At 36.9% G+C, this 1,148,500-nt stretch overlaps 2 protein-coding genes, 3 long non-coding RNA genes, 1 other non-coding gene and 2 pseudogenes across 22 annotated transcripts; 5 read left to right on the forward strand and 3 right to left on the reverse strand.

The window, feature by feature from the left end:
* Window positions 1-11,848: 11,848 nt before the first annotated feature.
* On the forward strand, window positions 11,849-320,061 carry PREX2 (phosphatidylinositol-3,4,5-trisphosphate dependent Rac exchange factor 2). Of its 5 annotated transcripts, none has more exons than XM_054561712.2 (40): window positions 11,849-12,551; window positions 83,616-83,687; window positions 85,328-85,450; window positions 87,784-87,888; window positions 92,929-93,030; window positions 96,201-96,362; window positions 103,846-103,979; window positions 110,152-110,255; window positions 118,746-118,895; window positions 121,476-121,620; window positions 126,334-126,434; window positions 134,667-134,770; window positions 135,462-135,511; window positions 138,122-138,197; window positions 143,170-143,242; window positions 146,223-146,365; window positions 146,526-146,618; window positions 149,013-149,161; window positions 153,331-153,416; window positions 156,194-156,330; window positions 159,204-159,321; window positions 162,592-162,776; window positions 165,226-165,387; window positions 173,667-173,889; window positions 174,974-175,181; window positions 181,264-181,443; window positions 184,061-184,155; window positions 184,943-185,025; window positions 185,709-185,799; window positions 186,434-186,562; window positions 192,959-193,000; window positions 200,467-200,684; window positions 204,843-204,945; window positions 212,648-212,791; window positions 223,773-223,887; window positions 270,929-270,995; window positions 271,572-271,762; window positions 297,500-297,602; window positions 304,459-304,526; window positions 305,453-311,220. In XM_054561712.2, the coding sequence occupies exons 1-40, from the start codon at window positions 12,411-12,413 to the stop codon at window positions 305,496-305,498; spliced, it is 4,821 nt and encodes a 1,606-aa protein (XP_054417687.1). In that variant the 5' UTR covers window positions 11,849-12,410; the 3' UTR covers window positions 305,499-311,220. The 5 variants fall into 5 exon arrangements, with proteins under 5 accessions (XP_054417687.1, XP_024107354.1, XP_024107355.3 ...); XM_024251586.3 differs by lacking the exon at window positions 305,453-311,220 and adding an exon at window positions 311,227-320,060 and having other exon boundaries at window positions 11,850-12,551; XM_054561713.2 differs by lacking the exons at window positions 11,849-12,551; window positions 305,453-311,220 and adding exons at window positions 24,681-25,541; window positions 311,227-320,061.
* Window positions 320,062-408,742: 88,681 nt separating this feature from the next.
* Window positions 408,743-911,223, forward strand: C7H8orf34 (chromosome 7 C8orf34 homolog). 5 transcript variants are annotated; one of them, XM_063726379.1, is made up of 15 exons: window positions 408,868-409,700; window positions 518,118-518,265; window positions 524,969-525,100; window positions 541,136-541,264; window positions 560,474-560,502; window positions 594,002-594,174; window positions 609,541-609,707; window positions 709,367-709,502; window positions 783,648-783,733; window positions 796,483-796,559; window positions 845,220-845,270; window positions 856,341-856,434; window positions 884,729-884,788; window positions 902,624-902,690; window positions 910,710-911,223. In XM_063726379.1, the coding sequence occupies exons 1-15, from the start codon at window positions 409,374-409,376 to the stop codon at window positions 910,810-910,812; spliced, it is 1,779 nt and encodes a 592-aa protein (XP_063582449.1). In that variant the 5' UTR covers window positions 408,868-409,373; the 3' UTR covers window positions 910,813-911,223.
* On the forward strand, window positions 573,517-574,384 carry LOC100452732 (ret finger protein-like 4A; annotated as a pseudogene).
* Window positions 597,718-598,113, reverse strand: LOC129061033 (small ribosomal subunit protein uS8-like; annotated as a pseudogene).
* Window positions 791,870-791,941, forward strand: TRNAE-UUC (transfer RNA glutamic acid (anticodon UUC)). Its single transcript has one exon. It is a non-coding gene; the product is annotated as a tRNA-Glu (tRNA).
* A 104,172-nt stretch (window positions 911,224-1,015,395) lies between the features above and the next one.
* Window positions 1,015,396-1,026,712, reverse strand: LOC129061038 (uncharacterized). Its single transcript, XR_010141176.1, has 3 exons — window positions 1,026,213-1,026,712; window positions 1,022,924-1,023,004; window positions 1,015,396-1,015,489 (listed from the first exon to the last, which is right to left on the reverse strand). It is a non-coding gene; the product is annotated as an uncharacterized LOC129061038 (long non-coding RNA).
* Window positions 1,026,713-1,027,831: 1,119 nt separating this feature from the next.
* LOC129061037 (uncharacterized) lies at window positions 1,027,832-1,061,750 on the reverse strand. The gene is made up of 3 exons (XR_008528002.2): window positions 1,061,600-1,061,750; window positions 1,060,269-1,060,332; window positions 1,027,832-1,028,418 (listed from the first exon to the last, which is right to left on the reverse strand). It is a non-coding gene; the product is annotated as an uncharacterized LOC129061037 (long non-coding RNA).
* On the forward strand, window positions 1,049,487-1,110,144 carry LOC112134679 (uncharacterized). Of its 9 annotated transcripts, XR_010141171.1 has the most exons (6): window positions 1,049,591-1,049,993; window positions 1,073,951-1,074,036; window positions 1,076,557-1,076,716; window positions 1,077,413-1,077,586; window positions 1,082,292-1,082,378; window positions 1,084,273-1,084,692. It is a non-coding gene; the product is annotated as an uncharacterized LOC112134679 (long non-coding RNA). The 9 variants fall into 9 exon arrangements; XR_002916039.3 differs by lacking the exons at window positions 1,082,292-1,082,378; window positions 1,084,273-1,084,692 and adding an exon at window positions 1,089,776-1,092,410 and having other exon boundaries at window positions 1,049,487-1,049,993; XR_010141174.1 differs by lacking the exons at window positions 1,082,292-1,082,378; window positions 1,084,273-1,084,692 and adding an exon at window positions 1,105,278-1,110,144 and having other exon boundaries at window positions 1,049,541-1,049,993.
* The last annotated feature ends 38,356 nt before the right edge of the window (window positions 1,110,145-1,148,500 follow it).

Below are 1,148,500 nucleotides of genomic sequence, written 5' to 3' on the forward strand. Positions count from 1 at the left end.
GCCTCTCTAGTATCCATTTCACTCCCTCCTAATTTTGGGTGGGATTAAACTCACTTTCAGCTCTAGGAATAGGACCTGATTTGACCTAAGCCCCTCATGGCAATCTCTTGCTACAACAATTAGTTCAAGGATACACAAAAACTCAGGCCTTTGCCAATAAGGGCATGGAATTTAGCCACAGTGATTGCTCAATGGATCAGCACATACCATTAAAATTGTCTAAATAGGAACAAAAATTCAGAACTTCTGTTAGATGTTGTTTCAGTAAACCATTGCTCAAGAACAAAGTCCTCAAAACTTAGTGTCTTAAAACATCCAGGATTTATTATTTCTCTCAGTTTTTTGAGTTGGCCATGTGAGTGGTTCTTCTGGTCTAGCCTGAGGTCATTCACGTAGTTGCAGTCATCTGACAGCTCAGTTGGAACTGGAGGGTCCCGATGGCCTCATTCCCATGTCTGGCAATTGATGGTGACTGCTGGTTGGAGTATCTTGGTCTTCTTCTATGTGGCTTCTTATCCTTTAGTAGGCTTCACTAGGCTTTTTGCATAGCATGGTGGTCTCAGGTTTTCTAGAGAGGAAAAGTGAAAGTTACAACTTCTTTTAAGGTTTAATCTCTGGAACTTACATGTCATCACTTCTATTATATTCTGTTAGTAAAGGCAATTCCCAAGGCCAGCTAAGATGTAAGAGAACGGAAAAATAGACCCTGTCTCTTAATAGAAACAGCAATATTGTCAAATTACAAAGGGGTGAGGACACAAGGTGCCATAATTTATTACTGGACATTACCTGCTATCTACAATGCTCGATCGAGGTAAGTTCTGCAGTGAAATTAACATAGATTGCACAACATATTATCCACTATTACCTTTTAAAAATTATCATGTAGATTCCTTCATTTAGAGCAAGCTTGTCCAACCCATGGCCATGGGCCACACGCAGCCCAGGATGGCTTTGAATGTGACCCAACACAAATTCATAAACTTTCTTAAAATGTTACAAGATTTGTTTGTGATTTTTTTTTAGTTCATTAGCTATTAGTGTTAGTCTATTTAATGTGTGGCCCAAGACAATTCTTCTTCTGCCAGTGTGGCCCAGGGAAGCCGAAAGATTGGATACCCCGGTCTAGAACGTATTCCAGTTTTCATTACTTTCCCTTCAGGACTGGTGTTCTGTTCTATCACATTTCTCCATGTGTACCTGCATTTAAGAGTACATGCACCTGTCATTAAGATATGAAGACACCACTGGTCCTGTTTTCTGGCAATCATAAATCCTGGTATTTATATGTTTCACTGGCAGCTGTGTTATATGACATTTGAAATTTCTAGTTGAGGATGGTTCAAGATACTTGGCTGAGGTTATGTGTTTTTCCTTAATCTCTTCAAACCATCCCTCCACCACCAATATATAAAAGGAGAAAACCCATTGCCATAAAGAGAAAGAAAGAGAAACTTGTGCAGCAAAGAAATGTCTACAAATATCTGCAAGATAAAAAGACAATGGAGCCTTTCTGACAAAGAAAAGAGAGCGAGGAAGTGATAGAACAGAGTGACAGGAGGGGGCTGCAGTGGGGAGTGTTGGTGGGTGGATCAATTAAGAAACTTATCTGCAGAGCAACTTACTGCTCTCTTCCTGACATGTCCATTTCTTTGCTTCTCTTCTCTGTTATCTGATCTTTAGCATAGGAACGAAGCATCAATCTCCAAAAATACCTAAGGCTTCTCCTCTGCTGAAATGTGAATATCTACATAGGCAACATTAGAACTTCATGCCATACCTCAGAGTAAAGTTCTCCCATTTTGGCAGTTGGAACTTCCACAGCTAATGATCTGCTCACTGCGTGTTCCTCCTGAAGGCTTCACTTCATCTAGACAAGCCCTGGACACATACTTAAAGTCCCCATTTAGCCTTCCTGTCAATGAGAGAGACCAAGCAGGAAAGCAGTCCCACATAAAACAATAGAGGAAACATCTCTGCTACAGAGAGAAATTATTCCATTCCTCTTTCTTAAATAGAATGGATGTCTGAAGACCTTCAACCCATTAAAGAAAGGATAAGATTAAGAAACAAAACTGTCTCTAGAAGAAACAAAGACATTTTGGAGAAAAATTTAAGAAGGTAGTGTCTCCAAAATACAAAAGCAGTGTTGTGAGAAAGAAACAATTGGGGATCAAATTAGAACATTTGTTATACATATAATCATATCCCAAATGAAAATTTCAAATAAGAGTTTGAATATAAAGTAAGCCTCTCAAGACATAGAGAAAAAACGGAAAAGAGATTGGAGAAAACAGAGACAACAACAAAACAAAATAAAAAGGTTGAACGCTTGAGTTAGATAAGAGATGCAGAGAATATTTCTAGGAAGTGCAACTCAACTAATAGGAATTCAGGGAAATAGACATGCAATAACAGAAGGGAAGAAATTTTAAAGAAATAATACAAAAATTTGCCCAAAGGTCAAAAGAGATCACTTTTCTGTTTGAAAGATTTAAATAATTGAAAGAACACTCATGTAAACATAGTCCTGAATTTTTTTTTTTTACACGAAAGATAAAGAAAAGACTCCTGAACACTTCCAGATAGATAAAACAGATCCTCTACAAAGGATAGAGAGTCAGGTTAGCATTAACTCTCATCACCAACACTGAATGGTAAAAAATGAGCAATGCATTCAAAATTCAAAATTCTAACAGGCAATAATTCTGAACCTAGCATTCTTCCACAGAATATCAACAAAGCATGATGGCAAAATGATTATATTTTGGACACACCAGGACTCAGACAATTTATATCTCTTGTACCCTTTTTAAGGAAGTTACTTGAGATATAACTCAACAAAATGAATGCAGATATCAAGTGATGTTTGTTGGTCAACTGTCTTCCCAAAAGATGTTGAAGTCCTAACCCCCAGTGCCTGTGCATGTCACCTTATTTGAAAATAAGGTCTTTGTGGATTATCAAGTTAAAATGAGGTCATTCGGGTAAGCCCTAGTTTAATATGATGGTATCTTCATAACAAGGGAAAATCTGAACACATAGATAGACAGCATAGAGGAAAGATGATGTGAAGACCCGGGGAGAACACTATCTATGAGATAAGGAGTGTATGAGGCTATTAGAAAATAGGAAAGAGGCATGAATGAATTCTCCCCCATGCTGTGGACACCTTGATCTTGAATCTCTAGCTTCCAGAACTGTAAGATATTGGTATTTTGTTACAGCAGCCCCAGGAAATTAATACATCCAGAGAGATTTCTCTTTTTTTTCTTTTCTTTCTTTTGTATTTTTGAGAAGGAGTCATCCAGGCTGGAGTGCAGCCTGGCTCACTTGGCTCACAGCAACCTCCACCTCTGGGGATCCAGCAATTCTCCTGCCTCAGTCTCCTGAGTAGCTGGGATTACAGGCGCTCACCACCAAGCCCGGCTAATTTTTGTATTTTTAGTAGAGATGGGGTTTCACCATGTTGGCCAGGCTGGTCTCGAACTCCTGACCTCAGGTGATCTGCCCACCTTGGCCTCCCAAAGTGTTGGGATTACAGGCATGAGCCACCGTGCCTGGCCTCAAAGAGAAGATTTCTGATGGAGAAAAATGATAGATTTCACCTAGAGGCCTCGGGAAAACAATCCCTGGGTGACAGTTATCTGTCAGGTTCTGAAGCAATCATTCCAGACTGGGAATAGAATCAGAGGGCTCTGAGGAAAATGAAGAACAGAAGAACCAAAACAAACAAAATCTAGCCTAAGGAGCTAGATAATGTTAATGAGTATGTGAAGAAGGAATATATATTTCTTCTTTCCTCTTAGGATGCCCACCAAAAATAGAAAACAAAAACAGAAAATGAACAAACAGGCTGTGTAACAAAGTCATGGTTCAAATATGAAGGAAACTAAGAGATGTCATGCATACCTTTCAGCAATGATGGTATGTTATGACACAGAAACCATTTAACCTAGAAGTGATCCTTGAGTGTCATGAAGATTATGACTTTGGTCACAGAGAGAATGAGATGCAATCTTATATGAATTGTTTCTGCAGTTAGCATTGTTAAAATAATTGTATAATATATACCCTGTTTATTAATTTTAAGCTTTTAGAAAGAAATATGGGTGACTTACATGTGGTTACAAGTTAAATATTACCAAACCTGCTACTAAAGATACAGCTCAGAAGGTAGAAGTAGAAGGTGGCGAGAGGCAGAGAGACGGGCAGAATTGCTAATCATCTCATTGGGTATGGTGTGCAGGCCAGAGACATTGCCCAAATTTTCAAAAACAAGAAATAGTAGCTTAAGTGTATTATACATTGGCACAAGGTTATCAATATCAGAATTAAAATTATAACTAAAAGTGGACACAACCTTCCTCAACTTGCTAAGGAACATTTGCAAAAACCCTACAGCTAACATCATACTTAATGGTGAGAAACTAGATGCTTTCTCACTAAGACCAGGAATAAGGTAATAATGTCAGCTTTCACAACTCCTTTTCAGCATCATACTGCAAGTGCTAACTAACCAAATAAGACAAGAAAAGAAATAAAATGAAAATAAAAGATTGGAAAAGAAGACATAAATAAAACTGTCTTTGTTTGCCAATGACATGACGGTCCATGTAGAAAATCCCCCAAATTAACGAAAAAGACTCCTGGAACTAATGAGTAATTACAGCAAGCTTGTGGGATACAAAGTTAATATAAGAAAATCAATTGCTTTCTTCCATACCAGCAATGAACAATTGGAATTTAGAATTAAAAACATGAGACTGTTTGCATTAGCATCAAAAAAGAAAGAAAAAAATACTTTGGGTAGAAATCCAAGGAAATATATACAAGTTATATAAGAGGAAAAATACAAAACTTTGAGGAAAGAAAAAAGATCTAAATAAATGGAGAGATATTCCAAGTACATATATAGGAAGACTCAATATTGTCAAGATGTCAGTTCCTCCCAATTTGATCTATAGATTCAATGCAATCCCAATCCGAATCCCAGCAAGTTATTTTGTGGATGTCAGCAAACTGATTCCAAAGTTCATATGGAGAGGCAAAAGGCTTATTATAGCCAACACAATATTGAAGGAGAAAAGCAAAGTCAGAGCACTGACACTACCTGGCCTTAAGACTTACTAGAAAGCTTTCTATAGAGATGTACAGTAGTCAAGACAGTATGGTACTGGCAAAAGAATAAATTAGATAAATGGAATAGAATAGAGAGCCAGAAATTGACACATACAAATATGGTCAATAGATCTTGGGAAAAGTAGCAAAGGTAATTCAATAGAGAGAGGATACTTTTTTCAACCAGTGACGCTAGAAAACTAGATATCCCCATACAAAAAAAGGAGAATCTAGACACATACATTATATCTTTCACAAAAGGCTGCATACTGTATGATTCCAACTACATGACATTCTGAAAAGGACAAGATTAAGGAGACAATAAAAAGGTCAGTGGTTGCCAGGGGCTTGGAGCGGGGGAGGTAAAATTGAATAGGTGGAACATAGGAGATTTTTAGGACAGTGTAACCATTCTGTAAGATACTGTAATGGTGGAAACATGCCATTATACATTTGTCAAAACCCATAGAATGTACAACATAAAGAGTGAATCCTAACGTAAACTACAGACTTAAGTTAATAATACTATATAAATGTTGGCTCATCAACTGTAACAAATTTATCACATTAATGCAATATATTAATAGGGGAAACTAGGGGGAGATGTATGAGGATCCATATGGAACCTCTGTATTTTCCACTCCGTTGTTCTGTAAACCTAAAACTGTTCAAAAAATAAAGTCTTTTTTTTAAAATGATAGAAGAAAGCTATTTTACATGGTTCTATTTTATATTTGCATGACTCTTGAAGTATTCCAGAAGAGAGAGATTCTTCTCCATTACTAAAAGAGGCCTAATACATTAAATATCTGTTTTCAGTAAACTTGTTTTTGTACTTTGGTAATCGTGATTTCTCTCTTGAACTTATTATCATACACTTCTTTCACTCTGTTTTTTTTTTTTTTTTTTTTTTTTTTTGAGAAGGAGGCTTGCTCTGTCCCCCAGGCTGGAGTGCAGCGGTGGGATCTCGGCTCACTGCAAGCTCCGCCTCCCAGGTTCATGCCATTCTCCTGCCTCAGCCTCTGAGTAGCTGGGACTACAGGCACCCACCACCACGCCCGGCTATTTTTTTGTATTTTTAGTAGAGATGGGGTTTCACCGTGTTAGCCAAGATGGTCTCGATCTCCTGACGTCGTGATCCGCCCGCCTCGGCCTCCCAAAGTGTTGGGATTACAGGCATGAGCCACCGCGCCTGGCCCTTTCACTCTGTTTTTTATGGTTCATTTGGGTGCAGGATAGATGGATTTGATTATGTGATTAGCACATTTCAGGTAAGATGAGAATATAATAAAATAAATGTGATATTTGTAGTTTCCTCTTTTCCTCTACACAGGCTTACAATCCACAGCAAAGATTGTTTACTTATAGAACATTTTTCTCTGAGGAAACTACACAAATATTTATGTTGGGTTCTCTTATTAAAGAATGGATAAAGGAGAAACAAAAAACCAAGTCAGACCTATCTTGTTTAGAGATAGAGTGATTAAGCTCTAGAAGGCCAACAGAGTTCTATTGTGTTCTATTCTTCCATCAATTCATTCATATATTCAGTTAGCAAATGTTTATTGAATTACAATTGCATGCCAGGTTCTGGGAAGGCTCTGGGTCCTTTCCTTCAGGACACTGTTGTCTGTCTATAGAGAATCTCGTCAGTTGATCTGCAATTATGATAAAGTGTACTCATTGCTTTGTTAAGAGAAAAAGACTGCACTGTGGAGCTTGGCATTGTAAGAATTGTCAAAGTACTCTATGGTGGCAGGGGTGCACATTGCAAAGTAGAAAGTGGCATGGAATGAGGCCAGAGAGTCCTCATGTGATACATGACATTTGCCTTTATTCTGAAGGATTTGGAGCAGGGTCAGAACCCTCCTATATTCCAGGAAAAACTCTCTTGACCTCTTTTCTTATTCCTGATGACCATGAGACCAGTTCCACAGGTGCTTCCACAACTGCATACAGCAACAAGAATAGAGTGTTTCACCCTTCTTGCTTCCTGACTCAAATCTTATCTGTGTAAGCCCCTTGGCACTCATGCATGGGCAACAAGGAAGTACAGGAGTCAATTAATGCCCAGTGGGGCAATCCTTGACTAATTGGGAATAAGAAATGATGAATAAATGACCTAGAGAGACTAAGAAAAAGAAGGCTGAGGACCAAGCTCCAAAGAACATCAACTTGTAGAAAACAATTTAAGAATTTAAAGATTTAGAGATGGGTCCAGGAAGAGAACTCCGCAAGGAAAGGGTATAGGGATCCAAAGAACGAGAGAACATTGACATCTTAGAAGGCAGAGGAAGAAAGTTTTCCTAGTATGAGAGAGAACCAATACTGTCAAATGTTGCAGGAAGGTCAAATAAGACAAGAAATGAAAAGCATGCATTGGAATTAAAAACATGAAGACATTAGTGATCTGTATCAGATGAGTGTCATTGCAGCAGTGGGAGAGAAGCCACATTATAGGGGTTGAGAAAAGATTTGGAGGTAAAGAAGAAAGGACAATGTATTAGTTTTGTATTGTTGTAGTAACAAATTATAACAAACTCAATAGTTTAAAACAACACACACTGATTATCTTCTTGTCTTGTAGGTTCTTACTGGACTAAAATCAAAGTGTTAGCAGGGCTGTGTTCCTTCTGGGGGCTCTGGAGGACCCTTTCCAGGTTGTAGAGGCTACCCATGATCCTTGGCTTGTGGCCCCTTTCTCCATCTTCAAAGTCAGCAATGTTGCATCTCTCTGACTATTCCTTCAGTCACATCTCCCTCTATAATCATGCCTGAAAAGCTTCTCTGCTTTTAAGGATTCATGTGCTTATACTGCCCACCCCCAACTCCCACAATAATTCAGAAAAATCTCTCCTTCTCAAGTTCCCTAACTTAGTTATATCAGCAGGTAATTGCCTTTTGCCATGTAAAGTGACATTTATAGTTCTAGGGCTGAAGATGCAAATATCTTTGGGCTGCCATTATTCTGCCTACCACAGGCAATGAGTAGAACTCTTTAGAAATTTTTCCAGGAAGAAGAGTAATGTAGCATAGCTTGAAGGCATGTGCAGTTGCAGATTTTTTAAGGAAGTGATGGGGAGGGAAGGCTTAGAAGTTGGATGGACACTGCAGGGATGGTATTCTTTGGAGACAACTCACAGACAAAAATTGGCTGTTTATTTTACTGGGATGCTTGTAGATTAAGTTTTCATAATGAGAAAGTGATTATCCATTACATGTTAGATGATGGCTCTGATGATGATTTGGTCTAAAGCTAGTCTGATCTGAAAATGATTGCATCTTTAAGAACTACAGATTCTTGCTAAAGTAATACTATCCAAACATTGATTTAGTTTGCCATAAAACATTGTATTAGAGAATAAAATATGGTTTATGAAAACTGCATTTCATCCTTTAAGCAATACATATTCTAAACTTGTTATACTGGTATCGTAGAATTAATTACATGTTCTAGAACATCCTGTGCTTGTTATGAGTAAATTACCAAAAAAATTAAGTGGAAGTTACCAGGGGATTAAGCATGAACTGTAAAATAAATTAATAAATATTTTTAGAATTACTTATTGTCCAAGAGCCTTAAATGTGTATTAATATAGTTCCAACGTGTCTATGATAGTCTTCTCTATATAATTATATGTATATAATATATATACATTATATATACACACATATATGTATACATACATATATAAACATATATCATATATCATATATAAAATATGTATGGAAAATATAAATTTACGTGTGTGTGTATATATATATATATATATATGATCTAGAGTTGTCTATTACAGGCCAGAATAGTAAACAAAATGACAGAATCAATTTACTGTATAAAGAGCTTTACTGTGTAATTTACCGATAAAGAGCAGTCTGACTCCTAGAGTTCCCTATTTAACAAGACAGACATGCAATAAAGCAACCTTCTATTTTCTGTGCTGTATCTTTTACCGAAGTTTAGCATCAAATTTGATCTAGTGAAATGGCAGAAAGGCTAAAATGACCTCTATCTGAAATATGACCAAGGAGTTCTCTTTTTCCAAAAAGGCAGCTTTGTATTTTTTAGGCTTTTAGTGTAGGAATAGCCCTTCTCTGGGCCTGACCAAAGGAAGCTTACTGTGCCCTGTGCTTTGACTCTTTGAACCTTATGATAACAAATTATTATTATTATTATTTTCTTTTTGGAGACAAGGTCTTGCTGTGTCACCCAGGCTAGAGTGGAGTGGTGTGATCATAGCTCACTGTGGCCTTGATGTCCTGGGCACAAGTGATTCTACAGCCTTAACCTCCCATATGATAATGGATTCTAACCACACCAAGTTCATGCATATGGAATACATTCAATGGCTGAGCTAGTTTCCTACTTAGTCTCCCCTCTATTTTCTTTTCTCCCATCTCCTTTTCACTGGATGCTTCAACCTCATTAGTATTTGAGGAAAAAAACTGGATCCTGTCCATCATTTTGGTTGTTGCTTTCCTTTTCCTGGCAGACAGGGCCTAAAGTTTCAATAGAGGAAGTGGGGAGGGATACAGCACATTCAGAGTTTATGAAAGACCTTATTTACCATCAAAGTGAAGGTTTCCAGATACTCCAGCCCTGTTTTCTTATGCTCTTGTGTCTTTGATGAGGAATTAAGAACTCTAGCCAGCACAACAGAAGACATTGAGAGCTGGCTGGCAGAAAGCACTATATGGTGTCCTGAAGTTGTTCATTAATTATAAATGATATTGAGGAGTAGACCAAGGAGTAGAAGTGTGTTCAGAAACTTTAAATATCTTAAGAATTTCTACACAAGCACTTCTGAGAGAAATTTGAATTTGTACAGTTAAAAATGAATATTTTTCTGCTAGCTTCCATCACACCAATTTATTTATTTTTTTTTTGCAAAGCATTCATTGCATCTTACCTTTTAAACAGAGTTACACATCATTTTGACCCTCTTCCTGACTCAACTGTAAGTCTTTAGATGGTGGTTCTCAAACATTAGTGAGTTTAAGAACAATCTGAGGACCTTGGTAAGAGAATTTAGGGCAGATATCTGTGGGATTCTCATTCAACAAATTTGTGGTGGGGTCCAGCAATGTTCATTTTAACAAGACCTCGGGTGATTGTAATTCAATGATCTGTGAGCCACCTTGAGAAATATGGGTCTGCAGATCAGGGTCTCTGTGGCTCTTGGGCCTTCGCACTATGCAATGCTCGTAGAGATCCTCAGTGCGTGTTTGTGGAATTGAGGTAAATGCTTTGGATGGGTAAAACCCCATTAATGATTCAAACTCAAGTGTCCTGCTTTCAGAGATGAGCCTGCAGCCCTAACGGATTGTCCATAGACTAATTTTTTGATAGAAGGAAGTTGCATAAGCAGTTCTTTACTGGGGACAATTAGTACAAGATATTCTATTTTATCTAGGAGAACAACTGATAGAAAGTTGCTTTATTTATTTGCTTTTTTCCCTAGGGAAAGGTGCAGACCTGGGGAGGAAGAAATGTTGCCTGTAGTACATGGGGAGAAGGTTCAGTCATGCTTGCATTTCCCATTCATTTCTGGATGTGTGCTTCCTATGTCTTCCGCTTCTTTTGTTTATTGTTTACTAGGTGCTGTGAGGTCTGCTCTTTAATATGCTTTGCCCTTTGTTCTTCTGCCACAGGGTGTGAAGCCATCTACGTTGTTTGCCCTTTGCTCTTGGCTACCTCTAAATAGTCATTTGTAAAAGAAAGAGGAAAATCACATCTTGCCCATCAGCTTTGTGTACATCATTCGAAAATTTTATCTTTAATATACAAAGAAAGTACAATCCTTCTTTGTGTGGTTACAGAGGGGAATGGTCACACTATGCTCTGGAAAGACATCATCTGGAAAACCAATAGGTAATTATTTTAATGTAAATATAGTGAAAAGCATCTTTATGGTTTAGAGTTTTGCTAATGCTTTCAGTGACTGCAACAAATTAACATACCACTTTCTTGCATCAACTCTATTCACTCTTCAGTTTATTTAAATGCCATTAGTTTTAGACTGTTTGAAGTTGATCTGTGGAAAATATATGCGTATAATACCAATTCAAAAAAATATATAAATTGTTTTGTTTGTTAAATGTATTGGAAATATTTAAGGCTTAGTTTCCAATGAGAAAAGGCAATAAACTTTAACTTTCAAATCAAGAATGTTCTGTGTGTCTGTCTTCAAAAACCTAAGATTATTTCCGTTATCTATCTAGCTTTCTATCTTCTGATGAGCATTCAACAACAGCTTTATCTTTTCAATTAGTGACACCGTCTTAAATCACAGCAGCTCTTAGAAACAAAACTGGCACAAATACCCTCGCCTCTCAATGGATTTACATACTATCTTGATGTTGAAAAAAGTTGTAGACATGGAAAACAGCACAGTACAAGGGTGATGCTTATTTTATCTGGGGTTTATTGCATGGGCAGAGGCTGTCATTTTCCCATAGTGTCTTCATTTATTATGCTAATTGAGTTTCCAAGCTCAGACTGGAGGGTGTCTGCCGAATGAACTATTCTCAGTTGGAGGGTTTTAAAAGCAAACCTGTTTTGTGCCTGAATGAAACCAAAAATCAATGTGTTTCTTTTCAAAGAGGGAGGGTCAATACCGTGGTTGTTTTTGTTCCCATCCAGTTATGTAACCGTGGGGACTTGTTTCTTTGCTTTCAGGATTTGTACAAAACACATTAAAGTTAAACAATAGCGGAGGCTTAGGAGTAACCCTCGAGCTGCGCCTTGGAGTGTGTGTCCCTGGGATTGGGAACCTCCTGTGAGTTCCATATCAAGTGCTGCTTTGTGTGTGTGTGTGTGTGTGTGTGTGTGTGTGTGAGCGCGTGTGTGTGTGTGATTAGCCAGTACGCAGCACTTCCCCAGGGTTGTGTTTCCTTTTTCCTGAGATTTGGCGAAGGGTAAAGGGTCGGAGTCACATGGATACAAAGCTTTTGATTAATGTCCAAGTCACTGCTGTGGCTGCCGAAGCCGCTTCCCCTCCAGCCCCGGCCGTGTGAGGCCAGAGCAGCGGGGCCGGGCGCGCAGGGCCTGGCCGGAGCCCCCACTCCCAGGAGTTTCCTCTGCAGAGCCCCGCGCCCCACGCGCCGGGATTTCAGCCCGATCCCCTCCTCTCCCGCGCCCAGCCTCTCCCCAGCATGTAAAGTCTTCTGTCTCTCCTCGGAGTTGGCGGAGGCGGCAACTTTCCATTCTCGCCGCCGGGGGCCGGGCAGCAGCGGGCGCGCGGGTCAGCGCTCAGCACGGCGGGCAGCGCCGCGCACCGCCGCCGACCATGAGCGAGGACAGCCGCGGAGACAGCCGCGCCGAGAGCGCCAAGGACCTGGAGAAGCAGCTTCGCCTGCGCGTGTGCGTGCTCAGCGAGCTCCAGAAGACCGAGCGGGACTATGTGGGCACGCTGGAGTTCCTGGTGTCGGTGAGTGTCCCCGGCAGACGCAGGGGGACGTCCGGGCGGCGCGGGGCGCGGGGCACGGGTCCCGGAGTGGCTGCGGGAAGCGCGCGCGGCATTGTCTGTGCGGGGACCCGGGACGGGCCGGGGCATCACAGGCGCGGGAATCCACGTGTGGACGCTGCGTTCGCGGGCGCGGTGACCCCCGCGGGGATTTGTTAGTGCCCCGAGACTCACTGAGTTGCGGGGGCCTTGGAGACCTCCAGGTCTGAAAAGTTAGCTCTAGAGAAGAGAGCTCCAGTCCAGGGAATCCCGGCTGCCCCATCTTCCCTCACTTTTCTTTTACCCGCCTCCCCAGTCTGCTCAAGTGCGCTGTGTAATTGATTTTCCTTCTTGTTCTTTCCTGGAGACTTTGTTTTAAAGCTTTGGTTTAGTGATTAAAGGTCCAGTCGGCTACATTCAGGTACAGTAAGTTAAAAAAAAATCCTTGAATGTGCTCGAGCTTGAGTTCGTTACTCAGATAACATGGCAGTGGCTACTTTAGTTATGATCTTTGAGACAGAGGATTCTGGTGCAGGGGTACAGAGAGAGCAGCGGGGTGATGATCTCTAGCAGCTGTTGGATATTAAAGCCACATGTGGCGCTCACCCCGTCCTAGTCTTACAATTCCCCCCCTCCCCCCCGGCTTAAATCTGCCTTCTGCTCAGTTTCTGGTCCCCTGTTTACATGGCCCATGAGAGTGCTGTAATCAAGCTTCGGGACTTCGTGGAAGTGGGGATGTACTTACATTCCACGTTTCTGCTTGACTCACTGCCATCTGCTTTGAAAACGTTTCATTCATTTTAGGGCCGAAGGGGCAAAACTGAGTGTAAGTAACTGCTGAGATAACACTCAAAAGTTGAATTTTTCCTATTCACTGCTGAAAAGACAAAGAATTTGAGCCTTGGCTTCTTTCCACCCAGATTCCTGGGAGAGCATCATTCAAAGAACCAGGAGCTTTAGTTTTTGTGATCTCATCCAAATCCTTCTGCTTCCAACAACCAATTCCATGCCCCCTTGGTCTGAAGGAAAATATTTCAGGTGCCAAACTTCCTGCTTAGTGTTCTGAAATCTGTCAACTTTCTGCTTATAATCATGACAGATAAAATTCACTTTTTGGCTGTGGCAAGAAGGAAAGAACAATGTCTCAAGTGATGTAAAATGTACAGGCTGGGTTATGGTTGACTTCTCAAAATCAATATACTTGACTTCCAGGGGCCACATTCTCTGCAAATATATAGGTATTTGAGAATATCCTGGTAACTGGTGGTTTATAGAATTATTATATACTTCCTTGTAACAAAGATTGCCAAAAAAGTATGTTTTTAAGATTTGATTTTTAATAGCTTTAAATTTGGCTTTCATGAAACTTTTTTGGTAACAAAGTTCTTCGTCTTTTGAAGAATCTGAGTCATTTCTTACATAATTACTCTTTAGATCTGTGAACAAAGTACTTTGCAGAATGCTAATTTGCAGAGACAGTTAATCTAATTATATTAAAAACCAATTTGTTGATCTTTATTTAAAATATCAGTTTTTCTTCTAATCTTAAACCTGATCATTACAACAGAAAACTTACTATCAGTATATAGAGTTAGGTAAGAAAGTATGGAATGTATAAAATAAATTTTCCCCTTTTATAAGGAGAACATAATTTCATGATTTCTTTTTATCTCTTTCAGAATTTATGGGCTCTTCCACTTTTCATTTTCTTTGTGCATCATTTGTGCCTGTTTATGTTTATATGCACAATTGCACTAATTAGTCTGAATGTCATCCTAAATAAAAGTTTACTCTGGCTTACAAAGCCTAAGATCTATTTATAATACATTATTAGATTTTCTTTTTAGGGTGTTATTTATAGCTACATTTACTCCCCATGGAGTTTTCTTTGTTACCTGAAGTTGATGTAGTCACTCTGGTTTTGATATTAGACTATGCTAATATGTACCAAGAGCTTTTAATCTATTCAAACCCTTTGGCCTGGTAATTCCTCTTCTAGGAACCTATGCTAAGGGAATGATCAGAGATGGAAACAAGCAATAGAAGTTATTTTTAAAAGTTACCATAGTATTAAATAAGTCGAGTGGTAAATTTGTTGCCAAAAATTGATAGTTTCCTCCTAAGTCAAATTAAATATTTGTTAGATTAGTCATTAATCATTTCTATTATTGCTTTAAGCCATTAACATGGATGAAGGTTGACTAATCTTTATTAGGAAGAGGAAGAAGAGGTAGAAAACATATTTTTAGTTTTACTAAGAACATATTTTTACTTAACCACCCTATAAATAAGCAAACAAAATGGTATTATTAGCTTCATAAAAAGATCATATGTCCCAGCACTTTTGGGGGCCGAGGCGGGTGGATCATCTGAGGTCAGGAGTTCAAGACCAGCCTGGCCAACATGGTGAAACCCGGTCTCTACTAAAAATACAAAAAATTAGCCAGGCATGGTGGTGGACACCTTTAATCCCAGTTACTCAGGAGGCTGAGGCAGGAGAATCACTTGAACCCAGGAGGTGGAGGTTGCAGTGAGCCGAGATAATGCCACTGCACTCCAGCCTGGGTGACAGAGCGAGACTCCATCTCAAAAAAAAAAAAAATCATATGGCTAGAGGGAAAAGCTTTTCTAAAATCTTTCCTATTTCTGAGCCCTCTCTCTCCTCAATTCCCACACTTTGGCCTTTAAGGAAAGAGCATCTTCCCCCACTGCCATCCCCAAGACAGCCCATGAGCATTGCCTCTCTTCTGTATGCCATGATATGGGTCTATGTGCATCTTCTCTGTAGTTGCCCCCAGGCACACACTGCTGTTTGAACAAAGCTCTGTGCCTTCACCTGGCTACTCTTTTCATGGTGGGCTGTGTTTCCTCAGGCCTCTGCCTTTGTTCTTCCTGGGGCCTTCCTTTTGTACCTGGTGGATTCCCACCGGGCTTTCAAGGCTCAGTTAGCCCCTTCTTCCCACGTGCTCCTTGCTTTGTATCCACTCAACCCTGCATTTCCTTCTTCTATAGTACCCAAAGTAGTTGATGTGTGCATTTGTTTACTTTGGTCTCATTCTGTTAGACCTCCTTGAGGACAGGGACATACCACCTTGTGTGCCTGTGCTTTCCGTAATTGTGTGCAGTGCTTGTGACATTGTAGGTCCTCAAGAAACGCTTGTTGAGTGCATGCATGAACCAATGAGTTGACCCATCCTCTATCCTCCCACTCCATTTTTAAGGATAGTGCCTCAATCATCCTGAACATTTTGATTTCCTGTTTTCTTCCATTTGGTCTAAATAAATAGTAGAATTTTCAGTTTTGCTCAGGCACATATGAATTTATGCGGCAAAAAATTTCAAATTAAACATGTGGTACCTGCCTTTAAAACAGAAACATGATTTAAATCAGGTATTGAGGTATTAAAGACTTTGTGTGCACTATTGTTCCGTATATTTTAAATTTTTGTTTGAGATCATGGATAGGTTACACTATCTAGATTAATTATTTTCAGGTCACAGATAAAATGGTAGAGAGTGACCTAATTTGCTTGAATTTATGTTTTTGTTTTGCTTGGGAAATGAAATTTTGTGCTTTATTAAAAATATTTTCAAACATTTCTTCTAAATAAATGATTACATGAACTTAACATCCAGTATTTAACATCCAAAGTCTGGACAATAGTAAGTTACAACCTGTTTCCTGTTTGCAAACCTGTGACAGAGCCTGCCGAGAGGACAGACTCATGTGAGTGGACAGAGAAAAGGAAGACCCAGGTCTGGCTTCATGGATGCACATCCTGTGCAGTGGCCCACGGTTCTGAGCTGAGAAGGATGCCCAGCTTGTTTTAATGCTCTGCTATTGCCATCTTGAAATTCTTGCCAATTTTATCTTTGACCTTGTGTTTTGCAAATGAAGTCTGATGGGACGGTGGACGTGAGCAGAGCAGACACATGGAAGAAAAAAGCTTTATATTTCAGTACCTTTAATAGCATTCCCCCACAGCCCCCTGCTTTTTGAACAAGAAACCTCACATTTTTATTTTGCACTGGGCCTGGAAAATTGTGTAGGCCAGTTACATTGTGGGTCAGTGGCGTTGAGGCAGGATGACCATATAATTTACTGTCTAAATTGGGACACTTCTGAGAGTGAAAGGGAGGGCTATTAATAATGACACTGGGAAACAGATGGAAACTGGGATTGTTCCTGGCAAACCAGAATGCATGGCTAGTCCACATTGTGGGCATATTAAAACAATGACTTCAAGCTATGTGTCTTGTGATAAACAAAATATTTTCAAGTTTGTTGCCTGTCCAGGCTTTGACCTTGGATACCTTAGTATTTGAGTCCCATCTCTAATTTGCTTTGTGATTTTAAACACATTCCTAACTTTTCATGCCCCTTTTTCTTCATTCGTAAAATGGAGAACAGTAGCATTTCTCAGGGGTATTGTAAGGATGATAAGATATATGCATTAGGCTTGGCCCATCTGGCTCATAAGAGGGTCCTATAAGTAGTTACTGTTATTTTGCTGATGCTACAGTTGTTATAAAGAGCCATGCCTATGATCATCATTAGATAGAATTTTTGTTTCTGTTATATTCCTCTTCTACCCTTTCTATATGTCCCCAATTCTCTTGTTTCCTCCTTCTTTGTTTTCCTTCTGTCAGTATAGTCTTTTTAATGATATTCTTATAAATGCTTATTAGTTGATTTTAAGACAGTGAGAAAACTTTATATTCCAGGTAACAACAACCACAGTTAGTATGGCGCCTTGGAGTTTAAACAATTGCATCCTCACTCTATTATTCAGCTTAATATATGCGTGTCTCTTAGATCTTTCAAATTGTGCTCCCCGGAGCAAGGGCTGCTGGAGAGCTAGATTTCATGGCTTCAGGGATAGCCACCCTGGCTTCTCTGTGCATTGGCTCTACCTTTCTCAGATTTGTGCTTTCGTAAAAGCAGTTAGAAAAAACATTTGTCTAGATGGCAAATTCCCAGAGAAAAGGGGATTTGCATTTACTTCGTATGTATGCTTTTCTTGGCCTAAACACAGGGCTTTGTAAATAGCAGGTGCTCAAGAAAACAGACAAACAGGCAAACAAAGCAAAAGCAAACAAAGCAGAATTTGAATGCATCTGAAATCAAACTCTTTAAGTCATGACCTGACTCTTCCAGGCAAAGATGATTGATTCAGCACATTATGCTTAAGGTTTATGTTATGGACTGAATTGTGTCCCTCCTCAGGAGTCATATGTTGAAGTCCTAATCCCCAATACTTAAGAATAGGACTGTATTTGTAAATAGGGCCTTTAAATAGGTGATCGAGTTAAAATGAGGTCATAGGGTAGACCTTAATCCAGTTTGACTAGTGTCCTTCAAAGAAGAGGAGATTTGGACACACAGAGAGATACTGGGGTGTACAGAGGAAAGGCCTTGGGAGGACATGGGGAAAAGGCAGCCCTCTGCAAGCTAAGGACAGAAGCTTCAGGAGAAACCAAACCTACTGACACCTTGATCTTAGACTTCTAAGCTTTCAGAGTTGTGAGAAAATCAATTTCTGCTGAAGCCATCAATCTGTGGTATTTTATTATGGCAGCCTGTGCAGACAAATGCAGCTTATGTTAGGTGCTGGGTCATCACAATACTCTATGAGAGCTATGACACTAGAGCCATAAGCAAAGTCACATGGAGGCAATAGAGATTCTTTCAGTTGGGGAGTCAAGGGAAGTTTTGGAAAGAGTTGATGATAGAGCTGGCTTCTAAAGGATGAGGAGGAATGTGCTATACTGGGAGAATTATCCATCCCCAAAGTGCAGCATGTGCTATGTGACCTCAGTGTGGCAGATCCTGACATTTGGGGGTCTGAAACAGTCTTATAATTATATGCTATTATAATACCAATTACTTTAATATAAAAATAGTAGCTATTGCGATTAGATTTGTTTCTTAGCGAGAGAATTCTGTTGACAAGGTTGAGGAACAAAGATTGAAGTCTAGTTACCCATTAAGAGTCTGTCATTGCATTAGTCCAGGTAAGAAATGTGGAAAGTCTGATCTGGGGTAGAAGCATTGGAAAATATAAAAGAACAATAACAACAAAAATCCCAAACCAAACCATAAACAGATCAAACGCCCAACTATGAGGGCTTTTTTTGGGTAGAAGCTTTAATATTTTATGTACTCTCAGAAGTGGAGGTTTAAGTAGAATGGAGAACATAGGATGAGGCTAGGTATCTAGTTTTGAAGACTAGATGGGTAGTGTCATTGACTGAGAATTGGAATGCAGGGGACAGAACAGCACTAGGAGAAGGAAAATGAATTTGCTTTTGGACATGTTGAGCTGAGCCACAAATACTACTATGATTTTTGAAGATAAGAATGTGGAACTTGAGAAATAATTTGGGCCAAAAGTGAGAGATCTAAAAATTAACTAATCATGTATTTTGAAACCATCAATTGAGTGAGATGACACAAGGAGAGCAATTAGAGGAAGAAAATACACAAAAAAAAGGTAGGATGTTGGAGAGTCAATATTTAAAGGATAGAGGAAGAGTAGAGTGTACAGGTGACTTTGAGCTATCAAAGGCTGAAACAAAGAACTAGGAGAAGGTGGTACTTTGAAAGCCAAGGAAGGATCTAGTTTTCAAAGAAAGGTCTCTTTAAGTGGCAGGACTTGAGGGAAGTGGGGTGTGTGAAGACTGAAGAGGTCGCTGGATCTGGCAGTTAGAATGTCATTGGGGTTTTAGCTTCAGTAGAGCGTGTGAGCAAAAGCCAGACTGTCAGAACCAGTTGAGACATGAGTGGCAGCTGAGGATGTGAAGGATGATGGATAAACTATTCAAGGAGTTTGGTGGTAACTGCAAGGAGAGAAGGGGATGATTTTGTCTAGGGATGGGTAAGGTAGATGAGTCTAGCCAAGGGGAGAAAGACAATAAAAAGGGAACTAAAGCAGCGACAACAGAAAGTGGCAGAAGGCAAATGGCATCTTTGGGGCAAGCATAGCAAGCACCCCCATGGCACTGGGAGATAAGACAGGGCAAAATTTTCTGAAATTTTCTGAGCCATCTTGCTGTGTAACATACCCATAGTAAAACATAGTAAAACTAAGAATGGGCAAGCTGTCACTTGTGTATTTTAAAAATTCTGCTGCTTCTCCAGTGTACAGCTAGTGGACCTGCCTGGGATGGTCTTTGTGGCCCCTTGTGAACACATACCAGAGGCTCTCCCTCCCACACTGGGACAGTGAGGTGAACTGCATGGTACAGAATCTGATGAACTGGTTTAAAATCCTCGCACTGAAACTTACAAACTCTCTCTTTGGGCAAACAACACAGCCTCTGTATGTCTCAGTTTCATATTTGGAAAACACATTTGATAATACCTCACAGGGCTGGCCTGAAATTCAAATCAGCTTCTGTAGGTTAAGTCCTGAAAGGTAGGAAGTGTTTCTTCCTTTTCTTTTCTTTTATTTATTTATTTATTTATTTCGCTCTGTTGCCGAGGCTGGAGCGCAGTGGCGCAATCTTGGCTCACTGCAACCTTCCCTCTTCCAGGTTCAAGCGATTCTCCTGCCTCAGCCTCCTGAGTAGCTGGGACTACAGGCGCATGCCACAACGTTCGGCTAATTTTTTCTATTTTAGTAGAGACGAGGTTTCACCTTGTTGTCCAGGCTGGTCTCACACTCCTGAGCTACGGCAGTTCCCCCACCTCCGCCTCCCAAAGTGCTATGATTACAGGCGTGAGCCGTGGTGCCTGGCCAGAAGTGTTTTTTTTTTTTTTTCCTCCCTAAACTCCAAGCTTATATCCCTCTCCTCTGTCTTGTCTGTCCACAGACTGAGCTTGGCACGTGCTCAGACCAGCTTGAGAGTCACCAGCCTGGTCTGTCAGTCACCCTGTCTTTTCCAAGCCTGGAGGCATAAGGGCAAATTTAATAGAAGGTTCTGAGAACTCCAGCGGGGCCTAGGGAATGCAGGACAGGGAGTGTTCTGGGAGCCACCAGGGAGGGATGGCTTTCCTCCAGAAGGAACTTATGAGTATGGACAAGGGCCACTTTAGGGGAAAGGCAAGTATGGAGGTTGCTTGCTACCCGATGGTCGTTCTTCCTCTATGAAGTTGAACTCTGGTTCTCTGTCTGATGTTCTGTTTTGTTTTGTTCTTGTTTTGTTGTTTGTTCTTGCTGAGAGGGCAGTGCCCTGAAAAGAACAGTAATGATTTGGACACACACTTTCAGGAATAGAAAAGGGAATTGAGCTTGGACATCTGAGGGTGGATGTATGATACGCTTTGTTCAATTGTTCTTTTAAATGTGATTTTCTTAAACACAACATATAAATTTAGAAGCTCAAGTAGAGACGTAAGCACTTCTGGTTTATTACATCTAGTGTGAATAGGTTCAAGTCTCAGAAATAATGGCAACCATTTTTTAAACCATGGTGCAAATAGTATAAAACTTCTATTTTACATTTAATGCACATGTCAGTCATTAGCCATATAAAAAAAAGAAAATGATTTATCTGACATTTTAGTGTGATTATAGTTTCTTCAGCACTTGTTTTAAACAGCGTTTTCTTAAGTATTCTTTTAGTGTATACCTGGTATTATATTTTCATACCAAATGAAATTATTATATCTGTGTTTTCAGCACTATTAGTTTGACCTAAAAATAATTGTTTTAGTTTGCATTATTTCTTTAAACATTTTATTTATATTTACTTTTCATGAGATGGATTTTTGTTCTTCATTAAAAGTGTTATTAAATTTATTAAAATTATTCAAATGTGAATTTATTAGAATTATATTATTAGCTATGTTAAAATCAAGATCTTTGATTTAATTATAATTGTAAATTGAAGAATTTAAAATTTATTAAAATTGTATTAGCTATATTAAAATCATCTTTGATTTATAAAATTGTAGTTGCCTCAAACAATAAAAAATTCAGGAAAAGCATTCCGTAGTAAATGTTTCATTGATTAAAAGTGTGGCTGGGTCACTTTTTCCCTGGTATTGAACATAACTATTCACATGATGATACATCTAGTAATAACTGCTTAAAAAAATTTTTCCCCATTTTCATAAATGATTGCATTTTATCCAAGAGTTCAATGATTGCAATTTTAAGAAAATGATATGTTAATTTGAAGTTATGATTTTTAAGCACTTCTAGTTAGTATCAGTGATTTCAGACTTTGATTTATTGAATAAATTTGTTGTATAGCCTTACATATAACGGAGCATAGTGTACAAAAAGGGATCTATTTTGCTCGAGAATATCTTAGCCAAGGACATTGTGTTTTGTCATTAATGTGAAATGCATATTTTCCATTAAAAGGCAAGCCCTTCATTTGAAAGGTTAAATTGTATAGTACTTAAGAAATGACTCTATCTGATTAAATTTAGAATACCAATATAAAAATATTCTCTGGTTTTACAGCAAAAATATCACAATATAGAATATAGATGGATAAACATTTTTATTCATCTGAAAACTTTGTTTCTCGGAGCGAGTCAAATATGGATTGATATCTATGTTTGATTTTGCTTTGCCACTTTTGTTATTTTAATTATCTATTTAAGTTGTCTTCTTGCCAGTAGGAGAGGCTTTATAGATGGTGACACATTTTCAGAGATTGTGCAAGAAATGCTAATGTTTTCCCTTGGTGCCTTGTAATGCCTCAACTTGGCCTTGCTTTCATGCTTCCTAGGAGTTCCAGCCTTTTCTTATTTGAGACTGTTGCCCCAAAGAAAGAAATCTTAGGATTCCAGAAATAACATCTTCCATTCCAAAGCCTTATTTCTATCAGTAGCACTAGCAGAAAATCTATGGAAAGGCATTATTATACTCTATTAATTGACCTAAATAATTGTTCTGCACCCACATACTCCAAGATTATTTTAAGAATTCATTATTTTCCCAGAGGTATGTGGATGAAGGGGGCTTTCATTTTCTATACTGTATAACTATGTCAAATTTGGCTTTCTATAATTTTCTATATAAATATATTTGTATTTATATATTTTATTATTTTTTTAATTTTTTTTTGAGATAGAGTCTTGCTCTGTTGCCCAGGCTAGAGTGCAGTGGCATGATCTCGGCTCACTGCAATCCCTGCCTCCCATGTTCAAGCGATTCTCGTGCCTCAGCCTCCCAAATAGCTGGGATTATAGGCACCTGCCACCACGCCTGGATAATTTTTTGTATTTTTAATAGAGATGGGGTTTCACCATGTTGGCCAGGCTGCTCTCGAACTCCTGACCTCAGGTGATCTGCCTGTCTCGGCCTCCCAAAGTGCTGGGATTACAGGTGTGAACTACCATGCCTGGCCAATTTTATACATTTTATATATTCACAAAATGTATCTTGAATATTCTAGACATAACTTCATCTCAAGTTTTCTTGTACCACTTCATGATGAAACCTCTGGCAGAGACTTCTAAGTGTCCCCAATACCCAATGTTCTTTTCTTCTATAGTGATAAAAGTTTTAGGTCCAGCTTAAGACTACATTTCTCAGCCTCCCATGCAGATAAGTGTGGGCCTATGTAAAGGTTCTGGGTAGTGGGGTGTGAGCAGAAGTGGCCTGAGTAACTTCTGCAGTGTGCCCTTATTGTGAAGAGTATGCATTCTCTTTTCTCCTTTCCCTCTTCTCCCTGGCTGGTATGAGGATGTGATGGCAGGTGATGGGGCAGCCATTTTAGAACATGAAATGGAGGGTACATGTTCAGGGTGACAGAGTAACAAAATAGAAGGAGACTGTATCTTTATTCTTTCTTATTAAGACCATGTCTTAAAGCAGTCTAACCTATGTCCTGTCAAAAATGGGCCTATAAGAGAAATCAATGTTTATTTAACTCTGTCCTAAAATCATCACATTTTGATACCAAGGCCTCATTGACTTATGCAAATCATTAATGAATTGGCCAACTTTAGTATCTTTTTCCTGTCTTTGTCTAATAGTTTTAGTTTATTTTTTGTTTTTTCTTTAATAAATGTCTAGTTCAGCCATGATTTCCCTGGATTATGCTAAAACTGCACTTTTTTGTTTTCAATAGTTATACTTTAGTTTTTCCTTTAGAAAAAGAATAGTGTTTTTTCTTACCTGTACTTAACATATTCTTTTTTTCCTGAAGGCCAGAATTTTGTGTTTATTTGTAAGGATATTTGTTCAGCTGCTTTAACTGAGACCAAATAACAGTAGTTTGAACAATGCAGAAGGATTGTTTGTGGCTAGGAAAGCCATATGTAATGAACATGGCCTTTTTTGCATCCTCTCTTAGAACTCTGGTTATTTAATTTTTAAATTAAATATACCCCAGCAGTGTTCCAGTGGGGTTAGCAGCTCAGCCACATCAGGTCATTCAGAGACTCCTGCTTCTTTTATCTTATTGCTCTACCAGCCCCTAGGACCAATGAAATCTGAGTATGTGGGGGTGAGAGCCAGGCCTCAGTATTTATGTAGATTCTCTAGGTGTTTCCAATGGGTTAGAGAAGGTGGGAGAACCAGTATAGTAGGGTGTTGTCCTTTTCCCTATGGTTGAAGCTGACTTACCAGTACACTTTTCACATTCCAGCCCCAGGGGGACAGAGGGTGGGAGATAAAGTGGAGAGCAAGCACTCCCTTTAAGGATATGACCCAGAAATGACACACATCACTTTCACTCTCATCCCTACGGCCAGATCTTTGTAACATGGCTAATCCAGCTCTAAGGGAGACTGGGAAATATGCTGACTGGCTGGACAGCCACGTGCCCAGCTGAAACTTAGGGAGTTCTACACTGAAATAATGACATGGGAATAAATATTGAGGGGCAAAGGGTCATCTCTGCCACATTTTGAATCCACTGATACTTTAGTCTCCTATCCTCGGAAAATCATTTATATTAATTATTGGATTCCTTTACTGTAAGAACCTATTGTATTTAAAATATAATTTGGATTATTTCCTTCTAAAATAATATATTCTTTCCCACATAGCAATCCATCTAACATTTATCTCTTTCTTCATATATATTTGTAAGAGCTCCAGAGCTCTCAAGGTTGTTTTGTTTTTTTTTTTTTTTTTCCATTGGCTTTCACTACAGAAAGGCTTTGGGGTATTTGGTGATTTTATGTAATTTAAAAATTTTGTGGAAGTTTCCAGAAAAAAATATTCCAAGATAATATGGAAATTCTGTTTCTGTTATGTGTTTCTTATGTGTTAGGCACTGCATATTCATATTTAACTCACGACTTAGAACTACCTTCAAGGTTCGGATTGTTGTAAACTCACACCTGGGGACATTTTGGTCAGTTCCTAATTGGGAGAGTGGGGATTCTGAAAAGATCCACTGCAAAAGTTGTATAGCTCTTCCAAGATGTTCTGCTGATGAATCACAGGCCCGGACTCTTCTGGATTGTGGGAATGGTGTGATTAATCGGGACTAGGAAAACCAAGGCAGATGCTGGAGCAGGGACGCAGAACTTGTTGACTCCGGAAGTACACAGAAGCTAGAAGTCAGGAAGGAACAGTAGTTCATTTCAGGCAAACCATCAAGCGCAAGAGAGCAACAGGAGCTTATGGTCAATCCAAGACAGAGTTAGAGCCAGGCAAGCACTCAGGAGCCAAAGATTACCCAGAAGTCAGGAGTTTCCCTCACAGAAATAAGGAAACACATGAACCTTTCAAAAATAGAAAACCTTAGTTCTCCCATTGGCATATCTGTTAATATATGTTGGTACTGATGCTATTTTCAGCTTAATTTAAGTCCTCTGGGATCATTTTGGATCTCTGTGTATTTACAGTGCTTCCTAACAGGTTTGAACCCTTGACTTTGTGTTTAAATATAGCTCATGTGTTTATCCTATACATGATCAAATCACAAGACATTTGAGGCAAAGATATAAAATTAGTTTGTGGGGGGAGGAGCCAAGATGGCCGAATAGGAACAGCTCCGGTCTACAGCTCCCAGCGCGAGCGACGCAGAAGACCGGTGATTTCTGCATTTCCATCTGAGGTACCGTGTTCATCTCACTAGGGAGTGCCAGACAGTGGGCGCAGGTCAGTGGGTGAGCGCACCGTGCGCCAGCCGAAGCAGGGGCGAGGCATTGCCTCACTCGGGAAGCGCAAGGGGTCAGGGAGTTCCCCTTCCAGGGGTGACAGACGGCACCTGGAAAATCGGGCCACTCCCACCCGAATACTGTGCTTTTCCGACGGGCTTAGGAAACGGTGCCCCAGGAGAGTATAGCCCCGCACTTGGCTCAGAGGGTCCTACGCCCACGGAGTCTCGCTGATTGCTAGCACAGCAGTCTGAGATCAAACAGCAAGTCGGCAGCGAGGCTGGGGGAGGGGCGCCCGCCATTGCCCAGGCTCGCTTAGGTAAACAAAGCAGCCTGGAAGCTTGAACTGGGTGGAGCCCACCACAGCTCAAGGAGGCCTGCCTGCCTCTGTAGGCTCCACCTCTGGGGGCAGGGCACAGACAAACAAAAAGACAGCAGTAACCTCTGCAGACTTAAATGTCCCTGTCTGACAGCTGTGAGGAGAGCAGTGGTTCTCCCAGCACGCAGCTGGAGATCTGAGAACGGGCTGACTGCCTCCTCAAGTGGGTCCCTGACCCCTGACCCCCGAGCAGCCTAACTGGGAGGCACCCCCCAGCAGGGGCAGACTGACACCTCACACGGCCGGCCAGGTACTCCAACAGACCTGCAGCTGAGGGTTCTGTCTGTTAGAAGGAAAACTAACAGAAAGGACATCCACACCAAAAACCCATCTGTACATCACCATCATCAAAGACCAAAAGTAGATAAAACCACAAAGATGGGGAAAAAACAGAGCAGAAAAACTGGAAACTCTACAAACCAGAGTACCTCTCCTCCTCCAAAGGAACGCAGTTCCTCACCAGCAACGGAACAAAGCTGGACGGAGGATGACTTTGACGAGCTGAGAGAAGAAGGCTTCAGACGATCAAATTACTCTGAGCTACGGGAGGATATTCAAACCAAAGGCAAAGAAGTTGAAAACTTTGAAAAAATTTTAGAAGAATGTATAACTAGAATAACCAATACAGAGAAGTGCTTAAAGGAGCTGATGGAGCTGAAAACCAAGGCTCGAGAACTACGTGAAGAATGCAGAAGCCTCAGGAGCCGATGCGATCAAATGGAAGAAAGGGTATCAGCCCTGGAAGATGAAATGAATGAAATGAAGCGAGAAGGGAAGTTTAGAGAAAAAAGAATGAAAAGAAATGAGCAAAGCCTCCAAGAAATGTGGGACTATGTGAAAAGACCAAATCTACGTCTGATTGGTGTACCTGAAAGTGACGGGGAGAATGGAAACAAGTTGGAAAACACTCTGCAGGATATTATCCAGGAGAACTTCCCCAATCTAGAAAGGCAGGCCAACATTCAGATTCAGGAAATACAGAGAACGCCACAAAGATACTCCTCGAGAAGAGCAACTCTAAGACACATAATTCTCAGATTCACCAAAGTTGAAATGAAGGAAAAAATGTTAAGGGCAGCCAGAGAGAAAGGTCGGGTTACCATCAAAGGGAAGCCCATCAGACTAACAGCGGACCTCTCGGCAGAAACCCTACAAGCCAGAAGAGAGTGGGGGCCAATATTCAACGTTCTTAAAGAAAAGAATTTTCAACCCAGAATTTCATATCCTGCCAAACTAAGCTTCATAAGTGAAGGAGAAATAAAATACTTTACAGACAAGCAAATGCTGAGAGATTTTGTCACCACCAGGCCTGCCCTAAAAGAGCTCCTGAAGGAAGCGCTAAATATGAAAAGGCACAACCGGTACCAGCCACTGCAAAATCATACCGAAATGTAAAGACCATCGAGACTAGGAAGAGACTGCATCAACTAACGAGCAAAATATCCAGCTAACATCATAATGACAGGATCAAATTCACACATAACAATATTAACTTTAAATGTAAATGGACTAAATGCTCCAATTAAAAGACACAGACTGGCAAATTGGATAAAGACTCAAGACCCATCAGTGTGCTGTATTCAGGAAACCCATCTCACGTGCAGAGACACACATAGGCTCAAAATAAAAGGATGGAGGAAGATCTAGCAAGCAAATGGAAAACAAAAAAAGGCAGGGGTTGCAATCCTAGTCTCTGATAAAACAGACTTTAAACCAACAAAGATCAAAAGAGACAAAGAAGGCCATTACATAATGGTAAAGGGATTAATTCAACAAGAAGAGCTAACTATCCTAAATATATATGCACCCAATACAGGAGCACCCAGATTCATAAAGCAAGTCCTGAGTGACCTACAAAGAGACTTAGACTCCCACACATTAATAATGGGAGACTTTAACACCCCACTGTCAACATTAGACAGATCAACGAGACAGAAAGTCAACAAGGATACCCAGGAATTGAACTCAGCTCTGCACCAAGCGGACCTAATAGACATCTACAGAACTCTCCACCCCAAATCAACAGAATATACATTTTTTTCAGCACCACACCACACCTATTCCAAAATTGACCATATACTTGGAAGTAAAGCTCTCCTCAATAAATGTAAAAGAACAGAAATTGTAACAAACTGTCTCTCAGATCACAGTGCAATCAAGCTAGAACTCAGGATTAAGAATCTCACTCAAAACCGCTCAACTACTTGGAAACTGAACAACCTGCTCCTGAATGACTACTGGGTACATAACGAAATGAAGGCAGAAATAAAGATGTTCTTTGAAACCAACGAGAACCAAGACACAACATACCAGAATCTCTGGGATGCATTCAAAGCAGTGTGTAGAGGGAAATTTATAGCACTAAATGCCCACAAGAGAAAGCAGGAAAGATCCAAAATTGACACCCTAACATCACAATTAAAAGAACTAGAAAAGCAAGAGCAAACACATTCGAAAGCTAGCAGAAGGCAAGAAATAACTAAAATCAGAGCAGAACTGAAGGAAATAGAGACACAAAAAACCCTTCAAAAAATAAATGAATCCAGGAGCTGGTTTTTTGAAAGGATCAACCAAATTGATAGACCGCTAGCAAGATTAATAAAGAAAAAAAGAGAGAAGAATCAAATAGATGCAATAAAAAATGATAAAGGGGATATCACCACCGATCCCACAGAAATACAAACTACCATCAGAGAATATTACAAACACCTCTATGCAAATAAACTAGAAAATCTAGAAGAAATGGATAAATTCCTCAACACATATACCCTCCCAAGACTAAACCAGGAAGAAGTTGAATCTCTGAATAGACCAATAACAGGAGCTGAAATTGTGGCAATAATCAATAGCTTACCAACCAAAAAAAGTCCAGGACCAGATGGGTTCACAGCCGAATTCTACCAGAGGTACAAGGAGGAGCTGGTACCATTCCTTCTGAAACTATTCCAATCAATAGAAAAAGAGGGAATCCTCCCTAACTCATTTTATGAGGCCGGCATCATCCTGATACCAAAGCCTGGCAGAGACACAACCAAGAAAGAGAATTTTAGACCAATATCCTTGATGAACATTGATGCAAAAATCCTCAATAAAATACTGGCAAACAGAATCCAGCAGCACATCCAAAAGCTTATCCACCATGATCAAGTGGGCTTCATCCCTGGGATGCAAGGCTGGTTCAATATACGCAAATCAATAAATGTAATCCAGCATATAAACAGAAGCAAAGACAAAAACCACATGATTATCTCAATAGATGCGGAAAAGGCCTTTGACAAAATTCAACAACCCTTCATGCTAAAAACTCTCAATAAATTAGGAATTGATGGGACGTATCTCAAAATAATAAGAGCTATTTATGACAAACCCACAGCCAATATCATACTGAATGGGCAAAAACTGGAAGCATTCCCTTTGAAAACTGGCACAAGACAGGGATGCCCTCTCTCACCACTTCTATTCAACATAGTGTTGGAAGTTCTGGCCAGGGCAATTAGACAGGAGAAGGAAATCCAGGGTATTCAATTAGGAAAAGAGGAAGTCAAATTGTCCCTGTTTGCAGATGACATGATAGTATATCTAGAAAACCCCATCGTCTCAGCCCAAAATCTCCTTAAGCTGATAAGCAACTTCAGCAAAGTCTCAGGATAGAAAATCAATGTGCAAAAATCACAAGCATTCTTATACATCAATAACAGACAAACAGAGAGCCAAATCATGAGTGAACCCCCATTCACAATTGCTTCAAAGAGAATAAAATACCTAGGAATCCAACTTACAAGGGATGTGAAAGACCTCTTCAAGGAGAACTACAAACCACTGCTCAAGGAAATAAAAGAGGATACAAACAAATGGAAGAACATTCCATGCTCATGGGTAGGAAGAGTCAATATCATGAAAATGGCCATCCTTCCCAAGGTAATTTACAGATTCAATGGCATCCCCATCAAGCTACCAATGACTTTCTTCACAGAATTGGAAAAAACTACTTTAAAGTTCATATGGAACCAAAAAAGAGCCCACATCACCAAGTCAATCCTAAGCCAAAAGAACAAAGCTGGAGGCATCACACTAACTGACTTCAAACTATACTACAAAGCTACAGTAACCAAAACAGCATGGTACTGGTACCAAAACAGAGATATAGATCAATGGAACAGAACAGAGCCGTCAGAAATAATGCCACATATCTACAAGCATCTGATCTTTGACAAACCTGACAAAAACAAGAAATGGGGAAAGGATTCCCTATTTAATAAATGGTGCTGGGAAAACTGGCTAGCCATATGTAGAAAGCTGAAACTGGATCCCTTCCTTACACCTTATACAAAAATCAATTCAAGATGGATTAAAGACTTAAATGTTAGACCTAAAACCATAAAAACCCTAGAAGAAAACCTAGGCATTACCATTCAGGACATAGGCATGGGCAAGGACTTCATGTCTAAAACACCAAAAGCACTGGCAACAAAAGCCAAAATTGACAAATGGGATCTAATTAAACTCAAGAGCTTCTGCACAGCAAAAGAAACTACCATCAGAGTGAACAGGCAACCTACAAAATGGGAGAAAATTTTCGCAACCTACTCATCTGACAAAGGGCTAATATCCAGAATCTACAATGAACTCCAACAAATTTACAAGAAAAAAACAAACAACCCCATCAAAAAGTGGGCGAAGGACATGAACAGACACTTCTCAAAAGAAGACATTTATGCAGCCAAAAAACACATGAAAAAATGCTCACCATCACTGGCCATCAGAGAAATGCAAATCAAAACCACAATGAGATACCATCTCACACCAGTCAGAATGGCAATCATTAAAAAGTCAGGAAACAACAGGTGCTGGAGAGGATGTGGAGAAATAGGAACACTTTTACACTGTTGGTGGGACTGTAAACTAGTTCAACCATTGTGGAAGTCAGTGTGGCGATTCCTCAGGGATCTAGAACTAGAAATTCCATTCGACCCAGCCATCCCATTACTGGGTATATACCCAAAGGACTATAAATCATGCTGCTATAAAGACACATGCACACGTATGTTTATTGCGGCATTATTCACAATAGCAAAGACTTGGAACCAACCCAAATGTCCAACAATGATAGACTGGATTAAGAAAATGTGGCACATATACACCATGGAATACTATGCAGCCATAAAAAATGATGAGTTCATGTCCTTTGTAGGGACATGGATGAAATTGGAAATCATCATTCTCAGTAAACTATCGCAAGAACAAAAAACCAAACACCGCATATTCTCACTCATAGGTGGGAATTGAACAATGAGAACACATGGACACAGGAAGGGGAACATCACACTTCGGGGACTGTTGTGGGGTGGGGGGAGGGGGGAGGGATAGCATTGGGAGATATACCTAATGCTAGATGACGAGTTACTGGGTGCAGCGCACCAGCATGGCACATGTATACATATGTAACTTACCTGCACATTGCGCACATGTACCATAAAAGGTAAAGTTTAATAATAATAATGATAATAATAATAATAAAAGAAAAAAATTAGTTTGTATAATTAACATGTAATTATTATGTGTGTATATATATATATGTGTGTATGTGTATATATATACACACACTGTCCAAAATGTGTGTATGTCTGCATTCAATGAATATTCTATTGATTGCTTAGGTGAAAAGCATTAATGTAGTTTAAACATACATTAAATCAATCCATTGTTAAAAATGATCATTATTCTTGAGAGTGTTCTGTTTGCCAGACCTACTTTGTTTGACAGGATAGAGGAGGGAGAGTAAACGGCCTTCTGGTAGTCATAGAATGAAGTTTGGTAAATGGGTCATGTCATATAGCTGGAGACATTTTCCTCAGTTTCTAGCAAGGACAATTAGCACAACCATATGATTTTAGGGTCCAAAAGGGAATCGTGTTATTGATGGAAGAGCATAGCTTTCAATTAAAATAGAAGTTGATGTTTCGCCTGTATAATTTTTAGTGCGCTAGTAATTCTCACATGTAAGTTGGGTCTTCTCTGTATCATTAAATGTTTTGAGGGTAGCAAATATTCTTTGGGATTTAAGATGTTTAAAAAATTTCTACTTATGGTTGACTTCATTGTGAGGAACATGATAAGTTGGATTGTCAGAAAATTTGAGAGCTTAGTACTTGACTGGATCTTCAATTTTAAATATATGTATTTCTATAGATGAGGATTTGGGTCAGATTCATCTTTGATGATGTTGTGAAAATATAAGCAAACCTTAATGAGAGATCTAGGTAGTCAGCTAGGATATTTGAATAAATTTTTTAAAAAGAAAATGTCTGCTACCATTTAAAGAAAATAAATTGCCTATGGTTTTACTATGTTATACTATATATCCTTCCTACAAATTATTTCTTTTCCAGTATGTCACAATTCAAGTTACAACTCCTCTATGATATTCTGTAATTTCCCTTAGTACTGAATATGTGTTAAGTAAAATCTATAGGTTTTTTTTTTTCAAATAATACAGAACTAAAAAATCTGTAAAAGAGAAAAAAGGAATTACCATAAAATGCATCAATCTGGGTGGAGCTTGGAAGGCTGAAGTGGGAAGATCTTTTAAGCTTAGGAGTTCAAATCTAGCCTGGGCAACGTGGTGAGACCTCTGTCTCTAAAAAACAAACAAACAACAAACAACAACAACAACAACAACAAAAAGAAAATGCAACCAGAGCTATTTATAAATTAATGTGCAAAACCAACTTTATTAAGTGAAAAACCTTATTTTCAGCATTGTGTAATTTATGAATCAGGCAACCTAAAAAATAACCCCTAATATGCTAAGCATTGTGATTGATTCTCTCCAATGACTGCTTTCAAAATCCAGATATTTTTATTCTTCATGGTCCAAGGCATATTTATTGAGCACCTACTGTGTGCCAATCACTATTCTAGGTTCAGAGGATATAGCACTGGCAAGCATTACAAATTCCTGCTTTCATGGAGCTCCGACTCTAACCCAGGAGCTACAAGATAAATGAGTAAAATACATGATATATTAGCTAGTCTAAGTGCCTGGGAGAATAAGTGAAGCAGAGAAGAGGAATAAGTGTGCATGTGTTTTGACATTTTATGTAAGATGAAAAAGCAGGCATTCACTCTTTTCTGTCACTCTTCTTTTTTTTAAATCTCTAAAAATATTTGAAAGAATTTTTATTTTTTACTGTTAACCTTAACAGGCAATATCCAGGAGGAAAGTGCCAATTGATTTCTTGTTTAAATCTTCAGTGTAGTGATAATTCAGAGGTGAGATTAAACCCAGATGTACATTGTTAATAAATAAAGTTAATAGAACAGATTAGAAAAAGCATGGTGACACTAAGACTTAAGGCTTTAACTAGTGTCATTCTTTAGTTGTCATTTTTCAGTCTATTGACTTTAATATAATAGGCATATATTTTTAAAGGTGCAAACTTTAAAATCCACTGCCTTAGTCTGTTCTGTGTTTATACCATTGAGCAGCTTATTTTGTGGAGCGTTTTGTCAATAAGCTTTCATGCCCAGCAGCTCCGTGTCTAGTGGAACTGCAGCCAACATTCAAATTCATCATGGATGGGAACCCAGCACGCTGTGCAGTTGGGGCACCATTGGCTGAAAAGCTTCTCCTGGAAATGAAGTATCCTTTAGCAGCGAGGGGACGGAAGCATTGAACAAGTGGGGCAGGGGTGGGAATTGGAGATCGTGAATGTGCAGCAGGCTTTAAAAGCCATTTTATGACCATTGCCTTAGATAATCCCAGACGTGAGTTAAAAGCTAAGGTATGAGGTGCCTTCATACATTTTTCTTATTTAAGGCCTTTCCCTGAAAGGGGATAGGAAGGATCAAGAGTACCTTGCATTCTGAGCAAACTATTGCAAGGACAGAAAACCAAACACCACATGTTCTCACTCATAGATGGGAATTGAACAATGAGAACACTTGGACACAGGGTGGGGAACATTACACACCGGCGCCCGTGGTGGGGTGGAGGGAGGGATAGCATTAGGAGATATACCTAATGTAACTGACGAGTTAATGGATGCAGCACACCAACATGGCACATGTATGCATATGTAACAAACCTGCACGTTGTGCACATGTACCCTAGAACTTAAAGTATATATATATATATATAAAAAAAAGAGTACCTTGCAAACCCTCCCTGGCTTTCTTCCTGTGGTATTGTCTCTCTGATTGCCCTATAGAAATGACTCCCTTGAGACTTGTGGACAGCTGGAAGAGGCCCCTATGTGGCCTGTAAAGTGCTATTGGAAGCTTCTGCCAGAGACTGTGGGGAGGGGAAAGGTCACTTGAGGACTGTGGAAAATATTCCCTTTCTCCTTAGCATCCTGGAGCCTCGGCTCTTGACTAAATTGTTAATAGAATCTGGGAGCTCAGATTCTGGTGCTGACATTTTTTTCAGGGTTAGTTCTAGAAATGATATTTCTTAAGCAGCCTTTTGCGGAGCTTCATTCCTTGGTTCACTGAATTCGCAGCACAAAGAAAAGGAAATAGGTTTATTACCATCATCATTACCAACTTCAGAATAGGAATGGGTGAATAATTATATTGGGCTTTTAAAAAGTATAACCAAAGGGAAGGAATTTAGCTGTCTGTATTTTTTTGATAAGGTTATGTGCTTTCTTCTTCCTGTTTCTCTTTAGGAGACCTTTCTGTGGCTCATACATCATAAAAGTTAAAAGGAAGTGCAAACACAATTACCACAGAAAGTTGAAATCTTTTGCATCCACTTCTCTTTTGTGCTATTTGTGACCTGTCTGCCTGATTGTTTCAAAGTAAGGAAAATCCTGGGTTTCTTATCTATGCTTTTCAGGGGAACTGGTTTTGACTGTGGTATGAATCTGACAAAATGGAGACAATCAGCCTTAACCTAATAGCCGTTGTACCAAACTAACCCACAAGAATGCAAAGGATACGTGGGTGAACTTTAAAGGCAAGACTTGCCTAAGGAAATAATGCAAGATACAGTGCCTAGGAAGGAAATCAGATATGTAAAACTCCTTGAACTCTGTAACAGAATTTTCAATCCATCAGTAGCTCTTACTTGGAGGCTTTGAGATTTTCTGCCGCACTCTGCTCAGCGTCTTAATGCTCATGCCAGTCATCAGGTTGTTGTGTGGCTGGGGTCACCGTGCCAGAGCCTGACCTGGAGGCCCTGAGTGCTGACAGTGCTCATTTATCAAGAGCACAGTGTTTGGTTGGGGTTATCACTGGGGAGCGAGGCCACATTTAGAATTTGGTCTAAGACAATGTCTGAACATGGCAGGGGGTCATAAAGGAACCAGGGACAAGGGTTAACCCAGCTCAGTTCTCTCTCTGTGATCTATGAATGCCACAGCCAAAGCAGCAGCTTCAGAGATCTCTGCTACCTTTTAGAGAAATGTCGTTGCTGTTGCTGAGCCCACTCTCAGGTATTCTGGTCTCATCCCCCCCTGTATCTTTTCTCATGCAGGAGCCTCTGGCACTGACTGTGTAGCTTTGAGTGTGGCCTTTAGGCTTGTGGTGACGCTGAGGGATGGACCATCCCATAATAATAAAGATTAGGACCAAAATTATAACCCAAGGAGAGGTAGATTTTGATTGCTTTTAAACTTACTTCCTGAGATGATTAGAGTAACATTTGAGATGGTTGGTTTGTAGTTACTCCCTCAAGTCCATTTTTCACCTAGGAAGGTTTATTAATGTTTTATGATTATTGTATAATTTAGAAGAATACTTACCAGCTGCTGGGACCTTTCTTAATACATCAAGTCTGGTCTGTTCTGGAGATGGAACCCTCAGGAAAAACTTGAAATTCTTCCGGACGGCTTGTTCGAAGGTTGCTATTTATTTTGGTGAGTGGGTTCATTTTGCTACCACTGTGTAAAAATGGGAAGTCTCTTCCTTCAGCTTACATACATTCCCAGGTGAGCACAGGTGAAATGGGTTGCTACAAACAAAAGGAAGAGAGTTAGAGAATCTTATGCCCATCATCTGAGTCTCACTCCGGTCTGAAAATTTCTATAATTTCTAAAATTTCTATAGCCCAATTTGCTCTAATTCCCAGTACCTTCCATATTTTTTCCTCCTGGTTGTTTATGCTGTAGTTATAATCTGCTTAGAGATTCCATAAGTATAGGACATAGTAAGAGAGAAATCAGCTATCTCCTTTTTGGGAAGTCAAAGTGTGAAGTGGTTTTGTTTATTGACCTGATGGTGTATATTTGTGTAACAGTTGTTGAAGGTGAGTTAATCTCAATCTGTTAATCTAAACAGATCGAAATCTGTTCCTTGGAGTCATAGCCTCTAAATTTCATGTAAAGCAGTGTAAAGTTCAGATACAGTTTAATCATCAAACTACTGCCCCCACACTAAAAAATATAATAAATAAAAAGGCCCAAACCCCAAACCTGAAAGGAGAGCTATTCCTATTCATATGAAGAAATAGTGTAATGACCATCAGCCTTTCAACAACATGGTATTAATTATGCCAGCAAAAATAACAATACCCGTAATCTATTTTTATGGTCCTATGTCTCTGATGGAACTAATTTTCAAATAAATCCTAATAACTTACTTGGCAGTTCTCAGCTCCACCAGCCTCCTACAGAGATTCTGTTGGGCTGCTAGTTTGGGAAAATATACCAAACATAACTTGGAGTTAGAGTTCTCACACTAATAGCTACAGACTCATGTTTTCTTGATCAAGAGGTAATCCTCTTGCAACTTCAGAGTAAGAAATATGAAATAAATCAGGAGAAAATCATTTTCCTCTTCTGCGATTGTGAAACAACTGATTATCATACAGGAGCCTATTCCAAGTGCATGTCAGGAGGCTTGAGGGTCAGGACAGAGACTGGGGGTGCAGGGCTCACTTCACCCACCTGCTAACACAGCAGCAGAAAGGTGCTATGGGCAGCTATTTTGCAATTATTAATCTGATATTTATTTACCCAATGCAAACAGATTCCCTTTCATCTGTTGTTCTAGTAACAAAGAGTAAAGGCCTGTGGCTTTTGACTAGATTTTACTTTTCACAGGAACTGTTGAAAAGGCTGTCCCGTTTCTTGGTGTTGCTTTTGTGGAGCAGTGATTAAAATGGTCCCATTGAAGAGTAGGTGCAGGGGTGTAGAGTGGTATAGGGGGTGATAAAGGTAGCTTGGGGCCAGATGGTGGATGGCCTTGAATAACAGTAGAGGTAGTTTAGAACTAATTAGAAGACAGTGTGGGAGCTAGGGGAGATTTTTGAGTAAGGAAGTCAAACACTGGGCCTTGGTTCAGGAAGGGTCATCTGGGAGGCCCGCTTCTAGTCAGAGTGCAGGAATGGCTCTATTGGGCACAGGTGAGACCTGAGAGAGATCCATTCATTAAGCTCAACAAAAGTCAGAAAGACTAAATCGGTGAGGAATATTGCTGATGCTTGGACCTCGGTCCAGACCAGCTTAATTAGAATCTCAGGGTGCTGGGAGAGAAGGTGGAAGTCAAGAGTTTCTATTTTTAAAAAGCTCTCCAGGTGATTCTACTGTGGAAGTACGGTTCAGAAATACAAGGAAATAAATACATGACATTAATATATATATTAATCAAGGATTGAGATACATGCTTTCCAAACTGCCCCTAAAAAATAGATAATATCATAATAGAATGAATGATGAGAAGAGATGCATTGACAAAATCCACTTATAAAACTAAGAAGTAACTCAACATTGAAGAGGAAACTAAAGAGAAATGAAATGAGCTAGGAGGCTGCATTTATTGGAGATACAGTTATCCAGTAATACTTTTCAATAGTAATGAGAAATACTGGTAGTGGAAAAGATATAGTTAAAGTTTTGATTTAACTTAGGTAGAAAGCAGTCAACAAATCATTTTCCATGTGTCTGAGCAAGGCAATAAGACAACAGCGATTAGTGGGAAGTACTCCTGACATGGGAAAGGAAGTATGCTACTTTGGGAAATAAGGATGTTGTAGAAATTAATATTTTAAAGTCTTTGGAGAATTTCCATGGAGGACTTATGTATTTTCCAAAGTTCTTTGTTGTGATGAGATATGGAGAATTATTTTCTAAGTGCCAATTTGTGAACATAAGCATATGCATGCTAAGGGAGATTTGAAGTGCAAGAAACTGATTTCTGTAAAGCCACTTGTTTGATGTGACGTCCTTAATGGTTTTGTTTTGTTTTCATATTTTCCCTTATGTCTAAAGATATAATTAAAGTTCACTGCTGTGAGGGGCTCAGGTGTCTTTACTTTTGGCTGAATGAGTAATTGCCCTTGATTTCTGATTGCAGTAATTTCTGTAATAAAGCCCATTGGTGATCTCCATAAAACTTATTACCTCTACATATGAGTAAGGAAAAAAAGTGTAACTTTGATTTCTTCCTGTTTATGCCATCAGATATAGTCAGGTATTCTGTGTTGAAAGTATGTGAAATCTCTTCTGAATCTCATTGCCTCTTGCAGCTCCTGTATAAATTTTGTCCCAAAGTTTCAGGTTCCCTGACTGCATCGTTGTATTTACTGCTGGATTTACTGAATTCTCTTTCTCTTTAAACTGCTTCCCAACCTGGCTTTCAGACCCTTTTTTTAAGAAGCTAGGCCCCCGAAGGTTCCTCATGACTATCTTTTAACCATACCTCTTAATTCTGTCACCGGTTTTGAGCTCCCTTCACTTCCCCAGCATTGTTCATCAGTGTTAGTTGTTTGAAATTCCCTCCCTGTAGGGTCTCCCTTAGGTTCCCTGATGAAACTCTACAGTTACCCACTTTTCTTCTAACTTTCATTTCTTACCTTTGCATCCCTTTGTACCTACTTTAATCCCTTCCAATAAGCTTATCAACTGACCATGGCCTCTGCAATTACCTTTACATAAACCAAATTAAATTGTATTGCTCTAGTGAAGATTTTGAATCCCAAAGTCATGTCTTCTATGTAAGGACATTCCACTGTATGTCTCATTTTTGCCTCAAACTCAACATGTGCAAAACTAGATTCATCATTTTCCCTTAGAGGACATGTAACTCCTCTTTGTCCCTTCCCTATTTTTCTATAATTGGTCTTCTCTGGTCTCCCTGCACTGGAAGGCTCAGTGTCATCTTTGTCTCCATATCTTTCATCCCTTGTTCAGCCACTCTCAATGCCCTGTTTTCTGTTTCTAAGTGTCACTAGATATACCCCTTTCTCCAGGCCTCCCCTGCTTCTTCTCTGAAGTAGTCTCCTTTACTTTAGGGGTGATACGGCAATAAAAGTATGGGCAGACTGATATCCATTCAACAAACATGCTCAGATTAATCTTCCTAAAAATGTTTTCATCTTTTTATTTCATTTTATCATAAACTTTGTCTCCTTGATGCTCAAACATCCTAATTTATCAACTTGTCATTCTAGAGCCTTTTTATAAAAAAGGGCCCTTGGCATATCTGTCAAATTAACTTGCTGTAGCTACTCCTGAAGAATCTCTCCTATAGGGTTCTCAAGTGATCCATCAAACATCTTGCTGACCTGCATTTCTGCCTCTACTTATGTATGCTCTTCTTTCTTCTTGAATATCCATACTTGAATATCTTTTCTTCTTTCTTCTTGAATATCCATACTCAGGATCCCATTCAAACATCACCTTTCTGTAATGACGTCTCTTTCTAGTCTGTTTCATACCACTTTTATCTTCTTGTCACTTCCTATATAGGTTCTTGTCACTACTAACTATAGGTTTTATTGTTGGTAACACATATCTTAGCACTTCAGTGTTATTGGTCTTTCATTACTATGTATGTGGGTTTTGTAATAATTTTTTTGTGTTGTATATCACAGTTTATAAAACATTATCATATTTGGGCCTGATAGTAAAGCAAGTCAGGCATTTTACAGCTGGGAACAGTTGTATTAGTAGTAGCCCCAGAACACATGGATACCAAGAGTTAAATGTAAAATGTGAAAGTGGAACCTAAGAGTTAACATCAAGAACAGTGCTAGTTCAATTGTTCTAACTTTCAGGGTCCTTTCACTTATCGCAAAACTTAATGCACATATTTCTCCTTGATATATTCTATAGAACCTAGCATATGTCTATTACATATTAGGTGTTAAGTATCTTATTGGCTGAAGTAGAGTAGTATATGCTATAAATAATCAAGAAAATATTCTATGAATTATAAAAATGTGCCATATACCTTTCTTCACTTAGATTGAAAATTGGAGAAAGAGTGAATTATTACTAAAAATTGCTTTGATGTGTTCTGATAAACAGCTTTCTTAAGATAATGTGAATTATAGGAACCTTGTGTTTGAAAGCTTTTCTTTCAGTGGTGCCTTGGTGTACTACTTTGGACTTAGACTAACAAGATACAATTTGCCAGTATCTTGGTTGAGAAGAAACAACATGATTGCTATGAAAAAAAAAGAGAGAAAGAAAAGTAAAAGAAAAATCTATAGAGTTTTTAAAAAGCATTCTCATAAACTTGATTTTAAAAGTGAAAATTGATGAACATTCTTCATGTTCTGAAAATATATTTTAATAGGTATTATATATTATAACATGACATCAATTAGCTAAAATCCTACCTAGAAATATGCTAGTTCATTACATTTTGGAGCTAACTTTTCCATATAAGGGATAACAAAGGATGCATGAAAGGGAGTTGACATTTTTATTGTTTTTGGTAGATTAAAATAATTGGGTTGGCCAAGTATAAGGGTGAGAAAATTTTCCTACATTTATCATGCAAATTCTGAGAATTTATTTGGAACTGATTGTACAAAGCTAATAACTAAGAAAAAGTTACTTAACTTTTGCTGGAATGAATAGTTATGATGGTCCTTCTAACCTAGAGATGATGCAGTGATAGCATTTTAGAAATAATTTTGTTTCAAATTCATTTATTGCTTTGATCTCTTAAAGTTTTATTACCTTCTTCATGTAAGGATATAAACAATTGGATATTAAGTTAGTTGTAAAACCAGGTAGAAAAATAGACAGTTTTTGTATGCACATCCAGTCTCTGCTGCATCCTGACTGTGGTGACTCAGAATTAGCTCCGGAATCCATCCTTGCTGTGTGTTCCTCATACCACTTCTCAGTGTGGGCTTGTGCACCTCTCTCTGGAGAGCTCTGGCTTCTGCCTTTATTATTCTTCTTCTCAAGCCTTCCTGCACTGCTAAGAAACTAGTTTTCCCAGCGAATGGATGATTTTTATTTTGTCCCTCACTTTCTCAAAACCGTAGCTCACCCTGACCTACTGAAAACCAACCAAAGTTCACGGTCTCCTCTAGTCGGGGCCTCTCAGTCTTTTGAAATTATAATGAACCAGTGGATCTGGCTGATGTTACCTGCACATGGCCTGTTTTTTTTGTGTGTGTGTGTGTGTGTGTGTGTGTGTGTGTGTGTGTCCTATTCATTGTGTTGTTATATAAGTACCTGTAGGCAGGAACTGGGCCTTTTTCAGATTTGTATTCTCTATAACTAATTTCTAATGCAGTACCAGGCCTATAGTGAACCTAAAGAATGAATGAGTGAATACATGCTTTTAAAGTGAAACAAATGTTAGTATGTATCTTTTTTTATTGCCTACATTTCCAAGTATATAGTAATATCTTAATACACTGAACAAAGGAGAAAATGAGAGCAACAGAATTCAGCAAATATTACTGTGAACAGCTAGTGTGGCAGGGAAGCAGTGCCTAAGTATTCTATGTTAGCATGTCTTTTTCAGCTAATATACTTAATATTTATCAGGATAGTAACTGATTTTTCTTTCTTTTTTTTTTGTTTTGAGATGGAGTCTGGCTCTGTCGCCAAGACTGGAGTGCAGTGGCACAATCTCAGCTCACTGGAATCTCCGCTTCTCGGGTTCAAGTGATTCTCCTGCCTCAGCCTCCCGAGTAGCTGGGACTACAGGCATGTGCCACCATGCCAGGCTAATTTTTTTTTTTTTTTTGTATTTTTGGTAGAGACGGGGTTTCACCATGATGGCCAGGCTGGTCTCGAACTCCTGACCTCAGGTGATCCGCCTTCTTTGGCCTCCCAAAGTGCTGGGATTACAGGCGTGAGTCACTGTGCCTGGCCAGGATAGTAACTGATTTTTGATTAAAAAAATGCATAGATTCTTCTATACTTTTAAGCTTTTGATGAAGTTATAACGCACTGTTGCAACTAGTCTCCAAAGTTGTCTTCCTAATGAACCAAACCCCCAGCAGTTGCCCCTCCTGTAGCAGCACCCTTTCTTTGATTCTGAGCTAGCTCTGAAATTTGCAATTGACTAATGTCTCCCAAGGGTAGGTCTTAAGGGCTCTCGAAATTTTATCCCTGGACCTCTTGGAAAATGTGCTTTTAGAATAGCTCTCTCTTGAAGATAGCTGCCATAGAAGCAGTGCCACTATTCTGAGACCAACTTGCTGTGAGATGCCTCAGCCATGTGGAGAGACCCTGGAATATGAAACACTGAGAGAAAGAGAGAGAGAGACAGAGATGGGAGAGAGACAGAGAGAGAGAGAGAGAGACAGAGACAGAGAGAGGGGAGAGAGAGGGAGAGAGTGAGACAGAGAGAGAGAAGCCAAGGTAACACCAGGACACTAGACATGTGAGGGATGAAGAGATGGAGCCATCTTAAAAATGGATCGTCCAGCCACCCCAGCTGGTACAACATGTAGCAGAATGTCTAGCTGAACACTTCCCAAATTCTTAATTCACAAAATTATGAGCAAAATAAATGGTTATTGTAAGCCACTAAGTGTGGCGTAGTTTGTTATGCAATATAATGGATTGAATGTTTGTGTCCCCCGCAAATGTATATGTTGAAATTCTAACCCCCCAATGTGATGGGATTAGGAGATGTGGCCTTGGGAAGCCATTGGGTCATGAGTGTAGGGCTTATGAATAGGATTAGTAAGCTTATAAAAAGAACTCCACAGCTCTCTCCCCCTCTTTCATTTACAGTAGGATATAAGGAGAAATCAGAAGAGGGTCCTCACCATAGCCTGTTGGCACCCCAGTCTTGGATTTTTCAGCTTGCATAACCATGAGAAATAAATTTCTGTTGTTTACAAGCCACTCAGTTGATGGTAATTTGTTTTAGCAGCCTGAACTATGACATGCAGTGACAGATAACTGAAACAACATACAGGAACATGTGTAAATTATTAATAAATTTCACCAGTTAAACCCACCTGTTGTGATACTGTGATTTTTTTCTTATAATAACATAGATATATTTGGCCTTCATCCCCATTTCGTCACATACAGCTCCTACAGTTTTTGGAATCCCAGGAGTGACAGAGTGACCTTTGTATGCTGTTGGTTTGACTGATGGCTGGAATCCCCTAGGTAGAATGAGGAAAGGAAAGGCCAAAGCATGATTAGAGGGTTGGGACTTTTCAGCCCCACACTCAACCTCTGGGGAGGGGAGAGAAATTGAAGGATAAGCTAATCACCAGTGGCCAATGATTTAATCAATTGTATCTACATAATGAAGCTTCCATAAAAACCCCAAAGTACTAGGTCTGGGGGGCTTCTGAATAGCTGAACATGTACAGTTTCCTGGAGGGTGGCATGCCTAGAAAAGGCATGGAAGCTCTGCATCCCCTCGCACAAACCTGCCCTATGCATCTCTTTCTGACTGTTTATCTGTATCTTTTGTAATATTCTTTATAAGAAATCAGTAAGCGTAGGTGTTTCCCTGAGTTCTGTTAGCTGCTCTCACAGACTAATCATACCCAAGGAAGGGTGAGGGGAACCCCGGTTTTTAGCTGGTTGATCAGAAACACAGGTCACAACCTGGGGCATGTGATTGGCATCTGAAGTGGGGGTTAGGCTTGTGGGACTGAGCCCTCAACCTGTGGAATCTGATGCTATTTGTCCACCTGGTGTCCACTGCAGAATTGATTGCTTACTTGGTGTGTGGGGAAAACTTCCCCCTCCTCTACCCCCGCACATACACATTTGGCTACAGAAGCCTTCTGTGTTGTGAGAGTATCATAGGAGAAACTGAGTTTTTTTTTCCCCATATCCTTACACCTGTGTAACTAACATCCAGAGCAAGGGACAGAATATTGCCAGCACCTCAAAAGCCATCCTTGTGTTCCCTTTCAGCAACAGCCTTCTCCAAGGGTAGCAACCACTTTGACTTCCAGCACCATAGATTGTTTTGTCTGGTTTTAAAATTTCATATGAATAGACTTATCCATTATATAATCCATTATATACTCTTTTCACTTATTATGTTTGTGGGATTATCTATATTATCGACTGGAGCTGTGGTTAAAACATTAGCATTGCTATGTAGTATCCCATTATATGAATGTAATACACTTCATCTATTCTACTCTTGATGGATATTTGGGTAGTTTCCAGTTGTCGACTATCGTGGATAGTTCTTCTAACAGTATTCTAAATGTCTTTGGTAAATGTATGCACACTTTTCTCTTGGGTGGTTTTTCAACGGTTTTATGATTGCTTTGAACTTGTTAGTTTTATATCTATAAGTAGCCTATAAGCCACTCTAGAGTATAATGGCTAGGTTTTATACATATATATATATTTATATATATATTTATTCTTATGATAATGCCCAGTAAACAGAGTTTATAGCTTAGAGTAGTTATTCAAGAAATATATGCTGATTGATCACTTAAAAGTTTTACAGCACATATGCTTGGTTCTCTAAAAAGAAGTTCTAAATTAATCATGCACTTTACAGTATGTAAGTATAAAAAATAGGAAATGTCCTTTCAATTAGACATTCTTGTTGAATTAATAACAGCTTATTGGAAAATATTTCATCTGCTCAGAGCTATTGTTTTGCAAATAGCATGAGAAAGAAAATCACTTTGTTTCTTACAATGATAAAAGACAGGATACTAATAAACAGCTGAAGTTACTGTGTACTGTTATACTGAAGGGGTTTAAGCTTCAGTGAATCACTTGTTAGGATAGAAGTAATAAATTATGTTGGTGTGTACAACTGAAAAGCATCTTAGGGCACTATTCTTCTTTTGTTGAGTTATGTCCTTAGAGCTCTATCATATCATTTCTGTAAGGTAAATTAATGAGTACTAAAATTACATTTTCTTCACATCTAATCAACTTGAGGAATTTCCCTTTTCGTTGCTTTTTTGGTGTATCACTGGGGCTATTTACTTTAAAAATTGCAATGAAAAAACGGTTCCAAATAAGCCAGGTCTGATTATTTTCAATCCCAGCACACTTACTTAAATGCCAATATCATATGGAAAAGTTTGACTCCAAAATGCCAGACTCTTTTTTTCTCTTTTTTGATAAAGTGTAGCTCTTGGACAAAAATAAATGACATGGAAATTCAAATTAATGTCAGATGGTTTTATGGTTTGTGGTTTGTGTTTGTGGTTGTTAACTCTGAAGAATCAGGACATATAAAAGATTAAAGAGTCTTTCAGCTACTAAGCTTAAAATATGTACGTTTACAAACAAATGCCATACACTTTCTATCTTGATTTATCCTTACTTCTTTAGTTACTAGCATGCTTTTAAAAAAATACTATGATGTCTTTTTCATCTTCCCATTCATTTATTTATGCAGTAAATATTTATTGAGTGTTTTCCGTGGAGCAGATACTACTCTGAGTACTTCAAGTTTCATAGACCTAACTCTTCCCTGGAGGAGATGATGGTCTACTGCAATACCAGACATGTAGACAGACGCTTACAATATGCCATCTCATAGACAGACAAGCAAACTAGGTTCAGAGCAACTCCTTCTGCTTAGGGGAGTCCAGGAAGTTTTACAGCACAGATAAAACTTAAATTGAGACTTAAAAGAAGTATAGGAATTTGAGCAAAGAGGTGAAAAAGGTTTTCTATGCAAGAGAGTAGCGTGATACAAAGGCACGGAGCTGAGAAAGGTTTGGCATATTCAGAAATCAGTGGCAAGTTCCCTTTGCTTAGAACTTAGGGCATGTTGGGTAAAGAGGAGAGGGGAAGAGTGGGGATGAAGTAGGTTACCGTTTTCATTGTGAGAAACTAAGAGCCTAGCCTTCCCCCAGGATCTCCCCTCTACTTTTTAACTTGGAATATTGCAGTAATCTGGGACTGGTAACCCTTTGTGGAATTGATAGGAGTTGAAGAAAAGGTAGACTTTTGAGCAGCACAAAGAATAGGATTGGATGTTCCAAAAATAAACAAAAAAGATATGTAAAATGGAGGTGTGGGGGGCCGGCAACATGTTCTCAGAACAAAAAGTAGTTCAGTTGGCCATTCCTAAAGGAGAGAAGCTACAGTTTAAATGGGAACAGTGTTTGGAGGGAACCTCCATTAGAGTACTGCAGAACATTGCTGATATGGTTTGGCTGTGCCTCCACCCAAATATCATCTTGAATTGTCATAATCCCCATGTGTCCAGGGTGGGACCAAGTGGAGATAATTGAGTCATGGAGGTGGTTCCCCCATACTGTTCTCATGATAGTGAGTGAGCTCTCACTAGATCTGATGGTTTATAAGGGGCTTCCCCCTTCGTTTCAGTCTGAATTTCTTGCTGCTGCTATGTGAAGAAGGACCTGTTTGCTTTGCCTTCTGCCATGATCGTAAGTTTCCTGAGGCCTCCTCAGCCATGCTGAGCTGTGAGTCAGTTAAGCCTGTTTCCTTTATAAATTACCCAGTCTTGGGTATTTCTTCATAGCAGTGTGAGAATGGACTAATACAACTGCGCATGGCTCTCTTCATCACTTTGTTCATTCAACAACCTGGTGTAAGTAATCTAGAGGGCAATTGGATGGAATAGCAGCAAATGTGGTAAATAACAGGAGCAAACAACATAATTATTTTTGATAGGAAGTGTCATAGCCTGAAAATAGGAAAGTACAATTTAAAGCATAAATACAGTGTCCTATAGTTCACGGTTATTGGGGAAAAGATGTTGGGTGTTTCAAACAAATGCCTAATATAAGGGAACAGCCTTATGACATTGATAAAGGAAGTGAATGTCTTGTCAGGAAGACCTGGATAAAGGAGGGTGATAGCACTGCTCCACACTCTATCAAGGGATTGCAATTTGTTCTGGATGCCATCTTTTAAAGAGACAATTACACAGAAAAGAATGGCCAGAGGAAGGAAACCAATGTAGTGAAAGTCTGAGAACAATATTGCAGGCAAAATAGATAATGAAACAGGCTATTAACCCTCTAATTGAGTAAAGGAGACATCACAGTTGTTGAGAGCAAGAGGAGAGACAATAATCACTAGATAGAAGTCCAGGGAGGTAGGTTTAGCTCTGTGATGAGATGATCCTTCTAATGCTTTTCCTTGTGAACAGGAAACTAAACAAGACCAAATAGATATGTCTAAGTGACAAGTTCGCTGTGTAACTGGGAGTGTTTCAGCTAAGGGTGGTGCTACCTTGTTAGGGATACCGTGAGCTGTCAGTTTTACTTCGATGAACTTTAACACCACTAGAAGACATCTGAGTGTAAAATACAGATACTCTTGATATCCTTAAAATATGTATTAATCAGGCAGCCTGAGCTGCATGCACTTAGGAGCTCTGAAGCCAGCGAGCCCTCGGCATGAGGTAAGAACTATGTGCTGTGAGGTTTTCTTAGTGGTTTTACTACTGGGAAGTGACTTGGTTGCTCAATTGAGAGGCTTCCATAAGAATTGCAGCTACCAGGAATTGAGTGCTTGTTAGTGCCTGATGCTCAGCTGTGCACTCTATACACTCTATCTGGTTTAATCATCACAACAGACTTGGATAGTTGGATTGTTTTAATCCCCTGTCTCCTTTTACCAGTGAACAAGTAGAAGTTAAATAACTTGAGTCCAGCTGCAACATTTTGTAACTGTGTGACCTCAGGAAAGCTATGTAATAGCTTTGTCCCAATTTCCTGATTTAAAAGTGTGGATAGCCTCTGCATGTGGTGGCTCACACCTGTAATCCCAACACTTTGGGAGGCAGGAGGATCACTGAGGCTAGGAGTTTGAGAGCAGCTTGTGCAACATAGTGAGACCCTGTCTCTATAAAAATTAAAAAAAAATAGCTGGTATAGTGGTGTGTGCCTATAGTCCCAGGTACTTGGGATGCTGAAGTGGGAGGATAGCTTGAGCCCAGGAGGTTGAGACTACAGTGAGCTATGATCCATGCCATTGCACTCCAGCCTGGGCAACAGAGCAAGACCCTGTCTCTAAAAAAATATTAAAAGTGTGGAAAATAATAATGCCTGCCATGCTGTTTGCAATTGTAATACCTGGATTCCCCCTCAGGTAGTAAGGGATGGGAGGGAATTTGACCACTAACAAAAGATACATTGACAAGTATTAGAATTGTCATTGTTTACGGGTAAAATATTTAAAAAATATATGTATTTCATTTGGAAATTTGGCAGAGAGCCTAATGAGAACTGCTGATCACTTGCGTAGACATATTTTTATGTATAAGAACAGCTGATAGTATTTTGTCTTTATATTTCCTTCTTTATGCATACAACCTCTCAAAGCCAATCTAAAATGCTGCCTACTTTATAAAACTTTTTCTGACCCTCATGATGGAATGGGGTTACGTTTCCTTTAAACCGTCATAGAATATTCTGACTTGTGTATGACATTAATGATTTCCCGCCTTAACATTATATTTGCTTGTTCAATTGTCTGACCCTCTCCAATAGACCTCATGCTCAGTTCTGGCATGGCCTTTAGCATCTTCTTTGTGGTATGTCTTGGAATACCTCAATTTCGGTATGCAGGTCCTCAAATCTTTATTTGATTGAGTTGAACCACATTGTTAAGCTTTAGTTTTTATCTCTTTTTCCTGATTCCTTTACACAATATTGAAAGACATTTGCAGAACATTTACTTTATAGGGGGCATAGTGGTGGTGGTATTTTTTTAAGCAGATATGCTAATTTCTAAAATTTTAAGTTTGTGTGCTTCCTCAAAAGCGAACATTACTGTGATGAAAACAGATTCTGAACCTTTGTTTGGTATCTGCATACTGATGATGGTGGATCAATGGTGAAAGAAACAAACTATGTTTTACCTTGGCCCTGCCCTGCAAGGCCTTCATGAAAAGAGATTAAATGCTCCCTCCAGCTGACCCACCTCCACCGACCTGCAGATGCAGATTCTTCCCTGCATTGCCCAGCTGTGCTGGCTGAGTGATGTTCGAATATGTAAGCACTTTTTCATTTCCTTCATCTCTGCATCCTCCTGTCACTTAGTTTGTCTGCTAAGATTCTCACCTGAGTTATCAGAATAGCCTCCTAATTGAGGTTCCTGCCTCCATTCATTCTTGACTCAGATGAGTTCCCAACTCTGCCATGATAGTGAACTTCCTATATAGTTCAGTCACCCACAATGGCCACAGGGCAAGTTCCAAGCAGTTAAGCTGCCCATGAGGGCCTCCAGGATCCCAAATTTCTAGCAATATCCTCTTCCTGCCCTCTTCCTTCTGCCAGACTTCATGAAATTTTTGCTCCAGAATTGAGCATTTAGTTTTCTTCATTTATTTACCACTCTTTGATTCTCCATTAGCTATTGTTATTATTGAGTGCTTCCTTAGTAGTGATTAGGGTTGTGAGCTCTTTGTGAGCTCTGGGTCCACATGGCTGGGATCAAAGCTGTGTGATCCTAGAAGTTCTTAATCTCTGTCTCCTTCCATTTTCACATCTGTAAGATGGGGTGATATTGGTCCCAGCATCATAGGGTTGCTGTGAAGATTGAGGTGATACCTGTAAAGAGCATAGGACAGTGCCTGGCACATAGTAGTGCACATCAATCTAATGCCGTGCTTGGTACTGCTCTGGGAATTTGTATTCTCATGCCTCTGATCCTGCTATTCTCCCTATGTTGAGTGTTGCTCCCATTTCCTCCCCAACTTGAATTTCTGTCCATTCTTTAGAATCGTTCCAAGGTGTCAGCTTCTTAGTAAAGCTTTTCCATATCACCCTTTCCACCTTCAGAAAGAAGTGATCACTCCATCTTCTGTTCTACTTCTGAACCTTGAAAATAAATATTTGTGCAGCAGACTTTCATGCAAGTATTCATATACACATCCGTGTCTCCTACTGGATCATGAACTCATTAAGAACAAAGAGTATGATTTATTCAACATTGATTTCTTAGAAGCTAGCTCAGTGCCTGGCACATAGTATTCAATAAATAATTGTTGAACTGTGCTTTTTGAATTGAACAGGAAAGCACTTTATCACTTAATGTTTTAGGCATGAAATTCAGAGCATGTTATTGCAGTGTCATGGTGATGTGCATACATACATGCATGTGTATATATGTGTGTGTGGTTTGATTAGTACATGCCTGATTAAGGAAAATAATTACTGTGAGTTGTTCATTTATTTAACTACTTCTGGTAGTTTATAAGAAAGGAATTTCTTCAACTTCCTAGGTAGAAATGCAAGCCAGGACTTGTGGTGATTCCGTGCCAAAGATCTGTTACTGTTAGCCTGGAAGACTGCATGTCTGCCGGTTCCAGCTGTGCTTTAATAAACAGGAGCTCAAACACTTCATGATGGGAAGTACAGCTGAGGACTCTCGAATGCACAAGCTGATCATGCTGAATGCTTTTCTGGGTCATGTTCATTTCATAAAAACAGCCAATTCCCAGCCTTCCCAGAAGAGGAAATGCTGAAGGTCCTAGCTGCGATGTGGGGTGAGGAGGAAACCAGGACAGAGAGGGAGAGGGGGCCTCACCACCTCCCCTTTCCTTGGCAAGGAAGCCAGCCCAGGCACCCAGCCCAGTCGCACGGGTCCCTGTTAGGACTTTGGGCTGTGCTTAAGTGCACAAGTTTTTTTTTTTTTTTTCTTGCCTTTTGTAGCGACCACGTTGTTCCAGTGACCGGAGCAACATGACATAGAAGCAGAGAAAACATACCAAGTTCTTGCCAGTTGCTAGGCAGAGAAAAATGCTTTTGGATGTTTGAAGTATGCTTCCCATGTTGATTTCCTAACCATGACTTGTTTTCCAAGCCAAACACAATAGCATCGTGAATACTCATCAGCATTTGGTAGGCTTTGCTGCCAACCTAATTAACAGATTTCAATTTAGAGGGATGAGAATAAAGGGGATGCTTTTGGTAAAGAAGTAGCTTCGTGAGAAATTTGATTTTTCTCTAAGGATTGTTTCTTCGAATTTTTTTGATATAATGTAATATTTAATTTCAATGACCATATTTGTCTTAATTTTAACACAAGCAGTTTTTAGATTAGACTTAACGTTGATGCTAATATAGTTGCAGTGGATTTTACCCAAGTTTTCTTTTTAAAAACCTAATGAAATATGGAAAAGGTAGTTCTCTTTGGTCTAAATGTCAATATTAGAGCTGTGAGTGTGATGATTTACCATGCACTTAATTTTTCTTATTGTCAGAGATAGGAAAATGATCATTTGTTCTGGGACACCAAGCTCTCATTGTTAAGTAGGGCAGCTGGTGAATCCTGAACTCAGAGGCAGAGACTCCTCAGGAGAGCCGCAGAGTACAGTAGGCTGGAAGGGAACTAAGAAGGATACTCTTCCCTGCATGGCCAAACACAGTTGCAGAGGACAGTTTCAGGGTGATGTTGGGCAAGTCATTGGGCTTGGCTGGTCCTAGGGGCAACTGTTCCCCTGTGGGCGATGGGGCTGCTCCATCCATGCAAGTGACCTGTGTTCCCCACCAGAGCTATCCAGAGTGGTGTCCCTTTAATTCTATTATCAGACCATATGGTTTCTAGCAGGGAACATAGATCTAGCTGAAGCTTTAAGGAAACTTTATGAATAGGAAGCCACACATAGTTGTAGAAAGATCTCAGGCCAGCTGTCACTTGGGAGATGGAAGTTCAAGGTTAATTTCACTTGATTGGCAAAAGCGTTTTGAGAGAAAAGTTGGTTTTTGTAATCTTTCTTTTGGTTGGAGACAGGAAAAATGGGGGAAAAATTAATATGCCTTTCTACTGTCTCTTTTGGGATAATCAGGTTATATTGATGAAAATGATTTTATGTACAAGGCACAGTATGTATATATAAATTCTTTTAATCTCCACCATAATCCCAGAGAGTGGGCACTCTTATAGATGGGGAACTCAGGTACAGAGAAATTAGAGAAATTCCCAGAATCACCCAGCTCAGAAGTAGCAGAGCTTGGTTTTGAACTGAAGAAGTCTTGTGATGGAGTTCCTGCTCTTGTCCAGTACACTACATTGCCTGGGCATGCCGGGAGCGTAGGGCTGCTCCATCCATGCAGGCATCCTGTCTACAGGCATCCTGTCTACCGGTGGCTTGACTACAGGTGGCTTGTCTATGTGCAAGTGACATGCTTGCTTGCTACATGTAGACATCTTAGCTGGATTGGCCTCTGAGCCCTCTGTAACACTTTCATGGAGATTTATCTCATTGGATTTAAGCCATAGATTTACATGTGTATCACTTCCATCATATAGTGAACTTCTAATGGCAGGGGCTTGATTATGAGTTGCTGGCACCCAGCATGGTACCTGTCTTTCAAGAACCTTATGGAGTTGAAGAACACAGTGCCAGCAACCTGGGGCAGAGAGTAACAGTAAGGTCAAGAGCTTCAAGTGATCTCTAGGACTCTTTGGCTCTTGTCAGTACTAATAGAGATAATGTCTTGTGTTGCAATTTAGAATTCACTAAAACCAAACTTAAAGATGTTTTAAAAAAGATCATCACTGGCCGGGCATGGTGGCTCACAGCTGTAATCCCAGCACTTTGGGAGGCCGAGGTGGGTGGATCACGAGGTCAGGAGATTGAGACCACGGTGAAACCCTGTCTCTACTAAAAATACAAAAAATTAGCCGAGCGCAGTGGCAGGCGCCTGTAGTCCCAGCTACTTGGAAGGCTGAGGCAGGAGAATGGCGTGAACCTGGGAGGCGGAGCTTGCAGTGAGCAGAGATCGCACCACTGCACTCCAGCCTGGGCAACAGAGCGAGACTCCATCTCAAAAACAAAAAAAACAAAAAAAAACAAAAAAAAGAACACCACTAATTTCTGATGTATTTCTTTGCTCCTTTTTCAAATCATTGTTTTCATTTTTTTGGAGCTATGTAAAGCCAGTCAACTCTTTTTTAAAGTTAAGCTAGCAAGGAATTTGGCTATCAACGCTAAATAAATCAATTCAGAACCACTATTAGCACCATAAGGCTTAATTCTTTTTCTTTGTACTGTCTGGGCACCTTTAGAATAACTCTTATTCCTCTTCAATCAGCTGGATTTCTGCACAGGTCCGGGGGTTGTCTTTCTGTGGGGAGAGTGATGTGCATTGGGGAAAAATTTCAGTTACCAAGTGTGTCTAGCATGAAGTTGCAGCTGGCATTGAAAGGCATCCACCATTCTTCTCCAGGTACATTTCAGATTCATCTCCTGCCTTGCTCCCCCATGTCCCCATCACGTGTGCTGGAATGATCATCTGTCCTCACACAGATCTGGTAGCTTCTGCCTCTGGATCTGGCCTCAAATGGTTCCCTTTGCTAGAAGTGCCTTTTCCCCTGCAACCTCGCCTGCCTGCTGAAGCCGTTCTTGGTCTGTAATGCTCACACTCCATCTTCTCTAAGTATCTGTCTAGGATACCCCCCAGTTCCATTTAATATCTCCCTTCTTTGTGCTCTGTTAATTCCCATTTCTAGACTGTCACTTGCTAAGACAAGCCCCACATCAGGTATTTGTGGATGTGTCTGTCTTCCTCAGGAATTCCAGAAGCCAGGGAGTATGTGTGTGTGTGTGTGCGTGTGTGTGAACACACACACACATACACACAGTGTCTTTGCAGTCTCCATAGGTAGAATAGCAGGTATGCAAATATAGTTTTTCAGTGTGAATAACCCCTTTCATTTTTGTTCCCTCACAAAATGAATGCCTCATCCTTGTACCATAGAAAATATCTGAACACCTCTACCTTCTAGTCATAGACTTTTGGATTGCCTCTTTCCTATTCTTTTAATTTTTAAAATATGCCAGAGCCCACAGTTACCTTACTATCTGCCTTTCCTAAATTCTGGTCAGCCTCTTCCCTCACTCTGGCATGGAACCAGGCTTAGAACAGTAGAAATGATGTTGATAAGAAGTTGAGTTTGACTGCACGCCACGGCTGAAGCTCTGCTGAAACCTTTATGAACTGGACTTTGAAACCAATTTCTCTAACCAAAGTCCCTATTGCTCCCTGAGTCAGGTGAGCTCTGCTATGTGCCTGGCAGATGCATCCATCACTTTACTTAGTCCTCCTCACAGTCCTCATCAGAGATGAATGAAAGTGCCATTGTTCACAGGGAAGCCAGGCATCCACTGAGGTGCTACAACTGAGAGTCCCATGGCTGAGCCCCTGATGGAAGCTCAGGTCTACCTGACTCTTCTCTTTCATAATAGAACACTGGCTCCTGAATGCCTGAAATGGACACAGGAGACTTTTCCCATCTTCTCTGTTTCCCAAGGCTGGTGCCCACTGCTCACTTTCACCTTGCAGGCCCCCACCCTACCTGTGGAGTTTTAGGCGTAAGTTAGGGGCCTTCTCCTTGACCAGCTCAGCCTTTTGTGAGAAAGTTGGGAAGCTCCCAGAAGCTTGACAGGTCACGTGTACATGACAAGAAGGTGGTGGGGAAGGTGACAAGGTGGAGAAAGCCTGTGCCCTACCCCATGGACTGTGAGACTCAGCTCCAGCCAACTATCGCCAAGAGGCAGCATGGCCCCAGTGATCCTAGAACACCTGATTTTCCAGAATAAGTTGGAATTGTATATTTTCATCAGAGTTTTCTAAATGTTTTTAAAAGCAAACCAAGCACGTGTATTGGCCAGATTCACAGGCCACTGTTTTGTGACCTCTGCCTGGGGACATGAGCACCTGCTGTCACTTTGCTCATTGTGTCTGTCTGCCCTGGAGCCATTTGAGTGTGTGACCCCCCAGTTTAGGAGAAAGAGAGAAAAATTAATGAGGAATGGATGTGAAAAAAAAAGATAGGAAAAGAAAGCTAATATTTAATAGAAAAGAGTGATGCTAAAATAAGTAGAAAAAGTTCCAAATTTACATTTAAATACAAAAGACATTATAATTTAGTGACTAGAAAGAATACTAGATTTCCTTATAATAGTTTTTTCAGATTAAATGGTTCTTTTTTTCTACCTAAATTTTGCTTAAGAATGGTTTTAAATGTATTTTTAAAACTTCTCAATCTTAACTATTCTAAGAATTTAAAATTTTCAGATCTGGTTAAATGAAATATTAGATTACTAAAGAATAATAATGCCATTTATCTTCTCAACATTGAATGAATAACTTGTGTTTTTGTTACTTTGTCATTCTTGATACATTACTATAATTTGATAAGATTTTGAACTGTTAGCCAAATTAGCACAGAGATTACATATATGTAGTGTTTTTTTAATAATGTTTCTCTATACTTATACAAAACTATTGATGATTTAGCCATTTTAAGTAGAAAGTTTATGACTTTACCTTAGCAATTTAAAGTTGTCTCAGTATTACGTGAAAATAGCTTTGTTATTCTTTAATTATTCAATGTGTTATTGCTAAATTCAGTGACCTTCCGAAGACTCAAAATTATCCTCTAGGCTGTGGAAGTGTATCTAAATAAGCATTTAAAATAACCTGTCTAGAGACACACTTGAAGAAATGTCACATTTCTGTAAACAATTGTCTCCATATGTTTCTAAATATGCAGCTGATAGATTCAAAATGCAGGCATGTTTACAAACAAAATATTTTCTGCTAGATGGACCAATAATTTCTGAGTTTTAAGGCTTTGTAAACTGCTCATCTGTAAAAATGTAAACCTCTGGAGTGAATCTTTTTTTTTTTCGAGACAGTCTCTCTTTGTTGCCCAGGCTGGAATGCAATGGCACCATCTTGGCTCACTGCACCCTCTGCCTCCTGGGTTAAAGCGAGTCTTGTGCCTCAGCCTCCCAAGTAGCTGGGATTACAGGCATGCGCCACCACACCCAGCTAATTTTTGTACTTTTAGTAGAAATGGGGTTTCACCATGTGGCCCAGGCTGGTCTTGAACTCCTGCCCTCAAGTGATCTGCCCATCTTGGCCTTCCAAAGTGCTGGGATTACAAGTGTGAGCCACTGCACCAGGCCTGAAGTGAATCTTAAGAGTCCTGGTGTTGCTGGGTATGGGTGATACTGTCTGTGCCATAGGTCAGTGGCTCTCAAGCCTGTCTGTGTATTAGAATCACCATGGGAGATTAAAAAAAAAAAAAGAACCTAGGTCAACTCCAGTGGATTCTGATTTACGTGGTCTTGGATAGGGCCTGGGAATTGTTTTGCCTTTTAAAAACGTGCTCCCAGGTGGTTTTATTTTTTAATTTTTTATTTTTTTTGAGTCTGATTCTCGCTCTGTCACTCAGGCTGGAATGCAGTGGCATGATCTCAGCTCACTGCAACCTCCGCTTCCCGGGTTCAAGCAATTCTCCTGCCTCAGCCTCCTGAGTAACTGAGATTACAGGTGCCCGCCACCATGCCAGGTGGTATTTTATAGTATTTTTAGTAGAGATGGGGTTTCACCAAATTGGCCAGGCTGGTCTCAAACTCTTGACCTCAGGTAATCTGCCCACCTCAGTCTCCCAAAGTGCTGATTACAGACGTGAGCCATCGTGCCTGGCCTCCCAGGTGGTTTTAATGTGCCGCCTGGGATAAAACCCATAATTAGCCTTAAAGGAGAATGTTAGGCATTAGTGATAGGGTGTCAGTTTCAGCACTAAGCTCACCTCACCCAAGATCCCCAGCAGCCTACCTAGATTATGCTACTGGGCCCTTGGGCCATCCACTTTATTTGAGAGCTTCCCAGAGGTCACAGCTCTATACACACAATGCCATGGAGGGATTCTGAGCTAACCCAATTTGTGTGTGTCTGTGAGTTTTCATTAATCATAGTAATATTTATGGAGGCACTGGGCTATATGCTTGATTTTAAAATGATGTTTAATTCTTCCTGAAACCCCACAAACTAGTTATTATACTTTTATTAGGAGAAAACAAAAGAGCAGTAAGAAGAAGGAAAGAATACACCCAAGCTCATACAACTGTTAAGTAAGTGGTATAATTTAAACCCAAGCACTCAGACTTCAGAGTTCATATGCTTCATCTTCATACCTGGAGGTTCAAATAAAACACTCATGGGGCAAGGTAGAGAGCAAAAATGAGTGCATTAGTCCATACACACATTGCTATAAGGAAATACCCAAGACTGGGTAATTTATAAAGGAAAGAGGTTTAATTGACTCACAGTTCAGCATAGCTAGGGAGGCTCAGGAAACTTATAATCATGGCGGAAGGTAAAGGGGAAGCAAATGCCATCTTTACAAGATGGGAGGAAGGAGAAGTGCCCAGCGAAGTGGGAAGAGCCCCATATAAAATAATCAGATCTCATGAGAATTCACTAACTCTCATGAGAATAGCATGGGGGAAACCACCCCCATGATTCAATTACCTCCACCTGGTCTCTCCCTGGACACGTGGGGAGCATGGGGATTATGGGGATTAAAATTCAAGATGAGATTTGGGTGGTGACACAAAGTCTAACCATATCAATGAGCAGAGCTGTTCAGGGGTAAACATTAGGGAGTGGTGATGACTGAGGAACACAGATGACCACTGGCATTCAACTTTAGCCAATTGGTGCCAGCTGGGAATGTGGCCCCAGTACAGTCAGGATATTTGATGTTTCAAAAAATAACCTAATAAACCTATATTTTTAAACAGGAATCCTTCTCAATTTTTAAATCATAGAAGTCATTTAACCTTTATTAGAAATTATACTATCTTCACTGTTTTTCATCCTTGTTCATGTGAGCTCTAGTCAGGACAGAGGTACTGAAAAGATAGCCCAAGCAACACATTAAGTGCTGAAGAGGGAGCATGTAGATTCCCTCAGTGGAAGACTCTGGTCTTTCCCATGGACAGTCCTGTGTTGGCCTACACTTGCTCTTTGTCTGGTGTACACCACTCTTCTGTGAAGCCAAAGCTAGGATATGAGTGCTGGAATGCCATATTGGTCTGAAGGTTCAATCAAGGACGTCTGCTCACTTTTCTTGCTATCTCTGGTTCTGCAAGGATATGGGTAGTATGATGTCATAGATGGACCATTTGTTAAGACACAACCCCCTAATCAACTTAACATTCCGGTTTTGCTCTATTTTCATGGATAAATGTCTAATTTGTATGTATTAATTAGTCTCAGCTGAGAAGTGTAATTAAGATTTCTTTAGTATTTACTCATTCAACAAGCATTTAGGCTGAGAAGCATTTAAGAACTTAGAGAAATAGAGCATTTTATAATTCTATGGGATATTACCTAAAATCTGACTTGATCAGGTATTGAACCTTTTAAAAAAAAGTGAGACTAAGGAATTATAAGTGATTTTTAAGACACAGATCTCTCCTTTAATGTTCTAGTACAGCATACAGTGGTTTAGGGGTTCTTAAAACAGTGCAGTGTGTTGCAAGAAACATCATTGTCAATGGCACTATGACTATAGGATCTGAATATTGGCACTGTGACTTAGAAGCAGCCAAAAGCTTAATTTCTATAGCCTCTGTAGCAACGGTGCAGACTCCTTTAGTTTGAGTTATTCATCTGAACATAATAGGAACTGTCTTCTTGTTAGAGGAACCAAGCTTTGTTCTTTCAGAGGGTGTAGGGGGTCATAACTAGTACCCAACAAAAACAGGGAAAACGTAGTTAGTAATTTTTAAGGAAAAACTTCAGCTGAACATAATTCAATGGGAAATTCTAAGATTATTAGAAATTGCAGTTTTTACTTAAAAAATAGATATTTGAAGATTACGAACTGCTTATTTTAGAACTTGAACCACTTGAAACTATCCTTGGTTTATGTTTGTAAGCGGATTTCAAAATGTTCTTATTTTTTAAATGATGAAGAAATGGTTATTTTAAATGGGTCTAGATTTAGGTGTATTTATAGGTGGTATTCTATTTTCTAAGCATTTGTGTCTGTTTCTTTTAAATATAAATAGTTTTCTCAAGTTAAAACCTTGCTTCAATTATATCATCTGACTATACTCACAGGATGTTTTATTAAATTGTGTCTCTTTTCCAGATAATAGCATCCATTTGGAAATCACAAGATGACTAAAGAAGAAATGTCAAATTTGTAGTTATAATTCTAGTTTCTTTGAAAGAATACTACATCTTGCAACTACTTTTAAAAATCTTACAATATTACTTCAGTCTTTTTTTTTTTTCTTTTCTTTTTTTTTTGAGACAGGGTCTCACTTTGTCACCCAGACTGGAGTGCAGTGGTGTGGTCTCAGCTCACCACAACCTCTACCTCCCAGGCTCAAGCAATTCTCCTGCCTCAGCCTCCTAAGTAGCAGGGATTATAGACGCCTGCTGCTACTGCCCAGCTAATTTTTGTATTATTGGTAGAGATGGGGTTTCACCATGTTGGCCAGGCTGGTATCAAACTCCTAACCTCAAATGATCTACCTGCCTTGGCCTCCCAAAATGCTGGGATTACAGGCGTGAGCCACAGCCCCTAGCTTTACAATATTACTTCAGTCCATTAACTATTTATTGAGTATTTTATCTAGGGCCAATCACCATGGGAATACCCACCACATATAAATATTAAATGTCAAGCATTCTATCCAATATGTTCTATTGGGAATCTAATTAGGAAAAAAATATATGAGCCAAAGGATTGGAAGAAATCTTCATAGAGAAAGTGGGCTTTGATCTAGGATTTGAAGGATAGGTTGAATGTTTGTAAACAGGCAGATGAGGTTCTCATCATTAATAACACTGATAATTGAAGAGAGAAGTGATTGGAGTCAATAACTGGAGCAACTATAGGAAGATAAATAGCTGAGAGATAATATTTTAAAAAGTAAATTTTGCAGGAATGATGCATAATAATTATATGTAACTTTAAAATGATTATTACCTGTCTACTGTTATCTGGTCCTAGGAGATTCCATTGGTTAAAGCATACGTCTAATGGAAGCCAGGCTATGTTTTATTCTGGTCCGAGGTCATAGGCTAAACTTAATTCTCAGAAACGTGTCCCATTGGTCATCAGCTGGTGGGCTGGCTGAGATCACAGCTAACACTTAAGAAGAGACAGCTTATATTAGTCCAGCCCAAGAGTCATCTTGTTTGCGTTTGACAGGCATTTCACACTGGCATGGACAGTATAACAAAACCTCAGTTGGAATCACCTTAATATTGTATTGTTACTGTGTATTCTAACTTTGGGGATAGAGAAGAGAAGACAGGGGGTTCTTTCAATGATTGCAGCCTTTTGATGTCAACTGTTTTGTTAAATCTTAAATAGATTCCTTGTACTTGAAGACAATGATATGCTGCTGATTTATTCTCCCATAATAGTAAACGATGGTTGGGAAAAAAAGAATTCATAAAAGAACAGTGGAGAAAAGAAAGTTATATCCTAAGAATTAAACATGCCTTGTTAAGCATCTATATAATATGTTATCAATCTAGTCCTTTGCTAGATTCCATGGGAGAATCAGAGAAACATATTTGACCTGGTCTTCAAGAATTTTATCAATAACCAGCTTTCCTGACTAAATTTTCAGAATGACTTCGCCATGAGGTCCAGGCAATGAGTTAACACATATTTATTGACCTAGTGCTGTATGCCAGGCAGTGTAAAATCCAGGGGAATATGAAATCCAAGAAATATACTTGGAGAGGAGGCAGGGGTTAGATTCTATAAGACATTTTATGCTAAGGAGTTCTACGTGGTTTTAGTATAATTCAGGACGTTTATATTTCTATTCTAAAACCAAAATTTTAAGCATTTTTAGGAGAGAAGTTCTATTTCCTTTCATTCTTTTCTTTCCTATTTTCTTTTTCTCTCTTCCACAGTATTGTTCTCTACTTTCCTTTTCTTGTTTAAGACTACATGGTGTACCTTTATATTCACTGCCCTTCGTACATAATGGTAAATAATAACTGTTCTATTAATAATGAAAGTATACGTTTTAGAATTATTGTAAAGCCACAGAATTGAATCACTTGAGTTTTCATGATTACATTTTTTGTGATAATAGCAGTTTCTTATATCTTTTTATTTCTGGTTTTAATTGTTTATTTTCACTAGTATGTTATCACAAACAACATATGATATCAATCCCTGTTTTGAAGATAAGTGATGGGCGCTTGAACTTACTTTTAAATTATCATTTGTAGTCATAAATAAAGCCAGATATATGGACTTGATTATGTAATGCTGTAATTTGAAAATAGTTTTCTTTGCCCAACAGAGAGGCAGAATTAGTTCCTCCTTTTAGTGTACTTCATTAGTCAAGATACCACACCATGTGGAACTTATTTATTTTGAAAAAACTGTATTTACATTGAAAACTTTCATATTGTTAACGTGAGTGAAAAACTGTTGAGTTGTTTCATCAGCTATGTAAATATTTACTTCATCATTTTTAACTGAAAATACATCTTAATGGATGGTATTTATGGGAAGCATTGATACGCTCGTTGTGTTTATAGCTCCTAATGAAAACGTAATTTGTTTATCCATTCACTACTTGATAGTCATTTAGGTTGTTTCCAGTTTGTATCTATTATGAATGAAGTGGCCATGAATGTTCCAACATGAGTCTTTGGGTTGACATATGTTTCCATTTTTCTTGGTCAAATTCCAAGGTTTGGGATAGTTGGGTCATATGGCAAATGTATGTTTAACTTTATGAGAAACTATTTTTCAAAGTAGCTGTGCTTGCAATTTTACATTCTCTTCAGCAATGCATAAGGGTTCCAGCTGTTTCATAGCCTCACCAATACTTGGTATTGTCATTATAAATTATAAATTTATAATTTTAGTTCATGGTATTTAGTTAATAGTATTTTATTCTAATTTTAATTTTTATTTTCCTGATAACTAAAGATCTAAGTACCCTTTTATGTACTAATGGACATTTCTTTATCTCTGTTATGTCCAATTTTTTACCCATTTGAAAATATTGGGTAGTTTTTCTTTTTTCAGTATTAATTTTTTATTTATTTTTTTGGAGACGGGGTCTTGCTCCGTCAGCCATACTGGAGCGCAGTGGTGTGATCACAGCTCACTGCAGCCTCGACCTCCCAGGTTGAAATGATCTTCCTACCTCTGCCTCCTGCGTAGCTGGGACTACAGTCATGCACCACCATGCCCGGCTAATTTTTTTTTTTTTTTTTAAATAAATGGAGCCTCACTATGTTGCCCAAGTTGGTCTCAAATTCCTGGCCTCAAGTGATCCTCCTGCCGTGGCCCCCCAAAGTGCTGCTATTATAGGCAAGAGCCACCACACCTGGCCTTTTAGTATTGATTTATAGTGTTCTTTATATATTCTGCATAAGGGCCCTTTGTCAGGTGTATGTATTGCAGATATGACTTCCCTGTCTTTGGCTCACCTATTAATTTCCTTAATTGTATTTTTGATGGGGACAAAAGTCTTCAATTTTGATAAAATCCATTTTACATTTTTTACTTTTATGGTTAGTATATCTTTTTGTCTTAAAAAATATTTGCCTCTCCCAAGATCATGATATAATTTTCTATCATTTCTTTCTGGAAGTTCTCTATTTCTACCTTATACATGTAGGTCTATTGATAAAACTAGGATTAATTTTTCTGTAAGGAGCGAAATAGGAGTTGAGGTTTGTTTTATTTTCTCCATAGGGATGGATGGTTCTGGCAACATAGTTAAAATATTTCCTTCTCTGTTGAATTCAACTGGCATCTTATTAGTTTGGTGCAAAAGTAATTATGGTTTTTGCCATTACTTTTGATGGCAAAAACTGCAGTCAACGTGAGTGAAAAACTATTGAGTTGTTTCATCAGATATGTAAATATTTACTTCGTCATTTTTAACTGAAAATACATCTTAATGGATGGTATTTATGGGAAGCATTGCTAAGCTCATTGTGTTTATAGCTCCTAATAAGCTCCTAATTGTGGTTTTTGCCGTTACTTTTGATGGCAAAAGCTGCAATTACTTTTGCACCAACCTAATAGTAATAATTCAGTTAACCCTCATGTTTGAGTCTGTTTCTCTCTTCTTTTTTTTTAGCTCTACAGTAGTCCCGCCCCTTAACCATGGAGGAAATGTCCCAAGACCCCCAGCAGATTTCTGAAACTGCAGATAGTACTGAACCCTATATGCTGTTTATTCCCCCCATGCATACATACTATGATTGTTTAGTTTATAAATTAGGTACAGTAGGAGACTAATAACAATAACTAAGAAAATAGAACAATTATACTGGGGATAAAGGGGGACTACTGCATTTGACCATTTTATGCTCATTCTATTTGTTTTGATTACTGTACCTTTATAACAAGTCTTGAAATCAGGGAATATAAGTTTTCTAACTTTCCTTTTTTTCCCCCAAGATTGTTTTGCCCATTCTAAATCTTTTGTATTTCTCTATAAAATTTAGAACCAGCTTGTCAGATTCTTCAAAAGAATGTAATACTGATATTTGATTGGGCTTGTGGTGAATCTGTAGATCAATTTTGGAAAACTCAATATTTTTAAGATATCAGTTCTCAATATTTTAAGATATCTTAATTAATATCAGTTCTCAATATCTTAAAATATATATTATCATACAAAACATTTACTTCTCCCAAGATCATGATATATTTTTCTATCATTTCTTTCTTATATCTTAAAAATATTGAGCTCTTCAATCCATGAACGTGGTAGCTCTCCATTTAGATGCTATTATAAATGATAATATTATTATTTTAAGATCTTTATCATGGTATTTTTAAAAAGTTTTACCTTTTATTCATTTGTTCACCACTAGCTTCAAATGTTTGAATGGGGGAGCAGGACTTACCCTTCTTCTGCTGGGCTTGGGATTGGAGTACTGCTGAGGATCAGGAAATCTTTTTTATGTTTTATAGCCTAGTTGTCAAACTGTGAGAGATCTCATTGGCTCTGCAGCTGTGTTGTTAACTTTTTGCATTGCTGAGGAGTTTTCTTAGTGCCTTAGTCCCATCCTGGCTTTCTACACCTCAGAAGTTCTCTTTCTATCCTGCCACCCTGAACCCTGGAAGGTCTCAGAAGGATGCCTCTAAGCTCCTCTGCCTGGCCTCCAGTTTTTAGTGAGTCCTGCCTTATAGTGGGGAAAGTTCTGTGTGCCCCATGGGGGACCTTTCTTATTTCTCCTGCCCTGTCCCCAACCTTCAGCGTGCTTTAGCACTTGGTGAAGGCTTACTGGCTGGTACATGTAAGCTTGGCTTGTATCTAGGACTCCTTGGAATTCTAATTTCATATGCAGCCTCTAAAAGTTCCTGAATCCAGGTATGTTGACTCATGCCTTGTAATCCCAACACTTCGGGAGGCCAAGGCAGGAGGATCACTTGAGGTGAGTTCAAGACCAGCCTGAGCAACATAGTGAGACACTGTCTCTAGAAAAAAAAAACAAAAAATTAGCTAGGCACGGTGGTGCATACCTATAGTACTAAGTACTCAGGTGGCGACGAGGTGGGAGGGTTGCTTGAGCCCAGGAGTTCGAGGCTGCAGTGAGCTATGACCATACCATTGTTCTCCAGCCTGGGTGACAGATTGAGACCCTGACTCTAAAACAAAAACAAACAAACAAAAATTTAAAGTTCCTGAAAACTTTAGCTGATTTCTCTGTGCTCTGATCTATAGTGAATTCACACTCCTGCTGCAGCTACTGCTGCAGGTTTGAGAAGAGCCATAGGTACTTTTTCACTTATGAAGGGCTTGACACTTTCTGGAATTTATTTCCTTTAGGTTTCTTTGCATCATTAGCTTTCTGAAAGAGAGCGATTTTGTAACTTATGTAGCTTGTTATGCTTGTCAGAGTGGGAGCAATGGTCTCTTGCAACTTTCCACATCTCAATTGAAATACATAAATTCTGGGTAAAGCTTTTAAAAATATTCACTTAAGATGCCTGGAGGAAAAATCAGAGCTAAACTGAAGGAGACTGAGATACAAAAACCATTCAAAAGATCAACAAACCCAGTAGTTGGGTTTTTGAAAAAATTAGTAGGATAGATAGGCTGCTGGGTAGTCTAATAAAGAAGAAAAGAGAGAAGATTCAAAGAAACAGAATTAGAAACAACAGGATGTTACCTCTGACCTAGAGAAATACAAACAACCATCAAAGACTACTGTGAATGTGAACTGGAAAAAACTAGAAGAGATGGATAAATTCTTGGACACACCCATTCTCCCAAGACTGAACCATGAAGAAATTGATTCCCTAAACAGACCAATAATGAGCTCCAAAATTGAATCAGTAATAAATAGCCAACCAACCAAAAAAAAAAAAAGGCCCAGAACCAGACAGATTCATAGCCAAATTCTACTAGACATACAAAGAAGAGCTGGTAGCATTCTACCGAAACTATTCCAAAAAAATCGAGGAGGAGAGACTTTTACACAACTCATTCTGTGAGGCCAGCATCATCCTAACAAAACCTGGCAGAGAGACAACAAAAAAAGAAAACTTCAGGCCGATATTCTTGATGAACATTGATGTAAAAATCCTCAACAAAATACTTACAAACTGAATCCAGCAGTACATCAAAAAGCTTATCCACCATGATCAAGTAGGCTTTATCCCTGGGATGCAAGTTTGGTTCAACATATGCAAATCAATAAATGTGATTCATCACATAAAACAGAACTAAAGACCCAAACCACATGATTATCTCAATAGATGCAGAAAAGGCTTTTGATAAAATTCAAGACCCCTTCATGTTAAAAAAACTCTCAATAAACTAGGTATTGAAGGAACATGCCTCAAAATAATAAAACCACCTGTGACAAACCCACAGCCAACATTATACTGAATGGGCAAAAGCTGGAAGCATTTGCCTTGAAAACTGGTGCAAGACAAGGATGCCCTCTCTCACCACTCCTGTTCAACATAGTATTATCGGAAGTCCTGATCAGGGCAATTAGGCAAGAGAAATAGCAAGAGAAGAAGTCAAACTATCCCTATTTGCAGATGACATGATCCTATATCTATAAAACCGTATCGTCTTAGCCCCGAAGCTCCTTAAGCGGATAAACAATTTTAGCAAAGTAGCAGAATACAAAATTAATGTGCAAAAATTGTTAACATTCCTATATATCAACAACAGTTAGGTGAGAGAGAGCCAAATCAGGAAGCAATTCCATTCACAGTTGCCACAAAACAAACAAACGTAGGTACACACCTACCCAGGGAGGTGAAAGATCTCTACAATGGGAATTACAAACCACTGCTCAAAGAAATCAGAGATGACACAAACAAATGGAAAAACATTCCATGCTCATGGATAGGAAGAATCCGTATCATTTAAATGTCCATACTGCCCAAAGCAATTTACAAATTCATTGTTATTCCTTTTAAACTACCAATGATACTGTTCACAAAACTAGAAAAAATGATTTTAAAATTTACAAGGAACCAAAAACAAGCTTGAATAGCGAAGGCAATACTAAGCAAAAAGAACAAAGCTGGATGCATCACAGTTCCCAACCTCAAACTATATTACAGGGTTACAGTAATCAAAACAGTATGGTACTGGTACAAAAACAGACACATAGACCAATGGAACAGAATAAAAAGCCCAGAAATAAGGCCACATACCTATAACCATGTGATCTTTGACAAAGATGGCAAAAACAAGCAATGGGGGAAAAAACTCTCTCTTCAATAAATGGTGCTAGGATAACTGGCTAGCCATCTGCAGAAGATTGAAACTAGACCCCTTCCTTACACCATATACAAAAATTAACTCAAGATAAATTAAAGGCTTAAATGTAAAATCCAAAACTATGGAAACCTTGGAAGACAACCTAGGCAATACCATTCTGGACATAGGAACTCACAAATATTTCATGATAAAGATGCCAAAGCAATCATAACAAAAGCAAAAATTGACAAATAGGATCTAATTAAACTTAAGAGCTTCTTCACAGCCAAAGAAATTATCAGCAAACAGACAACCTACCCAATAGGAGAAAATATTTGTAAACTATGCATCTGGCAAAGGTCTAATATCTAGCATCTATAAGGAACCTAAATTTACAATAAAAATGAACAAACCCATTAAAAACTGGGCAAAGGGCATGAAAATACTCTTTTCAAAAGAAGACATGCATGCAGTCAACCAGCATGTGAAAAAAAGCTCAACATCAGTGATCATTACAGAAATGCAAATCAAAACCACAATGGAGATACTATCTTACTCCAGTCAGAATAGCTCTTATTAAAAAGTCAAAAAATAACAGATGCTGTTGTGGTTGCAGAGAAGAGGGAATACTTACACATTGTTGGTGGGAGTGTGAATTAGTTCAACCCTTGTGAAAAGCAGTGTGGCAGTTCCTCAAAGAGCTAAAAACACAGCCATTGTTCAACCCAGCAATCTCATTACTGGGTATATATCCAAAGGAATATAAAGCATTCTACCATAAAGATACGTGCACATGTATGTTCGCTGCATCACTATTCACAATAACAAAGACATGGAATCAACCTAAATGCCCATCAAGGGTAGACTGGATAAAGAAAATGTAGTACATACATACCACAGAATACTATACAGCCATAAAGAATGAGATTATGTCCTTTTCAGGAACATGGATGGAGCTGAAGGCCATTGTCCTTAGCAAACTAATGCAGGAACAGAAAACCAAATACTGCATGTTCTCACTTACAAGTGGGAGCTAAATGATGAGAACACTTGGACACGAAGAGGGGAAGAACAGACACTGGGTTTTACCTGAGGGCGGAGGGCGGGAGGAGGGAGAGGGGCAGAAAAAATACTAGGCTTAGCACCTGGGTGATGAAATAATCTGTAAAACAAATCCTGTGACACAAGTTTCCCTACGTAACAAACCTGCATATGTACACTTGAATGTAAAATAAACTTAAAAAAAAAGAAAGTGCATGGAGAAGATACTAATTTTCTCTTTTTCTTTTTCTTTTTTTTTTTTTGAGGTGGAGTCTCGCTGTGTCATCTAGGCTGGAACACAGTGGCATGATCTTGGTTCTCTACAACTTGCACCTCCTGGGTTCAAGTGATTCTTATGCCTTAGCCTCCCGAGTAGCTGGGATTATAGGTGTGTGCCACCACACCCAGCTAATTTTTGTATTTTAGTAGAGACGGTGTTTTGCCATGTTGGCCAGGCTGGTCTTTAACTCCTGACCTCAAGTGATACTCCTGCCTCGGTCTCCCAAAGTGCTGGGATTACCCCCACCTCCATCTCACAAAATGCTCTCCCAAAGGTATGAGCCACTGTGCCTGGCTGGAAGATACTAATTTTCTTAATATGATTGTCCCTGTAGTTCTTTGTCCTAATAGAAGCGTTCAGTGTACCCGTTGTAGTATGTGAACTTATTGGTAATTTTTTGTAATATGGGAACTTACGAAATTCAGATGATATTCTTAGGTTGATGTTTACATCATCCCAATTAATTTTATTTGCTTTTTAATTCATTTTTTTTTCAGAGCAGAATTTCCTTAAAAATGTGCTGCGAAATGTGTGTGGTTCTTCCTAAATTTAAGAGGTTTGGGAAACATCATTAATGCATTTAAAATTCTAATGCCTACTACATGGTGGAAAACAGAGTTTGTTGACCCAGGAGCCTCAGAAAAATATAGATATTGTAGTTTGCAGACTGGTTAAATCAAGTTATATGGCTGTTTGAATCTTGAACTTTGGAGCTGTGGTAGTAGGGAAGTTGTGCTGTTTGAGGAACTCGTATTTCAATATTGTACAGGGGACAGAAAGCTCTCTGGAGGATGAGTGCTTACTATAATAATTATAGTTAATTTTTATCATTAACTTCATTGGACAGTTTCAAAGGAGATTTTTATGCTACTTTGTATTGATTTGTACATTATTTTTAAAAGATTTCTGAAGACTGTTTCAGGGTTTGGGATTTATTCTAACTAAATCCTAAACTTTTACAAGTCCCTGTATTTCTCCATATAATAGTTTCTTTGTTTTTTTTAAGGTGGTGATGTATCTCTTTGTTGCCCAGGATGGACTCAAACTCCTGGGCTCAAGTGATCCTCCCACCTCAGCCTCCTGAGTAGCTGGGATTATAGGTGAATGCTGCTGAGCCTGGCTTGTATAATAGTTTCTTAGTATAGTATTTTCTGATTAAAACAATGTGACTCTCAGTATCTAAGTATCTCAGGCGGCAAAAGATTATTGGAGGTTAAGGGTCTGGGGTCACCTTTCTTGGGTGGAGCTAGTGAGTACTATAGACCAGGAAGACTTTAGCTGGGCCCTGGTAACACCTGGAACTTGTTAACTGAAAGTGGGTGCTCAATTGTATCCTGTTCTGTAATGTGGTCATCTTAAGTTACTTGCTGTAATTAGGATGAGAGGAAACGAGTTCTGGAGAGTTTTCTTCAAGGAGCAATATTCTGTTACAGAAATATAAGATTACTCAAATTCTGTGATTTTTATTCAGTTAGGAAAAAGTCAGTACCATTAGCCGAGTTAACGTTAAAGAGAAGAGAATTTCTTTGCTAAAAGATATGAAAGAATCCTTTTCCATTCTTTTCCAAGGCAGGAATGGAAACTTTGGAAATCAGATTTAGAAACTGACTGAGTATAATTTGGTTCCTATTTCAGCCTCCACAGGAGGTCTTCTGGCCTGACTTTTTTTTTTTTTTTTTTTTTTTTTTGAGACAGAGTCTCACCCTGTCTCCAGGCTGGAATGCAGTAGCGCAATCTCGGCTCACTGCAACCTCCGCCTCCCCCGTTCAAGCGATTCTCCTGCCTCAGCCTCCCAAGTAGCTGGGACTACAGGCGCATGCCACTACGCCTGGCTAATTTTTGTATTTTTAGTAGAGACAGGGCTTCACCATGTTTGGCCTGACTCTTTTAACTCACCTGTGGGGAAGTGTGGGCACAATATATGCAGCTTGGCAGTGAGAGAGCTGGAGCTGAGTCAAGTCAGGATTGAATCCAGGCTCCTTCATTTCCTGACTGTTCCACCTTGGAGAAGCTACTTAATCTCCTTCAGACTCAGTTTCTCCATTACTAAAATGAAGCTAAGATTACTCCCAGCCTCACAGGATTACTGAAGCATGAATTGAGTTAATTTGTATGGCTGGTGAAAAAATGAATACTGTATCAGCTTTGCTGTGACTATTTATGATAGAAAAAGTAAGTTCGAATGGTGATCTTCATTGTTCTCTCTCTGCCTTTCTTGATTTCACTGACCTTCTGGCAATGGGTAATTATTTCAAGTTCATTCTTTCTTGTGTGCTTTCATTTACTATTTAGTGAATGGGCATCACACCTGTGTGCATCTTTATTGACTTAGACTCTGTTGAAAAATCAAAACTGTTTGTATTTCTTGCCACTGATAAAAGGACCATGTCAACTGATATGAAACATTCTCCTTACTTTAGATAAGCTTAGTATTGATGCAAGTAATTTCTTGCTTAAAATACTTTTTAATATTTTTCTTAAACATTTGTAATCTCTAAAAATATATAATGCTTTTAATGTCTGAATCCATATTCTCTCAGGTATGGGCATTTGACATTGAGAGGTTTTCATTTATTTGTGTCACATTGGAATAAAAAAGAATTATAAACCAAGCATGGCCACATCTCATTTATTCTTAATTTATTAAATAGAACATAATAAGAAATCAATTGACATTATTTCCTGCTAATATTTTTTGATGGCTTTCCTAATTCAGCCCACAGAAAGGGAGATTTTAATGAAGTAACAGAAAATGGAAGAAATAGCCATGCAGCTGTCCCGTAAATGGTGTTTTAAATAATTTTGAGACATGGAAAATAATTCTTTCGATAAGAGGGGATTCCTTATTGATTGAAATTGCTTTTGTGTTGATTGAATCTGTCCTGTTGCTTTATGTATTGCTTTGATAAGGTCCATTGCTGTGTTTCTTTCAACCCTGTCCTCCCCAGGGTCTCTTCCATACCAGTAAATGCACTGGTGTTCATGCAGTTGCTTGGGCCCAAAACTTAGGCAGCAACCTTGATTTCTCTCTTCCGCTCACAATTCACAGTCAATCCATGAGCAAATCCTGCCAGCAATAACTTCATAACATAGGCAGATTCTGACTGCTCCTCACCACCTTACCCACAGCACCATCATCTTTCACTTGTCTTATTTCAGTGGAAACCTAGGTGGCCCCCTCCATAGCCAGTTCTCCACGAAGCAGCTGGAGTGAGCTTCACACCAATTCTGCTTGCAAACTTTCAATGGCTGCCCATCAGACTGAGAATAAAATGAACTCTCCACTGCCATCCCCCAGGCCATCCATGACCTGCCCTCACCTAACAACCACTTCTCAGATGTCTCTTTTCCTCCCTTTTGCCAACACAGTCTCTCGTTCCTTTGGGTCGTACATACCCCTCCTTCACTCCAATTGTTGGTGCGTTTGTCCACGGATCCTTCCTAGATATTCCCATGCATCGTACTCTCACTTCCTTAAAGTCTCTCCTGAAGTGATGTGTCTTCTAAGAAGCCTTTCCATTGATTTGTTTTATTTTTCTTCGTAGTACTTACCACCATCTGAACTTGCATTGTCTATTTAGTGGTTTATTCATCTTTGGCACATCCATTCCCTAGAATGCACACTCATTGAGGGCAAGGAACTGGCCTTTCCATTGTTATTTACCTAGTGCTGAGAACAGAGCCTGGCATAGAGTGGGTTCACAGTGACTGTCTCATGCAATAAGGATATTATTCCTTTTTGTCTGATGACAAGGGGTAAAAATATACAGATAATTTCAGGACATATGCATTAGTTTCCCAGTGGGACACTTGCCCTCAGCTGATTTTGGGATATATTGTTGAATATGCATTTTGAAATTCAATTCCTGCCATTATTCTTTGGCCAAAATGTACAATTTTACAGTTGACCTGCAGAGAGCAGCTCATTAGCAGTTTGCTGGTCCCCTAAGCTCCTGTATGCTCAACCTCCCCAACTGCCCTGGTGCAGCCCTGGCTGAGCCTGGAGGGTAAGAAGAGCCTCCTCTTCCCCAGCAGGCATGGTCTGGAATTAGTTTTGCTGTCCTAAATTAGGTATCCTGGGATGAAGGGAGGCACCAGTTTCCCCACTGAGATGCAGTATAACCTGTCTCAATAGTGTACATCCACTCTATACAATTAGATTCTATCCTCAGTCTTGATTTTTATTCCAGTTTTTTATCAGGCCTGCGGCTGAAACCTAAATCCCACTGCATTTGGAAGAAGTCAATTATATCCTATTAGATGCTAACCTTTCTTCACAACCATTTTTATTCCTACTCCACCTCAAGCAGCATCCCATCAGGGTCACCTTTACACCAGTGACCAGCTACTATATGCCATCTCCCTAGAGTGAATCCTGTCACTGTTGCCTGGAGTCTACTCACTGAGCCTCTTAGGGCCTCCAGACTACACCCCCCAATATTGGACCTAGTTCAGATTTCAGTTTACCGTGACCTTTTACATATTATGTGCACATTCAAGCTTTAAGCTCTGCAAATAATTGCCCTAAACCAGATTAATTATCACACCCAGCCTAGGACAGTTTCATTTACATCCCCAAAATGTTGGTTCTTGAGGACCTAAGGTGATTCAGATCCCGTGAAACAAGAAAACTATTGATGTTAGGGGGTATTTGGGATTTTGCAGTAGTTGAACAAATCTGCTGCATCTTTGTGGTTATGTAACAAAACTCATAGACAAAGCTATATAGACAGACACTATATTTTTTTGATGGTAATTTTCATAACCCAGGTCAGAAAAAAAGTGCTTAAAATATTTTTTAGTTATCATAGCTTTTCTTTTTCCTGTGGAAGGAAAGTTTCCTTGTTTATTTGCAGCTAATTTGCCTCATGAATATTCAGCTGTCAATGGAGCTGCAAGCCAATATCCATAGAAATGAACTCATTAGGAGCGTTTTGTTGGCAGCTATTTGATTCGTGGAGTATGTAGAAGTATTTATGATATTTCATATTTTATTTTTTCTTGATTTTTGAAACATAAAAGGATTATTGATAATAATTGTTATCCCAGGTTTTCACAGTTGAGCTTATTTAGTTTTTCTCACATTTCTTGAATTTGTAAGAAAACGCTTTCAGATATTTGACCACTTACACAGATTTTTACAAAGTAGATTATGAATAAAAAGTCATGAATGACTTAAAAGCAGTTTAAAAATGTTTTACATATTTATACATGTACAATACTTGCTCCTCCTGTTGGTTATTGTCATTGATATAGCTTGCTATGTGGGTGATGTAAAAAAGAATCGTTCTCCTTTTTGAAGGTCTTCCTTCAGAAGTTTTGCTGTTATTTAATGAAAACAGCATTGAAGAATTATATTTGGTTATAAGAAATAGAAAAAAATAGTAATAACAGCAAACATAGACATTGACACTCGATGTACCAGTTACTTTTTTTTTTTTTGAGACGGAGTCTTGCTTTGTCACCCAGGCTGGAGTGCAGTGGCGCCATCTTGGCATGCTGCAAGCTCCGCCTCCTAGGTTCACACCATTCTCCTGCCTCAGCCTCCCGAGTAGCTGGGACTACAGGTGCCCGCCACCACGCCCGGCGAATTTTTTGTATTTTTAGTAGAGACGGGGTTTCACTGTGTTAGTCAAGATGGTCTCCATCTCCTGACCTCATGGTCTGCCCACCTCGGCCTCCCAAAGTGTTGGGATTACAGGCGTGAGCCACCGTGCCCAGCCCTCAGTTACTTCACGTATATTAATTTGTTTAATGCTTATAGCAAGTCTATAGGAGTAGATACCATATTACTCTTATCTTACAAATATGGAAGCTCTGCCTCAGAGAGGTAAAGTTACTCGTATGGTCACACATCTAGTAGCTGGCAGGGTTGGGATTCAAATCCAGGCAGAGTGGCTCCAGAAAGCTCTTCACCACTTCATGTTGCTGAATTCTGTCATATTTTGGTAAAGACTAGAAATTGGACTGCCTGTTGTCCCAAAACCTGGCATTCTTTCCCCACTGATTTGAAGTGCCACCTGTTTCAAATAGTAAATTCTAAATACTCAGGATATTTTCTGGACTGTTCCTGTGCCATCGATCTATTAATACTTGTCCGTATCAACCCAGCACTAACAGTTTGAGTTACTTTGTACTAATTCCCTTTAGGAATAGAGTATGAGTCAAATGGAAAAGGAGAGGAAAGAAATTGCAGACTAAGGAAGGGGTGATATGTTGAATGAAGTGGGTAAGGACAACATTTGGTCACGAGAGGAGAGAATATGGTGAGTCAGAAAGGGCCATAGGATACTGACATGTATTTTAAGTCATGTGTGTTTTAAGGATGATGGTGGGCAATTTTAGAAGTCAGTCTTAAAGAAAAGGTAAAGTAAGTGCCTAAGTTTCTGAGGTATAAAAGTTGGAGACAAGTTGATATGGTTTGGCTGTGTCCCCACCCAAACCTCATCTTGAATTGTAGCTCACATAATCCCCATGTGTCATGGGAGGGACCTGGTGGGAGGTGATAGAATCATGGGGGCATGTCTTTTCTGTACTGTTGTTGTGATAGTGAATAAATCTCATGAGATCTGATGGTTTTATAAAGGGGAATTCCCCTGCACACGCTGTCTTGCCTGCCACCATGTAAGACGTGTCTTTGCTTCTCCTTCGCCTTCTGCCATGATTGTGAGCCCTCCCCAGCCATGTGGAACTGGGAATCCATTAAACCTCTTTTTCTTTGTAAATTACGCTTTCTCGGGTATGTCTTTATAGCAGTATGAAAACGGACTGACACGCAAAATAAATGTGTTTAAAGAATAAAACAAATTCATGTTAATTGAAATAAATGTTATGAAACCAATTTATAAATCTTCCTTTTATACCTCATGGATTGCACAGTGAGTTAGATCAGAATGTGAGATGAAGGAGGGGAGTGGCCGTCGGGCAGCAACAGATCTTCAGGTTGGGATCCTCATTCATTTCTCTGGGTTTTCCAGCACTAAATACGTTTCCTTCTACACTGCTTACATTTCCTTTTCATGGGAACTGCATTCTTGAATAACGACTAAAACAGGAATAGTGTTCTGCACTTTAAATTCAGGAAATGACCAGTTTCCTGTGCCAGAGAAAAATATGCGCCTGAGAATATTATCTATACAACGTACTTTGTACTTCCCACTTACCCTTTTCTTTCATTGTGCTGTGTTGTTCAAGTGATCTGATATCAACGTAAATTCCTGACCAGCACAATATGAAGTATTATTATATAGGAGACATAATAGTTTACTGGCATCTCTGTATAAATATTTGTATAATATTAAAAATAGGGCAATTTAATAGAGACATTAAGAAAAAAGTTGACAAATATGTTCATGTAAGCTTCTGAACTGCATTTAGAAATCCACTTTATTTCACGTTTTTCACCAGCTGACACCATGAAACATACTTTTATATGAAATGATACCAGAAAAATGGTGGAATATTTGAAATGTCTTTATTTCTTTATTATAATTCTGAACCTCATTAAAAGTTTATTTGCATCTAACATTAAGTTTCTTTACAAATATAATGACTTATGATACATAAATACATTTTAATTTAAATTTTATAAACCAGTCTTATGAATTATTTTTGTTTAAGTGTTCCATTGGTGCTGTAAAGAGTTGATAGCACCTAGAAGAAGGCAGCTTCCAGAGGAATAGTCTTCTTTTTCGAACCTGGCTTTTCTGTAGAGGTCTTGTCAGATCAGACTGTCATTTTACTTCCAGCCTGTGTGCTTCTGGCCCATGCCCTGATCTTGTGACATCTCATTGAAATTAAAGCTGTGGTTTGACCAAACTTCACTTGCATTGTTCCATTTTTATTAATACCTCGTGTTCTAAGTTCTTTCAAGGATTGAGGACATAGACAACAATCCCTATTAGCACTTTAGAGTTTGATCCTCAATAAACTTTTTCTGTCTTCTACTCTTTGTGAATCTCCAAATTTCTGCAATGGGTGGAAGATAAATGTATGATTAGAGAGATTGACATGTATACCAAGCAACTGGGAGCTAGCCTGGGATCCTGAGCAGAAAAGATCCACTACATTGTGGAAGATCCAATAGTTAAAAAATAAACAGAATTTTTGCCTCAATACCTTGAATTATAATACTTGTTCTGATATCAAGGACTTCTCCAGAAAGTAGAGTCTGTTGGATTGATTTACTGTTAATATAGGAGCAGAGAGTAGGAGAAAGGGCCCTTAACTTACCCTTTAGTTCTATTCTCTCTAGTGTTGGTAATACATAACCACAGTAGAAGTAATGGGACTAGGCTGTGGATGTAGTAATAGTGGATAGTGATAATAGGCGCAGTGGCAGAAATATCAGATAACATTTATTGGGCCCTATTTGTGTGCTAGCACTTTGCAAAGGGCTACCTATCATTACCTGCATGTAATCTTCTCCACCTCTCTGTGAGGCACGTATGATTATTAACCTGATTTAATGGGTGAGGAAACTGAGACTTAAAAGCAGCTGGCCTCTCATAAATGCTCACCACAGAGCTGAACTCCACCCTGAGGAGACATCCTGTATCTGTATGTGTTTGAGCGGGTATTTCTAAGTGTGTAGGGGAGGAAGGTGGTGGGTTAATTTTGAAGGCTTCCAAACAGCCCACTATAAACATCATACATTTCCTAACCTTCGTTCTTTTTGAAACTGATTTCTCTCTAGGGTTTGGTGTATCGCTGACCATTCAGGAAAGAGACATCAATCACCCAAAACAATACAAGGAACACAAGATCTTCATGAATCAAATGATACTTGGAATGAATACACCAATAAGAATTTATTGCCAAAAAGTTACTTTATTAAAACAAATTTTAAATAAAGAACATGGAGTTGTTTCAATCCTTGAGAAAACTAGCTGTATACATGCCTGCCAGAGCTATCTCTAACAAAAGATATCACTTCTAAGAGTAAATATCTCGCTTAATTTTAGATTCCTTGGGGAACTAAGAGTTAAGTAAAACATGCACCAATTTTCTTAGGTTTATTTTTAAGTATTTTTGTTTTAGCTTTTTTTTTCTTTGATCATGGGAGTACATTTTCACTCAAACACTTCAAGATCAAATGCTATTTTAAAACTTAGAACTCTGGAATGATCAGTATTAAAAAGTTGTGAGTCAAAAGGACCTTGACAAAACCTTAAGACTGTGGCTGGAAATGGAAATGGCTATGGCTACAAAGATTCCCAAGTCAAAAAAAAAATGAGTAAAATGGGCTTTGTATTAAAAAAAAAACAACATTACTATTAGAATACATGGCAATTAACATTCAGCTTTGGTGTACGTGATGATAGGGAGTAGTGGTGACTGTGGCAAAATGAAGGGAACATGTGGCTTCTTCAGCTCTAACTTACTATTATTCAGGTAGATAGGCCCTGTGTTAATTTTCTCCAAGTGTTTGAAGAGAGGCTGTAATTATTGAATTTTATATGAATACTCTTTTTTTAAAAATGTTAGCAATTGAATCAATGTTTTAACCACATAGTGCTGTGTTAAAACCTACCTCTACTGTTTTTGACCTCTGCTTTAGACCAACTCATTGCCTTAGGCCAATGGAAGCTAAATATCCTGTTAAAATAATAATTTTATAGGCTGAACTGTGAGATGAGTTTGTGGGAATCACGACTGCAGAAACAAACTAGAAGTTAAATGCAACAAAAAAATTAAACATTTAAGAAATTAACAAAAACCACACTTAAGAAAAGATGGCATTTATTATAGTATTTCACTGCAGTCATCTCAATAAATTTTGTAACTTTCACCTTCAATTTTAGTAATTTTATGCATAATTGTAATTCTGTCAGTAATGGTCCTGAGTTCTGTTTCATCCTCTGTCCAGTTTTACTCTTGACTTTCCTGTCACCCAAGTATTAAATATCTTCAAAACTCTGTGCCTTGTATGTAACGTACCAATCATATGCTGACAAATGGTGAATTCTTTCCCCTGAAAATTCCTGAAGAACGCAGTTCTTTCATATTTATTTTTTGTTATATTGAGGTCAAATAGAATACACTATACCAATGTGGTAATTATCTTCACATCTTGGTCAAGTTCCAGCCAAGGGAGGTTTTTATTTTTATTTTTTGATTTGGATGGTATAATGAAAAATTATCTTCGCCTAAGCTCTGAGATGATAGTGATGTTCATTTTGAATTAATAATTGGTCTGAAAAAGAGTAAAACAGCTTTTGGTGGGAAATTAGGCAGATATTAAAAGACTGTCAATAACTGACACAAAAAATCCTTTTGTTTCGAATCACAAGGAAACAGCAACAATCGAGGCTTTCACTGAGGATTTAGACATGCTGTTTGGGAATCACTGCAATCTCTTTAGGCATTTATTTGAGTAATCCAGGTGTGGGATATTTTAATGATTTGTAGAGTGATAAATGCCCACGAGGCTGAGTCTTAGATACTACTGGACTACTAACAAATGATTTATTATTCTGTCAGTTTTTGGAGTTTTGCGTGGATTGAATGTTGTCATGGAAGTTTAGGAACAAACCACGATCTATTTCAAAGATGAAAAGATGCTGCTCATATTCTGTAGGAACAAAGTAACATCATTTTATAATTATCGTTCATTGTATCTGAGTGGGAAAGAGATTACTAAACATCCTGTGAGCACAGGACAGTCCTTCACTACAAAGTTTTATTTTAAACAAAGGTTTAATCCAGCTTCAAATGTCAATAATGTCAAGACTGATAAACCATGTCATATGGTGATAGAAAAGGAAAAGAGTATGTGCTATCCTATATTCCAAGTTGCTAATGAATATTTGGGAAGCTAATACACTAGGGAAATTAATGCAGTGCAGTCTGGTGGTCTTCATAAATGAAAACCATTGAGTTAAGAACAAAAGTCGTCAGTCTTTGCAGAAGTTTATTGAGCACTTACCAAGTGCCAGATATTGCTGTAGGTGCTGGGGATTATCCCAGTGAAGAAAGCAGGTAGGCTCTGCATTCATGAAGCTCCCATCCAAATGTGGAAGACGGACAGTAAACAAATAGATAAAATGATTCTGTCCTCGTGTGTTTTGTCTTCCCCATCTCCACACTGTCTCCAATGGACTGGGGCTGGTCATTTTTTCTTTATGTATATGCTTTCCCTAAGTTACGTCTTTGTGCCAGTGACAATCAACTTTTTACTGTAAGCCCTGATCCCTCCCTTAGAACCTCAGATTGGAATGGCTAACTCCCTACTCATGATTTCCACACTGGTGCCCAATAGAAATCTGAGACCCAACAGGTCCAGAACAAACTGATTCTCCCACCCCAAAACCTTCTTCACTTTCAGTCTTCTCCATTCCAGTGATGCCACTACCAACCAGGTGTTCATGCAAACCCAAATGACAAACTTCTTTCATTTATTAGGACCAAACAAAGCCCTTATCTTCCAAAGAATTGTGATGTGATAATATTGTTTTAAGTTAAAGGGTAAAAGGAAAATATTTACCCTTATTGTTTTTTTCTCATTTATTTTCATGAAATTAGTACAGTCTTTTTTTCCTGCAACAGTGGAGTCCCTCTTAAATTTTTCCTATTTCGCCTTTATATATACAATTTACCTGTCTGTATCCGTATTAAATAGCCAAATGTTTAAGGTGACAGGGTGCTGCTAAATAGTCTACATTCAGAATTTTGAATGTAGAATATTTGTTGGAGTAATAAGGTTTAGTGCTGTATGATACGAAATTCAGATTGGCATCGGGTATCTAGAATTAAAAGTATAAATTGTTAAAATCTGCGGGACTTCTGAAAATGATCTACTGTGTGTGCCTGGACTGATGAAAAGAGTGGGAAGAGCAAAAATATGTTGAAAGAGATCATTTTGTAAGTTGAAATTATAAAATAAGAAAATGCGTTCTGAGAATGAAGCCCATGGTGAGCTTTGCTTTACTTTTGAACTAGCAACAGCACAAATGGGCAGACACGGATAAAGGAGATTGCTGTCATCTTCTTATTTCATCTTAATGAGTTTCTCCCTTTTGATTCTTGATAGCAAATTTGCGACATTTTTAGCTTTATTAAACTTTAATTAGTGGATAATATTTATCATATGCATTTACCAACAATACAAGATAATATGGAGCAAGTTAAAGAGAAAATAAAGAGTACTCTGGGAAAAAGCTCATAACTAGAGTGATATCTAGGAATATTTTTTGTGGAGCCATTGTTAGGGGAATGCTGGTGAGCGGAGCACATGCTCACACACATACAAGCTGAAAGGTCCTCAGGGGTTGGAGGGGGCAGCATCTGCGAGAGCCTCACTTCCTCTGAACGCAACTCAGCCTGTCTTTGACTCACCTGTGTAGTGTCTGCATCTCCCTACCCTTCAGAGATTATTGTGACCTGTTATATGCAGTCTTGATTGTGATTTTCATGGGTGGGAGGCGCGTCCTCTGTGGGGTGCCAGCATCCCAAGTGGTTGGGTGAGAGGATGTTGTATAGAAACAACCACTGTTTGACATTGAATTGAAAGTCAAAGTGAAATAAGTAAACTCGATTTTCCTATTAAGACTCATTTATTTCTCAAAGTCTGCTTTTTGTTTCAGTCTTTGAAAGAATAAACATAGAGAATTGTTCATCAGAAGATGATCTCTGGACCAACTACATCAGAATCACCTAGAAGTCCTGCTCAAAATGCAGATTTCTGGGTCCTAAATTAATCTGCTGAGTCACACCTCTGGGGATAGGAATCTGCATTTGGAAGAAACTCTCCAAGTCTTAAACACAAGAAAAAGTTTGAAATCCACTAGCATAAAAAAGCTATTTTCCACTGCTTGATTTCAAATATATGTATGTCAAGATGAAGATTATCTGATTCTGATGAAATTTTGGACAAGTGGGAATGAATGCAGAGATAAAACAATGTATAGAATCCTTCATGTATTTTTGTGACTAGGCTACTAATGCTTCCTTGATTGATATAAGAAGGATTAAATATGACAACAGAGTCTGAAAGGACACTATAGATGCTGGTTGTTAAAGGATGATTTTGAAATTACCTATTTATTCCTAGCTTTAGGAAGGAAGATTTAAACCTCTTATAAAAAATGTCAAACCGTTTTCATGATTTTGCGTTCTCAGCAAACATCTAAAATCTGCCTTCACTGTTGTATAAAATGAGGACCTTGGGAAAAAGAAATGCTTGGTCAGAAATGCTAACAAGTTCCAGATTTCCTTTCATATACAATTAAACAAAAAGTTCCATATTGTCACGGAGGATAAGAAGATAAAAAGTCAGATAAAGACATGGTTTACTTTCTTAGTTTGTATGTTCCATTCTAACTCATATTTTGATTCATTGTTACTACTTCCTCACTTTAATTTATCCATTTCAGAATGTGACTGAGTTCAGTTTATGAAGAAAAGGTTTATAAATGTAGAGGTGAAGTTTAAGCTTTGCTTGCACGAGAGGTTACCTGTTTACTATGTGGTCAATATGAAATGTAAACTATGTAAACTAGGGAAATAAACCACCATGTTGTTTTAAGAGTAAATGGAATGAGATAAAGAACATATTTGCGATGAGTATGTGGAAAATATTCAAGAAAAACAAAACTAAAGCAAAAAATTAAACAGAATAATACTAATAAACTGAGCACTTAAAGTTAGAAAATTCTAATTTTTTTCACCAATTATCCTTAACTTTAGATATGAGTTCAAAAATTATATCACTTGTTCCCAATAGACAAATTAGATTGACATCCAATACATGTTCATTTTATTTATTTCAGCTGATGTTGAAAAGTTGAGGCTAGTCCTTCTGATCTGACATTGTAGTTACAGAATCTGAAACATGAACTTGTTGAATCAGGAATAAATGTGGTTCTGAAGGTCATGCTAGGAGTGAGATCTTGTGGCTCGTTAGTTTTATTTTAAATAGTCTTGTTCCTCTTTTGATATAAGTTATAACATGCTTATAGCTAAATATTACAAAAATTAGAAAGTGTACAAAGGTCAATTTCCTATTACCTAAAAGGAACTACCCATTGCGTTTTGGCAAATGCCACCTACTTTTTTCTCAACATTAGCACACACCGATATTATCCATTTGTATATCTGTATATATTCTTATGCATCTGCATATATGTATGTATGTAGCAAGTATGCCACTTAATACATTTTTTCACCAGACAATATTTTATAGACATCTCGTATACACATGTATGTGTCTATGTAGTTTTCATCACATTCCATTTATGATTGCACTTTTGCTATAGTAGTCTATAATTTGAATATATCATAATATGTTTAATGATTCTTTTATTGATGGTCATTTAGATTGTTTCCAATTTTTCCATTTTGGTAATCAATACAATGAATCCCCTTGTTTGAATATTTTTCTTAGAATGAAGTCCTAGAAGTAGTATTTCTGGGTTCAAGAAAATGCCCATTTATTTTTATTTTTATCTTTTGAGATAGGATCTTACTCTGTCACCCAGACTGGAGTACAGTGGTGCGTGTGACTATGGCTCCCTGCAGCCTCAAACTTCTGGGCTCAAGTGATCCTCCCACCTCAGCCTCTTAAGTAACTAGGACTACAGGTGTGTGCCACCACGCCCAGCAAACTTTAAAAATCTTTGTAAAGGCAAGGTCTTGCTGTGTTGCTGAGGCTGACCTCAAACTCCTGGCCTTAAGGGATCCTGCCTGGGACTCCCAAAGTGCTAGGATTATAGACACAAGCCACCATACTGGCTGGAAATACCCATTTAAAAATTTGAGCTATATTGTCAATTTGCCCTCTGAAATGTTGTACCATTTTATACTCTTATTAGCCATGTCCTGAGGGTGATAATGGATGGTGTCTTGAGGACATAAACCAAATTTGCTAGATGGAAATTCTCTTCTTTTTCTCCCCTAAACTTTCTTTTTCAAGGCTCAATATAATGAAATTATTCTACTCCTTTTTTTCTTTGTGAAAATAATAGCCTATTTAGCCATTGGTCAAAACTTAATGACCACTGAGAAGAGTCCAAATCTTTGAATTACTAAAGGGCTTATTTGCCTACCATAGAGGTATGGAGAGCCCGGACCTGAACCCAGAAATTTAAATTCTGGCTTCTTAAAAGGCTGGGGGTGGGCGATAGAGGGGAAAGGAAATTCTTTCATTCCTTCTTGAAGTGTCTTCCTGGGAAATAGTGGCAGGGATATCTATCTATCTATCTATCTATCTATCTATCTATCTATCTATCTATCTGTCTATCTATCATCTATTTTATCAATCAGTCAACCTACCTACCTATCTTCTATCTATTTATCTATCTCTAATTTCGAAGAGGATCACTTCAGAATCTCTGGCCCTTTTGTTGTTTTATTAGAAATGCCATTTTCCGTTAAATTTTGGTCTTCTTGTGCTTTGCAAGTCTTAGAAGTTTAGGAAACATCTGACTCTAAATGCTTACTTCACAACTTTGAGATCCTGGTGGATAAATTTAATTTACATATACTTGATGATTTCTGGCCCTACCCCAACATTGTAATGGAAGTATAATTCCCAGAGAGGAACAGCAATGCACAAGGGTTTCTGTGTTACAACAAAACTATTATACTCAACAAATGGAATTTTACACTTTGGTTTGTTGTAAAAAAATTAGTTTAATTCTGCTCAACACCCAGTCATTTTATTAACCTGATGTTACCTTCATAATGTCTTCTTGTTTCATGCAGGCATTCTTACACCGAATGAACCAGTGTGCAGCATCAAAAGTTGACAAAAATGTGACAGAAGAAACAGTGAAGGTGAGGAAGTACAACTGGCCTTCAACCTGAGCATGAGTTTCCTATAGATAAATTTTGCTGGTGCCATGGTACTTCGCAGCCCTTCAGTTGATCAGCAGTTCAACTACAAGTTGCTGTGCCAGTCAGTTGTATTGGTAATAATTTTAAAAAGGAGAAATAGGGCTTAGGAAAAGAGATGGAAGATTAAGAGAATGGCAGAGAAGTCATAGAGTTTTTTTTTTTTTTTTCAACCAAGGCCTTGGGAACATTTGAACAGAGGAAGAAAAATAAATTGGAGGCGGCCGGGTGTGTTGGCTTATGCCTGTAATCCCAGCACTTTGGGAGGCCGAGGTGGGAGGATCACCCAAGGTCAGGAGTTTGAGACCAGCCTGACCAACATGGAGAAACCCCGTCTTTACTAAAAATACAAAATTAGCCAGCTGTGGTGGCACATGCCTGTAATCCTAGCTACTCTGGAGGCTGAGGCAGGAGAATCGCTTGAACCCAGGAAGCGGAGGTGGTGGTGAGCTGAGATGGCGCCATTGCACTCTAGCCTGGGCAACAGGAGTGAGACTCTGTCTCAAAATAAATAAATATATAAATAAAATAAATTGGAGGCTAAGAACCTCAATGTCTTTGAGAAGGAGGGAGCTGAGCCATGTAGGAGGATTGCTAGAGGTGGCTCAGGAAGGCAGGGTGTGGGCAAATGTGACTTCCAGTCTCTGTGATCACTGAAGAACAAAATATTTCAATGGTTCACTCCACATAATATCCTAAATTCAGAAACAGACGTATAATCGTTTCTTTTAAACGGCAAGGAAGGAAAATTGTGAACAGTCTTGAAAAAAAAGGATGGTAAATGAAAATTAATCATACTATAATGATTAGTCATTTAAATTGTATGTACGATTCCTGATATTTATGATGCTAACTTACTGTTTTATTTTGCTGGAAATATAAAACATTCTAAGGATTTTTAAAGGTTCTTCTGACTCTATTTCCCCATGAGTAAAATACCTAACTTTAAAATTTTCCTCCCAGGAGAGTATTTTAGTTAGCTTGCTTTTGGTTGTAAGCTAAAGAATCCTCTTACTGAAATTGAATTGAAGACACTTTGGCTCACATATCAGGGACTCCAGACAGAGGAGAAGGTTTAGCACCTGTGACCCAGAGAGGCCGTCAAGGTCGCTACATCCTCTCCAGCTAATCACTGCCACCCAGGTTATCAGCTTTGTGCTCAAGCTGGCTCTTCCTGTAGCTGCAGAGCTGTCCCAGCTTTTACTTCTACATGGGGCACCTTCCAGAGGGAAAAGAGGACTGTCCATTCTGGTATGCCCTTCTTAGGAGCATAGATGCCCTTCCCAGAAAAGCCTGCCAGCAACTCTGCTGATTTCCATGCAGCCCAGCCTTGAGAAGGGAGTGGGATACCTGGCTTGGATTGGGCAACCGAGGCCTTGCCCTGAGAGCCAGCCGCGGGCTCCTGGTTCCCAGAGTTGTGTCGGCGGCGTGGAGGGGAAGTCCAGACAAAACTGAGGCTCTGCCGGCAAGGTAGAGGAAGGCATGGATGTGCGGTTTTCAGGTTGGAGAGAGAATACTTGCTATCATAGACTTAAAAAAATTGCTTCACTACTGAGCTTACTTACACATTTGTTTATTTACAGATGTTGTTCTCAAACATTGAAGACATCCTTGCAGTACATAAAGAATTCTTAAAAGTCGTGGAAGAATGCTTACACCCCGAACCTAATGCTCAACAAGAAGTGGGAACCTGCTTTCTTCACTTTGTAGGATAAATTTCTTTTTATTTTAAAAGTTCTTTTCCCCTGGATTTTGAGATTTAGCTCTTGGCATAGTGGTATGTGTGAATTCAATATTAGAAGTAAAATCTGACACCAAAAGTTTAGGGTCTTTTAAGGCCAATGAAATCTTCCACTTAGAGCTAGAAAAGGGGAGAGTGCCTCACATCATCCATTTTACTGAAGAATAAACAGCCTTTTCTTTTCCCCGACAAGTTAGTTCTTCGCGTCCTCTGTAGCTTTGAATTCTAATGAATATTCAGGCTGTTCATAATGAATGAATTTTTATGTTTCTCTCAAACATAGAGCATTTTTCTTTTGAGACAGAAAATCCTCATTCCTATAATGGCACGATGAGCCTTTTATTAGTCAGAATGTTCCCTTGTTAATCAACTTGTGACAAACCTGGAGTTAAATAAACCCAGTAGCAGGAATTTTCCCCAAGGATGGTTTCTCAGAAGGTTGTACTGAGCAGTGCAGACACAATAACCAGCCAGTACTCAGTTGTTTCAAATTACACATCCTGTGCCTATATGATCATTTTCATCTCTTTATAAATGATGCCTGAAATTATTTATGCAATTAATTTGCAAAATAAAAAGACAACTGTGTAGTGAAAATTGTTTTCAGAACTAAAGGGCATTCACACCAAAAAAAAAAAGAATGCTGCTATGTATACCGTTACACTGATGCTAATTTTGAGAATACCAATATGAATCCATGTATTTATCAAAATGCTAGACAATTAATGTTTTGTTTAAAAATGTGCAAGCGTATTTAGTGATAGAAATCAAATTTTGTATATTTTTAATTTTCCATCTAGACTTTTAGAAAGGTTTTGATAGTAGTTTCAAAATCTGTCTTTATGTAGTGAGCAGACTCTGTGTTCTTTTTATAGTCAGAAAATATTTCATAAAAATAATTGTATTAAAAGGAGAGTCTCATTGGGTATAGGAAGATCAAGCTGTGTTTTTCTTGGGCACAGCTGGAAGCCACGGGTGTTTGTGTCCACTCACTTAAGCCTGCTTTATTTCATGAAAGAATCAAAAGAATCAGAATCTTCTGCCAGCTGGAGTAGTTGCTATCTCAGTCCAGGGCTGTGCCTGGGAATCTTGCACCCTGACATCCATTTCCTTAGTAACACTTTATGAATCTGTCATCTCTGAATTTAGCTAAACTATTTCTGAAGTTTATTTTTTTTTCTGGCTCATGTCATTTCTTGAGATAAGTGATTCAATACATTTTCTGCTGGTTGTATAAAGTAGCACTTAATGTTTCTAAATGCATGCCTTTAAAATTTCAATGGGCACACTTTTGTTCTAACATTTGATCAATAAATTTTTTGTGTCTTTCTTTTATTGGTACTCTTTTGATGATAAGGCACTTTGAGAAAATCTTACAAATAGAAGGGAGCTTAGAGATCATGATGGTACAAATCTTGTTTTAAAAGAATATCTCCTATTTATCTATGAAGGCTGTTTATTTTGTTCCTACTTTAGTGACAGCTCTAACTGTTAGAAAATCTCTATGTTGATCCCAAATCTGCCCATCACTGCCCTTGCAACATCCACCTAAAGGTCCTAGTTTTATATTTGGAGCTACATAGGACCGTCAGTCCTTTACAACATAACGCTGTTTGAAAGTATTCATGATTTCCTGACTTTTCTATACCTACAAATATGACTCTGAAATAACCTCTCAGATGTGGTGTCTTCAGGGTCTGTCATTCTCTTAGTTGCTTGTTGCTAGATATTCTTCAGGTTGTCAGTGTCTCTCTTAAGCACAACTGTCTAGACTGGTGTATATGAACTGCAGGGTCCTGTGCTTCTCCATTTCTACATGATCTGGCACTTGCTTTTGCCTTCACCTAAATGACTTTATTCCGTCTCCCTGCCTAGGAATCATGGATTCATATACCTGGACCTTGCTCAGATTGATTGACCTTTCTTCTACATACATTCCTTATTCAGTTTTCATAAATAACAGCAAGAATATGTATGTAATTTCTTCCTCTTTTTAAGCTGTAACTGAATCCTCATGGCAAAGCTCAGCCCTCTCTTTTCTGTGCTTTGCCACCCTTTGGTTCCTTTGTCTACTTGAATTCATCACGATGGAGTATAACTGATATATGTCCATCTCCCTTTTTAGGCTATTCTTCATGGGCCAAGGAAAATAAATAAAATTTATATATAGCTGTATACACGCAGTATAGCTCTTAAAACATAGTAAACACTCAGTGAAGTTTCTTTACGCATATCACATAGGTTAAAATTGCAGAATGGTGAATAAAATGACTAATTTATTCTTACATGAATTCACAGAAAGACAAGTTTCGTATCTATGATGAGTATTGTAGTAACCATGAGAAGGCACAAAAATTACTTCTTGAACTCAACAAAATAAGAACAATCCGGACGTTTCTTTTGGTAAGTGTATATTTATGTGTTAGTGTATGTTGAAATGTGTTGCTAGATCCATTGAGAACCAAGGAATAGCATCAATATGGTGTAAAAATCTGTGGGATACCTCTGTTGGCATCCCCAGGCGAGGAAGCAAGAGTCCTTTGATGAAAATAAAAGTGAGAGCTGGGATCAGCTTGTGTTTGGGGAAGTACTGCTAATGCCCCCTCGTGGTTGATTATGAATTATCTGTGATACCCCACAGGTTCTTAGCGAGAGAGGAGCTTCTGCCAGAGTTCAGCACTGCTTTATAGCTCCAGTTCCCTAGGGCGTCCTTTACTTCTGCTGAGGGAGCTGTAAGTAGGGCAGTAACAGGAAGGAAGCAAATCGTAGACATGGTAGAAAATAAGTGTAAAATTTAACCTTTCTCCTACATACATTTCTTATTTTGTTTTCATAAAAACAACAAGAATATGTGTTTAATTTATTTAGGTTAGCACAAATAAATTCATATTTTGGCTGTCATGGGCAAACTAATCGCTAGTGAGGAGCAGATTATAATTGTGCGATTCAGTGATATTTAGCAGAGGGTGGAGTTGCACAGCCATCCCCCAAATTCAGTTTTAGATCATTTTTGTCACCTCAGAAAGACCTCCATGTCCCTTTACAGCCTATCTCTGTACCCACCGTTAGCACCAGGCTCACGCTGATTTGTTTTCATCCCTATAGATTGCCTTTTCTGGATATTTTATATAAGTGGAATCATACAATGCAATCTTTGGTGCCTGACTTCTTTAACTTAGTAAAATGTTTTCAAAGTTCATTCTTGCTATAGAATGTATCCATTTTCTTTCATTTTAATTGCAAAATACTGTTCCATTGTATGGATATGCTGTATTTTGTTTATCTATTTGCCAGTTAATGAAAATTGGGTCTGGATCCAGTTTGGGCTCCTATAAATAATGCTGTTATCAGCATTTATGTTCAAGTCTTTGAGTGGACATAATGTTTTTATTCTTTTGGGTAGACATTAAACGTGGAATTGATGCCTGTGTTGTATGATAAGCTCATGTTTAACTAATTAAGAAACTGCCAAACTATTTGTCACTGTGGCTGTGCCATATTTACTGGCAATGCATGAGGATTCCAGTTTCTCTATATCTTTGCCAACACTTGGCATTTTCAGTTTTTCTGATTATAGCCATGCTAGTGGGTGTGTAGTGCTGTCTCATGGTGGTTTAAATTTGTATTTTGCCAGTGACTAATTACATTAAGCATGCTTTCAAGTGCTGTTAACTCTTCATGTCTCCTTTAGTGAAATGCTTATTCAAATCTTTTACCCATTAAAAATTGGGATGTTTATTGTATATTGATCTATAAATGTTTGTTATTTCAGATATAAGTCCTATATCAGATATATAATATGCAAATATTTCCTCTCAGTGTTGTTTGTTTGTTTGTTTTTAAAATATCATCTTTTTAAAATCAGAAGTTTTAAATTTTGATGAAGTCTAATTTATTACATTTTTCTCTGTTATGACCATGCTTTTTTTGTCATATGTAAGAAATCTGTATTCAGGTCTTGTACTCACTTTTTTTTCCTTTGTTTTTCCACTTTTGATGCTATTGTGATTGAAATTATCTTATGTCATTTTAAAATTGTTCATTGCTAATATATGGAATTTTAATTGAATTTGTTTATTGATCTTGTGTCCTGTGATCTAAATTTATGTATTTGGTAAGTAGTTCTTTTGTAGCTTGTTATGGTATTTTGCATATAGGATCAATTATCTGATAATAAAGATGATTTTACTTCTTCTTTTCCATTGTGGATGACTTATTTTTTTTCTTTTCTTATTGCACTGGCTAGAACCTTCAGTATAGTGTTGAATAAAAGTGGTAAGAGCGGGCACCCCTGCCGTGTTTCTGATCTCAGTAGGAAAACATTTAGTCCTTCTGCATTAAGTATGATGTTTGCTATTGATTTTTTTGGTAGATGTTCTTTCGTATGTTGAATAACTTTTATTATATTTCTAGTTCATATGATATGGTGTGAATAATATTCATATATATTGACAATGCTATGAATTGTATGCATTGACAATGCTATGAATTACTATTCATATTATTCATATTGTTTAATGATTCAATTATTGAGAATGAGATATTGAAATCTCCATGTATAATTAAATTATCTATTTTACCCTTTAACTCTGTCCATTTTTGTTTGCTGTATTTTGGGACTCTGTTAGATATGCACGCATTCATAATTGTTATATTCATATTTCTATTTATCATCATGAAGTGGTCTTCTTTGTCCTTGTGGCATTTCTTCTGTTAAAGTCTATTTTTCCTAATAATATTATAGTTATGATAGCTCTCTTACTGTTTGTATATCTTTTTCTGTCATTTTACTTACAAGCTATTTATGATCTTTAAAATGTCTCTAGCAGATGGCATATTGTTGGGTCTGCTTTTTATCCAGTCTGACAGTCTCTGGGGTCCTCAGTTTGTTTGTTTTTAATGTAATTATTGATATGATGGTATTTACATGTGCCATTTTATTATTTTTTCCTACATGTCTTTTTTGTTTGTTTCTCTGTTCCTGTTTTACCACCTACTTTTGTGTCAATCAAGCATTTTTTATGTACCATTTTGATTCCTCTCAATTTTTAAACTATATTATTAGGAGTGTTTTTGGTAATTGCTCTAGGAACTACAATATGCATCTTAACATATCAAATCCATATTAGGTTAATGCTGACCTAATTCCAGTTAAAAGCAGGAGAAATTTGGCTACAATATTTCCTGAGTAGAAATGGAAAATGTTCCATTTCATCTCTCCTCTACTGTGCTATTATTGCCATATATATTACATTATATATGTTATAAACTTCACAACACAGTGTTACAATTATTGCTTTCTATATTTTTCTACAGTCTTTTATAGTTATGTACACATTTACCATCTCTGGTGCTCTTATTTCTTCCTGTGTATTTGACTCTGATATTAGGCTTTTCAGCCCTTAGTACTTCTTCTTCTTGTAAGTCATTTCTACTAGCAATAACTTTGCTCAGTCTTTTTTTAATTTTTTTTAAATCTGCGAATGTCTTTATTTTGCCTTCATTTTTGAAGGATAGTTTTACTTGGACATAGAACTTTTTGACTGATCGATTTTTTTCTCAGTCAGCGCTTTGAATATGTCATTCTACTACGTTATGGCTTCCGTTGTTTCTGATGATAAGGCATCTGCTATAATTGTATGGTTGGTATACTTTATATGATGGGTCATTTTTCTCTTTTTTGCTGCTTTCTAGATTTTCTCTTTGTGTTTTTCTTTCAGTAGTTCAATGATTTGTTTAGGTGTGGGGATGATTGTACATTTCTTATTTATAGTTGAGCTTTTTGAATCTATAGATTAATTTTTCATCAAATCTGGGAAGTTTTTAGCCATTATTTTAGAAATATTTATCTGACCCTTTGTTTTCTTCTTTAGTGACTCCAAGTTACACACATGTTGGTAAGCTTAATGTTTCCTCTTGGTTCCTGATGTGCTTTTCATTTTTCTACAATCTCCTGGGCTCAAGCGATCCTCTTACCTCAGCCTCCCAAAGTGCTGAGACTACAGGTGTGAGCCACTGTGCCTGGTCAGGAAACATATTCTTCATGTATGTATAAGGAGCTGGCTCTCATAAGCCAGTCTAAAGTGGTAGCTAACCTATGGTATTAGGAATTGAGTTCACAATCTATACAGTATTAATACACAAGGCAATAAAAGTGGGCTAGACAGCCCTGAGTGATTTTAGGGCACTTCAGTCCAGAGGTAGGTGAGGGGATGGCTGCTTTACAGGGATGCTAACATACTGGAACGGAAACATCACTGGAAATATAATGAGATGTGGATAGTTGTGTTTCATAGGATTCCTCTGGGGGAAAATACCATATATAGTTTGAAAGAATATTTTGATAACCCGATTGCAGTAGGGAGTGAAACCCCCGAAGAGCATGCTTGTGTAAGAGCATGTATTTACTGCTATGCCTTCTGAGGTGTCTGGGTGAAGTTACATTCAGAGTGCTGATTTTGCTGACTTGGACACACATATTGAGGCTGATATGCAGTTGCTCAGGACAGCAGAATATTGTTCTGCTACTATCAGTCTTCCTTTTGCATCCTTTCCTGATCAACACTCAGCCTCTCCTCTCAATGAACCTGAAACAGTATTTTAAAAATTGTAGTATGAAAGTTGCTAACTTAGTTTGATATTTGAGGGGCTCTCTCTTCCCTCTGTTAGATATTTATTAAATAGTTTTTCTGTTTCAAGTCTGTTTCATTGCATGTTGTTTATGAAGGTGAAGGCTTTTTTTTATCAGAGTCAGTTTTCTCTTGACCACCACTTTATCATCAGTGAAAGCTGCTTCAGTTTCACCCCACTCTGATTCCTGATTTTGAGATTTCCTCATTCATCTTGCCTCTGTGGAAATCCTATCTGACCTCCTTCTCTGACACTGGCTGCCCAGTGTCTTTGGTGCAGTGTGATAGCAAAAAAGCGACTCAGAGATCACTTGCTTAAAACCTGTCCTATTTGTGGAGAGGAAAACTAGAATTCTGAAATCAGCCAAAGTTGTATCACTTGTCAGTTGTAGAGCCTGAGTTAGAACCCAACTGTCTTGATACTTGCCCTTCTACAACATAATATAGCTTTCTTTATAAGCAAAATCAATCTATCTATTTATGTGTCAACCATCTGTTTATCCACCACTTATCCATCCATTAATCCATCCATTCATTCATCTCTCTATCTCTTTCCCATCTCTTTTTCCTCAGACTTCATACTCAGGAGAATATAGGTGCATTAATTTTTAAGATGCAGATTCAAAACACAGTTCTGTAACTAGTATTTCTCTTTGTCTCTCTGTGAGTGTTTGTGACTGAATATGCTCTTCTTAGAGAAAGAAAGTATAGGAAGACATATGCTTTCACTAGTTTTCAGCATTTTATGGTAGAAGAAAGTTTCACAGCATGAGATTTTTAAAAATGTAATTAATTTTGATTATTTTCACCCCAGAACTGCATGCTGCTTGGAGGACGGAAGAACACAGATGTTCCCTTGGAAGGATATTTAGTAACACCAATACAAAGAATATGCAAGTACCCTCTTATTTTGAAGGTATTTTATGTGCTACCTCATTGTAGCCATTTCCTTGTACCTACATATTTTGCTGATGATCTTTTTAAAAAATTATTTTAACAAGTCTGATATTCTGAAGGAAGGGTAGACCATAGGCATTGGAAAAAAGTGGCCATTTTGTCACAAATTTATATATAGTGTAGGAAACAGATGTTCAGTGGAAAAGCCACTGAAAGAACTTTTGGTGCTCTTTGTATAAAACATACTTGTTTAAGTTTTATTTAGAGGAAATGCATTAGCTTCAAGATAGATCCCATTAAGTTCATTATGACTAGTTTATATAGCATTTTGCAGAGCCTTTTATTTTAAATAAATCCACTGCTGGTATATTTTTGATTTCCTTAAACTTTGATGACTTTGTGATGCTAATGAAATTAAGGTCAAAATTATATAATTGCATAACTAGGATTTAAAATTATTATTCAAGGGAATAGTGTGGGTCACATGAGACAATAAGTGATAGAATGTGGAATGAGATTGCTAAGAAAACATTGCCTTTAGAAGATGTAAAACATCCTACTAATGGTTGTAGGTTTGTTGCCTCATTATAGTAACCACAATTTTTATTATGAAAAATACACTGTAAGGTGCCAACTACTGCCCTTACTACAAGGGACCTATGAATAGGTCAAGATAGCAATTTTTGAAACTGCATTTTTTGGAACCATAACATCAGGATGGGCAGCCTGGGATAGTGGTTAAGCACATGAACTCTGAGTTTAAATCCCAAGTATTGTGCTTACTGGGCATGTAATCGAACCTCTTAATGCCTTGATTTTTCATTTATGAAATAGAGATGATGATTATGATGATGATGAAATTATAGCACAGACCTATGGGAATGTGTGTATGTATGTATGCATGTGTATTCTGAATACATATATATGCATATATGTAGGATTAGATAATGATAATGATTAATTTAACTATTTTATATAAATCAATTAGCATAGTCTGTGCTTTATAAGTATTAGCCATTATTATTCATATCTATTTGATTCTGATTTATTTTAATATATAAATTACTACTTGGCATCTAAACTTCACAAAATACTCAGAAATACTAGAGGCATATTAACTAGTATTTTTATTGATTTGCTTTTTAAGAAATAAATGTTGAATTTGAACTAAAAATATAGTTTAATACAACTCTTGTCAATTCCATAAATTGGGTATCTGTGTAAATTTTATTTGAAAATATTTGTTCCTTATTAAAGAAATAAAAGTCTAGCATTGCTTGCTTAAGCCATAAAAAGCCACAGAGAGGCTGACACAGGAGTCCCCAGCTCTGCAGAGGGAGTATTGTTGCAAATGTATCTCCTTTCTTTCTGAGAATCCCTACAGACCTCTGACTTGACTCAGTTTGCATGTGTACTCATAACTGCAGTTATTCCTGACCCTGATTTTGGAATCCCAGGGGATTTAAGAAGGGATAGGGAGATTAAAAGTTTACATCACGACAAAGTGGTTATTCTAAATTACCATTTCTGATTAGGGATGAACTCAGGTATTTGAACTGACCTCCCAAAAGCAAGCATCCTGGATGCATCCTTTCTTAGCCAGAAGGTCAGTTTAGAGCCCCTTCAAGCAGTGGATGGATGACCTCCTTTCCCTTTTCTGGTAGATCATCTCCACAAAGCAACATGAAAAAACTGTTAGCCCATGTAGTAGATACATTGGCATTGATATTTGTCTCTGTTGTACCATAGGCTGAAAAATTCTGCTGGGATTTTCTTTGATTTACGGTGGTTTTGTTTATTCAGAAAAGATATTATATGGATTAGGCTGTAGTGTTAGGAAAAGATACATTGATGTTATTTGTGGAGCTTGAAATTATTGAGTTGGTCAATCAACATTGAGTTCTTAGCAAGTAATGGCCAAGGGATTGTGAGTGATGGTTTTCTCTCACTATTTCACATTATGTAAATTCATATCCAACTCCTTAGATAATTGGACTCCAAATTATGGCCTGCAGACTGACTTGACCACTTGACATAGAGGCATCTGTGGTGCCTCTACTCTTTAGAGTTTCTGGAGAAGCCTGCATGTCTCACTTACGGATTTGTGATCCAGCATAACTTTTAAACCTTGTCTTGGGAGTGATATAATATGTATTCCTCTGGTGTTAGCTCTGCAGAACAAGGTGTGAACATAATGAATTTAGGGTCCAAGTTTGTGGCAGAGTTTTCAACAATAACAGAACTCAAAAGAATATAACAACTGCATATTTTCCTACTGTTTGTTGAGAATTTAGAAAATTCTTTTCAAGACTTGCCTCAGGATTTCTGTAATTGTGTTAGTTACGTGATGATGGTAACCATAGTAAGGAAACACATGACTAATTAAAAAGCAATGTGGTCCCAACTGTCTAGACAGTGGGTGAAGATGTTTAATTTTGTGCTTTTAAACAACTAACAAGGGCTTTCAATATGTTTAAGAGATTAAAGATTATTCTAGTTTTGATGAATGGGAAAAATATAAATAAAAAGACCCTCCAAATCCCCTAAATACCAAAAACAAAAAAGGAAGCTATTGAGGGGTATATGGCAGTTCATTTGTCACATAGAATAAGCCTGAGTAATTGGGGAAAACAGCATAAATAGCTCCTTTAATGATGGAGTATTGTAGAATTTTTAAATTACCTTGTTGTAGTATAAGACATTATTTTAAAATTTTACTTTGTTTATGACATAGTTTTATAGTTTCTCAAAAATATTAGAAAATAGGATTTCTAAATTATTTTTGAAATTATGACACACTTAAAGATTTGTTATTCTGTTAAAGACTAGAAAAATGAAATTAACTTATAAAGATGTGCTTCTGCTAGAACAAAAGTCAAATTATTAAAAACATAAAAATTTATGCTCCCAGTAAGATATTTGACCATTTGAAAGGAGGAACCTAACTTAATTTTTAAAAACAAAGTAAGTTTGAGGAAAAATTAAAGTGACTGCAAAAATGTGCATTTGGGTTACACTTACTCATTGATTCAAACTTTTGTTTTTGATCTTAATCTTAGAGGAATTTGTGCTGTCACTTATAGAAGTGGCTCTCATGATCTTTGCAGTTTTCATTTCCTGGTCAGTCTGAATCTGCTGTACCAGAAAGCTGAAGATCAAAGGGCGATTTGTTTTTTTGTGTATAAACAGGAGTTGCTGAAGCGGACTCCACGGAAACACAGTGACTATGCAGCAGTGATGGAAGCCCTCCAAGCCATGAAAGCTGTCTGTTCCAACATAAACGAGGCCAAGAGACAGATGGAGAAGTTAGAAGTTTTAGAGGAATGGCAGTCTCACATTGAAGGCTGGGAGGTACATTCACTTTGCTTGACAATCGAGCTTAAGATAGTTTTATGTTGCAGGCCTTGTGCAGAATTACTGGTGTTGGATGGAACCATAAATGGTCATTTTCTCAGATATTACTTGAGGACTATAGTCAATTCTGAAAAGTGCTCACTTTCATCATTATTTTAAAGTATCTTTAAGGTGGTGGTTAATTGACTTAACCTTGATCCAAGAAGTTTGTGATGGAGCCAATAGATACTATGTGGGCTATAAGCTTTAATATTTTAGCATTTATGCATCATGATGATCCTGTTCCTCTCTTAACTTTGGCCATAAGTACATAGCCTGAATCCTGGGAGAGTGAAGAAGGGAAGGAAAGTTCAGTAGGTGTGCTGTGATGTTACTTTCAGACTCTAAATTAGGTGTTCACTTAACCTCTTTGTTTTGATTTCTTCATTTATAAACTGAAGGAACTGGCTATGATCTTATTTTTAAGGTTTATTCAGAATGAAAATGTTATGGCTTCCTGAGTCATTAAGGAAATTTTTTTTATGCCAAAAAAAGAGTATAGTTCAAAATCTGTAAAATGTTTTCAGCTAATGGTAACTTTGATTCCCAGTTATTTCATGCGGTTGGAGTCCTATGTTACTTTACTACTATGCAAAGAATGAACTAAAATTCTGTCATTACATTGCCTTAATTTATATGAGTATAAGCTTTGGACTAGGTTAAATTTTTTCTTGTTATAAAGTAAGCAATTAAGATAATTTTTAAGTGTAGGAAAGATTGAAAATTCTCCTAGCCAAATACTGTATCACATAAAACCAAGTGGATTGCTTTTATCTTTAAGGCTTTAGATGAATTTGTTTCATACCTTTGATATGTTATTTTTCATTTGGACCTAAAATTATGTTCACCCAGATATGCAAAGAAACCTCAAACATTGACCTTAAGGAATTCTTCCGTTTGTCCCTTCTCTCCTATGAATCTTTTAAAATGCTAACTCGGGTTGACCTAGCTGCTTCTTTGTCCAACTCTTTCCATTTCAAGTGTCCGGAGTGCCCTCACATTCAGCATGAATGCTGCCTCTTTCAGGCGGCTAAAATGGTTGTGTGTTTTACAGTTGATTCATGATGATAATTTCTTTCCTGGGGAGCTGTTGTCCTGCTGTGATGAGAAAAATTGACTCAAGTTTGCTTTTTGAGTTCTGTTGTCACTCAAACACTGGAAGAAAAACCGAACTTGCTTTAAATTGCGGAATTTGTCAGTGAAATGTGCCAGGCCTTTTACTAAAACAAAAACTTCAGAGATTTTTTTCGGCACTCTAAGGAAATGGAATCTGTCATAATTTTGTTTCATCCTGGTGTATATCCTAAAAATTGAGTGTACTGCAGAAATGAGAGATTCCTTAAAAGTTATTGATATTGTTTACACAGTATACACCAGTTACTCAAAGGAAGAATGAATGTACGTGGAACTGTATCATATGTAGCCCACAACCGAGGGTGCCTGACTTCATCAACTTTTGTGGTTTTACAACATTCTGAGTGCAAGAGAAAATGGGGCATTGAGACAGAGAAAACTGGATGGAGTTAAGGAATTCTGTTGTGTATTCAGAGAGATTAGAGAGAATTTTGCCACTTGTTAGGTATAAGAACTTAGGTAAGTTAAATAGCCCTTGTTTTTAAACTCTATAGTCAGAGTTCCAGGAGGCACAGGAGAGATAATATGGAAGTTGGGTTCCAAGAAAGTGGTTCCAAGAAGAAGTGGCAACATAAATTCTACTTGAGTAGGATTTGACAATGATTGCGAAAGACAGCCATACAGAGGTTGGGAGTTTTGGGACTTTGAGGGAGTGCAGCTTGGAGCAGGGCCCAGTCAGTGGGTTTGGCAATTTGTGAGAAGAACTCCATTGCCTGTCCCAGTCCACCACCCCATCGAGGCGGGGAACTTGGTTTTAAGGCCTGGTCCCTTCTGGGGAGTTTAGGAGAAATTGTTTATAATAGTTTAGTCTCATAGGACTCTCTGTAAGGACACAGAGTCACACAGGCTGAATTCAGGCCCTGGGAGGAAGCTGTAATGAGTTAAAGAGCTGTCTTTGACTTGCTAATGATGATCCTTGCTCAGCCTGCAGAAGCTTTGTGTGTCTGTGGAGAGGCTACCTTAGGGTTAGGACAGGGAGAAGTTCAGATGTAGGGTGGCATGACAGTTACAGAATGCAGAGTTCCCTGACAAGTTTTTGAGGTTAGGAGCCTTGGGCTCATGCTAGGAAACAGCTCCCTCTCCAGCTCCTTCCGCAGGCTCCTGCAGACCACCTTCAGGGCCTCCTTAGGGAGGACATTGTTCCTTCAGTAACTAAAATTCTATTTGATGGAATCCAAGTCTGATACACCGTGAATTTGCATTGTTTCTATTATAGGTGGATTATTCTCTCACTTAATTATCCGGGGACTTACTTCACTGTTAATCAAATGAAAACTTTTGTTTTAAACAATAAAATCTCTTAGGCACAATGTTCCTATCTAGTATTTTGTTCTACTAAACTATTTACATTCCTGAATGTTGAATTTAGGTAAACAAGCAATTGAAATTTATTGTTTGCAAAACATATGACAGTGAGAAAAGCATATCTTTTGAGCAGAGTTGGTTTTTAGTCTGGACTCTAACCCTTTGTTTGGGGATGATATATAATACCTCCCCTACATAGAGTGTGGATTATTGCAGAAGTCAAAAGAAATAAGTAAAAGTTCTTTGAATACTGTAAAATGCTATGCAAATATGAGGTGATATTTTAAAGCTTTAAAAAATTCCCCTCATTTGTCTAATATATGCACCTATCTACTGAAGGTATTATGGTACTTAGGGTTATATGGTTCTAAGCAACAGAGACTAAAAGAAAAATTAGTTTAAAAGATTGGGTAGCTTGCAGAGTCAATACAAAAGCTACAGTGTCAGACCTGAGAAGGGTGTCTAGGCAGCTGAAACTATTTGACAGTCTCATCCATGCCCTAGCTAAAATGAATAGGCTCTAATAATTTTTTCCGTCTTTATATGACTACACTCAAGACTGAAGATCAAAATCCAAGATTCAACTAATCTTGCTTGGGTAAATTTGCTAAGGGAAGGGCAGAGGATCTTGACTGCTGGTCCTCCAATTTCTTTTTGGGGAAATACTGATTCTCCATTGTATGCATTATAATCACATACAATGAGTTATAATCATCTCCACAGTTGGCTGAGATGCTATACTCTCCATTGAACAGATTTAAAATATGAAGGCTATTTAACGTACCTGAGTTCTTATAACTAACAAACAGGTGACAACATTCAGATCTGAAAACAGGCAGCTTGATTCTAAGGCTGATATTCCTTACTACGTGCTATTATATCCACTCAGATACAAATTTGGCAAATTCTTTGGATTAAGTTTGTTTTCCTGCTTGTCTTTTAAAAGTAAGTTGATTATCAAAATTAGGTTTTTGTCAGCATTTATGTAGTAACTGCCACCACAGAAAATCTATAGTGTATGTTTTATTTGTTCATTTTTGAAGTTATGCCTTTTATTAGTGTAATTTATCATATCTCAGTCATATAAGTTATGCAACATTCAGAACATTCTACAAGATAGTCTACTGAAGGTAATTGTGGGGCACTGATTAATATGCCTTGGAAAAGAAGTTTATTAGCTGTTTAATCTCAGATTCATTTCATAGAACAGGATCATTCTCTGTCTGTGTGTTGGTTGATTGATTATGTTGTAATGATAACTGTAGCCTTTGGAGCTATACTGAAGTATTTTGAAAAGGGAGTATCAATAAACATTACGTTGTCATTAATTCAGCTTTAAGTCCTTGATATGGAATTGATCTCTCAAATATGGAAAACACTATTACGATAAAAGATAAGAGAAGGAATTATTAATATATGAAGGTGTTGGGATAAATGAGATTCAAGATAAATATTGTGTTTTAGAAAGTAAAGAGACACAGAAAGAAATTGGACATTTCTTTATTACCTTTTTACGTGGAAAAATACAGTGCTACAGGACCATTTAAAAGTTACTTCTTGTTGGTTTTGGAATCTGTTTGCTGCTTCCATTTGATTGAGTTTGTGCCTGACAGTGTATTGATTTCAAGTCATGTTTCTTGTTATTTCATGGATGTGAGTCTTCCAGAGCTTAGTGCTGGGACTTGTTTCTTTTTGTCCTCTGTACAAGGTGATTTGGCAGATACAAATTCATCTTCTACCTTGAGATAGAATTGATTTATATATAGTCTTTGTTATTTGAGGATAAGTGGGTCTGGAAAAAGACCACTGAAAATGAATCCAGTTTAAAAGAGGCACAAAATTTCAATGAAGTGGAAGCGGGGACGGTTTGATGGGACTTTATCTTAGTAAAATGAAAATTTATATTATTTGTTTTGTATGTCACAGAAATCAGATTATAATTTTAGTTAATAGTTTTAACCTCAAAAAGAGCAAATCAAATGCTGATTCTTTTTTGGGGAGGGTCAAACATTTTATGATAAGACAATATAATATTCTTTATTTTATGTTTGTTTTCATAGTATTTTTTAAAGATTTATCTTTGTAAGAATGTTCAAATGCTTCATCAATTTTTTAAGAGACTCCTTTGATATCAAAACTATTCTCTTTGAAGCACATTCCAGTTGTCAGTCTTGTCAATTTTCTTTTCTTCCACTGTGAATGGATCTAGCTCTGTTAGATCTTTGTCTGCTGATGCATTGTATACGAGTGGGGATGTTTCAAGGCCTCCTGTCATCTTTCATCTTTTCCAAGATTGTAATTTCTCTCTGCAGTCAGTTCATACGTATATGTGGTTAAACAGTTCTTAATGATTTTTGCCTGCCATTATCCTAGAGATAATGCACAGATTTAGATCATGGGAAATCAGAGGCATGGTGGGTGTTCTTTAGAGTTTAAAAGATAAATGCAGTATAAAGGAAAATGCTGTAAGCTGCTGTGTTAGGATAATATTTTTAGACAAATCTGCACATTTTGACTTAGAATCCTTTAGTACATTAACAATTCTTAGGGAATTATTTAATTACTCAAGGAAGATATTTCATGCCATGATGGTAGATTACTGTGGTAGAAGATGGTGAAAGGTGATATTGCACTAATTCTTGAAGCCTGCTTTAAGTGTTAAAGGTACATCATCTCAGTGACAGAAACATCTCAGTCAGATTCAGTAAAACACAATCTGACTGAAATTATGTGTATATTGTGAGATACAGTTTGCGGCATAACCGTGAATTCTAGAAGCTGTCAGTGGTTGTGCTTGTCCTTGTTTACTAAAAATTTGATTAATAATTGACTAAACTGATGATTTAGGTTGCTTATAAAAAGAAATGTTGACCTTGAAGAGGTCAGTCAATCGTACTCTGTTTTTTGATCAGGAGTGAGGAGCTGATGGGGACTTATAGTAATGCCTTAGATAGAATAGGTCTGTATATTAGCAAGGGGCTTGAGAGTTTCTTGTATCAATTTGGACAGGTGATTCAAAAAGTCAAACTAACGAACAGGATGGAGAAAAAAGACCTAGTGGTTTGATTGATTGTAGCAGCACTTTCAATCAGTTGTAAGATAACGATGTCATAATAGTTAGCTCAATTTTATATAAAATACTCCTTGCATTTATTAAGAAAGATAATTATCAACAAGTCAGGAAATGTTTTGTTAAGAATGCATCTACTAATATCTGCATATGTTAATTTGAGGTACTCGGGAGATTTATTTAATGTGAAAATTAAGATGATATCTGCAGTAACCCTTTCATAATGTAACAACTTATCATCCAGGGTTGGCTTATATGGGTCATCATAAGAAATGGTCTAAGGGAGGGCTATTCTGTACATTTTGTGAAATTGCTATAAATTAAAACCACTTTGCTTAATGAACACATGACAAAGTACATGAAATTCTGTAATTTTTTTTTTTTTTTTTTTTGCCAAATCTTCATTTGTATATCCACTTTCAGGATAAAAAGAAATAATAAAGGAACAGCCGGGTGTGGTGGCTTATGCCTGTAATCCCAGCACTTTGGGAGGCCGAGGTTGGTGGATCACCTGAGGTCGGGAGTTTGAGACCTGCCTGACCAACATGGAGAAACCTCGTCTCTTCTAAAAATATAAAATTAGCTGGGCGTGGTGGCATGCCTGTAATCCTAGCTACTTGGGAGGCTGAGGCAGGAGAATCGCTTTCCAGGAGGCAGAGGTTGCGGTGAGCCAATATTGTGCCATGGCACTCCAGGCTGGGCAACAAGAGCGAAACTCCATTTCAAAAAAAAAGAAGAAATAATAAAGGAAAATGTCTAAAATTGGCAATATAAAGATAATCAAATTAATGTAAAAAAACTTTCTTAATTAATTCCCCATTTTGGAAGTTTGAGTTGTCATTATAGCTATTAGTTGTCATTTTAATTTAAATTTTTACAATTGACCAGAGAAACTATTATCAGTGATTATTGTGGAAATATGAAATTTAAAATTAATGTTCTAAATTTTAAATATGAAACATTAAAAATAGAAACATTGAGTTAAACAAAAATTAGAAATTTACTCCAGATTTAAAGAATCTTGATATAATTGAAATTGAAAGTCTCTTGCAGAGCACACATATAGATCTTTATGGAAAATGTCCTTTTTCTTTTTTTTCTTTTTTTGGTCCAATTCAGTGCATTAGTTATGATAGATTAGGTTGTAGAAACAAATAGACTATAATATTTATAATGGCTCAAAATAGACATTTCTGTGTATCTCCCACCACAATCCGATGCTCGTGTCCAACTCAGGGGGCAGCTTTCCTCTGCTGATGATTCAGGGCCCAGGCTCCCTCCATCTTGTGGCTCCTCTTCAGTTCTAGTGGCCAGGGCTTGTGTTAAGAATTGCTTTTGTCACTAGTCATGTAATCTTGATGGGCATGCTATAAACACTTATTTAATTAGCTAGTGTGCCTTTGCCAACTTCTAATAAATAGGGTGAAAGGCTCTGTGGAAAGTCGCTCCCTTTAAATTTTTCTCTTTTTATTTCTTTTCTTTTCTTCATCCTAGGGGTGGATATATAAATTGAGACCTGCTAAAAATTTAGACAATTTCATGTACTTTGTGCCTGTGGAGCCCGTTTTTCCCACATACTGAGGAAAAAGAGAAAAAAGAAAGAGAAATTCTAATTGTTAACGTTATGAATTAATTTGAAGTCATCTCCTTTCAACATGACATAGGTGACATGTATTCTATATGCTTACACAATACACCTGGAAGGAGACACAGAATCTCTTAACAGTGGTTCTGTCAGCTCAGACTGATCGGGGGAAGCTGGGGGGTTAGGGGCCCTCCAATCAGTGTATAACTATGTCTGCTGTTTGCACTTTAGCCTGTGCATAGATTGCTTCTTAAAATAAAAACAACCATAATTGTAAGTAGAAAAATAATTATATACGGAAGTGTCAACCAAGTAAGCAGACACTAATTGCATTTCTCCTGACTTAGGGGTCCAACATCACTGACACCTGCACTGAAATGCTAATGTGTGGAGTCTTACTGAAAATTTCTTCTGGAAATATTCAAGAACGGGTGTTTTTTCTTTTCGATAATCTTTTGGTGTACTGCAAAAGAAAACACAGGTAAGATCCTAAGCAGGTCAAACTTCAGAAGTGGTCACAGTTTCTACCTTTCCCTCTGTGCTTCCCAGAACTCATCTATCCAGCTCACAGTTTCTACCTTTCTCTCTGTGCTTCCCAGAACCCATCATCCATCAGTGCATTTCTTCACATATATTCAGTCTGCTCTCTGATTGTTCGCTTCACCTTCTTGTAAAACCTAAACTGAAATGTCACTGTCATCTGATGATGCTGGGTCCTCAGAGCCCTCTTGAGGAGAGGTGCAGTTTGTTCCTAACCCACATATCTCAGGCCCTGGAGGAGAGGCTGGTGTGTCTTCCTTGCTTCCTAATCTTGTTTCCCAATCATTTCCCCCTCTTCCTTCAAGAATCCCAGCACATGTGAAGTTCATGCCATGAGTCTTTCCTCTCCACTACCTTTCCCTCATCTCCCCTTTATAGAACATGTAATATCTCACTGTCACACATGAATTCAGTGATTTCTCTAGCTCTTGCATCATTTTCTTTCTACCCTACTCCTGTTGCCATTTTGGGGGTGTTCAAAACTCACATGGATGGTCTATCCAGAATTTGGACCTGAAAGCCCACTGTCTCTTCACCTGCAATGAGTCTTTCTGCCATTACACCTGAGTCTCCTGTCCTAGGGCCATACTTTTACCTTGTCAATACCAACAGTCATAAAATTGAAATCTCCATTTCAGGCAGTCTACTCTGAATATCATCCTCCATCCTCCTAGCTCTCTTCCTCTGGTATTGTCACTTCAGCTATTCTGACTCCAAACATTGTCGAAGATCTCCTATCTCAAATTTTAAAAGTCCTTTATCTTGTGTCACACTGTCACCCTTCATAGCAGACTTTCTTGCAGGAGTTTTATGTTGTCACTTTTTCTACTTTCTCACTTGCTGTTCTGGCATGAGCAACATTCAGCAAGGTCTTTGTTCACTCTCCTCCACTGAGCTACTCCCATCAGAATCTCTGTAAGAAGCACTACTGTGCTTCTTACTCCAGTGGTCACTTTTCTGCTCTTTAAGGTGTTGCTTGTTTTTGCAGCAGCCTGTAACTTAGCTGAGCAATCCTACCTTCCCAAAGCACTCTCTTCTCTTTAATGTTATTATACCCCACTCTCTTGGCTGGATATTGGAGTGCTGTGGGGCTCTGCATTTGACTCCTTTTCCCTCTTCATATTCATAGACTCTTCCCAGCTGATTTTATCCAGTCCCGTCACTCATGTCCCACATCTGTGTCAGTTGCTCTCAAATCTCTATCCTTAGCCCAACATTCTGGACTCCTACATCCTGCCTGTTGTGATGGCCATGAGGAGTCTCAACCACAGCATGGAAGAAATGGGATTCTGGGTTCCCCTTCCTAAAGTCACTCCTCTCCCAGCTTTCCCTTTCTATTGTTTTCTCAATTCCAAAAATTACGAGTTAACCTTGGTTCCTGTTTTTCCCTCAACATCCCACATCCAATCCATTAGAAAATCTTCCTGCATCTGCATCGAAAACTTACAAACATCTCTCCACATCTCTTCATCATCATTACTACTCTGCTCCAGGCCACCAGGATCCCCCTTTGGTGACAACAGTTGTCTCCACCATATCTTTTCTTACGCCTCCATAATTTATGCTCTCCACAGAAACCAGAGCACCTTTCATAAAATCAGATCATGTTGTCACCTTGCTCAAAGCCCTCATTGGCTTCCTAGACTAAAGTTGTTTTTTGTTTGTTTTGCTTTGAGACAGAGTCTTGCTCTGTTGACCAGGCAGGATAGAGTGCAATGGTATGATCATAGCTCTCTACAATCTTGAACTTCTGGGCTCAAGCAATTTTCCTGCCTCAGGCTCCCAAGTAATTGGCACTATAGGCGCATGCTGCCACACCCAGCTGATTTTGTTTTTCAGTACAGACAAGGTCTCACTGTGTTTCCCAGGCTGGTTTTGAACTCCTGGCCACAACAATCCTCCCATCTCAGCCTCCCAAAGTGCTGGGACTATAGGCATGAGCCACCGTGCTTGGCCCCACCTAGAATAAAATTCACACTCCTTACCCTAGTTTACAAAATTCTGCCTGGTCCAGCTCCTGCCTGCCTCTCACATCATCACATCCCATTTCTCCAAACACAATACCTCCCTCCTTCCTTTAGTCTTCTCTTTCTCCCATCCCTTGATTATGCCACATGTGCTCCCTTCTTAGGGCCTTTGTACTGGCTGTTTCCCTTCCCAGTGTGCCCTGTCCTTTGAGTTTTCCATGGCCAGATTCTCTGTGGCTTTCAGATCTCACTTAAAAATCACTCCCTCTGTAGTGTCTTCCCTGACCATCCCATCTAATGTGGCCTCCAAGTCACTGTCAATATCGGGAAAGCACTTGTCACTTGCTACTTCTTTCATTATTCGTTTGTTTACTTCCTGCCACCTTTACTAGATTAGACCCAAGGTTCATGAGAACAGGGGCCTTATTGCTCTTTCAATGCAATTTCTCTGGAAATTGGAGCAGACCTGTGATAAACAGCTAAGAAACACAGAATCAATGAATGAGTGAATGGAACACAAACTAGTCCCCTGTAGAGCTTAGCCATCATTAATGTAAATAATTTGTGTATTAATGTTATTGATATAATGCTATTTGTTTTAAAGCATGAATATACTTTTTTCTTGAGAATGTTCTTACTTTATGGGATGTTTTCTTAAACTCTTGGGAAAATTTTTTTGCATGTTGATTTTAAGCAAAATAGTAGAGTGACATTTAATTGAGAAGTTTCCTGAGCCTTTACGTACTTCACCCTAACCGTATATAGGACACATTTGTTTTAGTGAAATGGTACCAATGGGTTCATTCAATTTAAAGGTAAAGCAGTAGTTGAAAGTACAGGATTTTAAATGGCTATTTATTCCAGGTTCAGCATTTAGAAAACTATAGTCAAATATTTTCTGGTAGAGTGAGAATTAGAGACACAAAACAGACTGATTTATAAGACAGACTTAAGGGAGAGTTATTCTTCATCTCTTATAATGAGTCTTCTTAAATCAGTTATCAAGATGCCCAGAGCAAGTTAGCAAACATTTGGTAGCTATCATGATGATATATGGTAATTCTGCCATGTGGATTGTAGTATTAGAATTCCCTAGTAAGAGACATTAATTCAAAAATGCCGTTATATAAGCTGAGAAAACATAGGAATACAACATGTATCTTCATGAGAGGGAACAGATTAGGATTAGAGCCAAAAAATAATTAAATTGTTGACATCTCTATTCTAATGAGTTTTTAAAAATTCCTTTTTACCACATGTGAAAATGAATCTTTTATTATGCTCTTCTAGGTTCTCTGTGTTTGATAGCAAGATTGAGATTAATAGAAATTGGCTTTTGGAAGATGTAGGAGAGGTTGTTATTTTACTTGTGTGTTACTCATTAAGAAACTGTAATGTGAATCAAGGTGTTTTAGTGCAATTATTAAAGGTCTCCATTTGAGAATGAAATCTTTTTTAATTAAAATTGATCCCATCTTTATCTATGCCTGCCATCAAGACCCAAATCTTTTGCAAAATTAACATTAGTGGACAAATCATGATATTATATGGTCTTATGACTGCTGTTGCACATTTAACACAGGAAAAGTTTAACAAAATTAAAATCCTGCTATTTAGCCAATGCCCTTAATGAATGTATTATGTGGACCAAATACAGAGTGGTTAGAAATGGGAATAACAAAATAGTTCAACATGTCCATTCCCTTCCAGGACTGGAGAAGCTGCTTGAGCAAACCATCTGTTCCCTTCACTTAGAATACTTCACTCCTTTATGAACGTCACCTCAGCATATACTTTCTGAGATATAGAGATCTTTCAGAAAATATGAGTAAAGGGAGCCTTTTACAAACTTCCATAATGTTGTAATTATATGAACTAGAGACTTGATGAATTTAATTCTAGAATTACATTCTTTAAATAACAGAGTGCTAGATTAGGCATCCTTGCTCTGGATATTTCTAATATTATTAATCTCAGGAGAAACTAGTTTTTAAAAAAGTTATGATGTAGTATTTGATACGTATAACATGATATTGCTTAGTTTAGCTTGTTTATGAGTTTTAAAAAATAGTATCATAGTGTTTTTAGTTTCTTGCAATTTATAATTTGTATTCAACATAGCTTCTACAAATATATATCCATTTTATGTGTAGCAAACATTTATTCATTTTACCTGCTGCATAATATTTCATTAGTTGAATGTATCACAATTTAATTATTCATCCTCTTATCAGTGGGCTTTAGGGTTGTCCCAAGTTTTTCTGCTGTTGTATACATTCTTGTATATGTGTCCTGGTGACCATTACAACACATAATTAGGAATTAAATAATAGAATCAAGACATTTAAATTTGCAATATTATAATATGCAGCATAATTATTTTCAAACTATAGGCTTTTCAGTCTTTAAGCTTCAGTAGAGCCATTTTCTGAAGAGATCAAAATCTATCTGAGCTAAGAATTATAGAATTGATCAAACACTTACTGGAATTTTGTGTTGAGTATTAGTGTCTGCAGCCTAAGAGAAATATACAAAACCCATACAGAGTTCACAGTAAGATCATAAAAACTGATATGTTGAAAATAGAACTAAGTGATGGATTCTTACATATAATCCATGATTATTTTGCCTATGGCTAAAACTGTTAAGGATATTAAGTCTTTTCAATATGATTGGTTTTAAGTTAGATGTACCAACTTACAATAAATTCTATTTTTCAAAACACCGTGATATTATTTTCCAGCTGGAAATAATACCTGCATATTAGTTACCTGCATATTAGTCTGATCTGCATTCCTCTCTATAGTCAACCTCCTGTGAGGCCAATTTTCATAGCTACCTAGGATGAATTCCTAATTTATAGCATTGATTTATGCTTACTAATGAAGAACATTTAGAGGTTGCTTTCAAAATGAACATGAGGAGTGCAAGGTGGTGAAGTTCTGGGGCTGACAAACAGACTAATGAATCGATTTGTTTAGTTTTCTTTAGCAGAGATGAAGGACTACTAAGTTTGGATGAGGCTTGAGGACAGCTAAGTCAGGAATATGCAATTTTTTTCCAAGGAAGGAGCCCAGAGAGTGTGATAGCATCTGGAGATATGTCCCTGGCCTACCCTATCCACACCAGGGCAGGTATCTAACTGCACGGGAGAGGAAGTGGGGGCATTGCAGTTTGTGTACAGCTACGTCTTAACTTGCGCTAGGTGTGTCTCCGTAACACAACACATTAATCATTATTCGACTATATTCAATTATTAGCCAGATTTTGTCACTGAGTCCCATTGAATAGTCTAGGTCAATGGAAATCTCTTGTGTGACTAGGTATTTTTTAATCCCCTTGAATCATTTCTTAGAATTTTTCCTGTTTAATTTAATGAAAGAAAAACATTGAAAAATATTTTTTCCTGTGTGCTTAATGATTCAAATACAAACATATACAACTTCCTAATTCATTGTTGGAAATGGTCATCTGTAAACCTGGATTTTTGACTGTGTTACATACTTTTTAAGATTGAAAGCTGGCACTACATGTAATATACACACAATTTTGAAATGTTTTGGGTATTTTAGAAATCATTAAGGCCTTTATGAAGGATTGCAAAGGTATTAAGAGACTTGTTCAACAAGTATACAGTGATTATATTATAAAAATATGATAGGAGAAATATTTTCATAGCGGGATATCACTGAGCTTAAGAACCTCCAGCACAGCCAATTCTTTGAAGAGGGATCATAAGTACTAACCGGAAATTACTAGCTAGTTACTGAAAAATGAGTCATGAAGGTGAAAGAAACTCAAATGAAATTTTAAAATGGCCAGTTGTTAGTGTCTGTCAGAGTCTGATTGGGCACCGCTAATGTCTTATATTGAGCAAAAGCACATACTCACTCTCCCACCTGTGTACTATCCTTAGCTTAAAACTTGAATTTAGTTTTAAAAATTAGTATGCAAGTTGCATACTTCATTAAAGCAACCAGTGCTGTTATGAATGGGAGGACAAATGGAAAGATCTCCAGGAGTCTAATGTTTGATATTGTCGATTGAATTGGTGTCTTTTTTCAAAGAATTGCCTAAAATATATTGTTTTATCATTGTTTTACATTGTTTAGTAACAAAGTCTTTGTGATTTAATTCCATCTTAAGACGGTTGAAGAACAGCAAGGCATCTACAGATGGACATCGGTACCTTTTTCGTGGCCGGATCAACACGGAGGTGATGGAAGTGGAGAATGTGGATGATGGCACGGGTAAGTGATTTGTAGATTTTAAATGGGATGCCAATAGTAAATAGAAAACTCCTTTGTAAGACAGATTTCTCACTTGGATAATTCACCTGCCATGTATTAGAGCTTAGAAATACTTTGTTAGGTAAAGTGGTTGGGTAGAGGAAAGAGAAAGGTGAGATAAGGGAGGGGAGGACTACTGCGAAAGTGGAAAATTATGTATAGCCAAAACACACTAACATGAAACATAGATACAGAGAAATAGCCCAGTAGTGTCCCATGGCATTCATGGGACTGGAACAGAGAGCACTGTGCAGAAAATAGTTAATGAATGAATTTTCTTTAGTTATACTGTTTTATAAACATATCAATGATGTTTTGTTCCTATAATATATTCACTGTGGAATATAGCAAACTATAGATTTGTCTTAGCTATGTAGTTGTTTTTCATATAGACAGGTTGTCAATTTTCTTGTAAGCAAATTGTGGATGAAGGTGGTTTGTGTAATTTTAAGTTCTTGTTTTAAATATCTTATTACTCAAAGATAGTAACTTTTTGCTTCATAGATTTGAAAGTATGGGATTTAATAAGCTAATTTATGAAATCATGATTAGTCACAAACATTAAGTAAAATAAATTTAAAATAAATTGTACTTTCTATTTGAAAAAAAAAAGTTGTCTCTAAAATAAATACTTAGTAAAGTGAATTCCATTTTTCCCCAATGATTTTAGTTAGAATTTAAAAAATATGCTCTACGAGAAAAGACAAGATGAAATGCAGTATACTAACTGTTGCCAAGTTTTGGTAATATTCATTATACATATGGGATTGGGACACAGATCAGCTCCCTCCACCTCTCACATACCTTCGTTGTCACTCTGGGGTCCCAGAGGGGAGAAGAGTATTTATAATCTGTCAGAAGCACAGAATTTCAAATGCTCACCTGTAGGCAATTTCTCAATACCATTGTTAGCATCTGAATAAATTGTCAGGTACTTAAAATAATGAACTGTGATTGCTGTAGGTAAGGGAAAAAGGAATGCAATGAGCAAAACTCAGGTGGTGCCTGAGACTGAGCACTCAGCTTCGGAGCCATGCTATTGTGTTCATCCAGTAGAGAGGTTCCTCCGTGGCCAACTGTGGGGTGGTGTGGTGTTGCCAGACAGTTGGTACAGGTAGATATCTCATTTCAAATCCCTTTCTATGCTACAGACTGTAATGCAGTTGCAGATACTCCCATGCTAACATGTGGGACCTAGTCGGCTATCTTTCCATAGCAGGATGTACACATTATTTTTTACAAGGTAGCAGTAATTTATTCTGTGCTTTCTAAGAAGACTATATAGTGACATTTAGAAATGTTATCTAACATGCTAAGAGCTGTCTTGCCTCTGTAACCTGCATGTTCAAGAGACTACCCAAATGCCCAACTTTGAACCTGAGTTGGGAGGAAGTCAGATAGTAAAAGAAGAACACTAAAAACTTCTACTCTGTTCTTTATTGGACCTGATTACCCATAATGGGACCATCTCCCCACTGTTGCTTAGGCGCTTCCTTTATTTTCTTCCACTTTTAGGCTTTCCCATGGGCATAGAGTCCCTGGCCTTATTTCCTGAGAGATTGAATATCCACCCCTTATGTCCCACTTTCTCCCTTCACCCCCCGTGATGTGAGTGCCACTATTAGTGCGATCTGCATTGGTGGTCTGACTGAGTTTTGATAGTGATTACTATGATTACTGTGCTTTTGGGCAGCTGGAGAACTAGATAAAGAGATGTAAGAGCCCAGGACCTTTGGAGGCATGGCCATAAAATGCTGTCTTCCAGTGTATCTGCGCCAGATTGTAAGGGAATGAGATCCTATGAAGGGTGACTTGAATTACACAGATGGTTCTTGGATTCAATTCCACCTAGAAGTTTTGTTGATGCTAGTAAGATTCCAGCCTACAGGTCCCCAGTTCCTGAGGGCAAAAGCATTGTAGAAGGCAGGGCCTAAGACCTTGTGTATGAATTAGAAGAAAGACACGAAATTGCAGGATATTTAGTTGTCAAAAATTAGTTGTCCGATGGAACCTCTTGACACAAATTCGCAGGCTTGATTTTCTTTAAAGTAAGATGAAGACATTTATTAGACTTTGTATTATTCAACTGGGGCTTTCCCCCTCTTTACTTTCTCTTGAATATATATAAGCAGCATGTAGCAGGAATTTGGGTGTACCTGGTCGCTACAAAGTCACTTAAAGAATTTTCAGCCTGCAACTGGATACCATACCCTAGTTTCCTGCAAGGACAATTTAGTTTTTTCATGGCTATATCCACTAGGTTTCTGGGGGGTCTCAGACTTGGAAATTGAATAATAGAAATTTTGAAGATGGATAGGATCTTGGTGATCAATTAATGTAGCCCAATAGCATTTCAGATGATCGAAATGAGGCCAGGTTTAAGAACTAACTTGTCCATGTTTACCAAGCTGACTAGGACAGAGCTGGAGCTAGAGTTAAGTTTGCTGGGCTTCCATGTGCATGCTTTGTGACATAGAGAAGGACCAAGTGGAGAGCAGTGAAGGAACAAGGCATCAGTGTATGGAGGTTGGGTTGGTTGCACCCAGAAATGATCTGGGTGCTGCATGAACTTTCTCCCTTTGTTGTTTCCTTGGTCATTTCCAGCATAGCATCTTTATTTCTTTTTGATGAGCCCAGGTTTTAAGTCTGCTATATTTTCTACTTTACACATGAAGCCCTGATGCAGATGGATCTCAGCAGAGCTGATTAATGCCCTATGCTAAGTACTCCCCATACTTGGCCCCTGGATAAGTTAAATGACGGATAAACAGATACTATCTGGCTCGTCTGTCATTGCCAAAAGAAAAAACAAGCACTTATACCATATTTAGTTATAAATAATAAAATGGATGAATTTATATATATATATATATATATTTTTAAGCATGCTTAGAACTTTTTCCTTTTTTCAAATTGAGATGGGGTGGTGGTGAGGAGTCTCATTATCTTGCCCAAGCTGGACTTGAACCCATGATTCTCTCAACTCAGCCTCAGTAGCTGGGACTACAGGCATGCAACACTGGGCCTGGCACTTAGAACTTGTGATGGAAAATGGAATGGAAAAGTTTTCTTCCATTTGAATTATACAAATACTGAGTATTTTTCTATACTCTATGTATAATAAAATACTTTTCTAAGGAAGAAGCTCTGTAAGGTGACTAATTGCATTGATATAGCTCAAAACTTGCAGAAAACATAATTGCACTTGGGATGAGACTAAAGTTTTCAGCCAACATGTAAACATCTCAAATATTTTGATAAATAATATTATTGTAATTTTTTTCATAAGACTTAATGACTTGGTTTATATCATAGTTATATTTTAGTATAGAAAGAAATTTAAATGATGGTATGATGTGCAAAAGTGCAAAAATTTGTATATATATTTATTTAAGTCTGTCCATGTTATTAATTAATTCCTATATTCAAGGCAGATGTTGACCTTTGCATTTGTGGCCAAATTTCCATTCAACCATTCTTCAGATTTCAACTCTCAGTGAATCTAAGTTATTCTTTGAAGATTCTTTCTGGGACTACTAGTTTGATCATGATGCTATAAAGAAAATTCAGCTTAAAGGCAATAGTAGGAAAGCTATTGAACTTCCTAGAATTAATTTTCATGGTAATTTTTATAGTGCATGCCTGGAAAGCCATTCAGAAAGTAGTACCAGATCATTAGTATTCTCTCTTATGCACTAGTTTATTTCTGTGGTTGGACAGAGGGCAAGAATGTTGACCTTTAGAAAATGTGGTCTGTAGTTCAGTGTTGGGCATACCATAGATTTCAATATATTCGTCAAATTCGAATTGGATAAGATGAAAAATTTTTATTCTTAAGGTGTTCTTTAAAAGTAAGTCAATTAAAAAAAATTAGCTCTCCCTTTAGATATAAATATTTGAAACTGTTCTAATATGTTGAATACATTATTTTTATAAAATTAAATTGTGCTTATTAAAGAAGCTTTGGACATTGCAGAAAAATAGAAAGGCAAAAAACAGTAGATAATAATGTCATGCAAAGACAAACACATAAGACTATATACAAAATATTTCCTGCAATTTTCCTTTTAATGCATAGATTTAAAAATGCTTGAAAATGTGAACTTTATAATTTTGTATCCTTTTTCACTTAAATCAAGTACCTGTATTATCTCAATGATCGTCATCTTTATCTTCATGCCTTATCACCAAAAATAGCATTTATTGTTGCATACCAGTCGACTGACTAGATAAACCAGTTGCTTTCACAACTGTAGTATTGTTGCATAAGCTGGATTGAATATGTTCTTAATTAAAAAGTAACAATGGCTTAACAATGTTGAAAAGAATATAAGAGTGTAATAGTTTTTTTTTCTAATACATTTTCAATGTTATTAATTTAAGGGAGTATATTTGGGAGTTCAGAAAGGTCAAGGGATGAACTACTTTTTAGATTTTTAAAAGGAAAAGTCAATTAGAATCTTTTTCTTTTTTTTGCAAAAAATAATATCATATGCTATTTGGGATGCTGGAAATTTTTCTTCTATCATTTGATAAAAATCAAAGGTTTATTCAAAAAATTTTTCTCAATGTTAAATATTTATGAACAAATTATAAGTTTTAAAGTTTCCCTTAGAAATTTATGCATCTACAGTGTTGATCTCTAGGACAAGGATTGAATACATTATTTAGACATCAGTTTCTTGATGTTTTCAATAATATAGTCTGGCAATTTCTTCTGTTTCTTAGCCTGTTTATAATACTTGGATATTTTCCATCTTATTGAAATGCAAATTTATTGAAAGAATACTGGCACATCCACTGAGATTTACAGTGTATCGGTTTTGGAAAAATCCCATTTCATTATATGAAACTGTACTGAAATAAGAGCAAGGAGTTTGCAAACTGTATAGCTTCAAGTAATTAGTGACTTGTTCAGGTCTGTCCCTTAGATTTTTCTGTTTTTGGAAGAAATCAGTGACTAAAGACTGTTGAATTTGGATATTCCACATTTAAAGAATGGCAATTTAAAATCTATTCTTCCTATAAAATTAACATTTTAGATCCATTGATACTTGGAAATTCCTGCATTTGCCATTTAATAAATTATTTTTCCATTTAAATTTTTTAAACAAAATTCTGACTAAGCACAAAGCAATGTTGGACTTTTTAATGACTTTAGTGAGGGTGTTCTTTAGGGATAAGTTTAATTTTTATTTTGATGTATGAAGATATTGAACAATGTGCTATGATTAAAATTGTGAAGCTATTATATGTCACTATCTTTTGAAAAAAATGAGAAGCAATTGCTTATTTTGTATAATATTTGGTAATTTTGATGCTATTATGAAGTATGTATACTACATTTTGAGGCCTGTTGTATGTATATTCAATTGTATATGTGTGTTTATGTATGTGTATATGTATATGTTTACAATTACTTATGATTTTTAAAATTGGTGTGATAGAAATTAACTAGCATATAAACTTTAAAAAGGAACATCATTTCTTCATTTAAAATTATTTGACACAAGCTGTTCTTTTAAAATATTAGTGCAGCAATTAAGCTGTTATTTGAGACAGTGGAGGTATTAGTCCATTCTTGCACTGCTATCACTACCTGAGACTTGGTAATTTATAAAGAAAAGAGGTTTAATTGGATGACGGTTCTGTGGGCTGTTTAGTTCATGTGGCTGGGGAGGCCCCAGGATACTTAAAATCATGGTGGAAGGTGAAGGGGAAGCTGGCATGTCTTCCTGGCCAGAGCATGAGAGAGGGGTGGGGGAGGTTCTATACACTTTTAAACAACCAGATCTCATGATAAGTCACTCACTGTCATGAGAACAGCACCAAAGGGGAAATTCTTCCCCGTTATCCAATCTCCTCCCACCAGGCTCCACCTCCAACTTTGGGGATTACAATTTGACATGAGATTTGCACAGGAACACAGACCCAAACCGTATTAGTAGATTTTACAGTCAGCTGATGATCTTGGTTTCTGTACATTGAAACAATAGCCACGTGTGATCAATCACATGCTCACTTATCTGATTCTGAGTTGAATTATGTGCTTTCCAAAAGAAATTTGTATGCACAGGCTCAATTGGTTAGGCCAGGCTTCATGGAGGAGATGGGTCCACTTTCAAGAGGAGTAAGAATCTGTGAGGCAGAGAGGAGAGTGGGGTAGCTTGATGAGAAACTCAGCCTGGGGAATATATAAGTATTCACAGGACAGCCAGGAAAGCAGCAGACAAGAAAAACATGGTGGGACATTAGAACATAATGGAAAATAGAACGAGTTAGAGTTGAGTTATTTTGGGAAGAATCTTTAAAGCAAAGTCTACATGTAGTTTTGACTTGATTCAGTGGTGAGACACCCAATGGGTGGCTTTTGAGCTAAGAAGTGGCCTGATGAAAAATATTTGAGGGAGGGCCAGCAGGTGTGAAGAGGCCAGTGACCAGACTCAATCCAGGAAAGAAAGGAAGGAAAACCCCCTGTTATAGAGATGACTGGCTCCGGGGTACACCTGTGCGGTGGCAGGAGCATGACCTGGATGATTTTGGCACATGAACTTGTGTTCCCTGTGCTCTGTGGGAGGGCTACACTGTGTTCATTTTAGAGTAAGTCCAGTGTTTATGACTGTAGGCTGCATTTGGCTACTGTGGTTTTCTTTATCCAGAGTAATGGTTAAAGGTATAATAACATGAGTGGCCACGTGGGATCTCTTAAGCTGCAGGTGCAAGGTTCACTTAGCTAATCATGGCCTGACTTGAACAGAGAGAAGACAGCCTGAAAAAAAGCTTGGGCTTGTATGTGATTCTGGTCTTGTTAGGTCACAAGTGATTAGGGTTGGGGGAAGAGTTCTAAATGTGTAGAATTTGAGAATTTCTGAATTTTTTCCCACCAGTTTATCATAATTTCTCAGTTGGTTATTTTTATAGATTTTAAGGAGGGATTGCAATGTAAGTATGAAGTAATATTCTTATTTTCCTACTAATGCCCATGAATACTTATCTGACATGAATTATGAAGTTCTTTTACTTTGTGTAGGATGGGAACATGAATTAAACACATAAAGGTAATAAAAGTACAAAAAATCTTTTTAAAAATTGCTTGTAATTTTTAGGGAGGGAAGTACCGGCCAGTTTAAATCTCTATAGTATCAGAAGTCATTTTTGATTATTCATGGATTATGGCACCTATATAAAATACAGACTAATGTCTAATGTCATTCTATTTTGACTCAAAAGTAATCTGGAAGCTTTAAAGACTCCACAACTGAACAGTTGATAATGGATAATCCATTTGATAATGGATTTGTGGTATTATTAGTCTGACCTCATATAAAGTGTAGTGATTTTGGAGCTAATGAAAAAGACTATGGGAACCAGATTTTGGGAGAATGAGTGCCAAGCACATCTGTTTCTACTCAAAAACTTAATAAAATAGATCAGAGAAAAAAAAGAACAAAACAAGCAAAGTGCCATAAAGTCATTTTCAAAACCACCTTTAACTTTCTTATGGCTTACCTCCTCAACACTGGCCTTTGCTGCTGAATGACTTTCAGGAGAGACACATGAAAAGGGTCACTGTAATTGGTGCAGGTGCTGACTCAGGCGTCTGTCATAGGTTTTTCCATCTCGGGATCTTTGCTTTGCAGGGACTGTCATGCCAGTAAAGGCCGTTTGCAAGTTATGTCACTATTCTCTACCTGCTGTTAGGCAGAGAGCTACTGTATAGGGTTTGCTGTTGACATTTTCAAACCCAGCATGACAGTTTACCTAAAATTATAGTGAGGTATCAAAAAAGACAATTAAATGTCAATTTATCTTCAAAATTTTTTTATAAGTTTCTATTTATGTGACTTAAATTGAATGAAGTGGCTTTAAAGAGTGTATGTCTTGACCACGTACGATGATAATGCTTTGGCGTTTGTATGTTTCCATTTATTGCAGTTTTTGGTAATTACACTCTTAGTGTGTTTCATTGGTCGATCCTTAGTGTGCAGTTCATTAAATAATAGAAAATTGTTCCATGGGACATAGACTGTCTCTGAAACCTAGAATGCTATTTCAAAGAAATATTAGAAAGATAAAATAAATAAGACATCTTGAATGTTTGAGAAGAAAATACCTTGCATGTTATTCTTTTATTGCTTTAGAAACTTTGACAATTTTTGAGCATAGAGCATATAAGTGTTAATTAGTTTGTAGTGTTTAGTTTCATGTAATGTATTCATGTAATGTATTAACACTCTGAGCTAGAAATGTCCATTATTGAGCAGTGACTGCATCCAATATAAAAGCATTCTTAAAGTTTTAAATGTTTATGTTTTTCAATATACATATGTAAAGCAAGGATATGTTGAACAATTCAGTGGTTTTGGAACTTTTGTGTATTGAATGATAGTGTTGATATAATAATATTGTGTATTACATTTTGTTCATTTGCCTTTACCCATTAATTTACAGCTGATTTCCATAGCAGTGGACACATTGTTGTTAATGGATGGAAGATACATAACACAGCAAAAAATAAATGGTTTGTTTGTATGGCAAAAACACCTGAAGAGAAGCATGAATGGTTTGAAGCTATTTTGAAAGAAAGAGAACGGCGGAAAGGTGGGTGTATGAATGGGGCACTGTTACACTTTGTGAAAATTCTGACTTAGCATAGGAGCAGATAATGGGAAAACATGAGAAAATGGAAAGGTATATTATAGTCGCTTGATTTATTAGGTTGGTGCAAAAGTTATTGCGGTTTTGACATTGAAAGCAATTACTTCTCCACCAACCTAATACTATGTGACGTGAGCCTCATACTAAAAGACTTATTAGATACTTACAAAATTGTTATGTAATACTTATATAGTTAGCAAAATAATTATGTTATGGCTGGTAGTGTCTTTTAAATAATTTTTTTAAATAGAAAATTTGTTCAATTTTCTTTGCATTTTGTTCTTGCTATTTCTAAAGCAGCATTACCAAATTTTTCTTTAAGTGACAAGCTTCAATAACATGCTGCAGTGTTGTAAAGCCTCCAATTGTTCTCTGTATACTTAGCAGAACACTAAAATTTCTTAGACCCAATATGTTAGCTTCCTAATTATAGATTAAAGCACTTTGGATTTATACAAACTTTTAAAAATTGTTAGGTCTTTGAATATAGTATAATGTAACCCAGTTAGTTGCTTGTTCATATGAGGAGGCCTAGTTCGAATTTGTTTTATGCTTTTAGAAAAATTTGCAAAAGGAATTTGGCCTGGCTATATTCACTTGTGTGAAGTTTATCTGCAAAAAGGCGTATTTCTATAATTCAGCTCAGAAATAGAAATGCTTGTATTTCTAATTAACAATTGATTTCTTAATTAAGAAGCGTGACATTGTTGATTACTTCTGGAGACCCAAGAATAAAACACCTCATTGGTAATGAAATTTCAGAACACAAAGAACTCTTTCTTCCATCTTCAGATGTTTTCCCCTGAAGAATATGCAACGTTGCTACCTTGATTGAAATATTCATGGTACATACTTGTAGAATTTCCAAAGCATTTTCAAATACTCCTTTGGTTGATCTTGGATGAAGAAACAGATAGAAAATTTTAAAACAAAGTTTATGAATATATGACTAAGTTTTGTTGAATGTAGCAGTCAATTCAAATAGCAAACAAATAGTTAAGAGGTGAATCAAGCTTTCAATCAAGTTGAACCTTTTTTTTTAAGCACCCAAGACAAAAAAAAAAAAAAAACAAAATAAAAACTCCCAAACAAAGAAAAAGCACATTCTCTAAAACTGCTTATGATCTTTATCTTTATATTTATCTTTATTAGACTCCATTCTTAAGGGATTATTTATGAATAAAGACAAATGATAATGGCTCCAGCATTGTAAAAAATAAAGGTCTGGTAGGAAATTTTGCAGCTAGACGACTAAAAATAATACAATATTTCTCCTTCTTCTGCAACAGTTCATCATCAGTCCTGATTAAGTGCCAGTGTTCGTAGGATTTTAGCTTGGCACTGTTTTTCTCTAACTAGATTCCTTGCCTGGGTTATCTATTCCATCAGATTAACTCCCACTCCTACACTGCCGATTTGTTCAACTTTATGTCCAGCCTTGCCCTCTCCCCTGAGCATGCTCATGTTTTCACCTGAGTCCTGGACTCCCACCTGAATGTCCACACTAGGCATACTCAGTGCCCACCGGACTCCTAGTTACTTGGATGCCTTTGCCCAATACGCCTCCCTGCTTCTATTCAGTCACTCTCATCAGAAGCCCAGAAGGCACTGAGTTCTTCTCTTTCTTCCATGTCCACATTTAACCAATATCTTATCAATGGTGCCTCCTATTTCTCAACTTCATCCTCTTTGCCCTATGGCCCTACCCTTATTTGCAGTGAGTTGAACTTGCTCGAACTTTTGAGGTTTCTCCTAACAGTGTCACTCTTTTAAAATCTTTCCCTCTTCAGTTTGTTCCCCCACACTGTCCTCTGAGCTTTGTTTCCAAAGCAACACAATTTTCTTTCCTGCACTACCCTTTCTCCTCCCACTAGGTAAAACACTTAGCTGCATGCCCAATACCTAAGGAATGAAATAAATTGAAACTGCAGGTTGAGCAAGGATCTTGGCTATCCTACCAGCTCATCTCCTATCTTTTCTCTTAAAACCCATGGCTCCGGGCCTCCAAGTTGCTTCAAATGAGTTAGCTCTGCTTTCTCTAGAAATCCCCATTCACACCTGTGCATTCAAGACAGGTCCCTTGTGTGAAACCTTTCTTAACATTTCTCAGGGAGAGGTGAGGTAGGCTGAGTATGCCTCTATTATATCGCATTATTTTTTTCTACCAGAACTGTCTCTAGGGCTACTCTGTCCAGTTCTGCTGATCTAACCCTGAGCAAGGGTGCCTGGTTCAGGGCTCAATGGAAGCTGAGACTCAGCTGCTCTTCGTACTCCCCTGGCTAAAGCTTTATGCCTTTGGGGGCACAATTTGCACAAAGGTGACATATACCCTGGGGATCTTGCCTTGCAGGTCTCCCTAGCCCCTGAGCTTCTTGAACACCAGGGCACTATTATACAGAGCTCTGTATCCACAACCCCCAGCACATGGTAGACCTGCAACAAATGCTTGCTTAATGAAGCTATAACTGAATGAATGAATGAAGAGAATTTTCAGTTACCTCTCCTTTCTCCCATTTTTGATAGGTTTAAAATTAGGAATGGAGCAAGATACCTGGGTCATGATCTCTGAACAGGGTGAGAAACTTTATAAAATGATGTGCAGACAAGGAAATCTGATCAAAGACAGAAAAAGAAAACTGACTACGTTCCCTAAATGCTTTCTTGGAAGGTAGGGTTGGGAGTTTGGGTGCATGACTTTCTTTTACATTCTCATTATCTCACCCGTTAACTTTCCTTCAATTAGTTTTCCTTTAAAAATGTTCCCTTAGGCACTTTTGAAAACTTCTTTACAGTTGCCATTTCCTGGGCTGTAGCAGGATGAAGGAATGGACAGAGAGCCAGGATCATGACCAGGAAACTTAAGGCATCCGTCCATTCATTCCTGACTTCTGAGATTTCTGATATGTCATGATCCCGGGGGAAAGGGAGGTTGGGGCCCGGGAGGGAGTGGCAGGCAGGTAGGTTTGCCTGCAGGGTACAGGATGACTGGTTGGGCACAGACATGTATACACATGGGCCGGAAAGTCAGAATCAGAAAGACAGGGAAGATAAGAAACAGTCTGAACTACCAGTTAATTTAGAATTTAGGCAGCTGGGCTCAGGATGAAGGGTGTAGGTGAAGAGTCTGAAAATGTGGGTCATGTGAAGAGACAGGCAGCGAGCAATAGGCGGAGAGGTCACTTTGGTTTTTGGAGTAGAACAGAGTGACTGAGTGTTGTTTGGTTCCTTTGGACAACATTAAGTGGGATTCCCTGGCTGGTTTAATTAGTGCAGGGCCAGAAGGAAGGTTAGCTGCCTTCAGGTAGCTCTTTTTAGGCCAGACTCTGCTGGCTTCTTCCTATACATTATTTCTAATGCTGGAATACGTACTTAGGTAGGAGTTAAATACCATTATACTTTTTTAAAGATACAGAAACTGTGGATCAGGGAGCTTAACAATTTCATATGGTTGGTGAATACCAATGCCCAAGTTTATAAAGTAGACTGGAGTCATAGTTTACAGTCTAGACTGCAGTCAAACTTATCTATTCACTTCTTAGTAGTACCACCAATTTGTTGTGTGATTTGGGATAGTTAAGTTTCCATTTGCTCTGAAAACATGGAGATGATGGTAGAGTTTACCTACAGTGCTCACTGGGATGCCTTTTTAACCAGCGATGGGAACACACAACATAATCATAGGCTACCTCTTCCTCCCTCATATGGTTTGGCTGTGTCCCCACCCAAATCTCATCTTGAGTTATAATCCAAATTGTAATCCCCACGTGTCAGGGGAGGCAACTAGTGGGAAGTAATGGGATCATGGGGTGGCTTCCACCATGCTGTTCTCATGATGGTGAGTGAGTTCTCATGACATCTGATGGTTTTATAAGGGGCTCTGCCTCCTTCACTCGCCTTCTCTCACCTGCTGCCATGTAAGGTGTGCCTGCATCCCCTTCTGCCATGATTGTAAGTCTCCTGGAGCTTTCCTAGCCATGCAGAACTGTGAATTAATTAAACTTCTTTTCTTTATAAATTACTCAGTCTTGGGTACTTATTTATAGTAGTGTGAGAATGGACTAATACACCCAGTCTCAGGGAAGTTCTTTACAGCAGTATGAACAAGGGCTAATGTGCTCCCCAACCCCCAACTCAGAAATCTATAGGCCAGGAAACCCTCTGTCTGCAGAGCAGCATCTGGCTTTCTTCTTCACTAAGAGTGATCCTCCCACCAAGCTACCCATCTGCCAGTGAGCTATACTGTTGCTTGTAGGTACCTCTTAGGTGGTAGTAGCTCTTGTGCAAGGGAAAGAGAAGATGTGAGTTTATCTTGGCAAAGAAGCCCTGTGCAGCAAAACGACAGTATCTCTTGTACTCACCCCATGGGCATAACTTTCAGGGTCCTCAATGGGATATGCCCATTGGCAAGAGAGTGACTTCAAGTTATGGCTTCCCAGTAGGTTTTAATAGGTATGCAAATTAGCCACCAGGGGTCATTTTTACCATTGCAATGCTGCCTAGTTTAGTAGTTGACACCCTACCTTCTTCAGGTGTCTAGGGGAGCATAGCTATTATAGAAAGTTAGCCCAGGGTCAAATTTGTTCTTATTGAAGAAGAATAGGTTTTCCTAACCCTTCACTTACACTATGTCATATGGGAATAGTGCAAGTTCCTTGTGATGCTATATGAAGCTTCTCCCAGAGCACCTGATAGGTAGGAGAGACTCAGTAAATGTTAGGTTACTGTGGCCTTTTCCATAACAGCACACTACTGCTGCTTACAGCGCAAGTTTGGGATCATTTCTGAGTGGATCCTTGTCCTTTAGCAGAGTGTTGATGGAATTTCCCCATTCCCTGAGTAGGCCCAATGATAAAGCCACTCATTGGGTTCCTTTATTCTTGACCTCTCACTCTTAAAAATATTTCCAATTTATAGCAATATTTAAATTGGCTCTTTCCCTCATTGTAATCTGACATTTTCAGGAATCTAGTGCCATCAGACTAGAGAATTATGCCTTAGTTATATAACAACCATCTCAACTCACTTGTCAACCACTGAGTTAGTAAAGCTCACTATGTGCCAGGCCCTGTGCTGAGTTCCTGACATCTGTCATCTCATTTAATCCTTTGGCTGCACTATGACATTGACATTCTTTTTTTTTTTTTTTTTTTTGAGATGGACTCTCACTCTGTCTTCCAGGCTGGAGTGCAGTGGCACAATCTTAGCTCACTGCAAACTCTGCCTCCCGGGATCAAGTGATTCTCCTGCCTCAACCTCCCGAGTAGCTGGGATTACAGGTGCATGCCACCACACCTGGCTAATTTTTTTTTATTTTTAGTAGAGACAGGGTTTCACCATATTGGCCAGGCTAGTCCCCAACTCCTGACCTCAAATGATCCACCTGCCTCCGCCTCCCAAAATGCTGGGATTATAGGCATGAGCCACTTGCCCGGCCCGACATTCCTAATATTATCTCTGTGTTAATGATGAAGAAGCTGGGGTTTAAAGAGCTAAATTCATGAGCTCACGGTCATGCAAGTAGTGGAAACAGAAACAGGATTTCAGTCCCCATTGTCTTATGGCAAAGTGAATGATATTAACTGCTACACTTTGTTTCACCTTTTCTTATATTTTTCTTTTGAATTTGTTATGCAGCAATAGAAAACGAATGGTTTTGAATGGTTCTTATTTAATAAAAGAATAAAAAAAAATTTAACAACTTTTTCTACCTTAAAGTATTTTTGTAGTCTAGACAACCCATTTTTAGAATTGTGTGTCCCTCAATTATTTAACATTAGCCATTTTTCTTGCTTTTGTTTTTGAAATTAATGAAGAAATAATTTCCTGATGCAGTCCATAGCTTTGTTTTTCTAGCCAAAAAAAGAAAACCAGTCTACAACAAATTCAATAGTTTATATAAAAGTTCAAATGTTAGACTTTTAAAACATGAGCAACATAATATTTTTTATTTGTAAAATGTCTTGTATTTAGTGTTCGCTTAATGATACCACGTGACTTTTTTTTTTTTTTTTTTACATAGCTGAGGCTCTCCTAAGTGATACAAAACATCATCCTTATTATCTATGATGCCTGGGGCTGCCCTGCAATGGTGACAGATGTAACCTATAATCCACTGTGGCATTCACAGCCGCAGCAGTGTGTGGTAGACAGTTCTGATGGATGGTTCTGTGCTGGAGTATTCCTTGTGGATGACAGATGAGATACAATAATGAATTTACCAAGTAATTTAACATTTTCAAAACAATGTAGTAAAACTTTTCTATGTCTTTTCGTGTACATTAGTTCCCTATTGCTGTATAACAAATGAACATATACTTAGCAGCTTAAAACAACACCAGCCAGAAGTCCAGGAGAGCTCAAGTGGGTTCTCTGCTTAGGGTTTCACGACCCCAAAATCAAGGTGCTGGCCAGATGGGGCTCTTATCTTGAGGCTCTGGGGAAAAGTTCACTTCCAAGCTTATTCAGGTGGTTGTCAGGAATCAGCTCCTCATTGAGGCTGCAAGAATGAAGTCCTTGTTTCCTTGCTGTCAGCCAAGGGTTGCTGTCAGCTTCTGCAGGCTGCATGTCTTGGTACCAGGTCCTCTCCATCTTCAGAGCTGGCAGTGGCACATTGAATCCTTCTAATGCTTTTAATTTCTCTGACTTCCTCTCATGCCACTAGCCTGAGAAAACTCTGCTTCAAAGGGTTCCACTCCCTGAATCAGGCCCACTGGGATAATTTACATATTTTAAAGTCTACTGACTTGGAGTTTTAATTACATATGCAAAAATCCCTTCAGAGCAATACCTAGATTAAAATTTAATTGAAAAACCAAGGGGAGGGAATCTTGGTGTGGTGGGAGGGCAGTGAGAAGATTTCTGTAGAATCCTACCTACCCCATGGTACATGTGGTTTTCTTTTGTTCTTCCTTCCTGGATCTTTAAACTCACTGGTTCTCTGTGCCTGGGAACCACAATAAAGACCGTTTAGCTTTTTATATTAAGTTATTACTACTCTATTCAGTTCTGACTTTAGCTATCTATAGGATCTGTTGCAATCCTTTAGTCCCACATTTGCCTTTATGTTAATGGTAACCTTTTAATTAAAGCTACTCTAAAATTTTCACTTTGTGTTTATTAGAGGCCTCAACAAGTTGAATAGTTTCAAACTAAGTATAGTTTAGTAATGTCTGAATGTACAGACATGGGTTTTCTAGAATAGAGTTCAACTTAAATGGCTGTAGGCCTTACATATGTGAAAAAATAATCTGTTGAAATATGTTGCAAATATTCCTTTATATTTTGAGATTCCTTTCATCATTGCTTCATGACTGGATGGTATAGAAAGACTTGCTGGGGAAAAAATTAACCATTTAGCTTTTTCACCGGCTTTCTGTTGCAGCGAATTTGTGTCATGGCTGTTGGAAATTGGAGAGATTCACAGGCCTGAGGAAGGCGTGCACTTGGGACAAGCATTATTAGAAAATGGAATCATTCACCATGGTAATTACTTTATTAATTACTTATTTAATACATTTATTTGCCATATGTGTCTTAATCCCATTCATCAGTTTAGTTTACAGTTCCCCACATTATAGGATGCTTATTGTTTTTAACAACATTTTCAATACCTAATACGTGTAGAACAGTGTCTCAGGGAGTGTGGGTTTATAGGGCTATATTTGTTAACTGTAAAATGAAGAGCTTCAATACAGGCAAGTGTTAGAAAATAGAGAAGTGGGATTGTGGAGGAAGGGATGGTTAGTTCTATAGTAATTAGAGTATTTGGGAGTGCTTCATGGAGGATGGGACATGACAGTGATGCTGGGCATTGTAGAATGAATAGAACTCTGCCAGGGACCACACAGCAGAAGGGCATTCCACCTGGAGGAAATAACAGCACTCTGGCACCTTGGCGGATGAGTTTGTGGTGGTTTCTTTGGGCACCAGCACAGAGCCTTACGTGGGTCCATGGATGAACGTACTGGCAAGGGGAGGTGTGGCAAAAAGGCAGGCAGAGCCTGGATTCCAGAAGATCTGAAGTCTCCTGCTGTGGCATGTGGGCTTATTCCGAAGGGGGCCAGGAGCTGATGAATGCTTTTAAGCAGAGCCGTGATCAGAACTCAGGTCCACAGCTATGAGATGCAGCAGCATGGAGCCTGAAGTGGAGAGGTTCAAGACTGCGAGCACCAGGCCCCTTAGGGGGCCCTGCTGCACCCAGGAGTGGTGGGACAAGGGCTTTAGCAGGTCTGCATCCATGGGCATGAAAAAACCCATGGGGAGATGTTGGCGAAGCTAAAATACCGTATTTTATAACTCTTTGGATGTGGTTGATGAAGAATGAAGAGAGAGATTATTCTGAGCCTTCTTCTCTGAATGACTGAGATAGCTAATTCAGGAGGAGGAGCAGGGTTGAAAGAGAAGATGCAGGCTTTGCTATGAACTGTGTCAGACAGCCAGTGGGGAGTGGCCAGCAAGCAGTTGAGAATTTGGGGTGAAGCTCAGGATAGAAATAAGGTGAGAAACACATTTGGAATCATTTCAAGGGAGTACTAGACTCCTGGGAACACTGACAATGAACAAACAGACAAAAACCAAGAAAGCAGTGTTAATGGGACTCAGGACAAAGGCTTAAATAATTTCTATGGTAAATTGTGGGGGAGGAGAAAAAGCCAGGGAATTATTAATAAATATGGATGTTTGGCTATGGTATTTTGATGTTCATTTCCTTTCTTAGATGCTGTGCAAACAAACCAGATATTTCTCATCTTTTCTTATCACACTGGGTGTTGCCTACATGATGGTACTACCATCCACCCAGCTAGGAATCATCTTTAATTCCTTTCTCTCCCTCATGCCGTCAAGCCGTATGAGCTCTACCACCAAAATAAGTCCCTAAACAATGACTTCTCTCCCTTTCAGCATCCTTACCTTTTTTCTAGTCACCGTCATCTCCTCCTTTGCTTCCACTTTTGTTCTCCACTCCTGTAGTACACTCTCTAGGTCACAGCTAAAGAGACCTTTTAAAACGGGGATATGATCAAAGCATCCTTCTTTTTATAACCATCTAATCTAATGCTTACAATCAAATGTAAAGAAAAGTTCAGACCTATTACATGCCCTAAACTTCTTACCATGACCTACAACATCCAATGAGATAGGGCCCCTGACTTCCTCTCAGAGCCTGACACCTCTCGTTATACCTAACTTGTTGCACTGTCGCCACCCTGACCATCTGTCTCTTTCTTCAACACTCCAAGATGACTTCCTATTTAGGACCTTAGCTTTTGCTCTTCTCATTCAACAGTTATTTATTAATCCCTAATATATGCCAGGAGCCTTTCTAAGTGGTAGAGACAGAGCTGTGAGTGAAAAGACAAAAATCCTTGTATTCATGACTCATGTCTTCCATGACCCTTTGACTTTTAGAAGCCCATCCTGTCCTGTGATTCCAATGTCCTATTTTTTTTTAACTTTGAAATCTTTCTTCATGTACTTATCACTCTGAAATTATTATATTGTTTAACTTGTGTCTTTGTTTATTACCTCTTTATCTCCCTATCCCTTCCCTGGCCTCCAATAAAAATATAAGCACCATCCGAACAAGAGCCTCAGTTGTTATTATATAGCAAATGCCTGGCATTCCCATCCCATACAGGTGCTCAATAAATATTTGCTGAACGAATGAATAATTATATTTTGAGTGAACAGATGATACTTATAAATTGTATATGATTTTGTGCTTGTTTCATTAGCATCATTAAAACATCTAAAAGCATTATATGGCTGCTTTTAGCATCTGGTAGGCTAAAAGCATCATTTAAAAACTTAAAAGTAAAAATAACATTATGACTATTATATACTAACACCATAAAATGCTAATAAACATATATGATAATTACCCTATCTTTAATAGGATTGCATAGATCTTATATTGACCTGGGAACTGTGCCTCAGTGGCAGAAATTGAGTAGTTGTTTACCAAATTGGTTTAGCTTTTGTTTTTTGTGGGTGTGCATACATTGCACTTCTTAGTTTTCCTTGCAATCAAGGGGAGGCTGTGAAATTGAGTTGCAGCCAAGGACATGTACACAAAAGTGATGCACAAGGGAAGTGTACAGGCTATTTAAAAAACACAAAACACAAGGTGACCCTGGGAGCCGTGCATTAAGGATGGCTGAGCCTCTGTCAGACCCTAGACCCTGCATGAGGAGAGCACCATCACTCATCCTCCGCCACCGATTGGATTTTACCTCAATGAAAAATTAGCTTCTACAACATAAGTCACTATATTAGGGAGGTTTGTTTGTTACAGTAGCTAGTGTTAACTAGTGGAAAACCAGCTAGTTTTCCTTCCCAATATTTCCTGCAAAAATGACTTATCCCATCCTATCCTAGCATATTTCTGCCTTTCTAGAAGGAAGTATGAGAGCAGCTGGGTTTCTTGATGGACAGAGTAAAAAGACAGACTTAAACTACTAAGAAATAAAGGTTGCTGGTTCATGTTGACATACAAACTAGGGGTGAGAGAACATATTATGCAATTTCACATTAATAGAATAATTCTATTAGAAGGAAGAGATATGAGCCAAATGTGCTAGTATCATTAGTATGTGGTTCCAGCTGCATTTTGGTGAAAATAGAATTCCTAAAATAAAGTTGAATGAACCATCTGTTTTAAAGAGAGCAAGCAAAAAAGAAGTTGGCTATTATTGCTATTATTCACATTGCAAATATGATTGAGAACTTTGCCATCAGCAAAGCCTTGCTATAGCAGGAACTCTAGGGTTGAGGCAGCGTATGCTTTCTCTGTGCTATGCTGACAATATGCATCTTGTCTAGTGCTACTCTTTGTAGTAGGAATGCTTATGTGAGAATTCAGAGACCTCATATCTTATTAATATTTGTTATATCCCATGGTGTGCTGAAGTTGGCTCATACAAGCTCCCGAGAGCCGATAATTAAATACATTTAGTAGGCTTGTTAGTTTTTAAACACAATTATTATTAATTCAATTATATAAACATGTAAGTGCATAAATTATGTTGCAAAACAGGTAAAACACTCTTTTGGAGGGTTGGGGGGCAGGGTCTTGCTCTGTTGCCCAGGCTAGAGTACAGTGGTGCGATCATGGCTCACTGTAGCCTCAACCTCCTGGGCTCAAGCGATCCTCCTACCTTAGCCTTGTGAGTAGTTGGGACCACAGGTGCATGCCACCATGCCCAGCTAATTTGTTTTTTTTTTTTTTAATTTGTAGAAATGAGGTCTTGTTATGTTGACCAGGTTGGTCTTGAACTCCTGGGCTCAAGCAGTCCTTCCACCTCAACCTCCCAAAGTGCTGGGATTACAGGCATGAGCCACCATGCCGGACCTGTAAAACATTCTTAAAATGTATCACCTTCTTATTATTTTACAATGTTTTACCATTATCTATGCTGTCAAGGTTATTTGTATCTATTGCTTGTGTATAGTGGAAATACTGTGTAATGAGTGCCACCACACCTTTAAATCCATGTTCAGTGACTTTAGATTGGAAACTTGAAATTGGCCACAGTGGGAATATTTACACAACAGAAATGGGCAAATGCTACAAATCAGAACTTCTCCTCTACTCCCCCCACCTTCACCATCTAGAGAGCCAGTTGTTAAACATTTGCACTACATTCCTGGTTCTCTCACACAATTATTTAAAAGATTGCGTTAAGCAACTTTCTCCACTAGAGGACCTGAACTGTAGTTTATACACCCATTTTCCATGCTAGATAAATTGGGAGAGCAAATTTGAATGCAGAACAGTTCAGCGTTTTTCTAAGGCAACAGCTGAGAGTTGCAGATTAACCCAAGGTTCATTATCAAAGGCAGAAGCATTTGCCTTACAGCTAAGCTCTCCCTGTCGAATAGGTTAGACTACACTTGTTTCATTGTGGCAAAAACATTTGGGCTCAACTTCTTGAGTTTTGGAATATCAAGCCAATCTATTTCAATGACTGTTAAGGGATAAAAATGAGAATAGGTAGATTGCATAGGAGGAAAAAATTCTGATCTTAAAACAAGTTGTAGAGTTTCACATTATTTCTCTTGATTTTATATTTCTTTCATATGGGCTTTTTTACGTATGACTTGGCTTGGGGAAAAGATACCAAAAAGCTGTATTGTCTATGTTTTTTCAAAAAACAATTTTTGGTCATAAGCCATGTAGAACGTTTGGATAGGCTTGGGTAAAAGAGCTGAAACTTCACATATGTGTGTGTGTGTTTATGTGTATTAACAAGTCTTTTGACTTTCTTCTGGATGCATCAAATGTAGTTAATGAAAATTCTGACAATTTTCTATCCTCTTTCAACATTTCTAGCAAAAAATAAAGGTCAAAGTCTTTCATCTAATCATAAAAATGTAGCTCTTTGCAGCAAATTATCTCTTCTGCAAATGTTGCATTCCCTGTAAAGAAAATATTTAAATATAAACTCTTTGACTTCTACTTTGAGGTTTTCACTTTCTAAAACAGACATTTTTTATTAGACTGTGTATAAAACAACTTAGCCTGAAAAAGAGAAAGCATAGAGATTTAGTAGGAGATTCCCTCCCCTTCCCTCCAGCTTTATGGAGGTATAATTGACAAATATTTATAGTGTACAACATGTTTTGAAATATGTGTAAATTGTGAAATGATCACCACAATCAAGCTAATTAGTGTATTAATCGCTTCACATAGTTATCACTTTTTTGTGGTGAGAACATTTAAGATCTACTCTCTTAGCAATTTTCAAGTATGGAATACATTATATCATATTTTCTGTATCTATCCATTCATCCATCCATGGAAACTTAGGCTGATTTCTTATCTTGCTATTGTGAGTAATGCTGCAGTGAACTTGGGGGTGCAGATATCTCTTTGACATATTGATTTTATTTCCTTTGAATTACACACCCAGAAGTAAAATTGCTGGATCATATGGTAGTTCTATTTTTAGCTTTTTGAGGAACTTTCATACTGTTTTCCAAAATGGCTATATGAATTTACATCTCCACCAACAGTGTACAAGGGTTTCCTTTTCTCCACATCCTCACCAACACTTCTGTCTTTTTGATAATAGCCATCCTAAGAGGTGTGAAGTTATATCTCATTATAGTTTTGATTTGCATTTCCCTCATGATTAGAGATGTTGAACAACTTTTCATATGCCTGTTGGCCGTCTTTATTTCTTTTTCTGAGAAGTATTTATTTAGGTTCTTCACCCATTTTTAATTGGGTTATTTTTATTTTTGGTATTGCATTGAATTAATTTCTTATATGTTTTGAATATTTGCCTCCTATTGAATATATGGTTTGTAAATATTTTTCCTATTCCATAGATTGTCCTTTAATTTTATTGATCCTTTCAGTTCCTGTGCATACACTTTTTAGTTTGATGCAATTGCATTTGTCTATTTTTATTTGTCTATTTTTGCTTTTGTTGCCTGTACTTTTGGGGTCTTCTCCAAAAAATTATTGCCAAGACAAATGTCAAGAAGCTGTTCCCTAATCTTTTCTTCCAGTAGTTTTATAGTGTTACATCATATGTTTAAATCTTTAGTCTATTTTGAGTTTATTTTTATATGTGGTGTGAGATAAAGGGTCCCATTTAATTATTTTGCATGTAGATATCCAGTTTTCCCAACATCATTTATTGAAGAGACTGTCTTCCTCCATTGTGTGCTCTTGGCACCTTTGTGGAAGATCAATTGACCATAAATCTGTGAATTTATTTCTGGGATCTGATCTCTATTCTGTTCCATTGGTCTATATGTCTGCTTTTATCCAGTACCGTGCTGTTTTTATTACTGTGGCTTTGTAGCAGAGTCTGAAGTCAGTAATATCATGCCTTCAGCTTTGTTCCTTTTGTTCAAGGTTGCTTTGGCTTTTGTGGGTCTTTTGTGCTTCTACACAGATTTTAGGATTGTTTTTTCTATTTCTGTGAAAAATGCCTTTGGAATCTTGATAGAAATCACATTGAATCTGTAGATGGCTTTGAGTAGCAGGGACATTTTAACAATATTAATTCTTCCCTTCCGTGAACATGGGATTTCTTACCATTTATTTGTGTTTTCTTTAATTTCTTTCATAGTTTATAGTTTATTATGTCTTTCATGGTTTACAGGTTTCAGTGTACAGATCTTTCACCTTCTTATGTTATTCCTAAGTGTTACATCTTATTTTTTTGATTCTATTTTAAATGCGATCATTTTTAAAATTTCTTTTTTCCATAGTGCATTGTTAGTATATGGAGACACTACTGATTTTTTTAATGTTGACTTTGTATCCTGCAAGTTTACTGAATTAGTTTTTGGTGGAAGTTATATGGTTTTCTGTATATAAGATCATGCCATCTACAAATAGAGACAATTTTACTTGTTTCCAATTGAATGTCTTTTATTTCTTTTTCTCCCCTAATTGCTCTGGCTAGGACTTCTTGTACTATGTTGAACAGAAGTAGAGAAAGTAGGCATCTTTGTCTTATTCTAGAGAAAAAGCTTTCACCTTCTGACCATTGAGTATTATGTTAGCTGTGGGCTTGTCATATATAATCTTTATTATGTTGAGGTGCATTTTGTATATGCCAAATTTGTTGAGAGCTTTCATTATGAAAGCTTGTTGAATTTTGACTAATGCTTTTTCTGCTTCTATTGAGATCATCGTATGATTTTTATCTTTTATTCTGTTAATGTGATGCATCATAATTATTCATTTGCATATGTTGAACCACCCTTAGTTCTCAAGGATAAATCCCACTTGATCATGGTATATGATCATTTTATTGTGCTATTGAACTTGATTTGCTAGTATTTTGTTTAGGATTTTGGCATCCATGTTCATCAGTGATATTGGTCTGTAATTTTCTTTTCTTGTAGTATTCATATCTGGCCTTGTAAAATAAGTTTTGGAACTGTTCCTTTATCTTTTATTTTTGGAAGAGTCTGAGAAGGATTGGCATTAATTCTTCTTTAAATGTTTGGTAGAATTCATCAGTGAAGGCATCAGGTCCTGGGAATAGGAGTCTTTATTGATATGAAAGTCTTATCTTGAGGATGGTAATAAAGAATGAACACTGTTGTTTTCCAATAAGAAAAAAAATTAACTGACATGTAAAAAGCAATTCTTAATGTAAGCACAGTTACAATTTTGGCATCAGTTAGATACTAAATTGATTTAAGCTACTCTGGAGGTCCAAACACAGGATAAATGGTCAAGATTGGTGTATGTGTGGTCTTGGCCTGATCACAGTGTGATAAAACAAATACGTGGTAAAATTCATTTGCAAGACCGAGAATCAAATCACAATGCACTAGTTTGAGTATCTGCTCTTTGAAGGGCACTTTTTGCTCAGCTTTGTAGCATTGTGAAGAAACAGAAAACACAAAATCATATATTTATATAAATGTACACATTGCGTATACCTTTATACATACTATATACTTATGTACATATATAAATACATATATTATGCTAGCTGAATGTTGCAAATGTCAATTTATTTCTCAAATTGTTATATGGAAATTGTAATATTTTAAATAAAATATTATCATGAATCTTGCTGTTAAAATACTCAATTGGTATTGCTGTGTTAGAAAAGCAAATACTTTTTGTAAAACTAAAAGTTTTAGTATTTGGGAATACATATTTAATAAATTTATTTGCTGTTTATCTGCCCCTTTTTAGAGTATCGTTATTTTAATATAGTGTTTCTATGTTCTTAGTTACTGATAAACATCAGTTCAAACCAGAACAGATGTTATATAGATTTCGCTATGATGATGGAACATTTTATCCAAGAAATGAGATGCAGGACGTGATTTCAAAGGTAACGACCTCTCCCACAACCTCTCCAATAGTAGAATGCATGTTGTCATTCTTCAGAAGATAAAAGATAGTTGAGAAACAAAAGATTTTTCTAGTTTAGAAAATTCTTCGACAATATATGCAAGCAAGCCTCTTTATTTATTTTTGGTATTTCAAGAATTCTAATGTTCAATTGTTTTTTCATTCTCTTACCTAATTCTAAATGGTAGTAGTACTGCTGCATCACTCATAAGGTTATATCCATGGAAAACCCTTTTACATGTAGCAACATGTCGTCAAAATACTTGAATTTAAAAAAATACAAATGTGTAAAATAAATGTAATGCCAGTTTTTTGTACAGTTGACAATACTTTGTTGATATATGATGAACAATTATTATAGATGTATTACTGTATTGGTATATTTTGTTTAATTTATGTGAGAAATTTTATATTTTAAGAAAGATAATTTAGAAAAATATTTGTGTATGTCATATATGAGGAATTTATAGCACAATTTTAATCCTATTCTTTAATGATTTAAATCATATTATTTTTATGATATATCATGATATTTGAATAATTTTTAAATTGGATTAGATTTTGTGATGATTCTAAAATATTGACAGTGAATTAATTTGTTACTTCAAAATTTCATTGAAATGTCCCTTGGGTGATCTCACTTGTTTTTGATATATCTCTATTTTACATAGGGTGTAAGATTATATTGTCGTCTTCATAGCCTTTTTACTCCAGTGATAAGGTGAGTCTGGTTTTTAAGTTCTGGGAAACTTAAATGGAAATATTTGTACTATGTTTTAGGTAACTATTATTCGGCCAGAACTTGTTGGCTTATTTTGTTTTTTTTCACTTTACTTTAAAATATTATTTTAAGGAATAATTTATTGTAAAATATCCCTACATTTTCTTAAGATTCTAATTATACAGTGTTTTCCACTCTTTGTTATGATTTCTAAAATTATTTTGCCATTAGTTCATAGTAAATTATACACTTGAAATAATCCACTTTCAGTTAATATTTAATAAATTATAGTTGATTGATTGGGAGAGGATTTGGAAATACTGTTTACATATTTGCCATTATTATTACTTGTATATTAACTTTTTACATTAAATTGTATAATCAAATATTGAATATGTATTTTATTTTATAATTTTCCTTCTCATAATCTTTTTTCCCAAGAAAATATTTTGTACTTGGAAATTAAGAATTATTTTGAAGTTAATAAGTATAATTTTATAATTTTATTCTTTATCATGTTTTTCCTTCTGAAGAGACACACTTGTTTTAAAAGAGGAATCAGGATTAATTTTTAGTTTATCTCTTTAGAAAGACAATAGAAAACTTTGAGGTTTGTATTATGATTACTAACAGAGTAGATCTTCAGGAAATTGTACTTTTGCAATATACACTGATATACCTTAACTGATAGAATGTTGAACTAATTTGAAATGGTCAAATATTATTTGGAATTTACTGACTAAATCATAGTCCACAACAAAATATGCCTGTACCATTTTCAGAATAAATAAAAATGCTTTTCAATCTTGGCTACAAAATCCAAATGTTTAGTGTTTCTATTTTTCACTTTGGTTTGTAATTCCAAGAAAATGCAAAGCTTAAAAAAATAAAGATTCCAGATGTTGCTAAGTATATTGGAATGCCCACTTATACTGCATAGAGAACACACTGTTTGCACGTCCTGGAGGAGAAAGCAGGATCTTACCCACATTCCTGAAAGTGCCCTATCTACTTTCATAAGTAGGCTTCACAAAGTGGAAAAAGGTGAAAAAGAATAAATATTTGTTGACTCTGCCATAATTCTTTCACGGATACCCATAAATATTTTGGATAACTTAATATTAAGTACTTAATAGCAATTGGGTACTTAAAAATTCTTTTCTGCCAAACTAAGAGAAAACAATAATGTTTAGTGCACCATGTAACCTGTGTATATGTAGGTTTTATATGGGCAAAAATGTGTTCTGAAAATATATTTTAGCCATATGAGATTTCTTATCAAGAAAGCTGCATCTGTAAGAGCTGATAAGGAATTTTTCTTTGGCTAAAAATGACAATTGTTTTTGTGTTGTCAAGAGAAAAGTTATGGGAAAAAACCATAAAACAGAGGGAATGTTTGATAGTCATGCTTTTAATATGTGTGAACTCAGCTTACAAAAAGAAAAGTTACTTAGCATGAAGAGCCGCGTCTCACATGTGGTCTGTAATAGACTATGCTTTTTCTTCTTACGATGCTTATGGAAACCAAGATGAAATGGATGATGAGGTGTCAGAAACGTGGAGACAGATTTAAAGAACAATGAATATAGCTAGTAATTATTAGTCACTTCAAGTCTTTTGCGGTTTAGAATTTTTGACATTTTATAAAGACTGCCACTTTTTCATTTTAATGATCCAGGTCTGGAAAATAAATGAATTATAGATTTCTGCCCTTGGGTATTCAGTTCTGATCATGAAATTTGGTTGGTATCTGACGGAACTTTGAATGGTTTCTCAATTCTGGGAAATCTACTGAACGGAGAGTCTGAGGTGGAGAGCCAGTTGATCCTCTTGGTTCTCTGGGAATGTGGTATCACTATGTCCATGATCTGATCAGGCAAAAAGAATAACAGGTTCTCAGTGTGTCTACTTCAGGACAGACCTGCTTATTTTCCACTACAGCAGAGCTGTGTGAATAATACTGTAGAACAAATCCAGCCTTCCTGGAGCATTCAGGAGCAGGAATAAAAGGCATTTCTTTACAGATTTTGAGATTTTTAGTATAATCTATTGTGATTTAAAGAGAAGAAATTCTATTTTATTATTTTATTAATACGATGTACAGTAAGTTCTCACTTAATGTCATCAATAGGTTCCTGGAACCTGCAACTTTAAGTGAAATGACGTATAATGAAACCAATTTTGCCATAGGCTGATTGATATAAATAAGAGTTAAGTTCCTACAGCATCCAGTATTTCATTTCACTTAAAGTCACAGTTTCCAAGAACCTACCCACAATGTTAAGTGTGGACTTACTATATTTCCAGCTAAATTATTTCCAGCTAATATAGCAGTAATAATCTATTTGGATATAAGAAAATGTGAAAGAAGAGGTGTCCTGTTTTGATAACATTGTGGGTCTCTTCCCTTGGTATAAGCTGGTGGAGGATTTTTCAGGTGTTCTACATGCATAATAAACTCTTATTTGCATGTAATTTGGGCAATTAACTCAGGTTACAATGGTAAACTTTTCTGTTGCATATTGATACTAAATGAAAATATTTTCTTGTGCTCACATATCCCCTTGCTTAATTTTTGCTGTTTGTTTGTTTTTATTTTTTCCTTTATAGAGATAAAGATTACCATTTAAGGACCTACAAATCTGTGGTCATGGCCAACAAACTGATAGACTGGTTAATTGCACAGGTAAATAGATAAATAGAAGTCGCTGAGTTTCACTTGCTGCTGCTTTAAACTTTGAGTATGTGAATTAAGACCTTTACTCTTTTTCATCTGTGTAGCAGGCATTTAAAAAGAGAAGTACATACAGCTAATAGGAAGCAGAATTAGGATTTGAACCTAGATAATCTGATTTTAGAGTCCCCAAACTTCACTTTTATGTTATCCTGTGTCTCAAAAGGAAGATGTTCCTATTTTTAAAATATCAGATGAGATCCATCAAGAAACACTAATTTGAGAATCTGAAGAATAGCTGTGCTCATTTACTAAAATTTTTTTTATGTTTTTTACACTTTGTTTTAAAGTATCTGTTTATTAATGCTAGCAAGTTATTCTAATCTCCTTGTACCTTTTTCCCTTTTAGAAAATAATTGTGTTTTGATAATGAGCTTTAATGTCTGCCTGTGTCCATTTTAAAAAAGAAAAGAATTTATTGTTGTTATTGTTGGCCTGCTTCTCAGGTTTTAGATGCTGACTGCTAGAATTGAGAAAATGTCATTCGCTTATAAGTAAAACAAATTAGGGCATCCAGTCTATCATAACAGACATTCAACTATAAATTATTCAAATATTCAAAAGTTTAAATATTGGTATTCAAATATTTAAATGTTTTATCATACTAGATCAACTAGTAAATGATAAAATGTGTTTCACTGATTAAAGAAAAGATGAAGAAAACTGATACCCACTTTAACTGAACTTACTATTTTGGGGGAGGGGATATTGCTTGGTTGAAATGCAAGTCATTATGTTTAGCTATGTGAGTCAATTTCATACACACCTTTACTTTTTCTTAAGGGTGGCTTGCTTTCTTTGTTTCAAGTAGATAATAGTTGATAGTTTGTCATAAAATGTTTATTTTTTGTTTCAGTTATTAATACTTAATCCACATTTGGTTCATCTGTACACATATATTTTGATAATTTATATTAGTTAATATTATTTCTTGAAAATAGTTCTTGAACACCTATTTTTATATTTCATAGCACTTACATTTATTACATTTAGAAGTTAAGATTTTAGATGAAACTAAACAATTACCTTTAGATAAAACATCAATTTATATTTTCAGTGGCTTTTCTAGCATCAGAGTCTTTCATAACACTGTGGTCAATGTGTGTCATTTGAATTGGTTTCTATATTCATTATTGGAGTTGGACTTTCACGTAGAAATTACACAGTTCTAGAATTCATGTGAACTTGTATGATGTGTTGATTATGTGAGAAACTTAAAGAAAATTTATTTGAAGCAAAAACTGATGCTGAGTAAACCTTTAAAGTTCTAGCTCAGGAAATCAGGTATCAACTTTTTTTTTGGCACTTTGACTTTCCAAGGTTTAACATTAGAAGAATATATTAAGGTGCTCAAAAACGACCAAGTTGCCTTTTTTTTTTAGACGAGTCTCACTTTGTTGCCTGGGCTGGAGGGCAGTGGCTCAATTTTGGCTCACTGCAACTTTCGCCTCTGGGGTTCAAGCAATTCTCCTGCCTCAGCTTCTCAAGTAGCTGGGATTACAGGTGCGCACCACTACGCCTGGCTAATTTTTGTATTTTCAGTAGAAACAGGGTTTCACTGTGTTGGCCAGGCGGCTCGAACTCCTGACCTCAAGTGATTCACCTGCCTCAGCCTCCCAAAGGGCTCGGATTGCAGGCGTGAGCTACCACGCCCAGCCACAATTTTTTTTTCTTCAGTTTTTCTTCGTGGTTTATTATGACAATGTCTGCAGAAATTGTACATAATAGAAATTGCATTGGCTGGGACTCACAACCTAGTGTCTGATGCCAGCTCCACTAGTAACTAGTTATATAAACTTAGACAAGTCACTCAATCTCTATAGATTTTAGTTTTTACAACTGTTTACTGCTTACTGCAATAGCTGTACATGCCGTCTCTTTTCTATCACTGAAACTTTATGATTCTGATATTGTAAAACATCCTAATGTAAGTATCAATATAATCAACTCTGATTGCTTAACTTCCGATTAGGACCACATAGGCTGCCTTGGAAAAGGGAGAAATAGGAGGGATAGCTTTAGGAGATATACCTAATGCTAAATGACGAGTTAATGGGTGCAGCACACCAGCATGGCACATGTATACCTATGTAACTAACCTGCACATTGTGCACATGTACCCTAAAACTTAAAGTATAATAATAAAATTAAAAAAAATTAAAAAATGAAATAAAATAAAAATTAAAAAAAAGAGAACAAGTTAAAGTTCTTAATCTAACATGAAGAAGAGATTTTTGTTTGTTTGTTTGTTTTTTGTTTTTAAAGCAAGGATCTCTTTCTACCAAGACTCTGAAATGATAATACTGAATGTCCAATATGGACCGAGACACTGAATTGATTTGGACGGTTTTAGAACAGAGTAAAAAAACTGGCTCTACTATGATTGGAGTATATTCTAGAGCCTATAGTTTTTCTCTTATTCTGCAATATATTGTGTGATGTCATCTTGGAAAACAAAATGAGTGTTGTGTTCTTCTGAATACATTTTTCATTCACTGTTGTTGTGCAGCTTCTATTATAGTATAATGGTTTGTAATAAAATACCCTATTTCACAAAGTTAAATTCTTATTTGGCATGTCCAGTAATATACCTTTAAAACATCATTCAATTCCTGTACATTGTGATTTGGGTATGGATCACTCATAGTTCATAATTAAATAATGCCTTGCTTCTTCACATCCATGCGGTCTTACTGTGGTTTTTCTAAATGCTCATCAGGTGCATATGGCACAAGTAGGATTTTAAAAAAGCATAGGAAACCCAGAACATGTTAGGCTATGTTTTTTACACCATTATGTTCAATAATATTAGTCTGGCCAGTGTTTCATTTGAATAATTAATCAAATAAAGCAATCAAATGTCAGTGATTATTAAACAAGCTTTTCTTGTAAGCTTAATGTTCAAGCAAGTGCGTTGATGATAGAATACACAAACAAAGCAGGAAGCAGTCATGATTTCTGCCTTGAAGTGATGTTGGTCAATTGGGCTAATATTCATGTACCCTCTAAGGCTCTGCTGCAGCGTCATCGCCCCCAAGAAGCCTTGCCAGATTCTCTAGCCTAGGCTCAAGGTCACCTTCTGTGGTCCCAGATCCCCAGGTATATCTGCCTCATTGGGAATATGGATTAAATTGGTTATTAGTAAAGTACTTACCTTTTAATGACCAAATCCTACCCTAGATTTGAATTACCTCAGAGCAGGGAATTATTTTGTGCTTGAGTGGTTTAATATATTTTTTCTATCACTTGGCACAATGTGTAGAAAAAATAAGTATCTTTTGAATGAATGCGTAAAAATTACAAAACAGCTCGGTTTTTGAAGAGGGCCAGATGCAGAGTCTGAAGTTACAGATTATGTGTTTTGGTAGTTCTTAGGAGGATTAGTGAGGGTTGGATTTGTCACAGCATGAGGTAGGACCTTTATTTTTCTCCTTTATAGACAGGTAGAATGTGAGTGAGTGGAGGGTAAAGAGAAGGGCATTGCAGCTATGAACAATTACATGAGTGAAAGCAGGAGAAGAATGAGCACAGATTTCAGGCAACAGCAGGGAGGCCAAGTTGCCTACAGCAAGAGGTATGGTATTGAGCTTTGGAGAGTGAAGCTGGAGAGAGAGCATAAAACCAAGATATGGAAAGTTTTAAAAGCCCAACAGAGAATTTCGATACATTATGATTCTGAAAGAACAGTCTGTTGAAAGTTTTGGAACCGAGTTTCTGTGTAAGAAAGTTTAATTCTGGCCAGACACAGTGGTTCACGCCTGTAATCCCAGCACTTTGGGAGGCCGAGGTAGGTGGATCACCTGAGGTTAGGAGTTCGAGACCAGCCTGGCCAACATGATGAAAGCCCGTCTCGACTAAAAATACGAAAATTAGCCGGGTGTGGTGGCATGTGCCTGCAATCTCAGCTACCCAGGAGGCTGAGGTGGGAGAATTGCTTGAACTGGGGAGGTGAATGTTGCAGTGAGCTGAGATCAAGCCACTGCATTCCAGCCTGAGTGACAGAGTGAGACTCCATCTTAAAAAAAAAAAAAGTAGTTTAATTGTTAGAAAGAGTCCAGAAAAAATTATGGTAATTTAGAAGGGAGAAGAAGAAACACCATAGAAATGGAATAGAAGCCAGAGAGGAGAGAGTAGATTTGTTAACATACCTAAGTGCTAAAAGATAGGACTGGGGAAAAATGAGATAATATGTGAGAAAAAAGCTGCTTAAACTGTAACAATACAACTCTAAGGTCACACACAAACACACACACACACACATGTTCATATACATGGATCCATACTTAAAGGAATAAAATAGGTGTTTTCTAAATAAAAACCAAAAGATAAAGGTTGCTTTGGGATATTTTGTTGGATTCAGTTAAATGAATTGATTTTTTTTTGGCAAAATATGAAAGAGAAGCTTGTATTTGCTAGCTCAGCCAAACGATTTACTCGTAAGGTCTTACAAGTCATCGTAGATTAATAGGTTTCTTCAGGGGTCCTCACAGGGCAAGGCCATTTGGTGGAAGGGAATAGTTAGTGACTGAGGTCATACATAATGATTGTTTAATTAGAGTGTTGTCAATTTACAGGATATTTCCCTGTTGCATAATTGGAATATAAAATCTAAGAAATCTAATCTAAGAAATAACAGGCATCATTTATGGTAGCAATAAATTTTTGTTACTTACATAGTTTTGTGTATAATAAAGTATATTTATTTCTCAAGAAATATTAAATCTTTGTTTTACTTAATGCCAAAAGAGTTTTCATAATCAACTGAATGTTTTGTAACAATTAGATGCATTCTGTCTTATAAAGCAATGCATGCTTTATAAGCGAAGCTTTGTCTGAATTTGGTGCTGGGAATGTTAAATGGAGCAAAGCTGCCACAAAGACTTTAGTTGCTTATTAACTCCCACAGTGCTTTTTCGGTTAACAGGGAGACTGCCGCACCAGAGAAGAGGCAATGATATTTGGCGTTGGACTCTGTGACAATGGATTTATGCACCATGGTAGGGATTTTTTATCCTGGGAGCTTACAGATGTATTTCATCACGTTGGTTCTTAGGCTACTGCAACACCCGGTGCTGCAGTGAGGTTGTTTAGAGATGAGCCAGCAAGACTGTCTGGGTCTTGCCATGAGTTCAGGTTGGGTCACCACAACTGCATTCAGTTTTACTGCTGGTGCCATTCCTATGTCTAATTGCTGTTACCTACCAATTGCCATGACTACTATCCTATTTTTCTAGCCTATGCTGATTCTAGAAGAGCAATGGCTTAAGCTAGAAGTTTTTCTGTTTTGTTTTGTTTTTAAGCTCATAAACCTCTTTGAGACTATTTCAGATTAGACTTATGGTTTTGTTTTGAATGCCAGTATATATTAGAATGATTAAATGACAGCATATGTGGTTGACTATTTACTGTTATTTTTTAAGAAAAATGTTTTTAAAATTACCTCAGAGAACAAAATTATAGATCTCTAGGAAAAAAATTATTTTTGATCATTAAATGTTAATTTTTTTTCTTGTTTGATGATTTCAAGTAAGTCACCACAAAACCTCTTTCTACTATGCCCTGGGATGACTTCAAGTAAGTCATCAAACAAGAATTTTTAAATAAAGTTCTTAGATTTATCACGGTAATGAGAGTAAGCTTTTCCTCTTTGTAACATCATATAGAATCCATAAACCCAAACAGTCTTCTCTCTCTTTTTATTTATTTATTTATTTTTTGAGACAGGGTCTCACTCTGTCACCCAGGCTAGAGTGCAGTGGCATGATCTCAGCTCACCACAACCTTTGCCTCGTGGGTTGAAGTGATTCTCCCACCTCAGCCTCTGGAGTAGCTGGGACTACAGGTGCATGCCACCACGTCTAACTAACTTTTGCTTTTCTTGGTAGAGATGGAGTTTCACCAAGCCAGGCTGGTCTTGAACTCCTGATCTCAAGTAATTTGCCTGCCCCAGCCTCCCAAAGTGCTGGGATTATAGGCGTGAGCCACTATGCCTGGCCTCTTTTTAATTATTAATATAATATGCTTATAAACATGTATTTGATAGCACTTATACCTATTTGTCAGTTACTTTCAGAGTATCTTTACATTTTTATGAAGAAGGAAGTACAGCAAAGGTTACAGTGATTTTGAGAAGATCCTTGGTTATCATTTTTTTGGGGGAAATTCCATCCTGTTTCCCTATCTCCAGATCACTCTGTGAGTTGTCGTGGAGAAATATTGGTCCTTGAAGAACAAACTATGAATGGAAGAAATTACATCATGTTAGGGGATTAAACCTGTAATATCAAGCTGAAAACCTGCAAAAGTTTCAATTTTTTTTCTTTAAAGTAAAGCACCAACACACAGTAATTTTATCTAAGCGTTTATTACAAAATGTTGAGTTACATCAAAAGTTTTTCATACAAAAGTCTGACAGTAAAGCATGAACAGTGTGGCTCATGCCTGGCTTTATTGATGCCCTATCATGCTCCTTTTAAAAGACAATTTGGTGGAGGGAAACAGCTGTAGCAGAAACATTGTGTGAGCTTTGGGAAACTGCTTAGATCATTAAGTCAATCTAAAATAGGTTCTGAGCTAGGCACAGTGGCTCACGCCTGTAATCCCAGCACTTCCAGAGGCCAAGGTGGGAGGTATTGCTTGAGCCTAGGAGTTCGAGACCAGCCTGGACAACATAGCAAGATCCCATCTCTACGAAAATTTAAAATAGTAACAATAAAATAGATTCTCACTTCTGTTGCTAATTATGGCTTCCGTTGTTTTTTAAATTTGTGGTTGATAGTTTTATTTGTTAACTCATGTTGCCATCCAGTCTTTCAACCAAAGATCAATAAAGCCATTCATCCAGTCAACAATTATTTGTTGGAACTCTGTAAAAATAATGAAACCAAATAGCTATCCCTTTTGACTGCTTACTATATGCCAAGTTATTTATGTTTATTACCTTATTTTGGTTTTATGCAACAATATGTAGAAGGTTTTATTGCCCCCACTTTATAGATGAGGAAACTGAAACTCAGAGGGATTAAGTAACTTTCTTATCTCACTTCCAGACCTGGAATTTAAACTCAGGTCTGTCTCATCACAAAACCTAACTTTTTCTGCTGTGCCCTGGGATCACTTTCTTTTAGTCTCTGGCTTAATGAATCAACCTTCAAGGTATTAAGGACAGACAAATAAGAAATAGAGAACTTTTCTTTTGTAAAGTATTTTGACAGCTGTCAGGATCTCACTGAATACAAATTCTTCATATCAATATTTAGCCTTATTTTTTAAAATACTAACAAAACATAAACTTTATTTCATCAGTGCATTCCAAGAATCTTAGGGGATTTGGGGGAAAATACTAATGTTCAGATAAGGGGGAAAAAACAGACCTTCCTAGAAATAAGGTTATTTGAGAATATTGCTTTTAAACAGAAAAGGAATTCGTGGAAACTAAAATCACATTTCACCCAGAAGACATATTTCTGGTTTTAAGTGTTGGAACAAAAGTGAACACAATGGGAGTTGTTCACACACAGAAGGCAACACTTAACCCATTTGAATTTTCCCATAATTGTGTTGGATATTAAAAACATGCTTAAAGTGTTTACTACAAATTGAAAACACCATAAATTTCTATGTTTTGGAGGCAAGCATTTTTGGATTCATTATAATCTTTTATTTAAATTTGGATTTTAATCTGGAAAGCGAAGGACTTGGTTAAATTTTAAAAAGTTAGCCTTAGAAGAAATACTATTTGTTTTAAAAAATTCAAAATCCTGTAGGTAAAAGTAATTGAAAGGAGACATTGGCTTGAAATTATAGAAAGAAAGAGAAAAAAAAAACAAAACCCGGGGCTACTTGTGAATATAACTAGTCCTAGGAGTATAAAGTTGAGGTTATGGGTGCAGGTATTAATTTATAAATGTCACTGCTATTGAAAATGAGTTTGATCTTTGAATTAGTGAAATAATTTGAATCTGTCTTTTTCTGTAGTCCTTGAAAAAAGCGAATTCAAAGATGAACCCCTACTTTTCCGTTTTTTTTCGGATGAGGAAATGGAAGGATCAAATATGAAACATCGACTTATGAAACATGACTTAAAAGTTGTGGAAAATGTTATAGCTAAGTCATTATTGGTAAGTTTATTGATATGTTATGAAAGTTTTCTTCTTGATTAGACATTAGCAGAAGACTGCGTTCAACATGTTTGACGGTGATGCACATTACTTCATTCTGTTTGACTTGTAATTTTTTTCATAGTTGCTTTATCAATAATGTTAATATTTTGCATTTCAGATTAAATCCAATGAAGGCAGCTATGGCTTTGGGCTAGAAGACAAAAATAAAGTTCCAATAATAAAGTTGGTAGAAAAGGGATCTAATGCTGAGGTAATGTAAATTAGCATTTTAATTTAAATTTGTTGTCATGACATAAAAATAGAGAAATTCTAAACAAACTGAAATCTGCCTTTAAAGATAATCAGCCTTGAAATTATCTTTATCGGACATAATGTCTCTGGATAATCTTACAAGTTCTACTGAATACCTTTGGGATTAGCAGCAGCTGAGTCCTGTCTGGCCACTCAGGGATAATAGGGGCCGGGAGGTGGTGGGTATTCTATAGCAGCCGTCCCCAACCTTCTTGGTACCAGGGACTGGTTTTGTGGAAGACAATTTTTCCATGGGTGGAGGGTGGGGGATGGTTTTGGGATGAAACTGTACCACCTCAGATCATCAGGCGTTAGAGCGTCATAAGGAGTGGTCAGCATAGATCCCCCGCATGCGCAGTTCACAATAGGGTTCGCGCTTCTATGAGAATCTAATGCTACCGCTGCTCTAACAGGAGGTGGAGCTCAGGGTTTGTGCTCACTCGCCCGCTGCTCACCTCCTGCTGTGCGTCTGGTTACTGTCAGGCCTTGGAACCATACTGGTCTGCAGCCTGAGGATTGGGGACCGCTGTTCTAGAGCTCTTCAACTGTGAACTTCTTGACCTTCTGGGAGGCCAAGTGGCTCATTCTTTGTCCCTGGAGCTTCACTAATCACAGACTCCAACCTGGAGCCCCATGGAGACTGCATAGGGTAGCACTGTATTATGCATGGCAGATGGTTCTTCCTTTCTGTCAAGAGCCATGTCTTCTGTTTTCCCATCACCGTTGAGTCTTTTATATGAGTATAACTTTTATCACTAAAGGACATGCTGTGACTCTTTTCTCATTGGATTAATGCTCCTGATGTTCTCTCACTTCATCAGCCTTTTTTTTTTTTTTTGAGACAAAGTCTCCCTCTGTTACCCAGGCTAGAGTGCAGTGGCGTGATCTCGGCTCACTGCAACCTCTGCCTTCTGGGTTCAAGTGATTCTCCTGCCTCAGCCTCCCGAGTAGCTGGGATTACAGGCCTGTGCCACCAGGCCCAGCTGATTTTTTTTTTTTTTTTAATAGAGACGGGTTTTACCATGTTGGCCAGGCTGGTCTCAAACTCCTGACCTCAAGTGATCTGCCCACCTCAGCCTCCCAAAGTTCTGGGATTACAGGCATGAGCCACAGCACCCAGTGACTTCACCAGCCTTTTAAACAGAAAAACTTTCGGTCATGCATTCATTCATTCATTCAGAAGTATTTATTTAGTGCCTGTTATATACTCGGCAGTGTTCTAGGCTCCGGGAATACAGCAACAAACAAGACACAAAATCCCCCACCCTCATAGACCCTACTTTTCAATGCTATAGCCCAAGTATATCTAGTTTAAAGTATCCTCACCTTGGTGCCCCTGGTTGGAAGACACTTAATCCTCAAGCAAACTTCTCAATATTTAGATCTTTAATGAATGTGAAAATTAACAAAGTATGGTGTTTACCTTTGAATCTGTTTAAGTTAGTGGTAAACTGTCACCCATCCCCCTCTCTGCTAATGCCCAAGGTCTCTGTTTTATCAAAACACAGGTTCATGTAAGACAAAGCTTTCTGTACAGCACACTAATTTCAAACAAAATAACTCTGATCAACGTATGCACTGTTAGTGGACCTGGCCAACGAATGACCATTTTTAGCAATTGTCTATGAGAAGGAAATAGTTTCTCCCAGGTATTTTCAGAGGATGTTCTTAGAGCACAGCTGCATCTGACTATGCCACTAATAAAATGCCCTCTCTCAGGCTTTCATCATTTAGCTGATAGTCAAAACAGCGGTAGTTTATAGGCAATAAGGCTGGTTGAGAAGTGCGTGCTGGTTGGCGTGGAGGAATAATATCTCCCTTGTCCTCTTTTCAGCAGCTTGCACTGTTGACAACTCTATGCTGGTTGGAGCTCTCTTCTTTGGATTCCAGGCTCCCTCTGTCTCCTGCACTGGAGCTGCTTGAGCTATGTCAGGCTAGAGATGCATATTTTGGTGTCATTGATGTAGATACAGAAGTTGACACTTTCTGAGTTAATTGGCTATAGGTGGAAAACACAGTAAAAAAAATTAACCTGGGATTTGATTATAGTTAAAAGGATGAAATAAGCTAAAGAACAGTGAAATATAACAGAATAGGGAAGTAGGATGTTAAGTCTGGGAGGGAAATTGGGATAATTTTGGTAAAGTTCTGTGTTCAAATTTAAAACTAGGCCAAAGAGAATGATAACCATGTTATCCACAGTTCTGCTTTGTGAATTTGTATAAAAACACTGCAGGTGTGTTAAAATGTCAATATCTATAAGCTCTGAAACTTTTCATATTCTAATTTTGTGAAAAACTCACATTTCTTATTAAAATATACTTTGACTTATTTTTTGTAATTTCTCTCTTAGATGGCTGGCATGGAAGTCGGGAAAAAGATTTTTGCTATTAATGGTGACCTAGTTTTTATGAGACCTTTCAATGAAGTGGATTGCTTCCTGAAATCGTGTTTAAACAGCAGAAAACCTCTAAGAGTTCTTGTGAGCACAAAGCCAAGAGAGTAAGTTGTATGATTTATGTGTGATTTTTTAAAAGTTATACATAGATAAGTAACACAGAAAAGATAACTAAGTAAATGCTTAGAATTAAGCATCTCATTGCTTGGAATGCTTGAACCTACCACTAATAATGGTTTACAGATGATGGGAGAAGCTGCCTCGCTTATGATGCTAAAATACTTGTTACTTGAATCATGTAGTTTTAGTAGAAATAATGCTTTTCTTTTGCTGCCCAGATTTTCCTGGTCTGAGTTGAATTGGGTTTTACTATGAGTGAAGAAAACTAGTAGAACATTTGAGAATAAAGAACAGTGTTTCTCCATGTTCGGCTATAAGAATTTCTGGTGCTATCAGATGATTAGATACCATTTATAATTCAACACTCATAAGAGATGCAAAAAAGACTGAAAAATAATCCATGCTTGCATGTGCTTAGTAATTTGTCCATTTCTTTAAAAAATTCTATTATCTGTCTACCTATGATTAGAAAAAAGTTATGTTTGTTATAGAAAATGTAGAGAATACAAATGTTTCTAAAGGGAGACTTTTTTTCTTATAATATCACCCATAACTAGCCATTGTTGTTCCTTTGAAATTAAGTATTAACGAAAGTTTTTAAAGTATTGGTACACATATACACAATCAGGTACCCACAAAATGAGAGCATGCTCTGTATGCTACTTTTTAATAATATACCATGCATATACTTGCAAGACATGGGCTTTTCTTGTGCAAATCATTTCCATCAATGGTTTAGTATTTCCTTATCATATTTACCTTGAATTGTTTAACCAATTAATTAATTGAGATAATTTGTACAAACTAGCATAATATATCAAAATTATTGTTTAAATTTTACTTGTATCATTTGTCAATCATGAGAAAAAACTTCATTAGTTTTAAAGCAAATGAAGTTTAGCACTTCAAAAATAAGATTTTTTAAATTTTAACTACCTATTAAAATATAAGTATATGCAGTATTCTTCCCTGCCTTAAATATATTTTAATATGTAAAAATACATATTTATATGTAATATGTTTATATGTTATATATATTCAGGAATAGCTGGATGTACTTCTGCAGTGTTTATCTTAAGAGCCAAAGTGCAGTGCAGTGGGCTGGGTTCTCCCTAGTGAGTCTCTTCAAGGCAGTGTGAATTCATTAAAGCAGATGCTTTAGCTTCTACCAATAGTTTACCAAGAGGTCTGAAAGAGTGAGCATGACACTCACTTTTTACTAACATAGGAAGACTGGGCTAGAGGGCAGGAAAGAAGCACAGCAATGTCTTCCCTCTAAACCTAATTATGGTCTGTTCCTCTCCCTTTATTCAACTCTGTCTAGGAGAAGACTGTCCTGCTTGCCCATCTCCTGACACTTTGAGGGCATTTAAAAGGAAGAAGACAGATTGGAAAGGAATAAGGGAGCAGTGTGCAAAGCAATCATTAGGTCCTCCCTAGGGCCCCCTGATTTAACCCTACAAATACTGATCTACTGATCAGAGACATTCCAACAATTAGAGACTTTGAGGTCATCAACTTCAAAACTGAATAAATAGGAGCAAATCCTCAGTCGTAGACTTAGTTGCTAGATGAGCAGAATAGCAATCTGTGTCTTCTGACTCTTCTTAGTGTTTGTTGCGCTGTGTCTAGAACTCTAGATTCCAGGTTCAAGCCTCTCTTCCACTACTTGCTAGCTAAGTGTATAACTTCACGTCCTCATCCATAAAATGGGGATAAGAGTACCTGTGCCATGGAACTGCAAGGAATGTTGAATAAAACTAGGTTTGTAAAGAACTTAATGAAGTGTCCAGTACATAGTAAGTACCCAGTGATGCTATATATGATGCTGTTGTCTTCTCATTTTATTATGTTTCATTGCTACTTTATTATATCGAGATCATATTTTACATTGTATAGCATACTCATTTTTTTGAGGATGGCATCCTCATTTTTAAAAAATTTGTTTGAAATAAATGACTTTTCCTTTATGTCCTTATTCTAATGTATGAGTTCTATAAATCACTGTCATATTTTCTTACAATAGCTTCTTGGAATTTAAGTAGTATCCCATTTTGAGGAAAAGGGAAAAATATGAGAGATAAATGCAAAAGAATTTTCTTTTGATTCTAGCTATATTTCATACTAGATAACGTTAAGGGATTTTTCAAAATACTTTGTAGCAGATAATTTAGTACACTCATTTTCTGTAGGAAATAGAACATCCATCTTGTATAAATGTAATTCTTTTTTAATAGGGAATATAATGTTCTCACCAGGGAAACATGTTTTCTAAAGATCATTTTACTAAGGGGGTTCCAACAGTTGGACCAAAATGCACGTCATGGTGTTTTGTACAATTTCGATTAAGGAAAAAATAATTCTCTTAAAGATTAGAGTCAACCTTCCATAGCAGTGTTAGAAGGATAGAAAAACCTTGCTCAGTAAGATTGAGAGGCCACTGTGAATTACTCAAAATCCAAAAGCAACAATAATTCACCGCGGCCTGAAAGTTCTATGTTGTTTCAGCAGAAGTGAACTCTCATTCATAATATATAGAAGCATGAACTGCTTCTGATTTTGTTTCAGGCTCACCAAAATATGTATTCATTCCCTTTTTCTTTCTTTGGTCAGTTATCTTTCATTTTCAAGTGAAACTTTGACAAACACTGATAACTATGTGTTATTCAAAGGAAATGAATACAGCCCTGTACCCCAAAAACTATTTAATTAAGGATAAAGGATTCATTAATTCTGTGACCTTGATCCCACATATGTACAGATAACTTCATAGTGTATAACCTAATTTATAATAATACTTTCAAGTTTTCCGAGAGCAGAAAATCTTCATTTCTATCCCTGAATGCCTGCTTAGATTATATTTGAGATTGCAGTGCCAGCCTCTCTGCCTTAAGCCTAAATGTAGCCTATGGCTTTCTGAAGTGTTTGAGCCCTTAGTTTTGCTCAAACTGTCTCCCACAGCGATTTCATAAGCTGCAGATAAGTCCTGCTGTATCTACCTTCAGATTCTGTTTAATATGCCTTTGAAGTGCTGCTGACATTTATTTTATGATTAACTCATCTTTTGGGAAACACTTTTGTTTCTTGGGCATCAAGGACTATCTATCACAATTTATTGCGTTGTATTCATTTGTTTTTGTTCCCGGCTGCGATATCATACTCTTATTGTTATGATGTTCCCTCGCATCTTGCACTCTCTGCTATCTGATTCATTGTTGCTATCTGATTTCTGGCTTTCTTCTGTGGAGTATCTTATTTATGAGTGCCAAATTGGACATCCCTGACTGGTTTGCCATGACAGCTTGCTCAAGTTTCCCATCTCTTCATATTCTTTTTTTCTTTTTTTAACGTAGATTCATTGGAATGATTTCTTTTCTTATTCAGGTTTGCCTTCTGATGTATTATTCTTTTAAACCTTCATTGCATAAATACTACAGTGAATCATTTTCTTAAAATATTTTGATACCATGTTTGACAGATCTGTTCTTTATAACTAGCTCTTTGTTGTTCTTTGATAAAGCTCCCAATAGGTAGAAATGTATTAACTCTGTATTTCTGTTACATTAATTTTTATAAAGAATTTCATAGGTCCCTCATTTTTTTCTTTGTAACAGTAAACTCAGGAGAAAAGTTTCTGTTTTATTAAGTACCTGTATAGCTCATAGCACAGTACAGGGCAACTTACCAAGGTTATTTCTTTTTAATTGCCACAGATACCCTGCAGAGTAACTTTTAACAATGTTATCTTTCTGTGAAATTTTCTGTGTCAGAGTAGTTAAGGAGCTTATCCAAGTTATCCGGCTACAAACTGACTATGTGAAGATTCAAGGCTAGGTTTAAGCAGGTGTGGTGGCTCACACCTGTAATCCCAGCACTTTGGGAGGCTGAGGCAGGAGGATCACTTGAGTCCAGTAATTTAAGATGAGCTTAAGCAATGTAGGAGACCCCATGTTTGTGAAAAAAATAAGGTAAAGTAACCAAGCATGGTGTCACCTTGTGCCTGTGTTTGTCTCCAAGGATTTCTAGCCAAACATCTTTCACACTGTAGATCCTCAATATGTATTTATTGAGAGGTGTAAAGGTGTACACGATGATTATTTTAACCAGTTGTGATGCTTACGATTCATCTTACCTTATTTTCTGATCGATTTAGGACAGTGAAAATTCCAGATTCAGCTGATGGACTTGGCTTCCAGATCCGAGGATTTGGCCCTTCTGTTGTGCATGCTGTAGGAAGAGGTAGGAAATTCATCTTGCAGGGAAACAGCTTTCCAGCAGGTTTGGGATGTGCCCGACAGAACAGGAATGTGTTTAAAACAGGCAGAATCATGTTGTTATGGTTCTCAATTATATTTTCACTGTATTAACTCAATGGTAGCACATTCCAGAAACATTAAAAAAAGAAAAAATTCTAAGCCATATTTATCATTGTTAAAAAATTGATATAAGAATTATGCCTAAATCTCACTTTTCTGCATGCTTTAGTTTATCCAAAGAATGTAATAAATTTAAGATTTTCTATTTGTATTTTTCTTGATTTCAAGTAATTGTGTTTCTTTGTCAGTAATCCAAAGTTGTGAGTTTTTAGGTTTAAAGTTGATCTGTGGACTTTTTAACCTATTGCTATACACTTCCTTCAGGTACTTTTATAAATCGTGGTTAAATCTCATCATAAGATGCGTTTTAAATTCAATAATTTTAGTGACTAAAAAGTTATGTTTACACTTATTCTTTTTTCGTTTGATTATTGACATCTCTTGTTATCATATGTATTTTTTAAATTTTAAATTGACACTAGCAATAATTGAAGGAAATAACTGTCAGATCCCACATTGCTAAACATAGTAAGTAACTTGCGCCTATAGCAAGAAGTGTCACTATTAGCGTAAGAAGTCATGTGTTTATCTAACAAGAGACATACATGCTTTTTATTACTAAAGAATGTAAAGTATCTTGATGTGATCACCCAAAAATTTGGCAAGAAAATTTTAAGAGGGCATTTTTATCAGAATCAAATTTATCAAGGACATACTAGCTAGACCTTTATTATATTATAACATCACTTTCATTATTGTATGTATGATAAAAACATCTGATTTCAGAAAGCTGTCTTTTCTCTCAGATTTCTAAAACATATAGATGGATAGACAGTTAAAACCTTCCCAATAACTCATTAAATATTGTCAGACTAAAATGGGATATTGAGGCACCAAATATCTTCTGCATTTTCACAAAGCCAAAAAGTAATAATTCACATTAATGGTGCTATAAAATAGCTTAAAGCCTGAGTGAATCAAGCTGTACCTCTTCCCTTATTACAATGTCATTTAAAGAGCAAGGTTCTATCTTTGGAGCTTAGTAATGGGGTTGGCCTACGTCTGGTTTCTGTGCTTTTTGCTTCTGAAGGGTAAAAGACAGAAATGCTCCAGTGCTTTCTCTTTCAGATGTATATGAAATGAAAAGATATTTGGTTATTTTTTGGCACTGTAATTTTGCCACAAGAAAAAGATATTTCTCGTGTGGGTCACTGCAGTCATGCTTGCCAGCATCCCCAGGCTCCCCTGCCTCCCACCCTCAGCTGCATTCTAGCTACTGCACTTCAGCCTTGGATCAACCTAACCACTTCTTCTCTCTTTCTCCCTTGTAGCTAGAAAAAACTGTCATGGTTATTGAATTAGTGTCTCCCAATTCACTGTCTTCTACTGGGCCCGTATTACTACTCAGCATTTTTTAAAATGTGTCCTTGATCAGTTTTTTTTGCTCCTCAAAATTGCTTCCTATATCCCAAGATGAACTTGTTCCTGCTTTACAGACAAATTCAGCCTTTCAGACAGGAAGCCCTTGGAGTCTTCCATTTATAGCAAGTTTGAGACTCTTAGGCAAGGTGAGGACTTCACAGTCCGGCTCTATTCAACTCTCCAATCCTGTCTCTTCCAGCCACTCCCATTCTAAGCTCACACAAACAGAACAGCTTGGATGCTTCCAAGTGGCCAGGTGATTTCACGAAGCAAGGCCATTTTTCAGGCTGTTCTTTCTGCTGATAATTTTCCATTTTCCCCTAAGACTCAATTCAATGCAGAAAACCACTTAACATTTCTAGGAATGAATTTTATGGGGATTAAGAAGAAATGCAAAGATATATACTTGAATGTAAATTATTTTCTTAAAGATGTTTAATAATTTCTTTATGAGAGACATTGTTGTCACAAAAGAAGTCTCTTCTAACATATTTACAAGTTTATAATCATTTGTATTAATTATTTGCATTGTATTTGTTACATGTATTTATTAATGGTACTTTGTTAATATTGATTTGATCACACTATCAAATAACAATAATTGGAAGGTTCTGAGAAATCTTAGCTCACTGGTTAGGATATGTTACTTTCATATTTAAATCTATATCAATGCAAACAAAATGACTGGATGAGTGATATTATCTCATTAATTCTGTTCTCTACAAATTCCCCTGTTTCTGACTTTTTGTATATGTGTCAAACTCTTATTTTTCTTGGAAAAACCAGTCCGATCATAGTTGCTCTTGACTTGATTTTTCTCTTAAGGATTTTCTTTTTTATGTGCATGTTAAATTGTTGTCATTTTAAAAAACAGAAGTGAATACTATTTGAATATTTAGAAATATTGTAGAATAAAGGAAGATAAGTAAGGCATATGTTTCTGGTCTTCTCATTTTGCCATTGTATATGCATATTTAGAAAGATTGACTGGACATTTGGAAGGAAAAAGAACTGATTAGTATTATAAAGGTCACTTTGCAACATCCCTTCAAACTAATTCTTAGGGAGGTGAGAAATATTCTATTGATCACAGTTTGAAGGTTAAGTTAAAAAGCAGAAAAGTGTTGAGAGGGCATTGCTCTCAGAACCAAGTTTATCGAGATTATACTAGCTAGACTTTGATCATATTTTAAAATTGCTTCCATAATTGTATATATCATACAAATGAATCTTATTCCTGAAATTAGTTTTTGGTTATTTTCCCATTTGTATTTATAGGAACTGTGGCTGCAGCAGCTGGCCTTCACCCTGGACAGTGTATTATCAAGGTGAATGGAATCAATGTCAGCAAAGAGACACATGCCAGTGTCATTGCACACGTTACAGCCTGCAGGAAGTACAGGCGGCCAATGAAGGTAAGTGGCCCTTCGGATAATCTGGATCTGAGTGACTACTTGCATAAAGACCTAAGGGGCGAGGTGGGATAGTGCCAGAGATGTTTGTGGTTTCCAATTTTAAGTTTAAAATTAAACACAGCATTATAAATCTCATAAAGGTTGCTTTATCTGCATAATTAATTATAATTGATTGTGTTTAAATGGTTACATTTTATTATTACAGTACTGCCATCTGTTTAAAAAGTGATCTGGAGTATTTTCATTTTCATCGAGATACGAGTTTTATCAAATTGAAATCCAAAGGTTTGAAGTGTTTTCTTGGCCCTTGTGATTGCTTTAGAATATATAATCATTGTGTCTGTGTCTGTATGTATGAACTATAAATACGTATACTCTTTATTAGAAGACTTCTGTGAAAAAGCAAAAATTGTGGGTTTTATAAGCTCCGTGATTGATTTCGAGGTATATTTATTTAGGTAACCGGATTTAGCTCTTAAAGGAAAATACCAAAATGTATTTAGGTAACCGCATTTAGCTCTTAAAGGAAAATACCAAAATGTACTTGGCCTTATCTAAAATTGTAAAACACTATCCTTTGATCTACAAGTGCCACAAAAAACTAAAATTAGAATCATAATTCATAAGCAAAGCTATTATCTCATGAAGAAAATGTGAGTATTGGCATATAAGAGAAAACTCCTGCAATGTGATCAGCTAGATGCAGGCAGAACTTTACGGAAGTCTTGTATTTTCCTGTCATGCATAATGAAGTACTCATTTCTGGATTTGAGGATGTGACTATGTCCAAACCTGGAAGATGAATGGCCATTTTCTCATAAGCCAGGGCTGATGGCCTGCAAAATACTGAATCTACATGAAAATAACTGATCAGTTTTACTTAATGAGAAGGTCACATCTAGCATAGCAAATTGGAAGTTATGCATAGGCTCATAGGTTACTCTGGTTGATAGTAGCTTGATAAATATTTGTTGAACTGTATTATTGAATGAATGTTTAAAGTCTCCTCTGAAATGATCAAATCTTTTCTACCAGAATGTTAATAAGCAGAGAAATCAATTTGAGTTTCATTTCTTTTTATTTTCCCTGCCTACCCTCTTATAGAGGTGTTGATCAGTGAAATAATTAAAGAAAAGCAATAAATGGGCAGAAAAATCCACTAACATGCTCTCCCAGATATCCATTGCCACAAAATAGACCACTGCAAAACTTAGTGGCTTAAAACAATGATAATTGACTATTTGTCTTGATTCTATGGGGAGGCCGTGGGGTGGTTCCTATGAGGTTACTGATGTGGCTGCCTTCTGCTGGGACCCGACTTTTGCTTCCCCTGTTCGTGGCCTCTGTTTGCATCTGGCAGGTCACCCTCCAGAGCACCTTTGCATGGCCTCTCTTTCCAGTCTCTAGCAGGGTTTTCTTTTCAGTGTGTGTCTGGATTTTAAGAGGGAACATTACAAGTGATAAACGTTCTACTTAGATTGTACTTGCTAGTATCCCTTTGGACAAATCAAATCACGTGGCCAAGCCCAGGGTCAATGTGGGAAACTAAGCGGTGTGGCTCATTGGTGGCCACAACAGGGCACCAAGATGTAATGGAATGATCAAATATTAGCATTTTAATGATTTGTAGCAATATATTAATTAGACACACTTGAGAAGCTAATACAAAAAATAGATAATACATATTGTATCACACTTCAATAATGCAGTTTAATTTGATTTAACATCTTATCTAGAAAATCTATAACCCTTAAAGTAATGTAACCCTTGAAGCATTTGTTTGGTAGTCATCTCATCTCCCTCATTTCTCTAAATAAGACTGGAACTGCTGTTAAAATATAAGATAATTTTTAAGGAAATCGCCCTTAAAAATAGGATGTTTTTTATTTGGAGGGATTAAAAGATAGTTACGTTACTTGGGAGACCAATGAAATGAATGATGTCCTTCCAATTTTCATATTTGTTTGATTCTAAAATAGCAGTAAATGTATTAGAATATATCTGACTATTAGGAGAACATGTAATGATTTGTACAATTATAGATAATTGATTCATCAGACAACTGTCCCTCTCACAATTGTTTTATTTTGTTGTCTTATTAAGAAGAGATGGGGTCTCACTACGTTGCTCAGGTTGGTCTTGAACTTCTGGGCTCAAGCGATCCTCCCACCTCAGCCTCCCAAAGTGCTGAGATTATAAGTGTGAGTCACCATGCCCAGCCACATTTGATTATTTTAAAATGTGATTTATAACCTACTTACGATATACTTGAAGCATTTAAGTAAGACACTTGGGAATATATCCTATTTAAAAACATACATCTTTGGAACATATCTTGGAAGATAAAACTTGAAGCTTTAAAAAGTCAGTTTGTTAGGCCAGGTGCAGTAGCTCCCGCCTGTAATCCCAGCACTTTGGGAGGCCAAGGCAGGCAGATCGCCTGAGGTCAGGAGTTCGAGACCAGCCTGACCAACATGGAGAAACCCTGTCTCTACTAAAAATACAAAATTAGCCAGGCATGGTGGTACATGCCTGTAATCCCAGCTACTCGGTTGGCTGAGGCAGGAGAATCACTTAAACCAGGGAGGCAGAGGTTGTGGTGAGTCAAGATTGTACCATTGCACTCCAGCCTGGGCAACAAGAGGAAACTCCATCTCAAAAAAAATAAATAAATAAAAAAGAAAGAAAGTGTGTTTGTTAAACAATATAATTGTCCTTGAGTTTTTATTAGTTTCTGATGTTAATTGTATCTCTCTTTCGAACTTTACTATTTTTAAAGAAACTAGAGGAATAAATAAGGTCAAGTCTCCAAATGGGCATGCATTTTAGGAAGCACTAATACCTCTGAGGTTTCTTTCCCCCCTCATTTCCAGCAAGATTCCATACAATGGGTTTATAATAGCATTGAGAGTGCTCAAGAAGACCTTCAAAAATCTCACTCCAAGCCCCCTGGAGATGAAGCAGGGGATGCTTTTGACTGTAAAGTAGAAGGTAGGTTTCTTATTTTCCTCTTCATGTGCTTATAGTATTCTTTTCCACTGTGCATGTGCCTACTCCCAAATATTGAAGGTCCTGTACATGTTGAAGCCACATTCTTAAGTCGTTATCACCAAACAGATGTCTGTCAAATGCATAAGTAATAATAGCTAGTAGCTGGCAAATTCTATTTGTTAGGCATTTTATGAAGTGTTTTTTTGGACTATCTCACTTAGTCATCAAAAAAGAAAATCTCATAAAATGGAAATGAGTATCATCATTCTTTTTTGAGTGGAGAAAACACTAAAGCCTATATAGGTTAAGGGACTTGCTCAAACTAGTTAAGTAGTAGAGTGAGGATTCAAACCCAGGTTATAATGTGTTTCCTTGTTTGGAGTTTCAATGTTGTTTAGACCTGGCCTCCAGTGTGCCTCACAGAGCAGCATTATCAACATCACCTGGGAGCTAGACTGAAATGCAGAATCTCAGCTGTACCCCAGATCTACTGAGTCAGAATCCGCATTTTAACTAGATTTGATTTGTATGCATATTAAAATTCAAGAAGTCCTGCTCTAGAAGATCTTTTTTACTTTTACTGTATTCTAACATTGACAGTGAAGAAAGGAGCAAACTAGTAGTGTGAAAATGAGAGAGAAAAAGAGAGAGAGGGAGAGAGAGATCTTTTGATAAGGACAGTTATCATTTCTGTTTCCTCAATGGAGTAAACCAGCAAATGGCTCTATTCAGCGGCTTCTTTGCCAAGGGTGACTGAGGCAATTACGTTTATGTCTGCAGTTGACAAATACCTTAAATTATTGTTTCAAAACTTTTTCACAGAAGCCCATGAATCACCTCTTATATTTTCTTGGTGTCTTTCCACTCATATTATTGGTGGATGTCTCTGGATATTTTTATTACACTGTTAGGTTCCTCCCAACCAGCACAGCTGGAGAAGAATTCCCTATTCTGAGGTGTTTTCATTCAAAACCCTTCTGACACCCTATATGTGTGGGGTTTTCCCCCATACCAACCAATTCCCCAAATCTCCTAACGCCAACTGGGTGTCCTACAATTCAGTTTAGTTGTAAAGCCAGGTGTTAGCACAGACACACAGGTTAGGGGATCAGCCCCACAAGGTTGCCCCCATTTCAGGCACCTGTCACATGTTCCAGGCTTTCACCTGTATTTCTGACCAACTGGCTATATATTTAGTGGGTTCCCACATCCCTTCCTCGGGTTCTGTTATTTGCTAGAACAGCTCAGGGAACCCAGAAACTTACAATCACTGGTTTATTATAAAGGATAAGAAGTGAAAAGCCTGATGAAGAGATAAATAGGGTGATGTCTGGAAGAGTACTGAGCACTGAACTGTGTAGTGGGAAGCTCTGTAAGGGGTTGGGGTGTACCACCCTCCAGACATGTGGGTGTGTTCACTCACTCAGAAGCTCTCCAATCCCTGTCGTTTAGGGATTTTTATGGAGGTTCCATTCCTTAGACATGATTCATTAAATCATCAGCCATTGGTGACTAAACTTGAACTCTAGCCTCTCTCCCCTCCCCAGAGGTCCAGGGGTGGGACTGAAAGCTCCTACCCCCTAATCGCATGGTTGGTTCCCCTGACAACCAGCCCCCATCCTGATGCTAGCTGTGGGCTCACCAAGTGCCACCTGATTCACATAAACTCAGTTATGTTCTAAAAGGGCTTGTTATAAATAACAAAAGACATTCCTGTCACCTCTATCACTCAGTAAATCACAAGCATTTAAAAGCTTTATTTCAGGAACGGGGCCAAATACATACATACATACATACGTGTGTGTGTGTGTGTGTGTGTGTGTGTGTGTGTGTGTGTGTGTGTGTGTGTGTATCTTTCTTTCTTCCCTTCCTTTCCTTTCCTTTCCTTTCCATTTTTTTTTTTCAGAGTCTTTCTTTGTCACCCAGGCTAGAGTGTGGTAGTGTGGTGGTACTATATTATAGTTTACTGCAGCCTCTAATTTCTGGGCTGAAGTGATCCGCTGTCAGTTCCCTACCCCTTCCAGTAGCTGGGACTACAAGCGCGTGCCACCATACCCAGCTAATTTTTTAAATTTTTGATAGAGACAGGGTCTTGCCATGTTGCCCAGGCTGGTTTCAAACTCTTGAGCTTAAGTGATCCTCCCATTTGACCTCCCTGACTGTTGGGATTATAGGCATGAGCCATGGCGCCCGGCCTATATTTCTTACTGTATATTCCCTATAAACACTGATCATATGGGGGGTACTTAGGAAAAGCTATTTTCTCTGCACTCCTAGAAGGCCACTTGGTTGGATGCTACCCAAGTCACGGGTAATATCAGAAACATCTCAACTCACTGGAGCAATAAGATTTTTATGGTAATACATAATATTTATTCAAAACAGGACAAATCTCAGGACCTTATTCTGAGGTTTATATTCCTAATTTGGAATAAATCAACCTTGGTGCCACATTGAAAGGTAGATTGGTTGCTATAATGCTCTGGAAATTGATTTGTAGCTATTCTAGGACTTAGTTACTTTAAGATAAATCAATATTCTACTTTTGCCTATTTAATATTTACTGTTTATGCTATTTTCGGGCTTTGTCGTTCTAAGTAAACTAATATTCTAGTTTTGTTTATTTAATTACTATTAGGTTTCCCAGGAGTTTCTTACTTGAGATTTTAGGTATTTTTCACCAGCTGATGTACCGTATGTAGGCTAAAAAACTATAGGCAGACATTTTAGATGGAAATTTTATTATAGTGAACAATGAGAAATTTTCTCAATGAGCACTCTCTGTAAGTTGCTGTTTGGGAAACTGCAGGCACCCTGTCTGCCAAAATAAAATGATTCTTGCATCTCCTTTCTGCTTCTTCAGTATGGCTTGCTTTATGGATTTTTTTCCTGCTTTAAGAAAATATTCATACAACATTTGAGGCAGTTTTAGAAATCCTGACTTTAAGTCATACATGTCTTTAATAAAAAACTTTATGTATAGTATTTATATTGATATAAATAGGTAGACATATGGTCCACAGATTGAAGTAGATATACAAAGATAAGACTAGTCATGTTAGAGTGCTGAGGTTTGGATCACTCAAGCATATGCTTTTCTCGAAATGTTATTTTTTAAAATGTTAACAAGAATAGATGCTTCATTTAACACATCAGATTTAACTATCCCTTAAAGAACTCTTTAAAAATTATTTAAAGAGACACAAAATTATTTGAGGAGATTAACAAACCCTTCATGAATTTACTGAGTTACAATTGTCTTTATTCCAGAGGTTATTGACAAATTCAACACTATGGCCATCATTGATGGGAAGAAGGAGCATGTGAGTCTGACAGTGGACAATGTCCACCTGGAATATGGTGTCGTGTATGAGTACGACAGCACAGCTGGCATCAAGTGCAATGTGGTGGAAAAGATGATTGAGCCCAAAGGTTTCTTCAGCTTAACTGCCAAGGTAGGAGTGATGCTGAAGAAATAAGATTTTTTGTTCTAAATAAAGGAACTGAAATCCTCCCCCTCCTTCACTTAAAAAAATTAAAATAGCTATACATGTTGCAGCTGTCAGCTCATTCAAACTTCTTTTTTTTTTTTTTCTTGAGACAGAATATCATTCTGTCACCCAGGTGAGAGTGCAGTGGTATGATCTCGGCTCACTGCAACATCTGCCTCCCGGGTTCAAGCAATTCTCATGCCTCAGTCTCCCAAGTAGCTGGGATTACAGGCATGCACCACCATGCCCAGCTAATTTTTGTATTTTTAGTAGAGACGAGGTTTCACCATGTTGCCCAGGCTGGTCTCAAACTCCTGACCTCAAGTGATCCAGCCACTTTGGCGTTCCAAAGTGCTGGGATTACAGGCGTGAGCCACTGTGCCCAGCCTCATTCAATTTCTTATTTTTCTCCCCCTCCTCCACTATTTGGTATGCATACAACTTCCTTTTATTGATCCTTTTGGAGCACAGTATTAAGTTAGATGAAACCCTTGCTTAGGCAGGTGTTCATTGATATGGCAAAGACTTCACAGCATTTAAGTTTGCTGTGTCTGTGAATTCATTATTGTGAATGCAATTCAGATGGTTTTCATGACAGATGCTACTTTTTTTTTAAATGTACATAATCCTCTGAAGAGTATTCAAAGTCGTGAAATACATTATAAGAAATTTAAAATTTGGCAAGTGCCATGTTTATTTCATAAAATTTCGGGAACTGTAGAGATAGTTTATGAATAGATCCTCTGATATTTATGTAATTCTCATTTGGAAAGGACATCACCTTTGCAAAGGTCCTTAGGCTGAAACAAGATGGAGAGGAAGGAAGGGAGCCTTTATCCAAGTTAATAAAATACATGGTAAAGAGGCAACTGCTGGCTTTTCATGGCCTGCCTACAGGGTAAATCCATCAGACTCCTACTGTATTCTCCACAGGTGTTGGATTTAGTGTTTCATACTGGTCTATATTCTATGAGAATTCAGATATCACAAGTAAGAAAAATGAGATGTAGCTTTCCTACCTTTATGTCTCTGTTTGAATTGTTGTTTAAAATATGAATGGTTGAGATAGATGTAGCATTTCTAACATGTATTTTTAAAATTTTAGTGGGAGGAAGTAATATAGACATCTAAATGAACTATTTTAAAAGTAATTATCTTTTGGTTTTATATTCTGAAAGTTAACTTTTTAAAAATCTCATCATTCTGATGCTATTGTACCTCTCTATATATCTACTGATATCTAAAACATATATTTTTAAAATGCAGTCTCTTTCCATCTACATTATAGTATTAATGGGATCCATGTAAAAGTTTGGAACCAGGTTATTATAATTATTTTCTCATTTTCCAGCTATTTCAAGTTTGCAGAATTACATGAATTATTTTATATATGACAGCATATGAACTAGTATTGCAAATATCACTTGGGTTTTACACATGAAGAAAAAACAGTCAAGAAAGAAATGTAGCCAAGGTCACCCTGCTAATGATAAAGTTAGCTCTAAGTTCTAGACTAGTGATTAAATAAAAACTCATACTCCATAGTCTGCATAAAAGGGAAGTGGAGGTGGTGAGGGAGCTCAAATAACCAGAACATATATACATTTTATGTTTCACAGAATATTATAAAATATTGATAATGGGTATAATCAATTCTTGCAATGTCTGATTAATCAGAAATACTACATATATATGTGTGTATATATATATATATCTCACATAATTAATTCTCAGGTCATTGGAAATTCTTAGTGATTGATGGTACACCTTCCCCATCAACACATATTATTACAATTGATTCAAATAGTCAAAAGAATTTACTGATTGAAGACATCACATAAATACTTTTATCTAATGCTTTTATCAGGAAGAGCTCAGATGCTGCAAGTAACATTAATTTCTACCTTACTGAAATAACTTTTCATTTATTCATTTCTTCAGCAAGCAGTTGTCAAATATATTCTTTCTGCACTTGCCAGACTCTAAGAAACAAGTAAGAATGGTATTGGATTCCTTTATGTTTTTTTGTTCTACCAAATTGAGAAAAAAAATGTTCTGCGTGACTCTAACTAAAATATAGAAGTGTCCCACAGCAGAATGTACTGATGTATCCAGCAGGGAAGTCTTTGAAGTCCAGTTACCTCACCAAGCAGGCTCCTATAGTTAGCAGAAGGAAAACCTGAAATTTCAAACAGACAAGTCAGATCACTTCACTGACAGTGCCTCCTGACTGAAGGTAGAAATTCCCTGGCAGCTACCCAGAGAACAAAATAGGAAAGTTGCCCTGTATTGTTAACGAAGATTTGATGTGACTACTTTTGAAGTTTTTCTTCTTGTTTTGTTTTGTTTTTCTATGTGTGTGTCTGTATGTGTGTTTGTGTGTGTGGGTGTGCATGTGTGTTTGTCATTGCAGATTCTTGAAGCCCTGGCTAAAAGTGATGAGCATTTTGTACAAAACTGTACCAGCCTAAATTCTCTAAATGAAGTGATTCCTACTGACCTTCAGAGTAAATTCAGTGCCCTTTGCAGTGAAAGAATTGAACACATATGTCAGAGAATATCCAGTTATAAAAAGGTAAGGGTTCTATTGATTTTATGCACAATTATTGTTGAAATTATTATTTAAATGTCAAATTTAAATCAATTTTTGATATTTTCTTTGCATATTTGTTAGGTACCATTTTACTGAAATGATAACATTATATAACATTTTAGAGTTTTAAAATGGCTTAACATCCATTACCTCATTTGATCTTTGCAAACTTGTAAGTTATGTTACTGTCCCACATCTTCAAAATATAGTAACTGAGGCCTAAAGAATTAAATTATTTTCTAGTAAAAGATAGAGCTGGGTATTGAATGCAGACCACCTAATTCTGAAGTCAAAATTTAAAATTATACTATAGTTCTTCTTTTCTTTTCTCCCAACTAAGAGAATGAAAACTCTCAATCAGAAAGTACATGGACTGTGGGCTTTTAAAAATTAATTGATTAAGTCATTCATTTGACATATATTTATTAGGCACCCTCTATGTGCCAAGTACTGTTCTAGGTTCCAGGAATATAGCAGGGAAGGAGACAATTTCTCTCCTCTCATGGTGCTCACATTCAAGTGGGAGAGACAGCAAATAAGTAAATAAATCCCTACAAAGTGAGGGGAATCAAATATTGAGAAGAATTATGAGGAAATCAAAATAGGGAAGTATGGTTTAAGTGCCAGGTTGATCCTTTTGACTCTGTGGCTAGAGAAAGCCCCTTTGAGAAGGCGTGTATCTGCATGACAAGTGGAACTCTCCCTTTCAACTGGAGAGAGAAGCCTCCAGGGAGAAGGAACAGCTGGTACTGAGGCCCCAAAGCAGAAAGAAGGCCAGTGTGGCCAGAGGTTGGTGGCCGGGCTTAAGGTCAGAGGCTTAGGCAGGGCCAGTTGTGAAGAGCTGTGGCAGCTCCTGTACGTTTTGGAACTTGGGAAGGAGTTTGGATTTTATTCTTATATTAATGAAAACCAGTTGGAAGGTTTTAAGCAGGGGGGTGACTTCATCTGTTAGGCTTTTGAAAAATCATGCTTTTGTAGGAATGGATTGCAAGGGGGCAGAAATGGAGAAATAGAGACTGGTAGGAAGCTGTTGCAATGGCCCAGTTGAGTGATGTTGATGGCTTGGACTACATTGAAGATGAAGAAGACAAAAAACATTAGATGAATTTGGAGACATATTTTAAAGGTAGAATTAATGGGAATTCATCTCTAAAACACATGCTAAAACAAGTTTAAAAATTGTTTCTATTTATACCAATAAAAGACTAATTGATTAAATTATTTCCATCCAAATGAAGTTGGTTGCTTAAAATTCGGTGCAGCCATACTAGATAGAGTTCTTTATCTCAATGTATATGAATATGTGTTAAGTATATGTGTTTTATGTTCTTGATATGGTAATTAAAATAAGCCCATATATGTCTATATTTGGCTGCCTGAGAATAGGGATGTGCATAAATTAATACCCAAAGAACTCACAACATTGGTTACCTAAACTAAATGAGTCAAGAGAAAAGAGATCGTGATTTTTTCCTTTAAACAATTCCTGTAATGTTTGGGTTGTTGAGTTGAGATTGCATTACTATTGTATCTTTTAAAAAGTTATTCACATGAAGAAAACTAATGTTCAGGGTCGCTGCTTACCTGCCACATTTGTTAATCTGCTTTTTCATGACTGCTGAGTTCAGTTCACCTATTTGAGTTTCGAGAAGATTCCATGAATGTACCTTGTTGGAGTTGAAGGACAAAAGATTCTTTTCTTACTTCTCCTTTCTCTATAAAACGTGACAGTGCTTTGAAGTAAAATTGAAGTAAGAGGTCTAAACAAATGCAAACAAAAATGCTAAACAAATGCAAATCAGTATTCTCCTTTCAAAGAAATTTTGAAAAAGAGTGTTGTTCTACTTTAGAAATGGATCTGTACAAGAAGATGTGATACAGGTTCAGGCAGATTCTGGGTGTCAAACTGGTCACTGTGCCTGGGACATTTCTCTTTTGCTTTCTTCCTGTTTTCCTCTCTTCATTCTTTCACGCAATAAAAAAGTAGAAGTAGCTTAAATAAGTATACATGGAAAATGGTAAACTATATAAACAAACATAATCTTAGGATCAGGGTATATTAGGTAGCAAATTGATGCAGCTGCTTTAAGAATAAGGACCAAGAGAACACAGGCTTAAATAAGTGTCGGAGATCCTCAATAGTCACCCTGGAAGGTGAGAAGTATGTTCCATTTAGTCATAGGTAACTGAGATCCTAGAAGCTTTTAAGGCACAGATGGGCAGGCTAATGGGCAATGATGTTAGATGATAAAAATAATGTCACCGAATTATAGAAAGCTCTTTTATGTACATTAGTGTTAGTTGAGTCTCAAAACAGCCATGTGTATGAACTCTTCTCTCATCCTGCCTCTTTCTTCGGGAGATTAAGAATTTGCTTAAGGTCACGTAGGTGCCAACTAACAGACTAGGTTCCTATGGAATGTAGTCTCACTTGTGTTTACATTTAATTTAGAAATAAAAAAGAGACGTGTAGTCACCTAGGGCCTATGTGCTTTAAAAGCTCTCCTTGTCATCATGCCATTTGGCCATAAACATATTTAAAATAACTGGTTTTCTCATTAGTTAGAGAAGCAAGGTTAGCAAGAAAATATTGCAAGGATCTTTTCAATTTGAATAAGATTTAGGGGCCTAAGATGGTAGTCCTAATAGGTCATGTAAGATTAGCTCCATTTATGTATCAAATGCATGTCAACAGAACCCATAGCATTTGTGAATATAGATTTTTAATTTTCACACATGTACTTTAAAACTATTATTAGCAACATATTTTTCTTCCTGATGAAGGCTTCAACACTCTTCTTTATGTGAAATAAAATGTATCCATAGAAACTAAAATCTCAAAGATGCTGGCTTTAACTTATTTTGACTCTGAAAGTTTTAGGTTTTAAAAATAGAAACCAGTTAATTGCTATAGTTTCTGTAGTAAGACTGTTGCAATTATAATAGATTTCCTGACTGGTTGTACAGGCCACAGATGTTTTTTGGCACATGTGTGAAACCTGGTCAGACCTTACTGATGACCTGGATGAATCCTAAGCGAGATGTTTTTCTCTGTGAAGCAGGATTTGGGGGCAATTCAGAAGTAAAATTATGCCCTGTTGGGAGGAACACTTTCTCCCTAAATTGTCCTGGAAACGCTTCTTTGTTTTACATTCGTTCTTCTGCTTTAGAATAATTCCATAATTGGGCTTATTTTGGGTATTGGGAGTACTTCCTAGATAGAAATATTTAACATATATTCAAGAGATAGTTCCTGTTTACACAAAAATATTACATGCAGGAACTGGAAGTCTTCCTTTGAATGTCTGAAGTCCCTCCTTACTTATTAATGCCATGTAATTCTCACACTGATATATGGACTGGGAAAATTGCAAGAAAAAATCTTCCCCGTGTCCCCTTCCCTCAAAAGGGTACAATACAAAACTTCTATAACCCCATGCCAAAAAGATTTTATGCTTAATTGAAATAGGAAGCTGTCTGCAAAATAATAGCTTACCATTGTATTATTTCATTTAGTTAAGTGACTATAGTTGGATTAAAATATGCTGCCATAGTCAATAATTCACGAATTAGCTACCAATGCATTAAAAACCTGAAGTTCCATCTTCAGAAATTGTTTATTCCTGTCAGTGTACAAATATGTTTTATATCACCTACATTAAAAAGAAATAGCCCTCCCCTACCCCACACTGTTCCCTTTCTTTGATCTTTCTCCTGGAAAAGGCTGTCTATACCTGCTGTCTCACCTTCATTACCCTCAACATACTCCAGTGGGCCTCTTCTTCCCTCTATGTAACTGAAATGGCTGTATTTTGCCAAAGTCTATTGACTGTCCTGATAGCATTCCTTGTCTTAGTGGGATCTGATGCAGTTGACCATAAACCTCTACTTGGTGGTTCTCTGTGACCCCACATATGCCTGGTTTTTGTCCTTTCTTGTGGGGGCTCCTTTGTGGTATCCTATGCTGGCTCCGCCTTTTCTTCCCTCCCCTTTCCTTGGTAAAGCCCCAGGGCTCAGGACTCCGTCTTCTCCTTTTCTTTCTCCATTTTCAATCCCCTGGCGATCTCATTCAGCGTCCCGGCCTGTTTGACCTCTGCAACTGGGTTTAATCAATATCTCATGCTTCACGTGTTCCAAATCAGCTCTTGATCCTTTCCCTGCCCCACCCCAGTGCCCCTGCAGTTTGCCTTTTCTGCTGTCTTCTCTGTCTCGGGCTTATGCCCATCCTCCCCATTGCTCAGCCTAAAACCTCGAATACACTCTTCACTTCCCTTTCTCTCAAACCATTCTTGTGGCTTTACCTTCAAACATGCAGCCTTTCCTCCCTACCTCTACTGCTGGTGGCCTTGGGTGAGCCACTGCCATCTCTCCTGTAGGTGGTCTCTTTGCTGCTCCCGACCAACCTACAGTTGTCCTGAGTGGCTGTACACTTCACTCATGGTCAAAGCCAAATCCTTTCAATGGCCTTCAGGATCTGTGACCTCCCTCCCTGCATTGCTTCTCCAATCCCGCCTCCTCTGCCTCCCTCTCACTGCCGCTCTGGTCACACTGGTTTTCTTGATGTTCCTTGGACACACCAGCCCTGTGGCTTTGCACTGGCTGTTCCTCTGCCAGAAATGACCCCTTTCCAGATGCTCACATTTCTAACTTTCCACTCCTTCCAGACTGCTTAAATGCCAGCTTCAGTGAGGCCTGTTCTGATCATCCTGGTTACAACTGGTAATCCATTCTTCAGTTCACCTCTGAAACTTCCAACCCTCTTACACTGCTCAATTTTGTTTTCAGTTACATTTACCATCTATCAACATTACATAATTGACTTACTGTATTCGCTGTTGACCTCTCCTCTCACTGGAATGTAACCTCCCGGAAGGCAGGAATCTTTGTTTTGTTTACTGACATTCCCCAACATGCTGAGGACAGTACCTGATGCACAGAGAGCCTTCCACAAGTCATTGTTGGGTAAATGAATAAAGGTGGCAGTAAGTTTCGGCTTGTAGTATCCATAGTAGATCTAAAGTCCTGTCCCTCCCAATACACCTCTCTCCACACCCACCCTGTGTATTTTTTTATTGCAAAATTGCAGTTTTTATTTGGGGAAAAGATCTTTTTGTTTTTTTAACCTTTCCCTGGGAGTTTCTCCAAAGCAGATTAATGAGTTCAGTGTTTCCTTTGATGTTGCTAAAATGATAGGCAGGTTGATGTTTACAGGGCCATTTACACAATCAGAATGTTCTCATGCATGGACCACCATCAGTTCAAGAACTGTACCTTCCATATTTTAGGTTCAAGCTTCAGAAAGGTCTTACAGTTTCACAGCACGGCATGCTGTCTGGGAGCACAGTTTTGATCTTCACAGTGTAAGCAGCACATTTCCAGTACCTGTGACTATGGGGTTCCTCCTGCTGCCTCCTCCTCTCTTAGGAATATCCCAGGATGGAAGACAGCACTGCATTCCTGAGGATCTTCCTTCTCAAGAAATGCTCTTAGCAGAGAGGGCCCCTGTCTGATTCTTACCCTTTGGGACAGTTCAGGCACCTTTAGACACAGTACACAGCCCTTCCTACCATATGGGCAGGGGGACATCCTGTATTCACAGGCATTTGTATTGAGCTACAAGTTGGAAAGTCAGTCCCCCTAGCAAGGGAATCTTCTGCCAGCTCTCCCCGATTACTCCATTAACACTTCTTGACATCAACCTATTCACTTCCTTTTCAGCTTGTACCAAAATTTCTAACTATCTGGCTTTTATGTGTATTATATAATTGTATATATACAATCATGCACTGCATAACATTTCAGTCAATGACAGACCGTATATATATGTATATATATACACACACATATATATACGTGTATACATATATACGTATATATACATATATATACACACACATATATATACACATATATATGTATATATATATAAAATGGTGGTCTCATAAGATTATACTACTATATTTTGACTCTACTTTTTCTATGTTCAGATAGATGCACCTACTGATGTATTTTTCAGAATACATCCCCGTTGTTAAGCAATGCATTACGGTATTATATATATGGCACAAGTATTATATATATGGCACATTGCCGTTACTTTTAATGGCAAAAACCGCAATCACTTTTGCTCCAACCTAGTAATTGCAATAAACAATTGTATATAGCAATAGTATTGCATTGTTTTTCCTGTGGTGCCTACTAGACCATGAACTCCAGGAGGGCAAGGGCTATATCTCCAGCATTGAGCACAGAGTCTGGAATAGATGCCTCTCTTCTTGCTTTTGAATGGATGAATAATTATTTAAAATGGAAGAAGGCAAGAGAAGCATAACTTCCTATTATGGTGGATGCTGTTACCTAATAACATTGATTTCAGTGCCTTTATTTGTGCCATGGGTGCCTTGTGAGACCTTTATCCTGCAATAACAGTGGGAAAGAACTTTTGACTGAAAGTTTTTTGCATCTAGCCTTAAACTCTATGTCCCATATAAGCCTCCAAGTCACCGTTTCTTTGTTAGTAAAGTGATGGGATAGGTCAGGAGTTCTCTAAATTCCTTTCTTTAAAAAATGTTTAGGATAAATTTTCACTGTCCATTATTATTAAATTTGCTCATCATTTTGTTAATAATTTCCTGCATTTCAATTCAGTTCCATTTAGATTCCTACTGTGCGCTGGCACATGGCTGAGCTACACAGCTTCTGACACGTGAATTGAAGACATAGTTTAATACACACATTATACATGTGTATGTATATATATCACATATATATAATCTACACATATACATATAAGAGAGTCCCTGTTCTAATGGTGAGCTTATATTTATGCAATGTGAATTTTGATATTTATTCTTGAATTTAATCTAGAAAAGTTAGATAGTGACCAAAGTCTTAATTTTTATTCTTATTCATGCCAAAATTATTACTCTACTAGTAGAATAAATAGATAGGATCATGGTTATAGTTTTCAAGGGAGAAGAGAATATAGACGTTATTTAATCCATGTCCATTGTTTTACGAAGAATGCAAAAAAGACACTGACTTGCCTGACATCATATCAGTTATTGTGACAGCTGTGACTAAGACACAGGTAGCTAGTGACTCTGAATCCTTTGCTTTTGAGACTACAATTTGGTCTAACTCTACGAGACTCTTACTGATGGTACACAGAACAGACCTACGTATTAGCCTCATGGGGTTTACCATCTGCCAGGGGAGCTAGAAATAAGACAATTATTTATACCTATATAATAGGAAGGTTACAGTGTGCTGGAACTTAGCGGTAGTCAGGGAAATTAAACCTAGACTAGGAGTCAGGGAAGGCCTCCTGATGATTTGATAGAAATTGAAGTTGCAAAGGAAACAGTTTGGCAATGAAGGAAGAAGAACATTCTAGGCCCACTGAACAGCCTGTAGAAAGGGTCATAGGGAGTAGATAGTGTGTGAGATGAACTAAGTGAGGGCCAGAAGGAGCTTAGGGAGCAAGGGGAAGAAAGCTTGCGATAGAGAAGCTAGGTGAGGATCTGACTTGGGCTGCTTTGGAGACCTTGGTGAGGAGTAGATGGATTTGAATGGAAACCCATGGCAAGGTTTGAAGCAGTGGAGTGGCTACCTTGGAAGTCATATAAATCATGTGAGTATCACTTTATTCTCAAACCGTAAAGGCAGAGTGCACACTAGTCTTCAGTTTGATCCTGACTCAGTGATTAGCAGGAGGCATGGGAAACAGATTTGTCCTGCCATTCTGGGCCTCAGCCTCCACACCCTACTATCTGACCTGTACACAGACTGGTGCTTTGGATTACCTTAATGCTTGTGTTTGGGACATCCCATCTTCCTCCACCCTTGACCTGGCAGCTACCCTGTTTTGCCATTTTGCCTCGTTTGGAAGATCTCCATTCTCTCCTGGTGTCCTGGGATGCCACTTGCCCTGTCAGGCTCTTTCAGCTGCTGGGAGCCTGTGGATTTGAGTCCAAGTATATTGTGCTAGCCACAGAAATTCATTTCTTTTAACACCTAAGTTGCAATCACAGTTTCAAAGGAATCATATGCATTTGCTGCTTATATTGCTTGGCTTTATTAAGAGTTCTTCAGTTTTGAAATCACAATGGAATTTCTAACAACATATAATTTATTTCACTCATTCCAGTTGACATGATTTAATTTGCCTTTGATTTTGTTGTCAATGATGCAAGTGAAAAAAAGATGCCTGAGTTATTACTGTGTGTTCAACTGCTTTTTATGTTTTCTTTAATTTGCAGTTTTCTCGTGTGCTGAAGAATAGAGCCTGGCCTACTTTTAAACAGGCCAAATCTAAAATCTCCCCACTGCACAGCAGTGATTTCTGCCCTACCAACTGCCATGTCAATGTGATGGAAGTTTCTTATCCCAAAACATCAACCTCTTTGGGAAGTGCATTTGGTGTTCAGTTGGATAGTAGGAAGCATAATTCTCATGATAAAGAAAACAAATCTTTGGAGCAAGGTATGCTAGCTTTTGCAACTTTATCAAATCATGAAAAGCAATTTAGGCAATCATAGCTATTCGTGCATCCCTGAAATTCAATAGATACCTGGTGTGCAAACAAGCATGAACTTTTATAAAGGAAGGATTTCTTGCTGTAATCATTTGGATAATTATGCCTAAGCGTATACTGAATGAAAATGGAGTTAGGCATTTTTGTTATTTTTCTTCTAAGAAGGATGATTGCTCTTGCTTTCCTTATGCATATGATAGGCACAGCTCATCTTGCTGTGAAAGCTGCTGATCTGAAATGGCCCTGAAACTTTGAGGACAATACCTGAGGAACAGCTGCAGCAATGCATAGTGCCATTCTGTACCATCACAGTAGGACAAGGGATCAAACTGTCCTCTAGTTTTTAATTACAACTCCCCACAGGCTCTAATTTCTGAATTAAATTCAGCATTGGATCAGCATTTTATTTTATGGAATCTCGAATTTAATTTGACTGGATAAAGAAAATGGGGTATATAAACACAATGGAATACCATTCAGCCATAAAAAGAAGTAAATCCTGTGATTTGTGACAACATAAATGAACTTGGAAGATATTATGTTAAAGTGAAATAAGCCAGACACAGAAAGACAAATACTATATGATCTCTTTTATATGAGGAATATAAAAAAGTTGATCTCATAGAAGTAGAGAGTAGAATGGTGAGTACCAGGGCCTGGGGTGGTTGGGTGGGGGATTGAGAAGATGTAGGTCAAAGGATATAAAATTTCAATCAGATAAGAGGAATAAGTTCAAAAGATCTATTGTATAACGTGGTGAGTATAGTTAACATATTGTATTCTTGATAAATCCTAAGAGAGTGGGTATAAAGTGCTCTCAGCACCCACAGGATAACTATGTAAAGTAATACATATGTTAATTACCTAGATTTAGTCATTGCATAATGCATATATATGTCAAAACATCAGGTTGTACATGTAATACATTTAATTTTATCTGTCAATTAAAAAGTAAATAAAATTAATTGGACTGGATTGTTATCGTAAGTTAAAGGTGATACATATTACTAAGGAATGACTTTAATTCCTCAGGGAAACTGAGCCCTATGGTGTACATTCAGCATACCATCACAACCATGGCGGCCCCTTCAGGTCTGTCTCTGGGACAGCAGGATGGCCATGGTCTCAGGTATCTGCTAAAAGAAGAAGACTTAGAAACCCAAGACATCTATCAGAAACTGCTGGGCAAACTTCAGACTGCACTGAAAGAGGTGGAGATGTGTGTTTGTCAAATAGATGAGTAAGTGTTTTGTACTACACTTTTAAGTTTGCCAAATAAAATAGCCGTAAAAATGTGGCTTAGAAAAATTCAATCATTCTCTCTTTAGTTATTGGAAATTTAGGAGATTTGTGCTGATTATATAGATCCTCTTCATTCCAAAACCTTAAAAATGTTTTTTAATGGAAAAAATACATATAGGTATATATTTTAAGTAAGCATTTAATACTAGGGAAGAGAATGACAAAATTCTATCTTATACAAGGATGCTAAATGAGTCTCAGTGTAAAAATATTACCTTGAAAGATATATTTGAAAGAATACCAGTTTTGTATGAGGATTTCCTTGTATTCTTTGTAGTTCAGGGTGCAAATTTTGGTGAATATGCACTCAATAGATATTTATAAAAGACATAAAGTATAATAAATGCTTAACATACTTGTTAAATGAGTAAATGCAAAATTATGTATCTCTAGGACAAATGCTTTTTTCTGTTCTGATTGAATTCATGGCCTGCTAAGCAATAACCCAAATACCTGTGCCAGTATTTTTAACCAAGAGAAGGTGGAGGCAGTTAATGAGCATTTTTCCAAATAAATCAGTTCTAATTCTTATTTAAGAATCTGATGGTTGGAGAATTGCCTGAGCTTGGTAGGATGGTTTGTCACATCATGGTATAGGACGATGCTTCACATCTAGTCCAGACAGCTCTGTATAGTCAGAACAGCATGGGGTTTGAGGTAGCTCAGTTTCTCATCTACAGAAGTGAATGAGTAATAATAATGAATTACAAGTTTGTGGTCATGAAAATTATACAAATTAATATAGAAAGTAATCAGCACACTGCCTAATATAATGCTTGCTCATCCATTCAGGGAAATTATTGAATATATCCCAAATTGGCAGATTCTGAAAATAATAGAAATACCATTATCTTCTTTTTATTGTACTCTCTTCATGAAGTTGTTGATTTAAATGGCTACAGATGTGACCTCTTAACTTCACACACACACCTATTATCCTGTACTTCATGGATAATTCAGTTTTGACACAAAATATTTAGAACTTATTCCAAGCCTTTGTTGTAATTAGACATTATATGGATGAAGTCATGATTGACATGATCTCTCATTTTACACATTTTTGAAATTTAGAGATCAAAATCATATTAGGTGCATCATATTTTAAAAATTATCCTCAATATTTAGTGTTCGCTAATTTTCTGAAGTTTTATGAGTGATTTAGAATTAAGATTTTGTTTTTCTATTTATAATATACTAGTTTTGTATATTATACTGTGACTTTTCCCATTTGCAGATGAATTAAACAGTTCAAGATTGCTAAGAGAAAAGGAGAGTATTTTTTAAGCAATTGCATGACATTTTTGAATTGTGTTGGAATCCTTGGGACAGCAGTTTATATTTTAGGATATGATATTTTACTTCATTTAATAAATGAGATTTTATTGCATGATATACTTTAGAAACCAGTTATTGTCTCCCAGAGGTATTTATGAAGTATATAGAATTTTTATTAATAAGGCAATAAATAGTGTCATTGAATCATAGCTCCTAGGCCTCAAAGGGATTTTAAGAAAACATCTGGACCAATCCCATACTTTCAGTTCCAAGAGTTGTTATTGCCATTTTGGGATGAGTCTTGTCAATGGCAAGATTATTGATGTGCCTCAGCTGACACTGCTCAGGGACTAATCTTTAATGCATTGATGATCTAGCACTGCCTTGCAATCCTCCAGACTTTGTTTTTGTTAATTTATTGGCTTTTTTTTTTTAAGGTTCAGGTAATGTAGAAATATTTTCAGGAAAAATATGTAAACCCAAGGAGCTCCTTTTACTTGGTTTAAAATATTTATATTTAAGGCACTAGTTGCAGACTATTTTTTTATTAACTAAAACTACTTAAAATGATTGTTTTTCACTGAAGATTTCCCCACCCTGTTATTCTAAAAACCTGTACCCAACTGAGTGTGTTTATTAGAAAAGTGGCACACAGTGAGCAAATGATTGGAGAAACCACCTTGGTCTCCTTTGGGTACACCACATAATTTAATTCTAAGTATAAATAGGTTCCACACAACTTAATGTGCAATATAATCCCTGTAAAACAGTACAATTATTTTAAGTGCCTGGATTCCCCCTTGCCTTTAATATTCAGAGATGCTGCCGTGCAGTCGAGGTTAACACATTATTTAAAAATCTAGTATCTGAACACTTTTCTCACCCTATAGTAATTTTTCCTGGACAGAGATGTCTTTGCAAGTGAAGAAGCAGATCTCGGATGTGTTGCCAAGTTTTAAGAGAAACTGCCTGATAACACCTCAGTGTTAGCTTTTCTAGAAGTTATTCATCCCTGTGAAAGGTCCTGGGGTTGAGCTTGTCTTATCATAAAGTCTGGTTGTTCTGTCACCTGGGAATACCTCTCTTAGAAATGAAGTTTCCTTTAACACATAGGCATTTCACTAAATCCTCCTACTTAGCTTCAGAGCCAAAGATGGAATTAGAGATGAATTAGCTGTCTAGTAACATGAGGTAAGATGATGTAATGAATTTAATCAAGGATTTGTGATTCCAGTTTCACTTTGGAAAGTTAAAGACTTTTGCCCTGCAATGGGCTGTTTACTGGGTAATGACACTTAAGTACAAGAAATAAGTAAAAGGAAAAATAATTAATGTCCAAAACCTTTGACAGGGTTTTCAAATAGAGGATTTGTGTATTCTCACAGGGAGGAAAGAGGACTGGTAAACATAGGGGATTTGAGAACAGACTTCATTTTGCAGGTGCCAGATGCCTCAGGATTGAGTGATGAACAAACCACACTTTAAGACAGTTAGTAACCCGGGGGTTACAGATAGGAATGGTGGTGGTGGTGGTGGTGGTAGAGTAATCACTGAGGTTTCCCCAAGCATTTTGCTACTAAATGTACAAAAAGAGGGGCACACCATAAACAACTTTTTTATAGAGATGCTTATTTGCCAGGCAAGATTACACTATTATATACATTGGCTTATTTCATTCTCACAGTACTTCTGTGAGTTGAGTTATGAAACACCGGGATGCACCCTACTCCCTCCAGAGTGTGCAAGTTAGATGCAGGGAGAGGAAATCCTGCTTAATTTGCACAGGATATGTATGTAACGATATGTCTTGCCTACCCCCCCTCTAAAATGGGGAAAATAATAATACCTACTTCATAAGGTGGTTTTAGAGATTAAATGAATTGATACCTGTTAAGGACTTACCATGGTGACTGTCATGAAAGCTGAACAGATGTTAGCAATGATGATGATGTTTAAAAACACACAGGTCATTGCAACATACTGTGTACAAAAATCTTTCTTATCAATGGCACAAGGAAGAGATTCACCTGGAATTGCATGCTGCTGAAGGTTTTAATTAATGGATCTCTAATAGGTAACTTAATATTTTATACGAATGAAAGTGAAGGGATTTCTGCAAGCACAAATATTATGGTTTGATGCCTTGTTGCTTTTCAGAATCTAGAAATTTTATGCAAAACATGTTGTTAAAAATACAGATTTTCTATCATTTGTTTATAAGCCTAACACTTGTTCCCACAGGGTCAACGCAAGCATGATTGCAGCTGTTTTAAATAAAAAGCAAATATCTGAATACAATTCATGTAACTTTGAAAAAAATTATGCTTAGCCCCATGACTTCTAATTGAAAAGATACATAAGCACAGAGGCCTCTTGGCCAAATGAGAACTCCCGCATTTTTTCCCTCTTTGTTATTCAGAGTTCATCTGTCTGTGCAGCATGGAGCTTGGATAATTGGAGTTAGTCTAAAGTTTTAATCTTTTGGGTGGAGAGGGTGAATAAATAGACAGTCTGCCTTACAAGACATAAAAGTATCTTTCCAAAGAGAAAAACTGTGTTTAAAATCATCCATAGCTTTTGGTTATTAAAAATGTTCACAGTGCCTCAAGCAATGTAACATAGCTCCTTCAATTTTTCACTGGTGTCTAAAAACTATAAAATGTCAAAATATTATTCAAATCTCACCTCACTGTGAGACCTGACCTGACTGCACCACTGTTTGAAATGGCAGCTTCACGCTTCCTTCCCTGCTTTCTTTTTCTCCTTACCATTTGCTGCCGTTTGATATACTAGAAAGTTTACTTGTTTTTACTTGTCTTCTCTCAGTAGAATTTGAGCTCCAAGAAGGCAGGGGCTTTTGTATTTTGTTTTTGTTGTTGTTGTTTGTTTGGTTGGTTTTTGAGATGGAGTCTCACTCTGTTGCCCAGGCTGGAGTGCAGTGGTGTGATCTCTGCTCACTGCAACCTCCATCTCCAGGGTTCAAGCGATTCTCCTGCCTCAGTCTCCTGAGTAGCTGGGGCTACGGGCTTCCACCACCACATGCAGCTAATTTTTGTATTTTTAGTAGAGAAGGGGTTTCACCATGTTGGCCAGGCTGGTCTCGAACTCCTGACCTCACGTGATCCACCCGCCTCAGCCTCCCAAAGTGCTGGGATTACAGGCATGAGCCACCGCACCTGGCCCTTTTGTGTGTTTTATAAACTACTATATCCACAGCACCAAGAACAATGCATGGTATAATAAATGTGTTTAGTGAAATCACTTAACAGGTATTTATTCAATGCACAGCATTGGGTTTGACATTATGGAATATGCGTAAGAGGTATAAGATATCTTCACCATCTTGAAATAACAAACATCACATTGCTATGGAAAAATGAGAATCAAGATATGTGCTACTGGTTGGAACTGAAAATCACAGGTATTTAGTAAATGTGAAGATGGCTGTTGGCTTGAGAAGCCCTATATGAGTCCTTTGTTTAGACGGTTTAATTCATTTTGCAAGTTTTTTAGCATGCTGTTTGATAATAAAGTTCAATTTCATTTTTGCCTAATTTTGAGTTAGTTGTAACAGAAACATGCCACAGCCAAATGTTCAAGCCTAGAGTGTTGGAGTCAGCAGCTACTCAAAGTCCTCAGCAGGTTTCACACAGTTCAGTCTGACTGCGGCATTTTAGCCTGGAGCCAAGTGGAGGAGCTCTTTCTGTGGGCAGATTTGGGACATTTCATCCTGGCTGGCTTGCAGATGAGATTGTAATTATCCCATCCTCACATTGTATGTAACTCTGTTTAGTGTCTTGTAATCCCCAAGGCCAGGACTCCTGTTTGTACGAGCAGGGAGACGGATTGACAATCCAATATTCTCCCTGCCAAATAGGGAATGCCTGGGCAAAACCCAAGGCACAGATAGAGGGTAGGTGGGTTTTTAATACTGAATATGAGCCAGTGAGGACATTAAGGCCCATTTATAGTTTGGGTTTAATATTTGGCTAGCCCTTTAAAGATTACTGAGTATTTTCTTTTTCTTTTTTTTTTTTTTTTGAGTTGGAGTTTCGCTCTTGTTGCCCAGGCTGGAGTACAATGGCACGATCTTGGCTCACCACAACCTCTGCCTCCTGGGTTCAAGCGATTCTCCTGCCTTAGCCTCGCGAGTAGTTGGGATTACAAGCATTCGCCACCATGCCTGGCTAATTTTGTATTTTTTAGTAGAGACGGGGTTTCTCCATGTTGGTCAGGCTGGTCTTGAACTTCCGACCTCAGGTGATCTGCCTGCCTCGGCCTCCCAAAGTGCTGGGATTACAGGTGTGAGCCACAGCACCCGGCCGATTACTGAGTATTTTCATAAGGTGGTGATGGTTGTGCTAATGGCCAGGGGCTAGAGGTAACACCCATTATGCACCAGGAATATTCATTCTCACAGCAGTCATGGAAGCCAGTTATTCTCATTATCTCCATTTCACAAATGTCAAATAAAACTATCACAGCTTTGTTTTAGCTGTAGTCATACATGGCACAACCTGGATTTCAATGAAGCTTTCTGGTCTAAATTGTATGCTGTTTGTGTGACTTATTTTGTGAAGAACAAGTAAACTTTGACATGCTTTTTATGCAATAGAATATTTACTTGATATGAAACATTGAAGCACTCTAGAAATATTTGTAAGCCTATTGTATTCAACAAATAAGGTAGTTATATATAGCAGACAGTTTGAAAATGTGCATTTTTTTTTAATATTACATTGCAGCCTTCTGTCTTCAATAACATATTCTCCTAAATTAGAACGTAAGACATCAGAGGGCATAATACCAACAGACAGTGACAATGAGAAGGGAGAAAGAAACAGCAAACGGGTATGTTTTAATGTAGCAGGAGATGAACAGGAAGATTCTGGTCATGATACCATCAGCAACAGAGACTCTTACAGGTAATTCACTAATTCCTCAAACTCATTTTCTTAACAAAGTCAAATATGATGCTGGATTTTCCACAAAGATCTTGAAAAAAGTTTTTGATTGTTTTTCTTTTAATTGGTCTTTCACAATAATCACCTGTTATTACTGACTTCAGACAAAGCATAGTGGGACAGCGTAATATTTCAAATCCTTCCCTTTTCTAATATGAATAGCTTGGAAAAAGCATTTTTTCGCTGGTTGTGTGAGCCTAATTTGGGAGAGTTGTTCTGTATATGGATTGTGAAACACAGATAGGAGGTAAGAAAATTGTGCCTATACAGGATTAACATTTTTTTCAATTATCTGTTTCTGTCACTGGGTTATTGGGTAGTGAATAGGAGTTCTTTTGGCCCTTTTTTCTCTCTTTTCTTTTCATTTTCTATGTTCCAACCTAATTGGACTAATGTTCCTTGCCTACCTCGGAGACAAGGCTTGTGGTTTTTACTCTCTTGGATACCTTCTGTATTAGTTTTGTAGGGCTGCTGTAACAGATTACTACAAACCGGGCAGCTTCAACAACCGAAATTTATTGTCACACAGTTCTGGAGGCCAAAAATCTGAAACCAAGGTGTGGGCTGTGTTGGCTCATTCTGAAGGCTGTGGAGGAAGGATCTGTGCCAGGCCTGGCTCCTTGATGTGTAAACGGCCATCTTCTCCCTGTGTCTCTGCACGTCATCTTCCCTCCATGTGTGTCTTGTGTCCAAAGTTTCCCTTCTTATGAGGACATTTTATAGGGTGGCTTAAGGTCATGCCCTAATGACCTCATTTTAACTTGATTACCTTTGTAAAGACCCTATCTCCAAATAAGGTCACATTCTGAGGTACTAGGGATCACTTTTCAAACATATGAATTTTGTTGGGAGACCTAGTTCAACCCAAAATACTTTCCTTCCAAACTCTGTTATTGTTTTCCTACTAGACTTTCAAATGATGTCTCCTCACATGAACTTCCTTAATTCAAACTGCTTTTTGTTCCTTGAATCCATGTATCACCTGATACCTCACTGAGGACTATCATAACCAGCCACATAAGCTGTGTATACAACTTCAACATATTTTTCATTTATATTAATTGAAAGCAAAAACTATCTTCTTCACTCATTTATTATGCAGCGTTTTGCAATGAAAAGATATTGATGAAATAGTAATCAAAGTTCTCATCAGAGTATAACTAGCTACAAACTAGGAGCTAACATTAAAAATATACTTTTATCAAACACATGGGGGAAGAGGAGGATTTTGCATAATCCTCACCGCAAGCCTCGGTGGCAGGTTCTGATAGGAACTCCATTTTACATATCAGGAAGCTGAAGCCCAGAGGGCTGATACCATTTACCTATGAGACCAGGTGGTCTGGTTTCCCAGTTTGTCTCTTAACCACTCTACTATTCCAATTTCTGTGTTTCCAAAAAGGATCTTAATGAACACATAAGAGTTATTCTAGAGATTTAATAATAGATCAGACAGATTAACCACTTTTATCACTTCATTTACTTTTCACTTCTAAGCATCCCAACCTGCTCTTTAATAGGAATCTGTAGGGTTTTTCCCAGTGGGAAATTACATGTCTAAAAATACTTTCTTACCTCAAGTTCTAGTTATCAGATAATTAAAATTACCCTGACAGTTTCCCTCTAGGCTAAGATAGAAATTTTAAATGTAAATTTAAAGTTAAGGATGTCCTTTTTACTTATTCTGAGAGGAAAGAAAATATTTTATCTCCTGCACTATTTCTGAAATTTGTCCCTGTTCACACACAAACATATTGAACCTTTCTTTCCTTGGGCATTCATCGTTATCAAGCACTTCCCTGTGCTAAAAGCTCTGAGGTGGAGACAGACAAGGTTCCTATCCTCCCTAAGGAAGCTCAGAGTGTTACCAATAAGTTATGATTTAAGCTACCAGAAAGGGACAGAAATCACAGAACAGTATTTTGTCTCTATTAGCAAGTTATCTAATTACCGGCATGTATCATGAAACAGATTATAAAGAATTTTAAGTTTGGTGTGACTCCTAGTTTTATAACTAACTGCCCTTAAAAAATCATTTAGGATTAGATTATATGATACAAGAAAATTTGAAATATAATTGAATCAAAAATATGCCATCTTTGTCCGGGCCCGGTGGCTCACGCCTGTAATCCCAGCACTTTGGGAGGCTGAGGCGGGCAGATCACAAGGTCAGGAGATGGAGACCATCCTGGCCAACATGGTGAAACCCTGTCTCTACTAAAAATACGAAAAATTAGCCTGGTGTGGTGGCAAGCGCCTGTAGTCCCAGCTACTCGGGAGGCTGAGGCAGGTGAATGGCGTGAACCCTGCAGGCGGAGCTTGCAGTGGGCCGAGATCGTGCCACTGCACTCCAGTCTGGGCAACAGAGCAAAACTCCGTCTCCAAAAAAAAAAAAAAAAGACAGAAAATATGCCATCTTTAAAAAGTAAGATAGACTGAGTTGAACAAGTTTATCTTTCTCATAGTTTTCTCTAAAACATACTAATAAATATAACTGATAGAAGTTTATGTCATAAGAAATTGCAGGGACACCTGGGCAGATGCACTCTTACAGTAACATGAAACTTGTTGTTTTCAGTGACTGCAACAGCAATAGGAATTCCATCGCCTCCTTCACCAGCATCTGCAGCAGCCAGTGCAGCTCGTATTTCCACAGTGATGAAATGGACTCAGGTGTGTTCATTGGTGAAGGCCTGTGGGCTTTTTGATGTTAGTCTTATAGGAGATAACTTTAAGGTTTTAATTTCTTAGATCCATGTGAATTTTTATTTTTACCTTTTATCAGTCACTCTCTGTGGCCACACATATTGCATTTCAGTTTTATGAGCTTGATAGTCTATTTCCCAATCCCATTTTAAAGGGAGTGAGTTAAAAAGCAATGAAATAAGCAAACTAATTGTAATCTTCAGATATGCTCCATTATCTCTCTATGGTTCTATGAAAGATTATGGGTACACAGGAAATATACTGAAAGTATTAGGCATTGTTGATGGGGATGGGCAGGTGTGGAGTTTGAAGCATTTAAGACAGCAGGTTCACCTAAGCTAACTTTATATGTGGATGTTGAGGATTGAGGGTAATGAGAGAAACACATTGATATAATTATCTTATAAATATATTATCTTGTGTGTGTTAAGAACAAAGACCTTTCATTCCAATTAGGGAAAATCTTAATTTTTGATTATGCAGTTTATGTCAACTCTTCAACCATTGGAGGAACATCATTTGAAAGAATCTTTAACAAGTGTCCTTTCTGGGAGGCACTCTGCCTTCAGAAGAAATAGCAACATCCCAGGAGCTATTAAATCTTTTGGAACTCTTTCTCTGAACATGAGAACTGTGCATGGAATAAGAGCTTGTGTTTAATTTTTACATTTTATTTAATATTAAAATATTTTGGTACGTTAAACATAAGATGAGTGATTTTTGTTTTTGGTTTTGTTTTTGTTTTGATATCTAGGTGATGAACTTCCCCTAAGTGTTCGCATATCTCATGATAAACAGGACAAGATACATAGTTGCCTTGAGCATCTTTTCAGCCAGGTACAATCGGGCATTTGTGGGGCTTTTGTTCCACAACTAAACTGTGAGGAGTCCCTTTTTCAGATGCAGTAAAAGGAGTTCAGAGTTAGAACAGAAGGGCCTCAATCTGTCCTTCTACCTCCTTTACCTCAATTTCTGACATTTAAACTAGGAATAAACATTCCTTCAGCCAACTAACCTAAAGGATTTTTGTGAATATCAAGTATTTTACAGTTTTGGGGAAATTACTGTTATACACATAGGAGTTACCCTTTTTAGTATTTTTTTTGTTTGTTTTTGGTTTTCAGAAAGCTTTATGATATTTCTTGCTCAACATTATTTCTAATGTTAAAAAGCACAAGATATTGCCTTGGATGCTAATTTTGTTGTTTTACATTAACAAAATTTATAGCCATAACCAAAATTTGTAGTAGAAGATTTTACCACTTTGAAAAGGATTCCAATAACTTATATAGTAAATTTATATTTTGTATTAATATATGGTAAGATAGTAAGAAATGTCATTGCAAATGTTATCAGGTGCATTTATTTCAATATTTTATGTAAAGATCGATTTCACAAGCATCATGGGGTTTCAAAAATAATTGTTGCTTTAAGAAAAAATATTTTATAAGATTTACTTTTAGAAATATGTATCATGTACTATGAGAAATATGTAACTCAGAAATCTCTACTATTGATAGGTGGATTCAATTACCAATCTCCTAAAAGGGCAGGCTGTTGTGAGGGCCTTTGACCAAACCAAGTATCTCACTCCAGGCCGAGGATTGCAAGGTAAGCCTTGAAAAATTAACTAGTAGAAGCAATTGAGAAAAACAAGGTGGTAGACAATATAGTCGTGAAGCAAGCAGATTGCATAAGAGGAACAATTCCAGTTACTTATGTTTCATAATTCACCAAACACTACTTCTATTCTGATAATTTTTGAATATGTAAAAAAGTCAGCATAGGAATTTTTACATGTCTGTTTCTTTGAAAGTTTAAAATGTTTAATGCCTATAGGGGCCAGGCTGAGCAAAAATGAGTTAATTGAAGATACATAAACATGAAGTTGATTTTGCTGAAACCAAATGTAATGTCTTCTTGGCTGTTTACCAGTGGTGAGGAAAGGATGTGGGGAATGAGAGTTGATGAATGGAAAGGATGGAGCTGCCACTCTGACAAGTAACTAGTTTGGGATAATGAAAGTAGAGTTTTCATCTAAATTTGCTTTGTTTAAACATTTATAAGAAAATAACATTAAGGTTTGACTTTTTAGATTTAACGGATTTTCTGATGGTGTGGCAAAAGAAATGACCACCATATCAATAGTCTAGGACAACAGTGACAGAAGAAGGTTTTGAAGCCGAAAGGCTTCATTGTTTAGGAATTAGTTGAGACTTAAGAGAGATTTTCTGTGTTTATTTAGAATTTCAACAGGAAATGGAACCAAAGCTGAGTTGTCCAAAAAGGCTACGGCTTCATATCAAGCAAGATCCTTGGAATCTTCCCAGCAGCGTCCGGACTCTTGCTCAGAACATCAGGAAATTTGTTGAAGGTCAGCATGAAAATCAAAGAACGTTGCATGATATTAGCAATAATCAATTTAAAACCCACTAAAACCAAAAGTGTGGTAATGCCTGATTACTTTTTGCAGTGTTTCCTGTTGTGAAGAAAATAAAAGTACTGAAAATGGTGAGGGAGGAAGAGGGCAAGAAGGAATAAGATTATAGGGTCTTGTGTCCCAAGGTTATAAACATCATGGAGAATATTCTCAGTGAATAAAATAAGGGCTCAAAGTTATGAAAACAAATAGAACATGAAGAGAATTTAAGACTCTTTAATAGGAGACAATATCATAAACAAATTCTGAAGGATTTACAAAAAGGCATGAAGCAAAAGTTTATCCACAAAAAAAATTCAATTGTGAAGCTGTATGAAAATCAAAATAATCACGTAGGTTGCATCATTAATTTTTAAGTTTTTATATCAGAAGTGTTTGTCTAAGTTGATTGCTATTAACTACCATAACATTATTTACATGACATTCTATAATTGGTAAAACCTGTAAATTGGAGATATATAACTTTGAGATGACTTCATTGAGATAGATTGCATGTTGTTTAGAATCAGTGTGATTAAGTGAAAATTCTGAGTTTCAAAAATGATTACGGTGAAAAAGATAAAATGAGAATTCATCTAGATATATAACTCAGCAATTTTCTTCCCAGTGATTAGACAAGTGGTTGGCAACATCTGGAGGTATTTTTGGTTGTCACAATTGTGGGTGTGCTACTGACCTCTAGATAGAGGCCAGGGATGATGCTGAACATTCTAGAATGTACGAGACAGTTCCTTACAAGGAAGAATTCTCTGATCCAAAATGTTAATAGTGCTAAGGTCGAGAAACCCACACAATAAATACTATTCCTGTGTTTATATTTTTATTCCTCAGTCATTTGTATGTCAGTTGGATGTGGTCAATAGTATTCAATGGTATTTAGCAGAATTACAGTGTAACTGCAGTTATTACCTTAAGTGGGGCAAATTAAAGAGAGCTGTAAATTTTGCTGACAAAAGACAACCCCTTATATCAAATGGAGTCTGAGTTAGTCACTTAACTCTTTTAGGCTTCAACTTCCACATTTATTAAATGACAGAGATGGCTTAAATGTTCTGTGATTACTAAGTCTTCTGCATAGACTTATACTCAAATATAACAACTTATGTTTAGAGATTAGTAGAAAGGAAGTTTGTACAGATATGGACTACTTCCCCAAATAAATCATAGTGATTCTATCTTGTGATAAAATCTTGTATTTGACAGCTGGTTTTCTTGGCTATATTTTTATTTTATGGCCTAATGTAATGTTTATCTGTGATACTTCATAACATAATATTTAATGAAAAGTCTGAATTTAAAATTCCCCAAAATATGAATAGCATAAATGTTAAATGCATTTTTGAAAAACAATTATGTTTTAGAAATTTAAGTATATACTTTACTGAATAAAAGACATTTCTGCTGAATAGATGCCAGTATTATGACACTACTAGAAATTATAATTCTGCAGTTGTTATCATCTTTGAGATTTTATATTTGTTTTAAGGTAAATGCATATTAGCTAGGAATGGAGAAATCCTTAAATCATCTCCCCCACTTTTTTGTTTTGAACAATTTTGTCTTTCAGATAGAAATTTCTAATGCTCTCATTAGTTTCAAAGAACTTCTTGGCTTCTGCGTTAATTTTACTATTTATCCAAAAGTTATTCAAGGGCAGGTTATTCAATATCCATGTAATTGTATGGTTTTGAGTGAATTTCTTAACCTTTGTTTCTAATTTGATTGTGCTATGGTCTCAGAGAGTGATCGTTACGATTTCACTTGTTTTGCATTTGCTGAGAAGTGTTTTATGTCTGATTATGTCATCGATTTTAGTGTATGTCCCATGTGGTGATGGGAAGAATGTATATTCTGTTGTACTGGTATAGAGATATCTGTAGATGTCTATCAGGACCATTTGATCAGTGCTGAGTTCAGGTCCTGAATATCTTTGTTAATCTTCTGCCTTGATGATCTGTCTAATACTGACAGTGGGTTGCTGAAGTCTCCAACTATTATTGTGTGGGAGTCTAAGACTCTGAAGGTCTCTAAGAACTTGCTTTATAAATCTGGGAAATTAATGAGAGCAAAGGTAAAACATACCAGACTCTCTGGGACAGAGCTAAGGCAATGTTAAGAGGAAAATTTGTAAAACTAAATACCCATATCCAAAAGTTAGAAAGATCTCGATTTATAAACCTAACACCACAACCAAAAGAACTATAGAAGCAAGAGAAAATCAAACCCAAAGGTACCAGAGGACAAGAAATAACTAAAATCAGAGCTGAACTGAAAGAGATTGAGATACAAAAAACCGTTTAAAAGATCAATGAATCTAGGAGTTGATTTTTCAAAAAATTAATAAAAGTAGATAGACCACTAGCTGGGCTAGTAAAGAAGAAAAGAGAGAAGATCCAAACAAACACATTATAAATGACAAAGGAGATATTACCACTGACCCCACAGAAATACATATAACTATCATGTTATGTGCATTTACACATAAATATCATAACTATGGACACCTCTATGCACATAAACTACAAAATCTAAAAGAAATGGATAAATTCCTGTACACATACACCCTCCCAAGACTGAACCAGAAAGAAATTGAATCCCTGAACAGACCTATAACAAGCTCCAAAGTTGAATCAGTAATAAATAGCCTGCCAACCAAAAAAAAGCCTGGGACCAGATGGATTAACAGCCAAATTCTACCAGATGTACACAGAAGAGCTGGTACAGTTTCTATCAAAACTATTTCAAAGAATTGAGGAGGAGGGACTCCTCCCTAACTTATTCTAGGAGGCCAGCACTATCCTGATACCAAAAACTGGCAGAGATACAACAACAAAAAGAAAACTTCAGGCCAATATTCTTTATGAACATCAATGCAGAAATCTTCAACAAAATCCTGGCAAACCAAATCCAGCATCACATCAAAAAGCTTACCTACCATGATCAAGTAGTCTTTATCCTTGGGACACAAAGTTGGTTCAACATACTCAAATTAACAAATGAGGTTCATCATATAAACAAAGGAATATAAATCATTCTGTCATAAAGATATGTGCACATGTATGTTCATTGCAGGACTGCTCACAATACCAAAGACATGAAATCAGCTCAAATGCCCATCAGGGGTAGACTGGATAAAGAAAATGTGGTACATGTATTCCAGGGAATACTATGCAGCCATGAAAAAGAATGAGCTAATGTCCTTTGCAGAAACATGAATGGAGCTGGAGTCCATTATCCTTAGCAAACTAACACAGGAACAGAAAACCAAATACCACGTGTTCTCATTTGTAAGTGGAAGCTAAATGATGAGAACACATGGACACAAAGAGGAACAACACATACTGGGGCCTATCAGAAGGTGAAGGGTAGGAGGAGGGAGAGGATCAGAAAAAATACTTAATGGGTATTAGGCTTAATTCCTGGGTGATGAAATAATCTGTACAACAAACCCCCATGACACAAGTGTACCTATATAAGAAACCTGCACATGTACCCTTGAACTTAAAAGTTTAAAAAAATATATTTCTAATGCAGGATAAAAAGTTTAATTTTTCAAAAAGTACTCATTTTAAGAATCTTACATTTTCATTTCAAGACCTGCTTTTGTATTCTCTGTAACTCATGTCACAATAAGAAGCTATAGGAATGATAACTATATACATACTGATTGGTGGATTGATTGATATGTGTTGTGAATTTGGGTGCCACTCTTGGTCATGGGAGTCCAATGTTGAGTGTGGTTGGATGGGCTGAGAGTCTTATAGTCAATGGTGTGGGGAGGGCTCTCTGTAGAATTTAAGTTGCATCTCTGGTTGCAAATTTCAGTGAGTTTCAGTGAGCTGTTTGGGTAAGAGCTGTGACGGTCACCATGTTAAGTGAGTCTTTAAAAATGATTCCATTTTGCTTCATCTCAATGGACTATGCAAGCGAGAGGGCATGCTATCATTTCCTGGTAATCCGTGTGATGTCCGGTCCTGTCAGGAGTTAAAAAAGCTTCAGGATCATTGAAATCAGTTGCTTGTTATGTGGAGGCACTTTGAGTAATTTCACTAGTTAAGCATGAATTTATCCTATTCAACTTGAGTCATTTTCATTCTGCTTCCTAGACTGTCTTTATATAGTGAATGACTTAATGAAAGGTTAGATCTTGGGACTTAATTTAACCTGGCGCTACCAGACCAGAATTTCTTGGTTTATATAAGTAGCTGGGATGACCCCATTTCTAGTGCTTTTCCTAGTCTCCAATTTCAAAATACCCCATCCGTTATACACCACATGTGATATCGAGGTGTCATAATTCTATGATCTTTATTTAGATCTGTTGCAGTGCTATTCAAAAATTGTATCATTATATACTCACCCATTCATAGCAGATTAAACTGTGTGTAGAAGAGAGCAGAGAAGATAGTGAATTAAGTGAGGACAGATTAATTGTATGGTGTCACTAAGACGATGCCTGTCTCCTGCTTAAACTCTGAGGTAAGTTATGGCCTCATGTTATCAGCTGAATGAAGATATTTTTATTTGAGTAGCCCACCATCACCTTAAATTCAGATGTTTATTAGTGAACACATTTTCAACTTTCTGTTCCCTAAAAAGAAAAATGCTTTATTCTAAATCTCATATTTTTTTTAGCAACCTATATTTTAAAAAATTTTTTCCCTGCATTTGTCCCAATATTCTAAAGAGTGTCTCTTCAGTTTTTCCCTTTTTCATCACACTTCAGTAACTGCAATGATTTTTCTGGCTAACCTCCCTCTCCCTATCTTTTTCTGATTCTTAAAACCATTACGAGATTTATCTTCCTAAAATATCGTGTTCATAATTTCACTACTGTGTCACAGAGTCTTGCAGTGATTTTCTGTTAGGTAAGACTAAACACATTGATCTGTTAGAAGCCATTTTTCAGTGGGGCTTTCTAATCATATCCCAATCTCAGTCTCTTAATGATATAATAAAATCTCTGTGTGCTAGATTGTTAGATAATTGTTATTCATTCTCTACTATATTCCTTTGCTAGCAAAATCTCTCAGTCTTAGAATATGTATCTCTTTTCTTGACAGTGACAATTTAAAGTTTTATGAAATATTTTCTAGTCTCATTTAGAATTCTATACCAACTTGGGCCAGATTCAGATTACAATAATAACAGTCTTCACTTGTATATAGGATTTTAAACAATTTTCAAAGACTTTTCATACATATTCTCACTTATATTTTACACAGACCTGTAAAATAGATAAGGCAGATGTTATCTTCATTTATGAATGAGTTAATTGAGACTCAAAGTAATTTAGCAATTTTCTAAAGCCACAAAGCTAGTATATAACAGCAGTCTTCTGACTCTTAGCTTATTGTACTTTGCTGCCTCTGAAATCCTTTTCTGCTTTCAGTCTCACTTGTAAAATGTGGTGCCCTTTAAAGTATTTCCTGCATTTCTTTTCAGTCAATTCTGTCTTTCTGACTCTACTGTGAATCTGTCTAGAATAGGATATAACTTAATCTTTTTTGTTTCCCATAATCTTGGGCATTTAGCAGGAACTTTGTAAGTTTTTAAATTTACCTATTGCACATAAACTATAATTATTTATTAGTTGGAAACAAATGGACATGTAACTCATTGGACACATAGCAATTAGTATGAAATTCATACACATTTATCAAACATCTGTGATTGACCCTGTGTGGGTTGGAGTTGGAAGAAGAGTATATATATATATACGCACACATGTATGTGTGCGTATATATATACACTTATGTGTGTGTATATATATACACTTATGTGTGTGTATATATATACACGTATGTGTGTGTATATATATACGTATGTGTGTATATGTATGTGTGTAATATATATACATATATACGTGTGTGTATATATACACACATGTGTAAACTTTGAAAGTTTAAATAACAGTAGCAAAAATATTGTTTGACAGTTTATTGCTAGTGATTACAACAGTTGTAGCTTGCAGAACACCAAGCAGGCTAAAACAGCTAAGGATGACCTAAAAAGCTGCCAGGATTTGAATGGTGTTTCATTGACTGATATAATTCAGAGACATTTCAGGATCTTGAACACTGGTTAGAATTTGTGTAGGCAAACAGGCAAGAGTAACATGTCAAGTGAATGGATTTTTATTATCTAATATTAGGTTGGTGCAAAAGTAATTGCTGTTTTTACCATCCATTGAAAGTAATGGCAAAACCACAATTACTTTTGCATGAACCTAGTACAATAAGATCGTACTAATTTTGACTACACAGTTAAAATATGGTATTTGTGACAGAAAGAGTGAACAATTAACTGATGTGTTTTCTTTCTCTGCAGAGGTAAAGTGTAGGATACTCCTGGCTCTTCTTGAATATTCAGGTAACATTTTGCATTTTTTTTTTTTTTTTGCTATTTAAGTGATTGTGGCCCAGGATAATAAAGCCTTGAAATTTGAGGACAACGCCTTCAACCATTTACAAAATAGAAATATGATCCCTACCTTCTCCAAACCTTTGGAAAGATTAGAAAAAGTACTCACATCATTTTAATAAAAATGCAAATATATATATATACACATATACATATACACAGACACTTGTATTCTCTTATAAGCAAAACCATGAAAACATATATGCATATAGATTTAAACAAAATATTATTAAACAGGAGAAAGGGAGTAGGTTTTGCTAAAGTTAATTGTGTCTAAATTTTGTTTATGAACACATGAAAAAATGCTCACCATCACTGGCCATCAGAGAAATGCAAATCAAAACCACAATGAGATACCATCTCACACCAGTTAGAATGGCAATCATTAAAAAGTCAGGAAACAACAGGTGCTGGAGAGGATGTGGAGAAATAGGAACACTTTTACACTGTTGGTGGGACTGTAAACTAGTTCAACCCTTGTGGAAGTCAGTGTGGCGATTCCTCAGGGATCTAGAACTAGAAGTTCCATTTGACCCAGCCATCCCATTACTGGGTATATACCCAAAGGACTATAAATCATGCTGCTCTAAAGACACATGCACACGTATGTTTATTGCAGCATTATTCACAATAGCAAAGACTTGGAACCAACCCAAATGTCCAACAATGATAGACTGGATTAAGAAAATGTGGCACATATACACCATGGAATACTATGCAGCCATAAAAAATGATGAGTTCATGTCCTTTGTAGGGACATGGATGAAATTGGAAATCATCATTCTCAGTAAACTATCGCAAGAACAAAAAACCAAACACCGCATATTCTCACTCATAGATGGGAATTGAACAATGAGAACACATGGACACAGGAAGGGGAACATCACACTTCGGGGACTGTTGTGGGGTGGGGGGAGGGGGGAGGGATAGCACTGGGAGATATACCTAATGCTAGATGACGAGTTGGTGGGTGCAGCGCACCAGCATGGCACATGTATACATATGTAGCTTGCCTGCACGTTGCGCACATGTACCATAGAGCCTAAAGTATAATAATAATAATAATAAAAAGAAAAAAAAACACACACATACACACAAAAAAATGAACAAGAATGAATGTATGTAAACATTTTACAAATCTTACATTAAAACACTTTTACCATGCACTTAGTGGGAGCTCAAAAAATATTGGTAATGGAAAATGACACCAAAGGACAATTAAATATTTGATGAGATTCTAAATTGCAGATGATAGACTGTAAATGTCATAAAGGCAGGCACTATGTCTATTTTGATCATCAGCAAATGCCTAAAATAGTGGCTGGCATATAGATATTCAACAAATATTTGTGGCAAAAATGAATGAAAAATTATATGAATGAAAAAAGGAAAAAATGTATGAAATATTTCAACAAGGTTTTCATTCAAAATGCATTTACAAGGAAATAGATCGTAAAGATTGGGAAAACTCAACTACATGCCATTTAATTACAGTGAACAGTTTGATGTTAGCCTGCTGTGCATCTCTTTCTGTAGATTCGGAGATATATAGATATGTTGAATGAGTTACTTTTATTATTTTAATCTATTTCCCATGAAGTATGTGTATGTGTATACACAGAAATTCTATTACATTAACTAGATGTTGATAGGGATTTGTTCCTAAAAAATATAACCTGAATGATTACTTGTGACAGCAGTTAGCTTTTGTTGTGTTAAAAAAAAAATCCCCAAACTTTGTGGCATAAAACAATGACCATTTCTTATTGCTTACCTGTCTAGTGTCATCTGGGCATTTCTGCTGGTCTGTGCCAGGTTTTATTGATCTTGGCTGGGTTTGCCCATGTGTCTGCAGTCAGGTGGTGGGTTGGCTAGGCACAGGTGACCTAGGGTGGCCTTGCTCACATATGTAACATTTGGCTGGCTGTTAGCTGAGGTAACAGGGCTGCCTGGGCAGCCTGTCTCTCGTCATCTATGAGACTAGCCTGTTCTTGTTCACATGGTGGATTTGCAGGGTTCCAGGAAGACAGTGCGAATGTCTAAGAGCTTGCCACCTTCTACTGGCCCCAGCATGTAACTGGCAAGGCCAGACTTAAGGGGTAGAGACATAGATTCTACTTTTGAAGGAAAGGGTCTCAAAATTACATTACAAGAGTGTGGATACAGGGAGGGAAAGAATTTGTGACCACTTTTCCAAAGTACCACACTTGGAAATTTTAAATTATGAATGAACCAAGTTAACCAACAGGGCTTTTTTATTTGTCCATTGGTTTTTTGCCCTAATGAAAAATGTTTTTGACTTGCTTTTTGACTGATTAATAATAATGACAAAAATATCTGACAGTTTCTGAGTTTTACTAATAACACAATTCATGGACCTCATTTTCTTGGATTTCATTGGGTCCCCACAACCCACCATGTGAGAATATTATTGTTTCCACAGTTTTAAAGGTGAAGAAATTGACATTCTGGCAGATTAATAATAACCAGCACATAGTATACAGTCAACACTGGCATTGGAGTATCTAGAAGTTTAGGCATATTGATGCCTTATTGAATAAATGAATAAATAGTAGGTGGCAGTTTTGAAATTCAAACTTAGGTTTGCCAATTCCGGAGGTGATTCTGGGATGCTTCATTTTATTCATTAATGCTGAAATGGATGCTGTGGTAGATTTTTATTTTGATTTCAATTTTATTTTTCTATTCCTCTTACAATTCTTTATTTTCCTGCTTTATTTGCTCACTCTGTCTCCCCTCTTCTATATAGGATGACACCAAAACAGTAGCCAAAATACTTCATATTTTTGGCTATGAAATTGTTTATTTGAAAAGGGTAGACTGTGTCTTTTAAATATTCTTAACCTCCTTTTATTTCTACCTTTCTCTTTCTCTAATCTCCTTTTTTTGTTGTTTATTTTGCTTTATTTTCCCTGCAATCTCTGTGTTAGCATAATATCTGAGATTGCTTTTGTGTGTCTAGAAACCATCTCATTCTTTTTAGACCAGCTAGCTAATTACAGATCTTAAACTTCTAAACAGCCAAGATTAAATAGTGTAATTTAAAACATGTGTTAGAAGATGAGTTTAAATAGGTGCTTAAATACTGAAATGAAACTGAAGCCTTTGATAGGTACAAAAACCATTTCTTTTGAGTGTACTCTCACTATAAGAAAAATATTACTCTATGGTAAAAATAAATAATAAAAATCTTACTCTACAATAATAGTAAGCAAAAAAAAAACCCCTCAAAATCTCTGTTTTTCTTCTTTTGCTAGTAGCTGAAAGCAGATGTGATTTTTGCTGTACTTCTTTCGTATTCATAAAAATAGGAAATGAAGGCAGTGTGTCCTGGTCCACGTTTATAATCCCAGCACTTTGGGAGGTTGAGGATGGAGGATTATTTCAGGTTAGGAGTTTGAGACCAGTCTAGATATCATAGTGAGGCCCTGCCTCTACAAAAAAAAAAAAATTGAAAATTAGCCAGATGTGATGGCACACACCTGCAGTCCCAGCTATTTGGGAGGCCAAGGTAGGAGGATCTCTTGAGCCTGGGAGTTTGAACCTGCAGTGAGCTATGATTGTGCCACTGTACTCCAGCCTGGGTGACAGAACAAGACGCACTCTCTTAAAAAACAAAACAAAACAAAACAAAAACACACACAAAAAACAAAAATACCTTTGGTAAAGGATGGATAGTTGTAAATTTTGAATGGTTGCATAATTGAAAGAAAAAGACCTGGATGTTTTTGCTTAGAGTTAGTAGATTTTGTTGTATTTATGTAACAAATTGTTCCTTCTCCATGAGAAATAAAGCTGAGCACCTACTCAGTGCCAGGCACGGTGCTAGATGCTAAACAAAAAGAAGAATCACAATGATAATGCTACACCACTTTACTTTGTTAAGTGCTTTAAATACTTTTTATCTCATTTATCTTTATTGTAGACCTAAGAAGGAGGAATGAACCCCATTTTCCACATGGGGATCTGATACCTAAAATATGACTTAGAATGGGTAGTTGAAAGCAGATGATATGCCTCTAAGGAGTGTGAGCCTAAGTCACATGCCACTTCTCTGGCCTTGATGTGCTGATGGTTCCTTGGGAACACAGACTCATAAATGAATGCCCACTGTGCTATATAATTAGCCCTCCAGTAGAAGGATACCCCCAAGTCTATGGTGACCAGAAGAAGAGCCCCAGTACTTTCTTGGGGAGAGGGGAATTTCAGAAGGGGAGATAATCTTTCAATGAGTTTCAATAGTTTGATGAGTTGACTCTTAAAGATTGATTTAAAGTTTCCTAGGCAGAAGAGAAGGACAAGGGCATGCAATGCATCTGGAAGAAAGGTATAGGCCCAGTGTAGGCCACAGGGCATTTGGTATTTGAGGACTGCTGAGCAGTACTGTGTGGCTCAAAGAAGACAGGTCTGTGTACCCCACACTTCTGACTGCTTTCAGATATGTTGTTTTAATGTGCTCTCCCAATAATTCTGTGAACATTGTTGCTGTAGTGTGGAATGAATGGAGGGAAGTGGTATGTTGAGAAGCTGTAAATATGTCGGGGATAGGTCACAAGGTCCCGCTTATGCCACTGTTTTCTAACTTTGTTATTCACTGTGAGATGATAGTTTGTAAAAAGTTAACTTGAAAAGCTGTTGATATAATATGTACATTTTGAATCTGTGCAAACAATTCATCTACTCTCTGTTGAAAATAGGAAGGTGGCAACAGAAAATCATCTCATGAAATATGAATTTTTATTCAATATGGCTGAGGCCCCAGCTTGGATCCTCTAGTAGTTGTTGCAGCTGTCAATTCCTGTAGGGTATTCATTCAGTGTTAAACATTTGAATTGATGAATGAAAACAACTTCAAGTTATCAACAGGTTTTGCACATTGAAAAGTTGACTGTTAATTGCAATCAGTTCTGATTTGATAAAAAGGTTGAAAGAAAAATCTTATTTTAGCTTAAATGCAAATGGTATATAGTAGCAGAATATAGAATAAACATCTAAGTATTCTTTTTAGGATAAAAATAGAAAAGAACTTTTTCACAAAAGAAACTTGGAAATAATTATTTCTACCAGTGGCAAAGTTATTAATCCTGGTGATTTTTGTTAAAGCTTGCAGTGCAGATCCTTCTTTCTCTAGATTTTTGCTTTTCACTCAATATCCATAATTTCTTTCCAATTAGATTTTTATTAAATCATTTTCAAGGTATGGGTGGGAGTATTTCTGCCAAATCTACTGAAGTATTTTTAAAAATTCACCCAGATTTTCTGCTTCACTGTAGAACATCTGAAAAACAAAATAATAATGTACAACAAAGACATAGGGCAATTTATTTTACTTATTTAGTTTCTGTTGTGAACCTCAGTACCCTAGGTGCACACTGGAGCTAACAAGCTATCTGAATTAGCCTCTTAAGTAAAATTAAATCCAGATATTTCAAGAAACCAGAGAATGAACTCATGTCTTCTCATTTCACTTTTTTATTTATTTTTAGTGCCACTGACTCTTTATTTTAATCATTGATTTAGTAAACATTTGTTCAATGTCTACTGTGATAGAAATTTTGCACAACAAAATAGGTGTTTAGTTTTTTTTCTTCAGGATTGGACAAAGTTCATTTCCAGTTTAAAGATTTTATAGTTACCTACAAATGTCCTTTCCTATCTAGTAGCATGGGGCACATGATATAGACGCTTAACACATGTTGTTGGTTAAATTAGTAAGTTGAGCCATATGGAATGGCCACATTCCGCCATTTTAACCTACCAAAGCAGCATGTTTCTATAGTTGAGCCTAATAAATGAAAATTCAGATACAAAATTAAATATTTTAAATATTTAATTATCTTTCTAATAAAATTTTCAAGAGTAGGTTTCACAGTGAAACCGAGTAACATAGAAACTAAATTACGTGTACACATGCCTTTGATGGTTATTAAAAACAGATGTTCAGTGTTCTTGGTAAATCTTAAAAATTACGGCTTTTTTGTCAGACTATAGAACGGGAGCTCACCACTGAATAAAGTCAGCATTTATCTCTGCGTTATACACTAATATTGAGAATGCTTCTTTATTCCAGAAGAGTCTATGAACCCTTGAAATATTTAGTACACATTTGAGAGGAGGTTATTTTTCCCTTTGTTGTTTCCACTTCTAGTGGAAGTGATTTTTCAATATGTGGAATGTGTAGCTTTGTGTTTCTGTAGTTTGTATATATCGAAGCACCTGAAGAAATGAACTCTGTGTGTTAGCTTCTTTCCATTTGAAAAATCTCTAGTTCAGAATTTCACAGTGGAAACATATCTTCAAAGTGGGTGTATTAGTCTGTTTTCTCACTGCTATAAAGAAATACCTGAGATTGTGGGTACTTTATAAAGGAAAGAAGTTTAATTGACTCACAGTTATGCATAGCCAGGAAGGCCTCAGAAAACTTAGAATGGGAGAAGGCAGAAGGGGAAGGAGGCATGTCTTACATGGTGGCAGGCAAGAGAGAGCAGAGAGCATGTGTGTCAGAATACAGGAAAAACTGCCATGTATAAAACCATCAGATCTCGTGAAAATTCACTCACTATCACAAGAACAGCATGGGAGAAACCACCCCCATAATCCAATCACTTTCCACCAGGTCTCTTCCTCAACACCTGGGGATTACAATTCAAGATGAGATTTGGGTGGGGACACAAAGCCTAACCATATCAGTGGGTTAACCAAAACTCCAGTCAATTGCAGGATAAGAACCCTGGTAAACATATACAAATCAATACATACTAAAACTATAAATATATTACTTATTTGAAAGAATTATAGGAATTCATATTCTTATATATTAGCACATACTTATAGTTCATGAAGTTTAATAACTCCATTCAGGAGAGACAGATTTGCTTATAACTGCAAACAATTGAACATCGTATACTCTTTTCCCCATGTGTATTTCACATTAATATTTGAGTAGGTTTAGTTGTTAATTTTAAAAATTGTATTAATACTATTGTATTTAATTTGCCAACAAAAACTGATGAATTGGACTTTGAGTTTTGTTTAGGAAAATGTGATTGCAGCAAATGCAAATTGTGTCCCATAAGGTATAGAAAATATAAATAAATGAAGCTTTATTTCTCTCCCTCAGATTTTATCAAACAATTTAATGATTCTAGAATAGAGTCACAATATTGATTAGGAAAAAATATTTTAATATTTCTAACATTTTTTGATATTTAGTGTTTTCTGTAAAGCATATTTGCTAAAATGTGTGTGGTCATTTATAGAGCTCAAATTCACATTTTTCACATGTGTGAGTTTAGTGAAAAGATGAAATGCTAGTGAATGTAGATGCTTAACGCATTGGTTTTCACCATCTGCAACATTTTTCAAAGCATTCTCTATGTTCTTTTTGATCACAGATAGTGAGACACAGCTCCGTAGAGACATGGTTTTCTGCCAGACTCTTGTGGCCACTGTCTGTGCCTTCTCTGAGCAGCTCATGGCGGCCTTGAACCAGATGTTTGACAACAGCAAGGAAAATGAGATGGAAACTTGGGAAGCCAGCAGGAGGTGGCTGGACCAGATAGCAAATGCAGGTGTTCTTTTTCACTTTCAGTCACTTCTGTCACCAAACTTGGTAAGGAAATCACATGACTCCCACTGTCTGTGTCAACTGTAACCTGCACTGTAACATGTTCTGAAATAAGAAGTAGTTATTTCTTTCCCCCTGGTTATCTCTATGAATGTGCATGCATTCAGCTACTTTAAAAATATACATTTTTCTGTGGTCCTTCAAATTTTAATAAGTATGTAGAATGTATTCCTTCTTTCCTGATTTGTATCTCTTCTCTGTGGCTGCTAAAAGCTGAGAAAGCCTCCATCTGTTACTAATTCTTGTATCCCTACACACTGACTGGAGAAGGTCATCAGAAGAAAAAGGGTCTTTCTGCTGCTGTTCCTTATTCCCAGTCCAAGGACACAGGCTGCTGTGAAACCAAAGCTCCTATTGAGATTGATGTCCTGGAGTAGACTTGAGAGCCAAGCTCAGAGAGCTCAAATACCATACTGCCTGACAATCTGTTTAAAATTTGCATATGTTAAATAATTTTAGTTCTTTTCTTTGTATGCATGTTTGTCCTGTTAAATCGAAGAGCATTGCCTTAATTACTGTAGAATATTCTATGTTTATGCATTGGGTTTCCACAGTGGATATGATGAAAGCATCTTGAAATATTTGAAAAATAAAACTGTGGTGAACTTAAGAGTTTTTTCACGTATACCTCCTGTGGTTTGGACAGTTATCATCATGTTTAAAAGCAAATGTGTTCACTTTAATATATAAATGTTAGGTGATCACTGAATAGAACTTGATTTTAAACATGAGAGCCTATTTCATCTGTTAAAGTACACATAGAAAATGTAGCTACCAAGTAACATGTTTGAGCTTAAAAACAAATACGCGTGTGTGTGTGTGTGTGTGTGTGTGTGTGTGTGTGTGTGTGTGAATTACATATGATAGGAAGCCTACTTTTTAACACATGGTAGGCATCAATTATCTGTTGAATGAATGTGTAAATGAGTAAGGCTTTATTTCTATTCTATTTTCCTTACTTTTAAACTGCCATTGTCTAATCAAGTGCTGGTGCTTTTACTTTAAACTTAATTTTATTGGAAATCTCAAAGAATATGAGAAAATATTTACAAATCATATATTTGATGAGTGACATATGCAGAATATATAAAGAACCCTTAAAATTCAACAGTAAAATGACAAATAACCAATTAAAAAGTAGACAAAGGATTTGAATAGGTATTTCTCCAAAGATATAAAAATGTCCAAAAAGCACATGAAGAGATGATCAATATCATTAGCCATTAGAGAAATGCAACTCAAAATCACAATGAAATACCACAATGCGTGTGATATGGATGACTATAATACAAAAGACAGTACCAAGTTTTGGGGAGGATGTGGAGAAATTTTGTCACCCTCCTAAGTTGCTTGTGGGAAGTGGCACAGCCATTCTGGAAACTGGTTTGGCAGTTCCTCAAAATATGAACCATAGAGTTTCCATATTACCTAGAAATCCTATTTCTAGGTAACATCTAAAATAGATGAAAACTTACATTCACACAAAATCTTGTATGCAAACATTCCTAGCAAGATTATTCATAGTAGCTAAAAAATGGAAACAACTTATATGTCCATCATATGTCCATCAACTGATGAATGGATAAACAAAATGTGATGTGTCCATATAATGGAATATTATTCAGCAATAAAAAGGAATGGAGTACTGATACATGCTACAACATGGATAAACACTGAAAGCATTATACTAAGTGAAATAAGCCAGTCACAAAAGACCTCATATAGTTTGATTCCATTATGGTGAAATGTACTAACTAGGTACATTTTAGAGGCAGAAAGTAGACTAGTGGTTGCCTACAGCTGATGGTTGGGGGCAGGAAAATGAGGAGTGAATACTATTGGGTATTGGGTTCTTTGGGGGATGATAAAAATATTCTAAAGACGATGGTGCTAGCTGGACAGCTCTGTGAATATACTAAAACCCCTGAGCTATACATTTTAAATGGGTGAATTTTACAGTATGTGAGTTATAGCTCAATGAAGCGGTGTGGTTTTTTTTTCAGCTGGTCTTGTGAAACCCTTAAATTTATTTAAGGAATTGATTTTAAAAAGAAAATAGATTGCTAAGGAAAGAAAAATTCAAGAAACCCATAGTCTTTCTGCTTCTGTCACAAAGGCAGAAAGAAAACATCCACCCAGGAGTGTGAATGGCTCTCTAGGAGCAGCGCTCTGGTGGTCTGTGTGTCCCTGAGTGCGAGGCACAGCCAGTGGTCACTTGGGCCTGGCTTTGGCAATGTTTGCTGGAACACCATGGCTTGTGCTGTAGCTCTCAGAGGCCACGCTGTCTGGAACATTTCTTGCTTTGTGAATTTCTGTCTACCAGAAAATACACTGATTCTTCAGTCCTGTCCTTTCTTTCTAGGGTCATGACATTTTTTCGCTGCTTCAAAAGGATATTTTTAAGATAATGGTTTAATAAACATTTATCCAGTACTTACTGTGTACTGTGCACTATATTAAACTACACCAAGGTACAAAGGTGACAGTTCTTCCAACCTCTTTGTGTCTCCATGCTGCCCTCCTTTGGGATCTGGGGCTACCTCCATGGATTCTTTTTCACAGAATGGAAATTCTTTACCACCTCCTTCATATTCTACTGATGCTGCCCCCAGATTTGGCTACGAGCTTACAGCAATTTTTTTTTTTTTTTTTTTTTGAGACAGAGTCTTGCTCTGTCACCCAGGCTGGAGTGCAGTGGTACAATCTCGGCTCACTGCGACCTCTGCCTCCCAGGTTCAAGTGATTCTCCTGTCTCAGCCTCCGGAGTAGCTGGGATTACACACGTGTGCCACCATGCTCAGCTAATTTTTGTATTTTTAATAGATACAGGGTTTCACCATTTTTGTCAGGCTGGTCTTGAACTCCTGACCTCAGGTGATCCACCCACCTCAGCCCCACAAACTATTGGGATTACAGGCGTCAGCCACCGTGCCTGGCCTACAGCAACTTTTAAAAATGCTGTATACAACATGTTAAACTAACTGTTTAAAAGGATCATTGACATTTTATTTTTTTAAGAGATGGGGTCTTGCTCTGTCGCCCAGGCTGGAGTGTAGCAGTGCAGTCTTGGCTCACTGCAGCCTCAACCTCCTGGGCTCAAACAATCTTCCCACCTCAGCCTCCCAAGTAACTGGGACCATAGGTGCATGCCACCATATCCAGATAATTTTTTTGATTTTTTGAGAGACAGTGTCTCACTATGTTGCCCAAGCTGGTCTTGAATTCCTGGGCTCAAGTGATCCTCCTGCCTCAGCCTCCCAAAGTGCTGGGGTTACAGGTGTGAGCCACTGTGCCTGGCCATTGACATTCTTAAGGAAACAAATATTACCTTTAGAAGATAAGCTATGTATGACAAAGTTAATTATATTTTCATGACAAAACTATTAAAAGACCCTGTAAATAATGCATTAAACTGCTAATAGGAAGGCCAGAATCTAGTACCAGAAAGATGACATCACTGAGACACACACTGACTTTGTTAGTGTCTGGGCCTTACTTGCCTTAGCTATAAAACTATATGCTATAAGAATGAGATGAGTGATTAAAACAAACCAGATCTGATACTCAAAAGATTCTAGACTAAGACTCCATAAAGACAAGGGAGGTGAAAATGATTCTTGCTCCGAAGCTCTTTGGAAGCCAAATAATCACACATTAAAATTGATTTTAATCACAGTTACTAAAAATAGCAAATTGAATATGAATAAGTTATCTTATTATAAAATAGGATGGCCATTATGTAGTTTGTCTTTTAAATAAAACAACATTTTTGCTTTTCAGATGTTATATTTATAAGATTTTAGAAGTTTAGAGGCAAATAGCATGCTTTTTGTGTTTTGTAAATAATAAAAGAAATCAATATGATTAGAATCCAGCTACAAAATAGACTGAAAAATGTGTGTATAACAACCATTTAAACAATAGAGAAAAGGGAAAATATAAAACCATAAACTTGCAACTTTGAGAGATTTGTTCATTTCATTTTGGGCAGTAAATTATTAGAGAAGTCTTTATAATTTTGTTTTGTACCTGTATATAAATAAAACACAGCAAAGTTATTTTGGTCTGAATTTACATTATGTCATGTTATGTTATATTGCTTTATATCATCTTATATTATATATTGTTTTTCTTTCTTTGTAGACAGATGAACAAGCCATGTTAGAAGATACACTGGTTGCACTATTTGATTTGGAAAAGGTTTCCTTTTACTTTAAACCATCAGAAGAGGAACCCCTGGTTGCAAGTAAGTTATTAGGTATTTAAAAAATTTATTTGGCATCAAATAATTATATGTGATATAACTCTGATATTAATATATTTGATAAGTATTTTATGAACTGAATGATTGAAATGTATCCTTTTGATTTAGCAATTTTCCATCATTAAATCTGACAAAGGCAGTATTTTAAAAGTTATATATTCAGAGAAGTAGCAATATGTATGGTTTAATGTCCGTATCTTTTACTTTCTGCAAGTTATCATTATCTACTATTTCCACATTCCCATAAATACCGTTAAAATATATCTGTCTAAGAAATCTTCAGTAGTTTATTATTTTTATATGTCTCTTGTTTTTTCAAAAGTATGAGTATCGTATATATTAGGCTAGAAGGTGTGAGCTTCTTCAGGTTTTATTTCTCACATTCCTAATGTCTAGTACAATAAATAAGGACTCCATACATTTTCATTTGATTAATGATCTGACTTAAGATGATAATCATTCATTTATTCATGTATTGAAAGCTCCTTAAATGCCTATTTCTTGCCAAGACTGTTCTTGGTGTTGGATTCAGTAGAGAACTAAACAGATAGATATCTCTAATGGGGATTAAGTTAAGGTGAGGACAGATAAATAATAGGCAAAATAATTTTATAATAAATTAGAAGGCAATTATGTGAAAGATATATAGGGAAACAAAAGAGAGCAAAGGATACCAATGAAGGGGCAGGTGAAAGGTTGCAGATAATGAATGGGGTAGGGAGGAATCTTTACCTAAAAGAGCAGAGCCCTGAAGAGGTTGAGGGAGGGAGTTGTGGAGGTATTGGAGGAGCCGTGTCCCAGGCTCACTGGACTCTGAGGCTGGGAGCAGACATAGCATGCTCTCAGGATAGCAAGTTGGACTGTATAGGTGGAGTGGAGCGAGTGAGGGGAACAGAAAAAGAGATGGAAACAGCAAGGAGGCCAGACTATGCAGGGCTTGCCAGCTGTTGAAAGAGCTTTGCTTCCTAACCATGCCATTGAACAGATGAATTATGGGGTGTGGCTTCCATATTAAAAGGCTGTCTCTGACTGCTGTGTTAAATAGACTATTCTGGGACCAAGGGCAGAAGCCCAGTTATCAGTTAGAAAGCTACTGAATGACCCAGGTGGGAGAGGATGGTGACTTGGCCTGGAGGGTAGCTGTGGAGATTATTTAAAAATAAAGCAATGTCAATGCTGTTTAATTTATGAAAATAGAGAGGATAGAATATTATTTAAGTTTCATTTTCTCTGATGAATGAGGAAGAGAACAAGCAGTACAAAGTTAGAAATTTAGGTTATATTTATTCAAGGACTTTTCTGGCAGAGGGTATTATTTGATAAGGATAATATTTGACCAAAGTGTGTGGTTTTCTGTGGATATGTATATAATAGGATATATTTTCATTTACTTGAATAATGTGGGCATAGTTTTGCTGAAGGCAGAGAGAACTCTATTTTGATGATATAACCCAATATGTTGTTTAAAGCTTTGCCTGAGGAACTGTAAGTTCACAGGAATACTGTTTTCCATGGTTCTTCTATGACATTATTGGCAAATGGTCTGTTGAACAAGTAGGAGAAGAACCAATATCATAAGCTTGATAAAATACTTCTTTATTGCTTATCTACTGTGAAAGATTTAACTTTGGAACACATACTAAATATAAAAAATAATTGAGACCATGTAAGTAATAATAGTATGTAAATGTAGATGTCACTATAACAGACACAGGCATTCTGAATATATTTGGCAATACATTTTAATGTATCTCTTCAAAGTGTAACCTCAACTTCTGAAAATAGTTCTCTAGTGAGGGGCTGGTTCCAATGCTGCACTATTGAACACTGAAAACAGTGACAATAGGAATATAATTCTTATTTTAAGTTGGTGCAGGAAATAAGAAAATTATTCTCTATTCAAAGGTCATCACATCTTATTTAAGTGGTGTAAGAAAATGAAGCTTTATTATGCATTGCATGTAGTTTGATCTTTCTGTTACTTAGATGCAGAGAAGTCAGATTCACTAATTAATTCCGTATCACTGGGATGGAGACTAGTTGGCTGCATGCCTTTGAGGGAGGACTAAGTACAGAGAAGGGGGACGCATGAAGGTGTAAAGACCCCATTGGCTTTGAAGTCAAGAAATCCAAGTCCAAATCTTGGCTCCATGCTTATCTTTAAGCATGAGAACTGTAGCTTTCCCTAACTCACAGGGTTAAGGGACTTAAATAAGATAATATATTTGAAAGACTCTAGCATTACATATGGCTGTGCTAGTATTCAGTAAGTATTTGAATCCATCCTTCTTACTTTATTACTTTGCATTCTTCTCAAAAGCTATATGTATAGCATCACCTATAATCTCACTTTTGCATGAAAAGAATAATGAGATTCTGAAGAATTATGGCATGCCAAGCAAGTAGAACTCAAATGTCTTGATTAAAGACAGTTCATTTTCATTGAAGAAATAATTATTAAATATATGTAACACGCTAAGTACTGAACTATGTTCTAGGGATATCATGGTGTGCAAATGAAACAAGCCTTTTTTGGCATGGAGCTTAGACACTAATGTGAGATACAAAGAAGTAAATGGCCAATTTGACCACTTTGGTAATAAGGGAAATACGAGGTGCTTCCCATGTCTTATTACACAATCAGTGAAGGAGTAATAAACTAGCTAAATGGTAAGCTTGTCTATAATTAAATTTATTTTGTGGAAAATCTGCATCAGTTTAGGAGAATAATGTAATGACAGCAGGTCTTCTCCTTTTCAATGGTGATATAGGTCATTTTATAGTAGTTCATAATTAGGAGAATGAATATGTTTGAGTCCCCACTATCCTTATATGGGCCAGGCATTGTGCTTGGTGGTGTGGGTGCCATTATGGATGAGACAGGCATGGTTCCCGTCTTCATGGAGCTGACAGCCTAGTTGGGAATAAGGAATTAGGAATCAATAATGAATGAGGAATGAATAATCAACAATCAATAAGAAATCAACATAAAGATAAAACTGTGATAAATCCTATGAAGGAAATAAGCAGATACATAAAGAAAAAGGGTGAGGCAGCCCTTCAAGGAGTGACTGGTAGAGGATTCTCTGCAGAAGTAGCTTTTAAGCTGAGAACTGAAGCATAAGAAAGACCCAACCCTGCAGAAAGTCAGAGAAGAGCAACCCAGGCAGAGGGAACTGACAGCTTCTTAGTCAAAGACTTATTTTGAAACTCACGGGCCCATTCAATGATTGGAGGCTGTGTTTACAAGGATGGGTTGTTGAAACTCCTCTCTGGGATGAATCCCTCTATGGGATGCTACCAGAGACCTTTTCCTCTTGCAATATTGGTTTTGAAACTTTTAAATATTATACAGTCCTAATTATCAAGTTTGTTTTTTATAGCTAATACATTTCCACAAATAAAAGGCAACAATTTTCAACTCCACATTAGTATTATGCACTTTTTAAAAAGCCTTTATATTTTTAGAGTAGTTTTAGGTTCACAGCAAAATTGAGAGGAAGGTACAGAGATTTTCCATACCCCTGTCCCTACACATGCACAGCCTCCCCAACTATCAGTAGCCCTCACGATAGAGGTACATTTCTTAAAATCAGTGAACCTATATTAGCACATCAAAATCACTCAAAGTTCATAGTTTACATTAGGATTCACTCTTGGAGCTGTACGTTCTCTGGATCTGGACAAATGTGTAATGACATGTATCCACCATCATAGTATCATACAGAGTATTTTTACTGCCCTAAAATCCCATATGGATTGCCTGTTCATTCCTCCTCCCTCCCACTCTGCACCCAACCCCTGGCATCCACTGATTTTCTCTACCTTCTCCATAGTTTTGCCTTTTTCAGAACATCATGTAGTTGGGATCATACAGTAGGTAGCCTTTCAGATTGTCTTCTCTCACTTAGTAATATGCATTTAAGCTTCCTTCGTGTCTTTTCATGGCTTGATAGTTCATTTCTTTTTAGCACAGAAGAAAATTCCATTGGCTGGATGTACCACAGTTTATCCATTCAAAGGACATCTTGGCTGCTTTTAAGTTTTGACAATTATGAAGAGTGGCTATAAACACACATGTGCAGGTTTTTATGTGGATATAAGTTTTCAGCTCTTTTGGGTAGATACCAAGGACCATGATTCCTGGATCGTATGTTAAGAGCTTCTTAGATTGGCAAGAAAGCGTCAAACTGTTTTCCAGAGTGGCTATGCGTGTGGAGACTGGTGAGAAATACAAAGGCATAACTGGGCAATTTAACCACTTTAGTGATAAGGAAACTACAAGGTACTCCCATATCATATTATTTAATTAGTGAGAGAGGACTAAACTAGCCAAAGGGTTAAATTTTATATAATGAAATTTATTTTGTGGAAAATCTGCATTTTTCCCTCCAGTGATGAATGAGTGCTCCTATCACTCCACATCCTTGTCAGCATTTGGTGTTGTCAGTGTTCTGGATTTTGGCCCCTCTATGAGTGTATAGTGGTGGCTCAGTACTGTTTTAATTTGCATTTCCCTGATAACAAATGATAAGAGCATCATTTCATATGATTATTTGCCATCTCTATATCTTCTTGAAAGAGTTGTCTGTTGAGGTCTTTAGCCCATTTTTAAAATTGGTGATATAGTTTGGATGTGTGTCCTTACCCAAATCTCATGCTTAATTGTAATCCCCAATGTGGGAGGTGGGGCCTGGTGGAGGTGATTGGATTATGGGGGTGGATTTCTCATGAATGATGTTGTGCCTTCCCCTTGGTAATGTCTTCATGATAATGAGTTCTCATGAGATCTGGTTGTTTAAAAGTGTGTAGCACCTTCCTGCTTGCTCTCTTGCTCTTGCCATATGATGTGCCTGCTACCCCTTTCATCTTCTGCCATGTTTATAAGTTTCCTGAGGCCTCCTCAGAAGCTGAGCAGATGTGAGCATCTTGCTTCCTGTACAGCCTGCAGAACCATGAACCAATTAAACCTCTTTTCTTTATAAATTACTCACTCAGATATTTTTATGGATTAACACACTTGGATTTTTTGTTTTCTTATTGTTGAGTTTGAAGAGTTATCTGTGTATTTTGGATGACAGTTTTTATCAGATGTGTCTTTTGCAAATATTTTCTCCCAGTCTGTTGCTTGTTTTCTCATTCTCTTGACAATGTCTTTTGCATTTGATGGGATCTAGCTTATCTATTATTTCTTTCATGGATTGTGCCTTTGGTGTTCTTTCTAAAAGTCATCAGTATTTCCAAGGTCATCTAAGTTTTCTCTTACATAATCTGGCAGGAATCGTATGGTTTTTCATTTTATATTTAAGTCTATAATTCATTTTGGGTTAATTTTTGTGGAGGATATAAGGTGAGTGTCTAGATTTATGTTTTTGCATGTAGATGCCCAGTTCTTCCAGAAACATTTGTTGAAAAGACTTATCTTTGTTCCATTGTATTAATCTTTGCTCCTTTGTCAGAGATCAGTTGACTATATATATGTTGGACTGCTTCTGAGCTCTCTGTTCTATTTCGTTGATCTATTTGTCTGTTCTTTGGCCAATACCATGCTGTCTTCATTACTGTAGTTTTATAGTAAGTCTTAAATTAAAGGAGTATCAGTCTTCCAACTTTGTTCTTCTTTTTCTATGTTATGTTGGCTATTTTGGGTCTTCTGCCTTTTCATATAAACTTTAGAATTAGTTTGTCAATATCCAAGAAATAACCTGTTGGGATTTTACTTGGTGTTTCACTGACATTGTGGATCAAGCTGGGAAGAAATGACACCTTGACAATAGTGAGTCTTCCTATCCATGAACATAAAATGTCTTTCCATTTACTGAGTTCTTAAAAAAATTTTTTCATCAGTTTTTTAGTTTCCTTATATAGATCTTGTAATATTTTATTAGAGTTATACCTAAGTATTTTATTTTGGGGAGGTGCTAATATAAATGGTATTATGTTGTTAATTTCAAATTCCACTTGTTCACTGCTGGTATATAAGAAAGGAATTGACTTTTTTATATTAACCTGTATCCTGCAACCTGGCTATAATTGCTTATTAGTTCCAGGAGCATTTTTTTGTTGATGTTTTCCTTTCCCAATTATTATAGTTTCTTTTTTCTTGTCTTGTTCTATTGCAATAGCTAGGACTTCCAGTATGATGTTGAGAGGAGTGGTAATGGGCTGCGTGTGGTGGCTTATGCCTGTAATCTCAATGCTTTGGGAGGCCAAGGCTGGAGGATCACTTGAGCCCAGGAGTTTTAGTGCTCTTAGTTTGAACTTCACTTTAAATTAATATACTTTATAATTTTCATTAAGTTTTAGTTCCTTGATTCCTAATATAACATCTTTATTTGTTCTATGTTAGTTCTATAATATGAAACTCCAACTGTTGTATCATTATCACCATTTTTCTTTCAATAACATTATCCATTTGTTAGCATATAGGTTGCCTATATTGATGCCAAAGATGAAGGGTATGGAATTTAACACAAATTAAAATATATATGTGAGACAGTGTGTGAAAAGGGGAACTAGAGGATACAGATATTTAGTAGGTATAAATCTGTATTTTCTTTAGTGTCCATAGTTCTTTTAGTCTTTATTTTAGAAATCAGAAAAAAAGGATTTTCCCAATTATTAAAATGCTATTAATTTTCAACCCTTTGGGTGAGAAACCTGTTCATTCTCTTTTCTAAATCAAATGCTTCATGTCTTCATTTAAAAAAATAGTAACAAAAATAAGATAAGTACTTTATATGGCATAAAGGAGATAAATAGATATGAATGACATGTTTCCCATATTGGTGTGCAGAATGAAATAGATAGATTTCATAAGGAGCCTGGAATCTGTGATCATAAATGCCATTTAACCTTGAACTCTACTTTTATATATAGTTTTATTTCAAGAAGCAGGTTAGAAGTTATAAATACTGAGTGAGGAACATGTATTAAATGCCGATTACATTTGTTTGTCCTTAATTTTTAAGTGGTTATTGTGACTGTTCAGCCTTTTAGGATGATTTTACATTCTTTTCTAGTGAGACTGAAATATTTGTCATGGATAAGTATCATAAAATGGGAGGATTTATGATAGCATTGTGAAATACTCCTACTGAAATTTAGTTTTCAAGTTGATTGGGTTTTTTTTAAGTAATTAAACTTAGGATCTTTGAAAATAGCTACAAGACTTGGGACAATTTTAATGACTGTGGGGCATCAACAAAGGATAATATATTTCTGATCTGGTGCTCGGGGAATAGAGCTTGCAGAACCCATGCTAATTTTGATAGTGGTTGCTATGTACTCAATTTCTTGCACACTACTTAAGAAGTATACCCCAAGGACTCATTCTGACTAAAATGTGAATGAAGAAGCTTCCCTGGGAGATTCTGAATCCAAACCATGTGCAGCTAAACACCTCATTTAGTTAAGTGAGACATCTGATATGTCAAAGTGTAACAAAGTTTCCTATTATGGAATTTTTATAATATAGTAACACATCCATTGCTTTAACTAATGAGAACTGATTTAATACTGTTTCACTGAATAGCACTGTATGTCGAATCCCAACTTGATAAACATGATCACGTTTAATATATTGGTGTCGAGTAATTCTCAGGATTCTTTCTGAAGGTTAACAAAAGTACCATCTAGCATATCCTTATTTTAGGAAGTAATATACTATTAAATATCATTTTAGATGTTCCTCTTACATATCAAGCAGAAGGAAGTCGGCAAGCTCTGAAAGTTTACTTCTACATTGATAGTTATCATTTTGAACAACTTCCTCAACGGTTGAAAAATGGAGGAGGGTTTAAAATTCATCCTGTTCTTTTTGCACAAGGTAAACTGTTTTTCTTTTGATTGCTGCTATACTTAAATTATTTTATCTTTATTAATGCTTTTATAAATGTGATTTTAACAGTTGGGATTTTTAAATTAATTTGAAAATATTATTTAGCTAATATATTTGCTTCTGGGAATGTTTATTAAGGAAATAATGCAAGATTTAAATATTTACCAAATACAATTGCAGCATTATTTATAATGGAGAAATAAGACATCAGTGGTGTAAATAAAAATAAAATAATTTGGGTTAAATAAACTGCTGAAGTAAGTTAAATTATGGTAAAATCATTACAGTTTTATGGGTAAAATATTTTATGAGCTAGAAAAAGTTAATATATGCATGCAGATTATTAAACAGAATTTATACTTTAGTCTCAATTATATCACACATTTATGTCTATACCTACATATATGTATGTTAAATGTTTTCAGTATCAATGCGTGGTTAAATTGATGCTTTTAAAATTCTTTATGTCAACTTTTCTTTTTGGTCAGAAAATATATATTCCTTTGTCATTTTGTTTTTTCCAAGAGTGACTATCAACATCTGCAGTAGAATAAATTAAGGTTAGCATGAGCAAGAAAATTCTTGTAGTGAACTCTGTTTCTGAGGGAAAGTCTTGAATCTTTCTTATTTTGGGGTCATAAAATGCTACCTAAAAAAGATCAGAAGTCTTGGTTATTGTGGCGTGTCCTCTAGTCTATTATTTCCCTCCACATTCTAAAAAAAATGAGTGTCATGTCACAAGATTGTATCAGTTTCTCTGAATGATACCATAGGGAATTTTATTTTTTTCTTCTTTTGAGTTTTCAAGAACTACATTGGTTTTGCTGTGGAATTTCAATGCTCTAATAAAAAATGAGAAGAGCAGAGGGAATAAAATCCATCTATCTGTATAACTAAAGAATGGACAGGCATATGAAATCTAAATTCACTACTAAATGAAAATTTTGCATTATACCATGATATGGTTTGGCTGTGTCCCCACCCAAATCTCATCTTGAATTTCCATGTGTTGTGGGAGGGACCTGGCGAGAGGTAATTGAATAATGGGGGCAGGTCTTTCCCATGCTGTTCTTGTGATAGTGAATAAGTCTCACAAGATCTGATGGCTTTAAAAATGGAAGTTGCCATGCACAAGCCCTGTCCTCTTGTCTGCCACCATGTGAGACTTGCCTTTCACTTTCCACTATGATTGTGAGGCCTCCCTAGCCATGTGGAATTCTAAGTCCATTAGACCTCTTTCTTTTGTAAATTGCCCAGTCTTGGTATGTCTTTATCAGCAGTGTGAAAACAGACTAATACGTACCACGTGCATATTATTTTAAAACCCTGAATTCAATTACCATAGTTTAAAAACTGTGAGTACCTCAAACATACTTGGCAGGAATACATTTTAACAGATGAAGATTGCAGTGAAGAGATGATTTTAGGAGTTATTAGAAGGTATTTTCATTTCTCTTTGGAGGACTGTGATTTATAGACAGGGTCAGTGTAGGTAATCCAGATTCTATAATGAAAAGGAAGAAGAAGAAAAAAAAGAAGCAATGGGCAAAAATGGACCTTTGGAGACAAGTTAGAAGAATAATTTAATCTAAAATATGTTGGGCTAGTTGTGGTGGCTCACGCATGTAATCCTAGCACTTTGGGAGGCTGAGGCAGGTGGATCACCTGAGGTCAGGAGTTAGAGACCAGCCCAGGCAACATGGTGGAAACCTGTGTCTACTAAAAATATAAAAATTAGCCAGGTGTGTTGGTATGCGCCTGTAATCCCAGCTACTTGGAAGGCTGAGGCACAAGAATTGCTTGAACCTGGGAGGCAGAAGTTGCAGTGAGCTGAGATCGTGCCACTGCACTCCAGCCTGGGCAACAGGGTGAGACTCTGCTTCAATAAATAAATAAATAAATAGCCATTACAGGGATAGATAGTTTGAGAAGATAGGGATGGACGTTGGTCTGGAATGTTAACTTTTACAGGGTTTAGCCAGGACTTAACAATTGTTAAAGACTCTTTTCCTTTATTTCTCTCTTTTCCTTTATTTCTCTCGTCTTAAAAATTTTGTCTTTGAAATTATTACTGAGATGACAGATGGCACTAAGCATCTTTAAAAAAATTATTGCATCTGTGACACATCAGCCATAAATAGCTGAATAATCATATCCAACAGCAAATGTACACATAGGCAAAAAATTATTTTGCAAGCAACCTCTATTTTATAACTTTGGCAAAAGCCAATTTAAAAATAATCCCTAAATATGTATTATTTCAGTGAATATACTATAGCTTTTAAAATGTAATTTAAAGAAAAGCTATAGCAAACATTAGGTTTTGGTATGCTCACAGCAGCAAAATATGAAAAATGATTTGAATAAGTAACAGTAGAAATACTTCTGCAGTTGAGGTCACAGATAGGTAAACAAGATGGGAAACATTCTGTACCATTAAAAATCTGTCAGTGATAAGGTTGTTTATTTAAGGGGGATGCAGAAGTTCTTCTGCCTTTATAAAACTCCCACGAGGAATCATTAGTAGCTTAGTATTCATCAGATTGAGAGAAGTACAGGAAAATCAGACCTAGTTTGAGTAGAGATTACCATCTGGTAATTGAAGGCAGTGGTAAATGAAAGAGATTCCAAATGTCATCTCTTCCTGGAATGAAAGTTTATTTAAAGCATTTTAGTTTTGTATATACATGACTCTTTGCTAGCAAATAAAAAAATAGAAGAAATGGATGAATTTAAAATTTTCCTAGGAAATTTACCAAAGTCAGCCCTCCTAAAGTTGTCTGTGGTACCATATACTTAGAGTAGAACAGGAAGCAAATGTGTCACCCCTTTCTCATTTTCCTTGCCTCCATGGATCACTGGGAAAAGGAGGGCAAAGTAGTTGATGGGGCATCCCGCAGAGATGGGACCAGCTATTAGATCAGGAATTTCAGGGTTGGAAGTGAGCAGGGTTGGCAGCCAATGTGTATTGCTGAAGGCAAGAACTGCAGAAGAACAGGAACCTAGGCAGACAAAAGTGATACAGATTTTCAAGGTGAGGAACACAGAAACAGCTGGACGGGAAAGTAAGTGCAAAGCATAACCAACCAAACTGCTAGAATGTGCCCATCACAATAAAACAGTCTTCTGGCTGGTATTCCTAAGTGCTTCCTACAGGACAGGGAATGCTGTTGGGATCCATCAGCTTTCGGTGAGATAAAGCAAGCAACAGTAAGTTGGCAGAAAATGAGAGTACAAAGAGGATAAATATTCAGGGCCACTTCTCTACACACTCCCCACTGACTAAATTTCCTGATCTGTCAGTGGTTTTTAGTACTTAGCTGCACATTAACGATCTTGGAAAGGTTTTGGAGAATACCCAGGCTCTGCCCCATGCAAAATCAATTAAGGCAGAATCTCTGAGAAGTGGAGCCCAAATACCAGGATATTTTAGAAGCTTTCCAGGTGATTCTGGAGTCCACCAAAGTGAGAAACCACTCTAGGCCTGTGTGGATTATGAAACACTGTGCAATTATCCAGCTAGTCTTTATTTAATTTGACTAATTCATCTTACAAATGTTCAGCATGTCTAGATTCTGGGGAGCTGAAGCAAGGGGTCCAGGAACAACGTAAAATATTTCTGCATTGTTAGGTCGTTAGGATGCAGGCTGTCCTTAGGAGGAGGTGTGATCCTAGTGGGATAGTTTTCTCCAGCAAAGGCTGGAGAGTGAACAGCTGAGAGATGTCTTCTGCAGCTATCACAGCAGCCGGGCAATGAGCCCAACATTTCTGCGAGAGGATCCGAGCCAGTGGCTCTTTGAGCATCCTCTGTAGTCCATGCTTTGCACCTGTCAGACCCATGTCTTTGTGTAGGGACTGGGAGAGGCTTTTCCAGGACTCCCCTGGGCCTCCTTTCTGGATGGGGGGGGGATAATTTAGGAGAGAAAAATTAAAAGGATTTGCTATAGCCCTTGCAGCCCCAGCTTGTCTACAGCTGCCACAGTCTCATTTTCCCTCTTCTGCTATCCATTGTAGATTAGCCTCACCCCCTGTCTGAACCTCTGCTGGTCTCTGTGGCTAATCTGTGGCATGACCAATACCTTCATCCCCTAAGGGGCTTGATCCTCTGATTACGCTACCCTTCTCAGACCAGGATTGCTGCAGTTGTCCATTTATCATCAAATTTGTGCAAGGAAGTACTAAGAGGGACCCCAGTATATACCTGGATGCCAAACATATTCCTTCTGGCTCCCATTGTGTAACAATAGCCCTACCTACTTCTGATGATTAGGTTGGAGCAGCTTTGCTGAGGTGGCGATTGATCTTCTTGGCTGTGGGTGTCTTGGAAACCCACAGACCAAGTGTTTCAGGGATTGGAAGCTCACATTACCCAAGTGAGTCATTGGAAATGATGCGTTCATTTCCTAGTGCTGCCCTAGCAAGTTACCACAAGCTGGGTGGCTTAAAACAACAGAAATGTATTCTGCCACAGTTCTGAAGGTCAGAAGTTGGAAATCAGGATGTCTTCAGGCCATGCTTCCTCCTTCCTCTTTTGGCCTTTGGTGTCTGCCAGCAGTCCTTGGCATTCCTTGGTTTGTGGCAGCATAACTACAATCTCTGCCCCTATTCACACACAGTCTTCTTCCCTCTGTGTGTGTCTGCCTCTGTGTTTCTACATACAAATTGCCCTCTTCTTATAGGGGCACCAATCATTAGATTTGGGCCTATCATAATTCAGTAGGACCTCATTTTAATTTGGCTACATCTGCAAAAACCCTATTTCAAAATAAGGTCAAGGCTGAATGTGATGGCTCACACTTGTAATCCCAGAACTTTCTGAGGCCAAGATGGAAGGATCACTTGAGCCCAGGAACTTGAGACCAGCCTGGGCAACATAGGGAGACCTCACCTCTAAAAAAAAAAAAAAATTAGCTGGTTCTGGTGGCACACACCTGTAGTCCTACCTATTCGGGAGACTGAGGTGGAAGGATCACTTGGATCTAGGATCACTTGAGTCTAAGAGGCCGAGGTTTAGTGAATTGTGATAGCACTACTGCACACCAACCTGTGCAACAGAGTGGGACCCTATCTCAAAACAAACAAAACCAAAAATAAGGACACATTTGTAGGCCCCGGGGGTTAGGACCTTGTCATATCTTTTTGTGGGCACATACAACCCTCGACAGATGTTAAGCACGGTCATTTCTGCTTTCACCCTTGGTTCCTGGAACCGGGTATTCTACCTCTCAGGAATGTGGCATCATATACAGGTCTTTGAATATATATAGTGAATATAAAGCATCCTGAAGTATAGCATCCCTTTCTTGTAAAGTGTTGTTAAATACCTATTTCCTGGGTCTCCTGATGGTAGTTTGCCTTAAACCAAATAGGATATGTGATGCTGGTCTTGTCTCTGCCAGCACACTCTTGAGTATTCTCGTTTTTTTACCTCCTATGAAAAAAAAAAAGCTGCCACCCAAACCAACCACCCCTAAGTCTTACCTCTTTACAAGGTATCTTTCTTTGCTCCGAGAATAATAAAAATCACATAGAAACTTGAGTGCTTTCTCTTTTAAATGAAAGGGAGCGTTTTGTTATAAACATTGTCATTTTCTAAGTGCCCTTTATTCAATTTTTTTTTCCTCCTAAACTCTTCTTAAGGCTCTTTAAAAGATAAATCTTGGCCAGGCACGGTGGCTCATGCCTGTAATCCCAGCACTTTGGGAGGCCCAGGTGGGTGGATCACGAGGTCAGGAAATCATAGCCATCCTGGCTAACACGGTGAAACCCCGTCTCTACTAAAAATACAAAAAATTAGCCAGGCGTGGTGGCAGGCGCCTATAGTCCCAGCTACTCAGGAGGCTGAGGCAGGAGAATGGCGTGAACTCGGGAGGCAGAGCTTGCAGTGAGTCGAGATCGTGCCACTGCACTCCAGCCGTGGCGACAGAGCGATACTCCCTCTCAAAAAAAAATAAATAAAAAGATAAATCTTTTAGTTTTCCATTTGGGTTTTACACAATATTTATAATTGAAACAATATAGCTTTTTTACAAAAGAAGAAATCGTTTCTAGGATGGAGATTTCCAAAATGTTAGGAGTCTGTGTGAAGGTGTAAACCCACCTCTCTTCAGACAGCACGGTTCCAATCAGCTTAGTTGTGCCAACTCCTATTGGAGGAGGATGGGAGGTTTCATGATGACTCAATGGCCAATTAAATGCTGTCAAATTCATGGTTTATTGCAAGGCTTTCACACACCAACAATCATGCAAATATACTCAATGCACACAGGCAGACATAAAAGAGAGGGGAAACAAACCATGGTGAGTAGCTCAGGAGGCCCGCAGGCTGGCTGAGGCATAAGGAAGGCCTGGATTTCCCTGGAAACACTGGCCAGCAAAGGGATGGCGGTCCCTGCTCGTCTCCTGGCAGAGCTTCTAGCGGCCACTGCCAATGGTGAGGAGGCCTCAGAGTTCTCCTGGCAAAGCTTCTGCAGGCATCTCAACTATTGTCAGTTTCTTGCTGTTTTTATGGCCCTCCACAGGAGTGTGTCCGTAGTCATCATCTCAGCCCCTTTGGCTTCACTTTCCTGTGGTGTCTCAGAGGTGCCTGGCCACGGCAGGTGTCATCTTATCACCTCAGTCCACCATACATACGCTTATCACTTTGAAGGGTCAGCAGTTTCACTGTGGGCTGAGTGAGTTGTCATAAATGACTCCATTTCGAGACATTTAGAATCACAAAACATGATTATGTATCACACGGCCATTCTCACATGTCATAATGGGATCAACAAATCTTGCTTCTCTCCCAATAACTGGGACCAATTCTGAGGAATTAAGACCCATGGTGACCATTTCTGGGGAATTCTAGCAGTGCATGTGCCGTGTCTTATTTAACCAAACAAGTGTGCTGTCAAAGGAAAGTGTTAGCAGACTCACACTATTCTTAAAATTATTCTTCAGAGATTCTATGTTTTTACTGATTAATCCCTTTCTTGGGAAAGCCTTGAAAGGTATTTTGAGTAAGTGGAAATGTAGCTCGCTTCAGTCTAAGAATAATTTAGTCTTTAATTTTCTCTAACATTCATTAGGTTTTCCTTTTTTGCTGACTACCTAAATTTAATGGAATGTTTTTCTTCCTCTACTTGAAAAGTAGTAGAAGTAAATAAACTAAATATTCAACCAAGTATGTTGATACTGCTTTTGAGAAATATTTTATGGATGAGAACTAAGGAAATTAGACAAGGAAATGCCAAATTTAACATGTTTGAAATTAACATGTTATTTAATTTGGTAGAATGTTGTTCTGGGTTTTTTATAACAATAAATAAACAAGTTGTTTAGCTAAAATAGGGAATGTTGTCATCTCTCCTCTTCTCTGTCATACAAATTTTAGTTTTTAAATATAAAACTCATCTTTTTTTTGTTCATTCCCCACAACCCTATACATGTGACACAGAATTCTTACTAAGACTCTTGGCAAAATTGTTAGGCACTTTTCCAATTTTTAAAAAATTTTATGTGATTGCGAATTTTAACTGCCTTGTTAATTTGGAGTAATATTGTCAAAAATGTAATGAAAATGGAAATTTATGAGATTGTAGAAGTATTCATTAAAATTATATTAAATTATGTTTATATACTTGTTCTTATATAAAATTTGGGACAGGACTGGCCATTCTGGCCAAAGTTGAACCATCAAGATCTTTACAAAAATTAGTTCCCAGGTGGTTTCCCCCAAGCCCTCTCCCCTCGCAGTTCCACTGCTGTGCCATCCCACTGTTCTCCTTCCTGTCTTTCTGGTTTTAAGTCACAAATCAAAGTGTTTTTGCATGGACCCTTCTCTTAGTCCTACAAACTTTGTGTTTGGCTAAGCACATTCTGCATAATCAGTATCTCATTGGAATTAAATTAGGTAATACCTGTACAGCATTTGGCATGTTGCCTAGTAAATAAAACTCATTCAATAAGTAAGAATACTCGTGAGCTGTCCTAATACTATTATTTAATTAAATTCTTTCTCATTAACCATAATTAGTAGGTACTTTTATGTTGCAAGTCAAAAATGCAGAACCTGAGAATCTCAGATATTAATTAACTTGACCAAAGTCACACAGCAGAAACTGGAATTTTACTCTAATACATCAGCTTTCCAGCTGGTAAGAGTAATTTATCTTGAAGTATGACTATTGATAGACTGAATTCTCCTCGGATATTTACCTTTCACAAATGGCAGCTTGTGAACATGGCACGTATTTAAGGATTATTTTATCAGGGAGAGTTTCTTTTATTTCCTGTGTGTATTCAGGACCATAATTTTGTTGAGCCAGTTACAACTATTCTAATTAACGAAGATGTAGGCTCTAAGAGAGAAAGCCTGTCCTTTTCTCTTTGAAGGTTTGCTGAAAATGAACTTGCAGTAGGCAGATTAATAAGGAAACAAAGCATACAAAATTTATTTAATGTGCATGGGGCAAAATCATGGGAGAGTGATTACCCAATACCTCAGTGAGGTCCAGATACTTATATACCCTTCTTCATAGGCGATGGGGGAGGTGGGGAATGTAGGAGGTAGTAAAATGTTTATTAGGGAGAATGAATGGGCCCAGGAGACAGAAATTAACTTGTAAATGATTGTCTTGGAATTTGAATGAGCTGGAGAAATAGATATTATCTTGTGGGAGAAGTCCTTCTAGGTGGGTTACATTCCACAGTCTTCTTTTCTAGGATAGATAATGAGATTTCCAGGGAGGGTAGGGAAAGCAATTGTGTTTTCTTTTGCAGGTCTAGTCTTAAGGTAGATAGGGCATATCAGAGAAAAGCCTCATCCGATATCTGTTGACTTGCAGAAGCCTTTAATTTAAAGTAATCAGTATACCAGAGTGTCATATTTTAAGGGTAAAGTTTCCTGGGCTCCTTCCCAGAAGCCATAAGAAATAAACAAATTAAAAATCTGTGAAACAAGCACACAAATTTCATTTTCTGTACTGAAGTAAATGTAGTATGTTTTCTCTCTAATCTTCTATAATTGCTTTTCTCAACTATAAACCAATTTTTTAAATTTCCATTTAAAAAAAATCTGGAAATTTGACATGGATCTTTAAAATTTCATTGTTTTCTTCAGTGTTCTGGAATTCTGACTAGTTTAATAAAACTATAGCACAGATAAAATTAGCAGTCAGTTTCCTATTTTCCCCCCTCAAAATGGTGATAGTTTCTTTCACTTTAAAGAAATCTCGTGATTTAGTTTAGAAACTAGTGCATTTAGCAGTCTTGAAAGAAGATTGTTTTGAATTTTGAAATTGTTTATTAAAAATTGAGGCTCATAGGTAGTGATGCAGTTCAAGGGAAAATAATTTACATTTCCAACTTGGATCCATAGCCATTCCTGTTACTGGCAACCTTTCCACAGGAAATCTTGTATTTCTGGGCCCTTGTCCTGTGATTTATTTCCTCTCCAAAATTTTTTAAATGATACCTCATAAAGGTTAAAGGAAAAAGACTGAATCAAAAATGTTACTAAAAAGGAAATTTATATGCTATTCAAAATACATTTAAAATTAATGAGATATTATAACTAAATTGACAATTTGAGTAGAGGTGATTTTCTAAGATTTCAATTTATACTTTTTATTACATTAATATTTCTTAATTAAGGTTATACAAGAATGTGAATATGCATGGGGAATGAAAATTTCCATTTTTTTACTCTGACATGTTTTTGTTGTTGTTACTGTTGTTTTAAAAGACAGAGTCTTACTCTGTCCCCCAGACTGGAGTCCAGTGGCACGATCCTAGCTTACTGCAGCTTCAAAGTCCTGGGCTCAAGTTATCTTACCACCTCAGCCTCCTGAGTAACTAGGACTACAGGTGCATGCCACCATGCCAGGCTAATTTTTTAACTTTGTTTTTTTAGAGACAGGGTGTCGCTATGTTGCCTAGGCTAGTTTTGAACTTCTGACCTCAAATGATCCACCTGCCTTGGCTCTCAAAGTGCTGGAATTATAGGCATGAGCCACTGTGCCAGGCCTCTGACATACATTAATGCACAGTTCTTCCTCTCATACATATGTTGCGAATATGTACATACATGTGTCATATGTAATAGACGTGTGTGTATAAATATCAAATACATCGGAAGTGTGAGTTTAGCTTCACAAAGAATGTTTAGAAGAGGAAAAATAATTTTCTCTCTACCTTTCATAGTTCTTAGTTGGGATGGTCCCCATAGCAAAAGACAAGTTAACAAGAGAAAAACAAACAGAGGTTTAATAACAGGTTTACCTCATGTATACATGGGAGATACCTAAGGAATAGTGACTAAATCTGAAAGAGGTAGCTTTGAACTTAGGCTTAAATATAACCATTTTCCACTGAAACAGAAGGAGGGTCTAGGGAAGACCTAGTTATGGGGAGGTGACCAGGAAAGCACTATAAAAAAAGGGTAAGATTTGTTGTGCAGATAAAACTATCTGTGATCATCTTCCTTCTCTTCCTAGTACAGAGGGGGAGACACTCTTACAAGTAGAGGTTTCCTTTATGGATGTAAATTTTCCTTATCAAAGGGAAACTTCTACTGGGTTTTCAGAGTTTCTCCTGTGTCTGTGCGCAGTTTCTCAAAATAACAAGATCAAAATAATCCTTATGCCAATGAGACATATTTTGGGGTGATATATTCTGGTCTCCTACAGTTATATTTTGGAGTGGCATATTTTGGGCTCCCACAACATATACAAAATGTTTTAAAAATAGAGGACAGTTAAACCAGAAATTTTCTTTGCCCATTGGACAGAAAAATCACCAAATGTTTGATATTTATTTTGAGAGCAGAAGAGTTTTCATTCATTTTTGGACCTAACATAGTTTTTTTGCATATATGTTGATAATTGGTCCTATTTGCTGAATTTACTAATAATCAATAAAATTATACTACATGTGGAGAAACTGAGTTATAAAATTGCTTGTAAAATAAGTTTACTTGTTTACACAGCACTGGAGAGCATGGAAGGATATTATTACAGAGACAATGTTTCTGTGGAAGAATTTCAAGCTCAGATAAATGCAGCCTCGCTGGAAAAGGTCAAACAGTACAACCAGAAGCTCAGGTATGTAACAATCCAACTGAAAAATAATAAGTGTCTATATTTTGATAGAAATGTATTAATAGGACTTTTGATGTTATTTATCATATTAGATTATTAATGACATTTCTTTTGATATAAAGTCCTCATATTTAGGGTTTAATATTTTAAATATTCTAATTTGCTATACTTTTTCCAAGTAAAAAAATAATTAAGTAAAAGTGTGTTGAAATTTTTATGCAAATTTTAAAATTTCTGAAGAGATAAAGAGAAGGGGTTAAATATATAGTAGACCATTTCCAAGAAAGAAAATCACTGACATATGTTATAGTGGTGTCCCCTGTGAGATTTATTGGATTAAGGGTAAAATAGGTTTCTCTATGTACCACTAAATAGCTGGCACCCCCACACAGAGAGAAGAATATATGTTCAGCATGGAAGATATGATTGATCATGTGCTTGGTATTGGAAAAATATTTACTTTCAAATGTGTCCCTTAATGCTTGCATTTTACTGTCTTTTCCCCCCCCAAAATAGTGTTACTGGTACAATGATAAATGACAGGGAAAATTAACCACAGTAAGTGAAAGGAAATGTATTATAATTCAAAAGCTTTATTTGTCAACAAATTATTAGTGTATGTGTGTGTGTATATATATATATACATACACATATATATACACACACACACATATCTCCTTCTTATCTTATGAATTACCCTGTTCACAGATCACTTTTAAAAACTTAACAAATTAAGGCTTTTATTTTTAAAAGAAAAAATATTTTTGTTCTATCTTGAGCCTTAATAAATCAAAAATACTATTTTGACATTTTAAATTTTTTGTTCTGTCAACTTAAAAGGAAGAACCTGAGGCAAAATTAATATAAGTAGAGAGTTTATTTGGGCCAAGCTTGAGAATTGCAAGCCAGGATCATAGATTCAAATTGCTCTGAATCTTCACTCAAATTAGCAGCAATTACAAATAGATTTTTAAAGGAAAAAATGGGAGACAAGGAGTGAGCTGATACAAAGTTGTTTGTCAGGCATTCTCACTGATTTACAGAAATAACATTGACAAGTGGTTGGCTATGCATTGTTTAGCTCTAGGGTGTGGGTTATAGTGTCCAGTGTGGCATCTTTATGTTAAGTTACAGCTACTTATGGTGATAGCAAGCAGTTTCAAGAGATAAATACATAGCGCAAAGGGACTAGGAGGATGTAATTGCTGTTTCATTTTAATGTCTCTCTGGGCCTGTTAATTAAGATAGCTTGCATTCCTCAGATAAAAGTGATTTTCTTCTCTCATTTCCCCCTTTTGATCAAAAATCTTTCTTCTTAACAGCATTGATGATCAAAATTTGAGTATCAAGGTGTCCATCATCAGGAAGGCTCATTCCCAAGTAGTTCTGTCAGAGTCATTGATTTATGGCTGCTGTTGCTTGTTGAATCGTACCTAGACTTCAGAGTATCATCAATTCAGTTTCCTCAGAAGAAGGAAAACAACCAGAGATAGTGGAAATATAATCCATGTATGGATTATAACTAAAAATAAAATTTAAATGCCAGAACAACAACAAAGGCAAAACTATTCCATTAGGGAGTCAACTAAAAATATCATGAAGAAAATTAAATCCAGGTTCTTCTTTAGAGACTCGTAGCCAGGAAGTAATTCAAGATTTAATCCAAATTGTAGGCCAATAATAAAACTCAAAAACAATGGACAAGACTAGAATCTAATAACAGGCATACTATAGTTTTTTTCTGAAACATTTTTTCTTTATCCAGTTCTCCATTTTTACCAAAGACAAATCTTAGTTGAACCAATTTATTTGCAAAATAAGTTTTAGTGTTGTGATACTTTGCCTGCTTATTTGCCTGAAGTGCAAGAAGAACAGTGAATGGCCATATAGTCTCTTTTAAGTTGGCTTTACCGGGACTTCCACAGTAGCTTTAGATTCAGCTTTTAAAAGCCCCAAGGCCAGCCAATCCAGGATTTGCCATCAGACTGTCTGCAGTACTTGTAAAAAATGGCTGAACTCTGCTCTTCTTGAGATCCCAAAATAACCTGAGGTTCCTGGTCCTGTCAGAAAGTGACATTCTTTAGTTACCACAAGGACAGAAACCTTATAAAGGAACTGTGCAGACAAAGTACCAGACCAGTCTTTCCAAGGGTTTTTTTAATTGGCTCTATAAAGTCCACATCAATTCCTCAAAGCAGTCTGATTATATCTGAAACTATGCCATTCCAGTCAAAGTTTCAGTAAAAGAACCAGTATATCTAATTATGTATCTTAAAAAAGAATACAGATTTTTGTTGAATTTATATAAACAACTACATTGCTAGAAATTAAGAGTACTCACAAATAGTTCCCAAATTTTGGAGAAATGTGATACAGAGAAAGTCGATTGTTTTGGCTTTACTCACAAAAGTATACTTCACCCAATTGCTAGAAGCTATAAATGGCTCACAAAGAAAAAAAATAGTTTTCTTGACTCTAGAAAATAAAACATAAAAAGCATCAGCAATGTCTCAAACAAAAAAATCATTAAAAATTATTTTAGTCCTCTATTAGTTTAGTCTCATGGAATTGATTCTTGTTCCACTTGATGTTAGGTTAGCAATTCTCATGAACATATCAGCTCTTCAGTTAGAATCCTGGAAGTTTTTTCTTAGTCCAATGGTATGATCTCCAAGTAATCAGAAACCTATATTCACGTCAGTCTTTTCCATCCTTGCATGAACTTCTTTGAAGACACAACACTTTAGAATTTTACTTGCTTGTAAAGAGCTTTTAGAAAATGCATCAGAATTAAGTAATTAACTGTGCAAATGACTTAAAATGATCATAGTTATATATACAATGGAAAAGTAAATTTGTTTATGTCTGTGGCCTATAATAATTTAACATAATAAGCATAATTATCACTGATAACATATATCAAGGCAAATCAGAATTTTAGAAAGCTCATAGAATTTTGGGACACATATTACTAACACATTTATATAAATATACCCAAAGAATGCTAAACACCATTTCTTATTTGACAGTACTTCCTGTATGAATATACTATACCAAATAAGCCTAATATGTCTGTCTTGGACTTACAGGGGTTATTTTGGAAAACACAGTTTTAGAATTTAACATGTGATTTGAGGAAGTATGTCAAATATTAAAGGTTTAAAACATTTGTTCAAAATAGGATTGTAAGTAACTATAAAATGAGATTCATTTAGCCAAAGTGATAATTCCAAGATTTCAAAAAGGCAAAAATCTTTATTCTTTGATAGAGAGAAGACTTAGTTTTTAAAAAAATCAAAATACCTAATAAAGACAGTATGAGACCAACAGAATCTTTCTCTTTTTTGACAGTTTACTCAAAAGGTAAACAAAAGATTTTTATTATCTCTTTAATATTATATAAAAATCCTATTCAAAAGAAAATACCAAGTTCTACCTTTGCATCAGTATATTATTAATGATAAAGTTATTTTAATAAAACCTTGTAAACAAATCCATCCAATCTTAATCAGCTTTGACCACACAAGATAAGATTTCCATAAAGCTTTTATAACCTTTTAAAATTTTCTTTTCTTTTCTTTCTCTCTTTCTTTTTATTTTTTTTTGAGACAGTCTCCTTTTGTTGCCCAGGCTAGAGTGCAATGGCATAGTCTTCGCTCACTGCAACCTCCACCTCCTGGATTCAAATGATTCTCCTGCCTCAGCCTACTGAGTAGCTGGAACTACAGGCACTTGCCACCACACCCAGATAATTTTTGTATTTTTAGTAGAGATGGGGTTTCACTGTGTTGTCCAGGCTGGTCTCGAACTCCTGACCTTGTGATCTGCCCACCTCGGCCTCCCAAAGTGCTGGGATTACAAGCGTGAGCCACCATGCCTGGCCTAAAATTTTCTATTAGAGAGCAGAACAATGCTCTAAGAAAACCCTGTTATTCTTATAGGATACCCCAGATCCTGACCCTGCATCAGTGTGCTTTTAATATTAATGATAAGTTTTTAGAGAAATTAAATAATCCCCTTTTAATTTCAGCCAACTTGATCACACACAAAATTTCTTTCACAAGATCCATCTTTCACAAACCTTCTACAGCTTGCTTAAAACATTAGCTGTATCTCACATTTTACCATAGGACAAAAATTTACTTTCCCTTCTCGCTTATTATGACCATACAAAGTTCTCTCTCAAGTAAAAAAAAAAAAAAAAAATTACTCTGTCTTTTCAACTTTCTTTACATCGTATTTTCTTTATATGTTCTGTATATAGACATGTTTCTCTTATATCTGGTAGTTTTAGTTACACATACTGATTACAGTTTGCATTAGTTTGTTCTCACACTGCTAATAAAGACATACCCAGGACTGGGTAATTATAAAGGAATGAGATTTAATTGACTCACAGTTCCATATGGCTGGGGAAGCCTCACAATCATGGTGGAAGGCAGGGAGGAGCAAGTCACATCTTACATGGCAGCAGGCAAGTGAGAGAGCATGTGCGTGCAAGGGAACCCCCAATAAGAAAACCATCAGATCTCTTGAGACTTATTCAATATCATGAGGACAGCATGGGAAAGACTCACCCCCATAATTCAATTACCTCCCACTAGGCCCCTCCCACAACATGTGGGGATTATGGGAGCTAGAATTCCATATTTGGGTTGGGACACAGCCAAACCATATCACAGTTTTAACCTAGTAACTAATTTTCAGTGAAAAACCTAAAAAGTAAGTAATTTTGAATTATTTTATACTAGTATTTTTTGATGAAAACCATTTAAAATTCCTTAGAAAGAGGTTTTCTCAATTTCTGTTTACTAACAGATCTAAATATATTTAGTTTTACTATGCCATATAAAAATATGATGTTAAAGTATATAAACGTTAATTTATGTTTACCTATTAATGTTTCAATATTTTAACTTACATAGCAATGACTCAGACATTTAATGATTTGCTATTACTTAATTTAACATAACACAATTTTTTTAATAATAAAGAGAATTTATTGCCTAAGATACCTGGAAAATTCTAGTTGTTATCACTGGAATTCAGGAATGGCTTGATCAAGGCTTCGACTCCATTTTGGAACTGTTCTTTCAACTCTGCCCTCCCACATGGGTTGGCTTCACACTTGGACTGGATTCTTTCTTTTTTTTAAGTTTTTTTTATTAAAAAAATTTATTTTATTTTATTATTATTATACTTTAAGTTTTAGGGTACATGTACACAATGTGCAGGTTAGTTACATATGTACACATGTGTGATGCTGGTGTGCTGCACCCATTAACTCATCATTTCGCATTAGATATATCTCCTAATGCTATCCCTCCCCCATCCACCCACCCCACAACAGTCCCCAGAGTGTGATATTCCCCTTCCTGTGTCCATGTGTTCTCATTGTTCAATTCCCATCTATGAGTGAGAAAAGTGGTGTTTGTTTTTTTGTCCTTGCGATAGTTTACTGAGAATGATGATTTCCAGTTTCATCCATGTCCCTACAAAGGACATGAACTCATCATTTTTTATGGCTGCATAGTATTCCATGGTGTATAAGTGCCACATTTTCTTAATCCAGTCTATCACTGTTGGACATTTGGGTTGGTTCCAAGTCTTTGCTATTCTGAATAGTGCCGCAATAAACATACGTGTGCATGTGTCTTTATAGCAGACTGATTTATAGTCCTTTGGGTATATACCCAGTAATGGGATGGCTGGGTCAAATGGTATTTCTAGTTCTAGATCCCTGAGGAATCGCCACACTGACTTCCAAAATGGTTGAACTAGTTTACAGTCCCACCAACAGTGTAGAAGCGTTCCTATTTCTCCACATCCTCTCCAGCACCTGTTGTTTCCTGACTTTTTAATGATTGCCATTGTAACTGGTGTGAGATGGTATCTCATTGTGGTTTTGATTTGCATTTCTCTGATGGCCAGTGATGGTGAGCATTTTTTCATGTGTTTTTTGGCTGCATAAATGTCTTCTTTTGAGAAGTGTCTGTTCATATCCTTTGCCCACTTTTTGATGGGGTTGTTTGTTTTTTTCTTGTAAATTTGTTGGAGTTCATTGTAGATTCTGGATATTAGCCCTTTGTCAGATGAGTAGGTTGCGAAAATTTTCTCCCATTTTGTAGGTTGCCTGTTCACTCTGATGGTAGTTTCTTTTGCTGTGCAGAAGCTCTTTGGTTGAATTAGATCCCATTTGTCAATTTTGGCTTTTGTTGCCATTGCTTTTGGTGTTTTACACATGAAGTCCTTGCCCATGCCTATGTCCTGAATGGTAATGCCTAGGTTTTCTTCTAGGGTTTTTGTGGTTTTAGGTCTAACGTTTAAGTCTTTAATCCATCTTGAATTAATTCTTGTATAAAGTGTAAGGAAGGGATCCAGTTTCAGCTTTCTACATATGGCTAGCCAGTTTTCCCAGCACCATTTATTAAATAGGGAATCCTTTCCCCATTGCTTGTTTTTCCCAGGTTTGTCAAAGATCAGATAGTTGTAGATATGCGGCGTTATTTCTGAGGGCTCTGTTCTGTTCCATTAATCTGTATTTCTGTTTTGGTACCAGTACCATGTTGTTTTGGTTACTGTAGCCTTGTAGTATAGTTTGAAGTCAGGTAGTGTGATGCCTCCAGCTTTGTTCTTTTGGCTTAGGATTGACTTGGCGATGCGGGCTCTTTTTTGGTTCCATATGAACTTTAAAGTAGTTTTTTCCAATTCTGTGAAGAAAGTCATTGGTAGCTTGATGGGGATGGCATTGAATCTGTAAATTACCTTGGGCAGTATGGCCATTTTCACGATATTGATTCTTCCTACCCATGAGCATGGAATGTTCTTCCATTTGTTTGTATCCTCTTTTATTTCCTTGAGCAGTGGTTTGTAGTTCTCCTTGAAGAGGTCCTTCACGTCCCTTGTAAGTTGAATTTGTAAGTATTTGATTCTCTTTGAAGCAATTGTGAATGAGAGTTCACTCATGATTTGGCTCTCTGTTTGTCTGTTATTAGTGTATAAGAATGCTTGTGATTTTTGTACATTGATTTTGTATCCTGAGACTTTGCTGAAGTTGCTTATCAGCTTAAGGAGATTTTGGGCTGAGACAGTGGGGTTTTCTAGATATACCATCATGTCATCTGCAAACAGGGACAATTTGACTTCCTCTTTTCCTAATTGAATGCCCTTTATTTACTTCTCCCGCCTAATTGCCCTGGCCAGAGCTTCCAACACTATGTTGAATAGGAGTGGTGAGAGAGGGCATCTTTGTCTTGTGCCAGTTTTCAAAGGGAATGCTTCCAGTTTTTGCCCATTCAGTATGATATTGGCTGTGGGTTTCTCATAGATAGCTCTTATTATTTTGAGATACGTCCCATCAATACCTAATTTATTGAGAGTTTTTAGCATGAAGGTTGTTGAATTTTGTCAAAGGCCTTTTCTGCATCTATTGAGATAATCATGTGGTTTTTGTCTTTGGTTCTGTTTATATGCTGGATTACATTTATTGATTTGCGTATATTGAACCAGCCTTGCATCCCAGGGATGAAGCCCACTTGATCATGGTGGATAAGCTTTTGGATGTGCTGCGAGATTCGGTTTGCCAGTATTTTATTGAGGATTTTTGCATCAATGTTCATCAAGGATATTGGTCTAAAATTCTCTTTTTTTGTTGTGTCTCTGCCTGGCTTTGGTATCAGGATGATGCTGGCCTCATAAAATGAGTTAGGGAGGAGTCCCTCTTTTTCTGTTGATTGGAATAGTTTCAGAAGTAATGGTACCAGTTCTTCCTTGTACCTCTGGTAGAATTTGACTGTGAATCCATCTGGTCCTGGACTCTATTTGGTTGGTAAGCTATTGATTATTGCCACAATTTCAGCTCCTGTTATTGATCTATTCAGAGATTCAACTTCTTCCTGGTTTAGTCTTGGGAGGGTGTATGTGTCGAGGAATTTATCCATTTCTTCTAGATTTTCTAGTTTATTTGCATAGAGGTGTTTGTAGTATTCTCTGATGGTAGTTTGTATTTCTGTGAGATTGGTGGTGATATCCCCTTTATCATTTTTTATTGTGTCTATTTGATTCTTCTGTCTTTTCTTCTTTATTAGTCTTGCTAGCGGTCTATCAATTTTGTTGATCCTTTCAAAAAACCAGCTCCTGGATTCATTAATTTTTTGAAGGGTTTTTTGTGTCTCTTATTTCCTTCAGTTCTGCTCTGATTTTAGTTATTTCTTGCCTTCTGCTAGCTTTTGAATGTGTTTGCTCTTACTTTTCTAGTTCTTTTAATTGTGATGTTAGGGTGTCAATTTTGGATCTTTCCTGCTTTCTCTTGTGGGCATTTAGTGCTATAAATTTCCCTCTACACACTGCTTTGAATGCGTCCCAGAGATTCTGGTATGTTGTGTCTTTGTTCTCGTTGGTTTCAAAGAACAACTTTATTTCTGCCTTCATTTCGTTATGTACCCAGTAGTCATTCAGGAGCAGGTTGTTCAGTTTCCATGTAGTTGAGCGGTTTTGAGTGAGTTTCTTAATCCTGAGTTCTAGTTTGATTGCACTGTGGTCTGAGAGACAGTTTGTTATAATTTCTGTTCTTTTACATTTGCTGAGGAGAGCTTTACTTCCAAGTATGTGGTCAATTTTGGAATAGGTGTGGTGTGGTGCTGAAAAAAATGTATGTTCTGTTGATTTGGGGTGGAGAGTTCTGTAGATGTCTATTAGGTCCACTTGGTGCAGAGCTGAGTTCACTTCCTGGGTATCCTTGTTAACTTTCTGTCACGTGGATCTGTCTAATGTTGACAGTGGGGTGTTAAAGTCTCCCATTATTATTGTGTGGGAGTCTATGTCTCTTTGTAGGTCACTCAGGACTTGCTTTATGAATCTGGGTGCTCCTGTATTGGGTGCATATATATTTAGGATAGTTAGCTCTTCTTGTTGAATTGATCCCTTTACCATTATGTAATGGCCTTCTTTGTCTCTTTTGATCTTTGTTGGTTTAAAGTCTGTTTTATCAGAGACTAAGATTGCAACAACTGCCTTTTTTTGTTTTCCATTTGCTTGGTAGATCTTCCTCCATCCTTTTATTTTGAGCCTATGTGTGTCTCTGCACATGAGATGGGTTTCCTGAATACAGCACACTGATGGGTCTTGACTCTTTATCCAATTTGCCAGTCTGTGTCTTTTAATTGGAGCATTTAGTCCATTTACATTTAAAGTTAATATTGTTATATGTGAATTTGATCCTGTCATTATGATGTTAGTTGGTTATTTTTCTCGTTAGTTTGATGCAGTTTCTTCTTAGCCTCAATGGTCTTTACAATTTGGCATGATTTTGCAGTGGCTGGTACCGGTTGTTCCTTTCCATGTTTAGTGCTTCATTCAGGAGCTCTTTTAGGGCAGGCCTGGTGGTGACAAAGTCTCTCAGCATTTGCTTGTCTGTAAAGGATTTTATTTCTCCTTCACTTATGAAGCTTAGTTTGGTTGGATATGAAATTCTGGGTTGAAAATTCTTTTCTTTAAGAATGTTGAATATTGGCCCCCACTCTCTTCTGGCTTGTAGAGTTTCTGCCGAGAGATCAGCTGTTAGTCTGACGGGCTTCCCTTTGTGGGTAACCCAACCTTTCTCTCTGGCTGCCCTTAACATTTTTTCCTTGATTTCAACTTTGGTGAATCTGACAATTCTGTGTCTTGGAGTTGCTCTTCTCGAGGAGTATCTTTGTGGCGTTCTCTGTATTTCCTGAATCTGAATGTTGGCCTGCCTTGCTAGATTGGGGAAGTTCTCCTGGATAATATCCTGCAGAGTGTTTTCCAACTTGGTTCCATTCTCCCCATCACTTTCAGGTACACCAATCAGACGTAGATTTGGTCTTTTCACATAGTCCCATATTTCTTGGAGGCTTTGTTCATTTCTTTTTATTCTTTTTTCTCTAAACTTCCCTTCTCACTTCATTTCATTCATTTTATCTTCCATCACTGATACCCTTTCTTCCAGTTGGTTGCATCGGCTCCTGAGGCTTCTGCATTCTTCACGTAGTTCTCGAGCCTTGGCTTTCAGCTCCATCAGCTCCTTTAAGCACTTCTCTGTATTGGTTATTCTAGTTATACATTCTTCTAAATTTTTTTCAAAGTTTTTAAGTTCTTTGCCTTTGGTTTGAATTTCCTCCTGTAGCTCGGAGTAGTTTGATCGTCTGAAGCCTTCTTCTTTCAACTCGTCAAAGTCATTCTCTGTCCAGCTTTGTTCCGTTGTTGTTGAGGAGCTGCGTTCCTTTGGAGGAGGAGAGGCACTCTGCTTTTTAGAGTTTCCTGATTTTCTGCTCTGTTTTTTCCCCATCTTTGTGGTTTTATCTACTTTTTGTCTTTGATGATGGTGATGTACAGATGGGTTTTTGGTGTGGATGTCCTTTTTGTTTGTTAGTTTTCCTTCTAACAGACAGGACCCTCAGCTGCAGGTCTGTTGGAGTTTGCTAGAAGTCCACTCCAGACGCTGTTTGCCTGGGTAACAGCAGCGGTGGCTGCAGAACAGCGGATTTTCGTGAACCGCGAATGCTGCTGTCTGATCATTCCTCTGGAATTTTTGTCTCAGAGGAGTACCTGGCCGTGTGAGGTGTCAGTCTGCCCTTACTGGGTGGTGCCTCCCAGTTAGGCTGCTCGGGGGTCAGGGGTCAGGGACCCACTTGAGGAGGCAGTCTGCCCGTTCTCAGATCTCCAGCAGCATGCTGGGAGAACACTGCTCTCTTCAAAGCTGTCAGACAGGGACATTTAAGTCTGCAGAGGTTATTGCTGTCTTTTTGTTTGTCTGTGCCCTGCCCCCAGAGGTGGAGCCTACAGAGGCAGGTAGGCTTCCTTGAGCTGTGGTGGGCTCCATCCAGTTCGAGCTTCCCGGCTGCTTTGTTTACCTAATCAAGCCTGGGCAATCACAGGCGCCCCTCCCCTAGCCTCACTGCCGCCTTGCAGTTTGATCTCAGACTGCTGTGCTAGCAATCAGCGAGACTCCATGGGCATAGGACCCTCTGAGCCAGGTGCAGGATATAATCTCCTGGTGCGCCGTTTTTTAAGCCCGTCGGAAAAGCGCAGTATTAGGGTGGGAGTGACCCGATTTTCCAGGTGCCGTCTGTCACCCCTTTCTTTGACTAGGAACGGGAACTCCCTGACCCCTTGCGCTTCAGCTCGCGCATGGTGAGTACACCCACTGTACTGCGCCCACTGTCTGGCACTCCCTAGTGAGATGAACCCGGTACCTCAGATGGAAATGCAGAAATCACCCGTCTTCTGCGTCGCTGACGCTGGGAGCTGTAGACGGGAGCTGTTCCTATTCGGCCATCTTGGCTACCACCGCACTGGATTCTTTCTGGTAAGAAAAAGTAGGGCGTAGGTGTGCACAGTGGCTCACACCTGTAATCCCAGCCAACATAACACAATCTTAGGACTTTTAAATTACTGAAAAGAATTAGGGAATTATGAAACAGGTACCCTCTATAATGTCTTCCCCAGTTGTCCTAGGTGCCTAATATTTACATGGCATCCAAAGATGGCAATGAAGAGCATGGCCCACCTGGGTCCTGAATTTCCACGCCAAGTACAGAGCAGAACAGAGGAGAGAGCTGTGAAGAGTATGATTGGAGGATCGGACCCCTCCCAGCATGGACAGGAGGAAAAGCTGGGCCAGGGAGAAAGAGGACATGTTAAGCTTGATTCTGCTTTTTAGTTGGTGGGCTAGGCTCTGAGGACTTGTCCCCAGGCCTCACTGTGGCTATCTGTCTAGATCCCAGATCTACACGCTCAAATCCAAAGACATAAGGTCACAGACAAATTAAGCAAATATTTAAAAATATCATACAAGGTACAGTTTTGTGACCTTAAAACATCCAGCAGAGATAGTATAAACTTGTCTGACCAGCAAACACAGACAAAAATGTCCAAATTATGAAGCTCTTCCTATTTTATTTTACCAACAATTTTTAAACTATCTTTATTTACCAAAGATTACTAAAATCGTGTGAATTTGAAAAGCATTTGGTCTAGTTATTTAATTTATGGGTACACTTATGTACAAGCCAATTTGGTGTTATAGACAACATACAAAAAGATGTGTACACATGTATACACAAAAATACAGGCAGTCATAAAGATCTTATAGCTTTAGTTTTAAAACTTTAGCCATGAGTCAGATAAAACTCTCTAGTTTAAAAGGACAGTTGTATTCAAACTGTGTCTTTGTAAATGGAAAAGGTTAAAGTTTATCTGTTTCATGTGGCTGAAGCCCTTACCGAATTTTAGAGAAACAGGGTAGCAAATTTGCATCTCAAATCAAAGATAGAAAATGTAATATTTTTAAAGAATGAATTTGGGTATGTTAGAGGAAGGTTAAAAATGAATTTCAAGGTAACACAAAATCATAGGAATTTACCGTAGAATTTCATAAGGAGGCCAATTTCATTTAGATAGGTAGCTTTTAATTTAGTGTCTGTTTTCCAAATGGGCTCAAGGTGGAGCCCATTAAGGAACAGGGTCAACAAAGCATTTGCAGTTTTTAAAGCTGAATAATTTAAATACGTGAAAAGCAGGCACAGTTGGAAGGTAGAGCATTTAGATTTTTTAAAATCAAGCATTCTAATTTTGCACTGAATCCTGGATTCTCCCCTCACAAAAAAAGGGAAACACCATGGGACCGGCCAAGCAATGCTTCTACAGTGCACTGTGCTACAAAGACATTTCTCCAAGGTTTAAACCTCACCTGTCTCATCTAAACTCCTAAGGAAATGAGTAGTGTCCTGTAGCAATAACCATTTATTGTAAACAATAGCCCTCAGCCACCTCCAAAACTGCAGCTCTGCCAGTGATTCTCCAGTCATCACATACACCAAGGTCAAGTTCTCTCTCAGTACAAAGTAATCTCTGGTACTCCTGAAAGCCAACGAGATCAGGTAACACAGTACAAAACACGGCAGTAGGGTATGAGACCTCAGACGAATCTGTCCATGACTCTCTAGACTTTACAGGAAGACAGATAACCCAAAAAAGGGGTCAGTGGCACCTTTTTCTGTGTTTCTTAAACAGTCTGAGTCATTAGATATCTCTCCCAGATCATTTTATGTGGTACCTAAGATGGCAAAGAGGAAAAAGGAGTCAGGAAGAATAGAAGTAAACAATGGAACAATTTTTAAGAAAGAAAGTAAGCAGAGGGAACAAGCAGATAATTAATGAAGGATTTCCATCCACAGGAAGATAATAGTCCCCAAAACAGGATCCAAAGAGAAAAAGCAGAAAGGCCTTAATATGTATTTTTTATATATATATATATATATACACACACACACTATATATATTAATATATGTATATAATGTGTTTGTGTGTGTGTACTTGAATATCAGCTTTTAGTCAAGCTCACTTCTGACCATGGCATCCTTTTAAAAAAATACATTTTAATAAATCTTTTATTATCAGATTATAGCCAAGAAAAACAGCTGGTAATCTGGCTTTTTTTTTCTTTCTTTTTTTCTTTTTCCTTTTTTTTTTTTTTAGACGGAGTTTTGCTCTTGTTGCCCAGGCTAGAGTGCAGTGGCACGATCTTGGCTCACCTCACCCTCCACCTTCTGGGTTCAAGTGATTCTCCTGCCTCAGCCTCCTGAGTAGCTGGGATTACAGGCATGTGCCACTATGCCAGGCTAATTTTGTATTTTTAGTAGGGGTGTGGTTTCTCCATGTTGGTCAGGCTGGTCTTGAACTCTCAGCCTCAGGTGATCTGCCCACCTTGGCCTCCCAAAATTCTGGGATTACAGGTGTGAGCTACTGAGCCCGGACAAATTTTTTTTTTTTTTTTTTTTTTTTTTTTTTTACCAAAGGCGCTCTCCTGAGTAGCAAAGTCAAAAGTCACAAAAATATTAAACCAAAAGGAGCTGATTCCCTAATCAGAAATAAAACCCAGGCCCTGGTGGTAAAAGCACAAAATCATAGCCACTAGAGCACAGAGTGCAAGGCTTTCTTACTTTTGCCTTTTTTTTTGGTTTTTAAGTCTTGCTGGGTATTCAAAGCAGCCTGTTTGAGCATTTAGAGGATTTTAACTTGATTCAGATCTAATCTCAGCAGGAGTGCTGCCTCAGCTCATTCCCTGGATGTTAGCATTTCAACATCAGCATCAATAATTAGTCTTGGTTTAAAGAAAATGGTCGGATCTACATGTTTATAATATCAGTAGTTTTATTTTCATCCAATTCTCCATTTTATACTATTAATCTTTTAATTACCTGTTATATCGACCAAAGCAATTGTCAGCTAGGCAACAAAGGTGTATTTTGGAGACCCATCTTGTTCATTGGGTGATGTTTTTATTCATTTATTTATTTACTTAAGTTTCTCTCTTTTATCCCCCATCCCTTCGGTGTTTTCATGGATGGGTTTTTTAGTTGAGCAAAGAATAGTTTGAGAACTAGGCATTCCCCAGAACCAGAAGTTGCTCACAGCGACTCCAGGACTGGAGTCACTATATCACCAGAGGAGTTTCAGGGAGGGAGTCAAACACCTAGGGAATTCCCTGTGGTGGTGGTGATGGGTATGTACTGTTTACCTCCTGAATGGAGGCAAGTGTCTCAGGATTTCTTTTAGAAGTTTTTTTTTCAGTGCCATTGGAAGTAGGTCTTTAATTATCTGGTTCCAAAACCAGCTTTTTCTTATTGTGCACAAAAATAAATTATTTTAGGTATTTCAAAAGATCCCCAATTTTGGCAAGGTTTGTTGTTTGACTATTCCATGTTAGGTGGGTCCACTTTCCTAGATATTTACAAGAAGATGTCCATAGTATTATACATAAATTCAGCTGATGTTTAATAGGAGTTGGTCACAGATGAAAAATGAAGCCCAAATTTCAAAAATAGGAAAGTATCTGCAATGTTTTAAAGCATGCTGTGTAAAACCAGACCACTGGTGCCTAACTGGCAATCCTTACCCAAACCTCTGCTGTAGACAGCAGAAAAACTTTGACCTGAAGCCCTGGTCCTGAGACAGGCTGAAGGAAGCAGTTCCCTGCAGAACTCTTTGCCTGAATCATCTGTCTAAAGACAGAGACTGAAGCCCTCATTCGTAAAGGAAAGAGAGAGGGTTTGAAAAACAGCCCAAATAAAGTATAGACCTTCGACCAAAGACTGGGAGGTCTGAATTCAGGTGAACTCACCTGAAACACCCAATAGGACTTCTGAAGATGGAATGTTTGTGCTGGTACCAAGCCCTGCTCTCAGAGAAAAACACCAGGTGGTCCGGGGGAGTCACTCTGAAATCTGCCAAGTTATGCCAAATATGTCGACCTAAAAGGAAGAAACGAAAGCAAAATTAATATAAGTAGAGAGTTTATTTGGGCCAAGCTTGAGGATTGCAACCTAGGAGCATAGATTCAAGTTGCGCTGAATACACACTTTGATTAGCAGCAGTTAGGAGTGGATTTTTAAAGGGAAGAAAGGGGGTTGGGGAGTTAATCTTGACTTCTTAAGAAGTATGTCCACTGACTAAGAAACATTGATTTAAGAAGTTTAAGTCCAATCTTGCAAAAATCTTTCAATTGTCAATTGTCATCACAGGAGAAATTTTGCCTTGATATCTGACAAAATATATTCTTCTGTGGCTGGATGCAGTGACTCATGCCTATAATCCCAGCACTTTGGGAGGCTGAGGTAGAAGGATCACTTCAGCCCAGGAGTTCAAGACCAGCTTGGGCAAATAGGGAGACCTTGTCTCTACAATTTTTTCTTTTTTTTAATAGCCAGGTGTGATGGCCCAGTTATTCCAGAGGCTGAGGTGGTTGGATGCCTTGAGCTGTGGAGGTCAAGGCTGCAGTGAACTGTGATCATACAGTGCTGCGCTCCAGCTTGGGTGACAGAGAAAAAAAATTAAAGTTAAAAATTTATTCTTATGTTAGTTTTAAACAAAATACAAAATTAAAGCATTTGTAGAGAACTTGTAGCTCTGAGAATATAACTCTTGACTCTAGTTTAAGAAAATGGGTCTACATCATTGCTGTAGCAATTTAATCTCCTTGTTGGGAAGAACCAGAGTTGTTTGAATTTACTGAGAATTTTGCTTCCAAATAATAATTTTAAGCCACGATTCGCACTGTGTCACTGTCCTGCTCAAAGCACTTTAGTGATGTCTTATTCCCATCCCCTAAAAAAGTCACAAACTCCTTAGCATGGCAGTTGGGATCTTTCATGACTTGGCCCAAGATGGCTTTTGTCTACTGTCTATGGATGCATCAGCAATGGTGTGTTCTCCTTTTTTTTTTTTTTTGGAGACAGAGTCTCACTCTGTCACCCAGGCTGGAGTGCAGTGCAGTGGTGCAATCTTGGCTCACTACAACCTCTGCCTCCCAGGTTCAAGCTATTCTCCTGTCCCAGCCTCCCCAGTAGCTGGGACTATAAGCACGCCACCATGCCCAGCTAATTTTTGTATTTTTTGGTAGAGACGGAGTTTCACCATGTTGGCCAGGTTGGTCTTGAACTCCTGACCTCAGGTGATCTGCCCACCTTGGCCTCCCAAAGTGCTAGGATTACAGGCATGAGACACCTTGCCCGACCCTCATTTCTAATCATGTGCTGTACTTGCCTTCTTCCATGACTTTTCACCTCTCACTTAGCATCTGCTTCCAACTGTTTATAAAACTACTCTTGGTGTAAATCAATGTCCAGTTCTAGTAAAGTTCCCTTTGTAAAATATTTTTCATTTAGTATTGGACTGGAATAAAACCTGGACACTAGAATTTTAGAAAGCTTCTTAGGAGATTCTACCCTGCACCCCAAATAGAAAACAAATCCCCTAAAGTAGTTCTTAAAATATGATCCCGAGACAAGCGTCATCTGTATCATCTGCAGACTTGCTAAAAGCTCTTGGATGGGCCCAGCAGCCTTTGTTTTAATAAACTTGATGGGTGATTCTTATGCACATTCAAATTTCAGAACCATTGCCCTTGGCCAAAATGAATATCAGATCATTCTACTAGTCTTTCAACGTACTTTCTTTATGGTTACTACAGAATTCAGTGTTCCTCGAAAATGATACAGCTACGTTTACAGATTTCTCATCTTTTTCTTCTAGTATAAGCTCTTTGATACATGTACTATGTTTATCTTGGTATCACCCATTGTGTTTATCAAAGTATTTTGCCTAAGAATCTCTCCACAAATGTATGTGTAGTGCATTAAAGCTTTTAGGTATAACTAGCAGGGAGAAATGGGAATGTGACATACCAGTCACACTCCTGTGGATCTTTTATTACAAAACAGAAACGTAATATATACTCATATAAAACAGATGACTGACAAGAAGTTTTTAATAATGATACTTTATTAAGAAAATAGCATGAGCATTAATTACATGATACCCTGTTCTCCTAAGAAAACATTTTAATGTGTCTTTCTTGGAGAAAGCATTTTTAAATGTACAACCTCTAGTACAAATTAGGTGCCTTTGTCAGAATTACCTGCTGTATATCCTCCTTGTTGTGTATTAGATTTCCTTTGCACAGGAAGACAATTATCTTCCTTTTGACTTTCAATAATGCCTTCTCATTTTGCTTGCTTCTTGGGTAAGTTGTTGATTTCTTCCTTTATTTTTCCTGTTAATCTGTAACCACAAATACTCCTAAATTGCTTTTGGGCAATCTGCTCTTGGTTTTACAGGCCACAAGCCCACACTGACCAATTCTTTATAGGGGCTCTTACTGCCTGTGTTAAAAAGTCACCCTGAGGTGTCAGTCTTTCCTTAATAACCGAGTGCCTTTTTCACACTTTCACTTCATACCATTTCATTCTGGAAAGTAATTTGTTTTCTTACTAATTGGACCTCAGAAGATGACTTTTTTTTTTTTTTTTTTTACTTACAACAAACTGTTTATCATTGTCTTAGAAAGCATTCTTTAGATTATAAGTTTCAGAAACCAAACTCAAACTGGCATAAGTAAAATACTGACTTGGCTCATCTAACAGAGATATCCAGGCTGTGGCCACTTCAGGCACAGCTCTATCCAGGGGGATTACAGGTCCTGAAGATACCATTTCTCTCTCCATCTGCTGGAGTTTCTTTCCTCTGTGTGGCCTTCCTTTTTGGGTAAAGATGGTTCCTACAAACCAGTGTTCTATTCTCAGAATAAGAAGAGAAGGTGAAACCACCATTCCTTTCTGAGAGCCCCAGTGAAGGACCTGGGGAGGCAATCAGCCAGACCCAGGCCATGCACCCATTCCTGGGTGGGCTTGGCACTAGATAACACCAAGGGACTGTGACCAAGAGTGAGGGTCAGACTGCTGGACAAGCAAAGTCAGTGAATTTCACTACAATTATGGAGTTTGCTCCAGAGATGTGGAACAATCTCCATAATTGGAGATGGAACAGACGTGGAACAGACATGCTGTTCCAGAACAGCAAAGAGGTGGAAGTCATTTTGTACTTAAAAGAAAAAGATAACCACAATACCTACCAAATTTTAAGAACATATTGAGGAGCCAAGATGGCCGAATAGGAACAGCTTCGGTCTACAGCTCCCAGCGTGAGCGATGCAGAAGACGGGTGATTTCTTCATTTCCATCTGAGGTACTGGGTTCATCTCACTAGGGAGTGCCAGCCAGTGGGTGCAGGTCAGTGGGTGCGCGCACCGTGCACGAGCCAAAGCAGGGCGAGGCATTGCCTCACTCGGGAAGCGCAAGGGGTCAGGGAGTTCCCTTTCCTGGTCAAAGAAAGGGGTGACAGACGGCACCTGGAAAATCGGGTCACTCCCACGCGAATACTGCGCTTTTCCGAAGGGCTTAAAAAACGGCGCACCAGGAGATTATATCCGGCACCTGGCTCAGAGGGTCCTATGCCCATGGAGTCTTGCTGATTGCTAGCACAGTAGTCTGAGATCAAACTGCAAGGCGGCAGCGAGGCTGGGGGAGGGGCGCCCGCCAGTGCCCAGGCTTGCTTATGTAAACAAAGCAGCCAGGAAGCTCCAACTGGGTGGAGCCCACCACAGCTCAAGGAGGCCTGCCTGCCTCTGTAGGCTCCACCTCTGGGGGCAGGGCACAGACAAACAAAAAGACAGCAGTAACCTCTGCAGACTTAAATGTCCCTGTCTGACAGCTTTGAGGAGAGCAGTGGTTCTCCCAGCACGCAGCTGGAGATCTGAGAACGGGCAGACTGCCTCCTCAAGTGGGTCCCTGACCCCTGAACCCCGAGCAGCCTAACTGGGAGGCACCCTCTAGCAGGGGCAGACTGACACCTCACACGGCCGGCCAGGTACTCCAACAGACCTGCAGCTGAGGGTCCTGTCTGTTAGAAGGAAAACTAACAGAAAGGACATCCACACCAAAAACCCATCTGTACATCACCATCATCAAAGACCAAAAGTAGATAAAATCACAAAGATGGGGAAAAAACAGAGCAGAAAAACTGGAAACTCTAAAAAGCAGAGTACCTCTCCTCCTCCAAAGGAACGCAGTTCCTCACCATCAACGGAACAAAGCTGGACGGAGAATGACTTTGACGAGCTGAGAGAAGAAGGCTTCAGACGATCAAATTACTCCGAGCTACGGGAGGATATTCAAACCAAAGGCAAAGAAGTTGAAAACTTTGAAAAAAATTTAGAAGAATGTATAACTAGAATAACCAATACAGAGAAGTGCTTAAAGGAGCTGATGGAGCTGAAAACCAAGGCTCGAGAACTACGTGAAGAATGCAGAAGCCTCAGGAGCCGATGCGATCAAATGGAAGAAAGGGTATCAGCCCTGGAAGATGAAATGAATGAAATGAAGTGAGAAGGGAAGTTTAGAGAAAAAAGAATAAAAAGAAACGAGCAAAGCCTCCAAGAAATGTGGGACTATGTGAAAAGACCAAATCTACGTCTGATTGGTGTACCTGAAAGTGATGGGGAGAATGGAACCAAGTTGGAAAACACTCTGCAGGATATTATCCAGGAGAACTTCCCCAATCTAGCCAGGCAGGCCAACATTCAGATTCAGGAAATACAGAGAACGCCACAAAGATACTCCTCGAGAAGAGCAACTCTAAGACACATAATTGTCAGATTCACCAAAGTTGAAATGAAGGAAAAAATGTTAAGGGCAGCCAGAGAGAAAGGTTGGGTTACCATCAAAGGGAAGCCCATCAGACTAACAGCAGATCTCTCGGCAGAAACCCTACAAGCCAGAAGAGAGTGGGGGCCAATATTCAACATTCTTAAAGAAAAGAATTTTCAACCCAGAATTTCATATCCAGCCAAACTAAGCTTCATAAGTGAAGGAGAAATAAAATACTTTACAGACAAGCAAATGCTGAGAGATTTTGTCACCACCAGGCCTGCCCTAAAAGAGCTCCTGAAGGAAGCACTAAACATGGAAAGGCACAACTGGTACCAGCCACTGCAAAATCATGCTAAAATGCAAAAACCATCGAAACTAGGAAGAGACTGCATCAACTAACGAGCAAAATAACCAGCTAACATCATAATGACAGGATCAAATTCGCACATAACAATATTAACTTTAAATGTAAATGGACTAAATGCTCCAATTAAAAGACACAGACTGGTAAATTGGATAAAGAGTCAAGACCCATCAGTGTGCTATATTCAGGAAACACATCTCACGTGCAGAGACACACATAGCCTCAAAATAAAAGGATGGAGGAAGATCTATCAAGTAAATGGAAAGCAAAAAAAGGCAGGGGTTGCAATCCTAGTCTCTGATAAAATAGACTTTAAACCAACAAAGATCAAAAGAGACAAGGAAGGCCATTACATAATGGTAAAGGGATCAATTCAACAAGAAGAGCTAACTATCCTAAATATATATGCACCCAATACAGGAGCACCCAGATTCATAAAGCAAGTTCTGAGTGACCTACACAGAGACTTAGACTCCCACACATTAATAATGGGAGACTTCAACACCCCACTGTCAACATTAGACAGATCAACGAGACAGAAAGTCAACAAGGATACCCAGGAATTGAACTCAGCTCTGCACCAAGTGGACCTAATAGACATCTACAGAACTCTTCACCCCAAATCAACAGAATATACATTTTTTTCAGCACCACACCACACCTATTCCAAAATTGACCACATACTTGGAAGTAAAGCTCTCCTCAGCAAATGTAAAAGAACAGAAATTATAACAAACTATCTGTCAGATCACAGTGCAATCAAGCTAGAACTCAGGATTAAGAATCTTACTCAAAACCACTCAACTACATGGAAACTGAACAACCTGCTCCTGAATGACTACTGGGTACATAACGAAATGAAGGCAGAAATAAAGTTGTTCTTTGAAACCAACGAGAACCAAGACACAACATACCAGAATCTCTGGGATGCATTCAAAGCAGTGTGTAGAGGGAAATTTATAGCACTAAATGCCCACAAGAGAAAGCAGGAAAGATCCAAAATTGACACCCTAACATCACAATTAAAAGAACTAGAAAAGCAAGAGCAAACACATTCAAAAGCTAGCAGAAGGCAAGAAATAACTAAAATCAGAGCAGAACTGAAGGAAATAGAGACACAAAAAACCCTTCAAAAAATTAATGAATCCAGGAGCTGGTTTTTTGAAAGGATCAACAAAATTGATAGACCGCTAGCAAGACTAATAAAGAAAAAAAGAGAGAAGAATCAAATAGTTGCAATAAAAAATGATAAAGGGGATATCACCACCAATCCCACAGAAATGCAAACTACCATCAGAGAATATTACAAACACCTCTATGCAAATAAACTAGAAAATCTAGAAGAAATGGATAAATTCCTCAACACATACACCCTCCCAAGACTAAACCAAGAAGAAGTTGAATCTCTGAATAGACCAATAACAGGAGCTGAAATTGTGGCAATAATCAATAGCTTACCAACCAAAAAAAGTCCAGGACCAGATGGGTTCACAGCCGAATTCTACCAGAGGTACAAGGAGGAGCTGGTACCATTCCTTCTGAAACTATTCCAATCAGTAGAAAAAGAGGGAATCCTCCCTAACTCATTTTATGAGGCCAGCATCATCCTGATACCAAAGCCTGGCAGAGACACAACAAAAAAAGAGAATTTTAGACCAATATCCTTGATGAACATTGATGCAAAAATCCTCAATAAAATACTGGCAAACAGAATCCAGCAGCACATCCAAAAGCTTATCCACCATGATCAAGTGGGCTTCATCCCTGGGATGCAAGGCTGGTTCAATATACGCAAATCAATAAATGTAATCCAGCATATAAACAGAAGCAAAGACAAAAACCACATGATTATCTCAATAGATGCAGAAAAGGCCTTTGACAAAATTCAACAACCCTTCATGCTAAAAACTCTCAATAAATTAGGAATTGATGGGACGTATCTCAAAATAATAAGAGCTATTTATGACAAACCCACAGCCAATATCATACTGAATGGGCAAAAACTGGAAGCATTCCCTTTGAAAACTGGCACAAGACAGGGATGCCCTCTCTCACCACTTCTATTCAACATAGTGTTGGAAGTTCTGGCCAGGGCAATTAGGCAGGAGAAGGAAATCAAGGGTATTCAATTAGGAAAAGAGGAAGTCAAATTGTCCCTGTTTGCAGATGACATGATAGTATATCTAGAAAACCCCATTGTCTCAGTCCAGAATCTCCCAGAATCAGCTGAAGAAGCTGATAAGCAACTTCAGCAAAGTCTCAGGATAGAAAATCAATGTGCAAAAATCACAAGCATTCTTATACATCAATAACAGACAAACAGAGAGCCAAATCATGGGTGAACTCCCATTCACAATTGCTTCAAAGAGAATAAAATACCTAGGAATCCAACTTACAAGGGATGTGAAAGACCTCTTCAAGGAGAACTACAAACCACTGCTCAAGGAAATAAAAGAGGATACAAACAAATGGAAGAACATTCCATGCTCATGGGTAGGAAGAATCAATATCATGAAAATGGCCATCCTTCCCAAGGTAATTTACAGATTCAATGCCATCCCCATCAAGCTACCAATGACTTTCTTCACAGAATTGGAAAAAACTACTTTAAAGTTCATATGGAACCAAAAAAGAGCCCGTATCACCAAGTCAATCCTAAGCCAAAAGAACAAAGCTGGAGGCATCACGCTACCTGACTTCAAACTATACTACAAGGCTACAGTAACCAAAACAGCATGGTACTGGTACCAAAACAGAGATATAGATCAATGGAACAGAACAGAGCCGTCAGAAATAATGCCACATATCTACAACCATCTGATCTTTGACAAACCTGAGAAAAACAAGAAATGGGGAAAGGATTCCCTATTTAATAAATGGTGCTGGGAAAACTGGCTAGCCGTATGTAGAAAGCTGAAACTGGATCCCTTCCTTACACCTTATACAAAAATCAATTCAAGATGGATTAAAGACTTAAATGTTAGACCTAAAACCATAAAAACCCTAGAAGAAAACCTAGGCAATACCATTCAGGACATAGGCATGGGCAAGGACTTCATGTCTAAAACACCAAAAGCAATGGCAACAAAAGCCAAAATTGACAAATGGGATCTAATTAAACTAAAGAGCTTCTGCACAGCAAAGGAAACTACCATCAGAGTGAACAGGCAACCTACAAAATGGGAGAAAATTTTCGCAACCTACTCATCTGACAAAGGGCTAATATCCAGAATCTACAATGAACTCCAACAAATTTACAAGAAAAAACAAACAACCCCATCAAAAAGTGGGCGAAGGACATGAACAGACACTTCTCAAAAGAAGACATTTATGCAGCCAAAAAACACATGAAAAAATGCTCACCATCACTGGCCATCAGAGAAATGCAAATCAAAACCACAATGAGATACCATCTCACACCAGTTAGAATGGCAATCATTCAAAAGTCAGGAAACAACAGGTGCTGGAGAGGATGTGGAGAAATAGGAACACTTTTCCACTGTTGGTGGGACTGTAAACTAGTTCAACCATTTTGGAAGTCAGTGTGGCGATTCCTCAGGGATCTAGAACTAGAAATTCCATTTGACCCAGCCATCCCATTACTGGGTATATACCCAAAGGACTATAAATCATGCTGCTATAAAGACACATGCACACGTATGTTTATTGCCACATTATTCACAATAGCAAAGACTTGGAACCAACCATGATAGACTGGATTAAGAAAATGTGGCACATATACACCATGGAATACTATGCAGCCATAAAAAATGATGAGTTCATGTCCTTTGTAGGGACATGGATGAAATTGGAAATCATCATTCTCAGTAAACTGTCGCAAGAACAAAAAACCACACACCGCATATTCTCACTCATAGGTGGGAATTGAACAATGAGAACACATGGACACAGGAAGGGGAACATCACACTTCGGGGACTGTTGTGGGTTGGGGGGAGGGGGGAGGGATAGCATTGGGAGATATACCTAATGCTAGATGACGAGTTGGTGGGTGCAGCGCACCAGCATGGCACATGTATACATATGTAACTTACCTGCACATTGGGCACATGTACCATAAAACCTAAAGTATAATAATAATAATAATAATAATAATAATAGTAATAATAATAAAATACAAAAAATAAATAAATAAATAAATAAATAAATAAAAAAGAAAAGAAAATGTGCCACATATACACCATGGAATACTATGCAGCCATAAAAAATGATGAGTTCATGTCCTTTGTAGGGACATGGATGAAATTGAAAATCATCATTCTCAGTAAATTATCGCAAGAACAAAAAACCAAACACCGCATATTCTCACTCATAGGTGGGAAGTGAACAATGAGAACACATGGACACAGGAAGGGGAACATCACACTCTGGGGACTGTTGTGGGGTGGGGGGAGGGGAGAGGGATAGCATTGAGAGATATACCTAAAGTATAATAATAATAATAATAATAATAAATAAAATAAAATAAAATAAAAAGAACATATTAAGAGTCAGTCACAATATTAGGTGAGTTGTGTGGACTGTTTGAAAACCCAGTGAATTCCATATTATTATTTCCATTTTAAGGGGAATTTAAGGTTACCCAGATAATCAGTGGGAAAATCAGGATTTAAATCAAAGACATTTTCTCTTTAGTATCCATATTGTTTATACTATATTAGGCCATTTGAGTCAATGGAGTGAACAGTAGATGGTGAGAACAAATTATGTGTTCCTAACCTTTGGTGTCAGATATTATCAGTTGCCCCCAACTGCCCTGATTCCGTTCCATCGGGTATTTATTTATCCAGTCAATGTTCAAGAAGTCTTCATTCTTGTGAGAAGGAGAAAGACAGAAAATGAACAAGTAAACAAGTCCATAAACAAAGCCTTTTAGATGGTAGAAAATGCAGTGAAGAAAACATAAAACAAGCTGATCTACTAGGAGGTTAGTAATTCGGAGGAGGTAGTTAAGGATGACTTAAATACTAGGTGATATTTGAACATTAGCCTGAATCATAAGGAGACAGCTTTTCTAAAATCTTGGGTAAGATCTTTCCAGAGCCAGTGAATGGATGCACTCAAGTCATAGGAATAAGCTTGTCATGTTTGAGGAAGACAGAGAAGGCCAGTGGGAGTCCAGCACATTGAGTAGAAGGGTGTGTGTTGAGAGGGATGGACAGAGCCCCAGTCATGTAGGGCTGTATGTAGGCCATTGTAGGAAGCTGCAATTTTATTGTAAACACAATGGAGAGGCCAATGAAAGGTTTTATTGAGTTATTGCTGTCCCTTTGTATTTCATGCATCGATTATCAGTAGTCCTGAAAATAGTTAAAGTTCGCACAAAGCAGTAGTGAAGCCAGCCAAGGCCACATGGCTGGCCTGACCATTTTCCCCCAGTCTCCTGTGGAAACACGAACAGAGACAGGCACCTGGAGAGCCTTTGCCACATGCATTATAGCCTTAATCCTAGTTGCCTGGAGAAAATCTGGTTTACTTTTTGTCCCAGTGAGTAAACTGAGCTAGCAGAAATGCTTAACAGCTGTTTCCACAATATAACCTCCTCCTGGGCCAAGTCAGTTGATTGATTTCTTTCTATTTATTAAAGAGTAACAGCATGTAAAGTGTTTAACTCTGGAATTCTGACAAAGAAATTCAGCGGATGGGGCATTTTTATCCCCTCCATTCACCATTCTCACCCTGTTTTGTTCTCTCTTTTCTCTCTTACCTAAGTCTTTCCTTTTTAGTCTCTCTGGCCATGAGCTATCATCCCTATCAGCCTCATTTTTCCCTGCCCCACTTAAAGGTAGTATATCTTTACCAAACCCATTCATTTTAATGTATTCTGCTTATTGGCAGGAAGCATCAGTGCATGGTAAAAGCACAACTGCACTTACATTTACAGATAAAATGTAAATGTGAACAGTGTTCTTTGTGTCAAAGTATTCCTTTCAAATTTGAAGGGTTTAGATTATTATGTTTAGAATATTATTTTCAGTATAAAATAGTAAAATGAAATAAAAATCAGAAAGAGAGACAAGTTATATGTTAGCTACTGAGATTATTTTTGCATGAAGTGACAACTTTATACTGAATTTTGGGGGCTTATGATTTGGCATATCTGAATGTAAATTCATCGTCTTTACTGAAAGGAAAGAAGAAACTTTTTCAAAGCAAGTATTCTCTGATGGTGTGCCTTCATTGATAAAGAATGGCACATTTTCTTTAAAGAAAGTTTTAAAAGCCAAATATATTTTATGTAATAAGTAGAAGGAAGATAGATATTTTATTCATGTTAACAAGAAGTGCTACACAAATACTAATCTGAGAGCCATGTATTTTGGACAATTTTTTCAACTGAGAAATGTCTGGCCAGAAGTATGTTTTCACTGTTCTTATGATAGTCTATCTATGAAATATGTCACTTCTCACTACTTCTGCAGGAAAAAAAAATCAGTAACTATGCTCTCCTGAAATGGGATGAATATGAAGAATGCCATGGACTTACTGCCATTTCATGTCTTTAAGTACAGCTGAGGAACAGCATGAGAAAGTGAAGGGACGGTGGGACTTCAGCTTCCATACCCTGTCTCTGAGTGTCGGCACATCTCCTCATCCCCTTCTCTTTCTTCCCTGAGCGCTCAGCTCTGTGTCACATTCCTTGTCTGACAACAAACAGTATATATAAATAGAAAATTTTGTGTTCTATTCATAAGGATCTTGGAAACTACCTGAAACCAACAAGAGTATAGCTTAAAATCTGAGAGCGAGAACAAGAGAGAGAGAAAGAGAGAGGGAGAAAGAGAATATTAATTAGCATGTAAAGAATGCCTTTGTCATTAAATTGTTTTTATTTATAGAGCTACAGCTTTTAGAGATATTACGTGTTGTGATTTCTTTTTAAATTAACGAGAAACATTCCAGATGCATATTTATCTCCTCTATAGCAGTTTTATTTTTGTTCTCCTCTCTTTTAGCAGAATTTCATTTTTTAATATTTTAAGATGCATTCATATTTTGCTTTCTTTAGGACTAGCTGTAAATCAAATGTGTATATTCATATTCAATTCATTTCTGTGTGCAGACTTGGAAATCAGAGTTGTCATAGTTGTATGTTTTGTTTTATTTGAGAAGTGATTCTCCCCTGGCAGGAGAAAACAACTAAATCTACAAAGAATTTGAATTAGTTTATAATGCCTAAAAGTTTTGTGGATGTCTTTCCTACACATGAAATTTATGAAAGATCTACCATTTACAAAATATGTTATACTCAAATGCCAAATTCTTGCACAAAGTAAAACTAAAGAACTGCAGGTACTTGCATGTATTCAACAAATACTGTACTCCTATCAAGTACCAAGGACAGCACCTCGCACCCCAGAGCCTCACAAGAGTTAAATTGCTGCTTGCCAAGAACATTTTGTCTGTAGGTTATGATAAATATTAAACAAAATTTTAACTAATAATTTATAGCAATATGTGAGACAAATTATGTAGGGAAAGTGTAAAGTGCTATGCATGTGTACAAGAAGTTAATCAATCTTAAGCCATTGGGGATGTGGTGATGTTTGAAGATTTCAGTAATGAATTAGAGGAACCAACCTTTAATCTGAGATCTGAAAGAGGAGTTAAGGTTATAGTATTTGGGGGAGAAGTGTATTTTCTAGCAGAGGGAACAGCATGGAGGGAAAATCTTAAAGGGTAAAGGAGAAATTGTAAAGTTATGGAAGCTGGAATTCAAGAGGAAGAGGGACCTGGAACATACTTGTGACCAGAATCAACATGTTTTCTTTTACCTCCTTTGCATGCACCTCTTCCTCAACTCCTTTTAACCCAGCCTTCACCCAGGACATGCTTCAGCTCCATTTCTATTTGCTCAAATAGTGTGATTATTTACGACCGATTTCACATGTATCTTCTTGCAGAATGCCTCTAGTTATAGCTTCAGCTGGAATTAATCAATCACTCTCTTCTTTAAAACCTAATAATCTCTTTGATTTCGTGTGTTTTAATTGGACTTGTTGGTTATTTGTCTGACTTCCTCGATACGTATTGAAGGCAACCATGTCCTAGTTCCTCACTGTGCTTGGTACAAAGTTAGTGCCATAACAATAGTTGAATTGAATTGGAAACCAGATTAGTCGTAACACATTGGCCATCTTTTCTGTGGTATTATCATTTTATTGAATTTATTCCAGTATCCAGCCTACTTTGTTTTATATCCAAAAAATTCCAGCCCATTTGAAAGGTGCAGATGCTGACTCTGTTGGAGACATCTCAAGAAAATTCATCAGCATAGCCAAGGTTCATAAATTTCACATGAGGCAAGATCAGATAAAGTTGAAATCGTAGTGATACTTTGAAAGCAATATATATCTTCTTAATTTGAAAAATACTATAATTCTATGAAACCTTGCCACCATTGCTTTACTGAGAATGTGATATAACTGCACGTACATTTATGCATGTAGTATTATGTAACTTACCTGGATTGGACTTATTCTTATTTTAATTCAAACTAATTCATTTGCCCTTAAGAAGTTGTAATTATAACTAATATCTATTTTACTTTCATGTTAGAAATTTTTAATGCAATTTTTAGGTAAGGGCAACAAATGAGATTAGAATTGTTTACCTATGGGTTTTTTATTTGTGTGATAAATCCTTCGTTGTGATAATATTTTTAAGGATGAATAGATATTCTGGCTGACAAGTAGAAGCAGATGAAATCATCTTCAAAAAGAATTCTTTGAAGAGAACCTCTTCTGTCTCAAAGCTAATACAAGCTATTGTTTTCACCAAAGCAAAGGGAAGATCAAAGTATTTGTGCTCTGAATTTCCTTTGGAAATAAATGAAAGTTGGAAGTGTCAAAGGAAAAATAAGCATACCCCAAAAAGATAGTTAGGGAAATATACTCAGTGAGGAAAAATTGTCAGTGCTTATGGAAGCAAGATTGGTTTTTATTTTTAACTCTGCTGACTTTTCTATCTGATCACAAGGACAATCCATCTTAAAAATATATTCAAGGCATCTTAGTCAAGCTCCTTCAGTGATTTTTTTTTTCCTATTGCTTTTGTTCAGCTCCTTTTTGCTGACATTTCAGACTTCTTTTGTTTTGTGGATGTACCATGCAGGTGAATGAGTGATTAAAAATTATACTTTCAAAGCTTTATCCCTGCACCAGTCAGGAAATTTATCTTGCAGCCAGAGCTTTTGATAGAAAAGCCATGATTTTAACTTAGAAGAAATTAATATGGATTTACTGAAACTCATGATTCGTGTAAAGAATAGAGCTTTAGATTTATAAAATTAGTTGCCTGGTTAAATGCCGCCCCACCTCCCCCCTACACCAAACTTCAAGTTAGGGGCACAGTTCTATGTTATGTAGATTCAAGTTTCTGAAATTCTGTCAGTCATTTAGGAAAAGAGTCAACACATTTTGGCTTGGCTTTTCATAATTTTAGTTAGAATGACATCCATTTCAATTTCCTTGGCCAATTCCTACCCATCTTTTCTCACATGCCCCTAAATTTGCCACCACTTTCCCCACTGAGGTCTTCCTACTCCCCTATATCAGTCTTTTAAAAATAATCCTATTCCATGACTCTATTATAACACTTAACTCATTATGCTTTATAATACTTTTTGTGTCTGTTTCTCTTTTCACCTTGTCTTTTTCGTTGTTGTTGTTTGTTGCTTGTTGACAAAGCAGCTACTAATAGATGATTATTAATAAATGTTTGTATGTATGTAAATACTCAAAAGCCAGGGCAACCAAACCAGGACACAAGATATAAACAGAGGCGGGTTCTTGACTCACATCATGATGACTTAGCAGGTGGGTCTTCCTAGCTCCTTCCATTCTGTTTTGTGAACTATTCTTTATGGCTTAACAATATTGTGCACCTGTATGCAAGCGCAGGAATGTGCACAGCACTGAGGATACAGAGATGAATCGGACAATTTGCTCTTGAGAATTTTAAAAGGAAGAGTCAATGAAACCAACAGGTTATTTTGAAATACTGTACCGAATGCCATGGCTGGTATAACAGGATGCCTGAGATGCCCGAGGAGCACAGAACAGGAGCATTTAGGAAACACTGAGGAGTCCGGGGACTGGGGGCAGTTATGACAGATGACTACTGGTGGGCCAGGTGGAGAGCGGTGGAGAAGCCGTTTCAGAGAGAGAAAACAATACAATCCAAGGTGTTGTGGGACTATAATATGTGGGAAGGGGCTGAAAGTGAAGTTGGAGGATTGAGGGGCAGGAGCTGGCCACAGAGGACCTCAGATGCCAGCCGAGACACTTCAGCAGAAGCCTGTAAATGAGGCAACTGGCTTGTGACTTCTAAATGGGGCAGGCCGGGGTCGGAGAGGATGCATATTCTCTGTGCACCCTGTGGTACCATTGAGGACAAATTAGGGGTGAGGAGAAGATGAGCCAGAGATAGTGGTTAGGAAACATAAAATATTTCAGGCAAGCGATAATAAGAGCCCTAATTAGATACAAATGGAGATGGAGTGGAAGAAAAAGGCAGAAGGAACTGAAATAGTTGGAGTCTTATTGTTACTTGAAAACAAAAGAAAGTATTTCTGGTGTGAGACTGTGAATCAGGCCCACTAAAGTGTTCCTGCTCTTGTAATGAATGTTCCTCATGCAATATTTCACATGGTCAGGGAAGAAGGATTCATCTGTATCAATTTTAAATGCCATTGAAATGCATTACCAGCCATATTCTTTGTATCAAATTCCAAAAAAAGTATCAAAATATATAGTACATAATATTATATATGGTAACATATAATTTTAACTGTATAATGATAAATATATATGTTTAAATATAAAATGTTTTAATAGAATAAAGCAGAACTTAGTATATTTTCTTTTGTCTATTTAAAATTAAGACATTTCAATCAAGCAGAATTGAAAGCCTATAGTTCTATTCCATTCATAATATATTTCATGTGATTGTAAAGGAAATCCCAGAACTTTGTGAGATTGTGTACACATTAATTCATAATCCCAGAACTTGGGAGATTGTGTACACATTAATATTTGAAAAAAGTCTGGGATGTGCTTCAGTTTCTGTAAACTTTGAACTTCATGTACTTGAGATATCAGTGAACTCAGATGTAAAATTAGATGCATTCAGAAAACACAATGAGAGATGACAGATGAACAAATCCCTTTCTAGTCTTAAGGAGAGGTATTTTCAGTAGATCTAATATGACTTTCATTGCATATCTTCTGAGCCAGGTAAGAAAAAATATAGAAATATGCTTAATAGACCAAATGACATTTAGGTTATGGGGAGAAAGTTTTCAATTTGTTTTGGGTAAATATGAAATTTCTGCAGTGGGGTGAGTGAGAAGACACAGAAAGTTAATGATGCGGAATTGCTGCATTCATATACTGGAAAATGGAGAGTTGGCCAAACTTGGATTCCAATCCTTAACCTTCCATTGACTAGCTTGAAAATATTAAGAAATTGCCCCGAACAGGCTTGATATTAATATTTTCAAGCCTGTTTTCTAATCTGTCTATTCAGGCTAGTGATGCTTCACAGACTGTCACGAGCATTAGCTCAGAAGAGGTATGTATCATCCTCAGTATTTGCCTAACATATAGAATGGCTAACCACAGAGATTTGTATCTGAAGATGGGTTTCATGGAAGGTAGCTTTCGTGGGTTTTTCTGCAGAGCAACTTACTCAGAGAACAAAATTAACATCAAGAGTTTCTCCAGGGTGCTTGGTGTTGAGGCAACAGGCCCCACTGAGTAGAAAAGACATAGAAGTAACTTGCATGAAATAGCTATGCAAAATGGAACTGGAAGAGTCTTGTTTGCATGCAGAGATGTTCCTGAGAATAATGTAGATACTGCATTTGATTTCACACTAGTAAACATTAAAAAGATAGAGGCAATTGTTAAAAAAAAAAAAAAACTATCCAGAGGAATGTACAGCTTTAGCTGTGCATCCAGTCCTGGATTTAGCCCAAAGACAGAAAAGATAGTTGCCCAGATCTGCTGACAACAATGATACAAAAGGCCTGCAAGTACCTCCAATGGGAGTATTTGAAGTAGGAACTTTTTATGCAATGTGTAATTGAAAGCTATTTGAAAAGCATCACAGTCAGGTCTGTTTTACTATGCCTTGAATGCTACCAGATTCTGTAGGCAGTTAATAAAGAATTGCTATTAAGTCATTTCTGTTATTTTGCAATCAAAAATAAAAGTTGTGGCCAGGTGCGGTGGCTCACACCTGTAATCCCAGAGCTTTGGGAGACTAAGGCAATAGGATCACTTGAGGGCAGGAGTTTGAGACCTGCCTGGGCAACATAGAGAGACCTTCACCCCTCATCTCTACAAAATTTTTTAAAAATTAGCCCCATGGTGGCACATGCCTATAGTCCCAACTACTCAGGTAGGTGAGGTGGGAGGATCACCTGAGCCCAGGAGTTTGAGGTTATAGCGAGCTATGATTGCGTCACTGCACTCCAGCCTGAATGACACAGTAAGGCCCCATCTCTTAAAAAAAAGTAGTGAATGAAATAGTAATTCCCCAAACTCAACATCTTTCCATGTACTTTTTTTTCCTTCAACTTTTAAGTTCTGGGATACATGTGCAGGATATGCAGGTTTGTTACATAGGTAAATGTGTGTCATGGTGGTTTACTGTACAGATTATCCCATCACCTAGATATTAGGCCCAGGATCCATTAGCTATTCTTCCTGCTGTTCTCCCTCCCACAACACCATACAACAGGCTCCAATGTGTGTTGTTCCCCCCACCCCCTTGCTCTATGTGTTCTTAGCATTTAGCTTCCACTTATAAGTGAAAACATGCAGTGTTTGGTTTTCTGTTCTGGCATGAGTTTGCTGAGGCTAATGGCTTCCAGCGTCATCCATGTCCCTGCAAAGGACATGATCTCATTCCTCTTTATGGCTGCATAGTATTCCATGGTTTATATATACCACATTTTCTTTATCCAGTCTATCACTGATGGACATTTGAGTTGATTCCATGTCTTTGCTATTGTGAATAGTGCTGCAATGAACATATATGTGCATGTATCTTTATAATACCTTTGGGTATATACCCAGTAATAGGATTGCTGGGTCAAATGGTATTTCTGCCTCTAGGTCTATTAGGAATTGCCATACTATCTTCTGCAATGGTCGAACTAATTTACACTCTCACCAACAGTGTAAAAGCGTTTCCTTTTTCTCTGCAACCTCGTCAGAATCTGTTGTTTTTGACTTTTTAATTGCCATTTTGACTGGTATGAGATGGTATCTCATTGTGGTTTTGATTTGTATTTGTCTAATGATCAGTGATGTTGAGCTTTTTTTCATAGGCTTGTTGGCCATATGTATGTCTTCTTCTGAGAACTATTTTTAAATGGGGTTGCTTGTTTTTTTTTTTTTTCTTTTAAATTTGTAGAGTCTGGATATTAGACCTTTGGCAGTTGGATAGATTGCAAAATTTTTCTTCAATTCTGCGGGTTGTCTGTTTGCTCTGATGATCATTTCTTTTGCTTTGTGGAAGCTCTTTCCATATATTTTAATAAACACTGCATATGCCAATATTTAAAGTTTTTAATAGAGAAACTAATAGCTAGTTTCTTGCTTGGTAATATATCTAATCCAGGTTGGAATGACAACATAGTTTACAGGGAAAAGTTGACATTTAAACTTTTATGTTTGCTTTAATAACGCTCTTGGTAGAAGAAAACAAATCTCATAGAGATATGTTTACAGTAAGGAAGGAAGAGATTTCAAAGCAATTTCTCCATAAAAACCCAGTGAAGTTGTATTGCAATCAATAAATTACATATAAAAACATCAATTTTATTTCTCTAATTTAGTTAATAATGTTAAACTATCATTTTTAAAAGTATGATTAAAAATTAAAATATTGCAGAGATGACAGATTTTAAATAAAGATGGCTACTTAAGTTTTTTTTCAGTTTTTATACACTTTTGGTTTATAATTAACAAACATTACTTCTTGTGATGTGGCCCTACTGTGCATGATGATCGTGCAACCGCATGTGACTTGTTGCTCTAGTCTCTACTCTGGTGAATAAGACAAAGGCTTTTGAATGTTTGTATGTCAGGGCAGTATAAATTGTTATACAGTTTGCATTGCCCAAATCTAGTTTTTAAATTCAATTTTAGACTTTTTTAGAAATCTAATTTGTAAATTCTCACTTACAATTTCTTTATTGAAGCCTGCAAGCTGTATTTTGAGTGACACTGAGCTAGGGGACATAGGTTGGGATTTTTTTTTAATGCTGCTGAGAGATGTAGCTTTGGCCTATTATGTATCTGTGTGTGTTCTTTAAACAGGGAAGGAAATTGGAAATTGAGCTGAGAGCAGATTCTGAAAGAGGGAGAACAAGTTTGCTTTATGCCCAGGTGAAAAAATGTCATTGAAAACAACACTGGGGAAGGGGTCACCCTATAGTAGAAAAGCAGGTGCAGAAAGAGCCAGTGTTAGCAGTTTCTGTTTTCCCATAAAGGAAAGGCTGCACAAGTTGGGTTCATCCAACACTTGCCAGGCAAAGAAGGACACGCCCCTGCCTCCTGAGTACTAGATGCATATTTCCTGCAGGAAGGAGCTTTGTCTCTTGTCTGCTGCTCTACAGAATATTGCTTTGTACCTTAATAGATGCTCAAAATATATTTGTTGAAATAATTGAATGAAAGTATTAAGAACACATCCTTATGTCCAGAATTCATAATGTGGGATTAGTATTTTTTGTTATTCTCATGTTTCTATTGTTGAATGCCACAGGGTTTCAGGAAGGTTAGACAGATTTTACAGTAGTTTATCAACAATAAGAACAAGTGAAAAAAAATCTCTTAAGTCTAACATCATTTACCTCCTCACTGGCAGAATCAATGATAAATAAGATTCTCTCTATTTCTCCTCTTCCCACCTTTTGTCTATTTTCTCCTCCTCTGTTTTCTTCTTTCATCAATTGTTTCTTTCATTCAACTACTATTCATATCTGCTGAGTAATCTCCCAACTGCTATTTCTATTGCTCATACCTCCCCCTCTTTTCAGGGAATTAAATACCTTTCCAGACTTAAATTCTATGATCAAAATGGGACATTCCTTTTCTCACCCTTAAGATTCTCCTTATGTCTTAAAGACTCTTCATTCACTTTGATTCTCTAATACGTCCTTGTCCTAGGGTGTTTTTCCAGCACTCTGCTAAACCTTTGTAGATCACTCACTGCACTGGATTATATCTTTATTTTCCTCTTTTCTAAACCACACCATTTGTTCTTTACAGATGAATATTGTCTTATTTTTACCTTTTTATCCCTAGCACTTGGCACTGCCTGATTTACGAATTATTTGTTTATGAACAAATAAGTGAATACACAAATCTGGAGTTCAGACTTATGAGTTTACAGATTTGGGTCCCTGAGAGGAAAGCAAGATGGCCTGGGAAAAGTTTCAAAGTGTGAATAGTGAGGCAAGCAGAACCTAAGAAAACAGATGCTTATGGGATAGGCAGTGAAGAGGACACAGAGTAGGTAAAGCAGGGAAAGTAGGTGAGCACCAACAAGGCACCAGGGCAAAGTCAAAAGGGCAAGGGAATAGAGAATTTGAAGGAGTGGGTGCTACATTTAAGAAGAGATTCAGGACATAATATCTAGAAAGTGTCCACTGGATTGGGCCAATGCAGTCATTGGCGTCCTTAGAGGGAATGGTTCTCGTAGGATGACAGTCCGCTGAGGAGAGTGGGTTGAAGATTTGGAAGTGGGATTAGCAGATTGGACTTCTTCGGGAGAAATTTTGAATGGAAAAGGAGAGGAGTTATTGGACTATGTCTAGAAGGGGCAGGGAGTGAATGAATATTTATTTCTTCACTAGAATGAACTTGGTCAAGCTTACATTTCCTTGCAGGGAAGACTCAATATCGCATGAGATTGTCCCTTGTTATTCATTATTAATTTTCATTTTGTCTTTAAATTATTTACTTTTGATTCATTAACAATATTTACTGAGCAACTGCTCTCTGTGGGGTAGTTTCCTAGGTATTGAGCTTATGGCGATAAACATGACAAAGTCCCTGTCCTCATGCAGAGTATGTTCAATTCCAACTATTCCTTTAAGATTCACCTTTGATCGGTCTGTTCATCTGAGGAGTGAAGTTACCAAACAGGTATCAAGAGGAAGCTTCAATTATTTGATATATTTCTTTTGCTGTATTCACAATGTCTCTAAATACTGCTAGTGACATCTTTCTAATGTCTGTATATCTATAATTCTAGCCATATTCCATTTTTCCTGGCTTTCCCTCTGTAGCAGATGTCTACAGTTATTTATAAGATGAGACTCATTCCTGAATCGTCTGCCTTAATATCTTAGAAGATGGTGACAATTCCCTACTGCTTCAGCTGGTTTGAATTAAGCACTTTGGAAGTTTAAAATAGGGTAGAGACCTGGTTTGTCTTTCTCAGTCAGCTATCTTTTTCCTATTATAGCTACAATTTATAAGAGAAATAGTGAAAAGGGATGTATGTTTTTTGATGGAGAAAATTTATTATGCTTGGCAGGTTTTTTTCTTGAGCAACAGCTACCATCCATGTGGATAATTTTCTGTATTTTTTGATATGAAATCTTACCTGAAAGAAGATACATTGTCCTTGGAAATCGTTTGGCACTATTATTCATCAATAAATTTTGGAAATTAATTATGCATTTAATTTATTCAACCAAAATATGTTGACCACTTACTGTGTACCTGGTGCTGTGTGATGGGATAAAAGAGAAACTGTACATTGTCTCTGTTTTCAAGGTACTTATGGTTTAGTGGGGAAAGAAAAATGTAAACAAATCCTTAAGGCACAGCAGATACTGAAGCAGTAGATACTGAAGTTAAGGGATGTGCTGGGTGCTGGGGTATAGGGAAAAACTACTGACTTGAAAGATACAAAGTTTGAGTGAGGAGGTGATGTGGAAGATGAGTCTGGAAGAATGAATAATAATAATAAGCAATGTTGAGTGACTTACTGTACTTAAGGACCTTGAATTTTGCCAAATAAAGGAAAGCTCAGCCTCTTATTGATTCTAGTGCAAAAGTATATAAGCTAAGAGTTAAGCACTTAAAATCTCAGTATAATAGCATGCAACCATATTTAGTCTTTTCTTAGTTAGAACTGAACAAGAATTTTGCTGTGTCATTTCTTGCTAGAGTAATTTATAGGTAAAATGGTGCTATTGTCATCACACTTATTGTGTGACTTGCAAGGGACCCTGACAATATTTTTCTCTTGACTATAGTTGTCTCTCACTGAAGGAGAGATTGGTAAGCATACTCACTCTCTAATTTTAAGTTCTGACGATGGTTAAATACCTTCCTTTAAGTATTATGTTTCAATGTTAATGGAGTTGTAGCTAATATTTATAAGCTTAAGAATAATTCCTCCTGCATATAAAGGATCCTCTTAAAAATGTGCATAATGATTTAATCTGTCTTTAAAATTAAACTTTGTAATACATTTTCCTCTGTTAGATTTTATATATATATATATATATATATATATATAGTTTCATAGTATAAGTATAGTAACTTCAACACTTTCTAGCTCTCATGAAATAAAGTTCGATTCAGTTCAATACTACATTAAGAAGTATTAGGTACATGCCATGTTTCAGGCACTCATTGCCTTGCATTATGGGATTACAAATTTAAAAAATGGGTCTCTGCCCACTGAGAGTGCATAATTTAGCACAAGGAACAGGATGAGTGCAACTCAGTATAATAGAGCTGGATAAATTTGTTTCAGTGGAGAAGTTCTCAAGATGTCACATTTGAGCTAAGTTTTGAAGAATCAGTAGAGTTTTGCCAAGCAGAAGGAGGTGAGAGGGAATTCCAGGCAGGAGAGAACCATAAGCAAAAAGGTGGGAAAACTTACATGTGGATGGTGTCATGGGGGAAATTGAGTAAGGACATGGCAGGGTATGGTGTTGAGAGACGGAATGGGAAGTTTGTTGGTAAATAATTAGGAAGGCCCTTGAATGCTTGGCTAAAATGTGAGGCTTTTGGCACTGGAGAAATTTAAATTATATTAAAGCAAGGTAATGAAATGATTATATTTATGCTTTACAAAGGTATTTTTAAAGATAGAGTCGAGTTAAATAGGGTATACAGAGAAAGGACGTGGTGGAAAAAGAGCCAACCCATGAACTTGCTATTCATAGTGTCATTGTAAGAATTTTATGATTTTAAACCTAAAAAGTTATTCTTTGGTATGAAAATGCAGAATTGTCTTGAAACACAGTTATCAAATTAAATAAAATTATTTTGAAATAATTGGCTTGACTTTAATGTTTTTGTATATGACTTGACTTTAATGTTTTTCCTAGGTATAATGAGATGTTTTGAAAGGATTTACTTCTTTTCCTGTCCATTTCCATGGAGATAATATTCCCTAATGGCAGGACATGGTGTTGCCATTGGAAAATATGTGTATATGCAGTATTTTAACAGTAGGTGACATCCACAGTGATATGTACATATCGCAGGAGCAGGAGAAGGAATGTCACCTTAGCAGAATCATAAAAGAGAGAGCAAAAATCAAAGTGGAGTGATGGAGCATTTGGAAAGCAGAGAATAGGATTTCACTAGTCAGGTCACTAATGGAGGCTTCTCAAAAAGGAGAAGAGTGAGAGTATTGACAGCAGTGAAGACTAGAGAGGTGTGTCTCCACTACCTCTCACAACATCATTACATTTTCAGGGTATAAAAGAAGTCAGGGAAATGCTTTTTTAAAAAATATGGTGAAGTCTTACTTTCTGTAGTCACATTTATTGTCTTGTGTTAATATTCTAGCAGGTTTTTTAAACACTCAAGTAGAAATGAAGCTGTTAATTGGTAATAGACAGTTCATTGACAACTGTGACCTTAGGTGCTCCATTTTTGACAGGCCAAAAGACATCCAGGAAAATCAAAGATTATCTCATTATTCAGAATTTCTCTTCACGTAACTTTAAGTAAAATGCATTCCAGAGAAGTCAATGCTGATGCTTATGGGCATGGGGAAGGTAGGTGGGATAGAGGTGCAAATTAATATTCTCCCACCTTCCCACTCATCATCGTGTATTCTTTAACCACATGTGGCCACAGGTTGAACCTGTCTGGTGATTTTCATTTATACAAGAGACCAGTGTCTCTTCATGAGAATTTTTTATAGATTTATATTTTCCTAATTTAGGTGCTGTAGTAGTCAAATTCAGTTTAACAGTGAAACTCATAGAGATACACAGTCACACCTGTAGTCAACTGCTGTACCATTATAATAATGACATATCTAATCATGTTTATAAATGATATCTGTAATTGATTAAACACTGTTACCATTCTTTTCTGAAATACAGAGTACTTGATCAAATCCAAAATACTTGTAAAATGCATAAAAGCAACCTAATACAGTTTATAATATTTTGGGATAGGAAGCAATATCAGAAGTATATATCTGTCTGACCAAGTGAGAACTTTCTGTAAATGATTATAAATATGGAGAATATCTCATAAGCAATGATCTAGAGAAGAAGCAAGAGTATAGCAGAAATCTGGGCTGAATAGTATAGTTCCTCCTTATTTACAAAGCACGAGACTCTTAGGCCTTAATCATCTCTCTGAAGAATTGGATATTCTCCACCATGCCAAGAAAAGGGGGGAAAAGTTTGCCAGATGAGAAGAATGCCATTTTTGTCATTGATTTAACTTCTGTATATTTCCTATGACAAAATAAATTGGTTTAAATATTTTAAATAAGGCAAGTGCATTGTCTTTCCTTGTGTGAAAAAGTGAACATCCCTAGAGCACCAGCTTAACCCTATTGAGCTAGGATTCTCATTACTTACCCATTTGATAAAGCACTTTCCTAATTCTTAAATTAGTATGTTAACTTACGTAACTGTCTAAACCATTCTCAGCGTTCCTCAGACTCCTTTACTCTGTCTCATGGCAAACATCAATTCCCTATTTATATCACCACAGTCTTGTTTTGAATGCTGAATGATTCTTTCCTTTTTAGGGTCTCTTGCAGCATTCAGTTCTCTAAATTTTCATATTTGATGAGTCATGTATTTCCTCTCTTTCATCCTTTTGTTTTTCCTTTTCCTGCTGATAGCTAAGTGTTAATTTTGTAGTGCTTCTTCACTGCTTACCAAGTTAATTACAAATCTTTGGTTTGATATTTAATTTCCTTATAATGTGGATTCAGCCTACTTAGCCAGCCTTCTCTCTCTCTCTACCTTACATGAACCCAGTCTTCAGTCACATTGGCTCCACTCGTTCTGTACCTGCTCTGTTGTTTAGGGCATTGCTTCCACTTGAAATACAGCTTTCCCAGTTTGACCTGTCAGAATTCTACCCATGCATCAAAGTCTAACTCCTATGCCATATTCTTATGTGGCCTTCCTTCTATAGACCCAATGACTCTTTATACCTTTAATTTCACCTGTCACTTCCCTGCCTTGCATTATAAATACCTGTGTTTTTGTCTTCTTGATTAGATGGTATGCAATAAATGCCAAGATTTGTTTCATTGTAGTTTTTTGACCGGATATATTTATACCACTGCTTACTATAACTTGCATTTTACCACCTCTCTCATTGGTATTTTATCCTATAGGGACTAAATGAAAGAAATAGTGTCATAATATATTTATTTTACATGGTAGAGTTAACCGACGAAGTTATGACAACCAGGCCTGCTGTATGCCAGCATGAAAGGAAATGTACTCTGCAGCCCATATAAAATAGTAGCCATACTTTCAAAATGTCTTAATAAGATTTTCTATACTCAAAGGACCATGATGTCATTCTTACTGACCTCAGAAGCATAATAAAATATGGTTAGTTTTGGCATTCATCAAATTTTGCCATTAACTTTTCCCATAAAATTTGATTAAGGAGCATTGCAAGACTTTTTTAATTAAGGAAAGTGCTTTGGAAATTTATGTCCTGTCCACGGTTTGTCAAATTCTGAAAGATACTGAAGTTCTACAGATACCTGTAAACATTATGATTGGTAAAATATCTGAACAATTTTTTCTGATGAGGAATACCTGAAATTAGTTGTAGCCTCAAGCATAAATTCTTATTTTAAAAAATAATTGAATTAAAAAATTATTGGCTATTTATATTACATAGGAGTATCAAAGTGGCTTTATTTTCTGGTTATTTCTCTGGACTTCATCCGTGCATAGATATGCTTTATAATATTTTGTTGCTTTCCATTATCATGGATTAACAAATCTTAACTACTAGCACAAGTCTGGATGAGCCAATATATCTAATTCTAAATTTTCAGTAAACATTTGTCTTTTAAGAGTATTTTAAATGTTTAAAAAAATGTGTAAAAAAAGCTTAATAAACATTGGATGTTTTTCTGTCTTAGTTCTGCTATATAGCAGGGTTTTTCTGTTTTGTTTTGTTTTTTTAGATGGAGTCTTGCTCTGTTGCCCAGGCTGGAGTGCAATGGCGCGATCTCAGCTCACTGCAACCTCTGCCTCCTGGGTTCAAGCAATTCTCCTGCCTCAGCCTCCTGAGTAGCTGGGATTACAGGCACTCACCACCACACCTAGCTAATTTTTGTATTTTTAGTAGAGACAGGGTTTCACCATGTTGGTCAGGTTGGTTTCGAACTCCTGACCTCGTGATCCACCCACCTTAGCCTCCCAAAGTGCTAGGATTACAGGTGTGAGCCACCGTGCCCAGCCTATAGCAGTTTTAAAAAGGCAGATTGTTGCTAAATAAAGTTTCACTTGATGTGGGCTACACTTTAAACCTTTAAAAGTTATTTCTGTAACTTATTTTTTCTTTAAACATTTGCACCATTGAATAGTTGAAGACTTGTATCAAGTCAATTTAAGTGAATGTAGCAGAATCAGATCAACATGATCTAAACAGCTCTTAACTGGCTGAATCAATGACAACTTTTTTTTTTTTTTTTTTTCCAAGGAACATCTTTTTCAGAAAGAAGAGAGTGCTCCATGCAACCAGCTGTTTCTGTAGCAATGCTTCCCTTAGGTGGTACTGATGAGCTATGGGCTGCTTTTACAGAATAGTTTTCTTCCCAGATAATTCAAGGTTTAGAAGAGCTGCACCTAGTTAAGCCCTTTAAATGACAGTCTTCTTTCCTTTACCCTGAAAAACAGTCTTTTCTTTTTAGGCCTAAATTCTACTTGCACACTGATCATGAAATTACATAGATTCCAAATATCTACCTTAATTTTTATTTCTTAACATGTGTCATAAAATATTTTAGATTACCCCCACAGAAAGCAGGAAGGCTTTGGCCTTAATGTTATGCCTTATCATGGCTAAAAATTGTCCAATGATGCTTCCCACTGTGTGTACTTGAGTTATAGTTATTATTGTCTATTGAATGAGTCCTATATGCTTATCACACTAATTTCATATGCATTAATTTAATCTTCAACATCATGCTATGTCAGACAATTCTAATATCCATTTTGAAAATAAGAAAACTGACAGTATGACAGGGTAAATAATTTGACTGTGACCTGTATACTATTTTTTACCACATTGCTTTTTCTACCAAGTTTACTTGAGAAAAGGCATGAGGACATCTGATCAAGGTACTTCTGTGGGTTCCAGCTTTGAGATGCTGCCTCTGTTCCAAGCATGTAACAAATGCTAGATAAAATATGAGGATAGAAAATGCAAGAATCACAGCTGGGCTCAAAACAGTTTGTTATCTCTGTGGCCCAGGAATGGAAATGAAATGCAAGTGATGAGTTGTGGGCTACGCTGAGGCCTCTGGCCTGCTGGACTCTGGAGGTGGACAGAGGGGGCTGGGACAGTGTCTGCAGGGTAATGGGACATGAACGTTATTGTACACTAGGTGGAAAATCCAGAGCTAGCCTCACCATTTGAAACCAGGTAGTAGAGAACTCCACTTCTGAATGAAGTATGACAGTATGAAAAATCTGCTGATCACTGTTGCTTGAGACTAGCTTTTGTGATGCTTGGTGTTTAAGATGGGAAGAGGAAGTTGTTTTAGGCATGGCCCTAAACTACTGAACCAAACTCAACCAAATCATTCACTAGTTCAGGGACATGACTGGTGATAATCCAGATGTCAAAACAATGTCATAGATCAGATATACAACTGCTTACAAATGTGTGATCCTGGGCAAACCATTTTTAAGAGAAGGATGATGAGAGAGAGAGAGGATGGAGCTATATCAAAAAAACTAAATAAAAATAATTAAAAACCATCCCACTTCAAATGAACTTACAAAACATAATTCGAAAGCACATGAGGAAACCTAGCAGTAAGAAAGATAGCCAACAAAATGGACCGTTAAAATGAATTTTCCCCAGAAGATTTAATAGATTGAAACAGCCTTGCAAAGTCTATTTTGGATGCCCAAAGGAATGCCATTGTATTAGTCTGTTCTTCTGTTGCTAATAAAGACATACTTGAGACTGGGTAATTTATAAAGGAAAAAGGTTTAATGGACCCTTAGTTCCATGTGGCTGGGGAGGCCTCACAATCATGGCTGAAGGCAAATGAAGAGCAAAGTCACATCTTACATGGAGGCAAGCAAGAGAGCTTGTGCAGGGGAACTCTCATATACAAAACCATCAGATCTTGTGAGACTTACTCACCACCAGGAGAACAGTATGGGGGAAACAACCCCCATGATTCAATTATCTCCATCTGGCCGCACCCTTGACATGTAAGGATTATAACAATTCATAAGATTTGGGTGGGGACACAGCCAAACCATATCAGCCATCCATAAAGAAACAAAAATGTCAAATTATTATTTATTTACAAATATTTATTAAGATCATACTATGTTCCACATACTATTACAGGTGCTAGGGATGCAGAAATGAATAAAAATAAATAAAATCCGTAGCTACTAGAGGATTTGCATTCTAGTGGGGAGTTTACATTTTAGTGGCAGAAATGTAATAAGAATAGGTGAACAGGAGGCTTCCACTGTATCTGTAATATTTTATTTATTTAAAAGGTGAAGCAAAAGAGCATAATGCTCAGACTTGTTAAAGCATGGTGCATAAGTGGGTTTTCACAGTTTAATCCTACGTAAGTACCTGTACAATTGAAATGAAAGGACACACAGACCTTTCAGTAGAACATGAATTGTTGGACATAGCAATAATATTTAAAACGTCCAGTCTTCTGGCAATGAGGCCAGTTCCATGGCCGTTTACCTCTATGGCTCCCAACTTGCTTCGGGTAAAACCTTATCAGGGCCTGTAAGGTCCTGGGGTCTACCTTTCTGGCCTAACTTGCTCTTTCACTCTGCCCCAGCTCCTGCCCCATTGCATGTACCTCACACAATTCAATCTCATTTCCTTTTAGGATGATATCACTCCTCTCGGATTATATCTCTTTCAGATATTGGGGAAAATCTTGAAAATTTTAAAATGATGTCTCAAATGAGACCTTTGATTTTCATCATGGAAATAATCCCTCAGTCTTTTATTTTGCTCTCAATCTAGTGCTTTTAATAGACACTAATTCACTCAGCTAGATAGAACTGTATTTCATGGCACTTGATGGATGTTCCACTTTGCAGTGGCTCATGTCACCGTGACCCAGTCTGGTGGGTTGCTGCCTGGGGTTGCTGTAGCCCCCACACTCCCATCAGTGTTGTGTGCTTAGGCTGAGGGAACTGCAGATGGTACCTGGAAATCTCTTAGGAATGCAAAGAGAGTTATAATGAGTAACAGCCAATCTTGGATGCTGAGTTGTTTACAAAACTTTTTGAGGAGGGTTCAATATGTATTTTAGACAAGAAGGAACTGCTTCTCAATAAGGATGAGCATAATTGTCATTTTGGAAGTTAGTCTTTAGAGCTAAAGCATTCGTAATTTAAAGTGTAAAGCTTGACTAATCCATGTTACTTTATTTTAAAAAGACAAAACACTATTGCTAGTAATGGGAATATCACTCTGTGTGGGTGTGAACACATATGTTCAGTGGGACTCAAAAAACCCACGCAGGGTATAGCATTGTCCCTCACTGATTTTGCCCAATTATACTGTGAATTTGATAATAATTTACCAACACTTTGAAGTCCTACAGATGCTCTGAAACAACAATATAATCAGCTTTTATTTGAATATCTAATATGACAACTCACTCTAATATCATGGGACTTATTTTGTTCCACCGACATTAAAATGTCACATTCTAGAAATGTGAAGTTTGTCACCTCATCAAAAATAGATACTAGATAGTCAATTTGAATGTATTTAATGCCATTGAACTGTATGTTTGAGAATGTTCAAAATGGCATAATATGCAGCTATAAAAAACAATGAGATTATGTCCCTTGTAGCAACATGGATGGAGCTGCAGGCATTATCCTAAGTGAAATAACTCAGAAACAGAAAATGTAATACCATATGTTCCCACTTACACAGAGATAGAAGCAATAGACACTGAGGGTTGTAAAGCAATAGACACTTTTCATAACCCCCTTCCCAACCTCTTCCCACTTGTGGAGAGGTTAGGAAGGAGATGAGGGTTGAAAACTTACCTATTAGGTACAATGGTCACTATTTGAGTGATGGGTACAGTAGAAGCCGAAATCCCACCATTATGTAATATATCCATGTAAAAAACATGTATGTATACCCTCTGAATCTAAAACAAACTAAATTAAAAGAATGGTTAAAATGCTAAATTTTGTATTATACTGTGTACATTTTACCATCACTAAAAAAAATAGATACTAGGTCAAGTAAAATGTAACTATTTTATCTCCATAGATGATTCCCTTAAAATTTCTGATTAGTATTGAGCTACAAGCAAAGCAAACACAGCGATAATTATTTGGAAATTGCTGTAATTATTGCAGGCCACTAGGATTCCACTTTGCATATTAAAATGGCTATTTTAATACACAAAATGGCATGGAATACTATACAGCCATAAAATAGAATGAGATCATATCCTTTGCAGTGTGTCCTTTGTTTTTTGCACAAAGTGTATTAGGCCACTAGCATTCCACTTTGTGTGTTGAAATAGTCATTACCATATTGTATCCTGGTAATAAAAAAGAGCCATTGAACCCTCAGAGAGAGTTTCACTTCTAATCGGAGCATAACTTGGTGCTGGAAAGAATTGCCTCAGTGTTCTGTTTAAAATTAGGTTTTTATGAGCATTAGTTTCATAATCTTTCTCACAATAAATGAAAATTGGATAATGTTCTTCAATAGTCACAAAAATGTATTTCTTCAACTTTTTAATAATATTGATCATTATAAATATTAATAAGCACTTATTCTGTGCTATGCACTGTTCTACATATTTTATCTGCATTAACTCATTTAATCTTGGCAGTCTTATGAAGTAGAAGCCAATGCTTTCCTCAAATTACAAATGAGAAGACTAAGCATAGACAAGTGATCTCTCCAAGACCACACAATTTGTAATAGACCCAGTGGTAATTTTAACCATCTTTTTAAAACGGAAACCTATTGACATTTGTGCAACCCCAACCTTCTAATGTTCAATGCTTTTGTTTATTCACTTGTTTTTAAAAGGAAGTCAGTGATTCTTGAACATCTTCATGCATATTATGTCTTTTCCTAACAACAAATGATAATTTATTTCTTGGATTCTTACAGGGCATTCTACTTGGACAAGTCAAATTCACCACCAAACTCCACATCCAAAGCTGCCTATGTAGATAAGGTAAAAACAGATGATTATATTTATTGGTGCTTTTTAATTTAAATATCTCCCTTATTTAATTTTCTGCTGTTGTTCTGCAGAAAAATTGATCTAAGTAGTTTTAATCTAAGTAGGGAGCTAGTCTGTCATGAGACAGTCTCTTCTTCTATTTATTTTATTTATTTATTCATTTATTTATTTTTATACTTTAAGTTCTGGGGTACACACGCAGAACATGCAGTTTTGTTACATAGGTATACATGTTCCATGGTGGTTTGCTGCACCCATCAACCCATCACCTACATTTAGATCAGTTTGATTTTGAGGATGATGTTTACTTATTTATTCAAGTTTACTTGGCACTGAATCCATGCAAAGGATTGCAGTTAGTGCTATTGGCTGTGTAATATCATAAAGTGTTCAGGTCAGAGACATATGAGTAATTAGAAATTTTTGTAGTCTCTAATTCCGTTACCACCAAAACAAAATGATATTTTAGACTATTCTTTAACAGCTATACCAACTGTGAATTTTAACCCATCTAACAGGATTTTACTAAACATGTTGAACTTGACGTTCATCACTTTTTTTCTGCAGCTAATGAGGCCTCTCAATGCTTTGGATGAACTTTACCGACTGGTAGCCTCGTTTATCAGATCCAAGCGCACAGCTGCCTGTGCAAACACAGCTTGCAGTGCCTCTGGGGTTGGACTGCTGTCAGTTTCCTCGGAACTGTGCAACAGGCTAGGCGCCTGCCACATCATCATGTGCAGCAGCGGTGTGCATCGGTATGTGACCCTCCCGCCTTGCTTGCCTCTTCGTTAGATCACACTTTATTTGATGGTTTTTGTTTACATTTTGGCTTCACAAAATTAAAACTGGAAACATTCGAAGACTCAGGTATATTTGGAATAAGATTTTGGACGTTTTCTGGTTTTAATTCTTGTATTTTCAGTGACTATTTAGTCATACACATGAAGGCAATCCCACGTTTATATCATTGTGGCCCAAAATCTTATCATAGTTGCATTTATATTAACATACTTGCATTTTAGGTAAAAATGTGCATTCATTTTATTCACTAGAGAAATTAGTAGGAGCTGACTCATCCAGCTCAACAAAACTGGTTTTCTCACTGCCTTTGATAGACATTCCACTCTTCAGTGGTTCCAATCCTTACACCCCAAGTGTTGTGAGCTAGATGCTGCTTGGAGTTGCAACTGCTTTCTAACTACTGGTAAAATTATGGTCCAGGAGCTCACACAATGTGCTGTTCCAGAAAATGTAAGGGGAAATACTTGATGGGTTCTTTTCAGGTGGTTTATCTTAGGCAACTGTGGTCTGTCTGGGGCAGCCAAGATAGGCATATAAATTCCTATAGATACATCAGACTTAGACTCAAAGTGCGAGTGGGAATCCCTGAGTCAAGTCCCTCTTCATAATCATATGCTGTCGCCTCTCCATTGCCACAAGGAAATAGAATCAAGTAAATGGAAATAATAGGACAGAATTTTAGTGTTTGCTTTAATCTAAGTAGGGAGCTAGTCTGTCATGAGACAGTCTCTTCTTCTGTTTATTTATTTTTGTCATACTTTAAGTTCTGGGGTACATGCACAGAACATGCAGTTTTGTTACATAGGTATACATGAGCCATGGTGGTTTGCTGCACCCATCAACCCATCACCTACATTAGGTCGGTTTGATTTTGATGATGGTGTTTACTTATTTATTCAAATTTATTTGGCACTGAATCCATGCAAAGGATTTCAGTTAGTGCTATTGGCTGTGTAATATCATAAAGTGTTCATGTCAGAGACATAAAGCTTGAAGAGCAAGCAAAAAAATTTTCAAAAATATTAACAAAAATAACATAACGATAAAAGTACACACACATACAACACACACAACTCAAGAAAACATAAATGGCCTAGGGAAGCTACAGCTAAAGAGTAGGATTCAGAGGGAGAATAGATTTTGAGATGGTTAGATATGGGAACTCTTCATGGAGAAAGTGATGTTTGAATTGGGTTTTCATGGATCAGGTTATAGAGGCAGAAAAGAAAGAAAGGTCATTGAAGGCAGCAGCCTCTCCATCTGGGAAACTCCATTTTGACTTGAGATGGCCACATTCTAGTTTTCAGGCCCTATGCAGCATGAATGTGCTTATGAAAAATGGCAAGAGTATTTCTCTTAAAAGAACGTTAATTTTTTGTGGTTGGCAAAATATGCAGAATTTTTCACTTTAATTTTCTTTTCTTTTATATTCATTTATTTATTTATTATTATTATTATACTTTAGGTTTTAGGGTACATGTGCGTAATGTGCAGGTTAGTTACGTATGTATACATGTGACATGCTGGTGCACTGCACCCACTAACTCGTCCTCTAGCATTAGGTATATCTCCCAATGCTGTCCCTCCCCCTCCGCAACAACAGTTCCCAGAGTGTGATGTTCCCCTTCCTGTGTCCATGTATTCTCATTGTTCAATTCCCACCTATGAGTGAGAATATGCGGTGTTTGGTTTTTTGTCCTCGCGATAGTTTACTGAGAATGATGATTTCAATTTCATCCATGTTCCTACAAAGGACATGAACTCATCATTTTTTATGGCTGCATAGTATTCCATGGTGTATATGTGCCAGATTTTCTTAATCCAGTCTATCATTGTTGGACATTTGGGTTGGTTCCAAGTCTTTGCTATTGTGAATAATGCAGCAATAAACATACGTGTGCATGTGTCTTTATAGCAGCATGATTCATAGTCCTTTGGGTATATACCCAGCAATGGGATGGCTGGGTTCACTTTAATTTTCATTGCTGTGTACTTTGCTCTCTATTGCAAGCTTATTAAAAGCTTAATTGAAAATATCATCTGTATCTGAGTGGATCAAAGCCTTGAAAGTTTTTTTGCTAGCAAAGAAATAATATCTTCCTTCTGATAAACTTATATTCATATGGTCTGTTCCTATTCATTCATTCATTATTCATTCATTCAATAAATATGCATTGAGCACCAATCATGTGCCAGCACTGTTCTAGTTGCTGGGGATACAGCATTGAGAAAATAAAGTCCCTACTTTCATATAGTATGTACTGCATTGGGAAGAAATGGTTGATAAAGTAAACAAATAAATATGTAATGTGGCAGGTGGAATAAATCCAAAAAAGAACAGAATTTAAAGGAATAAAGGAAGATAGGGTAGCGAAAAGATAGGCAGATTGAATTAGCATTAATATCTAGATATTTTAATGCCAACCTGAATCAGATGGGGAGATTTGTGATGGGGGATTTCATAAGATACTGGTATAAAATGAAGGAGTGGCCAGGCACAGTGGTTCATGCCTATAATCCTGGCACTTTGGGAGGCTCAGGTGGGTGGATCACTTGAGGTCAGGAGTTCGAGAGCAAACTCATCAACATGGTGAAACCCCATCTCTACTAAAAAAAATACAAAAATTAGCCGGGCATGGTGGCAAGTGCCTGTAGTCCCAGCTACTCGGGAGGCTGAGGCAGGAGAATCGCTTGAATCCAGGAGGCGGAGGTTGCAGTGAGTGGAGATCATGTCACTGCACTCCAGCCTGGGCAACAGAGCGAGACTGTGTCTCAAAAAAAAAAAATATGAAGGAGTGGGTCATGCAGATATCTCAGAGAAAGAGCATTGAGACCATAGAGACCAGCAGCTTGAGTGTCCTCAAGTGGGAAAGTGCCCAGTGTGTTCAAGCAACAACAAGGAGTCCATTGTGGCCTCAACAAAATGTCATTGCCTTGAGTATTTGTGCTCTTCTCTTACCCTGGTACAAGATCATGGTTATTAGAGGTCTGGATACACTGGAACCAAGGGGGTCCTTCAGACTTTGAAACTATAAGCACCTACTCTTAACTCCACATTAACTTACTGAAAGGTAATTCAGTTAAATCTGCCATTTAACCCTAGAGACATGACTAAGTTGTCCAAATTGTTCTCTCAGATGTTTCATGAGCAATTTTAGAATTAGACTGGTATTGTATAAGAGAAATAGATTGATGTTCCACAGCTATTACTTACTATATGCATTGATTAGTGTGTTAGAATCACAAGGGACATTGACATTTTAAAATACTTTTACTTTCTTGATTTCTACAATTCAAAATAAATATAGCTTTAGTTAATTCACTTCACGAGACATTTACCAAGCTATAGGCACCAATGCCCCATAACAGGGGCTGAATTTAAGATCAAAACTATTTGAAAATTGTATAGTTTTATTTTTCCATTATGCAGAATAAAATGGGGAATGTAAAACAGTCTTTAATTTTTCAGTGAAGGCTATGCTTAGATTTTTCATGATAAGATATGTGTTAATTTATATTAGGATCCAAAACCCCACAGAAGGCTGTTCCTAAAATAGTCCTTTAGTAATTCTAATTTAGACAGCTAGAGAGGAACCCAAGCCAGATCCACACCTGCACGCAACATTAAACACGGAGGTTTACCCTCAGGTTCTGACAGAGGGGAGAAATTCACAGCGTGAATCAGAATAAATATTACACAAGCCATTTTTATCATTTACTTTTTAAATCAAGATGAAAAAAGTCAGCAATATGGTATCTACATTAGATAGTCAATTTCCTGCCTTTTCTGATTTCACTGGACAGAAAGAGGGTCTAAAATGTTTTTTAAAACTATTGAGTTATATTGCATGTGTTTGATATTAAAGGGAAGAATGTGGTTTTTCAGAATGAAAAGGTAGATTTAATTAGCATTAATGTCTAGATGTTTTAATGCCAATCTGAATCAGATGGCAGACCTACATACAACGGTGAATATGAGGTTAGTAGGAATAGAATTCAGGATGAATTATTAAAATCTTCCCAAAGCATTTAGCCTGGTTTTGTTTTTAGTAAATTATCTTTTCTAGAGTACTGTTTTGTGTGAATGACAAGTCTCCTGATGGACTTCCTTGTCTGTTCTCTGTTCAACCATTCGCTTACATTTAATGTCATCATTGCTATTAAATAGTGGCAGAGGAGTAGGCTGGACTCTTTTGAGTTGATCAGATTCTTGCCTTTTAATTAATATAAATATGATTAAAAGGTAGTTAATTATATAGAAAAAAATTATATTCTGACATCCTTTTTCATTTTCATTTTGCATTATCTCTAGTAACTTCTATCAAACAACACACATCTGAACATAGCTTTATATATTATATTTTTTATATATTTAATTAAACGAAGACACCCTATCACTCAGTATCACGTATTTTCTTAAAGCAGCACAAATAAACAAAGACACACTATATAGTGTCTTTGTTTATTTGTGCTGCTTTAAGAAAATACGTGATACTGAGTGATAGGGTTTGGATCTGTGTACCCACCCAAATCTCATATTGAAACGTAAACCGTAATGTTGAAGGTGGGGCCTGGTGGGAGGTGATTGGATCGTGGGGGTGGATCCTTCATGAATGATTTAGCACCATCCCAAGTTTTAATGAGATCTGCTTGTTTAAAGATGTATGGCACCTCCCCCCCAAGTCTCTCTTCCTCCTGCTCCAGCCATGTAAGAGGTGCTTGCTTCCCCTTCACCTTCCACCATGATTGTAAGTTTCCTGAGGCCTCCCCAGAGGCAGAAACCATGTTTCCCATGCAGCCTACAGAACCATGTGCCAATTAAAGCTCTTTTCTTTATAAATTACCCAGTCTCACGTATTTCTTTATAGCCATGCAAGAACGGGCTAACACACTGAGTAATTTATAAAGAGCAGAAATGTATTTTCTCATAGTTCTGGAGACAGGGAAGTTCAAGATTAAAGTACTGGCAGATTCGGTGTCTGGTGAGAGTCCTGGTTTCTGCTTCCAAGATAGTACCTTGAACCCTATATTCTCACATTACAGAAGAGCAAAAGGGAGGGAAGAGCTCCCCAAACCTATTTTATTAGGGTGTTAATCCATTCACAAGACCCCCACTCTTATGACTGAATCACCTCTGATATGGTTCGGCTCTGTGTCCCCACCCAAATCTCACCTCAAATTATAATCTCCATAAACCCCACGTGTCAAGGGCAGGACCAGGTGGAGGTAATTGGATTATGGGGGCAGTTTCCCCCATGCCGTTCTCATGATAGTGAGTGAGTTCTCATGAGATCTGATGGTTTTATAAGTATCTGGCATTTCCCCTGCTTGCACTGACTTTGTTCTGCTTCCCTATGCAAAATGTGCCTGCTTCTCTTTTGCCTCCTGCCATGATTGTAAGTTTTCTAAGCCCTCCCCAGCAATGTGGAACTGTGAGTCAATTAAACCTCTTTCTTTTATAAATCACCCAGTCTCAGGTATTTCCTCATAGCAGTGTGAGAAGGGACTAATACAACCTCCTAAAGGCCCCACCTCTTAATATTACCACATTGGTGATCGAGTTTCAACATGTGTATTTGGAAGGACACATTTGGACCAGAGCATATAGTTTAATAATCTGCCTTATACTTGTGGCAGATTTTATATATATAATATATATATATAATCTATGCTATATATACATATATATGCTATATATATGCTATATATGTGCTACATATATACGTATGAAATGAGCACATAGACTTTCTTATTCTCATTTTTATTTGCTGCATAATATGTAAACCAGTTTTATACCACAGTTAACTAAACTATTAGTTTAGTGATTTATCTTCTTTCTCAATTGTATATAATAAACTACAGAGCGGCATCTTTCTATATGTTACTCTTCAAATTTCAGTTTTGTTTTCCATTAATCTAAAAGAAAAAAACCAAACGCTCAGATAAAATCACTGTGTCAAAGAGTTTAAACCTTTTTGGTTAATATATTGTTCAAGTTCCCAAAAGAGTTGTCCTCATGCACAATACACCAGTGGAATAGATAGTTGTGAGGCACTTTCACCCTTGCTGTGTCTGCAGAAGGTATTAGAATCCATTTATATATTGTACTTCTTTACTAAGTGTACAATTATATTTCCTTTGTTCTTTAATTTGTCCTTTTTTGATGAACAAATAAAAGTATTTGATATCTTTTGAGTTTGTTTCTCTACTAAGACTTGTGCTATTTATATTTATATACCTGCTTTGTAGGCAGAGTTACTTTTTGCCAAATTGAATCTTTTTAAGATATTGAGTCAGCACTGTGGCTTTTCAAATTTGCTTTTGTACCCATGCCAGTTATTGTGGCAGGCAATCAAATGCTAGATGACGAGTTGGTGGGTGCAGTGCACCAGCATGGCACATGTATACATATGTAACTTACCTGCACATTGGGCACATGTACCATAAAACCTAAAGTATAATAATAATAATAATAATAATAATTACAATAAAAGAAAAAAAAAAAAAGCTTGCTACTGGGATTTCTAAATTTCCTTTATTTCTTATTGCAGCATCCTTCCATTCAATGTTGTGTTTTAATTTGTTTTGGTTCTTTATTCCCACCTTGCTTAATAGCTGACTGTTTTTCTTTAACCAATATAAATCAGTATACAGCAAACGTTATAAAGCCCGAAGCATGAGTCTTACTGAGTCCAAAAACAAAAATGCCATTTTCCTCCCTCCACATTAATTTCTGCCTCCTTAGCCAGTAGGAACAAGTGAGTAGAAATTTGCAGAGTCTACCTGAAAGAACAAAGGATATGTGTAAGAAATTTCTAGTGAAGGTGAGAAATCTGGAATCACAGTTTTCCCCTGTAATGACTTGTTCCAGAGAGTTTTTGTCTTCATATTCTCTTCACTCTATATTTTTAAATAATAGGTTATCAGTGGTGTCAGAGTCTTGGTCTGGCCATGTGGGAAGGTGGGTGACTTGAGTGCAGGCCTCATGCTCTGAATAGTGTGTGATGTCTTCAAATCAAAACACTGGAGATCTGTATATATGAGTTACTTTTTATCTTCATGCTTTGTTATGAGGGTGAATCTCTTCCAGGAAACAGGGTCCTGGATTTTTAACTAGCATACCCTGTGGTCCATCATCTGGTGGGGGTTGTTAGTGGCACCATCAAGAAGGCCTTGCTGCATTGGCATGGGGGTCGTCACCAGCACCCAGTTCCAGGTGGCATCATAAATATCCTGTGTGCAGAGCCCCACACAGGTGTGAGAGAAAGTCTGGCAAGACCAGCCCGTTACCATTGGTAAAACACATAATAGTGATGACCATCAAGCTAGCTACTATCCACGTAATCCAGTGTTAGGCTGCTTGAATATGTAGTAGAAGTTAGCTTTAACATGTGTAAAGTTTTTTCCCCAAAATGCACTTATTAGTTGATGATTTGGAAATTGAGGTATATTTTCACATTTAACAATGCTGTAGACTGGGGTTGAATTACCAAGGCTCTACCGAGCCTTCTCCCACCAACAGAAACTAATGTAAACCATCTTCTAACTAGAACACAGGACCTAAAATATGATTGTAAGCCTTTGTTAAGAAAGTGAAATTTATAAGGGAAAATATAAAAACAACTAACAAGAAATTTATATTACCGATATGGTTAATGGAACAGTTTTTATTTCAAATGAAGATGAACAGTATAATGACTCTCACTTCATATAAGCAATGTAAAAAATCTTATTCAGGTAACTATCAATTAACAATTTAAAAACCCACTTTTGTTGGAACTTTTAAAGGACTCTTTCTTTGTAATACTTTATTCTGTCATTACCCTGACATCAAAGGACAAATTGACAAATAGGCCCAGATTAGGTAATGCAGAATCTTTTTAAAGTAGAGCATTCAAGGTAACCTGTCTTAGGTAATCAAAGAGTTCCCACAGGGCAGACGATGAAGCTGCATCTTTTCTCTACTGCACAATGAAGACGTATTAAGTAAAAGGAATAGGTTTACTCTGGGGATTTCTATATGTAGGTTAGATTCTATGTATGGGACAGAAAAAATAACTTCAATAAGCAAATAAAGCTTTCAAATATATTTATTTACTTTTGGTGCAAAAAAGTTTTGAAAGACCCAATAACAAGATTAGAGGAGACACTTGAATTTTATATCACTAGAAAGATGGCTAAATAGATCAGAAGAAATATTTTTTCTAGCTTATGACCCAAGGATATTATATAGCCCCCAAAATAAGTAATAAAATATATGCTTTAATTTCCCTTTGGAAGGGAAAAAAGAAAATACTACAATAACAGGGGCCTGGCAGAAAGACAAAATATATCCTACTCATGATAAATTGGTACCACTATCTTTTCATAAAGATAAATCTTAATTACTCTCAGATGTTCCCTTCATTATAAATAAGTACAGAATTTGAAATTTTACTGAATTGTAAAATAGGCAAATAAACATTAAAATTTATTCTAATTTAGTCAACCAGATACATAATACAGGTAAATTGTTAAAATTATAGGAAGAAATTAGGTATTGTAAATATGAAAAGGTTTCATTGTATTACTTTTTTCCATTATCTGTAATAAAATTTCTTTATCCTTAAAAAGGTGGTCATATTTGCAGGTGGTATCATTGTCTCTTTTTTTTGCTTGATTAATATGTATCCTAATAAATTAGTATATTGAATCATTTTATTTTAAAATGTACATTATTTTCTTAAAATTAGATGTACGGTGAGCAAGGAATAATAAAACAGTATATGAAAGGGTGACATCTTACTGCAGTGTTTTCTAGTTCTGACATCTAGGAATCATGTGATATTGGCCAAACAGGCCTTGCTTTTGGTGCATATAAAAGGAGAGGATGTGACTGCCTTTCATTATTAGAATAGGAAAAGCCTAGGTCCTAATATGTCAAACATATGAATACATAAATATTAGTTATATTTCATCTGTATCTGCCAAACCTAATTTTACTATTTGAGCATATTAATAAAATGTATTTACATTACTACATTTTATTTGCATCGATATAGGGATAAATACAGTATCTACTTTAAAAATGATTAAACAGAGCATGGTCCTTTGTATTTGTTTCAAATAAACTGAAGTTATTATCTTTCCTAAATCTACCAAATTATATTATAAATAAAAATTCCAGTCATTTTCTGGAATATATTACTGAGATCTCCAAGGTTAGGGGTTTTTTTAACTACTGTAATAAGTGATGTAAGATAAATTTTCCATCTTCCAGAGGAGGGAAGAAATGTGAGTATCTCACCGATGTAAATGATTCTCTTTTTTCTGCATGTTAAGAGAGCAGGAGAGCAGGTAGTATGGAGGGTGTTTGTATTAGGGTTCTCTAGAGGGACAGAACTAATAGGGTAGATATATATATAAAGGGGAGTTTATTAAGGAGTATTGACTCACAGGACTAGGTGAGGTCCCACAATAGGCCATCTGCCCGCTGAGGAGCAAGGAAGCCAGTTCAAGTCCCAAAGCTGAAGAACTTGGAGTCTAATGTTTGAAGGTAGGAAGCATCCAGCATGAGAGAAAGATGTAGGCTGGGAGGCTAAGCCACGTTCTTCTGCCTGCTTTTATTCTGGCTGTGCTGGCAGATGATTGGATGGTGCCCACCCATATTGAGGGTGGATCTGCCTTTCCCAGTCCACTGCCTCAAATGTTAATCTTTTTTGGCAACACCCTCACAAACACACCCAGCCATAATACTTTGCATCCTTCAGTCCAATCAAGTTGACATTCAGTATTAACCATCATAGGGCTGAAGGAAGGAAGCAGCATTCCTGCCTTTGTGATGTTAATCGTAAACTGGCACCAGGTCTTCTAACATATTCAGGAAGAGTATGGGGGGGGGTGAGATTTAAATACCCAGGAAGGGAGTAAGGTAACACCTATTTTTTTTTTTGAGATGGAGTCTCGCCCTGTCACCCAGACTGAAGTGCAGTGGCACGATCTCAGCTCACTGCAACCTCCACCTCCTGGGTTCAAGCAATTCTCTGCCTCAGCCTCCCGAGTAGCTGGGATTACAGGCACCCACTACCATGCCTATTTTTTGTATTTTTCGTAGAGACAGGATTTCACCATCGTGGCCAGACTGGTCTTGAACTCCTGAAATCGTGATCCACCCACCTCGGCCTCCCAAAGTGCCGGGATTACAGGGGTGAGCCACTGCGCCCAGCCAGGTAGCACATATTTTTAAAGCATAACCAGCACTCACCAGGCAATGAAGGTGGAGAAGTAACTACGTGGCTGGAGGACACAGGAAATCCTGTGCTTTGCTGGGTGGTCACGTGAGAGTGAAGCAGCGCTGAGAGGAAAGGGTAGCGAATGGACAGGATTGGAGATGGAAGGCTCTGGCTGCTGGGTGAAGGATTTGTGACTCTCTCCTGGAGGACTTAGGAAGCCAGTGAAGGGTTTTCAGCTAAAGAATAACATGATTAGATATTTTTTAAAATATCAACAAAAATAAAGATTACTATCATGGTCTGTAATGGGACAAGGACGGAGGCAGGGAGACAGCAGGATTTTACAGTATTACAGCAAGAGAAGATGAGACCTAGCACCGAAGCATTGGCACAGAGGTTAGAAGAGAAAGGCTAGATGTGAAAGGTATTAAATGGCAGTCAACAAGACTTGGTGATTGGTGAAAAATAAAGAATAGGGGAGAGGGAGAATGTTCAGTCACAGTTCTGCAAAGGGACAGAACTGATAGGACAGAGAGAGACGAAGAAGGGACTTACTAGGGGATTTGGTTCACTGCACTGTGGAGGCTGAGAAGTCCCAGGTAGGGTGTCTGCAAGCTGGAGAACCAGGGAAGCCAGTAGTGTGGCTCAGTGCAAGTCAGAAGGTCTGAGAACCAAGGAGGCCAGTGCTGTGAAACTCCTGGTCCAACTACCGGTCACACTCCTGGGGGCCCACTGGTGTGAGTCCTGGAGAACCAGGAGTTCTGATGTCTAAAGGCAGGAGAAGAGGGGCATCCCTGCTCTGGGAGATAAAGCATAAAATTTACCCTTCCTCTTCCTTTTTGTTCCATGTGGGTCCCCAGCCAACAGCACAGTGCCCACTCACATTGAGGGTGAATCTTCCCCACTCAGTCCATGGACCCATATGCCAGTCTCCTTCAGAAACACCCTCACAGACATCCCTGGGACAGCTCAATCATTCTAATCAAATGCCACACTACATAGTTTTCCCTCTCAGCAGAACGGGCTCAGTGCCTACTGAAGCACTGAAAGGAATTAGTGCTTTACCAGCTGTCTGGGTATCTCTGAATCCAGCAAAGTTGACACCCTGAGTCAACCATCGCAGAGGAGTATCGATGATTCCGACTCACCAGCTTGGAAATAAATCAGGATGGAGGGCCGCCACAGGAAGAAAATATGCATTCATCTTTGAGAGGATTGTGGAGAGGGCGTTGAATTAATCTGTCACACTGTTCCATGTTGAATTTTAGATGTCCTTTGATGGGTTCACAGTTGACAAGGACAGCCATCAGGAGGCTATGGAAAAACAAATGTGGAGGTGATTAGTACAGAGAGAGAAAGGGGGATCATGGCAGAGAAGGCTTTACAGAGATATATTTGAGCTGGGTTTAAAACATGACTAAGAATTTTTAGGGAACACTTTGGGTTTTAGGAGCAGGTATTCCAGGAGCAGGCATGGAAATGTGAGAAAAGAATAATCAGCTGCCAACTATAGAAGCTGAGAAAAGAAGAAAGATCCCCAGGCAGCACATATAGAGTATTAATATTCCCTGGTGCCTCACATCCCCGTCCTCTGTGCACCCTGATGAGGAGCCTCAGGGTAAAACAGAAGGATCCACTCAAAGGTGTCAAATGCGCAAAGTTCTGTTCAGTGTCTCAGATAAACAGGCCAAAGAGAAAACAATTATGGTCCAGTGTCAAAGAACTGGAGATATGGATGAAAACCACATACTAGACACCTCTTTAAAGTATTTATGTCATCAGAGAACCTATGAGGAGTAAGGACAAAAGTCAAATTTGAGATCTAGAGAGCGAATGAGAATGTTGAGGAACTTCGGGTAGCGGGGATAGGTACCCAACCTATTCAGTTAAATTCCCCCCGCCCTACCCACCAAAATAGAAATGAAATAAATTGGTGAGTTAAATCCAGGCTGAAGAATCTAAAATGTGGAGAAGCAGATTCAAACCTGGTGGCTGCAGTATTTAAGGTCCTAACACACTGCTGTTTCATAGTCATATACATTCCTGGCAGAGCAAATACTTCTCCAAGTGCCTAAATGCTCATTACCCAACCCCAGAAGGTCCCCAATCACCTCTATGCTAACCTCCACAATGAAACTGTGTCAAAGAAGAACATACCTTAATGGGCTTGCATAGAAAGTAATGAGGGATGTGGAATGTTTTTGCTTGGCAGTTGATTTTTAAGCTTAGTTTAAAGATAAATGCTGAAAACTTTCAGAGAATGTACTGAAAGTGGTAATAGAAAGTCCCATTATCTTTAATGAGAATTTCATGGCTAATTCCCTGTGCAGCACTGAAAATGCATCCCTTCAATTCGATTGCTTTTTTGCCCTAAGATAGATGGAGTGAGTGGAGTATTCAATCAAGTTCTGCGTCTGCGGCCAGGATCAGATCTTACCCAGCTGTTGCCCATCTCTGCTGCATTCTGTTCAGTTGTTTTCCACAGGGCTACTTTCTGCCTGCTTTCCCTCTGCTTTCTTTTCTTTTTACTTTTTTTTTTTTTGAGACGCAGTCTAGCTCTGTTGCCCAGGCTGGAGTGCAGTGGCGTGATCTCGGCTCACTGCAAGCTCCATCTCCCGGGTTCACACCATTCTGCCTCAGCCTCCCGAGTAGCTGGGACTACAGGCGCCCGCCACCACACCCGGCTAATTTTTTGTATTTTTAGTAGAGATGGGGTTTCACCGTGTTAGCCAGGATGGTCTTGATCTCCTGACCTCGTGATCTGCCCGCCTTGGCCTCCCAAAGTGCTGGGATTACAGGCATGAGCCACCACGCCCGGCCCCCTCTGCTTTCTTTTAAGCTACTCAGAAACCCTTGTCTTCCAGCTCTCGGGCTGTGAATCATAGAAACCCAGTATGGTCATAGGAAGATTTCACCAGGGCTGTCCTTTTGACAAGAGTCAAATGATCAATAATATTGAAAGTATCAATAAATATTGGGAGGTTATTTCTATAAATTTTACTAAAAACTTGCCTAACTACTGGCTTTCGAATTGCAGTTGTTATCCTGTCATTCAAAGTTTCCTAAAAAGAGAGTATCAATATTTAATAATTTATTTCATATATATGTGTATATATATGTATATATATATATATGGTGTGTGTGTGTAGGATAAGAGAACTCGTTGCTGAAACAAATAGTCTGTTTGTCCTTTTTTTCTCCACATAAAAGTATTTATGTGTTTCATTTAAAAGCTGCTTCCGTCCTACAGGAAAATAATAACTTAAGTGTTTGGGTTTTTCACATTCCCACTGACTTGTAGCAATTTTCTCAAGACTTTTGCTTGTCACCAAAGCCTTGCTCAGGATGAATAAGGTGGGAAGGTCAATAGGTCAGCGGCAGGCCTGTCCATATTTATTTTGCAGAGACTCTGCCTATGTAGAACCGTACCAGCAATGTGGGGATTGATCAGTATTTAACAGACTGCATTAGTCCTCAGATGTACAATTCTTCCTCCATGGAAGGTAATGAAAGGGATCAGGGAAAATATAACTGCACAACCTTAGAAAATTAGTTTCTTCAATCAGGTGCTTCATTCTAGCTGTCAATAGACTTTCCACAGTGGTACTCTGTAAAAGTAATTAGAAGCCAGAATAAATGTGATCATTACAGGAATGAACACACTTTACACAGAACAGTGCATTTTATATAGAAAAATGCAAATCTTTAGTCAAGAAGGAACACATTCTCCCTTCAATTTATTTTTACTACTTGATCACTTTACAATCGATATACTTACTTAGCATGCTTCAAATCTAGTTTCTTTTTAATCATGAACTTATTTTAGTTTGATGAAGTCTACATTCACAGTGAAGTAATTTGGACTGCCTGAATTGATCTCTACCTAAACAATGCATTTAAAATATAAATGCTGAGACCAAGCTTGTGATTGTTGAATTATGGATGTTGGGAGCTGGAATTCTCTAAATATATTAATCTACGTGATTCGAATTTGGTAGAATAGAAAGAGTCCTAGATTTTGAATCCAAAAATGGGTTTTGAATCCTGTTGTTTACTCGCTGTGCAAGGGAGTGAGTGATTCTATCACCTTGTCTCTTGGGGACTTATTGGTGAAATGGGAATAATGATTTCTTTCTCACAAAGATGGCTTGAGGATTAAAAGAGCAGTGTATGTGAAAACAGCTAGTACAGTTCTAGCATTCCTGACTACTCAGAATGTTCAGTCTAAATCTGTGTTTTTGATAGCAAATCCATCTTCTCATTGCAGAGCTAGAAATATGAAGCACATCTGTTTTAAATGAGATTGTACCTACTAAAGACAGGATAACCCCTGTAAAAGCTATTAAAAATCACAGTAATGGGTCACCAGAGGATGATAGGGAGGACTATGAAAAACACAAAAGTTACCTCTTCTGATCTGTAAGAAATAGAATACACAAAGTGCTGGGTCCTATTAGAGCTTTGAAAAAGGCATTCAAGAGCAGCAGAAGAGCTACCCTTGAATTCAAGGATAGGGTTTTAGCTCCTAGTATCAAAACCCAAGAGCGTATGGCAGAAGACAAATGTTTAGGATTTAAAAAGAATTAGACATTTATTCATCTGTTTGTTCATCCATTTATTTGTTGAGCAAGAAAAAACTATGGTGCACTGCTATGTGTCAAGCACTTTGCTGCACCAGCCTGGAAGACCCCAGGATGCCTGCTCTCATTGCTCTTAGAGTCTGATGTCTTGACAGTGGAGCCACATTGGGAAGCCAGACAGCCATACTATGCAGCGTCAGTTCTTTTTAATAATGAAAATGAAAACAGGAAAATATAGTCCAAGGATTGGGTTTTAAGTGACCCAAAGGAGAGCATACATACTTTTCCAACTACAATGAAGAGGAAGAATATATACTTGTCATTTTGACAGTTCTCTTGAGGTTTCAAAAGTGTTCTTCTGACTTCGGGAACTATTGATAAATAAATGGACAATTTTGATGATATAACAATTAATAATATAATTACTATAAGACTAATCAGTATGCTATAATATGTATATTTCAAGTATTACCATAATTCAAACAGAGTTGTTAACCAGCAGATGTGGTAGGAGCAATTGTTAAAATCCAGAGAAAGGGAAATGCAAGGCACTGGTTATGAAAGAAGAATCATATCCCATTTAGAAGTCATAAGAGAATCTGTGATTTCTTTTTGCTAATATTTGTTATCTCCATAATGCATTTATCACTTCCCAGAATATATTTAATTAGTGAACACTTCTTGAGCAAATACGTGGAAAGCACAGAGTATAAATAAATAAATCTAGTCTTTTAGGGACATGGATATAATATCATTGGCACACATTAGGAATTCATGTAATTTTTAAAATAAGTATGTATTGAATGCTTACTGAGTCCTAGGAAGTATGCTAGGGTCTAGAAAAGCTACAGTCAATATAGATACCAGTACAGCCTAGTGGTGGTGGTGGTGGTAATAGTAATGAAAATTTTGAACATTTACTGAGAATAAATGACACGCTACACTTCATACTAAGTATTAGGCATGAATTATTTCATATAATCCTGAAAACAACACTGTGTGTTGTATATTATTATTAAATTCAATTTACAGAGGAGGAAACAGAGTTTGAGGAGCTTCAGTAACTTGCCCAAGGTCACACAGTTATTAACAAAGCCAGGGTCCAACTCAGGAAATTATCTCTCTTGCCCATGTTCTTAATCCCTACACCTTCCAGATGAGTATGAAACAGTGGGGTAAGAGATACTGTGTGTGACTTCAACCAGGGCATATGAGATCATACAAACATGGGAACTATAATAGTTGATGATTGCAGAAAACTACAAAATCATTTAAGTATGGAGTAGAAGTGAGGAAAACCAAGGGACCATATTGTGAAGATCTTGTATTTCATGTGAAGAAATGGGAAGCCATTCCTGTGTTTGTATTTATATCTGCATTTTAAAAAGGTCACCTTCACTGTGGAGGAAGACCAATGGGAAGGGGCCAGACAGGAAAGGTTAGAGTGAGGTTGCACCAATCTAGGCAGGAGATGATATTAGTGCAGCTAGAGAGGAGATATTTGAGAGATAGTATAAAATATGAAATTAATAGGCATGAAATGTGCTATAGTGGATACATTAACACACTGAACTGCACACATGCATTAATCTCTTGTAATGGATGAGTTTAATTTGATAACTTGGAGGTTTATAACATTCCTTACTCTAGACGTGAAATAAGCCATAAATCACGAAGCAAAGATTTTCGGAAAGCAGTAATTTTAATCCTGACCACACCCACTCTGGCAAGGTTTTAAAACATGGGAAGGTTGAGGCCACTGAAAAAAAAAAATCATGGTACAGAAATTTGTAAGAAATTAAATAACTTCTATGTCTCATTTCTTTTAACTTCTCTCTTATCAGGGTCGGTGAATTTCTAACACATATGTTTCATGCAGATGCTTGTTTTTTAATAGCTGAATAAAATGGGACCATGAGAAAAGCAGAGGAAGAGGTAAAAAGCATTTGGAAACTGAGCACAATCATTTACATTCTTCCAACATGTAGAAATGTATCTTTAGTTCAAAGATTGCTGAAACTAATCTGCCTCAGGCTTTCCAGGATGGGTGTTCAGATGTTGCTTTGGAGTGCATAAAATCACGTGATCAGCAGTGTCTTGTATCCGTCAAAAGAAACTTCTGAGCTGGGCATAGTGGCTCACACCTGTAATCCCAGCACTTAGCGAGGCTAAGGTAGGAGGATCACTTGAGTCCAGTTGTTTGAGATCAGCCTGGACAACATAGCGAGACCCCATCTCTACAAAAAATTTAAAAAATTAATGGCAGTCACCTGTAGTCCCACATACTCAGGAGCCTAAGGCAGGAGGACCACTTAAGCTCAGGAGTTTGCTGCAGTGAGCCATGATCCTGCCACTGCACTCCAGCCGTAGTGACAGAGCAAGACCTGGAGTCATTAAACAAGTAAAAAGGAAGCTTCTGCTTATAAAAGAGTAGTGTGCAAATTGGAGGAGTAGCTGCTTTGTGCTATGTTCCAACTTATTGCATTTACTTAGTTCTCTTGGGGTTGAAATAGTCATTATTCCTCTCTAAAATTTGAATGCTGCCCAGGTAACTTCAGCTTAGTAAAGTATCACAGACAACCACATCTGATTAGATTACTAATAACTTGTTTGCTATAGTCATGTGAAAAAAGATAGTGACCTGGCTTTTAATTAAAGAAGAAAAAAGGAGAACTCTCATAAAGTGGGGGAAGTGATTTTATGTTCTAAGAACTAAATCTGTAAGATTCTAAATATAAATCTATAGCTATCCAAAGACATAATTCATGTGAAGAATATTATCACACTAGTAGGTTTCTCAGACTGTCCTTATATATATAAACTCTGAAGCATGCATTTTCCCCAGGGGAATTGAATCCCTCTTGTTTCCATGACTAAAAGTAGCCTCATAGTTATAAAGAACAGTGAAAATGAGGTAATGCACATGGAAGTCCAAACTAAAAAACAAAATCAGACTGTGATCATTGGATAGAATTCTACATTGGGGAAAAACTTAGTGATTTCAAATTTGTTAATAAATATTGATTTCCTTTTATATTTAGTACAACATCAAACTAACCTCCATATGAATGCAAGTGAATCAAAATGAGTTTCAAGGGGTTGTAGCTAGTACACGGTTTCTACAGTTGATCAAACTATTGTTTGGACCATGATCCCTTCAACTCAGAAAACCCTGACACATGCCTGTGGTGTGTTTGCCAAATATCATAGTTTACTAACAGGAAATTATTCTGCTAATTATAAAACTGCACTAACACCAAAAAAAATCATATTTATCCAAGTGATTCAGTTGTTGTTACTGTACAAAAGAGTTAAAAATTGCCGTTCAAGTAACTTTCAAAGTCTAAACATGTATCCCTAAATTCAGTGATTTCAGTATATTTTTCTTTCAGGGATAATTTTTAGTGGTACCTTTGCAGGTAACGTTATTGAGAACAATAGAAGTTTTCAAATTAATGTTTAATCCCACCCTTGATTTTAAAAATGTGGGGAAATAAAAAGTATCCCTTACTAAAGATTACATTTCCCATTTGTAATTACTTTAAAAAAATTTTTTACTGCAATATCTACATAATGTCAATTTATGGCAAATTGTTGTGACTACAAATTCAGAGATCATCATCCTAGATTTTCATGTGTTTTATTTAATGTGTTAGGGTCTGAGTAACCCTCCTCCACTAGTAATACAAACGTTTGGGGTTGCCCTTAGGAAATAGCAATATAATGATTGGCTACCAAGCAAAATATCAGTGTTCCTGACAGTGAGCATGCTGAGAGCTAGCAAATAAATCCACGGTAGGAAAACAGAGCTCAGAACCATAAACCTCGAATTGTTCTGGTTTCCCATGTCGTTTCATTGTGAGTTACTGAATCACCCTTGTGGCCCAAAAGAGGTGTTACAGCTCCCCAAGTGCTCAATAAAATGCATTTCAGTCCTTGAGAGATTGGCTTCCTTGCTCAGTACAGTTTGAATCAATATTAAATGAGGCAGTAGTAGGCTTCTGGAGGTTTTGAAATATAGAAGTGATTTTAGAATAAAACAGTTGTTTTTGTCTGCAATCATGGTAAATGACCAAATGTAGGAGGCCCGTAGTTTTCGAGAGACTCTTCCATCTAATTTATTATAGAAATGTTATGAGTCATCTTAAAGGGGAAGGTTAACATGTAAACAATATCCACTTTAGGTAAGAACTGATATCTTAAAAAGTGAACTAAATATAGTATAATGAACCTAAGTTAGAAATGGTTGAAATACAATATTTTGCATGTAAGCCAATTTAGGAAACGAAGCTTTGTCTCTCCTCTGAGACAGTTGAGGAGGGGACGGGAGACACACCTCTGGCATCTAGAAATAGGTTTGGGAAAGAGGAGACCAGTTCACATGCTTTTCCTGACCTTCCGTTAGTTCTGCAGTTTGCTGTATAAAATAAACTCAAGATCTGATGTCTAAGATAAACTGGGACAAACACCTGAAAAAAAAAATCACAAAGAATGTTATCAGCAAATGCCCAAATTACAGTCAGGTGGACTCTACTTTAACTAAACTCGGTTTATAAAAGAAATATTGGCATACATTTGTCTTTAGCTTCATGTAATTATTGTAATCTTATAACATCATCATTTACTCGAGGGTTACTTTAATGAGCGTCTCTTTAGAATAAAAAGGACTATGAAAGTATAAAGTAGAAACCTTTCAAATAGTGGAAATATGATGAGATTTGAGAAACTGGGATTTACTTGTGTTCCTTAAGTTTTTCCAAGTAATGTACTGCCCATAAAGAGGAGGCTCCTCTACACAGACTTACCATGGGCAGGGATCACACTCATCACTTCAGGTCATTCTTGCTGCACTTTATGAGGTCAATACGCCTGCTTTCCTCAATTCACAGAGGAGATGCAGCCTGAGAGTCAAAGTAACCTGGGTACAGCTCCATAAGATTGTCTTCAAACCCTTCTGTTGTCAGCTGCCATTTTGCATTCAGAGAGAGGTTCCAAGATAGTTTGAAAGTAGTGAAAGACAGAGAAAAAATGGACACGGGATTGGGGGAGGGGTTTGTACAATGGTACTAAGATGCTGACTGAAAGTGGAAAGAAGTCGTGGGTTGTGGGGAGTAAGTAGGATACTGGGACAATGAGGTGGAAAGTGGGAGAGGATGAAGAGTTTGCCTTTGAAAATGTTGCCACTGGAAAGCAACTGAAGATGCTTTGAATACAGTGTTGATAAACTGTTATGGTTGGGTGTTTAGTAAATTACTTTGGTAATTTACTTAACAAATTGTTCTTTGATATCATGTAATGTAAATATAGAAATTTTTTCATGTCAACCAAAGAAGTATCTAAACCCACTGACTCCTAAACTCTGATGCCCAAGGCTCTGCATGTTTGAGCCCAGGCTGTTTCCCCACCCTCATCTCCTTCTCCCTGTGTGCACCAGCATACTGAGCTCCACACTTGTTCATGAGCAGACTGAACCAGCATTAACCTCAGGGCCTTTGCACTTAACTCTCCTTGAAATGGTCTTCCCCAAAACAGTACTTCCTTCTGCCATTATACCCTTTGCTTCTAAGCAAGTACTAAGTGGAATTAGTACTATTCCACTTTCTAATCTGCCACAAAATTTATTTTTATTGGTAATTCATTCCCACCTGATATTATCCATTTGCTTCTTTATTTTCTTTGTCCTCTCACTAAAATTTGATCATCAAAAGAGATGGGACTTGGCTTTGTTCACTGTTGCAACTCCTACACACTGGAGTAATGGAGATTTGGGGGTCTGAAGTTAAGTAAAATAAAGTCAGAAAGAATTTGGAAAATTACAAAACAAAATAGGAATGAAAGTTAATATTCAGAATGCAAGAAAAATAAATTGCAGTGTTTAAAATCTGATAAGTAACACAAGCATTATAAAATCCACAAAACAATAATTTTTGTTACTTTATGAACTGACCCACTTCGTATATTTTTTCTCCACAATTTTTGTAACATACTCTTTGCCTCTTCAAATTATAACAACTTTGCAATATAATTTTCTATAGAGAGAATAGAACAATTATTTTGTCTTTTCTCTAGCATGGATGATCAAATTTAAGTTATTAAGAGTTTATAAAAGCTTTCCAGCATCAAAATTAGTTATTACTAATGTCTTATGCATTTTTAAATTGTTGTCAAATGCAAATAAAGAAAAAACTTCTCTAAGTTTCTTTAGCATATGAACCATAAATTTGAGAGAATATGCCACAGAGTAGTTTCTGGCTGTATACAGTTCCAACCTTTTTGTCCTCCAAAACATATATATTTCCCATCCTGGGGGCCTCAGGATATGGATGTATTACATCATGACCTCTGGCCCTGCACCTCTTTTCCAGCATTGGATGACTGTCTACAATGGGCAGTAGGAATACTCTGGATGCCATTTCTACACAGGATACTACAATAATCCAGCCATAAATGAAAGTAATTATTGTCCAATAAATACATCCCAGCAAACCTAGCCTGACTGCATCCCAACTCAACTTTCTTTAGCTCAGTTTCAAAAATAACCAGTGAATTGAACACTACCCAACATGACAGAAGGAAGCTGGGATGTAAAGAAGACAGCAGCCATATCATTTGCAGTTAAAACATTTTGCTTTTGCACATTTGTAAAGGTATGTGACTATGTGAACACAGTGCTAAGGCCCCTCCCAGAACCTGGAAAGGGATCCGTACAAGTAAGGGGGCTTGAAACTCAAGCTTTTGTAGCTCCACAGTAAATCCACTCCTGCCAGAAACTTATGGTATTTGTAGGTACAAAGTAGACAGTCAAAAAATGTTTGGCAGATGAATAAATGAAAGAATCATGCAATAAAATATATTTTAATACATCTTCCTTAGCATTGCCAAATCAAAGTGTCCTTCAAATTAAATGGGACCCGTTAGCTGTAGGTTACATTTATCATATTAAAACTGTGCTAAATATCTGAGTGATTTGGGATCTATTCTCAGTACAAAATATGTCAAGGAGATTTATTAATTATAAGCACAGATATATTGACCTTTTCCTTTTTCTTCCTATGGGGAAATTGAACATTTCTGTATAACTTTGCTACCCTATCAAGTGTGCTTCCTCACATGTATACTCTAAGCAGAGCCATTACTTGGAATGTCATATTACTAAAATTAAGGACAAACTTTCTTCATTGCCTATGTTACAATTGCCTTTTTATGAAGGACAAATACTACTCTGTGACATTTATTTTGTTATTTTGTGGCTTCTGGGGAAAGAACTGTGTGAATATTTTTAAAGTGATGTTGTAGTAGAAGGAGCTGAAAAATTGAAGGCCTGTATTTTCCAGGTGGGGCAAAAATGTAGATTTTAATTTAATTGTAAAACAGAGTTCATGTTAGAAAGAAGATTGGGGCATCAGATAAGAAACACCGTATTAGGCTGGGCATGGTGGCTCACGCCTGTAATTCCAGTACTTTGGGAGGCTGAAGCAGGTGAATTGCTTGAGACAAGGAGTTCAAGACAAGCCTGGGCAAAATAGTGAGAACCCATCTCCACAAAAAATACAAAAATTGGCTGCATGTGGTGGTGTATTCCTGTAGTCCCAGCTACTTGGAAGGCTGAGGAGGTAGGATCACCTGAGCCCAGGAAGTCGAAGCTGCAGCGAGTTGAGATGGCGCCACCGCATTCCAGCCTGGGCAACAGAGTGAGACCCTATCTCCAAAAAAAGAGAAACCTCCTATTGAATGAGGGTTCCTGGCCTTTAATATGCTCCTTTCTTTCTTTTGCCCATGGCTAGCATATCAGTCTCTCTGGTCATCAGAAAGTGCCTATAAAATCAAATCAGCTCTTGTAAACCTGACTCTGAGTATATATTTATGTACCACTGAAAAACTGTGTGCCACTTTCTGGACCTGGAGTCCATCAGAGAATGCCAGCATCAGAATGTTTCTTGCAGATGCTGATTTTTTCCACTTGACATTCAAATTGAGATAGTTGGGAGAAGATGAAAAGCTATGGGGCAAATAATGGTGTACTGACAGAAAAGTGGCAGCCTTCCTGAGAGGCTTTCTTTCGCATGCCTAGTTTAGGAAAACAGAATTCTGTGATACTGTGAGTGGAAATACAAGGCCTTGGTTGGACCCATCAACCATGAATCAAATTACAGGCAATATTTCCCACCTTTATGTGATTGCCTCTTTTTAACACTTTTTACTTTTTTAAAATTTCAAATTAATTTTGAGTCCTAATTGGAAGATACATAATGGTTAGCATGAAAAGACAAATAAAGGTGCAGCCATCTGTTTTTGAAATGCTGGGGAAAGAAAATACACATATCCATTTGAAGATAGATTTTTCTCTTAGGTATTGTGTGATTGGTTGCAAATCACACTTTGAGGTATCCTTTCAGAGAGCATGTTCCTGGACACATTCACTTCCTGATTGCAGTAAAATCTTTTAAAATCTCTGGCGGGTAATTTGCTGCTGTACTGCTGCTTACTACAACTTGAGGTAGGGAGAAAGAAATCTGTTTAAAAGGATTAAGAAAATGAATAATAATTGTAGGCTGTCTGTTAAAAACCCTTCACAGTGTGTAAGTCTTGTTTATAAGTGAGTACACGAGAGATAAAGCAAGTTCCGCTTTATCAGTAAAGCACAGACATATTTCAGCACGATTAGAAACAGATAAAGATTTTTTTTTCCTCCCCTTGGCTTCGTTCAGCTAGTGTAATGAACATTATTGATTAAAATGTTAGGATCAATAAAGATTTAAAATTGCAGTGGAGGAGACCTTAATGAGGAGAAAAAGGTTATGGTCTGTTGAGTAAGCTGGCAGTTAAATGCTTTGTAGAAAACTGATTTGTTTTTCTTTTTTTTGAGACAGAGTCTCACTGTCGCCCAGGCTTGAGTGCAGTGGCGCGATCTCTGCTCACTGCAAGCTCCGCCTCCTGAGTTCACGCCCTTCTCCTGCCTCAGCCTCCCAAGTAGCTGGGACTACAGGCGCCCACCACCACCACCTGGCTAATTTTTTTTTATTTTTAGTAGAGAGGGGGTTTCACCGTATTAACCAGGATGGTCTCAATCTTCTGACCTTGTGATCTGCCTGCCTCGGCCTCCCGAAGTGCTGGGATTACAGTTGTGAGCCACCGTGCCCGGCCGAAAACTGATTTTTTAAACATGAACTCTTAGTTATTACTGCTTGGCCTTCATTGGCATCGGCTGTTCTGCAGCTTGCATGTACATGTAAAACAATATGCATTGTTATCGGACCCACACACTAAAAGTTTGTGAACATCATGTACAACTAGAACTTAATGATGAAACTTGAACATGTGTTAATAATAATAATGAATTCTCTGTAATGAGAAAGCTGCCTCTCAAGTCATTTAACAGCCAATGGAACTTACACATTTCTCCTTAGAATGCAGTAATGTGTAATCACACAGTTGCACTTTGTGAGGTTCTAATATTATAACAGGAATGTTTTAAATCCCTCTCTCCTCTTTTTCTTAATTATCAGTATCAAAACCTACCAAATGCATTGGACTTCTGTGTTAGAGCCTCATAACCAAGAACTTCTGTGTTAGAGCCTCATAACCAATGAGTTAGATTTTTCTCCCATAGAAACAATTGCATTGTAGAACTTACTTTTATTTGCAGGGAAAAATACTAGACAGATCTGGGAAAATACACAAATAAAACAACAAACTACAGGGAGGTAAATGCAAAATAAGGAAAAGGCTAATTAAAATACAAATATGTTGGAAAAAACAAGTAAATTAAAATCCATTAATACAATTTTAGGAGAAGCATCTAAAATTGACAATTTTTATGAAATGTATGCAAAAGATACTTTTAAAAGAACAGTTCAGAGACCAGCACCTGAAAATGTTAACAAATAAACATAGGCTTTCAGGGGTACTGTAGAGATCAATGTGGAGGAACATAAAAGAATACCTTAAAGAAAAGGAAAAGAACAGCCGGGCACAGTGTAATCCCAGCACTTTGGGAGGCCAAGACTGGTGGATCACCAGGTCAGGAGATTGAGACCATCCTGGCCAACATGGTGAAACCCCATATCTACTAAAAATACAAAAATTAGCTGGGTGTGGTGGCATGCACCTGTAATCCCAGCTACTGCTACTTGGGAGACTGAGGCAGGAGAATTGCTTGAACCTGGGAGGCAGAGGTTGCAGTGAGCTGAGGATGCGCCACCGCACTCCAGCCTTGCAATAAAGCAAGACTCCGTCTCAAAAAAAAAAAAAAAAAAAAAAGAGAGAGAGAAAAAGAGAGAGAGAGAAGGAAAAGAACAAAGGCTCACTAGTCACTAAACGCTGGTTAGAACACTTTTCTCAGGGCTACTCTGGGTATCACATTTCTATATAACTAGTTATGAGTTCCTTTTGGAACTTTTACAAATACTCTTTTAGATTGAGTCCAATAAACACGTTTAAAAAAAATCAATTCTGACCTCAGTAAATAGTAATTTCACCATTTATTCTTCTACTATATTTGTGCATAAATCAGTATAAATCTATTAACTATCAATATGTAGAAGTTAATGATAAATATTCTTTAGTCATTTCTTCTAAATTACATGAAATATCATTAAAGAATAATATTTAGTAATAAAACTTGTTCTAATTCTGGTTATTTAATTTTCTGTAGATAAGTGCTCTTATAAACAGTTCATCATGAGTTTGTTTTAAATTTAAATACTTAATTTCTGACCCCTGTAATGTACCTTTATAATCTATTTTTAAACTGGTATTTTATGTAGAAAAATCAGTGGTTCATTGTGTAGCTGCTTTTATTTTGGCTGGTGCTTTCTGATTTTGTGATTAGTAATCCACATCATCTCAAAGGGTGTATCAGGAACCATGGGGTCTGACTTGCCCTTGCCTTGGCCCCCAGGTGCACCCTGAGCGTGACGCTGGAGCAAGCCATCATTCTGGCCAGAAGCCACGGACTGCCACCTCGTTACATCATGCAGGCTACAGATGTGATGCGGAAGCAGGTAGGTCTCATGCAGACTCGGGAAGAGTTGTTTTGTAGGCCCTGGACTTGAAGATTCCTTTGTTCATTTATCAGGGGTCTGACAGGTGCCTGGATGTGATGGACAGTTTACTAGGTTCAGAGGTAACTCATGAATGAGAAATGCTCCCAGGGAGAAGATGCTGCAGGCACCAGTCTGAGGTTCTGCAAGAATCTTAGACAACTCTGGAAAAAGGGAAGTCTATGCAGTAATCTGCAGGCAGAAAGGGACTTGACTAAGTGGAGTAAGGCAGCAGTGAATTTGGCGTTTATGTAAGGAACAAGTAAAAGGACATATGGCATTTTTTGGCAATTGTTAGCTGTAAAGCTTGGGGCGGATAGGGACAGCAGCAAGGAAGAAGAGGAAAGAATTGAGGGTCCTGCTGGCTCCTGGTGACTGCCAAGGGACTTTCATGCCATACTTAGTGTGTACATTTTTCTGAGGATAAAGCACTTACCTCAAATTTTCCCTTAGGGGATAAATAGCAGTCTTTGGACTGTCTTCGGGTCACTGGAGTACTTATAGGTGAGAATATACTGTCTTATAAATAGAATGAACTTTATTCTATACAGTAGCCCAATAGTATTCTAAGTGTGGCGGTTTAGTTTTTAACCCTTAAAGTTATTTTTAAAAATGCACTAAGCTCCAATTTACTAATTAAGAAAATGTGCTTAATCTAGCAGAAAATATACTTAACCTACAGAATGACAAAAGAAATCAAAAGACATAAATTTTATATTTTATTCTACCACCTTTTCTTTGGGCTACCACAAGAAATTGATTTAACAAATTTCTCTACTTGCTGACTTGGTTTGAGTTGCCCAGTGACAGTGAGTGATTTAATTTTTAGGATATGCTTTGTAATTATGACTACTTTGTTTATTGGAAGCTTAGTGTCTAACTCACAGGCAAACATATAAATCCCTCTGGGCTTGCTCCCAAGACTGCATTGCAGAATGCCAACAAAGCCCATGAAAAAGTCAACTGAAGAGGCGAACATCAAGCTGGTGTCTGCAATGTGAAGATCAGGCACAGGGAGAGCGTATACATTGGTACTTCTGGTTAGGGCTCAGGAGCTGAAGATTGAAAACCAAGATCTTAGAAGGTCCAAAAGAGATTTGTTAAGTAAAGTTTAGAGCTAAGAAGCATGTGACATACTGTGGGCCAGCTGGAAAGGGTAAACACAGATGTGATTTGCCAGCAGGTTTAGGAAGGACTTTTTGGATATATATACAAATTATGTTTTAAAAAGTAGATCCAGGTAAACTTATGATTATCCATATCAGAGTTGAGATTTAGGCTGCTAAGAAATACAGAAAGAAATTAATTGCCTTTCTGTTTGATTATGTTGCTTATTAGAGTAAGTTTGTAGGAAGACTTGGGAAGCGCCATCTCAAAATTATAGCTTATGACAAGCAAAAGAGACTGGAATTTACGTTCTTTTAGAATAGTCCACTAAGGAGGTAGTTATGAGTTGGTGACATATCCATTTCTACTGTATAGATTTGAATAGTCATAATTATATCAAATACTTTAACTTCTTAAAACTAAAAGTGGGAATAGAGAAAATAGAGAAAAAGTAATATTGATATTATGCAGGCCCCGATGACTCACTTAACTGGTGTAAAGCTCTTTAAAATACAATGTAAATTATATTTATATAGTATTACTATATTGATGTGCATTATGGAAGTATAGTATAATTTTAAAACTCAAAAGCCATGAGTTCCTTATAAAATTTCCGTTGATACATAAACTGCACTATTTTGTCAGTATATATCACTTGTTCTTCCCCCGAATTTTTTAAAAAAATGAATACATTTGGAATAGGTAGCTTTCTTCCTTTGTTATTTGTTCCTCTGCCCCAAGTTGTGACATCCCAATGGCTATGAGAGGCAACGAAATAAGGTTTAACTTCTTTGTGAAAGATCATAGAGCCTGGGACCCTCTTTAAGGAAACTGGGCAGACTGGTGGCCCCAGAGATTTCTTCAACAGTCCCCTGTCACGGATTCTCCTTCCAGTATTCAGCAGTAGCAGACAGTGAGATTTGCGACTGAGGTCCAATCCACAAGCCAACTCTTACCTACTTATGATTTGAGCAGTTAGAATGCAAGTCTGAATCAAAGGTCTAGCTTGGATTTTCTCTCCTTTTTACCTTTCAGCCTCAGGGACAATTACTTAACCATTTAGGCTCAGCTTTTTAGAGACCAAGTGGTTAGATATTTGTCATCTTCAGTATATATTGAAGTATTTGCATTATTGCATTATCGAATTTGTATTATGATATATTAAAGAATAATATTTACTATCTATTAAAGTTTTACAATATATAAATGAATAATATAATGAAAAAAACTAAGATTTTTTAATTTTTTTGGGAATAAGAACCTTTTTGTCATGATTTATTGTTCTTATTTATAATTTCAGTATTGTTTTCCTCTGGAATTTTTTCAGATTTTGTGTATATACTTTCTGTGGAGTTGTTATTTTAACTCACTGCTTGAGTTTGAAAGAAAGACAAAAGACAGGAGAGAAGGGTACTGTGTCTTTCACGATGCTTTGCTAATGATTATAACAACCTTAGGCAGCACTTTATGTAACCAGCTGATTTGATTAATAAAAGGCTTGCAGTAGAAACTGTCATTTACATTATAAATTTAAAGTTTTCTATTCCATAAATTATATATTCCTAGTGTTCTTTGATGGCAGCCTAGAAAAAAATGTCTTTTTAACCTTTTTAATAAAAACTGGGATTCCAAAGTATCCTGACCCCTTACCTTCAGTATCAAAGCATCACACTGGACACAGAGAACAAAGACATGAGGTCGATGTGGTCCTTGCCTTATCTCATGGTGGACACATCCAAAGGAAAATCACCATGCCATGGGCACAAGCAAGCAAGTTTCTCCAGGGTAACCAACCCCAGTGTATCAAGACTCAGAACAGGGAGCAAGTGAGTAGACTGAGCTCCTCCCTGGCTGGGATAAGTCTTACTCATTTTTGTATCACAGTTTCCCAAAATAGTCCCTAGTACAAAGTAAATACCAAAAGATATTTGTTCAATGATTTCATTCTAACTAGGATAGCTGGCGAAGGGCTTCATGCAGAAGATGAATTTATGATAGCAATTAAAAGCACAGAACAAGTTTTTGTTTTTAGATTTAAGGGGTACATGTGCAGGTTTGTTACATGGATACGTTGCATAATGCTGGGGTTTGGGCTTCTATTGAACCCATCACCCAAACAGTAAACATAATACCCAATAGGTAATTTTTTAATCCTATCCCCCTTCCTTCCTCTCTCCTTTTGGAGTCCGCAGTGTCTGTCGTTTCCATCTTTATGTCCATGTGTACTCATTGTTTCGTCCCCACTTAAAAGCGAAAGCATGCAGTATTTGATTTTCTATTTAAGTGTTAATTCACTTAGGATACTGGCCTCCAGCTGCATTCAGGCAGCTGCAAGGAACATGATTTTATCCTTTTTATGGCATATAATATTCCATGGTGTATATGTACCACATGTTTTTTTATCCAACCCACTATTGATGGGCACTTAGGTTGATTCCACGACTTTGCTATTGTGAATAAAAGAGAACAGACTCTTGAGCCAAGCAGCTACAGTTTGAATTCCAACTCCAGTGCTGACTATCTGGGTGATTCAGGGGAATATTCTTAGCCTCTTTAATATTTAGTTTCCTCCGTATTAAAACAAGGATAATAATAGTACTTGTTTCATAGTGTTGTTGTGGATTAAATAAGTAAATATACTTAATGCATTTAAAACAGTACCTGATATGGTTGGTGAGTGACCAATCAATTATTAACTAAGATGATATTTGATTTGGAACTTGGAAGATAAATATGATGCAGACAGGAAGGGAAGGGGACAGGAAGAGTATTTAAGTAGAGCGAGCAATAGCAATATAAGCCAGAGTATAAAAATGCAAGTAGCTGGAGTGTTGAGTTTATTAACAATATAGATGAATTTAAAGTGAAATGTGCCAATAGATGTCTTCAGCATGACAAGCATCAGTTTTATTTGAAACCTTTTAAGAAAGCAAACATTTTTCTTAATGGAATTACTTAATGGAAATATTATAAGACTATAGACAAAAAGCATTGTACACAAATACTTCACACTAGTTAGTAAATCTATTTTTCACAGGGTATGATTTCGGAATTCTAAAACTAATTTATGTGTTACTAAGAATGAACAAATAAGATATTGTAAATAACGAGAAGCTGATTTCTCACTGTCTGAGAAAAAAGTTACAAATAAGGAAAGGAAGAAGGCTGGAATCTGGAATGAACCCTATGCTACTGGATTGAAATCACATGTATCAGTATGAACTGATAAATACACACACATACAAATATGGATAGATGTAGAAATGAATACAGATGTATGAGTATGTTTGTATTTGTAAATTAGCCCTGCCTGCTAGAAAGGCCTAGTTGCAGTTATTCTCCCAGTAGTAAAGAGCACACTCAGTGTCCAAATCTTGGCTTCTAAATACCATTCTCCAATAAAAATAGCCAGGGCCCCTTGGAGAAATGGTAAATTACCAGATGAGACAAGGAAGACAAGTCTGGAACATCTTGAGGTGCCAGAAAATAAAGGAGTACTAAACAATGATGGCAGCATATTAAAAAGGCACAAGAAACAACCAGAAAGAGCTCCCAGTGGCCAAAACTGAAACAATTTTAGCAAAAAAAAAAATACATATATAAGTATTAGATTATATCTCATGGAATAAAATAATTGTGAGTCTACTCTGATTTAAATATATACTTGAATAAATAAATAATTTGGGGAGAAGAGATTACTCTTTTTAACAGAATTCCAGTCCATAAACAAAACAATATTATTGTTGTAGACAAGATACACCAACAGAGGCTAAAATCAGTGAGTGAAAGTTTGAAGAGAAACAGGATATTGCGTAGTCTCATAGTATATCCCTAAATATATTTATTAACTACAAAAAAAAAAGCAGTGAGTAACTTTACAGTGCCAAAATCTGGCAGACACCAAAGTGATCAAAGTTAATGTCAGCAGTGATAAGATATGCCAGTATCTTGTATCCCCTGATAGGATGCACTGAGAAGGGCATGACATCACTTCTGTAATTTTCTTGCCCAAAATGCATTTCTTGTATCTAATCTTGAGCAAACATCAGACACACCCAAACTGAGACATTCTGCAAAGTAATGACCAATACTTATCAAGAGTGTTAAGGTCATGAAAGTCAGGAAGGACCTCAGGAACTGTCACAGATTGGAGGGGAGTAAGGAGACAGGTAAGCGAAAGGCAATATGGGATCCTAGGTTGGATCTTGGAACAGAAAAGAAACCTTAGTGGGAGAAAATGGAGAAATTTGAATAAGATGTGCAGTTTAGTTACTAATATTGTCCCAATGTTAATTCTTGGTTGTAGTAATCACACTGTGGTTAAGTGAAGGGTTAACGTTAGGGGAAGCCACATGGAGTATGTGAAGTCTCAGTTCTGTCTGCATTTTTCTCTAACTGTAAAATTACTTCAAAATAAAAAGTTTTCCTTGTTTTGTTTTTGTTTTTGTTTTTAAAGGCTGGTTAAGTGTAGTGGTGAAAAGTGGGGAACGAGCAGAACAATGAGTTCAATTGATCTGTAACTGCCTATGAACAGTCAACTGAGAAAACTGCTTTTGGATTAGCCAAAATAGTTTTTCTTAAGTCCTTAACTGCAATTCCTAAATTTCTTCCCACCTTTCTTTTTGATGCCACACCCCCTACCCTATTTGTTTTCCTATTTTATGTCCTTTTTGAGAGAATATGTTCTTTTTTTCCTTCTTTTTATCTTGTTTCTTTCCTTAGTTCAGAATGTAGTAGCTGGAGAGAGAATTTCAGAGTTTTTGAACAACTCTCCTTAACCTTTTCCAAACCCCAAACTCTGGTCTTTGGTCCTATGTAGTAAGTAATTTTCATGAGGAACTAAAGTGATTATAACTTCAATCATGAACTTGACAGACTGTGAAGAATTTTTCATTGCCAAAGTAGATTTTATTATAAAGTCTGAGGCAGAATTACTAGATTTCATAAATCCACATGGACATGGCTTTTCCAAAAATTGCTTTAGAAGTAGTTAAGAAAATTTTTTTTGCTAAATACTAGTAAACTTAATGATTCAGGTAAGAGAAAAACAAGTGCACAGGTGTGATAAAACTGTGATTTCTGTTCCAGAAAAGTGGTAACACAGTGCAGGTATTTATAGTCTGCTCATTTACTATTTTCAACATCTTTTTAAAATTTTTATTTATTTTTATTATTTTTCTTTTTTTGTGAGAGAGGGTCTCATTCTGTCTCCCAGGCTGGAGTGCAGTGGCACAAATATGGCTCACTGCAGCCTCAACCTCCTAGGCTCAAGCAATCCTCCCACTTTAGCCTTTCGAGTAGCTGGGACCACAGTTGCGTGCCACCATGCCAGGCTAATTTTTGTATTTTTTGTAGAGACAGTCTCACTATGTTTCCCAGGCTGGTCTTGAACTCCCAGGCTTTAGTAATCCTTCCACGTTGGCCCCTCAAAGTACTGGAATTACAGGCATGAGCCACTGTGCCTGGCCTGTTTTCAACATCTGAAGTATTGATTGCTTCTAGGAATAAAGACAAAGCAACATAACAGCACATTTTTATTAAAAGCATTGATTTTGAAAATGCTCAGACAGCGATATCTGTCTTTCTCTTAGCTAATCTCCCTTGATGTTAAAGACGTTGTTTGAATAAGTTTCCTACACGCAGATGTTAATGGTATGTTAAATTATTACTAACACACTCTAGGGATAAAAGTGATTTTCCTGACTTTCAGGGAGCAAGAGTTCAGAACACAGCGAAGAATTTGGGAGTCAGAGACCGGACCCCACAGTCTGCACCAAGGTAAGTGCATCCCCTGCTCTGCCCTTGCTCAAAAGATTTGCCAGCATTTTCCCTGGCAGTGTCCCTCCGCTAATGCAACTGATCTAGGATGTGCCCCGTGTCGTACTGATTGTAATTACAGAGATTGCCCTTGAAACACCCAATGGCTAAGTGTGATTACACATAAATGCTCTCAGAAATAAATGGATATTATTCTATTTTGCAAGTTCTATCATGAATTCAAAAAGAAAAGCTCACACAGGCACTACTAAAATTTGAAATCCAGCTGTGCCAAACAACCAAAATGCCATTTTCATTTATACTTCTGTGACTGTACATGCTGTTCCTTCTAGCATGATTGCCTTTCCCATATGTGTTTGTATGGGAAACTCCTATTTCACTGCAAAACCTAGCTTAGATGTCATTTTCTCCTTGGAGTCTTGCTTGAGTTTCCTTCCTCTCTGTACTCCCTTAGCATCTTGTCATATTGACCTATGATAAACTTTATCATATCTTGTTGCAATATATTGTCACATGTTCCTTTGCCCAACCTGAATATGAGTTTTCTGGAGGCAGAGAATATTTTTTTGGATTTTATTTATTACTCATCATAGTAAACATCAAATATCTGAACAGATTTCAAGAATGTCTGAATGAAGAAATGAATGAATGAGATTTTTGTTTGTTATCTCAAATATTTACAGTTCACACAGCATCGTAAGAAAGGACTCCCATTGACTTTAAAATAAATGAACATAAATAATAGCCATCAGAGAAATGCTCTGGTTTTGATTTCCCTGGTGATGAGGGTAGGCAACTATCTATCTTGAAGTGGGGAAAAGCTAAATAATTTCTTTTACATTTGATTGCTTTTACACATTTGTATTTTAACAAAAAATAGGTTCTTCCAAACACTGCCACAGACAAAACACTATTTCTCTTTACAGAGCAGTTACCAGAGTGGGAATGATGGCTGCAGCATTTATGAAGTAATATTTCATTCTGAAAAACCATGCGGGTAGTGAAAGTGCTTTCAAAGGGAAAACATACCTTCCCCCTGAAAATGGATGGAGCACTCCTGTTCTAATTGCACTTATTTTTAGTGCTGACTCCTAACTCTATTTAATCCTCAAGTTTTGTTAATGTTGTCTTTCACAGTTGATTAGGTTAGAATCTAAGGCTTTCTATTGCTAGAGGATTATTTTTACATATGCATTCTCCATCCAGCACCTTGGGAGGCATGGTATATTTGGATAATAGACCCAGTGAAGTGTTAAAATTCCAATAAGAAAACAAGATCATGGCTCAGCAAGGTGTTCTTAGCTAGACCTGTAAACACTAATAAACAGTGGGGTGGGGATCAGACTTCATTTCAGCACGCTGATCAATAAACCAATATGCAAGCTGAACACAAGAAAAGAAACCAGTGAACTAGCTTTTTTTTTTTTTTTCTTTATTGGGTTATGTTAAAAACACTTGAAACGAAACGCAATAAAATGAGCCAGCCATAAAGTTGACATTATCTACAAGGGAGTGATAGGCCTGAGAGAGAAAGCAAGAGTAATTTTTAAAATTTATTTTATTTATTCTTTCATTCATTCTGCAAATATTTATTGAGGACCTCAGAAATGCAAAGCACTCTACTATGCCCTAAGGAGAGTATAAACCTGAATTAGAAATAGCCCTGGCCCTCACAGAGTTTTCAGTTAAAAAGATGAGGTGAAGAAGGCATAATTACAAGGAAAGGTAGAAAACAGAAATCACCCTGTGGAGGGTGCAGAGAGAATGCCAAGGAGCACAGAGGGGCTGGGATCTCTCCCAACTGAGAACCTGGACTCCAGCCCCAAAGAGTGAGTTGAAGAACACATTTGGCAGTCAAGGTAAGGCCATCCATGGGCAAAGCTGGGATAATATTTCTGGAAACATCTTCATGGAGCTGAAGTTTGCTATCTCTGTCTGAGATACTATTTGATTCAAATCCTCAACCCATCCCTATCAGAGTTTTCCTCTTACCATCCACTTGATGTTTTAAAAAATTTACTCAGAGCATATATATTGAATTTCTGCTATGTGTCTATAGGTGCCAGGCCCCTTGCTAAAAGCTAGAGGACTAAAGACATAGTGTTCTGCACCAGTTGTTGAAATGTAGTAGAGTAACAATGGAATAGAATGAAAATAGTACCCAGTGGGTGGTGGAAATAGGCATAGATTATCATGAGAACACAGAGAAGGGACATAATGCAGCCTAAGGACAGAGAGAAGAGGTCACAGAATACTCCTGGGCCTGTCAGCATTGTAATGCATGTCCCATACTGGGGATGCAATAGTACCAAGGACCACAGAAGAAATGATGTTTTGAGAACTATGCCTAGACCTCAATGACTGGTGGTTGAATGTGATTCAAGTATGATGTGAAGTGAGGCTGGAGATATAGGCCAGGGCCAGATCAGAGAGACTTGTAGGAGTACAGAAGAGTTCTGATTTTAACTTGAAGACAATAGGGAGGCATGCATAAGCAATCTTCTTATCTGGATGATTTGAATTTTAGAGTTTATCTCTGGCAACGTCAGGAGGGCCCATTTGAGGATAGCTAAGACTGAAGCAGGAGCTTAAAAAAAATTATGGTAGTATTGAGGCCAAGATGAGAGGATGGGTTAGAGAGATGTTTAGAAGACAGAATCAATAGTCTTTGGACACTAATTGGGTAAAAGAGTTTAGGGAAAAGGAAGATTCTAGGACGACCACCAAATCTTTGGCTTGGATAATGAGGTGCTGGTGGTTTTTTCCTCTGGGACAGTGGGTGCAGAAGGGAAGCACACGCACAGGGAGGAGATGGGGAGCTCAGCTTGGTAGTACTGAGATTGAGCATCAGTCATCATCCCTGGAGAAGACATTGTGGACAGTGGAATATACTGGTCGAAAGCCAAGGAGAAAAGAATAGTGGCGCTATAGTCCTATGAGTCTTTGATATTTAGGAGGTAGGTGAAGACACAGAAATCAATTTCGTTATGACAATCTATGGGTAAGAGAGATGAGAGAAGGTCAGGACACCCTCAGGGGATGTCAGCACTGAAGACAAAGCAGAGGAAGCGGGGCTACAGAATCTAAAGTGAGTCATGGACTGGAGATGGTTGTTCTGGAATTCAAAAAGGAGCAATCAGCCATAGTCACACTACTAGGAGAGTGAGTATAATAATTTAGGAAATCAGAAAGCTAGAAAGCAGAGTATCAGAGTTTAATAATTCTGAGGTAGGTAAAGCCTGCTCTGGGGAGGGATGTTTCTTGGACACCCTTGGCTCCAATGCATTTTGCATCCTCCCCTTTAGCAATCTGTGTCTAAAAGATGTGTCCAGAACTGCTTTTGGCATTGGGGTATTAAGATGGATGAGAAACACTTCATGCACTCAAAGAGTTTGCAGCCTAGTAGAATACAAACACAAAATAAATTTAGAGAATCAAGTGAATGGGTATTGTGATAGGATAGAATGGGTATGTGAGGAGGGAGTACAAAGGACCTTCCCCCTCCCAGCTTCATACATTGGCTCTTCAGGGCAATAAGCCCCTCTTCCTCAGGAACCAAATATTATATTCCAGATGGCGGATTGCACATCCAGCACACTGGCTTTATTCACAAAATAAAGTTTTTGTTATGTCACAAAATCTGGAACTCTTGTGCTACGAAAACCTGATTTTCTTTACTTGGTTAATCAGGAGGGGGCATTCTATAGTGGTTAAAAGTGAAAAAAATTGGCCGAGCATGGTGGCTCATATGTGTAATCCCTGCACTTTGGGAGGCTGAGGTGAGAGAATTGCTTGATACTGGGAGTTCAAGACCAGCCTGGGCAACAAAGCAAGACCCTGTCTTTACATAAAATAAAAAATAAAAAATGGCCGGGTGCAGTGGCTCACGCCTGCAATCCCAGCACTTTGGGAGGCCGAGGCAGGCGGATCATGAGGTCAGGAGATCAAGACCATCCTGGCTAACGTGGTGAAACCCCATCTCTACTAAAAATATAAAAAAAATTAGCTGGGCATGGTGTCATGCGCCTGTAGTCCCAGCTACTCGGGAGGCTGAGACAGGAGAATCTCCTGAACCCAGGAGGTGGAGGTTGCAGTGAGCCGAGATTGTGCCACTGCACTCCAGCCTGGACGACAGAGCAAGACTCCATCTCTAAATAAATAAATAAATAAATAAACAAGCCAGGCTGTCTGCCTGTGGTCCCACCTACTCAGGAGACTGAGATGGAAGGATAGCTTGAGCCTAGGAGGTTGAGGCTGCAGTGAGCTATGGTCTTACCTCTGCACTCCAGCCTGGGAGACAGAGTGAGACCTTGTCTCTTAAAAAAAAGAAAAAAAAAAAAAGAAAGAAAAAATGAAAAAAGTGGCTATGCGACCTTATTTAGTCAGGAGTTTTTTTCTCTCTGAGACTCAGTTTTCTCATTTGTGAGATGGGGAGAATTGCCCTGGGACAGAGTATGATTGATGCTTTAACCTTGAAAGAGGCGTTTACTTTGTGGTCTCCTTTCACATAGCTTTTATTTTTGCTATGTAGAAAGTTGAAAGGCACCATCTATAGCATGATGTTGGAAAGTTCTGCTCTTGGCAGATTTGCATTTGGGCTACCTGAGGTTAAACAAGAACAGCAGAAAGAAGGCCAAAACCAAACCTTTTTCGTGCAGGGCCACTGATGTGAGTGGAATGAGAATACAAAAGTGCCCCAAATGATGGGCAGACCAAGGCCTCACACTGCCCAACAATTTATCTGCCAAAAAATAAATGCTTCAGTGCAGGATGAGAGTCCAACTCTTACCTATTACATTTCACTTAGAAACTTCATCTGCCTGTTCTAAATTCCCAAAGCTCTGCAATTTCCATTACAAATGTGTCTGAACTCAAATAACCCTGAGTCACTTCCAAGAAGCCTCACAGAAGCTGAATCTGCCCAGTTCCACCATACCCAGAGCTATTATGTCATTAGGTGATCACAGGGAGTAGCCTTTTCTTCAATTTGCAAGGCAGACATTTCAAAGACTCGTCTACCCAGTGCTATTAGTTACATTACGTGGAAACATGCTGAGCAAGGTAATGGAATGTGATGGCTCAGCCCAGATCTCATGGGGTAGGACATTCGCCACCCATCTTCCCATTCCTGTCCTACGTGACTAAGCCCATTGTGCCTTTTCAATCATTAGGCAGCACTGTCAGGGAAATAAGAGGAAGGAAATTAAGAAGAAAAAGAACCTTCTTATCCTTTCATTATCCCAGCCCTGGCAACGCAATTTGAAGTCACACCATATTCTTCAGCTGCAAAAGAATCTTTGAAGTACATCGGGTCAATTGAATGTATTCTTTTCTCTGGGAAGGATGAAATAAGCTTTTTCTGATGTGAGATGTCTTTATTTCAGTATTCACCTCTTGCATGGAGATAACATGTAGCGCATAAACCACCTTCCGGACTTGAAATACATTTTGCAGACCTCCAAAGTCAATAGCTTCTTCTACATGTTCTCACACTAGGAAAGCTCATTTTGTTAACCAGGAGTTATAACTCAATATTAAGTCTTGCTCATTCTTCTCCTTTGATCTATAATTAGCATGGGATTAAATGTCAAAGGGAGAGGAAATTTATAATTTGCTAAACTGGTCAACAACATTGAAGCTGTTTTCAATTTAGTCGGTAAAAGGGATTGAATCACCACAGCTAGTCCTGGGTTGTAGTGCTTTTATGAAAAGATGCCAAGTGGAAATCTGCACCTTATATTTTGACATCATTAGTCCAAGCTCTGCAGTGGGACCAGTGTGGCCATGGGTGCTGTTTAGAGAACAGGCATAGTCCAATCCAGCATTTTAGTTCAGCCAATCAATCCCTCAGGATATGCTGTAAGTAATGTGCATGGCCTTGGATCACTAGGGCTATCAGGCAGCTATTATGTTCCCTTTTACTTTGGTTCTGCTGTTATCATTTAACCACTCAGGAGAACGTGGAGCACCAGAACTTGTGTGACCCTAGTTAAACCCCCTGAGTTTTCCTTGAATGCTGCATAGTCTTGAACAACTAGACCTGGGCTGCAATGGGAAGCATTTCCAGGCATCTCCATGGTTTAAGTGGATCCTTGACCCACTTGGAGAGCCCACAGTCGGGTGAGTGAGCCCTGGGCAGAGCTGGGTAATTCATCCTTAGGAAACTCTAGCCAATTGTGCCTTTGAGATTTAGGTCTCAGGAATCTTGCCATGTCAGCCTATCCACAGCCAACTGCCTGCACTCTGGGGATAGTACAAAATGAAGCACATTTCTAAAACAAGTCAGAAAATCAGTAGACCCCTATGAGACAGGTGCCATCTTGCTACAAAATAATCATGATAGACATAATGGTAATTATCATAATAATATCATTTCCTGGAATCTAGAGAGTAGGTTTTACCATGAGTGTGGTGAACAGCCTGGGTGGTTGGCATTGGAGAAAAAGCAGCAGGTTTAAAAAATTCAGGATTGCTTCATCCACAGCCATCAAGATGTGCAGAGGGGCACTGGTGTTTTCTAAATCATAGAATCTAATGTTTGGAGTTTGCTAATTCATATGTTATTTTTAGTGAGATAGACAATCTGATCATGACTCACGAAACAAGAAATTATCATCAATGTATTTGTTCTACCAATAAAGACACCTCATGTAATGGTAATACACTAAGTCACTGTCAAACTTTCCCATGCCTTTTCTAGGCTGTACAAGCTGTGTGAGCCCCCTCCCCCAGCTGGAGAAGAATGAAAAGAATTCCCAAGAAACCAGGCAGGCAGAAGCTCCTGAATGCTGGACTAGACAAACTACATACTGTCTAAACATTCTCCACTGAAGATAAATCAATGTTTTGTTTTTTTTTTCTGTAAATCTTTCTCCCTATTGCAAACAAGTAGTGTTCAGTTTATACTTGAATATTTATGCTGGAAATGGATAGAAGTTCAATCAGACAGTTCAGCTTCACAAACTGATGTCTCTCTGTATTGACATTAAGTATTCACTTTTAGAGTAAAATCCATCCCTGGAACATAAAGAAAAAAATATTAGAGATTTAAAAATTAACCACCATGCCTCCTCTCCCATTCATTAAAATTGTTTTATTATGTTTGTTTTCATCTTTTCCAAGTGGACACATGTAATAATGGAGAGTTCCTCTTGAAGAAGGCTATTATTGAAGAAACCTGGCGACATCTTGCAAATCATAATGAAAAATGTTAAGGACAATATAGACTGTGTAGTATACATTTTCAGTCCCCCATTTGCAAGAGAGAAAGTCATTAATGTGTAAAAGGTGGAAAAGCATGCTTTACTCTTTCTCCTAAGGGCTTATTTCTTGTTAGAGGAGAAGAAAGCTGACTAAGGCCTCCAGCAGGACTCACTTTCTTCTAGCTGCCTTTGGGCATCCTTTATTCTTGTGGACAGCTCTAGCAAATCAATGCTATTTTTGGTGTCTGCAACGGGCATGGCTTCCTTGGGCCATGAATACTGGGTGCTGTGCCATAATGGCCCTGGGGATCAGGGAAGTGCCCTGGGGATCACGGAGGGGAACCAGGATGAAGAAGGGTACTGTAAGCCTATTTTAAAACTAAACCTTTAAGTTAGATACCTAAAACTCTTAATTTTATGAAGGCTCTCATATGAGAGGTCAGACTCTTCAAAGAATACACCATCATGAGAATTTTTCTGTCAAGATATATGTATAAGATATGAAAATAAGGCTTTATTTGTACTTTAAAAGGACCATTAGGGGACTTGGTAATTTGTGGATGCACAAGGTGTATTCTATCCTTATTCTAAAGTATATGTAATGTTTATCATTTCTACATTGATGCAATAACATTGTTTTTAGCATAGTAAATACAGTAATATTTCTTTTAAATCCATAATTTTCAAACAAAACACTCATGATTGTGATAATTATATGAGTTTACGCTAATTTAGTATGTGAAATGCTTTTCATATCTAAAGTATGTGCAAACTATTATTAATTTTTTTTTTTTTTTTTTGAAACTGAGTCTCACTCTGTTACCCAGACTGGAGTGCAGTGGTGTAATCTTGACTCACTGCAACCTCCACCTCCCAGGTTCAAGCCATTCTCCTGCCTCAGCCTCCCAAGAGCTGGGACTACAAGCATGCACCACCATGCTCGGCTAATTTTTGTATTTTTAGTAGAGATGGGTTTTCACCATGTTGGCCAGGCTGGTCTTGAACTCCTGATGTCAAGTGATCCACCCACCTCAGCCTCCCAAAGTGCTAGGATTACAGGCGTGAGCCACTGCTCCCGGCCCATTATTAAATTTTAATTTATGAAATTTGATCATGGTTTTCAAACTATTATTAAAAACCTTTATCATTAGCCATTATGTATTGAATAACAAAAATACCATGTTACATGTGTAGGCAATATGTGTATACTACTAGGTAAGGTAATAATAATTGTTATTTGGCACAGAAGCTCTTGAGACTTTTGTGAGAAGTCCATATACAATGAAAAACAAGGAACCTAACATCAGAGTTTTCAAGAAAAAGTTGAACATTTTGAATTTAATAAAGATATCATTACATAAATAACCTTCAAGGATTTAACATTCGTAGGGCTAATGAGAGAACACAGCTGATTAGCTAGCAAGTCCTTTCATATTGTCATGACTGTTTTCTCATCACCATCCTGGAAGCAGTAATCCTCATTAGAGGCATGCAAGGGTTATTAAAATGATTTCAGTTGTACTTTGCCATATTTCATGGGGCAAATTATCAGCTATTGTGGTATTTATAAGCTAACATATTTTATATTTTTAAGGATCTACTTTCTTCATAATAGAATGTGCTTCATATTATTTTTAGGGTTAAACATAAGTGTATCGTCTATCATGCTTGGTACTTACTAAATGCTCAAAAATTAGTAATGATTTATATTAACATCAGTCGCTATAACTTCTGATTATAATAAAAATTGTAGCTAACACTTATTAAGGGATTACTATATGCCCAGTAATACCTCCAATTGCTTTGCCTGTATTCTGTTGTTATTGCTTCACTTCATCCTCATAATAATGACGTGACATGGTACTCTTTTTATCGCGCCCATTTTTAGAGTTGAGGAACCAAAGCAAAGAATAGCCCAGTGACTGGCACAAAGTCACATGATTGACAAGGGGTAGAACCAAAATTTGAACCCAGGAAGTCTGCCTTCTTAATGCATTATGCTACTTTTCCTTATCAGTATAAGAACTATTGTAATATTACAATGATTTGTAAGTAAATTTGGAGTTATGCGGCATGTGTTGTCATTAAATTATACACTTTGTATTAAAAAACGGTGAATGGAAATATGTAAAATGCTTTAATTATATGAAAATTATAGTATTTCCTGGACATTTTACAACTCTGGATGCACATTTTGAGGTAACTCAACACTGTTGCAATCTGAAAAACTATTTTGTATCATATTCCTCCTCATCAAAAATAACAGTTTTAGATAGTACACCGCATAAAACTTTATTATAATTCCAACACAGTGGTAACAGTAAAAAACATACCTAATGGATGAATGAATAATGACAATTTTTTCAATGCCATATGTACCTCCATGTGACATTGGGCATTAAGTGGCCTTGAGGTTTTAGGATATGTTTACCTTAATGCTACATGCTCCTCTATAACCAGTGCACCTTCAAATACTGCTAAAACCTGCTAACTTCTTCCAGGTTCTGAGCATGGACAACTCCCACTCCCCCTCAACCTAAAAGGGAAGGTCATGCATAGAAATTTTGGATCTAAACTTAGGGCCTGACTCAAAAATAATTGTGAACTAAAAATTCATAGTCAATACATCTTAAGCATTCTATTATTTCCTATAATTTTTTCTAATATTAATTCCAAATATTACAAAACTTAATGTGATATTAAAGTATGAAAAATTTGAGAAGATTAGAATTTTACATGTATTTCCATTCTCATTTAAAGAGAGAAAAGGGGGAGAGAATTTCTATGCTAGTTTTACTTACATTGGATATATAATATTGAATTTATAGTATAAGCTTTATTTTATCAATTCGCAAACCTGAAGTCTCATACTGTTTTCTATCTCTTTAAAACACATTCTTCTGGTGGCTTGGATTCACCGTGCATTCATTGGCCACTCTTCTTGCAGCAAATTTTAAATCAATTTAAAATTAGGTAAACTTTTTATGATACTAAAATATATATGACATTGAAATGACATTGGTTCTGAGTCTATTAATTTAAATTTTGGGATCATTACATTCAGCATGAAATGAAATTGACCTTGACACTAACTTTGAGAGCCAAGAAAATGAATGGGTAAACAAAGCCTAAGGGTCATGTTAATTTAACAAAACAAACTATTTTCAGTCCTTTGGGCTTGTACATTTTATAGACAAAATTAGTATTTATTGATTTGGAAGTGTTCAATTGAGAGTAAATGACTCTGTGTTTTGAAACTAATACCTTTGCATTTAAAATACTAAAGTATTATTTTGTTAGTTCAAGTAGATCTTTTCCTGTGTAGCATGATTTAATGCAGAGCAGTGGGTATATTTTTATTCACTTATACTTTTGAAAAGCCATAATATTGAAATTTAAAATGAGTAGTCTTACTTTAAGGTCATTTTTACTTTACATTTTACTTTAAAGGTCGTTTTTAGACTTTATGCGCTAGTGGTATTGAAACTAACCTTTAATACTTGACTAAATTGCTTGTGAATTTTTGGAAACTATGTTTAATTTTTAAAGACATTATTATGTGAATTATCTTACTAAATTATCGCTTAAGAACTCTCTCATAGCAGTAATTTCATTAACACGTATATATACTAACCAATTTGCTAAATGAATTGTCGGTTGTCCTGCTTAAGTACTAGGGCCAAGCTTTGAAATGACTTAAAGTGATCTGAATTTTGATTGAGAAAAATAATCTGTCTTCTATCGAATGTTTGAACTTTTAGTGATGAGCCTCAGCAAAGTTTCACCCTGCATGAAGCAGAACAGGTGGGGGAAAATTACAAGAGGGGTCTGTACCAAAAATGGCCCCAGGATATTCCATTGAACAAATATTGACTATTATCTTCCTAGGTGCTACAACTCCATATTAGTCATTACAGTTAGTCTTTGGTTTCACAAAAATGTTACTGCTTCAAAGGCTTGGCATTAACAGTGAAGTCAGCATTCATATTGCCAACCATCTGCTGGTCATACATGGAAGACTGTTAAAGTGTGGTCTGTGCATCATTGAGCAATTGTTATATAGACACAAGGCCTGCTTCACTCAGGATAGCTTGCTCCTCTCACTGAGAAGAGATACCTGAAGTCTACTAAGTCTACTAAATGAGATATATATGTGTATGTATATGCCTATATATATTATTATATTTACTAGTTTTTGTGATAATGTTATAAAAATTAATAAGATTGTTTTGTTTTGTATGAATGTACAACAAATTGAGTTGTTCGATGTATTGAATGAATGTCTTACCCTAGGCATTGGAGCTGTCCAACCATGGGTAAATAAATGTACCTGGTCTTTTGATCACTGACACTACTTTGCTATTCAATCTGGAATCAACTGACCTGGCTCTGCCATTGAGAAATAACTAATTAAGAACAAAATTGTTAAATTTTAAAATTATATTTCTACTAGAAATAGCTTTGGAGAGTTAATTTTAGGTGCAAATAACAGGATAAATGCTATCTGATCAAGCATTCATGTGACAAATGTTTTTGAGAATTCACTTAGTGCAAGGCACAGTCATTGGGGCTGGTATATGTGTGGATATGTTTGATTTGAAAACCTTCGTGGTGTCTCTGGGTGTTATTGATCATCTGTGTCTTTTGCTTAAAATGGCATTATTTGTAACACAAACCTAATATCATATATACAAATATACTGTATGTAGCCAAGAACACTAAATTGGTAAAATGCTTTAGAAAATATACATTTGAATTTGAATATCTAATGCCTCAAGCAAATTTATTAGAGTTTCAGATGAATATATATTTTTGTAACTGGCAAGTAAATGAGTAGAACAGAGCTTTTTGCCTAAAAATATTTTTATAAGTACTCATTTACATAGTATTCATTATTTTAAATGACGAAATATCAAATTTGTTCTATAAATAGTAATTGTTTTGAATATATCCATATTTAACATCATATGAAATCCAAAATTTAATGATAAATTTCATCTGGATGTGTTATTATAAAAGTCATCTTTTTTCCTTTGTAAAATATCCATGTAACATAGCTTCCATTACTCCATATTTTATGTATGGTTAAAATTATCAAAGTGCATTATGTATTTTATATCGTTTATTTTTGTCTGCATAAAAGATTGGAATAGTAACCATGTATGATAAATGTTAATAATAATAAAGTGAAATGTAGTATGGCCCATTCAGCTTCTTTCCATTTAAACTTAATTCCTATTATGTCCTTACCTATTTGGAGGACAAAAACCGTTAAACACAGATTTTCACCCTTCAAGAGTTCACAAGCTCGATAGAAGAAACTTGACACACGTATGAAACAAATACTACAAATATGAGCTGGAGGGACAGTAACTGCTAGGAAGGAATGAGAGAGAAGCTTAATATGGGCCATGGCATAGGAAAACTTCACGAGAGAAAAGAGACTTACGCTGTCCCCTGAATTAACTAGCCAACCTATCAAGGTTTATTTAGTACTTATTATATATCAGCCACTATCCTAGTTGCTAATGGTATACAAATGCACATAATTCCCAAACTCTAGGGTTATAGAGGGTGGTATATTTAAGATGATTAATGCAGTACACAATCCAAAATGGCAACTACCAAGACAAAGCAGTGGACACTAATGCAAAATGAGAGAGAAGGCAATGAGAAACACAGACTATAGAATTCAAAGAATTTAGATTCAATCCAACATCTCTTCATGGAACATCTACAGATTACTTGTCATGTACTGAACTAAGATGGATATTTAGTATTTCGGAACACATGTGTAGTCATTACCCTTATGAAATTTACAGTCTAAAGAGGAAAACGTTGATTCAAAAAAAAACTACAAAAATAATGAGAGAAGCCTGGGTCAGGAAAGGTCATCAGCATTCAAGATGAGTAAGATTAAGCAACAGAAGAAGGGAACAGCAACCTTGTTAACAAAAACAGGATGAATACATGCACTGAGATGACAAAGCACGAGATATTTTGGTAGGATGGTGAGTGGCTCAGTCCGGACAGACGATAAAGATCTGTGGATGTGCTTAGAAAGAGACATGGATAGAAAATACAGCTGGATCTGGAATGCCAGGCTAAGAATTTGGGACACTGGACATTATGAGCATTTAAAAGATGAGATAAATAGTTGATAATAATGATAAAAATTATGAAATCCAAGTGGGGAGTTTGAAGAATGTATACGTTGTTGATTGTGCAGGGTACTTCAAAAAAGTCAAATCAAATAATAATTGGAGAAAACCAAAATCAATAACTGGTTTTACTTTTTGGAGATTGCTGGTATACGCTGAGATTGCAAATTTAATACAGTAATATGAGTGAGAAAATAGAATCAGCAGGTGTAGCTTATTTATTTCAGAACAGCATTCCAGACATTTATGGTCCAGAGATGTTATTCAGTGAGATACACACACACACATACACACACACACACATACCCCATGCAAGTATTTTGTGGTGAAAATGAGTTTAAGAAACATAGGATCAAGCAGGTTTCTCTATTATAGGACTTTTCCAACCTGCTAATGTACTGTTAACCATGGTGACTTTGGAGGACAATGATGGTATGAAATGTTTCCCAAACGCACTAGAATATAGGACATGTTTTATGGAAGATTTGTTATCATTTCCTTGGAATACAAATATTCATCAAAGCACAATATGGGAAAACTATTCTAGAAACTGCATAACATGAAGAAAAAAATGGTAAGCACATTGATAGATGGTGGGGTCTTTACCTGATGGAGGTGCCATTTGGGCTTAAAGGAAGAAATGAACAGTAACAGTGAAATAGAATTAAAAGCAGATTGTGATACTGTAATTTTTATTCTCTCACCATTCATCTAGGTTCAGGGTATTAGAGGCCATAAAAAGCACATTCCATAGAAAAATGGAAATGTTTCCTCTCCTTTTTAATCACTTCAGCCTTCTAATATGATGACATATTGGATTAGAAGACACTTTATTATGTCAAAACTTGGCTCCAATTTACCATGATTTCTGGACTAAATTTGTAAGGCTTGATGGCCATGACCAGGGTGACATGAGTTAGACAACTTGAAGGTAAAAGACTGATTTTTCTTCACAAAAAGTATTAAAAAGATATATGCTAAGTGTGGAGTTTTGTAACCTGACACTGGTTGGGCATTTTAAGATGATCTGAATGCAGTGGTATAAACAGCTCATTGATTTCTGGAAGCCAATTGATGATATGGACCTCCAGGTCTGGAAAAGTATTTGTCTCACCTAGGGTCAGCCTCAAGATTCCTTGAGATCAGGACATTTCCAGATCGAAATGTGGACCCATTTGCTATTAATCAAAGTGAATATACGGGAGGAAGTTTCAGTACAAGACTCTCTAGATATTCATCAAGTCAGAGGCTTCTTAGACTTGCTGCCCTTGACTCACTATGTTGCTCTCATTCAGAAGAGGCCTGTAAACTCTTTGCCAGAAAGTGATAAAATAAATTATTCCAGAGCTGTGTGCTCTAAGAAAGAAGGCAGTGTTCATCACATGATATAAGAGAGTGTTCTGTTTAGGGCACTTTAATTCAGAGGGATGAAGACAAGTGAGGATATAAATAATGGTCAGAGAATGACTAAGGACATGCAGGAATTGATTGCCAGGAAATATTAGGTCTGCTAAAAACTGCTGCTGCTCTTAACTGCCCACATGTTGATTCACTTAAAAATGTTTACCCCAGAGATTAGACATTAGAATGTTACCTAACTTTAGCAATGAGGGATCTGGAAGCTGTAAGTGAATACAGAGGAAAAAATAGGCTGTATGATGATATAAAAAATGGCTGTATTAGTTTGCTTTCGCTCTGCTGATAAAGACATATCTGAGACTTGGCAATTTACAAAAGAAAGAGGTTTAATGAAAGGACTTACACTTCCACGTGGTTGGGGAGGCCTCACAATCATGGCGGAAGGCAAGGAGGAGCAAGTCACATCTTATGTGGATGGTAGCAGGCAAAGAGAGAGCTTGTGCAGGGAAACTCTTCCTTATAAAAACATCACATCTCATGAGACTTACTCACTATCACAAGAACAGCACAGAAAAGACCTGCCCCCATGATTACTTCCCACCACGTCCCTCCCACAACACGTGGGATTTCAAGATGAGACTTGGATGGGAGCACAGCCAAACTATATTAGAAGATTTTAGACATGATCTTTGAAAAACTTTTTTAAAAATAGATTTAGGGGCTACGGTGCAGTTTTATTACATGCAGTAGTGAAGTAGTGGTGAAGTTGGGGCTTTTAGTGTAACGATCACCTGAATAGTATACCTTGTGTCCATTAAGTAGTTTTTCATCCCTCATCTCCCTCCCACCCTCCCACTTTTCTGAGTCTCCAATGTGCATTATTTCCTGAAAAATTTATTTGAATTATATAAAACATCAATTGGAAAGTTAGGATAAGCTTTTCCACTTTTTTATTGAGATGAAATTCATATAACATAAAATTAACCATTTTAAAGTATACAATTCAGTGGCACTTAATAAACTCACAGTGTTTTGTGACCATCATCTTTATCAAATTCTGAGAAATTTTCATCACCCTCAGTTTTTTTTTAATTAAACTTTTATTTTGAGACAATTGTAGATTCCCGTTTTTGACAAAGGTACAAAAATAATTCAATGGGGGAAGGATAACATTTCAATAACTGGTGCTGATGCCACTGGACAGCCATAGGCCTAAAAATGATACTCAAACTAAAAATTGCTCCTTATACAAAAATTAACTCCAAATGGATCATGGGCTGGGCGCGGTGGCTCAAGCCTGTAATCCCAGCACTTTGGGAGGCCAAGGCAGGCAGATCAAGAGGTCAGGAGTTTGAGACCAGCCTGGCCAGCATGGTGAAACCCCGTCTCTACTAAAAATACAAAAATTAGCTGGGTGTGGTGGCGGGCGCCTGTAATCCCAACTGCTCGGGAGGCTGAGGCAGAAGAATCGCTTGAACCCAGGAGGGAGAGGTTGGAGTGAGCTGAGATCGTGCCACTGCACTCCAACCTGGGTGACAGAGTGAAACTCCGTCTCAAAAACAAATAAACAAAAAACAAAAAAAAAGGATCATGGACTTAGACATAAAACAAAACATACTATTACAAAACTTTTAGGAAAAAATATTTTAAAATTCTTCAGAAGCTAGGGCTAGGCAGAGTTCTTAGAATTTACACAAAGACCATGATCCATAAAAGGCAACGTTGATAAATTGGACTTTATTAAAAATTTAAAACTTTTTCCATTTTAAAGCCTATGTGAAGACAATGAAGGTAAGTTATAGACTGGGAGAAAATAGTTGAAACTATTTACCCCATAAATTATTAGCATCATAGAACATGTAAAGAACTCAGAAAAAAGTTGTAAAAGGTTTCATGCTGTCTGCTTCCTTTTGCATAACATTCTTGAAATTGCAAAATTGTAGAAATTGAGAACATATTAGGGAGAAGGAGACAGGAGAGAAGTGGGTGTGGCTACGTAAGAGAAACAGAAGTGATCCTTGTGGGGATGGAAATGTTCTGTATCTTGATGGTATTCATGTCAGTACTGCATTCTAGTTGTGAAACTGTCCTACAGTTTTGCAAGACGTTACCGTTTGGGGAAACTAGACAAAGGGTATACAGGATCTCTCTGTATTATTTCTTATATCTGCATGTGAATCTATAATTATGTCAATAAAGATCAATTGAAAATATAGAATGAGTTTTAAATGCCTTTCAAAGTGGAAGTTTTAAAGGTAGCTTTATTAATAAGGAAAATATCTTTCTGAAAATGAAATCACATTTAGTAATTTCTCATCCCTCATTAAGTAATTTCTAATCCCACATCTCCCTCCCACCCTCCCACTTTTCTGAGACTCCAGTGCGTATTATTTCCGAAAAACTTATTTGAATTATATAAAACGTTGATTGGAAATTTAGGATAACCATTAGTTATCCTAACCAAAGTTATCCTAACTAGCCAAAGTTAGTTAGACAACCACTGTATAGGCTTGATGTTGGACTTTAGTACCCTGCCTGACAGTTGGGCTCCTGAGGAGCTCATAGTTCAGAGGCAGTGGCAAGCCTGTAACAAGATGTCCATACTCTGATTTAAAGTCCACTCCAGCACTTAATAGCTGTGTGACCACAGACAAGTTATTGAGCCTCAGATCCTCTGAGCTGTAAAATTATAATAACAATGCTGCCTACTTCATATGGCTGTAGCATCAATTAAATAAGATAATATAGATAAGAATTTAATACTGAACTTGGCAGCTAGAAGGACTTTATAGTGTTCCTTAGATAATAATACATTGTGTTCTTATGAAGTTGAACTGAATTAAAGGTAGAAGAAAAGACCTATTCTCCAGAGACATTTTCTTCAGATTGCTTACTTAAGGCGTAGAGAGATGGGATTGGAGCTGCAGTTTGAAAGCATGGTATGCCATATTAAGGAGTTTGTAATTTATCTTTGTGGGCAGATGAACAAAGTTTCAAGCAGGTGAACAAATTATCAGAATAGTTAACATCCACAGCAGCACAGTTAGAAGGCTGTTGCATTAATCCAAATAGTGTTCTCAAAATGGGATTCTCAAACCAAATCTATCTCTCAGACCAAGTCCATCACAGTCTCTTGAAAAATTATAATTAGAGATTTTATTTTTAATAAACTTTCTAGGTGATTCTTTTTGCACACGGGTTTGGGAATTGCTGGTCTAGAAGAGAAGTAATAGAATTCTTAAAAGAGTATCAGAGAGAAAAAAGAGGAGGAGGAGTTTTAAGAAATATTTAGGAGGTAAATTAACAAAATTTGTTAATCCATAGGATGTGGAGAAGTGAATTATAGGAAAAAATCAGGATGTTGCCAAAGTTTTTAGCTTGGACAATTGGTTCAATTAAAAAGGGATGGCAGAGGAAGTTGTAGTCTAGGAAGAAAAGACAATAGATGCACTTTGGGGCATGTTGAATTTGAGCACACCCAGATGGAGGGAGCCAATAGGCCTATCCTATAGGAAAATCCTGTCTGAACTTTAGGTAAAAAATGGGGACTGGAGATCTAGGAAATGTACATGAATAATTAAGGCCACCCACAAAAAGCACATGGAGTTAAAAGACTAGAGTGCTGAGGATAATGTTCTGGAACACTAAAATTAAACAAAAGAAAAGAAGCTGTAAATGAAATCTGGAAGAAGTATTGGAAGTGGTTGGGAGGAGATCCATGAAATTGTGTGGTCATGGAAGTCAACAAAGTAGAGTTCAAAGTGGGAAACGGATAATGATGCAGTGATTGTTAGTAGACTGAGAAGTAAAAAGCACATTTGGCCCTTGTATTGCTTTTATTTTACTTTTTTTGTATTTTTTCTAATTTTTAGATGCAAAAGTCTTACATTTTGTAAGATTAAAAACTTAAAAAAATAATAGTTAACAATCCCACTAGAGTGTCTATTGCTCAACACTGTGATATCTCTGTTCATCCGGTTCTTTCAGTATAAATGATAGCTAGAAACCAAAGTCTGACTGGCTTTAACAACCAGAACAAAAGGTAAAAACGTATGTAACAAAGCTATTGAGATGCTGTAGGTGGATCTCCTGGGCAAGATCAGCTCCTTTGGTTAAAATGATATCATTAAACATTTCTCATCTCTTGACTTTCCTGCCTTCTGTTTTTGTAGCAAATTGATAACCTGCATCACTAAACTTACATTTCATACACCAACTGCAATGAAAGAGAATATCCCAAGAGTTGTGGCAAAATCTCTGCATTGCTTTAATTGGTCTAGCTTGAGTCATGTGATTTTTCCCTTAAGCAATCATCACTAGAGCCAAGCAATCATCACTAGAGCCAAACTGTATCTTATTGGCCAGACCTGGATTACACTATCTCCCAATTAACCATGGGGCTGTCAGAAGTTTCTAGAAGAAAATCAGGGTGGTATTACCAGAAGCAGGAATGGATTCTGAGCAGGCATAAACAACAGATGGCCAAGAGAGTAGCACCAGTGTATTTACGTGCCAATCTTAATTACCTCCTTTATCTTACATTGACATGCTAATCAGTGTATTTTCTCTTCTGCAAATTTCCTGATCTTTAAAAACTCAAACAGGAAAGTTATTATCTTTACACAAGATACTTGGTCCAGAGGCCAGGTTACCATAGGTTATAAATTGAGCTGGAGAAGAGGAAGACAAAGCAACTATAGATCACTTTTCTTATAAAGTTGCCTGAAAAGGAGAGAACTGGAGCTGTAGCCTGAGTAGAAGGCAGTGTAAACGATTTTTTTTTTTTAACCTTAAAGATAGGGATCAATAAAGATTGATTTCTTGGTTAAGAATGAAAAACGCTTAGATATTTTTTTCATGTAGCTATTTTACCTAAAATGCTTTTCATTATAAAGGTATGTAAATATTTATGTCTTAGATTTCTTTTCCTGCCCGGTTGTATTTGACTTTGATCCTTGGAGATGTGTTACACAACTGTAGATTTCCATGTAATGTTAACATTGGTAGAGGCCACTATTTTGTGGGAAAATGGGTTTAAGGGTTTCAATGCATATTTGGCAGTGACAATCCAAACATGAGTTTCATGTTTTATATGAGGCATCCTTCAAGAATAGAAAAGCAGGCCAGGCACGGTAGCTCTTGTCTATAATCCCAGCACTTTGGGAGACCGAGGTGGGTGGATCACCTGAGGTCAAGAGTTCAAGACCAGCCTGGCCAACATGACAAAATCTCATCTCTTCTAAAAATACAAAAAAAAAAAAAAAATTAGCTGGGCGTGGTGGCGCATGCCTGTTATCCCAGCTACTCAGGAGGCTGAGGAAGGAGAACTGCTTGAACCCAGGAGGCGGAGGTTGCAGTGAGCCAAGACTGTGCCATTGCATTCCATCCTGGACAACAGAGCAAGACTCTGTCTCAAAAATAAATAAATAAATAAATAAATAAATAAATAAATAAATAAATAGAAAAGAAAAGCAGATGATTGAAATGATGCAGGCTTTTATATTTAAATTGCACACACCATTGTACATATAATAAAAGTATTCTTAATAAGCAGAGTAAAAGTCTTTGGCATATTATTTTGAATTCATATTTAAGCAATGAATGGAGTGTGTAACTCTGAACTTATTTCCTGACCATTCCTTTTGGGATAAAGTTAAAATTCAGAGGTAGAAGAACTTGTTAACTAGATCATTATTAACAGGATAGTAATCGCTGCATAAATTAAAAAATAAATATCAATGGCTTTGAACTTCAGCTTTAAAGCTGAAATCTTGAAAGAGATGTCTTGTGCCATTCTGAGTAAAAGGAGATGATCAAAAGCCATTACTCAGTGTTTGCACATCTGACACTATAAATCAGCAAAGACAAGCAAGAGGCATTGCCTGCGGCTTTTCTGGAGCTTCTAGGATACATTTCAAGCATCTTTTGAAGCATACTTTTCAAGCATGATTTTAGCCCACTGTTATTTTAGTCCTCAACCAGAGGGGAAAAGGGAAAGGACTGTGATTAAGTTTCATTTTACTCAGGACAATTTCATCCAAGTTGGTGACATAAACCAGGCACTTATTGGATGCCCAAGTCCACGGCAGCAGATTGCCCTGGATCACATGTGAGGCCAACTTTGCCTTTAGAGAAGAGGCAGAGTGAAAAGTGATCTGAAATATCTGTTTAAATGAACATGTATATGGACATGCATCAGTGAGAATAGATTGGGAAAAGTCAGTTCTTTGAAAAAACTTAAAAAACAGAGCGTTGATTGTAACGCCTGCCAGTACTCATGGGAGTGGCATTTTCTGAAATGTCACAGTTGAATCACATCTCTCTTTACAAAATCATAATTATCATTATGTTAAATATGGACACAGTGGAAAACGGCATGCCAGTGAGGAAGGAGGTGGTATTAGCAAGCAGATGTATTTTCTTCATAAAAGGCAGTAGCTAGGAGATGTATTTTCTTCATAAAAGGCAGGACCAATCCTATGATTGGCAAAAGAAATGTTCCTGAATCTGGCAGAGTGTGGTGGCGCCTGGGGGAGTTGTATTAACCATGGCTTTTATTTTGTGTATTCTGATGCTTTGACATTTGGCCATTGCTGATCTTGGAGGGACTCCCAGGGCTACCTTATCCATAGAGATAGTAAACAGCTCACCCCCAAGTGTGATTTTCATATGGAAATCAATCAATCCAGAGCCCACACTACTGGCTACCTTCTCTGTTGGGCTTTCACACTCCAGGCCACTGTCCAGATGACCTACTCACTGCAGGGCCACTTACCAGATGACAGGGAGCAGTCCCTCTGCTCCAGAGCCCACTGAAATTATTCAAACTGTCTAATCTTTTTAAAAAAATAATTATTTTTTATTTTAATAGTTCTGGGGGTATACAAAACTATTCAATGAGTTATTTTGTAGTGAATTCTGAGATTTTAGTGCACCTGTCACCTGAGCAGTGTACACTGTACCCAATATGTTGTCTTTTATCCATCATCCCCTTCCCAATCACCCCCACCTCACACCCCACAGTCCATTATATCACTCAGTTTGTTGTTGCATCTTCATAGCTTAGCTCCCACTTAAAAGTGAGAAGGTACAGTATTTGGCTTTCCATTCCTGAGTTACTTAGAGTAATGGCCTCCGGTTTCATCCAAGTTGCTGCAAAAGACATTTTTTTTTTCCTTTTTATGACTGAGTAGTATTCCATGGTGTATATATACCATATTTTCTTTATCTTCTCATTATTCAGTGGACTCTTAGGCTGTTTCCATATTCTTGCAATTGCAAATTGTGCTGCTATAAACGTGTGTGTGTGTGCCTTTTTCACATAATGATTCCTTTTCCTTTGGGTAGATACCCAGTAGTGGGATAGCTTAGATATTTTTAGTTCTTTAAGGAAACTCAATACTGTTTTGCATAGTGGTTGTACTAATTTAAATTCCCCCTAGCAGTGTGAAATGTTCTCTTTGCACCAGATCCACACCAACATCTATTGTTTTTTTGACTTTCTAATTATGGCCATTCTTGCAGGAGTAAGGTAATATCTTGATATCTCATTGTGGTTTTAATTTGCGTTTCCCTGATGATTAGTGATTTTGAACATTTTTTGATATGTTTACTAGCCATTTGTATATCTTCTCTTAAGAAATGATTATTCATGTCCTTTGCCCACTTTTTGATGGGATTATTTTTTTTCTTGCTGATTTGAGCTCCTTATAGATTCTGGCTACTAGTCCGTTGTCAGATGCATAGTTTGTGAATATTTTCTCTCACTCTGTGGGTTTTCTCTTTACTCTGCTAATTATTTCTTTTGCTGTGCAGAAGCTTTTTAGTTTAAGTAAGTCCCATTTATTTATTTTTGTTTTGGATGCATTTGCTTTTGGGGACTTAGTCATGATATGTTTGCCTAAGTCAATGTTCAGAAGAGTTTCTCCAGTGTTATCTTCTAGAATTTTTATGGTTTCAGGTCTTAGGTCTAAATCTACAATCCATCTTGAGCTGATTTTTGTATAAGGTGAGAAAAGGGTGTCCAGTTTCATTCTCCTACATGTGGCTTGCCAATTTTCCCAGCACCATTTATTGAATAGGGTGTCCTTTCCCCAATTCATGTTTTTGTATACTTTCTTGAAGATCAGTTGACTGTAAGTATTTAGCTTCTGTGGTATTTAGTATTTGTGGGCTCTCTATTCTGTTCCAATGGTCTAAGTGCATATTTTTATACCAGTATCATGTTGTTTTGGTTATTATAGCCTTAATTTGAAGTCCAGTAATGTGATGCTTCCAGATTTGTTCTTTTTTCTTAGAATTGCTTTGGGTATGTGGGCCCTTTTTTGGTTCCATATGAATTTTAGGATTTTTGTCTCATTCTGTGAAAAATGATGGTGGTATTTTTACGGGAATTGCACTGAATCTATAGATTGCTTGGGTAGTATTGGTCATTTTCACAATATTGATTCTTCCCATCCATAAGCATGGGATGCATTTCCATTTTTTTGTGTCACTTATTATTTCTTTCAGTAGTGTTTTATAGTTTTCCTTGTAGATATCTTTTGTCTCCTTGGTTAAGTATATTACTAGGTATTTTATTTTATTTCCAGCTGGTGTAAAAGGGATTGAGTTCTTGATTTGATTCTCAGATTGGTCTTTGTTGGTGTATAACAGAGCTGCTGATTTGTGTACGTTGATTTTGTAACCTGAGACTTTACTAAATTTGTTCATCAAATCTAGGAGCCTTTTGGATGAGTCTTTAGGATTTTCTAGCTATACAATCATATCATAGGTGAACAGTGATAGTTCGACTTCCTCTTTTCCAATTTGGATGCTCTTTATTTCTTTCTCTTGCCCGATTGCTCTAGAGAAACTGGCTAATCTTAAGCCTGCTTACCATGCCTCACCATTTCCCCTCCATGGAAACCACAGTCAAGCTTCCTGTCCACATTTCCCACCTCTCACTTGGCCTCCTGCCTGACCTGGTGCTTACTTGTGGGGCCCTTTATGTGTGGCATGCCCCTTTCTCTTGGGATCTGTGAGTACATAACAAAGATCTTTTCAATGGCAGTTGTTTCCTGATCTTTTGTCCCCACCATACCCGAATAATAATGAAACCTATTTTAAAACACAGATGGGTGGGCAAAAGGGGGCAGGAGTAAATTTCTTCTAAGAACATCTGAGAATATGACCATAAAGTTACATTGGATGGTCAGATCACCTCTGAAGCTATTTTGTGACCATTCTAGGGAAAGACTCTCATTTTCAACTGCTTGAAGAAACTTCCATAGGGGTCATCTGAGCTCATCATCTCTTGTACTTCAGAGTCCTTAACTCGGTGTGCTGGAATATACCCAACTCTCATATAATACTAACAGTAACAATAATAGAATTGATTTATTCAAATGGTATGTATTGGCATATTAGCACCTACTATGTGCCAGCACTGTTCTCAGCCCTGGGGCAATGGTGATAAATTAAAACACAAATTATTGCTATCATGAGGGAGATAGCAAATGAAATAATAAACTTTATGGTATATAAAATACTTCATAGAAGATTAGCGCTTTATTTATTTATTTATTTTTAAGATGGAGCCTTGCTCTTGTTGCCCAGGCTGGAGTGCAATGGGTTTCAGCTCACTGCAACCTCCACCTTCTGGGTTCAAGTGATTCTCCTGCCTCAGCCTCCTGAGTAGCTGGGATTACAGGCATGCACCACCACGCCCAGTATTTTTAGTAGAGACAGGGTTTCACTATGTTGGCCAGGCTGGTCTTGAACTCTTGGCCTCAGGTGATCCACCTGTCTCGGCCTCCCAAAGTGCTGGGATTACAGGCCTGAGGCACTGCACCCAGCTAATTAGCGCTTTAAACAATATAAAGCAGAGTAAAGAGATAGTGTTTGAGAGAACTGCTGATGAGTAGAGCAGCAAGAACAACAACAGCAACGGTGATAATAGAACAGCTACCTTGTGAGGAGCAGTGTTTACAAGCCATGTGGATACCTCTTACTTGGATGACCCTGTTCCTTCTTACAGTGAATCTATGATCTATTTACTATTGCTATCTTCATTCTACAGTGGAGAAACTGAGGCTTGCAGAGATTTAACAACTGTGTTTTTAAATATTTTACTTTTAGTTGTGGTAAAATATATATACCATAAAATTTACCATCTTAACCATTTTTAAGTGTACAGTTCAGTGATGTTAAGTACATTCACCCTATTGTGTAACCAATCTTCATAACTCTTTTCATCTCACAAAACTAATACTACATACTCATGAAACAACTCCCTATTCCTCCCTCCTCTCAGCCCCATCACTCAAATTACATCATATAAATGGAATCACACAGTACTTGACTTTTTGTGGTTGGCTTATTTCATTTAGCACAGTGACCTCAAGGTTCATCCATGTTGAGCATGGGTCAGCTTTTCTTTCCTTTTTAAGGCTGAATAATAGTCCACTGTAAGAATAACACCACATTTTGTGCATTCACTCATCTGTCGATGCACATTTGGGTTTCTTCCATATTTTGGCCATTACAAATAATGTTGTTACGAACATGGGTGTTATAACTGGTCTTCTTGCCTACTGTCAAATGCACCAAACTCATCAAGGTCTTCCTTGTCCCAGGGCATTATTACTCTTTCCTCTTCCAGTTAGGTGCTTCCCCAGATATTTTCATGGTTTAGTCTGACACTTTTCTCAAGTCTGCTCAAACATTACCACCTAGGAGAAGCCCTCCTTTTCAACTCCATCCCCAGCCATGGCTCTCTGTGCCGTTACCTTGTGATACCTGTGTGCCCCTTACCTTGTCAGTACCTGAAATTATATTATATACTGTATGTATTTATTGCCTGTCCCCTCCTTCTTTCAAATGTTACCTTTAAGAAGACAGACTTTGCCTGTTTCTGTAATGCTCTATTGTCAATGCCTAGAACAGTGCCTGGCAATAAGTAGGTGTAAATACATACGAATGAATGAATGAATGAAGTGGTAAAATTTTTATTTGAATCCAAGCCTTCTGCTTTCAAAACCCCTGCAACAATGCCACCCTATCTTATAGTTGGAGAAGAACTTGTGGTTGGGATGGGTGGTATCAGAGACGAAGTCCCAAAAGTATTAACGAAACTCTGAAGGTAAGTGGAAGAAGTTCCAGGCATAAGAAATCACAACTGAAACAATATCCTTATAGTGGGTCGAACAGTAGCCCCCAAAAGATATGTCCTTGCACTAACACCTGAAGCTATGAATATTACCTTGGAAAAAGATCTTTGAAGATGTAATTAAGTTCAAGATTTTGAGATGAGACTGTCCTGGATTATCTGGATGGAACCTAAATCCAATGACAGATGCCCTTATAAGTAAAAGGCTAAAGGAGATTTGAGACATAGAGGAGGCCATGTGAAGACAGACAACATGAACGAACCTGGAAGACTTTACGCTAAGTGAAATAAATCAGTCACAGACAAATACTGCATGATCTCACTTGTATCTGGAATCTAAAGAAGTCAAATTCAGAAACAGAGAATAGAAGGGTGGTTGCCAGGGGCTGTGGGAAGGGGATGGGGAAAATGGGCTTTCGGTCAAAGGGTACAAAGTTTCAGTCATAAGATAAGTAAGTTCTGAAAATTTAATGTACAACATGGTAACTGTAGTTAATAACAGTGTATTGTATACATGAAATGTGCCAAGTGAGTAGATTTTAAGTGTTCTTACCATTTAAAAAAACAAGTATATGAGGTCATGAATATGTTAATTGGCTTGATTGTGGTAATCACTTCACAATGTATACAAGTATTAAAACATCATGCTTTCTACCTTAAATATATACAACTTTTGTCAACTACACCTCAACAAAGCTGGAAAGAATAAAGAGACGAAGCAGAGATCAGAGTTTTGCAACTGCTAGTCAAGGAAAGTCTGCAGCCACTGGAGACTGGAAGAGACAAAGAAAGATTCTCCCCTAGAGACTTCTGAGGAAGCAAGTCCCTGCTAGCACTTTGATTTTGGACTTCTGTCCTCCAGAACTGTGAGAGAATAAATTTCTGTTGTTTTAGGCCACCAAGTTTGTGATAATTTGTTACAGAGGTCATAGGAAACATACAATTCTAGACTTAGTGAACTGGAGCTGGGACCCAGATTAGCCAGCATGAGACACGTCTTGGGGCAATACATGATATTGTGGTCCCCTGCTCATCTGCAACCAGACTGGTTCTAGCACTGGGCCGAGGCAACATCGTCACTTCATGCTGCTGGGAGGGGTAGGGTGTATAGAGCCAGCAAAGGCCGACAGCACAATACACTGGGCTTAGCAAGCTCTCTGAGCTGCTGGGTTCTGCAATCTGTGTGGTTCTGCATGGTTTAGCCTCCAAATGGCAGAGGATTACAAAGTGCTAAAGATGCACAGCAAGTAATAAAATATTATGGGGATTGGAAACAGCCCCAAAAACTGAATTCTTGCCCAAATGATAGAAAATTTTCCATTTCTAAGTCTTTATCAAGTATATCAATGCTTTGCTAAGGAAACACGTCTTCCTTCCTTCTTTTCTTCCTTCCTTCCTTTCTTCTTTCCTCCCTTCCTTCCTTCCCTTCCTTCCTTCCTTCCTTCCCTCCCTCCCTCCCTTCCTTCCTTCCTTTTCTTCTTTCATTTTCTTTCTTTCTTTCCTTTCTTTCTTTTTTCTAGAGACTCTGAAGAACCCAGAGAAAAAGTTTATTGGGATACGTTTAAATAAGTTCTTCCCCCAAGCAAGAAGATGAATTTAATAACCTATTGAAGGCTCTGACATCCACATACTTCTAACATTTGCTCAGTGTCCATTTATCCGAAACCACTATTTCATATAAAATGTTCTGGGTTTTTGGAGTTATAATCACATCAAATAAAACTATGTGTTCTGCATAGCCTTACTTGGTATTTCATTTGATAGGTTTTAATTCCAGAACTTTATATTTACTATTAGAAATAAATTTTGATTTACTTTTATGCTTACAGTGGCTTAATAATAGTGTTGGTATTATAAAGCAATACTAAAGGCTAGTTACTATTACTATCAATACTAAATGAAAAACTTGTGAAATTATTCCAACAATTCTTCTTCAGCAGGGTAACAATCTTGTGTTGTGACTGCTCTACTTGTTCAAATATATAGCAAAAGCCCTGCACATCACTCCAATTCCCACGTAGTCTCTGTTGGTTTTCTAGAAAAGTAGTGCATTTTGCATCTTCGTGCAGCCAGTGGGGAGTAGTGGAAACAATAAACATACATATCTATAACAAAAGTAGTTGGTACAAATGACAGCTAGCTAGATACTCCAGCCAAGTCACCCTCTTTCACCTATGGTTGTATGAATGAAATAAAATGACATAAAGTACTTAACATAATTCCTTACACATAGTAGCATTTAATACATGCTAATTTTCTCTGATATATCTCCTTTCCCTTTTTCCATGACAATTTAATTTCTGTCAACTTCTGTGAAAATAACCCTCATCCTTGTGTTACTTTATCCTTGTGTTAGCCTGCTTGTGTATCCAGTGTTTTTACAAAATTTAGTTTTTACATTTTCTTAGCTCAAACTTTTACCTAATATCAGCTAGTTGCCAACTTCATAATTATTAGAAATTTCCAGATTATCAACCATTCTCATCTTGGAGTGCTGGTTATACAGCATTAGTAGATTTTCTTCTTTTTTTCCACTTACTATTTCAGCAAACTAGGTAGCAGCAAAAGCAGATTCCACCAGTCTCCAAATATTTATGTGTATTCATACTGCTCTTGATCCAAAGGTCTATCTGTCTCTAGGATCCAGCAGATGGAGTAATCACTGCTGACAGATTTAAGAACTCTCGAGCTGGCGATGAACTTGGCTGGGCCTTGAAAGATGAGTATGATTCTGCAAAATAGAGCTAGTAAGGAAGAACAGACAGGGTATGTGCTAAGATGGCCAGAAATTATATATTAAGAAAAAAGAAACCAGGGCTTTGCTAGAGCAATGCTACATTGACTATTGTTACTATGTTCTCTTTTATGAAAGGCTCCAAATCAGTCTTTACTAATAATGGGCATGGGGACCACAACACATGTTAATAGGTTAAACCAAAAGATCAGGCAGCAGGATGGCAATGGGAATGAGCAGAGCACTGTGGAGGTCATGGACAAAATCTACTGCAGCACAAGCGCCTCTTCAACCTTTGGTAAATGTTTCAACCATAAAAGCTGAAAGTTGCAGTTTAGTTTAGAAAATAATTGCAATTCTAGATTCTAGCTGAAGGGCTCATAAAAGCTTCTCTTTGGAGATTAATATCACCATGATGTATTTGGCTTTAAAGTGCTTTTTAGAAAAAGAAAATCTAGAATCTGGGTGAAAATATTCAGCTTGCATGAAGGTAAGAAATACTCTTCAAATGTTATACTCATTAATACGGATGGATTTTATTGTGAAAATTTCTGATATATGAAATGAGATGTTGACATATGAACTCAATTTACCAAAAACTTATATTGAGGGAGCATAAGTAATTGTTTCCTGAAAGTTGAAAAGCATTTTTTAAATTGTGAGAATCCTACTGTGATCACTTACACGTATTAGATACCCATGCATCCATCAGATGAATTAGAACTCTTGGCTAATAGTGGTAAGGTGGACCATCTACTTTAGGAAGGTGGTATTGTGCAGTGGAAAGAACACAGGAGGTGATTTCTAAGCTCAGGTCCTCAACTGAGTAGAATCAGCTTGGGGAGGGTCCTACATGTCGTAAGACTCTGTTTTTTCATATGTTGAATTAGAGTTGGACCAAATGAAATGCCAGGTTTCTTCCAGCTCAAAAAATACAACCAGGAAGTGACTAAATGTTCAGGAGTTCCAAATGGAAAAAGAAGATTAGGAACCGCCTGCTGGAGAGAGTAGAATCGGAAATGGACATTGGAGGATGTATCCTCAAAATGGATATGTTGAGTTTGTGTTCCAGGAAAGCAGTTCAATCTACTGTAAGTCTACAACTATGAAAGCTGGGAAATGTGGAGCCTTTAGGGGAACAGCAAGCTACCTAGTTTGGCTAGAACAGGAAGAATATGTAGAGAACAGGTGAGGACTTGCAGGTTGGGAACACACCGTTCATTTACTCAGCAAATATTTGTGAAGCACTTGTTTGGTGCCACCACTCTCCTAAGCATAGGATACCATGGTGGGCATGACAGACAGGTCTCTTAGGGGAGTTTATAGTGTATTGGAGAAGAAAGGCTGTTTAACAGCTCTGATGGGAGCGTACAGCAAGAACATCTAATCAAGCCTGGAGGTGGGCAGCCGTTGAAGAAGTCCTGTTTAAACTGAAACCTAAAGGTTGAATACATGTCAGCAGGTACTATTTAAAAAGCTATTCCAAGCAGTGAAGTAACTGCCTTACTTAACCCTTTATATCTAAATATTGTTAACCAAATTTTGCACCTTATGTCTAGCATTGATATAGTTTGGCTGTGTCCTCACCCAAATCTCATCTTGAATTGTAGCTCCCATAATTCCCATATGTTGTGGGAGGGACCTGGTGGGAATTCATTGACTCATGGGGGTAGTTTCCCCCATACTATTCTTGTGGTAGTGAATAAGTCTCATGAGATCTGTTGGTTTTATAAGGGAAAACCCCTTTCACTTGGTTCTCATTTTCTCCCTGGCCGCTGCCATGTAAGAAGTGCCCTTCACCTTCTGCCATGATTGTGAGGCCTTACCAACCACGTGGGACTGTGAGTCCATCAAACCTTTTTTTCTTTAAAAATTACCCCGTCTCAGGTATGTCTTTATCGGCGGCATGAAAATGGACTTATAGAAGTAGCCAGTAAAAATGAGTCTCTGGCCCTTCAAATAATTGAAATTGGCATGCAAAAGAATTGTATTTACCATTGTCTAGGAGATACTATGCCAGATACATCATGTTATCTCTTTATTTTTAAATACACAAAAACATATAATTATGCTTTTAAAAAGGCTCACCAACAGTACTTGTTAAAGTCAACAAATAGAATGCCAACAACAAATTGTTTAAGCTTAGCCAATTTTTAATAAAATGAGTTTGTTTTTTAAACTAATATATGGAACTTATGTGGTGAAGCAGCTTCTGATTATGTTTTCAGTGCATAATGAGAGCCCAGAGGTAGAAGGCTATCCATTTTACGTTGTGAGTTTCTTTAGCAAGATTTAAGAGCTGGGGTATCTAATGAGAAAAGTCTGATGGTTGGTTTCATCTAAGATTAAAGTTTTACAGGAAAAATTGAATTGATGGCAATTGCAAGAAGGGATCTAGGCTAAATAGAAAAGGATGAAAGGCAGAGAGAGAAATATCATGGGAGAAATAGGAGATATCCAGGAGCGAACAATTTCAACGAGAGAAGATTGAGTTGGAGAGAGAGCAAGAGGAATAAGAAACAAGCATAAACAGAGAAGGTGGCCGAGAAGTGGGATGTTAAGCTTTAAAGTGTCAGGAAGGGGACATTTCTTGGGGATGGCAAAGTTTAGGGTGAAGCCATGGGAGTGAGTGGCTGAAAACAACGGCAAACAGCAAGTAGCTTTGAGGATGTGATGTTACTGAATCCTTACATGGATAGATAGGTCATCCAAAATGATGGTGGAAATAGGGGTGGGGTCAAACCTTTAAGCCATATGTGAGAATTTTCAAAGGATGCTGGCAATTTTCTTCCAACTGGAAACCAAAAAGTAAGTAAGCAAATCCCAGCAACAGGGAGGATGCAAGAATCAGATGTGATAATCAGCCTAAAATCCCCTGAGGAAGGGAGAAGAAGATTGTCTAGAAATAAGAATAGAGAGTGTTAGAAATATAGGCACTTGTTTCCAGGATGAAGATGTGTAGAGGCGAAGAGGTAAGATGAGGCAGAGTCCTGAGGAAGAGGTGGGTTATACTTAAGGAAAGATCTTCTGAATATGGAGTGAAGGGCTTGAAAGGGTAAGGTGGGAACAATGGAAATAAATGACTAGAGACTCAAATCACAAAGATGGATTTGGGAACCCAGAGACTAGAATGGTAATGCAGAAATGGAAGAAAAACTGCAAAGTTTGAGCCAACAACAGTGGTGAAGGATGGCAGGGATAGAGGTCTTGGTGTTAATTAGCTGATTTTAAAACTCTTTTTAGAATTTGGAGGTAAAAATATTTCTCAGTTGATCCAGACAGGAAGACTGAGTTATGGCTGAAGCTAGACAATGATCTCTGCCCTGTGGCCGACTTCCTGTCTTAAAAGATGAGCTGCCTCATGTGGTAAGGTGGACATGCTGGGCAAGAGTCACGGTGACTCAGAGGTCTATGGAGACACAAACAAGTTTGTGGATAAAGAAGTGGCACCTTATTAAGAATTACTAAGTGGGGTCAGTTTGGCATTCACTGCATCAGCTGGAATGAAAGTGTTTATCTGGGCTCAGATTCAGGATCAGCTGCCATTCTCAGCATGCAGCTAGAGTGGAAGCCAAATGAACCAGGCGGTGGTGAAGGGAGAGCTGGGGGTGTGTGGGAAGAGAAGATAAATCTTCCTACAATTTGTTGCACACACAGGACACAAGAATTCTGTGTAGCCATGAAAAGCCATAATACTGGGACCAGACCCCTGTCACTTTTGGCGAGAATTCCTAAAACATTACCCAGTCCTTTGATTGCATAACTGGATATGATTAAGGCAGCAGGACAAAGAGTGGTATGAACTGATACAATCATGACTACATTCACTTTGAGAACTTAAGCCACTTAGGTGCATGTCCTTTAAAGATTAGTTATTAAACAGTGTATGAATGTCAGCAACAAACTATTATAACTACTCAAGAGAAGCAAATCCCCTTGACCGCAGCCAAACACAAAACCTACGGTGAACACATTCTACCTGTTTCTCCTCTCTCCTTAGAGCAGCAATCTGAAGAGGCTGGTGGTGAGTCGCTAAAGGGGAGAGCCATGTCCTGAATTGATGAAGACATGTATTTCCTTTTCTTTCTTTCTTTCTTTTTTGAGACAGAATCTCTCTCTGTCATCTAGGCTGGAGTGCAGTGGTGCGATCTCAGCTCACTGCAACCTGAACCTCCAGAGTTCAAGGGATTCTTATGCCTCAGCCTCCCGAGTAGCTGGAATTACAGGCGCAGACCACCACGCCGGGCTAATTTTTGTATTTTTAGTAGAGATGAGGTTTCAACATGTTGGCCAGGCTGGTCTTGAACTCCTGGCCTCAAGTGATCTGCCTGCCTCAGCCCCTCAAAGTGCTGGAATTACAGGTATGTGTCATGGCCCCTGGCCAAAGCACGTATTTTCAACATATAAAACAGCAAGCCAACAAGACATGTATCCTTGAAGCATCCTTAGTGTTCAGTTTTCCTCTCAGCATGGAATCTTTCAGACTACAGCAAACCAAACAAATGTCTCACTGAATTCAACAAAAGATAAGAAAAGGAAACCTGGAAAAACCTCAGATCACAATTGACCTTTTAAACTAAGAAAAGATGACTGTGCTGTATAAAGGCTAAATAATAATAATGCAAATAGCAACCAAATGTTACCCTCTAGAGGACAATGGCATCATGACATTAATAATACACATAACAGACTGGGAACATAGGGCAGGTTTCCTTTGCAGGGAGTGATTTTTCCTTGGCTTTCATACTGCAAGAAGATGAGTACATAATTCTGTTTCTCAATGGTAGCCTTTTCTCCCAAACCTATTCAGTTATTTAGTGTGGTAATCTATTCAGGTATTATTCAAACAGTGCAAATAAAGGTAGGGGAGAAAATGTGATGGTAAAGCTCCAAAATTAGATATCAGAATAAAGTTATTGTCCCCATTTTGGGGTCTATTTATAGCTTTTTTTATTTCATTTCAAATTACAGCTGCATGAAGCTTGTTTTTTCAATGATAATAAAAATGTATTTAGTACTTTATATTTTTCCTTTTAAAAATAATACCTGAAAGAGAAAGTGCTCAAAGAAAACCACTTAAAGGAGATGTCATATTTTCCAGGGCCTCTCATCTTGTAAGATAGATGGCACACATCCCCCGTCTGCCACCTTTAAGATGGGTTCTCACAAGAAAAAAGGAGAGGATTTTAGTAAAATGAAGTGAGAATCTGGGTCAAGAAACATCCTTAGCCACCAAATTCAGTGAATGTCTAACTTCAAAATTTTCAATTTTATCTAAAGGAATCATGATTACCAAAATTATGACCTGTTTCAAAACATTTCCATGGAAATGTTTTAAATATACTATACATATATATAAAGTCAAATATATTTTATCTAATATGGAAATTTTTCCTTATATTTAATTTAATAGACTACTTTTCTCTTATTCTTGATCATTTTAACTTAATCCTTCCAGATGCAATTAAAGCCCATTTCTTCTACTTTGGTAATTAGTAAACAAAGGGAACACCCGACAATATTTCTTTCCTAGGCTGTGCAACTTTTTCTTATTAGTTATATGGTAATGTGAATGAAAACTCAAATGGGAAACTTAGCAAACATGAAATATTATTGCCTAAACCTTGATTTGTCTTTGATGCTTTACTCTGTCTCCATTTTTATACTGTCAATTAGGAACATAATAATGAAAATAAATTCTAATTTCTATCAGCTCTCAAGGTTGGTGTCTTAAGGTCCATTGAAGCTAGTATTGTGACTATCCATATTCAAAAGTAGTTGATTCTTATCAACCATTTTCATACCAGACACAAAACTTTATATAATACATTTTTGTTTTTCATCTGCCTTTTACAGCAGTAGTTATTTTGAAGTCATCGGAGATCTCAGACATCTGTTTTTCAGGCCTTGAAGCTAGGATTGCAAAAGCGTTGATTTTTGGAGAACAATTATTTTCTAAACCCTGGTTTTTATCCAAGAATTATTTTCTCCATGAAACAGTAATCATGAAATACTTTTCCCAATAGAAATCGTTCAATAATATATCAGGAACTTTATAACCATTTATTACTATAGAGGGGGGCAATTTAAAACAATGAAGCACCATCCTCACTTAACCTCTTTTCTAAAGATGATTCCACAATTATAAAACGTCTTTCCACATTTGGACTTAGAAAATAATTATACAAACAAATACAGATAAGGATTAGTTAAGAGCATGGGTTTTGCATTCAGAAGGTTTGAATCTTTTCTGTTTCCTTTACTAAGCTGCCTGATCTTAACTTCCTTCATCAGAGAAATGAAAGAATATTGGAAATCCAATCGTGCTGGCAAGGAAAAAAATACCACAAAGTGTATAAAACACTTAGCCCAGCAGCACAGTGAGCATTTAACAGATGGTAACTCTTTATGTCAATTGAGTTATATTGGTTCAGTTGTAATCATTACTTTTTTTTTCTTTTTTAGTTTCACTTATAAAACTAGCCCCATGCAGTAAGAACTTTAGAAATGAATACAGAATAGAAAAAGTGACTCTCTAAAATGACAAATCCAAAGAATAGAATATTTATAAGAGCTCTATTAGGAAATGCTGAGGGCGGAGCAAAGAAAAGCAGAATCTACAATCAAACCCAAAGGGTGAAATGCAAGCCAAAGAAGATGCAAAGTCTGATGAGGGTTAGCAATGGTGCACCAGGAATATGGCAATGAGCAAAGCTGGTTTGAGTCTAGCAAATTCAGTCTAGCAGGTTTATTTGCTACAAGCAGACTGGAAGGCATGTTGCTTTTTCATTTTTTCTTCCTTTTAAATAAAAATGTTTATTGGACATTAACTGCATTGTGTATAGGCATATTGGTCTGTTTTAAAAGTAAACACTGAAGAATTTGAGTTTTATTCTGTCACAATTTAAATGCACACACAAAGTAAGTCTTGAGCAAGAGAACATGAGATCAGAACTTCAGAAACATTCATTTGGCAATAAGGTATAGGCGCAATGTAAGGCCACGCTTCATTAGTCAGAAGCAACAATTCAAGACAGAAGGCATGAAAGCCTGACTTGGGGAAGTAAATATAGAAATGAAAAAGAAGAAAAAATAAGGAAATTCATCTTGAAAGCAGAATTGGAATAGATTGGCAACTGGTTGGATATAGAGATTTCTGATTTATCTGATTACCTGATTTATCTGATTTATCTGATTTATTTTTTATAATTCTTAAAGACACATTCAATAACTGTGGAATATTTTGTCTTTTACATGCTTTGCCTAACTGCTGTCCTTCCTGGTTGCGGTTCAAAAGCCAAGATTTTGTGGTGTTACACTATGACCAGGTATTGCATATGCCCCATATACAAGTATCAATGCCATGAGCAGAGAAATCTAGAAAGAAAAATAATCAACACAATATACAATTTAATATTAACTCAGCAAAGTTTATATAGTGTTTTCTTTGTTCCTCCTTTTCCTTGAAGTAAGATTTTTGGTTTTGTGGTGCCCTGTCAATCATTTGGGGTTCCTGAAAATGAGGATCATCTTTCTATTAAACTTTTGCAGCCTTCCTGTTATCTACCTGTGCTGTAGTGGGCTCTGATCTCCAGGGCGCTGACCCCTGAGACACACAGCTATTCAGTTTCTAGTCGATTTCAGCAGTATCCACCCAATACTTTAACATCCCTCAGAATGTTGTTGATTTCTATGTTGTGAGCACGAGGGGATCTTAGTTTCATTTTCTCATCATTACTGTATTTCCTCCCATCTCTCCCTATGGCTTTTTCCCTTTTGAAGACTTTTGCTCTCATTTAAATCTCCAAAGATTTCTCTGCCCCATAACTTCCGTTCCCACTTCTTTCTAACCTCTATAGTCTTCTACCATACTCAGATGCAACCATTTCCCAGGTCATTTACAAAAGTCTAGTAAAAATCATTTGGACTTGAAATCAAGTTTGGACTTGAAATGCTGATTTAAATCTATGCAAAACATGTTATGCTTCATAGGGAAATCCTCCAGCAAAGGGATCGAGTCCAGAGATCAGAGACAGCTGCCTGCAGTTGCATGGCCACTTCCCAGGATGGTCATGTTGCCTGCAGATGGTGCCTTGATAGATGCGTGCTTACTTTAGTGGAATAAATGTGGGCCCTGAACCACAGGCAAGTTTTGATTCCTCTCATTTCTGAAGTGACAAGAAAATGTTTTCTGTGTCTCAAAACAATGCTGCTGGTCCCCTGAGACTAGTTGGAGAGTGCAACTCTGGCCACTTTAGATTTTCATTCTTAAGAAGTGTAACTGCGGGGTTCAGAAGAGACTACTTTATGTATTTATTTATTCATGCCTTCCTTCATTTATGAAAGCCATCACCCAGTTCTGCCTAAATGTATTAGCCTGTTTGAACTGTGAAATAGTTCATGTTTACTGGCCGAATGGAAAAATGAGAACAAAAATAAGTAAATAAATAAAGATTTCATTAGTAGAAATGGGTCTGAATTGAACTGTGATTTATCTTGGCCATGAACAAGAGACAATTATTTTCTAAACCCTGGTTTTTAGTCACCTGTCTCAAACAAGTGACACCAAATTCTGTTCTAGCAGAACCTAGCTAGGGAAGCCTCAACAGGCAAGTTATGGCTTTAAAAACAGAGTGTGTTTGCTTCCTTTGTTCCTTCTCTAGGGTAATGGCCTGGGATCGTATAAAGAGTACTGCTAGGACAGTTTAGTTTCCTGGGTGACGGAGCCCAGGTCCCTTCCATTTAAAATACTTTGTGGATAATATTTCACACAAAATCTTCTGTTTCTCAGGATTCTCTGAAAAATACTCGACAGCAGCATAGCTAGGCGTTGTTTATTTTTATCTTCAGACACTTCAGTGCAGCGTGAAAAGGAGGGCCACAGCTTCAGATTTAGGCTCATTGTCTGTAGTAGTGATAGTTTTATTTGTTTATTTTGGAGAGTGTAGGCCAAGCTATTCCATAGGCTTTCCTGCATTTTCTTCCTTGTCTCCATAACAGAATATTCTGTTTCTGTGCCTGTATGCTTTTATTGCTTTATACACAAGTCACCTACAGCATCTATCACATCATGTTCTAGTTATCCACTTACACAATACAGAAAAGCCTTACTGCTGATTCATGTAGCATGGAATTTACAAATAAATGAATTCTCCATCCTAATTACAGTGTGCAAGATAATGATGACTAAAGAATATGTTTCTTCATGGTTCAAGACTAATAACTGGGGTCTGTGCATTCAAATTTAGCTGTAGAAAGATATTGTGTTTCTCTTTATTAAGATGTATTCGACTTCAGGTGCACATCTCTCCATTTTTCAAAGTAAAGAATGCAATATGAACTGATGTCTGCTCCATAATACAGATTGGAATTTCTCAAAAAATTTCTATCATAACAGTCATTCTCCCTGAAGAGCACTAGAGTTAATAGAAAAACTGAATCCAAATCTCAACTATTATATTTTGGAGCTTTGTAATCATGGATGAGTGTTTGAATCTTAGTTTTCTCATCTTTAGAAGAGATCTGCAACAGGAACTGGCATATAAGATTAATATAAGGGTCAAATAAGAGTTTACATGAAAGTGCTTAAAACCATAAGGCATTACATAAGTATCTGTTGTTAAAATAGTTGAGCAAGCATGGGTTTTTAGCATCATGCTCTGCAAAAAGTGTCTAGTTCTTGTATCTTCTGTGATATGCAAATAAAAGTTGATCTTTCAGGATACTACATTTCCAAAAACTATGTTTATTCAGAAAAAAATTTAGATAAGCATTCAGAAATTTTTAGGAAGGGAAAGGGAATGTCAACTTTATTAAAAATATTTCGTAATGCTGTGATTCAATGGTTTATATATTCTAGCTATTGTTATCTTCTCAATTTCATATCCAGAGTCAGACATTTAGCAAACTAGAAGGCCTGTTTGTTTTTCGAATTTTTTAAAAGGTAATTTTTCTCTATTAAAGCATTAAAAATCTGATTTAATTGGTTCACAAAATGATTTCTTTAAAAAATAGAAAAAAAAACTGGGCTGGGTGTAGTGGCTAGCGCTTGTGATCCCAACAATTTGGGGGACAGGAGGATCACTTGAATCCAGGAGTTCAAGATCAGTCTGGGCAACACAGCGAGAACCTGTCTCTGCAAAAAATTAAAAAAATTATCTGGGCATGGTTGTGTGTGCCTGCAGTCCCAGCTACTTGTGAGGCCGAAATGGAAGGATCACTTGAGCTCAGACGTCTGAGGCTGCAGTGAGTTATGAATGCATCACTGCACTTCGGCCTGGGCAACAGAGTGAGACCCTGTCTCAAAAAAAAAGCTGTGGTGATTATATTTCGTATATAATTCAAACACTGAATTTATGTTTGAAATTTTTGAGAATACATTTACCAAATTTAAAACCAAAAGGTATCATAACTAAGAATCTTTCCTTGGGCATCCATTGCTGGAAAATGGCTTTATTTATTGTATATATGCACATGTTAATTTGAATTTATTTTAAAATCATTGTTAAACTTGCATAGTATGTACTTACCTCTAAGTGGTGAACAAAAGAAATGGCACTTGGTTTTCACCGAAAGATATTGCGAAGTAGAACTTTTTCCATAAATACTTTGAAACTATGTTTCGCTTTATTCACGGCATTTGGACTGAGCTCCTGCACTAGGCCTCAAAAGACCAAACTGAAGCAAAATGGAGTCACTCACGCTAAATGCCACATAATCAAATGGAAACTTTAAGGTATCAAATAGATCCCTAAACACATCAATTTTTTTCCGGAAACAGGAGACCCTAGTTTACCTGAATAGGTGTAATAAGGAAGTCCCCTCTGCTTAAACCCTTACCATAAAGTAACCTGAAGTAACTTGACGTTTACCAATCAGCTTTTTTTCTTTTGTTCTATTTCTTTGTTCCCACCTTCCAAACTCACTGCTCTGAAATTGCCCAGTGGGAGTTTTCATTCTATTTTGTAGAATGGAGGCTACCCCGATTCATGAATTGCAAATAAAAGCCAGTTAGATTTATAACTAAATTTGTTGTAATTTTGTCTTCTGACAGTTCAGAGGGTGTTCCTTTTGTGAGTTCAGCCTGATGTTACTTTCCTTCAGCCTTGCTGCTTGGTGAAGAGGTGCTCTCTTTCTTATGCCTTCTTTTCTTAGCAAGAGAGTGAAGGGCAGCACCACTGATTACTGTTACTCAGTTTGTGAAATGCTCAGAGTTCCTCTGAGCTGGGAATCACATTGCAAAGAACACCATGACCTTCACAAAAGTCCCAGACACAGAGCATGGCACCACCGTGGAAACCAAATGAAGCCCAACCCAAGGTCCTCAGAGAGGGTCCCATGTTGCCATAGCAATCTGGTTTTCCCCATTCTGAGGTGACTCCCACTGTCCTGATCCCACTTCAGCCTTTGTCTTCATTGACCCTGATATTTATGGGATAGGACCCTGTGGAGTGGCTTCTTTTTTGAAATTACTTTGTCACCAATCTTTCCAGGTATTTAGCTTCAAATTTTGCCTAAGAGAAACCTTTCAAATCAATTTCCAAGATGATTCTTTCCTCATGTTCAGTGCAATTGCTTCCTTTACTTTTCTTTTTAACAAGTCAAACTCCACCTGTAAAAAAACAGATACAGATGTAGCTCCAAGTCTCAGCCATGTCTTTTCTATTTGTTGTCATGGTTCCATGTGTAATCTCTTCATGATTTCTGCCTAAGTTATTAACATTTCCAATTTGGAGTCATTTTCCTTTTTTAAACTTAAACATTGCTATCAAAAGGATTTTCCTAAAACACATAAGATCACTTGTTAGTCATTATGTAAAAAATTTTCCATGGCTCTCTGTTTTGCTTTTTGAGTTAATTCAAGGCTTTCATTCTCTAATCCTTAACTGGCTTTACCTTGGTTAATCTCCTACTGCTCCTCTATAGAAATCCTATGCTGATACCAAAGTCGACTGTCTTTTGATGCACGTGCTCTATGCTTTCCCACCCTCATTCTCTTAGGCATTATGTGTTTCCCATGCTCTCTGCCTAATATTATACTACCATGTTGATGACACGATCTCCACAAAGCCTTCCTAATTCCCTTCAGTCATTCTCTCTTCTGAATTCCCATGGCTTTTTGTTTGAGACTCTTCATAGCACCACCATATGCTCTTCCCTTAAATGTATTGGTACATACATCCCATAACACTACTACATTGTAAGGCCTTGGAGGGTCAGAGTTGCTTTCCTCACTTGGCAGCTCCAGAAGCACCCATCACTATGTTGTGCTCTGGACACTGTATTAGTCCATTTTCATACTGCTATGAAGAAATACCCGAGATTGAGTAATTTATAAAGAAAAAGAGGTTTAATGGACTCACAGTTCCATATGGCTGGGGAGGCCTCATTATCATGGCAGAAGGTAAAGAAGGAAGAAATCACAGCTTACCTGGCATCAGGCCAGAGAGCTTGTGCAGGGAAACTGTCCTTTATCAAACCATCAGATCTTGTGAGACTTATTCACTATCATGAGAACAGCATGGGAAAACCCATCCCTGTGATTCAATTACTTCCCACCGGGTCCCTCCCAGGACACATGGGGATTATGGGAACTACAATTCAAGATGAGACTTGGGTGGGGACACAGCCAAACCATATCAGACCCTAATCCCACAAATGCAGCTTTTCCCAGGGCACTTGGAGCTGCTCTTTCAGATTATCAGCTGTGACAGTAAGGCCCTTCTTTTACTGCTGAATATTTGCTTTGGATGTTTTATTTGATTTCATTTATATATGTTAAGCAGTTCCTTATTTTTCAGTCCTAGGGAAAGGATTCTAGAGGTTCACTTCAGGAAGGAATGGGATCCCAAGGAGAAATGGAGGGAGACAGGGTGGATAGAGACAAAGAGTTGGAGTGGAGAGTTTAATATTTGGGGGCCAGAACTGATATAGACATTCCTAACACAATCTTTTAACAAATAAATCATTTACTTTTTAATGATTCTTTTCTATGTGCCAAGTTCTGATCTACACTTGGCATTTTAGATATGGTAATATATTTAATCTTTGCAATTTTCTGTGAAATCAGCATTACTTTTCCATTTCATAGATGATGAGACTGAATCTTAGGGAGAAAAGTAATCAATGAGGCATAGCTATGAGGTTCTAGAAAACAAATTCAGGGAGATAATCTTAAACTGTAGAGTCAGAAAGTAGTGTACTATTACCATTTGTACTGTGTTCAGCACTGAGAAATGATAAAATAAAAAAGTAGTCATTAAGTACATTAGCCACCCATCAGAAGACAGTCTTTATGTACAAATAGTGCTTATATCTGTTCTTTTAACTTTGCTGTCAAAAGCCATTTTCAAACACAAAAAGAAGCAACATTCTTAAATGCTCTGAAGTGAAGGAGTGTTTGGCATTTTCTTATGACAGAAAGCCTAGGTCAAGGTCAATTTTTGGTATTAGCCTAAGTTGAGCTGATGGTGAGTCAGGGTTTTCAGTAAATGGCACACAGAGAGTGTCTGACATAGAGATATTTTTCAGTATGTTCTCTTCGTTACTTCTCCATGTAAGATGTATCTGAAGCTCTTAGAAAAAATGATTTAGTTATCTAATTTCTCACTTCATTTGAGGAATGTAAAGCTTTTAGAAAATATAACAGTATTATTCCCTCCAACCAATACAAAAATCCATGTGACTATGATCATTTAATTAATATATGATATGTGGATAAATTCTAGCAACTTACATGTATAAACTATAAAATTTGTAATGTCTTTTAGCTGGAAGGTTTTAAAATGCAGTCGAGACTAAACTATTTTCTGAAATACAATTCAATTATATTTTATTGTTTACAAAATGAAGAACAGAAAACTGAATATAAATCCAGATAATGGTTTTATCTCTAGGAAAGTATAAATTTCTTATTATCAAGCAACTGCACAACCCTTTTATGTGTTTAATGATGTGGCAGTTATAAAACTAGATTGAATAAACTGCTCATTGTTTTATGTTTTCTTGTGAAGACAGTTTCATTAAGAACAGTTGGGCTGGGCGCAGTGGCTTACAGCCTGTAATCCCAGCACTTTATGAGGCTGAGGCAGGTGGATCATCTGAGGTCAGGAGTTCAAGACCAGCCTGGGCAATGGTGAGACCCTGACTCTACTAAAAATACAAAAATTAGCTGGGCTGGTGGCATGTGCCTGTAATCCCAGCTACTTGGGAGGCTGCAGCATGAGAATCACTTGAACCCAGGAGGCTGAGGTTGCAGTGAGCCGAGATCACACCATTGCACTCCAGCCTGGGTGACAAAATGAGACTCCACCTTCCCCCTCAAAAAACCACAAAAAACAAAAACAGTTAAGTTGCATTGTGTGAAGATGTGATCAGAAATGTTTCTGCATTTAAATCATAAAATATTTGAACAGCATTTTGGGATTGAGAGAATTTGGGAGAAGTTCTTCTATATTAGTTAGAATCCTGAGTTTCCACTTTTAGATTTTTAGCAAAAATATGTTTGCTGTCTTAACTTTGCCTTTTCTTTCTTTCTTTCTCTTTCTTTCTTTTTTCTTTCTGTCTTTCTTTCTTTCTCTCTCTTTCCCTTCCTTCCTTCCTTCTTACTTCTCTTTCTTTCTCTCGCTCGCTCTCTCTTTCTTTTTTTTGTTCAGAGTCATTCTGTTGCCCAGCCTGGAGTGCAGTGGCAGATCTCAGCTCACTGCAACCTTCGCCTCCTGGGTTCAAGCAACTCTGCCTCAGCCTCTCAAGTAACTGGAATTACAGGTGCACACCACTTACCTAGCTTATTTTTGAATTTTTAGTAGAGATGGGGTTTCACCATGTTGGCCAGGCTCTCCTCGAACTCCTGACCTCAGGTGATCTGCCCACCTTGGCCTCCCAAAGTGCTGGGATTACAGGCGTGAGCCACCGTGCCTGGCCACTTTTTCTTTATAATAATATTTTTTTCTACTGGGCTTATTATTAAAGACTTGAGTTCTGAAAATTTGTGAACTCCAAGTTCAAACTGGCCTTCAATTAAGTGGAAATCTTCTGTTTGTTTCTTGAAAATTCCCTTTCTTACTCCTTAAAACTGTTTTTTCTGAATATTACCATCTCCTTAAGTTCCCCTTCTTGCCCATCCTCGTGCCAGTGCTGTGTGATGTGTTTACTTTTAACCATCTGTGTCTTTGTATTTAAAATGCATAGTTGGATCTTGGTTTTTTGTTTTTTGTTTTTTTCTTTCCAGTGTGGTAATTTTCGTCTTTTGAGTGTTTAGTCTATTTACACTTAAATTAGTTACTGCTGCAGTAGGTTTAATTCTATTACCTTACTATTTGTTTTTTACTAGTTCCATCTGTTCTTTATGTGGTGTTCTTTTTTTCCCCTTTCCCGACTTCTTTTGTATTAGTCAAATATTTCTTATTATGGTATTTTTTTTCTCTTTTAAGTTTTTAGGTCTACACTGCATGCTTTTTAGTGGTTATCCTTGGATATGCATTTCAATATGCATCCTTGGAACACACATACACAAAACAAAATAGATTTCTAGTTCTAGGATTACTTAGGTAAAACACAATCACATCATTTCTGATATTACAGAATAATTTTAAAGATAGGGACATGTGCTCCAAATTTAACAGAAATTCACTTACTGATGGTAAGACTTTGAAACTATTAGTTTCACATAGTCACTGGAAGAACATCTTGAAACACACGAGTTTTGATTCCTGCCATGGTCCTCCGTCACAGTGCCAATCTCTCTGTTATATGCAATAAGATTTAATGTAGGCTCAACAGAGTTTAGAGTTTTATGCCAGCATTTCATAGTGGTGATACAAATCATCAGTTTCATAAAATAATGATGTTGGAAACACAATAGTCAACAGAAGTGAATCCAATACTTTGCTCCATGTGCTGGTAGTCACCATATAGGAGTACCCTGAGAGAGTGGGGAGAGGCTTCACTGTTGAGCAATCGTTGGTGATTTTAGTCCACTGGTTTTCAAAATCTGTAATGTAGTTTACAGCTGCCCTCAAGTAAAGCCAGAGCAAAACAGGCCTTAAAATATGGAAAGAAAAGTAGAATACTCATTCAATAACCTCCAATAAAATAATTTATTTCTGATATACAGTGAGAGGAATCATGGCCATGTGAATTTGGAAAAATGTTACAAAACCATTAAGGCTTTTTGTTGATTTTCTTACAGTTGGGAAATTTGTGAGGTTAACCACCTAGTCTAGTTTTTTTTTCAGTAATCTTTTTGTTTTGTTTTATTTTTAAGTAACTATTACCTATTCTTTTTAATTAGAGATAATAGCTTAAATTAAACTGTTTTTTAAATAAATGTAATTATTAAAACTTCTGAGTTTTTCAATGAGATTCTATTACATACAATTATTTAAAAAATATTTTCATCTGAAATTATGCGTGTGATTTTATTTGAGGCATCACCTGAAATAACATCTGTTTTTAAAATTCCCAGAGCAGTAAAAGATATTTGACAGAGCATGCATTCATTTTGATTCAATTCCAAAACCTTGCTATATGTTGAACCTTAAAGTAGGTGCTGTTGCGTTTACAAAAAAATTCCATTTTAGACTCAATAGGCAATACTACATAGTCTCTGAGCTTGAACAGTTAAGCTACTTGTTTAGAGACATGAACAAAAATATATGCCCTGATACTAGTTATGAATTTTTTAAAATTGGACTTGGGATATTAATAAAAAAACAGATCAGATTTTCCTGCTAAAAGAATATGAATGAACAGGATGAAGGAGCAGATTTCAAAAGACAGATCTGCTGGAATAATATGAGGAGACTGAGTAGAACACAATATCATCAAGAAGCCAGTTTTCCACCTGGGTATTCCGGAGAGGAATGTTAATGTTCCAGCAATAATCATATATGATAACTTTTTAAAAAGTAATCCAATGTAGCGAATGTTAAGGCAATTTCTAAAAAGCAGTTGTGTCAGAAACTACTCACTAAGCTAATTATAATTCTTAAACAAAAATTTAGGGATTGAATTTGTATACCTAAGGAAAATAAAAATATTTAATCTTTATGCAAATCCCTAAAGCTCAGTGCCGATTCATTTACAAGGAACCCATATGGTTCTGGCCTTTCATTGAGGTCCACAAGCCCCTGTTTCTATAAATGGACATGTAGGGTGGTTCCAGAAGGGGGCAGTCATTGTTAGGGGTATCTGGCAGTAGGTAGCAGGGCTCTAATTCCTAGAAAGACCTCAGTGAAAAAAGAAGTTGAAAGACCCTACACCTAGGGAAACTAGAATACCTGCCAGACACCAATGAATGAACAGATTCATGTGCTCAGGGGACAGAAATTAAGAACAAAGTTTGAAAAACAAATATTCCTGGGTTCCAATCCAGACATGAAGTTCTCTACATGAATTTGGGAAAGTCACTTTACCTCTACTGGCTTTGTTAGCTAATCAGCAAAATATTGAAAATTACAATACGTACTTTATCTGATTCTTTTGAGAATTAAATAAAATAAGTGAATGTGGTGCTTGGCACATAAACTGCAAAAAATGCAGTTCGTTTTTATTAAAGTTGACCTAGTGTTGAGCTGGTAGAGCTAAGGAAAAGATTGAAGACAAAGCTTAGGGCAGAGGGCAGGAAGGTGAGTGGGTATTTATGAAGAAGGTGTGATTGAGATGAATAGATTAACTTTGGCATTTATAGAAAAAAGATTGAGATTCAAAATCTGTGGTTTCAATGGCAATGAAACCACTGAAACATTTATGAAATTTAAAATTGTTTTGCTCCATGAGTACATGAAGTACTCATGTAGCCAAGTAAAGCTACTTTAATTTGGTAAAGTCAGGCATGGACCCTATTTTATTACTCTGCTCAAATCTATTCAGTTCAAGAGGTTGAATGCCCCTTGAAAGGTGAAGATGTTAGTTGGACCTACTAGCTTCAGATGCCTCTGGAAGGAGCTGGGTGTCAGTAAGCAAAAATAAACATAGTTGCACTGACTTCTATTTTGTGGAATTGAAAGAAGTTTGGTTTTGATATGTTGAACTGCAGCTTCTAGTTTATGACACCACTCATCAGTTTTAAGTCCACAGAAATTTTCTAATAAAGGAGACCGGCTTTTATCTTTTAGCTAATACATAGTTTACTAACATATTTCAAAGGTTTTAAAAATAGTATTTTTATACTTTTTATGCTATTGGATGTCAATAGGTGTGAATTCCATTCAAATGTGAAATAACTCAGATTATTGCTGATAGTGGTTATTTTCTTTTCAGTGCCACAATTCGAGTTTTGTTTCTCCAAAACTATGATATCTCTGCTAGCTAAAGCAATCAAGGGTGAAATCAAATCATGTCATCCGGCTCAGGGTTAAATTTAGATGACATTTGTTTGTAATATTTTGACTGAAAATTATACAGTATAACATCCTAATAGTGGTTAGTATAGTGAAAAGCTCATTACCCTTTATCAGAATGTATAACATCCAAAGAGGACTCACTGATTTTTGTGCATTTTTATTAAATTAGCACCTTTGACTCAAAGGTTCAAGTATACAAATGAACAAGAATAAGAATATTTTTGCACAGTCAGTCTGCATCCCTTCATACATAATTGGTCAGTAATGTTTCTTTCCTTTTCATTAAAAAATTGTTCATTCTTTTACAATAGTATGTTTTATTTGGGTAGCTTTTTCATATAAAGGTTTAAAGTTAGCAAAATCCTATTTATTCAAACTGGCAGGAAGCTCAAAGAAGTTTTACTTTAATTCTCTGTCTTATTGACAAAGGGAACATTGACATCAAAAAAGTGTCACTACAAATCCAAACTAAGTCTCTTACAGCCTCTCCATCTATAATATTATTCATGATGAGTAATGTGATTATTGATGAGCCTGGCACAATGTAAGATCTGAAAGTCTTTCTGAATCATCAAGAAGTGATTAAGTTATTGAGATACAGTGGATAGAATATGGAACCAGAAGAGTTGTTTTAGAGTACTGACTGGGCCACTCACTGACAATGCTGTGACAGTCCAGCCTTTTCATGTTTCTGTGCCTATGTTTTCTCATCTATAAAACTGAATTAATAATAGCATTATCTCAAAGGGCCAATAAGAATCAGATGGTACAATGGATATGACTAAGCTGTATAAATTATATGAAGAGCTATTTAAAGTTATTTTGTTCATAATTTAGGGGTAAAGATTTCTCATATTCCAATATTTTGAAATTAGTATCCTCCTCCATCACTAATGTGTTCTACATTTCCAATTTTTGTCATCTCAAAAATGTTACATAAATAGAACCACACAATATGCAACATTTTAGGTTTGGCATTTTTCACTAGGATAATTCCCCAGAAATTCACCAAAGTTGTTTGTATCAGGAATTACTTTTTATTTCTGAGTAGTATTACCCATGAGATACTTAGAGTTCGCTTAACCATTCAAATGCTGAAGGACATTTGAGTTGATTCCAGCTTTTGGCTATTATGAATAAAGCTGTTATGAGCATTCATGTACAAGTATTTATTATTTATGAGAATATAAGTTTTCATTTCTGTGGGGTAGATGCCCAGAAGTGCAATTGCTGGATCATATTATAATTGTCAAGGTATTTGCCAGAGTGGCTGTGGCATTTTCCATTCTGATAAGCAATGTATGTGTGATCCAGTTCCTCTGCATCATCACCAGCGTTTGATGTTACCACCATTTTTAATTTTACCCATTCTTGTAGGTATGTAGTGATATCTTATTGTGGTTTTAATTTGCAATTCCTTGATGGCCGTTGATATTGAACATCTTATTTACCATCTATACATCATTTGGGAGAATTGTTTTCTTTTCATGACTTTTGCCTATTTCTTAGTCAATTATTTTTTTACTGTTGAGTTTTGAGAATCTTTTCTATGTTCTATATACTGGTCTCTTGTAGAATATGTGGTTTACAAGTAGTTTCTTTCAGTCTGTGGTTTGTCTTTTCATCCTCTCAACAAGGTCTTTTGTCAAGCAAAAGCTTTACATTTTTATAAAGTCTAATTTATTATGTTTCCCTTTGTCTTTGAATTCTTTGTCTTGCTCTAGATTCTGAGGATTTTCTCCCTTTTTCCCAAGATACTTTTATATTTTATACTTAAATTCATGACCTATTTTGAGTTGATTTTTGTATAAAGTGTGAAGTTTTGGTCAAAGTTCTTTTTTAAATCCTTCCTCCATTGAACTGTTTGTGCAATTTTGCCAAAATTCAGTTGTGCATATTTGTATGGATTTATTTCTGGGTTCTCCTTTCTGTTCTATTGATCTATGTGTCTATTCCTTCAACAATATCACTCTGTCTTGTTTACTATAGCTATATAGTAAGACTTTATACCCAGGATAGTGACTTTGCCCATTTTATTATTTTTCAAGATTATCTTAGCGATTGTTGAGTCTATATTTTGCCATACAAATTTTCTCCTTTTTTTTTGCGATTGAGTCTTGTTATGTTGTCCAGGCTGCTCTCAAACTTTGAGGCTCCAATGATCCTCCCAGTTCAGCATCCTAAGAAACTGGGATTACAGGCTCATGCCGCCATGCATCACTAAATTTTATAATAACTTGTCCACGTCTACAAAAAACACTGCTGGAATTTTTATAGCAATTACATTAAACCTAGAAACTAATTTGGGGAGAATAGATGCCTTAACTACATTGAGTCTTCTATTCCATGAACATGATTTGTATCTCTGTTCATTTAGGTCTTTTATTTCTTTCATCAGGATTTTGTAATTTTCAGCATACAGATCTAATACATGTTTTCTTAAGTGTATACCTAAGTATCTCATTTTCTTTCAAGTGATTGTAAGTAATTTTATGTTTTTCATGATAGTTTCTGTATGTTCATTTTTACTATACAGAAAAGTGTTTAATGTTTGTGTGTTAATCTTGTATCATGCAGCATTACTGCACTCACTTATTAGCCCTATGTCTTTATTTGTAGATTTCTTAGAGTATTCTATATAGCCGATGATGTCATCTTCAAATAGGGACAATTTTCTTTCTTTCTTTCCAATTGGTATGCCTTTTATTTATTTTTCTTACTTTATTGCACTATCTAAAATTTAGAGCACTATGGTGAATAGAATCATCCATTTCTACTCAATTGCCAGATTTTGAAGTGAAAAGTTGTTTGTGGCAGTCCCATATTATTCTTATAATAGCTTTAGGATCTTTCTGTGATACTCCTTGCTTGATTCCTGATGGTGATAACAAATATTTTTGTCTTGTTCCTGTTCTTAAGAGAAAAGCAATCAGTGCTTTACTATTAAGTCTGATGCTAGCTGTAGGGTTTTCGTGATGGTAGTTACTCTCCATACCTAGTTTGCTGAGAGTTTTTGTCATGAAGGTTGACTTTTGTCAATGCTTTTCTACATCAACTGACAGTATCATAAAAATTTTCTTCTTGCGGTGGTTCCAAGATGGCTGAATAGGAATAGCTCCAGTCTACAGCTCCCAGCATGAGTGACGCAGAAGACGGGTGATTTCTGCATTTCCAACTGAGGTACTGAGTTCATCTCACTGGGGCTTGTAGGACAGTGGGGGCAGGACAGTGGGTGCAGCCCACTGAGCGAGAGCTGAAGCAGGGCAAGGCATTGCCTCACCTGGGAAGCGCAAAGAGTCAGGGAATTCCCTTTCCTAGCCAAGGGAAGCAGTGACGGATGGCACCTGGAAAATCAGGTCACTCCCACCTGAATACTGCACTTTTCCAACAGTCTTAGCAAATGGCACACCAGGAGATTATATCCTGTGCCTGGCTCAGAGGGTCCCACGCCCATGGAGCCTCGCTCATTGCTAGCACAGCAGTCTGCGATCAATCTGCAAGCTGGCAGCGAGGCTGGGGGAGGGGTGTCCTCCATTGCTGAGGCTTGAATAGGTAAACAAAGTGGCCAGGAAGCTCGAACTGAGTGGAGCCCACCGCAGCTCAAGGAGGCCTGCCTGCCTTTGTAGACTCGACCTCTAGGGGCAGGGCATAGCTGAACAAAAGGCAGCAGAAACCTCTGCAGACTTAAATGTCCTTGTCTGACAGCTTTGAAGTGAGTAGTGGTTCTCCCAGCATGGAGTTTGAGATCTGAGAACGGACAGATGGCCCCCTCAAGTGGGTCCCTGACCCCTGAGTAGCCTAACTGGGAGACACCGTCCAGTAGGGGCAGACAGACACCACACACGGCCAGGTACCCCTCTGAGACAAAGCTTCCAGAGGAATGATCAGGCAGCAACATTTGCTGTTCAGCAATATTCGCTGTTCTGCAGCCTCCACTACTGATACCCAGGAAAACAGGGTCTGGAGTGGACCTCCAGCAAACTCCAACAGACCTGCAGCTGAGAGTCCTGACCGTTAGAAGGAAAACTAACAAACAGAAAGGACATCCACACCAAAACCCCATCCGTACGTCACCATCATCAAAGACCAAAAGTAGATAAAACCACAAAGATGGGGAAAAAACAGAGCAGAAAAGCTGAAAATTCTAAAAATCAGAGCGCCTCCCCCCCTCCAAAGGAACACAGCTCCTCGCCAGCGACGGAACAAAGATGGATAGAGAATGACTTTGACGAGTTGAGAGAAGAAGGCTTCAGAAGATCAAACTTCTCCAAGCTAAAGGAAGAAGTTCGAACCCATCTCAAAGAAGGTAAAAACCTTGAAAAAAGATTAGACAAATGGCCAACTAGAATAACCAATGTAGAGAAGTCCTTAAATGACCTGATGGAGCTGAAAAACATGGCATGAGAACTATGTGATGAATGCACAAGCTTCAGTGGCTGATTCGATCAACTGGAAGAAAGGGTATCAGTGATTGAAGATCAAATGAATGAAATGAAGCGAGAAGACAAGTTTAGAGAAAAAAGAGTAAAAAGAAACTACAAAGCCTCCAAGAAATATGGGACTATGTGAAAAGACCAAATCTATGTCTGATTGGTGTACCTGAAAGTGACGGGGAGAATGGAACCAAGATGGAAAACACTCTGCAGCATATTATCTAGGAGAACTTCCCCAACCTAGCAAGGCAGGCCAACATTCAAATTCAGGAAATACGGAGAACACCACAAAGATACTCCTCAAGAAGAGCAACTCCAAGACACATAATTGTCAGATTCACCAAAGTTGAAATGAAGGAAAAAATGTTAAGGGCAGCCAGAGAGAAAGGTCGGGTTACCCTCAAAGGGAAGCCCATCAGACTAATGGCGGATCTCTCGGCAGAAACTCTACAAGCCAGAAGAGAGTGGGGGCCAATATTCAACATTCTTAAAGAAAAGAATTTTCAACCTAGAATTTCATATCCAGCCAAATTAAGCTTCATAAGTGAAGGAGAAATAAAATCCTTTATAGACAAGCAAATGCTGAGAGATTTTGTCACCACCAGGCCTGCCCTAAAAGAGCTCCTGAAGAAAGCACTAAACATGGAAAGGAACAACCAGTACCAGCCTCTGCAAAAACATGCCAAATTGTAAAGACAATCAAGGCTAGGAAGAAACTGCATCAACTAACGAGCAAAATAACCAGCTAACATCATAATGACAGGATCAAATTCACACATAACAATATTAACCCTAAATGTAAATGGGCTAAATTCTCCAATTAAAAGACACAGACTGGCAAATTGGATAAAGAGTCCAGACCCATCAGTGTGCTATATTCAGGAAACCCATCTCACGTGCAGAGACACACATAGGTTCAAAATAAAGGCATGGAGGAAGATCTACCAATCAAATGGAAAACAAAAAAAGGCAAGGGTTGCAATCCTAGTCTCTGATAAAACAGACTTTAAACCAACAAAGATCAAAAGAGACAAAGAAGGCCATTACATAATGGTAAAGGGATCAATTCAACAAGAAGTGCTAACTATCCTAAACATATATGCACCCAATACAGCAGCAATCCGATTCATAAAGCCAGTCCTTAGAGACCTACAAAGAGACTTAGACTCCCACACAATAATAATGGGAGACTTTAACACCCCACTGTCAACATTAGACAGATCAACGAGACAGAAAGTTAACAAGGATATCCAGGAATTGAACTCAGCTCTGCACCAAGTGGACCTAACAGATATCTACAGAACTCTGCACCCCAAATCAACAGAATATACATTCTTCTCAGCTCCACATCATACTTTTTCCAAAATTGATCACATAGTTGGAAGTAAAGCACAGAAATTATAACAAACTGTCTCTAAGACCACAGTGCAATAAAACTACAACTCAGGATTAAGAAATGCACTCAAAACCGCTCAGCTACATGGAAACTGAACAACCTGCTTCTGAATGACTACTGGGTACATAACAAAATGAAGGCAGAAATAAAGATGTTCTTTGAAACCAATGAGAACAAAGATACAACATACCAGAATCTCTGGGACACATTTAAAGCAGGGTGTAGAGGGAAATTTATAGCACTAAATGCCCACAAGAGAAAGCAGGAAAGATCTAAAATTGACACCCTAACATCACAATTAAAAGAACTAGAGAAGCAAGAGCAAACACATTCAAAAGCTAGAAGAAGGCAAGAAATAACTAAGATGAGAGCAGAACTGAAGGAAATAGAGACACAAAAAACCCTTCAAAAAATTAATGAATCCAGGAGCTGGGTTTTTGAAAAGATCAACAAAATTGATAGACCACTAGCCAGACTAATAAAGAAGAAAAGAGAGAAGAATCAAATAGATGCAATAAAAAATGATAAAGGGGATATCACCACCAATCCCACAGAAATACAAACTACCATCAGAGAATACTATAAACACCTCTATGCAAATAAACTAGAAAACCTAGAAGAAATGGATAAATTCCTGGACACATACACCCTCCCAAGACTAAACCAGGAAGAAGTTGAATTCCTGAATAGACCAATAACAGAATCTGAAATTGAGGCAATAATTAATAGCTTACCAACCAAAAAAAAGTCCAGGACCAGACAGATTCACAGCCAAATTCTACCAGAGGTACAAGGAGGAGCTGGTACCATTCCTTCTGAAACTATTCCAATCAATAGAAAAAGTGGGAATCCTCCCTAACTCATTTTATGAGGCCAGCATCATCCTGATACCAAAGCCGGGCAGAGACACAACAAAAAAAGAGAATTTTAGACCAATATCCCTGATGAACATTGATGCAAAAATTCTCAATAAAATACTGGCAAACTGAAGCCAGCAGCACATCAAAAAGCTTATCCACCATGATCAAGTGGGCTTCATACCTGGGATGCAAGGCTGGTTCAACATATGCAAATCCATAAACGTAATCCAGCATATAAACAGAACCAAAGACAAAAACCACACCATTATCTCAATAGATGCAGAAAAATCCTTTGACAAAATTCAACAGCGCTTCATGCTGAAAATTCTCAATAAATTCGGTATTGATGGGACGTATCTCAAAATAATAAGAGCTATCTATGACAAACCCACAGCCAATATCATACTGAATGGGCAAAAACTGGAAGCATTCCCTTTGAAAACTGGCACAAGACAGGGATGCCCTCTCTCACCACTCCTATTCAACATCGTGTTGGAAGTTCTGGCCAGGGCAATCAGGTAGGAGAAAGAAATAAAGGGTATTCAATTAGGAAAAGAGGAAGTCAGATTGTCCCTGTTTGCAGATGACATGATTGTATATTTAGAAAACCCCATCTCCTCAGCCCAAAATCCCCTTAAGCTGATAAGCAACTTCAGCAAAGTCTCAGGATACAAAATCAATGTGCAAAAATCACAAGCATCCTTATACACCAATAGCAGACAAACAGCCAAATCATGAGTGAACTCCCATTCACAATTGGGGGGAGAGATAGCATTAGGAGATATACCTAATGTAAATGATGAGTTAATGGGTGCACCACACCAACACGGTGCATGTATACATTTGTAACAAAACTGCACATTGTGCACATGTGCCCTACAACTTAAAGTATAATAAAAATTTTAAAAAGGCACTATCTCAAAATAAATAAATAAATAAATAAATAAAATGCAAATAAAATAATTTAATTATGCAACAGATATTACCTGCAAATAAAATGTGTAATTATCTACCAAATGGAATTAAGTATGGTATAAATCAAGTAGAACACCAATTCCCACATACACCAGCCAAGATGTCTGCCAAGATGCGTTATTCTCATGCATTATGACTAAATATAATTTATATAAATCTTAAGAAAACTCCAAAAAAAATTTTTTTCTTCTTTAGCCTATTGCTGTAGTGGATTACATGGATTGATCTTTCAATGTGAAGTTAACCTTGCACATGTGGAAAAAGTCCACTTCGTTATGTTATATTATTCTTTCAATACATTGCTGGATTTAGTTTGCTAAAATTTTGTTGAGGGTTTTGTGATTAAGTTCATGAGATATATTTATCTGTAGTTTTTTCTTTCATGATAGTTCTGTATTTTTTGGTGTCAAGGTAATACTAGTCTCATAAAATAAATTGGGAAGCATGTCTTCTTTTGTTCTTTGGAAGAGATTGTGTAAAACTGATGCTAATTCTTCATTACATCTTTGGTAGCATTCTCCATTGAAACCACCTGGGCCTGTGATTTTCTTTTTTGGGAGCTTTTAAATTATTATTTTAACTTATTTCATGGTTATGGGAATATACAGATTATTTCATTTTGGTTGAGATTTGGTAGTGTTTTCATCACTTCCCATTTGCCCCATTGGTAAAGGAAGATTTCCCACCCCAGTGTTACGGGGATGGTCAACCACACGACACCCAACACTGGAAAGATGAGATTGACAACAGTTCATTAGTCACATATACTCACAGCCTGTGGGACAGGGATATCACATGCCACACAGAGGCTCAGGATAGAACTCAGGAACAGAGTGAACAACCAGGGGCCATGGAAGGCAGGCTTTATAATTTCAAGAGGATGAGGCACTTCTTGGTTCCCAGAAGAAGATGTGATTGACTCATTTGAACAATCTGTGGCCTGGCAGGAAACGGAAACCTGCAACTCAGGGATAAACAGCTACAATGCCTGGTCCTTTTAATAAAAAGCATTGTTTGGTTAGAGGACCTTATCCACAGGATCAGCATGTAGAGGGGAAATTGCAGGTAGGTCATTCAGGGCCATCCCAATTTCAGCAGATGTTAAGGCCAACATATTAGGCCTTAGTTTTAGGACTACCACAAGCAGTTCATAGTTTTTGAGGAATGGTCTATTTCTACTAAATTGTCAGATTTGCAAGTGTAAAACTGTCTGTAATATTCCCTTACAATTAGTATAATAATTTTAGGATCTGCAGTGATACCCTCTGCTTATTCCTGATATTGATGATTTGTCTCTTCTCTCTTTATTTTTGTAAACCTTGCATGAGGTTTATAAATCTTGTTGATTTTTTTGAAGAACTTTTAAAACAGGTTTTTTCTTTTACTTTCAATTTTCAACATTAATTGTTATTCTTACCTTTATTATTCCCTAGCTTGTACTTGTTTTGGGCTTAGTTTGCTCTTTGTTTTTCTAGTTTCTTGAGGTACAAACTTAGATTATTGATTTGAGGTTTTTCTAATATCGAATGTACTGATTTCATGCCATAAATTTTCCCCTCAGGACTGTTTTAGCTGCATCCTCAATATTTTGATATGTTGTATTTTTATTTTTGATCAGGTCTACATTGTAAAATTTTCTTTGAGACTTACTCTTTGACCTATAGATTATTTAGAAGCATGTTGTTTAATTTTAGTGTTGATACGGTTTGGATCTGTGTCCGCTCCCAAATCTCATGCCAAATTGTAATCCTCTATGTTGGAGGGGGGGGCCTGGTGGGAGGTGATTGGATCATGGGGCAGATTTCGCTCTTGGTGCAGTTCTCATGATAGTGAGTGAATTCCTATGAGATCTGGTCATTTAAAAGTATGTGGCACCTCTCCTCACCTCTTGCTCCCACTCTAGCACCATGTAAGATGTGCCCACTTCCCCTTCTGCCCTGATTGTAAGTTTCCTGAGGCCTCCCCAGAAGCAGAAGCTGAAGCTGGTTCTGCATATGCTTCCTGTATAACCTTGAGATCTGTGAGCCAATTAAACCTCTTTTCTTTATGAATTACCCAGACTCAGGTATTTCTTTGCAGCAATGTGAGAAAGGACTAATACAAGCTGTGTTCAGAGATTTTCCTATTGTGTCTTATTGATTTCTAGTTTGATTCCATTACGGCCAGAGAACACTGTTTGATTTCAATCTTGAATTCGTGGAGCTTTGCTTTATGGCCTAAGATAGGGTCTGTCTTGGCGAATGCTCTATGGACACTTGAGAAAATCTATATTCTGTGTTTGTTGAATTGAGCCTTCTTCTATAAATATGAATTGAATTCTGTTGGTTGATTATGTTGTTCAGAACTCCTATAATTGTGCCTATATTCCACTTTGTAGTTTTATCAGTTGCCAAGATGGATAATTGGCCCCTAATTTTAATTGTGATTTTGTCTATTTCTCTTTTCTGCTTTGTCAATTTTGTTTCATGTATTTTGAAGCTCTGTTGTTGGATGTGTACACATTTAGGATTCTTATGTCTTCATGGTGAATTTATATTTTTATCATTATGTGATATTTTTCTTTATCTCTGGTAATTGTCTTTGTTCTAGTTTCTACTTAATATGCTATTGATATAGACACTTCTCATTTTGTTCAATTAATATTTGCATGGTATATTCTTTCCAGCCCTTTACTTTAAATCTACCCATGTCATTGAATTTAAAGTGAGTTTCTTGTAAAGTGCATATCCTTGGGTCACATTTTATCATATATCCTGCCAATTTCTGTCTTTTATTTGGTATATTTAGATCATTTACATTTAAGTTAATTATTAAGATGTTAGAGCTTAAGTCTGTCATTTTATTATTTGTTTTCTGTTTGTTCATTCTGGTTCTCACTTCTTTATCTTTTCTTGCCATTTTGTGAATTACTTAAACATTTTTTAGAATTCCACCTTTATTTATTTATAGTGTTTTTCAGAGCGTCTCTTTGTATAATTTTTCTAGTGGTTGCTTTGGGCATTACAATATGCATTAGTGACTTACCACAGACAATTTGGATGAACATTTGCCACTTTAAGTGCATGGAAACCTTACTTCTATTTCCCTTCCTCACTTTTAAATATCATTGTCTTGAGTATCAGATGCTGTTATAATTTTTGTTTCAATCATTAAACATGATTTCTATAACTCTTGAAAGGGATAGTGTATAGTATGTACCCATGTTTCTGTTCTTTTCATTGTTCTTTCTTCTTTCCAGATTCTCCAGATTTCCTTTTTTATCATTTTCTTTCTGTTTGAAGAACTTCATTTAGGGCCCCTTTTTAAGGGTAGGTCTACAAGCAAAAGCTCTTTTAGTTTTCCTTTTTCTGAGAATGTCTTTGTTTCCCCTACATTCCTGAGAGACAATTTCATTGGATATAGATTTTGTGGTTTACAATTCTTCTTTTCCAGAACTTGAAAAATGTGCCACTTCCTTCTGTTTAATTTTTTCCAATGTATCTTTGTTTGAAATCTTTGGGTTTATCCTGATTAAGGTTCATTCACTCTCTGGGATCTGTAGTTTTGTTTATTTCACCAAATTTGGGAAAACTTCAGTCATTTTATTATCAAATACTCTTTTAGCCCCACTCCGTTTTTTCTCTCATTCTGAGACTTTGATGATACAGATGTGGGAAATTTCATTATTGTCCTACAGGTTGTAAGGTTCTGGTCGGTTGGTTCTTCAGTCTATTTTCTCACTGTTGTTCTTATGGAGTAAATTCTAGTGATCTGTCCTCAACTTTATTGGCTTTATCCTTTGTCATCTCTCCTCTACTATAGAACCCATCCAATAAGTTTTTTTATTAATTTTGTTTCTATAATTTCTATTTGTTTCTGTTTTTACTTCTTTTATTTCACTGAGATTTTATGATGGCTGCTTTGGTCAGGCCAGGCACCGTGGCTCATGCCTGTAATCCCAGCACTTTGAGAGGCCGAGGTGGGCTGATTAGTTGAGGTCAGGAGTTCAAGATCAGCCTGGCCGATATGGTGAAACCCTATCTCTACTAAAAATATAAAAATTAGCCTGATGTGGTGGCACATGCTTGTAATCTCTGCTATTTCGGAGGCTGAGGCAGAAGGATTGCTTGAACCCAGGAGGGAGAGGTTGCAGTGAGCCAAGATCGGCCACTGCACTCCAGCCTGGGTGACAGAGTGAGACTCCATCTCAAAATAAATAAATGAATAAAATCCTTGGTCAGATCATTCCAACATCTGACTCATCTCAATATTGACATCATTGACAGTTTTACTTATTCAAGTTGTGATTTTTTCATTGTATCTTTGAAATTTTGGTTATGTTAGAAGATTCTGGGTCCTACTTAAATATATATATACACATTTATATATTATATATACACATATATAATATATACATATATATGTATATACTCTATATATATATATGAAACTACCTGAGCTGTCTCTTCTATTGCTAGGTTGTGTGTCATATATATATATATATATATTATATATATGTAAAACATATATACATATATAACATATATACATATATACACATACATTGTGTGTCATATATATAACATATATACATATATACACACACATATTGTGTCATATATATCACACACATATTGTGTGTCACATATATATACACACACATATTGTGTGTGTATATCTATATATAGATAGATATACACACTTTTTTTTTTTTTTGAGACGGAGTCTTGCTCTGTCGCCCAGGCTGGAGTGCAGTGGTGCTATCTCTGCTCACTGCAAGCTCCGCCTCCCAGGTTCATGCCATTCTCCTGCCTTAGCCTCCCGAGTAGCTGGGACTACAGGCACCCGCCACTATGCCCAGCTAATTTTTTGTATTTTTAGTAGAGACGGGGTTTCACCACGTTAGCCAGGATGGTCTTGATTTCCTGACCTCGTGATCTGCCCGCCTCGGCCTCCCAAAGTGCTGGGATTACAGGTGTGAGCCACCGTGCCCAGCCTTAAATATTTTATTCTAGCAGGCAGTCATCTTGTTTGGATTTAGCATGCAGGTCCTAGTCTAATTTTGTAGGCTGTGGTTCCAATGACAATTTAATTTTCAGAGCCTTTGTGGTGTTCTTTTGGTCTTTTGGTACCACTAGGGCCCTCACTTGCCCCTGCTGGTGTTGCCTGGTAGGACAAAATGAGTTGCCTCAGGCCAGATGCCTGGTGTCTTTTTATGGAAAAAGGAAGTGTTAGGCCCTTGATGATGAAGCTGTTTGCTGGGCCAGGTGTTTGTTGTGATAGATATCTTCTCTCAGGGCCTCCTACTGAGTCTGGATTGGGAATGGGAATTTTGAGTCCCTTGGAACAAAGAGGCTTCTGGGGCTGGGACACTTCTTGTGGTGGGGTTCTTCTTGCAGGTGACACCCCACTGACCCAGAATCTCTCAGTGAGAGTGAGAGAGAATCAGGCCTGTCAGGGAATAAGAGTCCTCCCACTGGCCACTCTCATTCGCCAGGCTCCTAATGAATTTCATTTGCCAGTAACACAGGGCTTGACTAGTTTTCCCGGTTTTGTTGGAGAGACTCCCATTTGATTTAGGGGAGGAATGAAACTACCTGAGCTGTCTCTTCTGTTGCTAGGTTGTGTGTCAGAAAATACAGGTTACATTCTTCTGTTGGGGTGGGGTCAGGAGACGTAAATGCCTTGCAGCTCCGTTGTTCCTCCATTCCTGGGTCACAATCCAGTTCTCCTTCCTCTTACTGCCTTTCAGAATCTTGCCTTTGGTTGCCTAGTGTATTATTTCTAGCATTTGTAGTCATACTTAGCTGGGAGGAGTAGAGAGAAATGAAGTCTATGACATCTTGCCTAGGCTAGAAATCCTAAACTAACTAAAAACATGATTTTTATAACTTAGAGGGTGGTATGCTTCAAAAATCAGATGACTTTACGTGTGTGCATGTGTTTCTGGCTTCTATTCTGTTTCAAGACTTTATGTTTTGATTAATCAAGTGTGTCTCTGATCTTCCTCAGTGTAAGCTATAACTCTGCTCACTGCACCGTAAGTTATAGTTGTTTAGGTATAGTTTTGCTGCTGCTGCTGCTATTGCTTGTCTATATTCAGCTGATATTTCATGATATTTTATGGCTTATTTTTCCATGTGTAAAAATAGGGAGATTCATCAAAAATCTGTTTCTGAAATCTGTTACTAAATAAACCACCAATGACATGGAAAATATAAACTAGAAAATGAGGGAAATAGTTTGGCAAAGATTCTTATGAGATTTTGAAAAGAGGTCTCTTCAAGTTCATCAAATCAATAAACACTTACTCAGAATATCTCACCCTGTGACTTTAGGCTTGACCCTTCGATCTTCTCCCTGTCAGTTTCCTACTTTATAATTCAACTATTTTTTCATGGTTCTCTAATTGTTCTTCCAGTTTTCTTTAACTCTGTGTTTTGTAAGTCCTATTCTGGGCATTATGTCTGATGCAAAAGTTGAAGTTGTAGTATAACTGCCTGAAATATAATTACAGACATAATATCAACACATGTATAAATATAATTAGCCAAAGCATATTATTGGAATAGAATCATAGTCAAATGATGTGAACAAAAGCTTGCTAGACTATAAGCTGTATGAGGGAAAAGACTAGATTGATTTTTATTTTTTTATTTTTTATATTTCTGACACAGGGTCTCACTCTTTGGCCCAGGCTGGAGTGCAGTGACGTGATCACAGCTCACTGCAGTGTCGACCTCCTGGGCTTAGGTGATCCTCCCTCTTCAGCCTCCTGAGTAGCTGGGACTACAGGTGTGTGCCACCGTGCCTGGCTATTTTTTTTTTAATTTTTTTGTAGAGACAGGGTTTTGCTATGTTGCCCAGGCTGCTCTTGAACTGCTGGGCTCAAGCTATCTGCCCACCTTGGCCTCCCTAAGTGCTAGGATTACAGATATGAGCCATCATGCCCTACATCTGATTTTTTATTCCATTTTATCCTCAGTGTCCAGAGCAAAGGCTCAGTGAATATTCATTGAATTAAAAATGAATCACACAAGGAAAATGTTAAAAGTTACATCTGGTACAGTGTGAGAAAGTGTAGCTAACCAACAAGAAAGAAAAGTATAGCTAACCAATCAGAATGGGTACTGGCTGGGGTATTGCATTAGTGTGCAACATTGATTATGAGGCATGAGTGCAGAGGCAGGAGAGGGAGAGAGAGTTGTGTAGTTAGGGGAGGTGCCACTTGATCCAGGCTTGAAAGATTTGTGGATTTCAGGTTGGGGTGAGGGAGGAGGATGGTATTTAACTGGGGCAAATAATTTGAGTAAAAATACAGAGGTGAGAATTCTGGAGAATAGTAAGCAGAACAATCTGGTTTAATTGGAGATGAGAAGTTTTTACAAGTCGTTTAGAGTCCAGATATTGCAGGGTCTGATATTTGTACTCTCCTTTTGTGCTCCTCATTTTGTACTCTCATGTATCATTGCCGTGTGTGTGTGTGTCTCCAGAAGAATAAGGAAGCTGTCCTCACAGGGTTAACAAGAATTCTGGACAGAAATATAGCTATAATTGAGCATTAATCAGGGTGCACTTTGACCACAGAAGTCATGTAGCACTAGATATTTACCACTTGCATCCTCATTGTTCCTATAATAGATATGATTTCTGACATTAGAATCATAAGGCTTTTGTTTAAGAGTTGCTTAAGGTTTTTTTAAGATTCTGAATTCCAGTAAATATAGTTTCTTCAACTCCCTGTCCCATAACTTCACCTGCACTCTTTGATCAATCAAGGATCTTCACACTTCGGCCTACTCCAAAACCCTTAACAACTCTAGCCTCAAACTCTTGGGGGAGACAAATCTGAGGTTCTCTCCCATCTCCTCATTTGGCAGCTGTATGATTGAACCTCTTTCTCTGTTGCAACCCCGTGTCTCAGCATATTGACTTGCCAAGTGCAGTCAACAAAGCTATTACAGTTACAATAATAACAATAAAACATTTCTGAATATTATTTTTCTGTCATCTCCCCTTTCATTGTTGTTTAGTTAATTTAACTAAATTTTAGAAGTTTAGTTTTAGAAACCCAGTGAATCATCAGCCTTTAACAAGTAGCATTAAAATTAAAAACGCTCAAAATGCACATTCTTTCATTTATTATAGCAATACTTACATGTTCTCATAAAATCAGATTGAAACTTATTATCAATATTCAATGAATGAAAGAAAAAATAGTATATTTTGGCCATGTAATCCTTGGAGCTTGCCTCTTTAGCTCTCTCTTTTCTACAGGGGAAAATAAAAACAACCAGTAAATTTTTTATGTGGCGTGTATAATCACAAGAATGGCAGGGTCACACTACATGCTCATAAATAAATCATTCTAAGGCTCCCTCATATGTATTACACTCTCCTCAACCTTGTTCTGATCTAGGAGGCACTGAAGAGAAAGTAAGGCAGAAGCATCATTTTGTTATAGAGAAAACAAGGCTAATAAATACTGAATCCACTACTTGGACTCTCTTTGGTCCTTTTTTCCCAGCACTATTGACTGGGACACAGACTGTCTTCTATCAGAACCTGAAAAAGTAAGATAGATTTAATCATTGATTTAAAAAAAAGATCAGAAAGAATTATTGTCTTATTGTTATAGAAATAGACCAAAACACACGTTTTATTATTTGACTTGAACGTGGAATCTCATCGGATACACTGTATACACTGGAAAAGAATGCTCATAATAAGTGAGTTATCAGAATGTCATTCTGACTTAAGTAATATACGAAAAGAGATTTCAGTATTGCACTGTTGTGTATTCTCCTATCAAATAGCACAAATGCCTCTTTCTAGGAAAATAAAGAGATAATGGGATGAACACTTAGATAAAATTAAGGTTACTACAATAAAAATCTTAATACCATATTTGCATTTTCATGATATGAATTTGCATTTCATATGAGAAATAACATTTCATATAATGAAAATGCAAATATGGTATTAAGACTTTTATTGTAGTAACCTTAATTTCTTTCTTTCTCTTACATTAAAAAAATTGAACCCACCAATGTAAAACAAAGGATTCACCTTAAGAATTGGTTTTATGCCTTTAAAATATTAATTGATTATCTCTTAACTAATAAAACTTCTGAAGAGACTTTGCAATTTTTTTTTTTTTTTTTTTTTTGAGACCCGTCTCACTCTGTTGCCTAGGCTGGAGTGCAGTGTTGCGATCTTGGCTCACTGCAAGCTCCACCTCCCGGGTTCACGCCATTCTCCTGCCTCAGCCTCCCGAGTAGCTGGGACTACAGGCGCCCGCCACAATGCCTGGCAAATTTTTTTGTATTTTTATGGTAGAGATGGGGTTTCACCGTGTTAACCAGGATGTTTTCCATATCCTGACCTCGTGATCTGCCCGCCTTAACCTCCCAAAGTGTTGGGATTACAGGCGTGAGCCACTGCACCCGGCCCCCTTGCAATTATTGAATGAGCATACAGAAACATTCAGATTACTCCCTTTCATTAGTTTTAAAAAGATGCTAATCTCAATGATCTGCACAGGCCAATTTGTTAAAAGAAAAAATGGTTTAATATTTGGTGAATACAACCTCAGAGCCTAATCAGTTCAGCACCAACTTCATCGTGGTGATTGACTAGTCAGAATCATCTTCACATTTAAATCCTTTTCTCGTCTCCTGTATTTGCCAAAGCTTTTCAGCATTCTGTGATTTCCATTATTATTCATTCTTCCTTGCATCTTTATATTTGCTACATTACAACTTACACTGTTCATGTCATTTTTTAAAATTTTAATATTTTAATTTTTCCAAATGAATTTAAACATTGTCATTTCAAAATATAATCCACATAAAAATGGTGAAAAAATATATTTTATACTCTTGCTTTAAACTGTCTTCAAAATTTAGTGTATAATTTTACACTTACAGTGCATCTCAATTTGAAAGTTAAATTTTATCAGATATACTTAGTCCGTATTTAGATTTTATAAGATGTACAGTTGAAAAAGATTTATATATCCAACTTGTTCCAAACATACCTTAAAATTTTTCCAATAATTAAATCAAATGTCAGTTTTTAAAGCTAAATTTACACTAATTAAAATTGTATTTTAAAATTCTCCATTTTTTAATTGCTGAATGGTATTCCACTGTATGGATGGACCACGGTTGGTTTATCCATTCACCCAATGAAGTGTGTTTGAGCTGTTTCTAGTTCCTGGTAATTGTAATAGAGCTGCTATGAATATTTCCGTGTAGGTTTTTATATGGACATAATGTTTCACTCCTCTAGTAAATGTCAAAGAGTGGGAATTCTGGGTCATAAGGTAAGTCTATATTTAATATTATAAAAAAACTGTCAAACGGTTTTCTGGAGTGGTTGTACTATTTTGCATTCCCATCTGCAATATATGAGAGTTGCAGTTGCTCTGTATTCTCACCAGCACTTGGTATGGTGAGTAACTTTTATTTTAGCCATTCTGTTGTGTGTGATATGGTTTATTTCTCTCATAGCTAGTGATGTTGAATTGTTTCAAGTGTGTAACTATCTTTAGTATATCTTTTTTTGGTGATATACCTGTTCAAGTATCTATACATGTTGTAGAATTGATAACCTGTATCTCTGTGGGAAATAACTTGATCAACTAGAGTACAATGCTTTCCTAGAGGTTCGTTTGCCTTTGGTCTGACACCCTGTTTCCAGCTACTTAGGTCAGAACCTTTTCCCTGTCTCTATCAGGGAAGTTGTTTCATATACATGTAATAAAGTTAGATTATTTTGTCATGTTCTGCATTTTATCCCGTGATCCCTAAACCTTCTAAAACATTTTATTAAAAATTGCATGTGGCTGGGCACGGTGGCTCACACCTGTAATCCCAGCACATTAGGAGGCTGAGGCTGGCAGATCATGAGGTCAGGAGTTCGAGATCAGCCTGGCCAACATGGTGAAACCTGTCTCTACTAAAAATACAAAAATTAGCTGGGTGCGGAGGTGGGCACCTGTAATCTCAGCTACTCGGGATGCTGAGGCAGAAGAATCACTTGAACCAGGGAGGCAGAGGTTGCAGTGAGCCGAGATCATACCACTGCACTCCAGTCTGGGTGACAGAGTAAGACTTTGTCTCGGGGGGGAAAAGAAGGAAAAAAAAGAAACTTTGAATGCATTAAGGTTCATTTTTTGAGCTAAGTTCTATGGGTTTTGGCAAATGCAGAGCATCATGTATTCACCACAATAAATAGTTTTACTGCCTTACACACATCCTGTTTTTCACCTATTCTACTCTGCCAACACTTAATCCAACCCAACTACTGATCTATTAACTGTCTCTATATTTTTGTCTTTTCCAGCATATCATACAGTTGAAGTCACAAAGTATGTAAACTTTTCAGACTGGCTTCTTTTATTTAGTAAAATATATTTCAACTCATTCAAGTTTTTTTGTGGCTTGATAGTGCATTTTTTTTAAGGTAATTTTAGAACTTTAATTTGATGTATTTGAGGATCAGCGGTTAGTTCTCATCCACACTAACTGTAGATTTTTGAAAGTGGTTATCCGTGATGGAAGTGACCACTGCCATCATTCTGGCTGCAGGAGGGAGGCGGGGCTGGGGCTGCACACTCCATGGAGCCAGTGGGAGTCCCGCCCCTTCTGAGTTGGAATGAGAGCTCCCCAGATGACTCTGCAGCCACCCGAAACACAGCTGCAGACCCAGGTGTCCTGCTCTATGGAGCAGGCAGGAGCCCCATCCTCCTGGGCGGGGTTACAACCACCCAAACTGCAGCCATGGCTCTGAGCCTCCCTGTGTTCTTATGGGAGGGGCAGAAGCAGGCAGGATCTGCCCCGCTCCCGGTGCTGCTGCGGCCATCCTCCCGGGAGCCGGGCGTCTCTGCAGCCTGCACTCTCAATGGCCCCAGGAAGGATGCCCCGCCATCCCTGCAGGTTCAGGGGTGTCTGCTCCCACTGTCTGGCCTCTCTCCACTTCTGGTGCCTGCTCCAATCTCCTAGCAGGGCTTGGGATGAGCCACAGGGCCTTGACTGGCAGCGGGAGGCAGACAGAGTCCTGGGATGAAGGGGGCAGGTCCCCAGTAAAGCCCCACCTTCAGGCCAGGGAGGGCCTGCAGGCTGGGGGCTGGGCTGCCAGTCCCGTGGACCTGAGTGGGGACTCATGGTGCCTCTTCTGGGCTCCCTATGGCTGCCCAGGGACCAATTGGCAGGCACTTCCTCCCCTCTGAGGTCCAGGGCAGAGGACAATGGCCAGAGGAGAACACAGCAGAGAGATGACAGTAGAACCAGCTGCAAAGAGGAGTACCCTCTCGCTGAGAGCTACAGAGATAAGCTGATGGTGGAGAGGAGCTACCTTCCCTGCTGAGAGCTTCAGAGACCAGTAGAGAGGAGCTACTGTCTCTGCTGAGAACTTGAGGGACCTGCAGAGACAAGCTACTCTCTGCTGAGAGTTTCAGAGACCTGCAGAGATGTCTGAATGACTTACCTGTGGACAGGAGCCACACTCTCCAGGGCCTCCTCTCTGCTGAGAACTGAACCTTGGACGAATGACCTGCCTACAGAGATGAGCTACCCACTGCATGTCTCCTGCGAGTTGTTGTAACACTTAATAAAGCTTATCTTCATCCTGTTTACCCTTCATTTGTCTGCATACCTCATTCTTCCTGAACACAAGACAAGAACTCAGGCAAGGGCGCCACCAGCCACAGAGGTTTCTGGGAAGAAAATCAACACCCCAAAGGTCCCAGTACACAGGTACATAGGTAACGAAAGTATAGAGCTTATCTGATGAATCTTCATCCACATTACTTTTCCTGGACAACCACATATGGATACGATATGGGACATTCTTTATTCCTTTGGCCCAGACAGCTTTGTTGAGCCTGGTATTAATGCACACATCTGGAGTTCATGTCTTCTTCGTGGCAAATTTCCAGATCTCTTTGAGTGCTGGAGGGGCATGCTTCTTTAAGCCCACTCCATGGATGTGCTTGTGAATGTTGATGATATATTCTTGTCACCACCTCGTTGATGGGAGAACAGCCCTTTTTCTTCTGGCCACCCTTCTTTGTGGGAGTCATTCTGCTGGGCCCAAGTTGGAAAGGCCATAGTGCATTTCTTTTTATCATCAGATAGTATTCCTTTGTTTGGATATGTTACAATTTGTGTATCCTTTCATCTATTGAAGGATATCTTGGTTGGTTCCAGTTTTTGGCAGTTATAAGTTGCTATAAACATTTGTGTGCAGGTTTTTGTGTGGATATGTTTTCAAATCACTTGGGTAAATAACTAAGAGTGCAATTGGTGGCTCATATGATAAGACGATGTTTAACTTTGTAAAAAATACGCCAAATGGTCTTCAAAGTGGCTGTACTGTTTTGTATTTCCAGCAGTAATGAATGAAAGATCTGTTGCTCCGATCTTCTCTAGCTATTGGTATAGCCAGTTTTAATGAACTTTAGGGTAGGCACTTATCCAGTGTGACTGATGTTCTTATAAGAAAAGGAAGAGACATCAGAGATGAATGCACACTGAGAAAGGACCCTATGAGAATACAGCAAGAAGGCAGCCATGTACAAACCAAAGAGAGAGGCCTTAGGAGAAACCAAATCTGCTAACACCTCGATCTTGGACTTTCAGCCTCCAGAACTGTGCGAAAATAAATATCTATTATTTAAGCCACCAAGTTTGTGGCATTTTGTTATGCCAGCCTGAGCAAACTAATACACAAGGTTTCAAAGTTTTTCTTCTATGTTTTCTTCAAGAAGCTTTATAGTTTTTGCATATAGATGTGGAATTTTAGCAGTACCATTATTAAAAAGGCTGTCTTTTTCCATTGAAGTACTTTTGCAATTTTATTAAAGATCAGTTGACTATATTTGTATAGCATTATTATTCTTTTATTATTTAGATGAGTGAATGTGAATTAATATTTAAAACAGTATTACTTCCAAATAAGGCAATGATTCATTTAGCTTAATATTAACTACAAGGCTATAAAGTGATCTGTATGACTCATTAAATCATTTGATTTTTTTTTCTAGATGAGGTCAGACAGATCTATTTCTTAGAAGAGAACATTTCAATTTGAGGAAAATGCCAATGATTTATTTTGGCATTTTGGGAGTCAGCCTCCAGGCCAAAATCTTATGTGTGATCATTCAGATCTAACCATGGGCAATGACAAAGGTTTTACCTGGCTGCCCCATTGGGGCAAGCTGCCCCTCTCACCCTAGGCTTTCTGCACAGCCAGTGCATTGCAGCCTCTGGAGAGAGTTGCAGTCAGAGACTCAGCTCCTGTTCAACTCCCCTCTCTCCTTTTAACACCCTTTCCCCTGCCTCCGGCTGACCATAACATTACCATATCTACATTCCTAGCCTAGGTGTCTCCATTTTAAGACATTACTTGGGGCAGCAGGGATACTCAACTGAAACTGATTAGGCACCTCTGTTGAGACCTACTTATGGGAAGGCCTTGAAGAAACTTTTCTCTATTCTAACTCAGTACTTTTGTACTCCTAGCCCTCCCTTCTCAGGATTTGTAAAATGGCAGGAGCCTTTTTTCCAGAACTTCCTGGGCAGTGAAAGGATCCTGCTGCCACTCCTCGCACCTGTGCCAATACATCTCTTCCTCTCTTGGTGCTGTTCCATGGGAGGAAAAATGGAAGACTGGGAAAGCCATCATCTACTTTCTCCTTTTGATCTAGTCCTTACACTGTCAGAGTAAGGGATTAAAGGCTTCATTGTTACCTATTTGACCATCCTGACACCTACAGCTCTCTACAGCATTTATTACAGTTCTTTCCTGACGCTTAGAGTCCTCAGTTCCTCCCAGTAATCTTTTATATATCTATCTATCTGTACATCCACCTATCACTCTGTCTATCTACAAGATATTTTAATTAGTTTTATGGATTATGGCTAGAAGATGAGACCACAGTCTGAGAGCTTCCAGGAGCACTGAAATCTAGGACCTTCCACATCTGAAAATAAATGACCACTTTCAACTTTTAAAGTCCAAAATGTCATTCTTGTGATAGTCATGAGACTATACTTACTAAATTGGCTTAAGAAAAGCAGATGATGGGCATCCACTAAATTTCATCTAGAATTATGGTGTATGTCACAACGTTTCTTAACTTCTCTAATGGTTAGGTTTTTATTTTCTTCACTTTTCAGGTGAGTAAATTTGTATCAGGATTACTAATTAAAATCAGATTCCTGGCTCTGGAGTAGGTAGCTAGTCACACATGAGCAGGGCAGGAGAGGGCTCCTCACCCAGGAATGTTAGGTGACCATTAGGTGATGGTCAGGCAGTTGTTAAACTGTGTCTCTGAAGTGATCATTGGTCATAGCCAGTGCCACGGAAAGGCAGTCTCCCAATAGATGGAAAACACTTGGAGGTGGTGATCAGCGGCTTCCTGATAAGATCTCAGGAGCTGGGCAAGTGGGCTCAAGCATTCACACTAAGAGGCAAAATAGTGGATGTATGACCTTCTTTGGGAGTGTTAGATCAGTAAAAGTGAATCACCCGTAGAGAGCATGTGCACAACCTCAGTAAATGCACTACACATACAGTCACCCTCCCAAATGCTGACCAACACTGTGTGAGTGGCAGTTAAGCAACAACCTGCCCCAAGGGAAGGCTCAAGGGAGGAGAAACACAAACTCTGGAACCATGCCAATATAAAACCCCAAGTCCAGGGCTGAACAGGGCACTTGGATCTCTCAAGTCGCCTGCTTGGTCCTCTTCCAAGTCCACTTTGATTCCTTTCGCTCCTGCTCTAAAACTTTTAAAATAAACTCTCACGCCTGCTATAAAACTTGCCTCAGTTTCTCCCTCTACCTTATACCCTACTTCTGCCCCTCAGCCGAGTTCTTTCCTCTAAGGAGGCAGGGATTGAGTTTGCCACAGACCAGTACTGATTCACTGCTGGTTACACTAGGGGCCACCAAGCCAACTAAAGTAAGGGTTTCCAGGGGAGTTATTATAGTTAAGTGCCTGGGCTCATTCTAGTCATCAAAGAAGTTTGGTAATCCTGGCCAGACTTGAAGGTGAAAAAACGTTTACAGTAAGTATCCTTGTCTTCCTGCCTTCAATTTATTAAATTGTCATAAAATTTATTGTTTGCCAGCAAAACCTTTATCATACTAGCGTTGTTTTGATTCTTCTTCACCCTTTATTCCTTATTCTTTGATTCTCCAGACTCCATTTGGTTTAAGGAAACATTCTCAAGGTTAAATTTTTATTTTCTTCACTTTTTGGGTGAGTAAATTTGTAAGAATTCTCTGGAAATTGGTGTCATCTAATTTTGGGAGATGTATTTTATTTGAGTGTGATGAAACTTACACTAGACACATTTAAAATAAAGACAGACACATATAATTACACTTGCATGTATTTTCAGTATCTCTGAAGTTGTTGCATAGGGCAATCTCATGATATCCATAAGAGCACTTGTTTATTCTGTTGTTTCTTATAGCTATGATTTATTGTATCTATTCGCAATCCCTAAAGAATTCTATAGAATTTTAAGTGAAATTTACATGGAGAATATTTTTTTTCTAATGCTTCAGCAGATTCACACAACAGCTGCTGGATTTTCCTTCAAATAGTTCAGTAACATGAAGATCTGGAAGAGATTTGGGCTTACTCTATATAACAGGCCCAGAGTTTGTCACTTATAATTGAAGCATAAGCTTCCCCATATTACAGTACTCCTTCCGTCTCCATCATTAAGTAAAATCTATAATACTTAAAAAGCTGTTATATATGTTTATCCAGCTGACACCTGCACACATGAATACACTACTTTTCGAAATAGAAACACATATTTGCATATTCATTATAGAAACAAGCATCTCACTCATATTAAATTTCACAACAGAAATCACTGTAGCATAAAGGGTAACAGACTCTGTGTTACCTATAATGAATGCATTTGAGTTTACAGAATGAGGCTCTAAATTACCATAACTTAGAATTTTAAATACTTGAATATAAAATAACTTTAGTTACTACTTTCCCAAGATGTTGATAAGGAGCACCCCTCTACACACACACACACACACACACACACACACATATAGATACACACTTTTCAACTAAATGCTATTCTATAATAATAAAAGTATAAGTTTCCAAATGGGGCAACCTGACTTTTGCCACAGATAGATTGAATGTGGAATGTGACTGGTATGGATCTTTTTGGTCATAAGTGAAGATTTTTTCAGTTGGTAAAGCAGTTTCATAAAATGTGTTAGCCCCTGCCTTTACAGAATTCACAAGCTAGTAAGGGAGACATATATATAAAATATTAGAAGGCAAAACAACAAGTAAATACTTGTTGGAGGTAAATGTACTATTTGAGGTAAGCAGAGAAGGGGTGAGTCAGCGTGAGTTTGTCTGAAAAAGTCAGAACCACTCACAGAAGAGGAGATGAGTGTAGGGAAAGTAAATAAATAGAGAAAGAAAGGGACATTTTAGGAAGAAAGAATATTCTGTGTCATGTCATGAAAGTGTGAAAAACTAAGATCTATGTGACAAGGTAGATGTCACTGGTATGACTGTAACATTGAATATGTGTATAAGAAAGAAGCCTGTCTTACCAAGGATAAATAAAGTTCCAGTGAAAATAAAGGTGATTGGAGTATCATGCCATCATCTAAGACTTAAAACAACTTCTAAGGACTTGAAGGATTTATATTTAAACTGAAATATCTAATTTAGTCAACAGTAAGTATTCACAGAGAAAAACACATGTACTCAAAGCATATGTAATACATTTGAAGAAGGAACTTCATTAAAGATCTGTATCTATGTGATTGGCAATCACCTTAGTTAATATATTTTCAGTATAAGCATGGTAACAGGAAATATATGACCAGGTACTGACCAGCCGCCCAAGGACTTCTAGGTATGCACATTTGAGGGCCTTTCATCAAAATAATCAGAAAATCTTAGCAGAGCTGCATTTATTACTACTTAATAGGCTAGTCACCATGGCAGACCTTCTAATCTGCCTTTTAGTGCATTAATTTTGAAAATGAAAGGGTAACTCATGATCAAGTTTTTAATATGAAAGAGGGTCCAAAAGTAATAAATATGGTAAATTTTTCAAAGGAAAGAGAGAGAATGCAGAGTAGTGGAAAATTTTAAAAATAAATTACCAGAGATACCACTTCCAGTGTGGGCCCAAGGAATTTGCTACTAGGCTGAGCACATATAATATATAATTTATATGTGTTAATGTAGTTGATAGGTATCATATGATACCTATAATCCTTGGACAAAATATGGAAAACAACTACCTGAAAACAGTAGAGAGTGAACAGAAATAGGTGGATTCCACAGGAGAAATGACATTTGGAAGAAGAGACTCTCCTCTCTACCTTTTTAAAAATGTTTTTTACTTAAGGGCAATCAGAAGTTGGCAACACACTGAGTGGCTAAAACATCAGAAAAAAAAATTTTTTCTGGCTTGAAGAAACAAAGAACAGAGTTCAGATATATGAGAGACACTGGAAAGTGAAGGAAAAATCCTGGAAATGTATGAGTAAAGGAGGGGATCCCCAAATTCTACATACATAAATTTTGAAAAAAAATGATGGTCACCATATCCATGCATACGTAAAGAAAACTGTAAGCAGCATATGTTCAGTTTGAGACAAACCAAGTCAATTCCCTACAAATAAAAACTCAACACCTTTTGTAGAAATTTAGAAGAACCCAGAGTTTCTAAATTACAGAATTCATGATGTCCAGAATGCAATCCAGAATTACCGAAGCAAAACAGGAAAATATGACCCATTTTCAAAAGAAAAGGCAGTAAAAAGGATTGAACCCCAAAGTGACCAAGATGTTGGAAATGGTAGATAGGATTTTAGAATGAATGCACAACCACACTGAATGAAATGAAGGGAAATCCACTCACGATAAATGAAAAGATAGGAATCGTTAGAAGAGAGATAGAACCAAATGGAAATTCTAGAATTGAAAATATATTTGAAATTCAAATTTACTGGGCAAGTTTGGCAACAGAAAGGAGATGGCAGAATAAAGGGTAAGTAACCCCTGAAGATAAATCAGTATAATTTATATAATCAGAAGAAGGAAAAGGATAAAGATAGAAGAAAAAGAGGATCAGCATTTCAGGGACCTATGAAACAATAGCAAAAGGTCTTAGATATGTATATTGTTGTGTCTCAGAAGAAGAACGGAAAGAGAATCAGGGAAAAGAATATGTGGAAAATAATGGCTGTGACTGCTACTTCTGGCCAAGATGGGTAACAGAGACCAGATCTACCTCTTATCTAAAGCAACCCCCCCAAATTAGACAAAATATGCAAGACAACACTTTTTAAGACACTGAAAATCAGGCAATGATAACAGAAAAGAAATGAGGTCAGTACTATGATTGCTCCAGCTTACTGACTTGAGAGCACTTCCAGGCCACGGTGAAGGAGAAGTGACCCATTTGGGCCCAGTGGTCTTCCTAAGTTGCAGGGGAGAGGAGGACAGGGGGAGTTGTTCAATAAGTAAAGAGTTTCAGTTTTGCAAGATGAAAAAATTCTGGAGATTGGTTACACAACAATGTGAATATACTTAACACTGAATTTTATACTTAAAAATGGTTAATATGGTAAATACTGTGGTATGTGTATTTTACCATAATTTTTTAAGTGAAAACCCAGAAACAACCTAAATGTCTGACAACGGGAACCTGATATTATAAAATACAGCATTGCCATGTGACAGAAAACTCTACATCCTCTAAAGATAAGGCATAGTGGAATAATATTTCATGACCTCAAGAGTTCATGATTTAGTATTAAGAAAAAAGTAGGTTTATAAAACAGCGTGTGATCTAGACTCCACTTTTTAAAAACATCTATATCTAAATAAAAAGTCTAGAATGTTCACAAGCATTATGACTAAGTGACACAATTACAGGTATTTTTTGCATCATTTGATATTTTTGAAATTTTCTATAATACATTATTTTGTGATCAAATTTTAAAGTTATTAAAAACAGTTTCAGGCTGGGCACAGTGGCTCACTCCTGTAACCCCAGCACTTGGGAGGCTGAGACAGGTGGATCACTTGAGTCTATGAGTTCAAGATTAACCTGGGCCACATGGCAAAGCCTTGTCTCTACAAAAAATACAAAAATGAGCCAAGCATGGTGTGCACACCTGTAGTCCCAGCTTCTCAGGAGGCTGAGGTGGGAGAATTGCTTGAGCCTGGGAGGCAGATGTTGCAGTGAGCCAAGATTACACCACTGCACTCCAGCCTTGGCAACAATATGAGACCCTGTCTCACAAAACAAAACAAAACAATTTTAATACATGAAACTACACTGGCGATAAAATCCTATAGAACTGTTAAGTACCATTAAGTTCATTTTTTCATTACCAAGGTGAAAAAAAAGACTGCCCATACCAAATGCTTGTAAGGATATGAAATTACTGGAACTCGTAAACACTTTTCTTGGGAATGTAAAATGGTACAACCTGTTTAGAAGCAGTTTGGTAATTTCTTAAGCAGTTAAACATACTTCTACAATATGGCCCAGCCATTCCACTTGTAGGTATTTACCCAAGAAAAATAGAAAGAGTGTATACGAATGTTCATGGCAACTTTGTCTGTAGTGGTCTCAAAGTGGACACAACCTCAATGTCCATCAGCAGGTGGATAAACATATTGTAGTACATCCATACAACAGAATACTACTCAGCAATGAAAAGGAACGAACTATTGATACACACAATAATGTATGACTCTTGAAATAATTGAGTCTCAGTGAAAGTAGCTAGACAAAAAGTATACATAATTTATGAGTTCATTTCTATAAAATTCTAGGAAATGTAAATGTATAGTGTCAGAAAGGAGATAAGTGGGAGCCTGTGAATCAGATGGAATGTGGGAGGAATTACTAAAAGGCAGAAGGAAACATTCTAGGGTAATAGATATGTTCATTGCTTTCATTGTGGTGATGATCTCCTGAGTGTATATGTATCAAAATCATCCAAATATACATTTTGAATATGTGCTACTTATTGTATGTCAAATCTACCTCTCAATAGGCTTTTTAAAAAATTAGCAAACTTCAAGTTGAAAAATTAAAAATAAAAGTAAATTTTGGCTCATCCTAATGAAAGCACTGAATACCAAAAAATAAAGAGGAAATCTTGAAAGCATCCAGAGAAAAACAACACATTCTATAAAGGCGAACAATATAGCAATACACCATAATTACAGTTCTGAAAGAACAGAAAAAAAAAATCTAACAACCAATTCTCAACCAGCAAAGATGAAGAAGCAAAATAAAGGCATTTTTAGAAAAAGAAAAGAGAATTCTTTACCAGTAGACTATCTCCTTGAGAAATGCTAATGGAAATTCTTCAGGTTTTAGGTAAATGATAACATATCACACTGCTGATCTTCAGGAAGGAATTCACACTGGAAATAAAGACACACATTTCATAATGCCAAAAGGATCATCAGTTCATTTAGGAAGACAATATTCATAAATAGTTTTTTTTGGTCTCTGAATAGCTTCAAAATTCATGAAACAACATTCATTAATCAAAGAGAGAAATAAATGATTCTAAAATCATAGTTGGCAATTTTTAACAAAATTCTTTTAGCAATTGATAGAGCCAGATAAATGAAAGTAATGAAGACATAGATGGATTTAAACAAACTATCAACCACCTTGACCTAAATGATTTTATAGAACACTACACTGAATAACTGCAGAATACACATCTTTTCAAGTAAATACAGTGTGTTCACTGAGATAGATTATATGCTGGACCCTCCAACAAGTCTCAATAAATTTAAAAGTGTTGAAGGCATACAGAATATGTTTTCTGAGCATAATATAATTAAATTAGAAATCAATAACAATGTGGCATCTAGAAAAATCCCTAACATTATAGCAAATCCCTCAAATTTCTTTAGTAAATAAATCAGCAAAAAAAATAGAGAATATTTTGAGATTAAAAATACATAAAACCATATAATTTTTGAAGGAAAACATAGGATAATGTTTGTGATTTGTGAGAAAGCAAAATTTGGGACCTGAAACATAAAGGAATAACCATAATAAAAAATGAATAAGTTACACTTCATCAAAATTAAAAACTGCTTAACAAAACACCACTAATGAATTGAACAGGCAAGCCACAGATTTTAAGACAATGTACATTGCAAAGCATGTATATAACAAAGGTCTAGTATGCAGTATATATAAAGAAATCCTACAACTCAATAATAAAAACACAGCTCCATAAAAATGGTCAAAGGAATTGAATAGACATATCAACAAGTACATGAAACAAGTACATGAAAATGTGTTTAACATCGTTAGTCATTAGAGAAATGCAAATTAGAACTACATAGAGATACCACTACACACCTATTAGAATAACTAAAATTAGAAAAACTAATCTTTGGTAAGGATGTGCAGCAACTGGAAATCTCATACATTATTGCTGGGAGTGTAAAACGGGACAACTATTTTGGAAAAAAGAGCTAGCATTTTCTTCTAAAACTAAACATATATTAACCTATGATCCAGTAACATAATTTCTGGGTATTTACTCAAAGAAAGCATATATATGCATAAAAAGCCTGTACAACAATATTCAAATCTATTTCATTTCTAATAGCCAAAAGTGGAAAAAATCCCCCAGATACTTTAATGTGAGACAAGAATGAATAAACAAGCTTTGGCATTTTTATTCAATGAAATATGCAGCATTAAAAAGAACCAACTATTGACATGCAGCAATATGAATAAATCTCGAAAACATTATGTTGAGCAAAGGAAGCTAGTCGTAAAATTGTACATAATTTACTACAGTATTTTATTTTTATGAAGTTCTAAAACAGTCAAAGCCAATCAATGATGGAGAATAATTTGAACAGTAGTTTTCCTGGGGTGTGGTCAGGATTGGTGATTGAGAAGGGACACGAAAGATTTTGCTAGGGTGATAGTAATGTTCTATAATGATGGGCTTTGAGTTATAAAAGTATATACATTTTTCAGAACTAAGTAAACTGTGTGTGTAAATTAATTGTGTATTAATTGTACATCAAAAGGAAAAAATTGAACATTGAACTCTAATTAATGGCAGAGCATGTGGAAAGATCTAGGAGAAGCATGCAGTTGTTTGCAGTTTACTTTAAAAAGCATATAAAAAGTAATTTTTATAAAAAGCATATAAAAAGTAATTTTTATAAAAAGCATATTAATTCAGGAGTAAATACATGAAAAAGCAAGAATATAGGTGCTGGGTGTATATTAGCATTCATGCTAAAATTCTTTCATTTCAGGTATATGTTTCAAAAGTTTGATTAAAAAAATTTGGAAAAACTAAAATGCTACAATCAATAGCTTTACAGAGAAGAGAAAACATATCAAAAAGACAAGAGATAACCAGTGTTGGAGAGGATGTGGAGAAAAGCAAGCACTTACACATTGGCGGTGGGAATGTAAATTAGCACAGCTATTATGGAAAGTAATATGGAGTTTCCTCAAAATACTAAAAATAGAACTGCCTATATTCCAGCCCAGTTCCACTTCTGGATACATATCCAAAGAAAATGAAATGAATATGTCAAAGCAGTATCTGCACTCCTATGTTCATTGCAGCTTATTCACAATAGCCAAGATATGGAATCAACCTAAGTGTCCATCAACAGATGAATGGATAAAGAAAATGTGGTATATATACACAATGGAATACTATTCAGCCTTAAAAAAGAAAGAAATCTGGTCATTTGAGACAATATGGATGAATCTGGAGGAAATTATGTTACATGAAATAGGCCAGGCTTAGAAAGACAAATACCACATAGAAACAGAGGGTAGGCAGGGTTCAGTGGCTCGTGCCTGTAATCCCAGCACTTTGGAAGGCTGAGGCAGGAGGATTGCTTGAGTTCAGGAGTTCAGGTGTCATGGAGCATGCCTGTGGTCTCAGCTACTTGGGAATTTGAGGCAGGAAGATTGCTTGAGCATGGGAGCTTGAGGTTGCAGCAAGCTGTGATCAGGGCACTATACTCCAGCCTGGGCAACAAAGTGAGACCCTGTCTCAAAAAGAAACAAGAAATAGAGAGTAGAATTATGGTTACCAGGAGCTGAAGGAGGAAGGAGTTGAGGAGATGTTGGTCAACAGATCCAAAGTTTCAGTTAGCAGAAATAAGTAGAAGAGAACTATTCTACAACACAGTGAGTAGAATTAATAAGAATGTATTGCATACTTGAAAATTGCTGAGAGTAGATTTTAAATGTTCTTTCACTACAAAAAATGGCAAGTATGTGTGGTAATAGATATGTTAATTCACTTGATTAGTCATTCCACAGTGTATACATATATCAAAATATCATGCTATATATCATAAATATGTACAATTTTTATTTGTCAATTTACAAAAGAAAAGGCAAAATAAATAAGGAAGCTTATGACAACAAAATGCTCTCAAATAGTAAATCCCATCTCCTAAATACACACAAAATCAACAGGAGGATGGGAAGTTTAGGTTGAAAAAATCTGCCCAAAAGACAAAGAGATGGCAAAATAGAAGAGTGAAGATAAGAAAATATAGCATTAGGCAAAAGGATTCAACATCATCCAAGTAGTAATCTAGACGAGGAGAATTGAAAAAATGTTTCTGAGGAAATTATCAAAGAAATAACAGAAGAAAATGTCCCACAACAGGTAGGAAAGAATGTGCTTTCCTAGATTGAAAGGACTATGTGTCTATTATTAGAGTGGACAGCCAGACAGACATGAGCAGGGCAGCAGAAGCCCCCCACCCCACCAGGAATGTCAGGTGACCATCAGGTTCTAGTCAGGTTGTTGTTAAACTGTTTCTCTAAAATAATACTGGCACCAGGGAAAGGCAGTCTCCCAATAGATAGAAAACACCTGAAGGTGGTGATCGGCAGTTTCCCAATACGATCTCAGGAGTTAGTTGAGTGTGCTCAAGCATGCACATTAAGAGGCATAATGGTGGAGTTTAACTGGCATATAACCTTCCTCCAGGAACACTCGGCTGATAAGGGGGAAAACACCTCAAGTGAGCATACACACAACTTCCAGTAAACATACTGCTCATGGGGCCCCTCCCAAGTGCTGGCACGTACATGCAAATAGCCCATCCCAAGGAAGAATCAGGAAAGAAGAGATGCAAAGCCCTGCAAGCATGCCAACATATAAAAAGCCCAAGTCAAGGACTAAATGGCACACTTGAACTCTGGAGTTGCCCAGTGGGCCCTCTTCCAAGTGTACTTTACTTCCTTTCACTCCTACTTTAAAACTTTTAAATAAACTTTCGCTCCTGCTCTAAAAATTGCCTTGATCTCTCACTCTGACTTATACTCTGCGGATGAATTCTTCCGACTAGGGAAGAATTGAGTTGCTGCAGACTCGTATGGATTCACCACTGCTAACATACTTTGGTGCTGTGACTTGGATAAAACTGTGTGGGATGGGTTTTGTGAGAGCACCAGCTATACTGAGGGAAACTTTGGAGGGAACCAGCTACTAGATGGTTCAATGCGTCTTTCATCCCTATATCCCGGTTGGACAATCGATATGCCCATCAGGACCATTGCAGACCTCCACCAGTTTCCTCTGGCTTCATCTTGCCCAGGCATAGTTCACCATCTTTCATTTCCTAACATCTGTGCTCATGCTCCACCTCCCCAGCGTGGCAGGAGATACAGACCAGTGGTAGACTGGTGGTATTCCCTCAGTAGACTGGAGAGTCCTTGGGATCCCACCTTGGGTGATGAGTGCTCCAGTCTTCACCTTCATTGCACCATGGTCCATGGCAGTCCTGATGTGCAAATTAGGTGTCCAACCTGGGTATAGGAACAAAAGACTAATCAAACCATCTGGTAGCTGGTTCCCTCCAAAGTTTCCCTTAGGATACCTGTTGCTCTCACAAACCCATCCCATGCAGTATCCCAGTCATGGTGAACCTGACCCAATTGTCCCATAGACAGTTCTTGATAAACATAGGAATTGACACTTTTGGTCTTAAAACTTAAAACTTATATTTGTTTTATCTGAGTTCCTTCCTCAGGAAACAACTTTCAGGCCTCTCAAAAAAAAAAAATATCAAGGAACTAAAATTCACCAGATCACCACATCCAGATAATCAGATGCCAGGACCCGTCATTCATCATTATTGCTTCCTTGCCCCTCCCTAGTTCCTGTTCTCTTACGTTGTTACATTTCTTCCCTTCTATATAAACCCCTAGTTTTAGTGGGTCGGGAGATGGATTTAGACTGAGCTCCCATCACCTCAGCTGCAGCACCTGATTAAAGCCTTCTTCCTTGTCAATAGTCGTCATCTTAGGGCCTGGCTTTCTGTATGGCAAGTAGCAGGACCTAGACCGAACCCCTGGTGTTTTGGTAACAACAGCACCAAAGTATGTAAGCAGGGATGAATCCATATTTGTCTGCAGTAACTTGATTTTTGCCTTTTCAGAGGAAAGAATTCATCTGAGAACCATAAAGCAAAGTGAGAGACCAAGGCAAGTTTTAGAGCAGGAGTGAACGTTTATTAAAAAGTTTTAGAGCAGGAATGAAAGAAAGTTAAGTATACTTGGAAGAGGGCCATGTAGGTGACTTGAGAGATCCAAGTGTGCCATTTAGTCCTTGACCTGGGGTTTTATATGTTGGCATGCTTCCAGGGTTTTATGTCTCTTCTCTCCGATTCTTCCCTTGGGATGGGCTGTCTGCATGTGCAGTGGCCTGCCAGCACTTGGGAGGCACCACATGTGCAGTGTGTTTACTGAAGTTGTGCGCATGCTCACTTGAGGTGTTTTTCCCTTACCAGTCGAGTGTTCCTAGAGGAAGGTCATATACCGGTTAAACTCTACTACTGTGCCTCTTAGTGCGCATGCTTGAGCCCAATCACCCAACTCCTAAGATCTTACTGGGAAGCTGCTGAGCACCAGCTTCAGGTGTTTTCTATCTATTGGGAGCCAGCTCTTCCTTAGTGCTGGCTGCTACCACTTATTATTTTAGAGAGTTTAACAAACACCTGACTATCACCTGATAGTCACCTGACATTCCTGGTGAGGTGCGGGCCCTCTCCTGTCCTGCTCATGTCTGGCTAACTACCTACTCTAACACTATCACAGTGATTGAGGAAAGATATTACCCCTACCAAGGCATTTCAGAACCCAGGGACAGAGATTTTATTTGGAAAGCTCCCAGAACATGGAGTAGGGGATGGGAAGATGGAGTAGGGCAGAGTGGGGAGGGTGGGTGAGGAGGGGGTGGAAGCAAGTTGTCAACAAAAAACGGGATTGGAATGGTGTTATAGCACTATTGTCAAAAGATGATGGAATTATGCCTTTCAAATTCTGAATTATTTCCAATTTAGCATTGTATTATCAAATAGTCAAGTGGTGGGATTATAATAATAAAACATTTAAAAAGATGCAAAAGTCTCAAAAAATTGATCTTTCATGCACACTTTGTCAGTAATCTACTGTGATGCTCACCTGAAGTAAACTTGTAAACCAATAAAGAAAGAAATATGAACTGTTTTCTGGGAAACAGGAAATCTGACTTTAGAGTGGAGTGAAGTGAATTCCTGAGATGATGGTGGAAGGAAATCCTAGTATAATGAAGAGGAGCTGGCCCAGGAAGCACATTTTCCCAATTAGAGCAAGGGTATTCAAGGACTCTAGAAGGATTGTTCTAAGAAACAAAACAATCACATTTGCTTGTTGTTTATGAACAGGTTGTGGGGAGTTTTATTTAGATGAATGCGTGGGAGTTTGGGCAAAAATCAGTGGAAGGTACATAAGAAAGGAATTAAACAAGTAATAGGACTTGATTAAAGTGAAGCAACAAAAGTGTTACACAAAAAAGGCTTCCTTCATTAATGAGGGTGTGGTTCAGCTATGGATTATTATATGCAAATCATAATGTCAAATTGAATATTAATAAAAAAGATCAATAACTACAGTGGGTGACTATAGGAAAGGGTACATTATAGAACTCAATCCTCATCTTCCATAGTATGAAGTCAGTAGATACTAATATTGAAAAAACAAAGAAACAATATTCTATATTATCGTTGAGGAATTTGATAATAAATACCAGAAAAAAATGAGTTGAACATCATTTCCTCTGGAGATCACAGATCAGGGGTGAAGAAGGAACTAGGGGATGGCTGCTTTCATCATGTCTTATAAAGCTGTTTGACTGTTTAATGAATAAGAAAATAAAATTTAAGTGTAGTTATATTAAAGAATACCATCAAGCATGTTCTCTATTGTTGGGAAAGAACATTCATTCTTCTAGCTCAAATTGAAACTGTCTTTGCAAAATTGTGATGGAAAGAGACATCTGACTCCATCTTGCTTCTAGCCTTAGAGATTGGCCGTCTTTGTCCATTTCTGCATGTGGGCCAAGCTAACTTTGTAAGAAATTTAGTTTATAGTTTAAATGATAATAGCCCTTCCCAAAACTAAACTGTTCTTATAAAACAAATGAAAGACTACCAAGTTAGGAGGATAAGAGGGGCTTAAATTCTCAATAATTACCAGCCATTATTCTGGAGGTCATAAGATTTGCACTTTCTCCAGTAAATCCTGTGGATAACATCACTGTTGTAGAACCTAAGATTGGCCTTTTGAGATATCTTTTCAGATTTTTGCAATTCTGACAACTGGACGGCCCCACCTAGACCCACCAACCAGCCCTGTGGCCCCCACCCAAGAAGTGACTCAGCACAAGAGGACAGCTTTCATTCCTTTGATTTTATCTCCAACCCAACCAATCAGCATGCCCCCTATCCTAGCCCCCTGCCCGCCAGACTATCTTTGAAAAACCCCTAACCTCCAAGCCTTTGGGAAGATCAATTTGAGTAATAACTCTGTCTCCCGTGTGGCACGGCTGGCCTTGCATCAATGAAACTCTTTTTTTTACCGCAATGCCATAGTCTCAGTGAGTTGATTTTGTGTGTGCAGTGGGGAGGAAGAACTCATTGGGCAGTTACAAAATTCATGTCATAAAATATAATAATCTTGATTTTTTTCCAATGGAAAAGTTAAGCCTACTAGTCATAAACTTGTAAGCATAAAGTTAAGTGAAGCAATGTATATTTTATAATAATTTTTTTCATGTAAGAAAACTCAGTGTATTTTCTAGATCTCTTTCTCCTCAAGGAATTGACTTGAGAGTACTGAAAATATGAAAAGTACACAAGTAAGTATAGAATAAATTTTTATGGAGTACTGAATTTATTTAGAAGAAATGAAATGTAAATGTGCTATATTGTGTTGTGTATAGATCAAACAAAATATATCAGGGACATTAGTTGTTACAGGATTGATTTCCATAAAACTCTAGTCTGAGCAGGTCACCTTAAGCTGAAAAACATCACTCTGTCCCATTGCTTACAAAATAAAGCTTAAACTTCTTTTCTTGATGTATGATGCTGTCTGTGCTCTACCCTGAACACATATTTCCTAAATAATTTATTGCCATTCTCCCTTGCTGTACCCTTCAATAGAGTCAAAGTGAGATTACAGCAGTTCCTCATAATCAAAACTTTGTTTCTCTCCTCCAGGACTTTTCTTTTTTCCTATTATAATTTAAAAAATTCTTTTATCATAAAACATAACGTTGTATCTTAAAATTATTTTATATTTAAAGTATTAAGTAAAATCAAATTTAAATATATTTTGTATTTGAAATTAGTCTTAAAATTATTATTTTATTTTAAAAATTAAAAAGATTTAAAAATCAACTGTCCTTTAACTTTACATCTCTTTTTAGCCATAATCTGATCTTTTATCTTTTAGAGATATCTTCTTGAAAGTGAAGCGGCATCGTTGTCTGGGGTAAATACCCAAGTTTCACTGTCTCACACCAAGGGAATCAAGGACACGAACACACAAGAAATTGTTTTAGGAGCAGAGATTTAATAGGCAAAAGAAAGAATGGAGAATAGCTCTCTCTCCTGGGAAAGAGAGGGGCACCCAAGTGAAACTTCAGTAATGGCAGAGTGCACTGGGTTTTATAGATTGGCTTGAGGAGGTGGTGTCTGATTTACACAGGGCCCAAAGATTGGTTGGACAAGGTGTGACATTTTCTTTCTTTCTTTCTTTCCCTCCCTCCCTCCCTCCCTTCCTTCCTTCCTTTTCTTCCTTCCATTCTTCCCTCCCTCCCTCCCTCTTTTCCTTCCATACTTCCCTCCCTCCCTCTTTTCCTTCCTTCCTTCCATTCTTCCCCCCTCCCTCTTTTCCTTCCTTCCTTCCATTCTTCCCCCCTCCCTCTTTTCCTTCCTTCCTTCCTTCCCTTCTTCCTTCTCTCTCTCTCCCTCCCTTCTTCTTTCCTTCCTTCATTATTTCCCTTCATCCTTCCCTGTCTCCCTCCCTCCTTCCCTCCTTCCTTCCTTTCTTTCTTTCTGGATTGTGGGGCATTCTATTTCTTTTGTAATAGCTCATGAAGAAGCTGGCCACCCTATCCTAATCTTTTATTATGCAAATGTGTTTTCTACCAGGCTGGCACCATGTTGTCTGCTCCTTACTGTACACATGGTTGGCAAGAAAAAGGGAAGATGGAGCCGCCATGTTGAACATACCTGGCCCCCAGGTTGGCCTTTTCCCATTGGCACAGCTGCCAGCATTCACCTGTGCAAGCTTCCAGCTTGCTTATCTATGTCTGCAGCTTGATTTTACATGCTGCTCTTTGTTAGAAGAGAAATTATTTTGGGGCTGCTTTTCATTAAAAGGAAAACATTACCGAGGACTTCTTTACCCTCACTATCTGCCTAAATAATTTCTTTCTAACTCCTATATCAAATGGACTGAAAGATGTTTATTAGGTTTAGTTAGGAGGTCTTAGGCCACCTTAGCAAAAGCAGTATCATTGGAGTTCTAGAAAGTTATACAGGTAACAAGATAAATAAGAAATTAGAGTAAACACATGGAGATATTTCCAGGCTAGCAGTCAGCACACTTCCGTAAAGGGCCAGATTTTAGCTAGGCTCCCTCCTTCCTTCCCTCTCTTCCTTTCTTTCCTTCCTTCCTTCCTTCTCCATCCCTCCCCTTCTTCCTTCTCTCTTTCCCTCCTTCCTTGTTTCCTTCCTTCCTTCTTTCCCTTCCTCCTTCCCTGTCTCCCTCCCTCCCTCGTTCCTTGCTTTCTTTCTTTCTGGCTTTGTGGGGAATTCTATTTCTTTCATAATTAGTCAACTCTGCCAGTGTACAGTGAAAACAGCCATGCACAATACAAAAATTAATAGCACGGCACAGTTGTGTACCAGTAAAACACAGATTTGGCTCAAATGATACAGTCTGCTGACCTTTTTTCCTAATGTCACCACATAAGCCTCTTCCACAAGTTACTTAATTGCAGCATAAGCATAAGGGGCACTATCTTCTAGCAGAAGAAAAGATTAGAAAAAAGGAGATCTGGAGCAGAGGTGACGTTGGAAAACACACTTGAGCCCAAGAAATAAGCCAAGTGAGCACAAAGTAATACTATAATAATGTTAAAATCACAAAATTAAAAATCCAGTCAAATTCTCTAATTCTATAGTTGCTAAAACCAAGGCCCAGAGACAAATGTGACAAAGACACACCTGGGACACAGTAGGTGCTCAACACATTTTCGATGAATTATTAACTTGCTCAAGGCTGTATCCGTAATAAGAAGCACACCTAAGAATATAATTCAGTTTTGAGATTCACATGTAGGGTATTATTTTCACTCTGACAGGTCAACATCACAGGGAAAGTATTTCCCACATGTATGAGCTAGCATGATTATTAACAGCATAGGCTAAGTTATACTGTGCTTAAAAAAAACAGCCCCAAATAACCTTTTTCTTTTCTGTGTAATCTACATACCTACAGGGTGTGGGTGAGGACTCCCCCCATTTTAGTCTTTCAGGGATGCAGATGAAGGAGGTTCTATCTTCGCCGGTCCATCTACAATCACTACTGCAGATAAAGAGCACAATTCAAAGATCTTGCTCCCACAGTTAAATGTTCCACCCTGGAATCGACACATAACACATCCTCCCACAAACCACTGGCCAGAACTAGTCATATGCCCATACCTGATTTAAAAGGGCCAGGATCCCAGGCCAGGTGGCTCACGCCTGTAATCCCAGCTACTAGGGAGGCTGCGGCAGGAGAATTGCTTGAACTCCGGAGGTTAAGGCGGAGGTTGCAGTGAGCCAAGATGGAGTCACTGTACTCCAGCCTGGGCAACAGAGTGAGACTCCATCTAAATAAATAAATAAATGAATAAATAATAAAAGGGCCAGGATTCACAATGTTCTTGTGTGCCTAGAATAATAGTGAAACCAAGTATTTCTGAATCCTGAATGCTGTGTGGTAGAAATGAAACTGGCTTTGCAAAAGTTACAACAGCAAGAAAATTATGGCAGTGGAGGAGATCTGATCTAGCCAACCCCCATCTTGCCTTTAGCATTCAAGCTGCCCTTAAATATTCCTGGGCGTGGGCCAAGCTAACTGTGGGAGATGTTTAGTTTATAACATCTCCTAAAATGTTATAGGGAAATGTATATGGGGAAAGTGAAAATATGTACATGGAGATAAAATGTATATGGGGAAAGTGATAATAGCCTTTCCCCAAAATTCAGCCACCTTGTAAAGCTAATGAGAGACCACCGGGCTAGGAGGATTAGAGGGGCCTGAATTCTGCTAAGGTGTAGACATAAATGATTGCCAGCCATTCATTATTCAGGAGGTCACAAGGTATGTAACGTCCCCAATTACTCCTGCAGATAACATCACTATTGTAGAACTTAAAATTGGCTTTTTGAGATGTCTTTTCAGGTTTTTGCACCTTTAATAACCAGTGGCTCCACTGAGACCCACCAATCAGTCCTGTGGCCTCACCCAGAAACCCACTCAGTGCAAGAGAATAGCTTCTACTCCCTATGATTTCATCTCTGATCCAACCAATCAACACTCATAGCCTAGCCTGCTGCCCACCAAACTATCTGTGAAAAACCCCTAACCTCCAAGCCTTTGAAGAGATTGATTTGAGTAATACACGTGGCATGGCCAGCCTTGTGTCAATTAAACTCTACCTTTATTGCAATGCCATGATCTCTGTGAAATGATTTTGTTTGTGCAGTGAGCAAGAATAACCTCTGGGGCAGTTACAGAAAAACTATAGAAAAAGAGGTTGATAGGTCCACCATATAAATCAAAACAGGTTTCTGTTTTGTTTGGTAAGAATTTTCTTTTTTCTCTTCATAAAGAAATAGAGTAACACTCCCCACCCCTCTGTAAAACTATAAGTGAGGTCCAGAAGTTTAGTCAGGGAAAATGACTAACCATGTTTGCAAAAAAACATATTTTTTTTCAAGGCAGAGTCTCACTCTGTTCCCCAGGCTGGAGTGCAACAGCATGATCTCAGCTCACTGCAACTTCCACCTACAGGGCTCAAGAGTCTCCTGCCTCAGCCTCCTGAGTAGCTGGGATTACAGGTGTGCACCACCACACGTGGCTATTTTTTTTTTGGATTTTTAGTAGAGAAGGGGTTTCACCACGTCGGCTAGGCTGGTCTCAAACTCCTGACCTCAAGTGATCTGCCACCTGGGCCTCTCAAAGTTCTGGGATTAGTGTTCAGCCACTACACCCAGCCCAGTTTGCAAATCATTTTTGCAAACAAAATTTTCTAGTCAGTTTTCCAGGTATGGTGTGAAAAAAGAAACAAAATGATATTTATTAAATTTGCATATTATTAGAATAATGCCCATTTCTCTGTGTATGAGAAAGTCCAGAACAGTCATGAGGTAATCACTTCGTCCTCCACAGCCCCAGGAAGAAAACTGAACTTGGCCTTCCTGGTTTGAGAATGGGTGCTGGCTGAGGAGGGGGCTAATTGCTTATCATGTTACATCTAAATTCATATTATTGTGAGGCATTATCAAGTATGCTGTATGGGCTGCGTAGTGAACCTTAATTAAGTTCATTCCAGTTTAAATAAAGTATATTGTACACCTGTGAAGTACAAAATATTAAGGTGTGTATGGCCTGAAAGGGTGGAAAGAGGATAATGACAATACATGACACAATAGCAGAATAAACAGTCATATGGATTATTTTCCAATATTTCATTCTTGTGTTGGGTCACATCCCTGAGGCATGGGTTTCTCACAGCCTGCACATCCTCAAATATGGAAATTGTCTACTCTAGACAAAAAGAAAGCTTTTTGCAATATTTTGCCCCAATTGCCTCTTTGAACCTAGAGAAGCAGCGGGGCACATGTGGCGAGGGCAGAGTTGCTGTGACTGAAGCGCGGAGCTGCGAGGAGTAAGGGAGGGAAGAGGCTCCTTGGACAGCATCCTGCCACTGGCAACTGGATGCCACTGGGTTAGGAGGAAGAACAAGTCTGCATTTTCTCTTGTCCTTCTTCCTCATATTTATTCATTTCTCCCTCTTACATTCCTAATACCCTTGCTTCCAGGCTGTATAACAGCTTGGTTTGAGCAGGGAATTCTTTCCACGATGGAAAGAATTTTTTGCAATGGACACCAGCCATTTTGCTTATATTCAAGGACACAGAGATGCTTTTAGGTAAAAGTGATTTATCATTAGAATCATTAAACATGAAAAGTAGTGCTGTGATGTTACCAACCTTAGATCACTGATGCTGGGGATTGAAGGAAAAATCATTATTAAAATATTCACATAATATATAATACAGGTCATACAAAAATGTATGTCTAATACTCATTATTCGATTTTATTCATGCATCAATTGATTACATAGCATATGCTGTGTGTCAGATACAATTCTAAGCATTTTTATCACTAGTAACTCATTGAGTCTTTACACCAACCCTACCTAATAGGTACTGTTGTCATCATCCTCATCTTGCATAAGAAGAAACTGAGGTCCAGAGAGATGAAGTATATTGCCCAAAGTCAAACAGAGTTGGGACTCAGATCCATACAACCTGACTGCAGAGTCCTTACCATTAATTGTTATGCCATGCTGCTGTAATGGTGACTAATGAATATTAGTCCCAAATGGGAAAAGAGTTTCACAGCTCATTGTAGCTGCTAATTTGATTCCACTTACTTCATGGTATCCAACATTTGGGGAGTGTTTAAAGAGTGGTCAGGTACTGAAAACACTGGTAGGGATTTAAAGGCCTGGCAGTACAGATAACTTGAAGACCCTCCAGCTACCAACACCAAGAATTGCTCAATAAGTTATAACTAACATCCTTATAAATACGGGGCTGAGCTGCTAAGAAGGCAGAAAAATTGCCTTGGGCCAGAAATGAAGAAGAAACTAAAAATCAGGACAATAAACTGCAAGGCTGACACTGTGTCTGCTCCGGGATATTTATTGCTCTAAGTAACATAGGTGCTGAAACTTAATACTAGTGTACAGATGGGGAGAATTGGGACTGAGACTCGCATCTTCTAGAGTGTTCTTTCTTTGGTATGAGGATTTGAGCAACAGGAACCCTCCAAAGTTGTGGGAAAAATGATAAATTTATACAACTGCTTTGAAGAGCAATGTGACAATGCCTGATGAATTTGAACACGTCCATCCTTATGACCAAGCAATTCCTTTGGCAGATTAACACCCCAGATAAAATCTAGGCCATGCAAAAATTCAGACATGAACAAGAATTTTATTGCAGCATTGTTTGCTTAGTAAAAACTTGGAACAGGAGAATGGATAAATGAGTTGTGCTCTAATCACACAATGGAATATGCAGAGCAGTGAAAATCAACGTACCGCAGGCATGTATCATCAGGGATAATTCTCAAAGCTTCACTTTCATGGAAAAAGCAAGACAAGCTGCAGAATATTTGCAGCATTGAGCTGTAGAGGTAAAAAGCATATGATATCTTTCTTCACCCCTCATAAGGGTCCCAGCCAACACTGCTATAACAAAAGACAACAGGAGAAAAGCACACACAAAAATGACTTAAAGTTTTATGTGACATGGAAGCCTTTGGAATGAAGATCCAAAGGTACAGGAAAAGATATCCATTTTTATGCTTAGGTTGAATAAAGAATGAATAGCTGTATAAAAATTTCATTGGAAAAAAGGGTGTGATCCAGTAGACTGAGATGAGAAAACCCAGTAAGGCGTGTCCAGATTCCTCTTGGCCTCTCAGTGGCATTCCCTCCACCTGAGTATGGAGCAAGAACCCTCTACAATAGGAGTCTTATGACCTATTATCAGACAAGGGTAGGTCAGAGAATTCCTTTATGGCCAGCTCCTAGACAGAAAGGTAGGAGGGGAGAAGGTTAGCCTTGTATTCCTTGTAGGTTATTCCTTGTATTCATGGCTGACTTGGGCAATAGGGGTTCTAGTTTCTAGGACCTGCCTTGGTGAAGAGGAATTCTGGTTTCTGTGACTTGCTTCCAGGGAGACTCATGGATGAGAGGCAGGAGGGCAGGAGAAGGTCAGAGTGACCTTGGTCCTGAGACTGCTTCTGAGGCCCTTCAGATGTCCTTTAGATCAGTAGTTCCCCTCCTTTTGGGACCAGAGACTGGTTTTGTTGAAGACTATTTTTCCATGGACTTGGGAGGGGGTGGTTTCAGGATAATTCAAGCACATTACACTTACTGTGCACTTTATTTCTATGATTATTACATTATAACATATAATAAAATAAGTATACAACTCACCGTAATGTAGAATCAGTGGGATCCCTGAGCTTGTTTTCCTGCAACTAGTCGGTCCCATCTAGGAGTGATGGGAGACAGTGACAGATCATCAGGCATTAGATTCTCATAAGAACCTTGCAACCTAGACCCTTCTGCATGTGCAGTTCATAACAGGGTTTACGCTCCTATGAGAATCTAATGCCGCCACTGATCTGACAGGAGGCAGAGCTCAAGTGGTAATGCAAGTGATGGGGAGTGGCTATAAATACAGATGAAGCTTTGCTTGCTCATTGCCACTCACCTCCTCCTGTGAGGCATGATTACCAACAGGTCATGGACTGGTGCTGGTCTGTCGCCTGGGAATTGGGGGCCCCTGCTTTAGTTGGAAGTGCTCAGCAGGCCAAAGTGCTATACTTTGGATTATCGTTTTTTGAACCCCAACAAAGTCTAATGCGGAACTGTAGAGGATCAGAAAGAATTAAAAAAAAATGTAATCCTTAACCTCAAGAAAGGAAGAAAGGACAAAACAAAAAGGACTTTTAATTACTCCTCTCAAAAATGAAAGCAACACCAGTGTTGCAGATGTAATTGGCTTCCCTTTGGCCCAGCTCCCACTCTGCACACAGGCAGACCCTCAACACAGAGCCCACGCATAGCAAGAAAGACAGAAGGAGTTCTTACTGAATATTTCCCAAGTACGGGGGGAAGTAAACTAAGGCAAAAATTACACAAAATTGTGTTTATATATCTTGTTTATTTCACCAAAATTCAAATCAACTCAACATAGCTCTCTTTCTCTTCACAGTGCATTTTTGCTTCTTTCTGGCCTCACCCAGTGTCTCATTTTCTGAAGCCACACAGACGCACATAGCTCCAAAATAATGCATAGTTATTAAACTCCCCTTTGCTTTTAAACTGCATTTTTGCTCCATTTTGTGGCTCACTAAATGAAAGCTCCTTTTTGAAATCTTTTTATAATTGTGTGTGTGTGTGTTTCATAACAACATATTTTTTTCACAGTTAAAAAAAAACTAGGATCCAAGAGGACCTTAGAATCAATAAAAATTAACAATTACTGTTAATACCTTTTTTTTTTTTTGAGACAGGGTCTCACTCTGTCACCCAGGCTGAAGCGCAGTGGCACAATCATGGCTCACTGGAGCCTCAACCTCCTGGGTTCATGTGATCCTTCCATATAAGCCTCCTGAGTAGCTGGGACTGCAGGTGTGCGCCACTACAACTGGCTAAATTTTTCTTTTATGTGGAGACAAAATCTTGCTATGTTGCCCAGGCTGGTCTCAAACACCTGGGATCAAGTGATCCTCCCACCTCAGCCTCCCAAACTGCTGGGATTATAGGTATGAGCCATCAAGCCCATTTTGTTAATTCTTAAAATAACATCTTTATTGAGATATACTTCACATACCAGACAAGTCACCTATTCAAAGGGTACAATTGAATAGCTTTTAGTATATTCACAGAGCTGTGCAATCTTCAGAAAAATAAATTTTAGAACATTTTCATCACACCAAAAAGAAACCATAAGCCCATTAGTAGTCATTTCCATTCCCCCACCCTGTTACTGTCCTGCCCTCACACCTGTCACCCTGCAACACTTTCCTGCCTTCCTACCAGCCCTAGGCAACCACTAATCTACTTTCTGTCTCTACGGACTTGCCTATTGTGGTTATTTTATATCAATGGAATCATACAATACATGGTGTTTTGTGACTGGTTTCTTTCACTTGGTATAATGTTTTCAAGGTTCATCCATGATGTAGCATGTATTGGTACTACATTCATTTTAATCACCAAATAATATTTCATTATATAGACATACCACATTTTATATAGCCTTTTATCAGGTGATAGATATTTGGGTATTTGGATTGTTTTCACTTTTTGGCTGTTATGAATATTGCTGCTACCAACACTCATGTATAAGTTTTCACGTGGTCATGCATTTTCATTTTTTTTGGGTATAAACCTAGGGGTGGAATTGCTGGATCACTCAATCAGTCTACATTTAACCTTTTGAGGAACTGCCAGACTTTTTCAAAGCAGTTCCACCAGCAGTTTATGAGAGTTCCAGTTTTTGGACACTTTGCCAGTGCTGTCTTTTGTATTATGTAGTGCTATCCTAGTGAGTGTGACGTGGTATAACACTGTGGTTTTGATCCGCATTTCCCTAATGGATAATGGTGTTAGGCATGCATTTATGTGTTTATTGGCCATGTGTATATCTTCTTTGGAGAAATAACTATTCAGCCACGTTGACATTTTTTAATTGGGCCATTTGTCATTTTTATTATTGAGTGATAAGAGTTATTTATATATTGGAGACACAAATTCCTTATCAGATACATGATTTGAAAATATTTTCTCCCATTTTTTTATTTTGTTTTCACTTTCTTGATGGTGTTCTTTGCATAAAAAGGTGTTTATTTTGATGATATCCAATTTATGTTTTTGTCATTTGTTCTTTTGGTATTATATCTAAGAAAACATTATTTAACCCAATGTCACCATTATGTATGCCTCTTTTTTCCTATAAAAGAGTTATAGCTTTAGCTCTTAGATTTAAGTCTTTGATCCATTTTGAATTAATTTTTGTATCTAGTGTGAGGTACAGGTTCAATTTCATTCTTTTACATGTAGATATCCAGTTGTCTGAGCACAATTTGATGAAAGTATTATTCTTTCTTTATTGAATTGTCTTGATACTCATGTCTAAAATCATTTGACCATACATGTGAGACTTTATTTCTAGACTCTCAATTCTATTCCATCGATATATATGTCTGTCCCTATGCCAGTACCACACTGCTTTAATTGCTGTAGAACTTGGTAGTAAGTTTTGAAACTGGAAGTGTGAGTCTTCCAATTTTGTTCAAGATTGTTTTGGTTATTCTGGGTCTTTTGCATTTCCATATGATTTCAGGATTAGCTTGCCAATTTCTGCAAAACAATCCAGTTGGAATTTTTAAGAGAATTGTATTAAATATGTAGATCAACTCGGGGAGCGTTGCCATCTTAACAATAGTAAGTCTTCCAATTCATGAACACAGAATATCTTTCATTTTATCTTTTTTTTGAGACAGAGTCTTGCTCTGTCACCCAGGCTGGAGTGCAGTGGCACAATCTCGGCTCACTGCAGCCTCTGTCTCCCTGTTTAAGGGATTGCCTTGCCCCAGCCTCCCAAGTAGCTGGGACTACAGGCACCTGCCACTACACAGGGCTACATTTTATCTTTCATTTAGGTCTTCTTTTATTTATTTCACCAATGTTTTGTAGTTTTTGGAGAATAAGTTTTATACCACTCTTTTTTTTTTTTTTTTTTTTTGAGACAAGATGTTACTCTGTTGCCCAGGCCGGAGTGCGGTGGCACAAACATGGCTCACTGCAGCCTTGACCTTGCAGGCTCAGACGATACTCCCACCTCAGCACTGTGCCCTGTCCCCTTCACCCTTCCTCATCTCCCACCTCCCCACCCCTGCTCCCAGGTAGTTGGGACTCCAGGCATGCCCTACCACACCTGGCTAATTTTTGTATTTTTTGTAGAGACAAGGTTTTGCCATATTGTCTGGTCTGGTCTTGAACTCCTGATCTCAAGCAATCCTCCTGCCTTGGCCTCCCAAATTGCTGGGATTACAGTCAAAAACCATTGCATCTGGTCCATGCTACTTTTGTTAAATATATTTCTAAGTTTTTCACTTGTTTTTGATGCTGTTGTAAATAGAATCATTTTGTTAATTTCATGGGATATTTTTGTTCATTGAAGATGTGTACAGATACAGTTGCTTTTTGCATGTTATCTTGTATCCTGCAACTTTCCTAAACTCCTTTATTGATTCCAACAGTTTGTTTTTTTTGATGGATTTTTTAGGATTATATATACACAAGATCATGTCATTTGCAAATAGAGATAGTTTAACTTCTTCCTTTGCAATCAGGATGATTTTTATTTCCTTTTCTTGCCTAATTGCCCTGGCTAGAACCTCTAATACAATGTTGAATAGAAGTGGTAAGATGTCATTTTAAGCCTGTGTTTCTCCCAGATTATTTTCTTGCTTATGATTTGTTGTAAGGTAGTAAAATAAAAGAGCTGTGTCTTCTTTTCTTAGGAGCAGTAAAAGAAGAATGAGTGTGGCAAACCACACACTGCTCTACAGCCACTGTCTGAGAAAAGTTAAAAGGGAGAAAGAGTAAATGGTCACCATGGGCAACAGGAAAGCAAGGAAAGCAAACGGGGGCTCTGGCTCCTCTTTCAGAAACCAAGAGGAGTGCAGAGACTGGTTGAGCCTGAAGCATGGTCTTGAGAATTAACAATATGAAAGTTTGTGTCAGTTCCTTTTTAAAGTGTCAAGCTGATTCTTTCTAGAATATGCACCAACTTATACAGGATTACCACACAACCAAGGGTGTTTAGATCACAGAAGTTTGGGCTGGAGAAAAAACATCATTAAAAACACTCAAACTTTTGTTGGTTGTTTTTATATAATCCACAGGCATTAAAAATCAAATTCATCAACATTGGGTATTAAATGATCTTAATTATAAGAATATATTTCTTTAAACTAGGCTTAGGAAGTTTGTGATATGTTAATGTCTTTTTCTTGAGTTTGGAAATAAATATGTATCATCACTTTTAAATGTATTAGGATGTCAACAATTACTTTCAAGCTAGTTTTTTTTTCTGTTTTTCTTCTCCTTTTTTTGATATTGGCATTTGAAGGCCATCAGCTTATTAAATAATAACCTTTTATTCAACTGGTCGTTTAAATCCCCAATTTTTCTTGAGTGGCAGAATGGTGAAATGGAAGCTATTTTAGACTAGAGATAAGACTAATGAGAGAGTCAGACCAACGTTTTTCTGGCCAGACTTTGCTTCCCTTTAAATTGGGGGAAAGGAAGAGGAGGAAATATGAATAACTTCTGAAACATCTTCCAATGTAGTCAACAATGACATAGGTAATATTTACTGAGCATTTACTCCTCAGTAGGCATCGAGCTACGTGTTGACATATTCTCAACAAACCTCACAACAACTCCTTGGTATAGGCCTATTAGTATTGTTTAATTTTCTGTCAGAGAGAAATGAAGCTTAGAGAGGAACCTGCCAAAATTCAAAGCTGGTATGTACTAGAACCAGGATTCAAACCCATGGAAGTCTATTCTGTGTTGTTTTATGTAATGGTTACTCATCGGTGGGCCCTAATTTATATGGGTAGGCTCTAGAAGCCTAGCATCTGACCCTGGGACGATTGAGGCAGAGGAATATTGTCTCCTGGAGTGTGCTGGTCAGACAGATGAGATGTGACCCTGGACTGGTTATTTTTTACATCAAAGACGATGCTTCCTGAGCTCTTTGTTGTCTCTAAGAATTGACTAGGCCAGGCACGGTGGCTCACACCTGTAATCCCAGCACTTTGGGAGGCCGAGGCGGGCAGATCACGAGGTCAGGAGATTGAGACCATCCTGGCTAACACGGTGAGACCCTGTCTCTACTGAAAATACAAAAAATTAGCCAGGCATGGTGGTGGGCGTCTGTTGTCCCAGCTACTCGGGAGGCTGAGACAGGAGAATGGCATGAACCTGGGAGGAAGAGGTTGCAGTGAGCCGAGATCGCGCCACTGCACTCCAGCCTGGGCGACAGAGCAAGACTCCGTCTCAAAAAAAAAAAAAAAAAAAAAAGAATTGACTAGCTCTGGAAGGGGCAGTCTCCATAGCCAGAAAGGTTTTAAGATGTTAAAACATTATATTCCAGAGTCTGTAAGTTTTAAGTATTCTCCAATATCACTTCTTGTATTCTAAAAAAAATTGTCAGGGAGAAATTAGTAACAAAAAGTATATTACAATGTGCAAACACCTTTTCATGTTGTTGGAATGTATGAGATTGATCAGTTGCATTACGAGTCCATTAAACAACATTATTAACTATGCTTCTAGATGCAAATAGCTTTGAATGTAAAAACATTACAACAATAATATAAAGAAATTGAAGTGTTACTGGATCCTGACAGAGTCTCTCCTTGACCATACTTTAGTCAGGCTCCTCTTAATACTCTTCCCAACTAGACCCCAACTTTTGGGCTGCTTTGTCCTTCTTTGCATTGCCCAGTTTTAACAAAAATTCTGCTAAATTGGTTTAGCCATAGTCCCCCGCTTATCCCTCATGTTTCCTCTTAATAATTTTTCATCCAATGACTTCTACTCTTCATTTTGGCTATGAAGTCTCACTTTTTCTTGTGTTTTGAGTTGAGCCCAATCTCTGTCCCTTACTGCAAAACCCCATAGCAGTAGTCTCCATACTTACTTCAATAGTCCTGAATAAAATCTACTTTACATTTTAACAAGCGTCATGAATAATGTTTTAAACAGTATTCAAAACAGTAACAATTGAAATTGGCCCTGTGTAATAAGATAACATATATTTTGGAATCAGACTGATTTATATTTGAATTTTGGCTTTTCCATCAACTAGTTTGATATGTTATTGAATGCTATTGACCTCAGTTTTCTCATCTGTAAAATGCAGAGTGAATTGTAGGCAATTGTGGGTCACACACTTGTCAGCAAGTAACTGACCCGTATTTCAATCTCAAGTTTCACACCAAAGCCATTTCAGATGTCTTAGAGAACATTACACTCCAAGCGAGATAAAAATGTCAAAGGGCACCTAAATATTAGCACAAGTTCTGAACAAATGTAAAGAAAGATAATTTGTTGTGGGGAGCAGAGAGAACACACTTTAGAAAACTTTTATCATATATTTCATCCATGGGATGCCATTCTATTGCTTCCTAATTTTAATTTATCATTGGAGGGAGACTATTTTGAAATTAAATATCAGTGAAATGTATAAGATTTACCATATTACCTTGTCCTGTTTGAATCCTGTAATATCCTTACTGTCATTGGTTTATTAAAGACACGTGTTTAATATGATGTTATTTTATTGAAGCTAATGATTGAAAAGGAGAAAAAATGATTTTCTTTTGATAATACTTTTGGCAAATCACATCATATGAGTCAATATATGTTGAGAGTGGAGAATACCCATCCTAAGATATATAAAATCTTGGGTTTGGTGACAATGATTTGATATAAAAATATGCCTAGAAATATGAAGGGTCAAGGGTAAGCTATTACAGACAAAAGAATGTTAGAATATGTTTTAGAAACTGTATGTAGCAGAAAGCATTTTTCAACTTCAGTAGGAACCTTAGTTTGTCTTTAGACATCACAATTGTGCACAAATGTTTCAGGCTTAGGCTGCAAGGTAAGTGAAACTTCCTTTAAAAAAGACAGGAAGGAAGGAATAAAGGAAGAGAAGGAAAGAGAAAAGTGACAAATTGAAGAGGAGAGGCTGAGAGAAAGACATAAAGGCAAATCAATCCTGTTATCTTACTGAAACATTTACTATATTTAAGTACTTCAAAAATACTCAGGTTTTTTAAACAAAATTAATTATACTTCATTATGCACTTAAAAGGAACTTAAGTATAAATGACTAAGAACTTGATTATGCCTCTGAGTTACCTAATAAGTTACCTGCACTTTACTCATTCATTCTTTCTTTAATTCGTTTATTCTTCTATCTCTCCACTCATTCATCATTCATTCATTGAATATTTGGTTTCCTAATCCTCCCAGACAAAGCTAGTACGTTTAATTCCTGGTCTTTATGACCCCATCTTAAATCTTTTGTGGCAGATATATGATAAGTAAGTGTATTTCCCTGACCTTTGTGGAAACTTAGCATATCCTTAGACATCACAAAATTATCTCTCTCCCAGGACTGAGACCATCTGAGGGTTGAGGGGTGGGTCTTATCCATAGGTAATGGGCTAACGACATCTGCTTTGGAAGAAGAGTTTTGCTGACTACATTAAGTATTATAGTTTCCAGGGTGTTTTTGCAGAAAGCTAAGTCATTCTTCTATTTTATTTTATTTTATTTTTAAAATTTAAATTTCCTCTAGGTAATGGTGGTTCCACTAATTCTGCTAAAAGTACCTTTAACCCTTAGTGAAGAGTTTGTTGTAATGTGCTTCATTATGAACAAGCATTAGCTGGCATTTACAGAGATCCGAGTTTGAGAAATAGGTCCCATGTTGCTTATTCCTTGATAGTGAGACTAGAGCAATAGTACATCCTGTCCTAAGCAGAGTGTCGGGCTCCCCAGGGTGCACACCAAGTAGAATTGTTTTGCCTCACGACATCATCTTTTGTTTGCTTAGTTGCTCTTATTTCCTCCTTCTTTCCAATAAATTCAGTATCATGTTACAGTATCCTATAACAGTTTTCATGGCTCAAGGTTTGTTTTTTTCCTTCCAACAAAGACTCTCGAAAAATCAAGACAATATGCTCTTGGAAATTACAAGCAAAAAGCATATCAGGTTTAACAGACTATGGGCAATTAATATCAAGGGTATCTGCATAGTCTGATATCTATAGATTTCCTTTAAATGATTCATAACAACAAAAATTAACATGTTATAAAATGCATTTACATAAAGTCTTTTAGATGGAGATTGCTTATATACAGTCCAAATATACAGTCCACATATTAAAAAATTAAAAAATAAATATTAAAACCTAATAAGTAAAGGTAGAAATTAAAGAGATAGAAATGTAATTTCAGAAGGCTGAATGGCAGGATTTCACAAGCTGGCACCATCATTTGAGTTGTCAATTTAGTAGACCCAGTAAGTTGATACTTTCCACACAGTTAGAATCAGGGCAAGGCTCATAGCCTCATGCCTGTAATCCTAGCACTTTGGGAGGCCGAGGCAGGAAGATCACTTGATCTTCCAGGGGTTCAAGACCAGCCTGGGCAATATGGTGAAATCCTGTATCTACAAAAAATACAAAAATTAGCTGGGTTTGGTGATATGCACCTATAGTCCCAGCTACTCAGGAGGCTGAGGTGGGAGGATTGCAAGAGCCTGGGATGTCGAGGCTGCAGGGAACTAGAATCGTGCCACTGCCCTCCAGCCTGGGGGACAGAGTGAGACCCTATCTAAAAAAAGAAAAAAAAATCAGTTCCAAGGTGGTTGATTAGCTATTATTCAAACTCACAAGAGACAACATATTCATTTAGTATGGAGCCAGAAAGTTACCCTGCTATCTGCTACCCATACTACTTCCTTTCCCATACCCACACACTGGGGAAGTCGAACTAGACATCAAAACACAGCTTGGTCAGAACTAATCCAAAGCAAAGGGAATCAGACTGATTTGTATTTGAACTGGTACTCTTGCAACCTTGACAGTGGGGGTTTAATACATCATTGGGGTTCAAGATACTCTGCTACTTACTAGCTATGACCTTGGGCAAGTTACTTACCTGGTAAGTGTCTCAGTTTCCTCATCTAAAAAAAATGAGAATAGTAGTACCTATTTCATGATGTTGTTTTGAGAATTAAATGAGTTGAGGGAGTGTATAAAGTGCTGTTATCAATACCTAGTACATAGGAAATGCTGTATGTGAGCTCATTTGCATTAGTTGTGGGAGGCATTTCGGGCAAAAATGAAGAAAACTAACTCTCTATGTACACTTCCCTTTTATGGCCGGATTATTCATATGCACTGGGTTCCTTGGAACGATATTTTTCCCTTTTTGTTACAAAGTGGCAAGGTGAAACAGAAACAGAAAGAGGATAAGCATGCTTCAGGGATAGAAGTCTAAATTCAAGAAATCCATATAGAACATCTCTGCTCTCTGACTTCAATATTTAATTAATTTCAGCAGATTACATTGCTAATACTTCCTAATTGGGTCAACTGGACTTCACCATTGTTCCCTCATCTCTCCGAAACCTATTTGTGTAAGGAACTGTGCAAGGTGTCTTACAAATGGAGTTGGACAATGGCTTTAGTGCATTCTATAAATTGGATTCTGTACATCTGTAAATTATGCTGACAGGCACTTCTATAACATAATGAGGTCAAAACAGTCTCACCGAAAATGGCCTTTTCATGCTGTATACAAGCCAAAAACAGGGAAAGGATCATAAAGGTACCATGGCATATGTGCAGAAAAAGTTGATAAATTCAATCCAAGACAATGGTTACCTTTCAGCCAATTTTAAAGGGACTACATAATACAAATCTTAAAACATATAGTAATAGTATCTTAATTAAAGATATTTTATGAAGAACCTACTATGTGAAAATATACTGTGTTACATGCTGTAAAGTATAATAAAATTATTAAGATACAATTCATGATTTTAGAGAGTTTGCAGTTTAAAAGAGGGACCAAAATATGCATGCAATTGACTAAAGGAAACAAAACAGAGTATAAATGCCATGAGTCAGAGGCAAAGTTTAGACTGAAAGAACATAGCTGGACTGAATTTATATTCTAAAATTCAATTCATTCATTTAATTGCTATTTCTGGAGTATCTATTATGTGTCAAGTCATGAGACATAGCTGTTCCCACAAAGGGGTGCTAATATCTATAAACTCAATTTTTGACTAGTTTCCAGGTTACAGGGTAGAGAGAAGAAATAGCTTCAGCTTTAGAGTTAGAAAAACCTGAACTAAAACCTTGCCCTACCAATGATACATTGGGTAACTTGGGTAAATAATTTGTCATCTCTTAGCTTCATGTCAGAAATCAGAGTGTCAACTTTGATTTCCTCCTCTAACCTCATCCTTCATTTAGTTAATCAACATTAGTCCTTCACTATGTCTGGAATCCATCCCATCCCCTTTAACCCTACATATTAAGTCCTAACAATAACCCCATCATTTGTTACAGATTCTGTAGCCTAACAAGTCACTTCTCATTATCCACAAGATGTAAGTCTGTTGTTCTTAACAAGGCATTTAAGACTTTCAATGAGCTGAACTCTGCTTACATTTTTAACCTCACATGAAAATACTACTCCTCCACATATACTTTACATATCTTTAACTACCAGCCTGTTGTGTGTCTCTGTGCCTCTGTACATGCTATCTTTTTTTAAAAAGAAATAGAATCTTGCTTTGTTTAGGCTGGAGTGCAGTGGTGCAATTACTGCAACCTCAAACTCCTGGGCTTAACAGATCCTCCTATCTCAGCCTCATGAGTAGCTGAGACTACTATTTTATTTTTAATAGAGACGAGGTCTCGCTATCCTGCCCAGGCTGGTCTCAAATTACTGGGCTCAGGTGATCCTCCTGTCTTGGTCTACCAAAGTGCTGGGATTACAGGTGTGAGCCACCAAGCCCAGCATCTGATGCCATTATTTATATATATGCCGATTGCCTCAACAAGACGAAGCAACTGAGGACACAAAGCCTTTCACCTTGGAATTCCCAGTCTTAACATAATGTCTGCCATTGAGAAGCTATGTAATAAATATTTATTGTAGTAATGAACTCACGTTTAGAGATAAATAGAAAGAACCAAGAAGTGCTTTATGAAGGAGGTAATATTTAATGTTGGCCTTGGAAATATTCCCTGAATTTTAAATGTGCAATTTTGGGATGCTCAGAGTTTTAACATACATAAATGGGTGTGCATATCCTCATGATGCTCTTCTTTCTTTGTCCCTCTCTCTCTCTTTCTTCCTTTCTTTCTCTTGACTGAGTCTTGTTGTATGGCCCAGCCAGACGCAGCGGCGCACTCATAGTTCACTGCAGCCTCGAAGTGCAGCTCAAGGGTCCTGCTGCCTCAGTTTTCCCAGTAGCTGGAACTATAAGTGTGCACCACTATGCCCAGCTAATTAAAAAAAAAATTTGTTTTAGAAAAGGGGTCTTTTTATGTTGCCCAGACTTGAATTGCTGGCCTCAAGTGATCCTTCCACATAATTGGGATTACAGACGTGAGCCTTTGTAGTTGGCTTCATTCTCTCTTTAAAACATACACATTTTGCCAGCTGAAGCTTTGTCTCTTCTATGCAAAGCCCTAAGTGCAATAGTCTGAGCATGGTGAAGACTTAATAAGTGTCTTTATTTCATTTAAAGAAGCATCCTCCTGATGCCTCTTAAAAGAGAAAGACTCTTGATTTCAGGAAGGGTACCATCTTGGTACCTTATGTGGTATCAAAAATAGCAGGCTTTTTAGCTGGGTCATAGATGACCTTCTTTATGGCTCTACGCTATACCTTTTAGCAAATAGAAATGTTGGTATTCACTCTGTGTATTTAATTTCTCCTGGATACATTAAAAAATACATAAGTAAATATACCTTCGAACCACAATGGAAAGCACGAGGCAACTCTAGACACCTCACTGCTATTTAATTTAACTCTCCCTAGGCAGATCATATGAGTCCAATTGTAAAAGTATTAATGTGGACATCTTTCCACTCTGGATCATGTCCATTTCAGGTTATCAGGGATGGTTAAGCTCCTAGCTATTCTAGCAGATTTCTTATGTCTTAATGCATGAAATTAATAATAGTTCCTGGGATATTCCACACTTATCTATTACATGTTTCCACATATTTAAAATACAGAAGGAAAACATGAACACCAATAAAGAAACTATGAGTAACAGAAATCCAGAACACAGCGAAGAAAGAAAGAAAAAAATATATAATGCTGCAGTCAGCTTTTAGGAAAACTGTTTCCAACATTCTGAAAATTTGTATTTATTAGAAATAAATCTAATTTTGGCAGCACATCATGGTTAGGAGCCAGGGAAATTGTCACTGGGACCTTAGTATTGTATTTCACAAGAGAGCTCTGTGAGGAAGCTTGGGCTATCTGCAAATCTTCGACTCGGAAATCCCTGCATAATAAGAAAGGTATTGGCTAAATTTGAGCAGCTCACGCAGTATCTAGAGGAAACATTGTGAGGTGGGATAGTGTGGTGTCTGAGATGCAGTTATAGGTATACAGACATGACTCAAGGCGTGGATTAGGAAGGCCAACTTTGGAGGGGAGGGTTGGCTCGCTCATTTCTCTTCTCCCTGTCAAATGCTGAAAGGCTGGTTCCAGCCTTTGAGCTCCTGCACTTTGAGAGTTTTCAGCTGGGTTCTCAGGCTGCGTTCATCCGTCCACTTGCTCCAGGCCAAACCAGACTTTGAAAAGGAAGGCAACTTCTTTTTCGCGGCAAACCCTTAAACCCACGCACCTTCTCACAACTCTGCCCTTCTCAACCCCTACGCTAGAGTAGGCAGGGCAGAAGGTGCTGAGGAGAGGCTCAGAAGGGGCGGTGGGGACGATCCCCTTTCGAACTGCATTTGTAGCTGCCAAGGAGTAGCCAACAAGCACCAGATTTATGTGCACTTTGAAAGAAGCACCTTCACCATTGGCTTTTTAAGCGGCGCTGTCGCTAGGGAGCGGCTGGTAGGGCGAGCAGCCTCGGGGAGCAGTCCGGGCTGTTTGTTCCCGTCACCTGGGAAAGGAGGCACACACAGTCGCGCGCGCACGGACACACACGCACGCACACACGCCGGTGGCGAGTTCGAGCCCCGCGACCCCTGTCCGCCCGCGTGCGCCCCTCGACACAGCTCGCCTCCCGCCCCCTGATTCCTGCTGCTGCCGCCCAGAGGAGAAAGGAACCTCTGCCTCGAATTTCCCCACTGCGCCGGGCGCTGCGGAGAGCGGCGAGGGTGGGCGCGAGGCGGAGAACGCGATGAATGAGTTCTCCCCTCGCCTCGGAGTTGTCTGAGTTGGCGGCGCTGCGCCCAGGCTTCCGGCTCTCAGCGCCCCACGCGCGCGTGGCTCCCCGGGCTGCCACCCACGCCCGCGGCCGGGGCCAAGCCAGCCACGCAGGGCAGCCGAGGCTCCGGAGCTCCTGTCCCGGCCCCAGTCCGGGTAAAAGGAAGGTTGTCCCCAGCGAAGGCGCACAGCCGCGCGTTCTCCCTGCACTCTCTCCGCGGTCCCATCTGTTCTCCATGGCGTCTCATCCGCAAACCCGGATCCAGGCTTACCTGGAGAAGAACAAGATCGGTCCACTGTTTGAGGTAAGGCGCTGTGGAGGAGGGCAGTCCCGTTGTCTTTAGGGGAAGGGGTGCAGTAATGAAAACAGAACACTCCCAATCCCACCCCTCCCAGGGAAGGAGGGCTAGAGAACGAACGCGCGGGAGAGGGCGCCCTGGGATTCACTGGCATTCGCTCGGTCCCGGCCAGGTGTCCTGGAACGCGGCCGGGCGGGCACTTAGCCAGTTACCTGAACGCGGACAGGTGAGCTCGGGAGGGCCCAGCCTCAGCCTGGCAGGGGAAGTTTTAGCCCTCTGACTGTCCTGCACCTCTCAGCTACATGTTAAGGACCCGGACAGGCTGAGGCAGGCGACGCATACGGATGCACACACTCAGACTGTGTTGCACACGCACATTCTTTTTTGAATTCACGCTATCTTGCGTGTTCGTGTTGGATTTTCTTTTTCCTTTTCTTTTCTTTCTTTCTTTCTCTTCTTCTTCTTCTTCTTCTTTTTTTTTTTTTTTTCAAATGAGGGCGGTAATAGAACCCGAAAAGGTGGAGGAGGTGCTTAGCAGTTAATACGATTAACTGGAAGAAAGCTGAACTGGTGAGGAGTAGGCTTCAGTCGGTGCGGGCGTGATGAATGAAATTGGCAAACTGAGAGACTGCCATTTGGTCGCTGGACGAAAGGAGAGTCCTTTGCACTGCAGACCCCACATGTGTTAGCAGGAGAAAGGTTCTGAAAAGCACACACGTATTTGTGGAAGAAGACTATAGCTCTGAGCTGGGGTTTTTTTTTTTTCTCTCTCGCCATTAAAGAATTGAAGACAAAAATACAGTAGAAGGAAGAGCGCGAGGACACGAGAAAATGAGAACAAGAGATTGAAACCTGGCACCAGCAAAGTGTCCCGCGGGTTGCCAGAGTACTGGGCAGGGGTGGGGCGTGCGGACCGTAGTCAGAAGTGGAGGCCTTTGCGGAGGGACTCCCTTGGTCCCATCCAGTTCAGGGGGCACTGACCGGCGGCGAGAGTTCGCGGGAGGGTCGAGGTGCTTCCGCCTTGCCCCCGCCCCCCACGTCTCCCAGAAGCAGTTGTAGCTGTTCTTAACAGCTTGGTTTGGGGTGAGGGCTTGGTATGGGGAGGAGGTTACGTGTCAGTGTCTGAGAGAGGCAGAATCGCGGCAAGTGGAAGGGGCTGCACTGGAGATCGCGGAAAACCTAGCAAAGACTGAAGAGAAGCAAGTGAGAACTGCGGAGAACAAAAAAGTAATGCGAGTTAATGACCCTGCAAAAAAAGGGCGCGGAGAACAAAAAAATAATGCGAGTTAATGACCCTGCAAAAAAAGGGCGCGGAGGACAAAGGTGTGGTCCAATAGGTCTTTTGGGAGGACGTGTTTCACATAACAAGATTTGCAAGATCTCTTAAGTTTTTTCTGCCCAACTTTAACGATGATCTGTCTTGGACGATATGACCATTGTTTCAATTGAAGCTCGCATTGTGGGGTGCAGTGTCCTACAATTGCATTGATTGTTTTTTCTGCCAAACATGTTAACAAAGGCAATCCATGCAAGAGCGAAATAAAATTGATGGAGCTACCAGATTTCTTTTCTTTGCCTTTAGTTTAATGATTATTGATTATACATAATCCTGTATAATTTTTTTAAAGGCAGAAGCATAAAACCTTCTGCAACGCAGTGTATTAATTACATCTAAAGAATCATAAAATAAATACATTTAGAGTGTGTGTTTTCTCGCTACTCTCCTAGGGTATAAAGTACAATTAGCCTGGGAGAATAAATGAATTGTTTTTAATAAATAGTGTTTTAATTTATTATTTTAAATTCCCCAAGATTCTTTCCAAGTAATAATAATAAAATTAGGAATATATGTAAACTTTCTACAGAATTAGAAAATAAACTCAAATGGATATTTATCAAGTGCCCCCTAACCCCCACCTTTTAATGCTCACCAGCAAGTTCTGCGCTGAAGAATTTTAAGTGATAGCAACATGTCTCATAAAAGCTTTAGGTCCCCTCACCAAAAAACAAGTACCACCATGCTTCGTATTTTATTGAATACATATGACATACACTGGCATTAGCTTAGATTGCAGTGATGAGTAGTGCATTTTTAAGGTTTGATGTTCACTTTAAATAATTGAAGGGAGAAAAATGGATAACAAATTCTCTTTTAATGAAAGCTGGATGTAACACAATTCCTTATGCAACAATTTTGATCATGATAGAGCTTGACTTTGAGAGTACAATTATAGGTATTTCACAAAATTGGAAGATTTTACTAGCGTGTAGCCTGTTTCATGTTAGAAAACCAGTGCCACCTGTGAAATGGACATTGTTGACCTAGAGACCATCCATTCTCTTCTAGAACCTTACTCAATAGTTTTCACAGGAATTGATTTGGGTCAGAGGAGGTGTCCAGCAATCTGAACATATTAAGAAGCAGCACAAATGTTTGCTACAATTTTAATTTCTGGGCCACATTTTGAGAAAATGAGCTAAAATCTCCTTTTACCACTCACAAATTGAAATTGGCAGCTCCATGTCTTGTCATCTATGCTTTGTTGTGTTGAGTCAGTGTAGCTGACACAGGCTTCTTTCAGTTTGGAAAATATGTAGTATCTGATAATATGTCCCCCTTGTGGATAGTTTAAGTTAGGAATGTTTTAAGAAAACTTAATTGGTATGAGATACTTTAAAGATAATCCATGAATGTTATTTAAAACAATAGCAAAAAGTAACCTATTCACTGATATTGAGAATACTTGTATCCTCTTCTTTACCTGTAGGGCTTATTTACCTAGTTTGTTCACTTGGTTTATTTCTTACTTAGTTTATTGCTAATATTTTATGATTTGAGATGTTTATGAAAGTGTTACATGCAGTATGGTGTTTCAAAATTTATTTTAAATTGAAATTAATTTTGTTTCCAGCTGACTCAGGTGAATAAATTTGTACTACTTTTAAATTTCATTGAAGATGTTTTGAAGCATTACAAAACTATGCCTAAAAATCATTGCATTAGAATTCTGGGCAATGATATTCTGATTAGATAATATGAAGGTGTAAGATGAAAAATACATTTCACAAACTTTCTAATTTTTGTAAGATGTAATGGTTTACATCTTACAAGATATATATTTGTAACATATATAAAATATTATATATAGTGGAATATATATATTCCATGTGTGTTTGTGTACACACACATTTTATATAAAGAAATAGAAACTTTTTAGTTTCTCCCAATATCATTGATTGGAAGAGTGCTCAGGGCAGTTATATATCTTGGTTCAGGCCTGATCACACTCACAAGAGTGTGAAATCTTAAGTTATTAAGAAGCCAAATAGCGGGGATCTTCATAAAATCACCATAGAATTTTTAAATTTGTGTACTGAAGATGTGGCAAACCAAAGTCACTACATTTCTGTTAAGTGTGGTATGACCCACTCCAAATAGAATGGAATCACTCTATCACCTTCTCTGTTCCACTCAAAGTGCTTCTACTCACATGGTGTAAATTTGCATTAACTGATTTGGCATATATGTTATGAAATGGACTTATCAAACTTATGGTCAAAGCCTGCATCACTTATGTATTTTGCTGTTGCCCAGCTTGCTCTTCTCTGGTACCACACTGCACATCTTCCAGCCAAGTATGCAACCCTGAACTCCAATTTGCTGCCAACCCTCAGCAAGCCCATTATTTCACTTTATTGACCTCCCTGATCATATCTAAAAATTGCCCCTTGCTTTTATCAGAGAGCTGTAGTGTCTGCGGAGATCTCCTTTAGTTGTTCCCCCTCTCATAAGGATCACAGCCTTGGGCTACCTGTTGTTTAATACATGAAAAGAAATATTTTTGTCTAATTTAGGCAGGCTTATGATTGTTTAGGGCAGTGGTTTGGGGATAAGAAAGATACTAGTTACTCATGGCCAGAGGTAAAATTCCCCTCCAGAAAGATATTTTAATGTTTAAAAATAATTTGTCGTTAATAAAGGTAAAAGTGTCATTTTAATAAAAATGATTAGGAAAATGCTTTTATTAGGGAAGTAATAAAATATAAGCTTGGTAGTTATAATACATTCAACTTAAACATTGTAAATATATTTTTTGGAGTGATGATTGTCAGGTGATCTTCCCCAGTGCTCAAAGTTATGAAGACTTTTCCTATATCAAAATTTGCATTAATCTTTATAATCTCAGAGCATTTAGAGGAGGCAGAAGACAAAGAAAGCAGTTCCATTTCATAAAATTTTGCCTAGAGTCCAAGTTAAGTGTTGTCATTGATTTACTTGAAAATAGTTTTTTAAAATGTTATTTTAATTAACATGTTTCTATTACCAGCCCATTTATTTTTCATTTCTGCCTTAATGTATTTTATTTTCATGCAGCTTTTAAATAGCTTAATAGAGTGACCCAAAATTCAATTCAATAAATCACTATATAACCTTAGAAATAATAATATGTACATATACCAATATAGTATCAATAAATTTGAAAAAAGAAATAATATTTTGGGCAGGCATAGTGGCTCATGCCTGTAGTCCCAGCACATCAGGAGGCTGAGGCAGCTGGATCACTTGAGATCAGGAGTTCAAGACCTAAGACCAGCCTGGCCAACACAGTGAAACCACATCTCTACTGAAAATTCAAAAATCAGCCAGGCATGGCAGTGCTCACCTGTAATCCCAGCTCCTCAGGAGGCTGAGGCAGGAGAATCGCTTGAACCCAGGAAGTAGAGGTTGTAGTGAGCCAAGATTGTGCCATTGCACTCCAGCCTGGGCAACAGAGTGACACTCCATCACAAAAAAAGAAAAAAATAGTATTTTAATGTTTGTGGGTCTCTCTTAAGAGAATGTGATCAATGGAAATATGAAACTACAAAAATAACACAGGCTTTCCTCCCTTTTTTTTTCATAATTCAATTAAGAAGCCATGAACCATACAAAGAGAACAGCTAAGACCCATAAGACAAGGAGAGCTAAGTTGGGAGTTCACCTGGAAAGTATCGGAGCATGATTAAAGAAAGGGGCTGAATGGGCAGTGGCCTGGCAGGGTCAGAAGTTTTGTTACATACAAGGTGGGGGCAGGGTATTCAGAAAATAATTAAATATATTGAAAAATATATTCAAGTCAGCCTTCTTACTGATGGACATAGGAGTCACAGAGATAGTATAGGGAATGCTAGAATGAACCTTGTTGTGTTACATTGAAATTGGAGGTGTTGGTGTGGTCTCATGACTTTCAATAATAGAAATAGGTATAGATGTAATAGAAACAAATATAGATTTGTATGTATTTACATATACTTAAGTGCATATACCTACATTTACTTCCCAACTCTGTCTACTGGAAGGGCCTGGGAATAGCAACATCCTGGTAGCAATGAGCACACCTAGCATCCACATTTTGGTTTCTAAATACCATTCTCCATTAAGTAGAACCAGGTGTCCTTGAAGAAATGGTTGATTCCAGGTTTGGGGCTAAGCAAGGTTTGGAGTACCATATGTCAAAAAGTAAGGAAGAGCTCAAAGAATAGTAGGTATGTATCAAAGTACACAGAGGATGTGCCTACCCCTAAGACAACTTGAGGGTCAAAATAAAGAATGATAGTAACAGATTATTTTACTGAATAAAATAGGAATATTTTACTTCACTGGGATCTAATGGAATGTGGAAAGTGCTCAATTCATGGGGAGAAGAGAAAGCTTTACCTTATAATAGAATGCCAACTAATAAAAGTAGAAGGATGATGGAATTAGAAAATTACTACTTGGCAACCATCTGAAAGATAATTCAGGCAAGAAACATGAATCGGTACTAAAATTAATGGGTAAAAGTTGGATAAACAACGAGATGTTACATAATCTCTAAGTATCTTTCTACAAAATACTTGTAAATTACAAAGGGAAAAAGTGACTTTACAGTAAAGAAACCGGGCAGACACTACTTCGTTCAAGTGATGGGATAAAGCAATATTGTATGCCCATAATAGGATGCATTTAAAACAACACAGCATTGTTTTGTGATTTTCCTGACAATCATGTATAACCTGAACTGAATAATGAGAAAATGTCTCATAAAACTAATAGAGAAAATCTACAAAGTAACTTTTCTAGAGTTTGCTAAAATGTTAAAGTCATGAGGGTCAAGAGAGGCCTCAGACTGAAGGGACATGGCAACTAAGTGCAAAATATGGTTCTAGATATAATACTTCTGTTATAAAAGAGATTATTGGGAAAGTTGACAAAATTTGAATGTGGTCTCTATGTGAATGGAATAAGAAATTATTTGTATTGTTCCTATACTTTTTCTATAATTTAAAATTACCTTAAAAGAAAAATTACTAAAAATAATTTTAAAGGGCACCTAGGAAATCAGTATTTGCAAAATAGTTCACCTATTGGGTTTCTTTAAACAGTAAATTATGTGAACGTAGTTAAGAATTTCATCAATGTTTATACAAGGAAATGGCTTACACAATAAATAGCTAAAAATCTGAGTAAAGAAAATTTGCAATTCTGGTTAACTAAGCATATGCATTTTCCTCTTCTTCTCAAAATCATTTTGAAATATCTGAAAAAAATATTTAAACAATAAATGCATAAGAGTGCTGGAACATAAGAAAGAGTGCTGAGGGAGACACTTTCTCCTTTGTGTACAGAATTTCTTTATTACGAATGGTGGCATCTTCCTTGCACCTATATATAGTCAGTGACACAGAGTCAATGATGTGTTTTCTTAGTTTTTCTGCTGCTATTACACAATGCCTTTATTTCTCACAGATCGGGAGGCTGGGAAGTCCAAGATCATGGTGCTGGCATTTGGTCTGGTGAGGGCCCTCTTACTTTGTCCTCATATGGCAGAAGGCAGAAGGCAAGCTAGCCCAACACTGTATGAAGCCTCTTTTAAAAGGGCTCTAATCCCATTAATGAGGGAGCAGCTTTCTTGGTCTAATAATCACTTAAAGACCTCACTTATAAACCCCTTCAGACTGGCAACATATGAATTCTGAAGGGGCCACATTCAAACCACAGCATATGTAGTGAAAATATTGTTTGGAATTTCCTGGAAAGTACCTTAAAATGCATTGTCTCTGTTGGAACAGGCTCCTCATATGCCCTTCCTACTGTCTAGAAGCCTGTTTGTAATTCCTCTTCTTCTTACTCCTTCTGCATCTTCAGGCAATGACTGATCTCCTTTTTGTCACTATGGATTAGGTTTCATTTTTTAGAGTTTCATGTATATGAAATCACACACTATGCCAATTTTTTGGTATATCCTCTTTAACATCTTTAAGTTAATAATTATTAACCTAATTATTTTAATATCCATGTTGTAGCATGTTACCAATTTTTTATTTCCTTTTATTGCTGAGTTGCATTCCATATGGCTATGTGCTTTCATTTTTCTTGTGTAAATACCTGGAGTGGATTGACTGAACTATATGGTAGGTATATGTTAAATTTTTAAATAAACTAGCTATTAAAGTGGATGTACAATTCTACATTTCTGTGAACAGTGTATAGGAGTTCCAGTTGTTCCATATCCTCACTTAAACTTGGTATTGTCAGTCATTTTAGCCAGAAACCCATTAGCCATTCTAATAGGTTTGTGATGCTATCTCATTGTTATTTTAATTTATACTTCTCTAATCTCTAATGCAATGAATTTTCTTTTCTTGTGATTATTTGCCTTCCATATATCTTTGGTGATGTGTCTGTCCAAATATGTTGCCCATTTTTATTTGGGTTGTTTTGGGGGTTTAAGAATTATATGTTCTAGATCCTTTTCATTTTCATATAAATTTTAGGATCATTTTGTTAATTTTCATATAAAAATACCTGCTGGAATTTTGATTGGGATTGTGTTGAATTTATAGGTGCTGTTAGGCAGAATTGACATCTTAACAATTTTTAGTCTACGTAGAAAATTAGAGGGGATCTACAAAAAAGATACAAGAAATAATAAGTAAGTTTATTAAGGTTTTAGATGCAGGGTATCTTTTACAATTACCTATTTATGTAATAGGTAATCAATTACATATTTATGTTCAAGCAAACAACCATCAGAAGTTAAAATAGTAAAAGTACCATTTATAATGGTATTAAAATATGAAATACTTAGGAATTAAATTTAAAATGATATATAAGACCCCTATACTAAAAAATAAAAAGTCTTAAAAAAATTAAAGAATATCTAAATAAATGAAGAGTTGTGTTCTTATTTATGCATAGGAAAACTCAATACTATCAATATGTTGAATTATATATGCTATCTGACTTCAACAGTCATTACATCAGTTATAAGTAAAAGAAAAGGCAGTGCAGCATTGGTGTAAATGGAAATGGATTATTACCTAAATGTAAAACCTTTTTTCTTCCCAAAGAGAGTGTAGGAGATAATTTTTGTGAACTTGGGTTTGGAAAATATTTCTTAAATATGACAGAAATATATAAACTGTAAAAAAATCAATAAAATGGACTTATTTAAAATTAAACATTTGTTCTTCAAAAGACATTGTTAAGAAAATGAAAAGACAAACCAAAGACAGACTATATATCTGAAAAAGGACTCCTGTCTATTATATATAAAGAATACTTTTCTTAAAACACTATAAGAAAAGAAAAAACAATTCAATAAATAAACAACATAATTGAATAGACACTTTTCATAAGAAGATCTACAGATGGCAAAGGGAATGAATAGCTGCTCAATATCATTAGGGAAACACAGCTAAACCCACTACCCATTTATTAGAATGTCTGAAGTTAAAAAGACTGACTTCAAAAAGTGTTGCTGAAGATTTGGAGCAATTAGAACTTTTATATACTGATAGTGGGAATGCAAAATTGTCCAACCACTTTGGAAAAAAGTTTGGCAAGTGAGGTTTATTTCTAGTAGCCCAAAATTGAAAATAGGTGGATTGATATGTTATTGGATAAAAAAATTGCATACATACATATAATATAATACTATTCTTAAATAAAAACATGAATTAATGATGCACGTAGTAACACAAATGAATCCTGAATTATGCTGAGTGAACAAAGCCAGAGGAAAATGAGATGAACTAAGCAGAAGTTTATTCACTGAAAGATTAATAAAATTGACCAAGCTTTAGCAAGACTCATAAAGGAGAAAGAGAGAAATCTCAATTCAAAAACAGGAATGAAATGGGAGATCACTATGGACTGCAGACCTCAAAAGAATAATAAGGGAATACTAGGGATGACTCTATACACAAAATTGACAACTTAATTGAAATAGACAAAGTCTTTGAAAATACAAATTGGACAATTCATGGAACATGAAGTACATAATTGAATTGAATTTGCATTTTGAAAACTCCCCAAGAAAAGATCTTCTGGCCCAAACCAATTCAATGAAGATTTTCACCAAATATTTTAAAAATAATCAATACTAATTCTGTACACTCTCTTCCAGAGAGGAGGAAATACTTTCCAGTTTATTTTATGAAGCTAGTTTTACCCTTTTGCCAAAACCAGACAAAAACTGTACAAAAAAGGAAAACTACAGATAAAATTCATTGCATTATGAATATAGACACAAAAACCTTAACAAAATTAACAAACAGAATTCAGAAATTAAAAAAAAAAAAACTTATGCACCATGACCAAGTCAGGATTCTTACAGAGATGCAAGGATAATCCAATTAGAAAATCAATGTAATCAACTGTCTTTGTACCTTCTGGCTGCTATAATGAAAATACCATAAATTAGGTGACTTATAAACCATAGAAATTTATTTCTCATTGTTCTGGAGGCTGGAAGTCGAAGATCAAGGTGCCTGGCAGATTTGGTGTCTGGTGAGGGCCCACTTTCTGATTCATAGATGGTGGCTTCTCTATGTGTCTTCACATGGAAAGAGCAAAGGAGCTCTCCTGGGCCTCTTCTAAGGGTGTCAATCCCATTCATGAGGGTTGTCAAAGTACAGAAGTAGTTCAATGGAGGGAGGATAGCTTTTTCAACTATCAATGCTGCTGGAGCATTTGGATATCCATTGGCAGAAAACCAAAGCTTGACCTCAGTCTCACACCTTGTACAAAAATTAACTTAAAGTATATCACAGATTTAATGATGTCACATATATGGGAAATCTAAAAAAATTGAACTCATTAAAGCAGATAATATTAATAGAATACTGGGTACCAGATAATATAGTGTGGATGTCCCCTGCATATCTCATGTTGAGGTGTAATCCCTAGTGTTGAAGGTGGGGCCTGGTGGGAAATGTTTGGGTTCTGATAGCAGATCCCACATGGCGTGGTGCTGGCCTCACGATAGGAGTGAGTTCTCATGAGATCTGTTTAAGTGGTGTGGCACCTACTCCTGTGTCCCTCTGCCCATCCTGCTTTTGCCATGAAACATGCCTGCTCCCACGTCACCTTCTGTCATGAGTGAAATCTCCCTGAGGCCATCCCAGAAGCTGAGCAGATGCCAGTGCCACGCTTCTTGTATAGCCTGCAGAACTATAAGCCAATTAAACCTCTTTTCTCTATAAATTATCCAGTTTCAGGTATTTCTTTATAGCAATGCAAGAATGGCCTAACACATCAGGGGTTGAGGGTGGAGTGTGTGAGGAGAAAGATTGGGAGATGTTGGTCAAACGATATGAGGTTTCAGTTAGACAGAAGGAATAAATTCTGGGCTCTATTTTATAGCACAGTGGCTATAGTTAATAATAATGTATTGTATACTTGAAAATTCCTAACAGTAGATTTTAGATGTTTTTACCACAAACAAAAATGATAAGCATGTGAGGTAACAGATGTGTTAATCAGCACGATTTAGTCATTTCACAATGTATAATATATCAAAATATCCCATTGTACATCATAAATATAATATTTGTCAATAAAAGTTACAGATGTAAATTTTAAAAAACAAATTTTAAAAAACAAAACTTAAAAACAAGGAAATTCTAAGGAAAGTTCTTAGAGATCTAGAGTTACACTTAGACTTGACACTTAGACTGTGACACTTGGCACAGTCTATAGGAGGACATAGTGATAAATTGGACCTCAGCAAAATTAAAAACTTTTGCTCTGTGAAAGACTATATTCAAAAGATTAGAAGACAAGTTACTGGGTAGGAGAAAATATTTTCAGAGCACACATCTAACAAATGGGTAAGATCTATTTATAGAATACAGAGCTCTCAAACTCAGCAGTGTAGTAGCCCCCTCTTATCTGTGGTTTCAGTTACTCATGGTCAACCATGGCCCAAAAATATTAAACAGAAAATTCCAGAAATAAACAATTCATAAGTTTTAAATTGCATACCGTTCTGAGTAGCATTATTAAGTCTAACACTGTCCCACTTGATTTGGGTGAGGTGTGAATCATTCCTTTGTCCAGCGTCCCCACACTGTCTATTCCACCCACCCACCTGTCAGTCAGTAGCAGTCTCAGTTATCTGATTGACTGTTGTGGTATCTCAGTGCTTGAGTTCAGGTAAACCTTATTTGATTTAATAATGGCCCCCAAATGCAAAAGTAGTGATTCTGGCAATTCAGATATTGAAGCCTTAACGTGCTTAAGTGAAAAGGTGAAAGTGCTCTCCTTAATAGGGAAAGAAAAAAGTCATAGGCTGAGGTTGCTAAAATATACAGTAAGAATGAAGCTTCATGAAATTGTGAAGAGGAAAAGAAGAAATTTGTGTATAAGTAGGGTTTGGTACTGTATATAGTTTCAGGCATCCATTGGGGGTCTTGGAATGAATACCTGCAAGATAAGGGGAGACTACTTGTGTAAACAAAACAAAACAAATTAACCAACACTCCCTCTAATAATCTAAATGCAATTGGAAAATGGGTAAAAGACAAGAAGAGACATTTCACATAGGGTGTATACTGATGGTAAATAAGCACATGAAAAGATGTTCAAAACCATTTGCCATTAGAGAAATACAAATTAAAACCACAATGAGAAATCACTACACACCTATCCAAATGGCTAAAATAAAACTGAGACCACCAAATGATGGTGAGGATGAAGAGAGACTGAATCACTCATGCATTGCAGATGAGAATATAAAATGGTCCAATCACTCTGGAAAACACTTTGACAAATTATTCTATTTTATTTTTACTTTTATTTATTTATTTATTTATTTATGAGACAGGGTCTCACTCTGTGGCCCAGGTTGGAGTGCAGTGGCATGATCTTCACTCACTGCAGCTTCTACCTCCCTGGACTCAAGGGATCCTCCCAATTTAGCCTCCCAAGTAGCTGGGACTACAGGCACATGATGCTCTATGCCTGGCTAATTTTTTTTTTATTTTTTTATTTTTTTTTTTAATACAGAGTCTCGCTCTGCCGCCCAGGCTGGAGTGCAGTGGCACAATCTCAGCTCACTGCAAGCTCCGCCTCCCAGGTTCAAACGATCCTTCTGTCTCAGCCTCCCGAGTAGCTGGGATTACAGGCATGCACCACCATGCCCAGCTAATTTTTGTATTTTTGGTAGAGACGGGGTTTCACCATGTTGGTTAGGCTGGTCTCGGACTCCTGACCTCATGATCCGCCTGCCTCGGCCTCCCAAAGTGCTGGGATTACAGGCGTGAGCCACCACACCAGCCCCATTTTTGTATTTTTTGTAGAGATGGGGTTTCACCACGTTGCCGAGGCTGGTCTCGAATTCCTGGGCTTAAGCAATCCACCTGTCTTGGCCTCCCAAAGTGCTGGGATTACAGGTGTGAGCCAACATTATTTGAAAGTAGATATGCAACTACCAAATATCAGTGTTCACACTCCTGAACATTTATCCCAGAGAAATGAAGATTTAGGTTAAAACAAAAACTTGTACATGATGTTTCTAGCAGTATTATTTACAATAGTAAAAAAAACTAGGAACAACCCAGATATGGCTGAATCATTAAACAAATGTGGTACATCCATGACATGGAATACTATTCAACAGTTAAAAAAATAAGCTATTAATGCATGCAAAAATCTAGATGAATTTCCAGAGAAATATGCTGAGTGAAAAAAGCCAAATGAAAAGTTTACGTATTATATGATTGTGTGATTACATTTATAAAATAGTGACAAAACTTTTATTTGTGATTTCTGGGTGTCAGGGATGGAGTAGGGAAATGAGGAAAGTGAATGAAACAATATAACAACATCAGGGATTCTTATTGTAATCGAAATGTTCTATATCTTGATTTTGTCAATATAAATACCCTGGTTATGATATTCTTCTATAGTTTTGCAAAATATTACCAATGGGGGAACATGAATAAAATGTACATGGGATTTCTTTATATTATTTCTAACAACTGAATATGAGTCTACAGTTACTTCAAAATGTAAAGTTTAATGAAAAATGTTCCCAGCCCAAAATACAGTTTTTTAACTTTCAAGAAAGTAGACAGGGTTGCATAATAGAAAGAACAGAGCAAATTAGAGAATTAGTTAATTGGAAGGTAAAGTAATTTGAATATACAGATAGATTGGATAAAGATAAAGAAGTGAAAAATCTAAGAGCAAAATATGTGTTAAGCAAACTTTTTATAATTTTTATGGGGAGGAGTAACATGGGTAGTGGTCTGTGATATTGATGGAAAAGTATTAACATATATGTTGAAAATTTAAGAGTAATCTCTAGAATATAAGTGTGTTGCTTCCAAATAATTAGAAACATAGTACCAAAAGTAATATTTAGTTAAATTAACAAGTTAAGAATAGCACATTAAAGACATCACATGAGAGAGCATGAGAAATGGAAAACAAAAGGAGATACCAGAAGCAAGTCCAGACAGAGCAGGAATTTTAATAAATATTAATGTATTAAATTATATTATCAAATCAAAGGTTCCTAGATTGGCTTAAAAATCTTTGCGTGATCTGTATAAAAGACACACCAGGAACAAGATGATACAGAATGGTGAACACAAAGAAAAATGGAAAAATATTTACTAATAAAATAATAATGAAACAATTGATATTGCATTGCTAGTATCTGAAACAATAGAATTTAAAGTGAGGTACATTGTATTTGTTACAGGGATTTTAAAATATTTATTATGTATAAGTACTCCATGATATACTTTAAAAACTTTTATGCCCATAAAGTAAAGCTTTGAAATATATATAGAAAAGCCAAAAAGTACAAGAAAGAATTCATAGTAGGCAGACTTAAAATATTTCTCTTAGGAGTACACATTAAATTGGTAAAATAAGGAGGAACTAAATAACCAATTTATAGGCCTGACAGTCAACTATATAAGCTTAAAAATACAAGGAAGAATCAATATTCATAGTAGGAAAATTTAAAATATTCCTTTCAGGAGTACACCTATCAAATTGGTAGAGCAAGTAATTAATACAGAAAGGAATTGAATAACCAATTTAGAAGCTTGACTATACATACATACAGATATATACATACATACATGTGTGTATTTATACATATATACATATAAGTGGATATATATATATTTTTGTGTGTGTATAATATATATATGTGTGTGGTGTATATGTCAAGGTACAGAAATATTTTCATCAAGTAAATTTATACATTTAAAAAATACACACATAGCATTTAGAAAAAAATTTACCATGATTTAAGCCACAAAGAAAATACTAACAAATGTATTAACTTAGAAAACTGTACAGGCCACATTTTCTGACCACAATGCCCAGTTGTATTTAACAACCAAAGCACACCTTCCTGAATAACACATCTTGCTCCACCCTGTCCCCTGCATCTATGTTAACATTGTCCTACGTTAGTAATCAATTGTTTCAAAATTGTATTGAATGAAATAGGATATGTTATTTATTTCAATATGTATGTAGAACTGCCTCAATACCACTGATTGAATGTGTATTCTTTCTTAGCTGATTGGAAATATGATATATTTTACGTACTGATTTCCCGTATTAGAGACTTTCTGAGAATCCCAAATCTCTGCATTGAAATAAACATATTTTAATAATCTCCCTACTTTTTTTTTTTTTTAGAAGGATTATATTATTAGAGAGGATTTAGGTTCACAGCAACATTGAGAGGAAGCTACAGAAGTGTCTCATATGCCACCTGCCCCATGCAGGCACCAACCTCCCCCATCACAACATCCTCCACCAGAGTGTAACATTTGTTACAATTGATGAACCTGTATTGATATATCCTTATTACACAAAGTCTATAGTTTACAGTAGGGTTCACTCTTGGTGTACATTCCATGGGTTTGGACAAATATATGATGATGTATATTCACCATTATAGTGTCATACAGAGTATTTTCACTGTCCTAAAATCTTCTGTGTTTTGGCCTATCCTTCTGTCTCTCCCCCGTAAATCCTGGCAACCCCTGATCTTTTTACTATCTTTGTATTTTTGCCTTTTCTCAAATGTTACATAGTTGGAATCATACAATCTGTAGCCTTTTCAGATTGGCTTCTTTCACTTAGTAACATGCAGTTAAGTTTCCTCCATGTCTTTTCATGGCTTGACAGCTCATTTCTTTTTTAGTTTTGAATAATATTTCATTGTTTGGATATACTATAGTTTATCCATTTCCCTACTGAATGAAAGAGATTTTAGTTCCTTCCAAGTTTTGGCAATCATAAATAAAGCTGATATAAACATCCATATGCAGGTTTCCTTTTTTTAAAAAATTTTTTAAATTTTTTTTGGTGTATAATTTTCTTTTGTTTTTATTATTATACTTTAAGTTTTAGGGTACATGTGCACAATGTGCAGGTTAGTTACATATGCATACATGTGCCATGCTGGTGTGCTGTACCCATTAACTCGTCATTTAGCATTAGGTATATCTCCCAATGCTATCCCTCCCCACTCCCCCCACCCCACAACGGTCCGCAGAGTGTGATGTTCCCCTTCCTGTGTCCATGTGTTCTCATTGTTCAATTCCCACCAATGAGTGAGAACATGCGGTGTTTGGTTTTTTGTCCTTGCGATAGCTTACTGAGAATGATGATTTCCAATTTCATCCATGTCCCTACAAAGGACATGAACTCATCATTTTTTATGGCTGCATAGTATTCCATGGTGTATATATGCCACATTTTCTTAATCCAGTCTATCATTGTTGGACATTTGGGTGGGTTCCAAGTCTTTGCTATTGTGAATAGTGCCGCAATAAACATATGTGTGCATGTGTCTTTACAGCAGCATGATTTATTGTCCTTTGGGCATATACCCAGTAATGAGATGGCTGGGTCAAATGGTATTTCTAGTTCTAGATCCCTGAGGAATCGCCACACTGACTTCCACAATGGTTGAACTAGTTTACAGTCCCACCAACAGTGTAGAAGTGTTCCTATTTCTCCACATCCTCTCCAGCACCTGTTGTTTCCTGACTTTTTCATGATCGCCATTCTGACTGGTGTGAGATGGTATCTCATTGTGGTTTTGATTTGCATTTCTCTGATGGCCAATGATGATGAGCATTTTTTCATGTGTGTTTTGGCAGCATAAATGTCTTCTTTTGAGAAGTGTCTGTTCATGTCCTTTGCCCACTTTTTGATGGGGTTGTTTGTTTTTTTCTTGTAAGTTTGTTTGAGTTCATTGTAGATTCTGGATATTAGCCCTTTGTCAGATGAGTAGGTTGTGAAAATTTTCTCCCATTTTGTAGGTTGCCTGTTCATTCTGATGGTAGTTTCTTTTGCTGTGCAGAAGCTCTTTAGTTGAATTAGATCCCATTTGTCAATTTTGGCTTTTGTTGCCATTGCTTTTGGTGTTTTCGACATGAAGTCCTTGCCCATGCCGATGTCCTGAATGGTAATGCCTAGGTTTTCTTCTAGGGTTTTTATGGCTTTAGGTCTAACATGTAAGTCTTTAATCCATCTTGAATTGATTTTTTTATAAGGTGTAAGGAAGGGATCCAGTTTCAGCTTTCTACATATGGCTAGCCAGTTTTCCCAGCACCATTTATTAAATAGGGAATCCTTTCCCCATTGCTTTTTTTTCTCAGATTTGTCAAAGATCAGATAGTTGTAGATATGCAGCGTTATTTCTGAGGGCTCTGTTCTGTTCCATTGATCTATATTTCTGTTTTGGTACCAGTACCATGCTGTTTTGGTTACTGTAGCCTTGTAGTATAGTTTGAAGTCAGGTAGCGTGATGCCTCCAGCTTTGTTCTTTTGGCTTAGGATTGACTTGGTGATGCGGGCTCTTTTTTGGTTCCATATGAACTTTAAAGTAGTTCTTTCCAATTCTGTGAAGAAAGTCATTGGTACTTGATGGGGATGGCATTGAATCTGTAAATTACCTTGGGCAGTATGGCCATTTTCACGATATTGATTCTTCCTACCCGTGAGCATGGAATGTTCTTCCATTTGTTTGTATCCTCTTTTATTTCCTTGAGCAGTGGTTTATAGTTCTCCTTTAAGAGGTCCTTCACGTCCCTTGTAAGTTGGATTCCTAAGTATTTGATTCTCTTTGAAGCAATTGTGAATGGGAGTTCACTCATGATTTGGCTCTCTGTTTGTCTGTTATTGGTGTATAAGAATGCTTGCGATTTTTGTACATTGATTTTGTATCCTGAGACTTTACTGAAGTTGCTTATCAGCTTAAGGAGATTTTGGGCTGAGACAGTGGGGTTTTCTAAATATACAATCATGTCATCTGCAAACAGGGACAATTTGACTTCCTCTTTTCCTAACTGAATACCCTTTATTTCCTTCTCCTGCCTAACTGCCCTGGGCAGAACTTCCAACACTATGTTGAATAGGAGTGGTGAGAGAGGGCATCCCTGCCTTGTGCCAGTTTTCAAAGGGAATGCTTCCAGTTTTTGCCTCATTCGGTATGATATTGACTGTGGGTTTGTCATAGAAAGCTCTTATTATTTTGAGATACGTCCCATCAATACCTAATTTATTGAGAGTTTTTAGCATGAAGTGTTGTTGAATTTTGTCAAAGGCCTTTTCTGCATCTGTTGGGATAATCATGTGGTTTTTGTCTTTGGTTCTGTTGATATGCTGGATTATGATTATTGATTTGCGTGTATTGAACCAGCCTTGCATCCCAGGGATGAAGCCCACTTGATCATGGTGTATAAGCTTTTTGATGTGCTGCTGGATTCTGTTTGCCAGTATTTTATTGAGGATTTTTGCATCAATGTTCATCAAGGATATTGGTCTAAAATTCTCTTTTTTTGTTGTGTCTCTGCCCGGCTTTGGTATCAGGATGATGCTGGCCTCATAAAATGAGTTAGGGAGGAGTCCCTCTTTTTCTATTGATTGGAATAGTTTCAGAAGTAATGGTACCAGTTCCTCCTTGTACCTCTGGTAGAATTCGGCTGTGAATCCATCTGGTCCTGGACTCTATTTGGTTGGTAAGCTATTGATTATTGCCACAATTTCAGAGCCTGTTATTGGTCTATTCAGAGATTCAACTTCTTCCTGGTTTAGCCTTGGGAGAGTGTATGTGTCAAGGAATTATCCATTTTTTCTAGATTTTCTAGTTTATTTTCATAGAGGTGTTTATAGTATTCTCTGATGGTAATTTGTATTTCTGTGGGATCGGTGGTGATATCCCCTTTATCATTTTTTATTGCATCTATTTGATTCTTCTCTCTTTTTTTCTTTATTAATCTTGCTAGCAGTCTATCAATTTTGTTGATCCTTTCAAAAAACTAGCTCCTGGATTCATTTATTTTTTGAAGGGTTTTTTGTGTCTCTATTTCCTTCAGTTCTGCTCTGATTTTAGTTATTTCTTGCCTTCTTCTAGCTTTTGAATGTGTTTGCTCTTGCTTTTCTAGTTCTTTTAATTGTGATGTTAGGGTGTCAATTTTGGATCTTTCCTGCTTTCTCCTGTGGGCATTTTAGTGCTATACATTTCGCTCTATAGACTTCTTTGAATGTGTCCCAGAGATTCTGATATGTTGTGTCTTTGTTCTCATTGGTTTCAAAGAACATCTTTATTTCTGCCTTCATTTTGTTATGTACTCAGTAGTCATTCAGGAGCAGGTTGTTCAGTTTCCATGTAGTTGAGCGGTTTTGAGTGAGTTTCTTAATCCTGAGTTCTAGTTTGATTGCACTGTGGTCTGAGAGACAGTTTGTTATAATTTCTGTTCTTTTACGTTTGCTGAGGAGAGCTTTACTTCCAACTATGTGGTCACTTTTGGAATAGGTGTGGTGTGGTGCTGAAAAAAATGTATATTCTGTTAAATTGGGGTGGAGAGTTCTGTAGATGTCTATTAGGTCCACTTGGTGCAGAGCTGAGTTCAATTCCTGGGTATCTTTGTTAACTTTCTGTCTCGTTGATCTGTCTAGTGTTGACAGTGGGGTGTTAAAGTCTCCCATTATTATTGTGTGGGAGTCTAAGTCTCTTTGTAGGTCACTCAGGACTTGCTTTATGAATCTGGATGCTCCTGTATTGGGTTAGGTTTAATTAGATTTCATTTGTCAGGTTTTACTTTTGTTCTGATTGCTTGTGGTGTCTTTGTCATGAAATCTTTGCCCATTCCTATGTCCAGGATGGTATTGCCTATGTTGTCTTCCAGGATTTTTATAATTTTGGGTTTTACATTTACGTCTTTAATCCATCTTGAGTTGATTTTTGTGTATGATGTAAGGCAGGAGTCCAGCTTCAATCTTCTGTATATGGCTAGCCAGTTATCCCAGCACCATTTGTTGAATAGGGAGTTTTTTTCCCCATTGCTTGCTTTTGTCAGCTTTGTCAAAGATAAAATGGTCATAGATGTGTAGCTTTATTTCTGGGCTTTCTATTCTGTTCCACTGGTCTGTGTGCCTGATTTTATACCAGTACCGTGCTGTTTTGGTTACTGTACCCTTGCAGTATAGTTTGAAGTTGGGTTATGTGATGTCTCCAGCTTTGTTCTTTTTGCTTAGGATTGCCTTGATTATTCAGGCTTGTTTATAGTTCCATATGAATTTTAAAATAGTTTTTTCTAGTTCTATGAAGAACATTGTTGGCAGTTGGATAGGAATAACATTGAATCTATAAATTGCTTTGGGGAGTCTAGTCATTTTAATTATATTGATTCTTCCCATCCGTGAGCATGGGATGTTTTTTCATTTGTGTGTGTCTTCTCTGATTTCTTTGAGCAGTGTTTTGCAACGCTTGTTGCAGAGATCTTTCTCCTCCTTGGTTAGCTCTATTCCTAAGTATATTACTGCTTTTTTTTTGTGGCAATTGTGAATGGGGTTGCCTTTCTGATTTGATTATCAGTTTGGCTGTTGTTGTTACATAGGAATGCTAGCGACTTTAGTACATTGATTTTGTATCCTGCAACTTTGCTGAAGTTGTTTGTCAGTTGAAGGAGCTTTGGGGCTGAGGTTATGGCATTTTCTAGATATAGAATCATGTCATCTGCAAAGAGAGAGAGTGTGACTTCCCCTCTTCCTATTTGAATGCAATTTTATTTATTTCTCTTTCCTGATTGCCCTGGCCAGGGCTTCCAATATTCTGTTGAATAGAAGTGGCAAGAGAGGACATCCTTGTCATTTGACAGTTTTAAAGGTGGATGCTTCCAGATTTTGCCCATTCAGTATAATGTTGGCTGTGCATTTTTCATAGATGGCTCTTATTATTTTGAGGTATGTTTCTTTAATACCTGATTTACTGAGAGTTTTTAAGATGAAGGAGTATTGAATTTTATCAAAAGCCTTTTCTGTGTCTATTGAGATAATCATGTGGTTTTTGTCTTTAGTTCTGTTTATGTGATGAATCACATTTATTGATTTGCATATGTTGAACAAACCTTGCATCCTAGGGATGAAGCCTACTTGTTCATGGTGGATTAGCTTTTTGATGTGCTGCTGGATTCAATTTGCAGTTATTTTGTTGAGAATTTTTGCATTGATATTCATCAAGGATATTGGCTTGAAGTTTTTCTTTTTTTATTGTGTCTCTGCCAGGTTTTAGTATCAAGATAATGCTAACGTCATATAATAGATTGGGGAGGAGTCTCTCCTCCTCAATTTTTGGGAACAGTTTCAGTGGGAATGGCACCAGCTTTCCTTTATACATCTGGTAGAATTTGGTTGTGTTTATATCAGGGTCCAGGCTTTTTTTTAGTTGGTAGGCTGTTTATTATGGATTCAATTTTGGAGCTTGTTATTGGTCTGTTCAGGGAATCGATTTCTTCCTGGGTCAGTCTTGTGAGGGTGTATGTGCCCAGAAATTTATCTATCTCTTTTAGGCTTTCAAGTTTATGTGTAATAGTTTCTGATGGTTGTTTTTATTTATATGGGGTCAGTAGTAACATTCCCTTCATCATTTCTAATTATGTTTGTTTGGATCTTCTCTCTTTTCTTCTTCATTAGTCTAGCTAGTGGCCTATCTATTTTATTAATTTTTTCAAAAAAAAAACTCCTGGATTGGTTGATCTTTTGAAAGGTTTTTTTGTGACTCATTTTCCTTCAGTTCAGCTCTGAGTTTTGTTATTTCTCATCTCCTAGCTTTGGGGTTGACTTGTTCTTGCTTCTCTAATTCTTTCAGTTGTGAAGTTAGGTTGTTAATTTCAGATCTTTCCAACTTTTTGATGTGGGTATTTAGTGCTATGAACTTCGCTCTTAACACTGCCTTAGCTGTGTCCCAGAGATTCTGGTATGTTGTATGTTTGTTCTCATTATTTTCAAAGAACTTCTTGATTACTGCCTTAATTTCGTTACTTACCCATGTAACTGCATGATTTTGAGTGATTTTCATAGTCTTGCTTTTTTTTTATTGTGCTGTGGTCATAGAGTGTGTTTGGTATGATTTTGGTTATTTTGCATTTATTGAGGATTGTTTTATGTCCAATTATGTAGCTGATTTTAGAGTATGGGCCATGTGGTGATGAGAAAAATGTATATTCTGTTGTTTTTGGGTGAAAACTTCTATAAATGTCTATCAGATCCATTTGGTCCAATATTGAATTCAGGTTCTGAATATCTTTGTTAATATTCTGCCTTCATGATCTGTCTAATACTGTTAGTGGAGTGTTGAAATCTCCCACTATTATTGTGTGGGAGCCTGTGTCTCCTTGTAGGTCTCTAAGAACTTGCTTTATGAATCTAGGTACTCCTGTGTTGTGTGCATATATATTTAGGATAGTTAGGTTTTCTTGTTGAATTGAAGGTTTTCTTGTTGAATTGAACCCTTTACAATTATGTAATGCCCTTCTTTGTCTTTTTTGATCTTCATTGGTTTGAAATCTGTTTTGTCTGAAATTAGGATTGTAACTTCTGCTTTTCTTCTGTTTTCCATTTGCTTGGTAGGTTTTCCTCCATCCCTTTTTTTGAGCCTATGAGTGTCATTACATGTGAGATGGGTCTCTTGAAGACAGTACACCATTGGGTCTTGCTTTTTTATCCAGTTTGCCACTCTGTGCCTTTTAAGTGGGACATATAGTCTGTTTATGTTCAAGGTTAGTATTGATATGTGTGGATTTGATTCCGTCATTTTTCTGTTAGCTGGTTATTATGTTGGCTTTTTTGTGTGGTTGCTTTACAGTGCCACTGGTCTGTGTGTTTTTATATTAGCTGGTAGCAGTCTTTCCTTTCTATATTAAGTGCTCCTTTCAAGATCTCTTGTAAGGCAGGCCTGGTGGCAATGAATTACCCCAACTTTTGCTTACCTGAAAAGAATCTTTTTTTTCCTTCACTTAAAAACCTTAGTTTGACTGGATATGGAATTCTTGGTTGAATAATTTTTTCTTTAAGAATGTCGAATATAGGCCTCCGATTTATTCTGGCTTGTAAGGTTTCAGCTGAGAGATCCAGTTAGCTTGATGAGGTTCCCTTTGTATGTGAACTGCCTTTTCTCTCTAGCTGCCTTTAACATTATTTTTTTCATTTTGACTTTGGAAAATCTGATGATGATGTGTCTTGGAGATGATCTTCTTGTGTAGAATCCAGCAAGAATTCGCTCTATTTCCTGAATTTGACTATTGACCTCACTAGCAAGGTTGAGGAAGTTTTCATGAACAATATCCTGAAATATGTTTTCAAAATTGCTTTCTCTACCTCCCTTTCAGGGATGCCAGTGATTCATAGATTTGGCCTCTTTAAATAATCCCATACTTCTCAAAGGTTTTGTTCATTCCTTTTATTCTTTTTTCTTTATTTTTGTGGACATAAGTTTTCAATTCCTTTGGGTAAATACCAGATAGCATGACTGCTGGACTATATGGTAAGAATAGGTTTAATTTTGTAAGAAACTGCCAAATTGTCTTCCAAAGTAGCTCTACCATTTTGAATTTCCACCAGCAAAGAATGAGTTCTGTTGCTTCACATCCTTGCCAACATTTGGTGTTGTCAGTGTTCTGTATTTTGACCATTCTGATAGGTGTGTAGTGGAATCTCATTGTTTTAATTTATAATTCCCTAATGGCATATGATGTTGAACATCTTTTCATCTGATTATTTGCCATCTGTATATCTTCTTTGATGAGCTGTTTGTTAAGGTCTTTGGCTCATTTTTGAATCAGATTTTTTTTATTGTTGAATTTTAAGAGTTCTTTGTATGTTTTGAATAACATTCCTTTATCAGATACATTTTTTTGTAAATATTTTCTCCTACTCTGTGACTTGGCTATTCATTCTCTTGAATATTCTACCAAACATTTAAGAATAATTTTTGGTATTCAAAATACTAGGAAATCTGAATTAACAGAGCTTGAAGAGGAAACATATATGTAACTCTTTATTCAATTCACTGAAAAAAGTTACTTTATTATATTAAAATGTGGGCCTACTGGGAGTTCAGAGACATGAAAACTATGTCTGATATGTCATTTTGAAAGCAAATCATGGAAACTGGAAACATGCACCCTTGCTAAGGCAAAGATGTTGTTTTGGTCATTTTTCTTTTTCTTTGTAGACATTCCTAAACAATAATTTTTATAGACATTATGCAAAGTTATCTTCAAATTTCAGTCAGAAACTGCTCCATTTACTTGCCCTGTTATGCAGCCTCCACTCCTGGCTGTCAAGTTGCTGGGGAAAAGTGATCCAGCTTTCATGAATGCACTCCTTTAATTACTCACATGATTGTCTCAGGGACCCTTCCTACACTTTTTTATTCTGGACTTTCATTCAAATTTGGTAATATTGCAAATTTAAAGAGGCTTTTGGGTTTGAAATGTGTTAAAATATATCAGAGTGAAAAAGAACTCTTTAAACCAGCAATTTCATTGTAGGAATGTATTTTAGAGAAATATTTGCACACATGCAAAACATTTACAAGGATATTAATTGCAAATTATACAAGATGGTCAGATGTTGTGAACAATAAGTCTCTACAGATAGTAAAGTAGCATCTTTTTGAACACATATAGCTGTTAAAAAGAATCAGATAAATATCCATATACTGAATGCCTATACTGACATGGAATGGTGTCTATATTTTTAAGGGACTGAATCTTGGAATGCTTATATCTCTTGCAATATAATGAAGTAGATAACTGACAATGATTCCTTATTAAATCACTTAGAAATTACCTCCTTTTAAATGTGCAGAAGTTTAAAACACAGTAGGGAAACCCATGGGCTAGACATAGGTAGGAAATGGGTCGTGCGACTGGGAGTTTGACATTGAATCCACACCTGCTGAGCATGTGTGCTTCATCTCTTGAATTTTGAGCATAGGGTCTTAATGGCTATGTAAGAGACAGAAAATGTGGCCTTGGACCTAAACAATGAAGTATTAGAACTGCACTCCCCCACAAGGGACTCCCACATATATAACAAAAGTCTAAATAAATGGATGAGGACTATAATACAGCTAAAGAAAGTGGTAATGTTTTGGAGGGATTGGGGAAGATTAACTATTTTGGTAATATTTTCCAGTAGTTTTATGAGTGATTCATAGATGATTGTTACATTATTATTTATATATTTTTATGTCTCAACTATAATAAAAAGTTATGGATGTGTGGATGTATGTATTGTGTGTATATATATGTGTATTGTATGCATATAATAAGTATGTGTGTGTGTGTATATATATATATATATGTATATACAGTTGATCCTTATTCTTGGGTTCTGCATCTGTGGATTCAACCAACTGTGGAATGAAAATATTGGAAAAAAATTGCATCTGTAATGAACATGTACAGACCTTTTTCTTTGTCATTATTCTCTAAACAATATAGTATAATATCTATGTATAGAGCATTTACATTCTATTCGATATTATAAGTAATCTAGAGGTGATTAAAAGCATACAGGAGGATGTGCATAGTTTATATGCAAATACCATGCCATTTTATATAAGGAACTTGAGATCTGTGGATTTTGGTATTCAAGGGAGGTCCTGGAACCAGTCCCCTTCTGCACTGAGGGACAACTGTATATATCAAAATAAGATGTCTATATGTGCTTGTATTTGTGTATGTGTTTGTTGTTTGGGGAATTAACATCAAGTTGTTTACAGTGTTTACTTATACGTAAGGAGAGACAGGAGTAGTCAGAGGGTGACTTTTAATTTGTGCCCTAAACTATTTCACTATTTAAAAATATTTATATATTATGTGTATATTTTTCAATAAAAACAAAAGTATGAGATTAGTTAGAATTGCAGATATTTTATTCATAATATTGTATAGTTCAATTCTGCAGAACTCACTGTTGTAGAAAACTTATACTCAATTTTATTTGAAAGATAACAGACCCAATAATCATAGTACTATTCTAGGCAATTTATTCTTACAGATTTTTTTTTGTTTTTAGAGACAAGGTCTCATTCTCTTGCCCAGACCGGGGTGCAGTGGTGTGATAATAGCTTACCGCAGACTAGAATTCCTGTGCTCAAGCAATTCTCTTGCCCCAGCCTCTCAAAGCACTGGGATTGCAGGTGTGACCCACAGCACCTAGCTGAGATATTTTTATTTTGAAATAAAATAATGCTAAAGGCACTTGGGCTTCAGAGTGATGGGGCTGCATCATCCTTCCCTGATTGACTGCCAGAGTTTAGTGGATGGATATGACTAGTCTAAGTAGGGCTTCTCTTTATATGTCATTCCTCTGTGTCTCCCAGAGGTCACAGTCTTATTGAGATAGAGAGGGCTTACCTACCATCAGGGGTGTGTGATTACCAGATATCTGCAGACAAAAGATATTTGTTCATACATTATATCATGCCCTGTATCTCAAAGTAGATTGTAAAGTCTTGAGGGTGGAAAACAGGTGTTTTGCTTCGTGCTTCATTGTGCATATGTGCAATAGCCCTGTACAGATGCACAGTGTACAGATACTGTAGCGTCTAGGGGAGCATGGGCCGTAAAGCAGGAGCTCAGCAAATATCTGTTGAAGTAAACCAAGCATTGACTTGTGTATGCTTTCATCCTATTTGGAAAAAAAAAAAACATTGAAAATAGAACCAGTTAGCAAATAGCATCTTAATATTTATTCTTTTAAGATCTAGAGAAAAATAACCCCCATCCCATTAAGTTACCTTTATGTACAGTGGATATGTTTTAATTATATACTTAAATACACAATTAGCTTTCAGCCATCTTTTTCTCTTTTAATATTTGCTTTCAAGAGAGGGGCTGAGAAATAAATTCACACTGAACTGAATCTCAAAGTGTAATGTATAACCACCCTGCCCCACCACCAAACACACACACAACAAGTGCATTTGCCTTTAATAGGGAGGAAGTTGCACGACACAGCTATATCTGGGAGATAATCTTTGGGAACAACTCAGGTTTGGCAATCTGTGTGCTTGACCCTGAGCAAGTGATTTAATCTCTGTTAACATTGGAGTCTTCATCTGCAAAATAATACCTAACAGGGACACTGTGAGGAATTTATGAGGTGAAAACAGTTTGAAGAGCCTAATTCTGTGACTGGCATTTGGTGGACACCCAATACATTTTGGCTAGCAATAGAGTAGATGCTGTTGCTTCTCTTTTCTATTAATATTAATGGCCCAGTGACAGACCAGGTGGAGAGATCTTTTGAAGGCTGCCTTCTGGTATCCTGAGATTAGAACTCAGAGTGTGCATCTGCTCTTTTAGGTTGTAGCTCTGGTATCTATAGAAAAGATCTTGGTGATGGTGTAAAAGAGAGCAGTACTGGGCAGGGCAAAGTGTATGTGTCTGTGTTCGTCAGTGGGAGCAGAGGAAGCCTAGCTTGCTCCTGCATCTCCACAGTGACAATATGCTTTGGCAAACTTTGAAACATATCATATAATTAGAAAACAATCCAGAATATGTCCTATCATCTCAGAGAGGCAAATTGGATCACCCTTAAATAGCACACACAATTCCAACTCCCCTGTTGCTCTGTAGTATAATTGTCCTTGTTTTTCTTCACATCATCATCTAAAATCATCTTGTTGGATGTATTCCTTTGATTACAGTTTATATTCTGTTTATTCCTGCTTGAATATAAACTCCTTCAAGGTGAATATTTTGCCAGTCTTTTAAATTGCTTGTATCTTCATGACCAGAAAATGTCTGCTACACAGTAGATGTTCTTCTAAAGAGTTGTCAAATGCATTTGTGAATGAAAAAAATCAGGACAAGCCTATCAAATCTGAAATGTGTGGTTTATGTGTGAATATCATTTGTCACTACAAGTTTGAGAATATTCTTAGCAGTTTATGGGAGACTTTATTTTCTGGAAAATTCATTCAGACTTGGATATCTTTTCAATAGCTATTAAGTTCTTTGGTGCATGGTATTGGAGACTTCATTTACACCAATTGGTACATATTTATTGGGTACTATATTATCTACTGAGAAAAATAAACACAAAGACTCATATGTATGTAGAAACTACTGGTATATTTGGGACATTCCCTACTATTATATCCTGACAATTTTACAAAAGCCTACCTTGATTTTCTGTTTATATGCCTGCTCAATTTTCATACTCATCAATACATTTCATCATTATATTAGAAGCAAGAAATTCATATTTAAATTATAATTTAGATTTGGAGATTAGTTTTCAGAGATTCAGAGATTAATTTTCAAGAAATTTGCCATGAAATTAAGTATGTAAACTGGATAAGGTAAAAGATTTATTAAATAATCCAGTTTCTGTTGTTTTGTTCCTGGAAGTTCTTAGCAACAATAAAAACATCTAAAGATAAATTACAAAAATTATGTAAATGAGCTCATTGGTATATGTAGTATTCTACATGAAATATACTGATAATTTTGGATTGAAAGTTTTCCCTTTAATATAAAAAAGAAAAGATTCCTTTTGAGGTATAGCCCAGCGAATATAGGAGCATATAACTCCTGCTGTTCCTTCACTGTTTGGAGATATTGATCTAAATTCATAGTGACAAGCTAGATTGCAGTGAAGACATTTTATTTGTCTGTACATTGAAACAATATATCTATTTGTATGAAGTGAATTTCATAAGATTTATCATAATTGTATGTTTTTGAGATATCTTTAATTTTCTTTTATTTCTAAGAATTCTCTCTAGAAAAGTTGGAATTGTTTTGGCCATTTTATTTTTTTCCTGTTGTATGTTTTGTTTAAAAAATATAATCATCTTAGTATTATATAAAATGGTAACTAAAATCAGCTACAGCTTATTAGGTATATAATATTCTATTCTGCTGAAAATATTTATTGAGACATTCTCTAGTATCTTTCCTCTTAGTTGTATAGTAACGATATAATATGCAATAATGTTAAGTAGGTGACAATGTTAAGTAGATGATAAATACTCTACTCTGAGGAAGCTCTCAGACTTTCCATAGCTTCATAAAAAGTTTCAGCTTTTGATTTTAATTATAACCTTTATGAAGTGTTTGGCTAAGACATTGAAGTTTGTGTGCAACTGGCAACATTCCACTCCTATAATCTTCAGATTAGTAGGGAACACAGAGATCAGCATTACTAGGTTCATCAGTAGTTCAGTTTTAAAAAATAATATTCAGGGAAGAATTTATGAGGTTCATTTACATCAACTTCTAAGTTATTAAAAAGTATATTTTTGGATAAAGTTTGTTAAACAATGAGCTGGATATCTATTCTGCATAAGGCTGGCCTGTTGAGGAATTACTTTCACTGAGTTGTACGGTGGAGTGATGGAAGAAGCCTCTCTAATGATTCTTTATTACAAGAACCACACTGATTAAAATGGCAGTTTTGTCTAAGGAAGAATGTTGAGGGACATGTTTATTAGATTTGGTAGCAAACACTTATGAGAACTACTGCATAATTTGATACTGTCAAAAATATTTACATAGATATTTTGAATTATGCAACTAATAGCCTCCTCCCCACTTTTTTTGCATGGGCTTCTGGAAAACTCATGGCCCCTGACATAGCCAGACGCTAGCCCATTATCATGGGCATTTATACCCCCATTCTTTTTCCCACATTGTCTTCACATTGTTTTACTTTATCTTTTTCACTCCTTTGTTTATTTATGCTATTTGAACATAATTTATGCTTCCTTGGAAAATGCCTTAAATTCTTTCTGAAATAAGGATAAATATAAATATTTTAAATAAATCATAAAGCAACACACTTTCGGCCCACATCATTTTGGTACATTATGAGCTATAATCTGTTTCCTGTTGATCCATGCTATAACTGGCTTTCTTACTAAAAATATTTGTTTGGCTCATTCTGGATTGCTTAGTGAGAATTTATTTGTACATGATGTCTCCCCGGATTAGTCTTATGAACAGCAAAGATGAAGCACCAAACAAGGCAAGATTTGAGCCTTAGAGACTTTGCACAGTCTGTTTTCTTCTCTTGAAAGTTTTCCCCATTGTGTGGCCAGCTCCAGCTTGCCATTTGGATCTCAGGTTAAATATATACTAGATAGACCCGCACAGATGACTCAATCCCAATAGCCTCCTTCATGCCACACTAGTTTATTTTCACCACATCACTCATCAGTCACTGACATTTCCATGTTTATTTGTTCAGTGTCTGGCTCTGCCTCCCTAAATAGAGCCTCCACTAAGAACAGGACTTTGCCAGCTTTGTCTCTGACACATCTTCGTCTTGGACCATAGGCCAATTTCTACAATTGGCAATTTATTCTTTTTTTTTGGAGGGGGGATGTTTATTAACGGATTTATTTATTTATATATATATATATATTTTTTTTTTTTTTGGAGACAGAGTCTCGCTTTGTCACTTGGGCTGGAGTGCAGTGGCATGATCTTAGCTCACTGCAGCCTCTGCCTCTCGGGTTCAAGTGATTCTTGTGCCTCAGCCTCCTGAGTGTTACAGGTGTGTGCCATCACACCCGGCTAATTTTTGTAGTTTTAGGAGAGGCACGGTTTCACCGTGTTGGTCACTCTGGTATCAAATACCTGGCCTCAAGTGATCCACCCACTTTGGCCTCCCAAAGTGCTGGGATTATAGGCGTGCACTCCCACGACTGGCCTATTTATTTATTTTTTTAAAAAATTGACAAGTAAAAATTATATTGCTATTCATTCTTATTTCTCTTACCAAACATTAAAAAGGAGTAAACTTTTCCCCAGATGAGCGATAATGAAGTCATTAAAAATGTGGACAGAGAGAGTGCAAAATTATATGCACAATATTATTATTGCTGTGTAAAGTATGCAAAAAAAACAGAAAACAAGAATGATTTATAGCTTTTATGTGATATACTATGTTAACAAGCTATTTTTTATATAATGTACTATATAATGAGCTATTTTTGCTCCTGAGCAACCCATTCAATTTTCCAAGCTGCCTGTATTGCTGCACTATTGCTTTTAGTATTGTTAAGTCATTGTTTTAGATGATTTAGTCTTCGAGAGGCCCCTACTGACTCCTACATGGGTACTGTATTTGCATACTTATACTGAATCTCTTGTCAATTAAAACCTTAATGGGGATTTCTGGCAGAGGGTGAGAGAAGAACCCTAATTGAAGAGACCAACCCAGAAGTGCTGGTGATAAGAGGGCAGGAGTAAGTAGAATAGAAATGAGCATCAGGTGAGTTGAGACAGTGCCAGGTGGGGAGGTGGAACGAATGAGCCAACATTTTCAGATACAGTTCTCCTATCACTCTATACCCACCCCTCTCTCTTTGTAAGGCTCTCTTTTAAAGAGCTGAAAAAAACGTTGATAATTGTGGATAGTGCGTGCTACCTGGATTCACAAAGTTTTGCATTATTTCATCCTGCACCCTTGGTCTTTGTAGGAATGTAAAGGAATGAAATACCATAAGCACAAAGGGACATGAAAATTGAGGTGATCTCAAGAAGGTGACTGAAAGAATTGTGAAGGAACTATGTTGAATCTCATTCATACATGTCTAAAGCCAAGCTGGAATCTACTCTAATATCATTGTATCAGCAGCTGCTTTCACAGCATGCCTATTTCACAAATATTTTTGAGTGAATAGTATTTGAAGGACATTTCATGGAGGTGATCTCATAGGTACCCAAAACTCAAAATGACAAAAAGGAACCAAAATAACACAAGATGTTCCACTTCCCTTAGCTCTTTGTTTCAGCTGTGGCTTAATTCTTCCCAGGGCCCAATTACCGTTCTTTCTTTTCTCTCCTTAAACAAAAATTCTGTCTGGTAAATTATCAGATCCTTCTAAAGAGTTCTGTGAAATGCCTTTTGTGTCCTTCCCTTGCTTTTCTTGTCTTTGCCAAATTAGTCCTGACACTTAACCAACCCCATGAAATGGTCCCAACCCCATTCATTTTATGTGTGGCTGATACATTGACCATTCCAAACAGTGATATTTATCATGTCATGTCTCTACTAAAAAAATAATCACACACTGTTTGGCCACATCCTGTGGCTATACTTTTTAAACAGGAGTATGCATACGTTATTTGACACATGCCGATACTTGTAGACAAAATGCAGAGTTCATGTAAATTTTAAAGATAATCAAACTTTAGAGAATTTTCATGCTTGCATTTTATCACTTTTAGTCCTGCCTCCAGACATCCGGAATTCACAGCCTTGGGCCACTGAGAATGCACTGAATTACGGGATTAATTCCAAACTAGGGCAGTATTCAAGGACCTTCAAAATCTGCTTAACTATACATTGCCCTCACACACTGCCTTTAGTGTCAGCCAGACCAGCTTGTCCAGTTCTCCCCAATACATATAATGTCACCTTTTTGCTTGGTAATGTCTCTACATGGAATATTTCCCTTTTCCTTTTCTTTCCTTTTTTTTTTTTTTTTTTTGTCTTGAGCCTCACTCTGTCACCCAGTCTGGAGTGCAGTGGTGTGATCCTGGCTCACTGCAACCTCTATCTCCCAGATTCGAGTGATTCTCATGCCTTAGTCTCCCGAGTAGCTGGCATTACAGGCGTGCACCACCCCACCCCCACCCCTGGCAAATTTTTGTATTTTTAGTAGAGACGGGGTTGCACCATGTTGGCCAGGCTGGTCTCAAACTCCTGACCTCAGGTCATCCACCCACCTCGGCCTCTGAAAGTGCTGGGATTACAGGCATGAGCCACCGCATCCGGCCTCCCCTTTTTTCTATAATGTCCTAGAACAAGTTTCTTGGGATACAGACTTTGAGATGGAGATTTGCAGGCAGAGGGTTAATTGTGGAGTGCCCATGAGAACAGCACCTTGAAAGGAGTGAGGGAAGAAGGTTTCGGTAGAAGATGTTGAACTATGAGGCAGTTGCAGTTGTATCCACAGCCAATTACATAGAGAGAGGCTCACCTAGGGAGCCCTGCAACTGGAAAGCACTGAAGGGTTGCTCCAACAGAAGATGGAGTAAGGCCTTTGGACGCTGCATGGACCAGTCTTTAGAAGCAGGCTTCCTCCAGAGAGAGACTGTAACCTCGGAGGAGGCAGCTTTTGTGGAAGGAGGATTCTAGAGGAGGCCTCTGAGAGTCTTCAACAGCCAATATTCCTGGCAGCTGGCACAATGAGCTCTGAAGGAAGGATCTGGACATGTGCCACTATATCTACCACATTACTCTATCCAACTCTCACTCATTAGGGGAAAATTCATGTTTTGCCTGTTGAATTAAATATGTTCTGACTGTTCTAGCTTCCTTACATTTTCCATTTCTGTTGTGCTTATGAGCTATTGCACCCATTTCTGTGGTTAACCACATTGTTACTTAACTACTTTCTGGGTTATGGATTGTCTTTCTAACTATATTGTTGGCTTTTTTCTACTACTTCTCTCAAATATTTAATTTATAGTAAATGTATGCATCATAAGGATTTAACTGAGTACTTGTTGGGTGAATAAAGGCATACAAAATAGCGTGGTCTACAGAACTGTGAAATAATTTTTGTTTTGTACACAAAGCAGGCTGAAACTTTCCATGATTTCTAAGCTTTACAAAAGAAAAATAGGCAAAGAACTCAAAGAAGGTTAAAGATCTACTAAAGTAAGTGGAACTACAATCTCTATAGTCAGTTATGTGAGTTGATGGATCCTCTTTTAGGTGTAAGCCAAACTGATTTGGATTTTTTATTTGTAACGTAAGAGTCCCAAGTTATCTGTGTAGTTGCAAATGTGATCTGTGTAAAATGAGCTCTTGAACTGTACAAATTTATGTGACTGCATTCAATTCATGCAAGAAGTAAGAAAGATGTAGTTAAAATGAATGGTATTTCCTTGTTTAATTGATTGCTTGCTTTCTTGTAAAGATTATAAATTTGAGGTTCGTGAATGAAGGGATCTTTTTCATGTTGGCTACTATTGACTAAGTAATGAAGATTATTTATTAAAATCATAGAGTTTATACACATTCTCAATTTGATGTTTTCATCATTAAAACCAAGATCACATTTGCTTAATATTTAGCAGAGTCCACTGTCAATGAAAAAAGTGCATCAATGGGCTGAAGAAAGATAAATTGGTAATTTCCACTCTACTCTGCACTAGTGAAGGTGCTGTAGAATCTATTAACTATATCTATTAGTTTGCTTTCTTCTGTATTTTAAAGTATTTAAAAGCATGATGTTGGAGAATCTCTCAGCTCAGCAAAGTCATTATTCCAGCCTCCTAAGTGAATTTAGTTTGTAGGGAAGTTTTACCACAGATTATCCTCTGAAATTGCACCAGAAAGTAGATTTAATTATGATGCAGGAAAGTTTTTCACTGATTTTAAGTGTGCATCTAGAAACATGCTATATTCCCTTATTTATTCTTCCTTAGATTGACATTATTTTGAATTTTCAGTGTAAAGAGGCATATTGTTTGTAGAAATGGCAGTTTTGTTTCTTTCTGTCTAGTTGCTATAGCTTTTATTTCCTTTTTGGCTCTGTATTATGGCTATTATTCATGAAAAATATGAAAAATGACAGTTTTTGTTTCTTTTCACTCTATATAGATTTTATTTATTTATGTTCCAGTCTTACTTTGCTAGTTAAGACCTTTAATATGATGCTGAAGAGAGTGGTAAACTTCATAATTTTTGTGTGGGTCCTGATTTTAAGAAGAATGATCATTGCAATATTAGCTTTTTTGTGTTAGGTACCTTTATAAAGTTAGGAAAGTTTTGTTCTCTCAATAGTTGGCTAAAACTTTTAATTAAAAGTTGAGTCCAGTAATATTTAAAGGTTTTTCTTTATGTATTGAGATTACCATGTGATTTTTTTCCCTTTATTCTGCTAATGGGAAAGATTACATTACTGGAGTTATTAAATGTTAAACCAACTTTGCATTTCTGGAAGAAATTGATTCAGGTTAAGATGTATAATCTAGTTTTTGCATTGCTAGATTTGGATTGCTATTATTTTGTGGAAGATTTTTTTCCCTCTACTTTTGGAGGGTTCAAACTCAATTTCTTTCTTTTGTTGTTGTCCCAGAAATAGTAAGATGTATATGTAACTTAAAATCTGAAGTTGAGCATTATCTTCACCTTTCTCCTGGATAATGCAAGGATTTTAGAGTGCTTTGCCTCTAGCTAACACTTATTCTAGTTTATATGCTGTTGTTCATTATTTTCAATTCTATCTTCTTTTGGTTCAGATTCAAAAGCAGACAAGTAATAAATATTTTCATCCTTTATGCACATTTTAAGCAGTGCTTCCACATCACTATTCCTAGACATCCTTGAAACCAATCTTCCAGTTCTGTTCTTTTCAAATCTCTGAGCCATTCCATTATTCACTGCCCATAAATCACTGTATTCCTGCATTTGGCAACAGGCCAGTCAAGTGGACAACCAAATATGCTTACAGGTTTGCTTCTTGGGAGCCTTTCTACATGCCTTTTTAGCAGATGCCTGAGTGGAACTGTAATGCTGTGATAGTCCACCTCTATTTTATGCCAGAATGCCATGCCGGACTAGGTCTAAACCAGTCCCACATTTGCTGTTTGCCTCTTCTTTCTTTTTAGTCACTGGTCGTAATCAATTTTCCATGAAGGACATAGGTATGGATTGAGGGAAAGAATATCATGTATCAGAAGTTGGTACTGAAGGAGTTTGAGCTACCTGACATGTAACTTACCTGTGCATTCTGGATTGCCGCTCTGCATATCCAGTCTTACGGTTTGGTGAGCCACTTCAGTCTCATGAGCAACTGATGTCCCATAGTAAGGCATTGTACCAGGGCCCAGTAGCAAACCAGCTGTGTCTCAGAAGAAAACTGGTCATCTGGAGGAGCAGACAGGACTTTACTAAAAGCCCCCAGGGGTCTGCACTGTAATTCTCTGCACACTTGCCAGCCACTCAATGTAGCATCCCCCTTGGCACAGGCACTTTGAGTGTCGTTGGATCTACTGGAGCATAAGGGTTGAGCACTAGAGCAGCATGTGCTGAGCTGTACTGCCTGCAGAGTCTTCTCTTGCTTTGGATCCCCCTCATGCAGGGAAGCTTTATGGGTTGTCCAAGACATTATGATATAGAATGCCTCCAAAATCCAAAGAGGGCATGCTCCTTTGTGGTGTTAGGTGACATAGGTGCAGCAACTTTGGGAAAGATATCCTGATTAATGGGCCCTTGGAAACTTTACCAACTTGGCTGACCCCTAAATTTTCCCTGGGGCAGACTCTCCATTTGTGGTAATTCAATTCAGGTTTTAGCCTACCAGACCTAGATTTTTCCTGTGATATGGATTAAGTTATATTTCTGTAGGCTGCCCATCTATTCCCCTTCTACAGACACCCTGATTGATTATCAGGCAATATTAAATACTCCTGTCGGTCAAAACATTTTGCTTATTATTTTGTCTCTGTTGCCCATTATGGTAAATATGTCCATTTTGGCTATGGAAGTTAAGCACTGCCACCTGGACTTTGCTTCTCTGAAATCCATCATCCCAGCTGAAAGAAGAGCCAATCCCAGTGGCAACATCTCTCACTGCCCTCCCTGGGCTTCAGAAGGCAGCCAGTATGGAGCCTATCAAGGAGACTGTCTTGCTCTCCTCGCTAATGTATTTTTAAATTCTTTCATGAGGGGAATGTGCTCTGGGCCTTTCTAGAGTGGGCAGTGGGTGAATGTCCAGTGTGCACATGATAAATTCACTCCACTATGCTTATCTTTCCAAGTCTTTGGATTCTTTCCTTTATATCATGATTTACTGTGGCATGTCAGCCTCATTGTTTGCAGGACTCTGCTGAGGCCAGGTTTCAGTCCTCCAACACAGCAAACTGTTAGTACCTGAGAGCTAACACTTTACATGAAGAATCTCTAGCTTCGCCCACATTAATATCCAGCTCAATGTTATATTCCATTCACTTTGGTCTAACACCCTTAGAATCCGTTTCTGCACATATTTCCCAGATTTAAGTCAAAATAAAATTGGAGGAATTTTACGGAGTATAAGCTATCTCCTACAGGGTCACATTTTTTACCCGTCTTCCAGGAGCAAGCTGGTATCTGACTCTTAAAAAAAGTGGTGGTTGGGGGTGGGTCTTAAGGGAAAGAGGTATCCCATTGCAAACAATGGCCCAGATGAGGTTACTCAGGGCCCTTGATCAAGGGAAGGTGATTCTCCTCCAACACAGGAGAGTAAGCTGCTTCTGCTGGCAAGAGAAGCCCAAAGAAGCTTGTGGTCCAAGATTTTCAGTTTCTTTTACTTCCATTCGGCTGTCCTCATTCAAATAACAGGTTCCCATTCTTTCTCACTCAATGCCATAACTTTTATATTTGGGAAGCCTGTGAATTCAAATTTCATTGTAATGGTACAATATTGCAATGTAATTTATGAATTCAAATTATGTTAAAATTCTATAATTTGACGATTTTTGATAATTCCATAGTTTTGGCAAATTATAGAATTGCAACATAATTTGAATTCACAAACTCACAAATTGAAAATTTAAGTTAGATATTTTATGACATCCTATATGACATCTTATAAGAAACAAAAGATTATTTTATTTATGACATCCTATATGACAAGTATAAGAAACAAAAGATTATTTGATGACTAGTGTTGAAGTTTTGTGATTCTCTGACTATGACTTGGGCTGAGAGTTTAAAGCTCTGAGCTTGCCACTTATTTCTTTTTTTTTTTTTTTTGATATGGAGTCTCGCTCTGTTGCCCTGGCTGCGTGCAATGGCACGATCTCAGCCAATCAATGGCACTGCAACCTCTGCCTCCTGGGTTCAAGCGATTCTCCTGCTTCAGCCTCCTGAGTAGCTGGGATTACAGGCGTGCACTACCACACCCAGCTAATTTTGTATTTTTAGTAGAGACGTGATTTCACCATGTTGGTCAGGCTTGTCTCGAACTCCTGACCTCATGATCAGCCTGCCTCAGCCTCCCAAAGTGCTGGGATTACTGGCACCACTTATTTCTATAAGCTACCCTACCTCACAGTCCTTATGGTCACCAATGCTACAGTAATGGTCAAATGTAACAGCCACTTGGTTCCCCAAAATACTGGCTTCTGTAAGAACCTCATCACAATCAAACACAGGCTATAATATTTTTAATCAAGATGCCTCTGCATGTCACATAATTGTTAGTATTATAATTTCCACTGGCAAAGAGTTTCACATTGTGGTTCAAGGCCAAACATGACCAAGCTAATCATAAAGTTCCATTTCTGAGGTTCTTGATCCTAAATACTTTATCAATCAGGAGTCAGTTAGAAAACAGAAACCACATTTGGTAGTTTAAAAGAGATAATTAATTACAGAGAATTGATGGCATAGGAGTTGGAAGACTGAAAAAGCAAACAGGGAAAAAGTGGGATAACATAAGGTTATTAATAACTTCAGGAAGCAGCTACCCCTAGAGCCCAGGGAAACACAGGAAAGAAACTGAGGTTGTCAGAACTTAAATCTCAGAGACCCGGTCCCTCCTGCTGAGAAGAAAGCTTAGCCTAGATGTTGCTGGTCCCTCCGAGGACTTGTAATGAGAATGGTTCTCCAATGCCAAAGAAGCTAGAGATGGTTCTGTGGTGGGCCAAGGAGTTATATTAATAGGAATAGCAAGCAATCAAGAGGGAGTAAGTCCCTCCTCTCCTCTTCCTGTTTTCCTATTTTCTCAACTCTCCCTATGAGCATAACTTACTATTATTATATCTTAAGTTCTGGGATACATGTGCAGAATGTGCAGATTTGATACATAGGTATACGTGCTGTGGTGGTTTGCTGCACCCATCAACCCGTCATCTACATTAAGTATTTCTCCTAATGCTGTGCCTCCCCTAGTCTTTCACCCTCCGACAGGCCCCAGTGTGTGATGTTCCCCTCCCTGTGTCCATGTGTTCTCATTGTTCAACTCCCACTGATGAGTGAGAACATGCGATGTTTGGTTTTCTGAGCATAACTTTAACAGGAAGTCAGCTGACAAAGGAAATGAGTGTGCAGAGTACCAGCCCCTTCCTTACAAAGCACAGCATAGAAGTATGGGTTTGTTAAGAAATGATCATTTCTTTTTACTTTTTTGTTTTTGTTTTTGTTTTGTTTTTGAGACAGAGTTTTGCTCTTGTTGCCCAGCCTGGAGTGCAATGGCACAATCTCAGCTCACTGCAACCTCTACCTCCTGCATTCAATCAATTCTCCTGCCTCAGCCTCCCGAGCAGCTGGGATTCAGGTGTGCGTCACCATGCCTGGCTAATTTTTGTATTTTTAATAGAGACAGGGTTTCACTATGTTGATCAGGCTGGTCTCGGACTCCTGACCTCAGGTGATCTGCCTGCCTCAGCCTCCCAAAGTGCTGGAATTACAGGTATGAGCCATTGCTCCTGGCCAGAAATGGTAATTTCATAACTGTCAAAAAGACATTCATCTTAACTTGCAGATGACCACAGATAGGGGAAAAGGGAAGAGATGAAACAATCCAGCTCTCTCTACTCATAGGAATTCTCTCCAAAGCATTTTCCTCTCTTTCTCTTATATTGGCTACTGTGGAAATGATAATTGAACTGGTTTGTCCCCCTCAACAAACAAGCCCTGTGCAGATGTATGTAGAGCCTCATATTTAATGGGGTTTATTTCTCATCCTCTGTTCTCAGCTTTAATGCTTTAGCCAAGAGTTCTGAGACAGCCAGAACTGTCTCATTCTATTTCCCATTACTATGGTTAAGTTAATGGTAAAATTTATTTCTTTAAGTTACTATATAATTTATTTATAGCAGCATATGGCCAAAAAAATAAAGCATGTTTTCTCTATGTTGATTTTGAAATAAGTGAATACTTTGGAGTTTATTATCAAATTAGACTCTTGGTACATCACATACTAAGACTTGATATATCATATACCAAGACTTGGTAACTATGTATCACATGTGGTTAAAATAAATATAACCACAAGGCATCCTGATTATTTTCAAAAACAAAAGGTTATATTCTAATTCTTTCCTTTTTTATGTTTTTTTGTTTGTTTGTTTCTCAGATAGGGTCTTATCTGTTGCCCAAGCTAAAGCGCAGTGGCATGATTATAGCTCACTGTAACTTTGAACTCCTGGGCTCAAGCCATCCTCCTGCCTTAGCCTCTTGAATAGCTAGTACTACAGGTGTGCACCACCATGCCCACCCCATGTTTTAATTTTTGTAGAGATGCAGTCTCGCCATTTTGCCCAGATGGTCTTGAACTACTGGCCTCAAGTAATTCTTCCACCTCGACCTCCCAAAGTGCTAGGATTACAGGCACGAGCCACGACACCTGGCCTATAATTCTTCCTTACAATGATTGTACTTTAGAATTTTTTTTAATGTGAAGCTTATATTAAAATATGTTTGTATCTCTTATGGTGTGTTTTGGATACATCTACAGCTAAGGTGAGATGGGAGCTTTTAATCCTTCATATTCAGCTTCTCCTCTCATTAAATCCAGTTTAAAGTTTTCCCCAATGCTGACTAGGGCACAGTAGGTGCAAATGAATTTTATTATTTACATTTGACAGGATTCATTGTAGTTCAAACTTACCAGACACAGATATTGTTTGAGGTTTCAGCTGTCCACCAAACACAAATGAAAATATTTGAACTTCATTGTAATTATTCAACGCAAGCTTTGGAATTAGGAGAGTGAACCCTTGTGGATACCATATAGCTCCTAAAACATCAATGTATTTCTCCCAGTGCTACAGAGTCTCTAAGTAAAATACACTAACCAACCAGAAAGTAGTTATTATTATCATTATCTTTCAAAAAATAAAAAAAAGTAAAGAGTTTAAATAATTGGCCCAAGGTTGTATCCAAGTACTAAAATTATTATTTTGTCTTGGGGGAAAATGCTTGGAATATGCAATTAAAAATTATTCAAATACCAGTTTCTCTTTTTATTAGAAGTGTAACATTAGGGAATTCTATAACTCTCTGAACTTTGATTTACTCAATGATAAAGTAAGGTAAATATTCTCTACCTTAATGTGTTGTTGTGAAGATTAAATAGGGATTTATGTTTTGACATAGTGACTACTGCAAAATAAGATGGCAATAAATAGTAGTTTTTACTTCTTTCTTCATGTAGGAAAAGATGTGATAGAATCAACATTAATAAGATTTTCTGAGATGTTTTCCTAATTCTTTAGCAGAGATGGATCTGTGATTACTTATCCACATCCTCTTATTGGACTAGCTCAATTTTATGCCCTATATAAGAGGCATCTAATTTATGTGCAATAAAGTGACATAGAAAGTTGACTTTTTGACATGGGCTTTGCTGTATCATGTTCTAGCTCAGTAGTTTCCAAATGTTTTGATTGTGCAGTCCTATTTATAAAACATATTTTGTTATTCACAATATTTAGGTGCATGTATAAATTATATGCATGCATAAATCTATTAATAAATTTTACACATAGTAAAACACATGTAAACAAGGGCATGTTCAAAAGCTGAAACAAAAATTAATCTAAGTAAAAGTTTTGATAATCCCTAACGAATAGTCATGTACACCCCATTGAGAAACCACAGCCGCAACCATTAAATGGACATGCAGAAGCATCGTTGCAATAGAAACTCGTTATATAGGATGTTCAAGTATTTCTGCTTTTATTGATATACTGGCACCTTTCACAATTTTTTCAAACCTCAGGAAAAAACAATGGCATGAGCCAAGACAAGACAATCTTTCAATCATGACAGACCAATTCATGAAGTATTCGTTAGAGAATGGGTCCTTGGGAATATTATCTTGTTTAGAAAAACAAAACACAAATTACTTAAAATATGTGCGTGTCTTACCTTGACCGATTGTACTCTAGCAATTAGTCAGCATTTATTTAGGGAGTACTTATATGCCTAGAACTGGGCTAGATGTTGTGTGGTACCAAAAGTATGATTAGACTTGAAGACATAGATGCATATTGCAGTGAAGCCAAAATCATTAAAATAATAGGCTTTAGACTCAGGCATGTATATAGGTTTGAGTCAAGTCAAGAAACGGAACCTGTATCTCTACTTCCTTCCATCAACCCAACCGTTTGTCTATTCTTCAAATTTTATGGAGTGCCTACAATATACCATGACTGGGTTAGGTACTGAGATGCTAAGGACACATGATGCTGAGGGAGGTAAGTTCAGTGTCCCTGTCCTTTTCCTGTTCTTTCATATTTGTATCTCCATGGCCTAGAACAATGTATGTATTTGTTGTATGAGTGAAGGAAGGAATAATCATATGGCCTGTCAGAAAAGGCAGACATAAAATAAAATAAAATAAAATAAAATAAAATAAAAGTCGATAAATAATGTTGATTGTATTGAGAAGAGAAAGAAAAAGTGCAGCTCTTCTGAAAGCTTATAAATGCGGGGTCTCATGAAACCCACATAGACTAGGAAAGCAGTCCAACAGAGCGTGGATACAAATAGGTTTAGAATGATGGAAGCTGAGCACAGGATTTGGGCAAAGGAATAACATAAGAAGAATTCCCTAATATGGGGAGATGTTTGGCCTAATTGAAATGGGAATAAGATTAGTGTTCTTTGAAAGTAGAGAATGAAGGGAGAAATGATATAGGATGTGGCTGGACTGTAGTCAGGACCCAGATAATCCGAAACCTGTAGGGTCATTATACTCCTTCCTTTTGGGCCTGCCTGCCTCCCTTTTATTTTATGTTCTGTGCATCTTTCTCCTTTTTTTCTCAATCATTTTACTTCTCTTTCTCCAGGCCCGTTTATTCAACTATATTCAAACTTAATAGATCAAAACAAAACAAAGTTTTGTTTTATGTCCAGTATGTTGTATGCCTTTTGAAGGAAACCCATACTGAGTTCTTTGTTACTTCTTGTATCCACTGACATTGAGTAGTCAGTGGATAACTACCCTTCATCTAGAATCTGATCAACCTGGCTCATGACATTTTATACAGAGTCCTCTGTTTCCAGTTTCTAGTGAGAAAATATCAACAGAAGGGCCATTGCCTTAGGGACAGAGACCTAGTGGAAAAGTTGTCTGTAATCTAGGGATTTGGATCTCAGAATTCCAAATTTCCCAATGGAGCAATGGATGCAAGAAATACACTGTTCAGTTTTGTTTTGTTTTTGTTTAAAATGTCAGCATTAAGGGCTGAGAGGAGGAACCTTCATGGGGGCCTGAATGTGAGAAGAGCAGAAGCAAGAAGCAAGAAGGGGCTGGGCATGGTGGCCCACAACTGTAATCCTAGCTCTTTGGAAGGCTGAGATATGAAGATCACTTGAACTCAGGAGTTCAAGACTAGCCTGGGCAACATGGCAAAACCTGGTCTCTGCAAAAAGAAATAAAAAAAAATTAGCTGGACGTGGTGGCATGCACCTGTAGTGTCTCAGCTATTCAGGGGGCTGAGGAGGGAGGATCGCTTGAGCCCAGGATGTTGAGGCTGCAGTGAGCCATATTCATGCCACTGCACTCCAGCCTGGTGACAAAGGGAGACCTTGTCTCAAATTAAGAAGAAGGAGAAGGAGAAGAAGGAAGAGAAAAGAAGGAAGAAGAGGAGGAGGGAGAGGAGGAAGAAAAGGGAATTGTGGTAAGCCTACTGTTAGGAGTTAAGGTAGAGGTAGAGGTTTCAGTTATAATCTTAGTAAGAATTTTGTAGGATTCTGCTACTCTCAGTAATATCAAATGTTTTGAGCATCATTGGACAATATCCTGTATTAAATGTGAATCATTAGGAAACAATTCACATGACCATTTTTTTGGGTAAAGCAATTTAACAAAAGTTTTTTTTCTAAGGCTTGGCAATCTCATTTTTTTTCTAGGTCCTATGTGTGAGTATGCTAAAGCAGTTTATTAGTTCGTTCTCTCACTGCTATGAAGACATATCCAAGACTGAGTAATTAATAAAGGAAAAAGGTTTAATTGACTCACAGTTCAGCATGGCTGGGGAGGCCTCAGGAAACTTACAATCATGGTGGAAGGCAAAGGGAGAAGCAGGCGCCTTCTTCACAGGGTGGCAGGACAGAATAAGTGCAAGCAGGGGAAATGCCAGATGCTTATGAAACCATCAGAAACCATCAACCATCAGATCTCATGAGACTTACTCACTATCACAAGAATAGTGTGGGGAAACTGCCCCATGATCCAAATACCTCTACCTGGTCCCACCCTCAATACAGGGGGATTATGGAGATAATTCAAGATGAAAGTTTGGATGGGGACATAGCCAAACCATATCAGGCAGAGACCTGACAAAACTCACTTGGAATCATGTTAATTTATTTCTTCATTAATTTGTTCAACAAATGTATATTGAAAACCCCATTTTCCATGTTCTAGGCTTGAATGATGATCTTCAGAAAAAATTCCTTGCCCATGCCTTGATTTGTTGGCCGGGTTAAATTTAAGTTTCTCCTACAAGAATGTAAGGAACTTATTTTATTTTATTTCTTTCTTATTTTTGAGACAGGGTCTCACTCCAGATTAGAGTGTAGTGGTGCAATCTAGGCTCATTGCAGCCTTGGCCTCCTGGGCTCAACCTTCCAAGTAGCTGGAACTATAGGCACATGCTACCATGCCCAGCTAATTTTTGTAGACATGGGGTGTCAACATGTTGCCCAGGCTTGTCTCGAACTCCTAGGCTCAACTGATTCTCCTGCCTCAGCCTCCCAAAGTGCTGGGATTACATGCATGAGCCACTGTGTGTGGCCCAGAGCTTATTTTAGGATGAGATCCAAAGCATGAATAACAGAGCAGAAATAACCAAGTCCTTGGTGATGTTCCTGAGCAATTTAACCAGTCAACTGGAAGTCTGTCCAAGCTGAGAAATTTCTAGCTAAATAAGCCATTAATTCTTTTTTATTTAAGCTAGTTAGAATTGAGTTTCTTGTTACTTGTAAGCCTGAGCATCTTGAAACAATACACATATGAGATACATAAATTTAAGGATAAATGATAGAAGGGTTGAATGCCTCTATTGTAACTTTATTTTTAAAGTATAAAATTTGAATCAATATATAAAGGCTGACCCTAAAAACGTCCAGTTAAGAAGAAAGGCCTAATATTATAAATTCCAGAAAGTGAAGGAATATCTTTGAAATGAAAAGGGAAAATGAAACATCAAACATTTATATGAATTATTTGTATATTATTAAATGCTTTTCAAAGCTCATCCTTTAGGATCTCGAAGAGGGAAGACTTACTATATGAACAAAATGAACATTTACATGCATATTACTTATATTAATAAACTACATATAGAAATCAATTAATTACAATTGGACATGGCATTTATTTGTAAACAACCTATAACTGGTCATTGTTTGAAGAGAGAAAAGATGATGGAATGCTTTAGCAACTGGTAGATATTTGAGAGTTGAAGATTTTTGCACCTTTAAGAAATTCCAATGTTACTTCAGTTGTTAATTTCAGGTCCACTTCCTTCCTGGTGGCAAGAATCAGGCCGTCTTCTGAACAAATTCCATGAAGGATCTGTTTCCTTTCCCACAAAGAAAGAATGTCTAATGTAGTTTCACATTCCTACAGGTACATTAGCCAAGCATGAAGTTTATCTATCTTCATGGCCCTCTCCACAGCAGCACTAACTGAGATGACATTTAGATGATCTGAAATACCGTTTTATTTATTGTTGCTACTCTTGTTTTTCTTTCTGACTTGGTTCCTCTCTTGCTGTTCTTACGACTTCATCTCTCATTCCTTTCATTGCTTCCGTGGCTTTAACTTTCCTTTTGTTTCTCTTTGCAATATTATCTCATTCCTACAACAAGTCACTGATTCCTATTCAAACAAGCAAACATGTACAAAAAGCTCAAATAAAATAAACCCTGTCCAGTGTAGGCCACTTTGTAGAAAAGAAAAAAGTCAGGATCATGTCATTGTCTCAGATAAAGACGTGCCAGGACATCCTCTGGTCACATGTGTATACATCTCCACACTTCTTGTTGCATGGTTTTTGTTTATTTGTTTGTTTTTTGAGACAGAGTCTCACTCTGTTACCCAAGCTGGAGTGCAGTGGCACAATTATGGCTCACTGTAGGGTCAACCTCCCAGGCTCAAGTGATTCTCCCAACTGGAACCTCCCAAGTAGCTGAGACTACAGGAGTGCGTCACTACACCCCGGCTAATTTTATTTTTTAATTTTTTTGTAGAGATAGGATCTCTCCATGTTGCCCAGGTGTATCTCAAACTCTTGGGCTCAAGTAATCTTCCTGCCTTCACCTCCCAAAGTGCTGGAATTATAGGCGTGAGCCACCACACCCAGCCTTCTTGTTGCATGTTAATCCCAGGCTCTGCTTATGGTTAGAGAAAATGTCTTTGAAGCCATTAAGACTCTAAATATGGCTGAATATGCCTTTAAATTAAATTCAGTTGATAAGTTAAAAAGAAATGGTAGCTCCATTTAGCCATGACAGGAACAAGATGTACTTGAAAGAGAAACTGAGTTCAGCCAGAAAAAATAATTGGAGGGAATAAAAGAGGCTTGAAGAGAAACCTAGCATTTAATTATGCTTAATTGTCACTGTGGAAATTACTGTTTACAGTATTGTCATTTTTAAAAAAGATATTTTTAGAGGTGATATTTTGATTAGGAATAATTTCCTGCTTCCAATGTAATACATTTTTATCAGTATTTGGCTCCATGGCTGTCAAGCCAGCAAAACTGTTGACAGGATTTTTTAGATTGGATGAATGCAGGCCCAAGATGTCTTGGTTCTTAGCTGGAGTTTATTGAATGCATCAATATTGCACTGACATTAAAAAACTCTTAATGCTACGCTAACTGAATTCAGTTATACAACTTGGTAGACATACATAAGACAATGATGAGCTCAGCAAATATTTCATGTGTGCAGACAATTTGGAAACAAATTCAGGATTGAAACTCAGGCTTAGAAGAGCTAATATATATATTACATTCAACTCAAGGCAATCAAATTTACCACACATTCATGTATCTCAGAAGATTGTTTTGGGAAAACATTAACTCCTTTCTATGTGTTCAATTATGCCCTGAGGCTATATTCTAATTGATAGTCCATATTAATAAGTTAGATGATAAGATATAAGCAAAAAAATGACAGTGAGATAAGTTGTCCTAGAGAAAAGAAGCTTTGAGGTGACAGAATTTACAATTCAAAATACTGGAGGAAATCATCAGAAAGCACAGCTTGAAGGATTTCAATTATTTTTTACAAAATAAGGTTAATGAAGGAATACTTCAGTATTTTTTCCTGAATATTTTAAGAAGTACAAGAAGCTTGACTATAGTATTATCTGAAGCAGGAAGACTAGATTATTTTTCTTTAAAAAGGGAAACCAGCAAACTTCATTGATCTGCATTCAAGTGCTCTACTCTAAGTTTATTCCAAAGAACCTGTAGAGGTTAACTCGAGCATGTTCTAGTTAATCCACTAAATGCTCCATCTCATATATGGCTAGTATTGTATTTTCGGGTTTGCAAATGTTGCTTTTGGAGTACTCTGTTATCATTACAAGATTCCCACCACTTGTATCTAATGTTTAAAACACACAGCATTTAAAATAGGTATATTAAATGGGTTACAAATTGAGCATGATGTGTGTGCATTCCATTTATTTTTTCTTTTAAAATGACTTAAATACCTATAGATTAAAAACAGAAAGTAAAAATAATCAAGAAAAATATAAAAGTTCTCCAGTGCTCCTTCATAGAAATAACTTTTGTTAACATTTTGATACATATTTTCCAGTCTTTTAATGCACATACATATTTGGTATTCAACAAAATTGAATCATATACAAATAGTGTTGCAACCTGCAATTTTCAATTAGAAACATAGCTCACATAAGAAATTTCATTGATAAGTTTGGTGGTTTTCCATTCATGATGTATTCCATAAATACATGATAACATATTTTATCCATTTCCTATTGTATTGAATATTTATATTTTACATCTTTGCAGTTATAACCATTGTAGTGGTGGATAAATACGTAGATCTGATTACTTCCTAGTAATTCTTGTTGATAGATTTGCCATATAAAATGATGTGCACAGTTTAAGACATTTCACATATATTGCCAAAATGCTTTCCAGAGAGATTTTTACAGTTTACAATCTTGACAGTGTTATAGGTTGCTTTTTTCTCTGTATTTTTGCCTCTGTTTCCTCATCTGTGACACATAAATAATTATACAGTGAACTAAAGTAAATTAAATTAGAAATTCAGTCTTCATTCTCACTAGCCAGATTTCAAGAGTTCAAAAGTAACGTGTACCTACTGTGTTGAACACAGCAGACCTAGAGTACTGCTCTCATTGCAGATTATTTTTGCTGGACCAATGGGCCTTAGGTTCAGAAGCATTTCTATTTCCCATCATTCCTGGCCTCTCATCTATTCCACACAGTAAGATGCTGCCATCCCTTGGCCCCTGTGACACCATGCTCCCTTAGTTTTCTTCCAGCCTTTTCAGGCCATTTCTTCTCAGTCTCCCTTAGGAACTCCTCCACCTCCACCTGCTCTTTAAAAGTTGAACATTCTCAGGACTCAGTACTAGATCTCCTCTTTTTTTATTTTATACTTTCTTTTGGAAAGATTCTATGGATTCCAACACTTTCTATTTGGTGGCAATTCTGAATTTTATATTTATATTTATATCATATCTTCTGATAGGTCTACTTTGCATCCATGCACTGGCATCCATGCCAGTTTCATCCTCCTGGGAGAAAGGGGGTTCCTCAGACAGGAGCTAGAAAATGAAAGCTCCACTCTCATGATCAGAAGAGTGCTTTCTTTTGGCCTAGACATTGAGTCTGCATATCTAGGAGGTTATATATTGTAGCAGAGGTTAAAGATAGTGTCAGACCAAGAATTAGGAAATCTGAAAGTCAGGAAGATGTGACCATCATCCTAGGTCCAGTACACACTTGAGAGTGAAGTTATCTGGGGCCATTATCATGGCCATGTTTATATTCTTTATTTACATCCTAGTTTCTAGTAAAATTTTATTGAAAATTCCGAATTTATTTCAACTGTAATACGTAGAGCACATTAAGAAGGGAAACGTTTGCCTAAATTTGGGCCAGGATGTTAACCATAAAACTGTGTCCTCTAGCCCCATTTCCCCGTTTCCTACTTGACACCCCTGTGATGGTGACTGGTAACGTACGAGCTGTTCCACAGGTCTGTCTTGCTTGTTCAGACAATTTCCCTATCATGAAATTTTTCTTCCAGCGTTAATGTTTAAAGTTTCTAGTTTTCATGTGATTAAAATACATATTCCCTTCAAGGTCCCTGCTGGGAGAAAATATACTTGGGTCTAGAATGTTTCTCTAAGGTTTCAGGTCCAGTATATACATCTGCATCTACAATGTAAGAATGATGAATAAGCTTCTAAGTTATCACATCCTGATTTGTGCTTCTAGCTGTACAGTGTGCAATAGTGCACCCTTCTGGAAAAATATTAGAAAAAAACACCATCCTCCACTGCAGCCCACCCTGATGCTTTATTTTGACTTCTGCTGAGAGTTGCTCATTTCCTCTCTGCAGTCACTGGCATCTCCATGACTGTCTTGTGCCAGTGTGTCCAGGAGAATAGCCTGGCACTGGCCAGATGCTGAAAAAATACTCCTTGAGCTAAAGAACCCATGTTTGTATCATTAAGCAGTCTAAATGAGACAATGTAACCTCCCTAATAGCGTAGGGGGAGGAGGATTTCTGTTCTGCCAAAAGAAACATCAAAATTTTGGGATAGATACTGGTGAATTTCAAGCTGTCTGCCATTCAGATGTGTGTCCTATTTAGGAGATACTTAACCATACTACCCTTTCTCAGAAGACATGATAGGAAGGAAAGTTTTACCCTTTTAACAAAATGAACTAAAATGAAATGCTTTAGAGGTGAAAATTTGGCTCTTTCCAATTCTATTTTCTAAAACTATTATTTTTAAATTTTGTTTACATCTAAAGTCAATGTCAATATAGAGTTCTCAACCCTCTCTTTTGAAGTTTCAATAGGTTCCTTCGAGAGTAAAATGACAGCAATAGCAAAAACAGTAGGTCAAAAGAACATGTATCAAAGGCTTTTGCCAGTTTAGTGTTGAAAGTACTAGTATCTTGCTCTTTGCATCACTTCTTGATTTGCTGTCTGGCCCAACAATATGTTTGGAATGCAAGGCAGTCTGTTTAATATATATGGCGCTGGCCTCTGCTTCTGGGTCTGTGCTTTTGTTGCCAAGATATTGCTTTACTTGTTAAATAAAAGAAGACAAGATTAATTGGTTAATAGTAAAACTCTAGGCTGTATGATTAAATATTGTACAACAACAAACATTGTGTTTTTAAGAAGTGAGGAGATATATAGTAAAAGCCAGGGTGAGTTTATTCCATAAGGGCACGGTTTGCCCTCTGCTGTTGCTGATTGCTCTCAGATTAATCAGGCTAAAACTGGTTGTTTAAATACATAAAATGCTTTGACAAGAAAAGTGATCCAGTTGATACGTGCAGACTTAACTGTTATCTCCACTCAGCCAAAGGTTTTGTTCTCTCTTGCACTCTGCATATATTTTGAAAGATTGGAAATGTAGGTTCTAATAATAACATGATGGAACCAAGCTCATGGTGGGAGCAGATGGTGAAATTTTAACAGATGACATGAGAGTGTAGAGTGATTCAACCTTTATTTTGCTGATAGATTTTCTATCAAAGAGGATTAACTTTAAACACCAGAAAACAGGGTGTTCTTGATTAAGAAGAAGCTGAAAATGAAGGAATGAAAAAAATATGCAATATGCTTTTAATGAGTTTAAAGTCTCTTGGCTCAGTGCAGTTATATTCTTGTGAATGTAAACAACTTGAATTGAGGTCACAGAACCATGGTGTGTCCTCTTTAATTAATAAGCCAATACCTCACCACAATTACTATGTGACAGTCATGGTCTAAGCACTGGGTATTATTTGATCCTTACCACAACCTTATGTGGTAATTTTGTCAGCCTCATTTTAGTGATAAGGACATGGAGGCACAGAGAGGTTAAGAAACTTGTCTAAGGTCACACATCAAACAAATGGAGGAACAAAGTAGCAAACCCACATATTTTGATACCAGTATTCACGCTCTCAATCCCCACACTATACTTGCTAAGCTGACAGAGGTGCCTAAACACTGGAAACAGGAATAGCATTTTTAGTTTTCAACATAGTAAACTAGATATATTCTGGAATCAACAGAAGATAAGATTAATTGGCCTATAGTAAAATTATAGAATTTGTGATTAAATGTTGAATAATAAAAAACAGTGAGTGAGATGTATGCTCCATTGAATCCAGTGTGAGTTTAATGAGAACAAATCATTCCACACTAGCTTAATTTTTGTTTCTGATAAGATAACCAGGCTCACAGATAACATCCATGTATGAGACATAGCTTATCTGAGATTTTTTTTCCAGACAATTGGAAAAGACTTTCATATACACAACACAGATTTGTATAAGATGGAGAAATGTGGAATTAGTGATAGTGCAGCCATTTGGATCTTATTGAATCCTCCTGCCCATGAGGATGGATTGATGATTGGTATGAGCCTGGAGGACTGTCCCTAGTCGTTTGCTAGTGCCAGAACATGGCCTGTTCAGTATTTTTACCAAAAACCTAGATGATGAAAAATCAGCTTTATTTTACTTATTTACTTATTTTTGAGACAGGATTTCTTTCTGTTGCCCAGACTGGAGTGTAATGGTGTGGTAATAGCTCTTTGTGGTCTCAACCTCTTGGACCCAAGTGACCCTCCCACTTTACCTCCAGAGTAGCTGGGACCACAGGCATGGCCCACTAGTCTACCACACCTGGTTAAGGTTTTGACTTTCTATAGAGATGAGGTCTCATTATGTTGCCCAGGCTGATCTTGAACTCCTGGGCTTAAGCATTCCTCAAACCTCGGCCTCCCAAAGTTCTGGGATTACAGGTGTGAGCCCCCAATACCTGGCCTATTTATTTTGAAATACATTAAAACAAAACAAAACAGAGCCTGAACTTGGCATGAATAATATGAAGCTTTATAGGGATAAATCTGAAGTTCAGCATTTAATTTAGAATATTCCAAATGCAATGGTCATTTCAACAATGACCAGCATAATAAAAAAGCTTTGAAATATTTAGCAATATTAACCTTAAGAAGGAAGACTTAAGGGGAATAGCACATATATTTCAAATATATGAAAGACTGTTACATAAAACATATATTTATTCTGTATCTGTTCAGGAGATACAGAATATGGTGGAAACAACATAACACCATTCTGATGATATTAACTGTTTAAACATTGAATGGGTTGTCTTTTCTTCTATAACCTCCTAAGTGTCTATGACATAAGAAGCTGTCCTTAGGTAACTGCTAGTTCTGCTTAGATCTGTGTTATGATTTGAGAAATATTAAGGGATTTTCTTCTTCTCCTTTCAAAACACCTTTTACCACTAGGACTTCTGCAGACCTTTAGACGCCCACACTGTGTACAGCATTAGAGCAGGGTTGCTCAACCTCAGCTCTGCTGACATTTTGGACCAGATCATTCTTTGCTGTGGGGGCTGTCCTGGGCACTGTAGGATGTTTGGCAGCATTGCTGGCTTTTACCCACTAGATGCCAGAAATAGCCCTCCCCCAGCCGTGACAATGAAGGAAGTCTCCAGACATTGCCAAAAGTGCCCTGAAGGACAAAATCACCACAAATTAATAACTACTGCTTTAGGGAAAGGCATTAAGTTTCTTGCTAAAATGCAAATGTATTTTAACTGAGGTATTCCAAGCTGAAGGATGGCATGATACAAAGATGGGCATGATGGAGACCCACATGAAGTGTTTTCTTGGAGAAGTAGTTTGGTGTATCTGGCTCATGGTGCATGTGTGCGAGGAAGGTGAAAGGTGGTGATGGGCAGTAGCCTTATTCTGCACATGGACAAACTTCAGTGTCAGGCAGGAAGTGGGTACTAACTTTGGTAGGCAAGTGAGTATCACTAATGACATTTGGGTAGGAGAGTGCATGTCAAATTGCCACTTTCGGAAGATACATCTTATGGTGGTGTGTGGGGTGACTGGGATGTGTAAGGTATTAGTTAGCATTTATTACTAGCAGAGAAATGATGACCTAACCTAGGGTGATGGTTAAGTGGACCTGGGAAAGGAGGCAGCAGGTAAGGACTATTAAATAGGAAGTATAATTGAATAGTTATAGAGTGTGAGCTATGGGCAAAGGTGATCCTGAAGTTTCAAATACGGATTAAAAAGATGAAGTTAATTTCCTTACAAATAGAGAAAGAAGGAGCAGCCATGCTGGTGGAGAGGATGACAGAGTCATGAATAGACACCGAGTTCCTAGGGAAGAAGAAACAGAAATGGATGGAGATTTACCATTGGCAAATAGAGTTTCCTTCATAGCACTGTGTGTCTGAAAAAAAGAAAAAAACCTTGTAGAAAGCCATTATTAATGTTTGTGCAGAGCCAAAAGTAGTCAAAATAGCTCATTCTTTGATCTACCTATCTCATCATTTATTGAAATCTAAAACAATACAAAATAGGTAATAGAGCATGAATGTGACAACTCTACAGTGTTTTTTTTTTATTTAGCATATATGTAAATTGTGATAAATAATGTCATTTCCCTTCATCCAATGTTTGGACATTTAGCCTGAGTTAGTAAAAGGTATTTACTTGCTTTCAAACTTGAGCTATCTTTTCTTGTTGCAGGACTTCATTGCTGCTTAGGGAGCTACTTACTGATTAGCACTGAGTGTGCATTTCATGGTAGTTGTGTTACAGTGGTTCTTGATTGCCTTCTATTGTTGGTGGTAATTTTCCACTGATCTTTTCCAATTACGAATTCCATGAAGATTCCTTCCGGTTTTTGTTCCCAAGACCAATTTTGGTCTTATTCCAGATAAAACAGACATTCAGTTTACTGTTTACCCACTCTTCACTCACTATTTTCTATGGAAATATTCTTCACAAAGCCTATATGAATATTTTTGGGATAAAGTGCAATTACTAATATTTTGTATTTGGCAAACTCAGTCCTTAAGCTGTTTAGTCTCTGTGTATTTCTGCAGAGCCCCAGTGGAGTCTGACATAGTTTTCTTTCTCTAGAGTTCATGAAAATTCTTGCCTGATCACCTCAGCTAGCTGAGAATCACCCCTTTTCTGATGTGTAAAGTACATGTAACCGCTTTCTATGTCATTATGGTACGCATTTTGATACAAAAATTTCTCTTCTATTAAAAAATCTTCTATTAATCTTAAGCTCCTTGGGAATACAGATTTTTATCTCCCCTCCTCCTCCACTCTTCCCCCACCCCTTCAACTCACACGCATAGTTTAGCCAGCCTGAGGCAATATGGCATCATGATACTACTCTGATGAGAAATGAACAAGTGGATATTCATCAAGTTACTTTTTTAAGTTGATCTTTCTTGATACAGATCAGTTGCCCAGTGCCAAAACACAAAGTAGTCAAAGCCATGTTATAGAGGGGTAAAATAACAGACTGTGTTTAAGACTATTTACAGTAGTAAAAGTAATTTGGTAGATGTAAAGTGGTACCCCAAAATTTGCATTTCTGTTTCCCAACATGCTGATGCTGCTGGTCCAGGGATCACATTTTGAGAACCACTGCCCTAAGCTGAGTTTTACATGAGTGATGTAAGTTTCTCATTAGCCTTTTCTGTCACATAACTGTACTGCAACTCTTTCGTATTGTCAGTTGATGAAGAATGTGTGCAAAAATATGGATTACAAGGTATGCTACCCAGGAGGTATTCAGTGAATTGAAGCTTTATCATTGCTAGTAGGGTCTGGCATTAGTATTTTTGTATGCATTCCTTTTGCAGAGATTCATTAAATCTGCTGTCTGTGCTAGAAAATGGAGATAGAATAGTGAGCAAAATATTGTCCTCATGGAGCCTGTTATATATTGAATAAAAAGCACAGCAAGTGGGCAATTATAAAGTTCAAAGACCTGGTTTCCATGTCAGTTTTGCTTCATGATCTATGTTCTTGGACAGGTTCTCACTTTCCACATCTGTGATGTGGTGGTGAGAATAATACTTGCATAGTTGCCAAGAGTTAAATGGAGCGTCATATATATAAGTGCTATGTATGCTATTAAGTGCTACTCAAATGTGAGGTACAAAAAAATAAGAATCTTCCCAGTGCTTGTAGGAGAAATCATGGTAGCTGGAATGAAATAGATGATTGGAAGGCCTTGCGATGATTACTTATGGGCACATTTTAAGCACCTACAACACCTAAGTATACTTACTATCCACATGGTACATTAGCCTCCCTTGTTAAGAGGCAGGGGTTTAATTTGTAATTATCATATTGTAAAGGGCATGGGTGACTATCTTTTTAAATTGTTGCTTAGGAACTCAGAATTTATTAGACACTTGGACACTTCTTCAGCCAAGAGGTTATATATTAAAAGCATGAAGGTGCGACCAAATAAAAGAAGGTGATTTTTTGATATATATGAGATGATTTGACAATTTCTTTTCTATTTACTTTCTGAAAGCCTTAGTGAACTTATCTGGGGAGAAATATATTTGCTTTTCACAGAAAGCAAAATCTAGTTCAAGGACGATTTCTTTAGATGAAAATTATGTTTAGGCTTACATAATCCTAACGATGACCACTTTTCTTTTGACCTCTTTTCTAAGGTGTTATGTATTAAGGCATGTGAGTAAGCATTTTGGTGAGCTGCAGTTACTCTTGAAGGGATCGCCACCACCATCACTATCGGCAGAAAGGTGACTTCCATTACCCTGGATTTATGAATCGTATTTCAAATTTGAATGTTTTGCTTTTCCCCTCACTGTTGTATCTTGTGGTGTGGGATGTTTTGCCATGGAAAGAACGAGAAACAAGCAGGATGCAGTGGGCATACACTTAATAGGGGCTGAAGGATGTGAGGGCCCCTGTCCAGCCCACCATTCTGTGCCCTGGACAGCCCTTTAATGTGTTAGCGCCTTGGGTTGCATGTCTGAGTTGAATACCATGAAGTGAGTTTCTTTTCCTGAGAAAAGAAAAGTTTGAGAGAGAATCAATTTAACTGTTTAAATTCATGAAATCTTTTGAACGAAAGGGTAGTGGCCACTTGCTTTCTAAATATACCCTAAAGGGGTCAAGAGGAAGTAGCTAGCAATAAGATAATATATGTAATGACAAATGCCTCGGTAGTGGAAGTTAGTACATATCAGGACAGACTATGAATGGTTTATGTATCACATACAATTCATTAAAACTAGAACAGACTCTTTCTTTCCATCTCTGTTACTTCTATCCTTTTTTCTTTGGCTATGGGAATTTTATCAAGTTTGGATGGTGCAGGCTGTGTACGTACCCCAGGCATGGGTTTTGGAACACGGGGGATCTGACTTTGGAATCAAGTTCCATCTCTTAGAAGCTCAGATTTTTATCTGTAAAATGGAGATGAAGGTTACCTTTGAGGGTAGTCACAGTCTGCATCAGTCAGGGTTCTCCAGAGAAACAGAGCCAATAGAGAGTTATTTTAAGGAATTGGCTCATGTGATTTTGGAGGCTGGCAAGTCTGAAATCTGCAGGGCAGGTTGGCGACTGCTCAGGAAGGAGTTGGTGTTACTGTCTGGAGATGGCATTTCTTCTTCAGGAAAGCTCAGTTTTTGCTTTTAAGGCCTTCAACTAATAGAATGAGGCCCACCTGCAGTATTAAGGGAAATATACTTTTCTTAAAGTCAGCTGATTGTAGTTGTTAACCATAGCTACAAAATGTCTTCAGCAATACCTAGATTAGTGTTTGATTAAATAACTGGGTACTATGGTGTAGCCAAATTGACACATAAAACTAACCATCAGATAGTCATCATATTAATCATAGCTAGTATTTACTTACTACATGAGTAGTAAGTAGATGCTCACATGGATTCTTTCATTTAACATTAATAAAACCATAGGAGGTGATATTATAATCCTAAAAAGAATGATACTTGCCAATGTCCCACAGTAACTTACACAAGCCCAAGAGCCAAGCCATGTCTGGGACAACCAGAGTTCTGTCACAAAAGTTTACAAATTCAAATTGGAAGGAGATTGTCCTTTTTTTTTACCAGCTCAGATCCCAAGGCTATACTGCCATGTTGGTGGCCATGTCCCCCACCCCATGAAGGAGGCAGGTTTAGGACCATGAAGCCAACATGCTCAGAGAAGCTATAATGAAAGTTGGATAGAGGTAACCATGAATGGTCCAGAGATCTTTCCTCTTCTGCGATTTGTTCTTGTTATATTTATCTTCTTTCCTTAAGCGATTTTGTGTTGAGTTTCTGTCACTGCTATCAGAGTCCAGCAAGATACTGTCACATTGCTGTCAAGTGACAGACAGCAAACAACCCATAAAATCTCAATAGCTTAAAACACAAGGTTTATTTCTCACTCACACTCCATGTCCATCTGAGTCAGTGGTAAGTTCTGGTCTTATCAGAACATACCTAAAATATGGCCAGCCACCACAGCAGAGGGACCGGAATATGACAGATCATTCTCTGGCTCTTAAAGACTCCTGCCAACTGTGACATAAATCACTTTTGCAACATTTCATCAGCCAAAGAAATCACATGGTCACCCAAACACTTAAGGAACTGGGAAAGTGCAATTCCACCACATGCCCAGAAAGAGGACCACTAGGAAAACCAATGAACATTGCTAATGAATGCTGAATTGTTCATACAACTTTCCACTCCTGGGAAATACTTTCGATGCCTTTGTTGGTAAAAGGTAGCTGACTTTATGAGAATATAAATTCTGATTTTGAAATTACTTTTCATTTTTTGCCATGATTTTTATTCTTATCTACAAAATATTTTGTTTCCCTGAGGTCAAAAATATTTTCTCTTATATATTCTTTTTATAATTTTTTTTTCATTTAGGCCTTTAATAAATCTGGAGTTTACTTTCCAATGGGTTTGAATTAAGAACCTAATTTTATTTTATTTCTATCTATAGAGAAAATCATCCAAATGCCCTTTATAAAATAGTCTACTCTTCTCCTTTGATATATAAAGCTGTTGCTAATATATATCAAGTTCCCATATTTACTGGGAGCATAGAGGATTTCTATTTTCTTAGCAATGTCCTATTTATTTTATAATTTAAAAACTCTGGAAGCAAAATAATATATTACCCTTGAGTTGCACGTACAAGAATGTTTGCTGGATTATTCTTAGTAACTTTTTGTATATTTTCTCAGAATATAAAAAAAAAGTTCTGCCTAGACTATTATTTTTTTCTTAAAGTTTTTGTAGGTACTACAGATAAAATTCTATTATAAAATAATTTTGCTTTCCAAATAAGTTTTATACCCACATATGCTTTACTTTAACCAATAGTAATAAAAGAATATTCAGATTAAATATATAAAAAATGGATAGCCTCCAAGAATTTACTTGAAACAAGAGTGACCCCAGTTCATTCTCAATCTATTCTTGGTTTGAAGAATATGCTTGTGGTAGGGACTGGAGTCCTATTTTCTTCTTTCATAAGTTATTATGATTTTGAAAAGTGATAATATCATGTTCTTGGCTTCAGGTAATAAAGGCTATGTTTTGGAAAAAGCCCAAGGATTGAATGCTGACCTTGGAAATGTTTCCTAAGGGAATGTATTAGAAAAACACATTATCTTTTTAATTTTGTTTAATCTATTAGCCAAAATTTTCTTTCATTTGTAAAACAGTGCTGTAGTTCTCACTCATACTTTAAATGAATTATTTGGGGCTGGTGAAGGAAGGAAATGCTGAAGACTGAAATGGATGTATAGCTTGTATTTGGTGAATTTCATAAAACTGAATAGGCTTTTTGTGAATAACGTGAATTCAGGTGTAAGCAGGATTGGTCAAGTCTAGATGGTCTGAAACCAGGGGAGAGTTTTAATCTATGACACTCTCTTAAAGTCTTAATTTTTTTCTAATATTTTCCACACATTACAAAAAATGTTGGCTATATTCATATGATTTGATTAAATATAAAAATGTAGAGAATCAACACATTCTTCTTGGCAAAGTTGTTCACTGTTGGAGGAAATGGATGGAGGACATTGTGAAGCAAAATAAAATAGATGGACATTCCATAATTTTGGTAGAACAAAGCACAGGAATGTGAACAGATTAGTGAATAATGAGGAATTTGACAGTGAACCTTCCTAGCAGCGTAGTGCAACAGCACTAGGCTGCAGTGACAAATGGGGAAGCTCTGTCACCAGGTCAGGCTTTAGCATTGCTTTTTCTGCACTGGGCTTCCTAAGAATGGCATGGGGAAAGAAAATGACACCATGGCAAAAAAAAAAATAAAAAAGAGAAAAAGGAAGCTTTAGAAGAAGATTTACTAAAGGAAACATAGAACTTGAGAAAAGAGAACTGACAAGTGATGAAATTAGAGAATTCAGCAACATCAGTTCATGCAGGTCCATATAGTCATCTTTAGGAGTTTGGACTTGATTCTGAAGGTGATAGCGAATCATTGAAGGGTTTTGAACAGGGGAGTGAAATAAGTTGTGAGAGCTTCACAAATACACTCTTGCTTCAGTTTGAAAAATGGATTGGAGAGAAACAAGGTTGAAGATAGTAACACCTGTTAGCAGGGCATTACAGTAATCTAGGGGAGAGATGATGGTGGCCAAGACCAGGGAGTGAAAACTGAAGAGAGGACTGGCTAGATTCAAAACTAAGTAATGAAATGTTGCCAGTAAGACTTAGTAATCAAATACCTTTGGGGGCTTCGAGTGGAGGAGAATTCAAGAATAATGCCACAGGCAGCAAAATTGAGTGGGTAGGCATGCCATTTTTAAGGGAGGAAACATACATCCTTTGGCAATTATTGACTTGTTTTTGATTGCCAAATATTTTACAAAGTAATTTGTTTCTAAACTTATACTATTTTCTGTGATTTTAATGATGAATTTCATCTTGATTTGGAGTCATATAGTTTATAATAAGCACATAATTTCTTAAGTGAAGGAAGCTAGCTCCATAATTTAGTGCTAAAAATAGTGACATTTCTGCTGTTGCCATCTAGTGGCCACCATTAGTGATGGTGTGTTTCATTTAATTTTGTGCTCAAGATTTCACTCCAAAAGACTATACTATAGTAAATACTAAGGAATAAAACCACTTTCTTTGAAAATGTAGTAATTCTAGAGATAGTTCTAACTTAATGAATCATACATTGTAGAGTGCTAGTGATGAGAAGATACTGTTCAATGTTTGCAGTTTAAATTCTACAGTTTTCCTAGAGTATGACTTTAAGTAGTTTATTTTGGCAGCTTTGGAAGGAATTTAGCAAGAAATTTATCAGTAATATGAATTTCTCCACAACATGTCAAGTAACAGAACATTTCTAAATGTCAAATATGTGGAAAAAGTACAAAAAGTATTTTTTTAAAACTACTATCAGTATGTAAATCCCTAGTGAGCAACTTTTATGTGCCTAGGGATTAATATTGTCACATTCTGGGAGACATAAATAAAGAATAGAACAAGGGTTTTTTTTCCTGGACATGTAACTATTGGGGAAAGGTCACAAAATATATTATGTTTGTTTCCACCTCTCTCTGAATGCAAGCTACACACACATGCACTCTCTCTCTCTCTGTCTGTGACACACACACACACACACACACACACACACACACATATTCTGGCTGTCATTAGTCCAAGATTCCAAACATCTGGAATGGGACCCCCTGTTTCTATTGAGAATCACTGGTCAGTACTAATTGTGAAATCCTTGATGTCAAGGGACATGTTCTGTTTTATACTTCTTATTTCTGCCTCACCATGTTAAATAACAATGAAAAATAAAATTGAAAATATACTGACTTCATCAATAGATATCATTAATATGGGCAATAAAAAGTTTAGAATGTATAAAAGCTAAGATCCTTGTGGTTTAGGAGTTCATAGTCTATGAAGAAAGTGGCACGTAGACAACTGTTACATTAGAACTATATTATAAGAACAGCTAGAAGGCAGTCAAGGTTGATGGGAGATGGGTACTGGGGAGGGCCAAGTAGGAAACGAAATCAACTTCAGGTGTCTATGCTGGAGTTGTGACGTTGTGGGGTAGAAGACTAACGTCTATATTCTATCTGAAGTGTTCAATGATAAGAAAACCTACAGAACCTGAAGGCAGGGAGAGGAAGTAAGTGTGCCTAGTAATAGCACTTTACATGTGATAAAATCAAATACTTTTTTTCTAAACTTATTTCTAAGGAGGCAGTAGATATAGAAGTTTGGCAACTCTTACATCAAATGGCATATTATTATACCCCACACTTTGGAATATTTTACAGTTATTAAAGAAAATAAAGTCATTTATTTATAGCACTTCAAGCATATTTTGGCATATTTTTTTCTCAACCCCTATACCCTGTGACCCCACCTCCAAACAATAGAAGACATATTTTATTCATCCTAGTATCTCCTAGGCCCTAGCATTGAGTTTGACATACGATTTTAAAAAAATGGCTAAATGCTTGTTTATTGAACTGACCAGCATGTTTTAAAATTTATAATATTTCCTAAAATTTTAATGAGGAATTAATTATTAATGATCATTATAATAAATTAATTATAAATCTCATCTTGTACCATATATAGCACAACTCTTAAGGCTTTGTAAACTTGGGCAAGTCAGTTTATTCCTATGGTCTTCAGCCCCCTCACCTGTAAAGCAAGAAAGCCCTACCACATCATTTTGAAGGCCCTTCCAGTTCTAGCAGTCTTAGACTGTCACTCTTGTTCCCCACACCTGTACTCCTGGTTATAGTTTTGATATCTGTCCCCTTCCAACCTCATGTTACAATTTGACCCCCAATATTGGAGGTGGAGCTTACTGGGAGGTGTTTGGGCAATAGAGGTGGATCCCTCATAAAGGGCTTCATGCTATCCTTCCAGTAATGAGTGAATTCTCATTCTATTAGTTCCTGCAAAAGCTGCTTGTCAAAAACAAAACAAAACAAAAACCTGTGCCTCCTCCCTCTCTCTTGCTTCCTCTCCTGCCATGTGATCTCTGCACAGCCAGCTCCCCTTCACCTTCTGCCATGAGGGGAAGCAGCTTGAGGCCTTCATGAGAAGCAGATGCTAACACCATGCATCTTATACAGCCTGCAGAACTGTGAGCCAACTAAACCCTTACAAACACCCAGCTTCAAGTATTCCTTTATAGCAACACAAACGGACTAAGACTCCCCTTCATTGCTTTTGTTTTTTAAAAATTTTTATTTTATTTATTTTCTTTTTTTGAGGTAGAGTCTCACTCTGTTGCCCAAGCTGGAGTGCAGTGGCACGATCTTGGCTCACGGCATCCTCCATCTCCCAAGTTCAAGCGATTCTCTGCCTCAGCCTCTTGAGTAGCTGGGATTACAGGACTGACTAACTTTTGTATTTTTACTAGAGACAAGGTTTCCATGTTGGCCAGGCTGGTCTCAAACTCCTGACCTCAGGTGATCCAGCCCTCTCAGCTTCCCAAAGTTCTGGGATTACAGGCATTCATTGTTTTTACATTGAAGCAATCTTTCTTCTCCTAGTCTCCAAAATATTTCTCCATTCTTTCAATTCCCATGTTTTCCTAAATGCTATCCTAACTAGGCTCCCAACTTCCACTTTAGTGAACAATTACCTTAAAAATCATAAACTAATAAATTAACTATTTAAGTATATTTTTACATTTAGCAATTTAATGTGGAGAGAAATCTATATGAGTATATATAAAGTTCTTTATTTTGTTTAATAATTGTAAAATATTCCAAAGTTTATGGTATAATAATTTATTTAGCCGAAATATTATCAATGAACTTTTAGGTGGTTACCAATCTTGGTTATTATAAATAGCACTTGACAATATCCTTGTGCATTTATCATTTTAGAGTGGCTAGATTGGGATGTACATTTTTACATTTGAAACAATCTGTTGAATAGTGCTGCACTGCATGAAAGCCATTCCTTTTGTCCTGTGAACTGACCCTATTTTTTTAATTTTTTTTTTTGAGACGAAGTTTCACTCTGTTGCCCAGTCTTAAGTGCAATGGCATTATCTCAGCTCACTGCAACCTCCGCCTCCTGGGTTCAAATGATTCTCTTACCTCAGCCTCCTAAGTACCTGGGATTACAGGTGTGCACCATCACACCCAGCCAATTTTTGTCTTTTCAGTAGAGATGGGGTTTTACCATGTTGGCCAGGCTGGTCTCGAACTCCTGGCCTTAAGAGATCCACCTGCCTTGGGCTCCCAAAGTGCTGGGATTACAAGCGTGAGCCACTGCACCTGGCCTGTCTCTATTTTATTTTCTATTGATTTGTTTTAGTCTATTTTTTCCTTTCATTCATGACATATCTTCTCAGGACTGGCAAAATACACATAACACAAGTAAAGCAATGTAACAACCCTGAGGCATAGATTATAGAAACACAGACATACTAAAATATATCCTATGGCTTTTATTTAGTCCTTTAGCCAACAGAAGTCTTCAGGGCCTCTTAATTTAAATGCCTACTAAATATGCTAAAATAAAGCTAATTAAATTTCTCTTACACTTGAACCTGTGATTAATATCTGTGAAGACTATCCCACTTATATTAAATATATGCTCATAGGTTGATTTACATAAGCCTGAAAGGAATTTGTAATGAAACAGTTATCAGGGACAAAATACAGTTTACTAACATAATATTTTGAAAACTCAGTAGTGTTATAAAATAAAGTGTTTTTTTTGGTGTGGTAAAAAACACACACACAAAAGGTAGCTATTTGAAATGATAGATATGTTAATTTGAGTGACAATAGTAACCATTTCACTATGTATTAATATAAGTATATCAAAGTATTATGTTGTACACTTTAACTTATACACTAAAAAGCTAATTATTTGGACATAGAAGAATTCACATGTATAACTCAGCCTCCTTATCGAAGACATGATTTTATAGCAGTTTGAAAAAGTTTCAAGTACTCTTGAGATATTCATGCTATATTTGGATTGTTTTGCTAAATATGCAATTTTAACATTGAAGAAATTTACTGAAAAAGCAGGTGACAGCACAGCAGTGTCTGACTCAGCAACTCTTCACATTCCTTTTGTCAGGGCTGTCTCATGGGTGTGTGACCTGTGCTGTCCCTCAGGCCACTATTCTCAGAGGGTATCCTTCTTGATTTAACACTCTGCTGTGATTGTCTTGAAATTCCTAATCAGTTTTGAACAAGGGACCTCCCATCTTCATTTTGTACTGAACCCAGCAAATTATGTCACCCATCCTATCTTTAATATTTTTCAGGATGAAACTGTATTTATTAGAATGCCTTAAGTCAGTGCCAATTAGTCCTAATAATAGTGAAAATTTATTTATTTATATGAGTTTATATTTCTCTAAGTTTATGGGGGTACAACTGTAATTTTGTTACATGAATAGTGTGTGCTGTGTTGAAGTCAGGGCTTTTATATATCTATCACCAGAATAGCATACATTGCATCCATTAGTTTCTCATCATCAACCCCCCTGTTCTACCCTCCAACGTTCCAAGCCTCTGTTGTCTATCATTCCACACTTTATGTCCATGTGTACAGATTATTTAACTCCCACTTAAAAGTAAGAACATACAGTATTTCTCTTTCTGTTTCTGAGTTGTTTCACTGAAGATAATGGCCCCCAGTTCCATCCATGTTGCTGCAAAAGACATGGCTTCATTCTTTTATGGCCAAATAGTATTCCACTGTGTATACATATCATGTTTTCTTTATTCAATCATCCGTTGATGGACATTGAGGTTGATTTTATATTTTTGCTATTGTGAATTGTGCTACAATAAACATATGAGAGCAGGTACCTTCTTGATATAATAATTTCTTTTCCTTTGGGTAGATTCCCAGTAGTGGGATTGCTGGATCAATGGTAATTCTATTTTTAGTTCTTTCAGAAATCTGCATACTCTTTTCCATAGAAGTTGTAGTAATTACATCCCCACCAACAGTGTATAAGCATTCCCTTTTCTCTGCATCCTCACCAACATCTGTTATTTATTTTTTTTTACTTCATTTAATAATAACCATTCTTAGTGGTGTAAGATGATATCTTATTGTAGTTTTAATTTACATTTCCCTGATGATTAATGATGATGAGCATTTTTTCATATGCTTCTTGGCCACTTGTATGTCTTCTTTTGAAAAATATATGTTCATGTCCTTTGCCACTTTTTACTGGAATTATTTGGGGCTTTTGTTGTTGCGGTTGAGTTGTTTGAGTTCCATGTAAACTCTAGGTATTAGTTTCCTGTCAGATGCGTGGTTTGCAAATATTTTCTCCTATTTGGCAAGCTGTCTATTCACTCTGTTGATTCTTTCTTTTGCTATGCAGAAGCTTTTTAGTTTAATGAAGTCCCATTTGCCTATTTTTGTTTTTGTTGCCTGTGCTTTTGAGGTCTTAGTCATAAATTCTTTGCCAAGACCAATGTGCAAAAGAGTTTTCCCTAGGCTTTCTTTTAATATTTTATAGTTTCAGGTCTCAAATTTAAGTTTCAGTCCATCTAGAGTTGATTTTTGTATATGGTAGGAGATAAGAATCTAGTTTCATTCTTCTGCATATGGCTATCCAATTTCCCCAGCACTATTTATTGCAAAGTTCCCCAGCACTATTTATTGAAAAGGATATCCTTTCCCTAATGTATGTTCTTCTCAGCTTTGTCAAAGATCAGTTGGTTGTATGTGGCTTCATTTCTGGAATCCTCTTTTCAGTTCTGTTGATCTATGTGTCTGTTTGTCTGTCTGTTTATTTTTATTTTTTAGAGACAGAATCTTGCTCTGTCATCTAGGCTATGGTGCAATGGTGCGATCTTAGCTTACAGCAGCCTCCAACTCCTGGGCTCAGGTGATCCTCCTGCCTCAGTTTTCTGAGTAGCTAGGACTACATGTGTGCACCACCATGCCCAGCTTGTGTGTCTATTTTTGTGTCAGTAACATGCTGTTTTGGTTACTATACCCTTGCAACATAATTTGAAGTGAAGCAATGTGATGCCTTCAGCTTTGTTCTTCTTGCTTAGGATTGCTTTGGCTATTTGGCCTCCTTTTTGATTCTATATGAATTTTAGGATAGTTTTGTCTAATTCTATTAAAAAGTGAAAATGATGTTGGTGTTTTCATAGAGTTTGCATTGACTCTGTAGATTGCTTGGGCAGTGTGGTTATTTCAATGATATTGATTCCTTTGGTCCATGAGCGTAGGTTGTTTTTCCATTTCTTCATGTCATTTTCAGTTTCTTTCATCAGTGTTTTGTAGTTTTCCTTACAGAGATCTTTCACCTCCTTGGTTAAACATATTCCTAGATTTTTTTTTTTGTAGCTGTTGTAAATGTGAATGCCTTCTTGATTTGGTTCTCAGCTGAATTATTATTGATGTATAGGAACACCACTAATTTTTGTATGTTGATTTTATATCATGAAACTGTACTGAATGTATTCATCAAAACTAAGAGTTTTTTTGTGGAGTCTTTAGGATCTTCTAAAAATAAGAGTATATCCTCAGCCAACAGGAATAATTTGACTTCCTCTTTTCCAATTTGGATGCCTTTTATTCCTGTCTCTTGCCTAATTGCTTTGGCTAGGACTTCCAGTAAAATGTTGAATAGGAGTGGTTAGAATGGGCATCCTCGTCTTATTCTAATTTATAGAGAGAATACTTTCGCCTTTTCCCCATTCACTATAATGTTGGCTGTGGGTTTCTCATATATGGCCTTGATTATTTGGATGTATGTTCCTTCTATTCCCAGTTCGTTGAGAGTTTTTGTCATAAGGGGATGCTGAATTTTTATCTTTTCTTCAGCTCTTGAAATGAAGCCTTTACTTCATCTCTTGAAATGGCCATTTGTTTTTCTTCTTAATTCTGTTTATGTGATGTTTAACATGTATTGATTCATGTATGTGGAACCATCTTGGCACCCCTAATATAAAACCCACCTGATCATGGTGTGTTATCTTTTTAACATTCTGTTGGGATTCAGTTTGCTAATGTTTTATTGAGGACTTTTTGCATCTATGTTCATCAGGGATATTGGTCTATAGTTTTCTTTTGTGTGTGTGTGTGTGTGTGTGTGTGTGTGTGTGTTCATATCTGGTTTTGGTACTAGGGTGATACTGGCATCATAGAATGAGTTAGAGAGAATTCCCTTCTCCTTGATTTTTGGAACAGTTTCAGGATGACTTGTATTAGCTATTTGTAGGTTTGGTAAAATTTGGCTACAAATTCACCTGGTTTTGGGCTTTTATGTTGTTGTGGGATATTTTTATTACTTCAATTTTGTTACTTGTTATTAGACTATTCAGGATTTCTGTTTCTTGTTGCTTCAATCCTGGGATGTATGTTTCTAGGAATTTATTTCTTTCCTGTGGGTTCTCTAATTTGTGAGCATATAGTTGTTTCATATCAATCTCTGATGATCTTTTGTATTTCCAAGGTATCAGTTGTAATGTCTCATTTTTCATTTCTGATTTTGTATATTTGAATCATCGCTCTTCTTTTCTTGGTTAGTCTGGCTAGCAGTTTGTCAATTTTGTTTATCTTTTTGAAGAACTAATTTTTTCTTTCATTGATCCTTTGTATTTTTTTTTGTCTCAATTTCATTTAGTTCTGCTCTGATCATTGTTATTTGTTTTCTTCTGCTAACTTTGGGTTTGATCTGTTGTTTTTCTAGTTCCTTGAAGTGCAACATTAGGTTGTTAATTTGTGATCTTCCTACTTTTTTTGATGTAGGCATTTAATGCGATGAACTTCCCTCTTAGCACTGCTTTTACTGTATTGCACGGCTTTTGCTATGTTGTATTTCTATTTTCATTTGTTTCAAAATTTTAAACATTTATATCTTTGTTTACCTGAAGATTATTCAGGAGCATGTTGCTTAATTTCCATTTATTAATTTCCAATATTTGTATGGTTTCCAAAGTTCCTCTTGATATTGAGTTCCAATTTTATTCTGTTGCAGTCTGGGAAGATATTTGATATGATTTTGATTTTTAAAAATGTATTGTGACTTATTTCAAGATCTTGGAGAATGTTTCATGTGCTGGTGAGAACTCCATATGAATAAGTCTTTTCCATTTGATAACAATGGCCAATGAATATGATTGCAAATAAAATCTTCATTACCGCAGGGGCTGTGAGAGGAAGCCCCATGCATCCCAGTGACTGTACCTCTCCTCAGTCACTGGGAAGCAGCAGGCAGGGAAACTCCTTGTTGATGTTTCCTGCTGTTACTGGAGTTTCAAATTCATGCAGTGCCATGCTTCCAAATATCAAATTACTTCTTAAGGATTCCAACTTGACCTAGAACAGGCATCAGTAGGAGCTTTATGATGTTAAGTTGATAGCAGTGGATATGACAACTCTTCCATAATGTACACTTATGCCCATAGGGGAGGCCACCGGGAGGCAGGAGTGCCTGAGGACTGGCAGTGATTCCTGTGTCATGCTCCATCCCTTACTGTCTTGCTCATTCTTGCCATTTGCTGCTCTTCTTCTTAACCTTCTGTGCTTTCTTCCCCCATCTCTTGGAAACCTCTGAGTTACTACACATGAGTGATTCAGTTTATCTTTTGTCTCTGTACATTCTTTTTTTATTATTGTAGTTTAAGTTCTGGGGTACATGTGCAAAACGTGCAGGTTTGTTACATAGGTATACACGTGCCATGGTGGTTTGCTGCACCCATCAACCCATCATCTACATTAGGTATTTCTCCTAATGCTATCCCTCCCCTAGCCCCCCACCCCCTGACAGACCTTGGTGTGTGGTGTTCCCTTCCCTGTGTCCATGTATTCTCATTGTTCAACTCCCACTTATGAGTGAGAACATGCGGTGTTTGGTTTTCTGTTCCTGTGTTAGTTTGCTGAGAATGATGGTTTCCAGCTTCATCCATATCCCTGCAAAGGACATGAACTCATATTTTTTATGGCTGCATAGTATTCCATGGTGTATATGTGCCACAATTTCTTTATCCCATCTATCATTAATGGGCATTTGGGTTGGTTCCAAGTCTTTACTATTGTGAACAGTGCTACAGTAAACATATATATGCATGTGTCTTTATGGCAGAATGATTTATAATCCTCTGGGTATATACCCAGTAATGGGATTACTGGGTCAAATGGTATTTCTGGTTCTAGATCCTTGAGGAATGGCCACACTGTCTTCCACAATGGTTTAACACTCCCACCAACAGTGTAAAAGTGTTCCTATTTCTCCACATCCTCTCCAACATCTGTTGTTTCCTGACTTTTTAATGATCGCCATTCTTACTGGCGTGAGATGGTATCGCATTGTGGTTTTGACTTGCATTTCTCTAATGACCAGGGATGATGAGCTTTTTTTCCTATGTTTGTTGGCTCTATAAATATCTTCTTTTGAGAAGTGTCTGTTCATATCCTTTGCCCACTTTTTGCTAGGGTTGTTTGTTTTTTCTTGTAAATTTGTTTAATTTCCTCATAGATTCTGAGGAAATGTCAGATGGATAGATTGCAAAAAGTTTCTCCCATTCTGTAAGTTGCCTGTTCACTCTGATGATAGGTTCTTTTGCTGTACAGAAGCTCTTTAGTTTAATTAGATCTCCTTTGTCAATCTTGGCTTTTGTTGCCATTGCTTTTGGTATTTTAGTCATGAAGTCCTTGCCCATGCCTATGTCCTGAATGGTATTGCCTCGGTTTTCTTCTAGGGTTTTTATGGTTTTAGGTCTTATGTTTAAGTCTTTAATCCACCTTGAGTTAATTTTTGTATAAGGTGTAAGGAAGGGGCTCAGTTTCAGTTTTCTGCATATGGCTCGCCAGTTTTCCCAACACCATTTATTAGATAGGGAATCCTTTCCCCATTGCTTGTTTTTGTCAGATTTGTCAAAGATCAGATGGTTGTAGATGTGTGGCATTATTTCTGAGGTCTCTGTTCTTTTCCATTGGTCTAGAAATCTGTTTTGGTACCAGGATCTGCTGTTTTGGTTACTGTAGGCTTGTAGTATAGTTTGGAGTCAGGTAGCGTGATGCCTCCAGCTTTGTTCTTTTTGGTTAGGATTGTCTTGGCTATGTGGGCTCTTTTTTTGAGATTTAAAGTAGTTTTTTTCTAATTCTGTGAAGAAAGTCAATGGTAGCTTGATGGGGATAGCATTGAATCTATAAATTACTTTGGGCACTATAGCCATTTTCACAATATTGATTCTTCCTATGCGTGAGCGTGTAATGTTTTTCCATTTGTTTGTGTCCTCTCTTATTTCCTTGAGCAGTGGTTTGTAGCTCTCCTTGAGGAGGTCCTTCACATCCCTTGTATGTTGTATTCCTAGGTATTTTATTCTCTTTGTAGCAAGTGTGAATGGGAGTACATTCTTAAGGTGGTTTTATGATCATTTGTTGATTGGAGCCTGATATCAATGTTAGCTTAGATTTAGCATTTTTGGCATAGGGCTCTTAACGTTGGATCTTTACAGACAGTAAAGGAATTCTAGGCCTTTTAGTGTACTTGAATCCTTAGATACTAGAAGCCACCTCAAACCCTAAGAATTTGGTTTATTCTCAGATCACTGGACTCACCTAAGTCCTAAAATAAAATATTGTTATATCTGTTACCCAGCCAGATCTCCCTAGGATATTGTAATTTCATAGGTGTGGACCAGGCTGACCATTGCATATTAAGACAGTTCTCATGGACTCCCCACCAGAAATGGTGGATTCAGCTGGACTGGCAGACAGCTCATAGCTGTGGGATAGGTTACAGTTACTGTGTCACCTAAGATTTTGTCCAGAGAGTATCCACTTATGTCTTATATCGGACAGTATCCATTTTATCACCATTTCACATGGTTGTGAATTATTTTCCTCTTCCTGGTAAACAATGCCTGTGCAAACATACAGAAGAACAGGTAAAACACACAAGACAAAATCTATTTACCACTATTAAAAAACTAACTCAGAAGAAAATACACCCTTAATTTTTGTTTCTAATCTACCTCCCTCCCATAATTCTGTGAGAAACTAAAGACGAACAAACTACTTAAAAGGCTCTGTCCTGTTTTCCTTCTATAATGAAACTGTTAGTGCTTTTATTGCTGAATCTCAACTTTTAGATTTCCTGAATTTTTCTGGTGTCTTAGGCCATGAAAAAGTATCACAAAGCACACAAAAAGAGTTTGCTATTAGAGGAAGAAAACAAAGGTATGGGAACATTCAAAAACCATGTCGCCAAATAAAAGGCACAGATTAAGATTTTCACAAGGAATTTTCATTTATAGGGTGGAGAGTTGAGTGTCAGGAGGAGGGTTGTGTGGTCCTGAAATGCAAAGCAGGATTGGTTCTGGGGACCTGACATGGGGCTAAGAGCCTGCAGGGGAAACAGAGAGGAAACAAATGGAAGGGCTTACGGTAGACAGACAGTCGATCTGCTGGTCCTCTGGGGGCTTTGGTTTCAGTAAACATACAAGTAGTTTTGGTCTTTCTTATATGAATGAAGGGTTTGGAATTATCAAGAGTTGAAGATAGATTGGATTTGTGAACTGTGGGCTTGACGGTCTGAGTGGTGTACTAGAAGGCTTTTGTTTCTGTTGATGACCCAGTTGGGAGAGATAAGAGGCATTCTGGGAGCCTTCTAAGAGTGCGTTAGGTGAAGGGAGCTGATCAGCTCACCCTGGACTGGTAGTTTTTTATCTTTTTTTAAATTTTTATTGATTTTAATTAATTAATTATTATTATTATTGAGAGAGAGAGAGTCTTGCTCTGTCACCCAGGCTAGAGTGCAGTGGCGTGATCTCAGCTCACTGCAATCTCTGCCTCCAAGTTCTAGTGATTCTCGGGCCCCAGCCTCTCAAGTAGCTGGGACTATAGGCACCGGCCACCACACCCGGGTAATTTTTATATTTTTAGTAGAGACGGGGTTTTGCCATGTTGCCAGGCTGGTCTCAAGCTCCTGACCTCAAGTGATCCACTCACCTTGGCCTCCCAAATTGCTGGGATTACAGGCATGAGCCACCACGTCTGACCTAGACCAGTAGCTTCTAAGGCAGCATTATTCTCCCCACAGATCCTAAATGGATTACAAAGGACTGCTATCTTGAGTAAACTGAAGCACAGGGTGATGCTGTGAGAGCCTCTTATTTCTGGTAGGGCTGTGCTCTGGGTGGCTCACAGAGAGGAGAGTAAACCAGGAGCATGAAGCCAGGAGCTGTCTCAGAAGCAGGATGCTGAGGAGGTTGGAGCATGAGTTACGTGCATATGATCTGCCTCAGCTTTGCAACTATCGATCTACATAGAGCAATCATACCCATAGAACTGGATAAGTAATAACATTTTATTAAAGTATTATCACTTGAAGGACTTACAAAATGTCAGGTTCTATATTACAATTTTTTTTCTAGCATTTCACTACATTTCATATACCTGGCTACTTTTTCTTAGGTTCCTTTTTTTTTTTTTTTAATCGTTATAGAGTAACTCTTCTAAATATTTTTTCTTTTTTTTTTTTCAGGAACAATAATTGTAGTCTTTACTTGATTTCTCATTTTGCTAGTTTCTCTCAAGATTAAATGTGAAAAATGCATCTAACATATATTTATTTATTTATTTATTTTATTTTTCTATTTTTTTTAAATTTTATTATTATTATACTTTAAGTTTTAGGGTACATGTGCACAATGTGCAGGTTAGTTACATATGTATACATGTGCCATGGTGGTGTGCGGCACTCATTAACTCGTCAATTAGCATTAGGTATATCTACTAATGCTATCCCTCCCCACTACCCCCACCCCACAACAGTCCCCAGAGTGTGATGTTCCCCTTCCTGTGTCCATGTGTTCTCATTGTTCAATTCCCACCAATGTGTGAGAACATGCGGTGTTTGGTTTTTTGTCCTTGCGATAGTTTACTGAGAATGATGATTTCCAATTTCATCCATATCCCTACAAAGGACATGAACTCATCATTTTTTATGGCTGCATAGTATTCCATGGTGTATATGTGCCACATTTTCTTAATCCAGTCTATCATTGTTGGACATTTGGGTTGGTTCCAAGTCTTTGCTATTGTGAATAGTGCCGCAATAAACATACGTGTGCATGTGTCTTTATAGCAGCAGGATTCATAGTCCTTTGGGTATATACCCAGTAATGGGATGGCTGGGTCAAATAGTATTTATAGTTCTAGATCCCTGAGGAATCGCCACACTGACTTCCACAAGGGTTGAACTAGTTTACAGTCCCAACAACAGTGTAAAAGTGTTCCTATTTCTCCACATCCTCTCCAGCACCTGTTGTTTCCTGACTTTTTAATGATTGCCATTGTAACTGGTGTGAGACGGTATCTCATTGTGGTTTTGATTTGCATTTCTCTGATGGCCAGTGATGATGAGCATTTTTTCATGTGTCTTTTGGCTGCATAAATGTCTTCTTTTGAGAAGTGTCTGTTCATGTCCTTCACCCACTTTTTGATGGGGTTGTTTGTTTTTTTCTTGTAAATTTGTTGGAGTTCATTGTAGATTCTGGATATTAGCCCTTTGTCAGATGAGTAGGTTGTGAAAATTTTCTCCCATTTTGTAGGTTGCCTGTTCACTCTGATGGTAGTTTCTTTTGCTGTGCAGAAGCTCTTTAGTTGAATTAGATCCCATTTGTCAATCTTGGCTTTTGTTGCCATTGCTTTTGGTGTTTTAGACATGAAGTCCTTGCCCATGCCTATGTCCTGAATGGTAATGCCTATGTTTTCTTTTAGGGTTTTTATGGTTTTAGGTCTAACGTTTAAGTCTTTAATCCATCTTGAATTGATTTTTGTATAAGGTGTAAGGAAGGGATCCAGTTTCAGCTTTCTACATAAGGCTAGCCAGTTTTCCCAACACTATTTATTAAATAGGGAATCGTTTCCCCATTGCTTGTTTTTCTCAGGTTTGTCAAAGATCAGATAGTTGTAGATATGCGGTGTTATCTCTGAGGGCTCTGTTCTGTTCCATTGATCTGTATCTCTGTTTTGGTACCAGTACCATGCTGTTTTGGTTACTGTAGCCTTGTAGTATAGTTTGAAGTCAGGTAGTGTGATGCCTCCAGCTTTGTTCTTTTGACTTAGGATTGACTTGGTGATGCGGGCTCTTTTTTCATTCCATATGAACTTTAAAGTAGTTTCTTCCAATTCTGTGAAGAAAGTCATTGGTAGCTTGGTGGGGATGGCATTGAATCTATAAATTACCTTGGGCAGTATGGCCATTTTCACGATATTGATTCTTCCTACCCATGAGCATGGAATGTTCTTCCATTTGTTTGTATCCTCTTTTATTTCATTGAGCAGTGGTTTGTAGTTGTCCTTGAAGAGGTCCTTCACGTCCTTTGTAAGTTGGATTCCTAGGTATTTTATTCTCCTTGAAGCAATTGTGAATGGGAGTTCACTCATGATTTGGCTCTCTGTTTGTCTGTTGTTGGTGTATAAGAATGCTTGTGATTTTTGTACATTGATTTTGTATCCTGAGACTTTGCTGAAGTTGCTTATCAGCTTAAGGAGATTTTGGGCAGAGACAATGGGGTTATCTAGATATACAATCATGTCATCTGCAAACAGGGACAATTTGACTTCCTCTTTTCCTAATTGAATACACATTATTTCCTTCTCCTGCCTAATTGCCCTGGCCAGAACTTCCAACACTATGTTGAATAGGAGTGGTGAGAGAGGGCATCCCTGTCTTGTGCCAGTTTTCAAAGGGAGTGCTTCCAGTTTTTGCCCATTCAGTATGATATTGGCTGTGGGTTTGTCATAAATAGCTCTTATTATTTTGAGATACATCCCATCAATACCTAATTTATTGAGAGTTTTTAGCATGAAGGGTTGTTGAATTTTGTCAAATGCCTTTTCTGCATCTATTGAGATAATCATGTGGTTTTTGTCTTTGGTTCTGTTTATATGCTGGATTACATTTATTGATTTGCATATATTGAACCAGCCTTGTATCCCAGGGATGAAGCCCACTTGATCATGGTGGATAAGCTTTTTGATGTGCTGCTGGATTCGGTTTGCCAGTATTTTATTGAGGATTTTTGCATCAATGTTCATCAAGGATGTTGGTCTAAAATTCTCTTTTTTGGTTGTGTCTCTGCCCGGCTTTGGTATAAGGATGATGCTGGCCTCATAAAATGAGTTAGGGAGGATTCCCTCTTTTTCTATTGATTGGAATAGTTTCAGAAGGAATGGTACCGGTTCCTCCTTGTACTTCTGGTAGAATTCGGCTGTGAATCCATCTGGTCCTGGACTCTTTTTGGTTGGTAAGCTATTGATTATTGCCACAATTTCAGATTCTGTTATTGGTCTATTCAGAGATTCAACTTCTTCCTGGTTTAGTCTTGGGAGGGTGTATGTGTCGAGGAATTTACCCATTTCTTCTAGATTTTCTAGTTTATTTGCATAGAGGTGTTTATAGTATTCTCTGATGGTAGTTTGTATTTCTGTGGGATCGGTGGTGATATCCCCTTTATCATTTTTTATTGCGTCTATTTGATTCTTCTCTCTTTTTTTCTTTATTAGTCTTGCTAGCGGTCTATCAATTTTGTTGATCCTTTCAAAAAACCAGCTCCTGGATTCATTAATTTTTTGAAGGTTTTTTTGTGTCTCTATTTCCTTCAGTTCTGCTCTGATTTTAGTTATTTCTTGCCTTCTGCTAGCTTTTGAATGTGTTTGCTCTTGCTTCTCTAGTTCTTTTAATTGCAATGTTAGGGTGTCAATTTTGGATCTTTCCTGCTTTCTCTTGTGGGCATTTAGTGCTATAAATTTCCCTCTACACACTGCTTTAAATGTGTCCCACAGATTCTGGTATGTTGTGTCTTGGTTCTCGTTGGTTTCAAAGAACATCTTTATTTCTGCCTTCATTTTGTTATGTACCCAGTAGTCATTCAGGAGCAGGTTGTTCAGTTTCCATGTAGTTGAGCGGTTTTGAGTGAGTTTCTTAATCCTGAGTTCTAGTTTGATTGCACTGTGGTCTGAGAGACTGTTTGTTATAATTTCTGTTCTTTTACATTTGCTGAGGAGAGCTTTACTTCCAACTATGTGGTCACTTTTGGAATAGGTGTGGTGTGGTGCTGAAAAAAATGTATATTCTGTTGATTTGGGGTGGAGAATTCTGTAGATGTCTATTAGGTCCGCTTGGTGCAGAGCTGAGTTCAATTCCTGGCTATCCGTGTTAACCTTCTGTCTCGTTGATCTGTGTAATGTTGACAGTGGGGTGTTAAAGTCTCCCATTATTATTGCATGGGAGTCTAAGTCTCTTTGTAGGTCACTCAGGACTTGCTTTATGAATCTGGGTGCTCCTGTATTGGGTGCATATATATTTAGGATAGTTAGCTCTTCTTGTTGAATTGATCCCTTTACCATTATGTAATGGCCTTCTTTGTCTCTTTTAATCTTTGTTGGTTTAAAGTTTGTTTTATCAGAGACTAGGATTGCAACCCCTGCCTTTTTTTGTTTTCCATTTGATTGGTAGATCTTCCTCCATCCTTTTATTTTGCGCCTATGTGTGTCTCTGCACGTGAGATGGGTTTCCTGAATACAGCACACTGATGGGTCTTGAGTCTTTATCCAATTTGCCAGTCTGTGTCTTTTAATTGGGCATTTAGTCCATTTACATTTAAAGTTAATATTGTTATGTGTGAATTTGATCCTGTCATTATGATGTTAGCTGGTTATTTTGCTCATTAGTTGATGCAGTTTCTTCCTAGCCTCGATGGTCTTTACAATTTGGCATGATTTTGCAGTGGCTGGTACCGGTTGTTCCTTTCCATGTTTAGTGCTTCCTTCAGGAGCTCTTTTAGGGCAGGCCTGGTGGTGACAAAATCTCTCAGCATTTGCTTGTCTGTAAAGTATTTTATTTCTCCTTCACTTATGAAGCTTAGTTTGGCTGGATGTGAAATTCTGGGTTGAAAATTCTTTTCTTTAAGAATGTTGAATATTGGCCCCCACTCTCTTCTGGCTTGTAGAGTTTCTGCCGAGAGATCTGCTGTTAGTCTGATGGGCTTCCCTTTGAGGGTAACCCAACCTTTCTCTCTGGCTGCCCTTAACATTTTTTCCTTGATTTCAACTTTGGTGAATCTGACAATTATGTGTCTTGGAGTTGCTCTTCTCGAGGAGTATCTTTGTGGCGTTCTCTTTATTTCCTGAATCTGAATGTTGGCCTGCCTTGCTAGATTGGGGAAGTTCTCCTGGATAATATCCTGCAGAGTGTTTTCCAACTTGGCTCCATTCTCCGCTTCACTTTCAGGTACACCAATCAGACGTAGATTTGGTCTTTTCACATAGTCCCATATTTCTTGGAGGCTTTGTTGGTTTCTTTTTATTCTTTTCTCTCTAAACTTCCCTTCTCACTTCATTTCATTCATTTCATCTTCCATCACTGATACCCTTTCTTCCATTTGATTGCATCGGCTCCTGAGGGCTTCTGCATTCTTCATGTAGTTCTCAAGTCTTGGCTTTCAGCTCCATGAGCTCCTTTAAGCACTTCTCTGTATTGGTTATTCTAGTTATACATTCGTCTAAATTTTTTTCAAAGTTTTTAACTTCTTTGCCTTTGGTTTGAATTTCCTCCTGTAGCTCGGAGTAGTTTGATTGTCTGAAGCCTTCTTCTCTCAACTCGTCAAAGTCATTCTCTGTCCAGCTTTGTTCTGTTGCTCGTGAGGAGCTGCATTCCTTTGGAGGAGGAGAGGCACTCTGCTTTTTAGAGTTCGTTTTTCTGCTCTGTTTTTTCCCTATCTGTGTGGTTTTATCTACTTTTGGTCTTTGATGATGGTGATGTACAGATGGGGTTTTGGTGTGGATGTCCTTTCTGTTTGTTAGTTTTCCTTCTAACAGACAGGACCCTCAGCTGCAGGTCTGTTGGCGTTTGCTAGAGGTCCACTCCAGACACTGTTTGCCTGGGTAACAGCAGCGGTGGCTGCAGAACAGCGGATTTTTGTGAACCGCGAATGCTGCTGTCTGATTGTTCCTCTGGAATTTTTGTCTCAGAAGAGTACCCGGCCGTGTGAGATGTCAGTCTGCCCCTACAGGGGGGTGCCTCCCAGTTAGGCTGCTTGGGGGTCAGGGGTCAGGGACCCACTTGAGGAGGCAGTCTGCCTATTCTCAGATCTCCAGCTTGGTGCTGGGAGAACCACTGCTCTCTTCAAAGCTGTCAGACAGGGATATTTAAGTCTGCAGAGGTTACTGCTGTCTTTTTGTTTGTCTGTGCCCTGCCCCCAGAGGTGGAGCCTACAGAGGCAGGCAGGCCTCCTTAAGCTGTGGTGGGCTCCACCCAGTTTGAGCTTCCCGGCTGCTTTGTTTACCTAAGCAAGCCTGGGCAATGGCGGGCGCCCCTCCCCCAGCCTCGCTGCCACCTTCTAGTTTGATCTGAGACTGCTGTGCTAGCAATCAGCCAGACTCCGTGGGCGTAGGACCCTCCGAGCCAGGTGCGGGATATAATCTCCTGGTGCGCCGTTTTTTAAGCCTGTCGGAAAAGCGCAGTATTAAGGTGGGAGTGACCCGATTTTCCAGGTGCCGTCTGTCACCCCAACCCCTTGCGCTTCCCGAGTGAGGCAATGCCTCGCCCTGCTTCAGCTCGTGCCCAGCGCACTGCACCCGCCGTCCTGCACCCACTGTCTGGCACTCCCTAGTGAGATGAACCCGGTACCTCAGATGGAAATGCAGAAATCGCCCGTCTTCTGTGTCACTCACACTGGGAGCTGTGGACCGGAGCTTTTCCTATTCGGCCATCTTGGCTGCCCTCCTAAATATTTTTTTCAAGTAAGGGAGATAAAGTGTTTGAAGTTCATGTATGAAAATATCCTAATTCCCTGGCCCCCCATTTGATTTACAATGGGACATATTCATAAAACTGTAAGATAATTTTCCCTGCTCCCTACAGGCTAAGATCTATAGTAAAGGTCCTGCTGTTTGTTTTTTTAATATCCAGTTTTACTGATGAGAAATTTGATATATCAGATTCTTTTTACTCTGTAGGTAGCATTTTTCCCCTCTGAAATCTTTTATTATATTATTTTGTCTTTGAACTCACAACATTTCGTCAGGATGTTTACTCATGGGTCTGTTCGTGAATTCTGAGCTCTTTCAGTCTGTTGCTGTGGGTCTATCTCTTCAGCTTAGGGAAGTATTATTACTTTTTATTTTCTCATCTGCGTTGGCCACTGAATTTATCTCAAATCCTTCTTAAAAATGTTAGGCCTTTTGTATCTTGCTAACATTTCTGTTAATTTATACTTTCCCATTTTTTTTGTTATTTTGTTTCATTTGTCAACAGATTTATTCAGCTTAAATTTTTAAGATCCTTTGAATTTATTACTCAGTCCTTCCACTTATATCTTGATTTTGGCAATATATTTTAAACCTCATGGATTACTTATTTTCCTAAGATTTCTTATTTTTCATGACAGCAAGTTCCTGTTTTATAAAAGGAACATTCATTCCCATCCCACTGAGCTGCTGTCCGCATCCCCAGGCCGTGGACTGATACAGGTCCATGACCTGTTAGGAACCGGACCACACAGCAGGAGGTGAGTGGTAGGCAAATGAGCAAAGCTTCATCTGTATTTACAGTTGGTCCCCATTGCTCTCATTACCTCCTGAGCTCTGCCTCCTGTCAGGTCAGCAGCAGCATTAGATTCTCACAGGAGCAGGAACCCTATTGTGAACTGTGCATGTGAGGGATCTAGGTTACATGCTCCTCATGAGAATCTAATGCCTGATGATCTGTCACTGTCTCCCATCACCCCCAGATGGGACCATCTAGTTGCAGGAAAACAAGTTCAGCTATATTATGATGGGTTGTATAATTATTGTATTATGTATTATAATGTAATAATAATATAAATAAAGTACACAATAAATGTAATGCTCTTGAATCATCCTGAAACCATCCCCGCCACACACCCGCAGTCCTTGGAAAAATTGTCTTCTGCAAAACTGCTGCCTGGTGCCAAAAATGTTGGGGACTGCTGCCACTGAGGATCCCAATTTTCATAGTTTTCATTACTTTCCTGAAATAGCTCTATGTTTTTCTTGGCTCAGGTCTTCTCTTTGTTTATACACTCATACAACTTTTTCTCAGATTTCTGGTTGTCCATTCATAAATTGTCATGCACCACATAGTGATGTTTCAGTCATGATGAACTGCACATATGACGGTAGTCCCATAAGATTATAATGGAGCTCAGAAATTCCTGTTGCCTAGTGACATAGCCCTCATAACATCCATTATGCATGTGTTTGTGGTGATGCTGGTGTGAACAAACCTACTGAGCTGCCAGTCTTTTGTTTGTTTTTTGTTTTGTTTTGTTTTTTGAGATGGAGTCTTGCTCTGTCACCCAGGCTAGAGTGCAGTGGCGCAATCTCGGCTCACTGCAACTTCTGCCTCCTGGGTACAAGCGATTCTCCTGCCTCAGTCTCCCCAGTAGCTAGGATTACAGTCACACGCCACCATACCTGGCTAATTTTTGTATTTTTAGTAGAGACGTGGTTTCACCATGTTGGCCAGCCTGATCTTGAACTCCTGACCTTGTGATACACCCACCTTGGCCTCCCAAAGTGCTGGGATTACAGGCATGAGCCACTGCACCCGGCCTGAGCTGCCAGTCCTATAAAAGTATAGCACATACAATTCTGTATGGTGCATAATACTTGATAATGATCATAAATGGCTATGTTACTAGTTTATGTATTTTCTATATTTGAATAATTATTTTAGAGTGTACTTCTACTTATTTTAAAAAAGTTAACTGGAAAACACTCTCAGGCAGGTCCTTCAGGACGTATTCCAGAAGAAAGCATTGTTGTCATAGGAGATGACAGCCCCATGTATGTTATTGCCCCTGAAGACCTTCCAGTGGGACAAGATGTGGAGTTGGAAGACAGTGATATTGATGATCCTGACCCTGTGTAGGCCTAGGCTAATGTGTGTGTTTGTGCCTTAGTTTTTTAACAAAATTTTAAAACATGAGAAATTAAAAATTTTAAAAATAGAAGCTTATAGAATAAGGGTATAAAGAAAATATTTTTGTACAGCTGTACAATCTGTTTCTAAGCTAAGTGTTATGAGAAAAGAGTCAAAAAGTTAAAAAATCCTTAAAGGTTTATAAAGTAAAAATGTTACAGTAAGCTAAGGTTCCTTAATTATTGAAGAAAGGAATGCCTTTTTGTCAGTTTAGCATAGCCTAAATGTACAGTGTTGATGAAGTCTACAGCAGTGCACAGTCATGTCCTAGGCCTTCACATTCACTCACCACTCACTCACTGACTCACCCAGAGCAACTTCCAGTCCTGCAGGCTCCATTCATGGTGTGTGCCCTATATAAGAGAACATTTGAAAAATCTTTTATATCATATTTTTACTGTACCTTTTTGATGTTTAGATAGATTTAGATACACAAATACTTACCACTGTGTTACAATTGCCTGAAGTATTCAGTACAGTAACATGCTGTGCAGGTTTGTAACCTAGGAGCAGTAGGCCATGCCATACAGCCTAGGTGTGTAGTAGGCTAGACCACGTAGGTTTGTGTAAGTGCACACTGTGATGTTCCCACAATGACAAAATTGCCCAACAACACATTTCTCAGAATGTATCCCTATTACTAAGTGAGACGTGACTGCATAGAAATACAATATAAGGTTGCGTATATTCATAGGTAGCTTGTTTAGGTTTCTCTCTACTTGAATAGATACCCTCATTTGAACTCTTCCTTGACTGGGAAAGCTGGGTGAGTTGGGTAGAGAGGTTAACAATCAGGCTTCCTTGTACAGTACAGTTGGCCCTCTGTATCTGTGGGCTCTGCATCAGCAGACCGAAAGTATTTAGAAGAAAACCCAAAACAATAAAAAATAACAGTACAACAATAAAAATAATACAAATGAAAACAGTATTATACCTATTTACAGAGAATTTACATTGTATTAGGCATTATAATTAATCTAGAGATCATTTAAAGTATATGGGAGGATATGCATAAGTTATATAAAAATACTACAATGTTTTATATCAAGGACTGGAGCATCCTCAGACTGTGGTATTCAGGAAGCAGCAGGAGTCCTGGAACCAATGCCATGTGGATACTGGGGGATAGCTGTACACAGGTAGAAAGTCTAAGTGCCAAAGTAAGGAAGGCCTTCCTCTGGAGGTAGAGCGCTTTACCGTAGTTAAGTCATAGGCACCTGTCCTCATCTTCCAGGAGATGTGGTGTCCAGCATTACAACTTTGCTTTACCGCTTCTTGGAGTTCAATACCATTCCAGAAGAATTATCAGGCAGATGGCATTGGAGAAGGGTTCTTTGACTTTCTCCTGTGGGTAAAAGCCGCAAATGCCAACAGCACCCCTTCCTAGAGGGAGATAGGATCTCAACTAGTCCAGCTGCTCAGAATGCAGTTCTTCAATGAATAACACTGATGGCTTCCCCTCGGTTCTGCTCCTTAGCCTGAATGTTCTCTCTGACCCTTGTAGTAAGAATAGAACTAATTTTGGTGTCTTAGGCTGTAGCAGCTCTTCTGCTCTGTTGTAACTGTCAGTCTTACCTCACATGCTTCATTCTTCATACTTCCAGAATTTGTGAGAATTTCTTGTTTTCCCATGCTATTGTGTTTTCATTCTTTAAGTAATACACGTTCTGTTATTTTAGTAGAAGTTTGGAGCATGAAGGAAGGGCTATTCAGTGTATATATGTGTAAGCTCATTCCACTATATTGCATAAGAAGCCAATATCTATTCAGCTTGTTGCACAAATGTTAAAGAATCATGAACTGCATGGTTTCTAAGTAGTATTTCTGGTCTTTATTTAGTGTTGAAGAAAAATATTTTTGGTCAAATAACAAATATAAGCATATATAATATATTTCATATGTAAAACTAGTCATGAAAACAAGCAGGTAGGATTGTCCATTGCCTCAGCAGAAATTAGATTTTATTGAATGACTGTGAATCTTTCTAAATCATCTTGTGGTTTACTAGCTGCAGTGAACTCATTTGGACTCAGCAAAGGTTTGTAGAAAGTGATTCCTATTTGTTGTCCATCAAAGAATTAAAGTGATTGCTGTGTATTGTCCATTGAATAATTTTGGTACTAAGCAGATACTGTGTTTTTATCAAACATATATAAATCTTCAGAACCTTATGTACAGTGTATATGAACAGAGTTCAGCATATAGCTTCTGCAAATAGGAGGTATTCATTGTCTGAATTAGAACTGTATTACCAGCAATTACATCAATATGTTCTTTTACTTTCATAAACCACTGGGAGTATGTGAGGTCAGCATGCTGCTAAATTATACAGATTTTTTTCTATGCCTAATGCTATGGCTTTTATTTTCATGTGTGTTTAGGGCTTGCTGTTGACTGAATGTTTGTATCCCTCCAAAATTCGTATGTTGAAAGCTAGTCACCAAGGTGATGGTATTAGAATGTGGAGCCTTTGGGAGGTGATTAAGTCATCAGGACAGTGCCCAAATGAACGGGATTAGTGAGTCCCCTTAAAAAGGACCTGAAGTAGCTTTAACCCCTTTGTCCTGCCATGCGAGGACAGATAGAAGGTGCCGTCTATGAGGAATAGGTCCTTACCAGACACTGAGCTTGCTGGTGCCTTGATCTTGGACTTCTCAGCCTCCAGAACTGTGAACAATAAATTCTGTGTTTATAAATTACCTAGTCTGTTATTTTTTATAGTAGCCAGAACAGACTAAGACAGGACTAGATACCTTATCAGTTAACCATTTATGCACACTGACTTGGTGCTCTGCACATTTGGGATAATTTCTCTTTGAAAAGGAATATGCAAATTTAAATATTAATGTAATGTTTTATAATTTTTTATTTTAGTAATAGTAGTATAGTTTTCCTAGCTCAGAAATAGTTCTAATATAGAGGAAAGGTTACTTCTTAAACATTTTAGACTTGCTAGATATAAGAGATATTTTAAAAATAGACCTGTCTTTGAACTCCATGCCATCAGATTACATTTCCCACCACTCCTCATTGTTACTTTTCTCTACAGGCTCCTGGGTCATTCTCCAAAATTCCTCAATAGTTTCAACTCTGAATTATTGCCCTCTTTACCTACTAATACTACACCTGTATTCATTCTTGGCAGTTTTTGCATACAGGTAGATGACCTTTCCAACATCCTGTCCTCTTTATTGAACTCCTCTTATCTAGCGATTTTTACCTTATTTCCTGTCTCTGCCATTCCTGTTGCTGTTACCAATAACTCTCTCAATTTTCTCATCCTCTGTAGCCTCACTTTCAGCCATCCTTCTCTCTGACCATCTTGGCCTATCTCTAGCTCTCTGCCTCGAATATCCCAACCCCGACTTTTTGACCCTACCTGGACATCCCACCCATTGATCCTACCACTTCTTTGTTGTCCCTTATCACCTTAGTGTCCTCACTCTGTGTCCTATCAAGCTTAAATTCTGTGGTCAGTGACCAGTCATTATAATAGCTTTCTTGCCCCTCTATCAGTTCATCCTACTCAATTAGCTAATCCATAACCCTACCTAAATACACATTTCTACCTTTTTCATTCCTACACCTGTGCAGCTGAACACGGTTGGGAGGAAAATACACTACCTACTATACTGACTTGTCTTGCTTTAAAATTGTGACCACAAATCTCAAGTGGCCAGACAATCATCAGATTCTTAGTTCAATTGCTCTTGCAGACCCCTGGATCACTATTTCACGTTTCCCTTTTCTCAAAACCCCCAGTCCTCATCTCTCATCTCCTATTTCTGCTGTTGCCATTGTTTCCTACTTTACTGAGATAATCAAAGCAATCTGAAGAGGAAATCTACAGACAAACACTACCAACTGCAGAGCAGAAGTATCTTTCTATTTTGTTCACTGACTATCTGCAGCAAAGTGCTTGAGTTATATAATGTGAGTGTTCAGTACATATCTACTGAACAAATAAAAGCACCAGTTATTCTAAACGAAGCATTAAAACACATTAATTTAATAATTACTGTAGGGCAATTTATCTCTCATCTATCTGGCTACTTTACAGCTTTTCTTATCATGCCCAAATTGGAGCTCTTGGTACCCATCCCTAAACAATCCCTTGCTCATTGTCCCATGCTATGGTGAATGGCATCAACATCAGCCCAGTCATTCAAGCCTGACACCTAGGTGGTGTCATTCTTTAGCTTGCTTTTATTGACTCTTTCCCCAGTCAAGTTTACTTGTGTAATTTTTATAAAGTCAGGCCGCTGCTTTCCACCCTCACTTACACCATCACTATAGTTCACTAGTTTCTGAAGAGTTCTTCCTTCTTCCTCTCTTGACCTTTATATAGTAGCCTGGTCACATCTTTAAAAGGGCAAATGTATGTCACTAGCTCTTCCTTCACACCATTCATTGGCTTTGCACTCCATTTAATTCAAAAATTGGACTCTACACCTTTGCTCTGCAAGGTTAGACATCCTCCTACCTCTTTAGCTCACATGCTATTTCATCCCTGTGAGCACTTTAACAATTCTTTTTAATGTATCAACCTCTCCAATGCCCTGGAGCCTTTGCATGGACTATTCTCTCTGTCTGGGATGCCAAATTTTTGAATGTCTGATTCTAGTTTTTACCTTCAGGCCTCAGATTAAATATCACCCCCTCAGAGATGCTATCTTGATCACCCTATGTAATATATTCCATCCACATTTTTCTCTAATTTTTACTCTGCCTTCTTTCCCATAGTGCTTTCCAGAATATGTATTTATTTTACTGATTGATTTGATTATGTATTTATTGTCTGCTTCCTCCCAAGAATGTGAGCTTCTTAAACTCTAGACCAGCCTTGTTTATTATGAGATGAGAGACTACTATAAATATGTTGTATGAAAGTGAAAGATGTATCAAGGGAACCTTTGCTATCTGTAGAGTGTACAGCATATTATCATAAGAAATGAAACTGCAGGTTGAGAACAATTTTTAGTTAGTTTCAAATGCCATGATAGGAGGAATTTTTTTCAGGTAATATACATCTATAAAAAGCTTTTAGTAACACTATTGACATAATTTATTCATTCTTTCTTTTAGCAAATGTGCCAGGAATTGTTCTTTGATCTTGGGAAACAGAGATGTCTAAGACATGTTTCCTGACCTCAAGAACTCCTCAGAGAACGGAATGGGTAAAATAAACTGATTTCATACAGTAGGATGAGGGTTGTCTAGAATTATTCATGATGTTATTCAAACACTTATTATGCCTAACTAACTCTGCTTGGGAATATTGAAGATGATCAGAGTTATGTTTTATTAGGTGTGTTTCCTATTGTGATGATCTCTTTTGTGAAGCTCTATATAGTTGGCATCTGTGATATCAACTTGTCCACCATTCCCTCTTCTTCTAATAAACTGCCACTTCCAGCATTCATATGGCTCTTGAGAAGCTGTGATGTTCCTCATGGCATCACTGCCTGAGTTACAGCCAATGGCTCCAGCTGGGCACCTGATCAGTATGTCCACTATGTCTTCTCCCTGGGAAATTTAAAATTTGAGACCCACAGTGTCAAAGTTCATTTCTGCCTGTTGACCTGAGGTGTGGGAGCTAAGTAGGTCAGCCATGTGTGGTCAGACAGCAATGTGGCCCTGGAGACTGGTTTGTTCAGAAGCTACAGGAATCATGTTTTCCATCGTGTGGAGAAAACTGGGTATAAAGAAAGATAAAAGTGTATGGAGAGGCTGGGCACGGTGGGTCATGCCTATAATCCCAGCACTTTGGGAGGCCAGGCGGGTGGATCACCTGAGGTCAGGAGTTTGAGACAAGCCTGGCCAACATGTCGAAACCCTGTCTCTACTAAAAGTACAAAAATTAGCTGGGTGTGGTGGTACATGCCTGTAATCCCAGCTACTTGGGGGGCTGAGGCAGGAGAATCATTTGAACCCAGAAGGCAGAAGTTGCAGTGAGCCGAGATTGTGCCATTGCACTCCAGCCTGGGCAACAAGAGTGAAATTCCGTCTCAGGAAAAAAAAAAGAAAAAAAGTGTATGGAGAGATAAAAGACAGACATGGGGTTCAGGAGCTTGCATGCAGTAGTTTCTGAAATCCAGCCTCATTCCTCCACTGTGTGTAGATTAGTTATTTAACCCACTCTGGAATCCAGAAGCCAATAGTGCCATTTTTGCCTAAGCTAAAGATTTGACTTAGCCATTCATATTAAAATATTAGCTACTGAAAATTCTCCACCTGTCTAGTTTGTACTTCACACAGAGTGATGCTCAAATCCGAGACTTGATCTGTCTTCCTTTCAGGGATAGTAAGAAGACTTGTTCAGCAAATGCTGTCTACAGCCACCAAGTCTGCCCCAAATGGCTTCTCTATTTATGCTGTTATATACGTAGGGAGTCCTGGATTATGTTTAAGAAGACTTGCTTTTTTAAAATTTAAAATCTTATGGAAGGAACTTGGCAATTTTGTGGATCTTGGGAAAGTTACTTAAAATTTATTTACCCCAATTTCCTTATTCTAAAATTAGCAAAAGAATACCTGCTTCACAGATTGTTGTTGTGAGCATGAAAAAAATATATTGAAAGCACCTAGGACTGTGCGTTGTAGATTAATTATTTTACTTTCTTCTCTTAACTAAACTATGTGCGCAGAAGGTGGTGTTTTATAGACTTTGAGTTCTACTAGGAGGAAGAACAATGTTAGGTTTACAAGTAATCTTTAAACAACTCCCAGCTGGTTAAAAATTAATTAATTTCCAGTGTTTTCAATGCTTAACAATCCTCACTCATGGCAGCATCTGATCCCCTTCCCTGATTTATTTCTCTCCATAGGACTCATCATTTATCAATATGTTCTATAATTTGCATATTATTTTATGTATTTTTGCTGCCACTAGAATACAACCTTTCTAGAGCAGAGATTTTTAAAAATTCTATTTTGTTCTCATTCATATTCCAAGATCCTGGAACAGAAACTGGCACATAGTAGATGCTCAGCAAACATTTATTGAATAAACATATGAATTAGTATTTTATTTTATGTATTTACATATATTTATTTATTTATTTATTTATTTATTTATTTTGAGACGAAGTCTCTCTCTGTTGCTCAGGCTGGAGTGCAGTGGCACGATCTTGGCTCACTGCAACCTCCTCCTACCAGGTTTGCGTGATTCTTCTGCTTCAGCCTCTGAGTAGCTGGGATTACAGGTAGATGTCACCATGCCTGGCTAACTTCTATTTTTAGTAGAGGTGGGGTTTCACCATGTTGGCCAGGCTTGTCTCAAACTCCTGACCTCAAGTGACCCACCCACCTCAGCCTCCCAAAATGCTGCGATTACAGGCATGATGCATCGTGCCTGGCCTGAATTAGTATCTTTAAATATTATGTCTATTATCTGTATGTATTTATTCACATAAACTTCTAAAACAATTATTTATAAATGTTCCTCCTTTGGATTTAAGTATTACACCATTACTTTCCTCTAAGTAAACATCCTAGCACCTCTTAAAACCCAGAAAGAGAAAAGGTTGGAGTGAAGATTTAGGTATTATATGGGTTGAGCTTCTCTGTTGATAAAAATGACCCATGGTTCTCAGCAACTGCTATTAAAACTATTGTATAGAGTTTTAATATACCTGGCAATTCATAACATCATTTTAGAGATACCAAAATACTTTAATTGAAATATTTCTAAATAAAGTTATTTTTAAGAAGTTAATGGGCTTTATTTCTTAGAGCATTTTTAGGTTTCTAAAAATATTTAAAATTACAGAGAATTCTCATATACTCTTTTTAAATTAAATTTTAAGTTTACTTTTAAGTCTCCTGGGAACTTATTCTACAAATATATTGGCACATATGCAAAATGGACCATATATTGCAGTTTGTAATAGCAAATTAGTGCCTACTGATAGACACTAATTTTAGTGTCTATCAGTGAGACTGATTAAATAAACTTGTACAGCACCCAGGAGAATATTGAATATTATACTGCTGGTTTTCACTATATGTCCTGATATAAAAATATCTAAAGGATATGTTATTAAATGAACAAGTAAAGTATATAAAATTGTTACTTTTATGAAAACGAGAGGAGAAAATAAGAACCTATATTGTTCTTGAACACATTTTTATAAATAATACTGGAAGAGCTTAGTATTGGTAGACTGGAAACTTTGGACCAAGAATGAAACGAAGAAAAACTAGAATACCTGGTCAAAATAAAGAAAATATCTGAGAGCTTCAAAGAGCTAACAGGTTAGTGAAGGATGACTGGCCTGAGATCCAGGAGAAGATAGAAATTCAGGAAAGTGAGCATTGCATTTGGGGCTACTTTTTCCTTGAGATAATTAACCCTTTTTAAAGAGACTGCCGAGAGGCAAAGTGGTGCTTTTTATAGCTTCCCAGCGAGAGGGGCAACAGTTGGAGACTAGGGACTGCCAGGAGTAAGGAAACCAGCAACTGCCCTTCTCTTTGGACTGGGACCCAGAAGAATGTCACACTAATAATAAAGATACAGTAAGTTAATTCTCACAAAAGCTACATTCTATATTTGGGTCATCTGGAATTCCAGAAAAAAAATATAAATTTTGAAATTGATTCAAAATGATTGTGGATTTTGTGGATTGTTAGCATCCACAGGTACCAGGCACTACTTTCTACTTTCTGGAGGAAGGTAACATCCTCCTAGGCCACAAATCATTCCCCAAAACTAATTATGAAATGCAACATGTGACACACACACACACACACACACACACACACATACACAAAACCAGGTACAACATCAAGAGAAGCCAGTAGAAATAATAAACAATAGAATTAAACAAGGACAGTCTAGGGATATAAGAATTATCAGACACAGACATTAAAATAAGTCAGCTTACTATGTTCAGGGGATAAGAGGCAATATTAAAACTTCAACAGATAATTTCTATATAAAAATCTAAAATAAAAAATACATTAACAGAAATCAAGAACTCAAAATACAGGCTTAATAGCAGGATTAAACATAGCTGAAGACAAAACATGGAAACTGCATCATAGACCAGAAAAAAATATTCAGAATGAAGCAGATAGAAACAAAATCATGGAAAAAAAAGAATAGAAATGGAAGCAGAGTTGATGCAGTGAGAAAGTCTAATGCAGTAAGAAAATTTAACTGAGGTCCCAGAAGTAGAAGACAAAGAGAAAGGAGCAGAATAATGATTTGAAGAGATACTAGCTGAGGATATCCCAAAATTGTGAAAGGCATTAATCCATAGATTTAAAAGCCTAATAAGCCATAAGTAAGGAGCTTAAAAAAACCACATGTAAACATATGGTAAAATTGCAAGTTACAAAAACAAGACAAAACTGTGTTTCAGGTTCTGAACAAGATGGCATAGACTCGCTTTCCCTGTTCCTCTATCTAAATAAAATGAAAGACCTTGGGCATTATTCAACAGGAAATGACAAAGAGCTCTGAAATCTAGAAAGAAGAAGGTAGACTGACTAAAAAGAATAACTATGTGATGAATTTCCTGAATTTTCTTTTTATATCTCTTATACCTCAAATTGGGAGCCAAAGAGGCTTACAACCTGGAACTACCAACAGGTATAGATAAACAAAACAAAACAAAATGAAACAAGAACAAAAGCTTGCTTTCTCTTGCCAAAGGACCAGGAAACCCTAGAAAAAACCTAGTGGCAAGCCCCAACTCCTACTTTACATCCAGAGAACATGTGAGCCATTTGATATGTCAGTAGTATCATCATCATGAGCCATTTGATATGTCGGTAGTATCATCATCAAAACCCTAGGCTACTCAGCCCCTTCTATACAATTGGGGAACTGGTGGGTCGTCTGATGTTTCCACAGTGGCAACAGCAAGGCCTGTGGCTGAACAAACCCTGGCTCTACAAATAGGGCACCAGCAGGCAGTCATCAACAGTGTCTGCAGTGGCAATAGAAGCAAAGACCTGTTGTATTGGTCTGTTCTCATACTGCTATGAAGAAATACCTGAGACTGGGTAATTTATAAAGAAAAGAGGCTTAATTGACTTACAGTCTGCATGGATGGGGAGTCCTCAGGTAACTTACATTCATGGCAGAAGGCACCTCTTCACAAGGTGGGAGGAGAGAGAATAAATGCAAACAGGGGAAATGCCAGATGCTTATAAAACCATCAGATCTTTTGAGACTCACTCACTATCATGAAAACAGAATGCAGGAAACCACCCCCATGACCTGATTACCTCCACCTGGTCCCACCCTTGACACATGGGGATTGTAGGGATTACAATTCAAGGTGAGATTTGGGTGGGAACACAGAGCCAAACCATGTCATTCTGCTGCTGGCCCCTCCCAAATCTCATGTCCTCACATTTCAAAACACAATCATGTGTGTCCAACAGTTCTGTGAAGTTTTAACTTATTTCAGCATTAACCCAAGAGTCCAAGTCTAAAGTCTCATGTGAGACAAGGCAAGTCCCTCCCATCTATCAGCCTGGAAAATCAAAAGCAAGTTAGTTACTTCCTAGATGCAATGGAGATACAGGTATTGGGTAAATACACCCATTCCAAATGGGAGAAATTGGCCAAAACAAAGGGGCTACAGGCCTCATGCAAGTCCGAAATCCAATAGGGCAGTCATTAAAACTTAAAGTTCCAAAATAGTCTCCTTTGACTCCATGTCTCACATCAAGGTCATGCTGATCCAAGAGGTAGACTCCCACGACCTTGGGCAGCTCTACTCCTGTGGTTTTGTGGGGTACAGCCCACCTCCCAGCTGCTTTCACAGGCTGGTGTTGAGTTCCTGCAGCTTTGCCAGGAACACAGTGCTAACTGTTGGTGGATCTACCATTCTGGGGTCTGGAGGATGGTGGCCCTCTTCTCACAGCTCCACTAGGCAGTGCCCCAATGGGGACTTTGCGTGGAGGCTCCGACCCCACATTTCCCTTCCACACTGCCCTAGCAGAGGTTCCCCATGAGGCCTCTGCTACTGCAGCAAACTTCTGCCTGGACATCCAGGCCCTTCCATACCTCCTCTGAAATCTGGGCAGAGGTTCCCAAACCTCAGTTCTTGTCTTCTGTGAACCTACAGGCTCAACACTACATGGAAAGTGCCAAGGCTTGGGGCTTACACCCTCTGAAACAATGCCCCGAGCTATACTTTGGCCCCTTTTAGCCATGGCTGGAGCTGAAGCAGCTGGGATTCAGGGCACCATGTCCCGAGGCAGCACAGAGCAGGCGGACCCTGAGCCTGGCCAAGGAAAACATTTTTCCTCCCCATAGGAGTGGCTGCCATGAAGGTCTCTGACATGCGCAGAGATATTTTTTCCTATTGTCTTGGAGATTAACATTCAGCTTCTCACTACTTACGCAAATTTCTGCAGCGGGCTTGAATTTTTCCCCAGAAAATGAGTTTTTCCCTTCTATCACGTTGTCAGTCTGCAAATTTTCTAAGCTTTTATGTTGTTTCCTCTTGAATGCTTTGCTGCTTAAAAATTTCTTCTGCCAGATACCCTAAATCATCTTTCTCCAGTTCAGAGTTTCACAGACCTCTAATGCAGGGACAAAATGCTGCCAGACTCTTTGCCAAAGCATAGCAAGATGGGAACTTTACTCCAGTTTCCAACAAGTTCCTCACCTCCACCTGAGACCATCTCAGCCTGGACTTCAGTGTCCATATCACTATCAGCATTTTGGTCAAAGCCATTCAACAAGAATCTAGGAAGTTCCAAATTTTCCCACATCTTCCTGTCTTCTGAGCCACCAAGTCTCTAGGAAGTTCCAAACGTTCCCACATTTTCCTGTCTTCTTATGAGTCCTCCAAACTGTTCCAACCTCTGCCTGTTACCCAGTTCCAAAGTTGCTTCCACATTTTTGGGTATCTTTACAGCAGCACCCCACTATCTTGGTACGAATTTACTGTATTAGGCTGCTCTAACGCTGCTATGAAGAAATACCCAAGACTGGGTAATTTATAAAGAAAGGAGGTTTAATGGACTCACAGTTCCACACGACTGGGGAGGCCTCAGGAAACTTACAATCATGGCAGAAGTAATCTCTTCACAGGGCGGCAGGAAACAGAATGAGTGGAAGCAGGGGCAGTGCCAGATGCTTTTAAAACCATCAGATCATGTGAAACTCATTCAGTATCACAAGAATAGCATGGAGAAAACTGCCCCTATGATCTGATTACCTCCACCTAGTCCTGCCTTTGACACATGGGGATTATAATTCAAGGTGAGATTTGGGTGGGGACACAGAGCCAAACCCTATCACCTGTGCCCCTGCCTTCCATGAAATGACATAAGAAGACCAAGGGCCAGAGGCTTCTTGCCTCCCCACTGCCCAAGTTCACCCACTGATACCAGTTGCCCAGGAATGGACTTTAAGTTCCAGTGATTCCAACAGCAGATATTGAGTGGGAGTTCCAGCAGTACTAGAAAAGTGAAGCAGACCAGAATAGCATTGCAAGGGCTTTAAAAACCGAGCTGTCATTGAAACAAAAGCCCACAAAAGTAGGCCAGAACCTACACGCTCAACCTAAATGGGGCAACTGACTACTAAAATAAATGATAGGATATCATTAAATAGGATTTTGAGTCTACTAACATATTAACCAGAATGCCCAGGATATTTAAAAATATCACTTATCATACCAAGAAATAGGAAAACCACAATTTCGATGAGAAAAGGACAATCAACAAAAACCAGTATCAAGAAGAATTGGATGTTGAAATTATCAGGCAAGGATTTTAAAGCAGCTGTCATAAAAGTGGTTAAACAATCAATTACAAATATTCTTGAGATAAATACAAAATAGAAAATCTTAGCTAAGAAATAGAGATTGTATAAAAGAACCACCTGTAATCCCAGCACTTTGGGAGGCCAAGCCGGGTGGATCACGAGGTTCAGGAGATCGGCACCGTCCTGACTAACACGGTGTAACCCTGTCTCTACTAAAAATACAAAAAAGTAGCTGGGCATGGTGGCGGGCACGTGTAATCCCAGCTACTTGGGAGGCTGAGGCAGGAGAATGGCGTGAACCTGGGAGGCGGCGCTTGCAGTGAGCTGAGATCGTGCCACTGCACTCCAGCCTGGGTGACAGAGCGAGACTCCGTCCCAAAAATAATAATAATAATCATCATCATCATCATCATACACCATGATTGAGTGAGATTTATTTCAGACATGTAAGACTGGTTCAATATTTGAAAATCATTTAATATAATTCAACATATCAATAGGCTAAGGCAGAGAAGTCATGTCATATTAACTGATGCAAAAATAAAATCATTGGACAGTACCCAATAGCCATTAATGATAAAAACTATCAGTACATTCAAAATAGAGGGGAACTTCCTTAACCTCATCAATGCATCTACAGAAATCCTACAGCTAATATTATACTTAATTGTGAAAAACTGAATGCTTTTCCTCTAAGGTTGGGTTCTAGACAAGGATGTTCACTCTAACCATTGCTATTCAACATATTTCTGGGAGTTCTTGCCATTATGGTAAGGCAATAAAAAGTAATAGAAGGCATACAGATTGGAATGGGATAAATACAACTATTTCTATTTGCAAATGACATGATTGTCTACAGAGATGATCCCAAGAAACTCCTACAACTAAGTGAGTTCAATAAGGTTGTAGGATACATGATCGATACATAAAATCAATTGAATTTCTATATACTGACAAAAAGTGAAAGCCAGACTAGAAATATAATATAATTTACAATTGTTTCAAACAAAATAAAATCATTATAAAACTAAAGAAAAATCATGTACCAGATCTCTATGATGAAAAGTACAAAATGCTGGTTAAAACATTTAGCATCTCCATAAATTGATGTGTATAAAGCATTCCTATCATAATTTCATCAAGGCTTTTTTAGACATAGTCAAACTTACTCTGTACTTTATGTGAAAAGAGCCTAGAATAGCCAAAACAGTTTTGGAAGGAAAAAAAAAAAGGAAGTAGGAGAAATCACTCTTCCTGATTTCAAAGGATAAGATATGCCTACAGAAATCAAGACATGGTGGTGCTGGTAGATGGATAAATACATAGGTCAATGGAACAAAATAGAGGACCCAGAAATAGATATACATACCCGATATGTGAATTAATTTTTGACAAAGGCACAAAAGTAATTCAATGGAGAAAGGATACTCTTCTCAATAAATGATACTGGATAAAGAGCATTCATAGGGAAAAATTGAACCTTGACATTAAACCTTGCATCTTATGCAAAAATTAACTCAAAATGGGTCATTGACTTTAATGTAAAGTATAAAATTATACAACTTTGAAAGATAACTAGAAAGAAAATTTTCAGGACCGCGGACTTCCCGAAGATGACATATCTTCATATGTCTTGTATATCTTCATATCTCTTGCTACCAAATTATGACTAATAAATAAAATTGATAAATAAGACCACATCAAAATTTAAAACTTGAGCTTTATGAAAAATCCTGTTAAGGGGGCAAAAAATGGCCTGGAGCCTTGGCTCACACCTGTAATCCCACCACTTTGGGAGCCCGATGCTGGTGGATCACTTGAGGTCAGGAGTTCAAGACCAGCCTGGCCAACATGGTGAAAGCCCATCTCTACCAAAAAATGCAAAAATTACCTGGGCACGGTGGTGCACTCCTGTAGTCCCAACTACTCACGGGACCAAGGTGGGAGAATCGCTTCAATCTGGGAGGTGGAGGTTGTAGTGAGCCGAGATCTTGCTGCTGCGCTCCAGTCTGAGTGACAGAATAAAACCCTGTCTCAAAAAAAAAAAAAGAAAAAAGAAAAAAAAGGCAAAAAATAAAACTACAAAATGAGGAAAAATATTTCCAAATTACATATCCAACAAAGCAGTAGTATAATGCAAATGAACTCTCAAAACATATTAAAAAAAAAAAAGCAATTCCAGGCTGACTAAAATGGTGAAACCCTATCTCTACTAAAAATACAAAAAATTAGCCAGGTGTGGTGGCAGGCACCTGTAATCCCAGCCACTTGGGAGATTGAGGCAGGAGAATCCCTTGAACCCAGGAGGCAGACATTGCAGTGAGCCGAGGTCGCGCCATTGCACTCCAGCGTGGGCAACAGGAGTGAAACTACATCTAAAAAAAACAAACAAAACAAAACAAAATCCTATTTGAAAATAGACAAAGTAAGTACAGACATTTTACTGAAGAAGATTTATAGATGGCAGATAAGCACATCAGGGGGCATTCAACATCATTCTTCATTAGAGAAATGGAATTAAAATTACAACAAGATATCACTGTAAATACATAAGAATGGGCAAAATTACATATATATTGCAGATGTGAATGTAAAATTGTATAGTGACTCTGAAAATAGTTTGGTGGTTTCTTTGAAAACTAAAAATGGCCCTAACATGTAATGCAATAATTGTACTCTTAGGTACTTATCCTAAAGAAATGAAAACTTACGTACACAAAAAAGCCTATACAGGAATGTTTATAGCAATATTATTCATAACATTAAAAACAGAGAAACTAACCAAAGGCCTTTTAAGGGTTATTAATGAATGGTTAAACACACTGTGGTACACCTATATCATGAATAATACTCAGCAATAAAAAGGAATAAACCATTTATATGCATAACAATGTGGACAAACCTCAAGGAAATTATTCTTAATATTAAAAGCAAATATCAAAAGGATATATACTTCAATATATAAGATATGACATAACTATATGTTATATAGCTATAGAGATGGAGAATAGAGTACCAGTTGCTAGGGGTTAGATATAGAGGGAAGAATGGGCGGATGTGACTATAGAGTGATAGCATGAGAGTCTTTGGATTATAGTACAATTAATCATCTTGATTGTGGCAGTGGTTACATGTAGTCACACTACAATAAAATTGCATGGAACTACACACACACACACACACACACACACACACACACACACACATGAATGCATATAAACTGGGAAATCTGAATAAGCTCTACAGATTGTACCAATGTCAGTTTCTTAATTTTCATATCGTATTATAATTTTTCAAGATATTAACATTCAAAGAAGATGGCTGAAATGTATATGGAACCCCTTTGTGCATTTCTTTGCAACTTCTTGTGATTGTATAGTTATTTCAAAATTAAAATGTTTTAAAAATTTCTGTTTTTTATTTATGCAAAGCAAATAAGAAAGATTATTATTTCATCCTTATTATATAATAAGTAATATATAAAATGTATTTATATAAGTATGTTCTATTATTAAAAAATGAGATTTTAAAAAATAAAAATCATAATATTCCCTAGAAAAAGTCAGATGTTCTTTGAAGAAATATAGCTGATTTCTCAAAAAAAGGAAACAAAAGAAAATGGAGAGAATGTAATCTCAATATATAATTAGATACAATGAAAATATCTTCAAGTTTAAAAAACAAATAAAGATATTTCTGTGCAAACTGAAACACAGAGAATTTGTCACCACTAAAATAAAAGGTTTTCCTTATGCTGCTGAAAATGATCCCAGATGGATGGTTGGAGATCAAGGCAAAAATGAGAGCAGTAAAAATGGCAAATACGTGGGTACATCTAAATGCATGCTAATGGTATAAGATAAAAATTAAAAATATTTTGCGGGGTTTAAAATATATAGAGAAAGAGTTATAAGACACAACAATAAAAATATAAGCCATGCGTGATAACTGGAATCAAAGTATTCTAAAGTCCTTATAAAATCTGAGATGGTGGTAAAGTAGTAATAAACACTTAATGTAGGTAAATGAAGTGTTAGTCTATAATCTCTGGATAACCATTAAAAGAATATTAAAAAGTCTGTCTGACTTAAAACTAATGAGAGAAAATAGAAAAAAATTCAGTCAAAAAAGATAAGAGAAAAATGAACATAATCTTGGCAGAATAAATAGGAAGACAATAGAAACAAGATTAGGATGATTTTTTTCCTCAAGATACCAGAATTCATTGTATAGCTGTGGTCATGAAGATGTTGTAATGATGGCATAAGACTGACAAATAGATTAATGAAACAGGCTATAAGGTCTAAAAATAGGCCTGTGAATATATGGCCACTTGATTTATGACAAAGGCAGTCCTTGTAGCTATATGTTAATGCTTTTAAATGAATGAGTATGGGATGATTGGAAATTCATATGAAGAAAAATTAAATAACACCTACCTCGCCCCATAATAAATGCTAACTGTAGATGCTTTGCAGACCTACCTGTGCAAGGCAAAAACAGTGAAACTTTAGAAAATAATGTAGGATAATATTTGCATGAACATGAGATAGAGGATTTTAAAAAATAGGACACAAAAGCACAAAGCATAAAATGAAGAATTAAGTTTGGCTTCATTAAAATAAAGAACTTTTGTTTATCAAAAGAAACTATTAAGTGAATAAAAAGGCAATCCCCCCCATACAGATCTTATATCCAAAATACACAAAGAACTTCAACAGACCATTATGAAAAAGAAAGGCATTAAGTAGAAAAATGGCAAATAAATTTAGACAGGTGCTTTCAAAACAGAGGGTATCTGAAGGACCATTGAATATATGAAAAGGTGCTAAATTCCATTGGTAATCATGGACATGCAAATTAAAATCATAGGGATTCTTTTACACCACCAGAATAGTTAAAAAATTAAAATGACAACATGTTGGTGAAGATGTAGAGAAATGGGAATGCAGGCGGGAGATAATTGTTTACAATCATGTTTATAAAACTATCTGAAATTATTTAATAAAGTTGAAGACAAACATGTTATTACTCATGAATCCCTCTGCTAGGGATAAGTCCAACAGAAATTTGTGCACATGTGCATACAAGACTGATCATAGCAGCCCTATTCATAATTACCAACAAATGGAAATACTCAAATACCTTTAATAATAGAGTGGATGAATAAAGTGTGGTATATTCATACAGTGAAAACTAAACAGCAATGAAAATGAATCAGACTAGAGCTATATGCAGTATATGCATACATCATGGGCAAATATGGAGTAATGAGTAAATCTCACAAACATAAGAATGAGCAAAACAAGTAAGACTTAGGTAATAGATATTGTATGTGCCTGTTTATTTTAACACTGACAACAGGCAAAACTGAACTGTGGTGCTTAGTGGTATGGTATCATAGAAAGATAGTTGGCCTTTGTCCCTAGTTCCTGACACATAGAACCTAAAACCCTTGGAATTTCCTTGTGATAAGGGTGAAAGGAGCTTCTTTTGTTCAAATGAGGTGACTTGTCAGGCTTCTAGATAGCCTCAGATTGAGGGCTGCTTGTCAGACAGACCAAACCTTGATTAGAAGCTGGGAACTTTCAGTCCCACCCCAAAACCTCCTAAGACGGGAGAGAGGCTGGAGATTGAGCCAATCACCAAAGGCCAATGATTTAATCAATCACGCCTGTGTAATGAAATCTCCATTAAAAAATAAAAAAAATAAAAATAAAACCTAAATGATAGGATTCAGAGAGCTTCTTAGTTGAGGAACACATTTCACATGCTGGGAGGGTGGTGCACCCGGACCCCACAGGGACAGAAGCTCCTGCACTTGGGATCCTTCCAGACCTCACCCTATGTATGTCTTTATCTGGCTGTTCACTTGTATCCTTTATAATAAACCTGTAATAGAAAGTAAAGTGTTTTCTGGAGTACTGTGAGCTGTTCTAGCAAATTATCAAACCTGAGGAGATCATAGGGACTGCTTATTTATAGCAATTGGTCAGAAGTATGGGTGGCCTAGGACTTTTTAGTGGCATCTGAATCTTGTGAGACTGAGTCTTTAATTTGCAGGATTTGATGCCAATGCATACATAGTGTCAGAATTGAATTGAACTGTAGGACATATGATTGGTATCCGGAAAACCAGAGAATTGGTTTTTGATGCTGGATGAAAAGCAAAACAGGTGACTACCATAACTGGAGAGTGATGAATTTTAGAAGACTAAAACGGTCCTTGTGAATGAGGAAGGGCATACTATTTCCAGCTTAGCAGCTCTAAAGATTTGATCATGCAATTGCCTGGAGATGAATACTCTCTTGGGGGATGACTTGCAAGACAATGTGACAAGTTGTTTCCTTATCTTGAGAAATATAACATTGAGAGAGAACAAACAGGCAACCCCTCTTCTCTAAACATTTTTTTCTTATACGAAACAAAATGGGAAGGCACATTGCTATGAAATCTAGTTCATATACCCCATGTGATAAGTTATATGCAGTTTTTCTACTCTTACAACAAACTGATAATGGAGATATTGTCCTACCGACTTTAGGGATGAGAAAATGGAGGTTCAGAGAACTAAGTGAGTAGCTTAAACTCATATGGACAGTGAGGGATAGAGCCAGGCTATAAATCCAGGTCAGACACCAAAATCTGTGCCTTCCTATTAAACCACACTATCATCCCAAATTCTCTTTTAAGGTGCATGGAATTAAAGTAAGGTCTGTGTATGTATTAGTGTTCAGGTATGATGGTACAGTGTATCCATCACCAGTTTCTCATTATTCTGTCATTCTGAGTACCTCATTTTAGGTACACATTCTTTATAAATGATAAAAGGCTAAAATAAAGTAATTTTTATCGAACTGAGGGACATTTTCTTTTTTATGGGAACTTCTATATACATCTGCTACTTGCATCACAAATTTATTTAATGTATTTGAGTTTTTTGAACTGCTTTGCTCTTTCCACTGTCACCTATATTGTAGTCCTACAGAGGTATTTTCAAGTAAGACTGTGTGAAGTCCTACCTAACACTAAATCAGTTGCTTCGATAGACTATTAGTTGAGGAGTGTAATCCTTAACTGAAAGTATTTCCATAGGATATGCTAATTTCTCACTGGAAACCTTGGTGTTTGCCTGGAAATTTAACTACAAGCTTGTGCGTTTATATGAAGACTGTTTAAAACTGCATACTAAATGTTCAATTATTAACCTGAGAAGACATCTCTGTATTTGTAGGCATCAGACAAAATATTGCATCATTTGTCATAATTGGATAGTTCTGCTGGTTAGATTTATTACTTGCCTATATTATTAAAAGTAGAGAGAATTCAGTGTCTATGATTCAGCTTTACAATTTAGAATGTTTAGTTTTTAGTTGTGGTATTTTCATCATTCCTAATCTTCATTATTCAAGCAATTTATTCTTTTATTTTTCCTACCTTTATGTCTGGATTTTATTCCATAGTATACAACAAGGCTAATTATGCTTTTAAAATTTATGACAAATGGATATGATAAACCTAATTTTACATTAAATCATGTTTAAGAAAGTCAAGAGCCTTACAAATCAGGGATGCAAAAGATCTTACTCCTGAGGCCTATAGAGTTGTGGATGTGTGGCTATGACTGTGTGCATTGCTGGGTTGTTGGTGAGGGTCAGATGTGATCTGGAATAAGCAAGGAGTTAAGAAACAACTTTTAACAAGCACCGTTGTAAAAGTGCATATATGTTGTCTGAATTATGCATCTTGTATGCAATTCTTAAATGTATAGTGAATTATTAAATCTATGTAAAATACCTGATACTTGTGCCTATCAGACTCAATAAATGACTGATATTTTATTTTATTTGTTTTTTGAAACAGAGTATCTCTCTGTTGCCCAGGCTGGAGTGCAGAGGCACGATCTCGGCTCACTGCAACCTTTGCCTCCTGGGTTCAAGTGATCTTCCTGCCTCAGCTTCCCACGTAGCTGGGGTCACAGATGCACACCACCATGGCCAGCTAATTTTGTATTTTTAGTAGACAGTGTTTTACCATGTTGGTCAGGCTGGTGTTGAATTCCTGAACTCAAGTGATCCACCTATCTCGGCCTCCAATAGTGCTCAATAAAAGACTGATATTTTAAATCATTACTATTCACATTGCTTTCCTACCTTCCATTGAAATCACAGTTTTGACTGGGAATAAGATAAGTAGATTTAGGGCAGGTGTGGACTTGGATCTGAGGTGGAGGAAGGTTGAACCACTAGGGGACAGTCTGAGATCTCTGAATGTCAGGGAAGAATCTGACAGAAAGAGATCAGAGAGATGTCTGTCCCGTTCTCACTGTGCATGGAAACCTAGATACTGCATTAGAACCTATTTCTTACCAAAGCCAAAACTTGTAACAGAGCTTAGGGGTGTAATGAGGCAGAAAAAACATGCTTACCATTCTATTGCCATTCAAAAAAAATAGAATGAGAGAAAGGGCATGCATAGGCTATGAGTGCGGGTGGAAACCAAGTAGAATTTCATCCACTGGGAATGATGACATCAATTTTAAATGGGGGCGATTTGAGAATAAAATACATTTTTGTAGGCAACCAAATATCAAGTGGATATTTTCTCATGTATTCATTGTCAATTCCACGCTCATTACCTGCCTATTTATGAAATACTGTTGGGAAGTGGTGGTGGGGGTGAATGTTTGGAAGGCCATGATCTCAAATGCAAATTTTTAATAGAGACCTAATTAAAAACAGAAAATTGAAACAGATGCAGATTTAGAGTAAATAAATTCAGTCATCAGATTTTAATGCTAGTTGTGAACTAAATAACATTCTACAGCTGATAACATGCCATATGCTATTAATATTTGAGATAATTTATGAGTGCTGAATAAAAAACATATCTGATTGGTACCACCTCCATCATTAATAGAGTACAATGCCCTGCATATGTATTGATTTAACAAAAAAGGCCATGTAGTAAAAAATTCCTGGGATTTTGGAAATGGTTTTAACTTTGTTTCCTAATAACTTTCTCCTGAAGTTAAAAGGGATACAAGCATCACTTTCCTGTTAGGGAAATGAAGCAAAAAGTAAGTTAGTCCCAAGTCACAAATTTTTAGGCAGAGTGCCATGCTGGCTGTGTGCTGTGGTACCCAGAGCCAGGGTTTTTAACCTGAAGTCACTGAAACCTTAGAGGCTCAGTACATGAATGGGTAAACACCAGGAATATTGTGTACAAATCGAAGTTTCTGTGCGCCCAAGTGCTCTTTTGTTTTATAATCAAGGGATCTTACAGGTTCCATCAAATGAAATGGATCTTTTACTAATAATTTCTACTGTTGCTTAATGACTCATTCCAGTTTTAATAATAAGTGAGTCTATGATAAGTTACCAACTTACTTATGGCTTTGCTTTTATCTAATGAAAATTAACATTAAAATGCATTTTGAGAAAATCATCGTTACTAGTTAGTATTCATTCTCCAGCTCAATCATGCTAATTTTCTAAATAGTAGCACAAGTTTATCTGTTACTGGTTATTAGAACCTTAAATTCCGGTAGCCCTTACATGTTGCATAATAAACATTTTCACTCAATAATTACATAATGATTTATGTTCTCTAAGTTGCTTTTCAAAATTTGTAAAAAGGAATTTTGTCTTCGTATGCATTTCTTTCCTTTTTTTCTTTTACTTTAAGTTCTGGGGTACATGTACAGAACGTGCAGGTTTGTTACATAGGTATACACGTGCCATGGTGATTTGCTGTACCTATCAACCCATCAAGTAGGTTTTAAGTCCCGCATACATTAGGTATTTGTCCTAATGCTCTCCCTCCCCTTACCCTCAGGTGTGTGATGTGAGGTCCCAGTGTGTGGTGTTCCCCTCCCTGTGTCCATGTGTTCTCATTGTTCAACTCCCACTTATGAGTGAGAACGTGTGGTATTTGATTTTCTGTTCCTGTGTTAGTTTGCTGACAATTATGGCTTCCAGCTTCATCCATGTCACTGCAAAGGACATGAACTCATACTTTTTTATGGCTGCATAGTATTCCATGGTATGTGCCACATTTTCTTTATCCAGTCTATCGCTGATGGGCATTTGCATTGGTTCCGAGTCTTTGCTACTGTAAATAGTGCTGTAATTGTATGTATTTATAATTTTAAAATAAAAGTATTTGTTCCAGCAACAAAATTATAATTAACAGTAAAGGAAACAGGTATTAGTGCAGGGAGTTGTCTCACTATGTAGTATAGTCATGAAGTTAAAGATTCTAGTTGATAAAAAACAATATTAAGAGAACATTGAGGCTGGACGCAGTGGCTCATGCCTGTAATCCCAGCACTCTGGGAGGCCGAGGTGGACGGATCACAAGGTCAGGAGTTCAAGACCAGCCTGACCAACATGGTGAAACCCCATCTCTACTAAAAATACAAAAAAAAATTAGCTGGGCATGGAGGCACGTGCCTGTAATCCCAGCTACTCAGGAGGCTGAGGAAGGAGAATCACTTGAACCCAGGAGGCAGAGGTTTGCAGTGAGCTGAGATAGCACCATTGCACTCCAGCCTGGGTGACAGAGCGAGACTCCATCTCAAAAAAAAAAAAAAGAGAACATTGATTCATTTTATTATCAGAAAATATAAGTCCAATAAAATATGTATTATTCATATGTAATATTACAAGTGTATATTGATAAATATTGTAATAATAGTAGTAATAATAAACATAAATATATAATATAAATATATAAAATATATGATAAATAAATGTAGAAAAACAATAGTAAAAATAAAAATATTGGCTAAGACTTTTTGGGAGTATATCACTAAGAGTTAAGTCAGGAAAACGGAAACTACTCTATGTACCTGTGCTAAATAGGGTTTATTAAAAATGGGTTTATGATAGAGAGTTAGAAGGCTGGGCCACAGAGGACGTGGAAATGCTGCTGAAGTTTGAGGGGGTATCACCAAAGGTCATAGGAGCTGACCCTGAATATACCAGCCTGCAGCAGGGAAGCATGTGGTTCTCAGATGCTTGCCTGGAAGCTGCGGCAATTCTTCAGTGTCTTTGTGGAACTCTCATAGCTACCTCAGTCAGCAGTGGAGGTTTCCACAAGCTTGCTAGGAAGCTGCTGTGAATCTCTCATCTGTTCTCACATCTGCCTGCATTCAACTCCGAAGATTAATATTTTTGTGCTTCACTCTGCTTTCTGAATCTTCTACACATTTCTTTCACTGGGAAACTCTAACTCAGATCATATGGAGATTCTGAGAATTCATTCCCAGCCTTAGAAAGAGGTGTTAGTCCATCACAGTAGGCTACATATAGCTCAAGCACTTAATGAGTGCTTTGCAGTTGTTATCTTATTTAATCTCCATGGCAACTGTATGATGTAGCTACTATTGTTTTTCACATCTAATAGATGGAATATGAATGTTAAAGTAGGAGATGAAGGATTCAAATAGTGGATATTAGGCTGGGCACGGTGGCTCACGTCTATAATCACAGCATTTTGGTAGGCCAAGGCAGGTGGATAACTTGAGGTTAGAAGTTTGAGACCAGCTTGGCCAACATGGAAAACCCTATCTCTACCAGAAAATACAAAAATTAGTCGTGTGTGGTGGTGCACACCTGTAGTCCCAGGTACTTGGGAGGCTGAGGTGGAAGAATTGCTTGAACCCAGGAGGCGGAAATTGCAGTGAGCTGAGACTGCGCCACTGCACTGTATCCACAGCCTGGGTGACAGAGTGAGACTCCCTCTCAAAAAAAAGAAAAGAAAAGAAAAATAGTGGCTATCAGATTTCAAAGCCTGAGTGTCTAATCACTAGTTTCCTGTATCTTCAACTGCGTGTTGTTTGTATTAATTTTATTGATATAAGTATGAACTAAATCTCCTGTTGGTGACAGCTGGTAATATATTTTGTTTGCAACTTGTGTGTCCCAGTTTAACTAGCCTGTGAGTGCACAGAGTATCATATTAAAATTAAAACCTACATTTTATCAATCCCTGAGTACTTAGTCTAAAATGTCCACAAACATTTTGTTTCAGGGCAGGAGTGCTCTTACCACTTTGTTGTTCTATTAATTTATATACACCCACAGCCTGAAAAATTCCTTTTCTCCCAGGGAATCTCATGTCACAACTCTTGCACTGATGGTAAGAATTGAAGGTGAGGCTCTTCTCTCTCCCTGGAAGTGCCGTTTCCTACTGGTGTTCAGCTTATGTACCTGAAACTGGCTTGATGCTCTAGAATACTTTTTTCCTATGGTGAATGATTCCTGTAAAACTTTCTGCAATTGACTTCTACTCCAAATTAACATACTAGCTGTGCAACTTGATTCTCACCTTTCCAAATCTATCGGTCCCTCAGGTCTACCTCTGTGGCTCTAATTTCTAGTGGTGGAAAGAAATCAATCTTTTTATTGCCATGATTGGCAAATCTAAGGATTTAAATTTTCATGTCTGGAAAAGGGGTTTCTGTCAAGTTCAAGTCCTCAGAATCATTCAAGTCCAGCAGATAGATGGATTAAGTGAGAAGCAGGGTAATTACTCTTGTAAATACAATCATTTAAAACTAGACTCTTGTCCAATCAAGATACCCAACATACCCTATTGCAAACATCAACTATGATCATTTCGCTCATGACTGAACTTGTCCTATGTGTTTAATCTCATATATTCCTTAATACAATACAAATGTATCCAAAATAGTTAATAGACTGATACTATTTTTAAAACTTAATAGTAATTACTTGGTTTATTATGACTGTATAATCCATCTTCTAAAGAAAAATGTAGGAACACTTCAGTTTATTAAAAAAAGAAATCTAGAAACTTTCCATCTACTTCGAAAGGTAAATTCAAAAACAAAACAAAAACCATGAGATTTTCAGAGGTGTCAGGATAGAAATGGCTGTGGCTTTAAAGTTCCATTACCTGATTTAGTTTTGCTTTATCTGAGTGTCCAGATATTCTGTGACAATAGCAATCCAATTGTACCTTCTATTTATTTTTCTTTTTATTTTCTGGAACCCTTTATAATGTAAAATTAGTTCAAATAAAGCATAATACATAATAGAGGTAAAATCCAAAATGTTTTAGATTGCATTCCACAGATGTATAATTAGGATTTAACTGAACTCTGCATTACTTTACAATTACCTTCACAACAGTAGCAGATGGCCTTTTTAATTTATAACTATAATTGAAATATTAAATAGCATAAATGAATAATACCCGAGACAACTGATTGTTTGCTTACTTGTTTTTCAGAATATAAAAAGTATTACACTTGTCTAATAAATATCTTGCATCATAATGTATTTATGGTAAAAATCCTTTGCTGTTTTTACTTCTAACTCTGTGTTCAATCTATGCATTTTTTAAATATGCAGAAATATTTAATCCATGACTCTATGATCAACTTGGGATCTTGTTATCTGCAAAATCCATTTAGCCTCTGCCCAGGTAAAGCCATGTTTTCCTAGATTTAAAAATGTAGATAAATATCCCTTAGATAATCTGGACAGCAGTTTCTTATATAGCATGTCTGAGCACTATATTTTGCTGGACTATAAAAGGTTTAATTGTTGTTTATTGGTACAATAAGGGATTCTAGTTACTAATATCTACCTGTAGTCAATAAAGCAAACATTGATTGGTTGATTGATTCATTGATTCATTCATTCAATAGGTATTGATTCAGCACCAGCTATGAGCTAGGCAGAGTTCTAGGCCCTACAGAGAAAATTGATATCAAACTAAGCAAGTGTTTTTCCAAGTGCTACAGTAGGGGTGGCGGAGGAGAGAGATAACAAACAGGTGAGCAAATATTAAACAAAATGATTCTAGAGAGTGCTAAATACAGTGAGGAAGATAAAATGATAAAATAATAAAGACTTCTGAAGATTGGTTAGGGTAACCTCTTATAGAAGTATCATTGGAGACTGAAGGATGACAAACTAGCCATCTGACCATAAGAGAACATCATTCAAGGCAAAGGAAACAGACCACCACCAACAAAAAAGGATGCACTGGAGAATTTCCAGTAACACTTTTGTTAGCTCTCTTAATATCTGATTTTTTGAGCACTAGAACACTGCCTCTCACAGAATCCTAGCTTAAAACAGCAATGAACAGACTAGAATTATAGGCTAAAACCAACAAGATGAAATGTGACTGATATGAATGTAAATGGTACACATAAGTTCACAAACCCAATTACACGGCACAAAATGATATCCACGTGGCTTGACAGCTGTTCATATTCAAAAAATCTAGGGATTCTAATGGACTACATATTGGAGATTGCTCTTTGCTGTTCCTGACTGGAAAAAAAAATATGTAGATATTACCCTTGGGCAGATTTCAGCCCAATTTAAAGTATCATTAGAGCTGTCCAAAATGGAACAGCCTGCTTTGCACGTAGAGAACTCACATTGCTCAACTCAAAAAAGAGCAGAAGGAAGGAAGAAGGAAGGACACATAACAGGGATTTTTACAAAAAGAGAATTCTGTATTTCTTGGAGACTACTTTAAGACAGTTTTTGGTTTCTGTAAGCCTTTGACTTATTCCTTGTTTCTTTAATTCCGATAAAATTTTCTTCATTTTTGTTACTTTTATAACATTGAGAACAAAAAAATGACATTGATATAAGGTAGATGGTGAAGTTTAGCAAGTTTAGTTTATAATGATATCTCTCAAAATAGCAAACTGAAGTTTAAAATTCTTAAGCTATAATTTTAAAGGAATTTAAACTTTTAGTATGTTGTTGGCTAAGTATAATACAAAATAAAAACTAAAAATACCTTGATTTTGCCACATATTAGCTGTGTAATATAGACGATTTACTTCTCTGTTATTGTTTCCTCAGAATGAGGGCAGTAACTTGTAGCTGTCTGAAAAGATTGTTATAAGCATGAAGTTAGTTGCTGTATATAAAGCAGTTAGACCAGTGCCGGACAATATTACATGCTAAGTAAGTGCTTGCTATTACTGTTGCTGTTATTATTAATTATAATTGTGCGCTCTATTCTGCCTTCAGGAATTAATGACCAAGTTAATAACTGAGACACCTGACCAGCCAATCCCATTTCTCATTGACCATCTTCAGTCTAAACAAGGGAACCGTGGACAACTTCAAAGAACTTTGTCTGGATCTGCAGCTCTATGGGCAGAAAGCGAAAAATCAGGTAAATGAAGAATGTCTATGCAGTTAATTTGGGATTCATTTAATGTCAAAATTTCAAAACTCTTTTTGATACTAATAAGATAAATCTAGATAGATAGCTACCAAAAGTTTCATGTGTTCATCTCTGACCTTACCTAGATGCTAAAATTTCTCATAAATTATTAAATTTGAATATATCGTAATGTATTATGTCTCAAAATACAAGAATCAGCATTTTGCATTTTAATACAGATAAGATTCAGATTTGCATCAAAAGATTTTATCCTGTATAAATTCAAACTAGTTGTCCTAAACTTATTTTTTAATGAATAATTTGAATTAAATGCTTATAGCTTATCTATATAGAAAGACAATAATGGAGTTCTACAGGATTACTTTTCTTGTTGCCCAAACTGATGATTGTTCTTTATTTCTCCATGCCCGAATTTTATCCTTTGTAGTAAACCTTAGGAAGATTCACTGACTCTTTACATCAGGGAACTAGTTTTCCGAGTGTATCATAGCCTCCTCTCCCCAGTAAACACTGGTGAAAGAATTAGGTAGACTTGACCTCAATCTTTGCTCATAAAATGTGTTTACACATTGGTCTGTGAGTTTGACATTTACTTTCAAATCCAAATCCCCTCATGGCCATTGCTTGGATAACCAACTTCTTGTCTGATTCCCGTAGAAATCCGACTGTACTCCAAATGACTTTCCTTGGATGGCATTATCACTTCTCTCCACCTCTTCATGCTTTATGGGATCCCGTGAAAGGATTTTGGTCTTCTTTGGCTGTATCTTATATGAATGCCTTCTTGATACCAGGTCCCAAAGCTACACTAAAGTGTGTAGAGAGTAGGGTGTCCTCTGAAGAATGTAGACATCTATGATGTCATTTATCCACACAAAAGTTATTTGCATCATACAGGAAGTTAGAATATGAACTTTTGGCATAAAAAAGAAGAAACTCTTACTTTTTCTTGGCCTTAACTTTCTGGGGTTTAGATTCTAAGTAGAATGGTTAGGTAGGCAGGGGCTTTGGTTTGTAGGTACTAAGACGTTACCTACCACATAAACGCAGATCAGATGAGCATCTGTGAATTTACTGTAGCTCATGTGAGTCCATATTTTATAAGTCAGTATCTGGAGAGATAGGAGTATATTAAACTTTGCATTTTTTTTTTTTTTTTTGAGATGAAGTCTTGCTCTGTCACCCAGGCTGGAGTGCAGTGGCCTGATCTCTGCTCACTGCAAGCTCTGCCTCCCGGGTTCACGCCATTCTCCTGCTTCAGCCTCCCGAGTAGCTGGGACTACAGGTGCCCGCCACCACACCCAGCTAGTTTTTTGTATTTTTAGTAGAGACGGGGTTTCACTGTGTTAGCCAGGATGGTCTCGATCTCCTGACCTCGTGATCCGCCCGCCTTGGCCTCCCAAAGTGCTGGGATTACAGGCATGAGCCACCATGCCCGGCCACCTCTGCATTTTAAATCGCACACATTAAGTACCTCAGTGTTTATGTGTCAGAAGTCTGTGCACGGTTTAGCTGAGTCTTCTGCTCAGTCTCACAAGGCTGCAAATCAAGGTGTTGGCTGGGTTACATTCTCATCTGGAGGCTGGACTAGGAAATAATCTGCTTCCAAGCTCATTTGGGTTGTTGGCAGAACTAATTTTCTGCAGCTATATGGCTGAAGTCCCTATTTTCTGACTGACTTTCAGCCAGGACCTACTGTCATCTCCTAGGTGCAACCCAGAGTCCCTGCCACATGTCTCTTGCATAGCGGCAGCTTACTAATTCTTCCTCCTGTTCTTTTTCCTCTTCTTATTCTCCTCTTCCTCCTCCTCCTTCTTCATCTTCCTTCTTCCTTCTTTCTTCTTCTTTAAAATGGAGTTGGGGTCTTGCTCTATTGTCCAGGCTTTAGTGCAGTGGCATGATCATAGTTCACTATAACCGTGAACTCCTGGGCTCAAGTGATCCTCCTGCTTCAGCCTCCCAAAGTGCTGGGATTACAGTTGTGAATCACCATGCCCGGCTGGCAACTCACTTCTTTAAAGTCAACAAGGGCATTTCTCTCATTCCAATCTACTAAGATGGATCTTATATACTAGAATGTAATCATAACATTGACACCTCATCACCTTTGCTATATTCTACTGTTTCAAAGCAAGTTAAAAGTCCTGTCTGCATTTGAGGAGTAGGGATAATGTGGGAGGAAACACCATGGAAAAGAGATCATGATTAAGAACTACCATGTTATTCTATCAGTTCTCTTAGTACCTACTGGTGAATTTTAATTTCTTGTGGCACACTTTAGTAGATAATTACAGCAGGCTATTGGATGTGAGTCTAAAGCTTTGGGGATGGGTCAAAGCAGGAGTCCCAGATGTTACCTTCAATATCATACAGATAATAATAAGAGTGAAAGAATAAAGGAAGATGTGGGTAAAATTTTTAGTTAGAGTATGGGATGGACTGGGAGAAGACAAGTGTGAGATGACTTCAGGTGCCCTAAATTTTGTCTGTTTATTATGTGGTGAGGATATTTGCCAAGACAAGTGGTTGGGGGGTCAGATAGGGAAGACTGAAGTAAGGGCACCAATTATGGAAAGTCACCAAGAGAAAGGAAAAAAGAGTTGGCAAAGGAAAATTTAAAAAAAGATTGTCATGCAGTTCTGGGGCCTAACAGAAGTCAAGGACATGAATTAATTATTATTAATTAATCATGGAAACTATGAATAAGATTGTTAATTTACTCTAGCAGTGCCCAGAAGTTCTGGGAAGGAAGAGAGAAAAAAGTTTGAGGGACTTCGAGAATTGTGGTTGTGTTACTACAGCAAGGGTGAGAGAACAGTTTTGCCGAAGGAGTTGAGGGTATTTGTGAGCAAACTCCAGGTGATCAAGCTGTCTAAGAAGTAGAGAGCAAGTGGATGGAGAGGTTCAGACAGAGAAAGCCAATCAAAACTTTCAGGAGATCAATATAGCGAAAATATGAGCAATGCAGAAGGATACAAGCTGTGCTGAGAGATTGTGATATTTGAGATCAAGATGTTTGATGTGGAATGATTCCATATAATGAGAAAATTCTGTGGGCAGCTTTAGTTTGCAGGTAGCAGAAATATCAGGGAAGTGAAGCTCTTCAGAGTTGAGCAGGGCAAGGAAGTATGAAGCTTAATGCATGGTTTGTCTAAGAATAAAGAGGTCACTATAGTTTCTTTCAAGTTGTTGAAAGGACAAGAGACAGGAAAAGACTATGCCACTGTCTGAAGTAAGGCTGTGAGATTAATCAGAGGCGAAAAGATGGTGATAATGAGTGATAATGAAGAGAAATGAGTAGTATAGCTAAGTGACATTTCCCATAAGAGAACAGACACTTTTACTTTACTGTTGAGGCTTCTATCATAGAAGCATCACTGAACCAGGAGATCCAGCCCTGCTTCCACAGCCTGTGGTTGGTGGAACATGGGACATGGGGCAAGAGCATCCACCATCCCAGGAAGCTGTAGAGGAGGGAAGGCTATTGTGGGAAGAATGGGGGCTGTGCTAAGACATGAAACGGGATATTTGAGGATGGAAGAGTGTTTATATGGAAGGAAATGGCCCAGAGGAAGAGGAAAAATTTTAGAGGGAAAGTATGGCAGGAAGGAAGAGAAAAGCATAGATGAATTTTTGGATACTAATGAAACTGAAGAGGTTATAATTGAATGATGGTAAATAATACCAGTTTAAAACCTGACTGTATTTTTGAATTATTGATTTTGGTGAATCTTTTCTTTGTTTTTGTTTTTGAGATGGACTCTCACTCTGTCACCAGGCTGGAGTGCAGTGGCATGATCTCGGCTCACTGCAACCTCTGCCTCCTGGGTTCAAGCAATTCTCCTGCCTCAGCCACCCAAGTAGCTGGGACTACAGGCACACGCCACCATGCCCAGCTAACTTTCTTTTTTTTGTATTTTTAGTAGAGATGGGGTTTCACCATGTTGGTCAGGATGGTCTCGATCTCTTGACCTCGTGATCTGCCCACCTCGGCCTGCCAAAGTGCTGGGATTACATGCGTGAGCCTCCACACCCAGCCTGGTGCATCTTTTAATTAGCCAGAAAACGTCTCAATATTCAAAGTACATGGGTATCATACTTTTCAGAAATATCTGAAGATATCCTCTTGTTGCCTTTAAATATATTTAGCAACATGGGACACAACATTTTCTCCTTAAAAGTCTATCATTTAATATTGTGGAGGAGAATCTTGAAAACAGCCTTGTTTTCATTCCTTTGTGGGAATAAAAGACAAATTATTTTTCTTGAATACTTATGAATTTTTTTTTTACTTCTGATATTCCAAATTTTACTGGAATGTCAACTATGATTTTTCAGGAAAATCTATTATGTGTAAGTTGAGTCTTATTTACTGTTCTCTGTTTTTCTCATTTCATTTGGCATTGTGTTTGCTTTTCTTTGTTGACTCTCTTTTAGAGAGGTGTATCAAGCAAAGTGTTTTCTCTGTGTCACTGATTCAATTTTCTACACTATCTGTTTTCTCTTTCTGGCTTTGAATGCAAATTTAAATATTGGTATTGCATTTTAGTTTCCTGTTGCTACTTCTTTATCTCATCTTCTTTTTATTATTTCCGTACACAGTTATATTTTTATTCGTAGGTTGGTTAGCCTATCTCCTCTCTAATTTCTTTTTGCTTCATTGAGTCCACTTTCTTTTATTTTTGTTGAGAAGACAAAATGGTCACAGTCACATTCCAACATTTAATAGCTTTCCATTATAAATATTTTTTAAAACTATGATTACCTCTCCATTGTGAATACTGTATTCTTGTTTTTTATTAAATGATTCTTAAAATAATATTTTCTCTTTTTATTCAAACTTCAATGAGGAATGTTCTATCTAGTTCTAGATTTATCAACAAATAGTGTAGGTGGACTCTTCTTTGTTCTCTCTCCATATAGCTTGGAACTATTTGGATTCTTTTCAAAATTTTAAAGAGGTGAAATCATGGTTACTATTAAAATTTTCAATATTAGTTGAATCCTTTAAGTTTCTGCAAAATTGATGCATGACTTACTATCTCTTATCTCTTTTCAATGAACTGGATAAAAATATCATTGCTAAATTATTTGAATTAATATGGATTTTTTTCTTCCTAGAAGCAGAGAATAAAGAAAGTCACAATATTCATTTCATTCCTCTCTGGCTCCTTTTAATATTCCTTTATATAAAGAGATGCTATATTTTATGACCAAGGTTTTTTTTCTCCCATTACCTATGTTGCATTAGAAGAATTTATAGTCCAAGAATGGATATAGAAAGACAAATTCTGAAAGACTGTGAAACAACATAAGGAGATGACTCCAAGGTTGGGGTGGACACCTAGAAATCTTCCATTCTCTTTTTGACTGGCCTATATCCTCTCTTAACCTTATCTATGGAAATAATTCCTGGGTTCTAGCAGACCATGGACAAATATTTATGTTCCTAATGCTTTAGAATTTTCATGCCTTTTTGGTATTTAATGGGATTTTGGAGGTGAACAAATTGGGTAACAGCTAGTTAAGTACAACCTTAACATGAAAGTTTGAGGAATCCATTAATGTGTAATGGTGTATGTTAGTTATTTATAAGTGAGTGGCCAGAGAAAAGACTTATGAGTCCTCCATAAAGCTAGGGTGGTTTTTAAATTTGTAAATTAAGACAAGAAGGCATAAAGAAACCCTAAAGAATGCCACATAGATTAGAGGAATGGAAGATGAAGAAGGAATAAATGAGTTGAAGAAAGAGTTATCAGGTGATATGGGGATGAGGAAAAAGATTGTTCTGTGTAAAAACATGAAATTCTTGTAAAAGAAGTCAAGAGGGATGAACTCTTGAAAGACCCTTTAATTGTGGAATGGGCAAGACAGTGACCACCTTCTAAGGGGAATTTTAAAGTAACAATGTTGGTTGATTTAAATTTATCTTTCTTGCAATAGAGGATAAATTGATTTAGGTGAATATCAATGATTTTACATGTCATAATAGATAAGGTGGCATCAAGTGAGTGAAATTTACTGAAATGTTTGTTTTTATTTACAACAGAATACAATGCTTTATTCCATGACATTCACAGAATGTTATTTTAAGTGATCGGAACCCCTGCCTGAAAAACATTTCAAATTAATTTCCTGGTTTTTTTTTGTTTTGTTTTGTTTTTTGTTTTTGACAGAATCTCTATCACTCAGGCTGGAGTGCAGTGGCACAATCTCGGCTCACTGCAACTTCTGCCTTCCAAGTTCAAGTAATTCTCCTGTCTCAGCCTCCTGAGTAGCTGTGATTACAGACGCCCGCCACCATGCCCGGCTAATTTTTGTATTTTTAGTGGAGACAACGGGGTTTCACCATACTGGTGAGGTTGGTCTCGAACTCCTGACCTCAGGTGATCCACCCACCTCGGCCTCCCAAAGTGCTGGGATTACAGGCATGAGCCACCACGCCCAGCCAATTTCATAGTTTTATATGATATAATCTTAATCATATGCATATATAAACTGATTCATATCAGATTTAAAAGTCTAATTTACAGATGAAATTAAACAAGAAATACTTTTGCGTGTGTACATTATTTTTGATATGAGGTGACCTATATGTTTTGCCAAGTATATTTAATGACTTCATGGACTTGGTTTTTGCTCAATCTTGAAATCACTTTGTTGTGATTTTATATATATTTTGTTTTAACAGAATCCAAAGGAACAAGAAGGGATTTCAGAAGCTATGATAAACCTTGGCAATTAAATGCAAAGAAGCCTAAAAAATCAAAAAGTGACCTTGCTGTGTCTAATATTTCTCCACCATCACCGGACTCCAAATCATGTAAGGAAGTCTCTTATTCAAATGCTACTCAAAGCATGTAAGTTTATGTTGTTAAGAAAATGTATTGTTGTTAAGAAAAGGTATTAATTGAAGCTCAACTTTTCATCTGATATTTCTGGCCTTTAATCTTAGTGAATTTCACTTTTACTCCACATTTACATTGATCTTTATTCATATATATGCATTTGCTTGCTTATATTCTCAAACATGTGTAATTCACTTGGACCTTTTTGAGTATAATATTCCTTGAAGAATATAAACTGCATGGAGCAGGTCTCTTGCCTCTCATAGACAATTGCAGCATTACATCATATTGAAAGCAGTAGTTACCTATATTTAATGAAGTATGTAAAAGCAAATTAAATCTCTTAGGATAGAAGCAAAGAAGATTTCTATTCAAAACATTTAATAAAATTTTTAAAAAAATATTTCATCTGGGATTTTCCTGAAGTCCTACTCATTAATTTGTGATTGAAGTCCCTATATTCTCTTCACTACTACTTTAATGTCTTTGTTTTTATGTTACTACAAAGGAATAACTGAGGCTGGGTGTTTTATAAAGAAAAAAGGTTTATTTGGCTTACGGTTCTGCAGACTGTACAAGAAGCATGACACTAGCATCTGCTTCTTGTGAGAGCCGCAGGAAGCTTCCACTCATGGCAGAAGGTGAAGGGGTGCACGCATCATATGGCGAGAGGAAGGAGAAAGAGATGGGGAGGGAGATGCCAGGCTCTTTTTAACAGTCAGATCTTGTAAGAACCAATAGAGTGAGAAGTCACTCCTTACCATGAGGGCAGCACCAAGCCACTCATGAGGGATTGACCCCCATAACCCAAATACCTTCCACCAGGCCCCACCTCCAATATTGGTGATCAAATTTACCATGTGATTTGGAGAGGACAAATATCCAGGCTATACCACCTAAGTATCCCTTCTCTCTCAATGGCCCACTGCTTTGGTAGCTACTGGGATTCTCCAGTGCTCTGCTATCCCCACATATGTATAAACATGTCAAAAATCTCAGGAGCCTCTAGCAAATCACAGCTATTCTTGGAAGAAAAGAGAACTTGCAAGCTGTTCTTCTTATACATCAATTCCTTGTGCTTGTTACAGGGTGAGATGTTTGATTTTAGTTTCAACAGAGAAAGGAGTAGGCAGAAAATATTTATCTTTGTTTGAAAATGTTTGAAAAACCACTATGTGCTAACTGGAATCTGCATCTGGGTCATTTGTGAAAGCAACTAAATTTAACTTTGTGAGCAGCTTCATTTACATAGTGGTACTCATAAAAAGTATTGCATTAACCACACCAAGTTCTTGTGAGAATTATATGAAGTGTTAACAACTTAAAATGTTCTTCAGAAATTGTGATTGTAACCAAATTGTCCTGCTTCATCAGTTTGGTATATAGAATTAGGTCCCAACATTTTAAAAAATATACAAGTTTAAAATTTGCATGTCTTTTTTACAACAGTATAGCCAGTAATATCCAACACAGTGCCTGTTTCAATTAATAAATGCTAAATGATAAAAATGAATAAAGGAAGAAATAAAAAATGAAATGAATAAAGTCTCAGTATCCCTTTTCATCATGGATCCCTACCTCTCTCTCTTTTTACTCTTGCTTTCTTCCAATGATAAGTTCAAAACCTTAGGAGATTAGTAAATTATAGAATCAGTTCTGAATTTGACCACTTCATCAATAAGGGGAGAATGCCTAAAGGTCCACTCACTGTGCAGGTCCTGTGTTCTTTGTAGGATGCTATCTAGCCACAGGGTGCTGCTGGTGGTCTGGCATCTGAATATATTCCTTTTTACTCAGGTAACCTACTCCCAACCTCTGGTTTCACTAGACTGTTACCAAGCTTTTTAAAGCAAAAATAATAATAAAATAGCATGTTTTTTTAAAAAATAGCATATGTAGAATTAATATATATGACAATAATACAGCAGATTTAGGGTTATTCTTTGGAAATACTTGTTAAAACAAATTATTTCTGAAGTAGTAAAATATCTCTGTACATAGATTGTGATGAGTTAAAGATGCATTTTTCATCTCTAAAGCGTCACTAAGAACTAGCACAAAATGCTTAAATTAAAAATTAGTAGACACATTAGAATAGGATGTGAAAAAAGTATTTATCCTCACAAAACAAAGGCAGGAGAAAAGTAACAGAGAAACAAAGAACAGATTGGAAAAATAGAAATTGGACACCAATATTGTAAGTTGAAGTACAGATGTGCCCACAATTATAATAAATATAAATGTGCTAAACATTCCAATTAGAGCAAATATTGTCAGACTGAATAAAGAGTATAGATTTTTTTAAATATAAGAAACATACTTAAAATATGCAGATAGAAACAGTTTGAAACGCTAACAAAAAGAAGCCTATATGGCTAAAGTAATATCAAACCAAATAAAAATTTAAGATAAAGGATATTACCAGAGATAAAGAGACCATATCATAATCATAAAAGGTTATTTAATTAAGAAGACATCATAATACTAAAGGGTTATGCACCCAATAACAAAAGTTCTCAATACATGATGCAAAAATTTATAGAACTAAAGGAAGATATAAACAGAATAAATTGACTGAAAAAATTTAGTAAGAATATAGACAATTCGAACAAGACTATCAACTGCATTGACTTAATTAATATTTATAAACACTATGCTCGACAAAGTCACATGGAAAAACAAACAAACAAACAAACACAACTTTGATCCTTACCTTAAATCATACCTGAAGAGAGGCAAAAACTTTTTAGAGATGTTCCAGTTACTATGGTTTATAACAAATCACGCCAAGACTTTTTTTTACATAAAATTAACATAAGATTAACCATCCTAAAATGTACAATTCAGTGGCATTCAGTACATTCACAATATTATGCTACCTAGCCCCTATCTAGTTTGAAAACATTTTCATCATCCCAAAAGGAAATCATGTACCCAGTAAGTAGTGACTCAACATTCCCACCTCCTACCAGCCCCTGGCAACCTGCTTTTTGTCTCTATGGATGTATCTATTCTGGGTACTGGCATAACTTGGAGATATTGTGGGGTCAGTTCCAGGCCACTGCAATAAAGTGAATATTACAATGTCAGTTGCACAATTTTTTTGTCTCCCAGCACATAAAAAAGTTATATTTATACTCTACTGTAGTCTATTTAGTGTGCAACAACATTATGTATAAGAAAACAATGTACATATTTTAAATAAAATACTTTATTGCCAAAGATTCTAACAATCATCTGAGCTTTCAATGAGTCATAATCATTTTGCTGGTGAAGAACCTTGCCTTGACGTTGATGGCTGCGGATAGATCAGGGTGGTGGCTACTGAAGGTTGAGGTGTCTGTGGCAATTTCCTAAAATGAGACAACAATGAAGTTTGCCAATGGACTCATGGAGCCAATAGACTTCTTTTCATGAAAAAGTTATTCATAATATGTGATGCTATTTGGTAGCATTGTACACAGAGTAGAACTTCTTTCAAAATTGGAGTCAATCCTCTTAAACCCTGTCACTGCTTTATCAACTAAGTTGATGCAATATTTTAAGTTGATGCAATATTTTAAGTTGATGCAGTATTTTAAGTCACTGCTTTATCAACTAAGCTGATGTAACATTTTAACAATGTTCACAACATCTTCACCTAGAGTAGATTCTGTTTCAAGAAACCACTTTTTTCCACTCATCCATAAGAAGCAACTCCTCATCCATTCAAGTTCTATCATGAGATTGTGGCAATTCAGTCACATCTTCAGATGCCACTTCTATTTCTAGTTCTCTTGCTATTTCCACCATATATTCAGTTACTTCCTTCACTGAAGTCTTGGACATTTCAAAGTCATCCATGAGGGTTGAAATTAACTTCTTCCAAACTCCTGTTAATATAAATATTTTGATTCCTCCCATGAATCACAAATGTTCTTAATGGCATCTAGAATGGTAAATCTTTTTAATGGAGTTTTTCAAGTTATTTGCCCCCAGATCCGTCAGAGGAATTACTATCTATGACAGATATACCCGTATAAAATGTATTTCTTAAGTAATAAGACTTGAAAGTCCAGATAACTTCTTGATTCATGGACTGCAGAATAGATATTGTGTTAACAGACACAAAAATATTAATCTCCTTGTACATTGCCATCAGTACTTTGGAGTGACTGGGTGCATTTTCAATGAGCAGTAACATTTCGAAAGGAAGATTTTCTTCTTAGCAGTAGGTCTCAAGAGCGGGCTTACAATGATCAGTAAACCATGCTGGAAACAGATGTGCTGTCATCCAGGCTTTGTTGTTTTATTTATAGAGCACAGACAGAGTAGATATAGCATAATTCTTAAGGTTCCCAGGATTTTTGGAATGGTGAATAAGCATTGACTTCAACTTAAAATCACCAGCTGCATTAGCCCCTGATAAGAGAGTCAGCCTATCCTTTGAAGCTTGAAGCCAGGCATTGACTTCTTCTCTCTAGCTATGAAAGTCCTAAATGGCATCTTGTTCCAGCATGAGACTGTTTTGTCTACATTGACAATCTGTTTTTTAGTGTAGCCACCTTCATCAACTATCTTAGCTAGATCTTCTGGATTGGTGTGGCTTTTCCGTCAGCACTTGCTACTTCATCTTACACGTTTGTGTTTTGGAGATGGCTTATTTCCTTAAACCTCATGAACCAACATCTGCTAGCTTTCAAATTTTCTTCTGCAGCTTCCTCAGCTTTCATGGAATTGAGGAGAGTTAGGACCTTGCTTTGGATTAGACCTTGGCTTAATGGAATGTTGTGGCTGATTTGATCTTCTATCCAGACCACTCAGACTTTCTCCATATCAGCAATAAGCTTCTTTCACTTTCTGATCATTCGTGTGTTTACTGGAATAGCACTTCTAATTTTCTTCAAGAACTTTTCATTTGCATTCACACTTGGCTAAATGTTTGGCACCAGAGGCCCAGCTTTCAGCCTACCATGTCTTTCAACATGCCTTCCTCACTAAGCTTAATCATTTCTATCTTTTGCAGAGACCTGCAACTCTTCCTTTCACTTGAACACTTAGAGGCCATTGTACGGTTTTGGATTGGCCTAATTTCAAAATTGTTGTGTTTCAGGGAATAGGGAAGCCCAAGGTGAAGGAGAGAGGTGAGGGAATGGCTGGTCAGTGGAGTAGAGAGAACACACACATTTATTGGTTAAGTTCACCATCTTACATGGGTGTGGTTTGTGGCACCTGAAAACAATTACAATAGTAATATCAAAGATCACTGATCACTGGTCACCATCACAGATATAATAATAATGGAAAAAATTTAAAATATTGTGAGACATACCAAAATATTACACAGAGGCACAAAATGAGCACATGCTGTTGGAAAAATTAAGCTGATAGACTTGTTCAATGCAGGGTCTCCACAAATGTTTAATTTGTAAAAATACAACAAAAAAATTATCTGCAAAGCATTATAAAGTCAAGCGCAGTAAAGCAAGGTATTCCTGTATATCATACGAGTGAAATCACAATGTATGACCTTTTGTCTCTGACTTACTTTACTTGGCATGTTTTTGTGGTTTATCTACATTGTGGTGGTATGTACACTACTTCAGTCCTTTTCGTGGCTGAATAATATTCCATTGTGTGGTTAAACCACATTTTGTTTATCCATTCATCTGCTGATGGGTATTTTGTTTGCTTCTATCTTTTAGCTATCTTGAATCATATTGCCATGAGCATTCATATACAAGCATTTTTATTACCTTTTTCATTATTTGGATAATAATTGATATTATATAATATAAATAATATAATAATTTATATTACTGTGTACTTGATTTGCTGGGTTATATGATAATTCTATGTGTAACTTCGAGGAGCTGCCAACTTTTTTTCAAAGAAGCTGCACCATTTCACATGCTTACTAGCAATATACAAGGGTTCCAATTCTTCATGTATTTACCAAATCTTGTTATTTTCCTTCCTTTCCTTTCCTTTTTTAAAAAAATTTACAGCCATCCAGTTGGATGTAAAGTGGTATCTCATTGTTGTCTTGATTTGCATTTCCCTAAAGGCTAATAGTTTTGAGCATCTTTTCAAGTGTTTCTTGGCCATTTGAATATCTTCTTTGGAAAAATGTCTATTCATACACTTAGCTCATTTTTTAAGTGGGTTGTTACTCTTTATTCTTGGGTTATGAGAGTTTTTGTATTCTGGCTACTAGATCCTTATCAGAGATATGATTTATGAATATTTTTTCCATTTGGGGGATTATATTTTTACTTCATTAATAGTGTTATTTTATGTACATCAGTTTTTAATTTTGATGAAGCTCAATTGATCTATTTTCCTTTTTTTTGGCTTGTGTTTTTGGTGTCATATCTAAGAAAGTCTTGCCAAATCCAAGGTCATAATGACTTATCTCTATAATTTCTTCTAAGAGTTATAGTTTATGCTCTTACATGTGGGTAGTTGTTCCATTTTGAGTTAATTTTTGTATATAGTAGATGATGGGTGTCCAACTCCATTTTTTGCCATGTGGATAATCAGTTGTCTCAGTACCAATTTTTTGAAAATACTATTCCTTCCTCATTGAATAGTCTTGTCACCCCGTTGAAAATCAATTTACCATGAATATGAGGGTTTATTTTTAGACTCTCAATTCCATTCCATTAAGCTACATGTTTATCCTTTTGTGAGTACCACACACCTGTTTTGATAACTGTAGTTTTGTAATAAGTTTTGAAATTGGGAAGTATGAGTCCTCCGACTTTATTTTTCTCTTTTTCTCTCTCAGGGTTGTTTAGGCTACTCTGAGTGCCCTGAAGTTCTATATGAATTTTAGAGTCAGTTGTTTAAAATATTTCTGCATAAAGGCCATTTGGATTTTCTTAGGAAATGCGTTGAATCTGTGGATCACTTTAGAGAGTATTGGGAACATAACAAGGTTTGCAATTCATGAGCATGTAATGTCTTCATTTATTTAGATCCGCTTTAATTTCGTTAAACAATGTTTTGTAGTTTTTAGTGTACAAGACTAGCATGTCCTTGATTAAATTTATTCCAGAAGATCTTATTCCTTCAGATGCTGTCATAAATGGAATTGTTTCTAATTTTCATTTTTAGATTGTCATTGCCAGGGTGTAGAAATAAAACTGATTTTTGTGTTTTGATCTTATTTCCCAAAATTTTGCTGAACAAGTTTATTAGTTCTAACACTTTATTGTGAATTCTTTAGGACTCTCGAAAGATCAAATTATGCCATCTGAATATAGAGATAGTTTAACTTCTTCTTTTCCAATTTGGTTGCCTTTTATTATTCTTTTCTTGCCTAATTGCTCCAGCTATAAATTCCAATACAAGGTTGAACAGAAGTGATGAAAGCAGGAAGGTATCCTTTTCTCATTACTCATCTTAAGGGAAAGACTTTTGGTCTTGTATCATGGAGTGTGGTGTTAGCTGTGAGTTTTTCCAAAATGCCTTTTATCATGTTGAGAAAGTTCTCTTCTATTTCTAGTTTGTTGGATATTTTTATGATGGAAGTGTGTCACATATTTTTCCAGTGCTTTTTCTCAATCAATTGAGATAATCATGCAGTTTTTCTTATCATTCCATTAATATGATGTGTTACATTTTATAATTTTCTTAAGTAACCCTTGAATTCCTAGGATAAATACTTGGTCGTGATGTACAATCCTTTTAATATGCTGCTGGATTTAGTTGTTAGTCTTTTATTGAGGATTTTACATCTACATTCATAAAATATATTGGTCTATAATCTTCTTTTCTTGTAATGTCTTTATCTTTGGTACTGGGGCAATGGTGGCCTCTTAGAATAAATCAGAATGTGTTCCCTGTTCTTCAGTTTTTTTGGAAGAATTGATAAAACTTGGTGTTAATTCTTCTTTAAATGCTGGGTTGAATTTACCAGTGAAGCCACTTTATTCTGGCCTTGTCCTTGTTGGGAGATTTATTTATTACTGAGTCAAAGTCTTTACTTGTTATAAGTCTATTCTGATATTCTATTTCCTCTTGAGTCAGTATTGGTAGTTTACATGTTTCTAGAAATTTTCTAAGTCATCCAGTTTGTTGGCATACAATTGTTTATAGTATTCTCTTATAATACTTTTTAATTTTCTTAAAGTTTGTAGTAATGTCTCACTTTTATTTCTTTTATTTCTAATTTTAATAATTGGAGTTTTCTTTTTCAATCAATCTAGCTAAAGATTTGTTAACTTTTTCATCTTTCTAAAGAACCAACTTTTGGTTTTGCTTATTTTCTCTATTGTTTTTCTATATTCTATTTCATTGATCTCTGCTTTAACCTTTACTATTTTCATCCTTTTGGTAGTTTTGATTTATTATGCTCTTCTTTTTCTACTTCCTTAAGGTGTAAAGTTAGGTTATTGATTTGATGTCTTTCTTCTTTATTAATGGGGACATTTACTGCTATAAATTTCTATCTGAGCACTGCTTCCACTGCATACCATAAGGTTTGGTATGTTGTTTTCATATTTTTTTGTCACAAAGTATTTTCTAATTTATCTTGTGATTTCTTCTTTGTCTCATTCATTATAAATGAGTATATTGTTTAATTTTCTCATATTTGTGAATTTCCCATTTTTCTTTTTCTTTTGACTTCTAGTTTTATTCTTTTGTTGTCAGAGAAAATACTTGGTATGATTTCAATACTTTAAAATTTTTGAGATTATTTTGTTGCCTAACATAAGATCTCTCCTAGAGAATGTTCCATGCACACTTGAGAAGAATGTGTATTCTTGTTAAGTGGAATGTTCTGTATACATCTGTTAGGTCTTATCGGTTTATAGTGTTGTTCAAGTCCTTCATGTCCTTATTGGTCTTCCTTCTATTTTCTCCATTATCGAAAGTGGGGATTTTAAAGTCCACTACTATTATTATAGTATATTATTATAGGGCCCTCTAACTCCTTAAATTATGTCCATATTTCCTTCCTATATTTTAAGGCTCTGCAGCTAGGTGTTTATATGTTTATAATTATTATATCTTCTTGATGGATTATCCTTTTTATCACTATATAATGCCCTTCTTTGCCTCCTATAATGATTTTTGTCCTAAAATCTATTTTGTTTGATATTAGGGCAGCCACCCAGCTCTCTTTTCATTAATATTTGCATGGAATATCTTTTGATCATTATTCCTTTATTATTCTTTCTCTTCTGTTCTTTTAGTATTACCATTATATGTCAGCACATCATACATGTTGATCAAGTAAAAAAACTATTGACTCAATCAATAACTGAATGCTATTCGATACAAATTTACATCTATTTCTTATTGTAAATATAATGAGGTTAAAACTCTTTAGGAATAGAAGGATATTTTCTTAACTAAAATATTACCTGGAATAAATATTTATAGGATAAAACCAAAAAGTTTTATGAGTATTATTCATATGTTTTAAAGAAAAAAGGAAAAAGACATAAATATTTTAATAGTAATTAACTTCTGTGGGTAGAAAAAAACAGTTATCAATTCATTAAAAAAAAATTTCTGTCTAGCCAGGCGTGGTGGCTCATGCCTGTAATTCCGGCACTTTGGGAGGCAGAGGCAGGCGGATCATGAGGTCAGGAGATCGAGACCATCCTGGCTAACACAGTGAGACACAGTCTCTACTAAAAATACAAAAAAAAAAAAATTGCAGGGCGTGGTTGTGGGTGCCTGTAGTGCCACCTACTCGGGAGGCTGAGGCAGGAGAATCACTTGAACCTGGGAGGCGGAACTTGCAGTGAGCCGAGACCGCGCCACTGCACTCCAGCCTGGGTGACAGAGCGGGACTCTGTCTGAAAAAAAAAAAAAATTCTGTCTAAAATTTACTTAAAATAGCTACTATATATTAATCAGAAGAACTTTCTGAAGAAAAAAGCAACTTCTTAGCCCATTCAAAAGATTGTGAGCTTGGTAGAATGTAGTATCTTCACTGCAGAGTGTTTTGTTACCTTAATCCCCATGTATATAGAACAGTGACAAACACATAATTTATGCTGTGTGAATGAGTGCATAAATGATTGAATGAATAAATGAATAAATGAGGATAATGTAAAGATGGATTTTTACTAAAATGTATTCTAGCCTTTATGTAATATTAGTTTAGAAATTGTGCATTTTCAAATGCACTTATACAAACCAAAAAATAGCACTTATACAATTCAAACTGGCATAGGGACAAAGATCTGCAAGATAACATTATATTATCAATCTTCAATAGTTATGTGTCATAGATAAGATAAGAAGGTTTTGATGAAGGTTTCGCCTTGTAATGTTTTGGCATTTTCAAATAACCAGAAAATAGCACTTATACAATGCAAGCTGGCATAGGAACAACGATCTGCAAGGTAGCGTTATAGTATCAATCTTCAATAGTTATGTGTCATAGATAAGACAAGTATGATTTGGTGAAGGTTTTGCCTTGTAATATTAACTATTTCCACTGGTTACCTATTGTATGGAATGGTTGCAGATCATGAGCAGAATTTTGGCAGAAATGACAAGCAAGACATTTTCTATCAATATTCTGTGCATGATAGTGAATGCTGATCCTTTATAACCATTTCAAATTTATAATCCAGACGAGAAAATTGAGGTAAATATGTTGGTTTAGGTTAAAACCAAAAATTGATATCAACTCTCAGTTGTTTTGTTTATGCTTCTGCATTTAAGGGAGGCTTTCTTAGGATATTTCTTTAAATGATGCATTTAGCACAGAATATACAAAGACAAATAGCTGCATATTTATAGACTGTCATTATAATTTTAGGGAAAAAAGAGAGTATATATGTACATATATGTATAGAAAGTACAAACTACATAAATATAAAAAAGTAAAGACAGAAGAACAATAGCTGAAAAATCATGATATGGAAATACAAAAGGCAGGAGACATGAAGTAATTACCTCATTATAATCAGTTTTCAGTATAATTGTAGTACTTGGGATATTTCCTGGCATATTTAAAATGAAAGTAGAGTACTTGGGGAGGACTTTCAGATAAGAACATTAGCATTTATTAAATTTTAGAAAACAGGGTTGAAAGTTATTTTGGTTCAAAAGAAATATATAGACAGTATCTCAAATGTTATGTGGAGGAAACAGTAAATTTATTTTAAACTTATAAAAATGATTGATGGAGGTCATATTGAATTAGAATTTGATGACTATAATAAAGAATTGTTCAAAAATTAGCACTCCTTAATATACAATAGGCTGCTTTGTAGCAGCCTCAGGGAAGACTGAGGAAAAGCCATTTGCAAGGTGCTGTGGGTGGCCTCCTGCACTAGAGTGAACTCTGCGTCAGCGACCCCAAAGACTTTCTAATCTCAGATTCTGTCATCTTCTATAGGTTTTATTAGGTAGTTGACACTGTTCTTCTGTTTTTCATTTTCCCTGTGGATATTTTTTAAAACATTTTTAAATGTTAACCCTTTACTTTTTAGTGTAGTATGACTTAAGGTTTTCAATCTATCAGAAAATTTTAGAGACATTCTCATCCAAAGGCGGTATACCGGACAAATGACTTCCCAAATTTCTTTCCATTACTTATCAAAACAGCTTTTGAAATCACCCAGCATGGCTGATTAGATCCTGATTATACCATGGCTTTGGTTGTCCTACTTTGATTCCTATGATAAGTTATGCAAGACTTATTATATGTATCAAATTGTCACAAGCTACAAAAATATCAAAAGAAATTGGTCTCAGTTCCTCTCAAAAGTCGCCAAGGAAATGTTCTTGGGTATGGTATTAATTAGTTCTCTATTGTGCAGCATATAATTTTCCCAAAACTCAGTGGCTGAAAACAGCAACAGTTTGTGGTTTCTCATGATTCTGTACGTAGACTGGCCAGTTCTTCTGCTGGCCTCACCTGACGTGCCCATGTGGTGCATTCAGTGTAGGTCTGCAGGGCTGGGCTCAGCTGGGATGATGGGAACCTGGGCTGTGTCTGGTAGATATCCAGGGATATTGACTACAATTTTTAAAAAAAAACCTGAGTTCTTATTTTGTAAATTAAAAAGAAAATATAAAGAGAGACCTTGATAACTTATAATGATTAGCAGAAAATCAGATAATGTAGTGATACAGATTGCAGATTAAAGAAATTATTCAAAGAGAGTTAACAAAAGTGCCAAAGTTTTGAGGAATCTGATACAAATATTGTTTTTTCCACTCCCTCATCTGAACTTCTCTCTCTCTTAAACCTGGGTTCCTCCGTAGGCTTCCCCTGGGGAATGGTCTGTGTGGTAGCAGTCGTGGGCCTCGAAGTGTTTTCTGGATTGATCATGGTTACTGTGTCTACTCTCTGCTGCTAGCACGCTGGTGTGTTAATAATTTTAGCTGATATCCCTGTCCCAGGATCCCTTAAACCAAGAAGCTCAGATGAGGCAGCTGCATTCATTTTTTATTTTTAATTTCTAGATTTATTTAAATTACAGAAGTAATATTTATTTATTTTGACAATGTAAAATATACAGACCTGTAGAAAGAGAAATAGTCTCCTTCACTTGTCTCCCCTCAAATTCTACTCCCCTAGAAATAGTTTGTGTCTTTGTATATTCTTTCCTTTGTACACATTAGCAGATATGATATGGATGGGTTGGTTTGCTGTATAAAAGTGACCTTAAACTGTACCTATTCTTAGGCAATGTGTTTTTATTATTTTTAAATGCATTGTCTGGCTATTATTAAAAAGAAAAATAATAGATGTTAGGAAGGATGCAGATAACAGGGAACTCAGGGAACTCTTTTTTTTTTTTTTCTTTTGAGACAGAGTCTCACTCTGTCACCCAGGCTGGAGTGCAGTGGCGCAGTCTCAGTTCACTGCAACCTCTGCCTCCCGGGTTCAAGTGATTCTCCTGCCTCAGCCTCCCGAGTAGCTGGGACTACAGGCGCCCGCCACCACGTCCAGCTAATTTTTGTATTTTTTTTAGTAGAGACGGGGTTTCTCCATGTTGGCCAGGCTGGTCTCGAACTCCTGACCTCGTGATCCACCCTCCTCGGCCTCCCAAACTGTTGAGATTACAGGTGTGAGCCACCGTGCCCGGCTGAAAAGGGAACTCTTATACACTGTTAGTAGGAAGGTAAACTAGTACAGCAACTACGGAGAACAGTATGGAGATTTCTCAAAAAACTTAAAATAGAACCACTATTCAATCCAGCAATCCCACTACTGAGTATCTATCCAAAGAAAAGCAAACAATATATCCAAAAGATACCTGCATTCACATATCTATTGCAGCACTATTCACAATACAAAAGATATGGAATCAACCTAAGTGTCCATCAGCAGATAAATGGGTAAAGAAAATTTGGTACGTATACACAATAAAATACTGTTTGGTCATAAAAAAAAAAAGAATGAAATCATGTCATTCTCAGCAACATGGTGAAACTGGAGGTTATCTTAAGTGAAATAAGCCAGGCACAAAAAGACTAATATTGCATGCCCTCACTTATATGTGGGAGCCAATAGAGCTGATCACATGGAGGTAAGGGATTGAAAGATAGATAACAGAGACTGGGAACGGTGATTGGGGTGTGGGGGAAAATGAGAGAAGTGGGCTAAAAGGTAGTATAAGCATACAGTAAGATAGAAGGAATAAATTCAATGTTTGATGGAAGAGTAGGGTGACTATAGTTAACACAAGTGTACTGTACTCAGTCGATGCACACCCTAAGTGTTGGTTAAATATGTACTCTATGTTGATATTATTATAATTAATTAATTAACGTTGTTCACAATTAAGCCATGCAGTGACTTGATCACTACGTGTTATATACATGTAACAAAATTTCATGTATACTTTATATATTTGTACAAATAAAAATAAAAATAAAATGCACTGTGGAAATATCTTTATGGTAATATACTTAGATTTAACTTGCCCTTTTAAATAATTGTATACAATGTGAATGTGAGATAATTTATTCAGCAATTCCTTTGTTGAAGGACATTTAGATTACTAACAGGGTTTTGCGGCCATGAAATATTTGCTAAAATAAGCAAAGTCTTGCACTTTCTGTGAAAATAAACAACCTTGTACATATATATATATATATATATAGATGCTTTCATTTCTTTATGATGAATTTACCAGACATAAGATTGCTGAGTCACAGGGTCGGTGCATTTTTCATCATAATAGATATTGCCAGATTACTTTTTAAAAAGGTGACAGAATGATATATTTTGTTAGTTGGAGACTATTTCCTATGTCCTTACCATATAAATATTTTTAAATTTATTTTATTTTTATCAAAACATAATGGTACATGGTTTAAAAAAGTTTAAGTAGTACTATGAGATAGTGGTGTCCTTTTTTTCTACCCAACTCGGCTCCTAACCTGCAATCACTTTCACCTCTTTTAGATGTTGCTTCTGGTTCCTAAATCTACACAATCAAACATAAGGTTCTCTTCCTTTTTAAATCTGAGGCATTATCTCTTGACATCCTTCATACTTTGTGCTCCAAACTCTAACCCCCATCTCATCCTGGCTGTATAGTAATGCGGTTATTTCAAATGTTGATTAAATATGTACTCTACATTGGTATTACTATGACTAATTAATTAATATTGTTCACGGTTGAGCCATACGATGTCCAACTATTCTAGAATTGACAGTTCTCTTGCTTGCTTTTCTGTTTGCTTTGTTTACTATGTACCCATCACTAATGCTTTGCCAAACTGTGCCCAAAGAATTAAACCTTCTCAATATGATCAGAGACAAGTAAACTTAACTTCTATTTTATAGTTATCCTTTATTTTAAAAATTTTTAGAGACTTCTCTTCTGTAGCTCTCTGTCCTCTTGCTCCCTGCTTGACTCATTGATTTCTAGACTTTTTCTCAACTGCCTTTTGAGAGTGTCTTTCACTATCTTCCTGAGAATTCCTTGTTCCTTTTCCGTATTGGGAGAGTGGGAGGTCACCTGTTTCCTGAAATCCAAGTCTTGCCATTTTTTGATTTACTTGGTCATTTTGGTAGAGCACCTCCAGTAGGAGCTTTCTGAAAAACAATGCTTTTGCAAGATAAATTTTTCAGTCCTTCAAAGCATCCTAATTGGTTCCCTAGTTGGGTATACAGTTCTAAGAAGTACTCTATAGTTGGAATTTAGAAGGAATTGCTTCTTGTCTTCTTAGGCCAAGTGTTGCCTTTGAGAAGTCTGGTGTCAATTTGATTTGCTATTTTTGCCCCTGAAAAGTTTTACAATGTTTTCTTTATTGCCACTATTAAAACATTTAAAAAAAATATGCCTTGACTTGTGCTGGACATTTAATGGGCCCTTTAAATCTGAAAAGCAATTAAGTTCTTATATTATTATTACTTTGAAATTGTTCTCCTGGATTGAAGCTTTAATATTTAAATAGTGTGACATGTTGATTTTCTTGGCATTCCTCTGTTCAGAGACTTAGGTTTCAGTTTTCTTTGCCTTGCAAAATCCAGTTACCACTCATCCATCTATTTTGCATCTTCTCTCAAAATATATTGCTATTTCTTGCCTAATAATGTCTTCTATGCTTGTTCAACTAATTCTTTGAGGAAAAAAATCCCTTCACTGTAATGTCATTTTAGTGGGAATTTGAGGAGGACATGAAGATAAATACATATATTTAGCCTTCTATGAATGTCCTAAAAATATTTACTCAATAATTAACAGTTGCTGTTGAGGGAGTTAGTGCTTTTTTTAGGCTAATGACATAATACAAAATACACTTCGCCTTTGTGTTTATCCCTGTGTTATAGAAATGATTAGTTTTAAGTTAATACCTGAATTTTCTTTTTTCTATAAACTCCACCACACTTCCCTTTACTTTTTCAGTTAAAATATTTTCTTTAAGCCTGGCTTCATATCTTCCCCTCTTTTTTCTCACAAGAAAACCATCTTCAAGATAAACACTTTTTATTCTGTACATTGATCTTGGTACAATCTTTCACGTGATGATGAATAGTCAGTTTGTGTCATTATGTAGCATGCTTATGAAATTACCATTTTTTTTAAACATAGTGCCAAGGTCAGTAGAGCATCCAAAGTGGAACTGGAGGACTAAACCACAAAGCCGTGATTTTGATGAATTGAATCACATCCTTCAAGAGAGCAAGAAGCTGGGGAAAGCCCTTGAGAATCTCTCTCGAAGTAAGTTCATTTACTTGATTATAATTGAAACTCCTAACCAATATTAAAGCCGAAGCATTCATTACTTGTGCCAATAACCCATTTCTAACATCCTCATTCTAATTCTGCAAGAGGCTGAGTAGTTCTAAGGGCATGAGATTGGAAAGGAACTTGATTTTGCATATTATACAGATTCTTGGGTAGACTGATCACATGGAGTAGAAAGAGCTGTAGAACCCCTCATAGCTGTTTGGCTCCAACATTTCTACACGGTTTCTGTTATCCAGTTTAAATGTGCACCTAATAGTAGCTTCTTCATTCTTTTCTTTGGAAACATACTGTTTTGCATCTTTCTAATTAATAAACATACCCATTGCCTCTGTGAGTTTTTGATGTCTCTAAACTTCTTAAGGATGGTAACTGGACCAAATTCTTCTTAGAATCTTTTCAGAGCCTAGCACAATGCCTAGTGATTTTTTTTTTTTTTAATGAAAGCAACATCTCTGTAATCTCAGGGCCTAGGTTATGGTTTTTCTCTGCCATCTATGACATAAATCATAATAAATCAGTTAAATCATTTACCCTCCGTGTGCCTTGGTTCGCTCATCTCCAAAGCAGAAAGACATGATTATGCCTCCTTCTTCTGCTAGGTGTGAAGGTTTAAAAATGATACATTTCAAGTAAAACCTTTTAAATAACTGTTATTGTTGTAAGAGTAGGCAATTAAATGATTATTTTGATTTAATAAATTCATTTATATATGCAGCCATACATATACACTACATGGTTTTAGTAGTGAGTTAAAAGTATTCCTACATTTCTTTGGTTCCCTTAAGTTTTTCTCAATTTTTAAAATTAGACTCCTTTAGAAGCACATTAATGCCATGGCCTCACCAAAATTTTCTTCTATTGCCATGGAATACTACAGATTTTTCAGTGGAAAGTAGTTAGAACACTAGCAAATTCTAGTGGATTGTATTTTAGGATCTCTATTTTTATTTAAGATTGCAGAATTTTACTAATTTCATGATTTTTATCAAAGGCAAACATTGCCTTGGTATATTTTGAAAGAAGTTTATATATATATATATGCTTATATACGTAATTATAATTATACATATTTACATTTGGTATTTTGTGTGTGTGTGTGTGTGTGTGTGTGTGTGTGTGTGTGTACAGCTTTAGTTTTTTCACACCTCTTCTTTAGACCCTTCTATATTTTTGTGCAGTGGACCCCTTTCAGAAATTAAGCTGCCTTATCACAGGATCTTATGCTTTGCCATTAGTAAAAACCCTCTGAATGGGATTCAAGAAATCTTCACGTTTGGTTAAATTTCCTTCTGTAGAAAATAAGAGTAAAGTGAGTTTTTGGCTTATGATTATATTATGTTTATGAAAAGAGCCTGATCCTCTTCATATGGCAAAGGCACATATTCGTATTTATGCATCTTATCATTTGGGGCAGAGCTTCAGGGCTCTTTATAGTCTCTCAATTTACCTAATAACATGAACTAAAAGAAGGATGATTGAAGAATGTGCCTGATCATTGTAAAGACTTTCAAATACACGGTCAATCAACTTTTGTCCTTTAAAATGTGACACCTGCCTTTCACTTGTTATACTGTTGTTAATTTGTAAAATAGTATTTGCTCTGTTCCCCCAAATTTGTAATATAGGGATTTGACTGCATTTCAATTATGTAGTTGCCCACTTTTGTAGCAGAAGTGTCAGAGTTCAAGCTGTGGACACAGAAAACCTGGCTGTGGCCTTCCAGGTTGTCTTACCCCGTTTGGGCTGCTATAGCAAAATACTGTAGCCTGAGTGACTTATTAACAACAGAAATTTGTTTCTTATAATTCTGGAGGGTGGATGGTCTAAAATCCAGGTGCTGACACCTTTGGTATCTGATGAGGACCTGTTTCTTGGTTCCACAGATTGTATATCCTAGCTGTGTCCTCACATGGTGGAAGGGGCAAGGGAGCGCTCAGAGGCCTCTTTTATAAGGGCAGTAATCCCAATCATGAGAAAGGAGTCCACATGTCCTAATCACCTCCCAGGCTCCACCTCCTAACACCATCACATTGCGGATTAGAGTTTAGCTTATGAGTTTTGGGAGGACACCAACATTCAGATCATAACACAGGTGGAGCCTCACAACTGAGTCCAATGATCAGAAGCTAGTGGGGGCCATGTTTAATACTTGCAGGCCAGCCTGGTAAAACAATAAAGACAGTCCTTGGTCATCAGAGTAGAAGAGATGCAGGTATAGGAAATTACTCTTGGGATAAAATAAGGGCCAGAAAAGCTATCAGGTGACTCCATAGTGAGGCCAGAATGAAGTGTCATAGTCAACTCCTATAGATATAGTAGAAGGTTGCTTTTGGCTTCACTTAATGGTTTTAAGGGACTCTACCATTTTAGGGTATTCTGGTGGGATTTATGTGAGTTAAGAGGATGGTTGGTTACATAGGGAAGAGTTGTTCTTTTCTTTGACTATTTTTCTGAGCAAAATTATACTTTCTTGGAATGACTTGAGTTTCTATGATTTTCTGTATCTAAGCTTTATTATTGAATTATCTTAGGCACAACATGTTTACTACCAAGTTATCAACATGCCTGCCCTGGTCAGTATACATGAATACAAATGCAGCTTTACTGTTTGCTGATGATTGTTTATCAGTCTAGTTGCCCAGAGTTTAGCTATGTAATGGCATTCCTACGTCCTCCAACTTGAACCAGGATGTAATTCATTTTTATTTGACTCATAATAGTTTCAACTTGTTAACTCTTTTTCTATGATAGCAACTTTATTACCCATTGTTTTAATTACTAGGAAGACATAGGGGATGGGATTTTCCTCCAGGTACCTTCGTAAGGAATATTCCATGTTTTGATATTGTGGACCTTTCTTTCCAGTGGCATAATCATTGATGCAAAAGGCTGAAAGTTTTTAGTGATCTAATTTTAATGTAGTCACTGACGAGAATTCACTTTATCTTAGTTGTACGGTCTGAAAAAATCCTACATATTTTAGAAGTATTATTTTTTTAGTTGAGATTGACAGCAAATAATCATTTATATCTCTCAAAATGATAGTTATTTCAGCTCATCTACTGCCAGCTTTTAGAGACTTAAATGAACACACATATACATGCACACACACACACACACACACACACACGACTCAAATAATACCAGGAAAGACTAGATAGTCTCTTCAGTTTGCAAACATGATTTCTGTTTCAGTAACAACTGTACCATGCTCTTTTTCTGGCTTTTTTTCAAACCTTTCAGTGTAACATTTTATCTTAAAGTCAGTCATAAACGGTGGCAATCTGCATGATATTGGTCTCTTGGAAAGGCAGATGTGTTAGAATGACTCCAACAGCGGCTTGTATTGCCACATAGTCATGACGAAGTAGGCATAGTGGGTTTTTGGTGCCTTGATCCCTCACTTTGTAGCATTTCTGTACTTTCCTCAAACATTACTTTTTTCTTCCCAGGAGCCTGGGCTTTTACCCATTCCTTCAAGTGTTTGCCCTCATCTCAATAGTCATTTACTGCTTCTTCTTTGAGGCCATGATGGAGTAGCTGTCTGATTCTTTACCTTCCTTTAAAGGGCACGCCTGATTAGGTCAGAGCCATACAGAGTAATCCCCATTCTGATTTACTCCAAGTCTCCTGGTTAGTATTCTATTTGAGGGTGTGATAACCCTTCATGCTCAGGAGGTCCACTCACACTCAAAGAGGAAAAGATGCCACAAAAGTGAATCCTGAGGGCTATCTTAGAATTCTGCCTGACATAGATATTATTATTGCTATTACTATTTATTCACCTATAGCATGCTCCAGCTAAGCATTTTCCAGTAGAAATGTAATGTTTGCCAGGGATGCGTTTTGTATTTTCAAACAGGCACATTTAAAAAAGGCAAAAAGAAACATGTGAAAACAATTGGAATAAAATGTTGTATTTAACCCAATATATCCAATTATTATATTTCATTGTATTCCATATACAAAATTTTTGAGATATTTTATGTTCTTTTTTTCTCATTCTAAGTCTTCAAACTCTAGTGTAAATTTTAATTCATGGCACCTCTCGTTTTGGAACTAGCCACATTTCAACTGGTCAGTAGCCACAGGACAAGTGGCTACCACACTGGATATCACTGCTCTAACTAATGTTAACAAAAAACCCCACAAAATCTCTTCTCTTGAGATTAACTCCAGACATCACTGGTTTTCCTTCTTCCTCCTTCATACAATGTTTGAAAGAGTAGTTATGAAGCGGCATTGTTGTCTGGGGTAAATACCTGAGGTTCATTATCTCACACCAAGGGTACTGAGGGCACAGACACAACAAGAAGTCGGTTTAGGAGTGGAGGTTTAACAGGCAAAAGAAAGAAAAAGGAGAACAGTTCTCTCTCTTGTGAGAGAGAGGGATGCCCAAATGGGACTTCTGGCCCACTGCAGAGTGCATCGGATTTTATAGACAGGCTTGAGGAGGTGGTATCTGATTTTCATAGGGCCTAAAGACTGGTTGGACCAGGTGTGATGTTTACATAACATGCCAGGAAGCTGGCTGCCCCACCCTAATCTTATTATGCAAATAGACTTTCCACTTGGCTGGCGCCATGTTGTCTGCTCCCTACCGCACATGTGGTTGGAAAGGAAAAGGGAAGAGAGAGCCACCATTTTGAACATCCCTAGTCCCAGATAGCCTTTTCCTATTGGCACAACTGCCAGCGTTCACCCATGCAAGCTTCCAGCTTGCTTGTCTATGTCTGCAACTCGATTTTACAGTCTGCTCTTTTGCTAGAAAAGAAAATGATTTTGGGGCCGCTTTTCATTAAAAGGAAAACCTTACTGAGGGCTTCCTTACCCTCACTACCTGCCTAAATTATTTCTTTTTAACTCGTTTATCAGTTAGTGCTCACTGTCTCTACTTGCTCATCTTCCTTCTACTCCTCAAAGCAATTATATAATCGCACCTATACTTCTGAAACTTATCTCACACTGGTCACCAAGTGATTTCCAAATTGCCAAATGGAATGAGCAGTTTTCCAGTCTTCATGTTACAAAATTTCTCTGGTAGTTGTAACCCCGTTGATTATGCTGTCATTCTTCTGACTCCCTGTTCACCTCCTTTCTGGGTGCTGGCCCTCCATCCTCTTTGGATGCCCTTTGCATCACTTCCTGTAGGCCTCATTCAGGAGTTTATCTTTCTTCCTTGCCACACTAAATGCTGTTCCTATGGTTCGTGATTCATCCTTTGCCTTTGTTCTTTCAAGTGCTCTCTCCGTTCAGCCTCATTCACCCTCCTCATTTATCACCCCTACACAGCTAACTCAAATGAGTGTATTTCCATCCACACCTTTTATGTGTTTTTACAACATGCCAAAAGCGTATCTCCACTTGGCTATCCCAATGGCATGTTAAACTCAATGTATCTAAGTGGACCACACCTCCCTCTTCAAATGTGACCTTTCGGCTGCATGCTGTGTGTTAGGTGGTGGTACCATAACTTGCCTATTCTTCCAAACTGGAACCCTTCTAGAGTCCTCTTTCTTCCTTACTGTTCATAACTGATTAGTTATCAAATCTTGTTAATTTTTCCTCTAAGGTATGTTTTGAGTCTGGTTTATATCTCCACTCCTATCAATATCTTCTAGTTCACCCTCTCAACATCTCTGACCAGATTATTGGTTTATCCATTTAAGGTATTTCATTCCTGCCCTGTGTCAGAAAAAAAAAAAAAAAAAAAAAAAAAAAAAAAGGACAGCCTCTGCCCTTATTGAGCTTATGGCTGGCTAGACTGTCATAAATTTATGTTTAGGAGAGTTTCATGGCCAAAATCTCTGTGGCTTGATACAATGTAAATATTTACTCACTCAGAGAATAGTTTCACGTGATGTTCTGGGAATGCAGACGCCTTCCATCCTGTCATTCTACCATGTTCAACACATGACTTTTCAGTTTGCTGCAGAAGCAGAAAGAGCCTGTGGAAGATCATGGGGCAGGTTTCTAATGCAAATCATGGAAGTGACATACATTATCTTCCTACATTCTACAGCTAACTACAAGGGAGCTGGATAAAGTAGGCTAGCTTGGTGCCCAGGAGAAGCAAGGAACACACACTATTGATTTGCTTCTCCATTCTGCCAATCGGCCTTCACTATAAGTGTAGTGGCTCTAAAGTGAAAGCCTGACGTTCACTTGTTTCGGGTATTCAGTGCCTCCATAGAACTTCAGAGAAAGTGCTCCAGGATCTGGCCCTTTATTGGGTCTCCAGTACCATTGCTTATGACTTTCTTTATGCACCACAATCCCTCGAGGTTCCTCCTTTCCATGCTTTTGCTTATGTTGTCCCCATGCCCTGAAGTCTCACCGTCAGCTCCTTCCACTGCTTCCCTCTTCAGCAAGCCACATTTACTTTTCTCTTCAGCTTCAGCTCAAATACCACCTCTTCCAAGATTATTTCTCTGTTGCTGTCCTCTTCTGGGGTGGATTTGCATCCCCTCTCTTTGTGCTTCTATACTTTTCTCTGAACACACTTACCTGCTATGATCTGTTTTTATTTATCTCCTTCGGACCTTGAGTTTCCTGAGGGCAGAGCCACTTTGCTCTTGCACTCCCTAGGACTTGGCACAAAGATTAGCACATAACTTGGTTACGGTTTGCTTGAAGAGGGCTACTTCTGGTTCCATTTCATCCTGATCCCTCTTTTCTGAGACCTCCCCCTACTCTGGCTTTCTTCACTCAAACAAGGCTTCTGCTTTCTAAAATGTGAGCCTTTGGGATAAGATGACATGGGTTTGGCTGTTAGTAGATTTGACTTTTTTGCTGGGATCTTTGGCTTTGACTATGATGCTTAAAAATAAATAGATAGCTAAGTAAGCACGTAAACAAATAAATAAACAACCCAAAAGCTAAAGAGCAGCAGTTTTTTATTTCATGCAATTGGCCAACAAAACCTTCTACTTTGTGAGGCACTATTCCCAGGGTGGCAGGGTTTCCAGTGTTCTCTGGGTCTAATGCTTTTGCTGCTTCTGACAGCTCCCTGTGATGTGAGGCAGTGGTGGGATGAGTATCTTTAGGCCATCCAGACATTGGTTCACGGATTTCAGTTCATATGAAAACACTGGCTGGAGCCTTTCCAAGGAAAAGAGGCCAGCTGCTGGGGGAACAGAGGACAGATATTTATGCTCTGTGACTGCTAATAGCAACCTGCACTCAGCCAAGAGAAAAAAATAGCAAAGGACTTTTTTAGTGAGTCAGTCAGGAATGTACCCAAGAAGTCTTTTCTGACAAACAGACTAAGGAGTGATAGAATAACTATGCATGAGAGAAAATAGAGATGGATAATGTGGCAATTACTTGTTCATTCATTCCCACATTCATTGAATGTATGCAGGAATGCAAAGATGACTAACATGTGGAACTAGACTTCAAGCTTACATTTTAGTAGTGGAGACAGGTTTGGAAATCATAGTTTCAAAGTCTTGTACAAAGTACTTTAAAAGAGCTGAGGAGGCATAGAAGAATCTCCAAAGGGGTTTAGGGACAACTTGATAGAAAAGTTACCCGCATCAAATTTGGAAGTATCCAAAGGTCAAGGTACAGTAGGAGGAGAGTAAAGATGTGTCGTGGAGACAGATATTCCTGGAAGAGAGAAGCATGTGTGTAAGGATGTATTTCAAAGAAAGAGGAAGTTTTATCATTGAAAAGTCCACAAGGATGACTGAATAGTAAAAAGGAGAGTTTTATTGCTGATACCAGTTTGCAAACCAGTAAGAGATAGTCTGGTATGAACTAAAAGTGCTCTTTTTGAAGAGGGAAAGGGAGAGTTGGGTTTTATGCCTTACAGGGCCTGTATTACAAAGATATCATGCTTATTCAGTAGATTTTGGAGAAAACCATACATGTTTATGTGGGCAGTTGAGTGCATGCACAATGGGCAAAGATATATGTAACATACATCCTATGTTCACTTTGGGGTGTGGTTTTAGCATTAAAATGAAGTGGAATATCACTATGTCAAAAGGTGAATCATAGGATATAAAGATAGTTTATGCACAGTCTCCGTAAGTTGGCTGAAACTGGCTTAAAGTCTGCAGTTGCTTATCATGAAAGAATGTTTGTAAGGCTGGTCCTGTTACTTTAGTGGTCTGGGTTGTAATTCAGAGTTAGGGAGGGGGTATGATAATTTTCCTGATAGCTCTTATTGCTAGAGAGTTTAGCAAGTGTACGGATTTTCTTGTAGCCATAGGAATTTAGGAAGTTGCCATGTCAGCTGGGCCTTGAAATCTGAACCCCTAGGTAACCTTTGTTTCCTTAACCTTGAGGTCCATCCTAGTTGATAAAGGGGTGTCTATTTTGATCTCTCAGATGACATGTCATATTGTTGGTGCATGAAGGGTGAAGCAAATAATAAAGGGAATGAAGCTAGAAATCCGGGTTACAGAGAAGTCAGGAATCAGGGGTAGGGACTTCTATGCTACAAGAATCTTGTCAGTAGATTATGATCCTAAGCAAGTTTGCATTCTTATTTTACCAATCACTCTTGGAGGCAACATGGGGACAGAGTTGATATGGCCCATGCCTGGAGGCAAGGACAGAAATGAATAGAGCCTGAAACAAAGCAGAGACTCCTCATGGAGAACCTCTGTGAGGGCAGTGCAAAAGGGAAATGTAGGGTTGGAGCCTCCACACACAGTTCCCACTGGAGCACTGCCTAGTGGCACTATGAGAAGAAGGCCACCATCCTTCTGATCCCAGAATGGTAGATCTACTGACAGCTTGAACTGTGCTCCAGGAAAAGCCACAGACACTCAATGCCACCCATGAAGGAGGGATACTTGAGGCTGTGGGAGCCAACCCTGCATTTCCCCTTTGCACTGCCCTAGCAAAGGCTCTCCATGAGGGCTCCACCCATGTAGCAGACTTCTGCCTGGACATTCAGGCATTTCTGTACATCCTCTGAAATCTAGGTGGAGTTTCCCAAACTTCAATTCTTGACTTCTGTGCACCCACAGGCCCAAAACCACACGGAAGCCACCAGGATTTGGGGCTTGCACCCTCTGAAGCAACAGCCTTTGGTCCCTTGTAGCCACCACTGGAGCTGAAGTGGCTGGGATGCAGGACGCCATGTCCTGAGGCTGCACAGAAGCAGCAGGGACCATGAGCCTGGCCCAGGAAACCATTTTCCTCCTAGGTCTCTGGGACTTTGATGGGAGGGGCTGCCATGAATACCTCTGACATGCCCTGGAGACATTTTCCCCATTGTCTTGGTGAATAACATTCAGCTCCTTGTTACTTATGCAAATTTCTGCAGCTGGTTTGAATTTCTTCCCAGAAAATGGGTTTTTCTTTTCTACCACATAGTCAGCCTGCAAAATTTTCAAGCTTTTATGCTCTGCTTCCCTTTTAAACATAAGTTTCAATTTTAGATCATCTCTCTCAAGCTCAAAGATCCACAGATCTGCCCTACAGATGCCACCAGTCTCTTTACTAAAGCATAGCAAGAGTGACCTTTGCTCCAGTTCCCAGTTGCTCAAGTTTCTCATCTCCATCTGAGACCACCTCAGCCTGGACTTCATTGTCCATATCATTATCAGCATTTTAGTCAAAACCATTCAACAAGTCTCTAGGAATTTCCAAACTTTCCCACATCTTCCTGTCTTCTTCTGAGCCCTCCAAACTGTTCCAACCTCTGCTTGTTACCCAGTTTCAAAGTCACTTCCACATTTTCAAGTATCTTTATAGCAGTGCCCCAAACTCCCAGTATTAATTTGCTGTTAGTCTGTTTTCACACTGCTATAAAGAAATGCCTGAGACTGAGTAATTTATAAAGGAAAGTGTTTTAATTGATTCACAGTCCCACATGGCTGAGGAGACCTCAGGAAACTTACAATTATGGCAGAAGGAGAAGCAGGCACCTTCTTCACAAGATGGCAGGAGAGAGAATGAAAGTGAAGGGGGATGAGCCTCTTATAAAACCATCAGATTTTGTGAGAACTCACTATCATGAGAACAGCATGTGGAACACTGCCCCCATGATCCAATCACCTCCCTTTGCCAACATGTAAGGATTACAGGTTTCTCCCTCAACAAGTGGAAATTACAATTTGAGATGAGATTTGGTTGGGGACACAGAGCCAAGCCATATCATATGCATACAATATTATTTGAAAGAACACTGAATAAGCTATTGTCATTAGTTGTCTGTAAGTGGGGGCTTATTTTATTTTTCCCTATTTTTTTAATGCTAAACATGTCTTGATTTGATAAAATGAGATATAAAGGGTGTATATTTGCAATAGAAGAGAAAAGATGCAATTTGACTTGATAATCAGGATGTGTATAGTTACTTTATAGAGAATAATTTTAAGAATAATTAAAGAATAATTTTTAGAGACTACTGGAAGCAGAAGCTGGTATGCAGTAGATGGAAGAAGGAATGGACAGCAATGAAGAGAGATGAGGAGTAGAGAAAGGAGGAGTACATCCTGCAAAAAGTTATGATGGAAGAGGAGATGTGAAAGGAGGCAGCAATTAGTGGGGAAATTTGGAATTTTTTGGTCATTTTGGTCTGATTTCCTTTAGTTTCTTCTGTGCATGTATGAGAGAGAAATAGAGAGAGAGAGAGAGAAAGCGACAAAGAGAGAGAGAATATTTATGTGTCTGTGTGTACATTTAATGGTTTTTAGGGTGTTAGCGGAAACCAAGATAAAGAACTTGCAGATTCAGGAGAGGGAGAGAAGATAATAGATGGAGCAAATACCAGAGATGGAGGTTGGGGATGGAGCCAAGAAAACAAATGGGTATAAGTGCACTTTGACCTCTGAGACTGAAGAGAACAGCATCCATGGCTTTTTGAGGGGGAGGAAGGGTCAGGAAGTCCAGGAAGTTCAAATCTTATAGTTTTCAAGTTTTCAGGATATTAAACTTTGAGGTCCTATACAGTAAGAAGGAGGAAGAGATGGGTAGAGGGGCCTGATGAAAACCAACACCATTTGAAACTATTCTTGGAGAAATGAATGCACTGAACCCTGCTCAGCAAACTCTCGTCCATGGGCCAAATCTAACCTGTGGCCTGTTTTAGTGGCTCATGTTCTAAGCATGATTTTTACATTTTAAAAGAGTTATTTATAAAGCAAGAACAAGAATGTGTGAGTATGATATGATCTATATCTAGAATATTTACTATTTAGCCCATAACAGAAGATGTTTTCAACTTTTGTTCTAGGATAACCAATTAATATGGTTTGGCTATGTCCTCACCAAAATCTCAACTTGAATTGTATCTCCCAGAATTCCCACGTGTTGTGGGAGGGACCCAGGGGGAGGTAATGGAATCACAGGGGCCGGCTTTTCCTGTGCTATTCTCATGCTAGTGAATAAGTCTCACAAGATCTTATGGGTTAATCAGGGGGTTCTGCTTTTGGTTCTTCCTCATTTTCTCTTGCCTCTGCCATATAAGAAGTGTCTTTCACCTCCTGCCATGGTTCTGAGGCCTCCCCAGCCATGTGGAGCTGTAAGTCCAATTAAACCTCTTTTTGTTCCCAGTTTTGGGTATGTCTTTATCAGCAGCGTGAAAACTAATACAGTAAATTGTTACTGAGAGTGGGGTGTTGCTGAAAAGATACCTGAAAATGTGGAAGCAACTTTGGAACTGGGTAACACGTAGAGGTTGGAACAATTTGGAGGCCTCGGAAGAAGACAGGAAAATGTGTGAAAGTTTGAAACTTCCTAGAAACCTGTTGAATGGCTTTGACAAAAATACCGACAGTGATATGAACAATAAGGTCCAGACTGAGGTGGTCTCAGATGGAGATGAGGAACTTGTTGGGAACTGGAGCAGAGGTGACTCTTGTTATATTTTAGCAAAGAGACTGGCAGAATTTTATCCCTGCCCTAGAGATTTGTGGAACTTTGAACTTGAGAAAGATGATTTAGTGTATCTGGCAGAAGAAATTTCTAAGCAGCAAAGCATTCAAGAGGTGACTTGGGTACTGTTAAAGGCATTCTGTTTTATAAGGGGAGCAGAGCATAAAAGTTTGGAAAATTTGCAGCCTGACTTTGCAATAGAAAAGAAAAACCCATTTTCTGGGGAGACATTCAAGCCGGCTGTAGAAATTTGCATAAGTAGCCAGGAGCCTAATGTTAATCCCCAAGACCATGGGCAAACTGTCTCCAGGCCATGTCGGAGACTTTCATGACAGCCCCTCCCATCACAGGCCCAGAGGTCCAGGAGGAAAATGTAATTTCGTGGGCCAGGTCCAGGGTCCCTGTGTTGTGTGCACAGGGTGCCCTGTGTCCCAGCCGTAGCTGAAAGGGGCCAATGTACAATGTGGGCTGTGGCTTCAGAGGGTATAAGCCCCAAGCCTTGGCAGCTTTCATGTGGTGTTGAGCCTGCAAGTGTACAGAAGTCAAGAACTGAGGTTTGGGAACCTCTGCCTAGATTTTAGAGGATGCATGGAAATGCCTGGATGCCCAGACAAAGATTGCTTCGGTGGCGGGGCCCTCATGGAGAACCTCTGCTAGGGCAATGTGGAAGGCAAATGTGGGGTCAGAGCCCCCACACTGAGTCCCTACTGGGGCACCACCTAGTGGAGCTGTGAGAAGAGGGCCACCATCCTCCAGACCCCAGAATGGTAGATCCACCAACAGCTTGCACCGTGTGCCTGGAAAAGCCACAGACACTCAAAGCCAGCCCATGGCAGCAGCCAGGAGAGAGGCATACCCTGCAAAGCCACAAGGGCAGGGCTGCCTAAGACTGTGTGCACCCACCTCTTGCATCAGCGTGAACTGGATATGAGACCTGGAGTTAAAGGAGATCATTTTGGAGCTTTAAAATTTGACTGCCCTGCTGGATTTTGGACTTGCATGGACCTTGTAAGCCCTTTGTTTTGGCCAATTTCTCCCTTTTGGAATGGCTGTATTTAACCAATACCTATACCCCAATACCTGTACCCCCATTGTGTCTAAGAAGTAACTAGCTTGCTTTTGATTTTACAAGCTCATATGTAGAAGGGACTTGCCTTGTCTCAGATAAGACTTTGGACTGTGGACTTTTGGGTTAATGCTGAAATGAGTTAAGATTTTGGGGTACTGTTGGGAAGGCATGATTTGTTTTGAAATGTGAGGACATGAGATTTGGAGGGGCCAGGGAAGGAATGATATGTATTGGCTGTATCCTCACCCAAATCTCAACTTGAATTGTATCTTCCAGAATTCCCACGTGTTGTGGGAGGAACCCAGGGGAAGGTAATTGAATCATGGGGACCAGATTATCCTGTGCTATTCTCATGCTAGTGAATAAGTCTCATGAGATCTAATAGGTTTATCAGGGGTTTCTGTTTTTGCTTCTTTCTCATTTCCTCTTGCCTCTGCCTTCTAAGAAGTGCCTTTTGTCTCCCACCATGATTCTGGGGCCTCCCCAGGCATGTGGAACTGTAAGTCCAATTAAACCTCTTTTTGTTCCCAGTTTCAGGTATGTCTTTATCAGCCATATGAAAACAAACTAATACACCAATTGAGGATTGAATTCCTCAACTTCTAGCAGGAATGCTCTTTGCTCTAAAAGCAATTAGCAGTCTATATAAAGGGTGTTTTTTAAAATTTATTTTAAAATATAAGTAGAAACAAGGTCTCACTATGTTGCCTAGGCTGGTCTCAAACTCCTGAGTTCAAGTGATCCTCCCACCTCAGCTTCCCAAAGTGTTAAGATTACAGGTATGAGCCACTGTGCCCAGTCTAAAGGGTGTTTTAGTTGACTAACTGTCAGAGGTTGTTGATCACCCATTTATTGATAAAAGTTTTACTTACACAGGTATTTGCTTTAACATTACTCTTTATACTCCGTGGCATGCCAGTAAGCTAACTCTGAAAATAAGCCCTGATTTTCAGCATTTGTCAATTTCCATGGTGTAAATATTCCCACTATGGCTAATTTCAAGCTACCTATGTGACATTACTGAATGAGGTGTTGGGAAGGAATGTGGGAAGTTGGTTTTCACAAGCCAGTATGGGCCAGCTCTAGCATAAAACTAATATTTCCAAGTTATATGCTCTATTTTTGTATTGAATTTTATTTCACAGTTGAAAAAAGGCTTAAAAAAAGAAAGAATTGGGGAGTCTAATTTTCTACATTATAATACAATTGGCATTTTTTTCCAATAGGGAAGTAGATTTTGGAGAAATAGTACTATTTTATATTATATGCATCGAACCTACTTTTGTGAAATGAATTACACTAAGGTGTAGAGAATTTTGAAAAGTTGCTACTTCCATTTCCTATAACTACAACCTAATTCTAACTCTGTGGCTGAGCAGATGCCTAGAAAGATGGAAGTCTGGAAGGAACCTATTGCTCTTATTTCCCTTATAGAAGGCAACTCAAATATGAGAATATGAGAACTGTGTTTTGAAATAAGTTTCCGATACTAATGTGTTTTGTGCTGTGCTAGTTTATGCAAATGTACCCCCAAAAGTCTGAGGAAGCTGAAAGGCTGAAGAAAGAGACTGCAAGTTGAATTTAGAAAGAAACATTTAATAGGGACTAATGAACAGAAGCCGTGTGTGTCCGGGGAGGTTGCAAGTCAAGGTGACTCCCTGCACCATTATCTTCCAGACCCAGGGCTTATATATCATAGGGAAAGGGCGTACATGATTTAGAAGGGATATGTAGGATAACTGACGTATGATAGCATCAAGGTTGTTTTGACCTAATGGCAGGATTTATGGTAAGTACCTGCTCTTAAATAAGGAATAATAGATAAATGAGAAATCTTAGAGGCATTCCCAGAACTGGGTTGATCAGAAGTCAACATGGCAGATTAGCATCAAAGATGGAGTTGCTTTAGCCTGTGCATAGTGAGACCTCTTTGGAGTTGAGAATAAATGGAAAGGCCTATAAATTAAATGACGCAAATGGAGGCCATCTAGATAGGTTTGCTCCACAGTGAATCAGAAAGTTCTACCTGATTCATGTCTACCTCTGACATGCCTGTGGGAGCCACTGCTTCTTTATCCAGAAGAGAAGCTCAGTTTCTGAAAGAACTAATTTTTCCCTTCACTTCCAGGCAGCTCACTCCTACAGCTGGACATTATTGCTACACTAAGCAATGGTTACTTTGTGTATTGGGCCATTCTTGCATTGCTATGAAGAAATACCTGAGTCTGAGTAATTTATAAGAAAGGAGGTTTAATTGGCTCATGGTTTTGCAGGCTGTACAGGAAGCATAACACCGGCATCTGCCTTTGGGGAAGCCTCTGGAGGCTTAAAATCATGGTGCAAGGCCAAGCAGGAACCAGCAGTCAAATGGCGAAAGCAAAAGCAAGAGCAAGGTTGGGGAAGGTGCTACACATTTTCTATACATTTTCTATACATTTTCAAAGGACCACATCATTTGAGAACTCACTCACTATTGTGAGAGCAGCAGCAAAGACATGGTGCTGGACCATTCATGAGAAATCCACCCCCATGATCCAGTCACCTCCCACCAGCCCTCACCTCTAACATTGGGGATTACAATTCAACATGAGATTTGGGCAGGACACAAATCCAAACTATATCACCCTGATAAGATATTTCCTTTAAGCTCTAGTTTGACTTTTACGAGGACCATGTGTTCCAGTGCTCATTAAGAGTTCTACCCTCAAGTCCTGGGCTTTTCTTTCTTACAACATATCTTAGCAACCCACTTCATTTTCTCTTGCATATTTTCTGTTTTCTGAAGATCCCCAGTCTTCATAAACTTAAAAAAGAATCTCAATTTAAAATATGATACCTTTTAAAAGTTAATAAAATGCCTAAAAGTTGTTAATCTCTTCTCAGGGAATAGCTGTGGATGTTCTGCTAGACACTGGGAGAGATATCCTGGCTATTCAGTATAAATGGTTCCCATTAGAGCTTCATGCCTCTGTGAAGCATTTCATCAAAATTCTTTCATCTGCTTTTAATCTGTTTAAGCTTTGATTAAAAATGAAATAACAAGAAGTTTAAAAAAATGCCCTAGGCAATTTGACATTGATAATAGAAAGCTGAAAGAATTATGGATAATAGAGTGGAGATTTATTTAGATAATTTCTCAGGCAAAGTCATCAAAATATGTAAATTTTAAGAAAATATGATAATAAGTGTTTGAACAAAATATGGTCAGACCAGAGAGTTGGCATAATTAAAGGCATAATTCTTTCTCCAAACCAAGTTTTCCATTTAGCTAGTTTGAGTTTTATTCTGGGGTCCATTACTTCTTAGTACTGAAATACATCTTCAAAGCAATGTTTCTCTTCATCTCCATTTTCAACTGCTAAAATTTTACAGCCCTGAAAAACAGCTCATATGTTTGCTGAAATTGAGAGGAGGTAGCCCATGAGTAATGTGCCAGTTCTGTGTGACACACATTTTGACTATTCACAGGGCTTTTTTACTTACTTGCCAGTTCTTTCTTCTTTCTGGAAAAGTGATATATTGCTGCTATCTTTATGAATAATGGACTCATAAATATGAGGCATAAAAGAAACTTAAAGATCAACTGGTAGCTTTCCAAAAGTTAAATGAGAAAACTCTTTTTGTAGGCCTGAGAGCATGATGCAGGAAGTTAAAAAAAAATCAAGAGATCGGGCCGGGTGCAGTGATTCACCCCTATAATCCCAGCACTTTGGGAGGCTGAGGCAGGCGGATCACGAGGTCAGAAGTTTGAGACCAGCCTAGTCAACATGGTGAAACCCCGTCTCTACTAAAAATACAAAAATTAGCTGGGCGTGGTGGCGGGTGCCTGTAATCCCAGCTACTCGGGAGGCTGAGGCAGGAGAATCGTTTGAACCCGGGAGGTGGGGGTTGCAGTGAGCCAAGATCCAGCCATTGCACTCCAGCCTAGGAGACAAGGCAAGACTCTGTCTCAAAATAAATAAATAAATAAATAAATAAATAAATAAATAAATATAAAAATAAATCAAGAAGTTAAGAGAGTTTTAAAAATCCCAAATAATTGAATTATGGATTATTGAATTTCAGATATCTAAGCTTTATGACTTTGGGTGAGAAACAATTTTGTTTCGTATTATCTATGCTCTCTCTTTTAAAATAGACTAAGCCCTTTAAAATTTTATATTTAAGGAATTCAGTCTTAATCTTGAATTCATATTGGAAAGGAACTTTTTTTGTAGAATTATATTACATGTAAATATAAGCATTTAAAAGACATGTTTGGATTTTTATAAATTGTAATAATGTGTTTTAAATCTATAGACTGTGACATAAGCCATTTAGTATCCCATAAATGTCCTATCTTTTCTTAAAATCTGAGTTATTCTAAATGACCATTTGTAATTCTCTACATTTTTTAAGCCCAAAAATTCCACAAATGTATGATTTATGTTAGGTCTTCACAAATGTTTATAATTGCGCTCTGAGAACTCTTAGTCTCACGTCTTCCCCTTGACTGTGGTGCCGTCATATCTGAGTTCTCCATCACGCTTCACTCAGCAGTGATACAGCCCAGCTCCAATGCTAGCCCTCCTTAAAGCTTTTTGTCCTTTAACTGTTTGAAGGCACTACCTTCATAATACAGCAAGTCCTTGAATAATTGTTAAGCTTTGGTCACCCCAAATCCCTGAAATGGTAGTTAGACTGTCTTTTAATGTGTGACACATAAAAATTCTTAGTTACCAATGACTTCTACCAAAAAAAAAAAGAATTTTATAAAATATTGAAGAATAAGCCCCAAATGTACCTGTGTTTCTAGTGTCATCTACAAGGGGATCTACAATGGTGCCATTTACTGAGATGAAGTTGTGCGTACTTTTTCAGCTTTGTGTATAATTGATTCATTAGGTTAGTGGTGTGGGAGATGATATAAGAACTAATGAAATATCATTTACACCCTCCACATCTATACCCGAGGCAAGCAGGGGATCTGAACCCTGTAACACGTTCTTTCTACTCAGGTTCATTATCCTGAGGCTGTTTTCAGGTTCTTTTTTCCAACCCAGCTCATTCTTTCTTGTTCTTTGTAGCCTGCTGAACTTCAGCTTCAATTCCTGTTCTTATTTTCTCCAAGTTCTCCTGGGCTTCAAACTTTAGACCTTTCCTTATCTCTTGGCTCATTCTCTACTGGGGTTTGACACCAACCTCCCTTTGCTCTGTGCCCTGAATCTGAGAGCTGGCCACACCTGCTCCAGCGCCCTGCCACAGTGCTGAAGTTCAGCCCCATTGTTCAAAAGAATAAAATGCAGTGTGAGTTGGGGAGGATGATGTCTTTAGTCTGACAAGTTGAGAATGGAATGCCCACAAGAATTCAACAATTAGCTCAGGAAGAAAGTCTGTGCAGGCAGTAAAGTTGTGCAATATAGAGAAATAAAAATATCAAAGGTATGGGGTAGATTATCAAGAGAAGCATATCAAATGAGAAGAAAAGACAGCTCAGCAAAGAGCCCTTGCCATTTCAGGAAAGCACCCCTATCCCTGCAAAAAAGGGAATTCCTGTGAAGGAGACAAAGGAGAACAGAAAAGAGAGGATAGCATTTCAATAAAGTGGAATTGATAGTGTATCATCACAGAGAAATAAATTAAGGACTAAACTTTTTACATTGCTGACTTAGAATAGTTTTGGAGAAAGGATAAAGACAGAAATTATACTGATGTGCAGTGAGAAATATGTGGATGGTGGGGAAGGAACTTGTGAGGAGGAATCATTTATGCATTGGCTCAAGGAGCTGTCAATCTGAGGGACTGTGGGAAAATTCCTTAAACTTTCTCATCTATTTCCTCATCCACAAACTAAAGACATTAGAATAAGTCATCTTGGACCACCATTCTGCCTTAATATCTAATTATTCTGGGAATCTAAATTCTTAACAAGGAGCAAAATAGTAACAGGCTAAGTTATACTTTATTGTCATCATAACATAAAAATGATATCTCTACAATCACATTCGCAAGTTTATTCTACCTTTAACCACCTACAAGGAATATGGCGCTGCTTTGTTTTTGTTGCATCATTTGCATTGCTTCAGCAGTTCATGGCTGTCATAATTGACTTAAATTCCTAATTTGTTTTCATTGGTAAAAAGGATGTGTCACATTATTTTGAAGCACTAATAAAAAGAAAACAAATAGAATAGGAAATGCACTACTTTTACAAATAGAAAGTTTGTTTTGAACATTAGGTTACTGAAGATTGCTTCTAAAACTTTTTTTTATAAATCTCTTTTAAATCCCAGGTATTGCAATTTCAGATGAACTCGATAAGGTAAGTTGAACTATACATCCGGTGAAAGGAAAATGTAGAACTTAACCTTTTATTCCACTATCTCAATATGAATAAATTTTCTGAAACATATAAAATGTTCAAATATAATTTATTTGGTGCTAACATTTTAAAACTTTGAAAGTTATATGCATATTGTTTTATGAAAGCTATTCCATTAAATATATCATTAAATATATATCACCTACTCTTTTGAGTCAAGGCCTTTAGAATTTGGTTAGAGAAAATGGAATCACTATAATCACTGAATCACTATATTGCAAAATAAAAACTCATAACACTATATATTATGTAAATTATTTTATTCCACTTGTATCTAAATGATAATGATATGGAAAACATTGTATTTTTTGATAGCTCCTCTTTGGAAACCTTACCAATAAAGCTTTTTGTTTGTTTATTTTAATTTTCCAAGATGCCAAGAGACTGTGATGGTGTTTTGAAGTGGGGTAGTAGTTATGATGGTGGTGAGAAGTGGTGTGATTAGGAAAATATTTCTATAGTTGTGTCACTGGAACTTGCTAATGGATTGGATGTGGGGAATTGCAGAACAAATCAGTCAATGATGGATTGCTAGGTTTGGGAGATGAGCAACTAGGTCAATTGTGGTACTACTTACTAAAATTAGAAAGACTAGGAAAAAATCAAATTTGTCAGGTTTGGATACATCAAGAGTTCTCATTTAGATTATTTATTTTGAATTGCCTTTTAAACATGTTTATGTGAGTTGTTGCTTATGAGAGAGATTTGATTTATGACTAAACATATTCTCATTTTTCTAGTCTCAAAAGCCCTTTACATTGTTAAAAATTGGAGAGGACCCCAAAGAGCCTTGATTTATATAGATTATGTCTATCAATATTAGATTCTTGTGTTGTTAATATATTGATATTAGATATCTAAACGTTAAAAATTTGAACTGATAACAAATTTATGTTTTTTTTAAATAGCAGTGATTAAACCATTACCTTAACACAAATAACAGTTTTAGAAAAAACACTTTTATTTTCTAAAACAAGGTATTAGTAAGAAAGTTGCATTGTTTACATTTTGAAAATCTCTTTAATGTATGGCTTAATTAAAAACTGCTACATTTTTATATCTGCTTCTGCATTCAATCTGTTGTGATATGTTGTTTTGCCTGAAAAATCTCTAACATCAGATGTGTAGCTGGAAAGAGAGGAGCACGTAGAAATAGCCATCATCAATATTTGGTGAACACTGCTCTAGATATCTTTTGAGACAGAAAATATATTGAAATTTGGCTTGGGGGATAGATACATAAATAAAAAATGATAGAAAGTATTGTACAGGTTGCATACACCTTATCCAAAATACTTGGGGCAAGAAGTGTTTTGAATTTCAGGTGGTTTTTTGGATGTTGGAACACTCATATATACCCAAAGAGATATCATGGGGCTGGGACCAAAGTCTAAAACAAAATACATTTGTGTTTCATATACATCTTATACACATCACCTGGAGATAGTGTTATTCAATATTCTTAGTAATTTTGTGCATGAAACAAAGTCTTGACTGGGTTTTCACTGTGACTCATCACACGAGGTCAAATATAAAATGCTCTACTTGTGACATCATGTCGATGCTCAAAAAGTTTCAAATTTTGGAGCATTTCAGATTTTCAAATTAGGGATGCTCAACCTCTACAAAAAATGGTATCATAAATCCTGACATTTTAAAACAATAGGCTACTCTGTAATAATTGTATTATTTTTACAAAAACCATAAAGCTAGTATTCTAGTCCGAATATAATACAACACCTTTTGGACTTTGTACCAGAAGAATGTATTTCTGACTCACTAAAAAAATATATAATTTATGAATATATTCTTAAATGTCTATTTCCTTTAATAAACAAACCATCACAATATTTTAGAATTAGTTTCATCGTCATGTGTACCGACTCCAGGCAGAACTCCGTGTTACTCAGTGGCAAGTGCATAAGTGGTAGGCATGGCTTTCCGGCCTTGTTCTGCTTTTCTAGTCCCCCTCTGTGTGCCTGTCATTGTCTCACCCCAGCTGGTCTCCTTCTTATGCCATGAGTTTCCTTATAGTTTGCAGAAATGTAATAATTCCTCCTCTTGCAGTTATGGTGTATGTTCATTTTAAGTACAAAGATATAACCATCACCATTTCTAGGTTCATTTGCTCCTTCTAATACATTCTGCAAAACCTTGGCTGCCTGAGCCATAAATTAGCTTGTATGCGGTTGTTACTGTGCTTGGCTCTTGTCCTTCTCTTTTTTTCGGAGCTCTGACTTGCAGCGGCTTTGGTGTCCACACCTTTGTTGATGAGCTAAAGAATTTTAACTGTTCTTGGAACTGAAACAGATACAACCCTCACAGGATAAATTATGGATGCCCTGACACCCAGTTAAGTGTCAGCCTCAGGACATGGCCTTCTCCTTCACACCCTCTCTCTTCCCAGCACTAGCTCAGGGGAATATCCATTTAACTAAATTGTATGACACTGCTGATTTTCATTTACTTACCTCATATTCCTATTTTTTGAAGACTTTGTGGAAACTGCTGAATTTTATTGCACATTTATTATTTTTCATTTTTATTGAGGAAGATGCCAAAAGTTGTCATAAATAACTTTTCATTTAAAAAAAAAACATTTCAGTGCAAAAAAAAAAAAAATCGACCCCACTTTCGCATCTGATTTTTGGAGTGCCAGATAACAGAAAGGAGTCACAGGCTTCCAGAGCCATTGCCACCATTCTTTGCCTGTCTGGCAGTCACCCTTGGAGGAGCGGGAGAGCCTGTCCCATAGCACCCTCTGGTGACCATGAAGCTCACAGTCCTGAATTTTCCTGAATAAGAAAAAGTTAATCTTAGGGAGGCAGCCACTGAAAAACAGCCAATTGGAATGGTTTGCAGTTAGTATTCACCTGGTACCTATGTCTTTAATGTAATAGTAAATACAGCTTCTTCCTTTTACTCTTCCCTTAACAATTTTGGGGATTCACTAAATATATGTTTTTCCCAACCTTTATAAAATATGGAATTTTTTAACCATCATTTTCTAATTCAGTTATAATTTCATTGAAATCATTTTTTTCATGGCCTTTTACATTACTTTGTGAACTCTGAGAAAGGTAAAAAGAATCATTCATTCTATATAAAATAAATAAATAAAGTGAAACAGAGGTTGTTATTTTTTAAGCTTTTTTTTTTAAGTTGTGGGAATTCTATCAATTCCTTAGTCACTAACCTTTTTCTTTCTCTTCTATGACTACTGTATTGGCTTTCTATTGCTGCTGTGACACCTCAAAACAACACAAATTTATTATCTTACAGCTCCGTAGTCTCAAAGTTGAACATGAGTTTCCCTGAGCTAAACAAAGTCAAGGTGTGATCAGGGCTGCCTTCCTTCCATTCCAGGGGAAATCTGTTTCCTCATCTTTTCCAGCTTCTAGGGCTGCCTGTATTCCTTTAGTGCATGGCCCCCTTGTTATGCCTTTAAAACCAGCAACATCTCTTCTGTCTCTAACTTCAGCCAGGAACAACTCTCCCTATTTATGGAATCATGTTAGGTTGAGGCCACCTGGCTAATGCAGATAATCTCTTCATCTCAAGATCTTTAATCTTAATCACGCAAAGTCCCTTTGCATATTTATGCAAATGTAATTATGTAACTAATTACATATAGAAATGTAAATATTCATTCATTTGTAATGGAACATATTCACAGGTTTCGGGTATCAGGACATGAACGTCTCTGGGAAGTCATCATTCTGCCCACACTGCCACTATCCAAATTCAAATGGTAGTACCTTTATATCTGTATGTGGTTCTTCAAGCTCCCATGATTCCAATTCACCCTTCAAAATGCCACATAGTAGACATGATTGGTGCCTGCCCAGTTTCCCTCCAGTAGGGCGGTGTGACCTATCCTTCAGCTGCTATGAATGTTGGGTGTTTACACGCTTCTTTCCTCGTCTTCTCCTGGCTCGCTCATCCTTTTATAGGTTTCACTTGAGAGAACTCCTTAATAAATCACTTTCTCAGCATCTCATTCCAGGGAAACCTACCTAAGACATGCCACAAGAAGATTCTTCCTAAAGCAAAATCTTGTTGAAATTTTTTTCTTGACTCTCTGGTATCTACCAAATTAAGCCCAAATTTCTTTTTTTAGCCATTTTTCTTTTATATATTTTATTTTTAATAGAGACAGGGTCTCGCTTCATCACCCAGGCTGGTGTGCAGTGCTGCGATCATAGCTCACTGCAATCTCGATCTCCTGGGCTCAAATGACCCTCCCACCTCAGCCTCTTGAGTAGCTGGGACTACAAACGTGTGCCACCATGCCTGGCTAATTTTTTAATTTTTTTAGAGACAGGGTTTTACTATGTTGCTCAAGCTTGTCTCAAACTCCTGGCCTTATGTAATCCTTCCTTCTCAGCCTCCCAAGGGATTTTGTGCATGAGCCACCATGCCAGGCTCAAGTCCAAATTTCTAAAACTAGAATTAACAGTCTCCATGTTGTGGCTCACATCTATCTCTTATGCTTGATTTCCTTCTTTTTTCCATCCAAATTGTATTGCACTCAACAAGAAATAGGGTGAAGTAGCCAGAAGACAGTACTTCTAGGTCATAGTTTTATTTACTTTCACATTTTTGTTCACGTCATTCCCTTTTCTTTCTCTGGCTGTGATCCCTCCTTCAAGTTCCAGCCTCCCTAGTCAGCCCCGCAGAAAGTGAGCTCACCCGCTGAGATCCTTTAGCGAGCACAGTGACTGCATCACAAATGACACAGTTTGTGTTCACTGCTTCAAGAAGTAGCCTCGTATTCTGAAAAAATCCACAGAAAGGCTTTGGATTGAATCTTGGCACCTGCCATTTACTAACCACATGGCCTTCAGGAGGTTACTTCCAGGTGCTGAAATTTAGTTACCTTCCCTGTAAATTGTAGATGGTTTTAGTGACTATTAAAACTAACATTAATTTCCCATGGAAAGTAATTTAAACTAAAATATCCACAATATAAAATATTTCCAAGAAGTATATGGGGAAGCATTTCAAAGGGAAGAGAATGGAGGATCACTATAACCTCCTGCTGAAAAAGATGCTGTATAATGTAGGCATTGATGCCCTCAAAATATCATTACACTTCCGTGCATCAAAGGACACAACATTCACAAATTACACATCTGATAAGAAGTGAATATCCAGAATATATGAATAACTCCTATAACTCAACAACAAAAACTAATTACTCAATTAAAAATGGACAAAGGACTTGAGTAGACATTTCTCCAAAGAAGATGTACAGATGACCAACAAGCATCTGAAAAGATACTCCACATCACTAATCACCAGAGGGAAAAAAACACGATGAGATACCCTCTGAGACCCATTAGGATGGCCACTATCAGAAAACAAACGAACAAAATGAAAAAATAGCAAGTGTTTGTGAGGATATGGAGAAAGTGGGACTTTGTGCACTGTTTGTGGGAATGTAAAATGGTGCAGCTACTATGGAAAATAGTATAGCAGTTCCTTAAAAAATTAAAAATAAAATACCATCTGTTATGGTTTGAATGTTTGTATCTTTCCAAAATTCATATTGACATGTAATCCCCAGTGCAACAGCATTAAGAAGCAGGGTCATTAGGAGGCGATTAGGCCATGAGGGATCCACTCTCATAAATGAGATTAGTGCCTTTATGAAAGGGCTTGAGGAAACCTGTTTGGTTTTTCTGCTTCCTCTCCACCATGTGAGCGTGCAGCAAGATGGCACCAACTCAGAGACAAAGAGCATGCTCTTACCTTCGGATTCAGACACTGAATCTGCTAGCATCTTGATCTGGACTTCCCAGTTTCCAAAATTGTAACAAATAAATTTATGTTATTTATACATGACCTAGTTCAAGTTATTTTGTTATAGCAGCAGGAATGAACTAAGATACCATATTATGAAGCCATCCCACTTCTAAGTATATATCCAAAAGAATTAAGAGCAAGATCTATAGGAAATAATTGGACACCCATGTTCATAGCAGCGTTATTCACAATGACCAAGAGGTGAAAGCAACCCAATGTTCACTGACAGATGAATGGATAAACAAAATGCAGTATATACATACAACGGAATAGTGTTCAGCCTTCAAAAAGAAGGTAATTGTGTCCCATACTACAACATGGATGAACCTCGAGGAACTTATGCTAAGTGAAATAAGCCAGTAATAAAAAGACAAATACTGCATGATTCTACTTATATGAAGTATTTAGAGTAATCCGATTTACAGAAACAGTGTAACAGTGGTTGTCATGAGCTGAGGGGAAGGGGAAATGGGAAGTTATTGTTTAATGAGTGTAGAGTTTCATTTTGCAAGGTGAAAGATGTCTGCCCAACATTGGTTCGCACAGAGATTGGCTGCACAACATAAATAAACTTAAGATAGTTGAACTGTACACTAAAAATGGTTAAGATGGTGAATTTTATGTTATGATTTTTCTGTAACTAAAAAATATAGTCTTTTGGGCTGGGTGCAGTGGCTCACGCCTGTAATCCCAGCACTTTGGGAGGCCGAGGAGGTGGATCACTTGAGGTCAGGAGTTCGAGACCAGCTTGGCCAACATGGTGAAACCCTGTATCTACTAAAAATACAAAAAATGAGTCGGGCATCGTGGCGGGCACTTGTAATCCCAGCTACTTGGGAGGCTGAGGCAGGAGAACCCCTTGAACACGGGAGGCGGAGGTTGCAGTGAGCCGAGGTCACGCTACTGCACTCCAGCCTGGGTGACAGAGTGAGACTCCATCTCAAAATATATATATATTATATGTATCTCAAAATATATATATATATATATCTCAAAATTTATATATATATCTCAATATATATATCTCAAAAAATATATATATGTATATTTGTGTGCATGTATATGTATATATTCTTTATAACATCAGTACATTCACAGGAGCTCTTAGAATAATGTCTACTGACCTAGGCAGATGTCATAAAGCAAAAGTAAACTTCAGTTAGAACAATTCCACTGGAGGTCTCAATAGTGAAGTACAGGACAGTCCTCCCTGATGTTCTAGCTTTAGTGTGGGGTATATTTTAGAGTATTTAGAGCAATAGGCAGTCTGTATATCTTTTAGATAACTCATCAGAAATACTGCTATCTTTAGCTCTTATTACATGTTGAGTGGTAGTGAGTCTGTTTCTAGTCCTTGAAACTTTAAATAGACATGTAACAATAATATATATATGTATATATATATATAATAACAATGTACTATTTAGTGCATACTAAATTCTAGACCTTGGACTAAGCATTTTATATAGATTATGCCATTTTATCTTAATAAACATAGTTAATATTTATTGAGAACTTACTATATGCCAGATAGCATTCTACATTATTTGCTTGCATTATCTCATTTAGTATTTACTAATATCTTGGGAAATAGGGAGTATTATCCACATTTGACAGGTGAGGAAATTGGGATCCAGAGGTTAATAAACTTAGCAGAAGTCACATAAAAAGAAAATAGAAGTGGAACACAAATCAAAGCCAGTTAGCTCCAGAGCCTATGGCTCTTAACAATTATATCATATTTATGAGACAGGTGCTATTATTCACCAGTTTAACAGATGGAATAACAGAAGCACTTGGAGTTTTATAAACTTCTCTTTGTCACATAGTAAGTGGAGGAGCTAGAACTGAAACCCAGACAGTTTAACAGACCAGAGTCTACACTCTCAATCTTTGCAATTGGTTATGTCATTACATTTCCTATCTTTGTGCCTAGTGCAGAGTAATTATTCAATTAATAATTGCTATGTTTATTACTAGAAACTTTTTGTCCACAATGGGTACTATTGTATAGCCTACGCTGAGCTTTTGGTAAATAATTACTGGGTAAATAACTAGCCAGAAATTACTAAAAGTTTATTTTTCTGTTTATGTTATTCTGCCTTTTGTGGCCTTTTGCTGGTTTTCCTACCACAAGACATTTTCTTTGTTATTCTATTACACTAAGAGCTCTGGTTGTTTTTATAAAGTAGTTGAGAGAGTTAAGACAGAATAATGTCTTAAAAAGAAGACATTTTTCCTCTTAAGAAATAGACTTCAGATAGTATAATGTTCATGCTCACAAAAATTCCTTTACCACGCAAGATAAATATATATGAGACCATGTAATAGACTCAATAGGCAGTTCATGAAGACTGTATTTATCAAGCACGTAGTGTGACAGGCAGTGTGCTAAGTGCTTTGAGGACACATTCTCACTTATACTCACAACAACCCCGTGAGAAAGCTCTCGTGATCTCCATTTTACACATAAGAAAATGAAAAGCCCAGAGAGTTTGGTGAGTTGAGCAAATTTAAGAGAGAGGTAATACAATGCACAATTCAAATTTGAGCATAAATTTACCTTCAAAACCCATTTACTTAATTGCTATGTAATCTTGCCTTCCTAAAAAGTTAGGAAGCTCAAGGAGGGCCTCTTTTAAGTTGCTTCACACTGGCTGTATGTGTACCATTGACATCAGCTGTAGACAGTGTGCCATGGGCTGTCAGGCCGCTTGACGCTTGCCTCACTAAGTACACCCATGGAAGGGGCAAAATCTTAACTCCTTCCAAGTGAGAATGTCTTTTCACCAGATAGCTTTGTTTTGCTATTCACTTTCTATTTCTGTTTATTTCTCCCCAGGCAGACAAATCTGAGTTTTATTGCTTTTTTTGGTCAGTAATTGGAGGATGTTCTGGGGATTTCCTGTAACAAGCAGAACATACTGAAATTGCCGTGATCCTGTTGTCTTGCTTCTGTGTTCCAGAATCTCTTGCCTACTCACATGTGACCTACATGTGCATTATATGATATTTTGGGCAGTAGGAAAATATCTGTAGAGCTGCTTTATATGCTATGTTGGTCGTATGTTTGATGTTTATCAGGTAAAATTTCTAATACTAAGAAAGATAGCCATGTAAACTTCGCTCTAAGTTCTCTCAGCATGGTTGTGGTCCATGTTTGTCTTAAAAATGTGGTCCATGTTTGTCTCTCAAAAATAAAACTTGGAAAGTGACAACCCAAGAAAAATATTTGCAGTTTATATCACAGACAGAAGTTAATATTTCTAATTGTAGGGAGCTTCTAAAAACAGAGAATAAAAGACCTAAATTCCGTATAAGCCATATAAATTCCAAATGAGCCATATAAGGAGGTTATTTATAGAAAAAAATCCTCTTAACTATATAAAAAGATGCTCAGCTTTGCTCAAAATGAGATAAATGCAAATTAAACATTACTGCTTACCTGGCAGATTAACAAAAATCCCCATTTGTCAGATACTCTGTTGGTGAGGCACTGGAAACACAGACAATTTCACACATTGCTAGTGGGAATGCAAAATGCTACAAACACTATGCAGGGAAATTTTACAATATCTAGTATATTGTATGTGCAATTATTCTTTGATGAAATGATCCTATTTCTATGAATCTATTCCAAAGACACACTGGCAAAAATACAAAAAGACCTATATGTGTGGCTGTACCTTGTCATACTATTTTAATAACAAAAGAGTAGAAAAACCAAAATGTCTATTAAAATAAAAATACTGGATAATTACAGTATATCCACACAAGACAGTACTATACAGCTATACAAATGAAAGGATATCTCTGTGTATTAAGGAATGACCCCTGGGATAATATATTGCTAAATGAAAAAAGGAAGGGACAGAAATGTGTTCTTAGTATGCTACCATTCATCTAAGTAAGTGTAATGAAAATATAGATACATATTTGCTTCTATTTTTTGGGGGGTGTGGGGGGAAGGGAGTTTCGCTCTTGTTGCCCAGGCTGGAGTGGAATGGTGCGATCTTGGATCACTGCAACCTCCGCCTCCCGGGTTCGAGCGATTTTCCTGCCTCAGCCTCCCGTGTAACTGGGATTACAGGCATGCACCACCATGCCCAGCTAATTTTGTATTTTTAATAGAGATGGGGTGTCTCCATGTTGGTCAGGCTGCTCTCGACCTCCCGACCTCAGGTGATCCACCCGCCTCAGCCTCCCAAAGTGCTGGGATTACAGGCATGAGCCACGGTGCCCAGCCCATATTTGCTTCTGTGAAAACTAAAACAACAATAGCAAAACCTGCCCTCCTGTGAAATACACACACCTACATGCATATGCACACACATCAAATTGTTTTTAAAAGTTGCCTATGGCAGAAGAGATGGTATGGGGGTAGAAATAAAGAAAGGTAAAGATAGGAGAAGATAGGGATAGAAGCTTGCCCTTTTAGAATTTTGAATATTTGACTTTGGAACAACTTAAATATTAAATCTTAAAACAGTAATTTATTATTATCCAAAACAAAATGAAACAAGTGAGCACAACTGCATTTCAATTTTTTGGCATAAACATGCTGAGATGAATTACTCTAAGCCATTATCAACAGTGATTTGATTGTCTCTAGTGGGAGGTACTCTAAGGACAGGGAGAACAGCACCACAGTCTGAAAGTGTTTTTAGTAATCGTGTTGTTAATGATAGTGCTGATATAATTATAATGAGACTGTTGTGTGTGCTTTGCGTGATATACAGAAGAAGTAATTATGTTGGTATCTTTAAGAACTAGAATTTTTGGCATGGGGAAAAGAAATATATATATATATATATATATACACATATATTATACATATATATACATATATATATACACATATATATATACATATATATATATGTAAGGTCAATAAATTTAAGTAAAAATATTATAATCCTGATTTCAAATCAGAAATATAATTAAGAACCCACTATTTTTTCTTTTAAAAAATGAAATGCACATTCTAGTGGCTGTCAGCACAACTACAGCCCAGAGATTGTTTTCTAAATAGCATTTGCTTTTAAAAGGAACCAAGTCTCCTTGGAGAAATGGCTGAATCTGGGACTGTACTAAGAAAGTACAAGTTGAGTCTGGAATATCTTTTTTTAAAAATAACTTCAGGGGGTACATGTGCAGGTTTGCTGTATGAGTGTATTGCGTGAAACTGAGGTTTGGGGTATGAAAGATTCCATCACCCAGGTAGTGAACATAGTATCCAATGAGTAGTTTCTCAGCCCTTGCCCCTCTCTCTCCCCACTCTAATAGTCCCCAGTGTCTATTGTTCCCATCTTTATGACCATGTGGGCCATAGCTAAGCTAATGCTCAGCTCCCACTTATAAGTGAGAACATGTGGTATTTGGTTATCTGTTCCTGCATTAATTCGCTTAGGATAATGGCCTCCAGCTGCATCCATGTTGTTGCAAAGGACAAGATTTTGTTCTTTTATATGGCTGCATAGTTGGAATATTTTTTAGTGCCAGAAAGCAAAGATACATTCAAATAATGATGGGACTTGTCAAAAGGACACAGGAGCCAGATTATCCGGGCTTCTCCTGGCAAAATCTGGGAAAATTCAAGCATAAAAATAAATAATAATGGAAATGTGTTATAGCCCATTAAATAAAATAATAATCCATATGTCCATACTGATATACATACAGCCATACATCCATACATTAGGTGAAGGAGGATGCATAGTACACTACCAACAAATAAATTTAGAAGGAATGATGGAATTAGAAAGCCACAAATTGGCAACCGTCATAGTAGTTGATGCAGTCAGGTGTCAGCAAAGGATGTTAAAATTTGTAGGTAAAATTTTGGTGAATTCCAAGATATTCCCCAGAACATACTTATTAATTAACAAAAAGAGCAACTTTTCACTGGAGAAACCTGGAAGATACCACCTGAACCAGGTGATCAAGGTTAATACCTTCAGTGAGAGGAAAAATCAACATCATGTGTCTTTTGATATGAAAAGAATATTGATATAGGATGTTTGTCTCCTCCAAATCTCATGTTGAAATGTAATCCCCAATGTCGGAGGTGGGGCCTGGTGGGAGGTGATTGGATTGGGGGCGGATCCCTCATGAATGGTTTAGCACCATTCCGTTGGTGATGTTAATTCTTGTTCAGTTAGTTCATGTGAGATCTGGTTGTTTAAAAGTATGTGCGACCTACCTCCTCACTCTCTTGCTCCCGCTCTGGCCATGTGAAATGGTGGCTCTGCATAGCCTTCAGCCATGACTCCTGAAGACTTCACCAGAAGCAGATGCCAGCACCGTGGTTCCTATACAGCCTGCAGAACCATGAGCCAATTAAACCTCTTCTTAAAATAAATTACCTAGACTCAGGTATACCTTTATAGTAACAAAAATGGCCTAACAGAAATATATCACTTCTGTGTTATTCTTTCCAAAGTGCATACTTGAATATAATCATAAGGAAACATTGGAAAACACCAGTTGAGGGACTTCTAAAAAATAACTGGCCCATACTTTTCAAAAACATGAAGGTCATAGATCAAAGAAAGCCTGAAAACTTTCAGGTTAAAGGAGATTTTTAAAAATGACAGTTGAATGCCACGTGGGATCCAGGATATTCTTTTACTATGAACAACAGTATTCCGATAATTGGGGAAATTTAAACAAGGTTGGTGCATTAGTATTGTATTATTATACTTTGACCATATAAGAAAATGTCCTATACGCTAAAGTGTTTAGGGACAAAAGAGCATCATATCTGCAACTTACTTTCCAGTGGTTCTGAGGAAGTTTTATATGTAAAGAAGAGAACACTCACCCACACACATCCACACACACACCCACCCACCCCTCAACACACACACAGATGAGACAGAAAAAAATGGTAAGGCAAAGTGTCAACCAAAATAGTAATGCAAAATACGAACCAACAGTGTTAACATTACTACATTAACCATTAACATTCGGGCAAATCAGGGGAAGGGTATACAGAATTTTTTTTTTTCTTTTTGCAACTTTTCTGTAAGTCTGAATTATATTAAAAAATTTTTTTAAATAGATACTTCTCAATCTAAGCTGTCTGCACAAACCACTGCGGACAGGGAGGCAGGGGGAGAAGCTTGGGAATAAGAGACATTTGCCATGGCTGAACACTTCAAAGAAATAATTAGATGTCCCATCTGTCCAAATGATCTTGGAGAACCTGTGCAACTGAAATGTGGATATGCCTGCTGCCTCCAATGCATCAGTTCATTGTAGAAGGAGCCCCATGGGGAAAGTTTACTGTGCTCCTTCTGCTCTGTGGTCTCTCCTAAGAATAACATCAAGCCCAAGTTCAAGCTGAGGGCGCTGGTTTCCATGATCAAGGAACTAGAGCTCAAGCTGAAATCTATTCTAACAACGAACCCAAGGATGAAGAAGTTTCAAGTGGATATGACCTTGGATGTGGACACAGCCAACAACCATCTCACCATTTCTGAAGACCTAAGTAGTGTCCATTTGGGAATTTCAGCCAGAATAGGAAGGAGCAAGCTGAGAGGTTCAACTCTGCACTGTGTGTCCTGGGTGCCCTGGCTTCACTTCCAGCCGCCGTTACTGGGAGGTGGATGTGGGCACCAGCAAAGTATGGGATGTGGGCATTTGTAAGGAATCTGTGAATCAACAGGGGGACATTGTACTTTCTTCAGAACAAGGCTTCTGGACTGTAGGTTCCAGAAAAGGAAAGATCTTTGCTGCCAGCACTATGCCTTTGCCTGTTCTCTAGAGGTGAGTCCCCAGTTGCACAGAGTGGGAATTTTCCTGGATATAGGTATGAGTTTCATTGTTTTGTTTTTTTTTTATAATGTTAGTGATAGGTGCCATATCTACACACTCAACAAAATTTCTTTTAGCCACTGTGTCCATTTTCTGCTCATAAACGTGAAACTCAGGATGGAGCTTTGTGAGTATCTGTCCTGTGATCAATCCAGACAATGCCAGTCCCCCAATTTATTCTGGGGAAAGTAAATAAACATTTGAATATAATCATCAATAGGAAGTTTCTGTATGCTCATAGTCAGAGCTAAGAATTTTCTGCTAGATACACATAGGTACAAAGGGTAGAAGGGAAAGATCAGTCAATTTTGTTGTCATATTGCTTTCTTCAATAAGTAAATATTTTGACATTTCAAAAAAAAGATATTTCTTAGTTTATCCACTTATTACCAACCCAACAGAATTAGTACTCTGTGTGTGTGTGTGTCCAGATTCTCGTCTTTAAGGATGTTTTTTGTTTGTTTGATTGTTTGTTTGTTTTTTGACAGAGTCTCGCTCTGTTCCCAGGCTGGAGTGCAGTGACATGATCTCAGCTCACTGTAACCTCTGCCTCCCAGGTTCAAGCGATTCTCCTGCTTCAGCCTCCTGAATAGCTGGGATTACAGGCGCATGCCACCATGCCCGGCTAACTTTTGTATTTTTAGTAGAGATGGGGTTTCACCATTTCACGTTAAGAGGAATCAGGTCCCTTAGAATAATGGTTGATTCCAGGTCTGGAGCAAGGAATATACAAAAAGTGCCTGAAATAGCTCTATCTTGTACCAGAAGGCAAAAACACTACCAAAGGTCACTAAGATTTTGTCAAAAGAGCTCGGAGTTAGCATAAGTAATCTTCCACTGGGAAGAGTTGAGGATTTAAAGATGAGTAAGAATAATAACCCCAATATAGTGAGTTATAGCAAATATTTTAAAATCCACGTGTTCATTTAAAAAAAAGCCATCGTTAATCATTTTCGGGGGATGTTAGGGGACCAAGTTCTTATTTTAAAAAATTAGTAAAAGTAGAGGGAAAAAATCAAACATTTGATCTGCTTTTCCTATACAAATTACACTTAAAGGTAGCCAAATATTTGAGGACAGGAAATTTCTCTTTACAGAAGTATTCCAGTATATAAATGAATGTAGAATTATGAAATTAGACAATTACCATTTGGCAATGGTAGTACATTAATGGATCTAGCAATAATTATCAATGCTGCCAACATCACTGAAGAATCAGTGGGACATTATGTGCCTCCAGATGAAACGATAACCATTCTCTCTCAAGTAGTATTGGCAAAAACAAAAACAACAGAAAACTTTAATCCAGATCTAACTACCAGTTTATGGAAATTACAAGGAGCAGAGGAACGTTTCAAACCACATCACAAGAATGTGAAGGGGAAAATACAGACTGTGGAAAACTTACAAGATAAAAAGCTCAAAAGGCCCAGGTTTTCTGAACAACAAAAAGCATAAGAGAAAAATGGAAGCAGAGGAACAGAAGCTATAGATTAAGAGAAATGTAATAATTAAGAGAAATGTAAAAGACTGTCCATCAGTTGCAGTGTATGGAGTCTTGCTTAGCCTGACTTGTCCAGAGATAATTTTCCTAGATAAACAGGGATATTGGAAAACTAATTAAATATTTGTTTATATTAGAGTATTATTGTTATCTATGTTAATACTATTACATTTGTTTACCAAAAAATGTACTTTTTAAATAAGTACATACCAGAATATTTACAAATGATATGATGAATGAGATTTGCTTTGACATAATCTGGGCAAGGAAGGGGGAATGTAGAAGGGATGTGCCAGGTGGGGTGGGGGTTGCGGATAAAAACGAAGTGAGTTTACCCTTGAATTGATGGTTGATGAAAATGTGTGTGGGTACAAAGGCATTCATTTATCTTTCCACTTTTGTATTTGTATGAACATTTTCATAATAAAGAGTAAAAAGTTTTAGATCATAGGTAGGATGCAGAAGATAGGAAAGAAAGGGAGAAGAGAGAATATTGGGCACCTGTTGGGAAACATATGAGGTGCTTTTTTGATGTGCTATTAAATTTAGTTCTCAAAACGGTCCAATGGAGTAGTTATGCTCTTTTATTTCTTTTTTTTTTCCAAATAAGAAAACTGGGGCTAAAGTGACTCAGTGATTTGCTCAAGATCTCAAAACCAGTACTTGATAGATGTGGAATAAATATACACCTCCTGGGTTCTGATCCTTCATTTGTGTCACTCCAAGTCCATACTATAGTGTTAGACCCAGTTAGATCTGGATTTAATTAATTAGTCTACTGTAAAAGGGAAAATGAATTTCATGTATTATTTTAACAGCTTTATTGAAATATAATTCACATATCACAAAATACATCCTTTTAAAGTATATGGTTTAGTAGTTTTTAGGATATTCACAGAGTTGTGCAATCATCACCACAACCTAAATTTAGAACAATTTCATCATCCCCAAAAGAAACTCTATCCATTGCAGTTACTCTCACTCCCCAGTCCCTCCAACTCCTCAGCCCTAGACAACCACTAATTTATTTTCTGTTTCTATGAATTTTTCTATTCTGGAAATTTCATATAAATGCAATCATATAGTACGTGACCTTTTGTGACTGTTTTCTTTTACTTAGAATAATGTTTTCAAGGTTTGTCTATGTTGTTGTGTCTCAATACTTCACTTCTTTTTATTGATGAATAATATTCCATTGTATGGGTATGCCACATTTTCTTATTCATCAGTTGACGGATCTTTGAGTTGTTTCTACTTTTCAGCCATTATAAATAATGTTTCTATGAATATCTGTGTACAGGTTTTTGTATGGACATGTCGTTTCATTTCTTTGAGTTATATACAGAGGATGGGAAATGCTAGGTCATATGGTAACTCTGTGTTTAAAATTTTGAGGAACTGCCAAACTGATTTTCTTTGTTTTCTTTTTTCTTTCTTTTGAGACAGAGTCTTGCTCTGTCACCCAGGCTGGAGTGCAATGGCACGATCTTGGCTCACTGCAACCTCCACCTTCTGGGTTCCAGCTATTCTCCTGCCTCAGCCTCCCGAGTAGCTGGCATTACATGCATGTGCCACCATGCCTGGCTAATTTTTTTTTTTTTTTTTTTTTGAGACAGTCTTGCTCTGTCGCCGAGGCTGGAGTGGAGTGGTGTGATCTCGGCTCACTGCAACCTCCACCTTCTGCATTCAAGTGATTCTCATGCCTCAGCCTCCCAAGTAGCTGAGATTACAGGTGACCGCCACCATCCCCGGCTAGTTTTTGTATTTTAGTAGAGATGGTGTTTCACCATGCTGGCCAGGCTGGTCTCAAAGTCCTGACCTCAGGTGATCCACCTGCCTCAGCCTCCCAAAGTGCTGGGATTACAGGCGTGAGCCATCGTGCCTGGCCTAATTTTTGTATTTTTAGTAGAGACGGGGTTTCACCATGTTGGTCAGGCTAGTCTCGAACTCTTGACCTTAGGTGATCTGCCTGCCTTGGCCTCCCAAAGTGCATGGTGAGCCACCATGCCTAGCCCCAAATTGATTTTCACAGGGGCTGTGCCACTTTACATTCCCACCAGCAAGTATGGAGGGTTCCAATTTCTTCACATCTTGGCCATCATTTGTTATGGTTTGTCTTTGAAATTATAGCCATCTTCATGAGAGTGAAGTAGTATTTCATTGTAGTTTTTATTTACATTTTTAAATGACTATTTATGTCGATAATGTATTATTGAATATTAGATCGTTATTACTTGAATTTTGTATCATTCTTTCATTCACTCAAAGAATGCCAGTAGGTAGTGGGTTTGGTGGTGAGAAGTTGAACAAATTCTCTTCTGTTTGCTTTCATTTTCTCACTGAAAGAATGAGCAACATGACTGGCTGAGAATCAGGCAAGGGAGAGGTATTGAAGTTAACTGAGGAATAAAAATATATCTGAACCAAAACTGAAAAACTGAACTAGTTGGAATTCAGTTAATCTAGCAAATTTTTTTTTTTACTTTCAAAAGTTGTTATGACTGTATCATGCATCAAAATATATAAAGCATAATATAATGATCACCTAGATAACTACCACGTAGCTAAAAATAACTCGTCAGTGAAACCAACCTCTATTGGATGGTAGCCAACTCCATCTCTATTCTGAATTTTAACTTTATCCCCTTGGAGTTTTTCTTTTTTTTTGGTTTTGTTATGTTACTACACACACACACACACACACGTGTGCATGCACACACACACACTCAGATACAAAATTAGAAGATGACTTTCTCAGCAATATGGCATTTACATCATGTACATTTTATTATTAGATAATGCAAGATTTCTCTCTAAAGAGATTATATCAATGTATACTCCCACCAACAGTTCATAATTTTTTTAACTCCTGATCCTAGCCAACATTGTCTGTTATCCAACATTTTAATGAAAATTGCTTCTCATAGATTTAATTAGTAATTTTATAATTATTTTATGAGATGGGGTCTCACTATATTACCCAAGTTGGACTTGAACTCCTGAGTTTAAGCAATCATGCTGCCCCAGCCTCCTGAGTAGCTGGGACTACAGTCATGTGCCACTGCATCTGGCTATGCAGTTTCATAATTTTTAACAACAAAGTTAAATGCCTGATTATTTTTTTGCCCATTTTTATTGCTCATTTTTTTCTTTTGAGTTTGTGTGAGTTTGTTATATATCCTGGATGCCAACCTTTGTTAGTATACATGTCTCAATTATTTCCTAATTTGGAGGATTGTCATCACTTTTTAAATAGTGCCTTCTGTTAACATAAATGTTTAACATTAACTTGTGGTATTGATGCTTTGTTTTAGAAATCCTTTCCTACTTGGAGTCATAAAAATACTGTTTTTTCTTTTCTTCTAGAAGTTTTGTTTTTCACATTTTGGTCTTTAATCTACCACATCTGTTTTTTAATATGGTGAAAAGTTGGAATATATTTTTCCTCACATGGATGATAAGTTTTCTAGAGCCATTTTTGAAGTTTGTCATTTGTCCATTGATATGCATGCTTTTTCTGCCACTTACATTGTTTCTGAGCCCTCTGTTTTCTTCCATTGGCCTAATTGCTTATTTCTGTTATTCTATTGAGTTTGGAGTTACATTGTGTTTTAGACTGTTATGGGAGGATTGACATCTTCACCTTTCTGAGTCATCCTACCTATGAATACAGCATAATTCCATTTAATTAAATTTTACAAAATTTTACAATAAAGTCATGCAAATTTTTATTGAATTGATTCCTTGGCATCTTGTATTTTTGGCTATTATTATAAATTTGCTATCTGTTTCATAAGTTACATTTATTGGCAAATAGGAATAAAAATGGTTTTTGTAATTTTATCTTAAATCCAGTAAACTTGCTGAACCCATTGATTTATTACTTGTCTCTGAATTCTCTTAATTTTTCTATATTAAAAAAGACAGTTTTTTGTTTGTTTGTTTGTTTCCATTAGATGATGAGACTGACATGAGATAATCAGATTAAACACTACCATTAGAAAAGGGGAGGTTCATACAAACCACTGTCTCATAGAAATTCTGAAATCTTGCTGGGCAAATGTCATCAGATCTTTTTACCCAGGAGTGTGGGGGTATTCCTTAATTGCACCCAGAGAGTGGGAACTGGATTCCCTGAGAGTCTCCATTTATTCTTCTCCACAGCTCTTGGCTTTACCCTCTGGAAGTTTCTTTCCTTTTTGTTAACCTCTTTGGCCACTTCTAAGAGGGCATTGGAAAAGATGCCTTTGAGCAACTTCCTCAGCTTACTTACTTACTGTAGAAAACTGGGGGCCCAGAGGGCTTTTTATATCTGAAACAGTTTCAGCCGCTTTAACTCCAGGCTGATGCTTTTGTCAATGAAATTGTCCCAAATAATTTATGGATTTCCTTTATATAGTTTGATTCCTCTCCTCTTCTTATGTGAAAAACTATATCCACAATTATTTTTAAGACAAGCCTGTTTTTCTAGATTTAATTACTGGTAATTTAGGTGTTGTGAAACACCTTGAATAGGCACCATTTCAGTTTTTTTCAGAGGTCTTAACAAAGGGTCTTATAGTTACATCCTTGATCTCTTCTTTACCCGAAGGCCGTATCTTTCTGGCAAGGCCGTGAATTTAATATTTTCACAAAGATATATATCAATCTTAAACTATTTGTCTAGAAAGACCAGAGATAAGAAACTCAGCCAGACTCTTCATGTTTTTTTCTGAGTTTTGCTTGCAAATTGGCCGGTTATTTTCTAAGCTCATCTATTTATTAAAGACACTCATCATATGTAGCTAAAATCAAGTGGATAATATTTGCAATACTTTTCCTTCTTGCCCAATTTTGAAAATTTATTAGGTTCTCTTTCTATCTTCCAAGTTATCATAGATGATAGTTTTACCAAACACTTTAATGGCACATAACACTGGTCTCCATTTTTCCAAACTTTCATAATAATTTTCTTACATTTTTATAGCCTCCCTTGCAACTATATCCCAAAATCAATGGCATATATTTTGGGCTTTTATTAGTCAACACTCTACTTCTAGGATAAATTTCTACCTCATTTAGCCATAGCTACATACTAATTTACTCCAAAACTCAGTGGCTGAATACAATAAATATTTCTCCTACTTTCCTGGGGTTTGGCTGATTTAGGCTGGTTCTTGGCTGGATGGGCTCAACAGGTCTCAGTTGGGCCCTCTCATGTGTCTAGAGGTTGGCTGGCTGTCGGTTGATATAATCTGGGCTTGTCCAGAGTGACTTCAGTCTGTTCCAAATATTTTGCATCTGCCTTTTGAGACTGGCGGACAAGCATAGGTGTATCTTTCTCAAGAGGATGACAGAAATGCAAGAGAGCAAGTAAAACAATGCACGGCATCTGGAAGCCATGGCAACAAAAATTCAGACTTGCAGACAATTTGAATGGTGAATAAGACAGGGTTTTATTGGGTGAAAAAGGAAGAAAAGGGGGAAACAGGGACTCTCGCTAGGCCAGAGTCCCTGCTAGAGTGCTTCCTGCCTCTCAGTTCGAATTGCAGTTTCCACACAGGAAGAGGAGGGGCCAGGTTCCTCCCTGCTGCAAATGTTGTGAACTTCTGGGTCTCCACCCCAGTGCTCAGGCCAGGTGGAGTTTTTCTGGGGACCTCTCTCCCACCTGGCTGTCTTCCCCCCTCTAAAGAAGTACATCTAACTGCTGTTAAAATAAGGATAAGGATAAAGACCAATCTTAACTGCTTCCTGCTGACAGGGGGCACTGTGTTGCGGGAAAACGGCAGTCAGAGCTCCCTCAGAGGCCAATCTAAGGGTTCCAGCAGAAGGGGCCATTGTCAAAGGCTCTGGCTGCATGACTGCTTGGAGTTTGATTGCCTGAAGGCAAGAGCAGACAAACTGGGTTATTAGAAAGCATGTATCAAAGCAAAACAAGGGGAGCTAAGGACAGCTCAAAAATCCCAAGGCCTTTTAGCAGTGTGCACAGGGAGAAGGAAGACAAAAGCCTTCTGGCAAAAAAAAACTTTATCCTTTTGCTGGCATGTTGGGCTTCTGGGTTCCCTTCCCCTGAGCTCAATCCTAAGCCAACCCATTTAAGACTTGGGAAATTAAGTTCTCCCAGTTTGGAGGATGCACTGAAGTGTGTGTCTCATAGTACAGAGACACAATTACCTGCTTGTGAAGAGAGAACCATGGAGGAGAAAGAAAAATGAAGGCATTTTTTAAAGGAGTCCCAGGGATTTGGGATGCATTTGAAGGGGGTACAGACTGAAGATGAATGGCTAACCCATCTAGAAAGAGGGGAGCAGGCATCCCTGGTTCCCTTCTCTTCCTAGCAGATACCTGGGGTAAGTGAGGGAGAGAAGGAAGAGCATCTTCTTTCCCTCTTTCATCCTTGCGTGCCTGAATCCTGGAGACCATGGCAGATGCTGTCATGGGTGTCAAAGTGACTTGCACCCATGAAGCAGGGGGCCAAGGGGGTGGAATCATCTGCTTTTATCCACATACATCCTATCTCCCCTGCTGTCAGTAGCCTCAAATTTCCTAGGACTCATTTATGCCATAGATACTAACGTGGCCTTTATCCATGGAACAGGAAGCTTGGGCTTGGCTTAATTGGCAGGAATCAGCCATGCTCACCTGTGCTGTGCCTTTTAACATCTGTCGTTGTCTGCCTCTGGATCCTGTAAATCCAGTTTTTTTCTTAGGGCTTTGACCCAAAGCTTGGAATTGAGTCTGGGACAAAATGTGCCTTGAGGAGTTGCATGCACTCCCTATTGTAAGCCAAATACCAAGGTGAAATTGCAGAACTGAGTCCTCCTCCCCCAAGGGAGAGGAAAGGATGTCTTATGATAGACCCAGAAAACTGGTAACTATAGTTATGCTTGTAGGATTTGGGTGGATGGTGCTTGGCTTTGGTTAGCTCCCTTGGTCTTACTTTCCCAAAAGGAAACCTCTGAGGGATGGGCATCCTATTTATCCCATCACCTGGCAGGATTTGCAGGATAATTGCTCAGAACTAGAATATTAACCCAGGTTTTTACATTAGCTATTCCTCTTATTCTTTTGGAGCTGCCATCAGAGATTGCTGGTTGGTTCACAGGAACAAGCAGGGTTAGTCTAAAATGTAGGTAAAAACTGAAAAACAACTAGTGAGTTTAGAACTTAATGACAAATGTATGATAAGTTTTGAAACATGATTTCTGTCTTTCCTGTCCTCATTTATATTGAGAAAAAAATCATAATAGAACCGAGTTGTTTGCAAAATAGACTTTAATCTTATACTTGGCCTGATTATTTGCATAAAGTGCAGCAAGAATAATTATTTCTACATAGGCCTTTTGGATTGGCTTTGAGGGAACTCTGTTCCCCCCAAGGAATCTCAGATAAGGCCTTTAAAGCCCATCCAAGCCATGGGTTGGGTATTCTCCAATACCTGTGAGTTGTGTGATCCTCTTCCCTTAAGGTCTGAAGATAAACTTGGATCTCCTCGGCCTGTTAGAAAGTAACATTCTTCACTGACAATATGTCAGGAACCCTGTACAGGGACTGCATAGATGAGGGTATGAGGCCAGTCTCCCCAATGGGCTTATATTGGCTCTGCAAGTTGAGATTGACTCCTTAAAGGGAAGCATACTTTTCCAGTCAAAGCCTTGGTAAAATAACCACTTTCTCCAATTGTGTCCTGTTGCAAAAGAAAAATGGATTCTTATGGCACTGATGCAAACAACTATATTGCTGTTATAAATAAATTTTTTGGTGCTGCCAAAGAAATAGCACTCAAACATAAATTTGATTTTCTCAGCAAGGCAATTTTTACTTCTATAGAATGGTGCGCCTCATGGATGGAGCAATGGTGAGAGCACACCTGAACAAGGGAGGAGAATGGGTTTTTATTCCTGATGCAAGTAGCCCCTACTGCTGTGTCATTCCCCTATTGACTAGGGTTGGGCTGCACAGTCTAAGCTAATTTCGAATGGCTATTTTAAAGAGAGCAGGGGTGCTAGTTGGAGTGGGGGCAGTGAGTAGTTTGGCGGGAAGGACAGTTACAGAACAGGTGACTAAGGATGAGTCAGGATGGAGCAGGTGACCAGCGGTGACTCAGGTCAAAGCAGATGACCAGGGGAACAGATGTGAATTACTGATTAGAACTGACAGGAAAGTTTTTTACTGAAACTAGAGGCAAGGGGTGAAGAGAACCAGGAAGTTAAATTTTAAAATGGAGAACAGAAAATAAGAGGGCTGAACATACTGACATGCTGATTCTTTGAAGAGAAACTTGGGGTTCACTATATTCAACAATGCCATAAGTTAAGAATACTCATGGATAGTTTCCAAATTCTAGAAGAACCAGGCAGAGAGAAACAAACATGCTCCAAATTTTGTTTGTAAGACTATAACTTACTCAATTATTAAAGGCTGTAAATAGTTCAAAATAAGCTTCCTTGACTCTGAAAAACAAAATATGGATCAGCAATATTCGAAGCAAAAGTCAAAAAGGTTGCTTCAGCTTTCTGATTTTAGTCCATTTAGTTAACTCTGGTTTTGCTTGATATTTGTGAACACTTCATCTCTTTATGAAGTGTTTTTTTTCTTTATTCAAATGTCACAATCTTCAAATTTATCAGAAGCCTGTATTTGGGAGCACCTGTTAAATTTCTATAGCTTATTCTCAACCATCTTTTGAAAAGGATTAAAACAAGACAATAATTGTCTGTGAATAGCAAAATGTCCAGGATAGTTACAGTTAGAAACACAACTGACAAAGAAGTTTGGTTATCTTTGTGGTTTACCATAACTTATAACATAACAATGTTAATTATGATTGATAGCATATACTTAGACATTAGAATTTTAGAAATCCCATACAATTTTGGAACATACATTAGCATTATTCACAAAAATATAACCTAAAGAAGATTGAACATCATTTTGGCAATCCTGTGTACCTAAACATGTTAAATAATCCTGTTTACCTTTCTTTCTGGATGTTTCAGGGGCCCTTTGAACCATTCAAAAAGCCAGGTGTCAGGGAAAACAATTCTGAAAATGAAGTTTGATTTGGGGAAGGCTGTCAAATATGTTCGAGATTTAAAACACCTGATATTATGAAATAGAATTCCACATTATCATAAATTATTTTGCCAAAATGATGAATCAGAAATTTTAAATAAGTAAAAACCTTTTATAACCTTTTATAACTAAATATAACATATTTGGTCAATATGTTCACACAGAGAACCTCTTCTGCAAGATTAATTTTCAGAGTTCTTCCACCACTTGTTTGAACTTTTAGCTTTTCCTATCTAATTTAAAGCAGTCCTTTAACCCTAGGCAAACATTTACGTTTCCATACCTTCTTATAACCTTTTACCAAAAAAAAAACCACCACCAACAAATTTTACTGTTCTTACACACCTTGCATGTATATCTATTTCCAGTAGTCTCAATTACATGTTATAATTGTAACTCCTAGCAATATTTCACTTTAAGGTAAAACTTGGTAAGTTGCTTTAATTGTGTGCTAAGTGCAGCCACGGTTTGACTCCAGCATAATTAAGGGAGTGATTATTTCCATATGTCCCCAGGCCTTACCAATTGTGAAGCCGGCACATCAAATAGTTTCAAAACCAAAAAAGCAGTTTGTAACCTCAAAACACTTAGCAAACCTTTCCTCTGACCTGCATATTTTAGTTCACGTCCATTACATTTTAATGATCCCTGCATTTTACCAATAACCTTTAAGGCTGTTTTTATTTCTGAAAGATTAAAGTCACATGAACTGAAAGGTACCACAGCTTTTAGCTTCCCTTGAAAAAATACTTGATCCAAGCACTTGTCTTTCTTTAGGCCAAATTAATTAGGAGCTCTTATTACAGACATCATACACAGTACAGACAAAGACAGGAAGAAGAAAACCTAGTTGCTGGGTGGGATCCTTGAAGAGACAGGGCTAGGAGTACCTGCAGATGTCAAACCAGAAAGGAACTTATTCTCTAAAGTAGGATTGCTAAACAAAGCCTTGCCACCGGAATTACAAGCCATGCCCTCAGGATGTAAAACAAGACAGAGGCTTGATTTCACAATCAAAACTTTGCAGAGAATATAAACAGTGATACTTGTGGGGCCTGGCCTAGTAAAAACGTCTTCTAAAAGGAATAAAAAATAAAAGTTAACTGCTGATGGGGTAGAGAAGGAGGAGAAAAAAACAAACAGCTTAAATATGCCTGGTGAAGAACCTCTTATTCTTATGCAAGTGGTTCCTCCACCAGGAGAAATGCTTAATTACTGTCCAATGAAGCTGAACCCCTTGTCCAGGGAAGGGGAACGCAGTGGCAGCACATGGCTGGGAACCAGCCAGCTGGCTGTGTGGGACCTTTGGGCCATGTGATCCCAGCCCTAGCAGGGAGCAGGGAGTGGCAGGGAGCTGCTGCTTGCCGGTCTGTCCCAGAAAAGGAAGGAAAAGGCCATGAAAAAGCCTGGGAGTGATGAGGGGTGGGGGTATGGTTTCCGCTACCCTCAGAAGTCTGAGGATGAAAAGGCTTAGAAGCAACAGGAAGAGATTTTGAGTCCCCATTTTACTCACCATTTCTCAAGCCCCATGATGGGCATCAAAAATGTTGCAGGACTTTTCCTTAGTTCAGTTAAAGATGAGGTTCTTTGTCCCACAGCCATGAAAATTCAGGCTCGCAGACAATTTGAATGGTGAGTAAGACATGGTTTTATTGGGTGAAAAAGGAATAAAAGGTGGAAACAGCGACTCTCGCTAGGCCAGAGTCCCTGCTAGAGTGTTTCCCACCTCACAGTTCAGATCCCAGGTTCCACACAGGATGAGGAGGGGACAGGCTCCTCCCTGCTGCAAATGTTGTGAACCTCTGCGTCTCCACCCCAGTGCTCAGGCTGGTTGGGGTTTCTCTGAGGATACCCTCCCACCTGGCTGTCTCAGATGCAGGAAGGTGAAGAATCAGGGCCATTAAGTCTATCATTCTGCCACCCACTAATGGTATTATCATGCAAAGCAAAGGCTCCAGGCAACCAGGGATCTGTCAACGTGTACAGGGCAGCTGCTTGCATCAGCTCCCTCTTATTTTTAGTCTGGACTTGGATTTCCCTTCTGATGGTTTCCCTTCTTTTCCCACAAGTTCTTTTCTCCTAAGCTTTGCATTCAAATGATGTCTTGTTCCATTTCAGCTAGAAGTATTAAATATTTTGAAGAGTGAGTGTTTTCAGAATATCCAGCCCATAATATGAGGAGAAATAGCAGTGCAAAAATTATTAAAATTATTTATTAAGATAGCGTATAATTTGCTTTTCTAGCCTATAGGACATGGCGACCTGGCTTTTGTGACTGGGCTTTTGTAGTCCATAAAATTTTTTCTATAATGGGTCTTATTTTCATTCAACAGTGTAACAGTTATCCAAATAGTTGGAGTTGGGGTATTTGTGGACCAGGCAGAAACACAATAAGAGAAATATGAGAAAATAGAAGTTCATCAAGGAGGGGAGTGCAATTTTATAGTAGGAGATAATTTTAAGGATTATGGGAATCAGCAAACAAAATGAACAGACGGGAATGGAACAGATATGAGTCAGAATGAGAAATCCAGCATTGAAACAATTGAATAGTGTATACATGTTCAATATACTAAGTGCACATGATAAAAAGTAGTTTAATTCTTTTAATTAGCTAGATTATTATAATCATTTCATGCTATATATGTACATTTAAAAATCACATTGTACACCTTAAATATATACAATTTTTGTCAGTCATACGATTTTCAAAAAGTAGTTTAATTATTTGGGAAGCCTTTCTAAGTAATGTAGGAATAGAACCTGAGTTCTGAGATCTGACCTCACTTATTTAGTTTTTTTTTTTTGTCTTTTTCCTCTAATGCCTACAGCCTTCCCTTTTTTCCTTCTTTCTCCAGCTGCTCTATGTAAATTATATGCTATGAGATATAGAAGATAATTTCTCATCTTCACCACTTAAGTGTGGGTAGATACAAATCAGCAAGATTGGCCTGTGTTTCATAAACTTTCCAACATTAACCATCTTAAAGCAGTGTAAACCCAAATGATCTTATGTCCTTGCACTCCATTTATAATTGATATTGTGAAAAGTATATGCAAACAAAGTTGAAACTTAGTAACAAAACTCGAGAGCCACAATCATCTCATTAATATGTTCTGAGTAAAATAAAAGCAATTTTATCCTTTTACATTATTCATATTACAGTTTTAACATATTGACTGGTAAGACACAGATGGTTCGAGGTTTTTCACTGAATGTAATATAAAGTTTTTGGGAAGAATGTATGCTGTTAAGTAAATATCATTAAAGATTAAAAATTCTTTGAATACTCTTTTTAACAGCTGATGTGATGTACTGGCCTTCAGCCAGTACACACAAATTGTACTATGTATGAATCAGTTCACACTAATTATTACAAAGAATAAGAGCTAGTGGGAAAAGAGCTAACAGTCTGCTTACATTACCATCTTTAATCCCTAACTTGAATTCAATGTGTATATTATTTTAAGGATGTTTATTATCTATTCCAAACATCTAATGTGTTTGTGTAACAGAATTGTGTTCCAAAAACTTCCTTTTTTGAAATAGCAGGATCAAAATAATTTATCAAACCTTAAGAGTTTATAAGAAATATTTCATTTAAAAAAAATGACTATCTTGTAGACATTCTTCTGATATGGCTTAAAAATTACATTAATCAGTGTTGTCTGGGAATCATTTACACGATTTTGGTTAGATGTAGAAATACTTCGTAATTCACTGCATATGCACTGTTTTTCATTCTTGAGGATTTTAAAAATTCATTCGACACATCTTTTTGTGTTTATTTTCATGAAATCAGAATTATGCTATTTATTATGAGGGGAGCAAAGGAGTTTAAGACATGATCTCAGCCTTCCATAAACATCCAGTTTTATTAACAAGAGGAAATAGAGGCACATAACTTGGAGTATAATCAAGTGCTGTGCTGAGAACCAGTGGTCATAGTAGTTGAACTCTTGGAATAACCACTGAAAGCTGACTTCTTGGAGAGAGAGCCTAGGACAAGGTAACTACTTCCTGGATAGGTGAGCTTCTTGCTGATAACCCATACTGCAGAAATTTGTAAGCTTTGAGAGAATTTTTGACTTGGAATGCTATTTATTTATTTATTTGAGATGGAGTGTCACTCTGTCACCCAGGCTGGAGTGCAGTGGCATGATCTTGGCTCATTGCAACCTCCTCCTCCCAGGTTCAAGTGATTCTCCTGCGTCTGCCTCCTGAGTAGCTGAGATTATAGGCATGTGCCACCACGCCCAGCTAATTTTTTTTAATTTTTAGTAGAGATGGGGTTTCACAATGTTGGTCAGGCTGGTCTCGAACTCCTGACCTTGTTGATCTGCCCACTTTGGCCTTCCAAGGTGCTGGGATTACAGGTGTGAGCCACCACGCCCTGCCTGCTTTTCTTATTAAAGTTATGCTGACTTCCTTAAGAACCTCAAAACCTAGGGACCTCTATACTTGAAAGGGCAAAGGAACATGTATTTTTGCATTACTAAAGAATAATTAGGATTTTAAAAGTTTATCTCTGAAATTTTAAATGTTTTTAACCCATGTATTTAAAATATTTTCAAAATAATTTTTAATTCGTTTACATTTTTAAATTACTTTTGCCCTGGATTGCTGTCTGTGATGTGTTATATGAAGTGTTTAGAACTGCTCTCTTCACTAAAACCCTTTCATAAAGATCTATGGAAGGAGGTTTACTTAGCTTGATCAAATATAAATAATATAACCAAAACTCTGCTACTTTGATCTACTATGTGTAAGAAGGCTATATTCAAAATTTTTCAGAGATATATACATTTTTAAAAGGAGAAAGTGCTCTTTGCTTCCATTTTTTCATCGGCACTAGAATGGGAGGAATATAAAGAGCTTTGTGAATTTAGAAAAATAAAAATAGTAGAGCCCCATTTTTCACCTGTAAAATAGTCACTTCCTAACTCCTCTGACTCCGTTTGCAGCTCTTAGTATTGCTTTGCTTGTCAGCTATTTCTCACTAAATTTCTACACCAGGTGGAGTTAAACATCCCGAATATCACACCGTTTATTCTCTCTCTGTGCTCTACTTTTCAATAGCAATACATCTACCATTGCATTTGATTTCCTAGTAAGCAACCAGGAAGTTAGTTCTGATTCTCTACTGCTCTCAACTTTCTGATCATAACCAACTCTAAAACCTTTTTCACTCTTTGGCTTACAGTGCCTAAACTCATCTATTTCTGTTGTTCCCATGGTCAATTTCTTTGTTCATTTCTTTGTTTCAAGTCCCATCTACTTTGAGCCTATAGCTAGACAAATCTCCAAGCCCAATTCTGCCCCATATGTAAATGAGATTAATAACATTGAATTAGTAATTCAACCTTTTAAATATAACATCTATAAAATAAAACTTTATAGGATGAAAATCTGCACTGTCAATTCCCTGTTCTGTTACTCTGCCCTTATTGACTACCATGTATCTATTCTTACTCAATTTGTCCATTCCACAGGGATACATCAAATATATAGAAATGACTTGAATACAGTCCACACTCTTAAATAATTGTATCTGGCTTATACACAGAATTTTATGGTTTATCTGTATCCCAAACCTCAGCATTACCCAATATACCCATGAAACAACCCTACATGTGCACCTCCTGAATCTAAAATTAAAAAAGGAAGAAGGCACAATTTATAGTGAAGTTTGGTCATGTCCCTTGGTGAAACTACCACTGCTGTATCTGGTCCATGTTGAGCTTCAGCTTCCTCTTCTCTGAACTGGTATATTTAATTACAAAACACACATGTGGGGCCATTTATATATATATAAATTTATATATAATCTTATTTTGTACTTACATGTTTGTATCTCTTCCCTCAAAATAAACAGAATAGCAATGAAAAACCTTTAGAATATGGATCATAGACTTAATACATTTAATGTGCTTCCTCTGACCCTCCCTTTAGGGCCCTAAATAACAGACAGCCTCTAGTATATCAAGCCAGAAAAAGATGCCAACTCTCCATACTCACAGTCCAAGGTAGATTTTATGAACATTCTGTTGTTGGCTTTTGATTTAGCATTAAAATTTGTGGCCGGGTGCAGTGGTTCATGAATGTAATCCCAGCACTTTGGGAGGCCAAGGTGCGTGGATCACAGGGTCAAGAGATCGAGACCATCCTGGCCAACATGGTGAAAGCCCATCTCTACTAAAACTACAAAAATTAGCTGGGCATGGTGGTGTGCACCTGTAGTCCCAGCTATTCGGGAGGCTGAGGCAGGGGAATCGCTTGAACCTGGGAGGTGGAGGTTGCAGTGAGCCGAGATTGTGCCACTGCACTCCAGCCTGGCGATAGAGCAAGACTCAAAAAAAAAAAGGCAAGTTTGCAAAAAAAAGTGGTAGATACAGGGGAACATGTTACATAAATTGTGATTGAAAGAACAGTGGCAATCAAGGGTCTGGTTTTATTCTTTTCTCATACATTGTATGAGGATAAAATGTGCTTCAAAATGAAAAATTTATTGTAAAACTATGATGAAGCATATTAAAGTAAGAATTAAAAGACACAGATCTAAGGCTTAGCTTTCCCATTTAATGGAAGTGACTGTTCGAAGCATCAGATTCTTTAGCTTCCTTTGGTCTTTATGTATGAGACCTTGACATTTAAAGTAATAGTACTCATTGTCGACTTAATTGTAAACATAAACACAAACTTGGGCGCTTACATCATGCAACTCTACTTTCTGGTCAGTCAGGAGATGCAGAACACACCTGTATTACTTTTGGAAAGTTATGAAAATTAAAATACAAATTTTGTATACATATGTGTGTATATATAATAGTTTTTTCTCAGAGACCTCATCACTCACTGAGAATACATCCACACACAACATTTAATATACAGTGACACACAGCAATTCTATTTTAAAAGCCTGCAAAGCAGAGCCAGTTAAATTGTTTTTGTTATTCTCCAATAAAATAAGTATAGAAATTGAGAATATTTAGTGAATTTTATAGCAATCCGATATTTGTTGAATGAAAACAGATTTAAAACCCTTGGCTTATATTTTATATGATTTTGTTTTGTAAAGATTGTTGTTTATGATTATTGATTTTCATGGTATTTTATGAAAATATTAGTCCTGAGGGTTTGAAAATTGAAGCAAAACAAATTTTTTAAAAAATGATCTTTCACCTGGGGGTGGGGGGGAAGAATTTTATGGTTTAACTATGTTATTTACTAATTCATTTGATACAATAGGCTTTATAATTCTTATCATCCCCATTTTATAGTTGGAGAAAATGAAATTCAAGGAATAAGTAACATTGTAAAGTCTCACAGATGGAAAAGTATTCTGAAGTTGTAAACATGTTTATAGATTTTTAAATTCAAAAACGTGTTCACAATCATCTGCTTTTAAAAGTAAATACAGATTTAAAATTGAACAGTATTGTTAATTTTAATTTCTGTTCTTCAAATAATATTAAATTGTGGCAGATGCATATGCCCTTCTGATTATTTGAAAACATTCATTTGATTGCAGTATTTTACAGCTGAAATCCATTGTAGTGCTTTAATTTTCTGATGTGAGGAATATAAGTATAGAAAGAGTTCAGATTACTTGCTAAGTTTTACAAACACTGGTTCTAAAATGTATCTGCCAAATTTTCATGTAGGCTGGATCAATATTAAGATATCTAGTTCCTTTCTGTCACTTGCTATTACTTGGAGAAATGCTCATCAAATATGTTCTAAATCATATTTCATGTGTTGCTTTTGGTACTATATTTGTATGTTGATTATATATTATGTTGTATGTATTGTAAGATTATATTGCATTATATTCTGTACTGAAATGTAGAATATGTTGTGAAGTCTGAAGACTCAGAACACCATCTGAATTTTTATTGTTTTTATTTTATTTTATTTTTATTTTTAAGACGGAGTCTCGCTCTGTCGCCCAGGCTGGAGTGCAGTGGCGTGATCTCAGCTCACTGCAAGCTCCACCTCCCGGGTTCACACCATTCTCCTGTCTCAGCGTCCCTACTAGCTGGGACTACGGGCGCCCGCCACCAAGCCCGGCTAATTTTTTTTTTTTTGTATTTTTAGTAGAGATGGGGTTTCACCATGTTAGCCAGGATGGTCTCCATCTCCTGACCTCTATCCACCCGCCTTGGCCTCCCAAAGTGCTGGGATTACAGGTGTGAGCCACCGTGCCCAGCCTACCTTCTGAATTTTTAAAGAATTGTTCAAGACTATTGTAATAGTAAAATTTATCACTAAACATATTTAAGCAAGGCCTATATTTTTCAGCTGAAGAGGCATTAAAAATATATTTTTCTCATTACATATTTACTGTAGAATATAGAAATGATGTTGCAATGCAAAAAGAAGAAACTAAAATTACCTGTAGTTCCTTCATTCAGATAAAGGCACTATTAAATGTTGATCTTATTTTACCATTGTTTTCCTCAGCATATCAAGCAGTTCTTTGCCCTTAGCAAGTCTTAATAAATATTAGAGAATGAAGAAATGAATGAATTAGTGAACAAGAAATGGATATACACTCATATGAATTTTTTAAACAAAAACTAGATTATACTATAAGTATTGCTTTTTAACTTGCCCTATTTTTCCACATAATAAAAAATCCCTGGCAATACATGTATTCAGTGTTCTACTACAATAGCATTTTAATAGCTGTATCATATCTGAGTCTATGAAAACAGATTACTAACATTTGTTGAATTAGCATAACATATCTGCCATTGATATTGCCCTGTTTCGAATTTCTACTGGATCCTGAAATGTCTAAAATGCTTTGCAGTTGGAGGCAATACACCCTTTGAGTCCTATCTCTTCTTGTCCTTATCCCCTGACCCCAACTCAGTTTCCACCTGGGCAATTATTTACTATTTCCCAGCAGTGACACCAAGCTCTCTCCCTATGTGGGCCACCCTGTTTAAACACACTTTTCCTTCCGCCTTGAATGCTCATCCCACGCCTCTTTCCTGAGAGCACACATGCAGCCTTCCAAATTCAAAGCAAAGATTTCACTCCCGGGTCCTTTATCACGGTGACCTTAGGAATTAGCATAAATCACTAGAACAACCTGTCTAGTAGAGTTGGAGGAAACTGAAGTTTTTTTATCAATTCAGAAAGACAAAAAGCATTTCACAGTCAAATCTCTAGGCAACTTTATTTCCCTGTTGTCCTGTTAATAAGAAAAAGCCATCTAAGACAGCATATTCTTTTCTTCTCTTCAGGAAACAGTGACATTTAATTCTTCTGTTCTGAGGCCCCGTGTGATTGGAGAATGGATTGGTAGAGAAGAAAATGATGCTGATCCCCTAGCTGCTGAAATGCTACAGCCTCCAATTCCAAGAAGCAAAAATGACCAGTGGGAAAGTGAAGATAGTGGCTCTAGCCCTGCAGGAAGGTGAGATGAGCTGTCTGCTGAGATTCTATATTACTAGTCATTAAAAGGTAAAGGGAAAATAAACCCAAGTTCATGGTTTTTATGAAATCCTTTTTAGTAATTTTTTATAGAAAATTATGTTAGTCTATACATAGGATAAAAACATCAATTGCTGTCTCTTAAAATGAGAGTTTCAGACCTGCTTTGGGGTTTTGGTGTTGATTTCTTTTTTTCAAATCTAGATCACCATATCTTTGATACTGAAACCAAATAGAGAATTAATTTCAAGATATGCTGCCAGTCAAGAGCTACTATAATATTGGACAGAGAGTGGCTGGCTGTTAAGAATTGGAGAGGAGGGACTTCTGATGTACCAGAAAGATATTGTTAATCATCAGGGATAATAAAATTATTAAATGTATAGTAGACCATAGGAGGCAAAGTTAATATTGACCATAAAGAGAGAGAAACCTTAGTTAGAACCATTTAAGTTTAGAGTTGATAACTATGATTGAATATATTTATTAACATTTTGTTTGTTTAATTTTTGAAACTGCTATTATTTGTAAATGTCAAAGTCCATACTTTCATTTTACTCAGACCCCTGATGCTCAAAATGGTGGCAGGAGATTTACCTTACGTGCCCATGTGCTGGTAATAGTGAATTAATGTTGAAATGTCCAGATCTTATTTATTGGAAAAACTATATTCAGAGTAATTTTTTTGGTAATACCAGTTGCAATGAGTAAAACTCAAAACAAAAATGAAAACTTCTGCAAAGTATCTGGGGTAAAAAATATCATGGAAGGCATGGCTTAGACAAGATTGCAAAAACAAATACTCATGAATGGAAATGTGACAGGAGCTTAAGCTTTCTGTGAGTGTTACCAGCTGCCCGTCACAGAAGAGTTTTTCCTATGCATAGCATAGCCACAGTAACTTGGCATTTTCTATGTTAAATTTAGCAGCAACCAATAACTATTCTTTCTCAAGGAGAAAATTGCATTTTCTACAATGTAATAGCTTTCAGGGGTTCTTTGCGGTGACTTATCACTTGGCTGGAGGGAAGGAAATTCAGAATACTCATTAATGTGCTTCAGGCCTATAGAAAATTGATTCTATTTCCATGAGAAATAACTTTTAAATTATTTAAATAGTTGAAGTGTCCTGTGTGAGGAGAAGAAAACCATTTGTAAAGATCCATTTGCCTTCTTTGTGAAATGCCAGATCAATTTCATCTGTCAATGAGGGTAATTTTTTTAACAGCAGGCTTATAAAACATACTAGACGTTTATATTTATTCATTGGTAGATCTTTAGTTCTTAAATGTAAAATAAAGAAATGTCAACTTTCATTTTACTTTCATTTAGTCATAATAATAATCAGAACTATTTATCGCAAGTGTTAGTGCTTCTATTTTCTTCCTAGCTTCAGTGAGCTCTTATTCCCGCTTGAATACTCAATAAGGGAGAACTTTTTCTCTGATCCTAGTGGACTCCCTTACCTAGAAAACTCAGTCCATGAACATGTCTCTTAAATGTTTGTCTTAATTTTTTTCAGCTTTATGTTGCTCTGTCTTTAAATTATAAATTGAGGTATTACACTATGACAGGAAAGAGCTGGTGAAATTCTGCCCAGATGCCCCCATTAGAGTAGAAAGAATACATGCATATCTGAATTAAATTTCAAGAACAGCAGTAAACTATGGGCTAGAAACTATATTTTCTCCATCTTCTAATACAAAACAGGATTTTTGAATTTATACCAGCAACTCACACAGCATTAGATTTGATTTGGATCAAGCAGAAAGGGTTGGAGAAAAACTTTTAATGGCTTCAGAGTCTGTAACTATAGTATTAGCTTTTACCCTTAAATAGAAATGAACCTGAACTACACTTTAATGACCAACTGACAAAATCATATCCTAGACTCCTGAAAGAGAAAACTTAATTTTCAAGCATGACTCCATCCGTTTTTCACCCCACCCTCTCCACTGGGGCTGGCATATTTTTGTTGTCGTTTGACATCTGTTACATGAGTGACAAAGGCACAGGCTGACGCTAGGCATCTGCTAAATAAAGCTTATTCACAAGAGGAACGGTTTATAGTCTTATCTTTATTTCTTGCAGCCTTTCCTATCTCAATTTTTCTCTATTGTGTATTAAGTCTTACTCAAATGGCTGCTACAACGCTCCATCTTTGCTACATAGCCAGCTTTCCTTTTCATGCAGAATAATAGATACATGATAGGCTAGAGTTTCACCATTAGATTAGAGGGAATTAAATAAATGGCATAATAAACCTTGAGAGTCTTATGGGTAGAAGCTTACCCCCTTTTTTTAATGATGTACTGTATGTGAACTTCTTTCCATAAGTCCCCCAAATATGACATTGTATGAAGAGGTCAACAAGTATGTTACAAATAGCTTGATACAAATGACACCTGAAGCATTAAGTGCTGGTTAGAAAAGAAATTGTGAGGGTGGTAAAGGGAAACTAACAGACTAAGACAAGAGATACTAACATGGAGTCCTGCCACATCTCTCTTAGATTCTCAAAGCAGTTCAGAATTACGAGTACTTAAGAAAGAAATTAAAGCATTTGAGCAAGAAAAGTGAGAGGAATTCACCGGAGAGGTGAATGTGTTGGGAAATGATTGAAGGCTTTCTGTGATCGTCAAATCCTACCAATTGGTATCAATTGCTATGACTTGCCTAGCTATTTAGTGGGAAAACATATACATACATTGCACATTTAGAGTTATTAAAAATAATCCCACATTTATAATATAAATGTAAACAAAAATTGAATTTAATAAGCCTATATAATCTTATTTTAAGCCATCTTAATTAAACTTTGCAATAGCTGAGTAATGGATTTTCTAAAATTACTTATTAAATTGTAATGTGAATTTATAAATACGTTCATCAAGCCTTGAAGCCTAATGAAGTTCCTCTAAAGCCCATCACCTTATTAAAACAAAAATAATATCCATAAATACTGTAGATCTGGTGAATTGGCTTTATTTCTTAAGTGAACACTGTTGTTAGATTGAAAATAGGTCATAAAATAAAGAGAAAATTTTATAATTTAGAAATGTGTATGAAATATTAAAATAAAAGCTAAATTCACTTCCCATTAAGAAGTTTTCTTTCCATTAAAGCTCATAATTACTTCTAACATACCTGTGAATAAAACCTGGAAATGGTGCCCTTCCTCTTAGAATTTTTTCTATTGGCAGAAAGAGACAAGCAGTAAACAAGTGAATATACAAATATATGCCATAAACTCAAGTAGTGATAGTTATGATGGAAAATATATCAAATTTAGTAATTTAGAAATAATCTAACATGGAAATTTTAAGCATAAATAATTTTGATTGACTAATATGTAATCTGCCCAAGAAACCAAAGAACAGAAGCCTTGAAATATCTAAAACACACAAAAATTATACCTCATAACTTATAAATTTCTCAATTTCTTTTTTCGTACAAGTTTAATCCAAAACAAATTTCTTTTTGGTTTCCCTCTGAGGCATTTTATTTATAAGCATGTATTACATCCCTAGAAAAAGAATCCCGGGATTTTCCCTCCTGTGTGTCTTCGTCTTACTTCTTTGTGGTCCACGATGCCAGCTGAGGTTGTCAGTACAATGAAACCGAACTGGTCAGATGGGAACAGATTATGCTGCCATTTTTCTAGATCTTTGAGTTGCACATGAAACCCGGGGCTGATCACTCCACACTTGTTTAGCCTGCCTGTGAGGTTCACAACAATCTTCCCAGCTCTGTGATCATCAATGATTTCAGATTTACCAGTGTAACCATGCTTAATCATCACAGTGAGAAACCGGATGACGACTCTGGAGCATGGCTTGATAAGAACCTAGTGTTTGTCTCTCTTTTTAGCATTGTGTATGCTCCTGAGAATATCAGCCAAGACATTCATGTGCACCATTGTGGCAGCATGGAAAGATGGCAGCTGAAAGAGACAAATTTCTTTCTTTCTTTTTTTTGAGACAGAGTCTCACTCTGTCACCCAGGCTGGAGTGCAGTGGTGTTATCTTGGCTCACTGCAACCTCTCCCTCCCACCTTAGCCTCCTGAGAAGCTGGGACTACAGGTGTGCCCCACCATGCCCAGCTAATTTCTTTTAAATTTTTTGCAGAGATGGGGTTTCACTATGTTGCCCAGGCAGGTCTTGTATTCCTGGATTCAAGCAATCCACCCATCTTGGCCCCCAAAGTGCTGGGATTACAGGTATGAGCCACCAGGCCTGTTTAAGACAAATTTCTTTTTAAAGCCAAAAGAGCATTTAATTTCAGATCATTGATGAAGTCATTTGGACAGGTTGAAAGTTTTCTTTTTATTTATTTAGTATTCATTTGCTTATGTTAATACCAGGTAATGTGCTAGATACTGGATAAGACTGACATGACAAAAAATCCTAGACTCAAAGGAGTTGCTTAAAAGTGGAGGAGAATGATTTTTAAAAAGTTTTATTTCTGCTCAGTTCACACAATGCTAGGTATATGACAATCACTTAAGTGTCTGCTAAACTGATTCTAAAACATCATATTTATATATTCTTAAAAATAGCTCTTATGCATAAAAATCTATATGCAACAATTGAATGTGAAACTTTTCATGACCTCTTCAACTTCCAAGGCCTTAGTGCAAAGGGCACCCTTTAATTAATGACTGGAGTCAAAAAAAAAAAAAAGGACACAGGTTCAGCCTACAAGATTGTGAGGGTGAACTCAACAAGCTTAGGAGATAGTCCAAGAAATCATCCAATTTTTCACCAAAAAGAACACATGGAATCAGATCAAACTAATGTTTACCAACCTATGCTTACCAACCTATGCTCAGAAAGTGTGAAACTAAACGGAGCAAGCTCAGGCCCATGAGTGAGACAGGAGTCAAGAGGAGGAGGGCCAGTGGTCAGAATGAAGGCTCAGGAGGCTCCACCTGCTCAGGCAGGCCCACAGCGGAGGGTCTGTGGGGTGACCTCTTTAAACTGTTCCTTTCCATTTGATCCTGGTTTAGAAATCACTCTTTTAAACCAAAGAAAAATGGATTCCTTAAGTATATGAACACCAAATTGAAATATTAACTGCTAGTCTTTCTCATCAGGCCTCTTTTTGTACACTTTCTCTTGATGTGGGATATTATGGCTCAAGAAGAGGCGTTCACATATCCAGGATGCCCCCCTTGTGTTCTTTGAACACATAATGATATTAATTACCACTTAGAGGCTGCTCTATGTGCTTTGCGTATCTTAACCCATTTCATCCTTATGAAAACACTATTATTCAGAAATGACAGGCCCGGTGCGGTGGTTCATGCCTGTAAGCACTTTGGGAGGCCGAGGCGGGCGGATCACAAGGTCAGGAGATTGAAACCATCCTGGCTAACACGGTGAAACCCCGTCTCTACTAAAAATACAAAAAATTAGCCGGGCGTGGTGGTGGGCACCTGTAGTCCAAGCTACTTGGGAGGCTGAGGCAGGAGAATGGCGTGAACCCGGGAGGTGGAGCTTGCAGTGAGCCGAGATTGTGTCACTGCACTCCAGGCTGGGTGACAGAGCGAGACTCCGTCTCAAAAAAAAACAAAAAAAAAGAAATGAGAAAACTAAGTCCTGGAATGGCTACATCCCCATCCCAAGACTGATAGCCATTAGGTCACTGAGCTAGGCTGCCTTGCTTCAAATTCTGTGCATTTAAATCCTTTGCTCTACAGTCTCTCTTCAGAAAGCTGTTCTAAGAACCCTGTTATTAAGCTTTAGGTTCAAATCTGGGAAAGAGGGGCCTCAGAACCCTAAGTGCTCTTAGAAACACCCCTCTTGTTCTGATCTCACTCAACACTGTCTGTATGAACACTCCTGCGTCCCTGCAGCAGGCTGCTATTTTTTCTTAATGGCTGTAGGATCCACAGGCTGTGGGGCTGGAGAAGAGGGTGGTGTCATCCTTTATCGTCTGCTGCTTCCAGATCTTGCTGTCTCCTCCGTAAAACAATCCCCAGTTCTGCATCTTGTTCTGAATTTCCCAGTGTGTTAATTTCCCATATCATCTTCTAGCAATAATTTGCTAACTGCCAGCCATTCCCCTTTCTCTGAATATTCAAATATCTGGCTCCTGTAACTCTCCCCAGTAGCTTTGCTGCATTGGTTAAGTCAGCGTCAACATCATCGGTGATCCTTCCCCAAACCTGGCCTTTCACTTCCTTTGCCTACTCTTTGCCACTTATCTTGAATTCCACCCTACCTCCCCATCACTCCCTCTGTCATATCCCAGACCTTCTCATTCTCATTATCTGCAAATCTATGATGTCAATTTCAGGCATCCCACTTTCTGACTACCACCTCTCGTCTTTCTAGTTTATTGCCTCTGACACTCAGCTTTAACTGGGACCCCCAAATCACTGAGACTGCCAAAGTTTTATTGTTCCTCACCCACCTTGTTCTTAATTTTTCTCCTTAGTCAGGTTTATCTATGCCCCATCATGGTAATTGGTCCCTTGGATATGCCCTCAAGTCTTCTGCTCCTCTTTTCCTGTTTTACTCTCCCGGAAAAACTCTACCATGTTTAAATCTAATTGTTTCCCTATTCTGTGGCTGAACCAACCTAGGCTAGAGAAGGACACATGGCCACACTGGCCAGTGTCAGTGAATTCACGACCACCAAACTCCAGGGGCACACTGGTGCTACCCGGTGATGCAGCTGCACCTGCCTCTGCCATTCACATATTCACTCTCCTCAATGATGACTTCACATTTTTCCTGCTCTCCCCCAATCTCCAACACTTTTCCCCCATCCTTATTCTTAACTAATGACTCTGTTTCCTGTTTCAAAGAGAAAATAGCTGCAGTTGTAAAGAAAACCTCCATAAGCTTCCTCCAGCAGACTCTCTGTGCACCTGGCTTATCTGTGCTCAGGTTTTCTGCTCTTCCCTATGGCTATGGGTGAGTCACTCATGCTCCGCCTAGGGCAAGCTCCTCCACTCAGTGCTAGATCCTTACTCTAACTCACCCATGTAAGCTCATCACTTCTCTTCATTCCCTGCACCATTCCTTTCTCCTAGCTCATTCCCCTCAGCATGAAAGTATGATGGAACTTCTCTCTAAAAAGTGAAGCCTCCCTGGCCCCAGAGATTAATTGTTCTGTGTCTTTCAATTTATAAAGAAACTCCTCAAAGTAGTTTACTTGTGTGCACTGACCCCTCATTTTGCAATCTTTTCCAAATAGAATGTTATTCCCACCACCTATTGAAAGCAACCTTGTCAATGTCACAGGACGACCTCTTGTCCAAGTTACCCAGTGTCAGTCAAATGACCTCTGCCTTCTGAAATTCCAACCTCAAGTCTCAGCCCCCATCTTACTTGACCTAACAGCAGTGTTTGAGATTTCATCTCTCAGTTATTTATTCAAATATTTTCCTCACAATCCTTATCTGTAATTGTGAAATTCAAAATGCTCTGACAACCAAAGTCGTTTTCATAATTCATTATAGCGAAACCTGATCTGAACCCCGCAGATTCTTTATTTATCCCACTCAATGGGAATGCTGATACATAATGATGTGGAAATACTGAAGTATTGGATAACAGGATGAGGCCACAGACCCTCTGGAATGTATTATATAATATAGAGTTTATGCAACAGAACACATCCAGCCCCAAGGATTCTAGAAAAACATTTATGGACCTGGAATAAAATTCTAAGTTTATATTTGGTTATATATATTCTTTTTCTGTAAGAAGGCATGTTTTGATATGTTTGCCTTTTAGAAATGATTATATTATGTTTTATAAACAGACAAATGATTTATGCTTATTCATATAACATAACATTTCAAGATACAGTATATATTAATTTTGCATAAAATATTTAATATCTAACCATCCTATATGTATATTTAGGTACACAGTAAGCAGAAGCAGTAGTCAGAATGTACATATAACATCTGCTTCAAACAGTTATACTTTGTGAATTATTATTTAACTCCTAAGGGGGAAAATCGCCTTAAAGCCGTAACTGTCTTTTTACATGAAAACATAAAATATATTTGGTAAGCATAGAATATTATAAAGTATCATATTCTATTACCTTTTGTTAAATTTTTTTTTATTATTATTATTACACTTTAGGTTTTAGGATACATGTGCGCAATGTACAGGTTAGTTACATATGTATACATGTGCCATGCTGGTGTGCTGCACCCACTAACTCGTCATCTAGCATTAGGTATATCTCCCAATGCTATCCCTCCCCCCTCCCCCCACCCCACAACAGTCCCCAGAGTGTGATGTTCCCCTTCCTGTGTCCATGTGTTCTCATTGTTCAATTCCCACCAATGAGTGAGAATATGCGGTGTTTGGTTTTTTGTTCTTGCGATAGTTTACTGAGAATGATGATTTCCAATTTCATCCATGTCCCTACAAAGGACATGAACTCATCATTTTTTATGGCTGCATAGTATTCCATGGTGTATATGTGCCACATTTTCTTAATCCAGTCTATCATTGTTGGACATTTGGGTTGGTTCCAAATCTTTGCTATTGTGAATAATGCTGCAATAAACATATGTGTGCATGTGTCTTTATAGCAGCATGATTTATAGTCCTTTGGGTATATACCCAGTAATGGGATGGCTGGGTCGAATGGAATTTCTAGTTCTAGATCCCTGAGGAATCGCCACACTGACTTCCACAAGGGTTGAACTAGTTTACAGTCCCACCAACAGTGGAAAAGTGTTCCTATTTCTCCACATCCTCTCCAGCACCTGTTGTTTCCTGACTTTTTAATGATTGCCATTCTAACTGGTGTGAGATGGTATCTCATTGTGGTTTTGATTTGCATTTCTCTGATGGCCAGTGATGGTGAGCATTTTTTCATGTGTTTTTTGGCTGCATAAATGTCTTCTTTTGAGAAGTGTCTGTTCATGTCCTTCGTCCACTTTTTGATGGGGTTGTTTTTTTCTTGTAAATTTGTTTGAGTTCATTGTAGATTCTGGATATTAGCCCTTTGTCAGATGAGTAGGTTGCAAAAATTTTCTCCCATTTTGTAGGTTGCCTGTTCACTCTGATGGTAGTTTCTTTTGCTGTGCAGAAGCTCTTTAGTTTAATTAGATCCCATTTGTCAATTTTGGCTTTTGTTGCCATTGCTTTTGGTGTTTTAGACATGAAGTCCTTGCCCATGCCTATGTCCTGAATGGTAATGCCTATGTTTTCTTCTAGGGTTTTTATGGTTTTAGGTCTAACGTTTAAGTCTTTAATCCATCTTGAATTGATTTTTGTATAAGGTGTAAGGAAGGGATCCAGTTTCAGCTTTCTACATATGGCTAGCCAGTTTTCCCAGCACCATTTATTAAATAGGGAATCGTTTCCCATTGCTTGTTTTTCTCAGGTTTGTCAAAGATCAGATAGTTGTAGATATGCGGCGTTATTTCTGAGGGCTCTGTTCTGTTCCATTGATCTATATTTCTGTTTTGGTACCAGTACCATGCTGTTTTGGTTACTGTAGCCTTGTAGTATAGTTTGAAGTCAGTTAGTGTGATGCCCCCAGCTTTGTTCTTTTGGCTTAGGATTGACTTGGCGATGTGGGCTCTTTTTTGGTTCCATATGAACTTTAAAGTAGTTTTTTCCAATTCTGTGAAGAAAGTCATTGGTAGCTTGATGGGGATGGCATTGAATCTGTAAATTACCTTGGGCAGTATGGCCATTTTCACGATATTGATTCTTCCAACCCATGAGCATGGAATGTTCCTCCATTTGTTTGTATCCTCTTTTATTTCCTTGAGCAGTGGTTTGTAGTTCTCCTTGAAGAGGTCCTTCACATCCCTTGTAAGTTGGATTCCTAGGTATTTGATTCTCTTTGAAGCAATTGTGAATGGGAGTTCACTCATGATTTGGCTCTCTGTTTGTCTGTTATTGGTGTATAAGAATGCTTGTGATTTTTGTACATTGATTTTGTAACCTGAGACTTTGCTGAAGTTGCTTATCAGCTTAAGGAGATTTTGGGCTGAGACGATGGGGTTTTCTAGATATACAATCATGTCGTCTGCAAACAGGGACAATTTGACTTCCTCTTTTCCTAATTGAATACCCTTGATTTCCTTCTCCTGCCTAATTGCCCTGGCCAGAACTTCCAACACTATGTTGAATAAGAGTGGTGAGAGAGGGCATCCCTGTCTTGTGCCAGTTTTCAAAGGGAATGCTTCCAGTTTTTGCCTCATTCAGTATGATATTGGCTGTGGGTTTGTCATAGATAGCTCTTATTATTTTGAGATACATCCCATCAATACCTAATTTATTGAGAGTTTTTAGCATGAAGTGTTGTTGAATTTTGTCAAAGGCCTTTTCTGCATCTATTGAGATAATCATGTGGTTTTTGTCTTTGGTTCTGTTTATATGCTGGATTATAATTATTGATTTGTGTATATTGAACCAGCCTTGCATCCCAGGGATGAAGGCCACTAATTGGAGCATTTAGTCCATTTACATTTAAACTTAAGATTGTTATGTGTGAATTTGATCCTGTCATTATGATGTTAGCTGGCTATTTTGCTCGTTAGTTGATGCAGTCTCTTCCTAGTCTCGATGGTCTTTACATTTTGGTATGATTTTGTAGCGGCTGGTACCAGTTGTGCCTTTCCATGTTTAGTGCTTCCTTCAGGAGCTCTTTTAGGGCAGGCCTGGTGGTGACAAAATCTCTCAGCATTTGCTTGTCTGTAAAGTATTTTATTTCTCCTTCACTTATGAAGCTTAGTTTGGCTGGATATGAAATTCTGGGTTGAAAATTCTTTTCTTTAAGAATGTTGAATATTGGCCCCCACTCTCTTCTGGCTTGTAGAGTTTCTGCCGAGAGATCCGCTGTTAGTCTGATGGGTTTCCCTTTGAGGGTAACCCGACCTTTCTCTCTGGCTGCCCTTAACATTTTTTCCTTCATTTCAACTTTGGTGAATCTGGGAATTATGTGTCTTGGAGTTGCTCTTCTCGAGGAGTATCTTTGTGGTGTTCTCTGTATTTCCTGAATCTGAATGTTGGCCTGCCTTGCTAGATTGGGGAAGTTCTCCTGGATAATATCCTGCAGAGTGTTTTCCAACTTGGTTCCATTCTCCCCGTCACTTTCAGGTACACCAATCAGACGTAGATTTGGTCTTTTCACATAGTCCCATATTTCTTGGAGGCTTTGCTCATTTCTTTTTATTCTTTTTTCTCTAAACTTCCCTTCTTGCTTCATTTCATTCATTTCATCTTCCATTGCTGATACTCTTTCTTCCATTTGATCGCATCGGCTCCTGAGGCTTCTGCATTCTTCACGTAGTTCTCGAGCCTTGGTTTTCAGCTCCATCAGCTCCTTTAAGCACTTCTCTGTATTGGTTATTCTAGTTATACATTCTTCTAAATTTTTTTCAAAGTTTTCAACTTCTTTGCCTTTGGTTTGAATATCCTCCCGTAGCTGGGAGTAATTTGATCGTCTGAAGCCTTCTTCTCTCAGCTCGTCAAAGTCATTCTCCGTCCAGCTTTGTTCCGTTGCTGGTGAGGAACTGTGTTCCTTTGGAGGAGGAGAGGCGCTCTGCTTTTTAGAGTTTCCAGTTTTTCTGCTCTATTTTTTCCCCATCTTTGTGGTTTTATCTACTTTTGGTCTTTGATGATGTACAGATGGGTTTTTGGTGTGGATGTCTTTTCTGTTTGTTAGTTTTCCTTCTAACAGACAGGACCCTCAGCTGCAGGTCTGTTGGAGTACCCGGCCGGCCGTGTGAGGTGTCACTCTGCCCCTGCTGGGGGATGCCTCCCAGTTAGGCTGCTCGGGGGTCAGGGACCCACTTGAGGAGGCAGTCTGCCCATTTTCAGATCTCCAGCTTGGTGCTGGGAGAACCACTGCTCTCCTCAAAGGTGTCAGACAGGGACATTTAAGTCTGCAGAGGTTACTGCTGTCTTTTTGTTTGTCTGTGCCCTGCCCCCAGAGGTGGAGCCTACAGAGGCAGGCAGGCCTCCTTGAGCTGTGGTGGGCTCCACCCAGTTGGAGCTTCCCGGCTGCTTTGTTTACCTAAGCAAGCCTAGGCAATGGCGGGCGCCCCTCCCCAAGCCTGGCTGCCGCCTTGCAGTTTGATCTCAGACTACTGTGCTAGCAATCAGCAAGACTCCGTGGGCGTAGGACCCTCTGAGCCAGGTGCGGGATATTAATCTCCTGGTGCGCCGTTTTTTAAGCCCGTCGGAAAAGCGCAGTATTTGGGTGGGAGTGACCCGATTTTCCAGGTGCCGTCTGTCACCCCTTTCTTTGACTAGGAAAGGGAACTCCCTGACCCCTTGCGCTTCCCGAGTGAGGCAATGCCTCGCCCTTCGTCGGCTCGCTCAGGGTGCGCGCACCCACTGACCTGCGCCCACTGTCTGGCACTCCCTAGTGAGATGAACCCGGTACCTCAGATGGAAATGCAGAAATCACCAGTCTTCTGCTTCGCTCATGCTGGGAGCTGTGGACCGGAGCTGTTCCTATTCGGCCATCTTGGCTCCTCTCCCACCTTTTGTTAAATTTACAATATAAAATTTAAGTTATGAAGGAAAATTTAATTGATTTATTAAACAGACCTAAATAGAGCTATTTGCCAGGCACTGTTCTACATTTATTAACCCTTTTTAATATTCCAACCACTGGATTATTAAATATATTGGAAGTACTACAGTAAGCTGCATTATGGATAACGAAACTGAGGAAAAGAAAGTAACTTGCCCCAAATTATTCATCTTGTAAGTAAACTATGTTCAATTGTCATTCAAAGCAGTATCTATATCCCTTCTAGTAATCAAAAGCGAATGGGGCTAAAATAATACATGAATATTGTTATTTTAAATGAATTTAATTTAGATAAAATAATTTAGGTGTTAATTCAGCTTAACCTGTTAGATCTATCAGCTAAGAAATCCAAATTAAAATTTTGTTTTGATTGGTTTTGTTTACTTCTCAATGAATAAAGTTGGTCAACGAAGACTTTAACATTGTTACATTGTTTCTCAGTTTAGAAGGCACATAATTCAATGATGCAGAGGACAGATGCCATGGCAAGAGACTGGAGCTAAATAAACTTCTTCCTTCCATTTTCAAGTGAATATTTATGTTTTATTTCCACTACTAAAGAGTATACATGATTTTCTTTTTATTTGGAATGATATCGAGGGTTAGTCAAATTAAAAAATTGCTTAAAAAGGGGTGCATTTTTACGACATCTTAGCAACAATCCTATTTCTGTTGGGACCCTAAGTTGGGATAGAAGATAAAATTAAAATAAATATTGCCAACATGTGTATGTTTTCATATATTTGTTCTTATTTTTTCCCTCGCCTTTTTACTTTTAAAAGTTTCAAACCATAGAATATTTAAAAGTAGTAATATCAAGATCCACATACCCTCCACCTGTATTCACCAATGAACATTTTACCATCTTTATCTACGACCTATTATCTATATATCTATCGTATATCATATTCTATTTTTTGCTGAACCATCCGAAAATAAATTATAGATTTTATAAAATGTTAATTCTGTTATTCTTCAGCATGTATTTCTTAGGAATAAAGATATTTTCTTATGTACCCATCATATAATCATCATATCAAACCAATCCCACCATAAAGTTATCTAATGTAGAGTCCATTTTCAAATTTCTTCCATTTTTCCAGTAAAGTCCTTTATGGATATTTGTATACTTGTTTATTTCTTTTTTATCTAGCATCTAATAAAGGATCATGTGTGGAATCTAGTTGTCAAATCTTTTTAGTCTTCTATAATCTACAACAGTCCTCTGCCTTTTGTTTCTTTTTTATGACATTTACATTCTTGAAGACTATGGGCCAGTTATCTTGAAAAATTTCCCCAAATCTGCATTTGTCTGATTGTTCTCTGATTAAATTCAGATTAGACATTTTTGGAAAAAAATTCTGCATAGTTGATGGGATGTACTTTCTTATTATATCATATTAGGAAGTACATAATGTCAATTTGCCCAGTATTATTGGTGATGCTAAGTTTGATCACTTGGTTAAGGTGATGTCCACCAGATTTTTCCAGTGTAAAGGTATCAGTTGCCCTTTATAATTAACAAGTCATGTCACTTCTGCTTGGACAAGTTGGCACAGACTAATTACTTTCTGCTGTCCCTCACTACATATCCCTATAAACCCTGAAATAAAGCAAGAGCCACCAAAAAAGAACTGTGGCAAGGGTAAAGAGGAAGGTGGAATGGTTAGGAACCTGAGGGCTGGAGGAACAGCTTAGCAGCAGGGCTCCTTGCAATTCCCCGCTCAACAGAATAAGGGGCATTTCTTCGCTCCCAAAGTAGCAAGAGAAGGTGGCCCATATAGGTTAGTTCTTCCCCTGATGAACAGTAGCTACACCAACAACACCAAGAGAAGCCAGAGACACAGGCCAAGGGAATTGACGATTCTCACTGGCAATACATGGTTAGGGGACATGCTTTCCTTCCCTGCCAGACTTGAGACTCCGTATCTCCACTAAAGATGCTAGGAGAGCTGAGTGGCAACAATGAATCTACCTCAGTGGCAAGAAAGAATCTACTTCAAAACATCAGGAAGGAACACAGAAAAACAGAAAGAGCAGAAATATGGGTATATACAATAGACTAGCCTCACGAGTTTTAGAAATGATATTTAACTATTGAAACAAAAATTATAACACCATCTGATGCTCAATAATATTTAAAAGTAGGGAGACTCTTAAGGTATCTATACTTCACTCCAAGTGGTAAATGTTGATATTAATAAAACAGTCTGCTGAATGTGTTACAATATACATATACATATTGTAACAGGAAGAGCAGTCACTAATAAAACTATACAAAGAGATAGACTCAAAAGTACTATAGATAAAAGCAAGACAATTCAATGAGGGAGAGAATAGTCTTTTTAACAAATGGTGTTCAGACAACTACATACACATATGCAAAAGAAATTAAAGTTGAGTATTTTTAAACATCTTAATATAATATTTTAAAATATTTATTCCATTGAATGTGTTTTCCTTAATATGCATTTGCTTTGTAAATCGGGGACTAATAATCTGGACTTTCTAGCTCTTCTTTAAAAATCAGAAAATTCATCGAGTAGACTTTAATTTCCACTGGGCAACAATAGGTAGGAGTAAATTAGCACCCTCCCTCTTAAGTGAGCCAAATTTCAGTTTCCCCATACTCACTTGGGGATTCCTTAGCGAGCTACAGATGGGTGTCCAAGAAAGATGATATTTCCATTATCCTTGGGGAAAACTTTAGTAACATGTCCACATATGTGTGTAATGAAATAACCAAATGGAAATTTATTTGTAGATTTTCTTTACTTATCACAGCTAATTAGCATTTAAATATTTCTTCAGCTTAAAGATGGAGCCTAAGAACAAAGGATTAAAACAGCAGCAACAGCAACATAAGAAACTCCTGGCTGCAATGCTCTCTCAAGATTCTTTTGAGTCCATCCACAGCCCTACCCCATCTGTAACAGAAGAAGATATTGATAATGAAGATGATGCAATGGAATTGCTGGGTAATTTTAAAAATTAATAATTTCTCATTTTCTTCTTTGACATTGTAAAAAAATGTGTAGTGATTAAGAGATTTTAAAAGTTTTGAATAGCCTTGTCTTAGGGAAAAGAAACCATTTAGTGCATATTTTATTTACATTAGACTCCCATAAAGCTGCATGTAAGAACTAAATTGAAATACCCTAAGCATATGAATATTTATTAGACTGTATTTTGTGCTTTGTGTACGCTGCACTTTACCTTCTGACTACGTAATGAAGCGTTATTCTGTGTGCAACTGTGATCAAAATTCAAGTCTGTCTGCTTTATTCTCTGATAATAATTGCCTTGTTTACATCTATTGTCTATAAAATATACCCAAAGTACATGTTTCAGCTCTCACTCCAAAATGTCTCCCTGTTATTTTGAGGATGCTTTAGAAAAATAGAATAAAGTTGAAAGGGGCAGATAGTAAATTCATGTTTTATGTTTTCCATAAATGATGGGAAAGTTTGCAGAGATTTCAAAGTTTCTTCAGGCCTGTTACTTTCATGAAAACCTTATTAATCTTGTATATGTAGGATATCTTTTTATATTTTTTAATGTAGTATATGTATGTTTTTGCTTCATCAGAAATCTCTTCATATAAATTTTTAAACTGAACTTCTCTTTGGGACATCATTTTTCGGAAGAAAGAGAATGAAATGTTATTTCAGAGTGATCCACATATAAAACAACAAGTTTTAAAGTCAGTGGTATCAATTATTCTGTTAAAAATAAAGAGTATAATTTTCAAATAGTTTGTGACAATATGCTGTTGTATTTGATTTAGAAAGAGAATAAATCATATAATTATTTGAAAGCCTTAAACATGTTTTACATATAGAATATGGAATCTCAGAAAAATATAGGCCATTTTCTGAAGTTTTTGTTAAAAATGAGATTCCTTGGTTTTAAGTGTTTATGGCAGTAAAATACTATCATTATAAAAAATGATATATTGCATATCATTTTTGCATAGGCCTACAAAGGTGTTATTTAGTCAATGGTGACAGGTTTGAAAGATGTTTTCTGATGCTGTAAAAACTGCATTCATGCTAGCATTAAGGAGATTGTATCATGGCGTTTTCATTACATGCTCTTGGTCTCTTCCAACTGGGTCTTTTCCTCACCTCCAAATCATTAACATGGCAGACGTGCCCTATGTGGCAGTGGTAGCTTCATTCAACAAACATTACTATATGCTTACTATATGCTAAGCACTTGGCTGGGGCCTGGGAGCATAAACATGAAATGTGATCTGTGTTTGAAGGAATTTTACATTGTAATGTTCAAGATACAAATGTAAATACGTCACTACCTGCGCTACCTGCGCTAATTGGATGAAGCACACAGTTGTATATAGGGGTAACACCTAAAGCAGAGGTAAGGGACAGTGACCCAGGAATGTTTCCTAGGGAAGCCGATTCCTCTGGCTAGTCCCGAAAAGCAAATAGATGCAAGCTCAGCAGGTGAGGTGTGGTCATTGTAGGTTTGCTCATGTAGGTATGGGCTGTTTTGTGATTGTGCTCCATAACTACACCTGTAAATGGTTCCTCTGCTTTGGACAGTAACAGGGAAGGGGCAAGTGAGATCCAGGGTTTCTTTCAGGAGACGCAGTTGTCCACTCCATGCTGGTACTCCCTAGATCTCAGCTGCCCTGACTGAAGGTTCTAGTCTCCCAAGCTGAAGACTGAGGATTGAGTCTTGGAGACTATGTAATGATGAGCAATTAATAACTAGTCCTCATTAATTCTTTTTTTCGACATTTTAGCCTGTGGTCTGAGCAAGTTTAATAATAAGAGATAGTTGAAGGTTTGGACTTTCTTCATGTAATTCCACATGTCTCAGCACAGGTGGCAAGCAGTGTAATAATGTTGGTCTCTAGGTTATGAGATTATCCTCTTATAGCTTGGAATGTTACAAGTCCACTGGACTTTCCCTTAAAATAATGTCATATTCAATTTCCTGTTTTTGAAATGGATTCCAGCAAAATGTATGTGATTGTGTCTATTTCAGAAAAATACAAATGCTAAGTTCTTGGAAATTTATGTGAAATCCAATTTTATAGAGTTTATATAGAATCATTGTAAGATGCAATAGAGACATCTGGTATTTAAAATCTTTTTGAATCTACAACATTTTGTAGATGAGTGTGCTATAGCTTATGTGTTTGTAAATGTTTAACTTGTCTTTGTTATCTATACCAAGATATAACTGGCTGAAAAATATTTATTATGCATGGAAAGCACTCTGTAAACCTTGTGAAGTGATAAATAAGTGAAAGGTATAATTGTTAGTTGACATTAATATAAAAAAGGATTATTCTTCAATAAAATTGGTTGATTTGAAGGGAAACAATCCTTTTAGTTGAACTAGTAGAAGTTAGTAATAACTATTGACTCTTGTTTTGTTTATTAAGGAAACTAGCATTGTTAATATATACTGATTAATATTTAATTATTCACAGTTGTTTAATTATATATTTGTGGATTTCTTTTCTAAATGTTTTAGGCATATGAAAATATTATAGTACAACACCTGTAATTTTTAAGTAGATCAAATATTTTCTGTAAGATTGCTTTAAATGCTCCTTATAAATTCACATTGCAAAAGTAACTTAGTAGGGAATTAACACTTGTCAGATAATAAAACAGCCAAACTCGTGAATTTTTAAGATATAATCATTTTAAGCACCTCTGAAATTGGTGCTGTAATTATAGAAGATATTGAGTAAAGTATCTGCCAAGTCATCTTATGCTCAAATATAAGATATTTTCAAATATTTTAGTACAAATATTTTAGTCATTGTTCTGGCAATTAATGACCACTATGAATAAAATGTTATAGAAAATCTTCACATATTTTTTAAAATTAATAAAATAAGTAATTTTCAAAAATGGAATGACAAGTTACAATGGTAGAATGAGAGATTTATTGCTGGGCATAGTGGCTTAAGCCTGTAATACCAGCACTTTGGGAGGCTGAGGTGGGTAGATTACTTGAGCCCAGGAATTTGAGACCAGCCTGGGAAACATGACGAAAGCTCATCTCTACAAAAAATACTAATATTAGTTGAGTGTGGTCATATGCACCTATAGTCCCAGCTACTGGACTGAGTCTGGAAGGTTAAGTCTGCAGTGAGCTGTGGTCATGCCACTGTAGTCCAGCCTGGGTGACAGAGGGAGACCCTATCTCAAAAAAAAAAAAAAAAAAAAAAGAAGAAGAAAAAGAAAAGATCTATAAAAATCCCTGTATATTTTACTACATTAATTATCAGAGAACATTTGAGGAACTTCATTAGTTTAAAACGTATTTCACCTTGGAAACATGTGCCCATTTTTCTTACATTAGATGCATTTTCATCTTATTCTTGTTGAAAGGCGAGTTTCAGTCATGTTTTTGATTATTCTCTTTATGATTGATATTCATTTAAAAATATCAGTATTATTTGAAAGATATAACTACTTTTCTTATACATTTTAATATGGGTATTACTATCCCATACAATTTGTAAAAATTTTTAAAAAATTTATTAAACTTTCTCAGAATTGATGATGAGGCAAGTATCTAAAAATCAAATTCCAAAGATGCTAAAAAGGAAAACAATATTAATTATGTTTTATACTTTTTGGTCTTAGCCTATAATTATATAAAATCCAAAATCAAAAGTAAAATTACATTGCAACAAGGTGATTGCAAATACATTTTATCTATTTTAAAATGAATAATCAAGAACAAGTATAATTATACTGGGATTCTTTGCTGAATACAGTCATTGAGTTTCTATTACCTCAATATGTTACCAAATTTTGTAAAATAAAAACAATTTACTAGAAGGAGTTAATACATTAAGGTGATCATTTGACACTTTTTTTCTTACATTCTGATCAACCTTTATAAAGTAAATATTCACTCTTTGTTCTGTTTTTTAAATTGGAGGCTTCTTAAAGAAGAATGCGCCCACACTGACAAAATAAGAACATACATTTTGCCTAATGAGAAATGAATGCTGTCACTGAATGATGTAAAATTTCTTTAAAAAGGAGAGAGAGGGAGCACTAAATGTTCAAAGAAAAATCTACCTACCTATCCATGTACCTATATTTTAATAAAGTATGTAAAATAATCTAAAACACAAGGGACTATACATAGAAACTCTTTTTATCTCTTTGTTTCTTTTGATCTTTTGAATATTGCTCGTTGGAAGTAATCAGGATAACAGAAAAGTTATCACCTTAAAATGAATGTTCTTCATAAAAAAGATTATTCATAAGAAATCTAAGGACTTTCTTTTTATTTTCTTTTTTTTTTTTAAGAGATGAAGTCTTGCTTTGGCTAATGCAGTTTGTATCACTTTCTTATGTCCTCCTTCCTGGTATATTTTATGGGAGCACTTGAAAAATGAACTGCTTAGAGTAGAAAAAATCACATAAATTATAAAGTAGTTCGAGCATAGACTTAAGAAAATGGTTTCTTTATGATTCATTTTCATCATATTGTCATGTTAAAAAGCTTTATTTAGGATTCTTTCTTTGTTTTTGCTAAATGTGACTCAGTCCCTTTTATTACCTTCTAGATTTACTTGTTTTGTGTTTAGAATTGTTTTGTTTTTCATACCCTTCATTCTTCACTTTTGTTTCTTTTCAGCAAAATATCAAAACATTTGCAAATGATAGAGATTATCCTTTAAATAAATACAAATCTGCATGCCACCAAAATATATACATCATCCTATGTGATTTACTTTTATGGTGTTTAGTAAGAAATATTACTTTATTTTCTTGTAAAAAATTTCCAATGGTAAAAATAAATCAACATAGTAGAATAAATGTCAATAGTTTGAAAATGATACCTAAACTCATAAACAAATTATTGACAAATGCCTTTTGTCTCAATTATACACCTATTGGAAAATTTCTTTAAGACACAGCCGTTTCCAATATATTTGTGAAAAGAGTTGTTTAAAACCTATTTATCACTTCGAATAAGTTCCACGTTTTTTGACACATACCAATAATATAGAATAATATATTTTTTCATGTTTATGTTATAGCTTTTCACTGAGTACCTTGCAAAGGCATGAGACACAGTGTGATTGGCATATGTGGTGGTGTTAGTGGTATATGGCCAAAGCACCGGCTTATACTCTAATGACCCAGGTCCAGACCTCATGCTACCTCTTGCTAATATTGTCAACTCAGGTACAAGTAATTAATTGTAAAGTGCTGGTGACTACATATGACCTTCCTACTCCACAGAGATGTTGAGAAGATTAAAAAAAATGAGATATTTCTCTAAAGTGCTTTTACTTTTTTTCTTTTTGTCATGGCTAACAGGAATATTTGACAAAAGACACTAGAATTTCTATACAAAACTTTTCTTCCAGATCAATTTATATCCTCGAACCCAGATACATTTTGTATGCTACAGACAAAGGAAAAAAAAAGCTCTCTTTAGCTTTGGGAAGTTGCCTACAAACAGCAAAAATGTATGTTTCCCACAACACAATAAAATTAAAGGCTTGAAAAGATGAGAGGTAAAGCTATATATGTTTTTGCAAGCCAAAATGTTGGCTATATGAATACAAACCACTAAATTTTTCATTTTTAACATAGATATTAAAGCAAGGATAGATGATTTGGTTAAGGATGTATAGAAAATTATTCTACTGTCTTTCATTTTCCTCTGTGTAAGTATATAATTCCTAGGAGGAAAAGAAAAATGTTTTCTGCCTACATATGTATCTCTAGTAGCAAAAGCTGGGCTTAGGGTAGGAATAAGGTGGAGAGACAAGGAGATATAGAGAAATTAGAAATTTGTACTATATGTTTACATGCTTTATGTAAATAAAATTATAAAAGTGTTGAAAATCTGTAAGCTTAAAAACTTCTTGAATTATATTTATAAATACGAAAATGTTTGAAGCAGCACAATTTGATGGTTTCACATTAATTCACTGTGTAAAGAAACCTCTACTAAATTGAAAAGCAGTGTTACATATTATTAAGGTATTGTTGCTTTTGAAATAAACTTACCCACTTCAAATGCTTTATAAAATGGTGATGCTATATTTCAAGATCATTTGTTTAGCCATAGTAATAATTTTCATCTAACTTGACTGAGTTTAAATTTTGTACTCTATTTAAAAGTCATTTGAAAACAGTGCAAAATCATAACTTTATGGTAGTTTTATTCTTGGTTGAAAATGTGCAAAGAAGTGTAATTAATTCAGCAATTAGTTGCATTTTAACATCAAAACCAACAGATATTAAAGAAGCATTAAAACTCTCGACGAACTTAATAAAAATCGAATGTATAACTATAGGAATCCATTTAAATTTTCATATATCACAATATTCCCAACAACTTATTAAAATATCTCTAAATAGAAACCTTAAAATTATTGTAGTTGGCCGAGCACGGTGGCTCACGCCTGTAATCCTAGCACTTTGGGAGGCCAAGGCAGGTGGATCACCTGAGGTCAGGAGTTTGAGACCAGCCTGGCCAACATGGCAAAACCCCATCTCTACTAAAAATACAAAAAATTAGCCAGGCGTGGTGGCACATGCCCATAATCCCAGCTACTCGGGACACTGAGGCAGGAGAATCACTTGAACCTGGGAGGCAGAGGTTGCAGTGAGCCGAGATTATGCCATTGCACTCCACCTTGGGCAACAGAGTGAAACTCCGTCTAAAAAAAAAAATAATAATTATTGAAGTTTAATACTAAATACATGTTAACAGAAGAGTGGACACAAAACTTGTCAATTATTTTCAACATCTGAAAAATGGCAGCTTTTATGAGGTTTTATTCAAGTGTTTTTAAAAAGAATATTATAAACACATTTTCAAAATCCCAAATGGTAAACTAGTCCTATGTGTGAATTATTTTTGAAATGAAAATCCTATGATTTTTCTTTTAAAAATGTCTTATGTTCAACAATTTCAGAGAGAAAATAATCATAACAATATTACATATTTTTTTAAATTGCTCTGAAACTATTAAATAGAGGAGCAATAAAGAGCAAAATGGAAAAAATATAAGTGCTCTAATTAAGGTAAATCAAAATCTAGTGATTTTATTTTACTTTCAATTTTTTGGTTTATTTCTGCAAAAGATAGTTGAATGTCTTATTTTAATAAATGATGTATTTCTTATATCTAGTATGAACTTAAAATTTCATGTACAATTTTATGTATTTATTTTTTATCTCTGGCACTTAATGACAGAAAAAATTTCATATATAGTTTTAATTTCTTTAAAACTTTTTCAAGAATTGTCAAAAGAGGATTTGTTGGACTAGCGCTTTTTCACTTCTTAAGTGCTCTCATATGCTGTCATAGTTACTTTTTGATTACTGACATTTTGAGAGGACTCTGTATTTAAAGAATTTAAAATAGAGGCCAGGCGCGGTGGCTCACTCCTGTAATCCCAGCACTTTGGGAGGCCAAGGCAGGCAGATCACAAGGTCAGAGTTTCAGACGAGCCTGGCCAATATGGTGAAACCCTGTCTCTACTATAAATACAAAAAAATTAGCTGGGCGTGGTGGTGCATGCCTGTAATCCCAGCTACTCAGGAAGCTGAAGCAGGAGAATTGCTTGAACCCAGGAGGCGGAGGTTGCAGTGAGCCAAGATCGCGCCACTGCACTCCAGCCTGGGCGACAGAGCGAAACTGCGTCTCAAACAAAAAAAAGAAAGAAAAGAAAGAAAGAATTTAAAATAGAGTATTATTAATATGGTAAAACAAAGTTTAAATTTATTGCAGGAAATTAATTATATGGAAGAGAAAATAGCATAGTATTAGAAGTAATAATAGCGTGACCTTTGTATTCAGATAGCCCTTGTTTAAAGCTTCACCACTGACCCTAATTATATGATTTAGGGAAAGTAACTTTCTTCCTTCAAGTATCAGTCCATTATCAGAAAAATGGAAGTAACAACAATACTCTTATCTTAGGGTTTTGTGAAGATGGAGTAAAATAATGCATGGAAGGTACTCAGTATATCTGATAAAGAATTAGAGCTAGTTCCAGGCATGGTGGCTCACACCTGTAATCCTAACACTTTAGGAGGCATAGATGGGATGATTGCTTGAGTTCAGGAGTTCAGGACCAGCCTGGGCAGCATAGAGAGGCTTCATATTTACTAAAAATTAAAAAAAAATTACTTAGGTGTGGTGGTGTACATCTATCGTCCCAGCTACTTGGGAAGCTGAGGGGAGAGGATCACTTGAGCCCAGGAGGTTGAGGCTGCGATGAGCTATGATGGCACCGCTGTACTCCAGCTTGGGCAATAGAGTGAGACTGTCTCAGAAAGAAAAAAAAAAAAAAAATTAGAGATAGAGAAATGATATAATTCATATCATTTTAATACCAACTCCTCTCCTGTCTTTAGCATGTAAGTTTCATGCATGTTATACAGTAAGACCATAGAAGTTTGGCCTTAGGGGTTTAAATGCTTAGTCTTATCCTAAATATCTCAGTTAGAAATGCTCCACGTAGTTAGAAATTATTTCAACAAGTACCATCTTCTTGATAGTTAAGTCTTACTTCTAATTTCTTCCCTTCTTTTAAAGATCACGGACAACTTTCTGAAAAGATCATGGCATAGAACTTGAATTTTCCCTAGTGTGTTAGAATGAATCTTGGCCTATTCGCTTATTTAAAGACAGTACACTCATTATAAAAGAACATTATCATGTTCAAATTTTTCATATAGTTTGAACCAATTATTTTAAACAATTTGAAATATTCAAGCTTTTTATTTAAAAAGTATCAAAAGGTAAAATGATATATCTGATTTTCTATTATATGTATATGCATTTGTTTTTGTTATTAGGTGGGTACAAAAGAAATTGCAGTTTTGCCACTACTTTTAATGGCAATTACTTTTGCACCAACCTAATACAAGGTTACTTGTCTCCCTAATTTATAGTCATAGACACTCTGGGGTTTTCCTGTAGCGTGGAAAAGATGGTATTGCGCTTGTAGAAACATACAACTTTACTGGCCCCCGTGAATTCCAACTTATAGTGGGAATGGAATGTGCAGAATTCCAAGCCTGCCTCAAAGAAATAAACATTTTCCAAAGCTTATACAGGCTGTACACTACCTGTGTATTACAGTGCATTCTCTTATCTTCTCACAATACAGAGAATCCACATCTAATAATATAAGAAATATATCAAGAGATGTCAGGGAAAAGGGACAAAACTTTTCCTTTCTTTTCTTTTTTTCTCCCAGATTACATCTGATTTGCTTATCTTTTATTTACGGACTTTTTGGCATTTATGATCTGAAACTTTCACAGTTAGCATTGGTAATATTTTGATACCATCTGAGTTCTACATCTTGGTGGCTGAGTTAAGGGCATCTTTTATAGAAAGTAGTTTAAGATACGAAAGATATCTTTATTCATATATATAGTCTAAACACAAAAGGGCCAAGCAAGTTCTGTGCAACTCTATTTTGATAAGGAAAATTGAGAATGTGAGTGGAATTATTTTCCAACATAAAGCTTTCAACTGAGAGATAGAAAGTCTTGAAAACATACATTTTATTTATTTATTTTTATAATCAGTCTCTGCTTATCCAAAAACATACATTTTTTTAAAACCCAGCAAAATCACAAAAGCATATTTCTTTTACAATAAGGTTTAGATTATTTGCTCATGGAGCTATTTCTTTTTCTGCCAAGTAGCAAACCTGATTGTTCCTTTAGAAAATGCCATTTTGTTTAAAATATACTTTCTAATCATAAAGAGTAATACCATCATACTATACATATTTAAAAACTTATTATTTATTTTGCAAGTTGTATTATTGCTTTCTCTAGTAAGCAGCAGTTTAAGTAATTTTTCCATAAACAAAGAAAACCAAGTGAGAAAAGCCATATATGGTCATTACTGATCTTAAAATTGTTTCAGGATCTTAATATTCTTAGTTCTTTCTGCCACTTCGATATTCAAATATGCATACTATTAACATGCTTTCATGGTTTAATACCTTCCTAATAAGCAAAAAATTTTAGACATTTGAACAAAGAATGATGCTTTCTGAAAAAACTATTGGCATTTGTAATTCAATATAGGCTAATTTCAGGGCCTTTTAATGTCAAATCATCTGAGATTCAAATTTCCTTTTAAATAATATTAATTTCGATTATGAAAAGATATTTAATGTAGAAAGCACAGAAATACAGAAGTCAAATGAATAAATATTACCTTGGAATAATTACTGTTGATGTTTTAGTGATGTGCTTTCTAGATGCTTTTGCATATAGTGTATGTAGAAGAACATTAACATTTATGTACATTTATAATATACAATGTACTGTGCTAAATGATTTCTGTATATTACTTAATCACAAAAATACAGTGGGTCAGGCAATATTATTCTCACCACAGAAAAGGACACAGATTCTTGATAAACAAAATTTACCCAGATTACATAGTTGGTACTCAGGAGTCAGATTCCAAAACCTGCAATTAAACACTAACTATGCAACACGTAAACATTAAAATACAAATTCATATTAATATTTTATATTTACATAAGTATATATGTAGTTTTCTTCTGATAAACAAAGTTTTTGAATTTAATATAGGGGGCTCTCTTTCCAGTCATGACAGAATAACTGGTCATAACTGGCTGTAACCCTCCACATTGAACAGTCATAAAACTGGACAAAATATCTGAACTTGACTCTTTAGTCTCCGAACAAAAGGCAGCACAGGTGTTTAGTTCTTGAGAGTAGGGAAATAAACAAGGCGAGCTCTGTGTTTCACCCCGCCTTTCCTCATGGTGACACTCCCCTGGCTAACTTGTTTGAAGGTGGAACTCAGGTGTAGAATGAAGAGTGGTGATCCCACAGATCTAAGGAGCAAGAGACTGGCATTTGAGATTGCCAAGGTGACTGGTGTTTGTTGAACCCCAAAAGAAGAAAGCTGAGAAGAGGGTGTGGACATAGTCTACAGAGGTGCTCCTCTTGGGTTCTTAGCTCAATACTGGGATGCTCTTACAAGAGCAGGACCACTCAAGACCTGAGAGAATGGTTATTGTGTCTGAGAAGTGAATAGAGAAACAGAAACCAAACTGAGCTGGGACACATCAGAGCTTTTACCCAGCAAGAGAGAATAAATCTCCCTGAATTTCTTGGTCACTCAGAGGAAACCTTGGAAAAGTCAAACATTAGGGACACACACTGAATTGACAGCCATGCCTAAGAATGGGAAAAACATTTAAATAGACCCAACTAAACCCATGAGTACAAAGGTGAAGTGGATCTGTCAATAATTTAATTCCTGACAGAACAAAACTCAAAACTCAACATCCTTTAGAGAAGACCACATAAGCCAGCATCCTTAAAAAGAATCAACGAAAAGTAAACAATAGAAACAGACCTCAATATATGCAACTGTTGTAATTAGCTAACAAAGACTTGTAAAAAGGAATTATTGTACATATTGTATGCATTTAAAGGAAAAGAACACAAGGAGTAAACACATGGAAAATCTCAACAGAGAATTTGAAACTAGAAACAGAACCAAAGAAGAGTCTAGAACTGAGAAGTTTAGTATCTGAAATTTTAAAAACCATTTTGTAAGATTAATAGCTTATCAAATAATGCAGAAAAAAAATCAGCAAATTTGAGATAGGTCAACAGAAATAATTGAAATTGAAGAGCAAAGATTAAAGAAAAAATAAAACAAGCTTCACTGGTCAGTGGAACATACAAAATAATAAGAAATTTTACCAGAATTATGCAGATAATGAAAGAAAAATAATGGAAAAAAACATTTTAAGAAATAATGTCCATTTTATCCCCAAATTTGGTTACGAGCATGAATCCATAAGAAGTTCTGGATAAAACAGGATCAGAAAAATACACCTAGCCATATTGATATGGTTTGGCTGTGTCCCCAGCCAAATCCCAACTTGAATTGTAGCTCCCATAATTCCCACCTGTTGTGCAAGGGACCCAGTGGGAGATAATTGAATCCTGGGGGCGGTTTCCCTCATACTGTTCCCATGGTAGTGAATAAGTCTCATGAGATCTGATTATTTTATAAGGGGTTTCCCCTTTCACTTGGCTCTCATTCTGTCTGTGTGCCACCATGTAAGACATGTCTTTTGCCTTCCTCCATGATTGTGAGGCCTCCCAAGCCAGGTGACACTGTGAGTCATTAAACTTCTTTTTTTCTTTTTATAAGTTACGTAGTCACAGGTGTGTCTTTATTAGCAGCATGAAAACAGACTAATACACATATTATAGTCAAACTGCTAAAATTCAGTTATAGGTAGAAAAACTCAATAGCATTCAGAGAAAAAAAAGATAGTACAGTAGTGGAACAATGATGAAATATCAGCTGATACCATATCAGGAATAACTACGACCAAAACACAATGGGATAATAACTTCGAAGTGCTCAAAAAAATGCCTTCCAAAATTTTACATCCAGTAAAAATATTGTTCAAAATGATGGCAAAATAAAGATAGTTAAGCAAAAGCTGAGAGAATATGTTATCAGCAGACCTGCATTGAAAGAACTGTTAAAGCATCCCTCAGGTTAGAAGGAAATGATACCAGAGGGAAAATCAGATCTATAGAAAAGAATGAAGATTACCTGAAATGGTGAATATGTAAGACTATCTTACTTTTCATTAATTTTCAAAGACAACTGCTTAAAGCAAAAATACAAACAATGTAGTATAGAGTTTATAATAAACACAGCATTAAAATTATGTGATAAAACAGCACAAAGAATGAGAGTAAACGAAATTACAGTGCCAAAGCTTCTACATTATTATAAGAGGTGATCTAATATTTTTTGTAAGTAGAACATAATAAATAGGGAATGCATTTCTTTAATCCCAAGAGCAGTCACTTAAAAATGTTAAAAAAAATACGAAGAGTTTTCCCTAAAAAGCTAACATAAAACATCACATAGAATACTAAAATATATTTGACTAAGGAGGAACTAATGCACACAAAACAGTTGGGGCAAATAGAAAATAGCAGAATGGTAAACTTAAACCTGAACATATTAATAATTACATTAAGTATAAATGAATTACACACACCAATTAAAAGGCAGAGGTTGTCAGACTGGATAAACAAGCAAAATTTGTAAGCTCACTATAAGATTCACACTCTGAAGGCCAGAGAGGTTCAAAGTCTAAAGTTAGCAAAAGAATTATATGCAAAAAGTAGGCAAAAGAGAGTTATAGCTTAATGATAGAAAGTATATTCAATAGGAAGACAAAACAATCCTAAATGTATATGCATTTAAAACAGTTTCAAAATACATAAAGTAAAAACTGACAAAACTAAAAAAAAAAGACAAATGGGATATCATAGGTGGATATTTAAACACACTTCTCTAAATAATTGATAGAAAAGTAGAGAAAAATCAGTAGAGATATAGAAGATTGGAATAACAGTATCAACATTTACTGTAGATTGAAATTTATAGTACAATACACCAAACAGCTGCAGAATACAAATTATTTTCAAGTGCAGATGAAATGTTTATAGAAATAGTCCATATACAGGGTCAACTTTCTATACTTTTATAACAACATGATTAAATTAGAAATCCATAATGGACATTTAAGAAAATGTCAAAATATTTGGAAATCAGACACTTTTAGTAACAAATGGGTCAAAGAAAAATAAAAAGAAAACTTAGAAAATAATTCAAACTAAATGATAAAAATACAATGCATAAAATCTGTGGAGATATAGCCAAAACAGTGGTTAATGAGAAACCCAGAGCTTTAAACAAGAAAGTTTTAAAATCATTGATATAAGTTCCTATCTTAAAAAGCTAGAAAATAAATTCAAATTGTATCCAAATAAGTAGAAAAAATGAAAAATACAGATAAGATGAATCAATGAAATCAAAATGTGTGAACATACAGAATATTAGCAATGCCAACACTGAAAAATTCTTAGTAGTACTGACAAAGAAAAAAGTAGAGAACCACAAATTACCAATACTGGAAATGAAAGACAGAAACTGATTTTACTACAGATCTTACAGACCCAAAGGATAACAAAAGACTGTTACAAACAAACGTATGCCAGCAAATGTGCCAACTTAGATATAAGGAAAAATATTCTGGCAAAACACATCACACCAGATGTAAAACAAGAAGAAAAGTATGTCTAAATAGTCCTATGTAGGTTAAAGAAGTTAAATTTGTAAGCAAAATGCTTCCCAAAAAGAAGACTTCCAGTTCACATGATTTCATTGGTGAATTCAATCACATATTTAGAGAAGAAATAATGCCAAATGTAACAAATTCTTTCAGAAAATAGAACAAGGGAACACTTCTCAGATTGTTTGAAAACCACCATAGCTGATAACAAAACCTGGCAAAGACAATAAAAAGAAAAAAGAAAATTACAGATGAATACCCCTTATACACATAGGTATATACACTTAAAAAATATTGTTAAATTAAATCTCTATGACACAGTACAGTCTCAAATGAATTTCTAATAGGCTTAGAAAGTTGACATTCAAATTCTAAAGTTTATATGGAAATAATGACGTTGAATGGCCAAAATCATCTGAAGAAAGAACAATATCATCAGTGGAATTACAGGATCTGATTGCAAGACTTACCCTAAGGCTATAATAATCAAGACACTGTGGTATTGACATAAGACTAGAATAACAGATTAGTGGAATGGATTACAGTCCAGAAATAGATCCACACATATGTGGTCAATTAGTTTTTAACAAAGCCACCAAGGCAATTTGATACAGAAAGGAAAATATTTTCAACCATTGGTGCTGGAACAATTGAATAAATGTAAAGAAAGAGAATGAACTTTGACCCTCTACTTTATGCTACAACAAACATTACTTTGAGATGAATTATAGCCCAAACTTAAAAGCAGAGACTATGAAACTTCCAGAGAAAATGTATAATATATTCAAAACATTGGCCTGGCAAAAATTGTTTAGAGATAACAAAAATCACTAAAGATGAAAGAAAAAATGGATAAATTAAACTTCATTAAATGACAGATTGCTCCTCAAAAAATAAAAAGAAAAATTGTAAATGCATGCCACTCACTGACTTAGATAAAATATATACAACATATTAAAATCTGACAAATGTGTATCTAAAATATATACGGAACTCCTACAAATCAGTTTTTTAAAAAGACAAATAACCTAATTAAAATAGGCAAGAAAGTGTAATAGGCAATTCTCAAAAGAGATAAACAAATGGGAAATAAGCACTTGAAGAATGTTTAACATAATTAACCATCAGGGAAATAAAAATTAAAACAACATTGAGATACCACTTCCTACCAACTAGAATCAGTAAAATGAAAGATTCTCAACATGAAATGTTGCTAAGTATGTGGAGCAGCTGGAATTCTCAAACATTGCTAATGGGAATGCAAAATTTTACAATCACTTTGTATGAAGTGTTTAGCAGTGTCTCATAAAGTTTAATATCTACTTGCTGTATGTCATAGTCGTTCCTAGATATTTTCCCAAAGGGTGATAAAATATATTTTCACAAAAATGTTTGCATAAGAAAACAATTTTATTCAAAATAACCCGAACAGAACACAATCCAAATGTCAATCATCAGGAGAATATGTAAACAAATTGTTGTATATTCATACAATAGAATACTGTTTAACAATAAAAATCAATTAAATACTGATACGTGTAACAATATGGATGAATCCTATTGCTATTGACTAAATTTTGTCCTCCCACAATTCATGTTGATGCCCTAACCCCAGTGGGATTGTATTTGGAGACAGGGCTTTTAGGAGGTAATTAAGGTTAAATAAGGTTATAAGAGTGGGGACCTAATCTGATAGAGTTGTTAGCCTTTAAAAGAAGAGCAAGAGAGAGAAATTCTCTTCATGCACACATAGAGATAAAAGGAGTGAGGACACAGTTAGAAGGCAGCCATCAACAACCCAAGGAGAGAGTCCTCATTAGAAACTGACCCTTTTGGCACCTTGATTTTGAAACTTCCAGCCTCCAGAACTGTGAGAAAATAAGTTTCTCATTTAAGCCACCCAATCTACGGCAATCTACAGTATTTTATTTTGTCACCTTTAGCTAACTAAGACACTCATAAATATGTTTGTTCACAAAGGAAACCAGACACAAATTGTTATATCCTATATTAATTTAATCATAAGAAATTTAAGAACAGGCCAAAATAATCTATAGTGATAGAAATCAGAACAGGTGGGGAGTGAGGGATTGACTTGATATTAGCATAAGGAAACGTTCTGTGGTGATGGAAATATTTTATATTGATAACATACATTTACCAAAACTCATAATATTATACACTTAGTATCTGTGCATTTCGCTGCACATTTTACTTCTAAAAAATAAAATAGTGATTTTTATATATAAAAATCATGTCTGCATAATGTTACATCATGAGAATATATGAGAAGTCAAAATTAAACTTGAAATTTGGTCTTGCTTCTGAAGTGAAATGATAATGATGATATTGAGATCTCTAATTATAATAGTAGATTTATCTATATTTCCTCACAGTTCTGTCAGTTCTCATCTTGTGTATTTTGATGCTTTGTTGTTAGGCACATAAATATTAAGGATTGTGATGTATTCTTGACTAATCAGCTCCTTTATTGTTCTAAGCCCCTCTTTTATCCCCGATAGTTTTTGTTGCTCTGAAGTTTGCTCTGTCTGAAAATAATATAGCTACTTCATCTCTCTTGATTAGTGTTAGCATGGTATATCTTTCTCTAACCATTTAATTTAGTCTTTACACATGTTTATATTTAAAGAGAGTTTCTTGTAGACAGTACGTATTTTGGCTTTGATCACTTTGGCAAACTCTTTTAATAAGCATATTTAAACCATTAACATTTAAAGTAATTATTGATGTAACTGGATTAATATCTACCATTTTTTTCTTGTTTTCTATGTATTATTCTTGTTCTTTGTTCCTACTGTTGTCTTCCACTCTGTTTCTGCCTTTGTGGTTTTTACTGAGCATTTTATATAATTCAACTTTCTCTCCCTTCTCAGTATATCCGTCATACTTCTTACTTTTTTTAGTGGTTGCTATGGAGTTTGGAATATATATATTTATAGCTATTCCAAGTCCACATTTAAATTATACTATATTGCTTCATGGATAGTTCAAATACCTTATAATATCAAAATACTCCTAATTCTTCCATAATATTCCTTGTATTATTGCCATCATTTACTTCATATATACATATGCATACACACACGTGTAATTTAATACATTGTTGCTATTATTTTGAACAGCTATCTGTTAGATCACTTAAGATTAAGAAAAACAAAAGTTTTTATTTCACCTTCACTTATTTATTTTCTAATGCTCATTTTTTCTTTATACAGATCCAAGTTTCTGACCTACATCATTTTCTATCTCTCTGAAGAACTTCTTTTAACATTTGCTGAAAGAGAGGTCTACTGGCAACAAATTTCCTCAATTTTAATTGGTCTAAGAAAGTCTTTTTTTCTCCTTCAGTTTTAAAGGAGATTTGATATTTTCATATGGTACAGGAATCTAAGTTGGTGTTTTTGTGTGTTTTTTCCCCCTCAATGCTTTAACTATTTCACCCTACTCTCTTCTTGCTTGCATCATTTCTGAGGAGAAGTCAAATGTAATTCTTATGTTTCCTCCCTAATGGTAAGGTTTTTTGTTTTGTTTTGTTTTTTTCTGTTTATTCCCCCCCTCTGGTTTCTTTCAAAGTTTCTTCATCTTCAATTTTCTTCAGTTTGCACATAATATGCCTAGGTATAGTTTTATTGACATTTTCCTACTTAGTGTTCTCAGAGCTTCTTGGATCTGTGGCTTTGTGTCTGACATTAACTTAGGGGAAATTCTCAGTCAAAATTTCTTGAAATATTACTTCTGCTCTTTTCTCTCTTTCCTCTCTTCCTGGTATTTTCATTATGCATATGTTACATTTTATACAATTGCCCCACAGTTCTTGAATATGCTGATGTGGTTTTTTTACTTCTTTTTTTTTTCTCTTTGCTTTTTTGTTTTGAAAGTTTTATTGACATAATCTGAAGCTCCAAGATTCTTTTTTCAGCCATGTCCAGTCTACTAATGAGCTATCAAAGGTATTCTTCATTTTTCTTACCATGTTTTTTATCTGTAACATTTCTTTTTTAATTCTTTCTTAGAATTTTGCTCTCTATGCTTTCATTGCTCATCTTTTCTTTCATGCTATCTACTTTATCCATTAGAGACTTCAGTGTATTAATCATAGTTTAAAAAAAAATTCAGACTGATCATTTCAACATCCACACTACATCTGAATCTGGTTAATTCTTGTTTCCTCTCTCTTCAGGCTATAGGAGGTTTTTTGTTTGTTTTGTTTGTTTGGGGCTTTTTTGTGCCTTTTATTATGTCTCATAGTTCTTTCCTGATAGGCAGACATGATGGACTGGTTAAGAGAAACTGCTGTAAATATGCCTTTAGCAATGTGTAAGATGGGGATGGGAGAAGAAGTGTTCTATAGTCTCATGATTGCATCTCTGTCTTTTAGTGAGTCTGTGCTTCTAGACTTTGAACTTCACATGTACTCTCCACTCCCCTCTGCCTCACCTTAGCTAAGTCAGAATGTCTAAAAATAAACTCATGTTTTCTTCTAAAGGTTTTAAAGTTTTAACTCTTACATTTATGCCCATGATTTCTGTTGAGTTCATTTTTATTTATGGTGTGAAGTATGAATCCAATTTCATTGTTTTGCATGTGGATATTCAGGAGTCCCACATGCAAAACACCAATTTGCCAAAAGATGAATTTTTTCCATTGAATTTGTTTGGCATTCTTGTTGAAAATCAATTGACCATACATGTTTGAGTTTATTTCTGGACTCTCAATTTTATTCCAATGACTTACATGTCTGTCTTTATGACAATACCACACTATCCTAATTACTCTAGCTATGTGATATGTTTTGAAATGAGTAAATCTTCCAACTCTGTGCTTTTTCAAATTTATTTCCCTTGCATTTCTATCTAAATTTTAGAGTCAACTTAACTTCCTCAAAAAATCACCTCAAATTTTAATACAAATTTCATTAAATCTGTAAATCAATTTGGGAAGTATTACCTATATTAACTATTCTAATTCATTAACATGGAATATCTTTCCAATTATTTAGATCTTTAATTTTTTAAGAATATTTTTTAGTTTGTCAGAGTACAAATTTTATACTTCCTTTGTTAAATTTAGTCCTAAGTGTTTTTTCCATGCTATTGTCAATGAAGTTGTTTCTTAATTTCCTTTTTGGATTCTTCATTGATAGTGTATAGAACATAATTCATTTTGTACACTAATTTTTTTATTTTGCAGTCTTACTTAATGTTTGTCAGTCGTCATAGGTTTTTTAGTGGTTCTTTAGGAATTTCTATATACAAGACCAAAATAGAAGTGAACAGAGTGGGCGTCCTTATACTGTTCTTTAATTTAAGGGGAAGCATTGAGTCTTTCAACATTAAGTATATGTTGGCTGTAGATTTTTTGTAGATTCTCTGTTAGCTTAAGAAAGTTCTCTTTTATTTCTAGTTTGTTAAGTTGTTGTTGAATCATAAAGATGTTGGATTTTTGTCAAGATTTTGGCATCTACGAAATGATCATGTGGTTTTTATTCTTTATTCTACTAATATGGTATATTGTATTAATATTTTAGTTATATGTTACCTCAACCTTGTATTTCGGGGATAAATCCTTATTTGTTGTGTCTATAATTCCTTTTATATGTTGCTGAATTCAGTTTACTAGTGTTTTGTTGAGGACTTTTGTATCTACATCTATAAGAGATATTGTTGTTTTGTTTTATTTTCTTTTAATGTCTTTATCTGGTTTTGGAATTATGTAAAACTGGTCTCATAGCATGAGCCTGAAAACACATCCTCCACTGGGGCCAGGCACGGTGGCTCACACCTGTAATCCCAGCACTTTGGGAGGCTGAGTCAGGAAGATCACGAGGTCAGAGGATGGAGACCATCCTGGCTAATGCCGTGAAACCGTATCTCTACTAAAAATACAAACAATTAGCCAGGCATGGTGGCATGTGCCTGTAGTCCCAGCTACTTGGGAGGCTGAGGCAGGAGAATGGCGTGAACCCGGGAGGCGGAGCTTGCAGTGAGCCGAGATGGCGCCACTGCACTCCAGCCTGGGCGACAGAGGGAGACTCCATCACAAAAAAAAAAAAAAAGCAAAAACATATCCTCCACTCATTTTTTGGAAGAGTTTATGAAACACCAGTACAAATTATTTAAATGTTTGGCAGAATTCTCCAGTGAAGCCATCTGTATCTGGAGTTTTAAATTCCGATTCAATCTCTTTACTTGTCAAAGGCCTATTCAGATTTTATATTTTTTAATTGGGTTAGTTTTGATAATTTGTTTGTTCCTAGGAATCTGTCCATTTCATCTGTTATTTAATTTGTTGACGTACACTTGCTCAGAGCATTCCTTTTTTATATCCATATGGTCAGTAGCCCCGTTTTTTATTTCTGATTTTAGTAATTTAAGCCTTCTCTCTCTCTTTTTCTTGGTCAGACTAGCTAAAGATTTGTAACTTTTGTCAATATTTCAAAGAACTAACTTTTGGGTATATTGATTTTTCTCTTCTCACATTCTTGACTATGAAGTAATAAATATGTTTATTATATGCCACAACAAAAGTTTTATGAAAAAAAATGAGAAGTTTAAAGTTGTAGAAAACTCTTCTGAGTTTAATAAGTTGAAATAATGGGGGGAATTCAAATTCAATGAAAGTCAAAAAATGAGATAGTATAATTAGTAACACATCATATTTCAAGAAACTTTTAAATGTGCTCTTTTCTATGTGTGCCTCAAGACAAATTGGTTAGCAAATTGAAAAAATCCAATAAAAATATCTACAGGTTTGTCCCCGAAATTTAACATTTTAAAGGTTTTATAGTCTAGTTATATAAAGTTTACATTCATATAGCAAAAGTTTGAGATGTATGATGTACTTACAACTCTAGTTTATATTTTTCAGTAAGTTCTTCATTGAAATTCCTACCTTTATTGACAATATGAGGTAAAGCAGCATATTTATTAATGCATAGGTGGTCTTCCGTGAGAAATTTTGCTTTGAATTAAGTTTAGTGGATGACCCTGGCTTTATTTGATTTCTAACAGTTTCTTTAATTCTTTTAGGTATTATGGAATTAACCTGTATCTAAACAGAGAATCATATTTAATTAAATTTAGCCAAAAGAAAGAAACTTGTTAAATGTGATTAAGTGACTTTTTTATATATGAGGTACAGTCACTCTTTTTTTCCTATCTCAGCTGCTATTCATGGTCCTTAATATAATCATACAATAGTTTAAAAGAATAACTTTGAGATTTTAATTTTCTTAACAGTTTATTAAGCATTGCTACAGGTTAAGCCACCATACTAAGTGTTTTATCTGCATTATCACATTTAATTTTCATAATAACCCTATAGTGTGATTGGTATCACTCCCATTTTACAGACAAGGGAAATGAGGCTTAAAGACATTTAATGACTTGGACTAGGGCAAATGTCTAGTCATTGGCAGATCTAAAATTCAAATGCGGTGTAACAAAACATGGCATAGAATTGTGTGTACACACCCACATATCTTTTTTAAAAAAATTATTTTATGTGCCATTATATTTTAGTTTTGTCCCTTGTTAAACAACCTTAGATTGCTCTTGTATTTTTCAAAATTAACCTCAGAGACATGTTCTCTATTTGGTAGCTTTACTCTGTTTACATTTATTGTGGATCTGAAAATACTTGGCTTCATTTTGCCATTTTTTTGTGTTTACACTTTTAATACTTTTTTATGTTTTAAAAAGTTTCTGTTTGTTTTCATACCCTATTTCCTTTCCTTTACTGATTTCTATTGTTTTGCAAGTTTTATTGAATAAGCCCAAAGGGATAGTGTGGTATAATAAAGAGAACAAGCATTGGAGACAGAAAGCCATTGTTTCAGCCTCTCAAGTTCATTACTAATTGTACAACCTTGAGCCAATTATTTTAGCTTCTCTCTTAGTTTCCTCATCTGCAAAATTGGGATACTATTCGGAGGATTGTTGTGAGGATTAAGAGAGTAAATATATGTATAATAGTGCTTGATGCATAGCAATAAGAAGCATTTTATGAGTGTTGGCTATTTTCCACCTCTCTTTTGTTCTTTTTTCTTTTACCCTGGTGAGATTCATGCATTCTACTTACATTCTTTAACTTTTTTAACATACGTATCTTGCAGCTTTAGGCTTCTCCTTAGCAAGACTAAGATTTTAGAACACTCTTATACTATTAATTTTCTGCCTTTCCCTAATTTCAGTCTTCTATCTCCATCATTTCAGTTCCCTCCCTTCTCCAGAGGTAATTATTATACTGATGTTGGTTTTGGTTTTTATTCTATTATTTCACAGTTTTACATGCTCAGGGATGTACCAATAATAATGTATATATTTTTTAAATTTACATCTATGATATCGTACTATGCATACAATTCAGTTTCTTTTTCAATTAATTTTGTGTTTTAGAAATTTATTCATGTAGGTATATGTAGGTATAGTTCATTTACTTTACCTGCTACTTAGCATTCTCTTGTATCCATATGCCAAAATGCATTTATCCATTTCTCTATTTACCAATTTCCAGATTTACACTATTACCCTAGGTACCACTATGAATATCCCTGTCCTATTTTCTTGGACAACTTTGTTTGAGTTTCTTTTGGGTACACACCTGAGAGTGTCTAGCACTTTTGTATTTGAAATGGCAGAAAGCATTTTGTGACAGTCAGCCACATTAGTAGCAACTTACATTGTGTAAATTAATCAAATCCACATACTAGTACATGAAATACATCCAAATTATTAGCTTTGAAAAACAAGTAGCAAACATTATGTATGTCATCTTGTTTTTGAAAAAACATTATGGCCAAAAAGTATATAAATTTTATTAGCTATAGATATATAAATATTTATATTTATCTCAATCTCTATCTAGTAAACCAAGCTACTATCTATAGTTAAATTTGGGGAACAGTATTAAGGAAGGAGGGAATCTTTTTTTTTTTTCTTTATATACTTCATTATTGTTTGATTTTGTACACAGCCATTTTAAACAAGAAGAAGATACTAAAACTACTATGAATTTTAGGATGAAATTATTTATTCTAAATAATTTTCTGTGATTATTCTGTCATTTCCCTGATTAGTATCTTGATAATTTTGCTAACAGTGCAAACTCTGTAGGCTTGAAATGCAGATTGTGAGCTTGTTTTGAAGACTGTATGTAGTGCACAAGTCAGGAGGCATAGCCTGACTCAGCAAACCTCAGGATCCGGGCACAGGAGCAGGCGTGGAAGTGATAAAGAGCCGAGGGCACGTCTGAGGGCTGCTGGAGAGGACGACCCTGCGAATCAGACCATTACCCAGGGATCCTCGGCTGATGTACTCCCTGGTGTCAACCTTATGGCATTTTAAGTTTGTTAGAAAGAACTGGAAAGTTCTTGTGGATTTTAAAACATTGGTAGTAATGTAGGTTGTAGGTATGATAGATTTCATCCACAAATGGCAGTTAATGGTGATTGAATTTCCCTTTCACAGCTAACACAAATGTTGATTCTAGTAGCCATATATACTCCCTTTTTAAATTTTTCATTCTTTCGCAAGCCATATTTGCTTTCTCATAAAATAAGAAATAAGAATGCTTATAATAAATTTTTTAAGCCTAAGTTTTCTTAACCTATTTCTGAGTCTACTTACAGACCATCATTTCTACCATACATACAACCTAAGTTATTCACATTGCCAGTGAAAATATATGTATTTTATTGAATTTTGGTATATTAAAAGAACAGCAGAAAAAATTCTTGCTGGATCTACATAGCGATTGAGTATTGCTTCAGACTACATTATTTTCCTGGAGGGTAAAATAAAGTTTGTTAGCTCCTGTGTTTTGTAATTAACTTCTTACCTATTTATATTTGGCATTTTAGTTGGCACTTAGTCCTAGGCAAATAATTTTACACTGAAAAATCCATTAACCTTCCCTGTGGGGGAATAATTTCTTGTAAATTAAATTGCCTAATTAGCTAATCCTTTGGAAAACTGATTCTAAACTTGAGCCCCAAAATCTTAACAAAACTGTTTCTACTTTTAAAATAAACTACTTACAAATTGCTTCCTAAAGATACCAGATTCAAATTACTATTTATTAGACAATAATGAGGCTACTTATCCCAGAAATTAAGTGACTCATCAAACAAAACCGTTATTATATTTCATTGCTATTTATTTGCTGTATGCCCACCCAGATCTTGCAGGTAAGTAGCAAAACCTCCACCTTGCATGTAAGCTATCAGAATGTGCTTTGGTTTCCCTACAAATTGCCTGCCATAGAACAACCTTGTAACAAAAAATGTGCCTTTATCAAATCAGCTCCCTACACCAATGGGGAATAAACATCCTTCCCAAAGAGTAGTTGAGATGTTTTGGTATTCTGAGAATATGGTGATTGTCACTGTGGTTTCTACTTAACATTCACTCTGTAATAACAAAGATGTTTTCCTATATGCTGTTTAATTATAAGGGATATGACTGATGGAATCTTTCCAGACCAAGTGCCCACAGCGTAAACATCAGAATAATGGACAGCCACGACTATTGGCAGTCAGAGATAAGAGGCTAAGAATTAGAACAGATGTGAGTTAGTAATGAAATAGTTTAGAACATTCTCTACCTTGATTTTTGGCCAAAAATGCCCTTATAACTGGAGAAAGAAAACGTGGAAATGTTCCACCTAAAATATGAACAGATGCTCAAACGCCTGTGGTTCAGGAGGTACTTCATCTGGCTCTCATCTGCTGATCCTCATTTATTAGTTCTGAACCTTTTATAGATAAAAGATATAGGATAATAGGTGAAAACTATTATATTAACCCTCAGCATTTTTATTCTGAGTCAACACGGACCATAATAAAATGGTCTATTAGGCAGTGAAGCTAGCTTGTGTGAACACCATTTTAAGAATAGCATTGGGGAATGAACTATTCTTCACCTCATTTTAGGTTTTGAATCTAACTTTGATTACTAATCTTAAATAGAAATAATATTAAATTTTTCCATTAAAAAATGTTGGAAAGTAAAAGTATGTTGATTTTTTAAATTAATGAAATATAACTCTCTTACAATAAGTTAAATTGTTTTTACCAAACAGAAAAGGAAATCTCTAACTATATAGTTTCTTTTTTTCTCACAAACTGTACCAATATGGAGGATTTAATTAATTGAGAAATGTCTATAATTGTTAGTAATATGCTAATAGGAAAAGGATGAAAGAGAGAAAGAGATAGGGAGAGTGGGAGAGAGAAAGAGAGAGAGATCACAAGCACAGGAAGAAATTTCTGGTCTTCTAGCAAAAAATATGTTTAGATATAAAAATGGGATAATTATTTTTGTGATTGGAGTAGGATATCAGTGCTAGTGGAGGCTTACGATTCCATTTCTGATTAGCTGTTGAGGTCATTGATTATGCCATCCCTGTGCTAGGAAAATACCGAGCCAAATGAGGTACAGTCACTACCCAAATAGTAGAGAAAAAGACAAGAAACAAAGAAGAAAAAAACCGAATACAAATCCATGTTGTATAAACAACTTGAAAAGTATGTACAAAGTAAGACATGCAGGGGAGAGAATAGGTGATTAATTCTATTACTGAGAGAATCAGAGAAGGCATCACAGAAGACATGATTAACAAGATCTTGAGTGAGAAAGGTGGGTTTTCTTGTGAGATGCTTTAGTGGGATGCAGGACACCAATGAGAGTGAACATGAAGATGAAACAAGGTAAGATCATATTTGCATTTTAAAAAGTGATTCTGCTGGTTGTAGGAATGATGAAAGGGAGTTATCCCTAGATTTGGAGACCAGAGGTCACTGATTGCAGGAATACAGGTGGAAGATGATGATTATGCTATGGAAGTGAGAGATGGAGGAGCCTAAAGTAATTTCTGTGTCCAGCCTGGGTGAAGGCTGGTATCATCAACATAAACAAGGAATTCAGGAAAAATAATTTTCAGCTTTGGGATAAGAAATGACTATATTAGTATAGTTTTTAAAATGTGAGTGTTTTTTTACATGTCCTTTAAATGATAAGACGTGTGAGTAGGTCTGTAAGTTGAGAGTGGAGTTTCTGAAGAAGGCAGGACAGGAATTTTAGTTTTGCAAATTAAAACTGATTAAAGAGAACTTTAAAATAAGATCAGAAGGGATACAGATGGAAACTTGAGAAATGGCACATGAGCCTATGGCAAAAAACCATTTTCTTTTGTTGTCATAAGAATACGTGTGACCTGTCTTAATACAGAAGATTCATCTACATGGAGAAATTACCTGGATTTGCTTTTGTTTATAGATGTCTAAAAACACCTCAGCCTAAAAAATTAAATCTGAACATGATGTAGGTATGAAATTAGCATGTAGCCAGGAACTTCAAAATTTCAGAAGGGAGTGGGTTAGATGAACAGTTAAAATATACTCAGTGATACATGCTATGATGTAGCAAGAATGTGACTCCTAGGGACATGTGGGTGGGCTCCACCTGAATGGAGAAGGGTGGGCTGTGAATAGAAGATGCATGGAGTTGATGGAACACAGTCCTTGAAAGTCAAGTAGGTACAGAGAGGAACATTGGGTTTCAGATGGGGACAACAGACAGCATGGAAGCATTCCTACTAGGTGGTTCACCAGACAGAGGTGGAATACTGAGGGTGATGAAGCTGGGAAGATCTGCTGACGTCAGAAGGGGACTTTGCATTCCACATTAAATGGTTTGGAAATCAGTGGAAAACTATGGAAGAGGATAAGCAAGGGAGTCACCTGATTCTGTTTTTTTTTTTTTTTTGAATGAAACAGTGTCCGAGTGGCAGACTGGAAGATGTATTGGAGAGCATTATGCACCTACAGAGGTGTCGAGAAACAGTTCACACACATGCAGTAGGGGAAGAAGGAGGAGCTTTCATTTCTGTTCATTTTTTATTGTTGTTCACTTAGTTTCATATAAAAAATATACTATCTTATAGTCACACATCCTGAACACACATCTGAACACACATCCTGAACGCACATCTAAGTATTTGCCTTCCATTATCTTGTGCTGTTTCCTAGTTTGCTCTAAAACCAGGACTTAAATTAGTGACAACAGATTTACCTTCATTTGGTTACAGTCATGCGTCACTTAATGATGGAGACACTTTCTAAGAAATGCGTCCTTACCAGATTTAGTCTTTGTGTGAACATCATAGAGTGTACTTACACAAACCTAGATGGTACAGCCTACTACAAACCTAGGTTAGATGGCAGAGCCTATTGCTCCTATAAACCTGTACAACATGTTATTATACTGAATACTGTAGGCAATCGTAATGCAATGGTAAGTATTTGTGCATCTAAACTTATCTAAACATAGAAAAGTACAGTAAAAAATGGTATGCAAGATAAAAAATGGTACTCCTGTAGAGGGCACTTACCATAGATGGAGCTTGCAGGACTGAGAGTTGCTCTGGGTGAGTCAGGTGAGTGGTGTGTGAATGTGAAGGCCTAGGACATCACTGTACGCTACTGTAGACTCTGTAAACACTCTACATTTTGGCTACATTAGATTTATCTTAAAATTTTTCTTTCTTCATTAATAAATTAACCTTAGCTTACTATAACTATTTTTTTTAACTTCACACACTTTTAATTTAATTTTTGGTTTTTTTTTTTGAGACAGGGTCTCACTCTGTCTCCCAGGCTGGGTGCAGTGGTGTGATCACGGCTCACTGCAGCTTCCACCTCCAGGGTTCAGGTGATCCTTCCAGTGTAGTCTCCTGAGTAGCTGGGATTACAGGTGCATGCCACCACACTGGGCTAATTTTTGTATTTTTTGTGGAGGCAGGGTTTCCCCATGTTGCCCAGACTGGTCTTGAACTCCTGGGATCAAGGAATCTGCCAGCTTCAGCCTTCCAAAGTGCTAGGATTACAGGCATGAGCCACCACACCCAACCCAACTTTTAATTTTTTTTTTTAACTCTTTGACTCTTTTTTAATAGCACTGAACTTAAAACACAAACACATTATACAGCTATACAAAAAAATCTTTCCTTTTTATATTCTTATTCTATAAGCTTTTTCCTATTTACAAAATTTTTAACTTTTTAAAAAGTTTTAAAACTTTTCTGTTAAAAACTAAGGCACAAGTCCGGGCACAGTGGCTCACGCTTGTAATCCCAGCACTTTGGGAGGCCAACGTGGGTGGATCGCCTGAGGTCAGTAGTTCAAGATCAGCCTGGCCAACATGGTGGAATCCTGTCTCTACTAAAAATACAAAAAATTAGCTGGACGTGGTGGCAGACACCTGTATTCCCAGCTACTTGGGAGGCTGAGGCAGGAGAATCACTTGAACCTGGGAGGCGGAGGTTGCAGTGAGCCAAGATTGCGCCACTGCATTCCAGCCTGGACGACAGGGCAAGACTTCATCTCAAAAAAAAAAAAAAAAAAACCAAAACCAAAACCAAAAAAACAAACCAAAAAATGAAGGCACGAACACACACGTTAGCCTAGGCCTACACAGGGTCAGCATCATCAATGTCACTTTCTTCCACCTCCACATCTTGTCCCACTGGAAGGTGGGTAAATGGAGCTGCCATCTCCTATGATAACAATGCCTTCTTTTGGAATAAATCCCAGCCTGAGGCTATTTTACAGTAAAATTTTTTAGCTAGTAGAAGGAGTATACTCTATAATAAAAAGTATAGTATGGTAGATACATAACCCAGTAGTATTTATTCTTATTATCTAATATTGTGTACTATACATGACTGTATGTGCTAAACTTTTATACAATTGGCAATACAGTAGGTTTGTTCGCACCAGCATCACCACAAACACGTGAGTACTGTGTTGTGGCACAATGTCAGGACAGCTATGACGTCACTAGGCAATAGGAATTTTTCATCTTCATTATAATCTTATGAGACCACTGTTGTATATGTGGTCCCTCATTGACCAAAGCATCTGTATTTGGTAGGGTGAGATCATGAGCCTAAAATGAGTCTGATACTTGGGAAACTCATTATCTTGTATGACTTTTCATCTGTTTTAGCTGCTCTCTAAGTCTAAGAAGGGATGTATTTTCATTCAACATTGAGCAAATCATTTCTGCAGTTTGACTCTACAGCTGGCATTGTGTTAGACACCATTTATCAACCTCTGAGATTATTTGGAAGTTGGAAAGAAAGTGTTCCAACAGTTCCAACACACACAGTTACTTAGAACAGTGTTGGAGGGGTAATGGGAGGAAAATACAGCCTGATTTGTCCTAAAGACACATTATCATAGAGATACATTGTAAGCAATTTTGTTGTTGTTGTTGTTTGTAAAAGGACTTATTGCATGAAGGCAAAGAAGAAGAAGAGAAAAGCATTTTGGGCAAAATCCCTTGATGCATAACTATATTGCATAACTTACTGGTTCACATGTACAGGCACTTGTCTCTCATCAGATTGGGTGGTCCTTAAGTGGTACGACTTGTTCTTTGCTATTTTTATACCCAGTAATTTAACATGACATTTAAAACATTGCTGATGTTCCTAATATCTATCAAATGTTGAAACATTAATATTTCCTGAAGAAATTAGAATTTCTATTCATACCCTAACCTTGGTAGTTGTCCATAATTCCTGGATCTGTATCCAAAGCTATATTTTGTGGCACAGCACTACAATTTTTTAAAACACACACCTAAATGGCACAGTTTACTACATAGAATGTGAATGCACCATCTCAGGCTACAGTGGCTCTTTTCCTCATCCTACCACCGTTAACCTCCTAATACTACTAACACTGTCACATCCTTGATACTTTCATTAATTAACAAAGTTTCAGAGAAATCACCTAACCTGGTTAGATAGCCAGGAAAATGCTTACAATTTTTTTTTAAAACAGTAATTAAAATATTGATTTCTTATTCAAAGTAAGGATGTATGCAAAGATACATGAAGCATGCCCTGGGGCCATAACTCTCTGTATTTTGAAAAGCTATCCTTTCAGATTTTACAGTTGTGATAGCTCTAAATATATCTAGCTCTGTTTAGCAAAGAGAGGTTCAGACTGAGTCAGGAAAATAAAGCATTAACGGAAAGCCATGTGCATTGGAATCGTCATAAGAAATGGTGAGTGGCCTTAACGAAAGCCAGTGGAAGTTTAAAATAAAAACACAACTTTTAAAGGGTTTTTAAAAGGTGTTTTCTTTTTTCTCAAATGGAATGGCCCACAGATCTCAGTGCTACAAAGGGAGAAGGAGAGCTCAAATAAAAGCTAGCTAGCAGATTTTGGAGGGCTCATGTTTCAAGTTTGGGATTATCTGCTTGAAAGAGTTAAGATTAAAAAAAAAAAGACGTGAACTCCATCAACACTCAGTTTGTCCCTGATGTTATATTATATTGCAGTGGTACTTAGATAAATAAAGCAAGGTTTCTGTCCTCAAAATTTTCATAGATTAGTGAGGAAAGAGATATATAATTGAAAAGTGACATTTTTAGTGAGTGACATAACAGAAGCATGTGCAAATTTCTAGGGAGAATAAAGAAAGGAGCAAATAACATTGAAACAAAATCAGATAGGCAAAAGAAAAGGAATTACTGAACACAATTTAGCTTCAGAAAATCACTAGGAGCTTTTGCACAATATTCAGTATGACTAGATAAGACAAAAGCATGTCTGAAAAAGAAATATCTGTACTTTATTTAAATTTCAAAATAAGAAATGCTACGTTGTATAACTATAGAGTCTGCATATCCTTAACTACATTAGTTTGCTGTCAATAGTTTCTTAGTAAGGAGATATCTTTATGCCCTACATTTGCTAAGATGATAAAAATGCCATATACCTCTTTATTTCTGAAATTTTTAACATTTACAATTGAACAAAACCTCCAGTTTCTGTAAATCTTGCAAAATGGCATTTGCAAACAACATATTTCTCCAAAAAGAGTGACCATATTATTTTAAAAGAACAAAAATGAAACAAAATATAGTTGATGATTGTAACTTCAGCTTATTGAAACAGATAAGATGGGAAAGAAACTCTGAAAGGAATTTTCTAGTCAGGCCAACTTGGATAGTTAGTCATATCATTGGCAAATAATTTTAAGTTGTTTATATTTATTTCTCTATTCAAGCCTGAAATGGGTGGCCTTATATAATGAAGAGTTGGATAGTGCACCCTTTTTGCATAAACTTCTTTGCTCCTGGTCATATGTGGGTAGGACACAGGAGGCTCACCCTGGACTAGGTTGCTGCTTTTTGGAAGAGTTGGATAGTGCACCCTTTTTGCATAAACTTCTTTGCTCCTGGTCCTATGTGGGTAGGACACAGGAGGCTCACCCTGGACTAGGTTGCTGCTTTTTGGAAGAGTTGGATAGTGCACCCTTTTTGCATAAACTTCTTTGCTCCTGGTCCTATGTGGGTAGGACACAGGAGGCTCACCCTGGACTAGGTTGCTGCTTTTTGGAAGATTTCTACCCAAGCACAGCACAGATCCGGGGTGGCAGCAACTTTCAACCACTTCACTTGTCTTTCCTCCTGGTTTGTGATCTGCAGGCACCAGGGCAAAGGCAGAGAGCAAAAGAGAGCCAATGTCAGGGGACGGGAAAGAAAACAGAGAGGTTTGTCAATTTCCCAGATGTCAATTTCATGGATGCTATAAAATATAAGCCAAATGTTTGGATTTAATGGAATCTATAGGGTTGGATTGTTCTTCTGAAGAGAGAGAGAGAGTTAAATTTTAGCAGGAACATCGAACGACAAAAGTGCCAAGGAACAAATGAGGGTATCCTCCCTGTGCCCACTACTGGAGGAGGAAGCTGACTCTGCTGTGCATATACTCTTGGAGCTGGGTTGAGAATAGGGTGCCTGGCATTTCCAGGCATCAGAATTATTCCCCTAAAAATATCTGAAGTGTCTTCGTTCTTCCATTTGGCCCCATAGGAGCAGGTAGAAACAATTGCAGTGAATTGCTCTTTTTTTTCTCCTTAATTTCTTTTCTTTGAGTTTTCAGACATCTTTTTCTCTGCTTTATATCATGTCTAACCCCTTTCTACTTTGTTCTTTTTTGCCCAGATTGGCATCATTGCTCCTGTCTTTTTGGGTTTGTCTCTAGCACAGTAGTAGTGATGTTTTTGGAATTGGATCGTTGTTCCCCTGAAGGATGGGCTTTTGTCAGTTGTAGGCCTTTCTTAGATCCCACTTGGTTAACTTATTCTCACTACATGTTAGGAAGCATTTCAATCCCTCCTGAAGATAAAGCTGCTTGTCCAATGGTTACAGGTCAGCGTAAAGCTAAAATGAGTCAGTGCTCTTATTCCCCAACTATCTCTGAGGATATGCAAAGTAGGCCTTTTTTCACCCCTGTTTCCAAGGAAGAGAGGGAAGGAAAAAGCAAAGAGCAGTGCTGGAAGAGAAGAGAGAAAGGGAATGAGCATTTAAAAGACAACGTAGGAGTGCAGTGTGCACTTTAGAAGCTAAAATAATGGTGACAGCAGAATGAGTCCATCTTTTGTGTCGCGATGCTGAGAGTTTTCTAACCTCAGTGAAAAGCAGTGATGGAGTGTGCAAAATTCATCATAACGTTGCTTAAGCTATTACGTTATGTGATCTGGCAGTGTGTCTAAGATTTATTCTTTTATTTCACCTCTAAATAGAATGTTTGAAATGAGATTTAGAGAGTTTGCCTAATTCTAGTCTAGTCTAATTCTAGACTTCCTAGAAATTTTTCTAAATGGAATATAGCTATGTAGCTACAGGGTTTATTTTAATAGAGGTGTAGATGTATCCAAAATGAGTAATCATTTAAGAAACAGGAATCGCTTGAAGGAAGATACAAATTATACATAAATATGGTAAGAATGAAGTTGGCTAAATAAGAGTTTTACTCAAGATGCTGTTATTAAACATCACAGCATTGTTTTTGTAAAGTCTGGCTTTTGATTATATTTTTGTTTCCTATGTTAAGCATTTCAGATATTTACAATTATACATCCATGGTTAATTAGTTGTAAAGTTGTGTTTTTAATTTTGGATATAATTATATCAAACACTTTTTAAAAACTTATATTTTAGGTTTGGGGGTACATGTGAAGGTTTGTTACATAGGTTAAGTCATGTCACAGGGCCTTGTTGTACAGATTATTTCATCACCCAGGTATTAAGCCCAGTACCCAGTAGTTATCTTTTCTGCTCTTCTCCCTTCTCCCAGCCTCCACTCTCAAGTAGACCCCAGTGTCTGTTTTTCCCTTCTTTGTGTTCATAGGTTCTCATCATTTAGCTCCAACTTATAAGAGAGAACATGTGGTACTTGGTTTTCTGTTGTTCAGTGTAGCCACCTTCTTCAATGATCTTAGCTAGATCTTCTGGATAACTTGCTGCAGCTTCTACATAAACACTTGCTGCTTCACCTTGCACTTTTCTATTATGGAGATGGCTTCTTTCCTTAAACCTCATGAACCAACCCCTGCTAGCTTCCAGCTTTTCTTTTGCTGCTTCCTCATAGAATTGAAGACAGTTAGGCCTTTATAGAATTGAAGAGAATTAGACCCTTGCTCTGAACTAGGCATTGGCTTCAGGGAATGTTGTGACTGCTTTGATCTTCTTTCCAGGCCATTCAAATTTTCTTCATATCAGCAATAAGGCGTTGTGCTTTCTTATCATTCATGTGTTCACTGGAGTAGGACTTTAAATTTCCTTCAAGAACTTTTTCTTTGCCGAGAGTTTTCATCATAAAGGGATGCTGGATTTTGTTGAAGGCTTTTTCTGCATCTATTGAGATGCTCATGTGATTTTTGTTTTAATTCTGTTTATGTGGTGTATCACACTTATTGACTTGCGTATGTTAAACCATCCCTGCATCCCTGGTATGAAGCTCACTTGATCATGGTGAATTATCTTTTTCATATGTTGTTGGATTCAGTTAGCTAGTTTTTGTTAATGATTTTAGCATCTATGTTCATCTATGTTGGTCTGTAGTTTTCTTTTTTGGTTGTGTCCTTTTCTGGTTTTGGTATAGAGTGATACTGGCTTCATACAATGATTTAGGGAGGGTTCCCTCTTTCTCTGTCTTGTGGAATAATGTCAATAGGATTGGTACCAATTCTTCTTCGAATGTCTTGTACAATTCTGCTGTGAATCTATCTGGGGCTGGACTTTTTCTTGTTGGTAATTTTTAAATTACCATTTCAATCTCACTGCTTGTTATTGGTCTGTTCAGAGCATCTAATTCTTCCAAGCTAGGAGGGTTGTATCTTTCCAGGGATTTGTCCATCTTTTCTGGCTTTTCTAGTTTATGTGTGCAAAGGAATTCATGGTAGCCTTGAATGATTTTGTATTTCTGTGTTGTCAGTTGTAATATCTCCCATTTTGTTTCTTATTGAGCTTATTTGAATTTTCTCCCTTCTTTTTGTGGTTAATCTTGCTAATGATTTATCAGTTTTATCTTTTCAAATTTTGTTTCATTTATCTTTTGTATTTTTTTTTTTTTTTTTTTGAGACGGAATCTTGCTCTGTCTCCCAGGTGGGAGTGCAGTGGCACGATCTTGGCTCACTGCAAACTCCGCCTCCTGGGTTCACACCATTCTCCTGCCTCAGCCTCCTGAGTCTTTTGTATTTTTTTTGGTTTCAATTTCATTTAGTTCTGCTCTGATTTTGGTTATTTGCTTTCTTCTGCTGGGTTTGGGTTTGGTTTGTTCTTGCATTCGCAACTTGGCTAACTGGTGAAGAGGCCTAGTTTTCAGCCTGTCTTGGCTTTCTACGTGCCTTCCTCACTAAGCTAAATCATTTCTAGCTTTTGAAAGTGAGAGACATGCAACTCTTCCTTTCACTTGAACACCTAGAGGCCATTGGAGGATTATTAATTGGCCTAATTTCAATATTGTTGTGTCTCAGGGAATAGGGAGGACTGAGAAGAAGCAGAGAGATTGGGGGATGGCTAGTTTGGGGGAGAAGTTGGAACACATAAACATTTATTGGTTAAGTTCACCATCTTATATGGACAGAGTTCATGGTGCCCCAAACCAATTACAATAGGAACACCACACATCACTGATCACAGATCAGCAATAAGGCTGTGGTGCTTTCTTATCACTCATGTGTTCGCTAGAGTAGGACTTAAAATTTCCTTCAGGAACTTTTTCTTTGTATTCACAACTTGGCTAACTGGTGAAGAGGCCTAATTTTCTGCCTGTCTTGGCTTTCCCTGTGTCTCTCTCACTAAGCTTAATCATTTCCAGCTTTTGCAAGTGAGAGACTTGCAACATCCTTTCACTTGAACACTTCAGTATTTTTCAACACTGAAAAAGTTTGAAATGTGAGAATTACCAAAATGAGACACAGACACGAAGTGAGCCCATGCTGTTGGAAAAATGCTGCTGATAGACTTGCTGGATGCAGGGCTGCCACAAAGCTTCAATTAGAAAAAAAAAAAAATCTGTGAAGTGCAATAAAATAAAGCACAATAAAGTAAACTGTACCTATAGATGACTAATATATGGTAAGTGACATTATAACTAGATCAGATTTTATGAAGGCCCATAGTTTTCATAACCCTTTGTTGAAACATATTTATATAAGAAATTCTAATGATATAAGGCTTCTTAAAATAGAAATCGATAAATTTTAAAACTGAGCCACTAAAAAGCATCCTGTCTTTAAGTTCTAGAATAGGATAAGCAAAATTGTTTCTGGCAAGAGCCAGATAATAAATATTTTAGACTTTGTGGGCCATACCGTCTCTCTTGCACTACACAACTCTGCCATCATAACTTGAAATTAGTCATAGATAATAAGGAAACAAGTACGCATGGCTTTGTTCCAATAAAACTTTATTTCAAAAACAGACATTGGATCGAACTTAGCAATTTGGCTTTTTTTTTGTCAATTCCTGTTGTAGACTGTCTGTTTTCTCTTCTTTTCACCCACGTGTCTTTCCAAATAAATAACGTCCTGATTTATTGACTCTTATAGAAGTAAGGTACGGGTTTCTATGATAAAATCTTGAATCTTCACACACTTTCCCTTACTAAGAAAAGAAAACTTAAAATTAAGCCAGCATCGCTAAAAATTTGCCTAAAGAAACAAAATATTGTGTGATACAGAATAAAGGATTTATTATGGGAATTCACCACGCACATGGTGGGAGCTAATTAAATAATTTGAGTGAGGCTGTCGCTTCTACATCTGGTGTTAGGCTCAAGTCCACAGAGCAGGAAGTGAAGAAGCAAAGAGGACCAAGAAGTAGGAGACAGCAAAGACAAACCGGAACCCACAGAGACCAAGGGAATGCTTGTCGGCCCCTCCCCACCTCCAGGCCTCCACCTTCATTGATGCCCGGGACTCCCAGAAGCTGGGACACTGCCCTATGCCTGGGTTGCAGATCTCATGGCAGACATCTGCAGTAGCTGTGTGGATCCCAGACAACCAAAACCATACCCGTGACTGCCTGACCTCCCAGCCTAAACATGACTACTGCTTCATATCCTCTTCCCAAATCACCTGCAAAATTCCCTTGTGGTCATCCTTAACCCTGAGCTCTACAGGAAAGGGAATTCAGGGAAATATTTTAGTTTAGCTAAGTTGTCAGAGTACTACAAACTCTGTGCTGAATTAGAGTATCATCTGTCAAGGAATTCACAGGACAATGTCACTGTCATTAAAGTTTAAACATACTACCTTTACCTCAGCTTCTAAAATTGCCTTGAGGACAAATACTACTGACTAATATTTTAGAAGCTGTCTCTGTAGAGCACCTACATTATTCCCATACTTACAACCTATCTGAAGGATTGAATGAACTGCTAGAAAAGAAAAAGTGAAGTGATCGATGAAGTCCCAGCACCAAAGTCTCTGTTCAGGTTGCTTTTTGATTTCAGCCTTCCCCAGACTGAGTCTCTTCTCATTGCTCACTGCTCTCTTTTTCACGCTCTTATATTCCCTAGTAGCCTCAAAATAATTGGCTGGAAGCCCATGCTTTTCTGTACTGAAGACAGTTTTCTCTCTTCAGAGTATCAAAACCATTCCTACAGGGCACACCTGAACATGACCTGAACATTGAGTTACCAGCCACTGCATATAGATCTGAAGCTGAATCTGGACTAAGAAAATTTAAGTTTGGGGATGATCTTCATTGTTTATCTTTGTTTCCATATCTATATATATATATTTATATATATTATATAATTTATATATATTTATATATTATATATATTATATATATATATTTGCAATTACTCTTTCCTACTCATCCTGAGAAAGCTTCCTCACTTGTTCTTATGAATCTAGCTAATGTGCAAACACAGTCAACCATGGGAACAATCACAGGAAACTTGTGTTCAACCTAGATAGAGTAATGCAGTGATTGTGATTGTCAGTATTCAACAACATAGACTTGGTGCTCTCCTGTGGTTAGAAAGGCATTCCTTATGCTAATAAAACATTGTAAACCAATCTCATTGTGAATATGATGTATCAAATATCATAATAGTCACAGTTCCCCTATCTAATTTCTACAAACTTGAAATGTACTTGGCCTAGTATCGGTGGCACAGATTTCAAAACTAGTACATTGGTTCTGATATTCCCCCTGCTAAGTAAAAGCCCTGTGAAATAAGTCATTAACCTCCTGCTACTCAAAGGGTGTTCCAAAACCAGCAGCACAGCCATCATCCGGGAGCTTGCAAGCAATGTGGAATCTCAGTGCCAACCCCAGAGCTGCTGAATTGTAATCTAAATTTTAACAAGATCCCATTGTCATAAGTGTGCACATTAAGATATGAGAAGCACCAACTTTATTCCTGGAGTCTTCTAATTAAATTGGAAATCATAGTGTAATACTTATACAAATGGTCTAAAGTACAAATGAGATGGTGCATGTTAAGTGTCTGGTACAGACACTTGGAGTAAGAGGAGTGTACTCTATTAAAGAAAATGGAATAGGCAGTTTTGTTCCTCTCTTATCATGAAGCTGATGGAAGGAGCTTTGACCACTGAAAGAAATCACTGGGAAATGGCACTATTCCTCCATGGAGGAGAGGAGAGTAGGACCCTGGAGGAAGGAGTTTGTCTATTCTTGGAAATAAAACATCTAGAACACGCATACAGCCAACCTCAGCAATCTCAAGAAAGCCATGCCAGTGAGCCTTTCCCTCCATGGAAAGGGAATGCTCTTTGCCTGTAGCTACTCCTAGGCCATTTAGTTACAGTGTCAAATTCATTTGCTGGCCTGTCTCTTTCCTGCATAGTAAGGCACTTTTTAAAATCTCTGCTTAATTTGTTTATAAGTAAATCCCCAGAAGGAAATTACCCATTGAGAACTTTGTAGTCCAGGCAGATTCCATTTCAATCTTCTTGCTCCAAAGTTGAAGATGACTCGGAGCAAGACAACTTCAGAGAGGATACAAAGTCAAGTCTAGCAGGAACTATCATTCCTTTCATCCAAAAATAGGTATTGAGAACCCACAGTCTGTAAGATACTTTTAAAGTTGTTCTTAAGCCTGCTGTGCTTATTGTGTTGTTGGTGGGTGAGTTCAGTGTAGGTGGGTGCCTGTGAATAAGTATAAAAAAGAGGAGGAAAAATTCTTTGGTGTGCAAGCTTATATATTATGGTTTATAAACAAGTGGCATTTACAGAAAAGTAGGAAGAAGCATAGAGAAATTGCAAATGGCCTTCTTTTTATATTTTAATGCCAAAGATAAATAGGAGTTTAGTTACATTGCTCTCACTGATTTCAGAATATGAACACAGTGACTTAGCCTTCTATTTGATATGAAAACCAAATGTGAATTTTTGAAGACTAACAATAATGACACACGTAAAATAATGTATATAGTCATGTGTTGCTTAACAATGGGGATGCATTCTGAGAAATGTGTCATTAGGTGATCTGATCATTATGCAAGTATCATAGAGTGTACTTACACAAACCTACATGTTATAGTCTACTACTGTGTATGTAGGCTACATGGTGTAGCTTATTGCCTCTAGGCTACAGACTTGCATAGCATGTTACTGTGCTGAATACCATAGACAATTGTAACATAATGGCAAGTATAAGATTTGTGTATCTAAACATACCTAAACATAGAAAAGCTGCAGTAAAAATATATTATTATAATCTTATGGGACCACTGTCTATATATGGTCTATTGCTGACTGAAATGTTATGTGGATGTGGGACATGACTGTATAGACACACACACACAGACACACACACACACACACACACATAGTATTTCAAGCAAAAAATTTGTCAAACTATGCTTTCAATAATTGGTCTTCTTAAATGAGATTACTTGTCACTTTAATGTTTTCTATTGAAGACATTATTAACACTACATACTAGCTAGGCATATTACACTCTCCATATGACATTCCCACTCCATGAATACATAAGCATTTTTGGAACTGTGTTGCAGTTTTATTGTAATTATTATTTCCAGAATATATATATTTTAATATAATTTATAATATAATTATCAGAATATATATAATACTCAGGTATTTATAATCTTGATACTGATGATCCAGAAATAAAATTCCCTATCATTTCGATCAGTGTGTATGGTATTTTTGTTTCTTATAAGGTTTCAGAAGTATTGCACTGCTTGAAGTTATACCTAGGGGGACTCTTAAATGTATTTTACTCCTATTTGCTGAGATATGATTACTGTGCTTTAGTGTCCCATAAACAGTATGTTTAGGTTTTATGCCTGGTTTCTGGTTCTTGAAAGTGCTAAGTTCAGCAGGATTGGAGTGTGATGGTCATTGCTTTGAATTTGATGGATTTTATGTGTTTCAAATCATTATGGATAATGATAAGGCACGTCTTATTTTTGTGTTAGAGCTGGAATTTGCCTTTCCATTATTTCAGTGTCCTGAGGCATCTCTCAATAATTCTGAGCTCTCTTTCACACTCAGCTCTTCAAATACTTGAGTAGAGAATCATGGTTCTCCCATCTTCATTCCTCCTGCTAAACATCCTCATTTTCTTCAACTACTCCACAATGCCCTGGTTTTTCAGGCTCTGTCTATCCCTGGCCTCTCTTCATGACCGACTCTAGTTAAACATTGTATTCTATTGAACATTGATTTTGGGTCTTTACCCTCTGCTGTATCCATACCCTTAGCTGTGTTATTGTATAGTGCCTCCTACTGAACAGAGTATATTGCTCCCCCAACACTTGAATTTAAGTTGTGCCTTGTTATTTGCTTCAGTTGATGAAATGTGGGTGGAAATGACAGGGTTCTGAGATGAGGCCTTTGAAGTCACCATGTTTCTACTTCTCTTGTGCATCTCTGTCATTCCCATAAGCAGAATGTGCACCAGCTAGACTGCTGGTCCAAGGAGGAGTGAGAAATATACGGAACCAACCCAGATCTAGTCTGCAGCTTAGAGCCAGGCTCCCAGCTATGCCCAACTGAGATCAGCAGAGTTGTCCCAATTGACCTGCAGATGCATGAGAAAGATTTATTCATTGTACAAATAAGATTTTGCAGTTGTTTGTTATGACAATAGATGACTGGTACAGGCCTGCTCTAGTTAAAAATGGCGTCCAGGAAAAAATGTGATGGCCTGACCAATATAATGCATTTACTTCTATTCTTTGAACACATAGGGCTGGTATTGCATAACCACATTTTTACAATATCTAAGGGCATGCTTCCACATAGAATACAACAATGTGAATTCCCCTGGAATTGTTCAATGCAGCAGGATTGTGGAGTTCATATCTTGGATGTTGTTTAGTGTTGCATTTAGCTTTTTCTTTGTTCAAGTTTAGTCATTTGGCATTTGTATTAGACTATCAAAAGTACATCTCATGAAATATTAGTCCTATGTGATGTTCCTTAAAAAATATCTATGGTGAAATAAATTTGTGAAAGTATTTATACATATTCTTGTCTTGCACATTTTCAATGAGCATTAGATGATCAAAAGTTTTGCGAAGTTCTACAGTTAAGAAACTGATTTAAACTTTACCCATTTCCCAACTTTATTTGACTACCAAATTATTTTTCAAGTAATACTAGTGACACACCATAAAACTATCATATGTTATGAATTGTTAACTTAGTCTATCAGATCTTTTTGATTTTGACTCAAATTTTTAATAATATTAGCTGCTATTTCAACATCTGTATACATACGTAAGTATTAATATTTGATAGGCGAAATAATTATCTTAATTCAAATACTGAGAAAAAATGAGAAAAATATTAACTTTTGTGAGTATTATCATACTACAAGAGATTTTACCTTAGCTTATTGTCTATCTCATGACTATGTGATGTTCTCTGAACATCATTGTTCAATCAGAAATTATTCACCTACCTGACATATTATCTATTCTACCTTATTTCACTTTGCTCGCAAAATTAGCATAAGATTAGTGTCTTGAAACCAGTGTATATTCCCATTTTTAAAAATTTAGCATATAGCAAAGTCATCTCTGCTGTACTTCACTGTGCTTTAAAATTTTTGGAACTGCAGAAGAGACAATACTTCTTATAGATTATATAGAATTAGTTAAGAGTTATCTTACCCATCATGGAAACCAGCATAATAGAACACTAGTTGCTGTTTTTGTCTTACATGTAGTAGTAACTTAATGCATATATTTGTCTTCCATTTCATAGAAACTCGAAACACACGCATAAGAGGTTACTATTCTACTTATGGAAGATCTTATTTGAAGTTCTACTAGATTTTATAGCTTTATTTGTCAAAAATCTAATAGCAATGTAGTTTCTTCAAAAGTAGAAAATAATCCAAATTAGTCCACATTGGGAGATTTTCTGTGCTTGCTAGGGCTTTCTCAGTAAACATGTGTTCTTTAAAAAAAAGCAAATAGGGAATGTCTATAAAATCATTCATTTATAGACACTCCCTATTCCTTTCTTTCATATGTATAGAAATCAATTCCTTTTTTTATATGTACAGAAATTTTAATAAATATTAATGCCATGGCTAGAAACTATTTTAAAGTAAAATAATAAGTTTATGTAAAATATAAACTCAAAAATGACATATCTATATTAATTATCCTATGTCTGCAGAGGAAGAAATACAAACCATTAAAAGTTGGAAATGTCATTAGGAGAAAGGCACAAAGATGTCATAAATTTATAATTTTTGCTTATATGTATGCCTTGTACTTAGCTAATGTGATGCATTCATATTCTGGGTGAATTATATTAAAACTCCAATAAAATTGTTGTATACCTAAGTCGGTGTAAAAATAAATATCTAAAGCTAAAAGTAATTTATACCAGCTATTTCCTAATCATTCTTTTTGTCAGGCTGTTATTCTTCAGTTTATATTGCAACATTTAGCTCTATAAACCGTCTAGTTTTCTAATCCTTCATACTGTCACTTCCTGACGTATTTGTGTTACATTACTGCCTACTCATGTTTTCAAACTCATATGTGCTACAGATTGCAGTGGTACATTGGCTAAGAAGTTGAGTTTGCCATTAGAGATGGATACTTGATTTTCATCTTCTAAAATAATTGAAGTAAAAATAAATATATTTTGTCAGTATAAAGGTGTATAATCTCTACAGCTCATACACAGTGATAACTCATCCTAAACCTGTTTTGAGGCTGACATCCCCAGCCCTTACTATGGACCCTGCTTTTAATGGAGTCCTGTGTTGAGAGCGAACAGGGCCGGTATTCTGTTTGATCTAAGGGGCTTACCTGCATTAAAGAGCTGTGGTTCCTGGTCTTCAGTAGCATATCATTTTTGTTGAGATTTAATCAAGTATTATCATTGGCTCCTAGTGACAAAGTAAATTATTTACCTGTTTAAACTTTGATTGATTTCCTAATTTGGACAAGTTGAATGATAATATATGCTTACTTTTTGGTATGATGAGCTGACATAATGCTAGTAGATGGTTGGCTTTTGTTTTTTTTTTTGCCTTTGCTACTTACCTTTTTTAATACAATTGTGTTATTTGGACGTCAGAAATGGCTGCCAATCACAAAGATTTTTAGGACCTGTACAATAGTCTTGCTTTTATTCCTATCCCAATAGTCAAGATGCTAGATCATTTACTTACCACCAATTAAATGTTCTTTTTACACACACACACACACACACACACACACACAAACACATCATCATCATCATTCTGTATGTTATCCATCTGCTTATCTAGAAATAATGATTATTAGACTAACATTGTAATTATGTAGATGTATTTAAAAAAACTAGCAACCTTTCCTTGAGGATTTGGGACTTCAAATACTCTGTGGTAAGGAATAAAACACAAACAATAAATGTATTCAGCTAACATTCAGACAGCTTTTTCCTTCAACTATGGTGCAAAATTAGGAATGGAAAGTTATCAAAACCAAGAGTCTGTTTAATGTCACAGATAATAGGCAGAGTGCCCCCTTTGCAGAAGGAAGCGCCACTTCTTAGTTACTTTTTCTCAGCTACAATTCTTTCAATATTATTGTCTATAAAATCATTAATAAATTTATTATAGGCAAAGGCTTTCTTTGAGTTTGTATTTGATGGAATGATAACTTAATGGCAAAAATTTATAGTTCTTATTGTGTGCCAAGCACAGTGCTAAATGCATTGCTCCTTGGAATTTGGTGCTGATGAAAGTTCTGTGGTCAAAAGTCATTCTTCTAATTGATTTTTAACACAGCAAAGATTTCTGTGAAAATCTGTCAGATAAGAAATATTTAAATTTAAAATATATATAACAATAACTTTTTCTTTCCACATTTGTAAATCAAAAGGGAATAAAAGAAACAGATTAAATTTAAGAGTGAGTTTATTAATATAAAATAGCATATTAAAATGCACACAAACCAATTAATTTACTAACATATTTCTCTTCTTAAAGTGCAATTATTTCCCAAACGTTTATATCCTTATATTTATTACTTAGCTGATTATGTATAATATTTGTAAATATTGGAAAATGCTTTAAACAATAAATTTAAATACCTCTCCACCTAACTACTACTCCTCAAAGTGTGCTTTTTTCGATCAGTAATATCAATATCTTCAGGACGTTTATTAGAAATACAGACTCTCTTAGCTTTGTGCCGTGGCAGTAACCTAGTCAATGAGGTTTCTCCAAGGCGCAATTATTGCTAATTGAGAAAAAATAAGAAATACAGACTCTTGAGCCCCACCCAAACGTATTGAACCAAAATTAGCATTTTATCAAAACCCCAGCTGATTCATACACATATTCAGTGAGTTCTATATGCTTCTTAAAGTTTAAGTGATTTAAACATAGACTGTTATCATCATAAGCGAGAGAGAGGAATTATCATATAGGTGCTGATATTTAAAATATGTAACAAAAGTTTAAAGTTCTCTTTAAATCTGTATATTTCTTTTACCATCTTTTAATTGCCTTATGTTACCAATTTGCACTTGGAAATTGCCAGAATGTATTTGAAATTACATGTTGCAAGTAGGATATTTAAAATTATTATATGCATTATTAAAAAGAGAATAAATGAAAGTAAAATTGACCCAAATGTAGATAGCACTCATTTGTGCTTAAAATTTGTTATACCACTAGGGGGTGCTAATGCCTTTGATTTGCAATTTCAAAAAATTAAATCTAGATACGATTAAGTTTTTGAAAAGAAATGAATATGTGTAACATATAAGTAAACCCCACACAAGAAAAAAATGATGTAAGCTATTAAAATGAAAACTTGGATTGTAAACTAAACGTGGTATACAATATGTTTTTATGTAAAGACAATAATTCTAAAAGCCTTACTCTGTATTTCTACTTAAAAAAAAACTTTCTGTGAAATATAAAGAAAATATTTAGCATACAAACGTGGAAAAAAAACATGCTGAAATGTGAACAGTGGCTCTCTCATGAGACTAACATTATAAGAGATTGTTGTCCTCTTCTGTGTACTTATGTGTATTTTCCATTTCATTTTCCACCGTAGTCTTGGGGGATTTCATTTATAATAAGTTAAAAAAAAACTTTAAAAAAGAAGGAGGGAAGAAGTAGGTAAAAAAATAAAGGAAGGAAGAAAGAAAGGAACGGAGCGAGAGAAGGAAGGAATAGGCACTCACTTGTCAAGATTTTTTGGGGCTAATACATTTTACTATAGACTTAAAAATAATTTTAAAATATTAGGGTACAAGAAACATGGAATTCGATGTCTTGTGAATAGGATTAAATAGTATTTATGATGCCAAGATACACTCTAAACCTCCTTTCTTCATGTAGTTCATAATGAGGCTATAAGGAAAGTAACATGACTTCATTTCCGTTTCCTGCTTAAATCAGTCTAACATTAGACATTATTTCAGTAGGAACATCTTATTGATTTCAACTGAGCCTAAACTACTGCAAATGTGTTCCTCTGGCAAAATACACAAATTTTTTTAGATCAGGAGGGTACCATTGATGGGGTTGCCTTGTTATATATAGAACAGCCTTGGTGGCCCATAGAGATGGGTTTCTTAAGAAGCTTCATTAATATGCTTATAAGCAATTGAGGCCAGGGAGATAAAAACCAATTACAGCAAAATATTTAGTGAAAGATATCTATAGTTCATTGCAGATGAAATTCTATATAGATATATATTTCAATATTGATCTATATTCTGAGGAAATTAACTGATAGTTAGCAGGTTTTCTCTTCATTTGCCATTATTTTGCCACTAGTACATAACACATACTTGAATGCAACTAGCATATGTGAATTTCAAACAGTTCCATTTCTAATCAAAATGTGGTCTATTATACTTGCAATTATGGCAAAAATTTTGCTGAAAAGGAAAAAATGCTACATTGTTTAAGAGTTAAAAGTAAACAATGACAATTCCTAGCCATACTCCTTTTGCTTTCCAATTTGGAGAATTTACAAGTATCAGTCCTCAGTGATTTAACATGCAAAATAAATAAGGCTCAACACAGCACAATTTATCCAAAATTGAGTAGAAAATAATTTTTCATATTTTCCACATGAGAATTAGGGAGTGACACCTACTTAAATGGTTGCTGTTTTAGACTCTGTCCCTCTGAGTTCTTGTCCTTGTAAAGTTTTGAAAAAATTTTTTTAATGGCCACAATTGTGCACAATGCCCTGATACTCCCAGGTAAAGAAACTGCTTTTCCTCGGTTCATCTTGACATAAGTGAGAGAAGTCGATATTTCTAAAAGACCTTTATCAAATTCTATAGAAGCACAAAATGAAAATAATTGATGGAGCAGAATTTAAAAATTTGCTTTTCTAAAGCACTTTCATTGTTTAAAATGCAGATAGAAACACCAAACAGGTACTTTTAGACCTAACTTAATTTTTCTTATTGTAATATAAAGAAACATTAATTCCAAAGGATTTCATCCTCTTTTAAATTTGGCCCTCTTGGCTTTGCTGCTCCCTAGACAATACCTGTCTCTTGGCCAACTAAACCTTGACTACTATTTTGTCCTTTATTGCCTTAAGGAACTAGTCTGATGGTTTATCTTACGCCTGTAGAGAAAACTTGCAAAGTAAACTTTCTATTTCTTTTTATTTAAGTGTTCCCTACCTTCCTATTCCAAGTGTGCTCTGCAGATCAGCACTTGGGAGCTTGCTAAAGCTGCACACTTTCATCTCATCACCATTTGTGGTCCAAAGGCTATGCCTAGCTGCAAGTGCCGTCTAAGGGAGGGTAACAGAATACATGAATTTTAGACTAAGGATGCCAAATGTATGGCATATGTGCGGCTACTTTCTTATACTGCAAACTATAGTTTTAACAGTCATCGTTAAATGAGAATGTCACTTTTCTTTCTTGATCTCAGACTGCCTGAAACACATTCTCAACCTAGCACTCCGAGTAATCTCTACTCTAGATTCAGATTAAATCTATTCATTATACCTTATCTAAGCCATCCAGGCTCAGGTTATCAATTTTGTTCACTCTTAAAGAAACCTAAGACAAATGAATTACTTTATAAAAGCCTGCTCATAGGGGTATTACAATGCAAATTCATAGTAAGGACAGAAACAGAATAAACATATAAAGAGTAATAAAGTATACATATATATAGTAAATGAGAGAGAATTATTCATTCGCAGAACCATAAAGATGATTTTGGACAAAATCTCTGCAGAACAAGAGCATGTCTCTTCTTAAATAGAGGAACAGAATGTCAGAGCTTTAAGGGGTATACATTTTTAAAGCCCTGTCTTTTAAATATATAAAAAGAAAAGAAGATTAAGTGAAAGGGTCAGGGGTGAAGGAGATGGGGAGGAAGAGGGGAGTAAAAGAAGATGAACAGGAAAGGAGACCTGAAGTGCTTATTTAATTTATTAATAGTTATAGTTGTTTACATTATACTAATCTTTAATCATTAGATTTGGGTTTTTTAATTTAATTGGAAGTCATTTAAAAACCCAGGAAACTTTATAGTGAATGCTCTCAGTACAATGATAACATTATACTTATGGCCCCTATCAGGTTGATCCAAGTTCAAAGTGTGTTCTAGCTGTAACAAGTAGATTGCAGTAGAGGATGGAGGTCCTAAGACTGTAAGTGGTAGAAAATTCTAGTTGTTAGCTTCTGTCTACAAGTATGATCAATGCCTATTACTAATCATAAGGAGATAGGAGATAAGCTCAATTACTTCCAAGAAAATGAGAAAGTGAAGAATTTGTACCAAAGTTATTAACTTAGTATGAAATATAATATTCTCCAGAGAGATAGCTTTTCTTGTGAACAGTGAAAAGATGCTGATTTTCTCATGATGGCAGTTCCCTATTCCCTAGGATTTGACATTGTTGAGATCAGAAAGGAAGTCTTTTTCTACTTTAATTCCCAGTGTCTAGAACATGCCTGGAACCCATCATGGTAGATTACTCAAGGTTCAGTGTGGAAAATCCCCTAGCTATTTCAAGTACAGGGTGATTTAATACAGGAATTAAGTGTGTGCTGGAGGAAAAAGTCTTCCTCAAACCTCTTAGGGGTGCTGGCTACGTCTGAAAGGAAAACTGACAAAGACAGATTAACAAGAGAAATGCATATACATTTATTTAATAAGTGTTATGGGACACGAGGGCCTTCATAAGGAAATGAAGACCCAAAGAAACTGGTAAACTTGTGTATTTCTTATACAAGTTTTGAAGAAATGGCGAAGTGGATGTAGTTGTGGAGAAGTATGATTGGATAAAAAAGTATAATCTAATGGTCATAAATTTGGGAGAACTTAGCAAGGCCTATTTGTTTAGATTTGTCTCTGTGTCCATGTGTCTTTAGAAATAAAGATGTTCCTTTCTTCTGGGTACTGGGAGGGCACCTCTTGAATCAGAGTCTTATGACCTGCTTCAGGGGAAGGTCAGAAAAATGTTGTTTAGGTTTTATGGCCTGCTTAAGGGGAGAAGAGTGAGTGAAAGGTGAGCGTATCCTTCTGAATCTGCTGTTTTCTCCAATGACAAGGGACCATATTTTGGGGTAGTACATCTTGAACTCCATTGAGTGCTAACAAAATTATTGGAAAAGATGGAAAAACAAAAGTCAGGGTTTCAAGGTCTATTTGTATTTTTATTTTTGCTCATACTGCTATGGTGCAGAGTTCTCGAAGCTTCTGCTATGATCAGGAAGCATCATGAAACTACTGCCAAGTTAGAGCTGTCCTGCAGCCCCAAAGCTGGTCGCAGGCAGTGGAGGACAGCCACTGCCACAGTTCACATTCCTGAAACAGGCTGTCTGGCATTTCTGTTGCAGGGGCAAGAATGCTTTATCATTGTCCCACCTTCCAAATTTCTTGCCAGTACACCTCATTGGCAGAACCAAATTTCATCCAGAATTCTAGATGCAAGAGAGTCTCAGTAAAGTATTTCTAAGTCTTCCAACTCCTGTGATATTTGGGAAAGCACACACACACAAAAGGATAGGAATTGGCACTGAGCAGTGTAGAGGAGGTAAAAACAAAATCATTTTCCTCTGTAGGGGTGGAAAGGATGTGATACCTTCCATCAGTCATAAGAGTTACAGCTGACACTCCTATGACAAAAGTCAGGGTAACTGGAGAAAGTCATATCTTACTTAATCAGAGTTTTATGTGACACAGGAACCTTCAGAATGAAGACCCAAAGACCCAAGGGAAAACTTCATTTGTATGGTTAGGCTCAATGAAGAATGGAGAGCTATGTAGAAATATGATCAGACAAAGAGGGAATGACCTAATGCAACAGACTGAAGTGGGGGAACCCAGCAAGGCCCATCTGTTCAGATTCTTCTTGGCCTCTCAGTGTGGCCTTCCTTCCCTCCAGGTATAGGATACGACCCCTCTGGAAAAGAGTCTTATAATCTACTATAGGACAAGGGTAGGTTAGAGAATTTCTTTATGGCCAGCTCCTAGACAGAAAGGTGGGGAAGGTTAGAGGAATAATTCTAGTTTTTATGATGGGCTTTGGGGAAAAGGCGTTCCAGTTTCTATGACCCACCTTGGAGAAGTGGAATTCTGGTTTTTATGACTTGCTTTAGGGAAGATTGAGGGGTGAGAGGCAGAAAGGCAGGAAAAGGTCAGAGTGACCTTGGTTCTGAGGCTGCTTCCAAGGCCCTTCCAATGTCCTTTAGTTCAAAGTACTCAGTACACCAAAGCACCATATTTTCGGTATTACTCGTTTTCTGAGCTCCAATACTCTCAACCTTTCTAAACACTCTGCTGGGGCCCCTGTAAAAAAAGACAGACTAACAAGAGAAAAACAAACAGAAGTTGATTAACATGCATGTCACATACATCCATGGGAGACACCCAACTTGGACTTACATAGCATCTTCAACTAAAACAAGGAAAGGGTGTGAGGAGGCAGATGATGGAAAGATAACTGGGAAAATCAGGGTAGATAAGAGTAAGGTTTAGTATAAAGGTTTTGGCACCTCCTCCATTGATAAGAGCCTTTTGTGATTTCATCCTTCTTTTCTTCTTTGTACAGAGTGGGAGATACTCTTACAAATGGAGATTTTCATTATAAATGTAAGCTTCCTTTACAAAAGGGTAATGTATACTGTTTTTAGAGCTTTTCCTGTGTCTGCTGTTTCTCAAAATAATCAGCTCAAAATAATCCTTATGCAAAAGAGCCATATTTAGGGTGGTATATTTTGGTCTTTTACAGTTATATTTTGGGGTACCATATTCTTATCTCCTACAGCAGAAATAGATAATAGCCAAACATATGGAGAGAAAAGAAATGATTTGCAGGAAGATAAATAGTACATATATTAGATGACTACCATGCATGAAAAACTTCATTGGGCTCTACTTATTTAATTTAATGTTTCTAACAACTAATTAATATCTCCACTTATACTGAAGCTTAGAGAATTTAAGTAACTTGTTCAACTTCACATAACTACTGTATGACAGAGCAAATATTTAATATTTGAATCCAATTCTCTCTGAATCTAAAACATATTCCCTATTCACTCTATGGTGCTAATCTCAACAAATTCTTCAGGTAAGTAATGACCCAGATACCTACTTAAATCATTATCCATTTTCAAATCCCCAGACTGATATATTTCAATGTATTAATCCACCTCCATTTCTTTAAAAGTCAATAGGTCATGTAGATAAATTGTTCTCACCAAGGGCATAAATCTACAGTCATGTCGTCAACAGCTGTGAAGACTTGTAATTTTCAACTACAAATATTTAAATGGCGAAAGAGTATAAACAATACTTTTTTTTTTCAAATTAGAGCAAATTTGAAGTTTTCCTAAAATAATATCATGATCTCATTTTCATTTCAATTTATATTCTTGTGAGGGAGAATTAAAATAGACGTCATGGGACTGCTGCATGAACGCTGTCACCTATTGAACCAATCCGTACTCCTTGTGAGTGGATTTTACTGATGGTTATGAATCTTAAAGCATGCTATGTAATCACAAAAATTTTCAAAAAATTCTGGTTATATCTATATATGTTATCTGCCATGTGAAAAATTACATTTTTATCATGGAAGAAAAATGTTTGAAAATTGTTAATGTAGGGTATTGAGGACAATTTCTCTCTAGCTGTGGGTTCACAGGTTATGGAGGCATTAATTCTCTTTATTCTTCAACACATATTTACTTTTATGTGCCTACTGTTCATAACGCATTGCATAGGTAGTATTAGAATATCTGTCCCTAATTTTGAAATGGTACCTTCAGACTGATCCACTCCATTTTGCCCCCAAACTCAACTGAGATTTTTGCAAAAAGCCCTCCATCCTGATAGCGTTCTCTGAGAAAAAAAAGTTGGATGGAACCTGATCAAAGAATGACTATAAACAAGGAGAAATGAATAAAACAGTATTCCATATGGATATCCACTCTCCTCAGTAGGTGAGTGTTTTGTCCCACCATCTGAGATACATAGCTTTCTATGGAAATGCATCTTGTATGCATATAAATATCCATTTTGATATGTATATTTGAAATATATTCATATATACATGTCCATACCTTCAATGTTTTATCTCTTAGGCCCCAAATGCACATAAAGAGCAAATGCACCACAAAGGGAACAGCTGGGAATCGTTAGTCATAATCATAGCCAGGATCAAGGGAAAACCCGGCAGGTGGAGTGTTCTCGTTAACAAAATTGTCCAGAAATCTGGAAAGAGAAACATTGTTTAAAACATGGCTCTTAAAATAAATCATGACTGTAACTTCCTCTGGTCTTGGTTTTCTTTATTTTCTTTTTCTAAAACCTGGTTCTTATTGCATAAAAATGGAATATTTGGCATGATAAAAATAATAAACATGAATTGAGTTTTGATGAGACTTAAAGGATTCCATAAAGAACATGGACTTAGATACAGCCCTTTTCCCTCTGGCTCCACAGCCTATTAACTGTTGCACCAATATCATGTGTTGTTTTACCATGGAAATGTAGTGATATGACTACGTGAAGAACTAGAATTCCTGGACTCTAAGGCAGGCTGGTCACTGTGTGGGCTTGGAGAAATTGCTTACTCTCTCTGAACCTCAAATATTAGGACTTGTAAACTAAGGGTCTTTTTAGTTATAACATTCTGTCACTGAATGCTGATGCTCAGCACTGGGCAGCCTGAGAAGTGAACTTTGATTGCCCCTAGGATGCTTACATTTCAATCCACTGAGCAAAATGTTAAAAAATTAGAAGTATGATGAGTACATCTGTAGAACAGAGAGAAAGAAAACCACAAACATAGCTTCTTGGAAGTGATAGAGTGATGAAACAGTAAAAAGAAAAAAAAAAGCTTTGAAAGGTAGGAAGGAATTTTATGGGATAATCTACAAATTTAGTTTGGTGAAGAATGGGATAAAAGACATTTTCAGTATATAGTTAAATAAAAGACTAGATTCTCATGTTGGATAAGAGGCATATATTTGGTAAAATATTGAGATAGTTATGCAATAGTTTGTAGTTTATTTTGCTGTCAGTTATGATATTAGTTATCTATGCTGCATAACAAATTCTAAAGCCTAGTGGCTTAAAATAATAAACATTATTTCACAGCTTGGGTGGGTCAGGAATTTGGGAGCAGCTTATCTGGGCGGCTTTGGTTTAGGGTCTCATGTGAGTTTGCAGTCAGTGTGTCAGCCAGGCGTGGCAGGGCTTGAGAGTCTATTTCCAAGAAGGGTTACTCACATGGCTGCTAACAGGAGGCCTTAGTTCCTCACTGCATGGGCCTCTCCCTAAAGCTGCAGAAGTGTCCTCATGACATGGCAGCTAACTACTCCCAGAACAAGCAATCAAGGAGGAGAGAGACAGAAAGAGAAAGAGAGGCAGACAGACCCAAGCGGAGGCCACAATGTATTTTATGAGTTAGCCTCAGAAGTAACATACCATCACTTCTGCCATATTCTGTCAGTCACCCAATTCAGCCCTGGGACAATGCAGGTGGGGATTACATGGGAGTGTGAATACCAAGATGTGGACCTTTGGGACCATCTTGGAGGCTGGTTACCACCTATTAATACAAAGTATAATATTAAGAACTGAGGAAGGATGAGATTTTGATTCTAAGTATATATATATGTAAAAATGAACAGAAAACAGAGGAAGATATAGTCTAAATCTGGCTTTGATTACACACCTTTCTACATTAGAGGGGGAGAAAAAACCTCAATACATGTATATTTATTTAGTATGCATTAACAAATTGTCTACATCTTCCATCATCAATATTTCAAAGAAAATATGCACTTACATAAAAAATCTGCATTTATTGTTCTATGTGATTTCTATTCTTTCTTTACTGCTTAATGGTTGACAAAGATCTTGTATATATGAAGAAGGGCTAGTTTGGCCACTTCCTTGTTGTTTGCTTATGATTTCATTATTAGTATTATCTTTAATCTGTAACTTCTATTCAGAAATCTCTTAAGCCATCTCTCTACTTTGTGAGGGCTAGTTAGTTAAAACTGGAGAATCAAATCTATTAATCCATTTAATCAGTCCAGATAAACTGTAACGCAGTGCGGCTCACTGAGAACAGACGAACAAAGACACACTGCTCTGTTTCCTGGAAATCCTACTCAACCCTTCAGGCACCTCACATTCTTTCCCTGTAAAGTGACCATAAGATACAGAGATAAATTGAGGGCACCAATGTTGGTTTGTAACTGAAATAAAGATTGATTTCTTTCCTTTTTTAAAACAAATAGCAAGCTTCATATTTTCTTCTATTTTATGGCTAAGGAGCTTCTCAAAACTTCTTTTGCTTTGATGAGCAAAGAGATAGGAACATGCCACCTAAATCAGGAGTCAGTAAACTATAGCCCAAGGGCCAAATTTAGTACTTTGTCTGTTTTTATAAATAAGGTTTTATTCAACTAAGCCACAGACATTTGTTAACAAATTTTCTATGGCTACCTCCATGCTATGACTAATTGTAATACTCTCTATGGTCTGCTAAGTAGAAATATTTACTACATAACCCTACAGAAAAAGTTTACAGCCCCTGTTTTAGGGGCTTTAAATTAATGCTAAGACTCAGGTAAATTTGTTGACAGGGAAGTCTAGTGATTAAAGGCACAGACTTTGGTTAGTCACATCTCTTTTTCTCATCATCTGTGGCGTGATGACCTTGGGACAATTACTAATTTCTTGGGGTCACACTTCTCCAGTAATCTATCATAGGATTTCTCTTTTGAGGATGAAATGTCATGTGTCAAACTGCCAAATTCAGTGCCATATTTAGGCACTAAATAATGGCAAAGCTTTAAGACATATTATTGAACAGACAATCTATAAGTAATAGAAATAAATAAATAAATTCAATGCAAATACCTTTGAGCATTAGCATTGAACTTGCTTTTTCATCTTGTTATGTTATTAGTTTATAGAATCTGTGTTGGTTAATAGATTTCAATCTAGACCTCAAGTGGAGCTCTCAGGGATTGGCTCTGGCCCTTTTTGAATATTTTGCCAAAATTTGAATGACAGATGACAAGTTTAGTATCTTTTTGAGTGACACAAAGATAGGAAAGATAGATAAGCATTGTATAAAAAATATAGATTCAAGAAAACTTAATAGAATAAAACTAAGAAAATGAAATTAACAGATATAAATTAAAGAGTATATTTAATAACAGGATTTGTGTTGAAAATATTAATATTTTAATGCATATTCCTTTATTCTTCAACAAGATTTATTTAATAACAACAACATTTAACTGCTGCTTGTGTGACAAAGAATAACTAACTGAATAACATGGCTACATGGAAAAAGTACTATCAAAATAGCATGGCTGTTTAAATAGGAGAAAGAGAGAAGAATGTGAGAAAGGTCATGAGACAGAGAGAGAGAATGTGAATACAGATGTGAATGCAATCTCAGGCTGCATTCAAAGCATAAAGTATATGTACAGATCAAAGGATGCAAATCTGGCCAGTTCATATTTTAGGCATTTCTGTTTAATTTTAGATGCCATATTTTTAAAGAGACAATACAAGACCTACAATAAAGACCTACAATAGGAAAAGTCAAATTATATTTATTCAGATCACTTTTATGCTTATAGCTATACCTACATATGCCAGTAATTGTACTAATAGCCTTTACATGTGATGACTACAATAGCTGCCCTTCCCCATCCAAAATTTTGAGTGCACTTAAGGGAAATCTAGTTGTCTTTTAGCTCAAACCTGTGTATATATCTGAAGTAACTATTATTATTTTTCTTTTACATGTTAAGACACTGAATTTCATGTGGAAAGATAATTATGGTGTAAAGATGGATACATTGCAGCAAAAATCATGATAAAAAGCAAATAGTATAAAGCATATAGTATATAGTGTGGTGTTGATGCATGATAAAAGAATAAAGGAATATGCATGAAAATATTAACATTTTCAACACAAATCTTCTTGTATTCATTTAATCAATAATACGTATTGCACTTGCATCAGACACTATTTAAGGTCATAGAGATGTAGTGGTAAACAAATATTCTGTGAATGTTGGGGAAAAGAAATTTACAGTAAAATGAAAGGAGAACAGGACACTGAAAAGTCTAGCAACCCAGTCGAATGAGGAAAGACCAAAAGAACTGTAGGTATTAAGTTCATGTGACAAAAGTTCAATGTGTGGTCATTAGATAGATCTTCATGCATTTGAAGTGGAAAATTGGATAGTTTCATTTTACATGGCACTCATAATTAACACTGATGACAGAAAATTGATAAAATATTGATCCCATCTCCTCACTAAGAATGATTCAGCAAGACTAAAAGTCCTCTCTAAAAATAGGCTAGGTCAGAAGTCAGTAAATTTTTTCTGTAAAGGATCAGTTAAATATTTTCTCCTTAGCAGGCCATATGGTTTCTGTTGCAGACTCCTCAACCCGGTTACTATAGTTCAGAGCAGCCACAGACAGTATGTAAATGAGTGGGTGTGAACGTGTTCCCAAAATATTTTATTGGTGAAAACAGGCAACAGGTTAATTTTAAACTGCAAGCCACAATTTGCTCACCCTTGGACTAGGCTAATTCCCAAGGCTATGAACAGCAAATGGACAGGCACAAATAAATCAGCTACCAATCAATCACATTGACCAGGAATTTTGAGGATAAACTAGAGAATATGACATAAAATTCCTTCAAAATCAAGGACGAAGTAACAACAGTTTATTTAATATTATCTTTCTATCTATCCATCTATCCGTCTGTTCATTCAGCTATTCCTTTCTTTCATATTTCATTGTGTTTGACTTCTATTTAGCCAGAAATATTTGTTTATATTAAGGATACTAAGATTAATATAGTAAGAATACAGAGAAAGAAAGAACGGGAGAAAAAGAAAGAGGGGAAGGAAGGAAGAGAGAAAATAAGAGGTGGGAGAGAAAATAAAAGAAAGAAGGGGGAAAGAATGAAAGAGAAAGAAAGAAGAAAGAGGAAAAGAAAGAAAGAAAAGAAAGAGAGAGAATGAGAGAGAGAAAGGGAGAGAGGGAGAAAGAAAAGAAAGGATGAAAGGAGTGAAGGAAGGGAGAGAGAAAGGTGGGGGAAGGAAGGATGAAGGAAGGAAGGAAGGAAAGAAGGAGAGAAGGAGAAAGAAGGAGGAAAGAAGAGAGGAGGAAGGAAAGGAGGAAAGGAGAAGGGAGGAAAGAAGAAGAAAGAACAAGGGAAAGAGAAAGGAGGAAAGGAAGGAAGGGAGAGAGAAGGGAGAGAAGAGAAAAGGAAGGAAGGAGAGAGAGAAATAAGGAAGATGGAGGGAGAAGGGAATCAGGAAGGAGGGAGGGAAGGGGAAGGAATGAAGGAAGTAAAAAGAAAAAAGAGAGAGAAATGAGTGAGGGAGGGAGAGAGGAAAGGAAGGAAGAAGAAGGAAAGGAAGTAAGAAAAAGATGGGGGAGGGAGGGAAAGAAGGAAGGAAGGAGGAAAGGAAGGAAGGAGGAAAGGAAGAAAGAAAAAAAGGAGGAGAATAGCAGCGTCCATGGTATAAAAAAATAAGAAAAATTTTTAAAAAATGAAGAGAGAGGGAGAAGGGAAGGAGGGAGAAAATAAGAAAAGAAAGAAAGGAAAGAAAGAATGAAAGAAAGAAGAAAAAGAAAAGAGAAAGAAAGAGAAAGGAAGGAAAGAAAAGGAAAGGAAAGGAAGGAGGAAAGACAGGAAGAAAGAAAGGAAAGAAAGAAAAGGAAAGGAAAGGAAGGAGGAAAGACAGGAAAAAAGAAAGGAAGAGAGAGAAAGGGGGAGGGAGGGCAGGAAGGAAGGAGGGAGACAAAAGGAGGGAGAAAGGGAAAAGCAAAAGACGGAGGAAGGAAAGAAAGGAGGAAAGGAAAACCTTTAAAAATCTATAGTACAACTTTTCAATTTTTCAGAAACAATTATATTAAGAAAGAGATATTTCTTAGTCCCTTTTATTTTCATTAACCTAACAAATCTGACCTTTGAAGCAGGTCATAGGGTTTTACTTTAAGCCCAAAGTACAGAGAACTCAGGATATTAACTAGTGATAATTCCTGTTGTACTGGAAAAGGAGGAAAATTTAAACATGTTTGGCAGAGGAGGATGGTGGAAAGGAGAAGAGAGTGGGTAGACGAAAGAGTCCTAATTTTTATCCCCTGTCGAAACCAACTGCAAGATATTAAAATCATTAAACTTTTAAAAATGAAATCGTTTAAGTTCTTAAAATATCTAACTACATGTGGAAGTCCCCCAAGATTTGAGTCTATCTAATCAGTATGAAGCTTGAGGCCTCTACGAGACGCACAGCGTTTAGCTCAGCGCTTTATCAATGTGATGTGAGAGAAGCAGAGCTACTCTGGCAGAGGCAAGTGTCTAGTGAGAACTGAGACAGCTCTGAGGCTTCCCCTGGCCGGCGATATCAGGGATGGGCCTTGGACCAGCTGAGACCACACATGGACTAGCAAAGACCCGGAGTTAGGAGAAGACGCTATATTGTGGAGGAACTCTCCTTGGAGGCCATGGGCGCCATTATGGCATTCCGAAAAACCCAAATGAGACCATCTCACCACCAAGGAGGCCAGAATCAGGCCAGCCACACTGCATGAGAAACCCATGTCAATTTGAGGCCCTTCCTCTATTGCTGCCACAAGGTCGTCAGGTCTTGTGAACTCCTCTGCATACCCTGCCACCATCTTGGAAGGGAGGAAAATCTGATAAGCTGAGATAGGGCATGAAAGGGTCCAAGTCATTCAAAAGAAAATCGCCAAACTAAAGGTCCTAACTCTTTTACTTGGCAAAATAATGTTATTGATAGCTTCATTGCTTCTTCCATTAGTAGGGTAGAGACCATAAGAGGAAGATTAGATTTAAGAGAATATTCATAAGCTACATTTTCTTTGCATATTTGGGCGATATCAAGTCAAATTTTAATCATTTAATAGGAGTCTGAAAAGATCTCTTATTGCTGCTTTAAAGGTAACTGAGCCCCACCTCATTAATGTTATTCCTGGAATTAGTTTCACCTTCATAGTGAGACAAAGAAGACAAGGAAAAAGGAATGTTTAAGCGTGCTTAATATTTCATAAACAGTAGGTCCTGTAAAATTGGTAGGGAGGGAGAAGAAACAGCTAAACTACAGGCTAATGTAACATAGTTTCTCTACACATTATAATGTATTCTCAGAGATAATAGAGTTGACTAAAACTCTATCTCATTCGACGTTATGAATGATTCTATTGTCTATGAGAAAATACTATTTCCCAAACACATGTCATGTGACAGGCACAACTTTAAGTGCTCTTACATGGCATGTATATGCTTGTGATATTCTCACTAACTTTAAAAATACATGCTATATTTTGCATTTCTCAGATAAATAAAACGTGATTTAGAGAATATAAGACTTAAAATGAATTGCCCGTGATCAGACTGTTACTAACGGCTGGCTCAGATGCTGTATAATTTCATGAACTCCGCTGTCTTTCATGAGTAAAATATTTTGTTTGTTCTTAAATTGAAATTATATATATATGCACTGGGTGACATTACTATTGAAAGAAACCCCCCAAATAAGATAATCTTTTTATGAGTAAAATCACAGCTATTTGCGCTTTTAAAAAAATTTATAAACTTACAAGTGTATAAACTTACAAGTCGACCTTTGGCTTCAGTTTATAACACACTCATACATAGGTCCCTGCAATGTCTCCATTTATTTCATAGAGATATTTTTTCTTTCATCCTCTATTCACATTTTCTTTCTCCATACTCTCCATATACACATCTATGGTAATATATTTAATTTTTTAAATTATAATTTTTTAGATTCACAAAAATTTTCTTATGGCATTTTGATTGGAATTATATTTAATCTGTAAATCAGTTTAGCATATCTATTTATTCAACTTCATGTATAACTTGTAATGACTTCTTACATGTTTCTTCATAAAGATCTTGGGCTTTTTCATTAGGTTAATTCCTGGATATTGTATTGTTTGGGCTTTTATTGTGATTGTATCTTATTTTCAAAAATCTGGTTGGTTATTGCCAGCATAGAGGGATGGTTTTGAGTTTTATAAGTTAATATTTTATCTTATAAGTTTTCTGAATTCTATTATTTATTCTAATTTTGTGTTACTTCTGTTAGTTTTTTTCTGTAGCATATCAGCTGAATAACTGCAGTTTATCAGTTTATCTCTTCTTTTTTTCTTTTTTTCTTTTGAGGTGGAGTCTCGCTCTGTCGCCCAGGCTGGAGTGCAGTGGCATGCGGCGTGATCTCGGTTCACTGCAACCTCTGCCTCCCAGGTTCAAGCGATTCTCCTGCCTCAGCCTCCTGAGTAGCTAGGATTACAGTCATGCGCCACCACATCTGGCTAAATTTTGTATTTTCAGTAGAGATGGGGTTTCACCATGTTGGTCAGGCTGGTCTCGAACTTCTGACCTTGTGATTTGCCCACTTTGGCCTTCCAACGTGCTAAGTATCTCTTCTTTTTTAATCCTTCCATCTTTTGTTCTTTTTCTTCTTTTATTCGATGTGTTGAGCAGTGGCTTTTGTGGTGGGTTTCATTGTCTTGTTCCTAGTCACAAAGGGAATGCATCTCAAGTTATCTCTGTTAAATGTGAAGCTTGCTGTAAGTTTTTGGTGTTTAACCTTTATCAAGACATGAAGTCCTCATCTATCGTTATATTTTCCTGCGATTCATCAATTGGAAATATTTTCTAAATGTTATCAAATGCTTTTACTATGTCTGCTTTGTTTATGATGTGATCTTCTCTTATTAGTCTATTAATGAAATCAATTGCACTAATAGATTTTTGTGTTGTAAGAGTATTGAAATTAAACCTTATTTGATCATGTATTTATGGTTGTCTTAGTATAGTGTTATAATCAATTAACTCATTGAGTATTTTTATATCTATATGTGAAATTTAGATTGTACATTTGACACTGTTTTTAAGTATTGGTCTTAAAATGAAATGAAAATTTTTTCTCCTATTTTTGGAGACAGTTTTTTAATACAGAGGCTATTTAATGTTCCATCAAAATATGCCGGGTCCATCTTTAAAACTTAGTCTAGGGGTTTTTGTTCTCATTTGCATGTAGGACTTTATTATTATTATATTTTTCAATCTTTTAGCACTTACTGGTCTAGCAAAAATTTTTTCTACTAATTTTAAAAAATGTTTTCACTGGTGGTGTATATTTGCTAATAAATCCTCTGGTATTTTTATATTTTCCTGTTTACATTTTGTATTTTGTTCATTTACAGCTTTTCTCTTATTTTTCTTTTTCTGTCTTGCCAAAGATTTAGCTATCTATTAATCTTTTCAAAAAAGTATCTTTTAGTTTTATTAATCATTTGTTTATTATTGTTTGCTGTTTTTATTCAGTTATTTCTGATCTAGCCTTTGTCATTTTATTTCTTTAGTATTCTTGGCTATATTACCTTAAAGTTCTTATTTTTTAATAAGCATGTTCAGCTCTCTAATATTCCTTCAGTGTTGATTTAGTTGTGTCCCACAAATTTTGATATATGTTTTTCATTTTAATTTAGTCCTAGCTATTATTTAAATTTCCCCAAATGTTCTTTTTAAGGTAAGAGATTATTTAATACTGACTCATTTTGTGTACAGACAGAAGTTTTTTTAAAAATAATTTTTTAGTTATACTTTTATGGGGGCCATAGAGTATTCATTGGTATTTAATGAAAGTCTTGTGGTCTTGGGATACTTTTTAGAATGTTTAAACTGTGCCTGTCTCTGACTGGTGATCTAAAGTTCTATATAGCTGGAACTTGGGTATAGTAAAGGTGTTCTCAAATGTGCTCTGTTTATTTTTTGTCCCCTTGGACCATGGATATCTGCATTTATCTAACTCTTCCTATAATTGTCTGGTGTTGCTTTATATTTTTAAAGACAAGGTTAGATCCATATATGGGAATGATGGTTATAGCTGCTTGATTTAGTGTTCCCTTTATTTAAATATGATTCCTCCTTTCATCTTATGATGTTTTTCTATATTAAATTGCCTTTTATCTAAAACATATGTATTTTTACTCCAACATTTTTTTGATTCAGCAGATAGATGTCCAGATTTGTTACATGCATATATTATGTGATACTGAGGTTTAGGGTACAGATGATCCCATCACCCAGGTAGTGAGCATAGCACCCAATAGGTAGTTTTTCAACCCTCCCTAAAAATATTAAAACAACTGTTCTAGAATTCATTGTTTATATCTTCATGGTTCATCAGTTTTATATTTCTATGTTCTACTATTCTACGTTTTTCTGTTTTATATTTATTGCTTTTAGACATTATAATTCTGGGTATTTTAAAAATTAAACCTGAGAGTGTTGGACTTTTGAACAGTGACCTTAGCCCATGTAACTTTATGGAAATTACTCTCCCATAAGGGACTGTTTCTGCTATTCTGTTTCAAATGTTCTGTTCTTTGCTGCTTTATTTTTTTCTGCTTTCATACCTTTAATAGGATAGATCAATTTTAATCCTGCTAGCTTTCTGGTTTAAAATTTACAGATTTATTTTTACTTTATGGTATTTTCTCCTACTTTTTTAAGATCAGTGCATATTTTTATCTTTTCCTATCACTTTTGAGCTAAGGCAAGTGTTTTTGCTTGCTCTCACTCCCCTTTGGGCACCCAACAGCATTCATTGGCTGACTTCATCTAGAGTTTTAGTTCTGGGGTTTTACAGTTAAAAATGGTAAAAAAAAAAAAAAAAAAAAAAAAAAAGAAAAACTTGTTTACAATAATAGACTTTTCTAAGTAATATACTCATACTTACCCCCCAAATACTTTTAGCATCCTCTTTGATTCATTTTTGTCTTTATGGGCTATTTTCTCTAATAGTTCTTTCAAAGTTGTTGATCTTTAAACAATTGTCAATTGATCTTTGATACAAGTGTAAGGGCTTATTTATATGTCTAAAAATATCATTTTAAAATTTTCCCGTTGCATTAAGGCAGTGATGGATAAAATTCTAGTTTGAAATATTTTTCTTCAAAAATATGTAAATATTGTTGCTATTGAAAAGTCTGATGTTGTTTTGGTTGTTTTTTATAGATAATCTATTTTTTGTCTCTGTATGCTTTTAGAATTTTCTTTGCTCTCAGGATTCTTATATTTCCCTATAATGTTTCTTCTGGGATGTGGGAGGAATTTCTTTCTTTTAATCCATTCTTTAGATATTCCCCTGATAAATCATTTGAATCTGAGGACTTTTATGTTTAAGGGATATTTCAAGCATTATTTTTTCAAATATTGGCTCCATTTTTTATTCTTTTCTCTTCACCTGAGACATCTATCATACAGAAATTAATACTTTTGTGTATATTATCTGTATATCTTTCTCTTAATTTTTAAAAATTATTTTCATCTCTTCATTCCTCCCTGCTATGTTCAGGCAGAAATGCTTAAAATTATTTTCCAGAATGTGAGTTGATTTTTTTTGCTTGTATCTATGCTTATATTTAACAATTTCAGTTATTTATTTCAAATAATGCCTGTTTTGTTTTCTTATCCAGTATCTTCAAGTGGTCTTTTTTCTTCTAATTACTCATTTTTGCTATATGTTTCCAATATCACCCTTTATGTCTCTGAAGACATCCATTATGATTATTGTTCTATTGGTCTTTTAAGCCTATGTCCTTTGGTACAGACTATTCTGTTTGTGTGTTTCTTTTTATTGTACTTTTGCCCCTCAAGTGCCTTAGGATTTCTTTCTCTATCAGTGTATATTCCCTTTGGTGAGTTTGATTGATCCCTGGGCAAAGGGAGAAAGCCTAGTTCTCATCTCCAGGTAAGTTTAGGAACTTGGAGATGGAGGTGAGACAGAGAACCTCTGGAGGAGTAGTATGAGCTCAACTGCTACCCTTTCTCTCCCGTGTCCACTGGATAGTCATATTCCTCAGACACTTCATTTCCTAGGGCCTCTTTCACATGGTGGTTAAATAGTATAATGCTTACGCTCAACACGCTTACCTTTAGAAATTAATATATTATTCTAAAATGCATACATGGGTGTCAAGAACTATGAACAGTATGAGATTTTTACTCTACTTGCAAGCCAGTAAGATAGTCTGCTACAATTTTGCGGGTTCTGGCAGAACACATGAGACTCCTGTATTAGAGACAAAGGCCAATTCTTTATTCACAGCAACAGCCATAGCCAGAGTATCAGCTTTTTCTTAGGCAGGTTACTCATACCTCCATTCCAATAGGTACACGATGGGGCCAGGTGACACCTGCATATCTGTGGGTTAGTGCAGTATATTAACCACAAACCTAGGAAACCTCAGTCTTTCATAAGGGGCTGGAAGTAAACCTGCACAACTTTTGTCGTGGAGGTTGACGTTATCTGCGAACAATCCTGCCCTCTGCACCTTAGCGAGATACTCTAAGTTCCAAAGCTATCCACTCTGCAAACATTCATATAGAGATAGTCCAGAACAAAAGGCTGACAAGGCATGCAGAAACACAAGAGACCTACAGAGAACTGTTTCCTGTTATGGGAAGATAAACTATTTTAATAATTTAAAGAACTTCTCAAAGTATATATAGTATGGATCTTCCATGTACATGCAGTTTCTTTGAATCATTAAAGACTTTTAAAATTTTCTACTTTTTAGCTGAGTGTTGAAACTTGATTTCTTTATTTTTAATTAAAGTAATGTTATGCAGTCACATTGCTCCTGGGAAATATTTGCATGTTCGAAGCCACACTTCACATGGTGGTGGGAAGTTTCTGGTTTTTGACAGGGTGTCAGATGAATCTCCTCTCATGCTCCTGAGCATGCTCCTGAAGGCAGGATACCCCCTTGGAACAAGCAGCGCAGATGGGACCAAGAGACACCTGTGTCTCACGTGTGAGGGTGGGTCACATGTACATTCTCATGTGTCCTACGGATTGGTGTCCAGACTATTCTTATGGCTGGGATTTTTAAAATATGTATGAAGTAAGGTGTTACTTATTTTTTAAAATGATTTTGTAGGGAATATCTTCATCTTCTAAACAAAGGACCTCATCTGTGTTTTTTTAGAAAAGTGCTTAAATTAGAAAGCATGAACTTTACATTGAAAACTCATCTATTTTTCTAAAAGCAAATCCTAGAAAATTAGAGGAACTTAAATGCATTCATCCTGCAGTTCAGGTAATACATCTGCCAAATTGTGGTGGGGTGTGTGTGTGTGTGCACTGACGAAGGAAATTTAAGGGGATTATTTCCCTCATTATTTTGGTGACCAAGGAAGAACCTCAAAGGGACTATCTTTACCAGAAAATTGATACTGTAAGAGCCATTTTTCTCATGTTTCACATAATACTTTTAAACCCATGTTAAGCCTTAAAGTAATATAACTACTAGGAAAGAGTAACTTTATTCCTGCTTCTTGTCATGGTCTGACAGCCAGTAGCACATATGTCTTAGTTGTAACTTTGTTTACACTGATAAAAAAAATGAAGGTGGTGAATAGTTTATTTTAAAACTAGAAAGTTTTTTCCTTCTTACAACTTGCTAGATTTAAAGTACTTTTGAATTGTGACCTTCGTTTTGTTACTACATTCAAGAATATTAATATTTTGATGAAACTATGATAATTTACAAATTCAAAACAATGTTGATCATTGTTTTTAAAAATTAAAAAGTAATGTTAAGCTAAGGTGACTGCTTGGACATGTTTGGTTAACTTCCTCCTTCCTCACTCCTACCCATATCAACGAAAAATAAACAATGCCTTACTAGTGACAATCAAGGAAGACAGGCCAATTTTCATAATTCTTGATGCATTTCTGCTAGAAATAATGCAGCACAGATCAAAATGAAGACAGTACAGATGGGCTTCCACTGTCCTTTGTAGTCAGCAATACATTACCCTATTCATATCCCCCAAATGTCTAAGGGAACTGTGAGATATATGATATTCTAGACATAACATTTGAGACTATTTTTGCTTCTGGAGATCAAAAGCTATGGGTACCAAGGGTTCTTGGGGACCCAAGGTTTATATGTTATGCCTGGTATGGCAAGTCCAGTTTTTAAAAATTATTTTCAGTTATTATATTTTTAACTTTTATAATTTGTGCTTGAGTCTCTTTTGACTACTATTTCTCTGCTGAGATTCATTTTATCCTTTTCATTTGATTCAGTTAAATTCTTGATTTCTTACTGAGTCACTTCTAGGATGGCTACTTTAAAATCTTTGTCAGATAACTGCAATATCCATCCAATTCATCTTGGTATTGGCATCTCTTGGGTGTCTTTTCTCATTCAAGTTGTGATTTTCCTGATTCTTGGTATGAAGACTGATTTTCTATTGTGTACTGCACATTTTGTATATTATATTAAAATATTTGAGGTGGAATTTTATCTTCTTTCTCTGGTAGGCAGTCTCTCTGTTTAGGAATAGCACATGATCCAGGTGGATGTGGAAGTTCTGTTTCCCACTGGGCCTTGGTGAAAACTAGAGCACCCTCTCACACGGCCTCACGGATGGAAGTTCAGCTCCCTCCCCCACCATCAGGTCACCTCATTGCCTCCAATGAGGAGAGCCAGCTCACTGCCTCGTGGGGCCTACTGACACCAGGGAGGGGAGAAGCAGAATGCTGACTTTAAAAGCCTTGTTGCCACACGATGGAAGCAGCGAGTTAATCCACTGCCATGTGTTGCTAACACCAGGGGAGGGAAGGGTGGAAGTGGAGTGCCAACTAATCCCACCTCCCACCACCTCCTTCTAATCATATGGACGGGGATGGAGGTTCAGTTTCCTCCCAGCCCCTGCTGACACCATTGGTGGGGAGTATATTAGTCCATTCTCATATGGCTGTAAAGAGAATGGGGTAATTTGTAAATGAAAAAGGTTTAATTGATTCACAGTTTTACATGGCCTCAGGAAACTTACAATCATGGTGGAAAGGGAAGCAAACACATCCATCTTCACATGGTGGCAGGAGAGAGAAATGAGAACTGAGTGAAGGGGGAAGCCCCTTATAAAACATCAGATCTCGTGAGAACTTACTCACTATCACGAGAATAGCATGAGGGTAAACACCCCCATGATTAAATTACCTCCCATCAGGTCCCTCCCACAACACATGGGGATTATGGGAACTACAATTCAAGATGAGATTTGGGTGGGGAAACAGCCAAACCATATGAGGAAGTAAAGCAGAGTGGTGACTAGCCTTGTCTCACACCACCTTATTAAGTCTCATTGCTGCTAGATGTGTGGGGTGGAGGCTCAGCTTGTACTAGATCATTGACATCACTCTGGTGCTGAATGGGAAATGGAAGACCATTTCCCCGCTGGCCCCACTGAAACCATGGAGAGAGGGGAAGTTATTCTGTTGGCTTTTTGCTGAGGTAGGGCAGGTATTGCCCCCGACTTTTTCTGTTCATGAGACCACCCTTTTCCTGTACCTTTTGCTAGAGCAAGCAAGATTTTCTTGGAACTTATTTTCTTTCCACCTGTTGGCAGTTCTGGGTTCAAGGCTTCTGCAACACCCTATTCAGCATGTATAGCAGGCAATAAGAAAACCCAGGGAAATCACAGCCTTGTCATCCTTAATTCTTCGGGTTCCTAATCAGTCCTTTCTCTTCTGTTCATCTTTCAAATCGTCTTAAGTTTGTTCGTGGGATTATGTCCCGGGTTCGTTGTTGTTGTTGTTGCAAGAAGAAGCACCTGGGAGGAAGGCAGCTACTCCCCCTTGGCTGGGCCCAAAACTCTCATTGCTGCTGAAGGTGTACAAGGGTGCAACTACTTTGGAAAAAAGCTTAATAGTTTCTCATAAAGTTAAATATATACTTACCCTATCACCCTGGCAACTAAACATGCACTTGGCATAGCTATTCCTCTCCCAGGTATATGCCCAAAAGAAATAAATGAGATGCTCCTGACTATATTCACAATATCTTCATTTATAACTGTCCCAAACTGAAATAATCCAGATGTTCATCTGGAATATACCTAGACCATGGTATATTTATAAGTGGAATACTACTCAGTGTGTATGTGTGTGTGTGTGTGTGTGTGTATATATCTATATATCCACATATATATATATCTTTAAATGATCTACTTACTGGTACGTACAACATTATGGCTGAATCTCAGAATATTAAGTAAAATAAGCCAGATACAAAAGAAATCATACTGTATGGTTTCATTTACATGAATTTCAAGAAGAGACAAAACTAATCTATGGATGAAAAAAACCACAGTGGGGATATGGGAATAGGTATTGGCTGAAGGAACTTTCTTAGGGGATAGAAAAGTTGTATACTTTCATTGAACTGTTGGCTAGAGAATAAATTGCCGAACTTTTCAAATTACACTAAAGATCTGTGCATTTCACTGTGTACAACCTCAATAAAAGAAGTCACAACACAATGATATCCATGGTCTAAAATTTATGGAAAAATATTTCTGCATCCTTCTGACTGATAATCAAATTAGAAGGCAGAAAGTGAAAGAAGATTAAGATATAATTTAAGAGAGTTAACAAGTAAACCTACAGAATTAAAGTTTGCCTTGGAAATAGATAAAGATAAAAACACCATGGAAATTCAAATTATTATATGGAAAGCACTATTTTGAAGCTTTTCACAAGATAAAGAGGAAATGAGAAAAGAACTGAACATAATGAAAGAGCTGATGTCATGTATGAAGTAAAGATAGAGGATATATGACATGAAGAAGAGACCAGAAACAAATGGAAGAGAAGAATCAAAGATCCAGGGGTGCTGGGATAACCTTTAGACTGGATAGACTGTCTATGTACCATTCAACATTGAGTTTTTTTTTTTTTAAGCCAACAGCCAAATTTTAATAACATTTTAAAATAAAATTCAGGAATAAAAGATTTAAATGGCAAAAGATAAACAATGTTTACTTTATCAGCAAAAGATAGACAGCAAATCATTCTGTAAGAAAACGTAAGTAAAATAAAGTACAAACAAGTTCTAGGTGAACAACAAATTAGTTATTGCAATAAGTGTAGATATTTTTAATGACAACAATTTTCATGTGCTTAAAAATATGGAATTGACCCACATAATCAACTGATCTTTGATAAAGGTGTGAAGGCACTATAATGGAACAATGACATAGTTTCACTGAAATATGCTGGAACAACTGGGCATCCTCATTTAAAAATAATAAATCTGGGTACACACCTTACACCCTTCATAACAATTAATTCAAAATGGATCAGAGACCTAAATGTAAAAGGCAAAACCGTAAAACAAGAAGATAACAGAGTAGAAAATCTAGATCACCTTGAGTTTGGTGATAACGTTTTGATACAATACCAAAGGCACAATCTATGAAAGGAAGAAAAATAAGCTAAAGTTAATGAAAATTAAAAACTTCTGCTCTGCAAAAGACACTGTCAAGAGAACGTAAAGACAAGGCACTGACTGGGTGAAAGTATTTGCAAAAGGCATATCTGATTAAAGACTATCATCCAAAATATATAAAGAACTCTTAAAATGCAACAACAAGAAAACAAAGGATCTAATTAAAAATTGGACTAAAGATCTTAACAGATACCTCACCAAGGAAGACATACAGATAGAAAATAAGCACTTGAAAATGTGCTGCACATCATTTGTCATCAGAAAATTGCAAATTAAAACAGCAATGAGATGTTACTACACACCTATTAGAAGGGCCAAAATCCAGAACACTGACAGCACCAAATGTTGGCAAGGATTTGGAGCAACAGCAGCTCTCATTCATTGCTGGTAGGAATGCAAAATAGTACAGTCACTTTGGAAAACAGTTTGGCAGTTTCTTATAAAACTAAATATACTTTTACCATATAATTCAGCAATTGCACTCCTTGGTATTTACCCAAATGAACTGAAAATTTATGTCTACACAAAAACCTGCACATGGATGTTTATAGCAGCTTTATTCATAATTTTCAAACCTTAGAAGAAACTAAGATGCTCTTCAGTAGGTTAATGGATAAATAAATTATGGTGCAGCCATGAAACTGAATATTTTTTAGCACTATAAAAAATGAACTAGCAAGCCATGAAAAGATGAGAGGCAGCAAAGAGGAGGAGATACCTTAAGTGCACATTACTAAGTGAAATAAACCAATCTGAAAAGAATAGGTACTGTATGACTCTAACTACATGACATACTAGAAAAGGCAAAACTGCAAAGAGTGTGAAAGAATCAGCGTTTGCCAGGGCTTGAGGAGGGAGGAATCAATCCCTGGAGCGCAGAGGATTGTTAGGACAGTGAAACAATTCTGTTCAATATTGTAATAGTGGATATATGTCATTATACATTTGTCCAAATTCTTAGAGTGTAAAAGGACAAAGAATGTGCCCTAATGCAAACTAAGGACTTTGGGTGATTATGATGTGTTAATGTAGGTTCATCAATTGTAACAGATGATCCCCTGGGGGATGTTGATAATGGCAGAGGTGGTACATGTGTGGGGCAGGAGGTACACAGGGAATCTCTGTACTTTCTGCTCAGTTTCGCTATGAACATAATACTGCTCTAAAAAACAAATTCTATTAAAAATATGTGAAATTCCTCATAAAGTCAGGGATAAAGCAAAATTGTTATACTTTCTGCAACTTTCAACCAATGCAACCTGAAGCATAACTGATGGATTGAGGAAAACCAAACCATGATTATTTGTAATTAATTCTCTTATACATTAAGAAAAATCTAGGAAGCAAACTATTATAATTAATAAGTATTTGGTAACATGGCTTATATTAATATCGTGAGGAAAAATAGCCTTACTAACTGGGTGCAGGAATTGTGTCTTACTTTATTTTACATCCCAGTGCCTGGAATAATGTATCCAACAAATATTTGTTGGTGGAACAGATATTCCCTCATATATCCTGACTGAATATTAAGAAAATAATAAATGAACAAAATATTTATGGATAAAAGTTGGGCCATAAATTACAGAGACAGGTAATGGAATAAAGGATATTATAATCTACTAATTGGCTTTCTAATAATCAGAGGTTGCTGTATTTTAAGAGATTTGATGTCACATACTGTATTACCTCAGAAGCTAAATTGTATTTGTTGGTATTAGGTTTGGATCCAGTGAGATTAATGTCATCCAATAAATTTGTAGCTAAATCAACACAGGCAACATGATACCCTGCCTCCTAATCTTTACTATTTTTTGGGAAAATGCTGTGATGGAAAGACAATGATCCCTGGATTTTTTTGTGGAATGGGTGGGAGGGCAGAAAGGGAGTGAAGGAGGGCATAGTTGAAGTCATGCATAAAATCTATTAAACTAAAAATTCTCTGGTACCATAGCACTTAGTTAATCCTTGGCATTAAGATATATTTTTGGTTGGATTTTACTTGTTTATTGGATATTTTGACATGCAAATAAACTAGTGAAACTAATTTAAATCTCCATGTGTCTATCCTCAAAGCACTCTGGCCACAGGAGTAAAATGTTGCACCGTGATATCTCTCAGGAAACATTCACCCACATACTACATATCTCCAGATGTTTACATTTGTGAGTGTTTTAAAAATGAAAACTCCCATCTGTGTTTCTTATCCTCAATCGGAGTGTATCACCAACAGCTGAAGGTATCCCAAGGCTAGTCTCCTAAGGCTTTGTTCATCAAAAAAGACAAAGAAGAAAAGCGATTATTATTTTTTTCTTCTTTGCTTCATTGGCAGCAAGTTTTATGTTTCCCTGCAATGAATAATAAAATATTCAAGACTAACATTATTATCTACTATATATGTTCACTAAGGCTGCCATAACAACGTACTGTAGAGTGGGTGGTTTAAACAACATTTCTGGAGGATAAACATCCAAGATCAAGATGTCGGCAGGGTTGGTTTCTCCTGGAGCCTGTCTCACAGATGGCCACAGATGGCCGCCTTTTCACTGTATCTTTACATGGTGTTCTCTCTGCAGATGTCTGTGTCCACATTTCTTCTTCTAGGGACACCAGTGACACTGGGTTAGGGCCTACTCTAATGGACCTAATTTTAACTTTACTTTCTCAAAGACCCTATCTCCAAATACAGTCACATTCTAAGGTACTGGGAATTAGGACTTCAACATATGAAATTTGGGGAAAAACTTTTCAGCCCATGACACCTACTTGACATTCACTTTGAGGCCTGAAGAAATCCAGATTTATTGTAAAGTTAAATCATTTCTTGTACCTTGTAAATGAACCTACAAGACTGTTGAATATCAAAATCTGGAATCTGGAGAATCTGTCCTATTATTTCTTACCCGCTGCTTTTGTTATCAACAAGAGCAATGATTAATGTCATTTAGAAGGTAGCATATGTGTGTAGTCTTGATCATATGACCTTTGGCAAAGGTCATAGCTAAGATACGTTCAAAAGGATGTGGTTGAGATGTTCAACAAGACTCTAATGAAGATGAATTATAGAGCAACTTTGGAAGTCTGTGTGGTCAGAGAGGCCAGTGAAGTTCCTAAAAGTGAGGTAAACAGAACTTTCTGGTCAAAAAATGAACAGATAGTAGGAAACAATATAGTAGCTTTTTATTAATTTATTCACTCTCTCATTCATTCAACAAGCCTTTACTGTGTGCTGGGCAGAGAAGTAGACACCAAATGCAGAAAAAATAAAACTTTGACACTGTCTTCAAGTTCTGTACTCTGTATGTGGGAAAGAAAGATGTGTCAAGCAAAAATTATAATACCATGTGAAAGAAATGAGTATAATAGAAACATTGAGAAAATTGAGCCAAACCACTCTAGAGCTATGTAGAGATGAAAGCTGTGGTAATAAAAGCGACCTTCTAGGAGAGAACAGAGGGTAAAAAGAGAAAACTAAGCATGTAAACTTGAGGAATCTCAAGTGAGCCAAACCACTCTAGAGCTATGGGGAGAGGGTTAAAGAGCCTTGAATTTTGGATAGAATTTCTCTGATGGCAAAGATGCAGATGATGAGAGGATGGAGAGAGAATTCTTAAGAGGAGGGAACAGTGTGAGCAAAGGCATAATGCTAAGGAACAGCATGATGTATGGACGGAAATTGGAAGTAGCCACTCCATGATGCTAGATCATAGTCAGAAGCAGGAAAAGAAATTGAGAATCAGGCAGGGTATGACACATGCGCGCCTCCTATGACATTTAAAGGAGTTAAGATGTGTTCTGTAGGCGAGGAAGGTCTGGGTATGACATGGTCAGATGCACATATACCTTGGATCATGTGGCAGCTGTCTCAAAGATAGGTCTGATGGGGGGGGATGAGATAAGAAATAAGGAGAAGAATTGAAGGCATTTGCAGCAATCCAACAGAGGAAGGATGAATGTTTCAACCCAAAATGTTAATAGTATGGATGAAGTGAAACAAGTGACTATAAGAAATACTTGGAGCTGAGCACAGCGGCTCACACTTGTAATCCCAGCATTTTGGGAGGCCAAGGGAGAATGATCACTTGAGTCCAGGACTTCAAAACTGCCTGGGCAACATAGTGAGATTCCCATCTTGACAAAATTATAAAAGTAAAACATTAGCTGGGTGCAGTGGTACTGGCCTGTAGTCTTAACTGTTCTGGAGTCTGAGGCAGGAGGATTGCTTGAGCCCAGGAGTTTGAGGTTGCAATGAACTTTGATTGCACCACTGAACTCCAGCCTGGATGACAGAGAGAGATCCCATCTCAAACAAACAAACAAAAACTTTGGAAGTATATGTTGGAAGTAAGGGCGAGGAGAGTTGAGAGTGGAATAGGAGTCAAAACAATCCCTAACTTCTGTATTATATATTCAAGTGCCCAATGACTGTATGGGGCTAAGCTCCCTGGAGGTGTATCTAGGAGTTACTAGTATGCATGTGATAGTTGAAACCCTTGGTAATGAAAATGATCTTCCAGGAGAGAACAGAGAATAAGAAAACTAAGAATGTAAACTTGGAGAATCTCAAAATGAACTTCATGAAAGAAAATTCACAAAGAGCTACGAGGAAATCAAGAAATTGGTGTGGTCACAGAAGCCAAGGGTATAAAGAGTTTTAAGAGAAGTTGGTAATCATTGGTGTCAAACTAAGATGGAGTCTGAGTAGTCTCACTGGGTTTGGCATTTGGAAAATTACTAGCTCTATTGAGAACACAGTGTGGTGAAGGCAGTATTCAGTTTTCAGTAGATAGAAAAATTGATAGTGGGTAAGAAAATGGAGAAAACTCCATTGGATAGCCTGGATGACTTTTCCAGGGAAAATGCTGAAGTTCTCCTTGTACCATTAATATCCTTCCTTAGTTTTGGAGGCCTGTGGGCCTCAAGGGAGAAACAAGTCAGATAAGTACCAGTTATGGTCCAGCCACTAGTTTCCAGGAAGGTGGGAGGTGATGAGTTCAAACACAACAAAGCCAGGCAAGTGGAGCCAGGTGGAGATAAAGAATGATGCAAAAGGGGTGGAACAGAAGGGAGTTTCTGCCAATTCCAGGATTCACCCAGATGCAATTAGGGATAGATAAGGGCTGAGGCTGAGCATGGATCAAGTGCATCGTTATCTCTCACATTCACTCAGGAAAAACTAATGAATATAGAACTGAAGACCAATCTCACATGTGAATTTCTGATGTCTGCATGCAGTATACTTATGTAATTTTGAGATATATGCAATACAAAATTTTTTACTTAACAGAAATAAGCCTCAACATAAATTTTTGCAAGAGTTTTTAGTATGCAGTTCAGTTATTTCTAGAAGTTCTGGAAGAGCGGATGCATGAGAAATGGAGGTGGGCAGGAAAAGAGTAATTCATGAAGCTAATTATGTGGAGCAGTGCACTGGAGAATGTACTGTTTGTGGCTACATGCACCAAGAGTTAGTGTTGACCCTTCTATATAAACAGTGGTTATATTATTTATGTAGTGATTCTCTCAAATGAGGTACTACCTGGCTCTCTAATTCATTCCTAGGGGATAATCGAATGCATGTTAGAATAGTAAACCTATATTAAGACCTTAGAAATCTGCGTGATATTAAAATCTAATGTAATCATATTTGAACTTAGATAATTAAAGATAGGCAAACTTTCATAAATTCTTGGCTTCATTTGCATACTCAGCAACAAGTCTTGGGTATCTACTAAGCTTTAGGAAGGGCAGCCACTAAGCCAGAGCCATAGAAGGAGGCAGAAGATATTATTATGCCTTTCTCAGTTTTTAAGTTAGTTGGGAACACCTGAAAACTATAAGAAAACAGTCAGGGACTAAGGAAAAGTAACTAATGAGGGAATGTTAGTGTCATGTACATTTTATTTATGTATTCCAATGATGAAAAACAAGGATTAACTAGAAAAAAAATTGGATTAATTCATGTTTTCTGGTTACAGTGAATCTTTGTTTTATTTTTTTGAGACAGAGTTTTACTCTTGTTGCCCAGGCTGGAGTGCAATGGTGCTATCTTGGCTCATTGCAACCTCCGCCTACCGGGTTCAAGCTATTCTCCTGCCTCAGCCTCTCAAGTAGCTGGTAATACAGGCATGTGCCATCACCATGCCCAGCTAATTTTGTATTTTTAGTAGAGACAGGGTTTCTCCATGTTGGTCAGGCTGGTCTCGAACTCCCTACCTCAGGTGATCCCGCCTTAGCCTCCCAAAGTGCTGGGATTACAGGCGTGAGCCACTGTGCGCGGCCTGCAGTGAATCTTAAGATGAGTTTTCAAGGGGATGACTATTCAGATAGACATTAGGGAAATCGTATGAGCAAAGGTGTAGAGATGGAAACAAGAAATGTTTAGGCAGAAATATGAAAACTGACGAGCTTTTTTACATGAAACATAGGACTGACTGCTGTATTTGTTCTCCTTGGTTGTCAATTCAGTTCAACTGCATTTCTTTTGGAAAAAGGGAAATCAGAGAACTCCTTAGTCTTGGGTAAAATACTTTGATTTCAAGAGGTCCTCTCTAGGATTGTTAGCCCACAAGAAATGGATGCATTTCATAAGTAAATACTTGTATACCTTTAGAGTCAATTAATATTGTAACCATAAAGCATTCGTGTCATAGAAATTAATACACAGCATTATTTAAGTCAGATAGGAAGAAAAACCACTCCTTGTAGTTGCTAGTCTTCAAAATTAAGCTGAAAGATTGTGCTCGTTTCCCTCAAGTTTTATAAGCTTTTATTTTGTAGTGACATGAACCTACGTCAGTATCAACTAGTTTATAGAAACCTTCGCTTCTGAGATAGATTGTCATATAGTTGGTAACTACTGTTTATAGAGTTTAAATCTACTAACAATTTTGATTAAGGGGTAAAGTGAAAATGCATGTTAGTTAAGTCTCCAGCTTCAATTGTCCATGTACTTAAAAACAACAAGCAGCGAGCAGAGGCCCCAAGAGGGAAAACACCTACAGTGAAATCTTGTACTTCAGTGAGTCAGAAGAGAAAAGCTTTGTTTTTCACATTAACTTCAGATTAATGTGGCTTTGTTTTCAAATACCATATGCCAAGTTTAATGTCTGTTGCCTTTTCCTGGAAAGTTCAGAAAATCAAACTTGTGAAAGATCACTTGGGACATAAAGCATGCTGGGTAGGGTACCTGTGAAATGAACATGCAGGGTGATGGAACGCTCTTCCCATAGCTTTAGGGAGGTTGGACAGTCATCTCGTATCATTATCTGCAACTGCCTCCACCTCTCATTCATTATCACTTCCCAAACTAATATCACTAACATTTATGGGCTGCTATCTATGTGCCAGACACTACTTCACACCTCTTATGCACTGGCTCACTTAACCAACATAACAATCTTGAGTTAGCCAGTTCTTTTCCACATTTTGTTTGTGGGCAAGTTGAGACTCTGAGATGTTAAACAACTTGCCCCAAATCACACAGCTAACAAGAAGCGTAAACAGAATTTGAATCTCAGTAGTCTGGCTCCAGAGTTGACACTCCGAACCACTAGACCATATCACCTTTCCAGTATTCTGACATAATATAGAAATAATATCATGCCCCAGCTCAAGAAAAACCCTTTGATTGATTATTTCAAACTATATTGCCATTTAAGATTGTTTATAGTTAAATATCACTTTACTCATCCAACTGTATTTCTCATCAGGACCTTTTACATATTGATACATTCAATGAACATTTATTAAACATCTATCATATGCCAAGACTTATAATATGGCACTAGGGATACAAATATGCTATAGTTACTGATTTTTAGAAAATAAAATATCAATGAAAACATGGACATATAGATCAATTATTATGTTAGTCCTTTCCTTACCTCATTACCTCATTACTTACGTATTTTTTCTCTGTGTGTGTCTGAACTGTTTGCTGACATGGTTCTTTTTGAGAATCTTATAGATCTGTTTGAATTAATAAATTTAAATAATAACAGTGATAAATGATAAATCAATATCCAGGTTAAAATTCCCATGCTTAGAAAAATGTAATTTCTAGTTACCTTATAAGGTGCTGACCAGTTGACAATTGGCTGACTTTGTTTCTAGCACTGTTTAATGCTCCATCCACTTGAATATATATTGGTAGTTTTGCAATGTACAAAGTGTGGCTATTTTCTCATATGGGAACATTGAGAATATGTATTTTTCTTCTAGAAAGATGCAGTATTACTGAAGGCACATTGCTGGTGGGTTTCAGTGAGATTAAAGGAAAGTAGGAATAACATACGTTGTTGAAATTAAACTTGACGGTACAAGAGGAGGCAGTAATGGGAATTCTTGCCCTGTGGTCTGAATTTATCTTGTGGAGAAGACTTTTATAATTTCTTTTATTTTATGCCTTTTTCTATGCTTTTTTTTTATTTGGACCATCTATACCCTTCCTATTTACCAATTTAAAATTAGTCTTCAAATCTTACTATCATCTTGTCTTGAATGTCTCAAATGGATATCAATTTTTTAAAAATAATTTTAAGGGATGTTTAAACTCATGGTCTCTCTCTTTTTTCTTAATAAAATTGGAAGAGTAATGACTAAAGTTATGCCACCGACATAAATACTTAAGGCCCTTCATTCCATGGTAAGAATAACATTAGTTTATTCTTTAGATTTTTTACTCCCCCATTTTCTTCTTTCCCATTTCTTTATCTAAATATAGTTCTTTACTTTTGCCACAGGTTGAACATCTTATTTTTTTTTAAGACAGGGTCTTTCCCTGTCACCCAGGCTGGAGTGCAGTGGTGTGATCTTGGCTCACTGAAACCTGCTTCCCAGGCTCGATGGATCCTCCCACCTCAGCTTCCCAAGTAGCTGGAACCACAGGTGCACAACACAATGCTCTACTAATTTTTAAATTTTCTGTAGAGACAGGGCCTCTCTATGTTGCTCAGGTGGTCTGAAACTCCTGGGCTCAAGTAATCCTCTTGCCTCAGCCTCCCAAAGTGCTGGGATTATAAGCATGCACCACTGTACCTGGCCTTTTATCTAGTACTTTATTTTTAAAAATCAAAATAATGTGAATGAATCTAAGAACTATAAAATCAGCAAATAGCTTAAAAGCTTTTTCTCAAACTAGTGAGAGTTCAAGTGGATCTAGAGGGGAGCAGACAAAAGGCAGATGGTCCTCACATGTGTGTCAGCCTTCAATAACGGATGTTTGAGTAAACGAATAATAGAGAAACATTTAAAATGAAATATTTTAATATATAGTTAAAGATATAATATCTAATTAAGTTTTAAATACCATGGATAATGTGTCACTGAAGACCAATGGAAAGAAAGAATTACTGAGAGCTAGGGGGAAGGAAAAGTCTTCATGGAGGGCTGATGTTTGAGCTGAACTTTAAAGGAAAGGTTGGGCTGGGCACTGTGGCTCCACCTGTAATCCCAGCACTTTGGGAGGCCTGGGGATCGCTTGAGCTCAGGAGTTTGAGACCAGCCTGGGCAACATGGTGAAATCTCATTTACTACAAATACAGAAATTAGCTGGGCCTTGTGGCATGTGCCTGTAGTCCCAGCTACTTGAAAAGCTGAGGTGGGAGCATCACTTGAGCCTGGGAGACAGAGGTTTCAGTGAGCCAAGATCACGCCACTGCACTCCAGCCTGAGTGAGAGACAGACCTTATATCAAATAAATAAAAATAAATACATAAATAAAGGAGAGGTTGAATTTTTATTGGCAGATAAATCATGAGAGGCTTTTGCAGATGAGAAGGAAACCTGATCGTGGACAGGCAGGCTGTAATAAACAAGGCATGCAGGGAACCTGGTTATTGTGAACCACAGGGATCGTATTTTGCCCTTGAACCAATGTATTTTTCTAAATTTTAAATCATGTTTTAATTTTATATTATGTTTCCCTGCTGATTTTGACCACAATGAAGCTATCACCTCCAGGAAGAAAAAGTACCATCTAAAATAAAGAAGTTACTACTGGTCAGTTTTATGTTTCGAAGCTAACTTCTTTGAGGGCACAGGTACATAGTCATCTTAAAGAAAGACCTGTGGAGAGAGAATTTTGGAATTTTCCTAATTCCACATGTTCTGTCTTTGTATCTCTAATGCAAAGCTCCTCAGAAGTTTGATTATAAATCATAGTCACAATTTAGCAAAATACAGATATAAGGAAGGTACCCAGCTGATACAGTGAAAGAGAAAAGCCCTTATAATTTCTGGCCAGTAGGAAAAAAGGTAAAAAGACAAAATTAGGTCACAGATAAATGTTCTCATTTACTCCTCAGAGTAGAAAACCTGGGTGTGTAGGGTGTAGAAATGGTCAGAGTGAAGAGGATTAGAAGTGAAGAGAAAGGTGACAGAATCTTTACTCAAAAACCTCAGACTGATTGATGGAAAATATGGGAGCTCTTGGGCCATTGATTTCCATTCTGTATTCACATAGCACAGAAGTGCAGGGTGAAATGGGGTGAAGAGCAGGAGACTAGCCAGGTGGGGTAGGGATAGCACTTTCAACATTTCCTGAGCTCCTATGTGACAGGGAGGAGCCCCCAGTTCCTGTGTGCCCTGAGCGGGACCTGGAGGATAATTGGGAATTGAGAATAATGGGACTGACTTAATGAGGGGCAAAGGGACCTCACACCAGAGGGTGTGGCATCCTAGCCTAGGCCAGAGTCCAGGAAGAGGTTGGGGTTGGCATTCAGAGGGTCTGGGAGTGAAGGTGGAGCTGAGTCAGTGGTAGAGGGATGCGTACCAGGCTCCTGGCCATGCTGAGGACAGGCCGGGTCTAGTCACCAGGGAGAAGAGCTGTATTACCAGAGTGAGCAAGGAACACAAAAGATGGAATCAGGTCCTGCACGGAGAGGAGCTCCCTTGCTGTCCACTGCCTTGAGGACACATAGCTTCCCCTTACAGCCAGATGCCACCTAGAGTGGCAAGAAGGAAAAATGAAACTTGAAAACAGAAAAGGAGTCTTTTTAGGGATTTTGAACCTAAATTCAACTATATCTGTGTCAAAAAAGAGACTAAGTTTACCGGGGGAAAAAAAAGAAAAAGAAAATGTTTAAGCCAGAGGAAAAAGAAGATAACTGTAGATGGCAGATATGAGTGTCCATTAATTTAGTTTTAGCTTTTTTTTTTCCCCATTACCCAACAAGATGGAGGTTTGAGAGCAAGGTCAGATTATTTCTAGAAAATAAATACTAGATTTTTTATCCATCCTAATTGTAGTTTGTTTTGGGGCACTCTGAAAGTATTTTAGAGATTGTAAATAAATCAAGCCTCCTGGAATGGAGGGAGTTGTTTATAGGCGGAAATAGTGATCCATAGAGTTAGAAATATATAAATATTTGCCTGGATGTGGGAACACCAATATATTGAAATTGGATCTGGAAATCTATTTAATATGTTTTATATGAAAAGTGTTCTTTTTAATTTCAAAATTTCTAGGAGATGAACCCAGAAGAAGTACAGGATGTGTACTCCTCTGGCTGTGGCTTTATCTAAGCCATGGATGGAGTCCATCCAGAAATGTTGAGCTGGGACAGTGGGGACAAAGTGGGGCACATGGTGCTTTGGTGCTCCAGCACTCTTTGTGTGTGTGTGTGTGTCTTCTATGAAAAGCTGCTACAAGCTGACTCCACTTTTTGTCAGAATATGTTTGTAAAAACCACATGTTGGATCAGAGACTCATAAACTGGATCATATTTTTCCTACCCAAACGATGTTATAATTGTGGTTTGAATTTAAGACGCAGCATCAATACATCATAGCTGTAATAAACACTACAACACAAAAGAGAAAATTTCAGCCTTTATAAATAATTGAGACTTATAAATAATTTAAAATAGCAAAACTGTAAACTCTATATAAAATATTCTATGGTCAACTTGATTATGTCATAAATTTGGCCAAATATTAACATCTGATAGCTATCAGTGTTTAATTCTTAATTTTGCTTGCCATTTTATAATTAGGAAAAATATTTTAGGGAATAATTTGAATGCCCAGGTGTCTTAAGATGGTTTGGAATCTTTACTGTTTTTCTTCTATATGTAAGTCTCACCTGATCTTCAACTTGGGTTAGTCAAGGAAAAACTGCTTCACTGAAGTAATTCTTCGAGACTTCACTAATATTTTTATTCTAAGTAATCTGGGGAAAAGAAAAATTGCTTGAGTGTTGCATTCATTATTTATAGCTGTGTAATAAATGATCATATACTTAGCAGCTTAAAACAACACCCATTTATTATCCCATAGTGTCTGTGGGTCGGGACTCTAGGCACAGCTTAACTGGGTCTTCTACTTCAGGCCATCTCACATAGTTGTGATCAAGACGCCAGCCAGGGCTCGTGGGGTCTCTTTTGAAACTCAACTGGGGAAGGATCTGTCTCCAAGGTCACACAGTTGTTGACAGAATTCAGTTCATTAAGTGCTGTTGAACTGTGGGTGTCAGTTCCTAGCTGATCATTGGCCAGAGGCCACCTTCAGTTCCTTGTGGTGTGGCCTCCCCAGTATTGCAACTTGTTTCACACAAGTGTGCAAGCCAAGAAAGCAATAAAGTGTGCCAGCAGAAATGGAAGTCAGTCTCTTGTAACTGAATCACAGAAGTGAAGTCTAATCAACTTGACAGCATTCTTCAGTTAAAAGCAAGTCACTACATCCAGATGACTTTCAATGAGGGAGGAAAGCAGGGATCATGGGGCCATCTTAAAGTCATCCTGACACAAGTGTGTTCAGCATATTAATATCTACTAACCTCTTCCTCTTGTTTTCTTTCTGACATATGACACTCTTAAAGGAAAAAAAAATAAAAGTTGTAAGTGAGAAAGGGACCAGAACATATGTGCTTTTTGTGTTGCTTATATAGCAGTGTTGTAGGTCGATGGTATGGCAATGAGCTTGAGACTTTCATAATAGCAAAGTCATTGCAGTAAGTGGGCATAGCAGACAATATTTCATAAGGAAGATAAATCTCAAGACAGCATCTTTGTTTTATTAATCATGGTATTTAGTGGCTGTGTAAACAGAGTGAGATCAATTGTAGTTCAAAAGGACTGGAGATGAAACTGAAGTTAGGAAAGTTGAGAGAATAAAAAAATAAAAAAGATGAGATGCAAAATATGGAGTAGCCACAGGGAACAAAAATTGGTGAAAGAGCAAAGATGTTTAAAGATGATTTGGGGGAAGTTTTGCTATGCAAAATTCAATTTAACTGTCTCTTTCGTAGTGTCATGACATTTTCCATAAAATGGTCATAGATATCATTTGTGATGGGGTATCTGATGAAATACTGGACTGGTGTTATGGTAAAAGCAGAGACCCTTATGGAGCAAGTCTTCTTTGTGTGAGGTAGAGTGAATCAGAAACGTAGTGTGAACAGGTTATTGTGTTATGGTTGGAAGAACATTGCCTTTGTGTTCAAATCCAGACTGTACCACATACTAGCTGTGTAACTTGATCAAACTAAACTCTATTAACCAAATGTCATATTGCTTAGCTGAACCTGGCCTACACAGTTGTTTGGCCCATACATTAAACACTTTCAAAAGAGTTGCCCAGTCCTCAGCTTACACTCTTTATTGTCTTATACCTACGCATTTTATTCGTATATAGTACCTGCCTGTAATGCAATAAATAGGGCATTTGACAATCCTTACATCAGTGGTTCTCAACCTAGCACTGTTCACATTTTAGGCTGGATAATTCTTACTTGTGGGGGGCTGGCCTCTACCAACTAGATCACAGTAGCACTCCCCACCCCACCCTCAGTTATGACAATAGAAAATGTCTTCAGACATTGTCCCAGTGTTTCCTTGTTTTAAGGGGAGGGAAAAATCACCCATGGTTGACAACCACTGCCTTAGATGTTGTTTTATGGGAGAAAATAAGGTGTAACATTTGAAAGCATTTAGTCCATTTGGCTGAACAAAGTACCATGGACTGGGTGGCTTATCAACAGGAGAAATTTATTTCTTACAGTTGTGGAGGCTGGAAGTCTGAGATCAGGGTGCTAGCATGGTTGGAGTCTGATGAAGGCCTCTTCTGGGCTGTGGACCACCGTCTTTTTTTTAATCCTTGGGTGGCAGAAAGAAGGTGAGAGAGCTCGCTGGGGTCCCTCCTATAAGGACACTAATCCTATTCATGAGTGCTCCACTCTCATGACCTAATTATTCCCAAAGGCCCCACCTCCTAATACCTTCACATCAGGGCTTAGGATTTCAACCTCTGAATTTTGGTAGGGACAGAAATGTTCAGTCCATTGCAGCACCTAAGAGAGTGATTGAAACACAGTAGACACTCAACAAATGATATTTTTTCCTCTAAAAATGTGAAACTGGGCTGTGCGTGGCAGCTCACGCCTGTAATCCCAGCACTTTGGGAGGCTGAGGCAGGTGGATCACAAGGTCAGGAGTTCGAGACTAGCCTGGTCAACATGGTGAAACCCGGTCTCTACTAAAGATGCAAAAAATTAGCTGGGCGTGGTGGTGCATGCCTGTAATCCCAGCTAATCGGGAGGCTGAGGCAGGAGAATCACTTGAATCCAGGAGGCAGAGCTTGCAATGAGCCGAGATCACGCCACTGCACTCCAGCCTGGGTGACAGAGGGAGACTCTGTCTCAAAAAAAAAAAAAATTGAAATTGGAGAGTAGTTTCTCACACACAGAGTTAACTAGATATAACTTGGTATGAATTGAAACACAGAAAAATAATATTATGTTAACATAATACATAAACACTAGTTTGAGAAATCATTTGTAGAAGGTGCATGTATAACACCTCAGTGGTATGTACATAAAACCTGACCCTCAGCTCTAAATTTAGACAGATCAAACTTCAATTCTTGTCTCTTCCAGTTAATACTTGGGTGCCTTAGGCAAACCCTTTAGACTTTCTAAGGGATCTTATCTATAATATGCCTTATCTATAAAATGGAGACAATAATGACATGTATATCATGGTGTTGTGATCATTCACTCATTCATTCAATATATAACTAGTGTGCTTTGATGTTTCAAGGACAGTTCTAGGAAAGAGCGATACAGCAGCGAATACAGACAGTTCCTGCCCTCCTGGGAATTTATTTATTTATTTATCATTTTTTGAAACAGGGTTTCACTCTGTCACAAAAAATGCAATGGCACCATCACAGCTCACTGCAGCCTCGACCTCTGGGAATCAAATGGTCCTTCTGCCTCAGCCTCCCGAGTAGTGGGGACCACAGGCATGTGCCACCATGCTCAGCTAATTTCTTTCTTTTCTTTTCTTTTTTTTTGTATGGATGGTATTTACTACATTGCCCAGGCTGCCTCCTGATAACTTATTAGTAAATAGACGATGAACAATAAATTTATAATGTAATTTCAGGAGATAATAAATGCTATGGGGATAAAGAAGTATAACAGAGTAAAGAATGATAGAGGATGCTCTCTTACATAAAATAGTCAAGGAGATCTCTCAGAAGGTGAACTTTGAGCAGACATGAATGTAGGGAGAGAACACAGTATGGGTTAGCTAGGTAAAGTCTTCCCGGGTTGAGAAGGGAGTAAGTACAAGAGACCTCAGGGCAGTAACATTCTTGGCATGCTCCCAGTATAGAAAGAGGCTAGGGCTGCTGGATAAAAGGAATATATTACGTAGCTAATTGATACCTTTTTATATTTTTAATTTTTAATTTTTCTCTTATCACCAAATACTCACTTTTAGGAAACTCAAAATATGTATCTAATGTGGGAAATGAGATGAGGTTGTGAGGTGACAGAATGCTGCATGAGATGTTATTAAGGAAGAGCTCACAGAGGCAACTCTCCAAAAAAATGAAACAGAATTGAAAATGGTCTTGTAAAATTCCACTTGGGGTGGCAATATTTTGTGGCTTGAAGTGTAAGAGATGAGAACAGCATGTGAATTCCAAGAAAGCAGCACAGAATGGAAAATGGATTTACAATGTGTCAGACAGGGAGGCAACATCTTGTGGCATGTGGCTCGCATCTCAGCAATGGGAAAGGTATGTCATGTGCCTGCTCCTCCCTGTGGCACACCACAAGGGAGGGTGAGTTGGCAACTATGGCCAATATACATTAACAGCAATTTTAGTACATGGCCAGCAAGGGTCTTCTTTTCAATTTGTCTCCAAATTTGATTCTTTTTTTATTTCTTCCAAAGTGCTGAGCATGAGGCAGAAATAAAGGAAGTTTGGAGGGGAGATGGTGAGGATAGCTATGAAACTTAATGTCATTTCAGATTAACCATATTGGATTTAGAACCTTGACAAATGTGACTGGTGTAATGATATATTTTTTACTTTATGAGCATTAGTTGGTTAAAATTTGCTTCATTAAGAATGTTGCATGATGCATTGAAAATCTCAATATTAATAACACAAAGTTCAACTATACCTTTTATAAATATTAGTTTGATTTTTTTGCAAGAGAGCAATGTTTAAAATCCATGTGGAGATGAGAGAGAGGAAGGGAAGTGAAGTAGAAAGGACATCAAATGGAGGAAAACTGAAGCAAAAGAGGTATGCAAAATTAAGGGTTTAGTGAAGGAACAGTAGTATCAGAGCTTAGGACTTAAGCAAAGACAGAATACAAGGAAAGAAAGGAATGGGAGAGTGGGAGATGTTCACCATCCAAATCTTGTTCCATTTGAAATCAAAGACAAAATAAACTAAAATTAAATCCTGAACTGAAATCCACTAATATGTCCATTTAGTTTTGTGCATTTGTGTTGTATATAAAGTAAACTGACTTCAGACAGAGTCAACTTTACTAATGACAAATTTAGAGCATGGATGCAGAAAAGTTAACTGCTAAAATATGGACTCTTGCAATTAGTACATAATACATTTGTCTCTCCAAATGGCTTTTTTGAGTTAGCATATTATGTAACCCAATGTAGAAGCACTTATCAAAATGAGCTCAATTAATATTTGTAGTTTGGATCAAGAATCAAAATATCATCAACTATGATACAAGGTTCGAATATTAGGTTTATGGCCAAAATGCATGAGCAGTCAACACATTGATAAAGTACACATAGGAAGTTCTCAACACAGGATCTTATTTATTGACACAGGGGCTGTAGAAGTATAAAAATTCTATTAAATAGGGTCAGCAATTAGTTTAGAAACTAAAAAGAATAAATATGTTTGATGTATCATTTATAGTGACTGAAATAATGCTTTCTGTAATATAACGGTACCTAACAGGGCCAGCAAAAATTCCATAAATAAAATGCTGGGGTGAGAAAAGCTTTTCAAAAAGACTGACTTAACTCTCAAGAAATATTAAATATATAAGGTTTTTTATCCAGAGAAGTGTACTGGGAGAATTCTAATTGAATAAATATAGTTTAAAATGGTAATTAAAATGATGAGCTTTTGCAAGATTTTGCAGTGTTTTTCATATTTGAAAAAATACACATTTTTACCCATCATCTTACAATAATCAATAATTTACATAATCCTAGTCTTTTAGGTTAACCAACCTCTCCTGATGATTACCTAGGTACCATCCTTGCCTTCTCCAGGTTGACACTCTGAACGTTCTGCCTGACTTTCCTCACTCTGATTTCCAGTTGTATTCCTGAACCCTTCTACCCTCTGTGCTGGTCTCCTTTCCATAGCCTTCTCCTACTGCCCCTCAAATCTGGTCCCTGAGACAACAACTCCTCCTCTGACATTGTCTCTAGATTTTTGTGTTGCTTACAATGTGTTGCATTTCAATTAAAGCTATTACTGGGCTTTCAGTTACACCAGGCGAGGTATAACCCTCCCCTGACATGAGTTCCCATGCCAGGAATTTCTGTGATTTTTATGAAAGAGAGTTGTTCACAATCTCTAACCTCTGTCTGTCAAACCTTCACAGGGTGACAAAAGTTACAGGAAACAAAGTGTATACAATATAATCTTTTGTATTTGTGGTGTGTGAAAACTGAGAATAATAAAGATGCACTCTGATGCAGAAACCCAGTTTTGGGGAGTGTTTGGATTTGAATTTGCTTGAACTGGTATTTTCTTCCAGATTGGAAGAAGAAAACCACTCCCAGATGTCTTTATTTTTCTGACTAACAGAAGAGCCTTCACAATTTAAATAATGAGGGGTTCAATTAGCAGAAGTCTTGTGATTCATTTGCAATCTAAGCAAACAAATTCTAGTCTACAAATTTTTACAAAAGTCTGTGGTCATCCTGTGTTTGGCTATTGAGTTTGGCTATTGATGGTTATATTCAAAGAAATTAAAAAGGAACTGGTAAGTAACAAAGAAAATCTCAGAAAGTTTTTTACTCTTTTCAGTTAACAAGAGAAGACATGGAATATATGTAAATTTAAATGTATATAAACATTTTCCCTAACTTAATTGGTCTAAACACTTTCTTTCTTTATTGATCTCATGTGGTCAAGAAGAGTAAATATTCTGTAACCTACTCACTCTTGTGTTATTAAAATGGAAAATTTCAACGCAGCACTTAAATTCCACCAGACCCTCTTTTTCCGAATGCAATTCTAACTTAAATTGTTTTTAAACTAAGGTTAACCTAAAAAGTTAAAACCTATAATTTCTGACATGTATTTTGTTCTTATTATTTATAAGCTTGATTATTTATGAGCTTGAAGTTGTACTATTCTGAGGTACTAAAGAAGAATGCTGAATTCATATTTAGGGTATGATTGTAAAAATAGAGAACCAACAGAAACATGGCCTGAACATCTTTCCTTCATCTTTCAACCAGAATATGTCCCAACAAAGTGAATTATGTTTCGTTCTCCTTTTTTTCTTTTCCCCTTTTTAGGAACTATAGCTGTCTCACATAACAAAAATATTTTCATACACGTTTTATTTAAACTTGTCTAAGTCCTGATCTGTTTTCTTAACATTTGCTTTATTTTTAATAATTCACTCAGAATATATAACATCTGCTTAAAACATTTGACCAAATCAGCTTTATCAATATAAATCAACAAACCAATTGCAATGCAGGGAAAAACTGCCATAAAATTCTTGTGTAACCCATCGCTGAATCACTGTGAAAGGACTAATGTTTGGAAAGCTTTTAATTTTAGTTAAAAAGTTCCTTGAAACAGATGTGAAAATTCACTCATCTCCCACATTGTCTAGTTCAAGCAGCTGCAAATTATTTCATGGATTACATTTGAATGAATGTCCTGGGATTATTTCATCTAGGCAGCTGTTATTTCCTTAAATTAAATCAAAACACTTTTTTTGTTTGATTAATTCTTGGTTATTTGCTATTGTGTAAAGATGAAAAGCTCACATGTCTTTGGTCATAAATTAGTTCATTTTCCTCGATAGTATTGCAGTAACTCAGAAGATACAACACAGTTTTACAGGGTATGTTTAAAAACAAATTACTACTTTGAGCTTCCTAGTACAAAAAGAAAAAAAAAGTAGTACTCTCTTCTTTATAAGTTCTTAAATATAACATTCATATAATGCACACATTTTACTTGTAAAAATAGTTGCAAGGAGTGTCACTACTCAACTTTAACTACTGGGATGATAATTATACCAGGTTTTCTCAGCCAGATGGTCTATAGCTCCATTCCAAACTCCTTCACTAGATCCAGACTTGTCCCTCTGAGTGTCTACCAGACGTCCATATGTATGTCTTGAAGATAGCTCTATCTCAGCATGAGTGAAACCAAAAGCACCGTCTCTTCCTGTATTCCCTAAAAGTGGTAAGATGGAGAAACCTGTTCAGATGGCACATTCAGTTGTTCACTACATCCTACTGAATCTTCCTCTGAAATTACGTTTCAATACATTTCTTTCTCTTCTTGCTCCTGGTCCCTGCTTCCTGCCACATCTCCCTTTTCCAGTTTTTAAAATTTTTCCAGTGGCTGTTAAGTGCATCAAATGTATTCCTCCAAAAACTAACATTCCAAAAGTCAATCCTATGTAAAGATTAATTTATCAGATGATCAATTAATTAATTATCAAATTATACAAAATCTTATAGTCAACAAATATCAATGAATGCCTACTCTGTGCTAGACATACTTCTAAGAAACTGAGATTATAATAATAAATGAGAAAGATCAAGTTTCTATTCTAAGGTGTCAGAAAAGAAAAAGATATTTTAAAATAAATGTAATAGGTGTGTGTGTATATATGTGTCTGTATGTAAATGTGTGTTTATGTTTAAGTGCGTGCGTATGTGTGTATGTGTGTACAAAGTGAAGTAATGATAAGGGCTTTAGAAAGAAAACAGAGCCAGGTAAGAGTATAGCAAATAATTTTAAAATATTCTTTTGAATAGAATCAATGAATATGATTGCATTTACCTCATGAATATTATTCTTAAATATTGTCAATGAATGTATTCTTCTTTGTATCAATTTAAGGAATATTTATTTAGTATAAAGCAATAGAACATAGAGTTTATTTAAAAATATAATTTCTATTAATATATTCATGACATATATTATAAAATAGCACTGTCCAATAGAAAAATAATGAGTTATGAATTGAAATATAATTGAAACAATGTAGTAATTTTAAATTTTCTAGTACTCACATTAAAAAAAGAAAAAGAAACAGGTAAAATTAATTTTAATAGCACATTTTATTTAAACTGGTGTATCCATAATATTATCATTTCAACATGTAGTCCACAGAAAAGTTATAAATTAGATATTTTGCATTATTTTATTTGTATTATTTCTTTGAAATTCTGTGTATATTTAACTCTTGCAGCATAACTCAGTTCAGACTAGCCGCATTTCAAGCACTCAATAATAACATGTAACTAGTGACTCATGAATTCAACAGTATAGTTCTACAGTTCTACAGTATATTGAATATATTCACTATATACACTATATCCATGATATTTAGTTGAAAATATAATTGTATAGTCTTAAGTACAAATATCTTAATAAGAAATGCACTTATAGGTAATACATTTATTAATTCATTCACTGAATATTTTAGTTGAATATATTTATGTCACTGAGGAATATTTTATAGTGGTTATATTATTGATAATATTGACTATATTCCAAAAAAGTCCTACAATTAATTTTTATAAATTTAGCAAATTATTTATTTATTTAATTGGTTTTTAATAAATATACCTACAATTATCTTTTGGGTTTTTTTTGCAGACAGGGTCTCACTCTGTCTCAGGCTGGAGTGCAGTGGCACAATCAGAGCTCACTGCAGCCTCAACCTCATGGGCTCAAGTAATCATCCCACCTCAGCCTCCTGAGTAGCTGGGACCACAGGCATGCCCCAACATGCCCAGCTATTTTTATTATTTTTTTTAAAGACAGGGCCCCAGCCAGGGTTCATGGCTCATGCCTGTAATCCCAGAACTTTGAGAGGCTGAAGCGGGCAGATCACTTGAGGTCAGGAGTTGGAGACCAGGCAGGCCAACATAGGGAAACCCCATCTCTACTAAAAATACAAACATTAGCCAGGCATGGTGGTGGCATGCACCTGCAGCTACGCAGGAGGCTGAGGCAGGAGAATCACTTGAACCTGGGAGGTGGAGGTTGCAGTGAGCCGAGATCATGCCACTGCACTCCAGCATGGGCAAGAGAGCAAGACTCTATCTCAAAAATAAAAATAAATAAATAAGTAAATAAAGACAAGTCCCCACTATGTTGCCAGGCTTGTCTCAAACTTCTGGGCTCAAGTGATCCTCCCACATTGACCTCCGTCCAAAAGTGTTGGGATTACAAGCATGAGCCACTGTGCCCAGCCAGTTATCTTTCTGAAACACAGAATTGATATCTTCCTTCATGATTATTATAATAATATCATAATTATTATAATCATTGATTATCTCCCTTTATCATCTGGGACTAAACTCGGTTTTAATATTCCATTCTGCTATCCCTATACATCTCAGGCTACAGTCATATTAGATGCATAATATTTCAGAAAATACTATTGATATTGTTTGGCTCTGTGTCCCCACCCAAATCTCATCTTGAATTGTAATCCCCATGTGTGGAGGGAAGGACCTGGTGGGAGGTGATTAAATCATGGGAGTGGTTTACGCCATGCTCTTCTCCTGATAGTGAGGGAGTTCTCTTGAGATCTGATGGTTTAAAGGTGTTTGGAATTTCCCTCCTTGCTCTCTCTCTCCTGCCACTATGTAAGATGTGTCTTGCTTCCCCTTCACCATCTGCCATGATTGTAAGTTTCTTGAGACCTCCTCAGCTATGTGGAACTGTGAGTCAGTTAGACCTCTTTCCTTTATAAATTGCCTAGTCTCGGGAAGTTTTTTATGCAATGTGAAAAAGGGCTAATACATAAAATTGGTACCAGGAGTGAGGTACTGCCTAAAGATACCTAAAAATATGGAAGCAATTTTGGAACTGGGTAATGGGCAGTGGCTGGAACAGTTTGGAGGGCTCAGAAGAAAATAGGAAGATGTGGGAAAGTTTGGAACTTCCTAGAGACTTGTTGAATAGTTTTGACCAAAATTCTGAGAGTGATATGGACAATGAAGTCTAGGCTGAGGTGGTGTCAGATGGAGATGAAGAACTTTTTGGGAACTGGAGCAGAGGTCACTCTTGTTATATCTTAGCAAAGAGACTGGTGGCATTTTGCCCCCGTCCTAGAGATCTGTGGAACTTTGAACTTGAGAAAGATGATTTAGGGTATCTGGCAGAAGAAATTTCTAAGCAGCAAAGCATTCAAGAAGTGACCTGGCTTTTGGTAAAAGTGTACGCCCATATTCGTTCACAAAGAAAAGATCAGAAATTGGAAGTTACATTTAAAAGGGAAGCAGACTGTAGAGGTTTGAAAAATTTGCAGCCCGACCATGCAGTAATAAAGAAAAACCGATCTTCTGGCAATAAATTCAAGCTGGCTGCAGATATTTGCATAAGTAATGAGGAGCCCAATGTTAATGGCAAAGACAACGAGGAAAGTACCTCCAGGGCATGTCAGAGGTCTTCACAGTAGCCTCTCCCATCACAAGCCTGGCAGCCTAGTAAGGAAAAATGGTTTTGTGGGTCAGGCCAGGGCCCTGCTCCTCTGTTCAGCCTTGGGACATTGTGCCCTGCATCCCAGCCACTCCAGCTCCAGCTGTGGCTAAAAGGGGCCAAGCTACAGCTCAGACCATGGCTTAAGAGGATGCAATCCCCAAGTCTTGCAGCTTCCACGTGGTGTTGGGCCTGCTGCTGTACAAAAGATGAGAGTTCAGCTTTGGGAGCCTCCACCTAGATTTCAGAGAATGTATGGAGATGTCTGAATGTCCAGGCAGAAGTCTGCTGCAGGTCAGAGCCCTCAAGGAGAACCTCTGCTACAGCGGTGCAGTATTGGCTATTGCTACCCAGAAGTTAGAAAACTGCAGGAAATTGCTTCAGATTTCATAAATCTTCTGTAATATTAATAGAAGTATAGAGAGTTTTAAAAAATAATCAACCAACAGCCCTTGTACCTACAAAGTCCACCCAATTGGAGTTGCTGCTAGAGGAAAATGTGTGGTTCTACCTCTCTTCTACCTGTTAAATCTTCTAGTTACTGCGGCTGCTTGACAAATCCTAAAACTTATGTGGCGAATTAGATAGTAAAAGAATATAAGCAATGCAATTCTTAGTTTTCTAGCCTCTCCAATACAGGGGAGCACGGAAGCTAGTAAGAATAGGGCCAAGTGCCAAAAGACAATATCTGGCATTTTCCCCCCAACCTCAGTTGCTTTCTTATGTATTTCTTATAACAGTTAAAACATTTATTTTTCTTCTGGGATGGGGTTGATCACATAATATTTTGTTATCTATCTTCTTAACATTCTTCTCCCACTTACTAGACAGTTCAATTTCAAAGCATCAAAATAGGGCAAGTATATTTTTTAAAATTCCCATCGGTTGATTTTTATATTATCCTTCTTTACCACTGTTATCTTAAGAATCACAAATTTCTTTGTTGTGGAAACTATTCCTAATTACTTCTAAGAAATTTCCAGCTTACCAAATTTCTTCTTAACAAACTAAATTTTTATCTACTTGCAACCAAAGATGGTATATCTCCCATATCCATGGCACTGGGCTGGATATTGTAGATAATATTTTGGAGAATATCTTAGGAAAGATGTCCCCAAATAGGAAGGAAGAAAGAAAGAGTCGAAAAAAGAGAGGAAGAAAGAAAAAAGAAGGAAGAAAAGACAGAAAGTTTCTGATACTATAGGATAGGCAGTACTTTACTTTTTCCCTTGTAGGAGTTTTTGTTTTTTGTTTTTTGTTTTGTTTTGTTTTTTGTTTTTTGGCTGAGCCTGAGAATTAAATTGACACAATAGAAATTAACAGAAGAAAATCCTATGAATTTATTTAATACTTAATACAGTTTTACATGGCATGGGAGCCCTCAAAAGGAAATGAAGATCCAAAAAACAGAGGCAATCACTCGTATACTGAATCAGACAAAGAATAGTAAATTGTGAAGAATCTAATAAATAATATGGGAAGGCTTACAGGTTGAGATATTTTTAAAGATCTGTACAGAATTCTTTTCGTGTCAATTTTTTTGTCCTTAATGATAAGAATGTTGCTTTTCTTGTAGTATAAGTGGGCCTCTTTCACATAGAAATTTCATTTTTTGTGTTTTTAAGAAATAGAATGAAGGTCAGAGTAATTTTCTTGCACCTGCTATATTTCAAATGCCTTTAACTCAAAATAGTCAACATGCCAGAATGGCATATTTTTACCTCCTTCAATACCATTGGTATTCAAAGATTCTCAGTTTTCTACATCTAGGATATGTTCCTGGTATTTCCTCCCTCGACTTATGCAGTATTAAAAAGTCCTCACGCAGAATCTTACTTAAATTGCTTAATTTGTTTTTCTCCCTTTCCATTTTCATAAACTTCCCAAATTTTCCTCAGTTTAGGCATTTTTGGGGTTTTACTTCTCTTAATTACTTAATCCTAGACACATGCTCCCTTAAATAATGTTGTCAAGGAAATGGAACTAGTGAGACCTAGATTTGTATTTTATTTTATATTTGTTCTTTGTAAATTTAGCATAGATTATTAGTATCCTTCCATGACCAAACCAAATTTTTTATGGTTCTGTCACCTTTTAGAGCTTGGTAAGTATTCAGTAGTTATTAGGAGCTCATTGATCTTCCTTAAAATAATGAGTATTTGTAAAGAAAGAAAAAATGAATGGATACTTTTCAGAGTGAGCCCTCTTCTAAGACTGCAGGAGCCAATTTCACTGCCATCGCCACAGTCACATCTGACACTACAAGAACCATAGCAGTTGTTGAAGCAGTTTCAGCTTACAGCACTCTGAAGTCTCCAGTGAACCAGCAAATGAATTCCAGAAGGCTTCTGACTCTAGGGTTCTCTGTTCTCCCACACTGTGATAGTTATTCTGAACTGGAAAAAAGAGGTGCTATCCAGATGGGGTGTGAGGAGCTGCTAGGAAATCTTCAAAAATTCTCATTGAATACACTCAAATTTGCACATGAAAGGAGAGTTCTGGCAGGGAGTTTTTACTGTTCATCAAAATGCAGTCATAAAATTCATGTCTTATTACCTTCTCTACATATGTCAAACAATCTAAAAATGCTTAGATAATTGCCATGGCGCTCCATACCAGGATTCTGTGTCTTATTAGTAGAAAAATGGTACAGAAGCAAGTAGATAGTTGATGATTTTGGCCTTTGAACATATCCTCAAAAGTAATGAAGGGCCAGCATATCTGGGCTCCCTACCCAGAATTAACCACACAATTTCTTCATATCAGTATGAAAGACATTAATAAGTCAGTGTGGTGTGCTTTGTGGCTCCAAGACAAAAAAAGAGAAAGCAACTTTTAGTTCTAATTCATAACAAAATGGCCCCCAAAAGGTGATTGCTTCATTTAAACAAACATTAGTCTTTTACATAATCAACATATTCTTTTTAACAGATGTACCCTAAATCATAGAAGTATGATGAGAATGTACGGGAAACTTAGATTTGGATTAAGCCATTTAGTACAATGCTTCTGCAAAACTCTAATTTGCCCTCTATAAACAATTATTTAGCCTCTGCTTTTAACATTTCCAGGAATGGGGTAATCACATCTCCTACACAGCACTGTACGGTATGCCTTTGAGCAACTATAAATGTTAAAAGGTTGTTATATTGATGAGAAACACACTCTCCTCTTATACACATTTCTTCTGTGCAGGCACAGGGGGAACTCTAATCTCTTCTCTATGACAAACCTTTAGATATTTGAAGGTTGCCATTTTGGAAATAAATGAAGACTACACAAATGAAAACAAGCAGAGAACATTTATCTATTTATTCAGAGCTAGTTATAGAACAGGAGTTAGCCACTATTACTTGCATTTACCAGAGACCCAAAGGCATGTGGGGGGAGTAGGAAAACTTTATAATAATAATTTTTAAAGGGAAGGCTTTGAATATGTTCTGATTGGAAGTTGTTGGCATGGGAAAACAGAAGGGCTGACTAGAAACAGACTATCTTATGCAATGGTTTTGGGAGCACATTTGGCTTTCTCCAGTTGGTTCTGAGTTGGAAATAGGAGTGAAACGAGGGAAACTGATCTTTACTGATAAAGTCCTGAATGTTTTGAGGCAATGGCTGCAGAGATTGTGTGTTAACGTTCTAATGCTGCATATGATCTGGCCAGGGGCAGTGGCTCACGCCTATAATCCCAGAACTTTGTGAGGGCAAGGCAGGCAGATCACAAGGTCAGGAGATCGAGACCATCACAAGGTCAGGAGATTGAGACTATCCCAGCTAACACAGTGAAACCCTGCCTCTACTAAAAAAAAAAAATACAAAAAATTAGCCGGGCGTCGTGGTATGTGCTTGTAATCCCAGCTACTTAGAAGGCTGAGGCATTAGAATTGCTTGAACCTGGGAGGAGGAGGTTGCAGTGAGCCGAGATCGCACCACTGCACTCTTACCTGGGTGACAGAGTGAGACTCTGTCTCAGTAAAAAATAAAAATAAAAATAAAAATAAATGATCCACCTATTGTCTGCATGTATATTCAATCTCCCTTCCTTTGGTCACTCTCTTTTTTGCCAAAAGGATGTTAGTCAAAAGGTAAGGTGAGAGATCCCGAGCTTCACTACTTGATGATTGTTCAGTTGTATCCTTAGTCAATCGTATCACAAGATCTTTTTAATCTTTTTTGTTGCATCATCATTGCGATCATCTGCTGAGAGAGTGGCCACATACAAGCATTTAAGCCTCCACATGGAATTCAATGTGCCAGCATCATGGACACTATGATAAAAACAAAAACAATGTAAGTCAATTTAATATTGACCTGGTTCTTCAGAGCCAATGGGGTGACTGACTTGGTTCTTCAGAACCAAGAACTTGAATTGTCCAACCCAGGCTAGAAGAACAAATCTCACAGGTCATGAGGACCAAACTTAGAGAACCAAGTAGCCTTTTGTCAAGCTGACATGTAGACTTTTCTACCTTACCTGTTTCACTGATCCAAGTATAGCAAGAAGTATCAGCAATGGTACATATACCACCATGACTAGTGAAAAAAAAAAATCCAGAAGAATGCGATTGTTCAGCTCTCTTGCCAACAGTTGAGATGGATCTGTATTCTATCTAGGGTAGAGGTAGTATCACTTATAGTTTCTGTCAGCATTAGTGATACATGTCTTATAGTCTTCTGTTTGCATGGTTCCTATTGCTGGAAACTGCTTTGGTTGTTTGTATAAACAATGAATCAGTAACTCCTCCAAGTAGAGTGCCTGACTATTAAAGGGAGGCCTCATTTAGGAGCTTGCATCAGAGTTAAAATTTCCAGGCTTGATGATCTATAGAATTAGGGTGTCTGTGTACCAGTAAGATTTGTAATGCTATTTTTGAAGTGCGTGATGTATGTGTGCATGAAGCAAGCAGGACTAGCTATCTAGATGCAAGGAAAGTAGTATCTGGTAGGAACACACAGGGATCCAGAAAAAAAAAATTGTTCATGACCTGAGGTTGGATCAAGGCTGTTCATTAGTTGGGTTACACATGTGAATCTCTATTAGTTTCTTCCAGGTGACAAGTAATTGGCTCATCCTCCTATGAAGGCTGGTGAATTCAAATTTAGAATTATATAGATTCTAATTAATGGATTATAATAATAGGGTTTTTTTTGTGAGAAAGGGACACTAGCAAAATCACAGGTTGATTTATCCATGTAAGTTCAAGTGGAAATGCTTTGGCTTTAATTCCCTGTGGTCTCATTTGATGAGACTGAAATTTTCCAAGGGTTTTTGATTATGGTAGTCTCGTGAGGGATAGCATATCCAGCAATCAATGAGCTTGAAGGTTACTATTTAGGATAATCCAAGATTAGTTTTAGAAAGTGATTATGCTCTGATCCAAAATTTTAGTAAGAATAAAATGAAAGAGAAAAAGAGTCATTGTGGGTGGGTAACTACCAGGGGTCTTTAGAAAATGAGAAGAATGGCTGTAATTAGTAGATAAAAAACAAAATAGCAGTTACACCAGAGATCTTGATCCAATATGGTGGGCAGAAGCTGTCTAGTCTCTGAGGTCATTATTTCCCTCTGAAAGTCTCGAGTCAGCTGTCTACTCTGAAGATTTAAGATTGTAACCAGTTTATCTGTACCATGATGAGTCATTTCATGGAGGAATTTAATTAGTATTCATTTGAAGCCATCTGGTGCCACCAAAAATGCCAGAGATTATCTGAGTAAAGCTAGAACTTTTTTTTTTTTTTTTTTTTTTTTTTTTCAGAATCAGGGGCTAAATGTTGATGTTTTATAATGGTGTCTTATAAGTACTCTAGAGATTAATTCTCTAAAATTTTAGATAGGTTCATAACCTTGATTAAGACTGCTTCTTTAGCAAAATATTCTATTAGAACATTTCTTTTAGCTTCTGTATTGTTTATATTTTCATTAGCTTCAATCTTTATAATAAACTACCTCTGTATGGAGCAGGAGTATCTCTAAAAGTGTTTTAAACATCTTCTCTATGTTCGATGGAGTTTCTAGCAGAGTTAGGAAACCCTTTGTTTCCAGAGCACCCCAAAGTCATGTATTTTTTTTTAATTGTACCTGTATATGTATTTATTCTGAGGTCGTTGTCCAGTTAACAAACTCAAGTACGTACAATATTTCTGCCATCTGGACTAATTTTACCTCCGATAGAGGACTATATTTCATAGTCACACAAATTAGTGGTAGCATACTCTGCTTGATAACCTCTAGTTTCAAGTTCTGAAATATGATCCAGCAACAAATAATATTGGGTCAGGGTTTTCAATGGCAGTTCTTAAAAATACTGAAGTGCAGAAAGTTTCCTAACTGAAGTAGGAAAATCACGGGTTCACTTCTTCTGGTAGGGGCAGGAGAGTAGCAAAAATAGGGTGTTCTAGTGGTGAACAGTAATGTGAGAGGAAGAGAGTAACAGACTCTCATGAGTGTTTAATGCTGGCTGAAAAGTGTGTGTTCAGAGGGAGTAGTAATGTCTGTATTGCGTGAGGAATCATGAGATCAAGAGGGGAGCCTGTAATTAGCTCTGCAGAAGCACCAGGTTTTGAATTGGCACCTAGGCTCTTAAACAAGGGGAATAAGCCTTGGTAACCAGGTAAAGGTGGTAAGTTTTTGATGACTCCCATGAAGCTGAGTTAAAACCCTAAGTGTTTTTCCAGTTTGCTTATGCACAAGTAGACAACAAGGCTTTCACTTGGGATGCCTATGGAAGAAGTCTGTTGACAAGCCTTCTTCAGATTCCAGAAGGCCGGTTCATGATTTAGACTGAGTTGTCACCATCTCAGGAACAATTTATTTGACACTCATTTGTAATATCCAATTAAAACATGCAATCCTCCTGATTGTTTTTTGAGGTATCTAGGATGTTTTTATGATCTTTAGTCATCAGAAGACAGTGATTTTCCTCCTTACATACGTTATGCCTTCAATAATGAATTAGATTTTTGTAAAAATTATGATTTATCCTTTGAAACTTTATATATCTTTAGTGCTAAAGCTGAGAGCAAGTAATTGGAATCCTTTTTACAAGCTTCCTTGTTCTCTGAAAAAGTAGGAGATCATATACATATTGTAACAGAGCTGAATCTCAAGAGAAAATTTAGGTCTTTTCATTCTTGATTAAGGACCTGGGAAAAATAGAAGTGGGCTTCAGTAAACCTTTGGAGCATGACTATTCAGGTTTACTGTTGTCCTCCCCAGGTGAAGGTAGAAAGCAAACATTGAGAGTGAAAAAGGAGAAGACATCAGTTATGTTTTGATTGGAGGTTATTGATAGGGAAGCTGGAAGCAGACTCATTAGAAGCGGAGGATTTATGCAATTGGTTTTGAAACATATGTGGTTTTGTGTGGTTGGTTCTGAGTCGAGAACAAAGGAAAAAAATAGGAGAGCTGGCAGTCATTGACCAAGTTCTGACCATTTAGGGCTGATTGCTGCAGAGGTTACAGTTTGGCTTCCCCAGTGGGTATAGCAGAGTTTGTGTGTCAGTGGTCTGTGGTCATAAGTGCTCTGCCCACTCTCCATATATTCAGTCTCTCACCGTTTTGTCTCTTGTAAATCTTCACACATAATTTGTCTCCAACTACGTCTAGAAATAATTTGAAAAATAATTGATATATGTAGTTAGCTTTTTGCAAAGGGGATATGTATTGTTTTGCTTAACAAACTAATAGCAGTTGCCTGAAAATATGAATTTTTCTCCTTAATTCCACTAGAGTTAATTTTTTTCTCTGTAATTGTTTGTGTTGTTACAGAGGATCTTAATGATTTAAGAATGGAGGGAGTAACAACCCTGGTACCTTCTGGGAGCAAATTTAACCAAGGCCGTCCTACTTACCCTGCTGAGCCTCAGGCCAAGGTCACACTGAACATCTGTTCAAGGTGTGCCAGGTAAAAGACATAATAGGTATAGTATATATAAACATGATCTTGATTTTTAAAATCTAAGATTTTGATGCAAAGATTGTACTCTTCTGTGTTAAGAACATCTTTTCCTTCCAGTGATCTTTTGTGCTAATATTGGCAAGGGAGTTAGTTATGCAGTTTATCCTGTGCCCAATGCCACTCAGACCAACAATGAATCAAAGAGTTTAGATTGTCTTCACTTCACAGCTTGAGACTATTTTATGTCTTCTGTCTCTGAATTTCATTCACTGTCCACCATTCCGTTCTCTTTCAAGAAAATTTAATGGCTCTGAACATTCAAAGCCACTTTTAAAGCACCTGCATAGAGGAAGAGTTTGGCCAGGTACAGTTTAAGATCTGATATTATTGACCTCTTAACCTGCCCCTTATCCCGTTCACCTCCTGGAAAGAATTTAATCAGCTTGACGCTTTTCAGTGTTGGCAGCTGGAAGCAATCTTTGCATATACTGTATGTGGCCAAAGAAGTAGCTTGTAGTTACTGCCAAGTCAGCTCCCAGTGCTGGTCTAGCAGAAACTCACCAAATAGCTAGAATTCATTCTTTTGTAGGAACTAAATCTCATTTGCAAAGAGGCTTTTAAGCCTGTTTAAATGATGAAACAAGCCTTCTAACCCTTATGTAAATGGTCCAGATTAGCAAGAACAATGTAGTGGCTGGCCAATTTTATCTCCTTTTCTTTATGTCTAGCTGCTCTATTGTACTGTTTGAGAGGAGATTAGCTGCTTGGATATAGGGAGGGAGGAAAGTGTAGGAAAATCAAACCAGATTTTTGTAGCTTTTTCTCTTTTGCTTTACCCCTTTGGAAGTTTTATTTTAATTTTCACAGGCTTAGAAAAATAGAAAGGACCGCTCTTAGAAAATCAGGGGATGTTATTTGAGGCCATTAAGAGAAATGGCATAGCATAGTGAAAACAGCAATGGAAACATTGCTTCAGACAAGTAATATTTGGTGGATTGACTTTTTTTAGTAGGGCTGTGAAGAGAACTTCTAATATTTATGTGATAATATTTAAGCATCCTGAGTGAACACAGTCATCAGTGGAAGAGTTATATGATACTTTGTTTTAAACTTTGTAGTATAGTTGTACATTTACATTTTGACTGGAGAGGGGTCGATGCTTGGTTCATGTCATTTGTAGAAGACTAGGATACGAGGTTTTTGTTTTTTCAAAACAGAAAGTTTATAAAAAATGTTTTTCTAATCTATTGAGGATTTGAACTGTGAAAGGACTAAGCACATTTGTAGCCCTAAATTATCATTCAGCTTCCTAATAGATAGACTGTAAATCACAAACAACCTGCATTTAAAGCCAGAACTTAACGGAGTTTTTCAAAAAATATTCAACGGAATAATCATTGGTGGCACATATTACATTCTTGCTATAAACCACATACTAGTCTAAAGACATGAAATGTGTAAACTGATTTAATTTGCAGATCATTCTCGGAGTTGATTACTAATACTGTCCCCATTTTATAGATAAGAAAACTGAGGCATGTATTGATTGAATAACTTGTCCAGAGTAATACAACCAATAGGTAGAAAAACACAGTTTGAAACTCAGGCAGCATAGGTTGACAGTCTACCTACTAGTCATTCTGCTTTAGTGGTAAGCACCAAGCTATTGTCTGAAGGTGAAGATGGAGGCCTATAATAGATAAAAACAATGAGATAGAAAGAGATTTAGGTGTTTGAAATGATGAAAGTTCATGACTGTTTTGATGGAGAATAAGGCATTGTTGTAATTTCAAAAGCAAAGGAGAAATATATTGATTCAGATAAATGTGGTAAACAGTATGGAAGAAGATTCTAGGCTGTTCATTTTAGAGCAGCTACTATAGCTAGAATTTAAAGAAAAAAGAAGTACCAGTTGTCGAGAACTATAGAGAATCTGAGATTTTATTGCATTTGGAGCTTTATATGTTGGTCTACCACTGTTTTATGCATACTAGGAAAACTCATGAAACACCTGGGTCAGAGACCAAGGACTTTACTACTTACAGCAGTAACAATAACCAGGGTATTAGCATCTTCACTGGTTTCCTGAGCCACAGTTCTCAGAGTAACACAAATAGTGCAAAAGGTTATATTATGTAAGAGGAAACTGAACTTAGAAAATGTGACTATTCTGTAACAGACCATTAGCACTCCTGTGTGTTGCTCCAGGGAGGGCCTCCATCTGTATCCTCCAAGGCTGTGTGTTAGATCAGCAGTCTTCAACCATTTTGGCACCAGGGACTGGTTTCATGGAAGACAATTTTTTCATGGATGGTTGATAGGGTGGATTTTGAGATAGAACTGTTCCACTTCAGATCATCAGGCATTAGGTTCTCATAAGGAGCATGCAACCTAGATCCCTTCATGCATGGCTCACAATAGGGTTCATGCCCCTGTGAGAATCTATGGCTGATCTGACAGGAGGCAGAGCTCAGGTGGTAATGCTCCCTTGCCTGCCTCTAACCTCCCGCTGTGCCAGGAGGTTCCTAACAGGCCACAGACCAGTACCGGTTCATGGCCTGGGGGTTGGGGACCCCCATGCTATACAAATATTCTTGAACAGATGATCTGAAAAAAAGGCTGTTAATGTCTTTAAATATGAGAGACACGTGGAGAACTGTCTCCCATTGCTACTTTGGGTAGATTACTTTTGTCATACGTTGATGTGATTATCAAAGCTTTCCATCATTAATTCTCCAACACCAATCCATGTCATTGTCTCACCTCTTTTTTTGCAAGTAAGGCATTTAAAATTGTGAGAATTATACTTTCTAAGCAGGGCTGAGCAATTATCAGAGACAGAAGTCAAACTGAATCACGGTGGGGAATGTCTGGTTGTATTATGTGTCCACATAACGCTTTGAAATACCACTTGATTAGTGTCTTAGTCTATTTGGGATGCTATAAAATAACATACAGAAATACCATAAACTGTGTCTTGTAAATGACAAGTATTTATGTCTCCCACTTCAGGAGACTGAGAAGTCCAAGATCAAGGTGCTGGCTGATTCAGTGTCTGGCGAGGACCTGCTTCCTCATAGACGGCTGTCTTCTCATGGTGTCCTCCCATGGTGGGAGGGTGAGCTAGCTTTCTGGGGTCTTTTTTATAAGGGCACTCATTCCATTCATGAGGGTTCCACCCTTGTGACCTAATCACCTCCCAAAATCCCTACCTCCTTATACTACCACACAGGGAGTTATGTTTCAACATATGAATTTGGGAGGGGCACAAACATTCAGACCATACCAATTAGTTACCAATTTCACATAAAAAAAAATCAGGATATCTACCTTCTCTTAAAAATCAGTGCAGCTGATAACACTGGATCTATATTCTGGAAATACTTCACAGTAGTAGCTTCTTCCTGCTCTAGACCCTGAGGCCAGCAGTCATGCTCCAGTGCACTTTGGTCTGTCTGCTTAGCTTCATTCATTTATACTATCTGTCTAAAGTCTAGAGGCCTTTGTTTGTAACCTCTGAATTGTAGAAACACCATGTAAAGGAGTAAAGACTCTCCCTTTACCTTCTAAACATTTGGTAAGTGAATCTATGAAATAAACTCACAACAGGCAGGTTAACAGGAGAAAAGGTCTACAAATTAATTATGAACTAAGTGGCATCACAGGAAAGAAAAGTGAATACTCAAAAACCTAGTGAGATTTAGGAGCTTATATACCCTCTTCATAGGGGAGAGGGTAAGGGGAATTGAAGCAACTTAGGGGACAGGGAAAGATTTTGGGAAAAGAAGAATGGGTCTTTAGGATAATCACTGATAGTTTGTGAGAAAGTTTACCTGGGCATGGTGTCAATTCCTAGTCTCTCTCTCCTGTGATAAAAGTTCATCTTCCTTGGTTAATGAAACTTCCAGGGAGGTGACTGATGGTAATGATGAAGTTCCTTTTGGAGAATCTGTCTTTAGGCGGATGAGGGAAGTTCAAAGAAAGCCTCTTGTTGCATTTGCTGTTTTCTAAGTGCCTTCAGCTCAAAGTAATCAGTATACCAAAACGGCATATTTTGGGGTGGCATGTTCTAAACTCCTTCAGCTAGAACAAGGATAAGCAATGAATCAGATCTGGAAGGATGCAGGTGAAAAAGCCTGGCCAGGCCAGTGGGAGAAAGATCCAGTGCCAAGAAGATACAGACAGCATTCTAATGTCTCCGAGTGTTAGGTTATGGGCATGAGTTTAAGGCAAGCAGCCTGCAGTCTTTAGAGCCAGGTAATCCCTCAGAATCAAGAGAGAGTGAGCCAGTCAGAAATTCAGTGCTGTAGATCAGACCAACATGTAGAAAAATGACTGCTTCATTTAGAGAACTGTGCCCATCCGCATTGCTTTCTTTTTGGGCATCTGTATTTTGTGGGGAAGAGACAGATGAGAGGAGAATGCAGAATTCATAGAGCAAAACCATCCATTGGATTTTAGCCTTGGAATCAGGATTTAATTCCAAATATTGCCAGATTGGAGACAGTGTGGTGCAGATGAGTAATAAAGTTTAGGGTAATTAATGTTAAATTATGTCACTTTACTTACCAATACCTTTCAAGAGTTTACACAAAGGTAGAATAGAAAGACAATCTGCTTTGGAGTGTGACAAAAGGGATCTGACACCCACACTCTAAATTACCTGGTATGTCATTTTAGGGAAAGCTCTTAAAAGCTGGGTTTTTAGCTGTGAAACGGAGTTCATATAGCCTTGGAGATAATTTCCAAGGGCAAGTGGGAAGGCTGCATACAGTAACTAGAAACAACACCGTTTTCTCTTTTTCTCGCATGCTGGGATAACTACTGTGTAAATACTTGAGCATTTTAAAATGCTTTGAGTTTTTTCCTCATTTTTTTGAGAGACTCACATTAAAATGCTAAGATATTTAGGAAAAAAGAGCCTCATTTTCCTGACATCGAGTGTTTTCTCTCTGCCTAAGACTTCTGACTGGCCAGGAGAGAAATCTCTGGTCCATCTTTTAGGATTTCTGTGTTCAATGAAACTTGTGAAGTGGCAATGTTTTTGTTTGTTTTTTTTTTGTTGTTGTTGTTATTGTTGTTGTTTCTTAGAGTTTCCAGGTCAATAAATCATTTTCTCATAGAACTTAATAAGTGAGCTTAATGGATGTGTTGTGAAATTGAAATAATATGATAATGCTAAGATATTATCAACCATCTTGATATAGAATCAGTAAGACTCAAGTGATGTTGAGGGTTTCTCCAAAGAGCCCATCAATGACCTAGTTAATGTAAAAAGTGGAGTCCACTCTTCAGATTTTTATTTTCCTTAATCTTTTTTTCAAATACTCCACTGGTTGTAAACTACTCATAGGGTTATAGGGGCTCAGATCATGCTACCCCAAATATGGTGCTTTGGCATGTTGGATACTTTGAACTGAAGGAGACTGGTAGAACCTCAGAAGTGATGTCTCTCTGATCTTCTCTCCTCCTCCTGTCTTCTGCCATTCTTTCTCTCTTGAAGCAAGACACAGAAACCAGAATTCCTCTTTCTGGGTCTTTAGGCCTTTATTCTTGGAGGCTCCTGTGTCACTTAAAATTTTAGTTGAATACATTTGTTATGCTTTTCTCTTGTTACCTTGTCTTTTGTTATAGGAGTGACATCTGTGACTCTTATGATGGGTGAGGAAAGGTAGCACATCTTTTGACCCCTACTGTCACAGTGTCTGAAAGTGAGTTTGCATATAGTATATCCAGAACCTTATTGCTCTTATCAAGCAATAAGAGCAACAATTTTAATTTAAATTAATTTTAAATATAATTTAATTTTTAAAATTTAATTTAATTTAAAAAATGTTTTAAATAACAATAATTGTATATATTGTATATTTATGGGGTACAATGTGATGTTTTGATATATTTTTATTTTATGGAATGATTAAATCAAGCGAGTTAACAAATCCATCACCAATCATACTTTTTTTGTGGTAAAAACACTTAAAATCTACTTTTTTAGTTATTGAAATATACAATGCATTATTATTTATTATAGTCACTGTTTTGTGCAATAGATCACTGAAACATATGTATTCCTTCTGTCTAACTGAAATTTTGTACATTTTGACCAACATATTCCCTTTCTTCATTGGTCTCCCTTCCCCCAGCCTCTGGTAACCACCATTCTATTCTTTACTTCTATGAGTTTGACTTTTTTAGATTTCAAATATAGGTGAAATTGTGCACTATTTGTCTTTCTGTGCCTGCTTATTTATTTCAGCATAATATCCTCCAGGTTCATTGTTGCAAATGACAGAATTTTCTTCTTTTTAAAGGCTGAATAGTATTCCATTGTGTATATATACCACATTTTGTTTATGCATTGATCCAATGACGGACACCAGCAGTGGTTCCATAGCTTAGCTATTATGAATAATGCCACAATGAACTTGGAAATGCAGATATCACTGTGACATGCTGTTTTTAATTCTAAAGCTTCTGCACAGCAAAGGCAACACTGAAGACAGCCAACCCACAGACTGGGAGAATATATTTGTAACCATACTCTGATAAGGGGCTAATATCCAAAATATATAAGGAACTCAAACAACTCAATAACTAGAAAACAAAGAACCCAATTTAAAAATGGGCAAAGGATTGAAATAAAAGTATCTCAGAAAAAGACACACACATGGCCAACAGATAACATGAAAAAATGCTAGTCATCACTAATCACCAGGGAAATGCAATTTAAAACCACAAAGAGGTATTGCCTAACACCTGATAGAATGGCTGTCATCAAAAAGATGAAAGAGGAAAGATAACAAGTACCCGTGAGGATGTAGAGAAAAGGGAACAATTGTACACTGTTGGAGGAAAAATAATATAGCCATTACTGAAAAGTGTGGAGTTTCTGTAGAAAAGTCAAAATAGAATTACTATATGTTCCAGCAATCCCACTTCTGGGTATATATTTAAAGGAACTGAAATCATTATACCAAAGAGATATCTGCAAAGAATTCTTCTCATTCAGAGCCTGACTGGAAGATGTGATCAGTAATGGGACTGACACATTGTACTGGGAATGACTGAGGGATTTGAGAGATGCACAACCACTGGAGGAACTTCTACTTTCCCAGGCATCAGGGAAAGAGAAATTAGGGCTACGTTAAATAGCTCTGTAGAGTGTTTTGTGCCAAAAAGTGATTAAAGGATCGAGAATATAACACAAGGTTTGTTGTTTAGCATAGTTATAAGAAATAAAGAAAAATAGAAGTTTTTTTTTTTCATAAATATTTCACATGACATTAGAGAAGTGCAAAATAGCTTGTGTTTTTAAGCTGGAAATTGTCCTGTTACTTTCATATCACTTGACATCCTTAGTCTGGTGTGAACATTGCTGCAATTTGTATGATTTAAACAGAGAAATGACATTGTTTGGCAAGTGGGAAAATGCATGACTAATAGATAACTCACCATCAAAATTTATAAAGAATCTAATCCAGAACATCTTATTTTCCCTCTTAGATCATGAGTAAAATAAGCCTTTATAAAACAGCAATTTTGAGTAAACAGAGCATTGACTATGTAGGATATAGTAGTGGTTCTTATAATTGGTGAGTTTATTTGTTATCAGGTAGATGTTTAAAATAGTCAATGAGTGTCTTGGCTGGACTTATAGAAGATTCCACAAATACAGTTAGATATCCTCGAATGATATGGGCCAAACAAGCTGCATTTCTTGCCTAGGAGTCACACTACAAAGTAAGCCATATCAAAAAAGTAAAGTGTTGGTAGGTCAGTAATGCAAATCATCAGTAATTATCAAAATTTTCCTGGCTTAAAAAAATTATAATTTGAAAAATTGTGAGCATTACATTAAAATTCTCTATTTAATGTCTTGAATTTTGTTTTAATATAACAGTTAAGATACCAATAACTGGCAGACAGCTGCTGATACCAAGGCACTAAATTACTATTTCAATAAAGTTTATAAGCCATTTTTCTGGAAAGACCACCCACTAATTCTGTCTACCCACTGCCATTCTCAAGAGTGAAATCTTGTTGGTGTGGACTCATGCCAGGGCATTCCGGGTGGTAGGATGCTATTTGCTTTTGATGGTGCAAGTGTTTGCATTCCTTCATGCTTAACATCAATAGTGCACAAAAAAGAGAGCCGAAAGCCATTTTAAAAGAAATTGGATTATAGAGAACATACAGTGATACTGGCTCAGAAACTACAGCATGAGAATCCCAGGAGAAATTTTTTCCTAAACAGCTTGTTGTTTTTTAACTGATTTGTCTCATGTAATTCAACCAAAGATCGTTCTTCATTTCTCCTAAATATCATGGGATTAATATATTGAGTCTAGTTATATGTGGACTTGATGAAGCACAAGTAGATCACTGTTGGTGACAGCTGGAAAAAAAGATGAATGTCAAGTCTTATCAACGTGAACTCATTTCAGATTGTCTATATTATTTATTAGTTGACTTGAGAAAACCTATGTAAATAACCATACATTATATTTGGTTTCATTTTGTTTATGATTTTTTTTCTTAACTATTTTACACGTTTATAGTCAGCAACTTCCCATGGGAAGGAATGGTGAGCAAAACAAACGTGAAGGAAAATGGATAAGGACAAAAAAGGATTACTATCACTTGTTTAAATTTTGAAGTTTTTCATAAAGCTGACCTCCCAGGCCTAGAGGTGTAAAAGATTCCATTTGAGTCATGTATACAATGCACCATCTCCTGTCATGTTTCAAGAGATAGAAGCATTTAATTTGAATCCAAATGCATTTATCTAGCACTACTCTGTGTCAGATACTGTGATATGCTCTAGAAATACAAATGAACACCTCTGATTTGTAGGAACTTACTTGTGTACCAGCTAGAATAAGACATGCAAACAAGTGCAACCCAAAATGTCAGATGACAATAGTGCCGTGGGAGAAAATAAAACATGTTAGAATGGCTACGTCATCCCAGATGTGATTGGTTGCAATTTCATGAGGGCTGTTGCTGTGGAAAAAAGCCTCACCTTCAGAAATGTTGGTATACTGCCCTCATTGTTCATTCAAGATCTGCATGAAGGAAGACATGAGAATAACAAATGCCAGCCAGAAACTGGGGGCCACATCAATTTCATGGTTTTTCTTTTGCTTGTAAGTCAATGCAAGATTCTCCTTAACCCCACTCCTCTGGTAGCTGTTTTGTGATTCATAGGGGAGGGAGGGCCTTGTATGCACATATGTGCACACTCACACACACCATCTCAAAGCCTTTCTTGTTACATAACAAAGAGCTGGTGCTTCAGAGCAAGTGATATCAGGGTTGAAATCTCAGCTTGGCCACTGTACAACGTATGGGAAAAAAAAACCTCTGCAGACTTCAATTTTCTATATGAACCTGGGGATAATTTTTGCCTATGGTGTTGTAGTGGAATGGAGTGGTTACCTCAGTTTTTAGCAGAGAATCTACTCTGAAAAAAAGTCTATTTCAAGAGAAAAAACTGGCCATATACATCTCAAAAGAAGTCAAATATACATTTAAATCCAGAGAAGTCACAGTATATTTTAGAAAAAGAAAGAAAAGAAATATTAAATTGAAGGTCTGTGAAACAGTCATAAGGGTTGTTCGAGTAAAATATTAAGAATAATTCTGATTGGCTTTTCACTAAATAAACAGAAGTACTTTTGAAGCAGCATCATTTGTCTGAGGTGATACCCGAGGTTCGTCGTCCCATGGCCATGGAAAACTAGGATGCGGACACACCAGAGTGAGGATCAGAGCAGAAGTTTGTTTAATAGGCAAAAGAAAGAGAAGAGAGGGGTCCAGAGAGGGGTCCCGGAGAAAATGCATTACCAGTTTCTTGGTGAAATGCAGAGGTTTTATAAATGAGTTTGAGGGGGCGGTGTCTGATTTACATAGGGCACAAAAGATTGGTCAGACCAGGTGTGTCATTTGCCTAGAGCGGGAAAAGGCTAGCCACCCCACCCTAATCTTTTATTATGCAGGTAGGTTCCCTACCTGGCTGGCATCATGTTGCCTGGTTCTTCACTATATATGTGGTGACAAAAGGGAGCCTCCATGTTGAACATACCTGGCTTCCAGGTAGCCCTGTTCTATTGGCACAGCTGCCAGCATTTACCAGGGCGAGCTTCCAGCTTGCTTATCTATGTTTGCAGCTCAATTTTACAGGCTGCTCTTTGTTAGAAAAGAAATGGTTTGGAGGCTGCTTTTTGTTAAAAGGAAGCCTTGCTGAGGACTCCTTTTACCATCACTATCTGCCTAAATTTCTTTCTAGCTCCTCTATCACTTTGATTATCAAGAGGTGGATTTCCTTATCATTCTCCCTATGGATGTACAAATCTATATGTTTACTTTACCTACCTATTCATCCGTCCATCTATTCCATAAAACCCTTTCCCAAGACTGTGATGTGAAGGAAATGGATGATGTGAGAGGCAGGGAAAGGTGATCTTCCTAGTCACAGCAGCTGGCTCAAACAACACCAAGAAAGCCTGTTTATGAATCCTGCAGTCTGTACTAGTCCACTGGGTTTCCAGTTCATACCAGCAGACCTGAGGATGTATTTTCACTTCTCCATTTAGTTCCTCAAGACTTTGCTGTGGCCTTCATTCAAGGTAAACTCCTTTTCTCTTCCAGGATTTTTGGACTTTCAAGAATATCTGTGATATGTGGAAGAGAAATTCAAGGAAAGCCTAAAGCCACCCAGAGAATAAGCATCCTACAATTAGGGAATGAAAATAGTATACTGGCTGCTATGAAAAAGAACAAAATCCTTTTCGTCCTTTGCAGCAGCATGGATGAGCTGGAGGCTATTATTTTAAGTGAAATAACTAAGAAACAGAAAATAAAATACCACATGTTCTTGCTTATAAGTGGGAGCTAAACACTGGGTACTCATGGACATAAGGATGGAAACAATAGACCCTGGGGACTCCAAAAGTGGGGAGGTTTGGCGGGGGTGAGGGATGAAAAATTACCTATTGGGTACAATAGTCACCATCTGAGTGATAAGTACACTAGAAGCCGAAACCCCACTGTTATGCAATATACCTATGTAACAAACGTGTACTTGTACCCCTGAATCTAAAATAAAATAAGATAAAATAGTATATTGTCTGGAGAAAGTCTATGCACTCAATTTTCAGGTAGGGGAAGAGTCTTAACCTTCCAGTGGGTGCTTAGTGATATCTATGGACTGACTTCTGTGCATTATAATAGACAGAATCACACACAAAATGAGAAATAACCATATTGGAAAATCAAGGAACCAATGAGGTTGTTGATCCCCCACACCTCCTTCACAAAATACATCCTTGAGAGAGATGCATCACAGAGGAGAGGAAGGTGAGCCAGTACTCCATGCCTATTCCTTTGTTAGTTAATTGACATTTGGCCATGTTGATACCTTCTTTGGAGAAGTATCTATTTCAATTCCTTATTCATTTTTAATTTGGGCTATTGTCTTTTAATTGTTGAGTTGTAAGAATTATTTATACATTATGTATCTAGACCCTTATCAGATATATGGTTTGCAAATATTTTCTCCCATTCTGAGGGTTTTCACTTTTTTGATGGTGCCTTTTGAAGCACAAAGCTTTTTCATTTAAGTCCCATTTATCTGTGTTTTCTGCTGTCACTTAGGCATGTGGTGTCATATCTAAGAAACTATTACTTCATTCAAGTTCCCAAAGATTTATTCCTATGTGATCTAAGAGTTTTATAAATTTACCACTTATATTCAATTCTATGATCTATTTTGACTTCATTTTTGTCTATGATGTGAGACAGGGATCCATTTTCTTTTGCATGATATCCAGTTGTTCTAGCACCATTTGTTGAAAAGATTATTCCTTCCACCTTGAATTGTCTTGGTACCCTTTTTTGAAATTGGGTTTATCTTAAGTGCTTTCTAATATAATAAATTTCTGCTTATCTTATGCCTTACAGTGCCAAACTTGGGATTAGACATTTCTCCAAGGATTCCTGGTTCCTGTTAGCAAAAATGTACAGTAGAGAATAAAATCTGCTTATTAGGGTGCATTGTGGGAATGGCATTGCTTTTCGTCTACTTTAGTGAAAAAGATCAGGGCAAAAATACACTTTATTAGATAAATATGTATGTAAGGCATGGCTTTATATTGATATTTCCACTCATATCATAACAGTGTTGTGTTCCTACTTAACTTCTTGGTTCTGTAATAGAAAATTCTTTTTCTACTAAAGATCTTTATTTCTGACAAAATACAATTATTTATTTGTTTTCAAGTCAAGAAAATATGTAATAAGTGAAACATAAGAGGTCCCAAGATTCTTAGTGCAGTTTAAGGTTACTAAAATTTAAAACCGCAGTAAGACTTTTGGGATACCTTATAGAAAATTATGCAAACAATAAAACTCCTGAATTAATTTTTTAAAATCCTATGTGGTTCCTTTTGTTTTTAGATTACATTGATTTCACCAATGATTTGTAGCCAGGTTACTCGTTTCAGAGTTTATAGGGTCATTCGCAGTATCTTACTCTGTATAGCAATATAATTTCTACACTTGTCTGGTAAATAATCGGTTCCTGTATTTTAGTTTACCTTCAATTTGAGACCAATGCTAATTTACATTCTAATATCCTGAAAAGCTCCTGTTTTTAGCTACTGTCTTAATCTGTTTGCCTGCTATTAAAAAAGTACTATAGACTGGTGGCTTATAAATGAGGGAAATTTATTTCTCATAGCTCTAGAGGCTGGAAGTCTGAGATCAGGGTGCCAGCATGGTTCCGGTGAGGACTTTCTTCCAGGGTGCAGAATGCAAACTTCTTGGTGTATGCTCACATGGTGGAAAGACAGCTGGCTAGCTCTCTAACCTCTTCTTGTAGGAGTACTAATTGCGTTCATGAGGGATCTTCCCTCATGGCCTACATACCTCCCAAAGGCCCCACCTCCAAATAGCATCACATCATAGATTAGATTTCAACATATGAATTCAGGGGGGACACACACATAATGGGCTGACACATACATTTAGTCTATAATAGCTACTAATTTTCTCTTGGTGCATATTGCCAACTACGGAGAGAAGGGCCTGATTTTAAACAGAAATGATCAAAAAATACTTCAAAATTTTATATTATGGTTTTATTTCAGCACCATCTGGTCCAACCACAATGTTTTAATACATATTTATATGACAAGAACATATATATAATTTTGTTTGGGTTAAAACAATTCTGCTTTATATTATTATTCATACTACTATTAATTTATAATAATTTTGAACAAAGATACCTGCATTCATTCAGTACAGATGAAATTAGTGCCCTTATAAAAGAGGCCTAAGGAAGCTTGCTTGCCCACCTTTCCATGTGAGGACATACAGAAGGCACTCTCTATAAGGAACAGACCCTCCTCACTGGACACCAAATCTGCCACCACCTTGATTTAGACTTCCCAGCCTACAGAACTGTGAGCAATAAATTTCTGTTGTTGATAAATTACCCACTCCAAGGTATTTTGTTATAGGGCAGCCTGAACAGACTAAGACAGTTTTCTCAGTACTTTCAAATGAAAAACGATTGCTTCTTTTATTTTTCAGGTTCATTTTTTATCTTTTTCTGCTTTCTGCCCTTGTTCACTTTCTCACTGTTATTTACTTTCCTCCTCTATATAAAAGGGTAACAACATATGTATTGATTCATTTGTATCTAGTTCAGGGCCTCAACATTGCTAAATCCAGGTATAATCTTCAAAATTTATAATTTTATTGCTTCTTTTGATCTACAAGTACATCATATATTATATTCAAATATATTCATCTACATACATAGTATTTAATCTAATTTATTTTCAATTTTATTTGAGCCCTGCATATGAAAGCTTCCTAGTTTTCCATGGGGATATAAAAAGGAAATACCTCAACTTCTAAATGATTTCTACATTTTAATATAAATAACAAAAAACAAAACAAAATATGTTGAAGCACTTGAAGTTTTGCCTGAAAAATTCTTTTGACTGCTAGGTCAAAATTCATACTTTATTTTATAAAGCAAATATAAATTCAAGTATCTTAGTGTCAAGAATATTTTGAAACTAGTATATATAAACTAAAATAAAATTACATTTTTGAAAGATAATGGGGAAATGCGTCAGCTATAATACCTTTAGTGTGTATCCAAAAAATTTACATGGAAAATCTTCCAAATATCTAATTTCTAGATTGTCTGGATTTTCTAGAGGCTTTAATAAAAATCACTGGTGTTTATTTACATTTAGTACCCATTTTGTTGCAATACATGTCATTCAAAACTCAGGTTTTATATCATATTTATAGAATATGTAGATAGCTTTAGATGTAATTGAGTATTTACATATTCTATAAATTAGCTTTTGATTTAATTTTGGTGCAGAAATCTCAACTCTTACAATAATCATATTACGTGCCCGCATTCTCAGTATTACATTCGGTAATAGCTGTACCAGCTACTAAAAGGTAAAACACACAACTATTTTTTAAAATTAAAATAAGGCAATACATCTCTCAGTTTTAGTATAAAATATTAATTTTTTCCTGTGTGAATTAGAAAGCATGTAATACAAAATCTTTGACTGTGAGTAAAGAAGTTCCCTAACTTACGATGGTTCAACTTACCACTTTTCAACTTTAGAATGGTGTGAAAGCCACACACATTCAGTAGAAACTGTACTTTGAATTTTGAATTCTGATTCTTTTCCTAGGCTAGAGATTTATGATACAATGATGCTTTCTTGCAATGCTGGGCAGTGGCAGCAAGCTTCAGCTCCCTGTCAGCCACACTAAGTGTTCTGAGTACAGTTAAGATAGGTGAGGCTAAGCTTGTTCGAGCAGTTAGGTGTATTAAATGCATTTTTGACTTACAATATTTTCCATTTACGATGGGTTAATAGATATGTAACCCCATCCATAAGTCGAGGAGCATCTGTATAGGGGATAGGGGGAAACCCACAACAACAATAGCAAGATTTAAAACTCTGTGTTTATCAATTATAAGGAGGATGGTAGTCATCCTATTTCCATCTTTCTAGAATGTAGGCACTGGTAGTCATGCTGAATATCTAGCCTTAGGCCCCTAAACTTTAGGTGGAAACTGCTTTTCAATTCCTTGGCCTGTGACTTTTTCTTATTAACCCAAAGTTAAATTGTTCTTTTGGACCTTAAAAATTCTAGCAGTAAAATATAATTATTGGTTTGAGAAATTGTATTCAGACAGAACCATGTTGAAGGGCCCTGTGCTTGGTGATTCCAGCCTAGCTGCCAGGTCCCAGGTGCTGCAGGCACAGCCCAGGAAACCACGTACTACATCTACCGCAGGTGCTAAAGATTTCCCCACACTCCCAATGCATCTGCTCTGACTGGTGGTTTCTTTAAACCTACAGAGATTGACTTATTGGTGAGGGCAGCTGCACAACTCTGAAAATGACTTAGAAAAATTGATCTTAGGCATACTTGGTAAAGGAGCTCCTTCTCCGGAAATAGCACCCAAGTGTACATGAGGTATTCTTTAAGTACTTGGATGAATGAAAGATTAGAGGATTATCAACAGGAAGCTCTCCCTTTTTCTTCCTCTCTCTCCCTTTCTCTGTTTCCTTACCTCTATCTCCATCTCCATCTTTGTCTCCAGATTCTACTTTCTGATGGACTGCTCCAAGTGGTGGGAAAGATGGCCCCTGGCACCTGGACACTCCAGTTTATAATGATGTCCTTAGAACTTAGGCCTTTTCGCTCCCGAAGTTTGCATAATAATCTTTAAAGAGATGCTGCTGTCCTCTCCCAGGTTATGTGCCTACCAGAAATAAGGTACTGCATATGACAGATGAGATCTCTGACTAATCTTTGGTCATGGACTCAACCATATGCTAGCAAAAGAGACACCCTTAATTGATAATTTTAACAGAATCCCAAGAAGTTGGTGAAGATCATTTAAGAGATTCAACACAGAAAATAATAATGGCACGACCACTACAATACAAATATAATGTTTTATTTACAGAATAAATTAGACAAAGTACTTTCACAGACATTAATTCATGTAATTCCAGTTCTTGTAATTTTCACATCAACTGTATGTATGAAGAAATATGATCCAGTTAAATAATGTCTACATACAGGTAATAAATGGCTGAGGTAGGCATGAACCCAGTGCTTCTGATAAAAATTCAGTGTTCTTTCAGCCGTAGCACACTGCATCCATAACTCATTCTGAAGCTTACTATTCATAATCTTCAATTGTCTAGTTCAGAATTAAAAGTCCTTTATGATTTTCTTTCCATTAATATTGCATTATCGATAAGCATAGGTCCTTTCTTATAGGTTCCAGTTGTGCATCCAACAAACACTGAAGTTGCAGCCCCACAGCTGCCTTGGTGACATCTTTCCTCCTCCTCTCACAATGCCTATCCTCTTTATTCCAACCCAGTCCCTGGAGACCCTGGATCCCTCTGCCTTCCTGGATCCAATCTTCACCCCAAGTAGGTTTCTCCCTTTCCAATGTAAGTATTCAAGTGTGATTCTAGATTCTTTCAGTCCTGATATTTTCTATAATTTACCCAGTCAGCATAATAAAGAGATAGAAGCTAAGTCCTGAAAAGTTGAAATTCTTTCAGATTTTGGTAGTAGGAGTAAAAGGTCGTTTGGGAGAACAGCTTGAGAATACACATATAGTGATAATTTTGTCCTGATGTATTTTTATTTTTTATCTTCTGCTCTTAACCCTAGGTAAATTGAGCTTCTCCCTTTTCCCTACAAAGTTCCTGTGAATGTCCCTCATATGCCCTGTTGTTTCCTTTCTGAAATGAGCTTACCTCATTCTCCCTGGAAGGACTTCTTCCTTACTTATAACTCCACAAACATATCCAAATACTCACTGTTTAAGCACAGTTCATATTCGCTTCCTTTCCTGTAAAGTTCTTGCAATAGTCTGAATGTTTGTATTCTTCCAAAATTCACGTTGAAATCTATTTCCCAGTATATATTAAGAGGTGGGGCCTTTGGGAGGTAATTAGGTCATAAGGGTGGAGCTCTCATGCATGGAATTAGTGTCCTTATAAAAGAGGCCTAAGGAAGCTTGCTTGCCCACCTTTCCATGTGAGGACATACAGAAGGCACTCTCTATAAGGAACAGATCCTCACTGGACACCAAATCTGCCGCCACCTTGATTTAGACTTCCCAGCCTACAGAACTGTGAGCAATAAATTTCTGTTGTTGATAAATTACCCAGTCTAAGGTATTTTGTTATAGGGCAGCCTGAATGGACTAAGACAGTTTTCTCAGTGCTTTTAAATGAAAAGCGATTGCTTCTTTTACTTTTCAGGTTCATTTTTTATCTTTTTCTGCTTTCTACCCTTGTTCACTTTCTCACTGTTATTTACTTTCCTCTTCTAGATAAAAAGGCAACAACATATCTGTTGATTCCTTTGTATCTAATTCAAGGCCTTGACACTTTACAGGATATTTTGAAATCATTCCTGCCTCATTCCCTGCCTGGTTAATAAAGGTGGGAATAGGGAAGTTATTGCCAAGGTTAAGGGCAGGAAAAAATAAAAATTGGTTATGAAGTCAGAAAGCTGAGCAGTTTTCCCAGCTCGATGGCCTAGTGATTACAAATTTCTACTCTGATGGTTTAAAATTTTTTTTATTATGGTCTCAAATATTTACCATTTTTATTTATCTGCTTTCAGCAGTTTTTTCTTTATGAGCAAGAAGGGCATTTTGATCATGTTATCCAGCCAACACAATCTCTCTCCTCTTCCCCACATATACTTTTTCCATATCAACAATATCAAATCACTTTTCTTTGGACCTCAATGAGTTAAGAGGTTTTATCATTTTTTAAAAAATTGCTTCTTAAGACCTATATTATTATTACAATTTACTTTTTTTTTTCTGTAATACACCATTCAGTAGTTTCTTAAATACTCCATGGGTAGTAAACTTTTAGACCTCGTGTGTCTAAAAATGTCTTGAAATTTCCCTCCCCTTTGAATAATGACTGAGCTATCCATTACTGTTCCATTCAATTTGAAGAGGTTACTCCTTTGTTTTTTGGCCATCATTGTTGCTGGTGGATTCCCAATGTCTTTGTTATTAATTGGTAATGTTTCCTTTATTTCTGAAAACTCTTAAGTTCTTTTATTTTTGCTTGATATTCAGCTCTTAAATTCCCGCTTAATGTAAGCACAGCAAAATGACTATTGTCCACCAGAGACTCATAGCTATTCTATTTTTAGTAAGGTGTCCTGTCACTTTCTCTTTGAAAATTTATTCCCTTCTCTGTCTTCTTTTCTCTACATATTCATTCTTTTCTCTTAGATGAATATGTGAGCTTCTCAATCTATTTTCCACGTCTCCTAAAGTCTCTTTGATAGTTTTGAATCTTTTTTTTCTAAGTTCTGTTTTAAATTCTGGACCTTACTTTCAAGTAACCAAATTATCCCTTTATGTCCAATTTTGATTAAATGTCTCTATGTTCTTAAATTATGTAAAATCTTGTTTTCCCCATGCAATACCTTTTTTTTTGTTAAAAAAGTCATTGTTTTCTCTTTCCTTAAAGTTTTAAAATATATTGCTTTAAAGTCATTTTTAAGCTAGCTCACCCATCATAACCTCCTTATAGGTGTAATCTTACCATTTTACTTTCAGTTGGTTAGCTATCTTTCATGGCATGTATTTTCTTCATGTACTTTACAATTTTTGTAAAATCATCAGGAAGGGAGGTATTTCCCTCTATTCCCTCCCTCCCTTCCTTCCTCAACCCCTTCTGTCTCCTGGCTTTTCAGTTTATTTCACCCAGGACACTCTGCAATGTCCAGTATAATACTAGATTTTATATTGGAGACCTGAGAGTCCCAGCCAGCAGATAGCTTGCTTGGGTTTCTGGTTGATGATTGTTTCTGTGTCATTGAGCCACTCCTGGGTTTTATAGATATACAGTGTTTTTTTCTCTTTTCCATCCTTGATTTAACATTGGAGCACTTAATTTTGGCTCATCTCACACAGTGAGCCTGGTTTCAAGAATAGGGTATTTCCTACTCTTTCCAGCCTCTTTTGCCTCCTTCTGGTGCTGGGAACTTAATAGGCTGTGGTGTTTTTAATCTCCTGTTTTTCAATCCATTTTGAGTCTATTTCAGTTCATAAGACTGTTTTTTCTTGAATTGATCATAGTTAAGTCTTTTAAAGTACATTTTAAAGTGTATTTTATATCATACCACTGTGTGTGTGTGTGTATGTGTGTGTTTGTGTGTGTGAGGTACAGCAGATTTCTACAAGACTTTAATGTCTTGACTTGAAGTTGCCTCACTGATTAACTACTTCAGTATCCATACACACATGCATTCATGAAAATAGATGAATGGGGTTATCAGATAAATATGATGAGAATCAAATGTAAGATATTCCAGGAAGAAAGAGACAAAGGGATAGGAGGGAAACAGCTCAGAATATCTTTAATATGACCACATATACAATTACTTTATGATTGTTTAGCTGTGCTAATCATAGACCTTCATGTCATAGGAATCAGAAACATTCGTGGAATTTACTTTAGCTAATAGAAGTTTAACTTGAGAACGTTTGAGGAGAAATAACAGAATAATTCAGTTTCACTGGGACCTGGAATACTGCTTATGACTATCTTGGATACACCAGCTTTTCAGGTAGCCCAACAACAGCTTTGGGACCCACCGGGCTCCCATGCTCCTCTCCTGGCTCTTCCAAATATGATTTTATCTCAAGGCCCTCTGTCAACAAATAGTCACTTTCAACATCATTGCATTCTGTATACTCTTGGATTTTAATGCCTATGGTATCTCTTTATTGTCTTTTCCCTATACCTCTCTATTTCTACCTGTACAATCATGTTGATGTAGGATTTTTACTCCTTAGCTCAGCTAGTTCCAGTTTTTTGTCTCATGACAAGGAAGAATTAAGTGTGCGGACACTCAAAGAGTGAGTGGAGTAGAAGTTATCAAGTAAACGGGAAACTTTCAGCAAAGAGAGGGGTCCTGAAACCAGGTTGCCGGTTGTCCCCTTCCCCATTGACTACCAGGCCTTTTATATATAAGCTGATGGGACTGGGTTCCCCATTTGTATAAGGTGCAAATTCCTGGTGGTTCCAGCTCATTCTCCCATTGTGCATGAAAGCCCTTAGTCTGCTGCGGGCATGTTTAGGCAAGCCCCCTGTGTAAGTTCCCTTATCTGTACAAAACATCTGGGGTAAGCACCTGTGGGAGGTTTGGAGGTTTTCTGGGTACCCTTCCCTTACTGTCTGCCTAAAACGAGCTGGCTAACTCCTACCCCAACTGCTGTTGGGGAAAATGGATGACAACTGCTCTTAACTGCTTCCTGCTTACAGGGGGTGCAGTTTTTGGGAAAGTGACAATTAGGGCTCCTCTTGAGGTTGATTTAAGGGACCCTGGAAGAATGTGGCACATTCATGCATGGTTCCAATTGCATCAACATTTGAAATTTAATGGCCTGTACGTGAGAAGAAACAATTTGGGTTATTAGAAGACATATATCAAAACAAAACAAGGGGTTAAGTGCAGCTCAAGATATCCAAGGCTCCTGACATGCTCAGATAACTGGTGGCTATAGGTAGGCCTACTAAGATTTAGGTGCATGGGGCTTGGTTTTGGTTCGCTCCCTTGGTCTTATTTTCCCAAAGAAACCTCTGGGTTATGGGCACCCTATTCACTCCCATCACCTGGCAGGATTTGCAGGATAATTGCTCAGAATTAAAATATTGATCCAGGTTTTCACATTACCCATCCCTTTTGTTCCTTCTGAGCTGTAGTCAGAGATCACTGGTTGGTTCACAGGAATTAGCAGGGTTAGTATAAAATGTAGGCAAAAACTTAAAAACAACTGGTGAGATTAGAATTTAATGACAAGTGCATGATAAGTTTTGAAACATAATTTTTCTCTCTCCAGTCCTCATTTTCGTTAAAAAAAAAATCATGCTAAGATCTCAGTTGTTTGCAAAATAAACTTGAGTCTTATACTTGGCCTGATTATTTGCATAAAGTGCAGCAAGAATGATCATTTTTCACATAGACTTTTAAATTGGCTTTGATGGAATTCTGTTCCATGAGGAATCTCAGAGAAGACCTTTTAAAGCTGAGCCCAGTCATGGATTTATACCCTCAAATACCTATGAATTGGGTAAATTCCTTTCTTCTGGAGGTACCAAAAACATGGGGCTCCTGGGCCTGTTAGAAAGTGACATTCTTTACTCACCACAGGTTAGAAACCCTGTGCAGGAATGTGTAGACATAGTATGAGGCCAGTTTTCTCAAGGGGCTTTTATTGGCTCTGCAAGTCAAGCTTGATTCCTTAAAGGGAAGTACATTCTTCCAACCAAAGCCTTGGTAAAATAACCAGTTTCTCCAATTGTGTCCTGTTGCAAAATAAAATGGATTCTTATTGCACAGATGCAAGTAATTATATTGCTATAAGTTGATTATACTCACAAATAGTTTCCAAATTCTGGAGAAGCCAGGCAGAGAGAAACAAATATGCTCCAAATTTTGTTCACAGGAGTATACCTTACGTCACTGCTAAAGAGTGTAAATAGCTCAAAATAAGTTTTCTTGACTCTGAAAAACAGAACAAGGATCAGCAACATTTTAAGCAAAAGGTTTAAAAGATTACTTCAGTTTTCTATTAGTTCAGTCCATTCCGTTAACTCTGGTTCTGCTTGATATTAATGAACATTTCAGCTCTTCATGAGTCCTGTACATTTTTCCTCTATTCCAATGTTGTGATCATCAAAGATATCAGAAACCTACATTTAAGAACACCTGTAAAAGTCTGATAGCTGATTATAAACCATCCTTTGAAAAGGATCTAAGACAATTGCAAATGACAAAATATCCAATGTAGTTACAGTCAAAAACACAATTGACAAATAAATTTTGTTATTCTTGTAGTTTACAGCAGCTTAACATAATAACCTTCCCCCAAGCTCAATTTTAAGCCATGCAGTTTAAGGTTTGGGGAAATTAACTTTTCCCAGTTTGGCAATTCATCCAAGGGGAGTGTCTGTGGTACAGGGACACAGTTACCCATTGGTGAAGAGAGGACAGAGGAGGAAAAAGGAGAAAGAAGCCATTTTTTCCCTCAAAGGAGTCCCAGTGATTCAGGAGGCATTCAAGAGAAATACAGACTGAAGATTATTGTTACCCATCTAGAAAGAGGGGAACAAGCCGTCCCTAGTTACTTTATCTTCCCAATGAATACCAGGGGTATGTGGGGGAGAGAAAGAAGAAGTGTCCACCTTCCTTTCTTTCATTCTTATATCCCTGAGTCCCAGCGACCTCAGCAGAGTACTGCCCATGGGTGCCAATGCAGCTTTTCACTCATGTTAACAGGGGGTCTAAAGAGTGAGAATTATCCACATTTACCCACACACTCTTTCTCCTGCTGTTGGTAACTTTTGAGTTCCTTAGACCTTGTCTATGCCATGGATACTAGCATGACCTCTACCCACGTAATGGGGGGAGGGCTAATTGGCAGAAATTAATCATGCTCACCTGTGCTGTGCCCCTTTTCTTCCATTGTTGCCTGCCTCTGGATCCCTCAGGTCTAATTTTTCTTTCTAGGGCTTCAAGCCAAAGGTAGGAGTTGTGATTGGGACAAAAATGTGCTTCAGGAGGGTTCATGTACTAATTAAGTCCCAAGTGGCCCTCCTCAAACAATGGAGAGAAAAGGGAGTCCTATGAATTGGGGTCCTGGCCTTGCAAGACACCTTCCAAAAGGAAAAGAAAAATCTCTCACATAGAAAAATTCCCTGTATTCACAGGGCTATGTGTTAACTCCTGACATAGTGACAAAAAGTGGGGGGAAAAAACAACAGCTACAGTGCTGGGTGGGGAAGCTGCCTGGGGGAAAAAACTTATAGCATTATGCAAATAGGTTCCTCCAACAGGGAGATAAAGTCTTAATTGTTGTACCCTCCTTTTGGCTTGGCTGGGGGAGGAAAGACTCTGGGCATGTGGTGGGAGGAGACAGTGAATGGAAATTGCTAGCCAGCTGGCCACGCTGGGGCCTTGACCCCTGAGACTGCCCTGGGGCATGGGCAGCTACCAGGGTGCATTCCCACCCAGCATGGCCGTTGGACGCAGCATACACATGCAGCAGACATGGGGAGCAGATGGCAGCCTCTGCAGCTGTACCATTCATTCCTAATTGGCTAACAGAGACCTGGTGCTCCATTTGTTTTCAGAAAAAGTCTGAGGAGAAGAAGGCTCGGAAATGAAAAAGTGAAAGAGGTTTCTTCTTGGGTCTGCATTTTACTCACCTTTCCTTAGGTCCCCATATGGGCCACCAAAATGTTACAAGATTTTTCTCCTTAGCTCATCTAGATCCGGGTTCTTGTCTCACAACCAGGAAGAATTAGGCATGCAGGCACTCGAAGAGTGAATGGAATAGAATTTATTAAGTGAAACAAAAGATCTTAGCAAAGAAAGGAGTCCTAAAAGTAGGCTGCCGGTTGCCCCCTTCCCAGTTGAATACCAGGGCTTTTATATATAAGCTGATGGGACTGGGTTCCCTATTTGTATAAGGTTTGAATTCCTGGTGACTCTACCCCATTCCCCTAGGGCTCATGCAAGCCCTTAGTCTGCTGCAGGCATGTTTAGGTAAGCCCCTTGTGCAAAAACCCTTATCTGCAAAAAATATCTGGTGTAAGCCCTTGTGGGGTGGTTGGAGGTTCTCCGGGGACCCTTTCCTTACTGTCTGCCTAAAGCAAACTGGCTAATTCCTTTCAATGTGAGGGGCTCAGGACATACCAACCAAAAATATGACTGTAGGAGAACAAAAACTATTATAGGAGAGAAGGAAGACTTTCTCTCTACCCTCTGAAGGCTTAATAATTGAGTCTATAAAATAAATTGACAGTGAAAGATTAACAGGATAAAAACCATGTTAATTATATGCAAATGCCTGGGAGTCCCACAAAATATGAAACTCAAAAAGAGCCATATGATTGAAGTTTTTACAACATGCTGAGCTGCAGAAAGGAATAAGGCTTGGGGCTTTGGCAGGAAAGGGGCAATGGTTTATGGGAGGGTGCTGGGAGGAAATGCACAGCAAACAAAGGTTGTTTTGTTATGTAGATAAAAAATCTCTCAGGTAATAAAAGTTGTCTGGATGCAGCCCTCAGAAGAACAGGTGATGCTGTTGACAATCTGTGTGTCAACCTTTAGTCTCTTCTCCTATGATACAGTTAGTCTTTCCTAGTTGATGAGAGTCCTAGAAAGGGGGTACAAGACATTGAATTCCTTTAGGAAGTGATATGGTTTGGCTGTGTCCTCACCCAAATCTCACCTTGAATTATAATAATCCCCACGTGTCAAGGGCAGGGCCAGGTGGAGGTAATTGAATCATGGGGGAAGTTTCCCCCATACTGTTCTCATTGTGGTGAATAAGTCTCAGAAGATCTGATGGTTTTACAAATGGGAGTTCCCCTGCACAAGCTCTCTTGCCTGCTGCCATGTAAGATGTGTCTTGCTTCTCCTTTACCTTTAACCATGATTGTGCAGCCTCTCCAGCCATGTGGAACCGTGAGTAAATTTAACCTCTTTTCTTTATAAATTACCCAATCTCAGGTATGTCTTTATTAGCAGCATGAGAACAGATGGTACAGGAGGAAGTCTATCTTTAGACAGATAAGGGAACTTCATAGGAATCCCCTTTTTTTCACTTTTGGGTAGAAAGAGGAGCAAGAGTCAATAGCACAAGAGGTCAGAGGACCTTGGTTCATTTTTAGTTCAAAGCACTCATCATGTCAAATCACCATACTTTGGAGTACCATTTTCTGAGTCTTAACAGTATGCTACCCGAATATGCCTCTTTGGCATAGAGATTATTTTGAGCTGATTGTTTTGACAAAGTGTAAACATAGGAGTTCTGAAAACAATAGAAGTTACCCTTTTTGACTGAAATTTTCATTTATAAAGAAAATCTCCATTTGTGAGGGTCTCTCTCTCTCTTTTTCTCTCTCTCCGTACCAGGAAGAGAGGGATATGACTAAATCATAGAAACTCTTAATAGAGATGGAATTTACATCAATCTGCATAACAAAGCTTATTCTTGTTTTTCCAGACCATCTCATCATAACCAGGCTTTTCCTTACATCCTTATTTTTTTTTTGTTTTGTTTCAGAGAAGAATATTGTTTAATCCTGAAGTCTAAGACAACTCTCTGAGATCTGCTCAAGTGATTTGCTCATTTATCTGGGTTAGCTCCCATTTATACAGAAGATACACATGTTATTAAACTTCTGTTTGTTTTTCTCTTGTTAATTTGTTTTCTTACAGATGATTAGCAAAAGACTCAGAACTCACGAAAAGTAGAAGAGATTATTTTTCCTCCTCTATACATCTTGGTATCTCACTAAATCTTATCTAAAAATTCCCAGAGAAAAAATCCAATGGAGTCCACCAGTTACATTCAATAATCATGTCTGAACTTGAGCAAAGTTCTTATTTTCTATCACCTTGACATCAGTGCCTTGAATTTGAGTCACGCATCATCCCTGGTACAATCTTCTGGAGCCAGAGGACCCCTGCTATGTTGTATGAAATCAGGATACTTAGGTGTCAGGAGCCTCACTAGTGCCTTGTGAGAGCAGATAATTGAAATTTTATAACTAGGACCATAGGGTTTTTAGATTTTTTTGTTCAGCATAAATGAAAGATTGCATTACTGTTTGATAGATGGTCCCTGACTTAAGATGGTTCAGCTTATGAGTTTTTGACTTTATGATAGTAACCAGGTCCAAAATTCATACTGCTCACTGCAAAATAGACAATAAGTTTAGAGACAAAGTGGGGCAAAGAAAGTGACTTTTACTCAGATAGCCCGCAAATAGAGAACATGTGGACCAGTTTCCTAAAAAAACATTGTAATGGGAATTTTAGGCTTCTTTTATGTCACCGGAAGGGGAAAAAGTAGTGGGGTTGAATTTTAGGCCTCTTTTGTTACCGGAAGGGGAAAGAAGAATGGGGTTGAGGTCAAGAGGCAGCCAATGACCACAGACATTTGGGTGGCAATGAAGGTCTATGGAGTTTATGAAAATTCCTTTTCCTTGGTCAGGTCACAGAGCTCCTGTGACCTTTAACATAACATTGTCACTTATGTGTATACACTCCTTATCTCCTCAGGGGTTAGTTTTGGGAAGATACTATTATCATCCTTGCCTTAAAGTTAAACTATAGGCTGAATTCCTCCAATAGTTAGCTAGGCCTATATGCAGAGATCAGCAAAAGCAGTTAACCTAAATGGCATAAGGGGTGAGGGGGTTAAGAGCAAAATGGAGTTAGTCATGCTAGGCCTCCTTTTCACTGCCACGTGATGGTGCAAAAGCAATACAAATTTAGTAAAAACCATACTTCAAGTACCCATACATCCATTCTATTTTTCACTTTCAGTATAGTATTCAATAAATTAGGTGAGCTATTCAACACTTTATTATAAAGTAGGCCTTGTGATAGATGATTTTGTCAAACTGTAGATTAATGTAAGTGTTCTGAATATGTTTAAGGTAGGCGAAGCTAAATTATCAGGATGTCACTCCACTGAACACTGAGGAACATCTGTAATCTGCTCTTCATTTGTAACAAGTTTAATCAGATGCCCCTTCCTTAGTGTGCCCTAGTCCAGCCACAGAGAGAACACCAGGGAAGCCACAGCACAGCAAGTCTGGCTGCATTCATGAAGGGGATGGGCTGGTGACAGAGTAGCTGCTGCCCTGAGAGATTCATATTTCACTACAGTTCACAATTCCCATCTGCTACAAAAATATTGTATGATGAGAGACAATTCATATTTTAGATGGTTTAGATAAAGTTAGAATTAGAGACTTTCTAATATAGATTTTAGATTATTCCATGTTTTAGAGTGGAAAGAATACCTAGAACTTAGAAAGATTTATAAAAGAATTATCCAACTACATGATACTCAAGAAACAGGTTATGTTGCAAATGCTAATTCTCTTCTCCCATGGAGTTAGCTAGAAAAATCTGGGTTCAATTTATTGATGTCAGAAGGTTGGGAAAAAAATCATCAAGATGATATTCACATTTGTGTAATGAATAGTCCATTTATTTGAGTGAGTCAATATAAAAATATTTACAGTATGTCTTCGTAGATCAATTTTGATTCAAAATACAGGTGGAAATATTGGCAACTTTAAATTGTGTATACAGGCAGTAGGCAGCAGTGAGAATTATCTGAATATTTTAGAGAAGTAGCTGTTGTGTATGTAAGGGGGTACAATTTTCCTCTAGATGCTGTCACTCCATTTTATTACGTTACCTGAAGGAATTTATGAGATATGCAACATTCCTTTCCCAACAACTACCTCACCTCCAGCTGCAGCTTTCCTGTATTGTTGCATATGGTTGGTTGGGTGTGATTTTTGCAGCCAAGATCCCATCCCACATTTACCAAGAGCACTGAATCCTGCTTAACTGACTGTAGGTGCTGATGCTGCCCCTTTTCTTCTCTTATATCATTTCGTACCATTCTCCTCGTGGTCCTGACCAGCAATCACAGTGACCTTCAAGCTCTTCCTCTAACATGTCAACTAGATTCCAGTCTTGCTTTTCTTCATCACTTGCTGTTTCTCCTGACTGATGTGGGCTCCACACAGACCTATTTTTTTTCATGTCCTGTTCCTTCATTTCAAATGTCACCTCATCAGAGAGACCTTTCATGACCCCAACCCTGTCACGCTCCTTCTCTTTACCACACTTTTTTCTCAAAGTATCATTACTTATTACTGATTTCACTCCATGCTCCTGGATCTCCTCCCTGCTAGAATACTAGCTCCATGAGGTCAAGGATCTTGTCTGTTTTGTTCACTGCTATAATTCCAGCACTGAGGACAGTGCCTGGAACACATATAATTACCAAATCATTGAACAAATTAATGGCAAGTGTATGAGGCACATTAGGAAAATTAAAAATTTAAAAATTAGGAATAATAGCTAATTTTTATTGAGTGTATCCCATGGCAGGTATTTTTGTAAACACTTTATATGTATTAACTCATTTAATCCTGACAGCATCAGAGAGGTTGGGTACTCAGTGCCACACAAGCTGTAAGTAGCAGAGGGAGGAGTTTAACCAGGAAGTCTTGCTCCAGAACAGGTGCTCTTTTCTTCTGTGCTGCTAACAACAATGTTAGGGGAAGGTAGGGATGGGGAGGAGGCCAAGAAGGTGGCTGTGTGATATCTGGCTATTATATTAGCATAATGAGCTGAATTTTCCATAAGAAAGTATCCCATGTCTTTGTTATCATTGTCATTAACAAGCAGTGAGAATAAATTTGTGGCTATATCTGCCCTTTTGGAGTGGACAATCGAAGTAGATATTGCTGTTTAAAGGAAAATGAAAGGATTTTCAGAGTTATTAAAAAGGCAGAAATTCTTCCAACCAAGTAACTACTTCACTGTGATTGCTTTAGCGAATGATGTGTATATGAAAAACAAACAAAGCACATTTTGATCTGCAAATTCAATATGCTAGACATTGTTTTGGTGGCCACACAACATAAGGAAGTGGCCTGCCATTCATGAACTGAGTAGGAAATCATAACAAATCAACCCTCCTGCAGAATTGTTTTTGTCTCATTTAGATTTGCAATAAAATTTGCTTGCGTATGTTTTTCTTGTGTAGGTGTACTCCAAATTATATTTTTGTTTACATACAAAAAGAAACAATTTAGAAAAAATGAATTGATTTTTCCTTCTTTTGCATTTAAAAGGATTGATGCCCTTTTAAAGTTTTTCAAATGATGTGGCTTAAATTTGGTCAGGAAAGTGCCATTTTTCCTGACTTTTTAATGATTGCCATTCTAACTGGTGTGAGATGGTATCTCATTGTGGTTTTGATTTGCATTTCTCTGATGGCCAGTGATGGTGAGCATTTTTTCATGTGTTTTTTGGCTGCATAAATGTCTTCTTTTGAGAAGTGTCTGTTCATGTCCTTCGCCCACTTTTTGATGGGGTTGTTTGTTTTTTTCTGGTAAATTTGTTGGAGTTCATTGTAGATTCTGGATATTAGCCCTTTGTCAGATGAGTAGGTTGCGAAAATTTTCTCCCATTTTGTAGGTTGCCTGTTCACTCTGATGGTAGTTTCTTTTGCTGTGCAGAAGCTCTTGAGTTTAATTAGATCCCATTTGTCAATTTTGGCTTTTGTTGCCATTGCTTTTGGTGTTTTCGACATGAAGTCCTTGCCCATGCCTATGTCCTGAATGGTAATGCCTAGGTTTTCTTCTAGGGTTTTTATGGTTTTAGGTCTAACATTTAAGTCTTTAATCCATCTTGAATTGATTTTTGTATAAGGTGTAAGGAAGGGATCCAGTTTCAGCTTTCTACATATGGCTAGCCAGTTTTCCCAGCACCATTTATTAAATAGGGAATCCTTTCCCCATTGCTTGTTTTTGTCAGGTTTGTCAAAGATCAGATACTTGTAGATATGTGGCATTATTTCTGAGGGCTCTGTTCTGTTCCATTGATCTATATCTCTGTTTTGGTACCAGTACCATGCTGTTTTGGTTACTGTAGCCTTGTAGTATAGTTTGAAGTCAGGTAGTGTGATGCCTCCAGCTTTGTTCTTTTGGCTTAGGATTGACTTGGCGATGCGGGCTCTTTTTTGGTTCCATATGAACTTTAAAGTAGTTTTTTCCAATTCTGTGAATAAAGTCATTGGTAGCTTGATGGGGATGGCATTGAATCGGTAAATTACCTTGGGAAGGATGGCCATTTTCATGATATTGATTCTTCCTACCCATGAGCATGGAATGTTATTCCATTTGTTTGTATCCTCTTTTATTTCCTTGAGCAGTGGTTTGTAGTTCTCCTTGAAGAGGTCTTTCACATCCCTTGTAAGTTGGATTCCTAGGTATTTTATTCTCTTTGAAGCAATTGTGAATGGGAGTTCACTCATGATTTGGCTCTCTGTTTGTCTGTTATTGATGTATAAGAATGCTTGTGATTTTTGTACATTGATTTTGTATCCTGAGACTTTGCTGAAGTTGCTTATCAGCTTAAGGAGATTTTGGGCTGAGACAATGGGGTTTTCTAGATATACTATCATGTCATCTGCAAACAGGGACAATTTGACTTCCTCTTTTCCTAATTGAATACCCTTGATTTCCTTCTCCTGCCTAATTGCCCTGGCCAGAACTTCCAACACTATGTTGAATAGAAGTGGTGAGAGAGGGCATCCCTGTCTTGTGCCAGTTTTCAAAGGGAATGCTTCCAGTTTTTGCCCATTCAGTATGATATTGGCTGTGGGTTTGTCATAAATAGCTCTTATTATTTTGAGATACGTCCCATCAATTCCTAATTTATTGAGAGTTTTTAGCATGAAGGGTTGTAAGTCAGGAAACAACAGGTGCTGGAGAGGCTGTGGAGAAATAGGAACACTTTTACACTGTTGGTGGGACTGTAAACTAGTTCAACCCTTGTGGAAGTCAGTGTGGCGATTCCTCAGGGATCTAGATCTAGAAATTCCATTCGACCCAGCCATCCCATTACTGGGTATATACCCAAAGGACTATAAATCATGCTGCTATAAAGACACATGCACACGTATGTTTATTGCGGCATTATTCACAATAGCAAAGACTTGGAACCAACCCAAATGTCCAACAATGATAGACTGGATTAAGAAAATGTGGCACATATACACCATGGAATACTATGCAGCCATAAAAAATGATGAGTTCATGTCCTTTGTAGGGACATGGATGAAATTGGAAATCATCATTCTCAGTAAACTATCGCAAGAACAAAAAACCAAACACCGCATATTCTCACTCATAGGTGGGAATTGAACAATGAGAACACATGGACACAGGAAGGGGAACATCACACTCTGGGGACTGTTGTGGGGTGGGGGGAGGGGGGAGGGATAGCATTGGGAGATATACCTAATGCTAGATGACGAGTTGGTGGGTGCAGCGCACCAGCATGGCACATGTATACATATGTAACTTACCTGCACATTGCGCACATGTACCATAAAACCTAAAGTATAATAATAATAATAATAATAATAATAATAATAATAAAAGAAAAAAAAAAAAGAAAGTGCCATTTTTATCCTCATTAATATTTTCTTATCATCTTGCATATAAAAATGCATCTTTTTTTATGAAATGGATTACTATATCACTATAATATGTAAACATTGCTATTTTTTAGAGGTTTGCTTTTACATGCAGAACAAAATTATTCTAATCACTAAAGGAGAGAACTCACAGAACTTACCCTGATTGTTATCACAAAATATGAAAAACCTTCTAGAGCCAAAATTTGATTAATTTTTTTTGCAAATAAAGAAAATTAAAGGACACTCCCTATTTATTTAAAGCCTTGTTGGTTTTGAAACAATGAAGTCAAAGAGTTTATATTCCCTTGGTCCATCAAAATGTATATATTACTTAATGTTTATCAAATGCCTGTATGCTAGAAAAGTAAAAGCTTCATGGAGATATTTTTTACCTTTTCTTTTTAAAATGAATCAAATCAAACAAGAATCAAAGGTTCTCAAATTAGATATCTTCTCTGATTTCCAAACCCTTAATTTAAGTTTTAGGAAGTGACATGTTAAACCAAAGATTAATGTCAACAGTTTAATTATTATCTCAGTGGCTATAGATTGTTTTTCACTTCTGTACCACATTTTCCTGTTAAGTCCAGCAGCAGCTGTTATGGAAACTTGATGAAATTCAATCAATATTTTTTGAATTCCTACCCTGTGCAAGGAGCTGTGGTACTAACTCAGGGCAAAAAAAGAAATAAGACCTCATCTAAGCTGCATTCCCAGAGGCTAGATGTTATGAATACCCCAATGACTATGATTCCAAAACTAGCCTAAGATTCTGTATTCTAGATCTATTTTAACTCATTTTAGTTATTACTACAAGGCATTTTACATCAATATTTTAGTCAATTATCCTAACAAGTGAATAGATGCTTGTACTTAAGCCAATTTCTAGTCACTAGAGGGTTAAGCGAGTGACTAAAAATAAAACAGTTCAGGGTAAATGTTTCTGCTTAGGATGAAGGAAACTGAATTGTCTGTCACAACTGATCAGCACACTTTGAAAGAGTTTTCATAAAAATATGAAATTGAATCATTTTCCAACAGCTTTAATTCAGAAAAATAAAATCAGAGGAGAAAATAAAATTCTGCCATGAAACATCCAACAATGCAAAGCAGAAAATCTTGGGAGACAGATATCTAATAATTTAGAAATAATTGAGAGCTCAGAAATTCTAGAAAATAAAATAGATATTAAATAATCAAGAAAAATCCTTTTAAAAGTATAAATTTATATAAAAATCTATTTCTTCTATAAGTGTCAATATGTAGCTACTACATTTAGCCTTAAAAATGTATTATTATATTTTTATTTTGAACCTCCATTCAAAATTGCCTTTGAGTCTAAGTACCAAGTTGTATAACACAGGAGAAATACAAAATTTTCCTTAGCTCAATGATTTAGGAAAATAGGAGGATTTAGGGGAGTTTATATTGGAAAAGAATAAATAGAGTTAAGCATATTTGAAGGGCAATTCCATGGAAGAAAAAATATACTTATTTTTGTTGCTCAAAAAAGCAGGACTGGCACTAAAGTAGAGAATACACAGGCTTTCCTTCAACTTCAGAAGGGACACTGGGACCACTGACATTGTAGAAAAATGGAAAGTCTGATTCCTAGCAAAAGTGATGCTCTGTTGTTTGAAATATTCAAGCAGATGCCAAGTAACTATCTGGTGGAGAGTTGGTGTTGAGTAAAAGACTGGACAAGATGACCTGGTAGGCAGAATTTCTAAAAGTGCTCTCCCAAAATGTGTTGTGTTATATGACAGAGCTGACATTAAGATGGAAAGAGTATCCTAATGAGCCAGACTGAATCTGTGAGCCTTTACAAATAGAGAGCATTCTCCTGTTGATGGGCAGAGAGGAAGGCAGAGAAGGGCTCAAGGTGTCATTACTGGCTTTGAAGATGGAGGGGGCCTGCAGGAAGGAAAGGAGGCAGCCTCTGTGACCTGTGAGCAGTTCTTGGATGACTGCCAGCAAGGAGAGGAGTCCTTAGGAGGAACTGGATTCAACCAATACCTCCAATGAGCTTGAAAGCAGATTCTTCCTTAGAGTCTCCAGATAAGACCCCAGCCCAGCCAATGACTTGATTTTGGGCTTGTTAGATGCTAAGCAGAGAATCTAGCCAAGTTCACCAGGACTCCTGACTTACAGAACTGTGAGATAAAAAATGAGTATTCTTTTAAGCCATTAAATTTGTGGTAATTTGTTACATAGGAATAAAAAATTAATAACTTACCTTAAATATCCATTTCAACTCTGAAATTTTAAAATTTCATCCTGCTTTCGATGATGATAATGCCAATGTAGTTTCATCGATTGTAACAAGTGTGCTACTTTGGTGGGGGATGTTGATAATGGGAGAGGCTGTGCATGTATGTTGGAGGGGAGAGCAGGAGTATATGGGAAATCTCTGTACCTCCTTTTCAATTTTGCTGTGAACTCAAAGCTGCTCTAAAAATACTAGAATCTTAAAAAAATGATCCCTTAGCAAGAACAAAAATGGTTAAGCAGGAATGAGCTCTCACTTGATATTAGTAACAACATATTCATATGTTTTTATGTACCCATTTACTTATTTGTATTCTACTCTATTTCAAAAGGAGAGTAGGATGGCTCACAAGAATGTTATTGTGTTGCAGTATAAAAATCCCATGAGGTGAACAAATGGGAAATTATCAGGAAAACAATAATATTGGGCATGTTGCTAGCAGCTTTTGCGAGTAAGCCATTGTAATGTTCATATTGATATTTCATCCATCTTTCTGAGCTATGAATCAAGTTCTGAACTCACAGATGGATTCACACACCTACCACTTGCCAAGCTGATTCTTCCAGTCCAATCAGTTGGGCTTTGTAGTATATCAGTGGAGTTTTTCAGAGTTCCAAGGAAAAGCTACAAACAGAAAATTGGAATGATGGAGTTTTACATCAAGGTGAATTTTCATCTCAGGCCTCTGTCATTTCAGGCCCCCTTTGTCTAACTCTGGGATGAATTTCTGATTTCCCAAATAATTGATCAAGTTTTTTGTTGTTGTTGAAGACAGTAACATGAATGGCTGAATAACCTATTCACTCAGCAATTATGCCTCCCAGACACAAGATTTGATCTTTCTTCTTTGGCTCATTCACGATGATGGAGTTTCTATATGAACAGCATGCTGCTAGCCTCCCTGGTCAGCAGCTCTGCATTCTGCATTTTCATCTTAGTATACTGATAGGTTAGATCCCTAGATATATTAGGTGACTTGGCACTGTTTGGGCCTCATAAAATGATATCCCAAATTTTGGCATTTTGGTATTCTGACCACTTTGAACTCAAACAAGAAGGCCTCAGAAGTGGCTTCAGAATGAAAGACTTTCTAATCTTCTCTTGTCCCCAATCCTCAGTAAATGCAGGGAAGGACTCCCTCTGGAATTTCCTTAACTGACCAAGGAAACTTATTTCCAAAAGAAACGAATTTTCTTAAATCCCTTCCCTAGGAATTTCATCAAATAACCAAGAAAGTTTAACAACCAGAGAAGATAAGAAACGAAAAATCTGCCACCATACCCAGATAACCTTTCCATCTATTCTTTTGAGGGCAACTTTGAGAGATTACCTGGAAGGCCTTCTCTGTGTAATAAGGCAACCTTTATTCACAGTGAAGTTCTACTCCTCACCTTCCTGCCATTTCCTGCAAAGCTCAGAGGAAACTTGTCCCAGACCATTGTTCTTTGCGTTCATTTAATTTCTCTAAAAATCATTTACTATCCCCTCACAATTGCCTACACCCCCCATTTCCCTCCCCCTTATGAAGAAGGCATTCATTCCTCAACCATCTGGCCCTTCTTTGAATCTCATATTTGCAGGACTCCAATATACATATGCACATTAATTTGTTATGGCTTCTTTCTCTATTTATCTGTCTATTGTCATTTATTTCAGTAAACCTTCAGTGAGTAGAAAGGAAGCTTTCACCCTGCCCCTACGGCACTCATACTTCTTATAGCACTTATGAAAATTATTATAAATTGTGTGATTTAATTATCTGATTTTTCTCCTCTTTTAGACAACAGGTCCATGTAACAAATAGACTGAGCTTCTTGTAATCTCTGCCTTATCCTCCCTATCTAGCACAACTTAATGTGAATATTATGCACTCAATATAGTTTTGAATAGTTAATTAGATAATTACACTGACTCTTTTCAAAGTTGAATTGCTGTGTCTGGGCTCACTGCTGGCTCCATCTCTAAAATAATGAGTGATAATGAGTTAAGGGGGAAAATATGATAGCCGTTAAGTTTCAGGGACTAATCCAGCATTTTTCAAACTCAGTTTGACCTTTTGAATCCACATATTTTTATTAATAATTGTTTTACAAAATCTGTATTTTCACATTAAAGATGAACTGAAAAATATGAGCATATTCTGGATTGTATGAACAACCATCTGATCACTGAGAACGATCATGTGATTTTAGTGCCCACAGATGTTTAAAATTGTGCTGGTGCCACTTAGTTGCAAGTTACTGAGACGAGAAACAGCTGTATCTAATACTTTAATGGCATGTTAGAGCTAAGTAAATAGTAAAGGCCAACAGAAGTCTTGGTTCACTCTGAGAACTAAGTTGTCTCAATAGTTCTAATGGAGAGAAGTAGAGGGACATTTTAGAATACAATATTAGCATGGGCATGCTGAATTCAGAAGAGCCCACATTGCAATTGTCAGCACCACATTTACCTTAGCAATTGGTTTCAATTTGTAGTTGTGTTAAATTGTTGCTAAAAAATTAAGTTTTCTTATTTTATAATTTTGCTTTTGTTTAATTTATAATTTAAAGTTTTATAATCGGGTAAGAGTTGTCTGAGGAATTTATGTATAAAATTGTGGTTTATTTCTTATTAAATTAACACTAAAACGAATATAAGTCAATATGGGGCTTCTACAGAACTATTTTCCTTTAACGAAAAGGGTTTCCTGAGGTTTGCAATTTAGGTAGATTAGTGCATTTAGTAAACAGAATCTTTGTGCTAGATACAGTATAAGTCATTATAGGGGAGGAAAAATAATGTTCACTCTATCCTTTCCGAGTTCTCAGCTGGGAATCCTGTAACAGAAGACAGATTAACAAGAGGAAAAAGCCAAAAGTTTATTAACAAGTAAACCATATATATATAAAATATATGAGAAATACCCAGAGAAAGGAGTAGATCTCAAAGATATTACTTTGAATTCCACCTTAAATACTATGACTGCTGAAACAAAGAAAGAGGAGTATAGGGAAGTCTGGTTATGGAGGCAAGGGCGAAAGATTTAGAGTTTAGGAGACAGTGCAAGATGGTTGAATATAAGCCTCCACTGATTATCCTCCTCATAGGGACACCAAATTTGACAACTATCCACACACAAAAGAACACCTTCATGAGAACTAAAAATCAGGTGAGCAATCACAGTACCTGGTTTTAACTTCATATCACTGAAAGGGGCACTGAAGAGGGTAGGAAACAGTCTTCAATTGCCAAGGCCACCCTCCACCCATCCCTTGGCAGTAGCCATGTGGCACAAAGAGAGAATCTGTGGGCTTATGGAGGGAGAACTCAAGAGATTTTGGGACTTTGCATCGAAACTCAGTGCTGCCCAGTTACAGTGGAAAGCAACACCAGGTAGAACTCAGCCTGCACCCGCAGACGGAGTATTTAGACCAGCCCTAACCAGAGGGGGATCACTCATGCCAGTTATCAGAACCTGAGTTCCAGCAAGCCTTGCCTCCATGGGCTAAATTTCTCGAGGGTCATAAATAAAGTTGAAAGGCAGTCTAGGCTACAAGAATGACAATTCCTGGGCAAGTCCTTGTGCTGTGCTGGGTTCAGAGGCAGTGGACTTGAGGGGCATGCAATCTAGTGAGACACCAGTACAGGTGGCTAAAGGAGTGCTTGCACTATTCCTTTCCCGACCTCAAGCAGTGCAGCTTGCAGCTCTTGGAGAGACACCTCCCCTCCACTTGAGGAGAGAAGAGGGAAGAATAAAGAATAATTTGTCTTGTATCTTGGATACCAGCTTAGTCAAAGTAGGATAGGGCATTGGGCAGGGTTTTGAGGCCCACATTCCAGGCCCTAGCTCTCAGATGACATTTCTAGAAATACCCTGGGCCAGAAGAGAACTCACTGCCTTGAAGGTAAGTACTTACTTCTGGTAGGATTAATCATCTGCTGACTAAAGAGCTCTTGGGCCCTGCATAACCAGCAGTGGTACCCAGGCAGTACTCTCTGTGGGCTTTAGATGAGACTCAGATATGTGTGGGCCTCAGCTGTGAACCAGCATATTGCCAGCTATGGTGCTATGGGAGGGACTTCTACTTAAGAAAAGGAGAGGGAAGAGTAAAGGGGACTTTGTTTTGCAGCTTAAGTACCAGCTCAGCTGGACCTAATTGTGGACCCCAAGTAGACCCCTAAGTGAATTCTTGGGGTCCACAATTCCAGGCCTGTGCTCTTGGATGGCATTTCTGGACCTGCCTGGGGTCAGAGGAGAGCCCACTGTCCTTAAAGAAGGGTCCAGGCCTGACACCATTCACCACAAGCTGATGGAAGAGACCTTGGGCCTTGAATGAACATCAGCAGTAGCCAGGCAGTATTTGCTATGAGCCTGGAGCAATGGCGGCCACAGGGAGAGACTCCTCTGCTTGTGAGAAGAGAAGATTGGGAAGGACTTTGTCTTATGACTTGGGTGCTAGCTCATCCACAGTAGAATAGAGCACCAAGTAGATTCCTATTCAACCCTAGGCTCTGGCTCCTAGAAAACATCTGTGGAACCTCATGGGACTGGCAGTAACTCATCACCCTAAAGGGAAGGACACAAACCTGGCTGACTTCACCACCTGTTGATTATAGAGCCCCACAGCTCTGAATGAACATAGGTGGTAGCCAGACAGTGGTAACCCTGGGCCTTGGGCAAGACCTAGTGCTGTAGTGGCTTCGTCTGACTCGGCACAGTCCCAGTTGTGGTGACCACAGGGGTACTTGTGTTACTCCTTCCCCAGCTCCAGGCAGCTCAACACACAGCAAGCGACTTTGTTTGGGAGAAATTAAGGGAAGAGAACAAGAGTCTGCCTGGTAATCCTGATAATTCTTCTAGATCTTATCCAAAACCATTAAGGTGGTACCTCTATGAGTCTGCAAGAGCCGCAGTGTTACTGGGATTGGGGTGCCCCTAAATGCAAATATGGCTGCAGTGACCAAAAATGTAGATGACAACACCCAAGTCCCCTCAAATACCTGGAAACCCTTCCCAAGAAGGACATATACAAACAAGCCCAGACCGTAAAGATTACAACAAATATCTAACTCTTCAATGCCCAGACACTGATGAATGTCCACAAGCATCAAGACCATCCAGAAAAGAAAAATGACCTCACCAGATGAAGTAAATAAGTCACCAATGAGCAATCTTGGAGAGAGAGAGAGAGAGATATGATCTTTCAGACAAAGAATTTAAAATAGCCATTTTGAGAAAACTCAGTGAAATTCAAGATAACACAGAGGGAATTTAGAACCCTATCAAATAAATTTAACAAAGAGATTGAAATAAAATGAATCAAGAAAAAATTCTGGAGTTGAAAAATGCAATTGACATACTGAAACATACATCAGAGTCTCTTAACAGCAGAATTCATCAAGCAGAAAAAAGAATTAGTGAGCTTGAAGGCAGGCTATTTGAATATACGCAGTCAGGGGAGATGAAAGAAAAAAAAAGAATGAAGTATGCCTACAAGATCTAGAAAATAGGTCTAAAATGGCAAATCCAAGAGTTATTGAACTTAAAGAAAGAGGAGGTAGAGAGAGGTAGAAAGTTTATTCAAAGGGATAATAACAGAGAACTTTTCAAACCTAGAGAAAGATATCAATGTCCATGTACAAGAAGGTTATAGAATCCCAAGCAGGTTTAACCCAAAGTAAAGTATCTCAAGACATTTAATAGTCAAACTCCCAAAGGTCCCAAACTCCCAAAGGATAAAGAAAGGATCCCAAAAGCAGCAAGAGAAAAGGAACAAATAACATGCAATGGAACTCCAATACCCCTGGCTGTGGACTTTTCAGTGGGAACCTTACAGGCCAGGAGAGAGTGGCATGATATATTTAAAGTGCTGAAGTAAAAACTTTTACCCTAGAATAATATATCTGGCAAATATATCATTAAAACATGAAGGAGAAATAAGTACTTTTACAGACAAAGAAAAGTTGAAAGATTTCATCAACACCAGACCTGTTCCACAAGAAATGCTACAGGGAGTTCTTCAATCTGAAAGAAAAAGATGTTAATAAGCAAAACAAACAAACAAACAAAAAATCTGAAGGTACAAAACTTCACTGGTAATAGTAAGTACACAGAAAAACACATAGTATTATAATACTGTAATGGTGGTTTGTAAACTATTCATATCTTGAGTAGAAAAACTAAAAAGTGAACTGATCAAAAATAATTACAACAACTTTTCAAGACAGAGACAGTATAAAAAGATATAAATAGAAACAACAAAAAGTTAAAAAGTGGAGAGACAAAGTAAAAGTGTAGAGCTTTTATTAGTTTTTGCTTCGCTTGTTTGTTAGGTTGTTTCTTTTCTTCTGCAATCAGTGTCAAATTGTCAAAAGTTTAAAATAATGGGTTCTAAGTTAGAATTTGCAAGCCTCATAGTAATCTCAAATAAAAAAAATAAACACACAAAATATAAAAAGCAAGAAATAAAACATACCACCAGAGAAAATCACCTTCACTGAAAGGAAGACATAGGAATGAAAGAAAGAAGAAAGAAACACACAGAATACCCACAAAATAACCAGAAAACAAACAAAAAATAATGTAATAAAAAAATTACATTCATAATAGCATTGAATGTAAATGGACTAAACTCTTCAACCAAAAGATATCCAATTGCTGAATGGATAAAATGTAAATGGACTAATTTACAATTACTAATTGTAATTACATTACAATTGCTGAATGGATAAAATGTAAATGGACTAAACTCTTCAATCAAAAGATATCCAATTGCTGAATGGATAAAAATACAAACTCAGTGATGTATTGCTTACAACACATTTCACCTGTAAAGACACACAGACTGAAAATAAATGAATGGAAAAAGATATTCCATGCAAATGGAGACCAAAAAAGAGCAGGAGTAGCTATACTTAGACAAAACAGATCTCAGGACAAGGCCTATAAAAAGAGACAAAGATGATTACATAATGATAATGGGGTCAGTTCAGCTACAGGATATAACAATTGTAAATAAATATGCACCCACCTGGCATGGCAGAGCATGTATATAATCCTGGAACTTTGGGAGGCTGAGGCTAGCTGCTTGCTTGAGCTCAGGAGTTTAAGACCCGGTGGGCAACATGGTGAAACCCCATCTCTACAAAAAACAGAAAAATTATCCAGGTGTGGAGGCATACACCTGTAGTCCCAGCTACTTGGAAGGCTGGGGTGGGAGAATTGCTTCAGCCAGGGAGGTTGAGTCTGCACTAAGCTGTGATCTTGCCACTGCATTTCAGTTTGGGTGACAGAGTGAGACCCTCTCCAAAAAGAAAAAAAATGCACCTAACTCTAGAGCACCAGATATATAAAGCAAAATTATTAGAGCTAAATAAAGAGATAGACTCCAAATACAATAATAACTGGAGATTTCAGCACCCTACTTTCAGCATTGCGCAGATTGTTCAGACAGAAAATCAGCAAAGAAACATCAGACTTAATCTGCATTATAAACCAAGTGGACCTAATATAGATATTTATAGAACATTTCATCCAACAACAGCCCAATACATATTCTTTTCCTTAGCACATGGAGAAGACATATGTTAGGCCAAATATCCTTCCTCAGTTCAAGGATAGACATATGTTAAGCCACAAAAACATCTTAAAATTTTTAAAATATTGAAGTAATATCAAGTATCTTCTCTGACTTTGTATTAGTTCGTTTTCATGCTGCTGATACAGACATACCTGAGACTAGGCAATTTACAAAAGAAAGAGATTTAACTGGACAGTTCCACGTGGCTGAGAGGCCTCATAATCATGACAGAAGGCAAGAAGGAGCAAGTCACATCTTATGTGGATGGTGGCAGGCAAAGAGAGAGTTTGTGCAGAGAAACTCCCATTTTTAAAACCATCGGCTGTCTTGAGACCCTTTCACTATCATGAGAAGAGCACGGGAAAGACCCACCCCCATGATTCAGTCATTTCCCACTGGGTCCCTCCCACAACACCTGAGAATCATGGGAGCTACAAGATGAGATTTGGGTGGGGACACAGAGCCAAACTATATCAGATTTCAATGGAATAAAATGGGAAATCAATAACAAGACGAATTTTGGAACCTATACAAACACATGAAAATTAAACAATATGCTCCTGACTGACCAGTGGGTCAATAAAGGAATTAAGAAGAAAATTGAAAAATGTCTTGAAAGAAATGATAATGGAAACACACATACCAGAACCTATGGGATAAAGTGAAAGTGGTACTAAGAGGGAAGTTTATAGCTATAAGCACCTATATCAAAAAAGTAGAAAAACTTCAAATAAACAACCTAATGATGCATCTTTTTTTTTCTTTTTTTAAGACAGAGTCTCACTGCGTCACTCAGTGTGGAGTGCAGTGGTGTGATATTGGCTCATTGCAACCTCTGCCTCCTAAACTCAAACAATCCTCCCACCTCAGCTTTCCAAGTAACTGAGACCACAAGCATGGGCCACCACACACAGCTAAGTCTTATTTTTTTTGTAGACAAGTTTTCATCATTTTTCCTAGGTTGGTCTCAAACTCCTGGGCTCAAGAGTTCCACCTGCCTTGGCCTAACAAAATGCTGGGATTGCAGGCATGAGCCACCATGCCTGGCCCTAACAATGCATCTTAAAGAACTAGAAAGGCAAGAGCAAACCAAACCCAAAAATAGCAGAAGGAAAGAAATAATAATGATCAAAGTACAAATAAATGAAATTGAAATGAAGAAAATAATACAAAAGATCAAAAAAACAAAAAATTGGTAGTTTGAAAACATAAATGAAATTGACAGACCTTTAGCCAGACTAAGAAAAAAAGGAGTGACAACCCAAATAAATGAAATCAGAGATGAAAAAGGAGACATTACAACCAATATTGCAGAAATTCAAAGGATTATTAGAGGCTACTATGAGAAACTGTATGCCTTAAACTGGAAAACCTAAAAGAAATGGATAAACTCCTAGACACATACAACATACCAAGATTGAACCATGCAGAAATTCAGAACCTAAACAGACCAATAGTTAGTAATGAGACTGAAGCTGTAATAAAAAGTCTCATAGCCTGGCACCCGATGGCTTCACTGCTAAATTTTGCCAAACATTTGAAGAAGAACTAATCCCTACTCAAACTGTTCTAAGAAATAGACGATGGAATACTTCCAAACTCATTCTATGGTCCAGTATTACCCTGAAACCCAAATCAGACAAAGACACATCAGGAAAACAGCAACAACTACAAAAAACAATGACAACAACTATACACCAATATCTCTGATGAACATTGATGCAAAAATTCTCAACAATATGCTAGCAAAACTTCAACAACACATTAAAAAGATCATTCATCACAATCAAATGGGAATTATATCAGGGATGCAAGGATGGTTCAACATATGCAAATCAATCAGTTTGATACACTGTATCAAGATAATGAAGGTCAGAAAACATATGATCGTTACAATTCATGATAAAAAAGCATTTCATAAAATTCAACATCTTTCTTCATGATAAAAATCCTGAAAAAATTAATGGAGTATAGAAAGAACATACCTCAACTAAACAAAGGCCATATTTGATGGACCCACAGCTAGTAGTATACTGAATGGGGAAAAACTGAAAGGCTTTTCTCTAAGATCTGGAGCACAGCAAGGATGCCCACTTTCACCACTGTTATTCAACGTTGTACTGGAAGTCCTAGCTAGAGCAATCAGATAAGAAAAAGACACAAAGGGAATCTGAATTGGAAAGGAAAAAGTTAAATTATCCTTGTTTGCTGATGATATGATCTTATATTTGGAAAAACCTAAAGACCACAACTGAAAAAAAAAAACAAAAAACTGTTAGAACTGATTAACAAAGTCGGTAAAATTGCAGGATACAAAATCAACAAACAAAAATCAGTTGCATTTCTATGGGCCTGCAGTGAACAATCTGAAAAAGAAATCAAGAAAGTTATCCCATTTACAATAGCTACTAATAGGCCAGGCACGGTGGTTCCTGCCTGTAATCTCAGCACTTTGGGAGGCCGAGGTGGGCTGATCACAAGGTCAGGAGATTGAAACACAATGAAACCCTGTCTCTACTAAAAATACAAAAAATTAGCCAGGCACGGTGGCACACACCTATAGTCCCAGCTACTGAGGAGGCTGAGGCAGGAGAATCGCTTGTATCTGGGAGGCAGAGGTTGCAGTGAGCCAAGATCACGCCACTGCACTCTAGCCTGGGTGATGGAACGAGACTCTGTCTAAAAACAAAACAAAACAAAACAAAAACAAAGAACAAAAAACAAAAGCTATTAATAAAATAAAATAAAATACCCAGGAATTAACTTAACCAAAGAAGTGAAAGGTCTCTACAATAAAAACTATAAAATACTAATGAAAAAAATTTAAGAGGACACAAAAATGCAAAGGTATTCCGTATTCATGGATTAGAAGAATCAAATTGGCAAAATGTCCATTCTACCCAAGGCAATCTATAGATTCAATGCAATCTCTATCATAATACCAATGATATTCTTCACAGATATAGAAAAAAACCACTATCTTTTATATGGAACCACAAAAGACCCAGAATAGCCAAATGTATCCTGAGCAAAAAGAATAAAAGTGGAAGAATCATATTACCTGACTCCAAATTATACTACAGGGCTATCATAAATAAAACAACATGGTACTGGCATAAAAACAGACACATAGACCAATGGAGCAGAATAGAGAACCCAGAAAGAAATTCATACATTTAAAGTGAATTCATTTTCAACAAAGTTGCCAAGAACATGCATAGGGGAAAGAACAATCTTTTCAATAAATGGTGCTGGGAAAACTGGATATCTACATTCAGAAGAATGAAACTAGACCCCTATTTCTTGCTATATACAAAAATCAAATCAAAATGAATTATGATTCAAATCTAAGCCCTCAATCTATAAAACTACTAAACATTAGGGAAGTTCTCCAGGACATTGGACTAGGCAAAGATTTCTTGAGTTATCTCTACAAGCACAAGCTACCAAAGCAAAAATGGACAAATGAGATCACATCAAGTTAAAAACCTTCTGCACAGCAAAGGAAACAATCAACAAAGTGAAGAGAAAACCCACAGAACAGGAGGCCATATGTGAAAACTATCCACTTGACAAGTGATTAATAAACAGAATGTATAAGGAGCTCATATGACTCTATAGGAAACAAATCTAATAAAGGGGCAAAAGATCTGAATAGATATTTCTCAAAAGAAGACATACAAATGGCAAACAAGCATATGAAAAAGTACTTAACAACACTGATTATCAGGAGAACCTGCCCCCAATATTTCAGTGTAGGTTCTTTCTATTTTCTGTAAGTGTCAGCCAGCTGAGAAATAAAGAGAAAGAGTGCAAAGAGAGGAATTTTACAGCTGGGCCACTGGGGGTGACATCATATATCGGTAGGACTGTGATGCCCCCCTGAGCCTCAAACCAGCAAGTTTTTTATTAAGGGTTTCAAAAGGGGAGGGGGTGTAAAACAGGGAGTAGGTACAAAGATCACATGCTTCAAAAGGGAAAAAGCAGAACTACTAATAAGGGTCTAACAAAGATCACATACTTCTGACGGAACAGGACAAAGCGAAAAAGCAAAACCACTGATAAGGGTTCAACAAAGATCACAAGGCAAAGGGCAAAAGCAGAACTACTGATAAGGGTCTATGTTCAGCGGTGCACCTATTGTCTTGATAAACATCTTAAACAAAAGAAAACAGGGTTCGAGAGCAGAGAACCGGTCTGACCACAAATTTACCAGGGTGGAGTTTTTCCCCACCCCACTAAGCCCGAGAGTACTGCAGGAGACCAGGGCGTATCTCAGTCCTTATCTCAATGGCATAAGACAGACACTCCCAGAGTGGCCGTGTATAGACCTCCCCCCAGGAATGCATTCCTTTCCCAGGGTATTAATATTAATATTCCTTGCTAGGAAAAGAATTTAGTGATATCTTCCCTACTTGCATGTCCATTTATAGGCTCTCTGCAAGAAGAAAAATATGGCTGTTTTTGCTTGACCCCGCAGGCAGTCAGACCTTATGGTTGTCTTCCCTTGTTCCCTAAAAATCACTGTTGTTCTGTTCTTTTTCAAGGTGCGCTGATTTCATATTGTTCAAACACACATGTTTTACCATCAATTTGTATAGTTAACACAATTATCACTGTGGTCCTGAGGTGATGTATATCCTCAGCTTATGACGATAACAGGATTAAGAGATTGAAGTAAAACAGGCATAAGAAATTATAAAAGTATTATTTGGGAACTGATAAATGTCCATATTAAAATGAAATCTTCACAATTTATGTTCCTCTGCCGTGGCTCCAGCCGGTCCCTCCATTCGGGGTCCCTGACTTCCTGCAACAATTGATCACCAGAGAAATGTGAGTCAATCTACAATGAGATGTTATCTTACCCCAGTTAAAATGACTTCTATCCCAAAGATACCAGCAATAGATGCTGGTGAGAATGTGGAGAAAAGGGAGCATTTGCACACTGTTGGTGGAATGTAAATTGGTACAACCACTATGGAGAACAGTTTGGAAGTTCCTCAAAAAACTAAAAATAAAACTACCAAGAGATTCAGTAAGTTTACTGCTAGGCATATACCGCCCCCCAAAAAAAGGAAATCAGTATGTCAAAGAGAAATCTGCATTCTCATGTTTATTGCAGCACTGTTCACAAGAACCAAGATTTGGAAGCAACCTAGGTGTCCATCAACAGATGAATGGATAAAGAAAATGCACATGTACACAATGCATTATTATTAAGCTATAAAAAAGAATGAGAGCCAATCATCTGCAACAATATGGATGGAACTGGAGGTCACTATGTTAAGTGAGATAAGCCAGGCATAGAAAGACAAACTTCACATAGTCTCACTTATTTGTGGGAGCTAAAAATTAAAATAATTGAATTCATGAAGAGATAGAAAGTAGGAGGATGGTTGCCAGAGACTAAAGGGTAAATGGGTGGGGGAAGTGGGGATGGCTAATAGGTATAAAAATATAATTAGATAGAACAAACAGGATTTAGCTTTCAACAGCATAACAGGGTGACTAGTGCTGTAGTCTGTAGTACTGTAGTACTGCTGTAGACTGTAGTACAACAATGATTTATTGTACATTTAAAAATAGCTAAAATAGTATAATTGGATTTTTTGGTAACACAAAGAAAGGATAAATGCTTGAGGTGATGGGTACTCCATTTACCCTGATGTAATTATTATGCATTTTATGCTTGTATCAAAATATCTCATGTACCCCATAAATATATACACCTGCTATGTGCCCACAAAAGTTAAAAAGATATTTTTTAGGGGTAAGATTTGTTATGCAGATTTAGATTGGTGCCTTCTCCATTGATGAGTCTCTTGTAATTTAGTCATCCTTCTCTTCCTGGTGCAGACAGGGAGACTCCCTTACATTTCTTTATAAGTGTAAATTTTCCTCATAAAAGGGCAACTTATACTTTGTTTTCAGAATTCTCCTGTGTCTACAATTACTAAAATAATCAGCTTAAAATAATACTATGTCAAAGAGGCACATTTTCAGGTGCCATATTCTGACCTCTTACAATCTTATTTTGTGGTGGCGTATTCCCGTCTCCTAAAGTTATATTTCAGAGTGACATATTTTGGTTCCTCTTCAACAGTAGTTGTTGTTGAATTCAATCAATGTGCACCAAAGTGTTATTTCCAAATTTAAAAATTAACTGTTAGAACATAGAAATAGTCACATTATTTTCTGGCTAAAGGAATTTTACAATAACTTTATTGAATTCTTTTCAAATTTTGTTTACTTTTTTCCAAATTAGGAAGCAAACTATTACATTTCAACTGAGTTTTTAGGAGGAAAAAAATGTTTTGTGCGGCTGTACTTGGAAGGACACTCCTAGAGATTCCACATCTCACAGACTCATTGTTGCCAAGTGACAGCAAGGCAGATTGACTGCCAAGTGTGGCTGTTGAGATTTATCACTGATTTTGGACCCAAGTAAGCTTTTGAGTTTAGTCATATTGAACAGAAGGAAATGAGATGATTTACAGTTGAATTTGAGAATCATGAGAACAGTGAGAAATCTGGACATCCCAGACTCCTGTACTGCAGGCTCATTTAGTTGACTGGTGTCAAATAATTTCAATTAAGTCATATAGAATATTGTTTTGGAAACTCAGATTTTATTTAAAAAGATATTTATACGATTCTAACAAAATTATGGCTTAGAACTCATATAAGACTATCAGTCCTGCTCACTGTTAAAGTTTTAGAAACAGAATCAATAGTCAGCCTATACTAGATGGTGAGGAACTTAAAATTGATTCCTGTGAAGAGGAACAAAGATTTCATCTTGACCTAATGGGGAGTACTGATCTGTTTCTGTACCAATTACCTATGTCTCAAGTGCTTGCAGAAGAACTAACACGAAGGGTTGGTGGAGGTGTAACTCTATTTTGCTGTACTCCTCTTGATTCCAAACAGAAAAAGAAACAAATAACTGTGATATATACACATTTGAAACATGGATAGAAGTGAAAATGACAAATTTGATGTCTGGAAAAGGGTATAAGTTTCAGAAAGAAAAAACGTATCTCAACAACTTTTAAATATTTATGAGAGTAAAATATCAGAACCTGTACATAGTCTTTCCAAAAATCACGTGAAAAAAAAGTGGTAGCTAGACAACAATAAAAAATGTCACATTTATTATTTTTTGGTACCTGGACTTTAGAGATATTTTTCACATACAAATCTGAAAAATAGTCCATGTCCATAAGGGTTGGAAGAGGCAGACCCCATGTATAGAAGTCAGCATCTGGCTGACTGTGTTCCTAGTGAGTGTAACTCCCAGATGGTAATGGCCAAGAAGGAGCTACATTGTGCTCACCCACAACACTCTTCTCAAGATAGGCTCATGTTTTTGAACAGACTTTTAAAACAAAAAACCTATAAAAATAGTAAGCATTATGTGTAACATCCAAAAGAGGTTAAGTTTGCTTATTTCTCCTTCTGTTTCTTTTACTTCCTCTATTTTATTTGTTCTACTTTCTTTTTCTTTCATCATCTGAATGAAGCCTCATGACACCAACTGGACCCTGTTTATTTAAAAATGTTTAATGAACTCATAAAAATACAGAGTGTGATGGGGCTTCCTTCTGAGAACCAGCATGCATCACCGTGGGCCTGGGATGTCTGCTTCAAGACAAACATGAAGCACAGGATCCCCAGTTCAGAAAAGGAAGAAAACAAGACAGGACCTAAATACCTTCTATGGAAAAGGTTTCACCTCACAGAAAGAAAATCTTAAACAGGCATAAAGTATTAGGATTTAGGAGACAGTTTGGATTGACATTGGATCACAACAAATTCTAGTTGTAAGAAATATTTATAAATTCTGTAGAGTACAAAGTACTGCAAACAAGAGACAAGTCATTTAGATAGCTAGCCATTCTCCTTTTATCACTAATTGTCATTACATCTTTCTAAACTTGTCTAACAATGGCTTGGCAATGAATAATTTGTGCCAGATTAATTGTCTGACTTTAATCTCTGACATTATGTATGATTTCTGAGAATAATTTTAAAATTAGCATAATATTTAGCCTTTAATATTCTATAAGAATCCTGCTATAAGCATGTAAATCGAGCTCATTTCTTTAAGATACTCATCTAATTTCACATAGCTTTCTGGAAGAATTTTAGAAAAAAACATTATAGGCTGCTTATTAAAAAAACATTATTATTTTTTTAAATTTCCCTTTTTGGTTTTATTTGAGACCGGGTCTTACTCCGTTACCCAGGCTGGAGTGCAAAAAATTTTTGTGTGGTAAAAGGAAAATTATGTTGGAGTTAAATTTGGTGAAATAAGTGATAAGAATTTAGAATAATTACTGTTTTAGTTTATTATAAATTATATTTTATTAATATACAACAGGTAAAATTAGAACATAATCTTTACATAGGTAATATTAGTAAATCTCAAGGAAATAAAAAATTTATACCAGTTGTTTTAACTGTTATACTTTCATACTAAGGTAACGTATATGTACTTAATGCTTGAACTTGTTATTTCAAACTTTCCTCTTTCTCTATCATTTATTACTTTTCGATAACTAGAGCTCCTCTTCATTATCTCTTTAGACAAGAGTTCACCATAGCATTCAGAGGCATAGCAAGTAGGTTAAATTCAATAACCTTTCAACTTCTCAAAGTGAAATGATTAAAAACAAATAAATAAGGTGAGGAGAAGTAGATAAAGGACGTAGAAATTCACAGCCCAAATTAATATTAACTGAACAACTGAGACTCAAAATAATATGTCTTCAAAATGCTAAAACATAATCAATTCAGTTAAGATTTTCAGTGTATAAATTATGCCAAATTGATCAACCCAATGGCCTTACATGTAATACTCAGACAATTTCCAAGTTGAGGTATGGGTTTGGAAATTGCTTTAAAAAGGATGCTGATCCAGGGTTTGGATGTGGTGGCTCACGCCTGTAATTCCAGCACTTTGGGAGGCCAAGGCAGGTGGATTGCTTGAGCCCAGGAGTTTGAGACCAGCCTGGGCAACATGATGAAACCCCATCTCTACCAAAAATACAAAAAGAAACCCCAAAAAACAAAAATTTGCCAGGCGTGGTCACATGTGCCTGTACTTCCAGCTACTCAGGAGGCTAAAGTGAAAGGGTCAACTGAACCTGGGGAGGCTCATGCAGTGAGCCATGATCATGCCACTACACTCCAGCCTGGGTGACAGAGTGAGACCCTATCTCAGTAAATAAATAATAAATAAATAAATAAAGGCTGATCAATTAGAAATAAAACTAGAGACATTATAACCAATACCACAGAAATGCAAAAGATCATTCGAGACTACTATGAACACATTTATGTGCACAAACTAGAAAATCCAGGGGAAATGGGTAAATTCCTGAAAACATACAACCCTCCTAGATTAAATCAGGAAGAAATAGACAGACAAATAACAAGCAATAAGATTGAATCAGTAATAAAAAAAAGATTACCACCACCACCACCAACAAAAAAGCCCAGGACCAGATGGATTCACAGCTGAATTCTACCAGATATTCAAATAAGAATTGATACCAATCCTACTGAAACTTCCAGATGATTGAGAGAGAATCCTCCTTAAATCATTCTATGAAGCCAGTATCACCCTAATACTGAAACCAGGCAAGGACTTTACAAAAAAAGAAAACTATTAACCAATACCCTTGATGAACATAGATGCAAAAATCATCAACAAAATACCAACTAACCAAATCCAAGAGCACGTAAAAAAGATAATATATCATGATGAAGCGGGTTCATGCAGACATTCAGGAATGGCTTAACATATGAGAGTCAATAAATGTGATACATTACAGAAACAGAATTAAAGAACCATATGATCATCTCAATAGATGCAGAAAAAGCATTTGATAAAATCCAGCATCCTTTTATGATCAAAAGCCCTCAATAAACTAGGCATAGAAGGGACTTACCTCAAAATAATACAATTTATATATGAAAAACTCAGTCAACATCATACTAAATGGGGAAATGCTGAAATTGTTTTCCTTGAGAACTGGAACAAGACAAGGATGTCCACTTTCACCACTTCTATTCAACCTAGTACTGGAAGTTCTAGCCAAGGCAATCAGGCAAGAGAAAGAAATAAAAGGCATTCAAATTGGAAAAGAGGAAGTAAAACTAGTGCTGTTCACCAATGATATGATCCTATACCTAGAAAACCCTAAAGACTCATCCAAAACACTCTTAGATCTGATAAACAAATTCAGTACTCTCAGGTTACAAAATCAATGTACACAAGTCAGTAGCACTCGACAACGACCAAGCTAAGAGTCAAATCGAGGACTCAACCCCCTTTACCAACAGCCTCAAGAAAAATAAAATACCTAGGAATATACTTACCCAAGGAGGTGAAAGATCTCTACAAACAAAACTACAAAACACTGCCAAAAAGAAAATATAGATGACACAAATAAATGGAAACACATCCCATGCTAATAGATAGATAGAATCAATACTGTGAAAATGACAATATGTCCCAAAGTGGTTTACAGATTCAATGCAATTCCTACCAAAATATATTAGTTTTCATAGAATTAGAATAAAAAATCCTAAAATTTATATGGAACCAAAAAAAGAGCCTGAATAGCCAAAGCTATCCTAAGCAAAAAGAACAAATTTGGAGGCATCACATTACTGGACTTCAAATTTTACTACAAGGCAATAGCTACCAAAATAGCATGATACTGGTATAAAAATAGGCTCTTAGACCAATGGAACAGAACAAAGAACCCAGAAATAAAGCCAAATACTTAAAACCAACTGATCTTTGACAAAGCATACAAAACCATAAATTAGAGAAAGGACACCCTATTCAATAAATGGTGCTGGGAAAACTGGCAAGCCACATGTAGAAGAATGAAACTTGATCCCCATCTCTCACCTTATGTAAAAATCAACTCAAGATGCATAAAAGGCTTAAATCTAAGACCTAAAACCATAAAAATTCTAGAAGATAACATTGAAAAAACTCTTCGCGTTATTGGCCTAGGCAAAGAATTCATGACTAAGACCCTAAAAGCAAATGCAAAGAAAACAAAAATAAATAAATAGGACCTAATTAAGCTAAAAAGCTTCTGTACACCAAAAGAAATAATCAACAAATAGACAGCCCACAGAATGGAGAAAATATTCACAAACTATGTATCTGACAAAGGACTAGTATCCAGAATCTACAAGGGACTCAAACAAATCAGCAAAAACAAAACAAAGCAAAACAAAAAAATAATAATTCCATCAAAAAGTGGGCAAAGAACAGGAATAGACATTTATCAAAAGAAGATACACACATGGGCAACAAACATGAAAAAATGGTCAACATCACTAATCATCAGGGAAATGCAAATTAAAGCTATGATGAGACACCACATTACTCCTGCAAGAATGGCCATATTTAAAAAGTCAAAAAACAATAGATGTTGGCATGGATGTGGTGAAAAGGGAACACTTACACTGCTGGCAGGAATGTAAATTACTATGGAAAATAGTACGGAGATTCCTTAAATAAGTAAAAGTAGATCCCAGCAATCTCACTACTGGGTATCTATTCAAAGGAAAATAAGTAATTATATGAAAAAGACACATACACTCAAGTTTATTGCAGCACAATTCGCAATTGCAAAGATATGGAACCAACCTAAATGCCCGTCTACCAATGAATGGATAAAGAAAATGTGGTATTGTGGAAGACAGTATGGCGATTCCTCAAGGATCTAGAACCAGAAATACCACTTGACTGAGCAATCCCATTACTGGGTATATACCCAAAGGAATATAAATCAGTATGTTATAAAGATACATGCACACTTATGTTTATTGAAGCAATATTTACAATTGCAATTTATAATTGCAAAGACATGGAACCAACCCAAATGCCCATTAATGATAGCCTGGATTAAGAAAATGTGGTACATATACACCATGGAATACTATGCAGCCATAAAAAGGAATGAGATCATGTCCTTTGCACGGACATAGATGAAGCTGGAAGCCATCATACTCAGCAAACTAACACAGGAGCAGAAAACCAAACACTGCATGTTCTCACTCATAAGTGGAAGCTGAACAACGAGAACATGGACACAGAAAGGGGAACAACACACACTGGGGCCTGTTGGGGGATGAGGAGAAGGAAAGCATCAAGACAAATAGCTAATGCAGGTGGGGCTTAATACCTATGTGATGGGTTGACAGGTGCAGCAAACCACCATGGCACACATTTACCTATGTAACGAACCTGCAAGTTCTGCACATATATCCTGGAACTTAAAGTAAAATACAAAACGAAACAAAACAAACAACAAAAAAGAAAATGTGGTATAAATACACCATGAAATACTACTCAGCCATAAAAAGGAATGGAATAACATCTTTTGCAGCAACTCAGGTGGAGCTGGAGGTCATTGTTTTAAGTGAAATAACTCAGGAATGGAAAACCAAATACTCTATGTTCCCAATGTATGTGGAAGTTAAGCTATGAGGATTCAAAGACATACAGAGAGATATAATGGACTTTGTGGACTCGATGGAGGGGCAGTGTTGGGGAAGAATGCAGGTGAGTGAAAGATAAAAGACAACATATTGGATACAGTGTACACTGCTTGGGTGATGGGGGAAACTAAAATCTCAGAAATCACCACTCTGGAGTTACTCCATGTAACCAAAAACTACTTGTACTCCAAAAGCAATTGAAATAAAAAAATTGAAAAATAACACTTAAAAAAATATTAAGTAGCAGAGCCAGCATTTAACCCAGGTAATGTGGCCTCACAGCCCATGCTCTGAACTTCTCTGCAATATCGCCTTTGTGCAAGAAGGTCCCTGAAGTATGGTATATCATTCAACACATCAGAAATAACTTAAATGTTCATCATCAGTATAAATGAACTTACTTAATATAGAATACTATGCAATTTTTAAAAGGTGGGCCTCATCTAGTTGTGGTCCTGCCTCCCAAGAGGCATTTGGCAATAAATACATGAAAGAGAGAGAAAATAAGAACAAAGCTGGAGGCATTATGTTACCTGACTGGTCTGTTTTGGGATCTATCTGCTTCCTTGAAGTTTCAGTTATCTCTAATCCTTACAAAAAAGTCTTCCAAGTGGGTGCCTTCCCTAGTCTTATTTTGCAAATGAGAAATGAGGTTCAGAGAGGCTAAGTAAGCTGCTTAAGGTCAAAAGCCTATCAGGTGCCACCGGTGGAAATTTAAACCCTGGCTTAGACTGACTTCAAAGCCCCAATTGCTACTGTGCAATGCTGCCTCCTAGTTTTAAAGCAGTCAAATTGCTGGTCTTATTTTGGAATTTGACACATTTTCCAAATTTATCACATTGCCTCATCCATTTTTTGGAATAAAGGACTGATATGGTGGGGTCAGGCCTGTTACAAGAAATTAAAAACATGCGTTAGGCTATAAAAGTTCAAATGAAGCAAACAGATACATTTTTGCCTATATTATTGGAATGAAATAATTATCCCGTTTTTATAGTTTTTTTTAATATAAGTGTTAGTGTTCAGATAATACAATGGACATTTGAAAACTGTTGTAGGGGAGGCAACATTTCACCTCTACCTTCCTAGAATTTTTCAGCTGGACCTCAGAATTAAACTGCCATAAGAAAAATTAGCAGGAGAAAAGCATACAAATTTACTTAATATAAGTTTGACATATGTCTTAGCCTGTTTGGGCTGCTGTAACAAAATATCTTAGACTGGGTAATTTGTAAATAACAGAAATTTATTTCATACTGTTCTGGAGGTTGGAGAGTCCAAAATCAAGGCGCCAGGAGATTCAATGTCTAGGGAGGGCCCATTTGTCATAGACAGCTTCTAGCAGAGTATTCACATGATGAATGGGGTCAACAATTCCCTTCCACCTCTTCTATGAGGTCACTAAACTCATGTATGAGAACTCTGCCCTCATGACATAATCACCTCATAAAGGCCCCATTTCTTATCACTATCAAGTAGAGACTAAATTTCAACATATAAATTTTGGTAGGGGGACACATTCAGACAACAGCAACGTGAAATGGTAACCCTCATTAGGAAATGAAGACTCAACGAAGTATCAAAACCTAAATGCTTTTAAATTAGCTTGAACAAAGAGAGGCAATTGTGAAAATATAACTTAACTATGTGGGGAGGCTAAAGAAAGATGAGTTAACTTAACAAGTCCTGTTTGTATAGAACTCTCTCAGTCTCAAATTCCCAACCTTGATAAGAATGCTACTTTCCTTCTGGTCTAGGGAGAACATCTTCCATATGGAAGTTTTAACTCCCGCTTTCAGGAAGAAAGGGGGCCGGGTCAGTGTATCCTTTTTGCACCTGCTGGTTTCTTTTAAGTACTTTTAGCTCAAATTAATCTTTATACTAAAGTGACATATTTTGGAGTAGCACATTCTGCTACCCTTCTCAATGTAGTTCAGGCGTACTTTGTTTTATTGAGTTTTCTTTATTGAGCTGTGAAGATACTGCATTGTTTGCAAATTGAAGGTTTGTGTCAGCCCTGCTTGGAGCAAGTCTGTCTGTGCCATTTTTCCAACAGCATGTGCTCACGTCATGTCTCTGTGCCAGCATTTTTTAGTAATAAAGTATTTGAATTAAGGTATGTACATTATGGGGACATAATGCTATCGCACACTTAATAGACTACAGCATAGTATAAACATAACTTTTATATGCACTGGAAAACAATACAATTTGTGTGACTACCTTTATTGTGATTTTCATTTTGTGATGGTCTGGAACAGAACCCACAATATCTACAAAATATTCCTATTAAACACATGACTTCAAACTGATAAGTGAATTATTTAAATATCTTTTTTCTAACTATGTTCAAAGATAAAATTGTTTAGTTGTTTTTGTGGAGTTCAAAGCATTATGAATTTTCAAAAATACATTGATTTTAGTTATCACTGTGGTACATGTTAGGGAAAATAATCCTTGCTCATAATTTTTACTGAATTTATTTAAAGTCCAAATTCTATTTAGGTTTGTCCTCATAAGCATTAGCTTATCAAAAGAATATTTAGTTGAAAGGTAAAGTTGAGTCCTCCTTTTCTTTTTAATGGTAAATGTGTGCCTTTTTCTTATCCTTCCTAAACCAACATCAATGTCAAATAACTGTGTATTTTCTGAGCGTACTTGGTTTTAGCAAAAATAATGGTAACAATATTTTGGGTTATAAGTTTGTGTTAAGAATTATATGGGACAAAGCTGAGCAACTCGGAATAAAATGTGAGGGGAAACTCTTTCTGTGAGTGGAGATTCAGAGAACAACTAATGTGACAAATATTAAATATTTGAGAGGAGGGTTATGTAGCAAAAAGGGCAAGAAACACTCATGTTTGGAATATGAGAAAGCCCGGGGATGATCCAGGTTTGTTGAAATTAGATCAGAGGGTAGGATAAGCTTGCAGATGATGAGTGGACTGTCCATCTGGAATGGCTGAATGGACGAAGAACAGAAGAGAAGGAACTACAAGGAGGCAGAGAAGATTTTCTCGGACACGTATACCATCTTGTGTGAATGAATAGGAGATAGGTTCGGATGATAGCTGAGTACAAAAATCAAACATGAGAAATAACTAGACTGTGGTATAGGAGAAAATTCATAATTTTTTCTTCAATAATAAGTTTTTTGTAACAATACAAAACCCTTGTATCACAAGACAGATTAATAGGAGAAAAACAGTCACAGTCATTTATGAACATGTATATTTCATATGTACATGGGAGACACCCAGGGAATGAGTAGTTTGCAAAGAAGTGGCTTTGAATTCCAGCTTATATAGTGTCTTCAACAAAGAATGGTACATTTATTAGAAAAGTTATAACAAAAAAAGACTTCGAGTTTCTAACGGAAAAAAAACTTATGGAAAGGCAAATAAATGGCAGGTAAAGGCTCATTAGTAAAACCTGTTAATATAGATTCCTCTGCATCATCTCCAGAAAATAAGGATCTAAAGTCTTCAGTGTTACCTTTGTTCTCTCTAGTAGAAGGAAGGCAGGGTACATTTTGTCTTTGTATATCTGTCTTGCTTCTAGGCAAATAGAAGGAAGTCAGAGAGCTTTTCTGTATCTGCTGCTTCTTAACTGCCTTCAGTATACAATCTTATATTTTGGGTGGCATATTCTGGTCCCCTACAGTGGGTTTTAGGGAGAAATTTTTACTTAGACTATAAAACTATCAGCATATGATTTAAAGATAAAAAGCTAACTAATTGAGCCAGACACCTAGAAAGAGATAAGGCAGAGACCTAGAGAAAGACTTTTTACCTAAAAACTTTACCTGAATAAATAAGCTAAATTTCTCCAAGTCAAAAAGAATAATGACATGGTTTGTGATTATTTCTTCATTTCCTGTAGTCTTAGATTTCCCCCAAATTTCTGAATTGTCCTTCCTAAATTTCTGATCAAGGAATCTTGCTGTCTGTCTTAATGATTAAGTACTTGCTGTTTTGAAGACACATCAGTCTGTAAAGGAAGGCTGTGGGTCTCAGCATTAAAACTACTGTTGGTAATGACTTGGGTAGGCATAGTGGAAAGTGACTAAGGGAGAATGCCTGGAAGACTTCTGTTGGTAGGGCGCAGTGGAAGTGATGCCATAGAAGGATTTAGTAGCCCTAAAGTCAAAACATATATATGTGGTTGCATTCTGATTTTACTACTTACTAGGTTTATAGTTTGGGGACAATTTCTTAACCTTCCTTAATCTCAGCTTTTTTAAAATCTGAAAATTGTTCTTGTGAAAAGTAAGTGAAATAGATTTGAAAGTTTGTTGTGCATGAGAGGAATATCAGGTAGAATAAAAGCAAGAGACTTTCCTGGAGTAGGAAAAGGCAAGCAGTGTTTTGCACAGAGAATTTAATTATGCTGAAGACTAAAAATAAATGCATAGGTACTGGTTTGATACCCGAAACATATTTTCATACTGAATTGCTTTGTTTTGATAAATGACCCAATAAAATGACATTTCCATCTAACCAGTTGAGCCTGTGAAAACAAGTACAGCACAATGGTTAAGAATGTTGAGTTTCAGCATCTAACAGTGACCCAGTTCTGCCGCTTCCTAGCTTAGGGTCCTTGGACAGGTTGTTTAATCCTGCAGTGTCTGGTACAAAGTAAGCCCTGGATGTGTTGCAGCTCCCATCTGTTGTGGATGGCTTTTAATAATAAATTAAGAATGAGGTGCAAACAGGAAAGGGGTACCACAGAAACGGTGGAGGAATATTGCAATGTGCCAGTTGCTATTTTCTTTTCAAATGAATAATCTTCCTCAATATAAGCAGTATCCCCAAATACCTACTTATTTGCTACTTGGATGCTCCGAAAAATTTAATTTTTATAAGGCCCTTTCTCTAAGCTCCTCTTATTAGGATTTTTATGGAATGTTTTCTAAGGGCTATACTTTTAAAAATAGGAGGGCGATTGATCCAGGAAATTAATTATCCAGGAAAACAAGCTGCCTTCAAAAATCCTAGGAAAATGAAACAAATAGGCCTTAAGTGCATCTGGCTTCCCTATGCCCCCCTTGGGAATATTTTTTAAAAAGTGTTTGACAGAATGATACACAATAAAAACACATTATTTAGTGATTTGGGAAATGATAACAATTTGGTTGAAAAAGAGTGTTTGCTTTATATGCTACTTCTATAGATAAAATAATCATAGAAATTGCCATGACAGAAAAGTCTAAGTTTCTCAGTTTTGTGTGTTTTTCTATAAATATCAATAATATAAATTATGAAGTAAAAAAAAATACTATTTTTGAAAATGTCCTAATATCTATTCTTGCTTAAAAACCTTTCTAACAATTTAACAGCAATAGCACTATTAGAGTTTATTTTGTTGTCACAATAAGAAAACATTGCTTTAAATACTTTTCCTATTTGTTTTCTCTTTTTTATTTCCCTATTGTCATAAATGAGATATATTATGTAATAAATAGGAACGAATAGTGAAAGCTTATATTTCACTTTTTTATCCACATCTGGAGGCTTCTTAGTTATTCATTTGTTTAACATTCTGGATCTCCCTGGTTCACTTTTTAGTAAAATTGGAATTTCCATTACTTTTAATTACTTGCTATGGTAATTACCCTTATAATTTGATCACAGTGCCTAAATGGCATGCATAAGCCCTAGCAAACATAAGATTTTATTCATTTTATTTTTATTTATTTCTTCTATTACCCATATCTATAATTAGTGAACAGTTAATTAGCCTTACTAATATAAAAGAAATATTTTAGAATGAAACAAGACTGGAGATATTATTGCTATTAAAGAATACTAATTGTCATTAAGTTTTGATTCTTCTCATAATGTTTCAGGATAAGAACCAGAATTTTCAGAGTATGTATTTATTTTCAATCACAAAAGTTAGTGTGAAATAGCTTTGATATCAATGCCATCATGAATTATGTTTCAGTAAGTCTGTACTTTCAGGGGAGATCATTGAAGCTTATCATCCATTAATAATTTCGTGCAGAATTTTAAATATAATCATCATTTTCTCATGTAAAATCAGAAATTCTTTAACATCTAAATCATGCCATATGTAAGTTAGAAAAATGGATAAAATCTGGGAAAGAATAACTTTTATTTGAAATATGATCATTCTGCAAAAAATAAATACAATTTAGAAATATTTAAGACTCTTTGGAAAACTTTTATAGGCTATATTTGGTTACCAATGCAAAACATTTTTAGTTTCCCAAAGTGGAAGGCAGAGAGAAAAATGTTTCACCATAAACAAATTTGTGATCATTTCAAGAGACCAACTGATGTGCACATCATAAAAAATAAATTCTAGAATAAGGTAGTTAAAATTTAACAAAGCAGTATTTATGTTCCCTGTAAGTCACTGAATGTATTTCTTCTTCTAGAATATTATGCCAAAAGATGAACCATCTTAATATCTTATGTCTGATTGACTTTCTAATTATGCAGACATTTGTATTCAGTGTTAGTTCTTCTTAAGAATTTTTAAAGCATTATCAATAGATAAAATAAAGCCTTTATTTTTTCCATTGTAACCTCCTTCAGGATTCTACATACTTAACATTTTCTAAACCCATCTTTTTTCCAGATCCTCAACTCGCTTATTAACAAATTTCAGTATGATGTCCAAATACCAATAGCGGAAGCAATTTAATATTGGGTCATTCAAAAAATGATTTACTATCTAAATTTATATTTATTTCGCAGGATTACGTTAAACACAAAGTTAAACAAGCCAAGTTTCCTGCCATACAACAAACTTAATATATAGAAAATATATTAAGCTCACAGGCAGGTAATGCTAAAGTAAGAATTACTCAATTAGCAACTGTTTATTCCCCATTTTTTTTTTTTTTTTTTTTTTTGAGATGGAGTTTCTCTCTTGTTGCCCAAGCTGGAGTGCAATGGCGTGATCTCAACTCACTGCAACCTCTGCCTCCCGGGTTCAACTGATTCTCCTGCCTCAACCACCCGAGTAGCTGAGATTACAGGAACCCACCACCACGCCTGGCTAATTTTTTGTGTTTTTAGTAGAGACAGGGTTTCACCTTGTTGGCCAGGCTGGTCTTGAACTTCTGACCTCAAGTGATCCACCCACCTTGGCATCCCAAAGTGCTGGGATTATAGGCATGGGCCACCCCACCCAGCCTGTTTATTCCTTTTTATAAGTACATCAGTGCTGCATTAAAACACAGGGGAAAAGGAGAACAAATTAACTTTGTATGCTTAAATTTCTGACATTCTACTCTGGGCTACTGAAATACAGAGAGTGTTACATAGAACCATGCATTTGGAAAATAGGTACAGATTTCGTGGTAATATTGTTGCTCTGTATTCTGAAATCAGAATTATCACACTTTTAACACACCCAATCTCATCTTGGAAGCTAAGCAAGGTTGAGCCTGTTTAGTACTTGGATGGGAGAATTATCATATGTCTCATGAGCTTGGGAGAGACACTTTGCACTGAATCCAGTGTAATTTCCTTTGTATTTTTTTCTGTCATCTATATAATCTATCTGTCTATCTATCTATCATCTATCCATCCATTTATTCATTAATCTATCATGTGTTTTGATTGTTTTCCAAAAGTAAAATAAAAATATATGTTGTTTTGCTGCTTGCTCTTTCAGTTAATTTGTTGTGACTCATCTGGCACATCAATAGATATTTACCTGCCTTGTCTTTTCTCATTGTTTAAGACACTATTATAGGCTGGGCCTGGTGGCTCACGCCTGTATTCCCAGCTATCAAAAGTCTGAGGTTGGGGGATCACATGATCCCAAGAGGTCAAGACTTCAATGAGCAGTGATCGCGCAACTGTACTTGAGCCTGCGTGACAGTGAGATCCTGTCTCAAGGGGAGAAAAAAAAAGACACTAATATGTATATCTAATTTATAATATGTTATATATAGTAAAATATATAATAAATATATAATAAAATACTGTTCATATAATAAATATGAACAGTAAAGTACTGGTAATAAAAAATAGGGACTATATATCACACAATCAAAACACATAATGGATTAATCTATATTATATATAGATTATATATAGATTATATATTATATATAGATTATATATAGATTATATATAGATTATATATAGATTATATATTATATATAGATTATATATAGATAGATATATAGATTATATATAGATAGATTTTATATATATATATAGTCCCTATTTTTTATTACCAGTCCTTTGCTGTTCGTATTTAGTTTGTTCCTTAACAACACAGCACTGAGCATTTTTCTGACACTGCTTAATTTTCTACTTCAGATAAATTCCTCAAAAGGAATTGATGATTCAGAAAAGATACAAAATCTAATGAATTAATATCTATATATAAGTTTATATCTACAATGATAGCCAAATTACGCTTTTAAAGTGTGGTACATTTTCTCTTCCATCACCATTTCACAAGCACTCATCTGTCCCCAAATCATGTTTTTAAATGTTTACCAAGCTGCTACATAAAAAAGTTCTACATCATTTACTTTTTCTCAAAATTTTCTTAGCTGTGATTGCTTTGCTTCACTTTTTACTAAAATTAGTTATAATTTCCTTTAGCTATAATTGATTTGCTTTATATAATTTAATGCTATATAATTTAACTAATAGAAATCCATTACAATTAATGACCTCACTGCTATTTAATCCCTTTTCCCCTCTAATTTTGATTTTGCTAATATTAATATTAACTATGGCTAAACTTTTCTTTGCATTGTCTTTTGTTTCAACTCTACTCCTATGACAGATTAATTACGTTGCATTTTCATGCGTATTTTTCTCCATCCTTTAACTTTTAACTTTTTTTTATAACTCTGTGCCAGATATCTCTTTTAGTCAATATATGGTAGATTTTTGTCCCACACTGCGTATTAAATAAATAAATGACCTAATTTATTTTATATTGGGTATATTTTGTAAATTGCTAGTCATTTTTAGTACTTTAATATTTCTTGATATTTCCTTTTATTTGCTGCATTTCTTCTCTTACAATTTGTAAACTATATAGCTTATTTTCACAGATAGTTATTTTTAAGCTATTGAGAATATATTTAAGTTTATATTTATTGAATTATCAGAAGCAGTATCTCTTACTTCTGTAAGATATAGGAATTCGTATACCTAGACTCCTTGCAGCTTCCTCCCATTACTTGCAGGATTTTTGCAGTTTAGCATTGCTAAATGACTATTGCATTTTTTCCCCCTCATGTGTCTTCTCTGCCTAGAATCTTAGTGTGAGCTTTCTGATCTTTAACCATAGTTGTTAGAATGATAGACTTAGTCTTATTTCTATTACTCAAATGACCTCAATACTTGCTAGTCATCCCTAATGTTATGCTTGCTTATGAATGATTTTTACATTTTGATTCTTTCTCTTTGGACCACCACAGGGAAGGTTTTAGTAAGGGCAGATGGAGGATGTAGAATTTTGAACTAATTTTCTGAGTATGGTATTGGAGCTACTGATTTCCTGATTCTTGGCAGAGTGAGTATCTCCTAGTGAAGCAGTTCCCAGCCCATGGACTGCTCTCACTGCTCCAGATTAGGGGAACTTTCCTCCAATTCAGCAAAGTGATCCCTGCATGGCATGATCCTAAACCTTTATAGAGAAATGAGTTATAAAATTCCCCCTCGGGGGGGCCTTTCTGTTTGTTGGTGTTGCATGACAGCTCACTTTCCTTAGGCTGCATCCTCAGGACACAGTTGTTTTAGAACTCTACGGGAATCTCATCCTGTCTTCTATCCCCCATCCTTCCTAGTTAGAAACAACTCAGTGGGGTTTTCCGAAGTTCCTTTATTTACTCTCCAAAACAATGTACAACTTTCTAAAGAAGGTTGCTATGAGGCTACCCCTGATTCATTTCTTCTTGCTGGTTCCATGTCTAGTAGCAATTGCTCAGTGTTTGTGATACTGTATATCACTGGTGACATCCCAATTGCTATTTGCAGACAGATAGAACCCTACTAAAATGTCATCTTTCTCTGGTACAAAGTAATATTACTTTGGAATGTTCAGTATACTTCAACATTTCAGTATACCTTCTAATTTTACTAGTTATCACAATTTATTTTTAAGTGTTCTAAATCTTATCAAAAGGAAAAAGCAAAGAAGGGAACTTAAACCGTCTTACCAAGACAGCAAAACCTACTGTCACTTTCAATGTTATAGCATAGAAAAGCCTGGAAGTGCTGAGTTTGCTTTTAGCCACCAGAGAGAAGGAGAGAGACTGGCTATATACAAAAGAAGTCAGCTATCTAACAGATGCTTCCAAGGAATATACAGAAGAGGGGCTGGTTTTTCACCACGTACATATGTGAGGCAGCCTTCAGTTTCAGTGCCATAAAGGGATCTATGATTAAAAGAAGAAATAAGGTTTTGGCGATTTTTCAAAAGGATGTTTTAGCTTCCCACACAATCCCATTTTTCAACCTGCTAGAAATCAGTGCTTTAAAAAGATTCCTTACAGCTGCTGAACTTGATGTCTGCTGACCAAGCAATTCTCTGTTAGGCTAAGTATGCAGGATCCTGGGCTCAAGTGGAGTCACACTCAGATTTTGAGCCTCATATTTGGGAAGAAAATTTAGTGTTCAGCAAAAATTCAATACCCAGTAAGTTAGAGAAAGAAAAACACCAACATCCCCTGGTAGAGTCTTCCCCGTTTTTAAAATTCTGGGCATGTTGCAATACAACTACCACAATGAGGATGGATGGAAAGGGAAAAGCCTCCTTCCATAAGTATAAAGCTGTAAAGACGAGGCACTACAGAAGGCAATATACCCTGTCAGCAATATCAGCATCATCTGGAAACTTACTAGAAACGCAAATTCTTGGGCTCTACTTTAGACCTTCTGAATCAGAAAGTCTATGATGGAGCCCAGCAATCTGTGTTCTAGAAGTCCTTTTGGAGATTTCAAGGTGTCCTAAAATTTGAGAACCACCTAGAGTCCACAGAGGCCTTAACTGCCTATGTCCATTTAGATTGGTTTTTTAAAAGGTTGGCTCTAGGAATAAAGGCAGGCTGAAAGCACACTCACACTTCACCAGATCCTTTTATAGACATGAAACCCTGTTAAAAATGAACATGAACAATTGTTCTGAAGGAAGTGTGCTGATTCCAATGCCCAGGGCTGCCTCTAGCTCAGATATTCTGTGTTTGGCTGCTTTCTCCTGGAGTTTCCTTAGCTCCAGAGCATGCTGGCCATATGAACATAAACCTTTCTTTTGGCTGCCTCAGGTTTCAGGGAGATTGGAATGTCCCCAGGGTTGTCCTTTGTGCACATAATAATCTGGCCAAGGTATGTGAGTCAGAGGCCCACATTCTGGTCATATCTGCCTGGAAAATCTGGTTTTGTCGTGAATCAATCCTGCTCCAGACTTCATCTTCTCTACCTTATTTAGTGTTGACATTTTTACATTTGAGTTGAGGTAAAGCAGAAGAGACCAAACACAAAACATATCTATTCTCCAAGTGTTCTTTCTCTAGATTTGTTTTTAAAATTCTTAAGCCTCTGCCAGGAAAGTAATTAGCAGTCCAGATAAGAGAGCACCTATGCCAACTACATGTCTGCCACCATGCATATATAAAAGGAACTATAAATTTGATTAGAAAGTTACAGATAGTTTGCAGGCCCATATCTCACTTTCAGGAGATAGGAAGTTAAAAGGAAAATTTAACAGGAAAGGAGATGGTTTCTATCTCTATGTCACCATTAATCATTATACTTTAGAGGTAAATGTTCAGAGGTTCTTGCGAATGAGAGAGAATTGAAGAAGCAGAATATAAGGGCAGTCCTCTGCTATTCTACTTCATTCTACTATCATCTTCATGCACTGCTACTTATCCTCCTGTGTGACATCAATAGCAAGAATCAAGCCACAGCAAGAGTGCCTACAGACAAATACCAAAAACCCAAAAACAAACTAGAAAAGAATATACTAAAATAAGGAAGGAAATCTAGGTAGTGTTGGAAATTTTTCTTGGCAAAGAAGATTTGGAGAGGTAGAGCTGTGTCTGGGATGCAGGGATATCCGGGAGGGATCTGAGAGATGGTGTGAAAGGGCCAGAATCAAGGTAAGCAGATTGCTCATCAAGGTGTCAAGTTGGAATGATCAAGGATCAAAGCGAAGAGCCAGATGGAGTTAAATGGGTTTGGAAAAGAGAATGGGAGGAAGAACATGCTGAAGAACTGGGACTTGGGGAGGATGGAGGCAAGGTTTTGTAGGGCAGCAGTGACATTTTTTGGGGGGTAAAAAGGAACCATTCAAATGCTGAGGGAATTCAGATAGACAGCATTTGAATTAGACAGTTATTCTGGGGACCACAAGTGTAAATTAATATGCAAGGCCCTGATGTTGTGGACAGTATCAGACCTTGGTGTCTGGCTTCAGGAAGCCTGCAAAGTAATTGGGAGGTCATGCAAATGCAAGTGGTCTCATGCCAAATTACAGGCTGAGGGCTTGAGGCAGAGCATTGCCTTTGAAAGTCCCCCATAAATTTTAGATGTTGGTGACAGTTTGGACTTTTTTAAGACTTCAAAATTGAGTGAGTGACAATAAGTTGTTAAAAATTTCCCTCAAAAAAATAAATCTGGAGAAACATACTGGAATTCTAAAAATGGAAATTTAACATTTTGAAAGAGACTTAGAAGTAACTTGATGAATGTTGTTATGAAAGAGGCTTTGTGAATTAAAAGCAGACTTCAGACGAGAAAGATAGGTTAATTTTCTAACCCTTTGAAGCAAATGGCTCAAAATCTCTTAAAACCAAAACTGTTTAATGTGGTTCCCCTGATCTAATTGACATTTATCAGGATCTACTATTTATTTTGCAGTGAAATATAATATCATAATATTCTAAGTAGCTGGATTAAATAGTAGTATATCATATTCTAAAGTTCTTTGTAGAAATTTTGGAATCGGAAGGCAAAACGCTCCCCACCACTTCAAACAGCCTGTTCCATATCTTCACACAGATTTCCACCTACCTTTCTACACCTCTACTTACCTGTCTAAGATGCATTTTATTTATTTATTTATTTATTTTTAGCTTAAAGAGATCTCAATTATCTTCATTGTGATTCTAGAATCAGATAATACTTTATTCCATAAAGTAAAATAAATGTTCCTTGACATGCATTTTAAACTCACCATATCCCAAACAAAATTCCACTTAATCCCTACCAAATTTCTCTGTTTTCCTTATTTTGCTAAATGACAACAGGATGAGTTCTGTTGCTCAGGTCAGAAATATTTACATTTTTTTCCTGCTCTTTCACCCCTGAAGTCTAATTAAGCCAGTCCACTTCTGAGCACCTCCAGCCCTGCACCTTTTGTTGACCACACTCATCTTTCACTACGATTGGTGCAAGAGCCTCCTCAAGTGTCTCCTGTCTCCTATGCTTGCTCCTGCAGTCTATGATCAACACAGCAGGTTAAAGCAAAAGTCCCATCATGTCACTTCTATGTTTCAAAACTCTCCAGTGGCTTCCCATTGTCATCAGAAGACTAGGTTACTCATCATCAAATGTTGCAACTACCACTCTGATGGCATATTCTCCCATTCCTGCCCTCATTCAAGCCACTCTGGTCATTGGCCTCCATATATTTTTCTTTGCTATTCCCACTTCCTGTAATGCTCTTTCCCAGAGGTCTAAGTCACTTAATCCTTCACTTCTTCAAGTTTAGGCTCACAGATCACCTTCAAGGAAGGCCTTCCACAGACACATACTATGAAGTTGTACACTGCCCCTCCCCCAGACCCTCCTTATATGCCTTCTATGCTTTACATTTCTTTCCTTTAATTTTAACTAGATTTCTTATCAACGTCTGATTCTGTATATTTTACTTGTTTATTTATCATCTCCAGTCAGCATAATGTAATCTCCATGAGAATGGAAGCTGGCCAGCTTTACCTATTACTCTCTCTTTAGCACCTGAAACAGCTCCGGCCACCACGGGCACTCTCCATAGACACTCCTTACTCCATGCTTCTGCTCTTCTCTTGCTGGATTATCGCAAAAGCTCCCCAAATACCCTCCTAGATTTCACCAATCCAAAGATGAATATTATGTTTTTAGTACTGCATTTACCGTTTGAGGCATATAAATGAAAACTTTCAAAGCTTCCTGCTACATGAAGTTTAGTTCCTCTTGTTTGGTTTGCAAGACTGCATCTGAATTTATCTTACCTATCTAGATATATTGTTTGTTACTCGCAACGTATTCAATTTGTATTCAATTCAAAAAAACATTTGACAAATGTCTACTCTTTAGTTAGATACTGTTTTCTTCCAGAAAGTATTCAGGGAAGATTAAAAATATTTTTTGTATGTGTATGAGTGTGTGTGCTTTTCCATGATAATATATGGAAGGATGACTGCTCATGAACCTGAAATCTCAATGCCATTCCAGTCCAACATGAAAAAACTGTTAATTTGCTTATTTAAATCTTCTCTCATCCATTACACGGTTTAACTGAATGGACATTCGACATCAGGGAATTTTTTTTAAGGGAATTATATCACCTTATTAGGTGTTTTGGTTTTTTAAAGTATAAAAAAAAATAGCACAAATCACCATCCATTCTCTTACTGTTTATATTATTTAAAACTCCCTCCTCATTATGGATTCGGCTGTTGTGAGTGTGCCTTTATTGATCCTTTTAGCCCAGTAATTGGCTGCTACTTGGTCCTATTTTCAGTCTCCTTGCTTTTTCTTACAGAGTGAAACATCAGGATCAGTTGGATCTCATAACATCACCAAGCAAGCAAAATTGTAACTACTGCTATCGCAACCAATCCCCTTAATGAACTCTGACCTCTTTTCTCTTGACTAGTCCATCTTCCTTAAGTCTGTTTTGTAGAAGCCAGAGACTTTTCAGCAACATTTATTTAACAAATATTTATTGATCATGCACATGTACTAGGTACTATCATAGGCTCTATGATAGGTACAATAATCTCTGTGGATACAAACTTTCATTGCCTCATTCACTGTTAAGACTAAGTCAGTAGAAGGTGATTAATGACACAAACCTTGGAATAGAATTTACTAGTATTTATAACAGCATTTCCTCTAGCAAGATCTCACTGGCCAGTATAAAATCAAATCTCGTCAGTTATTTTAAATTCAATCACATTTACTATCTTTATCAGCCCCACTTGTATCCCACTTCAAATACTCTCTGCCTCACCTCTTCTTGACAACTATTTCTTCCCATGCTTCAAGCTGGGACAAGCAACTTTGTGCAAATGCAAAGTTCAGCATTTTGCCTCATCCTGTTTTCTTTCAGATATTATTTCCTGCCCCAGGATGGCCAATGGGAATCATTCAATACAAATGTATGTGCAACTCAAATGCTCAGGGATTTTAGTGCCCAAGGCCCACCCTTCACCAGGAGCCTATGAATAAATGCTTTGTGCTTTCATCCTTCAAGTGGACACACCTCATTAGGCTCCTCAAAAATTCTTGTGGGGTTGAACAACAGCCACCTGTCCAGGGTTGGCTCAATGATTCATGCTGTGTTCCCTTTCCTCCTTTCATGTTTTACACTCATGTCCCTCACTCCTGCCTCCCGGGTCAAACAACCACTCACACATAAGCCTCTGCCTCACACCCTGCATTAGGGAGGGCCAGGCTAAGAGCTACTTAACCTTAAATATATGCAGCATGATTTTTGCCACTTTTCAAGGGAATATAATTATAAGTATACTATAGTATTCTATACAAAATCCCCAATATAGGGCTGGGCCACATTTTCTTTTCTTTATCTCCAAGATGAAATAATCACTAAGAAGTACCTTAAGAAACATCTTTTAGAGTTTACAATGTACCAAGCTCTATCTAAGCTAGACTTTAATTACATAAAAATGGAAAAAACAAAATCCTTTCCTTTAAGACACTTGCAGTGTTTTGGCAAACACAGACATCTACATAAATAATTCAATCACAGTTGAAGTAAGAGCTATGGTAAAGATTTGCACAGGTGCTAAGACTTTTGGAAGAAAACCTTCAGAAAAGAGGAGAATCTAGAAGGAAAAGCTAGAAATAAGCCAAATAGTAAAATGCAGAGGGATGGTGTGATGGGGAGGGGTAGATATATTCTGCCAGAGGTAATAGTATAATGACACAGAGGCTTAATAACAAAATACCTGAAAAAAGCAAGAGCGGTTTGGAATTTATGGAGTATAAAATCCATGGTGGAGGATCCAAGAGGATGAATTTGCAGACACAGGTAGGGATTGTGCAATATAGAAACTCAAATGACTTACGAAGGAAGCCGTAACTCATTTTGTAGGTAATGAGAAGCCAATAAAAATGGTAGTTCTAAAATCCTTGTGAGTCAAGGATTATTTTGAGAAGCTGGCTAAGATTACTGTCTCTCTCTCCAAAAAAGATCACATCCACCCACAACTCTTCATTCCACTCACTGTGAATTATTGTGATTATATACTCATGTTAAGACTGCTTGCTCACAAATCTAGCCATATTATTCTCATACTTTATTTTAGAGCAAGAGGTCTTGACATTATACTCATAAAATATTGAGAGCAACATGAGTATACTTATGTCTTAACATGAGTATAATGTTAACACGAATATAATGTTAAGACCTCTTGCTCTAAAATATTTAAAGCATGAGAAAAATATGGCTGGATTTGTGTTTTGAACATTCTGATAGCCTTATGGAAAAGGGGTTTCTAAGTATGGCTGTCTGTAAGGAAACTACATAATAGTCCAGACAAATCAAGATGAGAAATCACACTATGGTGGTACTATAAAGAAGTGATGGATTCAAGACATTTCTTTAAGAAGTAGAATCAACAAGACAGATTGCTTAGCCATGTGCAATGAGAGGCAGAGTGATTCGGAAGATGAGTTTGCTTTTGGACATGTTGCCTTTGAGGTGCTTATCTTGCATACAAGTAATATGTCCTATAAGAATTTGGGTACGCCAATCTTGAGCTGATGGTTTAAGATTAAGATTTAAAATATCTCAACCTATATGAACTTAATAAAACTATCAAAGTGGATGAGATGATTCAGGTGGATGACTAGAATGGGAAAAGGAGGGCTTTGGATAGTGCTGAGGGAAAATATAATATTTATGGGTTTACAAAGAGAGAAAGCCTTTAAAAGAGACTGAGAAATGGTAGTCAGATATGCAGGAGAGAGAAGGGCCACAGAAGAAAAGCTATGACAGCCTTAAGAAAAAATAGATGTTAACACAAGGTCAAATAAAGACAACAGCTGCAAATTTCCCATTGTGCAAGGCAATTAGGAGGTCAGGCAGTCAGCATAAGCTGTTTTCTCAGTGGTAGAGGCACAAACCAAATTAAAACAGGTTGAGGAGTGAATAAAAACTGTGGACGTAAAGGCATTGAATGAAGAATATGAGAGTTTGGCTCAGAGAAGATTGAACATGAAAGGGAAACAGCTAGTTATTTTATATAATTAAGGGAGGTATTTTATTTTTGTGAGTTTTTTTTTTTTAAAGACTGAAGTGAGCTTGTTCATATGCTGTGGGAAATGATAGTGGAAAAAAAAACAGAAAAAATACTGGTGGTGGGGTGATGGTAGATAAAATAGGTTGATGAGACATTAAGATCCAAATCTTTCCAGCATAATGGATAGTCTCAGCCTTACACAGGAGATAGGGCCTCTTGCGCTCTGTGCATTGGAAAGGTAGTGGATACAGATCAGGGTGAAGATAATTCTGGAGGTGGTGTGTGAGGGCAAGATGAGGTTTGTACTCCTGATGACATAATTGTTTTGGGTGACACAGAAAGTATTTTGAAAATACTTTGAAAGGAATTGAAAAAAGAAAGACAATCAAGAAGTTCAAGTTTAAAGTTAGAGACCACTGATTTATAGTCACCAATCCTAGAATGATGATTTTCTCGATTATTGTTCAGTGGCACATGTGCGGGAAAATGGTGCGTTAATATAGGTTTGGAGTCTGCCTTTGCAGGAGTGACAGAGGACAGGGGTGCAGAGGAGCTGAGACAATGAGTCCCAACTGAGCAGGGAAGGCAAGGAAGCACGAGGGGACACTCCCTGATACCCAGGAGAAAGAAGAGGGAAATGGAGATTTGTTAATATTTGGTTGAGTAGAAAGTGTTAATGAGAGTGACACTGTGAAAGAGTCTGAAGGAGGTGAATTTGTTTTTGGAAACCAGAACACTGGACTTACAGATTTCTGCCATGAAGCAATTCCAAGTTGTCTGTCCTTGGGTCAAGGAAGGTGAAGTGGAAGGGAAGATCTCCAAATGTGAGGAGGTCAAGGGACTTTAAGATTAGCAGGTAGATACACATGAATATCAAAATCACTCAGGATAAAAATAACACTTGAGTTGAAGAAGAAACTTCAACTCTGAGCCTGACCCAAGTTGTTGCAGGCAGAGAGAAGAAAGTTATATATAATCCTGTGCTATCTCGGTTTGGTGGGTCAGGCAGCCTCCCTGGGAGAGGAGGTACTGGAAGACCCTTAGAGAAAAGGGATGTGATATTCTTAGGGGAGACTTTCCAATATGAAAAGGAGAAGCAGCCAACATTCTGTTTGGGGGCTGAAAATATAAGGGAGTTTGTTCAATATGGAAAAGGGGTTTTAGAAAGCAAAGCAAAAAGCTTTGGGAGTATGAGTAAAACTCTTATGGTAAACAAACAAAAAACAATTTAACTTTTATTTAGACTGTATTTCCCGGACTTGCCCACACACCCCTTGTTTGCACAGCACCCATTAACCTCTTACAGAAGTGGTGCTGTGTGGATTACAGCTTGGGAAACATTGGCAGAGTACTCGAGGATGGCAGGGCTGTGAAGCATTCCGCAATGGAATTGGTGCCAAGTCACGGTAAACTCAGCTCTTAAGGTATCTGGAGAGCACTGTGCGGACAAGGATGAGCCAGCTGCAAGGCCACCCAATTTGTTGAGTTTTTAATCCATAGCCATTGGTCTCTTCAACTGAGCTATATTAAAGCCTATCAGGGACAGTTATAATTTCTTTGCATCTCTATGACATTTGGCTTATGCTTGAGCATATTAATAAGTGCTAAATAAATATTTTGTTTTATTGATGCATACAACAAGCAAACAAACATTACAGCACTATTTTTAGACCTTGCTTCTTTCTGTCTTTGTTGCAGATTTATTTTCTTTTTAGGATTAAAAAAATTTACTTTTTTTAGAGACGGGCTCACTCTGTCACCCCAGTTGGAGTGCAGTGGCGTGATCATGGCTCACTGCAGACTCGAACTCCTGGCCTCAAGTGATCCACCTGCCTTAGCCTCCCAAAGTGCTGAGATTACAGGAGTGAGCCACCACACCTGGCCTAGGGTTTTAACTTAATGTTAAATATCCCAATGTGTTGGAGCTCATTGTGAATTTTCAATAATAATTTTTACTTATACCTTTAAATATTTAATGCACCTCTGTACCTTCTCTCTTTGATATGATTTTGATAGAATGGTCCTGGAAAAAGAGAGCTCAAAACAGAATATTTGATATTGCTGAATATTAAAATTGTTTATCCAAAGTGAATACAATAAAAAGGAAATAGCAGAGAATATTTGAAAAATATGTAGCTAATTTATTTATTTAAAAGTGGTCTTTTTCCAAAGAAAAATTTAAAAAAATTAATTAAAAGTACACAACCATACAAAGCTTGGCAAAAAATGCTACAACTTTCAGGAAATTCCCCTTGAGAATTCTTTAATTTTCTTATACAATACAGTAAATGTGACTTCATATACAGAAGGTAATAAGTAAGTATAAATGTATAATAGAGGGATGTGCAGAATTTAATATTATAAAAATTATGGTGCACATATAATTTACATTGTTTGTAAGTATACAAAAGATCAAGAGATGTGCATATATGTTTGAATTTGTAAAAGTCAAAAAGCAAATTATATGAGATTCTGCTGTGGTATATAAAAGCAAAGATATAAAATGGCTGAGAATTATGACATTTATAAAAATTACAACTTATATAACAGTATAACATTTGAAGCCAGTATAGTTATAAATTATGCCTGTATTTATTGTTCTCTCCTGAGGAAGGCTCAGTGTCTATGAGAAGTCTGGGCAGTCACATATTAGGAAACTTTACCTCCACTGCTGAGATATATCTCGACCCACAGGCCTTGAAGCTTAGGTTGGTTGTTTTGGAAGATTGTGTTTGATAAACCTCAGTGGAATCAAGAAAACCCTTTTATGACGCCCAGACCCTGATGTTAGGTGAGCACACTGTGTTGGCCTCTTGTTTTCCTTCCACTCAAATCCCCATTGGTATTTAAGTGAAAATACATGCTTCTAAACCTTTCTATGGTCAGGCTGAGAAGAAAAGCAGATTCTACCTAGATAAATCCTGGCATGTATGTAACAGGAAATATATAAGACTTTTCCTTAATGGTTATAACAGCAAAAATCCTATATTAAAATGGCTTTAGTGAACTTGTATTTCTATTTTGAACATGCATATCTGAGTTTAGAATCTAGAAGTTCACAGCCATGTCCCCCATGGTGCAGAGTTCACATTTCACAATTTAACATTATGAGATGTTTCAATGATCATTCTTAATTATTTAGGCTTCAAGGAGACAACCTGGAAGAAAGGACAGAAGAGTCACTACCAATACTCCATTCTCCAGATGAAAAAATCCCAGATTCATTTGGTAAGTTTTAAGTCCAACAATATTTATTGCAGCTCTAGTGGCACTTAAAGATTAAAGAAGTAAAGGAAAAAAACTAAACCAAACATCTTACCTTGCATGAATTCACTGCAGCTGCAGGTCAGATATCTACCACTGGCACACTCCTTGGGGCTGTTTTTGTCAGGATAAGAGCAAAAGAGAGAAGGAATTGAGAAGTGTGGATTCTGAGGAGTAATCCCTTTAGGCTTGTTCTGTTTAAGGTCCAAACAGATCAACTATAAGTTGGCTACTCCCTAAACTATGTCACTAATTCAAACTTGTCTTTAGAAATCCACATCGTCAGCTGGATTTCTAGAAAATGGAACTGTTCTCTGCCCCTTGTCACTTGCTATACCTGCTGCTCCCATTCTCATGTCATTGATCCAGTCATTCTTCTTGGGCAGAAATGTCAATATCATACTTGACAATATCATACTCCCTCTCTCCCAGCCCTGTATTAAATTGGTCTCCAATTATGTTAATGTCACTTCAGAATTTCCTCCCTGAGTCAGCCTCCTTTGTATTTGCCCTAATACTGCCTGGTCTATGTGTTTTCCCTCTTTCTCCATCAACTCCCTGCTTGGCCCACCTCGGACTATCTCACCCCTCTTTGGTTCATTGTTTTTCTGAAAATAAAGCTGCTTATTTCATTTCCATTTTCTATAATACAAAATGGAAATTCCTTAACTTAGCAAACAAACTTAATATCAGAGCAACTCAAAATGTTTGTTGTATATGTAAATAAGTACAGATAATGCCACTCCAATGCCATCTAAGGTACATCACGTCTTCATCAGTCAGCATAATAGCAAAACACAGTCCATACATTCAACCTGAATAGTTAGAAGATAAACTTTAGGAAAGTATTTTTCTTACACCTGGATTGAGAAGGACATCTTCAACAGGACAAAAACGTCTCCAGCCATAAAAGAAATCATTGAAACATTCAGTTGTAGAAAATTAAAAACTCCTGTTTATCAAAAGATGCCCAAAGAAGCTCAGGATTAAGATGGTGGACAGGATGCAGGACTAGATTGCAGCTCCCACTCGGACAGACAGAGCAGCATGTGGAAACTCACATCATGAACTTTTGCTCCAAGAAGCACTGCAGGAACAGCTGCGAATCTCCAGGAAAGCTGAGAGAATCCACAGACTATTTGAAGGAAATGGATCACCACTGCAGGCTCCCTGAGATGCGAAAATTTGTTAGTCTTTTTGCTTTCTAGATGAGGAGGCTCATGGTCTGGGGCAAGTTCTCAGTCCTGGTCACTTGCTGCCTGGAAATAAACTCATTGCTGTTGAGGGGGCATGGTGGGTGTGAGACCAGCCTTTAGGACTATGGGCTGCCTTGGAGCTGGGTGAAGCCTGTGACTGCTGGCTTTCCCCGACTTATTTGGCGACCTGCATGACTCAGCAGAGGCAGCCATAATCTCCCTGGGAATATAACTCCATTGGACTGAGAACCACACCCCCATCCACCACAGCAGAAACAGTAAGCCCCACACAAGAAAAGGCTGAGCTCAGACGCACCTATCTCTGCTCCCACCTGGTGGTCTTTCTTTACCTGCTGTGGTAGCCAAAGACAAAGGGCATAATTTCTTGGGAGCTCTATGGCCCTGCCCACCACCTGAGAAACCTGAATACTTAACCAGGTGTTCCTAGGACAAGTTTGCATCCTCCTCATAGGGCCAACGCGCTCTTGAAAGCACTACTTCCTGGCTGGAGGCCAACGAACACAAAACCAGCACACTAAACAAAAACATAACCAAAGTCCCTTACAGAGTCCACTTCATTCCCCTGCTGCTTCCTCCGGGGAAGGTACTGGTATCCACAGCTGCAAGACCTGAAAACTGATCACATCACAGGACTCTTTGCAGACACTCCCCAGTACCAGCCCAGAGCCCAGTAGCTCCACTGGATGGCTAGACCCAGAAGAGTAAAAACAATCACTACAGTTCAGCTCTCAGGAAGCCTCATTCCTAGGGGAAGGGGGAGAACACAACATCAAGGGAACACACTAAGGGACAAAAGAATCTGAACAGCAGTTCTTGAATCCTACACCTTCCTTCTAACATAGTCTGCACAAATTAGAAGGAACCAGTAAAACAATTCTGGTAATATGAGAAAATGAGGTTCTTTAACACCCCAAAAGATCATACGAGCTCACAAGCAATGGATCCAAGTCAAGAGGAAATCTGAATTGCCAGAAAAAGAATTCAGAAAGTTGAATATTAAGCTAATCAAGCAGGCATCACAGAAAGGTGAGTCCAACTTACATAAATCAAAAACATAATTCAGGATATGAAAGGAAAATTCCTCAGTGAAATAAGTAGCATAAATAAAAAATAATCAGAACTTCTGGCAATCTAGGACACACTTAGAGAAATGCAAAATACACTGGAAAGTATCAGCAATCAAATTAAACAAGCAGAAGAAAGAACTCCAGAGCTCAAAGACAAGGCTTTTCAATTAACCCAATCTATCAAAGACAAAGAAAAAATAATTTTAAAAACATGAACAAAGCCTCCAATGAACAAAGCCTCCAAGAAGTTTGGGACTGTGTTACATGTCCAAACCTAAGAATAGTTGGTGTTCCTGAAGAAGAAGAGAAATCTAAAAGCTTAGAAAACATATTTGAGGGGATAATTGAGGAAAACTTCCCTGGCCTTGCTAGAGATCTAGAACTCCAAATACAAGAAGCTGAAAGAACACCTGGGAAATTCATTGCAAAAAGATCATTACCTGCACACATAGTCATCAGGTTATCTAAGTCAAGACGAAGGAAAAAATCTTAAGAGTTGTGAGGCAAAAGCATCAGGTAACCTAAAAAGGAAAACCTATCAGATTAACAGCAGATTTCTCAGCAGAAACCCTACAAGGCAGAAAGGATTGGGGACCCATTTTTAGCCTCCTTAAACAAAACAATTATTACCCAAGAATGTTATATTCAGAGAAACTAAGCTTCATAAATGAAGGAAAGATACAGTATTTTCGAGACAAATAAATGCTGAAAGAATGTGTCACTCCCAAGTCAGCACTGCAAGAATTTCTAAAAGGAGCTCTAAATCCTGAAGTACACCAAAGTAGAACCTCCTTAAAGCATAAATCTCACAGGACCTATATAACAATAACACAATGAAAAAAAACTTGGGTATTCAGGCAACAAATAGCACAATGAATAGAATACTACCTCACATCTCTATACTAACATTGAATGTAAATGTCTTAAATGCTCCACTTAAAATATACAGAATGGCAAAATGGATAAGAATTCACCAACCAAGTTTCTGCTGTCTTCAGGAGACTCACCCAACACACAAGGACTCATGTAAACTTAAGGTAAAGGGGTAGAAAAAGGTATTCCATGCAAATGGAGACCAAAAGCGAGCAGGAGTAGGTATTTTTGTATCAGACAAAACAAACTTTAAAGCAACAGCAGTTAAAAATAAACAAAGTGGAACATTATATAATGTTAAAAGGACTAGTTCAACAGGAAAATATCACAATCCTAAATATATATGTGCCAAATACTGGAGCTCCCAAATTTATAAAACAGTTACCACTAGATCTAAGAAATGAGATAGCTAGCCAAACAGTAATAGTGGGGGACTTTAATACCCCACTGACAGCACTAGACAGGTCATCAAGACAGAAAGTCAACAAAGAAACAATAGACCTAAACTTGACAGATATTTACAAAACAGTCTACCCAACAACTGCAGAATATACATTCTATTCATCAGCACATGAAATATTCCCCAAAATAGACCATATGATAGGCCATACAACAAGTATCAGTAAATTTAAGAAAATCAAAATTATATCAAGTACTCTTTCAGACCACACTGGAATAAAATTGGAAATCAACTCCAAAAGGAAGCCACAAAACCATGCAAATACATGGAAATTAAATAACCTGCTCCTCAATGATCACTGGGTCAACAAGGAAATCAAGATGGAAATTAAAAAGTTCTTTGAACTGAACGATAATAGTAACACAACCTATCGAAACCTCTGGGATACAGTAAAAGTAGCACTAAGAGGAAAGTTCATAGCACTAAATGCCTATATCAAGAAGTCTGAAAGAGCACAAATAGATAATCTAAGGTCATACCTCCTACCTCCTGGAACTGGAGAAACAAGAACTATCCATCCCAGAAGAAGAAAAGAGATAACGAAGATCAGAGGAGAACTAAAAGAAATTGAAAGAACAAAAAAAATACAAAAGACAGATGAAACAAAGAACTGGTTTTTGAAAAGATAAATATAGCAAGATTAACCAAGAAAAGAAGAGAGACGATGCAAACAAGCTAAATTAGAAATGAAACAGGAGATATTACTGCTGATACCACAGAAACACAAAAGATTATTCAAGGCTACTATGAACACCTTTACACACATAAACTGGAAAACCTAGAGGAGATGGATAAATTCCTGGAAATATACAACCCTCCTAGATTAAACCAGGAAGATACAGAATCTCTGAACAGACCCATAACAAGCAGTGAGATTGAAATGGTAATAAAAAAAATTGCCAACAAAAATAAGTTAGGGACCAGATGAATCCACAGCTGAATTCTATCAGACAATTCAAATTGGCACTATTTCAAAAGATAGAGAAAAGGGTAATCCTTTCTAAATCATTTCATGAAGCCAATATTACCCTAATGCCAAAACCAGGGAAGGACATAACACAAAAAGAAAACTACAGACTAGTATCCTTGATGAACATACATGCAAACATCCTCACAAAATACTAGTAAACCAAATCCAGCAGAATATCAAAAAGATAATCCACCATGATCAAGTGGGTTTCATACCAGGGATTCAGGGATGGTTTAACATATGCAAGTCAATAAATATAGCGTACCACATAAACAGAATTAACAACAAATTCACATAATCATCTCAGTAAAGGCAGAAAAAGCATCTGACAAAATCCAGCATCCTTTTAAGATTAAAACCCTCAGCAAAATTGATATAGAAGGTTCATACCTTAAGGTAAAAAAAGCCATCTATGACAAACCCACGGCCAACATTATACTGAACAGGGAAAAATTTAAAGCATTCTCCCTGAGACTGGAAGAAGACAAAGATGCCTACTTTCACCACTTCTATTCACATAGTACTGGAAGTCCTAGCCAGAGCAGTCAGACAAGAGAAGGAATAAAGGGCATCCAGAGGAAGTCAAACTGTCACTGTTTGCTGATGATGTGATTGTATACCTGGAAAACTCTAAAGACTCATCCAAAAAGCTCCTAGAACTAGTAAATGAATTCAGCAAAGTTTCAGGATACAAAATTAATGTACGCATATCAGTAACTCTGCTGTACACCAACAGAGACCAAGCTGGAGAATCAAATCAAGAACTCAACCCTTTTCATAATAGCTGTAAAAAAAAATACTTAGGAATATAACTAAACAAGGACGTGAAAGACCTCTACAAGGAAAACCACAAAACACTGCTGAAAGAAATTATAGACAACACAAACAAATGGAAACACTTTCCATACTCATGGATGGGTAGAATCAATATTGTGAGAATGACCACACTGCCAAGATCAATCTAAAAATTCAGTGAAATTCCCATCAAAATATCACCATCATTCTTCACAGAACTAGAAAAGACAATCCTAAAATTCATATGGAACCAAAAAAGAGCCTGCATAGCCAAAGCTATCCTAGGTGAAAAGAACAAATCTGGAGACATCACACTACCTGAGTTCAAACTATACTATAAGGCCACAGTTACCAAAACAGCATAGTACTATTATAAAAATAGGCACATAGACCACTGGGACAGAATAGAGAACCCAGAAATAAACCCAAATACTTACAGCCAACTGATCTTTGACAAAGCAAAGAAAAACATAAAGTGGAGAAGGGACACCCTATTCAATAAATGGTGCTGGGATAATTGGCAAGCCACATGTAGAAGAACGAAACTGGATCCTCATCTCTCATCTTATACAAAAATCAACTCAAAATGGATCAAGGACTTAAATCTAAGACCTGAAACCATAAAAGTTCTAGAAGATAATATCAGAAAAACCCTTCCAGACATTAGCTTAAAGACATCATGACCAAGAACCCAAAAGCAAGTGAAACATAAACAAAGATAAATAGATGGGACTTCATTGAACTAAAAAGCTTCTGCACAGCCAAAGAAATAATCAACAGAGTAAACAGAAAACGCACAGAGTGGGAGAAATTCTTCGTGATCTATACTTCTGACAAAGGACTAATATCCAGAATCTATAATACAAAGAACTCAAATCAGCAAGAAAAAAACTAACAATCCTATCAAAAAGCAGGCTAAGGACACGAATAGACATTTCTCAAAAGAGGATACATGAGTGGCCAAAAAGCATATGGAAAAATGCTCAACATCACTAATGATCAGGGAAATGCAAATAGAAACCACAATGTGATACCACCTCACTCCTGCAAGAATGGCCTACTATGGCCATTTTTATTTTTTTACTATAAAAAATAAAAAAAAAATAGATCTTAGTGTGGATGTGGTGAAAAAGGAACACTTTTACACTGTTGGTGGGGACGTAAACCAGTACAACCACTCTGGAAAACAGTGTGGAGATTCCTTAAAGAACTAAAAGAAGATCTGCTGTTTGATCCAGCAATCCTGTTACTAGGTATCTATCCAGATGAAAAGAAGTCATTATACGAAAAAGATATTTGCACATAAATGTTTATAGCAGCATAATTTGCAATTGCAAAAATATGGAACCAGCCCAAATGCTCATCAATCAATGAGTAGATAAAGAAAATGTGATATATATACACCATGGAATACTACTCAACTTTAAAAAAGGAACAAAATAATGGCATTTACAGCAACCTGGACAGAATTGGAGACTATTATTCTAAGGGGAGTGACTCAGGAATGGAAAACCAAATATCATATGTTCTCACCCATATGTGGGATCTAAGCTATGAGGACGAAAAGGCACAAGAATGATATATTGGAATTTGGGGACTTGGGGGAAAAGGTGGGGGTGGCGAAGGATAAAAGACTACACATTGGGTACAGTGTACACTGCTCCAGTGATGGGTGCACCAAAATCTCAGAAATCACCATTAAATAACTTATTCATGTAACCAAACACCACCTTTTCCCCAAAAACCTATTAAAAAATGAAAAATTAAAAAAAAGATGTCCAAAGAAAAGCGACAAATAGGGAAACATATTTGCAATGTAATTGTCACTGATCAAAGATTAATATTCAGAATATGATGAACACCTACAATTTAATAAATAAAAAATCAACACATCAACAGAAAAATAAGTAACAAGTATGAATATACATTTTACAGAGAGGAAACACAAAAGGCCAACAAGCAGATGAAAAATACTTAAATCACCTTAGTGATCAGGGAAAAGCAAATTAAGACCATGGAGAGATACGATCCTTTTTCTTTTACAACCTTTTGATTGGCATTAACTAAGAAAGCTGACAAAACTAAGTGCTGGTGAAGTCATAGACGAAAAGAAACTCGTATACTGCAGGTATATGAGTTTTGAAAAAGTTTTCCATTATCTTAAAATCTTGAGCATTTATATAATATAAAACCTAGAAACTCCATTTCTAGGTAAATGCCTTAGAGGAATAAGTTTCATATAGCATGAAATATGAACAACCCTTTTTAGTATGTTCATGGACAGGGAAATGGATAAATTGTGAAATTATTTTATGCGGTAGAAACCTGAATGCCTTTCAACTACATACAGGTGATGGATAACATCAGTGACTTACAAATAGATCCCCTGTATGTAGTTGAACGGCATTCAGATTTCTACCGTGTAAATGTACAACAATTGTTTTCCTGAAAAAAGGAAGCCCTGATTTGTAGAGATTGAGGATTTCTATGGTGTGAACGCTCCCACCATGGCTGATTTCAAGCAGCCAAACTGAAATGGCAGTTGGTTCTCCCACTCTGGTATAGCAGCTCACCATTAAATGAGTCTTAAAAGCCTAATGCTTCTTGAACAAAAGCAAGTCACAGAATGCCATTTTTATAAAGCTCCAAAAAGCAAATCTAAATATGTTCTTTAGGAAAACATAAGTGAGAAAACCATATTTAAAGACAGGAGTCGTCTCCCACATGGTCTAGCGGTTAGGATTCCTGGTTTTCACCCAGGTGGCCCGGGTTCGACTCCCGGTGTGGGAATGCAAAGATTTCTGCCAGGTGCGGTGAAACCCCATCTCTACTAAAAATACAAAATATTAGCTGGGTGCAGTGGCGGGCACCTGTAGTCCCAGCTACTTGCGAGGCTGAAGCAGGAGAATGGCGTGAACCCAGAAGGCGGAGCTTGCAGTGAGCCAAGATCGTGCCACTGCACTACAGCCTGGGTGACAGGGCGAGACTCTGTCTCAAAAAAAAAAAAAAAAAAAGAAATGACAAACACAAAATATTGGTTATTCTCTTTTTTTTAACATTTATTTATTTTTCATTTTTTATTATTATTATACTTTAAGTTTTAGGGTACATGTGCACAACGTGCAGGTTTGTTATATATGTATACATGTGCCATGTTGGTGTGCTGCACCCATTAACTCGTCATTTAGCATTAGGTACATCTCCTAATGCTATCCCTCCCCTCTCCCCCCAACCCACAACAGTCCCTGGTCTGTGATGTTCCCCTTCCTGTGTCCATGTGTTCTCATTGTTCAATTCCCACCTATGAGTGAGAACATGCGGTGTTTGGTTTTTTGCCCTTGCGATAGTTTGCTGAGAATGATGGTTTCCAGCTTCATCCATGTCCCTACAAAGGACATGAACTCATCATTTTTTATGGCTGCATAGTATTCCATGGTGTATATGTGCCACATTTTCTTAATCCAGTCTATCATTGTTGGACATTTGGGTTGGAAATATTGGTTATTCTCAAGGGTAAGAGGAGCCTGGGTGATGGGATAAGGAAAGAGCCCACAGATATATGAAGGTTATTGAAAATGCCCTAATTATTAAGTGGTAGGTTTGGGGTGTTTGTAATTTGTAATTTAAATAGATCATATATACTAATAGATGTGATATATTTTACATGTTATATTTATATAAATGTTTTACAGATGTTGTATTTTTATAAGTCAAATATTAGGTAATAAATATTAAAAAAAACTGCCAAGGGAACATAAACCAATGTTAATGTAGCATAATAGAAAGAAATGACCATAGTTAATGCATACTCAAATCTATTATAATGGTGATGACATGGCATGTTCTTATGATAGACCTTTAACCCTGACAATGAACATTGAGTAATGTGTCACTAGCAACATGGAAACCCCAGGCTGGCCATTCGTCGACACTCGCATAGCTTCTGGAGTCAGCCTGGTTTCTGCTCATAGATATTCTTGCATGTGTACCTTCACTTACGCCATCCTTCCCTGACTAGCAATAAGGCCTTTTCCCTCCCTTCTCTGCCTATTTAGATCACCTGCTCTAAGATCATGTAAAATCTCTCTGATGTTTTCTTTCTCTCATTTCCAAATTGTCTTTGAATTGCTTCTTCTGTGTTTGTTTCTCCTACTTCCATTGGATTATATGCTTCTTGAAGTTTTCTTATGTTACCCATCATGCCCAGTACAAAACCAGGCACAAGACAGATACTATTTAATTAGTTGCCATTAATTTTTAAAATTTTATCAAAATAACTCCAACCTACCAATCTTTATCTGTATATATCCTTCAAAATCTCATTTACATAATTACTGAGTATTACAAGGACTCAAATTTCCTGGGAAATTAAATAATATATCAATAATGTGTTGCAGATTATACTTTAAGCTCCTTTCTTGAAATGCCTAATCCTGCATTCTTCACATTCAGTTATTAGTATACCTAATCTGCAAATTCCAGAATATGAGTTTCTGATTTAGTACATTCTTTTCTACTTAAGTTAGTCAAATGACTAGATTCAATAATTGAATAGTATCCAAAAGTGCTATTGTGAGTTTATGTCAACTGTGCATCCACATTGAACTTGGCTCAGGAAGGGTAAATATTTCTATAAATTGGTATAACTGTGCATAAAAAAGTCTGTTGTGACACAAGCAGCAAAAGTAAAAATAATGACTGAAAAAAGTTGAATGTAGCTAAGCACTGCAATAAACTACAGATTTTGAGGTTCCCACCAATGTGTCCAATCAACCACACAGGCTGAATTTCTAGTCCTACTCCTGCCACAGATTATTAGGTTTCTGGTAAAATTACTTTATCTTTCCATGCTTCAGTTTCTTCTTCTCTAAAATGAGGATATAAGATAAACTGTAATATTTGACAAATTTAGGGACTCATTTCCCACCCACCCATAGGTGATTTTAAATAGCTAAAAAAAATTACTCACATTTGAAAATCATATATAAAAGAAATTGCTCTGGAATAGACAGAGCAAAATAGCTTGCACATATATACTCACCTGTTACTGTTAATGAGTGATGCACTCAGAACACATAAACAACGGCATTTACTGCTCTAAGCATTAAACACTAGGGTTTTACTTTCATGGTGTCTCTGGTCCCTACTAGCTTGTTAGCTTGGTACCCTATTATTAGATTTGGGCTATTTGGCAGTATCCATTTGACTTCATAACTTTTAAAAATGGTAGTTATGTAAACTCTCAAATGTTCTGGCAGTACTTATAGTTGTCCCTTCATCCTAAGCTCAATGGGCATTACTGTATTATAGATATTTCTGGATATGGTACCAATGACCAGGGAGAATTCAACAAAAATGAAACCAAACAAAACGTAAATCATACAAAGTTACTAATACTTTCACTTTATAAATGTTCATCTTTGTTAAAAAGTTAATACTGCCCTGTAAATGTGTTCAAGTAAATTTCATGAAAGAAAGTGTCATAGAAAATATTCAACTTCTTTAAAAGCACCTAATGCAGTGCTTGCCATATAGTATTTGTTGAATAAATGGATACACAAATATACAAATACAATAAATGTATGAATGAAAGAATAAATACATAAATAATCAAGCAGAATGACATCTCTTAAAAACCACTAACTACTCGTGGAGAAGAGCTTGAGAACTTATTTATAGTATTTCTAACTTTAAAAAAATTAGCAAATCCGTGAGAAGGTGGATTTTACTGTCCTATATATGAAAATAATTTGCTGTGCAATGTAGAATAGAACATTTTAATGTTATTTATTTATTAAGTCAATAGATTACTGAAATAAGAACTTCAATACACAAACAAAACGAGAAACATACTGAGTGAATACTAAAATTATAGTAGCATTTGCTCACCATTCTGCAGAATATAATTCAGTTTTGGAGGACTTAAATTATGCTTAATTTACATCCTAATTTAACAAATTTATTGTCACCTTTACAATTGGGTTTTGGGAGCTAGAGCTTCAAGTATTCTTTACAAGTGGATTAATAGTTTTGCATTTGGTATAATTCTCCTGATTTTATCCACTAAAACTTGCTTATTTTTAATATCTATGCTCTGTTAGGAAAGGTAGTAAGTAAAATCTTTAAATTCACCTATAACTTGAGAATGATGTGTCTCTCCCAAAGTCAGTTCTATGGTGGAAGGTATTCTGTGTTCTAAAACAAAATCCACATTTACATCTACATAAACTGTGTGCCCCAGAATTTAGAAACTTGTCTTCTTGAATGTAAAATTCTGAGTTATCAGAGATAGAGAAAGCTCCATGATTCAAAAGCTATGATTTATTACGGATTTGTGCTAAGCTTTCCATTGTCTCCCTGTTGTTCAGTGACCATTAAGGGTTTGAAAGATTTCATGCTCTAATTCTCTTTACAGAGTATACATTTTATGCAACAGAAAAATCTGTCTCCATATGTACATAAAGCTAAAGGAAAATATTTAGGGCTTTATATGACTCCCTCAAGTATTAATAAATATAAGAAATTAATTTTTAAATCCAGTGGTTTAAAATACCTTTCTCTTAACTGATTTTTTTTTTAAATTTGAAAAGAAGGAGTTCAAACTCAACTAAGGAAGTTGACAGTCTTCAGTATAGATTATTTCTAGTTGCTCCATTTACCTATCCCTATCACAGAATTCTTTATAACCCATAGAAATCCTTGCTGTTCTGGTGGTTGTTATAATGTCAGAAGACATATGAAGAAGGTTGCATCATTGTTTTCACATATTTGAAAGCCACTACTCACCCACCGCTCAATATATTCAATTTAGGCTGATTGCAACTTCTTTCTTCATACGTTGAAATGGAAAACCGATCACCATTTAGTAATATGCACCTTTCTCTGAACTTTTTTCAGAATGTTCCATTCCATCTAAAAGAGAGAGCACAAAATATTACTCAAATTGTGTAACCCCCAAAAGGAGACAATTGATAGATAAAACAAATAATTATAAAATTATAAAACAGAAAAAGGGCTTTAAATATAATTATGTTCCAACAATTAGCTAGATAATATGCCAAAATATCTTGCTTTATTCATATAACTAAGATAACTGTGGCTCTTGCACATTCCTGACATTATTGTGCCCTTCTAAATAAAAAATACTTATCATTTTTCATAAGTTGTTTTTAAGCTAAATATTATTTCACGTTCTATTTTAACTCACAAACACTATGATTTTTTCAACAACCAATTCTGTCATTTTATTCTTCTCATAACAGGTTTATATATCAGAGAATTAATAAGCAATATGTGAGTATAATTTATTCATTTTTTAAAAATAAAAATAGATTCCTTGCCTGGGACTGAAGAAGCACTAATGGAGGAGGGTGATGAATTTGAGAAAGCATCTAAACTAACAGGACCTGTAAGTATATTCATTGACTTATTTTTTTTTAATTGCTAAAACTAATTTAAATTACTAGTAGGAAAATCTAAATAAAATATAATAAAGCCAGCTTTCTTACTGGTTAATTAGGCTGTTCTAAATTGTTTCAACTGTTGGGGAAGAAGACTTGAACTAGATGGGAAAAGTGAAGTTCTGGTGTTATTAACTCCTTGCTTGTGCATGTGAGCACACTAAAAGGTTATGAGCTGCCATGTTAAACTTCAATAAGTTTATACTTACCTTGGTAGTAAAACAAATATTTTGCATATCCTGAAAGTTTATATGTGACTTGTGCTATTTTTAGTAGTGAAGTGCTTGTAATATGTTTGTTAAACTATATATCTTCAATACAATATTTTGGGAGAGAACCATTAGGTTTAAGATTTTTAATGCAATTTAAGGTTAAAAGAATAAATAGAAAAAACCTGAAATTCTATATAAATTCTAAATAAAAATAAAATTTTTATAAATTCTGAAGTTCATAAAATATTTTTAGTTTCTATAAAAATAATTAATGTAATCGCATTATCTTAAACGTAGTATTTGGACTGGGTTTGTATGTGTCTATATTCTCTGTATTAATTTTCTAGGGCTGCCGTAACAAAGTAGCAAAGACTGGGTAACTTAAATAACAAAAAGTTATTTTCTCAAAGTTCTGGAGGCAGAAATCAAAGATCAAAGTGTTGGCAGGGCTGCTTGCTTCTGAGGTCTCCCTTTTTACCTTGTAGATGAATGTCTTCTCCCTGCGTCTTCACAGCTTCTTCCCTTTGTACATGTCTGTGTCCTAATCACTTAACACCAGTGATATTGGATGAGGGCCTCCCTAATAACCTCCTTTAACTTAATTACCTCCTTAAAGACCTTATCTCCAAATACATTCTGAGGTAATTGGGCTAGGAATTCGATATATGAAATTTTAGGAGGACACAGTTCAACCCATAACACTCTGTGATGAGACTACATGATTTAAAACATTATTCAGATCATAGGACTTGGTAAAAGGCACAAAGTTTTCCAATGAACTTCATAATAAAATTAATTTTTAAAATTACTGATGAAATTAATGTATCTTTGCTCAGATGTTATTTTACCCGACCCTATTTAAAATTTTGCATTTCTCTTCTTTATTTTTTTATACAGTACTTATGATTTCTACTGTGTGATGTAATTTACTTATTTGTTTTACTGTCCATTTCTTTCTGCTATAATATAAGGTCTACCAGGGCAAGAATTTTTGTACATTTTTTTCACTTCCACATCCCTAGAAGAGTATCTACACACAGTAGGCCCATAATATGAAACACACACATACATATATATGTATGTTGGATGCATAGTTTAGCAATAATTCCTCACCATAAGATGAAAACTATTATATTTTCCTTTACTATAAAATGGTAAAATCTTAGAAATAAAAAAAAACATGGTAACTATCCAGTTCAGCATTTCCCATCTCTTACCTTGGCATTTTCAACTGTGGTATTTTCACTCCTCTATTCAATGCAGGGATATCTAACATATAGATAAGAAAACAGAAACTCAGAGAAGCTAAGGAACTAAACCAAGGTCCGAAAGTTAAAAAACAGTGATATCAGGAGTTGGGGAATAGTCAATTTTCCTTCTACTGTACATCCTTAATATTTTTAGTGCTTTTTTGTTTCTTTTAGAAACAGTTTATTCCTGTTTATTAGATATTGTCTTCTGTTCCTCACAAACATTGGTCCTAGTTCTACTCGTGGAGTGATAGCTTAAACCTAATCCTTTTTACAATTAACGGATGTTCAGATTTTAGAAGCTACCAGCATGTCCCAAATGAGACTTAAAACACAGTCCACTCTTTTAACCAATGCTCACATTGTGTAGTTTCAAAAAGTTTCAGTACCTTGATGCTTCCTCTGAACATATCCTTGTTTGCCAAGTCCCCCATAACATGTGAATTATGCCACAACCAAATCTAGGAACGGTTCCAAATAATGTTCTCACATAGAGTACAATGAGGTATGTTGTTGGAACAAATATTATTTGGGGATTATAACCTACTGTTGCACTAATTTCATTTTTTAAGAAATGTTCTGCCTCTTATGAACTTTAGTATTTCTCCGTAACCTCATGATGTTATGTTGTCCTTCAGGTTGTGATAATCTGTCGTTCATCACTTTTTGCAAAGGTTTATCAGCTGTGAATTCTACAAAGTCTATATTTCTCCCTCAAGCCTAAACATATACCATTAGATTCTTCTTCTAATCATTCTTGCCAATCAAGATATATCCTGTCTATAGTATTTGGCTTCCTTAATAATACATAAAAATGCAAAGAAAAAAGAAATTAGCTTTATTTGAGCAAACTTTTCATGAGTGATTTCAAATGGACTCTTAGAGATCTTTGCTTTTTTTCCACTGTGCTCACATAATGCTTCCCCAGTGCAAAAGTTTGTTATAGGTCAACTTTGTTGGTTTTTATTTACATTCATTAGATTTTGCATTAAAAATTATCTGATTCCAGTTAATATCATATTACACATTTAAATCTTTTTGGAATTAAGTGGAATAAAACAATACATGAATAAATGAATGAATGTCAGGACCCTGAAGCAGACAATTTCTAGATGGTAGCTGCTTTTATTATGAGGAAAGCATGGGTTAAAATAAAAGTTAATTTTGTTAAAATGATGATATTTTAGATGTAGATTTCCTAAAAAATACTTCTGTAGTATTTCTTGGCATAGTATTTTTAGTAAATCAAGAAGAAAATTGTGACTTTATCTAAATATTACGAAGAATTGGAACAAAGCAACTCTTTTTCTTTATTACCGTAAGAAATACAAAATACTTCAAAGCAAATTTTGAGTCATATCCTGTACAAATATAAATATGCCACAAATGTTGAAAACCATTTAAGGTAGTTTCAACACAGGCTGTCTCTATTTGCTAACTTTCCATGTTGAATATTGTATATTAATAAGTGGGGAACAGACTCTTGGAAACTGTTTTTTCCTAGTGGCTTACCATGTGCTTGGAATATTTCTTGAATATTTTGTGAATATTTAAGTGACATGGAGGCAACATTTATATTTGAAGTTTTATCCTCCTCCAAATAAGCAAGTCGTTCTTCTGGAATTTCCCTCTCCCTCTCTGCTCTCTCTTTTCTGGACTGCCTCATGGTATATATACAGCCTATGCAGGTTAAAACTGTATTTGTCAGGTAAAGCCATTTAGTAAACCAACAAAAAGACAACCGTGAAGAGAAAATACCAAACAGGCAGGTATTGATTATGACCTTTTAGCTTCATAAATATATTACATTATTTTAGATCAATGATTGATGAACACTTAATATCAATGATTTTGGATTGCATAATTTCTATGGCTTTCTTATTTTTTTTTCTTTTTTGAGACAGAGTCTAGCTCTGTTGCCCAGGCTGAATTCAGTGGTGCTATCACAGCTCACTGCAGCCTTGACCTTCTGGGCTCCAGCATTCCTCCCACCACAGCACCTCAGCCTCCTGGGTAACTGGGACTACAGGAGTGCACCACCACACCTGGCAAAATTTTATTTTTTTGTAGAGACAGAATCTAGCTATGTTGCCCAGGCTGCTCTTGAACTCCTGGATTCAGGCAATCCTCCTTCCTTGGCCAACTAAAGTGCTGGGATTACAGGAATGAGCTTCCTTTATCTTAAAAAATCTATTTTGCTGTAAAAGTATTAAATAAACATATGGGAGTAAAGGGAAGATGAAGATAATTAAGAAAGACCATTGACAGTAAATATCTTACTGATTTTTTTCTTTTTTCCTTGTAAATTTTTTAAGTTATTGTATTCATTAGTCAACAATGACTAGCTCATTATAATCTGACTCTCATAAGATTTTATGTAACTGGTCATCATTTCTTACTTAAAGTAGAAAAGACAATTAAAAAGACTTCTGTAAAAAAGGTTTCCTAAAATGCCCAGGGTTTACTAAAAGTTATGCTTTTGGTATATTCTCCTCCTGGAGAGTTTTATCTACTTGGGGAAATACATAAAATTGACTAGGATGATATCACATATTTGTACAGCACTTTTTAATTATTAAGTGCTTCACATATTTTATACCAATGGTGTCTGAATTTTGTCATTTCCGTGGCTTATCACTTTGTCCTGACCACTTTGCTATGAAGTAGTGCTTACTCAGCTTCAGATGAGCATACTGAGCTTCCAGAAGATCTTGTGATTTGTCCCAGGTCACATAGACAGGGCAGGACAAAAACTCATGGTTCCCAGTGCCCAAACTGTCTTTCATAGAACTTGTTGGGATCCATACAATTGGTACTTATTTGCAAATTTGTATTTAGGCACTGAGTCACTGTTAATGCCTGTAATGAAAAGGGGATAAGTATTAGGCTATTATCAGTAGACAATATCTTTATTTTTTATTTTATTTTATTATTTTTTTAAGTTGGAGACTCACTCTGTCACCCAAGCTGGAGTGCAGTGGTGTGATCTCAGCTCACTGCAACCTCCGCCTCCTGGGTTCAAGCAATGCTCGTGGCTCTGGCTCCCTAGTATCTGGGATTACAGGCGCATGCCACCACACCCAGCTAATTTTTGTATTTTTAATAGAGATGAGGTTTCACCATGCTGTTCAGGCTGGCCTTAAACTCCTAGCCTCAAGTGATCTGCCCGCCTCGGCCTCCCAAAGTGCTGAGATTACAGGCATGAGCCACCATGCCTGGCCACCAATATCAAAGGTAGAATTATTCGCTGGATTAAGTAGATAGTGAAAAGCAACAGTTTGAGGGGACTGGATCAGAACGGGTAGTTTTTCATGAGAGAAAGGGATCCGTACATTTCAGCATAAGAGATAAGCCTTGCTAAGGTTTTTCGGAATTGGAGGACTCTGAGAAACCAGAGCAGTATGAAAAGAGGTCCTGGGATGGGGAAACTACTGAGAAAGAAAGCAAAAGGGAAAAATGTATATGTCTAAGAAAAAAATATCTGTGACAAGCTTAATCCAAAAGTTAGAGACTCTGGTAATTCTGGAATTATCTTGATAAAGTGTCTGCTGAGCTAGATTGGAGGTAAATTTGATTATTTTTAATCTTGCCAGATGTTTTGTGTATTAGTTCATTTTCACGCTGCTGATAAAACATACCCAAGGCTGGGAAGAAAAAGAGGTTTAATAGGACTTACAGCTCCACATGGGTGGGGAGAGCTCAGAATCATGGCAGGAGGTGAAAGACACTTCTTACATGGCAGCAGAGAGAAAATGAGGAAGAAGCAAAAGCGGAAACCCCTGATAAACCCATCAGATCTCATGAGACTTGTTCACTGTCATGAGAATAGCACAGTAAAGATTGGCCCCCATGATTCAGTAACCTCCTCCTGGGTCCCTCCCACAACACACGGAAATTCTGAGATTTACAATTCAAGTTGGGATTTGGGTGAGGACACAGCCAAACCATATCATTCCACCCCTGGCCCCTCCAAATCTCATGTCCTCACATTTCAAAACCAATCATCACACCTTCCCAGCAGTCCCCCAAAGTCTTAACTAATTTCAGCAATAATCCAATGGTCCACAGTCCAAAGTCTCATCTGAGACAAAGCAAGTCCTTTCTGACTATGAGCCTGTAAAATCAAAAGCAAGCTAGTTACTTCCTAGATACAATGGGGGTACAGATATTGGGTAAATACAGCTATTCCAAATGGGAGAAATTGGTCAAAACAAAGGGGTTACAGGTGCCATGGAAGTCCAAAATCCAGCGGGGCAGTCAAATTTTAAAGTTCCAAAATGATCTCCTTTGACTCCAGGTCTCACATCCAAGTCACACTGATGTAAGAGGTGGGTTCCCATGGTCTTGGGCAGTTCCACCCCTATGGCTTTGCAGGGTACACCCTCTCTCCTGGCTGCTTTCATGGGCTGGTGTTGAGTGGCTGTGGCTTTTCCAGGAGCATGGTGCAAGCTGTCAGTGGATCTACCATTCTGGGATCTGGAGGACCGTGGCCCTCTTCTCACAGCTCCACTATGTGGTGCCCCAGTAGGGACTCTGTGGGGGGCTCCACCCCTACATTTCCCTTCTGCACTGCCCTAGAAGAGGTTCTCCATGCAGGCCCTGCTCCTGCAGCAAACTTTTGCCTAGGCATCCAGGCGTTTCCACATATCTTCTGAAATCTAGGCAGAAGTTCCCAAACCTCAGTTCTTGACTTCTGTGCACCCACATGCTCAACACCACAAAGCTGCAAAGGCTTGGGGCTTCCACCCTCTGAAGCCTCAGCCTGAGCTGTGCATCAGCCCCTTTCAGCCATGGCTGGAGCAGGTGGGACACAGGGCACCAAGTCCCTAAGCTGCACGCAGCATAGAGACCCTGGGCCCAGCCCATCCTCCTGGGCCTGTGGGGCCTGTGATGGGAGGGACTGCCGGGAAGTTCTCTGACATGGCCTGGAGACATTTTGTCTTGAGGATTAACATTAGGATCCTTGCTACTTATGCAAATTTCTGCAGCCAACTTGAATTTCTCCCCAGAAAATGGGTTTTTATTTTCTATCACATAGTCAGGCTGCAAAATTTTCCAAACTTTTATGCTCTGCTTCTCTTATAAAACTTAATGCCTTTAACAGCACCCAGGTTACATCTTGAATGCTTTGCTGCTTTGAAATTTCCTCCTCCAGATACCCTAAATAATCTCTCTCAAGTTCAAAGTACCACAAATCTCTAGGGCAGGGGCAAAATGCTGCCAGTCTCTTAGCTAAAGCATAACAAGAGTCACCTTTGCTCCAGTTCCCAACAAGTTCCTCTTCTCCATCTGAGACCATCTCACACTGAATTTTATTTCCCATGTTGCTATCAGCATTTTGGGCAAAGCCATTCAACAAGTGTCTAGGAAGTTCCAAACTTTCCCACATTTTCCTGTCTTCTTCTGAGCCCTTCAAACTGTTCCAACCTCTGCCTGCTACCCAGTTCCAAAGTTGCTTCCACATTTTCAGGTATCTTTTCAGCAATGCCCCACTCTACTGGTACCAATTTACTGTATTAATCCATTTTCACGCTGCTGATAAAAACATAACCAAGGCTGGGAACAGAATGATAGCAGGTGGTGAAATGCACTTCTTACGTGGCAGTGGCAAGAGAAAATAAGGAAGAAGCAAAAGTGGAAACCTCTGATAAACCCATCAGATCTCAAGAGACTTATTCACTATCACAAGGATAGCATGGGAAAGACCAGCCCCCATGTTTCAATAACCACCCCCTGGATCCCTCCAACAACATGTGGGAACTCTGAGAGATACAATTCAAGTTGAGATTTCAGTGGGGACACTGCCAAACCATATCATTGTGTTTTGTTGATTAGTATATGCAGCATTCTGTTTATTGTTGCTGTAGGAACAAATGAATGGCTTTTACCCTTTTCACTCTTCCTGATTCTTTCTACTTCTACTCACAAGTAGTGAAGTTTGGATCTGATTGTATGACATTGAAATTTCTCACATATGCTATATTTCCCAAGGTCCCATGGATAGAAACTTAAAAAATAATGAATTTGGATAAGATACAAATATACTCTTTTCACAACTATAATTGGAAAACATGAAGATGAAGCATCTATGCATATATCTTCTCTAACACATACAACTGATGTATAATTTCAGAAAGATTGGACAGCAAGAGCATTGCTCCTAAATGAATTTCTTTTTACAAGAAAGAATTAGATGAATTACTTTTTGTTAATTTTTAATTTTTTTATTTGGCCAATGCAGTACCTAAGTCAGCAGAGTCCCTCCTGTATTTCTATTCACTGACTGAATGTTAATTAGCAGAGTGGAATCCTCTTATAATAAGTCCTGGATGCTTTTGGGAATTATGTTAAAAGAGGAATTCAATTATACACAATGAACATTGCCTGCTAAGACTTAAAGAAACTTTGGCAATCTGCTGAAGTCATATGACATTTCTCAATATGCAAGTTGCACAAATGCCTTTTATTTCTTTTCTCCAGAAACATACATACTACTTTCAGGCCAAATACTGTGTCTTCTTGGAGATTCATTCCTCTATTGCATTTCTTCTTTCCCAGATCTTTACCTCTTCTGTTGTGAGGCATGCATAAAAAGATCTATACATTTGATTCCAGGTGAGATTTGTCAAAAATAATTTTTAAAAATCTATACATTTGAAAGAAATAAAATTATAAAATCATCACTTAGGCTTGACAGGAAGCATAAAAAATTGTACTCATATAATTCCCGTATAAAATATGGGTGAGGAATAGTTCTTTAGTGGACCTTTACATTATGTATTTAACTATACATACTCCTGCTTTATATCTCCTTTCTTATTAATATTGCTACACTGTACACACAACCCTGCCCAAAGAAACATTTTGTCTGTTTCATCATACTCACAACTTAACATTTTAAATGTTCCCAATAAAACATGTTCCAGATTATTTTTCATACTCAAGTATAATTTTATGGTACATAAATTGTTGCACATATTTTAGAGGGTTTGTGATTTTATGTAAATTGATTTAAATAGTTGAGCAATAGAAGCAAAGTTGAGTGAATGAATTATGAACAACTTGCAATTTTTCTTGCATTGTCCATCTATAATGGAAAACTAGGCACACAGCTAGCATTTATGGAATTAAGATTAAACATATTTCAACTTGTACTCTTGCAAAATGAAAAAGAAATGAATGTTCATTATAATCTCACCAAATAGAAGTAATAAATTATGACGAATTTTGTGCCTTGAAAGATAGTGTTGGCAAATTGCTGGCGGCTAATCGTAGCAATTAAATTTATGTTAAAGAACAGTGACTAGTACATATTTTGCTCAGTCCTAAAGGTTTTTGCTATTTCTTTTTCCTTCTGGCCTGTGGAATTTCACTTGGCTTTTATGACTCATCGGCTAAGATGCCAATAAAGCTGCTCAAAATTAAGTGCTATAGTAGGCAAGTTATCTAACTAAATTTTGGGATCTGGTGGGATTTTTCCTTTTGACATTTCAGGTCTGTTGATTTCTGACATGTTAAGGATGAAAATATTTGCCCAGACCTATGCAAATATTATTTTTTAAAACATCTATGAGTTTGAAAATGTAACTTCTAAATGTTACATTTGCATAGGGAAAAAATGGCCTGAGATGATAAAGTGTGACATAATAAATGTTTAAACATTGATTATGGTTTTGGTAATTAATTCAATCCCTTTACATAATTTTACTGTTTCTCCGTTAATAAAAGTATGACATTATTTTGTGGTATCAGTTAAATTCTGCCTTTAATTTTTAAAATAATGGGAAGGTAGTGTGGCCTAATATACATTGATGCAGCATAAGTATAATTAATTTCTAGGCAAATAATACCCAAGGAAATGTATGACAGCATGAGATCCCAGTCATGAGTCTATTAGTTCCGAACGTGGTGAGCAAAAAGGAAACTACATTTTTACATTTTCGGTATTTTGAAGTTATTGCTAATTCTTTATTAAGGTGATTGTCACCTCCTGCAAATTTCATTAGATTGCAGTAGAAATGGGCTGAAGAGAAAAAAAGTAATATAGATTATGTTTGTGTTTCGAGGTAAAGCCTTATAGCTCTGACTACGACTTGTGCAGGATGTGTGCTGGGAAACACATTAATATCCAATCTCTTGTGGAAATGGAAAAACATTAAATTACCCACAAGGGCTTTTCCTTTACATATTCCTCTCCTTCTTCAGCTATGAAAACTACATAGATTACATAAAATGGTGGATTTTGAGTGCTTCCCTACAGAAGCTTACACATTTGCAGGGTTCTTTTTTACCTTTTAACCACATTCATCTAATCAAGATCATATTTCTGCTTATTGTAAAAAGTGACCATATTTGTGTTCTGAATCTGAAAAGTGTGCTGACTCAAACAAACCGAAAAAATATTTTATATTCCTGATATTATGATGACCTAATATGTATATTAAAAGAACATTTGGAAAATGATTATGTTTATCTATTTATATTGAAAGGATGTTGACTGTTAGGTTATATCAAATGAAAATTCCGTTTTCAGAAATTAAACTTTTTAAAATTGAATATAAAAAACCTTACATTCTGCTTTTCTTTACTTTACATTACATCATAAGCATATTCTTTTTTCCCACTATGGTTTTGTTATTCTGAAAGTTAAAAAAAAAATTACATCTATCTTGCAAGCTAAACACAATAAGCATATTCTTACATAAAACTTCTCTATTAGTCTAATTCTAATGGCTGTGCATTATTGCAGCCTTATCTGTTTTAGTACCAATTAGACCAAGTAGCCTCTTATTATTCACCTTTTAAAAGTTTAAGACTTTAATTTTGGTGTTAAATCATAACATAGAGTTGCCATACGTGATTTAATGTTAGGCTTTTAGGTTGGATATTCCCAAATAGTTTGCCCCAGGCTACTGATCATTGGGATTGGTGACAGATATGCTGGGACCTCTGCGTTCCAGTCCTTCTGGTAAATGGTTGAACTTTCATTCCGTGCAAGCAGCCTATTCTGGGTTCACTGTGTACTGTACAAATATTATTATTTCCTTTATTTGTTTTGATGTGAAGGTGCTAGGACACACTGGTTAAGATTGTGTCTGAGATTTGAGGCTTGAAAGTAAAGCTTTGGAGAACAAAAATCACAGTCAGTGTCTCAATGTTTTCCTCAGGCTAAAGTCCTTAAAGGGTTAAAGTATACGAACTATTTCAAAGTTCTTAATACATTCCAGATGAAGGCCATTCGGCATATTTACCAGGAATCTCCTAAACTCTTGCCAGAATTAAGTATTCTCTTAAAATCTATAAATGAAAAGCAAAAATCCCACAAAATTTTTCCATCATGTTGATAAATATAAAATGAAACATTTTGTCCTCGAAGTTGGATTTCCTGGTTTATCAGTGAATTTCTTTAATCACTAATAAATAATTTTTACATATATTTATTAGACTTTTTAATGATTTTTTTGTGTTCCTGGCCATATTTCTTTTGGAGAGTTTATTTTCCTATTGACTTGTTGGTATTTATTATGTATTAAAAATAATGACATATCATTTCATATTGTGGCAAATAATTTTTAGCAATTTTTCTCTTGTCTTTTAATGTTATAATAGCTTTTTTATTACAGAGAAGCTATATTTTTCTCTTTCCAATTTCTTCCATTCATTTTATACAGTTTTTTCTCTCCAATATTAGACAAATATTACCTAAAAGTTCTTCACATTTTCCTCTTGGAATTCTTCAATCAATTTTGAGTTTATTTTGGTGGTTATTGTGAGGCAAGGGTTTAACAATGTATTTCCAAATAAAATTTGTTAGAGGCTGGGCGTGTAATCCCAGCACTTTGGGATGCCGAGGCAGACGGATCACCTGAGGTCAGGAGTTTGCGACCAGCCTGACCAATATGGCAAAACCCCATCTCTACTAAAAATACAAAAAATTAGCTGGGCATGGTGGCAGGCACCTGTAACCCTGGTTACTCAAGAGGCTGAGACAGGAGAACTGTTTGAACCTTGGAGGCGGAGGTTGCAGTGAGCTGAGATCATGCCACTGTGCTCCAGCCTGGGCAACAGAGTGAGACTCTGTCTCAAAAAAAAAAAAAGAAACAATTTGTTAGTGTCATTTGTTTTTGATAATTCATCCCTTCTTTATTAATTTGAACTTTTTCTTTTCATCTTAATTACTATGTATAATATTGTCACAGCTAATATTTATTAAATCTTTAATTTTTACCAGGCATTGTACAAACATTATCCCATTTTGTTTGTGAGCAGATTGTAATTATTAACCAACTTATACATGAGAAAACTAAGATTGAGGGAGATGTAATAGATTGCTTTAAATCCCTCAGTTTATAAGCCTGGGGAGCCAGGATTGTACCTACTCCACGTCCACCAAATGTAGGCTGCACTAAGTTAACCATTATCATCTAGGCAATGGAGAGTTAGCCTCCATTAACTTATATGTTATTTCTGTTTTAGTTATTGTAGTTTTACACGTCTAAAGTAGATAAAGTCCTTCCTTTTGTTCTTCTTTTGCAAAATCAAAGAGTTTAACCATCATACAATAACTAGCTGTTCTAAAGCATGCCTTCTTCTATGATTTTTTTTTTTAAGAACAGGTTTAGCGTTTCAATATTTCAAGAAAAGCTTGGGAGACCTTTTCCCAGAATACAAAAAAACTATTCATCAGCTTCTAGAGTTTATTTAGTTTGCTTATACATAAAGTATTTCATCTAGTGATTTTTATAGAGTTTCTTAAATAAAGCTTAAATCATATTCACAAGAATCTTATAAATTGGAGGACAGAATTGAAATCTTAACTTTCAGTTATTTTGTTCAGAATATTGGGACATCTAGATTCAGAAATAACACAAACTTCTTGGGAAAAAAGGAAGCTGAGTAATTTGTAAGTAAGTAAGTAAATATCACTCCACGATGTCACAACTACAAAAAAAAGTATTTGTATTTCTCAAGAATTGTGAATCAGAAGTCTGTATTTATTTTACTTAAATCTGAATTTCTGAAACTTGTCATTTCCTTTTTAAGTTTCACTAATGGTTTTTTATGTTTATCAATAAAGTATTTGCATTCCAGTAGTAAGAATACAAGCATATTTTAAAAAAGAAATTTCTGGAAAGATCACCTAATCGAAGAAGATATATAAAGGGTTTATTAGCTAAGGAGACAAACTTCAAATAATATCAAGAAAAGGTAATCAAGAACTCGTAGACATCTGTACTTCGAGATCACAAAAGTTGAGAAATGGCCATGTAGAGTCTGTTGTTCCAGGAGAAAGTGACAAGAATATCTCAGCCTGAAGAACCTGCAGCCTAAGGACAGTCAAATGCAAGCAGACAGTAGGGAGACCTTGGAAGTGGAAGTCATCAACCTCTGCCAGGGGTGCATTTCCTGTGTGTTCCTGTGGCCCCACCACTTGAGGCCAAGTCAGTGATCAACGTGGGGAAATCAATAATACTTTGGTGGATTTGCCTCACTAGACTACATTCCTGGGAGATGACAATATGAATGAACATGCTCGATTCAAATTTTGCTTGTGGTCTTTTCTATTCCCAACACAACTTCCACCTCCAGATCCCTTTCAGTTTCCATTCCTGTCTTCTAGCCAGTGCCCCACCTCATTGCCATTATTGTAGAAACTTCTTCCTACAGGATATCACCACTGTTTCTCCTAGTTAATAACCTAGGAAGCTGCACACCATCCTTCATCCCTCCTTCAGCTCCCAGCCTGGGTTAAGGTGGTCACATTTATCATGTTAACATCTCTGCTGCACTCTTATTTGTCCACATGACTGTCCAACCCAGGAGTTCCCATCTGGTGGGTAGTGGGACACATGCCACTCTGGGCGGTCAGACCTTTCTTGAGATTTACTGCTGTAGATATTGATAGAGATACAGGTGGGGAAACTAATTGTGAATGGCCCACAGCTCTCCTAGACTATATACTTCCCCTGAAAGAGCAGGAACTCTGCTATAATCACATGAAATGATTGAAATTAAGGCCTTACTTACATTAACTTATTTAAAATTACACAACCCCTTTGTGAGGTAAGTTTATCTTAATTTTTAGATGGAAAAACTAAGTTTTAGAGAAGGTAAGTAACTACAGTTAATGGTGTAGGTATGATTGGAACCTATCTGTCACACTCCAAAGCCCTGGTGGCCCACCTTGGGGCACTAATGGGATTCAAATAATCACTTTCCCACTAGTTTCTGGAGGCCAGGGAGTATGTACCTGGACTTCAGGGAGCAGTTTCAATGGTATCTGTCTTATACACAAGATTTATGTGTAACGTTTGCTTTGAACATAAGAATTGCCCTGCTGTAAACAAACTTTGAAATTACACATACAAACTGTTCTGAAATTTCAATGTTTACCCTATTTTCTTATGGAGCATTAACAATAACATGTAGCTGTCTGTTCTTTTTGCATCATGTGAATGTTTTGTCTTTTTTAGTAAGCATTTTTGGGGCTTAATGATATAGAGAATTATAAAAGTATTTTCTTTGCAAAGACATTTGTATTGGAAATGTTGAATGCATTTAAGGGCCTAAAAATCATGTTTCCTTTGGTCAAGTAACAAAACATTTACTTATGTTAAATAATGTCATTAAACTTTTTCAAGACTCATAAAATTAGATGGAGGAGGCCACAGTTATAATTTTTTATACTTTGAATGATTTGCAAGTGTGTCTAACTTGAGAGAGAAAAGAAAAAAACATAAATCCAATGTCATTAATAAATAAAAATTGTCAGAAATTTATGAGAAAGTGTTTCATATTCAGGAGTGAACCCTAGCCAATTCTATCACTTATTCTTTTAATGAACATTAAATCTTAACCATATTAGTCCTAATCCAAGTTTGTAAAACACCAAATTTCCTCTTTCCCTCTTTTTGTGAAATGGCCCAATTTAAATTCTGTCTTTGAAGGCTGATTCTAAAGAATGTAGTTAGCTCGTGACTTTAGGTTCAACAACACCCCAGTGACATTTCAGAAAGCCTCCTTATTCCACTGTTGACTGGTTTCCTGCTAGACAACAGAAAGCTGATGTTCTACATTTCTTAGACCAATGGCTTTTTCATACAGCTGTTGACATAAAAGGAAAGCAAAGAAACTTAATAAATCATCTTTTGTATATTACAAGTTAAAGCATAACATAGTCATTTTATCTGTGGTTTTAAGCCTTTGCTCAGCCATGATGTGCAAATGTCAAATAGTCGACTTTTGATGTGTTTTCATACTGTCAGTAAAATAGACTGTAGCAAGGCAAACTGTCCAGGTCTGTGGCTGGTTTTCAAAAATCGATAACTAACATTTGTAAGTGCATTGCTAAAATGCTTTTTATTATTTCAACAAACCTAGAAGTTAGTATTATTATCATCTCCATTTTAAAGATGTGAAATGAAGCACAGAGAGAATGGCACCCCCAATCATATAGAACTAGAATTCCTTTAGGTTTATTCTGAATGTTCTTTAGAATTTTAGCAAATAGGTGGCAGTGTAGCTTGCAAAATCTTCAATCAAATTACTTTACCCTTGTTTGATATGAGTTCAGAGAGTTCCATGATGTAGATTCTGTGATTATCAACACTAGAATATATTTATAATAAATCAATATAATACAATAAAATGAAACATAATTTTTATCATAACAAGTCATGTTCATCTCAAGATATTCAGTACCTAGCCCAGTGTCAAGAAGAAGAGATACTCAATAAATGCTTGGTAGATTGAACCGAAGGAGGAAAAATCACCCTGAGAACTTTTAGGTGTCCTTTTATTCATTGGCCACTTTTTCCAAATGGTTAGTGTCATAAGTAGAATATAATGGTATACTTCAAACGTCACATTATAGTTCTTTTAACTGCACTTAAAGAGGGAGGTCCTGTGTCTTAGGTACCTCCCATGAGTCCAATTATTAGGCTGAGGTTATTGGATAATGTGGATCTGAGTAATTTTCATTTTTTGACCTTTAATCTCTTTAGAAATTTAACTTTTTATCTAACTAAATAAGAGTAGCTCCAAATTAAATGTTTGAGTATGCCATAATATTATTATCATCATTGTGGCCATAGTGTCAGTACAACTATAAGTAATAGGATTTACTTTAACTCAGGATGGCTTTGGAAACTATAAGGTCTTAGTATCTCCAAGGCATGTCTAAAACATGCTTCTAGAACAGGGTTGGAAAGCTCTGCCTAAGGCAGTATGCCCTTAAAACTCTTAGTTTAAATTCTTATTTGAAGGAAAATAAATTGCTCCATATCTTCAACTTCTTTGTCCATTGTTGCTTCCATTTTCTGTCCTTAATAGAAATATTTTTCCCAGGCATTTATCACTTGTTCTTTTATGCAAATATTCATTACTTTTTCATGCCACAGTTATGAGAGGCAGTATTGTTTATCATAGCTCTCCACTGCAACTTCCTGATTATTCATTTTCATCTCTAAATAAAAATCCTTTGGTAACAGGCTAAATGCCTCAATTAAAAGGCACAGAATGGTCAGCTGAATAAAGAACCAAGGCCCATTGGTATGCTGTCTTGAAGAGACCCATCTCATATGCAATACCACCCATACACTCAAAATAAAGGCATGGAGAAAAATCTACCAACCAAGTGGAAAACATAAAAAAGCAGGGGTAGCAATCTTACTTTCAGACAAAACAAACTTTAAATCAACAAAGATTAAAAAAAAAAAAAGACAAAGAAAGGCATTACATAATGGTAAAGAGTTCAATTCAAGAAGACTTAAATATCCTAAATATACATGCACCTAACATAGGAGCAGCCACATTCATAAAGCAAGTTCTGAGAGACCTTCAAAGCAACTTAGACTTCCACACAATAATAGTGGGAGACCTAAACATTGCACTGACAGTTGTAAACAGATCATCAAAGCAGAAAATTAACAAAGATATTTAGGACCTGAACTCAGCACTGGATCAAATGGACCTGACAGACACTTAAAATATTCTCCATCCCAAAACAACAGAATATGCATTCTTCTTATTGCCACATGGCACATAATTTAACACTGATCACATAATCAGAAATAAAACACTGCTCAGCAAATGCAAAAGAGCAGAAATCATAAAAACCAGTTTCTTGGACCATAGCACAACCAATTTAGAAATCCAAACTAAGAAATTCAATCAAAACTGTACAATTACTTGGAAATTGAATAACCTGCTTAAGAATGATTTTTGGGTAAATAATAAAATTAAGGCAGAAATCAAGAAGTTTTTAGAAACTAATGAGAACAAAGATAAAATGTTCCAGAATTTCTGGGACACAGCTAAGGCAGTGTTAAGAGGGAAATCATACCACTAAATGCCCACATTGAAAAGTTAGAAAGATCTCAATTTAGCAACCTAACCTTGCAAATAGAAGAACTAGAGAACCAAGAGAAAACTAACCCCAAAGCTAGCAGAAGACAAGAAATAACAAAAATCAGAGGAAGGAAGGAAACAGAGGCATGAAAAACCATTCAAAAGATCAGTGAATTCAGGAGTTGGTTTTTTGAAAAAATTAATAAATTACATAGATGGCTAGCTAGACTAATGAAGAAAAGAGACCCAAATAAACACAATCAGAAACAACAAAGGGGATATTATCACTTACCCCACAGAAATACAAATAACCATCAGATAATAATATAAACACATCTATGCAGATAAACTAGAAAATCTAGAGGAAATGGATAAATTCCTGTATACATACATCCTCCCAAGAATGAACCAAGAAGAAATTGAGTCTCTGTATGGACCAATAACAAGCTCTGATATTGAATCAGTAATAAATAACCTACCAACGAAAAAAAGCCCAGAATCAGATGGATTCACAGCTGAATTCTACCAGACGTACAAAGAAAATCTCATACCATTCCTGCTGAAACTATTCTAAAAAATTAATGAGGAGGGGCTCCTCCCTAACATTCTATGAGGCCAGCATCATCCTGATAGCAAAACCTTGCAGAGACACAACAAAAAAAGAAAACGTTAGGCCAATATTCTTAATGAATGTTGATGCAACAATCCTCAACAAAATACTGGCAAACTGAAACCAGCAGCACATCAAAAAGCTTACCACAGTCAAGTGTGGTTTATCCCTGGGATGCAAGGTTGATTCAACATATGCAAATCAATAAATATGATTCATCACATAAACAGGGCTAAACAAGAAACTCCATGATTATCTCAATAGATGCAGAAAAGGCTTTCAATAAAATTCAACACACTTTTATGTTAAAAACTCTCAATAACCTAGGTTTGGAAGTAACATACCTCAAAATAATAAGAGCCATATCTGACAAACCCACAGCCAACATCACATCAAATGGGCAAAAGCTGGAAGAGCTCCTTCAGCTGAAAAACAATTTCAGCAAAGTCTCAGGATACAGAATCAATGTACAAAAGTCAGTAGCACTCCTAAACCAACAACAGTCAAGACAAGAGCCCAATCAGCAACACAATCCCATTCACAGTTGCCACATAAAGAATAAAATACCTAAGAATACAGCTAACTAGGGAGGTGAAAGATCTTTACAATGAGAATTACAAAACACTGCTCAAAGAAATCAGAGATGACACAAACAAATGAAACAACATCCCAAGCTCATAGGAAGAATCAACGTCATTAAAATAGCTCTACTGCCCAAAGCAATTTGTAGATCCAATGCTGGTCCTATTAAACAACCAATGACATTATTCACAGAACTAGAAAATAATACTTTAAAATTCACATGGAACCAAGAAAGAGCCCAAATAGCCAAGGCAATCCTAAGAAACAAACAAACAAACAAACAAAACCCCCCACAAAGCTGGAGGCATCATGCTACCTGACTTCAAACTATACTATAGGGCTACAGTAACCAAGACAGCATGGTACTGGTACAAAAACAGACACATAGACCAGACTAGAGAGCCCAGAAATAAGGCTGCACACCTACAACTATCTGATCTTCAACAAAGCTGACAAAAACAAACAATGGGGAAAAGACTTCCTATTCAGTAAATGATGCTAAGATAACTGGATAGCCATATGCAGAAGATTGAAACTGGATCCTTTCCTTATACCATCTGCAAAAATTAACTCAAGATGAATTAAAGACTTAAATGCGACACTCAAAACTATAAAAATTCTGGAAGACAACCTAGGCAATACCATTCTTGACATAGAAACAGGCAAAAATTTCACGATAAAGATGCCAAAAGCAAGTGCAACAAAAGCAAAAATTGATAAATGGGATCTAATTAAAGCAAAGAGCTTCTGCATAGCAAAAGAAACTATCAGCAGAGTAAACAGACAACTTACAGAATGGGAGAAAGTTTTTTGCAAACTATGTATCTGACAAAGTTCTAATATTCAGCATCTATAGGGAACTTAAACAAATTTACAAGAAAAAAAAAACATTATCAAGTGGGCATGAATGGACACTTTTCAAAAGAAAACCTACATGCAGCCAACCAGCATACGAAAAAAAAGCTCAATATCACTGATCATTAGAGAAATGCAAATCAAAATCACAATGAGATACCAGCTCACACCAGTCAGAATGGCTATGATTAAAAAGTCAAAAATTAACAGATACTGGTGGGGTTGCAGAGAAAAAGGAATGCTTACATGTTGTTGGTGGGAGTGTAAATTAGTTCAACTATTGTGGAAGATAGCATGGCAGTTACTCAGAGACCTAGTAACAGAAATATCATTTGACCCAGCAATCCCATTACTGGGTATATTCTCAATGGAATATAAATTGTTCTGTCATAAAAACACGTATGTTCATTACAGCAATATTTACAATAGCAAAGACACGGAATCAATCTAAATGCCCACCAATGGTAGACTGGATAAAGCAAATGTGGTACATATACACTATGGAATACTATGCAGTCCTAAAGAAGAATGAGATCATGTCCTTTGTGGGAACATGGATGGAGCTGGAGGCTATTATCCTTAGCATACTAATACAGGAACAGAAAACCAAATACTGTGTGTTCTCACTTAAAAATGGGAGCTAAATGATGAGAATACATGGACACATAGAGGGGAACAACACACACTGGGACCTATCAGAAGGTGAAGGGAGGGAGGGGGGAGAGGATCAGTAAAAACGGGTACTGGGCTGAATAGCTGGGTGACGAAATAACATGTTCGACAAACCCCTGTGACACAAGTTTACTTATATAACAAACCTGCACATGTACCCCTGAACTTAAAATAAGTTAAATAAAAAAATTCTTCCTCTGACATTAATATTACCTGGTATAATTTTTTTCCAATAAAAATAAACAATTTTATTTCATTTTTAATTTTTTAAGTTGTTTATGTTTTTGTGGGTACATAGGTGGATATATTTATGGGATACATAAGATATTTTCATATGGGTGTGCACTGCATCATAATACCATCAGGGTAAATGGGGTATTCATAACCTCAAGCATTTATTCTTCATGTTACAAATAATTCAATTATACTCTTTTAGTTATTTTTAAATGTACAGTTAAATTATTTGACTGTAGTCACCCTGTTGTGCTAGCAAATACTAGGTCTTATTCTTTTGAACTATATTTTTGTACCCTTTAAATTATCTTTAGTTCCCTCCACCCCACCCCATACTACCCTTCCTAGCCTCTGGCAACCATCCTTCAACTCTTTTATCTCTATGGGTTCAATTGTTTTAATTTTTAGCTCCCACAAATAAGTGAGAACATGCCAAGTTTGTCTTTCGGTGCCTGGCTTACTTTACTCAACATTAGCTCCTCTGGATCCATCCATGTTGTTGTAAATGACTGGATCTCATTCTTTTGTATAGATGAATAGTACTCCATTGTTTGTATGTACCACGTTTTCTTTATCCATTCATCTGTTGATTGACATTTAGGTTTATAGAATTTCAATTTAGCACTCACACTTCTCAGTCACTGAGGATTTTGACACGACATAACCAATCTATCCAACATTCTATCTCCAAAATTTTTCACATTTTATTCTTCCATACCTTCCACCCAATACTTCATGCCTGTGGCCACACCTGTAACCTTATCATAACCTAGCTTTGTTCTTCTTCTAGACTTGAACTCCAGTGTGTCAGTGGTAATACCCTCCTTTTCATTTTCTAACTCCAACAGTCCCACTCTTCCTCTTCTTTGACTTCCCTAAGAGCTCCAGGCCCTAAGCCATTGCCTCCTTATGGCTGCCTTATCCAGCCAGTCCCTGAACAGTGCATTTCATCAATGACTCTCCATTTAGCCTTCCTTTGCTGCTAATGACCAGTTTTAATCTGCCCTCAATATCTATCTTATTCTCCCTACCAATTATTCCAAACCTGATCCTAGCCTCCTACTTCTCAAGAAAAAATAAAACTAGCAAGCAAGTAAAACCAAACAAACAAAACTTGGGTCCCTCAGGTGTAAAGTCCTTTAACATCCATAAGCCTGTATTCATCTGTGTAAGCAGCCCCTCTCATTTGTTTTCATCCAATCTCAGAAGAGGTTTAAATTATCATGTTCCAGGATTGCTCTTGATAGAATCCTTTCTCCCTATTTCTAAAAATGTACTTCTCTGTCTTTTGCTGTATTTTTAACACTTCTCTTTCCACTTTCCTGCAGGCTATGGACATTCTCAAGCATTTTTCAGTGGCAAACAAATGTACAGATGACTTCATTTTCCACCTTTAGCTACTATTGCCCTTACCTGTCTTCTGCCGTTTCACCAACATCTTAGAAAAGAGAGACACAGCTTCTTTCTCACTAATGAGTTCTTTAATTCATTGCAAAAGTGAAAATATGTTTCTACATATCAAAATCCAATGAACTCCTTTCAGCCTTCATTTTATTTCATCCTTATGTGGAAATTGATAAAGTTAATTACCACTTTTTCTTCCTGAAGGTCCTGCTTCTTTTGTCTTCTTAGACCCCATTCCCTTCTGATCATCTGGCTTCCTGAACATCCATCTTTGCTAGACATCTTCCTGCCTTCCCCTAAAATTTTGACGTTAACCAATACTTCTGGTCCCTATTTTATTCTCATCTTGCACACTCTCTCTGAGTAATTCTATCCACATCCATGATTTCTATTGACTTTAAGTCCAGCTCTCCTATTATTAGGAGGAATAATCTGGTGGTGACTTGATGTAGTTAAATTTGAGTGGAGAACAATTCGATAGATGACAAGGACACCTGTTAGAAACCTGTTTTTCTTGAGTATGATGATGAATTTATGGACTTAGAGTAGCAATGGATAACAAGGAGGAATAGCATGTTTTTTTACTTTTTATTTTCTCCTATGTAATTGCTTTTACAACTGTGTTGAGGCATAATTTAGGTATTATAAAATTTACCCATGTTAAGTATATAATAAACACTTGAAAATTTCTGAGTTGTGAAACCATCATCATAATGCAGTTTGAAGACACTGTCATCACCCCAGCAAGATTCCTCATGCCTATTTACAGTTATTAATAATATCCATGTCCGCTCTTAGACCCAGGAAGCCACTGATTTACTTTCTGTTCCTATACATTTGCCTATTCTAGAAATTTCATAGAAATGGAATAATACTGTATATGTTATTTTAGGTCTGGCCTCTTTCACTTAAATAATGTTTTTGTGGTTCATCCATGTTGCAGCCATGTTGCAGTATGACCATGTGACCATGTTACATAGGAAAAAGTAGTTTATTGCTTTTTATTGATGAATACTAGTACTCCATGTTTGGATTCACTATGTTTTGTACGTCTGTTCATGAGTTGGTGGACATTTGGATTGTTTTTAATACTGGGCTAGTATTAATATTGTGGCTATGAAGATTTTTATGCTAATCTTTCTGTGGACGTGTTTTTGTTTCTCATGAGAGATTCTTAGGAGTGGAATTGCTGGGTCATATGACAGATTTATATTTAACTTAAGATTTCTAGTTTGCAATTCTTAAGGGAACAAAATTAATGTTGTGAAACATAGAATTACCAAATAGTCTACCAAGTCCATTCTTAGGAATATATCCAAACAAATTGAAAACAGATATTTGAGGAAAAACCTTTACAACACTGTTCATAGCAACACTATTCACAATAACCAAGAGCTGTAAATAACCCAACATACATGAACTAATGAATGGATAAACTATATGACAGAACACTATTCAGTCATAAGAAATAGAGTTCTGTTGCATGCTGCAACATGGAAGAACGTTGAAAACACTGAACTAAGTAAAAGAGGCCAGACATAAAAGCTTACATATTCTATGATTTCATTTACATGAAATATCCAGAATGGGCTAATTCATAGAGACGGAAAGTAGATTAGGGTTTTCCAGGGGCCAGGGAGGAAAGAAAAAAGAGAAGTGAGTATTTAATGGGTTTGAGGTTTTCTTTTGGGGTGATGAAAAATTTCTATAGTTAGATAGTTGTGATGGTTGCACAGCATTGTGAATGTACTTAATGTCATTCAATCTTAACTTTAAAATATAAAACGGTAAATGTTATGTTATGTGTATTTTACCACAATAAAAAAAGCTGTGTGTGATCCACAAACAGAAAGTCTAAAATCCACATGAACAGAGATTAATTTGCTTTGGTACACTGCTTTTGGAGAATCAGAATGCTCAGGGAAATGATGGTTTCTTAGAATCAATTAGTCATCCTCATAGTTCCTGAATTCAGTGTCTACCGTGTCCATGCATTGTTCTAGGAGCTTTACAGACATTATTTCTAATTTTTATAGTACTCCAACTAGGCAGGTGTTGTTAATTCCATTCTTAAGACTAGGAAACACAAGCTCTAAAAGATTAACATATTCATAGTCACAGAGCTCATAAATGCTGAAACTGGGAGTTAAGAGATATTCTCTTTTACTCTAAAGCCTGTGGATTTTACACTGTATTTTGTTGTTCCAAAATTGTTTGAGCATATTCTAGCTGGAAGGCACCGTGCACAAAAGAATAGCAAAACAAAGCATTATTATCGAAGAAGGCAGAAGGACCTGGAAAGGGACTCTATTATTGAATATCTCAGAGTTTTAGGAAATTCACATTGTGTTTAACGCTAGTGGACCCCTGGGTAAACTGGAACAATGACCATAATGAATCCCATATTGTAACATGACAGTTCTTAGCTCAATATATGCTTATTATAAGCTGATTTCATATATTTTGGCTTACTGCCAGGAAGAACGCAGAGCTTGTAATTTCAATTACATGGTATTTCAAGTAGAACCTTGTCTTAATATTGAAGGGGGGCATTAGAGTTGACTGCCAGGACAGCAACAAGTTTCAGAGAAGGATTGTTATTTTTAAATTACTTTAAGGACCAAGTGGACCAGCTCACCCCTGTACTTGAAAACACTGCAAAGGCTAAAGGACTTAATACTTGGTGAGTCTTAATAGAAAAATGTAGGTTGTGTGAAGTGGTTTTTTATAGAATCTCAATAGTAAGTTAAAACTCCTATATACCACACAGTATTGAGGGATAAGAGGCTTAAATTACAGTCAGCCTCATATGCTATGGGTTAGGATTTATTTGAAATATAGATTTACCAATAGTTGTTAGAAAAACATGAAATTACTTTGAGAAGTATTTGGCCATACTAAGTGAAGTAAACAAAAAATTTAACAAACAAACTAATGAAAACCACTTCTAAGCCTGAAGACAGACTATAGGGGTTATAAGAAATATATGAATTATTTTATTATGACTTTTGGGAAATTAATAGTAAAATTTATATTTATAAAATATAAAATACTTATATATTTGAATTTTTAAAAATTATTATATTACAAATAAACTCAAAATCTCTTGTATAAATTCATCTATATATACATACCCACAATGCATGAACTTTCTTCAGATCAGAAGATGAAAGCATTAAGATTTTTATGTTTTAGTTTAATTGCAGTTTCAGCCTCATAGGCTCAAAGAATGTGGAGAACTCTAACAGCAGTTGAATTCTCAACCATCTAATATTAAGAAGTCTTCCAATGTTTCCTTAACTTCTCCAGGTTAAAAGAAACTAAGACTTCCTCTAAGAGAGGGAATGTGTCTCTGTTAAACTTGTAAGAAAGTTCTTCCAGTTCTTCTTTATTTAGAGTGATCAACATTTGACTCCTTTTACCTTCCACAGATTGTTTGTGCTGATGTCTCATTAAATTAAATTTCCCTGCCTTCAAATTCCATGAGCCAACAACTCCTTAAACTTTTCTAATTAGTCCCCTGGCATGACTTATACTTGTAAGTTCATTGCTCATCCTGTGGGATCTTCCCTTTGACCTGGTTCTACTGTGCTGGAACCAGGTGGTATGCCTCCCTGGCTGGGTAGGGCCCTCTTTCCCCAACTTTATACAATGACATCACATTGGTACCTTGAAATCAGCCCTATGGGAGGATTTATTCCACAGAAATCAACAAATGCTTTAAGAGCCTTAATTTTCTTCTGGAGAACTGGTTGTTAAACTTTTACCATGTCCCACTGATATTAAGAATCCAGATGGGAAATACAGAGAATGGTGCTATAAAAACTGACAAGTGACTTCTTTTAGGGCCTCACCAGCAAACTTTGTTGTGGATGCGCAGTGGAAGTACTGGGAATTTGTATCCTTCGAGAGTTTTCCACAGGGTTGTGTATAAAATGGGTGATTGGTATTTTCTGACTTTAATTAATGTGGGGAATTTCTCTCCCATTCTTATATAAAATAGCAGTGGAATTCTATACTTCATAGATCAGAGACGAACTGGTTGAGTTGGAAAAATGTTTCTTAATTTTAACTTTATTTTTTAGGTTTAGGCCAGGATTTCTCTCTAGTTACCTCTTGAATTGTGGTTTTTTGAATATCAAGAAACCATCCATATATTTGTAGATAGGTCTTTTTGAGAATTGTGTGGATCTGATTTCCTCCTAATCCACCAGAAAATGTTGTTGATTTTTAAAAATGACAAGCAGTATCTTGTGAAGCTCTGTATTGCCACACATTATTTTGTTCTTGAAGGAAAGCTTAAAAGAAAAAGACAGCATATTTTATGGTCATAACACAGCAATATTGAAAACATGTTCTTGTAGATAAAGGAAATGATCACTGTTTTGTAAATAATGAGCACTCTTGGATCATATAAATGTGATTGTGAGTGCTGAATATTAAATTTAATACACAACTTGACCCTGCTTTTTCAATCAACTGAGATAATAAATATTAAGTTGTTAACATGGCCCCTCTCACTAAACCGATTGCATGAAGCCTTGTAGAAAAAAAGTGGAAATTGAAATGGTTTTAGCCTTAAAAACATAATGGTTCTCTTAGGAAAATTATCTAAATGCACTAAGATGAAAACCATTAAGTAAATTGTGTGATGTAGACTGTATACATAATGTCAGTTTAGAGATAGGAGAGCTTTCCATAGATTGGAAGAGTTAGATAAGATTTCAAGGGAGGATTGAACTTGATCTTTGTTATCACAGAAATTGTTTTTAGCATTTGCTTCACTAGTTAACGTAGTACAGTATCTCTTTCTAGATTTACAGAGTAACAGCATAAGGAAAACAGAAAACTAGGAGTCCAGCCTCAGTTACATTTTATTTGACCCTCTTTTAGAATTTAATGTAGTTTACTGAGATAGGCCCTGTCCTACAAATTATGTTTTGAAAACCGTTTTTCATTGAGGAATGTGGTTTCAAACATGATAAAGAGGATTCTGATGTGTGAATAACATCCTCCATATTGTTGAAATTGACTAATCACTTTGATCTGTCATGCATGGCCCCTGCATGACATTTCTTGGTGTGTGTTCTGCTCCTGGCCAGGAATAGAGTCACAGTCATTGGTGCCAAGCCCTTTCAGTGGCTGCTGGAGAGGTCAAGTCATGCTCTAGTCAAGAGCAAGAAGCTCTGAGAATGAACCTCCCCCATTCTGTGCAAGTACCAGTATCTGTAGTTGATGTCTAGCATTTGGTTACCATGTTCTTTCAAGCAATTTTGTGAATGGATTAACTGGAAAAAAAAATCACTTAAAAAATAAAAAATGGCTGGGAGCAATTTGGTTCAACAAACTGATTAAAAAATACAGAGTTACATGGATCACATTATGGTATGAGAAAAACCAAACTAATAAGTCAGACTGTAAACTAATAAAACATACTGTTGACCTTAGAAAAAGTGAAATCCTAAGAAAGTGTATCCTGAAAGCGTTACTTTTGTATTTCTTCTAAAGCTATGTCAAATTGCTACCTTAGTTCAAAGTGGAGAAAAGAAGCCAAAATCTGCTACCAGGAATGAAGTTGACAAGTATGTTCTTTCATGATTACTTTGTATTGAGGCATAACATTCCTTTTTGATGTAAACAGGGTTTTTAAGAATCTGGAAAGGAATGTTAAACAGCAGGTGAAGGTTGGAAGCTTGAGGCCAAAGAAGACATTAAGTAAGCTGAACCCACCCAAATTTCCCTGGGCCTTGAATAAATCTAGAGCTTGGAAAGAATACCCAAGGCTGTCCCAGCCACAGGGAATTAACATCTGAGCTAAATGAAGCTGCACTATTTGCACGAATAACTTCTGGGATTTTTAAGAAGGCAGAAATACGATGACCACTCTAAAAGTCTCTACCTCTGAAATTGTACTTTACAAAACTTTGAAGGTGACATGGGTATCATAGTCTATTACCAGTCATGAAAAAAGTACACTTAGAATTGTTTATATAAAATGTCTACCTGTATATGAAAAGCTGAGGTAGAACAAATTTTTCAGGGCAACTGTACTCTATATATCTATTAACTTTGGTTAAACATAGGATAGACACATTGGAATTTTTTTTAGTGGCCATGTAACCTTTGATTAGTAAATAGTATATGTACATATTTTTCTGTATTCAAAAGCTTAGAAATATTTAGCCTTGTAGGAAATTCCTGGACACTACAAAACTGGAAATTTTATAGCACAACTAGGACACATTTTTTTGGTTGCTTATTCTGATGAAATAATGTGTCCTATGTCATTATAAATATTCACACTATTTCAAATTTCTTCCTTTCGACTTGCAGTAAATATTTTGTACTAAGCATGTATAAGATCTTTCTAGAAGACAACAGGGCCATTGCATTCAAACTAAAGCCCAAGTTCAACCTTAGAAGAACTGTCAAGATTCAGTGACAAGGGAAAGTTGTATTCCGGATTATGTGTCTTCCTGACACTGAAAATTTTGAGTCTGCTGTAATTCCCTGTGGACTCCAACAGAAGAAACTGGCATAATGGCAGTTTCAGTAATAATAGTAATAGAGTAACAAGCCAGCATTATAAAAGTGTTGCCTTTTACATATGGAAAATTTATTATTTGCTCATGACTATGCTATGTTCTTCACAGATGTTTTGTAACATCTTCATACCAATCCTACGTAGTAGATATCTGATACCAATTTTACAGTTGTAGAAACTGCTGCCAGGAGGCTCAGTAATCTTTGAAGATTACACAGCCAGGGAAGAGCAGAGCCAGGTTTTGACACCAGGTCACATGGTGCTATAACTTCCACTCTTAGTTCTAATACCTTGCCTTCTCTTGTGTAGACGTCCAACCTCCTATGGTTGTCCAAGCCACCTAGGTAACTAGGGGGAAATGTATCCTTCACATTCTAAGAAGTCACTTCATGTACAAATATATTTGTGGCTTAAAACTAAGAGTAACTGGCCGGGCGCGGTGGCTCATGCCTGTAATCCCAGCACTTTGGGAAGCCGAGGTGGGTGGATCACGAGGTCAGGAGGTCGAGACCATCCTGGCTAACACGGTGAAACCCCGTCTCTACTAAAAATACAAAAAAAAATATTAGCCGGGCGTGATGGCGGGCGCCTGTAGTCCCAGCTACTCAGGAAGCTGAGGCAGGAGAATGGCGTGAACCCGGGAGGCGGAGCTTGCAGTGAGCCGAGATCGCGCCACTGCACTCCAGCCTGGGCAAAAGAGCGAGACTCCATCTAAAAAAAAAAGAAAAGAAACCTAAGAGTGACTGTCCCAAATGTAGATGGACAGTGCATATTAGAGCCCCCAGTGGCCTTGCTCTTTAAATTATGTCTGATGGCCCCTGTGCTGAATACAGTACCCTGGCACAGAATGTGTGCTTGAATGAAGAAACAGGGTTCAGGGACTTTATTTTTCCTACTTTTGCAGCCTCAAAGAGATATAAATGCTCTGATGCTATAGATCACTTACACAGAATTAATTCCATTAGGTACTAATTCATTCTATTTTGAAAAGTGTAACTCTACTGAACTTCCGGCCTATGATTCTAGAAAATGCACTGTGACACTAACTCATTCATTCATTTTTCATCCAACCAACATTTGCTAAGCACCTCTGCTGGGCATTCTGTTGATCGGAAGTGTATACTTCTGAAGTAACGGGTAGAGGGTGGGAGGACAATTTTAATTAATGGAAACTTTAAGGATGAAAAGTAGGTACTCAAAGAAAAGAAAGAAAAAAGTATGAAAGCTTAAATAATATCTTACTTAAGTACTCTGAGTTTGTTTAGTTTTTCTTTTTATATTCACTGATTTATAAATTGGAAAAATGTTAAAGTATGTTCATCAAAACAAGACTGGTAAAGGAGTAAATCTGTACACCAAAACATGCCAAAAACTGTATCAGTAAATAAATATCCTCATCAATATTTTCAATAACTTAGAAGGTGTTGATTGATACGATTTTAAACAGGACTAGCTTGTTTCTCTGTGAAAATCTAGAGGCTTCCCATATGGATATTTCTTCTTAAAGATGAAAGAGAACTCTTATTTAGTTAAACACAGTTGACAGATGGGTTAATAAATGATTTACACATAGGATGATCAGATGCCTACCAAGTATACTATTCACGAATTAAAACAATTCCTCCTTCACAAGATAAAGGTATCTTAGCACACTTGCATTTCATAGTTGAATGGCATTGTTAGAGTGAAAATAAATTTGATTCCGTTTTAAAGTCTTGCTGTGCAACTGAGAAAAGACACAACTTTAAAAATTATTTATTTCATTTTTATGACCAGGATCCTTCAAGCCAACTTTCAAAATGAAGATTAAACCATGTGCTATCAACAAGAGAGCTCTGCAGGTCCTCTGTCCCTCCAGATTATCTAATGGAGGGCTCTGGAGGCAGTAGGTCAGGGACGGATGTTAACCAGCTCACTTTAACAAGTGTGAAAGGTTAAAAACAAAAATGTTAGCTGGGCGCAATGGCTCACGCCTGTAATCCCAGCACTTTGGGAGGCTGAGGAGGGCAGATCACCTGAGGTCAGGAGTTCAAGACCAGCCTGGCCAACATGGTGAAACCCCATCTCTACTAAAAATACAAAAATTAGCCGGGTATGGTGGCGGGCACCTGTAGTCCCAGCTACTGAGGCAGGAGAATCGCTTGAACCGGGGAGGCGGAAGCTGCAGTGAGCCGAGATAACGCCACTGCACTCCAGCCTGGGCAACAGAGTGAGACTCTGTCTCAAATAAATAAATAAATAAATAAAGCACAAAAATGTTGCTTATAGGGAATATTGTGGTGAACATGTAAAGAGTTGGTGCAAAATTTACATTTAGGCCAAGCTGAATTTTGATTCTCTTCTGAGAAGTAAACATAACGTACAATGGATAGAATGTGGACTGTGGAGTTCCAGAGACCCAAAGTCAAATCTGGCTTGGTTTTTTAGCTCCAAGATGTTGGGCAAGTAATACAGTCTCTCTGAGCTTACTATTTTTACTCATAAAACATATAACATCAACTTTATATGGTTCTAGGAAGGATTAAGTGAGATATGTAAAGTGCTTAAAATGGCAGGTATGTAACTTATTCACAATTGTTCCAGATTCTCCTGGATTCTTGGATTGGAATAGCCCAACAAAGTACACGTTCAGTCAGTCAGCAAATATTTACAGCGTGCCTGCTGTGTGCCAGGTACACTGATGGCATCGGGGATGCAATTACAATGAGACTTGGCCTTTGTCCATAAGGAGTTTCCACCCTGTTTGAGGAAATAATGACATAAACATGGAATTTGGCCAGCCTAGGATGCGCACTGCTAGGACAGTAGCAAAGAAGGCAAAACAAATGGCTCATATATTTTTAAAAATTTTCTCTGCTTTATACAAACAGTAAAATTGAGTAACTTCTCCTCATCCCATGTGGAATTGTTTATTTTGTTTCTGTGGATCAGTAGATTTTGGTAGTCCACCCCATCGCAGTATAACAGCAAATTCTCAAGCTAAGCCGGAATCAGGTCAGTAGCACAGGACGGTTCTTTTATGAAGTTAAGGTCAAGCCATACTCCTTAGTCTGCAGTGGCCTTGGCTGGGAACATCAGGCCAAAATATCCTCTCTAGAAACAAGTGATATATGAACATATTTACATTTGTTCTGAGAAATCAGGGAGTATAGTCCCATCATTAAGGACTATCTATCTCTAACTAAGCTTTTCAAGTTGGCTAACTTTAGTGCAAACTCTGGCAGGAAGAGTTATAAGGGATTGTGGCGGCTTGCTTTCTGCGTGGGAACCTGGGGGCTTTGCAGAACTGCACTTTTTACATCTCAAGCAGAGATAATATAGAGACTGTACATAATTCCCTTGGACTTTGTTTTTTTTTTTTATTATTCTTATAGGTGTATCCATTTAAATAGTGTATTATATCTAATATGTAGACTTCCTTACTAAATGGTCTGGACTTTCCTCAATGGATAAAAGTTGTTCTAAACTCAGCAGTAAAAGCAATTGGATTTATACTTATTTTTCCCATAATCATTCTTAGCAACTGGCACAGCTGTGATCTTACTGTCATTTCTTACAATTATGATAAAAATAAGAACTAGTTAGTTTAGCTTTAACTATTTGCATTTCCAAAAAGAGCACCTGAACTTTTAAAGGAAACATTAAAAAATTATACATACACACATACATACATATACACAAACACACACACATATAAAATGTATACACACAGACCATATTCCTCTTAATCATTCTAACCAAATTTTTGCACATGTATATCCACGTCACATTTTTTACCCATTATATAGACATTCATTTTACTTCAGGAAGAAAAAAATATTAGATTATCAACTTAATTTAAAGTTAACATCTACCAATTTAATTTAAAGTTAACATCTATTAACTAGAAGTTATTCCATCCTCATTCAAATAAAAACAACAGTGGAGGATCTAGTCTTTCTCTATGCTGAAGGATCAGAAATTAGAAAAATGCAGTTTTGAGTTTTCTTGTTTCTTCACACACCCACCCCATTCATCCTCATTGTTTCAGTTTCTCCTGGTGTGGGACTTATATTTCCAGCCTGCCAAAAGTGAGAGCTTTCTCAACAGTGAACTCTCAAAAGATTTCTTAGCTGTGAAAGAATTACGGAATGCCAAGAAGTACCTTGTCGGGGTCTACTGAATATACATATACATGTGGGAATGAATAAGTGGTGTGTTTGTTTGAATATTAGTCGAAAATGTAAAGAAAGTTATCCTTGATTTTTCTGACTACCTTTCAGATTATCTTGCAGGATGCATGTTTGTTTAAAATTCATTGAATTCTTAAGTAGGATTTTGAATGGATTGATGGATAAAACTATTTTCAAAAAATGATTTAGTATAGCATTGAAAGAACATGCTATATTCACTTTCTAGGCTTAGTGCATCCATTCATTCAACAAACATCTATTAAGCATTTTCTATGGTGAAATCCTGTGAGGTACTGGGAATCTGGAAATGAAAGATATACTCATTGCCATTAAAGCACTTACAGTATGACAGGAAGGGCAGCTGAATGAACAGATGTTTGTGAGAGCACGGAAGTGCTGTGACAGAGGTATGCATGGCATGCCTAGGAGAGGCAGAGGCACACAAAGTAGCCTGCAGGGTGGAGCGTGATCAGAGACAGCTTCCTAGAGAAGTTGGCCTGTGGCTTGATACTGAAGGGAGTTGCTGGGAAGAGTCATTACAACACAGGCGGAGGACAGCCAGCGGAGGCCACCCACAGGTCAGCACAGCTGGAGAATTAGGTGATAGGGGGTCCATGATGTTGGAGTGGCAGGTCATAATGAAAATGAGAATCATTTCTCCAGCGCCTAGCTCTGTGATTTATAGGTATTGCCTCTAATTCTTTCAATCGAAAGCATTCTTAGTTGTAGTGTCTTTACCACTGAAGAAAGAGAGACTTGGAAAATTGAAGTGACTTGCCTCAGAGGCCACACATACCTAATAAATGAGTGTCAGAAAAAAAGGATTCAGACCCAATCTCATGTCCAAATCCAATTTGGAGCTTGATTTCCAGGGAGTGTTGAATAATGTGTTTATATTCTGGAAGCTTGGAGGAGACACTGAATGATTCAAACCCTTGTGCCTGCTTCTTCCTCCTGGCAGAAATGAACTAATTTATCTGAGCATGAGACTCTTTGCAATATTATTTATTAAATTCTTATAAGAGCCTAACAAAAGATTTCATAACTCACAGTAGGTTTTTTTTCCTTTAAATGACTTTATGTACATTTTCAAGGAGTTCATTTGTCCATAATAATTTACACTGAGGTTTAATGTAAATAATTTGTTGGGTTGACCCTGGAGTAGCAAAACTAAGAAGTGGAAAATATCTACCTGAGATAATGGAAAGAGAACTGGATTAGGAGTCCAGGTGTGAGTTTAAATCAGCCTCTATCACTGTTTAAATATTTAATTTGACTAATACAATGGTTGGTTTCATTTCCTGTCTTCTAGAAGACCATAGGCTATGGATTCCTAGCTCTACCTTGGAATCTTCTTAGTCTCAGCTTCTACAGCTGTAAAATAGAAGTATTTCCTTTGCAGGAATATTAAGAGCAGCAGTACATATGCCTGGTCTATAGCAGGTACTGGATAAAGGACAATTTCCTTATTCGGATGATGACACAGTCAAAAGCAAGGCTATCTGAAGACTTTTCCACCTTCTTCTCCCAAATTAAATGCAACAATGTTATAATTATGAGAAACAAGGGCCAATCTAATTCTATCCCCTCACTACCAATCTGCCTCAATGTGGTGGCCCAGCTTTGGAAATTTAGGAAGAGACCACAACAGAAATTTGGTAACAGAATATGGAGCCACTTCTCCCCCAGTGAGGAACCCCTTCTGTAGCTCACTACTTTACCTTGCCCTCAGGATTTCAGGCAACAGTTCTTTCCTGAAACTTCCTGCTCCCACTCATATTTTATTACCCCTCTAGAGCAGTGCTCCCTTATTTTGAGAGAAAAAAAAACTGTCTCCCTGAAACTTTCATCTATAAGCCCCAATTTGACTCTCTGAAACAAACAAAAAACCATCTAATTTCCTTTCCATCTTTTAAATCTTCAGTTAAACACAATACTCTTTCTTTAGGTCTTCTGTCCTTCTGATGAAAAATGAATAACTTCTTCAACCATTCTTTATGTGACCTTATTTCTAGACCCCTCTCTATTTGCCACCAACACACCAAATGGAACCACAGTGCTCTAACCTGATCAACAAAGTCCAATTCACTCATTAACAGCCTGGAGGAATTTGCTGTACCTTTACTAATGATGTCTACTTTTGAAATAGCTTTTTTAGTAGCTTCCACTGCATTTCTGGTGCACACCAAAGTTGTAGTCAACTAAAATTCTCCCCTGCCCCGTTTTTTCTTTAACACTAACTACAGTGTGGCTGTGTTTTTATAATCCTGTGTCTATATGATTTAAAAAAAAATAAAAAGCATAGTAGAGTATTTTGCAATTAATTTCACTGGGCTAGTTTCAGCTTCTTGATAACTTTGAAAATGTGTTGTTGTACACTTTTTAAATCTCACCATCACTGTTGGAGCTCTTATAAAAGTAGCCAACACTGCTCTCACTCACCCCCTTGGCTGTGGCACACTGCATAATTGCATGTGGTGGCCAGTGATAAGTCCGGTGCTTGGCCAAGTCAGTGATTAAAGATTCTCTTAATTTTCTAAAGTAACATTAAGTATGGAAGGGGCCTTCATTAGCTTGATTTGTGTCATCTTGGAGCTTCAAAGAGTATCCTACCAGAGTAAAGAAAACTCCCAACAGACTTGTGATCTTTAAGAATATTGAGGTTGCCGTTTCATAACTTGACTTTATTAAATTGATATATTTAACTAACTGGCAGTGACCGTAAGATGATTTACATTTAACTTTCAACCTGCAATATTGGTATGGGTTTCAGACGGGGCTAAATAGTTTGGCTCTGAAGTTTATTGTCAAAAAGTACCCAAGATTTTAAGTGTTTATCTCAATTAACATTGAAAGTCCATAAAATTATGCTACACATGTTACAAGAATTTTTCTGTTCTCTTGAAATTTCTGGCTTTTAGATTCCCAGACTTGGCAGGAAATCTTTTTGGCTCCTCTGTTTCTGATTTTAGCTGTTTTCAGAAAATGCAAACACATGCAAAAACATTGTAATAAACCTCAGTGTTCAGTCATGTTCAGTAAGACCTCAAAAGATGTTTGCTTTGAACTGGGTTCTAAAGATGGGCATACCTTCGTGAGAATAGAAGATATCCTCTTACTCTCTATGATGTGGTTTGGCCTTTTCAGGGTCTCAAAGTAAGCTTTGTTCTGTAAGGCACATTATGTTCACTTTTTGGACTAAGAATTAACAGAGAAATTTCTTCCTATAGAACATCTTGGGGCTCTTCTAGTCCCCAAAGGGGCAAGGGTTTTAGACCATGAAGGAAAGACTGTATTGCATCAAAGAGACTAGGAACATCATCGCAGGGCCCACACTCTGTGCCCTGTCTTAGATTTAATGAAGCATTGGAATTGTGGTTCATTAAGTTGCTGGGTCTGGTATCACTTTGTGGTTTTGCCCTAACTGATTGGTCTATAAAGTCTGTCCTGGGCATCAGTGAAACAGATTCCTACTGGATAAATTCCCCTTGGAGTAAGAGGGACTTATTTTTTTTTCAGTTCATGCTACAATAGTCTTGGACTAAACTCCCAACGAATGAATTTGTAAACGAAAATTTAAGACAAGGCTGAAGGGGTTTAGACAATGGTATACTCTTTTGAAGGTGGAATGTGATTGCAGTGATATCTTCTGCAAGCAGCTAATTTCACATCCTTCCCTAACTTTGTTTCCTTTCTAAGTTTTATCCATTTTCCCTGATAATGACACTGCCTTCCCTAGAGAGAGCTTTTGACTTTTATTTCTTCTCAAATAGACCATTTAATCTGATGGGTCTGACAGTGTCTTTGTGGTAGGCAATTCAACTGGATCTTACTCCCTTTTTCTTCTTCTTCTATTCTACCTTCAGTTTATTTTTGTTCACCTGTGTTTTTGGGTCATTCTCCAACTCAAAACAAACGTAGTCAATTTTGAAAATGTCTTTCTCTACTTCATATTCATACTCAATTTTCTGTTGATCCTATATAGATCTAAAATATGACTTTTCCCCCATCTCTTGCTACTAGAATATCCCCGATCCTGTCATTTTGAAATATTCAACATTGTTACAAAAAGTCTTTGTCTTTATGTCTTCTGATCACATCTTCTATCTTTTGTATATTAAATTAGAAATTTGTGCTTCTTGTAACTATCCTCATTCATTCAAGAACTGTTTTGGAGAGATTCAGGTACCAAGCCCTGCACTAAGTGCTATTAATGGTAAAGAGATAGATATGTCCACCATAAAAGAGCTTCACTGGTTGCCTTAGACTAGCCCAAGGCTGTATCCCTCCCCATGGATGAGGAGTCCATGGGATCAAGGAGATGTATCTGTCTGAAGCCTGAATATGTGCTAGGCACTAGAATCCTAGAATCCCTTTCACTAGAGATCCCAAGCCTGCTCTCTGGACCTGCTTGGGCCTCTTACCTCAGTCCATCATTCCCTACAGCTAACTCTAGGTCTGAGGAGTGGGCAAGAGGCAGCTGTTTTGGGGATATGTGGACGAGCTTGGACATACAGGTACAGATATCCACATAATGTCCTCACAGAGCCCCTTGTGGTACAGCATAGGGTGTGACGAGAGGGGACAGGGAGATAGAGTTAGAGGTTAGCACCTACCTGCTGCCTTCCTTTTTCTACCAAATTCTGGTGCAGAACTTGAAGGAATACAAGAATTCTAAATTTGAAACTGGCCTTCTAAGTCTGATGGAAAGTCAAAATACAGCTTATTTGATAGTTTGTTGGCAGTGCAGACCTCTGTTTGCCCTCTTGGCCCAGGCCTTGCAAATATTAAGGTTGGGTCTGTGGAGTCAACAATGTACGAGAGATCACTTCTACCGGTGCAGTCAGTGGGCAGGTTTTCTAATAGTGGGGAGTCAAGACAGCACATAGCAGAGTGGGGTGAAGACCACACAAACATGTGGGCCGGGGGAGTCTTCCTCGAACAAGTAGCATTGGAGCTGAGATCTGCCAAGTGTAAAATCTTACCAGTTAACATCGGGAAGAGGACATGGAATGTGGAAAAGAATGTCTGGAAGAGGAAAGGAATGCCAAAGGTTGGGGGGAAGGAGACAAAGAGACAGAAGAGACACTGCCTTTGGGGGCCTCAGGGTTATTCAGTATGACTAGAGCACTGGGAGCTTCCTGAGATGGAGATGAATAGATGGTCGGGAACAAGGGCTTGCTAAGGATGCTGTCTTACTCCCTTGTCTCAACAATTTCTCAAAGTGTTCCTTTATTAATCAATCTTCCATTCATCCATGAATTTTCTCCTGAAAACTTATTTGTATATGAAGCCATTTGATAATTTCCTATCACTGAAAGTACAAGATTCTTCTAATGAAAGTAACACAAAAATAAGAAGAGATAAATGAAGAAGTAGCATCTGATTTCCTTCCCACCTACATTATTAAAGTCTTAAGCATAAACCTCATTTTTGTACCTTTCACAATATTGGGTTGTTTTTTCCTGTCTTTCATTCATTATAAACTAAATACTAGTACTAACATTTATCACAATGATTTATAATAATGACAGCCAGGAATTTGTCCTTGTCTTCATTGCTTTATAGACAGTATTTCATTTAATTCTCATAATAACCCCTGAGGAAAATGGTGTTATCACCATTTACAGATGAGAAAATGGAAATCAGGGAAGTTATGTAAACTTGCCCAATGTGCATAAGCATAAATGGCAAAACTGGAGTTTGAACACCTTTGTTTGACTCCAAAGCCTGTCTTCTTACTTTTCTAGGTAACACCTTTGCACCTTCTGACAGTACATAGAGTCTAGGCCAAGTCTTAGTCTAATGACCAGCCCACATTAAGCAAAAGAAATAATGTACATAAACATAGGTGGTGAGTTTGGACCCACCAATGGAAATTACCTTTCAAAGTGTCCTAGAGACTGTAGGTAAAACTCCAGAGTTAGTAATTATAATAATTTGAATAAATTAAAACCCCCTCTATTTTCTGATTCCAAGTCACTTCTCTTCTATATTTGGAGGTCACTTCTTTTTCTTAGACAATTGATTATGCTTCTACACATTTACTACCAGCAAGACACAACTTTACTAGTGACGCTGTTAATGGTATCAGCTGCCAAGTTCATGACAGACTAGATGATGTTCATTCATGCATTTTGCTAATTTGGTTGGAACCTTAATTCTGCAGATAGCATTTTCTCTAAATCACTTGTGTAATTAATTAAAAAATAGAAATTTAGGCCCCTTCAATTAAATATGTTAAGGATTAAAAATATAATTTTGAATTTAAATGCACTTCTCTATTATATGACCTGAATTTGTTTACAAGTCAGTGAAAAATAATTTTTCTCATGAAGTTTACATTGTTCTATAACCTTTTAATGTGTATTAAATATTGCAAAGGTGTCTGAAATGTGAAACTGGTTTTTTAGTTGTTGAATGAAAAAAAAATTAGAGACACATGTTAACAGAAACAAACACGTAATTACTCGTGTCCATGCATCAGTTAGAGAAATGTTTCCCTAAATATAGAGAAATTCCTAGTAATACCGCTTATCTGAAAAATCAATCACTTTTTTAAGTTAAGGAAACATGAGCCAAAAACATGAGAGACGTAAAGCCCTTGGTATTGCATGAGCATTTGGTATCAGTTTTTTTTCCATGCTCCTATCTGAGTCACAGTTCAGGAAGTTGGTCACCTTAGCCGTTTAGTCATTTTGCAAAGACACAGGTTGATTTAATTTTAAAAGAATACATTACATGTTTGGTTTAAATTATGTGACTTGTATTCATATTTCACGGACCTTAGAGAATTTATACAGGTACTTTACAGATTTCAAAGTGAAATCTATTGATTTTTTTAAAGAGCTTAATGGAGGAGAATTTTAAGTCTTATTTCAAAAAGTAAAAATCAAAATTGCTAACTGATTTTTATGAGGTCAGTGTTATAATTAGATTAGTTTAAGATTAAATCAAAACAATAAGAATGTCATTTAACTACTTCTGCTGATATGTAACCAACAAAGAATACCACTTTATCTAGACCAAAAGCTTTGGCTCAAAGGGAACAGGCACATATCTTGAAGATATAGCCAACAACAAATGGAGGTTTGTAAAATTTCACTCTAATTTTTTAAAGTTTCACTTGGACTTTACAACTATGCTGGTAAAAGTGTAGTTTAATATTAGAAATAGTTGTCTGTTTATATTTAAATATCTTTTATTGCAAGATTAAACACAAATAGTGAAAATCACTCAAATAAAATGTATGGGTTAATTACTTAATATAATGAGAACACCACTGAAGCCAAGAAATGGTATTTTGAGGCTGGGCACAGTGGCTCATGTCTGTAATCCTGGCACTTTGGAAGGCTGAGGTGGGCGGATCACCTGAGGTCGGGAGTTCGAGACCAGCCTGGTCAACATGGAGAAATCCTGTCTCTACTAATTAGCCAAATTTTAGTCTCTACTAAAAATTAGCCAGGTGTGATGGCATTGATGGCATGTGCCTATAATCCCAGCTACTCGGGAGGCTGAGGCAGGAGAATCAATTGAACCTGGGAAGCAGAGGTTACAGTGAGATGAGATCTCGTGCCACTGCACTCCAGCCTTGGCAACAGAGCAAGACTCTGTCTCCAAATAAATAAATAAATAAATAAATAAATAAATAGCACTTTGCCAGACAACTAAGAAAACCCATCAGTATTCCAGTCACAACCTCTACTTCTCACTGCAAATAAAAACTATTCTTTTACAGAAATAAACTACTTGCATTTAAAAAATAGTTTTATCACCTAAATATGCGTTCATTGACTCCCGAAGTTAACCTTGCCAACTTTAAAAAATCTGGCACATCCTTTAAGTTTTTTCAGTCTACAGATGCCTCCTCCATCCCTTGCATTTGCTTTCAGTTTATCTGTTAAAGAATGCAGGACATTTGACCTGTAATATTTTCCACAGTCTGGATTTTACTAACATCATATTCTTGGTGCAATTCAACATGCTCCTTCGGTTCTCTATATTTTTCTGAAAATTATCCAGAAATAAGATAATCTCCTCTTTGGTATGACCATTCATTCATTCATTCATGCATGCATTCATTCATAGAAATGGGATCTCACTGTTATTCAGGCTGGAGTGCAAGGGCACAATCATAACTCACTGTAACTTTGAACCCTAAGTCCTGGGCTCAAGTGATTCTCCCACCTCAGTCTCCCAAGTAGCTGGGACTACAGGTATGTGCCACCACACCTAGCTGGCGTGGCTATTTAATATCTGATTGTTTCTCATTTTATCATCTTAGCAGCCAGTGATACTAAATACTGAAATCTATTTATTTGATGATATTCTATTCTATCATTTATTTTTTATTTATTAGGTGGAATACTTTTGTTAAGAAATCCTTTTTTCCCTCACTTACTATTTGGTGAGCCAGTAATACAGTTCTGATAGAAAGTAGGGTACTTGCTTGATTTCTCTTTGTTATTTATGTGTGTTCAAGACAACGAATCATTTCTCTATTAGCTTCTGAAGATAACCCTTACTTTTGTTAAACTTATTTGATACATAGCAACACATGACAATTATGATCATTGCTAAGCTCAAATCGTCCCATCTTTGGCTCTTGAGAGCTCCTTCAAGTTTGTTTATGAGTCATTTTGCAATGCTCTGGTAGTCTCCAATAGCTTCCTTGCTATTGGGTGGTACAGGATGTGCCAAGCTTATATTGTATATTTCCTGCCCTACACATGGAATCAGCCATTTTCAAAAAATTGCTGATTTTTTTAAAAGTCTTAGCTTATTTTAGTGAGAAGTGATATTTCAAGGCGACAGTCTGGTCCCCAGGGCTGCTCATTGCCCCTGAGTTTGTCATTATTTCTATCTCTTTTCAGTGGACAGTTAGTTCTCATCAACACTTTTAATTCAAATTAGAAAATACTAAGACTTTCATTTAACCTCGTTTCTTGTATCTTTATCTCCTCTTTTTTCCATATCAACAATTCTGTTTCTCAATGATAAAGTGACTCTAGAATTAGAATATCTCAAAATAACTCATTTGTTTTATTCCATATTACATGTATAGTAGTCTCAGAACAAAAATACTGATACATCTAACAATATGGATACTGAAAACAAATTATTTGCACATGCTTTCACCATTCTCTTGCAATTTGTAAGAGTTGTATGAAATCCACAATGTCATAGGATATAGCCTCTGCATACTACATTCTCTTCAGCTGTCATGTGGTCTTTGTGCAGGCAACTGCATGTTAATACCACCAGTTCCCATACCTGGGCATTTTGGCTTTCTAGAGGTTTCTCTACTAGATCACTAGGTTCACACTTTTTTTTTTTAGTATCTTAAGTATATTACTTCATTCTTCTTCTAGCATAAAGCACTGCTATAAAAGTCTGATGGTAATATAAATATTTCCTCTTTAAAAATCATGTGGTCTTTTTTGTCTAGATCCTTAAAAGATATTTTTCTTATTTAAAAAATATAATCAATTTGCTAGAATATATCATGTGGTAGTCATTTTGATTCATTATTGTCAGGCATGCAGTGCAATATGTAATTTCTTTTTTTTAATTTCAGGAAAGTTTTCTTGAATTAGAACTTTTTGCATAATTCTTTTCCCTTGCTTTTTATTTTCTTCCTTAAGATCTGCTATTATCCTTATATTTGATCTCCTCTGCCTATCTTCAATGTTTGTCACTTTCCTTAAGATTTTTTCTAAAGAAAAATCTCTTAATTTTTTTTTATTTTTAAACTTTCCCTCTTTTTCACTTTCTAGTTATTTTAAGGCGTTATTTTGGTTTGTTTCTCCTTATGGTTTTTGCTTTTAGTCTATATTTTATTATTTTTTTAAAAGGCCATTTTGAATCTTTCAAAGGTAACACTCATTCATAGCACTAAATTTCCAAAAAATAATAAAAATACACTTATTCATATATATTTTTCTCAGCTCAAGGTGAAAGTTATAATCAATAATTATTTACAAACTTGAAGTAATCAGCAGTTTCTTCAGTGAGTTTATTGCACATTCAGCAACAATATCTATTCACCAATTTTAAAAGTGACTTAGTTCTTTTTTCCTACTGTTTACAAACTTTATGATTTGTATAGATTCTGTGTACATCCAGAGTCAGCTAAGATCTAGAATTTGTTTTCCTTCATTTATTTATTTTTCAGACGTTTATTTTTATCTATATTGCCAGACCCTGTTCCAGGATTTGGAAAACAAATATTAATTAAAAACAATTTTTGCCCTCTAACAACTCACAGTTAAGTAGAAAAGATGTAGAAAGTAACCAATGAACGCGATACGTGCTTTGGTAAGGATAGGCGTAGTCTCAAGGAAGCACATGAAGATTTGAGTGAGGGGAGCTGGGGATGGCTTTCTGACTTGAAAGACAAGGTAGAAGTACAAGGAAGAAGTTCACAAGTAGATGGGGGACAAGAGAGAAATCTGGCAAGTTTGCAGAGCTGTACATAGTTTGCCAAGGCAGGAGACAGAAAAACCAGTGATGAGTAGGTCAATAGAGATACACATATTTACCAAATAATAATATCATACTTTCCAGTTGCCAAAATCTTTCAAGATTTTAATACTCTTTTTAATTCATTATCTCATATAAAATACAACCCTCTGGTTCTATTGTCAATACCTCATAGCTAAAGAAACTCAGCTTCAGAAGAAAAGTTGTAACTCTCTAAGACATCATGGCTAATAATTTGCTGTGTTGACACATTAAAGTGTTTTAGAAAGAATGAATGAATACTATTTTTTGTACAAAATAGTGAAATAATATTATTTATTGACATAATCAACAAATATTAGGGAACATACATGTTGGCACAATGACTAGTTCAATGGTAAATGGATCTTTCTAAAGTCAATTGACCAATAATACACGCTTTAGTCTATTTCTAAGTCCATGCAATTACAAGTAATCAATACTAGCCATTCATTCTTACAGTTATGTTCTCTCCTTCTGTCCCTTTTCTTGTCCAACATCCACAGATAAAAGTCACCACTCTTCCAAATATGGAGCCCCTTTTTCCTGGCTTTGCCCTCTCACTTTTTCACATGGGAGTGAAGGAAAGAGAAAAATAAAAATGGCTTTTTTTTTTTTTCAGCTAATAGTCAGTTTTCAGAAAATAGGAAAGAACACTAAAATGTCTTAAGTCATTTAAAATTTAACATTCTTAGTGTTAAATTTTAGTCATTAGTCACATAATTGCTCCTTCTCATTTTCATCCTTTTAAGCCAAAGGCATTAACCTCTAAAGGAACTATTTATCTTAACATAAAAATCTTGGAAAATTTGATACTGCAGAGTGAATCATAACATTTTATCTTAAAATGCCACTGTGTTTTTGTCCTTAGCAATGCTAAATTTATCAAGTATTTTCTCTACCAGTAAAAGGGGTCATTTCCAGAGAAATGTGGTCTGCATTGATGCTATATTTATTTGGAAGATTGTGGGCAAATTTTCAAAAATATTATAAACAATATGAAAAAACATTGGAGGTAACTAAACAGAAATAGCATCTGGCATATAGGTAGGTCTGAAAACAAACAAAAAAATTTATTGGATACATCAATAATTTCAAAGACTTGAGCTTTCTAAAAATTTTTGAGTTTCTAAACCACTGTACTTAGTTTTTCATTAATTGGAAATAAATCACTGCCTGTTCTTTTGGACATGAATAGTAGTTGCTGCCTATAGAGGTTGTCGAGTTCAGAAAGCTGAATTTCGATCTCTTCATCATCTATCATAAATGTGGTAACTCTGTGTAATAATGCAGTGAGAAAACACAACATGTAACCATCATATTAGCAGCTGCATTACAGGAAATTATAGTATGAAATTAGGAAGTGATGTATGATGTTGGTATCTCTGTATCTGAAGATACGGCACCCATTTCAGTGCGTGGTATAATTGGTGCTCTTCATTGCAATGCTTGTGGTTTCACATATTTCCTCTGTTGTGTCTGGGCCCTTATCCCGAATTTTCCTTCTTCCTAATATGAGTCTTCTTAAGCAGCTCCTTTATCTGGACCAATGACTAAGACTTCAGGACTAAACAAATTTTTTTTTTTTTTTTTTTTTTTTTTTGCTCAAGCACTATTCTCTCCACTTTGTCTCCTTCATCACAGGTATGCAGAGGCTACAACAGTTCCCAGGACATGGGAGTGCTCAATACATGTTTGTTTAAAAAAAAATGAAAGACTAGATGCCTTTCCTCTGACTTTTTCCCATAGCATCTTGATCTTACGTGTGGCAAATAACTTTTGCTTTGTATTCTAATCACTTGTATATGTTTCTTCAAGGTAAACTTTTTTATAGTAGTAATTAACTCTTGTTTAGCTCTTTGTCCCAACACCTAACACAGTATATGGCACATGACAAGTGCTTAATAAATACCTGTGGAAAAAATGATGGGTGAAGTTTTATGGGCCCCTTGGGTTAGAAATGCCCCAGCCATTCATACTGAGCTCCCATTCTTCCATGGGTTCCAAATACCTCAGGTAGTTCTTAAGAGAGTGCTCTGTAGGTTAGAATTATTGTTTAGCTTCCTTTGAAAAAGATGAGAAGAAAAATTATTCTGGTAGAAGTAGGTTTCTCATGGAATGTTTTTAAAGAAAATTAACATCAGAGGTCTTAGACACATAACGTTTGTGAATAAATGTACCCTACACGCAAGTGCCAGTCTTTTTGCATTGTGTCTAAGGATTAGTGAAAGATGAATATAAAATACTTAATTGAAACAAGAGAAGCATGGTATAATAAAAATGGCAATGGATTGAGGACAGTGTGGTTCTAGTCCTGCCTCACTCTCTATGATTTTCCATCTCACTGAGAATGTTTCCTTAACTATAAAATAACCAGGGGAATGACAAAAGCCTTCATCTCTGACAGCCATAGTCCCATGCCATACGTTAAGCAGTAATCACATCAGCCTCTTTGTGCCCCTTTCCCTGAGTTTATAATATATTAAATTTTCTAATTTACATTTAAACACTTATCTCAACTGTGGTTATATTAAAAACTCACAATAAGTGAAACCACATTTCAGAAAGACCTTTTCTTTCTTTCTTCCTTCTTTCTTTCTTTCCCTCCCTCCCTCCTTTCTTTCCTTCTTCCTTCCTTCCTTTCTTTCATTCTTTCGTTCTTCCTTTCTTTTTCTTTCTCTCCTTCCTTCCTTCCTTTCTTCCTTCTTTCCTTCCTTCCTTTCTTCCTTCCTTCTTTCTTTCTTCTTTTTTTTCTAAGACATAATTTCCATGTTTTCTTTCCTTTTCCTCCTTCACATGCCCCTGTCTGCCTCTCCTTGTATCCTCTCCCCCTCTTTGTTTTTCAAGGGAAATTACATTATGGCATTTTTTATTCATTCCCGGGTAATTACCAAAATATTATGTTGCTAGAATGACTTGATATTTAAAATGCCAATTCTTTAAAATTAAGAAAAGGACATCTGAAACTGATAGCTTTGTGCTTTGAAGGAGATTTTATTTCATTAGCGATCCCAGTGAGAGGGAGGAGGGAATGCTGGCATTTCACTGGTCTGGTGTTGGAAATGGGGAACCTGAGGTAGATGTATTGGATCAAGCCTCTTGACTGGGGCCATCTCTTCTGACCCATCAGAATCAGAGATCCTGATACTTTATTCTTCGTTGTGTCCACTTGGCCTTGTACCACACTTGCATTCTTCAAAATGTTAGTTTCCTTTGTATTTTCCTCAAAGAATCTTTTTATTTTTATTTTACTTTTTCTTCTGGGATGGAGTCTTGCTCTGTTGCCCAGGTTGGAGTGCAGTGGCATGATCGCGGCTCACTGCAACCTCCACCTCCCAGGTTCAAGTGATTCTCCTGCCTCAGCCTCCCGAGTAGCTAGGATTACAGGTACACCACCAAGCCTGGCTAATTGTTGGATTTTTTGGTAAAGGTGGGGTTTCACCATGTTGGCCAGGCTGACCTCAAGTAATCTACCTGCCTCAGCATCCCAAAGTGCTGGGATTACAGGTGTGAGACGCTACACCAGACCCTCCGAGAGTCTTTTGCTTTATGCTCTTCATTCACTGGTGTCACCCATTTCAGTGACTTACGAATGGCAGTTACAACCAAACTCCAGTTGTATGGGCCTTGAAACAAATGGTATTGTGTAGGTTTCTCCTTTCCTGTGGTGTAGATATGACACTGACACTAACGAAAGAAGCAAGGCTGTCAAGAAGCTTGTTTTATTTATATTCGATCATTAAGAAAACCCACGGTCATCACCAGGTCTTAGCAGAAGACTGCAAATGTCCAGACAAATGGGAAAAACCACACACTCCAGCTCCAAGGAAACACATCGCCCTCTTCAGTGAGCTCCCAGAAACCGCTCTCCAGCACCTCTCACTGTTAACCCTCAAATGCACAGAGGCCAACCAGGCAAGCTTCCCATGCTGGCTGCTCCAGAAAGCACATTTGTAACTCTGAGCAATTTGCCACATTGTTCTCTTACTCCTAGCCATCCAGGCAAAGGAGAAAGGATGATTAGCACATAAAGGATTGACTGGTTCTGTCATGAAAGAGCCACATTGGAACAGCCCATAGTACTCCCAGGTTAGTGTCCGAATGAGGGTAAGATAGTGTGGGAAGTTCACCTCTAAGAAACAGTTTATCTATGTGTATATATATATATATATCTATATATAAAATAAATAAAATAAAAAAATAAACAGTTCATCTGAAATAAGTTATCGGCTTTCTCCGTGTGCTTTGAGTTAAATTCCTCACAGCTTGAGAGATTTATATGAACTTAATTTTTCCCAATAGTTTATGCTTTAAGCAAATAGAACTACCTTATCTCTCACTATCTTATCCATCGAAAATCCAACAAGTTTGGAAGCATTTGGAAACATTTAAACTATGGCATATTAATGTTTTGCCAGTGGAAATATGATTTAGGAAGAAATATTACCACCTTTGTGATTTAACCGGTGATTTCTAAGTTTTGGGGAATACCAGCATTTTATTTCTAGCTCAATTTTTGTTTTGACATGAGCATGCCTCCTGTTTTCCCCAAGTGCTTGCAAGAATACATCACAATTTTTTTAAAAAAAAGCTAAAACGAATTTAATTTTGTATGTTTTAAATTATTGTATCTCAGTGACAGAAGAGTGTCAGCCTGGGCCGGGCGTGGTGGCTGAAGCCTGTAATTCCGGCAGGCACTTTGGGAGGCTAAGGCAGGCAGATTACCTGAAGTCAGGAGTTCGACACCACCCTTTCCAACATGATGAAACCCTGTCTCCACTAACAAAAAAAAAAAAAAAAAAAAAATTAGCTGGACGTGGTGGCACATGTCTGTAGTCCCAGCTACTTGGGAGGCTGAGGCAGGAGAATCACTTGAACCCGGGAGGTGGAAGTTGCAGTGAGCCCAGAAAAAAAAAAAAAGAAGAGTGTTAGGCTAGAATCCAGTCCAAGCAATGCTTCCCCTTGCTCCTTGACTTAGGGCACTTCACTCTACCCCTCTTGGCTTCAGTTTCCCCAAGTATTAAATTGGCCTGAGGTTGTCTTCCCTCAATGAGATAATATATGTGTTGGTCATTGGAAAGTTAAAAAGATTCTGTAGAAACAAATGTAAGCTTTTAGCACACTTATTTAATTATCTTTTAAACACATAGGGTGTCATAGGATTTATAATTTCATGATATTTCAGAATTTATTTCCAAATGTCTCTTGTCATGGAATATAAAAGCATAACTTATCCAAAGCATCAAGTTGTTTGACAATTTTGACCACCAATGTTTAGATGAGTTTGGGATATATGTTTAATTTGATTTTATAAATTTCAACAATTTGAATCTGTGATTACTGGTGTTCAGTGAAGTGCTAGTAAAGACACAGATGATGGAGAATTTACTAATTACGTACTAATAGGTTAAGAATGACTTAATATAAAGTCTGGGTATAAAGATTAACGGTCTGTCCTCTATCTAAAAAATATTTTAAGTCCATGTTTTAGATCGTCACACAAATTTATAGAATATAGAATTTGTGACTTCTTTCCTTAATCTAATTATGAGACTATATTTATAACATTAACAACAGAAAATGTTACACAATTTGCTTAGCATTCTGTTCCAAGATTTAGTTAGTTACTCTAGCTGCTCATTTGTTAACATGAATTAAGATCTATACGAGATCATGTCCTTTGCAGGGACATGGATGGAGCTGGAAGCCATTATCCTCAGCAAACTAACACAGGAACAGAAAACCAAACACGGCATATTCTCACTCATAAGTGGGAGCTGAACAATGAGAACACATGGACACAGGGAGGGGAATAACACACTGGGACCTGCTGTGGTGGCGGAGGGAGAGCAAGCATCAGGATAAATAGCTAATGCATGCGGGGCTTAATACCTAGGTGTTGGGTTGATAGGTGCAGCAAACCACCATGGCACATGTTTACCTATGTAACAAACCTGCACATCCTGCACATGTATTCCAGAACTTAAAATAAAATGAAATATATTTTAAAAATCCACTTGAAAGCTATATTGTTGTTTTGCAAAAATTCTTATCTCTTTCAAAGAGTAAGAAGTTGGCAAGCTAACAATCCCACAAGTATCAACTGAAAAGATGGGAGAATAGCAAATATTTTTTGTTGCTCTCAGATCTCACTCTCCACGATTCTTTCATTCTTTTTCTCTCCTTCTCCTGACCTTTTCAACCTCTCTTCCTCTTTACTTCTAGGGAGAAGCCTCCAGTGGAGTAGGACACTCACTGAAAAACTACATGGAAGAAGTGAGTTTTAAGGTTGCTTTATAATGTATTCTGAAATCAGTCTATGATACAGGATGAAGCACTCACTGGGGCTTTCTCCATCTACCTGTAGGGTTTCTAGTCTGTATGTGTTCAATGGTCATGTCCACAAAAACAAGACAATAAATAATAGGTTAGCAAAACAGTTTTTGGTCCACATTGGGAGAAAGATACTGTATATCAGTTCAGTGATCCTGAACATGAAAGTAAAACTGCATAAACCTGCTACTAATATATATTTTTATACACAAATATTTGTCGATATTCAAATAAATGAGAATAATATGGTTTACACTGGAGTGTGCACAAAAAAAGACACAACCGCTGTTCTTACTGAAAGAACAATCTATACTAGGTCTGGGTCCATTCATGGGACAAATGGTCATCAGGGATGATATTCATACATGCCATTATGCAGAGTGCTATCCCAACAATTAAATATATGATAGATTTCACTTGGAAACTTTATAGACTTCTGGATTTATTATTTTCGGAGATATCCAAGGGTGTTCTGTGTCATGGAACTTTGGACTGATGGCAAACTATTTCAGAACTCTCAGATAAACCAGCGGGCAGAGCCCATAAAACTTGGCCTGGAGCCAGACCACCATGGCCACTAAATTAGCTGTCTAAATCCACTGCAGGTGGAGGGAACTGGGAAAAAGTTTGGTGATGTTAAGAACCGCCTAAAAGGATTTTGTGGTTGCCCAAGCTCTTGGTTCAGCATTCCCCACTTAACAGTGGATCTGTGGGTGATAGGCCACCTCCACAAGAGGGATGGCTGATGCCTTTTGTAATATGTCCTGTCTAGGTCTAACCCCATGTTCCCAGCTGGAGAGCACTGAGGTGCTGGGCCAAGACATGGGCTGCCTACTGATGATAGAACTTAAGAATAAGTCTTCTAATTTTGTAGTTCTCTTCCAAGAAAAACAGGCGTAGTTTCTTCATAATTACTAACGTGCAATGTAAATGTACTTGTTGTACACAAGTGTAAATGCTCAATGAGGCAAGAAGGTTGAGAATTTGTGCCTTTTCACTTAAAGTACCTAAAGGCTATTGTTCCTCACACTGTGGTCCTCTGACTACAACACTGCCATCATCAGGGGGCTTGTAAAAAATACAAAATCTTGGGGCTCAGCCCAGATCCAAATAATCAAAATCAACATCCTAACATGATCTCCATTTGATTCATATGCATCCAAAAAGTGCCAAGATGCTCTGCCATAAAGTGTCTTTTCCAACGTTCTTTCTAGGAAGTAACTGTGTGCATCATGAAAAATCCCAATTTTGTTTAAAAATCTCCAATTTTATATAAAATAGGTAAAGAGCAAACCTTTTTTTATAAATTTATATCTTGCTTATTCACCTACTCTCAATAATAATTTTTTGTCTGAAATAAAATATATAAAATCTCTCCAGTTTATGAGATCCATTACTGACTTTCAGTTTGAATTTTGCAAAACATGTGAACTGCCTTTCTTTAGTTTAGTATTACTCAGTATTTGCATTTATTATTGACTTATAGTGAGATTTTAGCTCTTTCTTAAGCCAACAGATGACCATTCTTTACAATAAAACTAAGATCTTAATTAGTAAACTATTAACGTACAGCTAGTTGGCTTTTCTCACAGACAATCCATTTATGTATTAGAAAAGATATATGTACTTAAACTCTTCTCCATTGAGAACATGTTTAGAATGTGAGCCATAAAATCATAGTCTTTTGTCTTTTCTCACTTAGGCTTTTATTTCACTTTTTCTTTTTTCTTCATGTTAGTAGAATCTATAAACAATAAAAAACAGTATTTATAAATGTTAGAAGCATTGAGACTAAAACTGAGCTAGCAAACATTTGCTTTTAGTTAGTACACAATAAAACTCAAACCATAGTGTTTACATTTTTAATATATTTAACATTTCTTACTAAAGTTTGAACAGCTCTTTGCAGATCAAACGCTCTTTTTTCATCTAGTTTTATAATGAGACAGAATCATAACCACATGAAATTAGACAATTTTGTTTAGATCTGAATCAAAACTACAGAGATGATATGGTCTTCTCTAAAAGTAAAGCTAAAATGGAGATTTTATTCAACATCTTCTATTTTTTAATGTATTACTTGACTAAGATTTGTGGTTTTGACCAAATAAAAAATGAAATATTTTATAATTGCCTACATTTCTTTGTCCTCAAAATAGCTCTGATAGTTAAATTTTTAAAAATATTACATGCTTTTTACATCTAAGACACTTGATAACTCAAGGTGGGAATAATTTTACATCACAGAAATCTTAGTTTTTGGATTATATTAACGTTCATTTAAAAAGTGTATAATTTAAAATAACATCAAATTCAATCAGTTCCAAATCTGGATTATCATAATTTTTGTAGCAAAGTTAACCCATTTAAAATATCACATTACCAAGACCAAGCTGGTGGCTTATGCCTGTAATCCTAGAACTTTAGGAGGCTGAGGCAGGAGAATTGCTAGAGGCCAGAAATTCAAAACCAGCCTGGGCAACATAGTGAGACCCTGTCTCTACAAAAAATCAAAAAATTAGCCAGGCATAGTGGTACACACCTATAGTCTCAGCTCTTCAGGAAGCTGAGGCAGGAGGATTGCTTGAGCCCAGGAGTTTGTGTCTGCATTGAGCTGTGATCTCGCCACTGCACTCCAGCCTGGGTGACAGCGTAAGATCCTGTCTCTGAAACACATACACACACACACACACATACACACACACACACACTACCCAGATGAATAACTGGGAAGCAGTGTAGTATACTGCTTAAAAATCCCGTAATCATTAGTGAAATGTAGTAATTTAAATACATATGTATCAGGTAAGTATTGTCAATTCAAATGATTGAGAAGCCGTAAAGAACTAGACTGAAGTCAGTGATTTCATTTGAGGTTCCTCACACCCTTAGGAAGTTAGTTGGTGAGGGCCAGAGGCAACATACATGGGAATGCGAACTTACTGGCAGTGTGGCAGCTTCACAGTCTCTTAGGGTGTCAAACAGAATTAAGAGCACGAGACAGGTCTTTTCAAATCTGTTGAAGCTGGCTTTGCCAGATGTGCCATCTGAACCAGAAAGGGGATCATTTCTATGCAACAAAACATCCTGGAATCACTTTGGATGCCAGTTTTGGCCTGTTGTCTTGTTTCTCCTGTGTAGTATTCTGCTCTCTGTGGTGTAAAGAGGTTTCAATTCTACTTCTGATGGAGAGTGTATGACATTATTCCCTATAATCAATAAGAGAAAGTTTACTTTTTATCATTCACGAAGGTTTACTTTCTAAAAATTTAAATAATTATCAATTATTATCGTTTTATTTCACTTAGAAAACTAGGAAATGAAGATGTTTTTTCAAGAAAATCCTATTTTATCATTAACATTCATTAAGAACAGAGACATACTAAATCATAATTTTTAAAAAAGTTGTAATCATGACACTCAGACAGATGTAAAATGAACACATGCGAAAGATTTATTTAACTGATAAATTAATGAGGGAACAAATAAAGCATTCCAATGATTTCAAAGAATTAAACCCTCACTTAACATAGTCATAAAGGAATGCTGAAATGACATTATAAATCGATGGAAAAATTGGCAAATTTAATCACTATCCATAGGATAGTGATTGCATTCTATTGCATTCTAATGGACACGATTTACACTTATATGGACAAGAGGCATTTGCACTGCTACCATTTTCTACAAATTCCATAGTTGTGAAATAGCTAAAGTCAATGAAGTCCCAGAGCTTCTGTAAAATCAGGCATGCTCGAAAAATGACTTGTTTTTCATAGATAAACCCAATCATCTTTTGTTTTTTTTCCTAAGTCTTTTACAAATTCATACCACAATTGCCTTGGAAATAAAAGCCACCAAGTGGAATCAGTTGGAAAAGAAGATGAAGTACAATCCCAAAGTATAGTGTAGGATGGCAAAATAGTCATGTAAATTTATTTAAGTATTTTGCATTTACTTTGTAATGTTTTTCACAACCTACTGTACTTTTCTAACTTTGTTATTGCTCTCTCTCTTTCATTTCCCCAGATTCTATTAATTTATACTAATAGCTCCTAACCTTAAGTAACTTTTACAATTCCCAAAATAAATGGGCTTCATAAGTATAATTCACTTAAAAATTGTGGATTTCGGCCCAGCTCATGCCTGTAATCCCAGCACTTTGGGAGGCGGAGGTGGGCAGATTGCAGTCCAGGAGTTAGAAAACAGACTGGGCAACATGGTGAAACCCCATCTCTCAACACACACACACACACACACACACACACACACACACACACACACACCCCACATGGATAATATGAACCATTTCATTAACAAATGCGACAAGTTATTTACAAGCTTTACAAATTTAGCTGTGTACATTATATAAAGGGAATTTCATTTTAATGGAAGTGATTTTTAACGGAAGGATTAATTCTTTGTCAGTGGAAGCAGTCCATCACATGTATCCAGAGTGGAGTGTGACTTTGTTTGTTTTATATGTACTATGCTTCAGGGAACCTTATTTTATAGGGATTCCATGGTTGTAGAAGTAAAATTAAAGTGATTAAACCATTTTGAAAGATAGAAACTGATGCTTTGTGCGTTAGTGACGTATTAATACCAAATGAAAAGAAGTACTTAGTTGATTCAGAATTAAAGCAGCCAATGGTAAGTTTGAGCAAAGAAGTAATTTTTTTTCCTGAAATACACTGAACTTTCAGAGCCACATATGATAAATCACTGATTGGTTGCATTTAAAGAATCTAAAAAATAAGCTCTTCAGGTGGATCAACAATGCTGCTGAAGTTTGTAAAGCACTTATTCTGTTAGCAGATAGAATAATGTGTTGATTCAGAGCTATCAACCATTTTCCATGTGATAAATATCACTATTTCCCACCACTCCTAGTCCCTGGACATTTGCTATAATTATGGTGAAAGTGTTTTAGAAAAAGAATGAATAGGATTTCTTCTAAAAGTAACACAAAGAAGTTGCTCTTGGGAATGTGAAAAGTTTGTACTACACTCAGATACAGTTTAATATTCTTGTGGAAAATGTATATTTGAATAAGTTGGCAAAGAGGGACACGTCAGCTTTTGTATTTTAAAATGTTCAAGATTTTAGCTCTTTGACCCCATCAAAAAGAATTATATGTAGGCTTATGGGTTGAGATTTATACATACATAGCGATGCTTCTTGGCACTGATAAAGTGAACAGGTGCATTATATTACTAGCTCTATTCCAGGGAAAACCAAAGTAAAACATTTAAATTATCTATTAACAGTAATATTTGTACTATCTTTATGATTCCAATAATTCAACATTTTAAAGTTCTTCCCAAACTACATATTTTACCAAGCTAATGTTCCGTTTGTACTTTAGGCAATTTGCATTAAATGGAGAATAGTTGAATGCTGCTTATCTGTTCAGGAATAAAGCCATTAAAACCGAAAAACAATCAGTAGTATTGCTTAATATGCTGAACTATTATGGGAAAATAATAACACAATTGACTTATTACTCATATCTTTTTCATGAAAACAAATTTCGGTATTTCAATCAAAAAGCTAAATAACCAAAATATTTTTAAATTAAAAACACTTTTTCATGACCACTTTAAATTTTTCTGTTTTAAAGGAATCACTTCAGCATTTCATTTTCCCTTACGTATCCAAAATGTCTGTTTTTCATATTTCTTCTTCGAACATCAGAGACTGTGTTCCATTTTTTAAAAACTGCAGCAGTGTGATTTCCCTCTCTGTTAAATAAACATTTCTGAAATTTTACTTCTGTTATCTTCTACATAGTTAATGGAATGTTTAATCTACAATTTTTTACATTTATGCTATTTTTTGGTATAGCTCAGCAAGACCAAATTTAATAATTAATAAATTTTTAAAAAATCAAGTTAAAGTCCTTACAATAAACACTGGTTTATACCTAAATGGTATATTCCAAGATTGAGTGTCCTTTTTTTTTTTTTGCTGACTTTCCCTGCAATAGGCCATCTAGTGCCTCTCACATTTTACTATCTAAAGGAATCTAGACCTAGATAGATACTACTTATGAAGCACAAGAGATCATCTAATCCAGTAACTATCCCATTCTATCCCAAAAGAGAATTTAGCATGCCTTGGATTCACCAGGATAAAAAGCTGTGCCTTCTGACCCCTGGGGCAATTAGTTTCCTCTGTGGAGCCCATCTCTCATATGATAGGAGTTTAAGTTTTAATCCAATTAGCAGACCATTTTCAAGAGCTGCTTGTGCTAAAAATCTTGTGCTTTTATTTTTAAAATGAAAATCACTTTTGAGGCTGGGCATGGTGGCTCACGCCTGTGATCCCAGCACTTTGGGAGGCAGAGGTGGGAGGATGGCTTAAGCCCAGGAGTTGAAGACCAGTCTGGGCAACCAAGAGAGACCCTGTCTCCACAAGGAGTTAAGGAAAAAAAAAAAAGAAGTTATTGAGGCATGGTTGCACGTGCCTGTAGTTCCAGCTACTCCTGAGGCTGAGAGGAGAGAATGGCTTGGGTCCAGGAGGTCGAGGCTGCGGTGTGCCATGTTTGTGTCACTGCACTCCAGCCTGGGCAATAGAGAACATGTCTCAAAACAAAACAAAGCAAAACACAAAAGAAAAGAGAAGAAAAGAAAAAAATAAGAAAGAAAAGAAAATTATTTTGAAATTTGGTTTTGCTTTGTTTTGTAAAAGGAAAATTTGGGGTCCCCAAAATTACTAACCTAAAGGGAAAAGTCAAGCTGGGAACCGCTCAAGGCAAACCTGCCTCCTACTCTGTTCAAAGCCATACCGCTGCTCACTGAAATAGAGGCGCACGCCTGTAATCCCAGCACTTTGGGAGGCTGAGGCGGGTGGATCACAAGGTCAGGAGATCAAGACCAGCCTGGCCAACATGATGAAACCCCGTCTCTACTAAAAGTACAATAATTATCTGAGCGTGGAGGCGTGCACCTGTAATCCCAGCTACTACTTGGGTGGCTGAGGCAGGAGAATTGCTTGAACTCGGGAGGCAGAGGTTGCAGTGAGCCAAGATCACGCCATTGCACTCCAGCCTGGGCAACAGGGCTAGACTCCATCTCAAAAAAAAAAAAAAAAAAAAAAAAAAAAAAGCACCATATCTGACAGCCTCCTTTAGAAAGCCTTATCAGAAACTCAAAAGAATGTAACCTTTTGTCTCTCACCTACCTGAGACCTGGAAGCCCCTCCCTGCTTCAAGCTGGAGCTGTCCCCACTTTTCTGGACAGAACCAATGTAATTCTTACATATATTGATTGATGTCTCATGTCTCTCTGAAATGTAGAAAACCAAGCTGTGCCCCTACCACCTTGGACACATGTCATCAGGACTTCCTGAGGCTGTGTCACGGGCGTGCATCCTCAATCTTGGCAAAATAAACTTTCTAAATTAACCGAAACCATCTCAGATATTTGGGGTTCACACTTTCCATTTTAAAAACCAACTTTTTTGGAACAGTTTTTGATGTACAGAATTATTAGATAGATAATACAGAGAGTTGCTATGCCTCTTATTCAGTTTTAACTACTACTGGTATTTTATGTTAGTATGGGGTACTGGTCACAGTTAACAGGCCAGTATTGATACATTATTAGTAACCATATCTGTACTATGTGCAGCTTTCCACCGGTTTTCCCTGTCATTTTCTCTTCCATGATCGCATCCAAGATCCACATTACATTTAGTCATTGTGTCTCCTTAGGCTTTTCTTGGTTGTGACCCTTTCTCACAATCAACCTTTCCCTATGTTTAAAGACCACAATGGCTTTCAGGAGTACAGCTCAGATATTTTGCAGATTGTTCCTCCGTTGATATTTGTGTGATATTTTCATCATAATTAGATTGGGTTAATGTGTTTTTAGGAGGAAGACCACGGAGGTAAAATTTAATTTTCATCACATCCTGTCAAGGGTACATCCTATCAATATGCCGTATTGCTATTGATGTTGACCTTGGTCACCTGGCTGGAGATAGGGTTTGTCAGGTTTCTTCACTGTAAAGTTACTTTTATCCTTTCCCTATCCCTATCCCCACAAATAGTTTAGTGACTATTTGAAAGAAAGTCACTAAACACAGCCCACACTTAAAAAGTGGGAAGTTATTCTCCACATCCTTAAGGGTGGAGAATCTACATAAATTATTTGAAATGCTCCTGTATACATATTTGTCTATTCTCATCCATTCATTTATTTGAACATTTCTTTTTATCTATATGGACTTACAGATATTTATTGCATATTTTGGATAATGACCCAATACTGGCTTATTTATTTTGTTGCTCAAATTGTTCTAGCTTTGGCTACTGACAGCTTTTTCAGTTAGTCCCTTAACTTTTTGACTTACTTCCATCATTGTGTGTGTGTGTGTGTGTGTGTGTGTTTGAGTACTTTCTTGCTTTTCGGCACTACCAGATGCTCCAGCTTTTCTTGTACATTTCTTCCCTCAGTCCTAGGGAGTCCAATCATTTATCCCGAAACCCTGGTTATTTCAATGGAGAATGATTTTAGAAACCAAGATTGGGGTGGTAGATGTGTTAATTGCTACTGAGTGTCATTGCTTCTAAGTCTTCTCAGCTGCCAGAGTAGAGAAACATATGCATATATATATGAATATGGGCCAGGCATGGTTGCTCACACCTGTAATCTCAGCTACTTGGGAGGCTGAGGCAGGAGGATCTCTTGGGCCCTGGAGGTTGAGTTGAGTCATTATCTCACCAATACACTCCAGCCTGGGCAACAAAGTGAGAATCTGTCTCAGAAAAAAAAAAAAAGAAAATAAATAAATAAAAAGAAATATATATCAACATTTCTGTGTGTAGCCATCTGTATATATAGTAAGTTAAACATGAGCTCATACCGACGTCTTCAACTCTAATACATTATGCATGGATCATTCTAGCCTCTTTCTCCTGCTTATCTGTAAACTGCCACACCAGCAGTGAGAAACCTGGCTCCCATCATCCATTTACTTTACTATTCATTTCCAGAGTACATATACAGTGGTTTCAGAATTGTTAACCTGTACGCCCACAGAAAGCAAGTTTATCACTAGAGTGCAGTGCACATGTATAATTCCTTTTGGCTTTGGTATTGCAAACTCCATTCATTTTCAAAGTTAGTTAGGTTAGCACCTTATTTCCTCCCCCTTCAGTGAGGTTGTTTCATACATCTGTAACACATTTATGTTCTTTCTTTTTTGGTATATTGCCTTTCATTCTGGGATTCCCCAACTTCCTAATTGATTTTTTTTCATTTGCATACATTCAAGTTTATGCTGTGGCATAAAATTCTATGGGTTTTGACAAATGCTTAATGTCTTGCATTTGCCATGATAATATCACACAGAATAGTTTTACTGCCCTAAAATATATCCTGTGCATCACACAACCAACCCACCACTCCACTTCCAAACTTCTGGAAAATTGTGCTGTTTTGAAACTCTAGATTGGGGCTGAACTTCTCCAGAATTTGACATCAAAATGAAAGCTGTGGCAGATAGAATATTTATCTCATAAAGTAAATGTTTTAAGCAAAGTGGACATTTAATGACTGGTGGTGTCATATTTCTTAAATATCAAGAGTTGTGGAACTTTATTTTTACCTTGTTAGTATTTGTCTGAATAAAAATAAAGCACAATATCTCATATTGGAGAAAAATATAATTGAAAGAGGGTAGAGATGATGAGCGAATTTGAGAAATAAAGAGTGAACTGACAGATCATATTGATTTTATGTTTTTAATTTTCCAAATATGTTTGAAAACACGTTCTTGAGTCATGGCTCAATAAATTTAAAGTCGTTATTTTGTGCTAGAGGAGAACCATCTTTCCCCTCTCCTTCTTTTTACCCTTCATCCTCTCCTTTCTTTTCTTCTTTACTTCCTCCTATATGAATATTTACCCAGTAAGTCCCTATTTTGTGCAAGGGATATAATAGATGCTAGGAATGCTTAGGTGAAAAAAGTTATTTATGACCTCAAGGACCTTTTTTATTATTTTTAAGGGCGGAAGAGATGAAAGTATAATTATTACATGGTATGATTCTACTGGTATAATAGGCACATAAAGGAATAGAGGAGTAACTCTGCCTTGCAGGATCAGGGAAGACTTCCAGTAGAAGTGACTCCCGAGCCTTGGAGGAGGAGTGTTAATGTTTAAGACAGATAAGGAAATGCAGCGTAGAGCTACCAGTTCATTATAGCTGGGGTGGTCGAGGTGGGATTGAGAGAATAGTGTGATAGAACATGTTAGACAAGTATGGATCATGCAGGGCTTTGAGTTTAAATCTTACCCAGAGAATAACGAATAGAGCCACTGAAAAATTATAAGCAAGGTAGTGATTACATCATATGGCAACTTAAAAAGCATGCTCTGGCAGGTGACTGGTGGGAGAATTAGACAGGATATGATACATGATCCTGGAAAGCTTCCCAGATGGCTATTACTACAGTCAGGGTGGGAGATAATGAGGGTCTGCTTTAGTTCAATGACAGAAGGGAAGGAGCAGCAAGGAAGTATATGAGAAATATGTTAACAAACTTTAGAAAGTGAGAAGAGGAAGGAGGCAGTGAAGTAATACTAGGAGAGTAAAATCGAAGATGTTCTCTAAATCCCATTCATCTTCATTCTCATTAAAGGGAATTTGAAACCTTGATGGCAAAGAGGCACATTTTCTGCCATTTTATATTGAATATTTCATAATTATGTTTCCAAGAATGAGGGTCAACATTTCCATAAAAATATTAATTCATAAGGAATACAGTTCAGGTATTTCTTGACTCTAAATGTTATTAAAAGAAGAATGTAAAAAATGAGTTCAGAGTTTGTAGAACGTCTATGGCATGAAAATGAATTTAAACTTAGAGCCCTCCTTTTTTTAATGAGGAAATTATTCTGATGGTTTTTGAAGATGCAGTTCATAAAGATTGGAGTGATTATCCACATTAATGTTCATGATATCAAAACAGAGTTTAATCTAAAATAAATGTGTTCTTTGGCAGGATGAATCCTTAAAGCAACTGCAGGTAGTTCATCAACCATGGATCTTGCCAAGTGACACAGAAAGTGAAGGAGTGGAAGCAGAACAAGAGAAACGTGAGTAGACGCTATTGTTTATTGACAAATTTCTTTTACCAGAAGGAAATCCACAATAAAGCTATTTCACTTTCATAGCAATAAACAACTTCTGTAAAAAAAAAAAAAAAAAATCCAGACTCTGTTAGGAAGAACATGTAAAGACAAGCTATCCTTCAGGTCTATGTCTTCATTCAGTAACATCTTAATTATGGTACAGGGACTCATAAACTAACTTTCTGGAAAAAAAAAGCAATTATTCTTTCTAAAGACCAACATAGACTGTCTAGTTGGAATATGAATCTTCTATGAATAGTCTACAATTATATCAGTGATAATTTATAATTATTTTCAAAGTTTCAAAGTATGTCAGGATCAGCTGATTATTATATATGAAATTATACTCATTCGTTAAAAGAAGATATTTACATATGTAGACGCTGTTCTAAGTTCACAAAACAAGTTAATATTATAAGATAACTGAAGACAAATAGACTAATGGCTCTTGGTTTAAGTCACCATGTTCTAATAATAATGAGGAATCAATCACTATACTAATGACATAGCTCAGAGCATGCTCTCCAGGGTTTATTGAAATTGTAAGACATATGGGCCCAGAAATCTGGTTGAGAAGTTAGTAGCAAATTTTATTTATTTATTTTTCTAGTGGTAGCCCTCAGAGAAAAATAACAATTGTATGTGATAATGTATACCTCGTGATAATTGGTGTGATATGATGAATAAATAATTCTCCTGAGCCATAACCATGAGAAATACTTATATGTTACATGGGTAGCATTATAATCATGAATCTGGAGAATCCAGGAAATTACACTTCCAGCTTAAAAGCCATTTAAAAATGTTCTTATCCCACTTCTCCACTTCCATACTGTGGGTTTATGTGGTCAGAGGGAGCACAGGCATGAGAGTGAGTGCTCAGGTTAGAAGAGGAGAATGGAGGCCAAGGTTCACTCAGCTGTCACATTCAGAAATAGAGTAAAAATCACAGTGGTACTTTACAGATTCTATTGAAGGAAAACAGCACCCATCTTCTTTAGAAAACAACTGATAGGCTGGGCGTGGTGGCTCATCCCTGTAATCCCAGCACTTTGGGAGGCTGAGGTGGGCAGATCACCAGGTCAAGAGATGGAGACCATCCTGGCCAACATGGTGAAACCCCGTCACTACTAAAAATACAAAAATTAGCTGACCATGGTGGTGCTCACCTGTAGTCCCAGCTACTTGGGAGGCTGAGGCAGGAGAATTGCTTGAACCTGGGAGGCGGAGCTTGCAGTAAGCCGAGATCGCGCCACTGCACTCCAGCCTGGCAACAGAGCGAGACTCCGTCTAAAAAAAGAAAAAAAGAAAACAACTGATAAAGATGGAGAAAGTAGAATGTACTTCAAGCAAGTACAAAAGCAAAGAGTATTTTGGAAGTCCCTTAACGCAAGGAATCCTAAGTAAAATGGTTTAGAAAATATAATACTGTGGGATACAGAGAAAAGAATCCCCAAATCTGAAAGTATTAATAGTGCTCCAAAAGTTTTATGAAAAAATGCAAACTCATTCACATCCCCCCATCTTCCCACATATTTAAATATACATAAGCTCTCATTCTAGATTTTGGCTGTAGTGATTTTTCACCAAATTCTTTTGAGGCCTTAGAAAATTTCATGTTAAAAAAAACCTTCAAGCACTGTGGGTGTGTATTGTATAAACACAATATGGGAAAGTGTGCTAGTTTTACTGTTAGATCCTACAAGAGGTGCCCAAAGTGGGCAAAACTGGTAAACAACATCCTTATAGAATGCAGAGCATGTTAGTTATATGAGTGTGCTATATTTTATAATGAACTAAAACTTAGACAAGAAAATAATCCATCAAAATAGTATATTATATCCAGTTCCAAATTTAGTCTTTTTTTCTTTTCCTTAAATCCATATATCTCCAATCAATATTAAGAGTAGAAAACATAGCCTAATCATGTAAAGGATATGCAAATCCCCAGAACTTTCTTCAACCCTTGTCACCTAATACGCATTGCCTTTCTGCTTATATTTTTACAATATTTTGGCAATAAGTTTTAATTTTCTTCTCTTCTACTAGGGTGCAAGTTATTTGAGGGAAAGTGTCCATTCCCTTTTTCATCTTATTGAGACACAAAATAAGCCTTCAATAAATATCAGAAGAATTAGTAAATGAATGAGAAAATGAATGAATAGATTTATTTTTTTCCAACTTGTTTATCAGGACACTTAGAAATTAAAAAAAAAAAACAAAATAAATAACTATTGTAACTATGAATAACTGTTATAAAAGTTATTTATACTTTTATTAAAATTTTAATATTGGATTTATAGTTTATCCATGGGTTTTGCTAAATGGTCCATCAATCAATCTAAGAAAGTCCATTCCTGAACTCTTGTAACCGTAAAACTAGAACCAAAAATATTTGATCTTAGCAATGTTGTACTGGGAGATGACCCTTGACAATGGTAAATTGCTTGAAATAAAATCAGGGTTTAAAATAATTGGGTGGTAATGGGAGCCATCTGGAAATGGAATGCTAGTTAGCATTGTAGCCAAGCTCCTAGCACAGAGATGCAAATAAGAGTAGCTTCCATCAACCAGGTGCTGGGACATGTATACATTGGAGCCACTGAAGCATTGGTATCTCCACTGATACTTTCAGTCAATGCATGTGGTTTGTAGAACAGCTGGCTAGATATAATACATCATCTACCTCTGTCTCAGGAAAAGGAAATAAATGACATAAATCTTTGTGAGCCCAGTATCTGATTTAGAATTTACAGGCTCGTATCCTAGAAACTTACGAGTGAGGAAGATGACAAGTTTATCATTTCAACAACACCTGTTTCTTGACTCAGCTTTCTATAAATTATGCCTAGGTAATTTTATGGAATTGTCTAATTTCTCTTGAGACAAGATTTCTTGGCGGAAAGCTTCCAAATAATGTCAGGGATAATGCATATTTCTTATTGCATCATTTAAAAATAAGACTTAGCTCAAATAAATTTTTATAAATGAGCACCTTTAGGAAAAGATATTGTGAACAATTAAATAGGGAGCTTTATAAACTTTTTATAAGCAAGATAAGCAAAACCCTTGATTAAATAGATTTTTTTTCTTTACTCTGCTTTTAATTAAAAAGTATAAATTCAAGTGTGAAAAAACTTGTGTCAGGGGTGTGTTTGTTTCTAATCTCTCAGATTATGGTCTGAAGTCACTAAACAAATCAAATTCCAAATATTTGAATCTACTGGGGTACTTGTTTAATACTCATATTCTGGGACTCTACTTCAGACCTACTAAATCAGAATCTCTGTGGCCGGGACTCTGAATTCTGCGTTTTTCATATTTTGGTAATATTTGCTTATTCTAAAAGTTGAGAACTAGAAGAAAAAGTTCAACGAATCAGAGGGTTATGTTTTCCGAATCAGCTTCATAGTATTGTTAAACTTTGGGTCTTCTTTTTCTAGGCTTCTTTCTTCATCTATAAATAAGTTTGAGTATAAAATGTGAGGTTGGAGAAAAAGGAAGGCTAAAATTTGAAGAAATATACATGGAGAAGACATGAAAGACAGTGTATTAATCTGTTTTCACACTGCTGTAAAGAACTGCCTGAGACTGGGTAATTGTAAAGAAAAAAGGTTTAATTGACTCACAGTTCCCCATGTCTGGGGAGGCCTCAGGAAACTTACGGTTATGGCAGAAGGAGAAGGAGAAGCAAGCACTTTCTTCTAAGGAGAGAGAGACAGCAGTAAAAGCCACACATTTTTAAACCATCAGATCTCGTGAGAACTCACTATCACGAGAACAACAAGGGGGATATCTGCCCCCAAGATCCAACTACCTCCAACCAGGCCCCTCTTCTGATACATGGGGATTACAATTTGACATGAGATTTGGGTGGGGACACTGAGCCAAACAATATCAGAAAGGTCCTCCATACTGTGGGTTCAATGCTTACAAAATCAAAACATAAAACATCTAGAATCAATTTAGCCAGTACCCTCTAATTACATTTTAGATTTTTAAAAACACAAATAAACATGCTAAAAACACACAAGCAACCAAACAAAAAACCAAACCAAACCAACAAAACAACACAAATGTCCCAAATAAAGAAATAATAGCCATAGTCAGAGATGAAAGCTAATCCTGTCATAAAACATTAAGACTTCCCCACTTAGGATTGGGTCCTAGTTCTTCCTGAGATCTTAATATCTGTAACAATAGGTAATTTGGCCCTGGGTCTCCTTAAGGCAGGGAGATTGAGATGATGACACTGTATAGAGCCTGTCACCTGCAAGGACTGACTCAGGTATAAAAAGGGAAATAAAGTACCTGTACTCTCTAACTGTGGAACAAGCCATGAAATTTGCTATTGGTACTAGACTTTGAATGAAAAATATAAAGATACACATAGGGAATCAAACTCTCAGCTCTGTACTTTGGTTATTGGGTTCAAACTTAAACTATCTGTATTGTTAGAAACCCCACGTTATAATAACAATTGGCCAGCTTCATTAAAATTCACAGTGTCCTCTCATATGTAAATGTAAGAACTGGGCCATTTAGAACTCCCAAAGATTTAAATATCAACTCCTGCTGAAGATGAGCTCTCAATCAAATTACAAGCTGCCTGAAAAGTTATAGCAAAACGACAGAGTCAGCAAATGCTAAAAACACTAAAATTAGCATGATGAGAAAGGAAAGGAATAAGACAATCAGAAAGAGATCATATTAAAAGTACGCTTAAGATATTTAAAGATATAGGTCGGGCGCGGTGGCTCATGTCTGTAATCCCAGCACTTTGGGAGGCCAAGGCGGGCAGATCACGAGGTCAGGAGATCGAGACCATCCTGGCTAACACGGTGAAACCCTGTCTCTACTAAAAATACAAAAAATTAGTTGGGCGTGGTGGCATGCACCTGTAATCCCAGCTACTCGGGAGGCTGAGGCAGGAGAATCGTTTGAACCCGGGAGGTGGAGGTTGCAGTGAGCCGAGATCACACCACTGCACTCCAGCCTGGGCGACAGAGTGAGACTCCATCTCAAAAAAAAAAAAAAAAAAAAAAAAAAAAATTAAAGATATGAAAGGAAAAGGAACCATACTGAAAGAATTCTAAAGTAAGGGAAAAGACAAAGAGATATTTAGAAGATTATCAAGAACTTCTCCAAGTAAAAAAATAGTTACTGAAATTAAAAACTTAATCAATGTTTTAAATATCTCATTAAAAAATTCTGAAGTTAGAATTAGATGAATGAAAAATGAAAAATTTGCCAGAAAGCAATAAAAAATATAAAGAGATGGAAAATTCAAATTTCAGGTTAAGTGGCATGTGATATGTGTGTGTATGAGTGTGTGTGTGTATGTGTGTATGTATGCATATTTAAAAATACATACATGTGCTTACAAACATAGATACAGCTTTTAATATATATGTGTATATGTATACATACACAAACATACATATATATTATAAGCTGTATATAATACAATCTCCACAAGAGAAAATAGAAGAAAGGCAATAGTGAAAGATACAGTGACTAAAAACTTTCCAGAATTAATGGAAAGTTTTAATTCTCAAATTGGAAAGCATAAGAAACACTATTTATTTTGATATTCACATTGTAAAAATACAGAATATCACAATGAAAGAAAATCTAAAAAACAACAAGAAAAAGCACATAGATTGCATAAAAATAGTAAAGTTAGACAGTGGCATTTTCTTCAATTAAAACTACATACTTCCAAAAGGCTGAGAGTAAATCTTGTGCCCAGAGAAACTACTGTGTATGAGTGATCACCACTCACAGATCTTTACTGAGGAAAGTGTTCTAGGTTATATTTCAGTGGAAAAATAACTGATTCCAGAAGGGTTTTCAAGTATTAAAAAAGCAAATATTAGAAGAAAAATTGGTAAACATGTTGTCAAGCTTTCAGAATTACTGGCAAACATAAAAAGGAACAAGATCATATTCTTTGCAGGGACATGGATGAAGGTGGAGGCCATTATCCTCAGCAAACTGACACAAAAACAGAAGACCAAACACCAAGTGTTCTCACTTATAAGTGGGAGCTGAATGATGAGAACACATGGACACATGCAGGGGAACAATACTGGGGCCTGTCTGAACTAGGGTAGGGGGAGGGAGAGCATCAGGAAGAATAGCTAACGGGTGCTGGGCTTAATACCTACAGGTGGTGGGATAATCTATGCAGCAAACCACCATGGCACACATTTACCTATGTAACAAACCTGCACGTCCTACCCATGCACCCTGAACTTGAAATAAAATAAAAGTTGAAGATTAAAGAAATTACTGGCAAAAATTAAAAAAAGTATTAATTTCCAATAGAAAATAGGAAATGGGGGGAAGGAAAATACGGTACATATAAAAATGTGTTGGTATAAATAAGTCTAAATCGTTCATAATTACAAAAACCTGGTATAATAAATAAATGGTGATGTGAAAGTGCTGCTTAATCTAGTTTCATTTATTGTTAACATAATAAATGTTATATTCATAAGCTATGAGGGTCTTTAAACTCATATGTGCATGCAGGTTGAGTATCTCTTATCTGAAATTATTGGAACCAGAAGTGTTTCCGATTTTTGATATTTTGGTTTTGGAATTTTTTTTCTCTTTTTAAAAATTTCTTTGAGACAGTGTGACAGGGTCTCACTCTGTCACCCAGACTGGAGTGCAGGGGGTAATCACAGCTCACTGAAACCTCTGCCTCCAGGGCTCAAGCAATCCTCCCACTTCAGCCTTCCGAGTAGCTGGGACTACAGATGTGCACCACCACACTTGGCTATTCTTTTTATTTTTGTAGAAACAAGGTCTCACTATATTGCCCAGGCTGGTCTCGAACTCCTGGGCTCAAGCAATCCTCCCTCCCTGCCCTCCCAAAGTGCTGGGATTACTGGCATGAACCATTGTGCCCAGTATATAAATATATATATATATATTTTTTTAGACAGGCTCTTCCTCTGTCACCCAGGCTGGGCTGCAGTGGCACAATCATAGCTCACTGCAGCCTCAACCTTCTGGGGCCAAGTGATTCTCCCACTGGGACTACAGGTTTACACCACCACACCTGGCTAGTTTTTGTACTTTTTATAGTGACAATATTTCACCATGTTGCCCAGGTTGGTCTTGAACCCCTTGGCTCAAGTGATCTGTCTGCCTCAGCTTCCCAAAGTGCTAGGATTACAGACATAAGCCACATGCCTAGCCAGATTTTGGAATGTTTGTATTATACATACCAGTTGAGGACCCATAAACATCCTAACTCTAAAATCTGAAATGCTGCAATCAGCATTTCCTTTGAATGTCATGTCAATGCTCAAAATGTTTTAGATTTTGGAATATTTTGGAGTTTGGATTTTCAGATTTTTGGATAAGGGATACTCTGTATATGTATATTGATATACTCTATAGGTAACTGTTAATTTTTATTTATTCTATTTTTATTCTGTTCCTCAGACTGCATAATGTACATTGACCTATCTTCAAGTTATTTTTTCCATTATGACTGTTAAAATCTGCTGTTGAGCCCTTCTAGTGGATTTTTATTTCCATTTCAGAATTTCTAGTTTGTTCCCTTTATAATTTGTATCTCTTTATTGCTGTTCTCCATTTTGTGACCCAGCATTCTCATACTGTAATTTATTTGACATAATTTCCTTTAGTTATTTGAATATATTATAGTAACCCCGATTAAAAGTCTTTGTCTGGTAAGTTAATCATCTGGGCTTCCTCATGGACAGTTTTTATTGACTGCTTTTTTTTTTTTTCCTATTTATGGGCCACACTTTCTTGTTTCTTGGCATGTCATTTATTATTTTTGTTTTGTTGTTGAAAACTGGACATGTAATATAACATAGTGTGGAAACTCTGGACTTCAGACCCTTTCTCCTAGGGTTTGTTATTGCTGCTGTTTGTTTTGCTGTTGCTGCTGCTGCTGCTGTTTCTTCATCTAGCAGCTTCTGTGAAGTAATGCAGGTCAAGTCTATGTTATCTGTTGTACTCAGCCATTGAAGTCTCTGCTAAGTAGCGTAGTGGTCAGCTAATGACTGGACAGGTGTCAAGGCATTTTATGAACACTCAAGCAGTTTTTAACTCTGCTTCCACAGAGCCTCTATGTCAACCAGAGGTAAGATATAGAGCTTTATGTGGAGCTTTATGGAGTCTTTCCTAATAGGTGCACAGCACTACACATCTCTGTGGCCTTCCATGGAAGTCTCATTTACCAGATTTTCTTCTAAATTTTTTTGGTAAGCTTCTTGTTTAGCCCAGCTGGTATCACTCTCTTAGACAGCTGTGATGTAACCCTACTGTCCCTGATTGTTTTTGACAAACATCCCAAGGGCAGAGGTTCTCACTGAGTGATCTTTAATTCAAGTGAAAAAAAGAACAGCCCTTAAAGGCAGCTTCCATATAAGTCAAGGAGTGACAATTTTCTGAGGGTGCCGCATTTGGGAAAACATCAAATACATCCTTCCCTCTCTGGCAGTTGCTAGGCTGCCTGGTTCACAGCCACTGTCATTGTGAGTCTACTGACTTTTAAGGCTACTGCAGAGCTAGAGAGAAGTGTATTGACATAGGGCAAGTTAAAACCCCACATAACTCACTTGTTCTTATTGAGATTCAGCTGTTTTTCTTGAGTTAATGTTCTATGGGTTGTTGTAAGCCTCTGGTTTATTGCCAGAGTTCTGAAAAAAGTTAATTTTGATGATTATTTTTGCCATTGTTATTATTGCTTTTAAGGAGCCCCTGATTTTTGGAGATTCCTATACCGCCTTTCTGGAAGTGTTTCTCTACTCCCATAGTCCTTGATTTCATCAGCTTGGTTTTCTCTTTATTTGAGGAATGGAAGTATGATATTTTCAAAATCGGGTATAGAACCAGATTAAATCTGCTTCTTTGGGCCCTAGTTTCATGAGAAGCTATTAAAAACAATTCTATGGAAAAATAAGTTTTGGTAAAGTCTACATATTACAATATTTGAGAAATTCATAATTGTAAGACTATATCATTGATATAATAACAGCTTTTCAAGAGGAGCAAAGCAACTCTATAATTTTAAATGAACAGATCAAATATAATAAGCATCCTGGTTTAAAATGGGGGAAATGTTGTCTATTATTGGATTTGAGGAAATGGCATAGAGACTCTTCTAAAATATTTACATAATCCAATCACTGGGTAGTCCTGTGGCAATGAGATCTGCATGACTTTGATTAGTTCAGCTTTTGAAAAATATATCTGAGTGCTTCTTTTTTTTTTTTTTTGAGACAGTGTCTTGCTCTGTCGCTGAGGCTGGAGTGCAGTGGCGCGAACTCGGCTCACTGCAACCTCCGCCTCCTGCATTCAAGCAATTCTCTTGCCTCGGCTTCCCGAGTAGCTGGGATTACAGGCATGTGCCACCACGCCTGGCTAATTTTTGTATTTTTAGTAGAGATGGGGTTTCACCATGTTGGTCAGGCTGGTCTCAAACTCCTGATCTCAGGTGATCCACCCACCTTGGCCTCCCAAAGTGCTGGGATTACTGGCGTGAGCCACCGTACCCAGCCTGTTTGAGTTCTTGTAGAATGCCTATGCACGTCTATTTTCAGAATGCCTGTAATTTGCAGAATCTATTAATTTTTGGAAGAAGTGCTCTAAGCGCTTAGGAGAGGCTAATCTAATCTAATCATCTCAGTCTTAATTCTCCCAATTTAGTGATGGGGAAATTGAAGTTCCAAGAGATTGTGGACCTGTTCATGTCACTTAGTTAGTGGCAGAGGCAGGACTAGAATGAAGGTCTCCTGATTGGGCTCAGTGCTATTCATTTTCATTGACCCATGCTTCACTCATGACTTCCCCTCTCATTACTAGGAGTGACACGGTTAATGCTACAACTCTTGAGAGCAGAAGAGCTTAGTACAATAAGTGGAGCTACCATATTCCATTGGCCACCCAGAATGTGGCCAGGTTTTTCACCTTTTCAAAAAAAAAAAAAACGTTTCTTCTCCTTCCCCTAACCTCAGGTTACTTCTTTCCAGGCAGTCTCCCAAGATTTGTATTTGAGCAATATTTGAGATAGTGGTACTGGGGTGTTAGAATTGATTATGTCACCAGGCTCAAGACAAGGTACTAACAGATTGATCTATCTAATGAAGACATGAAAGGGATGGGTCAGAAAGTGTACACGGTATGGAATATAAAGGCTAAAATGAGTTAATAGCCAGTTAGGTCAGATAAGTGTCAGGGCTTCATGAGGATTGTGGCATCAGAAATAGGCACTAGAAATTTGGGTATACATTTCTCAGGAAAAAAGTGAGACAGGACTTTGGTGCTCTGTTAGTATTTAAAGGTCAGCTAGGGTATCTCACACAACACAAATATTTGTATAGAAAAGACATAACACTCACTGGAAACAACTAAGAATGAAACAACAATAGTAATACAATAAAAACACATGAAGACAGCTAGAAAAATGAGCTCTTAAAGAAAAAAAGACAAAACTTTCTAGTAGTCTGTAGTAGGTTCTTTCAGAAGATCAAAAGAAATCTTGATACTTTTTTCCTTTTTAAAAATTTTATTTATTTATTTAGCTTTAAAATAGAGACAAGGTCTTGCTATGTTGCCCAAGCTGGTCTCAAACTCCTTGAGCTCAAGTGATCCTCCTGCCTTGGCCTCCCAAAGTGTTAGGATTACAGGTGTGAAGCATCATGTCTGGCTTTTTTTTTTTTTTTTTTAAACAGAGTCTCACTCTGTCGCCCAGGCTGGAGTGCAATGTGCAGTGGCGTGATCACAGCTCACTGCAGCCTGGACCTTCCCAGGCTTGATAATTTTTGAATCCCAAGTCTTCATTTTCAACATATTATGAGCTTCGGAAAGTTCTAAGGCTTCTAAAAAGTTCAGGGCATCTAAACTCTTATCAGATGACAAATCTCTAAATTAGGTATATCAGATATCTGCATATTTGTTATGCTACTATCATAAATATTTTAGGATTGATCTTTAACCCATAAATATAAAAATAAGGTAAAAACAATTACTGTTAATTATTTGTTAAAAGCAAAACATTCCAAGGCCAAATTGCAATTTTTCATTATAATACTGGTTGTAGAGAATTATTTGGATCTGAATAACTTCTTTACAGTTTCTAGAGGGCAAATGCCTCTGAATCATTTGTGTGCTATTCTTATTTTGAAATGTTCCCCATGTTTGTGGTAAAACTGTGATATTATGAAAGGTCCAATTGATTCCTAAGGCCCTAGAAAAAAATTTAAAAGGTAACATTTAATAACATATAAAACTTAATCTCACCACATAAACTATTATTAAGTGTAATGGAAAAATGTGTCAAGTTGCTCAACAATATATAAGGTTACGTGCTTCGGACTACCTGCTTTGTTTATTAACATGTCTTTGTCATGTGCAATACTCACCAGAAAATGTCATAACAAGCATCAGAGAAGGCTGTATTTAAACAATGAGATGATAGAACTATTCTTTTACAATGCATAATTATTTGGATTGGAGCAATGCGTGGAGCTGAAGTCTTTAAAAGTTAGAATAGGGGATACACGGCCCAAATTTTTGTTATTTTTAAAAATCAGAGTTATAAAGGAGTGGCACATGTTTTTAATTATTTTATTAAACAATTTTTATTTGTCTTGGAATATTCTTATATTTGCTCCAGGTGTGGCCTAAAACTACAAAATAAAAGAAAAACTACTTCATTCTTTAACCTTGATGGATGTAGGTTATAGGTCAGCCTTATCAGATGGAGCATATCTTTCACCAGTAAGAATGTATTGGCTGGCTGCAAGCAAAGCCTATTGTTTTTCTCTATGGATTGTTTTGTATATTTTTTGTCACTGCAAGAACTTGAGCATATTCATACCAGCTAAGGTGTTTCATGATTTTCTTTGGCTCTTTTTGAAGCATTGACCTGCTTCACCTCCTCAAATTAAACAGATCTGGGATTTTTGTCCCAAACCAGGAATTTAGTTAAGATTTTCCAATAAGTCTCATAAGCCCTATGGGCCAGATTACCCCCTTAAAGCAATCATATTTGTGGATCTTGAAAAGTCAACATACATATACTGAGAAGCTACCATATGTTGGGCTTTCTTGTGTGTTTCCCCTATCAAGTTATAGAGAAGTCCATAAGCATCTGAAGCATTAGGCACACTGTTTCTTAAGAGAAATAAAATGTTAAAGAAACCATAGGAAGGAAATATCACAGAGTTGACAGTAGAAACACGAGATTAGAGAGATCTCAATGAGGCAAATGGTGTTTGAACTGAGGGATGCATAAGATTTTGAAGGGCAGGGATGGACAAGAAGGTCATACAGGCAAGAACCACAGCATGGGCAAAGACACAAAGACAGGAAGAACACTGGTTACACTTGATGGCCCAGGAAACATAGCAATTAATACTGTTTGGGGAGACACATTAGACACAGGGGGTGAGAGAGAAATATGCCTGGAAAATTAAGTCATGAGAAGAGCAGAGAGGGTCCAGGTTGTAAGGATAAGAAGTGTGAATTGATTAAGTAGATAGCGGGAAAATCTTTGCATAGGGAAGAACTCGAATGAGAGCATTTATATCTGTAGCTTTGGATTCAAATAATTCAAAACTTGAGGAGGCCCGGGTGTCTGGCTGTTTGCATATGTCATGAATTGATGAGAAGAAAACTGGGTTCTAAACTACCTCTGCACTAGTCCTGTCTCAAAGAGTAAGCACCTCTCTGAGACACACTTTTTGTACACAAGACTATAGAGTAATCTGGGTTTTTTCAAGAAAGCTATCTATCTTCTTTATTAGGCAGAGAGTAAAGATAGACCAATAGTGCAGCCTAGCTCATAGGAGGATGAAACGAATAATTTAAGAAGTGCTTTTTAAAACTTTGCTTTCACTGAGTATAGTTATTAATCTATCAGCTAAAAAACATTAAATATATGTAGCTCTGGGTTATATTTTTAATTCTGTAAAACTTGACTAATTTTCAGAGTAAGCCCTTACCTGAAGTTCCAAAGTATACATGACTACTTCCTATAAATGGATTGCAAATTTTATGTGGCTGTTTTCTCACTGTATAGGTAGTCTCATTGACTCATAAAATTTTAAAGATAGGAAATATCCACCCAACCTCTTAATTTTACAAGGAGGAAACTGAAGCCCAAAAAAATGACAGTGACTTTTCAGGGCTCTTTAGCTACTTTGTTGATAAGAGGTCAGAAATAAAGAAAATTCTACAGAAGTTAGCACACTCTGCTTTCTACGTTCATTGGCTTTTCTTTTGCTTCAGTGTTGGTGTTCTGAATCCAAGATAAAGAATTCAGATTAGGCCTCTTTAAATGAAAAATAAATGCATATGCAAAGGAGGGATATTCAGGGAATTTATTGTCTATGAGGCTATGTTTACATATTTTCTCTTCTAATTGAGATTTCTTTCTTAATTTTAGTTATAACTTTTGAGAAAAACTGCTATTTTGGAATGGCTTACTGCTTTTGTTAAAAGCCTCTCCCGGGGATCAAGCTGATAGCTAAGGCTGGGGTTTCAAAAGGCACTAAGTGATTGTTTATCTTTGTATTGTAATGTTTAAGAACAAGAGACTATGAATTACCAGCCTATGGGCTGGGTGTGTTTGCAGATGTGCTTTGTTTGGCCAGAACAATCTTTTAACAAAAATAAATTTAACATTTAAAAATTAGGAGATCTCAAAAAGTTCAGATACTCTCTTTGAAAAACAGAAGATACGGCAATACTAGGCTTGCCTTCCCTCATAGTAAGAATTAGCTTGAGCTGAACATACTGTCCAGTTTGCCATGGTTTCTCCCACTTCAGAATGTTCTCCAACCAATTTGTTTCACTCATTTACCTTCCGTTCCTACCTTGGTCAGAATTTAAGGTTGCTATCTCTACCCTCTGATAAAGTAATAAGTTTTCCTTGTTAGCCAAAATCGTTTCCCTCTAGCTGCCTAAGGGATTTTAATTCATACTGTCATACTGCATTTAAAAAATGTTAACAGTGTCTGAATCCCTTCTGCTAACCAGCAGCTTCTTTCACAAATATACTCTATAGTGTTGATAGGATTAAGTCCACAAAGATTCACATTCAGAACTTAAGGTAAATTAGTTTTGTCTGATGGCATTTAGGTAATTCTCAGAATCTATCTAATGGAAAGAGGAAATACGATGCTTTAATTTGAAGGGGATATGTTTAATAAGGAAAAATAATAAATAGTAAAATTAAAATCACCTATAATCTCACCATCCCAAAATACCCTCTGTGATTACTTTGTTGTTTTTAATGCAGTAACTAAAAAAAAAAATGATTCTCATGTGCATTCTCTCTCACACAGGCATGTGCATACATACATATCCACACCTGAGATCATCTATACAATCATTCATACAATAATATATGATAATATACATTCTATATACAGCTTTATAAAGTGGCTTTAGCATTATATTATAAATATTTTCCATATTGTCAAATAGTCCTCTGTAAGATAATTTCTTTATTTTTTATTTTTTTTGAGATGGAGTTTTGCTCTTGTTGCCCAGGCTGGAATGCAATGGCGCAATTTTGGCACACCACAACCTCTCCCTCCCAGGTTCAAGTGATTCTCCTGCCTCAGCCTCCTGAGTAGCTGGGATTACAGGCATGCACCACCATGCCTGGCTAATTTTGTATTTTTAGTAGAGAAGGGGTTTCTCCATGTTGGTCAGGCTGGTCTTGAACTCCCGACCTCAGGTGATCCGCCTGCCTCGGCCTCCCAAAGTGCTGGGATTACAGGCGTGAGCCACCGTGCCTGGCTGGTGTAAGATGATTTTTAAAATAAGTACATAGCACTTTATTATCTGGAGGTACTATAACTTATTTAATCACTCTTCTACAGTTCATATGCCATTTAAAACTTATTACTATTATTATTTGAGACAAGTTCTGTCTCTTGCTGAGGCTGGAGAGCTGTGGTGTGATCTCAGCTCATTGCAACCTCTGCCTCCCGGGCTCACACCATCCTCTCACCTCAGCCTCCCAAGGAGCTGGGACTACAGGGGTATGCCACCATGCGAGATAATTTCTGTAGTTTTTGTGGAGACAAGATTTCCCCATGTTGCCCAGGCTGGTCTCAAACTCATGAGCTCAAGCAATCTGCCTCTTTGGGAGGCAATGGGCCTCCCAAAGTTTTGGGGTTACAGGCATGCACCACCATGTCCAGCCTGATTATTTTAAATAATACCATGAAGAATATATTTGTGCATTCAATTTTACATGTATTAATGATACATATTTTCAAAGTTTGTTAGACAAACCTGAAAATTCAAATGTAACACAGAAATCTCTGGAAAATACAATTTAGCAAAGCTGACACACAGGAAATAGAAAATCTGAGTAGTCGTATATCTATTAAAAATTAAATTAATAATTTAAAAACCTCATATTAAAATATTTTCAGGCCCATATGGGGCCTGAATTCTTTTAAACTTTTAAGAAATAATTCTAATATTATTCACACTTCTACAGAATCCAAGAGGAAACACTTCCCAATCCATTTTATGAGACTAGCTAACCTCGATTCCAATACATAACAGAGGAATTATAAGAAAGAAAAACTTTTTGCCAAATAAGCCAATTGACTTATGAACATAGATAAAAAAATTCTAAACAAATTGGTACTAAACCAATTCCTATCATGTATAAAGGGTAACACATCCCTGCTACATTGATTTTATTGCAGAAATGTATTACCAGATTAATTTTTGAAAATTAATCAGCCACACTAACATAATAAATGAGAAAAATAATGTCAATAATGCATAAAAAGTGTTTAATAAATTTTGACATCTAATCATGACAAAAAATTCAGTGGCTTTGAAACGTAAGAAAAATTTCTTAATCTAAAAAAAAAGTGTATTTCCAAAAATCCTACAGTAAACATCATACTTGATGAATTACTGAAGCATTTCTCTTTTAGGTCAGGGATGACCTAAAAGACCAAAATTTCTACAATAATCAAATGAGACCAAAATTTCTACGATAATCAGGAAAAATCTAAACAATTGTTTTTAAATATGCTTTGATACATTGTTAAAATATACAGAAAAGCAAGTAAATGCTTACATGTAAGATAGTAGATAGTTTTGTGCAGGTAATAATGATTGAGCTTCAGGGCTGTCAGAATTATATTTCTTAACTTAGATGGTGGTCAGTGGGTCATTTTTTTTTTAACTGAATTATACTTTTTGTAGTACTTTTTTGTGTATTACATTTCACAGATTAAAAAATAGGCAGTGTTGAAAGTGTTCTTGATTTTCTAATAGCTTATAATGTTTTTGTGTTGCTTATGAACATTTATTACAAACATTTCTATGTAGAGAATTTAGTTTGGTAGTTCATGAAAGGTTCACTGTCAACTGACAATTTTTTTTTAAAAATCATCAATAACATCTTCAATGTATCTGCAGTAGTAATGAATCTAGTTTCAGAATAATTGCAGTCTAACAAAGCATCCTTACTGATGCCACTGCAAATCAATTTTCCTCAACTTTGTTGTCATTTTCTCATTTAATGCCCTATGTATTGAAACTTAACAATTAAGAGCCAAATCTGCCATCTTCAAACTGTTGCAATTGTTTTATAATGCTCATGTTTTCCCCTCAATTAAAATAAAATACCCCTGAGGATAGATAGCAGATGTTACTTATTCTGTACTTTTCAGAGCATCTTGGCTAGAGATTTAATACCTAAGTGCTAAATAACATGCTTTTATGAATCAAATCAGATGCAAGAATTTTATAAATACCCTTGAAGAAATATAATATTATTTTCATCAGTCAGTATGGTAAAGCTAAGTATCCCCTTTATTAATTGCATATAGAATTTCAGAAAAACAACTGGGTTTAATTCATCTAATTAACTTTAACTATAACCTTCAATTGAGAGGCCAAGGCAGGCAGATTGCTTGAGCCCAGGAGTTTGAGACCAGCCTGGGCAACCTGGCAAAACCTCAGCTCTACTAAAAATACTTTTAAAATTAGATGCATATCTGTACTCCCAGCTACTTGCTACTTGGGAGGCTGAGGCAAGAGGATCACCTGAGCCGGGGAGGTCGAGGCTGCAGTGAGCTGTGATTGCACCAGGGCACTCCAGCCTGGATGACAAGAGTAAGATCCTGCCTCAAAATAAATAAATAAACAAACAAACAAACAAATAAATATTGAAAGACAAACTAGATTAAGATGAGGAAGGATTCAGGCAGAATAAATACCCTCAATTTGTACTCTCTTCCTTTCCTTCCTTCTTAGCTGAGGCTCCTTATGGCAAAACCTACATATAAGGAAAGGGTTTGGGAATTCTGTTGATACAGACCACCAACTTCAGTCTCCTGAAGCAAAGAGCTTGGTATTAAAGACAGAAATTATATCTGGCAGAAAAATAGAAGATATCTGGCACAAGGCAGATGCCTGCCTCATTGAATTTCAGGCTTGCAGTTTTTTCTGATACGTAGGTTTAAGTTTTAAATGTTTCCTCTAAGTCCAGCTTTATTTTCATCCAGCATTTATTTTATTGAAAGAACAAGCTCTGTATGGATGGTTTAAATCATTTGAAATGTGTTGAGACTTCCTTAATGATCCAGTAAATGACCAGCTTTGGGCAAATGTTTAGAAGCACCAAGTTCTAGGAAAACAATGGTAAAATGTATTTTGCTGTTGTTGGGTGGAGTTTTCTTTACGTGTCCATTAGGTAGAAGTGGCTGATTGTGTTGTTCAAATATTCCGTCTTCTTACTGTATGTTTTGGGGGGCGTTGTTTTATCAGTTACCAAGAGATGTGTGTCAACACCTCCTGCTATGATTACGGATTTAACTGTTTTTCTTTGTATCAATTCCTGCTTTATAAATTTTGGTGCTATATTATTAGTTTTATATAAATTTAGAAGTGTATCTTCCTGGTGAATTGAACTTTTTATTATTAGGAGATATTTCCTTGTATCCCTAGCAATTAATTCTGCATTAAATTCTACATTCTATGACATTGGTAGCCCAGCTTTTTAAAAATTGCTTTGTGTTGTATATGATTTTTATTCTCTAACTTTTCATTATTTCTGTAATCACATATATCAGACAATTCTCTTCAAAAACAACATGTAGTTAGGCTATTTGTTTAATCAACTCTAGCAGTCCTTTCTGTTTAACTCATTTAGTCTACTTGTGCGTAGTATAATTATTATTATACTTATTTTTGAATTTACTATATTACCAACTTACTTTATACTTTATATTTTATTTTCCCTACTATATTATGTTTTCATTTTCCCTCTTTCTTGCCTTTTTTGGGATAATTTTTTTGTTATTGCTCTTTTATTCTATTTTAGCTTGAAGGTTATATACTCTTTTAAGATTCTTTCGATAGTTGTTCTTGAGATTGTAACAATGTATTGTTTAATGTAGAAAAGTTTCATGTCAATTGGTCCTTTTATATTTTAGCTTTGTAAAACTTAAAAAATTTTTAGCTTTGTATGTCTTCATCCTGAATTTTATGGGAGTGTTGGCATGTATTTAAATCCCCTGTATATTTTAAAACACCATAAGGCTTTATTATTATTTTTAAATATTGCCAATATCCATTTATATTTTCCCAGTTTTATTCTGTTTGTCACTATTCCTTTTTTTCAATATCTCTGAAATTCCATATTGGATCACCTTTCTTCTGCCTAAATAAAAAAAAAACAATATTTGTTTTAGTTTGTAATTACTGGTGGTGAATTATCTTTGCCTGAAATTTCTCAATTTCTCCTTTTAAAGGATATTTTCACTGAGTATAAAAATCAAGAAAGTTTTTTTTCTTTCAGCACTTCAAAGATATCATTTTTTCTTTGTGTTGAGAAGATAAAATGATACCTGTCATTTTATTTTCACCAGTAGATTATTACTACTAATAATATTTTTAGTCACCTGTTAGATTATTACGTCTTCAAATGTTAAGATTTTCCATTTGTCTTTTATTTTTGCAGCAGTTTTATCATGGTGTGCCTACATGTGATTAAGCTCAGTTTAATCCTAGGTTCTTTGTATTAGACTTGGATGAACAAAGTGCTTCTAAATCTATCATTTTTATATGTTTGGTAGCTGTGGATTGTGCCTTGTTCTCTTTTGAGTCTTGTTTTGGTTCCTTTTCCATTCAGCTATTGCTGCCTAACAAATCACCCCAAACCTTAGTTGTCTAAAACAATAATCACTCATTTAGTACGTATATCTGCAATTTGGGCGGGGCTCAGCAAAGAGGCTCATGCCTTTTCCATGATGTGTCAGCTGCAGTGATTTACCTAGGGCTGGAGATACACTTGCAAGATGGTTAACTCTCATGTCTAGTGAATTGGTGGTTACTGTTGGCTGAGAGTTTATTCAAGGCTGCAGGCCAAAGGCCTTGATTTCTCTCCTATAGACATTTCCTCATGCACCTCTCTATGAAATATTTGGACTTTTTGACATTATTGTAGCTAGATTAAAGAATAAAGACAGGAAGTGGAAAAGTCCTGTTCCTTAAGTCCTGAGCTTGGAAACTCACATCACCTCTTCTGCCATCTTTGTTTGGTCAAGCAGTTGTAGGTAATACAGTCAAGGTCAATGGACATGGTTCTACCACTTGGGAAAACAAAAGAATTTGAAGACTATGTTTTAAAATCACCAAAGCCTTCAATTACACATATGCTAGACGTTCTAACTATATGCAAAATAATTCCCCTTACTTCCTGCTCACATATTTTCATCCATTTAACTCTGAGTATAATTCTGAATAAATGTAGTTTGTTTCTCTCTTTAAATGCTATCAAATCTGCTGTTTAACATATACATTGACTTGTAGTTTTTTTATATTTTGGCATTTTTATTTGGTTCATTTGTAGTTTCTACTTCTTTCTAAAATTCTAGATATTATCTTTAATTTTCTTATTAAGCATATTTATTTTAAAATCCATGTTTGATAACTTCATTATGTGATTCCTGTGGGTGTTTCTATTCTTTGTTGTTTTTTCTTGGCTTTAGAGCACATGGCCTTGTCACCATGTGTGTCTGCTTATTTTTGATTAAGTGTTGAGCATTATATATGATATGTTGCAAAGATAATTTGAGGCCTAGGATGATGTTATCTTCTTCTAGAGAGTATTTTATCTTGCTTCTAGCAGAGGTACAGGGAAACTAACAATCTGAGATTATTTGAATTAAATAAAAAATCAAAAAGATTTTAAGTTGGCTTTATTCCTTGAGAGGGCTGGTATATTTCCATTTTACCCTTACTCCTCCAGTGTGGCCTTCAACCTAGAAGCTTAAAACCTAGGGAATTTATTTGGGTCACATTTCTCAGTAAGATTACAGCTCCACTTTTTTTTCCCCCTTTAGCCTGGGAGGATTTTATAACCCTTCTTTAGGGTCTCAGCCTCTCAGGAGTCTCTTGTGGAATTGGTAAGATACCTTTAGAGGAAGCATGTCTCCAAATTCTATTCTCATTTCTCTTTATTTCTTCATTATCTGGGATATTGGCCATTTAATACTTTACTGCTTTGATAGATGTTTGGTGCCTTCACACAGGTTTTTAAAAAATATTTTATCCAGTTATTCTATGCACTTTCAGTGGAATGCTTTATCCGAATAATTTATCCTGCTGTTACTGGATAGGGATTTTTACACTCTAATATAGTTCAATAAATTTGGGCAGAACAAGTAAATATTCAGATTATTGCATTTTGTTTTCATGGGGTAAGAAAATATTTACTTTCTAATGGTTTTTATTTTTGCCAAACATAGTATGTGCTTGATAAATATTAGTTCTAAGTTTTTACTTTTAAGTATGTACCATATAAAATGGTTTCTATTTATGAAAAGAGCAGCAATGCAGTCAGCCTGCTGAATCTACTGGGTTTCACATATGCAGATTCAACCAACTGTAGATCAAAAATATATATATATATAAAAAGAAATAATAAAAAAGCATAAAAACATTTGTATAACATTTATACTGTATTAGTTATTATAAGTAATGTAGAGATTATTTAAAATATATGAGAGAATATGCATAGGTTATTTGCAAATACTGTGCCATTTTTTATAAGGGACTGTGCCATTTTTTATAAGGGACTTGGATTTTAATATCCACAGGGGTCTTGGAACCCATAGGACAACTGTATTTAGCTTATCTGCTCTCCTACAAGGACTTCAGTCTTTTGCTTATTATTAGGTTTCTATTTACTTTTACTGATGTAATTATTGACATAATATTCTTACTCCTTTATATAGTTTTGTTGACAGCCACTTAAGTGTTCACTGTAATTTACTAATGATTCACCCTTTTTTGTGAGCATACACATCTGCCACTTAACTTTCTCAGTGGAAGGCTCATTTCCTTTTTCTGGAGGCTATCATGAAGTGGAAGAAAACCTGGGAGTCAGAAGACTCAGCTAAGGTCTTGCTTCTTCCCGGCGGTCCCAGACTAGTAAATTGCAGAGAAAGGGCTTGCACTCAAGTGCATCTACAGTTGCCCAATTGTCAGATTTTAACTATCAGGGCTATACTAACTACATGATAGTAAAGGCAAATGCTCTCCTCTAGGGAGATCTGCTAAATACTTTCTGCCTGTTACTTACTAACTACAAATGATTTCTCTGTTCACCTGTAAAACTAGAGCTCTCATTTTTCTGTGTCTCTTAATTATTCTATGGCTTCTACATTCAATTTATGCCTGTGATACAATTTAGCACTACAGGGGAAAGGTTTTATAGTCCTAATTTGGGGCAAAAAGAGTGACCTCTCTATTAGATGAGTTCATAGGTGATATATTTGTCTTATGAAATGCTCTTAGGTGCTCTCCCAAGCTGGAGGAAAGGGTTTTGGAGTCAGCCATGGTGGTGCATGCCTGTGGTCCCAGCTACTGAGAGGCTGAGGCAAGAGACCAGGAGTTGGAGTCCAGCTGGAGCAATTTAGCAAGTGAGACTCCAAAACAAAAAAGAACTCATTACTCAGGATTTTCATCATGTAAATATTTCGTGCTCCTAAATGGGGGACCCAGTGCTATACCATCATTGATCCCAACCTACCTCCTTTTTCCTCCACTTCAGACTTAAGTGAAGAAAACCAATGCATAAACTATTCCCTCCAGCAGATGTTATACTGTATTTCCATTGTTTGAGCTAGTATAGAAGTTGACTGGCATGGTCTCATAGGAGGTAATCTGAGGACAGATATGGTGGCTAAAGAAACTACTTGTGTAGGCATAATAAAGATGGCATGTGAAGATTAAAAAGAAGAGCTCTAAGCACAGAGCTCCAAAAGTGTGACATAATACTTTTTTCTTACTGAGATAGCATATATTTTAATGGAGAGCTAATTGAATAATAAATTGAGAAAAGTGACACTAGCCTAATGTCAGTCTTTGGGGATCTTTGGGGTGTTGCTTCACCAGCTGGAAACCTCTGTGGCCAGTGGCATCTTTGCCTAGTTTTGCTTGAGCCTGCTGGTCTCATCCCGCCTGCTTGGCCTGGCAGGCTGTGCTTGGCTCATGCTACCCTCCCAGATCCCATGCCTGCCAAGGGCAAGCCAGGCACAGAGTAGTAAGGGGCGCATGAGTGAGCGGGCACAGGGTCTGGCTGCTACACATAGCCAGGCATGCTGGCTGTGGCAAGGCAGGCAGCTCCAGGCGCCAGCACAGACGTCGTCTCCTGTGAGGCTGCGGCTGGACTAGGCATACCACAAGCAGCTTCCACTGCTGGCAATGAAGAATGTGGTGGTGCCTATAATCTTGGAGATGCCAGGAACCATAGAGCCCCAAAGAGGGTGTCAAAGCCCTGGCTCGGGGAGCTCCTACGTCTGAGGTCCCTGAAGGGCCACAGCTCTTCTCTCCTTCTCTCTTCTCTCCTTGTAGCCCACAAGGTGGTGAGTGAGGGGCATGTTTCAATCCTGTTTATGTTAAAGCTCTTTCAGTCCCGCTATTTGGGGGGTTGCAAGTTCTTGTCCTGCATCCAGGAAGAATGAGGTACGCATACAACTGGAGGGTGAGTAAGGTCAAGAAGTGCTTTATGGAGTGACAGGACAGCTCTCCAGAGACTCCAGCTGGGTAGTTCCTTTCTGCAGGCAGGTCATCCTGACATCTGCTCAGCTCTCACCTGAGAGGAGACCTATAGGTCTCCTCTCCACAGGTAGCTCCTCTCCACAGACAGGTGGTCCTGACATTTGATCAAGTCTGGCTGAGTCCAGGTTTTTATGGGCTTCAGAAGGGAGGAAGTGTGTACTGACTGGTCCATGAGTGCACCCAGGAGAAGCATCATAAGTTCTCACTCTGGTCTGCAGAACTGGCAGCCCAGCCCCCAGGCTTCAGTCCATCCACAGCCTGAAGGTAGGACTTTACTGGGGACTCGCCCCTTTCTGCCCTGGAGCCTGTCTACCTCCTGCCACCATCAACCTGCCATTCATGGTGCCCACGGCGCCCAGGTTGTTTGTGCCATAGGGCGCCTGTAGGCCCGCTCTGAGCTGCCCTCAGCACCCCTTCAACCCCTCTCCCGTGCTTGCCGGTGCTCAAAGTCTGGAGGGGGCTGAGGCAGCAGGGGGCTGGCGTGTCAGCTCTGCCCCAAGTGCATGCACACCCAGCTGGGTTGTGACAGTGCCTGAACTGAGCCACAACTTTGCTCCGAGATCGGAGTGGGCATCAGGAGTGGGGTGGAGGCCAGGCAGCGGGAGCAGTCACTTCCGAGCCTGCAGGGGCAGGTGATCTTCCTGGGCCCCCAAGAGCACAGGGATGCCTGGGTCCAAAGCCGTGACTGAGCAGCTGCACCTGTGCCCTTTGGGCGGGGCTCCCACCCTGCCAACTCAGACACAGGCAGCTTCCACCTTTTCCCAGCTCCCACTGGCTCCATGGAGTGCACATCCCTGGCCACGCCTCCCCTGCTACAGCTGGTGTCTTCGCAGCAGCCGCTCCAGATGGTCCGCTGCTGCAATCACTAACATTAAATAGATCCGCCAAATCTCTTTTGGAGAGATATTTAGAATCATAGCATTCCATTTCTCCTTAAAGCCTATTATGAGCCATTGACATTTTAAAGCTTATACAGAAACAAATGCATTTCTGAAGGAGGAGGAAATGGGACAGAAGTAACATTTATTAAATTTTGATTATGTGCCATGTAGTGGTATCTTATTTAATCCCTGTGACAATGTATTGTATGGGTATTATTAATATGATTTTACAAACTCAGATTTGTTAAATATTTTTTCCCAAGAATACAGAATTAGTAAGTGCAATTTAAATTAGAATCTAACCCAAGACCAGATCCTCCACTCCGAAATTTCACTGTGTCCCTAAAAGCTAAATAAACCTTTCAGGGTGGGAGGGAACTGTGTAAAGATAACATCAAGAGAGGAATGATCTCACTCTGCACTGAAAGAGTTTTAACATAAAGAAAACACTGTAAAATAAGAAAATAAGGGAAAACAACATGTAAAGAAACTGAAACAGTAATACATTTGAGTAGAAAATCTGCTTTTAATAGAAACTTCAACTTGATTTAGTTATATTTACAGTGTTCCAAATTATTATCTACAAGTAAAGTCATCCAGAAAATTAAGGGAGCCATATATGATAAACATAAAAATTAGAATTTTGACAGAATAAAATAAATAGCATTTAGTAATTACATTAAGTATGTTTTCAATCCCATGGTAAGCTATTAAAAGTACAACAACTGTTCAAAGCATGCTGCCAAATTTCTTCAAAATGACTTGTTTTGAAATGTTGACTAAGTATCTCAAAACTGTATATCATCTTTAGTATAATTAAACATTCTTCAGACCAAAAACATAGCTTTTTCTTGTGTTCTTAGACATAAATTTTATGTGACTTTCTCTTCCATATTAGGACACATAGGATTATCCATTTTAAAACTTTAAAATTTTTTTTAAAGTTTCTACCACTTATATAAGGCTTTATAGTTTATACATTGCTTCTACCTAATTATAAAAAATTAGCCTATTAAGAAAAGTTTAATCTTAAAATCCCTATTTTTCATTGTAAATATTCAACAAATACTTAACAGATATTTATGCATTCATAATTTTTAACAAATATTTATTGAACCAACTTCATGAATGAATAAATGAATACATTTAGTTCAAATTGGTTATGTAACTTTTAAAGATCACTTGAGAAGTGGCCACACCTAAGTCTCTATCTTTGTCTTCTCTTTATTCAGGGAGGTCATAACCTCTAGAAACACAGACACATGCATGTAATAAGTGGTTTGTTGATATCTGATAGAAAACAGGGTGTGTTCAATGACATATCATATGTTCAATGTGCTGTTCTTCTATAGTTATCATAGTTCATCAGAGTTGCAATGAACATGGTGCATCAACATATAATTCACTTTAATACCAACACGTGCTTTGTCATGCATTGCCTTAGGTGATTTGTTTTGCTGTTTCTCTCTGAAAAAACTTGTAGCATATGGCACTATCCTCAAGAAGAAATAGTGTTCTAATCCATAATATTATGTTTATTTTCAGAGTTGATGGCCACTGTCTTATTTGTTGTTTTCCCCATCAAAGCTGCTTCATTTCTTACATTCCCACAAGTATAGGAAATAATGGGCTATCCCTACTATAGGGGTAGTCCTACTTCAAAAAAGAAGGAAGCAGTACCAGGCTGAGTGCCTAAGTGATTTCCATGCAAGAAAAGCATTATGTCAAGGTTATTTCAGAAACTTGAAATCAGATATTTCTGTTTTTTTTTTATTCTCTGTTATCCTTGGCCACCCTCCCTTGCCCCATACTCTAATCAAAATAAAGTCTTCTCCTGCACTTGTATTGTTGAATATTTTCCAGATCTTTGCACCATGCTCTATGGGACTGGAACTTGGTTGGCAAATTGATTGTTCTTCAGTGGTATTAAAATAATACTTTATATGCTTTTTTTGGGTCTTATTTGAAATGGTTTCCTCCTAGAAAACACTGGTTCCCTGTTAGCCTCCTCCAGAGGAAGCTGTTGCTTCTTTCCATTGCCCTGTGCCAAACACCATGAGATAGCATCAACATTCTACCTGAAATTCCTTTTTTAAGGCTCCTAATATTTGTTGTTGTTCTGTTCTCGTCCTGGTCACTATAGTCTTACCAATCACTTTTCTTCATTCCTGTGAGATGCTTCCATCTGGCTCACTGTTTTCCTCTCTACCACAACTATTTTCATCAGAAAATTTTAACTGCTACTTGGGTGACTTACCCAATATCTGCCATTATAATTCCTTCCTTCTCAAATCTAGTTATACTCGTAGGCTATATATACTTTTTTCTTGTCAAATGTGAAAAAACATCCAACTCTAAAGTCTTACATTACTGTAGTCTGCTATTTGTCACAAACCTCCTTCCCTTACAATTCCTCATTTTCTACTAAACCTGCACTTCAGTCTTGTTTTGGTACCCAGACACTTGATTACTTATCTATCTCCAAGTATGTGAGACCACAGCTAGCTTCATCCTTCACTCTAAGGTCTGTGCTACACTGAACAGTGATGCTCAAAGTGAAGTTCTCAAACAAGCGGTATCAGCAGCAATATCTCTTGGGAATAACTAGAAGGACAGTTTCTTTGGGCTCCATCCCAGATCTACTGAATCAGAAACTCTGATGTTGGAGCCCAGCAACCTGTGTTTTAAAAAGCCCTGTGGCTGATTCTTAAACACTCTAAAATTTAAGAACTACTAATACAGAGCATGAATTCAACCACTCCCTTGCCAGCACCTTTAATGTCTTTGGGTGGCAAAGAACACTCAAACAAAAATACATCATTATTTTATTTCAAACCCTTCCATGTATAAGATTTCTAACAATTCACCAAGTTCTCCAGCTGTATCCGGCATCTACCTTCCATATACAACCTCCACCTTCAATCCAAATTTTTTTTGTAGTTCCTATTCATCTAAATTTTAATATTGAAAAATGTTAAATGCCCATTACTTGATACTTCCAAAAGTGTTTTGCTTAGAACCATCCTCTGTGAAGGATGCTGAGCAACGCTAACTTACTCAAAGTGACATATATAGGAAAGGGTGAAGGTAAGATTTAAACTCAGTTCTAGCTTAATACAAAATCCATGCTTTTTTCCCATTTTGCTGCAGAATGTATGAAATGACAACCAAATCAATAAGCCATTTCATTCTAGTTGAAGTAGCACTTAACCAATGAATGCTTTACAGAATTTTTAAAAGTGATTGTTCTATAAAAATCTACTATAAAATAACTTTGCTAAATATCAGGTTAAATCATTTTCCTTAGTGTAGGACTTCTAAGAATCTTAAATGTGCTATTGTATATTTTGATCCTTCAAAAACCAGATATAGTATGATGTTGTCCAAAATTATTTGACCAATGAACCATTTGTTTGTGAATCATCTAGATTAACATCTTGTAGGGCTAGTGTTCCAAGAGATGCTGTGGAAAATTTGGACTTAATCAATTTCCATTCTTTTCAGGACATGTGGAATGGCTTATCTTTCTTATTTCATCTGCTTTCACCCTCTGTTTTATTTTGCCACTCTTTTGAACTAGAATAGTCATGCCCCATTTCCCCACTAGGTACTACTTTTCCTTTCCTTCAAAGATAGTCTTACATTCTTCTGCCTCAGGGCTGGGTTTAGAGGAATCACATTTAGCCTGTAATGCTATGAACCAGACAATATAGTGTGTGTGCATATATATGGGTACACACACATATATACACATATACACATACACAGACACACACATATATATACCACCTCATGAAATCATATTTCTTGATAATATGGTACTAATTTATAATTTTGTAGCATCACAATAAGTAGCGTGTACCTGTCCAGGGCTGAATAAGCTGTGTTAGGGCAGCAGTCTGCAGCGCAGACCATGGCTTTACTGCCTAATCCACCTTGGGCATCACAATTATGACTGCAGTTCATATGGGATCTTCACACAGACTACATACATATCCAGAACACTATCTGGAGGGGCATTTTGCCTTAGATTTTATTGGAAAAATTACCAGATGTTTAAGTGGAAAATGACTGAATAATGGAATGAAGATATACACACTACTAAGCAGTTAAAATACAGAATTGCAGCACAGTACATACTATAAATGTAGTTTTGATATTAATTTCAATTAATCTTCACTAGAAATTGGTTAAAGTGCTAGGGAATGGTATTTAATTGATGATTTTTCCTGCCCTGGCATATTATCTCTGTTTCTTTTGTTGTGCAGGTTCCGCTGATCTTCTTCTTTGCGTTCCATGCTCTTCTTGTCCTACACTGGTCTACTCTGGTACGTTTGCTCAGGGCACTTAATATCAATGTCGGGTACCTTCTAAAACTGCTCATGATTTGTATTTAAAAAGTACATAGTCCTCATGACCTCTAATGAGAATAGGTTTTTCTCCAAGTATCCTGCATAAGATTATAAGATTTCCTGTGTGTGTATGTGTGTCTGTGTGTGTTTCTCTCTCTCTGTGTGTGTGTGTGTGTGTGTGTGTGTTCTATAGGTTTTGGAGTTCTCATTTAGTCTGCACTTTCCCTTGCTAAGGTGGGAGGATGGGGATTTTAAACCCTTTCCCCTTGGCAGGAAAAATAATATCTTCAGGATAGATATGAGCTGAAAAACATATTCTCCCACATGCAGGCCATGGACTCTATGATGCTATTATATATCCCCTGCAGTTATAGGATCTCAGAACAATTTCATGTCCATGAATATGAGGCTACTTTATGAACTGGATACACAAAGATAAAAAATAAATCACTTTGTCATCTCTTAAGTATGTTCCAGAGAAAAGCAAAGGTGTTGAGCTTGTCCTTATCACTTATAGAATGACAGAATATCAAACTGGAAAGAACTTAGAACCAGCTACTCCTTCCCTGATCTAATGGTAGCCTTTTCTCTGCAATACCCCTAACAAATGGTCACCCAGACTCTACATAAACACCTTGAGTAATGGGGAGTTTACTGTTAGCCTTGTCAGCTCATTTAATTTTGCTCTGCTGTAATTGCTCTTGACTCAATAATTCTGCATTAGGACATTATCTAAATAAATAATTTCTTCAATGTACTATGATATAGCTATGAGAATATTATGTTCATTGCCATATGTTTTATAATAAAGCATGAAAAATGTTTTACAAGAAAACACGGAAAGCATGTAGAAAATAGAAACAAACTAATAACCAAAAAAGAGATTGATTAGAAAAATTATAGCAATCTGTATATTAGAAAGCTATGAATCCATTATGAAGGATGAGATATATATTAAGGATATAGGTACACAACTATCACGTGGTTCTCTTCCTCAGCCCGTCAAGTGTACTTTGTATGACATACAGGCATACTGCTGTTCAGTTCAAGAGCTCTAACCAAGTAAATCACTCATGTGATTCATATTTAAAACCTATAATGGATCAGGAACTACTGTCAGAGAATAGCACATGTCATTATCATGGGTGACACAGCACCTATCACAGATTTTCTCTTCATGGAACTTACTAAATTGTGGAGAAGACACACAGTGAACAGCTATTTACAGAAAATGCTGCTGATGGTGATTATAGAAGCATGAGGATAAGTATGCACATCAGGAGAGTTCTATCTTGACTAGTAGTCAAAGGGTCAAGCGAAAGTAATGTCTAAGGGTAAGGCCTAAAGGAATGAAAGATGCAGTTGGTAAAAGAGTTAGCTGGGGTTAGTTGGAGTAAGTAAAGCATTCCAGATAAATAAAAAGTGTGTGCAAAAACAACCAGACTCTCCCTCTCTTTCTCTTCCTCTCTAACTTTTCTCCCTCTCTTTCATCAAATAAATATTTACTGAGCAAATGCCACACACAAAGCATTACTTCAGGTCCTGTGAGTAAGATGGAGATTGAAGGTCTTCCTTCAAAATGTTTATGGTCTAATTGGCGAATCAAAAATATTAAATATAACTATGATACAAAGCAGAAAAAACATGTAAAATATTCTAGAAACATGAATATTTTCCCTTGCCATCTGTATTAGTCCATTTTCACAGTGCTATAATGACATACCTGAGACTGGGTAATTTGTAAAGAAAAGAGGTTTAAGTGCCTCACAGTTCTGCATGGCTGGGGAGGCCTCAGGAAACTTACAATCATGGCGGAAGGCAAAAGGGAGGCAAGACACCTTCTTCACAAGGCAGCAGGAAGGAGAAATGCCAAGTGAAGGGGGAGGAACCCCTTATAAAACCATCAGATCTTGTGAGACCTCACTATCCTAAGAACAGCATGGGGGAAATCATACCCATGATTCAATTACCTCCACCTGGTATCTCCCTTGAGATTATGGGGATTGTAATTCAACATGAGATTCGGGTGAGGACACAAAGCCTAACCATATCACCATCCAATGTGACTAGAATTTTATACAGATATCAGAAATTGATATATTGGCTGCAAATATGATGAATAGAGGTAGTATTCAAATATCAATATCCTTGCAAAAGTTCATTAGAATATAGGAAAGCATTAAAATCACAATTTTTCTTTTTAATATGCTATAATGTAAACATGTTATTAAGCACATTTTCTTCTATTTCATTTCTCCTCTGCAGGTTTGTGAAACAGATAGAAGAAGTTGCAAGTGGTCCTTAAAGAAATGCAGTTATTCAAATCCTTATGTATAGTTCTAATTTTATTTACTATGTGTAATCATTTAGAGAATGGTTATTTTTATAATCCCAATAATAAACAAGTACTATTGTAACCAGGGGGTGCCCAAATATGTAATCAGAGAACACTAATCCTGGCAAAGGATTGTGGGGTGGTCAGGAGGCTGGCTGCCTTTTGGCATGGTTAGTGTCCTGGGTTTAGATTACTTTATAAATAGTTATTAAGATTAATATTTGATATATTAAATATTGCCTGATTCAAATAACTTCGCTTAAAATTTTTCTGTATTTTAACTTGTCTAGGGTTTTCTACTTCTTCTATTTTTATAATATTTTCTCATTTTTTAGATTACTAAACATTATACTTATCCACATGTGCCAATATGTGCCATTTAGGTCTCTGCAGAAGTTAGCTGTTTGGTATCATCACCTGCCATACATGTTGTGCACAGCAGTGAGAAGTATATTCTCCACCACTGCTCTTTCTCATGATTATTTTCTCTATTCCTATTAAGATGAATAATTGATATGTTAATTCAATAAAGCAAATCAATACGGAATGAAATGCATGGCCCAAAACATAGAAAACGAAAATTGTTTGACCATTTATCCAATTATTGAACACAATTAAGATGATCCATTTTAAATTTAATATATGCTCGCTTTTGGAATGTGTTATGCATTGATGTTAAGTGAATGGATCTAAGTAAATCTATTGATATCTCTACTGTCTGTTTTATTTGTCTTAATCTAAGTTTGCTTTCTGGACCTTTAAGACGTAAAGTTAAATTACAAAACTATATAACAAGGAACTATATCAAGGAAACAAATGTTGTTAAAGGCCAGAACATGGATAAAGAATAAAAAAATTCAGATTGTATAAATTAAGTCAATTCCCTAAATAAAATAACATAACAATTTTTCTTACATTAACATTTTCTTGTGTATAGAAACTCATGTGACTCATTTTTATAACATTTTTATGTTTTATAGGTAGAAAAAAGGAAAGTTTAGAAACAGTAAATTTTTTAATCAGAAAGGAGAGAAGGCAAGAGAGTAAGTTTGGGGGACCAGAACATTCTTCTATTTAAAACTCCTTGCCATGAGGAATATTTCTTCGAAATTGTTTAACTGAGGATCCAAATGCTTTTTCTATTAGAAATATTCTTTCTTTAAAATATGTCACTCCTAATGCTTTCATCTGGGCTGCACTTTCCTCCAACCATTGCCTAGTTGGTTTTCATCCTCCTCTTGCTCACTGAGCTTTTCCTGGAAATAGTCACCCTACTAAGTGCCTCATCAGCCTCAAAAATCAGATCCCCCAGGATATCAGAATGTGTATTGCTGAAGGTGCTGTCAAAGATAAAGAAAACCAGACACCAAGGGAAGTGGTAAAGACAAATTTTCATTAGTCATAAATTATTGCAATAGAGAAGTAGGCTCAGTGTGAACTGAACTGAACTATGATTTGTGCAGAGGTGGCTAGGCCTCATAGAGGAAGGATGAGGAGCTAGGGAAGTGGAACAGCAGGGGCTTGAGCAGAATCAGGGAAGTGGACATTTACAAAATGTGAGAAAGTGGGGTTGGTCCACGTGGAGCTACCTGGGTTTGCAAACTGGCGTTTATCAAAGTTAGATTCCTACTCTCCCTCCAAGACTGGGAGACAGGGACCCTATTCAGGTGTTGGCTGGAACAAAACAGTAAATTGTTTTGCAGCCCTGAGCTTTCTCAGTCAGGAACTTATGGCGCTGGAGTCATCATCCTAAGGATATGCCCTTGAGCTGTTAGAAACTATGTTAGTATTTGTTCACATCTTTTAATGTGGGGGACGGGGGTGGATGAAGTTGTTTACGCTGACATTTTGTGGTTTTAGGCCAAGGTTGAGGGTTAGTTGAGAAGAGGACTTAGAGGAGCTTGGCTGGTGTTTAGTCAAGGAGAAAATCTTCATCAACGGCTATGAGGCGGGACACACACACACACACACACACACACACACACACACACACACAAACACACACACACCATTCTCTGCTCTCTTTTCTTTGTCAATGACTTTAACCATTTCCTCATGGCCAAGGCCAGAGGTCAAGGCCAGTGAACAGCTAAATACCAAATCAGGAAATTTCTCCAGGTTGCTTCCCAATCTTTTGTATCAAATGTCACACATGAAACCTGAATCTCTTGGCACCCCTCTTGGCTCCCATTACTCTTTTTGCCTCTTTTGGGTTTCTTAACATAGCTCCAGAGTTACTGCAATGATGAGGCTTGAAAAACGTGCACTAGAAGGCTTCTCAAAATGCTCCTCAGATTCCATACTTCAGTATCACTGCTGTGAACAGATGGCTTTGGGCCCCATGTTATGCTATGGCCTCTGTGTGTCCCTGGAGCAGACTGAGGTAACTTCTGACTTTCTGGACATGGAGGCCATCACAGTCTAGTAGGGGAAACACACATATGAGCATATGATTTAAATAACATGTTGTAGTGTGCAATGACAAAGACATTTACAGGCCAGACTACTGCGGGAGCATAAAAGAACAGTTGTGAATATATCTGAGACCTGGAGTTGGAAGTGAGTAAGTTGTGGGGTGTGTAGGAAGTCAAAGAAGTCTTCCTGGAAGAGATGATGCCTCAGCAAGTCCTTTAAAGATGAGACAGAGTCAATGGAGCAATGAAGGTAGGTAGGAAGGTCTTAGTGGGAGCAACAGAATAAACCCAGTATGGATGTCTGAGTAGGCAGAGTGTGCATGGCAATGAGTGCAATAAATGCATAATATTTATTACTAGTGCGGATAGAGTGTGATATGATGTGGTAACTGATGGGTAGAGAAATGGGCAGGGATTGGGATGAGAAAATTCTCATATGCCAACCTGTAGTCTTCAACACTTGCTGTTCAGCAGAATCCCAGGTGCTCAGGCCCCACACTCTGGGATTGAGAATTCAGTTGGACTGAGAGGGATGCCAATCATCTGTATTTATGAAAAAGCTTTTCACTTGATTCTAATGAATAGGCAAGGATGAGAGCCATAGCTGAAGAGAGCTACTGAAGATTTTCAGCAGGGGAGAGGAGAGTGACACTATTGGATAAACAGTTAGATGAGCTCACCTTGGTAGCTGCAAGTAAAAATGCAGGAGTAGGTGCAACAGGAAGTGGGCAAGCCTAGAAATAGGCAAGCCTGGAAATGGGAAACTGGTTAGGAGGCTACTGCAAGAGTTATCATAAAATGATGAAGGTCTATCTAGGTTTTTATTAGGGCAAACGATAGTAAAGGTCTAATGGTTGTTGGAATATTCCAGAAACAGGGAGCAGATAGAACCAAAACCTATTTAAGGGTGGTTCTTGTGGAATTGTTGCACATAGAAGGGAAGGGTAAGGTAGTTTTCAAGAGTGTCTCTTGGGTCTATGGCTTGGGACTGGGAATGGTGGTAGGACAACACGAAAAAAAAAAAAAGGGAGATTTGGTGCCGGAGATGTTAACTTCCATGTAGGGATGTTGAGATGGAGCTACCTATAGGACATTTGATCTAAAATGTTCAGCAAATATGGGGGGCCAAAGTGCAATGCTGAAGATACAGACATGTCATTCATATGCATATATGGGTTTGTGAAAATGATGAAATTATGCACATTGCCTGAGGAAAGCCTATGGCTTGAATAGATCTAGCCTCTCTAAGGAATACCTAGGTTTAGAGGTCAGGCAAAAAGAAATGTCAGAAAAGAGCCAATAAAAACATCTCCAGAAAAATAGAGAAAAGAGAGAGGATGTCACAGCTGGTAAGACAATAGAAAATCATGATTTTATGCTGCTTTCATAGAAATTTTCCCAGTTAGATTCAAATCTCCATCTGACACTATATGCACTATATTCTTCCTAGAATATACTCCCATAAAAAAGTGGCTTGTTCTTCCTTCAGCTGGAAGGCCAAGAAAATGTTCACCTTGGATGGAGCCTCTAGGAATGAGACAGGCAGGAACCATGACTATCCTTGTATGATTTCACCACCAGGGTACACCCAGACAGAGAAAAGAGAAAGGTCTCATGAACTGACTATTGCCCTTCATTTCCTTAGAATAAGGGAATATCTCATCCACAGAATGTCAGATCCTCCACCCTGCTTCATATAACACTTATTCAACAAATACTTACTGAACAGCCACTATATGTCTACTATTGTATTAGATTCTGGGGACCCAGAAGTAGTAGGACATACACAGTCCTTGCATTCATGGAGCTAGGTGGCTAGTGTGGGAACAACACTGACAGTCAGTTACAATAAATCTTAAGAACAAAATACAGGATGCTGAGGACCCACACCTGAGGACCATCTAGTCTGCATTGCAGATAAAGAATCTTGGGCTTTGGTTACCCTGTTGAATCTAAAGAATGAGGTTTATTCAGGTGAAATTCAGGAAGATTGAGGAGAGTTGAGAATAGGTTTGAAGAAAGGAGATGAAGAATATTTTGAGAGAGCAGACTATATCAAGATTCAGTTACATAGATGAGCATGGCATATCAGCTGAAATGAGCATTTGAATATGTTTGGAACACAGGGAGATGCACGCTGTTGCCAAATGATGCAGTGAGAAGTTAGTAGCAGCCAAACCATAAAGGCTGTTAAAAGATATATTACATTCAGAGGGTAAGAGAAACACATGGAAGTTTTAAGCAAATAAATGGCAAGAATTGCATTTTAGAAAGACAATTCTTGGCTCCACGGTGGAAAATGAATCGTAAAGGAACAAAACCAGAGGCAGGGTGAATGGCTAGGACACTCCTGCAGTAATCAATGTTGGAGACACAGAACTGCATAGATAGAGAAATTTAGGCAGTGAATTGATTAAAGATAGAAGGAAGAAGTCACAGATAATGGTCAGATTTCTGGCCAGGACACCTGGCAGTGAAATCTGTTTAGAATGAGGGGAAAATGTTGAGTTCATTTGGGACATTTCAAATTTAAAGAGACTGGAGCCATATCCAAGATTCTGAATATCATCAACATAAAGACAGTCAAACAGTGCATGATAGAAATCAAGGCAATAGTTAACATCACCCAATGAGAGTCTGCAGTGAAGAGATGTCTCAGGAACATACCAGCACTTAAGAGACCAAAAAAGTGATTTCAAGAGTAAAGATTTTATGTACACTTGATAGAGTGGGTGGCCCACACACTGTTTCTAGTAAGCAGAAGGTCAAAATCCTTGCACTTTGAGGTCCCCAGTTCCTGTAAGCACAGCTGGGTTTCAGGGGAAAGACAGGCATGTTCGTTTGTTCAACAACCTTTAGTAGTCTGGTTTAATGAGGCTGTAGAAATTTCCTGTGGGTGGATGAAATTAAAAAAACAACGATACATGAGTAGGAGAGGGGGCTGTAAAGAACTTAGAACTTCCCTTATTTAGAAAGTAAAGCTAAGGAATTGCCAATTTGGGGTCTTTTCAGTCAGTGTGTGGAAGCATCTGCTTGGGAATTCCCTTTTCTTTAGTTAATAGTGATTAAGGGACAACTAACACATTTAGGATCAAGCTTACAAATGACTCCTGCTAGTTTATCTCAGTGTAGTTTTAATTTGCAACATTTTTATTTATCTTCCCTTTTGTCTACAATTAATCAAACATGTTTTTATTTGGTTGTAAAGACAATAACTATTATCAGCTGCTGAACTCAGAGTCCTGTAAGACACTACTTTTCAGGAGAGGAAGGAGCATCGAGCATCCCCTTGGTCCTAGGCACAGAGCTCTTCTTATGCTGCAAATTGTGGCTTGCCCACACTATAAATATGTGTTAGCTTTTCAACTTGCATTTGGCCCTCTTACCACTGCTCTTGCCGATTCTTTGTTTTTTTAAAATTTCTATGGTGGCTTTTTATCCATTTGTGTCTTTGATGTTTACAGAGTCTGTCTCTGGAGAGCTAACATAAGTGGATTTGGGTATTGGTGGAAGTTATGATTTGGCAACTCTTCTCACTGTTACAGTTATTTAAAATATGCCTGAAAAACTCCAAGTGCTACATGCAAAGCTACAATAGTAATGTGACCCCATGTCTGAAAACTGTAATTATTACAGAGACATTTGCTCTAAAAAATTGCCTAGCAAATGGTAGCAGGAGCACATGGCTTTGAGGCTGTGCAGTGTACCAGGCTTCTTGTGGGGAAACAGCCAACCTATGGCTTAAACATGGAAGCTCTAAAAGAGCTTGCATCTCGTCTGGTAAACTTGCAGTTTTCCAACATTATAACCATATCTGAAGGGCCCTTTATAAACAGTAGGTATTTGATGTAAGGACTAGCCCAAAGTTTACCTCACCATCTGGATTCTTAGAAAAAGAGGAAAATTGTGCTTGTGGAAATTGTTTTACTAGATATTGCAAAATATTTTAGGCTATAGGTAATTAGCATATATAGGAAAACTTCCTTAGAGCATAATCAGGATCACATTATCAATAGATTACACTGAGCCACAAAAATGTGTGCTTCAGTGTGGAAAATATACATCTTGTATAGTTATCTTGTATAGCTTGAGTAGGTTATAAGCCAAGGTTTTAACATCTTTTATATATTTGTTGTTTGAATTCACTGTGAAATATTTTGTGCTGAAGATCAGTATTGTTCACTCTATCTCATTCTCCTCTTCTTCCTGGATACATGAAAGATTTCTCAGTCTGCTGCAACTATACATTACTAGTTCTGTCAAATAGCCATCGGTGGAAGTCATATATATCACTTCTAGTCCAAGGCATTTAGGAGAAGTGTGAGTTCTCTATATCTCTTTTCTTATATTGCAGTGATCTGGATGTTACCAATTGAGACGGCAATATCTAAAGATGTTTGGGTTCATGGTTGTGTAGAATAGAGCTCTGCTGACCTGTATTAAACTGGTAATATGAGTGAGAAATAAACCTTTATTCCACCTCTAAGGTTAAGGGTTTATTTGTTACTGCAGCATAGTATGGCTTATTTTGAGTAATATTGGATCAAATTCTCTCCTTGATTTAAATGATGGATCCAAAAAACAGCAATTCTAGGTCATGTAATTTAGGCTTTGTAGACACTCTTGAGTTTAGAGAAAACATAACTGATCATGATCCTTTTTAAAAAACTGTCCATTGTACATTGAGAAAACCAGTATGCAATTAGATACATTTGTTAGGTAGATTAAAATGTTCATCTAAAATAAGTCTCACCTTGACTTTATTATACCTAAAGTTTTTATTTATGATCTCAAGGAATTTAGCACTTGCGTACTTAACATCTAGGCAAGATAGTCCAATTATTTTATTTAGGATTATATTTCATAATCTATCTGTAAGTTTGGGTTTGAATGATGCTAGAGCCTCAAGATAGAAGAAAGTTTCAGGTGGAAAATAAGGGAGTTAGCTTCTCAAGGCTGTGAAGTTTATCAAGTGGAATAAAGAGGATATTATATCTCCATAGGTTTTATGGAACAAATTATATAATTTCATACGCATTACTGATATGTTTTTAACTTATTTTCTATCTTTGGTTTATTTGTGTTCCAAAAACAGAACTGTACATCTCAGGAAACTCTTTTGGTACTGACAGTTGTAAAAATCATTGGAAAATGAAGTCTACATAGGAAATCTTTCCCAATTATAGCCAGATTTAAACATATAGCCTTCATATTAGAAGGAATGTCATTGTGCCAAGACACAGATCAGTTGAAGGGGAAAAGCAGAGGTAGTGTGTTATAGCAATAAGACCATGTAGTTTGTTGCCACAGATGTATGTTTGAGCAGTTGCTTCATTCCTTTGATGCTCTGAAGCCAGCCATTGACTTCTCCTCTCTCGCTATGAAAGTTCTAGATGGCGTCTTCTTCCAATAGAAGTCTGTCTCATCTACATGGAAAATCTGTCATTTAGTGTAGCAACCATCATCAATTATTTTAGCTTGATCTTCTGGATAACTTGCTGCACCGTCTCCATCAGCACTTGCTATTTCACTTTGTACTTTTATGTTATAAAGACAGCTCCTTCCTTTAACCTCATAAACCAACCTCAGCTAGCATCCAACTTTTTTTCCTGCAGCTTCCTTACCTTTCTCAGCCTTCACAGAATTGAAACATTAGGGCTGTTTTCTGGGTCGAGTTCTGGCTTAAGGAAATGTTGTAGTTGGTTTGATCAACTATCCAGACCATTAGTACTTTCTCTATGTCAGCAATGAGGCTGTTTCTCTTTCTTATTATTCATGTGTTCACTGGAGTAGCACTTTTAATTTCCTTCAAGATTTTTTCCCTTGCATGAACATCTTGGTTGTTTGGTGCAGGAGGCCTAGCTGTTGTCCTGTCTTGTCTTCCGACATGCCTTCCTCACTGAGCTTAATCATTCCTAGCTTTTGATTTAAACTGAGAGACTTGTGACTCTACCTTTCACTTGAACACTTAGGGGCCATTGTAGGGTCATTAGTTGACCTATTTTCAATACTGCCGTGTCTCAGGGAATAGAGAAGTCCTAGGAGAGAGAGAGAGAGAGAGAGAGACAGAGAGATGGGGAAACAGCTGCTCAGCAGAGCAGTCAGAACACACACAGCATTTATTAAGTTCACTGTCTTATATGAGTGTGGTCCATGGTGCCCTAAAACAATTACAATAGTAATGTCAAGGATCACAGATCATCAAAACAGATAATAATGAAAAAGTTTGAAATATTGCTAGAATTACTAAAATGTGATACTGAGATAGGACATGAGCACATGCTGTTAGAAAAATGGTGACAACAGATTTGCTTTGAAGTAGGGTTGCCATAGATCTTCAATTCGTAAAAACACACAATATCTGCAAAGCGCAATAAAACGAAGCATGTTTGTACCTAATACCCTTAAGATATGACTGTAGAAATGCAAATATCTAGAAACTTGGGTCTTCAGCATTCTCTGAGGGTCTAACAATTAGACACGACCATTTTAACCAGAAAATTGGAATTCGGTTTAAGTGTCACATTTTCCAAAATACCATACTTGACTGTGACTTCCTACTATCCTCCATAGCAGCTAAACTACAAAAGCAACATAACACTGGAGCATGCAGGTTCAACTTAACAAGAATCACCTTCTACTTGTCATTCTTCTAATTCAGGTTGTTCTAGAAACTAGCTGTACCATGTAATCACTTGGGGAGATTTTTTTAAACATTTCCAAAGCTGGGATCTGATCCCAGAGTAATCAACCAGAATATCTAGGGGTGAAGCCTAGGCATGGGTACTTGTAAATTCCTCTCAGGAGGTTCTTACATGCAACCAAGGATGAGAAACACCACAACTTGAAGTCCTGTTAATGGTGATAGAGTGAGTTAAAGAGTTTCAAAGACTCCATTTGCTTTGTATGCAAAAGTTAAACATACCTATAATTTTCTTTGTGAAACAAATTTGCAATTGCACATGGTTAAATAACCTTTAGTGAAATTACTATTTCTTTGCTAGTAATATGTATTAAGGGTTTTTCAAATATCAGCAACTTCCCTAAGTACTCTATATGCATTATTTCATCTAATTTTTATGGTGGCCCTTGGAGGTAGCACTATGATTATCTCCATTATAGAGATGAGACAAGTCAGTCAAAAAGAAATGTGAATTAACTTATCTGGGATGGTGCAGTAGTTTTCAGGGTAGATCCATGAACCTAGAGACCGAAAGGCCTTTTGTACTCTGTCTTAACCTGACAGGTGTGTGTCTTCCAGAGTGAGCTGACTTTATTATAACTTCATGATGTGTAGTCATGGAGGGATTTATGACCTGATGATTCAGGACATGAACTTGGAGAGTATGTTGTGCTGCCCTTATCATACTAGTTATGTTTCTAGCTCCTTGTCCCTTCCCTTGGGTAACATACAATGATAAGCTGATAGTCTCAGCCACTTGGCTCTGAGAAACCTCTTCCGTGATGGAGCCTAACTCATTTTTGTATCCTTAGGGGTAGGTCTGTGTTTTCACATAGTAGGCTCTCAATAAATAAACAAATATGTAGGAAAGAGAACCAGCTACTTTGGGTGAATATCTTAAGCCTGGCTCTTTCCTGGGGAAGCAATCAAGAAAGAGTTTCTCCTTCTTGGAAGAGAGGTTACCTCAACCTCCCACCTTGAAAATCCAGCAACCGGTTCCAGGGAATTCCCTGACCTCTGATGTTAAAAAGACTGGAGACAACCAGAACAAACAAAAGGATATTAATAACAATCATAATACTCTGGGCATTAATTAAAAACAAATAGCATTAAACCAAAGGGTTAGAGTTGCAAAGTGGTGCTGGGGGATGCTGCTCTTTGTCAGTTGGGCAGCACAGCAAACAGAGCAGCAAGAAAAGGAACAGGTTGTGATGCTAAGAAAGCTGCTCTGATGTCCATAAACAGAGGAGTCCAGCCAGGCAACCTGAAACCAGGGCCTCTACTGACTTGTACCCTCCATTGTAGCCTGGGGGCATTTTGTTTTATAAAATAAGTTGGGAGAGGCTTAATTTGATGCGCTTAGTAATAATAAAAGCTACCCATATATTTAGTGCTTACTGTGAGACAACGCTTCTACTGGGTGTTTTATATGCACTGACTCACTTATTTCCTTGCAGAAAATAAATCTGTTATAATTGTCCTTATTTGATGAATGAAGGGCATGAGACTTAACCTACTCAGTAATGCCCAAGCCAGGAAGTGATGGAGCCAGAATTTGAATCCCAATTGTATGATGTGTGAAGCCAGGGATGTGGCCACTAAAGTCCAGCCCCCTTCATTAGTGCATGTAAGTGCCTTGGCTTGGCCAGAAGGAGTAAGTGAATCTGATGTATAGCAAACAAAGGTCTGGTCCCAGTTTTTCCACCCTTCTGTAAGAGCCTACTACACCATTTTTCCCTTTTATCAGTCCGGAGCTGGGTAGTAGAGGATTCAAAATAAATATTTATGTTTGTTCTCTGATCTTTAGAGAGAGAATTCCTGGTCTTTTTTAATTCCTTAATTCAGACTTTTCAACAGACTTTAAATATATGTACAATTCCAGGGAGGCCAAAGTTGCACAGGTATTCAAAGGCCAGCCATGGATAAAGGTGTGGCAGGTGCCTTCCTGGAAGCCAACAGGCCAAACTCATTGCTGGGCAGGGGGGGTCCCACATGGAGCCATAGCAGGCAGCTTTGAACATTGATGGGTCTAAGGAAAGAGAGACCATGGCTAATCCTGGCACCCCTCCCAACGTAGTACCTCATTCCTTGACATTCCTGGCTTTCTCTATTCAGTCACACCTCATTTTTTTTTTTTGAAAATTGTAGTAAAATCCTCCTGTGCTTCTGTTTCCATGTGGAAGTTAATGCTGCATTAGAAAGAAACTTTAACTGAGAAGAGGGAAAGGCATTCTGCTTTGTTGGATGGGCTTCTGCTCTGGAATGAATATCTTTGGCAAAGACAGGATAATCAAGTTGTCCCTTTAATTTTTTTAGCTTCATTTCAACAGAGCAGATAATCTTCAGAGAACAAATAAAATGCTGTGTATGTTCTGATACAAGGCATGGGAAACACACCAACTTTGCTTTCACGACAAGTTGAAGATCTTCATCTGCCAAGTTGATTGGTGCCAAAAGCAGGTTTCTGGTTTCTTGCCAGAGATCCTCATAAGAGCTGGCACAAGCCAAAGCAATAAATTCATGGCATCGGCTCTGTATCTCTGCATTGAAATCTTGCTGAGTGGAATGTGAGGGGATGAGAAGGCGCAGGGGAGCTCAAGTTGGTCTGAACTACACAAAAGCCTTTGCCATAAAAATCAAACCAGATCCTTGCTGAGAGTTGAAGTCACTGGTCAAATTCCCTTCCTGTTTTCCTTTTCATGTACTTTGTTTTGTTTGCCTGATCCTTTCACTTCATGGTTCTTGTGGAATAGGAAGTAAAGCAATACCACAGAAGAAAGTGAACCCAGCCTGTGGCGTCCCTGATTGAGCCAAACCCAAGAAACATTGGAAATCTCCCTCGCCAGCTCAAGTTTGTGAGATTTCCAGCCTGATATCCAGACCAAAGAGGTTTCGAGTGACGTGTGCGCCTTCTCAGCATGAAGCTTTGCAGAGTTTGTGTTTATTATTTCACTCATCTGTCAGCGACATTGATTTTTTGGGTTAACCTTTCTTTTTTTTTCAGAGCTGTTAAGTAAATATACTTCCAATAATCCAAGAGCTATAGCATTACAAAGTGTGGAATATTATATTAGTTCTTTTCCCTCTAATAGATATCAAAGTTCAATCATAATCAGTCTATATTTGAGATTCCATGTCTGTTAAATATCCTTAGACTGATAAAAGTACCAGGGGGTAAGGATGTGTTAAGGTCAGTTTTAGTGGTTTGTTAGTAAATATTTAGCAACCTTGTCTCCCCTAATATAAAGCCCTGATTTGTAGTATATGCCCATTCTCATGGTGTAAGTAATCTTAACTATCGCTGATTCCAAGCTACCAAGAGGTTATCACTGACCACACAATTGGCAAGAGATGTGCATAATGGGCTCTTACCAGGTACTTTGAGCTGGCTTCAGCACACTGTTCACATTGCCCCTGGCTTTGTGTGGCTGATACACAGAGACACTAGGTTCCTTTCCCCTCTCACCAGATAAATGGGGAGAACTCAAAAAGGGAGGAGAACATCATGACTCTATGCAACCTACATTTTATCTGTGGGATCACTTACAAACACAGTGGTCTCTTGGTTAACAGTTGCAGCTTATAGAAAATTAAAGGAAAATCAAAATATATGCCTTTACTCCTTTCTTTGGATGACTATTAAAAAGCTGGTTCACCATTTCCAGTTGAGAGCAGTGAAAGTGAACCATGTAAAGTTAAAACAGGGCTAATTTATGGTTTGTTCCCTAGTCCAGAGGGTAGGAGAAATAATAACTCTTAGATGTAAGTAACTCCTATGGCCTCACATGTGCTATACACCCCAAATGTAGGCCAAACCATGTCCTGAGTGGCAACTGTCTTTACTACTATGTAAAATAAATTTATTAAATCCTGACCTAATAATATTTCAGTCCTATTAGCCACAAGCCTGCAACATTTCTTCTTGCCATCTGAGGTTTCTCGAAGTGGAAAAAAAGAATTTTATGACCCATCTCTTAGTAATAGTCCTGTATTACCAACCTGCTATGCCAGATAATATTCCAGCCTCTTAATGTATTATCTCTAATCCTAGTTCAAGCATGTAAGGTAAAGATTATCTTCATTTTATAAATAAAACTGAACCCAGAAATATTAAGTTGCAAAAGTTCACACTAATAATTAGAATAGGGCTGGAGTTTACAGGCAGATTTCTCCAAATGCAAAGCCTCTTAGTGTCTTTGCAAAAAGGTGCTGTCTGTTGTGAACAGAAAAGTTAAAGTATGTTTATTTGTATAAAGTGCTCCTTTAGGCCAAACTCTGGGTCAAGAACAAAGATGCCAGTCCTTGCCATGGATCTGGCAGCCTTTTACAAAATAATCAAGTCCAGAGAGGAGGAATTCAAGAGTTCTGAGTCAGTGGAGGTTGCCCATTGAGGGGCTCAAGCCCACTGATACACTGAGCAATTACAGCCTCTCTACCCCAACAGCTTCTGGAAGGCAGGGCCTGCTACTGATATACTGAGGCCCATTGTCAGAGTAATATGAGAAGGAATTAGTGCCATTAATCTGGAGCCAGATTTGGTCTGAAAAGTAAAGTATTGCATACCTCAGAGTCAATGACTCATCACATACTAAGGGGAGGGGAGGCTGTGTATTTTCAGCTCTGGGGGAAGCACACAGGCTTGTGGAGTGGCTGTGAGTCTCTATGAACATTCCAAGTGCTAACTACATTGAGTGATGACTCAGTGACACTAAATAAAGGCAAATGATTATGACTTCTGCTGTCTAATTTTTTTCAATTAGCATTTATTAGAGGTCAGTCTACCTGATGTGAGAGGAAGAGCTTATTTTTGTGGATGTCCTCTTTGAGTGACAGCTAAAGAAACTCTTGTTCTACTGAACACAATTTAGTAAATGTGGGTAGAAAGAAATCCGAACAAGGACTCATCCTTAGAACTTAGATGTAGTGTTACTGCTAATGTATTATTTTGGACAAGTGACATAGTTTGTCTGAGTTTTTATTTCATCTTTAAAATAGAATTAGTATTACCTATCATGGTATTCTAATAAGACATAAATTAGTTACTATATATTCAAGTACTTTAAAATTACTGATAGCTATGAAACAAAATTGACATATGTTAATTGAATATGTGCTAGGTTCTTATACATTATGAAGAGATATGTCATAATCTCTGACACCAAGGACCTTACAATTTTGTTAAAAAGAAAGAATCCAAATATTTTAAACGTTAAATAACACAAGTGATAAATAATATCCAATTACTAGAAATGTCAGGTGGTAGTGTATAATTAATTTCCAGATGAAATTAATTGCCTCTGACAATTCTCATAGAAGTTCAGAGGAAGACAAAAGAAATCAATGAATTATAAACCATTTTTAAAACAGGAAGAATTTGAGTAGGTTATAAGAAAAGAGAAAAACACTGATAACTGAAGGGCAATCCAAAATGTGTGAGACAGGTGCTAGGGACTGAATTATGTTCCACTGGAATTTATTTGTTGAAGCCTTAACTCCCCTCATCTCCACAGGACTATATTGGAGATAGGGCCTGTATTGGAACTAGGAGGTGATTACAGTTAAATGGGGGCCCTGATCTGTTAGAATTGTCCGTATGGAAGAGGAAGAGACACTAGAGGTCCTATTTTCATGTGAGGACACAGTAAGAAGGCAGCCATTTGTAAGTCAGGAAGAGAGCCCTCACCAGAAATCAAATTCTGCCAGAACCTTAATCTTGAACTTCCCAGCCTCCAGAACTGTGAGAAAATAAATGTTTGTTGTTCAAGTCACCCAGTCTGTGGTATTTTGTTAGGGCAGCCCTACCTGACTAAGACAATGGGAACCTTGCAAATAAAAGAGAGGATGAAGGGATGTGCAAAACTTACAAATATTTTTATTGAAATTTTGACCAGTAAAAGTAGATAACCTTTGAGTTGAACATTTAGAAAACTATAGAGAGTGAAAAAGACAGAGAATAAATCGAGGCCAACTTGATAATGATGTTGAATGCAACTAAGAAGTTAATACTTTATTCTATAGAAAATGTGAATGCACCTTAAGTTTGTGAACAGAAGAATTATGAAGTATGAAGCAGCACTCCAGCAAGAATGTTTCTATAGGAGTAGGAGAGATAAATTTTTAAGTGCAGAGAGACAAATTAGAAGGCTGTTGCAATAATTCTTTGACAGTTTAATGCTAGGTAAAAGATCATTTTCAATTTATATCAAAAGTGAGCTTTGTAGCTTGTAACATTTTTGCCTTTCTGCCAAGAAACTCAACAAATGCAGCAATTAGCTCCAGTTTTTCATTTGTTTCTCACAGCTTATCTCTTTTTTAATAGTTCTATTAATTAATTCAATGAATGTGTATTAAAACTTTCTACATGTCAACCTCTATTCTAGGTAAACAAAGCAGCCTGCTTCTACGAGCTTATATTCCAACAAAGAGAGACAACAAACACAATAAAAAGTAAGCTATATCATATATTAGAAGTATATAAAATTATACACCATATAATAGACTCCCTATAACATGACATATATCATATAACTATAATATGCCTCTAATATATATTTCAGAGCTTTTTCATAATTTCTATGAAAAAAATGAAAAAGTAGAGCAAGATAAAGAGAGTTAGGTAGTGCCAGGAGAGAGTAGATTACAATTTAAAACATTTTAATATGGTAGTCAGGGTAGGTCTTACTGAAAAGGTAACATCTAAGCCAAGATTTATACCTTCATCTCATATTGTAAGTCGAAATGAACATTCTTTTTAAAGATGAAGTTTTTAAATAATACATAAAAGGAAGATTTCTGTAGGTGAGCATACAATGATAAAGGTCTGCACTAGTGTTTAGTGGCAGTGAAAAGAGATCAATGTAAGAAAAACTGTTAAAAGTTATTGGCAGCTAAATGACTAACTTATCCTTCTTTTTTTTTTTGCTCTCCATATTTAGAAAGGTGGCTGAGGTTTCAGACTTTGATGAATGAGAGATGTATAGCTTCATTAGCAGGGCTTGTAGTGAATGATGGTAGTGTAATGGTGAAATCTATGACCCTTGCTGAAACCAACTCAAAAGAACAACAACAACAACAAGAAATACATAAAAAGAAAAATCTATTTGCAGTGAACATGGGAAATAGCTACTTCTCCAAACCACAGTCTCTAAAGAGTATGCCAAATACTCTGTAATTCAGATGAATTGAGAAAGGTTGCTAAAAGCCAAAATAAACAAATAGCTTCACATCTTCAGTCAGGTATAGAATTCTCTAAAAGTGAGAGTCCTAAGGGAGTGTGGGTGGCCTGAAGTAATAAACATCTCTGTGGGATGTAGATTTCTTTTAAATCCTTGCTTCCAAATGGGAGAAATCATCTGAATGTGAAGTCAAGTTAACCAGAAACAGAAAATGCTAGCTCCTGAGCAACATCAATGAAGCATAAATTAAATCAATTCAATAGCCTAGTAGAAATAAAACACAGTGCTTAATTTTGAACTATGCAACCTGTCTGGATAATCTGTTCACCTCAGTAGAAATGTGCCCTCTAGGCACAGGATGAAAAGGATATGATGATGAAGAGTTTGTGGAAACACATCTCATTTAAAATTGCCTGCAGCCCCAGATTACTTCTGCTACTCTGTAAATTATTCTTGAGCAAATAGCAGAAATAGAACTACAACAATCTAAAAATGAGTAATAAGACTTTCACTTCTGGCCAATGTTGAGCTCATATACATTGCCCATTGTTTTAATTTTTTAGGTGGGAGGACAAAACATGGACAAAGTATATAACAAAATGGTTTTCAAGCTATTAGACATTAGGCAATGAAACATACTGATCACTGACGGTCAGAAACAAACAGGGGGAGCCCTACAATTGTCTCAGTCTGTTGTCTAAAAAAGTTTCCGGTTTTTAGACAGTGGCCTAGGAAAAGAGAAGCTAGGCAGAATTTTCTCATTTCTCTGGACTGAGGAGACAGAGCTGAGAGTCTAGCAAGGTCAAGGAAGCTAGAGTTTACAGGGCAAAGGACAACAGACAGAAGAATTTGAAAGAGAGAACTCCAGATATTTTCAGAATACTTCTCTCAAGTCATCAGCTGAGTACTTATCTGCACATTCATGTAAAGAAACTACCTAAGACCAAGAAAAGAGCCATCCAAAAGGATTAAGAGGACGTTATTTGGAGCTCCCATATGGCTTTGAATATTTCCTGTTCCCACCAGTCAGAGTGCCAAATTTCATAATTCACTGCATTAATAAAGCACTCAGAAGGGTTTTACCTCTTTAGAGGGGAAAAATTAAGGTAAGACTACTGCTATTATCCTTTTTGCTAAAGCTTAAAATCAAGACATGAAAAGATCAATTATTTGGAAATAACTATGTCCCAGAACAAAGTTTAATAATATTTAAAGGGTACAAATATATCAGGACTTAGTAAGGTACAATTTACAATATTTATTATCCAGTTAAAAATCATCAGAATGTCTGAGAAGCAGGGAAATGTGACCCACAATGAGAAGTAAAATCAATCAATAGAAACTGAGTTAAGAATTATAGATTTAATAGACAAAGATATAAAAACCATTATTATAACTATCTCATATGTCATATTAGATTGATGCAAAAGCACTTGGGGTTTTTGCCATTACTTGCAATGTCAAGAATCAAAATTACTTTTGCACCAACCTAATAGAAGCTAGAGGGAAGATAGAAATGTTAAATAGAGGCTTAGAAAATACAGAAACTGACCAAAATCAAACTTCTGGATGAGAAAATGACAATGTCTGAGATTAAAAAGTACATAATAGGATTAATAGCTGTTTGAAAACTCACAGAAATTAAGATTCATAAACTTGAATACATAGCAATAGGAACAATTTCAAATGAAACACAAAGAGTAAAAAACAATTAACAAAGAAAAAGGAAAGGAAGAGAAAAAAGGAAAACAGAAATAAGAAAAAGAAGGAGAAAGAAGTATTGAGTTATGGGACAATTTTAACAGCTTTTATATGCATAATTGCAGTCCCTAAGAGAAAAGAGAGAGGAAAAAGTGGAAGGAAAAGTATTTAAATAATACTAGTTGAAAAATTTCCAAGTTGGATAAAAACTGTAAACCCACAGATCTAAAAAAAAAAACTACACCAAGGCATGTCAAATTGATGAAAACGAGTGGTAAAGGAAAACTCTTAAAGGAAGCCACAGGGAAAAAAGACATATACATAGAAGAACAAAGATAAGGAAGACAGCAGACTTCTTGTGAGAAATAATGCAAGCCAGAAGAATGTGGATCAATACGATTTACTGAAAAATCAAACCAAATAAAATGAACAACAACAAAAAAGAAATATGAAACCCCAAACCAATCTGTCAACCTATAATTTTATAACCAACAAAAATATCTTTCAAAAATAAGGTCAAAACGAAAATATTTTCAGACATAAAAAAGCTGAAATTACTCAATGCCCGCAAACTTTTACTAAAACAAATATTAAAGGAAGTCCTTTAAGCAGAAAAAAAAAATGCTTGCAGATATAAATCTTGATTTATGCAAATGAAAAATCCGTCAAAATGGGTAACTATTAAGGGTAATATATATATATTTTTCTTACTTAGATCTCTTTAACAGTTAATCAACTGTTAAAACCAAAATAAAAACAAAGTATCACGGTGTTTATACCATTTGTAGAATTAAATATATGGAAATAATGGCACAAATTTCAAATTAAAACAAGCGGATGCCACTATACACCTATTAGAATGGGTAAAATGCAAAAAGCTGGCAATACTAAAAATGTTAGCGAGGAAGCACAGCAGATGGAAATCTATTCATTGCTGGAGGAATGCAAAGTGCTACAACCACACTGGAAGACAATTTCATAGCCTATTAAAAAACTAAACATTAAAAAACCCAGTTGATTTGGAAACCTAGGATCACACAAAAACCTGCATGTAAATGTTGATAACAGCTTTATTTATAATCAACAAAACTGGGAGCAACCAAGATGTCCTTCAATTAGTGAATGGATAAAGTGTGATATTTCCACACAATGGAATATTATTCAGAAATCAAAAAAGATAAGCTATCCAGCCAAAAGATATATGGAGAAAACTTAGTGCATATTGCTAAGTGAAAGAAGCCAGTATGAAAAAGCGACATATTGTATAATTCCAATTATGTGATGCATATAATAACATACAATATTATAGAAAACTCAAAGCTATAGAGAAAGAAAAATGATCATTGGTTGCCAGGAGTTAGGGGAGAGGAGGAAGGGAAGAATACGTGAAGCTCCGGAGATTTGGGGTGCAGTAAAATTATTCTGTATGGTACTACAATTATAAATATAAATCATTATATATTTTTCTAATCCTATACAATTTATAATGAACCTTAATGTATACACACTTAAAAGTTTCTTTTAGGAGTTTAGGGGATTCAGGAAGGAATTCAGATGGTGCCAACAAAATCTGTTTTACAAATGTATGAAACAACCTCACTTAGGGAATGAGGGGAAAAGATGCTAATCTAAGTATCTGTGGAAATGAGTACAGTCTGTAGGACTAAAGTCAAAAGGAACTGCTCATGAGTATTCTACTTGATAAAGATGTTTCCCATAAGAGTATGGGTTGACAATCCTTATACTGCTATACACGTATAATGAAATGGGACAATTAAGTAAATAAATGGCAAATGGTGAGATCCAGGTTTCTCACTGCAGAGTGGGAAGTTACAGGTAAGCAATGGAAGAGGCTGAATGATGTCTATGGCAGTGGATTCAAGTTGGAGACATCAGTGTGAACTCATGTTTAGCTTACTGTGTTAGTCCATTTTTGCACTACTGTAAAGATATATCTGAGACTAGGTAATTTATACAGAAAAGAGGTTTAATTGACTCACAGTTCTGCATGGCTGGGGAGGCCTCAGCAAACTTACAATCATGGCAAAAGGGGAAGAGGCATGTCTTACATAGCACCAAGTGAGAGAAAGTGAGCCAGAGCAGAGAAAACTGTCTTATAAAGCCATCAGATCCCATGAGACCTCACTCACTATCATGAGAACAGCATGAGAGAAACTACATGGGTATTATGGACATTACAATTCAAGATGAGATTTGTGTGAAGATACAAAGCCTAACCATGTCACTTACTATAGATGTATACATAGGGTTACACACAGAAATATTTGTAGATATGTGTATATACACATATTTGCATAAACACATTTTTTTTTGCTCTGTCAGCTGAGAAGACCTAAAAGAAGTGACATCCCAATAGCAAAGAGTACACTTATTACCTGATCTTAGTCTGTAATACTATTTTCTCACAAAAGAAATGAGGGCTTTATGAAGAGATGGCTGATTCTATTATAAAGCTGACTACATGCAAGATGAAACCGGAGCGTTGTGTAATGTCAGAGAGTAAGGACATGCTAAAAAAAAAATCACACACACTGATGGGGTATGTCAAGAAACTCAGAAGACAGCTGAAAGAGTTTGCACTGGCCAAAGAACTTGAAGAACAAAATACATAAGAAGAAGAACTCGACCAACAAGTACTGGATTATTGCCAAAAGTATAAAATAAGTATCCATGAGTCCATACTAATACAAGTGAATACAATGACAAATGGAAGAGAAGAGGCAAAGCTCCCATGCAGATGAGTTCCAGATAATTTACTGCCCAACTAACATAGCTCCCCACTCCTTAGGTGTGGGCTCACAGAGTGACTTTCTTTCAAAGTGTACAGTATGGAAAGGAGGAAAAATAGAGTAACTTTACAGTAAATAAACTTCACAATCATCAATATCCTAGATTCATATGAAATATTTTCTATAACTAATGAATCAATATCGATATATTATTAATAAAGTCTATAGTTTGTATATCTGTAGTTTTTAAACTCACACACTATCCAGGATTCCAGGTGATCAAGGCCAATGTCAATACTCATAAATCATATTGATAATATGTTGATATAATATAATGAAAATGGCACTATACCTGTGTGGTCCTTGTCCTAATAACCTGTAACTCTAGTTTCATCATGTGAAGAACATTAGACAAACTGCAATAGACTACCCTCCCATATAGAAAACATTCTACAAAATATCTTCCCATTCTACAAGACATCTGGCCAGCAGTCCACAAAACTGTCAAGATCATCAAAAACAAGAAAAATTTAAGAAACTATAACAGCCAAGAGAAGCCTAAGGAAGCATGACAACTAAATGTGATGTGAAATTCTGGGTAGGGCATTAGTTAAAAACTAAATAAACACAAGTTATAGACCTTAGTTAATAGTAATGTGTGAATATTGGTTCATTAATTATAGAAAATGTCTCATATGAATGTAAGATGTTAATGATAGGGGAAACTGGATGCAGGGTATTAAAAGTCTATACTGTCTTTTTAATTTTCTGTAAATCTAAAATGGTTCTTTACAAGTCTACTAAAAAAGGAAAACAATTAATAGCACAAAGCATGGAAAAAGAGAAGGAACGCATATAATTGTAAGGTTCTTATATGTGAGTGATATAAAATAACTTGAATATATGCAGTGGTCAGTTACAGATGTATACTATAAATCCAAAATGACCCACTAAAATAAAAGACTTCCAATTAATCAATCAATCAAGGAGATCAAATGTAATCATTAAAAGAAAAAGTCAAACGCTAATAAGGCACAACGAGAGGAATACATGCACAACACATTGACAATAGGTCACAAAATAGCAAGATGATACATTTGAAATAAACCATATTGAAATTACATTAAATGTAACTGTCTCAACAACTGATTTGAAAGGGCTAGATTGCAGATTAGGCAAAAAGCCAAGCTCTGAGTACATGCTCCTTACAAGAGAACCTCTAAAATACAAAGATGATAAGTTACAAGTAAAGGTTGGAAAAAGGTATGTTATGCTGACCCTAAATTAAACAAATGCCAGGATGGTAATATTCATATCAGATAAAGTAGCTTCCAGAAGAAAGAAAATTACCAGTGGTAAAAAGGATCCTTTCATAATGACAAAGCAGTCAGTTCATCAAGAGGATATAACAATGCTAAAATGTTTATGGACTTAGTAACAGAGCTTCAAAACATATTAAGAAAAAAGAAGAAAACTTTCAGTCAATAATTTTTGGCTACTTTTTCAGCCGTCTCCATTTTCTCCTCTCCTTTTGAATTCTGATGGTATGAACGTAAAAATTTTCATTATAGTACTATATGTCCTGGAGGTGCTGTTCAATATTTTTTCCATGTTCTCTCTTTGTTTAGAGTGGGTAATTTCTATTCTATTTTCCAGTTCACTGATTCTTTTTCTTTGGTTCCCTCCATTCCACTTTTGAGCCCATTCACTGAGCTTTTAAATTTGGTTATTGTGTTTTCTGATCCTAAAATTTCTATTTTACTGAGCCTTATAGAGAAAAAATTAAACTATTCTCATTTCAAATTCACACACAATACTTGACAAGACTTATGGAGTCAGCAACTTTGAGGTTGGATCCTAGTGATCCAACCTAGGTGATTCTGATGTATGCTAAGGTTTGAATCCATTCTTCTGCAAAAATTGATACAAATACCTTCTTCCATGCTTCTTCCTACTCCTCCCAATACACACATAAACACACACACACACACACACACACACAGAGACAGAGAGAAAAAGAGAGAGACTTGTCATGGCTTCTACTAAACCTTAAGTAAGTCCATTTAATTGCCAACCAGCAGAGACCTTACAGGAACTAGGACACAGGATACAGCTAGAGGAAGCTTCCTATGGAACCAAAAGCTGGTCTGACTCATATATAATATGATCAAATATTATATTGACAAATAGGAAAGCTTAATTCTTTGCTCACTGCATTATTAGTAGTGCTACAATATTATTAACAATATTTGCATTTTGAAAGGTTGAATAAAAATCACCTCTTCCTTTGGCTGCTTCCTGCTCCCAGGTTCTGTCTAATGTGAGAAATATGACAACAGCATGAGAACATGGAGCACCAAAATCAACTATAAAAGAGACCTAGCCCAGTGTGAGAATGAAAGTGAAAATATGCTTGTTCCTCCCCTCCCCTCCCATATAGACCTTGGAACTGTCCACCCGAGTGAAAATTCCAGTACAGAGAGCAGACCCACTTACCTAGGTCTCCGCCTCCCACTGGTCTTTGTGAGAAAGAAGAAAAAGATCCAATCCCTGTGTTGGGGATCATTGCTGGATCAGCCCCTCCCAGGTGAAGAACATAAAGCAGTGGCTATTGCTCGCTAAGTAGGGAATAGCACTTCACACTATGGGCAGGGGAAAAGGGCGTGGCAAAGGACTCAGAGTGATTAGGGAACATGAGCCTTACGGAAACCAAAGGACCCTGGAAAGCAGTAACAGTCATTGCTGACATTCATTAATAGCTTACTATGAGTAAGTTACTCTTTTTTGTTCTTTACATATATTTACTTTTTAATTTTTTTTTTAATTTTAATTTTTTTTAGATACAGTCTCACTCTGTCATCCAGGCTGGAGTACAGTGGCACGATCTCAGCAACCTCCCTATCTCGGGTTCAAGCTATTCTCCGACCTCAGGCTCCTGAGTAGCTGGGATTACAGGCATGCGTCACCACACCAGCCTAATTTTCATATTTTTAGTAGAGATAGGTTTCGCCACGTTGCCTGGGCTGGTCTCAAACTCCTGGCTTCAAATGATCTGCCTGCCTGAGCCTCCCAAAGTGCTGGGATTATAGGCATGAGCCGTCACACCCAGCCCTATATTTACTTTTTAAATACTTATTTAAAAATCTATTGGGTGAATGTATCGTTAAATCCATTTTGCAGATGGGGAGACTGAAAATAGGAAGTTAGAAATAGTTCCTGCACAAGGCTGGAAGTGGAACTACTGAAGAAATTCCAACAGTCTCAACTTTTACAGCAAGTTGAATGATATAAATTACCTTATATAAATCATGGAAACAAACAAAGTAAAAGTTTCTTATTAACGGCAAGTGCCAATTTGAAAAATCTGCAGAAAATGAAATTAATACTTTGATTCAATGTGGAATAAACTTTTACTTTATTGAGAATATTTTATGAATTTTTGGATGTTCTTTTGTCTTCCTTCTTCATGGCAAAAGTTAATTTATTAATTATAGGTATAAATATTCTCAAGTATTATTTCTGTCGTCAAACCCATATGGAATTTGTGAAAAGACTAGAAAATCTTTGAGGAAAGGGTCTTCTACTCACTTTCATATTCCCAGTGTCCAGAATATACTTCATAATGTTTGTTGAAATGATAAGAAAGATTTTCTAAAAATTAGAGCTTTTTAGGGAGTTCATCTTCACAGGTAGCCCCAAAAATCATTGTTGTCTCTGATGAGGCTAATCTAGCTGCTACCTACTTAAGATTTCAGCTGGAATCAATGCAGGTCCTTCTGTTATAATTGATTGAACACAATGTCTGAGGCCTCAGACTTGCCTAACCTTCAATTCCCCTTATTGCCCTAGTTTTATTGCTTCTAGAATAACTCTCTCTATGTGTCCCCCCACTGGGAGTGCTCTCACATAATTTAGCTCTCCGTTCCCAGAACTATGAGTGCTGAAAACTGGAAATAATCTTGTCTGGGGCATGTGAATATATGTGGCTCATGAGAAATCAACAGAGCTGGGAATATCCACTCAGGCTGTAACTTTAAATCCACTGTGTGCTAAGAAAAACAAGCCTTCTTGGTAGGGTGAAGGCTGCATTTGCTAACACAGCCATTATTTCCCCAAATTTCTGACTCCTATCCAAGTAAACCCACTCTCTTCTGATATATGATATTGTCCTAAGAAATGTGCAACATGACAATCTGGTACATCTCTAAGTGTCTTTAGGGTGTTCTTTGTTTCTCTGTCTATTTCTTGGCTTTTTCCTAGAAGTCAGACGGCTATAAATACTCAAAGCAGAACTCCTTGGGAAATCTTTCCATGACCGGACTTGTGGGAAAGTTTAGGACCAAGCACTATTAAAGAAATGATAATTGTCCTCATACGCCCTTTGAAGGATGCAATCCCAAAGGAATAGGATTTGTATCCTAGCCCTCCTAAACCAGGTTTCTAGCTCTAGTTCTAGAAAAAGCAGAATCAATCTCTCTCTCTCTCTTTCTCTGTGTGTGTGTGTGTGTGTTGCACACACACACTCATAGTAAGCTATTAATGAATGTCAGCAATGACTATTACTGCTTTCCAGGGTCCTTTGGTTTCCATAAGGCTCCTGTTCCCTAATCACTCTGAGCCCTTTGTCACGCCCTTGTCCCCTGCCCGTGTGTGTGTGTGTGTGTGTGTGTGTGTGTGTGTGTGTGTGTGTGCGCGCTTCTGGTCCTCCAGTAAGCAAAATTCCTTCAGCATAGAACCTCTCTGCATAGGTTTTACTCACTGCTATCCAAAGAAACCTTATATAGGTACAGCCTTGTTTGTGACAATGTAGCTATAGAGGAGGAAAAACATCTTTTCCTTCTACTCCTCTTAACGTGCATTGGCTGGTACTCCTGTAACAAAAGAGGGATTAACAAGAGAAAAGCACATACATTTATTTAAGTTTTATGTGACATGGGAGTTTTCTTAAGGAAATGAAGATGCAAAGAAACAGCTTAACCTGACAGTTTTTATTCTAGGTTTAATGAAAAGTGGAAAGTTATGGGAAAATGTGATAGCACAAAGGGTATGAGTAAACTGGGGAAAACTTAGCAAAATCCCTTCATTCAGTTCCTCTCTGTGTCCCTGTGTCTTCAGAGAGAAGGCTGCTCCTTTCCTCTGGGTATAGGGAGGGCACCTTTCACATGAGGTTGTTATGATCTGCTTCACGGGAAGGTCAGAAGACACTTCCCACTCATGATACTTCTCAAATTCCTTCCACCTAAAATATTACATATGCCACTGTGTCATATTTTGGGGGTAGCGTGTCGTGAACTCATCATAGCTTATCTCTGAAATATCCTGTGTTGTGTTTCTAAAAGTTAAGCTGTGTGGGAATCTGGAAGAAAATTTCACATGAGATTCATTGGCCATCATGCCAGATTAAAGATTTCTTCTTAGATTGGTAAATTTAAATATTGCTTGGCTTTGCATCCTCACATTCACTCTTCTAACTACACTATTAATATTATGATGAATTTACTTTAATCCCAAGTAGGAAAATGAAAATTTTTTCCCAAGAACTTAATCATGGAAGACTTACTCACAGATGCACACTCTAAATATGCATTTTGATCATACAAATAATTTCATCTCATCTCCTTTAGTGTCTTAAAAAGATAACCTGTCTGCTTCCTGCTCAAGCACGAAACTTACAGATGAAAAGGCAAAAGAAATGCTAAAGCTGGTCTGGTTTCTTACAGGTCTGCTTTAAAAGTCTAGAGAAAAAGAGCAATGGGTAATACAAGAAACCTGGGATTTAGAAATTGTCAGGTGGCTGCAACTGTTAACTTTACACCAACTTTCCAAAAATTCTAAGGAGAATTTTTGCTCCTTAGTTTAGCTAAATCCGGGTTCTTATATCAAGAACCGGAAAATTTAGGCACGTGGACACATTGAAGGGTGTGGGGAACAGAATTTATCGGGCAAAAAGGAAAAAAAGAAAAAACTCTCAAGAAAGCCAGAGGGGATCCTGCCAATAGGCCCCCACCTCACAGATTGATTCCAGGCCACGCACAGGAAAACTGGAGACCAGGCTCCTCCCCATTGAACAAGGCGCAACTTTCTGTGGCTCCACCCCGTTTTCCCGGTGCGCATGTGGGCCTTATTCAGAAAGAATCGTCTGGGAAAGGGCGGGCAAACAGGGGCAGTTCTCCCTCTAGTTTGTGGGTTTCATCCAGGACCAGCAGCCGGTTTTTCAGCCTGCAGGGCGTTTTAGGCTTGAAGGCAGGGTTTCTCCGGGGACCCTTGGCTGTCTCCTGTTTCTATCAGTGGCATAGTAGCTAACTCCAGTTCTACCAGCAAACTGTCTGCAGGAATACAACCAGAAATCTTATACCTGACCCTTCTCTTTTCTCGCCTGTAGATAATTGGTCAGAACATTTTAATTACCTCTGTAAGATAGCGTTTTTCTTCCCATTCACACCTTCAGTCCAAGCCTGTTTCTGCAGCCCATTTTCTGATCACTGCTTCCCACTGGTGCTGGGTCAAATCTTCTTTCATGGAATCGGCAGTAATTTTCCCCAAACATAATAAAACTAACCATGTGACTTCACTGACCAATAAAATCTTTTAGTAACCTCTAGTCAATGCATGTTTTGCACCTTAATTTGAGGAGCTTACATATCGCCGAAGACAAAGTGAGTGTACCCAGAGAGTCTGGCTAAGAGCCTGGGATGACTTTGCAGAATGTCAGTTCAGCCAAAATTCAAAACCAATATATACTTCTTTCCTTTCATGTACTAAGCACAATAAATTTTACTCAGTAAGTTGTAATCTCATAGATTATATTAAAAACCAAGCGAAATTTTAAGATAAAACATGATTGCAGATAAATTTGACATTTTTCATTGAAGCTGCAGGCTACACTCTCAAGACTCCCAAAGCCATCAAGCACTGATGTATACTTCTCCTCTAGGAGGCGTACTTTGTGAAATCATAAACTCAAATTCCACCACTGGGACCTCAGTTCTTCCAAACACGACTCTAAATTGGCATTCCATTGTCATCCAACAGCTTTGCTCTGTTTTTTCAGATGCCCCAGAACCTTTCAAACGTTAAGTCCCCATAGATATTCTTTACTTAATGCACATTCATTCAACATTCATTTAAATACCACTTCTGTGGGGACTACCTTTGACCCCCTCAGTCAAATTGGATGCTTGCCTTTTGTCTGACAGAAAAAAAATTCATCACAATTTCTCTGCAAATGCATGTCAGAAAAATTGTGACAGATTTGAAATGAGGGAGGGGGAGATCGCTGGCAACCTTTATAGTGTACCCATCCGTAATCTCTGTGCTTGTCATTGTTTTTGAACAATTTAAAACTCATAATAATGTGAATGATTCTTTTCAATTGAAATACAAACAAATTGGGTCCTTGTGGAATGCAGTTGGTTATTGTCCTGTAGATAGATCACTTTTGTCTCTATTTAAAATTTTGTTTTAGCATTCCTTATTCCCTACATTTGTGTCATTAAAAAGAACTACTCTGAACTGGTTGTAACATTTGATTCCATTATTAATTAATGAATTTAATAGAATCTTCATGTGTTTTATATTTTTTGAGAAGAATGCTTTTACCCTTAAAAAATGTTATCTTTTAACACCCTTATAACCTTAGTATCATTACTATCTATTCTGCTCAATTGCAGTTTCCTGGAGGGGTTGACATAATAATATTGGGCTCAGAAATTGTTACCCCAAAATATGATGTTTTGACATGCTAAGCTGAAGAAGCTTTAAGGTCTCTCTGACCTAACCTCCACATGATCTCATCCAAAGAAGCTGAAGTTCCTTTATCTGCCTAAAATCCAGACCCACCAAGGAGAATAATTTGTCTTTTTCTTTCCCTCCCCGTTATCTCATTATCTACTGCAGAAAAGAAGATGTGACCATACCTGCACAGACCTTTTTATGAGGATAATGACTGTCTCTATGGATCAGTTAATCTCTGTTCCCCAATCCAGTCATTCTCCCTTGCACTCATTTATTGCCCATCAGTAAAATGCCTCTTCCCCCGTTCCCATAACCTGTTTTACCAGGATGCGAGCCCCCATTCTTTTGTAACCTCAAGTTTCTGTAACTCATGAAGAAGTTGGGTCTTCATTCTGAAGGCTCCTGTGTATACATGCTAAATAGATTTACGTGCCTTTTCCCCTATTAATTTATCTGCTTCATGTCAGTGATTTTTTTTTCAGTGAAACTTTAAGGGGCCAAGAGCCTATGGCCACCACACTATAGTGCAGTGAGCAGGGTAATCAAAGCTGCTCTTCTCTTCTATAAGCTGAAGTAAAGAGAACCCAGGAATCTGACCTGCCAGCAAAGGGATAAGAATTTCTTACCAGCCAGTCTCCTGACCTCTCTCTCTCTTTGCATTCCAATTGAGTGGATGGGAAAAAAATCATTGTTTGTCTCATCTGCAATGATTTTATTAATGAGAAAAAAGGATTTGTGTGATGAGTCTTGGGTTATAGTGACTCCAACGTACTTTCGGTACTGTGAGGTATGAATACTCACATTCTTCGACCCCCTTTCCTCTCAGACATAGGTGATTTTTTGTTGTTGTTGTTGCCATTTTCCTTTGTCTTTGTCTTTCTGTGTTGTTCTGTCATGAAGATGGGTACCATAGTGTAGAGCATGGGCCTAGAACCCCTATAAGCCCATTGTTTCAGCCAGCCCTGAAGATTGGCTGGTTTGGTGGTTCTGGCTAGATGGGTGTCTATTAAAACAAACTTTGCTATGGGTCCCTGTAATACGGATGAGGCTTTCCTTTTATCCTGTCTTATGTCCTTGAGAGTATGACTGACTAAGTGGGGGTCCTCTCTTAGTCTCCATCATCCGGAGGGTGTGATATTTCAGGTTCACATTAGGCAGCCAGTCTGAAAGATTGCAAGACCGAGGCATGTAATATTTGAAGCAGCACACTCTTCATTCTGAATGTATGAAGCTTTTAGGTGAGTTTTGTCTTAAAAAGTCCCAACCCTATGGGGTTTTTGTCATCTTTGCTATGTTGAGTCTATTTCTGAGAATGAATTTGTGGAGATCATGGGGATTGCCTCCTCTACACCCTCTCTGGGAACAACTGTTGCTTACATGGTAAACACCTGGAAAATTACCACCTGGGCTTTACATGAAGAGGCTTTTGGATAAAATCACTATTGGAATTAAGTATGTCATTGAAAATTCTAATTGTCAGTGGCCAAAAAATAAATTTAAAAAGATTTTAGGGATTTTTTTTAATTAGAAAGAATTAATGGGAAAATACATTTTACAAGGACACATAATGGTGTCACAGCTAGCCTTGAGAATTATCTGACTAAATTAAAGAGAAAAAAAAAAATCTGACCTAAAACAAAGTTAAAATCCTTTGCAAATTCAAACTGTCTGCTCTGGATTTCTTCTGGGAAGAACAATAAAGACCACCCCATGTTGTAACCTAGTAGCCAAGGTCTGCCCTTTTACCACAGCAGCCTGGATTAAACTTCTGGCAAGGGACTGAGTGCTTTCTGGATCGACGTTTGTGTTACTTTCCCAAAATGTATTGATTATTTTCCCTTCCATGGACAGATTTTGATTTCCTGTCTTTCATCTGTGGGGGCATAGGAGGCGTTTTGGCTTCTGTATGTAGAAAATCAGGTGAGCAGCTGAGACTCCAGAGACTGGCCAAACAGAAATGTGAGTCACACTCCATTCACGGCTACCAAAATTTTCCTTTCTTTGAGCTATCTTTGGGGTAATTTTGGATCTTGTAAAAAGTGTTTGCCACCTCTTTGAAGACACCTTATGCTTAAGTTATAACCTCGATTATGGTACTTGCGAGGATGTCATTGGTTGAAAAAAAAAAGTTTAAAAGCCAGAAATATCAGCTGTTTATCCTCACTAAAATCTGGTAATAAAAAATTCAAAAGGATTTTTCTTACTTGGACTCAATGAAATTGCTACTACCTTTTTCCTGACGCCCTATAAGCTAAAGCTTAAACTTTTTGAAACAGGCAAAAAAAATCTTGTCAGATTGCCACTGTTGGCTTCCTCTTTAACTGGGCTTTGAGTCTAACATCTGGACACCTCAACTGACTGCCCTGCAGACTGTAAGGAAACTGGTTTATAGACTGTTTCCAACATTAACCTGTTTTTCTTCTGTTTGAAAGCCCATCTGCAATACCATCTCCTAAAATGAAAGAGGTGTTTAATTGACCTATTCACAGATTGGTTAAATAGAATTATTTGCCATTCAGATTTTAGCTTAACTTTTCTCTTCCACAGCCACTAACTCAGCTTTTAGTTTGTGAAACTCCTAGGGAAGTTTCAGATGGGGATGTTGGGGCTCAGAAATTCATATACCAAAATATGGCGTTTTGACATGCTAAGCTGAAGAAGCCTGAAGATCTCTTTGGCCTCTCACCACCACTGTCTCTCCCAAATAAACTGAAGTTCCTTTATCTGCTTAGGATCCAGACCTACCAATGAGAACTATTGTGTTTTCTTCCCTTCTCTGTTATCTCATTATCTATTGCAGAAAAGAAGGCCAAGATGTGACCAATACCTGAACAGACCTTTTAATAAGAACAATGATTGTCTCCAAGGATGATTTAAATTTCAAAGAAAACTATTTACAAGTTAATCTCTGTTCCCTGATCCAATCATTCTCCTTCACAGTCATTTATTGCCCCTCAATAGAATTTCTCTTCTCCTTCTTCCTATATCCTGTCTTACCAGGATGCAAGCCCCCATTCTTTCTGCAATCTCAAGATGGTATGTAAGTTTTTGTAACTCATGGAGAAGTTGGGTCTTCATTTTGAATGCTCCTGTGTATACATGTTAAATACGTTTATATGCCTTTTCTCCTCTTAATTAATCTGCCTCATGTCAATGATTTTTCGGCAAACCTTTAGCAGGCCCAGGGCCTATGGCTCCCATGGTAAGTATTGAAAAAAATGTGAAATACAAAATGTAAATGTGCTGTTTTGTACTTTTGGATGTGGCCTGAAATAAGGAAAGTCAGTAAACTAAATGATTTCTTACACTTTCAAAAGTATAGACCTCTTTTGAAAATTTGTTGTGTAAAACTTCTTACCAGAAAAGTGCACGTATGTGCAGACGAACACAATGTGATGCATATGATTTTAGCAATTGAATGGCATTTCCAAGTTCATGCAAGCCCTATCCTCATACTCCTGTTAAAAACTGCTTTAAATGCTGTGAGTTTTGCAAGCGCTATAAAGTAAATCACATTTTGAACCCCTCATCCTCACTTTTATCTCTTTAGCTAAGAAAAACAATTTAACAAAAATAAAACAGCAGCTTTTGTCTCACTGAAAATCATTGTGTTGTAGGAGTTATTAAGAAATTATTTTAGGCAGATAGAAAGGAAAAGGGATCCTTGGGAAGTTTTCATTTTTAAAATAGCTCCAGAATTGGAAAGCCCTGGCTCTTAGAGCCGGCTGGCAACCTTTGATATGCAAATGCAAGCCATTAGAAACTGGGTCTACCCAAACATGGTGATTCCCGCGGCCTTCTTGCCCTTGCCCCACATGTTCCTGGCAACATGGCCGCCCCCACATACACCCACGTTTGTAGGACATCGTGGCGCCCTGCATTTGCATATTAAATGCTAGTGAGAGGTGACACTGTGCTGGCAGTCCTCACAGCCCTCGCTCGCTCTCAGCACCTCCTCTGCCTGGGCTACCATTTTGGCGGCACTTGAGGAGGTCTTCAGCCCACTGCTGCACTGTGGGAGCCCCTTTCTGGGCTGGCCAAGGCCGGAGCCCACTCCCTCAGCTTGCAGGGAGGTGTGGAGGGAGAGGTGGGAGCGGGAACCGGGGTTGTGTGCAGCGCTTGCGGGCCAGCTGGAGTTCCGGGTGGGCGTGAGCTTGGCGGGCCCTGCACTTGGAGCAGCCGGCCGGCCCTGCCGGCCCGGGGCAATGAGGGACTTAGCACCCGGGCCAGCGGCTGTGGAGGGTGTACTGGGTCCCCCAGCAGTGCCAGCCCACTGGCGCTGCGCTCGATTTCTCGCTGGGCCTTAGCTGCCTTCCCTCCGGGCAGGCCTCGGGACTGCAGCCTGCCATGCCTGAGCCTTCCCCCGCCTCCATGGGTTCCTGTGCAGCCCGAGGCTCCCTGATGAGCGCCGCCCCCTGCTCCATGGCGCCCAGTCCCATTGACCACCCAAGGGCTGAGGAGTGCAAGCACACCGCACGGGACTGGCAGGCAGCTCCACCTGCAGACCCCGTGCGGGATCTACTAGGTGAAGCCAGCTGGGCTCCTGAGTCTGGTGAGGACGTGGAGAGTCTTTGTATCTAGCTCAGGGATTGTAAACACACCAATCGGCACTCTGTATCTAGCTCAAGGTTTGTAAACATACCAATCAGCACCCTGTGTTTAGCTCAAGGTTTGTGAATGCACCAGTCGACACTCTGTAGCTAGCTGCTCTGGTGGGGCCTTGGAGAACCTTTATGTCTAGCTCAGGGATTGTAAACACACCAATCGGCACTCTGTATCTAGCTCAAGGTTTGTAAACACACCAATCAGCACCCTGTGTTTCGCTCAAGGTTTGTGAATGCACCAATTGACACTCTGTAGCTAGCTGCTCTGATGGGGCCTTGGAGAACCTTTATGTCTAGCTCAGGGATTGTAAATACACCAATCGGCACTCTGTGTCTAGCTCAAGGTTTGTAAACACACCAATCAGCACCCTGTGTTTAGCTCAAGGTTTGTGAGTGCACCAACTGACACTCTGTATCTAGCTGCTCTGGTGGGGCCTTGGAGAACCTGTGTGTCGAAACTCTGTATCTAACTAATCTGATGGGGACATGGAGAACCTTTGTAGCTAGCTCAGAGATTGTAAACCCACCAATCAGCGCCCTGTCAAAACAGGCCACTTGGCTCTACCAATCAGCAGGATGTGGGTGGGGCCAGATAAGAGAATAAAAGCAGGCTGCCCGAGCCAGCATTGGCAACCCGCTTGGGTCCCCTTCCACACTGTGGAAGCTTTGTTCTTTCGCTCTTTGCAATAAATCTTGCTACTGCTCACTCTTTGGGTCCACGCTGCTTTTATGAGCTGTAACACTCACCGCGAAGATCTGCAGCTTCACTCCTGAACCCAGCGAGACCACGAGCCCACCGGGAGGAACAAACAACTCCAGATGCGCTGCCTTAAGAGCTGTAACACACACCGCAAAGGTCTGCAGCTTCACTTCTGAGCCAGCGAGACTACGAACCCACCAGAAGGAAGAAACTCCGAACACATCCAAACACCAGAAGGAACAAACTCCAGACGCGCCACCTTAAGAGCTGTAACACTCACCGCGAGGGTCTGCGGCTTCATTCTTGAAGTCAGTGAGACCAAGAACCCACCAATTCCGGACACACTAGGGTGGGAGAGCCAGCTTTTTCAGGCCCCGTGAATTACAGGCCTGGTCAAACCAATCCCCTGAGCCCTGTGCAAATCAGACACCACCTCCTCCAGCCTCTACATATACCTGGCTGGTATCCACTGCACTTGGGATTTCCTCTTTTGGCTTTGGAGGCCCCTCTCCCTCTGTCTCTGTATTGGGGAGCCTTTTCTTTCTGCCTTCTCTTTTCTTCTTGCCTATTAAACTGTCTGCTCCCTAAAACCACTCCATGTATGTCTATGTCGTTTTATCTAAACTGGCATGAAGAGCAAGAACCCTGGTGTTCCTCCACTCATGGGAGCCATATCACTGGGGTTATAGTAGGAATGGTAACAAACATAATTTTCTGTTTTTAGCAGAGAAACTTTTTAATATTCTTATTTTCAGTCAGTTCTTTTACCATTGCTTAACACCAAAAGAACAATTACGGCCGGGTGCAGTGGCTCATGCCTGTAATCCCAGCACTTTGGGAGGCCGAGGCGGGCAGGTCACGAGGTCAGGAAATCGAGACCATCGTGGCTAACACAGTGAAACCCCATCTCTACTAAAAATACAAAAAAAATTAGCCGGGCATGGTGGTGGGCTCCTGTAGTCCCAGCTACTTGGGAGGCTGAGGCAGGAGAATGGCGCGAACCTGGGTGGTGGAGCTTGCAGTGAGCCAAGATCGCGCCACTGCACAGCAGCCTGGGTGATGGAGCAAGACTGTCTCAAAAAAAAAAAAAAAGAAAAGAATAAATACAAATCAAGTACATGGATAAACACAGCACATGACAGATGACAGATTATGGATATAAAACGATACAAAGTGCTACAGCTTTTGGCAAAGAATAAAATGCTCCAGCTAGAAGGGACTAGAGACATTTTTCTAAAGAAGTATCTTTCTTTTTAATTTAATTAATTAATTAATTTTTTTTTTTTTTTTTTTTTTTTGAGACAGGATTTCACTGTCACCCAGGCTGTAGTGCAGTGGCTCAATCATGGTTCACTGCAGCTTCAACCTCGCAGACTCAAGTGATCCTCCCACCTCAGCCACCCAAGTACCTGGAACCACAGGCTTGCACCACCATGCCTAGCTAATTTTGTATTTTACTTTGGTAGAAACAGAATATCCCTATGTTTCCCAGGCTGGGCAAACTCCCAGGCTCAAGAAATTCTCCCACCTTGGGATTACAGGCAAAATATTGGGATTACAGGCATGAGCCTGCATCCAGCCAAAAAGTCTCATTTTTATAAGTAGTAACATATTAGGGTTTCTATGTACACTGCTGTGGAAAATTATATAATCTATCAAAGAAGAAAATAGAAGTCTAATCTCCTAGCTAACTTAGAATACAGGCTCTCTTCGATGTCTTTACCTCATCGTGATATTCTTGCCTATAGAAATGAATATGTAGTGTTCTAGCAATAGTCTTAACCAACACAATTGAATAGTAACTGAGAGTCTTGATTATTTTCCTTATTTTCAAAGAGAACACTAGGTATTTTGGTAGAGTACAATAAGCAACGTCCATTCTTTTTAGTTGTGAAGAAATTCTATAGTGTTAATACATTATTTATTTGGTGGTGTTACCTGATATTTCTTCTGATTGCCAATATTGGATGTTAACCTGACTGCGGCATCATTCTCTGCTCTAGAGTTAACTTTTATGGAATCTGTGGAACTGACTAGAAACACTTAAAGGTAGGGTGAATACAACAGTTCTTCTTGAGGAAAATCATGTCCAGGACACAAACATCATTAAAACATTTTAGAAGTCATTTATTGAATTTACTGCTATGACCCAATTATAAGAACTTCAGCAAAATCTGTAGACTTAGAGTTTATTAAATCATATATTTTAGTAAAGCCTACTTTAGATTTTGTTGCATTTCCGTAATTAAGTTCAAATCTACTACTCACTGAGTTCTGATTAAGTTGCTATGGTCATGATGTGTCCAGAATTTGTGGGTTCTCGGTCTTGCTGACTTCAAGAATGAAGCCACGGACCCTCAAACTGAGTGTTACAGTTCTTAAAGGCAGTGTGTCTGCAGTTGTTCGTTCCCTCCGGTGGGTTCATGGTCTCACTGGCCTCAGGAGTGAAGCTGCAGACCTTTGTGGTGAGTGTTACAACTCACAGCTCATAAAGGCAGCCCCACCCACAGAATGACCTGCAGCAAGATTTATTGCAAAGAGCAAAAGAACAAAACTTCCACAGCGAGGAAGTGGACCTGAGAGGGTTACCCGTGCTGGGTCACTCCTGCTGGCTCACGCAGCATGCTTTTATTCCCTTATCTGACCCCACCCACATCCTGCTGATTGGTCCATTTTACAGAGAGCTGATTGGTCCATTTTACAGAGCACTGATTGGTCCGTTTTACAGAGAGCTGATTGGTCCATTTACAATCCTTTACCTAGCCACAAAAGTTCTCCAAGTCCCTACTAGATTAGCTAGACACAGAGCACTGATTGGTGCGTTTACAAACCTTGAGCTAGACACAGGGTGCTGATTGGTGCGTTTACAAACCTTGAGCTAGACACAGAGTGCTGATCGGTGCATTTACAAATCTTGAGCTTGACACAAAGTGCTGATTGGTGCAATTACAATTGCTATATTCAATGACAGAGTATGGAATTAAACCCTGTTGATGCCTCAGTGTCTTCTAACATCTAGGGAGTAAATGAAAGAATCATTTCTTCCTAGATTGTTTGCTATATATATTATAACTAAAATATTAAAAAGTCAGTAGTACTTCTATTAATTTATATAACTGATTAACCTATTACAAATTTCATTTTTATCCTCCTTTGCAATGTTGTTGCATTCAGGCAAAATTAGTGAGATTTTTTTCCCGGTCTTGGAGGAAGGGGAGGAAGATTTTGCATTTTTTTTTTTACATGCCTAGGATATCAGAGATAATCAGAGAGGAAATCAGCTTATCTTCCAAGTGTGGATCAGAGGTTAGTTTTTAATAAAAGGCTTCGTGACACAGATATTCTGCTGGTAATTTATTCTTTTTTCTTTTTCTGCCCACATTCATTAATCCTTTTACCCGTCCTCATCCACTTGTTTTGGAGATTGCCTTCCAGGTTCTCCTCTTCCCCCAGTTAATTAATTGTTGCAGTAGCCACAGTGATATAGTCCTATTAGTTGAGTAATCAGCAAACTAATTGCATTGGCTACTTGTGGCATTGTAACAGTTGAATGATTTGTCATCATTCTTTCCACTTTGAACTTTAAATATTTTAGATTTCTAACTGTTGACTTTGTATAATTTTGTTATGTGCTATTCCCAAGTACTTTGTTATTAGCTGTTATCTATATTCTCTTTATACTCATTCCCTTAGCAATTTCCTCCACTACCATGTTTTTGACTGATACCTTATAGTTAGATGAGTCCAAATACTACATGTTTTGGGCAGAATTGTCTCTCCAATATGTGAACCCCTAACACCCAGAATCTCAGAATATAATTGTATTTGAAGATAAGTTCCTTAAAAAGGTGATTAAACTAAAATGAGATTCTTAGGATTGGATCCTCATCCAATATAACTGGTGTCTTTATAAGAAAATGAAGAAATAGGGTGCATACACACAGAAAAAAGTCCACGTGAGGCCCAGCAAGAAGGAGGCTATCTAGAGGCGAAGGAGAAAGGCTTCAGGAAGAAACAAAACCTGCTGACATCCTAATCTTGCACTTCCAGTCTTCAGAACTGTGAAAAAATAAATTCCTGTTGTTTAAGCTACCCAGTCTGTGGTATTTTGTTTCAGAAGCTCTACAAACTAATACAGTGTTTTATTTCAGGAAATCTTCTGAGTATTTCAAATACCTCCTAGTGCAATTCCAGATAATTTCTATAGTTTTGATATTGGTTTTATCATTATCTTCTCCCCAGTTGAGCTTGAACTTTCTGAGCAAGTCTTCTGATACCAACTGGTATACTGTAATACAATTCTAATATTAATCACCTGGAGTCAGCACCAGACCCACAGGTTAAAGGGAATGGACCCTCAACAAGGCTTACTGCAAACACCAGCACACTTCAGGGCCCACATACCACCCACATGTCTTTCCAGCTGGCTGCAAATTAAGAGGTTCCCATGACCTTATGAGGTTGATAACTAACTAAAATGACTGAGAGAACATAGGAAAATGCTACACTTAGCTACAATTTTATTATAAATGACATAAATCAAAATTGCCAAATGAAAAGACACATATCCAAAGACTTTGGGAAAAGTGTCTATTGTTCATGGTTAGTTTCCAGGAAGAATAGACAGACATGTAGAAATGTGATCAGACAAAAAGGGAATAATCTAATAGTAATAAACTGAGGGGAGAAGCTCACCAAAGCCTGTCTGTTCAGATTCATCTTGGCTTCTCTGTGTAGCATTTCCTTCTCCCAGGTATAGGACAGGACCCGACCCCTCCTGAAATGAGGGAAGGTAGGTGAAAAGATGTCTTGATGGCCAGATCTTACACAGAAAAGCAGGGGAAGATACAGATGCATTTTTTAGGTTGAGAAAGGGGAATTCTAGTCTTTATGGCTTGCTTTGTGAGGAAATGAGGGGTGGGAGATAGGAAGGCAGGAATAGATCAGAGAGATACTGCTTCTGAGGCTGCTTTTCAGGCCTTCGAATCTCCTTTAGTTCAAAGTACTCAGCATGCCAAAATGCCAGACTTTGGGGTATTGTTTTCTGAGCCTCAATAAGTGCCAGGCTCTTGTAGTGTGTCCTGAGTTTCTCATGGCACTTAGCACAGTCCTCACACTTCCTGGATGGTTGTTGTTAGATTAAGTTATCTGTAAATGAAAACTGGTAGAAGATTTTTTATATGAAACATATTAATTTAAACATTAGAACTAAAAAAACCCAAGGATATCTTATTTTCTTAGGGTAATATTTCTTTTTTTTCTTTTCTTTGATAGTAGAGATAAGAAGTCACATATTTTCCTGTGAATCCTTTCTTTTAAATACATTACATACCCATGAGCTATTTACTTTTTAAAAATCTGTTAGATACATGGCTTTATTTCTAATTTTCAAAATAATTATGCAATTTGGAGTGAAGTATGCATTCTTACAGATGAAAAAATAAGATTTTCAGACGTTAAGTAAACTTTCCCAGGTTGCTCAATAAGTGAGTGACAGTGCCAGATCTCAAGTGCAGGTCCATCTGACCCCAAAACCTGTCCCATTTCCAACACTCATTATATTGCCTCTTGGCGAAATTCCTACATACTTCTGTATAACACATGTAAAGGAAATAGCCTTTAGGCTAAAGGCTCAGTTAAACCTCTAAAAACAAACCAGTCAGGGGAGTGAGTGACAAAATAAAAACAGCAATGTGGTAATGCTTCCCAGGGCTTGCGGTGATATTGTGTAGACATGGAGTGATTAAATACCTGAATCCTATAAGAAAGGCTGAATTCACTCAGGGAACACAGAACTAATGTCTTGGGCATAGTCTTGGCTGAAGGCCAAGTCGCATTTACTCTCACACAATGGATATATTGATTGAAAACCATCTCTGAGTTGGAAGCACTGAGTTTAGTTACAAATGTGTAGGAGGGAGGCTCGCTGTCTTACGATCATGATTATGATTGGGGTAAATAGTATTAGTATTGGTAACATTTCAAGCAAGGAGGCTGAGGTTTGTCAATGCTATGAAAGTTAATGCAACTATGTCTATCTCTCTGATGATAGGTATGTTGAGTCTATCTACTAAGACATCTAACATTCTTTTTGAGCAGTGTTAGAGAAGCAGTACGATATAGCATGTCTACTTCACAATAAAGGTCAGTTGTAAATCTTATTTACGGTTATACATGTATGAATGAACAATAGAGAAATGACTTAAAGATGCAGTTTGTGATTGGCACACTCAAAATGTGTGGAAGATAACGCTTGTCAATGGACTTTGTGTACTCTAGGGGGCAGTATAAGGTAGACGCAACTGATTAAGGGCATATAAAAAAGTCCATGTGAAGACTGCCCATATGTGACTTCCTAAACAACTAAGACCGAACTTCTTCTGAGATAGCAACAGTCACCCTGTAGACAAGTAGGCTTTTCCTGACACAACAAATAAAACTCAGATCCAATTCTAGTAGTCCTAATTCCTCTAAGTAACCCCAGTGGTATTTTCTCCTGGGGTTACACGAGATGTAAAGAGGTTCTCAGGCAAAAGACAAACACATTGGAAACTGCCTCTTCTACTTAACTCAAAATGAAAAGTTTGCATAGTTAGACAAGTAGTACAGTCTGTACCTCTTGACTGTATGTCAAACTGTCCTGAGAATGTATATTCAACTAATTCTTTCTAGTGAGCAAACAGCAGTGTGTTTATATAAGGCACCATGCAGGTGAAACTAAGACAAAGCATTTTTATTTCACTTCACAAATATTATCTTTGTCTTGCAATATTTTATTGCAACATTATTACATGCAAAATAGTACTATAGTGATGTGATTTAAATTTATGTACGTAAAATATTCAGTAACAAACTGTTGAGTTATATTACTCTTGTGCCATTGGATTTATTCTTTTCTATGCTGTATATGCCTTTGTCCTATCTAAATTTCTTCTTAAAATTGCCAGTTAACTCTCAGTTGACTACAGGAAAAAATCTTTGCTTTTAAAATTATATTTATTTTTAGAGAGACATAAAAATCTTATTGGATTTCCAATGTTAAGAATGTGATGTATAGATAGTTCTACCATTTGAATATATACCCACAACAGAGACACAAATTATTTAAAGAAGTTTGTAGTATAAATGAAACTGACTTTTCACTTTATAGACAAGTTAATTTATTAATTTAAAAGCTGATAAACCAGATAATTAAAGTTTGTCTTCTTAATGTCAGAAAGGCGAAGACTACAAGAACCATGGAAATGATATAATCAAGTATTATACTGGCAATGCTGAGAAGAAAGGAAAGAAAGAACTGAAAGGCTGTGGAATATGTTAATTTCTTAGTTGATAATATTCATAGACATAGAAAATTAAATATGTTATAGTAAGTTCTAGTTATATTAATAGAAGTAAGTGTTAACATTTCTAAAAGCAGAAAGCAAACCTCCTGAATAATAATAAGGTCATCGTACAAATTCACAAAGCATAAATAAGGAACACATCTAAAACAAAGTGACTAAAAAGAGTGGAAAATTGTTTTTAAAAGGAAAAAACATTTCAAGAATTGAAGAGGAAAGAAACTAGTAGTCATAATATTTAATATTAGATAAGTAGAATTCAGAGTAAAAAGATTTAACAAGACAAGTAAGATTTTTTTTATAATTATAATGGGCACAATTTATGCAGATCGTCCAAATTTCATTAGTATCTAAGATATAAATTATCTAAAATATAAATATGTAAAACAAACACAGAGAGAGAGAGAGACAGAGATAGGGAGGTAGAGGCAGAGAGACAGAGAAATAGACTGAACATATTAAGAGCAGAAGACTTTTGCTTCTTAATTTTGACAAGTCAAGTGAAGAACAAATGAAGATAGAGAAGACCTAAGTAATATGTTAGATTTTAAAATTAAACATAATTACATATATATCATTTTATAATTTAGAATGTACCTTCTTCTCAAATTTTCAAGGACTATTAACACATATCAAAAAAATATTAGGCCACCAAGGAGATCTCAGTAAATTCCAAAGATTTATGGCGCTGTAAATATCATCTGATAATAATTCAAATATCTGCATACTAATAAAAAAGCAAGAAAAAACCTCTAATAAATAAAGAACTCATAACAAAGATATAAAGAAGATAGAAATGGCATAAAAATAAATCAGAGCTGTGGTTGCACTATAAGCAGTGTTGAGAGAAAAGCCCTAAGTAATTATATTAATAAATAAGATTAAAAATTAACAGATCATGCATACAACTAAAAACATTTGAAAGAAGATGAAAAATAAAAACGAGAAAATAAAGAAGTTAAAAAAGTAAAAACAGACATTAATAAATAAGAAAACTGAAAAATGGTAGAACTAATGCAACTGAGTCATCTTTTTGAAAAATAATTATCCATATAGTAAAAAAATTTTTAGCAAATATAATTATGAAAAGCGGGAAATATAAAAGTAAAAAATGAGGATGGGAAAATAGCCACAGACGCAGAAGAATAAAAGGAATTATGAATGAAAACTTTGCTCAACTCAAGAAAATAAATTTGAAAATCATAAAATAGATGATTTTCTAGGAAAAAGTAACAAATTGAAATTGACACAAAAGGACGAATTTCCAAACAGGAAATAATGTTACAAGGTACCTACTCGCCTCCCCTAAGGCATTAGAACCAGAGAGTTAGCTCAGAAAATTACATAAAATTTTTAAAAAACAGAAAAAAGACAGCTTTATAAACTGTGGTAGAACATGGACAAAAAAAGACAATTTCTGGTTCTTGTTTTTGAAACCAGTGCAATGTTGATCCCCAAATTTTTAAAAAGTAGCACATGGAAAATATTTGTCAATATTAAGTTAAAATTTTAAAATATAAGCAAAGAGAATAGCACCTGACCAAGAGAAAGCCATAAAAAGATTTTATGGCCGGGTGCAGTGGCTCATGCCTGTAATCCCAGCATTTTGGGAGGCCGAGGCAGGCAGATCACCTGAGGTCGGGAGTTCAAGACCAGCCTGACCAACATGGAGAAACCCCGTCTCTGCTAAAAATACAAAATTACCCGGGCGTGGTGGAGCCTGCCTGTAATCCCAGCTACTTGCTACCCAGGAGGCTGAGGCAGGAGAATTGCTTGAACCTGGGAGGCAGAGGTTGCGGTGAGCTGAGATAGCGCCGTTGCACTCCAGCCCAGGCAACAAGAGTGAAACTCCACCTCAAAAAAAAAAAAAAAAGATTTTTACTACGACTCAATATTAGAAAATCTATTAATATGATGATCTCCAAAGATATTGAAAGGTATTTTTTCCATTAAAAAATGTATATATATTTTTAAATGTCTTTAAGTAAAATAGGAATAGAAGCAAACTAATATGACAAAATATATGCTTTACATATAACTACTTTAAAATAATGAAATATATACTTTAACTCAACCCGAAGACATTGGAAGCATTTCCATGATAACCAAAAATCAAACAAGAGTTTCATTATCATTACTATTATGTAACGTTGTTTTGGAAATAGTAAGTGATATATCTGACAAGAGAGAAAGGGAGGAAAACCCCAAGAGAAAGTAAGAAATATCACTGCCAATAATATGGTGCAATACCTAGAAAACATCAAATCTTAAATCTCATTAAAATCAGAGAATTCAATAAGGTTTCTGAACTTGATTGAATTAAAATTAACATATAAATCAATAGTTTTTTTTATGTCTTAATAACATCCAGTAGCAAAGACAATGGAAGAAAAATCTCATTCTTAATAGCAACTTACTGTATAAATTATCTGGAAATATGCTCAAGAAGAAATAAGCAATATCTACATCATTTTAAAACCTTTCCAAATCCTTTAAATGCACCCAATTTACACAAAAGAAGATTAAATGTATAGCACATGTTGTCACTTATATGCGGGAGCTAAGAAAGTGTATCTCATGAAGACAGAGTAGATTGGTGGTTACCAGGTTATTAGTCCGTTTTCATGCTGCTGATAAAGACATACCTGAGACTGAGAAGAAAAAGAGGTTTAATTGGACTTACAGTTCCACTTGGCTGGGGAGGTCTCAAAATCATGGTGGGAGGTGAAAGGTACTTCTTACATAGCAGAGGCAAGAGAAAATGAGGAAGAAGCAAAAGCAGAAACCCCTGATAAACCCATCAGATCTCGTGAGACTTACTCACTATCAGGAGAATAGCACGGGGAAGACCAGCACCCATGATTCAATTACCTCCCCCTGGGTGCCTCCCATAACATGTGGGAATTCTGAGAGATACAATTCAAGTTGATATTTGAATGGGGACACAACCAAACTGTATCACCAGGGTAGGGGGAGAAGGTTGATTTATGAGTATAAAAATATAGTTTGATAAATATAGAGTGAAGCATACCCTGTTTTAAAACAGTAAGAATCAAAATTACAAAGAAGTAGATTTTCTCTAAATCTATCTATAAATATCAATGAAAATAAAAGCTGCTATATCAATAAGAATGAAGGGTGTTATATATTTGTAGTGTGTGTTTTAAACCCTCCAAGGTGGTGCTAAAGGTCACGTAGAAAAATATACATACAAAAGTGGCATAGAAGTTTTTGAGTTGAATGCTCAGATATTAAAACATATTATAAATTTACAGTAATTTAATAGTGGGTAGAATCACATGATAGATATACAGAATAACAGAGCATAATAGAAAACCCAGAAATAGAGATATACAGGGACTTACCATTTGGTAAAGGTGGCACTGCATATCAGTAGATGAGAGTTGTATTTTTAAATTTATGGTAACTATTTAGGAAAAAAAGACAATTTCCTGTCTTAACTCTTACACAAACATAAATTCCATGAGGAGAAAACATTTGAACATACCAACATTAGAGGTGATATTATATGTGTAAGTCTGTATGCATTATATATACACATATACATACATCCTTACATAGGCATATGCACTATATGCACATTTATGCACCAGTGTGTGTGTGCGTGTGTGTCTGTGTATGTGTGGGAAGATCTCTTAAAATATGACTTAAAAAACAGAAGCCATGAGATCAATAAATTTCGTCCTAAACTGAGAAAGAAACCAAAAGATAACTACATTAAAAAATGAGAATCCAAGTGACTAATTCAGAAAAAAATCTGATATACATTTGACAATCAAATGATACTTTTCATTATAAAAATGCTCTATAAATCAATATGCAAATAAGTAACAATTTGATCAAGAAAAATAATAAAGAACAGGAAGATAGTAGAGAGGTAAGGAGGAGAAATTCACTACTTGTTAAGTAGTAAATTATATAGCATATGGTGATATTACTATTAAGTAATATACGGTACTATGAGTAAAAGGAAAAGCTTGTTGAGCGGAATCGACAAATGAGGATGCCAAAGGGAAGTCATTGACAATTAATGACCCAAAGATATTGATTGCAACCATGTGTCAAAAATGTTGGCATAGTTCAGAAGTCCCTAATATGTATTATATGTAAAAATACATACAATAGGCTATTATATAGCTTTAAGAACTTGTAATTACTGATACATTTGGACTTACTTATACCAGTTTTTTTTCCCCACTTGTCCCTTGCTTCTTTTTTCCCCTTCTTCATTTCTCTACTGGGTTATTCTAGATGTATTATTATTATTATTACTTCTCCCCTCCTCCATGAGTTTGGAAGTTATCCATTCTATTTCTGTCCTTTGAAGTTTTCCTTAAAATCTCAGTTGGTCTAGAATTATCTCTACACTTTTCCCAACATACAAGTATTTTAGTACACATGACAGCAATCATTACAGCTTCCTCATCTTCCTTTTCAACTGTCAATGTTCTAAAGATAGTTATGGTATAAATTAAACTGTTCTTATGGCCAGACGTTGGGGCATTAATTCTCTTGTAGCACATTTTCATTTGACCTCATGTTTTCTTCTGCGGTTGTGAATTTAGGTTGGGAACTAACCTGCTGCAGGAGCTGCTTGTGTCCCTTGGATTCTGACTGTGTTCTCATAAGGCAGTTTTGCTTTTGATTCTACTAGGGCCTCCGGGTTTCACTTGTCTCAGGCAAGTCTCAGGTGGATGGCAAGATTCTTTGCTGCTGTCCTGAGCTGATGTATGGATTTTTTCTAATTCCTCTTAAATAAAACCAAGGAAATCTTCTGAGGCCCCACCTCTATGCAGAGTTTCCTGCATAAGTTTCCTTTCTAAGATTGGTCTGTCAGCCTTAATAAAACTCTAACCCCAAACCATAAAATGTATCTCCTTCCAGTATTACTCCGGTCTACATCAGAATCACACATATATATACACACATGCACACATACACTCAGTACACACACACACACACACACGCATATCGACACGGACTTTGGATATTAGTCCTTTGTCTATGATATTTAACAACTTCAATGTGATGATATTTTGTCAAAAATTATTTTTTAAACAATTATATATCAGTTGCTCTAGCATTTTTTCTTGACTTTGGGTTTTAAATTTTCTTATTGGTTGCATATGTTGTCTCTCCCTGATGATGGTACATTTTCTTCTATGGCTAATAATTTTTTTAACTGTGAGTTTAACTTTGGTGGAGTTTACTTATTATAGAACTCCCATAATTCTTAGATGTAAAAGCAGTCCTCTATGCTTTTTTTTTTTTTAAGTTTTGCATTTACTTCTTGGGCCCTAAAATCCAAATCAGTTATTTTCTCTGTCTGTTATAGGTCCCCATACCATGAAGGTAGTATAAATTCACATTGCACTCCTGGACGTGTTATTGACTTGGGTTTTTAATTTCTCTTTGTGCTTCTTTCTACTCTCTTCAGTCCCCCAAAATATCCAGTTCTTTAGACAAGAAGTAGAATTTTCCAGCTCCAGCATTATGGAAAGTGTGTTCCCTGAGGCCTGCCGGCTTGATTCTGGTCTCTCTGTGATTTATCCTATCCCTCTTCACACAACCGTGAGACCTCTTCTATCTCAGCTTAGACCATAAGCTGCTCTTCTGAGGACTTTATCCAGATCCCATTCCTCTGCAGCTATAGCTTTAGGTTTGCAAACACTCTTTATTTGTGTATTAATGAGATTTCTCTTTTCTTTTTAAAAATTGACAATGTATTTAAAATTACTTTCTTATTATATTTTATCCAACATTTCTATGAGTGTGGAGGGGATGCTAGACTATGTGTTCCTACCTTCCACAGTGCCTGGAAATAAATTAAGAGATGAAGCTCCTCTGAGATCTGGAAATGGTAGCACCACCAATTTTCCTTAAGACAGAAGTTTGAGTATGTTTTTCTGAAATCTAATTTGTAATCATAAAAGCCAGAAGAAAAAAGAAAAAAAGAGCCGAGAAATAAATATCTTATAAACTGAGGCAGCCAATGAATGTTTGTCTAGATTATAGAGCAAGGGACAATAGAAAATTCGTACTCTGCATCGTTTGTGAATATAGACTAGGAACACGTGTTTTGCTTCTGCTATGTGCCAGGCCCTGTATTAACCTCACTGGGCACAGAATATTTAAGTAAGTTGTTCAATATCATATACCTGATAAGTATTTGTGCTGAGATTCAATACCAGGCGTATTTAAGTTGCATCTTTTCCATTGTAATGTTAATTCTCAACCCTGGGAGACACAGACATATTCTGAAACTCCAACAACATGTAAGTTATAAATACCAACTACAATAACAACTCACAATCGAAAGCTGTTTCCATTGAATATCTTTTTATTAATTTCATTTAATTTAGACAGAGTCTCACAATGTTGTCCAGGCTGGTCTTGAACTCTAGGGCTCAAGCAATCCTCCCACCTCTGCCTCCCAAAGTGTTGAGATTACAGGCTTGAACAACCACTCCCTGCCGGATATGTCTTTTCGTAAGTCACTGTTTTGTAACTGGGGTCTGAGAAGTGCTGATGGGAGAAGAAAGTGTCCTAAAACACCATCAGGGATCAGAAAGAATTATATTTTCCCTTGAAATAAGCCTGGACTTGATTCAAGTTTTAGAAACACCCCACTGTCTCTCCTACTTGCTTCCTTTCAGGAAAGGTCGGTTCGACAAGATTTTATGGGCTTTTTGTTTTGTTTCTCTTTAGAACTTTTTTTCACTGCAATTTCATGGCTACTGTGGGTTGAAAATAGATTTTCTCACAACGTCTTCGGGGTGGGGAGGGAGATCAGTGTCCCTGGCTGTGACTGGCTGGCCTATTTACAGGAAGTCTCAGGAAGGTCCTGAGCTGGGGAAAACAGTCCAACATCAATGTGGGAACCAGGGAGGACCAGACAGGCAGAGCCTTTCCTGCCTGGGCCACTTCCTCAGAGCCAGATGTTCTTGCTTTGCAAAAAGTTCAAGCCTTGCACGGCCTTCTGTTGCTCCCTAAGATCCAGCATATAAATTTTTCGAGACCCATAAACAGGGCCAAGTTTGTCAATACTTAAGTATTTAATCTTATCTTGCATCTAAACTAAATTTTTCCCTTTGCAGTCTTTCTTTCTGTGTCTGGTTTCCTTTTCATGTTGTTGCCATAATTGCAATAGCTTGTCCTTCCCTCCTCACCCCCACCTGCTTCTTCTTCTTCTTCTTCTTTTTTTGTTGTTACCGTAAAGATAATGGTAAGATTGGGGGAGATGTTTAAGAAGAAATAAGGAAGATAACTGAGGGGGTGGACTTATTTATGTGAGAAAATGGAGATTGAAGGAGTCCTGTCATTTAATACTCCCCCATAGCTCTCTAATCTCAGGGGAAATTTAAGAAATTATAAAACACACATACAATTTTAATGTATTTTTTAGACAGAGATTAAATATCTTTGATTTTCAGCCATGCTTCTAACTTCTGTTTGTAATCCTTTTGTTTCTTTCTCCATTAACTGTTTTTTTAAAACACAGCTTTACTAATATATGCAAGAAATGGGCCACTTTGTGATTCATTTATGCATACCAGTAAGTTTATGATAATGAGAATTTCTGTGGACACACATAGATTTGAAGATCACTTGGTCCACAATTTTAGTCTATGGGCCAGCTGTGAACTCTGCAGCCTCCCTAACTCTTTTGAAGAACAGAGAATCCGTACCATAGATTCATTCAAAAGATAACAAAACTGGCTCTGTCACATAAAACTTATACCTTATAAAACATCAAAATGTTATTCTCTTTAATTACCACAAGGATTATGTCATGTACACTTTCATCTGTGACATAGAGCCTCATGTAAGAAGAGGAAACTGAAACTTTGAGAGGTATTTGCCCTAGATTGCTATCTAAGTCAGGAGCAATACTGAAACACAAATTCAGGTCTTCTACCTCCAAATTTAAGCTCAACTTTTGACTGCAAAGACAACAAAGAATGCTGAATTTACTCCTCTCTAGAAATCCACACTGCTGAATCCAGATGGGTGGTACGTACCCTGCACAAAAGCTCCCAACTAGGGAGATGAGTTAAGCTGAAAGGCACTGCATCCTCCCCTTTCTAAGCTTTGTGCCAGAGGATTGTTTCTACAGGAGACAAAGATGACTATTTTGTCTCAAAATGCACCCAGCCACAATCCCAGAGGCTGCTTTTTCCCAGAGGGGTTGCGTTTTTTCTCATCACAAGGACTGAACAGATTAGCAAAATTCCTGCTCTCCATAGAAAAGTCCCGCATGAGTAGGAAGTTTAAGGGTGAGTGTGGCAATTTCAGTCTATGAAATAACCATTCTACAAGCTGGACTCAATAGAACAAATTCAGTGGATTTCACAATTTTGTTTTAATTAGAGGTATTTCCTAACACCTCTTGAGGGTGGGGCTGCTTCCAGACAAAGGATCCCAGAAAGTGACATTCCTACCACCCCATTTTGCCCTTCTCTTTTCTTTCCCAGATATTGCCACTGAGTTTTGGTGGTAATGTGCAATGCAGCAATAGTTAGCTAAATATAGTGGATAAATAGGGAATATTTGGAGAAAGAGTTTTTCTGACATCCTATCATTTGGAAAGTTGCTACCTGGGGAATAACGAAATTCTCATTTCAAATTAGCAACTTTCAGGTAGTTCTTCTGAGGCATATTTGAGATTGGAACTTCAATTAAGGCATATTCTCAGTAATGATCTCCTGATCATAATCAAGATTTGTTGAAATATGAAGACTCTTACTTCATAACTGCATGTGAGGGTTCAGATTATTGCTCATGGAAAGAAGACAACTTTGTAGAAAAAACAAAGAACTCGGGCTGGGCGTGGTTTCTCATGCCTGTAATCCTAGCCCTTTTGGGAGGCTGATGATGGAGGATTGCTTGACCCCAGGAGTTTGAAACCAACCTAGGCAACACAGTGAGAGCTGGTCTTTTTTAAAAAGAAGAAGAAAAAAAGAACTAATCATGTGTTCGTGTGAAAATCACATAACCTTTAGACTCTTCAATTTTTCTACCTACAAACTGGTGGCAATCAGACGAAAATATCGCTATTCTCTAATCTTCTGGCCTTAATTCTATGGATGAATCTTAGCTGCTTCTAGAGTTACAAAAAGAAAGAAAGAAAGAAAGAAAAAACAAAAGAAGAAAGAGAGCAAGAAAAGCAGAAAGCAAGAAAGAGAAGGAAGAAAGGAAGGAAGGAGAGAAAGAAAGAGAGAAAGAAAAAGAGAAAGAAAATGAAAAAAATGGCTGTACCCCAAAACCTGATTATCTGTTCAGCATTACTCTATGGACCATTTATTTGGTTTGGGAATGCTGAGGATCCCTGACATTACCGATACACATATCAAAATTTGTAAACTGAATAAATGAGGTATTAGATGCTCAAAACTATATTATTCTAGAAGGGATTTACTTTGAATAAGACTAGAAGAAAAAAAACCACACACACAAGAAAATCTCTGCAAGTTTGGAGAGGGTCAAGAATGCTTAGACAGAGCATAATAGATACGAATCATAAAACAATAAACAATTCATAAATTAGACTATGAAAATAATAAAGTTTGGTCTTTTAAAGACAGAAATAGGAAATGAAATGTTTAGCTACAAATGGGAAATAATATTTACAATGCATATCTCTGACAAAGGAATGACATCCAGAATATATGGAGAACTCTCACAACTCAATCATAAGGAGGCTTACACCCCGTGAAAAATGAATAAAATATTTGAACAGACTTCTCAAAAGAAGATATATTAATGGCCAAAAAGCACATGAAAAGATGCTCAACATCAAGTACTCATGGGGAAATGCAAATTAAAACCACATAAAATGTCACTTCCTACCCATTAGAATGTCTAAACTAAAAAGACTAAAAATGGTAATGCCAAGTGTGAATAAAGAATTGGAGCAACTGACACTCACAAATCCTGGTGAGAATGTGAAATTGTACAGCCACTTTGGAAATCTCTGTGGCAGATTTTCAAAAAGTAAAACATGTACTTACCTTATGACCCAGAATCCCACCTCTAGGTATTTAACCCAGAAAAATAAAAACATGTCCACACAAACCTTTATTTACTATACTCAAAAGCAAGAAATAACTCCAACACACATCAACAGTTGAATAAATAAACAAAATGTGGTATATCTATAGAATAGAATTCCACTCACTCATAAAACATAGCAAACTATGAATATATGCAAAAATATGGCTGAATCTAAAATCTTTAAGCTGAGTGAAAGAAGTCAGAAACAAAAATGTACATACTGCATAACTCCATTAATATAAAATACTAAAAATACAAACTATTCTGCGAAGCAAAAAGCAAGTCAGTGGTGGCCCACAGTGCTAGGGACAGCAAAAGGAATAGATAATAAGGTGCATGAGAAAACTTTTTGGGGTGATGGATATAAATATTTTGTATTTTGATTGTGGTGTATGCATCTGTGAAAACTTATTGAATTACACACTTTAAATGGATGTCATTTATTGTATGTCAGTTATACTTCAATAAAGTTGATTTTTAAAACTGACCTAGGACAAGAAGGAAAAAATATCACAATTTCTTCCTACAAAAGCAGACAATTCAGCAACTGAGAGGGATTTCAAATGAAAGAGTTTAACAAGCAGTGAAATTGAAATAGATTTGGTTTTGAGCTTTGGAAAATCTTACTCAACATTTCGATTTAAGCCAGAGGTTTTTCTTCAGCTCTCAAATGTCTTTATGTGTAACTATATTCCATAGTCCCCGTTCCTACACCTAAACAAAACAAACTGAGGTTGCATATTCTTTGTTCACTGGTTTACTTTCTACATAAATGCCTCCTCTTGAAGAACTTCCAGCCTATTCTAGATCAGTGGATGACTGTAGTCTTAGACTTAACCGTTTCCAGTATTAATAGGGAGAGGCATAATAAATCCACTAGGAAAGACAAGTAATTTTCCAAGTATTATAATCTGGGTGTTTGAGAGAAGGAAGATGAACAGCCAACATGTGATAAAGAGGGGACTAAGAGAATCAAGATATAAATATCATCTCAGAGAGGAAGTCTGTTGAAACTTCTCCAGAGGATTGGATTGATAATTGTTGGCCAAGCAGGATATTGGGCTCTGGGGACCTGGAAATGCTCCAGATTTAGTCCATGCACTAAAAGAAAAGCCTTGTTTGCTTCCTTATTATTCTTATAAGAAAGCACTGGTTTGCCTTTCAAGAATTAAACTCATATGAAGCACCACATTGGACAGCCTCTAAACCTTAGTGTGTGTGTGTGTGTGTGTGTGTGTGTGTGTGTGTGTGTGTGTGTTGGGGTGAGGGAGAAGCATTGTGGATATTTTAATACCAGTTTCTACTTCATCACTTCACTACCGTTCTCCCATCTAACAGGTCTGGCTTCTTGGAAAGTCTGCCTGATTTAAAACCTAGTTCTATGTGAATGGTATTTAGAAAGGATAGCCAATTTCAAAATAACAGCTTTAGTTCAAATAGAGCAATAGGGACAGGTAATATTTTATCATTGCTTCTAGTTCACACTCAGTTCATAAAATTACTTGCTGTGGGAGCCAGCCTCTTAAGTCATCCGGACTCAATAGTGCTACTCACTGGGAAATCTTGAAAGAGTAAGGTTGAATTAATTAGGCAATGGAAAACCTTGCTGGGAATAATGGGGTTCCTGTGCGCATTTGGTTAGCTTTGATAGGCAGCCTTTACAAGAGAACAGGAGATCCAATGTAAGCTAAAGGGGCCTGAGAGTTCTGGCTGTATAAAGCAAGAATGATCATTGCTTTTCTAACCTGGGACTTTGTAACTTTTAATCAGTTAGTGGTTTCATGAGTTCTGAGTACCTTTCTAGCACTGAGTTAGATGTTGATGCAGGTTACGAAAGAATTATAAGATATGGTTCTTGGTGTTAATAATCTTATGTCGTTAGAACAAAATACAAGAAATATAAGCATTTTAAACCATAAATATAAATATAAGGTCCTTCATTGCTGCCAAATGAGTGTTTAAAGTGTGTGATGGATTCTGATTGCTGAGTAAAAGTTGCTAAAATTTAGATCTTCTTCCTAAGCTAGGAATATAATTGACCTCACTCTACTAAAGGTTTGGGGGCCACTAGGAGGCACTTATTTTACTCTGTCCTCTTCAGACAAAAAAGTTCTCCCCAGACTGATAGCATGTTTATTGCTGGGTCATAAGGACCTATGGCTAGTTGTTAAAAGTGCTGCCAAATGGATTGTTCCTCAAAGTAAGAAAAGTAAAATATGTACTAGTTTGCACACACAGGCATAATGTGAAGTTGTCTCTCAAGAAAGACAACACTTAGTCAGTAGTTGGTGGATTTGTTAGAAGAGTTCTTGTTATCTATAAATAATTTTGACACATGTGATACCTGAAATTTGAAATTTTCAGGAATTTATGTTAATTTTTTTAATACTCTTGCCATTATGTTATCCTCTGGTTGTATCTTGGAAAATCTAGATTTTGAAAATGTGAGAAGCATTTTATTCTTTGGAAACCCAGTATCACATGTAGTCCTTTTAGGTGAAGACTCTCCAGAAGCAGAGCCTAGTATGTGTTGCTCATACTCTTCCTTACTCTTTTTCTCACTTCCAGAGCCCAAGTGGCCAAGCTTATTAAATGAAAAAACTCCTCAATTGGCCTTTTTAGGGTCTTCAAACACCACCCACGGTGTTACTTCACACCCCTTTCATCCTCATCCCCCCTATGTGGAATTGATACTGAAGACAGAAAGAAATTATTTAGGCAGATAGTACAGACAACAGAGTCCTCGGTGGAATTTCCCTCTTAAAAAAAAAGCAGCCCAAGAAATTATTCTTTTCTAACAAAGAGTAGCCTGAAATATTGAGCTGCAAACATAGATAAACAAGCTGGAAGCTTGCTTGGGAGAATGCTGGCAACTGGGCCAATAGAAAAAGACTACCAGAGAAATAGGAACACTTTTACACTGTTGGCGGGACTGTAAACTAGTTCAACCATTGTGGAAGTCAGTGTGGCAATTCCTCAGGGATCTAGAACTAGAAATACCATTTGACCCAGCCATCCCATTACTGGGTATATACCCAAAGGACTGTAAATCATGCTGCTATAAAGACACATGCACACGTATGTTTATTGCGGCATTATTCACAATAGCAAAGACTTGGAACTAACCCAAATGTCCAACAATGATAGACTGGATTAAGAAAATGTGGCACATATACACCATGGAATACTATGCAGCCATAAAAAATGATGAGTTCATGTCCTTTGTAGGGACATGGATGAAATTGGAAATCATCATTCTCAGTAAACTATTGCAAGAACAAAAAACCAAACACCGCATATTCTCACTCATGGGTGGGAATTGAACAATGAGAACACATGGACACAGGAAGGGGAACATCACACTCTGGGGACTGTTGTGGGGTGGGGGGAGGGTGGAGGGATAGCATTGGGAGATATACCTAAAGTATAATAATAATAAAAAAAAATGCAAAAAAAAAAAAAAAGAAAAAGACTACCTTGGAGCCAGGCATGTCCAGCATGGAGGCTCTATCTTCTTCCCTTTTCTTTGTTACCACGTGTACAGTGAAGAAACAGGCAACATGGCACCAACCAGGTGGAGAATCCATCTGCATCATAAACGACTGGGGGGTGGCCAGCTTTTCACGCTCTATGCAAATGGTACACTTAGCCTTAACCAGTTTTTCATGCCTTACGCAAATGGCACCCCTGGTCTGACCAATCTTTCCTGCCCTATGTAAATCAGACACTGCCTCCTCAAGCTCATCTATAAAACCCCCCTGCATTTTGCCACAGACCAGAAACCTGTTTAGGAGCCCTCTGTCTGCAGGAGAGAGCTCTTCTCTTTCTTTTGCATATTAAACCTCTGCTCTTAACCTCACTCCTTGTGTGTCTGCATTCTTAATTTCCTCAGTGTGAGACAACAAACCTCAGGTATCATCCCAGATGAGCAACACCATTTCACAATGAAATTCCATGTCATATTTCTTTAAACAATATACTTTTATTACTGTATCCTCTTTCGAAAACCCTTTTCCTTTGAAGCTCAACAAGTCATTCGACTATATTCTCACTCTCCTTTTCCAATTTTCTCCCTTATTTGCAGTGTCTTTGTTACCACTCACATGCTTCCATCACCATGTGTGACTTCAGTTTCCATATGCATGACCCACCTATGATCCCCAGTTCTGCACACTGTACAGATCAGTTCTGCCGAACAGTCCTACAGTCACACCAGGCCTGTAACTGCTCCACAGTGAAACTTTACTTATGGTTTCTTTATTTGCCCCCTTAACTAACTTTCTTTGAGAATATTGAGATCTCCATCTAAAAAGTTCTTATTTCTTCTGAATCCTTTTAGCCCTTCCCTTTCTCTGCTTCTTTCTTTTCCGGCTTAGAATCCAATAAGAATCCTTACTTAGCAAATCCTTTTCAAAACTTGAATTTTCTTGACTTTGTGGCTTTTGGTCACTCAAGTCTAATTGACAGTTGTACTTTTTGTGAATATAACTTTACAATTTCAGTCTACTGTGCATGATGGAAATTACTGAATTATAAGGCTTTGATTTAAATTCGTTGACATTATTCCACTTATGGATGCAAAAAATCAGTCAATATAATATTTCAAAATACTCTCTAGGTAAACTAAAGCATGTTGAACTGAAGAGATCATCAGACAAAAGTAACACTGAATTTAAAATGCAGATGCAAGTCCTGTTCACTTATTTACTCAAAAATATTTATTCAGACAGAGCTATGCTGTAGACATTTTGCTTCGTATAGGGATTCAGTGATGAATAAAAACACCATTCCTGCCTATATGAAGCTTGCAATATGATAAGGATGGGTATTTGCAGAGTAAACTTCCAAATAAATGTATTTCATATGAAGATAAAGTAACTATCACTAGAAGAATATAGTTCACAAGGATAATCTTATCAAAGATTTCCTGTGAGGAAATTATATTTAAGCTTAGATCTGAAGGTCAAGTGAGAGGTCCATGAATGGGAAGGGTTATTGAGGAAAACTGCCATTTGTCACATACTTCCAATATCTCACTGATGGAGTCATACGATACTTCAACTTTTAGTTTAATAGAATTGTGAAAATATTATTTATGTCAGAAGACTATTATGAATAAAAGTTAGAGATGCATTGAGTATAAAATTAAAGGTTGTGTAATCACCTGATGGGTTCGTCTCACCCTCTGCACAGACATAACCAATTTACTGAGAATGTGGTATTGCAGTAGAGAAAGAGTTTAATTAATGTAAGGCTAGTCATGCAGAAGTGAAATTTATTACTCAAATCAGCCTTCCTAACTCAGAGGCTAGGGTTTTCATGAATAATTTGGTGGGTGAGGGCTGGGGAATGGGTGCTGCTGATTGGTTGGGGATGAAATCATAGGGGTGTGGAAAATGATCTTCATGTGCTGAGTTCACCTCTGAGGGTGGGAGGCCACAGGACTGGTTGAGTCATGAGTCTAGGGTCTGGTTGGGGTCAGTCAGATTCCAGAATGCAAAAATCTCAAAAACATCTCAAAATACCAATCTTAGGTTCTAGTATAGTGATAGTATCTATAGGAACAACTGGAGAAGTCACAAATCTTGTGACTTCTGGCCATATGACTTCTGGGCAGTAGAGGATTATAGAAGAGTAACCTAAGGAACAATGGCTGGTTATCATTTCATTACACCTACACCTTAATAGAATTCAGACCCCTCCTATAATCCTAATCTTGTGGCTTTTCATTAGTTTTACAAAAGGGGTTTTTGGTCCCTGAGCCAAGGAGGTTAGATTTAGGCAGAGACTACTATCATGCTTACTTCATAGTTAAATTCCTCTCCTGATTATCTTGGCCTAGGCCCAGGAATGAGTGAGGACAGCCAGCCTGTGAGGCTGGAAGCCAGATGAAGTCAGCCATGCTAGACTTCTTTCCCTGTCATAATCTTCACAAAGGCAGGTTCAGTTGTATTTGCTAAAATGTGTAGAAAAATAAAATTTTGCCCCATCTAAGTAAACTTTCACAATAGGCAAGAGCTTTTTGTACAGGCGAACTCTGACAATCTGTGTATTAGAATCTAAGATGATCCCATAGTTTCTATGATGCGGGCTGATGAGGCTTTTACTTTGAGGCAAATCCCTGGAAGCTGGGCTGAGAGCCAGCTGTCAGGATCCCTTTAGCTCAGCTCAAGTGTCACCACAAATAGACAGCATTCCAGGGTAAATCCTTAAAATAATGGCTAGGAAGTAGAAGAAGTATTTAGGATGGGCCTGTAAAAGGATAGCCATAGGTGTGGTTCCCAAACTAAGTCTAGGACACTGCCCCCTGTTTCCTGGCTAGTTCAGTCGGCTTCCCTCAGGGGTGGTTTTCTCACCATTGTCACCACGATTGGTGGCTGCATTCCTTCTCCAGCTTTCCTCTCCCCATAGCTGTTAGCATCAGGGGTGGGATGGGTGCTAAACACTATTTTTCATTCCCTACCTCCATCTTTGTATTCTGTTTGCTTACAACCTAAAAGGGGGTAGTGTCTTAATCCATTAAGTAGAAAAATCTAAGGTGGCAGCATACAAACTTGCCTTCTCTGAAAGATAATTTATTTCATGACTGGGTACAGGGAGGAGAGTTTGAGCCAGAGGAAATAATCTATGCAACAGCCCTGAGGCAGAATGTATCATAGAATATTCCTGAAATCGAAAGAATCAGAGAACAAAAAGAAAAGTTCCAGAATAGACTTGACAGATAAGCAGGGAATATATTATGCAAGACTGATTAACAATGGTAAAATCTGGGTTGTATTCCTGACAGCCATGGGCAGCCACAGGCAAAGGTGTGACGATATAAGCAAATATCAGAATCAAACTAAGCATCAACCCTGTTTGAGGATCTCCATTTAGTGTGGCTTTTGTCCTGCCCTTATGCTGCCCTTCTGTGTAAAACATAGAAGACATATCACCAGCAGAAAACTAGACCTACACTGGCTTCTCTCCTGCAGGAGGCAGGAAGTTTCATGCAGTACAACCTGTGGTGGGTAGAATTCTTTTTCTTTTGTTTTTATGTCACCCAGGCTGGAGTGGAGTGGCGCAGTCTCAGCTCACTCCAACCTGGACCTCCACAGTACAAGTCATCCTTCTGCCTCAGCCCCTGAAGTAGCTGTGACTACATTTGCCCACGCCTGGCTAACTTTTTTCATTATTATTTTTATTTTTTAACATTTTTAGTAAAGATGAGCTCTCACTGTGTTGCCTAGGCTAGGCTTGAACTCCAGGGCTCAAGTAATCCTCCTGCCTCAGCTTCCCAAAGTGCTGGAATTACAGATGTGAGCTACCTTGCCCAGTCCTGAAATACTAAGAAGGACCCCTGATTTCCAACCCCTAGTTATTGAATCAAACACTAATCTAGGTACTGCTGTGGATGGATTTTTCAAATGTCATTAAAATCTCAAAGACCTAAAGATATAGATATAATCAAGGTGGGCCTGACCTAATCACCCGAGGTCTTTAAAAGCAGAGAGTTTTCTCCTGATGGTCAAAGAAAGGGAAGTGAGAGAAATTCAAAGTATGATGCAGATGTGACATGAAAATTTTTCTGTTGCTGAGATGGCAGGGCCACCTGGCAGGACCTGAGAGTGGCCTCTAAAAGCTGGAAATGGTGCCTGGTTGATAGCTAGCAAGACCACAGAGGCCTCAGCCCTACAACCCCAGTGAAATGAATTCTGCTAGTAACCAGTGATCTTGGGAGCGATTCTGTTCTCAGAGCCTCCAGATAGGAACATAATCTCACCAACACCCTAGGGCAGCCTGTGAGTCCCTCAGCAGAGAACTCAGCCTAGCCACACGGAACTGTGATCTGATAAAAGGATGTTGTTTAAATCAGTAAGTTTTTCATAATTTGTTTACATAGCAATATCACACACATCCTCAGCTGAAGTCTCTTGCTGGATATATGACCTTAGGAAACTTACTCTCCTCCTCTGAGTCACATTCTTGTTCTGTAAAATGGAGATAATAATACCTGTTCTCATAGGGCTGTAGTGAAGATTGGATGAGTTAATCTGTTCTTGGTATAGTAACAGATGTGGTAAGCACTCAATTGTATTATAAGCAGCAAATTTGTCCATGGTCCAGAAATGCAATATAAGCAACTGAAATCTATTTCTTCATTTGGAACAAATATATTTATGACTATTATATGAAGATACTCAGTAGATATATGACATACCTGTACTATAATTAAGTAGATGATCTTTGCTTTTGTCAGTTGCTATTAGGGCCTTTATTCAGTGAATACTTTGAAGCAAAGGATGTCACTGAATACTTAAGACTCAAATTTTAATTTCATAATCATGGTTTACTTTCCTTCAGAAATACAATTACAGTGACCAAGTGCCCTTGTAGTATTTTGCATACCACACTTCAATTTTTGTTTTATTTGTTGCTATTGTTTTTCAGGGAAAGGAGCACCAAATGTGCAGAGGGGAAAAGAGACACTGGCAGGAGAGAGCTTTCAGATGCCATCGCAAGGGCTGGAACTCTTAGACAGTCGTGCAGAAGGACCAATTTGCTATCAATATAGTAGGATTATGGGTGCATCTGTATTCTGTTAAGGCCTTCAGCTGTATATAAGTTTGTGTAAATTGATACACGATCTTGGATCTTAACACACACCCTGTATGTATCCTGATGTGACTACACAATGAATTAGTTTTTAATGTCCTCCAAATATTCTAGCCTGGAAAGCAGAAATACTACTCTTTGAGAGTAGTTTGATATTCCCACAAAGCCAAGCATAGTGCTTTGCTCATTAAACATTTGTTGAATGAAATGGGCCACCACCAGCAAACAGAAATCTGCATCAGTCTCTTCCCAGAATTCTTCTTCTAAATGACTAACTCAGGAGGTTTTACACTTTGATGCCATGAACCCCTTTGGCACTTTGGTGAAAACTACAAGCCCCTTTTCAAAATAGGTTCCTAAATTGACAAAGTAAAATACCCAAGACTACAAAAGAAAACCAATTACATTGAAATACAGTTATCAAAATAATAAAAAAACTCATTTGTAATGTGGTAAAATATGTGCTTTCATCAACATTAAATAAAAAAGTCAGTGATGGGTTAAATAATTTCTAACTATATTGCAATAGATCTACAACACTGTAATGATATAATAATAATAATTCCAATAATAACAAACTATAGCTTATAATATCGTTGTTTGTTGCCTACATTCAAGTTCATGAAATTTCTAAATCCTCTCCACGGACTTGTCGGATCTCCAAGTGAGAAACACTTCAGACCCAGGTTAAGAGCTACTGCCCTTAAGTTTGACACTCCAGACCTGTATCAGATCATAATGACCACAGTCCAGAAATAGAGGAAGAGAAGCACAGGTTTGGAAAATCAGCTCATGAAGAGTCACAAAGTACCCGTGTCTACTGGACTGATGTTGAGAAGTTAATCTACACTTTTTTCCCACACAGGAAACACATGGTAAGTGAGCAGTGGGAGGGAATAGATGTTGCTCATATGCTCTGTAAGGAGTTCAGAAATCAAACCTGGAAGACTTAGTAAAGTTGGTAGCCCAGAAAAAAATCTTCTGCTCTGAAAATACTCATTTGAAATTAATATGCTCTGTGCTTCAGATAATGAGCCTACTACCTGGAACTTAATGACAGCTTGACAAATGTTTGTAAAATGTCAGGAAGCTAACAATGAAACATCAATAGGATAACTGAAGAAGAAAATTAATAAACAAGTAGCCTTATGGGAAAGAGAATGAAAACTGGCTTCGTTTGATTCAACCCAGCCATCTCATTTTTCAATAGCTTGAAAATAATATACATAGGAAGTATAGATAACCAGTAGACTACAAAATTTTCTACTATTATAATCTCAGGGATTTTTAAAGCAGTTCTCTGGTGACAGTTATATTTTCAAGACACAAGAAACAAGTTTAAAAAGTATGTGCTTGCATGTAGAATGTTTCATATGAGGACTATTTCAAAGTTGTATTAAAAACTGGTTGTGATATTTCAAATAACTGGACACTATCCAGGGAAGCTTTTAGTTCGTCTTTCAGCCCATGAAAAGTTTTTTGAAGTAAACATATGTTATGAAGTTATTCAGCTGATTGGCAAACAGGTAAAGTACTTTTGCATTTACTTCTATCTCAAGGGGAATAAAAGAAATATTTCAAAGTCTAGATATTTTCATTGAAATTTGAAGGCTGTATACAATATCTTAATTCCAAAATCTTCTGCTTCTAATATTTTATACTGAAATCTTCTGCTGCTGATATTTTATGCTGAAGTCATTTGTAATTGCTTCAAAGACAGATAACATAAACATGTTTAATTTCTGCATTACGGATACTGCTTTAATGGGAATAAAATGGGTTGACTTATTAACAGCCATTTCCCTTTTAGTAACAGGACACCAAGTACCACTCCTGAGTTTTCAAGTCCAAATTCCTGCTTGAGCAATACTTGCCTTTGGTCAAAGAAAACAAAAAGTTGCCAGTTATTTTCCATATCATAACTGCATCTATTCATTTATTAAATAACATTTTTTAACCAACTCCAAATGAAAAATATTCATGATTACAGCTATTTCTCTCACATATTTCTCCCCAGTAATCAATATTATGAGACACACTTTCCCTTTGCTGGCATAGATCTTAATCAAGAACACCACCAAGTGGGTGTAAATAAAAGATAAAACAGTAGACTAATATTTCATTTGTAAAACATGTTCTATATTAGTCACAGGTAAAAGTCAAATGATAGATTTCCCAGTAGGTAAGAAAAATGCACAAATTTGTATATGTGGGGTAAGTTGTCATTGTTTTACAAAATAATCATTTTCTAATGTAATAAATGCTCTATGTCTTCCCAAAGCTCCTCTGTGAAGGAAGGCATTGTCTACCTGTCAACCTGATGTGAATTCACAACTTAGAAAATCAAATGGCTTATTTTATTGATTAAATGTCCCTAAATTTAATCCATTTTCTTTCGGAAGATTTAGTTGGAAAGCAATGTGACCTATACCCAACACACGAATGTTCTCGTTAGTCTCTGAGCACAGTTTGTGTCATTTGTTGTGTATCATTCCGGATGCTTTCAGAGCAGCATGACACATGGCCCCTCAGTTCTTGTCTCTACGTGGTACATTTTCTCAAGTTCTGCAGTACAATTTGGAGCATTAAAACAGACTGGCAATTCTGAATGGTTTGTATTTATTTTTTTTTTGAGTCAGAGTCTCTCTCTGTCACCCACGCTGGAGTACAGTGGGGCGATCTCGGCTCAATGCAACCTCCGCCTCCTGGGTCCAAGCAATTCTCCTCCCTCGGCCTCCCGAGTACCTGGGACTACAGGCATGTGCCAGCACGTCTGGCTAATTTTTGTACTTTTAGTAGAGACGGGGTTTCACCGTGTTGGCCAGGCTGATCACGAACTCCTGACCTCAAATGATCCCATCCGCCTCGGCCTTCCAAAGCGCTGGGATTACAGGTGTGAACCACCGCACCCAGTCTCTTTTTGAAAATATATGAAGTATTACAAAGAAATAGATACGTACAAACTATACATACACATGGAAATATACGTACACTGTGTTTTCAGTGACTGTGCTTATTATAAAACTTTGTTAAAAATGTTTTCTAGAAAACAAAAAGGAAAAACAATGGAATTTTAGTTTGTAGGCTGTCTACAAATGCTATAAAGAAATGCCTATTTTACTTATGTATTTATTTTTCTTTGAAAATATGGTGCATGCAAAAGTATCTGGATTGGCTTATGCAGAATGGAAAACAAATGAAACAAGAAAAGTAACATGTGGTGGTAAATGTTGCCAAGTGTAAATTAATTTTCTAAACAAATAATTTAGTGGGTTTCTTCTTTTTCAACAAGCAAGCTTACAAGGATTAAGCTTAATTCCTGTGGAAACTCGGCACATTCAGCAGTTGGTTCATTGTACTTTGCCTTCCAATGTTTGAGTAGATATGAACCCTTGGACTCAGATTTCTATTATATGAATGTCCACTCAAAGGTAATGGAAGCTAATGGCCATTGCTGATGAAACCTGGGTGCAGACAAGAAAGTGTTGGGTTTTCATTATTTTTTAAGAAAGCCCTCATTTGGAGTTCCTGTTAACAATTTGTTCTCATTTTCTTTTGTACATAACTATGCCTCTTAGTTTATTTCATAGAGACATCCAACACATCTAGTTTTTGTTTTGTGGATCATATTTTGAATTAATAGCTCTCTATGCATTAGGGATACAATGGAATAATTCAGGCTGACATTTTTCTTGGCGGACAATGGCACTCTGTACTGATTTATTTAATAGGCAAGCATGATTCCAAGTCTAATATAAATACAAATCATCAAAGGGCAAGATGACCTACTGAATAACTTTACTCATGAAACTTCTTTGATATGAATTCTTAAGGACTTGAAAGTTCGCAGCTTCAAGTGCTGTGCAACAAGAAGGAAAATGTAACTTTTCTATTAATAGTTCTTCAAAATTTAGGTTAAGGGATTTTATCAGAAATTTGTAAATGTCTATTAGCTATGTTATCTATGCCACTTTTGTTTTATTTGGAGAAAATAAAGTATGCAAAACCTAGACTCTCCCACAGGAAATAAACTACAGTCCCCCCAACAGTGTCCCTGGGGAAATTAGGTCCAGGAACCTTCTCAGATACCAAAATCTGTGAATGCTCAAATCCCTTATATAAAATGGTAGTAAGCCAGGCAAAAATGGCTTACCGTAGTTCCACAGTGGGACTATTTGTAGTCCCATTATTCTGGAGGCTGGGGCAGGAAGGATCACTTGAGCCCAGGAGTTAGGGGCCAGCCTGGGTAACAGCAAAACTGCCTCTTAAAAAAAAAAAAAAAAAAAAAAAGTGAAAAGTGGTGTAATATTTGCATATCACCTATACATGCCCTCCCGTGTACTTTAAATCATCTCTAAGTTATTTATAGTACCTAATTCGATGTAAATGCTGTGTAAATAGTTGTCATTGTATTGCTTTTTTATTTGTATATTTTTAAATTGTTGTATTGCTATTTTTTTTTCAAATATTTTTCATCTGTGGTTGGTTGAATCTATGAATCTTTCACCTGCAGATATGGAGGGCCAACTGTACTCTCTTTGTTGTCTGAAAAAAAGTCCCAGAGCCCCATTCTGTTGATGTGGTGAAAACAGTCAATTGGACCGCTGGATAGAAGATTCTGTGTTTATAAGTTTTATCACTCATAGACTCTTATGATTCCTTCATTCTGTTCTGTGGTTTCAGACTGTCCCATAACTCAGGCAACTTGTATAACAGATATGTCAGAAGAGCAGGCTAAACATTTTAGATCTTTCAGTTGGATTGTATCACCATGACCAGAAGAAATAAATGGAGTAGCCAGTGAATGATAGTTCAGTAAATAACTTTTGCTTCACTTACATAGGCTGGTATGAAGCACTTTGTACTAAAGTCACAGATATAATAAACTTTAATATATAAAAGGACAAAGGTTAATTAATCTTTCCTTCTTCTCATTAACAGAAAAAATTATGTTGAGTAAACTATTGCCATTATTTACAAAATTTAATTGTAAACTTCCTCCAATTAAGACAAAACATGAAACACATAATATTGCATGAATTTCATTACATAACAAAGGTAAGAATGAATTTAATTAATGTTTCTTTATTTGGTATCATGAACTCATTCAAAGTTTGAAGAAATTTTAGGCAGAAAAGCTTACTATATATAAAAGTATGTCCATAAATGAAATAATATTTCTCATTTTGGTGGTTTTTTTTTTCATAATTAAAAAACTTCACTCTATAAAGTCATCCCAAAAGATGTTGTGCAAAGGAGCACAGATCTTTCTTAGGAGTATCTACTTTGGGATATAATCTTAGAATAATCTTGCAATCTACTGACAAAACTCTTTTACAAGAGCTGTGTTAAATTCAGAGGTGATAAATAAATTTATTGACTGGTCATAATGGCATAAGAAATTTTTTTATTTTATTTTGAGATGGAGTCACTCTGTTGCCCAGGCTGGAGTACAGTGGCACGATCTGGACTCACTGCAACCTCCGCCTCCCGGATTCAAGCAATTCTCCTGCCTCAGCCTCCTGAGTAGCTGGGATTACATTCTCCCGCCACCACGCCCAGGTAATTTTTGTATTTTTAGTAGAGACGGGATTTTACCATATTGGCCAGGCTGGTCTCAAACTCCTGACCTTGAGCTCTGCCCATCTTGGCCTCTCAAAGTGGTGGGATTACAGGTGTGAGCCACCGCACCTGGCAACTATAAGAAATTTTTGTACCATGTGACTTGAATGCTTCACTTGTTTCCACACTGTCTTTCAAAAAGCATAGATTGCTATAATAAATAAGTAGTTATGCTTGTATATGTATACATATATGTATATGTGTATATTTTATATACAGATTTCATAATATCTGACAAACCTGACTTTTTGTATACGTGACATATTTTATATAGAATATTGGAATAACTGTTGCTATTTAAAATATTGTGTATTTTGATTGTTAAAAAAAGTTTCTTGAAAAGGAGTTGCTAAAAAATAAATATTGCATAGTTCAAAAATATAATGCATTGCTGATTATAAACAAAATAAACGATAATTTTAATAAAAATGAAAGCAGATACAATAATATTTATACTTTATAAAGATAATTATATAATAATTCTTATAATAAGATAATAATTGTACTTTAGTGTAGCTAATGATATATCAGTCATATATTTACTGATTCAATCCTCACAATCATGCTATGCAGTATTACTATTTTTTTAAATTTTGTATTTATTTTTAATTTTTTAATAGGTATAATAACCAAAGTTCAGAATAACTAGATCACTTATTCTGGGTCACATACTATTGGATCGAGAATTTGAACTCAATTTTATTTGATACTAAAACCTAGGTACTTCCCGCTATGCATTTCTATCCCTCACTATTCTTTCAGTGCAGTAGATCGAAAATAATGCAACAACACTTTCACACATGACTGCTTAACCTGTGTTGAAAGCTTGCCTGGCATTAATCATTTTTTCTTACCTATTAATGCATTTGATTCAAATCTATAAGCTGCCTATCTGTCTAACTTCCTCAGCTCTTTCTGATTTTGTTATAAAAGGAAACTAATGGGGCATCATGTTCCCTGAAGAAGAGTTGCCATCACCCGAGAAATATAATTTTAATAAACTTTCTGAAGTGGAAGATTCCAAGATGCTTTAACTTTTACTAAAATAATTTATTTATTTATTGGCCTGAAAATGTGGCTCCAACCCAGTGACTGAATAGGGAAGTAAAGGAGAACATAGGCGACCTCATGAACAATAGATTATTTCCAGACACTCCCCAATAAATGCGCAGGCAAAAAGCACGTATCCCCTGAGAGTTAGACCAGGCACTCTTGTGATGACATTGATAAGACGTGTGGCACCGCTTCTCAGAAAGCCTTCTTCTATAACTGCTTTCAGGCTAGATGGAGTGCCAACAACCAACTATGTCTTGCCTAATTCTTACTCTTTGAGATGCACTTTCTGGCCGAATACAGTCATACTTTGATATCTGTGTGGAATTGTTTCCAGTAATCCCTATGGATATAAAAATCCATCGATGCTCAAGTTCTTGATATAAAATGGTGTAGTATTTGCATATAATTCACGCACATCCTCCCATACATATACTTTAATCATCTCTAAACTATTTCCAATGCATAACACCATGTAAATGCTATGTACACAGTTGTTATGCTGTATTGTTTAGAGAATAAAGACAAGAAAAGAAGTCTGTACATGTTCGGTACAGACACAATATCTTTCCACATATTTTTGATTGCCATTTAGTTGAATCCACAGATGCAGAACCCATAAATACAGAGACGGTCAACTGTGATGTCCTTGCTATATGTCTTTAATATTTAGATATCTTAATTTTCTGTGAGGTTTCTCAAAGTCCAGCCCAAATCAACTAGGAGGAACTTAAATAGGCATCACAGAATCACTGCTTTAATTATTCTGCATCTGTTGCTCCATTCAATGTCACAGTGGGTGACTCACAGACCCCTTAGTTGTCCATGTACTCTAGACATGCTATAGTTTTTATCACAGGCACAAGTGGTCAACACTACACCCAAAATCAAACTCAGCCGTGAAATTTCACAGTATTTATTGAATTGTGATGAAATTCAACATATTAGTTTTTGTTTACTTTATTTTAGTATAGTGATTCTGTCTAACTACAAATGATACTTGAGCTAATATGTTAAGAAAAAATAGTGTGATGTTTAACAGAAACTTGTTAATAGTTATTAATATTTTTTCCATTAAACTATAATAGATTATAATACAATGGTTGATTATTATTAATTATGGAGTCATCTTTTTAGTCTTGACATTTCTAAATCTTTTCTAATATCTCTTGAAATAATGTCCAAGTCCACCTTTATCAGCCATGGAAGCTAGGCAAGATTCCAATTATCTTTATGATCTTTCTTATTAAAAAAAAATCAAAAGTAGATTTTAACAACTAACTTGAAGAGGATTATCTACAGTCCCGAGAAGATCGAGAATATAGAAATCTCATTAAATGGTTCTGTTTCTACTTAGTCTACATTATATATGAATGCAGTTTAATAGAGCAGTCAGTCTTTCCTTGTGGAATATGGACTTTGTTCTGTGTATTAGGGCTGAAGTGTTACAAACATAAACCAGCATTCTACTGGACTGCTTTTGCTCAATTGTGACATTATTCTAAGATTTGCCAAAGAAAAAAACTTTAGTAATCATAGTAAAATTGAGAATGTTTGTCTGGTTTCCAGCTATCTAGGTTAAATCTCAGGATGTCTGTGAGACTGCATCTGTATCAAAACATGTTTCTGCCTGGGCAGCCCGTAACATCCAATAGGGAGGAGAGACCCAATTAACTTGTATGTCCAAATGGCTATATTTGGGATTGGTTCCTGCCTCAAAGGTGTTTTTCCAGCCTATAAGACTGTTTTGGGGAAACCTTAAACTCATTTTCAGAATCGTAATGTAATTTGAATGGGACATTGCTCTTACCTGTGCCTAGATCAGGAACCTTATGATGGCAGGAACACCATCTTCATCTCGGTAGCCCCAACACTTCACACAAAATTTTTCATTTCTGTGAAGTTGGTAAACTATGTGTTGCATAAATATGAAAGGTTATTTTGAATGGAGAAAGAGTCCAGTCAGCCCAATCAATCTTTCACTTAAAATCATTTGTTGCCTGCTTACTGTGGGACAGGCTCCATTCCAGGCACAGGGCACACGATGGATAAAACAGATGTCATGGTGTCTCACATGTTGCTTGCAGTGCCCAGCACTTTCACAAAAGGATCCTGAAAAGTCGTGTCCAAAATCAAGAGGTCCCTCTGATTTTCAAGGCTGGCTCTCAATATGGCTGTGGGTTGCTCCCTACTCATTGCTCAGATTGAAATATAAACCAGACATGATGTTGGGCTGTGAATTTTGAAAGGGAAAGAAATATTAGCAGAGCCTCCAGGGCCATTAGTGCCATAGGATAGAATGCTCAGGAAGAGCTATGCTGTCAAATGAAGACCTTTGAAAGATGCTGTTTAGATGCTGCTTTGGCTTACCTCCAGCACCAAGGGCAGGGCATGGTAGTTTCGCATACTTTCAAGCAAGTGTTCACGGAGCCTATTTTTCAGGCACCCTAGCTATGAGCAATCACTCCTTTGCATTTAGTATTTGTCTCTGACCTATTGACTTCTGAATATCCTCCCCTGATTCAATTGTTCCATTTGGCTTATGAACTAAAAATCAAAAAGGCTATCAGAAATTTGTTAACATTTCTCTCTTTCTTTTACTTTCTGTCTCTATTTTTTTTTTTTTTATTTTGCAACTGGAGAATGCTGTAAGTACTGTTGGCATGTGATCAGTTAGAAGAGTCTGCTGATTTGGTTAAGTGAGTTAGGCTGCTGCAATTTCGCCTTTGTTCCTTCTCTTCAGCTTCATTTGCTCTAACTGTGGCTTTACCATGAGCATGTGCAACCTGAACAGACGTTGCCAATTTCCTGACACCACTTTAATATAAATGAATCCTATACTGTTACACGGTGTTAAATGCTCAGCTTAGGCCAAATAAAAAATACAAAATCATAGGGGTAAATAAATTCCTATGGTACATTTTAGAATACTTAAAACTAATTACATAAATATAAAAATACAAATGATAACATTAGCAGGGTGCGGTAGCCCACGCTTCTAGTCCTAGCTAGTTGTGAGGCTGAGGCAGGAAGATTGCTTGAGCCCAGGAGTTTGAGGCTGCAGTGGGCTATTATCAAGCCACTGCACTCCAGCCTGGGTCACAGAGTGAGACAGTTTCTAAATAAAAATAGTTTCTAAATAAATAAATTATTTTTAAGTAAGTATTTTTATGTAAAAATTCTAAATTGACAGAAGGGAAAACTAAAAACCAATGATAATGAGAAAGTGACTGAGGCAGGTCTCAATTAGTAGAGGTTTATTTAGCCAGGGGAGAGAAGAAAAACACAAGTCACAGGATCATCTGCGACCTGTGCGTTTTTCAAAGGGGCTTTTGGGAACTTTGTTATTTAAAAGGGAAAGAGCAAGCAGGATGGAAAAAAAGGGAGGGAGGGTAGGTAGAGAGGAAAGTGGTTGCACTGTTGTGAGGTTCTGATGAGCCTCAATAAATCTACATTTTACATGTGAAAAGAGGGAGTAGAAGAAAAAAATCTATTATGTATTTGTCTTAGGGTAGGTGGAGGGATGATTTCTGGTCTTGACTTTATCCTGTACCTGGGAAGATAAGCTGATAATTGACATTGTCAGGGTTCCATTGTCAATGGAACTCACTAGTTTATGGGGAGTGAAATATGTATCCTGAAAGATTTAGCCACAGTGTTGTGAAATTACAACTGTCTGTTGGGGAACAAAAGGGAGGCAGCATTGCATGACTCAGTTCCCAAGCTTAATTTTCCCTTTAGCATAGTGAGTTTGGGGTCTCAAGATTCTATTTTCTTTTACACAAACTAGACCTTATAACTGAGAAATAATAAAGATTTATAGGTACTAAGATTCTTGAGAAAAGTTATTTTTTAAATGTGAACAAAAATAGCCTCCTGGGATACTACGTTTTGGGATTGCTACAGGTGAAATACAATGAAGATTTTACATATTTCGAACAATCTTATAAGAAAATAACAAAGAATGTGGGGATTAAATTGAAAGCCAAAGTAATTGAGTCAAAATCTTATTTCCAGATGTGACAGTGTCTTTTCCTGTTGAGCAAAAAGCCTTAGGTCCCATGTTGGCATTAGTCATTTAAGAACACACAAATGGATCATGTAAAAGTGATGTTAGTCAGTGAAAATTTGCTAATAGTGAAGCAGGATATTTCCCTGACCCCTTCATGGGATGACAGGGGTGCCTTGTTTACTCAGCCCGCAGTCTCAACTCCTTGTGGGAGAGAGTGCTCAAGCAAACAAGTATGGGAACTGGGGTGAAGGAGCGCTGGAACCAGCTGGCTGCTTTGGCACAGCGGGATCAAGCTCCACTGACTTGGACCTGCTGCATTCTACCCCTCGTGGGAGAGAGAATGCAGGTGAGCAGGTGCAGGAACTGGCCAGATGCTTTAGCACTGGCAGGAGCGAACTCCATGCAGGCCCTGTGGCAGCGTCCTGGCAGGGGTGCCTGGGATTCCCGAAGCCCCAGAGGGTGTGTTACAGTGCTTTTTTAGCTCTGTCGTCTGAGGATAGCATAAGTGTTACCAGCTCAGTGAGCCCTTTGCCTTTTGCATGGGCAGCTGCCCTCCGCCAGTGAGGGCAAAGGGCCATGTGACAGCCTTTTGTATCTGCACTCTTGGCAACCAAGCTCTTATCAAGCATCCAGGAAAAATGAGGCCGCATGCACGAATTGAAGAATGGTAAATGCAGATTTTATTGCCAGTGAAACTGGCTCTCAGCAGGAAGGAGAGATGAAAAGGTGATGGGGCAGGTAGGCAATCTTCCCCTGAAGTACAGTCATCTCTGGTTGGATTCTACTCTGAAGCTATGCCCTCAAGCTGTCCTTCTGATGTCAAGCCACCTCTCTCTGATTTCCAGCCCTAGTCCCATCTACTGGCTGAATCTGGGGTTTTTATATACACAGGATGGGGTAGGGCAGGGCCATGGGTGCTTTATGAAAAGGCAACATGCAAGCAGGTAAGCAGGGATATAAGTTCTCACTTCGGGCTGCAGTTTCAGACCTTTTGGCCTGAGAGTGGAGTTTCACCGGGAACCTGCCCTCTTCTGCCTAGAATTTCTCTGCCCCCTGTTTCTATCAATAAGGCAGGACTCTGAGGCAATGGTCTGTACTGTGAGGTTCCAGGCTATTTTGGAATCTAGATTTCTAAAGGCTCTTGGTTTTGCTGACTCACACCCTTCCTTTCTCTGAAAACTGATTTACTAGCTCACTCTTAACCTATTGCGATGTTTCTCAGGAATGAAGAATTGAGATTAAATAAAGTAGGTAGTTAAAAAACCAAAAGCAAAGTCGGTAGCAAAGTAGAAAAAAAAACCCAAAGGCATCTTAAGAGAAAAAGAAATTGGTGTGAGCAGAGGTAACATTGTAATTTGAAAACTGTCTATAATTTAGCACCAATGACCAATTCACCATGTTTATGTGTCCCTTTCTCTCTGTACCAAATGCTTTGGAACTTTTCTTATTAAAAGTAGGTGGAAATAGAAAAATGTAGAAATAAGCCCTTACATTTACTGATTTTTTTTGACAAGGGCACATAGACAATTCCATAACAAAAGAGCAGTCTTTTAAATAAAGAATATCCATATATAAAAAAAAAGTTGCCTAGACCCTTACCCTACACTGTACACAGATATTAATTCAAAATGGACTATAAACCTAAATGTAAGGGCTAAAACTGTAAAACTTCCTAGAAGAAAACATAAAAGAAAGTATTGTAACCATAGGTTGGGCAAAGATATTTTAGTTATAACACCCAAAACAAATTACTTAAAAGAAAACAATTGCTCAATTAGACTTTATCTAAATTAAAACTTTTGCTCTTCCAAAAATATAATTAAAAATTAAAAGGCAAAACGTACACTTGGATATCATATTTATAAATCATATATTTGAGGACTTATATTCAGAATATAAAAGAACTCTTACAATTCAATAACAAGAAAATAATTTAAAAATGATCAAAATATTTTCGTAGACATTTAATAAAAAGATGTAGAAAAGGCCACCAAGGATATGAGATGTTTAATATTATTAGTCACTTAAAAATGCAAATTAAAATCACAAGATACCACTTCACACATCCACTAGAATGATTATAATCCAAAATATTGAAAACACCAAATTTTGGTAAGAATAAAAATTTGAACCCTCAAACATTTCCTCTGTTGGGAATGGAAAACATTCTAATCACTTTGGAAAATACTTTTGACAGTTTCTTAAAAATTAAGCATGTACTTAATCATACGATGCAGACTGCCTACCCAAGAGAATTGAAAACATAAAACCACACAAAGACATGTATGTGGATGTTCCTAGAAACATAATTGATAATAGCACGAATCTGGAACCAATCCTGATGTCTATTAACTGGTGAATAAATACACAAAATATTATGTATCCATAAAATGCAATATTATTTAGCAATGAAGAGAAATGAACTACTGATTCATACAACAACATGGATGCACCTCAAGAACACTATGCTGAGTGAAAGAAGCCAGATCTAAAAGGAAACATATTGTGTGTATTTGTTTATATAAAATTTTTAGGAAAGATAAGTTTATAGAGACAGCAGATCAGCAATTACCTGAGGATGGCAGAGGGAGCAGGATTGACTTCCAATGAGCATGAGGGAACCCTTGGGGATGCTACAAATGTTCTAAAATTATATTGTGGTAGTGGTTGCACATTTGTATAAATTTCATAAAAATCACCAACTGTTATACTTACAATTGGTGAATTTTATGGTGCATAAATTATACCCTAATAAAAATATTAAATTTGTTTAAAGTATGTGGAAGGCAAGTCTATAATAACAGATTTTTTTTCATACTCTGAAGAATAAGCAAACATTGATGCCTGTTAGGAACATAATATTTATAGAGAAGGGTGTGTGATTTACTTCTGCCTGTAAAAATGATTTCAGTCTAATGTTGTCACTGTTTCCTAACAGACAGCAAGTGAACCTCAGGGAACTATTTTCACATAAGCTAATTCAAGGAACATTGTCCATACTCTGGTTTCTTGGTAAATTTCCACAGTAAATCAAGCAATTTATACAATTAATGAGGTCTTTTTTCTTCTTAGTGTCCTGTACCAATAATTATTTTTATCTTTCAAAAACTGTTATTGAAGTGCTATATGAAAATAACCTCCACATAAATTGCTGAAGAATTTTGAATGAATACTAGGAAGGATCAGTCAAAATCCCAGTTTTATAAAAAAGTATAAAGATCAAGCTCAGAAAGAAATAATGTTTTTTTCCTTATCAGATTCCACATTATCTATTCAACTCATTCTAGTAGAGGATATATCAACGCAGATGTCAGGAAAAGAAGAAGAGAGAGAAGGATAGTTTGCATAATAGTCAACAATAAGGAATGCAACTTATTTTGTTTTAGGATGTTTCATTATTGATTTATTGCCCTGTTGCTTTATTTAGCTATCTTAATTCAGTAAAACAAACTAGATCCATTTTCAAATATCAGGTTCTCATTTTGTCATGTCTTTTATCAAATGATCATTTCACTTTCTTTATTTGATTTTAATTAATCAAAGTTTCTTTAAATTCAGTTCAACTTAGTGTTCATGGAAATTCAAAGACACTGTAGCATAGGTTACTCTATGTTTATTTATATTATACTCTGGTTGAGAAAAACTGTACTAGTGCCAAGAAAGCTTTGGTCGGCGAAGAATCCATAGAAGAGAATGAAATAATTGTCTTATGAAAATGTTTCAGTTTTGGGATATAACCTGGTGGAACTGCCAGGGATGGGAATATTGAGTTGAGGGAGCATGAGTTCCGAAGTCTGTGGCTGAAGTTCACAGTAGGGAATGCTCACCTCTGAACACTGTATTTTAAGGGAGCAAGGATGGCTGCAAAATAGGGGCCTTGCAACAGACTCAGTCTTCTGGAAGAAACTGGGTATTGTTTCAGTGGGAATGTCTGTAAATTGGGGATGAAGTCTAGTAAATACAATTTCATGGAATCTTAATGTTACTTTTGGTGTTTCCATAACCATGTTTCAAAATGTACAAAATTTCATTTGTAAAATGACTCTGTATTGCTTGAGAGAAATCTATTGAGGATAAATGATGAGTACATTTATGTAAATCATTTTGCTTTTGATTACCTTTTCAATAAATTTAAGAGTTACATTGGGACATAATTTGTTGAAGTTGCCTGTTGGGAACAGGCCCCAAATCTGGCCATAAACTGGCCCCCAAACTCCATAAACAAAACCTCTGCAGCACTGTGACATGTTCATTGGCCATGATGCCCATGCTGAAGGTTGTGGGTTTACAGGAATGAGGGCAAGGAACACCTGGCCCATCCAGGGCAGAAAAACCGTTTAAGGCATTCTTAAATCACAAACAATAGCATGAGCGATCTGTGCCTTAAAGACATGTTCCTGCTGCAGATAACTAGCCAGACCCATCCCTTTATTTCACCCCATCCCTTTGTTTCCCGTAAGAAATACTTTTAATCTGTAATCTATAGAAACAATGGTAATCACTGGCTTGCTGTCAATAAATATGTGGGTGAATCTCTGTTCAAGGCTCTTGGCTCTGAAAGCTGTGAGACCCCTGATTTCCCACTCCACACCCTATATTTCTGTGTGTGTGTCTTTAATTCCTCTAGTGCTGCTGGGTTAGGGTCTCCACGACCCAGCAGAAGGCTAGAACCCAGGTTGAAGGACTTCTGGAGTGATGGTTCGAGAATGTGGAACTAAGCTGGAGAACACCCAAGTACTCTTAAGCAATCCCCGTGGTGAGTAAGAAGGGGAGCTTGGAAGCATCAGAGTAACAATGAGACAAGTGTGGGCTCTGGTTTGTTCCACCTTGGAACCTTTTCACACTGATGATGAGGAGGAAGGAAAGTATAATGAAGTAACAGAAGAGGTGACAGAGCAGTTTTGTTTGCCAGCTAAAGCTAAAGCAGAAAAGGAGGAAGAGGTTCATCCCTACTCTTCTGCACCCCCTCCTTATTTTGAAGAAAAAGAGTGGCCTGACCCTCCAGATCTTTCTTTTCCAGAGGACACTGGGTGAAAAGTAGTTGCACCAGTGACTGTTTGAGCAGCACCTCGAGTGGCCACTCTCAGTTCTATTCAGGCAGGAATTCAGCAAGCTAGATGATAGGGTGATTTAGAGGCTTGGCAGTTCTCTGTTAGAATACACCCCCCAGATCAACAGGGAAATATTATAGCTACATTTGAGCCTTTTCCTTTTAAATTACTTAAAGAGTTTAAATAGGCTATTAATCAATATGGACCAGGTTCTCCTTTTGTAATGGGAGTTAAAGAATGTTGCTGTCTCCAGTCGGATGATTCCTACTGACTGAGATGCTCTTACTCAAGCTTGTCTAACTCCTGCTTAGCTATTACAATTTAAAACTTGGTGGGCAGATGAAGCTTCCATTCAGGCTGCTTGCAATACCCAGGCCCAACCTCAAATTAATATAACTGCAGACCAACTTCTGGGGGTTGGCAGCTGGGCTGGTTTAGATGCACAAGTGGTCATGCAGGATGAAGCCATAGAACAGCTTAGAGGAGTGTGCATTAGAGCATGGGAAAAAATCACTTTGGGAGGACAGCAATACCCTTCTTTTAGTGCTGTAAGGCAGGGACCAAAAGAACCGTACGCAGATTTTATAGCTCGGTTACAGGAGTCCCTTAATAAGGTGATTGCAGATTCGGCTGCTCAGGATATCGTGTTGCCATTATTAGCTTTCAACAATGCTAATTCCAATTGCCAGGCTGCTCTGCAACCTATTAGAAGGAAAACACATTTAGTTGATTATATCAAGGCCTGTGACGGTATCAGAGGCAATCTGCATAAAGCTACTCTGTTGGCACAGGCTATGGCAGGACTGAAAGTGAGTAAGGGAAATATTCCGTTTCCTGGAGCTTGTTTTAACTATGGGAAGCATGGTCATTCTAAAAAAGAATGTAGAAAAAATCAGCGAGTCAGGCCACCAGATAGGGGAAAAAAGAAAACTGCTAAGCCTGAAATATGTCCAAAATGTAAAAAAGGAAAACATTGGGCTAATCAGTGTCACTCTAAGTTTGATAAAGATGGGAACCTGATTTCGGGAAATGCCATGAGGGGCCCGTCCCAGGACCCATTCCAAACTGGGGCATTTCCACCTCAGGCCATTCCCTCACCCCTGTACAATGTCTGTCCCCCGCCATAGCTGGTAGTGCCACAGTAGATTTATGCTGCACAAATCTGTGAGCCTTCTGCCTGGGGAACCCCCACAAAAAATTCCAACAGGAGTCTGTGGACCCTTGCCAATGAGGACGACAGGACTACTTCTAGGCAGGTGTAGTTTAAATTTAAAAGGGGTACAAGTACAAACAGGAGTCATTGATTCAGATTACAATGGGGAAATTCAAATTGTTATATCTACTGTTCCCTGGAAAGCAGAGCCAGGAGAGTGTATAGCACAGCTCCTGATTGTGCTGTGTGTGGAAATGGGGAAAAGTGAAATTAAATGAACAGGAGGATTTGGAAGCACAAATAAACAAGGCAAATTAGCTTATTGGGTGAATCAAATTACTGATAAACTCCTACCTGTGAAATAACTATTCAGGGAAAGAAATTTAAAGGTTTGGTAGATATAGGAGTAGACATTCAATCATTTCTCTACAGCACTGGCCGTCCATGTGGCCAATTCAACCCACTCAATTTAACATAGTTGGAGTTGGTAAAGCCCCTGAAGTGTATCAAAGTAGTTATATTTTGCATTGTGAAGGGCCTGATGGGCAATCTGGGACTAGTTAGCCAATTATGACTTCTGTACCTATAAATTTATGAGGAAGAGATTTATTACAACAATGGGGAGCACAAGTTCTAATTCCAGAGCAGTTATATAGCCCTCAAAGTCAACATATGATGCATGAAATGGGTATGTCCCTGGTATGAGACTAGGAAAACATTTGCAAGGTTTGAAGGAACAGCTTCAAGCAGAAAGACAAAGTTCCCACCAAGGTTTAGGATATTATTTTGATGGCGGCCATTGTTAAGCTTCCAGAACCTGTACCTTTAAAATGGTTAGCAGATAAGCCAATTTGGATAGAACAATGGCTGCTGAGTAAAGAGAAACTGGAGGCTTTAGAGGAATTAGTACTGAACAATTAGAAAACGGACACATAGCTCCAACATTTCCCACTTGGAATTCTCCAGTTTTTGTAATTAAGAAAAAATCAGGTAAATGGAGAATGTTGATTGATTTAAGAGTCATTAATTCTGTTATACAACCTACGGGAGCATTACAGCCAGGATTGCCTTCTCCTGCTATGATTCTAAAAAACTGGCCTTTAATAGTCATAGATTTAAAAGACTGTTTCTTTACTATCCCCTTAGCTGAGCAAGACTGTGAAAGGTTTCCATTTACAATTCCTGCAGTAAATAACCTGCAGCCTGCTAAGTGCTTTCATTGGAAAGTGTTGCTACAGGGCATGTTAAATAGTCCAACAATTTGCCAGACATATGTAGGGCAAGCAATTGAACTTACTCATAAAAAATTTTCAGTGTTACATTATTAATTATATGGACAATATAATTTGTGCTGCCCCCACTCAAGAAATATTACTCCAATGTTATGATCACTTGCAAAATTTGATTTCTTGTGCTGGTTTAATTATAGCTTCTGACAAAATTCAGACTACTACTCTTTACTCCTACTTGGGGACCTTAGTAAATGACATTACCATTGTGCCACAGAAAGTAACCATATGTAAGGACCAATAGAAAACATTAAATGACTTTCAAAAATTACTAGGGGATATTAATTGGATAAGGCTTGCTCTAGGCATTTCTACCTATGCCATGAATAATCTACTTTCTATTCTTAGAGGAGATCCTAGTCTCACTAGCCCTGGGCAATTAACAAAAGAAGCTGAGACAAAGCTGCAGCTAATAGAAATGCAAGTCCATAAAGCTCAAATAAATAGAATAGATCCAGAGAAGACTCTAGATTTGCTAATTTTTCCAACTCAGCATTCACCTACTGGTGTTATTGTTCAAGAGCAAGATCTTGTAGAGTGGCTTTTTCTTCCACATACTAATTCACAAATTCTAACTCCTTATTTGGATCAAGTCACTACTATGACAGGTAATGGGAGAACTCGGATTGTTAAATTACATGGATATGATCCTGGAAGAATTATTGTCCCTCTCACAAAAGCACAAATACAGCAAGCTTTTATAAATAGTCTTACTTAGCAAACCCATTTGGCTGACTTTGTGGGTATTCTTGATAATCATTTTCCTAAAATGAAACTGTTTCCATTTTTGAAATTAACTAATTGGATCCTCCCTAGAATAACTAAATTTAAACCAATTGAAGGTGCTGAAAATGTTTTTACAGATGGGTCTAGTAATGGTAAAGCTTCTTATTCTGGCTCAAAAAGTAAAGTTTTCCGGGCGCCCTATACTTCAGCTCAAAAAGCAGAGCTTGTAGCTGTAATTGAGGTATTGACTGCTTTTAACATGCCTGTTAATGTGATTTCTGATTCTTCATATGTGGTTCATTCCACACAATTAATTGAAAATGCTCAGTTCATCACTCACATTAGGGCTCATACACATCTTCCAGGACCTTTAACTGCAGGGAATCAAATGGCTATTTGCCTAGTTGCTAATGCAATATCTAATGCCAGACACTTTGACAATTTAACCCATATTAATGCCTCTGGTCTCAAACGCAGATACAGCATTACCTGGAAAGAAGCTAAAGCTATTATCCAGTGATGCCCAACTTGCCAAATGGTGCATTCCTCATCTTTTACAGGAGGAGTTAATCCTCGAGGATTGGAACCTAATTCTCTTTGGCAAACGTGTGTCACACATGTTCCCTTGTTTGGGAGACTAATTATGTACGTGTACGTGTGGACATCTTTTCTCAATTTGTCTGGACTACATGCCAATCAGGAGAGTCTTCTGCTGTGTTAAACGTCACCTTTTGCAGTGTTTTGTTGTGATGGGCATTCCAGCTTCTATTAAAGCAGACAATGCCCCGGGCTATACTAGTCAAGCTCTAGCTACATTTTTCTCTATATGGAATATTAAACACATTACTGGTATCCCATATAATTCTCAATGACAAGCCATAGTGGAAAGAATGAATCTCTCCCTGAAACAGCAGTTGCAAAAACAAAAAAGGGGGAGAAATAGGGACTATGGGGCACCCCATATGCAACTGAATCTAGCATTATTAACTTTAAATTTTTTGAGCCTGCCTAAAGGCCAGATGCTATCAGCAGCTGAACAGCATCTACAGAAACCAGCTGCAAAGACAGAAGCAGAACAACTGGTTTGATGGAGAGATCTGATAACAAAAAGTTGGAAAATAGGTAAAATAACTTGGGTTAGAGGTTATGTTTGTGTTTCTCCAGGACTGAATCAACAGCTGATTTGGATACCATCAAAACATCTGAAACCTTATCATGAGCCAGTTGCTGAGGAAGAGATTCCAGGAAGATCCCGAGGACACCCTGGTTGCAGCCATGTCAAGACTGACACTGAGGAGGACTCCAACTGTCACAAGCAACACTTGTCAAAAAGAGCCACCCACCTGGGGACAGATCAAGAAGCTGTCACAGATGTTGGAAGAAAACCTGAAGAAAGTGGGACAACCAGTCATAATGAATAATTTAATGATAGCTATGATAGTGATGTTCACCATTGCCACGTGTATTCCTTCAACAAGGGCTGACACAGAGAACAATTATACTTATTGGGCATATTTATCAATCTTGGCTGGCAATAATGCCTGGATGTAATCACTCTATGACACACTTACACATGCTTTCTGATCTCAGCATTTACCATAATGAATCTGCTCCTATAATTGAGGCATACTGCCCTCCAAAACCTATTTGTAAACAAAATTGAACCTGGCCAGAAAAAATGAATGTACTTGTTTAGAAGCTTACATTGCAGAACAGGCAGAAGTGCTGTGTACGATTCCTATGGAATCATTATTAATTGGTCCCCTAAGGAAATGTTTAGCTTGAGTTGCATCTCTCAGTCTGCATGCCATGGCCACACTACGTTCAGCTGGTCTGAACAAAATGGTCAGATGGTAGAAATTGTAAGAAGTATGGCAAGAGTTCCTATTATCTGGAACCATGGTGGTATAGTGGCACCTCAACCTCAAATGATATGGCCTGCTCTAGGAGCTAAATATATGGAAGCTATTAATAGTTCTTAATGAGATCAAAATTTAGGAAAGAATAAAAAGGCATCTAGAAGGACACTTTACAAACTTGTCTTTGGACATTGCAAAATTAAAAGAACAAATATTTAAAGCATCCCAGGCACACCTGACCTTCATGCCAGGAACTGGAGTGCTTGAAGGAGCTGCAGACAGATTAGCAGCTAGTAACCCGTTAAAATGGATAAAAACACTTGGAGGCTCTGTGATTTCAATGATGATTGTGCTTTCAATCTGTGTTGTTTGTCTTTGTATAGTCTGTAGATGCGGATCCTGACTCCTGTGAGAAGTAGCTCACGTGACAAAGCTGCCTTTGGTTTTATTGCTTTGCAAAACAAAGAAGGGGGACATGCAGGGTACAGGCTCCAAATCTGGCCATAAACTGACCCCCAAACTGGCCATAAACAAAATCTCTGCAGCACTGTGACATGTTCATGATGACCATGATGCCCATGCTGAAGGTTGTGAGTTTACTGGAATGAGGGCAAGGAACACCTCGCCCACCCAGGGTGGAAAACGGCTTAAGGCGTTCTTAAACCACAAACAGTAACTTGAGTGATCTGTGCCTTAAGGACATGTGCCTGCTACCGGTAACTAGCCAGACCCATCCCTTTATTTCAGCCCATCCCTTTGTTTCCCATAAGAAATACTTTTAGTTAATCTATAATCTATAGAAACTGCTTATCACTGGCTTGCTGTCAATAAATATGTGGGTAAATCTCTCTTCGAGGCTCTCAGCTCTGAAGGCTGTGAGACCCCTGATTTCCCACTCCACACCCTATACTTCTGTGTGTGTGTCTTTAATTCCTCTAGTGCTGCTGGATTAGGGTCTCCAAGACTGAGCTGGTCTCAGCAGTTGCCATCACAATTATGTTTTTATCATGTAGTTAGAAAAACATGCCTTACTAGACTCTTGAGTAATTAGATCGATTAACAGTTAATAACAACTTGAACATATCAGTTCCGTCTTTCTTATGGGCCTTTGCCAATTCCTCAGGTGACCTTCCTGTGACCTTAATTTCTATGTAGCTAAAAAGCAGAAAGCAGAAACCTATTGGTTTCCAAGTTTTCCAAGACTCATCTATGCCTCCCCTCTTCGTTTTTTACCAAGTCAAATAAATAGACTTTTACCCTCTTAATATACAAGGACTTATATTTAGCACACAAGTTGAGAAAAACTTTCCCTGGTATTCATAATCTTAATTAATTAACCTGTTTTGGATTTTTTCTATTGCATTATTCTATTTGATTTTATAAATCAGGCTTCAAGAGGAACATACTACAGTATTTACTTACTTGAACAGTAAGAAACTCAAAATTGCAAGTAGGGAAGTTCATGTTGCAGAAAAACAAGTTTTAATACAGTTAAAGAAAAACATTTTAATTCCTGACAGCACTGCTCCCAATCATCCAATCATTGGTTTCAAATGTGCCTTCTAGCCTTAGAAATGAATCTATTGGTGGTTAGGGTTCAAAATATCAAAAGAAGGTAAAAGAAGACTTGAGGAAACATGAATACAATTTCAGGATATTTATTTCTAGGAAAACATTGTTCCTTATATTTTCAAATTACATAGTGTGTATTGTATTTTCAAATCATGTAGTCTGTAGAGGATTCTGTGACTTACTTATCTGTGACTAAAATGCAATCATTAGGATCAAAGCACACATTTTTATTGGAATTAATTAAATTCTTAAAGGTGGCTGATGAATAATAAACATTTTCTTACATGAAACACTGAAAGGATTCAGAAAAGTTCGAAACTTAATTTTACTTCACAGCATTTGGGAAGTCATTTGGTGAAAGACAAACGGTGAGGTAACATAGGATATTATATAGGTTTTTGGCTCCATCTAAGCTTTTTCTTAGGTCTTTAAAATGTTAACTAACAGAGCAGACTGTGGCTATGTTGGGTATTCTCCTTCAATGTTTTATTACTTTCTCCAAGTTTACAGCAAAATATTTTGGCAAGTTTAATCCACATTAGACTCTAGCTGTCTTAAGTCTAGGGGAAGTTAGTAATTGCTTTGCAAATACTGAAGATATAAATGACATTTTTAAAATCTAGGATTTATTCTTCTGGTTTGTTATATATTTTGTCCAGAGGTAGACTTTTTAAGAATTACAGGAGTTGAATTTTGCCAGGAATATATTCATGCACATAAATTGAATGAGATAGGATGATAAGACATTGTTTGTAAAGTATTTTAGAAGAGAATGAAATGAAAGTATATTGTATCTATTTTCTTCAGGGTACAATACTTCATCTAGTGAACTGTTTTTAAATATGTTTTGCGCTCTATCATTCTCATTCTCCTAGAAGATAATACTGGAGTTGGCTGTATCCTGATGATTCTTTAAATTCATAAATTCACAAAGGATATTATGTCTTCATGGATGTGACCTAGCAGATATTATTAATGAAAAGGAATTAGAATAAAAGAAAGGGAGGAATAGGTGCTAGAATTGAAAGGAGGATGCTCTATCTAGGTGTTGTATTAGTCAGAATGGATTAGATTATGCTGTCTTAAGAAAAAAAAACAACAAATTTTAGTGGATTAACACAACAAAAAGTTTGGTTCTCATGCACATTACCCATCCAACGTAGGTCTGTGAGGGATTCCACTCATCTTGGTTACTCAGTGACCCAGGATGACAAAGGCTTCATCCTGATATAACTATACTGCAACAGTGAGGAGGAAGGTGTGGCAAATTTCAACCGGGTTCTCAAGAACTTCTGCTTAGATTTCATTGGCCAAAGCAACTCTCTTGGCCATGCCTAACTTCAAAGAAGGTGGAGAAGTATGGATCTACCCTGTGCCCAAAGTGAGAGAACCAGAAATAAATGGTAAAAGAGCCAGAAAAGAGTAAAGATAAACATCACCAATAACTTAAATAGCATTATAAATTATAGTCAAGGAATGATTTGTTGGAGAGCTAATTGATCACCTTTTAAAGAGACAATCAGTTTTACTTTCAATGATTTACTTCAGTTTCTTCAATGAGGCCGTTTATTAGAAAAGAAACACTGTTATGAATTGCAATGTCCTCTGTGGTATATATCATTTGTAGCTAGTCTTGTCATCAGGAGTTACTATGATTTCTAATTGAAAAGAAAAAAGTGGTTCTCAAAGCAATTGGTATTGCCCTAACAAATATTTTTATAAAATTTTCTGAAATTGCTTTGAAGCATGTATTTCAGTAGAGAGGAGAAAGCCCTTAGACATTTTGCCTTGCACAAATCACTCTTATAGAATATAAATTATTCTCATTGTGTTAGGAGTGATCATTGTAGCCAGGTCTAGGTGATTAAAACTAAACTAAATTACAACTAACATAACAACTATATAGTCATTTTCATTATCTTCAGGGGATTGGTTCCAGGACTCCCTGAGATACTGAAATCCACAGATGCTCGAATCTCTTACATAAAATGAAAATTATATATACCACAGTGGCTGCACCATTTTACATTCTCACTGGCAGTGTGTGAGATTTCCAATTTCTCCACATCCTCACCAACACCTACAGGCATCCATCAGTATCCACAAGAGATTGGTTCCAGGAGCCCTGCAGATACCAACATCCATGAATGCTCAAGTCCCTTATATAAAATGATGTAGTATTTGCATATAACCTACACACATCCTCCCTTATACTTTAAATCCTCTCTAGGTTTCTTATAGTACTTAACACAATGTAAATGCTATGTAAATAGTTGCTATATTGTAATGTTTAGGGAATAATGATGAGAAAAAAATTCTGTACATGTTAATACAGGCATAACCATCCATTTTTTACCCAATATTTTCCATCCAAGGTTGGTTAAATTCACAGAGGTGAAACCCACAGATAAGGAGGGCCAACAGCACTCTATTCATTGAGTCTGCTTATTAAATATCACATCATATTATTATCCCCATTATAAGCCATTGAACATTGCCTACAGGAAGTATTGCTCCACAGCCACACACTTATTCTGAGCCCAAAAATAGGGTCACAACAGGTCCGGCTAGTAACAGAATGGATATTTAATATTAACTGAAGTTACCACATTTTCACCCCAATTGCTAAAATTCTTAGTATGACAGATGATTTTGTGCCACTACTATGGAAAAGAGGTGGTCTGCAATACATAGTGTGGATGCTAAGAACACAATAGGTCCTCAATGGAGATTTGAGAATGAACGAAAGAAGAGTCAATTTTCTGAAACATTTTCTTTCCTGGAGCAATGCAGTACTCAAAAGTATTATCCTTGAAAGTACATAACCAATACATGTTATATAACATTAACCTGTTAACATTACTAGCAAAGGAAAATGTAAAGAGCACATTCTCTTACTAATATGTGAGCACCGCAAGAAAATTTGAGGTCACTTCTTCCATACCCTCTCATAACAGTGTTGTATCCTCAAGGTAGAAGAACACGCCAATTTACTGCTCTTACTTTTATGTAGAAAACAGTTTTTAAAAAGCCACAGAAATTGAAGAGAAAAAATGCATTCAAGTTTTTTAAAAAACTGTAGATCTGAACAAGAATGAATAGAACATCATCTAGTGATGTGGGATGGCAGGGTAATTCAATGTTTTTATAGGAGGTTTGTTATTTTTTAATCACAAGGCCTCATATATTGAAATGAAAACTGAACAGGAAACATATTTTCTTTTGACTTGGGTCAAAGGAGTCCTGAGGCAGAGATTTAAAACTCCCCAATACATGTTGCGTTTTATAGTGGTTGGCAAAGTTATTTGCATACAACCATTTAATTAATGGGTGTTTGACTTGAAAAATAGAGAAAAACAAATGTAATAAGAAGTATAAATCACTCATAGCCCTTTAAAATTTATGTGGGCTCTGAAGTAAAAGTCTCTTTGTCCTCTTTAATTCTAATGTTTTTTCTCTGTGCGTATGCAAACACACACAAATGTATATATCTTTTAAAAAAGGGAAGGGGCATGCCAAACACATTGATTTGCAAGTTTTTTTAATGTAATATATTATGTACACCTTTTAGGTCCACATATCTAAAGTTATATCACTGAGGTAACTACTTAGTATATTACTGTATTAATGTTCTCTAATTTACCTAGTAAATGTCCCCTATTGACAGACTTCTTTTGTTTCTAATTTTATATCATTATACATAAAGCTGGAGCTTTATTTATAAACCTGTAATCTCCTTTTAGATGTGAATACTTTAAAACTGTCTTAATTATAAGAATCAAAACATCTCAAGTGTAATAAAAGGCAATAATTATAAAATTTATAGGATCAATAGGAAGAAAACAGAGAGATGAGAGATACACAACAAGAAGAAACTTTGTCGATCAGTAATCAGCCGAGAACTTGGTACATATTACTTCTCTATGGAGCTGTCAAAGTACTCTTCATGTGATATCATAGAGGCATATGATGAGACATTCAAGCCTCATGCCATGGGCCCTCTAAGATCCTAAACATGACATCTCATTCAGGTCTCAGGTCTTAGTGTACACTTCCTAGTATCACATGGCTTGGGAATGGTTATAACAGTGAGAGATGTTCATTGGGTAGACTATACCTAATGCCAGATAGTTAAACCTACAAGTTCCCAAGACAAGATTTCTGTTTGGTTTTGAAAGCAATGAAGAAAAAGTTCTCATATCCCCTATACTACTCAGGGAAATATAAGCTTTAAATGTTAGTTTCCAAAATATCAATGGACCTAGGTTTATCTTGAAGATTCCAGTAACTAACATGGTGTAATGATGTTTCATATTTTTTTCTGTTTTTATTGCTATCATTCCAACCTAGAATGTTTTCTATATTTTATATCATGTTTTTCTCCAGTAATTTGCAAAACAAAACAAAAGACCAAAACTCCAAATAGAAACTTACTGCAGAATAGAGATAACTCTTTATAAATTTAGATGGATTTCAGAAAAAAATCTGGAAAAGACAAATTTATTTTTTAAAAATTGCATGTGGAGTTAGGTTTTGCCAAAATTCACATTTATTTTAAAAGAATTCTGGAACATTTTAAATCTACATAAACTTCACCTAAACTTATTCATGGTGACTGTGATAGGTATGAGCCCTCCAACTTTTCAGCTGACTTTTTAGTTTTACATGTTTCTCCTACCATTGATTTTATTGTTTATGTCAGATTTCAGATGGTTGTGATTTTTCTCAAAAGACTTAGTAAATTTATATTACTAAGCATTTGTTTATTATTAGCCTGCTTTCAAGTTCATAGTTGAATTATCTGTATATTATCATCAGATAGAGACCATAGAATATAACAAGCATTTATTAGCATCTTATCCATTGGCTTCATAGACAAGGAAACACAGAAGAGCTGCACTTGAGAATATCAAATATTAGATTATGGAAACATCTGCATTATACTGATCTTTTAATTTTTATAATTTTGGTTTCAACTTTATGGCTAGAGAATGCCATATGCAAACTCATAGCCAACTTATAAATTTTCAATAACTCTATATTCTAGTTATATTTTTATTTCTTCCTGAGAGAATTCAAGTCCATAGAGGTCCATTCAGTGTAGGTCCTCCTAGTTCACGGGCATAAATGAACGAATGCAAACAGTCACAATAAGTCATGTTGGCTGATATTTACAACCCTTCTATTTAATAGTGTATTAGTGTAGACATGTTAATAAAAATTCAAATCCATAAGCCTCCACAAATTATGTCATTTAGTTCTTACACAGTACAGACTCATACTTCAAATTCTGTGTTTCAAAGAACTGATTCCCTCAGAAGAAATTACATAGCAATATGGTGCAAAATAATTTATACACTGGAGAAAGGTCACCCTTTTCAATAAATGGTGCTGGGAAAACTGAATTGCCACATGCAGAGGAATTAAAAACTGGACCTCTGTCTCTCACCATACACAAAAATCAATTCAAGATTGATTAAAGACTTAAATGTAACACCTTAAATTACAACAATATTAGAAGAAAACCTAGGGAAAACTCTTCCAGACATTGTTCTAAGCAAGGAATTTATGACTAAGACCTCAAAAGCACAAGTAAAATAAAAAAATAGGCAAATAGGACTTAATTAAGCCAAAAAGCTTCTGTAAAGCAAAAGAAATAATCAACAGAGTGAATAGGCAACCTACAGAATGGGATAAAATACTTACAAACTTTGCATCTGACAAGGGACTGATACTCAGATACAAGGAACTCAAAAAACTCAACAACAACAAACAATCTCATTAAAAAGTGGGCAAAGAACATGGATAGATGAATAAACATTTTTTCAAAAGAAGAAATACAAATGGCCAATAAGCCTATGAAAAAATGCTTATTATCACTAATTGTCAGAAAAATGCAAATTAAAACCACAACGAGATATCATCTTACACCAGTCAGAATGGCTATTATTAAAAAGATGAAAAATAACAGATATTGGTGAGGATGTGGAGAAAAAAGAACGTTTTCACATTATTGGTGGGGGTTTAAATTAGTACAACCTCTATGGAAAACTTATGGCAATTACTCAAATAACTAAAAATAGAGCTACCATTTGATCCAGCAATCCCACTACTGGGTGTATACTTAAAAGAAAAGAAACCAGCATATAAAAAAGATACCTGTACCTGTATATTTATCACAACTCTATTCACAATGGCAAAGATATAGAATCAATCTAATTGTCCTTTGACAGATGACTGGATAAAGAAAATGTGGTATATATACACAGTGGAATACTATTCAACCATAAAAAAGGATGAAATCATGTCTTGCAGCAACATGGATGAAACTGGAGGCCTTTAAGTGAAACAACTCAGAAAGAGATAGACAAATACTGCATGTTTTCACTCATAAGAGGGAGCTACATAATATGTTCATGTGGACATCGAGTATAAACTGATATATATTGGAAACTCAGAAGGGTGGGAGGGTGGATGATGAGAAATTACTTAATGGATACAATGTACATTATTTGGGTGATGGATGCCACTAAAAGCCCAGGCTTCACCTCTGTAAAATACATCCATATAGCAAAAATTGCACTTGTAGCCTTTACATTTATATAAGTTAAAAAAAAAAATTGCCACTAGTTGTCTTTAATCTGGTCTTAATTGTCTCCTGTTTGCCAGTGTCACTAGCACTCTCAATTTTAATTTTTAACCTGTTCTATCTCATTACTCTATCTTACCTGTCTGGCTCTTATAAATCTTTTGAGTCGTTACTCATTTTTAAAATAATTCTAATACAGTCCAAATGACCAAATCCTCACTTCAGAAAACTTGAATTCCTTTAAGCCAAATGGACAGTGGATAAATCACTTTATGTATCTATTTAAAATCAGAATTATTCTTTCAATGTGTTTATAAAATTCTATCATAGGACTAACTGTGAAATTCTTAAGTACCAAACCTCATAAAAGCCATTGTCTTAGATTGATGTTCACAGCATATAATCTGGAGAAGGCCAGCTCTCGCAAATAGAAGGACTAAGCAAATGAAAATAAACTCAGTGAAGAAAGAGAAGAAATGTTTTGAGTAAGTTAGTCAAGCTTGGAGACACAAAAATCAAAGTAGTTTCATGAAGAATATCTCATGGGGTCTGTCTACATCAGGAACTCTAGACAAGATCCTTCTTTGAAGACCCAACAAGAATTTGCTCCAACTGAGATGGATATTTGGATGCTGTCCTTTTGGAACTCCTATGCAAGTTGCCTTGTGAAGGCACGAAATGTCCTAATTGTAAGATCCTTTCTTTCCAAAGTTGACCCATCTGTTTTCCTGCCAGATTTGCCCTGCATTTTCCCATTTTATTAATACACTATTTACTGATGACATTTGGCCAGAATTTTGTTAAAATTCAATCACTTTTGTTTTCCTGGTCCTTTTCTGCCCCTGACGTCAAACCTGTCATTTCTACAGAATTTTACTATTTTTACATTCCTTGAACCCATAATCTTGACTTTGTCCCTAATTCTTGCCCCTATATTAAATTATCTTAGTATTTTTAGTCTTTCTACCTCTCTCACATTTTGTTCACAATATCTGTTCATTGTTAGCCATCTAAGATTAGACTTCCATTGAGGTTATTTTGGTAAGTGTTTTTCAAAGACACCACTACATAAAATGTGGTAGACAAGTAAAATTATTCTTGGCTCTTTGCCATGAGAAAAATATACAGCGTTTTCCACAAATACCAACTCAGACCTCATAATGTTTCTGGCAAATGAGGTGTGAAACAATCACAGATATACATCAACCAACAGATTGAGTATGGGTGTTTTATTTTACCAGAAACATGATAATACCTATGCTCTAAATCATGAAACTCTGAATGTTTGAGTCCATGGATTAATAAAGTATTTTTTTATAAATTCCAGGCAAAGTTTCCAGGGTATTAGTGGACCTGTGTTACTAATAAAGTATTAGCAACGTCATAATATTTTTATAATTGAAATATAATGCTTATAATTTTAGTGTTTCTGAAGACAGGGCTATTGAAACTTGTCCCAAAAAATACCCCAACAAAATAGGCTATTTTGAATTGGAAAATATTGTGTAATCTCTGAAGTGTATCATCAGATTTTTCAGATTGCTGCAGTACTCCTGTTTTCTCTTCCAAATGTTTCCACACTTAACTATAAAAGATTCTTTGTTAGTATTATTTATAGGAATTTGTATTGAAATGTTTGCCCTTTTTAAAATCAGAGATTCTTCAATAGAAAAATTTGTGTTTACTCTGTGTTATCACATCACACCTGGCCCTTTATCACAGGCATAATTCATTTGTAGTTACTATATCAACTTCTGGTATTTATAAAATATGGAATTGCTATGTAATACTTCTTAAATTGCTTATTTTTATCATCTGATGACACTAATTTTTAATGACACTCTGGGATGTCTACTGTGGATCAAGATATTTTTCTTGGATTAATTTAAGAAAAAATTGAGCATGAGGCCGTGTGTGGTGGCTCACGCCTATAATCCAAGCACTTTGGAAGGCCGAGGCGGGCAGATCTTCTGAGGCCAGGAGTTCAAGACCAACCTGGCCAACATGGTGAGACCTTGACTCTACTAAAAATGCAAAAATTAGCTGGGTGTGATGCCTCATGCTTGTAGTCCCAGCTACTCAGGTGGCTGAGGCAGGAGAATCACTTGAATCCGAGAGGCGCAGGTTGCAGTGAGCTGAGATTGTGCCACTGTACTCCAGCCTGGGTGACAGAGCAAGACTCCATCTGAAAGAAAAAAAAAAGAAAGAACTGGGCATGAGGATTCTTAGAAGGGTCTTCGAGACTGGGCCAGTTATTGAAGGTTTTTTAACAGCCTCTACATAAAGGTCAGGTAGGTGGGACAAAGCGCACAGTCTCTAAGAAGCCAATGTAGTTCTTTCAGTTCTGAAGGAAGCCCACGTAGTATTATGCCAAACTAGGGAGTGAAGACTTTGAGGCCCCACTAGGAGTGCCCCGATGAGTCGTGGTGATAGCTAGATAATCAAAAACTCAGACTTAGGGTAGTTTGCTCTATCTAGACTGCCCAGAAAACTGTTGTTCCTCATCTCAAATCTCTCAACTGCCTTCTACTTTTTTACAGAATTCTACTTTCAGATGATTTTAAAAGCCATTTTAAATGTCATTTTCCCAAGAAACATGAATAAAAGGGATTTATCCATATTGTCGAAGTTTTAGTTAATTTATACTTGAAGTTTACTACCCACAGTTTCAGAAGATCATATGTAGTGTTCTAATGAAATGGAATTAAATTAGAGAGCTCTATTTGAGATAAACAGGTGCAATGAATACAACTTTCCTTTGTAGCTTCTGATCCTACTTGACATATTTCACAATATCTGTCACATGTTGGCTTCTGTTTATATTTGTTGAATGAATAAAATGTAGATCGCTTAACTAAATAAAGCAATGCACAAGTTATTCAAATGTGATAGTAGGCAAAACTTTGACCTTTTTTTAATTTTAAAATTTTAAGTTAATTTTTTTTTCAGCTTTATTAAGGTATAATTGAAAAATTTTAAAGTCTACATATTTATGATGTACATGTTGTTTTGATACTTTTATACATTGTGAAATGATTAAATCAAACTAATTATAATATCTATCACCTCACATACTAAGCTTTTTGTGTCGAGAACATTTAAGATCTACTTGAAAATTGCTAAAAAGCAGAACTTTATTGTTTAAATGCAATTAATTTTATACTATATATAGGCAGCTGAAATTGTGAGCAATATATTTAAGACTTCATTGTTTCTGACATGTCACTGAGTCAGTGGCAAGAGTGACAATACCTGTCTCAGTCTCATGCACTAATGAAACGAAGAGAAATTTTAAAGTATTTTACTTTTTTTTATCTAAGGATTCCTTCTTTCCAAAGGCAATATAGATTAAGATATTGAGGAACCCTTAAACCTAATACACCATACTGTTTTTCTTTCATTCCAAATGCCCAATAACAACAGTTTTAATTTTTACTGCTTATTATTTATTAAATGATAGAGTTTATGTTATCAAAATTAAATCTGAACTCTGAGGAGCAATCCCAGGCAAATGTGAATTAGCAGGCAGCATCTCACCTAATGGAAATGTCGGCTGAATGTGAATAATTTCAGGTTCCTCTGAGTGCTACAAATGAGCAGCTATTTTAGGGCCAACATTCAACTAAGGTATTATCCCTATACTTCTGCTATGCTCTGAAAGAAGAAATACGTGGAACATAAATATCCAATTACAGAATCTACAGGGCAAATCTACTGAGCCCTGGGACTGCTAAAGTTGAATTCAGGCTACTGGCCTTGGGTAAATCAAAATTTAGCAAAGAGACTTAAAGTCTTTCTGGATATGAAACAAATGACCCTAAAAATTCACACATGAGCTAAGTTAAGTAAAGGTTTGTTTGTTTTGTGTTTAGAGGCAGGAATCTGAGAAGAGAGGAAATTTCAGGTCAAATGGTGGCAACACTTGGGAGTTTTGAAACTCCAGGATATTGACAAATACACAATGCTTCTCTGAGAGTTCTATTTGGGGCTCAGGAAGTGTAGGTAACCATTGATGTGGTAGTGATAACAAATGCACAAAGCAATCTGCTTTATTTTTTAAACTTGAGATGTATGGTTAGAAAGAAATGCAAGCTAAATGTTGAACTCTAAATTTTACCCATTGGGTATGATTGTTGAATGACATCTAAAGGTGTTTCAAGAATTATCATTATTTTTCTTGAGTGAATTACATTTTTGCAATGAATTTTAGTTTGGGGATAGACTAATACTATTTCCTAGTAAAAATGTTGGATACAAAATGCATTAAATTAATTGCAAATGAAGTTAAACACAATCTGCAGTGTTGTATACTTATGTGCACTGAGGCAGATGAGGATATACTTTAACAGGTGGTAAAACAAAGATGCATTTGGTCTGAGGTTTTGAGAATTCCTGAAAGTTATAGCTCTGAGTTCTCCACCTCTCTGCCATACTGAGAGTTGAGGTTGAGTTGGGGTTGAGTTGGGGTTGAGTATGGGGCGCTGAGTGTCCTGACTGCCCACACTTGAACCACTTCAGTAATTTCTGCAGAACTCAAATGCTTCTACTGCTAGGATTTGGAAGAGAAAGAAAAAAAACGCTTTTAATCCTGGAAATGGAGTCCTTGGCTTTCTTCTTGTTCCTCTTACCAACTCATTTAAAGCTAAGAAAAATTCTCTTAATATATATATTATGTGATGGAAGTTAAAGATGACACCCCTAAAAAATCAGAAAAAAAGGAATAAGTGCTGTGTAAGAAAGAAATCACCAATAATCACCCAACTTAGAGAAAATAGTCTCACTTCAGCTTCAAAATGTAATGGTACCCTGGAACCTAATGAACAGACAATAAGAAAATGAAGAAAATCAAGTAGAAATTGATGTTTTGTGGGTTTGTTATCTTTAGTATATAATTCACTTTATATAATGAATAAGTAATTCATTTTACTTTTAGTAAATAATTTATAGTATATAATTCATTTACTTTTTAGTATATGATTCATTTACTTTTATGTTTTTAAAATTCAAATTTTGAAATGGCTGTCTTTAAGAGCCAGCTTGCAAAATTTCTGTAGATTGAGCAATTAGCTCTCTCTTCAGCAATCTGGAATAGATCATTTACACATATACCACCCCCAGCCCCGGTCTCCACCCAACCCCAAGTGCAGATAAGGAAGGATACAAAGCTGGAGAGATACAGCTCCCAGATTGTGTGGAAAGAACCAATATGTTGTCTGGAGAGAAAGAAAATCTCCAAAGGGAGAAATAAGGTGTTTAGCCATGTGAGCCTCAACTTTGAGGTGGAACAAAACATCTTCTTTGCTTCTGATTATTATGACTTCTCCCAGAACCACAAGTGAGAGGCCATTCATGAACCATCTTGAAGGAGTCATGTTTTATAAGGTTATGTGAATTGTGAAAACAATATCCATGGCTCTCTAAGTTGATTTGAATTCACTAGAACAAATTTTGAAATGGATAAAAAGGGCTTTAATTTGTGGTAGAAATTATATTTTAAAATGACGAGTCCCTGACTGCTACCAGACCCCACTCTTCAGCCTGAAAATGAGCTCCTATAAATAACTGAATTCTGAGAGAATAGAATCAATTCCAGAGTGTTTGTGTATCTGCCATACTTATCTTTGTATGTTTCCTTAAAATCTTTCAGTGTCTAGACATATTTATTTCAGTAAATTAGAATATGAGTTGACTTCTATTTGTGAAACATATGAAATGATGTGAATTGGATGAAAAATGTGTTATCAATTAAAATTTCATTCATGAAATTCTATACAACATGTTCATAACATAAATAGCTGCTTGTTTTAATTTTCTCAAGTTAACCTAAATTAAAATGAATTCCAGTAAAACTGAGGCTGTAAAATATTTTATCATGTATTTTATGCTGATAGTAAATGCAGCAAAATATGTGTAGAATAGCACACCAGGTTCGGACTCTAAATATTTCTCAAGCAGCATCTGTTACGCAGACATTTATAAAGATTCTGTGTCAATATCGTATACAGTCTAACTTAAGAGGAAGTTCCCTGATGTTGTCGTTGTTGATTATTGTAATCCCAATTATCCTTCTCTGGCCTTGTTTATTTCTAGTTAATAGTGTTCCCTCTTCTTTTTTTGTTTAGTTTACTTGCTGAATTTTTCATAATATCCCGTACATTCAGAGTTAAAAAAAATCAGCAAAAATGTCAGATTTCTTTTTTAGTATTATATGTGATTTCTTTTCCTTTTTGCAATAAACTTAAAATGTATTTACTTTTAGAAATAATTGTGGTTAATAATGGGTGATTCTTTGGCACAAATTGTTAGAAGTGTAAAGACTCTTTGTCTGTACAGGAAGTGCTAGCTTTATGAGGCAGGTTATGTTTGCCTTTGAGCTAATATCCCACTTCAAGCTGAGAATTCCCAGAAGTCATTCACATCTAAAGGGGGAGACTACTTCTAAGACGAATACATCTTGAAGCTCCAAAAGAATCAGCTTTAATGGTGGAATGATAGGCCATGGGGCTGCTATTTTGATAATGGGGCCCTAGTGATAGCCACTTAATTGAACAACGTTGATAGTTCCCTATTACAAATGAGATCTCACTTGTCTGAGACCCGATTCTGTGACCACCAAGCTGAACTGGCTAGAATCCAATGAGTAGCGAGGTGGGGAAAGGTGTAAGAGCACACTAGGAGAGGTTAGCCTGTTCATCCTTCTGCATAATCACATTGAATTGCACTTTCCAGGTCATAAAATGAGTATTTCCTAATTATTTTTTTGGTTATCAATATACTTTTTAAATGATCTATGTTGCAGTGACTATGGCTACAGCTGATTGCTATTATGTTCCCATGGCTGGCTTAAAATAGAGCTCTGGGTTCAAGACCAGCCTGGCCAACATAGTGAGACCCCAACTCTACTGGAGTGGAAAAAGAAAAAAAAAAGCCCCAGCCACTCAGGAGGCTGAGACAGGAGTACTGCTTGAGCCCTGGAGTTCAAGGCTGCAGTAAGCTACTATGGTCTGATGGCACTGCATTCCAGCCTGGGTGACAGAGCAAGAGCTTGTCTCCCAAAAAAAATACGACTCTGGGAGGCCAACTGAAGAAAGCAATTGCTGATTTGTTGAATACGTATGTGGTTCCCTTTTTCTAGGCAATAACAGCAGTACTCATGCACAAGAATGTAGTTTGTGATGACTGCTCTTGCAATAAAGTATTTTGTGTGTGTATATAAAGTATTTTATATAGCACGTAAGCGTTTATTTGTTCTAGGCAATTATCTGAGGCTGTCAAGTTCAAAGCATTGTGCAGATGTATCCCAAAATAGCATCTTCCCACAAAGACCAAATGGTGATGATGAAGGATCCTCTTAGTGTGCAACAGTTAACTATTTCTTATTCTCCCATGTAGCCGGGGAGGGTTTTTACAGACATTAATGCATAAATGAAAGACTGTTATGATGCCATGTGGTGCAAAGCTAATTGCTCTTCCGAAATAAGTGAAGTTGAGATGTTTGATCCAATCCCAGAGCAGAGGTTCTCAAAGTGCCATCCCTTAACCAGGGGCATCATAATTACCTAATAGCTTGTTAGAAATATAAATTCTCTGGGCCCCACTCCAGACCTGCTAAATCAAAGGCTCTGGGGCCAAGCCCCTGCCATCTGTATTTTCTTAATAACAAGACTTACATGGTAAGGTTTGAGAGCCACTGCTCTAGAGCACTCCTTGCCATCAGGAAAAGGATAGAAGTTAGTTAATTGGCAGCCAAAGTATGTTAGGTATGAAAATAATCAGAGAGCATTGACCTAAGACAGACTCAGACATTTAGCTTTTCAGGCCACCTTATCTTGGATAGCTCAGACCTAGTGTTCTTTCTCTTTCCCCGTGGTTGTCTCCTATTTGAGAATTCACTCTGGCTTAAGCCTCATCCTGGCCTTGAGGAGTCCAAACCTTGATTTGATCCCCAGTTCCTGTCATCTTATCCAGCTCTGATTCTGATTTACAGACATTCTGGCCTTATATCAGCTCAGTCTCTCCGTAGTTTCTTCCTGCTGTATTGCCACAAATTCACCACTGTCTCTGAATACACTCTTTGCAAAGTTAAAGAGGCAACACCTGGCCGTAGGATGGAAGAAGGCAGAAACCTTTTTCACTCACCTCTCTAACCAGTGAGATGCTAATAAATGTTTAACAACTGACTATTTTAAAAAGCCCTGATTTGTAGTAGTTGATTACTGTGGCGTAAATACTCCCAACATAGCTGATTCAGGTTACCAATCGATGACCCTGGTAGCTGCGATGACACCGAACACAGCAAGAGTTGGGAAGAGATGTGCACAGTTGGCTCTGCAAGCCTGTGGGAGCTGGCTCCAGGACAGCACAGCCTCCATCCCCACCCTCTACCCAAATCCCTGGAAAGAGAGGGTGCCGGCAAATAAATATTTAGTAAATGAATAAAAATGGAGAGATCAGTGCAAACCTTTAACCACCACTGGAAAAGCAACTCAAGGTGTATGTGTCATTGGTGAGGAAACATGGCATCTATATATGGCATCAATATATATATATTGGTGAGGAAACATGGCATCTATATATATTTTGCTTTACATTCTTATCCAGGCTTGAAGAATAAACAGTTGACATCAAATTGCATAAACATTTGTCACATAATAAAAAACAGCTATGCTCTTGTAAATAGCATTCTAACTCATCCCAAAATGATTCAGTACATGTAATTTAATAGTTGTATATCATTTCAAAGCAGACATGGTCTATATTTTAACTTGTGTAAGTGTTTGAACTTGTAATTGAAGTGAGATAATTAAATTGGTGAGGCTGGCATTTGTAGACATAATTTTCCCTCTTTTTGGCTCTTCCTAAGGACGTGCAATGTGATACAGAACTCACTATTTAATAGAGGCCGAGTCCATTTCATTTAAAATTAGCAAGTGCTCATGTGCAAAGAGTCATATTTAAAAATTTTTAAATATTTATCAATAAAGATTTCTCCCTGAACTGCAAAGGCAAATAGTATTTATTTGCCAAATGTTTTCAGAATAAATGCTTATTCTTTAATATAATTTTAAAACATGATTTGAGAAGAAAGTTATATTTTTTTTTCCCTCTTAAGAGTAGGAGCTGATTTTTTATGACTTCAAAACATGTATTTTGACTAGGAAACTTTTGTTAACTTCTCTGCAATTAGATAATAGAAATCACCGCTGTTCCTCATTCCTCTGCTCAGTGCTTCCACTATTTAAATGCTCCCCGTAGGTGTTCATGTTCACTGGTATTTTCTTTCAACAATTCCTGTAAGTTACCCTTTCTTTGTGGATAAGTAAGAGTTTGCAAAACTTTACACCCTTATTCTTCAATTAAATACCGACATGGAATGCTGGTGTCGAGCATGCTAATCAGCAGGACCTCCCTGTGGGAATCTGTGCTAGAAGACTGGTTCACATTGAAGGCAGACAGTACTGTTGACATTGGCTGTCAAAAAGGTTTCACGTCTTTGAAAGGAAATCTTAATCTTCTTTATTCATGTGTGAACAGGTCCAGGCCCCCATCCCGGGACTCATATGCATTGGCTGTTTAAACTACAGGTTGCTAGGCTTTGGGCTAGAGTCTGTTTGCCTGTGTCTAGTTCCCCCAAATGGATGAGGACTGAAAATTAAAATCTGTCTGACACAGACCACGGCTTTTCTGTCTCTGTTTGAAGAGACATGGCAACCTAGGGCGAAATGAAAAGGAATTTTATTGAGCGCAAAACCACTCGATGTTTAAATGTTGGAGGCAGGAACTGAATGGTGATTTGGGGTAACTCGTAGATTGTTTATAGACAGTGGGATGGCTGTCAATCAAGGCACAAAGGCAAAATTTGTGTCAGAAAAAAAAAGTGCTTTTCTAGTGGCTGAACTCTTGTTTCCTGTTAACAGTCTCAACCCCAGAAATAAAAAGCTTTTTTTTTTTTCCTTGAAGTTTCGAAGCACACAAATTTCAGAATAACAGAGATGCCTTACTGATCTGGGTGGCACAGTTTAAGGCTAAGTTATGCCCAAAAGACCTCCTATGGAGTTTCTCTGCTGCATTTGAAATTTCTTCGTTTTGGTTATAACTTGTTTCTGCATTTTTCACAAATAGAAACAGAAGAAGCAAAGATGTAATCACCAATTGGAAATCATCAAAGATATTTGGGACAATATATACTGTACCACTTTAATAACCTAATTCAAAAAGATCTTAGGCATACATTTGATTTTATTTTTAGAACCCATTTCTTCCTAGAAATTAGGCATTTTCTTCAGTGCTCTTTTATATCATTAAATAAACATTTTCATTGTTAACACTGGTAGTGTTAACAAAATATATATATCTTTTGAAAAATTAGCAATGCAAATTAGAATTTTCAAAATAAGTTTTTACTTTATGCTCCTAGAGAAATTTCAGGGCATGCAAGTAATATATATTACATTAACCTGGTGGGTAGTTAAATGTGTTTCTTCATCTAATGTAAAAAACATCTAGATTTGAGATTTTATTCAATAATGATAGATTCCAATGGAATCTTGAATTCTGTTAGTATTTCTTAGATTTCTGTGCATCTATAGCAAGCTTTTCCTACATATATAAAGGTAAAAGGGCTGGCTCACCAGTACAGAAAGACATGTCTGTTGGTGCTGTTTTAAGGTGGTGGTAGATTTGCTCTGTTGGGTACACGCTTCAACCCAACTCCGTTTTCAATTGACACCATGCATTAGTCAAAGGACTGTTCACGGATTTCATCCGTGGCAAGAGGAGCACAAGAGAAAAGAACATTAGCAAAAATCTTCTCTTGTTATTTTTGGTTTTAAGGAGTGCTCATTAATCATATTTGTTGTTTCCTACCAACTCTGACCAATTTGAGAAATAGTCAAAGGATCAGGTTGGAATAAAAAGTTAGGCAAAGCCAGATTGGAGAACAAAGTTTATTTCCCAGAAAGCTGAATCAAGTTTATGACTACTTCCCTTGACAGAATTTTCTTCTCTAGTACTTCCCTGAGTAAATCAAAGTGTTGGTGAAATTTCTTGCTTTATGGCTGTGAGTAGGTTTGCCAGATGGGTAAAATAAGAGGTCTCTGATAACTGGAGAAATTTCATAGAAAGAGGCCTGGCATGGGGCTGGGGTAAGGAGGCAGAGGAGATATATCAAATATCCTAGAGGTACTTTGGTTGGCTTGAGCAACCATCCGAATTACTGGAAAATTGAATGGATATTTAATCCATTCCATCCTTTTTATCCAGTTTGGTCATTTTCACCCATAATAAGAATGACAGGGGAAGAATTGGAATCAAATGGCCGGGAGTCTTCTCCTAGCCCCCACATGGACAGGACTAACACCCAGATTCCCTGACTCCTGTCTGTTTTCTTCCCACAGGCAAAGTCTTTTTCCTTAACCAAACTGTAGTCAGCTCCTCTGAGCCCTGTTCTCAACTAGGCCTGGACCTTGGGCTTCATTGTCAATCCCATTGGGCCTGTTGGGCCTACATCACTCAGTTTTAGCAAGAATCCTGCTAAGTCAGTTTAGAGAGTATCTCCTACCCTTGATATCTGCTACCCCCTCAATATCAAATTCTTCATTTCTCACCATCCTCCAATGATATCTGATCACTCTGACCTGCCTTCAGCAAAAATTCTGTTAACTAAGTTTAGCAAGAATTCCCTCTGCCCTTGATGTCACCTCTTAGTAATTTTCTTATCCACTGAACATCCTCCCCTCACAACCTGTTCTTTGGTTATAAATCTCCAGTGGTCCTTGTTATCTTTGTAATATTGAGCCTAGTTTTATACTACGGTCTATTTTCCTCTATTGCAGTTGTTCCTGAATGAAATCTATTTTTATCATTTTAACTACCGACCAGCTCTAGTTTTCTATAACACCAGCACCTCAAGCATCTCTATCAGCTATCCAGTGGGAAGAGATAAGAACATTCCTCGTCTATCCATGAACCAGAGAATTACTGGCTTCATTCCTCTGAGGAAGTCTCTAAGACTCTGGAAGTGAAGATAGGTTTCTATGCAAAGTCTCAATGCTGATTAAAAAAACTGCAGGATGGGGACTACAGATATTGCTAGAACCAGAACTGTAAAGAATTGCAAAATCCTTGCAATTTTCCATAGCCCCTTCAAACCTCCAGAGTAAAGGAAATTTAATGGCCCATGCATATATATTTCCTCAGGAACTTGGAACAGCAGAGTTACCATGTCTTCATGTTGGCATTTTGTATTATTAGTTTTGGCTAATTTAAGGTTATTAAATCCCCTTGAGCTTCAAGGAGGGCAAAAAAAAAAAAAAATCATGAATGTAAACAATGTTAATACAGTAATAATAATGTGGACTCCCTGGGGATTAGGAGGAAATATTTCAAATTCCAGAAACAAAAGGTTTCTTGAAACAGATTCTTCTTTATGGTATGTGTGTATATGGTGGGGGAGTGTTGTAACAAAACTGTCTGCTGCCATTCAATTTTCTTGTTCCAATGCTATTACTGCACTCTTCAGGAGTTTTCTGTGCTACCACTCATTCATTGCTCCCTAAAAACCATAATTTACTATGTTATTACAAAAGACTGGGAGAGGTTTGCGTCCTTGGACAGGAAAACCACTCTTGTCTCATTTCTTGTCTCATTATATCTGCTGTCTCTGGACCCACACATACCATCTTTCCCCATTCTTAAGAAAATGGAAAATGTTTAAGTGATGTAAAGACCCTGATTTCCTAGGCTTCTCTAGATTTTTTTTCTGGTTATAAATCAACCTTAAAAAATTAATCCAGCATTTGAAATTATCTATGTCATTACTATTGATTCCATCCCATTTTATAAAGGTCACTTTTTCCCCAGTCTAGACATCCTAAAGACCTTCTGAGTAGCTACAATGGGGACAGAAATGAAAATCAAAGTAAACTATTCTAAACTACAAATGCTAGAAAGGAAAAAAATTATATTAGGTTTTTCATGTTTCAAATCAAAGGCAAGTTTTTTTTCTTAAAAACAAAACTGAATATGAACTTCTGTATATTTCAAATTTATAGACTGTAATAGATATTTTTTGAACCAAAATGATAATATCACTGAATATGCATCTATGGAAAATGATCCTGACCCCTCCCCACATATTTCCCCATATCCACCCCTGGCCCCATCCCCAGCCAGAATCCTCTGAACAACAGGAAAGGGGACCAGAGCACAAGCATCTTGTCTTTGGCCAACCATCACATTTATTCCCTTAGTTGGCTACATTTTTAGAATTTTTGACCCTCAGTATCTGTTTCTTATCATGGCTTCCATCAGTACTTTCCCCAGTGCCTTGGGCTTCTTTTGTTTTCCACTGTCTCTACTCTCACTCAGGAATTTCCTTAAAGTTTTGTTAAATAATACACTGGGCTAAACATCAGGACCTAATATGGTTGGGTTTTCCTTGCTTTGTGAGACAATAGCATCATTTCTCAGATTCTACAGCTATCTAGTTGATCCTTACAGAAGTCCTGTTGAATACTGAAATGAGAACAACCATTCTTCCTCTACGTGCAATGGAAAAAGGCGTGAATAAATAACTCTGGTCTAAGACCTAACAACTGAATGATCCAACTCTCCCATAGATGAAACTTCAGACATGGCCTTGACCTTTCTGGTTCCTTTCAGTCACAAGAACAGACTCATTTAAATGATTAAGAAGTCTGATCATAATATTATCATTTAAGTTTTTATCCAACGGAATACTCCTTCATTTCCCCAGCTTGGGGTCACTGTAGGCTTAAAATCTTTGCCCACTCTAGTCCCTGAAGCTGGTATTGATTTGGAGTTTGTGTGGATGGGTGAGTGAGGGGTTAGTTGAAATTTGGGGTGTTGGCTCTTACTTCATGTGTCAGTTCATAGGTGCACTGGAGATCCAAGTGGAAAACTCTAACCACAGTTCCCTTAGTGCGGCAGCACTTCGTCAGGCTGGCCATCCAAAATCCTTTAGTATCTGGACTTCCAGATGTTCACACCTATCAGACCCAAGAGTTCAGAACCTCTAGAGGTATTGCATGGACTTGGATGTATTTTATAAGCTCCCAAGTGATTCTAATTGAGACAGAACAGGAACCCCTCTTAGGGACCTGTGGGATCCCCCCAAGCATGGAAATAAAGGAAAATCTTGGGTTCTTCGAAGTGAAATTTCAGGCAGCTAGCTAGACCTGAGAAGTAAATTAGCAACTTGATAAGCAAGAAGGTAATAATGGCTTAAAACAATAGCCAACGAAGTTAAGGTCACAAGATGTTTGGTTCTCCTGTAGAAACTAAAGGTAACATCTTAACATATGTCCCTGAATTGTCTTTGAAAACCTGGATTACCCACTCAAGAGACCCACTGGCACATAGACCTCAGATGCGGGGGAAACTGAGGACTGAACTCTGACTGCCGTTCTTGGCTCTAAATTTCTTTCTAAGGGGCCTGGAGGAGGTCATGCTCACCAGCCAGAGCTAACATTCTTTTCTGTTGACCCCTCAATTTTTAGACAATGCTTCACTTCCTTATCCAATTGCAAATCAGAAAGTCTTTGAAGCTACTTCTGGCCTGTGGGCCCCTGCTTCGAGAGGTCAAATCAACTTACAGCCTCCATGTGTTGATGTATGATTTTGCCTGTAACCTCTACCTCCACTCCCTTTAAAAACCCTTACCTGTAAGCCATTGAGGAGATCAGGTCTTAAGAATGAACTGCCTAATTCTCCTTGCTTGGTGCCCTGCAATAAATGCCTCGCCTTCTCTCATGGCAGTCCTGATGTCAGGGTTTAGCTTTGCTGTGCCAGGCAGGCTGACCCCAGTTCACTTTGGTAACACAGTCTGCAGTCATACCTGAGATCTATGGATTTAAACCCAACTCAGGAAACATTTTTTATCCCCATCCTTTACCCTCCACCCTTGTACTTCAAAAAGCAAAATCACTTCTATGTTCTATGATATGGTGGTCTCTAAACCGCCTAATATATATATATATATATATATATATATATTTTTTTTTTTTTTTTTTTTTTTTTTTCTGAAACAGGGTCTTGCTCTGTCTCCAGGCTGGAATGCAGTGGTGCAATCGTAGCTCACTACAGCTTTGAACTCCTGGGCTCAAGGAAGGGATCCTTCTCCCTCAGTCTCCTGAGTAGCTGGGACTGTGGGTGCATGCCACCATGTCCAGTTAATTTTTTCTTTTCTTTTCTTTTTTCTTTCCTTTTCTTCTTCTTCTTTTTTTTTTTTTTTTTTTGTAGATACCACGTCTCGCTGTGTTTCCCAAGCTTACCTACAAGAATAATTTTTATTACTAAAGAGAGCACCAAACGTCTCATTCTAAAATGTCTGCATTCAGGTTAATAATGATCTCTCCACATTCCCATAAACAGGTACATGTTTGAAATCTGTGTTTGAATATTTAAAGTGCTGGTTTGTGTAGCTTTTTCAAAATCAAATGAGCAGTCATGTTTAGAGGAAGTAAATTGCTTGCAACTTTGAACACCCCACCCTTACTCTGACTTTCATTGCTTCAATTCCCCTTAACTTAGTAATATTTTTTAAAAGTTATGAGACCTGGCATCAGTGAAGGTACTCCAAAACCAATAACTTTATCTCTGGGTGCAGCAAAAACAGTGTAGTCTTCTGTCCATTAAGGAGAAGTGAAGCTGCATTATTTTGGCTCCTATAAAGCAAAGGAAGACAAAGAGAAATCATCAGTTTAATTGTAAGTCATACGGACACCATATTTGACCAAGAAGCAATATCTACATCTCTTACCTGATAAAAATGAACACCAGAGGAGCTGTGACTCATTTAAATAAACTGTCCTTACAGATGATCTTCTTAACTGGTAAAGGTAATTAACATTAATTGTCTAGGAATACCAAGGGAACTTCACATGCTATAATAGCCTTTCTGCAAATGTCAAATGAGTGTAAGCCTTGTTTCGTTTAATAGAGTGTCCTCTAAAAGATATTTTGAATGTGGGAGTAAGTGCTCTGTCAAAGGCAGCATCTGTGCTGTTTATTTTCCCAAATGTGGGTTTACACAGAGCATTTAAAGTACCTCAAATAAAGGTAAAGGATAAAATATTCTCATATACAGACAGACATGGTTCTTTCCATATGGTACTAGGCTACATATGATTTCAAAAAGCATATAAATTGCTGGCAAGTTTGAAAATTGATCATAACTTTGTAGACAGATGAACTGAAATGTTCAAACACTCTTTTTGGTAAAAATCTCAAATGAGAATTCATGATTTGTCATATTGGGATAGTCCTAGAAAAGAAAATACACTAAGAGATCCACTGAGTTCAAAAACAAAATGGAAACACTGTGGTTCCTGGCATAAACAACTCAAGCCGGATGCATTTTATAGAGCAAATCAAGATCTGGCTTCTGGTTAAGATGACATCAACATAAAAAGAATGAATCTAGGTCATGGGATGTCTGAGCAGGCCTTGTCAAAGGAATGCAGGCCACAGAACACCCGGCCATTTATTGCATTAAGACAGCTCATAATATGTCATCTCTTTCCCAAGCTTTCTTTCCTTTCTGTCTTCTTATTATAACCCCTCTTTTGCCTATAGACATTTGCTTTTTTGCAAGAATAAAATTTGATGTTTTTGGAGATGGTTGGGTTTAAGCCTAAAGTCATGCCAAACCCAACCCAGAATGCACTTCCTCATCACGAAGTGGTGCTTTTTTTCTGTGCGAGCGGGACTACTCATTGATCCACAAAGAAACCACCCAAGTATTTCATAACATTTTTGAAAAATGCTGTACATTACCAGGTGCTTTTATGACAACAAGAGACCTAAACAATGAACTAATCTTTCTGAATCCATGAGCCTGTGGAGCCAACTCAATCTGCAGTGGCAGCCTGTAGATTTCAGACAAAGGCTAATTGTTCTTCTTTTGTGATCATTGTGCATCTTGCTATTTGATATGGAGATATTATTTGACAGCTGTCTTTTATTTCTCTAACTGTACAATGGAACAGCATATTTCTGAAAATGAGGAGAGTTGAATGGTCTCAGATGGCCCACCTCAATTTCAAGAATGAGGAAGGATTGGATGAATTCCTCTGTAAAGGCTCAAGGTGACCATGCCTTCCAGGCCCTCCTTTTCAGGTTGTTGTATGGTTGAGCATAATTCTTTTTGTTTTTCCTGATCTAGTCAATGCTGAGAGTGTAATTCTTTGTGGTTTTTCACAAGTATAGTATTCAGCCCTTCCAGCCACACACAAGGCATTGATGAGTAAGGAATCCTCTCCTGGCTAAGTAATCAAAAAGAGGAAAAAACTACCATAAGGAAAAATGGAAAGTTGTTTTCAGTTGGGAAAATGTGGATATTAAATAGAGAGTAATTCCACGTATTGGCATTTACTTTGTGCCCTTGCCAGGAACAGACTTTTAAGTGTTTTATATGCATTATTTATTTTAGTTCATAAAACACTGATGAGGTACGCACTTTCTTTCCATATTTTATAGATGAGAAAAATGAAGTATAGAGGATTATGCTCTCTAGCATGACATTCAAGGTCATGCTAGTGAGGAAAGGAGCCAAAAATTTTCTTTTAAGAGACAAGATCTCGCTTTGTCACCCAGGCTGGAGTGTAGTGGCATGACCATAGCTCACTGCAGCCTTGAACTCTTGGGCTAAAGCGATCTTCCCAACTCAGCCTCTTGAGTAGCTAGGACTAGAGGTGCATGCCTTCACGGCTGGCTAACATTTTACTTTTTGTAGAGATGGGGTCTCTCTATGTTGCCCAGGCTGGTCTCAAACTCGCAGCCTCGAGTGATCCTGCCACAGCCTCCCAAAGCACTGGAATACAGGAATGATCCACTGTGCCTGGCCAATTATTACTTGAATCCAGATGTGAAGCTTTTAAAAATGATGCCCAATCTGATTATTAATTATAGAATATCTAATTCAGAGAGTTCTATAATTGGTAGCTTTGGTTTATTAGTAAAATTTTCAAAATATTACATCTGTCACATAGGTTGGTTGTGAGGACAAAATAAGATAAAGCAAAATTTCTGGCTTAATAAAAAGTAGCTATCAACATTTTAGAAGAAAGAACACAATTGTCTCTGAAAGGGAAAGAGTGACAGTATCATTGTCGAGATTATCGTTACTGAAAACTTAGATTCTTCATTCATTCCTTTAAAGACACATGACTCCGGCTGGGCGCAGTGGCTCACACCTGTAATCCTAGCACTTTGGGAGGCCAAGGTGGATGGATCATGAGGTCAGGAGATCAAGACCATCCTGGCCAACATGGCGAAGCACCATCTCTACTAAAAATACAAAAATAAGCTGGGCATGGTGGCATGTGCCTGTAGTCCCAGCCACTCAGGAGGCTGAGGCAGGATAATCACTTGAAACTGGGAGGTGGAGGTTGCAGTAAGCTGAGATTGCACTACTGCACTCCTGCCTGGTGACAGAGTGAGACTTTGTCTTAAAAAAAAAAAAAAAAAGAAACAAACAAAAATCAGACACATGACTCCATAGAGAGTATTACCTTTGCAAAGATGAGTGAAACACCACTATAAGCAGAGGGACAGATAAGGAAAAACTAACAAAAGTGTGCTTTTAATTACAAATTACAAAGTGCTAGGAAAGACAAGAATTGAATGATGCAAGCATCCTAGTGCTTCTGTGAAAGAGAGTGCAGGGCATCTTCTACAGGCCCAGCAAGTGTAACCTGGCACTGTTTATCTTCATGGACCCTACTTGTGTACTTGCTCTGTAGAAGTGATTGGATCTGTTTGCCTTCATAACAAAAGACCAATCATATTATATTTTCCTTGTTGCTTAGAATGGTTAGGGTCCTCGTCATTTGATCTTTCTGTGCAAACTAGAGTAAACTTATGAACCTGAGTTAATCTTCTCCTTTTGACAGTTATACACTTTAGCTTCTTTTTCTCCCTTTAATTGTCATTGACAGCTCAGAGATCTTAATCTCTATCAGAATTTGGAAACTGATATTTTGAAGCAAGGGGGTGTTCCTGCTGTCCATTAAAATGTAAAGGTTTTGAAACCATTTATTCTGCTGATGATTTGTACAGGGTTTCTTTTAGGTTTTCTGATGAATCCTGCCTGAACTGGAAAATTATGTGTAGTAATATATACACTGATACTCTAGGCTCTTATATTATTCTTATTATAAAACAAAGAAATGAAATGCAATAATAGATGATTCACAGATTCTAATAAATACAACAGCATGTAAGCCCCTGCACCAGACTTCCTATTGAAAGAAAAAGAAATGGTGCATCTATGGTTTGAATATAGTTGCTTCAAAATTCAGGTGTTGCCAAAATAATATTATTAGAAGGTGAAGCATTTCAGAGGTAATTAAGCCAAGAGGTCTGCCTCCTCATTTGGGGATTAAGGCCCTTTTAAAAGAGGCTTCACACAACATTTGGCTAGATTGCCCTTCTGCCTTCTTCCTTGTGAGGAGGTAGCAAGAAGGCCCTCACTAGACCAAATTCTGGTGCCTTGATTTTGGACTTTCCAACTTCCAGAACGGTGAGAAATCCATTTCTGTTCTTTGTAAATTACCCAGTCTCAGGTACTTTTGTTGTAGTAGCACAAAATAGACTAAGACAGATGTCTTCTGAAAAATTATTTCTCTGTTATTTTTATCTAAATGCCCATCCTTGAGTATGAACAAGAAGTTGATCCGATGCTATAGTAATAAGTTTTAAAATAGCCAATAACGGTATTCACTAGAAGATCCAATTTTGTCTTGTAGCCGAATGTCTTACTCCCTAAATACAGGCTCAGTACCACATCAAGGACCAATGGATATTCAGAAATTCTATGATGGCTGAAAGGGGCTGCTTAGGAACTACAATTGGATGGCAGGGGATCTTGAGACTTTTCTTGAAGCCGTGTTCATAATCACACCTTTTTATTTAACTATATGTTTGTTGGGATAGACGGGGTGGCAGAGACTATGATTACTGAATTTACTGCCCAGCGTAAATGACTTCGTAATAACATAACTCTCAGGCATTCAATGTGTGGCAGAAGCTATAAATGAGAGGTTGCAAAGAATGCTATCACATCACTCTGACACTGATATTCTCAGGTGATATATGCTTTCATGTGGAATACCACCAGAGTTATAAGAAGAAAAGTGCTGCAAACTGTAACAAGTTTGTGCAGACAGAATAAGGAAATTGGGACAGAGTTGAAGGCTTGCCAGAAGCATATGATCTGATTTTCCTTGGCTTTGCTGGGCCCTGCCAAGCATAATGTATCAAGAATGTTCAGCAATATATTTTTATTTCTTTTTTGAGATAAGTTATTGTGAGTTCTTCTTTTCTTTTCTTTTTTTTTCTTTTCCTTTTTTTTTTTTTTTTTTGAGATGGAGTCTCACTCTATCACCCAGACTGCAGTGTAATGGCACGATCGTGGCTCACTGCAACCTCTGCCTCCTGGGTTCAAGTGATTCTCCTGCCTTAGCCTTCTGAGTAGCTGGGATTACAGGTGCCCGCCACCATGCCCGGCTAATTTTTGTATTTTAAGTAGAGACGGGGTTTCACGCATGTTGATGAGGCTGGTCCCAAACACCTGACCTTGTCATCCACCCGCCTCGGCCTCCCAAAGTGCTGAGTTTACAGGCATGAGGCACTGCGCCTGGCCGAGATAAGTTCTTGTGACTGTTTCTATATATTTATTAGATAGAAAAGCAAAACGTACTGTGCCCATGATGATACAACTGTGTTTGTGGTGAAAACGATGCTGCTGACAATAAGACTGCACAGACACCCCGCACAAACTTTCATGGTTGTCACAGGCTCTGGGTGAATCTGGGATCTCACAGTATCTCTACGGTCAGTTGTTTTACTTTTTCACTGGGCTGTCACCTTTGACACTGATGCTCTTGGGCAAGTTATTTAATCATGAAAAATTTAGTTTACTTATCAATTAAATAGATAAAGTTAATACTATCCTGTGGTATGATGGAGGCAGTTTACACTGACCAATGAGAATATGTGTTAAATTTGTGGGGAATTTTATGAGCTACTTGATATCACTAAGGCCGTGCTCAACATGTCATATTGGGGAGGAGTTACACCACAGAAACTAGCAAATGCTCAACTAGGGATCCCCCTGAGCCCTCCAAAGTGTCCATTGTTAAAGTTTACCTGCGCACCCCTTGTAATATCAGTCCACTGAACTGTTGGGCAAATTGAAGGGTATAATGTATGAAAGCAGTTCCTGATCATACAATGACAACTGGAGTGTCCTCCAACAATGAAAGTTATTTTATTGCCAGGCGCGATGGCTCATGCCTGTAATTCCAGCACTTTGGGAGGCTGAGGCGGGCGGTTCATGAGGTAATGAGTTCGAGATCAGCCTGGTCAGCATGGTGAAACTCCGTCTCTACTAAAAATACAAAAAATTAGCTAGGCATGGTGGTGTGCGCCTGTAATCGCAACTACTCGGGAGGCTGAGGCAAGCAAATTGCTTGAACCTGGGAGGTGCAAGTTGCAGTGAGCTGAGATCACGCCACTGCACTCCGGCCTGGGTGACAAGAGTGAGACTCCATCTCAAAAAGAAAAAAAAAGAGAGAGAGAGAAAGTTATTTTATTAGTATTAACATTGTTATTAAATACAAGGCTGGGTGCGGTAGCTCATGACTGTAATCCCAGCACTTTGGGAGGCTGAGGCGGATGAATCACTTGAGGCCAGGAGTTTGAGACCATCCTGGCCAACATGGTGAGACCTGGTCTCTACTAAAGATACAAAAATTAGCCGGACGTGATGGTGCGTGCCTGTAGTCCCAGCTACTCAGGAGGCTGAGGCGGGAGAATGGCTTGAACCCGGGAGGCAGAGGTTGCGGTGAGCTGAGATCACACCACTGCACTCCAGCCTGGGCAACAGAGAGCAAGACTCCATCTCAAAAATAAATACGTAAAGTAAAAAATAAAAAAATTATATATATATATACACACACAAACACACACACACATATATATATAATCTGTATTACATACTATTTTTGTTTTTCTACTCTCTTTTGTTTTCCTAATTACCCATCCCTCCTGGATGACTTTCCTTGGGCTGCCATAACAAAGTACCACAAACTGAGTGGCCCCAAATAACCGAAATGTATTGTCTCATATTCTGGAGACTAGAAGTGTAAAATGAAGGTATTGGCAGGGCAGGCTCCTCGGGTTTCTTCCTTGCCTCTTCCTAGCTTCTACTGGTTTGCTGGAAATTTTCAACATTCCCATACTTTCAGTTGTATAACCCCCACCTGTGCCTTTGTCATCACATGGCATGGCATTCTCCTTATGTGTCTGTCCTCACATGGCCATCTTTTCATAGGGATGCCGTCACATTGGATTAAGGACATGCCCTACGCCCATCAGACCTCATCTTAACTATATCTGTAATGAACTTGTTTCCAAATAAGGTCACATTCTGAGGTACTGGAGACTGGAACTTCAACATACTTCTCTTGAGGGGAGACAATTCAAAACCTGTAACATGCACCTACCATCTTTTGAAATTGTCTTTCAGCCTGCCTTTATAGCATTGCTCAGCCCATCTCTGCTTGCAGTCAATCTGTTTCAATTTCCTTTGAGTGTTTATCTGCAACCTGATAAGATTAACTTGTTATAAGACATTTTCTCATGCTGAAAAAATAACATTGTTTCAGGTCAGTACTGGGTGGGTTGACAATGAAGAAAAGAACAACACACTTATAGAGCTAAATGTTTACATGACAGCCCAGTCTAGTCCACAGGATTTCTGTCACACCTAGCCAATGCTGCTGTTGGAGCAAGAAAGCAGCCATAGAAAATATGTAAATAGAACTTGTCTGTGTTCTGCAAAAACTTTATGTGCACTGAAATTTGAATATTTTTATGTATCATGAAATGTTGTCTTTTTTCAATTATTTAAAAATCAGAAAATTTTCTTACCCATCATTTACCAAGCAAAGACCTATATCATCATGGAACTACCCTGGGATCTACAGATGCCATGTTTGTATTATCAGGCACGATCATGGCTACTTACTCTGGGGTTTGTGTATCATATTCCTGGAGTATTCCCCATGTTCTCGATCCTGTGATAATACCTAATACCCACATTATGTCATTTAGCTTTCCCAAGAACACTAGGAAGTAGACATTCCTTCCTCTCAGCTAACGAATAAAGTAAGGTTGTAACGGCGAAATAAATATTTATTCTATGCTTATTATATTGCAGGAAATTCTCTCTAGGGTGGAAGAGTTGGCTGTATAAACAAGGTTACATTCCTCAAAGAACTTCCATTCTAGGGAGGAGAGATATATAATAAACAAATGAAAAATCAAGCCCACAGGATTTTAACAAGTTGTGACAAATGCTATGAAGAAAATAGGAAGGTAGATATAACAGAGACAAAGAAACCATCCAGATTAATAATTTGGATAGAGTGTTCAAGGAAGGCCTCTGAAGTGGTAATGTTGGAGCAGAGATTCAAAGACTAAATGAACCAGCTAAGGGTAGAGTCAGGGCTTGTCTATTGTGAGCTTACAAACAAAACAGTCTGGGTGTGGTGGCTCACACCTGTAATCCTAGCACTTTGGGAGGCCGAGGTGGGTGGATCACCTGAGGTCAGGAGTTTAAGACCAACCTGGCCAACATGGTGAAACCCCATCTCTACTAAAAAAATACAAAAATTAGCTGGGCATGGTTGCAGGCACCTATAATCACAGCTGCTTGGTAGGCTGAGGCAGGAGAATTGCTTGAACCTGGGAGGTGGGTTTGTGGTTAGCTGAGATTACGACATTGCACTCCAGCCTGGGAGAGAGAGCAAGACGCCATCTAAAACAAAACAAAACAAAACAAAACCAGGTCAATACAACTAGAATGAGATACAGAAAGTGAGTAGGGAGAGTTAAAGGGGGAGAGCTATACAGGACAATTTATGTGGAACCAATGAGCCAAACCAATTGATTTACTTTGTATCATAAATGCAACGGGAAGCCATTGAAGTGATTTTAGAAAGGGAGTGGCCACTGAGTGGTGAATCATTTGCACATGGTCAAATTCTGGAATCAGGAGCCCAGTGAGAAGGCTATTGTAGTAGTCCAGGAGGGAAAAATGACAGCTGGGACAAAGTGGTAACGGTGAAAGGAATGAGGAGCAGAAGGATTTAAGGTAGAATTTGGACATAGAATTGATAGAATTTGCTGATGGTGAATTTTGGGAAATGACGAAAGGAAGGAATCAAGAATGAGCTGCTGGCTTCCGGTTTACAGGGGTTGTATAATAGCATGATATACTGATGTGTTGAGAGGGTGCAAATTTGGGATGGAAAATTATGACTTTTATTTTGATAGTGGCATAAAACTGAGAATTATATATTCATGTGGATATTCCAAGACAGCAGTTGATTATATGATTCTAGAATTAATGGCGAGGTTAAAATTAGAGATATAAATTTGGAATTCCTCAGCTGATGGATGACAGGTAAAGCCTTGGAACCATAAGATATCACTTAGGGAAAATTAGGGAAAATCTAAATATAGATTTTCCCTAAGTGATATCACGTGGGAAAAGCCTCTTGACATTTCAAACTAAGTGTTTGAGTTGCGTGACAAGAACTGAGGATTAGCCAATGTGGTAAAAGCACCTGGTGTCCCAGAATCCACATACAGAAAGAGGTTCAAAGAGAAACAACATGTGAGTGAGTGAGTGAATGAGTTCTGAATAGAAATACACCCATTGCATGTAGTTGTGAGTGGAAAAAGTAGGGCTTAAAATCATGCTCTCTCCTCTACATCTTAAAAATCTTTCTACAATGTCATGTTTCTGGAGTCCCTCATGGATTTCCCAACTCACTGTATGCTCGGTTTCTTTAATTCAAATTCTGATGCTTCTCTTAATGTCCACAGTGGCCTCTCAATGGATATTGATGATGTTTTATTTTAAGTAAAGATTCTAAGTTAATCATGCTGATGTTAATGTTAGGTCATTTTTTGCATTTTCATTTGGAGCTGATTTATTCATGCTAAAATATTAATGGATTATCTAAAATCATTTACACTTAACTACTTCTCTTTTTAAAAAATATTTTATGTGCCTTTTTCAACTTAATAGTTTTATTCTACTTGGATGCTTAAAACAAGAAATGTGGAATTATTTACTTTTTGTTCTTTTGCTATAAAGGAATAAAATCAAAATTAATTATAATTACTCTAGGAGCATGAGAAGAACAAAAAACTGAGGCATTGTATTGAAGAACAAAAGGTATATTTTACAGTACTTGCCCATAATTAAGAATTGTGTATCTTGGTTTTTTATGAATTTAATTGGCACTATAAAATATCACTTGTTATTATGTGAGTTAAATACTACCATATAAAGGTTATACACTCATAAAATAGATTCACAGTGAGAAAGTAAGAGTAATTGTATATAAGATGACTGGGAGAGAAGAAAATTATGAGACAGTGTAATAATGACTTCATGGGCTATTGTAAATTTAGATGGATAACAATGTACCACAATGCTGCAGACTTCAATGACATTAAAGGATTCTAGTGATCTAATACGTGAGCAACATAGATTTAAATGATCAGTAAATTACTATTTAGTTTAAAATTAACTAGAATATTTATTACAATATTAACAGTTAAGAATTTAGAAACTTCACAATAAATGCATGATACAACTCAACTGGGTTAAAATATAGTTTTTTTAAAAAGGATGTGTAAAAATTATTCATACATGCATACGTGCATGTTTATACAACTATATGCACTTCACACTCCAAAGTCCTCTAATACAAGTTTATTATTTGTTTAAATCACTGAAACTGACAAATTAGGGGAAAAAATATGAACTCTTACCTACCAGTGTGTGCATGTGTGTGTGTGTGTTGTGTATCTTTGCATATCATTTATGAAGATGTTTATTTCATTATACATTTAAATTGTCCTTCAAAAAAGCTTTCTAGTTAATTATTTATACCTTTATTGTTTATACCTCAGTTGTTTGTGCCTCTATTTTCTATTTCTGTATTTGATCTTTTATATAAGGTTTACCTTTTAAATATTTATCAAGCTGTTAAAGCTTTATGACTTCCAAAAACATTTTTTTCCAAACTATGATTTTTCTTTCAGCCTTTCAAAATAATCTGAGAGAATAGTAGGGCTTTATAGCACTAAATTCCAGTAGTAAATAGAATTCACATCATGTAATTTCTGTACTTTAAATACATTTGCAAAAAAGGTAAACTTGAGCCTGCTGAAATTTATTTAAGGTCAGCCAACATTTATTGATTCTCAGCTGTGTATGTAGATGTTTTATTGTTGGCATCAAGTTTACACAATCCTGACATATCTCTGAGAAACGTGAAACAGCCAAAGGGCATATATTCTGAGCAATAAATTGAAAATGTAAGCTAATATTGTAGCTGAGAAACTGAGCCCGTATGTGCTGAGGATCATACAGCAGAAAAATGATGAGACAGCTAATGAAGTCACCTTTGAAATGTTTGATGAAGGTAATGAATGCACCTTTGAAATTTTTTTGGATCATATTTCTCTGTACATGAAATTAATAAACAGTGGGAATTTTCTCTTTATCAAGTACGTTTAACATCAGGATAATATGTAATTGCTGTTAAGGGCAGATTTACTATAAAATTTGTTACATCTTAATTTATATAAAACAAAGATTTATTATTAATCTGTTTAGCTTTACCCCTAAATGTAGGTGGAAAGTTTAAAAAGTTTCATCAGAAAGTTTGTTTTTAAGGTGAATTTTTCATATGTTTTAAGTACTTTTTATTTTTAAAATTTTTTTTCATTTTTTCTTTTTTTTTTTTGAGACAGAGCTTTGCTCTGTCATCCAGGCAGGGTGCAGTGGTGCAATCTTGGTTCACTGCAACCTCTATCTCCCATGCTCAAGCGATCCTCCCACCTCAGCCTCTCGAGTAACTGGGACTACGAGCACGCACCACCACACCTGGCTAATTTTTGTAGTTTTTTTGGATACAGGGGTCTCACCATGTTGCACAGGATGGTCTTGAACTCCTGGACTCAAGTGAATCTCCCACCTCAGCCTCCCAAAGTGTTGGGATTATAGGTGTGAGCCACCATGCCCACCAAGCAGTTTTTATTTTTAAAAAATTAAGAGAAATTGTTTGGGGTATTTGTGGATGAATTCTTGATAGATATAAAGTAATACCTAAGAAATATACTGCTGAAAAGACACTTCTCAAAAGAAGACATTTATGCAGCCAAAAAACACATGAAAAAATGCTCACCATCACTGGCCATCAGAGAAATGCAAATCAAAACCACAATGAGATACCATCTCACACCAGTTAGAATGGCAATCATTAAAAAGTCAGGAAACAACAGGTGCTGGAGAGGATGTGGAGAAATAGGAACATTTTTACACTGTTGGTGGGACTGTAAACTAGTTCAACCATTGTGGAAGACAGTGTGGCGATTCCTCAAGGATCTAGAACTAGAAATACCATTTGACCCAGCAATCCCATTACTGGGTATATACCCGAAGGATTATAAATCACGCTGCTATAAAGGCACATGCACATGTATGTTTATTGCAGCACTATTCACAATAGCAAAGACTTGGAACCAACCCAAATGTCCAACAATGATACACTGGATTAAGAAAATGTGGCACATATACACCATGGAATACTATGCAGCCATAAAAAATGATGAGTTCATGTCCTTTGTAGGGACGTGGATGAAGCTGGAAACCATCATTCTCAGCAAACTGTCGCAAGGACAAAAAACCAAACACTGCATATTCTCACTCACAGGTGGGAATTGAACAATGAGAACACATGGACACAGGAAGGGGAACATCACACACCAGGGGCTGTTGTGGGGTGGGGGGAGGGGGGAGGGATAGCATTAGGAGATATACCTAATGCTAAATGACGAGTTAATGGGTGCAACACACCAACATGGCACATGTATACATATGTAACTAACCTGCACATTGTGCACATGTACCCTAAAACTTAAAGTATAATAATAATAAAATTTAAAAAAAGAAAACAACAACAACAAAAAAAAACCAGAAAAAGGAATATACTGCAGTAAGGAGTCCTAGAGAAAAGAGCTGAGCAGATGTTGATTTTTCTTTTTTTTTTTTGAGACGGAGTCTTGCTCTGTCACCCAGGCTGGAGTGCAGTGGCGCGATCTCCCTCACTGCAAGCTCCGCCTCCTGGGTTCATGCCATTCTCCTGCCTCAGCCTCATTAGTAGCTGGGACTACAGGCACCCGCCACCATGCCTGGCTAATTTTTTGTATTTTTAGTAGAGACAGGGTTTCACCGTGTTAGCCAGGATGGTCTCGATATCCTGACCTCGTGATCCACCTGCCTCCGCCTCCCAAAGTGCTGGGATTACAGGCATGAGGATATTTTAAGGTAGTACAGAATCACAGGGTTCGGAAGAATCTTAGAGATTGTAAAGTGTGACTTTTTTTACTTGAAAAGTAAAACAACTTCAACAACAACAAAAACAAAAAACAAAACAAAACAAAACAAAAAAACCCCGAGGCACCCAGAAGTAAGTTGTATTTCAGAACGGGGATAAAAACTGAGACCTCCTGACTTTCAGTTGGAAGTTATGTTTTAGTTACCTTTTTTTCACCACATTATGTGATCAACAATAAATCTCTGGTGAAAGTTATTAATCAAAATAATGAATGTTTATATAGTTTTTCATTCCCTAAAGGTTGTAATTGAAAGATGAAGAATGGCCGACTGTGCTATCCCAAAATACATCACTTGGCATAAGGATTATTTTGAGCTAAAAGCACTTGAAAAACAGCAAGTGCAAGAGAAAGACAGGAGATGAAATACTCGTGGGAAAGAATTCCTCCTCATTCCAGGAGAAAAGAAACATTCTTATGATCAGAGATGGGGAGTTGAGGCCAAGAGAAATCCACACAGACTTTGGTAAAAAACAAACAACAACCACAAAAAACCACAACAACCTCTTATTTTCCTGCAGACTCCAATAGATTTTAATTATTATTATTATTATTATTTTTACAATTGCCTCTGTTTGCTCAACCTAGTATATGAACGCTGTATTTTGCCACTTCTTTGGGTCTTCATTTTCCTATGGGAGCTTCCATGTACATGTAAAAATCTGCGTGTTTTTCTCCTGTTAATCTGTCTTACATCAATTGAATTCTCAGGCCCAGCTGGAGACTCTTCAGGGGTAGAGGTAAAATTTTGCCTCCATTCCAGAGATTTTTTTTCATTTCATATTATTTTACCAAGTTCACAAAGTGCACTTCCATTCTAAAATGCACATCGATGTTCCCTTAAATTCTCTATATATGAGACAAAATTTTGTGACTCTTAATCATTTAACTTGCCGTTCTACTTTATGAAGAGCCTCATCAGCTTGGATAAATAGGGCATAATCACAAAGTTTGAAGTCATTTTCTCAAAATATTTCACTATGTTTGTAAAAAACACTTTTCAGAGTTCTGGTACGATTTGATGTCATAATTTTGTATTTTTGGTTTCCTTATGCTTGCCAGAGAGATTTAGAAGCGTACATCCAAAGTAATTTTGCAACGCCAACAAATTACCATATTTCACTGAAAACCCTGCACTCTTCACTTTTTAATGTCTATGGACGCAACACTTCTGGAGCTGAAGATGCATTCTCCTTTAAACAAATGACAAAATGTCAAGAAGTAAATTCACTCTTGTATGTCCACGAGGAAGAATTGATAATGACTTCTTATCCAATTTCCACTGAGGTATTTTAGGGTGATACACTTTCTCCATGTTTAAAAGACAAGACCAAAAATAATTAAAGGGATTCTATTCAGAAAAATGATTTACATCTAATGTTTTTTAGAGGAGAGGGCTCTAAAACCACAATAGCATCTCTGTTTCTCCTGCCACATTCTGAAACTTCTGGTGCCGAGCTTGCCATCATTTTGTTATCTAAAGACTTAAGTTCTCTTGACAAGAGCACTTTGATGTATCTCAGAGCTGCTCTAAGGTATCATGGCCTTTATTTTAAGTGTGCTTAGATAACATTTTGCAAGATCCATTGTGTAGGGGAGACTATTTTTACATTTTAGTTGAAAAAAAAGTAGACATTTTTAAAAGACCAAGAAATTATCATAGGAAATAAGACTGCATTTGTAAACATTTTAGAATTTTCAAGAAGCAGTTGCTAATATAAATGCTGTCTATAATATGCAAGTACTAGTCCATAGAGTCAATAGGACATATCCTAGGCATTCACTTCATTAGACACCAGGGAAATAGTAAGATACAGTGCTTAGAGCTTAGGCTCTGGGCTAGATAGTCAATAGTAATATAATCTCAAGTTGTATCTCCAACTCTTTAAGCTTCTATTTATTCAGTTGTAGAATGGGAATATTACTTATTACTTACTTAAAGTATTGTGAGGTTTAGAATATATTTTTTAATTGGTTAGCACAATGCCTGAAACTAAATACTCAATAAAAGTTTGTGTTTTATTATTATCAATTTGTAGATACAAATTATATGTGTCCAGATTCAAGAATGGTTATTATAGATTAAGCAGAAAAAAAATTATTTAAAAAAGAATTTTTAAAAATCTGAGTTTGGAAATGATTTTATCATTTAGCATGAGGTAATCTAGTTTACTGCTATAAATTCCAGACTTGCATAGTGTCCAGAAAGCTCAGGACAAGCTACCTATTTTTGGAATATTGCATTCTAGGCGAGAGGACTTAAAGAAAGTTTGAAATACAAGAAAGTTTTAAATATAGGGTGGAATGATTATTACATAACACTCATCAGCATATATGCCTCTGATAATTTCTCAAGTGTGGAGGCCATGACACATTCTTCCAGATTATAAGGAAAATTTAGTTCATGCTGCCTCATCCCAGTGTTAACTGGCCAGACACTCATGCATATGTCAATGAACTTCCTAAGTGACTGCTGGAAGGAAGCATCTCTAAAATTGAATTTCCTGGTTGGTTTTCTAACGCACAAAGCAGGGAAGGTCATATTCTATCTGGGACACATCTACTGCCTGAGATTTCTCCAGCATTTAATGTGGTAGTTTGAAGACGTCATACTCACCACAACCTGGGTCTCAGGTTAAGAGAATCCAGCTGTGGTTAGAGGGAGAAAAGAGACAGAGCACAGGAGGTAAATGTCAGCAAGAGAAAGATTTGCTGTCCTTCATTCTGATGAGGGACCTGGAGGGTCAGCATATTTTTATCCCACCCACATGAGATCAAAAGCCACACTTCTCTCCCTCATCCTGCCGCTTTCCTAAGGCCTACTCTCCTACGAGTTGCCTCAGGCAAAAGCTGGTTGGACTTAATTAACTGACAGCCTGAGCAGGAGACCTAAAGAAGAAGGAAGCAAAGAGGACTCCTAGGGAAGGTTAAGCAGTAGAAAGATAGGCAGAACTTTTGGGGAAGAAAAAGAAAATGGCAGATGGTGGGTGTCAGGTTCACGACTATGCCAATTGCCATGTTGAGGTCTGAAGGAAGTGGGTGGATGAGCAGAAAGAACACTCGGGGGCCGTAGGCCGGTGAAAGATTATTTTATTCAGCAGCTGCTCTCATCAACAGCTTTCTCACACTGTCTGCCCTGTCTTGGCTGCTTAATCCACTGGCTCCCACACACAGCTGCATGGCCAGCTCTCCCTTGCCTTCAGGGTCAGCAGCTTAACTCTTTCCCTCTCTGGGCATGAGTAAGCTGAGCCGTGTCCTGGCTCTTATCTTGCATATGCAAAGATGGACAGCTCTGACTCTGTCTCTCCTTCTCTGGGTGCAAGCATGCCTCCACAGTCAACAGGGCAATTATACCTTTTACAGAAAATAGTGGCTTAGGGACAAGGGATGGCCTTCCCATGTTATGGCTACATAGCTGTGTTTACATTAGACATGGAATTGTGCATCCGCGTTCCAAACTCGCTGAGTCACTCTGGTCTGGATGTCTGCCTCAGCCTATTCCTTGACCAAAGCACAGCCATGTTCTTTACAATAGGAGAGCAGAGGGGAAGGACTTTTTGGTATGAGGCTGAGACAGATACAATATGGGCTGAGAGGTAAGTTGAGGGAAAACATAATTTTTTTTTACCTTATTGGGATCACTTGCATATACTTAGTTGTTTTTTTTGTGTGTGTGTGTGTGTATGTGTGTGTGTGTATTTTTAATGGACGTAAGTTGTACTTTCTTGTTGAATGATTAAGAACATAACTAAGTCAATTAGCTTAATTCAAACATTTCACATTTTATATATATGCTATAACATCATTTCATGCCCCATAAATATACACAATTATAATTTGTCAATATTCAATTAAAAATACTGAATAAGCAATTAAAAAAAACATAACTAATGATTTTACCTCCATAAATAGCCCAGAAAACTGAGAGCTGAAGGGAGGAGGCCTGGTATGACACCAGGGTGTTGTAGATCAATGTTCGGAGGGTTGACTTTTTTACTCCCCATCTTTGGTTTCCAGCTATTTTACTGTTTTTCTGTAGTGATGTCATGTAGTGCATAGAGAGGACTACTTTATGAACGTCTCATCTTTTTTTCCTGTTTTTCATATACAACATACTAATTGTGTTGTCACATTTTCAAAGATCATTAATATACCTTTTTCTTTCCATTTCAGAAACAGTCACCTCAGAAGCATAGTGTAGGCTGGGTGATGGAGTTTTCAAGAATGTAGACACATCCAGGTTTAAATCACAGGTCTGTCTCTTACTAGTTGATTTGACCTCAGGCAGGTTAAATAAATTTTCTCTGCATCATTTTTTTCTCATTTGTAAAATTAGGGTAATTACAGAAGCAAAAAAATTAGGAGAATTTAGCACAGAGCTTGGTGCATATATGTGTGAATTAAATAGAAGCCAATAAATTCTTACTGATAGTTATGTTAGTACTTTTGATTTCCTTATATCTGAAAACATCTGGTAAATAAAGATTACGTCATTGTAATAACAGCCCAAACCATGTATTTGCTGCACTGAGATTAAAGTAGCTTAAGTTGAAAAATTTATGACCTCATATACTTTGAAACCTTCTCTTTAAATCATCATGTATTTATAAACAATAGATGTTTCCATACAGACACTATAATGATGATTTTGGGGAAAAAAGAAGCTTAAAAAGCACACAAATACATATCAAAACATGGGAACACAGCAACCGTGACTTCTAAGTGTAAAGCCTACTCCTGCACGGTTGAGATGCTTTTGCTCCATTCTGCGAAGTCCACTTCTGAATTCTTTCTTATCTTGTTGAATGTTGCTATATTTTCTGGAATCATCTCCTCTTCCTCTCTTTCCCTTACCCTTTCACAGCAAGTCATCAAGATCTCTTAATTCCATCCTCCAATTATGTTGGGAACCTATGCTCTTTTCTCTATACCCACTGCCATTGTTTCATTTCTTGTCTGGGTTACTGCAATAGCCTCTTAACCAGTTTTTCTCCCTACTTGCCACTCTCTAATCCATCCTTTGCAGCTCAATAAATCTTATTGTTCTACTCCTGCTGTGCCCACCCCTCCTCCTTTTTTTTTGAGACAGAGTCTCACTTTGTCATCCAAGCTGGAGTGCAGTGGCACAATCTCGGCTCACTGCAACCTCTGCTTCCCGAGTTCAAGCGATTCTCCCTGCCTCAGCCTCCTGAGTAGCTGGGATTACAGGTGCCCACCACCACACTCGGCTAATTTTTGTATCTTTAGTAGAGATGGGGTTTCACCATGCTGGCCAGGTTACCCCCTCTTAAAGCCTGCAGTGGTTCTCTATGCCTTATGAGATTTATTATAAGATTCCTAGGACGGCCTTCCAGGGACTGCTAGTTTACCTCTAATATCCATTTTCCCTTTTTCTTTCATAATAGGACCACTTGCCTGCTGCCATCTTTAGAAGACACATAGCTTATCACAGTGAAGGTTAAATTCCCAGCCTCCCTTTAGCTCATTGTGAATATATTCCTCAGTTCTGGTCAATAGCATGTAAGCAAGAGTGCCATGTAGCACTTCTGCTAAGTGTCCTTAAAGACAGTGCTATAGATTAAATGTCTGTGTCCCCCTAAAGTTCTTATGTTAAAATCCTAAGCCCCAATATGAGGATATTATGAGGTTGGGCCGTTGGTAAGTGATTTGGTAGGCAGAGCCCTCATGAATGGGATTCAGGACCTGTAAAAGAGACCTCAAAGAGCTTTTTTACTCTTTCTACCACCTGAAGACACACACAGCAAGAAGATGGCTGTCTATAAACAAGGAAGCAGGCCTCACCAGATACTGGGATATACGGATACCTTGATTTTGGACTTCCCAGCCTCTGGAACTAAGAGAAATAAATTTTCGTTATTTACAAGCTACCCAGTCTATGATATTTTATGTAGCAGCCAGAACAGACTGACAGAGAGGTAGCATGTCTTTCTTCATCCTTTTCTCTTTCCTAATAACTGAATTGTAGATATGAGGGTTAGGGTTAGAACAGCTCTTTGAACTTGTGAGGTGAGATACAAAAAATGGTGGAGTAGCAAGCAAAAGAGAACCTGAATTTATTAGCATCACCGAGCTTCCAAACTTGTCATAGACCGGCTTCCTCCAGCAATAACATGGGTGGGAGAAATAAACTGCTGTCTTCTATGAGCCAATATTATTTTGAATTTCTGACACCTTTAGTCAAACTAAATCCTAATATGTATGCAATCCACCATCTTCCAAAGTCTTGTCCTTCTGTTAAATTTCATATTACATTTCTTTTCCATTGGACTTTTCTCTACAACAATCCTGAACTACATGTTGGCCCAAGACCATAGAATGATGTCAAATCTTACTGCTTTGGTTCAGGTTGTTCCCTTTGCCTAACATCACATACCCCACAGCTCTAATAGTCTTCATTTGAATTTTAGAATTATTACTTATTTTTCAATACCCTGCTCAAACATCATCTCCCATAAGAAGCAATCACTGACAATTCACTTCATGCCTCCCAAAGGTGATTTTGCCCTCCCTCTCACAACCTCTGGAGCTGTACAGGTTTAAAATTTCACCACTCACATACACTGACAGTTACTTATTTGTGTGTGTTCTTTTCCTATTAATCCTTGAGGGTAGTGATTCTGTCCTATATATTTGCCATGTCTAGCAGTCTCTGGCAATTTGTAGGTGATCGGTCAAAATACAGTTTTGATTTCATAGGACAGAATCATATTTCTGGAGTTTTTCAATAAAAGTAATATTTCATATATACTATTTCTCAATTCAAAGGAAGAAAATGACATTCACTCATTGCATTTCAGACTGATCAAAAACTTAAATTTTAAGTTGCGTGTTATTCAAAAGATTGAGTGATTTTATTTGAGAGATTACATTCTATTCTGAAATGCTTCATAATAAAAGTTGTTGCCTCAGAAAAATGTTAGAACATTAAAATGGCATTTAGTTTAAATGTAATACAATTTACGAAAAATTGTAAAAGCATACTTTTAGATATCTCTATTATCTTTTAAAAATATGGCTTCCTTTCTAATACCAGTTTTTCCTTCCAAAATAGATATACCCTTTTTTTTTCTCCCTAAATGTTTTCTGAGCATTTTCCTATGTCTTTAACTTGTCCTCAAAACAAATATTAAAAAAAAAATTTTAGACACATCTCACTTTGTCACCCAGGCTGGAGTGCAGTGACACCTACATACAGCACACTGCAGCCTCTATCTCCCAGGCTCAGGTGATTCTCTCACCTCAGCCTCCCAAGTAGCTGGGATTACAGGTGCATGTCATCATACCCAGATAATTTTTTGTAGAGACAGGGTCTTGCCACATTGCCAAGGCTGGTTTCAAACTTCTGGGTTCAAGTGATCTGCCTGCCTCAGCATCCCAAAGTGCTGGGATTACTGCATAATATTCCACTTTAGGTTACTATATTAAACGAATCTGCTTTCTGTCCTTATGTATTTGCCTTTGTTGGATGCTTTATATAAATGGAATCATACAATATGTGGTCTTTTGTGACTGGCTTCTTTCACTAAGCATAACGTTTTTGAGATTGTTGTAGCATGTATCAGTATCTCATTCCTTTTTATTGCCTAATAATATTCCTTTGTATGGCTATGTCTCGCTGTGCTTGTCAATTTATCAGTTGATGGATATTTGGATTATTTCTACTTTTTGGATATTATGAATAATAATGGTATAAATATTAATGTATAGGTTTTTGTGTAGACATATGCTTTCATTTTTCTTAAGAATATACATAGCTTACCTCCCACATATCAGTGAGAACATATGATGTTTGGTTTTCCATTCCTCAGTTATTTCACTTAGAATAATAGTCTCCAATCTCATCCAGGTTGCTGCAAATGCTGTTAATTCATTCCTTTTTATGACTGGGTAGTATTCTATCCTATATCTATATACCACAATTTCTTTATTCACTTGTTGATTGATGGGCATTTGGGTTGGTTCCACAATTTTGCAATTGCAAATTGCAAAGCACAGTTTTGATAAGTTTAAAACTTATCACTAGAGGAAAGACATCTAGTGCATCCCTTGCTGGATTAGGATCAGGGTATTAAATTCTTGGATTCCTGATTCACTGGACTGGTCATCTTTTAGCTAAACTCTCATGCTGCACTCTCTACCTGGGCCTTCCCAGGGAACAGAGCTGTCTGCAGTCCCTGATACAATTACTTTGGGAGTTGCTCATTTCTAGAAAAATCATACTCAGGAAATGTTAAAAGAATAAAAATTTGGCAGGCTTCGTATAGTATGCTGTCTGCATAAAGTTGTACAGACTATACAGAATCTTGAGATACAAATCTTTAGAGTTTTTCCCTGTCTTTTCATTTCCCAAATGTTATTATTCATGAATTTCTAAACATAAGACACCCCCGAGGTGCACTGATGAGCAATGGGACGTATGGTATTGGGTTTATCAAAGCCATTTTACAGCAAAGAGACATGGAGTCAGATGGTGAAGTAACACAACAAAAATATAAATAGTTTTCTTAATTACAAAAATTGAACATAAGTTACATTTATCGAAGGGGGCTAGATTTTACTTTAATGGTTGAAAAAAATAACTGTAAAGATGGTAACACATGTCATGTTTGGTTCTTCATTAATGTTGCCATTCAAATATAGCAGTTGTGTAATAAAAAATTCAATTAGTTAAAATAAGTAACTTTTGTTCAGAGGAACTGAAGCTAATGTGGTTAAAAATGCATTTTTTTTTTTCCAACAAAACACTTTTTGTTCCTTTTGGTGCTGCAGAGTTGTAGAATAAACCCATAAACACTTGTTTCTTTCTTCCTCTTTCCCACCACAAAATGAAAGCACATGGTTATTGCTACCATACATTCGGTCTTGCTTCTTATGCTAGAAGAAAAATTAAATGTAGGGATCCAGTTATTCAAAAGAGTAGGTCTAAAAATTGGAAATACGACACTTATTTTTGAAATATCAATGAAAATGTGCCTAGCTGAGATAGTGTTCAAAATGAATTCATTCAGACAGTATCTGTGAAAGCTTCTATTCCTCTCAGAGATTCCCTAGCAAGCTTTGCAAAAGGATGTTGTATTTCACCGTTTCCTAAAAAATGCGTACAAACAGGGCAGGACCATGCCTTCATGAGGCAGACATTTCCCCCAGTAAACACAAAGCTGAGTTTGGGATGCTATAAACAATTCTGTGGATTTTTACAGTAAGATCAGATTGGAGCATGGATTACATTATTTTGTATGCTTGCCTTTCATAGTCTTAATGGATTTTCAAAAATGTGCAGTGATGCTTTGTGTAGTACAAGGCTGGAGAGATAACACAACACTCCAGCACAGCCTGTGATCTGCCCAGCTATACAAGCAAATGATGACTTCTATTTCCAGTGCTGAAATTATTTGTCTGATAGAGAGAACATGCAGGATGAACACTTTTGAATACAATTTTGCAACAATGAACTCTCGACAGCTAGACCAAAGATGCAGGCTAATTGTTTCTATTCTACACCACGGGCAGTTCCATGTCTTTCATAGAAGTCTTATGCTTCCCTCTGTCATTCTGTTTCCTGGTCAGTAAATTACAAACTATACTTTTAGTTTTCTATATAGAGATTTATACTAAAAACTTAAGAAGTTATGATGGAGAAGAAAAGAGTAGAGAAAAAAGAGGTCCCTGTCCTTTCTCAAATACGTGAAAACATGTTTTTAGAAACCTGCTTTGTAGTTTTAACCTAAGCTTTATTTCAAATCAGTCACATAGAGCAGTAATAATCATGTTTCCTCTTAGATCTGATGATCATGCTATGAATTATTTTCCTACATAAATTCACTTAATAGTAATTAATTTAATGTATTTTAGATGCAACTAAATGAGACAATCCAATTTCTCAAATGTACACATGTTGTACTGTGTAAATTTGTAGCACATATTTGATAATGTTACATATGGCATTAGTGGGGAAATATTAACTCTTTGAATATACTACTATCTGTTTTCTCTGACCACTTTGAAGAAAAACTGTGGTGTCCTTAGAAGATGTATTAGTGGAAAATCTCTAGTCTGTCACATTTGCACCATTATATACAGAAGAGAAAACAAAAACAATTGATGTGACTTCAGAGAGATTATTCTCAGTACTTTAACTTTCTTATTTCTAAAATGAGGGGCTTCAACAGACGAACATTTGGATTCTTGTGGCTTTAATATCTGTTGGTTCAGTGAGTGAAACTGGCTTGGGATTCTTGTCATTATTCATCAGAAGAGCACTTAGGAACTACATGCTTTAATAAGTAAAGTAACCAGGGATTATTGTCTTTGATTCATGATAGCTAGTAATGGAGAAAATGTCTCAGTAATTATACTTGATGTTAGAAAACTACAACATTTTCAATATTTGCATTTGTTCTATAATCTAGAGATCAAGCATAAAATATTAGATCACAGTGAATATCAATTTTTTAGGGAAGTAAAGTTCATGATTTAATTATATTATTACATCATTTTCTTGGGAGGTAATATTTTCTGTATTTTTAAATTATTAATAGTTTATCTTTTTATTTTTCTCAACAGAATCATTTGAATATCAAAGCATAGGACTCTAATTGTCAAAGACATTTGAACAATTTTATTTTTCTTTGAAATTTTTTAACTATTATCTTATTTGTGGATCTTTCATATTATTCAAATTAAACTAGTCATACCAGAAATTCTTCTAAATAAACACCTTTTAAAATCTCTCTTAATTTGGTTCTGCTTGTAGGCCTGCTTTCTCTTGTGTGTGTTGTGAAAATGTGTAAGGGATCTCTACTCCATACTCTGTGTTTTCCCTTATGAACATTTTAAATCTTAAAATCCTTGAAATTCAGAAATTAGAGTTTTTAATTTTTTTAATATTCTGAATCTGACACTAGTAAGTAGAAAAAAAATCCCAAGCTTACATCTACTATTCAGAGTAACAAGTGAAATACAGTTCCCAATATTATTATGCATGAAATCTGTTATAATCGAAAGCCACTCTTAAGATTTTACCTTAGGTAGTAACTGACAGCCTCTTACAGGCCTTGCAAAATCCAGCTTTTCTTTCTCAAGGAAAAATTCTATTACAAATTTCTTTATACCTGAAACTAAATTATAAACATTTTTAAATATTTAAGGGTTTATATCTCATAATTTTTTTGACTCTTATCTTGTTTCTTTCCATACTTAATTTTACTTAGGTATATTGAAAGACAATACCAGTTTAAGCTTTTTTGTTTGTTCAGTTTTTATTCTTCCATCTATTCAGCAAATATTTATTGGCCATTTACAATAAGCAATCTGTGACAGACAGAATTAAATAACAAATCGACCCTGCTTACAATCTAGTACAGTAACTAACTCACATATCAGTTGAGTAAAAGGAAAAGAAATGTTTTTATTTTTCTTTTACCCATCATCTGTGGGCCTTGAAATAGGCAAATTATAAATGAGAAAGATATTTTTGTTAGCTAAAATGAGAACTAAAATTAATCTATTTTCATGATAAATTCTATATTATGTCTTGAGACAGAGTCTTACTCTGTCGCCCAGACTGGAGTGCTGTGGAGCAATCTTGGCTCACTGCAACATCCACCTCCCAAGTTCAAGCGATTCTCCTGCCTCAGCCTCTGAGTAGCTGGGATTACAGGCACACACCACCATGCCCGGCTATTTTTTGTATTTTTAGTAGAGATGGGATTTCACCATGTTGGCCAGGCTGGTCTCAAACTCCTGACCTCAGGTAATCCTCCCGCCTCGGCCTCCCAAAGTGTTGGGATTACAGGCATGAGCCACCACACCCGGCCAGTCCTTCTTTTAAGTGTTTGCAGTCCTGTTGAGGAGTCAGGTCAATAAACAACTGTTTGCTACACAATTTGACAAGTATAATAATAGTGAAAAATCCAGAGTAATCAAAGAACAAACAGGAGGGACATTGTAGTGGCTTGGAAGTGTAGAGCAGAGGAAAGGATGATAAGAATGGTTCTGAGGTTCAACAGAGCTATCCAGCAGACAGAGAATGGGCTGAGGGTAAGAAGAACAAGTGAGAAGGGGAACAGTCATGGTAGGTTTACACCCCTATTTGGATTGAGATGACTCTAAAACTCATAAAAAATGTAAAATCACTAATTTTTGTTGTTTCTAGAAATCGCATAACAGACATCCTATCCTTTTTTCTTTTTCTTCTTCTTTATTTTATTTTATTTATTTTTTGGGGAAAAGGGTCTCAGTCTGTCACCCAGGCTAGAGTTCAGTGGTGCAATCTTGGCTCACTGCAGCCTCCACCTCCCCAGATTCAGGTGATCCTCTCACCTCAGCTTCCTGAGTAGCTGGGACTACAGGCTCTCAACATCATGCACAGCTAATTTTTGTATTTTTTGTAGAAATGGGGTTTTACCAGGTTGCCCAGGCTGGTCTCAAACTCCTGGGCTCAAGTGATCTTCTCACCTGAGGCTCCCAAAGTGCTAGGATTACAGGCATGTGCCACTTTGCCCGGCTGACATCCTAACGTCAACCCTTGTATTAGTGTTCTTTTATTCATATATTGTGTAAAGTTTTATACGTATTTTTTCTTTATACTAAGGTAACAGTTTTGTTTTTTCCTCCCCTAATTTGTTAGGACTTTGTTACCTCTAAAGCAAGGGTGTCCAATCTTTTGGCTTCCCTGGGCCATGTTGGAAGAAGACTTGTCTTGGGCCACACTTAAAATACACTAATACTAATGATAGCTGATGAGCTTAAAAAAATGCAGAAGAGTCTCATAATGTTTTAAGAAAGTTTGCAAACTTGTGTTGGGCCTCATTCAAAGTTGTCCTGTGGGCTGCGGGCTGGACAAATTTGCCCTAAAGGAATATCATCTCCTAACAGAGGAGTTCTACTATTAAACTAAACCAATGAATGCTTCTGGGAGAACTGTAGAAAACTGAGAATTGTCATAGGTCTAGACTAAGAAGAAAGGAACATATGGTGATAAAAATACTTTATCTGATACATGCCTAATCAAATAAAGTTGCAAAATAAAGAAGCCTGCAAACAGTAGGAGTGTTTGTAAAGCACCCACCCTCATTTTATTAAGTAAAAATAAATGACTATGACCATAAAACTATAAGAGTTAGCCTTCTTCTTTCAACTGAAATAGCTGGTATAGAACTTGTCCTCTAACTATAAATAGCAAAAGAACCAGAATATATATATTTTACCATTGTTTTCAGGAACTGGAGAAGAGACAGATTAGAATTATGATCCCTGAAAGAATGGTGGCTAAGGAGGTAGGTCATAAAATTGTCAAGCTTTCATTTTGGAGGCAATTTTTAGACTATAATTCAGGGAAAGAATCCAAAATAGAGCAGGATGGTATAAATTGATGAAAGGAGAATGAAATTTGGGGAGGCTGAGGCTGCTAGAATTTTCAGGGCAGAGTACTGGGAGGTGTGACCTACACAGAGAAAGAATTTCAGAATCTTTAATTCATTGGTTAAATACTAATTTAGGCATGCTTACGGTAAAATTTCATAAGGCCAGCAAAAGAACAACTACCAGAGAGCTTTCAGCTGAAAAAAAAATCCCAGAGGCCAATGCTGGGAGGTGTTTGAATTCTAACCGGGCAGTAAAAAGTGTCATCGAACATTGAGGGTATTCAATAGAGATCACAGAAAGTCATGTCTTAGCAGTAAGGCTAAACTAGGATTACAGAAAGACTACTCTAGACCCATCTTAACAATATTTCTAAACAATTATGAAAAATATTATGCAAAGGTAGAAGTAATGTATCTGCTTGCCAAAATAAACTTCAACACTAAAGGAAGAAAACAAAATGCAAGTGCTCAACAATGTAACATATGCTGTGTCTAGCATCCACTCACAAATTGCAAAACAAAATGGAAGTACTCAACAATGTAACATATGCTGTGTCTAGCACCCACTCACAAATTGCTAACTATGCAAAAAGCATCAATTTATGATCCATACCTAGGAGAAAATTTATCAATAAGAAAATTGTTTATCAATAAGATGAAATTAGAAAAAAGAACCTTAAAGTAGCTATTTAAAAATCAAAAATAGGGCAAAGGATTTACAAGAAAATATGAACATCTTGAGAACAGAAACAGAAGACAAAAAAGTAAACAAGTGGAACTACTAGGACTAAAATATACAATAAAATGAAAAAAATCACTGTCAGACTTAAAGCAGATTAGTAGATGTGGAAGAAAAGAACTATGAACTTGAAAACAAACCAATAAGTGGCTCACACCTGTAGTAATCTCAGCACTTTGGGAGGCCAAGGTGGGCGAGTCACTTGAGGCCAGGAGTTCTAGACCAGCCTGGGCAATATGGTGAAACCCCATCTCTACTAGAAATACAAAAATTAGCCACGCGTGATGGTGCATGCCTGTGGTCCCAGCTACTTGCGAGGCTAAGGTGGGAGGATCACCTGAGCCTCAGGAGGCTGAGGCTGCAATGAGCCAAGATCACATCACTGCACTCCTGCCTGGGCAACAGAGAAAGGGCCTGTCTCAAAAACAAAAACAAACAAACAAAAAAAAACAAACAAACAAAAAATAAAAACTATTCAAACTCTATTCAAACTGAAGGTTAGGTAAAATAAAACCTAAAGAAACAAAAATGAACAGAGTGTCTGTGACCTATGAAAAGATACCAAGCATTGTAACAGATATATAACTGGAGTCTCAGAAAGAGAAAAAAGAGATAGGGATGGGAAAAAAAAGCATTTTGGAAAAGAACGGACAAAACTTTTTCATTGACTCTTACTCCACATCATTCATGAAAATTAACTCGAAATTAAGTATAGACTTGTATGTATGTGCAAATCTGTACAACTTTTGGAAGCAAACATAGGAAAAAATGTTTTTGTCTATTTACAGCCAAATATTTTGACAGAAGAAGCACAAGCCATGAAATAAAAAAAAGTATATATAAAATTAGACTTTAGAAACAACTAAAAACATGTGCCCTTTAAAGAAAATTGTTAAAGAAAAGTCAAACCACTAAGTATAAGGAAATACTTTTGATATATATAAATCTGTTAAAAGACTTATGTCCAGGAAAGACACTTCACAAAAGAAGATACAAAATGGCCAATAATGACATAAAAGATGTTCAACATCTGTAGCCATCAAGGAAATTCAAATTAAAACTACAATGATATCTTACTACACACCAGGGATGTCTAATTTTTTGGCTTTCTTGGGCCACATTGGAAGAAGAAGAATTGTCTTGGGCCACACATAAAATACACTAACACTAATGATAGCTGATGAGCTAAAAAAATTTGCAAAGAAATCTCATAATATTTTAAGAAAGTGTATGAATTTGTGTTGGGCTGCATTCAAATGCATCCTGGGTTGCAGGTTGGACAAGCTTGCTATAAACTGTCAGAATGGCTAAAATTAAGAAGTCTAATGGTACCAAAAGTTAGTTAAGATATGGATGAACTGGAATGCCCTCATATTGCCAGTGGGAACAAAATGCTACAACCATTTTGAAAAACAATTTGCTGTTTTTGTTATGTTTTGTTTTATAGTTACACACACTTACCATGTGATCCAACAATTTCCCTCCTAGGTATTTACCCAAGATAAACTGAAACACACACCCACACAAGAATTTGTATATGAATGTTCATAGCAGCTTTATTCATAATTGCCAAAAACTGAGAACAATCAAAATGTCCATCAACAGGTGAATTAATAGAGAAATGATGGTTTATTCATATAATGGGATACTGTTTAGTTAAAAGGAACAAACCACTGATACAGGTAACAATGTGGATGAATCTCAAAATCATACTAAAGGGAAAAAAGACAAAGACACAAAAGAGTGTCTGTCTGATTTCCTTTAAGATCAATGGTTGCCTGGGACAAGACTGCAAAGAAGCAGGAGAAAACATTTTGGCATGATGGAGATATTTTATTTCATGATTGAGGGGGTGGTTACGTGAGTCTATACATATGTAAAAACTCATTGAACTGTACATTTAAAATGCATGCACTTGCTGTACAGTTCTGTGTTGTTTAATGAACGGTATGGATTCTGAGAAATGCATCAGTACGCAATTTAGTGACTGTACCAAGAACATAGAGTGTACTCACACCAACCTAGATGGTCAGCCTACTACACACACACCTAGGCTATATGGCATAGCTTATCGCTCTTAGGCTATAAACCTGCACAGCATGTTACCGTACTGAATACTGTAGGCAATAGTAACACAGTAGTGTTTGCGTACCAAAACACAGAAAAAACAGCTAAACAACAGGAAAGGTATACTAAAAATGCAGTATAATCTTATGGAACTACCTTCGAATATGCAGTCCATCCTTTACTGAAACGTCACTATGGGGCAAGTGACTGTATATAAAATAAGCCTCAGTAAAGTTGTTTTAAAATAAGATTGAAAAGTTCATAACAGAGGAAACCTATAACCAAGATTGAGAACTTTCATGATAGAACATGAATTCTCATTAAATGAGCAGACACTGTTTTGAAGAATTGATGCTCAACGATCCACAAGCAAGTGTATTTAACTCAAGGTTATATGTATGATTTGTCTGTCTGATGATGTTAAATCTTACCTCACTCTTCAATCCAAATCTTATCTTTATTTCCCTGTCTTAGATTGTCCAGTACACTAGGGGAAGACAGCATCAATATTAGGCATACAGATGGTTTGTTAACGGCTGTGTGAAAATAAGAAAAATTATAATGTTCTTCATTATGCAGATTATTATAAAGAGACAATTTGCATATTGATTTAAGTATATTTTGTTCCTAGGGATGTCAGACTCATAATTATTCCTACATGTTTTTAATACTCAGGTTGTAAGGCTTTATTTCCAAACATTTAGCATTTATATCCCACTCAAATATAAAATTACAATTCTAGCCAAGTTCTAGGAAACAGCATTAAAATGGTAATAGAATATATTTTAAGTGATTCAGGTGGAGTGTATTGATTATAGAAGATATTATACATAAATAAAAGCTTTAAAGGTTAATGCTTTCCGTGTCTGTTTGGTAATTCCAAACACCCTCTCCACTCCCACTATTAACCTAGCACATTTATATGTGGTATTTAAAAATTGCTCACCATAGTGCCCTTAGTAGGTAAAAAGAACCCTGAATAATGAAATTGAGACAGCCAAGTGTAAAGGGGTCCCCAGAAAAACTCCAAGTGGCCTGTGCATTGGGAGGAGTGCTCACTGGGTTGGAGCCTCAAGAAGTTTGTGCCGTTTGCATGGAGGGAGAAGTCTGGCCTCTCCTGTTCCAGGGTGGAACCTGAAATTCAATCTGCTAGGTGGGAAGCCTATCCTAGCAGTACTCTCGCTCTGCTGAGAGTCGCTGTTTCCCTGTTTTTCCTTTTTGCCCAATAAATTCCATTTTTCTCACCCTTCAAAGTGTGTGTGAGCCCAATCTCTCATGGCCGTGTGACAAGAACCTGGCTTTCAGCTGAACTAAGGAGAAAGTCCTACAACAAAATGTTGATAATAAATAAGGGATGCATACCTAAATTCTTCCTTTTGGTTGTATGGTTACCACTCTTATCACTTACCAGGACTATTCAATTATATAAAAAATGTTCAATAAAGATGATGGTAATAAACAATTGCACAAATTATTAGGAGATTAAATATGGTGGACAAAGCAGTTTTTTATTGATACTAGTATTTGTACACATTTATGGAGTATATGTATATTTTGTTATATGTATACACTGTATAATGATCAAGTTAGGGTATTTGGGGTGTATTGGGAACATTTCAAGTCCTCTCTTCTAGCAACTTTGAAATATACAATATGCTGTTAACTATGATCATGCTACTCTGCTATTGAACATTAGAACATATTCCTTCTCACTAACTGTATGTTTGTACCCATTAACCAACCCCTCCCACCCACAGGCAAACCCTTCCCAGCTGCCAGTATCTATTATTATTCTACTCTCTATCTCCATGAGATTAACTTTTTTAGTTCCTTCATATGAGTAAGAACATGCAACGTTTGTCTTTCTGTATCTGGCTTCACTTAGCACTTTCACTTAACACAATGGCCTCCAGTTCCATTTATGTTGCTGTAAATGACACTCTCAGTTTAAAAAAATATTAAAATTAGAGGAAACGTCATGAGTTAATTGAAAAATCAACTAATATGTATTTCCAGAAAAGAGAAGAAAACCATTATTATACAGATATTCAGAATTTATTTAGTTTGTAAAGCTACCTCCTGTTTACCTTAATCTGAAAGAAGTTACATAACATGTAATAATTATGATAGGGTAGCATAAAGGCCATTATCTCCATTTTGTAGTATCTATTAATTTCTCCAAGGAAGTACTGAACAAAGTGTACTTAAATTAAAACCATGTATGGGCTCAACGCGGTGGCTCATGCCTGTAATCCCAGTACTTTGGGAGGTCAAGGCAGGCGAATCACCTGATGTCAGAAGTTCAAGACCAGCCTGGCCAACATGGAAAAACCCTGTCTCTACTAAAAATACAAAAATTGGCTGGGCGTGGAGGCACATACCTGTAGTCCCAGCTATTCAGGAGGCTGAGGCAGGAGAATCACTTGAATCTGGGAAGTTTGGGCAACAGACAGAGACTCCATCTTAACAAAATAAAACAAAACAAAACAAAACATATATGTACATAATTTTGATACTTCATTAACCTTCTGGGCTTTCATAACTAAGTCATGAATCAGATATGATAATTCAGATGTTTTAGGTTCAATAAGCTCCATATTAGAACTGGATTTCGATGGAAATATTTATAAGACACTTTTGTTTATAGAATGGAATATGTGACTTTGGTTACCACTGAGATCTTCTTTTCTTCAAACAAGAACATTCATCCACACTGTCATGGTAAACACCAGTTGTTGGCATTAAAATTGCTTATACAATACTGGAGCAAATATACAACCTTAGAATACATGAAGACCATCCAAAGATGTTTATATTAAGAAACCATGGCTTATAAAAAAGAGTATAACTCTGTAATATTAAAAAACATTCTTCAGAAGTAAAAAGCATTCCCAGATAGCCAAAGAAGCAATGCACAAAGTGTATGAAGAAGAAGCTATTTACTCTTCTGAGTCACTCAAACACCGTTTTATTCATCAAAAAAAGAGTTTCACTGGGAAACGCAATTTTTTCTTCTTTTTTTTGAGACAGATTCTCGTTCTGTCACCCAGGCTGGAGTGCAGTGACATGATCTTGGCTCACTGCAACCTCTGCCTCCCAGGTTTGGCCTCCCAATCCCAAGTAGCTGGGATTATAGGTGTGTGCCACCACACCTGGCTAATTTTTTGTATTTTTAGAAAAGATGAGGTTTTACCATGTTGGCCAGGCTGGTCTCAAATTCCTGACCTCAGATGGTTCACCCCCCTCGGCCTCCCAAGGGCTGGGATTACAGGCATTGGTTTTTTATTTTTTATTTTTTGGAGACAGAGTCTTGCTCTATCGCCCAGGCTGGAGTGCAGTGGCATGATCACAGCTCTCTGCAACCTCCGCCTCCCAGGTTCAAGCAATTCTCTGCCTCAGCCTCCTGGGTAGCTGGGATTACAGGTGCCCACCACCATACCTGGCCAATTTTTTTTGTATTTTTAGTGGAGACGGGTTTTCACCATCTTGGCCAGGCTGGTCTTGAACTCCTGACCTGGTGATCCACCCATACAAGCGTTGCTTTACATATTGTTTCATTGCCCAGATATTAAGCCCAGTACCCAATAGTTATCTTTTCTGCTCCTCTCCCTCCTCTCACCCTCCATCCTCAAGTAGGCCACAGCATCTGTTGTTCCTCCTCTGTGTGTCCATGTGTTCTTATCATTTAGCTCCCACTTATAAGTGAGAACATGTGATCTAGTTTTCTGTTCCTGCATTAGTTTGCTAAGGATAATAGCCTCCAATTCCATCCATGTTCCTACAAAAGACATGAGCATGTGTTTTTTTATGACTGCATAATATTCCAAAGTGTATATGTACCACATTTTCTTCATCCGACCTGTCATTGATAGGCATTTAGGTTGATTCCATGTCTTTGCTATTGTGAATAGTGCTGCAATGAACATTCGCATCATGTGTCTTTATGGTAGAATGATTTATATTCCTCTGGGTATATACCAAGTAATGGAATTGCTGAGTCAAATGATAGTTCTGCTTTTAGCTCTCTGAGGAATTGCCATACTGCTTTCCATATGGTTAAGCTAAATTACACTCCCACCAACAGTGTATAAGTGTTTTTATTCCTTCGCAACCTCACCAGCGTCTGTAATTTTTTGACTTTTTAATAATCATTCTGACTGGTGTGAGATGGTATCTCATTGTAGTTTTTATTTGCATTTCTCTAATGATCAGTGATATTGAACTCTTTTTTCATATTCTAGTTAGCTGCATGTATGTCTTCTTTTGAGAAGTGTCCATGTTCTTTGCCTACTTTTTAATGGGGTTGTTTGTTTTTCTCTCCTAAATTTGTTTAAGTTCCTCATAGATACTTTGTCAGGTGCATACTTTGCAAAAATTTTCTCCCATTCTAAATATTGTCTGTTTACTCTGTTGATAGTTTCATTTGCTGTGCAAAGCTCTTAGGTTTAATTAGATCTCACATGTCAATTTTGGCTTTTGTTGTGATTGCTTTTGGCGTCTTTGTCATGAAACTCCATTTGTTCCCATATCCAGGATGGTATTGCCTAGGTTGTCTTCCAGGGTTTTTAGAATTTTGGGTTTTACATTTAAATCTTTAATCCATCTTGGGTTGATTTTTGTGCATGGTTTAAGAAAGGAGTCTAGCTTCAATCTTCTGCATATGGCTAGCCAGTTATCTCAGCATCATTTATTAAATAGGGAGTTATTTACCCATTGCTCATTTTTGTCAGATTTGTTGAAGATTAGGTGGTCATAGATGTGTGGCCTTATTTCTGGGTTTTCTATTCTGTTCCATTGATCTCCAGCTGATAAACAACTTCAGCAAAGTTGCAGGATACAAAATCAATGAACAAAAATCATTAACATTCCTATACACCAACAACAGCCAAACCAAGAGCCAAATCTACAAAGGCAATCCCATTGACAATTGTCACAAAAAGAATAAAAAAACCTAAGAAAACACCTAACCAGGGGAGAGGTGAAAGATCTCTACAATGAGAATTACAAAACACTGCTCAAAGAAATCAGAGAATAGACAAACAAATGTAAAAACATTCAATGCTCATGGATAGGAAGAATCAATATCATTAAAATGGCCATACTGCTCAAAGCAATTTACAGATTCAGTGCTATTTCTATCAAACTACCAATGGCATTTTTCACAGAACTAGAAAAAAAAAACTATTTTAAAATTAATATGAAACAAAAAAAAAAAAAGCCCAAATAGTCAAGGCAACCTAAGCAAAAAGAATAAAACTGGAGGCATCACTTTTCCTGACTTCAAACTGTACTACAAGGCAACAGTAACCTAACCAGCATGGTGCTGGTACGAACACAGGCAGAGAAACGGACCATTTTTAAGAGACTTTGACAACATCTACAAACAGTAAACTTCAGCTAATAATCATAATTTGTACTTTTATCATTAAGGAATGCACTAAATCAATTATATTAGTTTTGTGAAACAAGGAGCTCAGAGCTAAGCTGCTTAGAACTGGTGTCCGGGACTCTGTAATACCATCAGTGATTCAGGCAGACTCCCTCCAACTTTCTGTTCAGAGGTCCGTGGTGCAGCACTCATATGCATTGCTGTTGCCTTATGGTCACAAGTTGGATTCTCTAAAATCAGCATATTAAGTAGGAAGAAGTAGAAGAACAAAAGTTGTTTACCAATGGAATCGAGTCTCTTTTAAAGAGTTTTCCTTGAAGTCTCTCCCAGAAACTTCCACTTTAGTTTCATTGGCCAGAATGATCACATGGCCACTTCTACCTGCAAAGGAGGTTAGGAAATGCAATTTGCAGCTGGCTACGTACAGCCTCACTGAAAATCAGGTTATATTACAAAAATTGAATGGGAAATAGACATTGAGTAGGTAAGCAGAAACGTCTGCCATGGTGATCAGAAATTTGTGTGAACAATAGAAATGCTGCATCTGTTGAGCATGATGGGATTATTTTAACTTTCTCTAAGAAACAAAAGTCTTTTATACTGAAATTTTAATCTGAATTATTTGCTGTGAGGGCCAATGCTGTGCTTCACTGTTTAGCTTTATTAATCAAATGAATGTGTTTGGAAACAGTTTGTAATACTAGATTTTAAATAAAAATGCTTTCTTTTGGCAACAAGTATACCTGGACAAAACCTATTTGTAATATAGATTAGCACTTTTGCCAAATTATCTCACAGTATATTATGTACTTAGTGGGTATTGTTTCAAAAATTAGATTTCTATATCATATTCCATATGGTTTGTGTTCATTTTAAAAAAAAAAGGAAGGGTAAGTGGCTCTGGTGCCCTGCTAGGATGAGGTATTTCCAAAAGTCCTTGTAACTAAAATATGGCACTTATAACTAATCCCTTTAAAATGAATTGTACATATGTGAACATTTGCATTAAACATAATTAGCTAACCACAGCCTATGCTTATGTCTATATGGTATGTGTAATCTGTTTATAGAACAGGGCAGATGACATAATGTAGATCTTGGCAAATAATCACGTTCTCCTTCCACAAATAACATTTGAAATGATAAAAACAACATACAGATGAATAGCTCCCAATAGGTAAAATCATTATAACCCACATTTGCCAACATAGTTTTAATCCCATTTGTTGGTCACATATTTTGAGAGGGAGATGTACAATTTCAGTTTATGGCTCAATATTTCACTTTGACAGAAAGCCACTCTCGGGCATCAAGGATTTGAGACCAGGAAACACTGCAGTTGGAAAGGATGAGGGGTGCATGAGAAAGCTGAGGTCTGGGCTGAGCCACATGCTCCAGGTTAGCCTTGCTAAAAATGCCAACACCAGGATCCAGTGCACAGTCTCAACCTCATTGTGCCCACCTCCAAATCCTTTGAAACAGATTCCAATGACGATCCCCTCTCCTTTCTCCCCAAAATAGAATGTCATCTTCCTCCTTTCTCTGCTTCCTGCCACACAACAGTGTGGAAGCTCCTAGCACATCCCTAATGTGGAAGGACATGTCTCCTCCCTAGTTTTATTCAAACTGATGGATTGCCATTATCACTAATTGGTGTTACCATTAATCACTGATTTTCTTCAATATATCCTCCTAGGATCCCAACTACTGCTAACTGAATTCCCAGTTACTTTCTCATAAATAGTTTCCCATTCCTTGAAGAGATTCTTTAAATGAACACACATGTCTTCCTGATTATGAAATATTTCCTATTCATTCTAAGTAATTGTGAATATTTAGAAAGGTAAAGAGAAAGATATTTTAAATTATCTAAAATTTAGAGATAACAGTTGTTGGCATTTTTTAATGTATTTTTTCTATGTATATACATTTAAAAATTCAGGCTCATACTTATGGACAATTGGCAATTGAGATACAGATAATATTATAACTTGTTTTCCAATGCCACTAAATATTCTTTGTAATATTCTAGGCATCTTTAGGGTCCTTGTCATGCCAGAATTGTGCTAATTGGATTGCTATTGTTTTCGTTGTTGATATTATAATTAATAGCAATCTTTATACAAAAATAGTATCTGTGTTTTTGATGATTTCCTTAAGCTTGATATATCATTTGTCATGTTTTCAATGCCTAGTAAAAGATGAGCAAACTCTGTATGTTGTTTAAAAAGATATTTAGTAACTTACTTAACAAAAACTCTTACTATTATGGGGTAGCATATAAAAAATTGATTTAAATTCTGACTTCAGGCAATTTCTTTTTCCGAAAAGAATGTACAATGACAGATACTCTTAACTTTGGCCAGTGGGTCGGATTCCAGTTCTCCTCAATCGTTTCTTGCAACCACTCCAGAGAATGGTTATAATGCCAGGAAGTCCACTTCTTGCAGGTGTCTGCAGGTTTCCATGCTCTAGCACTTCTATTGCCTGTCAAAAAGATGTTGAGATCCTACTGTGAACAAGATTTGGGTAGAAGGGAAACATTATGTAAGCAGTTTGCTTGTGCAACCTATTTGATTGGATGAGATTGCCCTTTTGTTTAAAAAGGAGATTTTTGTCAAACTGCCTTACAGAATTGTTGAGGTTTTAGCTATAAAATCATCTGGTACACAGTGAAAATTCAAATCACATTAAATGTTTTAACCTTAAAGATCCTGAAAGATGGCCTGAGAAACACAAAAAATCATTCCTTTATATTCAAGAGGCCATGGGATGCTTAGGAAACTTAAAGTAATTAGAATAGTGAATACAACATAATTAACTAACTGCAAAATGTACTTTCATAAGAGGATGAAAGAATCAGAGACTATAGTGAGGATACTAACAACATATTCTCCAACAAATTCATTTCCAGAACATACACTCCAGCATATTCTCCACTGTTGTCCAGGTTGGTTAAGACACTTGTCCAGGTGTCATATTTAGTTTGTGGTGAAAACCAGATAAGAATTCAATTTTCCTCATTCTCTATGTGGTTTTCTTCCCCTACACCAGGTTGCCATTGCAATGTCACCATGTGCTAACATTTTGTGCTTTTATTTTCATGAGGCTTCAGCAGATTTGGGGTGGTGGCCCAGAAATATGTAGTTTTAACAACCTCTTAAATGATTCCTTCCTGTGGACCACCCTTTAAGGAACACTATTTTGAATGATGTGGCTACTTTATTTCTGGCAGTTTTTATTTCCATGTGCTAGCAAAATAGATATAAATGGAGCAAAATCTTTTTAAAAGCATGTTGATGTCTTCAGTTTACAAATTGGTCTATTCCTAATTCCAGAGCTACAGAGAGAATTAATGTTTCTTCTTTGGTTCAGATCAGGTCTGTTTCTTATCTTGCATGAGATTGTGAGAATTAAGTTATTATCAATATGAAAGAAAGGTGATAAACACAAATGGACATGTATGCCCAATTGGAAAATACATTTAAAGACTTTCCTTTGTATCTATCACCTGTATCGATTTCTACTTGACACAACACCGGTGGAGATGATACTTCCCAGAATACAGTTCACCACCAGACTCCTCCATGACTCTTCCTACCTGGAACATTTTCTGGGGTTGGAGTCTCTGAATTGATGCTGAGAGAAAAGCTTAAGGAAGTAATCATCAGCACTCTGGCGACCTCCAAAATCAGCTCTGTTGCAAAAGCAAAATAACTGCCTGATTTTCTACAAAGTCTGAGGCCTTGAGGTGGAGGAAAGATGGGGGAAAGAAGAGAAGTTTTCAGGATCAAGACAGTTTTCTGGACCCATGGCTGTGCTGGGCCTTTGAACAATATCAAAAAACAAGTTAAGAGCCTTCCTGGGCACTAAAAATACAGAGTTAAATTAAATATTTTCTTTGTCTCTAAGGACTGACAGGCAACCAAATGAACAATGACAGTCCAGAGTAATGAGGACTGTCACAGATAATGCATGGTACTAAGGAGACACAGAAGAGAAGTAAATAACCCCATTGCTTAAATAGTATATGCTTTGGGGAAAAAAACAAAAAGGAAAACATGGGTCACTGGGAGGTGACTGGCATGACAACATGGCATTCATGCAAGATGTAAGCCACATCCATAGGCATGGATATGATCCAAAGGAAATAGACACTATGATACCCGAGCATAAAATCCTTTGTGGAGAGCTAAAGAAGGATGACCTTGGGCAATTCATGCAGAAGGGAAATGGGAAAGTAAATTTTAACTGAAGCACATACAAATGTGAACATACAGTTGTAAGGAAAATGATTTGAAATCATGTCCTGGTTCACTCACTACTGAGCTGTGTATGTCAAGCTATATTCCGTCTCTGGATCTCATTCCTCAGGCATAAGGCAAGATGAGTGGACAGGATGGATTCTGAAGTCCACTCCAGCTCTAATATTCTCTAGTTCTGTCTTAGTCATCGGAAGCAGAAACAATACACAGCTTCAGTTAAACAGTCTCCATCAAAGAAGGTGGAACAGCTCTCACCTCTATAGTGAGGGAAGAAAGGAAGCAGCCACTGAACAATGGCAGGTCCCCAAGGGAAGCATAGTTGGTGGGTATATTACAGATGTTGGAAATTTAAAAATAATATATGCCATGTATATTAAGATGTGAAGTTTCAGGCTAACATAATAGCAAAAATGAATACAGTTAATTTTTCGTGATTTAAAAAATGGTAATAATAAGGAAAAATTCTTTTCCAGAAAGGAAAAGAATGCATTTACAAGTAAAATGAAGCTAAAAGGAATAAAATGAACAGGGCTCATGGTTCTTAGCAGTCACATGTTTGCAAGTCAGCTGTTTTTAATAAACTTAGACTTTAAATTGATTAATTATTTTATTGAGCTGGCTTTTCTTTTGAAAACAGTTACATCAAATAGTGTGAAATAGATCCAGATGTAGTTTCTTCTTTGAGATTATTGGGACTATATGAGCAAATGGAATTTGATTATAAAAATAATTAAGGATTCATTTTATGTTTGGAAATATCTGAAACAGTTTTAGCACTAAAGGCACAATATGTAAATTTAAAAAGACAATTAGCTTATTTGTAATATTGGATTGGTATTATCACTAACATTGGTATTATGATTAATTATTGAAGATTCATGTATTCATGTGGTAATTCATTTTTCATAGTTAATTAGTATTTCTTCCCTCTAAAATATAGTAAAAAATGTGTGGCTTTATCATCAGTAGCTAAGCTTCATAAGGATGTTAAAATAGGCCTTTGTTTACAGAGGTGAAAAGATTATAAGACTTTTCAGTAACTGAAGAGAGCATTTATTTAATTATAGATATTTTCACTATAATTTTAGAGGAAATACACAATTACATAAACACTGAATATAATATCTTTTTAATTTGCATAGTGTGGGCTTAAACGTATACTCTAAAGTAAACCAGAGCCATAATTATACAGACTTTTGAAGTTAATACCTAATCTTTTCACCAAATATAATAATCTATTATTTTGTTTGTAAATATGTTAGCATATCAACACTTTTAGCCACTAATGTATGTTGAATTCTTGAGAATAACTATTTATACTTTCCTATCCTTTTGAAATATCTACATAATTTCACCTGGTTAATATTTTGGAAGAACATAATTGGCAACTTAAAAAAAATCCTTATTAGTAAATTGTATTTGAAGTTCTACATAGAATACACTGCTTAGTTTGGAATTTATAAGGCTGTATTTCAAGAATCCGTCTTTTTACTTTGAACCATAATTGATATGTGTATGCTATTTAACAATTCTATGCACACTGAAGTGGTTTGTTCAGTACATACTGCTAACATTTTGTACAGTTTTCTATAATCCATACATTCATAACTACTGAATAAAATAATTGATTTACTTGTTTGAATTTTCTATAATATACAGTGGATCTTCAAGTGTATGAGGATTTTAAAATCTTAAAAGAGTTTCTGGGGATTATTGTGCATTTCATTTTTTAAAGACTTGATTCTCTTAATAAGTCTTCAACGTCTACTATGATTAAGGCATGAGAATTCACACCCAAACTTGTATGAACTCTGCCTTCAGAGAACTTACAAATTAAGGGGAAATAGAACACATGCACCATCAAATAAGATGGAAAGACAATAGAAAGTCATATGTTTTATAACAGAGGAATAAACAAATTCAGAAAAGATGAAACTGCAAAAATGATGAGAGCCAGATAAGAAATAAAGGGGCTTGAGTCTCTTCCACTTCCTCCTTAATCCTCACTCTCAGCAAAGTGCTACCTTGCTTCCTCCTTCACTGTGAAAACAAAAGTGGTCATTAAGAGAACTTCTGTTAAATACCACCGCTTCTACTCACCTCCTTGTTCCTGTACCATCAACTTCACATCATCACCAGTTACTATGGATGACCTCTCCATATCCCTATCCAAGGTCAATCCCTTCATTTGCTCTCAAAATTCCATTCCCTCCAGGGACATTTCTCCAGCAATTTTCCCCTCTGTGTCCTGCATCATTAAGTTTTCTCTCTCTTTGAATTATACTGAGCAGCATACAAACACTGTTATTTCTCCCATGTATTTTATTTTAAAAAGTGTCTTTTAACCTCATTTTCATCTCCAGCTGACACTGTATTCCTTGTCTTCACTTTATAAAGCCTCTTGTAAGAATTTTCTCAACTCGCTATTTCTAAAAGAATTTGGAACATATTCTGGGTGAGGATCCCTCATTCATCTACCAAAAATTCTTTTGTCAAAACTCACTATGGATATCTTCTTTGACAGTTCCCTTCTTAGTTCTCATCTTCATTATATGTCACCTATTTTCAGCATTGGACGCCATCGATGGCTTCCACTTGAAACCCTTTCTCCACTTGGCTTTTGGGATGGCACACACAAGTGATTTTCCTCTAACTTCCCATCCTCTCCTTCTTAGTATCCTTTACTGTTTCTCCTCATTATCTAACCTCTTCATTGAATCCCAGGACTCAATCCTTAGATCACTTTACATTACTGTCCATTCTCACTCCTGTGATGCTCTCACCTAGTCTCCTCGCTTTAAAGATCATCGTTACGTTGATGGCTCCAGCCTGCAACCCCATCCCATTATCCTACAGCCTAGCTGATAAAGTTGCCAGATTTAACAAATAAAAAGACAAGATACCTAGTAAAATGGGAATTTTGGACAACCAATGAATAATTTTTAGTGTAAGTATGTACCATTATATATCTAGGATATACTTACATTAAACAGTTTTTAAATATGAAATTTTAACTCCACTGCTCATCCTGTATTTTATCTGATAAGACTACCTGACATCTCCAATTTGATGTCCCAAAAATGTCTCAAATGTAAAATGTCCTAAATTGTGCTCCACACATTCCAACAAACACCATTTTATCTTGTAGTCTTCCTTGTCTCAGTTAAAGGCAACTCCTTTCTCCCAACTTCTCAGACCCAAATCAGTTATCTTGACTTCTGTCTTATACTCACATACACAGTGGATCCATCATCACATCTCATTATGTCTAACCTCAAATACCACATGTTCAGAATTTGGCCTTTTCTCATGGCCCCTCTGCAGCTACCTTGGCCCCAGCTGTCACAATCTCATCTCCTAATTGTCTCTCTACTTCAGCCTCTGGCTCCTTTCATTGTGTGTTTTCAAAACAGCAACTAAAATACATAAATGGACTGGTAAGGATAGGTGCCAATATAAAGGATGCAACTGCTTCAAAAGATAGCACCAACCTTAGATACAAAACTTTAGAAATAAAAACATGTGGATTTGAATCTTGTCCAGGTTGTTTTCAATAATTTTTTTAACAAGTAAAACTTTGCCACCCATTAAAGGTTTTTCTTTCAAGGTTGATGCTAGGAAGATAAGCCATCATTACACAGCCCTCATTTGCAACCCTGAAGTCATGTCATGCTGCAGGAAATGTTTCCAAAAGTCCTGGCTGCATAATGTAAGCTGAACTCTTTCAAAGTTTGAGAAATTTAAAGAGGTCAACAATTAAAGTAGCTATTAAATAGCGACTTTTCTGCTGTTTTCCTGTGTAATAACAATAGATAACACTTATTTAGAATATACGGTGTGCCAGACTCTGCTTTAAGAATTTTATGTAGATTTTGTACTACTGTATCACTATTTGCCAGTGAGGAACAGAAAGATAAAGTGACTGGTCCAGGTAACACAGCTAGGGCCAGGGATCCAGATCAGCAGTATAACCTTGGAGGCCACACTCTTAACCATCACACCACACACACGTAGCTCCAGCAGGTAAGGGGCTCCTTCACCTGAGCTGTTTAGAGTCTTCTGGTTTGTTTGTTTTTTTTCCTTTTAGTTATTTGGAATTGTTATTTCCTTGAGATTCCCATAGCAATAGTTTTCCCTGTCATCAGAAAAAAAAAAAGATGTAAATAAACTTGAAAATATAAATTGACTATTGAAATTCATACACCCAAGCACACACACATACACGTTCCCAGAATATGAAAAGGCTATTATGTTGACATCTACAGCCCAACCTGCAGAAATATGTTTGGAAGATTAGAACTTAGTAATTATGCTTTTCTGAGACTCCTTGAAATTGTGTTGGTTAAACAATGTAAGTGTATTCTGAAGCCCAACGGTTATTACTGATGAGTTAAATATCATGGCTTAGTATTATAAGGGAGCCTCTCCTGTGACACTTAAGAGGATTATGCAGCTGTTCTGTGGCTCTTTCTGAATCCCACAACCCCAAGAAGGCTGACAAAGCCCCCTGATGGAAGCCATCCACAGAAGAATATTGCATTTCTCACAGCCTTTATTAGTCATGCAGGAGAGACTTTTCCAACATGAACAGGCAAAGTGAAAATTCTCATCAGCAAAGATGAGTCAGAAATTCTGGAGTTTAATTCTGACTGTGCTCATCATCTGGCCATAGGAAAGTTAATCATCACTTAAGGCCCCGAGATTTCTCAGCAAGATTAGCTTAAGCATTATTCATAGATCTGTTACACAGTGACAACACAGTACCGTGGAAGTGGCTGTGTGGGTATGTGGCCTCACTTTCAGATAGGCTTAGTGCAATCAAATTAGAACTCAGGATTAAAAAACTCACTCAAAACTGCACAACTACATGGAAACTGAACAACCTGCTCCTAAATAACTACTGGGTAAATAACAAAATTAAGGGAGAAATAAACAAGTTCTTTAAAATCAATGAGAACAAAGACACAATGTACCAGAATCTCTGAGACACATTCAAAGCAGTGTTTAGATGGAAATTTATAGCACTAAATGCCTACAGGAGAAAGTGGGAAAGATCTAAAATCGAAACCCTAATATCACAATTAAAAGAACTAGAGAAGCAAGAGCAAACAAATTCAAAAGCTAGCAGAAGACAAGAAATAACTAAGATCAGAGGAGAACTGAAGGAGACAGAGACACAAAAAACCCTTCAAAAAAGAGCTGGATTTTTGAAAAGATTAACAAAATAGATAGATGGCTAGCCTGAATAATAAAGAAGACAAGTGAGAAGAATCAAATAGACACAAAAAATGATAAACGGGATATCACCACTGATCCCAGAGAAATACAAACTACTATCAGAGAATACTATAAAAATCTAGAAGAAATGGATAAATTTCTAGAGACATACACCCTCTCAAGTCTAAACCAGGAAGAACTCGAATCCCTGAATAAACCAATAACAAGTTCTGAAATTGAGGCAGTAATTAATACCAACCAAAAAAAGCCCAGGACCAGATGGATTCACAGCCCAATTCTACCAGAGGTACAAAGAAGAGCTGGTACCATTCCTTCTGAAACTATTCCAAACAATAGAGAAAGAGGGAATCCTCCCTAACTCATTATATGAGGCCAGCATCATCCTGATACCAAAACCTGGCAGAGACACAACAAAAAAGAGAAAATTTTAGACCAATATCCCTGATGAACATCGATGTGAAAATCCTCAATAAAATACTGACAAACCGAATCCAGCAGCACATCAAAAAGCTTATCTATCACGATCAAGTCGGCTTTATCCTGGGATACAAGACTGATTCAACATACGCAAATAATAAACGTAATCCATCACATAAACAGAACCAATGACAAAAACCACATGATTATCTCAATAGATGCAGAAAAGGCTTTTGATAAAATTCTACACCCCTTCATGCTAAAAATTCTCAACAAACTAGGTGCTGATGGAATGTGTCTCGAAATAATAAGAGCTAGTTATGACAAACACACAGCCAATATCATACTGAATGGGCAACAGCTGGAAGCATTCCCTTTGAAAACCGGCACAAAACAAGGATGCCCTCTCTCACCACTCCTATTCAACATAATATTGGAAGTTCTGGTCAGGGCAATCAGGCAAGAGAAAGACAGGGTATTCAAATAGGAAGAGAGGAAGTCAAATTGTCTCTGTTTGTAGATGACATGATTGTATATTTAGAAAACTCCATTGTCTCAGCCCAAAATCTCCTTAAGCTGATAAGCAACTTCAGCAAAGTCTCAGGATACAAAATCAATGTGCAAAAATCACGAACATTCCTATACACCAATAACGGAACTAGATTTGAAAAATCCAGTTCTTTTAGATGTAATTTCATCCCAGAGGGCTAAGAGAGAAAATGTTTTATATTTCATGTCAAAACATCGAGTTAATTCACTTAAAAAACAGAAATAGTCAAGTTAATATTTTGGGGGCTTAATAATAGCAGAACAACTAATTAGTAGACTGGTTTTTATTCACTTTTCAATTCATTTAGTAATATATACTCTTCTGGAAAATAAAGGGATGATGATTATCACATTGGATAGACTGAAATAGTTGTCTTTGATTTTTTTAATTAAACTGAACACATACCCTAATTTTATTTTTTACCTTAAAGCAAAATCAGGAGTTGATAAATGAAATCATTAAAGAATTGTGAAAGTTGTCTCGAACATTTGTTTCCAACACAAGAAGCTTTGTCAACATCCAAGAGAAGATTAAAAATCAAAACAAATACTAAACAAATAAGCAAAATTAGAAAAACATCATTGCCACATACAACATGACCTATGGTTACTGCACTAGACATTTGCTTATCACTCAACATTGTTGGTATTTAGTGAGAAATGTTTGCTGCCCTGACAAAACTCTCTAAAGAATGCATAAAGCAAAGTCTTTGCAAAGAGTGTACGCAATATTTATTGAATGTCACCTACAGCAAAATGAACCCCACTTTCGACCAAAGCAAATTATCTATTCAATTCAGTATTTACATTGATAGCTATTGCTACGTGTTTATGCTCAGTTGTAAAAAAAAAAAAACTGTTTCTATGTAATGAGATGAAAAACATGTCTTAGCATGAAAATTTATTTTAAGTGTGATTGTATTAAAATACATTTACAAGTTCTTTGATACTTCTTTCTTTAAGCAGTGGAAGTCAATTTCCTTCCTTTTGAGATTGGGCTATATAGAGACTTGCTTCTAATAAGTAGAATACAGCAGAAATAATGGTGTGAAGCATCCAAGAGTAAGGTCTAGAGGGCACTGTGGCTTCCTCCTTGGTTTTTCTGTATTACACACAAGGGAGGAATCAGTTGCCATGCTGTGAGAACACTCACCCAACACTATGTAGATATTTCTATTGGAAGAACTGAAATCTCATTCCAAAGCCAACAAAGAAGTGAGGGCTTCTGAAAACGGCTACATGAGGGCACCATCTGGAAAGTGAATAGTTCAGCCCCCACCAAGCTATTGGATGAGCATAGCCTTAGATACCATCTGTGGGCAGCCTCATGACCTATCTGAACCAGACTACCCTGCTACACTGCACTGAATTCCTGCCCACAGAAAATGTCAGCTAATAAGTGCTTATTGTTTTAAGCTGCTAGTTTTGGGGATACTAGATAGCTAATATAAGTAGGATAGTCTTTTAAAAAGATCCTAAAAAGCTACTCACAATAGAAGATGAAATCCTGAAGGCATGAATGTTAGTCAGGGCCCAGGAAGCCAATAGTGACTGCTTGCTAATTTATTCTGCATGAAAAAAGGAAAAGAATTTGCTTTTGCTTCCAAGAGAAGCATGAGAGAGGAGAAAGGAAGAAATAAAAAGGGGATAGCCAGTAAAATAACTACAAAGCATTCAATCTATATAGAAGGAATGGGAAACCTCAGGATCTTATGAGAACTCACTCATTACCATGAGAACAGCAAGTGGGAAGTCCACCCCATGATCTCATTGCCTCCTATTAGGCCCCTCCTCCAACACTGGGGATTACAATTTGACATGAGATTTGGGCAGGGACACAGATCCAAATCATGTCAGTGTTTTTAATGTCTTTCAGCCTCAGTTTTATTTCGTGTAGTATGAGGTTAATAATATTTATCTCCTATCGTATCTATAAGATTAAGTGAATAATATGCCTAAAACCTTAGCTCAGGGCTTAGTCACATTGGCAACATATATTGGTGAAAATAGTTATACTTGTTATTATAATTGAAATCTTCCTCTTGACCATCTGCCCCTCCTAAAATGTGAGCTGATAAAAGTGTAAGGTATTAACTTTTTACATTATACTTGAGGAGAGACAAGTAGGATTGCCTGCTGAATTACCCTAAGAATCTCAGGCTGTCTGGCAGTAAACCCCACAGAATTTGGGGCTTTGTCTCCCTAAGTGAAGGGAGAGTGGTTTCCATTCCACTCCCTTAGTGGGAGAGGCTGCCCCTGAACTCAACCAGTGAACTCAACTTTCCATAGGAAATATAGAATAAGGCCTCCCTCCCTCTTCAGCCTGAAGGCCTCTTCCCATAAGACTGCCTAGTGCTACTGGAGAGTTCCCTATACTGAGGCTGCTGGTGCTGTAGCCCTGACCGTTGACTAATATACACATACAAAACTGTTCCTGGGCTTGCACTTAAAAGACAATGTCAAATGACCAAACATCTCACCATAGAGGATATTCAGATAAAAACGTGCTCAACATCATTAATTATTTTTAAAAATGCAAATGAAAACTATGAGATACAACTAACCACTAGATACCTATTAGAATGTCTAAAATTAAAAGGACTGACCATAACAAGTATTAGCAAGAATATGGAGCAACTGGAACTCTCATACAAGGTAAAATTGTACAACCACTTTAAGAAAAAGAGGCAGTATGACAAGGAACCAAAGTCAGTCCTCTGGAGCTAGTGCCACATTGTGTAGAGCAGGGTCTTGAATGCCTTTCTGTGAAGGGATGAGAGAACTGGGCATTGTATGATTTCTCTTGCTGATGCTGGGCTTTTATATTTTCCCAGTAAAATCTGTCTTTTCTATCCAGGCTGCATGATGCTATCATGTTTGCCATCATCCATCATGCCTCGCATTGAACAAAATGGACAAAAAGTCCTTGCCTCTAGAGTGCACATTGCATTGAGGAAAAAAAAATAAGGTAAACATATAAAATATTATATATGCAAAATATGAACATGTAAAAGAGATATGAATGTGTGAAAAATGTAAGATGAAGATAAATGCTGTGAAGAAAAATTAAGCAAACAACAGGGAGTGCCAGGAAGATGTACATATTTGATGAGTCAATAATTTACTTATAGGTGTGTATAGCCTGCATAAAACTCTCAGCATGTGCTCAAGACGACATACACAGCATGCTTGTTCAGTAATATTTGAAGTAGCAAAAATACAAATAAAATGGAAAGATTTAAATGTCCATCAGAGAGGTCACCTGGCCGTTATCCTTCTGTAGAAAGATTACCATAGTCAATTACAGGTGATGGATGGATGAAGAATAAGACTGGCACCAGGGAGTCTTAATACAAGATCATTGAGGTAGCTTAGACAAAAATAATATGACAGCTAACATTTCTGGGTGCTTACCAGAAGCACTGGGTGATGTTCTAAAAAGTTAACATAACTCATTCAATCCCCTCAACAACTCTATGTAGTAGATGTTATTGTCGCCTTTACAGGTGAAACAACAGAGAAAGAAAGAGGTTAAGTGATGTCCCCAAGATCACACCTCAGTAGCAAGGACAGGCACCAAACCAGAAAATCTGAGTTCAGAATCACTGTTTTAACTATGATTAGCTATGTTCTGAGAACATCCATGTATTCTCAGTAACCATAAGAATGGAGAAAGCATGAAGAATTTCTAGGAAAATTCTACTTCCTTCTACCTAGTTACCATCATCTTTGTTCTATGATTCCTGTGGAGAATGATTTACATAAAAGAAATTTCAATAATTATGTCTCAGAAATCAGGATTTTACTCCCACACATTCAGTTGACAGAACAAAGTTCCATCTTTATCAATAACTGCCTAGAGCAATTTGTCTCATCTTCTAATTAGATTCAGAACAATTTGAAGAAAGAGAACAGGAGTTTTATATATTTTATACAAATATAATTGTCTTTCATCTGTTCTACAAGAGAAGTTTCATTAAGTGTTAAATTACAAAGCCTAAAGTTATACAGTGACATTTTTTCTTTTGTGTTTTCTCATGTGTATTTTTTCATGTTACTGTTATTTGCTTTTGATTTAATGTCAAATTATAATACTGTTTTAGTTATTCCATTATCATTTCAGGTGTGCATCCCAAATTTAACATTTTAATGAGGTGGCAATGACTTAAAATCAAGCACTAAATGTTACCAATTGTAATGGTCCTGGATTTTTTAATTGCAATCATCCTTTCCTCCTCAATTGTAAAATTAAGTGTGTGCTAGCTAGCAGGATTCTCAGTTCCAGGACTTAAAAAAATTCCACCCTTACACCAAAAATAACAAACTATTTTGTAAATGTCTACGGAAAGACCATTGAGACTTATGAACGTGATGAACGTTTTTTAGTTTCTTTTTAAAAATGCTGTTATCTCCTTTTAACATATTTATTTTTAGATAGATATTATTTTATTGCTTAGGTGTAAGGGGAAAATTAAAGAGCCTTTTAGATAGATTATTGGATTTATTAGGCTAAGCAAATCCACTTTGGAATAATAAAAACCTTATTAGGTCATTAAAGACTGAAATATGGTAGATTTGTTTTTACACTTTTACCTCATGTGCTTTTGTGTTACACTGAAATTTTTAGAACTTCATAAACTTTTTTTTAACCTGGTAATAATTAAGCTGTTAGGCTATAAAATAGTTTGATTCTTTCCAGAGTGTCTCAGGCATGTCCATAACCTTAAAATCCTGTGACTTTGCTCTTTTTGTAGGCAGGAAATAATCATAATTCAAATGTATTCACCATCAAACCCAGTCATTGAGAACATTGAGAAACTTACTCTGTCTATGTAAAATCAATGTCAAATTCCTCAGAAACTGTGGGAAACTATTATGACTCATTTCTTTTGCTTCTGTGTAATTACTTGGAAGGAAAGACAGACCTTGGTGACAGAAAGACCTGGGTTCAAGGCTTACCTTGGCACCTTATTCTGTGACCTTGGAAAAGTTTTGTTTTTCTCCTTAAAACTTTTTAAGCTCTTCTTTCTAAACTCTCTTTAGGCTCAATTTTCTGGTCTGCGTTTGTAAATGTGGCATAAAAGTTGTACCACCTGAGAATCGTATTAAGGATTAAATATTTAGTGTGCTGCCTAGAATATACTAAAAGCTCCATCAATGGCAGACATTATCATTATTTCCCCTTTATTATTTCATCTCATTCTTCATGATATCCTGGGGTTCAGTCTTTCATGCATCTGTGATGAGATAAAGAGAAATATTGTTTTACTCCATGGAAACACTTTACTTAAATGTCCCAGGAAACCAGAGGCTAAGCAAAAAATGCGTAAGCTCTTGATTATCAGGCACTCCCATTCTGAGGTAGGATTTCCAATATATCAGTATAACACATTATTCTATATGCAGTCATTGCACACAGTGGATTTCAATATAATTCACTTCATAAATTAAGCCTGCTTGCAGAAATAAAGACTATTTTAAGGGTATATGAGTAAAATTTGCATGACAATCAGATAACCTAAATGAAGTGGGAAAATTTCTAGAGGAACAAAATTACCAAAACTGACTCAAGAAGAAATAGAAAATCTAAAGATAACAAGTAATAAGATCAAATCAGTAATAAAAAAAAAAAAAAACCATCCTACCAAAAAAACAATCCAGAGACAGACGGCTTCACTGGTGAATTACACCAAACATTTAAAGAATTAATACCAACCTGTCTCAAGTACTTCCAAAAAGAAGAGAATGGAATAATTCTTAACTTATTCGATGAGGCCAGACTCAGTAATAGAATCAGTCATATATTCAGTAATATAATAATTCTATTCAGTATTACCCTAATACCAACTCAGAGAAAGAACAAGAAAAAAAATCCAAAACTACAGGCCAATATCTCTTATAAATATAGATGAAAAATTCTTAAGGACATAATAGTAAATCAAATTCAACAGCATATTAAAAGGATTATACAACATGACCAAGTGAGATTTATTCTGTAAATTCAAGATGGGGTTGAAAAATACCAAAATTAATCAATGTAATATACCATATTGTAATACATCAATAGAATAAGGGGGAAAAGTACATACTTATCTCCATTGATGCAGAATTGCATTTGATAAAGTTCAATGATAAAATCACTCAGCAAACCTGAGAATGGAAGGGAACTTTGTCAACATGATAAAGGACATTAATAAACATCCCACAGCTAATATTATACTTGTTATAGACTAAATTGTGTCCCTCCAAAATTCATATATGGAAGCCCTAAACTCCAGTTTCCTAGAATGTTACTTTATTAGAGATAGGGCCTTTAATGAGGCAATTAAGGTAAAATGAGGCAGTAAGTGTGGGGCCCTAATCTCATAGAACTGGTGTCTGTGTAGGAAGAGGAAGAGACAGCAGAGATGCACACCCACAGGGAAAATGCCACGTGAAGACAGAAAGAAGATGCCATCTCTGTGACAAGGACAGAAACCTCAAGAGATACCAAACCTGCTGATAACTTGATCTTGGATTTTCAACCTCCAGAATTGTGAGAAAATAAGTTTTGGTTGCTTAAGCCACCTGGTCTGTGGTATTTTATTATGACAGCCCTAATGAACTAATACAATACTCAGTTATGAAAGGCAGAAAGCTTTCTTTCTAATATTATGAAAAACAGAAGTAGGCTACTTTGAGCACTGATATTCAACAGTGTACTGAAAGTTCTAGCTGAAGATATTAGGCAAGAAAATAATTTGAAAAGAGGAAGTAAAACTATTTGAAGATAACATGATCCTATATATAGCAAATCCCCAAAAATTCACCAAAAAAACTGCTAGAGCTAATAAGACAATTCATCAAAGTTGCAGAGTCCAAGATCAACACAAAATTCAGTTGTGTTTCTACACACCAGCAATGAACAATTTGAAAAAGAAAATTAAGAAAATAATTTCATTTATAATACCATATGTATTAGTTCATTCTCACACTACTGTAAGGAATGACCTGAAAGTGGGTAATTTATAAAGAAAGGAGGTTTAATTGACTCACAGTTTCACCAGCTGTACAGGAGGCATGGCTAGGGAGGCCTCAGGAAACTTACAATCATGGCAGAAGGGCGAAGCAGAAGCAAGCATATCTTCACATGGCAGCAGGAGAGAGAGAGAGAAGGTGCAAGCTCTACACACTTTCAAACAATCAGATCACATGAGATCTCATTCACTATCACAAGAACAGCAAAGGGGAAGTCCACCCCCATGATTCAATCACCTCCCACCAGGCTCCTCCTCCAACACTGGGGGATTAAAATTCAACACAAGATTTGAGTGGGGACACAGAGCCAAACTATATCACTATTCAAAAGAATAAAATACCTAGGAATAAATTTAACCAGGGAGGTAAAATGTTTGTCTGTTATAAACTATAAAACATTGCAGAAAGAAATTGAAGAGGACCAAAATAATGGAAAGATATTCCACATTCATGAATTGTAAGATTTAATATTGTTAAGATGGCAATACTGCCTAAAGCTATTTACACATTTAATGCAATCCCTATGAAAATTCCAAGAACCTTATTTGCAGAATTGGAAAGGCTGATCCTTAAATTCATAGAGAATTGCAAGGGAGGGACTCCAAACATTCAATATATATACAAATGGAAGAAGGGGAATGAAGTTGGAAGACTCATGCTTCCGAATTTCAAAACTTACTACCAAGCTGCAGTAATCAAATCTTTGTGGTACTAGACCAAACAAAAACTTGTACCCAAATGTTCACAGCAGCACTATTCTCAATAGCTAAAATAGGGAAACCCTCCGAATATCCATCTGTGGATGAATGAATAAACAAATTATTACATACACATACAATGAAATATGAATATCAGTCACAAAAAAAGAATAAAGTACTGATATATACTATATATGCATGAATCTTGAAAACATTATGTTAAATAAAAGAAGCCAGACCCAAAAGGTCACATGTTATACGATTCCATTTATATTGAATATTCAGAGTAGGCAGATTCATAGAGATAGGAAACAGATTGGTGATTGCCAGGGAGAGGGGTATGAGGAATCCACAGTGACTGCAAAATGGGTATGGAGTTTTCTTTGAGGATAATAAAAATGTTTTGGGATTAGATGGAAGTAGTGACTGTAGAACATTGTGAATGCACTATGTGTCACCAAACTATACCCTTTAAAATATTTAATTTTATATTATATAAATTTTGCCTTAATTTTTTTAAGTTAGAACAATTTTACTCTTGTCCCTGGAATATCACATGATGTGATGGCAGTTTCTATAAGCAGAAAACCTGTAAGAATCAGTACCCTCTCTATATTCAAAGGCAAACTCTAGTCACTACAGCCAGGTACAGGATTACTTCTAGACTTGTCCTTGAGTTTTCTGGGCTCTTGAATGAGACAGAATAGCCCTAAACTACCTTGAGATAACTCTCCCAGACTCCCACTTTTGTTCCCTTGCACAGGTTTTCCTGATCCTGAGCCACCAACAGTCTCTACCACAAAAAAGTGCAGTGATCTATCTAACTACACCATTCTGGCTTCTCAATCTAAGCCTCCTGTCTCAAAACAGAAGTCCAAATGAAAATCAGCCTTTCTAGGTCACCTTCACAAACATCCATTACAGGTCCCCTACTGCCCAGGATTCCTCCACTGTCTCGCCAGGACAAGATTGGATATCCTTTTATTCCTAGAGCCAAACTTACTCAACTAGATTATGTGGCTTTCCAGCTCTGCTCCCGAACGTTAATTCTTTTTGAGACTAAATACATTTATTAGTATTATTTAAAGCCTGCTTGGCTTAAGTTAATTTCTGATACTTTTCTATATGTTTCTAAGTCTTGGGATTTCATTAATCTATGCTGAGGATACTTAACCCCATCCTTGCCATTCTTCCTTTCATGGCAGTTTTTAATAAGCTTAAAACTGCTAACACACATTCAGCCAGTTCAAACCATAGCATTATGTCTGTCTAAATATTTGGTTTGTAAAAAAGTATAGGAGAAAGGAAGGGAGTGAGTTTTGAATTTTATTAAGGAAATTACTCAAATATAACACTGGGAGTTGCTCTGAAGATGTCAAATTTTTGATCCAGAAATATCGGACCAATATTCTGCAAAATGAGTGAGCAGAAAGGTCTAAGCATCCTTCAGTCACCAATTAGTAAACATCATCACCCTTTCAGAGGCCTTTGATTTGAATACATTTGGCAGGAATGAAAAATGGGCAGAGTCTCATCATTTAATAGATCCGTTTTACCTTTCCATTTTTAATTTTAAGGACTTTGTTTACTATTAAGGCCCATTAAGTGTTCAACTTTAGGATTCATAAACTTCCAAAAATCAGTTACTTTTATAGTGATAACTAGAATTCATGTGGTTGCAGAGCAATTTATATACATTGTCACATTGTCTCATTTGATAGAGAATATATATATATATGTTATCATGTTCATTTTAGAGACAAGAAGCCTTAAAGTCAAAGAGTTTAAATGACAAACTGATAAGCCATAGATCTGGAAGCCAAACCCAGATCCTCTGATTCTCTTGCTCTTCAAACTCACTATGCTCCTTCTCAAATGTTATGCCCAACTATCTAGAATATGTTTGTTTTTATTATTCATGTCTATTTTGTCTATTTTTTGTTGTATAATTTTAAATATATACAAAATGGATATTCAATATATGATAATTTTGAATTTGAGCAGACATTTTTTGTTATCTAATGCATGAAAAACATTGCTCATGACATGTTGGAAAATTAAAAACCAAATAAGTGAATGAGATTGAAATGATTCTTTTTTTCTTTTGAGATAGAGTTTTGCTCTTTAGCCTAGGCTGGAGTGAAGTGGTGTGATCTTGGCTCACTGCAACCTCTGCTCTCTGGGTTCAATCGATTCTCCTGCCTCAGCCTCCCGAGTAGCTGGAATTACAGGCACCCACCACCACACCCGGCTAATTTTTGTATTTTTAGTAGAGACAGCTTTGCCATGTTGGCCGGGCTGGTCTCAAACTACTGAGCTCAGGTGATGAACCTGCCTTGGCCACCTAAAGTGCTACGATTACAGCGTGAACCACCCCACATGGCCGAGATTGAAATGATTCTGAGTGACAAACTTTATGAAAATGGCTAAATTACACATTAGCAGTGTTTTTCAAATGTTCCCTACCATAAAACTCACCTGAGAATGTCTCAAAGAGTTTATCTCCAGCTGCAGAAACCAAGAAAGACTACTTGGAAGAAGTGATATTTTATTTAAGTCTTTCAGGAATTCTATAGCAGAATAATGTCAAGAGCAGAGACAAAATATCCTCAGTACATATATAGTATATTTCAGAACATAAATTATTTTAGCTTAATGCCTACAATATGGGTAAGGAAAAAATAGGCCATGACTGGGCGCAGTGGCTCACACCTGTAATGCTAGCACTTTGGGAGGCCGAGGTGGGCAGATGGCCTGAGCTCAGGAGTTTGAGACCAGCCTGGGCAACATAGTGAGACCCTGTCTCTACTGAAAATACAAAAAATTACCCGGGTATGGTGACACATGCCTGTAATCCCAGCTACTTGGGAGGCTGAGGCACAAGAATCACTCGAACCCAGGAGGCAGAGGTTGCTGTGAGCCGAAATTGCACCACTGTACTCCAGTCAGTCTGGGTGACAAAGTGAGACTCTTTCTCCAAAAATAAAATAAAAATAAAAATAATTTTTAAAAATGGGCCATATTGGAGGGTGTCTTTGGAGACTCACGCTAGAGAATTAAGAGTTAATTCAACGTGTAATGGGGAACAATGATAAGCCTTTTTTTTAAGAAGCTGAACCAATTAAGTTTAGTTTTTCTTTGTACTGATTCCCAATTGAGTTAAAAATCATCATTAATTTTCATCACCTTTAAAGCCAAAACAATGAATTTTTTTTTAAAGAAAATAGTTTATGTACTTTGTTAGGCATGTGAACAAATCACTTGTATAAATGCAAGGTTTGTGTATAGATATAAAATAGATAATTATGATACATTATATATGTATATTTATATAAATTTACAGATATCTATAAGTTTTCCCTGGCCAACTTAAGTTAAATTTATCACATGCATCTTTGTATACCACTTTATTTATTATGTATCTATTTTATTGCACTTTAATGTTCTAGTGCAGTTATTTCTTTAGCATCCATCTGAGAAGTCTTATTAAAGTATTTTAATTAAGTCAAATATTTAGGATTTCATGTTTATTTTTCCCATATGATTGGTTCAAAGGAGACCTAGTAGTGCAGAAAGAAATCCTAACATGCAAATTAGTTTAGTTATCCAAATATGTCTATTTATTGCCTGTTCTAGAGTACGTACTAAGTTTAGCAAGGCACAGATCCTACCAGTGAGGAACTTGCCTTTCAATAGAGGGAGACATAAATACTAATAAAAGAAACCAGTGACTTGCTTCAGTGCTACTACAGAGGAAGGGATAGTAAAGAGATAAAGAAGATGTGTTGGGTTCTACATGATGTGGGAGTTTGGAAATGAAAATAAATGAGTAGAGTGAACAGACTAGAAATAAGAAAAGCTTCAAGAAGCAAAGTGATACTTGAGCTGACTTTCCTTATTACTCAACCTTAACTGAAACTTCAACTTTTGTTTTCCTCTATCATGGAGAGTCTGTGGCCCCAAGTTTCCTGCTCAGTAAACAATATCCGAAACATCAAAAGTAATGGTGGGTTGATATCAAGACAGATCATACTGAAGAAGATAAATTCTATGTTAAAAACTCTCAGAACTGTTCCTTCCTTCCATGTTTCATTCTTTCATTAATTTATTTATCTGAAATTATTTTTGAACATATAGTATGCAAATCACCAAAGGCATAAAACAACAGGACAGACCCTACCTGTGTCCTCACAGAGCTTTCTGTTTAGTCAGGGAGGAAGACAAGAAAAGAGAAAATCTTACTCATGTGTTTGTGAGATTTATCTGTGTCAAAATATGTAACACCAACTTTATTCATTTTACCTGCTGTATTTCTTTAAAAAGAGAGACAAATAACTAAGATGTGAAAATAGCTAATGGGTATTATTTTGTGTAGGTTTCAGTATACTTGGAATATTTCATAATTTCAATAAAGAGGCAACTATAATATTACAGCCTGACAAAGATAATAACAAGGAAAGTGGAAGATAACATAAAATAACCAAATACTTAGAAGTTTTACTTGAGACTTGAATGATCAGGAAAAAGTTGGGTAGATGAAAGCTGATGTTGAAATGGGAGTGGTGGTGGGGACGATTTCTTAATCAGAGAGACTGGAAGGAATTCAGTATGCTAAAGTGGCAAGTAGCCATAGATAATGCTGGAGAGATAAGATAGGCTCAGACCCCAGACCCCATGGCTTCAGGTAGTATCTTCTAAGAAGGCTGGACCTTGACCTCAGAGCAATGTTCATGGAAGGCATAGAAGCTGGGGATTATTAATAGGATGATAAAAGTCATCTGGCAACTTGGGCTTTTCAACTTCCCAGAGAAGAAAAATCAGCGATAGAGAACCGTGGGAGCCAAGTCTTTTCCTAGCCCTTCACTTTACTCTCCACGTAGATGCCAGGTAGCGGAGTGTAGAAATTAACTTTGTACTGGCAGAGGTTCTCTTGGAGAAGCTGTTACCTATCTGTGATCTGTCTCCAAATAGTTCCGCCACTGACTCCGATGGAGCATCAGAGGAGGGCTCCGCTCAGTTAAGTGACACAATCAGATATGTAGTTTAGAAAGACCATTATGGCTGCAGTGTAGAGAAGGAATTGGAATGGGACAAAACTGAAAGAAGGAAGTCAGAAGGTTCAGAAAAGCTTACCTGAATGGGGTAGCAAAGTGTTAATAAGCTTCAAGAAAAGCTAGGAAATTAAATAATGTTTGAAAAAAGTACTAGGAGTGAAACCCAGTTTTCTGGCCCAGGAAAATGTTGACATATATATATATATATAATGTTAACTAAATACTAATGCTGACAAGGCAAACAGGAAGAGGAAGGTCTGGGGGGATGTGTGATTCATAGGGAAATAATGTGCTGTGACACAGACACAAAGGACTTTAAGTCGTCAATGGAACTTCCAAATTGGGGAGTTAGTGACTGGAGTTGCAGCCATGGGAGTGGATAAAGGCAAAAAAGAACCTGCAGGAGGGATGCAAGTGGCTGAGAGGCACACTTACTGCCCCTTCATGATTCACCTCTGCACTCATGTCATGGGCACGCTCTTGAGGGCTGCTGGTGCCCCACAACTGACCAGGGTGGTGTACTGGAGCCAGGCCCTTTCTGCCTAAGCAGGACACTCAAAGAGGCAGTCTTTGCCCTGCATCCCTCCACTGGCCCAGCCAGCACTCTCTCAGAGCTTAGACATCTGCTTCTCAGAGCACCCAAACTGACAGGGTGTATCCAGTATATTTGATTCTGAAGCTAGAGAGACCCAGCTGGCCATACACATTTGGGAATCATTGACAGATGGCAGCTGAGATCTGAGAGCGGTTGACCTCACTTCACAAGGTTGAGTGGAATTAGGAGGGACAAACTTCTGTGACAAGAGCCTGAGGAGCACCAAACAGTAAGTGGAGGAAGAAGAACTCCACATGGAAATTGATGTGTGGGTGGAGAGGTCAAAAGAAAACTTGGAGGCTCAGCATTATGTAAGCCAATGGGAAAGCACATTTTAAGAACTGTCTATTGGATTCAGCAGGAAGGAGATCACATATGCATTTGGCAAGAGCAGATTTATTGGCATAGTGACCAGGGAAGCTAAATTTCAAGGAGTTGAGGGAGTAAATTGGAGGATAAAATGGAGATGATAAGTGAGGAAAATGATTTCCATTCGGTTGTGAATGGAAGAAGAAAGAGATTCAGGGAAGTAGTTGAAGGATGACTTTGGTTGAGGAAGAGGGAGAGAGTGTGTGTATGTGCATGTAAGACGGGAAATCTGAACATGTCATATCACCATGTCCATTTGCCTAAGTTATTAGAATATCCTATTTAATACTGTTTTGCTCTGATTCTTTCCCCTCATTTAATTTTATTTCAGACAAATCTTCCTGAAGCACAGGCAGCCTCTCTCTCTTCAAATCCCTCGGATGCTTCCCTTTTTTAATAGAACCAACTCTAAGCTTCTTAGCATGGCATTTGAGACCTTCCTTCTTTGCTTTCAAATGAGCTTACTCTTTTTCATTTATCATGAAACCTCTGTTTGCATCAAATCAGCTGCCTCCCAAGCTTTTCACAGGCCTCGAATGTTTCTTGCCCCAGCTGTGCAATCTACCTGAAATCCCATTTTCTGACTGCTGCCTCTTTCAGGAATTGCATCTCAAATAAATCTGAAATGACACCTGTCCTCAATGACCCATCTGGAAGCGTCCCTCTCTCCACTCTGTTCCCCCTCATACATTGAGTCTGTATTACAAGTACAAATGACCATTCTTTATTCTGCATTTGTTCTGTAGATGTCTTACCTCTCTTGTTAGATTCTAAGCTCTGGGGGAAAAGAACAATCTCTTAAGCTTTGAATGATCCACCACACTCCGTATCGTGTCTCATCTATAGCAAGTATTTAATAAGTGTTCATTGAATGGAATTGAATTAAAACTAAAAGTCAGTAAGTATTTAGTGAATCTGCTTATGATCTAAAAGGCATTAGGTTAGGCTTGGATGAATAAAGATACGTGAAATGGTCTTAAGATGTACTGAGGACAAAAGAAAAAAAGAAAAAATACCAATCATAGGCATTATAAAGGAAGTGATTTCTTTCCATTATGAATTTATTTCCAATGGGTCCAAGCCCTAAATTTTTAAGCATTCAAAGACCGACTTAATAATATTACAGAAACAGACAAAGCAATCACTGAGAAAAATTATATAAAAGCATCATAATGTTACATAGCACAATAACTAGTGAATTTAATTTTTGTTTTTTTTAATCTATAACAATATATTTTTAGGTCTATTTAACAAATGTTTAAGGATTGTTTTAAAGGTCTAGTCTGGGAAAAGATATATTTGAAGAATCCCTGAAATCTGCTGTTTTTTGGAACAAGTCTATACATATATTAAAATAAGGAATTCATTGCAGGACTCAGTTTTTTTTCTTTTGTCATGACAATGTGCTGTTGAAAATCCATGTTCTCCTATTTGCTCCATTCATAACTATGATTTATATCTCATTCACAGGAATGTTGGAATATTAAAGGGCTTAAAATGAAAGGCATGCAATGTTGAAAAGCCCTTTTAGTCATTGCCTGTGCGGCCTCTGTCAACACTGTTAAGCATGTCTAGAATGTTTGTGTGTGTGGCCTAGACTTTCTGACTCTGTTGTGATGTTTCTGTAGAAAACAAAGCATCACCAAAATGCCATAACCCACAACAAGAACTAAAGAATGCAAGGCATGTTCCGGGTATTACCCTTCGAAGAGTTAATTCTCAAATGGATCATCACATTTGCACTTAGCACAAAACAAGTGGGTACAAAATGCTTGGGAGAAATACTATAGCTTTTTCTGGTTGCTTCATGGATGCCGCTTCTGTGCTAATGAGGTCTGAAAGCAGTGGTCTTATATTTTAGATTATCAAAAATATAAACCCTTTCAGGGTCACACTAAGCTGATGCTTAATCTGTTGGAAATAGGTCCAGGAAAACATCAGATTGTTTCATGAAAAATTAGAAAACAACTTAAATATTGAAATAGTTAAAATTAAGGATTCTACAAAAGGAACTCTTACTCTTAGAGTAAGTAAAAATGAAATACACTTCCTCTTCACAGGAATGCAAATCCACTCTGTAGAAATGCTGTAAAGACTAAGAGTTGATGCTTATTTAAAAAGAAGTGATAGCATTTTCAACAAAGGATAGTCCGAACCATGGAAAGAAATGAGAGTATATCTTTTTGTAGGGTGTGGAAGTAGCTCATAGATATTCTAATCCTATGACTTGTCTCTGACACTCAGAACAGCAGCTTCTTGGTCAGCCACATTGCATTTATATGGGTATAAAAATGTGTTGTCTTCTTATTCCAAGTTTCCAAACAGTGGACTGAATCACACATTGAAATGTTTCCCCTCTCACCAAACATACTGAAGAAATCTTAATAGGTTCCCAATGAAGAAGTCAAAGAGAAGGTTTTTGTGGTAAGAGAACAAGGTAGTTATTTTAAAGAATTACAAAATAGGGCACAAAAAGTTCTCAGTGATTTTTGGATGCAAAATTCTGTTCCACCCATTCTGTCACATAAAAATATCTTTACCACAGTATTATAATACACTGAGGAGGAGAAAATCATGCATATCCTTTTAGAACACATTCATGTGCTCTTAGGATATAATTTTCCACTTTTCTTGAAGTCAAATAAGGGAAAACAGACTATTGCTAACTTCTTTATTTTTTAGTGTTGGCCAGATACTGAGCTTGACAAGAACTGGGATTATCAATATAATCTTTCTTTATTATTCTGAATTGGATCTTACATATTAAAACGAAACTTTTCCTGATAATGTCTTTCTTTTTCCCTTTAAAGCCCAGGACACTTTTCCCCCGATTTTTACATGTCTTATTTCTACATAAGCAAATGTCTATTAAAATTTGTTTTTTGGGATCCATATTCTGAAATGGTATTCACAGGACCATCTTATCCTGATATTTTTAATTTCACAAGTCGTCTTTGCATTTACCTTTAAAATGAAACCAAAATGATGACCATTGTTGAGATATAATAGTATGAGAAGTTTGGTACTTTATAAACTGAAGACAGAAGGCAGAGAACAGCCTAGATTACAGATTTTTCTTTAAATGAATGCATAAGAGAAATCGAAAGTACTTTATAAACCAAAGGCAAAGTTTACTTTTTGGTTCTTGCATTTTGTTTTAGTAATGGGATAAACATGGAATGTCATTGCCAGCAGAGCAAAAGATTTTTTCTTGTTTCACTGGAATTAAAAAAAGAGAGAAAGATTTCTCCAAGTTACAAAGCTCTCTTCTAAAGTCTAGAATTCCTTATGGATAGCCTTTAATTTTTGGATGAGAAAAACATGGAGGAGAAAGTGGGGATGTCAAGCATGAATTATTAATATTAAACACGTTTATAAAAAATCTGTGGGAATTTTAGAAGAATCTGGTAAAAGAAATGTCCTAGAAATTCAGCTTCATGAGAAATTGAATATACATGTTGAAATTTTTCTGAAAGTTCAGTTTTTGAGTGATATAAAGGAGGAATGACTGGAAAATTTTGTTTATGGACTGTTTCTTATTTTGAGAACAACTGTGTTGTTTCTGTCTCTGGAGTTCTACTGTGAAATGTCGCTCACCCTTCTCAGCTTTAGCAACTTAAAAGATCTTTTCGTAGTCAATTCCAAGAATTTCTGATCAGGTTCCAGAAAGACTTACAGCTCTTTCACGAAATGAAATTGTATGGACCAGTAAGAATCCACAAAATTGACAGCATTTAAAAAGTTATCCAATGTTAACTAATAACCAGTCATCACCTAACTCTGAAAATAAAACTTTTTTTTTTCTTTAAGAGAAACACGAAATGAAGATGCCGGGATAATAAACTGTTATGATTTATCAACCCACTACACTGCTGCATTCCTAGCTTTGAACTGTGGTCCTTCCTTTCTTCATTCCTTTCTTTCTTCCCCCTTTCTTTTCTTTCTTTCTCTTTCCTTTAAAAATTTCATTACCAATGGACTAGTTTTTTTCTTAAAAGCATTCCAATATGGAAGATGTAAAACAATGATTAGCTTGGAATGAAGTCCAGGTACAGGCTCAGAGTCCAGGCTTCCATCTCCTCTTCTGCATCCCTTCAAACAACTGCCAGTTAAAAAAAAAGTCTCAAAGTTCCAGCCCTCAGAGCCATACAATTTAGTCGAAGAAGTAAAACTAACTCATACGAAGCAATTAAATTTAACCAACATACGAAGCACTACATTAGATTATGCAGGCCGTGCCATTTGTAAAATGCTGCACTGCTGCTTCTTGCCTATATTTGTATTTTGCCTCATTCTCTGTGATAAATTTGTTTAATGTCTTGCCTTCTATTGGGACAGGAAATATGTTTTTTAAAATTTAAGGGGGCAAATTCATAGTAGCTTTTGAAATATTAGAGAACTAAGATAAGGTAGAAATAAGACCATCCTGGTGATCAAAGAGACAAACCATTAATTTCACTGGGCAGATAAATAATCAACTGAACATTCTAGCCAAAGAGAAATCTCTGCAGCCTGCCGTTCCCAGGGATAAACTGGGATGAAAGATATTTTACATTTTGAAAGTTATTTGGTGCACATTAATTTATCTTTTGCTTTATTTCTAAGAATGTTCGATTCCACATGACTTGTTCAACAAAAGAAAATACATTTCACTTACATGATTATTTAAATCATTCTTAGATTTCTGGGCACTGATAGAAGACATCTATCAATTCATTAGGACTTTTTAATCCACTATGAGCATAAATATTTATATGTTTTTAGAGAGCCAAAGAATAAAAATTATTTCTGTTTTGTGTTATTTCACTTTATAAGAATGTACTCTTTCTAATATGTGCATATGTGCCATCACTGGCTTTGACCACATGACTAGAAAAACAGATATAGAAGTAGAAATTTCATGAAGCTAATAGAAACAGTTCTTCATATACCTTTATGTTGAGTTTGATTGTATTCCATTAATATGATAAATAGTCCATTTCTTCAGTAATTTGTTCTTAGGTTGAACATGAAATTATTTAGGGGAGCTGCATAGTACCCCTAGGTACTGTGCATAGGCATCAGTACTATAGATACAGATAGTTATTTTTCCCCATTCTTTAATTACAATAAAAAATAATGAAGGCACTTCTTCCCCTTCTTCTGCCAAGACAGCAAACATAAACTTAAAAAATTTTAGTACTAACTTGAAACTAATTGGCAGCATTTTGGACTTTGGTATTCTAGTACAGTTTAAAAAATATCCCGGCCGGGCACAGTGACTCATGCCTGTAATCCCAGCATTTTGGGAGGCCGAGGCGGTCAGATCACATGGTCAGGAGTTCGAGACCAGCCTGGCCAATACGGTGAAACCCTGTCTCTGCTAAAAATACAAAAATTAGCCCGGTGTGTGGTGGTGGCTGCCTGCAGTCCCAGCTACTCAGGAGGCTGAGGCAGAGAAGTGCTTGAACTCAGGAGGCAGAGGTTGCAGTGAGCCAGGATTGCACCACTGCATTCCAGCCTGGGTGACAGAGCAAGACTCTGTCTCAAAAAATAAAATAAATAAATAAATAAATAAATTCCCAGATTTCTAGATTGACCAGTCCTGTGAGAATACTTAACACAGTGATGTTAACTAGCTATCTCACTGCAGCATTGAAAACATTCTACCTTCAAGGGGGAACCTTATATCAACATTAAGTTTTCTTCTAAACAGATTACCATTGTACAGAAACAAATGAAATATTTTTGAATCCTATAAAACACCTATTCAAATGGCTAACCCCCCCAAAAAAAAAACTGCTAAAGTAATCTTATCCAAAGTAATCAAACCAAAACACTTGCAATATCCCAGAGATGCCATATTCTTTTCTTAGTACTTTGTAATTCCTTTCATTCTCTCATACTCTTTTATACTTTACCATATTTATAATTCTTTTCCCTCTACTCTTCTACTTCTTTGTCAGGATGTCTACTACTCAATTTTAAAGATAGTAGCAAGGCAAACACACTCCTAGGGAGACTTCTCTTGCTCCAACCCCATCATCTGCATTTCAATTTAATGAATCTGTATATTTTCATAAAACTTTGATTTACTTCCATGTAAACCCTTACCAATTTGCTCTGCAATTCTATGTATATTTGTCTGTATTCCTAACATGATACGAGGTTCTAGAAGGCAGAACCATACTTTCTTCTGTGTTTAATCAATATTTAATACAGTGGCTGCAGTATTACACACTATCTACAAATAGAATTCCAAACAAAAGTCATTAAATGAGACAGTGAGTATCACATACTTTTTAAGGATAATGAAAATAGAATAAGCATGATTTTTTGTTGAATAATATTATTCAAGCATACAGAGTAAACCTGTTAGAAACATACAGGAGATTGCCAGAAATATAAATGTAGGGGAGGCTTTGAAATGTCACTCTTAGTCTTTGAAAGATTGATGACAACGAAGATGTTATAAATAATATCTGACATTAATTGCCCAACACAGTGCTAAGCTCTTTCCATGATTATCTTATTTAAGCCTTAAAACAATCTGGGAGGGGATGTGATTATTAACCTCATTTTTCAAATGAGAGATCTGAGATTTAGCGAGGTTAAATAAGGTGCCCAAACAGCTAATAAATGGTGGAGCTGGAATTCAAGCACCTGCAAAATGACTCTATAACTAGCACATAATTCAAACCTTCTAAATCCAAGGGAATGGGTCATTTTTGTAAACTGGTTTTGTTCTTCTGACTTCTTGTTTCAGATTGAGAAATTATACGTTTTAGAAATATATTTTACCTAAATTTTCAAAATGACTATCATGAAATTATTCACAATCTCCATTTAGATCCTTTAAAGGTCTATAGCATTTCTGGTCATATTTTCTTTGCCTTTCTCATATTCATTAATTGTGCTTTCTCTTTTGTTCAATTGTCTCACCATGGATTTGTCACTTTAGTTTGTCTTTTGAAGGAAACCACTGTTGGCTTTGTTCATTCTCTTCATTCTTTACTCCATGAATGTCTTTTCTACCCTTAATTATTTTCTTCCGTGTATATTCTTTCAGTATATTTTACTATTCTTTATTAGCTTCTTAAGGTGGATGCATACCTTACTGAGTTTGAGTCTTTCATGTTTTCTAATATGTGCATTTAAGGCTGGCCTTTTTTCTCCCTGACTGCTTTAGTTGTTCCTATAAGTTTTAATCTGTCATTGTTAAATACCATCGTGTTAAAAATATTTTTTTCTTTTCATTGTGATTTCTTAATAGATGATATGTTATTAAAAAGTATTTCTGGCCAGATGTGATGGCTCAGGCCTGTAATCCCAGCATTTTGGAAGGCCATGGCGGATGGACTGCATTAGCCCAGGAGTTTGAGACCAGCCTGGGCAACATGGTGACACCCCACCTCTACAAAAAAATACAAAGAATCAGCTGGGTGTGGTGGCACATGCCTGTAGCGCCAGCTACCTGGGAGGCTGAGTTGGGAGGATTGCTTGAGTCAAGGAGGATCACTCGAGCCCAGGAGGATGAGGCTGTAGTGAGCCAAGATTACCACTGTACTTTGGCCTGGGTAATAGAGTGAGAGCCTGTCTCAAAAAAGAAAAAAAGTGTTGACAAGTTTTAAAATTTTTTTTTATGTAGTTCATAATTCTTGGCTTAATTGCAGTATAATTTGAGGATATGCTCTATTGTTTTCATTCTTTTAACATTTGTTGCAGTTTATTTTTGAGACAAAGTATGTAATTTTTTAGCAATATTATGATTTGCTTAGAAAGAAAGTTAATTAATATAACCACCTATGTTCATCAGATCTAGGATGTTGATCACATTGTTCAAATCTTCCTAGCTGATGCTAAGCCTTTTTTAAAAAAGGGTACTGAGAGATATATTAAAATTCCCCAGTTTGATTATAGGTTTGCCTATTCCCCCAAGTAGTTCCGTCATTTTTTCCGTGATATACTTGGAAACTATGTTACCAAAGCCATAAAATATAAAATAATTTTTACTTGTATATATGTCTTATGAAGTGATTTTTTTCTTTAGTAATGATTTCACCTTAATGCTTTCTTAGTTTAATACTAATATTGCTCCACTAATACCCTTCCAATTTGTATTTACGTGGTATATTTTTCCAACATTTTTTTAGCCTCTGTATATGGCTCTGAATAAGATGCATCTCCTATTAACAGGATATGGTTAGACTTTTAAAGAATATTTAATCTTTGCATTGTTTTATATTTATTAACTGTACCATTTGTATGTATTTTATAATAATCTTCAGTGAAATCTAACTGTTATATTATTTTACATATTTTTCCCACTGAGGCAGTCATTCATTAAAGTTTCCCAGTAAACAAAATTAATGCAATTTTCAGAAGTAAAAAGTGTTTTGCTTGTTTAGACTTACATGATGATGAGTAAATATGGTTTCTTCCCTGCTCCTAGGCTGTAGGTATGAAAGTGAGTAACACAGAACTGATTAAATTCAATGTAATAATGCAATAGAGCAATGTAACCATTTCACAGTTGCTTAAAGGGATAGTTTTTCAGTTTTCTATTTCATTGACTTCTGCTTTCTTATTATTTAATTTTATTTTTTTCTTTTTGAGACAAAGTCTCACTCTTTCACCCAGGGCTGGAGTGCATTGTTCCTATAAGCAATCCTATAAGCAATCTTGGCTTACTGCAACCTCTACCTTCCTGGGTTCAAGAGATTCTCCTGCCTCAGCCTCCCAAGTAGCTGGGATTACAGGTACCCACCACCAGGCCCGGCTAATTTTTGTATTTGTTGTAGAGATGGGGTTTTGCCATGTTGGCCCAGCTAGTCTTGAACCCCTGACCTCAAGTGATCTGCTTGCCTCGGCCTCCCAAAGTGCTAGGATTACAGGTGTGAACCACCATGCCCAGCCTGCTTTATTATTATTATTTCATTCATTCTGCTTCTTTTGGGTTTGTTATGCTCTTCATTTGCAAAGTTCTTGAGGTGGAAACTTTGCTTATTGATTTTGACTGTTTTCTAGTATATATATTTAGTGCTATAAATCTGTCTGTTAGCACTGCCCTATCTGCACCCTATACATTTTGAAATGTGTATTCATTTCTTTTAGCACAATGTATTTTCCAATTTTTTTTTGATACTTTATTTTTGATAATGCTCTTTTTTAGAATCTTTTTCTTGGTCTGCATTTTTTGGTATTTAAGGGTTGCCCGTTTCATCAGCATAAAGTCTGAGATATTTCAGGCACAAAGAAAACCCAGGGCCAGGTGTGGTGGCTCATGCCTGTAATCTCAACATTTTGGGAGCCCTAGGTGGAAGGATCACTTGAAGCCAGGAGTTCAAGACCAACCTGGGCAACAAAGTGAGACCCTCCCTCTACAAAAATAAAAATAAAAAAGAAGCCAGGAGTTGTGCGTGAACCTATAATCTCAGCTACTTGGGCTGCTGAGGAATGATCATCACCTGAGCCTGGGAGCTCAAGGCTGCAGTGAGCGGCATTCATGCCACTGCACTCCAACCTGGATGACAGAACAAGACACTGACACTGTCTCAAAAAAAAAAATTCCATGAAACTCATCAGCATGCCATTTCTTGAGTCTTAGGGCTGTTAGCTGGACTGCCTTCTTCTCTCTACCTTTCAGAGTTTTCTTATCTTTGGTTTATGTACAATGTGCATAGTTTTTTATTTTTTATTTTTATTTTTTGAGACAGAGTCTCGCTCTGTTGCCCAGGCTAGTGTGCAGTGGTGCGATCTCGGCTCACTGCAAGCTCCATCTCCTGGGTTCACGCCATTCTCCTGCCTCAGCCTCCTGAGTAACTGGGACTACAGGTGCCCGCCACCAAGCCTGGCTAATTTTTTGTATTTTTAGTAGAGACGGGGTTTCACCGTGTAAGCTAGGATGGTTTCGATCTCCTGACCTCATGATCCGCCCGCCTTGGCCTCGCAAAGTGCTGGGATTACAGGTGTGAAAGAACGAACAACTCCAGACTTGCTGCCTTTAAGAGCTGTAACACTCACTGCGAAGGTCTGCAGCTTCACTCCTGAAGCCAGCGAGACCACGAATCCACCAGAAGGAAGAAACTCTGGACAAGTCTGAACATTAGAAGGAATAAACTCCTGACACACCATCTTTAAGAACTGTAACACTCACCGTGAGGGTCCGCGGCTTCATTCTTGAAGTCAGCGAGACCAAGAACCCACCAATTCCGGACACACTAGGAATACATACAACAAGAATTATATGAGACCTCTGTAATAGAAACAGTAAAATTTGGCTGGGCATGGTGGCTCATGCCTGTAATCTCAGCACTTTGGGAAGGCGAGGTGAAGGGATCACAAGGTAAAGAGATCGAGACAATCGTGGCCAACATGGTGAAACCCTGTCTTTACTAAAAACGTAAAAATTTTTAGTAAATTTTTCCTAAAGTGCCAGGCTGGGTGTGGTGGTGCGTGCCTGTAGTCCCAGCTACTCGGGAGGCTGAGGCAGGAGAATGGCTTGAACCCGTGAGGCGGAAGTTGCAGTGAGCCGAGATTGTGCTACTGCACTCCATCCTGGTGACAGAGTGAGACGCCGTCTCAAACAAAAAAAAAAAGAAAAGAAACAGTAAAATTTTACTAAAGAATGTGAAGAAGGTGTGAATAATATGGAAGACATACCATGTTTCCAAATGGGAAGACTTAAAATGGTGAAGGTAACATTACTCTTCTAACGACATATGTATTTAGTTGAATCAAAAAAAAAAAAAAAAAATCCCATGGTAGTTACTGTAAGATCATGATCATATGATTAAATTTTCATCTGAAAAAATTTAATTGTAAAAATAGAATAATTTTGGAAAAACAAGGTGTGTGAGCATGGCAGTGGCCACTGGAAAGGACTCCATTCCCTCCCTTGGCGTCATAATATTCTATGATATTTCAAGGATCAGAAGAATATGATTGTGATGCTAACATCGATACAGGTCAATGGACACAAAGTTACCAAAGTATGAAAAATACAATATGTAAGAAATTAGCACTTTGCATTGGTAACAAGATTAATCATTTAATCATGTTGGAATAATTAATGAACTTTTAGCAAAAAAATACAATCTGTTTTTACCGTGTATCATACAGCAGAATAAATTATACATGCGGAAAGATTTAAGTCTAACTTAAATTTAAATGTTCAAGATAAAATCACAATAGCACTAAAAAACAATGAATATTGATACTATCTCGGAACTTGAGAAAACTTTCTAAGCATAAATCCAAAGGTAAAGACCTTGAAGAAAAACATTAATAGATTTGATTACTTTAAAAGTTTGAAGAAATTATCATAACAAAATTGAAATACCATGAGTAAGCTAGAAAAAAATGGATTGCAATACAGTAATGGATAATATATTAGTTACTCTATTAGTCTGTTAGAGCTAGACACATAATACTGCAGTCTATGTGTCTTAAACAATAGAGAAAAAGAATAGAAATGTATTTTCTCACAGTTCTGGAGGCTGGATGTCCAAGATCATAGTGTCAATAGGGTTGGGTTCTTCCGAGGCCTGTCTTTTGCGCTTGCAGATGGCCACTTTCTTGCTGTGTCCTCACGTGGCCTTTTCTTTATGCACTCACATCCCTAGTGTCTCTTCCTCTTCTTTAAAGGACATGAGTCCTATTGGATTAGGGACTCACCATTATGACCTCACTTAACCCTAATAAACTCTTTACAGGCTTATCCCAAATACAGTCACATTAGGGGTTAAGGCTTCCATATAGGAATTTGGGGGGAACACATGTAATCCATAACAGTTATATCTGTATAAATGATAAGATTCTTCCCATCAATAAAGAAAATATGAACACCACAATAAATAAGTGGACAAATGGAGAAATAAAAAAATTCACTGAGAGAAGTATAGATGCCCAATTAAATGAGGAAAATGATTCAGCTCACCTGTAATCAAAGCATGGCTTACTCAACTGGCAGAGATATAACATGTTTTTGCTTATCAGACAGGTAAAAATCAAAATTAAAATATTAATAATTAGTAAAATTAGAGAAAAACTTATTTCTTGCATTTCATGACTGACCTTAACTCTCTTTTATTAGCTCAGAGGTAAAACTCTATTTACATTTTGGAAAAAAAAAAGCCTAAATGTTTTGTCTGAGGCATTTGAATCAGAGGGACTCCAACTTGAATAGGGGCTGGGTAAAATGAGACTGAGACCTACTGGGCTGCATTCCCAAGAGGTTAGGCATTCTAAGTCACAGGGTAAGATAGGAGGTTGGCACAAGGTCACAAAGACCTTGCTGATAAAACAGCATGTGGTAAAGAAGCCAGCTAAGTCCCACCAAAACCAACATGGCAATGAAAGTGACCTCTGATCGTCCTCACTGCTCATTTTATGCTAAGTATAGTGCATTAGCATGCTAAAACACACTCCCACCAGTGCTATGACAGTTTACAAATGCCATGACAACATCAGGAAGTTAACCTATATGGTTTAAAAATGGGAGGAACCTTCAGTTCTGGGAATTGCCCACCCCTTTTCGAGAAAACTCATGAATAATCCATCCCTTGTTTAGCATAAAATCAAGAAGTAACAATAAGTATAAGCAGCTGAGCAGCCCATGCTCTTGCTCTGCCTATGGAGTAACCATTCTTTATTCCTTTGCTTTCTTAATAAACTTGCTTTCACTTTATGGATTCACCTCAAATTCTTTCTTGTGCAAGATCCAAGAACCCTCTCTTGGGGCCTGGATCAGGACCACTTTCTGATAATTGTTTGACAGAAATTTTTACTTTGTAGCTAATCATTAAGTGTTAAATAGATTAGTACATTATCTAGGTGGTAAGCAAATTTGGAATTTAAAATATCAAGGTTTGTATTAGAGCTTAGAAAAATCTATGAATTGAATATTAAAATTCTGACTAAAAAGAAAGCCAAGAAAATTGCTTTTTAAAAGAATCTGCTTAGAAGGTTATGATTGCCACTTGCACTAATAGGGACAACATATTTAGTTAAAGAACAGGACACAGAAATTTAGAAGTGCCATCATAACGTGGTATGCAGGAATTTTATTAAGCATATCTGTAGTGGAAAAAACAAAATATTACAACAAACAAGCTTATAATTCTGATAGTGGTAAAATGGTGGAACATTTAAAATAGCATATTTTAAGACGTGTAAACACTTAAAGTGTACACTTGACAGACCTTTTCTCAGAAAGCTACCTAAGGATGTGTAATAGTCAGTGGAGAAGTGAATCAACATAGAGGAATGAAGAAGGCAGAGAACATATAACAAACAGTGGTGATCACATAAACCTGTAAAATAAATAGCAAGTTTAAAACCCATAATGAAAGAGCCTATTACACTTGTAATTTAAAGACCACAGTGAAGCATGAAATACTATGTTGAGTTAAAAGCTGTTTAGTTGAGTGTCAGTGGAACTACAAAAGATATATGGCTCCATGGGAGCCCGAAACATCCATGAGAAGGAAGACTCCCTGGACATGAGGTTGTTCAATGAGGTTAGAGACCTACATTCTCTTGGGAAGCTGCTGATCTAACCCTAGATAACGTTTGATCCACTCTGATATTTAATTGCTAGAAAACCATGTAATAATTTCCAATTGCAAATATTTACATGGAAAACATCATGAAGTGATCATTCTAGTTCTTACCATATTTTGAGATTAGTTTATTCAAAGTCCACACTGTGAATGATACATTCATATTTTTGTCATAAAAACCATAGCAGTTGCAAATTTAAGATAAATTTACTTTAAAAGATAAGCTATTGAGGTTAAATATTTGATTTATAATTTTGTCATCATGTGTCTTATAAAATCATAACCCAGGTAATTTAGAGTAATCTTTAAGAAATGCTCACCCAAAGTGAAATGGTATATAGCAACTGGCAGAATTTTTTTTAAAAAGCCAGTTGGAAATATTGAAATTAGAATATAATAAGTTAGACCATCAACTGACTGTACCCAAGAAAACTTCCTGGGATTCTCAAAGACTAACATCTACATTTTAAAGGTTTTTTCTGGAATAATGTTTCTTTTGATATCAACATTTGTTACATGGTTAATTTATTCAGAAGTATATCTGTGATATTTCATATGAGCCTATTACATATTCAAATACTTAAACTCTCAACATGGATTAATGTCCAGGAAAGTAATTGTCCTTAATCAATTCCTTAATGGAGATAATACCACTTGTCAGTATAAATAATGTTTTAAGCTCAAGAAGCAGGCTCCTTAGTTTATGATAATCATTTTATGTAGGAGATAATTACCCAGAATTTCACAAACATGTTCAAAATTCACATAGTTTTATTCTCCAGCAGGAATCTGCCTTAGTTAATAGTTTTAAGGAAACAGAATTCTGAAGCAGACAGAGTATTTAATTTGAGGTAATAAGTGATAAATTTCACAATAGAACTACAACTAGAACCCAGTCGATGAATTTGATAATGACTGGCTCTTTGCTATTGAGGACATGAGCAGCCACATTGATAAAATAGCTGATTAACAGAGAGCTATCAGTTAAGGACAGAGGAGAGCCACTAACATACATTCATCAGGATGTCATTTACAGTCTTTTTATACAGGAAAGTTAGTGGTTGGCTTCAGATCCTCTGTCTTAATTCAAACTGTCATTATGTAAATCAGTGTGTGAAGCCGGGTCTCTGCCAAAAAATATGTCTTGTGAAATCTGCACATCCTTATAGAAATTCAAGTGAATTTGCCTAACTTACAAATGTGTGTAATTGGACAAACTAAAGTTTACTAGTTCAAAGGAAAACAAAATGTTTATAGTGGACACTAGACTTATTATATAAATTAGTTATTTTTTTCTCAAAGTGCTTTAAGTATATGTATTTGTATTATACCCACTATTGGGTTTGTCTTACAGACTTTACTAGTGTCTGCATAAATGGCCTGAATAGAGATGATGATCAGGCCCTCAGCCTAAAGAACATTCCATTCACCCTCACCATTAGGTATTCATTACTTTGAATTGAAGTTGTAGTCCCTATTGAAATGCAAACATGTCTGAAGGGGGTTACATATATATGATGCAAATCTCAGTAACATTTCATTATTCATCCTTTATTAGAGTGCATCAAGTTCACTGAAAATAGGTTTTGGTGTGTCTGAGAGGGGAAGAAAAGGTCTGGAATCTGAGACAGTCTAAGATGAGTCTTGGTTGGAGAGGCTTATATAGCAGGAAGACTTCAAAAGATCAAAAAAGGGAAGAGAAAAAGAACGTCAAGGCAGAACAAAATAGGATGATATTGAATTCCAGTAAAAAACCACGTCTAATTCATATTCTTAGCTTTTCTCACGGTGAGTTCTACCTGCCAGAATCAAGTGTTCAGTAAGTCCTGGGCAAATTTTGATATAGATTGTGCCAAACCTACAAATAAATGATCCAAAACTGATTTATATGCTAGTTATTTAGAATTTAGAAAACATATTCACAGAGAAACAATGCTTTATCACAGAGATAGGATTCTGATCCACCCCTGAAATTTTGTGTAAATGATGATAGACAAATAATACTGATTCACTAGTTGTCTGTTCCTACATAACAAGCCACCACAAAATTTAAAGAGTTAGAACAATGTTTTTATTATTTCTCACAATTCTCTGAGTGACTGGTTTTTCAGCTTCATGTGACGCTGTCTTGGGTTGCAGTGATCTGGGAGCTGGACGGCCGAGAATGTCCAAAATGGCACATTCACATGGTTGGCAGTTGTAGCCGGCTCTTGGCTGGGAGCTCAGCTGGCTAACAACCAAAGCACTTACACATGGCTTCTCATTAGAATTGGCTTCTTAGAGCATGGCTGTTGCTTCCAAGAGAGAGCATCCCAAAAGCAGGAGTGCCAAGAGGCAGAAAAAAGAAGCTGTTTAGCCGTTAAGAGTTACACTCAGAACTGGCAAGGCATCACTTCAGCCATATTCTGTCAGTCAAAGCAGTCACAGAGCCCACTAAGATTTAAGGGAATGGAGATATAAACTCTATCACTGGATGGAAGAATAGCGAAGTCACATTTCATAAGAAGATGTGAGATTGGAGGCACCTGTCTGTCTTTGGAAAATACAATCTGTAACTGTTACCATCTACTACTACAATGTAAATGAGTTTGCCATTATGTAAGGAGATTATGTTGGGATGCATTGTACTAAGATAGAGAAATTTTAGGCCTCACAGTCAGGTCTACTTAACCTCTGAATTTTAGTAACCTCCTCTAAAACATGGAATGTTATAACGATAATTATTTAAACCTCTTGTTCTGTGCCTATACAATATACCAGATTATTTTTAAATAATTTATGCATATTTAATCCTAATAAGAGCTCTGTGAAGTAAATTATATCATCATTCCTCTTTTAGAGACAGGTAACTGAAATAAAAAGGAGTAGAAACTCTCCCAAAGTTACATAAACAACAAATGACAAAACTGAGATTTCTCATAAGGATTAGATCAGGTAATATATCTAAATGTAAAATGAATGGCCATATCATCATCATGATATTTAACTATCTAATTCATAATGTTTTAAAATTAAATGCAGTTTAATTATAGATATTTCAAACATGCAGAGGAGTTTAGAGAATAATATAGGAAAGATACATAATGAACTAATACATATTATTCAGTAATTATCTGACAAATATCAGGCAGGCACTCAGGCTCTAGCTGTCATTGTTATTATTAGAGCCAGTCTCCTGTTTATATAAAAATATAGTCCTTAATACACTACACAGCCTGAAGTAATCATGGTGGAATTACAAATGAAAATTCCCTCACAATGTTAGTATCCTTCCCTAACTCATTCCCTGCCAATTCATAGCCCAGGAGCATGTAGAGTGTAGTGAACTGTCCAATTTTAACCTTAACTGAGAGCTGTACTTTTCCCATAATTATACAGATGTCTACCTTGTAAATGTTCAGTGTTAGGGCTAATTTGAGGAGTAAGGTAAAGAAAACAATTTTTTGGTAGCCCCAAGAAACAAGGAACTTAAGAGGAATCCAGACCTAAGTAGGATATGTGGGGCAGAGAAGGAAATTAAGCTGAAGAAATAAAATATCCTCAATTCGAGAACACCAGGTGTTTTTAAATGCGCTGCCTTGCCAAGTGAAAGTAAGCAGACTTTTATACAACAATAGGGCTTGTTCTAGTATCTCTATATTTAGGAGAAGCCAGAACATGCATTCCATTTTGACAGAAATAGTCCTTAAATAACAGAAATGCTTAAATAATTTTAATAGCTTTTTACTCAAAAGTGCCCCAATTTGGACAATAAATTATATGGTCATCCTACCTAGCTTCAGTCAATAAAATTACTATTCCTCTGGCCACCCAACAGAAACTTGAGTTTTATCTTATGTTTTCTTGGCTTTTTTTTCTTATTGACTTAATTATTTAGTTATTTATTTATTCAGCAAGCATCTAACTCACCATCTTGGATGTGCAATTCATTGTGTTTGAGAGTAAAGATTCAAAGACAAATAGAAGGTAGTTTGTGTTCCCAAGGAGTTTATAGACTTGCAGGAGAGACAGTCATATGAATATTACTAAAAAAATTTATCATAAGTGAAATGATAAAATACACATATTGTAGGACAAGAGGTGGGAATACATCAAGGATATTTTGGAGGAAGTAGATCTAAAGTCTTAATGGAAAATTGAGATAGGTGAGTAGAGGAGGTGACAGGGATATCAGTGGAGGTGATATTCATTTTCTATTGTTTCCTAACAAACTACCACACACCTAGTGGCTTTAAACGACACATATTAATTGCCTCTCAGTGTCTGTAAGTCAGAAGTCTGGGCATAGCACTGTTGGATTCTCTTCTCAGGGGCTGAAACCAAGGTGTTGGCAGGGCCCCAGTTCTATGTGAGGTTTGGGGGTCTTCCTCCAAGAGCACTGGTTGTTAGCAGAATTCATGTCTTTGCAGCTGGAAAACTGAGATCTCCATTTTCCTTCTAGCTGTTGGCCAGGAATCACTCTCAGCAACTAGAGGCTACCCTCAGTTTTTTGCCAAATGGAGGTTCACAGCACAGATGGTTGCTTTCTTCCAGGCTAGACAAGTGAGTCTTTGTGAGAATTAATTCTTTGTGATTTCTCCTACAAACATGTCGTGCTGCTTATCACCTCCGTGGTAGCCGAATTCTAACTCTCCTGCTCCCCACCTGATTCCTGGTCTCTGATGTTCGCAAACCTTCTTCTAGGTGTTCAATCAAAGACTGATCTAGCTCCTGCTATGAAGGGATTTTGTGCATGTAATTAAATTTCCACATTTTTTGGCCTTAAAATAGGGAGCTTATCTAGGGAGTCTGACCAAATCCATACCCAAAGAGCTCATCATCATGGGGCCTAGCATTTCAGACTTCATCCCACAGTTCAGTGTTTGCCAAAGGGTGACCTGTAGCCGTCTTGTTTGTGAATCATTGTTGTGCTTACTAAAAATACAGGCTAAAAGTTTTAACGTAGTTATGTATGTAATAGAGATCTCAGGTTCACAGAAATAAGTTGATTATAATCCTCAGTCCATGGCATGCAATCATTATTTGTCACTTACAAGGTCTCTCTTCTGTTTTACATTAGTTTTTCCTCCTCACCCCCATTTTCATTTCTACTCCCAATTCTTACATACACAGCCACTCTAGTATACTTAACATTGTCCTGCTAATCCACCTTCTATGTGTTAATGAAATATATGCACATCTTTGAATAATATATGTTATTTTGTTTGTATGTATTTTATTAGTTTTTTCATATATGACATTGTGCTATAAATCTAATGTGGTTTTGTTTGTCTGTTTCTTTCTTTCTTTCTTTTTAATCCACTGGTCGCTTTTACTGAGTGACTGCCGTAAAGTATTTTGTCCTACACAGAATCACATTTTGCTCATTGACTCCTCTGGGGATGGAAACCTGAATTGTTTCCAACTTCTTGTAATCACATCTTGTGTTCCCTTATGTGTGAGAGTTTCTCAGGGCTACATGTCCAGGAATGGAACTGCTGTGATACAGAGTACATACGTACTTAATTTCATTAAGTGCTATCATGTTTGTCTCCAGAAATCTTGCACAGGTTTTTTTTTTAAATTAACATTTAAGTTCAGGGATACATGTGCAGGTTTGTTATATAGGTAAACTTGTGACTCAGAGGTGTGCTGTAGATTATTTTGACACCCAGGTATTCAGCATAGTACCAAATAGTTTTTTTTTCTTTTCTTCTTTTTCTTCTGAACTTCTCCCTCCTCCAACCTCTACCCCCAAGTAAGCCCCAGTGTCTTTTGTTCCCCTCTATCGGTCCATGTGTTTCCATTATTTAGCTCCCACTTGTAGGTGAGACCATATGGTATTTGATTTTCTGTTCCTGCATTGGTTTGCTAAGGATAATGGCCTCCAGTTCCACCCATGTTCCTGCAAAGGATATGATTTCATTCTTTTTTATGGCTGCATAGTATTCCATGGTGTATATGTACCACATTTTCTTAATCCAGTCTACTGTTTATGGGAATGTGGGTCTTTGCTATTGTGAATAGTGCTGCCATACACATACATGTGCATGTGTCTTTATGGTAGAACAATCTATATTCCTTTGGATATATATCCAGTAGTGGGACTGCTGGATCACATAGTAGTTCTGTTTTTATTTTTTTGAGGAATCACCACACTGCTTTCCATAATGGTTGAACTAATTTACAATATACTTCCACCAGAAGTATATAAGCATTCCCTTTTCTCTGCAACCTTGCCAACATCTGTAATTTTTTGACTTTTTATAATAGCCATTCTGACTGGTGTGAGATGGAATCTCATTGTGATTTTGATTTGCATTTCTCCAGTGATTAGTGATAATGAGATCTTTTTCATATGCTTGTTGGCCACATATATGTCTTCTTTTGAAAAGTGCCTGTTCATGTCTATGCCCACATTTAAATGGGGTTGTTTGTTTTTTGCTTGTACATTTGTTTAAGTCCCTCATACATTCTGGATATTAGACCTTTGTCAGATGTATAGTTTACAAATATTTTCTCCCATTTTGTAGGTTGCCTGTTTACTCTGTGGATAGTATCTTTTGCTGTGCAGAAGCTCTTTAGTTTAATTAGGTCCCATTTGTCAATTCTTGCTTTTGTTGCAATTGCTTTTGGCATTTTCATCATAAAATATTTTCCATTTCCTATATTCAAAATTGTATTTTCTAGATTATCATTCAGTGTTTTTATAGTTTTAGGTTTTACATTTAGGTCTTAATCCATCTTGAGTTAATTTTTGTATATGGTATAGGGAAGGGGTCCAATTTCAGTCTTCTGCATATAGCTAGCCAGTTATCCCAGCACCATTTATTGAATAGGGAGTCTTTTTCCCATTGCTTGTTCTTGTCACCTTTGTTAAAGATCAGATGGTTGTAAGTATGTGACTTTATTTCTGGGCTCTCTGTTGTGTTCCATTGGTCTATGTTTCTGTTTCTGTCCCAGTACCATGCTGTTTTGGTTATGGTAGTCTTGTATTACAGTTTGAAGTCAGGTGATGTGACTCCCTCAGCTTTGTTCTTTTTGCTGAGGATTGCCTTGACTATTCAAATGGGCTAAATGCCCCAATTAAAAGGCACAGGGTGATATACTGGATAATGAAGCAAGACCCAATGGTATGCTGTCTCAAAAGACCCATCTCATATGCAATGACACTCATAGGCTCAAAATAAAGGGATAGAGAAAAATCTACTAAGCAAATGGAAAACATAAAAAATCAGGGGTTGCAATCCTAATTTCAGATAAAATAGACTTTAAATCAACAAAGATCAGAAAAGACAAAGAAGGGCATTACATAATGGTGAAGAGTTCAATTCAACAAGAAGACCTAACTATCCTAAATCTATATGCACCCAACAAAGGTGCATCCAGATTCATGAAGCAAGTTCTTAGAGACCTACAATGAGACTTAGATTCACACACAATAATTGTGGGAGACTTCAACACCCCTGGAAGTATTAGATAGATCATCAAAGCAGAAAAATAAAAAATGCATTCAGGGTCTGAAGTCAACAGTTGACCAAATGGACCTAGCAGACATCTGCAGAACTCTCTACCTAAAGAAAACACAATGTAAATTTTTTTGATCACCACATGGCCCATACTCTAAAATTGGCCATGCAATTCAACATAAGACAACCCTCAGCAAACTCAAAAAAAATAAAAATAAAAAACTTGAAATCAAACCAATCACAATCTCAGACCACAGCACAATAAAAATAGAAATCAAGATGAAGAATTGCTGAAAACTATACAATCACATGGAAATTAAACCCTGCTCCTGAATGACTCTTGGCTAAATAATAAAATTAAGGCAGAAATTAACAAGTTCTTTGAAACTGGTGAGAACAAAGACATAACATATCAGAATTTCTGGAACACAGATAAGGGAGCATTAAGTGGGAAAATATAGCACTAAAAACCCAAATCAAAAAATTAAAAAGATCTCAAATTAACAACCTAACATCACAACTGGAAGAACTAGAGAAGCACGAGCAAATGAACCCCAAAGCTAGGAGAAAACAAGAAATAACTGAAATCAGAGCTGAATTGAAGAAGATGGGCACACACAAAAAAAAAAACCACATAAAAGATCAACAAATCCAGACGGTGGTTTTTTGAAAAAATGAATAAGACAGATAGACAACTGGCTAGATTAATAAAGAAGAAAAGAGAAAAGATTCAAATAAACACAATCGAAATGACAAAGAGGACATTATCCCTGAGTCCACAGAAATACAAATAACCATCGGAAACTACTACGAACACTTCTGTGCACTCAAAGTGGAAAATCTAGAAGAAATGAATAAATTCCTGGGCACATACATCCTCCCAAAAATGAACCAGGAAGAAATTGAATGTCTGAACAGACCAATAACAAGCTCTGAAATTGAATCAGTAATAGTCTACCAACCAAAAAAAGCCCAGGACCAGATGGATTCACAGTTGAATTCTACCAGATGTACAAAGAAGAGTTGTACCATTCGTACTGAAACTATTCCACAAAGTTGAGGAGGAGAAACACCTCCCTAACTCATTCTATGAGGCCAGCATCATCCTGATGCCAAAACCTGGCAGAGATACAACAAAGGAAAAAACCTTCAGGCCAATATCCTTGATGAACATCAATGTAAAAATCCTCAACAAAATATAGCAAATAAAACCCAGCAACACATCAAAAATTAATTTACCAAGATCAAGTAGGCTGTATCCTTGGGATGCAAGGTTGGTTCAACATACACAAATCAATAAATGTGATTCATCTCATAAACAGAACTAAAGACAAAAACCACATGATCATCTCAATAGACACAGAAAAGGTTTTCAAAAAAATTCAACATCCTTTCATGTTAAAAACCCACAATAGGCCCAGCATAGTGGCTCACGCTTGTAATCTCAGCACTTTGGGAGGCTGAGGTGGGCAAATTGCCTGAGCTCAGGAGTTTGAAACCAGCCTGGGCCACATGGCAAAACCCCGTCTGTACTAAAAATACATAAAATTAGCCAGACATGGTGGTGGGCTCCTGTACTCCCAGATACTCAGGAGGCTGAGGGAGGAGAATCACTTGAACCCAGGAGGCAGAGGCTGCAGTGAGCTGAGATCGTGCCATTGCACTCCAGCCTGGGCAACAGAGGGACACTCCATCTCAGAAAAACAAAAAACAAAAAACAAAACAACCCACAATAAACTGGGCATTGAAGGATCATTCTTAAGAGCCATCTATAATGAATGGACAGCCAACAGCATACTGAGTGGGCAAAAGCTGGAAGCGTGCCTGTTGAAAACTGGAACAAGACAAGGATGCCTACTCTTACTACTCCTATTCAACATCGTATTGAAAGTCTGTTCAGAGCAATCAGATAAGAGAAACAAAGAAAAGGCACCCAAATAGGAAGAGAGGAAGTCAAACTATCCCTGTTTACAGGTGACATGATTCTATATCTAGGAAACCCTAGGTCTCTACCCAAAAGCTCCTTGAGCTGATAAGCAACTTCAGCACAGTCTCAGGATACAAAGTCAATGTACAAAAATCAGTAGCATTCCTATACACTAACAGCACCCAACCCGAGAGCCAAAACAGGAACCTGAACCCATTCATAATTGCCACAAAGAGAATAAAATACCTAGGAATACAGCTAACCAGGAAGGTGAAAGATCTCTACAGTGAGAATTACAAAACACTCCTCAAAGAAATCAGAGATGACACAAACAAATGGAATAACATTCCATGATCTTGGAGAGGAAGAATCAATATTGTTAAAATGGCATACTGCCCAAAGCAATTTGCAGGTTCAAAGCTGTTCCAATGAAACTACCAACTATTCTGAAGTTCATATGGAATTGTACTAGTTTTAACCTACAATCAGAAGTGTTTGAGGACTTTTATTTCCCTATACATTTTCCTATAGTAGGTGTTTAAAAAACTTTCTAGCATCCTTTCACCTCTGGTGCATTTAAATAGGTATCTTGTAAGTTGAAGTTCATTTTTTACTTCTAGTGAGGTTGACTAGTTCATGCTTTTTGCACCATAGTCCTTTGGATACTTTGCCTTTTTCTTGCTGATTTATAGGAAGTTGTATATTCTAGTTTTTGAATCATCACCAGTTTTAGAGATGGCAAATATCTTATTCTGACACCTATTCATTAATTTTGCCTTTTATATCCGTAGTTGAATAGAATCCACAATTGTGGTATTATCAAATTCCTAAATGTTTACATCATATTTATGTATGGTCACAAAGTTTTTACACATTTTATTTTCTGCTCTTACCTTTACAGATGCACCTTTCACATTGAGATCTACAATTTATACGACGTTAGATCTGGACTGAGATAGAGAACTAACTTTAGATTTTCTCCATATGGTGAGCCTATAATCCCACATCCTTTACTGAATCATTTCTTATTCCCAATACTTGTATAAGGTTATTTGTACTAAGTTATCATAGATTTTTTAAAAGGTCTAATTCTGAGTTATCTATTCCATTCAATGGGCCTATTTGACAGCCCTAGCCTTGCTGGGCCAGGACCATAGTATTTTAATTACTATGGCTTTGTATCACGTCAATATCTAAAAAGGAAAGCCCCCACTTCTTTGCCTTTTTTTCCCCAGATTGCCTTGGAACTTTATTTATATACAATTTAAAATTAGTTTGCAAATTTCAAAAATGAAAAAAAAATCCCTGCTGGGATTTAATTGTTTTGTACATGTGAAGTAATTTCAGGAAAACTGGCTTTGTTAATGCTTTATTGGAGATTTTAAATATTTTTAATAGAAGTCTTATGAAATTTTTAGACTTATCCCTAGACATTTTTTGTTGTTCTTTTAAGTTTTAATTTCTTGCTCTTGTGATTTGCATCTTGTTTTCTACTATGCCTTCCACTGCTTGTTTCTGAAGTCAATAAATGCCATTGCTTTTTCTTTGATAATCTAGTAACACTGTTGATGTCCCATATTTTTATTGTAACAATTCATGTGTTCAGCAGGTCTATTTGGGACAATTCCAGAAAATAAACATGTAAGGAAAGTGGTTACACAATGACCCAAATAAGATATGCCTTTGATAGGAACAAGTCTGGTCAAACTTGCTACACAAATATCATTTTTTCAATATAATTATTTTAGATAACATGATAAAATAAATATAATGCATTGCTATAACACAAGATTCTATAACTTTTATTTTACTTCTATACAATTACTTTTTACAAATTGGGTACTATCATACATATTGCTGCTTTTTCAATTATGAACATTTTCACTTTATTGACTTTTTAATAAAAATATGATTTATACATATTTAAACATTTTCTTTTTACTTTTGCACTTTATAGCATATAATATACAGGTAGAACAGTGAACAAGTCATTGTTCTACAGTTTGATAAATGTTCATGAACAAAAAACATTGGTATTAATTTGAATATGAAGTTGTTTCCAACTTTCCAATGCATAAAACTTTATTTACAATTCTGATTTTATTTTCCTTGGAAAGATTCCTAGAAATTGAGTTACTAGTTAAATAACATAAGAATTTTAAAAATACTTTATATATATTAGCAAATACCTTTTGGGAAAGATTGAATCATTTCATAGATTCAATAAAAGAGCCTATGGGAGAGCATTTGTACCATTCATTGGAGAGTACTAGTGCTCTGTTATTATTTTCTAATTTGATAGGTAAAAAAAAAAATCTCATTATTGTTTCAATTTTTATTACTAAAAAAGATTGTGCTTTTTGACATCTGTTACCCTGTAAATTATCTCTCCTCTGGTCATTTTTTTTCCCTACTGGAGGGTTAGTGATTTTAAAAATTAATTTTAAAAATAGTTTTTATATTAAAGATATTGGCCTTGAGTAATACTTGTTACAAGTTGTTATCCACTTCTATTGCTTTACAATTTCTAGACATTTTAAATATAGTTTTAATTTTTTCAAATATATTGATACAAATAATACAAGGTTAAAAAATTCTAGAAAGTTTATTCTATTTATATATATATCATCTATCTGTATCTTTTTATCTCTTTATCTCAGTCTCTCATGACAAATGTCTTCTTTAAGAGAGACATTTTTATTAGCTCTTTTAGCATTTATATTCATATCTCTAAGTAGAATATTATGCTATTTATTGACTTTTTAATATCTTTATTAGAAAAATCTTTATCAAATCTCAATAAAAATATATCAAAAAGTATCTATTTTTTTTGGCTCCCTATGATGAAGATTTAGCTTTTGTTTTGCTGCCCCACCACCCTCCACTCCCATCCTCATACTACTCAGCCACCCATATAAATAACAATAATAATATTGCTCAGGTAAATATTTAGTGCCTATATTATCAAGACTGTGCAACGGTATTCATAGCTGAACTGTATAGAGAGTCTATCATTACTTTTATCCTTCATTACAACTTTTTGTTTCTCCTGGAGAAACAAATCTCTTGCTTTTTGTTTGCTTACATTTCTATATTTTATGTCTTTCCCTGAATTGTGTAAATTGCTTCCTAATATCTTAAAAAATAATAGATATTCTATTAATTTAATCTGCCAACAGATATCTCTCCCAGAGCCTCTGAGCAGCTGTAGTCTGTGCATCTGCTCCCTAGGCCTGCTGTAAAGATACTGTCCTCATAGACCTTTCTTTTGCCGTCTTCTGGAGGAGTTCCCCACCTTCAGTGTGTATCTGAACCATGGTTTTCTGGAATCTGTGCTTTAACTTTTCTTTGTTTAATCCCTTGCTTTGATTGAAAACTGCCTTAAAATGATGCATATCTGAGATGATCCTTATTATTCCCTCACACTTAATCAATAGTCTGGCTATATGAAGGTATTTCAGGACTGAATGGTGAGATATCTCTTACACACTCATTTCCTGGACTCAGTTCACAGAATTCTGGCTACCAGGAAATACCCTCCAGGCAGGAGATTGGAAAATTATTTTCTGTGGAATCTTGACCAGCCCAAGAGTAAAACTAAAGATGATACTTACATCCTGAGGTCCCTAATGTGATGAAATAAACTGCCCAGACCACTATCCTGCAGGTGACAAATTCCATTTATGATTTTCCTCAGAATTTTGAAGGCATTGTTTTCTTTTCTTCTAGCTGCAGTGGTTACCGTTGATAGCTTCTCTTCATTACAATTATTTTATACTTTGAATATAATCTGAATTTCCCCCCTTTTTTTGGACGCCTGTAGGATTTTCTTTTAGTCCACAGTGCTTGAAATTTAATAATGTTGTACCTTGATGTGTTTTCATATTTATCCATTTGTAATAAACACTCAATATGCTTTTTCAATATGGAAACCCTTGTCCTAGAAAAAAAAATACTGAAATATTTTGTTTATTTTTCTCCTCTTCTTTTTCCTTGTTGTGTCTTTTTTCTCTCTTTAATATCTATTTTTTTTGGTATCAAGCATCCCAGAATAATACTCCGACTTTCTTATATTTTCTCTCTTATGTTTCATCTCCTTATCTTTCTTGTCTACATTCTGGAAGATTTTTATCATCTTTATTGTTCTTTTTTTAAAATTTTTGCTATTTTATTTACATTTTTTTTTCTTGGTGTAGTCCTGTTTTCCAAGTAGAATTTAAAAATACAATCCCATTGACATTTTTTGGAAACCATACTTCTTTTATTCCTCTGAGAACTATATAATTGTTTAAGTTTATATGTCCTTGTATATCCTTTCTGTTGTCTGTGAGTAGCTTTTTTCTTTTTCTGTTTCATGTTGCAGCTTTCTCTGGATATCTAGTTTTCTTTGGTTGCCTGTTAAAATGTTGGAAGTGCAAAAGCACTGATGGAAGTTTTTCTGTGCATATGGTGGTCGATTGTAGTCTTCTCAGTAGAGTGATGGACTGAGCTAATTTTGTTGCTGCTGATGGTGTTGCTGTATTGAGGAGCCCATGACGTAAGTACTTTTAGCTTTTCTCTTCAGTTGTTCAATGTTCCACTGAAAAGAATCTTCTACTGTCCTGCCTGCCAAAATTCTGTGAGTTGATTCCAAGCAAGAGGTGAAGGAGAAGTTTCTTAGCATTCAACGTGTATATTTTCCTTAATCTGCCTCTTTTCCGCGTGATAATTCTGCCTACAATTGTGCCTGGTGTCCTCCAATCTGGAAAACATCTTTTCTTGCTCTCCAGAGAATATACCCCAAGCTTTCTGCCAGATAGAAAAGGAATGGTTTCTCAGATCTTTTCCTAGTGGCAGTGGTTGGGAGTAAAGACAACTACTTATTAAGCACAGTTTCAACCCATCCCTTTCTTTTTAGCTTTAACCTCATTCCCACTTTCAGGGGTACCTGGTACCATCAATTACTGAACTTTGGGGGTCTGTAGTACAAATCAAGTTGCCTCTCAGCTTTCTCTACTGCTGAGAGAATTCTATTTTCTCAGTTTTCTAAAGCAGTTATTCATAATCCTTTTGCATCCAAATTTTGTTATTGTCATCTTCACTCCTCTTTGTCCTTGTGGGTTTGCAGTTTCTTTACCTTTAGCAATCTGTCGTTTTAGTGGATCTTGGCAAGAAACAGAGGCAAACATTTCCATTCAATCTCTCATTCTTACAATTTAATGTTAGCTTTTGATATAGAAATATTTCATTTTGATAAAGTTGCATTTAGTAATATTTTCCTAGAAAATTCTTTTCTTTGTTTTCAATACTTCTTATGTCTATCTGTGCTCTGAAATCAATTACATATTCACTCCCACTTTCTTCTACATTTTATGATTTCATTTATAATCAATTTTTAAATCCACCTGGACGTTTTGTATGTATATATTCTTTAAATATTTACTCAATGTTCCTGCATCGTTTGTTGAATAATTCATTATTCTCCTATTATTTCATAATACTTTATTTATTATCATTCAATTTTCATAAATTCTGGAATCTGTTTTAGGAATGCTTTTTCTAACTTATGGAAACATTGATTTATTATCATGACTGTGTCATAGTGCCACATCACACAGTGATTTGAGGGTTCTCATTAAAAAAGAACAAAACAAAACCTCATTAAAAAGGAACAAAAAGAAAACTTCCTGATTATTTTTCCTTGGAGATGAGTAAGATAATCAGGTGCCAAGTGTGCATAGATTCTTTGTTTAGAACACAAAAGAAATCTTTTAGTTTTTAATCTAGCTAATCTGGAATTAGCTAAATTTGAAAGTGCAATTTTTAAATTTAAATTCAATGAATACATTTGCAGATATTTTACTGAGCGGAAGAACAATGAGTTTAAGAAAATCAAAAGTAACCTTGGTGTTTAATTCTCTTAAAATTTATTAAATCTGCAATTGTTACATTTTATTTAGTTAATTCAGGTTCATTGGTTTTAATTCAACTCACGGTTTTTGTTTAATTTCTTCCTATACTAACCCAGAGACAAATGTTTTTCTGTTCTATGGCAGAGACACTTGGGGTGCTGGCATTTACTCTAAAAGCTATGTGTGTGTGTGTTGGCGGAGGGGGGCAGTGCGTGTTAGGTGAGAACAGGTAGGGTGGTATGAGGGACTGAATTGTGTCCCTCTCCCAAGATTCACATGTTGAAGCCCTAATCCCCAGTGTAACTGTCTTTGGAGATACCCCCCTTTAAGAAGTAGTTAAGGTGAAAAGAGTTGGTAACTGTGAGGCTCTAATCCAACATAACTGGTATTTTTCTAAGAAGAGCAAGAGACATCGGGGATGCCCACACACAGAGGAAAGGTCATGTGAGCAAATGGCTAGAAGGTGAATAGCTACAAGCCAAGGAGAGACGCCGCATGAAAAAATAAACCTCTTGACATCATGATCTTAAACCTCCATCCTCCAGAACTGTAAGAAAAGAAATCTGTGTTGTTTAAGCCACCCAGTCTGTGAGATTTTGTTATGGCAGCTGTAGCTAATACAGATAAATAGATTTAGAAGATCTGCTTGTTTGTCCCTTCCCATTCACTGGGCACAATTAGGAAAATTGACATCATTATATTTTTCTTCTTAAAAAAAAATCCTTACTGCAATCTACTAAACTGACATCATGACCCACTAATGGATCATAACACAAAGTGTTTTGTTCGATTTGGTTTGGTTTGAGACACGGTCTTGCTCTGTCACCCAGGCTAGAATGAAATGGTGCAATCATAGCTCACTGCAACCTTAACCTCCTGGGCTCAAAAAATCCTCCCCCCTCAGCCTCCCCAGTAGCTGGGACTACCAGTGTGCACCTAATTTTTAGAATTTTTGTGGAGGCAGAGTCTTGCTATGTTGCCTAGGCTGGTCTCAAACTCCTGGCCTCAAGCATCCTCCCACTTCAGACTCCCAAAGTGCTGGGATTATAGGCATGAGCCACCATTCCTGGCACAACACACAGTTTTTAAAATTCAGATTTATTCTACCATATTAACACCAGGGGTCCACGGGGCAGGCAGAAGGAATGAAAAACCACTCATGTGTGGCCATGGAGCACACTTCCAGAGACTACAGGATCCTTAGCTAGGTCACCAGCCCAGACAGAAGAGGCTGCTTGGGCAGAACTTCCTACTGCTCAGGACACCAGCCACTTCAGCACTCTGCCAACACTTGTGTCTGGTCATACTACTAAATGAAGTAAGTCACTCAAATGTTACCTATCTCAGTTGTAAAAGAGAAACAGCCCTCAGCTTAGTATCAGACATTGATTACAGTGACTTGTGTGTAACAGTTCCCTGAAAAATAAAATTAAAAATATGTGCCAAATTATAATATTTAATTGCTTATAATGTATCTTCCCTTAGTATTTTCTCTTCTCAAAATCTCTACAAGGAAGAGTCATAAATAAGATCATATTGGTTGTAAAATAAAACAAACAAATGAGTTGGGTAAATTTGGGAAATTCCTACCAATTAAGCATTCTACTCTTTGATATTAAATCTTTTAACAAACACAGATCAGTTGGATGCATCATGTGATTTTTGAAAAACAGAACCTCATTTGGTTATGGCCTATGAAGTCAGTTGAATCCAATTAATTTCATTTTTTTGAGTTGGATGCCTTACTCTTTTGATTTTTTATTATAAAATAATATGCACAGTATAAAAACTTAAAGAGCATAGTAAATTACTTTTTAGAAAGCTTTAGAAATCATTACAAAGTCACCTCTCAGAATAAAGACTGCAAAAATTAGTTTTGGCCCTAAGAGGGAGAGAAAGATGAAGGAAAGAAAGAGATGGGAGAAGGCTTCAATTCTGTGCCTTGGCCCCTAAACTACAACTCTTCAGATCTATAGTGAAACTCCTGAACTGATGTCCTAGCAGCAATGCATGGATGTTTGTGGATGCTAGTGGATAGGTTGTGTTTCTCACAGGCACTGGGACAGGAGTTGGAGAGCATAGGGGTTGATAGGCTACAAGGCTGTTTCTCTCTTATATGCTATGAATATTGTCCCGTGTTTTCACTGGACTCACATCATATCTATATATCTATATCTGTATCTATCTATCTATCTATCTATCTATCTATCTATCTATCTATCTATCTATTTTCTTTTTTGAGACGAATTCTTGCTCTGTCGCCCAGGCTGGAGTGCAGTGGCATGATCTTCGCTCACTGCAACCTCCACCTCCCAGGTTCAGGCGATTCTCTTGCCTCAGCCTCCAAGTAGCTGGGATTACAGGCGCCTGCCACCATGACCGCCTAATTTTTGTATTTTTAGTAGAGACAAGGTTTCACCATGTTGGCCAGGCTGGTCTCGAATTCCTGACCTCAGGTGATCCACCCACCTTGGCCTCCCAAAGTGCTGGGTTTACAGGTGTCAGCCACCAAGCCCAGCCCATCTTATGTATTTTTAAAATCTAAATCAGTTGATTTGCATTTGCCCCTGATGTGACTTCACTTGCCCCTTGTGTCCCTTCCTTTGGAGGCCAGGGTGACCATCAGTCTTGCCATCGTGGCCAGGTCTAGGCAAGTCATCTCCACTTGGGCTTATGCTTTCTCAATTGTGAAATGAAGAGTTTGGACAAGAGAATCTCTAAGATTACCCTGTCTAGAAACCTCTGATTTCTGTGTGTAGTATCTCTAAACATACGTTTAATTCCTTGACGGTAGACTTTTACTTAATTTCTTCATCATCTCCATAGTGCTTAATACTTCAGTTCAGTTCCACAGACATTTACTAATCTTAAGTGTCTGCTATGAGCTCAACACAAAGTATAAGCTGAATAATGTTGCTGAAAAATGAAAGAGTCCGATTCTTCTGATCAAATAATAACTTTAACTTTTAGAGTCTACATGTTGTAGTTGATTTAACTAGGTTTCAGCTTGTGTGTTCATTCATTTTTGTTTGCATAACAAAAATGTTACAAGTTTAAATCTTCCCAGGGATAGAATAAATCATATCATAAATAACTTATGAATTGTAATTTTATTAGAATATAGTTGATTTGGTTATTGTAGCAAATAATCTTAGCCAAAAAGCTTTATACAAAGCTATTTCTACACATATTTAACCTATTTTTCAGCAAAATCAGTATCGTTGCTTAAAATAACATAATGTCATACATAATGACCAATGTAAACTGAGTACACCTGTGCTTGGGGCCTATATAAAGGGCAAACTTAACTAACACTTAAGCATGTGTTAAACTTTGACTATATTTTTTCAGAATTAATGAAAATGCAAACTTCACATGGAGCCAAATCTGTGGGTGTGACTTTGCCAAGAAAAATAGGTCTTTGAAGGGTAAAAGCAGGTGGGAAACAAATGTCTTTCTAAAAATCATTCAATCATAACCTACTCATTGAAAGTAGTAGTGAAATTCACTTGCTCAGACTCAGCAATCAAGTTTTTATACTAAGCATACAGCCTAGTCCAACAAGTGAAATTTTATCTCTGATATTCCCATAATATTCCACCTTACTTTATTGACCTGCATTTCAGTCATCTCGCAAATGTTTATATGATAAATGCTTTGCTGTAAGTGCTAAGTCGGTGGTAGCTTCAAAGAAGGTTGATTTTTCACTTGGGTCTTGAAGGTTATGTAGAAGTTTTCTGGTCAAGGCATCAGAAGGAGGTCATTCTAGCCAGAGAATAGGGTCTGTATTGATGGGCTGTCCTCATAGAGCCAGGCTTTTTGTGATTTGGCTTTACTCTCTTGTCTATCTTGAGCTGCCTCTTCCTTTTCTCAATTTGTATCATATAATCTGATCATACTCATCTATTAGTTCTTTATCTCCATGATTTGCACATGCAACTTACTCTGCTGTTTGCTTGAAAACCACACTCAACTTTTAAAAATGAATTCAAGCAGCATTGCTTCATTGATTCTTTTCTTGTTTCTTTGTCTCAACTCCAGTATAAGACCTTTCTCTTCTTTGTGTCTTTAAATACTGTATGGCATATACATGTGTACATGTGAGTTCCCCCTTTCTTACCCTCTTATACAGGACTTCTCTTTTCAATTGTCATGGATCCTTGAAGCATAAAACAGTGACTGGCACAGCAGAAAATCAATAAATACGTATCTAATGAATAGAATTATTTATTTATGGAAAAACTATGGAAAGTGCTGGAAGGATCCTGATCCTTCCCTACAATTAAATATTAAATCACCTCTTTCAAGCTGGACTAGGAGAAAAAGATTTTAGTGGCCAGTAATATGGTTCCAGGGCCTCTTCTTTGCATAATTAACTTAAATAAATGTTTAAGTCTATCCTTTCAGATTCAAAAAGAATGGAACTTGGATTTTAAGTGACACTGGGGAGCCCACTGTCTATTCTTTGTTCCAAACTAAAACTAAAGGCAGCATCTATTAAAGCAAGTGAAGATGGTATGATTTTGTTTTTTACTGCCTTGGGAATGTTTGAAAGACTTTGGACAGTAAGACAGTTATATAAAGCCAGATATCTCGATCATATCATATCATCTCACATCATATTATATTTGGTGGTCAGGAATAATTCGACTTTACCTCCAAGTCTGTATCTAAAGTTATATAATTCCACTTTGAGAGATTCTTAAAGAATTACTGCTTTTTCTAAGAAGATTTTATTAAATTAAGGATTATGTTTTCTGTAAAATCAAACTCAAGTGATATCCAGGAAAGTACAAAGAAGAAAGTGACAATTTTTCAAAATACCTCCTGACACATATCAGAAATAATCTATCAGTGTGTCACTGGACATCCTCTCTGATCTCTTGATTCATTCTCTCATTTTCTATATCTGTGTGAATATATATATATATACACACACGTAAAAGTACACACACATAGTTTAACAATATAGTAGAAAATAAGATAATATTTAAAATGGTAATCATAAAGGCATATCTTTTGGGTTACTATTTTAAACACCATCTTCTTCCTGTCTACATTGTTTACCACTGCCAATGTAATGAGTGGGGGTTTCTAGTTTTATCCCTGTCTTTAGCAGGAATGCAGCTAATGTTTCCACATTATGTATAAATGCTAGCTTGGGGGACTGAGGTATAAATACTATAATATTAAAAATGGAGTATCCTAGAATGCTTTCTCATTACCTGTAGATTTGATATGTAGTTTTTCTTCATAGAACTATTAATATGATGAATCAAACTGATAGATTTATTAATACTGAACCAAACTTGCATTTTTTTTTTCTTTGTAGAGACAGAGTGTTATTATGTCACTGAGGCTGGAGTGCAGTGGCACGGTCATAGCTCACTGCAGCCTTGAACGCCTGGGCTCAAGTGATCCTCCTGCCTGAGTCTCCCAAGTAGCTGCGGCTACAGGCATGCACCATCATGCCTGGCTAATTTTTTTTGTTTAGTTTTTTTTTCTTGGTAGAGACAGGGTTTCCCTATGTTGCCCAGGCTGGTCTCAAACTCCTGGCCTCAAATGATCTTCCCACCTCCATCTTCCAAAGTGCTGGGATTATGAGATTGAATCACCACACCCCACCTGGCCCATACTTGCAATCTTGAAATAAACACAACTTGTGATGATATACTCCTTTTCAGTGTGCTGTTGGATTCCATTTGCTACTTTTTTTACCTTAGAATTTTTGCATTGCTATTCAGAAGTAAAGATATTACAGAGTAGTTCATTATGTGTACTTTTAAACCAATTTTAGTGCCAATAAATAAAAACTTAGTGGTTTAAATGGAAAATTGCCTGATATATGAATATAAATCAGAATGGCCAAGAATAATAATATTCAATACTTGCAGAGATGACTGAATGAAATTGAGAGTACTTTTCTGAGGTTTCTTCAAAAGTAAGATATTCATCTGTCAAAAATAACATATCTAGTCTGTTTCACAAAGATTGAACTTTCATTGAGAATTCTTTGCATGGATTTCTTTATTTTATGTAAACTTCGACCTTTTGCATATGACATGTTTTATTTCCATCATCTCTTAAGTTGTGTCCTGGATTACTTAAAGTAAGAAAATAAAGCTAAATCCAGTGAAGGTATAAGCACATTCAGAGGCCACAAAATTAGTAAAACAACCAAACAATTAAACACCTTATGATTCTGTTTGTTACTCATAAAGCTCAACCTAAAAGTTGAGTTCTCATTTCACTTGGCTCTAATATTAACACTACCATTGTATTGAATTCCATTGTGTGTTGCAAAGCTGAACCTCAAGATGTAGGATTATATGGCCATAAATTAGAATTATTTGACATGTGTCAATAAAATAACATTGCCAAGTCCTAAAACACTTTGGCTGCATGTCAAGTCTGATGTCAGGATTTGTAAGAATGACATAGTCCTTTTTCTTGCCTGCTTATTGCTGTGGCCCTGAGGCCGTGGCAACCAGATGTGTGGCACTTTACATTTAAAGGTCTCACAGTTTCAGCGGATAAAACCCCAATGTTTCCTTCTTTGACTCAAAATTATGCTGTTTCCAGTAAATTATTTACTCCTTTTTATTAATTTGTTTTTTTCTTTTTCAATAATCTATAATTACCAAGTGAAAAAATTTAAAATTGTAGCTTATTATTAATTTGAATTACTCTTCTTGAAGGGTCAAAAGAATAAATATACTTAATTTTCCTTCAGTTGCTTAGATTATGTTGTGTAAATCTTGGACACTGTTTGACACTAATTTCTCCATGTAGCATAAGCAGTTTGAGGGTAGGTTCCTTATCTTATTCATCTTAGAATCTCCAGTGTCCTATACATACAAGAAGTATGCAGTAATTATGTTAAAATCATAAATAAATGAAAGACTCTAGAACTAACATCATTTGAAACCAAGGTTCTCTTAAAACTACCTAGGTATTGTGATTAAAAACAAACAAAATTGGCCTGTTCTAGTTTGTTGGAAGATTGTTGGTTGACTCCCTGTATGGGAGTTTACAGTTGGACCTACTGTCATAGCTTAAAAAAATGGAAATTCCTAGGTTTTCAGCTGTACCTTTAGTGGTGTGTATGGAGAAATGAGGATCCAATCGGTTGCTGCAGGGAACATAGCAACTTTATCATTCAGTTCTCTTTATTATATTTTAGAATTAAATTTTACTGTGGTTCTTGTGACCAACTATCTGGGTTTTAGCTGATCAACTCAAAGACAATAAGTGTTCTGCCACATCTGTAGTAATTCAAGAAAAAATGTAATTCAAGGGACAAAAATACATTTTTAGTATTTCAAGAGAAAAAATGTCCTTCATAAAATATGAGAGAGGTTGAAAACACTATCTAATGGGCAGTTGAGTCCCAGCACAGTCCCATAAAAATGCAGTCAAAGGACAGGGGCCATAAAGGGACAAGGGCTTCTTAGAGATGTGGCTGATTCCAGGCCCAGAACGACAGATACCCAGGATGAACCTAGGGCATTTTTGGGGCCAGAAATCAAGAAATCTATTCACCTGTGGGTCTATCAAAAGGACTCAGGAATCAAGTTTAAGAGGCATTTTACGGATGCTTAGATTGTCGCATCTTTGGGGCAAAAAAAATATTGTCCCATCTTCGGAAGAATCTGAGCTTCCATAAGATGTTCAGTGTATTGAAACAATTAATATAATTAAATTTATGAGCTCATCTCAGACATACCCCCCTCACTGCCTTCACTGGTCACCTTTTAAGAAATTAGGTTACCTCAGTATGTGAAAACTGGTGAAAAAGAGAAATAAATATTTATCTTGACTTTCGTATATTAACTGTACCTCAAAGTCGTACAATAGTTGATGAAAAGAAGTTGCTCATTGTGGAATCATTCCCAGTTAATGGATAAAGAAGAAATGATAAAATTAGACTTTCATTATTTTCCATCATGTATAAATGAATAAATCTAAAAAATAATAATGAAATGGCAGCTAACACCACAAAAAGTGAGATAACCAGACATCCATTGCCTACTGGTGGAAGTATACATCACCTAGGAAGTCTTGCCAAAAAATTAATTCTGAATCTGATCAAGGCATTGGATGGACTACCAGTATACAGGAAATATAGGACACAAGGACTATGATAAATAACATTGTGGGGACACGGTAAGCAACACCCAGACAGTGCTTTTCAAAGTAGGGTCCCTGGAGCAAAAGGTTTGGAAACCACTATTAAGCGGTTCATGATGAGCTTGTGTCAGAGGGTAAGTCAACTACATCACTAAGCACTCACTTCAGTTCAGCTGTGTGTAAGTGTTATTCTGGGGCAACCTCCTTCTCTCACAAAGACTAGCATATTCACAGCTAGAACAGTGACATCTATATGAGAGGAAATGAAACCTACAGTTAAAAGAGATCATAGAACTATTAATTAATTATGTTATATTAACTATTTTTTATGAAAATTTCAACAAATTGTGATTAAAATATATATGAAAATCATGGAAATTTGAACACTAGATATTTAATAATATTAATGGATTGTTAGATTTGTAGGTGGAATAAGGGGGTTGTGGCTATATTTAATACTACAGCTAAATAATATTAAGTATTTAGAGGTACATTTTGAAATATTATGGGTAAAATGGTATAATGCCTAGGACTTGCTTCAAAGTAACAGGGAGGGGTGGAGGAAGTGGGTAAGGGCTGTAAAATTAGCAAGATGAGACGTGTTGCTCTTACTTGAATTGAGTGATAAATACATGCACCTTTGTTATCTTATTTTCTATGCTTTTGTGTATATTCAAATCTTTCAACTAAAAATGTAAAGATGAAAATAAAAGAAAAAACTCAATAAATGAATGTCGCCTCTTCAAAAAGGAAAAAAAATGAAGAAGGCGTTCATCAAAAGTGGGAATTAGAATTAGAACTGAAATACCACTGGGTACTTTTTAAACAGGCAGAAATAGTTTGTACACACATTACATATATGGTGCATGCAACTGTACTTAGTTTGCTTTGCCAGAAAATAAGTTTCTCTAACAATGAAATTTAACTGTTGTGTAAGGACATACACAAAATGTTCCTATAACCAACTGTTATTGGTTGAATTGTGTCCCCCGCAAAACATATGCTACAGCCCTAATCTGGTACCTGTGAATATGATCTAATTTGAAAATAGTCTTCACAAATGTATTCAAGTTAAGATGAGGTTGGACAGGTGCAGTGGCTCACACCTGTAATCTCAGCACTTTGGAAGGTTAAGGCGGGGGAATCACCTGAGGTCAGGAGTTTGAGACCAGCCTGGCCAACATGATAAAACCTTGGCTCTATTAAAAATACAAAATTAGTCAGGAGTGGTGTTGGGTGCCTGTAATCCCAGCTACTCGGGAGGCTGAGGCAGGAGAATCGCTTGAACCCAGGAGGCAGAGGTTGCAGTTAGCCGAGATCGTGCCATTGCACTCCAGCCTGGGCGACAAGAGCAAAACTCTGTCTTAAAAAAAAAAAAAAAAAAAAAAAAAATCGGGGAGGGGCATTAGGGTGGGCTGTAATTTAATCTGGCTGAAGTCCTTATAAGAAGAGGGGAATCTGCATACAGAAACACGCGGGGAGCATCCCCGGAGACTGGAGTGCTGCCAAGGAGCACCAAGGATGCTGTCAGTCACCATGAAGTAGGAAAGAGTCATGGAACTAACTCTCAGAGCCTCTGAAGGAACCAACCCTACTGCCATCTTGATTTCAGACTTCTCACCCCCGACACTGTGAGACATTACATTTCTGTTGTTTTTTTGTTTCTTGCTTTTTAGACGGAGTTGTTTCGCTCTTGTTGCCCAGGCTGCTGGAGTGCAATGGTGCGATCTTGGCCCACCACATCTGCCTCCTGGGCTCAAGAGATTCTCCTGCCTCAGCCCCCCGAGTAGCTGGGATTACAGGCAGGTGCCACCACGCACAGCTAATTTTGTATTTTTAGTAGAGACAGGGTTTCTCCATGTTGGTCAGGCTCATCTCGAACTCCTGACCTCAGGTAATCCACCTGCCTCGGCTTCCCAAAGTGCTGGGATTACAGGCATGAGCCACCTTGCCAGGCCATTTCTGTTGTTTTAAGCCATCCGGTTTGTGGTTCTTTGTTACAGCAGCCCCAGGAAGCTAACACACTCACTGACCTTAGTACAATGGGTGCCTCTGTGTCTGCATGCTGGGGGCAGCCAGGCAGAAAGAGGGTGAGCCTTCGTGTTTTTACATAGTTCTTTTGAGCAAAAATAGTGTCGCCTGACTGAGTTGTTGACTTTTTTCCATTTTCAGACTTGCAACTTATGTTTCCCTTTTAATCACAAAGCTGAAGAATAGACAACCACACGACCTATCATGAAGCAGGAAGAAAAAAGTCATCAACATTTTCGACCATGCAAATGAGCATTTTTTTTCTGCAGAATAAACTGAGGCTAACCAAAAACACAAAAACAACTGACCATTTGTATGAAAACCTAATTATTTGGTGGATTTTTCAAAAGGTGGTCAGCTAATTATGTGGTATCATTTGGACCAATGTTTTCTAGGCAAGTCTAGATGGTCAACTTTTGAAAGAGTTTATAATAAAGTTTGATTTGTTTATGCATACAAATTCATTCAGTGAACAGGAGGTTTTTTTTTAAAAAAAAGTTATAATCTTTATTGCAAATGTGAGAATAAAAAGAAAAAGAGGAAAAGGTGAAAAAGGGGAACCCAAAACAGGAAAAATTAAAAGAGAAAGATTTAAAATGGGTGGTGCACATATGACCCTTTTCTTCTTCTTGGCCACATCTACGGTTAATACTATTTTTCTTTTTGGTGAATAGATTTGACATCTTACATCTGCAGTGCTTCTCTGGAGTGAGTTACTTCTGTGATCCAGTTAGGACCTACGTAAAACAGATACTGTTTCTTTACAAAATGATAGAATGAGAAGAGGAGAATGAGATATCATCGGTCCTGAGGAAATGAGACCCAAGTTTTCCGAGAAGAGGATCCCAGGAAATTAAACTCAACTCAAAATAAGTTTATCTGCTGTTCACAGTCACAATTTTTGTTGGCAGTTCTTAACTCTTGGCACCATTCAAAGTTTTGTCAATGGTGAGACAACTCATTGTTAACCTCTCAGTGCCTTCTACGAGTGCAACATATGGTACTGTCCTGCTGCCTTCTAGCAGCTGCTGCCATGCTCCCAGGAAGTCTTCCAAGTTCCTCAGAGTTACACTAGGTAAATAAACCTAGGATTAGAAAAACACTGTGACCCTCCAGATGCCTGTGAGCTCTTTAATGCCAGAGGCCTGATATTTAATCCAATAGTATTCTGAAATATTCTAAGGATATAGGGAGTGAGAATGGAGAGTAAGAGGTGTGTATTTTTAAGAAAGCATCTGAAAAAGCATCTTAATTTAGAAAACGGAGAGTCTTGAAGAAATGTAAAATATCTCAGCTCTAATTTCCAAAATAAGATCAGAGATGGTATAATTTGACTCAAAAATATGATAGATGTGTATAATTTCAGTTTCATATTTTCAAGTTAGGGTCAGGAAATAGTTTTTTTTTTGTTTTTTTTCACAGTAATCAATATAATATTTTAATGCCATTTTTGAAAAAATAAAAATTTACTCACTGTCAAAACACGATTAATAAAATATCAAAATTTGAGATAAAGACAGGCTATCAGTTAAGCTATGTTAGAACCAGAGGATAGATTTGATGGCATGGAAAGGAAAAAAAAAAAAAAGAATTGAGTGACCAAGAAAGAAGAAGTGGAATAGAGAGAAAGAAAGGAGGAGGGGATATATTAAAAGAGAGAAATGAAGAACAGAGGAGAAAAGCATCAGCTCAGTATGTTTTGAGGTGAACGTTTATTGACTTATTTGGGTTGCATTGAGTTATCTGATCTTGACTATGTTAATTAGTTGATTAGTCATTGCCCACAACTTTTACTTCTTAAAATTAAACCTATGGCTCTCAGCCCTAAGTACACATTGCAACCACATGCAAGTTTAAAAAATACTGATGTTTGAATCTCACCCCAGAGATTCTCTTTTATTTGATCTGGGTACAGTCTGCAATTGTGGTTTTTAAAAGCTTCCCAGATGAATCTAATGTGTAGGCAAGGCTGAAGTCACTGCCATGAGGCTCCCATGATTAACAAAACCAGGGCACTTTCCTCCACTATAAGGAATGGACATCACCCCCAGAACATGATACCCACACGTATATTAGACCTGTGGTTCTCAAAACAAGATGTGCATTGGTACCACCTATGGACCTTTTCAAAAATACCAATTTCGGATCTCCATATCAGTGATTCTGATTCAATAGGTTTTAAGGTTTTGCCTGAGTATTTGTATTTTGAAAACTCTTCATGGATGACTCTGATGTAAAACAAAGGTATAAAATCATCGAGTTAGATGTTTAATCTTCAGTTCACTCATGAATTGGGAGTCAGGAAAGTATCAGAAAAACAGACTCAGAAAAGTATCCGAAAAATACATATTAGCTTGCTAAGGCAGCCATAACAAAATAAGGATACCACAGCATACACAATCGAGATTTATTGTCAAACAGTTCTGGAGGATAGAAGTCCAAGAGCAAGGTGGATTTTTTGAGGATGATGAGAGACCATCTGTTCCATTCCTATCCCTAGTTTCTGGTGGTTTTCTAGCAATCTTTTGCATTCCTTGGTTTGTAGATCTCCGCCTTCATCTTCTGCTGGTGGTCTCCCTATGTGCACGTGCGTGTCCAAATTCCCCTTTTTATAAGAACAGCCTAACTGGGTTAGAACCTCAGCATAAATTTTAGGAGGACACAATTCCATAAGGCATCAGATGTCTTCTTTTTTTTTCAAAAAATATAATGGTGTTGGTAGTAGCTGCATTGTAAATTTCCAAAGAATTAGAATTCGATATAAAGTAAGTAATGCATTGTCCTGAGTTGTCCTGAATCTAATATAATTCTTATTTGAAATCTTAAATACTTTGACAGCAGAAATTGGATTGTATAGTTCATCTATTGACCATTCTGATCAGATAAAATGACATTTATGACACTTTGCAATTGCTTCTCTATTTGCCAAACATCAATGAGGATTTCATAACACTGGCTTCGAGATACTTTCAAACGAAGATGGATGATGATAGAAAGTGTTATGCTAAAAAAAATCAATCTTTGCCTAATAAAAAGTTTCTACTGCCCTTGAGTTCTTTTCCAGACTTGTGATAAATTTTGTAGAAAAATCCCTAACTCTGAGAGTAACAGATATTCTTTGTGATTTCTTCAGTTATCAAGCTCATTTTGGCTCATATTTTCTTTATTGACCTAATTATTTTTAACAGCTTCTTAGCTGTAAGTCTCAGGTCATACACAGTTATCTGATATAGTGAGACTTGGCCTTAATAGTCTGCAAACCACCTAGCTAATTAAAATAAAATATGGAACATTCTTTTTTCTACCCTACAATTTCTGACTACAAATGTATTTTTTTTCTTTTGCAAAAGTTGAGAGCCCATCAACTTGTCTAGCTAGCATAAAGTCTGAAAAAACTCATTCAAAACAATTTCAGGGTATCAACATTTCACGACTTTTCTGGTGTAAAATAGGAAAACAACATCACCTATTCAGCCCAGAAGAGAATCTAATTCTAGCATGTTCAAATGTAAACAAATCAATTAAATTTGAAACAAATGAGGAAGCATTGAAAGTGCTTCTGATTTCTTTGGGTCTGGGAGACAGGGAGAGCTAAGGGAGAAATCATGTGTGAAACTGAGCTATTTTCATGACAGTTTCACTAAAAACTGTCATCATTTGTTCACATGAACAAGGATATTATAGTATGAGGCCTTAGAAATTGAAGAAATAAAGAGGCTTGAGCCAAAACACTGAACAGTGAGATTTGAATTTGTTCTGTTTTTTCACAATTTCTCTTTGGGGACCTTGCTTTAATGTGGAATTCTATCTTAAATTCTAAGCATTCTAGCTCCGTGAAGTGATTCCATATTTTGTAAGATATGGAACAAGGGCTATGTGTGTATGAGAGGATGTGTGTGTGTATGTCCAGAATTTTTGGATTGTGTGAACATTGCCTTTCCTCTCTCCAATATATAAAAGCAGCGTAGTTTATATGCAATATTTTCCATCTAGAGAGAAATAAACCCAAAATTGAGGGGACATTTTGGCTGAGAGCCTCAGTTGGGATGTGGAAAGCAAACAGAATAAGGTTAGTTGAAGGTTAAGCTGTGTTGTATTGATGTAGTAATGTTGTCTTTAGAACAAATTAGCTCACTGGGACTTGGTGACACAGTGCAGTATTAAACCCTTCGTTACAAAAAGAACATGTGCAGATTTTTTTCCAGCTTGAAAAATGCCAGTGAAAAATTACACAAAGATCAAGCTTTAAAAATGTTTACTTTGCAGAAAATCATTTAAAAATGAAATCTCAACTTTGTTGGCAGCTCAGTTTTTTAAAAGGGCTATTTATTCTAGACTCCTGAAGCATATGGTTTATTGCAGTTTATATGGTGTATTGGAACTGCATGAACTTGGGCACCTTAGGGAATGTTTGTTTTCATTTTTTTTAAAAATGGTTGGACTGAAATCCAGTATGAATCGTATAAGGGAGATTTAGAAGCACGTGAAGATAAATGTTTCCCATGTGACACAGAGCAGCACATCTGGAAGGTGATCCTATATAAATAAATAACCTGAAAAGACCATAGTTTTCAAAGATATCAATAAAGAATAGCATTGTGGGTTTCTTTCTTAATTTGGGAGGGAAATGCAGTTCTTATATTAAAAAAGATAGTATCTTTTCTCTTGCAAATTTCTGCAAGCTGTTTGGTTGTAGAAATGGGCACTGCTATTCTGCTAGGTTCTTTATATTTAAAAAATGAGTAAGATGCACTTCTTGTCCTAAATATTTCTTAGGTTAATCCTTGATAAGTTTATTTTTTAAGCATATGATTTTCATGCATGTCAACTGATGACTTCAACATAATTATATCTATTAAGATAGTACTGATAGAAAGATTTCTTTTGAATCTCTACCCAATCTTGTAAAGCATTTATCTTTTTAATCTTTTTGTATAGTTTAAAAAATTTTACATTCCCTTTCCCTCCCTTTTACCAAGAACATTTCTGTATCACTTGGTAATCTTTAAAATACAGTTTTAACTCTTATTAAAAATAGTATCGGGTGAGTAAAATAGTACAGCTAAGGTTTGAAAAAAAAAACAACTCTCGGTTCCCTTCTTAATTTTTAAAGAATATGCATACATTTCATTGTCCTTTCAGTTCAGACAGACACCCAGTATTGTTGTTACTGTTGTTGTCATTGTTGTTTTATTTTAAAAATCAACTAAATTGGGGGCTTTCCGTCCAGTGAAAAATCATACCTGTATTTTTAAAAGGATGAAATTTAATGATTTCCAAAGCACAATTTTCCCAATCTGGCAACGAATTTTTGAAGCACACAGCACCTTCAGAATGTGTGCAAACAAGGAACTGACATTGAAGAAACTGGATAGTAGCCTTCTTTCCCTGGAACGAAATGATATTGGATACATTTGCTATATTGCCAGGTAATCGAACTACAGCTGTATTCACAATCATTGAATACTAATAGTCTATCTCTCAACACCTCCTTGACCCCTTATTTCACAATACCTAGTACATAGCAGTACGTACTAGATAATACTTTTTGAATAGATGAATGAATAGGTAATGGATGAATAAATGATTAACACTTATGCAATTGTCAATTCTTCAATATTTTTGCAATTGTCAATTCTTCAATATTTATTACTGACATACTTTATGAAAATGAAAACTTACTCTTTTTAAAGTGTTTAACACAATACATTTATTGATCCAGGGCTTACAGAAGATAAATATTTAGAAAAAATGTGTAAAGATAATTAATTAGAAGAGATGATTTTCCATGAAAGCTTCATTTTTTTTTCATAGCATATTGGTTAGCAACCTCATTCTCTCATTTATCTGGAACTCTATCAAAGTTATTTAAGAAGCTTCCAGAATTCAAAGCAGTGATCTGTCTCCTCCCCATGGGCTCCTTTCTATTTCCTTACTTTTTCATTAAATAATTGCAGGAAAAGAAAGAGAAAAAAAACCTCTTTAACCATCCTCCAAAAATATCAATATAATTAATTAATACAAAATATTTCTTCTAAATAAGCGAAATCTACATGAAAGCCTATTATAGGTTCTTTGCCAGTGGTCCTATGTTTGAGAATATCGTAGAGTGAAAACTTTCATGGTGGATTATTGTTTTCTATTATTTTGTTTTGAAAAGTTAAAATTAGTAGATTTGGGTCGACTATTCTAGAAACTTGATAAAAGAACTCTTCAAAGGGAAGTTTCTTCTCTTATAAGCAGTATAATTCCTTAAATCACAGTGCCTCATAGTTCTAAGAAATTTCTTGTGGCAAATAACTCAAATTTTACAACTATATTAGTTAGCAGAATCTAAGATGACCCCTAAAAGAGTATATGTTGCTGATTTCAAAATGGACTTTCTTTTTTATTATTATTATTATACTTTAAGTTCTAGGGTACATGTGCACAACGTGCAGGTTTGTTACATATGTATACATGTGCCATGTTGGTGTGCTGCACCCATTAACTCGTCATTTAGCATCAGGTATATCTCCTAATCCTTTCCCTCCCCACTCCCCCAACCCCACAACAGGCCCCAGTGTGTGATGTTCCCCTTCCTGTGTCCAAGTGTTCTCACTGTTCAATTCCCACCTACGAGTGAGAACATGTGGTGTTTGGTTTTTTATCCTTGCGATAGTTTGCTGAGAATAATGGTTTCCAGCTTCATCCATGTCCCTACAAAGGACATGAACTCATCCATTTTTATGGCTGCATAGTATTCCATGGTGTATAGGTGCCACAGTTTCTTAATCCAGTCCATCATTGATGGACATTTGGGTTGGTACCAAGTCTTTGCTATTGTGAATAGTGCCGCAATAAACATAAGTGTGCATGTGTCTTTATAGCAGCATGATTTATAGTCCTTTGGGTATGTACCCAGTAATGGGATGGCTGGGTCAAATGGTACTTCTAGTTCTAGATCCCTGAGGAATTGCCACACTGACTTCCACAAGGGTTGAACTAGTTTACAGTCCCACCAACAGTGAAAAGTGTTCCTATTTCTCCACATCCTCTCCAGCACCTGTTGTTTCCTAACTTTTTAATGATTGACATTCTAACTGGTGTGAGATGGTATCCCATTGCGGTTTTGATTTGCATTTCTCTGCTGGCCAGTGATGGTGAGCATTTTTTTCATGTGTGTTTTGGCTGCATAAATGTCTTCTTTTGAGAAGTATCTATTCATATCCTTTGCCCACTTTTTGATGGGGTTGTTTGTTTTTTTCTTGTAAATTTGTTTGAGTTCTTTGTAGATTCTGGATATTAGCCCTTTGTCAGATGAATAGATTGCAGAAATTTTCTCCCATTCTGTAGGTTGCCTGTTCACTCTGATGGTAGTTTCTTTTGCCGTGCAGAAGCTCTTGTGTTTAATTAGATCCCATTTGTCAATTTGGCTTTTGTTGCCATTGCTTTTGGTGTTTTAGACATGAAGTCCTTGCCCATGCCTATGTCCTGAATGGTATTGCCTAGGTTTTCTTCTAGGGTTTTTATGGTTTTAGGTCTAACATTTAAGTCTTTAATCCATCTTGAATTAATTTTTGTATAAGGTGTAAGGAAGGGATCCAGTGTCAGCTTTCTACATATGGCTAGCCAGTTTTCCCAGCACCATTTATTAAATAGGGAGTCCTTTCCCCATTTCTTGTTTTGTCAGGTTTGTCAAAGATCAGATGGTTGTAGATGTGTGGTATTATTTCTGAGGTCTCTGTTCTGTTCCATTGGTCTCTATCTCTGTTTTGGTACCACTACCATGCTGTTTTGGTTACTGTAGCCTTGTAGTATAGTTTGAAGTCAGGTAGTGTGATGCCTCCAGCTTTGTTCTTTTGGCTTAGGATTGTCTTGGCAATGCAGGCTCTTTTTTGGTTCCACATGAACTTTAAAGTCGTTTTTTTTCAATTCTGTGAGGAAAGTCATTGGTAGCTTGATGGGGATGGCATTGAATCTATAAATTACCTTGGGCAGTATGGCCATTTTCACGATATTGATTCTTCCTATCCATGAGCATGGAATGTTCTTCTATTTGTTTGTATCCTCTTTTATTTCATTGAGCAGTGGTTTATAGTTCTCCTTGAAGAGGTCCTTCACATCCCTTGTAAGTTGGATTCCTAGGTATTTTATTCTTTTTGAAGCAATTGTGAATGGGAGTTCACTCATGATTTGGCTCTCTGTTTGTCTGTTATTGGTGTATAAGAATGCTTGTAATTTTTGCACATTGATTTTGTATCCTGAGACTTTGCTGAAGTTCCTTATCAGCTTAAGGAGATCTTGGGCTGAGATGATGGGGTTTTCTAAGTATACAATCATGTCATCTGCAAACAGGAACAATTTGACTTTCTCTTTTTCTAATTGAATACCCTTTATTTATTTCTCCTGTCTGATCAAAATGGACTTTCTACTAAAAAAAACTCTCCCAGGAGTTTGAATATAATTTAATTACTTAACATACAGAATTTAACTTTATACATTTCTATTTTATGTATTTGCATTTGTTGGCATGATACTTTGTAATTTTACCAAAAGTTTGTTCATGAAATGATCTTCTTTTTTTATTGTAATTGTATCTGAGAAGCTGATTTTTTATAACTTTTAGGTCTAAAGACTGAATTTAGTTGAATACTTTCGACAAAGTATTTCTTTAGTTGATTGGGGAAATTTATACTTTTCTAGTAAGCTATAGCCATTCTTGATTTGTCTGCAATGGCCTTTAATGTAATGATTATTGCCCCTATTATTACTTATCTTATATACTCCAGTTTCTTCATCAATAAGGAGACAATATAATTATCTTTTATCATTTTTTTTTTTGACAGAGTCTTGCTCTGTCACCCAGGCTGAAGTGCCATGGCAAGATCTCAGCTCACTGCAACCTCTGTCCCCTGGGTTCAAACAATTTTAGTGCCTCAGCTTCCAGAGTAGCTGGGATTATGGGCATTTGCCACCACACCTGGCTAATTATTGTATTTTTTCAGTAGCGATGGAATTTTGTCATGTTGGCCCGGCTGGTCTTGAACTCCTGGCTTCAAGTGATCCGCCAGCCTCAGAATCCCAAAGTGCTGGGATTACAGTAGTGAGCCACTGAGTCCAGCCCAATTATCATTTCATAGTGTTAGTGCAGTAAACACATTCATTCATGCTTGGCACAGTGTCTGGACACATTGTTTACGTAAAGTAAATAGTGCTATTTAATATTAAAAATAAAAGTTGCACAATATGCTTCTACTTGAGAGGTGTTTTCATTAAGACACACAAAAGTAAAAGGGAGTTTTAAAAATATAGTATTTAGGCCAGGCATGGTGGCTCATGCCTGTAATCCCAGCACTTTGGGAAGCCAAGGCGGGCAGATTACCTGAGGTCAGGAGGTTCCAGACCAGCCTGGCCAACATAGTGAAACCCCATCCCTACCAAAAATACAAAAAATTAGCCAGGCATGGTGGTGGGTGCCTGTAATCCCAGCTACTTGGGAGGCTGAGGCAGGAGAATTGCTTGAACCTGGAAGGCAGAGGCTGCAATGAGCCGAGATCCCGCCACTGCACTCCAGCCTGGGCAACAAGAGCAAAACTCCATCTCAAAAAAAAAATAAATAAATAAAGATAAAACTATAGTATTTATAGTATATGCACTTCTAGGCTGGTGCATTCAATATTACCTTTATTTAATCTTAACCTCAACCCTTTGAGGTAGGTGTATTAGCCAGGATAGGCTAGCAGAAATACCTAGCTCATCACAGTGTCTCAGTGACTCAACATAACGCGTTTCCTTCTCATTAACCTCACAGTCCGATGCAGATCAGCAGGGAGACCATTTCACTTAGGGGACCAAGCTCTTGCTGTACAGTGGCTCTGTCATCTTCTAGGGCTTCACAGTCCTCAAATTATCTTTGTTATTTCCAGGGAGTAGACAGACAAGAGAGGGCCAGAGTAGAAGACAGTGTGGGATTCAAACCCAGGGTCAAAATCAAAACTATTCTGTATAACACTATAATTTTGCTGTCTTTTAAACTCTACTATCTATTCCTCTCTGTAGCTCTACCATTTCACATTAAGAATTTGTTCATTGAATTATTCATTCAACAAATATTTACAGCAAAATCTCTACCCTTGGTTCAAAGAGTACATGTGAGCTGAATGAAAGATATGTTAAATTTACGAACATAGGCAGTTTCTGCTTGCTTATAGATATTATACAGACAAATAAAACCCCCAAACAGATACTATATGTTGGCAGCTTCCTTTTTTGAGGAAATAGAAAAGATTTAAATGGTAAGATTTCTGATGCTTAATGGTAGTTATTAAATCAAAAAATGTTTTCTCTTATAATGAGTGGACCTGCTAGAGTAGAGTGTTGGATAGAAAGTACAGGAGAGAGATTGATTGGACTAGAGATGTACATTTGGGATTATACATTTATAGATTATTGATAAAACCAAAAAACCAGGTTCTGTCTGCCTACAAGAAGATTTCAAAGAAGAAGAGTGATCAGAACTCCAGAGAATATCAAAATTTATGGTGCAGATAAATAACTTCTGAATTAACCCTACCTTAAGTGAATGTCAATGTTTTATGAATATTTAGATTCCCCAGTTCTATTCTCCATAGAGCCTAATGCCCTTAATTTTCTATTGCAAAATGTTTACTTAGATCCTAATTCTGTGCCTCTTTTTTTTTTTTTTTTTTTTTTTTTTTTTTTTTGTTATGAGACAGGGTCTTGCTGTGTTGCCCAGGCTGGTCTTGAACTCCTGGGCTCAAGCAATTGTCCTGCTTTGGCCTCCCAGAGTGCTGGGATTACAAGTGTGAGCCCCCACTCTTGGCCTGTGTGACATTTTTTAATAATCAAAGTAAAGTTGTGTGATTACCAAAGTTTCACTCTTACTCTTTCATTTATATCACTTGTTAGAAAACCACAAGTAATTTTGTTATCACATTAGTAATAATGTTATTTTTGAACTATTGATAGTTTATTGATTTTTAATTGTAGGTCCAACTCTGCATTTGAAAATACATCCCCACACAGAATGTGTTTCACTCATTCAAATAACAAAGCAGAAGATTATAAAGGTAACAGATGAGAGAGTTTAATTATTAACTTTAACATAAAAACTATAAAATCACTGAGATGAAGCAGAGAACAATATGCAAAATAGCAAGTTTTGCATAAACAGTCTCTTTTGTATAGACATTCAGTTTTTGGTTACAGTTGGTCATATACATTTCAAATTATATACTCAAATATATATATTTATTGGACATTTATTTATTTGTTTGTTTATTCATTTATTTATTTTGAGACGAGTCTCACTCTGTCTCACCCAGGCTGGAGTGCAGTGGCACGATCTCAGCTTACTGCAGCCTCTGCCTCCCAGATTCAAGTGATTCTCCTGTCTCAGTCTCCGAGTAGTTGGGACTACGGACATGTGCCACCACACCCAGCTAATTTTGTATTTTTGGTAGAGACAGGGTTTCACCATGTTGGCCAGGCTGGTCTTGAACTCCTAGTGATCCACCCACCACAGCCTCCCAAAGTGCTGGGATTACAGGCATGAGCCACCATGCCTGGCCTGCACATTTAATATCTCTATTTTTATATAATTTTTGAAAAACATAAAGGACATTCACAAAGGACTTAGCAGAGTATTTGGGAAGGAAGAAGAGCAGATAAATAGCCTATGAGCAGATGCTTCTGTTGCTGCTATTTTACAGAGGGTGAAATGAAAGATAAGAAAAGCTTAACAGTTTTCTCTTGTTCATACAGCTCTTACTCGTTGTGCTGGGAATTGCTTTCAAGTCCTGTGACTCCAAGTGATCCTTCTTTAGCCTATCTCTAACGACCATAATCTTTCAAGTGACTCTCTCTTTTCATACATAGACACGGTCCATTTGGGGGCAAAATTTTTTCCTGGACAAAAGATAAAATTTAAAGAACAGTTATGCCTGTTTATAGGCCATACACTGTTTATGTATGTGTTTCAGATGTGATTTTGTCTTCATAGGAAATTAGAAAATGAGTAATGTTGGAAATAATTAAAGTATAAGGTTTAATTAGCATCCAATAAATAAAATGTTTAAACTGCAAATAGGGGTTGCATGGATTCTAATGAACCAATTTTTTAGAAATAATATGTCCCAAGTTTTAATGATCTTTCAGATTAAATTTAGACCTTCTTATAATCTTATTTCAACTAATGATTTATGAGATCACTTCCTGTTACAGCAGCCATTTCCATAAATGGCAATATTTATGTTTCCAGTATTAAAATCACAACTCTTTGAGTCTAAAGGTACTCAAATTTAACACCAGGTTGCCAGATGAAACCCTGAAATAGCACCTGGCCACCTACCTTCATTTGTAGACCAATAAAATATAGAGCCTTAAAAATGCCATCACCTTGTATGACTGCACTGAACTGTGAAAACTGGAAGAATATAGAAACCAGAACAGACTGCTAAAATGAAGTCATCTTGCTAAAGGGACAATTTGTAATACAGCATTGTGCTGAAAGATCTGCAAGCCTATAGTCTAAAGTCAGTGGGTATATTTGGGCCAAAAAAGATCCTGTGTGTGACAAAAACAGCATTATTCCCAACAGTTCAGGGAACTTGATGGATGTTGCTTCTCCCAACTCTGGAAAATTAAAATTGAGGCCCTGTGGAAAGGTCTATTCATGCAGCATGTTCTGTTTTTTTAAGGAATATAATGTATATAGAAAGAATGACCAACACATGCTTGCTGAGCATGAAGAGCTATCTCTGACTTTATTTTCCAAATTAAAAAAAAAAGTAGTCTAACAGTTTATGTTCCCCTGATCATTGAAAGAACTTTATCTCAGTTTAAACTCCAAACCGTATTTGACAATATGTTGCTTTTGGTGCAAAGATTACAATTGGATTAAATAGTATTACCCAGAAAATCTGGGTGGAATTGTTTATCTAGAACTGGATACTATGTTGACAGATATAATAGTACATCAAGCATTTTCAGGAGGTATAAAGGTTTCTCCTTTTTGAATATGTACTTTATGTTCTTATGTGTAATCTATATGATCAAAGTACGGTGGATTTTCACATTTGATTTCTTAAAATTGTCAAGCAGAAAGATGCATGTGCAAAAAAAAAATCTCATTCTCAAACATTTGTCTATTCTAGATTTCCAGATGCCTAAAATCTGGAAAAATGTCAGACATGTTTCACGTTAATTTTTAGATTAAATAATTTTTCCTTTTTGGTAACACAGAATTCATTTTCCTGAGTGAGAAGTATTTGCTCTGATAGTCTTCAGCTGCCCTCTTAGGTAAACTAACAATAGAAAAATGGGAACTGTGGTCCCAGCTCTTCCAAATTGGGTTATTTCTCTGGATCAGCCTCTCAGTCTGCAGAAGGAAGGGCTTGAACTGCATAGTAATAGTTAATACTTACTGAGCACTTGCTATGTGTCAGGCAGCACAGCTCCACAAACGTACTCCTTAGAGTCTCATTTTGTTTTATTTTTTCCACAAAATTGATATCCCATTTTATTGATGAGATGCAAAAAGATTAAATAACTTGTCTAAAACTCTCACAGATAGTGAGGAATGAAGCCTGAATTGGAAACAAGGCAACTAGTCCCACAGCCCGTGCAAACCCACAACTTACTCTGCCTGCCCAAAATGCTTTCTAGTTCCAAATAAAAAAAGATTTTACAGTTTGTTTTTACCATAGTTTATTGTTTAAATCTTTGTGCTTGAATTAAGATTATGTCTTCCCCTATCCTCCTGTAGCAAACTATCTATTTAAAAATGAGCTTGTAAAGTAAGATCACATTAAAACATTAAGCACTTGTAATGTTAAGTTAAAGACAGTTTCCTTTTCTTTTCTTTAGCTCTTCTGAAAACAAGAACTGACCTGCTTCCTAAACTTACAACTAAGCAAAGAGAAAGGATCTAGCGGTTTTAAGAAAAAAAAATAGTTTCTGGAAAAAATTTGTAGGAATAAAATAACCTGTTTCCACATCTAAGCAGCAGGTTAATCAGTGAATTAATCCCTTTCTTGCAAATTGCCTAGTCCAGCATGAGGAGCTACAGAGGTCAAACATTCTGATCATTTTCAAAGCTATATCTCAGTGAAAATTCTAGCCGAATATATGCGTGTTTGCATGTGTAATTAATTTTATAGAATAAATTCATGTGAGGTAGATTAATAGTAATTTAGATGGCTCTAAGAGCTTTGAAGTACCCCAGATCACACACTCAATTAAAAACACTAGTTCAGTTGAAATAGAGATACTGGCTGGACCTAGTTTTACCCTAAAAAAAACAAATGATTATCCTGAACGCTGGTCCTCAAGGGCAACATCATCAGCTATTATCTGTTGTAAAGAAAAGTTTCAAATTTGACCAAACTAACACATATATGATATTTTTCTGCCACTTGCCACCTCTTAAGGGAGAACTCTGCCCATTTCACAGGATGTTTAATTTGTGCTCACAGATAGATTCCATCAGCTCTCCTATGGCACCCAGGTATGTCTTCCCATTCTGCTTTACATCCTCTGATCATAGCACTTTGCAAACATGCTTATCACTTCCACTTGTCACTGCTGCCTCTGCCAGGAGACTCCCCAGGCCATACAGGGTGCAAAGCACACTGCCCTCAGTGCTAGTGTGACAAGCAATGCCTTCCTACCATTGTTTTATGATAGCATGTTGACTCCAGGTCGTCTCATTTGAGGGTACAAATCCCTTTTTCTTCATTTTCAGATGCAAGCCATGAAACATTAAACCAGTATCCTTGAATAGCATAGTCCCTATTCCTTTCCAAAATAGCCTCTCTTCTGATTTTCAGGCTATACATCCTTGACTGTCTTTTTTTTTCAGTCTATTGACCTTTTCCCAAGAATTCTCCTCAGTTTTCTTTAGCTAAATAGATGACTTATGGGTACATTAGCACACCAGAAATACACAGGCAAAGACAAATGTTAGCAGTTGACACTTAATGCTTTACATATATTTGCAAAAGTGAAATTAAATCAGCAGAGGAAGCTCTGGTTTAGTTTGTTAAAACTGCCCTTGGCTCATGCCCGTAATCCCAGCCCTTTGGGAGGCCAAGGCAGGTGGATCACGAGGTCAAGAGATTGAGACCATCCTGGCCAACATAGTAAAACCCCATCTCTACTAAAAATACAAAAATTAGGTAGGTGTGGTGGTGCACGCGCCTGTCGTCCCAACAACTTGGGAGGCTGAGGCAGGAGAATCACATCACTTGAACCCAGGAGGTGGAGGTTGCAGTGAGCCAAGATCATGCCACTGCACTCCAGCCTGGGGACAGAGTGAGACTCTGTCAAAAAACAAAACAAAACAAAACAAAACTGCCCTTAATTCTGCAACATTTCTGATTAGACCAAGTAGCATGGAGTTTAAGAATGAGAGGTCTGGAGTTGGCATCTGGCAGACCTTGGATTTGCACGCGAGTCCTCCCATGTACAAGTTATGTAAGTCTACATTAGAGAGTTCACCTCTCGGTGCCCTAATTTGCTTTTCTGCGAAATGGTATTTAAAATAGTGCCTAGTTCATGCACAGAGATGTCTTAAAAATATTGAAAAAAAATTGCAATCTATCTGGCATATAGTAATTGCTCAACAAATTATATGGATTTAAAACATCATTACATAATCCAAATTTTAATTTTTCAGAAAAGACATTAAAAGGCAATTCAATAACTATTAATCACTCAGTATGTGGCAAGGTTCCATGATTGATATATTCACCTAAATGGTCATTTTAAAAATTTATTCCTCATAACAAAACTATGAAGTAAGCATTATTATTCCAATATATCCCTTTGGACATGCAACTTCCACATGGCAAATACCAGTTAGCTTCAATATCAGAATTGTTTGATTCCAAAGACGATTACTCTTCAGGGAAATAATTGAAAATTTATAGTTACTGTATTTAATATCAAATTTAGTTAAGAGACAAGTAAAATGAAATAAGGTTTCAGAATTCATATTTTGATGAATTAGAAAGGACCATTCTTAACTCCCTTCTGTTTCAGAACTCATATTCCTTCCACCATTCTATCTTCTGTATTCTCCACCATGGGCACAATATACATCTCCAGAATAACGGTAAATGCCATTCTTAAAGGAAGAAAAATAAATAGTTGTCTTTCCTTTTTTATCCCCAGGAGGTCAGCTGCCCCATGAAGGAAGCAAGATTTGTGTGCATTAGAAATAAATGAACTGTTGGAGATAGGATCTTCTTTGTTGACAAAACAAGTCTTGAAGATAAGAGATAAGGCTTCTAGTTCAATGGAGCAGTGACCTTATCAGAAATCCCAAAGCAGAAAAGTCTGTCAGAAAAACAGCATCAGATCAAGGAAACCAAGTACATGGAGCTAATTTTTGACTCTAAAGAAAGGCAAGATTATTTAATAATAATGATAATGGCACAGTTTGTTAACTATGTGAAGAAAATCAAATATAGCTTTATCTCCATTATACAACCAAATATATTCTGCACGGATTAAAGAATTAAATGTAAAAGTTAATCAAACCAACAAGTCACAAAAAAATGGAAAAAATATCCATAAAAATTTATTGAATTACAAAATGGTCATAAAATATATTAGTTCAAAACAATGGAATAATTCATAAAGGATAACTATTATGGAGATTTTCCCGTAGAGAGTTCTAAAATTTATGTGACTCAAAAAAATGCCATAAATAAAACTAATAGTCAAATAAAAATTCTCAGAAAATATTTGCTCACATAGGGCAAAAGAGCTAATAACCTTAATGTATAAAAGTTCCATCAAACTAAGTACCATCTCAGAAGAAAAAAATATCAAAGTGATAATCAAATAATAAAAATTGTAATACCTGGTCTCAATGACTTAGCTAGGCGTGGTGGTGCATGCGCCTGTCGTCCCAGATACTCAGGAGGCTGAGGCAGGAGAATCACTTGAACCCAGGAGGTGGAGGTTGCAGTGAGCCAAGATCACGCCACTGCACTCCAGCCTGGGGACAGAGCGAGACTCTGTCAAAAAACAAAGCAAAACAAACAAAACAAAACAAAACAAAACTGCCCTCAATTCTGCAACATTTCTGATTAGACCAAGTAGCATCAGGAAAGATAAGGAAGAACTTTCCCTCCTCCAACAGCTAAGTTCAACTAAATTTCTGGACACTATATATATTTTAACCTCCCCCACCTAAAATAAAAGAAAAAAAAAGGAATACTTTGCAGTATGGAGAAAAGGTAGACAAGCCAGGGACCTTGGTCTTAAAGAACAACATGGTGGTGGGTTTCCTGGGTTTTCTTTTCCATCATATATCTCAGACTAGGAGATGAAAAATCAGCAATCCACAAACAACACTGGATGGAGAAAAAGCTCCAATGAAAGACTGCCATCTTTAGCAAAGGAGCAGAAAAGGGGCAGACTATCAAGGCAGAAAACTTTCAGACTGTAACTGCTCTACTCCAACCACATCCAGAAAACAAAACTAAACAAACAAACAAAAAAAACCTTGTGGCCTCATCTCCACTCATGCTAACAAAGCCCAAGTGCGGAGTCTAAACTGCCACCCTCACCAAGTTGTAAATAGGTGCCTGCAATACCCCTACAGGAGTGGTGTCAGAGGACACGGAAAAGGGAGCCAAAACTTTCATTTCCGTTAGCCAGTAACAAGAGTCTACTGCAGTGTAAATGGAGACCATATGGGGAACTTGGATTTTCATGCTACCTGGCAGTGACAAGGCAGCCCTTCTTTCCCCAATGGAAGGGCATCAGAGGATCCTAGTGGGAAGTGAGGACATTCACTACCACTAATTAATAACAAGGCCACCACCACTATGGTGTCAGTAGAGATCATGTGGAGAGGCAGCACAAATATCTATGCCCAGTAGTTATTAAGACCTGCTTCTCTCAGCAGAGTCAGGTATCAATGGAGGAGAAGTGAAGAATCTGGAAGTGAATTCTACCTTCCAGTAGAAAGCTGTGTTGAGCCACTTTTCCCCCTTTCAAAGCAGTGCCTAACAAAGCAGCTGGAGGATGAAGTTTGAATAAGATCCAAAGACTCTTAACATAATATGAATGTGACCAGGTTTCAATCAAAAATTTCTTGTCATACAAATAACAAGGAAAATGTCAAAAAGGATAAAAAGTAAATTCATTATATGCCAATAGTGAGAAGGCAGAGCTATTAAAATAATCTGACAGAGATTTTAGAGCAACTGTGGTAAAAATACTTCAACAATCAAAACATGCTTGAAACAAATTTAAAAAACAAAGTTTCAGCACAGATATATAAGATACAAAGAAGAACCATTGGACATTTTAGAACAGAAAAATGTAATAACAAGTAAAAGTTTAATGGATGATATCAACAGCAGAATAGAAGAGACAGAAGAAGAAAACAGGTAGCTATAAGATAGAAGAAGAAAAATCACATAATTAAACAACAGAGAGGATAAAGGAAAAGAAAATGAACAGAGCCTCCAAGATCTGTGGACTATAACAAAATATCTAACAAAGACCTGGAAGAAGAGAAATAGGGTGGGTCTAAAAATGTGCTCCAAGTACACATGGTCACAAAGATGAGAACAATAGACACTGGGGACTACTTGGAGGGGAGACTGGGAGGAGAGTGAGGATCATAAAACTACCTATTGGGTATCATGCTCACTGCCTGGATGATGGAATCATTTGTACACCAAACCCCAGTAATACACTACCCACGTAACAAACCTGCACATATACACCCTGAATCTAAAATAAAAGTTGAATAAATATATAAATATATAAAAAATAAAAATGTACACCAAAAAATAACATCTAAAATCTACCAATTTCATAAGAGACATAAACCTACAGAATATGAATAAATATGAATGAACCCTAAACAGGGTAATCACAAAGATATTCACACCAAGTTACCTTGTAATTAAACATCTGAGAACTAGAAACAAAGGAAAAATTTTGAAAGCAAACAGAGAAAAGGCACTTGACCAATAGGAGAAGAGCAATTAAAATGACAGATTTCTCATCAGAAACCACAGAGGAGAGATGGAAGTGGCACGATATTTTTCAGGTGTCAAAAGAAAAGAGCTCTCAACCTAGGCTGACAATCCTGTACCCAGAATGAAATCCTAGTTTCACAATTGCATTAGTCCATTTTCACTCACATTGCTATAAAGAACTACCTGAGACTGGGTACTTTATGAAGAAAAGAGCTTTAATTGGCTCATAGTTCTGCAGGCTGTACAGGAGGTGTGACTTGGGAGGCCTCAGTAAACTTAGGATCAATGCAGAAGGCGAAGGGGAAGCAGACACATCTTCATATGGCAGAATAGGAGAGAAAGAGAGTGAAGGGGAAGGTGCCACACACTTTTAAACAACCAGATCTTGTTAGAACTCTATTGCAAGACAGCACTAGGGGGATGGTGCGAAACCATTGGAAACCACCCCCATGATTCAATCACCTCCCACCAGGGCCCTCCTCCAACACTGGGGATTACAATTCAACATGAGATATAGGTAGGGAGACAGAACCAAACCATATCAACAATCCTATACCCCGAATATTCAATCCTATAACCAAAGTGAAAGGGAAATCATAATATTCTTAAGCTGAAGAAAAATTAAGATAATTTACTATCCTATCCAAAAAGTATAGCTAAAGAAAGTTCTCTAAACAGAAGGAAAACAAAAGAAAGACACCAGGAAAGGGAGAAAACAGAAAAAAGTAAGGTAAATAAAATGGGATTTCCTTCTCCTTTGGGGTTTTCTAAATTATGTTTGATCATTAAATCAAAGTTATAACACTGATTTTATTCTAAATTTATGTAGAGATAATATTTAGGACTATTATTATATAAACATGGGACAGTAAAGGGGCATAGAAAAGAGGTAAGGATTATATATTTCACTTAACTTGAAAAAAAAATTATATCAGCACCTTGTAATAAGTTTATGTATAAAAAATGGTATATTCAGGCATACCCATCTTACTGCACTTCACTTTATGGTGCTTTGCAGATACAATGTTTTTTTACAAATTGGAGGTTTGTGGCAATTCTGCATTAAGCACATCTACGGGTGCTGTTTTCTTAACAGCGTGTGCTCACTTAGTGTCTTTGTATCAGCAATTTTTAGCAATAAAGTGTTTTTTAACTGAGGTATGTAAGTGTTTTTAGAAATATGCTATTGCACACTTCATAATATGGTATAAATATAACTTTTACATGTGCTGGGAAATCAGAAATTTGTGTAACTCACTTTATTGCCATATTTGCTTTATTGTGGTGGTCTGGAACTCAACCTGCACTATCTCTGAGATATGTTTGTATAATGTGATACCTACAGTGAAACAAGTTATATGAAAGATACATTCAAAACACTATAGGTAAATCAAAATGAAATTATACTGACAAGCCTGGGCAGCATGGTGAAACTCTGTCTCTACTAAAAATACGGAAATTAGCTGGGCATGGTGGCACATGCCTGTAATCCCAGCTGCTAGGGAGACTGAGGCATAATTGCTTGAATCCAGGAGGCAGAGGTTGCAATGAGCCAAGATCGCACCACTGCACTCTAACCTGGGTGACAGAGCAAGATTCTCTCTCCAAAAAAAAAAAAAAAATTATAAAAAATGTTCAATTAACCCACAGCAGGATAGGAAAAAAGAAGATATTGAAAGGAAAAGTAGGGAGCAGAAATAAAGCCTAAAATAAAATGCAGACTTAAATACTAGCACATTGATAACTAACTAAATGCAGATGTTCTAAAATCACTAATTAAAAGGGAGTGGCAAATGGATTTTAAAACCATGACAATTATAGAATATTAAAAACTCTTCAAATATAATGATACAGTCAGGCTGAAATTAAAAGAGTAGTACAAAAATATAAAATTCAGTCATGAATCAGACAAAAATAGAAATGACTAAATTAATTCCAGTAGATTTTGTAGCAAAGAAATTACCAGAGAGAGAGGAATAGTGTATAATGACAAAAGTGTCAGTCCACCACAAAGACATAGCAATGGTAGATGGAGCATGCACCAAGTAATGTAATTGAAAACATGTGAAGCAAAAACTGAGCTAAAAAAAGACACAGACATATCCACAATGATGGATAAAGACTTCATACTTCTCTCAACAATTGATAGAAAAACTAGACATAAAATCAACATGGAGATAAGAACCCAACAATACCATCAGCCAACAGAATCTAAATAACATTTATAAAAATTCCACTCAACATCAGCAGAATACACATTATTTTCAAATGTCCATGGAACATGTACCAAAATCAGCCATATTCTGAGCCATAAGACAGACTTCAACAAATAGAAAAGATTTGAGATCATGCAGAGAATGTCTTCCAAACATAATGGTAGCAAATTAGAAATCACTAACAGAAATAAAACAAAAAATATCTCTTCACAGTTGGCAACCAGACAACCTATTACTAAATAATCCATGAGTCAAAAAGGAATTATCAAGAGAAAGAAAAAAATACATCAAATTGAATGAAAGTTAAAACATGTCAAAATGTGTAGAACACAGTGAAAGCCGTGCTGAGAGGAAAAATTATAGCACTAAGTGCATACATTAGAAAAGACTTTGAAAAGACTCAAAACAATGTGAGCTTTCACCTCAAAAACCTAGTAAGTGACTAAAAAATAAACCCAAAACATTATAAGTCGTTAGGGAATTGCAAATTAAAACAACAATGAAATACCATTACGCAAGCATTAGAATGAATAAAAGTCCAAAAACTGACAATACTAAATTCTGTTAAGGATGTGGAACAATAGGAACTCTCCTTCATTGCTAGCAGTAATACAAAATTGTACAGCTAATTTAGGAGACCATTTGGCGGTTTCATATGAAACTAAACATAGTCTTACCACACAACCCAGCAATTGCCTACTTAGATATTTATCCTGATGAGTTGAAAACTTATGTCCACATAAAAACTTGTGTATGAATGTTTACATCAGTTTTATTCTTAATCACCAGAATCTGAAAGCTAACCAAAATATTTTTTAGTAGATGAATAAACTCAAGTACATCCATACAATGGAATATAATTGTAGATAATATTAATGAACTATATAATAAAAATTATATAATAAGTAATGAATTATAAAGCCATGCAGAGACATGAAGGAATATTATGTACATATTGCTAAGTTTAAAAAGCCAGTATGAAATGAAAAGGCTACATATTATATAATTCCAACTGCATGACAATCTTGAATAAAGCAAAACTATGGAGACCTTAAAAAGATCTGTGGTTTCCAGAAGTTGAGGTAGGGTAGCAGGGAGGACAGGAGAGATAAATAGATGGAACATATGAGATTTTTAGGATGATGAAACTGTGCTGTGTGGTGGATATAAGGCATGCATTAGTCAAAACCTATAGAAGTGTACCACACAAAAAAAGTAAACCTTAATGTAAACTACCAACTTCACTTAATAATAATGTAGTAATACTGGCTCATTAATTGTAACAAATGCATCATTCTATACTATGCAAAATGTTAATAGAGGAAATTATGTGGGAGTGGGGGAGTATTATCCGCACAATATTTTTGCTCTAAAATGTTGAGGTAGCAAACCTAATTTGTTGAGAGGTTTTATCATGAAGGGATGTCAAATTTTGTCAAATGCTTCTTCTGGTTTATTGAGATGGTCATATGATTTTTACTCTTTATTCTATTAATACGTTACATTTATGATTTACATACATTAAACCATTCTTGCATCCTTGGGATCGATCTTACTTGTTCATGGTGAATAATCTTTTTAATGTGCTATTGACTTTTGTTTGTTAGTATTTTGTTGAGTATTTTTGCATCTATGTTCATTAGCAATATTAGCCTGTTTTTTTCTTTTTTATTGAAAGCTTTCCCTCTAAGATTTGGAAGAAGACAAGGATGCCCATTTTCACAACTCCTTGACATAGTAGTGAAAGTCCTTTCTACAGCAATTAGGCAAAAGAAAGAAATAAAAGACATCCAAATAGGAAAGGAGGAAGTCAAATTGTCCCTATTTGCAGATGACATAATCTTACACATAGAATACTCTAAAGACTCTGCCAAAAACCTGTTAGAACTAATAAACAAATACAGTAAAGATGCAGGATATAAGATTAATATAAGAAATCGGTGGTGTTTTTATACACCAATGGTGAACTATCTGAGAAAGAAAAGAAGAAAGTAATTCCATTTACAGTTGCTACAAATAAATAAATACCTATGAATAAATCTAACCAGGGAGGTAAAATACCTCTACAATGAAAACTGTAAAACTGATTAAATGAGTTAAAGGGGATAAAAATTAATGGAAAGATATTTCATGCTCATGAATTGGAAGGATTAATATTATTAAATGTTCATACTGCTTAAGACAATCTACAGATTCAATACAGTCCTTATCAAAAATTCCAATGTCATTCTTCACAGAAATAAAAAAGAACAATCCTAAAATTTGTATGAAATAACAAAAGACCCCAAATAGCCAAATCAATCTTGAGCAAAAAGAACAAAGCTGTAGGCATCACACTACCCAATTTCAAAATCAAATCTATAGTAACCAAAACAGCATGGTATTGGCATAAAAATACATACACAGATCAATGGTACAAAATAGAAAGCTCAGAAACAAATCCATGCATTTACAACCAATTGATTTTCAATAAAGTTGCCAAGAACACAATGGGAAAATAAATGGTGCTGGAAAAACTGGATATCCACATGCAAAAGAATGAAACTTGACCCTATCTCTCATCATATACAAAAATCTACTTGAAATAATCTACTCTTAAATGTAAGACTCAAACTATAAAATTAATACAAAAAAGGGGGGGAACACTACATGATATCAGTCTGGACATGGATTTTTTAGACAAGACCTCAAAAGAAGGAACAACAAAAACAAAAATAAACAAACAGGACAACATCAAACTAAAAAAGTTCTGCACAGCAAAGGAAAAAATCAACAGCATGAAGAAACAACCATAGAATGAGAGAAAACATTTCCATGTTGTATACCTTACAAAGAGTTAATACCCAGAACTTATAAGAACTCAACTCAATGGCAAAAACAACTAATTCAATTTAAAAGTAGACAGAGCGAGACTCCGTCTCAAAATAAATAAATAAATAAATAAATAAATAAATAAATAAATAAATGTAGACAAAAGACCTGTTTAGACATTTCTTCAAAGAAGACGTACAAATGGCCAACACATTTCTGAAAAAATGCTCAACATCAGTAACCATCAGGAAAATGCAAATCAAAACCACAATGTGATATCACCTCACTGCAGTTAAAATAACTATTATGAAAAAAACAAAAAATATCAATGCTGTTGAGGATGTGGAAAAATGGGAACCCTTATAGATTGTTAGTGGGAATGTAAATTAATACAGCCTTTATGGAAAACAGTAGGACATTCCTCAAAAAATTAAAAACAGATCTACTGTTTCACCAAGCAATCCCATCACTGGGTATGTATCCAAAAGAAATACAATCAGTATGTCAAAAAGAGATCTCATGTTTATTGCAGTACTATTCACAATATCCAAGATGTGGAATCAAACTAAAGACCCACCAGTGAATAAATGAATAAGGAAAATGTGGTATATATATATATATATACAATGGAATATTATTCAGCCATGCACAAGAATAAAATTGTGTCATTGTGCAACATAGATAAGCCTGAAGGACATTATGTTAAGTAAATTAAGCCAGGCACAGAAAGACAAATACCACATGATCCCACTCATATGTAATACCTAAAAAAATTGATCTCAAAAAAGTTCAGAGTAGAATAGTTGTTACCAGAGAGTTAGGAGAACACAAGAAAAAGGGAGATGGGGAGGGGCTGGTCATTGGGTACAATGTTACAGCTGGATAAGAATAAGAAGTTCCATTACTTTATAGCACGACAGGGTGACTATAGCTAACAATAATGCATTGTATATTTCAAATAGCGAGAAGAGAGGTTTTTGAATGTTCTTATAACAGTGAAATGGGCCAGGTGCAGTATGAGAGGCTTGAGGGTTGCTTAAGGCAGAGTTCAAGATCAGTCTGGGCAACATAGCAAGCCCCCATCTTGGGTTTGTTGGTATGCACCTGCAGTCCCAGCCACTCAGGAGGCTGAGGTGGGAGGATCACTTGAGCCAGGAAGGTTGAGGCTGCAATGAGCTATGATCATGCTGCTGCACCCCAGCCTGGGCAACAGAACTAGATCCTATCTCACAAACAAACAAACAAACAAAGATACAATACATGATTAAAGTGATGGATATGCTAATTACCACAATTTTATCATTACACAATGTATATATATGGCAACATTACATTGTACTACATGTAAATATGTGCAATTATTTTTTGTCAAAAAAGAATAAAGATGTGTTGTCAAAAACATGTAAAAATAAATAAAAAATATAATCTACTAAGTAAAAAGAATTAAAATTCAACATACATTCATAATTAAAAGCACAAATAATGAAATAGAGGATAATTTTCTCACCTTGATACAAAGCTTCAACTGAAAAGCTGCAACTAACATTATACTGAGTGGGGAGAATTGATACTTTCTCCCCAATATCAGGTACAGAAAGAGGATGTTAATTCTCACCACTTTTAGTCAACTTAGTGCTGGAAGTTCTGGTAAGTGCAATAGGGCAAGATAAAGAAAGTCAAAAGACTACAGATCAGGATGTAATATATAAAATCATCCCATTTGCGGATGGCACAATTGTCTTCTACATAGAAAATTCCGATGAATCTACAAAAATCTTGTACAAACTAACAACTAATAACTAATCAGCAAGGTCATAGGACAAAAAATACTCAAAAATTAATTTTAATTCTACATATTTGCAATAAACACATGGACCCCAAAACTTAAAATACAATACAATTATAATCCCTCAAAAATAAATAAAAATGTAGGTATAAATCTAACAAAACATTTACAGAAATTATATATTAAAATTATACAATGCTAATGTATTAATTTCCTTTTGCTGCTGTAACAAATGACCACAAACATAGTGGCTTAAACCAATACAAGTTTATCAGAACCTTAGAGATCATATGTCTTAAATATGTTTCATGAGACCAAAATCAATGCATTGGCAGGCATGGATTCCTCCTGGAAGCTATTTGGGAGACTGCATTTCTTCTTTTCCAGCTTCTAGAGGCTGCTTCCATTCCTTGGCACGTGGCTCCAGCTAGCATTTTCATCACTCTGATCTCTGCTTCCATAGTCACATCTACTTCTCTGTATCCTCTGCCTCCCTCTTTCACTTAAAGAACCTTTACAAGTACATTGGATCTGCAAGCATAATACAGGATAATCTCACTATTTCTTTCTTTCTCTTCCTTCCTTTCTTTCTTTCTTTTCTTTCTTTTTCTTTTTCTTTCTGTCTTTCTTTCTTTTTCTTTCTTTCTTTCTTTCTTTCTTTTCTTTCTCTTTCTTTCTTTCTTCTCTCTCTCTTTCTCTCTTTCTTTTTTTTTTGACGGAGTCTTGCTCTGTTGCCCAGGCTGGAGTGCAGTGGCAGAATCTTGGCTCACTGCAAGCTCTGCCTCCCAGGGTTCATGCCATTCTCCTGCCTCAGCCTCCCGAGTAGCTGGGACTATAGGCGCCCACCACCACGCCCGGCTATTTTTTTTTTTTTTTGTATTTTTAGTAGAGACAGGGTTTCACCGTGTTAGCCAGGAAGATCTCGATCTCCTGACCTCATGATCCGCCCGCCTCGGCCTCCCAAAGTGCTGGGATTACAGGTGCAAGCCATAATCTCACTATTTCAACATCCTGACTTAATCAGATCTGCAAAGTCCTTTTTGCAATGTAGTTAATTTTTATTCACAGGTTTCAGGGATCAGCTCATGAACATCTCGGAGTGGCCATCATTCTGTCTACTAAAGCTAATGAAAAGTAAGAGCAGTTTTACATAAATGAAGAGCTATACCATGTTCATGGTTTGACAGGCTCAGCATGATAAAAATGTCAATCTCCTCCAAATTTGATACACAGTTTTAACACAATTTCAATCAAAATCCCAGGAAGAATTTTTGCAGATACAGAAAGATTCTTCTAAAATTTATATGGCAAGACAGAGAAACAAGTATAGTTAAAACAATTTTGGAAAAGAAGAATTTATCTACCTAATTTCAAGGTTTATTATATAACTACACTAATCAAGACAACATGGTTTTGGAAGAAGAACACACACATAGATAAATTTACCAGAATAGAGAAACCAAAACTAAATCCATCCAAATTTGCCCACCTGATTTTTGACTAAGATTCATGAGCAATTCAGTGGAGGACAGGTAGCCTTTTAAACAAATACTGGAGCAATTGAAGATTTATAAGCAAAACTACAGCTCACATGTTACACAAAAAGCAACTCAAAATTGAATTACAAACTTAAATGTAAAACAAACAAAAAAAAAACTGTGAAACTTTCAGAAAGAAAGGAGAAAATCTTTAGAACCAAGGGACAAAAAGAGTTCTTACACTGGCATAAAAATATCATCCATAAAAATTAATAAATTGAACCTCAAGATGATTAAAAACTTTTGCTCTGTGAAAATGGCTATGAGGTTATGAGGGTAAAAATATAAGTACAGATGGGTAAAAAATATTTGCAAACCACAAAGAGAGTAAGTTTTTGTTATTTTAAGCCACTAAATTTGTGGCAATTTGTTATGGCAGCAATAAAATACTGATACAGTCTCTTTGAGAAATAGTACCATATCAGGGGCTTCGTTTTGTTCTCTCCTGACTCCTTGGACATTCAGAGGCAGCAGTAGCCACTGGCCTTGGAGAATGCTAGCTAGAGGGAAACTAGGGGCATCCATTCAGATGCTCCTCTTATATTTTAGGATTCCAGGTTTTTCCATCGAGGATCTTGATGATGGCAGAACAGACCTGCCTTGGCTGAGTATTTAAAAAAATCTCTCTGTAGATCTGTGAATCTATCAGACCTACAATATGGTGCTATAAATAATGGCGTATTTATCAGCTACTAAAGAGGACCTGTGTCTCTCAATACTTAGCCTTTAATGATTGTGCTGTGCAGAGCATCAGCACAACTTAGCAACAGTCAGTTAACTCTGCTGTGTTTGTAGTTGTCGCTCTCTCCTCCCTCTATCTCTTTCGTATTCCTGGTTCCTTACACCTGCCACAGTATTCTTTTCCATAGAGGCATTTTTCCTGGTCACCATTGGTGCAATATTTAGTACTTTGTGCCAGGGACTCTGTGCGCCACACCCACTACTTAGGGTGGTATCTTTACCCAGCAGACTGTGATGGGCCAGTCCCAAATCCCCATTTTAACACTTGTTTTCTCAGACCTCTCCTGGTACCACTTGTGCTACTCAAGATCTGCTGAGAAGTGCAAGATATTTATTAGGAGAGGGAGAAGGAGAAAGAAGGAAGAGTCTTCAGACCATGAGGTAGATCTGATACCCGAGGAAGAAGAAAGGGAAAGAAAGATTAAAGAAGAGGAGCTTGGACTGAAACACCAGTCTAAGCAAGGTTGGCCTGGCTAGTGAGGGATCCTCAGACGAATGCCTGCAGGAGTCCTCCATCTCGTTGGAATGACCCTGTCTTACCTATCCCACCGTGTTCAGTCATTAGCCGCCAGCAGGCCCCTAGGTGAAACATAGCTTCGGTGCAAATGCAGTGGTAGATCCAGAGGGACTGCAGCTGGGGTCATCAGTCATTTATGGTCCCAGCAGGAGATGTGAGAGGTGCATTTTCATGGTCCCCATAGGCAACTGTCCTGAGAAGCTTTTCTCCAAGTGGTGATTCAGAGATCCAGATTCCTTCTACCAAATCCCCACTACCTCTTCAGAGTCTCCCCTTCAGAGACGTGGCTAACCCAACTGATCCATCAGGTATTCTGTGTTAGGCCACCAAAGAGCAAAGGGAAAAGTAGATTTCACGGGAGACTTTTTAGGGACCAAGACCGGAGTGGTAAACATAAATTCTACACACATTTTATGGCCCAAACCTGCCAAATATCCCCTTCTAAGCACTTTTGGTGAAGACATAATGGTATCTCTGCCACATGGGAGATCCTAAATGTTATTGAGATGTATGATAGCTCAGCTATGTTGTTGCCATTCATGCTGTGTTGTCTAGCCTATATTTGTTCTTATGCGTGGAACTGATTGAATCCAGTGTGTCTCTGAAGTTTTAAAACCAGTTTGAATCTCAAGACTAGTACCATAGAACAGAGTATTTTAGTTTTCTTTATCTCAGTCCTAACCCATCCTCTCTATCTTTCATGAGGGCCATCCTCCAACATTAAGACCATCCATCCTCATGTTTTACAAGAAAGTGTGTTCTTTCCCTAGGAGCAATTCTATTTCTAGTCATTAAGCTAGAATTTTGGCTTTCTTTCCAGTATATGTACAGATTTTTAATGGAAATATTCTGGAGAAGTATACTAAAATATGTTAACATAAGACTTTTGTGGGTGTAAAGAGTCTCTTAACTCTTTATTTAACTTTTTATTTTCATATTTATATTTTACATTATATTATACATCTTTCTATAATACATTTTAATTATATATTTATAAGAAAAAATAATTATAAGAATTAAAGCCTAAATGATGGTGTTTCTTTTAAAAATCTGAAATTAAAAATTTCAGGCATTTATAAATGCTTCAATTTTCAAATATATGTTATATATATCATCCTTTAGGAGTCCACCTGAGATAATCATTTTTCTAAAATTTATAATCTCTGCTTTAAATCAAGTCAGTAAAAAGCAACAAAATTCAGTTCTCCAGCAATTTTTTTATTTCAGCAATTAATTCATTTATTTGTTTAACTAGTACTTATTGATCTCTTGACCATGTATTTGAAACTCTTTTAGACACTGGGCACACACACAGTAATGACTATTGTACTCGTGACCACATACAATAGTCATGGGCCACCATAGAATGGTGTAGATACACAATAGTATCAGATAATGATAAGAGCTATAAAAATAAGGGATGCAGCTGGGCGCGGTGGCTCACGCCTGAAATCCCAGCACTTTGGGAGCCAAAGGCAGGTGGATCATGAAATCAGGAGTTTGAGACCAGCTTGGCCAATGTGGTGAAACCCTATGTCTACTAAAGATACAAAAAATTAGCTGGGCATGGTGGCATGCGCCTATAATCCCTGCTACTGAGGAGGCTGAGGCAGGAGAATCGCTTGAACCTGGGAGGTGGAGGTTGCCGTGACCCAAGATCGTGCCACTGCACTCCAGTCTGGACAACAGGGTGAGACCCCATCTCAAAAATAAATAAATAAATAAATAAATAAATAAAAATAAGGGATGCATCAACATTTTAATACTATGTTTATTGTGTCCTTTTTTCAAACAATAATTTCAACTTTTATTTTAGATTCAGGGGATACGTGTGCAGGTTTGTTACATGGTTATATCGTGTGATGCTGAGGCTTGAGGTACAAATGATCCCATCACCCAAGTAGAGAGCATAATTCCCAACAGGTAGTTTTTCAGCTGTTGCCCTTCTCCCTCTTTCCTCTCTCTAATAGTCACCAGTGTCTATTTTTCCCATCTTTATATCCATGTATACCCAATGCTCAGCTCCCACTTATATGTGAGATGTGGTATCTGGTTTTCTGCTCCTGCAAATTTGCTCGGGATAATGGCCTCCAGCTACATCCATGTTGCTGCAAAGGACATGATTTCCTTCTTGTTATGGTTGCATAGTACTCCACAGTGTATATGAGCACATTTTCTTTAAAATGGTGGTATTTCTTCAATTTCTGGTTAAATTACATAACAGTCAAGAAGACAGAAATTTGTAGTAATTTAGGTATGGAAGCAAAGCCATGCTTGACCAGATTCTAAAAGCAGTCAATTTATTTTACCATCAATTACAATAAATAAATAACATTTGTGATCTGAAATAATAAAAATCACCCAGTTAAGTAAAAATTAGTAAGAAATATTGAAGCATCTGAGTATCTGCTTATAGCACTCTAAAAATCAGGAAGTACACCAAATATAAAAACCATTCAAATCAAGCTTCTCTTTGCCTCCCTGCACATACACTTCAAGAAATTTTTCAAGATGGCAACAAACCTACTGTCTCCATCCACTTTTCTGGATTAGTACCTTTCTGTCTTTCATCCATTTTAAAACTAAAATGGAGAACTAAGACTTGAGGTAGACTGAAACAGGTTGTAGATCATGGTATTCTAGAAGACAGGGATCCTAGTGAGATGTGTTAAAAACAAGAAAGCATTGTCTGCTGAGGAATAGTTTATAATGAACCACACAGTTTTACCGAGTATCTAATATTGCACCCCTAGATTCTCCAGCAAAGGAAAGGTGAACTCTCGCAGTGCTCCCAAGTATAATGAAGAAAGCTATGTGTCTGCAAACATTATATCTGGCTAGTTATGTTTATTTTTTTGTGGGCCAGTATCAGTCAGAGTTTAATTGGAGAATCAGGACTAGGAGATAATGATAGGTAGAGAGAGACAGATATATAGTTGATAGGTAGGTAGATACATAATAGACAAGTTGCAAGGATTTACATGATTGTGGGAGGTGATCACACCATCTGTGAGAAAGTTTTCTGCACAACTATTGCTGGAGCTTGATGTCCACAGGGCAGGTAGAAGAGAAGGGAAGATGAATACAAAGTGGAGCAGACCAAGCACAACCTGGACCTACATCAGTATGGACTCAGACCCGTGTTAGTTCTTGTTGCCACCGACCAGGGTGATGTTAGATAATGCAGAAGCCAAAACCCTTTGTCATGGAGCTAACTAAGCACGCACACCTGGCCAGACATTGCCTCACACCAGTGAAGTGAGTTAGCAAGTATCATTGGTGAGCTCCTACCTTTTCCTAGTTACTCATTTATTATATTAAATGTTCCCTGTTGAAGTTACCATTGTGGTCTCTGTCTCCTAATTGGACCCTGACTGATTTATACCATCTGTTTATTTCAAGGTTAGATAAAAATAAAAAATTCTTTCTGCAGATAAATAGTTAAATAAGTGTGTGTATGAATTTCTACAACATAAGCCAAAATTCTGCAACATAAAAGAACAACAGAAATTCACTGAACGATAGAGAAAGGGGGTGCTCATTTGTGTTATTGATGTAATCTAGTAAACAGAAAAATAAATTTAAAAATAAGAGAATAGAGAAACACATTATTCATATGAAAAAAGATCATGGCATAAAAATGAACAAAAAAAGAGGGTAGGTCCCAAAATAAGTAGGTAGAGATAAAAAGGCTGTAGGTTTAAAAGAAAATGTAGCAAACTGAATATAAGTAGAAACAGGCAGAAAAATAAGACGAATTTGGGCAGTTTTTTTTTTTTAAATGCCAAGGTTTATAAATAAAAGGAGCAGAAGTAAAATGTGTTATATACAGGCTAAACTGATTCTGAAAAAAACTTATTCATTGATATAATTGAGAAGTTCTTGCCAAATGCAGGAAAAAGAACAATAACGTGTATAATAATAAAGATCACAGATCAAAGATTAAATATAAAGAAACTGCTATTTTTAATGAAAACAAATAATCAGAGATGTTAAAATTTTTTTGTGCTAAAAACTATAAAGTCTATAGTGTTCTAGCAAAGAATAATTATGAGAGAGTAAAAAATAGACTTGTCCTGGAACTAGATGCCAGATGAATACAAAATGATGTTGTCAGATATTTGAAGAAAAACATTTTATAATCCAAGAATCCTGAATTCAGAGGAGTTATTACTCATGTGGAAAAATCTTAGCAACACAAGTGCTTAGAAATATTAAACACATTTACCCTTTCTTATAAAAAAGCACTCAAAGATATACTCTAGCGAACTGAACGATTAATTATAATTAAAACTCAGAAATAGGGAATACGAAATAACTGATTATTACAATTGAGAACAAAAAACATAGTTTCTGGAATAGTTAAAAGTTTTAATATAAATCTGAAAATAAACTACCCACAAGAAATTAATTTCGGAAAATGTTATTCTTATCACTTTCTTCCTCCTCATCAGTGTTTAATGAGCATATTTAGGAAAATGGAAATATAAGAGGATAAAGAAAGTAAAGCAAGCTAAGCTCAATAATTTTTCATACGTAGAGCAGATTTAAAACACAGATATATTCACTTTGATAATTAGATAAATATAAGTCCAAGTGTGTTTTTGAAAATGTAGTGGTAAAAATCTAAAAGTTAAAAATAAGATGTCTTATATTCAAATCATCACCAATGGTAAAATCAAACTAAACACAGTTATAGCAATAGAGAGAAAACAAAATAAATTAGCAAAGAACACGGTAAAATAACAAATAAAAAAGCAAGTACATCTGCTACAACATTAAATGTCATCTGATGTTATAACATTAAATTGTTAAAATGCCTCCATAAAAGACAAAGAAAGTTAGATTTGTTTTTTTAAAGTCTAGTGTATGCATCTTAGGAAAGACACGTAAAGTAAAATAACAAAAATGGTTAAAAGAAAAATATAGAGAACTACATACCTTACAAGTTTTTAAAAATTGGTAATATCTCACAATAAAATAATTTGAGAAGAATGAAATTAATAAATAGATATAATTCTTAATGCTTTTGAAAAAATTGGACTGTAGAGTAAAATTAAGAAAAAAGCAAAATTAAAAATAATAAGTAAATTTAAAATGTTTAGTACTTCTAAGTAAAAATGCTTAAAGCTAAAAGGATGCTAATAATTTTAAAGATACAAATAATGTGAAAAGTGTCAAAAATATAATTTGTTTGAATAGAATAAAAAGCAAAGGGAAAATCTGAATGATTTGAAATATAATTTTTAAAAATTTAAAATAACATGTGAAGACTAGGATATTTAATTGGTATTTCTTTTAAATTCTCACACTAGAAATATACATTATTTTTAAAAATTCATAATATAAAAATGTTTTAAAATGTCCCTTAACAGAAAACTATATGCCCTTCTCATGTGTAAATCTGAATTTAAAAAAAAGTTTGGTAATCTGTTTTAAAATTTATATAAATGAGTAAATCATGTAAAATAACCAGTTTTTCTTTACAAATACAGTGTCAATGTGATGTTAGAAGACCATTATTATACTAAATCATTTCAATGGAAATTTCAGTAAGAGCTAAGTTTAAATATTGATCTGCCAAATTTAATTGCTGTATACTTCAGCAATTACTTAGCCACTGTGATTTTCTTATTGACATTTGTAAAATGGGAATGATATTTTGTATCTTTTTTTATGGTAAAATTAAGAAATATTAGTATGCAACATATGTATTAAATAGTACAGGGTAAGGGCTCATGAAAGAGTTGCTGTTGTTATATATTAGACAAAAATCAACACAATGTGTTATAAGAATTAGCCAACAATATGAAAAAAAAATGCCCTCCAACCAACTTAAGAAACTCAAGATTTATATCAAAAGAATATTTTATTAATATAAAAATATGTAATTTACACTAACAGTTATCATCAGCAAATTTAGGGCACTAGACTCCAATCTTCAAAATTCAGATAAAAATTTAGATGGACACAGAATCATTGTTACTAACTTTATTTTAAAGATAGACACAATTTTCAGAGATGCATTTACTGGTTTTTATGGACTAAATCTATATATATATATATTTATATTTAATTTTATTCATTTTTCTCACTGTTTGGGATAGATGTATATTACAATTACTAAGTCTGCAGGCAGTACCAGAAAAACACTGAGGTCAGAGAATAGGGTTGTCTTGTATTTATTTCTATATAAAAAGAACATGATTTCTAGAATACATATTTATTTAGATATTCAAGTAATATCTAATATGCAAATAATAATGATAATGTAAATGTTAAATAAATTAAACATTTATATAAATAATGCACAAATATTATTAAAATGAAAACTATGTATGAGTATTTAGAGTAAGAAAATGGAAATACCTCTTGACTTACCAACTCTATACAGAAAGAAGAATTTCAGCAGAAAATACAAACAATTGAAAACAATCACATGAATATCTTAACTTGAAAAATGTAATAACTGAATTTAGAATTCACTGAAATTGATTAGCAGTTGTTTAGACATAACTAAAAAGAGTATGAATAAACTGAAAAAAATGATTAAATAAATAATCCAGACAAGCTTGTAATGGAAAATTTAAAAAGGATAGCAGACAAAAGTGCATAAGAAACAAAGAGGGTATTATAAAAGGCCTAAAAATATGTGCAGCTGTAGTCCTAGAAAGAGGGCAAGAATGGAATAGAAGAAATATTTAGTGATGAGGAAATCAAACTCCAGATTCAAAAAGCACTATGTATTCCAATGAGGATTTTTCTAACATGGCGGGGGGAAAGCACACCAAGTCATAATGAAGTAAACAAAAGACAAAGAAAAATCCTAAAAGTTGCCTGAGAAAAATAGTATAATCTCTTCAAAGGAGGAAATAGTGTAGTCTCTTCAAAGCAGGAACAAAGACAGCTGAAAATAGAAAAAAACAGAAATCAGGAGATAACAGTATAATCAAAGTCCTAAAAGAAAATAACTTCTAACTGAGAATTTTATAGCCAATGAAACTGTATTTCATAAATGAAGTTAAAATAAAAATATTTTTAGGCAAACCAAAACAGAAAATTCATTACCATAAGCTTACTCTAAAGGAAATATTGAAGCATGTTCTTTAGTCAAAAGAAGTGATTCCATCTGGATTTATCGCTAATGCAGGAGTCATTAGAGCTATATTATAAACCACGTTATTGGTGGTATTATGAATTTCTTCTTACATTTAACACTTTTTGCTTTATATACTTTAATGCCATATTATTCAGAGCATAAAGACACATGGCTGTTTTATGCTCTTGCTAAATTTCATCTTCTAACACTGAGTTAGATGCTTAATCCAATTAAATGCTTTTTCACTTATTTGATCAGTTATTGCCATAACCACTCCTAATATTTATATAGATTATTTTTGTTCATTCTTTTAGGGGTGGTTTGTGATGTGTCTCTAGTAAAAAAAAAATGTTGCTGATTTTTTAAATTACATCTTAAAAATTATGCCTTTTAATGCATTTAACCCATTCAATTTCTCGTGCTTTCTGATACGTTTGACTTGTCTGTTATCTTACTGCATGTTTTCTAGTTATTATATACCTTTTTCATTTTTCCATTGGTAGTTGATTAGTCAATTTATTTTTTTACATTTATAATCTTATCGGTTGGAAGCTATATATACTTTTTTTTAAGATTCTACCCACACTTTTTTACAAATACACTTATCTTTTCATATCAAGGATTAAACTATATCTACATTCTTCTCTATTGAAACAAGACATTCAGCATCTTATTTCCTACCTTCCCTAACATACTTTATTGAAATCATGTTGACATTTAGCACCAGGTTGGTTTCATTTGCTTGTATTTTTGTAATATTTCTACCTTTTGGAGAATCTTTTTTTACACTGTATTAAATTTCAGAGTTACAATGGCAGAAATTATTTTTCTATCTCTAATTTTTTTTACTGTCCACCTTTTTTATGTTACATATCCCTCTTTCTTTTGTTCAGAGATAGTGAATATGTATTTTTTAAAATGCCAGAATGTTTGAAATAGTATTTTACACATACGTATTGCTTTCCATTAGCACTTCAGGACATATTTTCTTTGTCTGTATGGTGAGTTTCCTGTAAGAAGTCTGACGAGACTAGTAAGGAGCTGGCTGTTTGGTTATTCCCAAGCTAATTCTCATAGCTTAGAAATTTCTGGAGGTCTGCTTAGCATTCTATGTGAAGGTGTGAGTTTTTGTAATATCAATGCAATATTTTATATCTTGCCTTAATTATTTCTTTCGTCTAATCTCTTTCTAACCTTGTTCTGAAGTCCCTACTAGGTGGATAATAGATATGGCTTTCTCATTACCAGTATGTAGTAATCTTGCTTTTTTCTGATACTTTACCTCTGATGTTTTGCTCTACCTTCTGGGAGACATCCTTTTTCATCAATTTCTAACTCAGTCTTCAACCGTAGCCTATTATTCTTCAGCCTTCTTATTACATTTTTAATTCTGATCATCATATTTTAATTTCTAATACATATTTTGTAGTCACTGATTACTCTTTTTAATAGCAGTCAGTTCATATTTTGTGGATGTAAAATCCTTCAGTTTTTCCTTGAAGTGTAAATTAGATGTTTTCATTCTTTATTTTCTATTTTTGTTTTTTTCTGTTGCTACTATCTCTATTTCTTCTTGGGTCATTGCTCCGATTTCAACTTTATTCTCGTTCATATTTTGGCCAGAAGCATCTCTGGCTGTTTTACTTCCTTGCTTTCCAGGGTAGGCCCCCTTTTCTTGGACCTTCTGACAATTACCCCATACTTAATTCCTTTGCTAGAGACCTCTGTGAAATTGCTGTCTCCAAGGTCAGCACTTTTCTGGAGCTTTGATTGAAAGCACTGCTCTCACCTCTGTAATGGGTCCCTCCTCCCTCTCTCTCTCTCTCTCTCTCTGTCTCCTCGAAGTTTGTTCACTGCCTTCTATCTCCCAGGAATATCTCAATGTTTCTGACCCACTGATGATATAATTTTCCCACTCTGCCGCTGTTATGAATAAATTTCTTAATAACTAATTTCTATCTTGACTTTTAAATGGGATTTTGGTAGTGAGTCATGAGAAGTAAAAACACAAGAATTTCATTAGCCAAACTGAACCAAAATATTTTGATTGCTTCTTTTTCCAGAAAAATCTTATTTACATATCACCTTCAGAATAATATATGTAAAACCGAAGTATAGTTGCTGCATTTTCTGGAAGAGAAAGCATTTTTTCTTCTGGTTAGTCTTGAGGGCATAAGAAAGAAATCTAGGGATATAGGATGTACATACTCAAGTTTATCTTCAGGGTAGAGACGACTTTTACAAGAAAACATTGGAAGCTTAGATAACTGGATATCTTTGAGTTTGAGGGAGTCGAAAGTTATTTTTACTTGCTTATTTCCTTTGTGTGGCCAGAACTTAGTTGAATATAAATTGATGTAGCTTTTTGGAAAAAAAAATTTACAATCAATATATTTTACTTTGGAAAATAATCTGGAACATGAATAGAAAAATATTCCTACTAAAATAAATCAAAATATGTAGTTGTTAAGGTTTTCTCTTTGGTTTTACTCTATTTTGGACTATTTTTGGTGCAATAAGCTCCATTTTAAAAGGTTCAGCTTTCTGAAATACCAAGTGAAATTAACAGTGATATACATCGCTGGTGGAGACCCTGAGTATCAGTGCCACAAATTTCATTGTCATTCACGTGGTAATCTTGTGCACTGAGGATCATCAATACGGGTACAATGATTTGGAAGCCTGGGCAAATTATTTAGCAGGTGAGATTTTGTGCAGCAATCAATGAGTGACAAGAAACCTAGACTTAATAGAAAGTACCAGCAAGGAATCACTGTTACCGATATGCATCTCGTGACTACATCATGCACGCCCTTGTTAAGTCACTTAATAGGCATTACCTCTGTGAGAAGAATTAAGTGACAGAATGATGCTGCCACAAGCCCAGGCTGGTTCAAGCAGGCAACGTTGTTCACATTTTCAATTTGCAGCCTTAGTTGAAGGAAGCACTGGGATAGAGTTTCAAGCACCAGCACACCGACACCAATTACCAACTATACCTCAGTTTTTTCTCACTGGAGTCTGTAGCATTTCAGTTCTTTGCTGTTTGCTCCTTGTTATAATTTTCACATTGTATATAATGTGAATTATATGATTCACATGAATAATGATTGTATAAAAGATATACAATCATTATTTTTCTTAAGGAAATATGATGCTGTATTCCTTGTTAAAAACACTATAAGATTATTAGTTATACACTAGTATTTTAAAATCAGAATTCAGTAGTCTCCATGCTCCTGCTGTGATATCTAACTATATGTGCCACTTCCACCTGAGTGTTAGCTATTTGTTGTGAGATATCCCACAACATTCTCTATGAACTTCCATTTATGTTATGCCCTTCTAGTTGTTTAGTTTCTTGTCTTTTCCCCTAGTATTTTGCAAAAGGAAATTTCTCACAATAGAAAATAAGAATCGTAGCTTTGGAAAATATCTGTACCTAGTACATGTGTGCTAAATACCTAAATGGTTATTCGCAGAGGGTTTTTTTGGTCTCAACAAAGTGAGAACATGCTTTAAGGATTTATATTTGGGAAGTACAACTGGAAATTTGCATTAAACCAGCAACTATCAAAAATCTAGAAAATTTGTCTTCACTATTTCAGTGTTTCAAAATATTTCAATGTTTCACCATATTTCACTGTTTCTCTATTTAAAGAGAACAAATAAAATATTTGCCTCTGCATTACTTGCTTTTAGCATCTCTTTGAGCTTTGCCAAGAAGCATAAGGTTTATTATATTCACCACTGGTCTTTTTATGCTGGGAAACATATAGACTGCATTAGAAGAACAAATTTAGGTTGAGTGAAAAATAGCCATAGCCATAAAAGGCTCTAATAATTATTCAGTGTCAGTGTTGGAAGTGATTCAAAAGAGAGGAAGAGAGATGTATTGATTCATGGCCTTCATCTTTCTTTTTCCCAAGAAGTCCACGAAACTTCATCATTTTCATCCAAATATTGTTCTCAGGATTTATGTCCCTGTGTTTAATGCTTTTCTTCTTCGTGCTGTCTGAATAGGTTTTGTAGGTTATGTTCTTTGACTTTGGAAACTCTTTTCTGTGCAAGTTTTTTGTGCTCTTCACTTCCATTCGCTCAAAAGAACTCTCCAAGGAAATAGCAGTGAAAAACACAAAACAGCACTTGTGTGCTACAAAAACCCAAAAGTGCATCAAATTTCGTATTGATCTAACTCTAAAGAGCTCGTCTTGATCTACTGTGTCTTCAGTTAAATGAATGAATATTTGGATTCAAAACAGATAAATATATAATGATCTGCTTTCAGTTTTCCTGCCCTACAGATGAGTTTTAAAATTGTTGACAATGACGCTTTATTCAGTGCAACAAGCAAGAGAGTTTGGCTCTGAACAAGGAGAACTTTGTAAAAATCAGTGCTTTACAATAATGAGATGGACTGCCTCCGTGATTCATAAATTCTATATCTCCAGAGGAGTTCAACAGCCTCTTACTGGGAAAATTGTCGAGTCAAAAGAAGATGATCATTCAGTGCCCTCTAAATCATTTCCAGAATACATTAACCATGTGTTCAATGGGAGATGGAGAAGTTAAGGACATGAAAGCTACATTCAACAGTCTCACTTCATGAATTCAGGGAATTTACCTCTAGCCCAGGAAAGACAAATAGAAGAATAAGTTCAATGCTAATATCATTGGTACTGAACAGTGTTCTAAGGATTTGAGAGGCAGGCAATATTAATAAAAAGTGAAGCAATCAGATTAGGCTTTAAATAGAAGCTAGAACATTAACACATGCAATGAAAAATAGTATGGATTAGTTGGGCAGAATAGATGAAACCATATTCCATGTAGACCAACACCAAGGACCAGGAAAAGAGAAGTAAGTGAGCACTGTGTTCAAAAAACTTGTTGGGGTGCATGGAAAGACAGATTCCGTGACTTATATTTACTCTTATTATGTCATTTTGTTATTCTGGTTTTTTGTTTGTTTGTTTTTGTTTTGAGACAGGGTCACATTATGTTGTCCAGGCTGGTCTCAAACTACTGGGCTCAAGTAAGTGATCCTCCTGCTTTGGTCACCCAAAACAGGTGTGAACCACTACTCCTGACCTCATATGATTCTAATGTCAGCAAACATAAAATTGACACCATTTTGAAACATTCAAACTTAGGGGCTTTCCCAAAGCATTGTATTTAGGGCTAACATCCTTCTGTATTCTACTCTTTAAGTCTCACCTCCCAGGTCTCATTTTGTAAAGGATGGAACTACTGCTGTTCATGAAAGTTAGTTAATATCTAAGCAGAAGTTGCTAAGAAGATTCCTATGTCGGTTTGTCTGTCATTTTTATTGCATAGTTATGTATAAAATAGTTGACAACATGATTGAGCACAAGCCAGGCAAAAAGAAAAATATTTGTTGAATGGGTGAATAAATGATGTGATTTTACAGTGTTTACATAAGGAAGTATTTGCTCCTAAAGCTTCAAATCCCCCTAAATAAATATGATCAAAACACGATAGCAATTATCTACTATCATTCCTTGTTTATTTGAAGGATTAATTAGCTACAAAATGCTACACTGATATTTCAAAAACAGGAAAAATACTGTGCATCCGATTATGGTTTGCAGTGCTCTTTTCCAGCTTAAAAAATAGTATTTTTAACTGGCCTTTGAAATAATATTTTGCAGGCCACAAATTGGTGTTAGTTTACACATAAGCCAGACATCCAATGCTGACTTCAGAGGTTAACTATTGAAGGGTGAGTCAATAGAAGCCTGCATGTAAGAACATTATAATAAAAAGCAAGTCACAGAGATCATATTCTCATTAGGAAAACTTCCATCACTTTAAAATTTCTGTGAAACATTGTTTGGAGTAACCTGTGAAATCACAATGGGGAAAAACAAACCAGGCTTTGGCTGACATTTACAGCAAAATCGAATTCTTCATCACAACTGGAGGGTGTATAATGAGTGGGTGTTTTAGGGTAGACAATGGAGGGAGTTCTTCAAGTCTGTTTTACATGAGTTAATGTTGGCAGGTAATGTCCTTATTGCTGCCACTGTTTTGTTAAGAAGGAAGAATGTGTTGTAAATCCCCTTAAAATTAAAAATAAGGCACCAACCCTCCCACCGCCCAACATGAGTTCATTCCACTAAAATGACTTCTTTTAGAATAGTTAAAGAAGGTCTAAGACCCATACCTTTCTCCACCCAATTACTGGAAGTCTCACTTTTTTTCCTCTGCGGGCTTCATGGTGACAGCCCTAGAGTGGAATGTGGATGACTTTGCTATAACCTAGGTAATTAATCATACCAACTTTGTGAATAATGCCTGCACTTAATATGAGGCAGAGGCAAACAAGTCCAGAAAACCAGTGTAAAGACAATTTTGACTAAATCAGACAAGATTATTTACCATCAATATTTGAAATCAAATGCATCTCAGAATCCAGAGTGAAAAGTGTGTGCTGTCCCTAGATCTGCAGTTAGACTTGGAATCCAAAACAAGTCCTTTTATTTCTAAATCAATGCAGTTGTTATGTTATGTACTTCATTTTAGCAAGTGTCATGTTAGTTCCAATTAGGAGATCATAAGCTGGTACTGAAAACATGAGAGACCATGATCAATGGTTTTTGGAGTGAAAAACAAAATCCTTTATACCACAAGCTGCCATTTGAAAGCCACCCCTGAAGAAGCAGCCAAAGGACACAGTAAAGAAAAGCAACTGCCTTTCAAAACAAATGCAATAAATCTCATCCAGTGCATTTCAAAGAGCTAAAAAAGCTTAATAATGATCTCTGCAGTAATTCAAATTTTACCAATTTTAGGCAAAAATATTTTGATGCTAAAGTAAATAGTGTATTACATTTACCAAAAGTATGTAACAAAACCAGCGATATGTGCATCCTGGCCTTCATCTGAAATGTAGTCTCTAGGGACAACTCTGGCTTTAAATACTTAGCCCACTCTACTTTCAATAATGATTATAAAAATACAAAGTAAATGTCTGGAGATGAACAGTAATTTATTTCTGGTTTCTAGTTTTCATCTTTTTCAGACTTGGATGGGTTTATTGATTCTTGAGCTCTTATAATTCTAGGAACTATAAAGAACACGAAAAAGTGGTTAAGAAGCCAAAGGAGAGAACGTAAGCTATTCCCTCTGTGCGTATTCTCTGTTTCACTCTCTCCTTGTGGGCATTTTTATCAACCTGAAGCGGGTATTTGCATGTTAGGTTGTCTTAGGGAGCCTTAGACCATCTCATTTAATAGGTTCAGAAGTCCTCTAGAACAGCAGTCCCCAACCTTTTAGGCACCAGAGACTGGTTTTGTGGAAGACAATTTTTTCATGGATGCTGGGTTGGGGATGGTTTCAGGATGAAACTGTTCCACCTCTGATCATCAGGAATTAGATTCTCATAAAGAGTGCGCAACCTAGATCCCTCGCATGCACAGTTCACAACAGGGTTTGCCCTCCTGTGAGCATCTAATGTCACCGCTGATCTGACCAGCGGCAGAGCTCAGGTGGTAATGCTCGGCTGCCACTTACTTCCTGCTGTGTGGCCTGGTTCCTAACAGGCTACCTAACCTGTACCAGTCTGTGGCCTGGGATTTGGCAACCCCTGCTCTACAACAACCATCACTAACAATGATTATCATTTATTGAGCCCTTAATCTGTTCCAAGAAACATCTAAGCAGTATATATGCATTGTTGCATTTATTTTCGTAAGAACTCTAAGAAGTGGATCTTATTATTATCCTCAGTTGATGATAAGAAAATAGTATTAGAAATCCTGGCCGGGCGTGGTGGCTCACGCCTGTAATCCCAGCACTTTGGGAGGCCGAGGCAGGTGGATCACGAGGTCAGGAGATCCTAGACCATCCCAGCTAACATGGTGAAACACCGTCTCTACTAAAAATACAAAAAATTAGCCAGGTGTGGTGGCAGGCACCTGTAGTCCCAGCTACTCGGGAGGCTGAGCCAGGAGAATGGCGTGAACCCAGGAGGCGGAGCTTGCAGTTAGCCGAGATCCTGCCACTGCACTCCAGCCTAGGTGAAAGAGCGAGACTCTGTCAAAAAAAAAAAAAAAAAAAAAAAATCCTAAGTAAATAATCCAAGCAAATAACCTAGGTGATGAACTCAAACCCATGTCCATCTGATTTGAGAGTCCACAGCTTTAACTACTACAAGATATTGTCTATATGCTGCTACAGTATTTGATTGCTAAAGGTAAACACAAAAATGATACATGAGAAAAGTTTACTTTTAAACCCAAGGCTGTATTTGGGAAGATAAAGATAATCAAGCTTGACTCGGGTGAAAGTGGTATGTAGTAATATCTAGAAGAAAGAGCAAAAGGAAAAAGAAAAGCGTTGGTATCTAAGATAGAAAATGATTAATTTAACATGTAGGACTGTAAAAACTGATCATAATTTGCACTGGAAGTCACCACAAGAGACATAATGAGGAACCTAATGAAGTTACTCCCTGATCTACTAGCCCCAGGCTCCAGAGGATAATGAGCTAATGCCTTTGGAGGCTGATACCCCAATCCCCCCAGGGAGAAACCACTTCTAAATGTGAAGTGGGATGCAGGTAGCCTCCACCAAAAGGATATTAGATTAGAAAAAAGAAACTAAAAGCAAAGATAATCAGTACAAACAGGACTAGATGAATTCAAGCATGAATGGAATTGGGAACTAGAGCAAGTTGCTGGAGAGAGAGCAGCTTAAAGTGGAAATCACTGTGAAATAGTCAAATCCCGGGACTCTGAGAAATGCTAGAAAAATGTGTTACAGATTGTCATTCAGCCACTTCTATTAAAGCTGAAGAGTAGCTCTAGGGATTAGAACAGAGTCATTTCTATGCTGTTTAAACTAATTTATTCTTTATATGAACCAGAATAAGTGAGAAAGTAGATTGGAAAGAATTGGTTCAAGAAACTTCCTGAGTGAGCACATTTCTGAGCACTGTGGGCTATGATAAAATGAATGAGTCATAGTCTATCTTAAAGAGGTTCCCACTCCAGTAAGGAAGATATGGCCAGATACACAAATCACTCTTCAGGACATAATGGAGAAAGGCACAGAGTGGTAAAAAATGTAACAGATGCTCAGAATTCCTTGCCAAGGTGGCAGGAAGGTGACATTAAAGGACTGATATTTTAGGTGTGCTTGAAAGAGAGTGAAGGATTCAGGTGATGGAGATAACAAGAGAACTTTCAGGAAGAAGAAATCAATAAAGGCTGGAACACCAGAAAGTGCAGTTATCTTGAGGGAATTGGAGACTGTGTGTGTGTGTTGGGGGTGACAGCGGAGCGGGGAGGTTAGACAGGGTCTCACTCTGTCACCCAGGCTGCAGTGTGATGGCAGAATCTTGACTCACTGCAGCCTCAACCTCCCTGAGCACAGGTGATTCTCCCACTTCAGCGTCCCGGGTAGTCGGGACTACAGGCACGCACCACCACACCTGGTAATTTTTGTATTTTTTTTGTAGAGACAGGATTTTGCCACATTACCCAGGCTGGTCTGAAACTCCTGGGCTCAAACAATGCACCTGCCTTGGCCTCCCAAAGTGCTGGGATTACAGGCATGAGCCACTGTGCCCAGCCAAGAATGGAGATTCTAAGAACATAAAATACATGTGGGAAAAAGCAATTAAGATTGAAAGAGCAGATTAGGAATTATCTGAAGGGGTCTTAAATTTTAACTTAAGGAATTTGGACTTCCTCTGGCAAATAGTAGTCTTAAATCTTTCCATAGAAGAAACAAGTTTTGCAGAGAACAGCAGAATGCAAATCATACTTGCAGCTAAAGTAACAAAGACTTGTACTTTCCAAACAAAAAACACAATGTTGGATATTTTGATCGGCATGAGTGTGAGAAATTTAAACAGATCTCAGTGTATGAAAAGTAGGGAATACTGAGCAGCAACCAGGTTAGGTTTTTTAGAAATTTAAGTTGAAAAATACATCAATGAAACCTGAAGTACGTTACATAATATGTAAAATTCAATGTCATGTAAAGTGTAGGTTTAGAGTATGATGAAAAATATTTGGTAATTAATGGACCCGCCCTCCCAAAAAAGTGAAGGAAATTTTTTTTCATCTAATTACAGGAAACTAGGATATATTATTGAACAGCAAGAATGTCAAAGTAAACACAAGTAAAGTTGTAGCCCAAATTGGATCTTCACTGTGTATGTGAAAAAAAAAAAAAAACAAGCAGCTCTATTTTAGAAGTGTCTATGAGTGTATGGGGGTGTTCATATGTGTATGTAAATATACACACCCACAAAGCACATTTCTCCATATGCCGGGATTGCTTTATTATGTAATAATCATCTTTCTGCAGACAAACAGCATGCAGGAAATGGAAGCCAGATGTTTAAATTAAGTGCAGCCAAGGAAAGACTTCCATAAGCAATTATTTTGACCAATTATACATGAGACAATATCGTCACCTACAAGATAAGACCTGAAGTTCAGTAGTTTAAAAATTATATACTCATACAAGTCAAGAAACTAACTTGAGAGTTTTCTTTATCATTGCCCTAAGGAAACTATCATCAGTGTTGTCATTTAAAATTTTATGTAGTAACAACTGTAAATAAACATTTTTTATTTATATTCCAGATGTAATGTGAGCTTTGCAATAACCACTTTATAGTTTAAAACCAGGGACCTATAACTGAATTTAAACCTAAACTAACATTCTTCAAATTGAAGTTCAAATATTGCAAATGCTTAATTCAGAAATAGCTCAATTTTCTTCTTCAGATTTGTTAGGAATGCAAAAGATGAGAGTACATATAAATTCCCATCAGTAGTACCTTATTTTTCTGTAGCAATATTATACTGTCCTCATGTATCCTCAAGAACTGTAACTTAAGCTGATGCAACTCTGTCTTTAGCCAAGCAACTTGAGATGTGAAAGATACATTGGTTTCATGTATAACTCATTGTCTCCATATGTTAGGGGACACTTTTCTGTCCTAGTCCATATAGAGAGAAAGTAGACAGACCGAAGCCCAGGCATGTCAAACCACTAGAAAGTGTCAAGGTCAACTAGCAAAAAAAGCTGTGGTTGAGCAGTCAGGGTACCTATCTTATGAGAAGGAAAACCAGTATCATACAGTGAAAGACAATGTGACTCTGATCTAGGGTTAGGGTGAGTACCTGTTCTGGTTTACTCAAGACAGTCTCAGTTTTAACCCTAAGTACCCATGCCCCTGAAAAAAAAGGCTTCCCTGGATTTCAGCAATAGGTGTGGAAGTTTGGGAGAAAAACATAATACATATACAAAGGTACAAATGAAGGGGCTGCAGGATAACAGTTTATAGAATCAGATGGACAAAAACATACGCAGAAAAGAATCTGGGCATAAGCATAGTGAAAAAGGGATGTGAAAGCACATGTGGTGACTGAATTGTGAAAGCACAAAATGAGTTAGGCAAATACTTTTAAATTAACATTTTTTTGTCTCCCCCAAAGATACGATACTAAGTCAAAAATGGCTTGGGCATAACACCCCGATGAACAGAGATTGTCATAGTTTTCCCTTGATTGCTCTATGAAACTGCTTAAAGTTATGTTTACTGATTCAGAGATTGCAATGAAAATATCTTATGAGCAAGGCTGGGCGCGATGACTCGTGCCTGTAATCCCAGTGCTTTGGGAGGCAGAGGCAGAGGGATCGTTCGAGTCCAGGAGTTCAAAACCAGCCTAATTGACATAGCAAGACCCCCATCTCTACAAAAATTAAAAAATTAGCTAAGTGCGGTGGCACATACCTGCAGTCTTAGCTACTAGAGGAGCTGCAGCAGGAGGATGACTTGAGCCCTGGGTTTCGAGGCTGCAGTGAGCTATACTCACGCCACTGCACTCCAGCCTGTTGTGAGAGGGCAAGACCTTATTGCAAAATAAATACATAAATAAAATAAAAATCTTATGGGCAAACTGAAGGGAATATTTTAACAATGGATGTGTTGGCCCCTTACAGCACAGCTCAGATTGTGTCATACCAACAATCGTCTTACCAACAATCAGGTTTTCTGCAGTTACACCAAGTAATATGTTAGATTACAGCAATAAACAACAAGAAAAAATGTTTCTTTTAGTTATTTTACTTTGATTTGAACAATGGAGTTTCAAATCATCTTGATTTCTGTAAAGATTTTAGTGAAGTAGCAGAAAAGCTAAAACAACTGATAGTTCATCCAAATACAAACTAAACTTTGCTCATCTATCTGCATATTTGACAGATACTGCAAACACAAATTTTGGTAGTTTCCATGTAGTTTATAAACTTTTCTTGTGAAAGAAAATTAAATCTTAATTAATTACAAAATTTAATCTAGTTAAGTGTTGTATGCAAGATACACAGAACGTTGCAGGTAAGAGCTGCAGTGTTAATACAACACGTTAAAAGGGTTGTGATTTGCTTACCTGTGATATTAAAGTTTACATAATGAAAGTTTTCCATCATTTCTTTAAACTGCATAGAAACAATACAATTTTGACTCAACAGAAATGGAAGGAGATAGGCTTGCTGTTCATGGGCCTACAGGAAGGCTTGTGGCTAGACATAGAGAAGTGTTAAAATGTGGACGTGCTGTAAAATTATATTTTCAAAATATGAGCAAGAATAATGTCATTCTCTAATTTAGAAACACATTGAGAGTGAGAATGCAGAAAAAGATTGTAGTGAAAAGTCAATTTATATGCTATATCTTCAAAACCGTGTGTTGATATCTGAAGACAGCATAAGGAGCTTAAAGCAGACTTCACCTGTGTTATTCAATATTGCCTGTAGGTTGCTAAAGTCATGCAGCAAAGCATTGCTTGTTCTGAGGAAAAATAGACTGCTTCAGAACACATACAAAAAATATCTATCCCTAGCAAAGGGCAGCCAAAATAAATAGAACTCTCTTAATTTCTTTGCTAAAACTCCAACTTCAATTTTACAAGTTCAAATTATCGATATAATTTTAAACCATTTTCCCTGAGAAAAAAAAGTCTAACTTAGGATGACATTCAGTGTGCCTCCTAGTGTTTAAAAATAACGAACATTTTAGAAAAGGAGAGCCTATGTGATGAGTTTGTAGATGCAAAGGACCAACAAAAGCTGATCCCAAAACGAGATGGAGATACAAAGTGAAAGGACATTTTTGGAGATCTGGAAACTAATTTTAGGCAAGTCTAAATACCTGTTGATGCTATTAGGTCAGCTCCTAAGTATTTCATGCTCAAATACTTTTTTTGAGAGGCTATTTAACTTGACATCATCACACTGGAAGCACAACGGGAATCAGTGTAATCAGGGCTTGATAAGAACAGAGCTGCAAGTCAAAGGGCATTTTATTTTTTACTGGATTCAATTTTACCATTACATGAAAGATAATAAAAATGTCCTGGGCTGCAAGCAGTTCAAAGAGGCAATATTAAGAGAGAAAACTGAAATAGAAATATCCTATTGTATCATGAGTTTAAAAAGTTATTAAATATTATTATACTTTTCTCATACATATTATTTAGTAGTAAATCCTACTACTAATTACTACCCATTGCCACTGTTTACTGCTATAATTGTTGCTTTGTTTAAATCATAGCATTAATGTAATAGAAAAGAAAATAATAAGACATAATATATAATTTCAAATAAATATCCATTTTAATAACACACATGGGCATAATTCCTTATTATATGTTATATTGTTATGTTCGTTCTGTTTGGTATGGCCAGGTCTCAGACCAGCTCTCTAACAAGTTAGTCACCCTATACCTATGTCTGAATTCTGGTTCTGCCAAGCACTGTAGCCTTGGGTACGTCACTTAACATTCTTCAGTCCAATATGCCTCATCTTACAAAACAATTATAAACAGTAATAAGCTTTGAGACATTGTCATGATGGAAATGATCAGTGCATGTTAGCTCTTTCACTATGCTTGTCCCACCTGAAACTGTCAATCCAGTTTCAGGTCAGGTCTTCGAATGGATTTTATTTTCCTTTATAAGGTCTTATCTTTTGTTGGTTCTGTGGCCTCAGGATCCTGTTACTTGGACCTATTCAAGCCCTTCTTTCTCAAGGCCTTATAAGGCCCTGGGTGCAGGATGTTAAGTGTAAGCTAAGTCATTTCTGATTCCTTCTCTGGTCAATTCTTGGGTCCATTTGCACAGTTAAATTGCCTAATTCAAGAGATTCTTTATTTAAAAAAAAAAAAACATTTCAGAGTACTTTTCATTCATATCTGTTGCTTTCAGGGAAATCCCTATAATCTACTTCTGATTCTAGCACTGCTGGTACTTGCTGATTCCACCAAAGCCAGATACAAGGGCTACCTACACATCACAAGAGAGAGAGCACTAAGGCCTGGGAATTGCTGAATGTCTTCTCTTCAGGAAAAGCAGTGATTTGAAGGAAGACTTTTTGAAATATGGCCTTTTGTTTCTTGCCCTAAGTCAGCTAGCAAGAAATATTTCTAAGAGGAGAAACAGGAAAATACCAAATAGAGAGCTTGTCAGTTTGTTTCCTAAAGGGATAATTTTCTAGTGGCATCATGCCAGGAAGCTGGTTGTTCCCATAGTCCTTTCCCACCCCCCTAAACATAGTTACAGACTATGTGTAGGGTCAGTACAAACTGTGTGATCAGACCCAGAAACCAAACTGGAGAGAATGTGATGTTCGGTTTGTGGTCCGTGTGACCATGAGGCCAGACTGATTGGTGGTGCCAGGAGGCTCAGTGTGGTGTAATCAGAGGGAGACAAGGATGTGACCAAGATAATCATCTGCTTTATGAGCTTGATGACTCTCAGGCCAACATGGGGTCTGTAGAGGATGAGGTGGCCTGAAACCTCTCTGCAGGGAGGATGTGGACAGAAAAAAACAACCAAACTTTGGACATCAGAGTGCACTGCACAATAATAGCATCCACAGAAAAAATAACTGGAACAAAAAAATATAATGCAAAAACTGGCTAGAAAGAAAAGAGTACCTTATACATTACCAACCCATGCACTCCTCCAAATTTAGACATGAACACGTAAATGGAAAATCCTGGGATGCAGGGAGGTAGGGAAATCCTTAGAATGTAAGTCACCCTTCAGTAAGAAAAGGCACTTTCCTCCAGAAGCCTTGGCACAAGGTTTTATGGGACCAATAGTTACAAGGTTCACTGGCCAGGAAATGAACATATGTTAAATTATGTATCTTTGATGACTTAAATCCTGAGGCCTTAGGATGTGAAGTTTTGAGATGGGAAATAAGGATGTAGAGTCTCAGTCTATGACAGACCAGATGATTACTCTTGGCTCCTGGCGCAAGCTGCTGCCTTAAGTATTCTGTTGGTGGTGGGGAGGGTAGGGGACAAGGATGGGGAGGTATGTAGGAGATTTTAAAAAGTTAAACATCAGGAGTTGGGGGTTAAGGAATCCAAGCATGGAACACCTTTGTTTGAATTTAGTCATGAGAAAGAAGAATTATGTTTGAATAAAATCTTGTAATGGAGTTTCAAACTCTAGAGGACTAACATTGTCAGATAGTGTAGGTTGAGTGATATGGTTTGGCTCTGTGTCCCCAACCAAATCTAATCTTGTAGCTCCCACAATTCCCACATGTTGTGGGAGGGACCTGGTGGGAGATGATGGAATCATGGGGGTGGGTCTTTCCTGTGCTGTTCTCATGATACTGAATGGGTCTCACGAGATCTGATGGTTTTAAAAATGGGGGTTTCCCTGCACAAACTTTCTCTTTGCCTGCTGTCATGTATGTAAGATGTGACTTGCTACTCTTTGCCTTCCACCATGATTGTGAGGCCTCCCTAGCCATGTGGGACTGTAAGTCCAATAAATCTGCTTCCTGCATAAATTACCCAATCTCAGGTATGTCTTTATCAGCAGCATGAAAATGGACTAATACAGTGAGTTTCTGAAAGTGACAACATGTGGCAGCAGCAAGAGGCAGGTGCAGTAATAGGCTAATAAACAACCACAATACTAGCCTGAACTGAGTGTGGAAGGCAGTTGACTACTTCATTTTTCAATTTGGGACTGTATAAGACTTTAGGCTTCATGAAAACTCCAGGGAGACAGGGAGAGACTGGAATTCTTGCCATCAAGGTTAGGTATTGAATCAATGAATTAAACTGAAAATTAGTAGAGGCAAGACTATACTTTCATCCCATGTTATAGAGTATACATTCAGCTTGCAACAAGAGTTACTTATTTATAGAAGAATGTACATTTCTAACAAGCTAGGTTTTAGATATTCCTAGAACCTCCTAGTACATTCCACTAGAATATAAGTTCCAGGAGGGTAAAGAATTCAGTGCCATATTCTCAAAACTGGGGAATATAGCAGGCTGTTAATGAGTATTTATTGTATAGGTGAATAAAAGGTGTATTGATTATAATATTTTGAGCTTCTTAAATACTAATTAAATAGATGGATCATTACAAGGTAGAAGAAAAATACAAACACATGATTTATTTTGTTTTCATAGCAGAAATAATTAAATATTTTAGATGCATCTAGGTGTAACTTAGAAAATTAAACATAATTGAATTGAATTTATATAAACATTCCTTGGGTGCTTATATTATGTGAGATACTGGGCTAAAAATTTAATTGAATGAGCAAGTTCCTGTTCTTAAGCAATCTAGTGAAGAAATACAACCTAAGGAGACATTACTGTTCACTTTAACAGAGAGTTATCCGGACAGTGTTCTGGAAGACTGCAGAGACTGATGTAAAACAAATGTAAATGAAGGAGCCTAGGACACGCTCCATGGGAATATGACCTGGCTGACTTTTTTTTTTTTTTTTTTTTTTTGAGACAGAGTCTCTCTCTGTCCCCCAAGCTGGAGTGCACTGGCGCAATCTAGGCTCACTGCAACCTCCACCTCCCAGGTTCATGCCATTCTCCTGCCTCAGCCTCCTGAGTAGCTGGGACTACAGGTGCCCGCCACCACGCCTGACTTAGCTGACTTTTAAACCATGTGACAAAAAATAGTCAGCAAAGAACAGAAAAAGATTTAAGCACGGGCAAAATATATTCAAATCATAGATAGACCGAGCACCTAGTGTTTTAGTTTGATGTGGCTAGAGAAAAGTGTGCAAGAAGGGCATCAGTCAGAAGAGAACCCTTGGAGATTCCATGTCTGTATAATCATATATATATGTTTACATATAAGTTGTACATCATGTAGATGTTGTACATCATATATAATACATCATTACATCATATATATATATATATGTTGCATACCATTACATCATACATATATATCAGTCGTTCCTCAGTACCTATGGGGGATCTGTTTTAGAACCACCACCACCACCCCACCTTGGATATCAAAATCCTCAGATGCTCAAGTCCCTTATATAAAAGGGCATAGTATTTGCATATAACCAACACATCCTGTTGTATACTTCATTATCTCTACATTACCTATAATACCTAATACAATGTAAATGCTACATAAATAGTAGTTGTACGGTATTGTTTAGGGAGTAATGACAAGGAAAAAGGTATATACGTGTTCAGTACAGATGCAACCATCCATTTTTTTCTCAATATTTTCAATTCATGGTTGTTTGAATTCACAGATATAGAGGACTGGTGTGTGTGTGAGCACAATTTATTATAGATATTTGACCTTATGCATGTGTGGAAAATAATGAAGTCATGTCTGCAGTGCTGCTGTCTTTACTGACAGAGGGTTTTTTATCTTTTGTGTCACTGGAGCCCCACTGTTCCATCCTGCGTGTTGGCCTTAGTCTGCAGCTGGATTCTGCCTCATTCAGCCACCCCATCTTTTTCCTCTCTCTTAGTTGCTCGTTGATTTGCCCCAGTTTTACTCTCCCCTGTCCCTGCTCCTGCTCCTCCAGTTTTCCAGCCCATGATGCCACTACTTTGAGTCTGCTGCTATTGGGAGGGGTTCTCATCATTCTCAGTTCTTTATGAACAGCCACAGTTGTTCCTAAGAAACTTGGAATATATTCTGCCTAGAACAAAATTTGAAGGAAGACATCTGAGTCACTCAAACGCATTTATTCCCACTAATAATCATTAGTGTATTCAGATAGGTATATGTGTTCCAGGTTTGTGATATAGTAGGAAGAAGAATACCCTTCTTTGTTAAGGTGCTTGTCTCTACACCCAGCACCAAATCCCTCCCAGGATCCTGCCAGCCCCACTGAGTCTTAGTTCCAATACTAACGGTCTATTATTGACTCCCAAACTCCCTTACATCTCTTCAATCAGTCCTTCAGGGAGTCCTTGGTTCCCGAAGCAAGCAGATATGGAGCTTAATCCAGGTCCCACAATGACTCACCATCTGCCACTATCAGACATTCAATAGACATGTGTTTCCATTTCCATTGGCCCCCTAAGCCTTTATTCCACTAACCAGAGTCCCACTATGAAAGTCAAAAGCATACTATATTTTATATATGAACTCTAAATTTCAAAACGTGTATACTTTTAGAGTTCCTTTCTTGAATTTTGGTAAAATAGCTTTATTTACCTCCTTCTTCCATTTACTTTTGAAATACCAGCCATTTAAGATTAACTTTAAACAAGTTAATTTCCCTGTTATTACTTTTGTTGCTGTTTTTCCTTCTTTTTATATTTCTATATTGTGTTCTTTTAGTTAATATCGTCTTCCAGTATTTTTGTGGCAAATGTAATCTAGCTAGGAAACATGGGTAGAGGAAATCTGTGGAAAAATGTGTCTCATATTCTCGCAAGCTTTCGTTCCAACTTTCTTATAATGACATTCATTCCTATAATCTTTTTGAAGATATATAAACCAATAGGGGAAAAACTAAAATGCTAATGCAGATTTAAATTTTGTTACTAACAGAGGGTGGTATTTTGAGAATGGAGCCAAAATCTGAGGACAGATTAAAACAAACATAAGAAGTTTCATAACAAAAAAAAAAGAGTAATGTCATGAAATTTTGGAATTGAAGGAAATTTCACTTTAGTGCAACCATTCACTGTATGAAGAATTCTCTCTTCAGCATATAAGAGACTTAATGACAAATCAATATTTTAAATGAAAGACCTATATTGAAGATGACCTGAATTAATTGATTTATTAACCCCAGTTATTTTTCCCATAAAGTCCATTTTATTTATTTTCTGAATAATTTTTCTGGACCTTACAACGAGATAAGTCAGTATGACAAAATATGTGCACACACATATATATATACCCACACCCACTCTCTACTAGATCTACCTGTAGTCAATAAAATGTGCTTTGTTAAACCAAAAAGTAATCTGTTTAAAGATAAATTTCTTAACTTTCTCTAACTAAGGTTAAGTATAACCTAAATTGATTTTGCATAAAGGTAAATATAAGCCCCGATCGTATAAATAGTTTAGATGATAGGAATAAAAGATTCGTAATTAAGAAAAAAACTAGAGCCTTTTAATCTGTTTGAACAAAGCATTTCAACTGGATAAGATCCAGGATTTTACTATCAAGAAAAGGTATCGAATGTCTAAAACAAATTTTTTTTAATAAACTCATAGCCATTTTAACAATTTTTACTTCAACTTTTTAATATGCCAATTTTCTGAAGTAGGTAGTCAGAAACTTTAAGCCATTTTGATGTAGATCTAGGAGGTACTGTATATTCTAGGTTAAAGTAGAGCCAAAACTCTTTAATATATGGTCAAAGTATTTCAGAATCTTATATCTCTTCTGAACATTTATTTCAAACTTAAAACTGTGAAAATAGCCCTCTTTTTCTCAGCATAACCTGAAAGTCAACTGCTAAGAGACATGTACAGTAAAAAAATTTTGGAAAATAATTTCAGATTTTGTATTTGAATTTACATCATTTCTATTTAACTTTCCTAAGTGTAGTCCTCATATTTCTACCAGACATCAGTTTCAGCTAATTGTTTTATAAGAGCCATGAGAAACTTGAGAAATTAATTTCAACAACTTATTCTCGATAATTAATAAGATCTTAGGTATGCCAGTTTCTCAAAAATATCTTAAATTACAGGCTTAATTTACCTATTTCCTACTTTTTGACCACCAGAGTCAAAAATGTTGGATGATTTTCTTCAGCTGCTTTTTAAATTGTATAAGCAGAGAAAAGGAAAATTAGGGAGGCTGAACCCCATCAACAGTTTCCATTCTGACCTGCTCTTTTACATTTGCTTGGCAAATACATACATAGAGTTCAAACCAGCTGGCCTTCAAGGTTGTGTAATTTATTTTATAAATGCCAGCTTATTTTTTGGACATTTCAACTTCTGGTCCTGGCAGGACATATCATGCCAATTGTTTACAAAAGGAAGTTTGGATTCTAGTATATTGCCAGACAACGTTTTTGGACAATTTAGTTTAATTTCTTTTCTTTGGAGAAAATATTATTATAGTCAGAATGCAAGTGATGTTTGATTATGTATTAGATTGTAATATGACCCAGATCTAAGCTTTTCTTAATTTTACTCACCTGCAAGGAGCAAAGTAAATAAAACATTATGTTCTTTAAAATGTTCTTATTTTACACAATAATTTCACTTCTAATAATTTATCTTAAGAAAAAGAATAAGAATATGAATAAGGACTTTTCAAGCTATGTTTAGAATAATATTATTAAATATAAAGAATACTCTTAGTAATCTAAACATCTAGCAAGAGAGAAATAACTAAATAATTTGTAGTAATTTCATAATATGAAATAGAATGTATCTATTAAAAATACTGTTTTGAAACACATTTGATGTTATTAAAATTATATAATTTTAACTGCAATAATTGAGCTATGAAAGTATTCTATGTACATAGTCCCTGAAGGTTATCTGGAATTTGATCAATAGTGTTTTGAATAATTCAAACATTTTTATCTCAAACAACCTCTCCCCTGCACACACACAGACATAATAAAATATTACAACACAATCAGCAGAAACAGTATGGAGCTCTATGAGATGGAACAGTGATTGGTAAATGTGGGAAGTTGTAAACGTTGGGGTTGAAAAGTTTTGGGGGGGTTGAACCATGTTTTTGTTTTTCTCTATAAGAACTGTTTCATTTTTCAATTGGGTTGTTATGGTTTTCCTTAAAACTTGAAAAACTTTATGAGGAGAATATGTCTTTTGGCATATTTATCGTAGATGATTCCTCAATTTAGAATATATTTACTGACATAATCAACATGTAATTTTTCCATGCCTAAAGTTGAACTTTGATGTAGTCAATTTTATCAATAATTTTCTGGATGATTTTGGTTTAGAGTGATTCTTAGAGCACATTCTCCATTTAGTAATAACAGCTAACATTACCAACCTTGACTATAGGCCAGGAGGAACTGTGCAAAGGGCTTTACCTGTGTGTAGGAGTGCACAAGTGACCTTGTACGTGCCCACCCAGGCCACATGCACTGAGGCTTGCACCACAGCTTATGTGAGGCTTTGCAGGAATCCCTGTATCCTGAAAACAAGAGGATAAGAGGCTTGTGAGGAGCTGTTCTCTGGCCCTCTCCCCATCACTGCCATTTCTTCCCTGGGAGGCTGTCATGAAATGCTTTCTCATCACCTCTGGTGTCCTGAAGGTATGCACCATTCTTTTTCACCTTCTCAGGATATAGCTGCACACCACGCAACAACTCAGCTGTAGCCAAGAATTGGCTCCTCCATGAGGAATTATGCCACAACTTTGTGTGGCACTCATTGGCTCTTTTTGTTTTGGTGTCATCCTTTTCTGTATGTAGGACAAGGACCAGGGAGCTGGCACCTTTGGCTAATCTTATTTTGCTATGTATGTAAGTAGCAAACAATCCAAATCTGAAAATGCCTTCTTGTATCTTTACTAGCCAAATCAATCAGCTCATATTAACTCATTTAATCCTAAAAATTAAATAGTGCTTTTTATACACGTGAGTAAACTGAGATACAAATGTTGCATAGGTCATCCTGCTAAGTGATAGAACCCCAGTTTAAACCAAGATAGTCTTACCATGGAGCCTGCACTCAACCCCTGCACTAAGCTGCCTTTTATGGTTATGCAAATATTATAAAAAAGAAAGGAAATCCACAAGGCTATAATCAAAGACACAGATAATAACAAGCATTGACAAGGATGTGGAGAAGCTGGAATCTTCATTCACTGTTGGGAGGAAGTTAAAATGGTGCAGCCACTTTGTAAAAGAGCTAGGCGATTCCTTAAAAGAACGTGACAATTCCACTCCTAGGTATGTACCCAAAGGAAATGAAAATGTATGCTCACATGAAAATTTGTATGTGAATATTTATAGCAGCATTATTCATAACAGCCTAAAAAGTGGACAGCCTAAATGTCCATCAGCTGATAAATGGATAAATAAAATATGGTATATCCATGTAACAAAATATTATTCAGCAATAAAAAGAATAAAGTACTGACACCTGCTACAATAGGGATGGACGTTGAAAACACTGTCCTTAAGTGAGAAAAGCCAGTGAAAAAAGACCCCATATTGTGTAACGCCATTAATATAAAATGTTCAAAACAGGCAAATTTACAGAAACAGAATAAGTAAGAGTTTGTCTAGGGCTTGGGAGAAGAGCTGTTAGGGGAAATGGAGGTTTACTGCTACGGGCTGTGGGAGTTTTTCTTAGAAAGATGAAAATGAAAGTGTGAAGTTGATTGTGGTGATGGTTGTACACTCTGTGAATATACTAAAAATAGATTGTAAATTTTCAATGAATGAATTGTATGGTATGTGAATTATGTCTCATAAAGCTGTTACAAAAAAGTCTACGTGAGATTAATACCTTAACATTTTTACTTTTTATATTTAAATATTATATCCATTTGGAATTTATTTTGATGTAAAATGTGATATAAGGAGTTTGGCTTTGTCTAGCCAGTTTTTCTTACATCATTTATTGAATAATACAATTTTATCATGCAGATTTGAAATTCCACTTTTATTGTTTTGTAAACTACCAGACCTGTATATTGACTCAATGTTGTAGCTTGATGTGTTTGTCTATTCCTGTATCAGTACCATATGTTTCAATAACGACCATTTTCTGATATATTTAAACTTCTCTCTCTTTACTCTTTTTTCAGATTTATTGACTTTTTAAATATTTTCTCTTTAACATTTTCAAATTTTAAAAATAATATTTCGTTTGCATCAAAAACACAGTTAGCATTTGTATTAGGTTCACACTGAATTAAGAGAAATAATAAACTATAAAATCTGCATTTATGCTCATTTTATTTATTCCAGTTTTCATTTCCATCCCTTAGTAGAATCTTTTAACACTAAATAATCTATCTTTGTTATTTCTGAGGCTTTGATGTATGACATCTTTTCTTCCATTAGTCTGATTCCATTTGTGTACAAACCAATGCTTCCTAATTTGGGTATTTTAATTTGATAAACAACCACTCTACTGAATTATCTTATTTCTTTTTTTTTTGAGACGCAGTCTCGCTCTGTCGCCCAGGCTGGAGTGCAGTGGCACCATCTCGGCTCACTGCAAGCTCCTCCTCCTGGGTTCACGCCATTCTCCTGCCTCAGCTTCCCGAGTAGCTGGGACTACAGGCGCCCGCCACCACGCCTGGCTAATTTTTTGTATTTTTAGTAGAGACAGGGTTTCACCGTATTAGTCAGGATGGTCTCGATCTCCTGACCTCGTGATCCGCCCGCCTTGGCCTCCCGAAGTACTAGGATT

Source organism: Pongo abelii, chromosome 7, assembly GCF_028885655.2.
Source record: "Pongo abelii isolate AG06213 chromosome 7, NHGRI_mPonAbe1-v2.0_pri, whole genome shotgun sequence".
Classification (NCBI taxonomy): domain Eukaryota; kingdom Metazoa; phylum Chordata; class Mammalia; order Primates; family Hominidae; genus Pongo; species Pongo abelii.

Coding starts and splice junctions, on each gene's coding strand:
- PREX2 (XM_054561712.2), top strand. CDS start 12,411: ATGAGCGAGGACAGCCGCGGAGACAGCCGCGCCGAGAGCGCCAAGGAC. Junction 12,552..83,615: donor CGCTGGAGTTCCTGGTGTCG/GTGAGTGTCCCC, acceptor TGTTTCATGCAG/GCATTCTTACACCGAATGAA. Junction 185,026..185,708: donor TTGAGCATCTTTTCAGCCAG/GTACAATCGGGC, acceptor TACTATTGATAG/GTGGATTCAATTACCAATCT.
- C7H8orf34 (XM_063726379.1), top strand. CDS start 409,374: ATGAGTTCTCCCCTCGCCTCGGAGTTGTCTGAGTTGGCGGCGCTGCGC. Junction 525,101..541,135: donor ATCACCGGACTCCAAATCAT/GTAAGGAAGTCT, acceptor TTTTAAACATAG/TGCCAAGGTCAGTAGAGCAT. Junction 796,560..845,219: donor CATCTAAACTAACAGGACCT/GTAAGTATATTC, acceptor CTTTACTTCTAG/GGAGAAGCCTCCAGTGGAGT.